The sequence below is a fragment of the Osmia lignaria genome, chromosome 9 (assembly GCF_051020975.1).
Source record: "Osmia lignaria lignaria isolate PbOS001 chromosome 9, iyOsmLign1, whole genome shotgun sequence".
Classification (NCBI taxonomy): domain Eukaryota; kingdom Metazoa; phylum Arthropoda; class Insecta; order Hymenoptera; family Megachilidae; genus Osmia; species Osmia lignaria.
This window is the reverse complement of record NC_135040.1, coordinates 2,814,458-3,742,058: the sequence shown is the minus strand read 5'-3', so window position 1 is coordinate 3,742,058 and position 927,601 is coordinate 2,814,458. Positions and strand designations below refer to the sequence as shown.

General features: G+C 37.4%; 100 protein-coding genes and 4 long non-coding RNA genes across 236 annotated transcripts; 55 read left to right on the top strand and 49 right to left on the bottom strand.

Annotated features, from left to right (window-relative positions):
• Positions 1-1,927: 1,927 nt before the first annotated feature.
• RpL35A (ribosomal protein L35A) lies at positions 1,928-3,188 on the top strand. 2 transcript variants are annotated; one of them, XM_034316756.2, is made up of 4 exons: positions 1,928-2,074; positions 2,535-2,791; positions 2,880-3,038; positions 3,122-3,188. In XM_034316756.2, exons 2-4 carry the CDS (start codon positions 2,537-2,539, stop codon positions 3,143-3,145), a joined length of 438 nt encoding a protein of 145 aa, XP_034172647.2. In that variant the 5' UTR covers positions 1,928-2,074; positions 2,535-2,536; the 3' UTR covers positions 3,146-3,188. The 2 variants fall into 2 exon arrangements, with proteins under 2 accessions (XP_034172647.2, XP_034172655.2); XM_034316764.2 differs by lacking the exon at positions 1,928-2,074 and adding an exon at positions 2,190-2,343.
• A 688-nt stretch (positions 3,189-3,876) lies between these two features.
• NKAIN (sodium/potassium-transporting ATPase subunit beta-1-interacting protein) lies at positions 3,877-12,836 on the top strand. Of its 3 annotated transcripts, XM_076690256.1 has the most exons (7): positions 3,886-4,358; positions 5,163-5,300; positions 5,376-5,456; positions 5,528-5,719; positions 5,796-5,856; positions 6,588-7,236; positions 10,410-10,553. In XM_076690256.1, exons 1-7 carry the CDS (start codon positions 4,305-4,307, stop codon positions 10,417-10,419), a joined length of 1,185 nt encoding a protein of 394 aa, XP_076546371.1. In that variant the 5' UTR covers positions 3,886-4,304; the 3' UTR covers positions 10,420-10,553. The 3 variants fall into 3 exon arrangements, with proteins under 3 accessions (XP_034186832.1, XP_076546371.1, XP_076546370.1); XM_034330941.2 differs by lacking the exon at positions 6,588-7,236 and having other exon boundaries at positions 3,877-4,358; positions 10,410-12,836; XM_076690255.1 differs by lacking the exon at positions 10,410-10,553 and having other exon boundaries at positions 3,889-4,358; positions 6,588-9,717.
• A 787-nt stretch (positions 12,837-13,623) lies between these two features.
• On the top strand, positions 13,624-22,697 carry GLS (glutaminase). Of its 9 annotated transcripts, none has more exons than XM_034330857.2 (12): positions 13,625-13,860; positions 15,487-15,584; positions 17,092-17,127; positions 17,582-17,681; positions 17,774-17,916; positions 18,077-18,450; positions 18,526-18,806; positions 18,869-19,045; positions 19,703-19,863; positions 20,500-20,625; positions 21,372-21,512; positions 21,630-22,697. In XM_034330857.2, the coding sequence occupies exons 1-12, from the start codon at positions 13,768-13,770 to the stop codon at positions 21,808-21,810; spliced, it is 1,911 nt and encodes a 636-aa protein (XP_034186748.1). In that variant the 5' UTR covers positions 13,625-13,767; the 3' UTR covers positions 21,811-22,697. The 9 variants fall into 9 exon arrangements, with proteins under 9 accessions (XP_034186757.1, XP_034186748.1, XP_034186738.1 ...); XM_034330847.2 differs by having other exon boundaries at positions 20,482-20,625; XM_034330901.2 differs by lacking the exon at positions 13,625-13,860 and adding an exon at positions 14,228-15,380 and having other exon boundaries at positions 20,482-20,625.
• A 5,087-nt stretch (positions 22,698-27,784) lies between these two features.
• Positions 27,785-33,783, top strand: LOC117607232 (uncharacterized). 3 transcript variants are annotated; one of them, XM_034330675.2, is made up of 6 exons: positions 27,785-28,007; positions 28,082-28,285; positions 28,455-28,742; positions 28,892-29,614; positions 29,904-32,267; positions 32,436-33,783. In XM_034330675.2, exons 1-6 carry the CDS (start codon positions 27,941-27,943, stop codon positions 32,660-32,662), a joined length of 3,873 nt encoding a protein of 1,290 aa, XP_034186566.2. In that variant the 5' UTR covers positions 27,785-27,940; the 3' UTR covers positions 32,663-33,783. The 3 variants fall into 3 exon arrangements, with proteins under 3 accessions (XP_034186566.2, XP_034186617.2, XP_034186727.2); XM_034330726.2 differs by having other exon boundaries at positions 32,341-32,478; XM_034330836.2 differs by lacking the exon at positions 28,892-29,614 and having other exon boundaries at positions 27,787-28,007.
• A 1,373-nt stretch (positions 33,784-35,156) lies between these two features.
• Positions 35,157-35,997, top strand: LOC117600472 (uncharacterized). Its single transcript, XM_034315961.1, has 3 exons — positions 35,157-35,306; positions 35,386-35,491; positions 35,599-35,997. The coding sequence occupies exons 1-3, from the start codon at positions 35,219-35,221 to the stop codon at positions 35,804-35,806; spliced, it is 402 nt and encodes a 133-aa protein (XP_034171852.1). The 5' UTR covers positions 35,157-35,218; the 3' UTR covers positions 35,807-35,997.
• A 296-nt stretch (positions 35,998-36,293) lies between these two features.
• Positions 36,294-41,222, top strand: LOC117600456 (uncharacterized). Of its 2 annotated transcripts, none has more exons than XM_076690005.1 (4): positions 36,294-36,589; positions 36,675-36,843; positions 36,935-37,148; positions 40,168-41,222. In XM_076690005.1, exons 1-3 carry the CDS (start codon positions 36,451-36,453, stop codon positions 37,137-37,139), a joined length of 513 nt encoding a protein of 170 aa, XP_076546120.1. In that variant the 5' UTR covers positions 36,294-36,450; the 3' UTR covers positions 37,140-37,148; positions 40,168-41,222. The 2 variants fall into 2 exon arrangements, with proteins under 2 accessions (XP_076546120.1, XP_034171817.2); XM_034315926.2 differs by having other exon boundaries at positions 36,300-36,589; positions 40,058-41,222.
• A 154-nt stretch (positions 41,223-41,376) lies between these two features.
• Positions 41,377-42,971, top strand: LOC117600462 (uncharacterized). Of its 2 annotated transcripts, none has more exons than XM_034315946.2 (4): positions 41,377-41,518; positions 42,021-42,147; positions 42,491-42,719; positions 42,796-42,971. In XM_034315946.2, the coding sequence occupies exons 2-4, from the start codon at positions 42,069-42,071 to the stop codon at positions 42,845-42,847; spliced, it is 360 nt and encodes a 119-aa protein (XP_034171837.2). In that variant the 5' UTR covers positions 41,377-41,518; positions 42,021-42,068; the 3' UTR covers positions 42,848-42,971. The 2 variants fall into 2 exon arrangements, with proteins under 2 accessions (XP_034171837.2, XP_034171828.2); XM_034315937.2 differs by lacking the exon at positions 41,377-41,518 and adding an exon at positions 41,792-41,940.
• A 9,147-nt stretch (positions 42,972-52,118) lies between these two features.
• Positions 52,119-54,619, top strand: LOC117607073 (uncharacterized). The gene is made up of 4 exons (XM_034330311.2): positions 52,119-52,392; positions 52,539-52,990; positions 53,460-53,872; positions 53,954-54,619. The coding sequence occupies exons 1-4, from the start codon at positions 52,308-52,310 to the stop codon at positions 53,985-53,987; spliced, it is 984 nt and encodes a 327-aa protein (XP_034186202.1). The 5' UTR covers positions 52,119-52,307; the 3' UTR covers positions 53,988-54,619.
• Positions 54,620-55,597: 978 nt separating this feature from the next.
• LOC117607206 (uncharacterized) lies at positions 55,598-56,541 on the top strand. The gene is made up of 3 exons (XM_034330612.2): positions 55,598-55,750; positions 56,104-56,386; positions 56,468-56,541. The coding sequence occupies exons 1-3, from the start codon at positions 55,678-55,680 to the stop codon at positions 56,487-56,489; spliced, it is 378 nt and encodes a 125-aa protein (XP_034186503.1). The 5' UTR covers positions 55,598-55,677; the 3' UTR covers positions 56,490-56,541.
• Positions 56,542-56,627: 86 nt separating this feature from the next.
• Positions 56,628-59,151, top strand: LOC117607162 (uncharacterized). Of its 2 annotated transcripts, none has more exons than XM_034330500.2 (6): positions 56,628-56,901; positions 56,974-57,010; positions 57,103-57,284; positions 57,364-57,601; positions 57,666-57,807; positions 57,869-59,151. In XM_034330500.2, exons 1-6 carry the CDS (start codon positions 56,866-56,868, stop codon positions 57,954-57,956), a joined length of 723 nt encoding a protein of 240 aa, XP_034186391.2. In that variant the 5' UTR covers positions 56,628-56,865; the 3' UTR covers positions 57,957-59,151. The 2 variants fall into 2 exon arrangements, with proteins under 2 accessions (XP_034186391.2, XP_034186383.2); XM_034330492.2 differs by having other exon boundaries at positions 56,638-56,901; positions 57,091-57,284; positions 57,869-59,142.
• LOC117603936 (calaxin-like) lies at positions 58,132-62,913 on the top strand. The gene is made up of 5 exons (XM_034323555.2): positions 58,132-58,138; positions 59,100-59,466; positions 59,600-59,714; positions 59,892-60,145; positions 61,454-62,913. Exons 1-5 carry the CDS (start codon positions 58,132-58,134, stop codon positions 61,668-61,670), a joined length of 960 nt encoding a protein of 319 aa, XP_034179446.2. The 3' UTR covers positions 61,671-62,913.
• A 303-nt stretch (positions 62,914-63,216) lies between these two features.
• On the bottom strand, positions 63,217-140,013 carry Oatp74D (Organic anion transporting polypeptide 74D). Of its 4 annotated transcripts, XM_076690137.1 has the most exons (14): positions 139,875-140,013; positions 138,286-138,322; positions 89,784-89,827; positions 79,404-79,861; positions 78,305-78,636; positions 77,996-78,216; positions 77,389-77,529; positions 77,149-77,271; positions 72,807-72,971; positions 72,163-72,358; positions 71,930-72,080; positions 70,620-70,860; positions 70,364-70,492; positions 63,217-70,012 (listed from the first exon to the last, which is right to left on the bottom strand). In XM_076690137.1, exons 4-14 carry the CDS (start codon positions 79,719-79,721, stop codon positions 69,843-69,845), a joined length of 2,187 nt encoding a protein of 728 aa, XP_076546252.1. In that variant the 5' UTR covers positions 79,722-79,861; positions 89,784-89,827; positions 138,286-138,322; positions 139,875-140,013; the 3' UTR covers positions 63,217-69,842. The 4 variants fall into 4 exon arrangements, with proteins under 4 accessions (XP_076546252.1, XP_034185966.2, XP_076546253.1 ...); XM_034330075.2 differs by lacking the exon at positions 89,784-89,827; XM_076690138.1 differs by lacking the exons at positions 138,286-138,322; positions 139,875-140,013 and adding an exon at positions 110,869-112,775.
• LOC117606988 (uncharacterized) lies at positions 139,090-214,910 on the top strand. Of its 3 annotated transcripts, none has more exons than XM_076690139.1 (6): positions 139,090-139,454; positions 209,935-211,720; positions 211,786-212,046; positions 212,107-212,233; positions 212,598-212,756; positions 213,758-214,910. In XM_076690139.1, the coding sequence occupies exons 2-6, from the start codon at positions 210,653-210,655 to the stop codon at positions 213,877-213,879; spliced, it is 1,737 nt and encodes a 578-aa protein (XP_076546254.1). In that variant the 5' UTR covers positions 139,090-139,454; positions 209,935-210,652; the 3' UTR covers positions 213,880-214,910. The 3 variants fall into 3 exon arrangements, with proteins under 3 accessions (XP_076546254.1, XP_034185997.2, XP_034186007.2); XM_034330106.2 differs by lacking the exon at positions 139,090-139,454 and adding an exon at positions 140,900-141,038; XM_034330116.2 differs by lacking the exon at positions 139,090-139,454 and adding an exon at positions 155,915-156,041.
• On the bottom strand, positions 141,185-141,966 carry Sf3b6 (splicing factor 3B subunit 6). The gene is made up of 3 exons (XM_034330627.2): positions 141,804-141,966; positions 141,595-141,713; positions 141,185-141,475 (listed from the first exon to the last, which is right to left on the bottom strand). Exons 1-3 carry the CDS (start codon positions 141,834-141,836, stop codon positions 141,250-141,252), a joined length of 378 nt encoding a protein of 125 aa, XP_034186518.1. The 5' UTR covers positions 141,837-141,966; the 3' UTR covers positions 141,185-141,249.
• LOC117607032 (elongation factor 1-delta) lies at positions 142,098-148,092 on the bottom strand. Of its 5 annotated transcripts, none has more exons than XM_076690144.1 (9): positions 147,935-148,092; positions 145,833-145,967; positions 144,616-145,074; positions 143,874-143,972; positions 143,622-143,694; positions 143,348-143,545; positions 142,971-143,036; positions 142,775-142,900; positions 142,098-142,698 (listed from the first exon to the last, which is right to left on the bottom strand). In XM_076690144.1, exons 2-9 carry the CDS (start codon positions 145,923-145,925, stop codon positions 142,544-142,546), a joined length of 1,269 nt encoding a protein of 422 aa, XP_076546259.1. In that variant the 5' UTR covers positions 145,926-145,967; positions 147,935-148,092; the 3' UTR covers positions 142,098-142,543. The 5 variants fall into 5 exon arrangements, with proteins under 5 accessions (XP_076546259.1, XP_076546260.1, XP_076546261.1 ...); XM_076690145.1 differs by lacking the exon at positions 147,935-148,092 and adding an exon at positions 147,728-147,869; XM_076690146.1 differs by lacking the exon at positions 143,874-143,972.
• Positions 148,519-149,712, top strand: LOC117607181 (SPRY domain-containing protein 7). Its single transcript, XM_034330542.2, has 4 exons — positions 148,519-148,660; positions 148,868-149,145; positions 149,206-149,308; positions 149,388-149,712. Exons 1-4 carry the CDS (start codon positions 148,549-148,551, stop codon positions 149,483-149,485), a joined length of 591 nt encoding a protein of 196 aa, XP_034186433.1. The 5' UTR covers positions 148,519-148,548; the 3' UTR covers positions 149,486-149,712.
• On the bottom strand, positions 152,036-155,689 carry Hs6st (heparan sulfate 6-O-sulfotransferase). 2 transcript variants are annotated; one of them, XM_034330182.2, is made up of 4 exons: positions 155,251-155,689; positions 154,308-154,711; positions 153,741-153,920; positions 152,053-152,995 (listed from the first exon to the last, which is right to left on the bottom strand). In XM_034330182.2, exons 1-4 carry the CDS (start codon positions 155,687-155,689, stop codon positions 152,678-152,680), a joined length of 1,341 nt encoding a protein of 446 aa, XP_034186073.1. In that variant the 3' UTR covers positions 152,053-152,677. The 2 variants fall into 2 exon arrangements, with proteins under 2 accessions (XP_034186082.1, XP_034186073.1); XM_034330191.2 differs by lacking the exon at positions 153,741-153,920 and having other exon boundaries at positions 152,036-152,995.
• On the top strand, positions 156,382-157,787 carry LOC117607186 (dynactin subunit 3). Of its 2 annotated transcripts, none has more exons than XM_034330556.2 (2): positions 156,382-156,537; positions 156,774-157,787. In XM_034330556.2, exon 2 carries the CDS (start codon positions 156,775-156,777, stop codon positions 157,339-157,341), a length of 567 nt encoding a protein of 188 aa, XP_034186447.2. In that variant the 5' UTR covers positions 156,382-156,537; position 156,774; the 3' UTR covers positions 157,342-157,787. The 2 variants fall into 2 exon arrangements, with proteins under 2 accessions (XP_034186447.2, XP_034186456.2); XM_034330565.2 differs by having other exon boundaries at positions 156,390-156,549.
• On the bottom strand, positions 157,425-190,867 carry LOC117606952 (uncharacterized). 3 transcript variants are annotated; one of them, XM_034330046.2, is made up of 12 exons: positions 190,510-190,867; positions 171,132-171,287; positions 170,873-171,050; positions 169,097-169,259; positions 167,475-167,615; positions 166,273-166,397; positions 160,470-166,187; positions 159,734-160,142; positions 159,226-159,645; positions 158,946-159,147; positions 158,677-158,871; positions 157,425-158,561 (listed from the first exon to the last, which is right to left on the bottom strand). In XM_034330046.2, exons 2-12 carry the CDS (start codon positions 171,216-171,218, stop codon positions 158,379-158,381), a joined length of 7,821 nt encoding a protein of 2,606 aa, XP_034185937.2. In that variant the 5' UTR covers positions 171,219-171,287; positions 190,510-190,867; the 3' UTR covers positions 157,425-158,378. The 3 variants fall into 3 exon arrangements, with proteins under 3 accessions (XP_034185937.2, XP_034185931.2, XP_034185947.2); XM_034330040.2 differs by having other exon boundaries at positions 170,873-171,287; positions 190,510-190,866; XM_034330056.2 differs by lacking the exon at positions 167,475-167,615 and having other exon boundaries at positions 170,873-171,287; positions 190,510-190,863.
• LOC117606996 (MFS-type transporter SLC18B1) lies at positions 192,857-198,486 on the bottom strand. The gene is made up of 8 exons (XM_034330130.2): positions 198,097-198,486; positions 195,610-195,705; positions 194,823-195,113; positions 194,615-194,735; positions 194,321-194,544; positions 194,078-194,253; positions 193,848-194,016; positions 192,857-193,783 (listed from the first exon to the last, which is right to left on the bottom strand). Exons 1-8 carry the CDS (start codon positions 198,205-198,207, stop codon positions 193,478-193,480), a joined length of 1,494 nt encoding a protein of 497 aa, XP_034186021.2. The 5' UTR covers positions 198,208-198,486; the 3' UTR covers positions 192,857-193,477.
• Positions 199,501-205,513, bottom strand: LOC117607104 (protein takeout). Of its 3 annotated transcripts, none has more exons than XM_034330392.2 (5): positions 205,332-205,512; positions 205,027-205,242; positions 201,742-201,834; positions 200,882-201,163; positions 199,501-200,726 (listed from the first exon to the last, which is right to left on the bottom strand). In XM_034330392.2, the coding sequence occupies exons 2-5, from the start codon at positions 205,136-205,138 to the stop codon at positions 200,422-200,424; spliced, it is 792 nt and encodes a 263-aa protein (XP_034186283.1). In that variant the 5' UTR covers positions 205,139-205,242; positions 205,332-205,512; the 3' UTR covers positions 199,501-200,421. The 3 variants fall into 3 exon arrangements, with proteins under 3 accessions (XP_034186283.1, XP_034186265.1, XP_034186274.1); XM_034330383.2 differs by having other exon boundaries at positions 199,502-200,726; positions 205,359-205,513; XM_034330374.2 differs by having other exon boundaries at positions 205,027-205,512.
• LOC117607125 (protein takeout) lies at positions 207,828-209,216 on the bottom strand. The gene is made up of 3 exons (XM_034330416.2): positions 209,070-209,216; positions 208,527-208,767; positions 207,828-208,465 (listed from the first exon to the last, which is right to left on the bottom strand). Exons 1-3 carry the CDS (start codon positions 209,143-209,145, stop codon positions 208,024-208,026), a joined length of 759 nt encoding a protein of 252 aa, XP_034186307.1. The 5' UTR covers positions 209,146-209,216; the 3' UTR covers positions 207,828-208,023.
• Positions 214,911-215,557: 647 nt separating the features above from the next.
• Positions 215,558-221,251, top strand: LOC117607160 (circadian clock-controlled protein daywake). Its single transcript, XM_076690151.1, has 5 exons — positions 215,558-215,747; positions 215,836-215,910; positions 218,803-219,183; positions 220,234-220,383; positions 220,513-221,251. Exons 1-5 carry the CDS (start codon positions 215,729-215,731, stop codon positions 220,659-220,661), a joined length of 774 nt encoding a protein of 257 aa, XP_076546266.1. The 5' UTR covers positions 215,558-215,728; the 3' UTR covers positions 220,662-221,251.
• Positions 221,252-221,449: 198 nt separating this feature from the next.
• On the bottom strand, positions 221,450-224,868 carry LOC117607134 (protein takeout). Of its 2 annotated transcripts, XM_034330428.2 has the most exons (6): positions 224,768-224,868; positions 223,668-223,708; positions 222,437-222,639; positions 222,187-222,358; positions 221,860-222,009; positions 221,450-221,766 (listed from the first exon to the last, which is right to left on the bottom strand). In XM_034330428.2, exons 1-6 carry the CDS (start codon positions 224,791-224,793, stop codon positions 221,612-221,614), a joined length of 747 nt encoding a protein of 248 aa, XP_034186319.1. In that variant the 5' UTR covers positions 224,794-224,868; the 3' UTR covers positions 221,450-221,611. The 2 variants fall into 2 exon arrangements, with proteins under 2 accessions (XP_034186319.1, XP_076546267.1); XM_076690152.1 differs by lacking the exon at positions 224,768-224,868 and having other exon boundaries at positions 223,668-223,746.
• Positions 224,869-228,733: 3,865 nt separating this feature from the next.
• Positions 228,734-231,501, top strand: LOC117607176 (putative beta-carotene-binding protein). Its single transcript, XM_034330529.2, has 3 exons — positions 228,734-228,913; positions 229,872-230,234; positions 230,315-231,501. Exons 1-3 carry the CDS (start codon positions 228,853-228,855, stop codon positions 230,617-230,619), a joined length of 729 nt encoding a protein of 242 aa, XP_034186420.1. The 5' UTR covers positions 228,734-228,852; the 3' UTR covers positions 230,620-231,501.
• On the bottom strand, positions 231,391-235,045 carry LOC117607150 (Juvenile hormone binding protein 3). The gene is made up of 3 exons (XM_034330449.2): positions 234,836-235,045; positions 233,760-233,991; positions 231,391-232,176 (listed from the first exon to the last, which is right to left on the bottom strand). The coding sequence occupies exons 1-3, from the start codon at positions 234,903-234,905 to the stop codon at positions 231,735-231,737; spliced, it is 744 nt and encodes a 247-aa protein (XP_034186340.1). The 5' UTR covers positions 234,906-235,045; the 3' UTR covers positions 231,391-231,734.
• Positions 235,046-238,821: 3,776 nt separating this feature from the next.
• On the bottom strand, positions 238,822-242,109 carry Jhbp2 (Juvenile hormone binding protein 2). Its single transcript, XM_034330405.2, has 4 exons — positions 241,849-242,109; positions 240,747-241,034; positions 239,953-240,102; positions 238,822-239,531 (listed from the first exon to the last, which is right to left on the bottom strand). The coding sequence occupies exons 1-4, from the start codon at positions 242,021-242,023 to the stop codon at positions 239,380-239,382; spliced, it is 765 nt and encodes a 254-aa protein (XP_034186296.1). The 5' UTR covers positions 242,024-242,109; the 3' UTR covers positions 238,822-239,379.
• A 305-nt stretch (positions 242,110-242,414) lies between these two features.
• On the bottom strand, positions 242,415-246,397 carry Jhbp16 (Juvenile hormone binding protein 16). The gene is made up of 4 exons (XM_034330513.2): positions 246,176-246,397; positions 244,477-244,739; positions 244,248-244,359; positions 242,415-244,121 (listed from the first exon to the last, which is right to left on the bottom strand). Exons 1-4 carry the CDS (start codon positions 246,234-246,236, stop codon positions 243,826-243,828), a joined length of 732 nt encoding a protein of 243 aa, XP_034186404.1. The 5' UTR covers positions 246,237-246,397; the 3' UTR covers positions 242,415-243,825.
• Positions 246,398-247,917: 1,520 nt separating this feature from the next.
• LOC117607161 (Juvenile hormone binding protein 1) lies at positions 247,918-250,553 on the top strand. The gene is made up of 5 exons (XM_034330476.2): positions 247,918-248,240; positions 248,753-248,886; positions 249,467-249,639; positions 249,711-249,919; positions 250,042-250,553. Exons 1-5 carry the CDS (start codon positions 248,168-248,170, stop codon positions 250,191-250,193), a joined length of 741 nt encoding a protein of 246 aa, XP_034186367.1. The 5' UTR covers positions 247,918-248,167; the 3' UTR covers positions 250,194-250,553.
• Positions 250,367-253,640, bottom strand: LOC117607137 (uncharacterized). Its single transcript, XM_034330442.2, has 5 exons — positions 253,490-253,640; positions 253,076-253,168; positions 252,072-252,338; positions 251,816-251,974; positions 250,367-250,831 (listed from the first exon to the last, which is right to left on the bottom strand). Exons 1-5 carry the CDS (start codon positions 253,563-253,565, stop codon positions 250,683-250,685), a joined length of 744 nt encoding a protein of 247 aa, XP_034186333.1. The 5' UTR covers positions 253,566-253,640; the 3' UTR covers positions 250,367-250,682.
• A 1,951-nt stretch (positions 253,641-255,591) lies between these two features.
• Positions 255,592-259,738, top strand: Archease (protein archease). Its single transcript, XM_034330588.2, has 5 exons — positions 255,592-255,687; positions 256,494-256,629; positions 256,848-256,872; positions 257,063-257,267; positions 257,451-259,738. The coding sequence occupies exons 2-5, from the start codon at positions 256,578-256,580 to the stop codon at positions 257,634-257,636; spliced, it is 468 nt and encodes a 155-aa protein (XP_034186479.1). The 5' UTR covers positions 255,592-255,687; positions 256,494-256,577; the 3' UTR covers positions 257,637-259,738.
• LOC117607003 (transcription factor E2F3) lies at positions 258,464-266,479 on the top strand. 4 transcript variants are annotated; one of them, XM_034330169.2, is made up of 8 exons: positions 258,464-258,603; positions 263,404-263,501; positions 263,581-263,738; positions 263,963-264,104; positions 264,185-264,398; positions 264,485-264,758; positions 264,838-265,198; positions 266,174-266,479. In XM_034330169.2, the coding sequence occupies exons 2-8, from the start codon at positions 263,423-263,425 to the stop codon at positions 266,296-266,298; spliced, it is 1,353 nt and encodes a 450-aa protein (XP_034186060.1). In that variant the 5' UTR covers positions 258,464-258,603; positions 263,404-263,422; the 3' UTR covers positions 266,299-266,479. The 4 variants fall into 4 exon arrangements, with proteins under 4 accessions (XP_034186060.1, XP_034186050.1, XP_034186043.1 ...); XM_034330159.2 differs by lacking the exon at positions 258,464-258,603 and adding an exon at positions 259,889-260,197; XM_034330152.2 differs by lacking the exon at positions 258,464-258,603 and adding an exon at positions 259,889-260,905.
• Positions 266,480-266,500: 21 nt separating this feature from the next.
• On the top strand, positions 266,501-273,105 carry MRG15 (mortality factor 4-like). 3 transcript variants are annotated; one of them, XM_076690149.1, is made up of 6 exons: positions 266,501-270,856; positions 271,604-271,721; positions 271,793-272,101; positions 272,179-272,391; positions 272,476-272,645; positions 272,721-273,105. In XM_076690149.1, exons 1-6 carry the CDS (start codon positions 270,802-270,804, stop codon positions 272,891-272,893), a joined length of 1,038 nt encoding a protein of 345 aa, XP_076546264.1. In that variant the 5' UTR covers positions 266,501-270,801; the 3' UTR covers positions 272,894-273,105. The 3 variants fall into 3 exon arrangements, with proteins under 3 accessions (XP_076546264.1, XP_034186187.1, XP_034186176.1); XM_034330296.2 differs by lacking the exon at positions 266,501-270,856 and adding an exon at positions 271,090-271,506; XM_034330285.2 differs by lacking the exon at positions 266,501-270,856 and adding an exon at positions 271,093-271,463.
• A 111-nt stretch (positions 273,106-273,216) lies between these two features.
• LOC117607047 (serine/threonine-protein phosphatase PP1-beta catalytic subunit) lies at positions 273,217-289,372 on the top strand. Of its 6 annotated transcripts, none has more exons than XR_004582123.2 (7): positions 273,497-273,963; positions 274,488-274,559; positions 276,841-277,328; positions 277,989-278,087; positions 278,146-278,385; positions 278,818-278,980; positions 284,144-289,372. XR_004582123.2 is itself a non-coding variant. In XM_034330253.2 (6 exons), the coding sequence occupies exons 1-6, from the start codon at positions 273,912-273,914 to the stop codon at positions 278,923-278,925; spliced, it is 1,059 nt and encodes a 352-aa protein (XP_034186144.1). In that variant the 5' UTR covers positions 273,497-273,911; the 3' UTR covers positions 278,926-282,197. The 6 variants fall into 6 exon arrangements, 4 of the variants coding, with proteins under 4 accessions (XP_034186166.1, XP_034186144.1, XP_076546263.1 ...); XR_004582122.2 differs by lacking the exon at positions 284,144-289,372 and adding an exon at positions 279,400-282,197; XM_034330253.2 differs by lacking the exon at positions 284,144-289,372 and having other exon boundaries at positions 278,818-282,197.
• Positions 281,349-296,209, bottom strand: Mf (myofilin). Of its 3 annotated transcripts, none has more exons than XM_034330348.2 (8): positions 296,048-296,209; positions 290,530-290,666; positions 290,284-290,440; positions 289,737-289,825; positions 284,635-284,778; positions 283,830-284,084; positions 282,376-282,467; positions 281,349-281,613 (listed from the first exon to the last, which is right to left on the bottom strand). In XM_034330348.2, the coding sequence occupies exons 2-7, from the start codon at positions 290,627-290,629 to the stop codon at positions 282,385-282,387; spliced, it is 828 nt and encodes a 275-aa protein (XP_034186239.1). In that variant the 5' UTR covers positions 290,630-290,666; positions 296,048-296,209; the 3' UTR covers positions 281,349-281,613; positions 282,376-282,384. The 3 variants fall into 3 exon arrangements, with proteins under 3 accessions (XP_034186239.1, XP_076546265.1, XP_034186252.1); XM_076690150.1 differs by lacking the exon at positions 296,048-296,209 and adding an exon at positions 295,860-295,991; XM_034330361.2 differs by lacking the exon at positions 282,376-282,467.
• A 5,484-nt stretch (positions 296,210-301,693) lies between these two features.
• Positions 301,694-334,674, top strand: LOC117607221 (uncharacterized). Its single transcript, XR_004582146.2, has 4 exons — positions 301,694-302,070; positions 302,154-302,338; positions 324,848-324,964; positions 334,389-334,674. It is a non-coding gene; the product is annotated as an uncharacterized LOC117607221 (long non-coding RNA).
• LOC117607075 (uncharacterized) lies at positions 310,857-321,935 on the bottom strand. Of its 2 annotated transcripts, none has more exons than XM_034330336.2 (4): positions 315,601-315,713; positions 313,975-314,072; positions 313,684-313,887; positions 310,857-312,431 (listed from the first exon to the last, which is right to left on the bottom strand). In XM_034330336.2, exons 1-4 carry the CDS (start codon positions 315,696-315,698, stop codon positions 311,926-311,928), a joined length of 906 nt encoding a protein of 301 aa, XP_034186227.1. In that variant the 5' UTR covers positions 315,699-315,713; the 3' UTR covers positions 310,857-311,925. The 2 variants fall into 2 exon arrangements, with proteins under 2 accessions (XP_034186227.1, XP_034186217.1); XM_034330326.2 differs by lacking the exon at positions 315,601-315,713 and adding an exon at positions 321,497-321,935 and having other exon boundaries at positions 310,861-312,431.
• On the bottom strand, positions 325,666-334,807 carry LOC117607214 (uncharacterized). 4 transcript variants are annotated; one of them, XM_076690140.1, is made up of 11 exons: positions 334,673-334,807; positions 330,912-330,951; positions 330,665-330,830; positions 330,225-330,379; positions 330,050-330,130; positions 329,698-329,847; positions 328,630-328,815; positions 328,181-328,336; positions 327,150-327,210; positions 326,265-326,348; positions 325,666-326,064 (listed from the first exon to the last, which is right to left on the bottom strand). In XM_076690140.1, the coding sequence occupies exons 2-11, from the start codon at positions 330,936-330,938 to the stop codon at positions 325,778-325,780; spliced, it is 1,353 nt and encodes a 450-aa protein (XP_076546255.1). In that variant the 5' UTR covers positions 330,939-330,951; positions 334,673-334,807; the 3' UTR covers positions 325,666-325,777. The 4 variants fall into 4 exon arrangements, with proteins under 4 accessions (XP_076546255.1, XP_076546257.1, XP_076546258.1 ...); XM_076690142.1 differs by having other exon boundaries at positions 325,666-326,055; XM_076690143.1 differs by having other exon boundaries at positions 325,666-326,052.
• Positions 334,808-338,087: 3,280 nt separating this feature from the next.
• Positions 338,088-343,529, bottom strand: Eb1 (microtubule-associated protein RP/EB family member 1). 4 transcript variants are annotated; one of them, XM_034318327.2, is made up of 7 exons: positions 343,170-343,503; positions 342,464-342,756; positions 341,069-341,300; positions 340,741-340,785; positions 340,027-340,118; positions 339,800-339,958; positions 338,088-339,720 (listed from the first exon to the last, which is right to left on the bottom strand). In XM_034318327.2, exons 2-7 carry the CDS (start codon positions 342,728-342,730, stop codon positions 339,652-339,654), a joined length of 864 nt encoding a protein of 287 aa, XP_034174218.1. In that variant the 5' UTR covers positions 342,731-342,756; positions 343,170-343,503; the 3' UTR covers positions 338,088-339,651. The 4 variants fall into 4 exon arrangements, with proteins under 4 accessions (XP_034174218.1, XP_034174203.1, XP_034174228.1 ...); XM_034318312.2 differs by lacking the exons at positions 340,741-340,785; positions 341,069-341,300 and adding an exon at positions 341,923-342,205 and having other exon boundaries at positions 343,170-343,529; XM_034318337.2 differs by lacking the exon at positions 340,741-340,785 and having other exon boundaries at positions 343,170-343,506.
• Positions 343,530-343,804: 275 nt separating this feature from the next.
• LOC117601464 (spermatogenesis-defective protein 39 homolog) lies at positions 343,805-346,276 on the bottom strand. 4 transcript variants are annotated; one of them, XM_034318201.2, is made up of 10 exons: positions 346,188-346,276; positions 345,711-345,797; positions 345,448-345,628; positions 345,165-345,346; positions 344,949-345,085; positions 344,856-344,883; positions 344,645-344,789; positions 344,307-344,548; positions 344,056-344,232; positions 343,805-343,994 (listed from the first exon to the last, which is right to left on the bottom strand). In XM_034318201.2, exons 1-10 carry the CDS (start codon positions 346,209-346,211, stop codon positions 343,869-343,871), a joined length of 1,329 nt encoding a protein of 442 aa, XP_034174092.2. In that variant the 5' UTR covers positions 346,212-346,276; the 3' UTR covers positions 343,805-343,868. The 4 variants fall into 4 exon arrangements, with proteins under 4 accessions (XP_034174092.2, XP_034174101.2, XP_034174108.2 ...); XM_034318210.2 differs by having other exon boundaries at positions 345,472-345,628; XM_034318217.2 differs by lacking the exon at positions 346,188-346,276 and adding an exon at positions 345,880-345,982.
• A 909-nt stretch (positions 346,277-347,185) lies between these two features.
• On the top strand, positions 347,186-347,754 carry LOC117601528 (uncharacterized). Its single transcript, XM_034318378.2, has 2 exons — positions 347,186-347,313; positions 347,449-347,754. Exons 1-2 carry the CDS (start codon positions 347,248-347,250, stop codon positions 347,752-347,754), a joined length of 372 nt encoding a protein of 123 aa, XP_034174269.1. The 5' UTR covers positions 347,186-347,247.
• A 187-nt stretch (positions 347,755-347,941) lies between these two features.
• On the bottom strand, positions 347,942-359,033 carry LOC117601492 (short-chain dehydrogenase/reductase family 16C member 6). Of its 7 annotated transcripts, none has more exons than XM_076689937.1 (8): positions 355,887-356,421; positions 353,121-353,325; positions 349,812-350,003; positions 349,337-349,696; positions 348,537-348,651; positions 348,373-348,457; positions 348,139-348,249; positions 347,942-348,081 (listed from the first exon to the last, which is right to left on the bottom strand). In XM_076689937.1, the coding sequence occupies exons 3-8, from the start codon at positions 349,998-350,000 to the stop codon at positions 348,009-348,011; spliced, it is 933 nt and encodes a 310-aa protein (XP_076546052.1). In that variant the 5' UTR covers positions 350,001-350,003; positions 353,121-353,325; positions 355,887-356,421; the 3' UTR covers positions 347,942-348,008. The 7 variants fall into 7 exon arrangements, 6 of the variants coding, with proteins under 6 accessions (XP_076546052.1, XP_076546047.1, XP_076546051.1 ...); XM_076689932.1 differs by having other exon boundaries at positions 349,812-350,006; positions 355,887-356,420; XM_076689936.1 differs by having other exon boundaries at positions 349,812-350,006; positions 353,121-353,287; positions 355,887-356,420.
• Positions 359,034-359,612: 579 nt separating this feature from the next.
• Nab2 (Nuclear polyadenosine RNA-binding 2) lies at positions 359,613-364,610 on the top strand. Of its 2 annotated transcripts, none has more exons than XM_034318113.2 (7): positions 359,613-359,886; positions 360,321-362,033; positions 362,158-362,311; positions 362,398-362,558; positions 362,622-362,934; positions 363,006-363,135; positions 363,224-364,610. In XM_034318113.2, the coding sequence occupies exons 1-7, from the start codon at positions 359,848-359,850 to the stop codon at positions 363,447-363,449; spliced, it is 2,736 nt and encodes a 911-aa protein (XP_034174004.2). In that variant the 5' UTR covers positions 359,613-359,847; the 3' UTR covers positions 363,450-364,610. The 2 variants fall into 2 exon arrangements, with proteins under 2 accessions (XP_034174004.2, XP_034174013.2); XM_034318122.2 differs by having other exon boundaries at positions 359,614-359,886; positions 362,646-362,934.
• Positions 364,611-365,472: 862 nt separating this feature from the next.
• LOC117601493 (uncharacterized) lies at positions 365,473-368,876 on the top strand. Of its 2 annotated transcripts, none has more exons than XM_034318289.2 (5): positions 365,473-365,774; positions 366,006-366,371; positions 367,011-367,355; positions 367,439-367,519; positions 368,211-368,876. In XM_034318289.2, the coding sequence occupies exons 2-5, from the start codon at positions 366,294-366,296 to the stop codon at positions 368,616-368,618; spliced, it is 912 nt and encodes a 303-aa protein (XP_034174180.1). In that variant the 5' UTR covers positions 365,473-365,774; positions 366,006-366,293; the 3' UTR covers positions 368,619-368,876. The 2 variants fall into 2 exon arrangements, with proteins under 2 accessions (XP_034174180.1, XP_034174191.1); XM_034318300.2 differs by having other exon boundaries at positions 365,941-366,371.
• Positions 368,877-369,774: 898 nt separating this feature from the next.
• On the bottom strand, positions 369,775-460,124 carry dlp (glypican dally-like). Its single transcript, XM_034318130.2, has 8 exons — positions 459,694-460,124; positions 381,085-381,255; positions 377,243-377,385; positions 375,128-375,376; positions 374,352-374,520; positions 373,728-374,133; positions 373,449-373,618; positions 369,775-373,048 (listed from the first exon to the last, which is right to left on the bottom strand). Exons 1-8 carry the CDS (start codon positions 459,842-459,844, stop codon positions 372,711-372,713), a joined length of 1,797 nt encoding a protein of 598 aa, XP_034174021.2. The 5' UTR covers positions 459,845-460,124; the 3' UTR covers positions 369,775-372,710.
• Positions 460,125-460,362: 238 nt separating this feature from the next.
• Positions 460,363-464,557, bottom strand: Oseg4 (intraflagellar transport protein Oseg4). The gene is made up of 2 exons (XM_034318100.2): positions 464,501-464,557; positions 460,363-464,424 (listed from the first exon to the last, which is right to left on the bottom strand). The coding sequence occupies exon 2, from the start codon at positions 464,372-464,374 to the stop codon at positions 460,826-460,828; it is 3,549 nt and encodes a 1,182-aa protein (XP_034173991.1). The 5' UTR covers positions 464,375-464,424; positions 464,501-464,557; the 3' UTR covers positions 460,363-460,825.
• Positions 464,558-464,594: 37 nt separating this feature from the next.
• LOC117601399 (tonsoku-like protein) lies at positions 464,595-469,654 on the bottom strand. The gene is made up of 6 exons (XM_034318090.2): positions 469,525-469,654; positions 469,086-469,343; positions 468,846-469,011; positions 468,354-468,769; positions 466,239-468,221; positions 464,595-466,171 (listed from the first exon to the last, which is right to left on the bottom strand). Exons 1-6 carry the CDS (start codon positions 469,535-469,537, stop codon positions 465,210-465,212), a joined length of 3,798 nt encoding a protein of 1,265 aa, XP_034173981.2. The 5' UTR covers positions 469,538-469,654; the 3' UTR covers positions 464,595-465,209.
• LOC117601442 (guanine nucleotide exchange factor for Rab-3A) lies at positions 469,624-473,882 on the top strand. Of its 4 annotated transcripts, none has more exons than XM_034318182.2 (8): positions 469,624-469,811; positions 471,009-471,321; positions 471,401-471,646; positions 471,720-471,955; positions 472,030-472,413; positions 472,489-472,591; positions 472,665-472,731; positions 472,795-473,882. In XM_034318182.2, exons 2-8 carry the CDS (start codon positions 471,094-471,096, stop codon positions 472,872-472,874), a joined length of 1,344 nt encoding a protein of 447 aa, XP_034174073.1. In that variant the 5' UTR covers positions 469,624-469,811; positions 471,009-471,093; the 3' UTR covers positions 472,875-473,882. The 4 variants fall into 4 exon arrangements, with proteins under 4 accessions (XP_034174073.1, XP_034174056.1, XP_034174065.1 ...); XM_034318165.2 differs by lacking the exon at positions 469,624-469,811 and adding an exon at positions 470,272-470,414; XM_034318174.2 differs by lacking the exon at positions 469,624-469,811 and adding an exon at positions 470,308-470,448.
• A 1,433-nt stretch (positions 473,883-475,315) lies between these two features.
• On the bottom strand, positions 475,316-477,065 carry LOC143305637 (uncharacterized). The gene is made up of 2 exons (XR_013062682.1): positions 476,618-477,065; positions 475,316-476,134 (listed from the first exon to the last, which is right to left on the bottom strand). It is a non-coding gene; the product is annotated as an uncharacterized LOC143305637 (long non-coding RNA).
• Positions 476,077-480,916, top strand: LOC117601433 (juvenile hormone epoxide hydrolase 1). Its single transcript, XM_034318155.2, has 8 exons — positions 476,077-476,273; positions 479,030-479,141; positions 479,212-479,404; positions 479,485-479,726; positions 479,798-479,913; positions 479,975-480,174; positions 480,262-480,496; positions 480,582-480,916. Exons 1-8 carry the CDS (start codon positions 476,215-476,217, stop codon positions 480,796-480,798), a joined length of 1,374 nt encoding a protein of 457 aa, XP_034174046.1. The 5' UTR covers positions 476,077-476,214; the 3' UTR covers positions 480,799-480,916.
• Trs23 (trafficking protein particle complex subunit 4-like protein Trs23) lies at positions 480,705-481,780 on the bottom strand. The gene is made up of 2 exons (XM_034318352.2): positions 481,606-481,780; positions 480,705-481,533 (listed from the first exon to the last, which is right to left on the bottom strand). Exons 1-2 carry the CDS (start codon positions 481,778-481,780, stop codon positions 481,055-481,057), a joined length of 654 nt encoding a protein of 217 aa, XP_034174243.1. The 3' UTR covers positions 480,705-481,054.
• A 181-nt stretch (positions 481,781-481,961) lies between these two features.
• Positions 481,962-482,663, top strand: LOC117601519 (gem-associated protein 6). The gene is made up of 2 exons (XM_034318366.2): positions 481,962-482,110; positions 482,186-482,663. Exons 1-2 carry the CDS (start codon positions 481,962-481,964, stop codon positions 482,520-482,522), a joined length of 486 nt encoding a protein of 161 aa, XP_034174257.1. The 3' UTR covers positions 482,523-482,663.
• A 156-nt stretch (positions 482,664-482,819) lies between these two features.
• On the bottom strand, positions 482,820-489,868 carry lace (serine palmitoyltransferase long chain base subunit). The gene is made up of 10 exons (XM_034318141.2): positions 489,648-489,868; positions 487,620-487,796; positions 486,465-486,619; positions 485,710-485,855; positions 485,410-485,628; positions 485,174-485,337; positions 484,943-485,104; positions 484,581-484,843; positions 484,384-484,513; positions 482,820-484,278 (listed from the first exon to the last, which is right to left on the bottom strand). Exons 1-10 carry the CDS (start codon positions 489,780-489,782, stop codon positions 484,171-484,173), a joined length of 1,659 nt encoding a protein of 552 aa, XP_034174032.1. The 5' UTR covers positions 489,783-489,868; the 3' UTR covers positions 482,820-484,170.
• A 1,390-nt stretch (positions 489,869-491,258) lies between these two features.
• Positions 491,259-508,243, top strand: Rtnl1 (reticulon). 7 transcript variants are annotated; one of them, XM_034324623.2, is made up of 6 exons: positions 491,259-492,415; positions 497,406-497,441; positions 503,576-503,783; positions 503,879-504,087; positions 504,503-504,608; positions 504,993-508,243. In XM_034324623.2, exons 1-6 carry the CDS (start codon positions 491,680-491,682, stop codon positions 505,042-505,044), a joined length of 1,347 nt encoding a protein of 448 aa, XP_034180514.2. In that variant the 5' UTR covers positions 491,259-491,679; the 3' UTR covers positions 505,045-508,243. The 7 variants fall into 7 exon arrangements, with proteins under 7 accessions (XP_034180514.2, XP_034180535.2, XP_034180523.2 ...); XM_034324654.2 differs by lacking the exon at positions 491,259-492,415 and adding an exon at positions 494,434-494,880; XM_034324644.2 differs by lacking the exon at positions 497,406-497,441.
• Positions 508,244-511,367: 3,124 nt separating this feature from the next.
• Positions 511,368-513,404, top strand: Tctp (translationally controlled tumor protein). Its single transcript, XM_034324912.2, has 5 exons — positions 511,368-511,523; positions 512,032-512,102; positions 512,167-512,354; positions 512,424-512,692; positions 512,956-513,404. The coding sequence occupies exons 1-4, from the start codon at positions 511,496-511,498 to the stop codon at positions 512,653-512,655; spliced, it is 519 nt and encodes a 172-aa protein (XP_034180803.1). The 5' UTR covers positions 511,368-511,495; the 3' UTR covers positions 512,656-512,692; positions 512,956-513,404.
• usp (retinoid X receptor ultraspiracle) lies at positions 512,956-558,410 on the bottom strand. 10 transcript variants are annotated; one of them, XM_034324698.2, is made up of 7 exons: positions 543,324-543,470; positions 538,654-538,986; positions 526,288-526,417; positions 525,806-525,967; positions 520,983-521,289; positions 518,635-518,960; positions 512,956-518,148 (listed from the first exon to the last, which is right to left on the bottom strand). In XM_034324698.2, exons 2-7 carry the CDS (start codon positions 538,736-538,738, stop codon positions 517,875-517,877), a joined length of 1,284 nt encoding a protein of 427 aa, XP_034180589.1. In that variant the 5' UTR covers positions 538,739-538,986; positions 543,324-543,470; the 3' UTR covers positions 512,956-517,874. The 10 variants fall into 10 exon arrangements, with proteins under 10 accessions (XP_034180589.1, XP_034180633.1, XP_034180625.1 ...); XM_034324742.2 differs by having other exon boundaries at positions 518,635-518,921; XM_034324734.2 differs by having other exon boundaries at positions 525,806-525,943.
• Positions 558,411-558,713: 303 nt separating this feature from the next.
• Positions 558,714-560,346, top strand: LOC117604562 (integrator complex subunit 15). 2 transcript variants are annotated; one of them, XM_034324790.2, is made up of 4 exons: positions 558,714-558,997; positions 559,069-559,690; positions 559,827-560,128; positions 560,209-560,314. In XM_034324790.2, the coding sequence occupies exons 1-4, from the start codon at positions 558,919-558,921 to the stop codon at positions 560,292-560,294; spliced, it is 1,089 nt and encodes a 362-aa protein (XP_034180681.1). In that variant the 5' UTR covers positions 558,714-558,918; the 3' UTR covers positions 560,295-560,314. The 2 variants fall into 2 exon arrangements, with proteins under 2 accessions (XP_034180681.1, XP_034180671.1); XM_034324780.2 differs by having other exon boundaries at positions 558,721-558,997; positions 560,206-560,346.
• On the bottom strand, positions 560,326-561,691 carry LOC117604573 (ribosomal RNA-processing protein 7 homolog A). Its single transcript, XM_034324815.2, has 4 exons — positions 561,423-561,691; positions 561,006-561,338; positions 560,633-560,938; positions 560,326-560,559 (listed from the first exon to the last, which is right to left on the bottom strand). Exons 1-4 carry the CDS (start codon positions 561,463-561,465, stop codon positions 560,474-560,476), a joined length of 768 nt encoding a protein of 255 aa, XP_034180706.2. The 5' UTR covers positions 561,466-561,691; the 3' UTR covers positions 560,326-560,473.
• Positions 561,692-562,438: 747 nt separating this feature from the next.
• LOC117604492 (transmembrane protein 145) lies at positions 562,439-564,151 on the top strand. Its single transcript, XM_034324598.2, has 4 exons — positions 562,439-562,555; positions 562,689-563,112; positions 563,178-563,767; positions 563,882-564,151. The coding sequence occupies exons 1-4, from the start codon at positions 562,460-562,462 to the stop codon at positions 564,149-564,151; spliced, it is 1,380 nt and encodes a 459-aa protein (XP_034180489.2). The 5' UTR covers positions 562,439-562,459.
• Positions 564,152-564,418: 267 nt separating this feature from the next.
• Positions 564,419-565,173, bottom strand: Alr (Evr1_Alr domain-containing protein Alr). The gene is made up of 2 exons (XM_034324918.2): positions 565,033-565,173; positions 564,419-564,808 (listed from the first exon to the last, which is right to left on the bottom strand). Exons 1-2 carry the CDS (start codon positions 565,114-565,116, stop codon positions 564,419-564,421), a joined length of 474 nt encoding a protein of 157 aa, XP_034180809.2. The 5' UTR covers positions 565,117-565,173.
• A 747-nt stretch (positions 565,174-565,920) lies between these two features.
• On the top strand, positions 565,921-568,364 carry LOC117604466 (uncharacterized). The gene is made up of 8 exons (XM_034324553.2): positions 565,921-566,244; positions 566,352-566,527; positions 566,593-566,705; positions 566,772-567,236; positions 567,306-567,366; positions 567,451-567,622; positions 567,678-567,849; positions 567,923-568,364. Exons 1-8 carry the CDS (start codon positions 565,957-565,959, stop codon positions 568,183-568,185), a joined length of 1,710 nt encoding a protein of 569 aa, XP_034180444.2. The 5' UTR covers positions 565,921-565,956; the 3' UTR covers positions 568,186-568,364.
• A 718-nt stretch (positions 568,365-569,082) lies between these two features.
• LOC117604593 (uncharacterized) lies at positions 569,083-570,763 on the bottom strand. Its single transcript, XM_034324856.2, has 6 exons — positions 570,489-570,763; positions 570,247-570,365; positions 570,000-570,062; positions 569,700-569,902; positions 569,476-569,624; positions 569,083-569,390 (listed from the first exon to the last, which is right to left on the bottom strand). The coding sequence occupies exons 2-6, from the start codon at positions 570,352-570,354 to the stop codon at positions 569,227-569,229; spliced, it is 687 nt and encodes a 228-aa protein (XP_034180747.2). The 5' UTR covers positions 570,355-570,365; positions 570,489-570,763; the 3' UTR covers positions 569,083-569,226.
• Positions 570,764-571,091: 328 nt separating this feature from the next.
• LOC117604420 (uncharacterized) lies at positions 571,092-574,706 on the top strand. 5 transcript variants are annotated; one of them, XM_034324485.2, is made up of 11 exons: positions 571,092-571,262; positions 571,337-571,364; positions 571,466-571,591; positions 571,676-571,818; positions 571,883-572,033; positions 572,098-572,345; positions 572,424-572,484; positions 572,561-572,658; positions 572,887-574,046; positions 574,122-574,253; positions 574,329-574,706. In XM_034324485.2, exons 3-11 carry the CDS (start codon positions 571,489-571,491, stop codon positions 574,345-574,347), a joined length of 2,115 nt encoding a protein of 704 aa, XP_034180376.2. In that variant the 5' UTR covers positions 571,092-571,262; positions 571,337-571,364; positions 571,466-571,488; the 3' UTR covers positions 574,348-574,706. The 5 variants fall into 5 exon arrangements, with proteins under 5 accessions (XP_034180376.2, XP_034180359.2, XP_034180341.2 ...); XM_034324468.2 differs by having other exon boundaries at positions 571,094-571,262; positions 572,101-572,345; positions 572,561-572,793; XM_034324450.2 differs by having other exon boundaries at positions 571,095-571,262; positions 572,561-572,793.
• A 1,950-nt stretch (positions 574,707-576,656) lies between these two features.
• On the top strand, positions 576,657-581,999 carry Jra (Jun-related antigen). The gene has a single exon (XM_034324800.2). It carries the CDS (start codon positions 577,302-577,304, stop codon positions 578,115-578,117), a length of 816 nt encoding a protein of 271 aa, XP_034180691.1. The 5' UTR covers positions 576,657-577,301; the 3' UTR covers positions 578,118-581,999.
• A 52,467-nt stretch (positions 582,000-634,466) lies between these two features.
• Positions 634,467-645,850, top strand: LOC117604393 (uncharacterized). The gene is made up of 5 exons (XM_034324389.2): positions 634,467-634,659; positions 638,278-638,380; positions 638,461-638,546; positions 640,229-640,333; positions 642,639-645,850. Exons 1-5 carry the CDS (start codon positions 634,503-634,505, stop codon positions 645,542-645,544), a joined length of 3,357 nt encoding a protein of 1,118 aa, XP_034180280.2. The 5' UTR covers positions 634,467-634,502; the 3' UTR covers positions 645,545-645,850.
• Positions 645,851-646,008: 158 nt separating this feature from the next.
• On the top strand, positions 646,009-673,071 carry Dhc98D (Dynein heavy chain at 89D). Its single transcript, XM_034324376.2, has 58 exons — positions 646,009-646,249; positions 646,309-646,387; positions 646,452-646,596; positions 646,883-647,266; positions 647,332-647,387; positions 647,454-647,687; positions 648,100-648,207; positions 648,266-648,567; positions 648,632-648,788; positions 648,849-649,112; positions 649,688-649,878; positions 649,935-650,530; positions 650,591-650,884; positions 650,963-651,112; positions 652,229-652,449; positions 652,515-652,664; positions 652,724-652,981; positions 653,046-653,233; positions 653,291-653,570; positions 653,643-653,887; positions 653,950-654,196; positions 654,744-655,016; positions 655,091-655,521; positions 655,904-656,067; positions 656,129-656,476; positions 656,533-656,924; positions 656,977-657,114; positions 657,222-657,412; positions 657,542-657,717; positions 658,823-659,076; positions 659,136-659,663; positions 660,548-660,706; positions 660,765-661,025; positions 661,089-661,343; positions 661,541-661,808; positions 662,645-662,922; positions 662,998-663,262; positions 663,331-663,545; positions 663,619-663,807; positions 663,866-664,060; positions 664,151-664,605; positions 665,242-665,437; positions 665,495-665,711; positions 665,785-666,097; positions 666,388-666,682; positions 667,131-667,591; positions 668,246-668,526; positions 668,585-668,739; positions 668,983-669,735; positions 669,795-670,133; positions 670,626-670,827; positions 671,150-671,454; positions 671,511-671,814; positions 671,954-672,165; positions 672,227-672,394; positions 672,458-672,637; positions 672,709-672,855; positions 672,925-673,071. Exons 1-58 carry the CDS (start codon positions 646,137-646,139, stop codon positions 673,069-673,071), a joined length of 14,772 nt encoding a protein of 4,923 aa, XP_034180267.2. The 5' UTR covers positions 646,009-646,136.
• Positions 673,072-673,093: 22 nt separating this feature from the next.
• Ufsp1 (UFM1 specific peptidase 1) lies at positions 673,094-675,237 on the bottom strand. 4 transcript variants are annotated; one of them, XM_034324897.2, is made up of 4 exons: positions 675,098-675,237; positions 674,006-674,168; positions 673,775-673,945; positions 673,094-673,596 (listed from the first exon to the last, which is right to left on the bottom strand). In XM_034324897.2, exons 2-4 carry the CDS (start codon positions 674,138-674,140, stop codon positions 673,231-673,233), a joined length of 672 nt encoding a protein of 223 aa, XP_034180788.2. In that variant the 5' UTR covers positions 674,141-674,168; positions 675,098-675,237; the 3' UTR covers positions 673,094-673,230. The 4 variants fall into 4 exon arrangements, with proteins under 4 accessions (XP_034180788.2, XP_034180779.2, XP_034180770.2 ...); XM_034324888.2 differs by lacking the exon at positions 675,098-675,237 and adding an exon at positions 674,527-674,667; XM_034324879.2 differs by lacking the exon at positions 675,098-675,237 and adding an exon at positions 674,472-674,602.
• LOC117604454 (transmembrane protein adipocyte-associated 1 homolog) lies at positions 674,823-681,330 on the top strand. Of its 3 annotated transcripts, XM_034324541.2 has the most exons (8): positions 674,823-674,964; positions 675,469-675,668; positions 675,743-676,038; positions 676,107-676,303; positions 676,386-676,446; positions 676,523-676,709; positions 676,783-676,912; positions 678,441-681,330. In XM_034324541.2, the coding sequence occupies exons 2-8, from the start codon at positions 675,520-675,522 to the stop codon at positions 678,591-678,593; spliced, it is 1,173 nt and encodes a 390-aa protein (XP_034180432.1). In that variant the 5' UTR covers positions 674,823-674,964; positions 675,469-675,519; the 3' UTR covers positions 678,594-681,330. The 3 variants fall into 3 exon arrangements, with proteins under 3 accessions (XP_034180432.1, XP_034180416.1, XP_034180423.1); XM_034324525.2 differs by lacking the exon at positions 678,441-681,330 and having other exon boundaries at positions 676,783-678,084; XM_034324532.2 differs by lacking the exons at positions 674,823-674,964; positions 678,441-681,330 and adding an exon at positions 675,195-675,334 and having other exon boundaries at positions 676,783-678,084.
• A 6,349-nt stretch (positions 681,331-687,679) lies between these two features.
• Positions 687,680-696,739, top strand: LOC117604403 (uncharacterized). Of its 3 annotated transcripts, none has more exons than XM_034324428.2 (8): positions 687,680-687,993; positions 688,802-688,924; positions 689,029-689,160; positions 689,244-689,324; positions 690,323-690,550; positions 691,124-691,327; positions 691,893-693,298; positions 693,355-696,739. In XM_034324428.2, the coding sequence occupies exons 2-8, from the start codon at positions 688,904-688,906 to the stop codon at positions 693,941-693,943; spliced, it is 2,661 nt and encodes an 886-aa protein (XP_034180319.2). In that variant the 5' UTR covers positions 687,680-687,993; positions 688,802-688,903; the 3' UTR covers positions 693,944-696,739. The 3 variants fall into 3 exon arrangements, with proteins under 3 accessions (XP_034180319.2, XP_034180290.2, XP_034180329.2); XM_034324399.2 differs by having other exon boundaries at positions 691,890-693,298; XM_034324438.2 differs by lacking the exons at positions 687,680-687,993; positions 688,802-688,924; positions 689,029-689,160; positions 689,244-689,324 and having other exon boundaries at positions 690,407-690,616; positions 691,890-693,298.
• Positions 696,740-696,868: 129 nt separating this feature from the next.
• On the bottom strand, positions 696,869-699,794 carry LOC117604482 (Golgi resident protein GCP60). 2 transcript variants are annotated; one of them, XM_034324587.2, is made up of 5 exons: positions 699,591-699,794; positions 699,267-699,509; positions 697,927-698,984; positions 697,779-697,838; positions 696,869-697,699 (listed from the first exon to the last, which is right to left on the bottom strand). In XM_034324587.2, the coding sequence occupies exons 2-5, from the start codon at positions 699,442-699,444 to the stop codon at positions 697,604-697,606; spliced, it is 1,392 nt and encodes a 463-aa protein (XP_034180478.1). In that variant the 5' UTR covers positions 699,445-699,509; positions 699,591-699,794; the 3' UTR covers positions 696,869-697,603. The 2 variants fall into 2 exon arrangements, with proteins under 2 accessions (XP_034180478.1, XP_034180470.1); XM_034324579.2 differs by lacking the exon at positions 699,591-699,794 and having other exon boundaries at positions 699,267-699,584.
• A 201-nt stretch (positions 699,795-699,995) lies between these two features.
• On the top strand, positions 699,996-722,981 carry fdl (fused lobes). Of its 3 annotated transcripts, none has more exons than XM_034324505.2 (7): positions 699,996-700,515; positions 715,473-715,616; positions 716,078-716,176; positions 717,834-718,096; positions 718,157-718,768; positions 720,140-720,869; positions 720,950-722,981. In XM_034324505.2, exons 2-7 carry the CDS (start codon positions 715,483-715,485, stop codon positions 721,095-721,097), a joined length of 1,986 nt encoding a protein of 661 aa, XP_034180396.1. In that variant the 5' UTR covers positions 699,996-700,515; positions 715,473-715,482; the 3' UTR covers positions 721,098-722,981. The 3 variants fall into 3 exon arrangements, with proteins under 3 accessions (XP_034180396.1, XP_034180389.1, XP_034180405.1); XM_034324498.2 differs by lacking the exon at positions 699,996-700,515 and adding an exon at positions 714,103-714,331; XM_034324514.2 differs by lacking the exons at positions 699,996-700,515; positions 716,078-716,176 and adding an exon at positions 714,103-714,331.
• s-cup (spermiogenesis-related protein stanley-cup) lies at positions 707,418-713,565 on the bottom strand. Of its 3 annotated transcripts, none has more exons than XM_034324847.2 (6): positions 713,299-713,565; positions 712,936-713,122; positions 711,289-711,471; positions 710,886-711,080; positions 709,155-709,299; positions 707,418-708,518 (listed from the first exon to the last, which is right to left on the bottom strand). In XM_034324847.2, the coding sequence occupies exons 3-6, from the start codon at positions 711,318-711,320 to the stop codon at positions 708,183-708,185; spliced, it is 708 nt and encodes a 235-aa protein (XP_034180738.1). In that variant the 5' UTR covers positions 711,321-711,471; positions 712,936-713,122; positions 713,299-713,565; the 3' UTR covers positions 707,418-708,182. The 3 variants fall into 3 exon arrangements, with proteins under 3 accessions (XP_034180738.1, XP_076546046.1, XP_034180721.1); XM_076689931.1 differs by having other exon boundaries at positions 707,420-708,518; positions 709,155-709,311; positions 711,289-712,486; positions 713,299-713,558; XM_034324830.2 differs by having other exon boundaries at positions 707,420-708,518; positions 709,155-709,311; positions 713,299-713,558.
• Positions 722,982-723,130: 149 nt separating the features above from the next.
• On the top strand, positions 723,131-728,768 carry LOC117604474 (secretin receptor). The gene is made up of 9 exons (XM_034324566.2): positions 723,131-724,819; positions 724,884-725,233; positions 725,301-725,395; positions 725,664-725,829; positions 726,145-726,307; positions 726,377-726,507; positions 726,586-726,677; positions 726,904-727,042; positions 727,229-728,768. Exons 1-9 carry the CDS (start codon positions 724,732-724,734, stop codon positions 727,505-727,507), a joined length of 1,503 nt encoding a protein of 500 aa, XP_034180457.1. The 5' UTR covers positions 723,131-724,731; the 3' UTR covers positions 727,508-728,768.
• A 1,879-nt stretch (positions 728,769-730,647) lies between these two features.
• On the top strand, positions 730,648-732,587 carry LOC117607386 (helix-loop-helix protein 15). Of its 2 annotated transcripts, XM_034331067.1 has the most exons (3): positions 730,648-730,931; positions 731,837-732,121; positions 732,185-732,587. In XM_034331067.1, the coding sequence occupies exons 2-3, from the start codon at positions 731,865-731,867 to the stop codon at positions 732,336-732,338; spliced, it is 411 nt and encodes a 136-aa protein (XP_034186958.1). In that variant the 5' UTR covers positions 730,648-730,931; positions 731,837-731,864; the 3' UTR covers positions 732,339-732,587. The 2 variants fall into 2 exon arrangements, with proteins under 2 accessions (XP_034186958.1, XP_034187043.1); XM_034331152.2 differs by lacking the exon at positions 730,648-730,931 and having other exon boundaries at positions 731,250-732,121.
• A 5,437-nt stretch (positions 732,588-738,024) lies between these two features.
• LOC117600212 (uncharacterized) lies at positions 738,025-741,455 on the top strand. The gene is made up of 7 exons (XM_034315303.2): positions 738,025-738,450; positions 738,939-739,207; positions 739,273-739,461; positions 739,553-739,802; positions 740,339-740,407; positions 740,477-740,566; positions 740,633-741,455. The coding sequence occupies exons 1-7, from the start codon at positions 738,154-738,156 to the stop codon at positions 740,792-740,794; spliced, it is 1,326 nt and encodes a 441-aa protein (XP_034171194.2). The 5' UTR covers positions 738,025-738,153; the 3' UTR covers positions 740,795-741,455.
• Positions 741,456-742,051: 596 nt separating this feature from the next.
• Positions 742,052-745,087, bottom strand: LOC117600204 (protein KRI1 homolog). The gene is made up of 8 exons (XM_034315292.2): positions 744,773-745,087; positions 744,600-744,691; positions 744,133-744,531; positions 743,573-744,071; positions 743,248-743,498; positions 742,922-743,182; positions 742,702-742,859; positions 742,052-742,631 (listed from the first exon to the last, which is right to left on the bottom strand). Exons 1-8 carry the CDS (start codon positions 744,882-744,884, stop codon positions 742,052-742,054), a joined length of 2,352 nt encoding a protein of 783 aa, XP_034171183.1. The 5' UTR covers positions 744,885-745,087.
• A 159-nt stretch (positions 745,088-745,246) lies between these two features.
• kin17 (kin17 DNA and RNA binding protein) lies at positions 745,247-747,073 on the bottom strand. Its single transcript, XM_034316744.2, has 2 exons — positions 746,385-747,073; positions 745,247-746,306 (listed from the first exon to the last, which is right to left on the bottom strand). The coding sequence occupies exons 1-2, from the start codon at positions 746,788-746,790 to the stop codon at positions 745,534-745,536; spliced, it is 1,179 nt and encodes a 392-aa protein (XP_034172635.2). The 5' UTR covers positions 746,791-747,073; the 3' UTR covers positions 745,247-745,533.
• A 2,225-nt stretch (positions 747,074-749,298) lies between these two features.
• Positions 749,299-755,189, top strand: LOC117610954 (putative ubiquitin carboxyl-terminal hydrolase MINDY-4). Of its 2 annotated transcripts, none has more exons than XM_034338843.2 (10): positions 749,299-749,778; positions 752,258-752,343; positions 752,415-752,632; positions 752,696-752,918; positions 752,993-753,058; positions 753,762-753,832; positions 753,900-754,050; positions 754,115-754,314; positions 754,786-754,938; positions 755,010-755,189. In XM_034338843.2, exons 1-10 carry the CDS (start codon positions 749,625-749,627, stop codon positions 755,053-755,055), a joined length of 1,368 nt encoding a protein of 455 aa, XP_034194734.2. In that variant the 5' UTR covers positions 749,299-749,624; the 3' UTR covers positions 755,056-755,189. The 2 variants fall into 2 exon arrangements, with proteins under 2 accessions (XP_034194734.2, XP_034194799.1); XM_034338908.2 differs by lacking the exon at positions 749,299-749,778 and adding an exon at positions 751,988-752,190.
• Positions 755,190-756,626: 1,437 nt separating this feature from the next.
• Positions 756,627-767,620, top strand: Cad96Cb (protocadherin Fat 4-like Cad96Ca). 2 transcript variants are annotated; one of them, XM_034338757.2, is made up of 17 exons: positions 756,627-757,065; positions 758,506-758,619; positions 762,111-762,397; positions 762,478-762,570; positions 763,201-763,308; positions 763,381-763,608; positions 763,676-763,870; positions 763,939-764,026; positions 764,612-764,721; positions 765,030-765,176; positions 765,246-765,360; positions 765,440-765,509; positions 766,292-766,402; positions 766,472-766,645; positions 766,718-767,058; positions 767,128-767,399; positions 767,480-767,620. In XM_034338757.2, exons 2-17 carry the CDS (start codon positions 758,553-758,555, stop codon positions 767,495-767,497), a joined length of 2,424 nt encoding a protein of 807 aa, XP_034194648.1. In that variant the 5' UTR covers positions 756,627-757,065; positions 758,506-758,552; the 3' UTR covers positions 767,498-767,620. The 2 variants fall into 2 exon arrangements, with proteins under 2 accessions (XP_034194648.1, XP_034194591.1); XM_034338700.2 differs by having other exon boundaries at positions 767,476-767,616.
• On the bottom strand, positions 759,614-763,298 carry LOC117611326 (uncharacterized). Of its 2 annotated transcripts, XR_013062691.1 has the most exons (5): positions 763,177-763,298; positions 761,679-762,369; positions 760,657-761,610; positions 760,136-760,530; positions 759,614-760,029 (listed from the first exon to the last, which is right to left on the bottom strand). It is a non-coding gene; the product is annotated as an uncharacterized LOC117611326 (long non-coding RNA). The 2 variants fall into 2 exon arrangements; XR_004583168.2 differs by having other exon boundaries at positions 760,136-761,610.
• Positions 767,621-768,344: 724 nt separating the features above from the next.
• LOC117611113 (CD209 antigen-like protein A) lies at positions 768,345-770,354 on the top strand. Its single transcript, XM_034339049.2, has 6 exons — positions 768,345-768,494; positions 768,766-768,848; positions 768,922-769,137; positions 769,205-769,309; positions 769,392-769,683; positions 769,752-770,354. Exons 2-6 carry the CDS (start codon positions 768,773-768,775, stop codon positions 769,927-769,929), a joined length of 867 nt encoding a protein of 288 aa, XP_034194940.1. The 5' UTR covers positions 768,345-768,494; positions 768,766-768,772; the 3' UTR covers positions 769,930-770,354.
• Positions 770,355-770,505: 151 nt separating this feature from the next.
• LOC117611061 (uncharacterized) lies at positions 770,506-773,931 on the bottom strand. The gene is made up of 5 exons (XM_034338975.2): positions 773,815-773,931; positions 773,161-773,459; positions 772,016-772,277; positions 771,783-771,929; positions 770,506-771,397 (listed from the first exon to the last, which is right to left on the bottom strand). Exons 2-5 carry the CDS (start codon positions 773,409-773,411, stop codon positions 770,981-770,983), a joined length of 1,077 nt encoding a protein of 358 aa, XP_034194866.1. The 5' UTR covers positions 773,412-773,459; positions 773,815-773,931; the 3' UTR covers positions 770,506-770,980.
• Positions 773,932-774,181: 250 nt separating this feature from the next.
• LOC117611174 (5'-deoxynucleotidase HDDC2) lies at positions 774,182-776,440 on the bottom strand. Of its 3 annotated transcripts, none has more exons than XM_034339172.2 (4): positions 776,125-776,440; positions 775,445-775,569; positions 775,189-775,357; positions 774,182-775,090 (listed from the first exon to the last, which is right to left on the bottom strand). In XM_034339172.2, exons 1-4 carry the CDS (start codon positions 776,173-776,175, stop codon positions 774,860-774,862), a joined length of 576 nt encoding a protein of 191 aa, XP_034195063.1. In that variant the 5' UTR covers positions 776,176-776,440; the 3' UTR covers positions 774,182-774,859. The 3 variants fall into 3 exon arrangements, with proteins under 3 accessions (XP_034195063.1, XP_034195130.1, XP_034195025.1); XM_034339239.2 differs by lacking the exon at positions 776,125-776,440 and adding an exon at positions 775,949-776,082; XM_034339134.2 differs by lacking the exon at positions 776,125-776,440 and adding an exon at positions 775,845-775,913.
• An 874-nt stretch (positions 776,441-777,314) lies between these two features.
• Positions 777,315-781,638, top strand: LOC117602813 (V-type proton ATPase catalytic subunit A). The gene is made up of 11 exons (XM_034321334.2): positions 777,315-777,439; positions 778,201-778,316; positions 778,389-778,501; positions 778,578-778,943; positions 779,023-779,174; positions 779,251-779,522; positions 779,606-779,789; positions 779,880-779,997; positions 780,082-780,362; positions 780,434-780,623; positions 780,694-781,638. Exons 2-11 carry the CDS (start codon positions 778,235-778,237, stop codon positions 780,784-780,786), a joined length of 1,851 nt encoding a protein of 616 aa, XP_034177225.1. The 5' UTR covers positions 777,315-777,439; positions 778,201-778,234; the 3' UTR covers positions 780,787-781,638.
• A 450-nt stretch (positions 781,639-782,088) lies between these two features.
• Positions 782,089-783,948, bottom strand: LOC117603038 (upstream stimulatory factor 1). 2 transcript variants are annotated; one of them, XM_034321780.2, is made up of 5 exons: positions 783,802-783,948; positions 783,526-783,596; positions 783,168-783,448; positions 782,920-783,084; positions 782,089-782,844 (listed from the first exon to the last, which is right to left on the bottom strand). In XM_034321780.2, exons 1-5 carry the CDS (start codon positions 783,840-783,842, stop codon positions 782,620-782,622), a joined length of 783 nt encoding a protein of 260 aa, XP_034177671.1. In that variant the 5' UTR covers positions 783,843-783,948; the 3' UTR covers positions 782,089-782,619. The 2 variants fall into 2 exon arrangements, with proteins under 2 accessions (XP_034177671.1, XP_034177754.1); XM_034321863.2 differs by having other exon boundaries at positions 783,670-783,944.
• Positions 783,949-784,084: 136 nt separating this feature from the next.
• LOC117602879 (ubiquitin domain-containing protein UBFD1) lies at positions 784,085-787,624 on the top strand. 4 transcript variants are annotated; one of them, XM_034321659.2, is made up of 6 exons: positions 784,090-784,107; positions 784,433-784,556; positions 784,928-785,302; positions 785,386-785,576; positions 785,657-785,845; positions 785,913-787,624. In XM_034321659.2, the coding sequence occupies exons 2-6, from the start codon at positions 784,544-784,546 to the stop codon at positions 786,021-786,023; spliced, it is 879 nt and encodes a 292-aa protein (XP_034177550.2). In that variant the 5' UTR covers positions 784,090-784,107; positions 784,433-784,543; the 3' UTR covers positions 786,024-787,624. The 4 variants fall into 4 exon arrangements, 3 of the variants coding, with proteins under 3 accessions (XP_034177465.2, XP_034177550.2, XP_034177343.2); XR_004581090.2 differs by lacking the exons at positions 784,090-784,107; positions 784,433-784,556 and adding an exon at positions 784,673-784,709 and having other exon boundaries at positions 785,913-786,121; positions 786,546-787,624; XM_034321574.2 differs by having other exon boundaries at positions 784,085-784,556.
• Positions 787,625-788,330: 706 nt separating this feature from the next.
• Positions 788,331-789,389, top strand: LOC117603545 (uncharacterized). Its single transcript, XM_034322818.2, has 2 exons — positions 788,331-789,086; positions 789,174-789,389. The coding sequence occupies exons 1-2, from the start codon at positions 788,331-788,333 to the stop codon at positions 789,387-789,389; spliced, it is 972 nt and encodes a 323-aa protein (XP_034178709.2).
• Positions 789,390-790,510: 1,121 nt separating this feature from the next.
• Positions 790,511-793,665, bottom strand: Wbp2 (WW domain binding protein 2). 2 transcript variants are annotated; one of them, XM_034322840.2, is made up of 6 exons: positions 793,524-793,665; positions 792,963-793,297; positions 792,727-792,879; positions 792,334-792,531; positions 790,898-790,983; positions 790,511-790,836 (listed from the first exon to the last, which is right to left on the bottom strand). In XM_034322840.2, the coding sequence occupies exons 1-6, from the start codon at positions 793,577-793,579 to the stop codon at positions 790,789-790,791; spliced, it is 876 nt and encodes a 291-aa protein (XP_034178731.1). In that variant the 5' UTR covers positions 793,580-793,665; the 3' UTR covers positions 790,511-790,788. The 2 variants fall into 2 exon arrangements, with proteins under 2 accessions (XP_034178731.1, XP_034178722.1); XM_034322831.2 differs by lacking the exons at positions 790,511-790,836; positions 790,898-790,983 and having other exon boundaries at positions 792,146-792,531.
• Ent3 (equilibrative nucleoside transporter 3) lies at positions 793,549-799,754 on the top strand. Of its 2 annotated transcripts, none has more exons than XM_076689996.1 (10): positions 793,549-793,679; positions 794,673-794,827; positions 794,899-795,027; positions 795,099-795,173; positions 795,245-795,468; positions 795,537-795,648; positions 796,263-796,430; positions 796,497-796,684; positions 796,751-796,991; positions 797,061-799,754. In XM_076689996.1, exons 2-10 carry the CDS (start codon positions 794,734-794,736, stop codon positions 797,444-797,446), a joined length of 1,617 nt encoding a protein of 538 aa, XP_076546111.1. In that variant the 5' UTR covers positions 793,549-793,679; positions 794,673-794,733; the 3' UTR covers positions 797,447-799,754. The 2 variants fall into 2 exon arrangements, with proteins under 2 accessions (XP_076546111.1, XP_034178589.2); XM_034322698.2 differs by lacking the exon at positions 793,549-793,679 and adding an exon at positions 794,053-794,456 and having other exon boundaries at positions 797,061-799,753.
• Positions 799,755-799,913: 159 nt separating this feature from the next.
• On the bottom strand, positions 799,914-808,927 carry LOC117603499 (serine/threonine-protein kinase ICK). 10 transcript variants are annotated; one of them, XM_076689997.1, is made up of 11 exons: positions 808,800-808,927; positions 808,536-808,718; positions 804,098-804,339; positions 803,266-803,387; positions 802,991-803,203; positions 802,570-802,917; positions 802,349-802,507; positions 801,574-801,723; positions 801,219-801,482; positions 800,645-800,856; positions 799,914-800,413 (listed from the first exon to the last, which is right to left on the bottom strand). In XM_076689997.1, the coding sequence occupies exons 3-11, from the start codon at positions 804,257-804,259 to the stop codon at positions 800,283-800,285; spliced, it is 1,761 nt and encodes a 586-aa protein (XP_076546112.1). In that variant the 5' UTR covers positions 804,260-804,339; positions 808,536-808,718; positions 808,800-808,927; the 3' UTR covers positions 799,914-800,282. The 10 variants fall into 10 exon arrangements, with proteins under 10 accessions (XP_076546112.1, XP_034178610.1, XP_034178620.1 ...); XM_034322719.2 differs by lacking the exon at positions 808,800-808,927 and adding an exon at positions 805,904-806,077 and having other exon boundaries at positions 808,536-808,670; XM_034322729.2 differs by lacking the exon at positions 808,800-808,927 and adding an exon at positions 805,908-806,077 and having other exon boundaries at positions 808,536-808,670.
• A 39-nt stretch (positions 808,928-808,966) lies between these two features.
• On the top strand, positions 808,967-810,569 carry LOC117603537 (2-oxoglutarate and iron-dependent oxygenase domain-containing protein 3). Its single transcript, XM_034322809.2, has 5 exons — positions 808,967-809,109; positions 809,365-809,802; positions 809,882-810,035; positions 810,106-810,232; positions 810,309-810,569. The coding sequence occupies exons 1-5, from the start codon at positions 808,994-808,996 to the stop codon at positions 810,458-810,460; spliced, it is 987 nt and encodes a 328-aa protein (XP_034178700.1). The 5' UTR covers positions 808,967-808,993; the 3' UTR covers positions 810,461-810,569.
• Positions 810,570-810,835: 266 nt separating this feature from the next.
• FASN1 (Fatty acid synthase 1) lies at positions 810,836-825,146 on the bottom strand. 2 transcript variants are annotated; one of them, XM_034322682.2, is made up of 10 exons: positions 824,816-825,146; positions 819,730-819,937; positions 819,278-819,631; positions 816,051-819,199; positions 815,527-815,977; positions 815,090-815,453; positions 813,161-814,647; positions 812,154-813,079; positions 811,836-812,072; positions 810,836-811,762 (listed from the first exon to the last, which is right to left on the bottom strand). In XM_034322682.2, exons 2-10 carry the CDS (start codon positions 819,839-819,841, stop codon positions 811,661-811,663), a joined length of 7,182 nt encoding a protein of 2,393 aa, XP_034178573.2. In that variant the 5' UTR covers positions 819,842-819,937; positions 824,816-825,146; the 3' UTR covers positions 810,836-811,660. The 2 variants fall into 2 exon arrangements, with proteins under 2 accessions (XP_034178573.2, XP_034178581.2); XM_034322690.2 differs by lacking the exon at positions 824,816-825,146 and adding an exon at positions 820,029-820,487.
• A 1,438-nt stretch (positions 825,147-826,584) lies between these two features.
• Positions 826,585-833,368, bottom strand: LOC117603570 (dynein regulatory complex protein 11). Its single transcript, XM_034322904.2, has 10 exons — positions 832,852-833,368; positions 832,390-832,600; positions 832,048-832,325; positions 829,515-829,824; positions 829,172-829,456; positions 828,821-829,065; positions 828,346-828,633; positions 828,176-828,268; positions 827,976-828,093; positions 826,585-827,904 (listed from the first exon to the last, which is right to left on the bottom strand). Exons 1-10 carry the CDS (start codon positions 833,353-833,355, stop codon positions 827,759-827,761), a joined length of 2,478 nt encoding a protein of 825 aa, XP_034178795.2. The 5' UTR covers positions 833,356-833,368; the 3' UTR covers positions 826,585-827,758.
• A 343-nt stretch (positions 833,369-833,711) lies between these two features.
• Positions 833,712-836,182, top strand: CSN3 (COP9 signalosome subunit 3). Its single transcript, XM_034322795.2, has 4 exons — positions 833,712-833,906; positions 834,263-834,520; positions 834,593-835,317; positions 835,631-836,182. The coding sequence occupies exons 1-4, from the start codon at positions 833,852-833,854 to the stop codon at positions 835,925-835,927; spliced, it is 1,335 nt and encodes a 444-aa protein (XP_034178686.1). The 5' UTR covers positions 833,712-833,851; the 3' UTR covers positions 835,928-836,182.
• On the bottom strand, positions 836,146-837,439 carry Nrk1 (nicotinamide riboside kinase). Its single transcript, XM_076689999.1, has one exon. The coding sequence runs from the start codon at positions 837,437-837,439 to the stop codon at positions 836,849-836,851; it is 591 nt and encodes a 196-aa protein (XP_076546114.1). The 3' UTR covers positions 836,146-836,848.
• A 359-nt stretch (positions 837,440-837,798) lies between these two features.
• LOC117603565 (uncharacterized) lies at positions 837,799-838,599 on the bottom strand. The gene is made up of 3 exons (XM_034322890.2): positions 838,467-838,599; positions 838,156-838,394; positions 837,799-838,061 (listed from the first exon to the last, which is right to left on the bottom strand). The coding sequence occupies exons 1-3, from the start codon at positions 838,528-838,530 to the stop codon at positions 837,942-837,944; spliced, it is 423 nt and encodes a 140-aa protein (XP_034178781.2). The 5' UTR covers positions 838,531-838,599; the 3' UTR covers positions 837,799-837,941.
• On the bottom strand, positions 838,467-853,519 carry LOC117603465 (uncharacterized). 2 transcript variants are annotated; one of them, XM_034322651.2, is made up of 5 exons: positions 853,390-853,519; positions 847,233-852,792; positions 842,825-846,789; positions 842,521-842,760; positions 838,467-842,308 (listed from the first exon to the last, which is right to left on the bottom strand). In XM_034322651.2, the coding sequence occupies exons 2-5, from the start codon at positions 852,706-852,708 to the stop codon at positions 842,255-842,257; spliced, it is 9,735 nt and encodes a 3,244-aa protein (XP_034178542.2). In that variant the 5' UTR covers positions 852,709-852,792; positions 853,390-853,519; the 3' UTR covers positions 838,467-842,254. The 2 variants fall into 2 exon arrangements, with proteins under 2 accessions (XP_034178542.2, XP_076546110.1); XM_076689995.1 differs by lacking the exon at positions 853,390-853,519 and adding an exon at positions 853,024-853,162.
• Positions 853,520-854,895: 1,376 nt separating this feature from the next.
• On the top strand, positions 854,896-862,432 carry CSN1b (COP9 signalosome subunit 1b). The gene is made up of 6 exons (XM_034317548.2): positions 854,896-855,016; positions 855,264-855,356; positions 855,476-856,597; positions 856,670-856,804; positions 856,877-856,940; positions 862,295-862,432. The coding sequence occupies exons 1-5, from the start codon at positions 854,990-854,992 to the stop codon at positions 856,931-856,933; spliced, it is 1,434 nt and encodes a 477-aa protein (XP_034173439.2). The 5' UTR covers positions 854,896-854,989; the 3' UTR covers positions 856,934-856,940; positions 862,295-862,432.
• On the bottom strand, positions 857,922-873,474 carry Aldh-III (Aldehyde dehydrogenase type III). 10 transcript variants are annotated; one of them, XM_076690058.1, is made up of 13 exons: positions 870,561-870,608; positions 867,560-867,689; positions 863,044-863,081; positions 862,795-862,938; positions 862,614-862,709; positions 862,309-862,530; positions 862,057-862,220; positions 861,755-861,985; positions 861,482-861,682; positions 860,071-860,186; positions 859,665-859,800; positions 859,430-859,583; positions 857,922-858,234 (listed from the first exon to the last, which is right to left on the bottom strand). In XM_076690058.1, the coding sequence occupies exons 1-13, from the start codon at positions 870,591-870,593 to the stop codon at positions 858,214-858,216; spliced, it is 1,686 nt and encodes a 561-aa protein (XP_076546173.1). In that variant the 5' UTR covers positions 870,594-870,608; the 3' UTR covers positions 857,922-858,213. The 10 variants fall into 10 exon arrangements, with proteins under 10 accessions (XP_076546173.1, XP_076546172.1, XP_034173387.1 ...); XM_076690057.1 differs by lacking the exons at positions 857,922-858,234; positions 860,071-860,186 and adding an exon at positions 861,201-861,316 and having other exon boundaries at positions 858,589-859,583; XM_034317496.2 differs by lacking the exons at positions 857,922-858,234; positions 870,561-870,608 and adding an exon at positions 873,406-873,474 and having other exon boundaries at positions 858,590-859,583.
• LOC143305653 (uncharacterized) lies at positions 864,825-894,690 on the top strand. Its single transcript, XR_013062717.1, has 3 exons — positions 864,825-864,899; positions 865,027-865,116; positions 894,559-894,690. It is a non-coding gene; the product is annotated as an uncharacterized LOC143305653 (long non-coding RNA).
• On the bottom strand, positions 873,885-880,968 carry LOC117601135 (glycerol kinase 5). The gene is made up of 12 exons (XM_034317538.2): positions 880,657-880,968; positions 878,180-878,273; positions 877,310-877,409; positions 877,068-877,227; positions 876,767-876,881; positions 876,229-876,422; positions 876,006-876,132; positions 875,834-875,938; positions 875,664-875,758; positions 874,588-874,751; positions 874,379-874,512; positions 873,885-874,128 (listed from the first exon to the last, which is right to left on the bottom strand). The coding sequence occupies exons 1-12, from the start codon at positions 880,750-880,752 to the stop codon at positions 873,986-873,988; spliced, it is 1,527 nt and encodes a 508-aa protein (XP_034173429.1). The 5' UTR covers positions 880,753-880,968; the 3' UTR covers positions 873,885-873,985.
• On the top strand, positions 882,633-889,704 carry nAChRa9 (nicotinic acetylcholine receptor alpha9 subunit). Its single transcript, XM_034317575.2, has 15 exons — positions 882,633-882,760; positions 883,206-883,384; positions 883,453-883,497; positions 883,563-883,672; positions 883,760-883,973; positions 884,050-884,227; positions 885,349-885,501; positions 885,569-885,921; positions 887,195-887,449; positions 887,527-887,571; positions 887,640-887,749; positions 888,572-888,794; positions 888,861-889,038; positions 889,108-889,260; positions 889,331-889,704. The coding sequence occupies exons 1-15, from the start codon at positions 882,706-882,708 to the stop codon at positions 889,702-889,704; spliced, it is 2,625 nt and encodes an 874-aa protein (XP_034173466.2). The 5' UTR covers positions 882,633-882,705.
• LOC117601164 (neuralized-like protein 2) lies at positions 889,106-891,782 on the bottom strand. 2 transcript variants are annotated; one of them, XM_034317598.2, is made up of 3 exons: positions 891,001-891,782; positions 890,601-890,924; positions 889,106-890,531 (listed from the first exon to the last, which is right to left on the bottom strand). In XM_034317598.2, the coding sequence occupies exons 1-3, from the start codon at positions 891,344-891,346 to the stop codon at positions 890,410-890,412; spliced, it is 792 nt and encodes a 263-aa protein (XP_034173489.1). In that variant the 5' UTR covers positions 891,347-891,782; the 3' UTR covers positions 889,106-890,409. The 2 variants fall into 2 exon arrangements, with proteins under 2 accessions (XP_034173489.1, XP_034173497.1); XM_034317606.2 differs by having other exon boundaries at positions 889,106-890,528; positions 891,001-891,779.
• Positions 891,880-927,052, bottom strand: LOC117601046 (hydrocephalus-inducing protein homolog). Of its 3 annotated transcripts, none has more exons than XM_034317294.2 (76): positions 926,434-927,052; positions 926,157-926,369; positions 925,900-926,098; positions 925,695-925,833; positions 925,491-925,618; positions 925,042-925,430; positions 924,850-924,974; positions 923,573-923,666; positions 923,216-923,507; positions 922,945-923,159; positions 922,645-922,884; positions 922,457-922,584; positions 921,022-921,208; positions 920,721-920,959; positions 920,539-920,658; positions 920,376-920,459; positions 920,130-920,311; positions 919,821-920,059; positions 919,560-919,757; positions 919,337-919,478; positions 917,381-917,580; positions 916,926-917,135; positions 916,432-916,671; positions 916,201-916,356; positions 916,079-916,145; positions 914,658-914,840; positions 914,324-914,580; positions 914,106-914,245; positions 912,335-912,485; positions 912,064-912,281; positions 911,784-911,995; positions 911,453-911,731; positions 911,163-911,324; positions 910,930-911,101; positions 909,836-910,273; positions 909,569-909,762; positions 909,313-909,500; positions 909,042-909,207; positions 908,323-908,438; positions 908,177-908,263; positions 907,993-908,116; positions 907,552-907,647; positions 907,030-907,481; positions 906,867-906,967; positions 906,636-906,762; positions 906,460-906,570; positions 906,165-906,407; positions 905,882-906,105; positions 905,689-905,809; positions 905,484-905,620; positions 904,673-904,915; positions 904,311-904,611; positions 903,986-904,246; positions 903,570-903,894; positions 902,273-902,554; positions 901,956-902,200; positions 901,590-901,886; positions 901,230-901,515; positions 900,389-900,608; positions 900,102-900,329; positions 899,021-899,325; positions 898,782-898,941; positions 898,434-898,629; positions 897,255-897,488; positions 897,013-897,182; positions 896,745-896,949; positions 895,606-896,177; positions 895,364-895,499; positions 894,550-894,840; positions 894,272-894,487; positions 893,616-893,726; positions 893,322-893,555; positions 892,596-892,823; positions 892,379-892,524; positions 892,135-892,318; positions 891,880-892,049 (listed from the first exon to the last, which is right to left on the bottom strand). In XM_034317294.2, the coding sequence occupies exons 1-76, from the start codon at positions 926,548-926,550 to the stop codon at positions 891,885-891,887; spliced, it is 15,483 nt and encodes a 5,160-aa protein (XP_034173185.2). In that variant the 5' UTR covers positions 926,551-927,052; the 3' UTR covers positions 891,880-891,884. The 3 variants fall into 3 exon arrangements, with proteins under 3 accessions (XP_034173185.2, XP_034173194.2, XP_034173204.2); XM_034317303.2 differs by having other exon boundaries at positions 907,993-908,113; XM_034317313.2 differs by having other exon boundaries at positions 926,157-926,366.
• Positions 927,053-927,601: the final 549 nt, after the last annotated feature.

The following is a 927,601-nucleotide window of genomic DNA, read 5'->3' as shown; positions in this document are numbered from 1 at the left end:
ATAAGCCATAGCCATCTCAGTATCCCTTACATCCCTGCATTCCTTACATTCCTGCAACCCTTAAATACCCCCCCCTTTTTTTTTTTTTTTTTTAACGTGGTGGAAATCTTCAGAAAGACACCTTCAGCCCCCCTGGGGAGGGGCCGGAGGTAGTGTGGGATTTTTACCCACTAAAAACCACCACGGTGGCCTACGCTAGGGCGGTAGTGAGGGTCCTCTGACCCTCCGCCATGTGCCAAACTCCGCTGACATCGGGGACCACACCCGAAGCCGGCACTCCTCGGGCCTCGTTCAGTAGAGACCGGGGCCCCAGCCCCGGACCCCTACGAAATTCCTTTACATCCCTCGTTCCCTTACATCTCTGCATCCCTTACATCCCTGCATTCTTTTCATCCCTACACTCTTTTCATCCCTACATTCTTTTCATCCCTATATTCTTTTCATCCCTACATTTCTTGCATCTCTTCATCCCTTAAATCCCTACATTATTATCATCCCTACACTCTTTTCATCCCTACATTTCTTACATCGCTTCATCCCTTACATCCCTACATTCTTTTCATCCCTACATTCCTTTCATGTATACATTTCTTACATCTCTGCATCCCTTATAATAAATATATTATAAAGACTGCTTCGAGTAAAGGTAAGTAAAGGTAAGTTAGTTTTCGCGAAATTCTCGAAAAAATAGCGCCCCCTAGCGGCAAAAATGTGAACTAAAGTTTCGATGTCGCGTCAGCGCCATCTGGTTTCGGAAAAAGGAACTAAACCTTGCTCAGTTTCTGGCCCTCTGGCGGCAACAATGTGAACTAAAATTTCGATGTCGAATCAGTGCCACCTGGTTTCGGAAAAAGGAACTAAACCTTGCTCAGTTTCTGGTCGTCTGGCGGCAAAAGTGTAAACTAAACCTTGCTCAGTTTCTGGCCCCCTGGCGGCAAAAATGTGAACTAAAATTTCCATGTCGAATCAGCGCTGTCTGGTTGCGAAAAAAGGAACTAAATTTGTATAAAATCGCAAGCCTTCAGGGAGGTACTGGGATGTATGGAATGCAGAAATATAAGTGATACAAGGATGTAAAGGCATGTAAGGGATGCAGGGATGTAAGGAATGTTGGGATATAAAGCAGCCCGGAATGTGTGGAATGCAGAGATGTAAGGGATGTAGAGATGTGAGGAATGCAGGGATGTAAGGGAAGCAGAGATGTAAGGGATGCAGAGATGTAAGGAATGTAGGGATGAAAAGATTGCAGAAATGTAAGGAATGAAGAGATGTAAGGAAAGTCGGTCTGTAAGGAAAGTCGGGATGTAAGGAATAAAGAGATGTAAGGAATGTAGGGATATAAGTGATGAAGCGATGTAAGCAATGTAGGGATGAAAGGAATGTGGGGATGGAAAGAATGTATGGATGAAAAGAATGTAGGGATGAAAAAAATGCAGGGATGTAAGGGATGAAGAGATGTAAGGAATGTCGGGATGTAAGGAATGTCGGGATGTAAAGGATAAAGATATGTAAGGAATGTAGGGATATAAACAATGAAAACAATGAAAATGATATATTTGTGAATCACAAACGATTTCCAATCAGTTACAGTTAGCAGTTATCGCAAAATCTGTTTATCATAAAAAATTACTAAAAAGTTTCGGCTCACATCATGACTGAAATAAAATTGGTAATTACAAAAGAAGTAATTTGTCACAAACGTTAAAAATAGATTCACAATCAATCACAAATGATTTGCAAACGAAATACACTAAGAGAAATTAAAAATAATCATATTTTATTATTCCTTCCGGCTAACTTCATGTAGGTCGGTAATCGACCCTTCGGCAGTCGGTAAGTTAACGAAGCGCCGCTTCTATACAGATGGCGTAATGGCCGATGGCTTGGGGTGGTATGGACCCCAAAGCACACTTTTTGTATACCGACATTATGGCATACGGGGTGTCAGGGACCACAAGCTAAAATGTGCTACCCATAGACTTTCTATAGACTATTACATATACCTTCAGGGTGCTCGATGTTGTACCTAGAGGGCTACGGTTTCCTGTTTCTTTTAGTCCGCGATATACATCCGGTATGTATTTCGTTTCAGATCTGTGTATTTATTGTTTAAAATATATTAAGTTAATTAAATGGATAAATTAATAATAGTGCTACATCGTTTATAATTGTTCTTAGATATCACTTAATTGGTCTTATATTAAGATTTCATGTATTTTCCACGATTACAATGGATTAGAACACGCTGTTTTTTACACGGCACCCATAGACATAACTACAGATTTACTGTATTTTGTTATAAAGTGTCTAAATACATTTACGTTACACCTTTTTCTTAAATTAGTAAGCAAGATTGTGTAGAAGATATCTCGTTTTCATATAGTGATCCTTTATTTTCTGTTTTTTATCATTGTTTGACAATATTTGGCAACATAACATAACCTAAACCATTTCATTAATTTGAAAATTTATTTAGTTGTATTCTCTACATGTTTAAACAGATTACATGGTTTAAATTTGATTTGTGTCACTAGAAATGGCAGACGCAACTGCAGAATCAAAGGCCAAAACGAAGACAAGCAAAAAACCGAAGGAGAAACCAGTCGAACCTCTTCTAAAAAACAGACCTTTCAAAAGGCTCGGACGTCTTTATGCTAAAGCCATTTTCACTGGTTATAAACGAGGACTTCGTAATCAACACGAACATACGGCTTTGCTCAAAGTTGATGGAGCAAGGACAAAATGTGATTCAGATTTTTATGTTGGAAAACGATGTGTTTACGTGTATAAGGTAAGTTTTATTATTTAAGTAATATACTTTGATCTAAATTAAATTTAAACGATATTATAATCGTAGTGTGTTTGTTAATTTTCTACAGGCCAAAAACAAGACACCTGTTCCTGGTAAAAAAGGTAAAAAAACAAAAGTTAGGGCTATCTGGGGCAAAGTAACCAGACCTCATGGAACCAGTGGTTCAGTACGTGCTAAGTTTAAGAAAAATTTGCCAGCTAAAGCTATGGGTCACCGTATCAGAATTGTAAGTTATTTAATACGTTAACTAATTTATGGACTTGTATATTATATGTGTTAGGGTTTAACAATATTTTTATTTTATTACAGATGATGTATCCCAGCCGGATATAAATTTATCTTGTATAAAATAAATAAATACCATTTTGGTACTAAATCGAAGTTTATTTTCTTTCCCAATTAGATATTCGTATGTTAGATATTTTGTACTGTGAATACGGGATAAACCTTATAATGTTCCATTTTTAATTTATATAAAAATGTAAACTAGGTAATCAAAAGTAATGACTACAGATCTATAAAGACGACTGTACCGAGAACTGTGAAACTGCCGCGTATGCTGTATGCGCGTAGTGAGATGAAGGTAAGAGGAGCACGCCTTTATCGACAGTGAGAATCATACCGACCTTCGAAACCTGCATTACCATCGCTCCCACAGCGAATTCGACCATTGTGCCCTCTATACAAAAACGGCGGAAACTACTCGATAACTTACCGACATATCGACTGATCTCCCGGAAGTCGATAAGCTTCTATCGTCATTTATTTAAAAAATAAATGAATTTAAAATTATATTAGTGATATTTATTTAGCAAGGAAACATTGCAGATGAGTTTTCCTATGAAATTTTAAACAACTATTTTTATTCCAATAATCTCTACGTACGTTATAATATATCTAATTCACATTTCTTTGATCGTATTATGCAAAAATGTGAAATGCATATATGCACCTTGCATATGTCACCATTCATAAACATCGAAATGCATAATGCATTCCTCGCATAGTGAATCAAAGCTGTAATAGGAGGTTCCCCTCGTACTATACAACCCGCTCAATGTACTCGTTACGTTCGAGGGGAATATCGCAAATAAAACATTCTCCCACTCGATGCGTTTTCGCGATTAACAAGTTGGCAAGGTTAGAAACAATGGGACCTGTTACTTACACCTAACCGACCGAGTGGAGTGTGGGAACGACTCGGTGATATTACGTTTAAGTGTAGGACGACTCATCGGGAATAAACTGTACACGTAGTCCGTGACAAAGCGAACGGACGGTTGGCTGACTACAAAATCATACCGCGAAAGAACCGAGTGCATGTCACTTGCACCAGTCACCCACGAGAAAGGGACGGAACAAGTGTCGAGGAAATATGGCGGCGCATTGGAACGTGCCACAGTGATGCAGCGTACGCGTAGCGAAATTCTCTACTTCGATTGACCAAAGAGACAGTGGCCTCGCTCGTTAAACATCCGTCTGGCCAAATGACATGGGAATTTGTAATCGAAGGCACTTTCTGCTGACAATATGCATCTTACAACTTGTGAGTCTCCTCAATGAAGAAACTATTACTCCGCTATCTTTGCGATCGTATCGATACGCTAGCTGACTCGTCTATACACGTAGCGTTTTTCCTGTACAATGAGTCATGTCTTTTTTTTTCTGACGAAATAATTTTCATTCCGAGATTCGTCTGTATTGTATTTGTTAAAGTTTTAATATTGCTTTATAGAAACTGTAAAGTAATTTCGAACGTTTTTATCGACGAAGTTACGGCTGGATGATGCACCGTACACACTTGCTGGATTATCGTATCGTTTTATCGACCCAGGTCGCATGGTTTATCTCTATGGGGTATAGAGATCCTCGTAGAAACCGGGCGAACCATTTAAAGTCGCTTTTCCTACTTTCTATTGCTTTCTTGCGCTTATTAGCTGGCATCGATTCGTTCTACATCAATTTACCGTGCAATAATGCTTTCGCAAATGTAAAAATATAACGTAATAATAGGTATGTCACATCGATAAGATCGATCAACTTGATATTGTACAAAGTACAATGGAGGGGTGTTTGAAATCGAGCATTTAAATATGAAAATGTCTTGTAATTATTTGTTGTTTGCAATTTTGTTTAAAAGCAATAAAACTTCATAAAAAGTGAAGATTGTTCATGGACATTTATTCTAGCTCAGTAGGTAATTAATTGAGCATTTAGAATGTAGGGCAATTGGTCCAGATTAAGAATGTGCACATGAAGGAGTTAGAAGAAATTAGTATTGCAGTAGACTGACTCATTTACTTTGAATTTCTAAGGTTTTATTAATAGCTACTTCATTTTCCTTTTGCAGATCACTACTGTAGAGCGCCAAGTTTTCGATTTTCTGGGCTTTATGTGGGCCCCGATACTGGTCAACTTTTTCAACATTATATTTGTGATCCTAGGGTTTTTTGGGGCCTTTCAATATAGACCTAAATATATCATATCGGTAATTGAGATTATCAGCTGTATCTTGATGGGCTTATAAATTGAAACTCATGCTTTTGTCTTTCATTTGTTACAGTACTGTGTATGGAACACACTGTGGTTGGGATGGAACATTTTTATGATATGCTTTTACCTCAATGTGGGTATATTGGACAAAGTAAGTATTATTTATATAACTTTCTAACTTGAATCCTGAACAATTTGTAATAATCATTGATGATCTTTCAGAATAGTGATATTTTAAACCTTGGTACTGGTAGCTTTTCATGGTGGCACGTCAATGGACCAGGCTGTAAAGCTATCTATGATGTTACCGAGCCAGAATTGTTCAGACCAGCAAGACCTGCGAATGTAACAGACTGTGTTCTGGACTATGAAGTAGTTGAAATTTTACATGCATCTACACAATGCATCTTAGGTGTAAGTATAAGTCGCGCAATTCCTACTAGAAGTACAATAAACTATATTATTAAAAGGAATGATTTATATGTTCCAGTTTATTGCAATTGTGGGTGGTATTTGTCTAAGTAAAGTTTTTCTGGAGGAAGATGATAGTTGTAAGTATCCAGTTCATAAAGTATTTGTTTTTATTATTGCCAGTGTCAGATTAGTATAGGATTTAGTTTTTGGAGTGAGATTATTTTTAGTTTCTATCTTGGGGTATCATTTGGTGGTAAGTTTGGGTGATGTATTGGTATTGGTAAACCAGATTTTTGGGAAAAGATTATTAATTAAACTCGCGCGAAAAACTTGATTCAAACTAGTGCAATGATAAATCTTTTTCCGTATTTTATTGCCACAATTTCAAGATATATTTCCTTCTACGAATTTCAGTATTTTCTTTTCAATATATAATCTCTTAAGATTTATTATTGCTTGAAAAGAGGGTTGTCGGTTACAGTTGATTTCATTGGTGGATTTGATCCCCCATTTTGGTAAGTGCTTTGCCTGATCCATGGTTTGCACGCATTTTATCCTTAAGCACGAGTAAGGCGCATTAGTATCTTGTTATTCAACGAATACCTCGAGCAACGCGTATAGAATGTCTCAGTGTATTGTGAAACAGCATTTTGCATCTTGAACCGTACACAAATTCTGTTTCTCTTTTATATTAGTATAGCATGTATCGTTTGAAAACAACTGCATATAATACCATTGGTATTATTACAATGAAAATAAGAAAGTACCCTTGGTTTTTAATTATTGACAAGATAAGAACAAGAATCAGCAGCCTTTTTTGACAATATTAAATTCGATCTAATTCAATGGATTCTACGTCATATTTCAGTTGACTTTGTGGGAGGTGATGACTTTGGGTTGGCAGGCCACACGCCGTTGCATCCTATGTACGTTAGCTACTCGGCTCTTCCATCACCTGCCCACCCTCAAAAAAATTCCGCTCAAAATTACCCCGCAGGCACAGCTAGCTCTCATCAGTCCGTTTGTCACGATAACAACAGCTTCTCAAAGAATACCGACAAATTGTTCAATAGCTCGGTACGAAGTAAGAACAGTTTCAAAAACGACACGATAAGAACGAATCGAAGCAACCAGTCGAATCGCGATCTGAAGCAGGTTGATTATCCGAACGATTATTCGAATCCTCTGGACCATTTGCAAAGACCGGTATCCCCGTACGACGAGTACGATTCGTTGGACAGTGCTGCTAAATTGAGATATCAAAAGAGCAAAATGTATTATCCTCAGTCGTCGTCATCGTCTAGGTACAGTCCGGTCGCATCGCCGCGGATCAAATCACGGCCTGGTGCTAAGCAAAGCAAAGCCTCGAACAAGCCCAGAGTGTTCACCGATCATGTCCGCGAACAACCGTTGAGATCGTTTTATTCTGATCCCAGATTGGCAAACGAGAATCAACAGAACACGAACGAACAAGAGATACAGAACAGGGCTAAACGTGACAGTAGACCTCTATCCTTGTACGCCAGTAATTTTTAAACGTATACTGTGTTCCCCTTATTTCCTTTGCGTAGGACATTTGTATACGACATTTCTTTCATTATTTTCTAGTGAAAACATGAGAAAAGAAAAAAAAGAATTATACATACGACTGAGAATTGGTTACACGTGCGTGCTTAACAAGTGTAACGTTTAATTCCTATACTTGCCAAATAGATAGAACAATTAGAGTAGCTAGCATAGGGTGCCTACAAATGATTTCGACCCACTTTTTCTTTATTCTTGTAACATCACACGCGATAATGCCTATTCGTTTGCCTATTTGTTTTAATTAGAAAGCGTTGACTGACGGTGGATCGAATTGTGTGTTCATTAGCACTATTAATTAATTTTCTTTTGCTTTCGTGTTCATATTGATATACACTTTTCGATGTTAGAGATGATCGAGCATATTATTATTATATAGAAATGTTCATTTTAAATGTTAGATTACATACATGATGCACTGTGATACGTATAGAAATATGGATCATGTTTGTTTAATGAAACTGATGGAAGGTTTTTAATATACAAAAATAGCATGAATAAAATAATTGTTATTTGTGAACGTAGAAAAACGTTGTAGAGTGTCGTACAATTTTACAATTATTTTGTGTCGATTTCTTTGGTCTGGCTTACATGTCACTTGATCATTTTTTTTTTTTTTTACGCTATTATCTTTTTTTTTTTAATTAGCGATGGTAAGAAAAAGAAAAATTCGTAAGGTGCTGCGAGAACTTTGGATTTTAAGAGTCTGAGCATTCGGTAGTGCATGCTAGTACTTGTTTCTATTTTTTTTTTCCTGTGTAAGTTTAAGGTTTATTTTACATCCCCCTTCGAGCAACGAATATACGCGTGCAATTGGAAAACCGTAAGATTTCTCTAGGATTTTTGTTAACTTTCGACATTCCACGTGACGAAAATGAGAAATCTGAAGTGACGATAATTGAATTAATTAAACGAGTAGTCGTTTGTTTCTTGATAGGCTGCATACATTAGTGATTATAGATAAATGGCTAACGAAATTAGAAGTAAAAAAGTTAATCGAGTGTGATGAGTAAAATATGTTAAAATCAATCAGCCATAATTTGAAGAAGAGTTAATTAACAAGTTGACTTCCACGAGTATCCCAAGCTTCGAATCTAATATAATCGAATACTGAAAATTGAAGAAAATTTTTAATAACAAAATTGGATTAAACTGGAAAATGAGGTTCTTATAATTTTTGTTAAAGTACGTCGTGGCAGTCAGAGCGTTAATTAAGTAGCCAACAATGCGTACGATGATTGATCGATGAATATTTCATACGATCCAATAATAGTCAACAATTACAATATGCAACGCAAGCTGAAACAGGCTTCGAATTTCTCAAAGCCTACGGTAATCAATCGAAACTGTTGATTGTTTAATGTTTTACAACGTGAAATGACGTCATTGGTATTACAAAAGAATTACCAATAGAATAGATCCTTATATTATTGGACATTTTTTCATCACACTTGATTGTACCATCTATTGTTAGCCTTGTTCGCGACTTACGACACAGAACCTGTGCATTATTTAAGATATTTTTCTATTATCTTTTCTTTTTGCGTTAAGTAGTCTTAATCAACGCATTATTACTTATTAGATAACCTGGTGAAATATTTGTTGCAATATTTGTTTAGGATATGTCACGGTTCGTTACTTATTACATTAGGTTGTTGCATATCAAACGAAACATATTCCGACGAAATTTCATGACATAAAAGTATTCTGAAATTACACTTACGATACACCATTTTAAAGCTTGAAGTTTAGAGAAAATAACTATATAAATGTTTCATGAATATTTTTAATACAAAATGATTGGTTGCTAGTCAAAGCAAACAACGATAGATTTCGAGAGATAAAAGTTCAGATATAAATTCATGATATAAAAGTATTATAAAATAATATTTATTATACGTCAAATTAAAGCTTAAAGTTTCAAGAAAATGACTGCATAAACTATCGATTAGTATTCCTAACGCAAAATGGTTGATTTCCGGTTACAGTACCGAATAGACCAAAGTTTCTTTCCAAATTTCATTTACGGTTAGAATATTCCACAAGGATTACTGATAATTTTCTATAAAATTTAGTTATTTATCAAAATTATAATTTTCTGAGTCACTTCATTTGCAACAACCTGGTACTTGACTTGATAGAATCGCGAAGGTTTGCTCACTTGAACGACCACGTTTATTATTGTACATACGTAAATGTAGTTGCGTTTGTGCGTGTGTTTCACGTGATTTATTTATAAAAAAAGAAAAAAAAAAAGAGAAACGAACGCAGTTTCATTGTATTCACAGTAAAGGATTTAATCGGAGGAAACACTTAGCAATTACGCGTTCAATCAACGAGTCACTTCAGATTCGTCCGAATGTGTATGTAGTACAATCCTCTCCCTTTTTCTTTAATTTTTTTTTTTTTTTTAAGTCTCGTTCGAGCTTGTACAGTAGTGTAGTTCGTTAAGGGCGCGTAGATCTTAGTTTTATATATTTATTTTTACTGTATCGTATGATTTACCTTGGTGCAGTTCATTGGCGACAATAAACGTGCAATGCCTACTACTTGCTTGCTTTTTTATTTATTAACCCCAATTCTTTTCTTTTCTATCCTTCTCATCTAACATTCTCCATGCTCTGCGCTCTTTTTCGGGGATACTATTTTTATTTCATTTATTCGTTACTTATCTCGTGGAATTTTCGAATCGATGGCTTTCCGGGTGATTTGTGTCCAGAATAATAACAGAGAATCATTAATCTAACCTTTGTGTCAATATTCAATCATATAATTACAGTAGATCCAATAGAAACATCAGAAATGACTACCCAATTATTGACACAAGGGTTAAAGGTGACCAAAAAAATATACCAGTAATAAAATCATCTGAAATGTTCATTCTGCATGTAAGAGTCAATGATTTGCATTAATCTGTACCTGAACCATGTGTGTCTAACCCTGAAGCTTGTGCCTGGTGTGCAGAACAGAGGTATCCTGGCTTCCATTTCCTCCATGAAAACGTCTAGAGGGGCAAGATTAGTTTAGCAAAGGACCCAGGCACAAGTTGACGAGGTTTGTCATCGAGCGTTCCTCATCAGTGACAAGACATTTCTTTCCGCCGCAGTGCAAGCTAAACGGAAGAAAAAGCAGCCGAGGCCATTGTACAGCATCGAGTACTCGCAACCCGAGCCACCAGCCGTCCACGACGAGAGCGTGTCGCCGAAACCGATGACACCCCGAAGAGTGAAGCGAAGATCAGTGATATCGAGGGATGGAACGAGAAGATCGAGTCGCAGGAGCTCGGTCAGACAGTCCCGAAGAAAGAACCCAGTAAATCGTATAATGGACCAGCAGGAGAGCTTATATGCCAATACGACGCCTAGCAATCTGACCAATCAGAACGTGAATTCTCTGTCGCAAGGTACGTTGAACTACGACAGGATCTCCATGACCTGGGACAGGGACAGGAACTCGAACTGGCAGCCAGAGGCTGTCAACATGGCAGTGTCCTCTCCAACGATATGGAACCAGGATTCCTCGAATAATTACTCCAACACGAGTAATTACACCAATCAAAATTACCCCAACTGGGATGCTACTAGTTCAACCAGGAATCTCACTGATAATTGGCAAGCAAACGAGCTGAGCCCAATGCAATGGCAAGGGCAGAGCAATCCTACATTCCAACAGACCAGCACTCAGAGTTTGAATGGAGAAGACCTCGATGAGATTTATAATAATCGACCGGCCAGCGCTAGATCCAGTTACAGCAATTATCACGGAGTTAGGGCTACTCCCCAGGTGCCCAATAGAACTGACATCGTTAGACAGAGTCAGAGACAGTTTGTCCTGAGCGGACCGCCGGCTTATCAGGATACAGTGATCTGAGGGACTGTTGGATGTGGAATTTTGATAATGTTTCATGGTCCTCGGTCAGGACCTGTTCCGGAAGGAAGATTTTATCGATCTTCATCAGCACTGCAATTAGTTACGTAAGGGTTAAATAACGCACTGATTCTAGAATATCTAATTCTTAACTTTAGATGTTGAGAAATCTTCCTTCTGGATTGTAAACAGAAGTCTCAAATAGTGTTGTTGGTACAACAACTGATATGTTACTATATTCCTACAGTGTACTTGTACCTTTAAGCCATCAGTAAGTGAGATAGAAAGCTCTTCTTTCTAATTGCTTCGCTGATTTTCAAGCTTTACTCGACGACAGTGGATCTTTTTGTTCCCTGTTGAATCTCGTTATGTACTCTCTAAGGTTGAAGCCCCGAGGGGATGCGTTTTAATCCTCTGCAGTCTAAATTTGTTTCCTCCAATTTCCCGATGGTGTTATACATTAAAAATACAAAGTAAAAATTCAGTCTTTGTAATTAAATAAACGGTGGACTGCAGAGGATTAATAGTATTTAAAATATCTCGCTACTTTTACAAACTTTGCCTTCTTATCTCAGGATTTAACGTCTCGGATTTTCTCTTTTTTCCCCCAAGAAAAAAATTTGATACGATACTAATTAGATATCCGCAATTAACTTTATTACTTCATATTTAGGCCGAGTTATTTCACGATATTTTATACGAGAAATATGAAATTTCATACGGAGAAGATTATTTTTTAATTTTTTTCCTCGTTGCAAGTGAACAATTGCAATGGCCACATTATCATCGTCATTCAAACTTTTACTCATCTGTAAATATCCTGCCCACGGTCATTGTTTCAAATCATGTTCACTGTACAAAACAAGACAATCATCCTTATTTATACCCACGAGCCTTAAAACAACGACGAAGCCTTATGGGAAACTTTTACAACAATTATTTTCGAAAGGTTTTAACGAAATGTTAAACGACTGATAGTCTTCCATGAGTCAAGAAAAATGTATCAAAATAGTGTGAATCATATTATGCGAATGAATTCGTGCGAGTATCCTATTGAAGAAAAGATGCACGAGATGTGCAATAAGAGTTTCCCCCCAATCAAAGAGCGATTAACAAGTATCTTTTTCATATGGAAAATCAAAATAGATTACGTTGATGATTGTATGGTGTGCGAAATGGAAACCAAAGTATTAAAACATCGATGTAGGTTAACGATAATACTTGTAATATTCTTATGTAATTGTAAAACTGCCTCAATTTTTCTTTCGACTATCGTACAACGTAGGGTTAAATTAAATTAAGCGCACGATTTAGTGATTTAAGTACTTAATGAGCTTCTTCACAATTCACGATAGGTATTGTTTTATAATCGTAATCGTCCATAATTTTCAAGAAAAATTAGTGATACAGTTATTTATAATTATAAGTACATTAGCGTTTAATTAACTGGCAGCTACCTTTTAATTACAATTCAACAATTAGCGTAAGACTTATTGTCACAAGTTTGTACTTATTTGTTTTGCGCTCAGGATTCGATATTATTTTATTAGTTACACGATAGTTAATCGTTAAGCGACGGTGAATTGTTCAACGTTTTATTGTTGTTCATACTGTACAATCTTTATCAGGAAGCAATAAGTGCGAGACAATAAACGTCGAATGTTCAAAACTCTATTGATCAATTGATTATTTGAAGCAGTTCCTTTCAACCCTTTCCTTCAGTGGCGGTTCGCGTATAAGCACTGTGGAACTGCAGCACCCACTATCTCCATTTGATATTATCGATAACATTTAATATAATGAGTCTTTGTTTCTTTAATTCTTTCTTTATACTTGTACAATATATAATCCTTAAGCTTAATGCCAGTAGCCATCTCCCAGTTGAAAATCTTTGTATAGAACTGTGCGCTTCACAGTTCCAGCGGCGTGGTATGCGCGCGCATGCGCACATAGGAAGCTGCGCGCGAGGCTGCGCAGTAGAGAGAACACTGTCGCTCTCGGAATGCCGGTCTTTTAAAACAAAGGCTAAAACTTTCTTGGAGCAGCACCCCTACTAATTTTAGCTACGAGCCCCCACTGCTTTCCTTACTAAATCCTTTCTAATTAAAAATATCAAGAATGATAATTCGAAACGGAAAAATCTACTACCCTAATGAAAGGGTTAATCGAAGAAAGCCTAAATAGTTCCATAATCCATCATCGCCTAAAAATGAGCCCTCAAAATAAAAATCCTTCCTCTAGTCCTCGACGAGTGATCCGATTTCACCCCCCACAGCCCCTAACGATCTCCCTGAGCGGAGGAACCGCTGTCAACCCCACCTCGGGAGGAGGTTTACTCCACTTCAGCATCGACGAGGAGACAGCTGGTCCCCATCGTGAATTTCCCAATGCCGCGACGAAATCGCGCATGTGCCCTATCGTGCCGGCTGCATTCCCTGCTGCCAGACGCGACCCTTACACCGCAGTACCTCTTCCTCGTCGGGACGCCGAGGGTGCACCGTACGTCGCGACGCCGCCAGTGAACGCATTCGCATCAAGCGTGTGTGAAAGTGTCAACCGATCGAATCGTATCTAGCGAGGATTCTTTTCAGGATCTAATGAACCGCGAGGCGATCGTCAGGGGTGCGAGGATGCTGAAGATCGTCAAGGCTGGCTCGAACGGACTGAGAAGGCTGCACACCAGCAGTAAGGTGCGACTAATCGCGACGGATATTATCGATTCGAGGAAACTGCGTGAAATTTCGCCCTCCTTCGTCGATCGTTAACTATAGCGCTGTTGGAAAAGAGCACTCCGTTTCTCTAGTTTCGAGGACCATCTACTGGAAGTAGATGGAGACAGATCGAATGGTTCTTCTGGAGAACAATGAGATTCTTATGGCGACAGGAGAGTAGACGATCAGGGGATTGCTTGCAGATGATTAAAGACTTGGATGATTGAAAAGGAAGAATTGCTAATTGATTAGAGACAGCTGTTGGAACGAATGAAAAAGTAGGATTCAGAGATTTCTGAATAATAATTTTTATCTCCATCTAAAATTTTAGACTTCATTTTTTAGACTGATGTACGGATGTTGCCGGAAAGATTCAGACTGTGTACAGACATTGCTCAGCCAAAGTATAAATAATATCTGATGTCACAAATTGTTGAGTTAATTTTGGCAATGTCGAGGTCATTTTGACGATATATTCATGATATTCTATTCTGAACAACAAATGATATTTTCTGAAGAATCTTTCAAGGTTCTTTGAAGAATGGTACTCGGTATTGAAAATGGCTGAATAAAAGAAGTAAAAGAAAATTATCGACCAGGATTGCGTCGAAGCGTTAAATTTCCTTTACCTCTCGCGTCCACGTGGGCGACGACAATGGCCTATTTCAACGACAGAAATACCCTAACGCGATGTGACAGCGAGTGCCCTCGAATTGGACGACTGTTAGAGCCGTTCTGCGCGATAAATTGTTGCCAATGATCGATATCATCCATAGGATCAATATTTGCTTCGACGAGTAAATCAAATACAGATAATTTTCCAGTGTTCCATTTCAGACCTCTGTAAATAATTGCGATAAATTTCCTCTTGCTTAACGTTTCATATTTTATCAATTTCTATATATTCATTTCATTTTGGCAAATGGGTATCCAAATTTAAAAAAGGAAATAGATTTTAGCAGAGATGAAACAAAAGGGTTACCGGAAATCTAGGTCAGTGGTTCGCACAAGAAACTTGCGTTACCCAAGTTTTTGTTTTCCTTCGTTGTATCTTGGTGATCTGAATCAAGGGTACACGTGGCAGGTTTCGGCTTAGGGCATTAAGGGGTTGATTCATCGAGAGATCAATACAGCGTCGAGCAACCCTCTTCCACCCTTCGCACCCTTTAACAAACCCGAAATTCTTCAACTTGAATCGTTGAACCGGTTTCGCGAAAGCGGAACCGTGTTTTTCCACTTCGATACACTCGCGATTAAATGGCCGTTTTTTAAACGACCGGTCGAAGTTCCATCTCGGATGCTTGTGAAATTCGTGAGAAACATTGCTGATAAACTCCACTTTTTCAATAATTAGTAACGATTAACCGATCGATCGGGTCACCGTTCAAATGGAAAAGAATTATTTTCAAGCATTGTATGCACTTCACTCTAGCAAAGAGTTAACTCATGCCAGGTTAATGGGTTAATTGGTTGATGAATAAATAAATCAAATTCCTAAGGTATAATTAGAATTTCCTTGAAATGGAAATTAAGGAAACGGCGAGTTAGAACGAAAGTGTACCAAGTGAAAATTAAATCAGTCCTCTCAATTTCAATTAATTACAGAGACGAGCTGCTGTACCAGCTTCGAAGAAACTCGGAAGTGTTAAATACTTGGACGCTGCTTTCGGAAGTGCCTTAGAATTGGAACGAGCGCAGACACGGTAATTAATTCATTTTTTTTAATCACCCACGTTACGATCGAAATCGTGAGATACAACGATGCAAAACTACTTAGCTCTAATTGCATCAATTACCTTCTAAATTGTTCTCTCCTCAATTTTTGGGTCTCGTGCGAAACACCCTCGTGTTCTCCGTTCTTCAAGTGTTCCTTTCGCAAATTGTCCGTGAGTCGTTTTACAACTCTGAAAATGCAAGAATGTAATAAAGTGCATTTCAAATTCGATTGCACAATTCGAAGGAGAAACGGAAACATTCTGATACGAGTCAGAGTAGTTGAACCTTGTCAATCGATGCAATAGTCTCGGTGGTTGCTTCGAAAAGATAAAGAAAAATATCTAGGTAGAACCAAGACGACGATGTTGGTTTGTTAATTGAGAACCGTTGATCCCAGTAGACCCGGTCGCAATTTATCGTCATTGCTGTCCATTTAAATACGTTCCGAAGATACGTCCCTTTGTTACCCAGAATTTTGTTCCATCGAATAGACGGAGTTTCGAGGATCTTCAGTTCGAACGAAAGTAACCATAGTCATCATTCGTTTCGAACAATGGACGATTAGTTGCAATTAAAACAACGATGGACAGTTTCGACTACAGTTTCGTGGACGATTTCGTTGATTTTCGTCGATGCTTTTGGTAAGAAACTACTTCCTCGACTTCCATTTTCTATTTTTACATGTTTATGAAAAATCGTTTTACCTATTTGCTTTGCACTTTGCGCTTTGTACGTTCGAAGAAAAGGCTGAGTGTAAAAGCTTCCGTTGACTGAACGTCATTCTTGAATACACAATAGTTCTAATTGAGTCTAATAAACGCCTTGTCATATATGCGACACATTGTGCCACGTCTCTTCTATTCCTGTTATATGCAACTGTCGAATATTTTCTAAAAAGAATCTAAAAAAGCTTAGAGGGTCTTCAAATAAATGACTGAAGATTCGCAAAATTCTTCTTTTTCCATCAATTTTCTATTCATATGTATATTATACGCCCTTGTTTGTCTGTAATTTATTATGCAACCACACCACTGTGGTAATATCAATTTACCCAAGAAATTTACCAGCTGTGCAGAATGCATTTTGCTACTTGTTGGCGCCTTCGCTATTTCTGGATTTCCTCTTCGAGTGGGGTCGTTTTCCCAGCTGATATAAGGTCGTTTTTATCGTTCGTTCTCCATACACTGCAAACGAATCGTGATTGAACATTGCATAGATTTTTCGAAGTGAACAAAACGAAGTGAACGATAAAATAAGTTAGTCATGAAAGACAAGAGCCAAAGCATCGTTGTATCTGATTCCGAGATGAATAATGAGTATTCGGATGAGAATCCGGAAATGATGCCAGCAAAATTTTCGGAGGATTATTCGATAAGAACGAAGATCGCGTGTACCATGTGGCTGGAAAAGCAGGGGTACAAAACTAGAAGGATGCTGGCACGTTTTCTTAGGTAATTCTTTCGTTAAATGATCAGTCTCCTTTCGTTTTTCCAGCGATTACAGCTTCATTCATGACAGCCATTACATGTAGTGAGTACCATGAAAAACATTGGTTGCAATAATTGCTCGTAATCTTCGTATATGTATATTTTGTGGTTTTAATGTCATTTAAATTGAAGAAGATAGAATTGAATTTTACAACAGCGTAAAATTTAGTATCCCTCTCTGAGAAGCCTTAGAACGTAATTTTGCAGCTTTCATCTTACGTAATAATCCTTTTTTTTTAGATTTAATTGCATCAAATATTTTCCTTTTATTTCTGCTTAGTTTATGCAATAGAAAACTTAGTGATTTCCCAAGTACGTGAATTTAAATTTTAATCTGTGAGTGAATGTAGATCAATGAAGTTCTCCAAAATACCAAATTTTGGTACCAATTTCATAATTTATAGAATTCACGACGCATGAATTTAAAAAAGTTTGCATGGCTTTTAAGAAGAGAACAATTCGATTGCCAGAAGCTAATTTGTTATTAATAATTCTAGCACCAGGGATCAGGATCAAGCGACGAACGCGGAGGATGTTCTCTTCGATATGTTTAAAAACGAAGAAACCGGTCTCCTACCGGTTGGCAAGTTTTTAGCTGTGAGTGTACCCCTCGACGACGTTTAATATAAAATCATTCGCTAAATATAGTTGGTCGAGGATTTTTACAGTCGTTCTTTTTTACCTTTCAGGCATTGAGGACGACCGGCTTACGAAACGACGACCCGAGACTTCAAGAATTCACGGACAATCTGCGAAAGGAACACTTGAAGAGCGGGGGACACGAGGGGGTTTCGCACGAGACCCAAAAATTGAGCAGAGAACAGTTTAGAAGGTAATTGATGCCTTTTTAATGAAAGGAGATTAGGCTCAAGATTGAGGCTCTCTCCATGGTCCGCCGTCCAAAGGGTTAAATAGTAGACCAGAGTTAATACTGGATTAATTAATAAATTAGTTCGCAAAGTTTGGAAAAAGATTGTCAATTTCTGTTTCAGAATCATAAGCCCGAATATAGTGCTGATTTCAAGAGCGTTCAGGCATCAGTTCATCATCCCTGACTGGTCAGGTTTCACCAAGCACATAGAGGATTTCTATTGGAAATGCAAGTCCAACTCGGAGGGCAAGGTCGCCTCTTACATACCACAACTGGCGAGAATGAATCCGGATTACTGGGGCGTTTCGGTGTGCACGATCGATGGCCAGAGGTTCAGCATCGGCGACACCTCGATCCCGTTCACCTTGCAGAGTTGCAGCAAACCATTAACTTACGCCATAGCTCTGGACAGGCTGGGACAGGAAGTCGTACATCAGTACGTCGGCCAGGAACCATCCGGGAGAAATTTCAACGAGCTGGTGCTCGATTACAACAGTGAGTTCTCGATTTCAAGATCTAAAATCCTAATAATCTTGCATATTAATTAACATGAAAATTTGCCTTTCGTAGAAAAGCCTCATAATCCGATGATCAATGCGGGAGCAATCTTAGTCTGTTCCCTCTTGAAATCGTTGATCAAGCCTGAGATGACCCTCGCGGAGAAATTCGACTTCACGATGAATTATTTCAAGAGATTAGCAGGCGGAGAGAATCTCGGCTTCAACAACGCCGTTTTCTTGTCCGAACGAGAAGCTGCGGACAGGAATTACGCTCTTGGTTTCTATATGAGGGAGCACGATTGTTATCCTGATAAGTCCAATCTCCGAGAAATAATGGATTTTTATTTCCAGGTAAGTTTTTTTCCTCTTCTTCTTTTCCTCTTATCATTTTTAACAATCTATTTTCTGTCCAGTGCTGTTCCATGGAGGCAAATTGTGACACAATGGCGGTGATGGCAGCTACTTTGGCTAATGGTGGCATATGTCCCATCACAGAAGAGAAGGTTTTAAAGCCTGACAGCGTTAGAGATGTGCTGAGTCTGATGCACAGTTGTGGAATGTACGATTACAGTGGTCAGTTTGCGTTTAAGGTGATTTTCCGATGAATTAATTAACATTTTTGCTGCCAATCTCGCGCCAGCGCGATGTGGGGCAATAACTGTCAACACATCCTCTCGTGACCGACAGTTAACCCCAGTTAAAAGATCGATTGATTGAATTTTTTCCTCGATTTTGAGGGTGACTTTCTGCCCAACGAAAGTTAGTTAGCATCCACGCGCACATGTACACCTTTTTTCAAATCTCGTCTATTTTAAGCTTTTTACATTATTTCTTTTATATTTGTGTGCCATAACTCTTAAATTTTTCCCATTTATATAACATTTCTCACTTATTTCATTTATATTCCCCATTTTCACTATTCGCTATTTGTTGCCAACAGCATACGGTAACCCATCTTTTAGCGAAACCGTGCCCACTTAGCTTGACTTCGGTGATCTTACGGGTACCGGTATGGCCTAAGTGGCTAAAGCCGTTGACTTAACCCCTTAACGCACAGTTTTTTTAAAACAAACCGGCCAAAAAGATCAATTTTTTTTTATGTAAATACCACGCCGCTCGAATTATCTCGAGTGTGCACAGTTTGGCCTGTTTAGCGAGCTTGAATTAACTCGAGCGTACAAGTAAAGGGGTTAATTAAAAGAAATCCCTTCTGTCTTCGATACGAAAATGTGCGTTTTTGAATGCAGGTTGGCATTCCGGCGAAGTCTGGCGTATCAGGGAGCCTGCTGGTAGTCATTCCAAACGTGATGGGCATTTGCACTTGGTCGCCACCGTTGGATCCTCTCGGTAATTCATGTCGAGGAGTGCAATTCTGCGAGGAACTCGTGACGGAGTTCAATTTCCACAGGTACGATTTAATTTAATGGTGAACCACTTCGTTTAGCATGGCTAGCATAGACGCAATCAACGAGTTACACTTATACAAAAACGATTAGCACACTAACAGTCACTAAACAATGTCCGAGCTTCTGCACGAGGCATGTACCTCTTGAAACAACGAAACAAAAAAGGAAACAATACATTACACATAGAAAAGAAATTAGGATCGCGGGGAAATTGTTGAGACCAGCTTCTTTAACACTAGAACTACCAAACCAGTCAATAATTTCTTATTTTAAATTATAAATTTTATCGAGCTACTTTTGTTGAAATGAATGTTGGCTATTGTTTTCTATTTAATTTTCTAAATTATTTTCAATATTAAAATAAATGCATATCAAACATCGGTAATTCTAGTGTTAATTTCTGCTTCGATGAAAGTAATTCGAAACTCGATACCAGTGATGATGACACATTAATCGATTCTTTATTTTCCCTCCTTTGCTTTTCTCACAACCCTATGCTACACACGTACCCCGCACGAATAAATCCAACCGACGAACTCTGTCTCTCTGCCTTTGCTCTTCTAAATCGTCTGTGTTCATATCTATCCCGTCGTTTTTCCATCCCGTCCCGATTAGTGTAGCACCTACTATGATCACAGGTACGATAACTTGAAGCACGCGACGAATAAAAAGGACCCGAGGAGGCACAAGTACGAGACCAAAGGCTTGTCTATCGTTAATCTATTGTTCAGCGCCGCAAGCGGGGACGTGACTGCGATGAGGAGGTAACGATTAATTACCTCTTCTTAATCACAGTAAAGATTCGATAATTGCGAAATGCTCAGGACCGAATTTTCGCTCATATCGTGCAGTCGCATCGAACGTAGACGAAGCGATCAAGGAGAAATACAAACCATTATACAGTAAAGACTCGATAAGTGTTCAGAAATTAATTGGGACCGGCGAGGAGCATTTAGCGAACAGAAGATTCGATTCTGCAAACCGTTTGTATTTTGTCAACGATGACGAACGTAGAAAGAGACAGTTTGATAAAGAAAAAAGAGGTGAGAGTCGAGGTGGTCGTAAAAAATTAAATGCCTAATTTTTATCTCTAATTTCTTTGCTATGAAATTTTGATTATCAGATTTGTGACATTTTTCTAATTAAAATAAGACCAAACACGATATAATTCGGACCATATTTACCGTGTCACTTTTTTCTAATTTAACAGAAATAATAATGATACATAATAAGATGTTGCAAGTAAATATGTTCCGAATTACGTCGTGTTTGGTATCATTTTAATCAGAAAAATGTCCGAAATATCCTGGTAAAAGTTTTATAAGACAAAAATGAAAAATAACAAATTTAGGTCTTTATTGCATCTCAAGGGGTATACCCCCCATCGGTGGGGATGAGTTCTTCGCATTTATCGTACAGATCCTTTTCGCAATTATCGAATCTTCACCGTATGTCGAATGATCGGCGAGAAGAGAAAGGAAAAACGTAAATGGCATTAAAATAATTTCAGACATCGATTGAGCGGAATGGACATGACACTGTCAGACTACGATGGCAGGACAGCTTTGCATTTGGCAGCCAGTGAAGGACACCTGGACTGTGTCGAGTTTCTGCTCGAACAGTGCGGGGTGCCAGACGAACCCAAGGACAGGTAAATGTCATCCGATTCTCTTTTACACAGTCAATCGACCTGATTTTTTATTCGTACTTTCTCTTTGAGCGCCTCATCTCGAAGAAGGTTTTTTATAGTCACATGAAAATATTGCAGGTGGGGAAAACGACCGATCGACGAAGCAGAATCTTTCGGACACATGCAAGTGGTCGAGTACCTGAACAACTATGCGCTGGCTCGGAAAACGGAAACGGAGAACGAAGAGAACGAAGTTAAGGAAGAAAATACGGATTCGCGGGAAGTTGTGGAAACAGCGGGTCGTACTCCTCTACCTTAAAGAAATCTTTAGATAGGATAATTTTCTTCGTGAAATTACGGACTCAAAAGGATACCTGATTTAGACGGTCCTGCATGAACTGCATAAATTACTTTATGTCGGGGGCCATAAAGGGCCTGCACGAAGGTCCTGTACTGTATACCTGGTAGTATACAGAGCGGTTGGATTGCAGTTTTCCGGGTAATTGATCTCGACTATTTTATCGGATAAATCAAAGTCGGAGAAGACGATAGGAAGTGTCCTGAGGTCGATATCACGTGGCGTTACAAAGTTATGGCCATTTTAAAAATCACAATTTTTCCAAAATTTTCCGATAATTTCGCCATAATAACTTTTGCACAGCTGACTCGTATTAGAGTTTTTCATTTCGAAAATAGTATGATTCACGGAAACGCGTGTCATCCGACTGATTATCGAACGGGTTAAAGTTTGTACCGTGTAATCCGTGCAGGAGGAGCCTAGCTGGCTTCGTGCGGGCCCTTTATGGCCCCGCCATAAATTGCCATAAAGTAATTTATGCAGTTCGAGGCCCACCATTTAGACGAAAGGAACTCAATATTGCAGTTGACGAATTATTTTCCTACGATTTCATTTATTTTTACGATTTAGTAGTTAAGTGGCAGTCTGGGACTCGCTGTAACCCACGATAGATGATAACTTCGTTGAATTTCTTGAACGGATCTCAGGGATGCGATTCTTTTTCTTCGTTTTATAGATTATATGGTCGTTTTCAGTTTCGTATTTGCCTTCTGAAAAACGACGGATTGGGGTTACAGGGTTCTAGCGAGTAATATACTTTACAGTATTATTTGCGTGATTTAATTTGTACCTCATACATTAAGTAGAATTTTTAATTCGTCGAAATGTATTAAAATTTTTCAAGCGTGGACAGCGTTCTTATTCACTTATGTGATATATTCGTTCCTATTTATCTTGCGACGCGTAAAACTGTATCGGTGTAAAGTGAAAATAGAAGAGAAATTTTTCACTTGATTTACCGCAAATTTTTCTTCTAAGTGGATATTAATAATTGAACAGGAATCTCGAACGATCAAACGTTAGCTATATCTTACGTAACGTCGATCCGTTTGCGAATTGTGTTCGTAACTCGTTGTGTTTTGCGACCTTGTTCCATTTAGACATAATCTCGTTCGAAAGCATATTCGTGTGAACAGGAATTGTGAATCTTTCGATCCGAAATGATCTCGCGAAACGAATGGAAAATCATCGAGAAAGAGCAACCTTATTCTGTACAAAATATTCCTCTATGAATGCTTGGCCGATAGGATAAGTTTATCGAGAAAAGTTACAAATGTATAGTCCGTGTCTCTTACCTGATTCTTAGCCACCTATTGCAACATTTCAGCGAAAGTCAATTAATTATTAAAAATTCACGATCCCTTGCCTTACAATATTGTAAACTTTGTTCACTTTCAAAAATTATAAGGCAGTGGATTGAATATTAAATTTGCAATGGGTGGTGTGTTACTATTATATAATAATACAGATGCATAATAAAATATTTTGCAAACGTTCAAAGACAATAATACGTTTACTATATGTGTATACGTGAATTCATCGATTCTTCGACCGATTTAAGTTCAGGTATTTAACAGGACAATAATTTTTCATTAATAGAACAAGTCATTTTTATTCTGTATTTCCTGTTTCAAAGCATAAGAACATGCAAAAGTGGAACGAAATGATAGGTTTATTAAATTCTAAGTTAATTAACGTAAGAGTTACTTCGATGAGGAATCGCTGCAAATATTAATTGTATACATCTCCATCCATGTACCTAAGTTTCATGTGAAATAAATATTTAAAGTACATTGAATTCCGGACGATACACCGTGATTGAGAGAAAAAGACAGCTGGGGAAATAACGGAAGACTTATTTTTGAAGCATCGTCTACGAATATGAACACGTAACAAGCCGCGTATGCTAATTAGTTAACAGGTTCCACCTCCGTGTTTTCGTTGGAGTGCAAAAAGAGATAAAGATACATCGTGTCACGTAAGCGTGGCATTGGGTTTTCCTCGTCATAGAATTTCGAATCGCGTTGACGAGGAGACTCGTTCCGAAAGTGAGTCATCAAGGAGAACCGAGTCAATGAAAGGCTACCACGGGATTCCGTTTCGTAACACCGCGAGTTCCGTATCGCTCGCGAGTTCTCCTTCAGAAATCCAGACGTTTGACCCAGGGATCACGAATCGATCATGAATCTCGAATGAGCTGACTTCGTCAGATTCTCTCGGCAGTTCCCCGTAGTTTTATCAAAATTCTAGAGAAATACGTTCAGCTGATTCGAATTAGATTTTCCCAGCTTAATTCAATCTTTTCTCAGTGAACTTGTAGCTACCCCCCTCCGATTTTGATGATTTTTAAATATATTGTAAAATTCGTCATTTTAAGCAACTTTTTTCCTTTGTCGTCGGAGTCACTCGAAAACGAACTTAGTTTCTTGTTTTTAAGTCAGTATATTCTTATAATAATACAATCTTAGACAATACCTATATGCAAGTCTAAAGTTACGAGGACTGGTGTCTCCTTTTAACGCCCTTTTTATAGGACGAATTTCCTCGGTAAAAGGATGGAGTTGGGGATGGTGGTCCAGCCGTGAGAAAAAGGAAATGGGACGTTGTGAAGATTTTCTTAATGAGGGCCTGATGACGGAAACATAAATATCGAAAGGGCCTCGTAGGGGAAATAGGGAAAAAGATCTTGATAGCTAAGGATTTGGGAAACAAAAGCCTGGATATATAAATATCGAACGATGGTCTTGTAGGGGAGATTGGGAAAAAGGTCCTAATAGTTTAAGATTTAGGAAAGAAAGGTCCGGATATATAAATATCGAAGAAAGGTTCTACAGGATGGACGGACTGGACACTTTGGAATGGTCGGTTAGTGCAGGTGTCGATGAGAATGGGTCGACACTGTCAACAGCACCACATGACCCGACTATCATTCATATAACAGGTGAGCTTAAAATTAAATTTAACTAATTTCAATAATTTTGACACTTGGACTTGTGCGTCATGAATATTGATATAGCCTAATCTAACCTAATCTGGACATGTAAGTAACAGAAAACATTATATACCACATTGGCAGTATTTTATTTTTCTGTTACTTATACGTGTAGGTTAGGTTAGGTTAGGTTAGGCTAACCTAATCTGGACATGTAAATAACAGAATACATTATATACCACATTGGTTAAAACTAATGTTGGCAGTATTTTATTTTTCTGTTACTTATACGTGTAGGTTAGGTTAGGTTAGGTTAGATTAATAGATCGCCGGCCACGACAGTCAAATGTTATAATTTGATTTTTCAGCTCTCCCGTTGTATGATTAGGAGCCGGACTACACACTGGTGCTTACAGAAACGGTAGGCAAGAGAGCTGGCAAGAGAGCTGGTCCATTCGCTGTAGTAGTAATAATATTCTTTCGCGAATATCTCGCAAATCAATCAAATCCAACATATAGCTTAGAGGAAAAAAGTTGCTTAAAATATCGAATTTTACAACATATTTAAAAATCATCAAAATCGGACGGGGAGTAGCTCAACTACAAGTTCACCCAATCTTTTATTCCTTCATTCAATTATAAATTATTCTATATATTTTATTTATGGTATTCGAAAAATTATTAGGAACTGTATTCCTAGAATAAGAGGAAACAGTCGTTGAACCAGGCCTTGAAAATACAAGTTTTCAGACAGGCCCGCAAATTATAGAATCCATCGTTGGAAAAAATTGATGAATAATTCATAGATAAAAACTAGCTTCGATAAGGAGTGATTTTCGTGAAGATGTCTAAGATTCTAAATAGTAACGGCGACGTTCCGCGAAAGGATTCTTAATTCTTACGTACGTATTGTTGCCTTTAAAATCACTGCTTACGTCAATGGTATTTTGGATTTTCAAAAGCCGAGAAACCGTCATCTTAATATACGTTTATCTTCGAATCACGAAGTGACTATTCTGTTATTAAAGAAATTCCTATATCCGAGCCTCTCGTGTCTCTCGATTAACACTAAACCTACTGACATTTTATATATACCTGTTTCTATCGATGGCAGTCAAATGACCGCTTTTCAAATAAACATTATATTTTTTCCAATTGATTATAAATAATACAGAATTCAGTAGCGGCAATAACACACAAAATAATTGTCGTCAATTAACTTTGATTCTTTAAAGTTAATTAACTTTAAAGTTAATTGATTCAATTAACTTTAAAGTCTCAAACGCGGTCATTTGACCGCTCTGGTAGATTTAGTGTTAATCTAATTAAGATAACATAATCAGTGTTTTTCAAACAAAGGTTGAATGCTTCCCGGTTTTTTCCTTCTTCGATTTCTCGCGAACGGCACCTTGACCCAATATCGAAGATTCACCGAAATCATTCAACATCATCGTAGAAATGATAATATCGACGACTCTGTTCTCGTTCGATCCATCGTATCGCTACGTGATTTTCAATCGAGATGCGTTCATCGGATTTTCCCCGCCGTACATGGCACCTCGGCCTTTATTTTGCTGTCTATTCGAGATTCCAATCAAAGGAATAATTTACTTACGAGAATGTGAAATATTATTCGATCGATATACACGTATTATTCACTTTTATTTAAATAACTCTGTTATCGATACCGAGACCTTTGAATTGCTTTTATCAGAATTTTTCTCAATATGCTAATACGATTAGATAAATGTTCGTTTACACGCTGATCGATAACCATGAAAATTCCAACTATCTAATATCCATTAGAACAATGATAAATAAACAAGAAAATTTCTGTCAATGTTAATGAATTTCTAGGAACTGTTATTCGATGCAATCAATTCTTCAATAAAACCATGAAAATTGATCCTTCTTTTAATAAGTGAATATTCATTAGATCCATGTAAAGAGACACGTATGTCCTTGTTTCTTTTATATTTAATTTTTCTTAGCATTTTCACGATTACGTTGTCCCACGCGATTCATATTACTCATCGTTATTAACATCCGTATTGATTAATTGACGCGGAATCGTATTAATTGCAATTTATCGAACAGCGTTTTTGATCTTTCACCAAATCCACCGTTATGTAACATCGAAGATTCTCTATTTATTTGTTTTTTGACTATATTTTTTGGGGACGACATTCCTTTCTCAAAATTAACCAGCTAGCATCCTGTTTCAAGCCTTTTTTGATTCTTCTTCAATGAACATAAATTTGCTTTGATCTTTAGCGAAACTGAAGAATAACGGAAGGTTAACAGTAATTATCGTTGTTAAATTTTAAAATAGAAGATAGTAAATTCTGCTTAGACTCCAAGAGCAAAAAGTTTGAAATATTCTGTACTTATTTATAGAGGACAGTAAACACTGCTTAGGCTACAAATGCAAAAACTTTGAAATGTATTGTTAGAATGTTAGAACATTCCAGATAATAGAAATTCAACTGTTATTAATTACCGTTAGAACATTCCAGGTAATAGAGATTTTATTCTATCCATGACGCACAGGCTGTGTCACGACGAAAATATCCCTGAAACAAAAATAAAATAATTAAGATAAGGGAATCGATGATGGGATTAGATAAAAATTTCAGCCCTGTGGTTTTCCAAAATTTCAATTAAAAATACGAGTCGTTAACCGACAGGGATATCCCGGGAAATATCCGAAACGTTTCTTCGAAGCAATTACTGTCCTTGACAATGTCGGTTTCTCTCTAGTCAGTAAAAGTACTGTCCTTCCTCTACCAAATTTCCATATATCACATTGATATCATGTTCCAATTAATTTTCAATGCGTTTGGAAATTTTATCAGTCCTACTGAAGTGATTCTCTATAAAATTATGAATTTTGCTTGGAACGGATAAAAACGAAAGAACAGAGGAGGGAAAGAACGATGGGTAAACGGGTAATTATTGTCGGACGTAAAATCCACCGGTGTCCCCTTCCTATATAAAGTTGTTGTCTCGTTCAAGAGCTTCAGTCGTTCTTGACTCTTCGAACGTAACGATTATCGACTTGTAACGGCTTCGCCGAACGCAATAAGGAATTAAAAAAAAAAAACAATAAAATTACAGTTCGTGTGTGTAGAAAAAAAATAGCGAAGGAGTTTAAAAAACATGAGGTTGCTGAAATGTTTCGTGCCGATTGTGCTGGTGTTGCTCGTTGAAAATTCTTCCGCGTCCGGTGAGTTTTCGTTGGACACTTCCGGTCGGAAAATGAAATTCGACGTACAATTATTTCGGATGTAATTATTTCAGGAGGTTTACTTGGTCTGTTGAATCATGTGAAGAAGGAACATCCGGCAGTGTTTGGCGGTGGATCAGCCGTTGCCGATGCCAAAGCTTCTTCCCAAGCTTTTGGAGGAAACAATGCTGCCGCTTCCGCTGACGCTAAAGCGTATTCGCAAGGATCTGGAATAGCCACGGCCAATGCTGATGCGTCTGCCACAGCCGGTGCTTCAGGTATTCGAAAATTTCTAAATTTGGAAAAGTAGAAAATTGAAGGCTTGGAAAATTGGGAAATCAAACGCTGAGAAATTGGGAAATTAGAAAAAATTTGAACTTTGAGAAATTGGGAAATCAAACGTTAAGAAATTGGGAAATTTAATTAATTAATTAATTATTTCTGCAGGTTTGTTAGGTCACCTAACTCACATTGGAGACCATATTGGAGGACACGTGAAACAGATCCTTGGTATTCCGCAACAAGGTTCAAGTGCTCAGGCGAACAGTAACACGTTCACTTCCGACAGAGATCTGAATTTGGGACCGATAGGAATTAAAAGCCATCACTCCTTCAGTACATCCAATGCAAAGGCAACTGGCAATGGATTAGCCTCTGCTGGTGCTACAGCGAATTCTCAAGCTTCTGGAGGAGCCTCGGCCAAAGCTGATGCCTCTGCCATAGCTGGTGCCCAAGGTACTATAATTGAAAATTTCTAAATTAGGAAATTAAGGAAAATAAGCTTCGAGAAATTGGAAAATCGGAAAACTTGCGAATAACAAAATGACGAAGTCCTCTCAAACTCCGTAATAACCCTTCAGTTTTTTTTTTTTTTTTCAATATAGGTTACGCTGGTTCTTTAGGTCCAAATTATAATTCTAACACCAACAACTATGGTGACGGGTACGATAGCTACCCATCAAACGATCAACAGTACGGTAGTTATGGTGGTTCTCAGTCGGGTGCAAACGCAGCTGCAAATGCTAACGCGTACGCTGGTGCAGCTAGCAATGCGAATACCAATTCAAATGTGAATCTAGATATCTATCCAAGCGGAGGTGCGAAAACTAACGTAAATTCAAACGGTAATGGTTTACCAGCCATTTATTACCATGGAAACGAGCGAGCCGATGCAAACGCCATAACTGGAGCCAACAGTATTTCTCTGGGACAACCTACTTTAACCGTGTCTCCAGCTGGAGGATACGATTATGAGATCGAAAAGTTTCCTCCTGCGTATCATCCTCATCCTCGTCCTCACCATCAGCCTCAACCTCACTATCAGCCTCATCCTCACTATCAGTCTCATCCTCAGCATCAGCCTTCGGTGATCGTTCGTCCATACCAACCACCTGCACGCAACGATGAGACAGTGATACCAATAGTGATCGTAGATGGTCCTCCACATGGTAGACCAATGCCTCATTATGGTCCAAGACCAGTACCTCACTATGGTCCAAGACCAGAACCTCATTATGGTCCAAGACCACAGTACGGTCCGAAACCTAAGCCAGAACCAATTGAGATCATCGTAATAGAAGAGCCGGAATCGCCGAGGCAAGGCCAAGGTGAGCCACTGGACGCTGCTGACCCTTTCATTTACCTGCACCATAATTAATTAGCACTCACTCGTTTGCACCTTAACTGAGAATGATCGATGCACTCTGTTGACGCACTTGATGGAAGCTAACTCTTTTTCAGACACTTGGCACTTATTTTGATTAACATTTAACACGGAGAATTGAAATCTTGAAGAACAATGATATAATTGAGAAATATCTTTCCTGTTAAGTCTGTCATCGTCACATTTCTTGATTTCGTTAAATTAATTAATTATGAATTTTGTTTATCCATCAGGATTTGGAAATGGCAACGCCAATGCAAACGCCAACGCCATGGCTATTGCCAATGCTAACGCTGCTACCAATGGAAACTACCAAGTTCCATCAGGCTCTCATCAACAGCCACAGTATTATTCATCGAGTGCTCCATCGGGACCCATCGGAGCTAACAATCCCTTCCTGAGCAGTTCTGGGGCGAATACCAATGTAGGCGCTAACACCAATGGAGGCGCGTATCCAGGTCAAGGACAGGGTACAGGACACTACCAAACTGGTCCATCCGCTCCTATAGGCGGAAATAATCCATTCCTAAGTGGTTCTGGAAATGGTAACGCTGGTGCAAATGCTGGTGCAATTGCAAATGCTGGTGCAACTGCAAATGCTGGTGCAATTGCAAACGCTGGTGCCACGGGTGGTTCTCAAGCACCAATTGGTGCAAACAATCCCTTCCTGAATGGTGCACTTCCAAGTGGAGGAAATTATGGATCCAACACAGGTGCCAATGCTGGAGCAACTGGAGGAAGCCAGTATACCATGAAGAACATCCCTACCACGTATCCTGGTGCAGGAAACTATGGTGCACCTTCTTCAGGAGTGGCAGGATCCGGAGCTAACGCAGGTGCCAATGCTGGAAGCCAGAATACCATGAAGAACATCCCTACCACATATCCTGGTGCAGGAAACTATGGTGCACCTTCTTCAGGAGTGGCAGGTTCAGGAGCTAACGCAGGTGCCAATGCTGGAGCGATTGCAGGAAGTCAGAATGTCATCAAGGGCGTCCCTACCATGTATCCTAGTGGAGGAAACTATGGTGCACCTTCTTCAGGAGCTGCAGGTTCAGGAGCTGTCGCGAACGCTGGTGCGAACGCGGGTGCCAATGCTGCGGGATCAGGTGGATACAACCAACCAATTAAAACAACTCCATTAACGGTTCCAGCGTCTCCTGAAGGTTCTTACTACAATGGAGCAAGTGGTGTTAATGGACAATCTGGCTCCAATAGCGTATTCGAAAACCCTGCAGCGAACTCTGGTGCTAATTCTGGTACTGGTGGCTATGGAGCCCCAACGTATGGAACCTCTGGACCTGCTTATGGTAGTGGATCTTCTGGAGCAAACGCTGATAGCAAGGCTAGTGCTCTAGCCAATGCTGGAAGCAGTGGATCTGGATTTGGAGGAGCTGGAAATACTGGATTTTCTAGAACAGGAGGATATGGACAAGGTGGAGCTAATGCTGGAGGCAGTGGATCAGCATTAGGAGGAGCTGGAAGTACTGGATTTTCTGGAGCTGGAGGATATGGACAAGGTGGAGCTAATGCTGGAGCTAACAGCAAAGTCAATGCTGGAGGCAGTGGATTAGGATTTGGAGGAGCTGGAAGTACTGGATTTTCTGGAACAGGAGGATATGGACAAGGTGGAGCTAATGCTGGAGGCAGTGGATCAGCATTAGGAGGAGCTGGAAGTACTGGATTTTCTGGAGCTGGAGGATATGGACAAGGTGGAGCTAATGCTGGAGCTAACAGCAAAGTCAATGCTGGAGGCAGTGGATCAGGATTTGGAGGAGCTGGAAGTACTGGATTTTCTGGAGCTGGAGGATATGGACAAGGTGGAGCTAAGGTTGGAAGCAGTGGATCAGCATTAGGAGGAGCTGGAAGTACTGGATTTTCTGGCACAGGAGGATATGGACAAGGTGGAGCTAATGCTGGAGCTAACAGCAAAGTCAATGCTGGAGGCAGTGGATCAGGATTTGGAGGAGCTGGAAGTACTGGATTTTCTGGCACAGGAGGATATGGACAAGGTGGAGCTAATGCTGGAGGCAGTGGATCAGCATTAGGAGGAGCTGGAAGTACTGGATTTTCTGGAGCAGGAGGATATGAACAAAGTGGAGCTAAGGTTGGAAGCAGTGGATCAGCATTAGGAGGAGCTGGAAGTACTGGATTTTCTGGAGCAGGAGGATATGGACAAGGTGGAGCTAAGGTTGAAAGCAGTGGATCAGTATTAGGAGGAGCTGGAAGTACTGGATTTTCTGGCACAGGAGGATATGGACAAGGTGGAGCTAATGCTGGAGCAAACAGCAACGCCAATGCTGGAAACAGTGGATCTGGAGTAGGTACTCCCATCAAGGGTTTGCCCAGTTACGGATCCACTGGACCAGGTTACAACACCGGACTTTCTGGAGGTGCTGCTGGTGCGAGCGCGAATGCTAACGCGGTAGCTAATGCTGGAAGCACTGGATCGGCTGGTAACTTGGGAGGAAACGCTGGTAGCGATGGAAATTCCTATGGTGGTGTTGGATCTTCTGGTTTTAACGGTGGAGGTGGAGCTTCTTCCGTAGCGGGCGCCAAAGCTGATGCCACAGCAACAGCTGGAGGTTATGGACAGGGTAGGTTTCCCATTTTATTTATTCAAATTTTCTGTATAAAAGTTACAAAAAATTCTATGGTGTTGTTTCGTAGAGATGAGTGGCAGTGCCAAGGCATCGGCATCGTCCTTCGCCGAGGCAATGCAATCAGGCCTGATCCTAATTAAATGATTCCTCTTCCTTCTTCAGGCTCGTCAAGCGCATCTTCCACCGCGAATTCCAGCTCTTTCGCGAGCGGAGGATCTGCTTCGGCAACTAGTTCAGCTAAATCGTCGGCCTTCGGAAGCGGAAATGCCTCGGCCAACGCGAAAGCAGTAGCATCGAGCAGCGCGAACGCCGGATCAGGTGGTAGCTCAGCCTCCAGTAACGCAGAAGCTAAAATCGACACGAGGAGTATGCTCGTCTTCAGCCAATAATCGCTCAAACGTCGAAGTATGCGAGATTCTTGACGAGATTCTTCAACGATCAACCGAACTGACGCCATGGACGTGCCATTATTCTGTAATTTTTACGAATACTCCTTCGAACGTAGTTGTTAAGATTTCTAAGGTAGATTGTAGGGTACGTCACTGATCATGTACTCGAAGACACGATCGACTATTTTAATGTCACATAATTAACGACAAGATCGTAGATACGGTCACATTTATGTATAATGGTGATACGGTGTAATGAAGATTGATGCAGTAAATCAATCGATGTTATGCAATTTTTATCTTTTTCATTGCGATAATCTGTTCAATCGAGTCGTTAGTTCAAAATTGATTCCTAACATGTGATACTGTTCTTGCCAGAATTCATTCTAAATATCCTTTCCTTCGAATTGAAAAGTATGTTCACAATCGCTTCTTATGGAATAATATTCTAGCTATTTATCGATATTAGTAATTAAATGTTAAATTATCGATAGCTCTCTGGGTTAGATCAAGTGTTTGTACGATTAGGTAACAATTTATTTATTTGTCCATAGTTTCTTCGATCACGACACTGCTGACTAAACGTAAGATGTTACATCGTTTTTCACCGATTCTCCTCGAAGTTGTATTAAAATGCATGTTTTATTCACTATGACGTATTTGAGATTGAGCAAATATTGTAAGGGTCATAGTTGACTGCTACGATATCTTTCGTATTGCAAAGCATTTCGTTTCAAAGTAAACTTTCGATGACTCTCAATCACTTAAATTCGAAAATACCGAAAGACTTATGATTGATTTTCCAAATTGGAAATGAATTTTAATAAAAGTTATATTGTACAATACTGTCGTTTCATACAAAATGAATGGTTAAAAATGCTTGTCCTGTTAATTACTAATGTACCATGACATCTTGCAATTTGTACGTAATTATTGATAATCACTTTTTGCAAAGAGCATTTTGCATCTTAGCGTAATTATCGTCTATTATCATGCCTTATCATACCGCGACGGATATCGTCTTCCACCTCTGCCTTGCTCTCTTATGTAACATAAATATATATTATTGTATTCTCTGTACGAAATAAGAATTTAATAAACACCATGATTTTCTATCGACATCACAGAGACCTCTTTATTGACCTGCACTTGTTTTAAAATCCTTGTAACTGATGCAATTTGATAATTAAAACGAGGATTATTTGGATCATTGGTAATTAAACTACTGCGAATATTTGCTAAAGTATAACAAAAATGTTTAAATCATTGATTAGTAAAATTTCTTTGAAAATAAGACACTCATTTTCCTAGAAGAGTCAACTCTTTACCGAACGATTTCATTGAATATATCTTAAGGTAGACTAAATATAAACCCACGAAGGTGCTAATTATAACTAATTACGTTCGAGATAGTTGTTCATGACAAAATGAACAACGTTTACTCGTAAATGTTTGTATGCCGTCGTCGAATAGGAATCGTAAAGTAGTGTTATTAGAGTTTCTGTTTTTCTTCCTTTATATCCTGGGTCGTTTGAATATGCAGGTATAATTTGCATCGCATAATCTCTACGCGGAATCTTCGTTGCGCATAACAATAAAAGATGCACTTAATCTAAGAATCTTTAATAACTGAGATTCTATATTATTATCAAAACGAATAATAAGAAAATACTTCTGAAAGATAGCAACAGAAATAGTTAAAAAACATTTGCTAACTTATATTGTGGTTTTTATTACAAATAATTTGGATTGAAACGACCTTTTTGCAAATATTAATTTGAAGATTCAGGAATAAATCAATTAAAAATAATTTGGATTGAAAGGAGCCTCTTTTTGCAAATATTAATTTGAAGATTCAGAAATAAATCAATTTCTAAATTAACACTAGATTGCCAGACAAATAGATCCGTCAAATCAAAATAGGTATAGCACATTCGAACGTTTGGAACTAACGAGTAGGGAGAGGAAGGAATTAGTATCTGTATACATTTCATAATTCTATTAAAAACCAACATATGTTTTAAAAAAGTTATTTAAATTTTTCTATTTATATAGGAATCATATCGTAAATTAGTCAAATTGACTCGCTCTGGTAATCTAGTGTTAATTGAAAATAGATTACAATAAATGGAATATTCGACATTGCATATTTTCATAAATAAAACAATAATTTGTGAAACCTGTAGACAGCAATCTTTCACTTAAAATTGCAAATAAAAATTTGTAATGAAAATTCGGGTAGGTATGTGTCATTGATTATTAGGAAAATGGAAAAGTGCTTAGTCATTGAAACCTCATTATCTACGTAAAATTCCATAGTTTTGAGGATATCGCAGTTATAATCAGCAGTGTCATTAGGGGAAAATCCAGGGGTATGCCCCTTTCTAACGGAGTCCCGTTCTATTGTCTCTAATCACTTTCCTAAAATTCCACGAAGGGTACCGATGGTCCGAGTAAACTTTTCCCGAAAAATCCCCGGTAATGGGGGAAGGGTACCTTTAAAAGGGAAGCATCGAGGACGGAATGGTACATTTAGTTCTGTGACATTCAGCAAGAATGAAGTTCCTCCTGTTATTCGTTTTCGTTGCTGTAGTGGTGATGATCGATGCTCGACCATCAAAGAGCAGCGTTCCATCAACGAAAAGTGAGAATTTTAACGAGAATGTGAAATTAATTAAAATTGTTTGATGTGTAATATTCTAATGAAACCGTGTACTTTTCAGAGAACGAAGAAATAAAAGAGGCTCTGAAAATCAGCAACCAAGTTGAAGGAGAACTTGAAGAACTTGAAAGAACTAAGAAACATATTCACAGGATGCAATATCCAGGGTAAGCTTAACAATAATCTGACAAAATTATAAATAAAACAAATAAATAAATCTGTGAAATCTGAAGTAAGTGATCATTTTTTATCATTTGTTATTTTTTAATTTCAGATGGGGATCGTCTTCTGTAAACGTCGCCCAAGCATCAGCTTCGGTTCACTCCAACCCCGGGCATTATCATCATTCTCATCATCGTCTGCCACATTATTCATCATCTCATTCAGAGACTCACGATTTCGCTGCCAATGTCAATCTACCGCATAGCAGCTTATCAGTTGCACAAAGCGAAGCTCATCAACATCAACAGACATTCGGTTAACGAGATTCCATGCAAAATATGAAAATACTCGAATTGGCACGTTTCAAGGTGTCGAATAAAATGAAATTAAATCGACGAAATCAGTTTTCCTGATAATTAATCTACCAATTACTTGTTAAAAATTACTTTCTTTAATGATATGGAGAGATACAAGACCACTATATTAGCCTGTATGATTACTTTAAATCAATAAAATGTATTTAAAATATTCACCTCTCTACTTGTTAAATTATAATTCCTCAAATTCTCCATAAATCATCTAGAAGATACGGAAGTAATACTCCGGAAATTATCTAAACCTTGAACACTCACACTCGAATACTGAATAAAACATGATCCTTCAGAATCATTGCTCATCCGAGTATCCAATCTTTTTTTTTTCTTCGACCATGTAATTCCTCGGAGCGTAATTCCTCAGGCGAACTAGTACTTTCCTCTGGTCCACTTTCGATCGACCCTGGTCAGTAAGGTCGACCACTCTTTAGGAACCAATGACAGATGAGCCTCTGATCGCCGGAAATTACAGAACTATGGGTGTCTTCCTTGAATTTTATTGGTGAAGGGTGCTCGTATAAAAGCATCCTACTCCTTCGACTTCCTACAATTTCGTTTCTCGCCGTCGATCTTGTCGTTTCGTTATAACCATGCGAATATTAGAATTTTTATTGCTGTTCTCGCTAAACGCGTTATTCTACGCGTGTCTCGCGAAACCGGCCGAAATGTTATCAAATCCTGGATCTTTGAACCCTGTTCAGCTAATGGAAGTGGTGTCAGTGGATGCTGGTTAGCGAATGATACTTTATTTTCTTTGTTTCGTTCTTTATATGGAAAGGGATCGATGAAACTCGAGATTGGTGACATTTTATAGATCAAAATAGAGAGCAACGATCACCACAGTTTGGACTTCTAGGAGAAGATTACTCGGATTATTCGGAAGAAGAAGAAGAAGAGCGAACTTTCGATCACCATAGAAAGCATAAACACCATAAACACAAACCAGAAGGTTTCCATGGCCACCCTACTGGTCACTACGGAGGGTACGTACCCCTTTCCATTAAATCTACTCTGCTGACACTACAAGTTTCTACCTATTTTTTTAATATTATAATCTGTGGAATTTGATTTCAGGTACCAACCTCCGGAACACTATTACCCACCGTCCACTGGGGGTGGAGGATCCTTCGCCACAGCATCCGCAGGATCCATCGACTCCCATGGGAAACCATTCGGTGGACAAAGTCACGCGAATGCACAGAGCGCCAGTTTCAGCTTTGGACCATACTCCGCGACGTTCAGCGTTGCTGAAGCCGCTTCCGGTAGCCAAAGATACTGAAATCGAAAGGTAATTATCGATTAGAATAATTTTTGAAAGGATAGCATAAAATTTAGGAACTGAAAATCATAGGAATATGCGAAATTTAATTATAATCGGGCCTCTCTCCATGGTCCGCCATCCGAGGCGGAATGAAACTAAATTTATTTTTGTATTCTGTCTACTTTTCTTTATGCAATCATTGCTGATGACTGCTACGTTAGCTGGGTGTGTCGCTCACGCCCCTCCATTTATTTTATTTTGTTTCTTTTCTCATTTAACCGCGGTTCTTTTGAAAATTTTTCCGCGAAAATTTCATTCTCAATCACTATGAGAGCTAAGTTTGCTGGGCGAAGCTACCTGGCTCTCACTCATTGTAAAATATTTAAAAAAAAAATTGTTGTATCATCCATTCACTGTCTATCGGGAATAAGTGATAATTGACTTTGCACGCGCGTGTAGTCGCAACACGCGTGACGCAACTAAACGACAACACGCGAATCAGTTCTTCCTGTAATTCCTTCAGGTGCAAATACCTGAACGTACACGAGTATCTATTTACGAGCCACGAATGCTTGTTAACTGCATCCACTCTAATCAATCTTTCAGCACCTTTCTCTTTCTTTGAAACGCTAACGAGATTCGTCGAGTATCCATTCATTGCATTCATAAAATGCAATAAATTCTTTTATATCTGTTTTTATCGCAATAATCATCGAATACCAGAACCATGATAACGATCTTCGTAGGACGATAGGAAACGTTCGGGCAAACGTTCGAACACGTGTGCCACGTATTTCATTGGTCGAAAGGATCTCAAGGCTCCTCGGAAGGGTTAACGAACCTGGCCCATTAGAGATTTACATTATTTTACGAGATACTTCTCTCTCGCCATCGGGAAGAGGGGAACGATCGTGTACGAAGCGGGCCGAACATCTGTCCAATGGGCTGGTTAAAACGAGTGCTCTTCGTTTTTCACTTTGACAAGTAATATCCTCTTTGTTTTGCTGAAATTTTCCAAATGGAAATTTAAGCGGTTCGACCAGGAGCCTTATTTTCAATTTAAAGAGAGTCTAAGATCCTTCGTTCCTCAATCTTAATTACAGAATAATTATTAATTTGTTTAATTTATTTTTCCAAAATTATGGTATTTATGAAAAATGCAAAAGGAGAAGGTTGCAGTGGGATTAGTGGAATAGTAAAAATATAAGATTAGAAATGTTTGAAGGCTGAAGTTGAAGTCGAGGCGAGTTTAAATGCAGTCAGGGTATGTTGCATGCAACAACAGGGACTTGATGCTTTCACGAGGCCTAATCTAAAATCTGCATTCACCCGTCTGTTGGTATATACCGTGCATGAATAAGTGTACACACTGTGGAATCACTTGTGACCTTTGACCCTTGCACAGTGACCCTTGAAAGGGAGACTCGAAATGATTTACATACTGGAATTTATTAGCTTCTTACAGGATCGTATATCTGTACGATTGATGCAATTCTAACGATTCCTGATGCAATTCTGCACCGTACAATTCTTGTCATTTTCTTTTCAACTATATTGACTCTCAAAGTTAATTTCATTTCTTTTCGATTGAAATTGTTTTTCAAACATAAGCTTAGAAAAAATAGACAATTATCACGATTCTTGTTGAACCACTGTCAGACCGTTGCAAAAGGAAGAAGAATGGCTTGAAATTGCTGGTTGTCAAGCAAAAAACCCGTCCCTGGAGGGTAACTACAGGTGATTTCAAAAGTTTCATCGACAAAATTTCAATGCATCATGAATATATAATCAGTTTGTAAAATTTCAATGAGAATCATTTTTGCTCGAACCTCTGATAAAATTTCTAAAATTAAAATAAACTCTTCCTAAATGGAACGCTTTTTTGTCCAGTTTTCCAAATGTGAAATTTATTTCTCCCAAATTGGGTTAAAATTCGAGGAGCCGAGCTTCCTCGAGGCAGGCTTTTAAAATCGAATGTTGCGCCGGTGTAGGCGCATTTCGGGATGAAAACAGACCGGTCTCGGCAGGATCGAAGAAGCGTAGCAGCGGTCGTTCCTCTCTTCGGCCACTGGCAATATGGCGTCCAAGGGTCCTTTTAAAACGAGTTAATCCGTCCGTCTGGCCGTCTGCCGATCGCCTGAGAACCAAGAAGATTCATTTTCCCTTTGTCCATTCTTTTTCACACGTACCCCAAAAGGATCTCGGCTCAATGGGACAATGCGAGCGGCTCGGGCGTTTACGACGTTCGCTCTTTTTTTTTTCTTCTTCTTTCTTTTTTTCGCACACTGTGTCCCACACACATTTGAATAATCAACGCGTAGGCAAACGGTACGGTGTTTGTCGGAGAGAAAAGAAGAAGAGATGTCATTAAAAAGTGACGCGATACCGCAAGATTGTTGTTGTTGCGTCCAACATGGACCAACCTGGACAGATGTTCCTTGTTCTCGTTAGCGGTATATCGCGCTTAGTGACACGGGCACAACTGAAAAGACGCGTCGCGATTACGTCAGACTTCCTTTTCGTCCTTTTAATTTACTCGTCCTCTGGTTCGTTCACCCTTCGGACAATTCGATAACTCGGGTCTTTTGTACTTTCGAGGGTGGAGAATAATTTTCTTTGGGGAGATTTCAGTTTGAAAGCAGTCGATTTAATTAAGTAATAATAAACAGAAGGCAGAGTTTGCCCTGGAATTCCAAATAATGGAAATTGGTCCCCTCAACATTTTAAAATTCTCTTGGAAATCTTGGGACGTCGTAAACGAGAAATCCTAATTTTATGATCGAAAGGAGGGTGGTAGGAAATTTCAGAAAGGAAGATCCTAGAATAAACGAGGGTCTAATGGTCACTTAAAATTTCTTATACAAACTGAATTACCTTCGAAACAATGACCGACGTATACCTGAGCAGGACTGAAAATCAATTCCTATTTTCCGCAGGTCGTAAATCTACCCCTGACCGACTCTACGAAGTGCCCGATGTAATTCCATCGGTCGAACCTCGGCCATCCCCAGGCCATCCATTGTTTACAAACATTCTACGTCACTAGGTATAAGTAAATAGCCGGAACGGGTGTGGAAGAGAGGAAACCACCCTCGATCCTCGAGATTTCCTGGGAGAGCCTGTTCTCCTTTGTCCGCGGCTACCACGTCAACCACCAGATGTTCCCGCGAATAAAACCGAAGAAAATATATGTAGGGAGGAACGAGGAGGACCAAACGATGGAGGAAGAACGGAACATAGGGCTCGAGGATTAACAGCACAAAGGGAGAGGAAAAAGGAGGAGGTCCTGTAACAAAACGAACACCGAAAAAATCGGGACGCGAAGAAGGAGCGTTCAATGACCGGGACCAAGAGGGCACACGCGATATCTTCGATCCAGCTGCAATCATCTTCATCCTCCTGATTAATGATCACCCTCTTGTACGATAATATTAGCAAGTTAGAATTTTTATAGAATCTTCTTGTACAAAATTTCTGCAATTTAATAAATTAATTTAAAGGTTCATTGGAGGAATAATATTTTAATCGAAAATCATGGAAATCATTAAAAATTAATATTTTTCATTTGGCTCCTTTTAATATCATCTTATCTTCAAGAACGTGTAAATAAAAATAATTGATCTCGAATGGAATTTGCAATATGCACTTTTTATTCTCGACATTCAGGTATCTTTAATTTTATTCGACTGCGAAGGGTCGTTAAAGGTCCGTCCTCTAGTATCGTTCACCCTCTTGTACGATAATATTAGCAAATTGTAATTTTTATATAATTCTCTTGTACAAAATTTCTGCAATTTAATAAATTAATTCAAAGATTCATCGGAGGAATAATATTTTAATCGAAAATCATGGAGATCCTCAATTTAAAAATTAATATTCTTCATTTGTCTCCTTCTAATACCATCTTATCTTCAAGAACATGTAAATAAAAATAATTGATCTCGAATGGAATTTGCAATATGCACTTTTTATTCTCGACATTCAGGTATCTTTAATTTTATTCGACTGCGAAGGGTGGTTAAAGGGGGTTCGTTAAAGGTCCGTCCTTTAGTATCGTTAAGTATTGTTTAGTCGTGACTGGACACGCAAAGAAGCCTCGTCCTGAGCAATGGACCAGTCCTTCGGGTCCATTTGAACATAAAGTCCAGATCCTGTATAAGAGTGAGAACGAGAAGGGGAAGAAAAAATGAAATAGAAAGTGGTCTGTCCGGTGCAACGATCTACAGTACGTGGACGTGGTCGAGGCGCCTCCTCCTGGACCCTTACCACCGAGACCTGTTCCTGTTCACCACGTCCTATAGCAAAGCTACGATGCTCTCTTCAAGCCTTCCGCGGCATTGTGCTCGCATTTCTCGTGCGGTTGTCGACTCGGAAAGTATCTTCTGGTTAAGTCGTCGGTAAGTCGAACTGTTCACCAACAGCATCATCTTTCCACCATTTTTCCATTTCTTGGATCTCATTTATCGAAACTCTCGGCATAGTACTTATAATCGTGTTTAATTACTTTTCATCGAATTCCTCTTCTTAATACGTTCACTTCCGCGGTGAAAATCGAGTCGGACACCTTGAAGATCTATTTAGTAAGGGAATAAGTATTTCAAATTCAAGCTTTCACTTTTTATTCCGAGATCTAGATCGTTGGTGATCCATGGTAGTGAAGGTGTTAAAGAGGTACTGCTTTGTCCAGTGACGTTTAATATTGTTGATTGTGAGAAGAGATTCTGTTTTTCTCTCTTATTGTGGAGGATTCTTCGGGAAATTGAGTAAATGTCAAAGCATCGTTGATGCAAAAATGTCATCGAAACGTGTCCATAGTCTGGTATTGCAAGCTTAGGATAGATATATTTTCCAATACTTAATTTTATGTAATATTATTATTAATTCTTTTATCGTTTGCAGGTTACAAAAATTTCGGCCCTCCTCTTCAAAAGCAAATCAAGACGGAAAATGACCAATTTCCTAGCTCTGTCGGTGATCGCACTGGCCTGCGTGATCGTCAACGGTCAACAAACGTCAGATCAGAAACGTAAGTAAAACTCGTGTCGGACGAAAATGTTTACGCTTAATGAATAATTAATGAGGGAAGTCGTCGGTGACAAACGGAGTATCTTCTTTCCTTGCTCCGAGGCGGTGTAAATTAACGCCTGTTCATTGTGGTCTCGCGTGCAACCATAATCCGCTGGATGATTCATTTTACACCGTTTCATTGTCCTTATTGTTTTACAGAACGATAAAGTTTCACCTGTTCTTTCAAGGAATTATGTAAACGAATACGTTCGAGCAGAAACCGAGAAAGAAAATACCTGTGCTGCTTTATCCTTTCACAGTTATTGAATTAAGGACTAAATAATTGTATAATATTTTTGCAGCTGTTTTTGGACAAACATTCGATGAAATCGTAGTGTCATCGGATTTAAACGTTAGGAGAAAGTCCAAGGAAAATCGTCAGGGTAAAACGTTGTTTAACATACCTTCGCTCACCACCGGTCCCCCTGAAAAATCCACTGCAGTCGCGGCGAGATTCACTGCCAATGATGGCAGTCAAGTAACATCTGAAAAAAGTGAAACAAAACGGGAAATTTCAAATTTAGAAAAAAGGTAAGCACATGATTTATTATTTGAAATAGAATAGGCAACGAGTAGGCGATTATTTATGGAGGGTTATTGCTTTCAGGTATTTCGACATGGACGTCGCAGCATACCTGTTGAAATCTCGGAAACGATGAAAATTCCACCCCGAGGACAACCGCACGATCCTCACACACCCATTCCGACCATACCTTTCGACTCAATTTCGGACCATGGCTCATGTAACAAAAAGGATAATAAAAATTTTCTGTGTCACAGCAATGCTCTTGATATTTCATTTTCACCTATACCGAAATAAAAAAAAAAATTATAATGTTAATAGTTAAGAATCAACACGTTAGGTGTCTCCTAAAAATTATTATAAAATATTCTAACTGAGCTGAATAACTGGAAAATTCTTTAACTTAAGATTCAACCTAGATCCAGTTAATTGCAAATTAATTCCGGAATGTAGATCGAGGTACAAAGCGAAAGGTGCTCCGAGTCGTGGCAAAAGATGGCGCGAGCGTTCTCGTTTGAAATTTCGAATAATCCGAGGCTCGTTACGAATGCACCCTTACTGCGTTCGTCACGATTCCACGATGCGCTGGCGGCGGCGAATTGTCAGGCATTCCGTGTCCGCGAGCGAGCTGAAAAAATCGGTTGCGCTGAAATATGGGAGAGCGTGCTCAAAAGGCAGCCGCCATCGCGATCTTCATGCGATGATGCACCGCGCAGATCTACCGCGCCGCGAGTCACGTGACTCGGCCGCTGGCACGTGACACGCACGTCCAAAATCCTCGTGGGACTCCCTTCTCCGTACCGTGTAGCCCCCTTTTCCTTTCTTTTTTTCTCTTCGCGTTTTCGAACGAAACCGTCGAATATTTCACTCGCTCCCACGATTCCTCCTCTCGACCTTTAACCCTTCCGCCCTGTTCCTGCAATCGGATTCTTCAGGGGTTTAAAACGCATCGATGTTGGATTTCAAGTTGGCTCATTTAAAGGATAATAATCCTTTACTCTTTTTTAAATTAAAATTAAAATTATTCTTCCTGAATTAAAATTAAAATTATTTTCCTTGCACTAAAATTAAAATTATTTTCCTTGCACTAAAATTAAAATTATTCTTCCTACACTAAAATTAAAATTATTCTTCCTAAATTAAAATTAAAATTATTCTTCCTAAACTAAAATTCAAATTACTCTTCCTAAATTAAAATTACTCTTCCTGAATTAAAATAAAAATTATTCTTCCTACACTAAGATTAAAATTATTCTTCCTAAATTAAAATTAAAATTACTCTTCCTGAATGAAAATTAAAATTATTCTTCCTACATTAAAAATAAAATTATTCTTCCTGAATTAAAATAAAAATTATTCTTCCTACATTAAAATTAAAATTATTCTTCCTAAATTAAAATTAAAATTTCTCTTCCTAAAGATTTTAGATGGTACAAAATTACATTTGTAAAATGAAATTTCTAGAACGACTGGGTTGTTCGCGAGTCCCGTAGGCGCCGGCCAGACGATCATGTGAACTTGCGATCGTAAATCAACGTCCCCGAGGATATTGATAACACTGTAACAATGTCAAATCAAAAGCACGATGAACACTTAGTTGCATCAGCGTTCGCTTACCAGTCCGTCCACGGATCCACCATAAAATATATAGTGCTAGCTGTGCATGAAACGCGGAATACGAGATTCCTCCCTTGAATGAATAAAATCTCTTGTTCGACGTGGTCGTTCTGGTTGTTCCAACGAATTAGCAACCATGGCCAACGGCTTAGACGTAAATCAAAATCTTCAGGGACTTCCTTTCTAAACGATCTCCCGAATCACGATCCGGAAATGTGATCACGTAGCGACGAATAAGGATACCCAGCTCGATTCCGATCGATTTTCAATAGGCTGACGCAAGACGAGCAGCTGCGTCTACGGGCAGATCTCGTTTCGCAATCGGGATGCAGAATTCGTAGCCTCCTGGCCGTTTATGTCGGCCGACTATACACCTGCGACTATTTTATGTCTTCCATGGAAAGCCAACACTGTAAATTCCAATCAGCTTGTTTCGCTAAATCGGTTCTCTGACTGCTGATCAGATGGTTGGAATAGAAAAGGCATTAAGGAGATGAGGGTGGTTTTATCTATTCTTGTGAAAGTGATTCTTAGATGCTTATATAATAATAAAAGACACCAAGGAAATGGGTTGAAATCAATTGAAGATAACGTAGATTGCGATGGGGATATTATTATTATTATTATTATTCTTGTTGAAATACGCTGGGCATTCAGTCCTCAAGGAACCATTGTACCCAATTGCGATAGGGGTATATCGGTAATAATCGATATGTTTAATTAGCGAGAATTTAATTTGTCTTTGATTCAAGATATCTTAAAATTGAAAATTCTATTTATAAGCAATAAAAATGACTTTAATAGCAAAGTTGTTTACCGGTATCCTTCCTATTCTTAGAAGAGGGTATATATCGGTAATAATCGATATTTTTAATTAGCGAGAATTTAATTTGTCTTTGATTCAAGATATCTTAAAATTGAAAATTCTATTTATAAGCAATAAAAATGACTTTAATAGCAAAGTTGTTTACCGGTATCCTTCCTATTCTTAGAAGAGGGTATATATCGGTAATAATCGATATTTTTAATTAGCGAGAATTTAATTTGTCTTTGATTCAAGATATCTTAAAATTGAAAATTCTATTTATAAGCAATAAAAATGATTTTAATAGCAAAGTTGTTTACCGGTATCCTTCCTATTCTTAGAAGAGGGTATATATCGGTAATAATCGATATTTTTAATTAGCGAGAATTTAATTTGTCTTCGATTCAAGATATCTTAAAATTGAAAATTTTATTTATAAGCAATGAAAACTGATTTTAATAGCAAAGTTATTTACCGGTATTCTTCCTATTCTTAGAAGCAGGTATATATCGGTAATAATCGATACTTTTAATTAGCGAGAATTTAATTTTTCTTCGATTCAAGATGTCTTAAAATTGAAAATTCTATTTATAAGCAATGAAAATTGATTTTATTAGCAAAGTTGTTTACCGGTATCCTTCCTATTCTTAGAAACGGGTATATATCGGTAATAATCGATATTTTTAATTAGCGAGAATTTAATTTGTCTTCGATTCAAGATATCTCAAAATTGAAAATTCTATTTATAAGCAATGAAAAATGATTTTAATAGCAAAGTTGTTTACCGGTATCCTTCCTATTCTTAAAAGCGGGTATATGTCGGTAATAATCGATATTTTTAATTAGCGAGAATTTAATTTGTCTTCGATTCAAGATATCTCAAAATTGAAAATTCTATTTATAAGCAATGAAAAATGATTTTAATAGCAAAGTTGTTTACCGGTATCCTTCCTATTCTTAGAAGCAAAGGAATAGCGAGCACTGCTTATTGTTAATTCAACAGAGCAAGCTCATCCACGCCATTGAACAGGATACGCGTCTAGCAGGATACGCGTTACAGCTAGTATACGATACAAAACACCTGTCTCCTCCGTTTTATCTTGGAAATTTTCAAGATGAACGCAATCCATGGGCGAGATGTAACGCGGTCTTTCAACCCATCCACCTGGTCTTACCTGTTTGCTCTTCGTGATTCGTGTTCAAATAGGAATTGCTACAACACGTGTTTCAGGATCTATCGGGAGTCATCGTCCTTAAACGGGAAAATGATTCGACAAAAGAAAATGATGAAAAAAAAAAAAAAAGAAAAAGAACGAATACGTATACCGGAAATTACCAATGTGTACACGTCAAATCGGTGACGAACAACGTGTTCGTGTGGAAAATATTTCCGTCGCGTGGCGTTTTTTACGCGAGATGAAAATTTTTACAGAAATACTGCATCCGTTCGGCGGCCGTGAGATGTAAAATTATTTGCACGGTCAGAATCATTCTGAGAAACGATCTTGAATTAAACATACACACTAACCAACCGCAGTGATTTCTATTGAATCGTAGATCATCCGGGCAGTGGATTAGAAAATCAAAAAAATTTAAGTACCATACGTGCCTTTGCTAGTAATCCTCTAATTTCTTCCCGGAAACTCGATGCCAGCTTGGGTGTGCCCATTTCCTGCGAACAGACATTGAAATTTAAATTTACATTATTTAATAAAAAAAAAATCACCCCCAAGATTTAACGAATTTTGAAACACAATTAAAATTAAGAAAGGAATCTTTCAAAAGATAGTAGACGTGGAAATAAATTTTTTTAATCAACGTTCGCGTAGACCGGAAGATAGACATCAGGGTTGAAAATGATAATGTCGAACATGTGTCTCGCGATGTCGATGACGAAGGGGATCGAACGTATCGCAGAAACGATACGATTGTCTCACGTTTCGACAGTTGCCGCACGTGAGCAGACGGACGTGTCCGATTCAGTATGCCACTGCGCAGCACGTGTAACTCGACATGATCTTCATCTTGATTCAATGCGCGGGGCTGTCCACGAAAACAGGAGCCACCTTACCTGCTGAGAACCGAGCGATCGTCTGGCACTGCTCGTTTCGCGACAAATAAGCGAACGATCAGCTGCATACCCGATTTATTTCACCGATTCGACAAATTAGATGTCGATCGAATTCGTCTTCGATCGAACAAAAATTCCACCGATCCTTCCAGATTTCAAGAAATCGTTTCTTCCTCCATTGGGTTGGTTAAAGGAGAGTTTGATATTCAGTTTTCATCATCTTCTTGAACGGACGGCTTCATACAAATGCCATCCAGGCATCTTTTATGCATTATTCGTGTTCAAGAACGGGTTAGCATTTTGCACAAGATTAGGTATGTGAACAGAGTTTTCGGGAGAGTTTGTATGGATTAGTGTATTTCTTTCCGTTTTGCCTCTTTAACATTTTTCCCTCGAACCTGATGCATCCTTGCACTCGTTTGTTTCCTTTTTTTTTTTGATGAGAGAGTGCATAGGTATGCAGTTAAGTGATTCGAGAACAATGAACTTTTCTTGAATGTTTCAGAGGACATTTGGAATTTTAATGAAAATTTCGCTATGGCACCGATTTTACCATTCTAATAATAAATCTTACTCCCGATCGATTTTAATATTTCCGAGCTTCCTGTCGTAGCAACCTTTTTCCGCTTCGTCATCCTTGATACCGATAACCGAATATTCATATCGCAGACTTACGTAGGACCATCCGTCGTTCATTACTATTCTGACCCAAATCGAGGCCCCTAATGAGTTGTTAATTAACCGAACGAAACGGTACTGTCCGGTTCCGCTCGAGGATCCTGTCGCAGAGGTTAAACGTTTAGAATTACTACAAGCTTAATCGCTATGAAATAATTCCGCAATTAGACGAGCAAATTAGGTCTTTAATGATTTTTTGGTTAGATTGCAGTTTCCCGGGTAATTGATCTCGATTATTTTATCGGATAAATCAAGTTCGGAGAAGACGATAGGAAGTGTCCCGAGGTCGATATCACGTGGCGTTACAAAGTTATGGCCCTTTTTAAGTTAAGCTAATCTAAGTTAAAGACTAGCTTTTCTAGCTGAGGAAGCTAATTCAAAGGCTAGCTATTCTACCTGATAAGTTCGGTTGGGTTAGGTTAGGTTAGGTTATTTTTTGGATTCGAAATTATCGGAAAATGTTTGAAAAATTGTGATTTTTTAAAATGGCCATAACTTTGTAACACCACGTGATATCGACCTCGGGACACTTCCTATCGTCTTCTCCGACCTTGATTTATCCGATAAAAATAGTCGAGATCAATTACCCGGGAAACTGCAATCCAAGCGATTTTTTGAGAAATGAAACCTATGCTTTCTAGGCTCGAAGTTCAGACGCAGTTGTGACGATGGTGGAAAATGACGGAAAACAATGGAAAACGGCCAAACAAAGGGATTCCTGAAGACGGATGGCTCGTAAGGCTGACGCAGAAACGATCGGACGAACGTTGAATTCCATTATTATGGGACTTGCATCATCGGTTTACATGCGGTGATCTTTGCAATCGCGCGATTGACGAATGGACGCGGATTTTCTGCTTGTTTACGAGCTTTCGCCGATACAAATCCACCTCTCGCACTCTTCGTTCTATTAACCCTTTGCAGCCCAAGCGATTTCCTATGCAGTTCAATTATTTTTCTATCGAAAGGTTCAAGCTTTTTGCTGGAACAGCGTCGAGAAAAAGGAGGGTATGAAGTGTTGTTACTACCCAGAAACGAGTTGTCTTGTATCTAGGCAACTATAGGTCTGGCAGTAGTGTACGCTCGATGAATTTAAACGCGGGAACAATGAACTGATTTCTGTGCCCTCTTCGAACGGGACGATTCGCGAAACGAGATCGTTCACGGGGTCATCGAACCGGGCCACGTATCCCCGAAACAGTTGAGAGAAAATATGCAACTGTGCTTGGAATTTTGTCCAACCAGTCCGTTCTAGGTTCGGGTAATAGAAACTCGTTGATTTATGAATCGTTTATTTTTGGAAGAGAAAAAGATTTTAGAAATGATTCATTTTAATGAAAGTTGAAAACATGCAGGGATAAAGGGATTTTAATATAATGTATATATAACCTCGTTTTACTCCGTTTGTTTATGATAATGCGCCGTGAGAAATGGCAAAGAGTAAGTAGAAAGATGCAACTGAATTGTTGACGAGGCATCGCGAATCCAGCTGCATCCGAGCGGAACGGTCGTTCGTTCTCTGAGCGAGGTAGATGTGCTGGAGACCGTTTTGCGTCGCCTGGTCACGCTCGAAAATACGATATGCGTGACTTGGAAAACGGTGCGTTTCGAGGTTGATTCATGAAATCGTACGAATTCATGAAGTATTCACGGCCTGATAGCGGTACACCGACCAGACGATTCCACCGCAGACGAATTTATCTCTTGGACGAACGGAAATTAATCAATTCCTTTCTTTATCATTAAGGATTTAGTATATTTGTCAAGCGTTTGGCTGCAATTTACGCTTTTTTTAGCTAAAAGAGTAAGGATGGGGGGAGGAACCACGACGTAGGATTTTCTTGAATAAGGGTAAGGATGGGGGCAGGAAGTAATCACTATTTACGTAGGCTTTTCTTAGTTAAGGGTAAGGATGGGGCAAGGGAGCACCCACTATTTGCCTTTGCTTCTGGGAGAGCTTAGAGCTTAGAATTTTTGGAGAACTTAGGACCAATAGGGAGCCTAGGGTCGAGAGCCTGCAGTGGTCCTAAGGAGAGCATAGAACCTAAGAGTCTAGAACCTAGAGGCTAGAGGCTAGAATCCAAGAGCATAGAGCCTAAAATTTAACAGTCTAGAGCCTAGAATTTAAGAGCATAGAGCCTAAAATCTAAGAGCCTAGAGCCTAGAAGCTAAGAACCTACAGTCTAACAGCCTAGAATCTAAAAGCCTAGAACCTAAGAGCCTAGAGCTTAGAGCCTAGAGCCTAAAATCTAAGAGCCTAGAGCCTAGAATCTAAAAGCCTAAAGCCTAGAATCTAAGATCCTAGATCCCTGAGTCTAGAGCCTAGAGTCTAGAGCCTTAGAGCCTAGAGCCTAGAGTCTAGAACCTAGAGCCTAGAACCTAGAGCCTAAAGCCTAGCACCTAAGAGCCTAGAGCCTAGAATCTAAGAGCCTAGATCCCTGAGTCTAGAGCCTAGAGTCTAGAGCCTTAGAGCCTAGAGTCTAGAGCCTAGAATCTAGAACCTAGAACCTAGAACCTAGAACCTAGAACCTAGAACCTAGAGCCTAGAGCCTAGAGCCTAGAATCTAAGAGCCTGGAATCTAAGAGCCTGGAATCTAAGAGCCTAGAATCTAAGAGCCTAGTGCCTAGAATTTAAGAGCCTAGAACCTAGAATCTAGAGCTTAAAGCCTAATGCCCAGATCCTAGAGCCTAGAGTCTACGATCCTAGACCCTAGAGCCCAAGGGGAGCCTACAACCTAGAGCCTAAACCCTTTGGAGAACCTAGAAGCAAGAGGAAGCCTAGGGTCAAGAGTCTAAAGCCTAAGGACCTAAGAACCTAAGTCGAGCCTGGGGTTTAATTAATTATACAGAACTAAAATTTCTCCTTTTTAGCAGAAAAACCGAGGAAGGGACAGTGACACGCGAAGGCGGATCTGTCTGCGGTTGTTTAAAATTCAGACCACGATCGTCTCGGCCACCGCCATTGGACTCTTACGGACTTTTGATCATCCCCAAGAATTATCGTCGCCTCTGACCAGTCATACCCGCAGACGTTCGAGTGTGTATGACTGACATAATGTTAATATTAACGGGTTACGTCAAAGAGACGTCATTAACCGTACCGGGTGATGGTGATTGCAAAACTACATCCGCAACCTTCTAGCGACAAAAATAGCCACTTGATCGATGGTGCATCGATTGAAAATAATCTGCCATCGAAAAACTTCCTGTCTCAATCTTATTCTGTGCAAGGAATAATTTATGAATAATTGGAACGTATCGTCATCTAATAAGGGATAATTCAACCCCCTAGGTAAACGGATGACATTCGTGGAAGAAAGGGGTCATGGAATGGTAGAAAAGGGAGAGAATAAAAATTCTGGTAAGACCATGGTGGAGAGAATCAGTGGAAAGCATCGTTCCTTGGATCCAGCCTATTTATAGAACGATTGAAAATGTATGAACCTCTATGTTATTCTGACGTTAGATCCTTTTTATCAGGCTACGATCTCAGTGAATCATAATCAATCAGTCTGATCTTAGAAAAGAAAAGGAAATTGTCCACATTGATTCTTGTCGTCGTTTATCAAACTGTATGTTCATTGACGTCGTTCGTTGCTTCTTATTCCTATTGTTCATCTTAAATTAAATTTACAAAAATCAATCACTCTTGCGATGCTGATTCTTAATCCTTGAGGTATATATAGTACACTCAGATACTAAATTATTATTATTAATTACATTCTAATGTAATGTAATTGAATTAGAATGTAGGGGGTCAATGGAGAAATACAGTCCCATATATGTATATTATCTTGGAATTCCCAAAATTCCTAATTTCAGAATTTTAATTAAATTGAAGTTCACGTTCAAGCTCCATATTTGAATTTACATACATCCTCGTTCTACGTGTCCGAAAATTTCCAACAATAAAATGGCCTTCATCAAGGATACCACGTGCTGCAAGGCGATCAATCGAATTTAGAGGGATCGCAATTAATGCGTTCGATTCAACATGGATCCAATCAAAAATGACGATCACGTATCGTTGAACGATGCGCACGTTTGCGTTACGACGATTCTGTTGGGTACGAGGCAACCACCTGACGAACGATGGTGGGGAACCAGAGGGGTACCATATCCCCGTTCTTCTGTCTTGGATCCGACCGATCCATCCCATAGCCTGTGTCATCGTTCGCCCATCCCATCCCATCCCCCTTCGTGATCCTAGCTCCTGGTATAAAAGCAATTGCGCATTCGAGGATACCAGCATCGTGCAAAAAGTCCGCGAACCAGGTAGACCCAGCTAATAAAACCAGGTGTCCAGTGCTTCCATTATTCACGAGTCACCATTGGTTACCGGAAACAACGGTGTTCCGAAGGAAGATTCGTTCCAAGGAGTTATATCTGCTTAATTGGAGTTTAATTATCGTACGGTCTTCGAGGATGGCGCAGTGGATGAGCTTCGTCCTGCTCGTCGTGGCGACGACGATCGCTGTGACGGAGTCTAGGGCTATTCCTGCCGAGCCTAGTAAGTATTTTTACCGCACTGGATAATCCGTTAAAACCATCGGTTGTCTATTTAAAATCTAATCATGAATCTTTGGCTAATAAAATTAGCCATCCAAGTGGCTAAGAAAATTTCAATTCCATTTTCATTTAATTTTCCTACCAAAGTTTCAGTAATGTTAGACCCGTACGGCAACCCCATAGTCTTCCTCCGCGAGAAGAGGACAGCGGTCCACCCGTACCCTCACAGAGCCATGATGTTCACCGGCTACTACAGACCGGTGCGACGGTCTAATCACGCTGGCCAAGCGACAGGTGTGTTCGCCCAAGGTAACGCGGTGAGCGGGGAGGCCTTCTTCGGTGGCATGCAGGCGCCACACTTGAAGAACGGCCCGGAACCGATCGAAGAACCGGAAGTCTCCAGCGCGGAGGCCCAAGCTGCGCCGGAGCCTGAACATACTTACGACGAGCAGGAGCAAACTCAGGTGCAGGAACACGAAGGTTACCAGCCGGAGGAGCACCATCATTATCATCAGGAGGAGGGACATTATCCTCAAGAAGAGGAACAGCATCATCAGGAAGAAGAGGAACATCAAAAGCAACATTTACCTCCTGCTCAGGTAAAATAAATTTCATTTAGAAATAGGGTGAAGGTTTTTGAAAGTTTAATTTAGAAATAGGGTGAAGGTTTTTGAAAATTTAATTTAGAAATAGGGTGAAGGGTTTTGAAAATTTGATTTAGAAATAGGGTGAAGGTTTTTGAAAATTTAATTTAGAAATAGGGTGAAGGGTTTTGAAAATTTGATTTAGAAATAGGGTGAAGGTTTTTGAAAATTTGATTTAGGAATAGGGTGAAGGTTTTCGAAAATTTAATTTAGAAATAGGGTGAAGTTTTTGAAAATTTGATTTAGAAATAGGGTGAAGGTTTTTGAAAGTTTAATTTAGAAATAGGGTGAAGGTTTTTGAAAGTTTAATTTAGAAATAGGGTGAAGGTTTCTGAAAATTTGATTTAGAAATAGGGTGAAGGTTTTTGAAAGTTTAATTTAGAAATAGGGTGAAGGTTTTTGAAAATTTGAAAATTTTATACAGGAACAACCGGAACCGGAACCAGCCCCAGTGTACACCACAGAGGCAGCTCCGGTGACTCCAGCAGAGGAGCCTGTTCACACGGTCCCAGAAGTGGTTACTAATCGTCCAAAAGTTCAACAAGGAAAGAAAACTAAGAAGACACCGGTAGTAGTGGAGGAGGAAGACGACGACGAAGAATACGACGATGAACCATCGGTTCCTTTCATTCCTTTCAAGGGAAATCGTCGCCGACAAAATTACCCGAATTTGAATAACTTCTTCCCGATGGTGTTCAGCTTTCCTGGAGGATCATCCCGGTCTGGAGCCCCGGGATCTCCACCAGGAGCGGTGACTGCGATCGCTAATAGTTATTCTACTGCTAAAGGAGGTGTTGCTAGTTCAATAGCAACCGCTTACGGCGGATCTCCTAATGGGTAAGCTTAATTAATTCAAATACCTTTCATCTATTTTCTAATCTTCAAGATTTCAACGGGTCATAATGATTGTTTCGACAGGAAAAAACGACCTGCACCGACGTCCGAGGAATAAACGAGGCTAGACGGGTGAGCTGCCTCTCGATACCGTTAAAATCAATATTCCACGCAACATTAATATGCAGACAGGACAGACCTCTTTTAATCGCCAAGGCGGTGAAAAAGCGACCAGATAATCGCCTGATTGTGAGAGAAACAGAGAAGAGGTCCTTAGATTTAACTCTTGTCTCGTGAAACAAGTAGAGGTACTTAATCAAATTATGCCAACCCTTTACGATCACCTATTATTATAATTAAGTTAATTATAATTGATTAATCTTAAATTCAAAAATGTTTCTCTTATGAAAAATCGATATTTTATCATTAGGATAATTAATTTCATTTTTAATCATTAGATTCTTAGCTCGTAAGGTGAGGATTTTTAATAATAAATCAAACGGACAAGTGCAATATTAAGTCGATCGTTGAAAGGGTTCGCATCATTGTTGAAACGTTACTGCCATAAATTTTAGACGAGAAATCGATCGAAACTGATCACGCGATTGTAGTATAGCTCGTAGATCTGCGTTAGAGAATAGCTTGCGAATCCTCAGCATTGCTGAGGTTCCATGATAAATTCTATCGAGAATTATTGTTACTGCCGAATGTTAGGATTATTTTCAAAATAAAAAGAAACGATCAATCTTATTCGATTGTAATTTTCTCTATCCTCTCACTTTCCTATATTTCAAATGGTTCATTTTCTAACGAAATCTATTTTTAACTTTTTATTATATTTGAAAAACAAAGTCAGAGAGCAAAGCACTCAAATTCAAAGTCAAACACTTTTAGGATGCTGAAGAGGACGGTTTTACCACTGACGTAATTAGGGAGAAGAACGTGAAACGCGACACGAAGGAGCTCGAATTGATTCGGCAAACATACGTGTTAGACGGAATCGTCTCGTTCTATCCTTGAAATTATGTGTACAAAACAATTAGTCATATAATTCTTACATTGACAACACTGGTGTGATTCATTGTACGCATGTTTCACGTTATCGTGGAATCTTTCTGCTCTACGATTTCAAAATTTCCTGCGACCCATTGTCATTGCCAGACAACGATTATAGTACAATAATGGTAAAATAATTTTTGTTTTTTAACATACTGTCCGGAGGTGGAATTTTCTATAACCACTTTAATTTATCGTTTGATGCGATGACTCTGATTGCAACAGTTTGCATAAATTATTATAAATAATAGTGACGAAGCCTGGTGCATCGTGGCCTTCGAAGTAGATATCCTTAAAATGATATGAATAAAACATTATTGAAGAACACTTGATTTTTTAAATGCAATAATCAGCTCTAAATATAAACGCTGATGAAGATGAAGAAACACAGACGAATAAAACAGAGCAGATCTAAATAAGATTAAAGTGAAAAATGAAAGACATTTCTTTTTCTACTTTATCGTTCACAAAGAAATATTGAAATATTGCTGTATCATCGTTACTTTATTGTTCATTCTTGAAAATCGTCTGCATACCAAACCGTGTCCATCACCTTCACGAAAGACAAGGATCGTCCGTGCTAATGAGATACGACGATTCTCAGTGAAGAATACTCGTTTTGTATCTGTTGGGGCATCCCAGAACGTTCGCGGTTACATTATATAAAGGATCGACCTCTTGATCTCCGCATAGTCATTTCACACTCGATCCTCGAGGGAGTTTGTTATCCGAACAGCGAGTCGCCGGAAAACATGGGGAAATTCGTCCTGATAGCGTTCGCTGCCATCCTGGCGATCGCCTTTGCCTATCCAGCTTCCGAACAAGGTATCAAAAATTTCCAAATTTCTAAATAATTTAGAAGTGACAAATTTTGAAGGCAGTGGAATAATTTTTGTCTATTTTTAAATTGAGGCTCCGTGTTAACTTTAGTATTTATATTAGAAGAAGTCAAGAAAATATAGAATTTTTCTTAATCTTTTTAATGCATAAATTTCATAAATTTTCTATTTGATTCTTGAAAATACATAAACTGATTAACATCTCGAATGGTATCAAATGCGCTTTGTTAGTACGATGATTGATCTTTTAACGTACATACTTAGCGATCATTAACACCTGTCACAAATTATTACCTCAGAATCTGAAAATCATTCTAAACACTCGAACTTTAATTCTAGAAACGTCGTTGCCGAGGATGGCAAGAGAAGCAAAGGCAGATCCACATCATGGTGGTGTGGGTGGTTTGGGTGGCGTGGGTGGTTTCGGTATCATTGGTGGATTTAAAGTAGGTGGTTTCGGTGGTTACGGGCATGGTTATCCTTATCGCGGCTATGGACACGGATACGGTGGTCATGGATATGGTGGTCATGGACACGGTCATGGATACGGTGGTTACCCTAGTTACGGTGGTGGTTATGGTGTTCCATATGGAAGCGCATCCTATGCTAGTGCGCAAGCTGGGTAAATACCCTTTCATTTATCAATTATTAAAATAAAATCCTCAGATTTAATTAGAAATTCACAATTTTTTCTCTATTACAGCTCTATTGGATTTGGACGATAAGGAATTAGAATTTTGAATAAATATATTTGTACAATAAATTTTTCTACTATTATTCCCGAACGAATTTTATTTCTTTAACATCCCTATTTCATTTAATCCTTTCATCACCTGAATCTAAATGAACCATTTTAATTAGCAGCAAAGAATATTCTAGTTCGCAATAAGTTTACACATCTCGATGTAAGTTAACTGTGGGTTCGATTTCATTCGGATGTTTGGGAAAAATGTTTAAGAAACATAGCATACCGTTGTTCATTTAATCAAGCAACATCAGTGCTATAAAATCGACTGCTCTATCAGAGGCATTCATTTAACGCAACACCATCGTTGACCATTGATTCTTTCGTAATTATTCAAGATAGAGGGTGATCAAACGATGAAGTGTCTAGTGATTTTTTTAATTACTCTGCAAGTGAGTTTAATTGAAAATCGAAAATTTATGTTTTTCTTAAAAATCGTTTTTAAAACTTTATTTGTGTTACAGTTTCACTATGGGTTGTTCGCTAAATTGGAATCGAAAGGTAAGGAAGGACAGCTGCATAAATTAATTTTTAATTAATTAACCTGTTGCACGGTGTCTTTTGCTTTTTTTTAAATGAAGAAAATCAAACAGAGGTGGACCAACAGAGAAGCGCCCGAGTGCACAGGGTTTCAGAATACCCTGAAGGTCTCCTTACGAAGTACACCCTAGGATCGTCTGAACAATTTTCATCAGGAACTCAGAAGATTCTTCAGACATTTTCAGAGAAACTTCAATCTACCCTTCCGGATTTAAATGATCTCATTCAACGCGAGGCAAGTGAATGTTTTTAAAAATTATTTAATTTTAATATTTAAGATTTATCATTCAAGATCATTGAACTTGGTAATCCAGGCACAGCTGTTCAAAGAATTGAATGGTATTCTGAAAGAACTGCCTCGAGAGGAAGCGAATAAATTGAAGAACGTTGATCTCGCGATTAACGAGATGACGGATATATCTTCATCAGCGACGTTCACTAAATCATTACTGAGGAATGCTAATCATCTGAATAATAATCTCCTAAATTCACCGGAGGAGTTAGACATTTATCATCAAGATGGTCAGGATGACGAGAAGCAGACAAAGTCAAGTAATTGTAAAATTAATAATGACTCCCATTGTTAAGAATAAAAGTAAGAAATTATTTTTCTTAGGATCATCAGTCTCACAAATTGAATCAACAAATGACGTGGAATTGAAAGCAGTTAAGAACATTGCTCAGTACTTGGACAACGTATTAATAGAAATCCAGAATCACATAACTTATGTTCGTGGTGTGTTCGAGAAACTCTGCAGGTAAATAATGGGAAATTATTGAAAAAATTAAAAATTTGCTAACAGGATTTCAACGTTCCAGGAAACATCATCCCTTCACTCGATTAAATGGAAATAATATGGCGAAATTTGCATCGATGAATCAACCTAAGAAAGTTTCTATATTTTAAAATCATTATTCACTATATTTTTTTTCAAAAATATATTATTGTATCTTAATTAATAAATATCGGTATAATTAAATTATTATTCTTATACCGAAAGTGTCTGAATCATCTGAATCACGAGGGGTTATTGATGGCTACGTGTAACAATACTACCTTTATTTAAGAAGTTTGATCGATTATGTTTGGTAACCGTTGACGACTAAGGAAGAACCGTCGCATTCCTAGTATTTACTCCTTTTTTCCAGGTAAGTTTATTGTTAACACGATTGTTAGGAGGAAATTCTTATCAAATTGGATACCGCCGTAGAGAACGTAATAAAACTAGGGAGAAACTCTCGAAAACGTACCGATCTTGTGCACGGTAAGAAACTTTCCACGTTTCCTCTGTAACGAGTTTCCGGCACGCGTTGAGTAGTTCTCAATTTTGCCAGGGTATACGGTTCGAATAATGTTGCACTTTCTGAGCTGCTAAAATCTAGGACAAAGTTTCTAGATAAATGGTACACGTGCACAGATAACGAGAAGGTGAATGGAAATGTAGATCACGCAAGGAGATTCAATCTCTATTGACTCAACGAGTTCAAATTTCTATGCAAATAGGGATTGCAATTTCGATGCATACTAAAGAGATTGTTTGGTAAATTGAAAAAATTTTATCGACGTAAATATAAATGAATAAATCACGAAAGGAATGATACCTAATAATAAGAACACCCCAGGGAAAATAAATATAATTTATGGGAAAAGAATGAAAATTATTGCAATTCATCAAGTCAGATTTCAATCAGCTTTTCCACGATGAAAAGATACTTAATATTAATATTTCTACAGTAGCGGCTGTAGAATTTAATTTCCAATCGAAAACGATGAATTGCATGTTATTGATCAATCGATCCGTAACCATAGCTTCTTTACTATTCGCGCGATCAATTTCCGTTCGTGTTATGGTTTCTATAATTAGAACGAAGAAATAGGTAATTTTAACGAGCTTGAGAGCTACCTGATGTTTCCCTTTCGTGAATAATTAACTTACAGTAATTTACTACAACCCTTTTGAAGAACATAGCTAATTAAACTCGTATTTTAGGAAATAAAAAAGATTGATCTAAATTTTCTTTCAAATTTGAATCTCAAATAAATTCAAAGAAAATTTACTCTTTGATCTACTCACGAATTCCAGAAGAATGTCCGACGATCGCAGCCTCTCGTCGAGCGCGAAGCCTCGAATGGAACGCGGGAAGAGCGTCGGCGTCGGCGTCGGCGTCGGCGTCGGCGCCGCTGGTACAAGCGCCGCGAACCTTCGCGCCGGGGCGACGCTGATGAAAAGCGTCTCGATCTTCTTGATGAGCGGTCGCAAAGCTTCCGTGAATTCGAAGAGGCAAACTTCCGGTAGCCCGAAGCACGAGCTTCGAAAGAGGCACCGTAGAAGAATGCCGGAAGTTGGGGCTACCAGGAATTCCGCGCACACGGTCAAATTAATTGAATCGTTGAAGAGGAAGACCAGATTCTCGTGGCAAGTATTCTGAAACAAAATTAGAATAAATTTGTTAGAAAAAAAAGAAAAAACAAGAAAATTTATAATTGAAATCATTTTTTGATTAACAATAGTATTAAATTAATAAATGAACGATTTTTAATTAACGCAGGTCTGAATTGGATAATTTATGCAAGCTGTACAAGAAGCTAACTAATTCTAGTCAGCAACAAGTAGGGCAATCGGTTATCACTTCTAGAAGATCTCAACCGAATCAAGTTATAGAGGTAGTGACACTTATCACTGTTTTAAATCGCGTGCGTGAGACTGCCATTATGTCTTCGAAGAGACATGCGATCCACACGATTCCCTTTTCACAGTGTCAATCCATTGAACGTCTCCGTTTCTCAATCATACCCTTGCGAATAAATTAGATGAAGTTAATTTTGGAAAATTTCATTCAGGGTATCGACAGAAACATTTTTCGAGACCTTCTACACAATACTTTCAAAGTGATCACAGAGGATACATTGGTGGAGCGTATATTTTGCTGCTGGGATCGAGAGAACGAAGGAATCATCAGATTAGAACCATGGATCATGGGTTTGGATCTGTATCTCCGTGGCAGTCTACGCGAGAAGATTGAATTTTGTTTCAAAGTCTACGATCTCAATAACGATGGGTTCATCACCAAAGACGAGATATTTCAATTGTTCAAGTAACTGTCTGATGTTTCATTCGCTCTTTACATAGTTTATGCTACTGTACACCTTGCACTCTGCTTAATTTACACTTCGGGTTTTACTATGCATTTAAAAACTGTGAATTGTATTTAAATATCATTTTTGAATTTAAATTTGAACGAGCGTTTAAAATGGGTACTCATTGTCATCTAGCGGTGACTAAGAAAATTAATATGACTTCAAAGGGGTAGGGTATACGCTTATTTTTTATCATAGCGCCATCTATACAAAAATGGCTCAAACTACTCAACGACTTATCGATCGATTTTCTTTTCTTTTCTTTTTTTATTATTAAAGGAAGAAAACCTCTTTGGGCTACTTGAAGCCCATCAGAGTTTAGTTATCAGGTAGATACTTAGAACCTTAAGTCTAGTATTAAGCAGTAAGTCTCAATCAACTTTTTGAAACAGGGGAACACTAGCGCTCCCTATCGGAACGCAGCGGAAGCTTCTGACAATTTAGGGATCATATCTTTTTTTAAATATAAATTTGCAATAATTATTTTAATGATTTTTCGGTCTTGTGCTGATTCTAACCGATTTCTTAATAAAAGAAGACTAGAAAGGAGTCGAAATTATGCCTTTACAGTTGGCAGGTTATACCTGTAGTCACTGGATTGATAGTGCTTCTCTATTTTTCATAATTTCCTAGCATTTTTTAGGGCAGAGCAATCAAAATTCATGCAAAAACGTAATCTACATAGCGTTATTAAAGAATTAACATCAAAAAACGTAAATCTACGGGTTCCTTTCATTAAATATTAACACTTCCTATTTGGATTTTACTGGTGCTTGATTTTTTGACTGTTTAGAGCTCGTGGGACACTTTATACCACTAACATACTTTCATAAATAATTTTGGAAGGTCTTTACTGTGATAAAAGTATCAGAAATTGAAAAATAAACACGTTACTTACTTTAAAACAATACAATCTTTCAGCACTTACAAACACCATACCACTATTTGGACTGCCGTTAGTACCACCGTTTTGCCGCTATGTGACGCTAGTGTTTCTATGTCCATAAAATGAACTTTTTTAAAATTTCGTAATTAACGCCTCTAGGAACAAACAAAGCCATTTAATCGATTCCTTTGAGATTATAGACTATCATTCTTGCTCCAAACAGGCTCAAAAACCGCTTATTTTGCTAAAAAACGGAATTTTCTATTTCATTAGTTCCACTATTTGCCGCTAGATGGCGCTAGCAGTACCATTCTTTTTAAACGCGCGCTTACATTTGAATTTAAAAACGCAGTTGATGAACGTTGTTTTCTACTTGTAGAAACTGTTTAATGAAGCAACCAGGAGAGGAAGATCCTGATGAAGCTGTCAGAGATTTATCCGAAATGGCTTTGAAGAAACTGGACGTCGATCGGGACGGGAAAATCTCTTTTCAGGATTATAAAGTGGCTGTGACGGAAGAACCTTTGCTTCTCGAAGCTTTCGGACAGTGTTTAATGACAGACGAGAATCGTGCTTCTGTTTTAGCCACGTTATAATCATGAATTTATCTTGAGGATCTCTAAAATACATTCTAAAATAATTAAACAACTAATTAGCGATAGCCGATGGATTCGTAATCATGGCACCTGCCGTTTATTAAAAACAAATTCGATAGTAATCGTAATTACAAACAGTAATAATATTAATAATAATAATAATCATATAATAATAATATAATAATAGCATAATTACAAAATACGCTCGAAATCTGGCTTTCTTACAGCGTGTTTGCTGGATCAGTCTTAACCCTCGGATTACCAAGCATCGAAATCACTTTATCTATCTCTCTTATTTCCTTTGTCTTTCATTGCGAAATCTGTCTCGTTCGAGAGAAAAGAAAAAATATCGATCGAACACGATTGATCTTCGAGCGATAACCCGAAGGCTAATTAAACTAATGAAACCGTTCTAGAGGTATGTTACACAGTGATGCAAAGGGGTTTATTTATTCATCATCGTCTCTTTCCCGTGTTATCTGAAAAAATTGACATCTTTCTGCACGCGCAACAAAATATCATCGGTTCACTTCGTCGCGGTACTTTCGGTTATCTAGGACCCGTGCCGCGACCTCAAGGTTCCTTTTCACGGATACGCTTGTGTACCTTTGTGTGTATTGTGTCTGTGTGTATATATATATATTTCTTTTCATTTATTTAATTTAATCTTTCATTTATATATATATATATTCTGTTATAATTAATATACACGCAACGAGCTTGTATTCGCAGATAGCATCGCGAATCAATCGCATCTTCTTTGTACGATACGATCACCGGAAATAGAGGTGCTGGGAAGTATGGGTAGATTGTACCAAGGTAATTCCACTGGATTTTTGTCAAATAATCCTGTTTTCTTATACGATGCACACTTGCCGTTTTCTATGGGAACGTTCGATACTGAACTTCGTTTTGTACATTTACACTTTGTGCTCGGGATTTCTTCTGTTATACTTAAGACAGTGTCTTTCGGCGCAGATATGGATAGAAAAAAAAAGAATTTACGCGGAAAAGTAACGTGGAGATAAGAGAGTACATTGGCATTTGCATTCATTTAGCGCTGCATTTCCCTAAAGATGCACCCACCCTATCGTTAACTCGCCCCTCGCCAATATACTCGCAATTTCAAGTACCTATATCTTTGCGTACCGTAGAAAAACACTGACTTAAGGTGTCGGTTAATTGGTACACGAAAAAACCAAGCGATTTATTCGACAAAAATTCAAGCCACATTTCAGATACATATATATAATATTACAGCTTTACAGAGGTCGTAAATTGATTCTCGATGGAAGCTGCGAACACTGGTGTACATACGATAAGACGCGCTCCAACGGAAACGAGCGAGGCTGACTTTTATGCGCGAATAACAAAATAAACGATCCACGTTCGTTTCGTCGGAGCGCCTGAGATCTGCCGAGGGCGAACGACTTTCGTTCCGTTGTGACGTGAAACTAGCAGTTAGATAAAATACTATTTCGTCTTTTTTTTTTTTTTTTTTTTTACGTACAGTATGTATAACATATATATCTATGGTAGTCATGTATTTATATATATATATATATATATATTTATATATACCGCAGTTCACCGGAGTCCATGACTGCGACCCGCAGATTGGAAGATGGTGGGGGAACGCAGCGAGGTCTCCGCCAATCGCTTTCCACTTCGTTTGGGAGTATCGCCAATCAGGGCGAAGATGCGCACTGGAGATGCGCGAAGAACGAAAACTGGTCTTTTCGCAGTTATGGACTCTGGTGAACTGCGGTATAGGTATATTAATTCATTAAAGTGGGAATGACGATCGTTTCGCTACGTTCTTTGAATCATCGTCAAACTACTGTCACACGAATGCAACGTAAACGTTTCTATTCTGTAACATTTAAACACTGATTTTTCATCGTAAATATATATATATTCCTTTTTTCTATTTTCTTTTATTCATTTTTCTGATTTTTTTTCCTTTTCTGTTTGTCCGATTTTCACCAGGTTTTCTTTTTTTTCTATCGTTTCGTTTCATCTCTCTGTTAAATTCTACAACGAAGAGAAACAATTTGGTGTACGGTGTGTGTATTGCAGCAACATGGAAACGAAGTGTTCGTTCGTTCTATTTCGCGTCGTATCGCAGCCGTCAAAATAGTATCTTACCCACTTCTAGAAACTAGAACAACGAAGGTTCGAGGAGGAGAATAGACGCGATTTTCATCCGGTTCTGTATAGGCACTTAAACGTCGGGAATAGTGGTGGGAACCTTAAGGTGGAGGTCCATCGAACGCCTGCTATTTCGTATTTACAGTCTTGATTTCGTGTGTTACATCTTCCAGGAGGAATTACGTTCGCGACCAACAGTATCGCGTATCGTTGTCCTGGGAAAACTATGATCGATAAAAATTAAAGAAAAAATTTTTTAATTAACACTTAAAGGACCGCATCTCGGCATTGAAACACGAGAAATCTCGTGAGCGATCGTTTAAATGGTAACAGCAGCGTGTTGAAAATATTAACGTGAGATTCATTACTGCGCGCTGTAATTAATTAATTATCATAGGTGTGATAAATTTAATAAACTATAATTACGATTAAAATTTTAAAGTCAGTAATTAAAAATATCGAACTTAAGTGATAAATTAAAAAATTAACCCTTAATGCGTACATCTACCCTTTTAGATATATAAATTTTAAGTCATTTAATTAATTTAATTAATTCACTTAATTAAGTCATTAAGTAAATGTTAAGATATATAAATTTAGTTTCAATAAAATTTCCAATATTTCTTATCAAATTTTCCTAAACAACGACAAGGATACCGTTCGTCTATGGAAAAGTAACTGTTTGCACGATATCTAGCTAAAAAAAACGTAAGCACAGTAGAGAGAAAAAAGAAATTAGAACATACGTACCGAAAACTCAACTTGCAAATATAAAATTCGTTTTACCATATACACGATCATTTAGTAAAATTATTCGTGTCACATTTACACGTACACACAGCCACGCATACAGTGCGCTATATCAAAATACACTTACGTCTCCTACAAAGTAATCGTTTTTTTTTCTTTCTCTCTCTTTATATATATATATATTACGTATAAAAATCAAAGCGCATATTACAACGTTACATATCAATTAATAGCAATAGTCGATAAACGAGAATCAATAGTATTAAACCATAATAGTAGTAGTAAGAATAATATTAATTAAACAGAAATTTATAATAATCATTAGTACAATATATGTATACATAAAAATGGCATTATATTCTTTTTTTATTCCTTCGCTCGTTATACCCCCCCGTCCCTGTTCGTTTACACCGATTTAGTCGTTTCTTACACCTGATACACACGCATAAGCGCAGGTGTATTTTTGTAATAGTGAAACAACTTTAACATTTTGCAAATTACCATTTGCATTATTATTTCATTTGATCAATGAGATTCGTAAAAGAGTCTTTGAAAAATTTCATTGAAGAATAATAAATAATTTTACAATTTCTTAATATAAGTAGATCATTGTATAATTAATAGTAAAAGTTGATTACCATGTAGGTGACCAGCACCACGAATTTAAAATATGATTAAAAAAAAAATTTCTTGATATAAAGATTAAAATTTATGATACAAAATTAATTAATTCTCGCGAAACGTTAAAGTTGCTTCAACCCAAAATTCATAAAACATCCAATATATATATATATATATATATTTCGGTTTGACGTGCTTGTACGCGTGCACGTCGCTGATTAAAGACTAGCAATTATGGTTCTCTTAAAGGACTACGCCGCTATAATTAGGTAAAACCGTCTCCGCTCTCGCGGTTGATTATCCTACTAGTACATTACCGATAAATTCTTTTTTATTTTTTTTTTTTACTAAAATATAATTGTTATATGGTATTCTGTGTTCCGCCAGTGATCGGGACTCGTTTGAATCGAATCGTGAGAATCAATGCGACGATTAGCGAACGATTAAATGCTGAACGAATGTATGCGTTTGGTATAAAAAACGTATCGTCTTTTTTTATCTTTAGATTGTCAGAAATGTATACGATTCGCTCGTTTACGCGACAAAACGTTAAATGCAAGCAACTCAATGGGACGAGTTAAGAAATTGCATCCTCTTACTTTCCAAGTCTTCGATCAAACTAATTACACTTTGAGCATACTCGTAATTAAGTTCGTCGTGCTAAAGCAAGAGTAAGAAAATTGTATATGATTCGGATAAATCTGGCAGTTATTAGATTGGCTGGTGAGAACATTTGGCAGTAATTAGTGGGCAGTGCTTTTTTATCGTGATCATTGAGACATCGTCATCGCGATGATTCTCACAGCAATGCGATCAATTTATTTCGTAACGGGGTGAACGATTTAGGACAAATTGTACGTATTAATTAAAGTCTAATTAAAAAATTAATATTCGAAATTTTCAGAGGAAATTTAGTTGACGATAAATATTCGAAATACCAAATAATTACAGAACACCAAATAATTTAAGTTTCATCTTAAGGAAATTGATTTTTTCTTTCGAAGTTTAATAAAAGTAACGAAGATAAAAATTATTTTGTAAAATAATAAATAGGATAAAAATTACGTGAAATCGTTCGCCCTCCTCGAAACACTTCCGGCGCAACACTGGGAATAAACATTGAGACTCTGTTCGCTCCACGCCATGATTATTTTGGCAATTATTGTACTCTCCTATATTTACATCTCTATCGTACACGTAATATACAGAATAATGTGTGTCGAGGGTCGAAAGGCAAACGTAACTGTCTACGCCTTCGTTTCAGAACTAAAAATAATAAAAAAAGGGGACTCGCTCGAAGATTCCATGTTTCTCTGCTGGTGGTCAAAATATACGGGGCGAATTAGACATATATATATATCTCGTTCATCCATAACTCTTCCATTCAATAAATTAAAAATATTTCTTTCTGTCAAAAAGAAAAAAGAAAATAAAACACTTTCGTTTCACTGTCAATCACATCCTCCTTTCTTCCCATTATCTCGATCCAAATTGATCTCAAACGTTATTACATCAAATTACTTGTCTTTTATATTTTCGATTAATATAAATAAGAGATATAAGTTTAGTTTATTCGCGTTGCATCGAGATAACGATTAACTACCCCCGTTAGAGAGGATCGATCGAATCGTTAGAAGGTAGCCAAGACGGGGGGGAAAATTGAAGAGATCGATAGGGTGAATCGGCTCCAACGTGCTGTGCTACACGACCTGTGTGATCGATTTAAAATATAGATTACGCTTCGAATAGAAAAATACAATTCTCGGTGGAGATCAACGGGAGAGCACGGAAGGCCGTATTCGCCTCTCTATCCGATCGTTCTCAACTGCACCTACGATTTACCTGCTACAAGTGTACACGCACAATCACACATACGATCATGCACACTTCAACCCTTTCGATGCATAGAATGCATAAATCATCGTCCTTTGCTGTTTGCAAAATTCAAGATCATTGAAAGGGTGATTTCAGTTTTCACGATTCTACCAAAGTCCAGAAGTTCAAGTGATTTTATATAAAGGGTTATTCAAATTTAGTGTCACATCTTCAAATTGAAATAAAATGCAAAGTATGTGATTTTAATACAAAATTTACTGTATGACATTAATTACCAAAGACAATATTATTCAAATGTCCCTGGCTTTTTTTACGAGCCTCATGCGTTTCACCCAATTTTTCATTATATGGAATTCAATTGGAATACAATGAAATATAAATGGAATTCAATTTCACCAATAGCGACTGTGATTTTATTACTCAGCTCGTCAATAGTCTTTGGATTATTGGCGTAAATTTCACATTCCATAAAACCCATTAAAAAAATCTAATGGTGTTTAATCTTTCGATCTTGGTGGCAATTGGTGTCTCCTCCTCGTGAAAAATTATCAAGCTCACAAAAAAAAGCGGAGAAGGACCGCTGTCATAAAATAGACTTTGTATTGAAATAAAGTAACCATACAAAAATCAAATACTTTGCGTTTTATTTCAATTTGAAGATGTGTTACTCAATTTGGATAACTCTATATAGATTTTTGAATTTTTTCATTATTTCTGGAGTGACGGTAGATCGTCTGGTAATCTGAATATAATCTCCTTACTTTCCTTCATTTTCTGCTTAGAATTTTGGAAAAGTAATCGGCTGAATTGGGGACATTTTCCTGAACAACCCTGAATAAATTTTCAGGCGACTGTAATAGGAAATTTCGAATAAGAGGAGCATTAATTAAAAGAAAATTTAGAACACGAGAAACGAATTTAGATTCAATCGGATGGATCGAAGGGATTAATTATTAAACCGGGTCTAATTTCAAATTACCACACGAGAATCGTTCCTATTAAATGGTAACTTTCAAGTAAATGTAAAATGGAAACGCGTCGCCGTTTCTTCGATCTGTCGCTCGCGAAAAATTCTCGTCACGCTCGATTTTTAGGAGCAGCTCTCCGGTTTCTGGGATCGACGGAGAAATATATAACCACGTTCAAACATAAAGCTCTCGAAAAATATATTTCCCGTTTCCTCGCTTTAAATTGTCCTCGACGAGATCGATAAAACCGGACAGCTGTGTTTCGAACATAGAGTTGAAATCGATATTGTTTTATTAGAAGAATCATCTTCGAATTGGCGGGCAACAATTTCAGCCAAAGACTTTTCGAAAGATACGCAAATGTAATGCCCCTGAATCGAATAATTTAAACATTACAGCGATTAATAGTACGCGTTTCCTCTACTTCCCTTCCGCTCTGAATACCTATTTAATTAACTCTTTGCAGATCTTTGAAAATTAATTTCAAAGTAAAATTTGATTCTTGAAGAGAACTCAGAATTCAATGTTTCCCTTGAGAATATCTTTGAGCAATATCTGAGAAAAACCAGCAAATTTATTCTGTCTCCAAAGAGTTAATCAGCGATCAGATTAGCCATTCAACCGGAAAATGATGAACGCAGAAAGCACTAAAAGCACGAGACGACAGAGTGTCTTCAAAGCGTGTGTAAAATGTATTGTATTAAAATACAACTCTCGCGTTTACATCATTTCTATCCCTCTCGTCGTTTTCCCTCTTACCTGTATTTAATTAATTAACGTTACACCTCTTGTTCACCTACTCCCCGGTTTCATCGTCAAATCGTCTAAAAATATGTCCTATGTATCTCCATAATTACTCATTCGTTCTCTGATTCTCTCTCTCCACGAATCCCCATTCGAACAGCGAGATGTTATCAATCTACACACGCATACATCGTAAATCGCTTGTACGTACAGTTTGCCTACGTTCTAGGTGTATTTGCAGAGTGAAACACGGACGGTAGTGCCTAAGAGAAGCTCAGCCGAGATCCGAGAACCTCGAATGCCGAGGGAACGGTGCCCCGAGATTCTTATTTCCTTTTCCCACCCCAGATCGTTTATGCAAGAAATTACCTTGTGTTTCTCCTCTTCAAAATAGAAGCCTAATTTGGATGAACTAACAAAGCATGCACTTCTCACACCTTTCTTCGTCTTCGTCAGCTGACAGGGCTAATTCGCAATGATTGATGGAAATGAAGTGATCGACACTTCCATTCGGTAGTACTTCCTCCTGAAAATTGTGTTCCTTCCAGCCAACTTCGAGTGTTTCAAATTGAATAACACTGTCATTGATCATCCCCTTTCTACCTGGAAAAATCCACTCCTTAAGGTATCCTTGATTAATCCCAGTTGAATCTTCCGACGAAAGATAAGCTCAAAGCAAAGGTCGATCATGAAAATTGCCCTTTCCTCTCTGTTTCTTCCTTCGATGCACACGTTCCGAGCCCCAGCACAGTCTCTTCGGAAACTACGGGCATGCATTTCCGTCGCCCAGCACCGCTTGCAATAGGTTTATTCCGTTTCGTCCAGGATTCTGTCGTCGAGTTGCGAAAGGCGATTGACACGAGCACCAGTGCCGTTCGTTTTCGGATCGACGTCGACGATCCCCCGAGCGTGTATCCTCGTTGAACGATTAAAACCGAGTTCTAAGACGGCCCGAAGACCCGCTCTATACCTTCTGGCTTCGCGATTGGCAACGAGCTCGGAACAGTTAGGAACGCCACCGTCACGCTTCGTCCCGGTTCATCGACGCTAACATTCAGGCCTGGTTCATACGATACCCATCGAAGTCGACCGGGACTTCGTTTCACAAATAGTCGTTGTCCACCGCCTGCGCGTCCTGCGACTTCAACGTGGTCATCTCCTCCACGGTACCCTCCTCCGCTTCCTGTTCCTCTACGAAACTGATGCTGCCAGCCTTGTACCAGACCACTATGTCCACCACAAACGCCAGCACCAGGATTCCACCCGTTGTCCCTGGGATTCATATACAGGTATTTCTTGATTAGGATAATTCTTTGTATAATTTTCTAATAGTTGTCCCTTCAAATTTAATTTCCATACAAATTTTCTATTTTTCTCCAACTTTTTCAATTTTAAGCTCCCATAGTAGAAATCTATTAATTAGATAATCTAGATAATAATCTATTATTATCTATTAATTGGATAATCTAGATAATAATCTATTATTATCTACATAGGTATTTCTACTATGGAAGCTTAAAATTTGAAAAGTGGGAGGAAAATAGAAAACTTGTATGGGAATTAAATTTGAAGGGATAATTATCTATGACACCTTGCAAATTTCTTTCTAATCAATAGACGTACCGTGATAGAACATTCTGAAGACATTTGAGTCGTAAAGCCAGCAAGCACCTCGCTCGCCGCAAGCGTATTCCCATACGAGACAGGCCGAGTCCACCACAGCACCATAAACGATAGGACACGGGACGTTACCTGGAATCAGAAGAACGAACTCATAGGCTGTTAACAAATTTATCGTCGAAGTTCGAATTATTTAAAAAATAAATCAGAATTTTCATAACGAAGGTGTAATTAAGGGAAGAGAGTGAGAAATAATTACCAAACAGGCCTATGGCGAATTGTATGAGACCCAAAGCCATAGCCTTGTCCCGTGGATCGACGCAGCGTAGAATCAGCAGCATGGAGCCCACCTCGCTGGTAGAATGGATGAATACGAATACCGAGAACAGGACCATGTAAACCCAAAAGTTGCTGCACTCGAGCTCGCAGTAACCGATCGTCGCGGTGCTCAATATTTCCGGTGTCGTTACGTTCGTCCCGATGCACTGGCAGTTGTAAAACTATAAAATCCGTGAAACGACCCCTCGCTAATTAACATGGTAGTTATCAAAGTGGATTAATTAACCCATTTCTTCGCAAAAATAAAAATTGTGAAAAAATATGATATTTTGTCATCAATTTTATTTTAAAATAATTGAAATAACATTATAAATATTAAAATAAAAAACGTTGGGAGTTTCCTGGTAAAAAAATAAAAATTTTTTTTGATCACATGCTTTTATTTGCTCAAAATGTACAACATTGTTGATTATATGAAAAAATATGAGAGTATCACTCATGAAATTTTGAAAAACACTGCGAAGGAGATGTTTTCAGTAATTTATTTTTTTTCACAAAGTGTTAAACTAATTGTGAAATATAAACACATAGACACAGAGCTCGTTAGTGCCTTTTAACACATGCATAATGAGTTTTGTATAAGTTCATTTTTATTGTATTTTGTGAAGAATGCAACACTGGGAAGAAATGAGTTAAAACGAACACATCCGATAGTATGAAGGAGTTTGGGTGGTAAATTTTAATTCAATCATTTGTAAATTAAATATTTATAATACAATAATTAGTCTCTTAGCTGAAGGATAAGCGTGAAATTTTTGATCGAGCAATCAAAGAATCGCGGGACACAATTTGTGTCTGGCAAAATTCGAACAACTGTAAACGAAATGTTCGCGTCGGGCGCGTTGAATTGCGAAAGTAATGACTTGTGTTGTTGTTGCGCAATCAATGAAGCATTGTTTCGTCCACGCGAATAATGCGATTTCGCCCGTAAATGGTAGAACAACGAAACATTTCTGGCCTAGTTGCATGCGACTGTCACCGACAATTACGACCATGCTTGTTCCCAATGCGCTATATATCAATATCTCCCGCGATTACATCATCAAGAATTTGCAACAACAATTGAAAAATACAATCTCAAAATTGTAAATGTCTTACACTGTATTTGTATAGAAGGTAGGATTAAAAAATTTCAAGTAGGTACTATATAAAAATTAAATTGCTAATTGGAAATAGAAAATCGAAATTTAGACTGAAAAGGTGAGAATGAATATTTTAAACGGTACTTACCGATGCAACCTTGCCATCTACCACGGTATAATTAAAGCAGCCAGCATGACAGGCAGAAAAATAAGTTTTCCCATCGGCACCGCAAATTGGACTGAATTTATTGCGAACGCAATCGCAGCTAGCATCGCAGGTCGGTTCGAAACTGGACAATCTAGAAGAATCAAAGGAAAACCCTTTTCTTTATTTAACGAAATTCTTCATTTCGATGCAGTTTTGATCGTAGAAAATCTTACCCATCGGAATGAGAAACGAGACCAGCGAAATCGTCCATCGGACAACCGATGAACATCAGTACACCCATACCGATCGCATAAACAACCGCAGTGAAGGCGATCCAGGCCGCGACGAACCTGGCGTTAGGCTTCGCCCTCAGGATAAACACTCCGCTAATTATAATACCCAGGCCCATTACTAAAATACCGCCGACACCTGCGGGACAAACAACGGCACGTAGAAATGCAAAACAGCCTCGTGTCACGACAATGTTTCATTAATTAGACGATCTTTCATTGTTGTCGAATTCGCATGAAATTCAGACGAAATCGGAGTAGGTCACTCGTTTGAATAACACTCCGTGTATCTCGATGGAATATTCCGTCATTCGATGCAAATAGATTGAAAGTATTGTCTTTTTTTTCCGTACGAAGAATCTTACGTAAGGACAAGGTTCCTTTTATAATACACAATTACAATAATTTGATATTACGATGTCGTTTCAAGGATAAACGAAGACGAATGGTGATTAATATGAAATTAAAAAAATTCTAAGAGTCAGTGAAATTCAACAGATGGATTTGATCATTTTGTAAATAAATCGAAGATCGAAAGGATCGAACGCGAGGAGGTTCGTTCTCGCGTGTCTATTCGTGAAAATTACCTGAGATCATGTTCGCATGATGAGCTGGCAAGCGAAATTGGCTCTCAAGGTACTTTGGCAGGAAGGTGTAGAGGCCGGCGATCGGTAGGATGTGCAGCACGCTGCTGGCCGTCCGGAACATAAGAATGTCGTTCTTCAACAGCCTCTTCACCGCTTTAGGGAAGTCTGCAACAGGTAGAGAGAAGGCGAGGTGTAGCGAGTACGCGGAGCGTTCTGCAGGCGGACGCGAGCCAAGGAATCGCGACCTGCAGAATTTTTGCATCAAAATCTCTCCTCCCCCGAGTGAATCCTTTCTTGCATCGATGCGCCAATCGATTGACGGGCGATCTTACCCCGGGATATTAAATTTATTTATTTATTAACCCTTTGGTACAAAATTTGTAACACATTAGAAATTAATTTTTAAATAACACCAGGTCTAAATATTCTGCGATTGCTAATTAAATTCTTTAAAAAATAATTACCGATTCTACGAATGCAACTACGAAAGAGAAATCGAACGATCCGATCGCCGATTTTTGTGCGATAGTAGAAAATTACCCCGGGATATTAAATTTATTTATTTATTAACCCTTTGGTACAAAATTTGTAACACATTAGAAATTAATTTTTAAATAACACCAGGTCTAAATATTTCGATCTGCGATCGCTAATTAAATTCCCTAAAAAATAATTACCGATTCTACGAATGCAACGAAAGAGAAATCGAACGATCCGATCGCCGATTTTCGTGCGATAGTAGAAAAATGGAAATTCCACGATGGAAGAGGAGGAAAAGGAGCAGAAGAATCTCGATGAGAAAGGAAAGGATGCAAGGTTTCCGTTCGAGAAAGCCTCGGTGGAAACTGACATTAAGGATGCCTAGGACTGTTCTAGGTTTCCAGGAAGGCCGGGCTAGAGTCGTGGCAACCCCGCATAGAGAAGTCCTGCAGACCATGAGTAGACAAACGTGACTAACATTGTGCTTCGTGTATTATCGCGACAACCCTGCAGAAAGAACATACAGGGTGGCCACTTGTGAAGAGCCACTAAACGATACTCCGTTCTTCTACCTTCGTGACTATACGCGATTACCGACGACTACGATTTATCGTTCAATCGGATAAAGTACTAAAAGCTTTCTAACTTTTATTTTCACAAACATTGACCCGAGTACATTTACACCTTTTAGCAACAGATGATCTTTATAAAAGAAAAAAATGCAGTCACGAAGTCGGTAGATTGAAACAATGAATTTTATAAATGAATAATTAAGGAAATAGCCGAGAGTTTTCCCGGCGATATCAAAGAGATAATCCCGAAGGTGGAATGTCGGTAGAAGGCAGAAAGGCTAGGAAGTGACCGTGTAATACGCGAATCGCGTGCATTCGCGGGACACGATTCGACAGCAACGTCCTTTAAGGCAATTTTCTAGCATTCCACGAACCGTTTCGTGACGAGGCTGAACGCGGAAGTAGCCCGTACAACGATACCGCCAATAACTCCCTGACATTTCACCCTTTTTATCAGCTAAACGCTCGAGTGCCTTGAAATGCCCTCGGTTTTTAGGACCGTGCCGTTTGCAGCTCGAGAAAGTCGAAACTCGAACGCGCAGCTTCCCCACGGAACCCCTTACGAAACTCGATACACTTCCAGAACGGGCTGTTTTAAAACTGAACACCTTGATCCTTCTCCTTTCCCTAGAAAAGTTCTAGCCACTGCAACTCGAACCTTTGTTTAGGGGTAACTTAAAACTAGAGGGAAATATTTTTCTCCGCTCTATTTTTGTAAATAATTTTTTCAAATAGAGTGGAGAAATATATTTCCTTCTAGTTTCAAGTTACCCCTAAACAAAGGTTCGAGGAATTTTTGTAGAACAAATTTTTTCAAATAGAGTGGAGAAAAATATTTACCTCTAGTTTTAAGTTACCCTTAAACAAAGGTTCGATGGATTTTTGTAGAACAAATTTTTTCAAATAGAGTGGAGAAAAATATTTCCCTCTAGTTTTAACTTACCCCTAAACAAAGGTTCGAGGAATTTTTGTAGAACAAATTTTTTCAAATTCATCAAGTTATCTTTGGGAAGCAATAATAAGCGGCGCTTTAAAAATTAATAGTTTACCTATAATGTAAGATAATAATTGATAAAAAGTTCCTAAAAGTACAGATTGTTCAGTGTGTACCACGCGTACGTAGGAGTATTAAGGATCGGCAGTTGTGTGTCTGCGTTATACGTGTGTATGCGTTAATAATGATGACTGACCGACTGGTGCACTAGGTGGGGCAAGTTCACGGTCACGCGTGGTGCATAGCGCTTGGTAGGCACGCGCGCGAGCGAGTGCATTTCTGCGTGCATATACGGCCCTGTTTCTTCTCCGTTGCATCCTCACCGGCAGAGGACTTATCTCAGCTGTCTCGTGCACCTCGGCCGACATAACGCGCGCGACGTAACATAGTAGAAATTCAGCGTATTTTCACTGGAGGTGTGTGAGTAATCGTAATTCTCGAGCGCTTCAATCTGCCGAATTACTCGAAATCGACGAACTGTTTGAAACAAAAGCGAGCCGTCGCTACTTTGTAAATTTATCTATGTATTCTCAGATTTTAATAAATTCTTGGGAAAAAATTTATTTCTATAATATTCTATAAGAAATAATAATAATAATAAAAAGATAATTAAAGTAAAACTTCCATTTACTCGAAGATGAATTTTCAGCTCGATTTTTTCGAGTAGCTCATTTTTGTTTCAAACAGTTCGTTAATCTCGAGAAATTCAGCAAATTCAAATTCCGATCATTGTTTGACTCGCGATACCATTCTTCTTACCATCCCTTTTCTTACCTCGATGCTTCTTTTTTAATTATATTACTCGGAAAAATGTTGAAAAATTTAGCCAACCGGGATTAAGCCGAAAAACCTTGTAATCGCAGGAGGATTAACGAAGTGAAGCGTCAAAGTCAGGAATACATGATAAAAGTGTTAATAAGAAATATTTCTTCTTCGGCGAAGAAGGTATCCACTCACGACCGGATGCGCGGGTCGTGTTTTTGGTCAGACCGAGGAGCAGTGAGAAATGGACACGATTCGCCTTGCTGCATCCTCCTGAGAGAAACTCTGTTGCGTTTCTACACGCTCTTCAAACGCGACACAGATCGTATTTTTCTTTCCTTTTTTTTTTCATTCTTCTATTCAATTGAATCATCTTCGATACGCTTCTTGCAAGCCGAGTTAACTCGAGCGGGGACGGTTAAACGAGAGGAAAATTGCATTCCAAATACATGCCCGTTGTTCGAATCTATTGTAGTTTGAGAAAAGAATACTTCCTTTGACGATTCCGAAGGAGATGAAGCTATTTTTAAGAAACGTGCTCGAAGACGATGCAACCGAACAGTGCACGTGCTGCACCGGAACGCGCGAGTTTCATTATCGATGCTACTCGTGTCGCATTTTCAGCAGCAGTCCGCTCTTTCAGGAACAACATTCCGCCGGATTGTCGGTCAAGGGTAAAAAGTATGAAAGGAAATATCGTTCGCGAGTGACGGACACCCTTGTAACCCTTCCCATAGCTAAATATTAGAAATTTAAAAAAATATATATATAGAAGGGTAGATTTTTCTATCAATCTCTGCTGCGAGTTGCAGATGTTGCACGACCTTCGATCGAGAGTTTCAACGAAGCGAACCAAGAATAAACAGACGAAGGGTCGCCCTGCTGTCCCAAGGCGCGCAGGCTTCCCAGAAAAGGGCTCGCCAGTGTTTCAGAAAGCGTTCGGCTGCGTGTTCACGATCGAACGAGCAGACACGACGGATCTCCGAAACCTAAATTCACCATTGACCTTGACTGCGAGCTTCACGCTTCGAGGATCAGCTTATTGGCCCGTCATTGCATCCCGATAAACGTCCGTCAGATACATAATGCCTTCACTGTTTTCCACGGAAATCGCGATATGTAAATATTTTTATTCGACCAGCGATTGCTGGCTGACCTCGAAATTAAACGAACCCGAACCATTGTATATTGTTCGTCCCTGCGGTGCATGGTCGATGAAATTTTATAATAAATTTTCAAGCAATTCTAGACTACCGTAATGGATTGTATAGAATGTGGCAACGAGAAGGTAGGACGACCTAGTGGAACACGATTAATAGGTGGTTAGGGGACCGATAATACTTTTATCTTTCTCGGTGAATCTTCCCCGGGCAATTTTACGGGCCAGCCACGAAACACGAGCGCGCGAGCGGAACGGCTTAACGGGAAGCTATAAAATCAAATTAAACCGCTCTGATCCGATAGCCGGAGCTTAAACACCGGCCTCCTCTACTCTGACGAACAATCCGAGTCGCCACGATAAATCAGGGCTTACCTCGGAGACTAGGCTTTTTCGCGTCCGCTCGTTTCGGCGGCGTTCTGCTAGCGGGCAGCCGAGTAGGGAACGCGAACATCCCTATGCTAACCAGCATCAGCATGGCGGATATTAGCACCAAACCTGAAACACCAAATTCCATATTTTTCTTATCGTTTTCTGTCACATTTGGAATATTAAATGGTAACAATCGATAAATATTTGTTTAAATTGAAAAAAAAGTAAAGGGTTTTAATTTACCAAGCCACCACGCTCCAACCCATCTCGGATCCGTAGGCGTGATCTGCGGATTCACCGACAAATCCGCGTAAATCATCGTACACAATGACCCCAGGATGAACCCTAACGCTGGACCAAGGATCCTCACACCGATGGTGATCGCTGGAACGAAACACGTGCAACCAATTAAGCATCGATTATCAAATGGCTAATATATACTGGTGGAATTAATTCTGGACACTTTGAATAAAAATGTTAAATTGATACCGTAATATTTTTATTATAATTTATAATGTTTGTACTTAAAATTTTCACATGAATTGGTTTGTAAATGTTTTAAAATTTTAATTTAAAAAAATCTAAACTCTTTTTATTTTTGTTTTTGCGCTTGGCAATACGAAACGTCGCATGAAAGGATATCTAACGAAATATTAATTTTTTTCTACCTCCTTTGATTTGATGAAAATGTAATTTTTAATGATCTTTTTACTGATTTTTTTATATAAGCGATGCTCTAAAATTAGAGAACATTTTAGAGAATATAAAATACTAAATAATTTGAATAAAAATTTAAAAGTGTCCAGAATTAATTCCACTAGTAGAAAATTTTCAAATAAATATCGCTTACCAAAATAAAGCGGGCTTTCTCTGTTAGCCACGTTGTCATCGATGTAAGGAATGCCCAGGGTGTAGACCGCTGTTTGACCCATTCCAACCCCCAACAAAGAGACGAAAAATATAGCCAAAACCACGGTGGTTATCTTGCTTTGTATCCTCTGCTCGGTCAACGAGTCACCCTCGCAATTGTGCATCGTGTTTACGTGCGACGTTGTCGTGGACGAGTTCAAGCTTCGAAAAGAGGGAAAATTTTTCAATTATAATTAATCCATAAGGGAGGAAACAATTTCCGTAGCGTTAGAAAATGTTGAAGGATCACCTATCGAACGTGCTGTTCTCGAAACGATCCTGCAGGCTGCAAAAATGTGCAGGCATCGGGTCGGAGCTGTTCTGATGGATCAGCTGTTCGCCGAAGATGAAATGGGGCATCGAGCAGGTGAACGAGCTCACCGCGAACAGGATCATGCCCCAAGCGATCCACTTAGGCCGGTGACCTTGGCCTCCGTAGTACGTAAGCAGGAGAGAGGAACCGATCTGACCGATCTCTGTCGCTGACATTATGATACCGGTGGTCTTCGACTGAATCTGGAACAGCTTCTCGATCGTCGTGATCACCGACACGAAGTACGTGTAGTACATACCCTGGAGCACCTGTAATTAAAACGCGTCGACGAACCTTATTTTAAAGGGTTAGGCCACTTTAGAATTTTGAAAAAATCGAGATTTTTTCTTTCTTTTGCTTGAAAGGTGCCTTAATGTATTAAAAATGATATGGGAAAAGATTAAGGGTAGGAAAATCGAAATTTGAATTCTGGAGAACCCCCTCGGTCTGCTGCGAGCATTACTGAAGTCTTTAAACGCATTTTTCAAACTGGCTGGACTCATAAATCAAACAGATCATCACCGATCGTTTTGAAAATTTAATAGTTTATCCAAAACTAAATTCTCTGCCGATCTACGTAAGATTTTTTCATTATATCGCATAGTTCTTTTGTTATAAATAATTTTCTGGAAATTTTACATTTTCTCTTAAAATATACGTCATTTTTGCGAAAATCAATATATCAAAAAAATCCTACGTAGTTCGGTCGCTGTTTTCATATATAATCGAAAATATTTTGGTTTATTATTCTAAGTTAAAAATTGCAGGAGAAATGAATCATCGAAGAAATGCTGCAGAGCCCAGATTTTTACTTGGATCACTATACAAAAATTACTTTTTGAAGTTTAAGGCATGCTTACAGAATTTGTATTTATTTCATCATTTTTTTTTTAAATTCCTAAAATATGCCTATTTTTTCTTGCTCCAGAGTGGCCTAACCCCTTAATAAACATTTCCTTTCATACCTCAGCTAATTGGAAATATCGAAAATGGTGTATAAAATAGGGTTGTTTTGAAAATAAAAATATTCACGAACCCAAGTGATGCAGAAGGTGACCAAAAACGCCTGTTTCGTGGCGAAATACTGAAGCCAGTGGGGTCTGCAGGGTCCCCATCCGCAGGACACATCCGCGTCGTCGAATTCCGTATGAAGGCTGCTCGATTTCTCGTCGGACATGATCAACTTGCCGTTCTCCACTCCGCTGATCTCGTGCAACTTCCCGTTTGGTATCGAGCCGTTGTTGTTGTGCTGTTTGCCGCAGATCAGTCCGTTTCCGTTCGCCATTTTCGGCGGGATTATCGTCAATGCCTCGACGTTTCCGTTCGCCAGGATTTGTGTGTCTTCACCTGCCATTATATCCTGCGATTCTTATACCTTCCTTCTCCGTCTTGTTCTCTTTCTCTTCGTTCACCCTTTCGCACCCTCTACCCAGGATTCTTCCTCGTGAGAGGATCCTCGCGACCGCTCAAACGGTTTGCATTCGAACGGTCAACCTGAAACCGAGAAATAAATATTTTTCTTTTAAATTACTTTTGTTGGCTTTTGTTTTCTGACAGCAAGAAATATGATTATCATTTTGCGACAAGAAACTTTTTTGCCTGCTGATAGGATCTCCCCTCTTTTATTTCGCGTGCGAGATAACGAATCTTTTCATTATTTATTTATTTATTAATTCATTACTAAACGGGATTAAGCCTTTAATACAAAGTTTAACAGAAATAATTTTGAGAACCTTCGTGCATTGTAACCTTCTCTTTATTGTAATTGAAGACTTATTTTTAAAAAGTCATAGTAATTCCAATTATTGAAATAATCATTATTGTTATTATGTTGTCTTGTCGCTTTTCAAATAATCAAAACCGCGGGAAAATATTCAAATTAAAAATATTAATTAAGAAGGCGTAATACTAAAGGCACTGAATTAATTTGTACACCTAATGATCCGTTAATGATGGATGTAATTATCCAACAGTTTTCGTAGAATTTCGTCTTAAAATTCCAGTTCTCCGATTTTATCCGTATCGATTGTTTATAAAGATCGATTACGAGTTTGCGTGCGAACGTCATCGATATTCATTCACAGTTTTCCCTGTTCCCATTAACGCCACTTTAAACAAAAATCTGAAAGCTATCCTCTGCTGGTTTTATTTTAAAAAGAACATTTCGTCGATTAAAATATAAGAAATATCAGATGCGAATAGGAAGAAGACAATGCGACTGAAATATCCTGTAGCCGGTATCCTCTCACTTTCATCGGTGCCCGACTTTCCTAATTTCCCTTCTGTTCGATTGCACCGGCTATCCTAACGATGCGGTTTTCACTAACAGCGAGTAGGAGTCTGTGGACTAGAACGTCCGAAGATACAACGGGTGACCCAGAAGTACTTCGAATGGTCAAAATTTCGCTTGAAGGAACGCGACACGTGGTGCTTTATATCGGAAAGGAGTCGTCCGGAGAGTCGGCGACGCACGGTTCTTAGGTACACTGATATGATTTTGTCAAAAAACTAAACGCGAACACATTGAACGCCATGGGGGTCACCGGTGACCGGCCCCGCAACTTACACACGCCTGAATAATTCAAAGAAAAAAATAGAAAAACAGTATTTAATAATAATGTGAAATGGCAAATAGAAAGCTTGAAATTTGAAATTTGAAAATTAATTATTACTATTATATATAAAATTAATTTTACTATTACTATTTAATAATTAATTATTATTATTCTTAGTAATTAGACCTTTAATTCACTGTGGCGTTCAACATATAATATCTCAACAATTAATTTAACAAAATAATTTTATTCCATCGTCGAGCGAAACGATTGAAAATAAGACTCCGAGCAAGAAACTTCCTGTCGAATGGTCCCGCGCATAATAATAAAAGCCGAGTACACGAGCGGATTTTATTCCGACGTTAATTGGCCGACTACGGTAACCGACCTCCAAAAACACACTGTCCAAGAATACGAATGTGTTTACGGGCGCTGTGCCGTTTGCGCGCCATTGACCCGTTAATGTTCAAACCCGTCGCGTGTCTATTCTCCACGTGTCGAATCGAACAACCTTCCCGGAATCGATTTGCCCGGCGGGAAATATTTTCCTTCTTAAAATTTCATTGAAATCGAATGAAAAATTAACAGAACCAAAATAATTTCTTTATTTGCGGTCTTATTAATTATAATACAAAATCAAAAGATCCTAAAAATATTCAATCATCATTTTCGCGCGACAAACCATCGGGCGTCCAATTAGAAGGCAATTCGAGCCGAAGGAGGAACCGATTTGCCCGGCAGGAAATATTTTCCTTCTCAAAATTTCATTGAAATTGAATGAAAAATTAACAAAACCAAAATAATTTCTTCATTTGTGGTCCCATTAATTATAATACAAAATTAAAAGATCCTAGAAATATTCAATCATCATTTTCGCGCGAGAAATCACCGGGCGTCCAATTAGAAGGCAATTCGAGCCGAAGGAGGAATCGATTTGCCCGACAGGAAATATTTTCCTTCTTAAAATTTAATTGAAATCTAATAAAAACTTAATAAAACCAAAATAATTTCTTCATTTGTGGTCTCATTAATTATAATACAAAATCAAAAGATCCTAGAAAAACTCAATCATCATTTTCACGCGACAAACCATCGGGCGTCTAATTACGAGAGAGATCGTTAGAAGGAAATTCAAGGAGGAACGATCGACGTTAGGGAACGAGTCGATGATTAAGAAGTTCAATTAGCCGAGAACTTTCGCCGGTTAAGGAGGGCAATGTCGACACACGCGTTGCAATCGGCACGAAATCGAAAGGGCCTACTGACAAGAGGCATCGATTCTCTCACTCGAAGATGGTGAAACTTCTTCCAACGATGACGATCGTCTGTTTTTGTCGATCGTAAATCCTTTTCAGGCAATTCGACCTGGCGAAGAGAAAATCATCGGAGCCAACAGTCCCTCGATTCATGATTCCGCTGCTCGTCCATGAATCACGCTCTTCAAAAATCATCGTTTCGAATATTCCGCAAGAAATCGGTTTATGAATATTTATACATAATCCAACTTGGATAGGCTTTTTTAACAGGGAAAAGAGAAGCCTTCCTTTCTCGTGCTATTTTAAACGAAACGGTTCGTTTATCGCTAACAGAACGGAAGATAATTTTAGTTCGGGAATTCGGTTTCTCTGACTCTGTTTCAGATTTATCGCGCGTATAATGTCGTGGATTTAACAGGGACGCCACTGTTCTATACCACTGCTAATTAATATTTTTATTTCCATGAGATTTAGAATGTTCATTTTATATTTGGTCCCCTAGATAAAACTTCAGGTATTTAACAAAATTAATTATAGATAATAAATTTGTTCGAGCACAGAAGTTCCATGGTTACGGAATTAGTGTCAATAGGTTTAAGCTAATTATCAACGATTTATAATCTAATTCCACGCTCGTTAATGATCGCTTGAAAAGAGCGATGAAATTCCAGGCGATCGATCGCAGGCTAATTGGAAATTCCTCTCGCATTTCTGATTTCGTTCGAGATTTCATATACTCTAACTATGATGCAACGAGAAAAGAAATTTCCGGTAATAAATTGTCGTGGTATGTTGCCGTAGGCTTGAATGGGGACTCAAATATCTCGTAAGAGTTCTCGCGGGGAGCCCACGTGCGTACTTCTCGCTTTCTCATTACATTCTAATAAATTTCATTTTCCCTTCGATCCAGACATTATTCTTCCATTATCTTTAATTAGACCTCGAACGTATCGCGCCTGACGAATTATATTTAATAAAAATTTGAAAAAATTTTCCAAATACTTGGTCCGGCTCGAAGTCTCTGATTCAGAGGATCTGGAATTATCACGAATTGTCCAAACTTCGTTCGGCTATCAAGACAGAGGGACGAACGGTTCTCGAACGACAGAAGAAACACCTGGGCACACATACACGATCACAGGTAGGCAGGTAAACGAAAAGAGGCAGCGTTCCTCGTCAAGTTCCAACAGAGTTGCGCCGGAGAGACTTGGTCTAGGTCGCCTTTCACTGTCCTACTGACGTCTCGTGGTTAGTTGGTTAGTTGCTCTATTCTACTACGACTATAACTCAATGCCAGCATACACGTTGTCGTACAGAGCGACCCAAAAGAAACTACCGGCTTGGAAGGCCGAGCACGTGAACGTGCGAGGAAAGAAAATGGGAAGGGTGTAAACTTGACACCAGTCGTTTGAATAAAAAAAAAATAAATTTCCATCGATAGGAAAAATGTTTGAATTTCCTTTCGATCGTGAAAAGATCCAGGAGAACCGATCCGTGTCTCGTTTCCCACTTGGAACGATTCACTTTCGATCGGCAAGTCGGTCGACGCGAACGCGTATCGCAAATCTTTGCAAATGCCCCCAAGAAAGTAAAGTGGAAAGCAACAAGATTTATATGCTACTTTGATGTTCCCAGCAAACTTGTTGAACCTGATCTTGAATCTGGTTTACGGTGATACGCTCACATGCACGCGGAACGTTCAGCTAGACGTCGAAGAATAATTCGAGCCACTTTAGCGGGACAATAAATAATAAACGGCGTTAAAGACAAGGCGGAACGAGCCGGATGATTTTCGCGTTTTGCACGGGAGATACGTTTGCTCCTTTCTTAATTTATTCATCGACGCTTGGAATGATTTTATTGCGATCGAATCAAAAGTGATTCGAAATAGTTGAAATTAATTTCAACTGGAATAAAAATTTGTTACGTTTCTCTGAAACTTGTCGTTAACTCGGGAGCGATTAAAGAACTTTCTAATTAACGCTTGCCACGCAGAAGGAAACAATTAAATCATTCGTTTTACCAGCAAAACAATCGAAAGTAAAAGCGTACAATTACGCGACAGCGGTTTTTCTTCTTTTTTCCTTGAAACTACAGCCGGGGGGCTCTAATTCTAGCTGAAATGATCGTGCATCGTAATTAAGCGAGAACGAAAGTTGGGTACCGGTTGAAGCTGTCACCGTTGAATCACAGGCATCGCGAAAATCGAAAGCAGCGAAAGTAATTCTCGTGCTGTGAACAATAGCAGGAATCTCGATCTCCATCCTGATCTCGATTTCATTCTGGAAAGCGACAATTCGTCCGCTGGAATTAACATTTTTTCTAGAAACCCCTTAGGAAATTGAAAGTCTACATAATAATAGAAAATCTAAATAAATGTGCAATTGAAAGAACAAAATTTCATTTGAAAATGATAAATAAAATATTAAAGCAATTCGTTCACTGCAATTAACATTTTTTTTAGAATCTCCTCAGGAAATTGAAAGTTCATAATAATAGAAAATCTAAATAAATGTGCAATTGGAAGAACAAAATTTAATTTGAAAATGATAAATAAAATATTAAGACAATTCGTTTGCTGGAATCAATATTTTTTCTAGAAACCCCTAAAGAAATTGAAAGTCCTAATGATAATAGAAAATCTAAATAAACATGCAATTGGAAGAACAAAATTTAATTTGAAAATGATAGATAAAATATTAAAGCAATTCGTTCACTGCAATTAACATTTTTTTTAGAAACCCCTCAGGAAATTGAAAGTTCATAATAATAGAAAATCTAAATAAATGTGCAATTAGAAGAACAAAATTTAATTTGAAAATGATAAATAAAATATTAAAAGGAAGTTCCTCGAGCTATCTTAATTACCTCATAAAAATCCAGGCCCAGTGAAATGAACCCCAATTACAAGCCACAATAAACAACATCATTCCTGAAATGACATCAGACTCAATTAAGCACTTAATCGCAGCAACGAGGCATAATGCAATCTTTACAGACTACCTCTATAAAACCACGCCTACCATGTCACACTGGGCAAAGGGATCACCACGACCCCGGCAGTAAAATATTCTTTTCCGAAGGATGATTCGACGAAATACAACCACGAGCGTATATCTTGCATCGTTATTCGACATCGTGAACGTTTAACAACTTTTGAAACCTCGAAGATCTTGGTTATCCTTGAAGGCACCGAGTACTTCTGCAACGTTTTACTCGACGATAAAACACGACATGGTAATATCAGTTTTGATAGTTTGTCAATTTCCAAGATCCTCGTTTCGATCTGTATTTTATTAATATTTATTTTAATTAACGTACGAATATTATATCAGCTTGCTACATAATTGAACGTATTCTTCTACGTAAATATTATACCATTTAAAATCATGATTAGAATTATTCAAACGTAAAGCGAAGTCGAATGAGACCTTGACAATTCTAACTTCTCTAGAGAATGTTCCAAGGTCTTCGAGTTGAAAACTAAACGACCGCCAGAAACATTACAATATCCGGTAGAAATGGCATGGTGGCATGAGAGCAAACGTATTATGGTAGCCATAGATAGGAACGCAAAGCCGCAGCGCATCACGGTGGACACAGGCCGATGTAATAATAGATTGTATTCACGACCGTGGTGGCCCTTAGCCGCAAATTACCGACAATCATAGTCAACGCTATCGAAAGTTCTTTTTTTTTTTACTAAATAACCCTTTAACCTCTGCTGTATCGTAATATTCTCATGGCGAGAAAATTTTGAAAATTGTGAGAGGGGTAGCAAAGTCACCCTCGTAAATAAAATCTTAACGCGTCTTCGAAGCGACGCATAAACGTCAGGAATCATAAATCTGACTTTGCAAATTAATACAAGCAACAAGAGGAAACGTGTAATGCTGTGTAATAGTTCAAGAATAATGGGGAGTGTCGCCTGGGGTTGTATTTAATCACATTGCCAGATAAGGATTTATTAATAATGTTACAATCTCCGTCAAGGAGAAACTATTCAATCAATGTTCCTGATCTTTAACATTGAAAAAATGACAATATTCATAATAGAAATATTTTTCAAGTACAGTGGTACCTCGGTATACGTGAAAAATTAAATTAATAATCAATTATATTCGGAGTTGATGCAAACTATAACCGCAAAACAGGAGGCAATCAAATTTATTCCATTTGGTTTGTTAATTTAAAATTTATCATTAGGTTACATTTATATTTTACAAATTATGTTAAATAAACTAGTGAATATTTTTTATAAACATCTATAAAATCGCTTAAATACTGTTCAGAACATAAGCAGTGTTTAAATTACTTTACAACCCCATTAATTTTACATCAGAATGGATTAATCATTTTTACATTAATTCTTAAGGGAAAGGTTGATTTCGTACCAACCATCAGGAACGGATTAAGGTCGTATACCAAGGTACCTAAGGAAGCTAAGACACCCCCTGGGGGGTAGTTTCCCAAATTCCTAAAATACGCGGTTAGTATTTTACCGAGTAAAGTCGAGAGGTTTGCAATTTCTTCAGAATCCCCCATTCGATCGAAAGCATCAACATACCTCCCTTTTACACACCTTTCTCGAACGTGCAGCTCGCGTGGCCGGCCACGTGTGGCATGGTTTGTTGCACGTGTAGCGCCGGTGCCAAGCGATACAAATCGACCCAGAGGTTTCACGGTTTAGTTAAACCGCCTGGCTGAATTCGATCTAATCCCATCTCGCTGGTTCGCCGTTTGATTTATACACGTTCGTACCTTCGATTATCTCCGTTGCACCGTCTTACCATTTTTTCCCTATTCCCACCGACATATGTATACCTGGTGCTTCCATTAAGCCTTCTTGCTACACACGTGGCACACGATTACGCGAGTCAGGTGAACACACAGGTGCACAGGTGTGCCGAGATCTAGAGACGGGAACGGAGCCGGTGATTGGCTCGCGAACAATGCGGCTAATCATGTTTTCGCGTGACATCTCGCGATAATAAGTAGGTCAACTAGACTGATAGACTCGTTCGGCTGGTCTGAATTATTCTCGCGGATTTATCTCCCCAGCAGACCGTTCAATTACACTTTTCAAATGTTTCAACGCAGATCTATTTACCTCGAATTTCCACCGCGTTATTTTATTAATTTTTTCTAAGAAATTTGAATCAAAACACGGTTTAATCCCATCTCTGTCTACCCAGAAGAGAGCGTTGGAATGATTAATTTATAATTATAATATAATTAAAATTTTCTTTTTTTATTTATTTAAATTTTTATAGCATTCGCAGCTGTTGCTCGGTTGGCAAAAGTTTTACGCACGCATTTATTTCAAGCTTTCAGCGTTGCACGAGGTGTACCCTTAATGAATTCGCGGAAATCTCATTCCTTCGTGAATTCTTCTCCGCGCGCATAAGGGGCTGTACGCGAAACGAATCGTTCGCGGCCTCGTTACCAGCGTCCAGGAAATATTCCCGGAATTCCTGAAAAATAGATGTGCCTCGGTTAAGGATACTCGTTTCTCCGTTCGCCTTCTCGCAGACCGAACTTCCTTCCTTTGTGTTCCGAACTTCATCGGATCACGTTCACGCTGGATTAGAGGCCTTGAAACTTCCCAGCTACGTTGCACGCTTCGAAACCGATAGATTATCCATCGTGTTTTCCTTAATCGAAGCTTGATCGAAGATAACGAGCAATTCTCGACCGATTTTTTTAAGGGTAGCCGAGTGAAACTGCGAAGATTGGAATTCAGGATTTCAGTAAAGCTTTTAATAATTTCGTATTTTTATATTTTCGAAGAAAAATTAATGAGAATTGGAATTTTTTAAGCGGAACACGACGCGTCTGACCGCGTCAAGTAGAATCGTCAATGATAAATCAGACGGCGGACGCAACGAGCATCGTCGCATTGCAACAGTTGCGAATTTCAATAAGGAAAACTTTAATTATTTTGTTAAATTTAAAGGAAATTCGATTCAATTATCCTCTGAAAATGAACGCGCATATTGGTCATCGAGGATCGAATAAAACCGAGTTAATTCATTCTGTTTCAATTTCATCGGATAATTAAGAAATAAAGAAGAAGGAATTTCTTATTTATTTTTCTCTAATAAGGATAGGATTAAGGATTTATATCCCCCGTATCTTTCATAATCCGTACTATAATATGCCGTGTGCGTTAAGCGTAGCTATTTCTGCTGTGCCATTCGACGAGTTAAAAGTGAAGATCCCATCGATAAATATATTATTAAGCATTGAATATTGCCTGTTCGAATCACGATTTACCTCTCCTCCTATGTTAATTTATAAATCTGATTTAACGAAACCTTTCCCTCTTACTCGTTAAGTCGGTTAGTCACCTACAAAAAATTAATCTATTTTTAAACAAATCATCGCCCAATCGAATAAAAATAAATCCACGTGCATTCGCGACAACACAGGACAAGTTCCTTCCCCCCCTTTTTCACCTGCTACACAATGTTCAAGGCTTCGACGCGGCTCATCTAGTTAAAAGAAAAGCAGAAGAGGCTATAAAGAGTGGCACGAGGACACGAACGAGCAGCGAAATTCAGTATCGTGTTCAGGCGAGAAACTCAGACGGGGAGAGTGAAAGAAAGTGAAAAAGCCATGGACACGAGAGAGCTATGCGCTGAACGGAGAAAGAGAAAAAGACAGGCAAAACTGGCTGGATGACCTCGGTCTCGGGTAGTTGCAGTTGCAACGCGACAGGTTCGCAGCTGCAAGCCTGTCCCAGATGTCGAGGCTGACGTCGGCGTAGGTGTGAGAGATCTGTGTACACGCGGCACACCGTTTCCTTCCAACAGATCTCCGCTACGATCTGTGTCACGGCGTCTTTCTAGCCGGTTTAAAAGTAAAAGTAATTGATAGACGACCACAGCTACATTCGCGGATGATCGCCTTGAATGTCCTTAGAAAATCATTTCGATCATTTTTTCATCGGAACGTTGATTCATCGAGCTTAAGGGGTAACCACCTCTTTGACAACTTCAAAATTTCAGACGTTTTCGGGAATTTTTTTTTAAGAAATGCAGTGTTTATGAAAATCCAATTATACTAATTTATTATGCATATATTAAAGTAGAAATCGTTTTTTTTTTTTTTTTTTTTTTTTTTGTTCTTTACGATAACTCAATCTAGATGTGACTTAGAACAATGAAACAAAAAAATTAGATTTTTTAGTCCAAACGCTAGTTTTCAAAAATATGCAAAATAAATTTTGTTATTTAAAGTTATACAGAAAATTGAAATATCAATATTTTGAAAAAATCCTGTGTTTCACTAAAAAAATATGTGACGATTAAATTACAAAAAGATTCAAGTAGATTGATTGAAAATTCAATCAACTTTTCGAGTAAAACGCTTTTCAAGCATTTGTGAATAAAAATGATTGAAATAAAAGTTTCCTTTAATATGCGATTGCAGGCCTATAAATTAATAGCATTAATATCTTAAGCGAAAAAAAATGTCGAAATTTTGAAGCGGTCAAAATGGTGTTTTCTAATATTTCTAATTCTAATTTAAATATTTCTAATATTTTAATCTCTAATATTAATCCCTTAATTGTAATATTAAAATCTCTGTTCAATTTCTTACCAAAATTCGGTAAAATGAAGAGTGCCAAGAGGATCTGGACTTACCTGTAACAGAAACAAAGAAGAAGATATTAGACGGTGTAGGAAACTTCTTGTTTACAGGTCAAAGATAAAAAGTAGGTCTCGGATGCAGCTAGTCGGGAAGTTGCAGACGCAGCAGGTGCGCATCTGCGACCTACTCTCTAAATCGATGGTAAGCACCGGTGACGTAGGCGCAAAACTGCATCGGATCGGCAGCACGTGACGCGTTCGTGTGTGCACAATGCAGCGATCCGAGCGATACAAATTGCCAACGATTTTACCGAATTACACGAAATTGTAAATTATCATGAGAAAATAAACGGTTCGAGATTAGAATTCAAAACGAAGAGGTCAATTTGAAAAATAATCATTCTATTCAGAATAAGGTGTCCATTGATGATTCTAATTTAGCACTGTATAAATGACCTGAAACGAGCGAAAAGAAGAAGCCTGAACTATCAATCAAAGATGTTACTATATTCCATTTAACTCTACGCATCGGTCTCTATTGAAGCAATCACGTGAATTGCTATCAGTCGGATTTGGAACTCGAAAACTCCCGTCAATTGAGCGACGTTAGCTAAAAGCTTCTGCCTAATTCCAGTATCGGAACGACTACCACCTAGATTATTAATTGAAAAATAGCTCTGGCCGTCCTTCTGTTCGGACAATTTCGTCGCTACCTTAATAGTTTCTCGCATGGTGTATCGAACCTTGCGAACTCTGATCGAAATTAAAGAGTTGAAAAACGATAGAAAATGAAAGGGTTAGCGGAAGACGAGGAGGATACGAGCGGATGACCCGAGTGTCTCGAAGCAACGGGGAGCATCAGGTACGCAGCTGCGGAATGTCCCATATTCCCATGGTGGACTCGGGCCGCTCGATAATCGAGATATCGGGCACGTAGGTGCGAGAAACCACAAGAGGCACGAACTACGTTGCACGGTACGCTCCCAGCTTCATACACGGCTTGCATCATACGCATTACACACAGTTTGCTTGATGAAACAAATTGGTATGACCTGGTCTAGCCGCTGTTGCTACCGATGCTTCTGGTGCTTCTCATCGACACCCTCCAGGCCAGCCTCTTCCTCCTTCTCCTCGTCGTTTCATTCAAGGAAGTCGTTTAAAAGAGAGCAATTTCCGGGTAGCAATTCGCCACTAGTTTCCTATGCTTCTTAAGTTCTCTTGGCTCGCGGTCAATTTCAATTGATTTAGATAACCAGGCAGGTAATCGCGAAAGATCTTGTATCTATGCAGGAATCTTTTCCCTTTCTGGTACACTAGGTAATTTCCGAGCTTCGATAGCTAGGCGGAACGCGTTCAATGAAATACCACTGATTTTCTTCTATTATCCCTAAAGCCTAGAGGAGAGTCGGTATCGCGTTCCCTATTCTCTTTCTTTTCTTTCTACCGGGTTCAAGAAGCTCGCTGTCGAGTCGCCGGCGGAGCAGAATAGCCGGTTGAAAGACACATTATTCGGGGAGCTTCGCGGAAGCGGGTCGAAGCGGCGAGAAAAGAGGAATTGGAGCAGACCAGCTTCCGAAAGGTTCGTTTACGCGGTGCAGCAGGGGATTCGTTGGATGGTGATCGAGTGAAAATCACGGGCAACGGGGAAGGGGCCACGGGGTCGAGCAGCGACGGAAAAAAGGGGAAGGAAGAACGTCAGCGAAAGAAGCTCGAAGGAGAGGATGGAAAAAAAAAAGGGGCTTTCGCTGGGTCGCGACGCGACGTTCGCCGCGCATAGTTCAAAGATAGAAGAGCGCAGCAGCCACGTTGCACCGATGCATGCTAGGTGCATGTGCATCGGCCCCGGTCGTGCGCGCATGCACACACCGAGACAAGTAACCAGCTCTGCACCACCGCCATTGAGACCTGACCTACTTTGGGACACACGGTTCGCCGACATCGCGCTTCGCCCGAGTAAAAGCACCGAGCAAAGCACACTCTGCCAGCGTGGGCGGCCGGTTACTCTTCCCTTCTCCCTCTTCCTTCCTCTTTCACCGACACTTTCTTCCACCTTTTTCAATCTATCGAGTCCGATAAATTTTATAAAAGGGATAAAAATAAAAATTGATAAGCTATCTTGGCGAATTCTTCTCCAATCCCTCCGTCACCCTTGTTCGCTCATTTTTTTCTTCGCCGTCTACCTTTCGGTTCTCCACCCCTCCGCTCCAGCGGATATAATGCAGCGGTTTTCGGTGCAGCATCGGCCGCACGTACCGAGAGATTTCGAGTGCATTGGCCTAGATACGGGCGAACCGAGCGGGGTTTGATATGAATTTTCCGGTAGACGGGGATTTTCCCCTCGGATATCGGGGGACCAGCGAGACGAAATTCCCGCGAAAGGAGGACAGAGGGAGCGCAATAAAGGCTGCATCGACGTAGTCGATTCTCACCGAGCCGAACAATATTCCTCGATTGAATCCACTTGCGGCGCCTGACACTCTTCCCTGGCAAATGATTTCATCCGTGGGAGAACGAAACGGCTCCTGTCTTTCCGTCCGGAGAAAATGCCTGGAAATCGGGGAAATGGGCCGTGTTAATAGGGGAGGAACGGTGAATAGAAATAAGCGTCTCCTTTCGTGAGTTATTCGAATATTTAAATGTTGCCGGAGAGTCGGCGACGCACGGACGAATTCCACCCCGACAGTTTCCTGTCGTGTTTAGAAGCTAAATTCTGAAGAAAATTTGCCAATTTAATATTCGGTACTTAATCTTGAATTATTTGAAGCTTGAAGAACCCAGAACGGATACAAGATCCCAGGAAAAAAGATAATGATAGTCACGAGCGAACGGAAAACATACGAGAAACCGGTAATTGTTAGATTATCGGTGATCATTAAGACGCATGACTAACATTTACGACTGTGGAATCACGTTTATGATCGTGCGAACGAAGTCCATAAAAGAGTTTCGATGCACAAATCATTTTATCAGTGAACGTGAAAGGGAGAAAGAGAAAACAGTGGTAGGATCAATCGAATACTCCTTCGAGAGTCCGGCGATTACGATTTTCTTACTTCGAGCCAGAACACGGAAACATCGAGCTACTTGGACGAGAAAAAAAATATATTTCGATGGCCGTGAAGATCGGCCCACGAGAAACGTTACAGAAATGGCGCACGAAAGCGAACTGTTATCATCGCGAGGAAGAAGAAACGTGCAGGGTATATTCGTTCGATTATCTTAACGACACCGCATACCGAACGGATCCTTTCACCAATAACGTATTTAAACATTGTCGCTTTACGCTTTAAAAGTAAAAAAGAGAAATCGAGAGGGAAAGCAGCGCAGCGTCGCGAACGCGAGCAATCAATTTGCATTAACGAATAATTCCTGCCCCTCCTGAAATTCGTCGCCGACCGCTTTCTTCTTTCGCCTCTCCGATTTCTGTCCGCCGTATTCGGTAAATAACGATTAATGCAAATTTTTAACGCTTCGAATCGTCAAGATTTACCCCGCGAGCTGGTACAATGAATCGCGGCGCGATACGCGAAAGCTTCGCTTGTCAAGCTAAACAAACTGGCGGATAGCTGGCGTGTTCCCTCGCGAACGGATCCGCAAATAATCCGGCCAAGTCTTCTATAAATTCACCTTGAAACGGTTATCCACCCGTTCGCGCGATTCAGCGACACGCGGACGACGCGACGCGACGCGGTGCATCGTCGTCGCAAACGCTCTGCGAAATCGGTCGTGCATGACCGTGCTTGCGACTTTAACGCAAACTTATTGCCAGCACGAGAAGATCGGTCACGGTTCGCGAACCAATACACCGATACCCTGGCTGAAAGTTTCTCTCAACGTTTCTATCTATTCGATCCACATGGCGTAAATACAGAGTGTTCCAGTTTCAGTGATCCAAAAGCAAGTGGGTGATAGAGGACATCATTTCCGACAAAGAAGGTCCTATTTTTGATAGTTCAAAAGTTATTTCAATTTTAGTGAAGACATTTTCTTTCATAACGATACTTTTGAAGTTAAAGACCAAATACCAAAATCGGTAATTATTCAAAATAAAGAGATATTTCATAAACTTTTCTAGGAAATAGAAAGAGCCACATTAATCGAGTACATGTAAGCTGAATTTGAAACCAATCGAGTAGTTTAGTCATAGTGATCGATTTTGTTCGATCACTAATCACTAAAATTGGAATAACTTTTGAACCATCGAATTATAGGACCTTCTTTTGTCACCCACTTGCTTTTGGACCACTGAAACTGGGACACCCTGTATAAATGAAATAAAATTTAATTGCCGATTCGTAGAAAAGCGTGAATGAAATCGTATGATCGATCGAGGTGTCGTCGAAAGAAAAATGGTTCAATGAAAAAACAGGAGCAACGGGGCTAGAGTATTTTTAGACGGGTCGAGATTGACCGTGTTCGGCTGTTACGATGGCTGGCGCACGTGCATCGGCAGAGAAGGAATCGTTGCACCAGAGAGAGCTTGCAGCCCCCGTCGTCTCAACTGGGTCAACGTGACACCGTCGACGTCGTCGCTCTTGACGCACGTGCAAACATCTTGAAACGCGGCACGCATGTGCAGCTCGCCTCGACGAGGCGGCTAACTTCGCCTGGATTTCCCTCTAGACGATCAATGACGTCCGGGAAACGTTCGTGTTCCTCTTTTCTTCGTCCTTAGCGCGTAGCGTGTCGTTAAACTCGACCGGCATATATCTCAGGGTGGGTCTGGCGCCCTGGTATATGAAATTTTCCTAAATTTTCGCGTCCCAACCAATCAGTTCTAAGATACTGAAATTTTTCAATTTTCAAACCTGTTCCACGCTTGGAAAAAAATTGAAAAATTCAAGTACCAAAAAATCGTCGATTACCTCTTTCCAGAACCAACGCAGAAACAAACGGCCAGGTATTTGCACAGACACAACGGAGAATCGCGTAAAGCACTCGATATTCCGCGTCGCGCATTCCCGAATCGAACGTTTGTCGTCGATGGTAAAAAAAAGGAAAAAAAGAGGCAAAAGGCGAGTGAAAGTGCGAGCCGTCTCGAATTCGCGATTAGAGGGGCCGTTGTTGAAGAAGAGGCGCGCACCCGCGGCCGCCACCGCCAGGCCCCGAAAAAGGCGAATCACCTCTGCTCGAAAGTTGCTCTTCCGAACGAGTGTTGCGACTTGACGCGGGGAGGTGGGACGTGGCTAAGGGGGAAAAGGAGAATCGCGTATACGAAATAACAGGCTGTTCAAACTGCGCAAATGTTTGCGAAATGACGTCAAAAACTCGCCAGATCCGCGAGGATTACACGTGCGTCGTGTCGATGAACGCGTGCCTGGTCAATCTCCAAGACAAAGGGATGATCCCGGTTAATTATTGGAACATTGGCGAGGAATTTAAGCGAACGAATCGAAGGGAGAATTAAAAATAATCGTTTCTATTCTGGATATTATTGACACGCGTTAGCGTCTTCTGTTCTTAATTATTTAATGAGGATAAGTTTCCGAATGGCCCACCCATAATTGAGAACTCAGATTCGGTATATAACATAAATTGACTACAAGAAACCGATTAAAGTTGGTTTCAGAGCTGGATATCTTACCGTTTTTGAGATATCGTAGTAATTGTACAAGTTTGGGACTACGTATGCGCTATTCCATACTGCGCATGCGCTATTCAATACTGCGCATGCGCTATTCAGTACTGCGCATGCGCTATTCGATACTGCGCATACACGGAACCTAACCTAGCCTTACCACGATATCTCGAAAACGGTAAAACATCCAGCTCTGAAACCAACTTTAATCGGTTGCTTGTAGTTAATTTAGGTTATATACCGAAACTGAGTTCTCAATTTTGGGGGGGCCATTCGGAAACACAGCCATTTAATGACGTTAAATCGGAGACGAGTGGACGCGTTAATTTTAAAAAGAAAAATTGATAGCGAGACGAACGGAGAGGAGAAGCTGAGTCGCGAGAGGCCGAGAGCAGAAACGTCGTTGAACGTGCTCAGAAATAATGCACGACTAAGAAAAAAGAATGAGGGATACGCGAGGGGATGCACGGTTTACCTGGCTGCACAACCTGCACACGGATGCATATTTTTCCATCCCCTATTCACTCGCCAGTGTACGCTGCCTGCTATGACCCACTTCCGTCTGTGGAATAAACGACACACCACCCACGCACGGGATCTTCCTCGACTTCCATTCGAACACGCCGTTTTCATTCAGCTGCCACGTCGATGTTTCAACGAGGCTACCTCGTCGGAACGACAACGTAGATCCAAGGATTTTTCTTATAATTTTATAACAATTTCAAAATGATGGTTGCAGTCGCTGCGGTATAAAATAAATATTTTCCAAGGGAAACTGTGCATCACCGAATAAGCAATTGAATACAGAAGCGATCAATTCGAAAAGCGTAAACGATAACTGGAACATTCCAGGAAGTTTCAAGCAAATATCGTAGATGCCAAGCATTACAAAACGGCAGGAAGAAAGCGAGCGTCGAAAAGCACGGTAAAAGCAGAAAGTGGAACGGCGCGGCGGTCGGATTGAAAGCCTCTTCTCGTTCGGCCACTAACAGACATTTATGAGACACTGGAATCCGAGGAACGACCGGTATCTCGTATTTCGTCGTCGAGCCAGAGAATCGAGCAACCGTGAACCGCCTACGCGGCCGATCGGATCGAACCGAACGGATTAATAGGGAAAACTGTTGCGTACCCTCCTCTCTTCCGTAATCTTGAATAAATTAGAAAAGACTATCCTCGTGGCTGTCGAGATGCGACCTAAAAACATTTTCGTTCGCTTCGATTCGACTTTTGAATTAGCGTATGCGGGTCGAGATGGCTTTCGATTCTTCATTTTTACAGATAGAATTTATGTTAATTCTTCTCTATAATTACCATAGGCCAAATTGTTTCGATTGTTAAATTCCGATGTTTAATAAATATTTTATTAAACTAAATACACGGAATTCTTACATTAAAATTCTTACAAAGTGGTCGATATAATTTAATTAGGGGTCGATCCGATCTAAGTGGTCGATGAATACCAATGCTATTCAATCGCAAATTTATTGACAGCAACAAAGTATGTACGATTTTTGTTTGGAATGCCATTTGTAATTACAACAGCTGACGGTAAACTAAAAATTTGATTTCGTTAAAATAAAATAAATCATTTAAGAAACGATAAGATAATTTTCTTTTTAACATTTTTTTATAGAGGGGATTGATAAGAGAGTTAGCAAATTTTTAGAGGTCAATGATCAAAAAAGTTAGACACTTAAAGTAATTTTCCACTGCTAACGACTCTTTTTTAGCTGACTCTAATTCGTATTTTTATTCTAGAGGAAATTCTTGTTCTGATACTGTTTTTAAAAGATCGGAAGTGTGATTTTGAAAGTGGTGGGAATGATTAGGACCAATAGGAATTCTTGGATATTACTAAGGTTCGAAAGGTCAAGCGTATTCAAGGGTCATGTGCGTAATTGTATATAGACAGAATTTAGTTTACTTATCTTAACCGAAACGCGAAAAGTAAAAATATTTGCTTAGTCTATGACGGTATCCGACACGATTAAGTTAGGTAAGTAAAAATTGAAAAATATGAAAATACAACGATGGCAGAGGTTTGTATCGGCAACGATGTGGCTCCTCGAACGAGCCTGGAACGTCGCGTCGTTCCGTGGCCGAATCGGGCCGAGTTTGCCGGATGCCCGGCCGGCCGAACCTGTCTCCTCTACCGGCACGCACGGCGCTTCATCGAGCCACCGTCACGCGTGGAAGTCGTTTACCCCTCGGAGTTATTTGGCCCCTTCGTGGCGAGCAACGCTCCGGCCAACACGCTCCAACCGGACGACCACGAAGAGTGACACAACACGCGGCACGGCTAACATCCGAGCGAAAGAGAAATCCACTGTTTATTGGTCCCGGTTGATGGGAGAGGAAGTCGGGAGGGAAGGATTGAAATTTGTCTTTCGATCGTCATAGGGTGTGAAATTATTTCTAAAGATTCTCAAAATTCCTATTCCATTTCTGTGATTTCATCGCTCAACTTTGGACAAAAGAAAATTTCCTTTCTTTTAGAGAAAGGGACAACGATAAGGACATCTTTCAATCACAGAGTGTGAAATTATTTCTAAAGATCCACAAAATTCCTAATTCATTTCTATGATTCCATTGCTCAACTTTGAATAAAAGAAAATTTCTTTCAAATTTCTTTTCTTTTAGGGAAAGGGACTACGATAAGGGCATCTTTTAATCACAGGGTGTGAAATTATTTCTAAAGATCCACAAAATTCCTAATTCATTTCTATGATTCCATTGCTCAACTTTGAATAAAAGAAAATATCTTTCAAATTTCTTCTCTTTTAGGGAAAGGGACAACGATAAGGGCATCTTTCAATCACAGGGTGTGAAATTATTTCTAAAAATCCAGAAAATTCCAAATCTATTTCTATGATTCCATTGCTCAACTTTGAACAAAAGAAAATTTCCTTTCTTTTAGGGAAAGGGACAACGATAAGGGTATCTTTCAATCACAGGGTGTGAAATTATTTCTAAAGATCCACAAAATTCCTAATCTATTTCTATGATTCTATTGCTCAACTTTGAACAAAAGAAATTTTTTTTCAAATTTCTTTTCTTTAGGGAAATGGACAACGATAAGGATATCATTCAATTATAATTTAATGTTCACAAATTTCTAATCTATTTCTATAATTTCATCGCTCAACTTTGATTGCACCAAAATTCGTTTAGGGGAAGACAACGGACTCGGCTAATTTTTAAGCGGCTGCTCACTTACCGAATGAAAAAGAAACGGAAAACGCGAGGCGGATAAATCGGTCGAAGGAAGGAAACGTCGACGGGAAGAAGGAAAGAAATAGCGAGAAAAACCGAGTGGCGGAGGAAAAGAGAGGAGAAAGAAAGATGCTACACACGTGCCAGGGACACGCGTGCGTGTGTGGAGCGAGAGAGAAAAAATAAGAACAAGAAAGACGCGCGTGCGAGAAGGACGAGGATAAAAAAAGAGGACGTGTGGACGAAGTTGGGAGAAAAATTAGGAAGAAAGCGGTGGCAAAAACGCTGGGGATGGGAAATGAGATAAAAAACGTGGAGAAAGGGAGGAAAAAGGAAACTCTGGTTTCTCTTTCTTTCGAGTACACTCTGCGGAAGAGAGCGCGCAAGCGAGTGATTTTAGTCGTTCCATTCTCCCTCCAAAGTCGCTTCACGAGGATCCCCCTTCACGGCTGCCGAAAACAACGTCGCGGAGACCTTCGTATGGCAACTCGCCCGCCGACGACGACGCCGGGACGTATTCCGCATACGTAAACCCGTGTCTCTCCTCGAGGAACAGCGACGAATCCGCTCGCGTCTCACGAAATTTCGGGGAACGATCCTTGGACGAAACGTCGGACACGCCGAGGTGTGTCCATCCACGGCACGTACAAATTTATCCCATCGTCGCGTACCCTCTGGAATTTTCCCGAATTTTCCACCTTTTCATTTCTCTCGACAATTTCCCTCGAATCGAATTATATAAAGAATCGATTTTAAAATAAATAAACGGTGCACTTTTCGAGGCTGAAAGCTTCTTTCCACCCTTCGCAAATTTTCCACCCACGCGACTTAACATTTTCCACGGCAAAGAAAAAACAAGAATATTATTTTAAACACAGACGGTGTATTTCGAGATCAACTGCATTTCCACCCACGCCATTTACATTTTCCACCGTGGTTCCTTCTTATCGTGCTTAAACACCAAGGATGTCACCCTTAGTATTTTAAGCTTAAGGGTTTTTATTATAGCAACACCTTGATTTTCCGGCAGAAATGAAAATTTCCTGTACGAAAGGGTGAAACCTATTTCCAGCTCTGCCAGGACAACTTTGTTCGTTGAACTTTTACGCGCTCGTGTTTCTCGGAGGAATATATTTTTTTTTCCAACTGCGTGGGATGAAATCACGTGGGAACTGTTTCGTGACATACATATGTTCATTCATACGTGTGTGTGGGTTTTCTTTTCATGAACGCTCTATCGAATTCTCTCTTTTATTTCGTAACAACTTTCCATCGACGTACAAGAGTTCGTATTAAAAATTGAAAAAAAAAAAAATCAATTTTCTCGTTGTAGTGCACCGTCGACTATTATCGGGCGTCAAAGTTTTCACGGGCATGACGAATGTGCAACGATGCACGCAAATAAACGACCTACAGACTGGAAGGGGAAAAACTTTTGAATCGTAAAAATATCACGTTTTTCTTCGAAAAACTGGTACCACGTCGGCAGAATTTTCCTAATGCTTTAAATATCGCGATATCGAACCGAGGCTTTCAACATTGCCGAAAATAACGCTGGAAAACGTCGGACCATCGGTCGGAATTTCAATAATGGTAAAAATAAGCGTTAAATAATGTCGAGGACTGTTCGTCTGGAATATTAATAAAAATTCACAATGTTTCGCATTAATTATCGAGTATCCTGAAACGACCCCAATTTGCCTAACAAGGGACATTACCCAATCGACACACGCCGATTTTGATGCCTATCGAGTATGATATAAAATTCAAAAAAATATTTGACACGTATTTTTTTCAATTATTTTTTTATTTATTTTTTAATAGCTACATAGAAAAATTTGCTGTTCAAAAACACACAAATTCCATTTTGAATGTTTCGCCTACACCTAATAGTTCCCGAGATATTCAAGAAAATATGTTTTGCAACCCCAACTTTGAGGGCTATTTTCATCCCTTCAGCATGGACGATTGCCGATAAAAAAAAATACGTGTCAAATATTTTTTTCAGTTCTATATCATACTCAAAGGGCATCAAAATCGGCGTGTGTCGATTGGGTAATGTCCCTTCTAAGAAATACTCTAGGAATATTAAATTTCTAATTTAAATATGAAACTTGACATAAATACGATGTATTAGGAGCATGACCCATGACACGAGTGTGATTGCTGGTTATAAGACACGGGGTTAAGAACGATCGAAGGGTTTTCCACGCAACTTCGATAAGTGGCTAGATCAGAAGTATTTAACTTGTCCGCGTTTAGAAGCGTGCCGTCAGTTTCTTTCGACCATGGCCTTAATCGCAAAGTGTACCGATACGAGTACCATGCTAAGTGCATCACCTTCTTTTATTTTTTACCTCGACGAGCCTGCTCACGTATTTTCAAAACCAATGAACCCTTCGTTTATCGTGATGAGAATTCATCCGAGCGCAGATAAGAATGGAAAGTAAGGAAATTCGAGGGGATACGGAATTTTATCTGTGAGCAAACTTGGAAGGGTTTATCAAGAAATATGCTTCCCTGGCAAACAACAAGAAACGGAGGAGCTTTAAATCTCTTTGCGCACCGTTCTGTTTTGACAATTAAGCTGTTAGATTTCTTATCGCTTCGAACCATACTTAGATCCGAGGATCGAGCTACCTTGTTGTCTCTGGAAAGAAAATCGCGAGTGCAAAATACGCGCTTGACCTTAGCCAGTCGTCGGTTCGCGAGGTCGACGGATCGATCGTGGCAGGAAAGAAAAACAAGAATCGAGTGGTATTATCATCGTGAAATAAGAAAATTTCCATTCGAAGTTCATCATTCAGTGGAGATTACTTTCCGGATGAATCGAGTAGTAGTAAAGATCATCGGTATCTCCAGTTTTTTTTTCTCCCCCCTGACTCGAAAATGATTATTTTTCATGATTTTCTCACTTCGAAACGATTCGACGAACCGAAACGATGTCTCAGCCTTCCTCGACCTGTATCAGGCTCGATAAACGAGCACGCGATTAATAACGATGTCAAAGCGACGCCAATTGAGCGTCACGCTAAAAAATATTGACCCAAATCGTGAGCATTCGATTCGCCCGAGACGTTACGTATCCTATCGTACAATGCACTTTCACGCTGGCTAAATAATCCGACTGATAACGAGCTATTCAAACAGCTCCGTTTTTTTTTTACACCGTCCCAACTTGATTGCTCTGATAAGATAAAAGCGATATTCTGCAACATCGATCCTCGCGATGGAACGATTGTTCCTGAAAATCATTGTCTTAATTATAATTAATATTTCAACAGTGTAAAATTTGTAAAATGAATTTGAAATGAAACAGAAGAATTATATTATGATCGGGGCTCTCTTCGTGGTCCGCCACGGTGACTCGATTTATTTGGAAGATGAAAATAAAATTATTATCGGAGCTCTCTCCATGGTCCGCCAAAGGAGCGACTCGATTCAATCGCGCTCTGCTCTAGAAAAGGGGTACGCCTCTGAACGAATCAGATTTTCAGTGAACAATCAAAGGGTTAAATAGGAACATGGCAAGATCGCGAAGAAGCAAGCACACTAGCAGATAGAACGACTATCACAAGGTAGTTAGCGTGAACAGAGACGTGACGTTGCCGGTTGCCTGTCCGAGTACTTTCATTGCTGTTATACAACCGCGGATCGAGCGACCGACCGACCGCTGAAAGGAGAAATGGGAACACGCAGTGGTTCTCATGCAAATCCGAACCAGAAGCTTATCGATCGTTTGTTCGAGAGCAGAACGCGGATAATAGTTCCCGATGGATCTCGTGACCCAATTTACGGGATAGCTTAATCGTTTCCAGTCTGACGTATCGCTTTTCGGATATAACTCAGTTCCAGAACAGCAGCTTCGAAACTGAGCACCGAAAATTTTCAAGAAATATACACCTTTGCTGCAAAATAATTATTAACGCTCAAAGTTTTATTAGCAGACTTCCGACTGGCAGACGATTGCATTTAATTATTCAATCAGTCGAATGAAACTTTATTTTACAGTGCATGGAACGAATATTTAAAAGAATATTTTAATATTCTCCATCTACCTGTATTATAATTTCAAAAGAAATTCCTATTCCTTAAGAAAAATTTCATTTTTAGAATTTTAGCGATTATCGTACAGTAGGCAATAAATAAATTTCTTAATAAATGAGAGGACAGCCAGCGATTGAGCACCGTGCACAAGAGCAGAACGAAGGTGAGTTTTATCTCGCGGTGTTCTACCCAAGGCTTCGTGTAATCTCGGTCGCGGAGAAAGTGGAAAAGTGTATCATTGACTTCGTTCCCTATATACACGGTGACTCAACTTTGTCAACTTAGTAATTTGCACCAATGTTCATCTAAAAAAACATCTCCTCCTCGTTTAACCTATAAACATAATCCAGAAATGGGGATAAAACATAATTTGTTTGGTCCAATCATTTTCAATTAATTAACCCCTCGAGTTGATGAGAAAGTTTCTGATAATTATTTTAAACGAATTCATCAAGTTAAAAGCTGAAATTCCTACGTGCAATTTAGAACTAGAGGAAGTGATTAAAACGAACGAACATGGGGAAGCTGGATATTTTTGAAGAGACACTTGCAACGATGATCAAAGTTGCTCGCAGATAAGAAGTGCAGCAGCAACAGTGTTGCAGCGTTCACCTATTTTCAGCACGCGGTCTAATATTAATCCCGACGATACCTGCCACTAAAATCGATATCCCTCGCTGTTTCAACTGGGTCAAACAGTTGCGCGCATTCTGACGTTATTTTTAATATCGCAAAATCCACCCCCTTTTCCCTCGGGATCTTACATTTTCTTCCGAGCGACCAGTTCCTCGGAGAAGCTCTTCTTATCGCGTTCCACTTACGCGTAAGAAGGAATGGAGAATTTCTGATAAGAAATGAAAATTTCTTCTTTTTTTTCGAATAGAATAATACGAATTTAACGATTTCGAAAGGAATTTTAATGAATTAAACGCTTTCGAATGGAAAGTGATTCTAAGGCAATCTACTGTTCTTCGAAATGAATTTCATTAAATCAAAATCTTGCAAAATTCTATTCAAAGTAACAAATTAAATCAAATTATTGAAAATTTCAATTAGCAGATTCGAACGTTCTCCTAGATACTTTCAGAAGGATATTTATCGCGATAGTAATTGATCAAAGTAAATGCAATTGTAATCGTTAGCGAATGCACTTTATGAAGAAGAGTCCACGTAACTCTGTTCTATAACACCGCGCACCATGCAATGCCATTTGAACCAATTGCACCGTAGCAATTGCTTTTGAACAGAACCGGGACTGGACAGCGACGCTTTCTGCATTTCGAATCTAGATTAACTACGATTCAAAAACCTTTCGTATCATTTCTCATTTCACCTTAATATATCATTTACATATTTTTCTTATCTCTCCGCCAATCGAATAAAGTTCTCGCAATCCTATTTACACCGTAATATTATTACCGTCTATTCGAACGTTCGAGTTACCTCGGCAAGGTAACAGCTTTAAACGCGATCGTATATTTATTAAACGGCCATCTACATACATTAAATCCGGTAAACGCTTAAGCCTCTACGATCCTCTTAAGGGCACAGCACGTAGGGACCGTAGCAGCCTTCGGGTAATCGATTTTTCCTACCTTTGCACAGCATCTCTCAGGGATGCTAGAAGCGGGGGAAAAAATCGGGAAAGGAAGTCTATCGAAGAAAGCAAGAAGTTATTGCAAAGGTTCGCTAATCGATTTCAGAGGAAATTTCAGCTCATTAACTGGGAGAAGAACTTATCTATGATTCACTTGCGAAACATTTTAATTTTTCTTTTGATTCAAAAGAGAAATATAATAATGTTAACCATCTGAAATCTGTGTTCGACTGATCGAAAGTTGCGAAATTGATTCTGCGAGACGTTGTTGCAAATACATCTATCGAAGAACTGGTAAGACGATCGACTCCCATCCTGCAGCTTCATCCTCGGCGAACCGTCAGTTCCATATTTTTCTTGAAAAGCCGAGGCAGACGAACGCATCGCGTTCTCGAGGCCACGGGTCGAGTCAGATAAGATATAATTATTCGTGTCGCAAAAATGGCTGAATCCGACCCGCCCGTTCTCTCTCTCTCTCCGTCACTCTACATTTTTCTTTTCACACGTTTTCTTTCATAAAATTTATCGTCCGAAGATACAAGAGGGGAAAAAAAGGAGGGAACTTAGCGAATCATCGAGGATTACGTTATTCGAAAGACTTTTATGAAACGAGATTTCGATGTCGTTCCGTTCGCAAGAATTATTTTTGCTCGTTTACGTGGTTGCGCAAATGTTCCTTCGAAAGAAATTCACTCTTATCACTGGAAACGGCTGGATTTCGAGGAATTATTTAAACGTTGCGTAACTTTTCCAAGATTCGGAACGAAACAAACTTCTGGTCAGACCGGAAGTGGCAAAAAAAGATTAATTTTCTGTCATTCGTTGAGATTTTCACCCGCTTAACACAATGGCGCAAGAATGTTTTCGATAACTCTTACCGTTTGGCCTGTACAAAAGTGACAGGAAGTCTATAGCCCCCTTATCAAGATTTTCGATCTTTTAGAAACGGGTTGGCTAATAAGAACGTAGAATCGGACACGGTAGAAGCAGTTCTTAAAGATAGAATCGTTGCATCAGAGACGAAATGATCTAGTTTTTGAACAGTGCCATTAAACACGAATAATAATGCGTTAATATTGCTGCTGTTGAATTCTATGGAAATCGACAACGCGTTAAGAACAATCTTTGAAACTTTATTGGACATGCATTCGACAAGTAAGTACTGAAATCTGGTTGTTCTATAATGATACAGGCTTTATATTCTATTGATGGAGATGGGTAGTGGTAGGGACAATGGTCAAGGAACACTGTGACTAAAGAAGGGTGCGAAGTACAGGATGAATAAGGATTAGGAATCGTGATTAGGATGTTTGGACGAGGATGAATCTATGGTGTTTGTGCTGTGACTAGTGGTGTTGGTCATCCAACACTGCTACTGATTTATCTAAAGAATCATGGGTTAACGTTCAACCAATAAATTCTAAATTCCTTATCCACTTGATAATTTACCATTTTTCAAAATAAAATATTATCCTTTGTCTAAGAATAATTAAAAAGAGCAGCGTAGAACGTCATCCACAGAGACCGTTTTCCGACGACATCGACCCCCTTGGGCAAACTTTGCCATGGCGTCCCGGCATCTTATCGTACCACAAATAAAGAGCTAGATATCAGGATATCGTTCCGCGACGCTCAGATTAAAAGCGGAAGATCCGGTGAGAAGAGACAGGAAGAGCGACAGATAATTCTTAGCTTCGAGGGAAAGCTTTGGAAAAGCGACGCAATGTCAAACACGAAGCAACTCGATAAGAGAGTAAATAGAAGAGGCACGACGTTGATGAGAAATTTATTTAAAAATAAAAGCTGCCATGTAATTCTTCTGAAGGAGTTAATGAATCAAGCACGTGTTACTTAAGCGTCTAATTAGCGGTTGCTTGTGTAGAAAAGAGACGAGTGACGTTAGAGGAAAGGTTAGGCGAGCCCCGAAGAAAAGCAGAAGTAAGATGATGGTAGGAACGCGCGGTCGCAGGGTCACGAATGGCACGCGCGATTCTCAATGTCCACTATTAGCCAACACTAGTATCGCATATTTTCTGTCTGACAATTTAGCGGGAGAACTTGAACCGTTCCTTACTGTCGGATAAGGATACTCGAACGTACTAAAAATAAACACCGTTGGTACTTGAACCGATACCACTGTCTGTGAACGTATCTTTTGTGTCTTCATTGTGACTTTCAGATAACTTTCCTTGGTGAGTGATTGACACTCTTGATCGTTGGAAGCTGATTTACAATATTTCCCAGAGTTATTTAGGATAAGTTTTCGAATGGCCCTCCCAAAATTGAGAACTCAGATTCGGTATATAACTTACATTGACTACAAGAAACCGATTAAAGTTGGTTTCAAAGCTGAATGTCTTACCGTTTTTGAGATATCGTGCTAAGAAATTTTTGTACAATTTTCGGACTACGCATGCGCTATTTGACACTGCGCATGCGCTATTCGATACTGCGCATGCGCTATTCAGTACTGCGCATGCGCTGTTCGATACTGGACATATGCTATTCGATACTGCGCATACACGGAACCTGACCTAGCCTTACCTCGATATCTCAAAAACGGTAAGACATCCAGCTCTGAAACCAACTTTAATCGGTTTCTTGTAGTCAATTTAGGTTATATACCGAACCTGAGCTCTCAATTTTGGGAGGATCATTCGGAAACACAGCCGTTATTTATAGGAAATTATTATTTTTCCAAAAATTCAAGAGGGGTAGTTTCGAGTAAAAATGAAAATTCGACTGTTTTTGATATTAAAATTAAAAGGGTCGCTTCGTGAGCATGCAAATCACTGGCAACCCGGCAATGACAGTGTAATAATAATGACTGTTACCACTTGCCACACGATGATGTTTACCCGCCGCTAGGCTCGCGATCATCGATCACACGCGGTCTTGAAATTCAATAAAACGCCTCGTCTAGTCGGATTGATGATCGAGCGAAGAAAAAGTTCGCGGTTCTACGAGGATCTAGCGATTACCTGTGCCGCGTGTGATTAATGCACCATTTCGCCTGTATTATTACGCACGCCACTTTTTACCGTACTCGCGATTCCTGTACGGGTCGCTTCAAAACCGATGTCACAAAACACGGCTGGAGAGAATTTTTCACGAAACACGCCAAAGGACGCAAAGTCGGAATTTAAAAAAATGAACAGAAAGGGCTTTTGAAACAAGGTAGAAGGCCGCGGAGAAGGTTAAAGTAGGATCGGTTTTTCGATTTTTCCTTCTTTTTGCGGTCGAAAGTGAACGCGCGAGGCAAATCCGCTCTGCAGCCGTTCTTGCGCGGTTTATTGCGATTTAAAGTCGATTTACGCGCGGCCACCGCGTCGTTCGGCTTTGATCATCGACAGTGAAAAAAACTTAACGATCAATGATCTCGCCTGCAATCGGCCAGGCTCATCTCCGGCTTGCCGGCCGCGAAACTTGTCGAACACACTGTGTAATTGCCTTCGCATTTTTCTAACTCGCTAAGCTCTGACTTTGAACAAAAAATATATATATTTTCACCTCTGTTCGAGAAACAGGAAGACAACAAAAAAATGTTCTACCAGCTGCTGTAGGTCTTAAACTTATAAAATAAAAAAAAAGATAAAAAGAATAAAAAGGAAATCAGTTTCCTTATTAATACACATGGTGTGTAAGAATTTCTCAGCTTCGACTTGCGGGCGATTTAAATAAAATCGAATTAACAGAGCAAGATAGAGAAAGAGAGGAAGAAAAAAGGATATAATTGAACGGAAGAGGAAATTTTGAACAGAATGTTCACACGAGTACGTCGACTAACGGTATCCACCGGGCCTGGCGTCGAGCATCGTTGCAACCCGTCTGAAAGGCCGAAGCTGCAACTTGGTGCATCGGGGAACGTGACTCACGGATGCACCGGTGCGCGAAAGTGGAAAGACTGGCGTCTGATGGTGGTGAATTTGACGCGTGCCCTCTCACCTGTTGCACGAGATGCATTATTGATAGCGAGGCTGCTCGGTTCGTTTCAGAGCAAAGCAATATCGATTATGAACAACGAATCATTCTCGATTTATTATCATGGATCTACCATTCGCTCTGTCGAGAGAGAGGCGATCTCTAACGCGTTTCGTGCCGGGTGAAATTCAACCCCCAAAGGCTATCGTCGAGCGCCGATCAAATTTATAATAAAATTATCAAAAGCTGTTCGATTAATCGTCGATTTAATCTGAAAATTATTCGGTGGCATTACAAATATCGTTTCGATCGCCTGCGGTAGATTCGTGTTGCGCTGTGTCATTCGTGGAATATCTTATTCTAATTTAAACGCTCTTCTCTTTGTTTTCCTAATTTGGTTTCGCGAACGTCAGACGGATCCAATTGGAGCCTTATTACGAATCGCTGTAGAAAATATTTGAAACGCACCAGAGTAGATAGCGGTATTTGGACAAATTGATCCAGCTCGTCAACGCTGAAATTATAAATATGTGCCGGCTGTCTACTATAGTTAACGAGCCTAGCCGGCTCGATAATAGTATTGCTGTTTTTCAGCAGTTGCATTTCATTTAGAGAAAGAGAAAAAATAAAAAATAAAACGTGATAAGCCGTCGGCCACACAACACACATATTTGTTTGCCGGTTTTTCTGCATCTACAAGCAGCCGTCGTGTCGCTGTAATAAAAGCGGCACAGAAATCGTTGTACGAAACCCCGCTTTGTGTATCTTATCGCTGACAAACGGGCAAACAATGTATTCATTTGCATGTCGCGTATTACATAAATATCCCTGCCACGCGTGTATTATGATGAGCGGACTACCAGTCGAGAAATAAACTAATCTCTGTCGCATCGCCGGCTGAATCCGACAGCATTTTTCTTTCCTTCGTGGACACCATCGTTCTTTTATTAACCCTTTCACTGCTATGGACGCACATATGCGTCCGATGAAAGCTATCGGTGCAGATGGACGCAGATACGCGTCCATAGATTATTTCTTGTGTATACTGATTATAATTAAATAAAAATTATCAACGCATTATTACTAATTACACACCATATACGGTGAGTGTTAAAAGTGTTTAGACACCGTTTAAAAAAGAATACCTCGTTTAAAATTGGACCAAATGACTTGAGATTTTTTGAGAAGCTATAAAAATTAATTTACAAATTAATTTGTCGCTTTAAAAAATTACAATTTGTTGAAATCATGAAAGAAAATAGTGGAGGGTAATTTTTCAACTTTTTAGTTATGTTCTTAGATGAAAAGTCGCGATTATCGGAAATTTTAATTACTTGTAATTTCTATATTTTAAATTTTCATTATAGGCTCACATAACAAAGATGAAAAATTACCCTTCACTATTTTCTTCCACGATTTCAACAAACTGTAAGTTTTTAAAACGACAAAAGCACATGTCTTAGTAAATTAATTAGTATAACTTCTCAAAAAACCTCGAATCATTTAGTCCAATTTTAAATGAGGTATTCTTTTTTAAACGGTGTCCAACTCACTGTATTATCACATTGCAATGATATGACAAAACCCTAAAAAAGAAAAAGAAATGAAATAATAAACTGAAAAATGAAATGGAATAAAAAGAAAATAAGTGTTGTTGACTTGATTCTTATTTCGTCCACACAGAACGTTCGAGCCTAGAATCCTCGGCAGGCAAAGGGTTAAAAAATACTTGGGAGGAGTTTTTGAGATAACACACAAAGCGAAGATGTCGCAACGCGATTTCCCTCGTTAAAACGAAGAAAATTGCAAGGAAATCTTGATGTTTCTCCTCCATCAAGCATAACGAAGCGAGGACGATGGATCTCGCGGATAAATAGCTGCAAGGAATCGAGTGTGAAACAAACACGATGTTATGGTACCGTGTATTCCAAACACCTGGTGTTACAGGTGTTTGGAAAACATCGTGGAATAAAAAGTATAAATCGTTGATAACAGCCGTGAACCAAGGGAACGATTGCTTAACGAACTTTATCTACGACTTTGAAACAAAGCCACAGAAAACGAAGCCAGATGCCTCTATTTTACGTTTTCCAGATTCCCTGGAAATCTCCCGGTGACTTTTAACGTTTCCTTAAATAGAAATTCAAGCGGTTCCTCGATGGAAACGCTTGGAAACTGATGAAATTCCGAGCTTACGAAATTATCTGTGATTTTGAAACAAAGCGAACCGACGTGAAAGCCGATTCCAACTTTTTCTTTTTCTAAACCGATTTCGATTGCGACCACGAGATATCTATCGATACCAACTCTTTCGTTAATTATCTAATTACTCGAAACTCGGTGGCGCAGCGTTGGTTTCCAAGTATTCATTCACCTACCAAGAAAACAACCCCAATGGTGACCTACTTTGGTATCCAGTTAAAAAACGACGAATAAATCTATCGATCATCGAAACAAGCCCTAATAGATCACCCATGAACAGTTTCTAATTACTCGGAGCAACGCAAAGGGAGGAGGTGGTAGCGTTTGCTCGGGGGAGGGTATCGGCGAACGAAAGAACCGCAACGGTGACCACTAATTAGGTGGAATAACAGGAGGGGTCGGCTAAGCGATCAAGGCGCGAAGGTGGCGAGGATCGTAGAGACTCGTCAGCGCTCACGGTCACGGCACAGATACGTCGTAGGTCAAGAGATCGCGGCTGGCGGTTTTGCAAAAAGGCAAGAAGTCGAAACGTACCTGTCATACGTCGTCCCGTCTCGCTTCCTCTGCCGCGTCCTGTCCGCTCTTTCCCTTGCACTGTCTCTTTCTGTCTCCCAGTTTGGTCAGGGCCATGCGTCATCGGCGCAGAATCGTTGCGCTTCGTAGGAACGTGTACGCGGGCCCGAAGAAAGAGCGTAGCAAGGCGAGGAGCGCAGACAGCAGCGTGCAGAGCACCGTGTGCCCCAAGATATTTGGCGGGCTCGAAAATAGCAACAGCGTTGTCCTTTACGGGTGTGCGTGCCTGTAGGCTGCCTCTTCTTCTTCCTCTTCTTCCCCGTCGTCGTCGGCGCCGTCGTCGTCGTCGTGGTCGTCGTGGTCTTCTTCTTGGTCCGCGCGCTACTGGCAGCCTCGCACTCGCCCGGTGTAACTCGCTCGCTTCCTCGCTCCACCAGTTCGCACTTTTATATACCACGCGTTCGTTGCTGCTTGTCACTTGACCGCTTTCCGCTCTTCTCTCACTCGGTCACCAGCTGCATGTATCTCCGGATGCAGGGAGCACCACTCGCGACGCGATTACCACGTCGATACCGCGACAATACCACCATGAGATAACTCCGAAAAAAAAAAAAAAACGAATCGTCGACCGAATCGCCCAGCCTATCCTCGGCTTCCACGATACCCTTGCCAACGACCAACAAACCTATACCGATGATCTTGGCTCCGAGTCCGATCGAGTATCCCCGAAGGTTACTCAACTTCCATCGTGTACGCTTGTCGCGAGCACAGACACGTCCTCCTCGAGTAACTGACAATTCCGAAGATGAGGAAAATCGATCCGATCGCGATAAATCGGTTCACCTGTCGCGCGCTCCGATACCCACTACTGCCAGCTTCCCCGATGCTACTTATTCGAGGCGTCGGAACGAGACTCGCGGGTTTTCCACTTGCTCCCTCGCTCGATCGCTCCCCTGTTCTCGCACACGTGCACGCGACTCCGAAACACAGCAATCCTGACGAGCTTGAGCGAGAGAGAAACGGAAAGATGCTCGCGGCTCCGCGGTTCGCGCGCGACTGACCGAGGGCGAGAGTCGTTATTGGGAGCAGAGCGCCGGTGAAGTCTGTTCGCCTCGGCAGCTACGCCTCTCTCTTCATCCACTGGTTACATCTAGCTCCGTCTCTCTCTCTTACCAAGCTCCGTTCCTGTCCTCTGCGACCTCCTCTACCACCGCTGGTACACGCTTTTCCTTCTCGCTTCTTCTTTACCCTTTACCCAACTCTGTTCCACTCTTTTTTCTCTCTCCCTCTCTCTCTTTACCCGGGTAAGTCGTCTCGTTCTAGTCGCGTCGCGTCGACCATCCTCGTCGCACCGGTAGCCTCGGTCTTTCTCGTACTCGGGTCCGGCGCTCACTCTCGGCTCCCGTTCGACGCGCGGAGCAGGCGCGAAACGAACGAAACCGAAACTTAAGCTCGGCCGTGTCGCCTCCTCCGTCTCTTCTTGCGCCTCTCTTTTCCTTTACCTTCCTCGTCCAGTCCGGGCTATACGCAGACCTTTCCTACCATCCTGGCGAGCACACTGTCCGAAACTGGTTGCAGAGATGGCCCGCCACTCGTTTCGGCATCGTAATCAACTGGCCAGACCGCTGGTTCCACACGCGGCCTACCCGTTCCATCTCATCCCCCCTCACCACATCGTCCTTCTCGCTCTTCTGCCTTTGCCTAACCTTTACCTTCCTTCCTGCCTTCCAGACGAATCTCCGACCAGGCAATGAGTCCCTGATGCGCGCGTTTACGCGGCCCTCCGCAGATCGGGATCCGAATTCTGGCAGCTGCTCCGATCGCTCCTGCCCAGCCCTCCCCTCAATGGGTGTCAGAGCCCCGCTCGTTTTTACCAACGCCGCTGCCTACGACTCTCTTCTTGCCTCCCGTATATATCCTACCGCCGCCTGTTTAACGGATAGTCCTGGGTCGTACACGTACGTTACGACGTACGTACAGAAACTTGGCGCGAAGAAAAAATGAAAAAAAAAGCGACAGAGAATTCGAGTGAAAGCGACGCGCGCGTCGTAACGGTGATCACAACGCGTCGCGTAACAGCGTCCTTTACCGCTCATCGCGGCGCCTCGGTTTTTCGAGTTTACCCGCGGTGCAATCACGGGTCCGAGCTCTTTTCTTTCAGCAAATCAGCATTTCCAGCTGAATGGAAAGGCGAGAGGCGTGGAGGAGGCGCGATGAAAGTGGCCGATAGAAAGTGCAGTCGGGGAAAGAGCAACTTCCTAGCTGCGATCAAATTACTTCCGATGGTAGCATCGTGGAATTCAATTTCGTTCGACTCGCCGATCAACGATATCGTCCTTATTTTTCAAAACCGCAACAACCGCGATCCCGGTAACCGCCTCCGTTTCCACTGGAAATTCGACTTTGTTTTCCATCCGTTACGCAATCTTCATCTTCTAACAAGTGTAAATTAATTAAAATTGAAACTTGATTTCCATCTAAACGACGCATTGTTAGCGAAGGATCTTTATCGGTTACGATGAAAATGCATCTTCACTCTCGATGAATAGGGAACTATTTTACACTTTAATCGAACGAACGAATATCTCCTCCCACTTCTTTCGGTCGATCGAACGATCGCAGCTCTCAGGCATCCTTCGTCCCTGTGAATTGTTTCAATTAGCCGCGATAACGGTCGAGGGAATTATACGCGAGACGGTTTATTAAATTAATCTCGCGAAGGTGATCTTAGATTATCGAGGGAAACAATGCGGGGAGAAGAATTATGGTTCGATGAAGACGAACGACGGTACACGCTCGAACGAGTCAAAATATTCGATATAAAACGCGTATAACTTGATGAAGCCGGTGTTACTACTTTTTATTTTTTTGTTTTTATTTTGCAACCTTTCCATATCGAACACGATGGTTCGCGTGCCGATTGGCATTCAACTCGTTTCGCCGCGGCGAAATGCATCCCGGTGTGCACGTAACGCCGGCAACATGCGTCGACGTAATACAGAACGCGTATATACACGTCGACACAACGCGTTGGCCGGTTCGATTCACCGGCAGGTATGCGTCGCGACGCGGCGCGGCGCGACACGACGTGCGAGAAACCGACGGTACCGTTATGCGAACACACCGTCCTCAGAATCTTCTATAGACCGAGGAACGGAACACTGGATCCTAGTCCGAACATCGAACCATAAAAATTAATTAAATTCTGTAACTTTCAAACGTTTCAAAATTTGAAAATATTAATTTTGAAACTCCCTGTATCGGGTGGAAAATTTGATTCGAGTCGAATAAAAATGAAATTACCAATCTTCTGCATTAATAGATGATTGATAGTCCGAATCTCGAACCATAAAAATTAATTAAATTCTGCAACTTTCAAACGTTTCAAAATTTGAAAAAATTAATTTTGAAGCTCCCTGTATCGGGTGAAAAATTTGATTCGAGTCGAATAAAAATGGAATTAACAACCTTACGCAACGTCTATCGCTGCGCTTTGTACGAAAATTTCACGGGAGAACATAATGCACCGATGAAAAGAAATTTGAAATATTTAGGTTTTCGAGGAAAGGCGGACCAGGCTGTTTTTAATGGTAGCCTGCACGTGAATCCTATTAACATAAATGAAAGGGCTGCGCTGCATTCCGCGGCGAATGGAGATTGACCTTCGTCAGGATAACGTGACCTTGATATACCTTCTATTAAGAATCGATATATTTGTGGTAAGGGTAGCCACGTTCTCCGCCAAGTGAAAGGGTTACGTGTGTGTCTACGTTGCAATCCTTTGCCGTGCCTTCGAATCCCCCCGATCGATCGACATTGGAAAAGCGGAATTGAACTGATCGATTGCACTCGGGGAGAAATTAGTTCCATGAATCATTACAGCGATATGAATTACTGTTAATTCGATTCGTCTAATTAATTACGCTTCGGGATCAATTGAAATTTAATTAATTTAAAGGCTCATTAATTGTTCCGCTGGATGGATTGTGTAACATTTGCTCGTTTATAGAATATTCATAAGATTTCTGGGAAAATTATATTCGACAGACGGACCCTCCGAGAGCCCTCGGCTAAAGATAGCCCAGTAACAGAAGGAGAATTAATGGCGGCTCCTCTGTATCAATTACACGCAGTATAATATACCAGGAAATGTTGAACAATTATTGTTGTCTGGCCCACATATTGCACCGAGCAGCCTGCTGCATCGTTCTTCTCGTCTGCTCGTCCACTTGCCTTCATTGCACTCGTCGGAAGGTTCACGATTTTTCTCTCATCCTTCTAATTTAAATCCATCGATCAATTCCGAAACGATACATCGTAACAGGTGGAAAAATTTCGCTCAACTATACAAACAATTTTTCCAGAAAGAAGAAAATCTTTCATTACGATTTACAGGAACGATTTTTATGACCGACTGTAAAACAGTACGCTGAAAGAAACAGGAAGCGATCGAGTAGCGTACTGACAATTTCTAAATATTTCTTAATGGACCATAACGATGGGTTAATCGTTTGTTCATCTACGAGGAGGGTCGTTAAGCGTAGAGGCAAGGGCGAGAATCCGGTGGCCTCTATTTAGATTAATCGAGTAGCATATCGCGAGCAATTAATTTGTTTATCGATAGAAACGACGATACTCGTAGACCTAGACGAGCCCGCGATCATTGGGCAAGCACGAGGGCGATTAAGCACACGCGACAGAGGCAATTATGCCCGCGAGATCAAACGCGACCCGTGTGTGTCGTTCGCGTCTGCCATCGCAACCTCGTGTAGCTACGTACACCGCTATTTTTACCGCTGGTGAAAAATACTTTGGACTCGATATATAACGTTTCACGTATACGTGCGTGTCATCGTCGCCTATCTCTTCCACGAGCTGTCTGTGTTTTGCAACACGTTGCGTGTTGTAGATTTCACAAGCGTAACACGCTTATCGCCGTTGCAATATACTCCAATTTAAATGATTGCCGATAATTCAGTCGGTCAGCAATGAGAATTCGTATACGCGCCTTCTCTCGCCGCGAAAAATCACGATCAATTTATTGGGGGAAAAAAAAGATAAAATGAAAAGATTTTTTCGACTCATCGACCGCCTGTGACAACAGGCCTTTTGTTGTTTAAATATTTTCAAAATATTAACAAATAAAAGAACGTTCCAATTAAAAATAGTGAAATGAGTCAGGTACCTGCTCTTCAAATCTAAGGGTCGCGGGTTCGATTCCAGAAAAATTAATATTATTTTTTTTAATTCAAATATCATCAAATTTATCATCTAACTGAAGAATATTAATAATAAAATGGATATTAAATAAAAATCCCCATTGGGGGAAGAAATATTAACAAATAAAACAACTTTCCAATTAACAAAAGTGACAAGAGTAAGGTACCCGACTTCAAATCCGAGGGTCGTGGTTTCGATTCCAGAAAAATTAATATTATTTTTTTATTTCAAATATCATCAATTTCATCATCTAACTAAAGAATAATAATAATAAAATGAATATTAAATAAAATTTTCTACGAGGAAAGCTACGGTGATCGGCAGTGAACGAAGGATTGATAGAAATTCATTTTTCGCCCCGTACACAATCACAAAGATAAATAATACATTGAACATTGATTTAACAATACCAACATGGTTCTACAGCGATTTCCAAGTATCTTCTTTACGATTCGCTCAAAAATAGCCGTCTCCGCCGTGGTATCGCAAAAATATGTACGAGCTTCCTATACACACGAGCAATATTATCGCCGCTGTTACATTGAATAAAAAGATTTTTATTTGTGAAGATTCTTTTTTTCGTTTCAAAGGAAGCGCGTTACTTTTTATCGGAGTTGCAGCTTGAAACTGAACGGTGTGCAACAGGAGCGCCGATAACGAGGCTCAGATTCTTATCTACCATAGCCACAGCAGTAGCAGCAACATCGTTTTGCGCTACTTACGTCATCTTATCAAGAATTCAAATGAATTCATTTATCGCTCGTCGCGCGTAATTCGTATTCGCAAGATTCGCGTCGAAATACGCTCCGATCCCTCGAAACATTCATGAAAACGATCGATTTGCCTCCTATCTTCAGCCGATCGTCACGAAATCAAACACAGACACGTGCACGTACATAATTTTCCGTCGTTGAAATCGAAGAGTACAATTTCAGAGATAATTAAAACAGCATCCACGATAATGAACCCCATCGAGAAGCCTGTTAATCTACCAGTCATTAATTACAATCAAATACCAAACTGCAGTCTATTGTGCCGAATTGGATAGGGGGACACAAAAGGATGTCTCCGAGATTTTAAACGAACCAGTGGCCGAAATTCGTCGCGTCACGGGCTGTCCCCCTGCTCCCCCTGTTAATAAGATATCAACCTCTATCCGGCTCTGCCCGCGTTATTCGCGCTGCAAGTGCGTTGAACCAAGCAGCGATCACGATGAATCGTCATCGAGTAGATCGGTCGGACTTCATTGGGAAACGAGACATTGTGGCCCAGATATCAACGCGAATGAGTTACACGATTCGAAGCTCAGCTGCTTTTAATGTAGACAACGGGTTGATATTCTCTGTAGCTTCGTTCGAACAGAATCGTTTAAGATAAGTATGGCTGGGTGCTTGTACTTCTTCAAAAATCGATAATTTCACGAGATTTGAAGCATTCGAAAATGAAATTTCATGGAACTTTTAACAATATTTTAAGATAACTATGGGTGGGTGCTAGTACTTCAAAATTCGATAATTTCTCGAGATTCGAAAATGAAATTTCATGGAACCTTGAATAATATTTTAAGATAAGTATGGCTGGGTGCTAGTACTTCTTCAAAATTCGATAATTTCTCGAGATTCGAAGCATTCGAAAATGAAATTTCATGGAAGCTTTCGACACACCCCCGGTAGAAACGTGTGCAACACGGCAGCTGGGTCTATTGGAAAATTAGATCCAATCTAACACGGTCGCGTACCGCAGTCTCACGCTCGTTCGCAGACAGAAATTATGAAACGTATTTCGTCTGGTAATAATCTCGTAACGCTACAATAGCGTTTAGGGAAGAACGAGGAAGAGCAGTGACCCCGGTACGCGGAAGTGATTAAGCGTGTGTCACGTTTAAATGGCCAGTATGGATTAACCCGATTAACTTATTCGTCAAGGAGCAAACGAAGCTGATCAAAGAGGATGCCGATCGATCAGATGGAGACGGTGATCTGATTCGTTCGAAGGACAACGCACGAATCACCATCGATTCTCTGATCAACATCTTCGATTAGTCAAACTGGCGATTAATGCGTAAGAAATGTGACTAATTATCATTTGGATTCGTTAAGAAAATTTCGAAAATGTAGAAATTGGTGTTGATTTAAAAAAAAAAAAGAAATCAAATTAAGGATAAAAAATTAATGAAAAATTTGGCAAGGATAATATTTCCTTACTCGGACTGTACACAGAATCATTCTTAATTACTGCGACCTTTACGCACAAGGCAGGGGTGCACCGGTGACCCTGGCTCGGTCTATATTTCGTTTGTCCCTTCCGAGAAGGCAATTATGTCTGAATTAGTAAATTAGCCGTGGCTTGCCACTCTGTATTGTTGAAACTGGATTGCAATCTGTACCTTCCACTCTCGCCGACCACAATGTCAACCGTCTGTGTAGCAGCTCGAGGCGTAAGCGCGTACAAGAATTTTCACAAAGAAAGAGAAGAATTGAAAAATTAAATCACCAGGAAAAAAAAAGGAAGAAAATAAATATAGTAAGCCAAGGAGTGGAAACTGCATAAAATTGCATTACCATTTAGCACTTGCCAATTCCTTATTCGCTCGGTTGACACGTTCACCGACATCCTCCCCGACTGTTTAGAATTTAACCTCGATTCGGCATTGAAATGTGCATCCTGTCGGTCGCATTGAAATGTATGAAAGTGTGCGGCTTGATCAGGTATCTCGACGTTTCGCAGACACCGACGGACAGATTGAATAGACAAATTCGATCGACCCCGTTTCGAAAGACCTCTGTCCTGCTGTTTTTTCCATCGCCTCGCCACGATATCGTGGATCGCGAGAAAAATCGAAATTCAATCGTACGACGATAAACTTGCGGTTAGGTAACGCGTCTGCTGCGATTTGTAAAGGCAACCCAGATCGCTCTTTTCACCTACAGGCTCGATCAAAACTCGATCTTCTAATTTGCAATTATTTTTTTGAACATAAATATCCTACTTTCCATAATTTCCAATATAATTTTACAAAATAGAAAACTGAAGGTCTAAGTTAAAAAATTAAATTCTACTTATTTTGCACAAAGTATCCTAATTGCAAAAAGACCTTCAAATATGAGAAATGGAGTAATGAAATTCTCAGGAAATGAATTTAATTTTCTTATGAACGTTAGAGGAAAGGCTGTTATTGTGGCCTGCTTAATAATCAACCACCGATGATTTCATTAGCGATGCGGTTCTAAATTAACGAATTGTAGAACTAACAAATTCCTAATTAAAAAACTAACTAATTTCTGTATTTGCAAGAAACGAAGAAATAATAATCTATGTTAACGTTAAGTGTTTCCTTACTTAAAAGGAAGAATTTGTGACAGCGCCTGTAGTCAGTCTGTTTTCGCCTTGTTTTCGAATTTCTCGGTCGGTCGAACGCGCTGAATTATTGATGAGCCTGATTGGCTATGCCTGAACGTAAAGGAATTCAGATATTATTCGTTGTTCGAAGCGAGAACCACGAGCGTCGTTCGTCTTGACCAAAGTCCAGCACAGGCTTTACTGATTTCCGGACGAGATAAAACGTTGTCGGGCTGGTGACAGAAAACGCGGGAAACGAATGACTCTGTCGACGGAATTTCGGATGGAATTCTTAATCGGTCGAGGATATTTTCAGAGGAGAAACACGAGGGATACCGTTCAACCTTTGACACGAGACATGGAAAAGCCAGTCGAAGTTCTCTTGAGAGCACAATAATATTTTGAATAATTCTTAATTAACACTAAATAATAGGTATAGCATATATGAATTTTTGAAACTAAGGAGTGGGGAGGGGAAGGAATTATTATTTGTATAAATTTCATAATTCTATTAAGTTTAGCAATAAAATCGTAAATGAGTTAAATTGACTCGCTCCAGCAATCTAGTGTTAATATTCCGAATAAAAAAGATATCAACCCCCTAATCCCTTGGTGGATAATCCTACCCAAGATCCCCTAAATCCCTAACCATGATTACTCTAATTGAAGGAAAAATAAATGAAAAGGCTAATTAATTGCTTTTAAATAACTGTCGGTCGATAAGGTGCACGTGTCTCTGGCAAGGGCAAGGTCCATTTCCTTTCATCGCAAGATTACGGTTCGTAAGCCCTTCGGAATGGGCAACATCACCGGCAAGACGAATCGATCAGGATGCCCGGCAAGGAACAAGATCGGCACGATTCCTAGTCCAACTGGTCCGGTCGCTAGTATTGTGTGGAAGGATACACACGAGGCTGGCTGCTGGTGCCACCCTTCTGGCTCGAGTCCGCGCAGCTAGAGAGCAAGGGAGGGAAAGGACGAAATAAAGGGAAAAAGAAAAGACGTAGAAGAAGAAGGGGAACGAAAAGAAGCCTGGCTAGAGGGCGAGGTAGAAGCTGGGACGACGAAATGCGTCGAAGGCGCGTGTACAGTACCGAACAAATGAATTCGATCAACTATTTTCTTCCTTTCATTTGTAGAAAATTACCTAAAAGGGGTTGTCAAATATTTCATCTGAGAGCATTTGAAAAATTATAGAATTTAATAGAAAAGAAAGCAAAGAATTCTGATGAATTTTCAAAGAAAGTTCTGACAAGGGGTTGAAGCTACGGATGGGTACGATCGATCGAAAGCACCCTTAAGGGACTATCGGGTGAAATCGATGTTAAAATAGCAAATTGCACGTCTATTAGAGTACACATAGCATTTCCTGTATTGTATAGAGAAAAGCGAGGCTGTGCCCATGGATAGACCGATGGTCGACCTTGTCTCGTGACGTCACATACCGTCTAGACGAGATCCACCGCTTTCAATGTCCCCCATTCTCCCCCATTCTTGGATTAAATTCGAGAACTAAAAAACTCAAAACGAGCCACGACCGAGCAACCCGATCTCCACCCGTTCACTGGATTCACCGCATTAATTTCGACCAGCTCGCTCTCTCTACAACAAACTATATATCTCCGTGTTGCTCTTGCGCTATTCTATACTCCCCTAGTCTACGTTCTCTCCCTCGTGTGCGAGCTCTACGAGTACGCACACCTCCTTTCCACCTTATCCTTCCTAGCTCTTTGCCCCATTGTTATGTTTAAGCTCAATTTAGTAACCTGACCGAGTACTATTTTTACTTAGCTCAAAGAAATTTATTTTTCTTCAATTCTTTTTTCTTTTTTTTTTTTTCTAATTGCAAGAAGGGTGTGCCGAAGGATCTAGGAGGGTTTCGTTTCGACTTAGGTAATAGAGTAGAAAGTTTCGAAGCTTAGAAGGGGTTGCAGGGTATGTAACAGGAGCAGGTGTGTAGCAAGGTGAGAAAAGGGTAGTACTCGAAGACCCTCGTGAAACGGGTAGGAAGTTTGAAGATCCTGTTGCCAACGGTTGCAGCAGGACAACCGGGATCCCTCCTTCGCCGCGTAGAAACGTGTGCTTTCGTCGGAGGTTAAAGTGCCGATCGATGTACGCACTCCTCGACCACACCCGTCGATGTTCCTCCTTTGGCTCGCTTGCCGAACTTCGGGGAATCGATACTTGTATCGCGTCATTGAATATCGAATAGGTCCGCGGACGTAGCCGGTGAATATTACGAAAGAGTCCGGCCGAAAGCTGGCCAACCACGATTAACAATCGACTTAACTTCCTCCCCGCGAGACTTCGTCGACGAGACTGCTAATGAATTTGATTTTTTCATTATTGCATCCGTCGATAATTTCTGGCTGAATTTCGATGTTTGCAATTTTAAATAATTCTATTTATTTTCAAGTTAATATGAAATTTGGAAAATAGACGAAATTACAGGTGTACTTTACATAGGAATTCTTTGAATTTTTCTATTATCAACCGTGATAAAAATCCTACGTTTTAGCAGCGACGAAGAAAAATGAATCTGAAACATGTTTGTCACGCTCGCGAGCATTAAAGCAGTGATTGCCTGATAATTCTACAGTCTCGTTAATAAATTAACGTTAGGTTAAACGGGCATCGCGTTACGTACCCGTTGCTGCCTAGGCGTGGTACATACTTGTTCTGAATACAACATTTTTCGATATTAATACTCACTTTCCTAGTACCAATCAATAGGCTTACGCAATACATGATATGATTGCGGGATTGACTATTAACATAAAAGTGCATTGAACTGAGAAGAATAAGAAAAAGAAAAGAAAATAAATTCTATTCTCGTTTTACAACAACGGTTATTAAATCTCTTTGACAATTTGATGTTTTTTCAATTAAAATTTTCTCTTTCACGATCGAAGGGTTCGATTGCAATTAGCGATGATTTAATTTGAACCCCGATAAAAACTACGTCATATTTATCGATCCTCGAAAACATAAGGGTTAAAAAAAGCAACTACGTCGAAACGCAGCGATCTCTTTTATATAAGTTGAATCGAATGCTCCAATTTAAGAGGATGTAGACCTAAAATACGTATACATACGTCACGCTATTGGGCACAATTAGGTGCCGGGCATGCACGTACGAAATAGCTGTTTGCACGACTTATGTGTCTCGTCAATTGGTTTTAAATCTCACGACGGGGTTTGCCCTTCGAGCCGTTCCAGCAGGGGTCACGGTTAAGGTCAAGCCTGCAGTGTCAGATCATTTTGGACGGCCGTGTAGGTCACTACATTTTAAACGAGCCAATCACGTGCCTGACCGCCTTCAATTTTATGCACCGACCCATCATCGATGACATCCTTGAAACGTTGTTAATCTTTGCTCGCCCGAAGGCGTGATCGCCTTCTCGCTACCTCTTTCCATTCTTTCATGTGAAAAAAACATTTTGATGAATTTTTTTTCTCTTCGTTGCAGAAATGAATTATATAAGAGGGGGAGAGAGAGCAAAAAAGGGTCGCGGTCGTCTGATCATCAGTGCTATAACGTTTAATTTAGTGAGGTAATTAAGGAACAAAAAAACTAATAAAAACTTCAAGCTTAATATTATTATAATATTTATGCTATCTAAAATTTTCGTCGCTCACCGATGATCTCTATCCACTGTGTCTGGATCTACTGCGAACGCGTTCGATGTAGATAATGCAATGAATTTCTAACTGTTCTACGATAGAAATTTATGAAAAATAATTGTAGATGAAACGGATAATAATTTGTCCTGGATAAAGGAACGTGGCGTGATTGCAAAGCAATTGGAACGGAGTTAGAAGCGCTCGGTTTATTCTTCGATCTGCTCCAGCAGAGGTCGCGGTTAAGGTCTTGCCGGCAGTGTCAGATTATTTTGGACGGGCATGTAGGTCAGCACAAACAGGCAGAGCAAACGATACGCTCGCGAGAGCACGTCTGGCCCGGCTCTCGCGCATTAGCGGGTCAGATTGAAACACAATCGATTTAACGAAGCGAATCATCCGCCACGAGGACGAGGGCCAAGGGCGAATCTTTTTAAATTGTCTGATTCACCTGTTTTCCTTTGACCTCTACGCTTTCGACCAGAGACGACTGACTGCGAAGCAGATACGAGTACTGACCCGGGAATGGGAAAGAAAGTTGTGAGACGAACGAAAGCCAATCGTCGACGATTGATATAAACGATTCAATGGTTTAGCCTCGGTTCCACCGTGCAGCCTGCAACAGTCTCTCATCGTCCACGACTCCTTGTTTATCGTTCGAAGAAACGAACAACGAACCTCATCGACCACCTGTGACAACAGGCCTTTTGTTGTTTAATTATTTCCGAAATATTAACAAATAAAAGAACTTCCCAATTAACGATAGTGGAACGAGTCATGTACCTGACATCAAATCCGAGGGTCGCGAGTTCGATTCCAGAAAAAATAATATTATTTTTTTTATTTCAAATATCGTCAAATTTATCATCTAACTGAAGAATATTAATAATAAAATGGATATTAAATAAGATTTTCTATGGGGAAAGAAATATTATCAAATAAAAGAACTTTCCAATTAATAATACCTGTCTTCAAATCCGAGGATCGCGGGTTCGATTCCAGAAAAATGAATAGTATTTTTTTTATTTCAAATATCATCAAATTTATCATCTAACTGAAGAATATTAATAATAAAATGAATATTAAATAAAATTTTCTATGGGAAAAGCTACGGTGATCGGCAGTGAACGAAGGATTGATAGAAATTCATTTTTCGCCCCGTACACAATCGCGAAGATAAATATTACAATGAACATTGATTTAACAATACCAACATGGTTCTACAGCGATTTCCAAGTATCTTCTTTACGATTCGCTCAAAAATAGCCGTCTCCGCCGGGGTATCGCAAAAATATATACGAGCTTCCTATGCACACGTGCAATATTATCGCCGCTGTTACGTTGTTATGCTAAACGATTTATACGTCAGTGATTTATACGCCGCGATATATAACGCACCGATGCGCCATTACTTGTCAGATTAACGGGATACTTGGCGCGGCGGATTTACCCGCAACCTGCGCGCGTTACTTTTTCTCCCCGAACGGAAACCTACCGCCAACCGTGTGGCAAAATGCGCGTAGGAGGTTAGAAATTTGTCGGACGGCAGGAGCAACAAGTCCGTTAAGGTTGAATTTTGGATATACCCTTGAGAAAAAAGAAAAAAAAAGAAATAGTTGACCGTTTGATGGCAGTCGAGCCGGCAATTTTCAGCGGCTAAATTGTTAAGCTATTAAAGATCAGCGGAAGGGAGACAGGAGGATACACGAAAAGCTAATTCTTGACCCAGTCCGAAAGCCATACGGGCGAGCAAGATTCGTTCCCAGAAACGAGTCGCAAATCAACGCGGGCATAGGAAAATAGAGGATCACGAACGGAGACAGCGACGATCCCCCTTTTCGTCCGTGTTCAAAGCGTACAAATGGCGCCGATACAAAGTGAAACCGGGCAACACGAACACCGTGATCCCAAGAAGCTCCACCTCGCGAGAATCTATGAGGCTGGAATACGCGAAGTAACCAACTATTAGTAACCCAGACTTTAGTATTCCCCTGGTGTCGTCTCGTACGAGAGACTTCCTCATTCCAACAGTTGAGCTATTGTGAATCCCTCCCTCGCGTTCGCCGCAACACTTCGCTCTTCATTCTCTTCCTTTTCTATCTTACCGCCTTATTCTTCTTCTTCTTCTTTAGCCGCTGTCCGGGCTTCTACTTCATCTCATAGTCCAATCGCGTTACCCGACCCGACTCGACTCGCGATTACGTATACTCGAACCGTTCATGTCCCCAGCAATTTTCTACCTACACCCTTCACCCCCTTTTTCCCGTTTTAACGATCCCTCAACCATCCTAGCGTGACTACACCAACCCCCTGCCCACTTCTATCTCGATCGATGCAACTTTGTTGACGATGTTGCTATTCGAGTTTGCTACTCGCGTGTCGATGGTAACTGCTGATTCCTTTCGACAATTAAGCTTCAGAATTTTCTACGAAATTCGTAGGAGAATCGAAGGAAGATAACGCCAGTAATTGGTACATTATCTTAATTAAATAACGCAACTGGAATCGTCAAAGAGACCAGCGTGTTTAATTTTTCTAAAAAAAATGAAGCTTTCAGATATTAATAGAAAGGGGTACGGTATGTTTCGTGCTACGATAAAAGGATTAAACCATTACACGAAGCAGGAGGGAAAAAAGAGGAAAAGGGGGTGAAAAGGTTCGCTCGAAAATTCGTCCCTCGATTATAATTCCGCGTATCCGGCTCTAAGGGGAAAAGAGGATGGTTGGCTTGGATGTAATAGCCCCGCATCGGGGTCCCAAGAATTATCGGCCCTCTGTCCTTCGATCTAAAGCTTCGTTTTGCATTGCTGCGAACGGCTGCGACAGGTTTTCCCCACCATCGTTGATTTTGTCTAGGAAAGACGAAAAGACCCGACCCCGCTCTCTCCTCGATCGTTTTCAATTCCTAGATTCATTTTCCTGGAACCTATCCCACTTCCGTTGGACTTTTAACGAAGAACCAATCGTGTTTTGAAGATTAACGGGACTCGAACAGGCAGGCTTCGTTAATTGGTATTTGCTTAACCGACAATCTTTCAACCTGGCTAAGATGGAGTTCGTTAGATGCTAGATGATGTAAGAAGGATGATCGACGAGTTGAAATCGATAAAATTTTATTAATTATAATCCTTTCTGGAATAAGTACTTGAATTACCTGATTGCAAGGTCTAATTTGAAAAATTAATCACAGACAACTTCAGTGTCACTTTTTTAATTTTATTTTTTCCAAAGAATAAGGAATGAAACGAGCAAGGTGAAAATGACACGATCGCGAAGCAAACATAAGCGAAGATAAAATGTTACATTGTTAAAACGTTTCTCAACTGATATCATGGGAATCGAGGGCATTACGATGCTAATTTTATGGATAATAAATGGTAGCTTTAACCGGCAGGCTATCGAAACGAATACCAATTTGAAGAAATATTAATCACACGGTTCGTGCAACGATTTGCGGAATAATTACCAATTAAACGTCACCGCGTTATTCCACCGTTCGAAATAAACACATCAGAGGTATTGTGTACCGGTTGCTTTCTTTATCGACAGAATTTCGTCCCGATAAATATAATATTGTCGTAATTGAACGATCGATATCCTGGAATAGGCTGTTCGCTCGGTCGCGGTGTGTGACGTGACGGGAGAAAGGAAGCGTGATCGGAGTAGAAATTACTTTAGACGGAAAGCAGCAGACGAAGAGAGTGCTTTGAAAAGTTTTGCGAGTAACACCGACGGGGAAAGTGGATGAAAGTATTACGTGTTCAAAAACCCCTCCGTCCGGGCGAATAAAATGGCGAAAGATTTACGCGTACGACGCGTTTCTACCGGCACCGGGCTCGCGTCATAAACAACGCCTACACTCAAATTTCGTTTCAACTATGCTAGTTCCGTGTATCGCATTGTGTTACCTGTCAACTTTCATTAACCAACATTTCACTTTACGTTCTAATAAGAAAATTTCCAATTTTTCCTCCCCTTTCATTAATAGTCTAAGAATGTATTCGATATTAATACATTCATTGATTTATGCAATTTTCTATTTCACCAGTGAAAAATAGAATCGATAAGACAGCAATCTACGTCGATCGTGTGACCGTGAATTCGCGAATGGAAGCAGGTTATCGACAATAGAGTTTTTCCCAAGCGGCGGACCAGGAGGAAAGCCTCGCCGCGCCGCACCGCCTTCCTATCTATCTCTCTCGTATTTCTCGACGTGCATCGCGTGTGGGAAGATGACAATGCACCAGTGGCCTCGCGCCCGATACGCCTTACGTGGTTACGCTCTCGCAGCCCTGGGGAATTCTCTTTGCACGAGCGTGTAACTCGCGCGAGCACACGTTCCTCCTCTCCTAACGATTCGCTACCGGCACATTGATATTCCAACACCGCGATCGCGTACGCCCCTGGCAAGCGCCCAGTTATACCCATCCACTTCCTTTTCAAGATCCCGAACAACTAGACGATCGATCGATCGATCAAGAAACATTCATTGTTAATCGATTTATCGTTTCGTCAAAGAGATAGGTTTGACAAAGGAATTTTCGTTCGATTCTTAACGGTGATACCTTTAACACCTTGTTCGGAGAACAGAAACCTGTCGAACACGTGGATTGATTCAATTGATTAAGGACCAGCTAATGAAAGGCTAGACTTTGCCTTGTTCGTTTAACCAGTTGGACTTTTTCTCTTCCCACGGATCTTAGAAATCGGACTGATCTTTGAATTTAGAAATATAAAAGAGAATAATGATTCTTAATTATTGGGTAACCGTAGAAAGATCCCGGAACGTATGGTTTTGTTTAAAATCGTAGAAATAAGATGTGGATGGAAAGTTTCTTCTTAAAATGCAGAAAAAGTCTATGGATCGATCGTGGATCGTTGCGATCGCTTCTCCGAACGGAGGTGGTCGATTAAAACCGGAGAAAGCAAGAAAGAATAGGCGCACGATGTTTGGCCGACACGCGCATTTGCGTTCGTCGTATTGTTATTCCCGCAACGGCTGCTACGCCCCTGGCAGATGCCCAGTTTTTCTATTAGAGCCAACGTCAAACCTTAGGAATGTCTTCTGCCAGGGTAGGCCTCTGCCTGTCGGCTGAAACGTAGCCACCGGCTACATTTCCATTCATACATCTCATAATCTCCCAACGAGCCACCCATTGTGCCCGGTAACGCGACTGCTGGACCACTCGAAATTCAACTCTCCCCGTCTCCCTTCCTCGCCGAGACCCGAGAAAAATCGTCACGCGTGAGCGTTGACCCCCGTGTGCCGTTACCGAGCTTCCAAAATAAGTTTCGAAAAGAAAGGAATCTATTAGCGCCTTGACATTTCGTCCAGCGTCGCATCGGTAATTAGAGAAACAACCTTTGCACCTTGGTTCGATCAACGAGAAATACAGTCCCTGGCCATCGAATAAGGACCACTAGAAATTTTCAACATTTTTCACGTTTTCCGTAAAATTAAAAGGTCTGTTCAAATTGTAATGATATAATTTATTAGCTACTAACATAACAAACGGCTATAGATTAGCTAATAACATAAAATTGAGAACTCAGGTTCGGTATGTAATCTAAATTGACTACAAGAAACCGATTAGAGTTGGTTTCAGAGTTGGATGTCTTACCGTTATAGAGATATCGTGGTAAGGTTAGGTTAGGGTATGCGCATGCGCAGTACTGAGTGGCGCATGCGCAATATCGAATAGCGCATACGTAAACCCAAAATTGTGCAATTACCACGATATCTCAAAAACGGTAAGACATCCAGCTCTGAAACAAATTTTAATCGGTTTCTGGTTATACACCAAATCTGAGTTCTCAATTTTGATGGGGCCATTCGGAAACTTATCCATAGGCTACTACTGTACATAACATTATTAACACACGTTAATATCTTATATTTCCACGCTTTTTTTGATGACAGCTTTATCATATGCTTTTTATATCTTCGTTATTTTCCCAAATATCTGTAATTTTTCTTTTCAACTCAGATAATGTGGTGCTTGGAGAGTTGTAAACTGGTCTTTTGAGTTGGCCCCAGACAAACACATAATTTTATTTTCATCACAACAGTAACAAATCTATTGCTATGTATACCTGGTTATCAATGTATTTAGTAATAATTTGAATGACCTAAGACAATTTTCCATATATGACATACTATTATAGCCATGAAAGTGAAATTCTCATACGTGGTCCTAATTCGATGGCCAGGGACTGTATATCGTTTATAATTTAAGTCGGGGATCTCGGCAGGGAATAGCGAGACAATAGCGTTAGATGAAGAGGGTTGCGTCAATGGCCGGTATCCAGAACACGAAAATCGTCGTGGGATATAACTGGGTCACAGCTAGTTTCATTCTCGTTTCAACTACGACGACGATGCAAGACATTCTAAGTGGAAAATGAGCGAATGCTAGCTCGCGTTCATAAGGTTAAACGAGTATGCTGCAAGCAGTTCACCGCGTCGAACGTTCTTAATCGTCCAGAGAAGTAAAAGAATGCGGCTGAAAGAAGTGAAAACGCTATCGCGAAATAATTGTGGAGACAGTAGAATTAGAGCTATGCAAGTACTCGTAATTTACAAGTCGATCTCAACTCGCTTCGATTGTTCGAGCCGTGTCGAGCGCTTGAATTTGCCGAAATACTCGAAATCGACGGACTGTTTGAAACAAAAGCGAGCTATTCGAAAAAATCGAACTACTTGAAGATGAATTTTCAGCTCGAATATTCGAGTAATTCGATTTTTTCGAGTAGCTCGCTTTTGTCTCAAACAGTTCGTCGATTTCGAGTAATTCGGCAAATTCAAGCACTCGGCTCGGCTCGACCGACCGATCATTGTTTAACTCGAAATTCGAGTACTCGCCTCCCTTATCGAAACTAATATGGAAATCATGAGAAAAAGAAACACCTGGATCGACATTTTGTCAACTCAGCCCATGAGAATTCCGCTATTCGCGCACGTGTTACGTAAAGGCCATTCATTCTACGAGAAATAGCCGCGAATGAATATTTATAATCGCTAGTATCCACGTTATTATCAAAGGAACCATTCATTCCCTTCGACAACTCTATAATTCATAAGTGACACGACAATAAACCACAATGTTTCTGCAATGTGCAGTATCTCATACGAAGGAGAGCCTCGTTAAAGAGTCACACTTAGTCATGCTCATTCATTAATCGATGCTTATTTATCGCTCACCTATCAACGCTACTGCGTCAATTATTTCGCGAACAGATGAATACATGTAAAAGAAAACGATTATTTTTCCTTGCTTTTAACCCTTCTCGTCCTCCATCACAGCTGTGACGACAGATGAAATGATTCTTTTCAACATCTCGTTAGAGATTTGAAATAAACAAAGTTGTACTACAACTTCCGTCAATAACCTTTGAAGCAACGCAATTTCGCAAACTCGATCGCAATCCTGACTTTCCACTCGACCCACTCGTTCTACGCGCAAGGGATGGGTACTGAAAGACCCACTGTTCGGCCCTGACCGCTCCATTACTCGATAGAAATGTCTCCGTTCTCCGACAATGACCTTTCCTCGCTTTCTGTCGTTCTTTTTAACCGGTAGCGAAAACCATCAAACGGAGGTAATTTTATTTTTTTAATTTATCTCCAAGCAACGCGTTAGCCTAATTCCTCGAGATGTAAGCAAACGTTTGAAACGTTAGAGAGGATAAATCCTCGTGCCGGGACACTTGAATTACGATCCTTGTACCAAATTCCAACGCAGCTAACTCAAACGAGTGACTCGTTGTTCCAATAACTCACCGGGTACTGAAGGCAACGCGATACCAACGCGCACAGGTTCGAGAATCGATCGAAATATTACGCGATAGCGGTTAAAAGATGAATGGGGAGGAAATTAATGAACGCTGATGAAAGAATCAACAATTGGCGCGGTTTTTTCCTTCGATAAACAGCATCGAATGAAAGGTCGTCCTTATCGTAGGTCAAAAGAAACACGAATCGTCGCGACTCGAGAGGAATTAAATTTTATTTCGGATATTATATTACCTACATGTTTACTATCGTTTCATTTTACTCAATGTCTCAAGGTTGATGATATAAGAAAATAACGATCGTGGAGTTTAACCCTTTCAATGCTATGGACGCGTATATGCGTTCAGCGAAAGCTATCTGTGTGGACTAAGGACGCATATATGCATTCAGTGAAAGCTACAGTGGGTGATTGAATTATTAGAGCCACTTGCATAAATTGATGATTTTACATAAATATCATTAATTCTTAAATGAAAACCGAGTTAAATATTGTTTTTATTATTTTTTTATGATTTATTGATGCTTGTAAAATTATGATGCATAGTTGAAAAAAGTGAAAGTTCTTGAATGGCCTAGAAATTCTTCAGAAAATATTTATTATTAGTAATAAATATCAATTGATTGAACGTTTAATAGAAGTATGAGCCAGAGATAAAGCAATCAAAATGAATTGCTTAATTATTATTCCTTTGTATATTATTAGTGGAGGATTATTAATTAAAAGTTACACGATGTAAAAACCTTAAAATTGTGGCTCTATTTCTACACAAACACGAAAAACCCATTTTTCATACCGTGGCTCTAATAATTTGACCACCTACTGTATGTTCGAAAATAACTTTCTTCTATTATTTAATTTGGCGTACAGGAATTACAATTCTAACTTAGTTGCAATCAACATAGTTCACATTAGCAAAAAAAGTATTCCAACCCCAATGATCGCTACCGCTAGGTGCCGCCCACGCGGATTGCTTCCGCCGGGAGTATTCAGTGCTCAAAGGGTTAAATTAACACAAGTCGATCTTCGAAGTTCCCTGACGAGTTAACTCGTCATGGAGGAAGATTTTCCAAATGACGAGTTAACTTGTTCCTCGGATGATACGACATATTTGTTCCTTTTTCTAGTCGATTAACGGAGAGAGAAGTTAAGCAGCAAGCTAACGCAAGAGAGACTGATCAATAGTCGACATTCGCGATTTGCATATGTGTATATGCAAATTCCTAGTAATACTGTCAATAGCACGTAATGTACGCGTTTGCGGCGCGGTGCGGTACGACCGGGTCGCCTTATAAATCTCAATGCTAGCCGATATTCTTGCACGGCATGATTCGCATAAGCTCGCATGCAAATTCGTCGTGGCGATTATTTTCGGCCCGCTTAGTACGTGGACACGCGAGTCGCCACCAAAGCCTCTCTAGCTGATACGTGGCTACGAGCGAGCAAAGAGGAACACGAGCAGCGCGAAAGTCGGGAAGATTAACGAGTCGCATACGGCGACCGGTGTCTCTCCGTTGGTATCGAATGAACGAAATGAAAATTACCGATCCTGCCGATTGTCACCGGCTCCGTGTTTTTCAACGCGACGCTCAACGTTTACCCCGGTGATTTACAAGAAAATGAAAAAGAATCGGATGCTCGGAAACGATGCCGAAGTTAAATTGAAAAATCCCTCGTTCCTCGACTTCCTGGTCGAGAAGATGAAGAGCGATGCCGAGGAGGAAACTAGAGTAGATCAACCGGACGAAATTACATAAATTCCGGGCAGTCGCGAGAGTCTCGGACGAGGGGGGGTACACCCTACGGAACTCGACCAATTTCACGCGGGTTATCTCGTTTCGCAAAACCCGGCGACGAGGAGGAGCGATGTCGCGGTCGACGAAGATGGAGTGGCGCCAAATGTCGTGGATGCAATTCCCCGGAGTGGGCCGGCTGAATGACAAGTAAATCAAGCGTATAATTGGAATTCAATTCGCACAGTGGCACAGATACACGGCATTAGAATTCCGCATGCGGCTCCCACCGTTGTAACGATAGCTGCTTGACCGCGCACGCACGCGTGCACGCACTCTACCCGACCCAACGTGTCAATTGCAACCGAGCTGCACCAGCGCGATTCGTCTTCGCCAGCCCTTTTCCCCTTAACACCCGTCGCGGCCCGACGGGCTTTTCTAAACGAGAAAACGCTGCGAACCGTGCCGACGAAGTAGGCGTTACCGACGAGATCGTGAATTATACCGAGTATATACGACACACGCTTTCAGATATCGCGCTGAAGTCGAGAACGTAGCGATACGTTCGATTGAACCAGCGATGAAAATGGTTGGAACAACGTACACGATCCTGTTCGATTCAATCTATTCCCTCGCATCATCGTCGCTGATTGTTCGGTTGAATTGAATAGGAGATGGTACGCTAGAATACACGCCATTTCATACGGTCAGATACGTGTACTCTCTGGATACCATCTCGGCTGATACTAAATTTGTTTCCATTCTTGGTATCCTATTTTATATCAAATAAATTGGAAACACAATCTCGTCAGCAGGTAAAATAGGCCGAGTTGATCGCGAGCCCTTAATTCTGTTCGTTGCTATCTGCGGCCGCCCTAATCAACGATCGCGTTGTCAAGAATGAATTTGGCATTTTGGCTCCCGCGATAGCCTATTATTTACTTTTCTCGACTTTTCTCGAAGTTGAAACAATATATTATTTTATAATTGAAAATTTCAAAAACAAGAAAAGCTATACAGAGTGAAAAAGGAGTTTCATTGAAAAAGGAAAATCTGGTGAAAAGGGTGCGAAGGCAGAGAGTAAAAGGTAGAGCAACGCGACAGCAAGATGTCATTGGTGGGAAGGGGTGGCGGTTGCCGGCTGAAGGGGGTGTTACGGAGGGGGCTAAAACCTAGAAGGTTAACAAAATCAATACCAGTGGGTGGCAGAGCTGGTGGTCGGCCTGCTGGGGGGCTAGGTCGGCCACTGACCTTTATCCAGGCCAACTGCATCATCCCCGTTTCTACGCGCGCACGCACACACGAGGAGGTCGCCGTCTATTTTCACGACGAGCCATTTTCGTCGGATGAAAACAATCCAACCGTACGTATACCAGCGTCGTCTACTATTCCTGAATGTCCGAGGAGAGACCCGAACGGCATTCGATCTTTCACGCTCGATGAAATCGCGATCATCGATCCGCCCGATAAACGCTTCCTCTGCCCTTTGCTTCGACCCTTCCCCCCCTCCAAACCATCGTTTCGCGAACTCTACTCTCCCAGAATCGAACTTTCAACGTAGAAGAATCAGGAATGTAGATTTTTGAAACGAAAAGTCTCCAGGTGGGAGAAGAATAATTAATCGCCGCACAACAGAACTAGAATGGTCAGTGTTCTGCTTTCGAGGGCAATTAAGGACAGGGGAAAAAAAGGGGCGGGTAAGCTTATTTCGCTGAAATTCATTGCGACTTCTCACGATCTGCTCGTATGAAATGCTGCTGTTTGACACGAATATCAGTAATATAGATTAGCAGCGAACCCTTCGAAAACCTTCTAAGGTTGAACAGCTGGTACATTTTTCCTGCGTTATCAATCGGCACGATCTTTCGCTCACGAATTTCGACGATTAGCCCACTTGCTCGAGAAGAAAATGGCCGGCGAAATAACGCGTATCTGAGTGGTCGATCGGTGAGTAAAAGGAACACGAAGGGCTGCTTTGGATTTTACGAGATCCTCTTAATAGCTGCGAAGGGGATGTTTCTCGTCACGCGAAGGAAAAACATTAACTTCGAATTTCGTTCGAACCTAACCCTTCCAGTTTTGAAACTACACCTGGCCTCGTATATATTCGTGTTTAAGCCGAATCATTAGATCTGTCGGTTCCGTGGAACGAATTTGGCGCGAGCCTCGAGCGAGTTCCGCTGAACGTCACCTTTAACCGTTTAGGAATGCCAGACGGAACTGAACTTCCGTGAACCGAATTGGAGGCAGTGGCAAAAGATCCTCCATCTATATATACATCCCTTCGAATCCCTAATCCTAGCTGGGAAACTTGATATTCGGGATTATCCGCGAAACGCTGTTCATCGAAACAGCTTGGTAGTTCAATTTAATTAAGGGGAAATTAAAGTGGACAGTCGTTAGTCACCTTGCAGACAACTACCCCCCATAGAATTAAAGCAAATCGCCACTATTGCACCTTAATAAATGAAAAAATAGGGGAACGAATTGATTATCCGCAATTTAACACTCTGACTGCCACGCTAAAATCATTGAAAATTTGTATTATCTTTAAAATATTTCATTTCTAATACAAGTATTTCCAATTAAGTAAGTCAAAGAATTCCTAATAATATAACTAATGGATTCGTATTGAAATATATGAAAGTGTTAATTAAAAGGAAATTAAAGTGGACAGTCGTTAGTCACCTTGCAGACAACAACCCCCGAAGAATTAAAGCAAATCGCCATTATTTCACCTTAATAAAAAAAAATTAAAAAATAGGGGATCGAATTAATAGGAGTTAGAGACAATAGCTTTCGGATCAAAGACCTCTCAGCGAGTAAACTTTGTGGCAAACAGTTACGAAGTAGGATTTACAGACCCCTTAAGTGGTGAAGCGTGACTCGTAAAGCATCCGAGCGTTTATATATTAGTACGTGTACGTAGGCAGTGCGAGAACGAAGAAGCGAATACGTTTAAGATTTTACGAGGGGCACCGTAGAAACGTAACCGTACGAAAGTCCGGCTACCTAAGGGCGACCGAACGATAATAAGGGAAGGATGAAAATAAAAATCGAGTGAAATTAGCATGATGCGATGTTGGTAACTAACGAAGCCGCAATTTAGGCCAACGAACGACAAAGACGACGACGACGAGGATGGCGGTCGTCCTTGCCGAGCAATGTTGTCCTGTCCAGCGAACGCCGCCGTCCATGTGACCCGCTTTTTTCTACGATGTGGGACGAACTACTAACGCATGCTCTCTCTTTCATTTAGAAATCCACGCATGCGAGGACAGAAGCCTCGTTTCATCGACGGATTTCGCGGTACCTCGAGCTCTACCGCGGATCCATAAGGATCATCGCGAATCAAAGTATGCACCAGGGCAGGGCTGACAATGATGCAATCGAACATGACCGAGGGTTAAACTTGGATTCCAAGGACGTAAAATGATTGCCCTTTAATAGTTGACGCGTAGAATCCAAAAATATAAGTTGTAGCTTTAGAAAATCAGCGGTTCAAAAGTTACGGGTATGTAAAGTTTCGCTTTTTTAGGGATTTTACATGTTAGTTTGACGCCATTTTGCTTCCATCTATCATTTGATTGGCCCGCATAGATGAGCATTCAGGGTGTACCAAAGCTGAGAACCTACATATCAGTATCACCAACCTCATATTTTAAAGAGAGCCCTTTCAAAGAAATTATTTCAACAATATTAAGATTTAAATATATAGCCTAACCTAACCTAATACGTGTGGAACAAATGGCCGCTGAATGCTCATCTATGCGGGCCAATCAAATGCTAGATGGAAGCAACATGGCGTCAAAGTAAGGTGTAAAATACCCCAAAAACGTGAAACTTTACATACCCATAACTTTTGAACCGCTAATTTCCTAAAGCTACGACTTATATTTTTGGATTCTACGGGTCGAAAACTATTAACTTATAAATAAAGAATGTAATCATTTTACGTCCTTGGAGTAATATGAATTTACTAAAATCTACAAATATCCTTCTAAGATCTGTACGAATTCGAGCGAGCTTCGAGCGAGCTTCGATCTCGTTCCGTGACGATGCATTTTTCACAGACGCCTTTTAGTTAGAAGCGACCTCGCAGTGTCTAACGCGAAATGGACTAGAAAAAAAAGATAGAAGTATACTGTAGTTAAGAAGAAAGGTTCAGTGAACGGGACATCGTTCTACAATAACGATAAGAGCGTTGCATATGCCAGCCAGAGGTTCGCTAATAGAATAGGGTGACGGAGGGTCTTGTTCCACGCCGATGGAACAAATGAAAAGAAATGACGAGGAAGATGAAGACAAATGGTTCGCGGTACTAGAGCCGAACTCCTAAAAGTAACAGAGGCAAATCAACGGAACGAATCGAACGTCTGAGAACGCCACCAGTTCAGTTCATGCATGTAACATGTAACATTCATAAACGCGCGAGCCGACGACCTCGTTCCGCTTCGTGTGCCGCGTTTCAAATCTGCGTTCACTGCTAAGGGAGATCTCGTTTCCTTTTTTACTTTTTTCCCCGCCCTTTTATCGATCGACGATTAATATTAATACCGAGCCGAGAAACGGCTATTTATACGGGGTAATATTGCGGGATCGTTTTCAGTCCCGGGTGTCAAAGTTCAGAGACAGTTCTGACGAGATACGAAGCGGAGAGTCGCGTTCACACGGAAGATCGGTTGATATCCTCGAGCGGTCGACCTACGCGGAGAATTGTCGATTAACCAATTCCAGCGGATGCAAATGACGTGGCGCGATCGTACGATCGCCATTTCCGACGTATTATGTAGATATTCGCGGGTCGAACGGAAATTTTGGCGTAGAAAGCGTCCCGGCGTCCGCTCGAACCCGCCTCGCCCTCTGCTCTTTTGCGTTTCAAATCGCGCTCGTGATTCATTCCACGCGACCGGACGCCTACCAGAACGAACATTCGTGGAATCCTTGAATTTTTACAACGCGTAACGATCAATACGGACTTCCGTGAACCGATAGATCAATCGAAACGTGGACGGAATGATCGAACCACCGGAAAGCTTATTTCATTCGAACCCCTTCCTAGTTGACTTTTCAATCGAAAGAACAAAATTATAAACTCGTTAAATACTTCATGGTTCAGAGAAAATATAGGTGTACACTCTCGTTGGCCAATTATGGGACAAACTGAATATCATTGAAAGAGAAACGCGCCGACACGTTTAACGCCCGTTCATCAGTTAATTACGCGAAGAAATAATCAAGTTACTTTCCGCATGCAACCAGGCGAGCCACCAATTAGGCATAACTGCACGCAATGCAAACACGAGACTGACGCGTGTATGCGTGCGCTGGACACACTTGTTTTCCACGTACCGTTCTTTTGCTCGCCGCGGTTTCCACGCCACGTGTTAAGGCTATTTGCGCGCTCGAAACGGGACAATTTTAAACGTAATTTACTGAGGAACATTGTAGCCGACCGTTCGTCCAGGATCAAAGACATTTAAATCAATTTTAGAAATGGAAATTAGAGCGTATAATTAGTACCAAGTACTTCGCTTTTGAGAAAGTCGTCTCAAATGTACCGGGTATTTCATTTACCCATTTGCTTAACTTAAAACTTATACTAGGAACGCATCGCGCATTAAGATACAGCCAATAAGATTATGGAATAATACTCGAAACGGATAGCGAGATACCGCAGCATAACCTCATCGAACAATCTAATGTTACAAAGTAGCATGGAAACTGAGACTCACCGCATAGCTCGTCTCCAACGAGGAAGGGGCACACCACCTGTAATTAAAACAGGCATCATTAGTAATTCGAAATAATTATCGAAGGGGTTCGTCCTCTGATCAACGTTTCAAGTTTAGTATAATCGAGTAATTAAGATAGAAAGTTTTAAGTAGCATACCAAAGACTTTAATTGAAAAACGAACGAGAGTATAATACTGTGTTTGAATACCGACGCCATTTTGATTTTTATACTGTTACGTCACTACATGTGATTCGTGAACATTTCATTCGCGATATTTAATTATATGTCGTGCGAGCATTAAACTAAACATCTAATTACTAATCGGTGATCAAACTTTTCAATTTCAGTCATTATTTCAATCATTTTTCTAAACTTTACTGTATTTCTTTCTTATGGAGTGCTCGTGGGTTCCCGCTATACCTTCAGCGCGGCGTAATACGTAATTATCTTATGCTACACTTAAAATTATATTGTATGATGATGATATCGTTTCTACATACCTGAATACGTATAAAGACATGTATTATTAGAGATTTGAAAGAATTATACACCACAATTTATAGAAAACTACACGCCACTTTTCACTTTTAAACATTCGAACGGAAGATGTTTGACCACTAACAACCTCTGGTGTGTAGTTTGGGTTGTGCAATCTACATCTAAGATCTACGAAAGACGCGACATCTATCATCTATGAAAACGCGTACAAAGCCTTAAGCTTCTTAAATCATGCGTTTTTAGCTACGCCACTTTTAGTAACTCCATGCTCGAAGATTTAAAAAAAAAAAATGGAAGACATATTGAAAACGCGGTTCTAACAAAAACTTAACTAAAATCGAAAGAGTACCGATTCCGATTCGAATTGCAAGAGTAGTCTCAAAATACACGCGTGTGAAAAGATTTATTTACTTGCGCGGTCTGTAAATTACGCGTGTAGAAGCAAGTACGTAAAAGCAACTTTAAGTTCTGCCTTCGACAAAGTTCTCCGGTATTAACGTGTAAAGAGAAGCAGCTCAAAAGCCGGTAGCGCGACGACGTATTTATCCAGACAGCAGACAAACATACTTGCCTGAGTACCTGACACCTGCTCACTTTCGTGCACTTTTAAAAAGGACTACAAGTGAATCGTCTCCAAGTGAAACTGTACACGTATAGTCTGACAGAACGGTGAGTTTTTAACATAGCTCCAATGTCACCTCTGTTCTTATTTCGTATCCGATTCTGATTATAAATGTCGTACATAGCGTAGGAAGCAAATTTATCATAGGGTAAGATAAGTAAGCCATAGTAAATATCTTAAAATGTCAGTTTTGCGGGAGCCTGGTAGCGATTCGATTCGACAATTAAAATTTCATTATCGCTATGATGTATATTATGATATATTTGAGAAGAGCAGAACGCGGACATTGACTCACGTGACCAGAACGAATTCGCTCGTACGAATTGCGTGAACGCGGCCACGCATAAATAACGTGGCTGTGTGTACGCAAAGTGTACGCCGGCGACAGTGACGACAGTGTGGACACGGTTGATCGCGTGAATAAATACACACGTGCATATGCACGTATATACAGTAAATACTCTCACCTCGATACAAATCGGCAAGCAGGCAGCAGGCCGTCACAACACGACGGTCGTTGCATCCCCTCCCGCCACGCCTCGATCCTCCTGTTCCCGTTCATTCATTCCTCTTCCACGCGACGCCGTTGTTTCTTTTTCTCGGATAACGTTCGTGTCAGCAACATTAACAGACGGCACACCATAGTTACCCGGTGTATACGGTGACGTACTTTACGTAGTAAACACGATCCTCGAACCAGCCGGAGGCAAGGAATCGAATCGCTATCCGAGCAAACGCGATAATACCTCAGACACGCACCATGACGCGATATACCCGACCGATCAGTCCGACGCCATTCGTACTCCGAAACTGTTTACATCGCGTTAGACATCACGGATGTATAACGAAAATAAGTCGCGGAAACGTGCTACATACGCACACCGACTACGAAGTATTATATTCGATCGTTCAAACACCGCCTCTTATTTACACCGACGATTATACGGCAAAACAAAATCAGTCTCCCCCGTGCTCCGAAAGATCGCGCTACTATTCAAGTCTGTTCGCTCGAGGCGGCGTGACGTGAACGCGGCCTAGCGTAAATACAGCTGTTAATAGGAGAACAGCAACGACGAGGAACGACCAACGGCTCCCAAATATTAATTGAATAACGTCGCGAGGAAAATTGTCGTAGACTACGCGTAGTATACCAGACACGTTCTCAAGGACGGTCGCGAACGTCTCGCCGGCGACATCGCCGCTACCACAACAATCGAACGACATTTGACCAGTACCCGTGGTAACTTCGAATACTCCGACCGGACGAAGTATGACGAGTTTAGATCGACGAATAAATAGGGAGCACCCATAAAAATGTCGCGCTGTAAAACGGCGCGCCGCGACAACACGACTAAACGGACTAAGCGGGTTTTCGCTTTCGACTGAAATCGAATGTACTGCCGGCGAGCCGCTGCTACCGACCTTTGTGTAAGTGTGTTTACATGAGCGCGCGCGTGCGTGTTGTCTGTATCGTCGTTACTCGTGTTCCTATCCAGCATTAAATATCGAGTATCCCGGCGAGTAAACATAGCCCTGTCGAGTTCGTATTACAAAACGCCGGTGTCGACAAGATGAGTTGAGCGATTAAATTACAAGTGACACGCGCGTACTGCACTTCACGACGACGACAAGTAAGTACATCTTTTTTTATTTACCTTGAGGTCACACCGCGCGGCGGTCATCTCGATCCGACCGATACGTGTAAGTTATTCTTTTACGTGAGATTAGTATAGTATACAAGTAAATTGCTTGGGCTATAAGAAATAGACAGACGGTAATTATTATAAATAAACAACAGGAGATTATATTTGGTATCTTAATTAAGTTATAATAGTTACATAATTATTTCTTTTCTTCGTTAAGATTATATTTTGTCTTTAATTTATCTATCTCTTCCATCTTTTTATCTACATCAACCCGTTTAAAGGCCTTATTGCTTTGATAATATAACACTACCAGGTATCTGTTACAAACATTGAATCCACTCAAGTGGTCGCATGCATTTTTGGCATCGAATATGTCTTCGTAAACAACAAAAGCTGTCCCTCTAGTCTCAGCTGTATTACCCCTAGAAGGAAAAAGATTGAAAGATACTAAATGTTATTAGACAACAATAAAAAGCTTTAAGCATATATCTTAGCATTGTAAAGTTAATATTTGCACATATTATTGTAATTGATCGCTTACACTCGAATTTGTCTGATAGCTCCATATTTGCCAAAAATATCATACATTTCTTCAGCTGTGATTTTGTAAGGCAAATTCCTTATGTATAATACTCTATTCACTTCCGGAGGCAATCTTACCTGAAGAAAATAGTTTAGAAAATAATAATTATAGGTTAGGTTACCAAACACTTAGTAATACGTGCTTTACATGCTAATTTATATGCTTACATTGGCCCTCCGTTGAAGCATTGCCATAGTCATTTTGGAAAAATAGGTATTTTGTCACTTTACACGGGAAAAGAAACTACAAAATAAATTTGTTTACTCGAATACAACGCGTCTTCTTTACGTCAAAACATAACTCGAAGTGGTCATTAAGTTCTATTAGCTTTTGCTACAAGAGGGCACCACAGGGACAAAATACTCTTCCAATAATTTATATTACAGAATAAAAACATAGCAAACACAAAAAGGGAAATTAATAAACCAAGAAATACGTTCATAATTTTTATTCATAATAACAATGTTCCAAAACAAACACTTAAAAATGGTACTAGTAATTGGCATTATTTTACTTGCAATATCATCTATTTCATGACTTTCTTTTCAAATAAATGAAGTGGTATTACATTGACATTATAATTTCATACGTTTGATTACATTTACAACATTCATAGTACGATAGTGTTTTCTTTGTATAAATAGTATATCGATGTTTCGACAATAATTGAAAAATTTACTTGAGTATTAGAAACGGTTTAATAAATTGACACCATCGAGTATTGAAATTGGAGTACGATAGCTAGAGATTCTGATTCTTGGACAATCACATTTAATATATAATACGTATGTAATGTATTCGCTGAAATAGATATTGCTAGTGGAATGAATAGATGGCACAACAGATCAATGCCTGATTGCAATTAGAACGGTAAAATATTTTCTATGAAGTATAATTCGTTAATGTTTTATACTTTATTAAAAGCTGCAATATCTACGCTTTGTACAAAATCCTCGATTTCCTGAATTTTTTCTGTCAGCCAATCTACAGAAACTTTGTCGTCTTCTACGACACAAGAAATTTGAAGTTTGTGAATTCCAAAAGCTAGTGGAACAAGTTTTGCTGTGAACAAAAAGAAATATTCGTATTTAGAATTTAAAACGTAGCTATCATAAAGCAACTTATGCCTTTAACTTACCTGCGCCCCATAATAAACCATCACACTCAATTTTTCGCACTTTAGTTTCCATAGCTTTCATATCTGTTTCGTCGTCCCACGGTTTCACGTCTAATATTATGTTCGACTTAGCGATCAAAGCTGGTTCTATAAAATACCATTATATATGAACATAAAGAAAATTATATTTCAAGTAGAAATTCAGTAGATAACTTACTTTTGGACTTTTTCGCGGCATACGCAGCCAATCTTTCTTCCCTAATTTTTGCAGCTTCTGCATCCTCTCCCTAATAAGCCAAGTATTTGAAGAGTTTACAGCATAGGCCATAAGTAAAAATATAGAAATTTTAATAATTGTGTAATGTTTTGTGTTGAACCGACGTGGTATACAAGAAAACAGGGTTAAATGTATCAGTATTCTGGGAATATCTGGTGTACTATTATTTTGTAAATGTCGTATCATTTTATCACTTTTTTATCCTACTTGAAAAAAATGTGTGAAGTGTACTAAATGTATCGTGCACAAATGATTTTAAATATTATGTAAATAGAAGGGGGATTGATCGCTTTATATCTTCCACTATTACTGCTCACTTGCCTCTGAATCTGAACCAAAGAGATCGACATCCTCGTCATCGTCGGCTTTTTCCTGCGTTTGCTTTGTAGCTGGTTCAGGTTTAGCAGGGCAAACAGCTAGTGTTGGAGGAGCGGTATATAGGAGTGAAACCTTGTCTTCAAGAGCTTTCACACGTTCATCCAATTTGTCAATAATATTTTTCAATGATTGAACGACTATCGATGAAATTGTACAATATGGTGAATTTTACGATACTAACTAATGATTTTCCATGAAAAGCATGATACTCACGGCTAACATCAACTGTGTCTTTCTTGTTATCATTTGGAGCAGTTAGACCAGCCACAGCTGCAATATCGTCCATCTATAAAATAAGCATAATAATATATAGTAGAAACAATGGTCCATAGAAATTTCAATCAAAGAGTTAATTAAATAATTAAATATTACATCTACCAATTTACATTCCGATTTGGATATCATATTAGTAAGCAGGTTTGTAAATTTGTTATTATAAGGGTGTGCAAAGAGTGCAGTACTCACACACTGTAAGGATTGTTTAATATGTTGACGAGCCTTGGCCACTTCATTGGCTAAACTTCCACCAGCAGATAGCATTGAACTAGTGGTTTGCTGATTTCCCTGCATTCACCAATATTAAACATCAACTCAAACTAAACTCATTGTTATCAATTCAGTATCATACCTCCACTAGGGTTTAAAGAATAATGTTAATAGGACTGTACATATATTATACTTTGATCATTCTTATGAAATATGTTTAAGTTGTTTATTATAGACATTAAACAATTCATAATATTTAGGTGGATTATTTAAAGAAAACCAAGTGGAAGTAGATATTTTGCATGTGAATGAATAAGCATATCAATTTGTTAATACAAGACAAAAAATTAAAACAAAAAAATATTCATCACTGTTATACATAAATGTTTGGTTAATAAGCTTAGAGTTATAACAAAACACACAAATATTGCAATTCCTTTTGACAATACAAAAAGCATGCAAAATGTTAAAAAGAAGGCAGAGCAGTTCATACGCTAGTGTTCGTACGCTAACAGTATTAATTGGATATTTATGAAGTGATTATTGATTGGTGATAATATGATAATAAATAAGAACAAAATATTTTTAATAAATATTTTAGATGTAAGCATTTTTCTGCAATGATCTATGCAATAAAATTTATATAATAATGAAATAAATAAAATACTATAAATATTTAATTGATGCACACAAAATATTAAGTATGCATTACAGTATGTACCTGAGTAGGTAACTGCTGCTTATTCCTTGTTAATGATGCAACATTTTCTTTGCTTTCCTTAGCATCTTTCTTTGCCTTTCCCCTATTTCTATGTCTTGTATCAGCTTTATTCTTTTCTTCTTTTACTTCTTTTGTATTATATTTCTTAGATACATCATTTGTAGGGCTAGTTTCTTCCCCCTTTGTATCATTCTTAAATTTTACAGACTTCTGCTTTTCTTCTACATTTTCTTTTTTCTGCATATTGTATTCATCCTCATCTTTATTCGTGTTTGACATCTTTTTCTTGGAATTTGTTATGTCATTTGAGATGTTATCAGAAATTATCAGTTGATTATCTTTAGATTTCTTAGATTTTGTCTTAGATAAAGAATTACTATTCAGAATATCTTGACAATTGTTTGTTAGAGAAACCTCAGATTTAAGAGAGCAGCTTTCCATAATTTTATGGGACACCACCTTGAAACATGTGTCAAGCTATGCAAGTAGGAACTAATGTCTTGTAAATATTGCATATAAAATGGAAACTAAACAAAGCTTGTTTCTGTTATAGATTTAATACATTTTATATTGTTACTACTCAAATATAACTGCATAGAAATCAAATATCTTTAGTAAAAGTTTCATGCATTATTTAACTTATGAATGACATAAACATGTAATATAATACATTGTGTGTAATCAAACAATATACGCAACTTAATAGCAAATTATATTGCAACTCTGATATTATATGTTTTATATTTATTATAAATACTTTGTATTAGGAAAAGAAAAATAAAACATCACATAATTGTTTTTAAATATGCAACTATAAATGGGAATTAAGTTCTTAGAAGAAAAGTAAAATTCCCAACACCTTGTGAAATTATAAGCAGGTGAAATGTTCCCTATCACCAGATATTCCCTGAAGTGTGTGTTAGAAATGTTAGTTTTTAGTTAGTACAACAAAAAGAACATAAGGCATAACAAAAGAGCACACATTAGTTATAGATGTTGGGGCTAACAATAATAGGTTTAAAATTTTCTGTTTATAAACATACTTTCAGACATTGCCAATAAAAATCTGATTTAACATTACCATAATCAAAATGAATAAAAACCAAATGTTTTTCGTATTAATTTTACTGTATGTTTAAAAACATTCACCCTATTCCTGTTGGCAATCATCTTTATTCAGTAATATTAATATAAAATACTGCAACTGAAGTACTTACCTTAGCCATTCTTTCAAAATATAGCCGTTCTGCCTTGTCATAGGATGGCTTATCAAACCATACCTTTTCTTGGGCTAATGCTGATTTTTCCATGTTTTAGATGATTTATTCAATAATAAAGATGCAAGTAAATTTCTGTAACATGAAAATTTACCAATCTCAGAAGTTTTTGAAATTCTTTATAAATTTTTAGTTTAATTACATCAAAGTATGAAAGATTGAAATACATGTATAAATTAGATGTACTTGTATATGAAAAATAAATATATTAAAAAATGTTTAGTTAACTGTATTTATTGAAAATACAACTTTGTGTATAAAATACATATAAAACATATACAATATTGTATAAATCTATCAGATTTTTAAAATCATATAACAACATATTGCAAAAATTAGTATCTAGTGCCCATTAACAAACAAATATTAATTAGTATCTAGTGTCCATTAGCAAACAAATATTAATTAGTATCACAAACTATCATCGTCGCTACTAAAATATTCAGATTTAAATGGAACTTTATTTGATACTTCTTTATTTGGAAGCTTTAATTTATATGTCTGTTTCAATATTATCTGTTTATCTGATTTGTTTGCGATTTCATCTAACAAATGATATACCTCTTGTTCTTCTTCTGTTTTAACAACACAAGGATATATCTCTAATGCCTTAAAATACTGAATAAATGCTTTGAGTTCATTGAAAGAAGAGTGAGTAGCATAACATACATTGAAAGTTCTTTCTCTCACTGTATCCCACTCTCCTATTACACTTGTATCTTTTTTTCTCCATTTCATTACAGATGGAATAATAATCATAATATTTTCTTTTTTTACATTGCTTCTACAATGTAAACCTGATGAAGATATTTTTTGCTTACAAGCATGTATTGGTGTACTATTTGGATCATTTGTAACACAACATGATAGTTGTTCAATGCGACAATAAGTTTCATATACATAATTTTTTACATGAATTTTCATATTTAACACTTTAGATAATTCTATAAAAAGAAATTCAGAACCGTATGTGGCTGAACATTCCAGAATAACAACATTTCTTGGGTCCTTATTTAACCAGTCTTTAATAACTGTACATATTTTCAGTACAGTCTCTTGTCTAGTTGGAAAAAAGGCAAAATCATTGCTTAGAAATGTTGTATCTAAATAGATTTTGGTAAATATTCTAGGAAACAATTTAGAATCTTTACAATAATGTAAACTTTTCAACTTTGAGAAATCCTTTGGATTAATACGAAAATCACCAGTATATAATACTGAAACATTATTTCTTTCGAAAAGAAACATTACTGATCCAGGACAATGTCCTGCAGATATAGAAGTTACAGAAATAAGGATTTCATCTTCATTCTGTACTTTATATTCTATAACAATAGATGTGTCAATAGTTACTTCTTTTACACAATTATCTTTAAATTTAAATTTATTTTTTAACAGTGCTTTTGTGATATGACTACAATATAGATATTTATTATTTTCATCTAAATATTCGAAAAAATGGTCAGCTAAACCATGCATATGATCATAATGACAATGACTAAGAAAAAATACAGAAGATGTTAAATTCTCTCCATCAAAACGATCCACTGAGATGCCTGGTATCTCCTTAATAAGCCCAAGAAAAGTTGACATTCTGGCTTTAGTTCCTGGAATTTATAAATTAACCATCAACTACACCAATATTTGTTCAAGATTTTTAAGCATAGCTTAAGAGAAGCTGATAGGTTTTTAGATCATTTAAACTTTAAATATTGTCATGAGTAGAAAGCAGATGTTTGTAATATATATAAAATCGTGTACGATAGGTTATAACTATAAATTAAATATATATCACATCAATCAAAGAACGAAATTAAAAGGGACCATTTACGAACCAATGAGCCAATAGTTTATGCAACCGCGTTCGAACAAACAGTAAATTTTTCACTGGAATATTATTAACACGAATCCGCCATGTGCCGTATTGATCGATTAATTTGACGATTATATAGCAAAGTACAACTAATTCAACTGTCGTTGATGTTGCAAACTGATAAACTGTGCGTGTAAATTGTATGCCGCTTAAATATTATTAAATCTACCTTGACTCGTTACAGGTTGTCAGCTTGCTGCAACAATTGTCCGTTTGCCAAAATTTCTGTATGCCGGATATAACGTGCCAATTAAAAAGAAATAGAAACACTGGTTATACGGTCAATGTTGAAAGATGTCACTAGGGTGCCCTATTTACCATAAACGAGGTACAACATAGAGTAACCCTTTATCGGAATTTGTTTCATGATCTGAAACACCGACATCTGAAATATTTTTTGTCATATGGGAAGAGGCGCCACAAGCTCACCCAACGAGATACGCGACCAATATCAAGCACAGTATACAGTAAATTTTATAAAATTTAACAATTAAAAATTATAACGTTTTGTTTCTAAATCATTTATAATATTAATATCATCATAATTAAGATTTTGAGAATTCCTACTTCCTCTGTAACGCCATTTTCTCTAAGGAAGCCTATATACTTTATGCTGTGCATCAAATGCGCGCATCACTGCGTTTCGTTTATATTTAAGTATTATAACAGTTTCTGTGCAACAAAAGTAAATATTGCAAGGTGTTCGAATTCTACAGGAGGAAAAACAATTTTTCTCCTAGAAGCATCATGATGACGTAATTATCTATTTAAAAGAATCGTAAAATGACAATGATGTTTTGCTGTTTAAGAAACTGTTTTGACGGCCTCGGCTTTGCCGCAACACAAATGCCGAAGAAAGAACCAAATCCTATAGCTTTAGACACATCTTTCATGGGTAATTTTTATTCTAACGATCAGGATAATGTCTAAGAATATTAAATTTGTATCATCGAATTTTGCATAGAATTTATATTTTTTCCGCATTCCAAAATTAAGGATATTGATGATCTATTATTGTCACGTTGAAACTTCTAATTAACGATAAGGAATGCAGAGTTATTTTAATGTAATAGAATTTAAAGAAATTGTCAAATTGGTACAGGACATGAAGTTGTGATAGTAAAAAACGGTCTAAGAGTATGTGGTCGTGGTGGTGCCTTAACAAATGCTCCTCTTGCCCAAAGTAAAAGTTATTTTGAAGTTAAAATACAACAAGGTGGTATATGGGCAATTGGATTAGCCACAAGATCCACAGATCTCAATGTTGCTATTGGGGGAAATGATACAGAAAGTTGGGCACTTAATTCCGATGGTATTATAAGGCATAATCAACAAGAAATACATAAAATACAAAATCAAGTTCAAGAAGGAGACATTATTGTAAGTAGGAATGATATAAGAATGCGTACAATGATAAACTAATGATATGTTGTTTATCAGGGTGTATCTTATGACCACATAGAACTTAATTTCTATTTAAATGGAAAATCAATGGATGCCCCTATAATGGGCATAAAAGGGACTGTGTATCCAGTACTTTATGGTAATTTTTTTCAGATCAAAAGAGTTTACAGAATTAAGGGTATTCGTGTACAAGTATACAGGGTAATTTTTCTTTTTAGTGGACGATGGGGCCATTTTAGACTTAATTTTGGATAATTTTGCTCATCCTCCACCTACAGGTTTTGAAAAGATAATGCTAGAGCAATCATTGCTTTAGCAAAAAAGTACTAATACATTAATGTCATACTCTTTGGAAGTTGACATTATCAAAGTATTTTATGTATATCCATCTTGTATTTGTCTAACATTAAAGTACAGAATCAAAAATTATTCTTATTTGAAAAAGATCTTAAAACGTAATTTTATGGATAAACAATATTTCTCTTAAAAATAATGTACAAATATATTTAATTAGCAAGTGCAAAATAAACATTTTAATTTATATTTTGCCTTCATTACTCTCAATCATACCTTTGGGATAATATTTAGAATAAAAGGATATGTACAGATTTTTCGGATTAATCGGAACTGGTTCTGAACGTGGCATATACCTTAAAATAACTACATTTTTTTTTATATAATTGTTTAATAACCAAATAACATAATTTTAAATATATGTGTACAACTTACATATATTTTTATATAATATATATATATATTTATGTATTTATATGTCTGTATAAGATTGTATATAATATTGTGTACACAACAATTTATTGTTCCTTAATGAGTTAATGGTGTGGTATGTACACTGACTTACATAAGGTACCATTGGCTTAGGCCTATACTTTGCTTTATTAGGCTACTGTCATGGCTTTTTGTTTTCATTAATTAAATTAATTTCGTGCTAAAAATTTCATATTACATGTTAAAGCTAATTTTTCATTTATGTTAATTGGACAGTGCGCATTTTTACAATGCTGATAATGCAAATACTCAAATTACTATTAATCTAATAATTGCCTACAAATAACCACAGACATTCCTTTGCACGCACAATGAGATAAACACTTCCTATATGTATGATAATATGAGTGATGAAACTTGACAAAAAAAATGAAGTTGTTAAAATAGCAGACAATGTTTGCAATAGTATTACACTTAACAATTTTAAAATACCTCACCTACCCTGTGTGATTTAAATTGGATTATCTTTCATTTATTTAGAACATGCTAACACATAGTTAAGATAAATATGAAAAAATAGAAGTATATTGCTAAAAACCTGTTTCTGTGCATTGATTGCTTAAAAGATCATTTGTGTTTTCATCCAAGTTAATACCTCTAATTATTGTACATATATATAGATGAAAAGATGTTGCACAATATATCTTTTCATATACAGCAATTATCATAATTGCTTCTTTTAAGAACATATAAAAACTTTTTACAATTGCTTGTAACAAGCTCTCTGCAGTTTTGTAAAAACTTATTAAATCTTTGGTCCTTAATGTTACTTTTAAATGATCATTGTCATTAATCATATTACAGTTTAATATATATGTTTATGAATAGATACAAGTTGTTGATTTATAAGAAGGTAGTAGTTTCATGTTTTTTCCTGTCTAAATCACCAAGTTGCATTAAAAAAAAAGTATTTTAATTTTATCAAAATTAAATTGGCACTAATTATAATATTATAAATACATGAAAAGTTGACAAATAATAACTGCAATTATCATTTATAAATCAACAACAAAATATTTAACATAGGCAATGAATGCCTTAAATTTACGAACAATTTTTAGAAAGAAATTTGTCAATTTTATTATCAATATAATTGAGTTTAATACGAAACTTAAAAGTTAGGATAAAACCAGATTAATTTGTCCTATACAATTCATGGCACTCATTTTACAATCTAACTTACAATATAAATACGGTAATCATACAGAAGATGAATAGCACATTAAAGAGAGCATTTGCATTTTGCTTCATAATGATTTAATGCAAACTACCTAAACATATCTAATGTATATATAGGATATATTACACTTATTTCATGACTGAATGATATGAAATATTTATAATGGTAACCCATTGTATTGCACATACAATTCTAATAGATTATACAGCTGCATAATTCTTTCTAACTTAATGAAATTTATAATTTTTGACTTGCTAATTTAGTGTGACAAACTATGGGAATCGGATATTTTAGAAAAACATAGACCGGTACTAAATAAAAAAGACCGTTGTGAGTTGTTATATTATCAAATAGATACCCACGATTTAGTACCTATTATTAATCACGTTTATCCAATGTATGATCATTCATTCCAACATTCACATGAACATTTTACCACCTATACTATGCTGATCTCTTTTATTAAATCTAATACCACTTCATTCAAATAACATTGCAAATAATTCTGTTAAAAAATATAGACTTTTAGATATATTTACAAAATTAATTTTTAATATTTATTCTTCCATTGAAAACTGCTATAAATAGAAATTTTTATATATGCTGAATGTCGCTTTTATTATCTCCTTGATGTATAGTTAGGAATGTACATAATGACCTAATTTGTCATTTTTAATACATTTTTGAAGCAAGAAATTTTTTTTTATTAATCATTTTCAAACGTAAATATTTTTATTTAGGAGAAAACTTTCTAATATTAAATTTACTTAATTACTTGAAAATCGAAGTATTACCTTTAATTTATAATAAAATGATTAAAGTATTATTGACAAATTTATAGTATAGTAGTATACCAAAAGTATATCTTTTCTTTATATATGAGAAAATATCTTATCTTTGAAAAATATATTCATAGAAAGACGAAAAGAAAATAATACGAATATGTTTCGTAATATTGAATGCACTTAGTATTTTTAATTATAAGATCATAAACTTAATTTGTACCACGTTTAAAAAAATATGAAAACATATTTAAAATAATGAGTATCATGTTACATGGCAAACACATGTTTTAGAACACATCCATGTTAATACTTTCTGAGTGTATTAAATTTCCCAATTTAAATACGTATTCAGAAAATAAATATCCAATTTATAATAGTAATATCTTTTCGAACTGACTTTTAAACAAGTATCATAAGCAAAGTTATATGAAATGGAAGAACTTTTAAAGAGAATTTATGAACATTGTAAAAATCATAAAATATTTGTGGCATTATTTAATATACACTTTTACATATAACTACTAAAAGAGGATACCACGGATTTTACTAAGATCCTCTGAGCTCTCTTTGGTTTTTATCCAAATTAATTCCTATAAACGCTTTTGGTAAACATCATGCAGACAACTGCACACAATAATTCTATGTAAAACATTTTCTTTCAAGGATGAATCCCTGAGATGCTCAGATTCAGAGCGAATTTCTTTGCTTGTGAATGTAAAGCATCGGTAGTAGTATTTAGCAGTAAGATACTTACAGATCATTCAACATCCGTTGTATCTTCAATAACAGAATCCCAATTGAATTCTGTTACGCTCTGCCTCGAAGGTAATTCTCCAAGATGTTGAAATCGTTGTACGAAATATGGATCACGATCTCTGAGCCGTTTAAATCTTTGAAATGCAAGATTTTTTGCAAACTCATAAAGTTCCAAATCCAATCTATTTAATCTACGCACCGCATCTAATTGTTCTGCGGTAAGAGTTGCCATTGTAGCGGCACTCAATGTTGCATTATGTTGCTCAAATGCAACAGCAAATCTCATTCCAAATGTTTCCTCAAAAGAATACTGTCCCACCTATACCATTTAGAATTCAACGTCATAAAATTTATATAACAGTAACAATTTATATGGTAGATGGAATGTGCATTCTATTAAACAAGATACATATGGGATAGGAAAGTATGATTGTTTAAATCATGAATATTAATAAGTGCATTAGTTTTCTATACATGCAATAATATACATACAGTATCATGGTCAACAACATGTCAATCAAGGAATAATAAAAAGGTCAAAGTTGGAATGAAACGATGTTCTATCACACATAACTATGATTAAAAAACCCATTGACTCGGGTTACGGATGAATTCTGTGGGCTTATAAATATTCTAAAATCCGCGCGTGTAAATCAGAAAACATTTTATTTGATTAAATGAAAAACAAAATGATTAAAAGCGGAAACTGTTTTATGTTCCCTGTACGGTGGGTAAGACAAATATTTACATTAAGAGCTACCTTTCAACAGATGATTCTCGAGTACAACACAAGATACGTTGTTAACATAAATAGTTGAAGCAAGTCAGAGCTAAAATGATTTCTTTCGAAATTCAAACAAATTATAAGGAAGAATTTAAAAATAACTTTTTATATGCAACATAAAACTTAAATTAACATACGAAGATATCTCTTTTTCTTGAATACATTACATTAGAAATACTGGAAAAACGATTAGAAATTATTTCAATGAGATGTGATGATATTAGAACATGCAACATGCACTGTTAGTGTATCAATAAAAAAAAAAAAAAATAGTTCTTACTTTCTGGTACTCAGTCAACATGAAGAAAGGCATGAATTGTAAATTGTGTTTAGCACTAGCCAACATGAGACGATCTCTCTCCAAGCTGCTGAGTGTAGAGTTGTAACAACCAACAATTGATAAGTCAGCCAACATTCTGGTTTGGCGATTGCTTGCCAAATTATATGGACATGCCATAAACTACATAAACCACAATGTTTTCTTATCAAAACATTGGAATAGATACTTATAATTAAAACTTATTCTATTTCAATCTTACAGTTTTTTTTTCTATTTATATTTATTATGCAACATAAACAAAGATTTTTGTAAATTGTAAAATTTCAGTATCAAATGATTGTTGCTTTCATAATAACTATATCTATACATATAAAGGAGGAAAAAGTAGACTTTAGATAAGAGCAATTGCTTATCTTAATGTGTTTCTAAATATGAAAGCCTTCAGATAACGTACTGAATGTTTTGCTTATGAAAGAAGTTATACTATTATGAATGTAGGATGAGAATACTAGAATAATGAAATATTTCTAAATTAGGGAAGTTAATTAAATTCATTATATAACTTACTTGTTCTAAAGAAACACCTTGCCAACTAGATCCAGGATAACATTGTGGTATATTGGCTTGTGTTCCTCCGCACCAATGTCTAGCACCTCTCCAAGTTGCACCTCTTTGTACATGCCTAAATTCAGACAAGTATCGTGCAACAGGATCCCTTATGATAGTTATATAAAAGTATCTACGTTTTATCCCATCCCCTTCGATCTTATTTAACTCTGTATCAACACAACCGGTCAATTCTGTCCAGTCAGCATGTAAACCACATTTCCAACCAGTAGAATATCTTGAGAAAAGCCAATTTTCATTGCGATTTGGACGGAAACAAAAACAACGCTTACGCCTTCTCTGACAAGAACAAGGTCTTTGCAAATCCAGATCTCTAACTAAGTGTTTTCCAAATAATGTTCCTCCTGTAACAAAAAGGAATATAAATACATATTTCATCAAAACATATTTTTATAAAGGAAAGACTGAGAAACATGCACACAGAAAACAAAAGGAAACAGGTATATGCATGAATAGCATATTAAACAGTGCAACATCCCTGAATTGTTCTTTCTCTTTCTAAGATAGGGCTTGGAGGTTTCACATTGCCTGATGAATAATGCAAAGATTCAGTTGTACAATGGTCAGAAGGGATGTTGCATTGTTTTTATTGAGATAAAGGATTGGCTGGCACTAGTCCAAAGAAGTCTAAGTACAAAGTCAAACAAAAATATGTGCTTATGCAGACATTCCATAATCTTAAAGTAATTTGGATCATTCAGTTTACATGATTAATTATCTTTCTCTCATATTGATATCATATAGTTAACTTAAAATTAAAATAATTTATTTAATTTCAAATAACACTGAAATAAATACAAAAGCTGTCATGGATTATAAGATTCATTAAAAAGAAAAAACAAGTTACATAAACAATTTATACATATTTGTATGTGATATTTACCAGTTTTCTGGATATGTAAGAAAACAATTACATCATGACCATTAATGTCAAACTGGAAGGTATCATTGGTAAAGACATCGTCGTAACCGAGGCTCCCTTGAATACTCTGCAATCTAAAAGCAGGATGTACGGAGAGCAGGCCATTTTTGTCGAATTCAACGGAGACGGAAGACAAACCAGAGCCGGGACCCGCGGACAGACCCTCGGATAATCTTACGGATTCCTTGATCTCGCGGCTCGTTAGAGCGCATACATGATCCGGACAAAAGTAGCCGAGATAGATGATACTCGTGAGCGCGAGAAACAAACATATCCCTACAACGCTACGTAACCGAGTCCTCCGTGCTCGTGACTCCATCGTCGCGGTCCTCTCGCATAAATCGTCCTGTACAAGGACCGAGAGTTCGCTAACGCCTTCTTCGTTTGACCGTCTGCCCATTATCGTACCCCATGTTTTTTTTCACTGCTGCATACACCGCGTACTACTCGCCGTTACGGCCCGACCAAAACTACGCTCCCAGCGGACGTCGGCCATGTCAGATACTGTATCCCTACCACGGTTACCGCGGTTCCGCTACTTCTCGCGATACTTGTCGGTCGCGGTTCTCTTACGAACATTATCTGGTACTCGTCTGTAACAGTTTCCTAAAGTGAAGTGGGGAGAATTTATTTAAAAGTGCAGACTTACGGAGTGTGTACGATGTGTTTATATGCATATACATGCTTATGCACCACCACGACGAATCTATTTAAAGCGGTACCGTTGCCTATTTTTGCGCTGAAGATTTGGGGTAAGTCCCTCTCACCATAAAGAACGATTGTATTTGAATACGTATTCTTCAACATTTGTCTCATTTAAATACGCAAATATAATATAATGATACTTGATATTGTTTAAGAATGTAACAAGAAACCATGCAAAAATTGAGTGTGGTTAATTGCTATGCTTCAAGCAAATTTGAACGTCTTATGATTTATTTATAAGCGTTATATCATGTATTTAGGTATTTATGATTGCTGGTTATTGAAATTATCAATGTTTTAATGTAATAAATGTCAAATATATTGAAATTGAAGGGTGGGAACATATTCGATTTAGCGCCATTTTCTGAATTTAGTCACTTGTCTCCGAGCGCATTCCATTGATTATTGCACTACTTCAGAGTGTACACATAACCTAATTCCAGTTGTCAAAATTGACGTTTTGCCTTGTAATTTTAGGCATATAAATATCGGTATTTATAATTATTTGTTGTATAGACTGAAATACAGTTGTTGAGTTTTCAAGTGAGTATTCAAGTAAGTAGTATAAATAGGTAGGAAAGATAACTAGGAGTGTAGAGTTGAATATTTTCTTCTTGATCCATTAATAATCACTTTGTCTTATGAATTCTATAAAAAAGGAGCTATTAACATGTCTCCTTGGAAGATAGTTCATTAAGTTGTGCAAAGTCCAGTGTATCTCTTTTTCCAATTAACTTGTACCTCATGTATGGAAACATATTTTTTGTTTTGGTGTCTAGAATGGGAACTATTGAGTTGTTAGAGGATAGAATTGCTCACTTGGAAAAACAAATATATGGTCTTATGAAGGCAAATCAAGGCAATGATATGCCACCAGAAAATCCTATGACTGACCAGCTTTCGAATGTAAACACATTAATCTCATCTGCACTGTCAGGACGAGAGAAAGCAAATGCTATGATGAAACGGTTACCAGAGCTAAATAGTTATTTAGATCCAGAGTTTGAAAGTGTAGAGATACCTATTGAAGCTAAACTCCAATTGTTACTAGCAATGGCACCAGAGATTCAAAGAAATTATGAATTATTACAACAGATGCAGGAGTTAATGCCTGTATTAGAAACTAACTGTTTAAGGGATGTGCCAGAGTTATCGAACAAACTTAGTAATTTAAATTTATCATACCTTAAATTGTACGAAGAAAGTCAAGGGTTAAATAATCATATAAATGAAATCTTTTCTAAGTACAATGAAGTGATAACTAGCATTTCTGAATCATTAATTGCTATAGATGCTACAGTAACAGCAGCTGAAATTGCAGCTATGCCTAAGAAACAATTAGATTAAGAATGTATTGTATATACACAATAATAGTTAACTGATGGTTTTAAGAATAAAATTCTGTGGATTTGAAAAAAGAAGGCATTGAATTCATTTAAAATACATTTATTTTCTATCTTAGTATATAAAAATACTTACTTATTTATCAGTGACTATGCATACATTAACATATTTTATTATTGTATCTTTTTATAACAATGTATTTTATTAATTAAAATACTTATATATTATATACATTTATCCTATCTATCTCTTAGCCTAGTCCAGTATTCATTTCAGAAATCCCTTAGGATCACTGAAATAAACAGTTGCATGAATAATCTGGTGCATTTATATATTGGTCTCTTGTTTCAAATAAATACTTTCATTTTTTTGTTGATCTCTATACAATAACCAGATTTAAATGATACTTGCGAACATGTTACACAAGTATTTTTACTAGATACAGTTATTATATAAAATGAACAAACCATCAGATAATAAGTAGAACAAAAACAGGAGTCTGAAACGTACCGAATTTCTTTCGTGGTCATACTTATATAATATCATTAAAGAGACCTATTTCGTACAAAAATCTCTTACAACATTAAGCATATTAAACAGTCGCTTTATACAGTATTTACAAATTTCTTAATTGTAAATAAGTATCGTGTTGCCAATTATATACGATATATATCTCTCTGTCATTCATTTTTATTTTCCTGCACGGATGTCGTAAGTGTAAAAACTACGGAATATTGCAGTATCAGCCCATTAATCAGTAGTTATCATAAAAAAAAAGATATCATTTACATACAGAACCTCTTTTTCTAATGCGGAACAAATTATGGCCGTTCAGTGTTCTTCGCATTTATGTAGGAACATACTGTTTGAAATAAAAAACAGACACGAATTAAGTACACGATTATCCTCTGTTCGTTGCGTTTCGTTAATTTCAACAGGAACATTCAGTCTGTCGGTTCCCTCCCATGAACTTTCCGCATTTATAAGTGTGTCTGTCCTCTCGAATTCGTCGAATAACTTTTGTAATTAAAAGATTGCCTTTAGCTTTGCGTTTGCAAAGCGGGCACAGAATTGCGTAGCCAGGATAGAGCAGGTCCGACGCTAGAATAAATAGCTGGATGACCCCTTGAGCATCTGCTATGGTGGCTCAGTAGACCCTGGATCTCCCATCTGGCTGATCCACCAGATTCACTGACGCACATCAGAGGTGCACCCTCGTCGTTCTGGAACAGAAAAACGTAGAATATTTTTATTTCTGTCGAGAGTCAGGCAAAAGTGCAAAGGTGCTACCAATGTTCTTCTAGAATTTAAACAGTTTCGGTTGAAAGTAAATCTTACATAGCAGGGTCCTTTGTCCGTGTCAGTGAATCCAGCACAGATGTTGTCCTTAGTGATAAATCCTGCGTAATGACTCGTCGCGTTGCACTTCTCGGAATCATAGGTTGGCACTGGTAGGAACGTCAGATACTTCTGCAAATCCACCTCGCCGTTCACAGGGAATCCCCATCCCACCGTGACACATATCTGTCTGGGCTGTAACATTAAAAGGCGACGTTCGTTTCATCCTCGCAACTTACCCTTTACCATCTACGGTGTTGAATACCTACCTGAATTGGATCCTTTGGAAGGCAAACAGCGCTAACGTTTCTGGAGAAGGTCAGAGGTTTCTCCAGTTCCACCAACACCATATCATTGTTGTACAAGAATTGATTGTACTTCACTTGAGGATAGGGAATGATGCTTTTCACTGGAAGTGGTTTCAGTAGGTTCTTATCGGTGAATAATTGCCATCCGTTGGTCTGTTTCAACCTGAAATCATAAGAAGAAAGATTCTTCCATATTGCATTTGTAATTCTGAGGATAGGCCAGTTTGATTCTTCAACTCACCTGTGAGTACAAGAGTAACTCGCGATCACGTGCATTGGTCCTAAGATGCTGGCAGTACAAGCAGCACCTTGTTTCGGTTCCTTCAACAAGGCTACACTGGACCACTGTCCTTCGCTGGCTGGAGTTCCGCCAACTAATCTCGCAGTAGGTCCTTCTCCGTAGTGGGAGCCGCAAGAAAACTCTTGGCAAGATACTTGGACGACTTTGTCAGACACGCAGAACTCCACTTGCTCTAGATTCGCGACCAAAGGCATACGGTGATTCGGATTTGCCTTCAGTCTCAGGATCTTCTGATTCTTGTCCCATGTTTGTAAGTCGGTCGCCTCGGACCCGGAGAATCCTAGAGACTGGCAGTACGAGTCGCTGAACTCCTCGCTCCATCCGTCGGAACAAACCAGACGAGATTCGCCGTTAAATTGTCTGCAGCATAAGAACAGATAAATGTATAATTTCTAATTGAGAGCCTAAGTGCTGAGATAAAAGGAGGCCCAATTAGTGAAATAGCTACCTTATTTTTAACAAAGAGGTGCTCTCCGTTAATTCTTGGGCTCCATTACTCTCTTCGGTTTCTTTCTGCACGTCTGTTAAATTCCTTTCGGGGCCAGTATTCATGGTTAAACAGTTCCATTCGTCCGAATGATCAGGACAGTGTTCGATACCGTCGCAGACCAGATTCTCTGGAATGCATCCTCCTGTTTGGCACTTGAATTGATCAATGCCACAGTCGCAGAGTTTTTCGTCCTCCCCGTTGGCGCATTCGTTGATTCCGTTGCAGTGCCACGTCAACGGAATGCACCATTTCTCTGTCGGGCACAGATACTCCTCGTTGCCGCAACTTTCGGCACAGTTGTACTCGTCGCGGTGATCCTCGCAATCGGGTCGCCCGTTGCATTGCCAGATACCTGGGATGCACCTTCCTAAAATTGCAAGAAAATTTTTTATTCAGCTTCAGAGATACCTCGATATCGCGTAATCATTACGAGCAATTTCCTCTGATGGTAGCTACCGATATTAATAACATACGTGTTTCTAAGAATCATCTACGCGAGTATTAGATCATTTATCGCTTGACTGATTGCAAAACCTATTAATATTAAACATGCACCTATTGATCATGCTAATGCGTGCCAGTTTTTCCTTTCACTTCTTTCGTTCCGTGATTATCGTTTCGATTTTTGCATTTAAATATTGTTTATGTAACAATTGTGAAGAATTTACTTCGAACACAAAGTCTGAAAACTTACCACTGGGACACTTGAACTCGTCGAACTGGCATTTCCATTCCTCGCAATTAATTTCATCGCTTCCGTCGTCGCAGTCGACGATCCTGTTGCACACCAGGTCTCTTTTCAAGCACTGACCACTCGCACACTGGAAATTCTCCGGGCAACCTTGTTCCTTGCAATTCAATTCATCCGAACCGTCGGAACAATCATTCTCAGAGTCACATTTTGCTGAGAGAGGAACGCAATAAGCACCATCCCTCGATGTTCCATTGACACACTGGAATTGACCAGTTGTGCACTTGGAAAAGACAACGTTCTCAGGTATATTCAAGAAAGATACGTCGATATGACTGGTGCTTTCCACCATTGTATCAGGGGACTTGGTTTGGATCAGTGATGGGACAGTCGCGTCTACAGGCTGGTCCTTCATCATTTCATTTAAATCTTGAGTAGACGAAGAGACTGATTCAGTCGTAGAAGATGTTACGCTATCCAGTTCACTGATGTTCCTTGCTTCCATCATTGTGTGTCCTTCGATACTGGCTTCACTGACCATTGCTGGGCTCTCTGTGGTGAAATCTGCATTTTGTCGATTCAGATAGAAATTTCGGATGACCACGAAGGGTTCTGTGACAGGTTCTGGTTCTATTATCTCCTCAGAGACGGGGATGAAGCTGGGGTACTTCTTGGTACTAGCTGGTACAGTTCTATTCTGTTCAGTATCTGTTCCTGTTCTATTAAACGTTGTTTCAATGATCTTCAGCTTTGGTATTGACGAAGAATCCTCTTCCACTGATTTAGAGACTTCACTTGTATCGTGATCCTGAATATCATTGATGGGTCGAGGTACCTCTGTGGAGAAGACAGTGGCTGGGTCTGGGACTTCGGTCAGCACATTTTCACTTTGGTGCTCTTCCAAATTCAGCTCCTTCTCTTTTTTGTATTTGTATTTATCAACCACCTTCTTATCCGTTGATTTCTTCTTCAGATCTAATGTTTTCTCCAATGGGATCACCCTTAGATCCTCTTCAGACAATTCTCCAACATCCAGATCAGGCAGCGCTGTCTTGGGTGTCGTGGTGATTAACAGGGTTCTGTAATCAAAACTCACAGGCAGTGTATCGTCTTCGAGTATCTCAGTGACTGGCCTAACATCCTCGGTAGTACTAGAAGAACTGTCAGAGCTCTGTTTATATGACTCGACAGTGGTGGTAGCCAGAGATATCGAGGTTGCTGCAACACTTTCATTCTTCGTGTTCTCTTCAAGGTGTGTCGTCGATGGTGTGGTTACATTTTCTTCACTTTCGTTCGTGTTATTCAAAATTGGGACATCTATCTGCAACCAGGTGGCATTGATGCTTCTGTTATCACCAAAGTGGTGCATAGAACTTGCTATCATGTCGTTTGTTTGATTATTTTGAACATCCACTTCACTGCTTATCAATTCTTCTGTTTTATTGTGAATTGGGGACTCTGTACTCTCCATATGGGGGCTTGTCGTGTTCATATCAGGTCTAATAGATGAAGTGGTCAACGGTGAATCACTTTCAGTAGTTTGAAGCTCTTCAGGGAGTATTGGTACCTGAGCAGTGGTCTTAGTTTCCATTGGAAGCATCTGAGTGGTTGGTACCTGAAGCGTTGTCGCTTCTGCGCTCACCTGATGATTTGAATCATTCTCCTTTTTGTTATTCTCTTCAGCAACGGTGGTACTTTCAATTTTCTCAGTTGTAGACATGTCCTGTTGTATCTCTATGGGCAGCACTGGTATTTCTGTGGTTAGTTTATCTAGAACACTGCCAGCTGTTGTTGTAACTTCTGTATTATTCATTGTAGACTTTGTTTTATCATCAATGAAGAGCACGTTTGATGATTTCAACAGTTTCTCTTCATTATCAGCCAGCTTCTTGTGAAGCTTCGAATCGTCAGATTGGTATCCTTTGGACAGAGTATCATCATTTATGTCATTGTACTGATCCTCTACAACATTTTCCTCGGGCTTCTCAGAAGTAGTCGTTGTATTATTCACAGCTGCTTCGTTTAACCTCCTTTCTTGATCATCCGTTGGAGTTACGCTTGCACTGGACTCGGTCACTTCCGTATTATCCTTATCCACGTCATATTTCACAGACATTTCCGTACCCTTGATCTCCTCTTCGAGTGGTACCACTTTCAACGCCTCCTCGTCCTCTTCCACGTCACTCTTCATCATTCGTTGATCTTCCGGTTTGTTAACATCGTACGGGTTCAGTGCATTCTGTATTCCTGACTCAGTGTCGTTGATCTCAAGAACGTCCAAGGCATCCTGTTTGAATCCACGACCCACTCCGTTTTCCACACTCTTGTTCGGGTGTTCTTTATCCACTTCTGGATGAACATCGTTCAAAGAATCCGTTGCTTCGGTCTCGTTCGTCCTCTCCTCAGTTTTCACTAAAGATTTGTCAGTGACCACGTCTTCGACGTGTCCTTCGAAAGGATTAGGTACATCCTGCTCGTCCTTGTCCAACCTAGGCGCCTTCTTCACTTCCTTCTCCTTCTGGACATCCGGCAAGAAGGGAGACATGTCATCAGCGTGTTTATCATCGGATTTCTCGGTCACATGCTCCACCGTGTTCTCAGGGAAGACAGCTGGGTGCAGAGGATGACTGGTAGAGTGATCCAAATTGTCCCCGTAGCGAACAGAGTCGCCTGGATCGCTGGACACGATATTCTCTTCGGGGTGGATCGTAGAACGATTGAAAACAACGTCGGTCTTCTCTGTTGAGGATTGAACTGTGTTTTCAACCGTGGTAACCTCAGATATCCGCGTGGATGATGAGTTGCTAGACTGAATGCTCTCTGGAATCAACTCAGGAATGATGGAATGAGGATCTTGCTCCTGGGTTCCATGTACCACTGGGATGATCATAATGTGTTCGTTGTCTGTGTTGTTTTTAAGCGGTTCTATGAGTGGCTCGATGTTGTGGCTGAAGTTCTTTGGCAAATTAGGGAAGATCGTTGTCGGTATGTGATCGATGACGTTGGTTTCATTCGCTTCCTGCGATGTTGAACCTAAATCGAGCGACTTAGGCTCTTCTTTAGGCTCGACAGTTTCGTTGTACATTTCTGTACCACTGTCTGAGACAGAATTAACCTCGGTTGTGTTTTCTGACATTGCGTCCATTGAGACAGACGCTGTCTCAGAGCTCATAGTTGTTTCAGGAATAGATTTGCTACTGGACGAAGTCACTGAAGCTGTATTTTCTTCGCTGTTTGTACTGATCGTTGTATACTCGGTTGTTTCGTCACTAGGTGTATTAGTTTCAGTGACTTGATCAACTTTTGATATTTCTTCTTTGCTGGGTTCAATGGTTGTCACCATTTGCTCTTCATTGTTCATCTCCCTCATTGTTGTATCTGTTGGAGGTACAACAGTGGTTTTACTGTCTTCTTGTTCATCAGACAGAGGTATCACTGGCATAGGTGCATTATTATTTTCCATTTCATCCATGGATTTATCAATATTTGGCAGTGTTGTTTCTGCAGACACCATTGGTGTTGTAGACTCTGCTTCCATGGTTATAGGCATACCAGTGTTGTCAGCTTCAGAGCTGGTCGTTGAAGATTCAGGTGTCTTCGACAAATCAGGTGATTCAGTAGCAGGTAATTCTGTAGCCGATTCAACGATCATTTTATTCGTGGTCATAGATTCAATGGAAGAGTCTGTTTTACTGGAGGGCATCTCAGTTGTTTGTGGCTGCATAGCATCCTGCATTTCAGTGGAATGTTCAACATTATGGATCATTTCTGTAGAAGGCATTGTTGATTCTTGTTCAACAGGAGATTCCTCCTCCTCAGATTTGATGGTAGTGTGAGGAAATTGAGACAACTCAGGTTGTTCTAGTTCAGGATGCTCTGTCACTGTTGATTTCGTTGAAGACTCCAACTCATTTGAAGGTTTCGGTTCAGCGACTGGTTCCATTTCAGAAGGTATGGGTTGTGTGGATGGTTCAGTTGAAGATCCTTTTTCTTCTGATGGTTTCGGTTCAGACGAAGGTTCCTCTGCAGGCCACAGCCCTGCAGTGGACTTGGGTTCATCAGAAGGTGCCTGTGGTTCACTTGTAGGCTCAGGTTCGACAGGACCAGCTGGTTCTGGCTCTGCTGAAGGCTCTATTTCAGTAGTATGCTTTGGTTCAATGGGGGGCTCTGCCTCAGAGGAAGGCTTTGGTTCAGCTGAGGGTTCTGGTTCTGCAGAAGGCTCAGGTTGAGCTGAAGGTTCTGTAGCAGGTTCTGGCTGAGCTGAAGGTTCAGTAGAATGTTCTGGTTCTGGTTCAGCAGAAGGTTTTGGTTCTGTAAAGGGTTCTGGTACAGAAGAAGGTTCTGGTTCTGCAGAGGGTTCTGGCTCTGCAGAGGGTTCGGGTTCAGCAGAAGGTTTTGGTTCTGCAGAGGGTTCTGGTACAGAAGAAGGTTCTGGTTCTGCAGAGGGTTCGGGTTCAGCAGAAGGTTTTGGTTCTGCAGAGGGTTCTGGTTCTGCAGAGGGTTCGGGTTCAGCATGTCTTGGTTCACCAGAGGGCTCTGGTTCAGCAAATTTTGGTTCGCTAGAGGGTTCTACTGCAGCAGGCTCTGGTTCAGCAGAAGGTTCTACCGCAGCAGGCTCTGGTTCACTAGAAGGCTCTGGTTCACTAGAAGGCTCTGGTTCACTAGAAGGCTCTGCTACACCAGAACGCTCTGGTACATCAGAAGGCTCTGGTTCACTAGAAGGCTCTCCTCCATCAGAAGGTTCAGGCTCTGCCTTCGGTTCAACAGTATAATGATTCGAATGATCGTGCATCCAATGTACTGTATCCTCTTCATCTTTAACCTCATGATTTCCATCTTCGCTATGCACATGAGTAGACTCTGGTTCCGAGGAACCATCATCCGAATACGAAGGCGAATGAGAGTCTTCTTCGGTATGGTAGTGTCCCCCTCCGGGTAAATCATGGTCCATGTGGTCCCAGTTATCCGGGCGTCTAGGTTCGTACACAGTACCGGGTCCTCTGCTTCTAGGCTGAGCATAGTCGTGCACCACCTCCGTACGAACTTCCGGTGCATCGTCCATCTCCACGTTACTCAGATCATTCTCATCGACGCACGTCTTTCCATCAGCGTCCAACATTTTCCCATCCGAACAATAGCACGCGAACGTACCCTTCGTGTAATTGTATTTACAACTTTCGGAACAGCCTAACCAACTGGTCTGACATTCGTCCAAAAGCTTGCTGAGTTCTAATCTGCTTACATGATGCTGTCCAATCATGTTGGCATCCTTTAGTAACGCATCCTCCATCCTCTGTTGCGTTTCCTCCGGGGAAGAATTTGGGGGATAATTTATCCTAAATCCCACTTCTCCGTCCTTCATTATACGATACACTTTAACCGTCGTCTCGTCCATGGTGGGTTGCATCGCGTTCCTCAGGTGATTTTCTATCTGCGAGCTGAACGCTTTGTACATTTCCGACGTGTGGTTCCTTAATTCTTGGTCCCAGGTGAATTGGTCCAATGTCAATACTCCATCCAAGGCGTTCGCGACGAATAGGTACCTATTCTCGTCGGTCGTTTGCCAGGGTGGGAAGCTCGAAGTGGCGGGTGGAGGACTCGGCGGTGGGTTCTTCACGTACTCTTGGCTTCCCGCTGTTCGCACGTCGCCGAATTGCCGGGATTTCGTTTGTTCCAGATTTTCCAAAGGTTCTGACGCCTCTTGGGCTAAAATTACTCCGGCTGAAATAGAATGAATTTTCGCATAAAAGCAATCGCGAAATAACACTCGCTAGGTATAATCAATTTCTAATACAAAGGTCCTTACTTGCTGCCAAAATGGCGATGATAATGGCAACTAGTAGGACCAGTAAACCACATCCCCAACAGGCCATCCGTCTCCAATAGGAGCTCCTAGATCTCTTGTCCTTCGTAACATACAGCTTCTCGCCCCTGTAACACAATGTCACAAATGATTAAGAATCATCGTAATCACCGAATTTATTCACCCTCATCCTAGAGCCCAAAGTAAGCGTATTTTGTACAGCACTGTGCTTGTCAATGTTCCTCCTTCAGCGATCATGGTATTAGAAGCTTCCATTATTCTAACTCGGAATAAACACGTCTAATTATTTCATTCGATTTCGTTCACGATGTGTCGCTTATTCTACCCTGCTCTCGTTCGAATTTGTTCAAGTCTGTTTTGCACGTGAACCAAAGGAACAACCGTGAGTTCCTGTAAGGATACTTGTGATTGTGTCCATGTATGTAGGGGCGCTAGTGTTGTGATCGGTTTCTTTAAATGCATCACGTCGACGACTAGCAGCGATGCTGGTATTGCGACTAAGGGAATGTGCGAACCTCGAAGCATCGGTCTCTTTCTTTTGCAAGAAAAAAAAAGAATTGAACTTTCCATCTGGACTAGCCTTGTCTATGAGCACGTGTCGTCACGGTGCAATCGCTAATTAGGGATCAGTGAATTGCTTGCATTCCATCATTGGGAAGGGACCAGGCTGACGTGGAACACAGCATTCAAATGTTCGACTACTATTTTTTAATATTAATATTATCTCATCCCAGAGGGGTATCAATCTAGAACAGTGTTTCTCAACTTTCTCTAGCCAGCGAATCGGTGTTTTTCTTTTAACAAAAAGATTTTACTAGCTATTAAAGAAATTTACTAGGTAATCATAAATAACGTAAATTTGAAATTAGTTAAAAATATTTTTATTTCGTAATTTTATAAATAAAAATTGTATCATTTTTTCTTTTTTGAATAAGAAAATTTTTTTAAACTTCTTCGCGGACCGACGGTTAAGAATAGCTGATCTAGAGTATATCAAATGAGAAGAAAATCAGTAGCGTACATTGAACAATAATGCCCCTGGTGAGTCAAGTGTCAAAAATAGGGGGATAAAATCGTAGGAGTAGCAAGGTGTAAGCGGGTTAGTTGGCGATCGTGCGCATCCACCAATTTTTTCATTGCAGCATCTCCCTTGTTCCTAATGCTCGTAAGCATCCTTGAAGTACCTGAGGGCTGTCAGCCAGTGGGAATAGTCGACCAGTCCTGCGGTAGGGTCTCTCAGGCTGAGTCCCTCGCGGCCAACGCCGGGGCCCAAATCAAAACGTACTCCAGCCACGGTTGTTTCAACCTCGGCCTCGGGACCCCTGCTACGTATCGTGACAAGAAAAAACACCGTCTAACTTTCTACTCAGCTGGCCTGTGTATACGTGTTTTGTGTGTGATCGTTGTGTATTCCGCGTCGATCAAGCCGATCGATCTAATTTCACTTCGTCCACACTCGCAGATGTACACTCGGGTGCAATGTAGGCTTATCTTGGTTAAGGGAACAATTTTAGGTTCCAGGCATTAGGTTATAGGTTTCTGAATCGTTGCTTGTAGTTTCTACGTTCTATTACCAATTTTTTAATCATATGTTCTGTACGAAGAATCATTGTCTTCCTTCATTGCACCGCACCGAAAATCTATCTTTCATTTTTCATGAATTCATATTCGCGTTAATCTAACCTAACGATAGAATTTTCGATATGTATCGATTATCGATAATCTACCACATCGAACGAGAAGCAAGCGAGAAAGGGAACAACGCGACACTACGACTAACATTTGTTACTTTACATTGTGAAAAGAATTATTTAAATATTTCGTGATTATTGCGAGGGTTCTAATTCTATTTCTGTCTGGCTAAGACCGCTTGACGAAGGACGATCATTTTTGCAATAGACGGTCATTCCTACATTTTCCAATGAAATATTGTGACACATTCGTTTCGCAAGTTCTTCCAACGGTGAATGTAAACCCGCAATATCCGAGGACCTTCGTTCGTTCCGCCAGTATCCGCAATTTTTTTTTTTTTCACTCTTTTTATTCATTACATTTGCATTTCTCACACGTTCGACACGATCTGGATCGTTTTTCAATTGGATACGAACTGTCCGATCTCAAGTTTCTCGTCGATACTCGTTCCAATTAAGCGAAGTCTTCTTATAACGATAGAAGAGACGAGTTTGTTCTGATCTGTATTTGTATGAAAACGAATTTGAAACCCGAATTAATCATTATGGTGTAAGATTTTTAATTACTTGCTGGTGGAATGCAGGAATTGTTACAAGAAAGGAAACCAGCCGTTTTACCATAAAATTTCCATATTGCAAAAATGCGAAGGATCTAGGCATACATTAGCATTTGCAAATATTCGAAGCAAAGAAACGGAGAACACGCTGGCAAATAAACCAAATAGATGAATGGAACGAGATTTTCGAAATCAACAAAACGATCAATCATTTTCTTTTATGAAAACATCAGTTTATTTGAATAATTCATGGACCTGAAATTTCCCTTGTACAATTTTTAAATATAGTGGCTCACGAAATTGATCACATAGCAACAATGTTCATAGCTTTCTTAGAACAGTTAACGTTTGAACAAGGTAAAAAAAAAACTTAATTAAAAGATCTATAATTAGTCACTACATTTTGATTAAATAAAAAGTATAACGACGATCAATTTCGTGAGTCACTGTATATTAATTTGTCACTCGTTCCTTTTCTTTGACAACCCCGTTATTATTTTTCGAAAGTTCGAATAACTTTACCCCAAGATAGAAGAAATATTTTTGAAGATTTATTACCTGATGTACTTTCGATGCTCGTTCACTGGAACGAAGTATTCCTCATAGGGGTCAGCTGGGACCTCGCAAGCCTCTTGACCCTTGGTCTGATTATTCCCTGCATAGGGCCTCATCGAGACTAGCTCCAAATTCACTGCTTCGATCTGCTCCTTCTTCCCATTGTCTATGAAAATAAAATAGGAAAATCTTGATCGATAGAATCATCGAATCATAGTTTCAAAATAATATGTAGGTTTAGCTGGGCAAATAAATTCAAACACACACACAGTAGTTAGTCGATGGATGTAGTAAGTGCGAGTTTACGTAATTCTCAGGTGTGGAAATTACATATCCGTGGCAGAGTATTTATTTACGGGGCGGAACCTCGCGTGCCGTAAAATCGATGTTAATAGGAGAAGAAGTTAGTTAATTGCGTGTTCACCTGTGTATAGTTCAAAAGTCGATGTACCGATATTGGGTAAATATTCTTTGCCATAGGAATTCCTTTATCGCTAATTACCGCGTATCGTTAACGATCCTAATTCTAATCGAAAGACAAACGAGTAATTTAATGCTCGTTAATTTTCTGACAGAAGTAAATGAAATTTTTTCAAAGTTTTAAGGACGGTTTATACATTTTCGAACGATCCTAATTGTAATTGAAAGATAAACGAGTAATTTAATGCTCGTTAATTTTCGAGCAGAAGTAAATGAAATTTTTTCAAAATTTTAAGGACGATCCTAATTCTAATAGAAAGACAAACGAGTAATTTAATGCTCGTTAATTCTCGAGCACAAGTAAATGAAATTTTTTCAAAATTTTAAGGCCGATCCTAATTCTAATTGATATACAAACGAGTAATTTAATGCTCGTTAATTCTCGAACAGTAGTAAATGAAATTTTTCCAAATTTTAAGGACGATCCTAATTCTAATTGAAAGACAAACGAGTAATTTAATGCTCGTTAATTTTCGAACCGAAGTAAATGAAATTTTTTCAAAGTTTTAAGGACGGTTCATATACTTTCTGCGTTTCACCGACCTCGAACGACTTTTTCTTGGCAAGTTCCGATGGTTGTGACGATGGTGGTGGTAGTAATTAACGATCGAAAGTTCGGCTCGTCTCGATCATATCTGGTAAAATCGCGCGATCGACGCAGATTTCAGCAATGTTCTACCTGTTCTACCTTGCTTTCGAATTCTACGCACGTCCGGACATGTTTCTTTCGTTCGATCGAAACAACGTTGAACTTTTGTTACGTGATCTTATATGGGAACGTAATCATTTGTAGAAAAAGAATTCTTCTCGTTAGAGCTCCATAGAAATTTAAAAAGGAACCATTAATTAATATAGTTTTGTATTTTGAATTTAAAAAAAGAATTATTACATTTATTCAAGGTAGAATTATAGGAAATCGATAGGGTACTTGTTACAAATCCGACCAAGTCCGCGAGATTACGCGAAGCGGATTGCACGTAAGCGAAGAGGAAAAATGCAACAGCCGGCTACGCATTGCCTTTTTGTCGCGAAGAATTTTCTCTGCATTCGTCGGTAAGAGCCTGTGGTCTGCGCTTACGTAAACCACACCTTTTTTCATTCGTTTATCCATGAGTTGCGTTTCTAGATACGAGTTACTAAATTGAATAAGGAACTTGATTATCGTTGCAGAATTATGAAATTTTTATACAGACTTTTTCGTCAAACTTTAAACTTCAAATTGATGTATTGCAAATGCTATTTTGCGATACTTTTATGTCATCAAATCATCAAGGGATGACTTTGCATCTTAAAACTCACCATTCGTCTGCACGCTGGTCGTGCTGCTGTTCAGGAAACTGGCATCGTTGTTATTTCCGTTTCCGTGAACGCCGTTCATCTTCGTCTCGGTTCTTTCCATGTTACTTTCGGGCACCTCTATCTTCGTCTCGGTTCTATAATGCGTTTCCGGACTGGTTCTTCCGGCTTCCACGTGTTGCTGCGACACAAACGATCGTTGGTGGCCATTTTCGACGGGGATGCTCTCCGATACGGACTTGCGATCCTGGTCCAAGGTTACCTGTTGCTGATTATCATTTTGCGTCGTCTCGTTCGTACATTCATCCTCGCCGACGAACGCCGGATTATCCATACCCACGGCCGCCATCTTTCGATTGCCTCGCCGGAAGCTACTGCGCCCTCACCTGATAACGTTCGCCCGGTACGCGTCTCGATTCTGTAACAAAAATCCACCTTGGAAATTAGAACATATTCGAATTTAAAATCGTTAGGGAAAAGGTTAATTACTCGTCGAGGGTTCTCTAATTATAATTAGGAAAATTGGGGCGAACAAAGTCTACTCAAGGTGTCATAGTTTTTCTATCGTGCATATAGAGCAAATTCGAATTTAAAATCGTTAGAGAAAAGTTTAATTACTCTTCGAGAGTTTTCCAATTATAATTAGGAAAATTGGGGCGATTAGAGTCTACTCAAGGTGTCAGTTTTTCTATCGTGCATATAGAGCAAACTCGAATTTAAAATCGTTAGAGAAAAGTTTATTACTCGTCGAGAGTTCTTTAATTATAATTAGGAAAATTGGGGCGATCAGAGTCTACTCGGGGTGTCATAGTTTTTCTATCGTGCATATAGAGCAAACTCGAATTTAAAATCGTTAGAGAAAAGTTTAATTACTCGTCGAGAGTTTTCCAATTATAATTAGGAAAATTGGGGCGATCAGAGTCTACTCGGGGTGTCATAGTTTTTCTATCGTGCATATAGAGCAAACTCGAATTAATTACTCGTCGAGAATCTTCTAATTATAATTAGGAAAATTGGGGCGATCAGAGTCTACTCGAGGTGTTATAGTTTTTCTGTCGTGCACTGAATTGCAACTACGTCAATTTAGGCTGATGACGTCAGCGGTGAGGCAATTTTGAATCTTCGCACAAGATGAGCGAGACGAACGTGAGAACCATGAGACATCCTGTCCACGTTCTTGATATTCTTATCCGCTTAACGATTCCGTTTTCTACGTAGAACTAGTGTTTGCGATAAACGTTTCAAGAATTTTTACAGAAGTACAAATTTTTTTTCATTTTGCAATAATCAAGGTATAATATTCTCTATTGATATATGAAATTATAGTTGAATTCTCCAAAGAGTTTATACGACCACTTTGTCTGCTCGGTCTAATACTCTCTTCGTCATCGTTTCGTTTCCTGAGAACCTCCCACTACCCTTTAGCAAGAGTCACGGTCTTCCCAAGTGTTTTTTCTTCGATTTTGCTAAAACGTCGCGCCAACAAAAAGAGCCGAGACAAGAAAAGGAGCAGGATAAGTTGCGGCTGCGAAGGAAACCGCTCTCTCGAACGACGCAATCTTTGTCTCTGTCTAAACCCTTTCATTATGATAATCGTAGAATATCGTACAAATGAAATCTTCCATTATGAAAATTTATCTGAAAATTCGGGGAAACAGGATGTTTCGAATTTTCAAATTCAATTTTAACGAATATACAGAAAGAGAGAGATTCTTTAAACGAGCACATCGTAAAGCATCGGGTCGCGTACTAAATCGCAGTTAGCAACGTTCTCTGCTCGAAGTTACGTAAAGATGCTGAAGAAGACTCAGATTCTTTGCTTATACTCTGGCGAAAGGTTCTCGCTCGAGTTCCGTTTCAAACTTAAAAGATACTGACTGAAAGAGTCAGAAAAAGATGAAAAAGTTGAGACTTTATACTACCCTATAATAAAGTATCCATGGTATCTTATATTCATAGTACCATCGATAAAAATATTAAGAAAATTTTCAAAATTAATTAGAAAAGATTCCATTTTTACCTAGAATCCACAGTAATGAAACACCCCCTGTCTATTGGTACGAAACGTTAGTTAAAAGATGAAATGCGAAATTGAGTTCAATTTCAGGCTCTCTCCATGGTCCGTCGTCCTAGAGTTAAGAAATATTAAAGGTGAAATACAAAACTGAGTTGAAATCGAGGCTCTCTCCATTAGGAAGGAATTCTAATCGCTACTTAGGACTTCTAGGACACCCTGTAGACCACGGTCAGACGAACGGACGTGTTCGCTCCGTGTACGTGTAAACGTTGCAGGCATATACTGCACCGAAAGCGGTTGACCCTGAGAGAGCCAGGCACAAAGGACTGATTCACCCCGGGGCCAGAGTGAAGTCCTGCGAGGAAAGGAGCCTCGGCGTTCACCCAGGTCGACTTGGCAGGCTCTTTCTGCGCCAGTGACATAATCCTATCCAGCTAGTCCGGCTGTTGTTTTCGAGTTCACCGTGATTGGTAACGTAATCAAGGATCGCGGAGCTCGGGATCAAAATGGCCCGAAATTTAGATTTCTTAAATCTTCTTCAGTTCTTTAGATTTTTCTAATTTTCCTCAAATCTTTAGATTTTTCTAATTTTCTTCAAATCTTTAGGTTTTTCTAATTTTCTTCAAATCTTTAGGTTTTTCTAATTCTCTTCAGATTTCTAGATTTTTCTAATTTTCTTTAGATCTTTAGATTTTTCTAATTTTTTTCAGATTTCTAGATTTTTTAAAATTAAAATTTGAATTCAAAGGAGTAATATAAGGTAAAATATTTAATGATTATATCTATTTGTTTGGAATTATCCTCGGACTAGAAAATGTCCATGCTCGTCGTTAAAGGACATTCTCTAACGACATTGTCTATAATTTACGAGGTTCGCCTGCTGATAACGTTTCGCTTCGGCGAACTCGAAGACTTTCACCTTGATCGTAATCGGGCAGGAAAATGTTGCGCAACTTTTCAGCATTATCTATGCATAGCAGGCGTTCGGTAGAAACCGAAATTCAACACGCTCTATTAGCACACCCCTGGATCGTTCATTATTTTTCACGCGTCCACCAATCGCAAAAATTCGGCACGTCGTTCGATCGTGCGATGAATTTTTCAGATTACTTGTTTTTGTCTCCTTCAATGTTGTTTTTTACGTTTGATAGAATTTTAACGATCGTAAATGTTCAGGGAACTGAAAATCAATCGACAAAATTATCATCGATCGATCGATAAACCGGTTAAAATTATTTGCAAATAGATCTTTTTTTTAACGTCACGCGAAAACGTATTCCTGGGAAAAATAATTTCAAGTCTTCGCGGACGAATTCAACATTCCGTGATCGCGAATGCGTTTTCCTGCTCGCTGTTCGCGTGGAATCTTCGTCATTCGAGAAGAGGATATTATCTTACGCGAATCCATACCAACGTCGGTATTATTAGACAAAGCCAGTGCCGTAGAGAATGACTATTAGTCGTTGTAAGGGCTCGAAAGACAGTTCTGTGTCCACCTTTTCCTGCGCTAAGAACCCGCCCCTAATAAAACTGATTTCCAAGGAACGACCAGTTCCACGACCGTTTCGCACGCAATTATACCTGATCCGTTCCTTCTGTCCACAAGATAAACGCATTACACAGACAGAACATTATTACAGGGTGTCCCAGGTTCAGTGGTCCAAAAGCAAGTGGGTGATAGAAGACAAAAAGGTCCTATAATAATATGTTCGATTTTTGATGGTTCAAAAATTATTCAACAAAATCGATCACTATGATTGAAGTACTCGGTGGATTGGTTTCAAATTCAGCCTACATGTACTTGATTAATGTGGCTACCAAACAGAAAAACAAATTATTTTCTGTTTGCTAGAAAATTTTATGAAGTATCTCTTTATTTGGAATAATTACTGATTTTGGTATTTCGTCTTTAATTTTAAAAGTATCGTTATGAAAGAAAATGTCTTCACGAAAAGTGGGTTTTCTATTAGAAAAATTATCTCGATTCATGGACTCAATCATTTAAAATTTTGATAATCTTACTACAAATGGATTTTGTTGCGAGAGATAGGAAATAATGAGCAACTCACTAAAATTGAAATTACTTTCGAACCATCAAAAATCGAACATATTATAGGACCTTTTTTTTGTCGGAAATGATGTCCTCTATCACCCACTTGCTTTTGGACCACTGAAACTGGGACACCCTGTATACGTTCTAAATTACATTTATTAATTTTGTAAATAATTTACTTTTTAAGAAAGAAAAGGTGAATTTTGAAAATACAATTTCTCTTTTAATAATTTGCAAAATGAAAGTCCTTAGGATTCCGCAATTACGTCCATTGTTAAGTCGTAAAAGCTTGTGGACGTCTGAAACGCAAATGAACGACCAGTTACAAACTATTGTATGCTTAATTACAAGTGTAACCGTTCAATTTCATGGTTCCCCGATAACACAGCCACCCTATTGTGCGTAACCCTTGAACGAGGCTGATGTAACAATGATGTATTTTCGAAGTGTCGGTTCAAAGTGTGCCAGTCAGAGTTTTTAATTACACCGCCACGTGCATGGTAATCAGTGGTAAACGAGCTAGCCGGACGAGCCACTGATTCCATCTTAAACGATATCCATCCTTCTGTCATTTTTCCTTTCCGTTAACAATTCAAAGTGTATTAGGCATTGTTCGAAATATTTAATAGATTTACACACAAAGAGGAATGTGGTGGATACTAATATGTACACGCATAAATTACATGTGTCGGAGACATAACATGATTCCACGCGCTTGTCGATGCACTTATTGTGCAACGATGCTCTCTAGAATTTCTTAAATGTCAAATGGTTACTCTCTACAAATCTTTCTTCCTTAAACACTCTTGGAATTTTTCTATTTTCTTTCTAAAATTTGGGTATTTAATAAAATAATTGAATATAATTTAAATATTTCAAAAGGGAACCTATAGAAAATGCCATTAAAAAGAGATGCCATTTTCTATTTTCAATCTACAATTTGGGTATTTAATAAAATAATTGAATACAATTTAAAAATTTCAAAAAACAGCCAATAGGAAATGCCATTAAAAAGAGATGCCATTTTCTTTCTAAAATTTGGGTATTTAATAAAATAATTGAGTACAATTTAAAAATTTCAAGGAGTCCATAGAAAATGCCATTTTCTCTTTTCTTCCTAAAATTTGGGTATTTAATAAAATAATCGAATACAATTTAAAAATTTCAAGAAGGAGTCCATAGAAAATGCCATTTTCTATTTTCTTCCTCAAATTTGGGTATTTAATAAAATAATCGAATACAATTTAAAAATTTCAAGAAGGAGCCCATAGGAAATGCCATTAAAAAGAGATCAACAAATGTTATTCAATAACTTCCAGGATAAAAAGTCACTTAAGAGTGTCTACATGAAATTTCTCCTCGCAAATTGTCGATTCGGTAATAATCGTTTCTCCATGCCCCATTAAGTCCCGAATTTTGCAAGCGACGAAAATTTGGAATTGACCAAAGTAAACGTCATTTTCTAATGAATGCACCACCGTTGCGGGTTGCACTCGCAGTCAGCCGTTTCGAATGACCTTTCTACCGCGCGAAACCAGTCGACAGCGGGACGATGATGATGATGATGATAATGATAGCGTTGGACTTTGCTAGGCGCATCCTCGCCAGTCGACAACCTATACTCTAGCTCGAATCGAGAAGAGGGGTCTATGTTACCCAAGATACTTTACTTTCTACATTCCTTACGAGACAATACGTACACCCACGCAATGCGCCCGTGTACCTGTCTCTGTGCAATCGAGCAGAATCATTGGATTCGGTGCAGATCATTATAAAATTAATTGACAAATATTTACCCAATTGAATTTCACTTTTTTTTTTGATCGAACATTATTATTTGGTGGATTTTAATAAATACGAAGGTTGTGGATTTAATTATCAAACTTAATATTTTCGAAAACGCAGTTGTAATAATACTCCGGTAATCTGGACTGCAATAAGATCAGTATAAGATTTCAAGTTAATGATATAATCAGATCGCGTCATCAAAAAGAAAAAAAATAATCACAATGGGAAGACTTAGAAGTATTCAAAGGACTTTCATGTTTGCTTCGTTTAAAAGGAAAAACAGCAGATAATTAGACGTCAGCAGCGTGGCGTGAAGTCTATTTATAAATTGTAAATTCTTTAAAATGTCACATCTTGTTACATGGTCAAGTCTATCAGTGAACTGTTAGATGCAAGGACTCGAAGTTCCGGTTTCTGTCGATCGAGTTTCTATCGAACCAGAAATAGAGGAATACCTGATTATTTATAATTACAGTAATTACTTACTATTTTATTATTGCGTCAAGTATCAATTATACTTTGAACATTGGTAATTTTGTAAAGTGCGATACAGAAATCCCCAAATATGAAAAAAATAACCAATGATTTCATAAAATATATGACCATCAAAAGGTGTTACCTAAGAACAATATTTGATTTTTGTATTTAAAAAATTAGGAAGCATTTTGAGTGTTTGACTGTGGGTGAATCAGAAGGTGTATGAATCATTTGCTAAGTTAAATTTATTTGAAAAAAAAGGAACAGGATACAAATTAAAAAAAACCACAAGATAGTTTGAAAATATGTTTGCTGATTTTACAAATCCAATATGCAATATGAAATTTTAAATATAAGATTGCACGGTCAAGTCTATTAATGGAATCGAAAGCATTTCGAGCTCGATGTTCCGGTTCTGCAGGAATTAATATACGACAACATCGAACCAGAAATAATCCAATCAATTTAATACATTTTTACGTATCCTGTGGTTTTTACATTTTACGACGTCACTATCGCTGATAATTATCTGTAACCAGATTCGCAAGGTTAGCCACGTGGATGCGCGTTTAATTTGCCTTTTTCTTCCCATCTCTGATTAATTTTACGTTCCCATTAACCATATCGTTGCAATTTAATTGGTGCCTATGTATCATAATATAATTATTTATGTACATAGATTTGATGAAACTTTTGCTTTTGAAGTGGCTCATTGGGCCAAGAGAAATTTCTTAAAATCATAGGATTAATTTGCAGTGTCGTGTTAATTAGTTGAGGTATCAATGGCTTCATTTGTCGAAGGAGAAAAGAAACTTTCGTTCTAATTAAAGTAGCACCTTAGAAACTAGGTCAGAACTTCATACCATTAAAAATATTCATAAATCAAACAATTTTTATAACATTTTATTGAATTTTCACTTTGATATTCAAGAATGTCTCTCGCGTAATTGTTTTCCTAATTTTTTAACATCTCTTTTTAATTTTATTCCGACTGAAAAACCTGTTGGAAAACCTATTGCATAACGGATAAAGAGCGAGGAAGAACTTCTCTTTGAAGTTAGTTACAAACAATTGCTTCCGTGTGTCACGTTGATGATGTTGACAAGCTATTGTCGAGACGTGTAATGAACCCATCGTTGAAATCACCGGTTGCTCGCTTACCGCGCGTTAAAGTCTCCGAGGAGCGTCGACGTTCGGATAGCATTGATGCAAGAAATAACAGTGATAAATTGCATTACGGTGATCGGAAATGATTGAGAAGGTGTCCGATGTATTTTCCATTAGGAATCATTGTGATTCATATGAAATATAAGAAACGAATAGCTTTTATGCAAATACATTGCCCGTAAATCTTTTCTCGCTACTAAGTTCGCGTACTTGAAACGGTATAATCGCAATATTTATCCTTTGTGTATTTTTATCTCAATTTATTGTTCATATTTTCACTTACATAACTCGCTCGCGATGAATAGAATCGTGGATACGCAACGGGAATGCTTAATTACCGCTGCAAGAAAAAGAAACATCCACGATAACACGCGAAGAACGAATCCATCAAGTAATTCATTCGACGGAAAAATAAATCGTCGAGTTTCTTCCGAGTCTCGTTTCATTTTTTCTAAACGCGAGCCCGGTTTTTCTGAACGTACGCTAATTATCGAAGCCTTCGTTCCGTAATCATTACGCTGTTATTACCACGTGAATCATCTCCTAACCGCTAGAATTCATCGAGTGTGCCGGCACGAGCCTGTAATCACTTCCCGACTTTCAATATGTACCGTACGAAATTAATTAACCGTATATTGGCAATTTTTCCAGTAGAATCGATGAAAATTCTCGAAAGGTGAGAATTTCGTGCAGGTAGAGGAACCGTAAGGGCGTTGGAAAGGAAACGATTAATTAAAGAAGTACCCACGAGGAAGGGAAACAATGCTGCTGGGTTAACGGGTTCGCGTAAACTTTTGGAATTAATATAGGGTTATCCAAATTTAGTGTCACATCTTCGAATTGAAATAAAATGTAAAGTATGTGATTTTTGTATGGTTTCTTTATTTTAACACAAAGTCTACTGTATGACATTAATTACCAAAGACAATATTATTCAAATGTCCTTCTCGGCTTTTTTTACGAGCCCGATGCGTTTCACAGTGGAATTCAATTTCATCAATAGCGACTGTGATTTTATAAACTTCACTTTCCATAAACCCCATAAAAAAAATTTAATGGTGTTTAATCATCCGATTTTGGTGGCAATTGATGTCTCTTCCTCGTGAAAAATTACTCGTTCGTTAAATTTGGTCAAACATATCAATTTTGCAAAAAAAAAAGCGGAGAAGATCATAAAATAAACTTTGTATTGAAATAAAGTAACTATACAAAAATCAAATACTTTGAGTTTTATTTCAATTTGAAGATGTGATACTCAATTTGGATAACCCTATAGTTCCTTGATGGAATACCTCGTTGGAATAAGGAGTAGTTTACTGGATTTATTTCTGGAATTTTCTTCGTCTCCATCATTTACCTAGCGACCGCGGAAGAAATCACCTCGAATCATCGACGTCACGCTTGATCTAACCGTCGATTTTTACACATTTCTAGCCGGGTGTCTGCCTACATGCTTCACGCATGAACAATATACCGCAGTCACAAGTATGGACGTGCGTAGCCTTTCGAGCGTATAAATAAAACATCGACATGTTGTTCGTTTTGCAAAAGAAAAGTTGGCATACCGCTCGATTACCGGTACGTACGTTTATGTTGAGCTGTTATCGACGGGGCCACCGCATTATCAACTTACGAGCTGTATTAGTTACTGGAAATTATGGGTAACGAAGTTAATTAACTGAAAGAAAGTTTTAATTAATTTTACGAATTTGTCGAGCAACGCGTTTAACAATATTATAAAATTACCCAAGTTACATATTTACTTTCGAGATTGCCTCGGAATGATTCATTTATTTGATTTCGATGAAAATTTATAAGATCGCAATAGATTTCTATGGAATAAATGAAACGGTGTTCAGAGAGGCGAAAGGATCTTGTTTACAGTCTCGTTTTCGTTTTCGTTTTCAAAACGTCCAGTTTCCCTTTCAAATTACGTTTCTAATTGCAGCATTGCTCGCGTTACTTTCGAGACGGTGCGTGGCACCGGTGTAATGAAGGTTGAATTCTTTGCGGAATAGCCGTTGCTGCTTCACTGAAATCGCTAATTATGCGCATACTGTTGCCTCATTACGTTCTTCTAGGTTCGTTGCGCACGCACCGTGTCGCGAAATCTAAATCATTTTTACCAGTAAAATTCTATTCCTTTGAATTTCTATTTCCTCCTCGTCGATATCGTTACCATAAAAATCGATGCAACTTCCAGAGAATTTATAGCATTTGCTGCAATTAATCGCATCGATCAGATACATCCTGTTCGAGATGAGGTAGCAATTGATTATTTTATACTGTTTAAAGAACAATTTTATTCCTGTCTTGGAAATCCCATCTTAGTCACTTGGTGCATCGAGATTTTTCCAGAATGACACGACATATTTTTCAATTTATTTTAGATCAGTTCAGATCTCGGAAGAAATTCCGTAGGTACATTCTCCACTTTCGTTGTTAAAATTGAATCGGTAACACGGTCGTTTCGGGTGTCTTGAAATCGAAGAAACGTTCGAAAGATCATCCGATATGGCGAACGAAATGCAGAAACCGAATGCTGGACCAGGCTGGATCGGTTTGATTAGAAAGTGGGACAGGTAAAGTTGCAGCGCCGGTAGCTAAGCTTGTCCAGCCCCTCGGGGTCCTTGCCAACCCACACTCGAAGTACACGCGTGGGTATTTCTCGAAACGTATAACATAACAGTAGTATTGTCATATATTCCATATGGCTACCGGGTATACCTGAAGAAAAAGGAAATACCTAGCCGACTGGTAGAACGAAACCGAATCCGGTCGTGCAAATTACCGGTCAATATAATTCCTCGTGTTTCCTCGAACACTTCCAGCATGCAAAAGTCGAGATTTCTCTCCGGGCACGCGCGTTTAGACCGCGATTCCAATAAAACTTGAATAATGGCCAGGCATGTATTAGCAGCTCGCATTCTGCATTCTGTCGGTTGAGCAACCGCCTTCGAACAAGCTGACGGACGTGGAATTTAATTTAATAGCCATAAACGGCCGCCAACGACACCGACAACTTCGAAATGAAAGTACACCGAGTCCATGGAGAGAGGAGATACAGAACGACCTTGCTGTGGACGAGTCTAACCCGGCTAGACCGTGTAGATGATCGTTTTCAATTTCATTCAGTCTTAGCTGTCTGCAAAAGAGTTCGTTACGCTTGCTGGAGAACACTTGGTTCTATCAGTTTCTAAGTCCATTATCGTCTAAGTTTCATTAGGATTTCATTAGGATTTTCGGTCTATCGAAAGAGGGGGAGGATTTTTAATTTAAGGCTTTAGGTTTCTTAATTATCGATTTGAAGTTTACGCAAGCTTAGTTGAAACGTCTAATTAACAAGGTTTTAGTATAATTAAAATAGTCTTGATGATCGTTTTCAATTTCATTCAATCTAGCTGTCTGCAAAAGAGTTCGTTACGTTTGCTGGAGAACACTTGGTTCTATCAGTTTCTAAGTCCATTATCGTCTAAGTTTCATTAGGTTTTTCGGTCTATCGAAAGGGGGAAGGATTTTCAATTTTCTTAATTTTCGATTTGAGGTTTACGCAAACTTAGGAGTAGCAATTTCATTGCTATCGTTGAAACGTCTAATTAACAAGGTTTTAGTATAATTAAAATAGTCTTGATGATCGTTTTCTAGCTGTCTGCAAACAGTTCGTTACGCTTGCTGGAGAACACTTGGCTCTATCAGTTTCTAAGTCTATTATCTTCTAAGTTTCATTAGGATTTCATTAGGATTTTCGGTCTATCGAAAGGGGGGAGGATTTTTAATTTAAAAGCTTTAGGTTTCTTAATTTGAAGCTTAGGAGTAGCAATTTCATTGCTGTCGTTGAAAAGTCTAATTGACAAGGTTTTAGCATAATTAAAATAGTCTTCTCGTTCAATTACAGTTCATTAAACTTGCAATGGCTTGTTAAGCCGGTTAAAAGTACCTTTGCACCAGAGATCATATACATTAAAACTAAAGGCTCGTTCGCATCTCTATAGTCATCCATGCTTTCTGAATCATTTTAATAACACCTTCCCAATAATTCCAAGACCGACAACTTTAAATCCATTATTTTCTGAGGCTCTCAAATTCTATGATTATCAGTTTTAATTTAACGAATTTTAAAGTCTCATTTTTCAGTCATTCTACTTCTTATTTTTTTTTTTCAATTTCTGGATATATCAAGTATCTCAGGATGGACATTAAGCGATCCACGTTCCTCGAGGTGTACCGCAAGCGAAACTCGCAGCGATTTGCAACGAGGATCGGGCTATTTGTTTTTTTGCCAGGGGTGTATCATCTTCTACGTTGCTCGTAGAATAGCAATGGTAGCCTTGAAAATGGTCGTGTCACGGTCGAGGTAGCACGAGACAAATCGTCGATTCCTAATCGACGGATTATCTTATTTCTTGCACCCGCTGATCATCGATGATTGCAGGCTAACATCGTTCAAAGTTCCTCTCCTTGCTTCCGTGTTCATAAAATCTTATCTATATAACATTCCCCCTTTTAGTACCTGGGAACAGTGAAATTTACATGCAAAAATGTCGTGGAAATGCCATTGAAAGGTCGTACACGTGCCATTTCGTGGAGAACGTCTTTGTGAATTCTAAGAAAAAAGGGACTCCTGTTATTGTATCAATAATTCCCTTTTTACTTTCATGAATAATTTTCCAAATTCCCTGTAATAATGTCTGATATTCAATGGCGATTAGAATGCGAATTACCTGCTCTTAGAAAATTCTGTACACCGCTTATTATATTTCCGTTCCGCTCGTCAGAAGCAACGAACGTCCAATAATTTACCGCTAAACTGTCGATGATACGAGTTCGTTGACGTACAAAGAACGGCGCTTTACAAATGAACGCGTTGCTGTTTCTAATTAGCTTCTTTTTTTCCCGCGCCATATCGCTCTTCTCTCCTCCGCCGTCCTGTTATACAACCATGAACACGTGTTATTTATAATTTCAAAAGCAATATTTTTACTCAAAACTATGATTTATTAGCCAAGTCTTCAGTTTGGGAACACGTGATGGTTTCTCCTGTAAACAGACAGGAATGGCGAACAGATGTCGGCGAGGAAAGATACCTGCCGAGGCAATTCCGTAGATAACTGTAGATTTGGAACATCGGCTATAAAGTTTATGCTCCTTGGAACTGACCTTTCCCTCCAGGGCTACCTTAACTCATTCAACGAGAAAATCGAAGGTATCGGTATAAAAATAGAACGCGTTGAATGAAAAATAGGTGTTGCACAATGGTATTATCTCACCGTTAAGAAACAGAATGAAGGATAGCTACGTACATGGAACTTCTGTTCAATATTCATGACCATGGTGTACCAAGTGCGAGCTGAACTCACGGTGAATCAAGCATAGTTTTTTCCAGCTGAATTTCAAATAAGAGCCACAAGAATAAATCTCGTTCCACGTAAATCCTATCCAAGGATGAATTCTGCACTCGTGTTTAGCATACCAGCATGGTTTATATTCAAATTTCAAGATAATCCTTGTAAACGTTAACAACCATGACGATGGTTCAAAAATAATTAATCATCGTTGCAACGAAACAAACTATGCTCGAAATTAATTCATACCAAAGATGATAAAAAAATGAGTACAAATGAATAACTAAGTCAAGGAGATACATTATACAGAATTGCTAATTATTGCTAATATCAATACATTCCACTGTGCATTGGAATCATGTCAAGAATCTTGTTGAAAAAAAATGAATCAAGTGTTAAGATAAAAACGAAGATACGAAGCTTGGGATAGGTAGACAAATCGTTCTCCAATGAATCAGTCGGTCCAATATGGTCGGCTGGAATTCAACCGTGGGCCGTTCAAGTAATTCTATTAATGCTCCATTGGCGAAGTAAAATTCTTACACAATCCTTCGAATGGAATTTAAAAAAAAAAAAGAAAAAGAAATCTTACATAAAATGTTCGTTGACTCATGTATTTATTGATACGCTTTCAAATTATAAAAAGAGAAATGATACGAAACTTCTGATCCTGGTTCTCAGCCTCTTGGACGCGTTTCTTGGATCCAGTCCCAAGGGACCCCTCGCTGGATCGGATTGTCTGTGAAGGAGATTGGGTTCCCTGACCATTCGAACGAGACTGTAACGCTAGCTAAAGCTATTGGACCGAATGCTCGTAGCCGATCGGACATTGGCAACGGGCGAGTGAAAGTGTCGCAGCTGCTGGCTCGCGTGCGCGTTGAAACGCGCGTAAGGCCGCTTAGAAATCCGCCATACCGATCTGCCCATACCGGGCGATCGAGAACGCTACGACACCCGTATTCCTGTTCCTGTTCTCGCGTTCATTTGCGCCCGGGTATCGCGTGTCCATATGCAACGCTGAGAAAAGCGGATGCTGACTTTATCGGGCGTTCTGGGCATACCAGATCCGCTCCAAAGTGGCTGACCATAGACCGAGAAGAATAAAATGCCACCTTTTCGGATTCTAATGCAAACCGGATCTCCTGGATTTTCTGTAATTTCTTATTTTAAAAAGTAACGGCGAGAGTCATTTATATGGTAGAGCACGTTTGTTGAACTTCCGCCATTGATGGATAGAGCCCATTGGAGAAACAAGAACATGCGGGCAATTACAGTTAGGCTGCATGAAATACAATTTGCGAAAGGTAGAATGCGCATCGGAGATACGAAAAATAATTTTATAGGAATATTGAAAAATTTGCGGCTCTGTTTCCGGATGGCCCCATCAAAATTAAGAACTCAGGTTCGATATATAACCTAAATTGGCTATAAGAAATCGATTAAAGTTGGTTTCAGAGCTGGATGTCTTACCGTTTTCGAGATATCGTGGTAAGGTTAGGTTTGGTTAGGTTAGGTTCTGTGTATGCGCAGTATCGAATAGCGCATGCGCAGTATTGAATAGATATCTCAAAGACAGTAAGACATCCAGCTCTGAAACCAACATTAATCGGTTTTTTGTAGTGAATTTAGATTATATACCGAACCTGAGTTCTCAATTTTGGTGGGGCCAATCGGAAACTTATCCAAAGCAACAAAGTTTCAGAAATTTCTGGTGTAACGGATACGAAGAATGATGTAACGTGTGAATGTGATGAATATCGTGTAAAAAGTTTCATTTACACCTTCAGTTTCGTTCTGCTCGTTTTTGACGCTTCATGAATTCGGCGTTAATTATCTAATTAAACAGCTCCGTTGCGAACTTAATGAGTAATGTTTATTAGACACGAAATAACGTAGCGAGGAAGAGTTTCCTTGGAAAAATTGGTCAAGTACAAATTACGATGGCGTACAAAGGAATTCTCCAGGTGGCAGGTGGAAAATTCTTGGCAATTATCAGAAAAAAGCAGGTATTCGACTGCACTTTCGAGTCGTGTTCAGTCGCGATTGCCGGGAACTCGAAATGACTTATGCTCGGAGAAAGCTCGACTCAACCTTTAAAGGAATCCCGACCGCATCGTCAAGGACGATTCGATGTAACCGCGACAATTCCACCATCGAAAGGTTAATTTAATTAATCTCTTTTTATTCCACCCATAGACATTACGGATGTTCCAGAATAAAATTTTCAAAAAGCCCTATTTTCATTTCGATGAAAATATGAGAAGCATCGTGGCCGCAGGAAATGGCGAAAGAAATTAATCAGCAACAGCTGGATACCATCATAATGAAAGTTGGACGTCCTAATGTCGTTTTGGTGACATCATCGAGGTCGTTTTCTTCGTGTTTGCAGTGAAACGCCTCGTCTAATCCGGTTAGAATTCTCAACAAGGAATTTCAATGAAATTAACAATACAAAGATATTCTAATGAATTTGTTATAATTAGTGACTAATTGTCTTGAAATCGTCACGTTTTCTTCTCAGTTCAAATCAAACTCTTCCCGTTCTTCTTAGATCTCTTCTACTTAGTTTCCACGGCTTTCGTGTTCCAGTTTCCGTGGAAACGGTATCGGTATGCTCGCGATACCGGTACGTGTGATAATCGTTGCTTGATGTACCGGTACGAGGAAGAATAGAGGGAAACGTCCTTGCTGTTACCGTTACGATAAAAAGGTTGATTAAATCACCTTTGCACCTCGTTCGCAGGGAAATGCAACCTGACTGCTAATGGTACTGCAGGAAACATCCGGTCGAGGAGAGATCGGTCTCCAAAAACGTGATTCTTCGCCTCTTTAATCGCATTCCGTTTTTTTTTTTTTTTTCATTTTTCTTCAAAGCGTCTATCATTTTTAATAAATAACTTGGCTACGCGTTCGCGGAATGTTCGTGCTTAAGGCGGTGCCGTACGGCGCTGCAGTAAATTGCATCGGTGCAAAAATGCATAGCGCAGGGAGGGATGCAATTAAACGAACGTTTACCGTGGCTTCTTCGAATATTGCTAGTCGATCACGATTCGTCCTCGTGACTGAGGATTTCTATACGGCCAACAGAAAAACCTGTTGCGCCCCATGGATGGCCAGAAGAAATCCTCTCGTTGCTTGATTACTCACTTAGCAGCTTTCATTTGAGTTTCTATCAACGCGACCGGTGACTTTCGAAGTGCAACTATCGACTTTTCAATAGATATCTCGTGTATTCATTATGGTAATCGTTGTTTTGCCTGCAATTTTATTTTTCACTTGAATTTCTATCCTCGCGTCAGAGACCTGTTCCTGTTTTACCTGGAAGAATTGTTATTTACTGGTGTTTGACTGCGTTAGGTGAATAAACTTTGCTACATATTTCTCTAGTATTACAATCAATGTTTTCGATAAAAAGCAACGGCTGACAGGAAAATATGTATGATTAGTTAAAAAAGGAACGAATCGTTTCGCGTTGCAATTTTCTTCAATTAGGTATAACGTTAGTAATAAACGAAGAATGAGAAAACTTTTTGCGGACACGGGCTAACATATTGCTGCGACTTGTCCAAGGAATTTCTACGAGATAAGTGAACGCTGTCGAAGCGTTGACGGAGAAAAGGAAAGAAATCTGCGGAAATCGGGACGAATCGAATTGGGAACGCGCGTTCCACGAATACCTGAACACCTTTTCAATCGTTTTAAATAAAATCCTCCTGTTTAAATAACCGTTTGCTCTCTGTTATTAATTAATTACTTTATCGCGTGCTCTATTTCCTGGGCCAAACGTGTCATTCGAATCCGGTTGACCCCGAATATATTCATCGAATTTATGTCACCATTGCAGTCCTTGTGCAAATAAACAGAGCAAAAAAAAAGAGGAATAAATTAATTTTCTGATCTAACATTTGGAAAATTCAAGACGTTTAAGTGAAAGATAATTTTCCAAATAGAATAAATCAAATTATCCTAATGTAAATGAAACGACGAGTAAACGCAGTTAGCGATGAGTCAAAAATAGATAACAGAAAGATAAGAAAGTCAATTAGTCTCGAAATTGAACCGAAATAATGACCCAAATGGCGAGGAAAGAATCGGGGAGCGTGCGAACACCAAAGTCCTGTTACCTTGGTACCCAGATATGTTAATTCAAAAGTAATAAGGTATTTAGCGAGGCCTCTTTCTCGATCCGGTCCAGAGGAAACTGGCTGTTCGATGACTCGCTTCTCAGAGTCAGACGAATTTTAAATGGTGAAAGTCTAACCGATCGTCGTGCCCGAAAACATTGTCCTACAGAATGAAAATACCTTTCGTTCGGAACAAAATCATTTGGAATAATATCGATTGAAAATTCATCATTTTCTAGATTAGAATTGTGCACGAAGGGTGTTGCTTTAGAAATCATTCGTTCTCGAGATTAAAGGACCACTGGGTACTTTATGGGGTGGTTGCACATGCAACTGCAGGGCGTTGCAGGTGTAACCACGTGACGTCAGGATGCATTGTTCGCGGCATAGTGGATGTTGGTCGAGGTGCAACGGCTCCGGACCAGCTTTACGAGCCTTTCTTCGTTCTTTCTTCTTCGTGTTTATTCGTTCTGCACGTTGCCGTGCAAGAACAGTGGAACAACGCGAAACGAATGAATTAACCCTCTGCGTTACACTCGCGTCCTGGGCTTGGTTGTTTTTCAAACACGTCCGACGAGGTTTTCTATGCACGTGCCTTGCGATAACGTTGCTTCCATAACCGAAAGGTTTTTTATAATTTCTTTACAACGAAGAGAAATTAGTTGGAACATTCTATTAAAATTTCTTCAAATTTTCAAGAGTTTTCAATAATTTGTATATTTCGAATGCAGTCATCGACCATTATTTACATCCCAGTCCCATTCCCGATCCGCAAGAAGAAGGATCTTTAAAAAAATCCACGAGCAGCGTGTCTCGTGTGTTCTGGGCGTACAAAGTGCAGCCGGGCCACGGTGCATGCATCCACAGCCGGTTCGACTGCATTTCATGGCTACCCATACACGCGGCAACGGCCAACCCACACGCTCCCATTTTTCGCGCTGCGTGTGCGTCACGTACACACTTTCGATCTCATATGCAAAACACATGGATGGGATTGAACGGCAAACCGTGGACCAGTCGAGACTCGACCGGATTCGGGCGAAATTTTACAGGAACCATATAGATGACGAGTTATGGTTTCGTTCGCGGCTAATCGTGTGCGACTCTTTCGCCTTCTTTGAAACATGAAATTTTTCTCTGTTTTTTCGACTCGCTATCTGAACGATAAATCACTAATAATTTTATTAGAAATTATTTGAATAGAAAATCTAATAAAAATAAATTCAGAATCTCCTTGATCCGGAGAAGAAATTACTTCCAGTTCCAATAGCATAATGCTTCCCCCTACTTTATACGTTGTGTAGGTGATTTTCTCTCTGAATAATTTTATTAGGAATTATTTGAATAGAATATCTAATAAAAATAAATTCAGAATCTCCTTGATCCGGAGAAGAAATACACCTATGCTTCCCCCCTGCTTCATACGTTGTCTGTGTGATTTTGTCTCTGAACGATAAATCACTAATAATTTTATTAGAAATTATTTGAATAGAAAATCTAATAAAAATAAATTCAGAATCTCCTTGATCCGGAGAAGAAATACACCTATGCTTCCCCCCTACTTTATACGTTGTCTAGGCAATTTTCTCTCTGAACGATAAATCATTAATAATTTTATATTAGGAATTATTTGAATAGAACATCTAATAAAAATAAATTCAGAATCTCCTTGATCCGAAGAAGAAATGACTTCCAGTTCCAATAGCATAATGCTTTCCCCCCTACTTCATACGTTGTCTAGGTGATTTTCTCTCGGCACGATAGGGCCCCAGGACACTTAAGGATACTTAAGATTCCTCCATGGATACATCTACCCACATACGAACGAATACATGTTCGCATTAGCTTAGCACGATTCGATCTGTGTACGGAGGTGCACGTAGGAACGTCCGTCCGTTCGTCCTAACCTTTCCTTCCTTCGTGGACACGCCTGGAATCACAATTTCAAATGCCCTAACCGATCGTCCGATTGCCTCTAACAGACACGACGAAACCATAGTCATTTGTTGGACGACGTTAACATTCATTCCTCTACCCTGATTCGGATCAACCGCTAATTTTACTCATCAATGTTTCTTTGAAATTCTTGAAGAATATATCATTTCTTTTTTCTTTCGATTATAATTCAAATAATATCGACAAGATTTCTTATAAACGTCTAATGCTAATTCTAATCTTCCTAAGAAATAGATAATTACTGCAATTATCTATGAAACCGATGTCTTCTATTTGTTTACATCATTTGCGTCACTGGCAAATAAGAAACCTTGCTCGTTTTTTATATTAATTATTCCGTAATTAGAGTGTCGTTTCCACGAGGGGTCTAATACCGCGGCTCATTTTTATGCGGCGCCGGCGAACAAAGAGCGTTTAAGAACGAAGAAGGTGGCTTTATCACCGCATCAAGCATTCGAATCACCGGTCAGTGCTCTTCCCAGACACCCTTCTTTGTTGCCGTGCATCTCGTTGCGCGCCGGGAAATTTAATGGTTCTAATCCCTAGACCTTAACGCGTTTCCGTAGGGAACATTTTCTGAACGCAATCGGAACGACTTTTCATATATAAAACCGTTTGAATCTTCAGGATTTCAGATACTATACGACAGGAATAATTAAACTGTGTGAAAATGTATAGAATTGTTTAAAACGATAAATATTCACCGATAAACTCACCCTCATCGGCGTTCTTAGATCCCCATCACACTTAGCACACTGGTAAACACAAGACAAGATCGTTCCAGGATCCACGGGGATAGTTTTTCAAAGATGTTTCACCAAGTCCCTGGTATCCCGGGATCACGTGTTTCACTCGCACGAATTTTAATCGACGAAAAATCGATACGAGGGTGGATGGAAAGGCGGGAAAATTGACGACTAACCGGACACTAACGAGACGAACACGACCCGAGGCCTTCCCTCGCGATGGAAACACACTTTGGGTCCTCCGAGCTGGCCGCTCCACTCGGTTAGGGACCCAGACCGTTCCACGCATGCGTCCTGTACCCTCCACTACCATGACAAATGGTCGGCAGAGAGGGGGGGAGAACCGGCAACCCTCTTACGTGGACCTGTTCGTTTTCACGAATAAAACACTCCACGAACCAACGTTCACCTGTGGATTTTCCTACTCAGGTGGCAGCACTAACTCACCTGACACACCGTTCGGTCGGTGTTTATTACAATGGCGTAAGAAGGGTTTTTTTTTTTTATATTAAGGATGGTCGCTGGGTGACTCGGGTTTATTAGGTCTTCCAGGTGGAATTAAAAAAAAAAATGGTTTAAGAGGTTCTTTCGTTTCCAGTTTCATCTCTTGGAAGGTTTTACTAGTAGAATGTGTCCAATTTTATTTATTATAGCTACAGTTTGGATAATTTTTGAGGGGCCATTTTCTGTACCATTTCCCTGTAACTAATATGCTACGATTTTCGAGAGACGAGTGGTACCTGGCAAACCCCTTCTTTGTGAACCTGTTCCTATTCATTCCGAGCACTATTCACCTGTGAATATGGCAGCTTCTCCTAATCCTATCGCTCCAGTGGCGTAAGAATAATTTTTCTCTGTCGACTGGTAAGTTTGACTGGTGGATTTTTAAATAATTCACAAGCAAAATAATTCAACATTCTGTCTATTATCTCCTTCGTTCTAAATTGCAAATTTCTGCAAATTGATAAACGACAGTTAAATTGAAATATAGTAATGTTTCTTGATCGAAAAAATGTAACACATTGCTGTACATACATACAACGTTGTGAAAATCTCGTTACATAAGTTCGTCGCACGGTTCATTACGTTTGCTTTATACCTGCATCGTAATTACGCTTTAATCATCATAGTAATACATTTTTAGGCGCAATAGGTCCGAACGGTTCGCCATAATCGAACAATAAACTCATTCGTTTCTTGTAAACTTTCCCCTGTCTGGTAAATCACCGTCGTAACTTGTCAATGCATTTCATCGACGCTTATGCAACTATTTAATCGTCTGACAGTATGTAACATTTGATTACGTAAACGTACAAATGGTAAAGAGTTTAAAAGAAATTGTACGAAAAGTGTAATAAAATAAATTCTTTTGTTTAACAACGTAAGAAACAGGGTGTATGTACAAAGTAAGGAACAAAGGATAGGGAAAAAGTCATCGATCAGATGATTATCTAGCTGTGCCCTCGACCGTGCTGCTTCTTCCTCGACTGTAGACGTTCAATCCCGCGGAATTTGCGTTTGCACGTTGAAGGAACACGTGGAAAAGGAGAAGAAACCGAGAGGAAAAAAGGGATAAACTGCGTCAACGGACAGTTGGATGCACACCGTTGACCCCAACGTGCGTTAATAATTCAAATCCTCTTCCTTTCGTTCCTATGTTCCATATTCGCTACCTTCGACCACTTTTTCTTTCGAAATAACGTAATAGAAATACCGCTCGATTTTATTCTTTTCTTAACCGTTTGAGTTCCAGGGGTAAAAAAAAAAAAAAAAAAAAAATAGCGGTGTTATAAACCCAATATTGGGTCTTTTCGACACAAATCTAAACAGCGCGACCGCGCTGCTTGGGACTCAAACGGTTAATTACCAAATTATGTCACACCTGAGACATCTGCAGAAATACCGCTCGATTTTATTCTTTTCTTAACCGTTTGAGTCCCAGGGGTAAAAAAAAAAAAAAGATAGCGGTGTTATAAACCCAATATTGGGTCTTTTCGACATAAAATCTAAACAGCGCGACCGCGCTGCTTGGGACTCAAACGGTTAATTACAGAATTATCTCACACCTGAGACATCTGCGAGGTAATAGGATCATCTTTTCTTTGAATTCAAATTATAATTTTCACTCTGGATCCACGCGAACGCGACACGTTTTCTCTACGTTCACTCGAAATTCCATAACGTTCTCGCATACGTGACACACCCACGCACGTGTGCGAATTCTTTGGAACAATAGCCACGTCGGTCTGACTCTTACGCGACTTTAAGTGCACGTGCATGTGCAACAATACCGTGGAATCGATGGACTTTTCTTCAGCTTTCGATGATTCAGCCGGTTGCTAAAAGCCCTAAGGATTTTACAATTGAATAAACGAAAAATTTCGTGTTAAATAAAAATCTTTCTTTTTATTACGTACAACGTTGAGCAACGTATTCTACGGTATCTAATGACGAGCAACACACAACTACGATACAGTATAAACGGCTAAGAGCATATGCGAGTGTATGTACAAATCCTATCGCGGCTTTCTTTGGCGCCTTTGATGAGTAAAAACTGATAAAAATGAGGTTTCTATCGCTTTGAACATTCTTATATACTCCACAAGAGCTCCTTTGTATCAAGGAGTCAATCCCAGGGTCGTGTATATTTACTAATTAAAAATCAACATTTTTCATTGTATTCGTTCGAGATAATATCTGCCTTCGGTGAATACTGTTTCAAACCTATGATCAATCTATGGTACGTCTAACTATCAAACTCCTTCAAACGTTGCAACTGTGAAAGCCCTTCAAACGATGATTTAAATTAGTCATTACGATCGAAGAAACATAACGATTAACTTTGCTGATTTCTGACAGTGATGGAAAAGGTACCGTAGTCACGACCCTGTCCGAGATATTAATTCCTCGGTGTTCGTCGGTTCTAAACCCATCGGCATCACGTGGTTATCTCCAGGTACCTTTTAGCCTCGATGGAACCGTAACTGTGGGAGTATCTACCACTGTACGATGCCCTGGACCAAGCGCCAGCTCTGTTCGAGTAACTGTTGCACGAGATTAAAGAATTCATGCCGCTGGGCCTGTCGATCGGTACACCCTGACCGCGACTACCATATCGCATGCTTCCGTTCCTCGACTGACTGCTATCGGTCAGTGGCGCCCTTAGGTCGTCCGAGGCACCCACCTCTGTGTACGGCTTTCGTTTACCCGTGCAACTGCTCAGGAACACCGTAGCTATTATACCCTGAAGATAAATGAAAATGGTAAAATACGGGGTGAAATAATTTTTTTAAATTATTCAATTTTACCACTAATAAATGGAGCATCACGATGAACATGGTGCCGTTTCTGAAGCCAGTATTGTCTAGGAGAATTCCCGCCACACAGGGTCCGATAAAGGCACCCAGGGCGAACGTACTCGTCCATAGTCCACTGATTAGACCGTAGGTCTCCAGATTATTTGGGAAACCGTAGGATCTAGAAATTATTTAGATGATGTGTAATTAGAAATGGGAGTGGATTAATGCTAGAGACTCACATCGATGTCCTCAAGGCATCCGTGAAGCTGGCAACCAGCTGGGCAGCCATGCCCAACCCATGAACCACGAGACCGCAAACGGTCATCCAGAGTGTGGTTTGACACGGTATAAATGGCGCTGGACCGACTAAACAGAATCCTACCACAACGAGCATACACCCGGCTACAGTGGCCACCTTGAATCAAATTGAATTAAATTAAAGAAAAATAAATTATCCATTTGAGAAGGTTTGTGTTAATTACCTTCGGATGGAAATGCTTATCGCAAAACCAACCCCACGCGGGGGCGGTAATGGCATAAGTGCCACCGTTAATGACGAACATTAAGCCCAAAATAACGGGGCTCAAGTTAAATTGTCGTAAATGCGGTTCTAATGTCGCCTGCAAAAATCCTATGCTCATACTGGTAGCAATTATCGACGCTGTGGCAATTAACACCCCTGGGATTTTTAACGCTCTGGTCACTCCTATAAAAATATGATAATTAAATGAATTTCTTTCGTCGTGCATTAAAAATTCTTAGTTTCATCATTTCACCTCCCGTATCCTGAGCAGCCTCATTGTTATTAGGATGAACTGGTAATATAAAAATTGTCATAACCGCAGTTATGAACAGAGCTGATCCGAGAACAACGAATGGCGTTGTGTATCCACCAACCTACGCAACAATTTGTCATTTCTAAAATAAAATCTTTCAAATATTCAACAGGATTACTTGAAATAATTTCAAGGTGTTTCATCTTACCTGATAAAGAGCACCACCCACGGTGGGTCCAACGATCAGACCCAAACCGAAGAAGGTTTCGAGGCTGGCAAATGTGGTGGCGACGTTATCCGGGAACTCTTTGGCGATAATGGCGAAACTAGCCGTAAGAAAGGCTGCATTTCCCATCGCCTCGATGATCCTAATCACGAACGAAAGGACTATGAAGGGATAATGACCGTTCACCTTGTCCAGTAGACCGAAGAAGATAGCGCAAGTTCCTGTCGTTAGGATACCACCGTTGAACAATAGCTTTGGCCCGATACGATGTAACTAGAGGAACGATAGATCTTATTAATCTGAGATCATTGATACTCGTGATTGAGTATCAATCAGAAGTGAAAATTGATACTCTTTTCGTACTAATAATTGTTGCTGGTTAGAGAAATTCTCCTAGTAAATAACGTTATCTATTTTCTTTTTTATGTACAAAGCTTTAAATAGCTTTAAATAGAGGCCAGAAAAGCGATAGACTATCTCAGTCCCTTCGATTACCTTATTTTTTGCTAGTTACAAGAAGATAAAGAAACGTTTATAGTTTTGTGTACAGATCTCATTCGACGATTTGAAACGTCTCCTGTCTTTGATAAGCATTTTTTAGAGAGCAATGAATATTTCATCAGTGGAGAATGAAAAAAAAAAACATGATAAAAAGAATCGCCTGGAAGTAGGCAAATCATCAACGTCGAAGCAAGTGAGGCTAGGTGATCATCATCGATTAGGTGGAATTTTACATTTATTTTTTAGAATATTTCATTATTTCACCCACGTATCGTCCATACAGAGGACTGATTATGAAGACGATCAGCTCGAAAACCCCAAAGACCAATCCATATTCCGAGGGGGATGCACCTTTCTTCTCAGCCTGTGAACAAATAAAACATTCCATTGATTAATTAATTGCCCTTAAAGCTCCCCGATTCTTCGGCTAGAGATTGAAAGTGTTAAACGATTCCGTGTTATTATTACGCACTTGGTCGCATTATCGTCCCGTTCGACTGCAATTAACACTCGCCGAGATAAATCCTGATAAACTTTAGACACTTCACGCAGTTATCCTTACAAACCGAATTATCGTTCTTTGACAGAAAAACGATATCTTTGGGTCTATTTTGAAATTCTTTTAGGAACGAACTGTCGCTATTTAGAACACTACTATTTAATAAAAGATTGAATATTGCATGGTTTGCGGGTTGAATAGTGTCGTCATAATTATTAGTACTGGACGTTAATAATTAATTAATTAGAAATCATTTTTAAAAGAATAGTGTTGTCATTCAATGTGCTAGATCAATTCAAAGAAATTTTTTAGTTAAAGTTAATTAGGCTGAGATAATGATAGATTATAATGAGCTTTGCCATCGAATTTTATAGAGATTGTGAAATCCAGCGAATATGTGTACAGAATTAAATTGCCATTGCCATTTAATCATATATATTTTTTTTTTTTACTTCGATAGATTACAAGTTTATTATGTGTAATTACGTTCTGTTGCCAGATGATAGACAAATTATGTTAAATGGTGACAACGTAGTTGTATCAAATGATAATGATTATCGAGATTGTTCCATGTGTATTGCTAATTTGTAATTTGCTTTCTCACTTAAGAAACTTTCTAAGTGATGATGAATGAAGGAAAATTAAGGGTGATTCATTATTTTTCAGAATTATAAAAGGGGTTGAAAACTTGAGCAGCTAATCACAAAGTTTCCAAACAAAGAATTTTTAATCCCACAAATAATTATTAAAATTCTTTTACGAAGAACAGAATATTATGTTTAGATTTATTGTTTAATCTGCAACTATATTACATAATTATATTTTAAAATTGTAATTGAAATGCTACTGCATGCGTCACTGATAATTCATGTCTGGTTTGCCGAATGATTCATCGAAAAAGTACTCGAACCTATATTGATACGATTAACAACAAATAAACCACAGATTGTTTATTTATAGTGCAATTAATAATTCAATCTAAATTACCAATTACACATAAGCTTCTCTCCTTTTATCGAAGACGTTGCACTCATACGTGTGATTATGCGTTACATAGCTGTTGTTTTTGTTGGTGTTGATTCATTAATTGGTTGAAAATGAATGCACAATTACATTAATAAATATTCGAAGCTCGTTGCATCAGGCTTTTCAAGAATATGTCCATTTATAATTCTGTTTTGATAATTAACTATTTATTAATCGCAAAATATAAGTAGCCTTGTAGCTCATAAAGTTGGCATTAAATTCATTTCTTGCCAAAATTGAAATTACATGATTTTTCATTTAGAATAACAATTTACATATTTGTGACAATATTTTTTTCATTTTTATCCTCCGTTACAGCAGCTATCGTGGTGCTTCTTCGAAGGAGAAGAAGATTACGTGTTTTCGAGCTGATTTATTTATAAATATTCGAAAAAATCCGTGGTATCGATAAACTTTCGAATCTTGTTGACGTAATCGGCATTATAAGAAATTTTTCAGCAAAGTGGTATCAATCGTTTAACAACGTTTGTATATTTAACTATAAAAAAATTCGTAGCTATTTGAAGAAAAATCCACAGTGTTAGTTTCAAATGGCTGAATTCGAAGGCCAGTAATTCCTTTTTGTATGAAAATAAAAAAAAATTCCCTTTCAATAATTCTATATTAATATTCATAAATAAATCATTAACAATTAATATTTGCCAACATTAAACAGTGTAAACAGTCATGGAAACAGGGATTCTTTTTGCTAAAACGTTTGCCCGATAAAGTTTGCAAAACACAATTAATTAAATGTCTAATGACTCGTCTGATCATGGGTTTGGCATTAATTATTAACCGTGTTACGATCTTTATATAGGAGACAACCGCGATTGATTCCACGCAAAACACTTCAATTTGATCGAGTAAGCGTAAATTATCATTGACGATTTGTTGAACGAACGTTGCCCTTTGTACTGTTGAAAAAACGATTGGAAATTTAGATTATTCGCCTCCCTCGTTTTTCTCACTTCATTACCAGATATCAGGAATAACTTTGATAGATCATATTATAGTATCCAACACGTTCATTATAATAAGGTACAAATTATCAAGAATATCACAATCTTTCCAAGAGTGGAAATTTTTTTTATTAATTATCTTTCTAACGGGGATGAAACGAGGTGTGCTTTTAACAATGGATGGCGAGACCTTGGAAAATTTTAAGAGTAAACTCGTTAGGACTCATTTGATGGGGCTCGTCGTCCTCAGGTTGATTAATCAGCTCACCTCTTGAGGGTAAAACGGTGCCTGAAGGGAAACGCAGATCGCGTTCGCGAAATCAGCAAGACTGATGACGATCAGCGTGAGCCACTGCCTCTTGGTGAATTGAGCCATCATGATGCTTGAACACAAATCACCTGGTCTCCCCTACACGATAGAACTTCCTTTCCTTAGATGAATTTTCGCGCGTGTTACACGAGGAACCAGCCGGGAACGGTGGCAACGGCAGCGGTCGACTGGAATTGTGCGATCGAAGCGCACTTATCACCGCGACTTCCGTTATCACGACGAAACCAAGTACGCAACCAGGCGTCACCGTGTCCTGGTGTGCCTTCGAGAACCTCGTGTGCACGCGTGACTCCAACCGGACTGTGCCAACAGCTTCTGACATAAGTTACTTTTCAGCTTGATCCGACCAATCTGGCACCCACGAGGGGTGCGAGCGGTGATGAGACAGAAACAACGGGTCATAGGTCGAACGATACGACCTACCATGGTTCTAATTCATTATCGGACTACGTTGCGAGACTCGAACGTTACGTTCCTTCGAAACAACTGCTTTCCAAGTCGAGCCGAATCGGCACGAGATGATTTTTCCACACTTTTTTGATGGGGGGGTGAATTATTGAAATAGGATTGGAAGGAAGTTTGAGATTTAGGGGTGGGAATGAATCTTGGGGATGATGGGGAAGAGATTGGGTTCTCTTATATGATATGAGATTTAAGGGGTGGATTGTTGGATATATTTTAGAATTCTTCTTGACGATGATATTTCAGTTTCTCGTGCTGATTTACAATTAGATTTATCCATTTGGATGGTATTTTAATTATAGTGCAATTATTGTAATTAGGGATGTAAAAATTGACTAACTATTCATTTCATTTTCTTGCTAATTTATAATTAGATTTGTTCATTTGGATGGTATTGTAATTATGGTGCAATTATTGTAATTTGGGATGTAAAAATTGACTAACTATTCATTTCTATTCATTTCATTTTCTTGCTAATTTATAATTAGGTTTGTTCATTTGGATGGTATTGTAATTATAGTGCAATTATTGTAATTAGGGATGTAAAAATTGACTAACTATTCATTTCTATTCATTTCATTTTCTTGCTAATTTATAATTAGGTTTGTTCATTTGGATGGTATTGTAATTATAATGCAATTATTGTAATTAGTGATGTAAAAATTGACTAACTAATTTGTTTTCTAAGTTGCTAATTTTAAGACTGAATGATTCATTATTTTTTGTTTCTCTACTGCTAATTTCTAACTAAATTTGTGAACTTTGATAGTAACAGATAATCGATGAATGTATAGATCGAGTGATTGCATCTTGTTTTAGATATTAATTTAAGGGTTGGATACTTGGAAACGAAGTAAAGAATTTTTCTTTATTACAATGTTTGAACGTATAATTATCATCTTGTCTGCATTGAACAATTCATATACGAATATGTAAATCGTACTAGAAATTACTTTGAATTACTATAAACAGAAGAATCAATGATAAATGAGGTCAGTTCTATATTTTTTCATTCATTTTATCAAGAATATAATTTTTCTGTTTTTTATTACTGTAATCATTGATCCTCGTGTACCTTTGTAAGCAAGGAAACATTAGAATTATGCGGCACAATAGAAAATTCTATTATCTCGGAAATTTGTGTTTCAATCATTATCTTGAATCTTCTTTGCTTATGCGTGACAAATTATTTACCCACTGGAATCGAATGATTTATTGCTTTATTTCTTCTTTCCCTTGCTATTTACAATGACGTTTCGCGTTATTAAACGACCCACCCGCTTGATAATCGAAACTTGTATCATGGAACTAATCAGCTGAAATAAGAAATTCTACTTTCTCGTAAATATTTTCTAAAAATTTCATACATTTTTCTATTTATTCTACGCTGATAGCTAGGTAAATATTGATGATGTCATGTATTTGGTGTGCAAATAATCACTGATAATACAAAAATTGATGAGAGGTATACTAGTTTACTTCCCTATTAAGGTTCGTACAAATTATCTAATTAACCTAACCCTTTCGTTACGATTGAATTTTATTTGCAACATGTTACAATGAAATTTTCAACAATAATAACAAAAGGGTTGAAGAGTCTTTAATCCAGACAATATCCACAGTAATTAATAATCTGAATAAACTGTCGTCGAAGTGTTAAAATCATCACAGTTCTTAAACCATTTCGCAACATTCTTCGATTTCGATCACTCAGCCTGATGAAAACACGTCTTAATTACAAAACAATGCTATTGCTGTTTCTCGAAAACATTGTCTATTTAGAGAAGCAGTCAAAATAAGCTACGTGTCATGGAGCCAAACTTTCAATGGTATCTTGACCAAAGCCTTTCCAAGGAAGTCTTTGAAGTGTTTCGCAATGCTCGCACTGGCAGCCGGTCTCATCTCTTCGATGATCTCTTTAGCATTTTGATTTAGAAATTGATTCATCGCTTGACCTATCACATTTTCCCCGTTTAATTCGTCGACGACACGGAATCTTGCACGTCCCAGACTAAAATCGACCAGCATCTTTGCCACTTTCAAGTAACGAACACCGTCTCTTATTTCTTCTGCTCCTTGAATTCTTGCAATAGCGAGTACATCACCTGAAAATTAATTTTCTTTATTAATTTCTCATTAAAAATAAGGCATTCCTAGAGAAAGGGTTAAATTTGCAATCCTCTTCAAATGTTTTATCGTTGCTCGTTTAATTAACAAATTATTATTTGCTAAATTTTAACGAATGCAAAAGGTAACTCACCAAAAAGTGCCCAAAAATCTCCATGGCTTTGAATGGGGAAAAGTAATACGTTCCCTACCACCTCGTAACGACCCTGAAGCTCGATCTTCGGGAACCCTAGGTGAAGGTCAATCCTATACGACGGAATATCTACCCTCGTCTTCATAATTGAATAATTTCCTGCCCCTATAACCGTGATATTGGAAAACAAAGCTCTGACACGAACAGCTCCTTGCCCATTTTCCATTCCAAGCTCGGGGATGATTAAGGGTTCGATCGGGGGTAGGTCCAATTCAGGGATACCTAAGGAATCGTTATTCTATACAATGAAAATTATTGATCTACTATTATTTCAATGAAACTTATTGCTATTAAATTTAAATTAAATTAGAGCGAAGTCAATTTTTGTTAGTCATTTATCCTCTAATTTTATTAACCCTTACTACTCCTATGTCGAGCTAGACTCGACATTATGCAACGCAATTTTTAAAACAATTAAAAATGTTTTAATCTGAATGTTTTAATGTTTTAATATTGCAATACAACATTTTATTGATCTATTTTGTAAATGAATAAAGGAGTTGTTGGTGGGTAAAAAAAATTAAAAACTGTTAAGGGTTAATTGTTTCACGTCCAATTTTTATCAAGGAAATTATAAAATTGAAAATTAATGTTCGTAACCTAGGAAAGGTCTAGTTTATATAAGGTTTTCAACTAGAATAGAATTACATGCACTGAGGTGTCTTATATAAACATTAACATAATTAAATATTAATCTAAAATGAGTTACGTTAATGCTCTTCACTTACCTCGTGCAAAAGTTATTTTCTACGAAAAATTATTCTACTACTATAAAATTTTCTTGGAGAATTTATACTCACCTTTCAGCAAGTATGGTTGTAGGTGATTCAAAGTCTTCTGGAAGCATGATTCTACCTTTGGATCCGACCTATTGCAGGGTAATATGTATTCGGCTGTGAAAATAAAAAATGATGAAAGGAATGTAATATTCGTAATGCTCTTGATTTTGCATAAAGTCACGCGGTTTGATTTTCCAACGGTGCTTTCCCGTTTCCGGTACCTTTATGCAACCACTCTCACTTCCGAGGTCTTCACAGAAAATAAACACTGTAAATAAAAAATTTTGATTTTCGATAGAACCTTTGAACGTTCAAGGCCGACACGAATCACTGCGCATTTCCCTCGTAAAACTGCACATTAGTATTCGACTAACAACTAATCTTGACATACAATATCACGTGTGAAGAATATTTGAAATGCTTCTAGTATCCATAAAAAGAAATCAAACTTGTTTATCCGACAGAACAGCTGCTAATAATTTAAAACATTCCTGAGGGGGTAGTTTTGTAGAAAACAAACTTCCTACTCTGAAAATTGTTCCTGTTCCAAAATTATTCTGACAAATATCGTAAGAATTTATTCTGTTTAACGTAGAAAACTACGTTTCTCTCGTGGAATTCTTTAAATCTTCCAATACGAACCGATCACGATGATTACACCGTTGTTACATCAGTCGGGGAAATTTACGAGGCTCACTTTTCGCTACTTTCTTTTCCACTTGCACCACAAAGTCATAAAGAATAGATTTTCATTTTCCTGTTGGAATTTATTATTTCTCGATGAATTATTACTTTGTATTCATTTGTAAAATTTAGGAAATGAAATTAAAAGTGGGCCTTTCTCCATGGTCCGCCGTCCGGGGGTTAATGAGATTCCCCTGTATACGTGTAGAATTGAAGAGAATGTGCATTCATGATTGTCAGTAATTTCAATGCGTGTAGTGTCATGTGTTCAATGAAACTCTGTACCAGGGGTGGTCAACCTTTTGCATATCCTGCGCCAATATTTTCACAGACGAATTTAGATGCGTCTATAACTCGAGCACTTTTTATACCTTCTTACGTTTATGGTTAAGGATTGAAAAATAGAGATGAGGATAGGATCTGCTTCGCTTAGGGGAGGAAAGGAATAATTTAATCACGCAATTAATGCGTCACGGTTTGTCCACCCCCGCTCTGTAGCGTCTTCCAATTACCCTACATTCATAAATAGAACGGGGTGTCCGAAAATTCAGGACGACCTTCGCAAGATGACGTCAGACGAAATTTGGTAACACCGTTAAAGGATCGAAGACCGAAATAATAATAATAAGTATCTGGACCACTCGATGCACCCGAGGTGTACGTACCGCGTTATCGCTTTCACTCGAAGCGTTTATACACGAAGAGGAGGAACGTTTCGAGGATACCGGTGCGTCGTGTAAGATCCGTCGCTACTTTCTCCGACCGATTGCCGTCGATCCTTGGCTTCTCGTTATGCAATCTCTGACATAACCTTCGCCGCACCATCGAGAGCCGTTACGCCATGCCCGTTACCATTATCTTCAGCCGGTGACCAACGCCATCGCATAATAGGCGATGTCTTTCTAAGCGTTTCCACCGACCAACCTCTGAATGTCCATCAGACCATCCCGGAATTCTAACCGGCTTTCTTACTTCGAAACGGAACCAATTGCGCACGAATTGAACACGATTGCGCGATGGACACGGTTCCACCGTGGTCGTGATCGTGATCGTTTGACCCACATGATTGCAGAATCGAAGCTGATAGGGTGGGTAATGAGCTGGAGGGCTTGGAAGCTGTTCTTGAAAAATTCGGGATTGAGTGTTGAAAAAGTAAGGGAAAGTGAAAATTAGTGTTTTTAATATTTACTATGGGGATGTTATGGAAAATAAGGGTAGGTTCGCGTTTATATTATTAATTATAATCAATTAATTTTTCATTTTACAATTTCTGATTTTGTAAAATTCAATAATGCTTTGCATTATTAATATTATTTATTATAATTATAATCATAATAGTATATAATAATACATAATATTAATAATGCTTTGCATTATTGAATTTTACAAAATCAGAAATTGTGAAATGAAAAATTTATTGATGGTTTCTTTGCTTTCATCATTCAGGTTATATATGGTGCCCTCAATCAATAATTTCGAAGTTATTGCGCTGTTCTTCGATTAGTATTCGTTTCAGGTACTCCAGGTGTATCACGGTACGATTTACGATTATTTAAACGATTCTGTCTGTCAAGGAAAACAGTGTTTAGCTGTCTGCAATTTTTTCAAGTACTTACTATGTTGCTACAGAACAATTTTACAGAAAAACGCGAATATGCTTCCGTGATATAATCATTTCCCACAATTACCCTACACGAAGAAAGAGAAAGGCAGATACGCTCAATGGTTGTAAAAGGAAAATACTAGGAATGATTTAGTATTGAGTAGACTCATTGTTACGTGTTACGTCTGGAATGAAGACTTGTTACGTTTGAAAAAAAAAAAAGGAAGCTAAGTCTTATCAATGGAAAAAGATGGATTTTAATAATTTTTAATATTATCTCACTTGTGAAAAATTTAATTAAAATTAACACGTGATTGCCATTAGTATCGCCATAAAATTTATCCACTAATAATGAATAATAAATATTTATTAGCTTCTTAAAATTGCTATAAATTGAAATTCTTGATGATATCCACATTAACCTGTTTCAATAGTCATCAATTATTCATCGATATTTAAATGAAATTGGACTTCCAAAATATTTATTGCTCAATTTAGTTAAAATTTCCACAATTTCAATTGATTTTTCAAGGACGTATATATACGTTGATCAGAAACTCTATTGTTACTTGATCGACAGGATTATGTCCTTTTAATTATTATTCATTAGAAAAGTCTATGACAGGTATGAAGCTAATTTGAAGGAAATGAGTCTCGAACGATCGAACCTTCAAGAAACCCTGAGAGTGGTTGCATAATTGTACTTGCATCGAATCAAGTGTCACTGATATCTACATCATCATCTATCGATTGTTTCATTACTTAATTATCATGAAAAATTAGTAACTTGTTTGAGATATCCTCCTGAGTAGCAGGGTTCATTGCTAACTTAATTAGAGTCTAATTTGCATTAGTAATTAGTCTGTGTACTATTTCATTTTCTTAATAATTTTAATAATATTTTTATTATTATTTAATATAATTATTATCATTTTCCAAAATATCAAACTTTGTTCAATTTCAATCAAATCACCTTTGCTGACACAAAATTGAAATAAAAAAATATCACAGAAACTTACGAGTTTCGAAATCAGGTTCGTTCAATACAGGATCATTCTTCTGACAGGACACCAGCTCACCGGCTAACAGTCCAACCAGCATCACACAAGCAATCCTTGATCCTGATATCATCCTGACTAATTAACCCCAATTAGGCCCACGTATCAACGAAAATTACTCCCTGACTTCGAAGACCTTGAATTAGATTCCTCCAGTATCTTCCATCAATCAGAATCCTGTAAAATCCGAATAAATATGTGTACGATATCCTTGGTCCTTGACAATGATCTATTTCTATCCTTGATACACTTTTATTCAAACACACTCGATTTATTGTCGATTTGATTCTCACTGTTCGTTAGATTACTCCGTTTGATCGATGCTTCTGATATCATTGTTTAAATGAGACACATTGATGATTAATTAAGGATTTCACAGGCGGTGATTGGGTGGATCGACTCTGTTAAACTAAACACGGACTCCCTTCATATTCTGTCTTATATGAGAGTGTTCCCCTACCTTGGCCACTTCTGTTCGGCTTTAAACATCGCCACGGGTTCGCCTCTTTCTATTTCCACCATTCGAACCGGCATTCTGACTCTTACGAACCTCGTGATTCGCTTTTGTGGAAATTTACGGTTCGTTTTGAGATAAAGGATCTCATTAATATTAATTAAGACACTTGTAATCTATTCCTATGTATATTGATCAAAATTGGATATTAAAATTTTGAAAGGAAAAACTTTCCAAAAGTCCGAAAAATAATATTCCAAAATTTGGAAAATGAAAATAAAAGAAGGTCTGAAATGAAATTCACGTGGATGCAAAAGGGTTAAAATTAGCTCATGACGATTGTATAATAGGCAAAAAGATAATAGCATACACTGTACACCTTCGAATGAATAGTATACTTTGCGTAACACCGGCTTTAGTTCGTTACAAGAGCTCTACATCATCAAAACGAGTCATTACTGCTGCTTTAATGACATCAATCCCATGGTGGGATCACAACCATCCCGTTTCTTATGAAATTCTCGTTTTGTTTCGCGTATTTCCTACTCCCATGCCATCCTATCCACGATTTTCTTGAGCAACATTAAATTGTTAATAGAATAATCATGCAAAAGTCGATGATTTATTTTCAAGTAACATCGTCGGACGATATTAATACACAATAACAGTAAGTCACGATCTTCTATTCACTGCATAGCTGACCATGAATTTTTAATATCGCATTGTCTTTTCGAATTGGTCCTTGATGGAACACGTGAGCTGCATACAAGACAAATTACTCGGAAATAAGGAACAAAGAATGGTGGATTTTGCAAGTATTTTCTTTCTGGAGAATCTAATTCAATCTTAAGCTTTTAAATTAATTTTTCAATTATTTCTAATCGTCGAAAGTTCTCACACATCTTTGTCTGAAATTTCGAAGAATTTCACCTAACTTCCTGGCTCTATTATTGGTTTTTGCGTGAAAAGGATCTTTGCGACTCTTCTAATTTCAAGTCCTCTCGATTGTTTGAACACCTTGAAACTTTCTGGTTTCACAGCAATTGGAGAAATCCCAAAACAGAAGGTTGCCTAATTTATTGCTCACCAGACATCCTTCGACCTGTCCACGGTTGTATCTTTAATTTAGATGGCTTTCTAACGTATTAGAAAAAAAGATAGGAGCATCTGGAAAATGCAAATCAGATGTTGCGATGCTTTTGAGACTCGTCGACCCGTGAACGATCTTAATGATCCTTAAGATCTTTCCATGAGATATTTTGACATTTACTGGATCAAAAAAAGATGTTTGATTTTTAAGAAATTTCCATGTCACCTTGATACAAGTTTTTAGAGAAAAAATTGTCCGGTGATTATAAAATGAACTTTCATATTTTATAAAAAATAGTATTCATTAAAAAGAAATGACACTGGTAATAATTATTATTGCTACTCTTATTACTGTCAATATGATTTCATTTTTTAGAATTATAGCACAAAGAAATGATGTTACATAAATAGAGATTAGTACTAGTAGCTATTTAATTATGTAACAAGTATCGAAATTTTCTGAAGAAATTCTCTTTCGTTTCATTCTCATTCATTATGTAAGCAAAACATTCGACATTTTTTTGATATATAAAATGATTTGCAAAATTGATTTTTATATTTTACATATTTATTAAGTGGCTTCTTGTTAATTTGTAACAGTCTCTCCATATAAATGGACGGAATTTTTCAATATCTTAAAGAACACTCGCAGTAAAAAATATTTATAAGTCGCTCAGTAGAGCAAAAATTACATCAAGGTACTCTTACTTTTTTCTCGAACGTTTTTTAATTTCCTCTTTCACAAGAACGTCATTATACTACGAAAGCAGTAATTCTGTAAGATTATTATGCTCATCTCGGAAGCTAATATTAAAATAATTACTTCGTTTCAGACTGTAATTTACAATTCGAACGCGACGCAAATAACTTATTGCTTAAGAAAGAAGTTTCAGGACACAAGGTTTTTGGTATTAATAGGGAAGCTTAATTAACTTGAAAGAAATAGATATCAATTTTTATAAACAGAACAGTAAATAAATCAAGTTGAAAACTGCGCCTGTAACATGGCACTCCACCTTACACTCACAGAAAATGGTTATCTTCTACTAGGCGTGTACTGGACTTAAACATTTAGATAAAAAAATAACTGTTAATGAAATTTTAAAAAACTTCTTTTTTAATTTCACTCAAAAAATTTTATTTTGAATAAAGTAGCTCTATTTTTCTTTAGTGTTACCTTTACCAAAAATTAATTAATTCTATTAATTATACGCTTTCAAATATTTAATCAAATCATTTATAATTATATGCAAATGATTCTGTACTAATTCTATAATCAAAATCCATCGATAAAATAGAATTTTTCGAGGAGGAACCAGATATCCTAGGAAGAGACAGGAAGAGACAAAGGCATATAATTAAAAATTTTATTTTTTCCAAAAACGTACACCTTTTCTTCAGACAATAAAAATCCATCACGGTGGTAATAAAGAATCCTCGGGGAACACGGAGAAAATATTATTCATAAAATTCTTAATCAATTCGCCTATGGTCTCTTCGAGTTTCGGTTTGATCTCCGCCACGACTGTTCTCCAATTATCATTTAAAAACAAATTCATGGCACTGGACATGGTAGCATCGCCATCGAATAAATTCTCCAGGTGCACAGTTGCACGACCTATTTCAAAATCCACGTAAATATCGTCTACTTTTTGATGAATCAATTGTGTATCCAGATTTCTGTATCGTTCCATCTGCAAGGTGATAATTGCATCGATGTCTGTGAAGTTTCCGTGTCCTACACCATTTCCTGTGATCGGCAGCATCATTATCTTGCCGTCAAGATTGTAATTAGTAATCATCTCGAGCCTTGGAATATACAACTTCAGTCTCATTCGGTTTTTATCGAAGTCCAGTCTAATGAAAGAAGATTCATTAATTAATTTGTTCAATTAGAATTGAAACTGAATGAACTTACTTGATGCTTTTTGGTATGGTATTAGTTCCTCCAAAGATGGATATATTTTTATATTTCGCATGAACGTAAATAGGTCCAGAGCTTTGATCGATGTCAATATTTTTAATATGAAGAGGTTCACACGGTGGAACTTGAAGTTCTTTAATTCCATTTTTCAAGTACGGTTTTAACAAGTTGATGCTTTCCTTGATGCAGTCGCTGAGCTGTGGATCGTTTCGATGACATACTTTTAAAAATGATGCTGAAAATTAAAGTGGACCCAAAAATTAATTACAATTGCAAATCGAGAAGTTGCGGTATTAATTTGTCGTTAAACTTGTCGAGAATTAAAATTAGACACGCTCGTGCAGTAAACCTGAATACTTTGAATGTTCATTGCATGATTTTCTGTACGAATCATCGTGAATTAAATGTGCGCGCTCCAGATGCAGGCTTATGCACTTGGCATCTGAGAAGTATGTCATTAAATTTTTTTAATTGAAAAAAAAAGAAATAGGTTTCAATCAAAAGCAAAGAAGTCTTTTTATGAAATACAATACTCACGAATTTCTGGAATCGGTGAAGAAGCAGATGAATAAATGTATAGAAAAAGAATTGTCAAAGATTTCTGGATCTTCATTGTTGCTACGAGGAGGTCCGATCACGGAATAATTCCAAACTGTGTTTGTCATCGAAAATTGCGTACGTGCCATCGATCGACAATGCGCTGACATTGTTATTTCTATTTCGCTTCCACTTCCTTTTACGGATTGCACAAGTCTTTGGCTCTATATTTGCATCACGCTTGTCGCATTTTTCTTGTTATATTTTCAGCAGTCCAGCAAATTAATTATTGTACATTAATTAAAATATAATAAGCTAAAATTAAATGTATAATTTTCTAGTGAAAGGGATTCGTATATTGGAGAAATAATTTTGTAAGGGAACAGTGTAAAACTTAGAAAACAATGGGACTCTCTCTATGGTCCGTCGTCGAAGAGATCAGAATAGGAATAATTAATATCAAACTTTAAACTTCTTATTCGTTTCACTACTGTGAAACGAACTGTGAATTAAATAAAAATATATTAGAAAAAGCTTTTATAATAATGAAAAGTTAAAGTAAATTTTAAGAAATAATAAATTTTATTTATAAATATAGTAATGAAATTTTAAAATTTTTATAAATAAAGTAAAATTTTGTACCTTTGGTATCAGAGTTGATTTAAAAATCTTTTATTAGTTAAATATCTCGAAATTAAAAGGGTTAAGTATATAAAATTTTTTTTGTGAAATTAAAATGATAAATATATTTAGAGATTAGATATTATTCAATTTTAATGATATCTAGTTTTTTTTAAATTAAATTAAATTAATTTTTTATTTATTAAATTTGCTAACTAAAAATAATATTCTTTAATCATTTCAGAATATCTAATTTGCTGCTCCATCGATGATCCCCCCAACATTTAACGCGTTAAAATAAAATGACCAAGTCGATCTATAACACCTCGCCACTCCCCATTAAACACAAAGATGCAGAACAAGCGTACCCGCGGCGATGTACATTTAAGAAGAATCCATTACGTAATTCCGAACAACTATGGCGTACTATTTGCGGCTTTGCACCCAGACCATCGTCGTCGATGGTTTTACCACTTAAGGTCGGGGAAGGACCTTGCCCTGTATAAGCTCGCAACGGGAGCTCAGCTTAAGAGGACAGCGTCTGAAGAAGAAGAAGAAGAAAGAGTAGCAACTAGAGACATCACCTAGTTGATGCGCGTCAAGAATCTCTGGTCCATGGCCCAGTTTCGATGCCCTTCCAGCAAGAAGTATAAAAACGTCCGGCGTACTCGCTGACGAACGACATTTTTCCTCGTCCACACTCTCGGACCGTACGTTCGAACCAAACATCCGATGATCTTTCGCCGTGATTTCTGATCGACATTCGATCGATCATCCTGGAATCGCAGGAAATCGTTCGCCTTCACCCACGAGTGTTGATGTGCGTCGCCCTCTTCTGCTTCCTCTTCGTCTTCATCGTGATTACCATCGTCACTCTCTTATTATTCAAGCCCGTTTACGTCTGGCAGATCGAAACGCAGCAGTGAAGTGTCTCAAAAAACCAAGAAGAAAAATCAGCAAAAATGGCGAAGATACTGAGGACACTGTACCTGGTTGCACTTTTTGTATCCTTGGTCAAATGTCAAGGTTCATTGTTGCAGATGTCCCAGGAACTCTGGACCAAGTTACTCACGGGAGGATTCTCCAAAACGGGTAAACTAGACCCTTTGAAAGTCCCAGTGATCAAGGTGGACCAGTCGGAAGGAGACACCAGCTATAGGATAATCCTGAGGAACGTGGAGATCACCGGGCTGAACGAGTCCACTCTGGACAGCATCCACATCGCTAGGGGACGATTGAAGTCGAACCTGAGCGAGCTGGAGGCAGGATACGTGAGCTACAGCGATCTGAGGGACCTGGACTCCATCAGGTACAGATTCCACACTCTGATCAAGGAACCGAAGCTCCAGAACGAGAGCTTCGAAGCCATCGTCTCGGCTACCAACCAGGAGAGCAAGATCATGACCAGCCCGGAGGACAGCCGTTTCGATAGATTCAGACAGTACGATCCGTTCCTGTTGAAGATCCAAGCGGATAAAATGAAGGAAAAGCCTGAGCGATCTGAAAACTCTCCTCAGGATTCAAATTACGGAACCTTCAGCATGGAGGGCGCTAAAGTGGTATCGAAACAGGACACCAGTCAAATCGTTGCGAACATGAGGTATCCTGCGGACGTTCAGATGATCTATGCGATGAGTGCTATTAATGCTGCTCTGAATGCGAGAAACCAGGAGCAGAGGGAGATGTACGATCAAGGTAGGTCTGCTTCCTTTGGAGAGAGACGGGGAGAGGCTAGGGAGAGCCAGAGGAGAGGCTACCACAGTGGCAGGAGAAGCGAAACGAGATACGAGGATCCTGAAACTTCAGCTTCTGAGAATGTTGAGAGGAGGCAGGATCCGAGGGTGTTCCCTCCGTATATTGGCAGGGAACAGGTGTACCAAGGTGAAAATAGGAGACTGGAGAAACAGCCGGGGTATATCGATATCGTTTATGCGGATGGGAATAATAATGGCAGTGTGAAACGATTCGGAAATGGAAGGATCGAGTCTAAGCAGGATGCTCAGGTGTTCGGAATGAAGGATGTGCGGAAGGTACTTGGCTGAAAATTGATTTCTTTTTGGGGCCTTTAATGAAATTATTAATTTTCTGGAAATAGGAAATTTTGGAAGGTAGAAAGGGCATCAGCCATAACTGCACCGAGGGAGAGCCATTGACAAAGAGGAACGAGGCAGTGAAGGCTGCCTTCGATTCGAAGGACCTGAATAATTTGACTAGGTACGCGAGGAATTATCAGGAGAAGGAAGGGTACTTCGAGGAAGGAATGCAACTGCTTTATCACTATGGTGGAAATCCTGCGAATGAAAAAGTTGAACTGGGAAAGAGATACAAACGTGCCCATAAAGAAAACGAGACTGATGTAAGCATTGAAAAGAATAATGATTTAGGGTTAAATTAATCCTATTGCTGTTTATTCAAGGACGACGTGATGCACGTGATCTTGAAGATACGTGCTCCTGAACTTCGCATCAAGTCGGATTATCAGTTGAATGGAAAAGTTGGAAAGGAATTGATTAGAGGAACTGGAAAACTCAGTGGCAACTTCAGTAAGAAAATTTTCTTTCAATTTTTGAACAAGAGTTTTATATATGGGAAGAATAATTTTGGAAGGAACAGTGTAAAATTTAAGAAACGAAAATAATTATAATTGTGCCTCTCTCCATGGTCCGCCATCCAAGATTAGAAAAATGAATAATTAAACATTTTCCAATAGAGGAATCCATACATTCATGTTGGCAACGTCAAGATAATTTTTATTAGTTGATAAGCGAGCATTTGCCCGCAAGGACAACTTGAGTCATTGCAAAATTAAAAAAAAAAAAAAAAAGAAAACATTTTCCAATAGAGAAATCTTAGAATTCTGTGCCTCGTCAGATATGTAATTAAATGAAGATAATTAAAAATGTTTAGGCGAGCTGGTAGGTGACTTCACTATAGAATTGAAGAAGATGAAGGATCAGGACGTTTTAATTGTACGCGCAGCCAGGAGCAAATTAAATGCCAAAAAGCAAAACGTCTCCCTTCAGGGAATGGACGAGGAGGGACCAGTAAAATCGATTCTCACCCACGGTAAGTATGCATTATTAACTTTCATTTATTTTATTGATTCATTTTCATTAATTAACTTTTATTAATTAACTTTCATTTATTTTATTGATTCATTTTCATTAATTAACTTTTAATAATTAACGTTTATTTATTTTATTGATTCATTTTCGTTAATTAACTTTTATTAATTCTCTTTTATTTATTTTATTGATTCATTTTCATTAATTAACTTTTATTAATTAACTTTCATTTATTTTATTGATTCATTTTCATTAATTACCTTTTATTAATTAACTTTCATTCATTGTCAAATGTGGAATCAGCTTCCTCCTTCTTTAATTAAACGAATCGATCTACGGAAACTTCTTACGATTAGTGTAAATCGTAAACAGGAAGGAAGGCTTTTCACGAGGGAAATAACAGTGAAAAGTGTTGGTAACTCGGCAGAATCCAAACAGCGCGGGCATCGACAATGCAAGCCGGTTCCAGGCAATTACGTAAAAGCGGTTTCGTCTGTTTTCGTTGCGTCATGTGCGACCGGTGTTCTTCCGTAATTAGCAATTACCAAAGAGACCAATAGAAATGAGAAATTCCAAATAGAAAAGTCGATGTCAATCGATCGGAAAGTCGCGTTCGAGCCAAGGAATTATGTAAAACGAGCCGGTTCGCGAACGCTTTCTTTTATTTTTCCCTACACCTTCAATTTTCCACACGTGACCATGATTCTTTATTTTTTAAGTAATTTTCAAAAGCAAACAGAGAGAATATCGAGATTTTCTCATAAGAAAATATTAAATTTTTAAATTGGAGAACAGTGCTTCGCAGTGAATGATTGGTAAATCGTTAAGAAATCCAGGAAACGAAAGGAAGAAGGTAAAAGTGCTGGTCAACGAGTGCATCGACTTCGATCAAGCAAAGTAAAAGCGTCCGCTTTCTGCAACATTTTCATGCACCCCCGCAATCAACCACGTTCATCATACGAATTCGCTTGATAATAGTTTCACGTTGACTTTCGTTCACAGGTTTGATGGCTGCCGAAGCCGTAGCTGCCATGCTCGCCGATGACCTGGCAACCAAAGCTTTAAACGACAGAACAGCCGACGCAATGATTTATAAAATGTACAAAAATCTTCCTGTTAATTAATTTACAGGAGGATACACTTTCGACTGGATTTTGGACGTTTATTCTTTACGGTACACTGTTGCATGGTTTTTCTTTTATATCAATTGATTCCGTTGATTAAAACAGTGGAAATGATTGATGAATCTGTTAATATTGTTTTCTAACACTTTAATTAATTCGTGGGAATTAATAGTCCCCCTTGCTGTGAATAATAGATTTTGAATATTGAAAAATTGCTCGCTAAAATTAATTTTAATATTGTTAATTTATTAACCAATATATCTGTATGGTATTCATACATATTTATTCATTCTGTATTCAATCGAGAGAATGATATAACATTGAGTAGTCATTAACTTATTAACTTACTATTAGTATTGTGCTTAATTTATTACAGGTTATTGTTACGAGACACACAAATGTTATACATTACGTACGCAGGTATTATAAATAGTCTATAAATTTTAAATTAGTTTAGTTTTTACAATTTTTAATTAATTCATCAAATCATATTTTGATTGAAAAACTTGCTCATTTATGAACAAAGTGAAATAGTGCAAGGTATCTTTATAAAAAGGTGCTTTACAGACACAGAACAAGTTCTCGAATCATTTATTCATATTTAAATGAAGTAAAAGAAAAATTTAAAAATGTCACCAAAGATATTACTTTTTAATGCTTCATCTAATGGAGAATCGTATCGTTAAATTGGCATGTTTGATTGTGTCATACCGGTGAATAATACGTAAACGCGTGCACACCCGATTTGCAAACGGGTTTGCAAACGTTACGTATGGTTTGCCATAGCGGAACCACTCGGATCCGTCAGATTTTACATAATCGCATTTGGGAAATTCAACGTGTTACACCAACGATTTCCAGGATTACTCGACGGGGAAAGTAGTCGATGAACGAATGTTGTAAACAGGGAATAAAGTTTTGCGAATCAGGAGCGATTTTGATCACTGCATTTATTAATCGATCGAACGAGTTTGTTTATGCCATTGCAATGCAATTTATATTGTAACATATATATTCATGGCTTGAGAATTATTTTATTTTTTAACGTAGATTCATAAGAATATTTACGATTAATTTAATGAATTTTTAATAAGTTATGTATTAAGTTTATGTAAGTGTTGTGTAAGATTATTTGAAGCCATGAAATAAATGAACCTATAATTCAAGTTTAATGTTAATCCTTAACATTAGACAAATTTAGAATGATGGCAAAAATTTTCCTGCAATTTTCCATCCATAATTGTTTTATTATTAATAAATTTAAGATAGCAGCATGGATGACCCACATAGCAGTGAGGAAAAATTGCAATTATTTTTCATGGAATGTGATTCTCGTTATCCTCTTTCGAAATCACGATTTGTGACAGGAAGCATTAGGGAAAATTGGCGACGAGGATGAGGCTGCTATTAGAATAGCAGGCAGGATCATCATCGAGAATCTTGGTCGTCAATTCAACTTCAACGAAGAGGTGTCATTAAGAGGAATATAATTGATGAGAAAATTACTTTAAATTACTTTTTTTTTATTTTTAATTCCTATTTTATAAAATTTACCTTCTGCAGGGTCCTCGTCTTATACAACAGTGTAATCACTCTCGTGATCTCGTGTAATTAATGAAAACCTAATTGTTCCACTGTAATTAAAAAAAAATAATTTTTCGTATGAATGTATTAAGAAACATTGTGTATAGCCAACGATCATTAGAATAATCCTGACCTACGTCAGATTCACGTAACTATCATGAAGAGGAGTTTCATCGTTTGTGGATGGCTGGTTACGGCCCTGACTGAGTTAAAAGGAGGCATTCTACCGTGATAAATTCACCGTTGCCACAAGTGGGGACGATCCATGGTGCGGAGAAAGTGCTGTTAGTTTATATATACCTAGGTAACGCGGTCCATCGCGCACATTTTCGATATCGCTCTTGCTAATTGCAATCATCGGTCATCTAACAGGCAGCTGCAGGATGAGGATGCTAATCGGGTTGTTAGCGATAGCCACATGGACCGGTATCACCGTTGCTGAATTACGTGAGTAGATATAATCATTTTTTGTCAAGGGTTGTTATGGAATTCATGTGAAAATTAATTATGGTGCAATGAAATTTAAGGAACATGGTGTGTGGAGTTAGAAAAAGCATTAGAGACCATTTTTGCTGAGTGGACTGAGGGTTGTTATGGGATTCTTGTGAAAATTAGATATAAAATTGAAACTGGTGCAATGCAATTCAGGGAACATTTGAATATTGAAATTTTTGTTGAATGGACACCAGCCTTTTTTGGAAAATATTTATATGGGGGTTTTTGTTGATTCAGTAGAATAAAATAAAAATAAGATGATCATTTGAAGTAGAATAGTGTAGAATAAAGGGGAAGTAGAATATGTAGATGTAAACTAAAATTTGTTGTTTGAAACAAAGAAAACAGGGGATGTGCAATGTAATTTATATTCAATGAAGGTTTCAAACGTGTCTCATTTGAGACAACTTTAATGTCAACTGGTCGACGATGCTTTTACTTTAATCTGATGTACCAGTTTCAGGCACGCGACTAGCTTAGACGTGTAATTACACTGAAACCAAGAGTAGAAACGTTACAAGGACGGTATTTATGTAAATGAATTAATCAAAGATGAAACGGTGTCACATTAAGCTAGAAAGTGAATATTCTTTTATTCAATTTTAAGTGTAACAATTGTATCTAAAATTGCATCTACAATTGCATCAACAAAAATGAAAAAAAAAACTTCTATTTAAATGATACGATGTTTTATCATTTGCAATGTTAAATATTATTGGTAAAACTGATTAAACTATCAGGATACAAACGATAGTCAATGACCGTGACAGAAGGCATGCATCAGATTGGGAAGGAATTCATCAAACATTCTCAGAAACTTTCATTCTCCTCTCTCAGCAAACTTGACATGTGTAAACCCCTGTTAAAGGAGCGTTGTGTAAAATATGACGTAACGAACACGTCAAAGAGTACCCAGACAAATTTTTCGATACGAATGTGATCAATCACAGGCCTTCGTTCCTCGAATTCCTTTTACATTTACGTATTAAATAATTATCTATAACGAAACTCTCGCGCGTAGGTTTCAAAAAAATTCCAAATTAATTGCAAAATTAACACTAGAACTACCAAATGACTGCTTTCCAATTTCTTATTTTAATCACCTGTACACTCTAACAATTTTCCATTGAGTGCAATTAATAAAAAGTTATTTATTTCCTCTTCGACATATCTGTACCTGAAATACTTAACACCCTAAGTGCCAATAGAATTAGGAAAATCATTTAATTATAAATTTTATCTGAAATTTTTTAGCTAGAATGTATGTTGGCTATTGTCGAGATAAAGATTAAATTATGTTTCATCCCGTATTTATTTAATTTTCTGTATTATTTTCAACTTAGAAATTAGTGTGCATCGTGTTAATTACGAAATTAATTGTTCTACGTTCAGCACCCATTGTTCCCCTGGTTTCACCAATCTGTTTCTATCGTAGAAATTCGGGTCGAACGACCGGCTGGATCGTAGAGCTCTCCTTTCACGATAATCGTCCTCTCTCTCAGTGATCAATTGGCTGTGGTTGTTGTACAGTTTCTAGCTACCGGCGATCTATCAATCAACAACGTGGTTCGTACCTTTCTAGCCGGCTGTAGGAACACGTGCGTTTCCGTCCTCTTCTTCGGTCCACCGTCGGGAATTCGCTTTTATAGTCGATGAAAAAAGGAATAGGAAAAAAAAGGCATGGCTCGATTCGTAATTTCACTTTCTACCGAGCGCACTTTCGATTTTAGGCCTGGCCTCGGGAGCACCAGGTAAAAACGCACTCCACCATGACGGCTTAGTCATCGAGGCCCCACTCGTTCAATAACCTGTCGTTTCAACATGGTACGATGACTTCTACAGAAATCTAACGTTACTTCTTATCGTATTACACCGTTGCTTTTTTTAGTTATTTAAATTTTGGAATCGTTAAATGATTTTTCTAATTCTATTGGCACTTATGGTGTTAAGTATTTCAGATACAGAGATGTCGAAGAGGAAATAAATGATTTTTTATTAATTGCACTCAATGGAAAATTGTTAGAGTGTACAGGTGATTTTCCATTTGACGAGAAACCTGTTTGATCAGTGTCCCCGTTAACGCATGTAACAACGCGTTTCTAATAGCATAGCTTTTACCTCTGCAATGTTGCAAAACTTGTATAAAATTTGTACAATGAACAGTCACTGTTTCATTTTAATTGAGATTAATACAAAATTGAAAATAGGACTGCTAATGTCATCTTCTAATAAACAGAGACACTGTTGAAGTAGATCGTTGCATTTTTTGCAGAATGAGGACTTTGAAGTTTAATTAGCTTGCGTAGATGATTTCGTAATCACATAATGATTTCAATAATTGCACTATGACTCATGATTGCAATTTTTTTTGGTATGAATTTTAATAATGCTAGAGCACATTTATAACACTATATAAATAGTTTTATGATTATAGAATGCTCTGCAATTATTTATTAAATTGAAACATCTTTCATTTTTTGAAAATAGCGTTTTGCGCTCTTCTTAGTTCCGGCGCGTTCCGCCAGATAGCGCTAGTGGTGCCATTTCAAAAGCGCGCATTGATGCGAGATGAAAAATTTTCAATTTAAAATTAATTTCTTTATAATAACATTTCTAAATAACAAATGTATGCATTAAAATAAATAAATAAATAAATTAATTAGGAATTGTCTATTCTATAAAAAAAAATACAAAATCACAGTGTTCAAAATAGCATAAATTGTTTAGACTATATATAAAGAAAAAAATGTTATCAATAAATGCGATTTCGAAATCGACATCTGCAAACGTTTAATCAAATTGTTTACAAACTATGTCAATGACACAATGGATTGTCGTTTGCAGCACCTGGTGTACAGTCTTGTCCCCGAACCACCGACCTGACACAATACGGCAAATGTGTGCTGGAACAATTACAGGCGATCAACCCATACCTCGCCAACGGTATCCCATCCTTAAAGCTGCCCGCCTTGGACCCGCTGTACCTTCCTTCGCTAACCGTCGACAGGAATCTGGAATCGTTGAAGATCAAGGCGAATATGACGAAGATACGCGTGTACGGGGCGACAAATTATCACATCGATGATTTGAAAGCGAACCCTCATGACCTCTCGGTCACACTCAAAGTGGAACTGCCCCATGTCCATGTGAATGGCGACTACGATGTGCAAGGAAGGCTACTGTTGCTTCCTCTGAATGGTGCTGGGAGTTTTAAGGGAAATTTCAGTGAGTCCTTTGATATTTGTGATGGGGATATTTGAAATGTTTTCAAAATATAATATTAGAATTTTAGAATTGTTAGAATTTCGAATATTAGAAATGTTTTCAAAATATAATATTGCACATTTTTAATATTGGAATATTAGAATTAAATTTTCGAATATTAGAAATGTTTTCAAAATATAATATTGCAAATTTTTAGTATTAGAATTTTAGAATTGTCAGAATTTCGAATATTAGAAATATTTTCAAAATATAATATTGCAAATTTTTAATATCAGAATTTTAGAATTGTTAAAATTTCTAATATTAGAAATATTGCAAATTTTTAATGTTAGAATTTTAGAATTGTTAGAATTACGAATATTAGAAATGTTTTCAAAATATAATATTGCAAATTTTTAGTATTAGAATTTTAGAATTGTCAGAATTTCGAATATTAGAAATACTTTCAAAATATAGTATTGCAAATTTTTAGTATTAGAATTTTACAATTGTCAGAATTTCGAATATTAGAAATACTTTCAAAATATAATACTGCAAATTTTTAGTATTAGAATTTTAGAATTGTCAGAATTTCGAATATTAGAAATATTTTCAAAATATAATATTGCAAATTTTTAATATCAGAATTTTAGAATTGTTAGAATTTCGAATATTAGAAATATTTTCAAAATATAATATTGCAAATTTTTAATATCAGAATTTTAGAATAGTTAGAATTTCTAATATTAGAAATATTGCAAATTTTTAATGTTAGAATTTTAGAATTGTTAGAATTACGAATATTAGAAATGTTTTCAAAATATAATATTGCAAATTTTTAATATTAGAAGTTTGGAATTGTTAGAATTTCTATTAGAAATGTTTTCAAAATATAATATTGCAAATTTTGAATATTAGAATTTTTGAATTGTTAGAATTGTTAGAATTTTGAATATTAGAAATATTTTCAAAATATAATATTAGAATTTTTGAATTGTTAGAATTTCGAATATTAGAAATGTTTTCAAAGTATAATATTGCAAATTTCTATTATTACAATTCGTGTTACAGCTGACACAGAAGTGTTTGTAAACGCCCAGGGCAAAGAGGCGACGGACAAGAACGGAGTCCAGAGGATCGAGATCGACAAATTAGTGACAAAAATCCGCGTTGGCGATGGAAATATTAAATTAAAAGCGCCTCCATCTCATACATTAGCCGGTAAAAAGGAACATCAAATTTTCAAACACCATTAACATTTTTAGAATGATTCCACCAACTGAAGAGCTCTCCTCGCATCCCAACAGTCTTCTTCTTTAATTTTGCTAATATTTTATTTTATTGTTTCAGCTGATGCAGCAGCCACATTTTTCAATTCGAATCCCCGTTTAGTCCTGGACATTGCTAGCCCCATCATCGAGGACACTGCTGCAACTGTGAGCAGAGCATTGGCTGCCAGAGCATTGGGTGCCCTCACCAAAGAAGAATTACTCCCCTAGTCCCTACAATTATTTTTAGTCTTCTTCCATAAGTAATTGCTTCTATGGCTAATAATACAACGAGCTTTCGTTGATTGAAACGAGTGAGTCTTGTTGATCGTGATACACGTTGAGTACAACTCGATGATTAGTGATTAAATGTAGAACGCTGTCATTACTGATAGCATGCTTTAATTGAAATTATTCAGCAAATTAATTATTTGTACTTTTATATCGATCAGTAGATATGGTAAACATTTTTATAATTACTTTTTCTTAATTTGTATTTCATTGCGGAAAACGAGGGCAAAGGAAATTGTTTTTGCAAAATGAATTTTATTTATTGGTAAATAAATTGCATTACTTATGGGATTTATTTTTCAGTTTACTAGGATTATTCTTATTCTAAATAGAAATAATTATTTTCTTCGATGATCACCTTCCAGTGAAGTACAATTGATTTGCAATAAGGATGAACCTTATTTCATTATTGAAAATTAAGAATATAATTATGCAGATCAGTGATTATAAAAGAATAATAATACACCTTAATCTTCGTTTCTTCTTCATCATTGAAATACTTATTATACACCTAATCTAATAAATTTGATTACATACAAATTGTATTCACGTTAATGTTACTTTTTACTACTTTGTTCCACAATTAATAATAAAATGAAAAAAATATACATTCATCTCTGCAGATTAATTAAAAGGACCAGCAGGATTAATCGTATTAGAAAAGGTAACAAAACGAAACAAACTTATTTTAATTTCAATGAAATTTTTTTCTAGAAAAGGATCAATAATTTATTCTCAAGAATCGTGTTTAATTAATAGAAGTTTTAATATCGTATCACACAGATAACCAACCAAAACCGTATTGGAATCAGTAACAAAATTAATTATAGAATCTCAACAATCAGCACGAATATGCTTATAAATAACTATATCTGTTGTTGAAGGCTCGTTTAACCATCAGGGAACAATTCTTTGTACGTGAAGGATTTCGTGATTTTGTTAGCAACATTTGTGAAGAGCTCTGCCAAAGATGTCTCCAATACAGGTGTTATTTCATCCACTACCAGTTCACTGTTGCTGTTTAATATTTCATGACTGGCAGCACCTACAATAAAATTTACAAAGTATTCATTAAATATGACTGAATCTTTTTTTATTAAAATCAGAATTTGAAATTGTAAACAGATGATCCACTTACCCAGCACAGTATCACCACCAAACAAATTGCTGAAGTGTAAATTGGCTTTTCCAATTCTGATTTTAATCTTCATCCCCTCGAAATTCAGGTAAACATCGTTGTCTCTGAATACTTTGTTTGCTTTCAGAACGACGTCGGAGTCATAATTGTCTTGAAAACAAAGAAGAAACTCGTTGAATTAATGCTGTGGACTTAACAGTCAGTATTTTACATTACTTGTATAATAAAGAAGAAATTCCTCAAATTATGATATTAAAATAAAGAAAAATTCTTTGCTAATTCGATTAAAATTTTTAGGGGAAGGTGCTAATTAATTAAGTACCCTACCAAAGTTCCCAGTCAGATCTCCCTCTCCTGCCAGCTTCAGCAAAAGTATCCTTGCGTCGATCTGATACTTCCCTTCGAAATTCAATCTCTCGAAGGATACTTTAAAGGTAAATTTCACGTTTTCCACGTCTGCTTTCAAGTCTCTCACTTTGAATCTCGAAGGACCAGATACCTAAAATTATCCAATAATTATGTTTAATTTATTTTCAGTTAGCCCTTTTTGCAAAACGAGTTACCTCGTTTATTATACCTTCAAATTCGTCAGATTGACATCGAGTCTCGCACCGATTGGCCCTCGAGTCAGACGAATTTCCTTTAAGAGAAGTGGTTCTATCGGAGGCGCCTCTAATTCCGGGATTCCTACGGATAGTTTCTCGCGAAGCTCTTCGATTGAGTTTGTGATGCATTCGTTGATGTCTGGCTCGCTCTTCTTGCACGGTTTTATGTATGGCGCTGGAGAAGAAATATTAAAGAAAATTTTAATATTATTGTCTTCTTTTCAGGTCCAACTTTCGGGAACAACGTGATCAAGAATCGACGATCTTGATTTTCATCGGAACCAGTTCAAGGCTATCAGTGCAAGCGAGGTTTTGAAAACCGAAAGCGGCGCACGATGAATTTTGCAATCGTCTCGTTAAAATGTATGTGGCACGTTTTTACCTTTCTTGCAGCACACACGGTGAACTGGAATTTCGTAATCGATGGTTAATGTCAACGTCTTCCACGATCGATTAAGTCTTGCCAGTTTTATTTTTATTTAACTTCGTCATTTATTACAAACGAGAAAGATTTTCATATTTAATTTAAATTTGGAAAATGGCACGTTTTTACCATTCTTGCAGCACACACGGTGAACTGGAATTTCGTAATCGATGGTTAATGTCAACGTCTTCCACGATCGATTAAGTCTTGCCAGTTTTATTTTTATTTAACTTCGTCAATTATTACAAACGAGAAAGATTTTCATATTTAATTTAAATTTGGAAAATGACACGTTTTTACCATTCTTGCAGCACAGACGGTGAACTGGAATTTCGTACGACTTCCACGATCGATTAAGTCTTGCCAGTTTTATTTTTATTTAATTTCGTCATTTATTACAAACGAGAAAGATTTTCATATTTAATTTAAATTTGGAAAATGGCACGTTTTTACCATTCTTGCAGCACACACGGTGAACTGGAATTTCGTAATCGATGGTTAATGTCAACGTCTTCCACGATCGATTAAGTCTTGTCAATTTTATTTTTATTTAACTTTCTTCATTTATTACAAACGAGAAAAATTTTCATATTTAATTTAAGTTTGGGAAAATTAATTTTTTTTCAATATTTCTACCTTCGTTCATGTACTTCGTTGATCTTCAATTAATATCGATTCGTGTTCAATGATGCTTCTCAATTTGCATATACACGGGATATGAAATTTTAATAATCCTCATTCCTGGAAGGTGTTAATTATCTTCTTTTAGGAATACTCACGTAGAACAGCGGAGACCTCACAGAACAGAGCCGCCGTCAGGCTGAAAAAAGGAAAGAAGAAACAAGTAAAGATATTCATTTCTGATATTTTTTCTTCTTTTTTTTTACTTCAACACACAAATCCATCAAACTAGAGGTTGCATCATGATTGTACACAACTATTACCAGCAATATTGCAAGTAAGTCTGTGTTTGTAAAACTCTTTAAACGAATAGTGCCAAGGCTGGAAACGATGGAAATTCTATGATAAATACATCTTCCACTTTTACATAATATAAAATGCAATTGAATTGCAGTAATTCATGATCTATTGCTTCTTTTTTTTTCTAGCTATGATAATCTTGCTACAGGTCGAACCTTTTTTCTGCAGCATAAATGAATGTTATTTTCCTTCCTTGCTGTATCTTAATTAAGCAATCATGAATTTATGAGATTTAGCAATTTTGAATTATTACTTTTCGAAGGATTTCATATTTTTAAAAGGGCACTGAGGATTATTAATGATATTTTTGAATTTTAAATTACATTTCTTAGAAGATTATCATTATGGAAAGTGTGACATTATTACACTATGATTTATTATTAAATAATAGGTTGAAATAACAACATTCCCATGATCTCCATTATTGCATCACAGGTGCATTTCCAAACCGCAACATATGCACCTGCGGTTTGCAAAACTGCAACTTCCTTTTTTCTCTTCATTTTCAAAATCTACTTTGGAAGATACAAATTTCAATAATAATCCACTTTTCGTTCCACAATTTATATAATTAATTACCAAACACCTGAAACACCATAAAATACACTTCACCATGAAATTTAAATTCTCTTCCAAAAATAATGATCAAATGAACCTCGTCAATTCTATTTCATCAACCCTATTTAATCTATTAATTAGACACTTGATAAAATCAATTGAACACACTTCACCCTTTTTCAAACTTCAATCTTTCTCCAAGAAGAAATATCAATCACCGCACTGAATGAAATCAGTATTTCCTTTTTTCTTAAACAACCCCATAGAATGATAAATTTGGCCCTAAGTGAACGAAAAGAGGAGAGAAATGAAAGAAAAGAAAGGATCGATCTTCTCGTACCAAACCCGAGCAAGAAGAGCGTACATCGCGGCTGGTCAGCAGGTTCTCGGCGACTAGTCGATCACACCACGGGGATGATATGTAAAAGCCTACGATCCCCGAACGAACAGCAGGGATTGCCTTATCGTGTTGAAGGCATGCTGATTGCCTCGTGCTACTTGTCGGTCATTGGTCCAGCCCTGGTCCGCCGATACTTAGTGAAGTTGACGACTGGAGAACGGTGTTGAGTATGGATCGCCTTCGAATTAATTTTTCGTTGCGTTTTACCCAGTTCCCCTACGATTTTCGATTCACCATTGACATTTCGCGATGGGATTCCTTGGAATTCCCAGCAAATCTGGAATTTAACATTCATCAGTCTGTCCAGGTTGTATTTCATCTGCTGATTGATTTAAACATCTGGTAAATTTTAATATATAATTTCAATGGAAATTGTATTTATCTGAGAGACAGAAATTCCAAAATAGTTCTAATGAAAATTTTAATTAATAATCTTAGGATCAAGGGGTTACACTTTTCTTAAGACTTTAACACTAGAACTACCGACAATTATTTTTAAGTTAAAAATAATGTAGATTACGAAATAGATAAACGTAATTTAATATATACATTCATTCTTTAGCTTGATAATAGCCAACATACATTTCAATAAAAGTACCTCGATAAAATAATTTCAAAAGTGGAAACTAGGCATTTTTACCCCTTTGGTAGTTCTAGTGTTAAATGCCACAAAAAAGTAATTAATTCTGTCAAAGAATAATTCTATTTTTGATACAATTAACGTGTCACTTTTATAATAGAAGATATACCGAAGATTGAAATTAATTTATTCTATAGTTCTGATGAAAATTTTAATTAACAATCTTAGGATCAAAGGGACACTCGAATTGAACAAATCTTCTAATGCCACGAAAAAGTTATTAAAAATTCTGTCAAGAAATAATTTTATTTTTGATATATTTAACGTGTCACTATTATAATAGAAGATATACCGAAGATTGAAATTAATTTATTTTATAATTCTGATGAAAAATTTAATTAACAATCTTAGGATCAAAGGGACACTCGAATTGAACGAATCGTAAGACTTTAAATTCCTCAAAAAAGTCATTAAAAATTCTGTCAAAGAATAATTTTATTTTTGATACATTTAACGTGTCACTATTATAATAGAAGATATACCGAAGATTGAAATTAATTTATTTTATAATTCTGATGAAAAATTTAATTAACAATCTTAGGATCAAAGGGACACTCGAATTGAACGAATCGTAAAACTTTAAATTCCTCAAAAAAGTCATTAAAAATTCTGTCAAAGAATAATTTTATTTTTGATACGTTTAACGTTTCACTTTTATAATAGAAGATATACCAAAGATTGAAATGAATTTATTCTATCCCCCAACACTGTCGCTTTCGTTAGACCTCGAGAACCAGTTTCTCTTCAACATTGTGCATAATTATGCCAGCAGTATTATTTGCATCAATTGAATTCTATAATACGCAGTTGTGCCACTGTAAAAGTGAGTAACTACAAATAAAAATCGCTAAACAATGTCGGACTTTTACTCTGTTCCGTGTTGGCCGCTCGTTAAGAAGTTGGCTAATGATAATGGATTACTGGTAGAAAAAGAGGAGAAAAAAGCGAGCGGTAGTTACGACAGCGTGATCGCCAATTCACATGGTCCAATACCATTGGCGTAAGTAAGATCATAATCCTTTACCTTCGCTAGAACCTCGCTAATTATAATAATTTCAATCATAATTGCAATACAATTTAAATATTCATTTTTATCGTGACAGAACTTGAAGAAGGATGAAGCAACCCTTATTTCGGGGAGGTTTCGAGTAGCCCGGTTCATAAATGGCTACGCTGGTGTTCAATAGGCCAACATTCTTCCGTTTACTCCAGCATGGAATCGAGGTAGGGGAAAAACTTGCCCTCGCCAATTTCTACGAATTTTTACTAGCCCATTAAGAGCGGGGAAAGTAACGATCAACGTTGGGTTACTCCGAAATCCTACGATCCGTAACAAAATATGCGAACAAGTACAGTTAGTTACTTCTAATCTAGTTCTAATCATTGTACAGCTGTTCCGTGGATGGATGTTGCAACTTTAATGTTCAGCTTTTTTTGCCTCTTCTAATTGCGATAGCAATTTAATGTCATAAGAGTTGGTACTTGACGTCTGATGATGGCAATGATCAGCTGTATATCTGCTGACTGCTCTTTGAATAATAAATAATTGATTGAGAGTATGATAAGGACAAAAATTAATAAATAAAAAGATTCACTCGTATTAACACGTTGAATACCATGTCACCCATATTTGGGTGGCACTTGAATTGTCAAAGGAAGTGATTATCTATATTAATTATTAGGAATTTGGTTACTTATCTAATTAGAAATATTTTAATTAGGTATCTGAAATGACAGATAATGGAAATAACAAAATATTCGGAAAATAATAAATAAAATTAGAAGAAAATAAAAATGTTATCCAATGAAATTTTCAATAGCTTTATTAGGTATTTGGTTATTTATCTAATTAGAAATATTTTAATTAGGTATCTGAAATAACAGATAATGGAAATAACAAAATATTCGAAAAATAAAAATATTATCCAATTAAATTTTCAATAGCTTTATTAGGTATTTGGTTATTTATCTAATTAGAAATATTTTAATTAGGTATCTGAAATAACAGATAATGGAAATAACAAAATATTCGGAAAACAATAAATATAATTAGAAAAACATAAAAATATTATCCAATGAAATTTTCAATAGCGTTTACCTGGCAGTCAACGTATTAATTCACAATTAAATAATGCAGTTTCTGATGATTTTTACGATTAATTATGCATCACGAGGTAGTTTTTCTCGTTACCATTCGGTAATATTATTCATTTTATAAAAGAAAAAAAAATGAACGACTAGAAGATGGAAATTACCAATGTGATAAGTATCACCAGACGTTATATCGCTGCTGTGAATTATTTTTATTTCGAAAATTACAGTTTCAATCATTTTTAAATAAATTCTACCTTGGAATGACTTTTGTTTTTACAGGTGTAACAGGAAATGAGAAGCATAAGTTTACTCATAGTTCCTGTTTATTTCCAATCATTTAGATTGAATTTTAAAACAAAGGTGGCCTCGCCAGTATTGTTCCTCCATCCCATCGTTTGAATCGCAAAAAGCGATTTCTGTATCCTGAATGACGTGTCCTGAATACGATCGTCTGTCTTCTCGGCACAAGGAAGTCGAAAGGCGTGCATAATTGCTGAAAAAAGTTTCCAAACCCACGAAAATAATCGTCCTTCGTATGTACTCCAGTGACGTCAGGAGAATTGAAAACGAAGAGAAACAATGAACTAATTTTCTTTTTTAAACATATCTTCCATTAGACATTTTTATTCTTAATTAATAAATTTAAAAAAAAAAAGAATGCTTAGCCAATGGTCTGAAAAATCATAGATTTTATTTTTGAGAAATGCAAATTACTTTAGCAGGTAAATTCCATCTTTTTTCCAAATTAAATTATTCTAAAAATTAAGAAATTTTTGAATTCTTCAAGAGCTTACGCAAAATATAAATTTTTAATTTTGAAAAAACCATACTGCTAAAGTATAATAATTAGGTTGAAAATTTGAATACCTTTTTTTTTTCATTTTTAACGTAATATTGAATGCACAAATTTTCCTCCCCACTTCTCAAAAACTACCCCTCATAAACTAGGTTTATGTAAATTAAAAAAGAGAAACAAACAGGAGTTGAATGAAGGGGAAAGAACAGAGCTTGTTGCAACAAGAGAAAAGAAAACAGTATTGTTCGGCTTGATTTTCATGGAACCTGTTCGTCGACAATGAAAATTGAGTTTTGGTGGGGAAGAAGTTTCACGAGGGTACGACCATGATCACGGACTTAGATGAATCAGAATCGCGAAGACTATATATATATGAGCTTCCTGAATGAACAACGATCAGTTCTGATCTCTGCACATCGACGTGAATCGGTCGGTGATTAGTCTTCTCTTGTGATTATCTGAGAAAGGAAACCAGACAGAGAAAAAGTAACAAGGATGTTCTCCAATCAACTTTTATTTTTAATGACTGTCATTGGTATGGCAGTTGCCGAAGTTCGTGAGTACATTTTTTTTTTATAAAATCTCAGATAAATTAAATTTGATTAATTAAACTGTGTCTAATATCTTTTAGATATTAGGCAATAGACTCGAAAATAATAAATAATTTTCGATAAAAATTTTATTAACAAGCTTTAACTTTGATCAATTCAAGTGCTCGAAATATGTTATTAATACATAATTTATCATTTGTTTATAAAAAAGCTAAGTTTGCATTTTAATTGAAATCAATAGACTCTTTTATGTGTCCATTTCCCATTCTAAATTATATATTGTGGAAATGGTGCTGATTGGTATTGAAACTGACATTTGCGATAAAATAATTAACATAAGCATTGAAGATCACGATCAATAAGATCATAGAATGCGGAAGAAAATTTTCACGCTCTTCAAGGGGATTAAATTGATTAAAACAATTGAAAAAACAGGAAATTTACATCAATAGAAACCCTGAATGATCATTTATTCAACGAGTTTCTTTTTGTTCGTTAACAATCTTTATATAAGACAAAAGAAAATATGAAATGAAATGTAGAAGAGCAGGAAAATTTAATATGATATGGAAAAATACTGATTTATTATAAATGATTTTTAAATTTTTTGAAAATTTTATCAATTTGTAAAGAGAATATTTCTCGTCTCTCTTTTACAAACAACTGAATACATTCTGAGAAGTGTGAATTTTCCTTATTACTTTTGACATTAACACAATTTTATTATCTCTCGTGTTTGTCCAACAACCAATGACAAGGATTTTTAATTACTCATTAACATATACTCTACTGTAATAGAAAAAGTTATCTCCTCGTGAAATCTTTACGAGCATTAACAGCAGTATCGTTTAAGCAATGTTAAAATTAAAAAAATTATAAATCATGCAAAACTACTTTTCAAAAATTCAACTAATCGATTGGGAGAAGAAAATTACTTACCGATTGAAATTCTTATTTTTCCAGCTTCGTACATCCATGTATGTGGGAGAAAAGATCCAAAATTGGACGAGTGTGTGATCAACAGTGTGAAATCATTACGCGATAAACTTCGTGATGGAATTCCGGAACTGGATATTCCACCTGTGGAACCATTAAAAATGAGTAAAGTGGAACTGATTGATACGCCGAGTTTCAAGGCAACTGCAACAGACATCATACTCCGTGGTCTTTTGACTTACCATGTTAATTTCTTGCACGTGGATCTGAAGAAACAACAGATAGACATCGATGTTTATTTCGAAGAAAATAAGCTGGATGCACATTTCAACATCACTGCTCAAATTTTGGTACCTATTGTTGGAAAAGGACCGATTTCCCTCGTAGCAAGTAAGATCAGAAGAAAATAATTAACATGAAAAATAGGAACAAAGAGCAATTTATTATTCTGGCTCTTATTATTCTTTCAGAGAACGTGGCTGCGAAAGCGAATCTCAACTTCAAGCTCGTTGACCATGCAGGCAAAAAGTATGTCTTTTTCCCATCGATGACCACTAATCTGGACGTAAAGAATTACGATCTGAAATTCGAAGCAGAAAATTTTGATAATTCTCTGCACGATGCCATCAGCCAGGCTCTGGGTAACAGTCGTCAAGAAATATTAGATGCTGTCAAACCAAATCTGGAGAAAGTCATTTCAGAGACAGTTTTAAGTATGGCTAATAAAATCGGCAAGCATTTCACCTACGATGAATTGCTTCCGGATCGAGAATAAAATTATTATGGTAAAAAGAACGTGTTAACAAATTCAAAAACTAATTGGTCTATTAATTAAAAGTTTGAGATTTAATGATGTTATAATTGTACTCCTTGTTGTTAACTTATGTATGTTTAGAGAATATTTTTATTGTTTGTTTACACTGTATCGTTGTTTCTATTTTATGAAATAAAAATACTACGGAATTTAGATCATCCGCTGGGGAAAATGTAAAATCGATTTCACAATCGCAATTAATACTTTTTATTTGGCACGATTATTGCCTCGTTACACGTAACATTACATGATTTCTGGTAAATATAATTAATGTAATTCTAAGTTAATTAGTAATTAGATTATTGCAAATCAGTTTATGTTACAAAAGAGTAAGTTTTAATTTTTAGATTAAAAGAAAATCGAATATTTAAAAAAAATAGAAAAATTCATTTACTCCGCAAATAATTGCTAATTAGAATTTTCTCTAACATAATTAACAAAATTGAGATCTAATAGTATAGGAAACATTTTCATTAAAAGATTAAAATTTCATAATTCTTTTATAAAAATTTTTTTTTGGATTTTTAAATTCATTATAACTTCATGAATATAAATTCGGTAATTAAGACAGATTCTTAATTATACGTATAAAACAATTACACTATATACTACAATAATTTTTCCAATTTTGTTCATCGTTTATATTTACAACAAATATTCCACGAGTAAAGTATAAATTATCAAACCATATTCAAATTTCAATATTATTCCAATGGTCTTTAACCCCTTGCCTTATAATTACATTATTATAATTACGATAATAAGACAATATCAATAAGAAAAGAGTATTTCAATGATGGTCTATGACATCCTATCTTCTTTATTTAAAAAATTACATACGAATATTCAAATAATACAAAATATAAAATAGAAACTTTAAAGAAGATACCTTAAAACTTAAACAGTTCTGAATTTTTTAATTTTTTATCAAATTTTTTAATCAAAAATATTTTCTTCTTCATTTTGATAAATATTATAAAGCAAAAGCTTGAAGACTAAAAAATATTCACTTCCATCAACATCTTTTACAAAACTCTCTGTCGATTGTCAATTTACAACAGAATGAAAGAAATTTTTTAAGAAAGTGGGAAAAGTACTTCGTATGTAAATTGCGATAGAATACCATTTGCAATTTTGATGAATGTTTCAGAAATACCATTTTCAAGGGCGGGTTTCAATTCGTCGATGAAGGCATCGAAATTACTATTGATGGCCCCATTAACAGCTTCGCCTAAGACTGGATCGCCACCGAATAGATTGTTTAACTTCAGATCACCACTGCCAACTGATATTTTTGTTTTCAGGTCGACTATCGTCACGTAATTCAGACCGTCCTGCCCTTTCGTTACTTCAGCCTGGATCTTCACCAATGCTTTGCAATCTGTGAAGTTTCCATTCAGGAGTCCTGTTCCTTGGATTCGTAGCAGTAAAACTTTTCCATCTACTTCGTAGTCGCTGTTTATGGAGAGCCTTGGGAGATCCAGTTCGATGACAAAACGAAGAGTGTCCACGTTGGCCCTGTGAAACGTGAACCAAATTAGTAAGTTTCAGTCAGAAATTACAATTTTTTAACTAGGAGATATTTTATTAAATTAGTAAATTATTATTTATCAACTAATCTGGAATATTAAAAAATTTGGGAATGTTAAAAATTGCAAGTATAAACGAGTGCAATTAATCAATAGATCATTGATATTTATCAGTTCCTTTGGACAGTTTCATGGTTCCCATGAGACCAATGTTTTCTCGGTTTGTTTCAGTAAGAAATTAAAATTTTTTAACTAGGAGATACATTAAATTAGTAAATTATTATTTATCAACTAATTTGGAATATTTAAAAATTTGGGAATGTTAAAAATTGCAAGTATAAACTGGTGCAATTAATCAATAGATCATGGATATTTATCAGTTCCTTTGGACAGTTTCATGGTTTCCACGAGACCAATGTTTTCTCGGTTAGTCTGTCACGTTCACCATACAAATTATTTTCAATTGGAAAAGAGTTTGTTTCAGTTAGAAATTAAAACTTTTTAACTAGGAGATATTTTATTAAATTAGTAAATTATTATTTATCAACTAATCTGGAATGTTAAAAATAGCAAGTATAAACGAGTGCTTAATTAATCAATAGATCATTGATATTTATCAGTTCCTTTGTACAGTTTCATGGTTTCCATGAGACCAATGTTTTCTCGGTTAGTCTATCACGTTCACCATACAAATTATTTTCAATTGGAAAAGAGTTTGTGTCACGGCCGGTTCTTGGTGTGCACATGGAATACAAACAAAGTGAATCTTTTTATTTACCATGATGGTTTCATTAATTTACCTAGATATTTATAAATCATCCTCTTACAATTATTCACTATCCCTTTCAATATTCGAATCAGCAGATTTCATTTATCTGATCGAAGATAATTTCTTTTAAATATTAATTTAAAGCTGAAACAAACGTGTACCAAAGATGATAGGATCGAATTGATTTGATTCGAGGTTAATCCGATCGTCCTCGAGTATATCTTCGTTTTCGTGCTGGTCCTTGAAGACCGGGTTTCGATTTTTGATTCCGGACACTGTTTCAAGGCGAATCGTTCGTCATTGAGCTCGTAGAATATGTCACTCTCTGTTTAATTTGACATAATGACCATCTTGACTTTTGTCTTTAAAACTCAGTGTGTTTAGGAAAAAAAAAAGAAACGGGTTACGTAAACCTTTCGCAATGATCATAGCTGAAATTCATCTCACGAGGGAGAATAATTGCGTTAAAGAGTTGGATGATTGCCTGGGAGCACACTGCATTTCTCAATGAGTCTTGTTACTGATTTAGAGTCAGGAAATGAATAATGAACAGTGTGATAGGAATGAAAAATTGTAGCTTCTTGTAAATAAAAAAATACATCCTTCAATTTTTTAATTAAAAATTAAAATTTTCTAATTATGATTATAATAGTAATTAGTGCAACTACCCTGTGGTAGTAATATTCACCCCCCACTATGAATAGTAACACTTCTTAAAATTATATCTGCTTTCCTTCTTTTTTAATTAATTTTGTTTCTATGACAGTTAAATAAAATGAATAGGAATTATTTTTAAAACTTACTTCAATCTCGTCACAGCAAAATTGCTGGCACCATTGACACGAATGTTCGACAGCTTTAGTCTGATGCTAGCTCCTGTAGTAGCCACCAGTTCTTTCAGGAACAATGGTTCCAAGGATGGAATATTGTATTCTGGTAATCCAGAGTGTAAGTGTGGTTTGAAATTCTCCACACTGTTCTTGATGCAGTCACCCAGATTTGGATCATTTCTTTTGCAAACGTGTAGAAAATCAGCTGTGATGAAAGAAAATATTTTTTAATAACATCAATGAACTTTGATTTAAAAAAAAATGATTATAATTTATAATGAAGTCTTTTTGACGAACATCGATTTTAAGTGTTTTTTCGAGAGGAAGATTTTAGAGGATGAAAAATTGAAATGCAGGAAACAGGAGTCGCGAAATAATATTTAAATATTTAATAGCTTAATTACGTCATCACTAGCTGTCATCATTGAATATCTATGATTTATTATTACAGTATGTTAATAAAATTAATGAAGTCGATGTCAGAAGTAATGAATTCTATACAAAGATGAATTGTGACAAGTATACAGGATTATTATAATTAATATACTTAAGACATGGGAAGTTCACGTGGGTGTGTTTTTAAAAAAAAGTTACAAGTTACATTGTAAACATATAAAAACTTAGTAATCACAGTTCTATATTCAAATGGCTAAACCATTAATCATTGCCATAACTTTGCTTAGACTAAATTTCCGATAAATCTTTGGTAATTATTCCACATGCCTGTAATTATTTGTAATTATTCAAATACGAAGAAACTGCTACTTTTTTTTAAAATAACACTGTCATTAAACTTGAGTTGGAAGTAAAAAATTTAACTAGCAACGTGTTTTCTTATATTTAAAATTACACACTCCAAAGATCTAAATTTTATTATCAAATAATTATCACTGTAAAGTGCAATAGATTTGCTTCAATCACATCCACGCACTCCCATTAATTCTTCAATTAAAAATAATAATATATATTATAAAAGCTAGAGATCCAAATGAAAAGAGAATCAATTTTATTATTAAATCACTGTCGCAATAAAATAGAATTTCACTTACGCAAATCACGTGCAAAAGTAGTAGAAAGGATCGTCGCGACGACCAGTCCTATTAACACAATCTTCCTCATCTTTTCCTTTAGAAAGAAAAAATTGGAAATTAACGAGGATCTCGGACGTTCGTCGAACAGGCGGAAAAGATCTGCAGGGTTGTTTCGTCACCCACGAACGATCAGATGGCTGGACTTGAAATGAATACGGTGGAGGTCAGCCCCAAGTCCTTATAGATCTACCTTTATCCCCCCTCTGGCCGGTTGTTTCTCGTTGTTCGTCAATGATACCCGCTCCAGAGCATCCAGATCAACGTGATGAGGTAGGTATTATCCATCACGAATTCTGAGCATGTGCTAACGCATGTGTGTGTGCTCGTGCAAACGCTTAATACGTTCCAACTTTTGTTGGAAACACGAACAGGTGTAATTTCATTGATTTCCTAGAAACTTCTAATTAATGAAAGCACTGCTGGATATAATTTTAGGAAGGAAACATTAAAATATCAATTATTTAATTAGCAAACTTGCACCATCAATTTCTAATTATTGACAGAAATTTTTAATTAAATCCTAACATAGCTGAAGGGTTAATTAGAGATTTTAATTAATATTCGAAAATTTAATTCAGTAAAAGAATTAAGAATTGAGAAAAGAGTTTTTTGGAGTGCTTTTCGAGGAAAAATATGAAGGTTAATTAGAGCTGAAACATAGCTAAAAGAATAATTATAGGTTTCAATTAATACTCGAAAATTTCATTCAGTAAAATAATTAAAAATTGAAGAAAGAGTTTTTTGAGTGCTTTTCGAGGATAAATATGAAGGTTCCAATATTTAATTGAAAAATTAATCCTTATTACCGTGATGGAACGTGTTAATGAACGGCTGTATGTTAGTTCCATACTTGAGAATAAATTATGAATGTTGAGCACGTATGGAGGTTCACGACCAACGCGTATGTAGAGAATAACTCGAAGGTCTGCGAACTGCTTTAATTGCTGTTTCATGTTGTTTGGTGTAAAAGGGATTTGTACGTTGATCTTGAACCTTGAGCACACAACGATGACGTACTTACTCGTTAATTGGACGTTTCACGGTGCTTTCTGATATTAAGCACCGATTCGAGTAACACTCAATATTACATTTCGTTAAAATTATTTGTACAATTTGAATTTCGTCTTCTTTGAGGTATATTGTGAATGGTCAATTGTATGAATAAGTTATGAATTTTTTCCACTTGATTATTCCATTTGCATACCCGCAGAGATTATAAAATTTCCTTAAATGTTAATCAATCAATTTTCGAATATAAGAAAGAACGTATTATTTGCAACATAATTTCTTCTGTTGATGGAAAGTTTGAAAAAGAAAATTTGTTTATTAATCGGTTAAGGGGTATTTTAATTGAGCATTGTTACGTGCGAATACAGGGACGACTTAAGAGGAATTTTGAGTATCTCCAGTACGTGATCCATGACACGTTTTACGTTCATTGACCGTAGATGTTTCTATCCAAAATAGTACCTTTAAATGGAAATTTATACTTAAACGTGTTTCAGAGTAACTGAAATTTATACTTAAACGTGTTTCAGAGTAACTGAAATTTACACACTGGTCGCTGATTATATTAAAAATTATACTATGTTTCATGGAAATGGAAAAAAATTAATTTTGCAGAAACTAATTATATCGGGGTGGGTTTCTTAAAGGATTTAAATTAACCCCCTTTCGTTCACCTTTTATCACACTTTAAATTAACAAATTAATTGTCAGTAAAACGATACCGTTAGAATATTTCAAAAAACCGTCGTGGAAGTCGTAAACAGGTAAATTAATGAAACGGAAAGAATTTCGGTACCTTGACCCTGTCCTTCGACGAAGCCACCGAAACGTTGGCTGGTTTTTCGTGCGGCTGCTCGTGTTTTTTCTTGGAAAAAAGAGACAATACGCGGTTGGAATATTAGAATCAAGATGATTCTTCCAGCTTTAAAACGCGATTCGCTTCTTTGAATGCATCACCGCGATGATGTCGCGATTCTTACGACCTCCTCGACCTTTTCTGTTAAAATTCATCGCGTTGAAAGAGACGAATCTGTGATAGGGGAAATAATATAGAAAAAATATAGAATGAAACCTTTTTAATATTTTTTATTTAAATAGAAATTGTCGGGAGCAGGATATAAAAAGCGTTTGGTTTAAATTGAACGACGAGTGAAAAATAAATTCAAGGAATACCAGTGTTCTGAACCATGTGTTTCGAAGCATGAATTATTGAATATGTTTTTATTGGATTAACAAGAATGTTGTTTATACGTACTTCAAACAGTGTACTTAAAACTGACCCAGCTTCCTTAAGAAAATAAATCCGAGCTCCTGTAATGATACGTCGGTAGCTTTTTCTGGAATCACGTGTATCTCGCTCGCTTGTAATTTTTGAAAATACAAGTAGCTATGGAAATGTGATAATTAAATTAATTTTCGAAGTACTGTGAATTTATTTAATTATCATAATTAGTACAGGACCATAGAAGATCGTGCAATCCCATATTGAAGACAATAAAGAATTTTCTATATTCAGAATTAAACATAATATTTTATTATGATAAACTGTTAGAATAATTTTTAAGAAACAACAACAGATTGTGTAACGTTTGCGAAACGAAAGCATAACGGAATCAGTCTGAGAAGTTAATATTAAAAATTGGAAATCGAGTCACGTTTAATGTTCCCTCTTGTTTACACGATTCCAGTAAAATGAAATATTAAAGTATGAACTTTTGTTCCTTACGAAACTGGAATGACAAGCTGATGAAAAATTTCCAGTAAAATTATTTTACTGAATTAAATTTTCCAATATTAATTGAAACCTCTAATTAACCTTCCAGTTATGTTAGGCTTTAATTAAAAGTCTGTGTTAATAATTAGAAATTGATGGTGCAAGTTTGCTAATTAAATAATTGATATTTTAATGTTTCCCTCCTAAAATTATAGCAGTGCTTTGAATAATTAAAAGTTTCTTGGAAATCAATGAAATTACACCTGTTCCTGTTTCCAAGCTGGAAAAATTATTTAACAAGAATTTTGAGAGAAACTCAATTATATCGTGAAATAAAATTAATTTTCTAATGATAGATGCAAAGTTCGTCTAATTCTTTTGTATTATTATGCAATAGCAATTAGATTATATGATCCATCATTTTCGTGAATTATTCAGTCCAAACATATCAAACATCAGACAATTGAAATCATCTTGAAGTCTCCGGAAATTTCAAGCCACTAGATGATTAATTATTCTTCATGCTGCTTCTATTTAGAGGGGTTTTCCTTCCAGTCTAATTTCCTAGTCATATTTCTTGTTAAAGGTAATTAGGAATTAACGTTGAATCAATCGATCGTGTATTCTATTGATAACCTGTTGGAAGAATTGCGATATGAATAATTTATTTTTTGGAATAAGCAGAAAACATTTGCGATGCAAGTATTCGAATAATATTAATATAAAGGAGAACACAATTTTTAGAACATCAAAGGTCTTGAACATCAGAACTCTATTCATTGATTTCGAAATAGAATTGCAGAAATTTATTCAATTTTCTTTCGTTATAGTTTCCGCTTTCTTATAAATCTTAGAATGTTTCCTTATTATATACTCAACTCTAATGATTAATGGATAATTAAGTTTTAAATGATCACGTGCTTTATTGCTATTCAATATTTTTCAAATATACTGCCCTTAAAGATGTTTCTGGATCAGATTATATTAAAATAACTTTTTCAATGAATAATTCATAAATGATGGGTGTATTTTCCTATGGTATGTACCAATTGAAATGTTTAATTCATCTTTTACGAATGCCAAGGCACAGAAGGTATTTAGAGAAAGAATTTCACATTTTATTTCATAATATTTATAATATTTATTCTTTCCTATGATAAATACGTAAAAAAAATTAAAAAGTGGTACATACATAGTATATAACATAATTTTTAAACGCCAATATAAACTATTATTCAACAGTTATAAATTGAAAAGTGGAAATAAAAAAGCTATAATCATTCAAAATGATACTTTTTTGAAACAGTTAAAAATCTAAGCAATAACAATTATAACTTCCTCCATTTGCACTCTTCAATTAGTCATAATGATACAATTATCCATAAGTACTCTTAAAAACATTAAATAGTATAATTTAACAATATATACGTGCAATAATTTAAAGCATACATTCAACGTGACACTTTACATCCATAACACTAAAATAACAAATTAAAGAAAAAGAACACTTGACGTATTAATAATAATACTACATACTGTAAATTACATGAAAATTTTCACACATTTAACAAAATTATATCAAATTATCCTACGTCACTGATAATTAAACGTGCTCATTCGAGTAATTAATTATTGGATAAATGAATTTTTGCACGTAACGAACCTTCGTTCAATCATTATCTGAGCAAGAATTTTTCTTCTTCACGGAAATGAAATTTTTTCATCCTTGATTTCAAGGCAACGGTTTAACAGCGACACGGTGAACATTATTTTCTTCGTTTTAATCGGTGAGCCATGCATCGTATGGTACTTGAGCAAAAATCTTCTCAACAAAGGTCGACATTACTTGGACTAATTTCCTTCGGAGATCCGGTTTCATCTCTTTCAACAACTCCTGGCTGTTTGTGTTAATGAACAGATTCAGTGCGGCGACTGAAAATGTGAAAAAAAAAGAAGTGTCATTAAACTTAATCGTTGGTAAATTACACTTTTAAATCATTCACTGTTCAAAGTAGCTGTAGTGTAATCTTCCATTAATAATGTTGCAATTTGCATGAATCTCTCAATAATTTAGATGTTTTTTTCCATATGATAGTTCCTCGTATTGAGAAGGAAGTTTCAAAAGTAATAGGAGGTAAAAAAAAGTATTTAATTCTCAATTCAGAATAGGAAAATTTAAATTTAAACATCGGCCAAGTTTTTTCTTCGAAGCAGTTAAACTTCTGCCCATCCTCCAATTTTTTTTTTGTTTTTTTTAAATTCACGAATTCTTTGCATAATTTATTTAAAAATTTCCAAAGAATTCCAAAGGATTGGCCACTCGGAAATGAAATTATTCGAGAAATTGACTCACTAATTATAGCGTTGCTGTCGCGGATATTTTCCACGCCCATTTTGATATTCTGCACACTGAAGTCCATTTTCAATTGTTGCAACCTTAAATAATCTCGTCCTTGGTAGGAGAATGGTCTTGCCCTGATGAATACCTTCGCCTTAACACTCTCTATAAAGAAATGGAACAATCAAACGAAGAAAGATGAGATTCAGAAAGATTAATGCTTAAATGCACTTGATGCATTTGACACTGAGAGATGCAGCTGCACCGAACTGGTTGCATTCTGCAAGGCAAATGGATTTCAGGTCAATGGTACCATTCACATGGTAATAACAACACGTTTCTCACAAGTGAACTGGATAAAGACAAACCTTGAAATTTCATGTTCTCTTTAAGACAGATCGAATTTTTACAATATCGAGACAGGGTATTATCTCGTTAATTAGTTTCAGAAATTTCCAGTACATTTTCGTCGATTCGACGAAACGAAATGTGTATAAAATTCAGCTAAATACAAATTTGCATTGCGTCGGCGGGTGAAAGTCGGCAACTTTTACTCGACGCCTTTTCACTGGACGATTCTCTATTACAACTATCTTTCAAATTATAATTTGCCCGCCGACAGTCACGATACCCAGCCTTTCGAATCCCATTAATTGATACTTTAATCCTTCCAGTAACCTAGTTTCATTCAACGAAGACATTACTATGATACACTATGGTATTCGTAGGTCTGGGTCACGATTGACCCGATTCTCCTCGTTCGAGGGTTAAAATACGCGACACTGGATTAAGAAATCATCCATTCTTACCATATTCGCCCCAATAATCTCCAGCCCCACTGGCTTTCACCAAAAGCAGAGTCCCACTGGATCTGTATTTTGCAGCAGCTCTGATTTTCGGTATACTTAGTGCTAATTGCAATTGAACTTCGTCCTCTGATATCCTGGTCCTCAGTCCAGTTATTCTTAGGGAAGATACACCCCTAGCAGTGATATTTTTGAATTGAGCTCTGTATCCTTCCGGTCCACCCCCGACAGATATGTGGAGCTCGTCCAAAATAATGGGCTCCACTTCAGGGTAGCCCAATTGAGGTAAACCTATGATAAAAAATTGAAATGGTTCATTTCAATTGCATGCAAATTGAAATGCTTTTACAAGCACCCGCATAGAAAGTCCTCCACTTTTTTTTTAGATAAAGTTCATTTAACACAGGTGAACTATCTTTGCACAGGTGAAAGGAGAGGGACCTATTTATCAAAAATGATGTTTCTTTATACCGTTCAGTGAAAAAGTATTTAACAATGAATTTAAATGATCTTTTATTCAATCTACGTCAGCACGTCGAACCTATTTCCATGACGTCTGTAGAGGGAGAAGAATGTAGGACACTGGGTGACCATTCGAATACACCGTTATAACCTGCTTCTTTACCGCCAACGTTTTCTTTTCCTTTTTTCCCTACGACACCACGTGCTCTCAGAGATCTGTTATTCTCGACATCCGTATCTTTCTTGCTTTTCTTACTTTTCGAAAATGAGACCACGAGTTCTTCGCGAATAGGAAAATAGAAATTTTATAACGTGTTATGTTAAAATTTTGGAAATTTTTGATTAATGATTAATTAACCGGTTCATCAAATAAGAAAATTTTCTTTTCCTTTTTTCCCTACGATACCACGTGCTCTCAGAGATCTGTTATTCTCGACATCCGTATCTTTCTTGCTTTTCTTACTTTTCGAAAATGAGACCACGATTTCTTCACGAATAGAAAAATAGAAATTTTGTAACGTGTTATGTTAAAATTTTGGAAATTTTTGATTAATGAATAATTAACCGGTTTATCAAATAAGAAAAAATTCAGCGCTGAAAAGCAGTGTTTAATTAAAAGAAGAAGGAATGATTTGAATCTCACCATGACGGAAGTGTTCAGTGAGGACATTGACCGACCTCGCTAAACAGCTCTCCACATTTTGGTCCCTCCTCGAGCAAGGTTCCAAAAACTCTAAACCCCTGTACCTGCCGATTGCTTGTACATTAATTAACAACGAACACGAGCACAATAACAAACCGATCAGTCTAGTGGTCATCGTGATTGATTCTATTTCTGTCGACGTTACCGAGCAACTCGATCGAATTTCTCCGCGTGGAATGACCGACGAACAGGGATGAGCCAAGCCTTATAGCACCTTGACATTGCCCCCGCTATGCCTTCCTCGGCTTCCACTGTTCGAGGACAGGATAGAATCCCAGCTACGGCAGATCTTGACTGTCCCTACCCCAAGGACTTTCTTCGACACTGCTACTATTACTTTCCAAAAGCATCGTATTATATAATTTCTTCTTTCGACAATTGTGCCAGGGTGTTTTGTAAACAGAGACGGGATAAGGAATTTCGTTTACGATTTTTAAGGAAATCTTTTTAAGGGTTCAATGTTAAGAATGTTTGGTATTTTTTTTAAATACAAAAAGATTCGTAATTATTTTACAAATTTAAGTTGTACAAATTATTTAGTAAAAAAAGGAGTAACGAAAGTTTTATAAACTGAGTCGATAAAAAGAAGATAAAATATATCTTAGAATCTCTATCGGTAAAACAGTAACGCTCTCGGTGATTTCAATGCCTCCGAATTCGAAGGTACACGAACTCCGATGATTTCAATGCGCGCACTGCTGTGCAAGATCGCTGTTATTAACCCATTATCCGCCAATGTCCCATTTTTGGGACAGATTTTCAAATTTTTTTCTTTTAATAACTTTAATAATTTTTAAAAGAAAAACAATTGAAAATGTGTTCCAAAAATGGGACATTGGCGGATAGTTTTTTTCTTTTAATAACTTTACTAATTTTTAAAAGAAAACAATTTTAAAATGTGTCCGAAAAATAGGACATTGGCAGATAATCTTTTTCTTTTAATAACTAATAATTTTTAAAAGAAAAAAATTTGAAAATGTGTCCCAAAAATGGGACATTGGCGGATAATGGGTTAATTCCGGGTATCTGGCACCTCTGTATCTTACATTTCTTATTATATCTACAATTATACTATAAATTGTTTTATGGTATATTCTCTAAAATAATCATTTGACAAATTATAATGAATTATAACGTTGATCAATAAATTACTAATTAACGATTTTTAATAAAAATTTCAACTAAGGGAACATAGAGCATAGACGCGACGGATGTGGTGCTTAGAGGAAAGAATGTTAAGCACCGTTAATAAGCACCGTAACAGAGGATGACGATCGAAATCGGTCATGATCGATCGCGATGAGGCGGATCGAACCGTACTACTTTCGTTCACACGGGTAAAGAATTCATTAACGATTCCTGATGGAATTGTTCGAACGCTCCGTTATCTTCAGATACATCGTTCGTTTCAATGGAAATTATTGATAATAGTCGATGAGAATCGTCTTGAGGATGCGTGCACCATAAGAATGCGAGGTCAGGGACCGTCAACTTCTCAAGGCGAACAGCTATCTTGACAAGAGAAGAGGAAAGCCCTATGTTCCCTGCTAGTATTCCCTACGGTAACAACTGAAGATCGCCAATTCTGACAAGCTCTCGACGGATCCTTGAACGTAGATTGCCTGACAAAGAAAAGGTAATTGAACTAACGGCTAAGAAAAGTTTTACCGAGAGAAAACTTATAAGTATTGTTTAACCACAGAATGCACTTATCTCTGTGCAGCTGTAAAATATGAAAAATTAGAATTCCTTGGTTTCCTTTGATTGTTTAGATCACAAGATGTTCCTTGCGAAGTCCATCTCCTAAATGTATTATTCTAATCTAAATATATTCGAAATAATCGAAGATAGTTTTCTCTATTTGCTGTGAATTTCTATCTTCCAACTTATTTCTTTAAATAATTATGAACTCGTTCTTTAACTAGCATCGGGCTTTGGTTTGATGATTTTCTCGAATGGAAAATTGCGAAATGCGTTTCCAAAGATCTCTGTGAACCCGGTAGAAACGAGATCGTTTATCAGACGTCTAGTCACCACGAATCCTGGTTGCCAGGCTTCGTTTATTATCCTGTCGAGGATATCCTCGAGAATTTGTCGACCGAACAATAAATTTGTTATGTGAAGCTTCAGATCCCGAATCGTTTGCACGTCCACGCTGACTTTTATTTTTTGACCTGGTCTTCTGGTGACGGTGGTTGTCTGGACGAGATCGTCTGAAATGAAAGGATTAAAATATTCAAAACATTCAAAATGAAAGGATTAAAGCAAGGACTGCTATTTTGCGATGTAAGAGGATTTGGAAGGATTTAAAGCATAAATTAATATTTAATCTTACTTACAAAGAGCCAAAGTGAATTTCCCTTTGTTGCTCACACTGGAGCCAAACATGTTTCCTTTAAATTCGTACGAACCTGCCAGAAATTTTGCTGGGAAACTCTGGGTATATACAACCTGAAATTGAATAATAATTTAACAAAGGTGGTAGGTCTAAAAAAATCGAGATTCACAATAGCTGTAAGAATCATTGTTCCTAATTATCTGTACAAACAGAAGAAGTAAAGCTATCACCTTGTAATTTGGCAAGTCACTAACGAATTTCGTCACTTTGCTAGCAGTCCATCCGCTCTCGGTGACGTTTTTCAGTGTAATAGTGAAGCCAAAACTTGGCATTCCCCTTGTCACAGACACCTCCCTCGCGAAAAATGGATCAAACGGCAGGACATTATATTTTGGAAGTCCTGTTTTGAAGTACGGTCGAATCGCGTTTAATGCTTCTCTTATGCAGGAGTCGAATCCTGGCACGTTTGGATGGCAATCCTTGAAATGATCCTCTGAAAAGACAAAGAGAAATAATTTATTAATCTCTGATGTTATTTTTTGGAATACAAAATATTGAAAAAAGTAAGGATTGTGAAAGTTTCAAGGATTCGTACTTTTAAAAGCCTTCGAGCTATGGAAACCTTTTTGTGGTATTTTATTGAAAACACTTAATGGTAAAAACACATATTATTAAATGAATTTTTTTATTTTTAAAAAATTCCAATTTACCAGTCTACTTTGTTTTTTGCTGATTAATATCATCACCCCATTCCATAGTAATCGCAATTTCTTTAGAAACAGTACCTTTTTTTACATCATTGCAGCGTATGGGAATATACAGTGAGAAAATGAACAAGTTTGACGATTAATTAACATTACATGCTGCAACTTTCTGTCTCTTTCTTTATACCATCCTCTTGCATTCCTTGAGAACTATTCGCTTGCATAATTCACATTCTATTGCGTTGCACCATCCTTTTACATTGTTCGAGTTACATACGTCAATCGCTATGTATCAATGAACCTCGATTAATTTATGCAAATGTTTTCGATAAATTTCGGTGAGATGCAAATAAATTAGGGTCGAACACGGTGAAAGTTAACGTTACCGAATATCGTGGTAATATTTTGACAAGAATCTGTCGAAACTTTCGATCGCGTAACATGCTAAGATGTTACGTGAAAGATTGGAGACATTCAGAGCATATTTACAAAGTTAATTATACTCACCACCTCTGTTATTAACATTGTCAACAGTCTACTTAATTACATTGCTTTGGTTCTTAATTCATTAACAGGCTACTCACCATAATCATTAACGTTACATATCAATAGTCTACTCAGCAATGTTAACTTAATTATTAGTATGTTATCATTTTAACTATCATTTTAACTATCAACACATCACCATTCCTCGCCTTATTCATTAATATATCAACATACCACTCATTTTCATTGCTCTAATAATTACCATACCAACATTCTACTCACATACTTTCACATCACCTTTACCTCTCCCACTATCAACACTATATTTAAAAAAAAATAGTAATAAATAATTATAGTCCCTTTCAATACCATATGAACACCATAAATACCCCAAAAATAAATTTCCTTAGGTGCCATTCTTATCAATAGTCTACTTAACTTAATTATTACTATGTTCACATTCTACTCACCTAGGCCATTTCAACTATCAACATTCTACTCAGAAATATCATTTTAACTATCAACACATCAGCATTCCTCGCCTTATTCATTAATATATCAACATACCACTCACCTTCATTGCTCTAATAATTACCATACCAACATTCTACTTACGTACGTCACTTTACCTTTCCCAATATCAACACTGTATTAAAAAAAAATAGTAATAAACAATTATAGTCTCTTTCAATACCATAATTACCCCAAAAATAAATTTCCTCAGGTGCCATTTACTCACCGAATTCCGCGGCGAAACTGCCGCAAATAAAGAACAGAAAGAGAGCAAAGGTTGATCGCATTTCTGATTCTAACAACCACTGTTAATAATCGAATAAAATTTTTATTATCTACTCGGCTTCTAACACGTTCGATGAACACGAGGGGCGTAATTCCAGCAACACGCGAACGATGCTTACGCTTTCACTCTCCACTATACATCTGAGAGAACCATTAACCGAGTTGCGTTTCTGTGCCAGGATTTTCGATCGAGCTTACATAATATGAGAGGAACATGGGGGAGATTACCTTCTCGTGAAACCAGCTTGATTAAAATAAAACTATTTCGCTCTGTGGAACGTTCCTATACAATGTTCTCCTTGCTTTATTTTCTGTCGGATGATAAGGAACATTGCGTTTTCTGCTCGTTCGCGGAAGAAAGGTTTGTCATTTACAAAGGATTTTTGTGTAATTGGCGAGGACATTGGAACAAATGAATATAAACTCGATGATTCATTTTAGTGAAAACAAAGGCCAATTGAAATTCTACAAATAAATAGCAAAATAGTAAATGAGGCATTTTAATTAAAGAAGGTAATTAATTAAGTGCTAAATTTTAATTTAGAAAATTAAGTTCAGATATTGAATCTTGTGTAATATAAATTTGTTTTCATATCAAAGACACAGAAGAATTAAATAGCTTTCTTAGAAGTGCGCACTACAAAACCTTAATTGCACTTAACGTAGAAGGCGAACAATTTACATGAATTATTGTTTCAGTTCAAAGTCTGAATTTTTATCAATCACGTCATTTAATTTGTTATTGAATCTATTTTAACAGAGTGCATAGATGTACTTCAAGAGTTGGAACAATAATTTTTCTAAGGAATATGGAATTTACTTGATTGTATCTTATTTTGCAGGTGTTGTAAAGTTAAAGAAAACACGTAACATTTGCGTAAGCGAAAGTTACTTATGTAATGCACAGAATTGTACGATATTGCATTTTGATAAATTTTATTATGAAATTTTATGCACGCAGTTAAATATATAGAGTACAAGTTTTTTATATAAATCCTTGATATCCATTCTAAAATTCTTGGAAAGGTATCTTGCATACTAGTGTGAACATTTTCAACATTTAAAATATTGAAGTGCATTTATGAATGATTCTGAATCTTTATACGCCTTTCGACAGATGACCAGATATACAGCAGTGTATAAATGATGGAAGACCTTTCACAATCCATTCATAATTCTAATTAATAACATACTAATCAAAATTAAATTTTTACAACTTTCATAAAAATATAATAAAAACTTCAAAATAAAATCAAAAGAATAAGAAAATTGGTAATTTAATTATTCTAAATTGATCATCAACTCTACTTTACAATAATTAAATAATAAGTGTTGGCACATAAAAATTTTTTTGTTAATTTTTCTAATTATCAATTTTCTAAAATTGATAATTTAATTGTTCTAAATAGATCATCAACTCCACTTTTCAATAATTAAATAATAGGTGTTGGCACATCAAAATTTTTTTATTAATTTTTCTAATTATCAATTTTCCAAAATTGTTCTAAATAGATCATCAACTCCACTTTTCAATAATTAAATAATAGGTGTTGGCATACAAATTTTTTTGTTAATTTTTCTAATTAATTAAAATGAAAGATAAGAACGTCTCGTGGACCACTGTACCCCGAATAGTCCGGTTGTCGATGCACAGAGATAGGGAAAGATCGAAGAGTATCTAGGATACTTTCGACCGGGTCTAAAATGGCCTAGCCGAGACTCGTCTATCGTCCCAGACGATGAAGGCGCAGGTGCACCTTGCAGCAGTGAAAGTATCCGAGTGCAGTTACGATCTGGCATCTGTCAATGCCCTCTTGCATAGTCAGTCTAACTCTTCTAGCTGTGTAGTTTCGATTTCGAACTTATCCAGTGAAGACATTTGAAAATCAATCAAAACTAACGCCATCAGATTTTTATTCGACCGAATCGAATCATGTTCGAAACAAGTTGGTTCTGTCTTCTATTGATCCTTAGTGGAGTGACTACTCTCTCTGTTGATTCGAATCGTGAGTAACTCGAATTTTTGGCTATCGGTCCTCTTACTTTAAGGTACCCGATTGGATGCGTGAACACTTTCAGAGTCAAGTTTATAGAAAACAGAGTGAAAGTTTCATAAATTGGATAGCTATGTTGTAAATTAGAAAACGGCCTTAATTTGTTATAAATTTTTGAAACTTCTGTCTTCCACTCTATATAAAATTAATTTCTTTTCATTTTTAAAATTATAATAAATAAACGAAATTGGAAGTGATCTTCGACGTGAAATAAAACATAGTTAGAAAATAAAAACAAGATGCCTATGTTAGAGAATGTTGAAAACGTTATATAAATCTAAAGAGGTCAGTCGTGCAAATATCCTTCGGAAACTTCGAATTTCACAATATACTGTTAGAAATGATAGGTTGTCTGGCAACTGGCATTTTTCGCTTGCTTCACTTCGACCTATGCTTATTAATACTCTCCATTTTCTTTTTTTTTTTTTTTCACGCTGTTTAATTATTCAATGTTTCAATTGCAGCTGAATACGTGAAACAATGTTCGAGAAGCGACCCAAAGTTGAAAGCTTGCCTGATCGATGCCCTGCACCATCTGAGACCGTATTTAAGCGTTGGTATACCGGAAATTGAGCTGCCTTCCGTCGAACCGTTCCGCGTAAGCTCGACATTATACCTTTAATACTTCCTGTCTCGTTAATAGAATTATGTTGTTCCTGTAAGTACTTTGCTTATCAAACTTTCCAATCAATGTTATGTCTATAGAACTCCGTTCGATAACACTCCATAATATCCTGTTATAATAAAATGGTAAATTAATTAAAATCTTAGAAAGAAATTTTTGTAGCCTACAAATGAAGGACCAAGTTATCTAAAATCTATATTTTTCTTTTTAGAAGTGCACCTTGTTTCATATACTATGCGCTTATAACACTCCATAATATCCTGTTATAATAAAATGGTAAATTAATTAAAATCTTAGAAAGAAATTTTTGTAGCTTACAAATGAAGGACCAAGTTATCTAAAATCTATGTTTTTCTTTTTGGTAGTGCACCATATTTCATATACTATGCGCTTATAACACTCCATAATATCCTGTTATAATAAAATGGTAAATTAATTAAAATCTTAGAAAGAAATTTTTGTAGCTTACAAATGAAGGACCAAGTTATCTAAAATCTATGTTTTTTTTTAGATGTGCACCTTGTTTCATATACTTTGCGCTTATTTTCAACAGATGGACGAGCTAACTCTCTCCCTGACAGGTGGTATAAACGGTTACAAGGTTCAACTGCGCGAATTATACGTAAAGGGAGCGAGTAACTACACTGTAGAGGACATTAAACTCGGTTCACCCTTCGAAGCTGTCGTACGAATGCCAGCCCTTATTTTGGACGCCCATTATTCCAGGTTTAGAATTGAAAGAATACAAAATTAAATATTCTATATCCTTTTAACAAATATTTTATTTAATTTAACAGCTCGGGGGTGCTGATCATCCTCCCAGCTAGTGGAAACGGAACGTTTCATGCGAAATTCGATGACGTGAAGGCTTTAGTCAAAGGCACCGTTTCGACAAAAGTGAAGGACGAGCAGACGTATCTGAATGTTGAGAATCTCGACGTTGAATTGGTTGTTAAACACGTGCAGATGAGGGTTCGCAAGATTTTCAATAATAATCGAATTCTCAGTGAGTATCTTAATTAGAATTTAATTAGCTGGATTTTTATTATTGATTATTTCAGATTTTTCCCATTGATGTCTGATAAGTACAATTCAATCTTTATTTAACGAGATAATTATAATTTATAGCCGAAGCGACCAATCTGTTCCTCCGCGAGAACGGGCAGGAAGTGTTAAAGGTGATGGAACCTCAGCTGAAAAAGAAGTTGTCTGCGCTTTTCGCTGGTATCGTCAATCAATTGTTACGTCACGTACCAGTTGAAGTATTTTTGTTACCTTAAACGTACTTCTTCTCTCTGGCCATTAACCACTTCGATTATTTTTTTTTTTTTACAAAATGAAAATTAGTACAAGCTAAGTTGTAAATAGAGTTAGGACACACCAATGAATAATAACTTTGGGTACACATTAAGAGGATTAAGAAAATGTAATTAATGTAGCAGACTTAAGGAAATACATCATTAATTTTCTATTTATTTACATCATTCAGACTTCGTCCAATAACAAAAACAATAAATTGCTGTTTCAACAGCGTGCAATATCCATCGTTAAAATAAAATAAAAAAAATAAAAGAGGTGCTGGAAGAGCACGCTTTAAAATGTTAAACAAATTTTACAAAGTGTCTCCAGAATATTTAACATTAATTAAACCATCTTCGCTTCTCTCTTCCCAGCTGTTTCATCTTCTTCAGACTCAATGATCCCTCAAACTTCCCACGATACCTTCTTCAGCTTACTTTTCATTATTTTGCAACTATGAATCGACTGATTCAAGGGAATACCGTCGAAAATGGTATTCTCGAGAAGAAACGATTGGTGAATTCGGTTAAGAATTCGTCCCACAGGTCCATCATTTTGGGCAACATTCCACGGAAAATCAGTGGCCAGTATTCGTTGATGAAGATCAGAGCAGCGCGATCTGAAAATAACAATTTTATTAAATTCAGATTCTGAATAAATAAAATCCATCGTACTTTACTCTCAATAACGCAAAGCCTTAAGAAAATAAAATAAAAAGGTAAATATTGAATCATCGAAGAATCCATGTTAAGTCACAGCTCGCATAATAGTCCATCAGTGTTACGATATGAAAAATGAACGATGTTACAGGGACAAAAGCCCCAACAACAAATAACAGCTATTTCACGTTAATTAAATGGCACAGGATTTTCTTGAAATCCCTGTAACTCTACTACCCATTCGTATACGTCGATATTATGTAATAATAGGATGCCAGAACGATGTTGTTCGACTAATGACAGTATCGTGTCAATTCCTGGTGATTACCTTAAGTAAACAGTAAATTACTGTTCCTGCTTCGTATTATGTCATATCGTCATTTATGGCAATCATTGAGTCGTAATCTTTCACGCCGTATACGTAATCTGTTCGATGCACCTAATGACGCACCTGGTGCGTCGCTTATTATACAGTCATTCTCCATAGCGATCAAAAAATTACTGTTTTCTGTTATTATAATACATATCGATCCTTACAGTGATTCTTTAAATTATTTTTTACAGAATATTCGTGTAAAATCGAATACAATTGATGACGCACCTGCTGCGTCGCTTATTATACCGTCATTTTTCATAGCGATAAAAAAATTACTATTTGTAATTTCTGTTATTATAATACATATCGATCCTTACAGTGATTCTTTAAATTATTTTTCACAGAATATTTCTGTGAAATCGAATGCAATTGATGACGCACCTGGTGCGTCGCTTATTATACCGACTCATTCTCCATAGCGATAAAAAAATTACTATTTGTAATTTCTATTGTTATATATCGATTCTTACAGTGATTCTTTAATGAGTGATTTACTTTAGTAGTGACGCACCAGGTGCGTCTAGCAAAGAATTTTTATATATCTCTTGGTATTTATTTTAAAACTTACTTAGTTGCTCGTTTCCATGGAACAGATCACTGAAATAGACTCTCATTTTTCCTATTTTTGGGAGCAATCTGAAGTGTTCGATGACCCATCGGTCGTTGACAACGTGTCCTGTGATATCCCACGAGCACCTTACGTCCTCCATGCTCATATTGAAGAATCCTGTTGATGAGAAATTTAATAAGCTGGGCATCTTTCGTGTTAAAATTGCAAGAAGATGTTTCTAATTTTGTTTAAATGAATGTTTATTCAATTATACCTTGGCCACCGAATTTGAAGGTATCCAATGAACCTTCACCCTCGTAATTGCCATCGAGCAGGAGCTTCGGCAATTCGAGATCGATTTCCAGCCGGAAGAAGTCGTCGGTCATTTCCGGTTGCACGGATAAGAAGCGTGCTTTCGCAAGACCGTACGTCCTGACATCGGTACCTGATAATTTTCCTCGTAATTGGCCATTTTTGTACTCAGTCGAATAGGAATCCACGTAATAGGGATCCAACGGTGGAATGTCGAAATCTGGCAATCCTTTAATTTGCAAAATTTATAAAAAGTAAATTATTATTCACGAACATAGCGAAGAATTGTTTTGCATTCGAGTAGCTGGTTAAAAAAAAAAAAGATATTGGAGAAAATGGCCAAAAATTTGTAAACACTTTTATGCAAATATTTAATATTAGCACGATCAAAGTTCTCGAAATGACGCGATACGAAAATAAGATATCTAGTTAATTTCTAATCGAAAAATAAAATTAATTAGAGAACTTGCATTCGTGACACGTCATCGGGTCTCGAAAACGTTCGAATATCTGGGCAAGGAATAAAAAACAGCAACTATTCGCAAAGTGAACGGCGAATGTTTATCATTTGAAACGGGAAATTAAGAAACCACGGCAAGATTTACAAACTTCGGAGGTGCCAAATTCGAGGCGAAAAAGTTTATCATCGTGAGATCATGGAAACGAGAAAAACAACGATGACCCATTGCCTGATTTAGCACGGATATTATAAAAAAGATCCTTAACAATGGTGAACGTTACAAAGTATTTATTTATCATGTTTTATGCAATCGGTCTTGATTTAATATGATTCAAGAGAGAAATGGAAAAAGGATCGTTGCAAGGACGAGTTCGAAACAAGTTTAATTAAAAGAAAAATATTGTGCTTATTGGGTTGTGACGAGTTTGGAAAGAGACCTCGTTTGATTACTACATTATTTGTTTACAATTTCCATATTTCTATGATAAAATTAAATAATGACGTACCTTCGATGAACGTGGGCCATGCTTCTTGAATAGCCAGTCTCAGACACGACGCGAAATCATCTGAATCCCTTTTGCAGGTTTTCACACCCTGAGCTGAGGAACGAAGAAAATAAATGATTCGATGAATGAAGAGAAAATGAAGGCTGTGCAGTGAGAGGTAATTTTCGGATTTCGCTAAAATTTAACTTCCTACGGTAACTTTCTAACTCGACAGTTCACTGGAAGCAATCACAGAAACTTTTACTTGTAATTCAGTGCAAAGGAAAAGTTGCCAATCGGTTTTATAATAAACAGTTAACTCCAAATTCTTTCTGTTGCAATTTAGAAGAAGAGCGAAACAAATCTATAGTGTAATTATAAATGAAGATAAAATGGAAGAATTTATAATGGAAAAAGGAAATTTTTCTGACTTACGAAGCTGATAATCCGCAGCGACGAGGGCGACGACGGCAAACGCAAAGGAGATCGTTCGAATCGCGCGGAACAACATGGTGCGTGGTTAAAAATCTTCCAGCTAGCTTAGCCAATTATAAGCGGTCCGTTTATATAGTTTCCAGCCCCAAGGACTCCGGGCAGAGCTACGTTGCAAAATTGCATGTCATTAAAGCGCGCGCCAACACGTGAGAGGCGAGAATCAGCAAACAGCGTGTCGCCCTAGCGTTGCACCTGTTGGACAGGGTGCTTCGTGATTAACCCTTCTCATTAACCCTTTTTCATTAACTTATAACGTTGCTATACAAAATGTAAGTACTAAGATATTAGAAATATGCAAAAAGGTTTAGAATTATTTTATTTAAAATTGTTGAATTATTAAATTTTCTTGGTGATGAATAATAATAAAAAATATTTAATAAGCGCATAGTTCAAATTACAAGGATCATAGTTTCAATATTAAAAGTAAGGGAATGAGAAAGGATAAAATTCTTAAAACGACGATGTAATTCTTGGTAACGAGTGTTGCATGATCTTTTGTTACAACAAATCGATCAAGTTGTTCTATGAACGAGGAGGTTGATCTAGGATTCGACTTTTCTGTCACTGCATCGGCATCCCGGCCTCGATGACTCGCTTCGCTTTCCTCTCGCGATCGTCGATCCGTGTACAGGCGTTCTCGGAACCGTTGTCGGAATAATTTCAACGCTTGTTTACCTCCTATCATGTTATTTTTCCATGGAACTCGGACGTTCTCAATATTTCTAACCGAGGTATAATCGTGTCTCAATCAGGGGTAGTTACTAACATGGAATGGAACATTTTTTTTTGAATTTTGTACTTTGCTATACATCATTCGCTGCGTATTTAAATTCTCTACAAAAATATATTAAGGTACTTGGGTCGAAAAATGAATAGTTAAAAAGATATCCCAAGGAGAGACCGCTGGAATCTCCCTGTCTCTTCCTAAGATATTTTTCGAACTAATCAATTTTTTACCTAGGTACCTTAATACTTTCTTACATAGAATTTAAATACGCAGCGATTGACGTCAAGGGAGTTCAAAATTGAAAAGAAAAATTTTCATCCCATTTGCATGGAGTAACTTGTACATTAAAGTCAAATAAGGATGAGAATGCAATTATTTTTTGAATTCATTCGACGTAGTTTTTATAATTCTGCGTGCTTTCAAATTGTGATGCTGTTTCGTACAATGAAGAGATAATTAGATGTGAGGGAACTCGAGACCCAATGTTTAAAAATTCTGTATTACTCGTTATTACCACGCAATTCAGAAAACAAGAGTCACGGGAGGAGCAGACGAAATGTTAATCAATAGGAAATTAAAAAAACGTAATATCCGTGGACGTGACTAGGCAGGAGCCAAAGTGGGCCTAGATTTCCAAAAATTTATCAATAATTGATGATTCAGGTTGTAAGTTCAAGTTGAGAAATCTCAATAAAATGTATTAGATTTCTTTGATCTAGATCTAATAAGGCATATAATGAGAATTGCAATTAGCATACTTTCAAATTCAGCTATTCACTTAATGACACAGTGTTAGAATCAATTAATAGTATCTGTAATGCAAGTATAACTAATGATACATGATAGAATTATAGAGCAGATCAATAGCCTACATTAAATGGAGCCACTAGAGTCTAGACGATTAGACGAACAAACAAGATACCATATAAACAGTAAGGGTTGTAAAATCCCTGATCTATCAGGAGAACAATAATGGAAAACAACAAAACTCGGTGTCTCTTAGATCGTGCGTAGATCACGTGTGTATCAATTAAAAAAAGTAGACATCCATGATCTTGTGACATTGCAAAATACCAACCCCCCTTCCCTGGACTCGACACGCATTGAGATCGGATACTGTAAACAGATGACGAGATGTCCCTATGGATGTACTGTACGGTACCGTCTACGTAGTTTTATGTAACAGGCATTACGAGCGTTCGAAGTGGACGCCCTTGGATCACATCGCATCGATATGAGAAACTAGTTTTCATCGGGGAGACGACTGACAAAGAAAAACGTCCAACGAAACCGTACTACATATACGTAGGTACGGTGCATGCCTGGATCGGTCGAGCTCTCACTCGTTTCTTCGATCGACACAGTTAATCCATTGTACATTCCAGAGCAAAGTAGGCTTTTCTTGGTTAAGGTAAGAGGAGGAGACTCCCACCATTTACTTTCGATCTTTGGGGGACCCTAGGAATAAGAGAATCTAGGACTTAGATTGGGAGAATCCTAGGGGAACTTAGAATCTAGGGTGGAATCTTAATCTAGGATTCTCCAAATCTAGGTCCTCAACTTAGGTCTTAAGTTCCCCTAGAGTTCCCCCAATCTATATCCTAAGTTCCCCTAGGATTCCTCCAACCTAGGTCCTAAGTTCTGTTAGACTTTGTTATACTTTGCACTCAAATGTATAAAATACCTCAATTTAAATAGCTTTTGATGGAATGGAAATTAAAAAAAGAATTTCTAATCTGACTTTATTTGTTATATTTAAGAATAAAGTTACAGTGTCATTGCTCCTTTCGCTGGCATTTTTGGAAAATATTCCAACTACATCTCGCATTTATTCAGAAGAAAAATATTTAGGTCTCCTGATTAGCATTTACAGGCTATTTATGCGGTCCACTGCTCACTGAACGGTGATTGCCGCTATCATGGAAACTAATGCGCGCAAATGACACAAATTCGAACTGTTGCATAGTAATTTATAAACAGTAAAGTAGACCTACATTCGTCAGTGCAAATGCCTTCTGGCTCGAGTGTCGTACTCAGAGAACAACTATAATCATCCGTAATAACAAAAGGATTAATTTCAATTTTAAAAATTACTCACTTTTTAATTTCTTTTTTATCTAATAAGGAACTAAATTTGAATCTGCTATGCTCGGTCGGTAATCTAGTTAAAATGCAGCCTTGTACATAGCGCCATCTTCATAGTATAATTCCTTCCAGGTACCACTGGACCACCATTGATAAAACCTGTCAGTGAATCAGCTGATCAGTTATTCACGTACGCTAGATCAGCTGTGAGCAATCATGGACGCGTTGAAGGAAGAAGATTTTGTGATACCCCCAGTTAAATACGAATGTAAGTACCTATTCATTATCCCATACGCGTAACAATGTAGTAAATTCAATAAAAGACAGTTTAACCTATTTATAACGATATAATCGGCAGCCGGCGCGCCATTGTACCGGCATCCATTTTGCCACATGTGAAAGCGTCAAACATTAACCTTAGAACCTTATTTCATAGAGAATTTTCTCCTTAAATAAGCTAAGACATGAGTTACTCTTTTGTTGTAGATTTGGATCACACAGCGGATGTACAGTAAGTATTCAATTTGTTAATCCTCCGTGATGAAGACCGATGTATTTTAGAGGTTACTTACATGGATAACCTAAAACGAAATACGGGACTACGAATTGTTAAGACTAACAAAAAAAGAAAAGTACATCTTGAGAAATTGTTTTAATATTGTTAATTGAGTATAAATTGTAATGTTTGTCGATTTTTGTAGGTTACACGCATGGGGTGATACTATGGAGGAAGCTTTTGAACAATGTGCAATGGCCATGTTCGGGTTAATGACGGATTTAGCGCGGGTTCAAATAAAACAGGTACACAAAGTGGAAGCTGAAGGGCACGACATGGAGAGCCTTCTCTTTCATTTCCTTGATGAATTATTGTTCATGTTTAGTGCTGAGCCATACATCGTCGCAAAGGTATATTTGATTTTATACCGAAGTCGTCACCTCCGACTATACGAGCTTGTTTATGAAATATTGTTTCTTTTATACATCCTGCAGTTAGCTTTATTATCTCGTTGTCAATCCAAGCAACAAAATAAAGTGTATTCTTAGAATTTCCTGTAGCCGTTTGTAAGAAAGGTAACTTTATGTTGTCAGAAAGTGGATATCGTTACGTTTGACCGCGAGAACTTCAAGATCACCGCAGTAGCGTATGGAGAAGAATTTACAATAGGGAAACATACTCAGAATGCTGAAGTAAAAGCTATAACGTATTCAGCTATGCAGATCCTCGATCGTCCGCGAACGGAACGTCCTGAAATTTTCGTGATCGTTGACATATAGTTGTTTTGGGCCCAGTTCGGTGTTTCGTTTGATTTCTTGACGCGCCCTTGGCTTAACACTTTAAATACAAAAGTGGGTACGACCGCATGGATACAGGAGCAAGTAGGGAGGGTACACCTCCCTTACATCCTACATAGGGTACGATCCTTTTGTAGTTGCGTAGGGTTCAAATAAATACGTTACGAAGAAAACACCGGGCTCCCTTCTTGGCGACCTATCTCAGGTACGTGTCAAGGAGTCACGGAACCCTGGATTTATTAAAGACACTGTTTAACGTCAACTTAATTCTGTCAACGTTTAACCATATGTAAATATTTTTATTTTTAATATTACTCTCTGTAAGTATTCCTTGATTCATTATTTTTATCAGAAGCTACCATAATAATGAATTATTTGCGCTTGAAATCCAAAGAGTATATCAAATATGTACCATCGAATATCGGTGTATTTTTGTATGCATTAAATAAAGACCGTTTTCTAATGTTTGTTATCATATGTAACAATTAATAATGAATATCTTGATTGATATTCATGGCGAGTAGAGTGAAATTTCAATTGGAAGGAATCGATGAAAACAGAAGTTGAAATAGAGATAACCTTCTGATCTGAAAAACAAGCATATGTAAAGTGAAACGAGGACGAAACCGAGACCTACTTTTACACGTGCAAAGTGTACGGCCCTGCTTCTAACACCCCTCCATCGTGAAGGAAGCGACGACCGCCCGCTTAGTTTCGGGCAAGAAACGACAGGCAGTGGGATCCTCCCAATCTTCGGAAGTGTGTGCAATTGAGGAAAGGGAATCAAAGAGTTTCTGAAATTACATAATTCGAGAGTGCGTTTTCTCGTTAGTTTCTTCCTTGCCCCCTTTCCTACGTGATAAGGCCCACGTTAAAGGGACTCACTGCCAACATCAAGCGTGGACGTTGTTTCGAAAGCGCACACCCCTGACCATGGCGGACCGATACGGTAATAATTTATAAAAACAATATATAACATCGTTCCGAGATGTCAGAAAGTAATAACCGATAGAATCGAGACGAACGTCTGTTGGAAAAGTCGTGGCATAGGGATTTTTCACTTACATGCCGGAGCTTGCGTGGCAGTTTCGTGGAAAACGGGACGGACAGAGTTTTGGCGCGTGTGCTCGTTAATATCCATAATTACCTGAAACGTTCCATGGATCCATCGTTTTTCTCCAATTATTTTCGTCTAAATGAACGTGACACGAGATGCCGGAAAAGTACAACGTTGTGTGCCTATCGTCGAACATCTAACCCTAAGAAATACAAACAAACATCGGTGTCGAATTCTGGAAAGTTGTCATCGTATCAAGTGATTCGGTTAAGGAATAAAACAGTGGGATAGACGTAAGTTCGTTGAAAAAAATCAAAAGTTGACACGGTCTAGGAACTTTTTTGGATATCTGCGATAGCTGGCGGCGCGGTGGTTTACGGAGAAAAGCGAAGTGACGGTTTTGGCGCGCGTACTCGACTCCTGTGTGCGACCGGCAGATGGCCGGCGCGCGTCCACGAACACACCAAACATGACAAGCGCCTAAGCACGTACTACCACTGTGACAGGGACGCGTTCAAGAACATATCGAAGCATTGGTAGAAGGCCACTACTACATTAACATAGAACGCTGTGAGAGCCCATCGACACGCGGTTCGGTATTACTACCACTGGTACAAGCGGTTCTATCTGCCTCGTAGCCCGAGCCAGTTGCCAGCGCGCCAGCCAGCCCGTCCATCCGATCACCCAGCTCACGCACGAGCCGGCCTCGTGTGCGCGCGCGACACCCCGATAGAAAAGGTTCGTTTTTCTCGCCGGTGGCTCGACGGATCATACCGAGGCGGGGCTTGTCGTGAACTTTAGATCCCGTACATTCCTAAGAAGCTGAAAACTCGACGAATACTCGAACAGCTTGGCCCCTATACTCGATTATTTCGGGCCCTCGGTCTGCTTGGCTGTCGTTCCTATTGCCGAGATCGGCCCCGCAGAAAATGGACACCGCACCAGTGCGGTAGAGAGACAGAGCGAAACAGAGAGATATATAGAAAAAGAGAAAGAGAGAGAGAGAGAGAGAGAAAGAGAAATAAAGGCCACGCAACTACTACGACTACGAGGAGGACGACGACAACGGGTATAAGTTTGAGAAAGAAGGACAGAGGGAGAGAAAACGAGCGAGGGCGAGGGATTATAATCGTATGTACGAAGTGTGTGTATGATATACAGTAGCGAAAAGCAAGAGAAACATTTCGTGCACGATTAGCCTCGGGAGACCGGGTTAAAACTCGACATCCCGAGCCGCACGTTTTTATCCTGTCCTGTCATCGACAGGCTTCAGTGAAAATTTCATCTAGAATTATCGACACAGCGTGACAACAACGATCATAACCACCACGGCGAAGTATTTGCCATCGAGGAGGCACGGATATGCCTCGCTCCTCGGTGCTGTGACACGCGCCGCGCCGTGTGCTGGCTGAACCTCCCGGAAGAGAGCGTGGGCCTTCGTCTCAAAATACTGTGTGTGGTTTTGTACCGCACACTCGAGAGCCAAGTAAGTGAATAAACACGCGTAATTCGTTTCAATATTCATTTGTTTCGTGTAATCGTGACCCCTGGAATTAGCAGTTCTTTCAAAACTATCCCCGTTTTCCAAGCCAGCCTGTCGAAAAAAAAACGTGTGCACGCCAACACTGTTTCCTTTCTCGTAATCCTAGGGGAAAAAGATGTGCTTACTGAAGCATATAAACAGAGAAAAAAGATGGAAAAATGGTCCGTTATTTCGAGCGCAACCGATTTGGTGCGTTGAAAGTGGCTGGCATCTCACACGATCAATCGCGAAAGCGTGCACTGATTCTAGGTTTCCTCATGACCGTGCCGGTAGCACGCCTAACTAGGGATACTCTAGTCCCGGCTTGGCTCTTTAAACGGCTCTACGTATTGCGTGCGAATCGTAACGTTTCTTTGTGTGCGTATCTGTGCGGCTACCGATGTTATGTGTGTGTGCGCGCGTTCGCATAATCTCGCTCCCTCGTTGTCCGCTCGCTCGCTCGCTCGTTTGCTCTCGTATGCATGGCCGCTTCGGTGCGTAGCGTGCGGATTGCGCGAGTACGCATTGTCGCGTTCAATACGATCGTAATTCGTCTGTTATTTAATCGTGAACTGGTGTTCGACACGCGGTATTCAGCAAAAGGAACAACGAATAAAAAACCACCCCATACACCTTCGATCGACGTTAACAGCTGATCGCGGCCACTTCTATGTATGTGTGTGAAGCAGAACTACCTCATGTACACGGGGTTTTTTATTTTTCTTCACTTGGTTATGATAAGAGAAAGAGAAGAATTCGGGATCCCGTCGATAGACATTACGACCTGTGCGGTTTCCACGAGCGGAAGAACACAAAAAAGGGGGGACAGTAAGGTTCATCGCTCACATCTGGGGCCTGAAGCCTCGTGCACACGAGGCATGCCCCGGTTTATTTGTACGATATCCATTGGACGTCTTTTTGGTGTATTTTCTTCTCTTGTGTAGTATATATCTTTTTTTTTTTTATACTTCACACGAATTATAAAAATGTTTTCGAACGAAAGAAAAGAATTGGAATTATTGCAACCTCCTTAAAGGACGCCAGAACGGATAATATTCGTGTTTTAAAGAGCATCGGGTCTGTCTACCAATCGATGGCCACGGCTAGTTCTCTCTACATCCAGTGCCGTCGACGCCAGTTACACTAGTCCGGTTTTATCTTCGAGATAATATCCTACCAATCAATGCCTCCGCATCGTGCATTGCTCCCAACCTTCGAATGCGCTTTACAGTGCTATTGGCCTCACCATCTCGTACGTTGCGCGGCGATGTGTACCCGGCCAAACAAGTGAAAACGAGACAACCACGCAGTTCAACCGGGAGTTTGCTTCTAAAACTGCTTACAACGCAAGGCTGCTGTAACACGACGATCCTGCGGCATGCCTCTTTAAACCACACCCGGAACGCTTGCCTCGTGTACTCGAGACGCTTGCTCTTTTTTTCGAAAATTCTCGTACGGCCGCACTGTGGGTCTCTCCTGTTCAGGCGCGTAACCAGCCTTTTGAAAACGGGGACCTTAGGATGGAATATTCTACTCTTTTTCGCGGCAATTTCGTTTAGTCCCCTATTTCTAACCGAGAAAGATAATATAACAGTGTGTTGTACAAAAAATTGATTCGATGGAATTTTTCAACGAATTTTTATTGGATAACTGTTGCATACTTTGAATAATTATATTTTGTTTGTTTTTGAATTTCAATCGTTCACACGTTATTAAACGAGAATGTAAAAATATCATTTAAGCATACTTAATACTGTACAGAGATTTATTGGTCTTCGCTTATCGGCTTGGTTTTGAAACAACACCGATACGAGATTGAAATCTTGTTGTTAATTGTTGTTAAAATTTATAAAATAAAATGGGAAAGTCATGCGATGAAAATTTTATATTTATTTATTATTTGCTTTGTTATCTTTCTCGGCAGTTGGAGGTTTTATACGCTCTTCTTACAGTACAACATGGAAATTGACCTGTAATTTTCACCAGATGTTCAGTTCTTGCGGAATTGTCACTTTGCCGTTTGCTCGACACCACTTCCGTTTCGTTATTCCATAGAACGATTACATATGTACTTACATACACGTTTATATTCCAAATGCTTTCATTTATCCTTATTCTTTTATGTTTATATATAAAATGCGTTTTTAAATTAGGATGTAAGTTATAATTTATACGATTAAATGCGATAAATTGGAATTGAATTTAAAAATTAAAAAATCACAACTGTTATGATATACAAATTGTATAGATATATTAAAAATTCATTCACTGGTTTTCCTGTTAGATGATATAATTATGCAATCAATGTTTTGTCATTAAGCATTTATTTTTCTTTTTATTTGACATGGGTGTTGGTTGTTTTCTCAACGAACACGCATGTAAAATTCTTTGAAATACGAATTCTATTATTAGGATCTACCAATGTTACTTGATTTCAGAACAAAAAGGCTGTCCCTTGTACTGTGTGTTCTTTGATATGCATCTAAAAAGTAGCTTCTCCTTAAATGTGTTATCGCGACTGAATAAAATACAGTCAGAAATGAGTGACAATGACAAAAACTCGGGAACGAAGGGACGACGATCGGTAGAAGTTTTCTATGAATCTGCACATTTAACTGTCAATAATTTTCATATATGAATGCTATTTTTTGATAAAGCGTACTATCGACAAGGTTAACAAGGTATCTGGATATCTGATTTAAGTATTGCAGTTTCAATTTTTATAGGTTCGCATTCATTCTTCACGTTCGACATTTCATTAATCACATCACAAATAATGCCAAATCCAAAATAAGGAAACTGTCTTTTAACATCGAATGTTAAAAAATAAAAAATACGTGTCCGCCAAAATAGTGTACACTTATTAACCTTCATGGACGATGTGAGGCACGTTTTCTAAAAAATTTCGAAACTTCAACGTTGCAGAACGAAAACAGGAAAAACGTTTTTAAATAAACGTATTAAAATAGAATAATAGATTGTAAAAGAAAAATGTGTTCATTGAAATAAAGTAAATAAATGTTTGTGATTATAAAGGTAAACTTTATTGCTATCAGTGTACACTTGGGGGAGGATTTTTCATGTTCTAAAGATACAAGAATTGTTGATGTACTATATGTGACTGTTTCCCCATGACTATAATTTAATATATCTCATTTTGACTGTTGTAGATTCTTATAAACAATAAAGATGCCTCGAGTAAGGAGACAGGTGGTCTTGGAAGATCCAGCCAGGCCTGTTACACCAGACATGGTGGAAACCAAATTGAGTATGTATTAACAGCAGGTTTGCTGTATAACTTTTCTGTAATTTCACTACATGTTTCTACATACATTAATTATTTTCAGTGAAAACAGAATTCTTGGATGATGGCTCTTTGGATGAAGTACAAGCACAAAAGGTAGCTGAAGAAACGCCAAGTCCTCATCTTCAAGACCATCAGTATGGACAAACACCTTGTTATCAAGTAACAAGGAAACCTACACAACCACCACCACGAACTGAAGTAAATAAGACTGTATTTACCAATAATTTTTAAGAAGGTTCACTAGTGAAATGATTGTTCAAACATGGTAACTTTCTTTTTATATACTAAAGGTCTTAAACACCATCAAGAAATGTTGCTTTCTTAATGCACTAGTTTAATATTCAGATTTTTGTATATTTTATATTTGACTAACGTTTAATGATAATCATTTAATACCGTCTTATTTTGGTATGTTTTTGTAGCAAATATCGGTTCAGGCGGTGAAACGAAGACTGAATTTGGAAATGGGAGCAACAGGTCCCAGCCAATCTGCCTTTAAGGCTCCTAGAGGTAAACGTAGGAGATCTGGTTCGAATTCTCTAACTGGCCACACACCTACAAAAAGTAAATTGTATTTTTGTTTTATTCATAAGTTTCACTTGTTATACATCTTCTAGGAAAAAGAAATATTACCTTAATTGCAGGTAAAACGGTAGAGAGAACGCGGTATGATACATCATTGAGCTTACTTACGAAAAAGTTCATACATTTAGTTGAAAGCAGTCAAGACGGTGTTGTAGATTTAAATGTAGCGTCTGAGAAGTTAGAAGTACAGAAACGTCGTATATACGATATTACAAATGTGTTGGAGGGTATAGGTATTTTGGAGAAGAAAAGTAAAAACAATATACAATGGAAGTACGTTGTTTACTATTTACCGACAAAAAAATTGTATCTCGAATGTATCTGGGTTAAATATGGAACATAATGATTGTGTTTTATAGGGGCGGTCAGTTACCGAACGATAGGAACGATATCGCTGATCTCAGAAGAGAGGTGGCTGATTTAGAAGCTAAAGAAAATACTTTGGATCGGTTAATTCATGGTGCAGATAAAAACCTTAGGGAATTGTGCGCCGATAGACAATACGCTTATGTAACGTATCACGATTTACGTTCTGTCCCAATGTACAAAGACCAGGCTATAATGGCAGTAAAAGCTCCGCCAGAAGCCACTTTACATGTTCCGCAACCTATCAATAATCTTGGCCAACAAAAGGTAACTACTTGCTTCCTATGCGAACAGTTAGACGAGTGAAAATTCATTGCAATCAACGTATCCATTGATCTGTTTCCAGCTTCAAATGCACATGAGGTCGTCTCATGGGGAAATAGAGGTATTCCTCTGTCCTGATGACCCTACAGTTAAAACGTCTCCCAATCCGGGATATACGACGACGCAACCTGTGCCTTCGTCAAAAGAATCCGAAATACCCGATCTCCCTCCTGAACTGCTGGTCAACGGAGGAAGCGGGGTTCGGGTCGAACCAGTACCTTCTGTTGAGAGTACGTTGAATACTCGTTCGTGTACTCCGGTTGTATCTACGGTTACCAGTTTAGCAGGAATGAGGGACGCATTGTTATGCGAATCTGATGACTATGGACCAATGGGTGGTGGCAAATTCCAACTTCAAACGGAGGATCAAATCAACACTCCAGGTAAGATAGCGTCCATCTTATGAATTAAGATGTATTTAAACATATTTTTCTTCTCGTTATCGTTCAAGTGAAATAGCTGTATATTGCGTTAATTTCAATGCTTTATTAATTTAATAATATTTATTTTTCTTTATTTTATAATGTTTCGCGTATACGTTGAACGTTGCTTTCCTCTGCATGTAAGCACTGTTATATCTTTTTTTAAATGCTGGGCATAAAATACTAATGATACACAAGTTTTATTCTGATCTTCTTCAATCGTTTAGTTGTTTATAATAAATTAATACTTCACCTACACACTGCAGAGGTATACTTGAATTTTTTTTTTTTTTTTTTTACTTTCGAGACTTCCGGATAAATAATTTTTCGTACACAAATAGTGAAAAAATTTATAAATTTACAATTTTTTAGTTCAACTTGAAAAAGAAATATTGTGCATGTCTGGAAGAATTATTTTCTATTTCGATTTGAATTCCATTTACTCAAGCTATACCTTCCTTACTTCTTCCTCTGCCTTTTCAACATTGGAGGATAGCCGTACCCTGATGGAGCTCTGGCTGTGACTTGTGTGTTAAATAAATAAAAATCACATCACAGGCAGAGTTCTAATTAGGTAACGGTTTCAAACAACAAAAGCTCGTGTCGCGCGAAGGTACGTCTCATGGGTAAAACAATCATTTGCTTATTTGTATATTAACGCAAATATGTGCTTCGTTCTTTTTTTTTTCTTTTTCTAGCATTTATCTGCTGCACAATAATTTCCCCCTAACTGCTTCCTCTAATCTGTGCCCTATGATGCATTGCCCTTTAATTTTGTACTAAACTGAAATTTTTGTGATCAATTGATATTCCAATTAAAATAAAATAACATGTAGACACCACCAGTCATGAAAGAAAGAAAATATTAAAAGCAGAGGATGTCCCACGACAGTGGCTGAAATAAGCCCAACTATCTTCTGGTTCTTTTTGTTACAGATCTAAGTTTTTTCGAATTTGGAGAACACCTGCTGTCCCTGGAACCGCCTCTTTCCGAAAACGACTATTCGTTCTCGTTAGGCACGGAGGAAGGGCTGTCGGATCTTTTTGATTTCAAATTTTAAAGATGTCGTCCTGATTGTCGTAATCGTGATAGCACTTTTGTCTTTTTGGACTACCACTCTGAGTTCGCCTCCCTAACATTCGAACGGATAGCGATCATTTTGTTAATCCAATGATGACCGATTTTACGTCATAATTATTTTCGATTGGCGATCTTTATTATTATTTTTTCCTCCTCAAACGTGATCTGATCAAACGTGATTGATACGCTGGTTTAGTCATGCTTCTTAGTTTTACAAAAAAAGAAAAAAGAACAAAAAAAAAAAAAGAATAAAAATACGCGATCGTGTACATAAATAGAAGGCGTTTATCACTCGCGATACCGTATAGTATTTTGCCGACAATTTTTAAAAAAAAATTATTTTTTAATCGCGATTCGTTCAGCAACACACACACATATACACGTATACAGTATCACGTCGGTGATTTTCGAAATTCCGCCTCATTGAAAGGATCTCAAAGGGAAGTACTGCGAAGCGAAGAGAAGGGACAAACATATCACGCCTCGGGTTACTAGTACATTGGCAAGCGATTAAGGATGAACGTTAAAGCGATAAATCATTGTCTTCTCGACGAAGATGCATCAAGATTTGTCGCTTGCGATTCAAATCATTTCAAGCCAAAAATGACGCTTGCTATGTGAACCAATTTATAGAAACGCATTTGTTAGAAATATTTTTGTCAATGTTTATCGTTCATCGTTTGCTAATGTACTATGGTAGCCTGGTGTTAACACGTTGACCGCGATGCGACTGAAATTCAATTTAGATGAAATATTCGTAATGCTACTAAAAAAATGTACACTAGTCATTTTAAAGCAACCAATTAGATTGAAATTATTATTGATCCATGATGTATCTCTACTGGCGGTCAACTTGTTAATACGCGGTGGTCGAGTATTTCCGGCTTGATACGGTTCACGCCGATATCGAGTTTTGTGGAATATATTAAATTATGTTGGCGAAACGACGCCAATTTTTTTCTGTGCAATCTGTAATAATACTGTATATCGAGGTAAGAGTAAAAGCGTGGGAAAGAGAGACGGAGATGTATTCGAGAATTTCAAAGAGAGGAGAGACTGCAGATTCGTGACGAACAATTTATAACGGTTTTCGTTTTCCCCCCTCTGCGATCATTGAATTGTATAAAGTGAATAGCGCGTGAATATTAATTCATCAAAAATGAAATTCCCTCCTAGCGTATAAATATTTCTATCGAGGAAAATTTCTGGACGGTTGTTTTCTCTAGTCGCTAGGACTGAATCGTTTTTTTTATCTCTATTTGTTTTATTTTTTTTTTTCTTTCTTTTGAAATCGCGTGCTTGACACCTTACCCATCGCTAGCAGATAAAATAGATAAGCACTGTTGCTTTTTAACAAGGTCTCGATTCTTTCAATGGCATGTTATAGATTCTATTTTTCAATCAGTCTAATGTTATTTACACTCGGATCGTTAATTGTGGTGTACGTGATTTTTATTGCTTCGATTCAGAAGTGTTTATTATTAAATTTGGTGATAAGCTTCCGGTTGGTAAGGTGTCGAGACGAGAGAGCATCGTTCAGGAATAATCGCGTTCGGGTAAATTTATCGGTACGATAGTGTAGCTTGTCGATTGCGAATCGTTTGTAAAAAAAAAAAAAACGTATGTCAGGGAGACATAGTTTTTATTCTATATACTTTTGTAATTGCTCGGTGCGAATTTTTGTATATTTCGATCCATGGGGAAAATAAGAAATTCATTGATTCTATACAGGCACGTATACACGCACGGTCATCCAACGGTACCATTGATAATATAAATCTAATTAAAGAATCGCGTTGGATTAGCATCGAATATGATGCCACGAACACACGGAGACGAACTCGAGCGTACAAGAAAGAGAGAAACAAATCTTAGACTGTAACCTTTCGCGCATGTAACACACGTATTTAATTCGATTCGTAACGACGGAGAAGGTCTAAGATTCCTTTCAGGAATAACAGTACTTGTTCAGAACTTGATTTGTAAAAAAAAAAAAAAAGTGAAAAGAAAGGGGTTCTTCAAAGAGAACTTTGAAGCCAGTGCAACTTGAATTTCAACCGTGCTTGGTACAGCACCGACGAAGAAAACGCTTTGAGTCTTAACGTACATATATAAATATAATAATATAACTCCTATATAAGACAAACTGAGGATATTTGTTCGATGTTCCTGAAGAAGATAATTCAAGGATGCACTGGAGAGAATCGTCTCAGCTGGAAGTCTCTTAAGGATGTACTCTAACGTACAACTTAGTGTACGTCCAAAGCCATAGTGCCTACACAATAATGATCACACCCTTCTGTAACTGTAAATAGTTTACATACTATACAAAAATATATTAAAAAAAAAAAGCAAAGTATATATATATATATATATACATTTATATAGTGTGTGTGTATATATATATATGTGTGTGTGTATATAGAAGTGTAAGGAAGTGAGGACCCCCCCGATGGATACAAAAGAGAGAAACCAGATGCTGCGAAAATACACCTCATTACGGTTATCACAAACTATCCGATTAGTTAGTTTTAATTATTATTAATAATTAATTATTAGACGGAGGAGAGATGTTAGTTTATAAATTTTACTTATTATATATATGTACGTGTATATATGTAATAAGTGCGTATGTTTTTTTATAGTCAAAAATGAATATCGTGCAGAATAAAATGAAGAGACTTAATGGATTACTTAAAGAGAGAAGACTAGCAAGCGTTCTTATTTTTCTTTTCTTTTTTTTTTTTTTTTTTTTATAAATGAGATGTAAAAGTGTAGGCAGACTCGATGAATGATATTTGTATAAAGAAGAAATGTTTTTATCGCTACGTGTATTTATTTCAATTGAATAGCGTGTACGTCGTGAGGGGGAAAAGGGTGATAGAAGGAGGATATAAAAATGTGTTGCGAATGGATTATTCTGCACGATATTCGACACGCAATTCACCGATTCGCAACAGAGAGGATTGTGTATTAGTTTTCGTTTCTGATTTTTTTTCTTATTTTTTTTTTTTTTTTTTTTTTTCAAATTGTACATTGGTGGCATCGCGCTTTTTTTTCATACGCATCGTGCAACGAGAGGGGAAGCAAAGTGAGAGCGAAATTACGGGTGAATGGTACACATGTGTGAATGATGATCAAACGAATGATATTAATGATTCGAATGTTCGGTGATCAGTGATCTCGATCCTGGCACAACCAGTGAGAAGTTAACAATATTTTCTACCTGAATAATATTTGCGGGGATCTAACGAAGTCTGAGCACGGGAGACTTCTCATAATTTTACTCTTTCGAAAGAGTTAGTCGGAAGATGAGACGAATAACTGATTTCAAACGTTCTCAGACTTCCTCAGATCTTTTTATAATAACTTATCATGAAGATGGCAGTCCATCGTTTCGTTTTTAACCCGATATTCGTAAAACTACTACCACCCGTTTCTGCCAGTCTGTCGAATAAGGCGCCTCTTGTATTATACACAGGCTACAGAGTACGTTCATTTCTATTTTTTTTTTTTTTTTTTTTTTTTTTTTTTTTTTTTTTTTTTGAATTTCATTTGGCGAGACTTTTATAGGCACAGCATCGGAAATAAATTATTTCAACGAGTAACAACGATTTAAATGAAATTGCATTTGAAAAAGAAATTTAGTCTTGTTAGAAAACGGGAACGTACTTTCTTCTAGGAACGTATTTGAGAGACTGTACAGAAGTAATGGTAGAAAGGAAAATTAATTCTGCTCGATTGTCTTAGGGAAAACAAAAATTGAACGATGTATGAACCGATATGACGAACGTGAATTTTGTCATATTTTAACGGGCATGACCCGCCGAAAGACAGTAAAAAAAAAAAAAAGAAAGAGAGGAAGAGAGAGAGAAGACGAAGTTACAAAATATAACCTTGTGTAACGTCATAGGGAGATGTGATGTTTTTTAATTTTCCATAACCTTCGTATTCGCTTGTCTTGTGCAAATAATGAAAAGAAGTATTTCGATGAAAAAAGAACCCTTTTACTTTGTTATAAAAGTAAGACCTATCATTCGTTGAGACTCGATTTTAAATTTAAGTTCGTTCTGATAGTTTCGCGTGAAAAGTTCCGTTTCACGTTCAATGGAAATTGTATGCTTTGCAAATGTCTATATCAAAATAGCGAATACTATAGTATACGCAGAAGAAATATTTTTTATGTATGTTTAATACGTATAAACGGTACGATTGAGAGAATAAAACGTCGAAACTTGAATTTTTGATCGTTACGAACGTATATGGAATCAGTAGCGGAACACTTAAAGCATTTTATGAATTTTTGCATGAATAAAGTAATCTTGCAATATTTTATTAGATATATTATTTTAATAAAAACTTTCAATAACAGAAATGTCGAGGAAGGTGCAAAAACATTGACCATAATGTGTTAATTATATTGAATAAAGTACCTTTTCTTATACGGCGAAGTACGCATGCGCGTGCGTTTGGTTCTGGTTAGATGCGCGCCACCGGCGGCTTTCCGTCAGTCGTGCGCCGTCGGCTGTCGGGTGTAGGTGCGTCTTGTTGCGTTATGTATATTTTGACGTTTTATATACAGAACGGTATTATATACAGAAATAAAATTTTAAGTATGGTGTATGTTATTGTCTACTTCCATGCTTGTTTATTACACCACAATATTATAAATTGAAATAAAATGAATTATAATTGTAACAGTCGTAACAAACCATTGATTTTATTTCAATTAAAAATATAAAATGTTTTTCTAGTATTAGTTTGTTAGAACAATCATTCAGCTTAAATCGAAAAACTATTTGAGGTTTCGAACTGATGATTTAAATTTGAATTGAATTTGATTTCCTCGTACATGTTAAGTAATTGTAGAAACGAAAATTCTCTAGTAGGGTAGCCATGTTCCTAGATCGTAAGCTCGCATTGTGTACTAGCCTTAACGCATATAAACATAAAATAAATATCCAGACGCCGCTTTCAAAGTGTGCTTTAAATTGATCGCTAGCAATCAATTGTTTTCCGTTGGCGCGAATTATCAAGCGATTTATTAAATTTAGGTATTGTTTAAAACTGACGATTCTAATAAAATAGCCAAAATAAGCAATTCAAAGGACACAAGTATGCCACCCAAGTGTAAATTTCAAGAAGGTAGACACTTAATTTTTAATACAACTCTATCGAATGTTCCAGTGTACGTTAGATCCATTCCTGTAACTGAATATTACGTATTTTTTCTGTTTATAATGGATTTTGAATGTTATTTACAATCGTTATACGATCGTTTATAGGGGAGAAGGTTCTATGTTTCCATGGGCCATTAATTTATGAAGCAAAATGTCTAAAGTCCTCCATTACTAAAGAAAAACAGATCAAATATTTTATTCATTATGCTGGTTGGAATAAAAAGTAGGTATCCGGTTCCATCTTATCTGTTCCATACGTGATTGAAATTACAAATCATAATATGATGTAAATAGCTGGGACGAGTGGGTTCCGGAAAGTAGAGTTCTCAAGTACAACGAGGCAAATGTGCAGAGACAAAGAGAGGTTCAAAGAGCACATTCTAATCAACAATCTGCACAAAAAACTAAGAAAGGCAGTACTTCCTCTAAAACTCAGGGACGTAGGAGTGAAGGTGTACGTGAAAAAGACACTGATAGTAGAGCTAGCACTCCTGTTGCCACGGTTGACAAAGGTGTCAGCCGATTTAGCAAAGGCACAAGCAGTAGTGTAACACCATCATCCTCTCATGATTCTACATCAGAAGCTCCACGTAAAAAACGGAGGTTTGTATTAAACAAACTTTTCTTAATTGCATATTAACTTGTATCATGCTAATTGAGGCAATTAAAATTTATTGCAGCCGATTAGAGCCATCTGGTGAAACTGAAGAATATCTCACCAAAGTAGAGGTTAAAATTAAGATTCCAGAGGAATTAAAATTTGTACTTATAGATGAGTCTGAAGTTATATTAAAACATCATAAATTACCTGCTTTACCTGTAAAGAATACAGTTGATAAGATCCTTGATGATTATGTTGAATCAAAATCATCAGGAAAAAATGATTCTGTCAGGTATTTATACCAACAATTTTTATATAGACATATTTATTTATTTATTTATTTATTTATTTAATATATATTATGTATAACTTTCAGAGAAAGTACGTTAGAAATAACTAAAGGAATTCGTGAATACTTCAATATATCTTTAGGTTTACAGTTACTGTATAAATGGGAACGTCCACAATTCATTCAAATTATGAATGATAATCCTGAAACACTGCCCAGCCAGTTATATGGTGCATTTCATTTATTAAGGCTATTTGGTACTACTTTTATTTGTATCTTAAAATCGTGATACTTAATGGAAGTAATGATGTTTATTCGAATAATTTTTTTAGTGAGACTCGGTGGAATGTTGTCGTACACTACACTGGATGAAAGAAGTATACAATTGCTGCTATCCCATTTTCACGATTTTTTACAGTATTTACAGAAAAACAATGCTGAACTGTTCAATTTGCAGCAAGATTATGCGGATTCACCACCTGATTATCATAGGAAATATGCCTAGATTAGTATAAATAAACTGATACATTTAATTACTTCAAGCAATAATGTAATTTCAGATTTATTTTACATGGCAGCTGCAATATTTGTTCGAAAAAATATGTGTACTGACATTGTTGTAATTACTTTTTATACAAAATAGGTTGTAACGAAATTGACAAATTTTACACGTTGTTAAATATTATCCAAAAGTATTTTAAATTGTAAACTCGATCTTTTATTTGACATGTACAGAAAAAATATAATACATTTAACGCTATATGCTTTAATTTAAACTAAAATAACATTTATTTATTGTAAACATACATATATTACAACTTTACTGTACCTAATTACAATTTTATACGTATTCGAGGACATTTGACTTATAAATCTTTTTAATTTCCACCAGATCATTGAAACCGGAAGGACTGAACTTCGACGCTACCTAGGAGGATTGTATCTGTAACTTCCTTCCCATTAAGGTAATTTTTTATTAATATTTTTATTTATTATAAATTATTACAACTAAAATGTGTATTATAAGCTGTAATTATACGTAGATTTCTGGTTTTTCCGTCGAAAAAATAAACGCTTCCGCTCAATTTTCATATCCGCCACTAGATAGCGCAAGTCGTATCGGTTTTAAAACGCGCATCGATGGGGAGTCGGGAAACGCGTAAAAACAAGTACCGCGCAATAATTCTTGTTAATTATATCAATTACCATACAATAACGCGATGTTCTTTTACTGCTGTATCGATCCGATTAAAATACTTTGATGAAGGGTGTAAATTTTACGGGGAAAGGTCGCCTAGTCGAACTATTAGAAAAGTGTAGTGATTTATGTGGGTGACAGAAAAGTGCATTGCGGGATTTGCCTATCGTATTCTTTATTTCCTTATTTACTTAGAACCGTCAGTCGATAACAGCTCGTATATACGCGAAATCGACGCGAGTTATATATAGAGTTAAATGCGTACATACACAAACGTATCGTCTAGCCTGCAAACATCGGTTCAGTCAGTCAGTGGCAAGAAAAAATGGCGGATGTCGAGTTGAACGTCGACAACCTGATACAAAGATTGTTGGAAGGTACGTGATAAAAAGGAAGCCTCTGTGAAAAGAAAGTGCGAAATTGTTCTCGGTAATTTCATCTTCGATTTGGTGTACAGTTAAACGATATTTATTTTTTTTTCCAAAACACCCACTGAAGATCGTTTCGTAGCGAAGTCGCGCCGCGTACATCGAGTATATACATACAAATTTTCTTTCCAGCCAAAGCAATATTAAATCGTTGCGCGGTATACTTTATGACATCTAAATGTCTTGTGCTTTACGAATCCGTGAACGGTATTCTTCGTGGCTCTTTGTTTGTCGATTGTTTATTTTACTTGCGTTCTGTAGATCGAAAAAAATAAAAAAGGTAACACGCTGAAAGAGAAAAAAGAAAAAACCGATATTGATCTTCTAGTGTTGCACTCGTCGTAAATTCTTACATTGTCAGATGTCTTCAGATTTGTTCCGTACTTTTTTTTATTTTCTCAGAAGGCGAAAACTATTTTCTTTTGTTTGTTTTCTTTTTCTCATGCTACATGTCGGAACTGTTTGCGGTAAAGTATACCACACGCAGAAAGACCAGGTTCAGAAGAAAGCCAAGCTAAAAGATATTTTCTCGTCGGATTTTGTCGGTACGCAATAAGGAAAAATCCACCCCATGTAGTTCGTTTCTTTTCGTTTTTTAGTTGCGTCTTTACCTGTCTCAACGTCGTGCGTGAACGCTCGCCATCGTTTGCTTATGATTTACAATGTAAAATGATGTAGAAGCTAGATATAGTATTGTGGCACCTGCAACATTGAAGTTCTCCCAAGATATCATCTTCGTTCTCAGTTAGTCGTATCATCATATTGTTAACGTCCCATTAGCTTTTCTGATTCTACTATATTTTTATCTGTGCTAAATTATGAGTTCTTTGTGTTATATTTGTAAACAGAGCGTATTTATCATTGCTGGTACTGAAACTTGGTTACATTTAAGCATAAAGCTTTTGGGACTATCTATTTAATAACGACATTAAATTGAAATCGCATTTCTTCGAATAAGAGACCATAGTTACATAAAGGATACAACTTGTAACGATGCAATTTGCACGTAAATTATTGCTTGAATGAAAATTAGTTTACTTGCATGCTTGATATGATATTTGTCAGTGTTGGTTCATGACCAAGCTTCTATAAGTACATTACGTCTTTCTCATCTTCTCTCAACAAATCAGCTGTCTTTTATATGGAAATAATATTATGTTCTCTTTGGAGGTCTTACAGCACAATTTGATGTACCTTTATGAACATATTGTTGATGTTAATGTTTGTTATCCTGGCACATGTTTCTCTCAATGTATCTCATTAATAAATGTATGCTACAACACTGGCTATTAAGTATATTTAAAATAAGTGTCTCACTTGGCATATAGGTATCGCAACTACTTGTTATCTTTCGCAGAGATTAATGTGTTCATTATATATACACTGTTCTTTGATAAGACAACTCTTTTTCACGAGAGCTACAAGAAATTCGTTACAATTAGAATGAAGATGTTAATGCTTGGCGAAGAATAATCTTGTTTTAATCTTTTTTGCGTGCCCTAATTTTAATTTTCTTTTTATTAAAAACGATACGCAAATTGATGATTCGAACTACCGCGTTTGATCAAATATAATTATGACGATGACTCAATTTTTCTATCGTACGCTCCGTTTCCGTAAATAACCGCAAATATTAATAGACACCGTTTCCGACATTTTGCCGTTTTAGAATCATCCTATCATACCTCCCCCCCCTTTTTTTCCATCTTTTTGTTTATTAATCATGATGCTTAAATACTCTTGTTGATGTGACCTTGCTGATATGCAGTTTTCCAATAACCATCATCGGCCCAGTTTAGCCGCATCGTGAATTCCTTTATAGCTATAAATAATCTAGTGACACTGATACAAGGTTCTAAAGAGCAATCTAGGGAAAAACGAAATTTCTCATTATTCTTCCTCCTATTACTACGTCCTACATTCATATATCGCGATCAGTGTGATTACACGTGACTAACCGGCCCCGGCCTTTTGTTTTCGAGTGTTCCACAAGTTTGTATACCCGTACCAGTGTATTATTCGAACTCATATAACCACTTAATCCGGTCGAAGCATTATAACTACAATGTGTGCGACAACCTTTTGTTTTCTCGGTTATTGCATCAAGAGAAAACCTATATCGGGTTGCTTGATGTTTTTACAATCGATCTTCTACGTAATGCTTCCGTGTCATCGAACAGTATTCAACCCTTATCCGCGTAATGATTGGATCATTCGAAAAGTAATTTCTTTATTTAAAAAAAAAAGCCTTCTAACCCATTAATTCCCATTGTAAACGCTTAAACGTAGCTGCGCGCGCAACTCGCTTCTGGAGCCGGCAGACAAATAAGGTGTTTACCTTAGTCAGGGCCGGCCCTGGGCCTAGACAGACTAGGCGGCCGCCTAGGGCCCCCCAAGGTTCACTTTTTGAGGTACTTTTTTATGTCATATATGTGAAGGGGCCCTCGAAGCTCGCCTCGGGCCCCCGAAATCTCAGGGTTGGCCCTGACCTGGGTCATTAACGGGTTAACCAAGATACACTTACTTTCCTGCGCAGAGTCAAGCGAAATCTGATATACGAATAATAAAGTAAAAATTTAGGTAACAGAACAGGAGCGTATGTACGCAACGGGAATTGAAATGATGAGACGATACGATCCGTGGAATCCGTGTAATCGTATTACCCTTGTTCCCCTTTTTGAAATCGGTTCTCGACAGTCAGCCACCTTCATGCTCCAGCGTAGAGTTATGCTCGATGTACCTGTGAAAACGAATCTTCGATACCTCGCGTCGACGAAACTTGAAGAGAAAAACGTATTTAAACGTGAACATATTTTCTGGCCGCAGTCAGAGGATGCCGACCAGGAAAAACCGTTGTTATGTCGGAGGGCGAAGTGCGCGGCCTTTGCCTGAAATCGCGGGAGATCTTTCTTCAGCAGCCGATCCTGCTCGAACTGGAGGCGCCGCTTAAGATATGCGGCGACATTCACGGCCAATACACCGATTTACTACGATTGTTCGAATACGGCGGTTTCCCGCCAGAAGCGAACTATTTGTTTCTCGGTGACTACGTCGATCGGGGCAAGCAATCGTTGGAAACGATATGCTTGCTGCTCGCGTACAAAATCAAATACCCAGAAAACTTCTTCCTGTTGCGCGGTAATCACGAGTGCGCAAGCATAAACAGGATATACGGATTCTACGACGAGTGCAAAAGACGGTACAACATCAAACTATGGAAGACGTTTACCGACTGCTTTAACTGTTTGCCGATCGCTGCGATCATCGACGAGAAGATATTCTGTTGCCATGGCGGGCTCAGTCCGGACCTTCAGGTGATTCGATCGTGGAATTTCAAGAGGATTCTTTTGGACAATTTTACTAATTATTTTGCTCCCAAGGGAAAACTGATTTCGAATTATAGACCGGAAGTAATTTCCGTAACGTTGCGCGCGGAAGTATCGCGTTAATAGATGCGACCTTTAACCCTTTCGCTGCCACGGCGGTCACCGGTGACCACCACTAAGAAAAATATGCTATTGGCAAGACTGTACCGTTATTTTAATATATTTCGCCATTATAAAATTTTTAATATGAAATTTGTGGCCCCCTGGTGCAAGTTCAAAAATTCACGTGGCAGTGAAAGGGTTAAGAACACTTCCCAACTACCACCGATTAATTGATAAAATAATAAACGATTTATATATGAAAACTGAAAAATTTTCCAAACGATCCTCGCCAAATTTATATTCGCTCGAAGGTTCCGCTTATGACGGTATTCTAAAAACGTTTTTCGAGTCTCATGCGTTGCGTTCTAATGTCGCATTAAATTTTAATAATATGCAGTTAAATATAGTTCACGTAGCATTTATATTAAAAGCTCTTGGTTTCCTTTTCGCGGTATTTTATGAAAGAAACCGACCGATCGAAATATCGATTTTTTATTTATACGTAAGGAGAATGTTAAAACTAAGAAGGTATTTTTTATTTAATAGAATATGGAACAAATAAGAAGAATTATGCGCCCAACCGATGTACCTGATACTGGCCTTCTCTGTGACCTGCTGTGGTCGGATCCGGACAAGGAGGTCCAGGTATAAATGTTTAAATATTTTTATTAAACCTACGACTAACTACATGATTTTCTTTCAGGGATGGGGTGAAAATGACAGAGGTGTATCTTTCACCTTTGGTCCAGACGTGGTGTCGAAATTTTTAAATCGTCACGATATGGACTTGATATGCAGAGCGCATCAAGTTGTTGAAGATGGTTATGAATTCTTCGCGAAACGACAGCTGGTCACTTTGTTTTCTGCACCGAATTATTGCGGAGAATTCGACAACGCCGGCGGAATGATGAGCGTCGATGAAACGTTAATGTGCAGTTTTCAGGTCGGGTTTCTGTTCATCCCAGGCAAAAATAGATATAAAATAAATAATACGGAGAGCTCCGATTTTCAGTTGTATGCTCAGGGCTCGAGAAGCTTTCGATGCGGCCCTGGTACAGTCGAGAGATGGAAAGAACATTAGCGGGACGGCAGAGGGGCGAAGGGAGCTCTTCGCACCCTCCGCCCTGTCCACGTTTGATCCTCGCGCTCAAAATTCGCTGCATCGCTGATTTCATACCATCTCGCTTTGTCGCGAAGTCTCATTTTTCTTCTTTGTCAGGCGACGCGATTACTGTGTGATCGTATCGGCCAATAGCGTGCGATAATTTAGAATAGCATGTGCGCGAGGCGTGATCAATATTCTTTCCATCTCTCGACAGTACACACAGGTGGCTCGGTATTTCCATTTTAATGATAACACGTTGTTTGTGCGCAGATCTTGAAACCTTCCGAGAAGAAAGCTAAATACCAGTACTTAAGCATGAATACAGGTCAAGCGACAAGACCATCTACGCCACAAAGGAATCCAGCCAAAAAGAAATGACAGCCTTGTACTCATCTTCTGACATCAACGCCATTAGCGGATGCTCTTGTGTTAGGTAAACTGATTTTACGTTTAAGGAAATATCTCCTATTAATGTTCTAAGGTAAACATTAGTAGGCCGAGAAAAATTTACGTTAATTAATTAACATTAAGGGGATAACGTCGTTATACCGGAGAATGAGTAACAAAAGGTGAGGCATGGTAGTGGTGTTTGATCGTCGGCAATTATTTGTGATTGTGAGAGACTTTGAAACGCGATTTCAGTTCTTTTCTCGCCTCGTATCATTTAAATCTTAGCGTTTTAAGTAAATTATTATGTTGACTGATTAGCGATTAAAACGTTATACGTGTATTAATAGAAACTGTTCGAGTGTGTTTCTAAGGGAACGTTCAAAAAGAAAAAAGAAAGGAAAAACAAAAAGATAATTCTAAGTTTGCTAATACTTTTCATGAGTATTAATTTTCATGTTTCAGCATGAAGACGTCAAGAGAAGTGTGTAAGATTACATCTTCCTTGATTACATCTTAATAAGATAAGTAACATAATTAAAAAAGCGATACGTTTTTTTTTTTCTTCAATTTTGAACAAGGATCACTTCCGCATTCTCTGGGAAATTATTTACGCGTATCTTCCAGATGCGGGTGATCCTTCATGCCATTAGCGTTTAATGAAGTTTCGACATTCTCATTTGATTATTTATTGCTTCCATCGTTAAATGTTCAGTGTAATTAATTAGATTTGCTGACTATTCCTAATAATTCTACTATTATTGCCATCGCTTTGCAGCTGATTTAATTACATATAATCGTTCAACAACGTGCTACCGCGTTGTTATGTACATAGATATTCATTTTCTTTCGCTCCATGTGTTTATTTCCTTTTCTTTTCTTTTTCATCTCATGCCCATATAGATTTCAATATTTTACTTTTTAATGTTCTATAAATATTGACAGCACGTTCCAAGATACGTTGTAGAGATATTGAATCGTTTATTCAGTAAGAATGATAAATCAGAGAGGAACAGAGAGAAGCAGTATTTTTAAGATAACGATTCTATGCAGATTACATATGCTCGTAAAATGAGAATTCAAAATAATCGTTTGAAACGCAGAATATTATTATTAAGAGGTTGTCTGTAAGAAAGGATATAATTCAAACTAATAATTAATCTTTCTATTGGATACAATGCACTCAGATGATTGTCACTTCTAAGAACTTACTATTTCACTTTCAGATGTTTTGTCAGTATTTCTTTCGATTCGTTGCTCATTTGAAATATCATATTTTATCATCAGCTTAAACGTTAAGCATCGTGCAGCATTTAATTAATTTTTTTCAGTACACGCTTGAATAGCATAGCGATTATATTATTTCATTTCCGTTTACATTTTGCAAGGCATTTATTTCTTTCAGATTATTCTCTACGCTGAACACTTATTCTTTCTAATAAATTTATGCAAATGTAGTTCGCATAAAAGAAAATAACGCGTATTAGAAAGTATCGAAAAACAACTTGAATACTGACCTGTATAGAAGATAAGGATTTAAAAGAATTTACAAAGGATATATATATTAAAAATAAAAAAGGCGAAAAAAGAACAAAAAAAGAAACAATAAATTATAAAATGGAAAAAAAGAATTACCTTAGATTGCACTGTATCGTCAGAGTAAACTTAGTTCGAGAAGCGAGAAAGCATCAACGCGCGTATTATCTGAAAGTGAAATAATCAACTTCAATGTGTATCGTTAAACGATAAAAAAAAGAAAAGATACGACCAGTGATTTTGTAATTTATGTTTTTTTGAGAAATTGTTACTTGAACGGTGAAAATGAGCCATTGTCAATTTTATTTCTTCACGAGACGTTTAATTATTAATTATGGACTATGAATGGAATTTATGACAGTATCGTTTGAAGTAATTCTTCAGTGTAATCCCTGCAGAAAAAGCAAGGTCGTTAAAAAAAAAGAAGCGGCTGTTCTCTTCCCGCCACTTTTCAAGCCCTGTTCCTTCTTCCCTCTGATGTATAAGTTTAATCGTAAAAAGAAGAAAAAAAAAAGAAGCGGTTGTGATCCCTCGGTAATGCGTTTTTCCTCCGAAAATCGTGAATTATATACACAGATATACTATATTTGTAAACGGCGGGTCAGTCGTGATTCGATGATGGTTCTTCAGGGTTGAACGAAGAAGGTGGATTGTAATTAAAAGCGTGGGTTATTTTGTCCATCGATCGAATTGCGACGGAACACGGCAATGCAATGACATCCTAAAGATGTAAAACTTTCAGATAATAAACATGCATATTGTTGTACAAACCTGCTCTCGTTTAGTTTTCCGGTTAGACGTCCCATACTAACCGGAATATCTTAATCAGACACTTTACATACACGTTTCGACGTGAGAAAAAGAAAAACATCTTGTAATAAAATTTGGGCAGTGTTTATTTTATTCGTAGACAGAACGAACGAAAAGTACAATAAACCATGGCGACGAGAAACATAATTAATAAATAGAACTCCGTGGACGATGATACGCGCTGTGAGAAAAATAATAGTCAGGCGATAGGTATCGAATAATTGCTTGGGATACGTTGCATATCTTTTTACGTGGCTTTATTTGAATTTTTTCATTGATTTTTTTCGTATCACGCGTTCCATGCTGGGTGACACGGTCATCAGTAGGCGTGAGCTGGAAAAAAGACCGATTATGCGATCAGACACAAAAGAATCAATGATAAGACGAACGATAGCTTCGAGAATTCTAAATAAAAATCATTCTTCGTCGAATTTTCATTTATTTATTTTTTATTTAATTCCGCAGGCTCTGGGTCAGCAGTGACCCCAATTTTATAGAATTCTCGAGGCTCTTTTTGGAACACAATAGATACACGATAAATATTAGAATATATTTTTAACAAATGAAGGGGTAGATGATGGCTCGATTTTTTCGTTCAGATGTGTACACAATTTATATACATATGTGTATTAGTCAAGTGAAATGTACATATAGGAGGCACGTTCGAAATAAACAGAAAGAAAGACCTATTAGAGGGGACGTTGTAAATCCAGGCACATAAGTCACGTAGAAAATCCAAGACAGCTGTGTGACGCTGTTTTATAACAATTGTTCTTTGTTTTAATTAGATGATCACATAGTTTATGATTTTTTACAATGACACGGTTAAAAGGTCGACAATAGTTGGTATTGTTCTTATCGAACAGCCTATGGTAATCACCACCCTGTGATTTCTTCATCTTTTTTTTTTTTTTTTTTTAATTAATCATTGTTACGTTTAGTTGTGTGTTAATTACTACGTCTTATCGTAGCCGGAAATATGTACAGGGGTAATCGTCTCTCCTCTCTGTTGATTATTTTGTTCACATAATTAAACGAGTAAGGGTGAGAGGGGGTTGCAAAAACACTTGACCAGATTTTTATCTTATCGCTCACTTTTTTTTCTTAATACGTGGTACGTTTATTGTACCACGGGCGGGTAAAGTGAAATCGTGGAACTGGCTGCGAATAATAGTAGTATAACGAACCTGAAATACAACAGACATATTCAGGTTGCATATCATTTCCGTTTACCGATGAATCTTTGTTTTTTTTTTTAATTTTCATCTATTCGCGGATTTTTCTTTTTAACCCTGAAATGTTGACCGAAAGAGGTACGTTTTAGGGTGATGCAGTGTTGAGAAAATAATCTAGCAAATAGAAGGCTTCGGGTAACAGATGAAGCCCGTTCAATACGAAACAATACTGCAAAGTCAGCGGTATTGTCATTGAAGTTACCGACCCGGATGAGTAAAAGTTGCAAAGCAGATTTTCGAGGTGTTTATTCCGGGAATTGTTTGCGTAATCAATCAGATTTCATTGGTTTATTAAAATTCATTCTTTGACATTATCGTGGCATTTCAGCCAGCCCCCAGTACCGGAAGTTATTATTATATATAAACTGTATTATTGATCCCATTATTATCTCCGATAAAGGTGCAACTTTTACTCATCTATAAATTGTTATCATTATTTTGAGATGTTCCTTCATTTTTTTAAATACATTTTTGTTTCGTCGTTTGGCTACCAAGAGGCTATAATAATAATGATAAATAAGGAGGTAGATAATTAATTAATTGATGAAGTGCCAAGAGGAAGAAATACTTGGCTCGAGAACGGAAGTTGAGGATCATTGTCTGGCACGAGGCAGCTCGAATTTTGCAGATCGTTTAAAGGAACAACAATATCTGCACTCGTGCCAAACGGTAAACGAATGATCAAACAATGCCAAATGTAATTTCATCGAGTGTTTTTTAATCTTATGCAACCGAGTGAAGGAGATCTCAAAATAATCGTGTTTGTAAAGTATTATTGTATCACTGCTTGACATTGATATCCTGTATATCTGATTTATTGTTTACTTAGTCTGCAGTGAAATAATTTTGTAAACCGGATCATCTTAGGATGTTATTGTTTAAATCCAATTTAATTTCAGATTTCATTCTAACAAATTTACACTGTTGAAATTCATTTTAATTAACACGTCGACTGCCAGGCAAACGCTATTGAAAATTTCATTAGATATTTATATTTTAAAAAAATTTTATTTACTATTATTTCATCCATTATTTCAAATACCTAATAAAAATATTTCTAATTAGATAATTAACCGGATTCCAAATAATATAGGTAATAGCTTCCTTTGACAATTCAAGTGTCATCCAAATGTGAATGGCATGGCATTCAACGTGATAATATTTAACGTGGCTTTGAATTCGTTAAAATTTCACTCTTTGTCTGAGAAAGTAATTAAATTGATCATTTTAAAAAATTCTACTTTCCTGATAAGTTCAGATAAAGAGTGATCGAATATTTCTAATGAAAGTATGAATAAGGAAAAGAGTACGTACCAAAAGGCCTGATCGGATGTCGGCTCCATAGGTAGCTACGTTTTACAGGACTAAGGTAACTGTCCCTCAAGAAAAACGGGGTGCTTCTCGCAGCATAGCTCGGAATATAGGGAGCAAAAGCTGGGTACCACCATGGGTCTCTGGTGAAAGCACTGATCGGTGCCATCGGTGATGGTTCGAGGAGCTCGAACAATGGTCTCTTGCGAAGCAACGAAGGGAACGACGGTAAATAATCGTAATCGGTCACCAAGTTACCTAGGAATTAAAAGAAAAGCAATTATTTTATACTAATCAATCATTATGTATTGTTTCAGATCTCCAAAGTTCAAAGCTGGTGTACTGGATGCAGGCTGATTGGGACTCGAGGTTTCATTTGGAAATTTGGAAAATTTAGAAGATCAGACGATGGTAAACTTGAAAATTGACAGGTTGGAAAATTATAAATTAGAAAATTAGAAAATTGACAATTTGAAAAAATTAGAAAATTGGGAAATGGGAAAATTTGAAGAATTGAAAGTTGGAAATAGGCAAGGAAAATGGGAAAATTAGAAAATTGAAATCTAGAAAATAGGAAAATTGAAAAATTGAAAGCTGGAAAATAGGGAAAGTGGAAAATTGAAATCTAGAAAATAGGAAAATTGAAAAATTGAAAGTTGGAAAATAGGGAAAGTAGAGAATTGAAATCTGGAAAGTTGTGTTAATAATCTCGTATCAGGTATATCAAGAAGGCATATCTTTCAAAGTGATACCAGAGATTGACAAAGTTGAAGAAGGAACTAAGTGACAAGCAAAGTCAAGTACTCACCGTGGATGTCGAACAGTCGTTTGGTACTGAGCGGAGGGCTGATATGCCGAGAGAGCAAAGGCGATCTGCTCGGATACAGCCTGTCGATGTCTGCCAAGCGGTTCAGATGGTCGGTCCAAGCTTTCTCAGGGTCGAATGGTCTCGCTGTATCGTGATATAAATGTGGCAATGAAACAAATATTCGTGGCAATGAAAGTTGTATTCCTGCCGGTTTGTTTTGGCGAATCAGTTATTTCACTGCTCAAGGATCGGCTACTTGAAAATTGCATTGTCAACACGATGTCCGACACTTGAGAAGGTTATCAACACCTGTTCTAAATTTATTGTATTCTGTGTATCTTTCAAATCTTCTCTGGTTACATTATCTGATTGATGAACCCGGTAATTGTCACAGCTCGTCATTTTATTTTATTTAGAATAAGGTACTTTTTGCAATTTAATTTGTTTTATTTTCGCAAATTCGTCAGAGCTTTATCCTTGCAGGAATACAATGGATTGCATTATGCAACCTTGAAAATCTTGAATTGTCAAGGTTGCATTTATTCAATGAAATTCGAGTTGTTATAAATTTATAGACGCCTTTCAATTAAAAAGGAGTTCTGATTATTCTGACGATAAATGATTGATTTTTCTTTTTTAACTTGAAAAACGTCTACATGCATATAAAATATTCTATAAGAAAAGAAAGAAAAGTAACAGGTCCACATTGAAAAAACATATCACTAGTCTATGAAGAGGCTCGAGATTCTTCTTCTCCGTTTTGTCGTATTTCAATGAATCGTTTTATATGTATGCAACAATCAATCTAAAATGAATAATCACGACACCTAATTGTGAAAACCGTGCGTACCATCGGTTTCTTTTCATCCCGAATCTGGCCGAAATGTATTATCATATTTGCGATCCATTTTCTCTATTTTAGTGTTTTAGCTATAAGCGTCTATCTCGCGAATAGAACATTTGTTTCTCTGTTAATTAGCGCGTTTCTGTTATGATTCGAGGCTTCTGTTTCATGCTGCATTCATGGAAATCATCAGTAAACAAGAAGTGTAAGAAATTTTTATACAAAGACAAGCAAAATGAAGATTAAATGAAATAATGAAAAAGAGCAAGATCTCCTAAAATAATTCATGAAATTTCTTACACTTTGTTCGAAACATCCATAAAAAAAAATAGATAAAGAAATGTCAGAACATGTAGTTGTTAAGAAAAGATTCAACGAAGGTGAAACTAGTTGGAAGTGCAAAGTATGTTAGCTTTTACAAGGGTTCTGTCCTTGTTTCGTGTGATTTTGAAGCCGTGCGTGTTCCTCCTACTCGATACAATTTGCACGGTTCTTTCCTTCTAAAAGAGAAAAAGAACTTGGAACAAAAATAAAAAAAAAAGATAGTTCGCTCTCACAAAAAGATAACACGACGTCACGTGAAAAAGTATACTAACCTGGTGGGAGGATAAAAAATCGCCTGCGAAAAATCACCCTCCCCGACGAGAGGGAAAAAGCTGCATCGAAATTTGACAAAAAAAGCTCGAGGACACTATTAACCCGTTAACTGAGATCTTTTTCCTTTCAATAGCTTATTTAATATAATACGAGATGTGGTAATTAATTTTCTTCAATTAACGGGCCAGATTTCTCTACTCTCCATAATTAAAATATATTAATTATACGAGCGCAAAGGTCTGCTAAACTCGTCCACCAAGTGGCGAATGTGATGTATTTTCCACGTCGCGAAATTAAAGAACGCGCTTGTCCGTCATTGCAACTTTCTGTTCAACAAATATGTAATTGTCTCCTTATTTCGTTAATTAAGTTTTAATAGAGTAAGGACAGAATTACGGTTGCGTAATCAGCGGTGGATTATTCAAGCTGGCAAGTTTGTAGGAAAGAGTAAGGGTGGAAAAAAAGAAACGTACATGCCATCTCCTGAAAAAGATAGAAATTTTTTGTTGGGTCTGGTTGTAATTAATTGCCCCTTGTTAGTCGGAAAAATAATACTCGGATACGCGTGCGTTATTAGAGCGTGTATTACCAATATAGTGATTAATATTGTTGATTATCTGTTTGCTCTACATCGTCCTTGTATCTTCCGCAAGCATTAATTAACTTGGTTGTTTAATTAAGGCCAGTTTACAGAACATGTAATTCAACAATTAAGAAAAATAAAAAAAATCATGTAATATTGAAAGGAGACAAGGAACGATGTTGAAAATTAGAACGCGAAAAGCGTCGAGAGAAAATTTCCAGCTTTTTCAAGTTTGGCGGCCATTGAATTTCCTTCTATATTTCTTCATTCTTTTTTCACGGCTATAAACATGGTAACTTCATTCTTCTACTACAATCATTCTCAAGCTGTCACATTGTCCTCGGTTGAATTTTCTTTATCATATCGCTTTTATAAAAATGATTTTTCATCCATTTTCGAGTCGTCTGTGTTAAACTGCGACCTCCACCTCAGCTGCAAGAGTTAACGTCTTCTCAAGTTTCCTCGAGATTGCAAAAATTCTCAGAGAATGCAAAAACCATTGTCGATGACGAAGAAAATTTACAGTGTTTGAAAAATGAAAAATCCTTGGAAAAAATGTTCGTTCCCTTGAGCTATCGATTTTTATTCCAAAAATTTCTGTTACACAGTGTACAGCAGCTTTCTAGATTGTATTTCATCCAGTTGTTTCAGCCACTGTTTCATGATGGCTTCGAGTGCTTCCTTTTTCATGGTGAACCATGGAAAGTCTCTCGACAGTTGTCTGAGCACATTGATTTAGAGAAAACAGGGACACGTATGTGAGTTTTGTGTATGTATGATTGTTTCTTGTGTTAAAAATAAGCTTTGGAACGTTAGTGTGGATGGCAAAGTTATTGCGAATATGTAGATATTATTGTGAAGTAAAAATATGAAATACTGTTGGAAATTCTTATTTCATTTTTGAAAAAAAAAAAAGAAAATTAAGAAAATTTAATTTGATTTTGGGGAAGATGTATCTCATACATTTGTCTGATGAAATACATACTGCCCAAAATTAAATAATAAACGAATTAATATTAAATAATATTTCTAAATTAATTAATTACTATTTCTAAATTATTAATTAAAATTTGCTAGCTTATAATTTCGAGCAGTATATAATAAAAATTTCAAAGTAATCGTGTAGCATTTAGTGTCACATGTTAATTAGCTATCACCAATTAATCTCCTAATATCACAATTAATATCTTGAGCTTTTCACACTTCGTACCTTTGTATACATTCAAACAAAATCATTTCTAGAATCTATGAAAAATAGAAAAACTACTACATCTGGCATTCTGAAGCTCAAGATACCAAGACGAATGACTAATGAATAAGGGGATGTTATTCGAATATTAGGGTGTGATCCTTCCTTCGTATGCAATGACGAAGTCGCACTCGGCTCGTAAGCGTGTTTCGCTCTTTAATCTGCCAGTTTCGTTCAATTTGTCGTCGTCTAACGTCGCTCATATCGATGAGGCGATTGAGTAAAAGCCACTTGACGGGTTTAACGCCTGCAAAGAAATTAGAATCAGAGGCTGCATGCGGTTTCTATGTTCGTCGGGCTATCTCAAGTGCAATAACCAGCGACAGGATGATGATGATCTTTCATTTCTTGACGAACGAAACGTTAGATGATCAGTGATCGATGAACGATGATCCATGATGGTTGAATATCGTCAGTCGTCTGAACGTAGATCGGTCCCCATTTTCATCCATCGTCACTTCCGTTGAGACACGTCCACCGATGGTTTAACGTTTGATGAATTTATAAAAATATAATTATCATCTAAACATGTTCACTGCCACATTAGAAACATCCATGGCTAATTTTCAAATATTCTAATTTACTATTTTATCGTCGGTGGCAATGAACGTGTTAATTAAATCATAACTCCCAATTAATAAATTAGAAAAAAAATAATCATGGATCGAATAGTCGCGAGGCAGATAATTGATGGGCATATTTAAACATAATATTATATATTTTATGTTGATGCATGTTCTCATATAGCGACATATAAGTATAATAACTTAGATACAAAGTGTGCGTAATAGAGCAATTAGTATTACACGTATATGGTATGATGTGTGTGTCTATGTCTGTGTGTAGGTTTCTTTTTTTTTTTTAATATTTATGAAGGTAGAGGTACACGGATTATCAATAACAATGAACTCGAAGTTATTAACATGATCCGATTTTTACGTGTCCAAGAGTGCATACGCATTTCACACGTCGAAAGGGATGACACATAACAATCGAAGGTTTTCAGGAACGGAGCATCCCATATTTTTTTTTAATATTTTTTCTTTTTTTTTTAGTCACGATCGAGTGCAGGCAAAGGTGGAGGGCTTGGGGTACGAGACGGATCCTCCGAACGGCGTTTCTGGCTTCTGAGAAATACCTTGGAGGGAAAATCTGAATCTTAAGATATACAAAGTGTTTCAATTTTTCTTTATAATGGAGCTTTTATTCTATAGATAAAAATAAGAAGAAAAGATTGTATATGAAAATCTTTTTTCTTATTTTAATCCTCACAGAATACGCTCTATTTAATTAGAAGAAAATCTGGAACACTTCATATAAATCTATAAATCTTAAGTTACTTAAACTTCCGACAGAGAATTGTCTTTTTGCCTTTCTTCTTCCCTTTCAAAGATCACCAGTCATTTTTCCCTGCCAGAAGCCAAAAGCACCTGGTGTCATAATTACATTAACAACATGAACTTAATTATTATCTAGGAAAACCCGGAGAACGAGTAGTTATTGAATTCATAAATTATTAGATTACAGGTGACGATGTGCGATGATCTCTCGTATCGTTCTCGCGTAGGTATTTTCCTTTATCATTTCGTTGTTTTTAATTGATTTCGTTATTTAAGACTTTCATTCTCTCTCTCTCTCTCTCTCTCTTTCTCTCTATCGTTCATGAACGTTCGAGATTCGTATATACAACGTTAAGCATTCAAACTTGTTCGTTTCGTTTCGCGTTTTATCTTTTCTCGATATATTCTCTTTTCTATTACGTCGTTCACTCTTTTTGGACTTTCTTTTTTTTTTTTGTTGCTTTTTGCTCAGATTTCTTTAGTACATACCGGGGGTGAAGCGTTCTACAGGTTTGTATTGATGCGGGTAGATCTGCCTCGGTGAGTAACCGTAGATGTCACGGTGGAGGGGCAGGTACCTAAAAAAAAATACAATTCTAATTAAATTCAAGGAGTAGAAAATTAATTGTTTGATTATTGACTCGTCTGCTCTTCAAAAACGCGGTTGGATAATTATACAACCATCCCTAATAGCGAAAAGTTAGCCTAAGTATTCTAAAGTCTTGAAATATTAGTGTTCCAGGGTCGGTTTTAGCAATATTGGCGCCCTGGGCAAGATTATCCCATTCAGGGGTTCAAAATTTTTAAGAAAAAAAGACAAGGAAATAATATGAAACGATAAATCTGTAGTTAGATTGTAATAATTGTTAAACTACATAGCAGCTTTATTAATCTAAACGGGATGAATAAACTAGGGACACCGGGCTGCGCCCCCCTAACGCCGGCCCTGTAGTGATCCTTAGTACTTTCAAACTATTAGTTAATTAGTCAATTTGTACATGGAGTGTTATAATTTTATAAAAATAAGAAAAAATACCTGTATCCAGGAACGTTGACGCGATCGGCCGCGTGTAGGGGGTTTTCAAAGATGGATTTTCCAAAGGGCCACGAGGTGGAATGCAGCTCAGGATAATCCGAGCGGAAAATACTGCGGGGTCTGTGCGTGTGTTCCGGAGCTCTCATGTCATCAGTGCCTTTTATAAAAAAAAAAAAAAAAATTATCAATTCCTCATACGTCAAGGTTTCAATTTATTCAAATTTTCATTAATATTCGAGGGAGTACCTTTCAAGGCTCGGACATAACTTTGCCAGAATTTGGCCTTCCTTGTGATGGGCTCGTTGCGCCCAATCATGTCGAGATTGCTTCTAAAGCGCGCGTCCATTTTGCCGCTCTACTGAACTGCTTACCACACTCGTTAGCTAATAAAAATAATCCGTATTAAATTTGGCAATTATTTTACTGTTCGGTTCGATGGAATAATAATGAATTGAAATCCTTTTGTTCGCATCAGAGAGGGAAGATCCATTACTTTGTTCATTTTCTAAGTGAAAAACTTTGCCGAAGGAAACGGGAAGATTGAGGATGGTTAGAGGAACTTGGAAGCATATTGCTGGCAGGAATTCGAAGGCGTAATAGCATAACATCGATTGCATAAGCAACGCTATATTTATAACCTGGAAGTGCTTTTTTAACCTTGCTTCTGTAAACGGTAACCCATTTCCGCGATCCATTATCCCGCAAAATTCGTTTTCTATGTTCCTTTGTTTGCCACTGTTGTAAACGAATGCCGTGCGAAGACGGATTCGTAGAAAGTGCTTTTCAGAAGTGATACTAATCGTTGAAACGCGTCCAGCGGTTCTAACGCAAGTTCGTATAAATAATCTCGAAAATAACTTTAGTCTTCCGACGAAATGTATTTAGAATAATTTCGAAACGTTGCTGGATCAGAAAATTTTTCTTTGACGTCTAACATTTACGAGGCAATCGATTTTGAGTAGTTTATAATAAGCACGAGTACGATGGCACGAATTCGACAATTTCGATGTTTCGTAACTGCCAGCAGACTGAGTGAACGAGCTAAAAATACGAGAACTATCGTTGATAATTCGTTGAGCCTTCTGTTGGCATCGCGTCGTTCTCCAAATATATCCTCCTGCATTTTTCACGGTCGATTTCTTGATTATTTCTTGCTAAACGGGATTTTGCAATCACTTGGGACACTTTCCTTCCCTTAATAAATGATTTGTACAAATCTTGGATATATCATACGAATTTAATCGAGTTCAATGCATCTACTAACATTTAACGAGTTTATTTAATTGAAAGCGTTTAAATATATTCATTAGGAGGTTAAATATCAATGAAAACAGATTGAATGAGTTAAGGAAGTTCGAATTTGGCCGTCGTACGCGAAAATCGCGCCGTAACGTTGTCGAATACCGAGCGGTATTACGTGTACCGCGATTGGTCGCGGCATTCCTCGGATCAGCCAATCGACGCGCGCGACACGAACAGGAGCATCGCCTTTTCTTTTCCTTGACGCAACGCCGTCGCTAATTTTAGTCACGCGCGTACTTCATACCGCCCTGGATCATTCGAACGCTATTTCGCACGTATTCCTGTTTCATTCTCGGCAAGATCGACCGAAGGTCATCGGAAATATATTTGGAATACGTGATCTAAATTGACCGCCGTCCATTAATGCTTATTTCTAGCGAACTGACTGATCGTGGGTAATTATGATCGCGTGTAACCATAATCATACGTATTCCAATTCGACGACACGTGTTTTCCTTTAACTATTAATACACAATATTTGATTGATTGAGCAATTAAATGAAAATATTGCAAATTGAAGGAAGATAAAATTACAAATTCAATATTAATTGAACGTTTACTTTGATTTGAAAGCGTTCGGTTGGTAACATGGCAGATTTTTGGGCTTTAAGTTAGTACTACTGGTTTCAAAACAGTGACAGTGGTTATTTGACAGTAAAAACATGATTTAGTGTGTAATAATTTGTTAATTCAGCGTTTGGCGATTAAAGGAGATGATTGACGTACATCAAGAGCATCACCCATAGAGGTTAGTTATCTTTATCAATAATTTACACAATGATAAAACATTTTATAATAACTTTCCATATGTCTACTAAAAGTAGTTGAAAATATTTATCATTTTAATCTTATATTCCATGCATTCTTCGAAAATAAGTGTTAAACTTATTTACAGGATAAGACAGAGCAGATACTAATGCGTGTTTATGTTCACAGGTGGCTCTGAAGGTTACACCAAAGGAGCACGTGTTGCAGACTTCGTAGCAGTTCTGAAACGAGGTGCAACTACTCAGAGTACCCTTTATGGAGTTCAACAAATGGTAAGTGGTACAAAAATATTATTTAATATATTTTCCTCTGAGAATGATTATTTTTCGTAATGGTAAATAATTATAAATCATCTCTAATAGATTAAAATTAAGATTGTCAAGATTTCTAATTACTATTAAGGTATCTGTCCCTTAATAAATCTTTCACTCTGACCTATCCATTTCATCCACACGCGGTAGTTAAATTACCGCTGGCAATACTGGCTCAGGGTTGAGCCGGAAAAAGGGAAAATAAGAAAAGGTTCAGTGGTCGTAGTCGTGGTGGTCTGAAGCGATGCGTTTGTGACGTAAGAGTCCCGGATTCGCGGTCGTTATATTTAGGCTGCCCGGGCCCCGGTCCGTTTTTAGTCGGAAACAGGTGGACATCCAAGCTGTACGAAGGCAGCATAGCCGACGAGTCTCCGACTGACTTTGACCGATTTTCGCTAATCCCGTTGGAATGGACTACTTTATCCTCGCGATAATGACCGTCACATTCGAAACCATGGGATTCCATGTATAAAAGTGTTGAATTAATTTGTTTAACATTTTTAAATATCCGATCAGTGTCTGACTAAATCTTCTTAGAAGGATATCTTCTCTTTTACCTCCCCTGATTTTTAACATCATCAAATATTTCTTTCAGTCGTTCCAAATAATGAATCACAAGTGGTGGCGCAATTTTATCAGGTCCTCGAGGCCATTGCCGTCGCTCTGACGCGCTTGTTTAATTTTAAAGAGTCCGATTTTTGTCACGGGGGAAAAATAGAGTAATCGGGGGTGGGGCGAGACGCGATAGTTACACGAAGATGTATCTTCATCCGGACTCGCGTGTAATCTAGATGGCTGCTAAAAATACTCGGGACGGTCAAGCAAATCATCTGGGGCATAGATCCAAAAACTGAAATACGCCTCGGCTGGCATAGCTTTTATCGTTTGCTACGTAGACGATAGCATAGTTTTCGCTTAGCTGCGTCATCGTGGCCGTACGTTTAAATGGCAGAAGAATTAAATAATCACGAGACGATTGCCAGACTCACGGCAGACACGTGGGTCATAGGTGACGACAGTCGATAGCGATAGGTGCTCCTCCACCTGTTGTTTCATTGTTCCTTGCCAAAATACCTGAACAAAGATATATCGAAGGAAACAAAAGAAATGGCCTCTCGAGCAATTTATTTTTCAACAATTGTTATCAAAAAATTGTTGATCTTCAAGGATTAATACTTAGAGATCCAAGTGAAAAGAGATCCGAGGTTTTCAAGGGGTTTTAGTCAGCCATTGATCAGACGTCTAACAATCACACCACTGAAAGGTGTTTATTTTTTATTATAAAATTGAAAGTATTGAAAATACCATGTAACTGAGAATTTTATGTTAACAAATCATCACCGTTCGCTAATTTATGTCGCAGAATGTAAATTAAATTTTAATCAGAATTTCATTGAAATCTGGAGGACGTAGATCGATTATAGTTGTTTTGATTGGTGGTTTTGCCACGGCTAGCCTTTTCGCGGCGTTATATTTAGCCGGATGTGGCCGAAAGTAGTGACGCCTTAATTCGGTCAGACGCGCAGTTTAGCTTGTCAAGCGGCGCCTCTTGGCACTTGTGACGTATTCTATGATATTAAGAGAATGAGTAATCTGGAGCGTGTCATTTAAGCTATTCGTAACTCTATACTCATTATATATTATTCTTACAAAAATCCATAGTTACGCGACTCTAACTTTATAACGTTAGAATACCGTTTCTTTAACTGCAAAGTTAATTTTCTACAAAGTGAAACTTAATTCGTATCTGGATCACCGTAGATACAGCTAGGTTTCTTGGCGAAAAAGTGTTTCGCGATTTAACCACGGAAAAGGGAACGGCTATAACAGACCCATCGGACTTGGCGGCACTCGAAGCCGCCTGACTATTTCTGTCTCGCGTTACATAACTGTCAAACAAATCGCTGCCAATTATTATAAACAATTCACCCGATTGTGACTGGCACGAACTCGACAACGGCCATGCGCCTGTACGTATATGTGGATGTCCATCATTCGGAAAGCTTTCGAGCAGACCGTCGATCTGCCTCGAATTGGTATGCGATCAGAGCGAAACCGAGAAGCGAGGCGCGCCAACTATTGCGAACGGGCTCTTCCACGAAATTAGAATTTCGATTCAGGACGTAGTCCCGTGTTTGTCGACAAACGCGATCGTGAAATTTCGAAAAAATCTAATTTGAAAAATTTATTAGATTCCTCTTTTTGATAAGACGCTAGAGTTACGAGACCGATGATGTAACACAATTAGTTTAGGTCACACTGATTTTTATTAAGTCCTTCCTTTTTCTATTATATTTTTTTAACACCTTGATTATAATTCTCCGATTATATTACAAAGCTGAGTAATATTTTTCTTTCAACCTGTGCAACGGGGTTATGGTATACCCCCAATGGTCGAGTAATAAATCGCACTAAGTGTCTCAGTAATCTTCAATTTACCAATTTTATGTATTGATAATAATCTTCGTTTAGAATTGAAAAAGGTGTTAATCAACTGTGACCCAGGCCTCGTACTTTGCACTTTGGTTTCTTAATTAATCTTGCCACACGACAAACGTACAATATTAGGATTTGGATTAGATGTTAATGAACAATTCATAGTATTTTCATGCATATATTATTCTGTTACAAATATTCAATATAAACAACAGGAAAATTGTATTATCTTCATAGGTGAGATTGAAACGATCGTTCGGTATTGATCAATGATCGAGGCTATTAATTTTCAATCGATCGTTTCTATCTCGAGATAACTCAACACGTTCGCTGCCGCCCACTCGATACCGCGTGGCCCCTCGACAACCCTTAAACGTATCGGCGCACAGGGAACGTATCGAGCAGCATAGATCTGTTCTCTCTCACTACAATTAGATTATTCTATCTAGAGCGGTTAGTAGCGCCAATTAGTCCTAAAAATACGCGCAACAGAGCGTAGCAAAATGAAATATACAGCAGAAGGTGAGTGAAATTGGGAACAGCTGTTTGGGTTAATAGACGAACGAATTCCTTTGCTAAATATATTACAAAGGATAAGTGGCAAAACAGGACCACGTTTTTTAAATAATATAATTATCACACTGTCGCACACACGGTGAACAAAATGCAATTGCGAACGTGATTTAGGATCCACGGATCTTCCCTCTCGTGAAAGGACCTCTTGATAAATCTTCGATCAACTTCTATCGTTGCACTCACGATTATTTCCTATTATATGAAAATTATTTTCTCTTTTTCAAATTTCAATCTCTTTCTTCACCGACGAAACTCTCGGTTTCGTTCTTCGCGAGGAAAATTAAATGAAGAGAAAAGGAATTTAAAAAAAAAAAATGTCGATGGATAAACTTGATTTTTGGTAAATTGAAAATTAACCCTTTCCTTTTTACCTAAGTATTTCGGACGACCGTTCGGTTCGGGGATTGGACCTTAGACTGGGCGGCTGCCGCCAAAAATGTGGACTAGTATACCGGACGTCGGGACGGTGGCGCCGATCTGTCGGTGGGTTTCCGTTACTCGCCCCGAGACATTTATGGCACAACCCCCGCCAACGTACTCCGATTGGTCGAACAACCGCGAAGTTTCTTCCTCTTCAGAATCTTCTTCTTTAGTTGACTACACCTCGCGTCCGCTTGTTTCAACCTCGACGTGTCCTCACGGTCGCTGTTTTACGCACCCACGCGAGTTTCTCTTTTCTTTTCTTAGCGGGTGTATTGCATCGATTTGTAAGATCGCAGAAATCCGAGGGGGTGGATGAGGTTTTATGACGTCAAGAGGTTGTCGCAACTTTTACATCTACGTTAGGAATTTTATTATGAATATCAAGTTACTTGTTTACAATACTTTCTTGAAATTAATTTATAGTCTTTAATTAAATCAGTCGTCATTAGCGTTCTATTTTTTATTTCCCCGCGTCGATCTGGCGCTCAGACGATCGCTGAAGAAATTTATTTCTTTCACAACGAGGAAAGTATTCGGACGGTAAACAAAAATATTATCCTTGTGTTCAATGATCACAAGGCAATGATTCAATCGTAAACAATCATTTAAGCATTTGACGATGAGTCACTGTGGCTAATTAAACGTCCCTTTAATTTGTCCGTGTATTCCCACGGCCAAAGAACCATTAATATCACGTTACTATCTTAGAGAATATTTATCTAATTAGTTTTATATACACTGTGAATCATTGGCAGTAGATGTCTATATAGCTATGCGCTAATTGCTTCGTTGCAATGTTAATGTTTATTTATTTATTTTTGTCAAATGTCGAGAAGAGTGAAGGCAAAATAACATTGGCAGTATTCGATGTTCTCTTTCCTTGAACAGAGGCCTTCTTCAAGGCTGCGCTCATAATTTCATTATCATAACATTTACCTTCCTTCAAAAACAATTTTCAGTTATTAATGTAATTTCAATACAGAATGTAAGTTTTACAAAGGGGGAAAATAATTAGGGAATGTACATTTGTTCAGAAGAAGAAATGTGATCTTTCAGATTTGGCACTCTTCAGTCGTTCGTTACGACCTCCTACACCTCGTATATACCGGGTGTTCTTCTATAAAAGTATTAAACAATTTATTTTTTATATGCATGAATAAATATTCGTGGTCTGGGAATAATTAAATTTTAATGAAATCAATTTAAGATTGATTTTCTACAAGCAAATTTTATATTATACAATAGACAAAGACTTCCTGTTGGCACGCATACACGGTAGTTGAAAAAGGAGAATTACGAAATTTATAGTTTAGAAAACTATTAAAACAGGCTAATTTTTAGCGCTTGACCCAATTCCCAGCTCTTCGTATCAATTCCGTTTCAAATTTAGACGTCCACGTTTTTCATCACCCACATCCTTGCCATTATGTACAGGGTGGAATATATTCCTCGGTTTCTCTCGTCGGTTTAATGTATTTTCATACACGCGTCCGCGAAACTGGAATAAACACCGCGTAACACGGGATCACCTTGTCGAAGATCAAGGCTCGTTTACCTTGACGAGTTAAAAATGAGCCTGAAAGGATTTGACGCGTGGGTGGCGAACGATTGCGAAAGCCGATGAATGAGACAGTTAGTTAAAATTGAACCGATGACGAAGGTGTTCGCATCGCGAATCGTGACCGCAGCAAAACAAACGTCTCTGCATAGTTACGCTTGGAATCGAAATTTTCAGAATTACCTTATCCTGGAATCGATTTCCAGTGATGAACTCGCTTCGATTGTTCGAGCCGAGTCGAGCGCTTGAATTCACCGAATTACTCGGAATCGACGAACTATTTGAAACAAAAGCGAGCTACTCGAAAATTCGAGCTGTCGTAAAACTTCGATTTGTTTGAAGATGAATTTTCAGCTCGAATATTCGAGTAGTTCGATTTTGTTTCAAACAGTTCGTCGATTTCGAATAATTCGGCAAATTCAAACTCGACTCGATCGACCGATCATTGTTTCACTCGAAATTCGAATACTCGCAGACCTCTAATTTCCGGTGCTAGAAAATCTCCGCGTTCCTTAAACCGTTAGACGGAATTTTATTAGCGGCCCTCGTTTGTCAAATATAATAATTTTTCACGGATATCAAAATTATCCCTTAACCCCTTAACTTGTACGCTCGAGTTAATTCGAGCGGCGTTGTATTTAAATAAAAAAAAATTGATTTCTTTTGACCGATTTTTTTCAAAAAAAACTGTGCGTTAAGGGGTTAAGGATTCGTTTGGCGAAAATTGGAAAATTTTCTGGCGGAGGTTGAGAATGTTGGAAAATCAATATAAGGCGCAGAGTCTTTACCCTGTAAAGCTCGTCGGAGGACGCTGATCCCCGGGTAAATTGAAACTTATGAGTTTTCCAAGCGTCAAGCCGTCCGGTTCCTCTTCTTACTTCGCTCCGCCATTCTTCTTCAGCGTTAAGGAGACCTCGTCTCCTTGGTAACTGATACGCCTTATTAGCTACTCTCCTCACCTTATGAGCCTCAGGAGGATCATGCGCTCACAGGACCTCTGCTCCTGAATTTCTTGCGCAGTAACCTAACTCCTTCTTCTATCACTATATTCTACTCTAAACTTCTTTCGCTATTACAGCTACGTATGTACCTTCCAGAACTTTCATAGACTTTTTAGGAAGGTTATTTCTAAGAAATTTCTACGAATAAGAATCTTTGATCAATTTTTATCGATCGACATTCCTTTTCTTTTTATTAGATGTATTCCAAAGCGTTTAGGTGGATAGAAGTTTTTCATTGGGTATCCAACTGTTAACTATTTGTCAGATTCGGACATTCAAAGATATTTAAGCGATTTGGGTGGGCTACCGTCGGCTCGGCGCACTCATTCAGGAAAATTTCCTGGCCACAGGCCATTCGAAGGCACCGTAGGGCACCCATGGCTAGCGACAATACCTAGCGTCAATGGACAATACATGGAAAATACAAATATTTTGGGTAGATACGATTTCACGCGACGACGCCCCCCCTTTGCCAATAGTGACACCAAAATCGCTACACATTTCCCCTTCTTGGACTGCAGCTGAAAAAATTCATTCCTCGAGAAGGATCCTTGTTAATGGCAGGATTACACGAACGATATGTTTTTCCATACAAGATTACACATAGGGTGTGTTGGTTTGAGTAAAGGGATAAGGTTCACTTTTAGAATTCTTCTATCTGAGAATTTTTATAAAATCAACAATTGGATTATTTAAATTTAATTTTAGATTATTCTTCGGTTTCATTTTCTATATTTTTTATTTCCATACAAGATTACAGGCAGGGTGTTGGTTTGGGTAAAGGGATAAGGTTCACTTTTAGAATTCTTCTATCTGAGAATTTTTATAAAATCAACAATTGGATTATTTAAATTTAATTTTAGATTATTCTTCTGTTTCATTTTCTATATTTTTTATTTCCATACAAGATTACAGGCAGAGTGTTGGTTTGGGTAAAGGGATAAGGTTCATTTTTAGAATTTTTATAAAATCAATAATTGGATAATTTTAATTTAATTTTAGATTATACTTCAGTTCCATTTTCTATATTTTCTACTTCCATACAGGATTGCAGACAGGGTGTTGGTTTGGGTAATTCTTCTAACTGAGAATTTTAAAAAATCAACCCTTGGACAATTGGATAATTTAAATTTAATTTTGGATTATTCTTCAGTTTCATTTTCTATATTTTCTACTTCCATACAAGATTACAGACAGGGTGTTGGTTTGGGTAATTCTTCTAACTGAGAATATTTATAAAATCAACCCTTGGACAATTGGATAATTTGAATTTAATTTTAGATTATTCTTCAGTTTCATTTTCTATATTTTTTACCATCCTCTTTGGAAATTATTTTTACACGATTAAAAATTTAGCAAAGGTTTAAATCATTCCAAGGTATCAAAGGTGTCTTTGAAGAATATAATTTTCGGCCAGCTGGTCGTCTTGGCTACCATAAAACAGAATTTGTCAACGATCCATTCGACTTTAGGACCAACAAAGATTCCCGAAAATTTCACGCCCATTACCATTGTCAATGGGCAGATGCCTCGTAACAAAAGGACGCGAGTCACTCGCACCTTTCTATCCATTCTTCCAAATCGACCTTAATATGTCGGGTGACACCTTTCGAAAAGAAGGTGTCGCTGCCTATCTTCTTTAAATATTCAAAAAAGTATCCTTCGAATAATTAAAAAATATCGAGCGATCGTTTTCGCTTCTGACCTACGGAATAATGTCGTCAAATAACGGGAACAACGATCGTCGACAGGATAATCCTCGGGAGGGTACGAGCGGAACGAGGAAAGCGGATATTGTCTTAGGCGAGTTTCGAAGGCTTGACAGGGGGTTCGAAACTCTCTCCCTTCCCATAAACGTATTCATGGCTGTAACAGGGGTGCGAATGGGGTGGAAACGTCACCGAATCACCGTTGTCGATATGAACGCCTCGTACTCGGCTAATAAAGATTGATGAGCTTTAATTAAATGCTCGATAAAAACGGTGCGTGCGATGCCAGGCATGGGACAATGCTCGGTTAACGAGGCTTTTTAAATCGACCGCTGTCGAATCATCACTCGTTCCACGAACCTTTCGTAAATCTTTGTTACACCGAAGGGTGCAAAGAAAAGGGGTGAATCTTAGGATTACAAGGTTACATCAATTATTTAACCAAATTATTTTTACATATCAAGGAAACAGATTCTGACTGTCAATGATATATTTGCCTTAATATCCCTTTCAACCCTCTTTTCGTGTCTCATTTAGGGCTTTCCTTCAATTTTCCTATCGTTGTCGTTTCGCGTTATTTCCGATGACTTTGTATATCTTTCCTAATCGATGAATCTACCTTTCAACAATAGCAGAGTAGTATGTTAATAAAGACAAAAAGAATTATTAAATTACATACAGTGTTTCAAAAATTGTCGAAATTTGATTTGCCTTATCCAATAAAGATTTGAATCTCTTCATTCATATGTTAACGACGATCGTTCAACATCGAACCTCTGATTCTAATATCTCGTAACGTAATCCAGGCTTATAAGCCTCAGCCAACACTCATTCTCTCTCCCTTTCTTTCCATTTCGGGTAGCGATAGAGGTCTCGCCTCTATGACAAGTATATTACTCGCTGCGTTTATATCAATTAGCCTTTGACGTTTCGGGGGTGTGTGCTCGACCCGTAAGCTAAAAGGGTGGCCGAACTGACTGCAGCAGAGAACACACCTTTAAAACCCTCTTCTCTAACATCCCTAATTTTTTTATACTACTTATTTCTTTTTTTTTCATTTTAAAATTTCTTCCAATTTTAAATAAAATCGATCGTCTGTTCAGAAATATATGCAGTAGAGAACACTTCTCTAACATCCCTAATTTTTCTATACTACTTATTTCTTCTTTTTTCATTAAAAATATTTTTTCAATTTTAAATAAAATCGATCGTCTGTTCAGAAATATATGCAGTAGAGAACACTTCTCTAACATCCCTAATTTTTCTATACTACTTATTTCTTTTTTTTTCATTTTAAAATTTCTTCCAATTTCAAATAAAATCGATCATCTGTTCAGAAATATATGCAGTAGAGAACACTTCTCTAACATCCCTAATTTTTCTATACTACTTATTTCTTTTTTTTTCATTTTAAAATTTCTTCCAATTTCAAATAAAATCGATCATCTGTTCAGAAATATATGCAGTAGAGAACACACCTCTAAAACCCTCTTCTCCTCTAACATCCCTAATTTTTCTATACTAATTATTTCTTCTTTTTTCATTTAAAAATTTCTTCCAATTTCAAATAAAATCGATCGTCTGTTCAGAAATATATGAAGAGAAATTTCTTGAACGTCGATGGATCATCGATCTGTCGTTGGAAAATGGAAAAGCAGAGGGGTAGTTAAAAAAAAAAGTGACGGAAACACGGGACACGCCTTGTCAGTACAGGAATCGCCCTTTTTCTCTCTTGTACTTCTAGAAATCGCTACCTAAGGATCCTCCCTTTTTCTAACCCCCCTAGACACGTCGCACCATTACGACGCTTTAAATGGATTTAAACGACCATACCGGTGACAATGCCGACGACACGCAACCGGCCTCGCAACATTCACCAGCTGGCCAACGATTTTTGATTTATCGTCCATCCTGACTTTTGCCCCTTCGAGAAGGGTCCTGGAGAGGAGCAGAGCGATGGAATTGTCCTAAGTAAGTACACAGCTTCCTGTTTCGAAATAGTGCTCCAGGATTTCGAGTTGGAATTCCAAAAAATGAATTCAGAAAATTAATAGGATACAATTGTAATATTCGTTTCAAGGGGGTTTCTGGTGTCTTTGTTTTCGATGAGGAAGGAAAATCGTTCAGGGGGGAGACATCGATAAAATCCGATACGACTCTGGGGTGAACGACAGGGGTGCACTTTTCCAAATGAAAACATAAAACCGGTTGTTGTCGATTTGCTGCTCGCTCGACCGTATGATTCTCTTTCGTAGCCGGAAAATTAAGATCGGATCGTGCGGAAATCACGGTGAACCGCTATTTAAATTTGCCTTTAAAATCCCTCTTTAAAATCGTGTCACGTTATCGGATAGCGAGGGTGAATTATAGGGTAGCTTGCACCCCCCTCCCCGTTTTCTTCGTTCCATTTGCTGAACTTGAAGTCTCACTGATATTTCAGCTCTTAAACGAACACCGATCCATCGAGCGTGGTGGTAATTTTATTACAGAAGCAACGTAACCGACAATGCCGAAATTTTCCGCGTTTAAATGGCATTTCCTTCGAAATCGCCGCTTTTCAGGATGCACCCTCTCTCTTCCCATAACCGTGGACAATGCCATAGGGCATACCGCCTATCACAATGGGGAAACATCCGGCCAATTGTCGCGCCTACCATGGACCATAGCTGAGGCATGTAATTGTGGTCATGTTAGGGGTCGTTTGTAGCCGTGTGCCAGTGACGTGCACGCCTCTTCCGTGAAAAAGGATGTCGATTTTTACCTGACTATCGAGAGGATGCAGAAGTCACTGATAGAAAATAGGGGAAGTTGGGTGAAGTTTCATTTAAAAAAAAATTTTTTTTTATTGTGATAGGGTGCTGAAAATATTTATGTTTTTATGAAAAATTCAGGTTTAGGAAATTTTTATTAACTTAGAATCATTTAGATTGCAATAGAATCCTAATGCAATTAAGGATTCCTTCAGGAGTTAATTAAATTAATTCGTGAATGGAATTGGAAAAGGTTTCATTTTTCATTTGACTTTGATTGTAATAGGGTGCTGAAAATATTTGATATTTTGGAAAATTCAGGTTTAGGAAATTTTTACTAATTTAGAATCATTTAGATTGCAATAGAATCTTAATGCAATTAAGGGTTTCTTCAGGAGTTAATTAAATTAATTTGTGAATGGCATTGCAAAAAGTTTCATTATTCATTTGACTTTGATTGTGATAGAGTGCTGAAAATATTTATGATTTTCTGGAAATTTTCACTAACTTAGATTCATTTAGATTGCAATTGAATCTTAATGCAATTAAGGGTTCCTTCGGGAGTTAATCAAATTAATTCGTGAATGGAATTGGAAAAAGTGAAATTTCTCTGAGAAGAGGAAATGATGGTTAGCACCGTGTCCGCTAGTTTCGAGACAATGGATGGATATAGGACGAACTTCCATGTTGGCTATTACGTCGCTTCCGGTAACACCAACTAGCACTTTACCAGTATAACGCTGACACGATGTGTTTAGCTTGGATCCTTATGAAAGAACTCAATTCCAAATATCCGGTTAATATTCTATCGATTATTTCTAGATCAATTAGTTCATTCCCATAGAATTCTAATCAAAATAATTGCAATTATCAAATGGAGACTTATAGAATGATGGTTCTTCACGTTCGTCGGAAGTTTTCACCGTCGGCTTCTGAACGAGATCTTAAAAGGTTTCACCCTCGATGAAAGCAGCTCCTTAACGTTTAATTACTCAAGACAGGAGCTGCATTCATTCTGTAAGATACGCCTGTTGCATTCTAGACGTTTTATAATATATAATTAAAAAACAAAACTGTGCATTTAATTAAAACAATTCTAAATGGTAATATTCTAAAAACTTTCAAATTTATTTCTAAACTTTCTAAATCAATTCTACATTTCATTGGTCAGGGTTTATAAATAATTTCTATTTCTCGATTCAGTGAATTCTTTAAAAAGATATTAAACTGTTGATTCTCGACTGGAACGATTTGATCGCCTCGAATCGTCTATTTTTTTCCTTGAATTTCTTTCGTTTTAAAAATAGTTGTGATCACTGTGGAAACTGGGACGAGAAAATAAAAGTATCAGACGTGCTTGCAAGAAAATCGAGACAGCAAGGCTATTAACGATATCACTGTTGGATCGAAGCCAGTCGATGTGGCCACCATAAAAATACATCACAACAAGATTTTAGCGGTTTTCATATCATTCCGTTATATTTTTTTCACTTTTCCCCTTTGCTTAAATTTTTGCCAATCGCCGCTTCGGATTTTCAAAATTCTTTCAATAATAATTAATCACCATCGTCGATGATTCGAAGCGTCGGAAAGTCCTCGTCGAAGCGTCGATTACCAAGAGTCCTCAGCCTTTGCCCTTTCCCTCCTGGTTCCACTGATTCTTCCCTTTTATTTTTTCTCCACAACCCCTGAAATAGGGGTGTGCTTCGCTGGGTCGTAGCCTCGCTATCGACCACTGTCGCGAAAGCCACGCCTTTGCCCAGGTGAACATTCAGGGCTGTTTCCACCCCTCGGTGCACCCCTCGCACACATGAACGTCGTTGCGCACGAGAAGGGAACCTGCCTCGAGAGGAAATTAAAGACGATCGTCTTCATCGATTTATCCTCAATTTCTAATGATTAACTTGGTCACTAATTAACATAGAATAATTTCATATCAACTCTTTGTACTACACTTTTCTTTTTTCTAAAATTAACAATGCCAATAATTAATTTTCTTCATTAGAAAAAAAATTCGCTTAATTTTCAATAATTTCCAAGGAGAATAATGTTCAACCCTACTTTAGCAGGCAGTTTCTATTTCTATGAAACTCCACGCATTTAGCAAGTGCCAATGATTAATTTTCTTCATTAGAAAAAAAATTCGCTTAATTTTCAATAATTCCCAAGGAGAATAATGTTCAACCCTACTTTAGCAGGCAGTTTCCATTTCTATGAAACTCCACGCGTTTATACACTGTTTGCCCGCGTTTAACAGGCTTATTCATGGAACACCGAGTCCCGTATTGTGTCTCAATTCGAGTAAACGTCGGCTTAGGAACAGTGGTACGTTGGGTAGCCAGATTCCCGTGAAGAAATGTTTGGAGGAAATTGAGCGGCAAATCAATGCATGCACTAACGCCCGGTTTGAATGTCCTGTTTTCATGAATTTCCAGCGGCCAGCAATCCCGTAGGATAATCTCTATGAGCTTTGGGCCGGTATTAATACTCTGCCACCATGATCCTTCCTTTGAACTCTTAGGAAATTGTATTACCTTCGGTTGAAATATTTCATGAATAATTTTATGAATTAACGAGATTTTATAGGATTTCATTTTGGAAAATATTTCGTTCCATTTCGAGAGGAACTCAGTTTTACGAGTACCAAAAATTCATCCGGAAAGTCGGCGACGCACGGGTCGCGACGGTGTCGTCGTTGATTCGCAAACATTTTCGTATATCGGCGTAACTATCGGTTAATGGGTCGGACGCGTGTTCGTCCCATTGTCACGGGACTAAATAACCCCCATAGGGCGTGGGAGGGTTGCCGGTAGCCGCGAAATTAGGGTGTTCCGACTGCTGATCCGTCGCGCACCGCTCGACACGGCCCTTTAATCGTGATTACCGGTGGCCTTAAATCACACGCGATCCTGATACTCCTATTAGGGACGATTTACAAGTGTTGGTATCTGAGAAACGTCTTCATCTTGTAAACTCGAGAGATCTTTTACGGGATTAATTATTCTTAGAACAATTAATGTTCTTTCTTCTGTTTGAAGTATTTATTGGAATGATAATGACATTCTTTTGTACTCAACACCCATAGAAGATGCAAACTCCCGTAAATCACTGGACAAAGACGGAAAAGGATGGATGGGACGGGGAAAAAAGTTGTAACAGCTCCTTTCTCGCCCGTTTAAGCAGATTTACCCGCGAAACCAGGAAACGTTTAAGGGTGAGCCACCCTTGCAATGGTGTAAAGTAGTCGAGATTAAAGGACTGAAAAAAACGTATCTCCTTTAGCTGATACAATTTTTCCCTCTTGATCTCGGTTGAAAAGGAAATCGTTTCGCAGCTTGCGTTTCTGATCCTAAGCAGGGAAAATTGATATATTTTTCAACGAAACTCATCTGTTTTTCCAGTTACACCATTCCCTCATATTTTATTCAATTTAAGGAATGTATATTTATTATATTCTGTTAAGGATTAAGGAATCCTAAAAGTTTTTCTTCATCGAAGATCATCCGAAAGGCGTATTTAGTGTTCGTTCGATCCGAATTCTCTCGGTTGCGTCCGACGGAAATCTGAATGTCCGTCCAACTTGGACCACTGGAGGGTAAGAAAGAATTTCGGTGGAAAGTTTTTCAATCCCGAAAACTTTCTGATCGCCGATTCATTGTGTTGTTAGGAGTTTGAAAGGAGTTTACGAACGTTGAATGGTCCAACAACCGATTCGAAACTGGTCGAAAAAGCCTATGGGAAACTTGTAATTATTCATGGAACGATATCATTGACAATTTCTTTTTAATTTTTTTTTCAAAATGAGAAAGATCCTGAAATTGCACAAGGAAAGTCAAAAGGCAAGATCCAAGTGCGTAGAGTACACTGGAATATTGCCAAAAAATGTGCATCGCTCGAGATGATAACTCTTTGCGGACAGATAAAAAAAAAAAATAGAAAGCCCGTGGCTGGAAAAGATAGAGGGAACGGTAAGATTAATCAAAGTAGAAATTCCGAGCGACGAGCGACCACCGACAAAGCATATTCCCCGCTAAGAATGGATCGTTTCCGGTTCCGCTCTCTTTATGGTACATTGCGGCTCAGCGATGTATTAAGATTACTTAATCAATAAAGTCCCGTACGGAAAACTAATTCGTTTTTCACTGCCGACCACGCTCGCGATTATCCTTTCTTCCTGTACGGCGACCGACCACCGGAAGTGCCAGCGTATTTCTTCGCTCGAGCCTCGTTACGAGCACTCGAGAAGTAATCGCAAGAAATATAATAACGTTAGCTTTCTCGTTTGAAATTTCTCTTCAATTTTCCAGCGTTAGAAAAATATATTTTCCTCAAGTTAGGTTCCTTTTTCTTTTTCTCTTTTAAATAATAAAATTTAATACGTTAATGAACGCTTTCAACCCTTCCATATAATAATCGAGAGGTCGATTACAGATATCGGGTGTCGATTCCAGCGTTAGAAAAATATATTTTGCTCAAATTAGGTTCCTTTTTCTTTTTTCTTTCAAATAATAAAATTTAATACTTTCAACCCTCCCATATAATAATCGAGAGGGCGATCACAGATATCGGGTGTCGATTCCAGCGTTAGAAAAATATATTTTCCTCAAATTAGGTTCCTTTTTCTTTTTCTTTCAAATAATAAAACTTAATACGTTGATGAGCGCTTTCAACCCCCCATATAATAATCGAGAGGGCGATCACAGATATCGGGTGTCGGTGTTTGATCACTTAACTGTGACTAACAACTCGCTGACTGCCGTTTAAACGAACTTCTGTTTGTTTAACGCGTGTTTAACCATTTCGTACACGCGTCTTTCGCAAACACGTGCTCGGACTTTTCCTTCCGAAAGCCGCCTTCGTTCACAAACAAGAAATTCATGTAAGAAAACACAGTTTCACGGTATGCGAAATTGTGGGATAGCAATTAGGTGACGGTTGATTAGTTTTATTGCGAATTCTGAACGAGCAATAGATCAAACTGATGCATTGTTGGCGAAGTTTGAAGGCTGATGCTGGGAGTTCAACAGTTGCATAGATTACGGGCGCAGTGCATGAAAGTGCATGATTTAGTGCATTTCCGGGGATTCTAGCATGTTTCGCTCTAATATCGTTCATCTTGAAAAAGGATTAATTGGATTATCATTTCGATAGCTGGAAAATGACTTACTTCAGTGAATTCTAAAAATATCTCTGTTGTTATACTATATTTATTTAAAAGGAAAGAAACAATTTTAAGATCGAACGATGAAGATACAGGCTGAAAAAGAGCACACACCATCGTCGAATCGATATCAATTAGGATGTTTCTTCCGGTCACGTGTCTTTGCACCCCCGTATATTGTTGCCACGTGTCCTACTGTGACTTTTAAAAAACGTTGATAAAGAGGGAACGTCGTTTCCGGTTCCGACGCCAATCCACAGACAATAGAATCGACTTTGCGATTCGACTGGATCACACGACCCGAAGGGTTATCAAAAATAGAGCGTAGTCCTGATGCACTATCGCGATTCCCTGTAAGTAATTAGCGACTTCCTTAATCACAAAGACCCTCTGTATAAAAAATAATTATTACTTCCATTGTTTTTTTACCTAGAAAAAATTACAAAATTTGATGAAAATTAGTGTTTGCAATTTTTTAATTAAAATATCATAAGATACAAAGGATTCGTTGAATACACTTGAAGAAGGGTGTACCAATGGACAAATACAGAACGATAACGTATGCAAGGTTAGAGGGTTAAAAGAGTCCAGGCAAACATCTCATACATTACGCAGAATTTCTACCCCACGGAAACCAGCCAATAAAACACCCCCTGAACATGGGTACCGTCCACTCACCCCCGTCCTCTCTGACCCATAACTGCATTGTCAAACTTTTTTCGCTTTTCTTCCCTTTTTTCTCGTTGTCCATCCACTTTCTATTTTTTTTTTCTTTCTTCTTGGTTCTCGAAGTGCGTGTACACCCCCTCGATTACATTCGGAAATATTAGGGGACGTCCCGTCGTTCGACAAACTATCAATTTATTTTCTTCTTTCATTGATTGGGACCTCGTGACGTTACCGGACCCTACAATTTTCCCTTTCTTTTCGAGAGATTCCTTTTCTTCAAGACACTCTTGAATTCTCTTTTTGAATCGAAACAATTCTCACGTTGAATTGTTATTTAAAAAACATTGTCTCGAAAAATTTAATTCATTTTTGGGGAGATTCGAGAGCTCAGTGAACTGACCGGAAGTGCAAGCACTTTCTTCGCTACGGTGGATCGAGGTAACCGAGTCGAAATCTCAGTAGATTACGGCTGGTCATATAAATCATGGCCAGCTTAGCACCGGTGCTGAATGTTATCTCGCGCTTCCGGTTCGACGCACCGACGTTTCGCGCTCACCAGAATATTCGTCCAGGGGTGGTTTCGTTTTATACAAGGACCGGCACAAAGCATATGCTGCCCGCTGTCCACTCCATTTACTTTGCTACGTCATCTCTCTCGTTACCCTGGCCTCGGGGAAGATAACTAGCCACGAGAAAGGGATCGACGGATAGGGACAAAGATACACCATGAATTACTACGGTATAAAAATGAAACTTATCTGATCATTCGCAAACTTGAATATTAGTAAAATAACTTTCCTTTGTATTTATATATTTCTATATCAGGGTATTTTGTTAAATTTGATTTTTAATAGTTCTTCTTTCTCTAAGAGAAATGGAAACTTGAATTTTAGTAAAATAACTTTCCTTTATATTTATATTTTTATATCAGGGTATTTTGTTAAATTCGAATTTTAGTAGTTCTCCTTCCTCTAAGAGAAATGGAAACTTGAATTTTAGTAAAATAACTTTCCTTTATATTTATATTTTTATATCAGGGTATTTTGTTAAATTCGAATTTTAGTAGTTCTCCTTCCTCTAAGAGAAATGGAAACGTGGAATTATTTATACGACAAATTAACCCACGATTTGGTAACGATCGTGATAATTTGACAAACAATAGAGATACGGAATCGTTGATTGATTAGTGCTTTTTTTCGAAATGAGTAAAAACGATCCGATATCCACCTAATCTGATTAGCTGATGATCTCGATCAGGTGGAAAAAAAAATGATTCACGATAAGAACGCTTGCGTAAATCGACTGACGATGTATTTTGTGTTCACGTGTCGTCGGTTGTACGTGGTGTTAATATATCTACGTTATTCATCCTCATTTTTTATTTTTTTTCTTGTGAATTATCAGTCGATTACGTTATGCAATTTATTTATTTTTATGAAACATTATCTCCTCGCATTTTCTACATGTTACATAAGTATGTAGGAATTTTAAAAAGTGTTTAAAATTTATTAATATTGAAATATTCTACAAAGACGATGAATACCGATTATTGAAACGAAAAGTTTTTGACAGAAGTCGAAATGTGTTCCCCATCGAAGCTTGATAGGACGCCCTCAGGAAATCTAAACCGGTAACAAGATGGCTGCTCGGAAACGGAAACCGGAAGCTTGTCACTCAAGCTACACTGGCTTCCGGCGTGTCCTGAAAAAGGGAAGCGTTATGGAACGGTCGAGAAGAGAAGTAAAAAGAAAGGAAGGGTGGAAACGGGACGAGGACGTCTCGAGTGTATTGTTTAATCGTATCGAATGATATTTCTACATTTACATTGAGAAAGAATAATGAATAAATTAATATAAAGGGGTAAATGAATCGATGCATCGTTCGTTTAAGATTCGATTTTATTAAATATCTATCTGATATATTAGACTACTATGTATTATACACAATTTACATATATACAACCTATCAATATAATTACATTCTACCTAATTAAAGGCGATAAACTGGGATCTCTTAACAGACTGTTCACACATTTCACTATTTTCTATACAATCACATTGCGTTTGCTTGTTTTCTCCATTCGATGGATCAATTATCTAATCTGTTCAAACAATCGTCTGATGGATCATCGAAGTGCAATAATATGTAAAAAACACTAGAATTTTTACAATGAATAGTCAGAAGATTTGAGTTGTAAAAGAAGGAAAAGAAAAGAGAGAATCTAAGGATTCTGCTTATTTATCCTTATTACAATGAGAAAATGAAGAATATTTAATATATACACACTTCTGATATTAGCAAGATTCATCGAAAGGAATAAAATCTTTAATCTTCCATAATATTCACAGAAATATTTCGTTTATTTGTAAATGGAATATGTTGATCGAATTCAACACAGATCGCTATCTTTGGTTTCAACCCTAAAAGTGTCCACGTTAAATTCGAGATACAACGTGTATTAATCATTTCACTCTGATGATACTTTCTTTTCACAAAAGTTCATCGAATTACATTTACGTTGTGCCTCGTTGATTAAAACGCATCTAGATGGTCGTTGGTCATCGACTGGCAGTATATTTCGTTACCCTAAACAACAACGTGATCATTTTTCACAAACGATTACTTGTTTTTAACATTCTTCAAGAATCTATCTTCACCGTATGGACATCTATGCTAATAATACGTTTGATTCTTAACACTCTTATTATGAATCAATTAGGAATTATTGATTTTTATAACGAGGATTAATCACTATGATCATCGTTCACGAATTTTCTAGTTTTCTTTCAAAATCATCTGATCCATATCGATCACACTGGTTCACAAATCCATCGGTATCATCATCGGCAATATTTCACAAATATCACAAAACCCAACACCCTCGTCGAAGTTCACAAGCTTCCGAATAATTTACTTCACAAAATCAGCACGATCCTCGACGAAATCTTGCCAGAAAATTTCACCCATTTCACCCATGTTTACCACCAATATGGTTTCTGCATGTACGGTGGCATGGGTACTTGTCCGGCGCTGGGATAACTGGCTGGTTCCATCAACTTCGACTGACACGGTTTTCCATCTTTGATCAGCAACGGTACAGCGACTCTTCTCGGCGAGCATCCGCTTGCGCCAGCTTCTACCCTCTCGGTAGCGGCTCTCTTCGTCTTGTACCTGTGATTCTGGAACCAGATTTTCACCTGGGTTGGTGTCAGTCGAATGATCGACGCCAGGTGTTCTCTCTCCGGCGCGCTCAGGTATCTCTGTTGACGGAAACGTCTCTCCAGCTCGAAGGTTTGCGCCTTGGAGAACAGCACCCGTCTCTTCCTCTTCTTGTGCTCGGTCTCGTGTGGTTGAGTCTCGTTCGTCTGTTGCTCGTCCTCGAAGTCGGCCGATTCCTCTTCCTTGCAGTCGTGGTTGGTCTCCTGTTTCGGTGGGAACGATAGGTCCGAGATGGTCGGGCTGGTCGAGTCCGGCTGCTGCAGCACTGGAATGGTGAAATTGGCTGGGTTATTTCGAGGGACGACGGTGGTCTGTAATTAAATCAAGAATCATTGCAATTGCACGTAAGTGCAGTTCGATGCTTCGCAGGGTTTTTAATTAAATTAAGAACCACTGAAATTTGAATTTAAACACCAGGGGAAAGATGATTGCTTTCGAACTTTAATTAAGGCTCGAAAATCGATGAGGGTTTAGAAAACTAACCAGGTCATTGGATAAATGACTAGATCTGCAGCTGGGTTTTAACGATGATTGCAGGCAGATGGAAGCTTCTATTGATTTTCTAAGTCAGACGAATCGAAGAAGAAAGTTTTCAAAAAATATACCGGAATCCTGTAGCGTGTATACGGGATTTGATGCAACAATATTTTGATTAGAGCTACGGTAAAGTGGCAAATACCACGGTGGCCGAGAGACACGCTAATTTAATGTACAACGACGAATCCCCTGTCTTTGGTCGGCGTACAATACGCTTTGTGAACGATCCCTAAGCCTGGTTGGGGAGGGTGTGAAGCAATATACAGCCCTGCTTGATACCCTACTGCACCCCATGGGATCGACTGTATCATTTTCACGGGAGATTAGGCTATAGTCGCAGTCTCGTCGTGATTTCAATTAGCCACTCGCAATGGCTACGTTAGCGTCCTCCGAAAGATACCGTTCGACGATTAATTTGGATCCTTGTTTGAGAAACGTTAATTGATTTTACGAAACTGATCCCTTTTATCATCGGGGTAATAAAACATTGAAAATTGGAAAGGATTCTCTACCTGCACCCCGTGTACCCCCTTCGGTCTTAAAAAAAGGTGACATATTTCAATGGTCGAAAAGAAACATAGATAGAGAAAGAGGAAAGATAAAGAGATCGGATAGGCTAGCCGAGGATTTTTTGGGCGTGACAATTTCGATTCATCCAGAGCAACATACATCTGTCCTCGAAGGGACATCTGTTCCTCTGTTCGAACCAATCGGCACACAGGACCCACAAGGACCTTTTATAGGACCATTAGATCCTGCTTAGCCGACGCGGGCCAATTGTAGGGTGTTAAATAAATAAGGGTTTCGAGGTGGGACCCTTTATCAACGGATCTTCTGCGCGAGCTTTGCGGATCGAGAAGAAATTTTCTACCCCTCTGCCCCCTCGAAAGAAAAGATGGTCGCTTCTTGTGAAATTTTTGCAAGTGCAAAGATAAGGTCGTAGACCATCGACGACCCACGCGAAATGTTTTATCACTTACCATTTACTTCCTCCAAGGGTTGAGGTAGGGTGGTGGGTAAGGTTGGACCGGTGGGCCAGCCTAATAATCCAGGTGGCGGAGGGGGTAACGTACCCCTGTTTAAATTCGCGTATATCGCGGGTTGCAACATAGCCGTCGTGTGCTCGAAAAATTGTTGGTACGCCGACGGTACGTCGTTCGTCGTCGGTAAAACCGTCGTGCTGCCTGGTTAAAGAAATTTTTCATAGAAATTAATTATAACGCGAAATTAATTTCAACCACCGTGGAAACGATGGTGGGTTATTCTTTTACCTTGGACTTCTGTCTCTTCCTGCGACGGTTTGGAGTCCAACTGCAGGATGTCATGGATGTGAAAACTTGTCCTAGGCATCTTGATGCTCTCCAGTATTCTGTAACACAAAAATGTCGACGAGAAATTGAGTGAAAATTTTATAAAATTCGAGGATTCTCTAGTCGAGGTGGACTACTTCTAATTTCTATTTTTTTTTAAATAAAAAGAAAGATTTCTAATTTTGGGTTTGAACGAAAGGGTTTCGCGAGTCGAAAAGTCGGCACAAAGCTCGGTTTCCGAATCAATCCAATTTTCAAAGTTGCCCGTCGGCTTGGAAACGACGAGCGTCAAGAAGCCAGCGGGACACTTAAGAGCCGATTAGACGCGTCTTTCTCGTCAAAAGACACACCGCTCGCGGATACCTGCAGTTTTCATGCCAAACAACCTGTCCCCGGCACAGAAGCAAACTTCTGCCCTTTCGGTTTAAGCCAAACGATCCATTATCACGGCACGTTCCTGTTTGTCGATAAAAACACCATAACCAACTGGTAAAATACTTTTTCCATTTCCTGATTTTTAAGAATTTTTCAATGAAAATTAAATTCAAGGACAATTTTTCGTGGATAATTAAAACTTCTTAATTTTCTAATATTACTAATTAAATAATTTTTTAATGAAAATTAAAGCTAGCTAGGAAAATTAAAACTTCTTAATTTTCCAATATTAATAATTAAAAAATTTTTCAATGAAAATTAAAACTTCTTAATTTTCCAATATTACTGATTAAAAAATTTTTCAATAAAAATTAAAACCAGCTAGGAAAATTAAAACTTCTTAATTTTCCAATATTACTAATTAAAAAATTTTTCAATGAAAATTAAAGCCAGCTAGGAGAATTAAAACTTCTTAATTTTCCAATATTACTAATTTAATCCAATATTACAAGAATTTCAAGCTTAACCTAAAGTTTTCTAAAAGTAACAGGAAAAGTTAAAGCGATGTAAGAAAATTATTTCCCTCATGAGGAAGTCTAATGAAGAAACTTCACTGTGTATCTTCTTCCTAACTTTTCATTAAATTGAACTTCGTTAACAGAGCTAGTCGCTAAATCTTTGGACAAAGAATAAAGAAAAGAAGGACGTTAAAAGATTTTAACAAAAGGGAAGATTCATTAATTAAGCGTTGAAATCACTGAGCGATTTCAATATTTAATTAAATCACCCGGCTGTTTGAATTTATCTCTCTTTTCTACGATCATCATGCAAAGTTTAATCGACGAGGCAACGGTTGTTCTTGATTTCACTCAAGGATATCTACCGATAATCGAACGGATGCTCGTTTCGATAAGCCCCGATACATCTCGCCGATGCCACGTGCAAGAATTCGAGGGCCATCAAGATCTACGCTCGATTACCAGACAACAATATTATCGATAAAATTATCAATCGACTCCCTGGCAACTTTTCTCCTCTCGTTCCCCCGTTAATCATCGGTACACATTTCTACCCTATTCTTCGAAATCTTCTGGAAATGATAAATCAAAACTGATAGAAATGAAAACTGCATGCTTTGATAATTGCGTGAAACAAAAAAGGAAGAAGCTTTGGTACACGTGGTATTCGGGTTGATGCGTTGGGTTCGTTTACCTATTATTGAAAGCGAGCTGGCTGTACCAGACGTGATTCAAAAGACTGGTTGGATACGATAGCAGCGGCCAGGGTAGAATCTTATTCTTGTCCGCCATTTTTGCTACGATTTCGAGCTGTTTATGCGGCGTCAGTACATATTTACCACGTCCTCGTGGCTTCTCTTTATCTTTTTTTTTTCTAATTTCAAAAATTCTCTTCTCTCGTACCTTCTACTCGTCCTATCACTTCGTCCACTTTTTGTCCAGTCTCTGTCACTAGTCACTTCCGGTCCTTCAACGTTCACCCGTACACCTGAACCTCCTGTTCACGATCGTCATCGTGCGATCCAGGCACTCACGAATATCACTCTTTTTTAATGTGAATCACTCTTATTCAAATAATATCAGAACGATGGAAAAATCGGAGAAATATTTGGTTAACGATCGTAGAAGGAGTCGGGCTCTCCTTATTCTCCCGGTGAAGAGCTCTCCTTGTAGTTTTTGAGTGTCCTCGACGAGCACTTGACGGCTAGTGTTCCCTACCTCCGAGCAGTTTCGCTCGTCAAGCACCCTCGAAGCCGAGGGCGGATCTTCGCAGGGGCGGAGATTCCGGGTTCACCCCTCGCTCGAGACGATCCACCACCCCTCCTCCACTATATCAACCACGACCAACCGACCTGGTCGATCTTTACTTCCTACGGTACGTTTTCCAAAGAATCATCCATCGAAAGGGTGATCGTCATTCGGACAGGGAACGCGCTTGGAAGGGATGGTTAAATTTGCTTTTTCTTTCGAGTGGATCGTCGAGTCTTCGAGTGTATGTAAATCATTCGTCCATATTTGTCCTTGGACAAATGAAATATTTTTAATTTAAATCAGAGGAGTTTCGATTAATTTTCCATCAAGTTTTTCTGATATTGAGTGAGTCTATTATTTGTGGTCGAAGACCTGAATTGAGAAGGATTAAGTCTGGTGTCAGGTACTTGTATTTATGCAAACAGAACAACCCTTCTATATATTAAACAGTAAATTACAAGTGAGAAGGGGAGTGCAAAATTAATTCACCTGAAACTTAACTCGATCCTATTGAAATAACTGTTTCGACCCCTTCAAAATATTTCAGATCATTGAAAAAAAGAAAAGAACACTCGAATCGGAGGGGATTCTTTGTTCGCGAATGAAAAACAGCAATCTACTTTGAAGACGGTGAGTGCAACGTAGCGGAAGTTCGAATAAGAATTTATTGAAATGCGAAAGGCTCGAGGAACGCTGGTGAATCGTAGGATCGGACGGGGTGGTTGAAATCGGGGGTAAGTTTCCAAAGGGGTGGAGCTTGCCTTCGGCCAATCCGAGGCTACTACGTCGAGAATCATCGCGGAGAGACGCGTCGGGGGTTGATTTCAGCCCTCCCTGGGAACCGACCAATCGGATCGCTCGATCGATCAGACCTTTTTACACCGAGAGCATACTTTACGTGGAGTGTTAATGTGAAAGGGCATTAGCGGTGCTTTTACCGTGTCATTTCGATTTTTTTTTTCTCTCCTCTACTTCTCTTCTTGTCAATCTTACATACCTTTTATCTTTCTCTTTCTCCCTTTCACCCTTCTATCGATGCTTGAAACTGGGTTAGAAGCGTCCTCGGGCGTAGTCACGATCGTTCAACGATTTAACACCGTTCACTGTTAACTCCCGACCATTTATGCCTTTCATTATTATTATTATTATTTCGAATAGAAATTCAGAAATTCCTTCTTTTTAATATTTTCCATTTCTTCTATTTCTTTACTCTTATGCGGGTTCTTTATCACCATAAGAAAATTCTCCATAAAATTGAAATTTCGAAAGCTTGTACAAATCGGGTCATATTCGAAGGATATTAAATTCAGGTGAGGTTCAACAGGATAATGGACCTGCAGGTTGTACCAAAATGACCCGCATGAATATAAATATAATATAAAATAGGAAAGTACTAGAGATACGAGAATTTCCTGAGGGAAATTGTAGTTGTATGGATGGTTCGAAAATCAGAGTGATTCAGAGTGAGAACAGGTAAGGGACAAGGGTGAGGATGAAGCGGGTTTCCGGTCCATTCAGGCTCCCTTTTGTTGGGTAGTGTGGGTGCTTGCTCGAGGAAAAAGTCAAAAAGTACAGAAGGGCGGTGCTGACCTTGCTAATTTTTTTCTCCACCTTTGAATTTATCATCGGAGACAAATTTCAGTCACTGGATTATTGGAAATTTTTTAGAAAAATGTGGAGATTTATTTTTAACAAAACCACCCCCTACAAATAGGTAGAAATTTTTTCTGGTAATATTCCATTTTCGTTCAAAAGAAACGATAAATGTCCTTTAAATGCTACTTAGAAACAACAAAGATCAATGAATCTCATAAAATCACGCACGACGGTCATCATGTAGAGTTCTTTAACGGAAGTAGCACGAAACGCTTCCATTTCCATGGTGCATCGTATTAACTCGGTTAGAATCGAATTCAACGAGACGCTCTCGTGATTTTTCCAACGACAAGCGCCCTTATTTCTTCCCACTCTCTTCTCGGCAGACTTGTAAGCGTCAGCGAGCAACAAAAAGGGGAAAGATACGGCAATCGAGCAACATTTGCTCGGATCCCACGACTGTTTGGCGATAGCTGTGCCAACTTGTTTCGAGCACGCAACCCAATTTGTCTGCGTTTCATTGTTTTACCGACCATTGGTCGATGGGTTCGAATCGTGCCAGGAATTATTACCACCCTTCGATGATCGAAGCGTTATCTGAAAATTCCTTCGAACTTGATTTCTCGATGGGTTGCATTTCATAAAATTTTCTTGCTTCAATTTATATTTTTGTTTGCTGAAAATTTTATTATCGCCACCCTTCGATGATTTATCTGAAAATTCCTACGAACGTGATTTCTCAAAGGGTTGCATTTTATAAAATTTTTTTGCTTTAATTTATATTTTTGTTTGCTGAAAATTTTATTATCACCATCCTTCGATGATTGAGCATTATTTGAAAATTCCTTCGAACTTGAATTGTCGATGGGTTGCATTTGATAAAATTTTCTTGCTTCTATTTATATTTTTGTTTGCTGAAAATTTTATTATCACCACCCTTCGATGAAAATTCCTTCGAACTTGATTTCTCGATGGGTTACATTTCATAAAATTTTCTTGCTTCAACTTATATTTTTGTTTACTGAAAATTTTATTATCATCATCATTCGATGATTGAGCATTATTTGAAAATTCCTTCGAACGTGATTTCTCAAAGGGTTGCATTTTATAAAATTTTCTTGCTTCAACTTATATTTTTGTTTGTTGAAAATTTTATTATCACCATCCTTCGATGATCGAGCGTTACCTGAAAATTCCTTGGAACCTAATTTCTCGAAGAATTGTATTTAATAAAATTTTCAGTAACTCAAAATGAATTGTTCCAATTTATACTTTTGGTGCTGATAATTTTATTATCACTATCCTTCATACCCAGGTATAAGAAAATCATAAAGGAGGGATTTTTGGAATTTAAATCCCCCCTAATCTGGTGGCAGCATTCAAGACAATGATTAACTCGAGCCACGATTTAAACCATCCTTATGGTCGAGTTAATCCACTGTTTGAAGAAACTCGTTTCTCTTCAACAACTAATCGGATCTGTTTCAATCGAGCTCATCGTACAACGTCGACTCGAGATTATTTTCGAAGCTGCAAGTGGCGAGGTACGTCCTTTACCTGGCCACCTGGTAAAGCAATTAGACCCAACACTAGTGGCAATAAAACCCTCTGTACCGCAACAATGTGTTATAAATCGTAGCTGTCGTTGGCTGACGACCATGTTTTCCCATCGGAGGAAAATTTTATGACTCGGCTGGTGGCAACGTTGGTTCGATGAGAAATAGGGGGGTTGTAAAGGTGAAACTACAAATCTATCATTCAAATTTAATTTTAGACTCTTCTATTTTTTGGCATTCTCGATTATCTTATCCTATGAAGGTGCAAGAAAAATAAGAATCAGAAGTGACACTCGAAAGTCATCGAATGGTACTCGAGAACGTCTCGCGAGTCAGTTTATGGTCACACTTGCACTTCTCGTACTCGTCTCGAATGGCCACTTGATACCACCTGAGAAAGATTCAGGTGTCGAGGATGAAACGTGCCAAGCTGAATGGAGCTTCATCCATTTACCAGAATATTTCCTCCTATCCCTCTATTAACATCACAATATAGGTACCTGTCGGTCAAACACCTGAGGCTCCTGTGCCATAGTCCTTATTTATTGCCTGTACGTGCCTCTGCAAGATTTCCTCGAAAATTTTCTACCTCCTCCCTCGTTCCACCGTTCTTTTTCTCCTTTCCGATTGAATTTGAATGTTCAACCAGCTCGAGTACCATTAAACTCGAAAACCTTCGAGTGCTTCCCTCGAGTGGCTGCCGTAAGTGCCATTTATTAATATTGGAAAATTTTTAATAAATAAAATGAAATAGTAGCCCGAATGAAAATTGAGAAAACTACGAACCGACTTGTCGATTGTCCTTTTTTCTCGACCTTAACATTTTTGAATAATGGAAAATTGTGAATGGAACTTCCCCTGTATACCGAGTATAACTTCTTAAACGTTTCTTAAACGATGCCTGGTGGCTGGTCCTTAACGAGCCGTGCCGAGTTTGGGTCACGTTTGGCCCCGTGGCTTCCAGGACTTTGAAGAAGAGGCCTTGTCGAAAGAAAGAGCTCCTCTGAAAGAAGACTTCTTCGAAAGGGCCACCCGTCGAGGCGTCTACTACGAGAACGTACTACGTTCATTCATGACTCCAAGATCCGCTGTTCCATTGTCGATGGACCATGAATGAACGTAGAACTCCATTTTCCATCGCCATGTTATATTTGACTCGTTTTTTTCTTTATCCTTCGAACTGACGGGCCGAAGAGATTTCGAAAAGGTTGCAGCGATATTTCATGGTGTTTCGAAATTATTTTATCAATTTTATCTAATCATCAATCACAAGAGACACTATGGACAGTAATGCAAAAAAAAAATAAATGAACGTATCATCGATCTGCATTGAACAATGGCAATCAGGCGAATGTAGGTCGCAAGTCGATCGCATCTAATGTTCATTTTTATCTAGAATAGAATCATAACAATTCCGTGTGATTTCAATCGAAGAGAGGAACGATGATAATTTTTCAAATCACCTACTTTTTCTTCTTACCTAAGGTCTTCATATTTGTAGGAAATAGAAAAATTAAAAAATTTCTTAGAATATTGATGATTTCAAAGCGATTTGAAAATCGACGAGTTCGAGTTCGCAAGTAGAAATACGGGGATCTCGCGTTACGATTAATCCGAAATTTATGGTGGAAACCAACAGGTGTTGGCACTTGGGCCCTTTCAGTTCTCGCGTGTCCTGCCGTGTAACAAGGCGTACCACTCTATGCCGAAGGATTCGGCAAAACCGATATGCGTGACTGCTCTTAAACGTTCACTTCCGGTTTCCGGTGCTATCTCCTTAATCAGATATGCTAATCGACCCTCGGCTATTATCGCCACCTTGCCATCTGATTTTAAGTCCATCAAAGGATTTTCTCAATTGTGCAACATCTTATGGAACTTTCTTGGTAACAGAAGACATTTTAGATAAGCATGTTTTCCTATCGTGCCATTTCTTTCCGATATTTTTCTTTCCTACCGTTAATCTTCGATCTAGATTAGTGATTTGTTAGGAAAAATGATTTCTTCAGGACGTTATCGTGAAATAGAAATCGGTATCTTTTATAACAGCATTGATTTGTCGAGTTACAATTTCTGTAATTTTTATCGCTTTTATTTTCTATTTATTTATTTTTTTATATTTTAAGAGAAATCGTAAAGCAGTATTGTTACAAAAATTTCTGTTTCACCTTTGTGAAAAATCCTTACCTGTACTCGTCCTCGACGTAGTCCGGAGGGAACAGATGCCAGGAGGCGTCATAGCATTCGTCGTATCCGTTTGCCATTTTCCAAATTTTCCGTTTTGATGGAAAATTCCTTGAAATTTCACGGGAATAGTCTTGCACTTAGATAAATCTAGCCCTACGTTCACTTTCTGATTCGAAAATGACTGATCTTTGGCGAACAGTTCATTCGAAACGATATTATTTTTTAATGAAACCACATTTGATTCACTTGAGTTACAAAATTGCAAAATCCTTTCTTTTCAACTTTTCCAACGATGCATGGATTTATTATTTTGATACGAAACGAGGCACTCTTGCATGTCTTTCAATCCACGAGAAGATGTTTTGGTAGAAGAACACAGAAATGGCACTCGTAAATGATTTTCACCTCGTCCAATCCGCGATAGGTGTTCTTACTTACTGAGAATTATACCTGGATATATATATCGATCACCTATATATTGTATCGAAAATATGGCTACCAGATAGGAGCTCCGAGCAACGTTATCTGTTCGATAACACCCTTTATAGATTAGTTTGACTACTGTAACGTCAGAGTACCAAATGATAACTTTGATATGGGAACAATTTTGAGACAATGGTTTCCCAGAAACTTTCGTAATTTGTCTGCAGGATGATTTTTATTTAATCCTTACGCCATTGGCAAATTTTATTACATTAAAAAGAAATTTTTTAAAAATTAACAGTGGGTAGAAAAATGATGAATCTTAGAATTATAAAATATTTTAATACATGAAAATGTCAATATTATTTATGAAAGATCGATAAAAAGAGATTACATTTTATTGAGTAAGTAATCGATACTTTTCTAATTGATTTCATTGATTTTCAAAAGTAAAATTTTAATTGATGATCTCTTGTATATACTTGAAACCGAAGATAATTTTGCAATAATATAACAATGATAAATTGATCGATAAGTTGAGCGATCGATGGAAAAGTCGAGGAGAAATAGAAAAATCGTGGAGCAACGAGGAAGTAATTGATTGCCCTATCTTTCAGGTGTGACGATTTATTGATATCTCGGACCAATGATAATTTTCTGTCTTACTGTTTCTATGCTGCGATTGACACGTTCAGATTCTGATAGATTATTATAACCCTTGTTAATTTTATATTATTTAATATAGGCTGATTAAATAAGAAACACGACACTATTGTAAATATCTGAGATAAATCATTATTGGTAGTGCTGTTAGTACTTTGATAACAATTTTCTAGTATCATTACCGGTAATGATTTTATGCTACTCGATGTAGGATAATTAAGTAATTAAGTTACTGATAGTAGTAATAATCTTTTTCAAGTTAGAATCAAACCACTCGAGCATAGATCTAATTACCTTCGCAAAATAAGTAGCTCAATCCTGTTAATCCTATGACTAACTCGTATCTCTCGTCAGTCTTAACTAAGATCCATCCGAGTCTACCAATACTTAAACTAGATCATTATCTTCGTTCAACTTCATCCAGATCTGATTTAACCATTGTCTAGACATTTCAAATGCAAACTTAACTGACTCATTTTTTAATCAAGAGAACTTAATTCTAACTCAAATCTAATCTAACAAAATCAGCAAAATCTCAAAATCTAACAAAATCTAATTCAATTTTAATTCGACACATTAAGTACCATTTATTGTCAAAAAAAAAAGGAATTGATGATTCGATTATGAATTAACAAAAAATTGTGACATTTCCATCCTTATTCAACGCTAATGTAAATCATTGAATTTCATCCTCCAGACGATGTCTGCTTTAAATGTCAAGGATGTGGCTGGAGCTTAGATGAAAAATCGACAGATAACCGACTCTAATAAATTGTTGCTACTCGATAGGTCATTTCTACCTTACAATTTGTTAATGACAAGAGACCCTCGAGGTGAAGTATCAAGGCTTAACCGACAAGTGCTACCGAACAGAGTCTGTCGTGAGTGCAGACTGATAAAACGAAACCTTTCCTTCAGTATCAACACTTATGCATGCAACGATATTGATAATCGGTCATCGATTTCAATAATATAGTCGTAACCCATTGGACTACTATTTTATTTATTTCATTTATTATAGTAAATTTAACTCAAGTTTAACTGGACACATTAAGTACCATTTATCGTCAAAAAAAAGGAATTGATTATTCGATTATGAATAAACAGAAAATTGTGACATTTCCATCGTTACTCAACGCTAATGTAAATCATTGAATAAGTAGGATGCAAGATGAGTCTGAGTCACCCCCGAAAATTTTCAGTGGCTCACCCCTCCACCCACATAAAAAATTAATTACTAATTAAAAATCAATATTAGAAATTATTCAGCAGATTTATATTAGAATTATATTTCACTAGAACTATCGACCTTTGACGTTCATTTATTTTTAAGTTAAAAATTATGTAGATTACGAAATAGATAAAGGATGAAACATATTCTTTAGCTCGATAACTCGATAATATTGATAATTTAAAATAAGAAAATGAAAACTAGTCATTTTTACCCCTTTGGTAGTTCTAGTGTTAAAGAATAATTAGGCGAACTAGCTGATCCCCAAACAAAGTTCCCTACATTGTGTCTATTGGAGTTCTCGTTGACCCACAAATAATAACGATAGACGAAGCTTTCTTCCGATCATTTTCTAGGACAGTGTAACTCAGTTATCTGTCGATCGAGCACATGTACGACATATGGCCTGTAATCTCTACTTATCGTGACTCTTGATAAGAGATACTTTATTTTTGCGAGACAGAACGTATCTGTATTGTTAAAATTATGAACAATATATAACAATTTATATTCACGTTGGTTCAATGTTCCTTAGACTAAAAGTATCTACTTAATTTGCATAAAAATCGTAATAAAATATTGAAGAGGATCAGAATAATAATTCATTGTCTAAAAATGAAGATGAACGATTAAAATTATTTATAAAATTGGATAAACAGAAAACAAAGATTTGATGAAATTAAGCAATGATTAAATCAATCAAAATTAAACCATCGGATTAACTTGAAAAAAAAAGGAATGTTATTTTTGGAATATCGAGTTCTTAGCAATTCTTGGTAGGAAAAAAGGAAAAATAAATTTGCAACAACAACGATAGCCACAGGAATTATCATACTGAGATAACGAGCCCCATTTTGTACTTTGAGCAGAATGAGAATCGTCGTGGAACTTTACACCACGCTCAATAGATCACGTTCCTTTTTTTTTATTATTATTATTGCACAATAACGTCTAGAATCGTTCCGTTTGTTCCACGGATCGCGTAACTATTATCAATTATTACATTCACTAATTTTTCTTTTTTTTTTTTCTAGGTGCTGATCTAGTTGACACCACATTGTGGCTTCGAGTAGTTCCCCGAAATTCTGCTCTCTCTATCTCTTTGAGATCGTCGTTTTATCAGTCGAAATGTTTATCGAAGATCGATCAAGGTAAGAAAAACAATTTCTAGACCGTGTTTTGAATTTCTAATTAATACGGTGCGGTATGTTCAAAATAATTAGACTTCATTTTCTATTAATTAGCGTATGTATATTTTAATTATTGCATGTAATATTAATATACAATATCTTTTTGTATATTACTGTAATATTTCATTTTTTTATTTTGATCATATTGAGCAGTCTTTACTTCTAAAAGTATTACAAAATAATTATTCAGAATTTAATATTTTTTCATACGAAAAGTTTATTAAGATTAGTCGTATATACACTGACGTACTCGCAAATTTCAAAGAAATCTCAGAGAAAGAGAAAAATGATACAGCCTGAAATTGAACATATTTCTTTGCTGAACAAATATTATACCGATGAAAAAATGAGTTGAATAAATAACCATATTTCTGTTACAAAAGAAAAATTAATAATACGTAAATACATACACTCGTTCATAAACACGCAAACGTACAAAATTGTTCAATCGAATCGCAGCAATTGTTTGTAAAATATTTTTTAATTAACCATCTTTCTCAATTTCTTATCGCTATGAATGAAAAAGAAAGAAGAAACGTGCCGTCATCGCGTCGCGAAATTACGAAACTATTTTTCCTGAATATATAAAAAGAAATGATAATAAAAATAATCATTAACGAGTTTCTCTATCAATTGATTCTTTACAATCTCGCCAACGTTCGTTAAAAAAAAAAAGAAAAAAAAAAGATGAATAAGAAGCAGAAGAAAGAAAATTCGTTTCGTGAAAATCAACGTGTAAGGACTCTTATTTCCGGTTCCAGCATAGAGGGTCCTCTACTTGGTTTCTCTTCGGCCTGGTTTCTTGTGCTTGTAACCTTTTCTTTCTGGAATCGTGGACGAGTTTTCTTTTGCAATGAAATTTCGTGAATGAGACGCTGCTGGAATTTGCGGGGGTGATTTCTTGGGGGACACTTTCTCGATGACTTCCGGTGCTGGTGCTGGTACTGGTACTGGTACTGGTACTGGTACTGGTACTGGTTCAGATGCTGGTGATGGTATTGGTGCTGGTACAGGTGCTGGTGCTAGTACAGGTGCTGGTGGTGGTACTTCTTCTGGAAGAACTTTTATTTTAATATTAATTGATTTTTTTTCGTTGTGTATCTCAATGTTTAATCTTCTGCGATTAACACGCGATATCGAGTGGCGCGATAATTTACAGTGACGCACGCGATATCGCGTGAAGACAGTTTGAATTTTGGAATTTTGAACTTGAATTTATGAAAAAGTTATTAAAAGAAAGAATCAAAATGAATCAAGGTACCTGTCAATCGTGTATCAATCGTGGAACAGATTTCTCCATTGATGAATTCGTTTGTTATGCTGCTGACTGTTTCCACCTTGGATTCTATAAAGATAAGAAATTTCTCTCATCACTTCGATTTAACACATTGTATACTCTACATCATACCATAACTTCTTTACTAATACTTACAATTAAAATAGGAAACTGAAAGGTGACTAAGGAAATTGTACTTAACTTGAATAGAATTCTCGTTTCTCTTTCTGTTTTTTTATTGACGATAATGTAACTCCAATTAATTGAAAAATAGGATAAATCTCTAAACACAAGTTTGCAAAACTCGTTTTCGAAAATCGATCGAGTATCCGCGTTATCGGAAAATTTTTATACTGATCAAAATCAGGACATCTAGGATTCTGGAATCTCTCGTTTCTCTGGTTTTTGACAAAAGAATCTCACTCCTTGATTTGATACAAATTCAATTATATTCTAAGCCAACAGATTTGAGACTCTACAAAATTATACTCTGTGTTATTAAAATATAAATTCTTCAGATTTTTCTTTTCCACTCAATAACTCGGGGTAATTAACCAGGGTTAATTATTATGACTGTAAAAAGCATTTAGGATAAAAGGCCATCGTGAAGTAAACAGTCCACGAGAACGCTTAAAAATATCTTAATCCTCTTTATTCGAATCGTTTGAATTGATTAGAAAAAAAAATGGAAGAAAAAAAAATGCAAATTTTTGTCGATCGTTATTTATCTACTGGAGGAGTGGTTCACCGGAACGATCGGATCGTTGTTCAGTGATCGTTCCGGTGAACCACTCGGCCAGCTGATAGCTGAATAAAACAAGCTGTCGTTGTCCTCATCAAATTCCATTGCTGATGAGTAGACGGACTCACCCGAACTGTCCACGTGTTTCACCTCTTCTCCCAACTCCTCATCTTTCCTCGAATTCCTTTTCTGCAATTAACACGACAATACACAATATAAAATAAGCGTAACAAAATTGGAAATTATATATAAAAGAAAATTTCTATACCCTACTTTCCATCGATCGCGAATCAATCGAATTTAAATTTAATTATTATCATATTCTGAATTTTACAATGTATAATTGACTGAAGTCCAGTGTTCATAAGGTTCATAAATTAAAAGTTAATTAAGAGTTCCATTATTTTATTTGAATTTTTGATAATTTTATATGGAAGACGCACACGGTGCGTCGTGTGTTATATCAGGTAAGACGCACCTGGTGCGTCGTGTGTTATACCAGGTAAGACGCACCTGGTGCGTCGTATCCAGTTTTCGAACAGAGTATTTTACAGTTTCCTCCTTTCATAATTAAAAACCACCCCTCCTACCGTTTCTATTAAAATATTCCACTAATTATAAATGTAAATCGTAGCAAAAAAAAGAAAACAAGAATGATTTGATTACTCGAAACGAACGAGACAGAAATGATTAAAACAAACGTCTATTTACATCCTGTTCACCGTGTTATCTCCAACGTTTCTCGTAATTAGATGATTAAGAGTGACTTTATTTTTATTCTTTTTTTTATATATATCAAACATGTGTCTGTATCAAGAACCGATGAACTATGAGTCTGGATTTATCTGTACGGTTTCTATAGCTGCTAATGCGGACTAATATTGTTTTCCTGTAATTTATCGACAGAATTGTACGGGAATTCCTTCCTCACGCGAGATACGAAAATCGACCTTACACTATTTTCAGTTTGGTTTAGATTATGATAAATCTCTAGTTCTTTTTTCTTTTCAATGAGTTAAATTATTATTTCGTTTCCTTCGATGCAAGTTTATTTATTTCGGCTGATCGATGTCGGTAAGTCGATTGAAATGTCTTCTTATTCCCACATTAAGAACGAGATACAATACGAACAGAATACTATTACATATATTGATTTTACCAGATTTTCAAGAGATATTATGAGAGGCTTCTCTTCGCCGCTGTTGTAGAATTCTTTAGCTTCTTCTTGAACTTCCACCAATTCGTCAAAGCTCATTTCCTTTTCCACTTCGTTCTCGCTACTCGCCGAGCTTGATTCCGTGCTGCATTCGGCTGGCTAAAAAGAAATCGTTAATTAGAATTTTTAAAATGATGTCTTCTTCATCGTTTTCTGCTCGTCTTTTGATCGCAAGACGAACCACGCGAGTATCTTCTCACCTCTCAGAGAATGTTATTTCTGTTTAAGTATGTCACGGTTAATATTAATAGCTTGGACACCATTTTCAAAGAATTCGAGAAGTTTGTTTTGAATATCGAATATTCAATTTTAACAAATCATCTATTTTTCAATTAATTCGTAGTTTTAATTGCGAGTGGTAATTAGAGGTAGTTCTATTTTTTTCTACTTACATTGAAATCAGGATCATCCGTGCTACTTTCCAGTGCGAGTCTCTCGAGTTTTGTATCCAGGGTTTCAGTTTCTGATTCATCAGTGCTTTCGTTGTCGGAACTCACCTCGGAGAACTTCCGCTTGATTTTCGTGTTTATGGGACTTCCGACTGATTCTGTAGTCGATTTTTCATCTGGAGTAGCCATCTATGATTGTTAAGAAATAACTTTAAATACCTCTAATGTAATAGGAACATGTATACATAAAAAAATGTTAAATTAATTAACAAAACGTGCAATTTCATCTGAAATAATTATATTAGAATTTTTCACTTTGCCAGGTGTCGATCGAGGCGTCTTTTAATTCTCTATAAAAACGTATCAGGATAGTTGAGTCGAAAATTAATTAGTTCAAAAGATATCTTAGGGAGAGACTTGGGTCCTCCAAATTTGGAAACTTTTTTTTGGAATTTTGAATTTCCCTTGATGTCAACCGCTGCGTATTGTTATTCTCTATAAAAATTATTAAGATACTTAACTCGAAAATTAATTAATTCAAAAAATATCTTAAGGAGTGACTTGGGTCCTCCAAATTTGAAAATTATTTTTTGGAATTTTGAACTTCCTTTGATGTCAACCGCTGCATATTGTTATTCCCTATAAAAATTATTAAGGTACTTAGCTCGAAAATTAATTAGTTCAAAAGATATCTTAGGGAGAGACCGGGAGAGACCGGCAGTCTCTCCCTGGGATATCTTTTGAACCACTCAATTTTCGACCCAAGCACCCTAATACTTTCTTATAGTGGATTAAAAGACGCAGAAAATGATGTATCGCAAGATATATAATTCCATTGAAAAGAATAGAGGTAACCTAGAAATCTTTGGAACGCTTCCATTTCCGGTGCCGGTGCATGCATCAGGTGATGCTCCGTTTGGCACCATTTAATTTTCCCTAATGACGTTTCTCTCTATGTTGCATCATTATGGAGTTTTTATTTAGCCCAGTTGCATAAGACAACATAGATGCACAGTCTACTATTATACTACCAATTTAGCATGCTATCACAAATATTATTTTTCTGCTTACCGGTTCAAGTTCCATCTTGCTTACATGAATTTTGGTGGGCGGAGGCGACGGCGACGAGTTAGACGAATCCAGACAAGACAATGTCGACAGAGTCAGTCTGATAGATCTGATCAGGGCTTTCTTCGCCTCGATCATCGTCAATCTCTTGTCCTACATCCATCACCGAAACTATTATCGTGCTAATTTTAATAGTCTGTCTAAAAACTAACCGACCCAGGAAACAACATACCTTTCCAATATATTCCATAAATAAAATGAACAATTAAAACATTGAAAATTCTTAGGATTCATGCTCGAAATGAACGCAACTAAAAAACGTACGAAACGAGAATAATTTCTTTCTGGGGTTTACCTTGCTGGTACGTCTGACAGACTTCACTGCTTTCAAATTAAAGGCTCTTAATCGTCTGCGGCCTTTCTGAACAAATTTTACCTGTAAAAATATTTTTAATTGAAAATTTCATCCTTGATGAATTCAGTCTTGCTCTTATAAAAAATAGGGGTTTGCATAAAATTTAATTACACACCATTCCACTTGGTTGGATTTTTGGGTAGCCCAGCACGAAGGCACCCACGTTCAATCCCACCCTGATGATGCGAAGGATGACCAATCCTGGTAGAAAAAGGACCCATGGCAATGGTCTGACCAGTTCAATTTTTCCAAACACCTTTCCATTCTCTTCTGTTTTGAAATAAATGTATTCTTAATAATTGCAATCGAACGACAATTAATTAAATTGAAAGATTATCTAATATCATTCAATTGGTCAGGATATTATCATACTATACAGATTAGAAACTTAGCAATCTCTTATTTCTTATCCACACAATTAACCAATTAACCATCAATCTTTATCAAAAGCTATTAATAAGCTGTAAATGATAATGAAACATTAGAACGTATGGTGTTACGTTTTTCTTGAAACTTTGAAAGATTCATAATTTTTCATTTTTAATAAACAAATACCTGCTGCGACTTCGTGAGACGGTAAACTCCACTGAGCGGATTTTTCGACGACCCACAAAAACGAATCGAGGAGTTTGAACAATGCTTGACCCACAGAGGTTTGCGATGCTGTGATTACCACCGATTCTATCCACCCTCGTATACCTTCCGTCGACTCGTTTATGATCTGATTAATTAATCAGAAAAATCATATGGAATTAATTTATTTAATTTCATATTTTATTTAAAATTGATGCTTGGTACTTACGACGGATGGAGATCCCTCATTCTCCATGGTTAAATTCAATCTGGAAATTAATGAATAAAATAGAATTAATTAACGCTAGAAGCGATCCATTTGCATAAAGAATCCAGGGCAGATGAATTTAATTAAAATATTACAATTAACATAATTGTAGAGAAACATGATTTTTCTAATCTTTAATCAGCCACGATGCGTGTTAGTTGGAAAACGTTATTTCTTCGATAAAAGCGTAATTTGTAAAACCTAGTCAAAAATGTGGAATCCAAATCGCTTACAAAAAGCCAATCTAAACAAGTATGATAACATTATTAACCCTTGTAAACGAGGCTATTTAAATCTAACGAAGATATTGCTTATGAGTATCAATAAATTTGATGATTAAAATTCTGAACTATGATACAACCAATGATAAATAATTATTTCATTCACGTAATTAACGCAGTCCAATCTTCTTTCTTTAAATCTATTTTTTTTTAATATAAAAAGAGGAAGTTAGAGGAATCAGAACGCAATGAAACACGATTCGAACACCATAATCGTACGACCTCGAACCGATTGTTCTTCTTGGCGGGAAATTAGCTAAATAAACGTCCGACGGTTTAAAGGTTACCATAAAATCTTGCGGGGGTTATCATCGCTGAGACGTTCATTTGAAATAAAAAAGTTTCAGAAATATTTGTCTCATTGTGTCTCGTAACCATATGAAATCTCACCTTGTTTTGTTTAAAATTATCAATTTATTTTCTACTAGCTGCGTTACCCGGCTCTGCCCGGGAATTTTAATGAGCTATTATTTTCTATCTATATAAATAAAAATTAAATGCTGTTCCTTGATAAAATCCCATAGAAAAAAGCCCGAATTTTCCATTTCTCCGGACAACTTTTGCTAAAAACCTTATTCGGAACATTTTTGAAAAGAAATTAGCCAAATCGGTCCAGCATTTAATTTTTATTTATGAATCCTCTGTATAGTTAATTAAAGACACATAGCTTTCGCCTAAAGTAGAGCTTTCGTGATAGAAACACGTTTGCCTTATGACACGAACCTAAATAAGATTTTCGACTTTGTTCACGAGCGTTCGTACAGTTCGTTGACGGGGTTCACGTGAATAAAATTCTCTCTTCTCCATTAAACGGTAATGAGTCGGTTATAAATAAACAATAAGAAATGCAACGGTGATAAATCGCTATCGTGGAGGCATGACCCCTTACTATCGTTCCAAGCGCAGAAACTCCCATAATCGTGCTTATGTCGTTGGAAAATGTTTTAAAATAAAAAGATACACCACCCTGGCGTCTCTGTTAAAATATCATTCCAAAAATAATTCAGCTGAACAAATGAACGTTTGAATCTTTGCAAAAATTTATTTTCAACGATGATAATTATTTTTCGAATAATTTTTATTCTAAAGTTACATAGCTATTGATTATTCATCCTAAGGTGGCAAGGAAGTTTGAATAATTAGTTTTCATCTCTGAAATATATTTATTGGACAACACTTTTGTAGACGATTAAAAAATATCACTGTTAACCCGATTATTACAGAACAGTATTTATAACACTGATGCATTGACGAACTTTGATCGTTAATTTAAAAAAATGAACTGATTATAGAGTTTTCTTCGTTCATTCATTAATTAACTTTCATTCATGAAAACGTAACACGACGAATTCTTAAATTTCGGCCCGGGTCTCTATCGACCCCTTTTTCATTCAGGAATTTAGAGATGCATCGAATATGGAAAATATGAATTAGTTTATTGATAAATCGAGTGCATCTACGCTCGGCGACTTATCGCGATGAATTTTCATGAAAACTACAAGTGTTACAGCTTTCAATCATCTATTTTTAAACGATGAATCATATTTGTTTCTGTTGCATCGAAAACTTACGTGTTTTCGTTGGATAATACCATGAATAATCTTCGTAAATGAGGGATTATAAAAACGAAAGTAATTATAGAATGACATATTCAAGGATGATTTTAAGTACTCTCTGCTAATTACATTTATCGAAATGAGGGCTTGAGAAAAGAAATTGAAACGGACGAAAACAACAACAATTGTTCGTCGTCCAATTATTGACTCTGACATCATCGATTCCACAGCGAATTTTCAATCCATCAATGTTCTTACATTCATTTTTTCGGATTCTTAAGTAAATCAAAGTTCATAGAACGTTATATTCTAAATATAAGAAGATAACTTTTTTACTTTCATTAAGATGAAATTAAGTTGATATTAAAATGAATTATAGCATTTTAACGATAGAATTTTTTCTCCGAATCAACAAATTTATCTAAAACTGATTGCTCTAAAAATAATAATTTCTTTAGAATTTTGTGTTTCCAATGATTGGAATTATTCAGAGTTCATTAATCTTACAAATTTGTTATATTTATCTTCTGAAACTGTCACCTATTGAATTTTTTCAAATGTTATACCGTCGTCTATCGCATGAACGTTCGCGTAAGAATTTTTCTCGGGGACCCAGAACGAGCCAGTCATAAATAAACAATAAGAATAGTGATGATAATTTGCTATCGAAGAGGCATGACCTAACGTTATCCACAGGGACGCAGAAATTCTCGTCGACGAGGCGAAATAAAAATTCTTCGCGATGCTTAAACCAAAAAGGAGGATTTTAAAAATATAAATTAACAATTACCTGCCTTCCCAAAATTCTCTGCGATATTTTTTTTCTTTTTTTTGTTTAAATTTTACCTACTTAAAATTGAAACTAGAATTTGAGAAATCGAGACACTCACCTAATAATGATCGTTGGAGAAGAACAAGCGTTCGACTACGATTAGCAAACTTGTACGAAGCCCGTTTTTCTAGTGTTTAGGTCGACGAGGACAGAGGACAGAGCGGTTTGTAAATCAAAGCAAATTCCTTGATTTGAAACTTTTCTGTACGAAACTCCTTCTCCATTGATCTTATTTGAAAATTGAATATATAAATTTTTAAATAACATTGATTTCTATTGTAAAAATAACTGTGTCCATTAAAATTTAAACGTCAAATATAACAAACTCCATTTTTATGTAAATTCAAAATAATAAAAAAAAACTTCCTCAACTTGAAACTTTTCTGTACGAAACTTCTTCTCCACTAATTTTATTCCAAATTGAATATAAAAATTTTTAAATAAAATTGATTTCTATTATAAAAATAACTGTATCGATTAAAATTTAAATGTCAAACTTAATAAATTCCATTTTTATGTAAATCGAAAATAATTTAAAAAAACTTCCTCAACTTGAAACTTTTCTGTACGAAACTCGTTCTCCATTAATTTTATTCCAAATTGAATATATAAATTTTTAAATAAAATTGATTTCTATTATAAAAATAACTGTATCGATTAAAATTTAAACGTCAAACTTCATAAACTCCATTTCCATGTAAATTCAAAATAATAAAAAAAAACTTACAGTTTATCTGTTCTCTAATATTTCCTACATTTATTTCCACAGGAATCTATTCCGAAGCCTCGTTCCATTCACCAAAATCGAGTACAACTAAACAATCGTAAACTCTGGAGGATTCGCAAAACGCCTTTGAAACTGGACTTAATACTGCAACACACGCGCGTTAAAGGTATCGAGGAAAGACCGCAAATATCTATTACATAACCGAGTCACTGCGTACCCTGTTGCTACCATGAGAAACCGCAGGGAAATACGAACGACAAACCCGGTAGGAAAAATTGAAGAGAAAATAAGGTACGCTTCTTCTGCTTTGCTCCGTTGCGTCTCACCTGGATGAAGACTCGACCGCGCATGCGCCAACTACGTCTCTCCCGAGGTACTTCCTGTACGCTCTCAGAGCGTTCCGGCGCTCCCTTCGAGGCGATCCTTTTTTCTCCCTCTCCCTCTTCCTTCGAAAAGCTGAAAGGAACTCGCCCGATCGTGCTTTTCGACAGCAACTCGCTGGAACGACTAACTTGGATGATGAAGCGTTGATCAGCGAACCTTTGCCCGACTCCGTATCTCTGCGGTTTCTTCGTGATCACGCACGTTCATGGCCAACAGACTACGCGGAGGATCGATCGATCTCCTCTGCTGCGACACCCGGCGCAATTCGTTCCGTTCTACGATCCGAGGATCGGCAACGAGAAACTCGTATCCGCCTTCAGTTATCTTCGACAAGTTTTCGTTCTTCGTTGATAAACTGCTGGGATTATTATTACTTGCTTTTTATTTATTGGTTTTTGATCGATATATACGATTCATAGAGGCTAGTACATAATTTAGACGCTTGGAAAGTTATTTAGAGAATCTTTTAATCTTGAAGACTGTGGTCCTGGAAATCTTAATATCTCCTATGTTATGGACGCATTTTTGTATTAGATAAAGAAACAAGATTTTAGATTCTCTTAATTTTATTTCTTGACAGACTTGTGTTTTAAAAAGACTGCCTAGAATTAAGTATTTTTAAAATTCGATCGATGCGCCATCTATACAGCGACGGCGGAAACTATTCGACGAGTTACCGATCGACTTTCCGAAACCATCCCCTTCATTTATTATTTTATCCTTCTTTACAGGCCTAAAATCCTTTTCAGTTATTGATTATTTTATCCTATTTTATGAGCCAGGATCCAAAATTCCTAATTATTTAATATTTTATTCCTCTTTATGGGCTTCTCGGGGAGCATCCTTTCCAGTTATTTATTATCCTATTCCTCTTTATGGACCTCAGTCTTATAGCGACCGCCGAGTGATGCGAATCAACCTGTTTGTACATATACCCTTATTTTATCGTCTGTGTTCATTAAATTTGCTGTATTTATCTTAATAACTTATTGAATAAACTCATTAGGAGGATGAACGTGTTCGTTTTATTACTCTTGTATGCCTCACCTATCATTTTATCCTCTTATTTATTATTTTACCCCCATTTGAGGGCTTTACGGAGCTCAACCCTATATCCCTTATATCCCTGCATTCCTTACATATCGGCATCCTTCACATCTCTGCATCCTTTACATCCCTGAATCCTTTATATCTCTGCATCCCTTACATCCTTGAATTCTTTATATTCCTGCATTCTTTACATCTTTACATCCCTGCATCTCTTACTTCCCCAAATCCCTTACATTCCTGTATCCCTTACATCCAACCCTTACATCTGAGCAACCCAGGTAGCCCTTGCGAATTAAATTTCGCAAAAATTTTGGCCCTCTAGCGGCAAAAATGCGAACTAAATTTTCGATGTTGAATCAGCGCCATCTGGTTTCAGAAAAAGGAACTAAACCACGCACCAATTTTGGCCCTCTAGCGGCAAAAATGTGAACTAAAATTTCGATGTCGAATCAGCGCCATCTGGCTTGAGAAAAAGGAACTAAACCACGCACCGATTTTGGCCCTCTAGCGGCAAAAATGTGAACTAAAATTTCGATGTCGAATCAGCGCCATCTGGTTTCGGAAAAAGGAACTAAACCATGCCCAAATTTTGGCCCTCTAGCGGCAAAAATGTGAACTAAAATTTCGACGTCGGTTCAGCGCCATCTGGGGGCAAAAAAAGGAACTAAACCTTGCACCAATTTTGGCCCTCTAGCGGCAAAAATGCGTACTAAAATTGTCAGATCGGAACAGCGCCCTCTAGCGGGAAAGGGGGAACTATATTTCGCAAAATTTTGCCTCGATATTTTGCTCTCCGATGCAATGATGTAAGAGATGCAGGAATGTAAAGGATGCGAGGGTATAATTAATGCACGGATATAGGTAAGAATATAAGGGATATAGGAATGTAAGGAATGTAGAGATGTAAGGGGTGTAGAGATGTGAAGAAAGCAGGAATGTAGAGATGTAGGGGATGCAGAGATGTAAAGAATGTAGAGATGTAAGGGATGCAGGGATATAAGGGAGACAAAGAAAAAGGGACTCAGAAAACAAATTGAAGGTATATGTATGTTTGACTAGTATAGATCTTCACTCCTCGGTGGTCGTTATAAGAATATAATGTTATATAATGTTTGTATATAATGTTTATAATTTAGTAAGGATCAAGCAGTTACTGAATGTTATATAAATAAATAACTGTGACAAGAAATAATTCAGAAAGGAAATTGAATAAATTAAGGAATAACTCAATTGTTTGTTGAAAATGATTTATTTACCAAGTCACATGAAGTGAATTTACATTTCTTAAACAATTATCTTATATATATAAAGCGCAAAGAGCCGTCCGTGTCTCTTTTCAATTTGAGAACTACTAAAGTTAGAGATACACTTTATATGTATACGTGGTTAAAAAGGTCTCACTGGGACTAACTCAAAACCGTTGCGTTTGTGCGGCTAAGTGGTCGGAGTCAAAAGTTACAGAGGTTTTAATGTTTCTATAGAAAGTCTATGGGTCGCACATTTTAGCTTTGTGGTCCTTAACACCCCAAGATGATATTTTGTCGGTGCGCAGCACGCAGTGAGTCGCCGGGGTTCCTGACACCCCCGATGATATTTTGTCGTTGGGCCGAGAGTCACCGGGGTTCGTGACACCCCAAGATGATATTTTATCGTTGGGCCGAGAGAGTCACCGGGGTTCCTGACACCCCAAGATGATATTAGGTCGGGCGCAGTCACCGGGGTCCTCGACACCCCGGATGCAGTAATGTCGATATGCAAATAGCATCACCGATGCTTCGGGGTCCCTAACACCCCAAACCATCAGTTATTGCAGCATCTATATACAAGCGGCGCAAACTACTCGTCAACTTACCGACTGCCGAAGAGTCGATTACCGACTGTCGGAAGTTCAGTCGATATGTCGGTAATTTGTTGAGTAGTTTCCGCCGCTCTTGTATAGATGGCGCAGTGGTCGAACTTTAAAAATACGCGGTCTTCTCAAAATATATTTGCCAAATAATTATTCTAATAATTTTTCGGTCTTTTACTGATTTTGTCTGACTTGTCAGAAAATAGAATCAGAGGGAGTGAAAATTGGGTCTTTTCAATTGTCAGTGCAAGGTATGGTAAAAGAGGAGCTGGTGAAACAAGCACGACTGTTGTATGGGAATGACTGGAACTCCCAAAATCATGATCCATCATAAAATCCTAGCCAAGCTGTACGGATAAATAAAACGTGTTTCAATTTAAAATTATTACACATAAAAAGAACGCTATTACAAATCTGTATCTAACATTAAGAAATAAAAGAAGAAGTTAAACATTGAATATCCTATTAAACGTTTATTACCTCATCATTAGAATTTCAATTTTGAAGCACATTCGCGCGAGGAAACGCATTTGTATACGCACATATAGAGCAATGAACATAGCGCAATTTAGAACGCGTTGTATCTCTATCTTTGAAAGTTGCTTACACGTAACGCGATCCTAGTAAAACAATAATAACGATAATCGTTGCCTTAATATTCATATTCTATTTACTCTTAAGAATCTAAAGAGAAAAAAAGATTTATGTATAATTTATTCATGATTGAGAACCGATTACTTCAGAGAACACGCATATTCATCATAGACACGTAGCAAATTATAATCGTACAATTATTGCTTACGTGTTAGATCTTTCATTCGTTGTCTCTCACTCATTCTCGTCCATACAATTTTACAAATTTTCTCCTTTTTTTCACTTATCTTTCGCGTTGCATCGCTTTTGCTCGAAAGGCGATTAACAAACATGTTGGAAATACAGTTTGCGTTTTGGTTCACTAAATAATTCGAGTATTCCTCTGTTTTTCTCGTCTCAAGTTCATCGCTGCGTTAAGGCCATTCTTATTCTGAAAGACGGATCGTGAAGATGCGAAGATATTCTTAAAACGAACAGCGTGTTTCAATGAATCAAATCTAGCAATCTTTCGCATCTCCAGAATTCATTCAATTATGGGAACAGAAGCGATTACTCGTCGAATCATAATTTTTTTGAAACACGTACGCGTATCGCCGCTTGATTCAATTTGAAAACCACAATCGCATCCTACAAATGTACAATTATGCGACAAAATGTGTTCTCACGCAAAGTCTAAAATTAAGAGAAACAAAAATAAGGTGAATATAAAACTTGTAAAATTCAATTTAATTGCGCATTAAGATAAACTTGGCATACATTATCGTTCTGCAACAGGAAAAATCAGTACATTTTGTGACAAATAATCGGTCGTAATCATTCACTTTGTTGCACGATTGCACAAGATAAGTGAATTAAAATACATTGGATTTAACATGTCTACAATTTTCGAGAAAACTACAACGAGGTACGAAAGGACAAACCGAAAACATCGGTAATAAAACCAGTGCATTTACAAACGAAAAAACATTCACACATTAATGAAACATAGTTAACATAACTTCACTGTATAACAAAATGGACTCAGAGTACCGTCCAAACATTTCATTTCTTATAATCTTCGTAGTTTTAATGACTTGTCGATGTTCAGAACTCTACCGTTATTTCGCATTACGATAAAGACCTATGACTGCTAACTTTGTTCCTTTCTTAATAATAATTACCTGTCAATAGGATACAAGTTATTCAAGTGCATTATTTCCTGATATTTTTCTATCCTAATCACGTGCGAACCTCGGTGAAAACTTTGTAACAAAAATGAAGGCGCAAATGCTTAAATAGCTATACAAAGTAGGTTTATTAATTATGCAACTGATACTGTAGTTTATTAATTATCCCAGTATATACTGGCTCGCAAACATAATAAACTGAAACGCACTTGGACAATTTGCTGTGGTTTTTTCGTTTTAATGATTGTACAAAAGGTTGAAGTTAGTATTCTTCCTCTTCGTCTGGCGCGAGTCCGTCCCCTTCTAATTCTTCGGGTGGTGCAAATCCTTCCTATATTAAATAAGAAACAAGAAATTTTTAAAGATAAAAACATACCTCATTGTCAATTTTACAATTAGAGTTTACGTACCTCCGTTGCGTAAAGGACTTCCAAGATTTTCTGTACTATTGGTGGTGGATCTCCATTGTTATCACAATCTTGGCACATAACTTCAATATCGCGTAATTTTCCGAAATAGAAATCTCTTTCCTTCTCCAGTCCTTCCAGGGACATTTTCAATTCCATCAACTATGATAAAACATTACAATTTAATAAAAAGTTATCATTACAAACAACATTGATGTATCTTATTTTACCTGTGCACTGAGTTCCTCGACTTTACCAGGATCCCCACGATTTCCAATGCCTCCCGTTTTTACTTGTGGACGATGGGCTGGTGCTTTGTTAACTAAATTTGAAAGTTCTTTGCGTTATTATTTCGTATACATTACTTACTACTATTTCTACTATATGTACACGAAAAAAAAAAAATCAAAATTACTCAACAATAAATCTACTTTGACAAGAAAATAATACTATGTAAACATTTATGCAAGCAGTGTAAATGTACTGATGAAAAGCATAACAATTTGTACCAACAACTGTACAACAGGAAAAAAGCAGGTATTGAATACAATTATGCATGATATTGGTAATAAACAAATAAACGAACTGTGTATATAAATCTCTTGAAATCATCAAAATACTTGGAATAAAATTTTGTTCTAATTCTTATAAATTATTATACTTCATGCAACAGTTAATTTAACGTAATATACTGGGTGTATCATAATATATGGTAACAACTTGTTACGATACACCCTGTAAATATAAGTTTTTGAATAGTTAAATGAAGGATGGACAACCAAACTGTTTTAAAAGGTTTCAATTATTTCACTCATTGTTTCAATTAAAAATACCAACACCTTAACAAATACTTTTGTATGAATACCTTCTTTTAAACTTTTCAATAATAAAAGAAAAAGAAATTCAAATAAAACAAGTACGAAATTATAAAAAAAAGTAATTACTAGACTTGATGTTAGTGGCAGGTGCAGGAGGTGAAGATCCTTGACCTGAAGTAAAATTCTATTTCTTATTTCATGAGGACAAGTAAATCTGTTTCTTATATATATATATACAATTATCGCTTAAAAAGGATTTAATGAAAGCAAAGCAAGTTAATTATTCGTCACAATCTTTAAGGAACGTGTTCACAATTTAAAAAATCATTAGTATATAAGCCGAACTTGATTAAACTGTTCGCTGTTAAGTTTGCAATTATCTTTTACTTCTGTATCTTGATTACTGACACAAATTCAAATTTAATGAAAGAAAAAAGGATTTGAAGTAATATACCAATACGACCAGCTGGTTTAGACGGATTTACATCACGTGGTGTTGTGCGTTTTGCATTAGTGCCATGCGGTGCATTATTTCCACCACTACCCATAGATTCTCCTCCTCGCATAGCAAGTGCATCGTATGGCTCTGCTCTGGAGTAGTTTGCATCAAAGAATTTCTTGAACCATTGTAAAAATTCAAAGTTATCTTGGAACCTGCCTTTCACCAGCCTATCAATTGGAACAATCTGCAAATGATTAGCAAAAAAGCATGTGGAACAAAATAAAAAAATAACTGAAACCTTAATAAACTAGAAAAACAAGAATAAAATCAAACATTGATCTACTCGTTTATTATTAAATTTCATAATACCTAAAACGTAAAACGAGAGAAATCAGTAAAATAAAGAAATATATCAAAGGGGTTAAAGATTAAATCTAGCAAATAGTATATTATATCCCTTAGACAATCTTTTGCCCCCCCACCCACACTTTAGTATATTTATTTATACACTCCATACTTATATCCACCTAAAATAGGGAACTATTTCTTGTAATTAAAAGCATGTAAAACATAAAAACAAATGTGATGGAAGAAACATAAAAGATGATTCTTACTTACACTCAAAAGTGATAAACAACATATAAAGAAACACTGTGCTATAAATTTCAAATTGTGTGTCTGTACATTTACATGTGATTAAAAACTGCAAAAGCATAAAGTGCTTTCTACTTTACTGTAGACATGAAAATGCTTTATGAGTTCAATTATGCACAGCCAGAGTACATTTTCTATGGAGCGCATGATGATTTATTGAACTATAAAGACGACAATATAAAAACATGCAAAAGCATTGCTAATGAACTGACACGATGTTGCTATACCCTGCTGTTGGCGAGGGACAATATTACGTTGTTGAATATGCTTTTGTTGCATTTGCATCTGCTTTGATTGAGGAGGTAAAGGTACCAACTGGGGATTTGACAAGTTATGCGTCCCATCAACACCAGAACCCAATGGTACACAGCCACGAGCCTCGTAAGCATCGTACTCGCGGCCATCGTAATTTGCGTCAAAGAATTTTTTGAACCATTGTAAAAACTCAAAATTGTCTTGAAAGCGGCCTTTTACTAATTTGTCCACTGGTATTACCTGAACCATTTTTGTAACAAGATTACATGTCTGTGCACATTGCACTTAACGCAATACTTTTCTATGGTGTAACATTTCATGTTATAGTAGAACGTTTTATTTTGCTACTTAATACTGCTACCTTATTGTACTTAAAAATAAAGATACTTTAAAATTTAATAGCGTAATCGTCAATCCACCATGAAATAATTTCTAAATATTTCTCATCTCTCACCTAAGGATTATTAAATGAATCGTGTTAACATTTTGATCGCTTACCTTATCTACATTCATCTTTTTAAAACCACCTTGTAAGATTTTAAAATTCTGTATATATTCATGCTCGAGGTTGGTCTTGAATTTTACCCTCTTCAATGGTACACTTCCAGGAAAGAGCATATCCATAAACTGACAATAAACAGCTCCGGTACATAGTTCTTCAATTTTGGTAAAAGACGATTGCAGACAGTCATTCACCCAAGCCAGCATATCATGCCGGCTCAAGTTTTCGGTTGTCACATTTGTAGCATATACATTAACAGCCATATTGTTATCTTCTCCTTAGTCAGCAACTAAAATATAATGATTCATGATTGATAAAACATGAAATTAGCTACACGTTATCGGTATGCTTATACTGTACAAGATGTATATGTTACATGTAGAAAGGATTGGTTAAAAAGCCCGCGGTTAAACACAGTGGCTTAGTATAAGAAATGAATCGGTTAATCAGAAAGTGATCACTGATAGTCCTTAAATGGTTGATCTTAAAGCAGACTTAAAAGGAATCACATTCCATTCACTTTTTTGGCTCGAAACACTGGGCAGTCGACATACTCGGGGTTCATTCTTCGACGTGCCTCGACTTCGATACACCTATTATTTTTTTCAACATGTATCACTAGCCACTGGTTCCGAGCTTAAAAACGCATTAAAAAAGCTTTCAAATATTTTTAATCATTAAAATACTTAAAGAAAAGCTTACCGAATATCGTGGGAACACCGTAACACCAATCGGGAGTGGTTCCCGCACGCAGATGACAAATGTATAACTAGATCGTTCAAATGCGCACACAACGGAAACTTCTAACGGTTCCTTCAATAACGATTGGAGGATGCAGAAAAAAATCCTACGATACTTGCGAGGATATTTTCCTTTTTCACCCTTTTTCTTTATAAAGCATCTATTTTTACCGCGTAACCGATAAAGCTATTCCGTTGGACTAACCACGTAGCAACAACAATTTCAACGCGTCTGTCAAAAGAATTAACAAACGACTACAACCGCGCTCTAGAGATTTCAGCCGGTACGCGAGTTCGTTGCTCTGAGATATGTACATACATTCAAAATCGAAGAATTCGCGATACCCGTTAACGAAGGAGATAAATATTTAACCCTAGCTCACAACGTGTCCAATATTACCATCGCGGCGAGTTTTTATTCGCCAATCACAGTAACCCTTTTTGGACAAAAATTGCGAGCGAGGTTGACGTAAATTTTACTATCGCCATGTTTGTTATCATCTGTTGATATCTGATATAATAAAATATTTTACAAAACAAAGGTAAAGGGATTGCAGTTTATATAGATTATATGAAAGCATAAATCAAACTCCACTGTACAAAGATATATGGTCCTTTTTTTTTTATATAATAAATATTTAAACGTAGTAAAATATTAATCCTAGTTTTTCCATTTAACTGATGGTAAACGCAAAGCGCTTTCCGCGTAAAAATATTCCTCTGATTGTGGTTGCAACTTTGTTTTATATTCCATTAATGTAGCACGATCTGCTTGTTGTACAAGTATCTAAAAAGAATAGTCGCATTAAAGTATAAATTCTATCGATTACAAATGATCTTATACTTACGTCGATTGCTATTCTAAAACAATGCATATTTCTCGCTAATTCCAATCGTCTCTCTATATTGTCTACGTATTTCAAATATTTCTCAAGAACACTGGAGGGTGCCTTGCTTTTCTGCAATATTTTTAATATATCTTCAATAGGCAGATGGATTTGTAACTTTTTACTATTTAGCCAACCCTAGCAATTACGAATTGACATAAGTTAGTTTTATTACGATATTTAAACATTTGATATGGAGTTTTATGTGTCACCTTTGTTAAAAGTAATTTATCAATATCATCCCATTCACCAGCTGATGTTCTAACTTCTAATGCAACTTTCTGATATTGCCTAGGAGATATATCGTGTTGTTGAGATAATCTTGTAGGAGACATTAATGTCCCTTCTGCTACATTCCAATGACTTTTACATGCATGTCTTAGACAGTCAAGAACAGATGAATTTAGTTCGATTTCTTCGTTTCCATCTACTTTCTTTACTACCGTTTGCCATTCTGTTAATGCATTAATCCAATTAAGTCACTGTTTTCATTGCTAATTTTGTAATTACGGATCCCTCTACTGTTTTAATATTTAAAAGAGATAGTTACCCAGTAACTGTATGTAAGATTGAACAAATGAAGCTTCTTTACAATCATTTAAAGCCGAAAATTGCGTCTTATAACTATTTCGAAGTTTCTGTAAAAGTCTGTCAGGATCGCGTGTATTTTTTATTATAATGTGTAAAGTTTTCATCTAGAAAAAAACATAACTGTTACATACGATGAACAGTTAAAAACATCCTATTACATAGAAACTTACAGCAGCATCCATTGTTTGTCCTAGCATTCTGTAAGAATTATGAATTAATGGAAACATAATGATGTGGTTATAAAAATCAAAAAGAATACATACGTCAAGATATCGGTAATTTCATTTATTTGCATCCTTGTTGAAAGATATCTTATGTAAACATTTACAGCATCTGGTCTTTCTGCTAATATTCTTTGAACCAAAGATCTCTTAAGAGTATTTGTAAGAAATAATATAATCTGAAACATACATTGGAGTATGTATAAAATGAATTTTAATAAGAACAACTGAAACAATCAGAGTAGTGAAAACAATTACAACTAAAATTGCATTTCCATCTCCGCTTATTATAGCTGCATCTAACAAGGCAGTTTTGCTGGCAATCGATTTGTATGGTTCCAAAGAATAAGACTGGCCAAGTAAAATTTTTCTAAGTGTTATGTCTGGTTGTACAACTGTTGGTTCTGGTTGGAGATTCTGTAATTTATCGAGTGCCAAAACTGTGAACAAAAAAATGTTTGTACACAATGCATCTTATCATGATCTATGATTGATATAAGCAATGTATATAGAATATATTTCAAACACTGCGAATATTGACTTGTAGATGACTTCACTGACATACTGCAAGAAAGTGTTTTCTCCGAGATAACAGATAACATGGGTTTAAGTGGCTGATAATCGCTCGTAGTTTTTAAGGATGCCTCTGATGTTGAGGTGTTTGAAATACCAGCCCATAATTTATCTGTATCAGTCTTAGATACTCCAAACAATTGATCCACCTACATAATTAAATCCTATTAGTTTTTGACTACGTTTTTGATGTAGAAATTACTAAAAGAATTAATATAACCTAAACCTAACCTCATTGTTTTCGAAACAGAAGGACCGTTTCTCACTGCTGTACCAAAAGTCCTCATCATCTTTAGCAGAACTCATATTTATAATGTCCTGTGAATATAAAATTTATGTATTTATTAAGTAAATTACAACTTTAAAGGGATAGACACGGCAAGTAATCTTTTGTGTTTACCGACTCTCGAAAGATGTGTCGATAATTTAGCAAGTAGTTTCCGCAATCTTTTAATAGATGGCGGTAGTATCAAATTTTGAATTGGTTTACCGACTCTCGGAAGATGTGTCGATAATTTGGCAAGTAGTTTCCGCCATCTTTTAATAGATGGCGACAGTATTGAATTTTGAATTGGTTTATCGACAATTAGGATAAAATAATAAAGGAAGTTGTAGAAAATGCTTCCCGGAAAGATATGGTTACAGTAACATTTTAAAAGTGATAATAAAATATTTAATACTACAATATTACCAAGAATATTATTTTACCTTTCCTAAATGTATTTCAGTCATATATTGATCAATAGGTTACAAGATACACTTTGATTTCCTGATAATACGTAATGAAGTTCGAGCATTTCGAAATGGAAAGACATTAGAAAATCAATTTAGATGTCACGTCGTTCAAAAATGCGGATGGCAACGTAAAAAATTATGCTCGTATAAATTATGCACGCGTGAACGAACGTACCGAAGGGATACATACGTTGCACTCGTTCTGAGTCACGTTTGTACATTACCAAAACATGCGGCAATTGACGAAGCTGAGAAATTCTCTCGGTATTGAACTAAACCTAAACTGGACATCACCAAAGTCCGTATATTAGCATTCTTGAAAGCCCTCTTTTTACCTTGCCTGTGGTGCTTTTATTTCTGCAGCCACATCTTCGAGGACGGTAAGTTATTCTAAGCGGCAACGAATTAATAATAATAATAATCTTTGGCTCGGTCGACGCTAATTGTTCTATCGCTTAATCAACGCTAATCAAGCAAACACGCATTAATTACTCACGAAGTAAATAAAAAAAGAAACAAATCTAGAAAATATCTCAAGTACCTAATTAACATAGTATATAAATTATAGAATACATAAAATAAAACGTTTCAGCTTCATTCAAAGTGAACGTACGCGTACGATTCTCTATTTATTATTGTATCTTATTAATAGACAGATGCGTACGTCCCTCGTCGCTGGTCAAGAATGCAAAAAGGTATAATAGATTCGGACACGAACAGTATTTGGACCGTGGAGACTTTAACAGCATTGGCAGCGCTTCGAGAATTCGACGAGCGAAGTACGTTTCCTTCCGGCAGAACGATTGGATCCCTTACACTGAATTCCCAGGACAGGACACTAGAACCAGTTGGATCAAACAAAACAAAAACGAGCGTTCTATCTTTTTCAAAAGAGGTACCCTGATTAATTTTCACTATCTTTTTTTTTCTGTTTAAGTTCATTAATTTATATCTACGTTCATTAGGTACGGCTCGTTTAAGGTGCACCGAGGGCACGTTTCGCGTGCACAGCATTTACGGCGATGGCAATTGCATGTTCCGAGCGATCAGTTACATCCTCTGGCGGAATGAAGACGAGCACCGCTACCTACGTACAATGGTGTGCTTTATATTTTTCTCAAATACAAATATTTATTCGTATTATGTTAATTAAGAATTAATTTCTGGCTCATTCGAATAACGCACAGTAGATTATTACAAATGTATAAAACTCAATGTGAACGGTGTTCAACAGGTCGTACAACACATCAAAGAAAATTGGCAGGAGTACGGGCCGTTTGTGATGGCCGAATGGAACATATCCGACCGTCAGACGTACTGCGATTACATGAACATGGTTGGCACGTTCGCCAGCGAGCTCGAGTGCACCGTGGCAACGAAGATGTACTACATGAATCTATCGATCTACCGGGAAATCAACGAAAGGCAAGAGCTGAAACGAGTGTTCCATAATCACGTGAGCTCTCGATACGAGACCGCCAGGCTATTATTCACCGGAAACTCGGACAACGGTCATTACGACGTTCTGTTTCCCGAATGACGGGCATTCTTCGACGAAGAGAATGTCTGTGCCTGATATAAATTCGATCACTTTCTGTTGTCTCGACGTGCTGCAGAAATATTGAAAAATTAATGTTCCTTTTTTTAATTAGGATAAATATCTCTATTGGTGTCATATTTGTTAATAGTAACGGAAAACACTTGAATTTTTGCCCCGATCATCGTTTGCAGACCATCGAACTGTCCATCTTTACTGTGTCCTTTTTTCTATTGATTTTATTTTATAAATAAAACTTATGTAGAATAATCGCATCCCTGGGAATGGATCCATTGAGTGACGAGCGTTATTCCATAGTAAACAGCACAGCTGAAATAATAAAATTAAATTATTCCCGTCTCAATATTTGCAGTGTTTATTTCTTACCTTGTTTGGTATAAGAATCTGGACACCCAACCGGTGCTCAATGTATTCTGATCCGTTCTAACAGCACGCACGATGTTACGAGCCACTTGTTCTTCGCTTTCCTTCGGCGTGCTTTAAGAACCAATAGAAATAGATTAATCTATTGTAATTTGTGAAAGGTTCAGCGAATAAAATTTCTGTATTCACGATTAACAAATCTGATAGCTGGTCGTTACATAATTGAAAACATTAGACCTGGATTTGACGATCGGTGTGAATGCCAGGAACGTCAGCTGACTGCTGAAATTACCCAATTCTTGACAAAGACTTTCTTTCAGACCTGTACAGACCATCCAACGTCAATTACTTTATTAAAAAGATTGTATTATGATAAAGTATGTTACAGTGGAAAAACTGACTGACTATCGCTGCTCTTGAACCATGGAACGCATCTTGACTCGACGCAACGGGAGTTACGCCAACGATATGAGCTCGTTCGCGATACAACATTAATGGTACGAATGCCATGGCTGTCTATAAACCAAAAAAAATTGAAAGTAGAAAAAGGCTGTTATAGTACCCTTTCCTTTAACCCTTTGCGGACGATCCAAATATAATTGTCACAGTAATTTATAATTCCGTACCTGTTGCATTATATTCTTAATTCGAAACACAGCTATATGTGTAGACAGTAAAGATTTATAATATCTGCTTTGAAGGATCGAATTATTACTTATTTTACTTTAAATTAATAATACTCTATGCAGTGGCGGCTCGTAGCTAAAATTAGTGGGGGTGCTGTTCCAGAAAATTGTTAGCTTTTGTTTTAAAAAATTGGCACTGCAGGAGCGACAGTGCTCTCTCTACTGCGCAGCCTTGCGCGCAGCTTCTTATGTGCGCATGCGCGCGATAGTTAAACACCACGCCGCTGGAACTGTGAAGCGCACAGTTTCATACAAAGATTTTTGTATTTTTTTCATAAACTGGGGGTTGGCTACTGATATTAAGCTTAAGGATTATATATTGTACAAGTACAAAGAAAGAATTAAAGAAAAAAGGACCCATTATATTAAATGTTATCGATAATATCAAGAGGAAATAGGGGGTGCTACAGTTCCACACTGCCATTGACTCTATGCAAGTTGAAAAATGCTCCGTCCTTAAAGGGTTAATAACTCAAGGGTTAAGAAATTTTCTCTTATTAGATAAATAATCCTACCCAAAAATGGCTCATCAGAGTCCTACTAGTCGCATCGAAGATATCCTGATTCGGATTACCAACGCAGGTAACCAGGATATCAACCCTTCCAATATCTTCCTTGATCCTCTCTGCCGTTCTCCGAATATCATTCCTGTCTATTAAATCGCATTGATAAGCATATATCATTGATTCGTGCCTCGAGGAATCGTCCTTTCTGTGTCTAGGTGTGATTTCTTCAACGCTAGGACGAGTTGCCTTCAATCTGCAAGCTGTTTCCTGGATGGATCTGGAGTCACTGTCAATACAAACCACGGTGCATCCTTTTTTCGCGAATTCTTCGGCCAGGGATTTGCCGAGGGGCGAGGAGGCTCCTGCTACCTGAAAAGGAAAATACTTTGTCAGTAGAAGAATTAATGAATTTCAGAAATCCACTGACAAAAAGAGGTTCTACAAGAAATGATGATTTATTAATATAGGAAATTCGAATGCTTACTACGACCACATCTCCGGTTAAATCTCGAGGCGGTTTCGGTAACAGGGACTTCAATAGCGCGAGAGCAGCAAGAAAAGCGGATAGAAGTGCTCCGATTAAAAATTCAACGGTGAAAAATAGCCAGAAGGTCGACGAAGGGTAGATCATCCTCGGATTTACGATCAGTGCTTCGTCTCTTGAATAGATCATAGTCTGCTGAAAATAAAAATAAATGAAAGTTGCAAAATCCTGATACTGTTATCAATGAAAAAAAGGACACAGTAATGAAATTACTCGGATTGAAATCAGAGCCTCGATTAACCGCGATCTAATCTTTTATTAATTATCCAATATGTAAGAACCAAAAAATTGATGGCAATTTAAGTATTTCCTTTCCCTTCGAACAATTTCCTTGTAACATGCAACCACGATTCACTCGGCCAGTCGAAATTTCAAATAGCCTGTATGAATAAAAATCAGTGAAAGTGAAAGGTTTAAACCACGCAGAACGACAACTTTGTTGATTGTTGTAGAAACACGTGGTGCGATACAGGGTGTGGATATCAGCCGGTCAAATCAGAAACGACAAAATCTGTATTATGCTTACATAATATCTTGGCAATTACGTGAAAGCGTTGCCCGTCTCAATGATTGCATACGAGCGTACAATTTTACTTGCTACACGTGCTGAGGCTATTGCATGCCCTGTTAATCGCTTCCGCGTTTTATTACGCTTTTATCTTTCTTTTGCTGGAACCTGTTCTAATCGATGGTGAATTCTTTTGTCTCTGCAGAACGAATGGGAGATTTGAAATAGAATGCTGGAAAAGAAAGTCGATCGCCTTCTAAGAGAAATCATGGTTCAAAATTAATAATTTCTGAATTTGAAACAATTTTAAGTTACTCTTCATTTCTGGGGCAAATAACAGTGCGGAGGAAAATTAATAACTAAGCTTTCTCCGAGCTCCTAATGCTGTAGACGGGTGTATAATTATAACAACTTCCGTCTTTCCCAAGAAGCGTAATCAATGAAGAAATACAGTTGAAGATATAAGCAATCGCACGATCTAATTCATTCTGTTAATAAACAATTGAATTCCAGAATTATTTATCTAACAAAATTTTCTTATACTTAAATTGTATCACATATGGTGTTCCAGTTTGTCTTCGCTATATTACACTAGGCCGCCATCCGCTTCGTGGCTGTCATACTGGAGCGATATTATGATTTAAAAGTCGATCAAAACAAAACAACCAGAGTTTTAATTTAAGGAACACGAAATTCAAAGCTCGTGCAATATCGGTTTCCGTGACCATTCCTCAAAGACACCACCGATCTCTGATTTTATTCTATATAAACGCTCACAGTGACCACTGTGATCGGCTTGCAGAGAATGGTCAAAATTGATAATCTAGATTTTCAGTTAAAAATTCACAAAAATCCCGATCAATCGTTTAACAGCAGAGCTCCAATGAACTTATCTGGAAGAAAAATATTTCAATCTCAAAGCATTATACCTCGAATCATCCAGAATTTTACCAGACTTGCTGCGAAAATAACTGGTGGAAATGGCCTGATTCCAGAATGATGGTGTAGGAAGCTCGAATGCAGAGAGCAACCTTGTATTCTCGGTGTCATTGGCCAGGAGACACTGTAACCAGCTGTCTAGTTCGTGCGAAGTTTATCGTGAACTTGTATCTAGATTCTTCAGGTATCTGCCAAGGCAAACCTGTATATTCCGACTTCCGTTCACCGCTCGCAATTCGATTTATGGTAATTAGAATGACTTAACGGTGCTTGTTCACCATGATTAAGAATTCGAATCTAAAAACCAGATTTTTGAATCGTTCACCGCACCGGATACCAGGTAAATCGACGTTTCAAGGAGAAAGGAGTCGCACTGACTGAGAGTAATTTAGGAGGGCGATCAACTTTTAATCCTCATCCTTCCCCTATTGATTCGGTAAATTTCTAAAAACGGGGACCAATTCCAATTGCTTCTTTATTAAAGAGTATCGAAGCTCTGTAGTCGCGTATGATGATAAATGAGAGATGTTGGAGAAGAAGTCAGGCCAAGGCCTGAAGAGGAGGCCTTGGAAAAATAAAATTCTGTATTGAAGAGAATATTGAAAATTTTCCAATTGCTTCTTTATTGAAATCACCTTAGAAAAATATAAAATTCTTTATTGAAGAGAATTTTGAAATTTTTCCAATTGCTTCTTTATTGAAATCACCTTGGAAAAATATAAAATTCTTTATTGAAGAGTATTTTTAAATTTTTCCAATTGCTTCTTTATTGAAATCACCTTGGAAAAATATAAAATTCTTTATTGAAGAGTATTTTTAAATTTTTCCAATTGCTTCTTTATTGAAATCACCTTAAAAAAATATAAAATTCTATATTGAACAGTATTTTGAAATTTTTCCAATTGCTTCTTTATTGAAATCACCTTGGAAAAATATAAAATTCTTTATTGAAGAGTATTTTGAAATTTTTCCAATTGCTTCTTTATTGAAATCACCTTAAAAAAATATAAAATTCTATATTGAACAGTATTTTGAAATTTTTCCAATTGCTTCCTTATTGAAATCACCTTAGAAAAATATAAAATTCATTATTGAAAAGTAATTTGAAATTTTTCCAATTGCTTCTTTATTGAAATCACCTTAGAAAAATATAAAATCTATGAAACCTTGATCGATGGATTTAAACAAGTTCAATGTTCTATCAATGACGCAATGACTTCCAACTTTTCTGACATTCATTATCCACCAGTGTTGCTTCAGTAACTTCTTGTTACTCGATGACTTCATCGACTTCGAAAGCACTCCACCGTGAATAGTGTAAATAAAATGCAGTTCACCGAAACAGAACAGAAAATCCCGGTTTTTGTTAACAAAATATCATACACGTCGATCATAGTTGCACAACATGTTTATGCTACCCTGAAAGAGCCTTCGTAAACAGGATAGAAAAAGAGATGGTTTAAAGAACCATTACTAGGTATACCACTGTGTCCAAAAAATAAAGTGACTTTTGTTATATTCGAAAGAGAAGACAGTCATAGAGCTGCCAATCTACAGAGAAAACATTTTTCAATTAGGATAAAGCCGCGAAGTTTAAATTAAACAGTCACCTTATTTTTTGGACACAGTAGTATATCATTGCGCACGATCAGAACGATCTACAAAATCCATGTTTTCGCGTTTTACTTGAAATACTATGAATTTTCAATTCCGAGCACGAAGCAGCATGAAGTTCCATAAATCACGCTCGTTTTGCTTGAGTTACAATGAGAAAGAAGAAAAATAAACGAATGAATTCCTACCTTGAACCTGTTGTGCCTCGCTGCTGAGGTGAACAATCCACGAATCAGGAAACTCGACTTGGAATCATTGACTTGGCCATCCAAGATTGATATCGTGGACGAGAAAGTAATTCTTCAAACACGAAGCATCGAGTTCAAATCCATCGCTGTATTAAAACTTGTTAATCCTGGAACGGTGATGCTGAGTCAGTTGTGACCTAGACCTCTGAGATGGATTACAGAATGATGCTGTTGTTAGAATATCAGATCAAAGGAGTGGTGTTATTACTTTGTAATTCCTTTGTAGGAATTACCTAGTTATTACTTTATATTAACATATATGTACACGAGTAAACTATGATTAGGCGCGGCTGGAATTATGAATCATTATTACTAGATCTGTTGTCCGCTTCGGCTTGATCAAGGGCTTGATTAATAAGTAATAGTAAATTTAGCAACTTTTTTCCGCGTGAATTTTTAGAGCGAAGAACCTTGGCGCGTTTGTTAATAAAATCGGTTCGAAGGAACGTTACGATTCGAGGGGAATTTCGGTCCTCTCTCCTCTAATTCTCTCATACAGCGAAATTTCGCGGTGATACAAGAACGGCAGAGCGGCGTTTTTTTTTTTTCATTTTCAATTGTACCATAAAATTACTAAAAAAACAATTCTAATTTATTTAACTGTAAATTTACGCGTTATGACTTGAGCTTTTTTCAATGCTTTTCCTTTGAAGATCAGTTTTTTGGTGATTATTCCACCATGGTTGGTCCGATTTTTTATTTCAATAGCCTATAACTATTACATTGTGGTCATGGTGCGCAGTGCCAAATTTGGTCAAGATCGGATAAGTCTCTGGAAAACGAAATACATTTTTCGGGAGAGATTGAGCTTCGCTCAATAATTGGTCTTGATTGCCACAGAGCAAATTCCATCGTCGAGAGATTTATTTGAAATTTTTCCTGTCATTAAAAATCAAGTCAGTCCAATTTTAAGATGAATAGAAATTGAAAATTAATTGCGATTGTGGAAAGAAACCAGATAAGTGAGCAATTACGGAAACGATGACGAATTCAAACCAGAACTCTATAATTCAAGATTCATAAACAAGATAACGTACATGCAAGTTGATGTATGACTAGATATAATTTCATCACTGTCATATGTTTTCCTTTTTCAAAATATTCTTGATCTAATTGAGTTTCTTTGCAACAACTTGTTATGTGCTTCGATCAGCGATAATCTAAACTGTAAAACCAGTTGTAGTTCCTTGAATTATAAGCAGAAAAAATTGTACTTTTATGATCAATGCCGAATTGATTAAGAAAGAATTCTACATCACAGCACGTGTTTGTTACAAGGCTTGCAAACGATCCCCAAGGTCTATTAATTAATTAGGAATTAAGAATTGTTAATTAGGAACTAAAGTTTCCCAATTCCTGTGAATTGGTGACACATTTAAAAAAATAGTTGAATAAAAATTTTGGTAAATGTTCGGAAGTGTCACTCCTGTCAGAATCGAGCTGATTTTTTTTTGTGGTTTCTTACAGTTAGAAAATATCATATATAATATTATTATGGCAGCGCATCAACAAAAATAATGTCAATAAATATTTTTCTGAAGATTTTTATTCGTCGATCTTTCGAACTGTTTTTCAAGATTTCTAAAAGAAATATTCTGTTCTTTCAAAATACAATAGACATACAAACTATTTTGACAATTTTTCATTATAAAATTGCTGAACAGCATCGAAGATGGCACGTACGCGTTCACTGTGCTCGGTGAAAAATATGAAAAATGGGTATCGGTATCATTTAGGGGGGTCTGGGGGGGCTCAGCCCCTTAGTCAGTAAAACGAATTAAATATCTTACTGTTCAACTCGTGGGGGATAAAAAAATGTACAGCCTCTTTTTAGCAGGAGTGACACTTCCGAATATTTACCAAAATTTTTCCAATTTACCAATTGGAAAACACTAATTTAATTGAGCAACATCACCCTGAATTATATTACACTTGAAAACAAATTCTGGATAATTTGAAACGAAGAGCACGAATGTAAATTTCAACTGTGTATCTGACAGCTCGAGCAGCTTGAACTTGACTGATCCGCTTGAATATACATATGTATTTCTAAATAAGTCGAGCCATGCCATCCCATTCGCCCTTCTTTCGTCCTGCTCCATCTCTTTCTAAATTCAATAGCAAAAGTATCTTTTTCTTTTGATTTCGACCGTTTCGGGGGATCCTTGAGCAAGAAAGAACCGACCCGTTTTGATATTAATGATACTACACTTTTTATTTCTAAAAGCATTTTATGAATCATTCGATACTTCTTTTAAATTAATTATATTCTATGTTACAATAATGGATTTTTTTTCTTTTAAATTAAGCTGCTCGATCATCTCACAAATACAAGAACAAAAAAAATTGCATTTTTCGAAAAATCAGAAATTCAATTTCTTCGGGAACGAAATGTGTACCCGAGAAGATATTACGAAAGGAAGATTGGTAAATTTAGCGCAGGTGTAACCAAAGTGTGATCTCGTGAACGTTGCAAATTTAACATCCTTTCCAAGAAGTAGTGAAACTGTTCGAATGTTCTATTAGCCATAGATGGATTTCTATTTGGGAAAGGTCTCCTACCTGTCGAGGAGGTGGCTTGTTTGTCACGATTAACGTGTGATCTATAAACTGACTCTGCCCGCAAGGATATTCAATAGCTATTAAACTGTCAGGTTCCATTGCGCAAACAACGATTAAATAAAGAAAGAAAAATTTTATAAGTACCTTAGATGCAGCGAAGAACGATGCAAAATGCGACTGCAGGATGCACTTCGCCGTGCGAGTTTGAAGTTCCAGAAGCAACTGGTTCTTTTCCGGACACGGAGCGATAAAGTTACACCTGCAGAATAAAATCACGGCGAAAACAAATCGTTCGATTACCTCATAAATTGGCGGATGAATCACGGTCGGACGTAATCCATTTGCGAAGCTGCAGCAAAGACGTTTTGCCCGGCTGATTGCCGTTTCACTAAAGCGAACGGATGCAGACTTTGAACCAGTTCAGTTCAACGTCCATGGTCAAGGACTGCCTCTTTCATCGAAGATGCACATCACTGACGCAGATGAACTTAGAATCTAATGAAATTCTCCTGATTTGATGACGCAAAGATATTGGAGCTCGAAGCTTGATAAAAACTTTGATCAGTTCTTAATAAACATTTATCGATAAATAAATCATAAGTAATATTAAAATGCCTATGTTACACAAGTGATCGTGAAACGCAATAGTGAAACGCAGACGATTAATCAAATATCGTGACGTCTTATGCAATCGAGAATATCATTTTTGCAAACAACGAGTAGCTTCCTTTTGTTTCCGCTCCACGTCCGCGAGAAAATCCAGGATCAACCGCATCACGCTTTCGGGAACGATTCTAGAAACCGTAAACGTGGAAGGCGAAAATGACACTAAGGTCTAGCGATAAGTACATAATGATATATACCTATTGATAGCGTTTAATGTAAGAAGACATCTCGGTATAGAATATTCGGTATAATTTCTCCGGATCGCTTTAATCACTTCTTTCGCCGCATATTCCGGCGACATCGCTCCGAATATGTAAGGAAACCTAGGATAAAAATAATATTTCAGAACGAGGAAGGTATTGTGTAGGCGTTTAGTGGAGGGGGAGAGGATTCCGTCTCCCCGGACGCCTTTGGTTCGGGCGGGGACCGCTAGGTGGCGGCGAGATGACAGCGTTCTCGCTGGTGGTCGCCCGGCATCCAGTCCAAATATACAGGGTGTCCCTTGGGGACACGTTAAATTTGTAATTTCGCTCATCGAGACACCCTTAAAGTGAACGGAAATGAACGCACCCAAAAACAGAGTAACTCCTGTAACTCTCGAAAATTGAGGGTTGCTGGGGTGATTCTGAACAACATTTTCCTTTACCAAAATGTCGTTTGAAGCTTCGTTTTTGAGTTATTAACGAAAAACGAGAGCGTTGGCTTTCAGCCGCAACAAACGGCACAATGGCACAAACGCAGGATAAAGTTCCGAATACGAAAGGGGGGAGGGGACCTCAAATATAAAGTGGTATCTTCGGCTTCCTATTAGTTTCCGAGATATTAATTTAAAACTTTCGAACAAAACATAGAATCTTTCCTATACCGACGCAACTAACACTACCGTCCTCGCTGTAGCAACCGTCATCGTCAAGTGTCGAACAGTCGTTCACAACATAGCGATATCGGCTTCCGTTTCTATAGGGTGACCCATGTAAAATCCATTTTTTTTTTTTTTTAACTTTTCGTAACATTTTCCTTTCCTTGTCGTAAGTTACCGTTAGTTACCATTTATATGTAGATTAGGTTAGGATAGGTTAAGTAAAATAAATTTCCGACCGGCAACGCTGCAACAGTCGTCGTATCTTCAATATTTTATATAGGACACCCTATAGATAGTCAGGTTGGAACCCCCGCTGCATCAACGGCTGTTTGATACTTAGCAAAGTTTTTAATTAATATCTCGGAAACTAATAGGAAGCCAAAGATACCACTTTATATTTGGGGTCCCCACCCCCCCCCCCCCCTCCCCCGCCCCTTCAAAATTTAATCTTGATCGGCGACCGGTCGTATCCGGAACTACAGCCCAAACGTATTCATTATTCATTTATTCTTTAAAGGCGCGCTCTGATTGGCCAGTATTAATAACTCAAAGACGAAACTTCAAACCATATTTTGGTAAAGGAAAATATTATTCAGAATCACCTTAGCAGCCCCCCATTTCCGGGAGTTACAGGAGTTACGGGACACCCTGTATAGGAGTTCCGAATTGCCGTATCATAGGTGTCTGGGGCAGGGATCGTATCTTGTCATCCCCACTAACGATCCCGAGACGAAACGCCTTCTTCTCCCCTCTCCTAAAGTTATTTCATTTTTACCTGTACTTTGGATCCCTAGCTAAACCGGTGTTGATGTAAAATGGATAAATAGTGGTGAATTTGATATTGGAAGCCTTCGAATCGAATCTAAATTCCTCGAGAAGGGCCTCCATTAATCCTAACGAATGGAAATGTTTTCTAATTCCATTTTCAAATTTGTTCTCTAATTGTTTTCTAATTCATTTCGAGTCCTACCCCTAACCGCGAACTTGGACGAACAATATGCTACTTTTTGCGACACTCCGTATATTCCGCACATGCTGCTCATACATACTACATGCCCCTTTCCGTTTTGTATCATGGCCGGTAAGAAAGCTTCGATCGTCTGATAAATGGCGTTAAATTTGTATTTTTGCTCATCGAGACACCCTTAAGGTGAACGGAAATGAACGCACCCAAAAATTTGACAAAACATTCACATTGAATGTCTTCTCCACGATATCTGGATCTTGTTTCAGGAAAGGACGATGATATAACACGGCTGCGTTGTTAATTAAAATTGACACTTCCGGTATACCTGATTTCCTCATCAAGCGCACGGTTTCTCGTACCTCCAGTCTCTTCGACACATCAATAGCGAAACCGTATCCCTATTCAAAATCATTTATCATATTTGACATAGGAAAAATACATTGATAAATGTTTATTTCTTACTTCTCCACCGTTTTTTGAAATCGTGTTAATTGTTGATCGATTCGCTTCGATATCAATGTCCCAACAAACGACTATGCAACCCAAAGAAGCTAACTGAACGGCCAATTCGCGACCAATTCCGTGTCCAGCACCGGTGATCTAATAGAAAATAATGTAATCGAAGTGGTAAAATTCTTGGAAGAACATTGTTTTCATTTACCAACACCGTTTCTCCTAACAAACTCTTTCCTCGACAAGGTAAAACCACTTTAAATGTGGCTAGGATCATAGCAAAAGCTATTCTCATTGATAACCGGAAGAGATCGTACAGTAGATGCAAATGAGAGGATTTAAAGATACTCATTACACTGGGCATCTTGGTGTAATTAATTGAACAGGTTATTATTGATAGTTTTATAATTAAACGTGAGTTTATGATAACTTTTACTGCGATATAAGTAAAATAGTAATATATATTTTCTCATAATTTTTCATCATGAAACTAATTACTCCACTATACAAATATATCAATCAATGTTTATACCGATCGAATACTTTCATTAAATTCCTTGACAAACGATAATTATGGTATTACTTTGTTTCTAATTAGAAACTTCATAGATGTGCACTATACACAGTACTTTTTAATATATAAAGTTTTACTAATGATTTTCTATAAAATAAACTAACAAATCAGTTATAAATCAATTTAAGGTAAAGTGTAAGAAATGTACCTTTTAATAAATTGGTTCAAAGAGAAATTTGATTTATATCTTCGCGCCTCCACTGAACCACAAAGTGTAAAGAATATAGAGGCTTTTGAACGATGCAGAATGAATGGCTGCATATTGCAGCTACTATGAAAAGAACATTAATTAAATATAATATACAATTGCATAATAATTAATAATACTACCATTTGGTTATTGATTTAGTTACGTACAGATAATGATTAATGAGAAAATAAAGGTTTATTTAGAATGTTCCCAAGAATGATCGTATAGTATCCTATCTGAGTTAAATTCTTAGGCGGTGCAAAGAAGCATTTGGATTCTTCGTGGCGGAGAATGTTTTTATTCTTTAATATCCATAATAATATCGTCGATTTTTTGATTCGACTGTTGCTTTATTCTTCCGTGTATTCAGTCCATTAAATGTAATCATTAGACATGGATATACGTGGAATAGAAGTCACGAATCAATTGCGAGTAAGTACAAGATCGGTGGTTTTAGTTAGGTATTCCCTTTTCCTACTCATCGAGTTGTGTTCAATAAATTTTACAGAATCCTCAGCGAGCCCTTCTTTAATAGTTTCACGATTCCACCGTATCATTGTTGCCCGCATTTAGATAATTTATTATAATATAATTGTAAGTCTCGTTAGTTATGGTAAAACAAAACTATTTCCTATGTATTGGTTGATTAAACTTCTAATAATTTTCTATGTAAACGTCATTTAAGCAAATATATTAAATGGAATATTGTAAAATGAAATACACATTTATATTTTGTAAAGCAGCAGAAATAATTTTGAGTTTCAAAATGAGTTTTTATTTCCTTCCTCACAATTTGCGCATATCAATTAGTGTTAATGTTTTCTATTTTAATTACATTACCTTAATCTATGCCACTTTAATTGCAGAGTGCAATTCGTGCTAAATTGTTGGAGCTCGGAGTACGATACGATGAAGAACTACCGGATTATATTTTAGTGATGGTTGTAAACAAAAAATCCCGTCAGCAAATGCATGAGGATTTGTATTTGTTCTTGGAGAGCTGTACAACGCCGTTTGTGGATTGGTTGCACGATCAAGTGTTGAAAAAATTGCAAAAGGTCACTGTAGCTAAAAAGAAATCGTTGAGAGAGTTTGTGCCCACAGTTGTGGTTAAACAGGAAGAGGAAAGGAAGAAGAAAAAGGCATGCACAACTTCCTTTCTGGATGATCAAACCGTTAATCAGACTACCGATAAGTCATCCAATAAGAACCTGAAGGATGACAAATCATTCCATAAGCAGAACACAAAAGCATCCATATCTAGTCAAAAATTGGACACAACTCAGAATAAAAATATAGACAAGTCTGTAAAGAATATAAGTCATGAAAGCAAATTGGATGGCACACCAAATCATGTTGTTTCTCAGCAGCCTGTGATAAAAAGAACGCAGGTGACTACTGATAATCAAAGTGTCGGTGTAAATAAAGAAGTTTTTACCATTGAAACTTTGAACAACAAATCTGGGGATCCACCAAAAGTCGATGATAAATCATCCAGAAATCTCAAAAGACCATTGGAGATGACAAATAATTATAAGGACAATTTAGAAAAGAAACAGACTGAAGCGAAGAGATCCAAAATTGAAGAAAATGGCGAGGATACAACAGAAGATAACGCAAAGAAATTAAAATCTTGCGTGAACAAGCCAAAAGTTACCTCAGTTGTATCTGTTAAAAATCGTTTAGGAGTGGTATCTCCCAGGAAGAAATTCGAAGTCCATAGAGAAAGGATGGATAACGAAAGTCGATATAGACAGAATGAAAAGCATCTTGAGAAGCACAGATTGGATAGTAATCGTAGTAGTAACTTCCAACGGGGAAGGAATTTTGATGCGGACGAACGGTCAAAAAGAAATCGCGAAACTGATTTAAAACACAACGAGTCTGATAAAGTTATTAACATTAAAACTCGACTAGGAAATACTAAGATTGACAAAACACCCAAAAGCATAGATTTAAAAGAGAAAGTTAATTCTATTGTAAAATCAAGATCAGTAGAAAAAACAGGGGGTACAATTAAAGATCGTTTAGGAATCGCTAATAAATTACCAAAACAGCTAGGAAATAAAGAACCGATAGATTTTAAAAGTAAACCTCTGGAACAAGATCGTGATCCTTCAGCTATCAACAAAAACATAAAGAATAGATTGGGACCATTAAAGAATAACTTCAAACCATTAAATATTAAAAGTGCTTTCAATTCGTCGATTCGAAAGTCTCAAAGTAGCGAGGACGATGATTATCTGAACTTAGGTGCAGAAGAGGAATTAGACGATGATGCCCAATCAGTGGGGAACTCTGGTCCTATTAAATCCCACATAATAGCTGTAAATAAACCTGCACCAATTAAGACTGAAAGAAAACGATTGAAGTCTTTAGAAAGAGGAAATAAACAATCGAGTGATCTGGATGAGGATATGGAAGAAACAAAGATACCTAGTAAAGTAATCGTAACACCAAGACCATTGAAACCATTGCAACCTGCACAGAAACGTGCTACGCAGTCACTTTTATTAAGGGCTGTTGCAGAAGCAAATCAGTCGGTTGTTACCCAAAAAAATCCAGAGCCATCTCTATTGGTGTGTATAAAATGTAATAGATAAGTTTTCATAATACAATAAACATATTCCTATATAACAATCTATTATTATGAATAAAGATACCAAACGTGTTTTATTTATATTAATACATTTGTTCCTGTAGGATAAGAAACAAACGTTGAAACGTCTTAAACCTGCCCCGGTGAGGGACGTGGGTCAAAATTTATCGGTACATCTCAATTCTAATAAGAGATTAGTCATGGAAAAGATACAAGTGGAATTAAACACAGATATCACGGAAATGAAAGCAAAACCTTGTAAGTATTCTTCGCGTCTGTGTATGCAAATATACGTAACACCTAAAATTATTTCTCTAACATATTTAGTATTATACGGTCTATAGATGTACCGCAACCAGTTACCGAGGAGCATATGGGGGTCGTAATGTCTTTATTCCAAAGGAGCGACGATAACCAGAAATTTTTAGTCACACTGAACGGATACAACAACAATCACGTGAATGAGAAAAATATGTCTGACGACGAGGAACGTTTGGAAATGGAGGTAGCTAGTAACTATGCTCAGTGAACGATTACTTGTTTTTCTGTTACTTACAATTTATGATAGGGATCTCCCTTGTTTTCTACACAGGTAAACGAAGACGATGAACTTGCACTTTCAACAATACAAAATGATATGTATGTCCAAAATGAATCAGAAACGTCTGTTTTTCAAATAACAGAAGCAGAAGAAGAGGGCGATTTAAAGGAAAGAACCGACGAAAATAATGAGAATTGTAACACCGAAAATGTCGAGAAGATCGAAGAGCCACCGAGAAGGAGAAGAAAATTAAGTCCAATTGTTTATAACAGATCCCATTCACCGAGTCCCGTAGATTTAAAGTCTAACACCTTGGTAACAAGTTCAGTACTAACGAAACGTAAGCAATACCAATTATACATTTTTATTATATATCATATAGATTCTTTAATATTGTTTTTATGATTTTAGGATTAGAAAAAAAGGCATCAACGGAGAATTCAGTAACGGTTATAGATAAGTCGAAAGAAAAATGTAGATACTGGCCAAATTGTACATTAGGAAATAAGTGCTCCTATCTCCATCCGGCTGTTATGTGCAGGTTATTTTCTGAATAAAATTTTTCTTTGTTACTTTAACTGTATTACAAAATTTCTCAATCATACTATTTTTTTCTCTTTCAATTGCAGCGCGTTCCCGGCGTGCAAATTTGGGGACAAATGTGCTTACAAGCATCCGAAATGTAAATTCGGCTTATCCTGCACAAAACTGGGATGCGTGTTCTCTCATCCCGCTCAACAATGCAAGTATCATCCATTTTGCACGAAACCGGCATGCCCGTATTCGCATCCGATGCCGGCTACGGTGGAACCGTCAAGTCAAAGAGCAAAATTCACATGGCGTAGACGAGATTGAGTCGTAATCTTGTGCAAATGTACAAATTTCCTTCTCTTCTAGCGATGCGTTTAACTGCACGTTAGCAAGAATATCGTCCGTTCATTGATCGTTAAGTAGCAATAACATACTTGTAGATTGAAAAGTAAACGCGAGATAATCAGTAGCGACTACTTCAATAGTTTCTTCACAATCTTTCGTCGACGATGATATTCTTGCTAACACAATTAAGTAGCACTCTACTTTGTACAAAACAATCGGTATACTTTCGACAATTTCGAAAGTAATTTCGACTTTCATTTAATCTGTATTATATTATATATGTATACATGAAAGTTCATGTAATATCGACTCATAGAAGGTTTGCATTTGTTCATTAATTAGCGTTGTAGCTTTACTCGTTCCCGATACGGGAACGCTATGCTATCGTTTAACTAATTATCATTTCTTTGCGAATCCAATCGAATGGATTATGAATTGTATTCATTTTACTTGGTAGGTAGCGTGTAAGAAGCATCGAGAGAACATTATTATTCGATATTACCAATGCTTTTGACAAGTAATATAATGATTGTTGAAAGAAACGTGTTTCCCCATTCACTCTTCACGCCTTTTTGTACCAAGTCGGTTCCTCGCGTTCGAAATTCTTCGCTAGCTCCATTTATGTACTCGATGGCTGTGCAATGATCCTCGCGATGACTTTATTTTTAATGGGGATGATCGTTGAAAAGAAAAATGAAGTATACCTTTTGTGTGATGTATAATTATTATCGTAGGATAAAAGATAACGCTTCGAGCACTTTATCGTTCATTATTATGATTCTTTAAGTATAAATACGTACGAATAAACCTTGTATAAACGACTATAAATACACGAATGCATCTGTAAATTGTAAGAAACCTGATCATTTCAGAAGTTACACGTACGCGTGTTAATGCTTCGCGTACCTTTTCGTATACCTGCTGTATAATCTGCACCTTTCTCTACCTGTGCACCAACGACCGACTTATTATCGTGAATTTCCCAGCTGTACAATTAGCATTCGCAGAATCCTCTTGTGAATGGAAAGAGGAAAACAAGCGATCGACCCTATAAACGTGACATTGGTTAGGAGCCGGTTGCTCCGAGGAAGAAATTTTAGAGAATAATATTATTGATATATTATTGATTTGGATGCAAACTTCCGGTGGCTGTTTACACATCCCTTTTGTACTTAGCAGCATGTACTCTGCTTAAATGATGTCACGTAGGCTTTGGAATCGAAAGCAATCTGAGCAAATAACGTGACTCATTAAAACGGTTGCGTGTCCTTTCGGATCAAACGCATTCGGGAGAAGAATGGCGCGAATGTTAATAACAAATGAGATATAAATGAACAGAGTAAAGGAAGAATTTTCTCCGTCAGAAAATCTGGAATTTCTTTTTATTTCCAAATTCACTGATTAATATTTCAGATAAATTAGAATATCAATTAATCTTGTTATAAAAATTTAACAAAAATTTCTTTCTAGATCTTTAAAAATCTTTTTATTTCCAAATTGTTTTTCCAAATTCACTGATTAATATTTCAAATAAATTAGAGTATCAATTAATCTTGTTATAAAAATTTAACAAGAATTTCTTTCTAGATTTTTAAAAATCTTTTTATTTCCAAATTGTCTTTCCAAATTCACTGATTAATATTTCAGATAAATTAGAACATCAATTAATCTTGTTATAAAAATTTAACAAGAATTTCTTTCTAGATCTTCAAGAATCTTTTTATTTCCAAACTGTCTTTCCAAATTCACTGATTAATATTTCAGATAAATTAGAGTATCAATTAATCTTGTTATAAAAATATGAAATTTTTCAACTGTCCGTTTATAATAAAACAATCAGGGATACTTTCGGACGTCGTGAAATTGTATTAATTGAAGAGAAAGAGATTTGAAAAAATACCCTGTATAGTTGTGGATGTATCCTCTGGGCTTATCTTATCTCACGGAATTGACACGGTGTCTCTCGTCAGAGCTCTCCGTAGTTCCGTCCAGTTTTCTTCTGGGGCTCGTGGTTAGTTTAATAAATCACGTGAAACTGCACGTACACAACTGATAAACGGAACGTTTCAATTTTTCTTTCGACGAGTGGGTCATTCAACGAAGGGGGAACGTGCATGCAAGAGCGTATCTCTTTGTTCGTGTACGAAAAACGCTGGTGACACGCGATTCTGATTTTTATATCATCGATGTTTCATTCGGATAACTCTTCATCTACGTGACTTCTTATTCTTCTTCTTGTTGCTAAAAATCTGTGAAAACAATGAGCAACAATACCGGAGCTTCTCGTTGGTTTCTCGTTAAAAGGTGAGCGTACTATCAACAATCTTCTTCCTTATCTATTTACTTGTTATTTTCTTGTCAAATCTTATGCATCGCAGAATATTCCTTAAAAATATTTGTACAAATTCAGAGAATTATTCGATGAATTTCAAAACTCTTTTCATTTTTCTTTTTCAAATCGAATACGAAGATAAAAATATTCAGCGAATTCAGAGGTGTATCGTTTCGTACAAGGAACTCTTTTACCCTCCTTAGAAACTGAGCTCGAAGGAGTTGTCGGATCTCATCGTCCAATTGGTCGAGATCGATGAAGTGAAGGAAAACATTTCCAAGAAAGCACTTGGAAAACGAAAATCGTGTAACTTGTTGCGAAAGGGTCTGCCTTGACCGCGTGGAGAGGTAAGGGTGGAGGGGGTAATATCCACCCTCCTCTCTAAGGGCGGTCGTTGCAGGTCGTATAAAGCGGCTACGACAATTATCCTGATCATTGAAGTCCTTGGACCTGGTAGCGTTGTTATCGAGAAATTTCCGGAAAAGTTCGCAATGGGTATCCATCAGAACGAGAGGAAACAGAAGATGGATCATAGTTCGACGGATGTCGAGAGAGTCGAGAGAAACGAGGTTTGTGACCTATTTTCCTTAATATCTGTTTCCTAATAGCCACTTTGATTAATGATCTCAGAACGTTGTTGATTGCGCGTTGAAATTCTTGGAGAAGCGATTGAATCAATTTTCTGTGTCAGAGAATCTTTAATTCGTTGCGGATGTGTTTGAGAAATTAATTTTTAAATATTCAGCCTTATCGCGCTATGTTACCAATATTTTGCGCTTGGCTTTTCCTCGTTTCATTTATTTATATCGCGTCCAGCGTTCGCTATTAGCAATAATTCTTTTTTGCGAAGTATAAGAAAACTAAAAGAGGAGATCCTTGAATTGCAAAAAGAGCGAAATATTAATTTTTCAAAGTCGAAAGTGACATCACGTTTAAAAGAAGAATTCGGCTCCTCAAAAATGAATTGTTATCTTTATTTTTTGCAAATGGGTTTTCCTCGTTTCATTTATTTCTATCGCGTCCAATGTTCGTTATTAGCAATTCTTTTTTGCGAAGTATAAGAAAACTAGAAGAGGAGATCCTTGAATTGCAAAACGAGGGAAATATTAATTTTTCAAAGTCGGAACGGCCCGGTGACATCACGTTTAAAAGAAGAAATCAATTGTTATCTTTCGTTTTCATTTTTTGCGACTAATTTGGATTTTCAGAAATGTTTCGACGGCGTCGCGGAGATCCCGGAATTTCGGGAACAAATCGACGTAGATAGGGAGTACCAAGATTTCCCGGAGGAGAAAATTTGGACGCCGCAGGAGGAAGTGAACGAATGGGTTCCCTTCTACGTCTTTATGGCTCGTTCGGTATTGACTTTCGTCCAAGAGAGGCGAGGAATTTCCAACCGGGAAGCAATGGAGAATTCGTGCACCGGTTATGCGGAACAATACATCACCGATGTTCTCCACGACTCGGAGTATTCGGCGGATACGGCCCTGAGGACCTTGTTCACGAAGGAACTACCACGAAAATTGTGCGCAAGGTGGACATCGACCGATATCGTAAGCATCCTGCAATATCTACAGCTCAAAATTGTTCCTCTTTCAAAATTTCTAAATTTCCTTTTTCATATTTTCTATTACAGGAGCTTTTCATCAAGGGTATCACCAAACATGGCAAGAATTTCTCAAACATACGGAAGGATTTGTTGCCGGAAAAGGACACGGTATGCAAAGAAAGAAAATAATTTCGTGTACAGATAGGACAATATATGTACATTATCAATCATAGTGTCCGTTCGTCTAGTGAAAAAGCACTGAGTTTGGAGTCCAATTTTAACCGCAGCAAATATCATAAATCAAATTATTTAATGAAAGTGTTAAATTAATTAACATAATCATCTGATAAAAGCTTTAAAATATTCAATAATTTATTTGAAATTACACTATGATTGATATTGTAAATATATTCTGAAAGGTCTCGACGAGCCCTGTTGCGCAAATGGAAAAAATTAACCAAACCTAACCTAACCTAACCTAATTAAATCGAGAGAGGAAATGCGATTGAGCTTTGTATGGTTTTCGGAAAAAAATTGTTGTTTTTTTTTGTTTGCTCCTCGGGGATTCGAACTCCCGCTCTCGCAGTCGAAAAGTGCCTTAACCTATGCGCCACTCAACAGCTATTATAAATAAAAACATTAAACTTCCTTTAAAAAATACAAAAATTTAACCGATTATAACTTTTTCATTATTTGTTTGCGCAACCTGGGACTCGTTGAGATCTATCAGGGGACATATCCTAATTTTGGTTCCACGGACGGTGAAACGTGGAACTGCAGCCATAATTTCCCTAGTATCGCGTTCACTCCAAATTTTTCTAAAAATTTCCCTAAAACGAGTCCTTCGATAATTTTACAGAAAGACTTGGTAGACTTTTACTATGCATGGAAATGGTCCGAACCAGCGAAGAAACTAAGGAATTGTCGACATCAGCGTCGTACGAAGGGCAAACAACGTTTCCCATCGATCAGCTGTATTTTTGGCGGATTGGCGTCCTCGAAAATAGTAACCCGTAGCGTGGCAGCCAAATTGTCTCTCGAAAGTAAAGAGGAATCCAATGAGGCTATTCAAAACGTACTATTACACGATATCACGAGTATCACTAACTCGAACGAGGATTCAGTAGATAAGGGGAGCAGTAAAATTAGAAGACACTCTTCTAAAGTATTATCCAATATAGAAAGCCCCGAGAGGCGAAGAAAATTAAAAGAAAATTCCAACAGTGTTGGTCGAAAGAGAAGACGAAACGGTACATTTATCATTTGATAATTGATTAACACTGTTGGACCGTGATACATAGTTTAAGATTGTTGTAATTTAATTTTAATTGACAAAGAGGAAGTAAAATCTATTTGTAATTATAATATTTGAGATATTATAAAATATTTAGGCATAAGAGTTATCTCAGAAATAGTGATTAATTGTTTCGTACTTTGTGTATATTATATGTATTTAATTATTTCATTTTTGTACTCGTAATAGTTCCTAATGTGCAATACGCGATCGTATTTTTTATAAGTGTAGAAAATATTGTAATTTTCTTCGAGCTTAAAATATAATTTTATAATCTAAAATTATTTAATTTCTTTTATTATCAATCCCTTACCTTTGGAATAATTTCTAGAAATAATTGTTAGATTCTTAGGCAGCGATCATGCGAACGAATTGAAATAAGACGAATGAATTTTTAAATATTTCAATTTATTCCATACGGTCGGTCGTTAAATAAAATTCTCGTAATTAGATGCTAGCACACTGTAAGAACGTAACGGCGAGACTTATAGGTGCTTTCTGTACACTGTACACGGAAACACTCGCAAGCCTGCACAGCGAATAGCGAGAGACTTTTCAATGAATATTAATAATAATAACGTGTAAAACGTAATATGTCGCTACTGAAGAATATTCATGTTCCAGCCACATCCAACTATGGCACATTCGTTTCTCTATTCATCTTCGTCGTAAAGGGTCACACGATGATCGTTAACCCTTGTGTTAATGATTTTCTATAAAATATTTCATTTCTATAATACATTATTTTTTTAGATTATATATAAAATAAAAAAATCGAAGATCCAGAGTGAAACAATGAATTTTTTAACACAAATCTGAAAATGAATATTTGCTTATTAACACAAGGATTAATTAGTAACTCTTGATCACTGATTTTATTCCTCAATCAGGGATTTGTTCGTCAACTTAAGGATCTACCAAGGATCTACAGTAATGATTTCCTTGAAAAGATTCATTTTTAGTGTACATTCAGTTCAATAGCTGTATCTACTAAAGCTGATTAGAAATGAAACCTTCGAAAGAATTTTCAACACTTCGATAGCCACACAGGATCTACGACTATTGTAATTTTCCCTACCTAAACTAAGGCTATTGATAGATTTATATTTGGCTGCTCCTGTACTGTACGTGAAATTATTTCAAAGTATAATTCGTGCATGATACAATTAATATAATAATATAAATTCTGCTTTACACTAGCCATCAAAGTGTTGCAATAATTTTACAAAAGGAATTCAATAAAAAAAAAAAAGAAAGAAAATAAGAAACTCAATGAACATGGATTGCACACACAACACTCTCTCAATTTTCCTAAACAATCTCGCGTATTTAATTATATAAATCTTCTTCTTTTCCTTCGTATCGGAGCACTTTCGAAATTCTCCTCTTTTCATTGTTTTAATCCTTTCCCTCTCGTCATCCAGCGATTACGAGAATTTTAAAAAGAACTTTATGTATGTACAACAGAAAAGGCCGAGTAGAAATCGAAGGCGGAAGATTTCACTTTAATTTCTTCATTTTTTTTTCTTTTCTTTTTTTTTTTATAAATTATCCTAGGCACAATTATTACAATCTGTCGGATTGAATTTTTTTCCTCTTCGAACGAGATCATCTCTATCATTCTTCTCCAAGTTTCGAACAAATTAATCGTATCGTAGGAGGAGAAACAGGCAACATTTAATTGTTCTTATGATAATTGTATGAGGGACTCATTCATTCTCTCCATCATTCTGTCTCGCTTTCATTCTCTCTGGCTACGTAAATTCCTTTTACCCTTTTAGTTGTCCTCACAGTTTTTCGACCTTTCATCGCGATAGTTCAGAAAAACCACCACAATTACGATCGTACAAAATGGTACTTACAGAGTTGAATCGATCCTCTGTCGCATATATACGTCCTTTGTTGGACGAGCGAGTTATCTTCTTAATATTTCTCCTTTGAACAACTTTGTTTCACAAAGTGTTCGATAAAGGAAGAAATTCAGGACTTGTTATCAGAATTGCACGAATAAAAGCTTAGATGAACATATTCTTGATGAAATATTTACAAGAGATGTTCCACGTGCTCTTGAAATTTTTATTAAACAAGCAATTTTTTCTAACTTCTTGAATAATTAAAAGAATGCTCTTATCTTGAACAGTGTAGAAATAGAAAGAAAGTACTTGGAACACCATTCGCAAATATCAAAATAAGAAGATGATACCTGTACACTTTCCTTCGTGTTTATAAACAATATAATTGTCCTGAACCCTTTTTTCTAACATTCTGTAGATCGAATATCATGAATGAAATGTGATATAATTTGCGATTCGCGTTGAATGGCATAGACGGCTTGACCCTTCGAAAGCCACCCTTCGATCCTTAGGACAACGTAGTATTTCAAAAATAAGGAAAATTAGGCGAAGTAATATTTTGCACGTAAATCATCGCTGCTCGTTACCTTTTACAATGGCGAATAACATAAATATATTACTAAGAATAATAATAAAAGAACGTAAATGTATTTCACTCAAATGTGTTTACCCTGTCTAACTCTCCCCATACAAATGTTCATTTTTATAGAAAAACATGGGCAGTAATTGGCGACAGTCTTTTTCTAGCGCCACTGAAAATGGCAAAAATCTAAAATTAATTTTGTATCCTTCTAATCTTTGCGTATACTCCCATCGTCAACTATTACACAATTTTCTAATTCAATTCTTAATTTGTATAACTTATATCTGTAATTCGCACAGTCGTATCGAGAGAGTTAAAAAAAATCATGCAGTAAAGGGTTGAAAAATCATCATCGATCCTCTTCTCTAAAAGTTTTACATAAATGAATAAAATCACGAGATACCGTTTAGCAATGGACAGATGATCCCTGTCCTTTTCTTGCGTCTATTGTTTCCACACGAAAGCGTATCTCGACACGCAATGTATAATTTTTATATTAATTTCACTTTACAATAATTATAATATATATATATTTATATATAATATAATAATTACAAATAATTATTCATAATATTTATTTGAATATTTCACTAGATTTGTAAAATTGTCTCTTTCGCCTGCGTTTAAGCTCATCGTCGCCAGGATGTGAAGGCAACCACGTTATTCTTTTTTTCTTTTTCTTATTTTATCACAGGAGCTCATTTTCTATTGCGTTTCAGCGTCACGCTTTGATACGTTCAATCGAGTATCATAACGGCGAGTGATAAAAAGCAATTAACGAAGAGAACCTTAAACTTCTTCTTTAATCGATACGCTTCAAATCAAAATTAATTTATCGCCTGGTGTAAATAAAAAATCATTCGATGAACGTAAAAATAAATTGAACCACTGTCCCGCGTCATCGAGATCCCTATCCTAATCGATTTCTTTTTCGTCCAACAGTCGTCCCGAGCTCTCCCTTCGAGCCATGAATCTTTCAAACGTTCAGGGGAAGAAGGCAGCTGGAAAGGAAATACGACGCTCGATAATCAATCCTTGTGCTTCTCGTATACTCGGTTCCGTTTCTACATAGACTCGATGCTATCGAAACCCTCGTCTTCTCTTACGACACTGTGTCATTTTGAAAAATTCCAATTCGAAAAAAAGACATTCCCAACAGTCAGGGAGGTGTACGAATCCGTTTCAAATGATTTTTGTTATTCAAACAAACACAGTGGCTCAGAGAAGATCGTCAACAAGATCGTAAAAAGCCTGGAACCCAATGAAAATTGAGCCGACCATGCCACTCGTCCTGAAGGCACGCTCGTCAGTCGTGAAAATGTCCCCAGAGGTCCGTGTTCTAATCGTCCAACGACGGAGTCCGGTCTTCTCTTCGAACGGACTCGTTCCTGGGTTAAGTAAAGATCAATCTTTTCCCATTGGTATATTATCCTTTCGAGAATACACGCATCCTTGCGAGAAGCGATTGAAAGAAAGCGTGTGCCCAAAATCGAGGAACACTGGTCGACCAGGGTCTGGGTGAGAATCACGAGGTTTTTATCTCGTTCACGAATTCGTCGAGGAGACGAGGCTACGCTCGCGGATAATATTATTTACATTGAAGTATATATTTGGGGAAACACCACATGATCACAGCCACTCGGTGAGACAACCACCGAACCACATAACCACTATGGGAACGAGGTACGTCGTCAAGGCACGGGAGAGAGACATTTTCTGTCTGCTCGCCCCATTGTCCACGGTGGACGTGCCGTTGTTGCTGTTGCCGTTCATCTTCGGCTCCACGTCGACCCGAGGAGGCACCACATCCGGATTCACCGCCGGAGGTGACTGCTTTGGCACCTCCGGGGGCGAGGGCTTTGGCTCGTAGCCGGAGCCTTCCTTGAAACCGTCCTCGTCGTCGGTGATCGGATCCTGGTCGGTAGTGTCGCCGGATCCGCTACCGGAACCGTTCCATTCTGTGTCCTCTGAAATTTATATTCAACATCGGTGACGCTATGGATCAGCTGATGAGTTTGGCGAAGAGAGGATTTTCTTGAAGGATAGCTCGAAGGTGCGGAGGCTGGAGGTGTTCTTGTTGAGTGGATTCCTTGGATTTCGTAAATTTCGGTGGTGGTTGGAGATTGAAGAGGAAAACGTGAGTGCTGTATGTGCTTGCGGGGATGTGATCGAGCAACTGATAAGTGTTCCTTAGGTTTGATATTCCTTTTTGGTCAATTTTGAAGATACAATTGTACAATCGCTTCTAATTTCAAACGATACTCAATATCTAATCATCGACTAACAATAGGCATTCAGCATCGGGATCTATCTCTGCTGTCTCAACAATCTACTCGATAAAGGAGTTCCAGGGATCAATCGACTTACCGGTGTCTATCCAGTCGACATCCTGGCCATTGAACGCTGACTTCAGTCTATTCGTGATGGTTGTCAACGCGTAGATTTGATCTCTCACGATGGTCGGCCTCGGTCCCGAGCTCCTAACTTCCGGATTCAGTATCTGAGTCTCTCCGTTCGACGACACCGGGTATATGTATCTATGAAAAACAACGAATACAGTGAATTTAATAATAAGGAAAAAGAAAACCTCCATAGATAGAGCTCCACAATCAGAAGAATTCTGGACGCACGGTGCGATCTACTTACTTGTCCACGTGTGTGCCGTTCCAACACTCCTTCGTGTTGCTGGGCGGAACGACTAGACCATCGTTGCAAAGCTTGTAAGGTAAGAGAACCCAAAATTGCCGGGAATCCCGAACCCTCTGCCTGGTCTCTTTCACCAGCTTATCTAGGATCGCGGCGGTCGAGGCACGGTCCTCGGTCAACGTATCCTGATCGAAGTTCAGCGACTCTAGTTCCAGTTCCCTGTTATCTCTTCGTCTACGTCTGCCCAACACCGGCCGACCGCAACCGGTGAACACTCTCTGAGAGACGTCGTGGCTGTTCTCTTGGAAGTTCATTATCGCCTCGGAGATTTTCAGATTGATCGGTCGCACCAACATCTCGATGTTGAACGGTCCTAACAGTCGGTCCGCCACCTTGTCCACGGCCTCTGAAAATTTCGAACGGTCCATCGGATCGAGACAGGGAGGAAACACGTATTTAAGTAAAGGGATCGAATCGATGGAACGCGTGAAAGTCAGCTACCAAGGATTCTACCAAAATCGTCCACCGACTTTTCCCACGAGATCTGACGATAAATAAACCGACCGGTCGATCGAGTATCGTTGGGTGTAATTGCGACGGAACAATGCACGGAAAATTGCTCACCGACGAAGTGATTCCATTCAGCATCCAGAGCCGCATGCTGAGCCAGGCAACCCTTCATCACGTTGGCACACATGTCACCGCATGCTAACACGTTCCCAGTGATCCCGCTGCACGACGGACAAACTGTCATCCTGGTGAGTGCAGCTGCACAGTCCGCAGACGGCTTCAACTGCATTTTTAAATAGAAAGGAATCATGATTTCCAAAGTAGTACCAGACGGGTTGTAATGATTAAACTATGTTAGAAAGAGGACACTTTTCTTTTTTTAACCCTTTCGCTGCCACGGTGGTCTTTTCATTTGGGCCATAGTGGTCATCGGTGAATAAATTCTGCGATATTTGAATAGATTTCAATTTCAAAAATCGATCCACTAATATACAATTTATATTTAAACAGATCCAAATTAAATTTAAATAAAATTCATTCGGGAAGGATTAATTAACCATTTAAATTAAATTTTTAAATAGAAAATTTATCTCAATATTTTTAGATCTATATCGATCACAAAATAGATTCCACGATATTTGAATAGATTTTGGTCTGTTTCAAAAACTGAACTTGTATCGATCGTAAAATAGATCAGAATAAAAATTATGCAAATATAAATTAAAAAGTGAGCTACTCAATAATAAAAAATAAAAATTTCACTTACAAGATCTTAAAATTTCGCAGTTCTTTGCCATTATAAAATTTTTAATACGAAATTTATACTGTGGCCCACTTCAAAAATTCGCATGGCAGCGAAAGGGTTAAACAGTATGTACCAGTATTCATACCGATTGCATATTTTTCAGGACATCAGCGGCAACCGTGAGCGCTTGGCTGAAGGCTCTGGTCGCAACGAACGACCTCTTTATCTGCACCCCTAATTTCTGCGGAACGTCGCCAAATGGTCTCATCTCTTTCATGTGATCACCGAGACACTCCAAGTACTTATTGTCGAAGTTATATTGGCTATTAAGCACCGTGAACATCTTCTGATAGAGGGTGTTAAAGAAGTTGTCCATGAGATCATCGAGGTCGACCTGAAATACGGGGTCGAAGCAAAAATATGAAAAATCGCGATGGAAAAGGAGAAGGAAAGGTTTCATTTAAAGGGCAGATCGTCGATCAGCCATTCTCAATCGGGGATTCTTTTTAATTTCTATTCCCGGGCTTCGATATCCGGGGCCGCAGCGATCGCAGAATTATTTCAGGATTATATTCGACGTATTATCGAGGGAAAAATTGCCAGAGGAACGAGAGAGGGAACGGATAAATTCGTATCCTACGGATAGCCGTGACATAGACGCGATATATCATCGGCATAAATTCGTTACCAGAATGGACGCTCGATCGCGACAATAATATATTCATGCGGGACCATTTTTGAACGCTATACCCCTGGCATGGCAACCTGAACAGGTCCAAGTGGCGCCGTTGAATAATTCCAAACCATTTGAATGACAATCGAAATGTCGTCTCAATTCCTCTCTTCCTTTCGTTTCTATCCTTTTTTTGCATTCTTTCGTTTTGTTTTAATCCACCTTTTTGTTCGGCATGATCGATGCGAGGCGATGCGTCGATCCGACGCGTGCCACGAATAGCAACGACCGTGAAAAATTATTTCGGAGAATTCTAATACGGAGAACTACCCAAGTGTTACACTCACTTATTAATGAAACTTTGCCAGCTTGTAGAGCTCGTCGAGCTGAACACATCTATACCCCGTTTTGTGGGCAGACGGCTAATTGTTTAAAAGATATTAATAATTAAAGTTAGTTACTACTTACATTAAGAAGTATGACAGACTCACACATACAAACGGTTAACTCTGTGGTAAAACGCTTGATTCGCAATCTAAAGGTCCACGGTTCAAATTCATTGTTCACAAGTTTCTTTTTTAAATTATAATTTGTCTCTTTTTGAATAACTATTACAGCTGTGCTATAATCATTGCATTTACTAATAATGAATTACATACATTGCAATTTTTATAGAATTTAAGTTATTCAAAAAGAGGCAAATTAAAAAAAAAAAAAAAAAAATGGGAACCAAGGATTTGAACCGAGGACCTTCAGATTGCGAGTCATCCGGAGCGGATCCATGACTCGCAATCTGAAGGTCCCAGGTTCAAATCCTTGGTTCCCAAAAATTTTTTTTTTTTTTTATGATAATTTTTATGTAATAGTTATTCAAAAAGAGACAAATTATTATTAAAAAAAAAAAAAGTGTTGGGAACCAAGGGTTTGAACTGTGGATCTCTATATTGCGAGTTGTATGTGTGAGTTTGTCATACTTCAGAATGTAAGGAGTAACTAACTGTAATTGTTAGTACCTTTTAAACAATTAGCCGTCTGCCCTCAAAAGGGAGTGTAGGCGTGTTCAGCTCGACGAGCTCTAAGCTGGCAAAGTTTCATTAATAAGTGAGTGTAACACTTGGGTAGTTCCCCTTTAAGACGGAAACATTCGAATCGTTTCTCGTATTCGGAAGACGATTTCGAAAATAAAATATAAGAGTCTATGAATTTTCGTGGACACGAAGGAGCCTGGGGAGGATACTTTTTGGCCGTTCGCTGGAAAACGCCACGATCCTGGAACGTCAGAAGCATTGATTAAACTCGACTTCGCACGAGACCTTCGCCAACCCTATCGGCAAATCCCGTTGGCTCGCGGTTAAACTCGACCGGACGAGGGTCGTTTCTGGCCGGTTCCGAAAGTTCCTGCGACCTGCCGTAGCAGCACAAAAGAGACACGGGACGGAACGTATGTACGGGGGTGAATTTCTTGGACGTTTGAAAAGCGAGACCTGCCACCCCCTGTCGATTCTATCGCGGAATTTTATTTGAAACGTTAACCGTGGAAACATTGAATTTTCCTGGATGATTAATTTAGTTTAAATAAAATCTCACCGTGCCCTTGGCGTAATAATTTTCCAGCTCCTTAAATAGATCCGTGAAAACGTAAGCGTTCTGTTCGTACAGAATGCCATAAGTTTTCTTAAACATCTCGTGGAATCCTCTTTTACTAGTCGCGAGAAGATCCTTAAAGAAATCTGTAACAGGAAAAAGAAAAAGAAATGTTAGCGATAATAAAAATGACATTAAATTATTACTCGACGGGATATAATTTATAAAAGAGTTTAATATATTTCATGATATAAATTCAAACACGCAATACACACAACTAATTACGTAAAAGAGACATGCTACTTAATAAATAATAGTCATGTAGCAGATTCCTTGTTAATGTTATTAAAATGTTTTAAAATAAGTATTAAAATAAGTATGAGTGATTACTATGTAACTATGAGCTGCTGGTGAGTTCAATATAGAAGACTGTTCAGTACTGCAATATATAATCAATAAATTATTTATTAATTCATAATTATATTATTAATTTTATTTATTTCTCTCTAAAAAAATGTATTATAATTTTTAAGTTATCTTTAAATTATTTGGCCCTGGATCGAAAGTATTGTCTGGATCAAGTAATAATAATAATAATAATAATTTTTATGTCACTGATAAAAATCAATTTCTTCCTCCCTATCGATAATCTATTACAAAATGCCAATCACTTTCTCAGGGCGAAGGGTAAATGTAATTTCCTTAATTGCAACATTCCCCCACACCGTTCGAAGCCGGTGATTCCGTTGTTTGAAATATCCTCGTCGCGCGATAATTACGAATGGAAAGGATTCGTATCGAGACGAGAGACGGACACCTTGTTATTCGAGGCTTGCGTATCAATTACAGTCTCGATCCCTCTTCAAATGACTGATCACGCGTTAACAATGTTTGCCTCTCGATAGCGCGTAAAACATTTCCGTTGAGTCATCTCTGTCGCGAATTTGACTACTTGAAATTTTGAGAAAAGTAAGTGCAAATTAGAATATTTAAAAAAATCAATGAAAGTTTAAATGATTCAGAATTTCATGCAAATAGAGATGACTAAAGGTCGAAGGAAATAATTCTCGGAATTCTGGGAACACCCCTACAGTGACTCGATGGATACGCTGGAACAGTAATTTTGCTAATCTTTTAATCCTTACCCCTCTTCGGCCACGTAATTCCCGTTTGATACCGTACCCAGCGCTCGTCGATCTCGTTAGCCCGTCGTACTTTTCATTCGTTATTCACTTTTGCCCGGGAAAAATGTGAAGCTTTGAAAAATCTCAACGTTCGGTGTTCGCGAGAAAGCATTATAATACGTTTAACTAAAAACTTGCAATTTCCCGACGTAATCTTGTGGACGATCGAGGAGAGTTCAAAGAGGAGCGGCACTCGATCCGAAGTTTCGAAGAGAAAGGAAACTGCAAACTGTCCTCTGAGAGGATCCTGTCTGTAGGTAATGGGTGAAACGAAAGGAGTGCATCAAGGAGCGGAGTGACTTTGGCGATCGCAAACGGAAATTAGACGGAGGCCACGGTGAAAACCTCAGGGTCCTCCCCCCCCCCCCCCTCTCCCTTAACGATTCTCATTAACGAAATTACTTGGCGGCGCGGCGTGCGAGTTCGCGCCACCCATTGCCTGGCCTACCCTGTTCGAGCTTCAATCTTTCTCCTGCCCTTTCCGCCAGACCACGGTTTCTCTGACGGTCGTCGTGCTTCCCTTTGAGCCACCTACCACGTAGCTGCATCCAGCTACGTGTACCCACTTTACCTGCCACTCGCCGAGCTTACAAGTACGCTGACAGAGAGAAAGAGCGTTGAAAAGGGAGCAAAAGCCGGTGGAAAGTGGCGAGACGCGGATCGGCGCTGGGAGATAGTGTGAAACAGAGGGTGAAAGGGAGAGAGAGTGAGAGAGTGATGGGGTGTGGAATGCATATGGGTAGATAGCAAAAAAAGAAGAGGATGAAAAAGAAATTTGAAGAAACAGTTGAAGACAAGAAGTCTGCACAACTTGAATTTCCTATATAAAATGGATGCATAATAATAGCAGTTGACAAATTTAATTTGTCCCGTAATAATTTATTATGAAAAAGCTAGATTAAATTAAACAATAAATTAAAAATATTACTCCTAATTTTTATTTTGAGCGTTCAGATAGTTTCTCGATTTTTCAATAATTTCGTTACTGCATTTTAAACTGGCATGAACTGGACAATCGCAACTCGATCTTTGCTTGAAAACTCTTTTTTTCATCTTACAATGGGTTGATATTCAACTGAAATAAAACAATTGATTTCGATCAGCGGATGAAATTTGAAAAAAGAATATATACTGATCGAATTGATTAACCCTTTTAAAGATTTTTATTCGTCGATCTTTCGAACTTTTTTTCAAGATTTCTAAAGGAAATATTCTGTTCTTTCAAAATACAATAGACATACAAACTATTTTAACAATTCTTCATTATAAAATTGCTAAATAGCATCGAAGATGGCATGTACGCGTTCACTCCTTATATTAAAAATGGATATCGGTATTAGTTAATGTAGTATTTAGGGGGAAAGCAAAACGAATGAAATATCTTACTGTTCAACTCGTGTGCGATAAAAAAATGCACAGCCTCTTTTTAGCAGGAGTGACACTTCCGAATATTTACCGTTATAATTCGCAATAATTAGCTTACCCTAAAAATTGAAAGATGTGTCAAAACAAATGACAGATGCCATGAATCATTGATTTTGATTGAAGGCTTCGCAATTTTTCGCAACATAACTTACAACTGCATTCGCCAACAATTCCCATTTAAATATTAACTATCATTATGAAACAAAGGGAGTAATTTTTTAATGAATTTGATTAGACTCTTCGATTTTTCCTACGATTTTCGGGTGAGAGAAAAAGAAAATTAGTCATGAGTCTGTAGGCGGATAAGGCAGAGTAGAGTAGCATATCGCGAATTAAAAGCGCCGACAAAGTTTCTAGCCAGTCGTCGCGGCGCTAAGTGCTTCCTTCCCCTTTCACACGGCGGCTTCCAGGGCTTTTTACCCAGGCGTCGACGACACCGCCGTCGACGATTCGTTACACAGCCGGCTCCTACCCTCTTCTCTCTCTCTTGTCGTTAAAAGGAATTTTAATCACATTCTTCGCGGCTAAAGTGACGATAAGAACGGGTTCAGTCCTCTGACGTTCGCGAGGTTACGCGTCGAGGGGTGGCGTAGCCGGCCGTTGGGGATGAAAATAAGACTAGCCATAGGAACGCTTGTCCGTTGTTGCGCAAGTGGCTCTAGAAAAAAATCTTCTTCCGCATTTTTTAATCCACCCATTGTTTCTACCCTCGCGAATAAAATTCGTTAAATCGCAAGCACGACGCGTTTACATCGGTTAATTTTCCAGCGAAGTTAATTAAGCCAAGAGAAGTCATCCGCGCGAGGTCACGCGAGAAAAGGTAGACGCGGAGTCGCCGTTACTCCAGAAATCTCATTTCGAGACACTTGTTTGGGTGTCGAGCTTGGAAATCTCGTTTCTGCCTGTCGACGCCACTCGGCCGGCCGGCCTCGAGGACGTCCGGCCGATTAAACTACTCTGTAAAGTCCTTTTGTGACCCGAGAGAAGCAGGATAATGGACCGGGGATGTTCGATTTTCTAGACCGACCAGTTTCTTTCGCGTTTTCCTTCGTTTTACCACTCTCGTTGCGTTTATCAATGAAAAAGAAAAAAAGAAAAATGATTCAATCGGATTGAATGAAATTGGACTAATTAGAGGCTGGCGATAGTTGAGCGTAGCAGGTAGCAAAATTACACGCCGAGTTGACTGTGAAGTGATTAAAATCGCAAAGGTTACGAGAGGGAGGTTCTACTTACTGTGAAACCTGGTCCCTCTGGTCGACAGGACCTGATGCAGTCGTTGAAGAGTTTCTTTGGTGGCTTTCTCATGTTTGTCACGTGCCCTCGCCTGCAATCTCACTTCCATGTCCGCGGAACAGCATACCTCTCCGCCGCTTCTCACGCTGCCGCATATTTTCAGCTCCTTTGCTGGAAAAACGAAACGAGAAACGAGATTAAAACGAGCCTTGGAAAAACCTGGCTGCCTGCTAGTCGTTTGCTTTTGATACCGCTAAAGGAAACCCTGTTTCGAACTTCTCTCGAACAAGCCTCTCTCTTCTAACCCTTCCTCCTACTCTCTTTTGATATAACTTTCAGAGCTAATTTTTCGTTTAATTGATCGTGTAACGCTTTAATGCTCAAATACTATTTAATACATTTTTAATTTAATTTAATTAATTAATTATTAACTAATTAATTTAAATAAACTAATTTTAGCGAATAAAATATTTGAAATTATAAAAATAAAATTAGAGCATATATTAAACTTGAAATTAAATAAATTATTTACTATTTCAATTATCATTTTGAAAATCTAACATAAGTATTACTTTTGTCTTCACAAATCTTTATATTAAAATATCTTTAAAATACTTCATTATATTTTTATCCATAATTTCAACTTTCTAATACGAGTGTTTCCAATTAAGTAAGTCAAAGAATTTCTAATAGTATAAGTGATGGGTTTCTATTGAAATTTAAGCGACACCCAAATATGGCCCATCAACGGGTTAATGTTTGTACAATATTTCTTACATTCAGAAATATTGAATTTCTGTTGACTGGCGAGAAGCAGCGTTTACAATAAGCTACATTTTCCTGGAGGGCCCTATCGAGAGACCAGAACAACCCTACAGTTCGTTTATCGGTTGATCGCCAGTTACATCGCTTATCTGCCAATATTTCCAGCTAAGTAAGCTAATTTCCAACCACTCGGAATTTCGCGTCAAACTCTCTCTCTCCTTCTGTTCACCCCTGTCTGTCCCTCAACCCTCGAACCACGTCGTCCTCGTCTCGTTCATCGCGAACTTTCAAACGCGCCGTAAAAGTAATCCCGATTCATTTCCGCGGGATTGGTCGTGTCGCTCGCGTGTTCCGCTTCCCTTCCGCTCGTTTCAACCTCGCCGTTGCTAACCCGATGCAAAGAGTTAACGAGGAAAAGTAATCCGTTACGATTACTTTACCAAGGATATAAAACAGCCATTTCCCCGGCGGGAAAGCAATACCGTTTTCTGTTTTACTTCAATCTTTCATACGACCAGTGTACGCTATCGCTGTTACTTTTATGATATTTATTTGATGCGTTATAAAGGGACGTGAGATTACTTTTAGAGTAGTTTGTTAAATTTCTGATGAATTGGGGGAGGCAAAGTTGACCTCCCAAAAATGTGGATGCTCTCGTGGTTCCAAGATTTTAAAATTCCAAAATTCCAATCACTGGATCTTGGAATACTGCAATTTAGGATAGTGCAATTTGGAACACTGCAATTTGAAATACTGCAATTAGGAAAAACTGCAATTTGGAATGGTGCAATTTGAAATATTGCTATTAGAGAATATTGCAATTTGCAGTGGTGCAATTTGAAATATTGCAATTAGAGAATACTGCAATTTGGAATGGTGCAATTTGAGAATACTGCAATTCGGGATACTGAAATTTGGAATATTGCAATTTAGAATAGTGCAATCTGGAACACTGCAATTTGAAATACTGCAATTTGAAATATTGCAATTAGAGAATACTGCAATTTAAAATGGTGCAATTTGAAATATTGCAATTAGAGAATACTGCAATTTAAAATGGTGCAATTTGAAATACTGCAATTAGAGAATACTGCAATTCGGGATACTGATTTTGGAATACTGCAATTTAAAATAGTACAATTTGGAACATTGCAATTTGAAATACTGTAATTAGGGAAAACTGCAATTTGGAACACTGCAATTTGAAATACTGCAATTTGAAATAATGCAATTTGAAATATTGCAATTAGAGAATACTGCAATTTAAAATGGTGCAATTTGAAATATTGCAATTAGAGAATACTGCAATTCGGGATACTGATTTTGGAATACTGCAATTTAAAATAGTACAATTTGGAACATTGCAATTTGAAATACTGTAATTAGGGAAAACTGCAATTTGCAATACTGCAATTTAGAATACCGCAATTTGGAATACTGAAATTTAAAATACTACAATTTCAATAATTCCTAAACTTTCAGATTCTAATATTCTAAAAATTTTAAAATTAACATTGTTAATAAAGCTAAGGGACTTAATCTACCCCATCCAAAATCCAAGTCACGCAACTAACGATGACGTTACTCAATAATTATCGCTTCCTATCTATTATATAATTCTTATAAATAACACGTATCTCGCGATTGATGCTGGTTACTCAAAAGAGGGTAGCCTCGATTACTAAACATAGATCAACCCTCTGATCGATTCCGTTCTACACGTGTCGACCTCGTCCATCGGAAAACCTTAACAGTCGATTAATTCCGGATCAATCGAACCGTGAAAAACTCGCAGGTTATTTTTTTTTTTTTTTAGACGAAAGGTCAGCTTTCCTTTGGTCTACCGATTCTGTAAAGCACACACGAAACCGTGGCCGAAGACTAACGAAAGAAAAAAAAATTTAAACAATGATTTCCAATGTGATCAAATGTCACAAGAAAATTTAATTTCTGATAAATCGATCTAAACGTGGTAAATCATAACGAGATTAACTTGGAATAGTAAATTCACTTGGAAACGTCTGAAACGAATAAGTATTTCGTTTCACGTGGATACAACCCTTTCAAGGTTCAGCCAGAAGGGTTAAGATTCGATTAGAAATCACCCTTCCTTCTTCGATACGCAGATGTACCAATTTTCTGGGGAGAGAAACGAGAATTGGAAGCTGGATGGATCCGTCTCTGATCTCTAGAAATAAGCCAATAGCATGGAACGAGGGATGTTCGAAGATTCGATTTCTTCTAATCAAATTGTGGGCTTACACGGGAATATTTCCGGTGCAACATTGTTGCAAACCTTACAATTTTCTAGAAATGTCAGAAATTGATTTTTAAGATCGTATCAAATTGGTTGAAGTAAATAAATAAACAGACTATCACTGAGTCGAATCGAAAGAACGTCAAGCAAACTTCTTTTAACTGTCATTTAAAAAGGCGTTACACATGGAAATTGGGAAATTTCCATTGTAAGTGGATTTTCGCGAATAACGCCGCGAAAAGGCAATCTCACGGCGATAAAAGGGTGGAGAGATCGCAAACGCGAAAAACCGTAGAGAAATACGATTGCCCCAGGGTAGAATCTCTTCGACGTGATTTCCTTTTTTTTTTCATGGTTAACAAACAAACATCGTTCATTTGAATATTCATCCTTCGTTTCTCCTGTTGCCTTCAGAAACGAGTTAAAATTATTCCAGACAAGGAACGAACGAGTTATATTCGGAGGATCCACAAGTGCGCTAAGCAAAATATACGACGAGGTAAAACCGAAGTGTAAATAGATTAATCCAAGCCGTGTAAGATGTTTCAGCAGGCGTCGCGTTCAAAGGCAACATACAAATCCGGCCAAACTTACAACAACATAAACCGCAAAGAAGGAAGAAGGTGCATTCGAGGTTCGAACTAAAAATAGTCTGTTAACGTTGTCCACCTTCGTATATCTCACCCTTCGTAGCGTAATCGAGAATGATTAAATCCAAGTGTTTCTAAAAATTACCACGTGCCTCGATTCGAACCTTAAACTTTAGAGCCTAAAGTAGCGACCTGGCCCGACCTGGCCCGAAATAGTCGGGATACTCGACCTCACGCATGTATCGGAGGCCCGCCCGAGTCTGCCCGACTTTATCCGACCTGGCCCGAAATAGTCGGGATACTCGACTGCACGCATGAATCACAGGCCCGCCCGAGGCTGCCCGACTTTATCCGACCTGGCCCGAAATAGTCGGGATACTCGACTGCACGCATGTATCGGAGGTCCGCCCGAGTCTGCCCGACTTTATCCGACCTGGCCCGAAATAGTCGGGATACTCGACTGCACGCATGAATCACAGGCCCGCCCGAGGCTGCCCGACTTTATCCGACCTGGCCCGAAATAGTCGGGATACTCGACTGCACGCATGTATCGGAGGTCCGCCCGAGTCTGCCCGACTTTATCCGACCTGGCCCGAAATAGTCGGGATACTCGACTGCACGCATGTATCGGAGGTCCGCCCGAGTCTGCCCGACTTTATCCGACCTGGCCCGAAATAGTCGGGATACTCGACTGCACGCATGTATCGGAGGCCCACCCGAGCCTGCCCGACTTTTTCCGAGTCCACCCGAGCCCGTAATATCGTGCACTCGAATACACTGATAGCTGGTTAATTTATCAGTTTGAAAATTTATAAATTTCTATATTTCTAACGTTAAATTTTCTTCCCGTAACTTATCTATAAGTGTATATAGTTTACGAAAGCAGTGCTTCCCCTCCCTCTTCCCGTTTAGGGGATGAAATTACAGTTACCGAAAGCGGTACGTGGTTGCGCCTGGAATACAAATGACAAGCGAGACTGTTCTCTTTCCAAGTACGACATTGTTTGAGCATCGAACCCGACTAGACAGAGAGGAAGAGAGTAAAATGTTTGAACCGGGTGAAAAGGAAGAGTTCAAGGGGGAATGCTGATCGTTGACTGTTCTCCACGAGTAAAGATAGAAGCGTCTTGGGGAAATTGAAAACAGGCTGGAAATTAATGGGAGTTCCGGCGTTGGTTTGCCAAATATTTGACCACCCTGCCGATCCAACGGCATTTCCATAAAGGTGAATCCCGGTTTGTTTTCCTTCGATCCCACTTCCTTCGATTGGAAAAGGGAATTTTCCTCGCGTACAACTCGAGGGAGAGTAAGTTCCCGACACTTTCGACGAGAAAAGATTGAGAGAGATTCCAATAGAAGACGAGTATTTTCTTCGGAATTTTTTCACGGTTCAAACGAAAATTTTCCAACGGCGCGGCGTTTCGCAAATAGATGCTGCACAACAGCTTGTTGCGTAAACCTTGGACAGATTGTTATTCGCGATGCGTGTGTTTAATGGACGTTTCCGGTCGCGTGAGCATTTTGTTTGAACGCGATGAGATTTCTATCCGGAATGGCGTGACTCGTCTTCCTATGATTCGCGACAGTTGTTAATTAACCGCGATGTTGTTAATCATCGTCCCACGCACCGACGATATTCCCATTTCCTTTTTATTCTTCCGTGAAAATCGCGACACGATGGATGTTACTTTGGCGGTTTGAAAATTGACTGGAACGGAGAACGATGAACTGCTGGCAGGAGGACGCCAGACGACGCTGGTCGTCTGGACGCGTCCCCTCGGCGACAAGCAGCGGTCGGATTGATCGCACGCTAACGTTAGCGAGAAGAAGCCCGTCACTCGGATGCGATTCGGCTACCTCGTAAATATTTAATGGAGATTCATGCTGGTATCCTATAATGGTGTGGATCCTTTGTGAAACGCAGCCGTGTTTGCCGGTCTATGTACACGCACACACGCACACCACCCACGCTTCTGTTCTACAGACCGAAAAACATTGAAGAATAGCCCGCAGAGAGGAACAGTTACTCCGATGGCTAGCCAGTATCCTCTCTGTCCTCTGTGCGCTCATTGTTTCTCGTCTCGTTCGATGCCCTAGGAATATTTGGCACCGACGCCCGATGAATGGACGAAAACCGCTGTATACTTTAGCTTCCAGTGATGAATCGGTAAAACGCTTCGAATATTTTCTATAAATATGAAACAGAACCGTTGCGAGGTGATCTGAGAGGGTACTATAAAATAAATTTCGAGAAAGCAATGGAGGCTGAATTTGTTTATGAATTTTGATATTTTAAAATATCTACTTTAACGCGTAGAATAAACGAATGTTAAAGGGTTAATTTTCCGCCGGAAAATGACAAAGGATAAAAGAAAAAGAGTTTTCCGTGAAACGGTAGGCGGTCGCCCACAGTTGGTCGCTTTTGATCAGAAAACAGGGGCTGACCCGTTTAACAAAAGCGCGCGTCGAAAATGTCCAGAGACAACGAGACACTACGAAATGTCGGCAGGGGTAGATATACAGGGAGGAACGAAACGCACGATTTTATCGATCGTTCGACCCCATAGAGACCCACGTACCCACGACAAAGGCAGTACTGTCTAAAGTGGGACTACCGGTGCAACAATGTAACCGGGCGCTGGTTATGGTTTACAAACGACAAGAGGAAAGAATATGGGTGTACGTGTGTGTAAGAGCGAAATTAACGATCATGATAATTGTGCCAGCGTGAAGAAAGGGGAAATCCTGACACGGTCGACGCGCTCGCGAGACCAGCTCGTCGTTCTTGAACCCCTGCGAGCGTGCAAACATCATCCCCCTGCTCGAATGCCGGTGTACGTTCAATCCACTGGGTGTTTTATATTTTCTCAATGGAGGTTCCGGGGTTCTCGGGGGGTAGGGGCCAGGACGGGCCTCATCGTCATTCTAAAATTTTAAAACGCTAGAATTCTAAAATTCTAAAATCTTAAAATTCTAGAATTCTAAAATTCTAAAATCTTAAAATTCTAAAATTCTAGACTTCTAAAATTCTAAAATTCTAAAATTCTAAAATTCTATACTTTTAAACTTCTAAAATTCTAAACTTCTAAAATTCTAAAATTCTAAAATTCTACACTTCTAAAATTCTAAAATTCTCTTGTAAAATTTTGCAAAATGCAAGGTATTAAACCCTTAACACAGTAAATAAAGCGAAGGGACTTAAGCTCACCCCCTGCAAATAATTTGCAACACACTGTCTAATCAAAGCCTCAAATGATTCAACAAAAATCAAGCAGAACCTTCGATTTTAACGAATCCGTATCGTGGCAGAAATAACTTTATTTCCCAATTTACTTTGTTACTGAATGGCTTCGCAGACCTTCATTCAGATCCGGGGAACAAATGAATTAAAAACACCGACCATCTGGATATTGTAGGATCGAACATGCAGCATGGTCAAAGTGAAAAAGAAACAATTAGCAAGCTTGTTTGGAGCGAAAGAGGAACACCCTGTATAGGAGAGCGTTCGTGTGCACAGACGGGACTTGTGTTCGTTAGGCAGGCTGAAAGAAAAGCATTTGTGAAGTTTCACGGGTCCCCCAGCTGAAAATCGAAACTCGTTTGCGCTCGATAATCGAAGAAAAGCCCTGACGAGGCAACCGCTTGCGAAACAATCGACGCGAGTGTGCGAACCCTCAGGGTCGACAGACTTTTGCTTTTCCAGCCTTCACACGTAAATTACCGTACGAGACAAGCTGAGTACTTTCGCGTTACATATACCACCTTTTAATTCGTTTTTCTATATAAATTGATATCGGAGTAATTAGAATTTCTGCAGATGATGGGCCGAGTTTCTTAACTTTAACAGTGCCAAGGTTGAAATTTTGGAATTTCGGATTTGGTCTCAAACTAGGAAAATTGCAATTTAGAATAGCACAATTTGCAATACTGCAATTAGGGAACACTGCAATTTGAAATACTGCAATTATGAGAATACTGCATTTTGGAATACTGCAATTTGGAATATTGCAATTTGGAATAATGCAATTTGAAATACTGCAGTTAGGGAATACTGCAATTTGAAATATTGCAATTTGAAATACTGCAATTTGGAATACTGCAATTTAGAATAAAACAATTGGCAATAGCGCAATTTGCAATACTGCAATTATGGGAATACTGCAATTTGAAATACTGCAAATTGAAATATTGCAATTTAGAATACTGCAATTTGGAATATTGCAATTTGAAATACTGCAATTAAGGAATACTGCGATTTGGAATACTGCGATTTGGAATACTGCAATTTAGAATAGTGCAATTTGAGATACTGCAATTTGGAATACTCCAATTTGAAATACTGCAGCTTAGAATAGTGCAATTTGCAATACTGCAATTTGAAATATTGCAATTAGGGAATACTGCAATTTGGAATACTACAATTTAGAATAGTGCAATTTGCAATACTGCAATTTGGAATATTGCAATTTGGAATACTGCAATTTGCAATACTGCAATTTGCAATACTGCAATTTGGAATACTGCAATTTAGAATAGAACAATTTGCAATAGTGCAATTTGCAATACTGCAATTTGAAATACTGCAATTATGGGAATACTGCAATTTGGAATACTGCAATTTGAAATACTGCAAATTGAAATATTGCAATTTGGAATATTGCAATTTGAAATACTGCAATTAGGGAATACTGCGATTTGGAATACTGCAATTTAGAATAGTGCAATTTGAGATACTGCAATTTGGAATACTCCAATTTGAAATACTGCAACTTAGAATAGTGCAATTTGCAATACTGCAATTTGAAATATTGCAATTAGGGAATACTGCAATTTGGAATACTACAATTTAGAATAGTACAATTTGCAATACTGCAATTTTATAATTTTAGAACCTCAGTATCTTCGACCCTCAGAATAGTAATGTTAATTTTCAATTTCCAAATTTCAGCCTATTCCTACCCCTCGTCCCTCTCATAAGGGGTTAAATCCCTTGGAAATTCATTCACACGATCTTCAGTTCCAATTTCAGGAACGCGGAAACCTTGAAGAGCTGCATCCACATCGGCGCTCAGACACCTGCGAAAACACGAGGAGGGAAAGTTTCGCGGCGTGCACCGGATTTAGGGTGTTCTAGGGCGAAGCTTAGAGAACGGGGGGAGGGTGAGAAGACATAGGGTTGCTAGGAGACACCCTCTTTCACATGTTATATTGCATTACCCTATGCGACTCGTAGGGGACGGTGAATTGGTTGCACGAGACCGAGAGCTGTTCCTGTGTCAGTTCGAGGGTGTCTGCCTAGAAAATGACAAACCTGTCCTTCGATACACCTCCTTTACTGACCTTCCAGCCGACTACTGCCATCCTGGATACGTCTCCAACAAATCTGGTCAACCCGTGCACCCTTGACCTGAACGAACAACCCCTTGGACAACTTTTCAAATCGTTTAACCTTTCGTTAGACGACTTTAAGGGTAACGGTGCGTGAAATGGTACAAGAAGAAGGGATCTCAAATCTTCGTATCTTTTCTAAACGATTCTAATCGTTCAATTCGATAGAAAAATTGAAATTTTCCAATTGAAAATCGAGAAATTCAAATATAGAGAAGCAACAGAGGGGAGAGAAGACAAAAGGTAATAACAAAAGAGGAGTGCTGGAGGGTCTAACAGGTGGCCCATAAAATAGTAAAGCTTCTAATAAGCCTCTCACGATTCGCACCCTACGGAAGCAGGAAATTTTCGAAGCTTTCTGCGCTAATTATTCGATCAACTTTATTTTTCTTCGCAGTACAATCTTTTCTTAGAAACAATATAACAGTTCATCGTGATTCGTATTCACAGGAGCATTTTAGTTTCGTATTCTCGAAGAGGAATCGGTTCTAGCGGACAACTAGTCACCGTCCAGGGATCATTATAATTTAGGTAGTAGCACATACGAGCGGCCTCGTATCTCCATGGTCGGGCATAAAATGTTTCTGTCCGAAAAAAATGTTTTCACCTGCTCGACGCATACAAATGCGATCGCGAAACCGGTCGTCATTCTCTTCACGTATTTCTTCGAGAAAAGTGAACAGTAGATTTGTATCCTGTAATCGAAGCGAATTCGCCGGCCTCGAACCCCTCTTCCGGAGTAGCAAAAAAAGAAATAATCACCCATTTCACCCTTTATGTTTGAAAATGTAAATAAGAGCCAGCGGATTTCGTGATGCGCCACATTGTCGGCGACACCGCGTCGCGATGCTTCTATAAAGCCACCTCTCCACCCTTCGAATTAGCATGCAGCCCTTGGAAAAAGTGCGTCGCCCTTCGTGGAAAGGGACGGAAAGACACGGAAATCCGAGTATTCCTTAACCCTTTCCCCATCTAGACGTCTGTCGTATAACGATCCCTCTTTGATCCTTCAAATATTTCTTATCTAAAATTTGCTATAAAATCCTTCCAACCCTTCGACGTGTCAAATATCGATAAATTATTACGAAGGCAACTTCCTTTCGAAATCGTACAACGACCGACTGTTTAGGAATTTCTAGCTCGTAAAATCAATTTTGTCTATAATAAATGTCGAGCAACGACAAAGGTGCGCGTCCTAGCTCGTCGTAAGGAAGAATATGTATGAACGAAGGTGGGTATCCTCTTTTAACGATCAACATCCTGTGGATGAAAAATGAGTTCACTGACCAGCTCGTATCGCTATGTTTAGAAAACGTGCTGGACGTTGTTGGCCTTTGGTCATTGCGACCAGCCGCCGATCTAAACTCGGACCGATAAACTCACAGCCATATTTCCCCGCTTTATAAACCGGGCAGGGAGGAAGGTTTTATTTAAAACGTAGGTGGAGGCACGTCGACTGGGTCCCTATTGTTCCAAAGGTTTGCACAGTCATTCAGCACGTATGTGGCTCTTTGCGACGACCCTTTGCTGCATTCGTAATTATTCGAATTAAAGTGACTCGTCTCTGAAAACGTTAACACTCTGGCAACAAGTCTGCCAGTGATATTCTTTCGATGGTAGGTTTTTCACCAATTAATCGTGTATACAGAAAAAAATTCATTCAATCTCTTCGTGTATGCTCGAGACTAATGATTTGAGAGGGATTTAATGGTAAATTGGACGTAGAAAATGTCCATCAAAGAAATTCCAAGTTCACTCGTCGCGGGGTAACACGGAACGACTTAATTGCTTAACGAGTCAGATTATGCAAATGACGCGTCACTTGAACCCACGCTTGTCGCACCCGTTTGTTCCGTGCGTTTACACCAGCCTCGTGGGATGCTGGAAGCGTCCCGTCAACACCAGAATCCTGTGATTCTCTACAAATTTTATTTTCCTACAACGTTTCGAGAAGATCTGGGGGAGGGCGCGATCGACGGGAAACGGATTTTCTTGAAACTTGCAGTATTTGATCTTGTCCTCTCCAAATTTAATTTGGCAAAGCAGTAGCGCGGGCTTTAATTTGGCAAGATTTTCCGAGAAAATTGCATGAAAATTGCATAAAAATCGCTGTACTTCGTTATAAACAGTTTGCGTATAAGAATGAAATACTGGTAATCAGTAGGTTGTTGGTTCGAGTCTCGCTCTGGATATTTTTTTTTTTTTATGTATTATTTTTATGTTCGATTTTTTTCCCAATGCCCACAAAAAACACATGCATTTTCTATATAAAACATAAAAGTAACTGTTCATTGGTGCAGATTTCATAAATTTTAAGCTAAAAATTGAGGTAGGTATCAATTAAAGAAGAAAAAAAAATATATCGAGAGCGAGACTCGAACCAGCAACTTACTGATTACCAGTATTTCAATTTTCAATTCAAAAACGTTTATTTACATAACAATAAATTTTACAAAAATATAGATGTTATGCTATACTTTGTACTTTATCGCATATCTGCTTATTGCCATTTTATGTAGGAAAAAAAGAAACAAAAACCTACTTATTGCATCCCAGTATTTCACGTTACAGTACAGCGATTTTTATGCAATTTTCATGCAATTTTCTCGGAAAATCTTGCAAATTAAAGCCCGCGCTACTGCTTTGCCAAATTAAATTTGGAGAGGACATCTTCAAATACTGCAAGTTTCAAGAAAATCCGTTTCCTGTCGATCGCGTCCTCCCCTTGTGAAACGGTTGTTTTCAGTATGTAGGAGAGGGGAGAAAAAGGGGTTTAGTCTCGGGATCGTCTGTGGGGCCGACAACAGACGATCCCTGCCCTAGACACCTATGATACCACAATTCGAAACTCCTATAACGATCGCTAGCGAGAACACCGTCATCTCGCCGCCACCTAGCGGTCCCCGGCCCGAACTAAAAGCGTCCGGGGAAACGAAGCCCTCCTCTCCCCCTCCACTTAAACGCCAACAAGTATTTCATAAGTAAAATTTGAGGAAAAACGTTCGCGTGGAAGTAAAAGTCGGAGGGAGCAACGATGATGAATCAGTGTGAAAATTAGCGAGGCAAGATTTTCCCTCGGTTTTCAGACAACCGCGACGCGCTTTTTCCCCCGTGGCGACAGAGATTGAGCCGTAAAAACTGCCTCCTCTCGCGGCGTATAAATCTGCCACGTGTCGAGCGAGTAAAAATGCGTCTGCCTATAAATACTCGCACGCTACAATGACTTCGAATGGTTCGTGACGAGCCGAGAGAAAAATCGTTCACTTACAACGTCCAATTAATTGGACTGAAAAAAAGAGCTTTCGACAAAAATATTGTAATTAAAATATACGAAATTTAGCTCTCTCGTACAGTTTCGGACGCAGACGGTGCTAAAAATGAGAACAAAGCGGGTGGTCTGACACAAGGACAAACGAAAGAATTCAATTTTCTCCCGGACATATATATTCTCCGCGTTAATTACCTCTGTTCGCTGCGACGACCGAATCAAACTTTAATTTATGTTTATGAATAGTTTCGAGCTGGACCGGAAGCAGGAATACGCGGTATACACGGGGACATATTGTCCAGTTTTCGAGGTTGTCCATGCTCGCTGGTGAAAACGATGAGCTCACTCGAGTTTGCTCTTGTGAATCATCGTCTGCCGCGACGATGAACCCGTTTCACCGGCTGTTGCGAACAACATGGTGCAATATGTGCGACAAATTTTCTCAATTTTCACGCGAATTCCTGAAATTACCCGAGTTATTAGCCAACCTGTATCAAAGATTGAAAATTTTTAGAAGGGGGCTAAAGCATTTAGACCTTCAGTCACTTTAGAGTTATCAAAAAATTCTTGCGCCAAAATCTCAACGAATGGCCGAAAATTTTTTTTTGTCACTTCCGGTCTGACCGGGGTTAACTTTACAGCGAGTCTGGTTCTATTTTTACCTAGTTATGCCCTGATCTAGCAAGAAAGATTAGATGAAACGCGACATGGCATAAGAAAGTTTAGTGAAACATCGGATACATGCGGCGGCGATGTCGGCTCGCCGCGATATAGACGTCCGCAGTCGATTAAGAATTAAAGGCAACGACGTGGAGAAAACTTCTTAACCGCTCGACTGCATTAACCTTCCCCTGTCTCGATTGCCGAGCTTCGATCGCGTGTTTATCGTGGCCACCCACTCGTTCGGAGAGCTTCTCCGAGCACGCAACTCCTTGTACAGTCGAGAGATGGAAAGAACGTTAGCGGGACGGCAGAGGGGGAAAGGGAGCACTTGGCACCCTCCGTCCTGTCCCCACGTTTGATCCACGCGTTCAAAGTTCGCCGCAACGCTGACTTCGTACTATCCCGCTTTGTCGCGAAGTCGCATCTTTCTTCTTTGTCAGGCGACGCGATTAGTGTGCGATCGCATCGGCCAATAGCGCGCGATAATCTAGAGCGCATGCGCGCGGTAATCTAGTACGCATGCGCGCGATAATCTAGTACGCATGCGCGCGAGACCTGACGCACCGACTCGGACCAATCGTACCCGCATTACTTTTCCTAATGTTCTTTCCATCTCTCTATAGTACGTTCGATCGCCATCGGCTTCTCTGTTGACTACTCGGAAAATTCCGGATGCGTTTTTCGTAGATTGACAATAATGGACCGTGGAGAATTGGCGGAGGAAGGAACGGCGCCGGGCAATCTTCCAATTTCCTTTCGAGAACACGGGACGCGTCCTTTCGCATCGAGCTGCGCGTCTTCATTCAATCGTTTCAGCCTTGCTCGCTTCATTATTCGCACGCAGCGTACGTCTCTTTGCGGCTATTCTGTCGTAACGTAGTTAGGAAATTATGTCAATTTTTTTTTTTTAAGGATCATTTAAGCTCTGTGAACAGAGACTAAACGAGGTATTCAAGTCTGGAGTGTTTAATTTCTTTATTTTTAAGGGGTTAGGCCACTCTAGAGCAAGAAAAAATAGGTACATTTTGAGAATTCTTTTTTTAAATGATAGAATAAATTCTGTAAGCATGAAATTAATTTTTGTGTAGAGATTCAAGTCAAAATATGGGCTCTACGATGACGCCTCCTTTTTGTAGTGCTAAACTTTTAAGACATTAAGGCACCTTTTAAGTAAAAAAAAAATTTTTTCAAAATTCTAAAGTGGCCTAACCTCTTAATAAGTTAATATTTTGCTATGAGTAATATCATTTATAAATTATCCGAGCGCGGTTATCTCCATTTCCGTGATAATAATCAGGTAATTTAATGCACACATCCACTTCTGATGCAAATGCAACCCCTGTTTAACACCAGTCACACGTACGGTCCTATTGTCTAATTACCAGCTTGATTTCATTTGCACAATCCAGTTCGTAGTGCGACAAACTCGTACCCCTTTTTCAAAATTTGTATTTCATCCCAGGATCAATGTCGACGAAACGTCGATGAACTATTTCGTAACCGAGACCTTGGAATAGCCGAGGGAGATTATTCGTGCGCGGGAAAGCGTATCGATCAGGGTCGTCCGCGTCAGGAAGTGGCCGCGGGGGTGAAAAACAAGAAAAAGAAGGCAGACGACTGGCATAATTCGAAGTCCCTTCGAATTCCAGACCGGCGACTGAACAGATACCAGCGTGAAAGCATCGAGACGGAGGGGGATGGAAGACGCGGGGGCGTAGAAAAGTGTACGTTTTCCAATGGACGATTATCGAACGGATATGAGAATAAAAATACCAAGGAAGACAGCGGTTGAAATGATAATGGCAGACGTTAATAACGGCGAGAAGAGGTCTGGCACGCATGCGAACGAGGATGAAAACGAGTCACGCGGAGAAGAGACGGGGACCACGAAACTCCTCCGCGGGAGTTATCTCGTTAATGAGGCTTGACCATCTGACCGTACGTCTTCTCTTTTTATTTGGCCAACCACCGCACGATCCCACACGTGGTATCCAGGCCAACCGGACCGCCGACGTTCGCCGACAGCCGTGACATTTTCTGCTACTTCGGCAATCGATGGTCCGTGATGCTTCCGAATCGTCGTTAACCCTTTCGCGGTGGAATGAAATGGGAAGATTCACAGTAAATTTTATTCCAAGAGCGGAAAGATTTTCGTGAAATAAGAGATTGATCGTAGCTATCGACGAAATAAATTCTTCGTTGCTGCCTGGTTTTCTGACGGTGTACGAAAGGAAGTTACGGTGCACGGACCGCGTAGCATGTGTTTGTATCACCTGCCCTGCAGTTGCCAGCCTGGCTTGCAGCTGCAACGATACACGGACACAAAGAGAGGCCAGGAATCCGGCCGAGCTTTCGGTACTGGGCAACAGGAACGTATGTAAGGAGAAACGACGGGAAAAAGGAGGAGAACGAAGCGAAAGAATCGGGCAAGATTATCGCTGCGCGCCTTCTTCTTTACTTGCTACGCTCGGTTAATCTCGCGGGGATCTTCCAAACCGAGGAAACATCCGCAAATCTCTGCGAGAGGAATAGTTCCAATTTCTGAGGCATCCTTTTTACACTTGTAAGGGCTTTGAAAAGAGTATCGAATTTATTAGATGAATAATGGTAGCCATCGTTTCTGCGATGGAGAGAATCAAATGACAATCTTTTTGGAATTTTTTTGTTAGGTTTCAAAGGTAGTTTGAAGTTATAGAATTCATCGAAGCAGAAGTATATAGGGGACACACATGGTGCGTCATGGGAAAGAGTATAGGACGCACATGGTGCGTCGTGAGAAAAAGTATAGGACGCACATGATGCGTCATCAATCTTTAACGCGTGAAAGTAACATCCGATTCATAAAAAACAATGTAAATGTCAGGGAGATCGTTTGAAAAAATTTGTCGAAAAGTGATGCAGGCCAGCAAAAAGCAAGTTTTTCGCGCAAGAACGTGACGAGACGCGGTGAGAAGCCCATCGATGTGGATCGCAAACGGACTCACCAACTACCTGGGACCAGGCAAGGTGCATTCTTTGGCAGCGCCACTTTTCTTCAGACCGGTGATGCAGGAACCCACGCGCGTAACAGGTAATATCAAAGGGGCCGAACGTTTCACCAACACACAGGTGTGTGTCTCTTCAACACGAACGATTGCGTGAGCCACCGAATGCAGCCTCTAGATAGGACCTAGAATGTCGTCAAATATCTCACGGTAGCATCTTGCCTCTAACCCCTGTGCTTTTTCGGACTTACTGTTCTTTCGCTGAACGCTGTTAAAATTAGACGACTGAGACTTTGGTGAACGGGCTGATATAGGGTTATTCAGGTGAAGTTGGAAAATTTTGAAATTCCCGATCTTGGGAAGCTGGAAACTTAGAGATTTGAGAATTTGGGGATTTGGGATCTTGCAAACTTTGGAACTTAGAAATTTAGAAACGTGGGAATTTGGGAACTTACAAATTTTGGAACTTAGAAATTTAGAAACGTGGGAACTTGGGAACTTAAGAACTTAGAAATTTGGAAATTTGCAAATTTTGGAACTTAGAAATTTAAAAAGGTGGGAATTTGGGAACTTAGAAAGTTAGAAACGTGGGAATTTGGGAACTTCCAAATTTTGGAACTTAGAAATTTAGAAATGTGGAAACTTGGAAAATTCTGAACTTAGAAATTTGGGAATCTGGAAATTTTGGAACTTAGAAATTTAAAAAGGTGGGAATTTGGGAACTTAGAAAGTTAGAAACGTGGGAATTTGGGAACTTCCAAATTTTGGAACTTAGAAATTTAGAAATGTGGAAACTTGGAAAATTCTGAACTTAGAAATTTGGGAATCTGGAAATTTTGGAACTTAGAAATTTAAAAAGGTGGGAATTTGGGAACTTAGAAAGTTAGAAACGTGGGAATTTGGGAACTTCCAAATTTTGGAACTTAGAAATTTAGAAATGTGGAAACTTGGAAAATTCTGAACTTAGAAATTTGGGAATCTGGAAATTTTGGAACTTAGAAATTTAAAAAGGTGGGAATTTGGGAACTTGCAAATTTTAGAACTTAGAAATTTGGGAATTTGCAAATTTTGGAACTTAGAAATTTAAAAAGGTGGGAATTTGGGAACTTAGAAATTTAGAAAATGGAAACTTGGAAACTTAAGAACTTAGAAATTTGGGAACTTACAAACTTTGGAACTTAGAAATTTAGAAAGGTGGGAATTTGGAAACTTGCAAATTTTGGACTTTAGAAATTTAGAAACGAGGGAACTTGTGAACTTAAGAACTTAGAAATTTGGGAATCTGGAAATTTTAGAATTAAAAAATTTTAGAATAGGGAAGAATGGTTGCTACTTAAATAGCGACACCGGTGTTGAACTGGAAATCTCGAAATGTCAGATAACGCAATCTCCCTTAATACACGCAATTAAGGGTTGATTCGCATTTAACCAGACAACCGTTCTATCGACACCGAGACTCGATAATTCCTGAATAATTGAGAATTTTCAACGTCGTTCGTCCGATAGCGAACGTTGCAATCAAAATTTCAAGCGGCTATAATTGGCCGTACGTTAATGCACGTCGATATCGAGGAAAGATATGCGAGCGCATGCTTGAAATTACAGCATCGAAACACGACTGGCTCGCAATTACCGCGGCAAACGTACAGGCCGTCGTTTCAAATAATTTTCGTCTTATTATGGATACTTACACCGACATCTTCCTCTTTTCTCTTTCCTCGCGTTAATATCGTCAGTCTCTACCACGGATATTCTTAATTATATCCTGGGAATAATAAGTAACATCTTCCTTTGAAAAGATTATATTTAAATTTCAAAGATCTTTCTCATTTTCAGAATTACGAGTAAGACCAATCTGAAGGGATGAAAAATCATCTGAATCGAATATTTATGAAACGAACCTTTGTGTGAAAGTTTGATCATAATTGAATGGACAATTTGGCAAAGACCATGAAATCGAACGGTAGCTGCATCAAAACACACAAATTGTAATTTCCCTGGTGCATCAAGTATCCCGTTGAACAAACGCGGATACGCGTTGATATTTGCACCTGTACAAATATGCACTTTCAATCGGCAATCAGCGAATCGTGTGAAACACCGCGCACCAGCCCAAACGGAAAGAGAATTTCTGTCAGAACGGTTCAAATGCCAAACGGTTCTAACAAACATTGGCATTAATACCGAAACGTACGATGGCTCGAGGGAATTCGGCTATTCGATAAGTTTCACCAGTTTAAATGTTTCTCAGAATCTTCCATTCCTCCGAGAACCTTTATTGTTAATTATATACCTTGTACATGTTCGTTTTTGTCTAATAAAATTTTAGATAAAGAAAAAAATGATTTCTGTTATTTTTATATTAAAATCCTGAAATCCTAAGATTCTAAAATTATACCCTAATAGATTTTTTTTTTTTTTTAAATAAGAAACTTGGAACTTGTCGATAAATTAAACAAAGCGACAAATTATGAGCGGTATCGAAACTGGTTCCACGAGGAAACGGTTTTTATTTCTTGGCCGGTCATTGTACGAAAATTGTCCGGTACCTCGTTAATTATAAAGCAAACTACGAACGGACCCGTTGAATTACGAATAACCGTCGACGTCGGCTAATTAATATGCGTTATAGTACACGAAATACGATAATGATGGCTACGTTTCGCGATCACGCCGCCGGCTCATTAATATTGATAGAATTCAATTTTCATCGATCAAACGAGCCTCGATCTACGTCTCCATCTTGATCGAGGTCTCTTCCGTGTTACAAACCGATTCACCTTCCTTTTCTTTCATTTCTATTCGGTTTTTGATCAATCAACTTTGTTCAATTGTATCTTACCTCGAAGGGAATGTGAACTCTATGTTGAATTTGGCATGTTTTTGATACTCACCTGAAACAGAAAAAAGAAAATGTTAGATTAATTAATCGAGCTATGATTAATTTAAGAATACTGAAATTTTTGGATTAAGCGGAAATTTAAGGGTGGATTTGGCCCCCTTACTATTTAAGATTCTAAGGTTCTAATATTCTAAAATCCTAAAATTTTTAATTAGAATTTCTAATATTTTCAAATACCAAGAGTAAAATTCTAGATTAGAATTTTTAATATTTTCAAATTCCAAAAGTCTAAAATTCGAGATTAGAATTTTTCATGTTTCCAAATTCCAAAACTCTAAAATTCTAGATTAGAATTTTTAATATTTTCAAATTCCAGAAGTCTAAAATTCTAGATTAGAACTTTTATAATTTTCAAATTCTAAAAGTCTAAAATTCTAGATTAGAATTTTTAATATTTTCAAATTCCAGAAGTCTAAAATTCTAGATTAGAATTTTGAATATTTTAATAATCTAAAATTCTGTGATTTTAATTAAAATTTGTAATTTTGATTTCTACCCTATGTGTTAATTTTCTTCCTCTAACGGTGTCTTAAATATTAAGTAATTTGGTCTACCACCCAATTCTAAGTGATCATCTGATTAATACATCGTTTTATCAATTAAATCGAAGATCGATACATTGTTTGATAAAATAAACTTCATTCCAGAATAAGGTGGGGCTACGGGAATCAAGAAATCGCGATAGCCAGCCACGAAAACCTGTTCCCTCCTGCTTCCTTCTCGAGCATTAAGATTTCGTTTTTAATATCTTCACTAACAAGCGATCGAGGCTCGATCCGAACAGATCTTTCGAGTTTCCAGAGCGTGACTCTGTCGAACCGCAAAAAACAACACTTTGAAGACCAAGAAGACAACCTTGAAAAGCTACTCAATTTTTTTATACGGCCAAGATTGACGACATCTTGCAACACTGAAAAAGTTGAAATTTTCAAGGCTTAAATATTTTTCATCCAAGGTTAACCATTTGACAACCTGATTCATTAATTTTCGTACCATTGTTCTTAACCCTTTAATTACTAAATAAGTCATCGATTTTAATAAGAAAATTTAAATGTTCAACTTCGATTTAGAAACAAACGGTCGTTGCCCTGCAATTTCGATGTTCGTTAATGGGGAACAGATCGGTAATTAGCACGACGCGTGCACGAACGCGATTTGAGTCGAGCCGCAGTTATTGCGGCCACCGCAAATTAATTGGCCGCCTCTGCTAACGTAACCATGATCGACAGCGATTCAATTCGCCCAATTATCGACCCGACAGACTGCCATATAATTATCTACCCACTGTACACGACGATTCTTCTTTCGTCTATTAAGCCTAACCTCGCTATCAATGTAAATCAAACGAGTGGCTACGTTTTAATCGTAAAATCATGAAACGTATACGGTCTAACAAGATTTCATCACATAAAAGTATCACAGATTACAATTTATAGCGCGTCAATTTAAAGCTCAAACTTTACGGAAAATAACTATATAAATGCACCATCGATATTTTTACCGAAAAATGAATAATTACCAGTTAAAGTACACTGTGAGCAATTTTGAAACGCATAGAATCTGGCAAGATTTCATCACATAAAAGTATCACAGATTACAATTTATAGCGCGTCAATTTAAAGCTCAAACTTTAAGGATAATAACTATACAAATGCACCATCGAAATTTTTAACAAAAAATGAATAATTACCAGTTAAAGTAAACTGTGAGCAATTTTGTAACGCATAAAATCTGCATCACAAAATAGCACCTATGGTATATCAATTTGAAATAATATAAAGTATGATAAAACAGGCTACATAAACCCTTCATTACTGTTCTTCGCTTTACCAAGACGAGAGGAAGTCAATGTTGTTATATAGGAAATAAGAAAAAGAAAGGTTGCTGTTGGCTGGCGCCACTCGATCACCACTTCACGCCATCGTTTCTTTTCTTCTTTCTTTAGAATCCTACCCTGTCCTTTTCTTCGTCGCTATTCCTCCCTCTTTCACATCTTCGAGACAGCTTCGATCCGTGATTCGTATCACGTTTTATTCTCAATTTCTTATTCGAGAAAACTAACGTATTTTCGATACTTAATAATTAGAGGGCTCTCTCCCTGGTCCGCGCTGGGTCGACATCGAGGAACGCGAGTATCTTCGGCAAAAATGATAAACTCTCCAACCTGTTTCCTAAATTTTCCTACTCCAATTACTCTGCTAGCAAGTTTTTTGAAAATTTTCCTGCTCCCCACTGAAATCTTCGAATAGTTACATTCATGTTGCCTAAGATAATTTTTATTAGGACGGATGGGGAACCCTCCCTGTCTCCCGACCTGATTGCAAAAAACAACTCGACAAAAATGATAAACTTTCAAGTAATTGCACAACGAATAACGTCACGCACGTTGCGATAAACGAGAAAGCAAAGTTGCGGGTCACGTTCGAACGAGGAATTCAGATTCGTCGCGGAAAAATGTCCGCCGCGGTGTTACAAGAGGCCGGTAATGGCGCGGTTTAATGGTGGTTTATGCCTCGAATTAAGTTAGCGCACGATGTTAAAACGCGTACAGGGTAAAACGACTTAGAGAGATATACTCGAAAGGTCGCCGGGAACAAAAGGTCACTTTAATTCCATTAGATCGTTGAAGCCTCTAACGTTGCATCGCGTGGGCAGAAATGGAGAAATTCGCGGACTGATCCCATTGAAACGGTCGTGTATCCGTTCGCATCTTTCCCACCCACGCGTTTCCTAGTTCCTTGAAAATTACCTTTTAGAGAACGTTTCGACTACCAACGTTTGTCCCGCTCTTTTCTCTATTCACCGCGCGTTTGACATTCAATGGATTTTAACGCTGTCCGTATAAAGGCCGGGACAGAGCCGAGCAATTCATTCGAATGTACACTTTGTTCGATCGATCCGAGGTTCGATATGAATCAGCCTGTACAGGGCACACTTGGCAACCTGGAAGGTTGCACGGTGTTTGGAGATCGGCCAACGTTTCTACTTATGGTGGACTAATGTATTTTGTAACTTGTAGATCGCGGATAAGGAGCAGTTACGGCTTCTGCAAGTCGCACCGCTGGTTACGCTGGTTCTCAACCCTTTCGCGATCATTTCATTCGTCGATAATGATTCTTAATTTTCAATGTTTTCCAATTGGAGAAAAATTCCACGAATCTGGAGTTTAGAAAAATTCGCACGGTCTTCGAGCTGGAGGATTCTGATAAGAGAAGGGAAAATGATATTGCCAGCGATCACACGCGCTCTCTGCCCGGAGCGGTTTTCGCGTTAATAAACGCGAACCGCGCCGGGTCGGGCAATTCGAACGTGTTCGAGAGAACGTTAGCGAAGGCCAGATACCGCTAAATTATTCGAACGACGGCGTTATCGTGCTGGCGCAGAGGATATTAAAGGGAGGGAGGAGGCGGCAAGATTTCGGGGTAGTTGACCCCTTTCGCGAATCAGCTGTTCGAGGAGCCCGCGGGACGGAGCCAGCTCGAGGCGGCACGTTTCAAAGCATACCACGGAGCGAAAGAGGGACGAGAAACGCGAGAGTTGAACGGAGACGAACGGTTGTTTCTGGAGAGGAACGCATTAGCAGAAGAAAGGAAGAGAACGAGGAGAGGAGAGAATGGATGAGAAAGAGGCAGCAGAGGTAGACGCGTGGGAGAGTTCGGCTCCATCGGGATGGTGCTCAACCTTGCACAGGTGAGCGGAAGTCGGGGCAAGCTTTCTTCGCATCTTTTAAAAGTTCCTCCGTCTTCGAGAGGACATTTTACATTATCGAATAGAATCCTTTCTAACTTCCTAACGAACTTTCGATCATAGATTAATAATTAAAATAATACTCCCTCTGTCCCATAATAATAGTAGCAGTTGATGAATTTAATTTGTCTCATAATAATAAATTATAAATATTACTCCTAATTTTTATTTTGAGTGTTCAGATAGTTTCTCGATTTTTCAATAATTTCGTTACTGCATTTTAAACTGGCAAGAACTGGACAATCGCAACTCGATCTTTGCTTGAAAACTCTTTTTTTCATCTTACTTTTACAATGGGTTGATATTCAACTGAAATAAAACAATTGATTTCGATCAGCGAATGAAATTTGAAAAAAAGAATATAGAGTAACCTCCTCCTTTTTCGAAGTCGGTTAATAATTAGGTTACCCTAAAAATTGAAAAATGTGTGAAAACAAATGACAGATATCATGAAACATTGATTTTGATTGAAGGCTTCGCAATTTTTCGCTACAACATAATTCCCAATTAAATATTCACTTGCTAATAATTATTATGGGACAGAGGGATCATTACGTTTCCCGTGAAGAAAATTTGCAAAAAATTATCCTGACGATCATCTCTCGTATATGAAGCGAGGAGAATTGCCAGGCGAGTGTCATGAATGGGGCGAAAAAAAATATCAAAGCATCATCGTCGATGGCATTTCGTGTAGATGACGAGTACCACCGCTTGACCCTGTCAATTGGTTCGAGCCTCGACTGGAAGGCCCTCCAGAATGAAATCAATTAAAGAGACGTCGTTCTGTGACGTTATTTGGACGGCTGTTTGGTCGGCTTGCGTGTAAATCCTGTGACAGATTGCGTCTCTCTATTTCACGTGCCATTTTTACGACTTCTCACTCTCGAATTAGTATCGTTAGATACCACCTGCTTTGAACACTGACAAGGAGGGCTCACAGCTGATGAATCATCAGTTTTGATTTCACCAGCCTTTTCTGGTGAATCTTGATGAAAAATAAGTTGACCCATTTTTGGCCCATATTTAATATTTTAATTCTCTGATTTCCTTAAATATTAAATTAGTAAATACATTTTCTGGTAGCTGTGTTAGGGAAACGGGTAAAGTAGGTTCGATGAACTGCGAGTAGCTCGAGTTCAAATCCCGTCAGGGGCTAGTTCCATTTTTTCTCTCCATTTTTTCAGATTTTATTTCGCGTCTCTCGTATTATTGAAAAGGACAGAATGAAATTATTCTTCGGTAGTAAATCCTTGGGTAGGTTGTAACGAACGGAGGAAAACTTGGTAGCCGTCCGCAGAAGGATTTCGAGTATCCAGCCGCTGGATGCTGCGGTTTTCCAGCGGGTTTACCCCGATCCGGCCTGGCGTTCTCAGCTTCAAATTAAACTCCCAGCAGCGGCGTTTACACCGTAGCCACGTGTAAACTCGAGTGCAATTCGTAGCCGGTTCGCCGAGGCTGACTCTCCGCGAAAACCACCACCGTCTCCTTGTTTTCCATCCCGATTACCAACGGCACCGTCGCTATTATTTCATTCGAAAACCCGTGTTTCTTATCAATTCTTATTCCATCGATTTGAAATTGTTTAGACGAACGGAATTGAATTCTCAAAGTTCTCCAAAATTGACAAATTTTCCCTTCCTGCAACACCAACCGCGGCGATACAACGAGAGTCTACTTCCAGCGATTTCATTCAATTTCTCTCAGACCAGTTGAAGTCCTAATCCCCGTGTAAAGAGAGGATCGAGCAAAAAGGAAGGTGGTCACGCGTGTCATAAAAGAGGATGACTACCGTGAACGTCATCCGGGCGGGAAGAAAGAATTTTATGAAAGTCCGGCAAACAAGTAGCCCGTTCGAGCAAACAGTCGAGGAACAGGTAGGACGAACGGACACGCATAAACGTGTTCCCAGCAGCCGGAGATATTTCGAAGGGCGATCGTCCGATTGTTTAGACTCGATGGGTCGTTCAGGTTAGGCTACTTTCATCCCGATTCCACCTCTCTTTTTCTCGCTCGTTTCGTTCCTCGCGCATCACCGATGCGGCTCCTTCCTTTTTCCACCCTTTCCCGCATCGCCCACCCACCCTTTTCTATCTTTATCCTCGTCGATCGTACCATCCGACCCTTCGCTCCGTCTCGCTCCCTTCGCCGCGCGCGTCCCTGCATTCTTTTTGTCTTTTCTTATTTCATCCCGGTTGATTTTTTTCGTCTGCAAGTCTCGCATACCTGACCGCCACGAGTGCAGTCGGTAGTGATGGGCATCATCCCCCGCGAAATCTTCCATCATCTCCGGAGTCACCAGATTTTTTTTCCCCATTGGTAATATTAATATTTGAAGATAGAAATAAATTTCCAGCAACGACAGGAATATTTTAACGAATAATGGAAACTGGTGTTGGGAAAAAATTGAAAAAAAAAAAAGAAATCTCGACACGAAGTTCAGATAAGATTGAAATTTCGAAGGCGTTAAATCTCCGATAATCTGGGAAACGATAAAAGGGCGCCAGCGTTGTATGAAAACACGATCGATCACCAAAGTTATTCGACACTTCGGGAGATTTTAGAAAAACCATCGATCCCGAGGGAGAAATATCTCCAAGGAGTGGAAGCGTGTTGAGGCCATCGCTAGTCGGCCCTGCCACCAAGAACAGGCCCATGAACTGGGAGAATCGAAAAGAAGCAACTCACTGGGAGAGGACGAGGAGAGAGAGAGAGAGAGAGAGAGGAGAGACAGAGGGCCATCGGTGACCGTAGGAACGATGCGATGCGTGCAGCCGCGTCGAAGCGCACCAGAAGGTACCGCATTTAAATCTTTTGCCAGAGCACTCGTGGTTATTACTGGCTTGGTAAATCCTTTTTTTCATTTCTTTTTTTATTTTTCATTCCTCCTCGTCGGCAACTAGAAATTTTATACAATTTCGAAGGTTCGGGGTTCGAAAAAGAGAGTCTGCTAATGAAATTGTCTACGATTTCGTTTCTCTTTAAATTGCCTTAGCAATTTAATTACCACTATATGTTTGTTGTAAAACAAACAACTGAATTTTTCGAATAAATTTTTTTCTGCTTTTTTACAACTGTGATTTTATTTCTCCTCTCGCCTTTCCTTCTGCAATTTAATTACCTTGACCGCGTGTACGTGAAATCGTTGGTGATATAAAAGAAGAGAGGGATCGTGGCGACGGGGATAATTGAATTTTCAGAGGAATTTATTCGTATAGTAATATTTATGTATGCCAACAGGGGTTATCGGTGTTAGAAGAAAAAACTTACGACCAGAGACACACGACACTCGCCCCTTTTGATACGTTAAACGTCTCCACGTCGAAGAATAATGATCGTGGGGTGGGAAAAGCGAAGACTGTTTCTCTTGTAAGTTCAGTTTACATGTGGCCATTAAATTTACGACACCTACGCGATATTAGTCGACTTGGCTGTTCCTTGTTAACCGATGAAAAATGGAGGCATTTTTTCACACCATCAGGGGATTCCTTCAAACTTTTTATCTATCGTTCGAATTTCGAAATTAAAAAATATATTAATTATCTTTAAGTTTAAGTTTTTTTCAAAGAAATTAATTCGATTAGAGCATCCCCTTGAAACTTTTATTTAAATAGTTTCAAAGAGAAGCAGAGGGTGCAAAGGGTTAATATCGAAACGAAGCAATTGAAAGACACCCTCGAGGTGAGTCGACTCGTTTAAAATATCGATGTAGCAGCCGCCGATGGGGGCTGCGTGTCTCAGCCGTCAAACAATGTTCCTACTCGAGGAAACGCGACGAGTAACTCGTTTCGTACGCGAGGGTGATGAATACAAGAGCGAGGTTGAAACAAAGACGGAAGCGGAGAGAAAAGGGTAGAGGAAAAGACGTGCAAAGGGTGAAAAGGTGTCGGCTCTCCTCGTGGAACCAATCTGAGTGCGTCAAAGGTAAAAATAATAACGCGACAACGAATCGCGAGCGAGCTTTGCCGCGATACAAAGCGACCTGGAAGATCACGAATCCTTCGAAGAAAAGAAACGTTATCTCTTCCCTTTATTTCCACCCCGTTGAAACTTTCTGTCTCTTGGATTTAACCCTCTCCCTCTCGCGTTTCTTTATTTCTGTTATTGAAAAAAAAAGAAGAAAAAGTGATTAAATTTTGAACAGTCCTAATTATGTTTTAGAGAATTACCAAAATTACCAATATTTTATGGATTTAACCCTCTCCTCGCATTTCTTTATTCTTGCTATTGAAAAAAAAAGAAGAAAAAGTGATTAAATTTTGAACAGTCTTAATTATATTTTAGAGAATTACCAAAATTACCAATATTTTATGAATTTAACCCTCTCCCTCTTCTTGTTATCGAAAAAAAAGAATTAAAATTTGTGATTAAATTTTGGACAGTCTTAATTATATTTTAGAGAATTACCAAAATTACCAGTATTTTAAGGATTTAACCCGCTCCTTCTCGCATTTCTTTATTCTTGTTATTGAAAAAAAAAGAAGAAAAAGTGATTAAATTTTTAACAGTCCAAATTATATTTTAGAGAATTACCAAAATTACCAATATTTTATGGATTTAACCCTCTCCTCGCATTTCTTTATTCTTGCTATTGAAAAAAAAAGAAGAAAAAGTGATTAAATTTTGAACATCTTAATTACATTTTAGGGAATTACCAAAATATGTTGTATTATAATTTCAAGTGAAAATTTAATATAATAGTCCCAGATGAAATTATGAAATATCTTGCAACTTTTCTCGACTGATAACACCAGTCGAGAGCTCCCTGAGTTATCGCTAATAAATTTCAGGATAATTCTAACGCTAACGCGATTCTCTCTTAAGGCTGGTTCGAATTGCCGTGAAACTTCAGCCTCGCCCGTTAATTCGATCCTGTGGAATGCAACGAATACCGGACGTCAAATAAATTTGTCAAATAAATTCCCACGCGTTGCGAATCGTTAGCCGGCCAACGGCCCACGTGCTGCCTTCAACGACTACCTTACACTTCGTCCCTTTTTTACCTGCAAACTTTGTTTAACTGCAAACTTTATTTTTTAATATTTTAATGTAATAATTATTATAATCCCTTCTTTTAATCAGAGTTAGCGAAACGAGAGGGGGAATTTTATGAATCGACGAGGAGAAAAAAAATGGTAAAAAATAGATATGCAAACGAGAGTGGGCAGCTGGTGAAAGAATTAAGATATCCCTTTTTTGGCAAACGAGACTCGAATCGAAAGCGACACGCTCTACCCCGGCGAAACTGGCTTCTGGAAGAAATTATGCAGGAATGCCGTCGGGTCAATGGAATCCGAAGACGCGGACGAAATGCTGGATCAGGGATAAAGAGAAGCTTCGATTGTTCGACGTCGGGTAATTGAAATTAGTTGCCGAAGGAATTCGCGAATTTCTACTTCACGTCAAAGTCGTCGAACGAGGAAACGAGAGGAATCCGAGGCATCCCCTTCGAATAATAAGAATTCGTCGTTTAATTTTGACCGAGCCGGGATATATTGGTTACTCGAACGAAACTTGAAACAGGGAGCTTTCCGAAGAAGCTTTCCCTTTGAAAGAGAAACAAGAAACCAAGTGCTGTGGTTTCCTTTTTCCAACTGCGATCGAACAATTTCCTGAGAACAAGATTGCAACGTTTGATTGGAACTTTTTATTCTTGAAATTTTTGAAAATATTCCTGAAAAGAAAAACAGAAGGTTTACTGAACCTTCTTGACCTCCACTGGTTGCCTCATTGATCCATCAAATTAATTTCTGTTAAAACGAACGAAAGATGGACAAACGAGATACAGGAAATACTTATGACGGTATATTTTCAACAGTGGCAGCTTATCCATCCAAAGGACCTAACTCAAACAGTTAACGAGCCATAAAGAATGAAAAAAAATAAGCCACGAACCTAGCACGGGCATCAAAACCTTTCCACGTGCGATTTAATATTTATAAAATCCCTGAAGCGTGGCCCGCACACTTGACCCAGAAAGCCCAACGGATAGATAAAATCAGCAGGGCCAAGGAGTTAGCCGGTGGCTCGAGTGAAAAGGATAAAAATACTTAAGGAATAGAGAAGGAAAAGAGAAGGAAAAGGGCAGGAAGAAAGAAAAGGGTAAAAAGGAAATGCTGAAAGAAGGAGACGAAAAGGGCTTCGCGGTTGAATCGACCGACACTCGACAACCTCACCAACCACTTGCCGCAACCCCTTGACCTTATGTACCTTTCCCTTCCCTTTACACCACTTTTCAGCTTTCGACCATCTGTACCTGCCGCGCTGCAAACCTGCTACAAGCTGGTCGAAAGGGAAACCAGACTGAAAATTTCCTCCACCTGCGAAACTTTCTCTCCTTTATTCTTCGGGGTAAGTTTAGATTTTATAGGGGTTCGAGCATTCTTTCGCCCTGGGTTAATCAAATTTGTCCGTTTAAAAGATTTTCCTACTTGGTAGGACTCGATTAGTGCGAGTAATAAATCCCAGAAATTGTTCCTGTGTTAGATTTTCCTAAATTTGAAAATTTAATATTTTCACATTTTCAATTTTTCAAATTTCCACGCTTTCAATTTCCCAATTTTCCACGCTCCAAATTTCCAAAATTTCTACATTTTCAAGTTTCTAAACTCCTAAATTTCCAAATTCGAAAGTTGGAAAATTTGAAAATTTAATATTTCCACATTTTCAATTTTCCAAATTTCCTCTCTGACAATTTCCCAATTTTCCACGCTTCAAATTCCCCAAATTTCTACATTTCCAATTTCCCAAATTTTCAAGTTTCCAAACACCTAAATTTCCAAATTCGAAAGCTGGAAAATTTTAAAATTTAATATCTCCACATTTTCAATTTTCCAAATTTCTCCCCTCACAATTTCCCACCTGCGAAACTTTTTCTCCTCTATTCTTCGGGGTAAGTTTGGATTTTATAGAGGTTCGAGTATTCTTTCGCCCTGGGTCAATTAAGTTTGTCGGAGTAAAAAATTTTCCTTCTTGGTAGGTCTCGATTAGTGGGAGTAATAAATCCCAGAAATTGTTTGCGTTATTCGAATACTTGAAATATAGGAAATATAGGAATACACCTGTATTTCAAGTATTCGAATAGTACGAATTCAAATAATGCGAACAATTTCTGGGATTTAATACTCGCACTAATCGAGACCTATCTGTATATTTCGATGCGATGCTCGATCATCCGTAGCTCAACTTCGGAGACAATAGCCAGCTTGGAGGATGAAAGTAGAACGGTGATTTTTCTTTTTTCGTGGAAAGTGGGCGAGGTTGTATCGCGTGTGAAAGCTTTGCTTATATACACCTCTATTTTGTCCCTAAAATCTAGGTTTTTAGGATGGCCCTAAAAAAGAAGGGTGGTTTTAGAAATTAAGGAGCTTGAAATATTTTAATTGAAATTTGAAATATTGAAGTTCTGAAAATTATAAATGTAAATTATAGCTCGCCAAAAGTTCTAAACCAACCCCTTTACGCAGGAAATTACGTTTGCCTGGTCGGACCGCGATTAAACCATAGATTCGATTATGAAAGAGAAACTCAATTTAGATGGAGGCTGATCGATCGGAATGAGTCTATCGGTTCTGCTGTTCCGCCAAGCAGAAAGTAGGAAACGAAGTGGAAAGGTGTCGGATTCGAATGTCAGTGATTGCGATCAGTTCCTCGCGTTTTCTAGCTCGTGATCGCTCGTTTCAAGTACTGTAATCCGCGTTCAACCGCGTGCGAAACATTGCTGTATGAATAAGTAAGCGATTTAACGCCCCACGATTCCCTCTTACTCGCTATGAACAATCTGTTCCTGCGATTACTCGCCTCCTTCACTCCTTTCCGATGCTTTTATAATCATTTAACAGCTCGAGCAAACCGTTCCACTTGTCTTACCGGTAAGATCCGTTTGCGTTTGCATAAGAGTGTTATTTTGTAAAGTTAAGCCTTTCATTCTTCCGCTTTTTTTCTTAGAAAGTTTCACACTTTCTAGGTTCCACGTTTGGAAATTTTGGAATTTAAAAATTTGAGAACTGGGAAATTTAGAAATTTGGCAATTTGGCATTTTGGGAACTTGCAAACTTAGGAATTTTGGAATTAGGGAATGTGGGAATTTGGTAATTTGGGAACTTGCAAATTTGAGAATTTTGGAATTGGGGAATGTGGGAATTTGAAAATTTGGAAATTTAGAAATTTGGCAATTTGGCAATTTGGGAACTTGGAAACTTAAGAATTTTGGAATTGGGGAATGTGGGAATTTGAGAATTTGGGAACTTGGAAATTTGGAAATGAAAAAATTACACACAGCAATTGCATCGAGTGCACAATGCACCAACCTACTTGTCGCGATCGCAAAAGCAGAAACGTTTATTAGAAAACTAATCAGAGTGTTGGTGATTGTCGCACACCGACAGAATCCCTAACGCAGCTTAAACAGAAAGTTTAATCGAATGCTCTGTACGAGGCTGAAGCGTTTCAACGTTGTTCCGGAAGTGAAAACAGGAAACGATCTCGAGGCTCGAGAAAACGACAGGACTCTGTTCGTGATGGTGGTCTGTGTGTTAGTTTGGCGAATAGAAGCGAGCCGATAAACCCCGACGTCTGGACGAGAGTCGTGTTTATTTATGTAACAATGTCGGTGTGACTGGCGCGAGAACCACCCCCTTTATCTGGCAACTTTTCGCCGATGGAACCGCGAACAGACGACGACGACGACGAGGAGGACGATGCCGAGAGTTCTCTGTGCGTTTATCCTCGTCTTTTGTGGTGGAAAGTTTACTCGACGCAGCCGGCTCCGTCAAGAAGAATCCCGACAATGAAAATACATTAGTAGCTAGACGGGGTTGCAACGTCTGCCACAATGGCACGACGTTTCTGCTCGACGATGCGTGCACGATTTTTCAGTTACTTCGACGATTGCCTAGACGTATATACTCGTCGCTATTGGCTGAACATTTTCAAGCAAGACTAGTCTTGCGTTTATATGAATCCTGATTTTGAATCGTAAGGAAAATTGAAACTTCCAACTATTTTTCTTTCCTCTTCTGCTGATCTTACGGGGGAAACTATCCAAGTGTTACGCTCACTTATTAATGAAACTTTGCCATCTTGTAGAGCTCGTCGAGCTGAACACTGCCCCCAAATTTCAAAATTCTCAAATTCCCATATTCCCTAATTCAAAAATTCCTAAGTCTGCAAGTTCCCAAATTGCCAAATTTCTAAATTTCCAAATTCTTAAATTCCCATATTCCCTAATTCTAAAATTCCTAAGTTTGCAAGTTTCCAAATTGCCAAATTGCCAAATTTCTAAATTTCCAAATTCTCATATTCCCTAATTCTAAAATTCCTAAGTTTGCAAGTTCCCAAATTACCAAATTGCCAAATTTCTAAATTTCCAAATTCTCATATTCCCGAATTCTAAAATTCCTAAGTTTGCAAGTTCCCAAATTACCAAATTGCCAAATTTGGGAGCAGACGGCTAATTGATTAAAAGATATTTAATTAATTATTAATAAATGCAATGATTATAGCACAGCTGTAATAATTATTAAAAAAGAGACAAATAATCTTAAAAAAAAAAAAAAAAATTGAGGCCAATAGGATTCGAACTGCCGACCTTTAGATTACCAGTTATATGTTTGACCACGAAGCTCATCATTCGTACTTGTGAGTTTGTCATACTAATCTAAGTACATAGTAACTAACTTAAATTGTTAATATCTTTTAAACAATTAGCCCTCTGCCCCCAAAATGAGGTATAGGCATGTTCAGCTCGACGAGCTCTACAAGGTGGCAAAGTTTCATTAATAAATAAGTGTAACACTTGGGTAGTTCCCCTCGTTAATGCGAATCGAATGTGGGAAGGGAAACTTTTGTAAAATATTTTTGCATAAGTTTGACAAGAAAAATAAAAATTCATGCTAATAGAAACACAGCGGTATTATTGTTAACGAGACATGTGTTGCAGAGGGGATAGGTTAAACGCTACTGTGTTAACCCGTCTGGTAATCCAATTGCGAGGAAGGAACCTCGTTGAACCATGGAAATGGGATTATAAAGGAGCCGTTGCGTATTTACACGTATACAATTTGTAAACCAACAAATTTTCTACGAAATTTAACCATAGAGTTTGAAATCGTTCCATGGAGAATGTCTATTCGAACGAAATTACAGTGATTATGGGTCTGCAACAATGGGAATGGAAAAACGAAAAATTCTTTTTATGAAGAGCTGGATCATGCATCGATCGGAAATCAGGTTTCGATTCAGCCACGAAATAATGTTCGAACACGCGAGCCTCTTTCGTGGAGCTTGAGAAATCTTTATCGAGTCTTTTATTCTGTCTATAGTTGCGTGACACCATTTTTTGAACAGCTAATTTTCCTTGCGTTCGATGTTCTCCAGTTCTTGGTAACGTTTTGAAAGACAAACGGAGTCTAGACGGGAACGAAAACAATTCTGGCCACATTTTATTGCGTTCCGCTCGGTTAAACGTGGAAAATACGTGAAACGGGGGGTTGAATAGGTGTCTGAAAGTAAAAAGGATATAGAATGAATGACCATAGACGTAGTGCGTTTGAATTCGTTTGCTTATTTCGAGGACTTCCGTTCCATTGAAACGACTCGATACGTCTTCGTTTAAATTTTCCTACCGTGTCTTTGTAATTGAATTGTTCGAGCATTGACTTCCTTGCAGAATTATGCTTAAATTGCTGCGAGAGGCAGCAGATCAGCCAGACAAATTTAGCAGGTAAATGTTTAGTATCGTTTATAATTCATACTTTCTTCTGTTGGGCTAGATATAGCTATTTCTACCGGTGTAATTCAGTTGAGTGGGAATAATTTAAGGGTATTTAATTTTTCAAATATCCTGTGCTAGATTTTCCTAAATTTGGAACCTGGAAAATTTGAAAATTTAATATTTTCACATTTTCAATTCTCCAAATTCCCCAATTTTCCACGCCCCAAATTTACGTAATTTCTACATTTCCAATTTCCCAAATTTCCAAGTTTCTAAACTCCTACATTTCCAATTTCCCAAATTTCCAAGTTTCTAAACTCCTACATTTCCAAATTCGAAAGGTGGAAAATTTGAAAATTTAATATTTCCATATTTTCAATTTTCCAAATTTCCCCATTTTCCCCGCTCCAAATTTCCAAAATTTCTACATTTGCAATTTCCCAAATTTTTAAGTTTCCAAATTTCCAAATTCGAAAGCTGGAAAATTGGTAAATTTCCAAATTCAAAATTCGAACAATTACCGATTACCCACGATAAAATAACCCGATTATAATTAATTAATCTACCCAGAAGAGTGGTGAAAAACTAGTCGATGCTGATCTGTCGTAAAAACGCTTTCGCTTCTTTATCTTCCAGTCGTGAGAGGAGCAACGCTTTGAAGATAAAAGATAAAAGGAGTCAGCTAGGTCCGAGAGGCACGGCGCGTTCCTTTCTCAGGGATCCCGTCACGTTAGCTTCGCAGATACGGTTTAAAAACGGAATCGGCCGAGCTCCGGAACACGTTGTCCGTTTCGCGGGAAATTATATCCTGCGGGCTGATCCTTATCCTCGCTGGTCCTTCCACGGTGGATATTAACCTGGCCAAGCTCCGCGTTTCAAACCTGAACCGCAGACTTTGCATTGAAAAATGTTCAAATTCAAAGAAGAACGCAACTTTATATATTCCTTTTAAAATTTTCATTCAGATTTCTCGATTTATACGAAAGAACGTTAATGATCTTTTTTTCTCTTCTGAAAGTAGCAAGCACTTAGAAGTACTTAAGGAGGAGTGGCTGCTCGAAATTGCTTGGTTTGCCGAAGAAAAGCGAGCAAGTAGCAGCGGCGTTCGCACGAAACGTCAAGCAGTGTTCGCAAAAAGTCAGACTACTGGAGTTAGGAGATTCTTATCGAGGGCCGCTCCTTTTTTGTCCGAACAAATATCACGCCTGGCGTCGTTGATTCACGATGCTCTTTTTCCATCTGCAGTTAACGCGATATGCAGACGAAAAAAGAAGCTTGCGACATGAGAGAATTCAGCAATTACAAGCAATCAACATATACTCAAGATTTATTCAAACAAATTTTCCAGCTTTTCAATGTTCAAATTGAAAAATTTGGTGTATCTTCCGATGGCGGACCATGGAGAGAGCCTTAATTTCGTATCATTTTCATTTTTTAAATTTTACACTGTTTCTTTAAAAATTATTATTCAACGACTTCGCAATTTATAATAATTAGAAGCAAACAATAGAAAAACATTATTTCAAATAATATTGCTATACAATAAATAATGTGAAATGGCAAATAGAAAGCTTGAAATTTGAAATTTAATTATTACTATTCTTAGCATGAATAATTAGAACAAACAATAGAAAAACATTATTTCAAGTAATATTACTATAGTACAAATAATGTGAAATGGAAAATAGACAGCTTGAAATTTGAAATTTAATTATTACTATTCTTAGTAATTAGAGCTTAAATACGTCCCACAAAAAACGCCCAATTTCACTGTGGCGTTCAATGTGTTAAGTATAGGCTACCGCTCGGACGGCGGACCATGGAGAGAGCCCGAATTTTAATTTAATCTTATATTTCATACGATTGACCTAGGCTCCTCCGTTCAAAGGGTTAACAGAGGATTAATTCTTATCAAAACGTGCCTTGACCATATCTCGTACTGTTTCAACGTTTCAATTAAGCGAAAAAGAATGAAGCTATCACCCGGCGTTATCACTGGTTCTCGCGTTACCGGTTCAGACACAACATCCACAGGGTAGAAAGCATTTCAATTCGCGATCGATATGTCTCGTTCCTACGAACGATTTCACGCAACAAAGGAACCCGATCCCCGCCACTGTTTCGAGTAGCAGCACTCGAATTCCCTTGCTCGGCACACATCCGAATAATTCGACACGACACGACGCGACGCCTCGTTAAACCTCACCACGTGGAACGAACAAAACGTACGTCTAATTCGCGAACGAAAGTCGAACAATTTCCCCTTTTAGCCGGTTTCCACCGAATAACAGTTGGCAATTTTCGAGGGTCAAACGGTGGCTCGGATAAAAGATATTCAGCAGATTCGCCGCATTCAGGCCATTAATTCTCATCGAGCCGAGGTAAAAACGTGCCATTCGTATCACTTTCAACGCCCGCGCCTTTACCTTTAACAAGCTTTTGCTTTCCGTCCCCGTTTCTCTATCGTTAATCTCGTTAATCCTGTTAACGTTACACCTCCTATACTCCCTCCGGGAATAATAGAACCTGGTAAAAGGGAAAAGGACCGAGGAGAATCTCGAGAATTTTCTTCTAATGAAATTGCGAGATTCCAAGAGTCCGAAAAAATTTTCCACCGATATTACCAGAGTCTAATCGTAAAATCTCCAGAATTTTGTTTCCAATGAAATTGCGAGATTCCAAGAGCAGTCCGAAAAAATTTTCCACCGATATTACCAGAGTCTAATCGTAAAATCTCCAGAATTTTGTTTCCAATGAAATTGCGAGATTCCAAGAGCAGTCTGAAAAAATTTTCCACCGATATTACCAGAGTCTAATCGTAAAATCTCCAGAATTTTGTTTCCAATGAAATTGCGAGATTCCAAGAGTCCAAAAAAATGTTCCACCGATATTAACAGAGTCTAATCATAAAATCTCCCGAATTTTGTTTCCAATGAAATTGCGAGATTCCAAGAGTCCAAAAAAATTTTCCACCGATATTAACCGAGTCTAATCTTAAAATCTCCAGAAATTTGTTTCCAATGAAATTGCGAGATTCCAAGAGCAGTCCAAAAAAATTTTTCACCGACATTAACAGAGTCTACTCGTAAAAGAATCACGAACGGCGGAGCGATAAAGCGGGAACGGTTAACCCTTGGACGTGATCTCGTCTAACGAATCAAGCGTTGCCCTAACCTCGGCTTATTCTCCTTCCGCTCGAGGACATTGCAACCGGCTGCTGATCAAATGCCGAGGAACACGCGTTTACCGGATAAACCGGAGTGGCCGTAGGGAGCCGAAGGGAAAGCCAGGGATCACGGTCTGCTGGCGTTCAGTCAAAACAAAAGGGGATCCCCAACGGGGACTCCGTATCCCTGTGCGCGGTGTTATCGGCAAAATTCGCTAGCTGTACAAGAAATAAGCGTGCGGGTAACACGCGACCGAGGGCGGAGACGCACGTGCAGCCGAACGTCCTGCTCGGTATAAATACTCGAGATTTACGCCGCAGTGAAAGACCGAGGAGGGGCCCGCAGACATGACGGAAACTGATTTATCAATGGCAGAGACTTTTATGAGCATTCTTCGCACTCCCACTGACTGACTGAAGAATAATTACCGAGGGTGATAGCGAATCGGGGACGATGCTGTTTGACGGAAACCATTTCACGCGAGAATATTTCGTCGATACGATTTCATAAAAGTGTAATGAAATAACACTTATTGTATATCGAATTAAAGCTGAATGCTTAAGCAAAATGACTGTATAAACGCTTCGTTGATATTCTTAACATAAAATGGATGATCGTCAAATAATAGTGGGTGAAACTACTAGAGCCACTTGCATAAATTGATGATTTTATTAATTTTTTAATGAAAACCGAGTTAAATAGAGTTTTTATTATTTTTTTTATGATGTATTGATGCTTGTAAAATTATGATGAGTGAAAGTTCTTGATTGGCTTAGAAATTCTTTGCACCTGAACCCCATCGAAAATTTGTGGAAATATTTATTATTAGTGATAAATATCAATTAATTAAACATTTGATAGAAGTATGGACTAGAAATAAAGTAATCAAAATGAATTGGTTAAAATCGAAAGTATACCGAAAAGAATTGAGGCAGTAATTGCAGCAAAAGGTGCAATAAATGTATTTATTTATTTTTATAAGTATTCTTTTGTATATTAATAGTGGAGAATTATTGATTAAAAGTTACACAATGAAAAAACACAAAAAACCGATTTTTCATACCATGGCTCATTTGTGGAAATATTTGTTATTAGTAATAAATGTCAATTGATTGAACGTTTGATAGAAGTATGGGCTAGAAATAAATCAATCAAAATGAATTGCTTAAAATCGAAAGTACACCGAAAAGAATTGAGGCAGTAATTGCAGCAAAAGGTGCAATAAATGTATTTATTTATTTTTATAAGTATTCTTTTGTATATTAATAGTGGAAAATTATTGATTAAAAGTTACATAATGTAAACCGATTTTTCATACCATGGCTCTAATAATTTGATCACCCATTGTACGAGCGCAATCTTCGAGATATCGGTTTAAAATGAAGTTTATCAGCAATCAATGCGACAGATTGGACAGTCAGTCGATTCTAAATGCACAGCGAAATGTAGCAACGGGAAGGGACGGGTTTGGCTTTCATCCACTTCAAACGCTATCGATTTGCGTTTCCCGGGAAAATGTACGCGCCGCGTTTTCGACAGCCGATAATACGCTCGTTGATCCATAGAAATGGAACGCGTCCGCGCTTTTAAAGCAAATCAATCGCTTTGAGAAAGCATCAGACTCGTTAGCCGGTTATGAGCTCGCGCGCGTCCACCCTGGTCCCTTGCCTACCTGTGTAATCTGTTAACCGCACGCGTTGCTTCCGCCCCCGCTAATTAACAAACAATCGGGACATTCCATAGTGGATAATCGCAATTCCAACAGAATCGATAATCCTTGCTTTGATACCGCGACAATTCCTAATCTTATTAACTGTTTCAGTAGCGTGATTAGCAAATAAATTGTAAAAGGATTTGAGATTTTTTCTGAGTAGAATGTGGAAACGAAGGAACGGGATGAAAATAGTGCGACCATGGTGTTTTATCGTCACCGCCACAATTTTCTTCGTTAACGACCATCGTAAAACCGGAGGTTTGATACACCCTGAAACAACAAATCGTATTCACTGAAAGAGAACACCCCTTTTCTTAGATGAAACGCAACAATCACTATGAAAAGGGTATTTTTTACCAGTGGTGTGTAGCTAGGGATATAAGAAAAATAAAATAATTGAAATTTTTGAGAAACACGTATGAATTTGCAAACATAGGAATTTTTTAATTAAGGAATGTGGGAATTTGAGAATTTGGAAATTTGGCAATTTGGCAATTTGGAAACTTGCAAAATTAGGAATTTTGGAATTAGGGAATTTAAAAATTTGGCAATCTAGGTACTTGCAAACTTAGGAATTTTGGAATTAACGAATGTGGGAATTTGAGAATTTGAGAATTTGGAAATTTGGTAATTTGGCAATTTGGGAACTTGCAAACTTAGGAATTTTGGAATTAGGGAATGTAGGCATTTGAGAATTTTGGAATTTTGAAATTTAGCAATTTGGGAACTTGCAAACTTAGGAATTTTGGAATTAGGGAATTTAGCAATTTGGGTACTTGCAAACTCAGGAATTTTGGAATTGGGGTATGTGGGAATTTGAAAATTTGGCAATTTAGCAATTTGGAAACATGCAAACTTAGGAATGCGGGAATTTGAGAATTTGGAAATTTAGAAATTTGATAATAATATGGAAATAATAATAATAAAAATAATGGATAATAATATGTAAAATAATGAAAATTTTTGAAAAACACGTATGAATTTAATGGATCAATTCCTCGGGACATCGCATTTGCGATGAGCAATTGCAGCTGATTGTAAAAGGAAGACGACGATCGGAAGAAAGACACGTGCTGTGGTTCACACCCATCGAGCCAACACGTGTCAACCAGCGAAACGACCACCGACGGACAAAGAGAGGATGTAGAACGAAGAGTAGTTAGCAAAGAGCAAGTTCGGTTGGCGGGGCTAGTTAAGTGTGCGTAATTTTCTAGCCCTGCCTCTGTTGAATCACGATTCCGTGTGAACGAACGTGTTTCGAGCAAACATCCCTCTTACGTTTTCTTTACCATGGGTGTCGTAAAAAAGAGTTACGCCTTTTCACTTGACAGTAAATTGATGATCTTTTTTCAGAAAATCACTTCTGTCGTGGGGAAAATGATAAATTGCAACAGAATAGAATAATTAAATAGAATCATTAAAAAATATTGGAGTATAAATTATTAGTGGTACTCGGTATGTATAAATTTAATTAAAATATTGTTCAAACTTTTCTACAAATAATTGTGAAGTTGCTTTGAAATGTTCGGAATAGAGATGTTCAATCTGAAGTGGAAACGAACCTGGAAATAATTTCAACTTTCCTGCCACGTGGGTGTTCGTGAAGCGATTTACCGGATGCTCGCTAACTCTTCTACTGAAAAATTAACTATTCCTCCGGCGTGCTTGATAATTCCTTGTGTACACACCAGCTTGATCCTGAGACTATGCTCATTTATGAGAAACAGGTTCGCGGCCACGAGAACGTGTTACACCATACTCGTTAATAACTTGATAATATATCGTACTAGAACGTACAGCCGGTGTGCAACCTTAACATGTAAAACATACAACCAGTTCGAGCAGCAAACGTTTTATTTCTTCCCCTCCACAAGAACTAACATATTATTTCAACTTGTGCCATTAACGTTCCTTTCAAGCCGCTTGCACAACCGCGAAATACTTGAATGGGAATGATCTTGAGAAATACCACAGAAAATCGTTTCATCCTTCAGAAGCGACAAAGTGAAATTTTGTTAATAAGGCTAATTAGTAATTCACACGTTTCAAACATTAATATAATTAGTTTAATATAACAAGGCAGGCATGTCCCTCTATCCTTAGGTTCAAAAATTCAAAAATTATAAGATTCTAAAATTCTGAGATTCTATAATTTTGGAATTCTAGAATTCTGAGATTCTAAAATTTTGGAATTCTAAGATTCAGAGATTCTATGATTTTGGAATTCTAAAATTCTGAGATTCTAAAATTCTAAAATTCTAAGATTCTAAACTTTTGGAATTCTAAAATTGTGGAATTCTGAGATTCTAAAATTTTGGAATTCTAAAATTCTAAGATTCTAAAATTCTGAGATTCTAAGCTTTTGGAATTCTAAAAGTGTGGAATTCTGAGATTCTAAAATTTTGGAATTCTAAAATTCTGAGATTCTAAACTTTTGGAATTCTGAAATTCTGACATTCTAAAATTCTGAGATTCTGAAATTTTGGAATTCTAAAAATCTGAGATTCTAAAATTCTAAGATTCTGAAATTCTAAGGATCTAAGATTCTAAGATTCTAAATTTCTCTAGACCTGCTCCGCTCCATCCAAAATCCTATTTCCCACCAATAGTTTCCCCTAAAAAAAGGATCAAAGTTTCAAGATCGCAACGCAGTAACTCGTCAGATCAAAAAAGATAAAATTTGAATATCCCAAAAGGATCATCCGGTCATAATCATCGAGTGTAACCGGAAGTTGGAGTGGAAACGATCCCTCGGAGGCATTACTTTCGCGAACAGTCTCCATAATGAACCGCCGCGAGTGTTCCTTCCTTCCTTTCTTTTCTTCCTTCGTCCAGGCATTGTCGTGCAAAAGTGGCTTCGCCAGGACAGCCGTCGTTTTTAACGTTATTGAAACTTTACCAAATTTCTTTCTCCTTTCTCCCTTGCTCGTCCATTGTCGCGATTCGATCGAAAACGAGAGACGCGCGACGCTGGAGTAAAACCGGCCTCTCTCCGTGTTCCTGGATTCTTTTCATGGCTCGCAATCGAGGAGATCGTCGTTAATCTCGAGAAACGCAAGAGAAAGGAGCTTCGAGGAGTAATTAAAGCGCAGACGAGTGTCTGATAGCAGGCTGACGGAGAGAGAAAAGTAGAGGAGAAGAGAATATAATGGGAGAGGATAACGAGAGAAGGAAGTCTACGTGAGAAAGTAAGCAAATATAAAAAAGAAAGAAAGAAAAAAAGAATCCGAAGGAGCAGAGCCTCGAAAATCCTTCGCTTCCTTTTCATACCCGGCAAATATTTTGTCTACCTCTGCGACTTTATTTTCTTCTTCTTCTTTTTTTTTTTTTTTTTTTTTTACGTCGTCTGCACGAGTCGACGTCGAATTCATCGTTAATCGTCGAGAATTGAAGTACCACGGGAACTGGTCGAATCGCAAATGACGGCTCGCTGGCAAAGAAACGAAGAGGCATCCTCAAAGTTTACAGACGTGATCCTTCTTTTAATGTTCCAACAATACGACCTTTATTGCGAGCTTCCCCGCAATCGAACGTTTTACAAATGAATACCATCGATGTTATCCGTTAGCTACGAATGAATTATGGAAAACCATCTCGAATCGACTGGACGATTTTAACCCTTCAACGGCGGAGCCTGGGTGCTAAAGTTAAATATATAATTTTTCAACGAACGAGTTTCATATATTAGAAGAATAATTATTAGAAGAACAGTGTAGAATTTAGAGAATAAAAATTAAATTGAAATATAAAATGAAATTAGAATCGTGGCTCTCTGTGTGGTCCGCCGTCTCGGGGCTCTCTCCATGGTCCGTCGTGGATGATAAATTTATCATAAATGACTCCAGATGTCTGGTATTAACAAAACAAAAAATCTATTTGATTATTCGATTTAGAATCGTAATCATCAACGTTCGTCACACGAGAAAGCTGAATCGTCTAATGAATCATCGTGTTTGCAGATATGAAAAAAAGGCGAAGAGAAAGAAGGGTTAACGCACGAGAAAATTGCCGGGTAATTCAACGCGGCCATCGATCTCCGCCACGACATAAATCGTGTTTCATCGACATTCCGTATTCAATTACCCGGTGTCTCATCTCGAATTCATTATCGACTCGTTCCTCTCGACGGGGCCCACGAGGTGGCCACTTGCCAAAACGCGTCTCGTGTAAACCGATTCGAGCAGCACGCACAAAGATCCCGCGCTCCACGCTACGACATTGACGTTAATTGCTTCGATGATGAATGAAGAACGCGTCGATTAATCGAACAACGCGACCCGCGATCTACCTCAGGCCCAAAAAGGGAAGTTGAAAATAAAAGGAAGGCTGGTATTAACGCACCGAACGTGCAGAAGTTTCGACACGGCTGAGAAGGTTCGAACGAGACACGAAATCGAAGTTATGACTCTTTAAAAATGAATCCTCGATTAAAAAAAGAAGAGGTACCTGATAATTTTTCACCGTCCACTCCGATCAATTCCATCGTTACTCGTAATTTCCCAGCTAAACCGTCTTAAACGATTCGCGACATAAATTGCACGTTCAATAAATCTGCGAGACGCATTATGAACGATCAGAATCGTCCGCGTGGGTGATCGCCGATATATGGGAGGATGTATCCATAAATACTCCATCCACGCGAGACGCCATAAAGGGAAAGAGATTTTTCTCACCGGAAGAGCTGAACGAGACTAATTGATTTCTCGCATTAACGACCGATAAAGTAACACGATTCGTAAATAATTATTTTACTTAAAAAATTCGATTTTTAGAATTAGAATTAGAATTAAAATTAAAGATTTTAAAATTTTAAATAATAGATTCGTAAATAACTATTTTACTTAAAAAATTGGACTTTTAGAATTAGAATTAGAATCAGAATCAGAATTAAAATTAAAATTAGAATTAGAATTAAAGATTTTTAAACTTTGTAAATAATAGATTCGTAAATAATTATTTTACTTAAAATATTCGACTTTTAGAATTGGAATTAGAATCAGAATTAGAATCAGAATCAGAATCAGAATTAGAATTAGAATTAAAGATTTTTAAACTTCGTAAATAATAGATTCGTAAATAACTATTTTATACTTAGAAAATTCGACTTTTAGAAATAAAATTAGAATTAGAATCAGAATTAGAATTAGAATTAGAATTAGAGATTTTTAAACTTCGTAAATAATAGATTCGTAAATAACTATTTTACTTAAAAAATTCTACTTTTAGAATTAGAATTAGAATTAAAGATTCTTAACCTTTTCCAACTTGATTTTTAGTCCCCGACACCCTGTACATCGTAAACTTTAAATACTCGATATTTTCCAATGGACCATTCTATCGTCGACTAGATTAACTTCTTCCAACGACCATCATTTCACCCTCGATCTATACCTCGTTTCGCGACGTTCCCCTTAAATAGACGAACGGACAGATAGGGAAGATTTTAAAAGGGTAATTTGCTCGAGCGAGAATCGCATCGAGGAGGCCCATCGGCGAAAGGATCCAGCCGGCTGGCAAGGATACGTTTCTCAGGTCAGGTGGCCACGTACACGCGTGTGCACGTATATATTATACGATTCGCCAACTATAGGCACCCTTGTGCCTAAGGAATGCACGGTGGTATAGTTTATGCGTTGACCACATTCCTCTCCCATGCCTTGAAACGCTCCTCTTCCTCCGTCTCCTTCATTTAACACACCTACGTTCCTCGGGCCCCTGCAGTACACGGGCCCCTGTCCGCTCTTTTACTTTCCTTCTGCAGAGTCGACAGCCAACCTCCTCCTCTGGCCCACTACCTTGCATGCGCCTCCATCCTCCCTATCCTTCTTTTCTTTTCCTTTCCTCCCTCGAAGTTACGCATTAATTCAACCGGACGTTTCGGGACCCAGTTCTCGTGAACTTTCGAACGGCCCGAGCAGTTCGAAGGATCTTTTCGAACTTGATTTTCAGCCCTCGACACCCTGGGCGTTTGTGAACTTGAAATACTTGAGAATTTTTAATATCTCTGTTGTAGGCGTTTAGTGGAGGGGAGAGAAGGGTTTCGTCTTCACGGGCGCCTTTGGTTCGGGCCGGAGGCCGCTAGGTGGCGGCGAGATGATCGGGGATCAGTGTTCTCGCAAGCGGTCGCCCCGCGTGTGTTCCAAATTGCGGTATGCGGTATTCCAAATTGCCTCACAACACGGTTCTCGCCATCTTGCTCTTTTCATTCATAACCTTAGACTATCTCGTCTATACTACATATACAATATGCGCATATTTACGTTTACGTTGCTTGTATACCTACTATGATGTTACTACTAGCTGGAATTTATGTTCCCTTTTCTTTTTCTTTTCTTTTATTTTACATTTTACTTCTGTATACCGCAGTTCACCAGAGTCCATAACTGCGGCGCGCAGGTGGGAAGGTGGTGGGGGAACGCAGCGAGCTCTCCGCTAATCGCTATCTACTTCGTTTGGGAGTATCGCCAATCAGGGCGAAGATGCGCACTGGAGATACGCGAAGAACGAAAACTGGTCTTTTCGCAGTTATGGACTCTGGTCAACTGCGGTATACATATTATATTCCAACTAACACATTCCGATGATATATTCCGCTTTTTTAACACTGCGTATTATAAAGGGCCTTGCCCGTATAGTGAATAAATGAATAAATAAAAAATTATAGAAAATTTGGAAATTTTTTAATCTAAAGAATACTTCGTGTTTAGAGGACACCCAGTGTAGATAACCAGAGAGAGAGGGATCAAGTCCTGTCTCGATGCTGGAAAGATAGCGATGGCCGACAAAGTGGAAAATCGATGAGTATCTCAGCCGATGGTAGACGCACTCGAGTACAAAGTGCGCTAACAAGCCGTTGAATTAATAGACTGAAATCGCGTTGACTCTTCCGAGTACCCTGTTCAATTACCCTGTCGCTAGAGTTGCTGTTGCACCTTTCCGCGCCGCGCCGGTTGCATCCCCGCTGAAACTACGCCCGTGTACATCGAACCGCAACCCCTGTGCCGAAATGTTCTTCGAGCCTTTCCGGTAGCTCCGGGCGCGTTTCGCGTGAAATTGCATCCGTCTAGAGGCGTGTGTTTAGACACCCTGCCTCTCTTTATTTCATTTCCAACAGGCACCAGCCCCTGCTATCCGTGAAATCGACTTTACCGTTCTTCTTGATGCATAAAAGATCAGCTGTAACTTTCTGACCGAACGTTGAACCGGCCAGACACAAAGGTGATGATAACCGAGTGTTTATATGTTGGAATAAATTAATGTTCGACGTGTAAATAGGATGCACTCTCGATATTCAATTGACAATCACGATAATAGGCGACTTAATTTAATTATCCTCGATTGGAAAAAAAATGAATAAGAAGCCTCGATCGTTTAACGAGTTCACGAACGTCCAATTTTTAGCGGTTCGATAAACGGGCCGAGGCACCGCCGTAAATCCCGCAACGGCGACGTCGCGATGAGTATCTCATTGAATTTCAAATGAAATCTCAGACAAAGAAGTAACACGTTGCATCGGTTAATGGGGGGAGGGGAACGAACGAGGACTTTAAAAGCCTTGGACGGCAATCGAACAAGATTTATCAGACGACGATCCGGCAATATCTGCCGCGTATCGTTCACGCATAATCGAGCAGAAAGAGGCCTGTGTTTCTGATCTCAATCATCGATCAATCTGCGAAACGATCGATTGGCAGAGATCGAACCGGACTTCGCGTTCGATCGCGCCAACGTTCACGCATGTCGACCTTCTGGTTAATTAACCCTTTCGGCGCTCTTATAAAAGCGACGAAATTTTATAATAACGAAAAGTAACGTTGAAAAATCTACGGTACTGCTGTAAAAGCGTTTAACAAGCGAAAAAACCTGCCCCCTTTCGAGATAATACCCATCGATCCGTCAGATGGAAAAATGGTAAAACGAAGCATGCAAAATGGAGAAGCTCGCATTAAGCGACGATCGTTTCGTCGAGCAAACCGAACGTAGGCAGAACGAGCCACGAGGAAGATAATGAATCATTAATGCCCCGGTATCGGGGCGGATCGATCGTGGAAAACGCCGGGACATCGAGGGAAATTGGAAAACAGGAAGAGTGGAAAACACGCTGATGCTCCGGATGGAAGAATCGTGGGAAGGCGGCCTATTTTTCAGGGTAAATCATTTATCTATGGAGAGATTAATGTCGAGACATCGAAAACGATGACTTCTAATGTCACAGTAAAGGGAGGCTTCGTTTCAGCAAAATGGAAAAGAAAGGTGGAAAAGGAAGAAGGAAGGAAGGATAGAAAGACGAAGAAGACCGGATTCCTTCTCGCCTGTTTGTTCTTCGTCACTCCAACGACATTCCTTGCTTCGTTTCAACCTGCCTGCTGGGCTACGGCCAGTTTAACCTGCAGCCCAACACACTATTATGTCTGACCTAAGGCGCTCCCACATTTAACTGCACGTTTCGTCTGATGCCGATGGGGGACGCGTGTAAGGGCGCGAGGGCTGCCGATCCGAATGACTCGAATCAATGGAAGAAAGTTTTTTCAATTCTCTCGTTTACGTTTCAATCGCGTATTCTGCTTTCGATTTCACTCGCAACCTTTTTCACTGATAACGCCCTTAATCCTTGAACAGCGGAGCCTCTTCCGTATATTGGGAGAAGAGCGGACTCTCTCCATGGTCCGTCGTCCGAGCGGTAACCCTATCAATCTGAATCGCCAGTTACAGAACGCATTAAATTACATTCTTTGGCTTTTCCCTGTATGTGCATTGGTGCCCCCAATGCTCTTTCAACTTAGCTCCTAAATTTTCCTACTCTGATTATTTTGTTAGCGGGTTTTTTGAAAATTTTCCTTCTCCTCACTCAAATCTTCCAATTACTACATTCATGTCGGTAACGCCAAGATCATTTTTATTAGTTGGTAAGCGAGCATTTGCCCGCACACCCTCCCTGCCTCCCGACCACATTGCAAAATTATTAAAAAAAAAAAAAAATAGCCTGTGACAGAACGCATTAAAATTTTTTCTGCAAAAATTCTCGTCTTTTAAACGCCTCACTTTCCTCCGGTAACACTATCCAAATTCTCCAACTCTCAGGTACGGCACCGAGGGCGGAATTACAGTGGAGAGCGACCCCCAAAAAAAGGAAAAATAAGTCCGTGACAAAACGTATTGCTGATGACTCCAAGAAGACTGATAATGAGTTCTTGCAATACAGAATCTTATATTTTTATTATTATTACAAAGTACTATTCCGCAAATGAAAAGAGCCGAAGCTATCAGCAAAGAACTCGGGAACACCCGAGCACCCCATATGGAAAACTTCCAACCCCACTGATATGGAAGCTGTGTGTACAATTTAATGCACCATTAGAACGCGATAATAACCCCGATAACAGGCTGCAACTATACACGATTCACCTATGTTTCCCTCCCAAGGGACGTGTAGTAGGAGATCCCATCCAAATTACACCGGCCCAGTTTCCTTATCGCACGAGAAACTCTCGTCGTTTGATAAGCGTTTTATCGCGGACGAAAGTAAGATGCGCGTGTAATTCACGAACAGAAGCAGTTTGCGTTGAATACTTATGGCGTTCGGGGTGGATGCAACCTCCGAAGAAGGATCGGGTTGAAGGGACAAAGAGAAGGAGGTTAACAACAGGCTTCTCGTGGCGACGTTCAAATATTTGAGGCCGGGGTAAAATTTATGTCCGGACCAGAGTGTGGCCTGGCTTTAAAGTCACCGCTAGTCGCCGTCGTGCCGGTGGAAAGTTTAATTACATGGAACACCGCCGTAATATCTTTCGAGGTTTCTCTTTAGAGCGTCGCGCGGCAGTAGGCTGAACGTAAAGTCTGACCCGTTTAGGAACGCCACTGTTCGCCACCCTTTAAATGGACCCCATTCGCGCTACAATTTACGCGTTGACCACGTAACATTCCGAATTCTCGGGGAAAGGGTATATCCGGGTAAGGTAGGCAAAATGGCCCTTGAATCAAATTAAATTCAGAATGCGTCATTCGATAGCATATCAATTTACTGTACACCAATTTTCAACCCTTTATCTTAACCAGGGGGGCAGTGAGGGGGGGCCATCTCTCCTATTTAATAACATCCGAAAATTCTGAAAAAATTTTGATACACTACAAAAAATCAAAAACCAATTATTTCGCATGAAAAAGTAACTTCTACTTTGAATTTTTATTCCCTTTATTTCCATATTCCTTTAGAATATGAATGTGAATCCATTTAAAAGTACTTAATACATATTCTGAAAAAAACAGGAAATAAAAATTCAAAGTAGAAGTTACTTTTTCATGGGAAATAATTGGTTTTTGATTTTTTTAACTACGTTGCATCACAACAAAAAATCTGAAAAAATTCAAGAGTAATAGTTATACTAATATGTTATTACCACAGTAATATAAAAGTAGTGCTCTTACATTTTTAATAACAAATCGCATTTCTTCAGATTGCTTATTCGGTTTTTCATTTTTTACAAGTAGGATTTGCAATGAAAAATTCTGAAAAAATTCCCTAATTTCGGATGTTATTAAATAGGAGAAATGGGGCACCATCTGGCGTCTTTTTTGTCCCCCCCTGGTTAAGATAAAGGGTTGAAAATTGGTGTAGAATATTTTCTTTTGATATGTTATCAAATGACGCATTCTGAATTTAATTTGGTTCAAGGGCCATTTTGCTTATACCCGGCTATACCCTTTATAGCTCTCTATAGAAACAAATTTTTTTAATGTGTTGAATTTTAGAATCTTGATCTACCCTGTCGGGCAGGATCGCGCGAGTTGGCGCGTGTACCGCGAGCCAGGGGTGCGCGCAGACTAATTGAGAACAATTCGAGCGATAAACGAACGCGACCGACGGCCCGGTGAAAATGCGCCCGTCGTGTGCAACAGCCGGAAGAAATTCCGAATCGAATCAGACGGCCGGATTTTCCGAGTTTCACCTACGCCGGGCCGCGTCGATCTGTAAACTTTTCTCTTTTTTTTTATTACTTTCACGCGCGACAGTTGATTCCCATCGAGACACCGATTAAACATTTTTGAAAAATAAAGACCTACCAGCGTTTAAGATAAAAATAAATTGAAAGGAAAAATTCGTCCGTTAAATTAGATCACAGCAGCGACTGACTCAATATATTCTTGCTTAAGGATACGCGAACGAGCAGAAACGCCGTTGAAATAATATAAAAATGAAGAGCAGCCCAGACAAGCTTAAACAAAGCGGCGGGATGCAGCCGAGTTTCAAAGAAAATCGACGAGAGCCACGGAGAAGGAAGTCGGGTTAAAGAGGGACGAGGGAAAACTGAAAGGCACCGGGCCACCGGCGAGCGAATGCAGTCTAATCGTAATAAAAGTATCAGACGACTCGTTAACGAGAGAAAATCCCTCGCCCGTCTCAGGCAGACTCATTGTGACCATTGGTAAGAAGAATTTTAATCTGACGCATTAAACGACGCCGCGTTTTAAATGCGAAACCGAGATTCATTTGTACCTCCGCATCAGTTTTACAACGAATTGCCTCGAACGTGTTTAATCAGCGAGAATTCTGCTGAAAAATCTCTTTAAAATTACGTTTTAATCGCGCATCCCTTCTAGAAATACGAAATAGAGCTCGGACCCCAATAAAAAAAATATTTTTAAGACAATAAATAAAACATGAACCTACGTTCTGTGATTTTTATATAATTTTTGCATTTTTTATGTATTTTTTTTTTATTTTTATATCATGTTGCTTAAAAAATATTTAATATTTTTGTCAGAAATTGACTTTCTTTCATGTTTTTAAAATGCCTAGGATTGAGATGGGGTTTGCAAGAAAAATGTTGTTCAAGAGGGGGGGTCCTCGAACTACATAAGTTTAAGAACTCCCGAAATAGAGGATCTACTTTCTTCTTTTTCTTTTAATTACATTATTAACTCGTGAATACCGGAGCTTCTTCCGTATATTGGAAGAATAATGGACTCTCTCCATGGTCCGCGGTCCGGACCGTTGATAGAGCGTTCGGAGCGAGAATTCTGCTGGAAATCTCTTTAAAATTACGTATCAATCGCGCATCCCTTCTAGAAATACGAAATAGAGCACAGGTTCTTAAACTGTGGTCCTCGGACCCCAATAAAAAATATATTTTTAAGACAATAAATATAACATGAACCTATGTTCTGTGATTTTTATATAATTTATGTTTTTTATATATTTTTTTTTATTTTGATATCATATTGCTTAAAAATTATTTAATATTTTTGTCAGAAGTTGACTTTTTTTCATGTTTTTAAAATGCCTAGGATTGAGATGGGGTTTGCAAGAAAAATGTTGTTCAAGAGGGGGGGTCCTCGAACTACATAAGTTTAAGAACTCCCGAAATAGAGGATCTACTTTCTTCTTTTTCTTTTAATTACATCCTTAACCCTTGAACACCGGAGCTTCTTCCGTATATTGGAAGAATAATGGACTCTCTCCATGGTCCGGACCGTTGATAGAGCGTTCGGCGATGATGCGATAATAATTGAAAGACTTAAAATAGGCACCTTTTGTCGTCACCAAAATCCATCAATTGCTTACGCAACGATGATTCTTTTTTAATAAAAGACCTTCGTTAGTCCGTCAAGAGCTTCTTTCTGTACAATAACGAAACGAATATCACCGGCGCCCACCTCCGGGCTGATCAATTTAAATGGCTATTCAGAACGACCGAGTTACATTAATTGCGGTGTCGGTGGAGGAAGTCCATTCATTAGTTTCATTGTTATTTCAGACCGACAAAACCGGCTGCCGCCCCGTGAAAAACAACGAACCGCCACTTCCGTTGTTCAACAGACACGGCACGCTCTATTTTCTGCGCTTCCGTACCACGTCTGCCCGATGATGCGACAAAATGTTTCGTGCTTTTACCGTGCCATCTTGACGAACGAGCGCTGGAAACATTCTTGCATCGTTTAAAAACCTTTTACGCTACATCTACCCCCCATTTGCCGGTAGTCTAAAATATCTCAAGACGAAATCTAAATTAATTTGCAATTTCTCTTTCGAATTTTAAAAATTTTAATATTTCTCATTTATTCGCAGAATAAAAAAGAAATTAATAAATGATCATTCGCTCGAGTAACATTACCGTTTGAAGGGACGTAAAATGCAGAAGAAAATGGAACAGCAGCGTGGGGGAAAGTATAATTCATAGGGGGAGAAATGGCAGGAAACGAGCGTATAAATTAGAAATGGGAAAAGGAAACGATCCAGAGATCGTTCTACAAATAAATAAATAAAAATAAGACAACTGTTTCCTAGACGTGTACGGGTTGCACGAGAAAGCCGAATGTAAAATGTAGGAGGTTGAAAAGGCGAAGGAGATAAAAATTCCGGATAAAGAGATGGGAAGAGAGGCGGAAGAAGGGCGAAGGATAGCTCGCGGCCGGAACAATGGCCGAAAATTGCTGGGTGAAATCGTTGAGAGGAAAAAGTTGGAGATGCTGGATTTACATAAGACTCGGCATCCTCCTGTCGGCCATTGTTACTGGCGCGTAAACGACATTGAGAAACGATCGAGAATCTATCGAACACCGTTTCAAAAGTGACATTCACTCTATGATAGATAAAATAAAATCTTGAAACTTTATTTTCAATATCTTTGATAATTAACCTCTTCGTGAGCAATTAATTATGCAACAGCTCTGCTAAGAAAATGGTACCTGAAAAATTTCCAAATTTCATTTGGAAGAATCTAAAATTCTTCGAATAGATTTTAACAAACTACGAGAATTATTCAACAGCTCTGTTAAAAAATGGTACTTGAAAAATAATGAAATTTCATTTGGAAGAATTAAAAAATTCTCAAATTTCATTTGGGAGAATCTGAAATTCTTCGAATAGATTTTAACAAACTACGAGAATTATTCAACAGCTCTGCTAAAAAAAATGGTACTTGAAAAATAATTAAATTTCATTTGAAAAAATTAAGAAAATTCCCAAATTTCATTTGAAAGAATCTAAAATTCTTCGAATAGATTATAACAAACTACAAAACTGTATAGCAGTTAATTATCTATGGTAAAAAGGAGCTGCGCGACGTTTATCCCCGGTAATTCCGTTGATTTAATAAGCCCTCTCTCGAAAAACCCTTCAATTAAGTGATAACGTTACAATGCATCATCAGCGGTAGCAGGGAACCGTTTTCAATACTTGACACGATATTACATCGACAGTCCCTCTTCTACCCCGCCTTCTCAACCACTAAATTCACTAATTACCGTCGTTCGCCTCGGCTAAAGCTCCTTCATTAATGTTCCACCGGCAGGTTTGCGTGTTGCGTTCGCCCTGGTGTCGGATTAAGCTTTAATTACACATGGAATTCGACACGTTTTAATTAGGTCGCCCTGGTACACGGATCTACGCACTGATAGATTAACACCGACGCCTGAAATAAGACACGTTCGTCACATATTTTCCCTCCTGCAAGGGAACTCTCTAATTACTGAACTTCGCCTTCTCTGTGTCTTTGTTACCACCTAACAACCATGAAAAGGTACAACGAATTTAAGGGTTGAAACGGGGCAACGACTGGTCGGAACGTTAATTGTCAGGACGAGACGAAAAGTTTGTTGCTTCTTTGTCTCTGATGAACTTCATCGTGTAATTAAGCTCGTCGACTTTACTTTAATAACTACCAAAATTTCTTTAATTATTGATTGAAATCCCTCTACAAATTATACGTCCTTAATTACCCTAAGATTAATTAATTCGTAATTACCGTTTTTATGTAAAGATTGGAAATTCAACGGCGAGGATCAGATCGAAATCCGATTGGCGAAAGGAAAACAAAATTCTTGCGCGAGTCGAACGATTAATTAATTAATTAAATAGTCCGTCCGTAAATATTTATCGACGCAACAGGAGTTACCGTGAAATTTACGCATTCGACTGTCGCACGGTACGAAACGATATTTATTGTCCCGATAATTACATTCCGCGTGATCGGGACAAAAATTCTCTGATGCGATATTCGCAATCTGCACCCTCGCGGTTCGACGAACTCGTACCTCGTGAAAAGTCATTCGACGACGTGTGAAAACAACGCGTCCGACAGTAATGAAAAAATTGATCCACCCTTTTGCACGTCGGGCTGGAATTAAAAGGGTAGTGTAAACGTTCCGACAATTGTGAATAATTAAAACGACTTTTTAACGAACGTTTGTAACGAGATAGCCTTTTGTTTTTGAAATTTACTACAAATATTGTAAAAAAAAAGAAGGAAAAACAAAAAACAAGAATGGATAAATGAGAATATTCGAAAGATAAGTGACAGCATATTTTACAGATAAGCGCCGTCCACTCTCGACGACATTATCAGACAAACGGCTAGAATAGTTTAAACAACTCTTGGACAAACATTTCACGGTGACTAGTCGCGATCGTTCGACGCCTTCTTATCAGATTTATTGCTCGGGACGCGATAGAAAATCGAGAAAACAGAAAGCTCCTGGTTATCTCGAGCCATTGAACCGTTCTACGATATTTAAATCCATCTTCCCGCTTCGCGAAGTGATTCTTCGTGACACCGATAACGCGCAATGCTTGTGCTTCGTTTATAATTAGCTTTATATAATTGTTACTCTCCGTGGAATATTAAGTCACCACTGATGGATACGAATATTATTATTCCTAGGAAACATTCAATAATTATAACTTCATTAACACGTTGACTGCCAGGCAAACGCTATTCATTATAATTTAAAAAAATTTTATTTATTATTTTCTGAATATTTTGTTATTTCCATTATCCGTTATTTCAAATACAAAATAAAAATATTTATAATTAGATAAGTAATCAAATTCCTAATAATATAGATAATAGCTTTTGCTGTCAATTCAAGTGTCACCCAAATACGGCATTCAACGTGTTAACCCCTTCAATTAAAAATTAATTTTCGTTGATCCACAATAATTATAACTTCATTAACACGTTGACTGCCAGGCAAAGGCTATTAAAAATTTCATTATAATTTTGAAAAATTTTATTTATTATTTTCCGAATATTTTGTTATTTCAAATACCGAATAAAAATATTTCTAATTAGATAAGTAATCAAATTCCTAATAATATAGACAATAGCTTTCTTTGATAATTCAAGTGTCACCCAAATATGGGTGACACAGCATTCAACGCGATAACGCCTTCAATTAAAAATTAATTTCCGTTGATCCACGTGTATCAAACTCGATAGCAAGAAACAAAAATATTTCGCATCTTATCAATGAAACAACAGATGTTTATCAATAAACATCGCGAGCTAAAACGAAACCTCCGGAAGCTAGCAAAACTTCGTGTTTGCGAATACGCTCTGAATTCTTATCAGTAGATGCAACCCACGACTATTGTTATCTCCGTATGTGGTAAACCCTTCGATAAACACGGAAGAGCAAAGAGTAAACAAATTTTCATTTTTTACCTTACAAACGCCCACCAGTAAGATTACAGGAGATGTTCTGCGTGTAGCTCAGCTGGTACTTACCTGAGAACAGAAAAATGTACAATTAACGGGACGATAAAAGGAACACAACAATCGCATTAAGATATCTAAGATCGCTCGCGATCGAAAACGAGCCTCGACAGGCTCTTAAACGATAGAGTCGTTTGAATAGATGATTCAGAAAGTTATTCAAAGAAACGAAATGAAAATTCACCGCAGAGGTATCCGAATCCCTGTCGTTAATCACCGCTTCCCCTCGAGTTTCTCATCCCGTCACGTGTATAATCATCCGCGAAAGAATGCTAATCGAACGATATCCCTTCGTTACTTCCGGTCGTAGGAGGTCCAATCGGGCAAACGAGCCCTCGCACAGAAAGAACGAAAAAGGAATAATTAAAAAAAGAAAAGAATCGAGGGAAGAACGAAAGGAAGAGAAGAATGAATGCATGCCTGACCTTCTGGACCCCGATTCGAGGCAAGGAACGGCATTCTCCCTGAAACGCCATTCTTCGATAGGAGACCCCTCGACGCAAGAGGAGAAGAAGAAGAAGAAGAGAACCTCTACCTTCGAGAAGGTCCCTGAGACGGCTATAAATTACCGGCTAATATCTCATAATTACCGAGCGAACCAGACTTCAGGAATGCCACGGCAACGAGTCAGAATGCAGGTACGCCAACTTCTACCCTGAACGGACTACTCGTTTTCAGAAATCTTCCCTGGATCGAACGGGATATCGTGAAGGGGATCAAATTGATGAATCGTTTGTCAAACAGTCATTTTAGTACACATCGGCAATCGATCGTTCTCACGCCGCCAGGGACACATCAACTTTTCGATGAGTTACGTTTGCCTGCGATTTTTATGTATAAATAGTGTTAAAAAAAATTAATAAAAAATTTTTTTATGTACTTCGAGAGTGTATTTGTTAAGCTATATAAACTTTATATCAATATCTATAATAATACTTCCTTAAAAAATTTACAAAAATAGCCTTTTTTTTAAGCATCCAAAACAAGATGGATCCTTTAATTTGCAATTTTTCTTTCGAATTTTATAAATTTTAATATTTCGCAATTATTCGCAGAATAAAAAAGAATAACATTACCGTTTGAAGGGACGTAAAATGCAGAAGAAAATGGAACAGAAACGCGGGAGAAAGTAAAATCCATAGGGTGAGAAATGGCAGGAAACGAGCGTACTACGAGTTTTCAAAAATCTTCCCTGGATCGAACGGGATATCGAAGCTAGGATATCGTGAAGGGGACCAAGTTGATGAATCGTTTGTCAAACAGTCATTTTAGTACACATCGGCAATCGATCGTTCTCACGATTCCAGATCGTGATCGAATGGATGAATTTTAGAGTTCGATGGCTAATTGTTAAAACCGGTCGGTAAAAATTGAAAGAGATGTCCAATGTAGATATGTACGAAAACTTTTTTTTTAGATAAGTGATTTCTATCTTTGATCGATCGAACGACCAGGTGGATCGAATTAATTAGTCCGAGTTCTTTAATTAATCTTCCGCCTGGTCGTTCAAGGTACACACTTTTTTTTTATTAATTAAGAGGACTTTCTCGTTGCCTTATTTTTACTTCATAGTAATCATTTAATATTCTGCTCTTCTTTGAAAATTTTCAATTTCAGAATTTTCAAAATTCTTAAGAATCTTCGAAAAATTATTTTGAAACACGTTCAAAGTGACCACTTGAACGGTGCTTGAATTTTGTACCTTCGCTATTCTTGGTGTTGTCAGAAAGGGTTCTTTAGCTTCCCTTTTTCTCGTGCCCTTTGAACGCTGGACACTTTCCTGTCTGAGGCTAGCCTTTTCTTCCGTTCCGTTTGAAAGGCGAGCATGCGAAGTTCCGTTCGCGTTTCATTATCTATGCCATGACCGTATTCTGTTTAACGTCGGGCCCTTCGGTAAACATTTTCCCCGCCCTTTACTTCCTTTGACCGGCGTTCTACAGAGGGAGCATCGTCTTCCGAAACACAAGGGAAACACGATCTTCTCTGACGCTGGAAAATTCGATAAGATTCTTCCACCCCTTACGATCAGATTTTCTTTCTGTTCGGACAAATTGCAGGAAATCTGCTGATATCGTGTTGGGTTTGATCAAAATCCGTCTTCCATTGAGTTTTTATTATTTCAAATTATTGTATTATTTTGTGTGGAAAATAATTACAGAGTGAAATACCCTCCCTTGAAATATATGGATTGGCTCTCTTGTCATTCTAAAATTTCAAAATTTTTTAATTCTGAGCTTCTAAATTTCAAATTCCAAGATTCTAAACTTCTAAATTTGAAATTCTAAGATTTTAAGGTTCTAAAATTCAAGAATTCCCAAATTTCCAAATTCTAAAACTAAAGAATTCACAAATTTCAAAATTCTAAAACTCAAGAATTCCCAAATTTCCAAATTCTAAAATTCAAGAATACCCAAATTTTCAATTTCTAAAATTCAAGAATTCCCAAATTTGCAAATTCTAAAATTTAAGAATTCCCAAATTTCCAAATTCTAGAATTCCCAAAATCTAAAATTACCAAATTCGCAAATTTCAAGACTGTAAAATTGCAAAATCGTGAAATTCCACTACGAGAGAAGATGATTTCCGTCTGAGAAGTTTGACTGAAAAAAGAAGACCCCGAATTAAGTGTAATCTGTTTCTCGAATGGAGTTGTACGAGCACTTGTCCCGTTTGAATCGTCGTGATCAGCATCCTGACTGGTTTTTACTCCATCTTTCCGTTCCGTTGCCACCACGTTTACATTCGCGAAAGGGAGCTTGAATTCCAAGCACTTTTACCCTCCTCTCGATCCATGCAAAAATGGTGGTTAATTCAAGTAAATACCTTCCCAAATTCCACTCTGACATATTTAACTAATTAAATTTTGAAGTAAGATTCTAAAATTCTAATTCAACCTACGTTCTGATAGATGACTTAAACGAGCAACAAAAAATTAATACATTTCCCAATCCTTTTCTCTGCCCCCTTCTTTGTTCTCTTAATTCGCGCACTTTTTTATTACGGGCATTTGCATACTTTCAACCGTGAAACAATACCTTTCTCCTCGCTATTTTTAAGCAACAATATTTCTAATTAACTTTTATTCCAGAGGAATCTCCGCAATTAACGTTTACTGCAAACGTCGATGGAACTTCGATAAAACAGAGTTACAGCGACGCGTAAGAATCTTGAAAATCATCCAACAAAGCATCTGTAATTTTCTCGAAATGATTTGTCTGCGCTGGTACCGCGTCTTCTTTATTCTTTAATAAGTCTCCGTTGAAAGTTTGAAGCTTCCGGGTACTGATTGACGCGTTCATCATTGAAACTTGCCGGGTAATTTAAGTAAAATTCAAGTGCCCGATCGACCCTCCAATATCTTACTCGCTCGAGTGGTGTTGGTCGTTTAATCGCAGAGACTTCCTGTTATATTCGACGAAGGAGTTTTCCCCGGGAAAGCTTGACAGACATTTCTCATTAACTAAACTCGTCGAATTAAAACGGCGCAGAGACTTCTCCTCGTTACGCATGCGGATATTGTCGGCCGGAAAATAAATACCCTCGGTTCGGCTCTTTTTCATTCTTCTTCCCGAAACAAAGTCTCCGAGATACAAATGTAACCAAACGTTTTCCGCCGCGTCGTTTCAAGCCGGAAAAATTCTCGGAGATCGAGCAGCAACGTGTACGCAAGCAATTTCTCCCGGTTACGGGGCAAAATGTTTACACGAATCGGAGTAGCGATATCAAGTGGCTGGCGCAGGGGGGAAAAAAAAAGCAACAACGTTTGATACATTTTCAAATAAACAGAGCGGAGGATCCTGGCTGGAAAAACAAGGATACGGGAAAGCAGAAGGTATAAACTGGTCGTGAACACGCGGACAACGATATTATTTCTCTGCTTTTACGAGAGAGCTGTGCTCGATTTTCGATCCGCCGTGTTCGAGCTGGAGAAAAAAAGAGAACCCGGACACGCGATGCATTTTCGAATCGAGCATACGTTCACCTGGATTCCAGGGAATCGATACGCGCACTCGAGACCGGACAATTTTCCTATCGAAATCCAAATGCACCGCTCGTTTCCGATTGTCTCGAGTTCGCCTCTTCAGCTCCTATTTTCAATCATTCCTTTTTTTTTTAGAATTCAACTACTTTAGAAGCTTAGAATTTTAATAGAATTCATAATATTCCCAAATTTGCAAATTCTAAAATTCTAAAATTCCCAAATTTCCAAATTCTAAAATTCCTAAATTTCTGAATTCTAAAATTCAAGAATTCCCAAATTTCCAAATTCTAAAATTTAAGAATTCCTAAATTTCCAAATTCTAAAATTCAAGAATTGAAAATTCTAAAATAGAATAATAATTCATTAAATCGCATTAACTCGATATGAAATAGACAAATTAAATTAGAATTGTGCCTCTCTCCATGGTCCGCTGCGCCGTCTTCGGACTCTCTGCATGGTCCGCTGTCAGAAAATTAACAAAAAGTATAAAAATTTCGTTCTACTTTAACTGTGATCATTTATTTTTCCGATAATTTCATTTCCTATTCCCTTTGTTCCGGTTTAACACGACGATACAAAGTAACGAGAGGTCCAGATGAGGAAGCTAGCTGTGATCTCAACAGTGTATCGAGTCGCGTTGGTCCGCGCCGTCTTCGGACTCTCTCCATGGTCCGCCGTCACAAAATTAACAAAAAGCATGAAAATTTCGTTCTAATTTAACTGTGATCATTTATTTTTCCGATAATTTCATTTCCTACTCCCTTTGTTCCGATTTAACACGACGATACAAAGTAACGAGAGGTCCAGATGAGGAAGCTAGCTGTGATCTCAACGGTGTATCGAGTCGCGTTGAGAAACCGGTGGACGGAAACAAGCCCCAGGGTGAAACACAGGCGTCCGTGTACGTGTGTACATATCCAGGGGAGGGCCACCCAAGTTTCACCCTCGGTACACTATCGTCCCCGGTCGACTATCGTCCATGTTATTTCTGCTCGCTCTCTCGCTCCTGTATTTATCTTGGACGCGATAGGGGGAGGAGAAGCGAGGATAAGGGAGCTGGATGCGCGCAATGACACATTCCCCAGACGCCATACGTGGCTGGGCCATTGTGTATCGCGCGTCGAGTATGCACCGTTTGGGAGAAAGAGCCTCGGTACTTGGACCATGTGCCACGGCCTAAGTGACTAGTTAGCGTTCGTTTGTGATGCAAACGATAAGGAACGAGCTGTACAGGGAACACGCCGAAACTGTTTTAGTTCAGACGGGTTAAGGTCGCGTTTTCGGCAGACACTTGTGACTCACACGCGTGTGCTTCGTGGAGGACCCTCGAAAAATGTAGTTCAAACATTGCGCCTCGACGAGCACGAAAAGAATTCACTTCTTCAGAAGTATTTCACGAACAGTGGGTCACTCGAGACACTCGACCTACTATGAATTTAACAGAAGGGGGGTGAGATATGCAAAGTATTGATTAGAAATTTAGAGTGTTTGAACTTGAAAGGGTTAAACATTGAAAGGCGAAGTGCGAACACAGAGAAAACAGGAGAGAGGATCGTGGAATTTTCGGTAGAACCCTAGGAATCCTAAAACCCAGTGGGATGATTAACCTCAACGAACACAGTCCTGACAGATTGCGGCGACCCACTTGAAAAGTTTATTCCTACGAAAGGAATACACGTGTCTGTTATTTTCAAGTGGACCCAGCCTCGTTTTACACCGAGTTCGTGTTACATCTGTGCCAGATGGGCCAGGACGATTCAATTCTATTTAATATGTATATAAAAGGAGATGGCCATTTTCATACCTTAGTCCCGGCAAATTTGTATCCCATGAAATCCATAGAATAGGCCGCCAAGATGATCTATACCAAGTTTTATCCGAATCGATTAATGTGGATATGATCAAAATGGCACCCAAAGTTGACCATTTTAACAGGGGGCTTTATGGAGAGTGGTCGAAATCGTGCTTTCGGCATCCTAGTTTCCGGATATGTTAAACTAGACGATAATACCTTTCAAATGAACCCATGGGCATCAAAATCGTCAAACGGGAATTTGGTAATATATAAAAGGAGATGGCCATTTTCATACCTTAGTCCCGGCAAATTTTTACCGCATGGAATCCTTAGAATAGGCCGCCAAGATGATCTGTACCAAGTTTTATCCGAATCGATTAATGAGAACATGATCAAAATGGTACCCAAAGTTGACCATTTTAACACGGGGCTTTATGGGGAGTGATCGAAATCGTGCTTTCGGCATCCTAGTTTCCGGATATGTTAAACTAGACAATAATACCTTTCAAATGACCCCATGGGCATCAAAATCGTCAAACGGGAAATTGGTCAAAACCCGTTGTGAAAAATGAAGAAAATCTTCAAAGTCGATTTCTGACCAAACTACTCAGCGAATTTTAACCAAGTTCCCGTTTCACGATTTTGATGCCCATGGGCTCATTTGAAAGGTATTATCGTCTAGTTTAACATATCCGGAAACTAGGATGCCGAAAGCACGATTTCGACCACTCTCCATAGAGCCCCGTGTTAAAATGGTCAACTTTGGGTGCCATTTTGACCATGTTCCCATTAATCGATTTGGATAAAACTTGGTACAGATCATCTTGGCGGTCTATTCTATAGATTCCATGGGATAAAAATTTGCCGGGACAATGGGGGTCGACTAAGGTATGGAGATGGCCATCTCCTTTCCGACCTACATTCAACGATTGTACATCCTTTCTCGTTAAAAAATCAGTTCTCCTCCCTTTTACCGATTCTCTGTTTTTCAGCACAGTAACCGGTCAGCAGATGTTTCAGCAAAATCCTGCGAATGTTTGCAAATGTATCAAAGTTGCCGCGTAATGACCTTCTGTTTGATTTGCAAATGAACCGGTGGGGCATCGGGGCACGCTTTGGCGCGAGCAGAAGAGGAAGCGTAGCGCACGAGGCAACAACAGGGGAATGCATTTGACGCGTGTCACGTGCACGCGTCAGACCGGACCACAGCGTGTCATTCATTCTCGCCGCTCTTTCCTCCTAGCCAGCGGCTTTCCACCAGAGCTTTACCGTCAAGTTCGTTGCTCCCTGTCATCGATTTTCTTCGCCGCCAGTTCGCTCGCTAATAGCGAACCACTCGCTACAAGTCCGTTTCATTCGCAATTATACCATCCGACGGAATATTATGTACCCACGGTGACAGGGTTATATATTTAACCGAATAGGCAGAGAGGCTTTTGTCGCTGCGATACGCCATTTGTCGCGACACCGACACGCTGTTCCAGCCGGTTTCGGCCAAGCTGATCGAACTGTTATACACTCATAATGAAATATTTCCTTTTACTCATTCCTGTCTCATCCAAAACTTTATCTTTCACTAGTCACCAACTTTCACCGTTACTCACTTTCGACCCTTTACCTTCCAACTCTCCCCTATACAGCCAAAGCCCAAAGTTCACCTTCCGAAATCCTTAAATATCCCTATTTTTCAGCTCTTCGGGGAATTTTAGTTTTGTCACGCGCACAGCATTTTGTAACAACGCCGAGTTTATAATAAAGTTTCTAATTTCCACGTAACGATCACTAATTAAATACATTCAAGTGATCGGTGACACTCAAAATCCCGACAGCCAAAACTCCGTGTTCTTGGTTAGCTTAGGGTTAGGGTCAGGTTAGGACACCCAAACTTTTGGGTGTCGGGATTTTGGGGTGGACCCTCAAGTGATACCCCATTTCCTGCATCCAAGATCAAGGTATTGGATCAATCCGGGCATCACAGAACGGTTCTAATTGTATCTCGCTAGGGGAAAACGAGTTTCCACCATTTTTCGCGATTAACTGTATATATTATAGAATCGCGTGAAATTTATGTTCGATAAATTTCCCTATCTTCGACAAAGGGCAAAATCACACCAACAGTCATTCCGTTTGCTTGTTATCTACTATATCTTCCATAAACAATCAGTCATCCTCATACTCATCCTGCCTTGCTTGCTACAATTAGTCACCTTTCTCCTTTCCTTTCTTTAATCCTTCCACGTCGCCCTTTCCTTAACACTAGAACTACCAAAGGGGTAAAAATGACTAGTTTTCATTTTCTTATTTTAAATTATAAATTTTATCAAGATATTTTTATTGAAATGTATGTTGGCTGTTATCGAGCTAAAAATCGAGCTTTATCTATTTCGTTATCTACATTATTTTTAACTTAAAAAAAATGTACATCAAATCTAGGTAGTTCTAGTGTTAAAGTATAAATACACGTAGAATTTAGGTGAAAAGCGTCATTTTTGCTTCGGGTAACACGCTAACCACCGTCTAAACCAGGGATGGCCAACCTTTTCAGCAGGACGGGCCAAATTTAAGAAATAATATTTCCTGTCGGGCCACGCACCTAATTATTTGTTTGTTAATTAAAGTAAACAAGCAAGCGTGCTACAGCTTCGACCACATCATCGCTTATGATATAATATTCTCTCGGTGATATGTTCATTTGACCAAGCTCCGTGGCCCTCGTGTTGGCCACCCCTGGTCTGAACTAATAAATAATTTGCATAAAAGTATCTTTGTTACCGTGATTTCTACAACCCCGGTCCATTTACCCATCCAAGGCAAGAAGGAAATAGAGTCGCGATCTGTTAAATTTGAACAGTTAAAATTTCCAAGCAAGGTAAGTAACAAAAGACGCTGCTGCTCGTATGGGAAGAGGATACGCGAATGACAACGCTTGCGTTATACGAGTCGAGTCGTGTTTCTTGCGCATTTCACATTTTCTATTACACCTTTGGTCCGATGAACTCTTACGTACGCGACAATCTGAATTTCAATGATGTAATATCAAACTTGGAGTGAAAATTAGCTTGGTTAGATTAAGAAAAAAAGGAGCCGCAAGTACTTCCGTCGGTTCGTAACGAAAACGTCCAAGGGGTGGTGGTGGTTCATGGGAACCGAAACCATGAAAGTTCCACGACGCGTACCAGCATATCGAATCTGCCTCGCGAAATTCACGCCGTGCGTATACGTGTTCACGAGAGACTTCTGAATGCTGGCCGCAGAATGCACATCCTCTCCCGAAGGAAACCGGATATTCCTGAGTCTCCGGCGAGAGCTGTTGGCACCCTACGCGCATTGTCCCTTGAGAATTTCCATCTACCGTGCGGTTTTTGTGTCCCGTCACAACAAAAGTGTGCACGCATGCACACGAGGCGTCCCTCTTCTACGAACCGACACGCCCGTACAACGCGCGCCGCGACGCCCAGCCTCACCCCGGACAGAACGGCCCGCAAAAAGCATCATCGCCAACGGAATCTCGGCAGATTTATTCTAACCCCGAATTCTTACGAGATTCTTACAGGATTCTGTGAGATTCTAAAATTACTCCATCTTCTTCGGGGGAAATTGAAATTTTAAAAGGAAACTGCATCGTTAATTATCTATTTTTATTCTATCGGCTTCGTTTTCTCGATTTCTAAGTAATTATAATAAATTTCAAATGAAGGGTTGAAAATATCGCCCGAAATAATTTAATTATTAATACGAGCGAGCAGTGTACTGCGTTCACTAAAATAATTATCTATTTTTATTCTATCAGCTTCGTTTTCTGGATTTCTAAGTAATTATAATAAATTTCAAATGAAGAGTTGAAAATATCGCCCGAAATAATTTCATTATTAATACGAGAGAGCAGTATATTGCGTTCACTAAAATAATTATCTATTTTTATTCTATCAGCTTCGTTTTCTCGATTTCTAAGCAATTATAATAAATTTCAAATGAAGGGTTGAAAATATCGCCCGAAATAATTTAATTATTAATACGAGAGAGCAGTGTATTGCGTTCACTCAAATTTCCCTGGCTCCAAAACTGCATCATTAATTATCTATTTTTATTCTATTAGCTTCGTTTTCTCGATTTCAAAGTAATTATAATAAATTTCAAATGAAGGGTTGAAAACATCGCCCGAAATAATTTAATTATTAATACGAGACAGCAGTCAATATTGCGTTCTCTAAAATTTCCCTGGCTCCAAAACTGCATCATTAATTATCTATTTTTATTCTATCAGCTTCGTTTTCTCGATTTCTAAGTAATTATAATAAATTTCAAATGAAGGGTTGAAAATATCGCCCGAAATAATTTAATTATTAATACGAGGTAACAATCAGTGTTAAATGAAAGCGACAACTGCGTTCATCGAAATTCCCGTGGCTCCAATAAACAAGTCGTTAAAACCGCGTACGTTTGCTTTTACGAGCAGGAAATAAGGTTGTAAAATTCAGTAACAGTGAAACGGACCGCACACCGACCAGAAACAACGATCGTGCGTGCCGATGAACGTGGCCTAATGAGATTTCGTTAATTACCCTTCTGCCAGGCGTTTCTTCAACGAGCCGTGTAAATAGATAAGCAACCAGGGGGGATGAAATCACGCCTCGGTGCCCCATAAAAGTTGCACTGTTTTCGAGTCGTAAATCAACCCAACTATTTTCATAGTTTATTTTCCCTTCTTTTCCATTGATTTACGAAGCAACGTGTAGCTTCGTATTTTCAAGAATACAACTGATTCCGATTCCACGGATTCGATCGTCGGATAAAGTCGAGGATCAACGAGACTTCATTGGGACGATGGTTGTTAATTAATTTAGTTTCGGTCGATTTTGCGGGTGAAAAGGGGCCGCCAGTTTCCCTGGGATCGTGGCTCGAATAACAAGTAGAACGAAGCCACGAGGGAAAACACGGGGCGATACCTTTCGATTAATCGAACAGTTTCCAAGCAAAAGCATCCCTCTGTCGACGGTGAAAGTTTTTGTTTGCCCCGTGTCGCATCGAGTTAAGCTCGATTTCGCTCTATCGGGCACGATTTTTCCAATATCTTCTAACCCGCCGATGCGACGTCATTTAACGGCACGCGCCCTTCTGTACACACGTGCGGGGAATTTACTGCTCGAAACTTGGCAAATTTTCTCTTCGATTGGATTAGAAAAAAAAAAAAAATGACAAGCATCGAACAGGGTGGCTCTATCGTTTGCGAATGGCTGAAGGCTCTTTCCGGAATGAAAGAGGGTGAGAAATGCGGGGGATGATATTGATAAGGAAGCTCTTCTTGATTTATTTCATGATAAAAGAATTCAGACCTGTATTTATGGTGAGAGAGTTACTTCAGTTTCAAATAATTTAAGGAAAATTTTACAAATTTTCAAATTCTAACTTGAAATAGAAAATTAACTTAGAAATCTTAACCATGGATCCTCTTACAAATTAAATATCGAAAACAGAAATAATTGCAAATAGATAATGGTCTGAAAGTCTGAAAGATACGTTGTAATTCCGAGGCAACTTCGTCTTTCAACCAGCAAACCTAATAATTCTTAATATCTGGACCATAGGAACGTGCTTTCGAAACGCTTCCCCAGAGGATTGTACCGAGGAAAAGTATGTAATACGTGTCCAACGGGATTCGTTTTATTACTTCTTTAAACCAACAGTAATTCCATCTAAGAGAATAGTTAAAATATCATGAACTAAATGAACTGTATTGTAGATGAACTTTGATTTCAAGTATCCGATCGTTGAAATATGATTATGGAAAATAAGGAAAAGGGCATGTGAAAGGTACGCGGTATCTAAGAGGATGTATATCATGTCCTTTCCATGAGTGTAAGGAGCGGCAAGGAAGCATGAGGAGAATGTCGTAAAAGTTAAAATTATGTCGGCTGTTGCACGTGCATACATGAAGAGGGATGATACCGTGGGCGAGTGTAAATATCCGAGGCAACGGCATTTTGTGCCACGTTTGCTCCAGGGACTGGAAAACTCGCTGAAGAATCCACTTACCGGGGTAACGAGAAACGAAGCGTTGCTTCAAAGCCAGAGGAAAATTTTAAGGTACTCGGTTGTTATCGCAAAAAAAAGAAATATTCCTTTTAACACTTTGTAATCTAAGACCTCTGCGATGTATGAGACACGAATGGGAGAGAAAAGAAATTTTCGAAATGAGAAATTTTCCAATTTATATATTTACGAATTTTTCCATTTTCCAATTTGTAGATTTCTCTATTTTTCGGCTTGCACATTTCCTGATTTTCCAACATGTAAATTTGGGGATTTTCCAGGTTGCAATTTTCACAATTTTCCAATTTTCAAATTCTCAGGTTTAAAAATTTAGTAATTTCATAATTTGGAATCTTGGAATCTTGAAAATTTAAACATTTGGTAATTTAATAACTGGGTAACTTGGAATCTTGAAAATTTAGAAATTTGGTAATTTAATAACTAAGTAATTTGGAATCTTGAAAATTTAGAAATTTGGTAATTTAATAACTAGGTAATTTGGAATCTTAAAAATTTAGAAACTTGGTAATTTAATAACTAGGTAATTTGGAAACTTGGAAATTTAGAAATTTGGTAATTTAATAACTAGGTGACTTGGAAACTTAGAAATTTAGAAATTTCTATAATTTGGTAACTTGAAAACTTGGAAATGAAAAATTTTCAAATTGCAAAATTGACTACCTATTACAAAATGAATTTTCATTAACTAATATCCACGGTTTTAGTATTCTCTACTTCTCGTGGTTGCCCAACTATTGTTCAGTTCAGAGGAGGAACAGTCGACAGAAAGTCATTTTCTCGAGAGGGGTCGCAATGGCAATGGAGAAAAAAGAGATCTCGCAATCCCCGCGAAAATTTCACCGCGAACGCGTCAAGTAATTTCGACGAAACTGAAATGCACATTGTTCACCCTCCGTCCGGAAATCGTAACCAAGAAGAAACGACAAAGAATAAAATATCCTTTCGAAATCACAATATTTTATACCCTGTATAAAATAAAATTTCAACACTTTCGAATCTAATACAATCTAAATCACCAAATAATACCCAGATCGAACAAATTTAATAATTAGCTTCTAACAAAGGTAACCATCGAGATGAATCTCGTGTGTGCGGTGATTTGAACGCGTCGAAAGCGGAATGAAGCCTGTACTCTCGCGATTTCAACAACGAGATCGAGTGGAACGTAATATCGTATCGTTCTTTGTCGTTCCCCTCTTTTTACCATAATCCCGTTCAAAGAAACTAAGAGATCCGTTAATCAGATTTTCCCTTTGACGATCAATTCGAATCGTCGAACCTGTTCGTCGATGATTAAAGCAGCCAACAAGAGCATTAAACGTAACGAGAGAATCTTTAGCCGACAAACGGGAAACACTCTTTGAAAGGACAAATCTCTGCTCAACTCCCAGCAGATTAAAAATTGAAAGAAAACGGGTCAGACGGCGAGAAACATTCTATGTAAGACAGAATAGAAAGGGAAAAACAACCGATCTGTTTCTGTAGTTCGAACGGTTTTTCTGCCTGTGTCTCGTTGGCGAGACGAGAAAAATCGCGACGGACTTTTCACCCCTTCCGGTTCTTTCTGCCCTTCCGCTCGGGGTTTCGCGTCGACAATCGTGTACCGGCGAGAACGCAAAAGACTTTTTTTCACGGCAAAAGAAGACGGAGTGTAAATACCGGTGTGGTCGTGCAGCAGCCTTTTAATCAGCGCGCATGGAAAATTCTCTTTATACCAACTTCCATACACTCCAACCCCCGACCACTATTATAAGTCTCCCCCTCTCTCTGTTTCTTTTGCACCTTCGTATCAACTGCCTAGACTTCACGTGGTTTTTCAATCGAACTACCCTGACGTCTAAGACTAAGTGGAATTATGCCCCCCCTCTTGAGGGAAATTTTAAAATTCACTGTTTGATTACTTTTCAGTGTTTTCATCGACAAAGTGAATTGCAGGTGTTAAAATTTGAATGGAAAATTAATATGCATTAAGTTGGATAGTTATGCGGCAGCAGGCAAGAAAATTCACCGTGACTGGAGCAATTTTTCACGACAGCCTTTGAAATACACTCGTTGCCGCTAGACTATAGTCGTTGCCCGTGCACGAGAGATATTTCACGGTAGCCGATTATAGTCGCCTTCGGCTACGTGAAAAGAATGCAAAGAAGGAGAGCCGAAAGGAAAGGAGAGATTTCGAACAGAAACGACTGGTAACCGTATCAGAATGGTACAAAGATTTTCAGCAAGGAAGAAGAATAAAGCGAAGCGACCGTGGGATAAAATTGTGAATAAAGGAATTTTAAATTATACGTGTTTCCCCATTACCGTTTCCTGTCTTTGAGTACGAGAAGTGTGTTATTTTCTAATTTGGAAATTTTTCGTTTTTCAAATTTTCCAGCTCACAAAGTTCTCTATTTTCCAATTTGAAATTTTCGAACTCGCAAATTTCTGACTTTTCCTTCTTGCGATTTACCCATTTTCCAACTTATAAATTTCGGTAATTTTCCACTTGCAATTTTCCAGCTCGAAAATTTTCATATTTTCCACCTTGCGAATTTCCAAATTTTCCAACTTGAAATTTCCAGAATTTTCCAACTCACAAAGTTCTCTATTTTCCAACTTTAAATTTTCGAGCTTGCAAATTTCTGGCTTTTCCTTCTTGCGATTTCCCCATTTTCCAATTTATAAATTCCTCTATTTTCCGACTTGCAATTTTCCAGCTCGCGAATTTCCAAATTTTCCAACTTAAAATATACCGAATTTTCCAGCTCACAAGTTTCCAAAATATTAAAATAAAAGATTTCAATTTCTTAATGACTCTTCCACCGAAGAGTCTACTGGTATAAACGCTACTGGTATAAACGAAATTACTGGTAGCAAAGAAATTAATAAAGTAACAGGAGAAGTGTCGAGGGGTCAAGAAAGATCCATTCGAGAGGCTGAACAGCTAATTTGTTGGATCACCAAGAACTTCCTAATCCACGAGCCGGATCAGTCGTCGCCTCTGGATTAAACGCGTCTACCTGGCCCCGCACCATACAACACAGACTCGATCCGCTATTTAATTAGCGTTTGAGCTTTGCAGAACCCGAGGAATATCATATTTATGCCCGGTTTCAGTTTCACCTACCTAAACATGACTGGCATACCGAGCTTGTCACTTTAATGAAACTTAATTAACCTAACTCGAGGAGACGCGGATTGCTTCTATACACATGTACATGTGGTTCAATTAGAAAGGCCATTCTTCGACGCGTTGCAACCTGATTAGCTTCATGATTTTTCACGCTACAGTTACGGGTTAATTACTCTGATTCCTGGTATCCGTAATTAAAACAGTGAAAGGACAAATATCGGAAGGAACAATTTAAAAAATTTCCATATTCGAAGAGATTCGAAATATTAAAAGCAGATATCAGAAGCCGGAGTAATTAAGATTACTTTCCCTAACAAGTACCAAGAGACTTCGCGAAGTTTAAGGCTGACGTAGTACTTCGCGACTCGGAGTATCATATTTTCGAAATTCGTAATTGCCTTGCGAATCCCTATCGCGGTTAATTAACATTGTAATATTAGCAATTTCGAGATTCGCTTTTTTCCCCAAGGCAGAGCTTCGAAATTTCGCTTGCTCTTCAGGGTCGAGTTTCGTTTCGCCGAAGGCGATCGTTCGAAAGCAAACGGTAGACGCTCGGACGCGTGTGTCCCTTTCCACTCGGTGACTAACAATGAGTCCTTAGGCTGGCTTTTAGCGAACACGGAGCAGCTTCTCTCTCCTCGGAGGGACAGAAGTTCGCATAGCCCTGTCCTGGGCAAATGTAAGTCGCATAATGACGTGCACGTCAGCGACATCCTCAATAGGCGACGAAGCTGTTGCGTACTTGCAGGGGCGAAAGTTTGCCTGTCAGGATGGTAGACCCATGGTATACACACCGATCCAAAGACGAGGTAATATCGGTGTGCAAAGTACCATGAAGCACGTTGTGTCCTCCCTTCAGAAAGCCCTGCTACATTCCGGAGTAGTGTCAGGTAACGGAAGGGAGTCCGTAACGCGGGTACAAGCTCGTCCAAAATTATGGGCTACGTTTTACGTGATAAATGCTAGTTTTCTTTTTATAAATTTTTTAACATTGATACAACCATAATTATCTTTCGGGAATCAAACATTTTTTTGCTTTATGAAAAATGTATAAAAATGAATAGCTAAGATAAGAATTAGTAAATCATTGATGCAACCATAATTATCCTTAAAGGGTTAAACATTTTTTTTCGTTTTATTAAAAATGTATGAAAATGAATAGCCAATTGCTAAGATAAAAATTAGTAAATCATTGATGCAACCATAATTATTCTTAAGGAATTAAACATTTTTTTTTCTTATGAAAAATGTATGAAAATAAATAACCAATTGCTAAGATAAAAATTAGTAAATCATTGATACAACCATAATTATTCTTAAGGAATTAAACATTTTTTTTTCTTATGAAAAATGTATGAAAATAAATAGCCAGTTGCTAAGATAAGAATTAGTCAATCATTGATGCAACCATAATTATCCTTGGGGAATCAAACATTTTACTTTGTTTTAGGAAAAATGTATGAAAATGAATAGCCAGTTGCTAAGATAAAAATGAATAAATCATTGATGGAACCATAATTATCCTTAAAGGCTTAAACATTTTTTTTCTTATTATGAAAAATGTATGAAAATAGCCAGTTGCTAAGATAAGAATTAGTAAATCATTGATGCAACCATAACTATCCTTAAGGGGTCAAACATTTGTTTTAATGAAAAATATAAAAATGTACAAGAACTAAAAAATGTTGAAGAGATCCTTTTGTAATTATGCAATTCTATCAATATGCAGTAAAGGAAAAGCAAAGATGATCAGTGAAATGCGAGTTTGCATATAAAATCGAAGAAAATCAAGCAGAAATGTCCATATATTGCTGGTGGAAACGTGTTCCCCATTTTTTCCTAAGCAATGCATATGCATCCTCGGACCTTTGCATGCATCGAATGGGCATCATTTCTACGACCGTCCAGCTATATCAGAATTTCAAATTCGAAGATGTACTTTAGATACACCAACAGATAATATCCGGAATATTTAAACAACCTGGAATACTTTGATCTTTGTTCCTTAAATAAACTAAAATTTAAAAAATTCATCAAACAAAATTGCAGTAATCAATAAAGGACAATATTACAATTTAACCCCCTTCTTAAATTATTTTTTTTTTAAATGAGCAGCCATAATGCCACCCTGTTTTCTATATTTTTAAAAATTCCACCTTCAATCACCTTTCACAAAGAATCTCCTGAAGAAAAGATAAAGCGTAGGGATAGGTTGCATTAGAAGATAAAAGTACAGACATAAATAACGCGTTCACAATCGTCCAAGTGTTTGGTTGCATTGTATCAGCAAACACGTTCCCGTATATATCAGGTAGAAACTCATCGTGAACAGGCAAACAAGGTGAGCTGGTTTTCCAAGCTAACCGAGGGAACACCTCGGCTAGGGATGGTTATTTAAAAAGTTCTAAGTTACAACAGCGACCATTAAGCGTGCTCGGCCGGTTATAGTCTACCAGGGCCTGCATATCTCTATGAAAAGGCTGCTTTCTGCATTCCACGTCCAGGCTGCTGCTGCTGGCGACATGTTTCAGCCAGTTTCAGCCTGCCAGAACTTGTTGACTGTCATAACTTAACTCTTCGTCGACTCTGTTGCGTCCCTGTCCTCGTGATACTCCATTTTGCAGGAAACGTATCAACGAAACCCACCCCTCGGATAAAATCCTTTTCATAGTTAAATACCATCGTATCAATACTAAAGGAATCATTTCAATGGAAATGTTTAACTGCACGCTGCTTCTTTCTTTTGAGATATAATATCTTCTGGATACTAAATTTATGAGACTCCTTTTTTTATTTTTCACTCTCTTTTGGATAAGAGATAATTTCAAGGTTTGTGTCAGAGTTGATACGACAGAATTTTATCGTAAAATAAATATTTTTCTGTTGAGTAATTTATTTGCGTTGAACTGACTTATGAGACAATGAGAATTTAAATTTATACCTTTTGATATTTTTTGAAATATTATTATTTCAATGTTTAAAAGGAAATGGAAAGATTTCTGTCCCTCTTCAAACGGAGAAGGTATATAAATTATATGGCATAATCGAAATCGTTTTAGAGAGTACGGTGTCGTAAATCGAATATCGAATGGTGAAAGCTATCCCATTTGAGTTATCATATAAATATGCAAATTTGTTTTTATTGAAATGTCTTATAATTAATATGGAAAGAACGCTGGTAAGCTCAAGGTTATTTAATATATCTGAATGTTTAATTAATCAATGAAAAAAAGAAATCGTGTCCCTCTTTTCGCTGTCCTTACAAGGCACGACAATTAATGTAAGTACCGGTTCTACAAGGGCTTAATGAAGAAACATATCGTTTATCAGCCATGATCCAGTATATCGTGATCCATAAATCAATTGTTCGGTCCCTGGTAATAGCGTCTAGTATCAGTTTCATTTATGTACCTACACCAGGTGAATTAACTGTCCTGCCACCGCTGTGTCTCACACTGTAATCGAATCGCTGGTCCTTGTAATCGATACTGCTACGAGCTTCTCTGTTCTCTCTAATTCCAAATTTTCGGGATCTTTAGAAATTCTGATATTGGAGAATTTATAGACTCTAAACTCTAGACAGTAGGCTAAGAATTTGGAACTTGGAATCTTAAAATTTTAAGATTCTGGAAAATTTGGAATTTCAAATACATAATTGGAACTTGGAATTTTGGAAAATTTGGAATTCTGGAAAACTGAAATTTAGAAAATTTGGAAAACTGAAATTTGTAATTCTAGAAAACTGGAATTTGGAATTTTGGAAAATTTATAATTCTGGAAAACTGAAATGTAGAAAATTTGTAATTCCAGAAAACAGGAACGTGGAATTTTGGAAAATTTAGAATTCTGGAAAACTGAAATTTTGAAAATTTGGAATTCCAGAAAACTGGAATTCGGAATTTTGAAAAATTTGGAATTCTGGAAAACTGAAGTTTGGAATTCCAGAAAAACTGGAACTTGGAATTTTGGAAAATTTGGAATTCTGGAAAACTGAAATTTAGAAAATTTGGAAAACTGGAATTCTAAAATTTTAGAACCTTAAAATTTTATAACAATAAGGGGCATTCCAAAAAAATTGGAATATAATCTAAGAAACAGCAATTTTAAGAAGACACCAACGAAAATACAAAAGGAGCTACATTTACAATAAACTTGTCCAAGTCGAGGCAATCAACGATTTCATTAAAACCGCTTTCTCCTTATAAACAGTCGTAATACCTCGATATGAAATTATTCCAACGGCTGGAAGAGCCGGCGAATAATTAAGGGGAAAGGAAGCGACTTGGCTCTGTTCGAAGGGGAACAATGCCGAAGAGTAAGAGCACAAAGTCCAAGGAAAAGTCAGTTCATCCCCGTAGTTCGCCCAAGGCTTTTCTTTCAACGAAACTCCGACGATGCTGGAGAAAATTCTAGCCAACTCATCGGTTGGTTCTACCTGATACAAACTCCACGGGAGTTTAACAATAGTCGTTTAACCGAACTCGACGAATATATTCGTCGAGTCATTTGATCCTAGCCAAAGACAGATACTTGTGTTCGCGCACCTGTTTCGTTCACACAAAAACCCTAATCTTGACCTATTTGTCGGTATTGTTCGACAATTTCCATCGGAAGGGCAGAAAAGTCTTCCAAACTATTCAAAAGGGAAACGAATGAATAACGAAGGACGTCAGGGAACTCTTTGGGAGGTCCTCCAACTTCCAACGTCACGGATGTTAGAATAAATTAGCTGGGTTAATGGATAATAATCGTTCCTTCTCAAAGATCGAGCATCCCTGGGAAGACGAATCGTTCGCGATTAAGGAAACGAAACGCAATACTACCCGCGATCCTGGATAATACTTAAGACGTCTGCTGATCCTAGAACACCCTTTCATATCCTGTCCAACGTGTCCGAGCATTTGTTAGCCTCTTAAACCCTGACAAACTACCTGGAGAACCAGTCGCAGAGGATTTCTCGCGAATCGCATCAGTTTTCCTCTTAACGTACCCTGTGCCCTAAGGAAGTCGATTAAACGATAGAAACAAGAATTCTAACGACTTCTTTTTTGTGATACGTTAGACTCTCGATATATTGCATATTCGTGAACTGGGGATGCAAAAGTGGAAAATTTGTCAAACTTCTAAGTTTCCACTTCAAATGATGATGTAGTGGGAGTAGGATGCTTCAAAGTGAAATCTAACGAGAAAATTTTACGAGTGGAGCCGAGGGACCTTTAAATTCTTTTAGAATTTATCAGTTATCCTTCTGTCGTGCGAATCAATCGGCACGGACTCTCGGCCCCGTAAAAGCCGAAGTGGCACGTTTTACGAGATAATGAACCTGGGGACCAGGTAAAGAAGACCTCTCGCAGCTGGTCGTCATCGAAGGTTTGCATCAGGTAAGCGCGACAGGGAAGATCGAACCGATAGGAAGACGGTCAGAGTAAAAACCTGCAGGGTCAAGGCTGTTTCCTGTTCGCTGCCGGATGCTCTACGTCATCGGTTCGCTCCTTTTAACAACTTGTTCGACACGCTTTTTACGATCGCGTTAACGCACACTGCCCCCGATATCGTGCGAGAGGAGGAACGCTTTTGAGATTACTCGGGGGACAAATGAAAGCAGAGCGTGCTGATTGGTTCGGATTAGTTGAAACGGTTTCCGTGGCGCAAACTACTCTAACGTTAGTCAATTGATCGCTCTGTCTGGGAACCGTCGACGTCTCGTCGTTAACGCAGAGCAGACTAGGAACAAGACGTATAGCAGGGATTACCGTCATCCTGGGCTAACAACGTCCATCCTTCCGTGGATGCATTTTCAACTTGGATGTAGTGTCTTAAGTGGACCCCAATTTTCATTCGAGTAAAACGAACGGAAGGATTTGAGGAGGGGTGGAAAACTCGAGGCAGGAATTATCGAAAATGTTTCTTGCAAATGGACATTGCGCTAAAAGTTATTCTCAGCTAATTATCTTAATTAATCTCAGTTATTTTAGCGTAATCTTTAGGATAGGTGTTCGTTGGAGAGTAAAACTTGCGAAAGTAACTCTCGATTTCTTGCAAGTGTATATTCAGCTGAAAGTTAATAATTATTTTTAATTTATTGTCTACTTGTAAGAAATACTATCGAGAGCTACTCGCGCGAGTTAAACCTACTCTCGACCAGGTATCTCCCTTTGCTCCCATTTCTCTATAAATCTATACCGAGCAAAATATAATGAGCTGGAAGTGATTATATAATTATTAGTCTACAGGGTGACTCTCACTCACTATCGAGAGCTACTCGCGCGAGTTGCACTCTCAAACAAATATTTACCTGCTTTATAAAATCTATACCGAGGAAAATATAATAAACTGAAAGTGATTGTTAGTCTACAGGGTGACTCTCACTCACTATCGAGAGCTACTCGCGCGAGTTGCACTGTCAACCAAATATCTACCTCCTCTATAAAATCTATACCGAGTTTAAAGTGGTTATTAGTCTACCGAGAGTGACTCTCAGCTTATTGTCCACTCGCAAGAAATACTATCGAGAGTTACTCGCGCGAGTTTCACTCTCAACCAAATATCTACCTCCCCTATAAAATCTATACCGAGGAAAAAAATATACCGAGCTGAAAGTGATTATTAGTCTTCCGAGAGTGACTCTCAGCTTAGTGTCCACTCGCAAGAAATACTATCGAGAGCTACTCGCACGAGTTAGACCTACTCCCTTTGCTCCCATTTCTCTATAAATCTATACCGAGGAAAATATATTGAGTTGAAAGTGATTATTAGTCCACCGAGAGTGACTCTCGGCTATCGAAAGCTACTCGCGCGAGTTACTCTCAACCAAATATCTACCTCCTATATAAAATCTGTACCGAGGAAAATACTCGAAACTCGCGTTCCCTCTCGGAAACTTCGCCATCTCTGATTTATCTTCTCGATCGTTTTTCACGCTCGCGTATAAACACTGGCGGGTTTTATCGGTGAGATGAAAGGAGAAACGTGCTGGTTTCGCGGCAGATAAAGAGCTGGGAAGAGCCGGAGGTAGCGGAGAGCCAGTGAACGGGTTGTACACGTAGGTAAAGTGAAAAAAAGGAACGCTTCGAAACGCTTCGTTTCACGTTTTATCGCGACGACTGTATCTAGTGTACATACGCGAACGGATGCGCGCGTTTATATCAACTTTGTACCAACTTCCTTGCGACTTAACCGACTTCGAAGTAACGACGCCTCGATTATTTTTTTTCCGATGGATAATCGCGACGGAAATAATGCCGGTCTGGTTGTAAACAATGAACCCCCGCGGGAAATGGTGAAGGAAACAAAAATCATACGGAAGAATATTTAACGCGTTCGTTAAGTTTGCTTTTCGTTAATTGATCGCGCGGAAATAATGGGCATTGTTATTTTAGTAATTAAATCTATGTTGTTGATTAGGTAAATGATTGAAAATGGTTGATCAGTTGATTAGTTAGATTGATCATTTAAATCTGTGTTGATTAGTAATTAAATCTGTATCTATGACCCATTTTTATTATTCTCCTAACAAAACAATTTGTTTAGAGTAAATCTATCCCTTCTGGTAAATAAGATTGTGTTAGCAAAGAGTATCGAGTAAATATAATTGACAAGAGTACGTGGAAAAACGATTGCGTTACGGTTAAGATGAGAATATCGCATGTGATGCATGTTTTTATCGACAGAGTCAAGATGAGTACATTGACTCTCTTAAGAATATGTATCCTCGATATAAAAGATGAAGAAGAAATAGATTAACCCTGGAACAGCGGAGCCAAACTTACAAAATATATAGTAGGATATTAACCTGAAGTCAGATGTATCATTTTTTAGACGAAAGAGCTTCGTATAGCGAAGAAATAATGTTTAAAGGTACAGTATGAAATGTAGGAATGAAATTGATCGGGGCTCTCTCCTTGGTCCGTCATCCAAGGGTTTCGATAAAGCTCGTGTTTTACAACAAAAAATATGTTACATCATAACATTTGTAGTGCAGTAATACTACTCGTTCTTTGTAAATCATGTTGATATCGTAAATTTTTATTATCTGGTAGATCCGAGTAAATATGCTTTCGAAATTGAACGTATTTGATTGCATTGCCCGATAACGTCAGAGAAAGGCTCTATGTATTTATATCTGGCTGATAAACGAAGCCCCCCAGCTATGCACTGCTGGGAACCAATAAATAAAACTGTTATCTATTCTGGTTAATAACGTCTAAATTTTAAGTCGAACAGTGGTAAAGTATTATTTTATTACTATGGAAACTCAAAAGTTAACTATTCTCATGAAAAACTGTAACCGGAAAAGTGTTTATTCTCATTCATCACGTTTTCGACACTTAGCCGCGTGTGTATACATGAACACATTTAAGGTTAACTCGAGCGTGTCTCGTGTGTCGAGTTTCGACGTGAGAACTTCCTAGAATTTTTCTTTCCCTTCGTATTTCCCCTATTCGCTAGCCCCTTCGCGAAGAAACACTGCCCATAATTCATCGGGCATAAATATTTCGTTGAACATGTGCCTTTGTAAATCACTTCGACGAAATGTCGCGAGATAAATCACGAATTGCGAGGATTTATAAGTAAAATAGTCCCAATTTTGAGTTTCAATTATTTCTATTCTCTTTTTTATTCAATTGATATCATTGTTTTACCGCATTAGCAAATTAACCTGTGTTAAATTTGAATTATAGGAAACCGTAGTTTCACTTGAGAATCTCTCGTTCTAAGTGACGCGCACTGCGTCACTGGTCAATTGAGCGACTAAACGGTTCGGAATACAGTTATAAAATTTGTCAAATCTCATTAATTCTATCTTAAATTGTTTCGATTTTAACTATTTTTATGCATTTATCAACGACACTCAATGGTAATTCAATATTAATGTTGTAAATCTTACAAGTACACTGTTACTTTGAAACTTTTGAAAGTGATAACTTTGCAGTAAATTATGACACGGAATTCTCCAAATTGAAACTCAAAAATGTGACGTAAGAAATTAGAAACAAGATATTTAAACAAGTACTTACATGAAATCGCCTCCTTGGGAATATCACTGACAGGAAAGCCCTGAGATTCGAAGTACGGTCTGACAGCGTCACATTTTAATCCGGCGCGTACCGTAGTCGTCCCGACGCTCAGGATCAGGATAACACACAACATCGACAGCATACCACTCATTATTCTTCTTTTTTAAAAGCACTTACGATACACTCACGAATTAACGCGACAGATACGCGGAACGTGGCACTTGTTATATTTGTACATTCGCGGAAAAATAAATTTATAATTGCGAATTAGTTCGGCAAGCACGCGTGATAGTTCGAAATAAACGACGATATTCACGAAAAAGTAGAGAAAATTGAAAAGAAACGTCAAAACTATCTGTAACAGAGGAAGCGACACGAAACGATGCTTCCCCTCTGCTGGCTCGAGACGCACTAGCCGACTCGTGGAAGGAAGCGCGTGCCGGTACTGACGCGCATGCGCACAAACGAAAATCTGTCACGCGCTAAACCAGTTGCCATGCGCGAAGCGGTAAATTTATTTATTTGATTTTATTTATAAAAATTGATTTATAGGTTCGAAAAATTACGTAAATTTTTAGGGTACAAGATTAAATACGCGTAAGGTAGTTTCAAATATTTTTAATGCAACTTATTATTTCGTACCTTACATCTCTAAACGTTTAAAAAAAAAATAAAATTATTGGACGGAATTAATAGTCTATTAATATTTGTTATAATTTAGAATAAAAATAATTAATACTGATTCGATTCATGTAAATGCTCAAATAAGTATGATACTCACGAAAAAAAATATTTCGTTCAATATGAAGTAACTATAAACCTACAAATGAGATCAAAAATAAACTTTTTCAACCAAATTAAGTACATTAAATTGATATGCTGTGATGTGTAAATGCTTTAGCATAATAAAAGCTAACGGAATGCATTACTCAAAATAATTAGAACCATTTATTCAAATAATTTTCAAAATCTGTATAAACAAATATTCTAATTATTTTAAGTAGCATACACCCATATCAAGGCGCAACGTGCTTCCTACATAATCAATGTTCGCCGTGAACACGTTGATTAAACTACGAGTAACAAATATTTATTTTACCATGCTTGGTCCACACGTACTGACCCGTGTAAATTACATGTACGTAACCGTGCTGTGACACAAGGGGCAAGCGTTAATATTAACCACGTCACGTTCCGTAGCAACATGATGCCTGCAAACGGTACAAATCCACGCGTTACTGAGATCCATCAATGGCTTTCCTGAAATGATACAAGGAGGAAACCTGGTCATACAATTTGGACAAGCGACGCACCAGTCGGGTACCATTGTCTCGCAATTAGCGCATTCAGCTTTCGAATTGCGAACGTCTTTCGGACTGTGCTTGGTGAAGATATCCACCGCTAGATCCTCGTACTCTTCTCTAGCCGATTCCGAGATAATCTCCAGCGATTCGAGCTTGATGAACGCCTTGGAACAGACAGCAAAAGCGTGATTAACAGCGCTCGACAGTGCAAGCAAGCAGTAAATATCCTCCGGCTGCAGAATATCCTCGTACTCTCTGAGACGCAAGGCGGTTTTCATAGCCGCGTCGTAGTGTCCCGAGTATACCTGCCTGTGCGCCAATAAAAGAAAGTGATACGCCTCTGCGCCCCTCCAGGCGTTCTCTATCACGCGAGAGTCTTCATTGTTCTCCGTTAAACCCATCACAATGTTGCTGCGGCCGCCCTTGGTCGCAGGCGTGATGTTGATGTGATCTTCGATCAGCAAAGCCGCAAGAACATAAATCTTCTTCACGCGCAATGGATTCGTTCGACTCATCGCCTGTTCCTCGGCCAATTGAAACAACAATTTCGCCGCCTCCAGATTGTAATTCGCTTTCTTATACAGCTCTATCGCCTGTAACATTTTACCGTTCGATAGAAGATGATTGGCGTACTTGTTCAATAATTCCCCTATTTGAGCCATCTTGTAAGTTCTTGCCAGTTCCACAGCCTGATCCCAGTGATTCAAGCGAACGCAGGTGTCCACGGCTAGCTTCACGTCTCCGTATTTTATGTAAGCCGCAACAGCCTGAGAACACATACCTACGGACGCTAACATTCTCGCGACTGTTTTTAATAAAGGACTCTTGTCCGACAACTGTTGCACGGTTCCTGCCAATTGAACAAAGTCTTCCAGCTTGTAATAACAATCAATTAACTTCTCCAAGTTCCTACTCTTTTCGTAGTACTCCCTCGCACCCTCCCAATTCTGTCTCTCAGCATAGTACTCGCCGATCTTGTTGTAAGCGTGCTCCGTCTGCTTGTCGGAGCCACCGATCCCCATCTTCATTAACTGAATCACCCGGAAATAATCGCCTAATTTCTGCCGCAACGATATCGCCAGGTCCCTTCTGTCCATGTCCAAGTATAATTTCTCTGCCTCGTCGTAGTTCCCAAGGAAACCCGCCACCTCCGCTCTCTTCAACTGATCGTTGTGCACGTTCTGCAAACGTTTTATGAACTGTATACCCAGGTAATCGGTGCAACGTACCATCGCGTTCTCCGCAGTTTCCAGATCCAATTTCTGCAACGCTGACTCGGCCAATAAGCGCCACAATCGTGGATGAGGATTGTCCTGAATGAAGTTGTTGGCTTCCTTCAATCCTACCTTCGTCAGTAACTCCCTGGTATCCCTCAAAGATTTTACCTCTAAATCGACTATCAATTCATTCCTCGTATCGTCCGGCTTCTGCATGAGATCGTCCAACAACACGCAACGTATCTCTAAGTCTTGGAAGGAACAAATGTATCCGGAACACGATATCGGTTCCTCAGGATCAAACTCTCTCAACACGTACATCCTGGTCTTCTCCATGATCGCCAACAGAGCCGGATTATCTTGCGCCCAGCACATAGCCCAAACGTCCTTCCTCTCAAATTTATTTATATCATCCTCCGTATCTCCGTTTTTGAAATTCTTTTTCAAATCGATATCTAAATCCAACATAGTCAATACGCCACTGGTGTCCATCAAGGATGCGCGTGACGAGTCGCAATTGATTGCGATTTTGTACAATTTACATGATGTGTTATACCTGTTCGTGAGAGTTATTTGCGGTAAAGAGTATCTCTGGATCATTCCTGATTCTCTGCCGATCAATAAAACCTTCTCAGTTGCATATAGACAACAAATAGGATCCATAGTAGCCTTTGTATTAATAGGTGTTTCAAATGATCTATCTTTATCTAAATCTTGAATAACTTCTGTCACACCAGTTGGAGTTTCATCTATGTGATAAATCTTGTCCCTTTTGACTCGACCTGCATGCAACATGGTATTGCGAGGAGTACGATGATTCCATACTAAGAAATTATTTTTTGACGCTGTTATGATGGTGTTGTTAGTCATGGTAACCCATAACGGCTCTAGATCTATAAATTTAGTGTCTATCGGAGTGGCTATTGAGTTGCAGACCAAGAGGGCGAATTGTTCAGAGCCTTGTACAAGATCATTCTTCACAGCCAGAACACAGTGGTCTCCGTACGAGGACACTGATATCAACGCTTTCACGTATTTCGTGCAACAGGTGTTGTTCACTGTGTTCCAGAACATGATACAAATGCCATCTTTGCTAATCTTTTCGTTTGTGTACACAACTGTGTTACTGAAATAAGTCCACTTGTAATCTAAACGGATGTTCGCGAAATATATGTGCGAATCCACTGACAAAGCTACTCGGAGAGAGCCTCCTTCCCATGCGCAACACGTCACCTCTCTACCAGGTATTTTTAAAGTTTTCATATGTTTACCAAATGGAGTATAGAACTGAATGACATTTGTATCCTTTGTCTCTCCATTACTTAACATCGGCATCATTCCTGTAACTGCTAGCAGAGACCCACAACTGTTCCAGCAACACCATGCTGCGGTCATACCGGTTTCTATTACGATCGGATTATCATCGTTTGTATCTCTCATAAGTTGTATTTTACCGTTTCTGTAGCAGATAATTAAAGTTGGACAGTCCAAACCGATGTAGCCATTTCTTCCATCGTACCATTGTAACGATACTATTGTTTGGATCTGACTATTGAGAGAAACCATCTGTAACTTTGTTAAAAATACACCTTGGTTATCGTAAAGATGAACTTCCCCATTTTTTAAGCCAAATAATAATAGCTTTCCATCTGGAGACCATTGTACAGCAGCCAGAGATATATTCTTCAATTCTTTCCCCCAAATTCTGTTACCATCGACAGAACCCACGATAACTGCTCCATCTTCGTAGACTATGCAAATTTTTAAACCGTTGGAACTCCATGCCATTCCTTTGACTATTGATTTATTACAATTGTTTATCATTTCATCATACCAGGATCCTTTGTACAACATCCAAACTATGATCACGCCATTCTGATCACTGGAGGTCAATTTCTGATGTTGCTCGTTCCAGGTAACAACTTGTACATGACTATTATGACCTTCCAGGGTCTGATTCATGCTTAAATTACTGGCAGCAGTTAAATTCCGAGATTTTCCACCACTGCTAGATCCGCTTACGCTGGAATCTACTCTGAGTACTTTCAAGAGACCGTCTTCTCCTCCGACTGCTATATAACCTTCCCTTTGATTCCATGCTATGCAATTTAATCGAAAATTGTTTGGTATTGCAATCTTTTTGCTTAGGTATACAAACATCTTGGTGATATTCAATAATAAAAATGTAATTTGTGTTAATAAAACAATTTCTGAAAAAATATATCAAAATATTCATTATTACCATTCGATCAGTTATTAATTTTAATAATTGTATTCATTACTCACATTGTTACATGGAAATGATCCCAATCATTTGACAATAATGATAACAACGATTAATAATTGCGACTAATAAATGCCTATTATCTGAAACAAATCTTTTTAGTATGCATTATGAGACCCAACGATATAAAGCATTTTGTACATAGATTTAAGATATTTACTTTATTTAATCAAATCCATTTTTAATGACTAATAGAGTTTCATATATAAAAAATTAACTCGAATAGGTTATCGTAAACAATCAAATTTGATTACATGTATACATTGAACTGGGATATGTCAAGTTTAGTCCCATTCACATTAATGTTTGCTAAAGGAAGGGAAATACAAATACAAAAAGACTGGACATGCCTTTGTTCTTTCAAAAAAACACAATTTTGACTCCCTTTGATTCTATCTTTTAGATATCATTCAAAACCAGCACAAGACTGAAGAATGATTAAAATAATTGTTTGATAAACAGTTATCTAAATTACTGATTTCATTGCTGAAAGTAAAGTAGCGCAAGTTTCAAATTGAATTGCATTTTCAAATATAGTTTTATTATTACAATGTAAAAATAGATTCTTTTGGAGTTAACAGCTTGCAGTTATTTCTATAAAGTACTTGCTTAAAAATTGTTGAATTTGACTTTGTATAGATTACTATATAAATTATAACTTATAACTTTATACACATGTGACGATATGTACAATTACTGTACAATTAAATCTCAACCTCCAATCCCACTAATAGGTTTAAACATAACAAGATTATGCGGTAATCTTTTCACAACACCATTTCCTCGCCATAAACAAATCCAACAATCACAGACTTCCGGATACATATTCACGATTAATGTACAAATTTCAGGATTTTCAATAAATATTTCAACATCAGGATATTCAGTAATACTTTTACAACCACTAACATCTATATATCTTAACGTTGGCGTATGATTTAACAATAAATGCAAAGATTTTACTCCTACATTTTTGTTTCCTCTAAGTACCAACTTAGAAAGATTTGATACTTGCGATAATATATTTCTTACGTCGGTATCCATTAAATCACAGGCAGCAAGTTCCAAACATTCTAAATTTAAAAACGAATAACTCGTGCTAGTAAAAATATTTTTGACTAAATTGAATTCACTTGAAGAAGCAGTATTTGATAAATTTAAATTAAGTAACTGTCTCTGTAAAGAAGTACCCAGGCCGTTTTCATTGAAACTGTTCCAAGATATATCTAGGTTTACGAGGCTACAGTTATTTAAAATAAACTGGAAATTATTCAACTGACAATATCGTAAATTTAAGGTCTGAAGCTGTATCAAAGGTCTAAGAAGTTTAGACAAAGTTTCCTGACTTGCTGGCCCAAGTGGATTATAACTCAGATCTAAATGCTTGAGCTGTACAGGTAGCTTGTCTAATTTGTTTAAACAATTTGAATCTACATCGCATCCTTGCAGGCACAATTCTTGTAAAGTCGATAACTTCAAAATGCAATCATTTAAAACTTTTCCTAATTCATATAATTCTCCACCAGATAAATCTAATATTTGAACATTTTTTTGATATTCCAAAGTCTTCAATAGAGATATAAATTCATTTTTACTGATATCTTCTTGTTTCAAGCGTAAAATAAATGTGTTCTCACATGATTTCAAGCATTTTGACACGGATTCACGAACATCTAAAAAGTTTAAACACGACAATTAATAAAAAAAATTAAATTTAACGAGTTATTACGAAATTCTTACCTATATTGTAATTTTTACAAATTATTCCATATCGTTCGACGATAGACGGCGTTTCTAATTCAATTATTTCGCATTGCAAATTTTTAATCACATCTCCTTCGTTTAAAATTGTAAGTAAGTTATTGTTATTTATTGCAATACCGCTCACAGTTTTTAATTCAAACTTAGCTTTACATCCACTGTCGTTGTAAAATTTCGTTTTAATATCAGTTAAAATATCTTGAATTAATGGCTTTGCCGTATTCGAAAACTCTACCTGAGTTTTGAATACTTTCCCTTCCACCGAAACATTTAAAATAATTGATTTTATAGCACCCGTTTCTCGAAATTCAAATTCTGTAGGAGATGGATTTACAGGCGAAGGAGTTCGAGAAACAGAATTTTTAGAAAATCCAATTGACAGCAAAGACACCTGTTGCTTTTTCCTCCGAGATTTTGATGCATTGGAAGAACATGTTACAACAGTGTCGCAACTTTCGTTGCTATCTTCTTCTATTAAATCAAATTCCTTCTCTTTTGTTACAAAACTTTCATTACTCGTTTTTTGTCGTTTTAAAGTTTTCTCAGAATCAATATCACCACTACTCGATTTCCTTTTTATAATCGAAAGCTCATCAGAGCACCTTCTACTGCTAATATTTTCACTAATGTCGTCTTCCAGCCAATCGTCCAGAAGAACTTCTTCGCTGTTTAAAAGAGGATTTACATTAGAGTTACTACGAGATAGAGGTGCCCCAATTGGATCATTCCTACGTTTTAAACTGGCTATAGTTCTCTTATAATCTTCACCTGCAGATATTTTCTCTACAGTATTATCCTTATCGACGATATAAGTTTTTGAATTGTGCGGTGATTTATATGACCGTTTGAAATTTTTCCTCTGACTTGCTGGAATGATCGCAGACAACATATTATACATTTCATCGTACTCCTCTTGATCTTCGGAGGATAAATAATCGACACGATTTCTCCACTGTTCTAAACAATCTAGTACCGTATCATCTTCATTTGTTTTAAGTTCTACATTAGCACCATACTGCATTAGAAGCCGCATCATTCTGATGTTACCACAAGATGCTGCATCATGGAGAGGTGTAACCCCTTGGCACATGAGACTTCCAGGGTCATTTACATCTGCGCCATGCTTCAATAATAACTCTGCAATCTCCACGTAACCATGATTCGCAGCCTCGTGGAGAGGTGTCCAACCAAAATGATCCCTAGCGTTCGTTGGATGACCAGCCTCCAACAATTTTTCTGCAGTTTCAATGTTTCCATTAATACAAGCGACGTGAAGCTGCGTTTCACCCTTTTCATTTCTCTTTATCGCCATTGATTTCTTCCTTGTCCGTTTTCTACTCACCCTGCTGTTCCCCTTAGCTTGCAATTCCGCTTCTACGTCAGATAAATCTTCCAAGCGAATATCTGCGCCAATCTGCTCTTCTGATTCGCTTTCGCTATCTGTATCAGTAGAATATTTTTCTAACTCTTTCAATCTTTCTACGAGCGTTTCTATTCCTTCAGTTTTACCGGTAGATTTAAAGAAATTTAAACGTTCCTTCAGGACGGACGCTTCTAAGGAAATATTTGAACTATCTTTCGCATTGTTCAGGGCTAAATTATATGTCTCCTCGATTTTTTCATCGGCTGCCTTATTGGCTATCAATAAATCCGCTAAAAATAAAGCAGATCTACATATTTCACGAGGATCCGTGCACGATATCAATTCTCTTTGAGCAAATTCTAACGCTTCATCGTATCGTCCAACGTCTTTCAAAGTTTGCGCCAGACTCAACAAAGCTGCTCCTATTCGATCACTTTTCATTTCTTCAGCGCACTCGAGCATCTTCTTGTAATAATCGATAGCTTTTTCAAAACATTGCGCGGCAACCGATGCGTCTCCTAACGTTTCGTAAAGTTTCAACTTACCACTTGTACTTTCTTCCGCGTTTAAAGCTTCCTCGGTAGTGTGCAGTGCTGCAACTATAACAAAACAATAGCTTTTTTAATTCTATTATGCTATTATAAATAATAACAATTTTTAATCCTATTATGCTATTATAAATAATAACAATTTTTAATGCTATATAAAAATTTATATCATCACAAACGTACCTATTCTAAGGCATTTTTCAACTTGGTGCTTCAGATTTTCTGGCAACTTGCTTGAAACGTAGAGAGAAACTAATATCTTCCGTGATTCATGCCATCTTTCCATTTTCAAAAGTAATTCCGCTTGAAATAACCGTGCTTCCGCTTTTAGAGACGTATTATCAACCTCAGTGGCATTTTCAAAATGTTTCAGCGCTAATTCGTAATTGCACTGCCGCTCATAAATTCCTCCTAAAGCAATTTGTGTTCTATGATAATCTTCTTTTAAATTGTGAGTCTGACATAACGCCGCAGCCTTTTCCATTAAATCAACAGCCTCTTGATGATCTTTCTGAGCTTCTAATACCAAACCCAAATTTAAAAGCAACCTAGCTCTCATAGTGATCAATTCCTTCAAATCAATATTTGTATCTTCCAATCTAAATAAAATATATATTTTTAATATACACCTTAAATATTGTTCAGAAAATTAATACATTTGTACAGAAGACATACTCATTGCAAAGACGTATGCTCTTCACGTATGCCTTTTTTGAACTTTTTAGAGCATCAGATTTATTCTCAACCTCAGGCAAACTTTCAGCCCAACAAAAATATGTTCTACCTAATGTTGCATAAGCACGTTGCTCTTCTAATAAATTCTTTATCTCCTTGGCTCCTTCTGCCTAACACAAGAATATTGTTATTACAATTGTGTTGTTATATTATGGATGTTGATCATTTAAGAAAACAAACCCAAGTATAAGTTCTGATGCTTTAATGCTTCCTCATAGGTGCCTAAATTAGCATATATCTCTCCAATCATTCTATGAGCTACAGCAATGTTCAATTTATCCTCTAAAATATTACAGACTTCCAATTGTTCTTTGTATTCTTGTAGAGCATCCTCAAACCTTCCAGTCTCAAAATATACATCCCCAAGTTCTTTGGTAACTTCAGCTAATTGCTGAAGGTTGCCATCGCGTTTGACCCGTTTCTTCTTTCTGGTTAATCCTGTTATATAAAAAGTTAATCATGCATAAGGTATAATTGCCCATGAAACATTAAGTTGATTCTTATAAAATATTTGTTAACAGACAAATATTCCCAAATTACAGTTATTATCAAAGTAGGATAGAATTTTTAAATGAACAAAAGAAGATATATTAAATACAAAAATTCAATGAATACTCACTATCAACATCCATTGTTTATAAATCGTGAATTATTATAGAAACAAGTGATTCACATTCGATTCACTGGATTTGATTGAAATCACCTTCGAGCTTGGGAACGTGTCTCACAGACACAGAGGCAGGCACATGCTGAAAGCATAGGCACGCACGAAAAGTATCAAACGCTACAGCAGACGCGTCGTAACGGTAAAGAAGAGAGTACGAAGGGCCATTGATGGAGGAGCCAAAAGAAAATCGTGAAGTTACTAGACATCGAAATTACCATCAATCGCTGATAAAAATCAAGGTATTGTTACATCGAAAAAAGTTGAACGCGAAATATTATCTCTGCTAATGTACTTTCGCAATGCGGACACGGTTTGATATTCATACGATTAGAATAATGCGAAATGAGAGCGTGAGAAAAGAATTTACATTCTGAACTGCTATGACATTGAATGCAATTGAAATCGTTTTAGCCTAATTACGTTATGGCAATAACGAAAGAATGTACGGAAAGTATAGTGTAATTGTTGCGGTAAAATTTTACGTACGCAAACATAGCGCTCACTTTCATAATTCTTTACCTAATTTTAAGACGCGCATCAACTACAATGACTTCATAATCTACGGAGCACAAGTACGAGCTGGTACGAGGTAGTACGAGCATTTAGCAGCGGATAACCTGTGGCGCTTGAAAGTTCACTCATTCTCGGCGACCCATCAGTCGGACCGTGTGTGCGGGTCAGAAAAGGGTGATGGGTGATGTGTCCCGTAAGATAGTGACACGAAGTTGACATATTGTAGAATTCTCCTGTCGAATACGTATTCGTATTTCTCTCTGGTATACTTTTATGATCTTCGTTAAAATCACTAATGGCTGGGGAGTTGCGTGAAGAGAGGTTTACGGGTAGGTTGTAGATGCTTACAGCATTAGAATCATTGTAAGTTTTGGATCGATACGCGCGGATTCTTCTTCCGTCGATGAATTCTCTTACCAATGGATGCTGTTCAATTTTTCTTTATTATAATAACATGTAAACTCTTTGTATCGGATTAAATGATACGCTCTCTATGGAATAAAGACAATTCAGCGGAATTATTTCCAGCGCGCTTCTAATTGCCGAGATAAATTACTATTAATTAAGATGTTCCGTTATGAAAGGTACGCGACAGTGTAGCTACTTTTGTTGAACTTGTACGTTTTATAAATTGAAAGAACACTGTTGAAATTTTACTTTTCTTTTGCTGAAACTATTTTTTAGAGAAAAATAAATGTATTAAAAATTAAATTGCGGCAACAGATTATTTAGAGTACTATTTCTTTTTTTAGACTTAAAGATCATCATATATCTGCTATTGTGTAACATAGCTGTGTTTATTTTAAAATCATTTCTTTACACTTGTAGAATATTTTAGGCATTCATTTGAAAGAATTTATTATTAAATTAAATTATTTTTAAATAAAAAAAATGAATTTTTTTTTAATAATTAATTTACATAGTTCTAGATCAACCAAGACCGCTCTTGTATTTGCATCAACCAGAAAACTCCACAATGTTCTATTGTGATATTGAAGTTCATCAACGATGGAAGAAAGAAAACTTACAAAATCCTGTGACACTCTGGCAAGGTTGAATGAAAATGAACATAAATTGTTTGAAAACCGAAATCATTGCACAAAACCGTTGCCTATTATATTTAACGAAGAAAATGGTGAAGACTTAATAAACGATCAAGATTGCGTTGATGATTCAACGAGAATTAATTGCTGTAACAATTCCTCAAAAGCGTTATTATGTTTAAAGGATTCAGAAGTAATTTCTTATGGTTCAATATTTATTATTAACTGATTATGTATTTAATATATTAAATTCATTTAACGATGGATTTCAGAAGTCTCAGGAGAAAGAGGAACCATGTTCGTTGAAAAAAATTAATCAGCAACCACCTTCACCGACTACTCTACAATGGGGTAGGGCCATAGCAGAGGTAAAGGAACATGCTGTAGCAAAATTGCAAGATGAACTTAAAAGAGCACACGAGGAGTTAAAATTGAAAGATGAAGAGGTCACAAGGCTCTCGAGAATCAAACAGGATGTCGAAGCTGAATTAGAGGAACTCACTGCCAGTCTCTTTCAAGTAAACCGCATAAGTTAAGATATACAAAGAAACTGAAAACTGATTAAAAAACAAAATTTTACATTTTAAATAGGAGGCACATAATATGGTTAGAGAAGCGAATGTACGTCAAGCCACAGCGGAACGTTTATTAGAGGAAAGTCGTATGAAAGCCGAGGTTCTAGCTGCTGAAGTAGCAGCATTGAAAACGTTAGTCTTAACTTCGACGCCGGCTAAGCCAAATTTTCATTTACACCCGCAAATCGATACGAAAAGTCGTTCAAATAGCGAGGATGGTCAACAGGGTCTTTTTACAAGAAAACACAGAAGGTGGAACAATTTTTCATTGTTCTAGAAACATCAGCTGTTACGTAAATTAAATTTTAAATACTTTTTCATTCTAGGTCACCGTCGCATTTTAACTTAAAATACGGTCGAGAGAATTCTCCACCGGATTCTCCGCTAAAAGAACAAAGACCGTCTTTACCATCCGATCGAGAATCCCTCGAGAGGGATTGGAAGAAAGATTCAGACAAAGAGAAAGATAAAGAATGTAAAGATTTCGGCCTTGAAGTTGATCCTAGAATTCATACAGAATTTCTTAAATGGAAAGCTAATCCATGCGTGGACAAAGGTGATCCTTTTGTCGGTAGAGTATTTAAAGAAGATATCGATCTTTGCCTTGATTTCCCTAATAAAGAATTAGGAACGAAGGTTAGGCAAGCTGTTCTCGACGGTATTATCTTCATCGAGGCGATAAGTGACAAAACTAAATTTACATTTCCAAAGTAATTAATATATTTCAAAGTACGAACCTTTATATTAATCATATTTTAACAAATACATTTTTCATTGTATTTTAGAAAATGTGTATTACTCGAAGCTCCGCGTCAATGTTATTATCGAATGAGGCTCGGGGATCAAGAAAATCAGTGGTACAGCATATCACAAATTTGTCGAAATCGAGTAAGTTTTTCAATTCTATATTTAAAGAAATTTATCAAGTATTGGATGTAATATTAGATATCCATTTCTATAGATCATAGCGGTCTGCGATTTTTTGAATTACCTACGTTATATCGAGCGTGGCCTTGTCAAAAGTTCAGGTAAATTGTACGATATACTTATTTCTGTTTAGTTACTTGAATCTGAATATCTTCATTTTACAGTTCACGATGTTTATTGGGAAATTACACGATTACGGAAGGAAATGGCGTTCGCTCGTCTGGGTCTCGCGCTATCGTCTTAACGCACTCCATGGAGGATTTCTTCTAGTCTTAAACATAACAAATTAGGCCATGGATCTGTTATATTATTCATTTACATCTATCGACTATAGATTGTTAACAATTTTAATCGTTCCAGCTAGACTCGATCATTTTTACTACCTACCGATCGAGATTTTATAGAGTAAGTGTTAAAATTTTAACGTATAAAAGTTCTCAAAATCCTCTATTATAACGCTTTGAATTTATTTAATGGAAAAAAAAGGAAAGAAAGTGATTGAATATGAGCCAATTTAGAATTTTTCATTGAGATTATAGTTTCTAAAAATTCTGAATCCTATTTTTTATTGTTAAACAATGAAGACTTTTAACGATCTGACGTTTGTTATATAAAAGTATAATTTACTATTATAAAAAAAATCCAAAAAACGTCTCGATCAGTTTCAAAGTGCAATGAAGTATCTTTAAGATATTGGGAAACATGGTGCCTTTTGACTTTTCGCTTATTAATAACACGTAACTAGTTTTAAGTTTTATATTTAGCGATGATTTAATCATGCCCACGCAGTTGAAATTATTTCGGGACTTCTATATCACACGAATAGCTGCAATTTCTATTACTTTAAACTGCATTCTCTCGTTTGAGATAAAAAAAAGGTGTAAATGTTGTAGTCTGAAAGGGTAAACGTCTTCACAGAATAATTTTGAAGTTGTCTATTGATTGAGATTATGACATCTAATGAAAATATGTATTATATTGACAATTACTTTTAAGTAGAAAATATTCAATGCATCCAGAGATAGGTTAATCGCGTTTCATTCTTTTTCCGTTGACTATTAATGATTATACCAATTCCTTCAAGTTTGTAGCAATATTTGGTTGCTCATTAATAGTTATCAATACCTGTAGATTGTGAAGCGATGTTTTTTATATATGTACATACCTTTGGACTTACCAAGTAAAACTAAATTTATCGAAAAAAAATGAATCTTTATATAGTGTTAACAAATATTGAAATAATTAAATTATTTCAATAATGTTTTCTGAAAATATAAATATCTTAACACTAGAACTATCGACGTTTGATGCACACTAATTTCTAAGTTGAAAATAATACAGAAAATTAAATAAATACCAGATGAAACATAATTTAATATATGTATATATCAATTCTTTATCTCGACAATAGTCAACATACATTCCAGCAAAAATACCTTGATAAACTTGATAATTTAAAATAAGAAACTGGAAAGCAGTCATTTTGACCCCTTTGGTAGTTCTAGTGTTGAATCATGGCTAAGTATTCTAAAACATGCCATACATAAATCTTCTATTAAAAATCAAAAGCATAAATATCTATGGATAAAAAAGATTGTTGAATATTGTATTAATTAAGTGGCACAAAATGATTGTGTTTTTAATTTAAGAATCAATGATATTATATCGAATATAATGATCATATATTTATATATCGAATAATTTATAAAACTTAAATCTTGTCCAAAGGTACACAATTTTCCCCCGTAGAGAGAATTGTATTATATCCACAAGGAATATATTCCATTTTGTTGCAAACATTAATCAGTACCTGGTAACTAGCGCGCATATGAAAAAAATAAATAAAGTGTATACTATTAAGAATGATATGAAACACTCTTATGTAAATTGTCATGTAACTAACGTAGTGGTTGAAATTAGAAACATTTGATGTGTGCTATGGCTAGAATTACCTTTTATAATCTGCCACAAAATAATTTCTATCGTAATTTTTCTACGTTGATTCATTTTTCAATTGTAAATTACACATTTAATAAACTATACTCGATTAGGCATTGTTATTGTTATACATAAAAGTGTTTCGATCTTCAGCAATAAGGAAACTTTTTATGCAATACTTCTTCCAGTGTTTTACATGTATTATTTTAGATCTGAATCATTGAAACAAGATACTTCCGTTTTATATTCTTTTATATGAATATCAAAATAAAACGTAGGCTTGTTTTTATATAACTATAATAAGTAATTATTAAGGATATGTTTCCTGCTTATTGAAGGTGCTTTAAAGATATATTTATATATCAAATGCTTCCAATTGTAAAATTCTTAGACTAATTTTAGGTACTTGCTGTTAGTAAGTTTTTATACAATCAATCAAAAGAAATGTGTTCGAATATGCAAACATAATTTAGCTTGAGATAATTTTTTGCAAAAATCCATGGGTTTCTAAATCAAAACGAATTTTAGTTTTATCAATTGAATCATTATTACCGTATGCGCATGCGTTCGCGTAAAATATTGCGCAACAATTATATTCTGAAGAATTCAATTGAACAGACAAATATTTTTCCCTGTTTAATTTTTGTACATAATGTTATTTAAGAAGATCGAAATAATAAGCTCATTTATTCAGTACTAAGTACGAAGAGAAGAAATAAAATTGTAACAATATGTACATGTTTGATAGTCAATTAGAAATATTCACAATAGTACTCGTTCAAATTGTTCAAGTTGCCAAAGATCGCTTCCGAATGATTTTCATCATAAGTTTATACATTTAGATGTGATCCATAAGTACATATAGATTCGAAAAGAGTAAAACGACTTCCGCATAATAACATACAGGAATTGTAATAATTATTATCCAAAAAATCTGTCATAATAGTGATTAAATATAAATCTCTTTATTTTAAAGTAATAAACTGTGCGATCTTTAGTTATCAATAAATTTAATTTATCATAAATGTAATTACTTCCTGATCTAATTATCAGTTGAATGTAATTCTTGTTTTTCAATAATGTAACAAATGAAATTGTTATCTTTAAGTTAATATTAATTATTTTCGCTTATAGTTATGAATCTTCAAAGTTTTTATATTGTAGAAATGTAACAGAATATAATAGTATTGCTGTTGTTTTCAAAGGATTATGATTGTACATTTTAAACTACAAATTATCCTTATTCCAAAGATTATCTATATGATTAAGTCTTTACCAATGACATTGATCGACGTCAAGTATATAAGTTGTACTTTAGAAATAGAAAAAAAAATATATATATACTGATAAAATTGAGTAACCTCCTCCTTTTCCGAAGTCGGTTAAAAAAGAACAGGAGGTATTCAAATTCAAATCAGTGACTACAGATAGACTATCTGTAATCACTGTACAAATAATGGATGATGTTAGAGTGGCCACTAGGTGGTGCTGGACAACAAGTTCCCTCACTTTTTGGTTGACGTGATTGTTTTGTCCTTAGGATCTTTATTATTCTCTTCAAATCCACTGTAACAGATAAGATTTTACACATTCGTGTATTGCTGGTTGAACAGTTCAGTTACCGATCTACAGGTACCGAGTGTAACATGTGGAAATCTATAGTGTTCCTTACACTTGCCGCTATTGGGATAGGTTCTTACTTGAAGTAAGTCATTTGATTTTGCCTCATAATTACCGGTTAATTATAAGACCTTCAAGAAAAACCGCTTATTAAAACTTAGATTAATACTATGTTTGTGTTTATTCTACAAAAACGTTTCAGTTGACCCTGACAGGTATTTCTCTTTTTAAGAAGAGAAGACAAATAATAAACGTAATTCTGATTATAAAAGATATTTAACAGATTTTGATTTTAAAAAAGTTCGATATTTTGTTATGTTACAAACTCATATTGAAAAAAAAACCTGTTCGAAAACCGGTCGTCGAGTTTTTTAAAAGTAATTCAAATATTTGATTACAACTACCATATCTTCTAAATATAAATCTTACTGCTGTCATATTTCTTATCCATTACAGCTCTGTTAGGTAGACAGGATATATTCTGCAATATCATCGATTTATATAACGCATCTTATTTAGAACAAAATATGCAAACAGTTTTTATCTGTCTTATAATGGATTCAACATTACTAATTTAGTTCACTATGTAATTAATGATTTCAAATTAAAGAACTGACGCTAATTAAAGAAAAATGATTGCAAATCTAAAAACTGAATATTCACGCGTCTGTACTGCTTTGATTACAACACGCAACACATACATATGTATATCTAGGATGAGTACAGGAAATACTAGCGAAGGTCATATTCATTCTGTCTCGAAAAATTTCAGTAATCAAACGGAGACGTGTTATTCATCGTACAAAGACCTCTCGATCCAACACAAACAACTCTTAATCGACATTTTTCTAAAGAAATATCGAACAGAATCGTCTAAAAAAACAGCATGATACGGAAGGTTCATTACGTTAACTCTTCCTCCGTACGCAGGGTCAGCCCTGAGATTTCGGGGGTCCGAGGTGAGCTTCGAAAAAAGGCCCCTTCACATATATGACATAAAAAAAAGTACCTTGAATAAAATTTACAAAATTAACATTAAAGCTTATATAACTAATTTAGATTTGCATTTACATCGATTAATATTCAAGTAAACATTCCTCTTTTTGCGTTTGTACAATTAGACGCAAAGTCGTCTTATGGGGGCTCTAGGCGGCCAGCTAGTCTGCCTAGGCCCAGGGCCGGCCCTGTCCGTACGATTTGTACTTTGCTTTCTGAAGTGTCATTGATTAATGATATACATATGTAACATTAAAAATTTACCATATAAATGTTTCCTTTTAATTACTATGCTAATGTTATTACCATTACCATGACGTCAAAATTCGCTCTCAATACGTGTACCATTTGCAAATCAAATAAACAACAAAATTGCACGGTTATTTATATTATCCTGTTCAATTATTTTCTTGTATTTCGAACAGGCAAAATAACTTAACTGTTTAGTATTATAAGCAAATACTTAATTGTTCTAACAGGACTGCTGCCGAGTGCAAAAAATAGGTCGGTCACTCTATGCCGCAAGGTTTAAGCGACCATATAATCGGGAACGCGATATCACGTGATCAAACATTTAACGTTAATAATCGAGTGTAAATAATATATTTTCAATTTCTGCAATCTGGTCAAAATTTTATCGACTAGAAAGTTGCTTCATCTATTGAGTTATCAAATATTATCTAGATAATTACTTATCCAGATGGTTGATCAAAATTAATAAATTTGACGTGTTTATATTCAAGAATTACGTATGCATCATAGTGTCCGTTCGTCTAGTGTATTTTGTAATTTCAAATAAATTATTGAATATTCTAAAGCTTTTATCAGATGATTATGTTATTTTAACGCTTTTATTAAATAATTAGATTTATGATATTTGTTGCAGTTAAACTTGGATTCCAAAGTCAGTACTTTTTCAGTAGACGAACGGACACTATGATACATGCTGTACAGATGAACGGAACTAGTCACGTTCTTAGATGAAAAGTCGAAAATTTTAATTACTTATAACTTCTAAGTGCATTTGACGAATCTCGATGAAATTTTCAGCATAAACATAACTTATTTTAAATTTTCATTATAGGCTCACATAAAAAAGTTGAAAAATGATCCTTCACTATTTTTTTTTCACGATTTCAACAAATTTTTTAAAACGACAAAGGCACATATCTTAATAAATTAATTTGTATAGCTTCTCGAGAAACCTCAAGTCATTTGGTCCAATTTTAAACGAGGTATTCCGTTTTAAACGGTGGACGAATACTTTTGCGACAGGGTGTACGTACATTAATTACCCTGAAATTGTATTTCATATCAATCGATCGAAGTTCAATGTTTCAAATAAAATAAATGAAAGTTTCTTCGTTACTTTCCACTTAGGTATCTCCTCAGTCCTTTCGATACAAACAGTAATATTATTTGCTTTTTATTTTCAATAAAGTACGAAGTTCATTGATAACGTTGTAAGATTATCTTGAATTGTACCGCAGCTGCCTTGAGTGACACGTATGTATGAAATACACACGTTCTGGGAGACTATATTTAATAGCGGTGTTATCTAATCGACAAGGTTTACTGTGACGTGATCTGAGGAGCAGTTTTTTATTTTTTACTATACCGATAAATATTTCGATACGATTTGATTTTCGAAAATTAATATACTAATTTTATCACTTGTTTTATCTAATTTTCACCTAATCTTGTCGAGCGATTTCTTATCAGTAATAAATATGTATCATAACAAAATTTATGCAATATCATCACTAGTGTGACTTTAGTAAGAATTAAGATAAATTAAGAATTATTGTTCTTCCTTTATATGAATTAATAATATTTTATTTGCAGCTTCCCAACTGAACACCATGTACCAACTTTACCGGAACCAAATTGGGGCCCGAAGAAGGCTGCGAAAGCATCTACCGAAATCCGGCCTTTTAAGATCGATGTACCGAAATCGGTACGTAATAATATAAATAATATTTATTTACTGTACAAGACACGTTTGTAAAATTGAAATTCTTTCGAAGGTCCAAGAGGATCTAAAAAATCGTCTCGAGAATCGTAAAACGTACGTGGAACCGTTAGAAGATGCAGCTTGGACTTACGGAATTTCCACCAAGTACCTCAATACGGTACTTGATTACTGGAAGAACAAGTATAATTGGACCGAGAGACAAGCATTGTTGAATAAGTACCCTCAGTTCAAGACAATTATCCAAGGTGAAAAAAAAGGGAGAAGAAGCATCTGGAAAGGAATTTGTTAATTTGTATAAATTATTGTATGGAATTTTAATACCTAGGTCTCGATATACACTTCTACCACGTGAAACCGACCAATCTTCCAAAGGATAAGAACTTGAAAGTTCTTCCTTTACTGCTGCTACACGGATGGCCTGGATCTGTTGTTGAGTTTCAAAAAATAATACCCATGTTAACAAAACCATGGCCCAATCATGATTTTGTGTTCGAAGTTATTGCACCATCGTTACCTGGGTATGGATTCTCACAAGGAGCTGCACGTCCAGGATTGGGTACAGCCCAGGTAAAATTTTCTATTTGAGTACAATATTCAAACGACTGACGATCCTGAGGGCTTAAATATTTCTTATTTAGATGGCAGTGGTATTTAAGAATCTGATGCAGAGGCTTGGTTTTAATAAATTTTACCTTCAAGGCGGAGATTGGGGATCTCTGATCGCCTCCAATATGGCTGCTCTTTATCCAGAAAAGTTAGTAAATATAGTATTTAAACTTTTCAAACGCACAAGAAATATATACATTTGTTTTTAGGGTGACAGGTGTACATCTTAACATGTGTACTGGACTTGCACTAAAAAATTGGTTCTGGTTGCTTGTTGGCACTTACTTCCCGTCTTTAGTAGGAGGAAGCGAACATTATTCACTCTATTATCCTGTGAGTAAACATTTCACCACATTAATGGAAGAATCTGGATACTTCCATATACAGGCTACCAAACCAGATACAGTTGGTGAGAGATTTTTGCATATACATTGTTAAAAGTAATCAGCGAGTTATACGAACTCAAATTCATAAAATTTGTAAAATTATCTATTAGGAGTTGGACTATCATCCGCACCAGATGGTTTGGCAGCATACATCTTGGAAAAATTCAGTACATGGACAAATAAAGAATACAGATCACGAGACGATGGTGGATTGTTAGAAAAATTCACACTGGATGAACTTCTAGATAACGTAATGGTATACTGGATCACAAACAGTATTACTACGAGTGCTCGTCTTTATGCGGAAAACTTTAGCTCGCCAAATAGAGCTTTGAAAATTGACGAGTAAGTTTAAAACTATAGTACTTTTTATAAGATACATTTAAGCGATATATTAGACAGGGAAAATATCATATGGATTTTCTTTCAGATTACCTATAAAAGTCCCTACAGCTTGTGCAGTTTTCCCCTCTGAATTATTAGCATTGCCTCAGAGTCTGCTTACAGGAAGATATCCTAATATAATTCAACATAATGTTTTGCCGCGTGGAGGTCACTTCGCAGCTTTTGAAGAACCAAGACTTTTAGCTGATGATATTTTCAGCTTCGTGAAAAAAAACGAGGAGCTTAAAAAAAAATCTTCATAGAATGAAGAATTAAATTAAGAGAACTTTGATAATAATATTTCCATTTCCATTGATGTACCTTCTTGAAGTGTTTCAATAAATTGTTGTATATATTTCATATTAAATATGAAAACTTAAATCGTTTACATTTATTATCATTTACAACATAGCCTATGTTACACTGTCAAATATAAACATATTTAACAAATTCACCCCATTCGAGCGGCACCAGTATTAAACGTGTCTGATCTATTTTATAGATTACTTTTAGATTTCATTAAACGGTACCAGCGCCAGACTTTTCAACATTCTCCAACAAAGTCTGTAAATTGGACTCAAACAGTTCGCATCTGATTGGCATTTCCAATGAGTAAAATGGATTTTTTAAAGCATAATCCGCATATAATTCAAATACCCTTTTCAATAAAATTTCTATTCCACTTTGTGTAGGTTCGGCGACGACAATGAATTTGATACCAGTTAATGTTTGGTAACAATGTAATCTAAATGTATCAGCTTCCAAAATTTCAATTCCAGAACAACGTGGTTCAGGACTTAACTGACTAGCAATTGCAAACAAAGGATAAAACATAGATGCTAGAAAAATCTTTTCATTCGTTGTCATTCTGGCACGACTAAATCGGAGCGATACAGGAAAATTTTCCGGCTGCTCAAGCAGTTCAAATACATCTTTTCCATTTTCTAATTCTCTTCCTACCACAGGACTTCCATTTACTGCTGTTAATGCATGACCCACTGCAATAAGTGAATTAAATGGTTAATATAATTATCATTTGTTTTTAAACTAAATAAAAATTTTATTGTTACCATTTATTCCATCCTTTTGGCCAAATGATACAACCACCTTTTTGTTTTCATAACCTAACTTTATATCTAGCGGGTAATTAAATGTCTTTTCATTCTCAATTCGTGGAACATTGTGATCGTGATTAAAAATTAGTCCACCTGATTTTGATACGATATAAACACCGTAAATAACCATTGTTAAGCACACATTTACAATATGCTTTTTATAAGTTTTACTGTTTATACTTTAACTGTCAATGTCAATTATTTTTTAGGTTATGTCCTATTTGTAATTCATGAGAATACCAACATATAAAATTTGAACAATTGTTATCAAATCGTGCTTTTTATTCCACAATTCTAAATATACTTATATTATGGAAGAAAGTTCACATTTCTCTCATAATATTTACAAAAATGATCCTGTATTATTTAAAAATTATGTTGGTTTCAAAGTGAACATTTTGACTGAAGATGGTACCACATCTTCCGGCGTTGTTTATACAGTTGATCCTGTATCAGAGAGGTTAGAAGCTTTAACATTATATTTACTTATAAATTCTTATTTATTGTTATATTTACAATAATTGATAAATTACAGTGTTGTACTGCTACAGGATTGCCAACAAGATCATTTAAAAATCGTGTTTGGTCATGCAATAAAAAACATAGAAATTTGCATGGACAAACCATGTGATTTACCAGAATTGTTTATGAATGCACCAACAAATATTCTTCGATCGACATTAGAAGAACGAAAAAATGCTGTGATAAAAATACTTCGAGAAAATAGGTTTGATGTAAAAGAAGAAAGTGATATTTTAACGGTTGAAAATGTCCTTTCAATAAAACCGCCGTATGAGCCTACCGATTGTATTTGTGCTAATAGCATTATTTTAGGAAGAATTCAAAATCTTCTTTCCCGCATTTCAACTTAATGTTTCAAACAATAAACTGGGAAGTTGATTAATGTTTTAATTATCGTGTGCATTGTTTACAAATACAATAATTAAAAACTGTTACATCATTTAATGAAATTGCTTTTTTAATTCAAGATGTTTCCCAAATAGGTAATCAAAGAATTACAGAGAAATACAATTTCGTTTTGAAAAAATTTTATTTTAAAATTTAAATTCTGTTTTTTTTTACCATAAAATATTTTTCTATCTTAGATATGTAAAGTAAAGCTCCGTCGATATAAATTAATAATAGATAAACGTTTGATTTACAATTAATTAAGTTGAATTTATTGTTGAATTGTATTACTTTTATTAGACGAAGTGACCTTAGACTTATTTTGTCAGAACAAAATATATCTTACTCTTTAAGAATAAATAGTTTATTTAGTAGAGGTATGTTAAAATAACTTCTACAGTTCTTTTCAAAATTTCTGAATTTTAGTTTAAAAAACAATCAACCCTATAACATTTTTAATAATTTAAATACGTAATTCGAAAATTAAAAGTACCCGAATCTGTTATTTTAAAAATGTGCGCGCATTTCTATGCTCTATTTAGAATGAATTACTTCTATTTACAATAATAATTTTAAAAACATAAAGGAAACCAAAAGATTACAGAGAGAAATTTTAGACTACTATCACATAATTTAAAGTGTCATGATATCAATTTTGAAAGGAAAGAGAAGCATATCGAATTTTTTCACTTTAAACCTTTTACTGTGGCCATTGAGTTTGACAAATATATTTGTCTTATGCAGTTAATATGGACATTAAATGTTTCAAGTACTCACCTTAGCTGTTTACTACGGTTTTAAGTTTCTTAATAAATATATGCGGAAAAATACTAGCTATGAAATATAGACGATTCTGGCAAAGCTCTGTTCGATGTGCTATTACCTAAAACATTCACCACAGCAAAAGGATTAAAGCTTGATGTAAAAGCTCAGTATAAAATAAATGCAGTTGCGGCAGTGCGCCGATGCAAAATACGGCAAAAAGCTTCAAGTATTAGAAAGAAAAAAAAAAGAATAAAGTCTCTGTTCGACCTTTCCCCTTTTCTAGAAAAATATCGAACTTCTAGTTTCTCTACTGGCTTGGAGAAAAAACTAAAAATCTACTTGCGAATTACTTTGTTAAAACTACCTTGTGGATCTATATAGAATCTGTTGGCATATCACAGTCGCCGATATGTGCATATGCCTCTACGAGCCTGGTGCACGTAAAATACGGGGCAACCGAACTCTGACGCACTCTTGGCTTCCCCATTAATATTTAATAATTCGTTGTATGCTGTTTAAGAGATCGTGAAAAAACATCTAACATCGCTGTACGTATCGAAGAAGAAGAAGAAGAAGAAGAAGAAGAAAAAATTTCTAAACTAAAGGATCATTAATTCTTAATTTTACATTAGATTGAGATAAAGAGATGCTCGTCGATTTTATCGATGAAAAATCTTAATCATTTGTGGTGTACTTTAATTAAGCGGCATAACTTGTGCATCAATGGAAAAGCATATAAAAGAATGCGTGTAGAGTTCTTCCAAGGCAGTGTCTCTCTCCATAGAAGTAAAAAATGCTTCTTTGGAGCAAGGTAAATATCCTAGAGTCTATTTTTTACGCAGTAGGTCATTCGGTTTCCCCATCGGAATAATATTCTATGGGAGCTGGGTCACGAAATTTTCGAGAATATCTTAAGCCCAAAGAATCTGCTAGACTTTCAATGCGTGAGAGTACCTAGGATGATAAAAATAAAATAAAAATTTCAATCAAAACCAACAGGTTCTGTAATACGAAGCAAATAAACTATAGTTTAAAAAAAAAACCGCTGGTTTCACTTACATAATCTAACTGTTGTTTGGTATGCGCAGCAGAAAGACAAAACCGTATTCTGCCTTCCATCAAAGGAGTTGCTGGAAATCCAACACCAACTGCCGCTATGTTATACGTCGTCAAAGTTCGCACGACTGCGCTATTAATTTAAATAACAATTACAGTTTTATAGTTCACTATTCAGTATCTCAATGTTGAATACATACCCAATCTTAGAAAACAAATAGACTAACATAGGTACAACAGGCGAATCTTCGTTTCCATAAATAATGACTCCAATCTGATTGAGTCTACGCCTGAAATACTTAGTGTTTCTTGCTAACTGTTTCGTTCTTTTTTCCCCTTCGTCCGTACCATCTTCACCAGCAATTATTTTCATTGAAGTAATTATTTGTTGAGCTACTGGCGGAGACATGGCGGACGCATAAGTATGCGCGTGACTGTATATCCTTAAATGATTGATTAGTGTCTAGAATCGTACAACAATCACTATTATTGCTACTTTTGAAAACGATAACGAAATATAAATATATATTTCACTGCAAGATAATATATGCATGACTGTTACTTTTGATCCAGCAATATAGCCACCAGCAGATCCAAAACTCTTTGTAAAGGTTCCCATAAGTATATCCACTTCTCGTGGATCAATTCCATAGTAATCACAAACACCCCTTCCGTGTTTACCCAATGCCCCGGTGCTATGGGCCTCATCCAAATAAAGATAAGCCTACGATAGACAATTAAAATTAAATATTAAGAATGATTACCACAATTATACAGAAACAACTCTATTTACTTTGTATTTTTTCTTAAGTTCGATAATTTCAGGTAAATGTACAATAGAACCTTCCATAGAATAAACACCTTCTACAACAATTAATATCTTCTTCCAAGGTTCTCCGCTTCCTGGCTGACCATAAACTATTGCATTTTGCAGACAAGTCTCTAAATGCTTCACATCTAAACCAAAACAATTTTATTTATTCATCTGTAGTTTACCTCGGAAGAATTTTTATTTACTTTCAAGCCTACCATTGTGTTTGAACACTCTAACGGTAGAACAGGACAGCCTCAATCCAAGTATCAACGAGGCATGATTTTTCTCGTCGCTGAGTACCAAGCATCCTTTAGTTAGGAACGAAGGTAAATTAAGAGCGTTCGTTGCGAAGCCCATTCCAAAGACAATCGCGTCTTCCACGCCCAGAAATCTGGCCGTTAACTGTTCCAATTCTTCGTGGATTGGCATGTTTCCTAGATACAAAGCAACAAACAATGAAAATCTAACAATATGGAGTATCAAATTGATGATAACAATGAACGAGAGTAAATTACCAAGCTCGAGGCGAGAGCTGCAAGTGGTACAACCGAATTTTTTCAAAGTCTCGATACTATGATCGGCACATTTGCCATCCGACTCAGCGAAACCTAAATAATTGTACGATCCCAGATTGATACATTCAGTGGTCGTTCCTGTAAATCTAAAGAACAATATATTAAAGAAACAAATTTATCTTGCACTATTTTGAAATGTACACATGTGAAACAAGAATTAAAAAGTTAAACGACTATCTTGATAATAATTTAAACAACACCGAGCTATTAATATTAGAACGACAAGAAAAAAGGGGAGGAGCTTTTGTTTAAAAACAATTGTTTTAACAATGAAACGCGGTGAATCTAATCGGAGTTTTCGAATTTGATTTTCAAATTATAAGCCTGTTTTCGCATTCGCTGGCCGTCTAATCTCATCCAGTTCTTCATTACATTTAATCAAGACAAATGTCTGCCTTCCTGTATCACCGATAGCGTTACGATTTTCAAATCTGTGCAGTTTCTCACTGGCAATGGACTAAATATCTGATGGGATCGCTTAGATATTATGCTATGATTCATTCAGATTATGTAACATAATAAATAAATGATTGAGGTATTATAAATCAAGTCCATTTCTCAACATTCGGTCTGTAACTATCGGCAAACTAATTAATTAAATAATCAATTATTCAATGACTTTTGATCAAATAATGTGAGTTTAACGTTTGATTACCAACATCGCTTGGTTTTTCTTTCATAATTCATTAACTTACTGAAACGTCCATCCATAATCTCGTGTTATCCTATCTTTAAGCGTAACAGTGGCTCCTGGAACAGAACATATCGGCCTGTTCCAACAATCTCTGACTCTTCGGTAAACATATCGAAGGTAAAATTCTTCGAAATGTTCATAAAGCGGCGCGTAACCCTGTAACAATCAATTTTCGCGATTAAATAATAACGATTATAATAAAATAACATACAGCTGCAAGATTATCGATAACTCAAATTAATCATGCGTTTAATGACTCATTCGAAATTCAAAAGTAAAAGAAATGACACCAACCGCAACGTAATAAATTTGAAAAATCAATCGATTACGAATTTTTTTTTTTAATTTCCTGGAAAGATAATTATATTTATAATTAAATATTCCCGGTTACGTGCAACTTTTTATTCAAACGTTCAGCAACAGTTTCGTTTGGTCTAAGAAAACGTCGCAAATTTTCTTTTTCGAGAAGCTCCCTTTATCTCTATGAAGTAAATTATCGTGTGTACTCGTGGTGAATCGAAACTGCGGCGTGAAAAGAGGATAATAGGTTTCCGCATGTAATCGTCGCAAAAAGTTCGTTTCGATCGTCGGCCAACGTTGCGGTATTCGTTCGATCGACCTTCAGTAATCGGTTTCATACCTAGGTCCATGTATATTTTACAATTGCAATCGTTTTATAAACTGTAACACCTTGAACTTGAGAATTTCTTTCTGGGATAGACCTGGTTCCTTAGAAATTTTGAAATTTTAAGAATTTTGTAATTCTAGAATTTTCGAATGAAAGCCCGCACTTTTGGGAAGAGGACCAGGTCCTTTCCAATGAATAGCATCTTCAGAACGCAATTCTGGTATAATAATAGAGGCGAAAGGTGAAACTTGGAGTATCTTGTATATTCTTGAACAAAGAAAGTCAGTGAACTTGTTCGAAGAGTGTCATAGAATAGATTGCTCTTGAAACATTCTTAGCGCCTTTCATCGATCCTTTTTTTCCTAGAAAAATCTAACGATACACTGGACTCACGTTCAAACTCTACAGGTGCAAAAAAAATTAATCGGCGTACCAATCAACGTTCAATATATACCGTTATAAATAAAAATGAGTTTGATACTTCGGATAACTTTGCATTTTAATGGTACAAAGTTATGATTATCTTACCTCTCTATTGTACTCTTTCGCGACTTTCGGTGTGAAAAACAGTTGGTTAATAAAACCGAGGAACATAAGAATATAGAAGCCGAGGTGGGTCAGTGCAGCTGTGATGAACGGTACCCTCTCGAACGACTCCTTCGACCTAGATGTAACCGGCTCCGACTTGGTTTCTTTATCTGGAAACTAATTAAAATTTCAACATGTATTTGTCATTTATTGCGTAAATTGCACATAGTTACATTTAACTATCATTCGGTTCAATTATTAACGAAATAAGTAGTTTCTCTAGGCAGCATGGTAGAAAATTAAATTTTATTTAAATATTCCAAATTTTCCTTAACTACAATTGAATTCATGTACTTTCTTAATTTATTTACTAGGTCTATCCTGTCTCAGCTGGCTATTGCCTATCGTCAACCATTAAGAGCCTAGTTATTAACGATAACTTTGCTGATAAATAATGTTATCTTTAAAGGTATAAGATAATGGCAATTCCTTGAAATGTTAGATATTGCGATCTTTAACACGTTGATCGCCACAGTGAAAATGGCCATTTGTTATAGGACGTATCGAAGCTCTAATTATTAAGAATAATTAATGATTAATTTTCAAATTTCAAATTTTAAGCTTTCTATTTAAAATAATGTTTTTCTATTGATTTTCTTTTAATTATTCAGGCATGTGTAATTTGCGGTGTCGGTCACCGGTGACCCCCATGGCGTTCAACGTATTAATAGGAAAAATAGGATTTTTGAATAAATTATAAACATGAATCGAAGAATGGTGTAATAATTTACTATTACCAGATAAGCACTGCAATGATTAACTAATACATAACAGATAAGCGTTAGAATAAATTTTTATCGCAAGCGAGAATGCCTCCAGCACATTACAAAAAAAAAGAGAGAGAAAAACGCCAAAATCGATAACCCCGTCACTGTACGGCTTTTTGACGCGTTACGAACGAAAACGAAAGCCGAAAAATTAAAATCTTAATACTCGTTACAAACGAGAATAGATATAAATAATTTGAACGTTTTTAATTTCTTATTTAATTCGTTTTTTCTCTCTCGTAACTTTCTGCGGGAATTAAATACTGTTAATAACCAACTATTACATAACGACATCTTTGACTTTTAACATTTTAAACGTCGCCAATGAGGCGTTTAGTGAACCGATCTTCTCACCAGTTAAATGACTGGTGATTTAAGAGGATCTTTATTGAAGCGACATTTAGTCACCTTAAACTTCATTCTTATAAGTCAACACTATTCGATAAGGTTCCCTTATCACTGTTGGGCTTCGAGGTTAATGTCGATGTTAATTGGCAAGATGGAAAATCTTACGACATGGTATTGAAAGCGAACGTTCGTACATTAAATCGAAATATTTCGTTGAATCCTCGTCACGTGACGGTATTTATAAAAGATTTGTAAATAATAGCTTCTAGGTAAAATAAATGTTTATCAACATTGCGAGAACGTATTAAAATTTGTGCCACTAAAAGTGGATATCGATAAGTTTCTGGTAATTTGAATATTACGGAATTCTGTCAGTAATTGTACAGTTTCTATTATCGAACAAATGTAATTTCATTAGACGCAAAAGGAAAAGATACATTTATTATAATTATAACAACATTTTAAATAAAGGTACATGGTAACATTCATGAATTGGTAAAATGAGGATTAACACTATCAAGTGTAAATTCGTGAATTGAAACTTGCTTGAAATGGTATAGAAATAATTCAGAGGCACAGCTAACTGTATTGGAAATGTTTTAAAACAAATTTCAAATTCGATCTTTACACACTACTTCAAGAACTTTAGCTTTAATATTCAAGTAGGAGACTCTGTTACGGATGATATAGGCATTGTTGGCTCGCTTTTCAGTAGAAAATATTGAGTGTTTAGTAATTTACGTGTGTAACTGAAAACTAAAAATATTAATCGTGATAGTTCCATCATTTGAATTTTCGTTAAATAACAGAACTTTTAAACAAAACTAATACGCGTGACAAGTGACGATCTAACCTGTACACGTCCATTGCTTTGCGAACCGGCATGACCATTAGCCAGGACGCCTTCGTGAAAGGTTAAGCCATTTCTACTGCGTATTTTCTCTTCGTGCTCATTCAACCTTCTCCTGGTGGTAGTCTGCGTCGCCATTTTGCAAAGGGCGAATCTTTCACCAAACGCTGTAGGACCGTAGAGAGAAGGAGAGAGAAAGAGGAAACAGTGAGTGCACGCGTCAACACCCTACGAAGTACAATCAAAGACTGACGCTCAGGCCACGCGTCGAGATATTAGCGACGCATGCGCATTTCGCGACCGCGATTTACGGAGAAATGCAGGGATACGCGGTCCTGCGCATGCGCATTGCAAATGGATTAGTGTGATTATTCCTACGAATTAGTGCACAATTGAGAATAGTGATAATTAAACTAATGAACTTCTAGATCGAAATTAATTTAGCTTTTAATAACTCTCAAGAACAAAGATATCTATTAAAATCAAAGGCAACATAAATCAATTTATCTATTTTATTCGTAATTAAAATTTGAAAATGATGTATCTAATATACCGTTCAATTTATATTTGACAAGTAATCCAATGTAAGTTAAAAATATTTACGTTTCTTTATGTGTTATTGTATATTTCTATAAGCTTTATTATAAGTGCCGACTTAAAATTTCAATAAGTATTTATTAATTTCATATAGGTATATAAATTCACATCTTTAAAAAGATTATTTATAGGCTCCCTTTTACTTTCCGAGTACATATTTCAAAAAATTCGTTATTCACCGCTGTAGGACCATGATTTAATGCAGGATACCTGGCCTGCTCATGCGCGTTGGTGTTTCGTATACATTTTCGCATCTGTATATACGAAAAGCCGCAACAACTTATAGGTAGCAAATGAAACATCTATACACATTATATCGATTATTTATATTTATTTTTCAATTAAACCTAATGGATTAGTCATCGAAATGATAATAGTAATGATGAAATAAATCATTGTTTCAAACTAAAATATTGAAAGGATTGCAGTCGAGCACTTTGGAAAGTTTTTAACCTAAAAAGTAAAAAGTTTTTACACGTCATACTACTTAAGTAACTGTTTCAATGATCTTTTTCCTAGTGTCTATCAATGTTTAACGTAATACTTTATTATGACATGTGAAATCATCATCCACACGTAGACTTTCTGATGTGACTCATTGTTCTAACTCCCGTATCTCCCTCCAGCTTTGTAACAAGGTGGTAGGAGAAACAAGCTCAATTTTTATTGGCTTAGTCAGGAACGAACAACAATTACTAAGTTCCAGCGTTAAAACCTACAATATTATCAGATAAAATTTATATTTAGTAATAATAAATAGAAGTATTCAACATGTACTGTTTTTTTTCAATTTTACATTTTACATTTCAAAAGTATTGTACTTATGTTGTTCCACATTTTTATTCATAGTTGAACAAATTGCAACCGACTTAAATAAATGATATAAGTAAATCTGTAATCTTTGCAAGATATATTTTGCAAAACCATTTATTTGCGTGACTTATCACCCTTTATGTATACATCCCTGGCACTGACGGTAGTGGTGGGGAGGAAACCCTCCTATGCACACCCTGTGTGAGATACTCTGTCACAGACGTGCTTTAGAATCGAACCCACCCGTGAGAGTGAACGTTAAACCGGTTTTTTCTTATTTAACGTCTGTAATTCATTGTTAAAGTTTAAACAAAACGCTGTGTGTTAATTAAAAACACGTAAATAATATTGCGAAAAAGAGCTGTTAAACTGTTGAATGAAATAAAGTTCGTACAAGTGAAACTTCATATATAACAAGGTGATAAAAACGAAGTGGAACGTTAACATTATCGTTACGAGATATTTTTCAAAGACTTTAATCGTTGGACAGCCGAGAGATCTTTAAAACAAGTTGAAATCAAATTTTTATTTAGTAGTTGTTCGAGAAAACGAAAACTATTAAAAGTGTTCCAAAAGGATACTTGAATTCTATGACAGGATAATTGTCTCCTCGCGTGTAGCAAAGATGGCCGAGTTGAAGGAACAACCAATCAGAAGGGAGCACGATTCGATGGACGATTTTGAGCATCTCGAACACGTCCAGGATGGACAATCAAGTCATCTGGAGCCCCATACGGAAAAAGTACAAGAAAATCAGGAACACAGTTTGAACATGGAAAAGGATATGATTAATTTTTCACCTAATCAAACGGTAAACGAACCGGAAGATCCTAGAAAAGCGACGCTGCTTCTGTTAGAGTCGGAGAAAGGTAAACCGGCCGCGGAGGATAATTTTGAGGTTAGACCGAAGGAACCGGAGCACGATTTGTTGATGGATAAGATAGAAGATCACTCAGAAGTTATGAACGTTGAACCGATCAGCAAAAAGGACGAAGAAAAACAGAAACCCGTTGAAAAAGCAGAAATTAAAGACAAGAAAATCGTTGATCACGAACCGGCAGTCGTTTCTTCCACGGAAAAAAAAGCGGACGATGCATGGAATGTTATTGAAAAATCTCAACCGATTGTCGAATCTATTTCGAAGGAACCAAAAAAAGATACCAGTGCCAGTGAATATGTGCTCGCTGAAACAGGAAAGAAGGAACAAATCAGTGCGCCGGTAAGCAGGAAACTTGAATTTGAATCGGAACTAGAAGAATCGCCGGCGAAAAGCTTCAAGTCTGTAAAGCAAGATTCAAGAACGGAAAGAATAGAAGAAGTGGAAATTGCGCCAAAGGAGATTTTCAGCAGCATGGGAATTGGTGAGTACATATGTACGTCTAATTGTTTTTTAAATATGATTTTTCAATACAGAAAGTTTACATATATCTGCGATAGATTAGCAAATCACCGGTTAGATCTATAACCGGTGTCGAAGTTGACTCGTATGATAGTTATAGTATATTAATATAATATTTCTGAGACACCATATTATAATTGACGACCTCCAAAGTTTCGAAAGCAGAAACTATTGGTACATGTGTACCAGAGTATTAATTAATTTAGCATCTTTGCACGAAGTGAGCCACACTTCCGCTTGGCTACAACGTCATTGCTTTTCTGAGCCGTAACGATGCGATTATTTATTCCATACACGTCACGCTCCTTTTTAAGATGTTTTCTTATTCCCTTGCCAATTTAACAAGAATCCGATCCGCGAAAAATATTTTTCGCCTTCTGTTCTATATAATTCTGTCATCTGGAAGAAAGAAGAAACACTTGAGAGCCTTGTATCAAACAGATTGCGCAGCTTCGAAATGAAAATATTTGATTGCGCAGATAAACTGCGCATTTTCAGATCATGATTCACTGATAACTGCGCATTGCTTTTTCACGGCAACATTATTAACGTTTAATAAATGTTTATTCCCGTATGAATCGCGATTAGTATCATTGTATCTTAATTGTATACAATTATGTAATTTCAAGTCGATCCTATTATCGTAATACGAAGTCATCGTTCTCAGAGATAAATAGTGTCCTTATACCGTTACTTGTGTACGATTACACGACGAGTAACGGTAGTGAAAGATTTCGCGTTTGTAATTGTATGCACATATTCATATGGTTCTTATTAGCTCTGTCTTATTAGGAGTACCATAGCCCCATTAGCACCTTATAACATCGTCTCATGAACATCCGCCATTATTAATATTAATTATAAATTTCTTTGGAATAATACAATAGTTGGGTAATAAATTAGTGATCTCTGAACTTGAGACCGCGCATAGGTATGCGTCATCGTAGAACAATGCGCGAGATACTGTGCGAATGGAGGTATGTTTTTGGTTTTTTCTCATCATCAGTTCGGAGGAAGAATATTGTTTAAGAAATATTTAGCCTTCAACGTTGGTATTTGAAGTAAAGGATGAAAGGTCTGATCAATACAATAGATTTAGAGGGGATAGGACTTGGGTGAAGTTACGGTATATCACACCATACAGGGGATCTAGGTGTACATTTTGCGTATGGTTTTCACCGTGAATCGAAGTCAACCGTATCCTCTCTGTATATTGATCCACCAGCTGCCTTATGACGTCCTTCGGTTGAACCAATGGGAACATTCAATCCATGGGAAAATTTAACCTTACCATAGAATCCTGGATTAAAATTTTGTTTCAGACAAAATTAGGGACGAAGAATGATACATCAGATTTATTCCTTCCAGGAAATGAAATTGTATCCCAAAATAAGTTTTCCTGAGCAAGCTGTTTTCGAAGTAAGATTTTCGTTCTTCGAGAGGTATTTTTATACGTTATTTCAGAGCGAAAAATTTTACCTCTGACTCACGAGATATTTTCGACCGTCGCACACAACAAATCACGTTGTTCTTTAAGCTTCTTTTTGATATTTGAAAGAAAATAAAAATTCATATATGCCTAAACAATTGATACAAAAATATTTGCAATTTTCTTTCCGAGGACGCCCCTAACATTTGAGAGGGAAACCTCCTGAAATCTTATTTGGGAGAGATGGAATATATAAAAATATATTTTTATTATTCTATACATAGCATTCATTATTTTTATTAATGAAACTTAATTTATTTTTGTAGAATTTCGTTTACCGGTTTCTACTTGACAGGGACCAGTTATATTTATAATTACCGCCATCTTGTAGCGTACACGAAAAGTTACTATACATTTTCGCCGTGTAGCGTGCCATCTATTTGAAATCAAATGTAACTAGTGGAAGCCTTATCGTCTTCCATTCGCCGCTACGCGGCGCGGCATAGCCAATAGTATCGTAGAAGTGGTGGGGATAACTCGAACTGTCTACGGGTCGATAATAATCGTTAGTTCTGTTCTAGCTTCGAGGTGTAGAGTGTCGTTGGAGGAGTTCGTAATTTAAATTACACGAAGTTTTTTTCTAACGCTAGTTTTTCAATTCTTTCGTACAGATAGGCGGACGTACGGTCCAGGAAATACTTGAATGCAAATAAGTCAGTGTCAAGATAAGTAAAGGTGAATAAAAATCAGGGAGAAAAAAGTTTGTGTAAGAAAGTGCGTTTGTTCCGCGCTGGTTAAATTCGATTATCGAGGTAGTGTTCGAATGCGATACGTCTTTAGTTCCATCGCGACGCAAGGTTAGGTGAAGATGGAAACGGAGCCGGTGTGCCCTATAAATTTACCTGCTAAGGAAAAAGACGACGCTGGTGCTGTTTGCAAGAAGCCATGTTCCAGTGTAGCTAATGGGAGTCCTTGCTTCTGGAATATTCTTGATCCGTGTACGTGTATTTATTTATTACTTTTCTTTCATTCGATACGACGTTCATCTATGATGGTGGTCGAAGTATAAAACATGTCACGCATAAGTTTGACGTAGGAAGCCTATTACATGTCTTGATTAGTGGGGCGTTTGCTAACGAAAGGAGCGCTTTATCCGATTTATATTGTTAATATTATTTATATTAAAATGTTCGAGTGATGAATTACTTATGATTCATTAAATATTTAATGTATTAATTAGAATATTGTTTGATAAAATCAATGTGTTATGCTAACAATTTATCAAATTACAGTAAAAAAACTTAACATTCTCATTTGCATATTTTAAAATATAAGATTCTTTCAAATGACTATCAAAAGAATTTTACCTTTAATAAGGTGTTAAAAAACATAACTATGCATAGTTACAGAAGATCAGCAAATTTCCAAGGTTATACTACTCAGGAATCTGGTTTCTATTATAAGAAAATCTTAGCTCCTTAATTAAGCTTCTTAGAGCTTAATTAATATCTCAAATTTTATGACGGTACGTCATTAACACGCTATTTATCAATACCAAAAATAATATTAAGATACCACGAAGAGAAGAATCTCTTAAATTTTTCCCTCGCTCCAATTTAACTCTCAGTACTTGAATTTGTTCATTTTACCATAGATAAAAAAACTTTGTTCATTTAATGCCTCTGATATAAATTGAAGTGATAACGGATCGTTTGTGATAATTGGAAAAAAGGAAGAGGAAAAATATACAATTTTATAGCTCCGGGTGAATCGACTGTCTGACATGCGCAGTGGACACGCGATTTCTAAGTGGGTTATTGATCGGCGGCTATCGGTTTTTATAAATATATTGCACACTGAACATTACCAATAGTAATTTTTTATATAATAATAAGTAGCTGTAGATCAATCGAATTTTTTTGGTAAAAAAAAATTATATAAATGATTGTAATGATAATGCAGATAAATTCTAAGCTTATCAAAATAGATAGCTTATCGTCAAATTCCATCGTCACGTTTTCAAATTTAATTCTTAGACCCTGTCAATATTAGCCTTAGAATGACTGGTCATTTGTAACCCAAGTCATTTGAAATGAATCATGCAGCTCTGAGACATACAAATTTTTCCCAAAATCAAATCCCAAACAATTGGTCTAATAGATTTTGATAAAATTTAAATTTTACTTTATCAAAGATCAAGTACGTGTTAATTTGTTATCATGAAATGATACAGCAGTATAAGTATCCAGTTAATTTGAAACAAAATGTTGATAACAATCAATTAGTAGGAATTACATAAGAAGAAGCAATTCACGTCTACGATTATTGCATGTAATCTACAAGATAAACCATATTTTCAATCATATTTTTCACTTCTGATAAGAGTGATAAGATTGTATTTCATTTTGCATTTACCGAATCAATTAACTCCAAAAAAAATTGATAATTAAGCATCAGTTAAATGCTTTGGCAGTAAAACTCGAAATAATTTCAAGAACTTATGAAAAGTAATAAAAAAATTGCGTGTGCGGATTTTCAGACGGATAGCCTGTTCAAAGTACACAGAGATGTAGAGATAGATATCCCGAGGTCACCGATTGCATAATACTTTACGGTGTGTGCTAATTACGCCGGTTCTTGCCAATCGATTACTATTTCAAGTTTACCTTACTTCTCGACAGATTATTTTTATGATACTTTCTTAAGAATTTTACGGCACATTCGCGATGAAATCAGGTTCCCCCGGGAAAAATGACGCCCCCGCTTCTCACCCTTCCTCTTGGGCATCCCAAGAGGAAATGACGGTGCAGCGCAGGGAACTCCCTATATATAGGCATGTGGCGGACCACTTTCGTATAGATGTTTTCGCGCGGGAAAATTTGAATTGTATTTACTTTGTTCTTCGTATTTTTCAGTCGTATACTAAATTGTATAATATATAATGATTAAAAATAATGCTATTTTGTTTTTAAAACACTTTTAATATTAACATCGTCAAAATTAAAATTACGAGAATCACTGCATCTTTCCTAGGGAACCCTGATTTGGTCGCGAGCATAATTCTGGAATTCATTTTTGTTTCAAGCGCGCAATTGATGTGATATTGAGAATAATATTTCAAAGTTGTTTTTAAACTCTGCGTTAATTAGCAAACTTAGGAAACTTTCCCTGCAGAAATGTAAAAATGATATCTCAGTGTGTGGTTTTCAGAACATTTTTCTGCGGTTAAGTCTGGGTTAGATATTACGTACTGGCCGATTCTAATGTTTCTATTTAACTAAACAGTTACCATGGAACGTACTACTGTCAGAATGAATTTTTATAACAGTTGTCGATTGGAAATCGAAAATGTCATCGTGATTGTTCGACGTGAAAATTACCTACCATTTCAGCAATCAACAGACCATCCTTTTTTTTTCTACTCTTACGTCATTTATTCATGTCACGAATCATCGTAGAGTAGAAGTAAATCTGTGATTGTCGATTATGAAAAACTAACATGTTTCGATTCTGTTCTTTACAGACGCATGGTTTAACCCTGATAGACTGAATCCAAAAGGTAAGAGAAAAACCTCGACGTCGATGTTCTTCGTTCAGGCTTATATGTGTTCTTTTATTTTGCATAAAGTTATTTTTCTTATCTTTAAGCGTTGGCATACATTAAGACGGTATAAGCGAAAATAGCATATTCTGTTTTTATTATGCAGTGTTTATCATATACAGGATGATCCACTTCTTCATCCTTAAAAATGCTGTTATTTCACGTAACGAAAAAAAGACTAAATATTTTTCATGTTGGAAAATATTTGCATTGGTGTAAATATGTAAGGGGGCAGTCCTGACCCCCTTCACTGTTATAAAATTCTAAGATTATAAAATATATTAGTAAATCTAGGAGACCTAACTGACCTTTGAAAAAATCCTAGTTACGCCAATGAATATGAATTACTTATTAACATTTTGATTATTGCCACTACATAGTAATTGCAAATTGAAAATGGCTAATTATATAGCAACATAATTAGCATGACTTCAGATCACCTGTAGTTATTTTTATCTTCTATTAGTAAACAGAATAGAAGTCATAGTTTTGAATCTTGTTCAGATATAAAAAGGAACATGAGATTGCAAGTCATTGCAAATTACAGTAGTTGGTCGTCAGAATGTTAAATAAAATCATCGTATTCAAGTTTTACAACCACGTTGAGACAAGTTCAATATGTCCAGGAAAAAAGGATAAAAATAAATGAAAATGATCGAATAAACATGTACATATGTTCTGGATGGTAATGCACAGTTGCACAACGTTGAAATGTCTCTCTTGATTCTCCAAAGACCTTTGAACCGACTGAATAACTTCCCGTGAAAGATTACAAGTCTATTATTATATTTCTCTGCGTATTGACTCGGCAATGTTTGCTCATTGATAACTATGTGATAAAAGTAATGTATTGACTACCAAGAGGGTCGACGATGACCAGTACCGTAACTCTTTAAGTTAGTTCTTAATTAATTCTTAATTTAGAAATGGATCTAACTCGAGTGAGACGAGTATTATAAATTTAGGAATATAGAAATTTCAAATTTTTTAATTTAGAAGTATAAAAATTTCAAAGTTTTTAATTTAGGAATATGGAAATTTCAAATTATTTAATTTAGAAATATAGAAATTTCAAATTATTTAATTTAGAAATATAAAAATTTCAAATTTTTTAATTTAGAAATATAGAAATTTCAAATTATTTAATTTAGAAATATAAAAATTTCAAATATTTAATTTAGAAATATAGAAATTTCAAATTATTTAATTTAGAAATATGGAAATTTCAAATTTTTTAATTTAGGAACATATAAATTTCAAATTTTTTAATCTAGAAATATAGAATTTTCAAATTTAAAAATGAAATAATTGACTACCCATCAGTATCCATTAGGTACTATAAGAATTAGTATAGCTACACAATATTAATTCTATTAAAAATGATAAGATTCACGGTGTCGACCAGATGTTAACATGTCTTATCATTGATGTCCATTTCTACTGTGGCAAACAAGGTGTTAAGCATATCAGACGTGATTATCTCGTCGACGTGTTTCAGACTAAATTGCTCTTTATCCTAGCTAATGTTTCACGATGGAAATCGTTGTCTTGAATGTCGTACAAAGTATAAGGTCCACTGGTGTATATATTCAATTAACAGGAGGGAGACCAGGCATTTAAGACTCCATTTGCATGCACAATGGAATACTTTCGCCAACACTTCTCCATGGAGACACGCCTTATTGTTCGTTCTTTCAGATCCAATATGTCCCTCGAGCATTTTTAAATGAATTTTGAGTGCCATTTATATAGTAGAATTAAAAATAAATTCATAACTGTAAGTTACATTGAGCAGTGACTTCTGATCAGTCGGTAGACAAAAATCAATCGTAATCGAATTCGATGACTCACCAATCAATTTTTGTATTCTCCTCTAGTATTAGATGTGTGTTTCGACTTGGTAATACGATCATTTACAGTGTTGATTGTAATATAATCATTGCATAACCACGCTGTCTACCGAGTTTGGAACCGCTTCTTGAATCATTCTTCCCTTTCGCGCTGCTACGTCCAGTTAACTTCCTTGACGACTGCGGATAATGCCGTTCGAATGAATAAACAGTTTGGTAATTTGTATATTTGTCTTCCTTCTTAAGCCTTTGCCTTATCACGGCAAGACACTTGTGAGACACCAGTCGCGTAAGTTATATATAACATGAATTATGGATCCAAGATTCTACGATTCCCAAATTCTCAAATACTCGAATTTCCAAATTCCCAAATTCCATTCCTAATTTCCAATTTCCAAGCCCTCAAATTTCAAATTCCCAATTTCCAAGCCCTTAAATTTCAAATTCCCAAATTCCATTTCCAATTTCCAAGCCCTCAAATTTTAAATTCCCAAGTTCCATTCCCAATTCCCAATTTCCAAGCCCTCAAATTTCAAATTTCCAAATTCCATTCTCAATTTCCAAGCCCTCAAATTTTAAATTCCCAAGTTCCATTCCCAATTCCCAATTTCCAAGCCCTCAAATTTCAAATTTCCAAATTCCATTCTCAATTTCCAAGCCCTCAAATTTCAAATTTCCAAATTCCATTCCCAAGCCCTCAAATTTCAAATTCCCAAATTTCATTCCCAATTTCCAATTTCCAAGCCCTTAAATTTCAAATTCCCAAATTCCATTCCCAATTTCCAAGCCCTCAAATTTTAAATTCCCAAGTTCCATTCCCAATTCCCAATTTCCAAGCCCTCAAAATTCCGAGATTCCAAGCTTCGCAAGATTCTCTCTCCCAACGTTTGTCGGTCAATTAATGTAAAATTGATCGAAACTGTACGGGTACCGATTTGAACTAGAAATTCGTTGGCGGTAGAATCCAAAAAAGCCAGAGACGATTGGCGGCTGGTTGGCGGTTAAATATAGTATCCAGCCGGTTCAAGTTTGGTCATCTGCCAAGCAATCCTCAAAGAGAACTCTCGCTTTTCGCCGAGTGCTTGGTCCGCAGTCAATCCTGTACCCCGAGTGCCGTATCCCGGCTCGAACTAGTCGCGTTTTCTTCGTTCTTCCCTCGAATCCAAGAGGGAGGAAGAAACGGAAGTAGAAGCCTCGAGGAGAAAGAAACATGGCCATCGATAGGGAAGAATGTGAGTAGATGAAGGAAGAAGTGCCTAGGTTTAATCGGAAGCGGTGGAGACGACAAGTGGCGGGCGTTGACAGGGTGCCAGTTGAAGATGGCAAAACGCGCAGACGCGTTACATCAGACCAATCGAGCAGGGTGGGAGAAGATTTTTGGAAAAGTTCATCGTTTTAACCGTCTCGTGTTTGAACCGAGATACCCTTTATAATTCAACAACTTCGATAAAAATAAAAAAAAAAAAAAATAGAAAACATAGCGGGGTTATCGTTTCACAAGAAGGATCGAAATCGTTGATTTCAATGAAACATTTTCGAAAATTTTTAGTAAATGAAAACTAAAAATTTAGAACCTGGCGTTAATCATCGAGATTGATCGAGTTAAAAAGACAAACTTGACGATATAAAAAGGACAATCTTCATTTTGTCGTCGATGGTACGGAATTAAAGCTGCAGGGTACTTTGTATTGTTTGCCTGGGAACATTTTACTTTTAGGTTGGACAAGGTCCAACTTTCTGTCCGAAAGAATCTTTGTCCGCAAGTTCTGTGAACTAGAGAGAAAAAAAAAAAAAGAAAGAAATCGTGATAAGGGTTCGATGGTCAGAGACATCCTGATGGTACTTGGTAAGCAGAACGTTGTGTAACACCGCAATGCGACAACTCGACTGGAAGCTGAAACAGCAATTTTCTTTCAAAGTGTAGAGCTCTTCAAGAATTCGATTGAGAAACAGTGAGAGTATTAATAGACGAATTCCTCGGTCGGTTTTCTGGTCTCGATTCTTTTGAATTCCATATTTTCCGCCAAAATAGTGATTGCTTCCATCGAGTCTTACTTAAAGACTATAAAATCTCACTCCTTAATTTTAAATTAATCGTAGATTTATTTCGGTATAATTATTCGCAATTTTTGTTAGTATTTCAAATTCACCATTAAATTCTATTTCTGATCCGAAGGCAATTCTTTTAAGCGATTGTATAATAAAGAAAATTCGTTAAGTTGTGATGGGAAGGAAAGGTTGTTATTTAAAATTCCATCCCCGGTGTATAATTTCCTGTAGAAAAGGGTATAGTAACGGAGGGTGAATCGTCGAGGGTTGAATCCACTGGCAGGTGTATTTCTGGGAATAGTAAGGGACGTCGAGGCAACGGCCGACACTGCGACGCCGGGCGTCGCACTACCAGAGACACCTTATTGATTTTCCACCACCAAACCGCACCCGTCCGTGCACTCTGTCTTCTTCTTTCGACACGTGAGACATAACCAATATTATACTTTCAAATTTTGAACCTTGGAATCTTAAAATGTCTAGAGGACCAGTCCTCATTTTGAGATAATCAGGTCCCCCTTTTGTGAAAGTCTAAATTTTTACACTTTGATATTTCTAGAAAGCAGTTTAGAACGATTGACGATGGATCATAACTTCTTTGCACTTCTATTTTAGATAACAAAGTGATAAAGAATTATTACGAGGTGACCTCTTTATTTGAATATTCCTTTTGCTTATCGGCAGAAATTGCAAGTTGTGCAAACGTGCCAAACATTTCAAACCAGCAGCTTTCGAATTCCGAATTCATTTCGATTCGAAGTTACTTTATTTTTAGTCACGGCAGGTGTTTAATTATTCAATTATATCTTTATCGAGAGAATTGAATTTCGATGAAGCAGCAGGTTCGATTGGGAATCGCAAGAGGGAATGACATAAATTCATTTGGCAGAATTACTCGAACAGTAGAGTCGCAGGCCTTGGAAACAATTTAATAGAGCGTCCTTTTTGGATTAGAGACAAAGCCGATGCTAGTACAAAATTCGTATGTCCACCAGATTTTCTATTATTAGGATAACCTCGGTGCTTTTACATCAGCCACTGTCTATTAATCACTACTTCACTGATATATTTAATTACCTCGCATTGTCTCAATTACATGGACACTTTATCGTTCAAATCTTCCAAGCATTTCTATCGATCAACACGTTCAAGATCGAGCAAGTACTCTATGATATCACCAACAGTTTACTTGGAATTTGACCACCTAATGGCGGACACAATTGACCCAGGCTCTGCCGTTCGAAGGTTAATAATTATTTTTAACGAGCCTTGCTATCAGTGTGTTAACGATGCCGTTAAAACTATGCCATCGTGAAACAACTCACCCGAATCATTCATACGTTTCACTTACTCCAAGTGGATAAATAAACTCCCGTGCATCCACGTTCCTTCCTCCTCATTTTTATCTTTTATCTTCCTGGTTTTTCCACCGGCTTCGTGCTTCCCTTTCTACTCTTTTCTCCCATTCCAGTACGGTGTTCCTGTTTCTTCTCCCACTTCGTGGATTCTTCGTACACGTATCAACGTAGTATCACGAGGTGGGCTACATGTGGCAGTTCTTTAGCGTTCGTTACCTCTTCAACTATCTCGGTCCTCAGGTTGTCGTTTCGCAAGAATGGTACGAAGGAATAATTTAAGAGCCCCGATGGAAGATCTGCCCGATAGAGGCCCCGGTGAGTTGATGCCGGTTTCATTTCTTTTATCTCCGAGGGAAAGGTTCCACCGAGTAACATATGGTTCAACCACGTGGTCCTGGTTAAATGATCGAGTTAAACCTGTTCTCTACGTGTTCCAAGTATTCATCTTCAGCCTGATATTGTTAGGGTTTCTGTGATACTTCATTGAAGATGCTCTTCTTGAAAGGGTTAATCCCCATTTGGATTTCAAATTTCACTCCCATTTCCATTAGATATGCTCATGAACTTGTCTCAATAATTAGAGAAGAATGGTAACTAAGAAGCATCCACGAGAGCAAGGCTTTTATCATCCCAGAGAACCTGTTATATTTTAAACCCCATATTGTAAATACATTTCAAGAGGGCCACCCTGTATATGCATACAGTTATGAAGATTCAGTTATTGAATCTGAAATGCAAGAAGTGAATGATGATTGTGAATGATGTGTTCCATCGACCCATGGCAAAATACATAGCGTAATTCAAGTTAATTAACTTATTTTTCTTTCTGTTTTAGTGGCAGCTTTAATTTACTGGCGTGATCCAAAGAAATCAGGAGCCGTTTTTGGATGCATACTTGGAGTGCTTCTCTCGCTGGCCTACTTCAGTTTGATAAGCGTTCTTGCTTATCTCTCTCTCCTCGTCCTTACCGGCACCATTGCCTTCAGGATCTACAAAACCGTCCTACAAGCTCTCCAGAAGACCTCCGATGGACATCCTTTCAAGTAAATATAAGGAGAAACTTTCGAGCAGAAGAAAGAAAGAGAAATCTTTATAGAGAATTGGAATTATTTAAAACACACGTTTATTCGAATTTCAGAGACATTTTGGAACTTGACTTGACGTTGTCCGCGGAGAAGGTGCACGAAGTCACGGTCGTGGCTGTTGCACATGCAAATGCAACGGTCAGCGAACTACGTAGGCTCTTCCTTGTAGAGGACTTTGTCGATTCCTTGAAATTTGGTGTTCTTCTTTGGTGCCTCACTTACGTGGGTTCTTGGTTCAATGGCATGACTCTGATCATAATCGGTAAATAATGCAATGCTTATAAAAACTTTATCGTACAAGGGTAGCGTATGTTACATTTTTCAAAGGACCTAATTACTTTTGCACACCCTTCGTTCTTTATTATTTTCGTTAAATATCAAGTATGTAATGTGACGAGATTTCTGCTATTTGTCTCATGGTAAGAAACGTATATATATACCTGACCACAATGGTATTAATAGAATCGACGTCACAACAAACAGAATTCAACGTTAAGAGAACCTAAATTCACGATTTAAACGCGTCGTCACCAAAATGTCCAATGAGGTCATTGTTCTCGTTCAACAACTTCAAAGTATACTTAGAATAGAATGTTCATTCAGAGTCGATAATAATCCTAATCTGTGAGTAAACTTCTTAATACCGTATACAATGGATTCTGTCTGTCCTGTTACAGGAGTAATTGCCCTGTTTACACTACCGAAGGTCTATGAAACAAATAAGGCACAAATCGATCAGAATCTAGCCTTGGTGCATGGCAAGATCAATGAGCTCACCGCTAAGTAAGTATAGTTAATTTAGAAATGAATAAAAATAAAAATTACAATATAAAATAAATATTTTAAGAACACCAAACTTATCTGTAAATATTCAGACTATGTATCATGCTCTGTGATATTTTACTTTGCTAGTAGCATGTATCTCCTCTGTGGTCGGTCATTTATTCCATAAAATATTAATGTGCCCTCGCAACGAAGCGTATGTATAGAGTAGATGTTCCCCCTCGTGCAATAGGCAATTATGGTGTTGGTCATAGGTGTCCATCACGGTGCAGAGTCCGTTAAAAGAAGCGCACTTTACATGCTCGTAAAAGACATTGCACAGCTTTGGTATTTGAAATAGAAAATGTGTATTAAATAAAGATTCTTTATTGTTAAAACTTACAGGGTGAAAGCTGCAATACCGCTTGGTAAGAAAGAACCAACAAAGGAAGAATAAACAACAAGAACATACCACCACGCGGGGGCAAAAGAAACTTAAGCGAATTTGTCGGGCAACTGGAGAATCCATGCAGGAATGAAACGAAGAACAGTGCTGTAAACAAGTTGAAGAGATGAGAAATTTATTTAAAAAACAAGAAAACACACACACACACACACACACACACACACACACACACACACACACACACACACACACACACACGTATTGTTCAGTGGAGAATCGCGAGGGAAAATGCTTGCGAGAAAATGTCGAACAATTGAAGAAAGAAAAATAACAGTGGAAATAAACATATAGCATACTACGAAGGAGAAAGATTGTAGGAAAGAGTTCGTTAGTATGTTAAGGTTTAATCTAATAAAATAAATTTTTTTAAATTCTGGAATTATCGAATATGAACGAAAAAAGTAATAAAAGTAGCATCAGTAGAGAAGCATGGCTTACAAAGAACTGTAATGAGAAAGTATTCAAAATATACATATATATATATAAGAAAATGAAGGTAATAATAGAATCTCTAAAAATTCTGAAAGAGTGAGAAAAAAAGATATAAGTATGAACAGAAATAGAAATGTTAAAACCCAAGTCGAAAGGACAACGAAAAGAACGTAAACACACAGTCTTCTGATGTTTAGTCATGGGCAGCTGGATTTCATTGTCCGACGATGTCGTAAACGCGAGTTTTCCTTTTCTGGAACTACAAGATGTCCCTGTTGATGGAAATAAACAAAAAGAAGTAACGTTTAGCGATTATGTTAATTCGTTGCGATACGAGAAGCGATATAGAGTTCTTTATTGTACTCTATTACAGAAATCATGAACGGTGCAATGCGTGTGTTTCTTAGGGGTTTCCTCCTGGTTTTTCTCCCCCCCCCCCCCCCCCCCCCCCTTTTTTGTTGCTTTTCCTCGCACTCTCCTATAAGAACCCGAACTGATTTTCTTCTTCAGATGACCAATGGTATGCGGCTCCATTAAAATTGATCGTCGTACAACTTTTCAAAAAGTTTCTTCATTCTGAAACAGAAAGACAAGTAATTGTCAGAAGAAATTATAAATAAACAATACGTTTGATTTTATATACAGAATAATACTGATGGTTTAATCAGTTCTGAAACAGAAAGACAAGTAATTGTCAGAAGAAATTATAAATAAACAATATGTTTGATTTTATATACAGAATAATACTGATGGTTTAATCAGGAATAGATAAAGACTTTTTTGTTGCTTTAGATTTGCTTAACGGTAGTTTCATCTACAAAAAAAGTTGAAGTTAATTTGTAAAACATGTAATGATTTAATCATTTTGATGCAGTGTATTATTTTAGATGAATTTTCTGGATTTTTTTTTTATTTAAAGTTAAACGAGGTATAATAAAACCTACACTTTAATTTGAAAAATCGACATAGATTCTCAAAGGAATAGAGATGAAACATTCTTTTCATGAAAATAATATGTGAATTATATTACTAATCATTTTTTATATATCATTAAATATGTATACTATACTTGTCATCTATTTAAAAAATTATATAAAAAACGTTACAGTTTAGAATATATATATATCATTGTTTTTTATTGTATTTTGTAAAGGATTATTCTTTATAAAAAAGATGCTTATTGTATCAAGAAAGACTTAATTGGAAGATACAGACTTACACAATTTTAACCCAGGTAGAGAGACCTCTCATGCTTTTTACTAATGATGTTTCATAAAAACGAGCAGGAGGAAGGGTGATTGTTAATAATTATAATCAAACATAAAATAATGAATTTTCAATCCATGCATATTGATTGCCTTAAAACATTTGTTTAGTGTGGAAAGGTAGAGTGTATTAGATGTTGCGCGTATGGATGAGCGTGAGAAAGAAGATGAAAGGTGTAAGAAGTTGAAAAAAATTTGTTGTCAATTGTTAACAATGTTTCAAGTGTTGGAAATCTTGAATTACCATTTTTTTTTTTAATAACACTAAACATTAACATATACGTAGTACTATTTAATCAAAAATCAATTGATTTTTAATATATTTAAGGTTTCTATGAAGTTTACATATAGTTTTACCAGTAATGAATTTTTGATTAAATTGTGTATCCAGAATGAATTAAGAATGAATTAATTTGTGTTAAAGTTAAAATTTGTTTACTCAAAATAAAGTAATTTTGATTATTTTCAAGCTTGGCTAGTGATCAATCAATAATCTATCAAACAATTTACTCCATCTCTCGTTTGTTAATATTAAACATCGTTCATGATCTTTTAAAAATTTGTATCAAGATTAAAATTTTTCTTTTGCAAAATTTTTTGGTAGATCAATAACAATAGGATTTGGTTGAGCAAATGAAAGAAATTTTTTGAAGATCGCGCCGATCATATTCATTGATAGATCCGCATATCATTTATCTCTGTGTCCATCGATCATAACTTTCGAAGACAGTGAGAAAACGACTACGAGTGCATGTGTGTGTATATGAGTACGTGAGAATAAATAATAGGCGCCGTCTGTTTTTTCTTCGGCGTTTTCGAAGATTTTGTTTCTTCGATCAATACAATTATCGCTATCACATAACTAAGTGTAACTATATGGTTAAAACATTACGATGGAAAGTTGTTGGCTGAATTGCGAATTTTTATTATAATAGTATCGTTTCAAGTAAGATCGATGTTGGTACTGAAATTCCGTTAGAGATTTTAAAAAGCGTGTCACGTCGTTAATTCGTTCAACGTATATACATATATACTCATACGACGAATTTAAAAGCTTTCGGTTTTTGAAGTTTCAATACAAGGACACGAATCATTTAGGATTTTAATATCTTTCAAGATACACGTTAACGCGTTCCAGATCACACTCTGTGTAATTTAACATATTTCAAAAACTGAATGTTTTTAGATTCCGTCAAATTAAAGCTTGAAGCGTCATTCATATAATTGTTCACGACATAACCCAATTTATATCTGTATCTGAACGAAATTTTCTCGAGTACCATAGTCGTTTTTTACTTTAAAATACAGCGTCCAGAACGTGACGACTATGATGGAGCAAGAATAGTAAGAGAAGTTAGATAAAGATGGGGAAAAATCTTTTTCAGAATGCGAATTGTAATACGCGTATCGCTTATTGACGTTTTCATTATTGCATCTGCATCCGCACGATTAATTTATAAATAAATTATATTAAATAAAACACTTAATTGTAAGGTCCTCTTGTCTTTGTTTCCCTAGTTTATTTGGAAACTATATATATTTTCTTTCTAACAGCATTTTTTACCATTACGATATAACTGAATTAATAGTATTGTAGACTACTTAAGAAAAGTGATAGGTATTTATTCGTAATTTATAAACGCCATCGTTAAATAATTTTTTTCTTTTTTTTTATTAAAGAAGAAAACCTCTTCGGGCTACATAAAGCCCATTAGAGTTCAGTCATCAGGTACAGTCACTTACAATGAAAATCGTCCACCCGCAACGGAGCGTATATTAGTCTAATTAAAACAATAAATATAAATAGAATACAATGATTACGCATAGTAAATTATTCTACATAAATAACTACATAATATACTCGAAAAGCAAAAGATTCTGTTGAATAATAATCGAGATATAGCATTGCAAATAGAAACATGTCCGAAGTGAATCTCGCAGTGAAAATCGTCCACCTACAACAACGTTTGATAAATTGCGCTAGTTAATTGATTTAGTAATTTTTAATGAGCGATTCTTATAGATTTTTTTATGCCGAATCCGAATTTCTAAACCATTTTCATCTAACTTTTATAGTTTTCGAAATAATCAATGTTAAACAGAAATTGCAATTATTCAACTTTGGAATTGATTTATGCTTTTACAGTAGCAGATATTCAGGTTCTTTTTTCATGTAATAATTCTGTGGAATCTACCGAATGAATGATATAAATTGTTATTACATTATAGACGTGTAAATATGTTTAAATAATAATGGAAGTGGAAGATACGCCTAAATCGCACCAACGTCGGCTGATATTTTTTATTATATTTCAAAAACTAACAATCTAGGAGAAAATCTAATTATATCACACGATAGAGAAACATTTTTGCTAAATATAACATTAAAGCAATGTGTAAAAATTAGGTTTCTACTTTAAAATTTAAGCCTGATAACTTGGCATAGAAGGAAGGAACATACTCGCAAAACGTACACGAGAAACAGGTCGACCGTAAGCGTTGACCGTAACTACTGCTGTTATGGCGACCTCGTCGAAAAGTTCACTTTATGTGTGCTTATAAATTTGACCTACGAGGTGCGACCTTCCTCAGTCTTACAGCGACCACCGAGGGGTACGGATCAACTCGTCAAACATACGCGTACCTATCATTTCCTTTCGGAGTTTATTCAATTTACTTTATTATTTTTGCTTATTAAATAAGCGTATCAAAGAGGGATAAAATTTATAATTTTATCCCCCTTCTGGTCCTTGACCGACCATCCTTTTTGTTTAATATTTTATCCCTCCTTATGGGCCACAGCTCATTTTTTCCAACTATTTACTATTTTACCCCTCTTTATTGGCCACAGCCCACCCTTCTCAGTTATTAATTATTTTATCATTATTATTTTATTCCTCTTCATGAAACATGCGGAGACCATCCTACCCAGTTATTTATTATTGTATTCCTCTTTATGGTCAAAGGCCTCCCTTCGTAGTTATTTATTTTTTCATTCTTTCCGTGGGCCTCGCGGGGAATACCCATAAATCCCTGTATCCCCGTATTCCTTGTATCTCTGAATCCCTTGTATTCCTTCATACCTTACAACTCTGCATCCCTTACATCCCAGCATTTCTGATATCCCTGCATTCCTTATATCACTGCTTCGTTTATATCTCTGCATCCCTTACATCTCTACATCCCTTACATCTCTATATCCCTTATATTCCTGCATCATTTATATCCCTGTATTCCTCATACCCCCGCGTCCCTCAACATTTCTGCGTCCCTTCCAACTACGCATCCTTTACATCCCTGCATCCCTTACATGCCTGCATCCCTTATTTCTCTACATCTCCTCATTCCGGCTTTCTTTATATCCCTTTGTCTGCTAAGGAGCGCTGTTTCTCATGAAAAATTTGGTTCAGATTTTCGCCACAAGAGGGCGCTGTTTTTCGGGGAAAATTTAGTTCGAATTTTGTCCGCCAGGGGGCGCTAAATTCACTCGTGCCTTAGTTCCTTTTCTTGTCGCCAGGGGCGCTGTTTTTTCGGGGGAAATTTAGTTCGAATTTTGTCCTCCAGGGGGCGCTAAATTTATTCGTGCTTTAGTTCCTTTGTTCGCCACTAGAGGGCGCTGTTACGACCGCCAAATCCGTCATTTCTAGGATGTAAGTCATAAAAGGATTGTAGGGAATTGAATGGGTTGTGAGATGCAGGGCTCTAAGGAAAGCAGGGTTGTAAGAGGAACAGACATTTAAGAGATAGGAAGATGTAAAAGATTGAAGGGTGTAAGGGACAGAAAGGTGTAAAGGATAAAGGAATGTTAGGCATACGGGGTTGTGAGGGACGCAGGGATGTAAAGAATGCAGAGATGTAAGGGATGCAAGGATATAAGGAAAGCCGGGATGTAAGGGATGTAGATGAAACTATAGTAAGATACTGACCTGAGTTTGCATATCGACATTGTGGCATTCGGGGTGCCAAGGGCCCCGCTGCATCGGTAGCGCTCTCTGCGTACAGACCTGATATCTGGAGTGTCAGGAACCCCGTGATTCCTGCACGACAAAATATCATTTTGAGGTGTCAGGAACCCCGGTGACTCTACGCGTCGACCTAATATGATCTAGGATGTCAGGGACCCCGCTGACGTTTTCTGTGCGTCGCCAAATATCATCTTGGGGTGTCAAGGACCCCGGTGACTCTGCGCGTCGACCTAATATGATCTAAGATGTCAGGGACCCCGCTGACGCTTTCTGTTCGTCGCCAAATATCATCTTGGGGTGTCAGGGACCCCGCTGACGCTTTCTGCGCGCCGCCAAATATCATCTTGGTGTGAGGGACCTCGGTGACTCTCTGCGCGTCGACCTAATATCTTTAGCTCTGACTGTATGTAACTGAAATTTGTTAGAACTAAAAATGAAAACTGTTCATAAAGAAATACGAACATTTTACCCCAAAACAGGCTGCCATTCCTGTTTGTATGTAATTGTTTACGAGAAAAGTGTATTGTTAGACTAGACTTAAAACATAGAGTATAGCGTATCAAACATTCTTTTCCTAATTTGAATGTAATAAACATATTTGTAAATATAATTAATATATTTTTTATTGCAATTATTTTTAGATATTTATGTTGGCAGGGATAAAATTGTAATAAGGTTGGCTACACCTTCAAATACCTGCGCTCTCTTCCGGTTCGCTCGTTGAGGGTGACTGAGTCTTATTTAGTTTAGCTGTAATTAAATCTTTCTCCATCTTCCACCATGAGGATTTACAAGGATATTTTTACTGGTATGTAAATTCAAGATATGTTTAGACAACACGCTTAACTAGTATTTTCACAATTTTTGTTATATTAAGAAATAAAATATTATGCTTCGTTGAAGGCAGCTGAACAGTGACGTTTCTATCATGAGGACTTAAATTTTTACCGTAATAACTGTAAACAATTTTCTCCTAATAATTTTAACAATCCCGTTTGATGAGATACTGCAAAATATGACTCTGAATCAACTATGTGTTATAAAATCATTATACTACTTGAATATTTAACTTTCTGATTTATAACCTCTCCATATGCTCATAATGATTAACTGTAATTGTAAGATAATTTAGAATAATGCCCTTCCTAGAATCAGACAAAAGATATTACTGATGAAGAATATCCAATGTCATTTTCAATAAACATTTTATTGAAACTTAGAATAATTGAATTTCACACTGCAGTTTTCAAAGTTGCATAAAATGGTGAAATTGGAGTAAAATTGAATGTGTAAACAAATTTAATATTATATTTCAGGTGATGAGATGTTCTCAGATACCTACAAAATGAAATTGATTGATGATGTTCTATATGAAGTATATGGCAGGGTATGTATTTATGAATGATATTGAGAAAACCCAAGTTAATGATTAACATTTTAATGATTATTAGTTGGTCACTCGTAAAGCTGGTGATATAGAAATAGCTGGATTTAACCCTTCCAGTGAGGAAGCAGATGAAGGCACAGATGAAGCAGTAGAATCTGGTGTTGATGTAGTCTTAAATCACCGGCTTCAAGAGACTTTTGCTTTTGCAGACAAAAAGTCTTATACCTTATACTTAAAGGATTACATGAAAAAGTAAATATTTAAGTTATTACAATTGTTTAGGATGCGTAAAAGAATTTTTTCTAATGTACATCTTTACAGATTAGTAGCAAGACTGGAAGAAAAAGCTCCTGATCAAGTAGAAGTATTCAAAACCAATACCAACAAAGTTATGAAAGACATATTAAGTCGTTTCAAAGACTTACAGTTCTTCACTGGTGAATCTATGGACATTGATGGTATTGTTGCATTGATGGAATATCGTGATATCGATGGTGAATCTGTGCCTGTACTCATGCTCTTCAAGCATGGTCTTGAAGAAGAAAAATTCTAAATAATTTTAGATATTCAACAAATTGTGGAAAGATATTGTGAGTTTTATATTTATTACTTGCACTACATACATTAATATCCGTATTTCAAATTAAATATGTACATGTAAATTCATGCCTTATACATTATGTGTATATGGCATTGCACAAACATGTTAGATTAAAATTGGTGAACAGATTCCCGCTGTAGTATGCTCTTTGTACATAGCGTCTATTTTAAACCAGACATTCTAATAACGAATCGCGACATTCAGCCAAATAAATGCATAGAGGAATAAAATTCTATTTTGTACACTTTTCAGATGAACTCGAATCAAGACTGTATACATGCTGAAAAGCTGTGGAATTTAGTTAAACAAAAACACGGTTCTACTTCCAATCTCATTTTATATTGTAGTTAAATTATTCGTTTAAATAATTAACAGAAAAAAAGGAACAAATAATTAATTGTACATATAGAATAACTAAAGGGAAAATGATAAAAGACAAATTATCTCTTCACTGTGTCGGTATTTGATTCACTGTGACATTTGTAATAGTTTTCTACTTTATTTTTTATTCAACACAATCCGAACATTTAATTTAATAACAAACGAAAAAATGGAAGATGGGGAAAGAACTTTGCAGCAATGGAAGTATCAAAAATATGTATAATTATTATTATTCATAAGAATATCAGTGAATAATATCGGAAACATACTCTGTATAATGTCCATCATGAATAAAAGTGTGTTTTCTTAAGTACCGCTTATGATCCATGTTTTTATTTTCAATCACCTAATTCGTAAATTATAAGTATCTCGATATGAATGACAGGGATAAAACACCAAAATTGCGAGAAAAAAATATAGGGTATAATATAATCCAGTTGTTTTGACTTCATAAAAATATTATATTTAGACAAGTCAGAATAGACGATTTATCTCTTGGCGCAAGATCGTACATTATCTCTTCAGTCAGAGATCAGTATTAATCATACTGTTTTACAAGTACAATAATACGACTTCTTCGCATTCTGTTTCACTAACAATCTCGCTCTCTCATCTGTCATTCTCTCGTACATTTTATTTTTCTCTGCCTTCTATGTTTATATAATTTGTATATCCATCATTATTAGACATCCTTTTGAGAATATATTACTCTTATTTATTATAAAATAGTTACCGATCCAATGCAGAATTCTTTGTATTCCAGTTTGTCTCATGCCATTACCTGAAAAAGTGTCACGTTTACACATACAAAAGCGTATTTCAATGATGTAAGAATTTTTATGTGTATGTTGGAACATTTACGTTTGTAAATGTATAGATATGCATACACATGGTTTAGTAAAGAGAACTACACAATAGTAAGTCATGAAACAATGGTTACAGCTTAAAGGTAGTAAAAGATGAATTGCAAGTCTATACATACATATATTTTTCTATATACATTGTATGCCTTTAACATACTACATACAGACATAGTTTATTTACACAGAGAAACATTGCCTGAATTAGCACAACCATATTGTTACTGGTTATTCAGCAATAAAAATGAAAGTTATTTTCAAAACAACGTGTTAGAAATTAGTATTCACAAACACCTTTAAGCTGCGAGTACAATAATTGTTTCTGTAATAAAATGTTAAGAGAGCTATTCATTACTATCCATTTTTTAAATTACTTCTTCTAATGAGATAAGCAATTTGCAGTTTACTAACATCCTTAAAACTACAAGGTTTTGCGCAATGGTGACCTCCATTGATTTACAATGAAATTATAAAAAATCTACTCAATAAAATGATTTAACAAGTTGACGAGAATTTTTTGTCATTTTAATTTGAAGGAAGAAAGATCAAACATGGAATATTGGGCCACGTTAATATACCAAAAAATAGTTAATTGTAATGGCAGTCGTATGAGTTAATGTGTTATTCATGTAGCATTTATCAATACATAAAAGTTCACAACATTTATACACACAGAAGAATTTTAGTAATCTGGCTTTTAGCTTAGATCATCATCGAAGGTACGATATTTAATAGGAAACCTTCTACTGTTTAAGTGGGATGTATCTCAAACGATTATTTTATTCATTACTATTAATATAAACTTATTTGTACTGATCTATGTAGAACGGGTGCGTGAAACCTATTCGGTACTTCTAGAAAACGGCGATGAAATATTATAACAAATTTTCAATTCAACAATAATGTACATATTTAGTTTAAAAAGCTGGAACGAATAGAAAAATATAAAATACAAAATATAAACGATTTAAAATACGTAGAGCGAAAAATTTCATAAGTACTATATGAGGATGAAAAATATAGCATATAAACAATTATAGATCTTCATTCGTTCTAACGTGTTGGATCGTACAGAAAGTTTACAACGCACCCTATTCTTCCATTCTAGGACATTGTTACTAAGTAAAACGTTACTACATATAATTTGAGCATTGTACCATTTCTATGATAGTTCAAAGAAGTATGGCAAAAGCATTAAGTTTACATCAATTACAATCGTGTATACAATTCATTGTTCTTGAATATCATTGCTTCGGAAAGAAGCATGCTGTTATTTAGTAGACTTTTAAATACATTCCAAAGTGTCAACACTTTTGAATCTCCTTACCTTAAATATAATATGATCATATTTCTTAATTCCTGCCATTATCTTTGTTATTCTACTGACCACTACTGAGGTTCTCATTATTATTTTGTGAAAGAGTTCTGCTTATATAATCATATATTATATGTATGTAATAGATATCATCATTTTAACATTTATATATTTTTATATGAAACTTCATTCACAGGTAGCCAAGCATTCACGCCCCTCCAATCCTAATATTTTTTGACTGTTTATTTTCTTCTTTCATATTACATATATATATATATCTATATATATTTATCTATATATTTAAGGAATTAGATGAGGTGTGACCGCATAACGCGTTTTGTTCAGAGGTAATTTTGGTCAAGATATTATAGCATCAGAATAAGTATAAAGAAAAAGAAGAACAATTATTAACAAAATAATTTGAAAGATTACAAAATACCACTTTCTTATCATCTTATAAAGTATTATAAATTATATCATTTGGCTTTGAATTGGTTACAAATCATTCAGAATAGTAGAAAATTGAATTGTGTAATCATTAAAACTTTGTCCTGCGTTTGAAACGATAATCGTATACCAGGCGTTTGAAATGAATAGCAACTCCAGTAGTGTTACAAAAAAAAAATCGGGAAATTTAATGTGTTCTTTTTCTCATGGTATGCATAACATTAAAAACTCTCATCAAATAGATAACAATAACCAACAACTAACAATCGTAAGCATTCACGCAAAAATAGAAATATGTTTAATAATATATAATATTATCATAATTTATATCATCGAAGTAAGTATGATCGTTTCTTACAATTGCTAAGGGTGCTATAGAGTCACTTATATAGATGACTAAAACTGAAGGACACTAAGAAGAGATAAATTGTTCATTTTCTAATTTAGATAATAAATTTCTCGAAATAGTTTACTAAAAAAGAATAATATACAAATAAATTTCTACAATAATGCACCGAAATTCAACAGATTATATAAAATATATATTTTTCTAATATTTTATATTTAAACTTACCGATAAAGCGCGGTGATAAACTATAAAATTTGATAATTTATTGCCACGAATTTAGATTTTACGATCGCTTAAATAAGTATCTAATAATCACAATTTAAATTCCATAGATCTAAATGAAAGATGAATTATTATAGCGAACGTATAACAGTGCTGTTTCCTTATATCCTTCAGCTCAAATCATAAAAAAGGTTCTGTAAATTACTAACAACAACGGTAAGGTTTCTATCTTATTCCTGTCCTGAATCAATTAATTCTTAGATATATTTCTAGGTTTAGAAGGATAGACCATACATCTCGTAAGCATCTCTTTGAAGTTGTTTTAAAAGCTCTCGCGTTTTATAGCGCGCTGAAATGTTCCTTCAAACATTTTTTTTTTTTTGAAGTAAATAAAATCTTTGATAAAATGTAGAAATATCAAATTACATCTCAGTCGCTATCGCACATAGCGACGTAAAATTAAAATCAAGAGACACAAGAAAAAAAATAAACAGCACAGAAATTTGAGTTGATAAAAATTGTTCATATATGTCAGTATCTTTTAACAGCGTATCAAGAATTTACGATACCTTGAATGTAAATATTCTCTGTTCGCATGTTCTCCAACAGTTATGGTTTCCGCCTTTCATTACAGACATAAGCTGTACGTACGTGTACATACACATGGCTCTTCTTATACACATATAAAAAGAGCTTATTCATAATATATTTAGTTAATAATGAATTAGTAAGTTTATCTCTTTCTCTATACTCTAAAATACAAAACAATAAATTATCATAGTGCACACGTGTAAAACGCTTCCGTTTTATGCATGTATGTATATATTTTATTTATACCGTGGCTCTCTCCAAATAACGATCCGAATCGAGGCAAAGTTGGAATGTAAAAATACCCGAGAACGTGTAATCTGAATATTATGTAATGTTGCATCCGCGTTGACCACCGTGTGAAAATAATCGCAAGGCCCCTATCTGTACACAATTTTATTTCAAAAGACTGCAGAAGCAGATAGAAACCAACTCGTCAGTGGCAGAGGCGTAACGTGTAAATACAACAAAAATGAGGAGGAGAACAGTGTCTTAGGAACTTCCACGTGGCTGTGAGGAGTGTACAGTTCAACGTGGATGCAAAGTGATGATCAGCAATCAAACACGCTTCTAATGAGGAATGTCACTGCAACGTATTGCAGCGATATTCCCCCGGTATGAAACTGCAGCCGGTGTGTCGTTATTTGATTCTGCGAGTGTAATCGTTGCGACTTTCCATGTGCTCTCGATACGAATCGGATCACCAGTGACCACCTCCTTTACGTCGGACAGAAGAATGCACTAACGAAGAGACATAAATAAAAAGGTGAAGAAGAAGAGAGGAGTAAGTAAATTCCACCTCGGGTGAACGCGTGACAATTGTCGAACGATCTCGACGAGGAGGGCATCGGAATACCGATAAGAAATTCTTATTTTCTTTTTTTTTCTTTTGATGATGATGGTACATGTGACACGTGTCCTTCCGGTTCTCTCTCTCTCTCTCTCTCTCTCTCTCTCTCTCTCGCTCTTATAGGTCGGTGTGCCCCAGAACGCGGCACACCTTTTGTTCCTAAGGATCTGATCGTGATTCCAGCATCTCCACCAGGAAGTCGTCGATCGGTACGTCGCCGATCATCTTGAAGAAGAACAGGTGTTCCAGGCATTTAAGACCGATCGATCGGATCGCTGGCAAGCGTAGCAGAAGTTTCGCGAATCTGCCAGGATCGTCGGGCCAGGCGACGCGACAGTAACCCTCCAGGGCTGCGTAGATCTTCTCGCGGAGCAAGGTTACCTCCTGGATGGATTTCAACCCCCGGACCTCGGGGTTAAACAGTATGATGGATCTACTCAGAAAAATTCATTCATCTTTTCAGCTGTGCAGGATTAGACCTAATTTAATTTTTAAAAAACTAGATATCACTAAAATTGAATAATTGAGATATTTAACTAATTAAAAATTTGTAAATCAACCCTGATACAAAAGGTACAAAACTTTACTTTATTTATAAAAATTTTAAAATTGATTTCACATATTATTTCTTAAAATTCTACTATAACTTTTTACTTTTATAAAACCTTTTTTAAAAATATTTCTTCTATATTGAACAAAAAGTTTTTATTTAATTAATTTCACAGGAACTTCAGGAACAAGTGTACAGGAGTGTGCACTTAGGCTTAAGGCAAAGTGATTTTTTCTAAATTTCCCAAAAATTAAAAGCCAACGCTGAGAGGCTCCTCCTTCTACTCTGATCCTTAGAGCTAATGAATTCTATATTAAATTTTTTAATTTATTCAGTTGATGGCTTATACTTTTTTTTTGGAGTACCAACCTAAGACAGCCAAGCTCGGTCCTGTCCATTTTCATTTCACGCATTTTCGACACAAGTTCTGATAGCACTCTGTCGAATATCGTGCCCACGCCAGCCTGCTGCGCCGAGTTTCGATGAACAGTGATCCCAGTGGCCAGCACGATACCGTCCTTCACGTCGATGGAACGGTGGGAAAAGGAGGCTATCAGCAACTCGTTCCAGCCGGCCCTGAGCAGAAGTACCTGATCCTCCAGTGGCAACGACGTAAAATGTGGGATGTGTTTCGCCCATGCTACCAGCTGGAACAGCTGTTTGTTCGTGGCGTTGCAAATTTGCGACACTGCATTCTGTGCATTACAAGAGATGCCGAATTAATTGAAGGAGCGTTTCGTGGAAAACAGTACTAACGCACGCCATTCCACAAGAATCATCACAGTTGCTGCTGCTGCTGTTATTGCTTACGTACAAAGACAGACAAGCGACAAGAAAAGCTAACAAAATTATGGTTGCTGCTGCTGGCTGCTGTGGATTGATTCGCAGAATGGCGTACCCGGACGAAAGTTTTCTAATTTCTATCAGAGACCGTTCTTGCTCCGTTACAATTATTCTAACGTGAAACGCCTGACTACTCGAAATAATTATTTCCAGCAGTTATTTATAGAAACATACACAACTCGATCGATTCCTTTCTTTTTTTCTTTTAATTCCCTCTGACGATGAAACAATATTAATGGACGTCTCAAACGAGTTTAATTCAATCACTCGTCCAGGCCCAATGACAAATAAATTGATTTCGTCGCGAGACACAGCTGTATATTGTCCAAAGCTGTCTTCTCGATGATGTCCATTGCAGCAAATTAATAAACCGAGTAAAAAGAAAAAAAATGTGACTTTACCAGTCGTGTATGCGAAAAAGGACCCTCGAAATAAATGAATGAACTTTGAGAAATTAATAAATATTAAATGATCGAACCTTCTTCTATTTCTTTTTTTCAATATACAGTGAGTGTAAAAAGTGTTTGGACACTGTTTAAAAAAGAATACCTCATTTAACTCTTTGACTGCCACGCTAAAACCATTGAGAATTCCATTAAGTATTACTTTTGTCTTCACAAATTTTATGGATATTATCTTGAAAATATTTCATTATATTTTTATCCACAATTTCAAGTATCTGATACAAGTATTTCCAATTAAGTAAGTCAAAGAATTTCTAATAATATGAGTGATGGATTCCTATTGAAATTCAGGCGTCACCCATATGTGGGTGACGTGGCGCTCAGTGTTAAAATTGGAACAAATGACTTGAGGTTTTTTGAGAAATTATACAAATTAATTTACTAAGAAAATCTCGATTTTTCGTCTAAGAACGTAACAGGTCACGATTTTTTTAAATGAGGTATTCTGTTATTAGAAGAGTACAAATTCAAATAATGCCAACAATTTCTGGGATTTATTACTCGCATTAATCAAGATCTACCTATAATTAAAATTTCCGAAAATCTCGATTTTTCATCTAAAAACGTAACAGGTCCCGATTTTTTTTAAGATGAGGTATTCTATTATTCGAATAGTACGAATTCAAATAATGCCAACAATTTCTGGGATTTATTACTCGCATTAATCAAGACCTACCTGTTATTAAAATTTCCAAAAATCTCGATTTTTGTAAGAACGTAACAGGTCATGATTTTTTTTAAAATGAGGTATTCCGTTATTCGAATAGTACGAATTCAAATAATGCCAACAATTTCTGGGATTTATTACTCGCATTAATCAAGACCTACCTGTAATTAAAATTTTCGAAAATCTCGATTTTTCATCTAAAAACGTAACAGGTCACGATTTTTTTTAAGATGAGGTATTCTATTATTCGAATAGTACGAATTCAAATAATGCCAACAATTTCTGGGATTTATTACTCGCATTAATCAAGACCTACCTGTAATTAAAATTTTCGAAAATCTCGATTTTTCATCTAAAAACGTAACAGGTCACGATTTTTTTAAGATGAGGTATTCTATTATTCGAATAGTACGAATTCAAATAATGCCAACAATTTCTGGGATTTATTACTCGCATTAGTCAAGACCTACCTGTTATTAAAATTTCCGAAAATCTCGATTTTTGTAAGAACGTAACAGGTCATGATTTTTTTTAAAATGAGGTATTCCGTTATTCGAATAGTACGAATTCAAATAATGCGAACAACTCCTGGAATTTATTACTCGCATTAATCAAGACCTACCTGTAATTAAAATTTCCGAAAATCTCGATTTTTGTAAGAACGTAACAGGTAACTATTAAAAAAAAATGAGGTAGTCCGCTTTAAACGGTGTCCAAACACTTTTCACACCCACTGTATTTACCTCGTAATTTCCCTGCTGTTCCATTTTGCATTCGACCCGTTTCTCAGCCTCTAGGATACGTTCGATGGGCATGTCCGAGTGCAAGCTGCTCGTACTTTCCACCTCGCTCTGATCTCTCTCCTTGGTACGTTGACGTTCCTCTTGCACGGCTTCCCTTTTCATGCCCATAGCCAGGCATTTCTGGTATCTACAATACTGGCATCGATTTCTCTGTCGTTTGTCGATGATGCAGGACTTTTCTTCGCGGCAGGCGTACGACAGGTCTTTGCGGACGGTCCTCTTGAAGAATCCTTTGCAGCCCTCGCAGCTGAGGAGAAATAAACGTTTCATTTCTCGTTCGCTATCCCCAATACGTTAGTTGACCCCCATGGTCCCGGCAAATTTTTACCCCATGGAATCCATAGAATAGGCCGCCAAGATGATCTGTATCGAGTTTTATCCAAATCTATTAATGGGAACATGGTCAAAATGGCACCCAAAGTTGACCATTTTAACATGGGGCTTTATGGGGTGTGTTTGGCATCCTAGTTTCCGGATATGTTAAACTAGACGATAATACCTTTCAAATGAGCCCATGAGCATCAAAATCGTGAAACGGGAACTTGGTCAAAATCCGCAGAGTAATTTGGTCAGAAATCGACTTTGAAGATTTTCTTTGACCAAGTTCCCGTTTCACGATTTCGATGCTCATGGGCTCATTTGAAAGGTATTATCGTCTAGTTTAACATATCCGGAAACTAGGATGCCAAAGCACGATTTCGATCACTTCCCATAAAGCCCCGTGTTAAAATGGTCAACTTTGGGTGCCATTTTGACCATCTTCCCATTAATAGATTTGGATAAAACTTGGTACAGATCATCTTGGCGGCCTATTCTATCGATTCCATGGGGTAAAAATTTGCTGGGACCATGGGGGTCAACTAACGCACCATCTCCTTTCGCTATCCCTTATAAACTCTCGCACGGTTACGATTTCCATCCCCGCTATTTTTCGCGAAGGTCGATTATTTTGATGTTCGCTGAGATCCACGAGATTACCGTGTCGTATCGTTTCTCTTCGCGAATTTACGAACGAAAACAAAGGGGATCTATCCACGAAGGTAGAAAATCTGTTTGGTTCGAAGAGAAACGCGGGACGTTATCGAACAGGAGCACCGATCCGTCGCGAAAATATCGCGCTGCAACGGAAATAAATTCCTCGCGGAATGTCGCTGGTTTTTTTGGATGGGATCCAAATTTTAAAAACGAACCCCCCCTCCTAAAACTATGACCCATCGGGAGAGTTTACCGAAAAGAGAACGCCGCCGAAAAGATTTGCTTCTGATTCTTGATAATCTAAATCTTTGATCGGTGCATTTAATTAGACTTGAATTAAAAACGAACCCCCCCTCCCAAAACTATGACCCATCGGGAGAGTTTACCGAAAAGAGAACGACGAAGAGATGTGCTTCTGATCTCCTTGGTAATCTAAATATTGGATCGGTGCATTTATTTAGACTTAAATTGCAATTATTCCAAGGCATCGATGGAGGATGCAGCATAAAGAGATGAAGTTTCTGGACCACCGTGCGAGTCGTTTGATCTCGCTTTCGTTTACACGACATACAAATACATATGGCTGACGCGTGACACGCGTATACAGAGGCAGACTCTCCTTTCTTCGAGCCAAGTTTCATTATTGAAAACACGAAAAGACCTTCGGTTTTTGGCTACCGACAATACGAAATAATGAATGGCACCCACGATATATACTCTTTGATCTTTGTTCTTCCACTTAGCGTCACCTTCCGAAGGAGAAGGTTAATTTAACCCTTTAACTGCGGGTGTGTTAATTTTTGCTATTAATCAAATGGATTTTGCTATTAATCGAATAAAAATTTGATATTAATGAAATAGCGGCTGTGGCTTCTATACCACTAAAATAAAAATAAAATAATTACAATTAAAAAAAAAAATCTTTTTCCTCTTTAATTTCACCCTTTAACTGCGGGTGTGGTTTATAAACACAGCCAGAGGCGGGTATGTTAATTTTTGCAATTAATCAAATGGATTTTGTTATTAATCGAATAAAAATTTGATATTAATCAAATAGCGGCTGTGGCTTGTATACCACTAAAATAAAAATAAAATAAATACAATTAAAAAAAAAATCTTTTTCCTCTTTAATTTCACCCTTTAACTGCGGGTGTGGTTTATAAACACAGCCAGAGGCGGGTCTGTTAATTTTTGCAATTAATCAAATGGATTTTGCTATTAATCGAATAAAAATTTGATATTAATCAAATAGCGGCTGTGGCTTCTATGCCATTAAAATAAAAGTAAAATAAATACAATAAAGAAAAAATCTTTTAAAATAGAACATCACTTCAGTAATATAACTTAAATTAGAATGTAATTAAATTAGAATGTAATCAGCTGTGCTAAAAGTACCCGCACGCAGTTAAAGGGTTAAAAGAATTTTGCGTTAGATTAATTATCCCCCTTAAGATGAAAATCGAATAAGCGATGGTCTTTTCGACGCGTGCGAAACAAATCGTGTTCGCCTGTTGCAGCTGCTATCTGACAAGGGCCCTGATAATGACCCTGATTGCTTAATTAGCTGCCACTAGAGAGCAAAGTAGCTGCGCACAGCCAACAAGACGGTCCCTCTTCGTCCCCGTTTCCCGCAGGAACTACGGCTGGCTAGTCGTCCTAACCTCACGAGTTGCAATTCACGGCAAGTCCAAGGTTAACTCTGATGCAACGCGAATGCAACTGCACACAACGCATCTATCGGTTGTTGCTATACGCCGCCTGGGTCATAATGGGGAATGAACTAACAAGAGATACGCTGATCGTATACGTATAATATCTCGAGCAAAATAAGATTGTGATATTAAAAATTACGCAAATAATTGAGAGTTCAAATGAACTTTTTAATGAAATAATTGCAGATGCAGAGTTCGTTCGTTCTTCTGAGATATCGAATAAATATAATCATCTGGATCCCCTTCGTCGTTAAAGCGTAGAATTCGCACGAATTTCGCAAGTCGATAAAACTTTTAATTGGCTAAGTTTCTATCTCTGCTAAAACGCGATCGTCCGAGACGCGTTTGCAAGATGAAAACACTGTTGAATCTGTAGCGAACATCCCTTTAATCCGGAGGGTAAACAACATCGGAAACTCATCCTAGCTGGTATATTATTTCCAATGGTAACTTTAATAATCGAAAGATCATCACAGGGCCGACCCTGAGATTTCGGGGGCTCCTTCACATATATGACATAAATAAAGTACCTCAAATAAATTTTTTAATTATTAACATTAAAGCTTGTATAACTAATTTAGATTTGCATTTGCATCAATTAATATTCAAGTAAATATTAATCTTCTTGCATTCTTAGACAGGGCCGACCCTGGGCCCAGGTAGACTAGGCGGTTGCCTAGGGCCCCCCAAGGTCCAGGGCCCCCATAATTCCTTCATAATTCCGGGGGTACTTCACAAAAAGTATCTCAAATAAAATTCATAAAATTAGCATTAAAGCTTGAATAACTAATTTAGATTTGCATTTACATCGATTAATATTCTTCTTGCATTCTTAGACGCAAAATCGTCTTATGGGGGCCCTAGACGGCCGCCTAGTCTGCCTAGGCCCAGGGCCGGCCCTGGATCATCAGAATGAAATAATTGCCAAAAAGTCATCGAAGGAATCGTGATTCCCTTTCGAAATTCTAATTCTTTTGCCCTATCGAAGATTACCGGAATCTTTCTCTTCCCAGCACTCAACTCGTGGCAGCGATACGAAATGGAGGCAATAGTAGGTCGAAGTTCAAGATAATTCAAAAAATAAGCTTTTATCGTTGCACCCAAGGCGTCTTTATCGCTACGGCTACGTTATAGGTGAAACAACGTTTATTAAATATGTACGTTTTCAAGCCATCGGGATTATCCGGGGACCTTGAACCCCGGTTCGTTTGATAGAAAAAAGAAAAATTCTTCGAATCTTTGTAAGAAATGAAATAACTTCTTCTCGACCCAGAGGAATGGATATTTATACAGTAAAAGCTGGATATATGCAACAAAAGTTTGGCTGGATATATGCAACATCGCTATCCCCTCCACTTGGGGGGGATCCCCCTAAACGAACCGAGCCGCTCGACGAGGAAACCGTGTAATATGATCCGACCGTAATATCGGTGTGACTAATACTAATTGAACGATAAAACTTTTTTATTTTTAACTTCTTCTTAATGAAACTTTTACTAACGCATTTGTGAGATTTTTCTGATTAAAATGATACCAAACATAAGGCAGGCCGTACACCAAAGATGTATCAAACACGCAACATGCAACATGCAACACGTCGCATGTTGTGTACGAACGTATAGCGGAGTTCACCAGAGTCCATAACTGCGACGCGCAGGTTGAAAGATGGTGGGGGAACGCAGCGAGCTCTCCGCTAATTGCTTTCTACTTAGTTTGGGAGTACCGCCAATCAGGGCGAAGATGCGCACTGGAGAAGCGCGAAGAACGAAAACTGGTCTTTTCGCAGTTATGGACTGTGGTAAACTCCGCTGTAGAATAGGTATCGCGGCTGAATACAAACGATGTGTACGGACGCAGAATCGACACCTCGACTGGATATATGCAACATTAAATGCCCAGAATCGACACCTCGACTGGATATATGCAACATTAAATACCCAGAATCGACACCTCGGCTGGATATATGAAACATTAAATGCCCAGAATCGACACCTCGGCTGGATATATGCAACGTTTGGGTCCCAATGTTTGTTGCATATATTCAGCTTTTACTGTATCTAAGAATCCGTGACTCACCTGTAGACACCATAGTGTTTTCCACTGGCACGGTCACCGCAGATGGAGCAGAGGTGTTTGCTTCCGGAAAGAGGGTGATTCGGCGGGTAGGGTGCTACTGCTTTGTTCTGCCCGCTCGGCGACGTGCTGAGGAGGTTGCTGTGACAACCAGCGTTGAAGGATCTTACATGCAAATAAGAGAATAACAAAAAAACTCGACCTACGACACTACCGCCTTGGATCGAGCAAAATACCATTCTCTCTTACGACTCGATGATATATATCTACAATTATAAAAATAAATAGAGTATTTTGCTCAATTTATATCCAAGGGCTCGGCTACGCTACATAGTATACCCTCGATTTGCGACGTGTTTCGTTGTGATACCATTTTCTTGATATCCCTCGAACTCAGTGAATCGTGTATCAGTGAAATACTCTGTTTCAATAACACATTGCTCTTCCATTTCATTCTTTTTTTTTTTATATATTCGGCCACTTACCCTGGACTATTAGGACCGGAAGGGCTAAAGTTTCCCGCATTGATGAGGCTCGCCGTGTCCGGCTTCATGTCCAGAGGACTCTGCGGGCCCACAGAAGACATGGACATATTGCTGTTGTCCAGGCTCAGCCCTGGAACAAACAAAATTTCCTTCGGTTAGAACAGGGATGGACAATTGTTTTAGCTGGAGGGGCTCACTTTGTGGAAGAAGGGCCGCACCTTTTAAAATGATCCCATTCATTAGTTAACTTTGCATTTCAGAAAGGTATAAATTGTACCATAAAAATCAATAAATATAAATTCAATAAAATAGTGGCAGTTTTATTCAATTTATTTAAATACGAGAAGAATCTTGGGAAGAAAATAGCGGATTTTTCTAACTCTCTTGGAGGGCTACAAAAATTCTCTTAGCGGGCCGCTATTTGTTCACCTCTGGGCTAGGTCGGTAATTTTCCACATTATAAAGGCAAATATCTCGAAAACTGTGCGAAATATGGCAAAATGTTAAGACACCTTTTTTGTAAAAAATGAAATTTCCAATTATTTATGTTCTATGACATTTTTTGATCAGCTGCGTAGTTTTCGAGATATATCAAATTTCTTTAAAAGAGTCAGCTGGAGATTAATTGAATTTATTTTCTAGAATATAATTCGAAGAACGATCCTGTAACGCGATGCAAACAAGTAACCGCCTATTTTAAGTAACTGCCGCTGATCGATATGCACGCGATTCAGACGCAACAAAGGCGTTACACAGTACGCGAGGCTGTAAAAACTCGGTTCACTGGGTTAATCGGTGTGCAGAGCGTTTAAAATGCATGTCCTTAAAAGGTTACGCGATAGAAACGTAGGCTGACGATGATGATATCGAGCGTTCATCAGCGAGTCTTTCCGCGGAAAATATAATTACGCCGAGGTCGTAACTCCGTTCGCTTGCGACTTCTATTTCGAGTTGTTAGGGTCGCCGATTGCGTGCCTCTCATCACCGCGTCGTTTATTAAGCGTCGAGCTGACGCTTTAATTACGCAACGCGAGCGTGCAAAGCGGACCGAAGGTCGTCGACAGGCTCGGTGAAACACGGTTCGACGAATGAAAGCTCTTGCGCATCTGCTGCGACACGAATTAGCGGGGATAAACATTCTTCTCGAAAATTTCATTCGCAATAATAATAATAATATTTAAATTTTATTTAAAAGAGATCAGAAGTGACGTTGGATGAGAGCGACGATCTAAGAACTTTGCTCGAGCGTCGACCGAGTTGTGGACGCGGCTTTAACCGTATCAAAGAGGGCAGGAGACGACGGGACGAGGACACGAGAGTGGCTGCAAGGCCAAGTCCGATGACGGTATATTATAGCGGCAGTGTCGGGCACCTTGACCAGACACAAACACGCCGGTGCAATGCTCGAAACAATTTCCACTTAGCTGTAGCAGAGCGCTCGTTACACGTCTCACCCTTTCGTTACCAAAGATGACTGGGGCGGATTCGAAGTGGGACTTAAATCTCTCCTGGCTTACCGAGAATTTTCCAAAATCAACGCTGCTAGTAAAATTCTATACCGAAGAAAACTCTGACTCGAAGTCTGAGTTCCAATTGATAAAGCCTTAATCGAACAATATTTTATATGCTCGAATAGAAGAATAAACCGCGCAGGAAGATTGAGAATGGGACTTGAATCTCTCCTGGCTCACCGAGAATTTTCCAAAATCAACGCTGCTCTTAAAATTCTATACCGAAGAAAACTCTGACTCGAAGTCTGAGTTCCAATTGATAAAGCCTTAATCGAACAATATTTTATATGCTCGAATAAAAGAATAAACCGCGAAAGAAGATTGGGAATGGGACTTAAATCTCTCCTGGCTCACCGAGAATTTTCCAAAATCAACGCTGCTCTTAAAATTCTACACTAGGGATGTGCGGGTACCCGATATTACGGACTCGGGTGAGCTCGGAAAAGATCGGGCGGACTCGGGCGAGCGTCCGATACATGCGTGCCGTCGGGTAGCCCGACTATTTCGGGTTCGGTCGGGTACAGTCGGGCTGGTTCGGTCGAACTCCCGCGGGCCGCGGCCCAACTCTCGTGTACTTGTTAATACTTGCAATAAGCATGTGCAAAATCTGTTTTATATGGAATTTTGGGATAAAATAATTTGGAAGCTCGTCCGAATCTGCCCGACTGTACCCGACCGAACCCGAAATAGTCGGGCTATCCGACTGCACGCATGTATCGGACGCCCGCCCGAGCCCGCCCGAGCCCGCCCGATTTTTTCCGAACCGACCCGACTAGTCGGGCCGCACATCACTATTCTATACCGAGGAAAACTCGAAGTCTGAGTTCCAATTGATAAAGCCTTAATCGAACAATATTTCATATGTTCTAATAGAAGAATAAACCGCGCAGGAAGATTGAGAATGGGACTTAAATTTCTCCTGTCTCACCGAGAATTTTCCAAAATCAACGCTGCTCTTAAAATTCTATACCAAATAAAACTCTGACTCGAAGTCAGAGTTCCAATTGATAAAGCCTTAATCGAATACGCGTATTCCATATGCTCGAATAAAAGAGAATAAACCGCGCAAAAAGATATGAAGGAAAAGAAAGCGACGAGGAGGTGGCAGAGTGAAAGGAGAAGAGGAAAGTGACCTACACCAACAATGAGTCAAGTGCGTTGACTCTTGAATATTTAAAACATATATTCGCCTTTAAAGGTGAACCGACCGAGAGAATCGAGCGCGAAAGAAGCTGCTTCGAATGGCGAAACGATTGGAAACCTGATTTTCAAGGGCAGAAGCAAACGTGAAATTGGGAATGGTCATGTCTTACCAGAAGAGAGAGTAGTATCGATCATTCTCCCCTTCCTTTGACCATCAGCGAATTCTGCAGCAGAATTCTATACTTCTCTGCTAGGGGTGCGATGCTCGGGGATGCGTTATTGCGTTTCGGGGACGGATAATGCACGAGGGGGATGAAAGCGTTGCTGGGATACCCGTGTAAATTTGAAGAATAAAAATAAAAATTAAATACAATGAAATTTGGATTTATTTTTTCAAGCCCTAAAATTAATTTTAAATTAATTTTCCTTCATCTGCGAAGGGTAAATTATTATACCATAAATAGGAGTGGAGATAGAATATAGATACTTCTCCTTCCCCACTCGGGAAACTATAATTAGTTTGGTCTAATCTTGAGTTTCGTTTCACGCGAAGAACATTTCCTCCGTCTACAATGTGTCTTTCAGTGTCGACACGCGTGGCATTAGAGGAACATCTGCGAGGCAAAGGGATGTGTTTTCGGCGAATTTTTCGCGAATGAAAGCCGAGAGAGAAGAAGAATGACAGAAGCGAGGGATGAAATATCGTGGATACAGATGAGAGATGAGAGATCAGGGCTGATGGAACGACAAAAGGGAACCAGTGGCGTTATTAAAAAGAAGTATAATAGGCAGTGTCACGTTTCGCGACTGCTATTAATAATAAATATTACTGCTTCGTCCTGTACACAGAGTAATTCACTGATTTATCGATTACAAACCTAACACGTTCTGTATGGTAAATATTTGAAAATTAAATAGCTCGAAAAATGATTTCATGTTCATTCAAATTCGAGAATCCGAAGTCGAATGCTGTTGCGAGAGCGCGAAACAATAATTATTAACGCCTGAACGCGATGCGTTATTGCGAAACTATCCTCGAACCATGAAGGAAGATGAATATTTATGTTCCGAGAAGCGTCGGGAAGCCTTGAGAACGGCAATAAACCGTTTCGCTGCACCGTTTCGTTGCATTCCACGTTTGCGGGATGGAAACTCGAAGAAAAGCCAGGCACACTGAACTTAGAACGCGATATACTATCCCAGAAATACGAGTAACGCATTCTACGCTGCTCCAAATTTAAGATTTCCCATTTTTGTCCGCAATTTTTCCTAACCCTTTCCATTTCGAGTACCAGCTGCACTATGCTATGAAATCTATTATTTCGCAATTTTATATTCCCAAATTTTTATACCCTAGAAAATCCCCAATCAACAAATAGTAATTAACATAATTAACATAACTGCAATTTTTCTTAACCCTTTGCACTTGGAGTATCAGCTGCACTATGCTATGAAATCTATTATTTCGCAATTTTATATTCCCAAATTTTTATACCCTAGAAAATCCCCAATCAACAAATAGTAATTAACATAATTAACATAACTGCAATTTTTCTTAACCCTTTGCACTTGGAGTATCATCTGCACTATGCTATGAAATCTATTATTTTGCAATTTTATATTCCCAAGTTTTTATACTCCAGAAAATTACTAATCGATAAATAGTAATTAACATAATTAACATAACTGCAATTCTTCTTAACCCTTTGCACTTGGAGTATCAGCTGCACTATGCAACTATGTACTGGACTATGAAATCTATTATTTTCCAATTTTATATTCCCAAATTTTTATACTCTAGAAAATTACCAATCGGCGAATAGTAATTAACATAAGTAGATAGAAATACAGTACGATTTTCTAAAGGCAAATTCAAATGAGCAATGCAAAACCTGGCGTTCGTCGGTCAACGCTAACTTTAGATCCGTGTAAACGGACGTATAAGTGCTGAATTAAGCAAATAATTCGACACACACGGTACACGTTACATATATCTCGCTTCTTTTATCCCGTTTCAAACGATGATCAGCATTTTCGACGGAGGATATCCTTTACATCCTCTGTCTGCTCTTTCGCGTGCTAATCCACTTATCATTTATACGTCTAAATCAAACAATCCTTTTCACGCTTATTTTATTTGCGCCATTAGTAAGGCGTGAAATTTAATGTCGCATAAATTACCTAAGATCTCCTAAGTCTCGTGAGTACAAGATGGACCTTATCTAACACAAATGTCATTTTTCTATCATTATTTAGCAACTATATTTGCACGTTAAGACGATGACGTCACTGTCTGACAATTTCAACGCTCTTCCGAAACTGAAAACCAGTTTCCGCAGCAGAGCTCATCTGCGGCCGCCTTGGGCGCATCGAGGATGCTGCTATCTCTCCAGTGTAGCTGTGAATCTGCTATTCAGATCTCTGATTCTGAAGCCTAGTTTACATTGGTGCAATGGTACACGGTATGAAACGCGATAAGGAAAAATGACGATATAGCGTACCAGCAGCGGCTCGGAGTATTAATTTCGAGGAAAGGGTTAAAAATAAATGAAATTATTTAACGACGAATGAAACATCTGTAAGTACAACAAATAACGCGGGTCCCTTCTCTATCAAAGGCAATTTAAAAACGGCACCCTCGACGATTTCTCGCCCACACGTGTCTCCCATTACTCGTGCTAATTAGAAATTGAACGTCCACGGCTCGTCCCTTTTCCACGGCAAACGAATCGTCCCATCAACTGGCTAACGATTTCGCAACGCGAAAAATCTGTCCATGCGAATCTACCGCAAGAGAAAAAAGAAGCTCGTGCCTTTTGACTTTGCGCGCGATAAAGAGAGGAGAAGAATTTTTAACAGTTTCCTGCAGGCAGCTGCGACCGGATGCCGCTCTCCCACACCAGGATAGCGTTATGACGTTGCACATGCAACCCACGCGAAACGTACATGTGCACCGCTGAGTACCGAAAATAGTGTGTCCGATGGTTGCGGCGTTAGTCCTTGAACCCGGGAAAAAACCTGGCTGGATTAATGACTCTAACGGGGCTGATTTATTTCAGCGCGCAACTCGCGACGGAACCGGGAATTTTCGTTTATTTATCGCCCCGGCGCCTCGTTGGTTATTTATACCCGCGATTAAAAAGGCCGGATTCCCTGGCTAATTGCACGATCAACATTTTTCAGCGTCCTCGTTTCCCGCAACTGACGCGGAGCCAGAATCTTGGCTCGATGCTTTCGATCGAAGTTCGATCCGGTAGATATACATGTAATCTGTAAGCGTGTATGAACGGCAATGAAAGTTAAAGGGTGATGCATCTGGAGCGGCTGAATACGGAGAGGAACATTGTACGCTCATGCATAAACGTTTCTTATGTCAAAGCATCGCGAGTCGATGCTGACCGCGTGGGGAACGCGAATGTCGGCCAAAGAATAGAATAAGGCTGTGTTTCCGAATGGCCCCCCCAAAATTGAGAATTCAGATTCAGTATTTAACTTAAATTGATTACAAGAAAATTGATTAAAGTTGGTTTCAGAGCTGGATGTCTTACCGTTTTCGAGATATAGTGGTAAGGTTAGGTTAGGTTAGGTTAGGTTCCGTGTATGTGCAGTATCGAATAGCGCGTGCGCGGTATTGAATAGTGCATGCGCAGTATCGAACAGCGCACACGTAGTCCCAAAATTGTACAAAAATTTCCCACCGCAATATATCTCAAAAACGGTAAGATATTCAGCTTTGAAACCAATTTAGGTTATATACCGAACCTGAGTTCTCAATTTTGGGGGGACCATTCGAAAACTTATCCTAGAATAATTCATCTTAGTTTCTTATTACCTGAGACGTACCTGTTTCAGATATTTCAGTCAAAAATTAGCAGCTGAGCTGCGCTTTGCTCTTCGCGTTGCAAGTGCATTCGTTGCATCCATAGATATAAACTTGAACGAATAACATATTGCAATCAATCGTGTCTCAAATTTACAATTTATTGGCTCCTCATTGTAATTTGTGAATCGAAATAAAAATATTCAAAGCAAAATTTTATTTAAAAAAATAAATAACCCTTTGCCTTATTTGTAATTGTCAATCTACAATCGAAATTTTATTTCCAATGTATTTCTATTTTAATTATAGCACTTAATTTGTGATAACGTATCATCGAAAGCAACGTGTGCATTGCGTGGAACGAGAGCGAGAGCGAGAGCTTGGTCGAGGTCGCGATCGATGAAGCAGACGGATGCGCGTATACGGAGGGAGAGAGGTGCGGCTAGTACGCCCCTGAAAGTGCACAGCGGACCGATCTATATGCAGCTATACTTTATATAGCATGGCACGCCACGTGCAGGACAACTTGGTACCTGGGTCACCGGGAGAAGGTCACAGGGTCGGGATTTCAACCTAGGTGCACGGCTTTCGAGCTTCGTGGGCGTAGCGGCAGCTGCGCTTTGCTCCTCGCGTTGCAGGTGCATTCGTTGCATCCGCAGATATAAACTTGAACGACTAAGGATATTGAAATTTACAATTTATTGCCTTCTCAGACACTGTAATTTTTGCGGGTTGAAATAAAAATATTCAAAGGAAAATTTTACTTTAAAGAATAAATAAATAAATGAAAGATTGTGGGTTTTAGCGATGGAATTCGTTTGATATCTGGCGAAGGAATCGAGCCACCGGTGTAACGATGAATAAGAGTATGTCGAGCTTGAATTGGCCTTGTACGCGAATACCATGGCGAAGGTCGGGGGTTCACGATTTCAAACAGGTGAGCTAGCATGTACTTACGCGCTCGTGGAGCCGCGTGTACACGCCTCGTTGTCACAGGTGCAACGAGGCGTGTCGTTTCTGCACGCTTCCTACCTGTCGTATTTGCGATGAAGATATGTATATGTATATATACAGTGCATTGTGTCTGTAATCAATCAGTGGAAAATTTTCTACGAATGAGAAAAAAAAAATATTGCATTGAAAATCGATTAAATATTAATTAACCAATGGCCCTCGGTGCGATTATTTGTATGGAAAAATCATTCGCTAGAGAAATCCTTATAAACGCGGCTGAATGATTCTGAATCATTCTAAATAGCATTCTCGAAGGTATAAATTAACTGGCTGTATCTTGAAAGTCTCTTTCCATGAATAACTAAACGTACAATCACGTAATAGCCAGACTACTAAGGACATCAATGATTACACGTTGCTATATCTCAACTTAACGTACTATCAATTTTCCATCGTGAAATGATTATTAAACCGTCTGCTATCGGTGATATATTAAACCTTCTCTATTTTTTATCCAACCTGTGTTTTGAATAAAAACAAACGGAAAATGATTATTAGAAAAGTATTAAAAATCTTGAATGATATTTCTTCTTTGATTCCGGGCAAATTAAAAGCACAACCGGAAGGTTGGTCTCAAGGTTTCTGTTATAGGCAAAGACGCGAATCCTCTGTTCACCGGGTGAACGTTAATAAAATTAGTCAACCCACGTCAACGAAATTACGTAACAACGATGGTCGTGGCGCGTTCGAGGGTAAGAAGGTCGTTAATTACCAGAAAGATTCGTGCTGACCTTTACGCATGGATTTCAATTGTTTCCAAAGAGGAGATCGTTGTACCAACGACTGTTTTCTGGGAATGGAAAGGAACCGTGTTCTACCGAGTTCCAAGACCGAACGGAAGCGTTTCCGACACTTTCATGGACGAGATTCTAAAATGAAACGCTGTAAATTCAGCATTAATTTCTTACAAGGGACGTTACCCAATCGACACACGCCGATTTTGATGCCCTTTGAGTATGATATAGAACTGAAAAAAATACTTGACAGATATTTTTTTTTATCGGCAATCATCGTCCATGCTGAAGGGGTGAAAAAAATAATTATTTTTCAATATATTTTTTAAACAAATAAATTGATCAAAAAGGTGGCTACATAGAAAAATTTGCACACAAATTCCATTTTGAATTTTTCGCCTACACCTAATAGTTCCTGAGATATTCAAGAAAATATATTTTGCAACCCCAACTTTGAGAGTTATTTTCACCCCTTCGGCATGGACGATTGCCGATAAAAAAAAATACGTGTCATTTTTTGGAGTTCTATATCATAGTCAAAGTGCATCAAAATCGGCGTGTGTCGATTGGGTAATGTCCCTTGTTAGATACGCTGCTTTTAAAATAGCTATTAGAATATCAATCTACTGTATAATTACGCTTACGCACCTGTTCGTTAATTAACATATCTACCACTGATAAATTTACGACTGATTATTTTTCATCCAGTCGGAATTGTACACCTTCGGGGTGCATCAAGAATCGAAAGGTCGTGACAACAGGGATCTCGTGTCCGATAAGAGAAGACAACCGGATGTCTGGTAGATATACAGATAAATCGTGTCGGGATAAGCGAAGAAGACGAATGTAACGAGTATTGTGTAAGCTTTCCATGATCCAGGTAAAAATAGCCGGATCATGTTAAAGAGACGACCATTCAGAAGAGAAGGGAATGGAATGAAATTAAAAAAATTTATCCATCGATCGTAAGACGCATGCGGTGCGTCGTCTATCTTAAACGTTTTAACGCAACGATCTGATCGATGGCTTTTCTTTCTCACCATGCTGGTACCGATACGTTATGGGCATGATGATGGATGCGCATCCAGTATCCCCTCGCATCACGTACGAGAATTTTCTGCACGTGTCACGGTGCAAGACGTGATCTTCTTACCCATGACACGCCCAGCAAACCGACCACCATAAACAAACCGTGTACCTGTGTGCACACGTGGTACGATCCGAGATCTGCATCGCGATGCATTCTTCGATGTGCGGTCATATTTCGTTGTCAGAGAATCGAGATTACGATCTGTTAATTTTTCTTCTTTTTTTCTCAGATTTACTCAGGTAATTTCTTACCTAAAGACACGGTTGAATCGCTTATTAACACCAGGATCGTTCCGTTACGATTGCGTATGCCGATGCATCCACGTAATAGATACATCTAATCGGTCACTAGCCACGTCTGACAACGTGACTGCAATGAACGATCGCTTCCTGCATCGCTGCACTCTCTCTTTCCACCGCGATTTCGATTGCATCCAGTTTGATTTCATCTTCTCTCAGAATAAAAGAAAATGAATGCTGATTAATTGTATATTTTTTCCAAAAAATGTATAATAATTTTGATTCGTCCGTTTCGTTCGATATCCAACGATAAAACGCATCAGCGAACAACGCCCACGCAAACTAATCTAAACCGCAACCACCGGGGCAGAGGTGTGCAAGTACGTGTACCGTGCGATTCGTATAGAAGTGCAGCGACGGAGGCTGCACTTCACGGCTGGTTCGCATCGGTGCCAAGGTTGCGATCGTGTGCTGGTGCGTGGATTAACCGAACCAGCACGAACCGCTCCGACAGTCTCGCGTGATACTCTTATCAAACGCTGCTGCACGTGTATGTGCATTACGTACTGCGCACGGTGCGCGTGGATCAGCGGTCTAGGCTAAACGAATGAAACCAGAAGAAAAAAAAAAAAGAACAGGGAGTTGCAATAAAATGTTCAGCACTGCATTAATGAACGAATCACAGGAAATGACTATGGAATAAAGATTAAACCATGAAATTAAATTGGAAAGTCTAAATATGCACAGGTGACGAGTATTTAATTAGGAACGATTTTAATCATTTCGAGGGGAAAAAAAATTGTAAAAAATGTGTAAAGCTGGAAATGCGTTATGCGGCTTGTTGGCTGGTAATAGGGACCACGCGATAACGCTCGAAATGCCTCATAAATCGTGACAGGGGCGTAGATAAGGAAGCGCATGGCGTGACCTTCTCGCGGCTAGCGTTTGCGGGCAGATGTAAGGACGCATTTAAAGTCGCGTCTGATAACGCTTGCTAGACGTCTGCGCGCGCAACAATTTTTCGCTCGCGAATTGCACCATTCAGGTTTCAATAGCCGACCTTCACCCTAAGCGACGCCGTTTAACGTCGTGCGTGCGCGCGCACCCGCGCATGCGCCTAAACGTTTTCCGCCACGGGTAACGCAACGGGTATGTATATCGGAATTAACGTGACTCACTTCGCGTTTTAGATATCGATGCCCCCTGAGATAGATAAAGTCGACGGTGAAACAGTTTTTTTAAAAATACTAATTACCGGGAAGCCTTTCATTATTATAGTAATTAATTCTTTTTATTTCTATTTAACTACTGATAACTAGAGTTTGCAAAAATTAATATTATCACTGAAGAAATTAAACAGACTAAGAGTTTCTTTGACCCCATTCGCAAAAGCTACTTAAGTATAGGGTTTAATTTAACCTAACCTTCCTGTTACCCTATTAATTCATCCCAATGCACTTGCAATGTATTTCTATATTAGATCATCTAACGTTTAAGAAAAATAATCGTAACGGTCCATTAAACAATTATTATGAAATTGTAAACTCTGTAATCTGTGTAAACAGAATCTGTTGTAATGCAAGGATTAAAATGAAAAATTGCACTGTCGCGTTTGGAAACAAGGCGAGCATTGTGAAATAGAATTGTAACAGAGATAATTTCGAGAACCGTGAAGAGATAAGAGCGAGCCTTGAGAATAGTGCTAAACGACCGTCTACCACCATCGTGCTAATTATTCGTGTTTCACAGTCGGCGTCGTTTAGGTACCATTAGAACCTCGAAATTTGCAGGATGACACCTGTTTCAGGTGACATCAATTTTAAGGGGCTATACTAATGTAACACTTTTGAAAAATCGATTTTCTTTTTGCATTCTTTGAAAGTCTATACTCTCTTGAATATCATATTAAAATTTTAAGGTCGAATCTCAAATTGTTTAGGAATGGCAGCGTTCTAAAGAATAACTGCGCTTTGAGAAAACGGTATTTCTCAAATTTGCTACAGCTCTAACTCGAACACAAATTATTGCATCGACTCGAAACTTTTTTCAGCGTGTTCAGTACATGTTTTGTCATACCATCAACTAGGATTTTTTTGATTGGATGAAAAATGTCAATTTGGCATTAAAAAAACTACTATTTTTTTAGGCTAAATTCCAAACCTTTCTTCAAAACTTCGCCATTTTGTCAGATTTTGATATTTTTCAAAAATCCTAGTTCATGGTACGTAGAATACCTTCTAGTTTAACAGCTTTTTTGTTATTTTTCATTTTAAGCACTCAGGCGGCGGCAATCACTACAGCAGTGGAGCAACTTTTTTTTGGAGCCCTGGGAGATAGCGCATAAGTAGCTTGTTTTTTATTATCTTTGTACCAAAAAATTATTATATATATATGATTTGTAACTAAATACATCCCTGAAGTTTAAAGACATTGGATGTAACATTTCTTCAAAAAAAAAATTCCCGAGAATCACCTAATTTTAGAGCGGTCACACTGGTATAGCCCCTTAATCGCGCATAAAATGAAAAAGAATCTAAAATTAAATTTCAATTGTCGATTGTCCAACATCATCGTCCGAAGGTTGAAAATTTGTTTCTTTTACAATTACATAAATATTCTTTTTACGTCGCTATGCGCGTTTGTAAAAAACTTTCAAAGTGCGATGTCGCTCGTTATCTTGCTCGTATAATTCTCGTGAAACGTGCGTAAACTAGCGACAAAAGAATGCCGGTGACCGGCGATTCTGTGGAAGAACTTGCACAAAGGAAGCACAGTCTCTTCCCTTTTTTTCGCGGGAAAATGAAAATATACATACAGGTGTTGCCGCGGGACCAATGCTGGGCCTGAGTCCCTTGGATGATGGCCGTCACCGACGTCATCGGTCTCTCCTTCTTCATCATCTTGCCCGTCTTGATCTTCCTGCTTTCACTCGTCACTTTTACTTCCTTTCCTTCGACACTCGGGTCGTAACAGTTAGATATTCAAACAAAACACGCGCGATACCCTGTTAGCGTCATTTCGAAACACGAGAAATTGATCTTCCGCCTCCTGATTCCCTTAAAGATCAACCTTCCCTCTTTTGGTATCAATTTGGTTTCGTTCACTGCACTGCTCTTTGGTTCTATCAAACGGTCGATTCTCGATCGCTCTACGAGCACGAAGAGAAAATAATTTTCAACCAACCCTCGGCTGGTGGATGTTGGAAAAATTTTTTGCCATCCGCTATACCAAGGGTTAATTTAGAATACAATGAAACGATTTGAAAATTTTTCGAACGCGAAAAATTATTCACCGCCTATCCATTCCTCGTTGTTCGCTCTGTTCCCTATTATTTTTAATAAGAAAGGAACTACATCATCGTATTAGTGCGATGTAGATAGGGTTTCCATCGGATTGACTAATGGATTAGCAACGTTATCCATATATTACCATAGCCAAAGAAGGAATTCTATCTTTTACTTACTCGACGAGAAATTCGTCATGGCAGCAAAAAGCAAATGATGGAAATCTGTAAAGAACCACGCGGTTTCCAAGAGCAATGGCCATCGATGCAACACTTTTGTTAAAATATATAGTTGCACCGTTTAACGAGAATTCCTGCAGTGGTTACGGTACGCCGACCTTGACCACAACGTATATGTAGGCAGAAAATGTGTTGCGCCTCCATCGCGATGGTGACAATCATCGGCGGAGAGAAAACAATGCTTACGTAACGCGCGAGCAATTATGCAAAATGCAAGTATGCCTGTCCACGTGCATGCGCTAGGCTCCGATGCATCTCCTATTCTTCTTGCGTCGCGTATATCTGCTCGTAACATCGCGAACGATAATACTAGCCCGAGCGAAACCCGACTCTATACCGTTACGTAAACCCTTCGAACAAAGGGGCAAGAGAAACACGGTTGAAGGACTGGCATAACAACAAGCCTCTATCTCTCTCCCCCCTTTCACCCTTGTACTTGCTGGTAGCCTTTCGATCGATTTTTCCCCGGCGATCGATCATCCTGCTGAACGGGGGAGGAAACCGGAGGACGCATTTCTAATGGCACTCCGCTTGCGTCGGGGTTGAAGTTCAAGGTTACCGCCGAAGAGGCTACGTCACACCCTGTCTACCGGGAAAGAGGAATCGATACGAACCGGGTGTTCTGGAATTCTGTAGCAGATAAGAAACGTAATTTGCAGTTTCTGTTTTAACACCGTTGATTGCCAGGCAAACGCTATTGAAAATTTCATTAGATAATATTTGTATTTTTTAAAAATTTTATTTATTACTTTCAGAATATTTTGTTATTTCGGTAAATGTTCGGAAGTGTCATTATGGCAGCGTACCAATAAAAACAATGTAAATAAATATTTTTGAACTTTTTTTCAAGATTTCTAAAAGAAATATTCTGTTCTTTTAAAATACAATAGACATACAAACTATTTTGACAATTCATTATAAAATTGCTGAATAGCATCGAAGATGGCATTGCACGCGTTCACTGTGCGCGGTGAAAACTCGACGAAATGGAAAATCGGCAATATAACCAGTCATGTGGTAATCACGTCGTCCGAATTTTGGGATATTACCACGACAATTTCAGATGTAAACAAAAAACAAAACATCACCCACGAGTTGAACAGTAACGTATTAAATTCGTTTTGCTGACTGGGGGACTGTGCCCCCAGACCCCCCCTAATAATTACACTAACTAATACCGATACCCATTTTTAATATAAGGAAATAATAAACACAATTTACAAAGTAACATTTATTGGTATTAGTTAGTGTAATTATTAGGGGGTGTCTGGGGGCACAGCCCCCCAGTCAGCAAAACGAATTGAATATGTTACTGTTCAACTCGTGGGGAATAAAAAAAAATCTTTAAAAAAATATTTATTGACATTGTTTTTGTTGATGCGCTGCCATAATAATATTAAGTATAATGTTTTTTGGTTGGATTGCAGTTTCTCGGGTAATTGATCTCGACTGTTTTATCGGATAAATCAGAGTCGGAGAAGACGATAGGAAGTGTCCCGAGGTCGATATCACGTGGCGTTACAAAGTTATGGCCATTTTAAGAAATCACAATTTTTCCAAAATTTTCCGATAATTTCGAATCCAAAAAATAACCTAACCTAACCCAACCCAACCCAACTTATCAGCTAGAATAGCTAGCCTTTGAATTAGCTAGTTCTCCAAATTGTGATTTTCGACCTCCGACCTTGATTTATCCGATAAAATAATCGAGATCAACTACCCGGAAAATTGCAATCTAACCTGTTTTTTAACTATAAGAAAGCACACAAAAAGAAATCAGCTCGATTCTGACAGGAGTGACACTTCCAAACATATACCGTTATTTCCAATAGCTAATAAAAATTTTCTAATTAAATAACCAAATTCCCAATAATATAGATAATGGCTTTCTTTGGCAATTCAAGTGTCAGCCAAATATGGGTGACATGACATTCAACGTGTTAAGGGAGGTCCACCCTCTGGCTACCCCGACGAGTTCAAAGTGTTCAATTGAACCGAATATAATTTTCGTTTCAAGAAACTTTACAGAGAATCCTGAACTCTGTCGATGCATAATTCCCGACGCGAAGGGTAGGGAACTGTAGAAGAGCAAAACCTAAAAACATGTTTACAAGCCTCCGCGACGAAAGAGGAACCGGGCGTTTGTATGCATTTGAAAAAAGGAAGAAAGAAAAAAGGAGTCGCCCGTTGCATGTGGTGCAGTAGTACGTCGGTGTGGAGGTCAGACGGGACCTTAGGTACTGCGTAGAAGATCCAAGAGAGAAGGGTGAGACCGAACTGCGCACTTTCGCAGTTAGGGGACGATGATTCACGGACGCGCGTAGCCAATGTACCCGATGCGCATAAATATGCAAAACAATTATATTTATTACATTCTTCGTTTCATAACCCGTCTTATTTTCAGTGGACGCTCAACGAAAATAACTCCGATCGAAAATATAAATTTCGATATACGAGGCACGTCGCAACGGGTTCTTTCAACCGAAGATAAATCGCTCCTGTTATGCGTTTTCTTGATTCCGAAACGAAGAGTTCTTTTTAAACGATCATCGAATTATGTAATGAAAATAAACCTTTCGTTAGAAATTTTCTACCTTGTGTAATTTTCAAAATTATGATAAAATGAAATAGGAAACTCGAATGCACTTTAAGTGCAACGAATAATGCATCAGACGATAATTGATCGAAATACACTCGAGATCACTCGAAACAGAGAATTTTGATGGCAAAGAGTTTGCTTTGGCACGTGCGATTCGACGGGCATTATAATGGTAACGTGCTGCTTGAGAAATGACCGCAACAGAAGTCACGTTTGATTACGACACCGTGGCAATATACTTTGCACGATCGATAATGTATATGGCATCCACCGACACTTTTAGCGTCGTCCACTTGGTCTTTGGCACCGAAAAGACAATGCAAAACATTCCTGACGTCATCCGAGATGCACCGCGAACTTCGTTTTCAATCGATTGCAATGAAAAAACGTGGCAGGTTACCGAAACGTTCGATTTCGTGCTTGGGTAATTGAAAATAAATCCCTTAAAAGAATTTCATCATTTGGTGATGGTAAAAGTGTGGTGAAAGTTACACACAATGAAGAAGCACGGTGCGACGCGTGCAACATTCCTTCTTTACTAATCCACGAAGGTCGTGTTACATTGTTACGCAAAAGAAACGAATGCAGTCGGACGCAATAACTGCAAGTAGCAACGCCATGCGTTTTACTCGTATGGCTACCGCACACCACAAAGGGTCCAGCTTATCTAGAATATTAACAGCAAATATTGGTTATCGCTTTTCGAGCTGCACAGAGGAGATAAAAAACGCATGCCAAGTATAATCCTTCAATTTTCAGCTCGGACACTTTATCACTTTTATTTTGTAAATTTCAGAGAATCGTCTGACTTATGATTGACGCGTCTTCCTTTATTTAAGGGAGAATATATCTAACTCCTGAAAATTATTTATTAAACCACCCTTAACCCACGGAACCGAATTTTTAGCTGGTAGAGAAGATACGATAATCTATTCTTCTCCGGACATTTCGGATTCCAAAAGCAAATCCTTTCCCCGTGTTGCACGTGAACGGCATACAATTCAGGATTTTTGATGGTGCAGTGCGGCCGAGCGGGAACCGGAGTGAACGCGTTTCGCGAACTCGGTATCCTTTTATTTCCCACCTTCGTATCGACGCGGAAATTTCCTACACTCTCGATTTTACATCTACCACGAGATTATGATGTTTCCACAGGCGGTTACGAACTTCCTAGAAGCCCGCAGGATTCTAGCAGCGAACGACGGAGGTACGGATAACGCACGCGACTAGGAACACGTTTCTCGTCACGAGGCAGAGTTCGCACACACGTGCCGGGAATCGAGCACGCGGGCGCCAGCAACGGTTGGCCGTCGGGCCGAATAAAAGTTGGTAGAAAGAGGAGAAAGTGATTTAGGCGTGATACCTTCGCGCGCGTACACGTCGAACCGACTGACTGACTCAATGACTGACTGACTGACTGACTGACTAACTTGGAGATGCACGGCGCTAAAGGCAACTGAGTGCCAGCCGGCCGGTCTGGCTCGTTGCATGTGAGCGTGCAGCCGGTAGAGAAGCGAAGTGGGGAGAGGGAGGATAGAGGAAGGGTGGAAGAGGAGAGAGGCAGAGGCACGGAAGAGAGGGACCGATAGAGGATCCAAGAGAGGAGGTGAAGGACGAAGAGGAGGCGATGGAGGACGAAAAGGTGGTGGTGAATCGAGAAGGGGGGAGGAGGGGGGGAAACGCAGAGACTCGAGAACGAGTGCAACCGAGTCCCTATCCCGATGGGTGACGTTCCGTCTCTACTTGCACTTTTCTTCGCGGAAACAATGTCGGGCAACGATGTCTAATACTACTTATCTAGTAGTTAGAGAAATTTTAATCAGGCACAGATTTCATTGAAGGCTCGCGATTTTATTTTTATTTATTAATTTAGAGCGATTATTGCAATGGCACCCTTGAATGCATTTCGAGTGCATTTTAAAAACTTCGTTTTTTGCGAGTTTGGTTCGTGAAGGAGGGGAAGAGAGGAGAGACTAAGAACGAGAGAGAAAGGCAGAAGACAATATAAGGAGAAGAGGAAAGAAGAGAAGAGAGAAACGTAGATAGAGCTTGCGCCATCATTGTCGAGCTTAGGAGTCAAGTTCTAGTGCACGGCCGAAACGGGAGAATCGACCTCCCCTCTTTCCGTCCCCTCCACGAGCACGCGGTGGCTCGTCCAGTGGTGCATGGGTGGGGGAAATGATCGAAAGGGAAGGGGAACGAGAATGCTTTGCAATGTCGAGCGTGCGCGGCGGCGAGCCTTGCATGGGATTCTACCAGGTGACCGAAATATACATATCTCGGCTAAAATAAAATTACAAAAATTAAAAAAAAAAAAAATATTGCTAAATCGAAATCCCAGGACTATACGATGCGGGATTATAGTCGCAACTACCTGAAAACTATCAAGTATCTAACTCTTTCTTTGTTAAACCACGCGCTAGGAAAAGAATATCCTTGCAACAGCCTTTCGTGGAACAGAGGACGTCCACTAGCAGGAGCAGTCTCCCCTGCCGCACCTGTTCCGATATCTCCTCGATTTACTAGCTACGACACATGTACACGCAACGAACTAGACACACCCCGCTGTTGTTCTCAGTCTATCGAGGAAGCATTGTAGTGAAGGAAGATCGCTTTACTGAACCCTGATGCATAATCGCTGGGTATACTTCCGAAAGGCCCCCCCATCCTAGAACAACCAAACTTCGGATTTATAGTAATTGAGGGACGAGAAATCGAATGAGACCATTTTCAGAAATGGCAAATAAACCGTTCTCGAGATATACAGGGTATTCCAAAAGTGTGGGAGCCCCCTATTATCTCGATAAGAACGCATTTCCACGGAAAATCACTAAAACAAAAGTTGTAGTGATCTTGTAGTGACCTTGAACTTAACCTTGCAGGTTATTTGTAGGTCAAATAGAATTTTTAAAAAGTCATTGTTTCCATTTACCCCGGGAGAAATTAGTTAGGTAGGTTAGGTTAGGTTTGGGTTAGGTTTGGTTAGGGTTAGGGTTAGGTTAGTCATTTTCCGTGGAAATGAGTTCTTATCGAGATAACAAGGGGATCCCACACTTTTAGAATACCCTGTATATCTCGAGAACAGTTTATTTGCCAGTTCTGAAAATGGTCTCATTCGATTTCTCGTCCCTCAATTACTATAAATCCAAAGTTTGGTTGTCCTGGGGGGGGGGGGCCTTTCGAAAGTTTCCCCTAATCGCTATAGAGTTGTAGGTTGCGTAGGGCCTAAGTACCGTGCGTCGCCGACTCTCCGGACGGCGCAACAAAGTGCAAAGAGTCCAGTTTGATAGTCTCAGCTATCAAAGTTGCAGTTTCCTCTATGAAATAACTTTCGTATAAAACAACGTGTATCAGTTAAAGCAGACATACTGTATATAAACCAAGATCGTCGCGTGTCTGGATTCGTTGCAACAACTCGTTCAAGCTCAACTCTTTGTGTGGCTGTGTGCGCGCGCAGAAACGGCGATCGCGTATAAGTGGTCGTCAAGGTTAGCCACCTACTCGCTATCGTGGGCTCGTGCACACTCTCTCGGATGCATTTGAGTCGTCTTGCCAGCTTTGAAGTTTATTATGCGCTCGCTGAGAATCGAGGAAACGAATCTCTTCTGCAGGCTGGCTCGCGTTTCAGCATTTCAGTCCAACGAAAAATGTACACGCCCGTCAGTTTTGATTTATAAAATTATACTTACAAGGGACCTTTGAGTATGATATAGAACTGAAAAAAATATTTGACACGTATTTTTTTTTATCGGCAATCGTCCATTCTGAAGGGGCGAAAAAAATAGATTATTTTTCAATATATTTTTTAAACAAATAAATTTATCAAAACGGTGGCTACATAGAAAAATTTGCTGTTCAAAAACACACGAATTCCATTTTGAATTTTTCGCCTACACCTATTAGTTCCAGAGATATTCAAGAAAATATGTTTTGCAACCCCAACTTGAGGGCTATTTTCACCGCAAAAAAAAATACCTGTCAAATATTTTTTTCAGTTCTATATCTTACTTAAAGGGCATCAAAATCGGGATGTGTCGATTGGGTAATGTCCCCTGTTAGTCTCCGTTCGCAATGTTGACGATTGAAATTCAATGACCGCCACTGTCTAAAATTAGGCAATATCCTTTAGCACCGTGCGTCGCCGACTCCACGGACGCATCCTTGGTACCTATAGCGAAGCATAGCGCGAGGATCCTTGCTCGTTTTTGCGAACAGGTGAGTAGAACGAGAAAAGGTTAACAGGACTCGGCGATATTCCGTTTACATTCTTCGTTGGAACTGGTTTCTCCCTCGACGGGGATGGTCCTTTGGACCCTAGGAAGATTGCCAAACACCAGAGAAGAATCAACGACATTAAAATTCGCACGCCTATGGAGACGATATACCATAAATAATAACGAATTATAATTTTCCGTATATTTCAAAAACAAATTTCTTTTCCTCTACAGAAAGAATATATCGGTTGCAACGGAAGCGTTATAAATATATCTGTTCCCGGGTATCTCATCAATCACGAGGGAACGACATGGAAGATATAAATTATAGGATTTCAGAGAAACGAAATTCGCATCATTTCAGAGCTGGTCGAGCATAAACGTCGCCCCGTTTTCAATAATTATGATTTATACCAGAATTCAAATGAACGTATGAAATAAAAAGCAGACGGAAGATCGAGAGTTTCGTAGGCTGATCAAGAATGCGATTCAAGCGCCTCTATATGCAAACAAATGTTACATTGAATACGCGGAAGGGAACAGAGAGACAGTAATAACATCCGTTCGATTAAGATGCGACGGAAGCGTTGTTTGAATACGAAGGAAGCCGGGGCTGAGAGAAAGAAATGGCTCCCACCGAAAGAGAAAAAGAAACGGAAGAGTGCAGGAGAGAAGAAAGCAGCAACCGCGGTGCAGCTGTTTCGGTTAGGCCCGGTTGCACAATGCACAAAGTTCGGGTTCTAATTCTAAAGCCGAGTACCAATCAGCCGTTGCATTGTTCACCAATGAAGAGGCTGGAAATTTTTCGGGGTTAATCGTTCCTTGAAACCTAATAAGCGACGTGCACGCGGTTGGACGTCCTCTGGAGAACAGGAGGCTCGAAAAGAAATCCTGGGAAAGGGAAGTGCGACTGAGAGTGGCGCAAATTTTTATCGTACACGCGATATCGAGTGATTGGACGGTTGAAGTATCGCTTGTTCGTATCGAGCGAAATAATACGAGTTAAGCGAAGCGACTCTGCCATGCATTTAACCCGCTATTAATAATGGCCGTTTACAAGGAACGAGAGGATGATCAATCAGGTCCGGGTGGAAGGGATGTTGAAAGCAGACAGCAGGGAATGAGAGTACAGTCAAGGACAACGTACGTGACCACCGCATTGCGACGACAGATAATTGGTATTACCTCTTTAAATGACATTAAGGTAGGTGGACACCTCGATACTTAGAAAGGTACCCATTAGGAGCTTTGAACTTGGGTCCAAAGGGTATGGCAGGATAAGATAGTCAAAAGTGCCCTTGAAACCCATTTCTAAAAAAGTTTCAGCCCTGTATCTCAACCGGGAGGGTAGTTACAGGGTAAAATTGAAAAAACGGTTTTTGCCATATTTTCCCTATTTATTGGTATTCAAAAAATCTGAAAAAATTCTAGAATATTCTAGACATGTTTCTTTATGATTATGAATTTTTTCAGATTTTTCGGTTGCAAATCCTAGGCGTGAGAAATGGAAAACGCAAAATAAAGTCGAAAAATTAAGATTTCGGGTAGAAGTTTTTGAGACACTAGATTTTTACTTTTATAGTGGTTAGATATTAGCATGACTGGTGTCCTCGATTTTTTTCCGATTTTTCAGTCAGGTGCGCTGTGTTTAAAAAAATCGAAAACCGATATTCTCGACATATTTCGTGCGATAACATGAGAAATACTTCCAATTTGTACATTTCCTTTGCACACTTATTGTTAGTGCATTATGTGATTCTAACATTTCTGCACTGGATGGAGCAAGATCTGAATGGAGAGAGTGAAGTTATTGTAAATAATTGAAAATTACGCTGTACCCTTTTAACAATTAAAAAAGTAGTCATTTGGAGGTTTGTCAGCTGCTCATCTTTTAATTTTTGAGAACTTGAATAAATTGAACAGGTGCAGTATTGTCTCTCCAAATGGCCACTGATTTAGTTTCCCTTGATGCTAATTAGAAAGGGAAGCAATTTAAGGATTCGAGTAGAAAATGGCAATAAAATTAAAAAATGGCGGGGACCACAATTTTCCATGGTCCTGAAAAGCTAAGCTCACCAAGAAACAAATCATTTGGAGGTTTGTCACTTGCTCATTTTTTAATTTTTGGGAACTTGAATAAATTGAACAGGTGCAGTATTGTCTCTCCAAATGGCCACTGATTTAGTTTCCCTTGATGCTAATTAGAAAGGGAAGCAATTTAAGGATTCGAGTAGAAAATGGCAATAAAATTAAAAAATGGCGGGGACCACAATTTTCCATGGTCCTGAAAAGCTAAGCTCACCAAGAAACAAATCATTTGGAGGTTTGTCACTTGCTCATTTTTTAATTTTTGGGAACTTGAATAAATTGAACAGGTGCAGTATTGTCTCTCCAAATGGCCACTGATTTAGTTTCCCTTGATGCTAATTAGAAAGGGAAGCAATTTAAGGATTCGAGTAGAAAATGGCAATAAAATTAAAAAATGGCGGGGACCACAATTTTCCATGGTCCTGAAAAGCTAAGCTCACCAAGAAACAAATCATTTGGAGGTTTGTCACTTGCTCATTTTTTAATTTTTGGGAACTTGAATAAATTGAACAGGTGCAGTATTGTCTCTCCAAATGGCCACTGATTTAGTTTCCCTTGATGCTAATTAGAAAGGGAAGCAATTTAAGGATTCGAGTAGAAAATGGCAATAAAGTTAAAAAATGGCGGGGACCACAATTTTCCATGGTCCTGAAAAGCTAAGCTCACCAAGAAACAAATCATTTGGAGGTTTGTCACCTGCTCATCTTTTAATTTTTGGGAACCTGAATAAATTGAACAGGTGCAGTATTGTCTCTCCAAATGACCACTGATTTAGTTTCCCTTGATGCTAATTAGAAAGGGAAGCAATTTAAGGAATCGAGTAGAAAATGGCAATAAAATTAAAAAATGGCGGGGACCACAATTTTCCATGGTCCTGAAAAGCTAAGCTCACCAAGAAACAAATCATTTGGAGGTTTGTCACCTGCTCATCTTTTAATTTTTGGGAACCTGAATAAATTGAACAGGTTCAGTATTGTCTTTCCAAATGGCCACTGTTTAGTTTCATCTGATGCTAATTAGAAAGGGAAGCAATTTAAGGATTCCAGTGGAAAATGGCAATAAAATTAAAAAATGGTGGGGATCACAATTTTCCATGGTCCTGAAAAGCTAAACTCACCAAGAAACAAAGCTCCTAGGTGATTGTATAAATTATAAATAGTTCGTTCACCCGATACGCTTGAGACCGATCCAAAATCGTGTGTGCTTCGCGAATGTATTCTCGACTCGACGAATGACGAGCCAGAGTTAATTTCTTAAAGACAAGACATTCACGAGACGCTATTTACAATGTTAGATCAGATGCAAATGAACAGAGAGGCGTGTAAATATTGAAGATACCAATAGAGAAGTGTTGAAACTATGGTTGCAAGGATAACAATTAAAAGAAACAATCAAAGTAACTCGATTTCTTCACGCCTTTTTCTTTACATTTCCCCCTTTGGTTCTCCCTTCGGACCATGAGATAAACCTTGACCAAGTTAAGGATAACCGCATTAAAGCTCCACTCTCTGGTAAGCCAATCAACCGAAGAAAGTGTTTAACGAAAGATAAATTATTCGATCTTTTTAGAAGTATAAAAATATTTTGCTTATCATTCGTCACTTACCCGATGAAACGCCGCAAGATCATTTTTATTCTAATCAGAGTAGAATACCGTGAAACTCACCTGAAACAAAATACAGAATCAATTAAAAATTTGCATCCAATCATTAACAGGTGATTATAATTAATTCGATAGCAGGCGTGATAAAAATAGCGGCTAATAATAGTTGGTGAACCAGAAGAATTTTTTATACCAAGTCTGTAATTACAACGATAAATTGCCTTCATCCAAGCCAATTGATTATCTTGAATAATTAATCATGTTTGAAAAAAGGATCAAAGTTGGTAAAGGAAAAAACAATTGCAATTATTTCTCGAATGCATAATCACCTTCTAAATCGAGTTAACGACCGAGTGTAGTTGAAACTGTCGAGTGAAATATACCGTGTGAAAGAAAATGGTATTGGTGGAATAAAAATGGAGCAAAGTGTCATTATATAAAATGTAATTTCGAATAAAATGATTTTATGCTTCGATCAACAGTGTGTCTGGGTTCGAGGTGATTACCAGCCGTGACCCAGCCGTTTCTTTGGAAAATCCGCACTTGACCTAATTCCTTGCAACGCTCGCGATTTTCCCTGGAAGGTAGAAAAGCTTCGTCGCACGAATCGCGTTTCACTGTGAAATTGCAAGAGGAACCTTGACATTCCCGCGAGATCGGTAAATGGAAGCTCGTCACGTGAAGTGTACTTCCGAGGGCCTTGTAACAGGAAATCACCCCGGAGCTTTCTCGAATAACCGAATGAGGGTCGTTCGCGTCGCTAAATATACATTCGGTCCCGGTGAACCGTGGTACCGCGAAAGGAGTTCAAACTAACAACAATTTTCTGAATTTCTATTTTTCCCGATACATGAAATAGCGGCATCAAATTCATGGATTGTGTAAAACAAAAGAACAATGCGCGTTGCTGGAAACGGGAGAACAATAAAATAGGACCTCGGTGCTGAAATATAGGTCAGACAAATGAGCCAGGATTATCGCAAAGGATGCGATGCGCCACGTGTGACTGAAACATTTATGTAATGCCGCGTGGTATTCAAATGAAGGAAAGGAAAAAAAGGATCTGTATGGTTACTTGGAAGTCGTTGATCAAAGAAATCGTCGAAGGTAAGGTACAATTACTTACTCAGCTTTATCCATTTCCTGGCATATTTTATAGCCAACTGCATAACGAATCGTTTGCGTAATGACGAATAGAAATAGAAAAAAAAAAATTAAATTAAAATTTGTTACCGTTCCAGGGTTAAAAGGACGGTCATCGAGGTGTTACTAAAATTATAGCCAGAGGCGGGTGTGATATATAAACGTGTTAATTTTTGCTAATATCAAATAGCGACTGTGGCTTATATACCACTAAAATAAAAATAAAATAAGTAGAATATCACTTCAGTAATATAATTTCAAATTAGAGCGATCGGTTGTGCTAAAAGTACCAGCAGTTGAAGGGTTAAATAATTTAAAAATGAAAAGGATAACTAGAAAAAAAAATTAAATTAAAATCTATCGTTATCGTTCCAGGGTGAAAAGGACGGCCATCGAGGTGTTAATCCCTTAACTGCGGGTGTGGTTTATAAACCACATACTAAAATTATAGTCAGAGGCGGGTCTGATATATAAACGTGTTAATTTTTGCTAATATCAAGTGGCAGCTGTGGCTTATATACCATTAAAATAAAAATAAAATAAATAGAATATCACTTCAGTAATATAATTTCAAATTAGAGCGATCGGCTGTGCTAAAAGTACCAGCAGTTAATGGGTTAAGTAATTTAAAAGTGAAAAGGATAAGTAGAAGAAAAAAAAAAAATATGATTGAAAATAAGGAAGGAGACCTGTTGGCCGTGATGGCGGAGAAACGTGAAAATAGGTCAGAAGAAGATTACACGAACGAGAGTCGTTATGCAGCCAGGTGGAGGTGGTTGCTATTCAGAAAACGTTTCCGAGATACGATACACCTGTCCCGGTGTCTGGAATCCGCGAGACCGGGAAGCTAAGAGCTCTGGTCAGAGTACGCAAAAGGAGGAGTTAAGTAGGTCAGTAGGTGAGTCGTGCTAAACAGTGCACGGGAGTGTCCCGACATTGACCTATATGTCTACTTTATGTGTGCACTTGCCTTCCCCTTCCGTGACCCCTCTTACTCTCTCCTTCATTCCCTCCTATCTCACTTTACCCGACCATCCCCACCCCGTTTCGCCGTGCACTTTCCAGCCAATTGCATATAGGGTCTGCTTGCACTTGCAGTGCACTTTCCCCACCATCGCGACGCCACCCCGGCGCCACTGAGCGTCCCGCCGCCACCCTCAACCAGACGCGATCGATGCCCTGACGACCCAACAATTTATAGCCACTGTCGAATCATCCAACACGGTTTAATTCATTTTTCAGTTTCCCGGAAATTGCAATTCTCCTGATGAAATCTTTCTCCATTCAATTTTTCGTTAACCGTCCCTTTTCGAATTTCGATGGGACGGAAAATTTTCTGGGAAACAGGTGGGACGACGCGATTAAATAGCCCATTAGTCGCCCGCAGCCCGCGTCTCACCTGTTAGCGGAAAGCCAGCTAGGTACCGACCTCGGCGACGATACCTGTGCTAACGAAACGATTTCGCAATGCGATTTGCGTACGCGTACGCATGCCTGAGTGCGTGTAGCCTTGCGGAAATATAAATAGTGATCGTGTTAGAAAAGGAGAGAAACTTGAACGAACGAGTCAGTCACACTTGGCGTGTTTTTCTCACGCCTCGACTGTGCCGGACTCGAGAGCTTTAGCACGACGACGACCCTGGTTTGTTAGCTGCGTTATGTAAAACCTACCGGTTGTGGGAAGCAGACATTTTGCATTTAACGATATTGCATTTAACTCAAACTAGATTCGGTAAGAGTTCCTTTCAGCACCCTCCTTCAATTGACTCAAAAATTACCAGGCAAACTTCTCATTAGTTGTAAATCAAAAAAACATTAATGTGGAGGCGTGGAAATGTTTTTTGGGATTCTACAGAATGAATTTTATTACGGGAGCAAAAATGAGCAAAAAGAAATTACAAAAACTTCAAAGAATAACCTAACCTAAACCTAACACCTAGCAGGATTTACTGGATATTTTTGCCATTGATTATGGCGAGCGAGAGAACACGAGACGCGAGATGATATTGGTTCGTAGAGTTGCGATTGAGAAAGCAAATGAGATGGCGGCTGAAAATTGCAATCACAAACACTATAACTGAACTGTCCACATAAATCATGACGGTAAACTGATCTGATTGATTAGATGAATTTAAAATCTTGTTGTTTAGAAGAGTAAAATGGCGGTGATGAAAATGGCCGCGATTTTTCATGAACTAAGAATTTCCGCGTGACTCTATTATGCGTGAGAAGTTTGCCCGAGGATTTTAAAGTCAATTGAAAGGTGGTGCCAAAAGAAACTTCACCCCTAGATTCTTCTCACAGGAGAAAATAGAATCTCACACGCGAGACGGATGTGTTTCTAAATGGCCCCACAAAAATTGAGAATTCAGGTTCGGTAAATAACCTAAATTGACTACAAGAAACCGATTAAAGTTGGTTTTAGAGCTGGATGTCTTACCGTTTTCGAGATATCGTGGTAAAGTTAGGTTAGATTAGGTTAGGTTCTGTGTATGCGCAGTATCGAATAGCATATGTTCAGTATCGAATAGCGCATGCGCAGCATTGAATAACGCATGCGCAGTATCTAATAGCTCATACGTAGTCCCAAAATTGTACAAAAATTTCTTACCACGATATCTCGAAAACGGTAAGACATCCAGCTTTGAAACCAATTTTAATCGGTTTCTGGTAGTCAATTTAGATTATATACTGAACCTGAGTTCTCAATTTTGATGGGGCCATTCGGAAACTTATCCCGTGAGACCCATGTAACTTTGAAATGAGTTGGTATGAACAGCATTCGAATCTATGTGCGAACTAATCAGAAGATGGGCAGAAGCAATATGGCGTCGTACTAACCTGTCAAAGTACTTACGCTAAATATACTTTTTTCACAGAATTGTATTTTTTAAACTATTGCTTTCCTGGACTTTTAACTTGCATTTTCGAATATTTCAAAAACTATAAGATTTGCTACTTTTTATTCAACAATTTTTGGTCCCCTAAGACGAAGTGCAGCCTATTTTTTTTGTTTTTTAATAATTTTGCAATTAAGTCCGATGGAATTTCTGTTCTTGGTTACGTGACTGATTACTCACCGAGTAACCTACTTTACCTTTTCACCCCAGAAACCTAGTAACTCTCATTCATAGTCTCGCATGAATGATCCGCAATTTATTCGCGACGTAGCGTTCGATTCGTATTTCGTTCGCTTGCAATTTCTCTATCGAATGAAAATAAAAAAAGGAAATGGGGAAAAAGAGACGGAGAGAGTGAGAAAGGAAAAAATCGGGCAGATAAAAAGTTTCCGCTGAAAACAATTGCGTCGCCAACAGTACAGCTCGCGACGCGATTGTTTATCGAAAAACGATGCGTACGTAACGCGTTTTATCGTGGCTCGTGTATGCTTTAAAATTTCATTCTCCTTTTTCTTTTAGCCATTGTCGTACGTGTCCGAACGTTGCGCTGGTCATGCACGAGAATCTTTCGATATCTGGAGGAAAATTTTTAAAAGAATCGAAATTCGAAGAGACATATCAAATTGGAGCACGCGACGTCGATTCAGCTCGGACAAGTTAAACGAAACAATTAGAGACTAAAGATATAATCGAAGATGCTCAACGCTGTATTTACTGTAAAATAATTGCGTGAAGCTTACATAATTATAGTGCGTGTTACAAAACCTTGTACGCATCGCGATCAATAAACTCTTCGCAGCCGACGAGTCTATTTATATATTTAACACAAACACGAGATACTTTTGCATACTTATCGAAATTATCAATGATCGACGTTGCGGATCTCATACAAGAAGCTTAAATGGATTTAACGTCTCGATGTATCTATAAATAGAAAATAAAGAAAAATCAGATTTTAATTCGATAATGAGTTTGTTTATTCGTAAATGTCCTTGTTCCCTTGCGCTATATTTCCCCTATCCTCTAACTCTTATATTTGAACTTCGTCGAATGAGTCAATTAGCAAGCTGTTCTAACATCTGCTGGTATCGTTTTCTTTCCCTCTGAACCACCATCCCGTATGCGCGTATACGTTTATATATACTGGGTGTCCCAGAAACAGTGTTAGTCCTTTAACCTTTTCGCTTAGAAAATTATCTCTAAAGTCAAAAAGTACTATGAAAATAGTTAATTATTAAGGATTAGTAATTAGTTATTATTAACACGTTGACTGCCGTGGGGGTCACCGGTGACCGGCATCGCAAATTACACGCACTCCAATAATTAAAAGAAAACGATAGAAAAATATTATTTTCAATAGTATTGTTATTATACTAATAATGTAAAGTATCAAATTAAAAGCTTGACATTTGAAATTTGAAAATTAATTATTCCTATTCTTAATAATTAGAGCTTTAATACGTCTCGTAACAAATGCCCATTTTCACTGTGGCAGTCAACGTGTTAAGGAAAAACACGTATATACGGGGTGTCCCTAAAATTCGAGCACTGTGTAGATAATTTGCAATCGGCGTTAATCGATTCGCCAAGCTTTAACGATTCGAAAACGAGTGCCGGTTGCATTTAATTTCGAGCTAACGACGAATCTGTTCTGCCGTGCCAATTAATGAGATAGAATTTCAACGCGTGGGCGTAGGACATGGACGTTCGCCATTTAGATACTCGAACCGGTCGCATCGGCCATCACCGTCCTGCAGCTACGTTTTTCTCGAAACACTTACGAGGATTATTTCTGTATTTTGCAAATGTCACATGTAAATGAAATATATGAATAAAGCACGGAGGAATTTGTAACCCCGGTACCAGGGACCAATACCCGGGTCATTCTGTATCCACACGTGTACCTTAATTAGGAATGTAAATACCTATCTTCGTTTATACACACTCTGTACAAATAATTTTGTGATATACGAAACGTAAGGTTGTACGTGCTTGTCCATCGTCGACCTCGAATTTTTTAAATAACAGAAACAATGTTTTTGCATCACTGCCAGACGTATCGTTATTTGTACGAGACTTTTCGCGGGATAATCTTATCGTACCTATATCGGAGAGCAAACAAGTCGAATCAAAATTTTTCTTTTCCTCTCACCATTGCCATTCGCTCTAATAAGCAGATTTTTCTTTGTCCTATTAAAAATGAATATAAAAATAAAAATGTATAAAAAATTTTATGCAAATGCGACGGGTTTGATTATTTTGGTAAAAGGGAAAGGAGATTAGGGTGCTCAGCCACCCCATATCCTTAGTTCCGGGTAGGACATTATTACCTATATGGTAAATCGATAGCTCCTAATTGCAACGAACGAACAGTAATACGCTTCTGCGAGCAAACGGGTATCCGCATTATTCCACGGATTCGTTGCTGGAGTTATGGACGTTTACGACATCGTTACTATCTCTACGGTTACGTAAACCCGTTGCTTACACTGTATTCGTTAATAATTCATGGTGCATTAATTAGGATAAGAAACGGCGAAAGTACGAAGCGATAGGAGATAAACATTGCCTGGTAAGATTTTTTTTTAGACCTTGCTAGTGTTATTTTCTTAAATTAGGAAGATACAATCTATTAATAGATCTTAACTGGTAACTCCGATAGATCCCACCTTACCGGTTACCGGTTAATAAAATTTCCAATCTGCGTAACCAAGGAAACCTGATCCAAAAGGACTAGACATCCGGTTTAGGCTGAAACTAGCCCTTCGACGGTTACGTAATCTCCGCACGACCTTGGGCTCAAGGCCAGAATGCAATTCGTCGAATTTCAAAGAATAAAGTGCACACACGACGAATACGTCGAGTAAGACGGCACAATATACGCGAACCAATATAATAAAGCATAGAATGAAGAATGTATGTTGTGGAGGGAGAACAAAAAGGAAGAGAAGATGAAGAGAGACAACATAGCAGGATGAAGGAAGAAAAAGGCAACATAACTGGTAGGGAATAAGATAAAATAGGGGTCCGGAGAAGAGAGGAACGCGTGTAGTCGTGTAGTTCGACCTTGGACTTATATAACAAGGAAGAATCTATACAGAAAGTGAAGGATCTCATGAAAGAACTTTGAAGGGTGAAAAAGAATGAATTAAATATATAGAAAACAGTCACAGACCTGCCCTCTGGTGGCGAATGAAAAATTTGAAAAATATCTAAAACGAAATTCAATTAATTATTTTCTATATAAATAATTCAATTCGTTACTCGTTTTCTGAACTATATAAAACTTAATCTGTAATTCGTTCATTCACTCAATATATAACACCTATTCGTTTGAGAACATGGCATGCAATATTACTAATATTAAACTTTGATATTTATTGATTTACAAAATAACCCGTGTGTTATTTGTATTACTAGATTTTAGTCTGTACAGCTGTACCGTGAAAACAAAGGGTTGAACGGTAACAAGCACGAAGGGGTTAATTCGCGCTAGCTTGAGGTAGGACGTGAACAAACAGACGCCAGGTGTCGCCACATTGCAACACATACTGGACTCGGTCAAGCGATAATAATTCTCACGTGTCTCTGTCAAGCGGTAGTATGGCTTTAATTCACTGTACACGAGAGATTATCTAGGTTAAAGACACGCCGTTATGCTACATATTGCGTAATACACGATGTGCAGCCAACCGAGCGAACAACTTTCTTCGGTGTTTCGTAAATAAACATCAAAGAAAGATGAAACTCCAGTTAAATCTATTCGCAGCAAACCGTTCGCTTCTGATGCTGTGCGTAAAAAAGCACGCACCGCGTTTAAACAAAAACTGTGACTACGATACTTTCTTTACGAGCTATTTATGCTTTTACGAACATGTATGAGACCACGCGTAGAGATTAAGCCAAAAGAGAAGGGTACAGTCAAGATCAAAAGTGGAATGCGTGACATACATTTGGCTAAGGGAGCAATTTTCACAGAAAGGCTATCAGAAAGTGGGATGCCAAGTCGTATGAAACTACAGATGAATGAAAGTTATCTCCAAAACGAAATTCTCCGTTAATATCACGGTCAAATACCGTGAATGCGGTCACTGAACTAGTTCCGTTTCGACCCTGACACTGCCATTGCCCCCAGGTCGCGATTTGTGTCAGAGGCTCAATATTGCCGCGATTTTATTTGCATGCAATTTACTCACCCCTTTCGCTGGACTCCATCTCTCAAAGGCTGCTGACACCGTGCTGTATGTACGGTACACGACACAAGTATCGAACAAGTACACGTGGAATATTACTTGTGGATTTCGGGCCGCTAGCTCAAAATTCACCACGATATAAACATGGCCGGTCGCTCTCTTGTCACAATTACCATGAGGTCGTTGAACTTTTCCGAAACCACGAGACAACTTCGTTGAACATTCACACTGTATATTCTTTTTTCAAACGTACACGAAAAATGGTAAAATAGCCAAGCTAAGTGCGTACCGCCTAAAAATAGATTGTGAATTCGGCGATTGTTTTGACTAACAATCTGATTCGCAACCTACTCAGAGGTGGCGCTAAACGTTCGAACCTGGCTCTTGTTATAGCGCTAAAGATGAATTTTATCTTAATTGTTAAATATAAACAAACAAACACCAATGAATCTTTATATATAATTATTAAAAAAACAAATCCAATCCTTTCTTTATTTTATAACCTCTCTTTACCATTTCTCGTGGTTTATTCATATATTAAATGTAATATGTGTACTGAACAAGATAATGAAATATACTCACTTTTTCTATCATGTAGTCCAAGGTATACATTTATTAGCACCTCAATAACAAAAACTCCAATCAGTAAAAATGTACCAATCAGTAGGATGTTTCTTTTGTTAAATCAGCTTGCATTCGCCAGAGGGTATCGTGTTCATTAGAACTCGAAGCCATAACCTAAGAAAATGTATACAGTGTTAGTATAAATATCTTGATATTGACACCGAGTAATTTAATTGCGCGTATATATTCATTAATGGCTGGGGGTGATATAAAGTTTAATTTACGAAACCTAGATTTTCCGTATTGTGCTACGGAAGCTTTGTGCAGAATCGGTAAGACGCTGGTTAATTGAGGTTATTCTTAAACCTAGAAACATCTTTTAATTTTATTATTATATTTAAAGAAATACTATGCGGCAAATCCGGGAAACAGATGGATTTACAACTGGATTTAATATCCGAATTCGTGTTCGGGGAAATAGAAAGGCGAAAGAAACGCAACATGACACTAGCGATACAAGAATTGCAATTGATAGAAGTTCTGAGCGACTTTTTCCAAAATCCTGGAGGAATGCCCGCTGTACGGAACGCAATATTTTTATCTCTTTTCCCTGCAGATAGTCCCAGATATAAAATTTTAGGCAATTTAGTATCTTTAGCTATTGCCACCCAAAATAAAGCAATCTTGAACGCAACCGGAATTTGGATGCAACAGTTAGGCTCTACTTCGCCGCAAAGCGTAGGATTAGCAAGGCATGTACTTAACGACTATTTTGTCCTTACGCCAAAATCTATCGACAAGTTGAAGCAGCTTCCTGTTCTTGCATCACATTTCACTGCCAACTTACTGACAGCAATAGGCGAGGTTTATGAGGATAAAGATCCACCTACAGAATTGCTCAGGTTAATAGGGGAATGGATAGATGAAAACCCAGGACTTCTGTTAACTCCTTTAATGGATAATCCTGCTTTACCAACTGGTGGCATTCCTATGACACCGATAACACCCATAGCAGGTTTATTCAGGTAAATTAAACAAGACTCTTATGAAATATACCTTAATACTTAAAGGACCGCATCTCAGCATTGAAACACGAGAAATCTCGGAAGCGGTCGGTTAAGTGTTAAAATGTTCATCTGAATAGTATCTTTTTTTCATCAGGTGGTGTATTTTATCACCTCTACGTGTTAATACCGTAGAAAATGCGGAGAATTCTGAAGAACAAAGAAAACTTTATTCTAAAATTCAACAACTACTAATGGATTCAGTATTAAGATTGAAGAACAGTAGAAACAACAAACATGCTATATCAGCCCAGCACTTCGCAGCTACTACTCGTACTTTGACTACGAGTTTACAGTCTCAAGTAAACGTCAGTTCAACTCTACACGATTTAGCTATGGCACGACTCGCGCAGGCGGTTAGCGCAGCAATGTCCGCAAATTGCATTTATGGTAACAAACGTATGTATCATTATAATTATAAAATATATATATAAAAAATCACAATTGCAATGTGTAATTTTCTGTTTTTGTTACAGAAGAATTATTAGCTCTGTTACAACCTTTATCGTACCAACATTTCTTAATCGAATGGACATTACAAACCTATGCATCTAAAGCTACTTAATTACATTGTATTATGTTAATATTGTATTTTATGTTTGAACTGTACATAATGTATAACAGTATACATGACTGAATCATAGCTGTAAATATAAACAAAATTTTTAAGATCTAATAAATATTTATTTCGTGTTAAAATTGTCAACTTAATTCGTAAATTTTTCACTTAATAAGGATACAAAATTAAAAAGGCCTAAAAGTTCTTTTAGATTTTAAACTTTGTAACCTTTGTTTATCTAATTCGAACTTTTTCCTTAACTCGGCCAAGTCTGCAAACAAAAATATAATAAACCTTAAATGACTGAATTTTGTGCAAGCTAAACACCATGAGGTAAAACTTACTTTGTTTTTTACTCTCACGAATTTGGAAAGTATAAAAGTTAAGCAATTGCTTTTTCTTATTTCTCTGCTCTTCCTTATGTTGTACTTTATTGATAGTAGACTCTTTTCTAGAGAGAGCATATTCTCCTCTCTTCTTCCGTGCACTTACAGTTACCCAACCATCATTATCCTCAGCTTCTTCTTCTATAGCCTTTTCATTTGCTTTTTTCTCAGCTATCTTTTTATCATAATCCAACATATAGTCTTCAATTTCCTTCTTCAGTTTTTCTTCATCACATATTGACTCATTGTATTCCTTACACCACTCTAATTACCAACATAATTAAAGCATATTCTACAAGACTAAATGAAGAAGAATACTGAAAAAACTTACTTGCTAAACCTGTTAAGCAAACATTATCTTTTCTATTTAATGATATCATATGGTTTGCAGGAAGTTCTAATGCCTTTTCTAATGTAGTTTCTTTTTCAAAAACTACATATGCTGTTTTAAACCCTTTTGACGTTACAAAGAAAACATTAGTAACCTTTCCACAAATTTGGCTAAACGCTTTCTGTAATGCTTCAGGTGTAACGTAAGGTGGTACATTTAGAACAAATAATGTTCTTCCTTTCGGATGTTCTGGTAACTGATTTCTAATGGAATGCTCTTTAAGAAACAATTGATGTTTGTCTGTGTTCTTTCTATTAAATTGAATCCATAATGCTAAAAATTGAGTAATCAAATAGATACTTATTTATGAGAATAAATAATCTAATTAAAATAACAAATAAAGTACGACGTAATTACTTTTGAAACCCTTAAGGTTTTGTTTTTCACTCTTCATGATCATATCGTAATTAATAACCCGTCTTTAAGTCAGTAATAACACGTGCGTTAAGTCATACCCATAACCTCATTCAAAACACCAATGAAACGTATATATCAATCAACTATATTTTTGTTCAAACATTATAAATGAATAACTTTTATTCGTAAACAATTTAATAAAACTAAAATATAATATTTATTACAAGGAGAATTGACAGTTAGTCTTCCCTGGTCTTCCCGCCGCGGAAAGAGTGCCGAAGTAGTGGGGGAGCATCCGCAGTTCACCAGAGTCCATAACTGCGAAAAGACCAGTTTTCGTTCTTCGCGCTTCTCCAGTGCGCATCTTCGCCCTGATTGGCGATACTCCCAAACGAAGTGAAAAGCGATTAGCAGAAAGCGCGCTGCGCGCAGCACCTGCGCGTCGCAGTTATGGACTCTGGTGAACTGCGTTGTATACCTAACGCGACCCAATATTTACGTTTACGCGCGAGGATTTGAATTGATATTTAAGTTATTCATACTTTATAATTATATACCAAATTTTATAACATTTAATAGTTAAAAATTATTGTATTTTGTTTCTAAATCATTTTTAATATAAATATTGTCAAAATTAAGACTAGATAAACCTACTTTGCTTGATATCTATACATATGTGTATTCAAACCCACTACTTTGCTATATTTCAATGCTATACAATTGTAAGTAAATGTCAGGGTCATATAACGCACATACTAATACGATATAATACTTCTGGCGCTTCGAAATAATAATTCAAATATTACTGAAACTTCCACAATTTATTATAATTACTAATTTCCTTGGTTTTTAATAAATTATTTATCCAGTTTATATATTAGAACCATAATTTATACCATAAATAAAATCAACGTATAAATTTATACTTATAGAGGCAGGGTAATATTGATCATGAAAAACAGCAGGTAGCAGGTAACATGTAATAGATCTGTAGATATCATTCCAGTTCAAAGAAATTGCCCGATCGTGCGTTAACTATGGTTAACGTATCATTCTTTTTTTGCATTATATTATTGTTTTTATTAACAAATTCAGAAAGCAAAATTCTTCAGGGCCACCTTGTAACACGTGAAGTACTATAAATATTCTTTTCGAACTTTTACACCTATTCTTAAGATATATTACATGTTCTTATATATGTACTCACCCTGCTGCATTAACTATAAATAATAAGCTGAATACGCATTATAAAACTGATTTTTTCAGAACTGGGCATTTTTAGCGAGATTTTGTTTTTTAACGGAACAAGGCACATTTCGGTATGAATTTGAATTAGGAGGTGATGAACAAAATTTGAAATTATTATTATATTATGACGCCCCTGATCAATGGCCAAGTGTTTATCCTTCAAACAAAACATGTATCGAAAAGGAAGCTTTGCTTTGGGACGGAATTGGTCAAATAGTACCATTATCGTTATCAACGTCTGAACAATCCGGATGTGTCCAAGAAGACACAATAACACGATGTTCTAGCTATCGCAGGTTTCGATCATCTCGTCCGAGATGGTGGTTTATTGCTTTAGCAGATTGTTCATCGGAAAGCGGATTAAATGTTTCATATTGGATATCGCTAACAAATGCGCCACATGGCAATTTTTGGAAAGAACACTTCTCAGCAGATGAATTCTGCAAGTAACTTTACCTCGATTTAGAGTAAATTGATATTGTTTAATTGAATCTATTTTCGTTTCAGATATATTACCAGAATTGATAATAATTGCTTGCATTTATATAGTACTTGTCATCCTAAGTTTTTATGCAGCCATGCAATTGCGAGCAAGAAGACTATTACATGTATCTTACAAATTATTCATGGCTTCTTTGCTTTGTCAATTGGTGGGGATTCTATTTGAAATTTATAGTTACATAAATCTTGGATTAAGAGGAACATCAACGAATAATGCTTCTTTGTTGGGTCAACTTTTAGAAGCATGTTCTGATATTTTATATACTTTGCTTATGTTACTACTTGCACTTGGTTTCACAGTGACTAAAAGTGTTTTAAAACCCAAACAAATTCGATGGCTTATATGTTTTATTTGCCTCGTTTCTTTCTGTCAGTTGTCATTATATATTTATCAGTCGGATGTGTTTGATCCTGGATTAGTACTATACATTTATGAATCACCACCAGGTTATGGACTAATAATATTAAAATTGATTGCATGGATTGTATTTTCCGTTTGTTGTTTTAAAACCGTTAGGAAAATGTCAACAAAGCTTCATTTTTACGGTTCATTATTTTCATTGGGATCAACATGGTTTTTGTGCCATCCATTAACGGTATATGTAATAAATATACATTTGATTTAATAACATAGAATCATATTTAAAACCACTTGTAAATAATGTTCTTGTACTTCTGCAAATATATAAAAAATATTTATAATCTTGTAGGTGCTCTGCATCACTTTGTTAGTAGATGAATGGATAAGAGAAAGTGTTGCTAAAGGATGTTCATTGTGGATTGTTTTTCTGGGACATATAATATTTTTATACATCACTAGACCATCTATGGCTAACAAGCGTTTTCCATTTCATATTAGGACATGTCAAGTGATGCCAATTGCTGGTGATGGCCAAGACCATAGTTATGAACCTCGTGTTAGAACAACAGGTTCTGCGTTCACTATATCCCATCTACCTCCACCTACTTTGCAATCTTAATAATAAGCATACTCTAAAATAAGTGATAATATATGTAAGTAAAATGAAATAATGATCCTATTTTTACTGTTATTTTTTAACATTTATAACTAAGAAAGGGCACAGTTAGGTACAGTTAGTCAATAAGGAATTAAATATTAATTTTATACGCTGTACCCATGCCATTATCATCTTATTCTTCTTAGAATAATATTTACAATAATCAACTTACATAATTTTTTATATCACATGTAGGATTTATCTGAGAATTTAAAACCATAATGATTATCAATCACATGAACCATCCAGCCAACCATCTTTCCACCTTTGGTTAACAAGTTTGCAATCAAACAGAGGTTTCCCAAGCCTTTTGTTTACCCCGTTATGAATGTTACAAAGCCATTGACTTAACTTTTCCTGCGAATCTGTTTGAGGTGGATACTGTTTTATTTGCTCTTGTAAATCTTCTGCACATACATAGCATGGATAAAACTTAGAAAATATTTTAAAAAATGTTTTCATATCTGATTTCTGTTCATCACTTGGATTATCAGGATAATATGCTGCCATGGTATGTAGAAATGACCATGTTCTTGAACCTAATTCGTCCTTATCCAATGGGCATTCACGCCTAGTATTATTTACAGCTTGATCTTTCTTTTTACTTTCCTCAGATTCCTGATGTAAATGAAATATGTAAAAATACATTAATTTGAATTCTTTAAAAGAACTTCCTACCTATTTTTTGGAAGTTACTTAATATTTACTATAAGGCGTACAACCAATGTGTGTAATAGTTTATACAATGATGCAATACTTTTTAACATGTACAATACTGTTGTACTTTTATTCTTATATATCATGTACTTACAAAAATAAAAGTTTATACAGTATATCCCTACCTTTGTGGAGTCAAAAGTTTTCTTTTGACTTTTTGCCCATGTCTTAAAGTCTGTACATGCACGACAAGGTTTCTCGTGAGACATTCTGTTATCATAAACACTGTATTCATTCGTAAGAACCTTTAAGAACTGTTATATATAAGTAATAATGAGTCCACGTGGATTGTAACCTGTTTTGCAATATTATAATTTGCCAATATATGTATAAATATTATGCATTGTATCAAATTTGTATCGGGTAAGAATTATTTATTGGATCAGTTGTGTTACAGAAATTCGCTATCCTTTTCCTTCATATACCAAGCAATTTTTCTTTGAATACGTATCAATACGTAAAACCAGATATTCATCACAAACCTTTTAGAAAACGATACTGTCAGCGTTATCTAGCAGTGAACAGAGGAAGGACGATATATATAAAAATGTCAGTCCAATTGATACAGTAGGATGTGACACTAAAATGGTAACGAGCTTTCACATGGGCTTTTGGTCTCACCGTTCTAGAGACCCCAAGAATAAAAAAAAAACAAGTAGTTTACATTATATTTCGTCAATGATGATATTCGTATTTTCGTATGCATTAGAATTAATAATATGACTTAAATAACGGTATTAACATATATTTAGTCTTTCAAAAGTAAAACGGAAACTGAAAAGCGCCTTGGTACCGGCATTTTATTTGCCGCCAGGTACAGCCGGCGGTATCGTTTCAAAACTTCAAAACTCTTTAAAAATGAGAAATATATAAAACTAAAACTTCCTCGCTTTTCTGATTCTTAAATTTTCTAATTTATTATAATATGATATTTTTTCTTTAACATTGTACATGTGTAGTTGTTTTAATCAGATAACACTTGAAGTTATTGATCAAATATAGAAGCTCGGAAAGCATGCGCACTTTACTTACTCACGGATTATAAGAGAATGTTGTCCTCTAACGTTATACAAATTTGTATTAATCTTTTTACGATCCTGTATTGCGTGGCTGGTGAAATTTTATTGAACAAAAATGAAAAACGCGCCAGCTTTAGAAACAATTATCAAATGTGTTTCGAGAGTTTCAATGTCCTCGAAAATAAAATTATTCGAACTCAGGAATCTCAGGACATGGGTGCTAAGTACTTGAAAGAAATGGATGTTAATTCCAGAAGCGAATGCTTACGATTTTGTTGCGATACAAAAAACTGTGACGTGTTTATTTTCGAAGAAAAGGTATACCCATTTTTCTTTTAAGCATTAATTATAAATGCAATATTCAGACCGTAATTTCCTAATTATCTGTATTCTACTTATGATACATTAATTGCATCTCCATTTAGAAACCTGGAAGTTGTTACCTTTTCCAATGTGGGCCATCGCATGATTTCAAATGTAAATTTACCAATCATGCTAATTACAGTAGTGCAATACACACCAATTACAACAGTCAAGGTAATGCACAACTTGAACAAGAGATTCGAATTTCTCAACAAGAACACGAATTGAAATCCCTCAGGTGAGCATGCATATACAATATTTTTAATCATTCAGTAAAAAATGATAACATTATTTATACCACAGAAAATTAGGGAACATAGCACCAGCAGAATATTCATTCACAGAACCCCCTATCAAATTAATTGCAACTTTAGCACCAAAGCTATCGTTAACAACAACTCCACCTATTAAGCAAGGTATTTAAAAATTGAAACAATGTCCTAAAAAACATCAGATGTCTATTAATATATTGTATATATTAGGTTGCAGGCCTAATCAATACAAATGCCGATCTTCTGGAGAATGTATAGCAGTATATAATGTATGCGATGGCATTCCACAATGTGCAGATGAATCTGATGAAGCAGCAGACGAATGTCCTACAGAGAAACCAACGATTTCTCCTATAATTCAAGGACCCCAACCACCTCCACCACCTTTACCTATTGACAACATAAAATATCAACAAATGGTTGATCAACAAAAATTTCCTGTTCCTCAATATGCCCATCCAGAAGTTAATTCTTGGATGTTACCTAATTCAGACCAACAAATGATTCCAAGACCCATTTCATACCCAGCGCAGCAAATGGAAATACTTCCAATACATAAAGGTTACAGTGCCCCAGGATACCAATGGAATCTTCAACCTATCTACGATCAAAACAAGGACATATATAATCCTATTAATTCTTTTCATGAACAGAGCAACTTGAATCGTTATGAACGTAGGTAGCATATTTAAAAACGACACTAATTTATATCATATAATAATCTGTTGAATTCCTTGTTTCTAGATCAACCACATAGTTTTAATCATAAGGGGTCAAGTGTTATAGGAGAAAAAGAGACAGATGGGTAAGATTTTTAAATACAGGAAAACGCTAAGTATTAAAAATGTTAAAGTAGTTCAACTTCAAAATTTCTTAAATGTTTTGTTAGGGGTGCGTATTTAGATGAAAGACATCCATACATCTCACATTTTGGATCAAATAGAGGACCATGGCAAAATACACAAATTTTTCCATCTCCGTCCCCAATACCGAACTTGCCGCCAAAGCAAATTGATGAAATAGAAAATAACGTCGCGAGTACAGTAGCACCTCCTTGCGATGTAAGTTTATTTTTACTTCATAAATTTCCTTTATACAATGGAGCTGTTATTGCAGATATCGAATGAGCAAAGATACATATCAAAGAGCAAGGAAGTGAAAAAGACTACTCAGCAAGGAGAGAAGCATGTTGCCCATGAAAAAGAAATTGATCAAAATAGCGCTAAAGAAAATACATTAAAAATGGAAACACCAAAATTAAATCATGCAAACGGAAAGGAGCCAAAAGGTACAATGATGAACAATATTTTCCTGAAAATATTTTTCACCAATTATGTTACTTATATATTTCTTTTATATAGAACATAAAAGTGTAATAGTTATCAAAGACCACAGCAGAGAGCATGGTAGGAATACTATAATAGCGGATCATTTGAAGCAACCCAACGAAATCGAGGTTTTAAAACCCAGAGGAGCTGTTATATCATTAGCTTTAGGACTTACGATAACAGCAATTACAGCTACATTGATAGCTTGCCGTTTAAGAGTTGTTCGAAGACGCGGAAGACGACATGGACCATACGCCCATGACGCGGATTATTTAGTAAACGGAATGTATCTTTAAGTAAGTACGAATTTCTTTAATCCAGAAGAGTTTGGTCATATTTTCATACAACTTGAAATAATAAAGAATGTTATATTTTAATCATCTTATTTCAACATTAAACGAAAAATGTATGTTTAAAACGTATCGATAAATTTTATGTAAGCATATAATTGTATTAAACTTATTTATGGTTTAAGACAAGTAAGAGTTACCAATTTGTAACAAAACTATATTTATATATCATTTTTACAACCATATAATACATATAGGTCTGTGTAATTATTGATAATAGAATAATTTTCAAGATTGTAATAATTAACTATACTATAAAATTGTTGTTTTTTTACCTGGATTGTATCAAAAATTAGATACGAAGAATTTTCTAATATGTCCTAATTTATAACAGCATAATTACATGAGAAACGATACTCAGTTTATGTGAATATATGTTTTTAGATGAATACGTATGATGTATATACACGAATCTGACTGATCTATATAATTCAGGATAAATATAGATATAAAATTGTTGTACAGTGGAATCTGTATCCATCGTTCTTGAAAGGATCTATCAACCTAATCGATGAATGGGGGAAAATCATAGATACGGGAATGTACAACGACGGAAATGGATGGAATAAACGATACATAAGGGGAAACGATTATTCGAGAAACGATCGATCAAGATTTCACTGTATTATTACAATCGTGTTATGTGCGTAAGCATTTTTATGCTGAATATAGTATTGTTTCTAAAGACACAGTATTTTCAATTCAACCAAACCCAATAATTCTTGTAAAATGTTAATGAATTAATGGAAGCATTTAAATTATCAACCTCTTGAATAATGAGTTTTTATTTTAAATTATTATTACCTTTTGTTCAAACAGTCTTATTTTTGTTTTGTTTTTTATTGGAAAATATAGTAAAGTAAAAATAAAAATAATTTCAAGTACTGGTTTATATCATTACGTAACAATAACAAAAAAAATCGAGATGTTTATAAATGAAACTGCGTATTTGTTCAAAATGAAATAAAAATATTGTTTATTTTATAACTACTGTCTGCCAGTAGCTGCTGCAAATTGCTGTGCCTGTATAAATTCGGGGTAATCAATGTACCCGTCATTATTAGTATCATCCATAGAAAGAATTGGATCTATTAAAGTAACCAACTCATCATCTTTGAATAATTTCTCGCGTACTTCTTTGTTACCTTGTTCTAAATACAAGGAAGTAGTTATATTCATGCTTTTTCAAGTACTTAATGCTAAATCTTGAATAACAGGAGATTGGTTAATACATACCATGCCAATGAATCAAGGATTTTATAAGTTCACAACCATCTAACTTATTATTATTGTCTGCATCGTGCATCTTGAAATAATGAAACTGTAATTCTTGCTCTGTCATTTTACTAGTATCCATTGGAACTTCCATATGTTCTGCAATATGACTGTACAAACAAGAAAATAATTAATAAACAATTTTAAACATTCAGCATTAATGCATTTAACTTTCTAGAACATACGCTTTTTCATTAACTATATTGGCAGCATTAAGTATAGGTTGAGAATGATCATGATGATGTCCTGATTGAACTGATACTTGAGGAGGTTGCATATGTTGTTGTTGTTGTTGCTGCTGCTGCTGCTGCTGCTGTTGCTGATGATGATGTTGTTGTTGTTGAACTGGGACTTGATGCATAGGTACTTGTCCTGGTACTTGTTGATACTTTGTAGATTATAACATAAATATTTATGAACAATGTAATACATTCAGTGTTAATAGGTATAACAATAATAAATTTCTTATAACATTGTGGAACTACCTGTTGTTGTGGAACTTGTTGTGGTACTTGTTGTGGTATTTGCTGATGTACTTGTTGAACAGGCTAAAACAAAGTGAATACATACTAATCTATGAATGAAACTATCATTGAAATTATGTATTCCATGAATTTTAGGGATATCATTTTCATATTCCTTGATAATAATTACAAACAAGTTAAAAAACTTTACATTATGACCTAATGTAATAGCAACCATATGGTTGATTATCTTCAAGAGAAAACATACTTGTTGATAATGTTGAGGTGATACACCAGGCGGAACTCTTTGTACCTGAGCATTTACATATTTACAACTAAATGATCCAATTACAAATACCCAGAAAGTCCAATTCATTTTGAAATATTCTGTAATAAATACACATATATAATTACAAATTTGAAATAGATGAACAATACATTTGTATTATTCTTTCTGATACTGTGTTACATTTCTAATTATGAAAACAACAATATTTAAACACAACATACCTTGTTTATGTTAAGGGATATACACAAAAACTGACAATGTATTCATTGGTAAGACTGAATAGCAAGTTGTATATTTGAGGTTATGTCACAAAAAATCATGTAGACTGACGTGGACAGGCATTGCAAATTGCAAGCATTGCTTTGAGAGGTATTTCAAACTAGAGGGTCAACAATCACATGAATTGTAAACAAAGCAATTACTAAATTTTCATAAATCTGACTGTATAAGAATAAAAATTTGAACTAAAAGCATTTAATATGATTCCATTAATTCATATAGAAATAGTTTTATAAGTTAAAAATAAGTTTAGAGGCCAAATTTTACTTAGCAACTTAAGAAACCCTAGATGAGAAACATTCAGCCAAAAAATATGTAAAATGCATTATATAACTGTAGAGTATAAAGCAATTATTAAATTCAAGTAATATATTATTATTGTATAAGTATACTCTTTATTGATATATCCTTGAAATATATCCTAACATTCATTTTAATTTTTTGAATGCCTAGGGTAAATATTCGGAACCTTATGTGTGAGTCCTTTTTCATTTTTAATTAAAATTGAGTAAATATAAATGTCACTTTATACATGACTCATAACATAGATTTTTCAAGTAACGCGTTGAATATTTTTTTTATAGTTTAATAACAAATAAATAATATCGAGATTCTTATCAATGACTTTAACCCGCCGTTGTAAAGTTCATGTTTTTACAATGGCGGAAATATGCTACTAAACCATATCGTTGATGCGACTTTACTGTTTTGAAAAGGTATTAATATTAATTTGTTGCTATATTGTAGCAAAGAAAAATACATTATTAATAAGTTATTTCTAAATTTAAAGGATTAGAAAAATCTAATCGCGTTGAGAGGTAAACTTCGAACCTGTACACTTTGTTGACCTGAATTTAATTTTCTAAATCACGAAATCATGAAATTTATTTCATTGATATTATTTTTTTGGAACTTTTAGAAAATTGAATAATAAATGGAAAAATGCCTCAGATACCAAAACATAGGAAAATTAAAAGAGTTACAGTGCTCACTAAAAAGACACAGTTTCTAAGAAATTATCTAAAACTTAAATCTTATAATCCATGTAAGTTCTAAACAAATTTAATTAAATTAGTGCTATAAATATCATGTAGTTTGAAAGTACTAAAATAAAATTTGTATTTTACAGTGTGTGAAAAATTAAGAAGTAATAATTACTCATTAGCAAAAGCATTATCTAAAGAAAAGGAAAAGACTCAGTTATTGTTTTCTCAAAATGTTGCTTTGGTTGCTGAGGTACAAGATTTAGGTTCAGCATGTAGCAAAAGCAGTGTAAGTTTACTTTATATAAAGAATAATGATCATATTACATAATGTATGAAAATATATGTTTTAGGCTGTAATATCAAATGTTTTAAAAAATGCTAAAGACATGCTTACAATGATAGTAACAATGACTGGTTACTTAACAAATACCATTTCAACGTGTCAAGAATTTGTAGCATCTTCTCCTGCAAATTTACGAATGTCTTCTAATTCTACTGGAAGTAAGATATATTACATATTGTTTTGCATATTCATTTGCTTATTCTTAAATATTACTTTTAACAGCAGCAAGTATTTTAGGAGATGGAAGTAGAAGATTATCCCCAAAAGCTCCAACTAAAGGAGTTGTGAAGCCTATGGTGAGCGGTCACACCATTACAAAACCTACCATTAATTTAAGTAGGGTAAATATGCAACATATTAATAATTCCTCAAGCTTAAGTATAATACAAGAAGTAACATCACCCCCTGGAAATCGAGAATCAAACAGCCCAAGGTCTTCTGGTCATGTAACTATGAGGCAACATAGAAATGTATATATTTTATTAAAATATGGAAGTTATTATATTTGGAACATTAGATGTTATATCTAAATCGATTAAACGTTATAGGAAGACGCCCGCGTATATCGAATGCCTGAAAGATTAAAGGTTGCTTCACCAAGACTTAGTGGTATGATATTTCACTTTTATTAATGTAATTATGAACGTAATGCAAACTAGTTCCATATCGTAACACGAATTTACAGATGAAAGCGAGCGACGATTAAGTAAAAGAAGTAACAGACGTTCTGGAAGAATATCTGGAAGACTATCAGGAAGCCTTTCGAAATCGAGAAAATTATCAGTGGGTAATAGTACTCCTAACAGTATTCGCACTCGTAACAGCATCGAAAATTTCGAAAATATAGGAAATCCTAGAGTAAAACTTAACGATGTATCAAAGTTATTGCAAAATTCTCAAAGTATTAACATTCGAATGGTTTGTGTCAATAAATCTTCATTTCTTTAAATGCAATTAATGAAAGCTTAATCAAATTCACTTTCGCATTAACTGAATTTATTTACTCTATAGTTGACGGAGAATCGAAATAGTGAAAGAAATGAAACTTTAGAGAATAATGTCAGTGTAAATCTAGAAGATTCTCAAACAAACAGCGAAACACCAGAATCGTCACCTGATAATTCAAAAAATAATAGTAATAAAACTATTGGAAACGAAAATGAGGAAATTGGTAAAAACAAAGATGGTACTTCAAAGACGCAAGAAAATATTAGTAGAACACTAATTACATCGAATTTAGAGGATCCTCTCGAAGGACCAAGTTGGTTATATAATAATTCTTCTTCCGTGCCTTCAATCAAGTATAACATACAACATACGTTTCATTCGTTTGGAAATAAAGACAAAAAGACTGACGAAGTAAATATTTCTAATAATGATAGTATGGATACAACTTTAAAAGCAACTGAATTAAGTGATCCCTCGGATAATGAAAACAGTATGCAGGAAACTTCGCGGTTATCAATAACGAACAAACGGGAAAGGTATAATTTAAAAAAAGATAAAGAAATAAATAATAGAAATGAATACCAAGTTGTTCAACGGAATATAAACAACGATACTTTTGATAATACAATTTCGACTGATTTAACGTTTACAAACGAGGACGAATATAAAGTAGAAAATGAAGCCGCAGAAAATTTTTCAAATTTTGTTACGCAAAGGCGAGTTTGTTTAAGAGACGAGGATGAAGATGATTTTACTTTAATGTACATGCGACAACCGAACATGAATTTTGATATAAGCGATTTAAAATTACCAGTTTTAGAACAATCTGCACTGAAGCCAATTGTTCTGGTTGAACCAGAACCGGAAATAACCACTAGTATTAAGCTAATACCTCAAATTGGTCCTCTTCCATCTGCTTCAAACGATAGTTTAAACGAATCTATATTTGATCGATCAACAGTAAAACTGCCGGTATTGAATGACAATGAGAATAAAAAAAAAAAGATAATGAAAGTCAAGAATCGAACTTCAAGGGAGTCTTCTGAATTTGTTGAAAGTACACCACCAGGTGACGGGAAGAGTACTAGAAAGAAAACAAATAAATCCGTGAATAAAGATCCAAGTGCCGCTAAAGTAGTGTTACAAAAATTGAACGAGTACGATGTTAAATCTAGAACACCTTCTCCTGAGGTATCACTTTCTCAAGATTCTACTAAATCTTTGTAAGTATGGAGCAACTGTTATGACATCTAATGTCATTTATTATCCACATTCAATTATGATTATTTTATTTATAGAAGTCCCTATTCGAGAATGGAGAACTCGAGTGATTCAGAAAACAGTAATACAAGTATAAATAGTATGTATGCATTGAATCGTCCTAGACGAAAAAGAGCTCCGACTGTTTTTCATGAACCAAATTTAAAAGCGTGAGTAGTTTATTTTCTGTTTAATTACAGCTATAACTTAATTTAATGAATTATAACCGATACATTGTTTCTTAGGAAATTACGAAGGAATTAATGTACCATGAATGATGATTAAAGATATGTTATGTGTTTTTGAAACACATTTCATAATGTACATAAAGTGTCAATTCATGTGACAAATAAATACATCCGCAAGAACACAGGAATTAAAACAATTTAATTCTGGGAATATAATCATAATATAAATTACATTTGTTTTATAAAGTGTTCCGCTTCCATTGTTGCGCACATTTTTGTTATATTCACTGTTAATTATTTACAGGAGATCGACATGTCTTAATATGATCATCGTTCTAATAATTTGGCTTCCTTTAGTAGTATCGTTCGTATATTGTACTTTTTGTATCCTTAACTAATGTTATAACGAATAAATACAAATTTGTAAACCTTTAATATCTCTTTAATGGTATATCGTATTTTTCATTTAATTGAGAAAAAAGCGCAGTTCTTTAGGCGTTTGATAATAATTTGAAGAATGATTTGAAAATGATCGATCTTTGCTATTGCACTCAGAGAGGTCGCTTCAGTGCATAAATAAAAAAAGGTTAGGTCTCAAGCAAGAGGTGTTATGTATAATGGATTTAACCTTCTCTATCCCCGGCTGACATGCCTATAGTATGGCCAGCGTAGAGGCGGAAATTAATTATGTTTGTTCAATTTCAAGATGAAAAAAAGTAGCTGGCATCGCTTCGCCCACACGAGCAAACAATTAATGCCTGATTTTACCTGATAGTTCATCAGTTTAATGAAATTTCTAACTGCGAGGGTGGGGCGATCATCCCCATTTACTCCCACTTTCTGAATTTACCCCTGAATGAAGCTAGTAATGACGAAAAGAAAAGAAATAATGCTTCTCAGTTGCAGAATAATTGGAAACTACATTATTTCTGAGAAAATTAATTGAATAGCTACCTGATATCAATTCTAAGGCGTGGGTGTACATACGCGGAACTTTCTGTAACTAAAAGTCTAAACTTGAGGTCAACGCTTAATTTGCATAACAAATATACGTGTATTATGAAGTTGTTTTCGTGTTCGTTGTTTCGTATTGCTGATCCTATGACGTTCCAAGAAATAAAGAAAGAAAAGAGTGTCTGAAAGTAAATCTATAATAATCCTGGCGATGTATAGTACGAAATAAATACATCCTACGATACAACGGGAACGAATAATTTATACTACAATATAAAATGTAATAAATCTCTTTTATTATGGGAAGTAAGACCATGAATCATACTAATCTTGATGTTTTTGGTACCAGGAAACTTTATCACTTCGTAAACAAATTACCTGAAGAAGGTTAATGACACCCCGAAGGAAGTAAACATTTTACCTGCTCGAAGGGGTAGTTACCAAACCTTATAATCGTACAAGTAGTACCTACTTCGATGGTTTCTACTACTTCTGAAATACGTTGATTTTAATTATTAAAAAACATAGGGCCCAATTTTAATTAATAAAAATCGTCGAACTCTAGTTATAGAATTCCAATGAATTAACATTAATTAAGATTGCGGAACAGTTTTGCTTGAGATACGACTAGTCAATTACAAGCATTATGCAGTGAATGCAAGATAACGCGAAACAATCGTGATTGGTGTATTGACTTATAGCTCGTCGATACGAGTTTATGTAATGGATGTGTGTATTAGCGTATTCGTTCATGCGAGCATCATTACAGTATATAGTTAGAATCTTAAAGCGTAAAGCAATAGAATCACTCCAATAAACCTCGATATCTTTTACAAGCTCTCTTACTTTCGTTTCGTGGAAAGCATTGCGTCGCTAAAAAAAAAAAGAGAAGAAAAAAATAAAGAGAACGAAACGTTAAAACAGTCTGCAACTATCAACAGTTGTTGAATACGAAATACGAAACGAGCTGGTATCGTAACACGCGCTGCGAGAACGTGAAAAACACCCACTAGCGTGGGAGTGGAATAGTAAACTTAAAAAAAAAAGCTTCTGTACTAGCTGAACTCGTTGCGATTTAGAATGCATACTAACTCCACGAAGTAGCACATATGAACGATAGTTTAGCCAGCTGTTGTTCAATAGCGCTCGTATTATTTATGCAACATTATAGAGCACCGTTATTATCGAGGCTCGAAAATAACGCGAATTTCAACAAGTAAAAGTTGTGTCTTTAACGCGCGTACCGGGTGTTCAAACTCTCCCTCCACGCTGACAATAGTGTAACGATGCGCATGCGTCGGCCATTTCCTAGTAGCGCCGATTGTTGAGCCAATGAGGAGTGGCCAGTGACGCCACTGTCTACCAATCGGATTGGCTGTCAGTGACGACTTTGCTATTTTTAGTGGACGTGAGTCACGGGATATAAGGCAGTACGTTTAGTTGGGTGTTCACAAGTTGCCGAGACATCGTGCTGTGCGGCTGAGTGACATCCGCATTCGACGTACGTTGCAGACTGTTCTAGAGGTGCACACGCGCAGAACATCACGTTCGTCGGATTGCGTGTCGTGAGTCATTGTTGTGTTGACAGTTGAACCAGGTCGGTCCTCGTGTCACCGTCGGCCACCTAACAGGCGTACAGGCAGGTCGCATTTTTGTACGCGACGCGTTTTATACGAGTCACCGCGCAGTAGTAGTGGTCGAAACACACCTTTTTGCGTCTCAACTACGAACCGATATCGCGAGACGATAAAATACGCCGCGTGTGTCGTAAACGGAGTTGGGTGGTTTCGAAGTGGAGTTGGAACAATCGGCTGGCGAGCCACTATCATAAGAGTGCAATAAAATAAACGAGCCACCTTAAATGAATTTCTAAACTCGGCCGGGTATGGTTATGTAACGGTAGTGAAAAACTAGACACGGGAGTGTTTGGTGAGAAAGAGAAACATTTTGAGCTAAGACTGTGTAAGAAGCGACGGTAGAGTCAATAAGACTGCTCTCCAGTCGCACGAGGCTCTTTTCCTATACGAGACAGGAGCTAAACTTTTAGTTGGCCACGCAGTCAGTTTCGCGGCATCGATGGTGCGAAGTTCGACGACAATGGAGCAGACGTTCTACGAGGAGACGAGCGTCTACGGCGTGGTGAATCGCGAGAACAACGTGGGCCAATTGAAGCGTAATCTTACATTAGACCTGAATGGATGTCAGAGACAGGGCCCGCAGGCGAAGAGGCCACGACTCGGACCTCTGCCACCAGCGCTTAACAACGTGGCACCTATTTTAAGCTCACCGGACTTGAACATGTTGAAACTGGGCTCGCCGGAACTGGAGAAATTCATCATCGCTCAGCAAGATAGCCTCGTAACGAATTTACCAACGCCCACGCAGATCTTGTTCCCTAAGGCGGTCACCGAGGCGCAAGAATTGTACGCGCGTGGTTTTGTCGAGGCATTGAACGAGCTCCATCATTCGGACAGTTCGCAAGAACCTGGTAGTATTCATGGAGCAACGTACACGACTCTGGAACCACCTAGCAGCGTGCAGAGTACGGAATCGTCGGTGAGCCAAGGTCTAATGCAGATCAAGGATGAACCACAAACGGTACCTAGCGTGTCGAGTTCGCCACCAATGTCACCGATCGACATGGAGAACCAGGAGAGGATCAAGCTGGAGAGGAAACGTCAGAGGAACCGCGTGGCAGCGTCCAAGTGTCGCAGACGCAAATTGGAGCGCATCTCCAGGCTCGAGGACAAGGTTAAACTACTCAAGGGCGAGAACACGGAATTAAGCGCCGTGGTGCATAAGTTAAAGGAGCACGTGTGTCGATTGAAGGAGCAGGTGATGGACCACGTGCATTCGGGTTGCCAGATCATGGCCGTGTCCGGTCAATTCTGAACCGACGACACCTCCCTGATGGGACTCTCCAACGTGTATTGTTTTATTGGACGATGACCCATACTTCTGACCGAAAGGGAAAATCTCCCGCCAGAGGAAGCTTCCATGGGAATTGGTGTCGTCGCCCATCGAAAAAACGTCGTTTTCATTTCACGGCCTCCTCGTTTCCGGGATAAAGAAGGACAGTGAACATGTGTAACGGCGTGAGAGAAACAGGGAGTGCCTTGATGTGCCGTCGCGAGATAAAGATGTAAGCGCTTTCCAAAAAGGACACGAAATATGTACAAAATACCATCTGTATCTGTGTGGGGGGCTCGTTCACGCACGTGAAATGCGTGCCGTGTGTGTGTGTTGGAGGGCGATCGTGAGAGAGAAAGGAAAGGACGAAAGACCAGGATAGAGATAGGTAGAGAGAGGGGGAGCACCTTGAACAGTGCATTGAAAAGGAGGAGTAGGGGCGTAGAAGAGCGACGAGGATCGACGAAGAAAAGGAGAGAGTGGGTGGGACTTGGCGGAGGAGAGAGGGACCTTGCGGCGCGGCCATTTTGGAGAACCGCGAGTACTGGCGGGAGATTCGAATCTCCTGGCCATTAGAATTTTTCCATTCTAATAATGTATATTCGCCGAGGGGGGGGGGGAAATTTTCTGCGACGGTCGATCTGGTCTCGATTCGTTGTTTTTGCAGGCTCGATCGCGCCGTTCTTTCTTTCATTTTTCTCTCGAGGAGAATAATAATACCTCTTTGCATTCTTTGTAATCGATCCACGTAGATTGTGATCGCTTGCGTTGTTTCTTTTTCTTTTTTAACGAACGCGTGCTATTAGTGAGTAAGATCGTCGTTAATCGCGAGAACTTCCGAATCGTAATTCGATTCGAGGATCGATTTAGAACGATCCTTGTTTGTTCAGGATTTCGTGGCAATCTTGTTTTCTTTTTTTCTTTTTAACGTTCAACACGTTCGCGAGACACAGATACTTTTCATCGTTTCTTTCCATCTTTCTTCTTTGTCTCATCGAACAGCAATTTTTAATCGAATCAAAAGATGCTTCTCTCGAAGAATGCTCGTAGATTGTATGTAAATAAAAGATACGCTATCCACGTATTCACGCGCAGAGTAACAACTAAAATTAGGCTAATTGTAAGATCCATTCGGGAGGGACGAATGTGTCAAATGCGTGAACAAAAAGAGGCGAGATAAACAACCGAGAAACAAAGTGCTTTCGTATCGATTGCAATCGATAGTAACAGAGCTGTTTTTCTGTTTTCTTTTTTTTCGGTGCGTATAGGACAAATCAACAACGAGGATTACGATCGTTGTAAGGTGCTGTTCAGACTCTTCGTTCAGTTTCTTTTATTATACTCTGGTACTTGTTTTGAAATTGAAAAACGGCGAGCTTACGAGATTCTTCGATTGCAATCGATCTTTCAGGGTGGAAACCCTCGTTGAACCCCCGTTCTTTTTTATTTTATAATAGGACAACCATTGTTTTAAGGCTGTACAAAATAGGGTAACGTTTGGAGGAATTGCGGGCGTTGAGGTCACCGTTTCGGATTAGATCTTTATTTTTTTGCGTTTCGATGCATCCCTGAAGAAATTCGAACACCTTATGAATGTCGTGTCTAACAGCTTATCGACGAATGACAATTCTCTATTTTTCAAATTTTACAAAATCTATGCCTTTTGCAGCGAAAAAAAAAATATATTTTCAAATTTACCTAAGAATTAACTATCGAATTAATTAGCGTAATCCGTGCAGATAAGGTGTTAAGATGTCGACTTTCCGCGATAAGAATACCCCAAATCTTTCCCTTACGTTTATATTCGTAGCTTTTAAGGCGGAATCTGCACGTAACAAGTCGTGTTCCCCATTTTTGTCGTTCTTTCTTCACGGTTCCCCGATACTTTTCATCGCCTCGGAACCTTCTTTTCGTCATATGTGCATCTAGTCTTGTCCAGTATGCCCTCGTAACTTATGCACACCGCGTGCTACGTGCAGATCCGCATAAAATGTACACGTACACATACACACACACGATTCGATTGTGTTACCACATGCGACGACAAGATGCATTTAAGGGAAACAGAAAGGATATTGAAAGGGGGGTTCTTTTGTTCGGATACGTTCAAGGAATACCGAACGATTCATTATTTTCTTTGCTTTCTTTTTTTAATAAAAGGAGCACGTGGTAACAGAATCGTACAGGTTCACCGTAGTGCCATTAAGCACGGAATCACCGTAATAAGGAAAATTAAAAACGCGCAACCTTTTTCGAGGAAAATATTTTGTTAGAGATAGGTTTCAACCCTTTGCGGTCCAAATTGTGCTTCCCAATTGTTAGAATATCTGTGAAATTGAACAATTCTGACTGACATCGTTAAGAATATTTATTAATGAAATTTTCTCTCTTTATTCCTCTTTTTTAATTCTTTGACTAGGTTCGTAATCCTCGTTGCAGTCAACGTGTGTTAACTGAAAGTTGTTTTAAATATGTTTGATTTGTTAGCAAAGTTTGATCTAACGTATAGAATAAATGGTCCGCAAAAGGTTAATTGATAAACTCGATGTAACTCGAGGAGATTGCGATTCGAGGAAAGAAGAGAATTAATTGATACGCTATTTTTGGACACTCGTATAAGGGATCATCGGAACGATCGGTTCAAACGAAGGGAAGGAATGCAATATTAAAGAAATTTCTTTTTTTTTCTTTTATAATTTTATTATTCATTGATCTATCGCTTCCCCTCCTTTGACAAACGACTTTCGACACATAATTTGACAATTTCTAACGCGTCTACAGGATGTAATTTAACACATTGACGCCATATTTATATGGAATGAAATTTTATTATTTTGCATGAAAAATGGTCAAAAGTTATATTATTCTATTGGAAAATTTCAAGAGTTCCGAAATATAATTTTTCAACGCTTCAACGATTGATTACAAATTATCTTTTATTTATTCCTCTACGAATCTTTTTTTTTATTGTATTATTCCCAATCGTCATTGAAGCGTTTGTCGAATGTTAAATTTCATCCTGTACATTAATCTCTGTTAACATTATAATATAAGTTACGTTTTCTCTTGCTTAAAGCCACGTTTCTTTTTCTTTAATTTATTCTGAGATCATATTCGTTGTATTACGAGTGAGTTCCCTCGATGAAAGGTCTCTTCGGTGTATTCTTTTTTTTTGTAGTATTCGAAAGCTTTTTACCTGGTAGAAGAGGAAGAAAGTAAGACATAGAGAGAAGAAGGTAAAAAGGAGAGAATTTCGCAAGTCTCCTTTGTACCTTTTTTCCCCCGGAGGTCTTTTGTGATGGAAATACAATGAAGTAGAAAGAAATTATGAATCTTAGAGACGTTTCTTCGTCTCGGGAATCAGCCATCACGTACGGCGTGCCTTTTTCTCAAAGTAATAAAAAAATAATCAAAAGGAAAGGAGATACCGCATCGACAAAGATTTCAAGTTCTTCTCGAACTTCACGATCTTCCCTTTTGTTCTTTATTTTTCGTTAAGGGAGAATCGTGGCGGTTCGAACACTTGTTATCGCGAAATTTTTGATCTTTCTTTTAACGGTTAAGAGTTTGCGAAGAGACGATATTATTAGGTCGTTCCATAAACGATTAACTTCTATCTCCACACTTTTTCAAGAAATTTTTGTGCAATCCTTCAGGCAAATTTCCAGCATAGAAAATTGTTAATAGGAAATACAGAGAAATAGAAGTGAGGAAAATATTATTTATGGAATGATTTAATAATGATATGCCAGTTAATTGGTAAGCGAGAAAAGCGATGGCACAAAAAAAATGTATGAAAGTAAAGCAAGAAACCACAATGTGATTTAGTCAGTAAGCAAAAACCCCAATATATATATATATATATAAATAAATAAATAAATAAATAAATAATAGTGATAACGGTGATAATGACACGACGATATGCACCGCATATATAGAGTTATATGTAACCCTATACATGAAGAGTAAATATTGCTATTTGTAATGTAATAATATTACGAAGATAAATATATATATATATTTATATGTACGTATATAAATATATAAGCGTAGATATATATTTGTATATGTACATATTCAGGCGTATATAAACATATGTATATGTTATATATACAAACGAAAGCGGAGAAATCTTTTTTTACGAATAATTTTATTTTTGAATGAAATACGATGAAAAAATAAAATTTCACTATATTAAACGTAACTTGTGGCGATTCTTCTTCGATACCTTACCCCCACCCCCCTTTTTTTTCTCATATGGAAAATTTATTTATTAAGTAGTCGAAATTACATAACGCATTTCCGTTTTTATATTTCGTAGCCAATGGAACGAATTCCGGTACACGCGATGCAGGGCTCTCCCGAGGAGAGAAACCGGAATTCCAGCTGGAACTCGCGTATCCCATCGCGAGCCGCGTTAATTATCGCAATTGGCTAATTGGCTCAATTGGGAAAGTTCTCCGTAGGAATTAAGATCGGTGCAACGGCTATCGTAAATTTCTGCGGTTAGTTCGCGAGCGGATTACAGCAACGCTTTCACAAATCTCGATGTAAAATCAAAAAATTGACCAATATTTGTTCGCGTGAATAATTTCAATTCAGACGATTAGAAATGAAACACTTTTTTTTCGATCGCTAATGAAATTGAATTATCTTTTCGAATGTTTATCACTCGTGCCTGGACGAGGACAATTAATCAAACGCATGGACGATATCTTTTCAATCGTACGAAATACTTGAACAAACATCGCGTTCCAAGTAATTCCATGATTTATGGAAAGCGTTATATTAATAGTCAATTACAATGTTGCCTCTATCGGTTGATTCAGGCCCTGTTCGAGTCGTTCATCTCCATAGATCTTTCAGGAATAACGCGGCTCGTAAACGAACGCTCAGAATATGAGAAACGAGCGTGTACGTATGAGGCTCATGAATAATTCACGGCAATCGGTCTTGCTTTTGTATCTTTCGTCCGTGTTCGCTCGATTGAAGTTAAATTTCTACCACGGGAACCGCGTGTTTTTCTTGCAAACTTGTTTTCCACCTTCTTCTAAGAAAACTGGACGTTTCTTAATTGAAAGAAAAAAAAAAAAAAGGAAATTACGATTTTCGATCAAAATCAAACGTGCTATTGCAAGGGGAAATATCGACGAGTTATCGTCAATATTATCAGAACGTTATCAGCCGGACTGTGTTGGTATCAGACGTAACTTATCGCGAGAAGCAAAGCAAACATCGTTGATCCTTTGTGGTTGCAACGTTAATAAACGAAAATTCCTCCTCCCAAATCCACAGATACGAGTAATCTGACGTTCACCAATTTAGAATAGTTCGTAAACCCGGGTATTAATGTAGGATGAAAATTGAGGGGAACGAATAATTGAAATTCAAGAAAATAATTTTAATTAAGAAAAATAACATAAAGATTACATAAGATGAAATAATTAAGAAAAATGTAACGCTACAAAAACAAAAACGCATCCCCTCGGATCGTGCCCCCCCGGTCGTCGAATCTTTCGAAGATACCAGTCTCCATCATCTTCCCAAATAATTTCGACCGAATCGACTAATTTGGTCATCGATCAACATCTGATCGTGTTCAATTCGTTCGGCAGGAAATCCAATCGGAATCGTCCTTGTATTCTTATCCAATTGGCGAGCAAATAGACGAAATGAAATGGTGAAGTAACAGCATCGATTGATTGCCAACGGGCATCGCATAATTTCCACGAAGTCATTCGTACGACCCCGTTCTCTAATTGGTCGATCTTTAATTAACTCGTTCATCGAGGTGTACCTTGTTAATATAATTATCCTGATCTCCTAGGAGAATCTGGGAGATAGGAAATGTGAATTAACTGGGACGATCTTCTAGCACGATACTTTATTTTTTCTTTTTCAATCATTTTCTTTCATTCAAAAGGAGGAACGTCTTTTTCTTGCCCCTCCGTTTAACCTTGGCTCCGTTGGAATGTAAAAGATAAGTGGACGTAGACAACAGCCACGAGAGGTTTCTTTTTTAATGGAAATCCCGTGTACGTGTGCGACATTGATGTGCAAAATAGAAAACTGAAAGAGACCGAGGTACGAAATAATGCGATTGCATAAATAAAAATTGCATTACTCGAAAATGACGATTATTTTGCAACAGGACACGCCGGTATATTTATAGATTTTCCGCGTAATTGTGGTATTTCTGCGCTTTGTCCTTTTGCAGGATACATTTGTACACGCGCATAGACACGCTTAATGCGCGATTTCAATGCGATTCTACTCTTAATTACGCCTCGTTTCTATGCACCGCGGCCGTGAACGTCCGACACCTACGGCGAAGAAGTGTATCCTCGACGATAGCTTTGATTCTTTTTCTTCCATCAAACAACTGCGGTATTTTGCATATGTTTTTCATTTGGTTATTTCGCATGAAAATGGTACTCCTCTTCAATGGTATTCGCGTCGGAAGGCTCGAACAGAACGAGCTAAATAGCGCGCATTTCTCGGCGATCATTTATGGTACGTTGCCGATAAATATGAAACAGAGTGCTCTGTAGGTCAAGCCAATTCTCGCCGCATTCCGTGTCGAAAGTGACGGTTAAATTTAACATTTATCACCGATATCTTCCACGCAGCGATTTACGCGTTCGCTATAGCCGAAAATTCAGTTTCTCTGGGCGGAAGCGAGAATTAATTGAAAACTCTTGAAACTCGGCAATAATTTTGGTAAACGTCTACAATTAGGGCCCTAATGAAAAATCAATTGAAAAGAGGTAAATTCTATGTATTTTTGCCGCTCGAATCCAACACTGTTGATAAAATTTCGTGGTCGCTTGTATTTTTTAAGATACATAGGTTAGGTTAGGTTATCAGAAGAAATATAACTTACCTCACAGGAAAAACTTGACCAGTCAACAATAGTCTCCTTGGAAAGAATAATTTCAAAGTGTGAATTTAAATGAAGTATTAAAAGTGGTACGCCGATTCTAATCTTGATATCACGACGATTGCTAGTTTTATATTGGATATTTTCTCATGATGCGTCCTCCGCGCTGCATTCTATGAACAGGAATTAGAACCGAGCTAGGAGACTATTGTTGACTGGTCAAGTTTTCGCCGTAAGGTAAGTTATATTTTTTCTGATAACCTAACCTAACCTATGTAGGTTAGCGACGCGCTTTAAAAGTATCGTTTACCCCACAAAGTCATTAACTTTTGAAAATAATGATTTTATGTTAGTATTTACCAGAATATCTTAGTAAATACAAGCGACCCACAAATTTTATCAACAGTTTTAGATTCGGGGGGCAAAAATACATAGAATTTACTTCTTTTCAATTGATTTCTCGTTGAGGCCCTAATTGCACACATTTACCATAATATTATTCATCGAGTTGTTAGATAAAATCAAGAATTTTTTAATGAAAACCGATTGAGAATTAAAAAAATTTCACAATTTTTCAACGATAAGGAGGAGGAACGGTGGGGAAGATTGATGATCCAAGGAGGATCGAAATCTCTCGCAAAGGCGGCTCGTCGCGGACAATAATTACAAATTACACTGGCGCGGGCGCGAGTACAAGAATCGATGGACGTATAAAACGCAAGAAAAAGATAGGCTTATGCAATACCAAGAGAGCCGCGATTCATTAGTGCCACGAGTCCGGTTTCGAGTTGAAATACGAGGAGGCAGAAATAGCCTTGTCGGAGAACGGTGCCCGTTGCAGAAAAACAATAACCGGCCACTGAATTTCCTCCATTGCGTTAACCAGTTACGGAGAATCCATTATTTTTCCTTAGTCGCGAAAAATTCTCGACGGAACGTGATTTTCAATTTCCGCAAAGTTCCGTATAGGAGAAGTTGGAGGGGGGTTTAAGATTCGATGGAAACCTTTCGAAAATCGACGTTCGATCGAGGCCCGGCGGTGTTTCTCGCTCGATCGAAGCTACAATTAATCGATATCGAGCTGGATTACGCGCCGAACAGCTCGCGGCCGCTCCGAATGGGTAATTCGACTCGAAGGTCGCTCGCGGTGCAGAAGGTTGAACGCGTCTAGATCTCCTTAACTGATGCAACACGCTTTGCTAAGATGGTGAAAAATGCGAGGACGATCGCAGATACCCGTACATAGCGCGGCTTAGTAGCCGGCAGCTAGCTCGCTATTATCGCGAATTCTCGCCACACTGTTGCACACCACTCTGCAAGTGTGTCGCGTTATTCAAGCACTGGTGTGTGATTCGTGTCCTTGAGTTTCCTTCTTACTTTATTTTCTTCCGTTCGAATTATTAACTCCCCGCGTCTCCCTTGTGAATATTTTACTTTTTCCCTGTCTGTATCATACGAGCGAAATTAATATACAGTGGCTGATCAAATTATTAGAGCCAGTCGCATAAATTGATGATTTTACATAAAAATGATCAATCTAGTTAAACGGAGTTTTTGTTATTTTTTATTAATGATGTATTTTAATGATGGTTGTAAAGTTACGATACACAGTTGAAAAAAGTGAAAGTTCTTGACTGGCCTGGAAATTCTCCAGACCTCAAACCCATTGAAAATTTGTAGGAACGTTTATTATCTATATAAATAAAAATTAAATGCTATTCGTCATATAAATGCTGGACCGATTTGGCTAATTTTTTTTTTTAATGTTCGCAATAGCCCGAATAAGGTTTTTAGGGAAAGAAAAATTAGAAAAGCTGCCCGGAAAAATGGAAAACTCGGGAAAAAATGAAAGTGCTTTTTACTATGGGATTTTTGTAAGAACTGAAGATCATAATTCACGATTCGAACGATGGATATGCGTAATTCTTTTTTTGTTTTGTTCGTTATGGTCCTGGAAAAGTTTTCAGGAAAAAAAATTCGAGACAATTACAAAAGAAAGTCGGAAAATTAGGACAGGGCAACGTCCGTCGGGTCAGTTAATTAGTAATAAATGTTAATTGATTTGATAGAAGTGTAGGCCAGAAATAAAGCAATCAAAATGAAAAGCATCTTTTGTTTTCCTTTTATTATTATAATTAATTTTAGTTTAAGTTTATACAAAATGTTTAATTTAATTTTTGTTATAATAATTCATTTTAGTTAAAGTTTATAAGAACTGTTCAATTTAATTTGTACTAAATATTTTATTATTACAAATATATATATAATACAAATTAAACTAAACATTTCTTATAAACTTTAACTAGAATTAATTACTATAATAAAAATTAAATTAAATATTTTGTATAACTTAAACTAAAATTAATTATAATAATAAAAAGTACAAAACAAAAGGTGTTGGCTCTTCTAGCGGGACGTTACACATACGTAAATATAATCTTTTAAATGTACTTGTTTATTTTTATAAACATTTTTTTGAATATTAATAATGAAGAATTATTGATTAAAAGTTATTCAATATAAACACCTTAAAATTGCGGCCCTGGTTCTAATAATTTGATCACCCACTGTAGAGTCATAGTCTTAATCACTTAGGCGCGAATGACGTATATATACGTTCCGTAAAGTGCTGATTAACTGCTCTATGCCGATCAGCTGGTTTTTCGTTCGACATTGAGTAAGTACTTACTTTTTCCATCCTTTCATGAAACCACGCGTCGCAAATTGCAATATAGAAATACAAGAGTCCGGTTCCTTTTTTCTGCAAAATTTCATTTCATCCGCGTTTTAATAGCAATTGATGTTTATTACAGCTTTCAGAAAAAAAGTCAACATCGAAAGACGGATCCTGTTTATTTCATCGCGGTGATAATTGATGTGTATCGATGAAAAAATAATTTTAGCGTGACGCAAATAAACCTTGAACATCGCTTGATTAACGTCGAGGAGATAAGAAATTAAATATAGAATCGAAGCGGGCGTGTTCGAACTGATAATCAATTAATATGCAATTAAAATCAAACGTCGTAAAATTCAATGTTTCTACGGTCTCGAAAAGTCTGGTACACATCTACGCCTTTCGTTTCTGGCCTTTGATCGAAAAAAAAAAAAAAAAAAATACGTGATTAAGAATTGACGCGATAACTTTTCCCACACAAATGAATAATCGACGGACGATCATCGATCTCCAAGGTTGTGGAAAAGCACTCTTATCGTTTAGTGCGTTTCGCGATAGACTTCTCGTCGACTGATAAAAGGAATAATCGTGTACACGGTACACTATACTTTCGTTTCGTTATTTTCAATAAATTGTTTATTTCACTCGTAGATACACGCGAAAAATATCGTGTTCGTTTAGGAATCAGGTGTTCAAATATTATCGTTGAAGAGAGCTTTCAACATGGTTCAATGCAAATATTTTTTTCGCGAATACACGCGCATCTGGCAGATCCCCGAACCACGTGTGACCGAGGAGCAACAGATTTCATTTTATTTTCCCAACGGTTGCTTGTCAATTATCAAACGGACGTAAAAATTCTTTGAACTCATAGCCCGGAGTGATTTAAATAACGCAGCTGCACTATCGAAAACGTTCGTTGCCACACTAGGTCACTGGTACTCCATTATTCCTTTCAGGAATTATGGTATTATTATCGGAACTTACACATGTACGTACCATGCTCTCGGCTTAACGACTAATCTGACGGCCTTTAAGCCCGCTTTCCAGCGACACGACACCGGCGATTCAATGTAGATTTCCTTTGTTCCCTCGTGTCGAAGGTACAGGCCATTCCACCGAATAAATTAAAAAAAAAAAAAACACAAAATATCGATACTTTGATTAAGGGGCTATACCAGTGTGACCGCTCTAAAATTAAGTGATTTTCGGGAATTTTTTTTTTAAAGAAATATTACATCCAATGTTTTCAAATTTCAAGGATGTATTTAGTTAGAAATCATATATCTATCATAATTTTTTGGTACAAAAATAACAAAAAACAAGCGACTTATACGCTATCTCTCAGGGCTCCAAAAAAAAAGTTGCTCCACTGCTGCAGTGATTGCAGTCGCCTGAGTGCTTGAAATGAAAAATAACAAAAACGCTGTTAAACTAGAAGGTATTCTCCGTACCATGAACTAGGATTTTTGAAAATTATCAAAATCTGACAAAATGGAGAAGTTTTGAAGAAGAGTTTGGAATTTAGCCTAAAAAAATAGTAATTTTTTTACTGCCAAATTGACATTTTTCATCCAATCAAAAAAATCCTAGTTCATGGTATGATAAAACATGTACTGAACACGCTGGAAAAGTTTCGAGTCGATGCAATAATTTGTATTCGAGTTAGAGCTGCAGCAAATTTGAGAAATACCGTTTTCTCAAAGCTACTCTACTTTGTAGAACACTGCCATTCCTAAACTATTTGAGATTCGACCTTAAAATTTTAATATCATATTCTAGAGAGTATAGACTTTCAAAAAATGCAAAAAGAAAATCGATTTTTCAAAAGCGTATAGCCCCTTAATGATACTAATTGCAACGTGAAAAGTGTCAATTTGGTTAAAATTAATAGTCCATCCTATGACGTTAAGTTACCATTTTTCAAAGTAAATACATAGTTCCCGAGTCCTTTTATTTCATGAAATTTAATCAATTTCAATGACGAATGAAATTGAATCGAGGAATTGCAAATTTCTCTTTGTTCTTTCTCGTGAAACTGCCTGTAACCGCGCGTGCTCTTTGTTTACCCGCGCATTCCATCGTAGAACCAACACATCGGGGCGAGATCGCGAGCGAACGCTGCATGCGTGCATGCGTGCGAATGCATTTGCATTAGCCGCGAGTTATCTACATCACAAAGCGTCGCCGCTTAGTTGGCCTACTTATTCCGCGCCTCGACGCTTAATAACGCGACCAGCGTCCAGATAACGAGAAGCGTCCTCGCGTTTCGTCACCGAATTTCCAGAAAAATCCGGAAATTAACGCTGCGCCCCAAAAAAATGACTCCGCAGAATTTCAAGTAAAAAATGAGCTATGATAAATATGGACTCTCCGGAGTATTATTTTTAATTACATTTAAGAGAGTGTGAAACGAGGTCCCTTATCGATGAAAAGAAAAAAAAAAAAAAAGAAAAAAGAGAAATGTGACACCCGGACACGTGAACGCGTTTCGAAAGAATCATTCGAATGTAAATGGAGAGCTGTGGGTGCATAATGCCTCTGTTCCTTGTATGCTGATCCGTCGACCGTCCGAAATATACGACACGAAAGTGGGCTTCCAATTTTCTTATGCTAATTTCGAGAGTCGGCCTCCATTCGGAGGGATTCCTTTTTAAACCAGCCCGTTGGTGCGCGGCAGATGCGTTTCATTCGTTTCACGTTCCTCTGCATTTGCAACAGAGGGAGGATCGTGTTTCTTTCAAAATCGAATCACGAATTCCGCTAGTTGCAAAATAACCGCGAGCCGACCGTCGGATTTGAATGACAATACCGCGGCGGTATCTTTTGTTCCGCGCTGAAATTCGTTTAGATCAGGGGTGGCCAACAGGAGGCCCGCGGAGCTAGGTCAAATGAACATAAATATTAATTTTATTGTACAAAAAGAATATTACATCATGAGCGACAATGTGGTTGAAGGTGTAGCACGTTTGCTTGTTTTCTTTAATTAACAAGAAAACAAAAAAACAAAAATTAGGCGCGGGGCCCGGCAGGAAATAATACAGGGTGCGTCACGGAAAGCAGACGTTTTTAAAATAAATATTTCTCAGTTAATTTCTAGCGTAATTTTAATTTATTGTCACGAAATGATACATTATTACATGCAATTTTAGGCTATTTATGTATGAAAAATTATGTCACTTAAATGGTGACCATTTTGGTGAATGCAACTTTGCAGTCGCTCCCGGAAGTTCGCTACTACTCTCTTCAACTGTTCTTCGTTTATCATTCCCAGTTGCTGGCGAATGGCATCCTTCAGTTCTCCTAATGTCAGTGGCTTTCCTTCGTAAACGCGTGACTTAAGATAGCCCCATAGAAAAAAATCACACATTGAAAGGTCAGGTGACCGAGGAGGCCAAGGAACGTCACCGAATTTTGAAATGAGGCGTGCAAAGTTGCATTCACCAAAATGGTCACCATTTAAGTGACATAATTTTTCATACATAAATAGCCTAAAATGGCATGTAATAATGTATCATTTCGTGACAATAAATTGAAATTACGCTAGAAATTAACTGAGAAATATTTATTTTAAAAACGTCTGCTTTCCGTGACGGACCCGGTATTTCTGAAATTTGGCCCGCCTGGTTTAAATCGTTTCCGAGGATTGTGATGCAAACTTTGAACCCTTTCCTCTTTTTCTTAATTGGGAGAAATTGTACGATTCTTAATGAACGAAAAGAGCGCTAATTGCGTTAGCTATAAGTCTGTTTGGATTTCAATAACGCATGTACGTATATCCATCGAGTGGAGTGTTTTAAACGTTTGGTAAACAAATGGCGGTGTGCCAGGAGCGTCGCCATTGGCAGTGGACCAATTTGTCACGTGATCGGCTAACGAGCCAATAGATTTCGCGGAACGTCACTGACGTATTTAACTCGGACGAATAGCGGTCGTCGACGAATTTCAAACGGTTTTCCGTCGATTAAAACATCGTTTTCTCCTGCTTAATATTTCTCGTTTCATAAATACTCTTGTAAAACTTGTTTATTTTGAACCGGAGATAGGAAAGGATTCGGGGAACGGTACCGATATCTGACCATTTCCCTTTCGTCTGCTAAACACGAAAGAATTCTATGAAATCGTTTGCTCTTCTTCGTTTCTTCCTGGCCACAAAGAAAAGCAAAGTTTACATTAGATAAGGAGCTGTGCGTGCCGTTCGAGCGGACAGAGATTTCGAACGCTTTGTTTGAAATCGCTGACAAAGATCCAGATTGTGCGAAGCCAACAGTGGACTCGCGATAAGGGAATAGTTCGAAGGCCGTGGTTAGTTGTACCGGCTGTTTGGAGAACAAAGAAACACTCGGGGAAACTAAAGGAAACACGCGATTTTCCTGTTTAATCTGTCGCGGCGCGGTATCAAGCCGAGCTAATTACTGGGAATACCTTCGGTGATGCAAACAAAGGATCGTTGATAATCACGAGCAACGAGTACTTGATCTTAAGTTAGAGAAACAAATATATAGGTACACGAGGCATCGAATTATCTAAAATAAATAGCCATTTCACGATAGGATACTTATTACAGCTCGAATTTAATGAATAGAAGCCCTGAAATGGGTGGCACGAGGCTCTGCTCAAAGAATCCAGCAAGGTCACGCCGACCCTTCTGGACCCGTGGTTTCGAAGGCTCGCTGGGAATGCAAGATAAAGAAAAAAACAAAACCACCGAATATCCTCTGTGAACCACTTCCTCGTTCTAAAGTTTCGAGCAGCAACCGTATCTAACACTTTGGATTCTTTGTTTCTGCCTTTACTTACAAGTTCCTTCGAGGAACCAAATGGGTGTTGCTAACGTTTTTTCTCTTTTTTTTATCACCCATGGTCGTTGAAGGAGAAAGAAGTAAGGGAACGAGCGGATTTACGGCGCGGTAGGTGTTTCCACGAGCACGCGAATTTTACCAGGCCGTTTGTACGAGGCTCGCTTGCAATTTCTCCCGCAATAAATACACGCACGTGACATTCTGCGCAGCAGAAGAGCTTCTCGGGGCGCTTAACCCAGAATCGCGATTATATGCGCAGCAAGTATTACGGGGCAAGTTCGTTGTCCTCACTTTCGTGTTGGTGCCCTGGCCGTTCGTTATATTAGCGTTATCCCACGGAGCTTTGTTTTCGGTTTATCTTTTCGGGGATGCACGGGGAAAGTAGCGACGGCGATGATTCCTCTTCCATTTTGTTCACGAAACGTCGCTGTTAACCCTTTAACTGTGGGTACTTTTAGCACAGCTGATCGCTCTAATTTTAAATTATAGTACTGAAGTGATATTCTATTTTAAAAGATTTTTTTTATTGTGTTTATTTCATTTTTATTTTAGTGGTATAAAAGCCACAGTTGCTATTTGATATTAGCAAAAATTAACACACTCGTCCCTCAGGGGTATAATTTTAGTATGTGGTTCATAAACCACATCCGTAGTTAAAGGGTCAACCCTTGAAAAGCGACGTAAACATAGATATTACTATAATTTTGAAAGTAACTGTAGGAGAGGGGAGAAAAAGGGGGTTGACAATGGACGATCCCTGCCCCAGTCACTTATACCGCAATTTGAGACTCCTAATACGTATATTTGAATGCATGCCGGGCGACCGCCAGCGAGAACACTGATTCACCGATCATCTCGCCGCCACCTAGCGGTCCCCGAGCCGAACCAAAGGCGTCCGGGGAGATGAAACCTGTCTCCCCTCCACTAAACGCCTACATAGCCGTGTAAAATTTCGAAAATGAAAATAATATGAAATAGAGAAACAAATAAAAATTCTGGATTTCTTCATGGTCCGTCGTCCGACAGGATTGAGCGCAAAATAGTCGTCGTTTATTTATCTTAACATTGCTGGGAAAATTGTTAGCAAGAATAAATCAAGAGAGTTTCCTCGCCATCGCTACCGAAAAGCGAGCACACAACCACCTTGTGTCACTCGTCCATCCTCTCTTCCCTCCCGGTTCTGACAGCAATTTTCTTCTTGTTCCTATTTTATTCGCCTCCCTCTCGGCTTTCTCCTTTTCCACAGCCTTTTTGCTCCCTTTTCCCTCGCTCTTCTCGCCCTCCGCGGGAGCCGTGCTTAATTCGAGCCACTCCCGCTGTTTATTTGCACGTTTTAACTGGAAAGTCCTCCGCTGCGCACAATACCGCGAACCATTCCCGAAGGGTATATTCCGAGAGGCCCGATACCGGGTTAAACTCGTTTCTTATCGGTCGATCGTTCGAGCGGTAAGCTTGCAACTTTTAACACTTTCAAACTCCAAGAAATTTTCTATTCAATTTCCAATGGTCCGACGATAGAAGCTAAAATCATGCAAATCTGGAGTAGCAGAGTACGTGAGCGAGCTGTTAGCGCTGGTTTATTCTATTAATGCGAACTAGGTTCGAGGTAGCTAAAATAGGACAGTAGGGTATGTAAGCAAGCCGGTTTACTGTAGCGTTTATTCTGCTAACGTAAACTAGGGTTAATGCTAGCAAAAGTGGGATAACGTGTATCCTCTTCATGGAAATTTGTCTTCTGAATAAGCAGGTGGTGGGGGGGAATAAGAACGCAGAAAAGCAGCAGGTTTTCCCGCGATCGAGGCGAGAAGCCTTTGCTCGTTCTTTGTTCGTCGCGTTGCATCGCGGACTGCATCGCGCGTATCCACGCCTGCGAACTGCGCAGCGGGCTAATCTCGCTGAAAGATAAGAGAACGGCGGAGGAGGGAGGATAAACGGGCAGAGAGGGGAAGGGGGAGGTGAAGGAGCACGTGGTAGCGATGGCTAGGTCAAACGCGCACAATGCCCGAAACCGAGGCGACAGCCGCGCGGATCCAGCGTGGAAAATACATTGGGTAATTCCCTGCCGACACCCGCCGCATGCACGCTCACACGCTCACACGTGCCACCAGTATACCTCCACCATGTTTGTTGTTCGACTATTCTCGAACCTTGAAGACCTCTTGATCTTTTTGACAAACCGAAGAAACGTAAATGCTGCCGCCTCGGAATTAGAATGACCAATGTGAAAATCATAAACGGGGTCGTTTACCCTGCGATCCCTATCAACGCACAGTGGTTTATCTATTAGTAATCTAGCGGGACAAAAGTATAATAAAAAAGCATGATCCATCCGAAATGAATAAATGTTTGTCATATCATAAACGATTCTAACAAAAATATTGTAAAAAGATAACTAAGACGCGCAGGTTGGAAGATGGTGGGGGAACGCAGCGAGTTCTCCGCCAATCGCTTTCCACTTCGTCTAGAAGTATCGCCAATCAGAGCGACGATGCGCAGAAAAGAACGAAAACTGGTCTTTTCGCAGTTATGGACTATCGTGCTTATATGTATTTTATAAAAGTAACAATGGTCGAAACAAATTGTTAGAACTTATTAGTATCCGCTAAATATTAAAAGACGTACAAGTAAGTAGTAAATCAAGCTTCAGTATCTTTGAGTATCTTAATTTGTAACTGTCAGAAATAAAATATTGGCAAAAAGATCATGGAAGTTTTCAGTAGTTTTTGTTGAAAAAGCTCTACACATCCAGGGACTTAGTGGAACCTGAAACTATTTGTGCTGTTTTATTCTATTTGTTTATAGAACAAATTTTAACCAGTTATAACTGCAAATATTTGCAACTCTGCATATCAATTTCTCACCTTTTAAAAAACCCCAAAATATGAATTTGGTTTTAAAACACCCTTAACGACAAAGATGTGAAAGTTTTAAGTCTGATAAAATAGTGTTGATGGTGATTTTAATGACTTAATTAATGGTTTACGAACAACTTGCGACTTTTATCCCGCCAGATTGTCGAAACAGTCCACTGTGCAACGGGTCGATTTAATTAGCTCAACTTTCGGAAGTTTCCTTCTCTTACTGAAAAAAAAGAAGAAGTTATTTTTCTTCTGCTTCCATCGAGTAACGCGAAACGATCGAAGAGACACGTACAAAACTGTACGTGGAAACTCGACGGACACGAACGTCGAACGTGACCTGGGTGCATATGGTGCTTTTTATTTTTTTTTTTTCCCCTCCACTCTGTGCCCGATCTTTGTGGTCGACGAGCCCGCTTCCTTCGGGTCTGACGAATGTCTGACGTTCAAGGCCGAAGAAAACGTGCCGTTCTCCCTCGAGCGAGAATTCTCGTAAGTGCCGAACGGTACGGTGTTACGATGGGTGATCAAGGTCGCCCGATGGCACCCAATGGTCTGCCTCTTGCGAAACGATCCGATATCTAACGGCTTTTAACGAAGTGACGTGGACTCGATCAAGGTTCAAGAACCGGCTATCTTAGTGGATCGCGATCGAACAAGATTCCAGCCATTTTTTTTTATTTCTTTTCGATTATTTGAAAAAAATTGATAGAATAATTTATTCGCTGTTTTTCCAATCGGTGGCGATCGCCGGCCGAATTTCCTCGCGAAACTTGGCCAGGGGCCAAACACCACCGGCTTCTCTCCGCTGGACCAGTTTCTTTATCCGGTCGCCGGGCATACTGCGAGCGGATTTCGAAACGACCGGTTCTCCTTCCACGAAACGACGCGACGCGACGCGACGCACAGCTTTCGGGACGACGAAAATAAAGCGGCAGCGAAACACCCGCGATATCCTTGCAAACTTTACGATCCTGGAGCTGCCGCGAAGAAACGGCACCGGCCATTTTCGGCCACCCCGCCATCATCCCCGCGATCGATCGGCAAATGGATAACGGGAATCGATTGCACATTGTGTTCAGCTAAGAATTTTTCATACTTCAAAAGCTCATGACCCGCTCATTAATTTGAAATTAAATTCAAATTACCGGTACTTTATAATAATTCCAAGAATGTAAAAAATCTTTCCTGTTACATAATTTCCTTGGAATAATATTCTTCAGCAATTATTCCTAATCGAATATCTCCTTTTTCTTTTCAATATCAATTTAGACCTAATCTTTGATTACCCCTTGACTAATTACCAGATAATTTTTTCCGTCATTACGTTTCTGAATGAGCCTCGTTGTATAATACTTTGTTATCGTTTATATATTATTTTCACGAGACATTTGTGTAAAAAGATGAAGAGAATCGGAGGATGGGGAAAATATTCTCTTCGGAGGATCGTATACCAGCTCGGTACATCTCGTAAATTTCTTTTACGACGACGCACGATTTGCGAGCGGAAGAAGAAAAAATAGATTCATGCTGAACGATCCAAGTTTCGTCTTCCTTCTTCTTTTTTCCAAGATGTCCGATTAATTATCCCGAGATTGACGGGAAGTATCGAGGGAACAATTGTCAGGATTTCCAGGAGTCTTTCAGCCTGATCACAATGGAAAGGAAACGCGGTTTCGGCGCGGACAGGAATTTCGGTCATTAAGTTTAATTGCTCGCCGCGGCGAATAAATTTTCACGCGTTAAGCCCGTTGATAGCGTGGACGTTACGCAATCGGCAATTTATTTGCTCGCTTCGAGCGTTTCGTTTTCGTTCTCAGAGTTTTTTTGTCCCTCGCGAAGCGTTAAGTAACAACGAACACGCGCGTGGCAATCATATTCGCGGGAATATTCTAGTACGGGAAAGAAAAATAAATTATTCCGTTGCGTAATTAGAAAGTCACCGAGTCGCGTTTTTCAAACGATAGAAAAATTATTTGGGAATTTTGAAAAAGGAGATTCACCGTTTATCCAGCATCCCCGTTCCAATTCCTCGGTCACTTCCTCTCTTCGAACGATGCCAAGTGATTCTCCGCGAAATCGTTGACCGGCTTTTCTAACCTCACGATATAGTATAATATTTTGCCAAACGCGTGACTAATCGCGATGAAAGTCCGGCGTGTGCCTCGAGTCTTCCTCGAATACCCCTGCCAGCGAGCATTCTCTTCTGGCTTTGACAGTTCGTCTCGTAATCACCGGGTTTACCACGAATCCAATGAATTATTAATAACGGAAACCACAGACCGCGGTGAAAAAATGTTTTTTGTCAAAAGCATGCGAAACGACTGCCTCTGAATTGACCTAATTAGAAGGTTATTAAAAAAAAATTCTGCCAAATGTTAGCATGAATGTGAAATTCGGGGAATCTCGTGACATCCTTGTTGACCAAACTCATGATAGTTGTCAGGAATATTGCGGATCGACTGAAGTGATGTGTGATAAATGAAAAAATTGATATTTGTGATCGATATTTTGTATATCGATACTTAATATATGAATATCGAAATTTTGATACAATGTATATACAGTAAGGAGAAAATTAGATAGAAGAATATTTTGTAACAAGAAGTTTCACTTATATGTTTATTTATATAATAGAATGTGTGCAATATTGATCTCAATGTATAGTAATGCATAAGTTAATAAATAGTTATGTAAACGTAAATTAGATATAAGCTAAGATATAAGCAACTAGTATAGATTCTAAATACTCCTCGTAATGGATTCATGTCCAAAAAAATTGAAATATTAAGTATAAAACAAATATTTGAATAAATAGTCAATTTTTTACTGAACTTCACTTCTAATTTAATTGTACGTATTGATATCAATAATATCGATACTTTATTCCTAATTGATGTATATCGATACTTTGGTTATCGATACGTATCGATACAATTCAGAAATATGCCCAGAACTATTCCTAATTGATGTATATCGATACTTTGGGTATCGATACGTATCGATACCAAATATCAATACAATTCAGAAATATGCCCATCACTATTCCCAACTGATGTATATCGATACTTTGGTTATCGATACAATTCAGAAATATGCCCATCACTAATCGACTGCCTCCCACTTCCTGATGATCGACGAATCAGGATATGTCTCTACTGATTGCTCTAATTACCTTCGGTACAGATATTGCCTGAAAATGTGTATAAATCGTCGTCATAGTCTGAGCGCCTAAGAAACCCGCGAAAAGGAAATAAATACTTTCTAACCGTCAACGATTTATATTATTTTCCTTCGGAATGTCCCAACGCAAAGTCCCGACAGGCATTCCGAGAATTGATTTGATTATCGTTATCCGTTCATTTTCACTCTGAACGCGTGGAAAAATCTGAAACGACTGCTTTTGCAATAGCTCGCGGCTCGTCGCGACCAGTGAAACAGTAGCCCACGGTGGTGCAGGCTTACGTTGGCGCTTTTCTGACAAAGATCGTTTCGGCGCAGGTGGTCAGAAGCGAGCGTTGCACGTGGCTGGTGCATGTGCACTACCGTCGGATCGAGTTAGACTGGAGTAAGCGCGATTTCTGCGGCTCGGTACCGTGATAAGCGGTACAGTCTCGGACACTCTTGCACCGCAATCTATCGGACGATGACGTAGGGAGATGCTTTTCTGGCCGCAATTGCGCTTATCTCGAGCAATACGCCTGGCGAAATTTTTCTACCGTCCGTTTCCGAACCGTCCGCGATACTTTTATATTCGCTGGAAACGCGTGCTATTGCGTTCGCTTAACGGGCGATTCTCCGAACCGCGGCCTCGTATTTATATCTCTCCATCGCGATTTTGCGAAATCCTACGTGCACGCGTTGTAATGTTGACGATCTTTGTGTTTCGCGTTGCACGCAAATATCCGCGAGCCTTGCCAAAATTTCCCGCGCTCTCCGATGGACCGGCAGAAAATTTCGCGAAGCCTCTTTCCCATTTCTGTTAGAGAAATTTATTTCATTCCACTGTTTCCGCCGATTAAGGATCATTATCTTTTACGTTCACAATAATTGGCAAGGAAATTTCAACAATTTTTTCTATTCGATTACAATATGTTCACATGGTAATAAAATGTTATTTAATGCTCTTCAGTCGGTTAGTTATGACGTGATTTATGTAAGCAGCGTATTTGCATACCGCTTTCCAAATATTATTTAAGCCACTTCAACTTGGCAAACGTTTCTTCAAATTATATAGATAATCGTGGATGTGCTATTCGTCCAATTCCCTTGGAGAAGGAAAACAAGTAGTTCCAAGGGCTGTGTTTCTGAATAACCCCATCAAAATTGAGAACTCAGGTTCGGTATATAACCTAAATTGACTACAAGAAACCGAATAAAGTTGGTTTCAGAGCTGGATGTCTTACGGTTTTCGAAATATCGTGGTAAGGTTAGATTAGATTAAGTTAGGTTCTGTGTATGCGCAACAGCGCATGCGCAGCATCGCATAGCGCAAGCGCAGTATCGAATAGCGCATACGTAGTCCCAAAATTGTACAAAAATTTCTTACCACGATATTTCAAAAACGATAAGACATCCAGGTCTGAAACCAATTTTAATTGGTTCCTGGTGGTCAATTTAGGTTATATACCAAACCTGAGTTCTCAATTTCGATGGGGCCATTCGGAAACTCATCCATTCCTAGTAATTAAAGAATCGAGGAGCGGACGAAAGTTGGATCCACCGGGACATTGATCGATTTTAATCGTGCCGCGACTCGCTTAAGGAACGATTAATGAAACCTTGACTCCGTCGAATCTGATAAGGCTCCCACAGCGCACAACGATCCCTGTAATTAATGTAAATGGTGCCTTAAACTGCATGATGTTGCTTCGTTTCCTCTGCGCCGAGGCCTGCTGAATTTACATACCCGCGTGCGAGCACACTCGCGCGGAATTCCCAATAAAACGTCAGCGAGAACGAGAGATTAGACGGCTGAGACTTGTTGGCTCAGGTGGACGTTGATTTACTCCTTTTCTCATCTTTCCTCGTTTTATTTTCGCCGCTGCGATTTGTCTTCGCTTCGAAACAAACTCTCAGCTCGGAAGAAAGAAGTTTCTGCTCGAATGCGGACAATTAGTCGCGGTGAACGCCGCGCAGGATACGTTGCGCCAGGAAGCTGATACTCGATCTTCCGATCAGAATTCCTTGCCAAAGGTCTCTTTTATTTATCATCCTTGCCTCTGTTGTTTTGTATTCGCATTAATTGCACGGTTTTCCTTGAACCTTCCGAAGCGTTGGCGCGAATTGATCGTTATGTAAAGCGCGCGCTTTGATCGAAAAGTTGCCGAGGACAGTGCCGAGAGGTCATCGCGAGATCACCGAAGAAGATTCGTCAAGGATCTCGCAGCGATTGCGTAACGAGGAGAGGGAACAATCGAATAAGGAGACGAAACAGTGGTTACTACCATCGGGGAGGATTCGGCAGTCTGGAGGATTTTTCGCCTCTTTTTCAACGCTTGTGCAGGACCTTCGAGCACCCACGCGTTCTCACGCCTGCCTACGCAGCCCGTGCTCCTTTTTATTCGAAGCAACGACTATTAATAGAGGCTGCTGTTCTCGCCGTTTGAAACTTTGCGTTTTCGGGGCTGAAAGCGACCGCTTCGAGCCGGGGAAAAAACGAACGGTCCGCGGCCGAGTTTCTGGCTTCCTTCCACGGTGTTCAACTTCGCTTTTGTTCGATTTATTCTTTGCCCGCGTTGCATCGAAGAAAGGGTGCGTCCGAATAGGAGACATAATAAAGCAACGGGGCGAAGATTCGATAAGGTAAAACGAAGGCAGCGGTCTGTTTCCTTTCTCTAACGAACGGCCGGCTGTCACTTAATTGACAGCTCTTGTAGATCGAAACTTTTGCTCGCTAGGCTTCGTTATTTTCGGCGCATCTCGCTAGTTGGCCTATCGATACATTGGCAACCGTCCAAATGGGATAAGCCCTGACGTATCCCCCCGTGAAAGCAATTTCGTTCTTGTGTACATTTCACGTGGCTTCGCTCCGACCGTATTACACCGTGTAAATTATGCCAATATAATTCAGATTCTTCGAATCGTGCTGCCGTACAATCCGTTATAAACGAAACGATGAATTTATTAGATCATCGCGAGAATCTCGGCCACTTTCATATCGATGCGTCGGGTTGGAAAAATAAAAATTTCAATCTCGCCGGGATCGTAATTTTTCAAGCGAGGTGCAACAGGAAATTTCGACTTCTGAGATTCGGAAAATGGCACGTCGGCCTGTTTTCGACGGCCGATGTAAATGTTTATCGGTCGATCGCCAATAAAAACAACAGACACCGTGGCGAGCTTTCAGCGACTTCCTGTTGGCCACCGTCTGACGAACTCTGATTTTAAACCGTCGAAAATTAAATAGTGGACCGGTCTGTATTTTTTATTTTTCTCAGCCAACCCTGATTGACTTTTGACACCGAAACGAGATCTTAATTGAACTGCAATTTGTCAGGCTGTCCGTGACCCAAGATACCGTGAAGCGATTTGAAAAATTCGGCATTAATAATTTTAACTCGCCCTCCGATTACTTCTTTTTCTCCTTCGTTTTCGAATTTTAATTGGGACACGATGGCGCCGCAGTTTACACAGTTTACGTAGCCAATCCGAGCGTTATAGTTTCAAGGACATTTTTCACGATAAATATTGCAGCAGAAAGAAGATAGAATATTTTATTACCATCGTCTTGTGTAACGTTTAATCTAGAATTATTCTCCGGGCAAACAAAGAATGTTTATTGATAAGGTTATCGCTTCGCTTTACGCTTCGCTGATCAATCGTTACACAAGAAGACAAGTGTATAAATCAATGAAGTTGTCTCTGATAAACAAGTCAAATAAGTACCACTCCAATTTGTACGTACATAGAACGTTGAAACTATGTCAAAATTTTTTAAATAGACGATAATAAATAGGGGCGAAGTTCGTGGGAGGCGCAGAGAAAAAGGATGAGAGAAGACAGGAAGTGGCGGAAAAGATAAGGTTTGACCGTTTGGCGCCGGCAAGTGAATCACCGTTTTGCGAAATAAATCTGCAGACACGGCGACACGATTCTACACGCTGGTGACAGCGAAAAATATTCACTTACCATGGCCCGAGTTATTTTCCAGATGGTTTCATTTCATTCGCCGTTTGTAAAAAGTTTCTCCTCGAAATTCATCGAAGAATCAACGCGGCCATTCAAGTCTCCGCAAGAATTCTCAGTGGAAAGGCGTTCGTTTAAAAACAAAAGGGACCAACTATTGGTGAGGGGTCCTCGCGACACAGGGGTCGCTCCGTTTCCGCCCGCCCTTTCTCTCTGCTACACCACAGGAACACGAAGATCGATAAAGTTCGAAGGTTCCATGCGTTTACCCCCCTCTGCTTTCACCCCCGACGGTATGGAATTAGGAATTCTTACATAGAGGGGTGCCGCGTACGCGATATTTATTCCGTGGGTACGGGGGTGACTCCCTTTTTCATTCACCCTCGGTGGAACGGCAATATCCGCGGGGGGTCATCGAATCGCCCTGGCAACACAACGCCGCATTCTAGAGGAACCATCAAAATTTCAACCCTCCCTTTTATTCCAAGTGTCGACGATAAATTGGCCACCCAAAGCTAGATCCATCGGGGAGATAGTTTTCGATATCTGGAAATATTACCTCGAAGAAAAGGATGGAATTGAGCCGACAATGTCAACTTCGTTTCCTCGGACAGTGAAGGATACTTCCGTTTATTTTTCTCCCCGAAGCGACAGACTGGACGGTGAGAAGAAACGTAAAATGGATAAAAAGCGAGGCATGTCTGTCGGATTAGGGAAAAGGTAGTTGTCAGACACGGATAGAAGGGAGGCTAGTCGTCGAGGCGCCGTCTGGACTTTCACCCTCTCGAAAGGCGAGGACGTGAAACGGTGGTGAGAGGTGAGAACCGATCCTCGAATCGCAGCTCCTCTCCACGTTTCCTTGGAAAATTCCCTCGAAAATTTCATTACCACAATGCGACAAGTATTTCATTTCTCCATCTTGATATTCATTAAAGAAATTTGCATATTTATGAAAAATAATTTGATGGTAGGTCAAGCTCTAGAAATCGAGGAGTTTTCAATACGCACTCTGTCGCGTTCGGTTTCACGGTCAACGTGCGTGCGGCCCCTACCAGTCTAGGCGTCGGGACGCCCGGCGCCACGTCTGTACGCCCCTGCACCCTCGACACCCGCAGAGCCTTGTAAATTCAGGAGCGGACCGCGACGCGGGCTCTCCCGTTTCGTTAACCTTATCGGTGCTCAGGGATCGTGAGCGATATAATTTCGCTGCTTTCTTTTTTTTCCCTCCTTGGCGCCAGTTTCGAGCATTCGATCCAACTTGGATTCGCGCTTCTGGGTTAATAAATTAGATCGTGTCTCCGGCAACATTGTTCCTGTTTCTCGTGTATCACATACACTGCGATAAGCGGTATTATCGTATTCAGTGTTATCGTTTATAGTCACGTATGGTCATGGATTTATAGCGTATTTTAATCATCGCTTATTCTTTATTACGATGGATTATGGTCATCAAATCGATACTCGTTTTTTTTCCTTTTTTTTCCTTTTTTTTTATTCAAGATGGACTCGTTCGAAGGACGTTTATAAGATTAAATTGCGAATCGCCTTCGGTGTCGTTGCTTTACGACAAGATGGACGCGCGTCCCCTTGGTAGCCGATGGAACATGGTTGGAAAGTTAGGACCTTCGGGCACATATCGCACGTGTGTACGTACACGCACGCGTCGTTCGCAAGAATTACGTGCGGCAATTTAACGCGAGATCACAAAGTGTAAGTATACGCTGGCACATAAATATTTCAGGATCCCGCAGGCGTAACATGGTAACGGGGTAATTTGCTGCAACTGAAATTCACTGAAACTCATTTTAATTTGCATCCGCGTTAATTGCCCTCCGGCTGACGTTTCGATGATAAATTGTTCTTTCGGAGTTACCGTGGATGGAACGCGGTTTTCTCGTTTCGCTTCAAAACCTATTCTCATCTTTCGTTAGAACGAGGGTTCTTTTATTTTTTTTTATCTCGGGCTTAATCCATTTTAACCCTTCACGGTAATAAAGTAATCTTTGCCGTCGGTCTTTTTCGACCACCCGGTATATAGCACGGCCGGTTTAACGCAGGAAAGCTACTTATTCCCCGTCGGCCCGGAGCCTCGCCGGCAATCATACAGCATTAACACTTTAACCTACTCGTTCTCAAACCTCTTACCATTTCAGTACTGAAACTCTCTTCTTCCATTCGAATGGCCAACAATACACTCCCAAATCCCACGTATGAAAAGAGTGGCTGTGAAGGAAATCTGAGCAGAAATTTTTATAAAATACACGTTTATTTATTTCGAAACACCGCGGTGGTTTTATTTATTCGTTGTCGCCCCCGCAAACGAATGCTGTCGAAGTCGCTCGAAATCGTGGACAAAGTTAATATTTTTGAAATAAATCATAATAATATATAATGTTTAATTCTCGTCTGGGAGGTTTTATGGGGAAATGAACTTCACTGACAAGGGAACATTGGGGACTGGTACACTCCGATTTTGATGAAACTTTGCATAAATATTTATTAGACCTGTTTATGAAGATAACTGTAATTCGTTGGTGCCCGGTTTTCACTTTGAGGGAGATATTAATCCTTTTATCCGACCTGCCCTTTCTATATACGTATTTATAAATCGTAAACAACAAAAGATATAAAAAAATAGTTGAAATAAAAGTTATACCGTTTCTTGAGGTCTATAAAGCTGTGTGTAAGTTTTTTTTTTAAATCATCCTTTTTGCAAAATTGAATTCCCCCTCCCCCTCCGTTTTGAAAAACTTCTCGCAGTTTAATAGACCTCAAGAAACGGTATAACTTTTATTTCAACTATTTTTTTATATCTTTTGTTGTTTACGATTTATAAGCACGTATATAGAAAGGGCGGTTCGGATAAAAGGGTTGATATCTCCCTCAAAGTGAAAAACGGGCACCAACGAATTACAGTTATCTTCATAAACAGGTCTAATAAATATTTAGGCAAAGTTTCATTAAAATCGGAGTGTATCAGTCCCCGATGTTCCCTTGTGAGTTTCACTGTAAAACGAGAAACGACATTTAAAGCTCCTTCCCTATCTTTTCTTTTAACTTTTCCGTTATTCGCAAACTAATTATCTTTTTCTACCTGGATCATTCCCAACACGTGTCTTTGTTAATTACCAATTACCTATCCTTCTTCATCGGCGGGTTACGCGGCAAATTTTGAACGTGGGTGCTTATGCTATTTTACAAATATTTTGGGATTAATGCGAGGATTAATAAAAATACTCATACATATCACGTTTCTATAAAATAGTAACTGTCGAGGCGATGTGTATTACTCGACGGTCACACCGAATCTGCCGTTTTTCGGTGCTTTCCCAGACAGCCCAGGAAAACACATGTCCGCCTCTTAACTTTCTAAAATGCGTAGGGAAGGTTTTCCCTTGTACACATTTCTGCAGCCTTCGTGGAAAAAGGAGAAAGAATATTTCGCTCACGACCAAGCCTGGCCTCTCAAGATCCCAAGAATGGTGGTACACGTTCATTCCAAAAAGATAATAATGTACCTCTTACATAATAAATATTAAATTCCTATTTGTGGTAGCAATTATAGACATATAATTATACATGTATAATCTTATTTTATATTTAATACTTCTGTAAACAATAATACAATAGTAGATAAATATAACACCGTATGTACCAAAATGCAGATAAATATCCCCAAAATTAGTTTTAATAGTAACTTTAAATAAATATATTTTTCATATTTTGAAAATTTGTATAATAAATATTCTGTATACTTGTTTAACGTATAAAATAATGTATAAATTAACAGAAAAATTTTTCCGTTTATTATATGTATAAATGTTAAATAATTTAACATATATATATAATAGATATCATAATGGAATATACTTATCCCTTCCTACAGATCAATGTACATTTAATAACAATATCATTATTACTATATCTACATTAGATATGTAATATACATTTAACAACAATATCATTATTATTATATCTACATTGGATGTAACGTAATATTCTGATCTATTCCCACAGATCAATGTACATTTAATAACAATATCATTATTACTATATCTACATTAGATATGTAATATACATTTAACAACAATATCATTATTACTATATCTACATTGGATGTAACGTAATATTCTGATCTATTCCCACAGATCAATGTACATTTAATAACAATATCATTATTACTATATCTACATTAGATATAATGTAATATACTGATCCATTCCCACGACAATTAGTATTTCTTTGATGCAATATATTTTCCCCGCTATGCACCATATAAAATGCCACTTACGACGGTAAACCGCGACCGAGCAACATTGGCTACCGTGGAAACTGAAAAGCAGACTTAATGGACCTTCTGGAAGGGTACTTAACCCTCATCAGAGTTGGTCACCTGGTTAAAAGTTACGCAGATGCAGGCTTAATCCGAGCGAAGGCAAGAAAGCGTACGTGCATTACCACAGAAGTAATCGGTCGTTGGGGGTTCTCCTTAATGATGCCTTCCAGAGAACCATTTACCGCTGATTAGCCGTCTTCCTTCGTCTTATCATTGTCTTCGATCGTTTCACGCGCGAACGAAATCATCTACCGAACGTCTACTCAATTTTACTCGAGCACGACAATTGATTCCGATGTTGTTTAAAAATAGACGTGACTAGGTAGCCGAGAGGAAAGGGGAACGGTTAAAATTGTTGCCTTTTTTCCTTCTTCTTCTTCTTTTGTTCGTAGTAGGGGCTTTCTGCTGAAATACTCGTAAATTTCGTCGTCTTGATAAATGGGCAGCGATAAAAGGAAGTCGGCTAAGATTACCGTAGTACAGTTAAACGTGGCCTTTTGTGCCTTCAGAAACCCACCGTGTCATTATACTGTCGTTATGCTCTAACATCATGGATGACAGTCCCTTATGGTTGAAACGTCACGAGTTTATGGTTGAACGTAGAAAATTTTACGTCCTCCTTCGATTACCCTTGACCCAAATTAACTTTGTCCCTTCGTTTTAATCTTGTAAACTGTTGTACCAAAATTTCACTTCCAACGGTTCGTTCACAATTATAGAAAAATTGAAAAAATGAAATTAATAAATAAAACGATACTATACGTTCTGAACATCGTTAAAACGATATCGTACGTACGGTGTGCTCGGTTGACTGGTCGCGTCAACGTAGTGCCATTTAGTGGCGCTCTTAATTAATGAAAAGATCGCGTAAAGTGGCGTGTGCAGTTTCACACACACACGTATAATACTTTATTCTTCCGTGTGAGTTACGCCATTGCAATTAACATAGAGCAGGCTCCCCTAACAAAGGATAATCGCTTTCGCCCCGACGCGGCCTTACAACTTCTGAATGTTATTAAACGTAATTTAATATCTGCCCGAGCCCGTGCTAAGGATCCCTGGTGGAATTTACGACCGAGTTGGAGACTCAGTATCTAATTGCACCGAGGACTTATCTACATAATTCGAAAGACTGTCTGCAGGTTTATAATAGAATCAGACGAAGAACTTTGGAGAATGGAATTTTTTAAATCAGCCCGTTTCACGAAGAGGATGCCCGTAGATTTTCCAGTAAATTACACGTGGTTGCGTTACACGGTGCTCTAACCGGAGGATTCCGCGTGGTTCGCGCCTCGTAGGCGGCATCCGTTTCACTTTCTTCCAAGCAGGAAGACAACTTCGAAGCAGGAAGCGTTGCGTAACTTCAATCAGCTTTTACGTTGTTCATCCGTGATTTTAGCCTGTTCGTTAAATTGCGCCGGCGACCGTGAGCTCCGGTTAAGCTTAACCTAACCTAACCTAACGGTCTGCTGCAACGCTCTAAACTCTAGAAAATGGAGATTTCGAACGTGCGTTAGGAAAATGTCGGAAGGGCGGAATCTTCAGTTGGTTGCCCGTTTCGGGTAAATAATTGAGGAAGATAAGGTCGAGTAATTAACGGGGTCATCGGTCGATTAATCGAAAGAAACGGAGGGCAATCAGGCGACAAAGGAACGATGAGATTTCTTAGCCCCGATAAATCTCCCTGGTATTTCCTCCTCTCCGAACCACCGTTAGGGTCATGTATGTGCGGCTAAGTTTATTAGAGCAATTTCCAGCGCGGAGAACGGTCCATCGACGACGACAATAAGGGGAGAAACGTGAAATGCAGCGAGAAAGTTGTCTGCTCTATCCACAGGGTCTCCATGACGACCGATCGCGCAAGGAACCCTATAATCGTCGCGTTTGCTCAGGGCCGGCATGGTAATTATTGCCTTTCGTTTTCGCTATTCGTCGTTTCTAGAATTATACAGAGGTTTGGTAAGGATTCAAGAGGAAACTCGAAACGGAACGCGTTAACCTCGAGTTAAGTGTTACAAAGTCGCAATAACGCGATATTCGCACGCGATAAGCGATAAATCTCGAGAACGAAGGCAAACGAAAGGAATGGAAATGTCGCGGGCAAACGAGCATGCCACGATTTTCACCAAGTCCTTCACGAAACAGTCGGACCGAGGAAGAACGGAACAACAGCCAGTGTGTTTCGCAAATTATTTTCTGCCAGTCGAGCGGCTTGGTCGGGGCGAGGCGGGGCGAGAGGAGAGGACTGTTAAAAAGAAGGCGAAAATCGGAGTACAAACAAAATCAGATGAGCGCTGAGCGAGAGGGAGCCGAGGGGCACGGGTTACAACGAGTGTTTAGCCTTGACATTCGCCTCCCACATCCTGCCGTTCGACAGTGGTTCTCATGTGGAAGAATTTTTTACCAAACTATTCAGAACTTTATTCTAACTTTTTCAGCAGGATTTTCAGTGCCGACAGAAGGCGTGGGTTGATGAATTCAAAAGGGTAATTGGAGATTTAGAAATGAATGCAAGTGGGAGAAAAAAATGTATCTCGTTTCATCCTCGTCACGCTATTCACTTCGTAATTACTCGCAATAATTACTCTCGCCGACGAGAAAATCATCAGCCAACGCTTTTTGAATCCCACCGGAGAACTTATCTACCATCCACTGACGCAGCCCGACAATCTTTTTTACTCCTCCTCGAAACTAGTCGACTGTTCCCCGACAATTTCTTCATTTACATATCTCTTTTCCTTCTCGAAACGTTTTAGTCTCACCTTGACTTCTGGCCAGAGGTTTTCCTCGTTCGACACCTACGAAACTTCTTCGTCTCCCAGGAAAAAAACGAATAGGAAACGAAGCGGGAATTCTAGAAGAATCTGGTACATACATAAAATCCGGAATACCGACGTAAATAGTTCCTTGTCGTTCTCTTTTCTTTTACGTGACGCGCATGGTACGTCGTGCGTCTGACGCATCAGGTGCGTCGTCGGTAAAGACAACACAGGACGCACCTTGTGCGTCGTCGATTATAGCGCGTGTTAGAAGAGTACGCGACGAAACAGAACGATCTGGATTTCGTGGAAGAACGGTACCTCTCCGAGACGGCAACCTTAACCGGCTGGCTGGTCCTTAAAAGAAACGTGCCAAGGACAACGATGACCGCGCAACGTTCTCCGGGATCGTCCGTCGTTTATTAATTTACATGCGGACGTGTTTGACGGCGCCAATCGTACAGCCGTACAGTCCGGACCAACGTGGATGACGAGCTTTTCATCGTTGCACCTCGTCGAGTGGTCGCTATTAATTAATATAGCTGACTATACCGAGTCGGTCTGGGTTATCGGTGATTCCTTTTCACGGTCTTTGCACGTTTCAGCGCGCATTATGCATTCAATTGCGCAATCCCGACAAGTTGGTGGGACTTGTTTTGATGTTAGGACGCTGTTTATTCGTCGAGGAAAACGTTCTTTGTTTCTTTTTTTTTCTCTCATTTATCCCTCCTTTTGGTTTCTCTTTAATCCGTCTCTTGGCTATTTTCAACATCCAACGATGAGAGAAGTGAACAAAATTCTGTTAATTAGTAATTTGCAAATGGCTTGTACTTCACTGGTCAGTATTTCTCTTTTTGTCAGTATTTACATATAAATGGTCATTATTTAAATCCAGTACTAATCAGTAATTAATTCCATACTGACCATTCGCTATTTATGTTCTGACCGTTTAGTATTTTTATACTGACGATTTTGGTAATAAAATAGTGCCCGGAAATGGATTTAAATACTGACCATTTAATTTGTTGCCTTTGCAAATTATCGAAATGTTTTTTGGGACCTATTCATTCAATTATAAATACCCGTTAATCTCCTTACAGGAAATTAGTCACGCGTTATACAACACATTCTCCGTACAGAACCGATCTTTATCTACCTTTTTAAAAAAAAAAAAAAATGGTATCGATGATTCAGTGAGCCGGAATGCGCGCAAATGGTCGATTCGCGAAGAGAATGCAATCTCTTCGCGCTGATTGATTTACATCGAGCGTGAGTGAACTTTCGATCGATCACTTGCATCTTCGAAACTTTGTGATGCCGATGGTCGTTTTAAAAAATTCAATTTAAGATTCTTGAATTCTTGAATTCTTGAATTCTTGAATCTCTGCGAGATTCCTCTCTCTTACCTTTCCCTTCGTCCAGGAGTCTGCGTTGCACTCGAGTGTACCTACGCATAGATCACTTTCGATTCGATCATCGATCGATTCGATCTCAATCCAGCGTGTAATTATGCGTTATTACCATTCGTCAGCTTCGTTTCGAGGAAGAACTTGGCGCCCTTATTCTACCCTGTAGAAGAGGCGCAGCTCGCCTGTGAAGTCAACCCGATGGAAAAGTCATCGAGTCATTCGGTCTACGATTCCTGGCACTCGTCATTGTAAATCGCCATCTGGGCGGATCTTATGCAAATCGTTAGGATCGGCAAGCGGTGTTCGTTTCTAAGCATTCCATCCGATTGACTCACCGATCATTGTTTGACGGAGATAATGATCGATCGAAAGGATCAAGATCGAGGAGATGAGCGATGGCGCACGGGTGTACGCGATTGACGAGCGGAATCCTTAATTATTTTTCAGTACGAACATATCCTTTCTTTTCTGTTTTATAAATATTTTTTTATCCTTGCAATCGCACTTTGCTGGAAGAAAAGCTGACATGATGTCAGAGGACCTCGGCTAGGATCATGAAAATAGACGTGAAATAACGCCGATTAAACGGTGATGATTGTCCAGGATACAGGCTTGTTGCCGCCTAGCGGATAATTGGCGCGTTGTCGTATGCTTCGCGGTGTTTCTCTTTTTCTCGCTTGCGCAACGCGATTATTGTACGCGTTTGCATAACGAGACTCGATTTTCGCGGCTTATCGCGGCCACGTGTCTTTCGTCGGCTTACCTCGAACGTTTCCTCTCTGAAAGTATCGTTACTTGTCGCTACGGATAAGTTTCCGAATGGCTCCACCAAAATTGAGAACTGAGGTTCGGTATATAATCTAAATCGACTACCAGAAATCAATTAAAATTGGTTTCAGATTTTTGGTTACAATTTTAGGACTACGTATGCGCTATTCGATACTGAGCATGCGCTATTTAAAACTGCGCATGCGCTATTCAATACTGCGCATGCGCTATTCAATACTGCACATGCGCTATTCGATACTGCGCATACACAGAGCCTAACCTAAATTAACCTAACCTTACCACGATATCTCGAAAACTGTAAAACATCCAGCTCTGAATATTTTAATTAGGTTATATATCGAACCTGAGTTCTCAATTTTGGTGGTGCCATTCGGAAACAAAGCCGTCGCTACAATTCAATGCACTTACGTTAAATAATTGATAGGGGCGCGCAGGAGAAGAAGTTGCCACTTTTTGCGATGACATTCGCCGTGTTTCGCTTGCACTTTGCCTCGATCTGGCGAGCGTACGAACACGAGTTTATGAGAGATGCCGATATAAAAAGGAGGAAGTGACTCAGCTCGGTCGTTTTAGCGTGATCGTCGGCCAGAAAAGTGTACGGGCTCGAGAAGAGATTCGAGTTATCGCATTCGTGCCATCGTAGAAAGACTTTTTATTTTTCTAAATGACATCATCTTATGCCTCATTAAAGTTTATTACTAGCGTTTTCATTCGATACGCGGATGTTTCAACGCGATCGATCGATGAAATTCGTGGAAAATAACCGAGCACCTTCGACTTTCCAAGCGATCGTTACAATATCGTTGGATTGCGTAAAGGTAGGAGAATTGTCGCGGCGTAGAGGACGGCGGGGGAGTCACGGTTCGCACCCACTGCAAGCCAGGTGTTCGACATTAATAGAAACAATTCGATCAGCCTGCTAACGAAAAGGATAAAGTCCAACGTTCTGTTCGTTTTCTTTGTCTCTTGGCATTACCTTTTTTTCTTTTCCCCGATCAGGTAAAAATGTCTACTCTATGGGCCGTTTGGTGCACTCGTTGCACGATACGATCTACTTTCTACCGATAGGATAGAAATAGAGCAGCGAACAGCTGCTCCGATCTTCACGGTTCGCGTTCGGCGAATCCGTCGTCGAAATCGGTTTATTTGCCGAGGGAATCGTGGAAATAAAACACTCGCCGCGTACGGACCGCCTAAATATTTACGCGACGTGCTTCTCCACGAAAAGACACTTGGCGTCGGGGAACGGTTTAAGGGCTACGCACGTGTGTGCCGTAATCGTGCTCCGACATCATTGAACCGAGGACTGTTGCTCCTCTGTTTCCGAGTAAGATCAATGTCTCTGCTCTCAAGCGTGAACCAATTTCGTAATTTTCAAGTTTTGAGGTCCTTGAAGCTTTTAAACTTCAAAGTTTCCAAGTTTGGAAATTTGGAATTCTGTAGTTTTCGAGTTGCTAAATTTTCAGACCTCCGAGCTTCCATTCTCTTGGTATCAGGTACAGAAATTTATTCATTCAGTTAACGAACGCAATCTCGGTGTACGAGCTATGAATAGGTAAGGGCCGGTGCTTAAGAAGCCAGAAACAAATCGTTCCTACTTCTTCTGGCCAAGCTGGCCTCGCTCTACAGTCCTTCCTCGAAAAAGTGGGCGCGATTCATATTGTAATTTCGAAAGCAGGATCCATTTATCTTGCCGGGAGGGAATTTTACAGGAGATTCGTTATCCTCCGTCGTCCGGGAATAGCAAGCGAGAGGAAAAAAAAATAAGAATACAAAAAAGGAGAGAAGAAAAAGAAACGGTGCTTACTTGCCGTGCTCGTCGACTCGTGACCACAATGAAACGTTTCCGCAGCAATCAAACTAAACGTTGTTTAATTTGTATAAAGACCACCTTTCAGCTCTTTGTTTCCCTTCCTTTTATTTTCGATCGTTCGGCTACATTGTGTTCCAGCTACATTGAGGCTTTAAAGTTTCCCAGGTTTCTACATTTCTAAGTTATCAAGTTTTCAAGTTTTCAAGTTCCCAAGTTCCAATTTCCTAAGTTCCCAAATTCCAAATTTTCAGTTTTCAAGTTCTCAATTTCTTAAGCTGCCAAGTTCTAAATTTTCAAAGTTTTCAAGTTCCCAATTTTCCAACTTTTTAATTTTCCAAGTTTCTAAGTACCCAAGCTTTCAATTTTCCAATTTTCCAAGTTTTCAAATTCCTAATATCCTAAATTCTCAAGTCCCAATTTTCCAATTTCTTAAGTCCCCAAGTTCCAAATTTCCAAAGTTCTTAATTTTCCAAGTTTTTAAATCTCTAAGCTCCCAATTTTCCAATTTCCCAAGTCTTCAGTTCCCTAATATCCTAAATTCTCAAATTCCAATTTCCTAATTTCCCAATCTTCCAAGTTTTATATCGTAATTTTAAGCTTTCTAAATTCAGCTACCAAAGTAATATCCCAAACTCCAAGGTACCCGTATTTTCTATGGGTACAAATGAACGCGGATGTATGCGGACGTATTTGGAAAGGTTTCTCGTTTAATGTCTACTCGACTGAAACTCTTCTACTGGTATAGTCATTAAGTTCTTTACGATGGATAATTTAGTCGATTCGATTCGGTCGTTTGCCGACTGGATGTCTGTTCATCATCTTCATTATAAGCTGCGAAAGTGGAACGCAAACACGATCCATGCTGCCGTTGTCAATCTACGGTTCGGATTTCGTGGCAAATTAATCGCATTACGTGGGCTTATTTGTTTGCGAACCATATCGAACATGAAAAAAAAAAAACCAGACATAACAGCAGAGAGACACTTAATTTTGTTCTCCTTGCAAAACATACCCTCAAATATTAATTTTCCTCTTATACAATTAACCTTTGGTATTTTCCTGGCAACAGGTTTAATCATCGATTAATGACAAAAGTTTACCGAGCACGTATAGGAACATTTTTTCTCAAAAGAGAAGTACAGGTGAAGAGGGAATCAATCAGAAACACCTTTCATCAATTACAAAATCAGCCTGCTTACAGTGAAAGGGTTGGTTAAGGTCAATCAAGACTCTGTCGATCGAGCAACGATCAGGGATCCTCTCGATCGTTCGTAAACAAGCGTTGAAACTCGCTAAGCTGGCGTACGATCAGAAGAAAATGATAAAGATGGAAGGTGAAAATTAGGATGGAAAGAGGGAGACGAGGATTGTTGTTGACAGTCGGGGTGGTGATTCCCGAAGCAGGTGGCGGCCGATTGGCGGTTCTAAAATTGAGCAGAGCACGCGATTGGCCGTGCCTCGGTTGGTACTCTTAGTCATCGTTCCGGATTTGGAAAATTGGCGAGTTGCCGAATTTCCTGAGCCCTGCCGAAGGGTTTCCTTCCACGCTTCTTTCCGCTCGTTACACGTTTCAAGCGAATCAATTTCTTCCTTTTATCTCTTCCCCTCCTCTTTCAATTTTCTTCATTTTTCTTTTTCATTTACGATATTCCAAAGAATTTGCTGCTCTCCCGCTTGGCCGAAGCTTCTTTACGAAACAACGTCGCGTCGTGAGAATCATCCTCGTAGGATGATAATTTATCGTTCTTCATGGGGAATGTTTCTTCCATCGAACGATGGAGAATGTGGTAACGAGACTCACGGCGTCTGCTCCGTTTTTGTTCCTTCTTTTATAGTTGTTCGGTGGGGTTATCGTTGTTCTTTTGATGTCGTCTGAATTAGACCGGCGGGAAAAATGATTTATGCTTTTCCACGCGGGAGAACATGCGCTTCTTGCGAGACGAATGGCGGGGATTCTGTTTACCGCTTCAGAGTTTTAGTTTCATCCGAAATGATGTTCCAAAAATGCAATTTCATCGAGAAATTCATCGATACGAAACATGATGATTGCAATTTCGTCGAACGATCGAGACACGATTGCCGGTGTATCGTAACCTCGATCCTCGGGAAACGCGTTCACCCCATTCTTTCGCCTGGCCTTCGCATTATGCGGCAAGCAGAACGCGTGCGTTTACGCGAGTACTCTTAGATTCGAAACGGTGACCCTGGCTCACTGACCCTTTTAACCGAAGAACCTTCGCTTCGCCTCGTAAACACTCTCTGGAGTTGATTTTGCAATCGATGCCGCTGCAGCATCCTTCGTTTCTCTCCTTTTCCCTTTCTCGGTTCGCATCGCTATACCTGCGTCTTGATTCAACGAAACTTCAAAAGTGTCGTAACGCGACAATTCAACGCGTTGAATATAAACTAAACGGAATAAAGCGTCTAATTGAATCGAATGCAACTCGAATTTTAATTAAACCTCTAATTAAGTCTTCTTTTTGTAGTTCCTTCGAATTCAGCAGGAATAAAAGGCTCGGTAATTATTTAGAAGTTGGCCCTCCTCACCGATTTTCGTGACCTTGAAATATGTTATCAAGGTCATCATTCTGAACAACTTTTCCCTATACATGTTACCGCCCCTCGGTCTTAGTTTCCGAGATATTTGCAAAAATCTTTAATTAAACTTACATTACGAGTACACTGTATTCCGGGAAAAATGGAGACTATATGGTGATTCTTAGGGTTAGGGTTAGGTTAGGTTTAGGTTAGGTTTACGTTTAGAGCGTACATGGCGTGATACGAGAGCTAATATTCCTCGTTATGGAACTCGTATGTCTCATTACGTGGGATATATAGATAAGTTTTTATTCCGACGTCAACATGATGTTAATGAGCGGATAATGGCATTTTTCGACATGATGGGCGAAATGTTTCCGATTTCTGACAAAACACAAAATGAATAATAGGTATACAATATTTAAAAGGTGAAAGAAACAGTAATTATAACGTGAATAAATCAAAAATAAACCCTAACCCTAACCCTAACCTCAAACCACTTCAATCACTCTTTCAATCACCATATTGACAACATATTTCAAGGTCACGAAAATCGGCGAGGAGGGCAAACTTCTAATTACCAAAGATTTTTGGAAATATCTCGGAAACTAAGGCCGAGCGGCGGTAACATGTGTAGGGAAAAGTTGTTGAGAATGATGACCTTGACAACATATTTCAAGGTCATGAAAATCGGCGAGGAGGGCAAACTTCTAATTACCAAAGATTTTTGCAAATATCTCGGAAACTAAGGCCGAGCGGCGGTAACATGCATAGGGAAAAGTTGTTCGGAATGATGACCTTGACAACATATTTCAAGGTCACGAAAATCGGCGAGGAGGGCAAACTTCTAACTAATTACCAAAGGCTCGTTTAGCCTCGAAGGTGAGGCTTAACGAGCTCGAAAAAAACCTTCGACAATTTATCGCGAATCTGAGAACTGACTGGACCGAGGATAGATGCGCAGTTGTATGCAAATACTTGTAAACGCCATTGAATCAGAGGATAATTGTAATGTCTGATGGAACGAGGGTCAACCAAGCGTTCGTCACTTTTAATTCCGTATACGTGCGATAATTAACTGGTGTTTCTATTCGAGGGAAGCATCAAACGCAATCATTTTAAATAGATTAAACGCGTCTCTGAGTATTGTACTTGAAGCGGATCTATAATTTCTTTGGAAATTCGCCTCGCGGCTAATCTTATCACGCGACTTACGTGTTATATCAATTCCTCGAACCGGAGGATCGATCTGTGTTTACCTTGGGTAATCGATGTACGGACAATTTGAGGAAATTTACGGTACGAAAAGAAGGCGATATCTGTTGGTTCTTCGATAAGACAGAAGCAGTGGCTTTTAAAATGAAAATTAAATAAGAATCTGTTGAAATTGCTAAATTTCACGTTGATACTCTTAAATAGGCTTATCCGGATAAAGGGTTAATCGTCGCGGGACGAGACGAGGCGTGACCTCATTAAAAGCTTCACGGTCGTGCGAGCATCGAGGAATTGCATAACGTTGTGTCATTAGACTTTCCTCGAAAAGCAACGGGTCCATAAATCCCTTGTAGTTGTTGACACCGAGTCGTACTGTAACAGCAGCAACATCAGAGCAGGTCTTATTCACCGGTTTATTTTTAAGCGTGCTATTCCCCTCTTGTGTCGCCGTGAATTACGTAAGGAGCTCGTTTGAAGGGTGAAACGACGCGGAGAAGGGTGTCTTTCGCGCTTCGCAAATCTCCTAGCGCGATGGAACCAGGCCAGTCGACGATGTTTCAACCCTGAGGCTGTCATTTATTTTCAACCTCTTCCTTTTTTATTTTTATTCGATTTTTCTTAATATTAACACTCCTATATTAATTGACTCTTCTGACAACGCAAATTTTAGCATTGCTTTGAGGAACCCATAGGGGTCATTCCAAATTCCTTTCTTTAACGATTCAAATTAATTGAGGTAGACTTTGAATAGGTGGGATTCCTTCCCACAGATCAATATATTTATTTAATAATATTGGTACCTATTTATCAATATTAGATTGATTCCTTCCCACAGATCAATATATTTATTCAATAATTTGTCTCAATATTAGATTGATTGTACTATACTGATTTCTTCCCACAGATCAATATATTTATTTAATAATATTGTTACCTATTTATCAATATTAGATTGATTCCTTCCTACAGATCAATATATTTATTCAATAATAGTGTTACCTATTTATCAATATTAAGTTGATTGTACTATACTGAACCCTTCCCACAAATCAATATATTTATTCAATAATATTATTATGTATTTATCTCAATATTAGATTGATTTTACTATACTAATTCCTTCCCACAGATCAATATATTTATTCAATAATATTGTTATGCATTTGTCTCAATATTAGATTGATTTTACTATACTAATTCCTTCCCACAGATCAATATATTTATTCAATAATATTGTTATCCATTTGTCTCAATATTAGATTGATTATACTACACTGATTCTTTCCCACAGATCAATATATCTTTTCAATAATATTGTTACCCACCATGGGGGTGAACATCATTTATATCTAAATTACCATCACCTATTTTTAAATTACCTACTTACATTGAAAGCTGAAATATAAAATTCATATTCGAGTATATTGAAGATGAATGGAAATAAGACACCCTATAGATAGAGAAACTCGTGGCTGTGTGTACCGCCAAGGGGGTCAGCACGCGACCAGCTGTCTTGGCCATAGGGGTTACACAGGGCACGAGGAAAAGAAGGCTGATCGAAGGGTTGTGGGGGGGGGAGATTTGAGGAAGGGAAGCATACCGACCCTATAGGGTCAACGCACTCGAAAGGTTTCTGTTTCCATGCCACTTGACTTTGAAATTTCCGCTTTTATTTCTCGCTGACAGGATGATCGTGACATAAAAAATTGATTATGAAATACTATACCACACATTATCACGACGTAATGGCGAATTGGTGGAATTTGCAAGTCGACCGTGACCCGCACGCCTCGTTCGCATCGAGTGCAATTGCAATCGGTAACGACAAATTCGCCGACAAATCGTTAGTAACGTAAGGTGCAACGATATTTTATTCAGACGGCGTGCACGCCTCGGTATAATGCGACACCGTGTTCCGCGCTTGGAATATCAATCGCGATCTATGGATCACTAGAACGTGACATGCCGCGCGCGATATCCTCAAACGGCTTCTACACGATTCTTCTAGACGATTCGGTTTTCACGTTGCCCCGTAATCCCACCTACGCGACGACGCCCCTGTTCTCCACGGGGGGTCACAGTTTCGTCGATTCGACCCCAAGGTTGCCTCCAGGACCGTAACGAACGAGGGGACTTTAACCCTTCCATAAAAGGAAATTCCGGTTAGAGAGGAATTTTTACTTGAGAAACGTTCAATTGCTTCTAAATGGATATCTTAAGAAACAATTATTACCTCCGTAATTGAAGTTGGTAAAAATGAAATTTATTTCCTGAACGGAGAACAGAAATTGGATTTTATCAAATGGATCTTTCAAACGTTTCGCAGCATACATTTTAGCGATCTCGAATGTAGAACTTTCAAGTTGAAGGATGGAACGACCGAGACAGGAGCACTTAAGCTTGATAATCTGGTAATGCAATTCTTTCGGTCGAGTAATTCGACGAAGTGAGCAAATGGCCCCTTCCGTTCGCTTTTTTTTCTAAAGGGGCAGGGAGAAGCAATGCGAAAATCAATACGGGACCCCCTCGTCAACCACGAGACCATGGGGTTTCCTGCTGGCATCGTGTCCAGGATCGTCCCATCGACCCTCGTCCCCCACCGTTTCGATAAACACCTGGCTCGAAAACTTTCTATCTGCTTCTTCGATATTTTATTTAATATATCTACAACGCTTCGGGTTAAAGGGTATAGCAGGATAAGATGGTCAAAAGTGTCCTTGAGCCGATTTAATAGTTTATAAAGAAAAACCGTTATTCATCAAGTTTCAACCCTGTATCTCAACCGGGAGGGTAGTTAGAGGATATAATCTTGAGGCTATTTATTGGTATTCAAAAAATCTGAAAAAAATGCTAATATCTAATTACTGACAATATCAAAAAAATTGCTTCTACTAAAAATCTCGATTTTTCGACATTTTTTTGCTCTTTTGATTTTTCCCGCCTAGGATTTGCAATCGAAAAATCTGAAAAAATTCAGAATCATAAAGAAACATGTCTAGAATATTCTACAATTTTTTCAGATTTTTTGAATACCAATAAATAAGGAAAATATGGCAAAAACCGTTTTTTCGATTATACCCCCTAACTACCCTCCCGGTTGAGATACAGGGTTGAAACTTGGTGCATAACGTTTTTTTTTATAAGCTATTAAATGGTGCATAGCTCGATAAAATCGGCTCAAGGGCACTTTTGACCATTTTATCCTGCTATATCCACAAAAAAAAAGAAATAAATAGTAATCATCTAGAGGAAAATTAGTAACGTTTGCAAACATGTAATAGAAGGTCTTCTTTGTTTAAAAAATGAATAATACGCAGGAAACGGAACGAATGTTTTGCTTGGACCGGTAGTTTTGAAAATATCGATTGCGTCAATCGAGTAGGCGATCCCCTACTCCTATACCATAATGTTTTCAAGCTAACTGTTCTATTTTGCTGAACTTGAATCGTTACGTTTCCTTCGTAGAGGAATATCTTTTTTTTTTTTTTTTATATTTTTTCCTTTCTCTGTGACTCATTCTACTATACAGGTTGATCAGTGTGGTCATGATCAGAAAGTAGTTTTGATCGGTCAGCCAGCTTGACTGGCGCGTAATTCGCGTTTAAATATACGACAAAGTTTCAGCACCGAGCCGATAGATAGGTGATACCATTCGACCCGATCGACCCATCGACCCTTCGTCCTAGCGTTTCGCGAAAGCGAATTGGCTTGGCACACGGTGCATCTAGGCCAGGATTTAGCGCCAGCGACTCCGAGAAAACGCTCGGTTCGGCTGCCAAAGGGATCATCGAATTCTGCGAACTCTATAAATCGATTCATAGTCGGGTTCGCGACAAATCGCAAGACGAGCACCGCCGATCTTCTTCGACACGTTCCACGAACGCGTCCTCAAGAATGGGACACCGATTCGGCTGCTCGTCTCATCGTTGCTTAACCACACGACTCATCCGAACGTTGTCTCTTCGGTTCGGTTAAACCAGGGGTTTTTAAACTTGTGTAGTTCGAGGACCCCCTCTTGAACAACATTTTTTTTTGAGGACCACATCCCAATTCTAGGCATTTTACGTCTTTCTTGAGACTTAATTTCTGGTTCAATAATCTCATAGGCACTGCATTATAATAAATATTGGTAAAATTGTATCGCTGGTTAATGGTCATGCGCATTTATAGAGATGAACATTTTTATTAGGATATAGAATAAAAAATATAAAATGAATAAAAATAGTAGTAAAAGAAATTTTAAAAATTTCAAATCATTGATTAACCATTTTTTAATAATTTCGCGGACCCCCAGGGGTCGGAGGACCACAGTTTAAGAATCTATGGGTTAAACGATTTATTAGGATATAGAATAAAAAACATAAAATGAATAAAAATAGTAGTAAAAAGAATTTAAAAAATTACAAATCATAATACATTAAACTCATATAAACATTTGTTGGTTAACCATTTTTTATAATTTCACGGACCCCCAGGGGTCCGAGGACCACAATTTATGAATCTATGGGTTAAATGATTTATTAGGATATAGAATAAAAAACATAAAATGAATAAAAATAGTAGTAAAAGAAATTTTAAAAATTTCAAATCATTGATTAACCATTTTTTAATAATTTCGCGGACCCCCAGGGGTCGGAGGACCACAGTTTAAGAATCTATGGGTTAAACGATTTATTAGGATATAGAATAAAAAACATAAAATGAATAAAAATAGTAGTAAAAAGAATTTAAAAAATTACAAATCATAATACATTAAACTCATATAAACATTTGTTGGTTAACCATTTTTTATAATTTCACGGACCCCCAGGGGTCCGAGGACCACAATTTATGAATCTATGGGTTAAATGATTTATTAGGATATAGAATAAAAAACATAAAATGAATAAAAATAGTAGTAAAAAGAATTTAAAAAATTTCAAATCATAATACATTAAACTCATAAACATTTCTTGATTAACCATTTTTTATAATTTCACGGACCCCCAGTAATGGCCATGCGGACCCCCAGGGGTCCAAGGACCACAGTTTAAGAACCTATGGGTTAAACGATTAACTATCCGCGAAATTATCTAGAAGTTTCTAGTATAAATTCGAGAAGCTCGAGATGGTGAACCCGATCGATGGTACCAGTTCGCCCACGGGTCAGGATACGATGCAGCCTCTCTTCTGACCAAATCGAGCGTCCCGTGTCCTCCTCGATTTACATTTCGCCATTTTCACCGGGAAAATTTATTTTACAGACCTCGTACACCCTCGTCCGCTCTGTTCGCCATGTATCGGGGTACTTTAACGGGCCGTTATCGGCCTGTTACATTGATATTTTACAGCAGTTCCAGTGCTCCAACCTTGTAACAAGATTCTCGTTTCAGCAAAGTATCTCGTGCTTTTGCTTTTTTCCAGCTGAAAGACAGGCTGAACGATTGCGAATCGGATCAATTAATCGCAAGGATAATGCTCGATTGTGCAAGGGAAATTTCGTAACGATACTTGTTCATTTTTCCTCAGACCTGTGTCTCTATTTTTTATTATTTTCAGTGGTTCGAGGTTGTGTTCGAAAATCGAAAGCGATTAACATTTCGTATTTCGATCAGGGAATAACCAGTTTGTTCGCCACTCCCACACGTGTCCTTATAAATTCAGTGACACTTTCTCCAAAGAGAGGTGAGATTTCTATTATTATTGCACGCCTACCTTTAACACTTTGGCTGACTCGGTGAGAACAGAAATTATTCGACAAATACTGTCATTTCATTTTCCACCTGATACCCTCTGTGATTGATTAATTTTCCTCCTCGATTACACAACTCCACAGAGAAATATTTCCCACTGATAAGAACAATATAGCCCCTGGCCATCGAATTATGACCAGGTACGAAAATTTCACTTTTATGGCTATAATGGTATGTCATATATGGAAAATTCAAATTATTACTAAATACGTTGATAACCAGGTATATACAGGGTGTCAACCGATTGGAAGGTGATTCTACATGCAAAAATGAGTCGAAAAGGAAGAATAAAATTTTTTCCTCCGTGTCTTCGTTTTCGAGAAAATCGAAATCGAAAATTACCTCTTTACATGTCGATTTCGTGCATCTCGCTATACACTCTTACTTAGAAACATAGTAATGACCTCGGATGATAGTTTGTCGTTCGAACTGTCTTATTATCGGTATGATTACAGTATTGCCTCGAAATAAGCAAGTAATTTTTGAGTAAATTTTCGACTTCGATTTTCTGAAAAACGAAGACACGGAGGAAAAAATGTTATTCTTTCTTTTCGACTCATTTTTACGCGTAGAATCACCTCCTAATCGGTTGACCATGAGTCGCGGGACACCCTGTATATAGCAATAGATTTATTACAATTGTGATGAAAATAAAATTATGTGGGCTGGAGAGTTTGTCTGGTGCCTACTCAAAAAACTTGTTTACAACTCCCCAACCACATTATCTCAGTCGAAAAGAAAAATTACAGATATTTGGGAAAATAACGAAGATATAAAAAGCATATGTTAAAGCAGCGTACTGGAAAAGATACAAGCTATCATCAAAGCAAAGGGTGGAAAATTCTACTTTGAATTTTTATTTCCTTTATTTCCATATTCCTTTAGAATATGAATGCGAATCCATTTAAAAGTACTTAATACATATTCTGAATAAACAGGAAATAAAAATTCAAAGTAGAAGTTACTTTTTCATGCGAAATAATTGGTTTTTGATTTTTTTAACTACATTACACCACAACAAAAAATCTGAAAAAATTCAAGAGTAATAGTTATACTAATATATTATTACCATAGTAATATAAAAGTAGTGCTCTTACATTTTCAATAACAAATCGCGTTTCTTCAGATTGTTTGTTCGGTTTTTCATTTTTTACAACTAGGATTTGCAATGAAAAAATCTGAAAAAATTCCCTAATATGCGTTACCGTGTTTGTAGCGTATCAGAATTTTTTCAGAATTTTCGGATATTATTAAATAGGAGAAATGGGCCACGATCTCTGCCCCCCTGGTTAAGATAAAGGGTTGAAAATTGGTGTACAGTAATCTGATATGCTATCGAATGACGCATTCTGAATTTAATTTGGTTCAAGGGCCATTTTGCCTACCTTACCCGGCTATACCCTTTGTACTGGTCCTAATTCGATGGCCAGGGACTGTAGGTCCTTCGTCTCTTATTGTAACCATCTCTTCACGGTCTCATTCGCTCGTGTACGTACACCGTTCGGTTGCAATTACTCAGTTGATCATTTCCAATGATCATGCGTTTCAACCAGCGTGAATCATCACGATGACGTAGCCGTTGATACGTAATGGTTGCACGTAACTCGAGGAGAGAAGCAGCGAAAAGGAGCAAAACGCGAGGAAACTTCAGCCGGTTGCAGTTGCAAGGTGCATGACGCGACTAGCCTGTCTGTCTGTCACTCTTTCTCTGTTTATTATGGTGACGTAGGTCAGTTATCCACCTCGCTAGAATGCGATGCGCTTTCATTACGTAATCGCCACGTGGCCATTTTGTTGACGTTCCTGACGAGTACCGTTTTAGACCTCGCGGTTGAAATTATCACGCTTCTCTTAAAATTTCAAACAATTTTAATCACTTGAAATTTTTTGTTTGCGCTCTAAAAGTTTTGATAGTTTAGAAAATCTTGATTTTTAAAAGCTTCAGTTTCGAGGAACATCGATTTTCTAAGGTTCTCCAAGTGTCGCAGATTCTATGAGACTGCATTTTCATGCGGCAAAAGCAAAAGTTTGTGTTCCCTTTTTTTCTTTCTTTTTTTTGCGTCAATTACATGAAAGTACAGGCAAGAACCGTGACGTAAGGATTTATGCTTAGTCGGTTCGGGTGTCGTAATCGTTACGCTATAGAAACGTGATGGATTTCCAAGGCACAACTGCTTCGTTAGCGAAACAAACGATAATTCTTTTTTTAACCGTTTAACGAAAGAGCGAAAGTGCGTCCCATTAATTGGTTACTGAATCGACCAGTTTGCGTTTCGAGCCAATTCGTAACAATGATTAATTTATTATCACGAAAAATCGATGCAACATTATGAAATTAGTTACGATGAGAAACAAGGTCGTCGAATGGTGTCTACGATTACCATGCAATCAGTCGACTGATAAGGCTCACCGATAAGGGGAACCATTTGTCCCGCAACAGGAACAGATAATTCCGATTCTTTTTCATTCGACCAAAGTACCACGCAGCGGTATTGCACTTTGTGCTCTAATTTTTTGCAACTCTTTATCGAGCCAACTTCTTATTGTATTCGAAACGCAAATACGTAAACGTCTTCGTATTGGGTTCCTCTATCGGTACACACGTCATACGCTTGTTTCAAGATAAGACCTTTCGACTTTTTCTTCGCGACAACGCTATCGATTCGATAAACAAATTGCAAACACTTTGCGGGAATATATAAAGATGTAATTTTAATTCATATAATCGCTTGTATTTAGTGAGTGACTGGTAAATTTCTTATCACTCGACAAAGGTGTAAAAAGTTGTAGTCACCATGTGGATAGGAAAATAAAAATTTCGGTTGGATTGCAGTTTCCCGGGTAATTGATCTCGAGTATTTTATCAGATAAATCAAGGTCGGAGAAGACGATAGGAAGTGTCCCGAGGTTGATATCACGTGGTGTTACAAAGTTATGGTCATTTTAAAAAATCACAATTTTCCAAAAATTTTCTTATAATTTCGCCATTGCGTCAAATGAATAGATAGTATCTAGCTAACCTTCACTCGAGAAGAAACTAATCTATTCCATCAATTTAAGCTGAGCTAACTTAAGAAGAAGCTATCTATTCACTAAGAGAAGAGCTAAGCTAAAGCAGAGACTAAATGTTCTAGCTGAAGAGAACTAAGCTAAGTTAGACACTAACTATGCTAGCTGAAGAGAACTAAGCTAAGCTAAGTTAGAGACTAACTATTCTAGCTGAGGAAAACTAAGCTAATCTAAATTAGAAACTAACTACTCTAGCTGAAGAGAACTAAGCTAAGCTAAGTTAAAGACTAGCTTTTCTAGCTGAGGAGAACTAAGCTAAGCTAATTCAAAGGCTAGCTATTCTAGTTAGGTTAGGTTAGGTTAGGTTATTTTTTGGATTCGAAATTATCGGAAAATTTTGGAAAATTTGTGATTTCTTAAAATGGCCATAACTTTGTAACGCCACGTGATATCGACCTCGGTACATTTCCTATCGTCTTCTCCGACCTTGATTTATCCGATAAAATAGTCGAGATCAATTACCCGGGAAACTGTAATCTAACCAAAATTTCACCTACTATTGATCGCGGGAATCGATACCGGTGTTTCCGGTACCGATCCGAGATCGATAAATTTTTCCAAAATTTTCCGATAATTTCGAATCCAAAAAATAACCTAACCTAACCCAACCCAACTTAGCTAGAATAGCTAGCCTTTGAATTAGCTTAGCTTAGTTCTCCTTAGTTCTCCAAATTGTGATTTTTTAAAATGGCCATCACTTTGTAATGCCACGTGATATCGACCTCGGGACATTTCCTATCGTCTTCTCCGACCTTGATTTATCCGATAAAATAGTCGAGATCAATTACCCGGGAAACTGCAATCTAACCAAAATTTCACCTACTATTGATCGCGGGAATCGATACCGGTGTTTCCGGTACCGATCCGAAATCGATAAGAGAGTAACTGGACTCTGCTGAAATGTTATCAAAAACAGTCGATCTAGCGTGGAACTTTGTTTACCCAATTGGCCTGTACCTGAGTCACGTATCTATGCTATGGTACGAATCAACGCATACCATCAGGTACGAATCACTTACGTGATCCTTAACGAAGCGACCTGCCGTCTGGAATCGGCGTCGGGACGGTTTGTACAGAAGCACGAAACGAAGTCTCGTTAAGTATGTTAATTGAACATCTCCGAGATGAAATGTTTTTTCTTCCTTTCGTTCGGCCCGTTTCTCGCGAATTAAACACCCGGTGCGAATTGCGAGTGTACATTTTGGGGACAAGATAAGAGCCACCGAAACGACTTTCCAGGAACACGTTGTTATCGACAGATTCAGAAGTGTATTTTTAAAATTCACATCAATCGTTCAGCTTTAACGACGTATAAAAACCTTGGAAGCATTAAAATAATGTTTGATATCCTTCAGGCGGAATGTATGCGGAGAAAAAAGCGGGAAACTATCGATCGATTGATTCTTGGAAGAAGCGATTTCTGAATGGGTCAGGAAGTCTGTACGCAGGAATTCGTTTCATGAATCATCGCGAGAGAAACCGGAACTGTGCTGAACGCGGCTTTGCCGTAAATCGTGCGACCGATTCTCAATGAAATTTTCTTGGAACTCGGAACACGTCGGTTGCGTATTACTACCGCGTCGCGTTTCTTTCATTCCGCTCGGCTTCTACGAAAATCCTACTCGCGGACGTACAAACCCGACGTGAATGGCTTTCTCTATAGACGCTATTGTCTCTACATTCCAGACGGTACCATTGTAAATGCCATTGCGAACGAATATCGGTGGCTGGACAAATTTCAAATTTCACCTACAGACATATTTTTGGGTTAGATTGCAGTTTTTCGGGTAATTGATTTCGACTATTTTATCGGGGAAGACGATAGGAAGTGTCCCGAGGTCGATATCACGTGGCGTTACAAAGTTATGGCCATTTTAAGCTAAGCTAAGCTAAGTTAAAGACTAGCTTTTCTAGCTGAGGAGACCTAAGCTAAGCTAATTCAAAGGCTAGCTATTCTAGCTAACTTGGGTTGGGTTAGGTTAGGTTAGGTTATCTTTTGGATTCGAAATTATCGGAAAATTTTGGAAAAATTTATCGATCTCGGATCGGTACCGGAAACACCGGTATCGATTCCCGCGATCAATAGTAGGTGAAATTTTGGTTAGATTGCAGTTTCCCGGGTAATTGATCTCGACTATTTTATCGGATAAATCAAGGTCGGAGAAGACCTTAATAGGAAGTGTCCCGAGGTCGATATCACGTGGCGTTACAAAGTTATGGCCATTTTAAGATAAGCTAAGCTAAGTTAAAGACTAGCTTTTCTAGCTAAGGAGAACTAAGCTAAGCTAATTCAAAGGCTAGCTATTCTAGCTGATAAGTTGGGTTGGGTTAGGATTATCGGAATTATCGGAAAATTTTGGAAAAATTATGATTTTTTAAAATGGCCATAACTTTGTAACGCCACGTGATATCGACCTGGGGATAAAATAGTCTAGATCAGGCCTGTCCAAGTAGGGGAATTTACTCCTGGAACACATGTTTTGGGTCCCCTTCCAACGCTGCTCCTTCAAGCTCCATCTCTTCGAGGAGACAGTACCGCCGCTAGGAAAGACGGAGAGACGGTAGTCGGAACCGTTCCATTTTACTTGAAGGAGCAGCGTTGGAAGGGGACCCAAAACATGTGTTCCAGAAGTGCATTCCCCTACTTGGACAGCCCTGGTCTAGATCAATTACCCGGGAAACTGCAATCCAACCTATTTTTGAATTCACAAAATTTCACCGCTATCGCTTTCGCCTATCGAATTCACCTGTGAAATTTCCCCGTTGCATAAGGGTAAGGAAGGCGAGAGGGGGTTGAACCGTCGTCCACGACCTAGAGAGTGGATGCAACAGGTGGCTGCAGGTAGCAGGGGATGACGAGTCGGTGACTCATGGGGTAACTCCGGGAATGTTGATCGTTCCTCTCGATCCCTCTTGCCCCTTCAACCGGCTTCTTTACCTGGATGACTCACATTCCACTTACACAGCTACACGCGTACTCTTACACCTGAGGAAACACACGGAGGATCCAGTTTCTTTTTCCAGAGCTGTTCATTCAAACGGACACCGGCTCTCAGCCAGCCTTCCACGGTCCCTTTTCCCCTGGATCGATTGTCCTGACCATTTAAAATGCTCCTATTACGTGAATGGGACGTTCGTCGGATTATGGTCGAGTTCAGTTGTACCGTGAGAAGTCGACCGTAGGAATTTTTCATTTTCATCTTTGAATAGTTCCGTTCGAATGGAGCAATCATTTTTCTTTATAGACCATAAGATCGTTATCGTTCTGGTAAAACGTACCCATTGCCGATACGTCGAGCAACTTATCATCGATACGTCGTAGTTGATTATTAAGTTATCTATATCAATCGGCGACAAACAAAATGGAATAAAGAGAATACAATTTATTATCCGGGTTATCGTTTCCACGCTTATCGACGCTCATTGTCTATCGAAGTTAATCAAAATCCGACTCGAGCGAAACGGCAATAGTCGTTTGGCAATTAAGCAACAAGAGGCGTTAAATGCCATTACCATTCTCTAATCGCGTCGATTGGCCGACAGAGGAATGCTGTTCTTATCGTTCTCTTATGCGCTGCATACCATCGCTGCTTGTTACTATACTTATACCATTAAATAATGATACTCCCTGAGATTGATAACCGTATCAAACGCGCGTCACTCATGATCGACCGTATCAACATTGTCCTGACAATCCGGCCGACTATTTAGAAAGGAATTATCGTTCTACCGAGAACGCTTTGCCTTTCAATGAATTCGTACCGATCAGTTATCGTGTAATTGTAAATAGTAGCGTAAATATCGAGATCAAGTTAAAGAACTTTTTTCCTCCCAACGTTGTTTCTTTTTCTTTTAAAACTCCTTCTCTCCCCGCCTTCTTTTTTCAACCTTTTTCCTCTGATTTTTCTAGCAGCACAGCACGGAGTCTGCGAAAACGTCGCGTTTGGTGGGCGGATCGATGACCTTGAATCTGGTCGGAGGGACCATGAGTCACACTGCGGATCTTCTGTTTCCAGGAAAATTTTCCTGTAAACGCGACAATCGATGGCAACTTCCTGCAAGGGATCCCGCTCTGCTCGCTCATAATTTATCTGACTCATCCGTGGTGCACGACGAGACGCGTCGATGGACGTGCTCCTTCGGAAAGTTTGCCAATTTTCGTGCCCTCCCTCTGCTTGCTACGAGACTATAGTAGTAATAGACGAGCCGAAGTAATATTCGGGAAAGTGAAATTCGAGTCAGGGGAAAATTAAGTTTCCTTCCAAGTACGAATCGAGGTTGCACGAGGTCGAAATAGGCAAACGGTGTCAATTTTGTAGAGAAAGAAATGTTTTATCTGTGGAACATTTTAAACGTTCGCGTATCGTTGCCTTATCGGCCTAAACTTGGTATTCAGGGCATTCATACAGGCCGGTTCAAAATGGAATTCCTTTCAAGAGAAAAATTCCATTCATACGTCCACTTCGCTGGCTTTCAGAGACTATTAATGGCAACCGGGGGTAATCAATAGGCCATCAACTGCAGTCTCTAATTAATCGATGGATCAATTAAAGGGATCACCGGGCGCACGGTTCTCTCAATCGACGTTGAATCAACTGAGAGCGTAATGAAGCAATTACAGGGTTTTTTATTTTATAAGAGACAAAACGGTATCACTTGTTCATGGTAAATCGATATCTACTGTGAAACGGTACGTGGGCGCCCCTTAAGGATTCAGCCAGCAAAAGGAACAAGTTAAAAAGGAGTTTCTTGTAATTTGTTGAAGCGATCGGATCGACTGACAATGGACCCCTTGGATTGTCTACCAAATTTGGAAGAGTGGGATATGAAATACACGTACCTCCGAGTCTGTTTTATAATTGCCAGTTCATTCTATTGAAAATGTTAATTTTTTCTTGAAAAAAGGTTTGCATAATTCAAGTACTTTGACCGAGGTAAAATGTCACAAGGGTGCATTGTAATGTTTGTCGCGATCGAAGGGATAGCGAGAAGGGTTAACGCACCGTGTAAATAAGGGTGACTCCCTTGATTTTCAAATAATTATGAAACGAGTTGTGTGACACGGAAGAATAGAGCGCGAATATCTATTTCCTTCGTCGGTTTTCAAAATTCAAAATAAGGGGAAAAAGAAATTTCTTTCCTTTATTATATTTAGAAATGATAATTTTTATATATTCATTCCATTTTATAATAATAAAAAGAAATTGAATTTGACGGGTGCTTGAGAACATAAATGGTACTTTTAAATTGTACGGTGGCGCCATCTACAGATAAATGTAGGAACTATTTCAATGATAGAAAACGATGGCAACTAAAAAATGGTAAGTAGTTTGCAGCAGTTTCCCGGAGATGGTGCCACGTGCACTTTTTAAAAAATTTTAGAATTTTCAAACAAGTAATTCAATTACATAAATAAATTGTAATTACCATTCTTAAACCTCCAATAATTAAACCTGGATAAAGGTAAAAAATTTTCATCGACAAAAAAGTATGGTAAGCAAAAAGTGCTAAGTAGTTTCCTAAAGTTTCTCAGAGATGGCTGCATCATGCAGTTTTAGATTCCTTTTTGAATTTTGCAAAAAAATACTTTAAATTTGTAATGCAACAACTGATAGCTCTGTACTAATAAAATATAAATGAAATAAAATAATGGTCCTTTGAAACTATACCTGAGTGAAGGGTTAATTGCCAAAAGCACAATCGAGGTTGATTCATATTCGTAATTAAGAAGAACGAAGAGTTCATTTACCTCACAAGGTTTAAGTTCATTTCGTGGGTGGTATGGATTATTTTGTAATCAATGAAGAACATACCATGATGCCATTGTGATCTGGAACATCGAAATGACAAAAACAACTTTCACCTTTCGCTTGGAACATGCCGATTTTCGTTTTGGCCTCGTTCCAAAGCTGGGGGTCATCCTGAACATCATAAGAGAGACTAGTCAGCGACCTTTCTCAATAAGAATTTAATAATGATCCAACAGCAGTGGTTCTCGTGTATTTATAAAAATTTTCCTCATTAAAATACGTCTGATTAAATCAATGTTAATTGGAGAGCCTGGTTAATTCATTAAACGAATCTTATCATTCACCGAGGCTAAAAAAAAGTAAAAAATTCTTCTGAAATTTTACAAGATACACTCGAGAGATTGTTCATTGTCGAAGATGAGCACAATGTTTGGAAAGTCTGAACTCTGAAAGCGTGCCGGTGTTGTCAGGATGATTGACAAAAGGAGCAAATGAGATATCGTGTATCAATTTCAATGGGACATTACGAAAGAATGAACTAATCAAATAAATTTCATCGTTCTGTCTGCCGTAATCAATGGTTCCGATCGATTCAGCTGTTCAAATCGACGCATAATATCTGCTTGATATCTTACTTCGATTTCGATCAACGCCCACGCATCGCCGCGAATGTCTTGGTTGGTTCCTGTCTGATTCACAACGTGTACCGACTGTGATTAATGACGCACGTGTGTGATATCAAGTGAAATTGAAATTTTTCAAGAAAACGAAATGACTTGTCATTTTCTCGATGAATACCGTTCGCCTTTCTCACGTAACTGGACGTTGCGTGGAGAGGATGGTGCGGCAATAGATCGTCCTTTCGCCGATCAATTGCGCTGAGATTTACAAGAAAATCCGGGGTACGTTTGCTTTCACGCAGAAAACGGTACCGTTCCCTTGGCGCGGAATGCATGCCAAGATACAGGGTGTCTTGGAAAGATGTCTTCGTGGCAAAAGAAATCAAAATTATTTACCATTTTACCATTTTACCATTTTACCATTTTGCCATTTTACCATTTTACCATTTATGGCTTTCTTTCGAGATTACAAATTTCAAACCTGCTTCTTCAAACGACAGAAAAGCGAGAGAAGATTCTTCGTCTTACTAGAAGACGAAGTGGACGACACTCTAAGGCACAGAAATATTTGGAATTTGCGTGAAAGTATCATCCGGCCTGTTGCGTAACAGTCCGTTCGTTTTTCTTACGTTTACGAACACAGCGATGGAAAAAATGGGAAAAAACGAAGGAGAGGTTAAATGAAAAATCATCGATAAAGAGTAGAAAGTTCCATTAAATTGATACAAAGTACGAGAGATGAAAAGAAAGTTGAATAAATCTTCGGAAGAGGATCCCTCGAACGTTGCACTCATTCATTATACGTCCTCGCTAGCCGTGTGTTTATATCGTGACACGAAAACGGTAGCGATTTCATGAATCATTTGCGTTACCCACTAATTTATTACACTGACGGACATTTCAATTGCTATTAAACGATGAAAGTTCAATCACGATGATTATAATTAATGAGACCGTTCAGTGTACCTCGTTGTAACTCTATTTCTTAAGGATCCTTGTAAAAATATCTGATACTTTAATTATAAAAAGATCTGTTAAACACCGAGAATACCCCGAAGAAGGAAAATAGGAAAAATGAAAGAGAAGCCTACAGAAGTCGGCGGTAGTGAGAGGATAAAAAGAGCGCGATACGCAAAGAAAGCAAGAGGAATGGAAGAAAGTCGATGGAAAGAGAAAGGTAGAATGCAAGACTCGTATGCAGAACGGAGGCAATGTCATCGAACTTGCATAATGTGTCCTCTTTCTTCAATTACACGCACCGATGTACCGATGCAGCGTGCATTTAGGTCAGTGATACCGGTATTCCGAGAGACCTTTGCTCCTACGACGGATATGGAAGATGGAAATGACGGTGGAGGACACCGCGCATTGTCCTGTGGCTTTACTTCACGCCCAGAAAGAATGTGGGATGTTGTTTTCAACGCTGACACCTTCCAACTTCTCCATCTATGACTATACTGATTATCTAATTCCTCCAGAAATTTCCCTCTCCTTTCTTTTTTCTCTTCTTTTCTCCGACACGATTTCAGAATCAGCCTATAAAGAGTGGGTCGCATCTGCCGTCTGTTTCCAGGTATCGAATTCCATCAGAAAGTCCCACTTGCTTGCAATTAAAATGGAAAGTAGAGCGGTCCGATAAGTCGTCGAGACGTCGAGATGGTACACGGCGAACGCTATTGCCTGCGTCCACATCGATTTCCTTTCAATCGTTTCTGCATTTCCACCGACAGACTTGCCAGATCCACGTCCCACGATCGTTGCGACCGATCTGACATTTTATTCCACGTTACTCCCTGATCCATTGCAAAGCGGTGATTTGAAATTAGTAACATAATTAGTTGGTACGATCATCGAGGAAATAAGCGTCTTGGGATGTTGTTATCGCGTCTTGCGAGTATCGTTGCAGGGATGACCATAGAGTCCATAAGGCACGGGTGAGAGGTGGAAAGCGAGAAGAAAGGTAAGAGGGATCCGGACCCGTTGATCCCTTCCATGGTGGAACTGGGACCGAGAAGAAGACTCGGGAGGAGATCGCGTACCAGCTCCCAGTGCATCGGCTGCTTCAGGCTGGCCGGAACGTTCGGTGCCGAACAGCTCGTCGAGACTCATGCAACGTGCAACAACATGCCGATCAGACTGCGTACTTTGTGTAAGTGTCGAGATATCGTTCCGTGTTTTTAATTTCCTGGCTCGAGCTCGATCTTCCCGTCTGTCCTCTTCGGATCGGTTTACCTCGTCCAACGCGTCGATCGACGGTCAGGTAGGAAATGAGACATTTGTAGAAATCGTTTGAACCGATGGACATCGATGTGGGTCATTTGGATCGTTCGAGAGAAAATGATGGTGATAGTGAATCCATTCGAACGATGAGGATCTTGATAGGATGACCGGTTGATATAGTGCTGGATATTTCATCCTTTCTACGATCATTGCACTGACGTTTCATTCAGAATATCAATTATTTTCTGAAATATTTGAGGACAGACTATCACTCGAAGTGATGGAACTTTTGCTTTTGGTGTCTCTGAAAATTTCGCTTCGATGGAATTCTTCGAAATTCTGGGATTGATATAGATCTCGTTATAAAGGACCGATCACGAAACAATTGATTCGCTGTTTTGTAGGTGAATGTAGGAGTGATTTATTTGATTTTACATGACGCGTTTAGAGGCAGAGTTGGATTGAATGGATCCGCGAGGTGATTGATGTCGCCTGTGTAGCGTGTAACGAACCGCGAAGCGTTTGATTTATCTACAATAATGGTAACGACGTCGTTCAACAGGAATGTCCCTAATGAACTTAGAAACGACCATTAAAAATTTCTAATTTTTCAAATAATATTCCTTTCATTCTCTCTATCATAAGAGACACCTGAAGAGTACTTTTTATAAAACTTCCTTTCGAAACTTCAGGATAGTTACAAAATCTCATTAACAACTGGCAATTAACACGATTCGATACGACGCGAATAAGATTCTCGAACGTAGGAACAGCAAATACGTTCCCACAATTTTATTCGAAGCACAATGGGAGTGCTGTTCCTTGAATGAAAACCTCCGATTCATTGTCGATGCAAATGTTACTTTCAAAAGTTTCATCGAAACGAGTGACTTTTCGATGAGAGACGAAAAATCGCATGGTCTATCACGAGCATCGGTATGCATCGGTTTCCAGAGCTACCCAACTTGCTCACCTTTCTTGGATGAATCTTTTTAATGTCAACGATAGCGAGTACACGGTAGATCGGATCACTTTTGTTCTTTTATACACTGCCGTCCATAAGTCACTCTTTAAAACATAATAGGTGCTCTTTTTAAAATTGGACCAAATTGGACTTAAGATTTTTTGAGAAGCTATAAAAATTAATGTACTAAATGTTTCTTTCGGGCTTGTTATGAAAATTAAAAACATATTTTGTAGATCTAACAAGGGACATTACCCAATCGACACACGCCGATTTTGATGCCCTTTGAGTATGATATAGAACTCAAAAAAATATTTGACACGTATTTTTTTTTATCGGCAATCGTCCATGCTGAAGGGGTGAAAATAGCCCTCAAAGTTGGGGTTGCAAAACATATTTTCTTGAATATCTCGGGAACTATTAGGTGTAGGCGAAAAATTCAAAATGGAATTTGTGTGCAAATTTTTCTATGTAGCCACCTTTTTGATAAATTTATTTGTTTAAAAAATATATTGAAAAATTATCTATTTTTTTCACCCCTTCAGCATGGACGATTGCTGAAAAAAAAAATACGTGTCAAATATTTTTTTGAATTCTATATCATACTCAAAGGGCATCCAAATCGGCGTGTGTCGATTGGGTAATGTCCCTTGTAATTAAGCTATATGGATGCTGAATCGATATCGGTCAACGCGTCTAAAAGTTATAATCAATTGAAGCTAGTGATTTTCATTACAAGCTCAAAACAAATAATTATAAAAAGTGCCCTTCAGTATTTTTGTCGCGACCGCGACCATTTAGAATATTAATTTTGAAAGCTTCTCAAAAAATCTCAAGTCCGATTAATTTTTATAACTTCTCAAAGATTCTCAATTCCAATTTTGTTCAATTCTAAAAAGAGTACATATTCTGTTTTAGAGAATGTCCAATGACTTATGGACGGCGGTGTGGAATCGATGGACTGGAATTTCTGGAACTCAGATTCCGACTGATAATCGCCCCTCCCATTAAGCGTGATCCCGTTATCTCAATGACACCACACGCGGTATAGATTTTTAATTGGGTCATTACGTAGAAAGCGCGTTCAAGCGGACCAAGATCGCTCGGTAATCCCGGGGGAACCGAACCAGACGTTCGCGTAGTCGTAGAAAAATTTCGCCATCTTCAGGCTCGTTCGTCAAGATAGACAACTGTTGCGTTAACTTCGGAGTGCGTCAGAGGAGGACTCGTTACGCTGGATGTTTAACTCGTCCGCGATGAACGCAACACGGAGTCTGCAAATATAAATTAGTTGCAACGACCGTGTCGAAACGGAGGCGGGGATTCTCCGTGCAAACTGGTGAATTACGTAAAACGAGGAAAGAAAAAAATAAGTCTGACCATTAAAGCACGGTAGCCTGGCCGTGTTACCGTAAACCGAGAGATTACTATCCCGAACGACATAATCATACGTTTTCCAGGGAAATTAACATTAAGGTTAGCGTTATCCCGGACGCATGCAGAGACGTTGAAGTCTTCATCATTCTTGTATACTAACGAGCGATAGATCCTTCAAAATTTTACCATGAGATTCTCGAATTACCTATTGCAAATGAATAATTAACTTCGATTTCTAAACGATGATTCACTCCTCGAGTGTAACTTACATGATTAACACCGAAAGTACATGATGAAACGGTGTTAATGAGTGTTAACGAAAGGTAAAATTCTTCTTCTTTTTGCTGCATGCCACAACTGCAACCGAAATAGACTACTCAATGCACGTATCTGCAGCTATAGACGGAGTCACGAAACAAAGGATCCGCTTTCGAACTTGATGGATGCGTGTCTGTATAACTGGATCGTGAGAGCATTGTTTCGCAGGTTTCCGCATGTTTTATACTATCGAGTCTCGTAACGATCGACTGGGTCGATGAAAAATGAAGGAGGAAACGTTTTGTCGTAGACAGAGGGATGATAATTAGAGGCTTGATCGTTCGCGTTATTTGATTACACGAGGATACTTCAATTTCGCGGTATACGTAATGGGAATTGGGAAGTCGAGGTGTAATATTGGCGGGTGACAATGTAACTCGAGTATTAAGGAAAAATACGAAGCATCGGAGATAAATGAAATTGGGATAATTGAAAAATTCTAAGATTCAGGATAATTGAAATTTGTTAAATTCTTAAGGGTGTCGTTGCTTTATTCTCGAAAGTCGAGATGTAATATTGGCGGTTGGCAATGTAATTCGAGTATTAAGGAAAAATACGAAGCATCGGAGATAAATGAAATTGGGATAATTGAAAAATTCTAAGATTCAGGATAATTGGAATTTGTTAAATTCTTAAGAGTGTCGTTGCTTTATTCTCGAAAGTCGAGATGTAATATAGGCGGGTGACAATGTAACTCGAGTATTAAGGAAAAATACGAAGCATCGGAGATAAATGAAATTGGGATAATTGAAAAATTCTAATATTCAAGATAATTGGATGGAATTTATTAAATTCTTAAGGGTGTCGTTGCTTTATTCTCGGATTGATTATGCCATTAAATATTCTCTTCAGCGACGTCTTCAACGCGGGCACTCCTTTTTTCCTCAGGTCTCGTGACGCTGGTCTTGTGTAACATCGCCGACAGTCTTGAACATGAAATTCCAAGGAGGAGCTTCCTGTCACGAAGAGCCATCGATGGAACCAGAGGAAGGTATTGCAATTCTCGCTGTTCCTTGCGCGATTCGCGGATCACTGAGCGCACGATTGAATAAGTATGGATGTCGTTTGCAGGAAGTACTTCGATCCGGAAGAAGAGGGAGCCTTTGACAGTTATGGATCTGCCGGTGGCCAGTACGATCCTTACGAGGAGAAAACAGGTAAAACGTGCCTTTTTTATTCATATTGGAAACCATGATCCTTTTGCCAACCGAGTAATTTTAATTAAATGGAAAATCTTTTCTTTCGTCGCTGCTTAATTACTTTTTCAAGTCAAAAGAATCCGAGTGTCTATTTCCATCCAAAGCAATCGCGTAAACCGGTAGAAATGATGTCAACGCGTGGCTAATTATAGCCACAAGATGATGGATAATCTGCTGTTTAACCATTAGCGTATTGCTTTTTAGCATATTTACTTTTTTTCTTATCTTCATTCCAAGCCTGCCCAGATTCGTTTCAGACGATCGCGTCGATCGGTAAAAATGGTGTCAAGCATTATTAATTGCAAAATGTTGAAAGAAAATTGATGATAAGCTATTGATATGTTAATCGGAGAATATTTCTTCGATCCAACTCCTTCGAATTTTCACTTTTCAAGAAAAAATACATTGACCTTTACCATTTATTTCTTTTTTTTCTTCGATGAATCTTCACACTTCTTTCTTCAAGAACAGATCTCTTATTATAACAGACAAGGATATTATCAAGTGGTGTGAAAGGCGATAGCTAATAAAAATGTCTGGAATAGGTCGCGCGAAGCCTTCTGCAAATGACGAGCTGCGAAGCGGAGAAATCACGTGCGGCACCTGGAGCACCGTGAACACGTTTTAAATGTCACAAACGCGTGATTATCCTGATGAGATGCTTTTTTACGACCTTGGATCGTCACGTGTCGTGGCTCTTTATCTCGGCAACCGATACATTCCTTTCTTTGTTGAAAGGAAATTATTATTGTCACGTCCGGAGAATATTGCTTGAAAATTTTTTAATCCTCAATTAGCAGCGTAATATCGGTATATAATTCATATTGCACAATGTTCATTCTTGAAAGTTCAATATAACCCGCAGCATCGTTCCATGATATTTGTTTAATGTCATAAGAATCCATTCTATGGGACCTTGGCTGAGTATTATGCACACTTTTGAACGTATATATTCATGGCTCGTTAGCAATGAATCAGATTGAAAGCCGGTAGCCTGTTCCGATGATGATGATGCCTGATCTCTCGAGCTTTATTTATAAAAAAAAAACGTGACTAATGCGAAAGGCTTATATCGATGGCAGTAATATTTAATCCTTCAATCACGTTTCTTACATCTGTTATGAGGCTGTTCTATAAAAGAGTATCGAATTAACCTCTCTTTGTGTGTTTATAAACGAGAAGCATACACGGAGTTACAGAGGAAACTTTGATTTCTGAATGTTTGAAGTATTCTCCAACACCGGTTACATTATGGTTGTATTTCCGAATGGCCCCACCAAAATTGAGAACTCAAGGTCGGTATATAACCTAAATTGACTAGAAGAAACCGATTAAAATTGGTTTCCGAGCTGGATGTCTTACCGTTTTCGAGATATCGTGGTAAGGTTAGGTTAGATTAGGTTAGGTTCTGTGTATGCGCATGCGCAGTATTGAATAGCGCATGCGCAGTATCCAATAGCGCATACGTGGTCCCAAAATTAGACAAAAACTTCTTACCACGATATCTCAAAAACGGTAAGACATCCAGGTCTGAAACCAATTTTAATCGGTTTCTGGTAGTCAATTTAGGTTATATACCGAACCTGAGTTCTCAATTTTGGAGGAGCCATTCGAAAACTTATCCATTTTTTGGATTGCAGATCTCTCGGATATTAGAAGGAACGTGCCAGGAGAGCCGGGAGTCGATTATCCTGCGTACACGACGCTGCCGCAGACGGGATTCACGTGCGAGGGACGTTCACGAGGTGAATCAGATCGAAATCGAATCATAAGTAACCTTTTAACCCGATTTCACCGCGGACATTCGATTTGAAACGAAATTCTAGATGGAACGGTTTATGTCACGACTTTGGTATTGGGAAATAAGATGGTTTTAAGACCGATCGAACTTCGACTATCTAAACGAAAGTGTACCTCAGAGGCTCCAAGTATGAAAGCTTCAAGGAAATAAGAAACAATACGTCTGGTAAAACGTTTAATAGATTCGAGTTGTCAGACGGTCACGCATCGATCAACGTTACGTTTCGCACTTTTTCACCTTTAGCATCGATGCCAAGGATGTTTCTCATGCAGGCGAGGATCAACACGTGCAGCCTGCGAAATTGACTCGCAACGTTTTCTTCGATTTCGCAATAGGTCACCGTTCTATCCCGCTATCGGGATAAGGTGTGTGCCATTTTGTGGCAAACATTCTACAAAAATCTTTACCGATGTCGTTTTCACCATGAAAAGGTAAACGCCGCTAGGAGAAAAGGTGTTTTATTTTCTTTACTCACTCGGTAGTTGTCTTCCTCGTTGCGAAATCCTCCAACCCGCGACTTAGGATGAGTAAATAGAACCTCCGGACCAGCTGAAATTAAAGAGAAAATGGTTAATAACAATTCGGCTGTCTCTAACATTTCAAGAAATAATGAATTAAATTTCATTGCAAAATCCGAGGATTTCGTATTCGTATAACAGGTTCGGATAATTGCCGTTGACATCATTACTGTTGTCACAGAATGAATTAGGGGAACGACGTTATTTAATCGGAGGAATTCAAGCAAGTTCTGGAATAGTGTACGAAGAAAGTTCAATCTCCGCTGGTTGTTACGGTTTCATTATTGAGCAACATCCTGATAATGTTGTACACTTACGTTGCTTGGAAACAGTAGAATGTCGGCGAAAGCAGCCTAACAATAAGATAAAGGCCAGCCAGATAATTCAAACGATTCTGACGCGAAGCGATCGCTATTCAGAAGCTCGCTAACCTATTATTCAGCGACTACAAATTGTTTGAACGTTGCTTGTTGAAGTAATAGATTCGGTGAAGAACACGTTTCGACTCGTAACGAGAATCTATTATCGTGTTTCTAGAACGTTGACGGGGATTGTTTTATCGTTTGAAGAAACGGAGAGTTACGTTTCGTTTGCTAATTAGATTTCTACGAGGCGACACCTAATTTCTTGTCGAATGGAATCGTGCCAGGTATCCGTGTCGCGTCGTTCCCGCGATGAAAGCGGTTTAATTGAAATTTCCAAGTATTCCGCAACCGACTCGATAGATCCAATCGAACCGATGCGATCGAATCATCTTTTGTGTTCCAGCTGAAAGCTCGCGGAAGAAACTGAGCTATTAGATAATTCGAAAGGATAGAGAGAAAAGATGCTGGTCAACCAGATAGAAACGACGCCATATGATCCTTACGTAACGCGTGTATGTAAACATTGCTAGTGTCACGCAGTTACTTCGATTTAGAAAAAGAAAACGAGTTTTTTTCATACATATTTATATATTAAAACGTGTCCATCCCGATATATTAAGTAACAGGGATGCTTCTTCTTCTGTAACTGCAATTTATTCTCACGAGAGGCGAGATGTTATGTATATTTCTCATTTAATATTAAAATTTATTTCTCGGACGAACGAAGAAACATCGTCCAGGTGTGTCAAATGGCATGAAGTTATCCAGTTGTTGCTTAAAATTTTTAATTATTTTCGGTATTACACCTCTCGTCTAACGAAATTTCCTGTACTCTTTCTATTGGGATCGTCTCGGGATCGTCTGCCAGACTCGTCAGTGAGGCTAACGATAGACGATCCCTGCCCCAGACGCCTATAACCCCTCTTTTCGGAATTTATGGATCGCATGCCGGGGGACCGCCAGCGAGAACAGACTCAATCCCGCTGCCACCTGGCGGTCGCCGACCCGAGTTAAGAGCGTCCGTTCCCCTTCCACTAAACGCCTACAATTGGAAATGGGCCTACAATAAATAATGACTTTCTCATTCCGCTTTATTTCTTCACTCGGAAAGACGTCTTAACGCTTTGAAATTCTGACTCGAAGCGAAGGAGAAAGCCGTAAAGACAAGACAGAAAGTCTGTTGTCCACTTATAAAATCAAAGAGACCTGGACTGCGTCCAGTCTATTACCCAGGACCTTAGGCCTATGAGTCCGATGACATCTGGTCTAACAATATAACTTTGAACCACGCAGTGTTTATAACAAATTCATGTTTACGTTCTAGCTGACGCATTATCATTATCAATAATCCAACATTTTCCACCAGGTTACTACGCGGACGAGGTGGCAGGATGCCAGGTGTTCCACGTGTGCCACGACGTGCTGGTGTCATCGTTCCTCTGCCCCATAGGGTCCATCTTCAGCCAGAAGCTGCTCACCTGCGACTGGTGGACCAAGGTAGACTGTTCCTCCAGCGGCAAATACATCGACGTGAATCGCAACAGTTATCAACAAGACGACGACGAGATGATACGTAACGCGTACGCGATGATCAGCCTTCAGTCAGGAACAGACGTAACCAAGGACGGTCTCGTGGATCCTGACCGAACTGGCAGCGTGGTGGACTATCAACGAGCTCCAGCCAGAATCCCGGACTACTCTTCACTGGATACGACAGGGAACGACTTAAGAAACAACTACGAGGATTATTCCAGCTCTGTCAATCGCAATTTCCTGCCACCCTATCAATCCAAGGATAGGAAGATCGAGAGCAGTCCAAGTTATCAAGAAAGATTCTATCCTCCTGAGAAATCCAGGTCTCCTTATCAAGATTCACCTATCATCCGGGTTCAGAACATCAAAGACCCAGGATACAGGGATGCAGAGAGGAACAAGCACTTCCAGGAGAACTATCGAAGACCCAACGAGTTCAGCAACCAGTTTCAACCTTCGTATGCGCCCACTGTGCCTACTGTGACCACTACTACCAGGAGATTTTATTCCCCTACGGTTCCGACCACTTTCAGACCATCTACCTTGGCTTACAATAAGTTGGACCAGGAGATAGACAGCTCGGACTACTATTTCTCACACAGTAGGACCAACAGCTTCGTCACTCCAGCGAGCAGGAACGTTGAGGATCAGGGTGTAAAGAAATCTGAAGCTGGACGAAAAGCGAACGATTACAGTCAGCAAGATAGCTACGAGGATGATTACGATGATGTGAATAGCGAGGAGGAAAGACAGACAACTCCGTCTGGAGAGAGATTCCGAATCAGAGTGGCTGATGATTATAGGGTGAATCGAACTGGTCTTTTGTTCGGTCAGGTTTATCGAGGATTCGATAGAGCCAGAGACGACGAAGAGATTCTAGAGGATATCGAGACCAGAGGCAGCATCGGACTGGGTCATGCTCTAGGTGAATCTTTCAGAGGGATTTCTGTACAACAACAGAATCCTGTGAACGATGGGCTGAAAGATGGAGAAGCAGAAGTTAGGGCACACCATCGGTACACTTTAACCAGGCCAGAGTCCAGCATTTCTTCAGGGAATAGGGAGGAAGAGACAACTGAACAATACCAAAGAAACGATCAAAGAGAGCAAGGAATAATTTTGAAGGAGGATCTTGTATCATTCACGACCCCTTCTGTTATTGAAAGCACCATAAAAGCAACTACGAACCTGCACGAATTCAATTCTTCAAGTGTACCGGTTAATTCGAAGAATTCCACTGAAGAATCGTCGAATCAGAAACATTCTATTAAAAGGGTAGACAAATTTCTGAGACCTCCCGAAGAGTCTCGCACAAAGTTTCAAATAAATGTTCCAGATCTGTCTGAGGTATCCACTCTGTTGATCAGATACTCAACTGTGGATGATGGTTCTTCAAGAACCACCGAGTTACCCAGCTTCCGGAACACTTATTCTGATGACTATATCGATCATCCAACTGCCCACGATGAATCAGTGAGTGTAACCAGGAATTATGAGGATATTAGAGGGTCTGGAGAGCCAGGTCGCTCAGAAAGCACAACAGACATCAACAGATTCAGAGAAACCGTAACACCAAGGCTGGATAAAGAACCCAGCACGTCTCCAGTCACGAAATTACCAATAATTGAATCTTCAAGGTCCACCTCGAAGTCTGGAACTGCAGAAGATGAAACTCCGACGACTTTGATCAAACCCATCAGGCCAGAAACTCTGAAGCAAATAGAAGAAAGTATCGAGAAAAATAATTCTCCTTATCACGTAACGTTAACGGTGAACAAAGACGAAGAGTTGATACCAACAGCACATGATCTAATTGGCAAATTAATTGCTCAACAAGGTAAAGAAAGTTCGACAGTTAATGATAAGCTGCACGAACTGGAGATAATCAAGTCTGTGGAGCCAAAACTCCACCCCACAGACCCACCGACCAGCCCAATGAGCACCATAGACACCCATCATGAATCCAACACCGGAAATAACCACTCTAGGATTGAACAAAACTCTTCGAGAAGTAAAGACTTTGATAGAATCAGTCTACTTCAATTGATGTCTGAATTATTGAAGTTAGACCGTGCTCCTCGTCCTTTCTCCTTGTCTGACGCTTATACTTCAGACCTGGAGACCCAACCAGAGGTCGTTTCCGGTTCTTCAGCATCTCAGACGATCGCCAAAGAAGTGAATCTCAATATGCAATTCCAAGAAGAGGTTACAGAGAAGCTTACAGAGAGTTCTACAGAGCCTGTGGTTAGGAGCACTGATCCTAGACTGAAGGATCACATCCTGGACCAACTGGCTGAGACTTTTGGCGAACCATTGCTGAAGACGGATCGACCACTCTTTGATCTTCCTCAGAAAAATGAATCCGATGATTTTCTGAAGGGTTTACCTACTGTGAACGTGGATAACCATCAGGAGTCCAGCAGTTTCAGGACCACCTTAGAGACAAGTGATCGATTCTCTTCCAGGTCAAGTTCCAAGGCAAATACGATAATTACGACGACGTCTGAGCCAGGAACGACCCTCACCACAGATTCTGGGAAGACTGTGGTGAAGACAGAGTTCGTACCATCGATTGGGTTCTCTTTTGACACTGATCGAGGCAGAGAAGAGTACGTGGAAGCTGTTCTAGGTGGATTGATAGAACCAGAAGCAGCTGAGAGTGAGAAAAAGGAAGCTGTTATTCAGCAAACAAGCCAGGAAACTTTGTCGGAAAAGAATGAGACTTCGAAGGATGTGTAGTAATGATTTATTGAATCATTCCTGAAGAACTTAGTTGTAGAACGAAATCTGTGATGTCCTGCTGTTTCGTCCTTTTTTCTTTTATTCTTCTTTTAATTAGAAGACCATTAATGGTTACCATTTACATTGTAAGAGAAGGGTCGATGTAATTATTAGAATAGATTATTTTATTAATTGAAATGATTAACGTGACTGCTAAGCGTGAAACATTTCACGATAGAAATTAATTAACTTTCATGTGAAAATTATACAAAATCAATTAATAGATGTATCGTGTATTAATAATGTATGTACGTGTGAGTAAGAAGCAATGATGTATTTTTTAATAAAACATGTATATTCGTTTTAAAACTTGTTCGTTATTATTTAATAGAAATTTAAAACATTCCTGAGAATAATTTCCTTCCTTGAAATCCTTTGTGAAAGTCTGTTTATTTTCCATGGCAACATCGATACAGCAGGGATTGTAATTCGTAGCCAAGTTTAATCGATTCTGAATTTGAGGTGGTAGGTTAAAGTGCAATCTTGCGAAAATAATTTTTCAAAGAATACAAAATAGTCACTCGAATAGTATTTTAAATATTAGAAGAAAATGACTGAAACAGAGAATGAAAATACAAAATCTGACACTGAGGGCGATGAAGATAACGAGCTCAATGATTTGGCGATTCTAAGTAGACATTCTGTGCTGCAAATGGATTCTAGGTATTTCATTTGGAATATTACATAATGGAAAATGGAAATTTAATGATTAATTTTCATAGACTAATGTGGATAAGAAACAAAGTGATGAAGTTCTTGGGGATAACTGGTCAGGACCTGAGTTTCTATAAACTTTTAAACGTAAGTCTATTAAAAAACATCTTCGTGAAAGAAAAAAGAGAAATGATCGAATTTGAAACGACAGGCAAACAATAGGCATTTTGAGGATAAAATTCTTAATTTTCTGATACTCGATCTATACGGAGTGACGAATATCGAAAGAAAGGTGGTCTACTTTTATGCAACTTACACTACAGAGATTGTTCAGCAAGAGATAGATGTTTGGGAAAGTAAGTAGCTTCTGTTCATTAAAAATGAATTTTCAAATTATTTAATCGATTAATAAACGACAGGCAAACAGGCGAACAAACTGGCTGCACTGACAGCCCTCGCGATGAAAAGGAAAGGTCGTAGATTAATCCGAAATGCTGGTAACCTGTATTTTTCTTTTTTTTTTATTGCACGTGTTTAAACATATTTTGCACTAAAATATTCTGCACAAACTATTATTAAAAAATTGAATGAAAACTTCACTGTCTGCACTCGAACAGAAACTTTCATTAATTCTTTGATCAGGAAAAATGGATTCGGAATCAAAGAAAATCAGAAAAAGTAGGAGAAAAATAAAGAAGAGCAAACAGGAGCGAAAACTCGATCCACTAGCTCTGCTGAAACAATTAGAAATGTCTTCGATGACTATTGAATCTAGTAAAGAGTCATCGTCCACTGCTGTCAGCGAAGTAATCGAAATTGGCGATGAAGAAGATAAAGAGGACGAGGGTGAAGACGATGAAGAAGAAGGAGAATATCGTGTAGAGGAGGAAGAAGAACAAGATGCGGAAGAAGAACGAGAAGGAGAAGAAGAACAGCAGGAAGGAGACGATAAATCTAAGGAAATGGGTAGTGGAGAACCATCAGTGTTTTCTTTAAAAAAAGAGGAATCCAAGAGTTATGATTCTGGTAAAATAATGAAATAAATAATTTACTGTTAATCAATTGATTGAAAATATTTTTTATTTCCTTAGTGAGCATAAATTTCGTGCCATCCCCTGAAGAGGAGCACAAATACATTCGAACTAAAGTATATATTTAATATTTCATAGATTCGCAAATGGAAATTCGATAAACGAATTGAATACAATTACAGAAAATGGTGGAAAAAGTAGAGAAAGTACCTGTTCTCCACATAATATGCGGCGAATTGGATGGCAGTAGGAATGATTTACACGACGTCACCTTATTTTATTTTTTAAGAACAAAGGACGAGGGTGTACCGCCTTTTGATTCGTACCAAGAATGCGACGAAGAGATAACGAATTACTTGGTTGTCGGATCTTTGCAAGGAAGATTTTTGCTTTCGATGAACAGAATGCTTGCACAGGTACCATGATAACGCCTTTTTACAATCACTAATTCAATTACTCTGAGTTTCGCTCTTCTCTTGATTTTTTCTCGCTCTTCTCTTGACTTTTTCTCGAAAAAATCAGATAAAGGCTATAATATATCCGACGCGTCCGGGAAGACTCATCGGATCGTGACCAAACTTGGTATGGTGATAGACCTTGACCTCCACAGTAGCCACCTTGAATATTATTCGGTGCACGCTTTTGGTTTCCGAGATATGAGGTTCGAAAGTTGGGTTTTGGACTTAGTCAAAATTACGACACCATGTATATCGGGTCTGGTTGCCATAGCGACTCTTCGGAGGAGATCACTGTGAACTTTTGAATCAAGAGAAGAGCGTTTTTATTCCTATCGGAAATGTAACTGGTTTCCTTCTTTTTTTACCAAAGGTGTTTAAACCACTGGTGGAACATCAATTTAGAGGACCGCAATTTGCAGAAATTCGGAAAGAACCTACAGACGAGGAGGAGAATTTAACCGATATCCTTCAGGCCCGGGTATATATAATCGAAAGAATTAAAATAATTGATTATCATTCTAAATTATATTCGACAGAGTTCAATTCTTAGAAGACCGTCAGAGTTTCGCAGTGTATCCATAGCGATGTCTAAAAAGTTCGAGGTGAGCAGTGGTGATGGTTTGGTAAAAGAAACAGAGGAAATGGAAGAAGAGAAACCAGCGGCGCAAAAGAAAAGTAGTAGATTAAGAACCGATTATACAGTATCTTCAACCTTCGATCAACCATCGAGCAAAACAGCATCCGCCATAAAAGACACAGATGACGTGCGGCGTTCGATTGATCGAAGCAAAAACGATATCTTGTCATATCTGAAGAAACTGATCACCAAAGTTGAATGGTCAGTATTAATCTTCTCTATTTTTTTTTTCAAAAAAAGAATATCAATTTACTTTTTTATTTAGGACGATAGACCGAATCGAAGGAGATCTTTTATTGACGATGCCAGATATTATGGAATTCCATGATCCAAAAGTTACAGACGAGATGCTGGAGAAGAATAAAGGAGTGATCGATCACTTTGAAGAGGTGGTAATGTCTTGGGGTGGGCATATTCAAAAGGTAAAATTCCAAATAATAATTTTCAATAAAATCATCGAATTAATAAAATAATCATTTAAGGTTTTGGAATCGTTTCACACTAAAGTGCCTGAAGATAAAGGTCCCCTAGCAGAGATTGAATATTGGCAAGACCGAGAAACGGGATTGTTAATGCTGGTGGAGCAATTAAAAACCCCCATAGCCAAAAGAATTTTAGGACTATTGAATAGAGTGATGTCGCCGATTGCTTCGAATTTCGAATTCTTCTACAGTGATTTGTGGAAGGACTATACCGAAGCAAGGGACAATAACAATTTCCTGCAGACTATTATAAGACACTTCAAGGTAAGAAGAAATAAATTATTCAATTATAGGGAGAGAAAAAGGCGTCTCCGTCTCAGGATCATCTGCCAGACTCATCAGTAGGGCCGACGACAGACGATTCCTGCCCCAGACGCCTATAACTCCTATTTTTGGAATTCATGGATCGCATGCCGGGGGACCGCCAGCGAGAGAACAGATCCAATCCCACTGCCACCTGGCGGTCGCCGATCCGGACTAAGGGCGTCCGGGGAGACTCACCGTCTTCCCCTCCACTAAACGCCTACACAGTGCCGGCATTGGGGGGGGGGGCAGTCGGGCAATCGTCTAGGGCGCTAGATCTATAGGGGGCGCCGCAGCCCGGTGTCCCTAGTATTTATTCATTCATATCCGTTTAGATTAATAAAGCTGTTGCATAGTTAAACAATTTTTACATTCTAACTATAGATTCATCGTTTCATATTATTACCTTGTCTTTTTTTCTTAAAAGTTTTGAGCCCCTGAATGGACGCCACGATAATCTTGTCCAGGGCACCAATATTGGTAGAACTGGCACTGTGCCTACACAATATAATATGTTATATAAAATTTTGTAACAGCTGATTGCTGAATCGAGCTCCTTCAAAGCGATCACCCAAGCCATTCCATCGTTGACCGAAGGATTAAGAATGATATGGATATTATCTCGTTATTATGCCTCCGAAGACAAGATGATGGGTCTTTTGCAAAGGATCTCCTGGGAGCTGTGTCAAAACGTCATCAGAAATCTGGCTACCAAAGAGCTGTTCAAGTAAGTAAGTAATTGCTGGTCTTCTCAAAATTCTACCATTGATCACTTCAAAACAGACTGCCATTGGAAGAGATTATCGAAAAGACAGCGGACGCCAGCACGATGCTGAAGAGCTGGAAGTTGTCTTACTTGGATTATCGAAAAGAAATCGAGGATTCTGGGAAAGGGAATCGTTGGGAGTTCGACCAGAAACAATTGTTTCGTGAAACGGAATACATCGCATCTGTCTGCGATGGATTGAACGAAATCGCCAATGTTCTTCAAGATTTTTACAACATCTTTGGACCTCACTTGAAATCCATCATCAGCGACCCGGCTCAAATCGACACCATCATTAAAAGGGTCGACAGGTTGATTACGCCTATCCTAGAAGCGGATTTCAACATCTTCGACGAGTACAATCGCGACAATTGGGAAGCGACGATGATCTGGTTCTTCGAGGAAGTCCATTTCCTCGAGAACGAGGCGAAATTCTTCATCGACGAGTGTTTCATGACGCTAATTAGCGCTGAAGATGGTCTGGAAGTGCTTCTCAAGTTCAAGAGCGTCAAGACCAGACAGACGATTTATCAGCAACTGTTGCGGAAGTTTGACGTCATCATGCAGCAGTTTAGCAAGGAGATCAGCATGGTCGAGGGCATATACAACAGAGGCAAGAAGAATTGTCCTTAGGAAAGGAAGAAAATTGAATAAACGAATATTTTAATTACAGGAAAACGAAGTCCACCACTGTTAACGTATCACCCTCCGATGGCTGGTGCCATATACTGGGTGAGGCAATTATTTCACCGATTAAAAATGCCGGCTCTGACCCTGCAAAGCATTCCTGAGCTAAAGCACAGCGAACTGAAGTTACTGGCATTCAGCCAGTACGTGGAGATAGCCAAACAGATGAAAAGTTTCGAAGAATCAAAATATCGTACGTGGGCCGACAAAGCGCAATTTGTAGTGATGAATACCATGAAGAAGAGCATCCTGAAGATGGCACGCTCTGAGCCAGACAAAGGTTAAGGAATTTTCCAGCATCATCTAATAAAATAATTAAGTACTTTGTTCATATGAAGGGGGGGTATATTTGTTATAGGTTTGTTAATGTTTCCTGGTGAAGAGATCACGAAGAATTTGAATGCTATTCAAATGTCGAGGAAAACGAAGAGCAAACGTTATGGCTCGACTGGATCCACCCCTATGGGCTCGGTTCAGAAAGGAGACGTGTTATCGAAACCAAGCTTCGGTATAAGAAATTTCAGTTAAATATTAATTAATGTAGGAGAGGGGAGAAAAAGGCGTTTCGTCTCGGGAATCGTCTGTCAGACTCGTCAGTGGGGCTGACAACAGACGATCCCTGCCCCAGACACCCATTATACCGCAATTTGGAACTTCTATACAGGGTGATTCTCTCGCAGCCGGACACAAAGGAACACTGGCGACAATGAACTCCTTGACCGTACCATGAAGAGGTCCGCATTGTCACATGCCAGCGGGGACCTACCCGGGCCGAGACGACTCTGTGTGTGTACTGTGCAGAGATGAGATGTTGCGGAGCGGGACGGCAGAGGGGCAAAGAGAGCACTTGGTCTGTTTCGCCTAGTACCCACGTTGCGTCGTCACGCACCCACACCAGCAACGTCAAGCGGCGTGCTTAGTATGTGTGAGCGTTTCGACCAATAACGCGTGACTAGAAAACTCTGACCAATCGTACCCGCATTCCTTAGCCTCCGCAACATCTCATCTCTGGACAGTACCCGGACCTCTTCATGGTGCGGTCAAGGGGTTCATTGGCGCCAGTTCCTTTGTGTCCGGGTGATCCTCTCGCTAGGGGACACAAAGGAACACTGGTGACAATGGACCCCTTGGCCGCACTATAAAGAGGTCCGTATTGTTACGTGCCAGCGGGGACCTACCCGGGCCGAGACGACTCTGTGTGTCTTCATGGTGCGGTCAAGAGGTTCATTGGCGCCAGTTCCTTTGTGTCCGGGTGATCCTCTCGCTAGGGGACACAAAGGAACACTGGTGACAATGGACCCCTTGACCACACCATAAAGAGGTCCGTATTGTCACGTGCCAGCGGGGATCTACCCGGGCCGAGACGACTCTGTGAGTCTTCATGGTGCGGTCAAGGGATTCATTTTCGCCAGTTCCTTTGTGTCCCCTAGCGAGAGGATCACCCTGTATATTTGAATTGCATGCCGGGCGACCGCCGGCGAGAACACTGATCCACCGATCATCTCGCCGCCAGCTAGCGGTCCCCAGCCCGAAACAAAGGTGTTCGGCGAGACGAAACCCTTCCCCCCCCCCCTCCACTAAACGCCTACATTAATTTATAATTAACGTGATATCTATTTAATAGAAACGACTAGTTCGGTAGGCGGTGGCTCGAAACTCCTTCCAGCAAAGAAATCAGACTCTCAAAAGGATCAGAAAACGTCTGTATCTTCGTCTATGGAGAAACAAGGCCCTCAAGGGGCGAAGATCACTTGGATGGAATTTATGAGCGGTTCGATTCTCGTCGAATGCCAGCTTCGATTCGAAGTGAACTTTGAGTGGGAGATTTTTGATATTATCCGTGAGGTACTTTCAATGAAATTATAATGTCAATCCATTCTAGAAAGGATATTGAGAATTTGCTATTACAGGCCGAATTGATGGAACAGTTGGGCTTCGAATTGGCCCCCATAGTGAAAGAAGCTGGCATTCAGAAAGATAGATTGAGAACTGACGTTCAAGCTACTGAAAGAGTGATTACTCAGTACAATCAGATGATTGATAAAATGGACAAAGCTGATGTACGTTCGAAACTCCTATGATATCTTATTAGTATAAATTAATTTGATTATTATTGCAGATATTGCTATTAAAGACGAATTTATTAGATATTGAGAAACATATTCAGCCTGGACTGACACGTTTCACTTGGAACTCGTTAAACATACAAGATTACATAAACAATTGTAAGAAATTATTAAGAGGTCTAATTTCTATCGTAGATCAAGTGAGCCGTATGAAAGACGACCTGAATAATAGAATAAATACCGAGCTTCAGACTTATAATTTATTCATTCTTCCTCCTGAATTATACGACTGCGAATTGTTGCCTTGCAAAGTACGTAAAATTATCCAAAGCGTGGATAATTAAAATTCATATGTATAATTCATTTATTTTAAAGACGTACTTCGAGGAGATACAGAATCGAAGAACAGAATTACTCACCGCGATGAGAAAGGCCTATCAATCGACAAGTCCAACATTGATAAAATTAGAAAATTTAGTATTGGGAACATCCACAGGAAGCAACTCTGCCATGCAACTTTTCTATGAAAAATATGAGAAGAAAATATTCTCTTCGTTTATAATGTACATTATTTTTCTCATCGATATATTAACATACGTTATATTAGATGATCATTGCAGATCTATGACCATGAATCTGGTGCATTTCAACAAATCATTGATGTCGAATAAACCACTGTTTCAAGTGGACGCTGTGCTAATATCTTCCGAGGTCGTTCTAAGACCATCGCCTGGAGACATTTACAACATCATTCTTCAGAATGTGAAGAATCTATTGGAGTCGTTAAAATTATTCCCTAGATGGATGAATGGGACTTGTCTGGATTGTAAACCTCACAAACGAAACAATAGTGATCAGTACACAAGCATTACTTTCTTCGAAGATGTGATGAGCATTCAAGTAAATTATTCTTCATTTTCCTTGTACATTATTTTTCATAATTAGTGTATAATTTTGGTAAATACCTTGCAGATAGTGAATGATAATATACTAACGATTCAAGGGTCAGCGCACAGACTGACGTTAGAATGTTGGCACTATCTGATAAGATGGAGAAAATACAGTAATCTATGGACTTTCGATAAAAACTTGGCCGCGAAGAAGTTTGCAGCCACGGAACCAACGCTCTTTCACTACAACGAGAAGTTCACTTTCTACGACAACATTCTCGACGAGGTGAACGAGATGGAAACTCGTCATGATCTCTACTGCATACGGTAATCCCCTTTTTCTTATCGTAGGCTAACGATTAAATTAATTGATTTCTAAAATCTATCAGCCTGAATCTGGATCCCTTATTATCGGGGATGAAGCAGCACGCCAACGAATGGAAGCAAGTGCTAGGAACTTTCTTATTAGAAGAGACGATCAAAGGGATGCACGATTTGAAATCGATCATTGAACAATATCGAAGCGAAGTTGAAATCGTGATCACAGGTTTAGATCGTTTTACATCGGTCATGCAAGCGATCTCTGACATTAAAAAAACTGCGATTCAAGCGGAAGTTCGTATCAGTACGTATCAGGTGCGTTTTCTGAACTTTGTAAATTAAATATAATTTATTAAATTAAATTTAATATTATTGAATGTTATATTTAATTAAATTTAATATTAAATTAAATATCGCTTTACGACCAACTTTTCCGGAACTTTAATTTAATTTAATTCCGGATATTTAATTTAATATTAGATTTAATTAAATATAATTAAATATAAATCTATCTATAAATTAATTTAATATTAAATTTAATTAAATATAATTAAATATAATTAAATAAAATAAGATACGTTCCGGAAAAAGTCCTAAGGCGAAAAGCCCTATAACTAATCAATTATTTTGATACAAACCCATACAAATTCAATTGGATCTGTTGCAAATTTTATAAAATAATATAGTTCTTAGTTCATGAAGCATTTTATTCTTTTTATTTCCTATAAAAACAGCATTTTTCTTTTGGCCGTATAACATTGTGGGCCGAAAATCGAAAAAGTGCCATAATTAAAAAAGGCCGTTATAGCGAAATATGCCGTATAGCTAGGTATAAGTGTATTAAGTTTGAATATTATTTTAGGAAACTTTTCGAACTTTTTACGGTCACCACATACCTTATCCCGAAGAAGACGAACAAATGGCTCACAAATTGCAACACGACTGGGAATCGCTCTATTTGGGCGCTCTCTATAGAGCCTCCACTCTGGAAAGCACTTGTGATAGATTTTCAGAGATGACTCAGCAACAGATCAATCATTTCTTGGAAGAATTAAAAGAATTTGCTAAGGATTTCGAGGAGAATGGTCCTGGCAGTGTCGGAGAGAATCTTGACTTTGGACTGGTCAAAATGACGGTAGATTCAGAATTAAAATTCAATATTCTTTTGCACGAAACTTGGAAATATTTTTCATTGTATTCGTGCAACAGGAATATGGTGCGAAGATTGCTCAACTAGAAGACAGACGCCAGAGTATGATCAATTCGGAGTTGCTGTTTGATCTTCCAGCGACCGATTACTCGAGTTTCTTGAAAGTTAAAAAAGATTACGAGGGCATGGAATTGTTGTACGATTTATACAAACAGCAAAGAAATGCGAGGGATGATTGGTCTCAAACGTTATGGGTGAACCTGAATCCTCAACTGCTGATCGACGGTATGGATCACTTCATCAGAGAATTTCGAAAATTGTCGAAATTCGTGAAGGAGCTTAGCATCGGGCAAGCATTAGAATTGAACATGAAGAGTTTCAAGAATTCCGTACCGTTGTTTATCGAATTGAAAAACGAAGCGATGCGCGAAAGACATTGGAAAGAACTGATGAAAAAAACTGGACAGTATTTCGATATGGACCCCGACAGGTGCGAGGATGATTAAAATTGAACAATTATAAACGAAGCGAAGTGTTTTCAGTGTGTTTTAAATGTGTGTCTTCAAGATTTTTTATTTCCATTTTTATATTATTATTTTCTTTTGTCTATGATAAAATATAATTTTGGACATTGCAGAAGCAATTAATTTCAGCCACCTAATTATCTTTTATCTGTGACAATCTTAAGACCTCATATAATTACTCTTTTACAGAATCTTTTTTTACTTATTATTTATATAAAAAGAATTTTTCAAAGACTTAAAAATATGGAAGAGAATGAAATAAAAATATTGAGGGGGTGAGTTAACGATACAAATTTCATAACAATTGTTAAAAGATGAAGCGTAAACTTGGACCATTCGGTCTTCAAGGTTCACCCTGCAAAATATGTTCGCGATGGAGTTGGGAAAATATCAAGACATTGCCAAGGAGATTGTAATGAACGCTGTGAAGGAGCTCGCCATAGAAAGAGGGTTGAAAGAATTAGCCGAAGTATGGAAGAACATGGAATTCACGGTGGTGAAACATATGAAAGGTACTGCTATTATTTTCTAATTTTCTGAATATAAAATGTTGAAGAATTTTTCTATTCCCAGGCACCGAGGATCGTGGATTCATTCTAGGACCAGTCGAGGAATTGAATCAAGTCCTAGAAGACAATATGATGAACGTAAATGGCATGGCAGCCTCGCAGTTCATCGGCCCTTTCTTGAACACCGTACAAAAATGGGAGATCACGATGCACACGATCGCTGAGAATCTGGAATTATGGATACAGCTCCAGAGAAAATGGTTATACCTCGAGGGTATCTTCGTGGGTGGTGATATCAGATTGCAATTACCGGACGAGGCGAAGAAATTCGATGACATAGATAAAACGTTCAAGAAAGTAATGGCGGACACCTCAAAGAGATTAAACGTCCTCGACTGTTGCACAATCAATGGTACAATTAGAATAAATTGAATTAGAGTAGAATAAATTAATTGCTTCGTTATTTAGGACGAAAGGAGGAATTCGAAGCAATGATACACGGCCTCGACAAATGCCAAAAATCCCTGACAGATTACTTGAACAGCAAAAGGGTAGTTTTCTCAAGATTCACTTTCCTCAGCGACGACGAATTGCTGACCATCCTTGGAAGTGGTCAACCAACAGCCATCCAGGAACACGTGGGGAAGATGTTCGACAATTTAGAGAAATTTCGCTTCGATTACAGCAACAGCGATCGGGTGATAACCACAGCGTTAATTTCCTGCGAGGGAGAAGCTATGGAGTTTCGAAACGCGGTTTTAGCCGAAGGGAAAATCGAGGAATGGATGGGGGTTGCTCTCGAGGAGATGAAGAAATCGAATCGATATCTGACGAAGAAAGCCGTCTACGATTATGGAAAGGTGATACTTCTAAAAAGATGAATCTATTAAAAAATTATAGGAAGTTCTTTAGGTAAGGAGACCGAGGACAGAATGGATGTTCGATTTCCAAGGGATGATGATCCTCGCGGCTGATCAGATATGGTGGACAGCAGAGGTGGAGAACGTGTTTGAGAAGATTTCCAAGGGACAAATGTACGCGATGAAAGAGGTATGTACAAAAGATTCGGACACAGATAAATAGAATCGAGTAACCTCTTCCTTTTTCGAAGTCGGTTAAAAATAAATCCAAGAATCTCAAATATTATTTATTCCCAGTATCTCTCGCAACTGAATAATCAACTAAACGAAGTGGTGACGTTAATGGGTGGAGAGACACTGACGAACAACGATCGAAAGAAATTCGACATGGTATTAACCCTGGATGTTCACATGCGAGACATAATCGAAGGTTTCGTTAGAGATACCATCATGGATCCTTCGGAATTCGAATGGGAAAGTCAATTGAGGTGTGCTATCAATTTACCCATAGAACGATACCTTTCTTTTCTATACATTCTCCGAAACGATTGCAACGTGAAAGTTGAAAGTATTTTAACAATATATTATATTAACATGAACGGAAATTTCTTACAAAGGTTTTATTGGCTTCGTGACCCGGACAATGTATGGATCCACCAGTGCACCGGCACTTTCGAATACGGTTACGAGTACATGGGTCTTAATGGCAGACTCGTTGTTACACCTCTAACGGATAGGATATACCTAACGATTACACAAGCCCTCTCGATGCACCTTGGAGGTGCTCCCGCAGGTCAGACTTGTGATATACAGGGTGTTTCCGAGATCGTGGTACAACCGGAATGGGGGTAAATTCCTCGTGCAAAAATAAGTAGAAAATAAAGAATACAATTTTTTCATATGACGTTTCCTTTTTGAAAAAATCGAGTTTGAATATTCGTTAGGTATGCGTGTACTTAACTAGTACTTAACGATTTGCTTATGTCGCAATCGTGTTTAGTGGAGGGGGTTTCGTCTCCCCGGACGCCTTGAGATCGGGCCGGGGACCGCTAGGTGGCGGCGAGATGACAGCGTTCTCGCTAGCGGTCGCCCGGCATGCAATTCGAATAATATAGAAGTTCCGAATTGCGGTATGATAGGTGTCTGGGACAGGAATCGTCTGTTGTCAGCCCCACTGACGACTCGGACAGACGGTCCGAGACGAAACACCGTTTGTTTTCTCGACTGCTACACTTAGTTTACCTAATCTGGCCAATCGTCCTTACTTCTATTTATGTTTATACACATATCAAGGTCGTTGATAATGCGATGTCTTGCACATGTCAAAAAATTTATTAGTGTCTCTAAAGCTGTCACAATGACAAGATATAGCGACTGCAGTGTAGAATATGGGACATGTCCTCTGAGGGCGTGTTAAAAAAAAGATCAATGCTTCAGTCACAAATTTTGAATGTTCTGATCATTTACCTCCCCATAACTCCCGACTCCCACGCCTCCTACAAGTGAAACCACCACCACCGTGTCCCCCATAACCCCCTCTATTGTTCACAATAGGAGGCGCCCTCCTCTTAAGCAGGGCTCCTGAGAAAGGGCTGGAATTTTACTTTTAAAAAAAAAGTATTGTATCACTTAAAAAAAAATTTGTGGCACTTATGAACCACATATATGAACACCTTATGTGATAAGCTACAAAAAGATATAGGACACACCCCTGCGGGGCATGTCCCATATTCTAAACTTGTGCCGTACCACGATTTCGGGAACACCGTGTATATTCATAAAGAGAAGCGTTCGCAGTTACACGGCTAATTTAACGCTTCAAATGCCACGTAATTTATACCTGGCTGACGGGTTATTAATAATTAGAAGGTTGTTAATAATCCCATGTCCCGCACCAGGGCCCGCCGGCACAGGGAAAACGGAGACCACGAAGGACCTGGCAAAAGCGTTAGGACTACTCTGCATCGTGACGAATTGCGGCGAAGGGATGGACTACGTGGCTATAGGGAAGACACTGAGCGGTCTGGCGCAATGTGGTGCATGGGGTTGTTTCGACGAATTCAACCGAATCGACATCTCTGTACTTTCAGTTATTTCTACCCAGTTACAAACCATACGATCAGCTCTGATGGCGAACGCGAGCAGATTCATGGTATAAATAATGAAAAGAAAAATTGATTTATAAAAATATGCAACTATGCATTTTTATAGTTCGAGGGTCAAGATATCGTGCTCGATTCGAAAGTAGGTATATTCATTACGATGAATCCCGGATACGCGGGTCGAACGGAACTGCCGGAATCGGTGAAGGCGCTCTTCAGGCCCGTCGTTTGCATAGTCCCGGATAACGAGCTGATTTGTCAGATAAAGTTGTTCAGTTCCGGCTTCTTGACCGCCAAAGTACTGGCCAAGAAGATGACGGTCCTGTACAATTTGGCTCGCGAACAGCTTAGCAAGCAGAATCACTACGACTTCGGACTTAGAGCACTGAAATCCGTGCTGAATATGGCCGGTCAACTGAAGAGAACTTCCGGCGAGCTACCGGAGAACGTGGTGCTCATGAGAGCCCTCAGAGATATGAATTTGCCGAAATTCATCTACGACGACGTGCCTCTATTTTTGGGACTGATCGCTGATCTCTTTCCTGACCTCAATTGTCCCAGAGTTCATTATCCTGATTTTAACGAGGCTGTCAATGCGGTGCTCGAAGAACAAAGATACTCTGTGCTTTCTGAACAAGTAATTATTTATCTTCTACTTTTGTGGTGTCTGTCGGAAAAGTGAGACCAGATGGAAGGGTCCGGTGTGAAAATCCTTCGGATGCCAGAGTCACTTGTCACTTATTTTATTATCTCTATACAGGGTGTCCCAGAAAGAGTGCAAGCCGCTTAAAGCGGTGATAGCTGGGGTGATTCTGAACAACATTTGCGAAAATGTTTAAAGCTTCGTTTTTGAATTATTAAGGAAGAACACTGACCAATCCGAGCGCGCATAGCGCACGGGCTCGGGAACGGCAGCGTCGGCCTAAGTCCCGATCGACTTAGGCAAGTTCATTGACCCTACCTTTAAATCAGCTGCTCTGCCACACGTCGAGTGGTTGGGACCGACCCTTAAGGGGCTAGACACGGATAATAGTAAAAAATCGACGAAATGCAGTCGCAGAATCGAAGCATTTTTCGGCCACTAAAAGAGTGCTGTGATTGAAATCATGAGTTGAGCGAAGGGTAATTGGACCTTCCTCTTTCGAATAAAGCCCTCACCCAGTCCCAAATGTTTCCATATAGGGACGAATAACCGATTCCCGTAAACTCCTTAATAGGCCCATTTTTGCCGGTAATGTCAACGCGCTACTATTACCCGTGTCTACCCCCTTAAGGGGCTAACACTCTTTCTGGGACACATTTCTACACTCGTGCTTTTGTGCTCGCTGCTCTGTCCTGTCTCTCTTACGGTGACCCCCCCCCCCCCCCCCCCCTTCCGCAATTGTTTTCTCACCTGGCGCCGCGTACCGGTAATTACGGCCTATGCGTTCGCGCACATCTCTGAAACCCGTGTATACCGTACTTTCGGATATAACAATTTTATTTTATACAACGGTTCGATGAATATATTATTTCAATTAGGTGGACAAGGTTGTTCAATTATACGAAGTGATGATGACTAGACATTCCACGATGGTGGTTGGACCCACGGGGGGTGGGAAAACAGTGGTGATCGATACCCTGTGTAAAGCTCAGACTCGTCTGGATAAACCGACCAAACTATACACCCTGAATCCAAAGGTATTTCATTTTTCATCAAGGTATATATCATCAGCAATAAAAATATAATACATTTAAGGCATGCACTGTGAACGAATTGTACGGGGTACTGGATCCAGTGACACGAGACTGGACGGATGGACTTTTGAGTAAAATCTTTCGAGAAGTTAATAAACCTATGGGCACTGGTAAAGACGAACGAAAATATATTTTGTTCGACGGTGATGTGGATGCTTTATGGATCGAGAATATGAACTCCGTGATGGACGATAATAAACTGCTTACTCTGGCGAATCAAGAAAGGATCAAGATGCAAAATCATTGCAGTCTATTATTCGAAGTATATAAATTAGATGAATGTCCCACGATAATGATAAATTTTCAATGAATTTATCATTAAAAGGTAGGGGACCTGCAGTACGCCTCACCGGCCACGGTATCCAGAGCAGGAATGGTCTACGTAGATCCAAAGAACTTGGGTTATCATCCGTACATGGAGAAATGGATGCGGGGCAAGATCGAATCGGATAGAGAATTGTTGAGTGGAATGTACGAGAAATACATTGACGGGGCGATCAAGCTCATTATAGAAGGAATGCTTGGCCTGCAGGCGGTCACGCCGCTTAAGATGATCATACCGCAAACCGGCTTAAACATGGTAACAATTAGACCTTTATACGCTAATTAACTCGCCTTTTTATGGCGAGTTCGAAATTAATGAGCAGGCAAATTGCAATGTCTAGACTTTGCTTCGGTTACGCGGACGATCTTTGTAGGGCGAACGAGAAGCGATTGACGAATTCGCTTTAAGTTTCAGGATAATTAAATAAGAAAAGTATGGAATAATTATTTCAGGTAACTCAACTATGTTACGTGTTCGACAGTCTTCTGGAGATCTCAGACAAGGCATCTCCTATGATTGAAAACGAAGGAGACGAAATGACTGTGATAGAGCCATTGTTCGATAGAAAGGAAATTATCGAAGCGATGTACATTCAAGCTTGTTATTGGTCCCTGGGAGCAACTTTGGTTATCAATGAGAAACCACGTTTCGACGAATACGTGAAAAAGACTGCTGGTTTTATGCTGGTTCAAGATACCGTCGAGAAACCAGCGACCATACGTAAGTTTTTTAGAATGTGACCTAGGTGCATAAGGATTTAGACACCTGATAACAAATAACAAGCTAAAGTGAACTAGAGCGAGATTCGTTCTAGAGCCAACGCTTTTTCGGCCATTCGTTGAGATTTTTACCCACTTGTCGCAATCGTTTAGTGGAGGGGGTTTCGTCTCCCCGGACGCCTCGAGTTCGGGCTGGGGACCGCTAGGTGGCGGCGAGGTGACAGCGTTCTCGCTAGCGGTCGCCCGGCATGCGGTTCAAATAAATACAAGTTTCGAACCGCGGTATGATAGGTATCTGGGCAGGGATCGTCTGTCGTCAACTCCACTAACGAGTCTGACAGACGATCCCGAGACGAAACACAGTTTGTTTTCTCGACTGCTACACACTAAACACAATGGCGCAAGAATTTTTTCGATAACTCTTACCGTTTGGCCTGTACAAAAGTGACAGAAAGCCTAAGTGCTATATAGCTCCCTTCTCAAGATTTTCAATCTTAGATACGGGTTGGCTAATAATGGTGCAATGCGTGCGTAGTGCTCGTGGCGACTGGTCCGGTACCTTCTACCGTTTTTCCGTCGAAATTAAACGGTTGGCCACAAGAAAATTGGAAGGGGGGAAAAATAACCCTTTGCCTTCGAGGACTAGCCCTGGCGCTTAGCTATTCCTTCGACCAAACCGAGGTTCTGGCAATAGTCCCTTTTATTGCCAGCCCTCGAGTTCGATCGAACAAGATATATAGCCCTTGAAAACACAAAGACCTGGGAAACCTTTTCCCAAGTGACAGTCCGCCAGTTTCAATCTCCAAAAATCTCAATCTCAAAAAAATGACAATTTAGGGTACATCCCCGTGACTGAGAGCACACTGTACGACTATTACCTGGACTTAAACAAGAATATTTGGATTCCATGGCGATTTTTGGTCCCCGAATACGTTCACGACAGAGAGAAACATTTTTCGGAAATTTTAGTCCCAACCGTTGATACTTCGAGAGCCATATGGTTCATTCAAACCATGAGCGATCTCGACAGACCAGCACTTTTGGTCGGAGAAACGGGTACCTCGAAAACTGCGATAATCAATGAATTCCTTCGAAATTTGAGTACAGATAAATACGTAAGCATCTGCAGGAAGAAATTTCTATTTCGAAGATAAATAGAAACTGCATCTTTTTATTTTTCTCCCGAACAGAAACAGCTTTTGATCAATTTCTCGTCGAGAACGAGTTCGATGGACGTGCAGAGAAATATAGAAGCAGTTGTAGAGAAACGAACGAGAGAAATTTATGGTCCACCGCCTGGAAAAAAGTTGCTGCTATTCATCGACGACATGAACATGCCATTGGTGGACACTTATGGCACTCAGCAGCCGATCGCTTTGCTGAAATTCCTGTTCGAAAAAGGAGGATTCTACGATCGGGAAAAGGATCTATCGTTCAAGTACATGAACGACATGTGTACGTTCGCTTACATAAATAAATTGCACATAGAATAAAAGTATCTATTATACGATTTTGTTTCCCAGGTTACCTGGCAGCAATGGGGAAACCTGGCGGTGGTAGAAACGAAGTGGATCCCCGATTTATCTCCATGTTCTCTGTATACAACGTCACCTTTCCCTCCGACGAAACTCTCGATTATATTTACAGAAGTATTTTATCCGGACACTTGCAAATATTCTCGGAGGAAGTGCAAGCAATCGCCGCTGACCTGGTGCAAATCACGCTGAACCTCTATCAGGTTCTTCCTCCTTTCTAAACTTCATCGATCTTCTTTATTTTATACCGTACATCATTTCTTCTGCTGATCTTAGATTATCACGAAGGAACTGCTTCCAACGCCAAGCAAATTTCACTACATCTTCAACATGAGAGATTTGTCGAGGATCACTGCAGGACTTCTGCAAAGTCATCCCGATTATCTATCGTCGGTAAAACAGATCGTCAGGCTCTGGAGAAACGAGTTTACCAGGGTCATATGTGACCGTCTGATCAGTAAAGAGGTAACATATTCTTGAATAATATATTTGACGATTTAATATGAAACATCGTCGATTCTAGGACAAAGATCTGGTAGATGGATACATAAAGGAAAAGATCGAAGAGCGATGGGAGGAAGAGGATTCTGAGACGGTCGCCTATGCCATGAGGGATCCTTTATTGTTTGGTGATTTTAGAAATGCGATTAACGAAGATGAACCACGATTTTACGAAGACTTGCTGGATTACGAAGCTGTGTATAATTTATTCTTCGAGGTGATAGTTGAAGAGAATTTATATACTAATCAAATGACGATAATTAATTAATTAATTAATTAATTAATTAATTAATTAATCTGCGAGCAGATTTTTGAAGACTACAACGAGAGGAATGCGACAATTCTGCACATGGTCCTCTTCAACGATGCGCTCGATCACTTGACCAGAGTGCACCGTGCACTCAGGATGCACCGGGGTCACGTGCTAGTGATCGGTATCGGGGGAAGTGGGAAGAGATCGGTGATAAACCTAGCCTCCTATGCGGCTGGTTATCGAACCTTCGAAATTAGTTTAACGCGTGGTTACAACGAAGCCTCGTTTCGGGAGGACATGAAGAATCTTTACAATATGGTGGGCGTTAATAATCAGAAGATAGTGTTCGTCTTCACTTCGTCTCATATCATCAACGAAAGCTTTTTGGAGCTGGTGAACAATATGCTGATGACCGGAGTGGTACCGTCTCTCTTCACCGACGAAGACAAGGATGAAATTGTAAACTCTTGCAGGAATGCTGCGAAGGAGGCTGGTTTTGGTGTCACAAAGTGAAGTGTAATTTGATTTTAACACTTTGACTGCCAGGTCAGACATATATGGGCGACGCTTGAATTTCAATAGGAATCCATCACTTATATTATTAGGAATTCTTTGATTTACCTAATTGGAAATACAGTGGTATCTCGGTATACGACATAAATTTTTTGTGTGAATTTTGCGAGGAAATGTTTTTTTTTTAATGTATTAATTTACAATTTGTCATAGAGTGACAATAAGTAAATTTGTTAAATTATTACAATATCATGTGAATATTGTAATGTGAACCACTTCCCTAGTGGTTAGTACTCTTACATACAAAAGGGATGCTCTTGAATAAAAGAGGAAAAATTAATGTAGATATAATACCAATAGAAGTTTTTTTTTACATAAAAACGGATTAATCATTTTTACATTACATCTTATAGGAAAGGTTGGTTTGGTATACGTCCTATTCGGTATAAGTCCAAACATCAGAAACGGATTAAGGTCGTATACCGAGGTACCACTTAAATACCTGAAAATATGGATAAAATTGTAATGAAGTATTTTAAAGATAATATACAGGAATTCTCAACGGTTTTAGCGTGGCAGTCAAAGTGTTAATAAACCAAGCGAATGGTAATAAATTTCCTTCCTTCTTTCAGGGAAAGCGTGTGGGCATATTTCGTGAAAACTAGCTTGGAAAACTTGCGTATCGCTTTGTCCATGAGTCCATCCGGAGATGCTCTTAGAACAAGGTGCCGTAATTATCCTGGTCTGGTGAACAGCACCACCATAGACTGGATATTTCCATGGCCTGAGCAGGCACTGGTAGCCGTGGCTAACGTTACTCTCAGAGATGTACGCGTTTGAAACAATCTCATTTCAAACGCTTCTTCTAATTTTTACGCATTTCAGAATCCAAATGTACCGCAAGACTATACAGAACAGTTGGTTCAACACATGGTGTACGTTCACAAGACCGTCCGTGAATATACAATTGATTTCCAGACGAAATTGCGCAGAAGAAACTACGTAACACCGAAACATTACCTAGATTTCATCAATTCTTATCTGAATTTATTAGTGGAGACGAAGGATTATATAAATTCCCAATGTGATCGTCTTTCTGGAGGTATTTATAAAAACTGTTTTTTTTTTTTAACAGACAAAGAATTCATTATTTTTACGTGGGTGAAAATAAAAAGGTATACAGAAAATTGCCGAGGCTTCGGTGACGCTGAACGATCTGAATGAGATTCTGGCGGTACAAAGGGTTAAAGTAGCGGATCAAACGAAGAATTGCGAGCAATTATTGACTTCCATTGGTGAAAGCACGGATATTGCGATGGAGAAGAAGAAACTGAGCGAGGAGAAGAGGAAGGAGATAGAAGATCAACAGAAGGTTATTAATAAAGAAGAAACGGAAGCGAAACAAGTGTTGGCCGAGGCTCAACCGGCCCTTGACGCTGCTAGGGCGGCTTTGAGCGAACTGGAGAAAGCGGATATTACCGAAATAAGGTATGTCTCATTTATTTCCTCTCCTCCGACTAAATCAAGCTAAAGTGAACTAGAGCGAGCTTCATTCTAGAGTCAACCCTTTTTCGGTCATTTCCGGTCTTACCGGAAGAGGCAAAAAAAAAATTTGTTTCGGCCATTCGTTGAGATTTTGATCCACTAAACATAATGGTGCAAGAATTTTTTCGACAACTTTCAGAAAATCTAAATGCTATAGCCCCCTTCTCAAGATTTTCAATCTTAGACACGGGTTGGCTAATAATAATTGATATAAAATATAATTTATAATTCAGATCTTTCGCAACTCCGCCTGAACCGGTGCAGATAGTCTCGGAATGCGTGGCAATGTTACGAGGTGTGAAAGACATATCTTGGAAAGGTGCTAAAGGAATGATGAGCGATCCCGCGTTCCTGAGGATACTTCAAGAAATGAACTGCGATAAGATCACTCTTAAGCAACAGCAATCGGTTAAGGCTCACCTGAAGAAGACCACTAAACTGGATCAAATGGAGACGATCAGTAAAGCTGGATTCGGATTGTACAAGTTTGTAATCGCTGTGTTGGACTACTGTGCCGTTTACAGAGAGGTAGAAGAAAGAAAATTTACACCTGCCAGCAGTGGCGGCTCGCGTATAGGCACTGTGGAACTGCAGCACCCTCTATGTCCACTTGATATTATCGATAACATTTAATATAACGAGTCCTTTTTTCTTTAATTCTTTCTTTATACTTGTACAATATATAATCCTTAAGCTTAATGTCAGTAGCCATCCCCCAGTTTATGAAAAAGATACAAGAATCTTTGTATGGAACTGTGGACTTACAATTAGTTCCAGCGGCGTGGCGTTGGACTGTGTGCGCATGCGCACATAGGGAGCTGCGCGCGAAGCTGCGCAGTAGAGAGAGCACTGTCCCTCCCGTAGTGCTGGTTTTTAAAACAAAGGCTACAAATTTTCTGGAGCAGCACCCCCACTAATTTTAGCTACGAGCCGCCACTGTCTGCCAATACGGATCTAATTAACACCTTTATGCCAGGTTAAACCGAAAATAGAACGCGTAAAAGCGTTGGAAGCGGAATCGGAACGCGCTCGAAAAGCCTTGGAAAGGGAAGAGCGTGAATTGAAGAAGCTCGAGAAAGCGATATCCGAACTGAACGCAAAATACGAGAAAGCGATGGAGGAGAGACAAAAGCTGCAAGAGGAAACGGATGTTCTTCAAAGACGCTTGATAGCCGCTGATAAATTAATCAACGGCTTATCTTCGGAGAACGAACGGTGGAAGAAGGAATTGGAAAACTTACACGAACAAATTGTGAAGATCGTCGGTGATTGTGTCCTCTCGGCTGGATTTCTTGCTTATTGCGCTCCCTTCTCTTACGAGTATCGAAATAAAATGCTCTACGAAGATTGGAAGAACAGTGTAATCGAGAAAAAGATTCCTTTCACGGAGACTTTTCGAATTGAGAGTCAATTGAGCAACGACGTTCAAATCAGCACGTAAGATGATGAAAGGGTATAGCAGTCTAAGATGGTCAAAAGTGGCATCGAGCCGATTTTATTGAGCTATATATCATTTTATAGCTTAGCAAAAAAAAATTGTTGTACACCAGGTTTCAACCCTATATCCTAACCGAGAGATAGTTATTTCCTAACACATTAGGAAATATGTCGAAAATATCGGTTTTTGATTTTTTTAAACACGGCGCACCAGACTGAAAAATCTACAAAAAATTGTGGACACCAGTCATGCTAATATCTAACTACTGTAAAAGTAAAAATCTAATGTCTCGAAAGCTTCTATTCGAAATCTCAATTTTTCGACGCTTTTTTGCGTTTTTAATTTTTCACGTCTAGGATTCGGAATCGAAAAATCTGAAAAAATTCACAATCATAAAGAGACTTATCTAGAATGTTCTAGAATTTTTTCAGATTTTTTGAATACCATTAAATAAGGAAAATCAGTTTCTCTTTCTTATCCTGTAACTACCCTCTCGGTTGAGATACAGGGTTGAAACTTGGTGTGCACCAGTTTTTTTTTTGATAAGCTATAAAATTATGTATAGCTCAATAAAATAGGCTCAAGGGTACTTTTGATCAACTTATCCATTTAGATCACTTAACGAGATCTTAATTGACCTACATTTATTCCAGCTGGACTTCCGAAGGTTTACCTCCCGATGAATTGTCCGTACAAAATGGGATCCTGACCACGAGAGCGTCAAGATTCCCTCTGTGCATCGACCCGCAGCAACAGGCATTGAATTGGATAAAAAAGAAGGAACAAAAGAAGAACTTGAAAATTTTATCCTTCATAGATGCTGATTTCTTAAAACAAGTGGAACTGGCGATAAAATACGGTCTACCAGTCTTGTTTCAAGACGTCGACGAGGTCGATCCTGTTCTAGATAATGTTCTATCAAAAAACATCCAAGGTAATCGATTAAGCTTCACTTTCTCTCTCAATAATTAACGTGAAATTTAATTGTATAGTGTCTGGAGGTAGAATGTTTGTCCTCCTCGGTGATAAGGAAGTAGATTACGATCCAAAGTTCCGGCTATATCTGACCACGAAGATGTCCAATCCCATATTCGATCCTGCTTTATACGCTAAGGCTACTATCATTAATTATATGGTGACCATAGGGGTTAGTCCACTCTTTATTTTTCATTTAACACTTTGACTGCCACGCTAAAACCATTGAAAATCTTCCCAAATCTTATGTATATTATTTTTAAAATATTTCATTATATTTTTATCCACAATTGCAAGTAATTAAGTAAATCAAAGAATTGATGGATTTTTATTGAAATTCAAGCATCACCCATATATGGGTACCGCGGCGTTCAAAGTGTTAAAATTCAAACATATTGACTGTCGCCACTTTTAGGGTCTTGAAGACCAGCTATTATCAGTGGTCGTCCGAACAGAGAGGCCAGACATCGAGGAACAACGCGAAAATCTGATCATAGAAACCAGCGAGAACAAGAATCTACTTCAACAATTGGAGGACAGCTTGTTACTCGAAATTGCCTCGAACAAAGGCAACATGCTGGATAACATCGAGCTGGTGGAAACATTGGAAAACACGAAATCAAGTGCCTACGAGGTGATGACAAAATTGTATCTGGGCGAGGTGACCGCCGCAGACGTGAACAAGCTTCGAGACGGTTATCGACCAGTAGCTAAACGAGGAGCAATATTGTTCTTCGTTTTGGCGGACATGGCGATGGTGAATTCCATGTATCAGTACTCTTTAATCAGTTACGTGGAAGTATTCATTTATTCGTTGAGAAAAGCGCTGCCTGACCCAACTCTTCAGCAACGCCTGAAGAACATCATTCCTATGCTGACGAAGAACGTGTACGACTATGGTTGCACAGGCATCTTTGAGAGGCACAAATTGCTCTTTTCTTTCCAAATCTGTATTAAATTGGAACAGGATCAGGAGAAGCTTACTCAAGGAGAGTTGGATTTCTTCGTGAAGGGTAGTATCGCGTTGGAGAAAGCGTCGAAAATCAACCCCACCGACTGGTTACCAGCGACTGGATGGGCGGATGTACTTAAACTGAGCAATGACTTTCCCGATGTTTTTGGACAACTCCCTAACGAGCTGGAGGAACAACTTGAAGAGTGGCAGAAGGTGGGTGATCGAAGATGATTCTGTTGAATTTACGAAGAAAGGGGTGTTTCATTTTTTAGTGGTACGACAGCGATGCCCCAGAATCCGAGAACTATCCTCTGGATTATTCATCGAAGTTGAAACCTTTTGAAAAACTGATGTTGATACGATGTTTCCGTATCGATCGTGTTTATCGAGGCATCGTCAATTACATAAGCGAGATCATGGGAGAAGAATTCATTACTCCTCCGCATATAAGTTTCGAACTGATCTTCGAACAAAGCACACCAACAATGCCCATTGTTTTCATCCTGAGTCCTGGTTCGGATCCATCATCGGAACTGATGAAACTGGCGGATGGGTACGGTTGCGGAGGAGGAAAATTCAAGTACCTGTCTCTTGGACAAGGCCAGGAGAAGGTAAGATCAGTTAACCATCGTTTCTTGGCAATCTTTTGTAGGCGTTTAGTGGAGGGGAGAGAGTTTCGTCTCCCCGGACGCCTTGAGTTCGGGCCGGGGAGCGCTAGATGGCGGCGAGATTGAACGGAGCCTCTCGCAAGCGCTCGCCCGGCATGCCGTTCGGATGTATATAAGTTCCGAAGAGCGGTACGATAGGTGTCTGGGGCAGGCCTACCGAACTAGTCGTTTCTATTAAATAGATATCACGTTAATTATAAATTAATGTAGGCGTTTAGTGGTGGGAAGGAAGGGTTTCGTCTCGCCGGACGCCTTTGGTTCGGGCTGGGGACCGCTAGGTGGCGGCGAGATGATTGGTGGATCAGTGTTCTCGCAAGCGGTCGCCCCGCGTGCGTTCCAAATTGCGGTATGATGGGGTGTCTGGGGCAGAGATCGTCTGTTGTCAGCCCCACTGCCTTTTTCTCTCCTACATTTTCATTTTTTCTGATCTTTCAGATCGCAGTGGAGCTGTTAGAAATAGCCGTGAACAGAGGACAGTGGTTGATGTTTCAAAATTGCCACTTGCTTTTGAGTTTCACCAGGGAACTGGAGAAGTTATTGGAAAACGTTGGGAAACCCCATCCTGATTTTCGTCTCTGGTTAACCACCGATCCAACGCCAAATTTTCCAATTGGAATATTACAACAATCATTGAAAGGTTTTACACGACAATTAGACAATGTTGAATGCAATTAAAATTATTGAAATATGTAGGCGTTTAGTGGAGGGGGGAGAGGGTTTCGTCTCCCCGGACGCCTTTAGTTCGGGCCGGGGACCGCTAGGTGGTCGGCGAGATGACAGCGTTCTCGCTAGCGGTCGCCCGGCATGCAATTAGAATAATATAAATTTCCGAATTGCAGTATGATAGGTGTCTGGAGCAGGGATCGTCTGTTGTTAGCCTCACTGGACGAGTCTGACAGACGATCCCGAGACGAAACGCTTTTTTCTCTCCTCTCCTACAAATATTTATCAATTTTCAGTGGTCACCGAACCACCAAGCGGATTGAAACTGAACCTTGAGAACACCTATCTGAAGATGACACCCCAGCTGATCGAAAGCTGTCCGCATTCTGCCTACAAGCACTTGATTTATGTATTGGCTTTCTATCACGCCGTTGTTCAGGAGAGAAGACGATACGACAAGATTGGTTGGAATATAAATTACGATTTCAACGAGTCAGACTTCAATGTTTGCACCACAATTTTGAATACCTATCTAACCAAGGCATTGTCGACGAAAGAGATCAGGATTCCTTGGAACAGCTTGAAATATTTAATAGGGGAGGTGCGTTAGGAAGAATCGAGATTCTTAAATTTTTCTATTCTTTTTAAAATCGTTAGGTGATGTACGGCGGAAGAGTGATAGACAATTACGATCGTCGAGTTTCCCAAACTTACATGGACGAGTACTTCGGAGACTTTCTGTTCGACAAATTTCAACCTTTCCACTTCTACCGCGACGAACGCGTGGACTACGTGATACCACCGGAAGGAGAGTACGATGATTACCTGAATTTCATCAAGGAACTACCCTTGGTGAACACTCCAGAGGTTTTTGGACTCCATCCAAACGCTGAAATTGGGTACTTCACCTATGCGGTGAAAGAAATGTGGAGCAATCTCATAGAGTTGCAACCACAAACTGGTAAGCACACTTTTATTCATTTTCAAACATTATTTATAATACAATCTTTCAACAATTAATTTTAATTAGCTTGGTCAACGTTAAATCTATGATACATGATGAAAAGTTAAAAATGCAATTAAAAATTTTAATATTTTAGAAGTAAGTGGTACTGGAATAAGCAAGGACGAGTTTATCGACAATATGGCGAACGAAATATTAAACAAAGTCCCTACAGAATTCGATATCATTAAAATAAAGAAAAATTATGGGATTTCTGTCACTCCAACCATTATCGTACTTTTCCAAGAATTGGAAAGATTCAACAAGCTAATTCGTACAATGAAGAGAACTCTAACTCAACTAAGAAAGGTGGCTTTTCGAGTTTTAATTATTCAAGTAAATTGTATATTGAAATTGCACAAAATTATAGGCTGTTGCTGGAGAAATCGGTATGGATACCACCCTGGAAAGTATTTCTACAGCTGTGTACAATGGTGTACTACCAAAACAGTGGGCCAAACTAGCACCAGATACCAAGAAAACTCTTGCTGGATGGATGGAGCATTTTGAGAAAAGAATACAACAATATAATAATTGGGTAAATTATTATTGAAACAATATTTTATTTCCATCACTGACGAATCTTTTCCTTATATCTCAGGCGGGCACAAACGAGCCAATAGTTCTCTGGTTAGCCGGTCTACACATACCGGAAACGTACCTGGCAGCCCTTATCCAAATGTCCTGTCGCAGAAATAATTGGTCCCTCGATCACTCTCTCATGTACACAGCTGTATCAAGATATACTATACCGGAGAAGATAGAAGACAGACCCGACGAGGTACGTGATCAATTTTCCCTTAGAATGAACTTGAATAATTTCTTTTTAATTATTCATATTTTTCTCTATAGGGTTGTTACGTGAGTGGTTTGTATCTGGAAGGTGCCAGATGGGACCTTGAGGAACAATGTCTGAAAAGGTCGCACCCAAAGATCCTAGTTGAAGAATTACCTGTACTTATAGTAGTACCCGTCGAAGCTCACAGAATCAGGCTTCAGGTATCGCATTAATTAATCAAATCACAGGCTGTTTTATAGACATTCGATAACCGAGTTTATGAATCGTAGAATACTTTCAAAACACCGGTGTACACGACATCCAATCGAAGAAACGCGATGGGAGTTGGTTTGGTGTTCGAAGCGAATCTTGCTACCAGTGAACACATATCACACTGGGTGCTACAGGGAGTCTGCTTAATATTAAACACGGATTGAATTAGAATAAATACTTCAAAGTATTTTATTTCATTTCCCATTATCTATAGTGTACATATTAAACGTGATGTCTTCAGTGGTTTTGGATATCATATGTATATCCAGTTAAATAAAATGTGTTTATGATACAAATTGTTTTCTTCTTTTCTATACATTTCATTAATCTTCCTGTTTGTTGCTAGTTATACATTTAATCTGAGGTAAACATAGATTGTAGAAAGAGCTATCTACAAAATTCTTGGTGTCCTGCCATTTCACCCAGTGATTAACTTCCAATTGTTCCGCGTTTTTTGTTCTGCCGATGAAATGCGGATCGACTATTAGCATGTAAGTATTCTTCACACCCTGATGGATGCCTAGTATTCCTTTGCTGGAACAATCTCTGTCCCCTCCCATCATGATTGGGCTGCCGAATTTCTCCAAGTGCTCCCTGATTACCGGTATCTGTTCCGATAACGCTCTACCACTGGGAACGTGAATTATTTTGCTGAGAACCTCGTACAAGTGATCCAACACCAGGCACACCTACGACGTATTGCCAATCGACTTGTTTACTTTCTCCTTTGGTGAAAATATATCGCGTTTATCGAGCGTATCGCAAATGTGTGGCAACTTCTTTAAATTTGCAGTAATAATTCATTTGACTTTGGTGATTATCGAAGTTAATTACTTCAAGTTGACTCAGCGAAAAATATTAACTTACTTCGAAACTTCCAATCCATTCTCTGGATCCAATAAAACTTTCTTCTTTATCTTCTAACGTAACAAGTATCTCCTGTATACGTCTGATATTAGGAACAGATTGATCCAACTTCCGGTTCATAATGATCCAGGAACAAATAGTCTGTAGGGTTCTGTACCCGCACCCCCATCCCTAAGTGCCATACTTTTTATTACTTAATCAAAGAATACAATCGTATATCCGATCACAAACCTTATCGTTAAAACCATCGCAACCGTAATGCCAATATTCGTAATCCCCACGGACCAGGAAGCTGGTACCGACTTCCGGTGGAGAAACGTCCCAATGGATATTTTTTAGTAATTCGCTCGAGTAATCGTGGATCATCGTATAATTATTTAAATCAGAAAACGTTCTAAAAAAAAAACAATATACTGAGGAATTGCTTGCTTATTTCTTTCCAACTGTACTATACTTAAAAAAAAGCATCAACGAAACGACGCAACGCGACGCAATGAACGAGATGAGAAACAGAGCGGGAAATTTCGTATTTCCCGGTTTACGAGCGATTCGCGGCCATTCTGCGTATTTTTACGAAACTCCTAACCTATCCAAGACGTTCCGAACATTAAACTGTCGTAATGATTCCAGTGAAAGCGTTCGCCTAACGAGGAAATCGTAATCTGAACGTTACGTGTATCCCCGATCGAAAGTATACCTCGCGAAAGAAGAGCAGCACAGCCTTTATGATAGGCATTAAATCGTGGCGTTACCTGGAAACACCTTTTCACGGTTCATCGACGTTCTCGTCGAGTAACTGTGATTTTGATAGAAACGTCAAACTCCGTACGCAGTCACGCGCACTTCGTTTAGCGTTTCTCTCAGGGGCGATCAAATATACGATTCTCGGTTACACGGTGTGGCGTTACTGGAACCGTAAGACAAAAGAACGACAGTGCCGTGGTTGTCGGCTAAATGCTGATCAACAGAAATGGACACTGGAGTCTCATAGCAAAATGACAATCGCTCAGCACGAACGTAATACTATATGGATAAGAGAAACGGACAATAAACAGTGCGGTAAGGAGTAAGCAGCGGAAAAATACGAAACGCGCGGACGTATACGCGTACGCACGCTCGTCGAGCAGACTTCAAAGTATATTAACTTTTTTTTTCGAAGAGGAAGATGAAAGCGGTAATCTCGTGGCACGGTAAGTCATGTAAATCGTAACGGGTACACCGTCTTATTGAATTAGCGTTCAATCAATTAGTAGCATGAATCACTCGAGCTGATTTATCATCGCAACGCACCGTCAATTTTTGACAGCAACACAATAGACTTACCGCTTTTATCGATTTTACCCCTCGATTAACTAGCAGACAATATTTTATTTCGCGGGAATGTTTATACTTGTGGCTTTTTTGTTTATATTGTTACGTAGTTCGGTCGTTGCTTTCTATCAGTAACGAAGGTCGTGACTTGGGAATACTGCCAAGTATTTTAGGTTATGTTTATTATGTCACCTTAATTAGCGAGTAGAGTATTTAATGATATCTCACTCGTGTACGTCGATCAGAACGGTAACGACGTTTTTTATCTCCTATCATCTTACTCATTTCTTATCTTTTTTCATGCAAAAGTAACCTGTAAATAAAATTATACTATTTTATTCTCCTGTTGGAATGACATATACTGTTCATTGTTTGTTTGCCAGTGAAAAATCAAGAAATGATTGTGGTGTAAGGTGTGCGACAGAATAAAAAGTATGTATGGTGCAGTTCGCGAAGAAGTATCTGAAAGTTGGTTACACACGTATGACTTGAGCAGTACAATGATTCCTAATGTTAGCTCACCGATAACCGATGAAGAACATTTTTGCAAGTTTATCTTATACAAAGAAATCAAAGATTCAAGGTATGTTGTACGGTATACAAGTACGGTATATATTGTCATGCTGTTTCTATCCATTGATATTTATGTTTTTTCAGAGTACGAATATGGGATATTGTCATATTGATACCAAACCTCTTGTTTCTTTTATTCATCGCGATCAGATTTAACAGAGCACGGCTTAAATTGCGAGCAACGAGTAGTCCAATATTTTTTGCTTTTTACGGACTTGTCATTTGTAACATAGTTATTTCGGTGATACGATGCGTCGTTTCGATGACTGTGAACGCAGCAGCCACCGTTGGCGGTAAAGCGGATAAAGTGCTCTGGGTTACGGTCCGATTTTTTCTTTTATCAACAGAGATGAGCGTGCTTATATTTGGTTTGGCTTTTGGTGAGTTTACTTTCATTCATTTGTATTAGTTATCGCGCATCCCGAAATACATTGCTTTTTATTTATAGGACATTTGGATAGTCGCTCAAGTATTCGTAGGGTATTACTTGCCACATCATTGATAGCACTGGCTTTTACAATAACTCAAGGAACTTTGGAATTAGTTTTACCAGACGATACATTCCGTATTCCTAGTAGAAATTTGTATGTATTTGGTCACGGGGGCATGATGTTTTGGTTCTGCAGCAGTCTTGTTTTCACAATGGTAAACGTTTGCTATTTCACTGAGGTAATTACTCTAGTTCATCTTCCAAATTATCCTAACAATTTTTACAATCTTGTTACAGATATACCTTTTTATATTGATACTGCCATGGACACGGTTAAGAGATCGTTTAACCCTTCCAAGTATGTTGATACAGATACTATTGTATTTTTATTCCTTTATATCAATTCACATACTACGAGGTATCTTTTATTCCAGCAAGAAAAAGTTTTTACATTTATGCTGGTACGTTAGCCATGCTAGACCTAGTACAATCAATTGGCGCAGGCTTTTTAAACTATACACAAAATCCTGTAGGATTATGTATCGTGGATTTTACTGCAATTGTCTATTTGACCCTTTTTACACCTTTAGTTTATCATACGTTTCTGTCTGAGTTCTTTGGGTAAGTCGTCTGAACGAGCTTAATGTATTTCAATTTCTATATAGAAATTACAGCTAACCAATTGTTTTTACAGGGTTTCACAACCTTCTATAATGTTCTCCTACAAGGCACAAGTAGACGATGCAATGGACGAAGATACAGTGTCATTGCCGCATCAACAGAGTTTCTCTTCGTTAAAAACAGACAGCGATTATATTTATCAGGTCCATACTCCATCTATTCACATGCCCCTATACGATTCGCAAGCATTAAAATCATCCCCTACGAAACATAAAACCTCCCTACACTCCTTAGCGTCTCCGAAAGATTTTAAAGTTGCTAGTGGACACGCTTACGATTCCCGGGTCACGTTATACCGCTCCCCACCCGGCATCAAAAGTTTTGCTAGACGTCTGAGCGCGGAGAAAACAGCTTTTGATTTTAAGAATTACCCCCTAACGAAATCTGATAATTTTATTGATTCCAAAACGAGCGCTCCAGATCTAAGGTTTCCCAACACTGCTTGGAAAAGTAGATCCACCTCTCAGTTTAAGTACGGTGGACCCAGTAGCGTATCGAATTTACTTTTCTCCCCAAGCACTGCTAGTAATTTCCTTTACAAATCCGGAGCAAACGACAGTAGTACTAATCTGTTTTCGTTAACAAGAAAGAGCAGTTTAGAGCACGAGAGAAAGGGCTCGGAGGGAAGCGTACCAGCACAATTTTTCGAGATACCACCGCTTGAAACTACCACGCTTGGTCAAGAACCTTTAACAAAAGATAAAGCCGTCTCGCGAATCGAGGGTGATAGAAAACAATTGAGCCCTTTGAAACAATATGCTAACACCGGTATGTCTGAGGTTCAAGTAGAAGACGCGTCCGATTCCATGGACAATTCTAACGCTACGCAACAGTTACTATTTAAATCTATCACTTTAACACGGGAGGATACGTTTAAAAGGCGTAAAAGAGAGCCGAAGAAAAGGGAGTCAGCTGGTTTAAGCGATTACTTATTATCACTGACAACCCCAAAACCTGTAAAAGATAGCGAAGTAGATCCTAGTCCTCCCTCTGACCACACAAAATCTTATACGCAGACCGAGTCGCTGTAAATACTTTTGTTAGAGCTATCGGTGTAACATCTAAGTCATTACGTGTAGTTCTGTATATAAGAGCAGTAATTTTAACATTTTTTTAAAAACCATTTTAACCATTGAAACTCAGCAGTAAGTTCTGGTGGGATAGCGAAACTTTACACGTACTTGTTAATAACTACATGTATTATATAGTATAATATATATATAAATATATATATATATAGAGGAGCGCACAAAATGCTTTATTATCTGTATATACAGCATGTTTAGATTTTAATTAAACTCGTTAATGTAGCCAATGCACTTGGTTTTATTTATTTACACTAACTTGGCAAAGGATCGTGCTAACACGTTGATTATTGTTTTGTTCATTTTTGTTTTTGTTGCAAAATCAGGTGCGTCTTTTCTCACCAACGCTACCATCTACTATGTTTCTTTCTTCCCATTCTTTTTTGTCGATTTACAAAGGAAAGACAGGAAAGGGTATTCCTACACACAAGTACACACACACATATACACATATGAAAGCGTGATAATTCAGCGTTGTTGTGTGCCTATTGTGATAGCGAAGAATAATACTATATACTTGTCATTGTTGTTGAAAGAACAGAAGGAAAAACAAAAATGCAAAGGGGAACTATTCTTTTGTTCACAGAATCACAGTGTTTATGACTCGACCCAATTCGACACAAACTCAACACCGGTGAATCCACTCTACGCTGCGTCTCTTCAAAGTCCGGATAGCATAACCGGTTACAGTATAGATAGTCAAGAAGGCCAAACTCAAGCGAACGGTTATCAACAGTGAACAAATGGGAGATGCGTGTAGAATAAGTGAAATATATGGATTCAACGATTTCTTCAACGACTTGTCGAAGGTGTTCCGTTTGAAAGCATTGTTCGATTTCCCCTGTACGAAAGGATCAGGATGGAATCTCAAGGATTCCAGTGAGAAAGAATCTAGTCGCTCTCAACGTTCTCGGAGCAACGTGACAACGGCAGGAACGTTTTTATCAGAGGTGTACGAGTACTTGTAATTCACAAGCCGAGCTGAATTCGCTTCGATTGTTCGAGCCGAGTCGAGTACATGAATTTGCCGAATTACTTGAAATCGATCAAATGTTTGAAACAAAAGCGAGCTACTCGAATATTCGAGCCGTCGTAAAACTTCGATCTACTTGAAGATTTTTCAGCTCGAATATTCGAGTAGCTCGCTTTCGTTTCAAATAGTTCGTCAATTTCGAGTAATTCGGCAAAATTCAACCGACCGATCATTGTTTGACCCGAAATTCGAGTACTCGCACACTTCTAGTTTTAATTTCTTTGTGATAGCGAAGAAGAACCTCCGAAGCTGTTTCAAACAAATCCCAGCTATTGAATTTCTTCGCTCTTCGTACTTAATCGGTTAGAGAATTCGTTTCCATAGAGAGAAAGAGAGAAGAGTCTCGCGTAGATAAGGATTTTCATGATAATAGATATATCGAATCGTATTGGTGATAAGCGATCCCTACATGTACATTCGAACTTCATCGAGACTTGGATTTCAAATTGATTACTTATCGTTTCTCCGTCCTCTTCACCAAAGAGACCTTCGATCACGGGCGTGAAACGTACACGCAAGATCGAGCACGATTAGCGCCGAATGTTCCTCGCTATTTTCCTACTTTTTGCATTAAGAGACACCTTTTCGATCGGAACGACGCAAAGGACAATAGAAGCCGTCGAGACGAGCACGGCGACGAGGATCGAAACATATTAATTCAAAGTTAAGTCTAAGTTACATTGGTAAAGTACTAGCGCTAGTATACTTTATCATTCGGGCTTAAAAAGCCTAGGTTACATCGATAATATACTCTATACTATTTAGGCTAAAAAAGCCTAGGTCTCTTTAGTAATAGAGTGTAAAGTAACTCTACCACTAGCCCTTTCTCCATCGTTCCAATGCACTAGCGTTAGTATACTCTATCGCTTAGGCTTAGATCCTAAGTTACACTGCTAGAGTATACTAACGCTAATATAAGTAGAACGATGAGAGTGCAAGTGGTAAAGTAATTCTACCATTGGTATATTAAAATCACTCTGATATACTAGCGCTAAATAGTGATAAGAGAAGGCTAGTGATAGAATTACTCTACCACGGTACCTACACTCTACTAACCCTTACAATATTCAGTCAATCACTTGCCTGATCGTTTACGCAAGTATAGTAGACAAATTTTACTTATTATACACTGGTGAAATAAATTCTGGACAGTTTGATTAAAAATATTCAAGCAGAAAATGTATATTCTGATACCATGATTGATATCGTAATATTTTTATTGTAATCACATTATTTGGTTTGTAAATGTTTTAAAATTTTAATTTAAAAAAATCTAAACGTGGCAACAGGAAACGTCGCATGATGCGAAATAGCCAATTACAGGATGAAAGGACATCTAACAAAATATTAATTTTTTTTACTTCTTTTGATGTGTTGAAATTGTAATTTTTATTGTATATTAAAAATATGGCTGTAAATGGTCTTTTTACTTTTAAAATTAGAAAACAATGATTAGAATATAAAATATAAATGATTATATATTAAATAATTTGAATAAATGCGGAATTTAAGTAAAAATTAAAAAGTGTCCAGAATTAATTCTACTAGTGTATAATAGTATACTCTGCCAATGTAACCTAGGCTCTAAGAAGAAACATCCTTCGATGCTTCGCTAACTAATTACGAAGACTCCATCCATCGTATATGTATATACATACCCCTGTACTCTAGTGTAAAGGATCGTGCTATTTATATATTAATATATACGTACGTGCATAAGTAACATTATATTTATCGATATTGTACATCCGTACTCGTAATGTGCTAGTTTTGGCAGACATGCATCGAGCACGGCTAATTAGCCTTTTTTTTCTCAATTTGATACGAAAAAAGCGGCGATAATCCCTTGTTAATTTTCGACAATTAGCCTGTTGAAATATTAGTAAAAATACTCATTGTTGTTTTTTAGTTTCGTTTCAGCTAGATCTCGAATATTTTCCATTTCATGCAAGAGGATGAACGATTTTTCTACGAATTTTGCTTAACACGTTGACTGCCACGGGGGGTCCATCATCAAATTAAACAATAGGACCATTTTTATCGTGGCAATGAACGTGTTGAGGGATCCGATGTTGAATAAGAATTTTAATTGACCTAACGACATCGAGTACCCTCGTAGGATATCATTGGCGTCGAATACCGTGAAATTAGTAGCAATATACTTAACTAACTATGTATTTTATAGCGTCTGATCCAATTCGGATTTGTAAATAAAATCGGATTCGTTCGACTAGTGACAAACAAGCAACGAGTCTCTCTGTCAATTTGCAGTCGGTTCAACTTTCGCACTTTGAACTACTCGTTCTATCTTGTACTCGTATCTGTCTGACAATGTGATGTCTTTATTCTATTTTACTTTCGTTCATTTCGTTATCGGTGATTGTCAGGTGGGTTGTAAAAGGCAATACTTCGAACGCGTCACGCGATTATTATATTTAATGAAAATAAAATTACATTTCAATCGAATTCTGATTATTATTACTCCCAACCCTAACATCGATTTCCTTTTTTTTTAATTTTGCAAAAAATGGTATCACTTATTAATAAATTTCAATCGAATGGTGATTATTATTACTCCCAACTCTAACATCGATTTCTTGTTTTTTAATTTTGCAAAAAAATGGTATCACTTATTAATAAATTTCAATCGAATGGTGATTATTATTACTCCCAACTCTAACATCGATTTCTTTTTTTTTAATTTTGCAAAAAAATGGTATCACTTATTAATAAATTTCAATCGAATGGTGATTATTATTACTCCCAATCCTAACATCGATTTCCTTTTTTTTAATTTTGCAAAAAATGGTGTCACTTATTAATAAATTGATAGCTATGAAACTCTGGAAGATCGTGCGATCGTAATCTCATTATTGTTAACTATTCGATTGATTTTGATTCGAAGGTATAACACGATTGGGCGAAAGGTCAAACGAGCAAAAGATCGACGCGATAAGAGGGCTATGACTGAGATGTTGATTAAACCTTGGCATCAGGCTACGTTATAGCAGAAGGGTTCAGAGGAGAGGCTAGATTTCAGCTACTTAAATTTTCGCCACGCGATACGCTCGTGCTATAAATACAAAATGCATGCATGCGCATTATTCGCGCTCCAACTTGCACCACCTTTTCATGGACAAGGCTAGCCGGAGGGCGACGATTAGTTACGGTACAAGGATCATCGCCACTTTCCGTTCGATTGATTCTCATTGCACAATATCAGAGGGCACCCTTTTTTTTTTATGTTGAAAGAGTACATCAACACCTTGATAGTTGTTTACAGAAACAATCTGCGTGATTGAATTCGTGCTATCGATCAGCTATTGAACACATTTCATAATTAAAGAGGCAAACTATCGAAAATAAACACTTTATAGAAAATATGAAGAATCCTTGACATTAATTAAAAAATAACTACTCGATCGATAATTGTATAAAGATAAGGTGTTTATATGAAAATCCTTTATCTCTCGCAGAGGAATTTTTCAAAGGAACTTTTATGTAAATAACATTTGCAGGACACGAGCATCCAATTGCAAAAGCGTGTCCAATTACTCGTTGAAAGGCGTCGTATTTAGGACACTCTTTTATTTTCCTGGCAACATTGTCTGAACACAGCACGTCACATGCGATGTGCTGATTAAAATGGAGCAAGACTTAATTAGGCCGGGTATCATCATTAGGGAAAGACGTCCTACTCGATCTCGATAACGCGTCTCTGCTTGGTCAAGAACTCATTTACGTAACAAACTTTTCCAGCCCTTTTTTTCTTCTCAACCCCCTCGTGCCGAATAACTATGTATCCTGTGAAGTCATCCTGGTGGAAGGTTTTCTCTACCCTTCTGAAACGCTTGTTTGGACATTATAGCATCGGAAAGCGAAGGGGGAAAAAAATTTCTCGAAACACCCTTTCTAGTCTTCGTTACTTTCTACGATAAAATGAAACGTTCTTGTCAACAGGGCCGGCCATGGGCCTAGGCAGAATAGGGGGCCGCTTAGGGCCCCCATAAGACGATTTTGCGTCTAAGAATGTAAGAAGAATATTAATCGACGTAAAAGCAAATCTAAATTAGTTGTACAAGCTTTAATGTTAATTTTATAAATTTTATTTGAGGAAATATTTACAGGGCCGAACCTGGGCCTAGGGCCCCCCAAGGTCCAGGGCCCCCATAAGATGGTTTTGCGTCTAAGAATGCAAGAAGAATATTAATCGACGTAAATGCAAATCTAAATTAGTTATACAAGCTTTAATGTTAATTTTATAAATTTTATTTGAGGAAATATTTACAGGGCCGGATCTGGGCCTAGGGCCCCCCAAGGTCCAGGGCCCCCATAAGATGATTTTGCGTCTAAGAATGCAAGAAGAATATTAATCGACGTAAATGCAAATCTAAATTAGTTATACAAGCTTTAATGTTAATTTTATAAATTTTATTTGAAGAAATATTTACAGAGCCGGTCCTGGGCCTAGGCAAATGCCTAGGCCCCCCATAAGATGGTTTTGCGTCTAAGAATGCAAGAAGAATATTAATCGATGTAAATGGAAATCTAAATTAGGTATACAAGCTTTAATGTTAATTTTATAAATTTTATTTGAGGAAATATTTACAGGGCCGAATCTGGGCCTAGGGCCCCCCAAGGTCCAGGGCCCCCATAAGACGATTTTGCGTCTAAGAATGCAAGAAGAAGATTAATCGACGTAAAAGCAAATCTAAATTAGTTGTACAAGCTTTAATGTTAATTTTATAAATTTTATTTGAGGAAATATTTACAGGACCGGATCTGGGCCTAGGGCCCCCATAAGATGATTTTGCGTCTAAGAATGCAAGAAGAATATTAATCGACGTAAATGCAAATCTAAATTAGTTATACAAGCTTTAATGTTAATTTTATAATTTTCATTTGAGGTACTTTTTTTTATGTCATATATGTGAAGGGGCCCTTTTTCGGAGCTTGTCTCGGATCCCAAAAATCTCAGGGCCGGCCCTGCTTGTCAGTTGCAAATTTAAAATAAGTTGGAAGTAGAGATTGATCGATGGTCCTGCGATGTATATTTGAAATCCTTGATAACAATCGCTATAGACGCGTGGACGAAGGATTCGAACTATAGAGAAAATGCGGTTTTGGCTGCGTTCCAAAAAAATGCGATTCTATCTTGTCGGGTCGCGTTAATATGCACCGTGTACATTTGTATAAACCGTATCACCGATCGACAAACCGTGGATCTCGAAAATTTCAGAGATTTTTCCTATTCGCGTTTTCCTCTTGTTCAAATGATGAAAAAATTGCTATCAAGAGAAAAGAGATAAAAATTCAATTTTTTCACGTCGCCTTTTTGGCACCGCTTTGATCACGTGTCGAGGCACACGTCTCGTTAATAATCTTTTCTGTTCAAAAGGGTTGCACGGTACTGTTTCAACGGTAGCTGAGAAGACTTTTCGACGCTGAAATCTGACACGTACCCTTGAAAACCTTAAGAGTGTAAAACACTTCACGCTAGAGAGAGCAGTTACTCTACGCTTTCTCGAGACAAGTGAAAAACAACTTCGAATTGTTCCAGCTGCATTTTATTCAAAATAAACGTCGACGATAAAAAAAAGTTAATGAAACGGAAAGATCAATTCATAAAACCAGACAGTTAACGATGTTTTATAATTACTCGTTCAATTAAACGCGATTTTAATAAAATTTATTGGAAAAATATGAAAACTACGAGCAGCTACCACGGTTTTACATTAGTGGAATTAATTCTGGACACTTTTAAATTTTTACTTAAACGCATTTATTCAAATTATTTAATATTTTATATTCTAATCATTGTTTTCTAATTTTAGAGCGTCGCTTATATAAAAAAAAGTCAGTAAAAAGACCATTTACAGCCAATTTCAACAAATCAAAGGAGGTAGAAAAAAATTAATATTTCATTGGATATCCTTTCATCCTGTGATTGGCTATTTCTCATCATGCGACGTTTCGTGTTGCCATTCGCAAAAACAAAAATAACAACACAGCTTAGATTTTTTTAAATTAAAATTTTATAATATTTGCATACCAAATCATGCGAAAATATTAAGTACAAACATTATAGATTACAATAAAAATATTATGGTATCAATTTAGCATAGCAGAATATACATTTTCTGCAGAAATATGAAATAAAGAATATTTTTATTCAAAGTGTTCAGAATTAGTTCAACCAGTGTACGTTCAATTCTCGACACGGTAATGGAATGATTGAAGAGAACCAGGATAAAATGGTAAATTTCCATAAACTGGTACTTTTCCAAATTCACGCTGGGAAAGTGTGTCGTTGTCGAAAGGTTGGGAAAACCGTGTCAGAACAGCAGGCGCTTAGACCAATGTCTGACGTCTGATTCTGTTTTTCTCCCTGGGGGAATTTCGTCGTAACCCGGGACGCTTTTCTTATGGCGGATAAACGGCGCCTGAAGACCTACATCGACGACGTTCAAGGATACCCAGGACATTTAAGTAAGGAAAAACCTTTTCATATACCGACGTTAGTATGGATTATTATTTCTCGGTTCAAAATCTACTTTGTTTCTTACAAAAATTAAGAAATTGCTATATTTGTTTTACAGTTCGTTAATTTTGGACCCAACTGAACAATTTCTATAATCAATCCAAACTTCCCATTGCGCATAATCAAATACATATATTTAAACAAAATATACTAAACAATTTTGCATGATAAATAAAACTAAAAATTGGCACTGGACTCTCTCGGTTGGCACGAGTTAAATTCGATGAGCATTTTAGAATATATATTCTCTACCATGCTGACTTTAGAGTGGGTACTAAGAATTTAATTGAATAATTAAAGAAACATGTGTGAGAAGAGGAAAGAGGCAGATATCCTTGCCTGGCTTTATCCTGACCCAATGCTGTTGGTCAAATATTTAGCGACACGTGTGGACGTGTTGTTGTTCGCAGGATAATCCGAAGGATACGGGAGTGGTAGTGGTCAGCGTTAAGAAAGGACATCACGGATGGTACACGCATAACTCGACACGAACGCTTAGAGCTACATGCGCGCTCGACCGTCTGCCATCATCTCAAATTGCAATCAATAGATACCCGACGAGACGGCGCCGAAACCTGCCTTTATCCAACCGTGGGCACAATACAGATAGAGGGTGTCCTAAAAGTCACGCGATCCAACAATGGGAAACATTGTCCAAAGATCGTACGCTCCTCCAATTCTCTATTGATACTATGTACCTTCCAATGTTTGATCAGTCTGCTCGTATATTGTTTGCACTGTTTCTGACTGGTTTCCTTTCGTCTTTTAAATCGATTTCAATTGGAACTTTGATGGATTTGTATCGGTCGATTAAATCAGAACAAGATGAATAAAAATAATGTCAAATTCAATTTTAATATTTAAATCCTTTGGTCAGTATCCTTCCATACTGATCATTCGCTATTTATGTACTAACCTAACCTAACCTAACCGTTTAGTATTTTTATATTGACCATTTTGGTAAAAAAATACTGACCGAAAGTTGATTTATATACTGACCATTTAATTTGTTGCCATTTTTATCTAACGATTTGTAATGATTGGTTATCACGAAAGCGATCTTCTATCCGTTTAATGCATAATGCATCAATCATATTTCATCCTTTTATACTAATGATACTCCCACGAGTATTACCATTTTTCAGCCGTGCAAATGATGGCATGCAACTGATACGTATCGTTCAACGCGTGGAAACGGGAATCTCTAGAGATCCTTATCAAACACCATTATCCTATTTACAAGTCGATAAATTTATTGCCAATTCGCCTATCAGAAAAAAATCGATGGCATAAAAAAATTAAGAGGAAATTTCCTCCTTTTTCCCGGCGGAGCAGATCGAAAAACTCTTCCGTGAAATCGTTGGATAAACCGCGTTAAACTTTCCGTGGAAATATATCGAATCCGTGTTAATTTCACGGAAGAGCATTTCGATTTGCTCCGGCGGGAAAAAAAGTGGAAATTTCCCCGTTAATTTTCCTGGTTATTCCGCGAATCGGCCGGCAAATCGCGATCTCAATTTATAAACGGGTTCACACCCCCGGTAGCGTGAAATTAACACCGATATCGTTCGCCCAACGACACCGAGTTAACGTCTCTCTTTTATGAACTCATTTCCGGCCGTGTTGCCGCATATAGATTCCCCGGCGGATAACAAAGCGCGAGCGTGCCTCTTCGCGTAATGAAATTTAATCTGGAAAGCTTTTTAAATTTTTCTGAAAGGCGGTCGAGAACACAGTTGCGCTCGCTATTCTACTCGTTATAATGAACCGACTTTATTCACGGCGACTTATTTTCATTATTTCAATAAACAGTTGTTCCTTTGCGTATGCACGACCGCTTGAATAATAATTACTCGCGTATGAAAGAAGCTTTGTTGCGGGAATAGAATAAAAGAATAATTAAAAAGTGTAGCGTTAACGATATTACCCGCGTTTTTCTCAGTATCGATGGTAATAAAACAAAATTTCCAAGGTGTCTAATGGAATAATTAACGAAAAATCTGTCTATCGAGAACGGACCGGCGTATTTTTCGACGCGACGAGGGTGCGAGCGGTGCCGTACCGAGCGTCGTCCTGGCACGCGATGTAAGCTGAATGGGGAAGAGGACAAAGGGCGGCAAAGCCTTCTCGAGGACGCAGGAACGCGGAAGCGGGCGCAGCCGCGGCGATGATACGGTATAAGGGCGCCGACGCGACGCCGACGCCGACGGTGACGTCGAATCGGCGTTCGGAGCGTCAGTAGAGATGCGTCCGCGGTTACGGTGTATCGAGGCTGTCAGTTAGCCGGTGGGTTAGCTACGGGGTGGATCCAGCCGAAAGTACGGCCGAGAGGGGTGCTTCAGGACGCGTGGGGAGGACGCTTTCGCGACGGTGTGCATCGTTCGCTTCCCTTTCGCTCTATCCTCTTTTCCATGTGACCGGCGGATACATTGGTATAAGAGTCGGAAAGATTTTCTATCGAACAGGATTAAAAGGAAGATCGAAGAGAAACGTTGCGAGTGCGATGAGAAGGAAAAGTGCTCTACCAAACGTTCAGGACACGTTCCGAAGCGAAAGGACGACAAAGTACGGCTAATAATAAGTAGACGCTTGTTCGTCTCGTCCCTTCTTTTTTTACTCCCCCTCGACACGATCGATTTTATTTCTTGCCTTGGGATGAACGATTCATCGTGTACGCGGACAAAGCGGCTTTCGAGTGGTGCCGCGCGCGTGTGTGATGCTTCAACTTTGAACACCACTGACAGCGGGGCAAACATCGTTATTTCAATGATATTTTTTTTTTTTTTTCATGATTCAAGTGATCAAGGTTCGTAGATCATCTTTGCTGTCTGTGTTCGTCGATCGTCCGATCGATTTTCCCTAGGGTGGTGGGAAAATTAACCGGGTTTAAGGGAGTGTGTAGAAGCTGCGTGATTAAAAGGCGGGAACACGATGATGCTCGACACTCTGATTAACACTTTGATAGCTGATTTTACAGTGAATTGATAAAGTATTAGCACACATAATTAAGGAGAATATTTGTACTCTGTTAAGAAATGTACAACAAATGTAACGAAATGTTTGCTTTATTTAAATAAATTGTAAGGAAGCAAAGAGTGTGCCAATACTTTTCTCATTCACTTTTCCTTATCCTTATCGAAATTATTATTAATTCATATCAAAGTGTTAAATAAAAGATCAGACTGAACAAACGCGATCGATGAGAGATAATTAATTTGAAAAGTATTTTCAAAACAATTAGCGGAACGTTGTTATCGGGAAAATAATTCGTTTAATTACCGAGCCACGGTAAACACCGCGCTCGGAATCCCTGTGTACTCTTCTCGTCTTTTGATCACCGTGAAAGCAAATAATTAAATTCTTACGAGTACAGAACAAAGGATAATAACGAGGAACCAAAGGATAGCCTGGAGTATTCGTGAAATGGAGAAGCTCTGACCTAAGAGAAACGGAAGTAGTTCAATTTTCTTCAACGATGAATCGAGAAAACGAGGAAGTATGTTTCAAAAATGATACTCTTTTCACTTTCAAAAAAAAAAAAAAAACTTCATCAAACAATCCTGAACAAAGAAGCTCTTGTATCTTGTATTCAATTGTTAGCAGCGACCAGTATCCCAAACGCTTTGCGGGGCTTTGCAAAAAGAACCGAATTGCAAATGTTTGGTATTATCGGTGTTAATATACGGATGCCTTGCCGCAGTGACGTGGTGTAGATGCGCGAATGTCACCAAGGTACGTAACTTCCTCTGCATTACGAAATTCCTATGCAACTAGAAATGATACGCGAATTGATCGGGAACGGGGATTATTCGTAGGTGGTGATCAATTATTCGAGATATCCGATTAAAAGTACCAGACACGTGTCTCCTTGCGACGATGGTTACATTTATATTCCCGTAAGTATGGAATAAAAAAAGAAAAAAAATTCCTCTCGAATTTAAGATTCACCCGTGACACCCATAAATTGCACCAAAGTGTCTAAGTATATTTCACAAGGGGAACTACCCAAGTGTTACACTCACTTATTAATGAAACTTTGCCAGCTTGTAAAGCTCGTCGAGCTGAACATACCTATACCCTCTTTTAGGAGCACACGGCTAATTGTTTAAAAGATATTAACAATTACAGTTAGTTACTCCTTACATTCTGAAGTATGACAAACTCACACATACAACTCGCAATCAAGAGATCCACGGTTCAAATCCTTGGTTCCCAACAATTTTTTTTTTTTTTTAATGATAATTTGTCTCTTTTTGAATAACTATTATATAAAAATTATCATAAAAAAAAAAAAATGTTGGGAACCAAGGATTTGAACCGAGGACCTTCAGATTGCGAGTCATGGATCCGCACCGTGGTTAAACACATGACTCGCAATCTGAAGGTCCTCGGTTCAAATCCTTGGTTCCCATTTTTTTTTTTTTCTTTTTTAATGATAATTTGTCTCTTTTTAAATAACTAAAATTCTATATTCTATTTTGAATAACTTAAATTCTATAACAATTGCAGTGTATGTAATGAATTATTAATAAATGCAATGATTATAGCACAGCTGTAATAGTTATTCAAAAAGAGACAAATTATAATTTAAAAAAAAAACTTAGGAACCATGGATTTGAACCGTGGACCTTTAGATTGCGAGTCAAGCGTTTTACCACAAAGTTAACCGTTTGTATCTGTGAGTATGTCATACTTCTCAATGTAAGGAGTAACTAACTTTAATTATTAATATCTTTTAAACAATTAGTCGTCTGCCCACAAAACGAGGTATAGGCGTGTTCAGCTCGACGAGCTCTACAAGCTAGCAAAGTTTCATTAATAAGTGAGTGTAACACTTGTGTAGTTCTCCGTATCAGAGAAAGAAAAAAAACATATATATTGCTCGGTCTTTCAGGTGGCATTTATGGGAATGTTATATCTGGTTTACCTCGTGGAATGTTATCATTCGCCGATCAGAATCGATTTATTGCACGCGGAGAGCCAGGACAGCGTTTTGTCGAAGCTGTCGCAATTAAAGTCAGCTCAGCCGACGATCTGGTGGAAGGCTGTCTCTTACCATTACGTACGCCGGAAACGACAAATTACCCGGTACAGAAACGGAGACAATTACACTACGACGCAGGTAACGCATATCGCGCAACGTGCAACGCATATCTCGTAATCCAGACGAAGGGAAAGTCGCGGGATGGTAAATCGTTGATACGCTTCGCGACAGACTGATTAAACGTGGTACGAGGAAAGATGGGCCATTCGCTTTTCATCGATCTACCTTTCCTAGATCCTCGCTCACTTATTCTATGCATTTAGAAGGAAATTTCACCGACTCGACAAACCAACGGCGCCGTTTGAATAAAATTTCTATGCGCTCGGAGAGGAAGTTGGAGAACACGAAGTAACCAATTTGAATAAAATTTTATGGAGACGTGTATTTCTTGCACTCTTGCTTACTTTTTATTCTATGCGTTTATATGGAAATTTCCTGAATTCGAACTAGACAATTTGAATAAAATTTTATCGGAACGTGTCTTCCTCTTTCGCCAAATTTCGCGTGTGTTATATTCTATGGATTTATAAGGTAACTTCGTAAATTCAAATCAGAGGAAGTTTCTAAAATTTAATTAAACGATTCTAATATATTTTCAATGGCCCATCTATCCCCGATTTATCTTCCTTTCTAACGATCTCCATCTTCCAGGTGTACTATGAAAGAATAAACACTCACGCAGCAACGTCCTTTTATTACTACGATTACTGCGGCGTGAAGGATATCAGCAAAGAGTTGATTCTAGATCCAAAAGTGCCAATCACGAAGATCAATCTCAGCAAAGGATTCGCCTTTTCGAACATGAGATCGGCGACCGAGTTTGAAGAAGCAAGATCGAGATTCTTTGCCGAACAAGTACGATACGATAAATCAATCGATATCATTTAATTAACCCCTTGCCCTACAACATCATGTCACACTCCTGATGCAATTTACAGTTCAAATGTTCTAATTTCGTTGGTATTTCGGGTGAAGTTCCTTTTAGCACTAGAATCACGTGGGTAAGTCACGAAAAATTTAATTTTTCATCACCACCATTTTACTCTTCTAGACAACAACAACGAGATTTTAAATTCATTTAATCAATCACATTAGTTCACCGTCGTAGAATTCCAAAAAAAATTTCCACGCCTCCACATTAATGTTTTTTTGACTTACAACTCATGAGAAGTTTGCCTGGTAATTTTTGAGTCAATTGGAGGGGGGTGCTAAAAGAAACTCTTACCAGTATTTCCAGTATGGTTATTTGCTCGAACAAATATCAAATATCAAATATCAAATATCAATTAAGTGATATTTCATTTGTCTTTATTTATCTTAAAATTGAATAGTTGGCTCTGACTGAGGCAACTATCGAAAAAATCATAGGCGAAGGGGTTAAGATCCATCGATGACTAATATCAAATGTTCTTCCAAGGAGTTGAGAGACGATTACATGGAAATGAGAGAGGGTTTGGATCTCGGATACAACCTGAACCCTACGACCTTGGTAGCTGTTCTTGGTAATCCATGGTTCACCAATCGCTACGTGTACTGGTGTCTGAGCGCACTGTTGCTTAGCTGGCCTCTTAGAGTGATCATAGAGTATAAAACCCAGTACGCGGACTATCAGATCACGAAACTGTTCGGGATTAACTACGACACACCTAGCGGAAGCGAGCCGATACACGCGTCCATGAGCCAGCAGACCATTAACCAGCCCGGCTCTTACATGTTGGCCCCAAGTTACAGCGAGGCCCTTCTCATGGATCCAGCGCCCGATCAAAGACCCCAGGACCCGAGCATTACGGAAATGGTACCCAGTTACTCCGAGGCGTTGCTCTACCAACGGGCAGAGCAAGGCTGCACTATGAACGATGAAACGAACAACGAGAACCCGAATCATCCCCAGGAACAGCCTCGCGAATGTTCCTGTCCTTGCCATTCTGAAACCAGCACCACCGAAGGTACAAGACCGGAAGAAGACGTTGGGCAATCGAGCAGTGCCAGAGAACCATTGATACAGACAACCATCGATGTGTATCCTCCAGTCTGCACCTACGTCAGCCAAACAGAGACTGGAAGATGTGGAAGCTGTGGGAAACTCTTAGTGGAAGCTCAATTGGAGAACCCAGAAGTCTCCAGAAATGAACATACCCCTGGAAGCAGCTCTTCAGGGATTCACAATCCCAGGAGAGAGTTGATGAGCAGCGTTATGCCTCGAGACATGTCCGAACCGAACCTCAGGTTCCGATCAGAGCTGATGGAAACTGATACCAAGTTTCTTCGAATAAATGGGCAAAGTTTGAGGAATATCTTGGAGAGTGAACAAGAGGAAGAGTTTAACGAAGAGAGGGTACGAGGTAGCGAACAAAAAAGAGGAGAGAGATTGAGATTCTCTCTTTGCTCGTTGGATGAAGCAAGTTCTCAATCGAGAACAGTGGACGCGAGTAGAGGAGCGATACCGAAGAGGACAGCAGTTCGAAGCAGGGTCATAGCGAACCCTATGTCGAACGAGACGTGTCCTCTGCCCGATTCCAAGACTTATTTCTGTCTAAAGTCCATTCTAAAACAAAATAACAGACGCTATACACTGATAACCGCCAGAGAGCTTCAGAATCTGTCCGATCAAGAGGAGGAGGAAGTAGATAGACGTCGTCGGGTACGATCATCCTATCACGAGGGTTGCATCCCTGTATGCGCGTCCGACATAGAGGGAAGATTCAATCTATTTTCAAGATCGAGGGAAAGTTTGGACGCGGTGCTTGGAAAGAAAAGGAAGCAACCGGGAAACGTGTCGAATGATAAAACCGAGGATATCTCCATGTGCAAACGTGATAACAATAGGTGAGTTCTGGGTAACGATTAAAAATTTCCAAGAAAATCATCAATCTTTTTTATAGAACTCTGATTTTCGCGAGTCCGATACAAGAAGTCTGTCCGGGTGACCCGTTCGGCGGAAAGGATGTTGTTCGAACCCGACAGGAAGTCGATTGCACCCCTACGGAAGAGACGCCGAGTCACACCGTCCTCGGCCAACTAGGACGGTCGCTGACTTGCGACCGGAAGTCATCTAGGCGTCGGTTCCAAGACGCTCGCAGACAACGCTACTCGGACTCATCTCAACCTTCCGCTTTCTCTTGTCCCCCCGATCGTCAACACCCTTATCCGTACGCTTTCTCGGCGTCGACGAATGCCATGGACGCGATAGATTTTGGCAAGAACGAGTCGCAGGTTCGAATTTCGCAACACGCCACGTCCTTCCCTCCGTACGAAGGATCGACGCGTAACGAGAAGACGACCAACGATGATACCGACAGAGTATCCTCCGAAAACACATTCAAAGGGGAATTAACTCGCTCGTTGACCGAGAGACGTGCTAAGCCTGCGCGACACGATGTTAGTATACGCAGAAGCTTCACGGGCAGGGTCGAGGATTACAGAACGGATAATAACAAATGGACGAACTTGAACATGGAGACGTCGTTATAACGAAGGAACATATAAGCCAATAGAATGTAAATGTAAATATCCGTCCTAATTTTCACGGTTCAAGATCCTGCAAATACGAGTTCGAAGGCTCGAGATGGAACGCGACCAGTGAGAAAAGCTGATTCGGAGGATTTAGAATTTGAAAAAAGAAAAAGCCGAAGCGTGAAACGCTGTCGATGTTGCCAATTGGAATTACTATCGTGATTACAGCGTTTAATAAATTCGCTGTCCACGTTTTATTAGACCAAATCATTCAATGACTATGCATGGACATGAATCCAATGCAACCACCTTGCAGAAAACGCAAAGCATCGAATGTATCGCGATGTCAATTCGTAGTGAACGTGAAATTTGTAAAACAAAATCGTCCGCTCAATTGCAAGCAAGAAAAAAACCGTAGTTTTTAAATGGTTCAATCGAATGGAAATCCGTGCCGAAAAAAATACGACCGAAAGTCTCTGCTTTCCCGTGCATAGATACGAAAGTATACATATATTATATATTTTTGTCTACACGTTTGCTCGCGCAAAGCTAAGAAAAGAAACAAGTCGTCGTATATTATACGATCGTTGTTTTTACCGATCTCTCGATGTTTCCATTGAGATGTTTGTATTACTAGACGGTACATTACCTACATTATACTATTATTATACATAATTGTCGCGAAAGAACAAACGCACCGTTATATGCTTTTAGGAAAATATTTTTCATATACTCGGATAATGTGTATCGATGCCAATTGCTGATCGTGATAATCATTGATAAAAATTATTACTAATAATAATGATCGTGGTATAATTAAGTTGAACGAAAATAAAATCCAACGCAAAACTAATTGACATACAAATAATATAGTAAAGCGTTAAAATTTTCGCACAAACATTTATAACTTATACGCGAATACTGTTTCAGAACCATCTGTCTTTGTATACCCACGAGTAGGCATTTAATTTTTTCAAATGGACGCCGTTCGGAACGACATCTATCGAGAGATTACAGTACGCTTGCTCCGTAGAAATACGCGCAGAAAAAGTTATTTGATATTAATCATTGCAAATTGGTAATAAAAATTCATGTCTTACAGGAAAGGGGTTAAAGACCTTAATTATACCACGATAGTACATGTCTATAGTAAGTTAATCTGGATTTCGAAGTCCATAATACATATGTGCATATGTGTGTACGTGTAATTTAATACAATTAATGTCGACAAAATGTAACGTTAATTCACGTTACGGTTTATCACGTGTCAACCCATTCGATATTGGTGTTTTAATCAACGAAGAAAAGAAAAATGTTACCCTTGTCAAGGGCAAGGTACAAGAGAACATATATTGAGTACGAAACAAGAGTACATATATTGAGTACGAAACAAGAGTACGTGTATTAAGAGTACGAACATTTATAATAAGAGTTCTTTCTTTACTGTTGAAATACATAAATGTTCATTCGAATGGGTTGAAATTTATTACATGCATCGTAAATCTGTCTATGAAGAATGGCTAGCTATTGAAATCGTATTCACTCACCACACTTGATGCGATGAAACGGATGAAAAGCGATGAAATTTCCCCCGGAAATTGTTCCAGTCAGTAGATATCCGCTCTGATGATAGAAATTGTCCAGAAAATTGCAGAATTGTCCATAAATATCACCACATTTCTTCAATTTCCCACGCTCGCACACCACTCGCGTCCGCGCACCGTGAATTCGAACCGCGTATTGAAACTAAAATGGCGTCGGAGGAGACGCCAGCGCAGTTCAGTTATACGCTTCCCGCCAAATTCGAACGCTACAAACGTAGCACACGAGCGACTTTGCCGTGCGGTACCACTGCGATTAGTAAACCTTCTTTCTTTGTTCTTTGCAAAAAACGAAGACAGACATGTGATCGCATGATAAAAAGTCGCTCGTCTGCATTGGATTTAAACTACCTTGTAGCCATGTGTAGCGTCCCTACTTGTTAAATGACAAACGACGAAGCATGTGATAAGAAAATTTCGATACTCACGTTAATTATACAGTTGTTAAGGCATCTCAGGATAACGCGCGTGATTATTGTTTAAGTTTTACATCTACGATAATGTATGGCAATTTTTTATTCCGCGTACAATAGAATTTTTTGATAGACACGTTTAACGAACACCGGATTGTAAAGAGGCACTTTCCCGAAATGGCGGATGTACTGTGGTTAATAATGCAACAACTATATTCGAATCTTTTTAAAAATTAATCGCACTCTATTAAAATTTGATACTTAAAAATTGATTTATTAATTAATCTGACGTGAAATCATATTGCAATGATTATAAATATGTATGAATTTATTAAACAGGATGTGCATTGATTAACTTCGATTTCCGTGGCAAATTTGAAAGTGTCTCACCCAACGAACCATTCGCGCCTTTAACATTTAACAAATCATCGATTCATAATTTCATAGAGACAAATTTAGGCTTTAAGAATTAATCGACGATTTCAATGCCAAATGTGTGAATTAAATTTAAACAATCGAACGGTATTTAATGATATACATAATATTAATATGGATTCAAAATTCATTTTATTACGAATTTTTAATCGAGCAATTTATTTTAATTCAAAAAAGGAAACAAAATAACATGAATATTTGGCTATTGCAGAAAAATTGCACGCCAAGGGGAATTGTAGCTGGTTATTGCTTTAGTGTTCATGCAAAATTTTAAATAAATTAAATATCTGTTGTATATAAAGCCTCGACGTTTAACCAGAGTCCTCATTGCCGTGCAATGTTAAGAACAAAGAAAATCCATGCCGTCTCAGAAAAGTGCTCTTCTAATTAAAATTGTTATTATAGGACGAATTGTCTATTATTATGCGATAATTGGAAACGCGTTTATATGCGGTACGTACACGCATATTAGCGTAAAAAAGCCTGTAACTATATACTGCTATGCATATAACTATTATTATTATTCTTATTAATGACGATATACAAATCATTCCTGTAAAAACAAAGAAACAAACGAACAATGTGGTTATAGTACAATAAACGTTGACACGAAAAAAGGAACATATTTCCTTAAACACGTGCGATTTCAATTATTTGTTTAACACATCCAAAATAACAAACGGTTAACAAATAAAACACGGAATATTTTAATTTCAATGTATTTTTCTAAAACTTGAGACAGTATCAATAAAAGTATAAGACACAGACATGAGTGAGATAATAACAAAGACAGACTAAAATCTGACCAGGGAAAACAATATTATGCATAGAGTCACCGATACATTACTGGCATAATATATAATCGAATACGACACTAATATATCGGATACAAAGAACTTCTTCGATGCGTATGTACTGTTGTTATCGACCTTGTATATACTTTTGTTTCGCTCGTTTATAAACATTCACAGGAAGGGGAGTAATAGGAACCTTCTTCTTTTTACTTGTGCCCACTTTGCTTGCCATATTAAACAATAAAGTGTCTTTACATAACTATAATAATAAGTATATTTTTTTTTCTTGCGAACACTCGACTTTATATGAACAGAAAATTAGATATAGGACTCTTCGTTTAGTTGGACTAGCAGTATCCGGCAGACCATCGTGGTGGGCTAGTTTACAACGATTGTACGGTCAGCAAATCGCAGTGACTTTCGACAAAGCTAATTTTACACGACGCCGTTTTGTGTGTAATAGACTCGATAATAAAGCGTTTTACTTCGCCACAATGAATACGAATTATCAAACTTAAGAAGATACACTCCCTGCAATAAGAAACATATATAAAGGCATCATTATCTTGTAAGTAAACATTAAGTAGGTGTTAAAGATGCATTCATTTACCTGTCCTGGATATCTATGACTCCCTGCATAGATTTCTTCTTGCGAATCTCTCCTATATACCTGAAAGAAAACAATACATGGTCAGATATTAATTAATAAAATCAATGTTTGCTTTGTGTTAACCTGTGGTATATAGTTGTATGCTTACAGGTACAATCACGCTTATAGGTGGTGGCAATGGTTTGTAGTCAGACTGAATGGTACCAGTGGATACTCCACTTTCCAAATCTTCTTTAGAATCATAATCGTCATCTTCCTCATCTTCATCCTCAGATTCACTTATATGTACCGATACTTGATTTGTTTCTGGTTTTGACCATTCAAAATATACTCCAAAACCAATGTCATAACCATCAGTTGCAAATTCCCAAAACAAGCAGGAACCATCTTCGTGGGTTGGCACTCTTACAGTTACAATTTCTCCATGTCCAACTTTAATAACAGCATCACCGGCTTCTCTCCTGATAGTTTCTTTGAATTCCTCCACACCTTTTCTTGTCCACATTTCTGCAGGAACTATAGGTGGAAAATCCTCTGGTAGCTCATCTGAATCTTCATCATTTAAGGGAGCTGTTTCACTCGTTTCTTTGTGCTCCTTTGTTTCCTCAATTTCTGCTGTTACTTTATTCGTATCTGGGCTTTGATCTTCAATTACTAATTGATTCTGACGCAATTGTTGCATATACTGATGATAATGTTGCTCCTGTAACTGCCTTATTAATACACCTTGCTGTTCTGGGTTACCAGGGTACTGTTGTTCTGCATATACTTTAAATTGATAATACGTTTGTTGGTTTAAGGCATCTTGAATTTGTCTCCTTTGAATCTCTTCTTTTAATCTAGCTTCTTCTTCTTTCTTTTTTTGTTCGTCTAATTCTTTCAATCTCCTTTCTTCTTCTAATTTTCTTGCCTCTTCTTCCTTCTTTAGCCGTAATTTTTCTTCATTGTCCCTTCTTTGTGCTTCCACAACTGTTCTAAACAATGGACATAACTTATCCAATAAAACTATAAATCCTTCCATTGCCTGTTCCTTAGATATATCTCCTAAATTGTGCCATGCTAAACGCCTATCCTTTCCAATTACATCCAACACACCCAAAGGCGGTGCATTTTCAGCTGTGCACTTGCCATGTGTTACTTGTTGAGTAAAAGCCACCAATTTTAATTTGTCTTCATAAGACAGGTGAACCGCTTTACCCTCTTTTTCTATAATAACATCATATTTGACACAATGTCGAATGAATAATAAAAGAAATTTGTCTTAATTACAATTTTCTCATCTATTTATCTTAACCGACAAGAGCAGAGGTATACAAAATCAACACAACAATCACAAATGAAGTTCTCATAAAGTTCTATACTTCAGACTTTCAACAAGTTACAGAAATACAATCCGATGTATCTATACAAACACGTCATTTTTCTTACACAATACAGAGAATTGAATAGCAAGATCATTCTAGTAAACTGTCAATACCGTCGACTCACCTTTATAAAAATTAATCGCGATTTTATACAATTCTCGAGTCTCGAATCCCCAAAAATGGGATTCCGACTTCTTTTTCTTCTCTTTATCATTCTCATCCTTCGTTGATTCTTCCTTAGATACCGTTAATTTTTCGATTTTCTTCCCTACTAAGGAAATGTCACCATTGGTGCCCGCCATTTGCAACTGCACTGACACGTCAAATACTCTGTTGCTACAGCTGTTCTAACCTTATTCCCTTAAAACTATTTAAAAATCAAGACATTTCCTACATCTTTGCAAGAACAAAACTGCAGGAAAATCTGATTGAATGAACGTATTTCTACCTGATATTTATTTTATAACAATAGTCTTATACATGGAATATCAATGGTCTACGCCGTATCTATTAATCAATTGCCACATCGTAGTTTTGATGTGGGAGACTGATAAAGTAGTATTCTACTTCAATTTTGCTAGGGATGATTTTAGCGACTAATACGAGTACTAAATCATAACAGATGTTGTAACATCTGTTCAAATAAAAACAACACTGAAGCTGATCCTCATAATACATGATGTCAGTAATTTGACGTTTCATTTCATAATAGGAAGAGGTATGAAAATTACAAGTGAAACCAAAAATATCTTTATTACTCGTTCGATGCGTACGCATCGCGCATTTACGATTCCATTCACCGGGAGGTTGTTCATTTAAACCACACCGATGCGACGCGTCGTTGTTTAAAAGCGTCGCGAGCAGATGGCTCCGTAATCGAGAGCAACACGTTTAGTTGTCGACAGTTGTCGACCGAACGTCGTCGAGTGTGGTGTCGTTAGTTAGTAGAGTGTCGATTATCGGGTTGTACGAGTGGTTATGTAGAGGCGCGGGAGAGGTAAAAAGCGTACGGGACGCTTTCGATTCTGTGAGATCTCGTCAGACGTGACGGACAGATGCATACAGGACGAGTTATGCATTGCCGGGACGAGGCAGTGTGTCAGTGAGAGCCGAGTTGGACCGCGCGCGCGCGGCAAGGCGGCAATTCGTATACATTTTTTTTGTGTTTTTTCGACATGGCTGAGACATACCGTTATCCGTGAACGCTTTTTTTATTTTTTATTTCTCCGTTTCGATGTCTATCTCGGTGTCACACGCGAAAGGGAAAATTTAGTGAGCGCGAATCGAATTCAAACCGGTACATGGGACTTTCCTCGCGAAGGGGTTAAGCGGATAACGCAATAGAAGAGAGAGCGATCCTGCTGCAAGGTTAGGTGAGTACTTTTGTGATCCGGCACCGTTTATTTCGCGTCGTACGGTGTATTTAACGTGTCCGTGGTGCTGCATCGATTTTCGGCCACATCTTCCGGCCGGATTCTTGCTCTGTCAGACCGTAGTTCGAGCATTTTCCTTTTCGGCAAAGAGTTTGTTACCCTCGACCGGAAAGAATACCCACGACCGCCGTCGTAAGGCACGCACGAGTGTTGGAACAAAGGCGTAACCTATTTACGTTCACCCCGTTCGCCTTTACCACCTACATTGCATATCTTTGCGGAGCACAGGTGAATGGATGGAAGGTTGTGCGTTCTGTTGCGAAACACCAAGAACGTTGCACGTTTTAACTAGCGCCGATTGCTTTTGAAGAATTGATCGGGTCGCGTTGCAGCCGGCCAACTTGACAGCGTAACAAATCTGCGGACCTTTAAAGGTTTAAAGGCTGACACAAATCGATGTTTAAATGCGATGTGATTACCGCTCATCTATTTGAAGTCTTGCCGGGAGAGTTTAGAGCGCGCTAGAGATACGTCCCTTTTTCAATCTTCGCTTATTTTCTTCTGTTACATTTATGGAATTATCATGAAAAAGAGACACGTTAACACCTCGACCGACGGTGATTACGTATTCGCGACTGTGGCACGTAACTTTTTACGTCATCGGTCTTTAGTTTATTCATCGTATTTTGCATGGAAATGAAAAATTATAAAGTGCGCAGCTGTCAGAGTATTAAGTTTGTTAATTAAGATGGAAATATGGCTTCAAAGAAAATCCGCTCCTAATTACGTTAAAACGCTCAAACTTTATTTGCTCGAGTTAATATTATAACCGCGTTAGAAATTCGAATATTTCCCCGCTCGTCGTCGCCGATTTCTCGTTAGACTTCATGATCTCATCGGTGCTTGTTATTTTACAAGTGTTAAAAGAAATCTGGTTGTTTGTGAAACACGTTTACGAGACAGTCGCGGAAACGCGTCGCCGCCGATGCTGCAACAACACTTTTTCATTATCTGATTAATGAACGGCGCCTCTAAGCCGGCTACCAGGAATAGTCGTTAATTTAATTTGTATGCAAGCGAAATCTGGGTTAGTTCCAGATTAGAATTGAATTAAAATTAAGTTAGGCCTCCGGCCTCTCCTTTCGGAAATTGATGAACTAGCTGATATATCGTAGAACTAACTTTGACATTTAATCAAACAGGGCCGGCCCTTAGCCTAGGCGGACTAGACGGCCGCCTAGGGCCCCATAAGACGATTTTGCGTCTAAGAATAGGTTCGGCCCTGAGATTTCGGGGGTCCGGGGCGAGCTCCGAAAAAGGGTCCCTGTGACATAAAAAAAAAGTACCTCAAATAAAATTTATAAAATAACATTAAAGCTTGTATTTATTTAGATTTGCATTTACATCGATTAATATTCAAGTAAACATTACTCTTCTTGAATTCTTAGCAGGGCCGGCCCTGGGTCTAGGCAGACTAGGGCCCCCCAAGGTCCAGGGTCCCCATAAGACGATTTTGCGACTAAGAATGCAAGAAGAATATTAATCGATGTAAATGCAAATCTAAATTAGTTATACAAGCTTTAATGTTAATTTTATAAATTTTATTTGAGGAAATATTTACAGGGCCGGCCCTAGGCATAGGCAGACAAGCGGCCGCCTAGGGAACCCCAAGGTCCAGGGCCCCCATAATTTGAGTCTAAGAATGCAAGAAGAGTAATGTTTACTTGAATATTAGTAAATGCAAATGTAAATTAATTATACAAACTTTAATGTTAATATTATAAATTTTATTTGAGTTACTTTTTGTGTGCTCTATATATGATGGGGCCCTTTTTCGGAGCTCGCCTCGGAGCCCCGGAAACTCAGGGCCGGCCCTGTAATCAAAGTTTTATTTCCAAAGAAAAATCCTACCTCTATCGTTGAAAGCCATATTTTTTAAGGTTTAACAAGGCAGATTCGTATTAAATAGCTCTGGTTTTCCATTACGATGACTCGAAAGAATTGAAGCCTCTTTTCAGCCGCCTTAGAATACACGTCCTCAGCTTTTGTAGGACAGGCATCAGAATACAGCACAGTCGGGGTTTAATCGAGTGTGATCTCTCTGGCCAGTCACCTTCCAATTCCATTTAACACCGCCATCAAGTACACCGTGAATTAGTTCGTGCAAACGATTTGTCTTCGCAATAGCCAGAGACATCCGTGCAAACATCGCTCTTCTCTACTCGGTTAACTTCTAATTATAGAATATAGTCTTCGTAGAGATGAAAAGAGCTTCGGTACTTAATTAAAAAATAATTCAAGCATCCTCTTTGTTCACGTAACAAACAGTACGCAACACGTTTTCACGGTTCTTCACGTTCACCCACGCGATCGCGAAACATATGGTTAGATCTGATTCTCTACGAAGAAGCTGGTATGATGAGTTGCACAATTAACGAGTCTTACGTACACGTTCCTTCAAGGTTTCGGGGGCAATGAAATAGAGTACGATATCGGGAGAATGTAAGTAAGTACTTGTAGAAAAGCGTGCGCGCGCGATAAAGGCTTGAAACAGGATGATAATAGTAGGACATTCCGATGTTTGTAATCGACTGGTTACGCAAACGGTGATAAAGTTTTTTATCCGGTGCTGCGAGCAACATTCTCCGCAGAGTTCATCAAGGTTCGTCTTCGAAATTGATTTAACATTTCATATTTTTAAGTAAGGAAAAATCTATTGATGTGTCTACGTTCATATAGATTATTATTTTTTCGTTTCTTGCAAAACTGAGAAATTACTGTATTAATTAATTGTACAATTCGTTAATTTAGGTCTGCGTCGCCAATAAAACCATCGGTTAATTACCAAGGAGGCCGTAACACTACCCTTTCATTTAACGTTGACAAGAAAATTAAATTTCCTTCCTGACAATTTCTAAAGTTCCAAAATAATATAAGGTTGGTAGTACACCATTTTGATGGTATAAACTCGTACTAGTCATATCACGATACGTTATTTGAACAACAGTACTACCGATTAAACACTTAAGACCAATCAGATAGCTCCGCTTGTCTAATCAGTTGTATTCCGCCAATCACAGGGCTTGTTACTTCGGTCCTAGGTGAACGGGCAAGATGCATCTGATAAAGCCAGTCGCATCGCGCGGACGCGTCAGTCTGCCCTTGGGCTTCGAAGAAGTAGGGGATATTTTTTTTTTTTTTTTGCAATTTAAGAATTTTTGTTTTTGAATTTCCCCGAATTTTTCTCGATATTTACAAAAGTATAAAAATTGAAATAAAATTTAGAACGCTTGACGCTCTCTATTAACACATCGCTAAGAGAAGTGTTACTTCTTCGCTTTGATCGATAATTGAGAATGAGATCAGGCTATAATTTTCTTCGAAACGAAGTGAAGAAAATCAGGAGGATATTATGAATTATTCCCGAGAAGTTGTTACTTAAGTTCACGGTCGCTTATTCTCCGAGTTCAACACACGCCTCCACGAATCGTTCTCTTCTCTTTTATTGCTGTAATTTCACACACGATGAGACATTGTTCCAACCTGAATCGACATTAAAATAATCGCAACCGCATTTCTTACGAGTCGCTTTCACCATTCGCTTTCGAGGGCACGAGGAGAGATGTTGGATAGCGTTCCATTATCTTGCATGATGCTGCTGAAAGTGATTAATTATTTATCCTATAAATAGAACAACGCTTTACATCCTATGACTTCGTTTCCTTTCTGTAAATAAATTCTTTTCGTGTATGGAAGACAATTCAGTGATTAAGGTGTGGAAACAACAAGTCTGCTCGTTAAAATTTCAAAAGGTAAAGGCTCGCGAAGAGTACCTTTTAGCTGTTTCAAAGCATCATCTTTGCATTCTGCAACGAGCGCAGACAAGTGCGAAGCGCGAGTTGCACCCACATGAAGTCGTCTTTACTGAAAATATCCTATTAACGAAGGGTTGCCGAAGAGGAAACAAGGGGTAAACGGGACGGAAGTCTTTGAAAAGCTAGAACGGTCTTCCTCGTCTACCGGTAAGCCCTAAACCCGTTGACGTTGTAAAACACACGCGATTATCCTGTCGACGTGCCGGTCAACGGGGATAACAAACGAGACTGTGGCACCGTTAAGGCAAGGCCAATTAATCGAAACATATTACGTTGCTGTTTAGAATGCGTCGAGAGCTAAATTAACGCGAACCACCGACGGTCAGTTCGTGATACAGGCTCTTACCGACGTTTACTCCATCTTCACTTCTTGTATCTGTTTCATGGAAAATTTCTTAATAAATTTCGAGTTAATAATTTTTCTTATTTTTCTAGATGGAATGAAAATATTTACGAGCTTCACGCGCCACCTTATTCAGAGCTCGTGAAACTTTTCGATCGAGAGAGGAAAAGTTTCCATCTACCGTGCAATAATTTTTCCATCTCCTTGGCTGGAAAAGGAGGGTCGAAAAGTTTCTCGAACGACCCTCGGTGAACGGTTCAATGATTTCCTCGCAACTGCCACGAAAGTGGATCACAAACGAACCGTTTCACCGAGCAAAATGTTTCATAGAGGTTCGAATATTTCATCCTCTATTTCGGTTAACTTTTCATCGCGACGTTATTCGGTGTGTAAAAGTTAGGAAACGTGAAATTCGAATAATTCCTGATAATATTGGAAATGAGAGAGGACGTAGATATCTTTCTTAGCTTGTTACAATAGATAAGCTTTATTTGCCATGGATAAATAATTTAAGAGCTTGTCAGAGATTACAGCAAACGCGACGTTTTTATTATTCTCGCGCTAATTTTGCTTACTCCTTCGACGATAACGCGGCTTAATCTTGAGTATTTGTTCATAACAAATATTCGTTAAATAAATTATTGGTCAAAGAATAAGCTGAAATTGTAATCGCTCCTGATTAAGGAGAAAGATTGGGTGTTAGAGGAGATTCCTCGTGTTTCGTTCATATTTTCCCCTCTTACTTTCGTTATTACAAACAGGAATTTATCATTTAGTTTGCCTGTGCAATCTCACAGACGAGTATCTTCTCAGACATTTGTTAGAACACTGTCGGGTGACACGCGTTTCCGTGAATCACACTGTTTTCTAAATGAAAAACCCTAATATGAGTCTTGGCGACAGTAAGGCTGTGCAAAAGTCAGTTGATTTTAGATTCCCAAATCTTAAGGGATTAAGCCACTTTAGAGCAAGAAAATATAGGCATATTCTAGGAATTTTTTTTCTTTAAATGATGGAATAAATCCAAATTCGATAAGCATGCCTTCATTTTACAACTAATGAACTTTAAAAATTAATTTTTGTGTAGTGATTGAAATGAAAATATGGACTCTGCAGCATTTCTTCGATGAAGCCTCCTTTTTGTAGGGTTAAACGGCCGGACCAGCAGCTCCTGCAATTTTTAACTTGGGACAAAAAACCAAAATATTTTCGATTATATATGAGAACAGCTAGCGAACTACCTAGGATTTGTTTGATATATTGATTTTTGCAAAAATGGCGTATTTCTTAAGAGAAAATGTAAAATTTCAAAAAAAAACCCTAGAAAATTATTTATAACAAAAGAACTATGCAATAATAATGAAAAAATCCTACGTAATTCGGTAGAGAATTTAGTTTTGAATATACTGTTCAATTTTCAAATCGATTGGTGATGATCTGTTCGCCCAGTTTCGAGAAAAATGCGTTTAAAGTTTTCGGTCATGATCGCGGCAGACCGGGGGGCTGCGCCAGAATTCGAAATTCGAGTATTTAGAGATTTTTCCCACCCATAATCTTTCATAATCATTTTTAAGACATTAAGGCACCTTTTAATCAAAAAAAAATTCGATTTTTTCAAAATTCTAGTGGCCTAACCCCTTAAGACAGGCTTACTCATCGTCGCAGGATTCATGGAGACGTCATTCGACATCCCTCCCCCTTTAACCATTACGACTTAAATAAGGGTTAAAACCCGGAATCTCAGATTTTAGACCTCGGTCTGTTCCCTAAACGTGTAAACGTTCTTCCGTGACATCCAACAACACTTGATTCGTTTCAATCAAGATATCAGACGTTGCAATCAAGATACTTACCATTGCTAATCAATAATCAATAGATAATTACTGATACACGGATATATCTTGAATTATTCCGTCAACGAATGGCGATAAGGCTTTTGTTTGCTTCTACAAAGTTTCGTTTTCTCAAGGCCTGCATGGTTAAGTAACACGTAGACGAATTCGCGACACTTCATCAGCTTCGCGAACGACTGTAAACGAAGTCTGTAATTCAGAGCTGCCTAAAGTGGTCTTTAAGCTAATCAACGATATAGTGGAGGATCGCTAAAGTGGCCTTCGCCAGTCGAAGGTTAAGATCATCGATTCCTATATGCGCTTCTGTTCGATCTCCCAAAAATTCTAATTATCCTGATGACACATTTGCAGTGAACTAGGGATGTGCGGCCCGACTAATGTGTCGGGTTCCGACTAGTCGGGTTGGTTCGAAAAGCATCGGGCGGGCTCGGGCGGGCGTCCGATACATGCGTGCAGTTGGGTAGCCCAACTAATTCGGGTTCAGTCGGGCACAGTCGGGTTGATTCGGACGAGCTCCCGCGGACCGCGACCCGCGACCCTACTCTCATGTACTTATTATTGCTTGCAATAAGCATGTTCAAAATCTATTTTGTATAAAATGAATATACGGGTGACATGGAATGAAATTCATTTCAAATAAATTCGTTACAAGTATTATTTCCCCACATAAAAATTATCTTATTCCAAAATTCCACATAAAACAGATTTTGCACATGCTTATTGCAAGTATTAACAAGTACACCCGCGGGAGCTCGTCCGAATCAGCCCGACTGTACCCGACCGAACCCGAAACAGTCGGGCTGCCCGACTGCACGCATGTATCGGACGCCCGCCCGGGCCCGTAATATCGGGTACCCGTTCTACAATGAACAAATAAAATGGACTCGTTTGAAGACTTTCTTCCGAAACTTTCGTATAATTTGAAGACACTTATGGTATAATCCTACTTAGAATACATTTATAGATTACCAACTACGGTTTAATTTCGATTTTGCAACTTATCAATCTACCACGATCTCTTATAAACATTTAAAGATTGAAGCAAAAGATTGGAAAGAAGTGTTCAGCGCGTTAGAAGCTAATTATTAACACGTTGATTGCCATAGACAAAGATATTGCACTTGCTTAAGCAATGTATTACCAGTCTAGCTTGTTGTTTCAGTAGATTGGGTTAATTATCCGACCCAATTAATGCTCCGACATCTACGATCCCCTTGGTAATCAACGCGTTAAATAACCCGCTCGTCTTAAAACTACCGAGAAAGTTTTCAGAGTAATTTCAAAAGAAACATTGAAATTGAAATTTTCAGAACTTTATCTCCGCCTCTTGGTGAATCACCATTATTCTCCCTCGATCTTTGAGCATCCTTCTCGAAACTTCACGTTTGTCTGAAAACACCGGCACAGAAATCGTTCACCGTTACACGAAGAAGCCAAGAAACCGAGAAAAGTCGGAAGTAACGTTAGCACCAGTTTCCGCTTCCATGCTCGAGTAATGGGCACCGCGACCATCCCACGAGGGAACGATCCGTGTAATCGATTCGTGGAATCGTAAAATCCTTCCACGTCGATCGATTAAAAACTAGCCCAGCTGAATTACACGTAACCATTAGAGTCGAGCTTTAAGGCTGCCTCGTAAGAAGGCAAACCCTCGTCGGTAGCAGCGGTTTCTTGCTCGCTGCTTTCGTTGCATTCCACCGGGCTACTCGCCAGTCCGAGCAGACTGGACACCATAGAAGGAATGATGGTACCCGGTGTCTCAGGGCCGTCCATCTTCTTCTCGATACTCACTGGCAGACTCTTTGGATCGAAGATCAGACTGTCGTAGGTGGGTGGCGGACCTGGACCAGACCTGGGTGCCACAGGACACGAAAGGGCACCATAGGTACTCTCATCGTGGTTCCCTTCCGCGGTTGATTGTCTCTCGCAGCACTGTACAAAAGAGAAAATTTGATGCACTGTTTCGTGGATTTGATGGGGTAAAATGCGATAAAAGAGTCCTTTGGCATTCCTTTACTACTCAACTATAACTTATTCTTCTGAAAGATAACTGTATATAACAGCTTTCTATTCAACAAAACCACAACAAAGTAGTCTCGCAATAGGAGTTAAAAAAAAAGGAACAATGAAACGATACCGTTCTTTATCATAGAAAATTACCAGTTACTAGAGTGTAACCAAAGCGGTTGTTGGTATAGTAATATGCATCGAGTTTATTCCAATTCTTGCCCGCAAACGATTCACTTAAGCTGAATACACGTTATGTAAGGTTCGGTTAAAATAGCCTCAGACGAGCCGAACTTTCCGTGGTCCGCGATCTGATGGAACGGAATTCGAGCGGTAAGTTTACTAGGCGAATCCACTTAGCATTCGAAAATGGTAGACGGATAAATTATCCATAAAGACACGGGTAGCTGGGCTAACTGTAATCGATGGGAAGAACTTAAAATCAGTTCGTTATAAATTGCGGTGAAATCGTTTGCGGTTATTTCGTGATGGAATAATAAAATTAGTATTATAGTGTTAATATTACGAGTTATATTTATTTTCATTTTTCGATCTACTCACCGCCGTGTGCGCCTCCGTGGTGAACACTTCCAGACTGTGCACATCCGGTTCCGTTCGCCAGTACTGCGGATACTCTTGCGGTCGACTCTTCCGTATACTCTTGTGACAGCAGTAACACATTAGGAAAACGACCATAATCACCCCACTGAGCATCGCTCTGCAAAAAAACTCAGCAGATGTGAATGAAACGTGAAATGTATATTTTATATTAATAAAGAATTATTATAATATTAGTATAGTACCTGGCCATCGAATTAGGACAAAATTTTGTCCTAAAATTTTGTACGAAAATTTCACTTTTATGGCTATAATAGTATGTCATATATGGAAAATTTTGTCTTAGGTCATTCAAATTATTACTAAATACCTACATTGATAACCAGGTATACATAGCAATAGATTTGTTACTATTGTGATGAAAATAAAAGTGTTTGTCTGGTGCCTACTCAAAAGACTTGTTTACCACATTATCTGAGTTGAAAAGAAAAATTACAGATATTTGGGAAAATAACGAGATTATAAAAGCATATGACAAAGCTGTCATCAAAGCAAAGGGTGAAAATATTAATATGTGTTAATAGTGTTATGTTAGTAGCTAATAAATTATATCATTACAATTTGAACAGGCCTTTTAATTTTCCGGAAAACGTGAAAAATGCTGAAAATTTCTAGTGGTCCTAATTCGATGGCCATTGGCCAGGGACTGTATTTATTTGACCCAATGAAATTTCTCTGATCCAAGAAAATAAGCACATCGAATTGTTGTTTGACCAGTGTTAAGAGGCGGAATTTCACGGGAATAAAATAACGAGGCAACGGATTTATGGTTCGTCGAGGCGTTTCAAGTTTAACGCCGTAGCAAAAAGCCATAATGATAGTCGTTATTTGTGACTTAGGCGTGTATTAAAGGATCACGGTTGCCGTAATACGGTTGTTCCTGCTATTATTGCGGTGACAGGCAAGCTTCCTGTTCGGAACGGTTCTTCGGCTCGTGACTATCTTTAAGACTCGTCGAGTTTGAATGATTTCATGCGAAATTATTAAACTCACAATTCCTGAATCCGAGAATCGGGTATAGAAAAGATTGAAGAAATCGAAGAATTTTATTATGCCAAAGAGAAACTCTTATGCTAATCTAGTTTGAGAGACACTGATCTAGTGGTTTACTCTGTAAATATGGTCTATAACTTAGAAAGGAGACTAAACCATCCTTACCGGATGTTATCTTTTCTTTGCTTCGCTTGAACGCGAAGAAAGTTCTGAGAAAATCTCGAGTCTAAACTATCTTGAATAAGAAATATAATATAGAAAACGTGGCGATTATTAATAACTCCCTGGCAGTGCCGGCCCTGGGCCTAGGCGGACTAGGTGCTCGCCTAGGGCCCCCCAAGGTCCAGGGCTCCCATAAGATAATTTTGCATCTAAGAATGCAAGAGTGTTTACTTGAATATTAATCGATGTAAATGCAAATCTAAATTAGTTATACAAGCTTTAATGTTAATTTTATAAATTTTATTTGAGCTACTATTTTTATGTTATATGTATATGCGAAGGGGTCCTTTTTCGGAGCTCGCCTCGGACCCTCGAAATCTCAGGGCCGGCCCTGTTCTCTGGGATCTAATACGAGACGAGTTTAAAAGTTGATATTAATTTTCATTTCAATTTTATTAATTTAATTTTGATTTTATTTTAAACGATATCAAATATCGGATGTAGAAATGTTTTACTCACCCACCGAGGAGAATGTTAACATTCCCATGTAAATCGGTTTCAAAGTGACTCGTCTTACTGGATGCTCCACTTGCTGTCGTGGTGACATTGTATCCTGGCAGGATAGCAACGTCCTCGTGAACATTCGTAGCGTTACGTTTGTTAGAGGTTGCTTCAGCTGCGGCTATTATCGTCATCGTCCTTCGAAAAGTCGTCCTACAATGTCCATTAAAATATCCATCATTTAATTCTCTATTCCTCTCCTTTATAATATCATAGACAGCGAAAAAAAAATTCCTAGACCTCTAGGGATTGTTCGGTAAAGAAACACAGGGACCTTTTCAAGGAGCATAGCAACTTATTGATCACACCCTTTACGCGAATGCGACCTTAAGGCTTATAAGGTTAAAACCCTCTCCCTTACCTTTTGGTCCGTGGACTCGATTCGTGAGACATTTTTAAACGTAGCTCTCCTATGTTCAATGTGGCTACTACGTTGTCCTCGATCCTTCACCAACGAATTTGCATCGAATTATTCGTCCTTCAATCCTCCTGGGCTTCTTCGATCGAGATGCTCGTTTTCGTCGCATACCTTTCAACGATTTACCTGCGCAATTAAAATTTCCTTGCTTTTTTTCCCCATTCTGTAACCTGTTTTTCGAGTCAACTCTTCCGGTCCATCTTTCTTTCTTTCTTTTTTTTTCCCAAATGACAGAAATATTTTTAGAAGCTTGTTAAATATGTCATTTTCCTGTAGGATTAATAATAAAGAAAATACCATTCGTTGGATCGTCGGTAGTTTTCCTCGTATTGAAGTGAACCGCAGGGGATTGATATAGATAATGGAAATACGTCGATCAGCTGGGTAAAACATTAACGAAGCTGTCGATCGAAGTCGACTTTAGTTGAAGTTTTGTTCGAACAAGTGCGTTCGATTTTTCCTCCAAGGAAAAATCACAGTTCAACGAAGGTGAACAGGGAAAATTTGTATGGACAAATTCTAACGGTGGAAAAAATGACTGAGAAATACCTTGACATGTCGGGAGAAAAAGTTTGATTCACAAACGTGCGTGTAGTCGGAATAAATGTTCAATTAGCGAGGGGAATGAATGAATGGTTCGATCGAATGTAAAGAATTTCACGTGCAAATGAAAATACACACGTACGTCCCAGTTTCCTGTACTGCGTGTTCTCCCAATGGGAAACGAGGTTCAATTCTTGAATACGAGCATGAATAATTAACTCCTTGACATGGTATTAAAATAGCAACGGTATCGTGTCCATCGTGATTTCGATACATGAATTTTTTACTCGCTTGACCGATGCTTTTAACACATCACACTATTTTTTTCCCCCCTGGAAGCGTAAAATATTATTCATCCCTGGATAAAAGGGGTGGTAATTAATATTTTACTCTACGAAAGTAGCCTGATAGTTTTTTAATTATTTTGAGTTTGCTCGAGTAATAGGTAAAAATATGCTGAATGGATAAAAATACCTGGCTGTAAGGTAAATATTCGAACGAGTAAAACTACTCTATAGTTCTTGCGCCATTTGTTTCGTCCTTCACGAGTATACGATCGATTTATGCCCCAGCCTACTCGATTGACGAAACTTTTAGCCTAACAAAGAATGAAATGAGAATAGACGTCACTCTTCTTTTAAATTTTAAATTTTAAATTGACAATGTATAGAAACACATTTGCAGTCAGACATCGATGTTAACACGTTGATTGCCAAGGGTTACCAGTGATCGACAATGATAATTTCAATTTTCATCTTAGAAAAACTTGAGTATTTCATTTTAATCGAAGTATTGATGTATTTGGATGGATCACTATTGACCCAGCCACTATTACAGAGTTAATAAAAATGGATTAATTAGAATTAACGTATCCGATTACACGTGTCCTTTTCCACTACGTCAATCAACGCGTTAATTAAGCTCATTTATACTTCGAATAAATTAAAATTACGATGGAAAGAAAGATGGTACGATCGAGTCATTTTCTTTAAAATTATCTGAATAAGCAAAAAATGATTGCAACAGTTATTCACTGAAATTACGTACAAGCGTTTCCTGGATTTATTTATCAGCTGCAATCAAAGTATCTTGGAATATATAATTATTAACGTCGACCTCCCATTGAATCTGTCGTAGAGACTTCCGCATAATTTTCTTGTTTACTTTTTAAAGCTTGGTTCACATTGACAAACCTAAATATAGTTCTGTCCATCGATAATCAGACATCTGGTACCTTGAAAAAGAAATATCAGCCCATAGACACTTATATTTACTTGATTCAAATTAGACGATAATTGATTTTAAATAACAGTGTTTCAATAAAATCACAAGGTTTTCTAATTAGCACCAATATCACTCTATCATTTTATTGAAACACTAAATCAACTTTTCATATATTAATTTGCAAACCTTATCAAATAACTCGGAATGTTTTCATCCCTCTGAGAATATCTTTAATTACAAATCAGTCTTAGACTAATGGACCTTCCTCTTGATTTTTTTTATTTTTTTTTTTCGAACTTTGAGGAGTAAAGTTTGCACAAACGTCTGAAATGATCAATTCTCTTTTCACGATCCACGTTTAATCGGTGTCGATTAACCACGAGAGTGTGGGGTGCTTTCGCGATCTTATGCAAGGGTAAAAGTGTCGATCCGTTCCCGTAACCGTTTCGTTTGAAACTATTACGGTGGTCATATTATGCGCGTTGCCTGGCTACGACGCCACGCCGTGAGTCCAGGCGACGCGACGTAACCGGGCGGCGCACGACGCTAAGCGTCGCGACGCCTCGCACCGTAGAACCAGCCGGAACGCTAGCAACTGGGACGAAGAGGAACGAATAGGACCAAGGTGTGAGCTTCCAGGGGAGAAGGAAGGGTTCGAATGATTCATCCCCGAAAATTCGTTTCAGAAACGAATTCCAACCCCTTTTAGGGCATTAATTAATATCTTAGATTAAATTAAAAATCATCGTGCCTCAATTTCAAAAAACGCTAATGTATTATATTAAAAATAATATAATTTTTATTTCTGTTAATTAACGACTTAATTTGTGCCATTAGTCATCGCTGACCCCCACAGTAGTCATTTTAATCACGAATAGAAGGAAGCTCTATGCACCTCCCCTATTTACTATTCACCTTTACGTTTCACCCCGTTGCACTGTGATTCGACAACGTGTCCGCATGAAATTACCCGGACACTTTTCGCTCGTCCTTCGGGTAGATCTACCGTACAGGTTGCTTCGAATCGATTCGCGGCCACAGTTGTTGGTTAACACGAAAACTTCAGACTTTCGATACGCGAAAGCAGTCGCGCTGAAACTACGGAATAAGTTCCTTCTCGTACGTGGTCAATGCCTGAAGCTTTCATACGCCGTTCCTTGTTTCATCGAGGAACCTATTTCCACGACTTCGATGCATTCCTGTCGAGCTATGTCGAAAGGTAAAGTTCAAAGAACAACTTCTCATTCGTCGATCTTCGCTATCGTGTCACGGGAATACCGAACACATTGTAAGTCAGATTATCGTGTTTGCTTATGCCGAGGGCAAGTTACGGATGGAAAAACTCTGTCGAACTTATTCCGCTTCGAATCTAAGCGGATTTAAGGGGTTACGCCTAGTTGGATCGGGTAATTTTCAAGATGGTTTTTTGCCGTCTTAATAAATATTTACTATGAAGTGAAAGTGGTTTTAAGATTTTTTTTAAAGTGAAATGTTAAATAATGAGGAAACGCTCGTAGAACGCCCTAACGCTCCCAAAACCAAAGAAGATCGAGTTAATATATTGTATTGTTAAGGGCCTGAACGAAGGATTTTTAATTCCGTTCAAAGATTTCTTTTTTATCGCAAAGAAAACAAAATTTGACCACTTCGAAAACCGAATTTTTCAGTAAAATTGTTGTTATTTTGGTGAAAATCAAAATTTCGCAAAATCCTTCGTTCAGGTTCTTAACAATAGAGATATGCGAGTACTCGATTCATTCGATCGGTCGGTCGAGCCGAGTCGAACTCTTGAATTTGCCGAATTATTCGAAATCGACGAACTGGTTGAAACAAAAGCTGAAATATTCGGGCTGAAAATTCATTTTCAAGTAAATCGAAGTTTTACGACGCGACGGCGCGAATATTCGAGTTGTTCGATTTTTTCAAATAGCTCGCTTTTGTTTCAAACAGTTGGTCGATTTCGAGTAATTCGGCAAATTCAAGCACTCGACTCGGCTTGAACAATCGAAGCGAGTTCAGCTCAGCTTATAAATTACGAGTACTCACTAACTCAATTTTCTTTGATTTTGATTTCAAATAAGCGGTTTGGAAGATATCGTGGCCACCGCAAGTGACCTCGAGAAGAGCTGTATTTCCCTCATTATTTAACATTTTACATTTAAAAAAATCTTATTTCACTTCATAGTAAATATTTATTAGGACGACAAAAAAAAATCTTGAAAATTACATCTTTTCCCAATCCCAACTAGGCGTAACTCCTTAACCCCCCCCCCAAGTGTACGGCTTCATGATTATAGCTTGCTGGATTGTTTTGTGCTTAATAATTCACCCCTTCTTCTAAAATTATTTTTCTGTTATAGACTTGCGAGAATGGTGGGTAGCGTGCCCAGCGGATGGATGAGGAAGATTCTCCTCTTCCTGGTCCTGATGACCGGGGTTCTACTTATCGCCATGTACGCACACGCTCCGCCGCTCGTTTCTCTTCAGCCGTTCTCGTCGCGACGGTAAGTACACGTTGATGTAACGCGCACATCGCGATACGAGTCGATATTCGATCCAATTATCGCCTGCATCAACCCTTTTAGCTGCGAACTTCCTGTATACAGGGTGTTTTACCGATGATAGAAGGTTTGATTGCTTCAATTGATAAATCAACTATCCGTATCCCAGATGCGTTTAATACTAATAATTCTATTAATTCGAGACACCCTGTATGTCGTCCAAGAGTCCATTTAGAAATTTAATTAGAAAATTATAAAGACCACCGTCATTCATAATCACACCCCATTCTCTTTATCTATCTATCTCTATCTGTCTTTTTATTTACGCCTCCCCCCTTCTCCTGTACACGAATATTATCAACACGGCATATTTTATTTAACTTGTGTTAACTTTTGTTTGCCGCACACGTCTCGTTTTGTTAATTACACACTGCACACTCCCGCCGACTCCGTGCGCATCAAAGACTGAAGGAGTTGCAGCGAGGCTTGGTTACTTTCCTGGTCGGTAATGAAAGCACGAAGAGGCCGGAGGAACGGCTCTACGAGTATCTGGAAGAGCCTAGGTAACATCCTCCTCGTCGAGGAGGGACACCTATACTTTGCTAAAGCTTTCTTTGTCCCTTCCCCCTCGAAAAAGTTCTGCGCTGCGACCACCCTTCTACAGTAAAAGCTGGATATATGCAACAAACATTGGAACCCAGACGTTGCATATATCCAGCCGAGGTGTCGATTCTGTGCATTTAAAGGTTGCATATATCCAGCCGAGGTGTCGATTCTGCACGTTTAATGTTTCATATATCCAGCCGAGGTGTCGATTCTGGGCATTTAATGTTGCATATATCCAGTCGAGGTGTCGATTCTGCGTCCGTACACATCGTTTGTATTCAGCCGCGATACCTATTCTACAGCGGAGTTCACCAGAATCCATAACTGCGAAAAGACCGGTTTTCGTTCTTCGCGCTTCTCCAGTGCGCATCTTCGCCCTGATTGGCGGTACTCCCAAACGAAGTAGAAAGCGATTAGCGGAGAGCTCGCTGCGTTCCCCCACCATCTTTTAACCTGCGCGTCGCAGTTATGGACTCTGGTGAACTCCGCTATACGTTCGTACACAACATGCGACGTGTTGCATGTTGCATGTTGCGTGTTTGATGCATCTTTGGTGTACGGCCTGCCTTATGTTTGGTATCATTTTAATCAGAAAAATCTCACAAATGCGTTAGTGAAAGTTTCATTAAGAAAAAGTTAAAAATAAAAAAGTTTTATCGTTGAATTAGTATTAGTCACACCGATATAATGATTTGGATCGTATTACACGGCTTCCTCGTCGAGCGTCTCGGTTCGCTTAGGGGGATCCCCCCAAGTGGAGGGGATAACGATGTTGCATATATCCAGCCAATCTTTCTTTGCGTATATCCAGCTTTTACTGTATCTCTATTTATCATCCTCGATGAGACTTCTTCCTTTGAACAAGCATCTCTATTTTTCTCATTCTGGCTTTCCGATATCGTCCCACAGGACATTCGGCGGTGTACATTTGCTTGTTTCCCTCGGTTACTCTGCATGCCGAAAGCATTTTATTTTTACCATCCCCTTGTTTCGTTTTTAGTGTCTCCGATGATTTCTTCTTCGTTCCAAAAGATGAAGGTTCTTTTTATTTCAAAATCTATTCTAAATAATCGCGTTAAGAATTCTATTTAGTCGAATTCGATTCGAGGAAACAGGTATTCGTTTCTCTCTTAGAACAAGTTGGCTTAGTTCCCGAACTCTCGGCACACTTGGCAGTCTCTTCCTTTTCGTTCTATTTTTTCACCTTCCAGGTTCGTCCGATATAGCCATTTAGCTGAACTTTTAATGGGTCCCTACGTGAGAAAACTTCTGCACAATACCTTGCCTCTAGAAAATTCAACATCCTCCAGATATCCTTCTTTCAGACTATTTACCTACGCTTTCCTCGATAACCATATTTCATCACATGATCAGCACATTTTACCTTTCGTCTGCACAAGCATCAATTGTTGCCTCGTATTTCCTGCAAACAATTTTACAATTGCTTTACCTGTCCTCACTTATCTCGCAAGTCATTCTTCATCCTCGTGCTTGAATCGAAACCGTGTCGTCAAAATAAAAAGAATTCCAAGAAAACTTTGTACGATCGTTCGGAACGCGATAGCTCGAGACATTGATTCGTTTCTTTTATGGTGATCCTGCGTTGGATCGTAGTACATTCCAGAGTCCATGGTCCTGGGCCTGCGTGGCTGGTCGCTGCGAGAGGAGAGCGGTCAGATCTTCGCGAACCTCATTAGCGAGCTGTATCGCTCTTTGCGGTGGTAACACCCGTCTGCTTTGGCCCAGACCAACCGGAAACGTCGTTCTGGGGGACGATAGCGTTATCATACACCTGCGGCAGATCGAGTTCGTCACGGTGAACACCAGCGACCAAGAGACGAAGAATTTGTTGGAGCACGCGAAGGATATCTTCATCGGTGAGGATTCATGATTCATATTTCTTTTGTTCGTACGTTTAACGAGTGAAATAATTGCAGGTAACATAAGGAGCCTAGTAAAGGTGGCAAACTCGAAGAGCAGACCTGGTGTGGACACCTTTCTGATCTATTTGTCAGCCGGGAATGGTCGCGCAGTTGGACCAAATTTGGACACCGACGAGTCTTACACCTTAGAGTTAATTCCCAAAGGAAGAACTTTGGAAGCTCGAATAAACGGTAAAAGTTACTTCGGTGTCAGACATGGTTTGGAAACTCTGGGACAGATGATATGGTGGGACGAAACAGCCGGAAGAGAAGGTGCTCTTCGTGTTTTATCCCACGCTACGGTGGAGGACAAACCGATGTTCGGTTATCGAGGATTGCTAGTCGATACCGGTAGACAATTTTTCTCGATCGAACGACTGAAACGCGTGATCGATGGTATGGCTGCGTCGAAATTGAACACGTTCCATTGGCACCTGACCGACTCGCAGAGCTTCCCATTCGATTCGGCACAATTCCCCGAAATGGCCAGATGGGGTGCCTATAGCGGTGATCAGATTTACACGCCCGACGACGTCAAGGATCTCGCGGATTACGCGAGGATCCGTGGCATCAGGGTGCTCGTCGAGATCGATTCGCCCGCCCACGCTGGCGCTGGCTGGCAATGGGGTGAGTTCGAAAGCTTCTTAGAAGTCGGATAAATGCGTGCTGTTCCGGGTTAAATGTACAGTGGGTGATCAAATTATTAGAGCCACGGTATGAAAATTGGGTTTCTCGTGGTTTGTGTAGAAATAGAGCCACGATTTTAAGGTTTTTACATTGTGTAACTTTTAATGAATAATTCTCCATTATTAATATACAAAAAAATATTTATAAAAATAAACAAATACGTTTAAAAGATTATATTTACACATGTATATTAGTATTATATTTTAAGCAATTCATTTTGTTTGTTTTATTTTTAGCTCATACTTTTATCAAACGTTAAATCAATTGACATTTATTACTAATAATAAATATTTCCACAAATTTTCGATGGGGTTGAGGTCCGAAGAACTTCCACTTTTTTCAACTGTATATCATAATTTTACAAGTATCAATACATCATAAAAAAATAACAAAAACTCTGTTTAACTTGGTTTTCATTTCAAGAATCAATTATATTTATGTAAAATCATCAATTTATGCGAGTGGCTCTAATAATTTGATCACCCACTGTAGATCTCTTGGACGGGGGCAAGAGTTACTTTATTTTGGCAAGGATTAGCAGAAGCGTTTAGGTCAGTGTTTCCCAACCTTTTTTGTGCCATGCCCTACCTTTCTAAAATTCTTATGCCCCCTATGTAATATTCAATATTTCAATAATTTTTAATATTCAAAAATTGAATTGTTCACTGAATAAACTTAAATGATAGGTTTTAGGAAGAAATCACTAGGAAATTGTTGAGGAAACACAGTAAATTAATTTTAAAAACATAATGGGGAACTGAAATTCAAGTACGAAATAATTTTAATGAAAGATTTTTCTATATTATCTTAATTATTATTTATTACTTACATTTACTGAGATCGCCATACGGTTAACTTAAATTCCGGACTAGTCCATTTTCGAACTGCCACCCTTAACAATGAAATTGCCCCCCTGTGAGGCGTAGGCCTCACGTTGGGAAACACTGATTTAGGTCATACTCTCCTATATGATTCAATTTATATCTTATAAACTCAATATCTAATCTGAAACATCGGATCGATACATGTTTTCGAATTTTATAAATATTGAAAACACTAAAGACCCTATCTTATAGATTGAAGATAACTAATCTTGCTGATAAACTTCACAGTCCCAGAAGGTTAGTCCCACCTTCGATAATTCTTGTATTCCGACATTTTATTTAACCAATACTCAAAAGATAAACGTAGGCGTAATCTCTGATATTGGCAGAGGGTTAAAAATCGAAAGAGCTGCAACGCGAATACCTATATAAATTCGCGATTCGAGCCTGCTCACGCGCCGTACCTGATCGAATTAATTTATCCCAGGGACGGAGTACGGTTACGGGGAGCTGGCACTCTGCGTTGATCAGCAGCCATGGTCGTCGTATTGCGGCGAGCCGAATTGCGGCCAGTTGAATCCCATCAACGAGCACTCTTACAGAATATTGGAGGGGTTATACAGGGAGCTGTTAGACTTAACCGAGATCCGTGACATCGTGCACCTGGGCGGTGACGAGGTGAACCTAGACTGTTGGGCCCAATATGGAAACATCACGGCTGCGATGCAAGCGCAGAACATGACCGATCATCATGCCATGTGGGCGGAATTCGAGACGAAGATCATGCAGAGGCTCGTCAAGGCCAACCACGATCAAACGCCAAAGGCTGTGATCTTATGGAGTTCACCGTTGACCAAGAGACCTTACATCATCATGTACTTCGATCCAAAGATCCATGTGATTCAATCGTGGGGAGGAAGCACCTGGCCAGAGACTCCGGATCTCCTGGAGGATGGCTTTAGGGTGATCCTGTCGCACGTGGACGCTTGGTACCTGGACTGTGGCTTTGGTAGATGGAGGGAAACCGGTGAAGCTGCCTGTGGCGAGTATCGTACCTGGCAGACGGTCTATAATCATCGTCCATGGCGAGATTATCCTCAGCAACACCTGCATCTCGTGCTTGGCGGGGAGGCTGCTATATGGAGCGAACAGACCGGCGACGCGTCCTTAGGTCCTCGACTATGGCCTAGAGCGTCAGCTCTCGCCGAGAGATTATGGTGAGGTTCAATTCATTTTTTAACTTTCCACTCTTATTCAATTTTGAGATCTCTGAAGATTAACTTTTCCTTTCATTCAGGAGTGACTTGCCAACCAATGGTTATTCCACGGACGAAAGCGTGTACACCAGATTAGCTGCCCACATGGAGGTGCTAACGAGTCGAGGATTGAAGACGGAAGCTATGTGGCCCCAATGGTGCTCCCAGAACCCTGGCAAATGTCTCTGACCGTTCGCTAGGCTGAAAACGATCGCTCAATCCTTTGACTGGAATTGTACGCGTGGGTGGGACAGTTGCGAGAAAGGGAAACGTTGCACGAAACCATTCTACCTGCCGTTTTTTGATCCTTTGATAGCATCTACCGACTCTACGAGACACCTTAACGTCGTCGAGAACGAAGACTCGTCGGATGTTCTGTTCATGATCTCTGGATCGCTTGTTGCACGATAACGTTTCTGCGAGTCCATAGAACGTTGCCGGCACGATCCACGAAGACGTGGAATAGGTAGAAGTGTGACCAAGAAGGAACGCGTCGACGGAGAGAAGGACGCGTTTAAGTAAGGAATTCTAACTCGGGGGGTCTGGGTCAAGAAGAAGATCTAGTTCATAGGAGATTTACTTAAACGAATTGAAATAAAAGAAGAAAGGGGAAGGAACTTTTCGAGCGTTTCTACGTTTCTTTCTGCCGGATACCAAAGGCACAACGATACGTTCTCGGATTTTTCTTCTTCAACGCATTTGCATTATGGGATTCTCTCTCTTCTATTCGGACACAATCATGAAAACTAATTTCTACTAATTTCTCTCCTGATGCAGATGTGTCGAAGAAGAAAAGGACACGGTATACTCGACTATATGTTTCAGAGTAAGCGACCAGTATACAAAGTGAAGCACGACAAGACACGAATATAAACTAAAAACAGGTCAATTTAAAGATTCACGAGCGCAAGATTGTCGCTCGACGCCTTGTTGTAGCTCGATGCCATACTTTTCGTTCGAAGTGCCTTTCCAATGTAATCTACTCATCGTTGTTGTACGATTTCACGTGTGAACACCGTGCGCGTTCCTAGATGAGTTTCGGTGACGAACACCAAGACTGTCGTTCTGCGAAAGGACGATGAAAATTGAATGTGTTCCGTATGCAGGAACTTCCTTCTGGAATTACCGTTTTGAATGGATCGTTATTATTCCTTGTTCGACATAGAATTCTGATATAGAATTTGGAATTATTGAAGCAATAGAGGCAACAGTACTTAATTATAGACGCAATCAGTTCAACAAGATGATACAAAATTCGAGTTATTGATCATCAGTAAACCCCATGACGATTTTCCATTGAACAGAACGTAAAAAGCGACCATTAAAATGGTAAAATCAGGGGGTGATATTTCACACATGTTGTAAACGAAACGAGAATACGATGTTGTCATTGGACAACGAAGCGTGGCTATCGAAACACGAGAATAGCGCAATTCGCCTAGGCTTCCCTCTTTAAACTGCCACATTTAGGTCCTAACTATAGAATTAATAAAAATGAATTTAACGAAATGAAAAAAAAGGAAGAAGTTAAATATTCAGAATTTTTGATTCTTTGGAAAAACGTACAGAATGGGCCAGGAGAGACAATATTTTTCCACTGTACGAAAGTGTTTCATTTGGAAATCTGTCACGTCCAAGAGAATTTTATTCCACATTTTCAACCGGTTTATGGTATTTCTATCAAAAATCCTGACCCACTCTGTACTATAAGAAGACACTTTGTACGACAATTTAACTTCCATTTGTACCGAGAATTTGGGAATCCGATCGCAGAGTTAGTGAAAGAAATTTTCAATATATGGAACGAGCCGATTGTTTCATTTTTCGATACGCTTTGTACCGTTCTTTTTGTGGACTCCGAGCGAGCGTTGTTTCTCTCGCTTTTGATGAACACGATGGCCTATTAATATGAACGAATCGAGGAAATTTGTAAATACACGATCACGGTTCGACGTAGGGAGCAACGTGCCCCGGAATACGTAAACGTAGTTGAATAAATAATTAAATAGAAACGGAGATAGCTGTGAAAAATAAAAAATAAAAAACGATGAAACGTCTGTACTTATCGACACTTACCGACATCGATGGCTGTAAAAAGAAGTGATTTTTAAGCTGGACCTGTTGGATACCAAACGCAAAATCATCCGCATTTTGAAAATTTTCAATACCCTCGAAATCTCTGAAATTTTTCAAAATTTTCTAATTTTTAATTATACAATAGACCATTGCTGAATCGTGCTTCGACACAAGAAGAAGATCACAAGAAAATGATTAGAAAATTAAAATTTTGGAATTAGAATTGGGATCGTTTTTTGTCAAATCGTGGGCGGATGATTTCCCGTGTTGATCCTCACGATTAACGCAATCTGTTGTAAAATGTGGTTGGTGTAAGTTTAACATAAAACAGATTTTGAATACAAAATTGCTGCTTTTGTATTTCTTAAACAATCCATCCGAAATGATTTGTAATAGCTTTAGTTTTTATTTTTACCATGAATCTTTGTCAAGATGACAAAAAGCCCCTCAGACAGCGACAATTTAAATTTAACTTCAGGCTATTCTTCATTTTCATTTTCTAAATTTAAAGCTGTCCCTTCAGTGGGCGGCTTGGTCGTTCGAGAGTTAATAAGAATTTTGATTTCAGTAAATTTCATTAATCAAAGACTCATCGATTTCGTTGATCAAGTTGTAACGTTGAAAGCATTTCTGAAATATTACTGTTTTATCAATATCTGAAATGAGGTTGTCTCGTTGTCTGCGCGATACTTCTACGTCAATGCAATTTCATGATCGATCACTCCTTTATACTTCTATCAATATTGGCTAAAAACCTCGAGAGTACGTTTAGACGATCAACCTTTTGATGGATGATACCGATGCTAGACAGTCGATTTGCTTTATTATATTTATCGTCTAAACTGCATAAGATAATTGCCAATGTTCAGCTCATTTCAAAGTAAATATAGGTGTTAACTACAACATTTATAGAAAAAAAGAGAAGACATCCATGAATTTTCTGCATCGAGAAAATTCGATGAAAAAACAAATGCCCGATCAAAACGATTGATGTTAAATCGAACCGTTATTTATTTATCTTTACATAAAGCAAAATGTATTCCACTGTGTTTAGAAAGAATCTTGTATCTGCTTATCTTTACAGAAAATATTTTTCCTATCCATATGCTGAAAATAACCACCCTCCGGCTCTATTTCTGCATCTCCTATTTATGCAAACTAATAATAGTCCCTTTTTCCATCGCCCATATAAGTAGAAATAATGGAATGATTCTTTATAGTTCCAAGCGTCATTTTAGAAAAAAATGAGATCGAAAATCAATCGAATGCGTTTAATGTATCGAAGTAATTAATTTATAGAATCTTTCTCTGCCCCTATTGGTATCATGATTCACAGTCGATCCTGTGTATTTTCAAGGAATTTTCACCGACGAGCACGTGGATACGCAAGCTTGCCTTCTTGTCTGACTGTTCGTCGACTTGTTCCACTTTCAGCCTGTCCCTTCCCCGAGTGACGATGGCAAAAAGAAGACGGAGGGCGAGGCAGCATTGCAAACACGCTTGTATTCCACTTGCTGCTCATTCTGCGTTCAGATTTCGAAACGGTAGCATCAGTCTTTTTCGGTTCTTAAAAAACACGCCCTTCTGAGAATGTAACGTCTCGTTTTCTTTTATTAGACGAGCAATCCTGTGGTGTTTCAAAACGATTTATCGTTACATATAGATTTCCAAGTGCCTTAGACAGACTTTATCTTTATTTTTAAAGCTACTTTCGCGATTGTTCGTGAGAAAACCGCGTGCTACTGGGATGACTACGACGGAAACGGATGTAACGTCGGAAACGGAGGGGTTCTTCGTCGAACAGAAACGGAAGTGCGGCGAATTGATGAACGAATGTAAGTTCGATCAAACTAAAATTTCAGATTAATAATCCTACGCTTAATTAAAACTCTGTGTTAGATCTAAACGTAACATTGGAGAATGGTAGCCCACGATTTCACCATTGCCCCCCGTCATTCGATGGACTGCTTTGCTGGCCGTACACCAAGGCATCGACTACTGCAATTTTACCCTGCCCTCCCGAATCCGATTTCGACTCGAACAATCGTGCGTTCGCGATGGCCAGCAAGCTTTGCCTCGCCAATGGTCGATGGTACAAGAACACAGAAGAGATTCCATGGAGCAATTACAGTTTGTGCGAATTGTCCGACGAGTTCACAGCTCGTTACCTCATGGAGACCATCGCCGATTTGGGAATTGGAATGACGCGTTCGCGAGATTACGGAAACTTTGAGTCTTTTCTACTGGACGTAAGAAATTCATTGAAAAAAATCATATGGAAGATTGAATTTCCTTAAATGCTATTTTTATCGACAGAAATGGTTGCCCATCGTCAGGATTGTGTCCCAGATAGGATACGCCACATCCTTTACCATGTTGATTATTGCAATGATAATATTTTCTCTGCTCAGGTAATTACAAACACTCTTATATTATTATTTTCTATTTCATATTTAATGTAAAGGGTGTGCACCCGTTTATTATAATAATAATAATAATAATAATAATAATAATAATAATAATGATAATGATAATAATAATAATAATAATAGTAATGATAATAATAATGATGATATTAATGATAATAATAATGATAATAATAACGATAATAATAATGATAATAATAATAATAATAATAATAATAATTTCTAATTTGAAACGATTATTCTTTCATCGCAGAAAGCTTCGAAACCCAAGGAACAGATTACACATGCATCTATTTGCATCTTTCATCATGAGAGCGTTTATGGCATTGATCAGGGACTGGATTTTCGTCGATGGCGTAGGTTTAGCTGTGGACGTGGTCTATGTGGACGAGAAGAATGCTTTTATCAAGCAACGAAACGTAGGCATGTTAAACAGCCCGTAAAAAATGAAACGAAACCCGCTTAATTATTTGCCATTCTTTGTAAATTCTTTGTTTAGTCAATTTCTCGATTGAAAGAATGATCTTCCTACCGTTTACTTTATTAAAGCCTCGAAAATTGATTATTTTCGAAAGCAAGATACTTCGAGTTGCTGGAAATTTAGTCATAATCGACTCGATTAATCACACTTCTCCATACTTTCATCAGACATATCAATATGCCATGATCGTCTTCGAAAATAAACGAAAGACCGTGAAAAACATTCGCTTCCAGGATAACATTGAATCGATCAGTTCCAGACGTTGATCTGCAAGACGATCACCAGCGCTTGGCAATTCTTCATCGTGGCTAATTATTCCTGGATTCTTATGGAAGGGTTATATTTACACAACTTGGTTGTGTTGGCGTTTTGCGCCGACAGCGCAGCGATTAATCTATACATTCTAATGGGATGGGGTACGATTATATTCGTATAGATGACGCATCTAATTAAAAAGTTTTATTAATTTCTATTTTTTAATTAAGGATTGCCTGTTTTCGTGGTTGTTCCTTGGATAATTATTCGAGCCACGATCGAGGATACACTTTGCTGGACCACCCACGATAATCCTTCTGTGTTCCTGCTTATAAGAATACCCATCATGATATCGACCTTAGTAAGTGTCTCTTTTTTTGATTGATTTCATTATTTTCAAATATATGAAAAATTAAACGAGCTAATAACAAATTTTTAGTTCAATTTCCTGCTGTTCATCAACATAGTACGCGTGCTTTTCATCAAATTCAAAACTTCGGTGCACTTGCAACGTAAGAAGATGCAGTACAGGTAAATTAATTAATACCGATCAATTAACATTCAATAAAATAAAATATTCGATGGGTTGGGTTTCAATAAAATAAAATATTCGATGGGTTGGGTTTCAATAAAATAAAATATTCGATGGGTTGGGTTTCAATAAAATAAAATATTCTATGGATTGGGTTTTAATAAAATAAAATATTCTATGAATCGGGTTTTAATAAAATAAAATATTCTATGGGTTTATATACAGCAGGTGGGCGAAATCTACGTTGGTCTTGGTGCCTCTGTTCGGGGCTCATTATACTCTTTTCCTGGGTCTTTCTTATCATAAGGATCATCGTGTGGAATTAGTCTGGCTGTTCTGTGATCAATTCTTCGCCTCTTTCCAAGTATTTAATTTATGATATTTCATCTGGTGTTACTTCAATTACTTAAATTAGTAAATTCAGGAAGAATTTATTCCTTGAACAGTAATGAAACTTTGTATTAATTATGTCTAAATTATTTTTTGAAAAAAAAATCTATTATCGATTCTGTGCATAAAAGAACATTGGATTTTTCACACTATTTTTCAGGGTTCGTTCGTGGCTTTATTGTACTGTCTGCTAAACATTGAGGTGAGGACAGAAATAAAACGTGCATGGCAAGCCAGATGGTCGAAGAACGTGAACATCTTCGTTTCCAATTGCCGGGAACCAAGGAAAAGAATGTCGAATCGGCATTGCAGACAATCGAACGATTACGAGCAACCGACAGTTTCTGGCACGACCATGAGGAATTTGTTCACCTTGCAGTCCGAAAGAAGATCTAACAACGATTATTGGCCGAATGTGTTAGAAATGGAAACAGGATAAAAAGAAAAGAAGCGTATCGTTTCTCGATTAATGAAAAATTTCTCGATTAATCTCTGTATATTGATAGAGTATCTTTTGTGTCCGACGTGGATGATTCTATAGAAATTCACTGACTAGTATTGTGACATTGCACTTGACAACTATTTAAGGGTGGATCCAAAGGCGTTTTGGGACGAGGGAGAAAACGAAATATGCAAAAGTATATTTTTTAATTTATTTCGTAAACAGATATCTAAAGGAAAATGTTGTAAAATAAAAGATATTTCAACTAAAACGCGAATAGTAGCTCTTAGCTCGGTAGCATTTTCTAAAGATTATCTTTAGAGAATGATGCTCCTTTCTAAAGATTATCTTTAGAAAATGATACCGATTACCAGGTCACACCACGTGGAGGTGGCTACGATAGTGACCCATCCTGAAATCATAAAATTCCTCGAAGCAGACAACATTAAATACCAATTTAAACAATGAAATTCGGTAACAATTGAGAAAATAACAATTCAAGAATAAAATCCTGTGACAGAAAACAATTATTAAGATCAAAACTTAAGTAACAATTTCAACAATAAAATTCTGAAATAGGAAACGTAATTATTCTAATCAAAATTTAATTAAAATTTTAACAATAAAATTCTGAAACAGATAATATAATTAACATCATAATTTCAGTAGCAATTGAGAAAATAACAAATCAAAACGTTATTAACATTGGAATCTCAGAACCATCAGAACCTCAAAACCAATACGAATAGATGATACGAAAACGTAAGATAGGATTTACATATGAAATCAATAAGAAAAGAATATTGGAAGAGTTTTTGACCTCTAGCGGGTCAAGGTCTCATATTTAAGACTTCCCACCCACACCGTTGTATTCCTCTCGTCAAGGGCTTTCCAATGACATATGATCCATCTGGATTTAACGTCGAGCTTTTGAGTAAACTCCATATATATATTTGAAATCATCTTAGTTTTTGACCTCTAGCGGGTCAAGGTCATATATATAAGACCTCCCACCCACACCATTGTGTTCCTTTCGTCAAGGGCTTTCCAATGACATATGACACATCCGGATTTCCGTCCCACCTTTTGGTAAAGGTCAACCTTTTGTTACCTGTACGTATGAATACCTTGCGTAATTTTATTTAATTATTATTATTACAATTTATTGCAGTATAATTTTTAATTTTACATTTATTTATTAACTAAATTATTATCTTTTTAATTGAAATTTATTATTTTTATAACTTTTACGCACAGATATGGTACACAATTTTATTTATTTATTCTTATTACAATTTATTTAATTACAATTTTGAATTTCAGAATGATTTATTAACTAAATTGTGTATTATTATATTTATCGAAATGTATTTATTTTAATAACTTTTACGCACAGATATGGTACACAATTTTATTTATTTATTATTATTACAATTTATTTAATTACAATTTTTAATTTTAGAATGATTTATTAACTAAATTATGTATTATATTTATCGAAATTTATTTTTTTTTATAACTTTTACGCGTAGATATGGTACATCATTTTATTTATTTATTATTATTACAGTTTATTTAATTACAGTTTTTAATTTCAGAATGATTTATTAACTAAATTATATATTATTATATCTATCCAAATTAATTTTTTTTATAACTTTTACACATGCTTGTGCCGCAAGTCTCTTATATATCAACCGATACTGGAATATTGATTATTTCACTGATGGTGCAACCCTGTTTGTGCTGCACCCTTACGTTACCACCCTCTGTTTCACAAAGGATCTAATGGTACATCATATAAAACTACAAAAATTAGATTAATTTCAGTTTTTCTTAAAATACTAGTTATTTTGGAAATTCGTTAAATAAGTTCAACCGTTTTCATTGGAAATTTAATCAAAATTAATCTCAATCCCTTGCCCCCTTCCTTTCAAAACTCTGCCTGTCAAAAGTCGCGTGCCTCTCGAAGGGGTTAGAAAAGGCATTGAAAATGGAGGGGTTAAAATAACGAAGCGTGAACTATCTCATGACACCGACCACCAACAAAGACATTAATCGAGAAGCAGTCGATTAGAATGCGGTTCGCCTCATCTCGTCTCTTGTTACAAAGATAAACGCGAGACACGTGTCGCCTTCGTGTAACATGTACATCAATATACAAAACATTGATTACTCCGGACGCTTTTTCTTTCACCCTTTAACATCCACACCTTACAATTTGTCCAAACAATTTCTCTAATTATAATGTTCGAGATTGAAAAAATAAAAAAAACCCCTTTGAACTTGCTACTTTCTTGTATTCCAATTGTAATTAATAAAACCTTCGATATTCCTCTTCCAAAAAATCACAGAAAGTTTCAAAAACTTATCCACAAAAAAAATAAAAACAACCCCTTTGAACTTGACACTTTCTTGTACTGCAATTGTAATTAATAAAACCATCAATATTCTTCTACCAAATATTAACAGGAAATTCCAAAAACTTATCCATAAGAAACTTAGGAAACTACCCCTTTGAACTTGACACTTTCTTGTAGTGCAATTGTAATTAATAAAATCTTCGATATTCCTCTTCCAAAAAATCACAGAAAGTTCCAAAAACTTATCCACAAAAAAAAATAAAAACAACCCCTTTGAATTTAACACTTTCTTGTACTGCAGTTGTAATTAACGAAACCTTCGATATTCCTCTTCCAAAAAATCACAGGAAGTTCCAAAAACTTATCCGTAAGAAAATTAGGAAACAACCCTTTGAACTTGACACTTTCTTGTACTGCAATTGTAATTAATAAAACCTTCGATATTCCTCTTCCAAAAAATCACAGGAAGTTTCAAAAACTTATCCATAAGAAAATTAGGAAACAACCCCTTTGAACTTGACACTTTCTTGTAGTGCAATTGTAATTAATAAAACCATCGATATTCTTCTACCAAAAATTAACAGGAAGTTCCAAAAACTTATCCATAAGAAAATTAGCCTTAAAAGAACAGAGGAATACAATGACACAAAGGTACTGCCCAAAGAAGAACACCTCTAATCGGAGGCTCGAACCCAGGAAAATCGCATGATCGATAAAATGGTCCACCCATTCGCACTAACGAGCAAAACGTTCCATCGTTTTCGCCAGCAACAGAATGGCGGCCAGTTTGGGGCGGTCTCATCCCTCGTTTCTAGCGATTTCATTGGAGAACACGAGGGATGCTGCTGAGAGAGATGCAGCTAGCATCTGTCGAAGGGTGAACAACGAGGGGATGTTTCCGGAGGCGTGGCTCAAGGGATGACAAGATAATCCTCGCTCCTCTTCGCAAGGGTGCAACCTCCCTACACGAGAGTTGCAGATCTTATCAGAGACGTTGCTGATCTCGTCGAGTGATCGTCCTTGAGTGAAAGTCACCGTTTAAATTGATATTTAACAAGGTAAATATAGTGAATATAAAATGAAAATGCAGAGAATGGGATGGGGCTGCAAACGGTGACAATTTGTGAGTTTTATTTTTCAAAGGATTTCTTACTCTTTTGTGTTACGGAGATTTGAAGTGCAAACCAGTGTGAAAAAGGGATTATTTATTCAGATTTGAATAATGAATGCTTCGTTAGAAACTACCCTTAGCTTAAAAAATACAAACTCCTGTCGATCGAATTGGAATTTATTCGAGGAACGTTGTGAATCGAGGGAAATGCGCGTCGTAGAAGTAAAATGGTATCGAAATCTGGTGGTTTCCTTCAAATATTAAGGCAACCGCGAGAAGATGTCCATACGAATCGCTGGTTTACCATAAGAATCAGATCGAACGAGAGCGGCGGGTTGTTTCGCGTGAATAATTGAGAAGAAACACAGGGACAAGGTTTTTTCTGAATAATACAATCCCACCTTTCGACAGATACCATCGAATCGGTCGGAATTTAAGAGCCCCATGGGTGCCGAAACTATGTTTCCTTTAACACAACCTTGGTCCTCTGCTGATTTATTTATTCCCATTCTATTTTATTAACCACCCAATTTTAACCCACAGTGATCTGCTTTGAGAAGAAAAACAAGCACAAGAATCAACCCTTTCTGTACCCACAAATATTTGATCACCTTATTATTTTCCGCCACGAATTCCTTTATTCCGAATTTGAACGCGATTCCCGAGGGATTTGGACGATTTCTGCCTAAAGGGTGTTTTCCAGGGGGTTACTCTCTAAGGGTGCTAATTCAACACCCTCCGGTGCTCATAAAATCATAATAATTGACCCAGTGCAACACTTATCACCAATTCAATTAATATAATAACTACAAGTGATGCTTCGAAAAATTGATTAACAAAATATCATTCCAGCAATCAACCCCAAAAATGAACGTTCCACATGAAAATCCCCTTTCACACGAATCGAGCACCCATTCGCAATGAACATAGAAAAGTGACTGAAATTCAAGGAAATTGTAGAAGGAAAATTCTTTTCTTGAAAACTGGTGTTTCTTCAATCGAAGAGAAAATGGCGAACGGTGGACACGGAGTGGTAGTGAACGGGGTGGGTGCACCAGGTGCTGGCACCCTTTCGCGCGAAGAAAGACGTCGACGCAGAAGAGCGACGCAGAAATATCGAACAGCACACGCAACGAGGTAAAAAAAAGAATCATGTTCAAAGCGTCTATGTTACTCTACTAATTAATAAAATTAATTTAGAGAAAGGGTGAGAGTGGAAGCGTTCAATCTAGCATTTGCGGAACTTAGAAAACTTCTGCCAACTTTGCCACCGGATAAGAAGCTGTCGAAAATTGAGATTCTACGACTGGCCATCTGTTACATCGCCTATTTGAATCATGTCCTCGAAGCTTGAAGGAAATCAACCCTCTTTTCGGAAGAATTATATTTTTGCAGAGCTTCCTCGAGTGTCGTGACACTTGGATCGGACCAACTTTCAACCAGATGGAATACGTTCAAATTGATGTGATTTTTTCGTTTTCACGATGGCTCAAAGCGACATTTCTCGATCTGAAAATAAGGACATCAAAGTGTTAATAGAATGTTATACAATTTTTTATCATGTCTTAATGGTTTACGGATACTTATTCGAATAAATTTGAAATGCAACTATTCGAAATCGCTTTGGAACTGTTAAATCAATCTTGTTTCGTGGATTAGAAGAGTGTCCCCGGGGGATGGTCGCACCCCAACTACACGCGTATCCTAAATCCTCTGTTTCACCCTGCGAAATGGTCGCATAACCATCCTTCTTGCAATCGAACGCACTTTATTTTTCTGTTTACCAGCGATCATCAAAGTGGACAGACCTTCCAGTGAACGAAGGAATCAACTTCACGGCTCATCGAATTCCTTTCTCGTTTTCATTATTCTTTTTCTCCTATCCTCTATTACAGTGGGTGATCAAATTATTATGAACAGATGGAAATCTTACATATTTTATGTTTCCAATGCTATTATGTGAAATATACCCTTTCCAGCAAAAACCGTAACAACCTACCTAATTAATAAAAAAATTCAAGTTTTGGTTGGATTGCAGTTTCCCGGATAATTGATCTAGACTATTTTATTGGATAAATCAAGGTCGGAGAGAACGATAGGAAGTGTCCCGAGGTCGATATCACGTGGCGTTACAAAGTTATGGCCATTTTAAAAAATCACAATTTTTCAAAAATTTTCCGATAATTTCGAATCCAAAAAATAACCTAACCTAACCCAACCCAACTTATCAGCTAGAATAGCTAGCCTTTGAATTAGCTTAGCTTAGTTCTCCTCAGCTTAGTTCTCCTTAGTTCTCCAAATTATGATTTTTGCAACTGTCGTAGGATTTGATAATCAGAAATACTGTTAAATGAAAAATTTTATTTAATTTTTCTTACTTGAAAGTACATTCAAAGGTAGTGAACTTTAGAGTTCGATACCAGTATTGATTTTCTCGCAACACCTGAGACAAAACCGCCCCTATTTCTTCTCAATTTCTTATTTAATCAACATTTCCTGTAATCAGTAATCATTGTACCTCTCCTCTTATCGAATCAACAACCATCAATATTCATTTTTTCATTATTCAAGTAATCTTCTTAAGTGAACCATAATTGTGCAAGGTGCGAGCAATAAAACTACCTCTTCTTTTTATTCATTATCTAAATGGATTCCACCAACGATATTGACAGTTGCAAAAATATACAACGTTCGTGTAAGTTTTTATTCTAATCGAACGAAGCAAGCAAAGAAGTGTAGTGCAAAAATGATGACTCCGAAAAATTTTAACGAAGCAACCGCTGTTTTGTCTGCCCTTAATTACCTTTGGGCGTTGAGAATTTGCCAACAGGCGAAAAGCAAAGTGAAACTTTTCATCAACTGGGTTTACTGCATTTCCGTTCTCTCTCTGACCATCGTGATTATAATATTCATCGAATTCGTTCAACTGCGCGATGAACAATCCGTGCAATCAAACGAGCCTTCGTACAATACAAAAGGCACCATGCACCTGTTTTTGATCGTAGTTTATGTCATCATGATTACGTGGATAGTGGTACTGGGTTGGTGTTCCTCGAAGGTGAGAAAATAATTTGTTAACATTAACACTGGAACTACCAAAGGGGTTAAATTGACTTGTTTCAAATGTCTTATTTTAATTTATTTTTATCGAGGTATTTTTGCTGGAATGTACCTACAGGGTGTCCGCGCTAAAGTGTGACAGGCGTTTTATTTTGTAACTATTGATGACACGAAAAATTGTTTATATGAAAATTGCACGGTACAATGGGGCCTATGTTTTGGCGTAAACGAAAATTTATTTGCATTATTAGTTTAAAAGATATGATGGTCAAGTTTCGTTTTATAAATGGAACTATATATTTTTTTTTCAGATCATGTGATAGTGCTTTTCAAGACGAATTCATTAAGCTAATACACACCCGATTTTAATTAGTTTTCAAGATACAGTAAAAGCTGGATATATGCAACAAACATTGGGACCCAGACGTTGCGTATATCCAGCCGAGGTGTCGATTCTGGGCATTTAATGTTTCATATATCCAGCCGAGGTGTCGATTCTGGGCATTTAATGTTGCATATATCCAGTCGAGGTGTCGATTCTGCGTCTGTACACATCGTTTGTATTCAGCCGCGATACCTATTCTACGTTCGTACACATCATTTAGGCAGCCGAGGTGTCAATTCTATGTTGTTTATACTATTATTATTGTTTATTTATTCTATTATCATTCTGTTATTACTGTTAGCTTGTAAATTACTTTAATTTTCAATAGGATGAAACTGTCCGGTTTCATGGAAATCACAGGCTGTTCCTAACATCATAAAGCACCTAATTTGCAATCAGTAGTTCAGCAGCCTATTCAGAATAAATAAATACATAAATGAATATAATTCAAACTATATCGTGTTTGGTATCATTTTAATCAAAAAAAATCTCACAAATGCGTTAGTAAAAGTTTCATTAAGAAAAAGTTAAAAATAAAAAAGTTTTATCGTTGAATTAGTATTAGTCACATCGATATAACGGTTCGGATCGTATTACACGGTTTCCTCGTCGAACGGCTCGGTTTGCCTAGGGGGATCCCCCCCAAGTGGAGGGGATAGTGATGTTGCACTTATCCAAGCATTCTTTTGTTGCATTTATCCAGGTTTTACTGTACACGGCTTCCTCGTCGAGCGTCTCGTTTCGCTTAGACTCTAAGCCTTAGGGGGACCCCCCCAAGTGGAGAGGATAGCGATGTTGCATATATCCAGCTTTTACTGTATACAAACGTTTACAAATTTCCTGATTTTCAGTGGATACGTCTCGGTTTCAGTAGCAAGTGGTAAAAGAGGCCCTATTGTTGCGATTTCTTATTCTTTGGGTCTGCCGTTCCTAGCGTAGACCCCCGCTGTGGCACTATTGTCGAGATAAAGAATGGATATATATATTAAATTGTTTCATCCCGTATTTATTTAATTTTCTGTATTATTTTCAACTTAAAAATTAGTGTGCACCAATCGTCGGTAGTTCTAGTGTTAAAGTTTGTAGATGTAAAACGTCAAAAAAAAAAGTTTACTTTTAGGATGTGTTGGTGTTTAAAAAACAAGTTTCCAAGGTAGACGAAAAATTCGATAAATTATCATCGCCTTTTAACTATCAGAGTATGTTTACTCGGGTTTTGATAAACGGAACTGTTTGGCTCTTCAGCTCGTTCATATTATGCGGAATGTATTTGAAAGTCATACTGGAATATAAAACAGGAATAATCGTTCCATTTGCCATCGTTATCTATCTTTACGCAAATACCGTTGGATCTGTCGTCCTTTTCGACTTCAAGACAGGTGTATTGTACGTCAAATCCGAATGAAACAAAATTCTTTGATAAATAAATATTTTTATGAATTATAGTTGGTTAGGGGTGAGATTCAAACAGACCAGCAAACTTCTAAGTTCGATATTCATGAAAGACCATCGAATAGAACAAGACATTGATTCGATCAGTAAATCAACTCAAAATCATCAATTTGAATATTTTTCCTCTCGCTCGAAAATTTTTCCCGAGAATCGAGTTTCCGATTTCAAATACAAACCACGGTCCACCAAAATGATGTTTCAACAGATCAGGTAAATTAATGAATGTATTAATAACAATTTGTCGGAAATAAAGGATCCATTTGCTATAATTTCAAGATTGCTGCATCTAGAGCTGTGTTGCACAGCTAAACTATTGAGCAAAGTGTACGATATGCAATTGTTGCTCTATGCGGTTCTATTGCTAATGCACCTCGCTGCGAGTTTATACTATATGTACATAGATATTCACAATTCGGTAAACTCGTTCAAACTGAAGTTCAATTTAATCACGGTAGTAACCGTGGATAGAGTTGTTAATTTCATTAAACTTTGCGTAGTGAGCTATGACTGCGAGCACACGATGAAACAGGTGCGTATAGTGCAACATTATAATGATAAAAAAATAGATTCATTTAATTTAAACTTTAGGCAAGCAAAATGGTAAAAGTCGTCCACGAGTTTTCCTTATACGAAACAGATGTAGAATTGAACGAAGAGGTGAGAAAAATTCTATCATTATTGACAGGGCCGGCCCTGAGATTTCGGGGGTCGGAGGGGGCCCCCTCAAATAAAATTTACAAAATTAACATTAAAGCTTGTATAACTAATCGATTAATATTCAAGTAAACTTTACTCTTCTTGCATTCTTAGCAGGGCCGGTCCTGAGATTTCGGGGCTCGGATGGGGACCCCTCAAATAAAATTTATAAAATTAACATTAAAGCTTGTATAACTAATCGATTAATATTCAAGTAAACTTTACTCTTCTTGCATTCTTAGCAGGGCCAGCCCTGAGATTTCAGGGGTCGGAGGGGGCCCCCTCAAATAAAATTTATAAAATTAACATTAAAGCTTGTATAACTAATCGATTAATATTCAAGTAAACTTTACTCTTCTTGCATTCTTAGCAGGGCCGGCCCTGAGATTTCGGGGGTCGGAGGGGGCCCCCTCAAATAAAATTTATAAAATTAACATTAAAGCTTGTATAACTAATCGATTAATATTCAAGTAAACATTACTCTTCTTGCATTCTTAGCAGGGCCGGCCCTGGGCCTAGGCAGACTAGGCGGCCGCCTAGGGTCCCCCAAGGTCCAGGGCCCCCATAAGACGATTTTGCGTCTAAGAATGCAAGAAGAATATTAATCGATTTAAATGCAAATTTAAATTAGTTATACAAGCTTTGATGTTAATTTTATAAATTTTATTTGAGGGGGCCCTTTTTCAGACCTCGTCTCGGACCCCCGAAATCTCAGGGTCGGACCTGTTCTTAGACGCAAAATCGTCTTCTGCGGGCCCTGGACCTTGCGGGGCCTTAGGCAGCTGCTCAGTCTGCCTAGGCCCAGGGCCGGCCCTGATTATTGAAGATTCAATTACACTTGAATATACACCTAACTTTTCTATAGATCCTCCAGTTCATTTTGCAATTATCGCACAGTCAACTGGGGCAACCGGAAAGCAATTTTTTTCGATTGAATTTCAGCTTCCTACGAGAGGTTGGTGTTCTTTTCTTTTTGAATAATTCTGTCAAAAGAATATTAATTATCAATCTATGTTATAGTGCGTGACCTTGGTGGCAACATATTTGGTCATCGTAATACAGTTCAGCTTAGACACCGATACCGTCGATGATTCGGTGACTCAAAACAGTACCATTCATTGAAAATAGAATTTAATTATTTTAAAGCAATTGTAATTTAATATAACAAACTAAATAATTAAATGCTGATGTTTTTAATAATTTGTATTCTGTCGCATCAAGCGTAGTTTCCTCCACTATGGCGGTAAGTAGTATAAGTCCGTAATTAACGCGAAGAGACCATTGTATTTTTTTTTTCATTATAATTAATGTCTTAATTCATCAATTTGATTGGTAATCACATGTACTTCTCGACAGTGTACACCGTAAAAACGATTGATCATTAAAAATTCAATTTAACAGCCGATCTATATGATAGTAACAGCAATTTCATTACCGTGATGATATCGATCCAGGTAAACTATATTCATTACTCAACCGTCTATTAATTTCAACGAACGTGACAAGATAATCGTCGTAACCGTAAAGAGCGAACAGTGAAGAGTTGATCTTTAAAGTGTTCCCTTCGAATACAAGTATGTACGAGCCAAAAACGATCGATCGAGCGATTTCACCTCTGCTTCTGATGCAATTAATAACTGGATTAGGCGTGTTTAGCGATTCGAATAATCGTGTAATTAAATTTTTCGAATTTCTCTATTCCGGATGCTATATGGTAATATTCTACTACACGTTCCAGTACGGTATCGAATTATATGATAATTTGTACTTCTTAAACGTGTTCATGCTGAATCGAATATCTATTAAGTATACCCACATGGCTAACGCAATAATAATGGGCAGTTTAATCGCTCTAGGACGACTGAACGCAAAGGTAAAGTTTTTAAAATAAAATTTGACAGGGAACGTGTACAGTAGAGTTGCTCGTCCAGGTTATGTTTATTCGAAAGAGCACGAAACGAGGAGTTTATGGTGCAATTTTTTGGTGACAGTGGTAACGGCTTCAAAAGTTATGGGACTTTGAAATTTTTATATTTTTAAGTGCAAGTGATCACACATGCAATTTTCCCTGAAACTCATCTTAATTGTTAGTAAACATCATCTGATCATCTCAAATTCATGCCTTTGTCACTTTTACACTTAATTTTCACTTCATATTTCGATTTCTCATGTTTTCAAATCATTTACACTTAAAAATATGAAAATTTCAAAGTTCCATAACTTTTGAAAAAATTGCACCATAAACTCCTCGTTTCGTGCTCTTTCGAATAAACAGTCTGGACGAGCAACTCTACCATTCCCTTGTGAGTATCGAGAGCATTTTTCAAGAGTAACATCCACTCCTTTATTCTTTTTTCGAAGAATGTGAAGAATGTAATTGCACTGTTTAACAAGTACGATCAATCTGCGGAGGAGATGGGTTTGCCAAGAGAATATCGTGTAGCCTATCAGTATCAATTATACGCTGTTGCGATCAGCGCACTATTCATTTTGACTAGTGCAGTCACTCAGTATCTGCTGTATTTACCGCCGATGCTGCAACTGTACAAGAAGGCAATCATTATCTTCGTCCTACATTTTCCATTGCTGTTATACAGCGTCTGCGTTATCTCCTTTTGTTTCTGGATCAGGTAGAAATAAAATTTATAATTTAAAGCTTGAAACTTAAATGTATCCAACGTCTTTCAATTACCAGATGCCTCGAATTGAAATTTCAACAATTGAACGATCTACTTCGAAGCCTAGAAGCTGCGAAACCGGATTTACCACAGGAAAAGAGAATCCTGACGATGTTCTACGATTTCAATAATAAAAAATTCAGCTCCCTCGAGAACGAAGACATTAAGAGAGACAAAGGAGACGCCCTCACAATGAGACTAGTAAAGTGAGAATTCAATAAAATTAAATTTTCTAATATTGCTTGATTAATTAATTGTTTAATTGTAAATGCAATTGTTTTTTTTTTTTTTATCAAGACAAGCTCATCTGGAGTTGATCAAGATCGCCGGTGTCGTGAACAGCACGTATGGAGTACAAATTTTGCTGCTGATATTCTCTGCTTTCACCTACCTCGTTACCTCCCTTCACACAAATTACAAAACCTTATGGCTGAGTCCAGACATGGAACAAACCCTACGACTCATTGTACTTCCAACATTCGCGGCCTGTTTCTGCGGGTTAGAAATATTTGCTGTGGGCCACGCTTGCGGTAAAACCAGCACCGAGGTAAAGTGATTTGGTAATTTTAATTAACAACCTGGTTAGATTACAGTTTCCCGGGTAATTGATCTCGACTATTTTATCGAATAAATCAAGGTCGGAGAAGACGATAGGAAGTGTCCCAATGATAAGTTGGTAGTGCTGATAAGTTGGGTTGGGTTAGGTTAGGTTAGGTTAGGTTATTTTTTGGATTTGAAATTATCGAAAAATTTTTGAAAAATTGATTTTTTAAAATGGCCATAACTTTGTAACGCCACGTGATATCGACCTCGGGACACTTCCTATCGTCTTCTCCGACCTTGATTTATCCGATAAAATAGTCGAGATCAATTACCCGGGAAACTGCAATCCAACCGTGGCAAGAAAAAAATAATTTTTTCGGCCATTCGTTGAGATTTTGACCCACTAAACACAATGGCGCAAGAATTTCTTCGATAACTCTTACCGTTTGACAGAAAGTCTAAATGCTATAGCCCCATTCTCAAGATTTTCAATCTTAGATACGGATGGCTAATAAATTGCTAACATATTTTTTTTTATAGAGCGCAAGCACTGGGGATCTTTTCTGCAAGCTTTACCAGACATCTACGAGCAAAGAATTTCGAGCAGAGGTGAACCCTTTGAAAATTCATTAAATATTAAAAAAAATACTAATTTTGAACAAAAAATTGCTTATACAGATTCGAGATTTCACTCTACAAATGGTCCAGAACCCTCTGATGTTCACAGCCTGTGGATTTTTCACAGTGGATCACTCGTTCATCTTAAGCGTACATCAATATTTTTTTAATTAAAATTACTAATTTGTATTGTCATTAATTTTGTTTGCCTTTCAGATAATCGGAGTAGTCATCACGTATCTTGTGATCCTCATTCAAATGGAAGATACGACGACAAAAACATACCGTCGATTGCTTGAGAGAAATCTTACAACTGAAAACGACGCACCTATTGGTTGCAATGATTTTAATATGAATTGTACGATAAAGTACAATTAAAATTCGTAATTGGAATCTTATTTCTGGAGTACTTAAAGTCTCTCCGATATACGCCCCAACAATTTTCCGCCAATTAGAAGGTGGACAGGGATGATGCCTCAATTACACTACACCCCATACGATTCCAGATGGAGGCGTTAGTCCGTGAAATTCGGTAATCTTGAAACTCGATAGTTCGTAATTCCACTTTGACCTGTCCCTAACAGATTCTTAATTTCCGTTAATACCACTGATACGTGCCTTTCAAATATTCAAACACTCAGAAAAATTCTTACAATGCAAAAAGGATCCAAGTTCTTCAAATTTTTAATTTTTACATTGCACAACACCCCCACATTTTATCAAGAAAATCCCTGAAATCATTTTATGTAAAATGTTTAGAGCTTCCTTTTTTTTATACGATTTGTTTGAATTTTATAACAATTGCCATAGTGTCGACACGCGTTTACAAGGCGTATAACATTAATTGGGTATTAAGGGTGCGAACGATGGTGGCCGTCAGGAGCCACCTGCTACCGTGGAACATTCACTGGAGGGGCGAGGAGAATTGATATATTGCACCCAAGGGAAAGTAAGACCAGTTTGGATGGGTGCAAGTACCGTGCCATCCCTAATCCTCTCCCATCTCGTTAACTAAAATTCGTAAGAGACACTTCGGCTTTATTGTCGATTAAATTATTCCAGTCGGTGAGAATTGAATCCGCAGTAACATTGCAATTGAACATTTCATATATCTGCAAAAACCGTTGTTTAACTGTATCCATAAAATTATATTTCAAGCTATTGATAGTGTAATAGACATTTAGATTCCTGATTACTAACAATCTTTCTCAATAATAATTAAATTCTCTTTTTTGAATTATTTAACTATACAAATTGTATAATTGGGAGATTGTTAAGTGTAATACAGATAGCAGGGAACTCGAGCGAAACCGTTTCCTTAACCGAAGCATATGGGATGGATTACCAATAGAGATTTTAGAAAAGTAAACGCAGACAGGCTGTTGCGATTCTAATAATCCTCAAACGTCGTTTATCATGTCGAAACGGATTTGCCCTAACAACAGAGACACTCCTACTTGAGGGTAGCAGTGTTCGAACCCGTCGCATCCTTGCCGAACATATTCCCAGCTATTAAATAGGGCGTGTTACGATATCCACCAGGACAATGTAAAAAAAGAGTATCAACAGAAGGACAAACTATTTTAATATCAAATAATATATACAGATTTATATTGTATTTACAATATGTCGTAACTATTGCTGCTGTTTTCCATATTTTAATTTATTCTTCAATTTCTTTGGATTTATCCCGTACATCTTCAACCTCTCTGGATTCAATGAAGTAATATCACCATTGATATTATTATTTTTAGCGCCTTTTTTCTTTATTTTGCCTAACGTCTTCTTCTTTATCATCTTCTTTTTCATTTTTTCTTTCTTTGGATGTTTGACATTCGATTCATCTGGTTCTTGACCTTGTTCTTTTTGTGGTTTATCCTCAACAATAGGAGTAGATTTTTTGGAATTATTGATTTTACGCTTCTTCTTTGATGGCTGTTCAGACTGTTCTTCCGGTTGCTTTCGCTTCTCTGTTTTTGAACTTTCTTTTGATTCCTTGCTTGTCTTCTGATTTGCATTAACCTTAACTTTCTTTTTACTTTCACTGGATTCTTTGTCATTTACAGATACAGTTTCAGTAATTGATGAATTATTTTGAACTTCTTCTTTCTTCTTCTTCTTCTTTCTTCGACGCTTCTTCGTTTCTGTAGATTCGGCGATATTCTGGTTGTCTATAATTTCTTTTTTATCTGTCTCTTCTTCATCCTCCGGATTACTAAAAAATATTAAATACAAAATATAGCCTGCTGTAAAAAAAGACAAGTGTCTTTCTTTTATTTTCTTACGTGTATAAACTTCGAAGTACTTTTTTCTTCAGTGCCTCATTCCTAGCCTTTTCTTTGTACATTCGAACATCGTTTAACTCCGCATGATCTGGCTTATGTTGTAAAGCTTTCTTTAGTGAACACCATTTATTTAATTCTTTATCGTCGGCTACTAATATCTAGTAAGGAAAAATACATAATTAAAGGATATTAATATTTTGAAAAATAATATGAAACTTACCTCTTCGACACTTAAACCATAATCATTTGGCACAACTTTCCTATACTTAAATCTACACGGTATATCACCAATCATATCTTCATAATCTAAGGAATAATATTTGTCAAAGTATTCTTCGTACGACTGGTATACTTTCGGATCAAATTTTGGCTTTTCTTTAGCTATAAGTTCAGCAAATTTAGATTTCCGTCTACGTTTCCTTTTCTTTGTACCTTCTTCTTCTTCCTTGACACTTTTAGATGGATCATAATCGGCATCCATCTGAAATTATATTGATTGAATTGTAGTTCAACTGAAGTCATTGAAAATAGTGATAAATTAAGTACATTAAAATCTGCATCTTCGCAATGTGGCCCTTCGTATTCTTCTTCGTTATAATAATCCGTATTAGGATCGTAATCGTCCCACGTATTTTCGATCTCCAGTTCTTCGTCGATATCCGGAAATTCAGGTTTAATATTTTCCTCGGTAGCTGCATAATAATCATCGTTGAAAAGCTGTGTCATTTTTCGATCATGCTCAGTTGGGTCAAAATCACCCTCTAAATCTATATCGTTAAACTGTATATCATCGTTCCCTGTAATTTTATTAATAATTTAAGTTTAATTTAAGTAAACTAAATACAAATATAATAAATTTAATATTATTTGCCTGTGATCTCTTTTAATTTCTCTATTTTCTCTTCGATTTCTTTTCTCTTCAATGCTTTTAACTGTTTCAGTTCTTCCTTTTTTCTTAACTTTTCTTCTTCCTTTCTCTTCTTTACTTCCGCTCTCTTCTGCGCTCGACGAGTGTCTTTTCTTCGTAAAGAATTTTCCAAAGTACGCGGATACCTTTTAATGAATTCCTGATCAGGTTCTTCAAATCTAAAATTATATTTATGTTCGAATTCCTCTTGTTCTACAATATTCTTTTCGTCTTCTGATAAATTTTCATCGCTATCGTGAACTATATGTTCATCGTCCACATTTGGACCAGTATACTCGTTATCTAAATACTTATTATTTAGTATATAATCTCTTAGAAATTTTTCATTTGAATCCAAATTAGGATTGGACCAAAAATCGCGCAACGGTTTAAGCACCTTCTGTTCATTTTCATCTATGGCAGTTTCTTGCCCTTTTAACCATTCCTTGTAATCTAGCTCTTCCTAAACAATAAAAATGATATTATCTATTTTGCAGTAAAAAATACAAACAGAAGTTTCTTACTTTTTGTTTTTCACTTTCAGATTTAGTTTTTGGCTTCAATAAATCTGTGTCTTCTTCTTCTTCAACATCGTGCAAGGCATTCTTAAAACTTTCTTTCAACTGCCTTTGTTCTTGCGCATATGTGATTTTGCTACTATGTTCCTCATTCATTTTCAATGTACTTTCATCCTCGCTATCGCTAAATTTTCCTTCTCTTTCTACAATAATATTTCGTTCATAGTCTCTTAAGAAAACAGCTTTCTCCTTCTTTGTTTTGTACTTCTTCTTTTCACTGTATAATTCTTGTGCTTTATTAGTATCATCAAAAAATGTTACATCTTGATTATAAATTTTTGGATCCTTCTGCTTTAAATAAGCTAATGTTTTATAGAAATCTTTATCAAATTGCTGGGTCAATTCCTATAAAAAATAAACATTAAATAGTAATGTACATAAAACTTTTCTAGGCATACAAAATTATGATTTACATTTTCTTCCTCTTCCTCTTCAGATGAGCTCTCAGTATCAGAATCCTCATCTGATGTTCCACTTCCACTAACGTTTCCATATTTTGTTTTTACTGAAATATAAATACTGTTATTTATAAATGCTCATTGCATAAAGTTACTAATAAATGTGCTTTTGTTGTAAAGGTACTTACATTTATTAAATTCTTCTTTCTGTCTCCAATTGTTGTAATTTTTAGCATAATCCGTGTTGATCTTCAATTCTTCATCAGAATCGGATTTATCACCATTAAATAAAGTAGGCATGGTATCAACAAATCATTTAACAATCAAACACATGCTGTATGCAAAGACAGTTCTTAAATTTTTAATTAGTTTAACAATTATAATAGTACTATAATTGCTAAACAATATTATTGTTCTGCTACAAATAAAAATATCTTATTTTTATGGAATAAAAATTTGTTTATTCTTGCTGTAATGTTATGGAGTTGCAGAATAAAATATGAAGGTTATGTTTCAGCAAAAGGTTATGTTACAAGTCAAAACCACATGGAGCTTGCTGTATACATATATATACATATACATATATCTTGTATAGGAAAGAAAATACAAATAACTTCTTAAATTACTTTTATTTGAAAAATACTGTACATAAAACGTTAAATGTTAAACGTTCGATGCATATTTTGTACGCAGGTGCTCTCTAAAATACATAAGTAATTATTTACAGGTATATAAATTATTTTGTTTGCCAGTTAATACAGACTAAAATAGAATATCTCCATTTTATTGTGTATATGTGCATAATACAAATGGAATATTTGACCAATATTACAATCACAAAAGTAGCAAAAGTCTGCAAAATATGGACAAAAGACAGAAATACAAATAATGCATTTTATCAAAAATGTTACAAGTGAAACACATTGTTTCCAGTCTTTGAGATAGGTAATCATGTCACATATTTACAAACTTGCTCATAAGGTAACTTTTTAACAACAGTATCGTTCTCCTTCAACTTTACATCAATGCAATAGTTTTCTATATGGACTTTATGCACTACACCTTTCATACCCTTGTATTTTCCCCAAAGAATTATAATATCCTTGCCAATAGCAGGTATTACGGTCTCTAAATATTCCTGATCTATCTTTATAACATGATTTTCGACTTCTTCAGGTGACTTTAATTTTACTTTCCCCACGAAATTGGAATTTTCAATAGACTCAATTATTCCTTTTGCTTTATAATATCTTTCTCCAAGAGTCTTTGTGATTACTTTCACCATTAAGTTCTCTCTTAACCAACCTTCTTCATTGCTATCATCTGGATCATGTTTAGATTTATGTTTATCAGTCTTTTTAAGTGAACTTTCTTCCTCATTTTCACTTAACTGTTCACATTTTATATTAGAAACAGAAATTGCTTCGCTACTGGTAGAACCCATATCTGTAACTTTTTCCTGTTTCACAGAACTAAGAAGTAACTTTGGTTTCTTATTTATTTTCAGTTCAAGAACCAAAGGGGTATCATTTTCAGGACGTGTCAACGGCTCCTTATAAGCCTCATTTTGTACATTGGTTTCTTGTTGACCCTTTTCCACTTGTTTTTCTATGAACTCCATCATCCTTTCTTCATCATCTTTATCCATCTTCTGTTTCTTTGCTTTTTTCTCTTGAGCTGCTAGTGTTTCTGGATCCCTGTCTATGTAAGTTACATACCAGCCTAAAAATAAAAACAAAATTTTAGTAAATAACAATACAAACTATATCATTACTTATAAAAATCATAAATGTAAATTGCCTTTCTCTGTTTCATCAACAACACATTGTCCAGTACGTCCAAGCCATTTAACAAATCCAGTTAAAGTGACCCAAATTGTAGCATTCATGTGTACATGTCCTCTATCTGAGATATATTCTTGATAAACACGATTAGCAGGTACACGTCTGGTACCAAATTGTCTCTTTAATAAATTTAAATAACCATGAGAAAATTCCCTTGAAAACTGATCCATATAACGTGATGCATTGTCAGCAAATAACAATAATTGGCGATGGTGAGATTCTGACATTGTGTGACACTTGAATCCATTTTCATCTCTGCACTGTTTCTGACACATCTGACAATACCATCTTAATTTCTGCAAACCTTTTGCCTTAATTTTGTTTGCAATGTACTTTGGTGTTCCTACTTCGTGTTTACCCATTGTTTAAATCACTGTGGAATTAAAAATTAATGAATGAAGATTCTTTACTCAAAACTATTTTAGTCAGTGCTTCATGTAGGTTATACGTCATTAAAATCTTTTGACAAATTTAACGTTTTGTCATTTAATTACGTATAAGTCCTTATTATATTTATACACTGGTATTGTGCATAATGAGAAGCTGTGCATTACACTAATAAAATGAAAATTCTATTAGATTTAGTGCACTATTTTTTTTATCGTGTGCATAAAGATCAGTGACTACAGATAGTAGAATACTAGACATGCATGATACCGTCTTGGGGTGTCAGGGAACCCGAAGCACGAATACATTGTGGCCTCTGGGGTGTCAGGGACCCCGAAGCACGAATACATTGTGGCCTCTGGGGTGTCAAGGACCCCGAAGCACGAATACATTATGGCATCTGGGGTGTCAGGGACCCCGAAGCCTTTGCGCTTTATATATATAAGATAAGATAACTGAGAAACGAAATTAAGTCAATTAAATAAATAGCTGAGAAAAGAAATTACGAGCATTAAATAAATAACTCAGAAATGAAATTGGGTAAATTAAATAATAACACAGTTGCTTTTTTCAAATGATTTATTTACTAAAGTGCATGAAGTAAATACAAGTTTCTGAAACAATTACAATAATAATTGTTCAGTTTTGTGCAGCGTTTGACTGATTTAAAAAAAAAATAGAATCAAAGAGAATGAAAATTGATCGTCAGATGTCAGTTTGTAGTTTAAAAAGACCGCCATAAGAGAGTCTTTTAAAATTCGAATCCAGCGCCATCTATCGGGAAATCGCGGAAACTAATCGTCGAGTAGTTTCCGCTATTTTTGTATAGATGGCGCTGGACTCGAATTTTAAAAGCTTTGACTTATGGCGGTCTTTTTAAACTACAAATTTGTCAAAGAATTATTTTAATATAATTTTTCTGTTTCTATCTTTTCAGTTGCGGTTTAATTTCGCAATTAATTTATAATTAACATGTGACGCTACCAAAAGCTTCATAATAAATAATGTAATTGACGTTTGCACACTATCAGTGATGTAACAAATGATTATTACTTATTTTCAAATTAACTTGAAGAATGGTCATTTTATGGAACTGACTATGGTCTCAACTCACTTATAAAACATATTAGAATATTTATATTTTTTACAATATCTACAAATTATTCGGCAAGTAGTGAAAACAGTATACATTCTAATCGATTCTTTAAATCAACCACTTTCTAACATCTTCGCAGTAACGTGTAAATCTAATCGATCATTAAGTAATCAAATACTCGTAGTTGCACGTAATCTACTGTAACTTCGCTCCTGGTACTATGCCACTCACTCAGTTCAATTTCATATTGCACTTTGGCAATATACCAGGCGTTATATACTACACGTTTCTACACACGCAAGCGTTTCCGAGAATGCACGCATGCAAATACAGTGCATCTTATAAGGTCAATAGTAAGCTATTATCGAACAATTTCACGGCCTAAAATAACAGAAAATTTGGCGCTTTCGTACAATCACGTATTCTTAAAATCTATCATTGTCTTGATAATTTTAATGAAGGTACTGTTTTATGCAGTTAGAGAAGAAGGTCGCATGTAAGTATTTAAAGTGTGCATAGAAGCACACTTATACAAGCACAATATGCTCTTATTCGAAATTCTATATCATACATTCGAAGGCCGAATATTGGAAAATCTATTTCGAACTAACGCGAACTTGAACTTAACGATACGACGTAATCTTGATTGTGGATCCACAGTATTCAGGAAATTAGTAATTATAGACGAGAGAGATAAGATACATGTTCTAGATGAACTATACGGTTATTCGTACACGGAAATTATGCAATAGGGTCGTTAACCTTTGTTCTAGAAAGATCAAACTAATCCTGTGTATTGTGAAAATGAAAAATAATTACGGTGTTAATTTCGACAATAAGTATTAGATTGCTATATATATCAAATAACCAGTTTCGAAACATAGAAAGTCTGACTTGATTTCATGACATAAAAGTATTGCAAAATTAAACTTATGACATATCAATTCAACTTCTCTCGATTATTATTTATTTGACTAATTATATTAATAGCGTCGATTACCGACGACCACTACAGTAATCAACGCGTCAGCCCTAATTCAGGCGCCTCTAAATCTAACGCGTAATACTTCTTCCAAGCAAGGATGATTTTCAGTGGTGTTAAGTTTTGTAGTACTTTCGTATCCTGGAGTTCATGGCCCGTCGTTATGCATATACCTATCCAGAAGCTGGTGGGATGGTAGCTCGTGCGCGGCGCGATGAACCGACTAGACTCGGCCAAAAGCTACCGGAATTATTAACTCCTGTCAGTCTAGGCAGCTCGATGCACCAACGAGCACTTAACTGCCTCTTCTACTTGTTAATACACTTGGAGAACATTAATCGATCGACGTCTTACAGATCAAACTCAAAGACAATTTCCATTGACTCTGCAGAAATATCTTCTTTGGTCAATTCATTGTCTCCGGAAGTTCAATCCTCCTGCACTAAATAAACATCTAATATTTAATCAAACATTCTACGTGAAATCAACTATCTACTCTTTTCATAGAATGAACTAATATCTGTGATATACGTGCAAGGATTAAAATCAGCTCTTACCATGAAGTCCTTTATTTCCAAGGATTTAATTAATCAAAACCCTAACCTATCCCTAACCTATGAGGAACCTCTATAGAACTTGTTCATATTAAAAGGTAGAGGTTTATGATGAACGTTCTTCAAGATCGTCGCGTTGAAGAAGCTTGAATAATTTGAGACTACATAGTGTGCTTGATGATTGAGGACACACCTGCCGGCATGGAGGAACTTGAAGAGACGAAGGAGAGTAACAACTCGTGTTCGACAACCACCTCGTCAGCATCTGTACGGGGCAAGAGACACTGCACGGAAATGCGAGCAGAAAAGCCGGTCTATCTTCGACAAAAAGGTACGATCGTCTCTTGGAAATATACAAAATTATTAAATATCATTGCTGATAACTGTACATCTTGTCTTAAATTAAATTTCGCAAGAAATTATCGAGTCAGTGAATTGGATCATTGAATCATGAAGAAACGAGCCGATTTTTTTGAAGGGTAAATTAAGCCGCGTTATATCGGCACGTATAATCGTCGAATGCAGATGTCTGTTCCGACGCGAATTTGTAATTCGATAGACTCGATTACACGCGAACACGCGATTCGACCGACTTTCAAGCATTTTCGAGACGTATACAGATGAAGAACCCTGGCCCGTTATCTTATTTCTGTGTGCGAAACGAGTAACCATGTGTTACACACCGTTAACACGAATTCAGCGCAACAACTGATAAAGAATATAGATTCGACTCTTTTCCCATGATATTTTCATTCCAGAAACTGGAACGAACCGAAGTTGTTCAAGCCAGGGTGCAAAAGATTCAATACGTTACAGTAACAGTTTCTTATTTCGGAAAGTTACTCGTTTCGAACAACGGAGATCGCAGACAGGCACCAAAACTATTATCTTCGAAGACGAAAAAGAAATCCATGTAAAGGAGAACCGATTTACACGCATGTATCTTCGCAAGGTTCGCGTGTCACGCGAAGCAGTTCTCGCGAAACGGATATATAATACACCGGTAAATGGTAAACGCGTGTGCAAACACAATAAAATGGTAAATGAAAAGACGAACACCACGTTCGAGGGTGTACGATTGCTTTACGGTGTATGAAATTATCTCGCTAAAACGGCATTTTCAATCTTCCATACCGCTCCAGTTAGAAAATTGCGGAAACAAATTTTACGTTTGCTGCACCGACTGATTGCAAACAATTGCATCATGATCTAATCCCTATTCTATCTTTAAAATCTTGTTACATTTACCGTATACTTAAGCATGTTAGATATATTGGTTAGATTTTCAACGAGGTGTATCCGATCACGGTTCTGGGACAAGTGCCATACCGAATCTCATGGTCCTCTTACCAGAAGATGCAAGATCTTCCCCTTCTAGAACACCCTTATCTCATTACACGTGCCATGTAGCACCATGACTTCGGGTCATCGGCCACACACGTGTACCTGTGAAGATGTCGTCGAATCAACGGAGACGGTTTGGTGGTTTAGTAAATAGTTTATTTGTTGAGACAAAGTTTGATACAACTGTTATACCGACGTTACGACCAGTAGAAAAACGGTGAACTACTGACCTCGGGACCTGCGGAGAGTCCCATTTTATAGTGGGATTTTTAGGGAAAAATAAGGGTAGGGGTATCCTGTGGAATGGATTTGGTGATGCAGGATTTGGGAAGGTTGCGAAATCATAAATATTCGTGACAGGGACGGATACATAGATATTGGATGGACCCATATGAGAAGGACCAGCTGCCAGTTAGAGGTTATGATTGGGAAAGGAAAATGGAAAAGGTTTGGAAACATAAATAGTGACCGCATCTGTTTGTCTTGGGACCGCAGATTGGGTCAGTGCCAGGTATTAAGGGGGAGACAGTAAGTACTTTATCGTTGATTCGTAAACAAAACATCGGCCACTCTCAGAACTCGTCGCGCCTGAAGTATCAGCTAAAGGTTCGGTTACCGCCGGTCCTAAGACCGACGACAGACATATGGTCCCGGATACCGATAACCCCTTGAAAAATAGGACGAAGTTCCTAACTATATTGACCCTGACACGTGTTTAACCTTCACCAAGTACTCGATGTTAACAAGCATACATCGGTATGTACAGTTACATCAAAGAGGTCTTGATTTACGGAAATTCTATATCGCTTTCATCGACAATACCCTAAGGGTGAAACACCCTCTTCTTCTATCAGAAGAAGCTCCAGGTACTTGCACCTATCTCTGGAGCATCAATCATCCATAACACGTACACAGTTCGATCAGATTGCGTGGGTCGGGACATGTGGCATGAAATGACAAACAGATAGACAGACGTTATTAGGGCATGTCTGTCGTTCAGCTAGGCCCGAGTGCCTTTGGACATCCGAATTGACGCGTTTCGTGCTGCTTAAAGTTTCACGGACTTCTTGAGATATCAGGCTGGATAAGCGCATATAAATGGACTTGGAATCCAGCACGAATTCCAATTGATATTCGATAGCTTGGTGCGCTGGTGTGCCAGGGTGCATCAACGGGTGACAATCGTCAGAACCCTTTTGTGTCCTGTGTCGATGCTTCGTTCCACTCTCTGCGGAAGCATTTCCTTTCGGAATTCGTACAAGTATCCGAGGATCAGTTCTCGTTCCTGTGATTCCATCGTGTACGAAGATTTCTGTATCTTTTTGGTGAGAGATGCTACTGTCTGCTAGAGCGGCCAGGTGTGCGGCACTCATGGGAGAGCCTGATGAACTTTATCCAGGTGGAGAACTCGAAGAGAGCGTGTAATGGAGACAAGATGGATAATGGTTCTTGTACCTCTGTTTCAGAGAAAATTATATACCCCAGGAACACCAGAACTCTGACCAAGACGGTGGTAATCGGAGGCAGTCCAATAGACGAAGAAACTTGCAGGGTAATTTCTTCCTTTGGTACTTGAAATCCTCTAAAAGAACGCTTTTATTAGGTTGAATGTTTCGTGGACAGGCTTTAAGAACTCTGGTTTTTGGGAGTTGCGCCAGTCCACCGAGACCAGAATGGGCAAGGACCGGATTGACCTTACGACCCTACGGTCAAAACTTGGCTTTTGGTTTACGAGCACCCAGGAACACGACCAGAGGCCTTGTCACTGCGGTCCAAGCCATCATGCTCAAGCAGTTTCTGTTCAAATGTAACAAGCAAGACGCTCGTGCCAGCCCAGAAAGGTACAATGCAACTCAATTCGTCTCATCTATCAAGAACAAACACAACATTTTTGTTCAATATAGTCTGCTGAAGCCTTCGTACGACAGGCAAATCGATGTCCTGACTTCGGCAATAGCAGAAATTATTTGGCGATGCGCCGGAGGATTCGTCGCGCAGAATACTGGTTCGCAAAATCAAGGTGTTACTGGAAACGCGAGCACGGCCAGAGCCATAATTGCTTTACCTCAGGAGATACCCTATGTACAGCACACTGTACGGTACTTTCAGGATGGATTAACAGAGACTGTACGTAAAGCAATAGTACTTTTTACTATCTGAATCGACTTTCAATCATGTACACGATAATTAATGTGTTCTAGCTGCATTTATTCGAGCTTGACTCTCTGGAGGATCTCGAAATATTTATCAAGAGATACCTATATTTGGTAAGTTAACCCTTTGCACTCCGGCCTAGTGACTCATATAGTACACCAACAACTCCAACACTATATTAGTTACAAGTGTATGTTAGAAATTCTAAATTTCGCGATACTGAATCGATCAAGGTTCTGGGGTAAGTGCCATGCCGACTCTCATGGTCCTCTTACCAGAAGATGCAAGATCTTCCCCACTCTGTAGCCAGATCCTTCTAGAACACCCTTATCTCCTTACACGGGCCATGCAGCACCATGACATCGGGTGATTGACGTAACTTTGAAGATCGGTGATCGAACCCTCTATCACCGAGTCATAAACAAAACATCCGCGACTCTTACTTAGAATTCGTCGCGCCTTAAGTATCACTTACCGCCAGACTCGAGTCCGGGGACAGACATAGGGTTCCGACATCGACACCTTCGATACCCTTGAAAAGCTGGTCAAATCTCCAAATGCATTGACCTTGCCACGTGTCATCCTTGCACACGTGCCGACGCTAACATATACGTGTTTATAAACACGTTAAGATAAACACACGCATCAGTTTATACAAAAGCGATCAAGTAAACAAAACAGGCGTGTCGCCGTAGCAGCGACAGTGGATTTAAAATTCATATTTCGAATGTCGGATTATTGGCGACAACAGAGTACAAAGGATTAATATGTATATCTTTTTGCATTAAATGCATCTGACTGAATTCATTATTTTAGTTTCAAGACGAAGGTGGTCCTGGTGCTGTGTTGCTATTGTACAGTGCTCTGCTTTCAAGAGGACTTCCAAAGTAAGCATCTTCGACTTGCGCAGTCGATAGATTTTCATTTCTAAATAATAAATCTTCGTTTGAACAGAGTTAGAGCCGATCTCGAGGACCCTAAAGCATCCATACTAAGTGGTTGTTCCGAAGAAGGTCCCACCGCTATTGTAATTCTGTCGTTAACCGGTCGTGCTTCGCCTCACTTGCACAATGGGGTGCTGCACGTGGGGGATGAAGATACTTACGTGAGCAATTTTCTTCTTTATTCCTTTTCAACCTTAACCTACGGTTGTTCTTGCATGTTTCAAGGCTATACCGCAATGGGGAGTCCTTGTGAGAAGCGAAGTAGGGTTTCTCGTTCATGAGGGTGATGGGCAAATCAACAAACAACCTGGTTCTCGTCTTAAGACTCCTAGTTTACCTATTTGGGTCACCTTGTGTCATGGACACCATGGTGTTCTCTTTAATACAAACCGCGAGCTGCTGAGAAATTATCATGCTGAACGTCGGTATGATTTTTGTTACCTTTTAACAGTGGCGGCTCGTAGGTAAAATTAATGGGGGTGCTGCTCCAGAAAATTGTTAGCCTTTGTTTTAAGAAACCGGCACGCGGGAGGCACAGTGCTCTCTCTACCGCGCAGCCTCGCGCGCAGCTTCCTATGTGCGCATGCGCACATAGTCAAACACCACGCCGCGCCACTGGAACTGTGAAGTGCATAGTTCCATACAAAGATTTTTGTATCTTTTTCATAAATTAGGAGATGGCTACTGATATTAAGCTTAAGGATTATATATTATACAAGTATAAAGAAAGAATTAAAGAAAATCATTATATTAAATGTTATCGATAATATCAAGTGGAAATAGGGGGTGCTGTAGTTCCACAGTGCCTACACGCGAGCCGCCACTGTTCTTTAAACTACCTGTAATTGCAAATATTTCTCTGTTTGAATATCATTAAAAATGTGAATATTCGTAAGTTTTGAGGTTCAGTATTTCACCTGTGGTGGTAGCCACGCCACCCTAACTGTGGACACCAGGTCGAATTCAGAAAATGATTTAGAATTCGAGGGACCTAGCAAAGAATGCACGGATATCGCAGCGACTCCATTGGAAAAGCTTATTCGTTCTAAGTAAGGAATCACTCGTGTCGTCTAATCCTCAAGAATAATTAATAATTTTCCTTTCTGTAATTGCATTGCAGGTGGCAAGACGCTTGTATACAATGGAACGGAGCTCCCTTGATGTGATTGCACTTTAATCCTCTATATGTGTCTCTGCAAAATCATACAAATATTGACGTAACTTTGTATTTCACTTGTTCAAACATTGTAGCATGCTCGATGTGTTTGTAAATGTTTCCGTAAAAATTAAACATTGTAACAGAAGCTTATATGAAAGTTATTTTCTTCCTGAAGAGCGTGCGGAAAAATTCGATAAGAAGCGATGCGAGCGTTTTACGTATTCATCAAACATTCTTGAACACGCGATCGCGTGAAACGAGTCTTCGAACGTGTTGGTAATTAATCGAACCTTAACGAGTTTCCGACGCTGCCTGAAATTAAAACAAGAAATCCTATTCAATGAACGTTATAGCTGCAAAGAGAGTGCAACAATTTTACATTATAATAAAAAGATGCACCTTTTTTTGTATCTTCCAAATACTTTTACTAATAGATTATAATCTTCCAAGACTCATTTGCAGCTCTATGAAGCATCAAAACTTACATTTTCACAGACGAACCATCATCATCCTCATCCACACAGACAATCACCAATTAGAGAGTTAGAGCATAAAAATCAAAGGAACAATAGACTGTTTCAGTCATTCTCGGACAGAGGATTTCGTCTTACAAGGAGATGCTACGAAGTGCTAACTCGACTTTCGAATGAGCTCTAGTGCATTCGAAAGGGGAGGTCAATAGTACAAATCGTGTTAAGGGTTTTGGGTGTATGGGCCTTACTTTTTGAGAAAATTGCATAAATATTTATGCATTTTTTCAGCTGTACTATAAATACAATGAATAGTTGAATATCAGTATGAAGCAAATTAGCCGAGCAGGTTAAGTGCCCGTGCAGCTATTATTTTGTAATCCATGCAAGCTCGGTTCAAGACAGCATTCTGATAATTTTTTTTTTTTTTCTTTTAAGATTATTCTATTTATGAATTGATTTTTTTCATTCTTTGCAGCAATAAAAAACGATTTATTACTTGGTATTATATCTGTATGTAGTTATTATGTTATGTGTTATAAAATTCTGTCATAAAACTACATACAGATATAATACCAAGTAATAAATCGTTTTTTATTGTTGCAAAGAATGAAAAAAATCAATTCATAAATAGAATAATCTTAAAAGAAAAAAAAAAAAAATTATCAGAATGCTGTCTTGAACCGAGCTTGCATGGATTACAAAACAATAGCTGCACGGGCACTTAACCTGCTCGGCTAATTTGCTTCATACTGATATTCAACTATTCATTGTATTTATAGTACAGCTGAAAAAATGCATAAATATTTATGCAATTTTCTCAAAAAGTAAGGCCCATACACCCAAAACCCTTAACACGATTTGTACTATTGACCTCCCCTTTCGAATGCACTAGAGCTCATTCGAAAGTCGAGTTAGCACCTCGTAGCATCTCCTTGTTAGACGATATCGGAAGAAAAAGGGTAAGGCAGGAGTGCAGTTGCATGTGAGGACACACACGTACCCGTCGAATTTCCTGCCAACGAAAGTAAACACCTGTTCGAAGTAGGGCCAGGTAGGCTCTCGGTTGGTTGTTTGTTCCCCCTTCCTAACAATGGAGAACTCGACTTCCCGAGTGCCGGTCTACCGAGCTCTTTACTCGCTCGAGTTTCATAGTAGCGAGTTCTACCGTTCGACAGGTGTGTTCTACAGGTCTCTTCATCGATTCCTTCGTGACAGTACATCCACAAGGCACGAACAATAACCAGTCAATTTTATTACAATTTTAAACGAAAGTTTCAGTGAACCCTAAGGTTGAATCAGATTTGTAATTTGAGGAACTCGATGGTATCCAGTTTTGTGATGAAATATTTTGAAAAGTTGATTGCCAACAGTGATAGGAATTATTATACTTGAAGTGTAAGCTGGTTCATAGATAGCTGGTGAACGGTGATGATGGATTGACGAGGAATTTGTTGATTCGAGAAGAGGGAACCAAGTGGAAACTTGAGTGCTGAAGGGTGAAATAGTTCTGCTGGTGATTCTGATCATCTGGTACAGTTCTTGTGGTAAGTATGGCTTGCAACATCGGGGGAGAAATGAGCGGAGCAGAAGTTTGTAGAATATTATTTAAAGTTCATTGAACTCTTCAAGAATTAAATGAAACTTTTTCATCTCCAAGCAATAATCTTCTTTCAACAATGCAAATATGCAAATATCCTCTATGTTATGTTCTTTCTCATCAGTAGTAAAAAGGCTGCTTCCATATTCGTACTTTCTTTACTTTCGTGAAAGCACAGGTTGAAATCGAGGGACGAAATGATTCATCGAGCCGCTTCTTGTAACCACCATTGAATTGATGGCGTCGCGAATCGTAGCCAGGAGGGAGGACTTTTACGCCGGTTGCCCATGGCAGTGCGTTTCAGTTTACGGTCTGTGAATTCGAGGAGTATCGTGGCCCACATAGCCGTCGTATCCGGCTCGTGCATCCCGTATAAATCATTTGGCCCTGCTTGGAATCCATTTTCCCCCGGTTTCGCGGATTATTTCCGCTTACTCTCGCGGCAAACTCTTTTACCATTCCATTTCAAACGTAATTGGCGACGATTACGACAACCTCTTATATCAATCCAAAGCTTAAACCATCTCCCTGTCGAGCAAATGTTTGAAACAATATTGCATTAAAAGAAGGAAATCACGATTCTCAGGCTGGTATACATTTTTTGCCTATCTTCAGCCTACTTTTACTTCTGCACTTCAATCCTTATTGCCCTTCTTCGGTTTCAAACTCGTAAGATCGGCAAACTATCGCTCTCGCCACCCCCACCTATCATCCTGATGTCGTTCCAGGTACCTAAGTTTCACGTAATCAAGCAGTTTCTTCGCATGCTTTCTAACCACGCGTTATGTTTACTCGTTACATACATACGCGCTCCTTTTTCGTCGAAAAACATGATCGAACATCGATCGAACAAATGTTTGCTCCCGTCTACTCGTCGAAAGCCTATCGTTCTCATTCGCGAGAAACAACCCTACGATTAACTGTAACTCCAAAGCAACTTTTAAAACTACGGTATAACAATTGTAAGAAACAACTCGAAATTGTTTTGGAATTATGAAAGAGTTTAGAAACTTGGACTTATCGCACGGTGGTTGAAGAATTTAGAAAGCTCATTTCCTTGCTTGATTATTACAAAACTTACAATATACGCGAATCTGTATTAAGTGTGTTTAACACGTTCCCGACGGAGCCTGAATCTAATGTCCTCGCCATGGGGCGGGGTTTATCAAAATTTGTTAATTACAATGATCAGTTATTTAAATGCTATGACGTGATAATAGTTCATGTAACGCCGGTGGTATAGCCCGCCCGATGAAACAATTGTGTATGTACCACCGGTGGGTCATCCCGTCCCATGGGACAGACAAGAATGTACCATCGGTGGTACACCCCGTCGCGAACGTGTTAAAAGTTGAAACGCAGTCACAAGTTCTCCGTCAATTTACAGATGCATCGGCCGGTGCCCGAACCGGTGAAGGATGTCCTTGGATCGCCATGAGACAGAACATTCTGAAGATCCTGCCTATCCTCTGTTGCACGGTGCATTTGTACACTGGACAATGTGGGTATACAAAAGCTTTCTCACGCACCTGCTGCTCGCTCCACCTCCCCTATGTCCACCTTTCGTCCCTTCTGCTCTATAATTCGTACCGGTGCCCCTTATTCCCACTTTGCCCGCGACCTTAATCGCCCCTTCTTTCGCTTCATCACACGGTTGATCGCGTGCGAACGGTCGCGCGGAGGAATTGTGGTCGCGAAGACATCGGTTAAAATTTCTGGATACCTCGTCCACTCTGTTCCGTTTCCCTCCGATGCTTCTCGCGACACTTCGGATAACGATCAGGTATCTTAGAAAGTCGCCGCATTGCGAAAATCGCAATGGTTCGCTCTAATGACCTCTCTTCCTTGTCGCTGGACATTCGTAGAAACTTGGGGCCATTTTGCGCGCATGATAATTGGGCCGTAATAAGTGCTCGTGAGAGTAGATAAAATGATACTTTCGAAGCTTCGTTTTATAACAATTCAAACTGCTTAATTCGTTGCTTAGATTCGTGGTTTGATTAGAGAAAACAGATACAGGGTTAATTAACCCTTTCGCTGCTACGGGAATTTTTCAACTTGCACCAGTGAGCCACAATACAAATTTTATATTACAAATTTTATAATGGCAAAGAACTGCGAAATATATTAAAATAACGGTACAATCTTGCCAATAGCACATTTTTCTTAGTGGTGGTCACCCGTGACCCCTGACGCTTGTTATCTTTTCAACAAATTTCAGAAACGATTGAGGGAGATAAAAAATATGTTTGAACAGTAATTTTGAATAATTCAGACAGTCTGTGAGTATTCCTTAAAGGAGTTAGACCACAGTGTTATGCTAATACTTGAAATACTGTGTTTGGGAAATATTATTTTAAGACCTAGTAAGTGAAGTTTTTATTTTATTTTTAATTTATAAGGTTATATACATATTTGCATAATTCATTCATTTTTATCCAAGAGCATTTGTCTCAAAATGAATGATTTTAAAAATAAATTCAAAACCTGGCCCAAATGAAAAGACAAGCGCCGGTCCCATGGGACCACCGTGGCAGCGAAAGGGTTAAGTCTTTGCAAGATCACGATGCACTTATAGAATAACAAGTCCTTACCTAGTCACGTAACCACACGCACAATTGGATGCATTAGTAGCTGTTACATGAATCTGTGATATCATTTTGGTGCTCGTAAAAAGGACGATTCGTTTCACTATAGGAATCGGTGTTTCTGATTTGCATAACAATTAGTCGTTATCTCGACACGCAGGAAGTGCGTCTGTTGTTAAGATAAACGGGCATTTACTTTTTTCGCTCTCCTTGATCGTGTGAACCAGCCTTGCTAATCCTTGTTTTGCCGGCTGTTCAATTGAGCGAAGGAAACTGCTGATGAATTGTTGAGACAAATAACTTGTTCCGCTTTATCATCTAACCTATTGAAGCGTAGCAAGTATTTATTACAAACAAATTCATTCTTAATTTATATAATAAAAGTTATTACGATTAATGTACAAAGTGAATGAAAAAAAGAAAAGTTACCTACTACCTCTGACCAGTTATTAACAATTTTACAAGATAGGTATTACTCGAATCACGCAAATGCATAAGTTCTCTGCATCGAAGGGAATTTATAGTGTAATTTTCTTCTGGAAAAGTCTTCAAACTACGGGGGGGAAAAAAGGTTACGAAAGGCAAAGCCGGAACGTTGCATCGTCGATACACCGTGAGCTGGCAGCAGACGGAACTGCGCTCCAAGGGAGCGCGCACGTCTAACCCTCGTCCACGCGTTCCTGTTAAATGACGTCTACGTGTGCACATTTAATACTCAGACACAAATGTCTCCATGTGTGGGAACTGAATTCTTTATCTGCATGCCCCATCGCGAATGTAGATGACCACTTGCGCTCCGCCGGTCAACAAAATGTAGGTTTCTACTGTATCGATGATAGAAGCGATGATTATAATAAAGAACGAAATGTCTCGTTAATATATCAATTTCGATGACTTTAAACCTAATTTTTATATATGAATAAATATTACAAATATTGTCTCTGGCGTACCTGAAAGATCACACATGGTACAGTTAAATTGTGCAAAATAACGGATAACAGAAGCTTCGATGCACAACAGATTAGAGTCAACGATCGCTTAACACCGTCTGCTTTGATTCTGTTACGAACGCATGTCACGATTCAAGACTCTTAAAGGGTTAAGATACTTTGTAATTTCGAAAAAATCGATTTTTTTTTTTGCCTTAAATAATAGTTTGAAGCCTAAGAACATTATGCAAAAGGCCCAGTTTCGAAACAATTTTTTTTGCTGGACATTCAGAGCCCAAAGCGGTGGCGTGTACCTGCGTTCTACGCGCTGGAGCTTACTTTGAACGCGTTTTTCTCTATGTTTTTCACAACTATGTTTTTTAAAACGGTGTGCAGGATTGCTCTAGTTCTAATGAATCAATTGCTTTGAAACTTTACAGTTACTTTTGCTATTACATTTACTAGGGATTGACGATTCGTTTTTCTTTTAATTTTCTAACAATTCTGCAAAATATAAGCAATAACAACTCATTTTTCGTCGAAATTTGATCTTCAAACTTCAAACATCTGCCATATTGTTCATTTTTACAAAAATTGAAATGTCTCATTGTTAATCCCTAGCAATTTTATTATAGTTAATAAAATATTTCGGTTTTTGTTGCTGGTAACAGTCATTTTGTTGCAATCTTGCACACCAGATGGCCATCGAAGAAAAAACAAGCTTGGAAACTTGGCAATTTGCCACCTTAAAAATAAACATTTTTTAAACATTGTCCACAGCATTTTTCACCCAATATTACACCTAATTATAGTACAAAGTTTCAAGATAATCGATGGTTTACTTTTTCGTTTATCGCCACTTAAAAATCGTCTCGTTTTTCGTACAGACAAAGTATCCTAACCCCTTAATTTATGACCGCACAGCGTATAAGCCATTTTTATTGCCTATTGAACGCACCTTTTCCCTACGTTTTCCTGTAAATACATAAGTACAAAGCGAATGACAGCTTGGGTTGAAATCAAGTAGGGAAGAAACAACTTACCCATTAAAATTCAGATCTTTTTGCTATAGTTATTTTCTTGCCTTAATTAGCTTATTGTTTCTCTTAGTTTTCACTCGATTAAACCCAAATTAATGAACGTAGCTATAAAAGAAATAATTATCAGCACAATATAAAAATATTCGAAAACTTAAGGAGTATGCAGACAGGAAGAGCGGTCAACCGCTTTGTGAAAAACGCCGGAAAACCAAAAACCGCATGATTCCTGAGAACGCAATATCTGTTTCGGTATCAACGGAACACGATCGGTCGTTATTCAAAGAAGCTGAAGAAACAGAACAACGTCCCCACAGACTTTGAAGTCGACCACCACTTCCGCTTTTAACACGCCGTCCACCCTTTATCCTTTCATCTTCAGTCTTTGATATGATCAAATTAATTCTTCCATTGAAATTGCATTATATTTGAATATAGTAATTCGTGACGCGCGATGCTTTCTGGAAAACGGTGCCACCGCCGCGCATCTCTTTGTCAGCGAAGATTTGCCGGTCGGTGACACCGTGGGTGTCCTGGGTGTGTTGGGTGATCCTGGACCACAAGGTGACATCGAGCTCAGGCTCCAGGAACACGACAGCCCTGTAGCATTTTCAGCTTTCTCCAAAAACTTGACTCTGGTCAGACCTCTCGACAAAGAGGGCATCGATGGACCCGCCAGCGTCTACGTGAATGTAATCTGCGAAAGGAAGCACACATTAGATCCTGTGAGTTTAAAATACCCATTTCCATAAGAAGCTTCTAATTATTTTCATTCATTTAACGACTGCTTAAATTCACTTTGAAGGGCTTTGTGATACCAGTTAATATTCGCGTGACAGACGCGAATGACAATGCACCTCAATTCGTGAACGCTCCCTATGTGCTTAATATTTCTGAGGTGAGAATTAAGCATTTAATTAACTTCGTTGTAGACCGTACTACACTCCCTCGCAAAATTAGAGAAACACCCACTTTTTACGTAGAAATTATGCGAACTTCAAATGGACGTAACTTCGGTCCGAAAAGTTGTATTGAAGTGAGCAATATTGCAGCTAAAAGAGCAAATGGTCTTCTTTCGAAAACTGTTTGAGGAATTTTCAAATTTATTAAAATTTTGCTGAGCCGACAGAGACAGAGAAATTCGATTAAAAAATTGCAATTACTATTAATATTTCTTCGAAGCTACATAACTTCAAAATTTTAATTTTCAAATTTATTAAAATTTTGCTGAGCCGACAGAGACAGAGAAATTCGATAAAAAAATTGCAATTACTGTTAATATTTCTTCGAAGCTACATAACTTCAAAATTTTAATAAATTTGAAAATTCCTCAAACAGTTTTCGAAAGAGGACCGTTTGCTCTTTTACCTGCTGCATTGCTCACTTCAATACAACTTTTCGGACCGAAGTTACGTCCATTTGAAGTCCGCATAATTTCAACGTAAAAAGTGGGTGTTCCTCTAATTTTGCGAGGGAGTGTATTTTTCTAAATGTATCTGGTTACCGACGAAGATTATTGCTAATGTAGGTCACGGTAGTTGGTACAAGAGTTCTCCAAGGGGTACGAGCCGTAGATGCTGATCAGCCAGGTCCTTTTTCTACTGTACAGTATGCCGTTTTACCGGGACCACATTCCGTAAGCTCTCTCAATTTATCTGTATAAAAAAAAAATGGATGAAGTTTGCAAATTATTTTTATGTTTATACAGGACTTTTTTGTGTTCGTGAACGCTTTGGAAGGTACTCTAGTGCTGAGGAAACCACTGGATTATGAAACTCTCTCCAATTTTTCCGTGGACATTCGCGCACAGGATCAAGGCAATCCTCCAAAATCTTCAACGACCACTCTCTACGTGAACGTCATCGACGCGGATGACCAGAATCCAGCTTTTGAAACTGACCAATATAAAATTATCATACCTAGGAATATAAAAACGGTATAATTGATAGTTTCATAATGGCAAGATGTTGAGAAATCTTGGATTTTTAGTTGCTTCTTTTTAGAGGAGAATACTAAAGGTTGATCCAACTCCCATAAAAGCTGCGGATCAAGATGTGGGTATCAGTGCTCCAGTTAAGTACACGATTCAGGGTGGGATCTTGCCGTTTCTTACACTGAATCCTGAAACAGCCGAGGTCGCCATAACGCGACCATTGTATGAACATGAATTATTATCTCCGGCAACAATTGTTGTTAAGGTAAGAAATATTATCCTAACGATATGATTCCTGATAGTGTTTGTTTAACAATAATATTTGATTTTCAGGCTACACAAATAGACAATCCAGACAAATACGCTCTTTCTACGATAATTGTTTCTCGGGAAAGCGATTGGAATGTAGAACCTACTGCTGGTGGGTAATTAACCCTTAACATACCAAATGAGGTCTTCTGAGGACCCTATGGTATTTTTAAATTTCTCAATATTTTAGTGTGGAAAGTTACTTAAATTAGGTTCTTTGGATGTTTAAAAATATATTTAAATTAAATAAGCATTGTTGACCGTAGTGAACGCGCTTTTGTGGGCCTAAAGATAGCAGCTCCCTTTTATTTCGATGTCAAGGGAACCGCCTGGTCATAAATGGGCGAACCCGCGCTCACCTCCATATTATTATGACATAAATGCCAATGCATTCAACAAGAAATAAATCACTCCAAATATGTAACGTAGTATACCAACCGGGGCTCTGCCGGAACAAGTGTGTTTTTATTTTTTTTTTTATTTTTGAACGAACGTATTATAGGTCTAATTATGTAATATTTATCTTAAACGGATCCGGGATACATATAAAGATCAAGAATAAATTTGTTGATATAGTTACGGTAGAATCACCAAAAATCACTCTCTGGAGTCCTTCGAAGACCCCCCTTGGTATGTTAAGGGTTAATTGATCAAATAATTCTGAATGATCTTGAGTAATTAAAACATTGCAAATTAGGTGGAAGATTACCTGTGAAGTTTATAAAACGGGATCATCAAACAAACATTCCAGAGAATACTCCACCAGGAAGTGTTTTATTAACAACAGCAGTGAACAAAGTGGATTCTGTAAGTGTGATATATAATTTATAGATTTATTAGGTAATTTAAAGTGCTGAGCGGACAGCGTCCATTTACCATAAGGTGCATTCGCCTTCCCCACTTCTGATCCTTAAGGGACAGTGTTCCTATTCTTTAAAGAAACGCAACATGGGGTTGCCTGCCTTTTCCAAACATCTCCATGTCTTTTTTCAAATAATTAAATCTATGCTACGTGAATTATACAAAATCGTAAATGGCATCAAGGCAATTGCCTTCGACGACTCTTAAAAATTGCTCTCGCTGACAGGCATCTGGAAAATTTCTTCTGTTTGTAGAATTTAAGGTTTTGGCTAGTAGGGGCTATAGAAGACCTTGAAAGGTTCTCAATCACCAATTCCGGTGAACTGATCTTGAAAGGCACCTTAGATTATGAGAGAAGGATCCAGCACAGTTTCCTGGTTCGTGTCACCGATGGCCATCATGTAGGTTTACTAAAACGAAGACAAGAATTTTAAAACACGAACGCCAATATTTAAGTAAAATAATTTCAGAACGATACTTCACGGGTGAACGTCTCCGTGGAGGATGTAAATGAATGGGAACCCCGGTTTCGTCATCCCAGGTATGAATTTCACGCTGCAACCTTGAGAGAGGGATCCATTGTCGGTATGCTTACTTTCTCCTTCACGATTTTCTTTGACGAACCTCTTTCTAGACCACTTATTAAAAACGATGCTATATTTAGGAAAACTGGAAGCAGCCGATGGAGACAGGGACGATAAAGTCAGTCTGTCGCTCAGAGGACCTGATGCCAGGTACTTAAATTATATAATAATTCTCTTAACACTACAACTACCGACGTTTGATGCATCCTTATTTCTAAGTTGAAAATAATACAGAAAATTAAATAAATACGGAATGGAACATAATTTAATATGTACATCCATTCTTTATCTCGACAATAGCCAACATACATTCCAGCAAAAATTCCTTGACAAAATTGTTTAATTTAAAATAAGAAACTGGAAAGCCCCTTTGGTAGTTCTAGTGTTAATACAGTAAAACCTGGATAAATGCAACGAAATAATGCTTGGATAAGTACAACATCGCTATCCCCTCCACTTGGGGGGATCCCCCTAGGCGAACCAAGCTGCTCGACGAGGAAACCGTGTAATATGATACTAATACTAATACTAATTGAACAATAAAACTTTTTTATTTTTAACTTTTTCTTAATGAAGCGTTTACTAACGCATTTGTGAGATTTTTCTGATTAAAATGACACCAAACACGATATATGTATAAACAGTAGTAATAGAATAAACAACATAGAATTGACACCACGACTTAATATAAATAATGTGTACGGAGGCAGAATCGACATGTCGGCTGAATACAAAAGATGTGATCGACATGTCGGCTGAATACAAAACATGTGTACGGACGCAGAATCGACACCTCGCCTAGATAAATGCAACATTAAATGCCCAGAATCGACACCTCGCTTGGATAAATGCAACCACTGGGTCCCAATCTCGGTTGCATTTATCCAGGTTTTACTATAATGATGAAAGCTTTAAATATAAAATTGCAACAGGTCTTTCGAAATACGAGACAATGGAGAACTGATCCTTAGAACAGCAGCGACTATCAATGGTTCCTTGGCTCGATTGGTGGCTGTAGCCTCTGATTCGGGTCGTCCTCCCAGGTGCGTATCACTCAAATTTAGTTAATAGAACCTGTTACCAGTCGCATAACGCTTAAATTTTCTTTAAAGATCTAGTATGATCCCAGTGATTGTACATATACCAAATAGTGGCTCCTTGCCAATCGCTGCCAGAGCTGCCCCTGCTTGGTTAGGCAGCAGTGTTCTTCTGGTAGCTGTTTTTGGTGCAGTCTTGGGTCTTCTTGGGGTTATTATACTTATCTTGATCCTGTACATATACAAACAGTAAGTAACTCCATAGTTCACATATTCTATGCCTCTTTGTATTTCGCACAGTTCTTACCATGTGTGTTTTAGTAAAAGGCCAAAGACCAGTGGGTCAGTGAGTTCGGTAGGGACTGGTTACCGTGAAAAATCACCTGTTCCTTCGGCTCTCAGCCCGACTCCTCAAGTTCTCGGAGCGAACATGCTTCAGGACGCTCTAGAAATACCGCGAAGAGGAAATCGTAACGAGAGCGTTCATAGCATCGACGAACACGACGAAGACGCTGACGGAGGTGACGATCCAGAGGATGAGAATCGCGTTGACCAGGAAATCGTTGACGATAGCAACCACGGTGACGTTCAGGGGTTGAATGATAGCAACGACGTGGAAAACCCAGTGTTTGGGGCGAGGAACTACAATGCCACCATTAAAAGTAACTTAACAAATGATGATTCTTTATAAGATTATTTCATTATTTTACTTATCTATTAATATCAATCAGGTTTAACCTCAGCCAGACAGATGCCTCTCTACACGAGACACAAAGTTGCTCCAGCTCCTACTCCTCCGGGCTTATCGGCAACCTCTAACATTCCAAATATTGGCGGTCTTGTACAAAATATGAACGATCTGAGCGCAAAAACAAACGCGAACACTGCTTCGAGAGAATCTTCCAGTTACTCCGTCGATCTTCCGGATTCTTTGGTACCTGCCTGGCCTGCTTGTTCCGTTTCGCAAAGGGTGAAAAAGTTATCCTGGGACGACGACGATAGGGTACCGTGACCCTTTCTTAATCCTTTCATCTATAAACTTAAGGAGAATAATGGATGTTAATTAAATTTTTGTTCAGACAGTGGACAGCGTTGAAGTAGCAGCAGAAACAAAGTGCAGGAACAGCCAAATCGGAAACGAACGACTCAATCTCACCGTCTACTTTTAATCATGTGTAAAACTGAAAGACTGATAATCATGATTGTTCAATGTTACTGCCTGTGAAAGGTCACTTCGATAGGCGGTTGTTACATCATTGCCAGATACTGACCAAATTTATGTTAAACACGGATGTACATACAAAGTATATAGCTGATTATACTAGTTGCCGGCGATTTGCATTGAATTTTATGCAAATTCGTCGTCACAATAGTTGTTTCATTAAAGAGATGCAAAGGATAATGCTTTGTTCCCTTTCATTTACATTTCAATGTTGCGAATCAAATGATTCTCTAGGCGAGCCAAGCAATTGACGAAAATTGTTGCCCGTTAGTCATGGCTTAGAATGATGATAAGACTACGTTTCATGGAGAGAATTGTGTTAGTAGGACAGATCTTTAAGAAATGCTGCATCGCTCGTGGCTGCAAAAGCAAGCAAAGAATTCGAGAAACTCGACAAAATTATTGAGAATTCATCTAGAACCCCATGACTTTCTTTTAAAATACAATTTTTTGAGGTTCAAGTCTTGAATCAATTAAGTATTGTTATTTAGAAAATTCGAATTAATTAATATTCTATTTGGTATGCTAAAGCATTCGTTATACTACTTTGAAAATGATGGTTTTCTGAATTCATTGTAATTACAGCGTACCAAAAGTGTCTATTTTCACTGTGATAGTTAAATATTAATAAAACAAATAACAAGTGGTCGCAAAAACAGGCGAGGAGGGCATAGTCGAATCCGTCGAAGAAAGTGACTCATTTTTCCGAGGAGGAGAGAGAAAGTGTCCAGCTAGAAGGCTACACGATCGGGTCTTCGGTCGATAGTCTTGCTTGGCTCACAAACGGAAGCGGACCAAGCAGGTGGATTGCATGAAAGAAGAAATCAAAGTGGAATGATAACAGCCAAGGGGACGTTTCTGTTCTACGAATATTACGTAAGTGGAGGAACCTTCACTTTGCTCATCTTCTCTAAAAAAAGAAAAAGAAAAATGATATGAAATACAACTAAAATATTATAAAAAACAGATAGAATTAAATGTGAGAAAAATTTTGTGAATAAATAAAAAATATTAAACGTACATAAAAGAATGAAGAAATGATTAGCATAAACTGAAGAATCGTTGTTCGGGACTTTCTTCACGAAAGTGGAATTACGAAGTAAAAACCGCACTCGGCTTTTCTGTAACCACCGTTTTCTACTTTCAGGTCTACCATGAAGCGTAAAGGATCTCTTCATTTGCATTCCCTGCTGCTGATTTTCCAGCTGAGCGTCTGCATGGGAATTCCAGGTACGTAAAAGACTGAATAATTTGTACTGGAGAAGAGATATCTCCTCTAACGAGGTCGTTAAAATGTTGTTAGGCAATTTGCATCCTGTGTCTGTTTCACCGAACGCTTCGATAACGGAAACATCCATAGGACCATGGGGTGAGATTTTAGAAAATTGGATCGTCTCTGATTCAAAGATTTCCAGAACATCAAAGGTGATGAAATTTGGTGACAAAACTTTGACTGTATCCACTAAAGTTTCAACACCTAACAAACGAGAAGTTTCTGAAACTGATCTTTACTTGCTCGGTAAGATACTTGAATAATCATTGCACAATTCAAGAGATTCTTCTAATCAATCGTTTGTGAACACTAGGCGCGATAGAGAAGCTCGTCTACAGAGTAGATTTCCTGGAGAATCGTCTGAGGAGGGCGGAGGAGCTTCTGTACTATGTGATTTCTGGAAACATTGAGAAAAAAGGTGAGTTTTACTTCTTATTTAATTAGTTAATTAATCTTAATTAATTGTTTAACTTAATTATTCTTTTTACTATATTTTTTAGAATCTTGCCCCCAGAATTATACGAAAATTGGTCAGAATTGCTATCACTTCAGCAGCCGTGATTTCGACTGGAAGTCCTCGGCGAGCTTGTGTCGAGGCATGGGTGGTCACTTGATCGAATTCGACACGGACGATGAGAAACGTGATGTATTCGCCAGCTTACAAACTAATTCCAAGCTGAAAGGTAAAACCTTCTGGACGGGAGGATTGAATCCGGGTCTTCTGTGGATCTGGGCAAGTAGCGCTAAGCCAGTTCATCAAAACACCAAACAGACTGTTCCTGGCGATGGCAGGTAAGATATAATGATACTTGTAGCTTTAATAATTTTATGGTATATGATAATTAACCTTTCAATCCCAGGTGCTTAAAATTGTCCTACAATTCAACGTCCAGATTGTACTCGTACCAAAGCGACGATTGTGGGGCGAGACACAGATACGCTTGCAAATTAACGGTGGATGACGAGTCAGTGAACAAAATCGAAAAAAGTGTACGAATGTTAATGAACGGAAAACGTTTGAGCACAAACACCGACTGAATTACTGTTACTGTATAATCATATTTATATTTATCATATAAATATAAACATATTTATTCTTTTTTTGCAAGAAGATTTCTTACAGGCTACTGAAACTTCTTGCAGATAATTTTAAGATAACTTAATATTATGCATAAATAAAACTATTTCTATGTTAAGTACCAATATCACTTTCATTTTCCTGAATACTGTCGTGATGTAGGTTAAAATATATTGTATTAAAATATAATGCATATACAGTGGTACCTCGGTATACGACTTTAATCTGTTCCAGATGTTTGAACTTATACCGAATAGGACGTATACCAAACCAACCTTTCCCATAAGAAGTAATGTAAAAATGATTAATCCGTTCTCATGTAAAAAAGAATCCTATTGATATTATACCTACATTAATGGGGTTGTAAAATAATTTAAACACTGTTTATGTCATGAACAGCATTTAAACGATTTCCTACAAGTTTATAAAAAATATTCACTAGTTTATTTAACATAATTAATTTGTAAAATATAAATGTAACCTAATGGTAGATTATAAATTAACAAACCAAATAGAATAAATTTTATTGCCTCCTGTTTTGCGGTTATGGCTTGTTATATGATATCCTTACTTGTATGATCAGTCAGTTAATGATACATCAACTCCGAATATAATTGATTATTAATTTAATTTTTCCTCTGAGATAATTATTTAAAAATGACGCAAAATTCACAGAAAAAATTTATGTCGTATACCGAGCAAAATTTGTCACGTCCAAACAGGACGTATTCCAAAGCAAACGTATACTGAGGTACCACTGTACTTGATATGGATATTCAATGACCATAAAACTATACATGTTTTTGAAACATCAAGGTACCATTATCCCTGATTTAAGATATACTAGTTGCAGGTACTATACGAGATAAGATTCTCATAAAATCGTTACTAAGCGATAAGAGTCTCGCGAAGACATTGAAGCGATCTGTAAGAAACGGAAAGTTCTTTTTTAAATAAACTATGGAATAATAATCTGTTTCTACTCTCCCATACATAGAATGTTATATTCTATTATATATAATCTATTGTTTCAGAATCATTCGCGGATGTTCCGGAGGACAGAATCGAGGTCATTGCCTTTGCAGATTGATGGCTCATGATAAGACTCCGTTTTCCCTCGTTCACCAACGACAGCACGGTGTTACTGTCGGTGATCAGACCTCCATTCTCAATAATTAGCTCTTTTGTAGTCTCGATGTTATTCGTATCGACGCCGCGGCAACAATCATCAATCACCGCTAACGCGTATCCTAATCGAAGTCCATCTAAACAGGTCGCTTTTACGCAAACATCGTAAGCTAAACCGCATACAAATACATGTGTGACGCCTGATTTACGCAGAATTGTTTGCAATTCCACGGAGTTTTTTGAATTGTTATCGAAAAATACCGAGTAAGCTTCCAACTCCGGATGTTGACCTTTGCGTACCTGAAAAACGATGCATAATTAATAAAGTATGATCAGTGGCGGCTCGCGTGTAGGCACCCTCTATTTCCTCTTGATATTATCGATAACATTTAATATAACGAGTCCTTTTTTCTTTAATTCTTTCTTTGTGCTTGTACAATATATAATCCTTAAGCTTAATGTCAGATACAAAAATCTTTGTATGGAACTGTGCGCTTCATAGTTCCAGCGGCGTGGTGTTTGACCATTGTGCGCATGCGCACATAGGAAGCTGCGCGCGAGGCTGCGCGGGAGAGAGTTTTTAAAACAAAGGCTAAAAATTTTCTAGAACAGTACCCCCACTAATTTTAGCTACGAGCCGCCACTGAGTATGATTGAGATTATCATGAATAAACGTATGAACTACCTGCTCTGAATGTGGCACAATCACCAGGTCTTTGTGCAACTGGGCCCCCCATGTATTCATGACGCAGTGTTTGGGCCAAAGTATTTGTTCCATATAAGGTTCCGCGAAAATTACGGTACTCAACGGCTTCGCATTTTCCTTGGTCACCTGCATAAATAAATATTAATATATTTAATTGTTACGTGTCGAACGTCAGTGTAATTACATAACCTTTTTTTTTAATAAATAAAAACCTTTGAATCTAGATGCAATTCACGTAAATGTAAATTTTCATGAAAGCTAATATGATTTTCTGGGTGCCAGTCCAAAGAATAAATAATATTATCAAAATGCCCTTTTCTTATTAAACGATTTATCGGTTCAATCACATCAACTCCGTCCTGATTACATCCACATCGACGGAGAGCTAAAGATCCGTCGATAAAATCATTTTGCACATCTACGACGAGGAGTGCAGTTATTGGTTCAAAAATTACTCGCAACCAATGGATGAATCTATTGATCAAACAAAATTAATAATACTGTAAGATAATGATTTAAGATTAGAGTTACAAAATTAAAATTACATACTTCGAGTGCACAAAATAAAGTCCAAATGATTTTTATCTTAAAATTATCTTACAATAATCATTGCTGTACAAAGTTTTGCTTTATTAAAAATAAGAAATTATGTAACGTATACATGAACAGACTTTGTTGTAATAAAACTTTCGTAATCATACATTTATTTTCTATATTTATCGTAATTCATTTTACTTATACTCGTACAATTTATTGTTGTATAGACCTTTTATCAAAACTACGTTCAAATCACAATTATTGTCTCGAAATAAGCAACTCGCTCGGGACCGAACAGTTGCTTATTACGAAGCAGGTATGCTATTCCGCTTGACTTTGTTCTCGAAACGGAACGATAGAGAACACGAGAAACGAGGGAGAAATCCGAGGTAGCGGTAAACCATAAAGTGATCGACCGAGCAGTGATGTTATTTTTTGAACAAGGATAGAATATAGCATGCTCTCTCATTCTTGCACTATTTCGCTTATTTTGAGGCAAAAATACCAGACAGAGAAAGCATTATATATATTCCATCCTTCTTCTACTAACCAATGTCACTGCTCAGTCGAACGTGACAATTTATTTCCCAGAACCTCGGCTTCTCGCTTTCACGGACCTCTCACTCATTTTTCGGACCTCTCACTTTACGGGCGACTTCGAACAAAAAAGAGGGGATAGCGAGTTGCTTATTTCGAGGCAGGACCACTTGCTTATTTCAAGGCAATTGTAGACATCCGGTAACTCTGTAATGCTATGCTCGATTAAACAACCTGTTGTTCGTTTTACTCATGACGTGAACACATGCATATAAATACATACATTTTCCATTCCTGTCCTTTCAAAATACCATCGTTATCGCCATCGAATAAATTGAAGATGTCTTCAAGTCTCCGTTCTTCCTTTTCGAGTTCATGCGGCTGGAATAGTGCCGCGCAAATCGAATGAAAATTCGTATAATTTAAACCGGTTTCTTCTTTCAGCAAGTCGAATTCCGTCAAAAACTTCTCCATAGAACGCCGCTTTTTCCCGCAAAAAGAATTAGTTACTGATTCGGTACCTCTTGCTGCCATCGTTTATAAGAAACACGGTTAAAACCGTATAACCGGCCGGCTTGTATCCTGATGTCGAAAAATTGTTTCTGTAGTTGTCGACAATTCCTTCGTCTGTATTATATTCACAGACGGACACTTATATTTGTACCCAATCAATGCACGATTCTTTATCGTTATATTTGCATGTTAAAGCTACTTATTCTACAAGGTTAGTTTTAGGTAAAACGCTCGTAACGCGTACTGGTTACTGACTGACGATCGATCAATATCTGTAGACGACCTTTAGATGTATAAGAATTTATTTGACGAATTTAATACTTTAGAAGGATAAACTTCTTTCATATATCTTTTACTATATTAAATATTTCTTTCACTTGTTATTCCGATTTGAAATGAAATCATTCGATTAAAATATTCTTACGTATACTTTGTGTCCGTAACTTTTTTTAGCACGCGAACAAAATTGGGAACCAATTCGGATATTGATAAAACATTTGGTTTCTACCGTTGATGGTTGTGCAACTGTCCAATTGCATCCTATATTAGCCTTATATATAGAAAAGGTGCGTCGATTGAGTAATTGAGTACACCTTTAAATCTGTGTATACCTTTAAATTTGTGTATATACAGTGTACGTACACGTGCAATGAATATATGCCGACAATTTGCGCCTTGCAACTGATAAAAAGCTATAATAATCACATAAAGCACAAATATACTTTTAAAGTTAATATTAAATAATGTATAACTGATACATCAATTACAGGGACATAAAGACCAGAACATCATTTTACTTTAGAAAACTTTATTTACTTTCATAAATAAATAATAGTAATAATAATAAATTAACTGATAAACGTTTCGTATGGTAACTATCTGTCAAATAACAAATATATTTGGTTACTTATAAACTTGTTCATATTACCACAAACTTAAAATACTTAAACATGATCTTAAACTTATTCTCACTTATTAAATTTCACTCAACAAAAAAAACCTGTAAAATCAAATATATTGTAACAAATTAAAAGAACTTTGTTTTTTTTTAAATATATAATATTATACTTTAAAACTAGGATTATTCCAATGTAACAAGTGGTATTTGATAATTTTGTTATGAATGTTATCAATTAAAGGTTACCATAACTTCTTAATTAATTTGATTTCTGCAGAAAATAAAGATTAATATTGCACTATTGAAATATATTATTTTAAAAGCCATTCAAAGGCCACAAAGGTAATCTTTATTTTCTGTAAAAATGTCACATCATTATAAAACCAAGCTAACCGAATAATTATAAAATTTATAATATTTTTCTTCGGATTATTTACGACTGTGCAATGAAAATTTAGTATTATAACTTGTATGTTACTGTTCATTAAGTTTTGACAAATGAAAGATGAAAAAATTGGCTAAATTAGTATTGTACTTTTTCATTTTTGTTTTGACAACTTTAATTTTTTTTTCATTTCGAACTAGTTGAATTGTGACATAGAGCTTCTCTTCTTGCAGTAATTTCACAAGCTATTTTATTAATAAAAGGATGTCTAATCTTTCCATTAGTTGCAACAAAAAATTCCTCCAACTCTCCAGGAACATTGTCTCTCTTTTCATACTCATAAGCCTGCATGATTAAATCTAATCTATCCAAATCCTTAACATATCTCGCTTCTGGTGATTCCTGTTTTTCGTATTCCTGTAAATCAAATTTGAGAGAAAACAATAATGAAATAAAGTGCACTACACTTTTATAGATGTAAAATAGGATGTAAGATATAAGTTAATAATGCTTACTCTAAACATTTCTAATATCATAGGACCTTTATCCCCCAACAATTTACAGATATCCTCCATAGCTTCATCCTCTCTCCTATGTTTTTCTTCAAGTGGTACACCGCAGTGAGGTGTTATGTCTCCCACAATACATTCTGCTAAGTCATGTATTAAAGCCATCTGCATGATCCTATAGTTGGCAAAGAATAATTTAGAAATATAAGGTTTTGATGATCATCAATTTTTGACAAACAATATCAGTAATACCATTTCATACTTGACTTTATCCAAATTTTCTTTATTATCCACTAGGAATGAAAGCATTGCCATCCTATACATATGGCCAGCTATTGTTTCTGGTTCAGGAATATTTCTAATTACCCATCCTGTTCTTTTCATATGCTAAAATCACAAACACAGTTATTAAATGTTCTAAAACTACTTTTATCATAAATACTAATAGAGCATAAAGACCAGCTTTGTTAAGGCATTATAAAAGATAATTTTGATTAAAAATAAAAATGCACTATGTTCAATTAAGATAAAAGATAAAATAACAATTGACATATGATAAAAGAAGGGATCATTTAATCATTTAGATAAGTTAATCATTTTTTTAAATTTTATTCCCAAATACTTATGTATGAATTATATGTACATTAATTAATTTAAGTTACCAAAATTCTCAAATAACAAAAGATAAATACAATATCTACTTTTTCCACAAACATTAAGAGATTTTCAGATATCGTTATATAATAAATATTATATAGCAACAAACATTATTAACTGCACAAAATTATGTTGATTGCACTAGACTGAGAATGCCAAAACAGAACATTTGACATAGGCGTAGATATACATATACACGAGCAAGATCACGCGTTCAAAACTATGAATTTATATTTGTCATGATGTTGCCTTGAAAAAAAAGTCTTCCTATCATTAACAACTTACCTTTAATCGACCAAGCAATTCCATAAACTCCTGTAATTTTTCCATTTCCATCTTATTAAAAAATGGATAATCACCAAATAAAAACAAAACAACTAGTTAGAGCTAGCAACAATCACTGAAACAAAACTTCGAAATTGTACGCTGATCAAATTCTACAGATGATTACTAGGTTTCAACAGGAATGAAGAACGATAAAATAGCAACGCGACAAAGGAAGTCAATTCCTCGGCTGTGTACGCAATTCTGACGCTCAAATGATATTCTTACTCAGAGCTAGAGAATATATACAGACGTAGCTAACAAACACATATATAGATAGTTTTAGGTAGATTATGTAACTGTATTCGTGTAAGTAAATGTTTCGGAAGATCCATAGATCTCGTACTATATAGATAGTACTTTCTAAGTTGTTTCAATTTTGTTTTTCGTCAAAATTTTTTTCATCCCCCCCTTCAAAACGCCATTTTGGGCCAATTAATTTGTGTTCGTCAAATATTTACTTTCATTATATATTTATAATTCCCATTCAAGTGTGTATGTACAGTCTGTAATAATGATAATAATCAAGTTTAAATTACCTTGACTATTTCTATTTTTAACTAGCTTTCGCCAGTATCGCGCTCAGGATTTAGTATATACGAAATTTGTAATTATGCGCGCGCACGACAAATATTTGAGTATATTGGTATTAAAACATGAATATATAAGTATTTTATTTCAGTTTTCAAAACTGTTTAATTTCAAATTAACTTTATGTTATAAACAGGGTCGGTCCTGAGATTTAGGATGTCCAAGGCGAGCTCCGAAAAAGGACCCCTTCACAAAAAGTACCTCAAATAAAATTTATAAAATTAACATTAAAGCTTGTATAATTAATTTAGATTTGTATTTGCATTGATTAATATTCAAGTAAACATTACTCTTTTTGCATTCTTAGACGCAAAATCGTCTTATGGGGGCCCTGGACCTTGAGGGGCCCTAGGCGGCCGCCTCGTCTGCCTAGGCCCAGGGCCGGCCCTAGTTCTACAGTTAAACAAATTTAATCTGTTAAACCATACTTTAAATTACCATTGCAGTTCAAGATGATTAGGCTGATCAAATCTCTCTTAAAACATCTGATACAAAGTTACAATATTTTAACGAAATGTTAAAACAGTAAGAATGTCGTTCATGTGTAAATCGTGCTTCAATTCTGATAATTGAAAACGAGCATGCATTTCAGTCAGCTGACCTGTCTTGTGATAGCAGCCAGGCTCGACTTGTGTAGCTTGACTTGCTGTTGTAGGGTGACTTACTTCGATACGTTTCACGTCTCGTAAGTTTTTTTACTGTCATTTATTTAATTGACTGTAGGTGAGCTGGGTGTTTTCTGATTTACTATATATCCGATACAATTATAACAATTTCATATTGTATAAAAGATATCTGAGATTTTTGCAGAAAGACTGGCGCGTATAGTATCGATCGTACCAGTTTGAATGCGCCATCGTTTTTCGATCAACGATAAAATTTATCTATTATATTTAATATAGAAAAATTCACCGAAACCGAATTAAATTGTTCTATATCCACGATCGATGACAAATATCTCGTTTAAAATCGATATTCTGTGAAGACAGCAGACGTCTCGCGGGCTCGAAGAGGGCTACGCCTACTTTTTAAATGAACTGCTCACGTGAATTTTACAATGAATGGATGTGATAGTTGACATCAATTTTTTTGCTAATTTCAAACGAGAAATTCACACGAGATATTTGTAAAAACACTTTATTCAAATAAAGCGCTCACGATCGTCAATTTCTATGTTCCTTTAGTCACATTTTTATTAGCATGAGATGAATTATTGTTGATTACATGTCAGAGTGAAGTGAGTTTAAGCTAATCTTCACGATTACACGTTACAGATTAACACTCTATTCTTTTTTATTTGATTTCTGGTAAAATTAAACTTTTATGGATCGCAATATTTATTCCATATCGAAAGATTAAGTTTATCAGAAGCTTTTATCATAAATACTTTGTATTTTTTTTATTAATTAAATGTTCCAAATTCTATTTGCTACTTTATGCTTTCAGTTATTTGTTGGTTTTACTTGAATAAAAATTCACGATGACAAGCCGTGGGTTATCAAAGATTAGTAACGAGGAGAGGGAAACCAAATTTGGCTATGTATATGCTGTATCTGGTCCTGGTTAGTAAATAATTTCATAATTTACTTTATAACTAAGCTCATTCGTTATTGTGATATAATTTTACCTTGTAGTTGTCACTGCTGAGAAGATGGCAGGATCAGCTATGTACGAACTAGTGAGAGTAGGATATTACGAACTGGTAGGAGAAATTATTCGTTTAGAAGGTGACATGGCTACCATTCAGGTACTGTATATGTTCTATAATTACAGATATGTTTTAATATTATATCATTTATATACTTACTTTTTTTATTACATAGGTCTACGAAGAAACCAGTGGCGTAACTGTAGGAGATCCTGTCCTACGTACAGGAAAACCATTGTCTGTAGAACTTGGGCCTGGTATCCTTGGAAGTATTTTTGATGGTATTCAGAGACCGTTGAAAGATATCAATGAGCTTACAGGCTCAATTTATATCCCAAAAGGTATTAATATACCAGCTTTATCAAGAACCGCTAGTTGGGAGTTTAATCCATCCAATATAAAGAATGGTAGCCACATTACCGGAGGAGATCTGTTTGGCATAGTTTATGAAAATACGTTAGTGAAACATAAAATGATTTTACCTCCCAAAAGTAAAGGAACTGTTACTTTCATTGCACCTCCTGGAAACTATACAGTTAACGTAAGTTTATGCGATGATAGGCAAGCGATTAAACTATAATAATATGGTGAATGTAACACTTTGCTGCTGTATTTTGCAGGATATTGTTTTGGAGACAGAATTTGATGGCGATAGACACAAGTATAGCATGCTTCAGGTATGGCCGGTACGTCAACCGCGTCCGGTGACTGAAAAATTGCCAGCTAATCATCCCCTACTCACTGGCCAACGAGTTTTGGATTCTCTTTTCCCGTAGGAGTTTAATTTGTTACTTAAACGTATTTATTAATAAATAAAACAAATGCTTAGGATGTTTATAAAATTATAGATGCGTCCAAGGTGGAACAACTGCTATTCCAGGAGCTTTCGGTTGTGGTAAAACTGTTATTTCGCAAGCTTTATCAAAGTACTCAAACTCCGATGTCATCATTTACGTTGGTTGCGGAGAACGTGGTAACGAAATGTCTGAGGTACTTCGTGATTTCCCTGAACTAACTGTAGAAATTGACGGTGTTACCGAGTCCATTATGAAACGTACAGCTTTGGTTGCTAATACCTCAAACATGCCTGTGGCTGCTCGTGAGGCATCAATTTACACCGGTACGTGTGCAGTGAATGATTTAAACATTTCATTCTTGATTTGTTATGTAAGAAAGTCACAAATAAAATGATTTGTTTTATAGGTATCACGTTGTCAGAATACTTCAGAGATATGGGTTACAATGTATCCATGATGGCAGATTCAACATCACGTTGGGCAGAAGCTCTTCGTGAGATTTCTGGTCGATTGGCTGAAATGCCTGCCGATTCTGGTTATCCTGCTTATCTTGGAGCTCGACTTGCCAGTTTCTACGAGCGTGCAGGAAGGTAGTTTTCATTTTTATATAATTAGTTTCAGGAATAAATGATTACACGTTTTGATTTAATGTATATTAATATGAAACTTCTTATTTCCAGAGTAAAATGTTTAGGTAATCCTGATCGCGAAGGTTCTGTTAGTATAGTGGGTGCCGTATCACCGCCTGGTGGTGACTTCTCTGATCCCGTTACCAGTGCAACTCTTGGTATCGTGCAGGTACTGAAAGAAGAAAAGAATTTATAATTGAATACCTGTTTAATAAGGTATATTTGAAAATATTTGTATATTTGATTTTTGTAGGTGTTTTGGGGTCTTGATAAGAAACTCGCTCAGCGCAAACATTTCCCATCTATCAATTGGCTTATTTCATACAGTAAATACCTGCGAGCTTTAGATGACTTCTACGATAAAAATTTCCAAGAATTCGTACCTTTGAGAACCAAAGTTAAGGAAATCTTACAAGAAGAGGAAGATCTGTCAGAAATTGTACAGTTAGTTGGTAAAGCTTCTCTCGCTGAAACGGATAAAATTACTCTGGAGGTTGCAAAACTTCTCAAAGATGACTTCCTACAACAAAACAGGTATCAATTATTTTTCTTAGTACTAAACATATCTAAGGATAATAGTATTAATTACTTACCGTGTTTTATAGCTATTCGCCATATGATCGTTTCTGCCCATTCTATAAAACTGTGGGAATGTTGAGAAACATGATCGCATTTTACGACATGGCAAGGCACGCAGTCGAATCTACGGCGCAATCAGATAATAAAATAACATGGAACGTTATTAGAGATAGTATGGGTAATATTCTCTATCAATTGAGTTCCATGAAATTCAAGGTAAATATTATTTTTTAACCATATGTATATTTTAATAGAAACGGAATTAATATATATTTTATTGTTTCAGGATCCAGTGAAAGACGGCGAAGCCAAAATCAGAGCTGATTTCGACCAATTGCACGAGGATATTCAACAAGCATTTAGAAATCTAGAAGATTAATTGTCAGAAACAATAACACGAACATAATTTCTGTATGTTCAGGAACCTTATATGCTGGTCATTTAAGGATGTCCTGGATCTACTGCAGAGAAGTATAACGAGTATTCGTAATCACGTATCATGCATTAAACTGTTATATTAGTTTCAATACTTACAAGAAACTTGTACATAAAATGTTACAAATATAAAATTTACTATAATTCTTATGTGTATTAACTGAATACTTAATATAAAATAATACGTGATGGTTGAAATAATAAAGTGTGGGACGTCCTTAAATGCATTTCCAGCTTATACAAAATGTGTATTAAGTACTGTAATAAGTTTTCAAAATCTTGAAAGAAAGTTGTATGTAATTAGTTCAAAATGTCCAAGAGAAGATAAGTTGCCTGGAGAATTAAGCTTCCTGTTATTTTATTTAGTACAAATGGAACATAATTGTGGAAACATTTGTACGTATGTGTCAAATAAGCGAAAAAACATGGTAAGAAGCTTTCCATTCATCCGTACATATTTTTTTTTTCTGAGAAACAAAAGTATAACAATACGCTTGTAACAATGGATGATATGGTAGCTTTTTACAAAAAATGAAACTTTCAATTAAAAAGTATTAAATCTTGTATTATAATAGTGTATTATGTACACGCGTTAAGTGATAAATGCAGCGTTACATGAAAATGTTATTTTAACGGTTAAAACGTTGAGAAATAGTCTGAAAGTTAAAAAAAAAAAAGATAACAAGCTGTTAAAACTGTTGAGGTGCAGGGTCCTTTTATCATAAAAAGAGAATATAAAGATAAAGGCATTGCAAATTGCAAACAGTGTTCTAGTAACTTCGACATTTCCGTTGTATCATATGTAAAAATAAATAAATGCTATACATAAAAAGAATGCAAATTTTATTCAGGATTATTGTCAGTGTTTAAATAAATGTAACGAAAATTTCATTAAATTTCATTTTAATAATAATATTATTATATAACAATAACCTCGCGATATTTACATCAACGATATATTACAAATTAGTGTAATTTTTTTTAAAATTATTTTGACGCATTTTCATAGCATTCAAAATCTTGGTTTGAAAAAAATATGTTTATTGCTATACGCGTACGTATATGCATATGTACACATATGTGTATATATACATATATAAATATACATACACATCTACACGTGTACGATTAATCTATTTTACATTCTCAGTCCCTAGATCATTTTATGAAGTACCTACTCTACACTTGTGAAAACAGTATTAAAAATAAAAAATATTTAACGATCTCTGTAAAGATTCAGTCACCGTATTATGCATCGCAATTTTTTTTTCGTATTGCAACAAAAATTTTTCTTTTAAATCAACTTCGGCTATGCTGCCTAAAATTGTATGTTCAAGAAATTTCAAATCAATGTTCAATATTCACAGCCTTGGCTCGTTCACGTACACGAGGTAATTCGATCCAATGCATATGCACACATTGAAAGAAAATATTTTTTAATAGGTCCTGCGAGGAATAGTCATAACTAGTTATAAATTATATAAATATAATAATTCATTAAATTACGTGGAAAGAATTCCGATTTCGTCCAAAGCGAAGTATAATTTTGATGTAAAATAAATCACGCTCTATTTAACACGATTAGAATATTAACAGAATATAAAAATATACATACGTGCAGTAGTTATGACTATACCAGTACGACCACGCGATTTACTTTCGAAAATGTAATTCAAATATGACGAATATCAGAGTAAATACTTCTTCTGACAGTGAAGTCAGTTTACATATCCTAATATTTACAAAAGAAGCACTGTGTTATAAATTAAAGATTTTTTTAAGGGCTCAAGTGAACGACATCGACATTGGTTCCTGCGGAGGAGGATGATATCTGTGACCTTAGTTGAAGATTCTCACGTTTCAATTGCGCAACTAATTGCTTTAATGCAGTTATTTCTTGCCGTAATTTTTCATTGTCGCGCAAGCATTGCCCCAATCCCTGATTAGCAGCTCGTAATTCTCCTATGTATTCACAAGCCTTTGCTAAAATTCCTCCTTTACTCTGTACAGAAAATGAATGTTACTTAGCTTACATGTTCATATTAATAAAATTTAACTACAAATTTTAATCCTATACCTGAGTTTCATAATTTGCTTTGCCTTCACCACTGCCGCTACCATTACCATTTGCACTAGTATTGCATTCAGGGATAATTTTTCCTAACTTTGCAATCCAATTATTTATTTTATCTCTTCGTCTGCGTTCAACTTCATTGTGAGTTGCTCTTCTTCTATCGTCCCTCTAAAATACATAGGACAAAAGTTTAAAAATGAAATTTTTCTACGGTTGAACGCAAGTTATTAAAGAAAATAATAAATTTGTACCTTTTTCAATACGGTGGTACAATTTCTTGGTGTCTCTATTTGTAGAGTAGTAGTTCTAGGAACCAACGATCTAGAAGTTTGTGCAGTGGTGAAAACATCATTAGCATTTCCAATAACATAAAACTGGCCATTTAATGGGGATGTTAGGACCTGTACAGTATTATTCCCTGGTTGGGTAACTGGTAGTTCTATTTCATTGCCAGCAGTAGTGCCATTTACTTGAACCACTCTATATGCTAGAGTCTCTTGATAGCGCATCCCATCTTCTCCAACAGTTTCCCCTACAAAAATATTGTAAATGTATAAAGTGTACTACGTTTTGACAAATGTTAATTCAGACTGTGAGCAATGTATTTACCTTCGCAATCAACGATTTCTGCTTCTTCAATAACAATTCCCGTGCCGCCGTCATCCTTCGCGTTAACAGTGCTGTAAAACAAGCGTAGGTATGTTGAAGAATGGATATGTAACTTATCTATAGAGTTACGTCTATGCCTATTACTTCCACGACCGTTGTCCTAAGTCTTGTAAGTGCGCACTGTGCACTACGTGATGACCTTGAGGAGACCTCGAGCGAAACAGGAGGGATAGGTGTTCGCATTATCAGCCAGTCGATATTTAACATAAACACTACCTGACATCCTGTTGTTCGAGGGGCTGCTCCAAAATATCCATTTTTTTCTACCAAAAACGTTTGAATTTGTCAAAATTCACGTGAGCTGGTCACGGGACACGGCAACGAGGTCATGTGGTGCACAAGATGGCAATCTGTGATTACAGCGCCACCTTACGCTATTCAAATTTACGAATTCGAACTCGTGTATATACCGATAATTGATAATTACGGATTTATATTGAATAGACGAGTTCAGAAATTTGAAGTTTATAAGCAGACCTTAGAAAAATTTAATTCTTGAGCATTGCGCAGTTCATCAAAATTGTAATAAGTACAGCAATTAACTTATTGAATATCGTGATTTAAAATAACGCGTATAAAATGGTCCATTATATTGTCAATAAATAATCTAAGAATAAAACTTTACATATATATATAAATACTTCCTCGTATTTACACTTCTTGGAAAACTACTGTGCCTATGTGGAGAACGGATAGTTCATTGTATAACACGCCTTAATTTGTACTTTGTCGTTTAAATTGGCGTTGAATTAAGAACATCAAATCAACGTGACAGCATTCTTTATTCGTTGATTCTTTTGGATCCTTGATTTTTAGATAAAAAATGTACTTTCATTTATATTTCTAGAGTGTGTTTGAAAATTTGAAAGTCATTCCAAGGATCACTGCAAATACGAATTAGCAGGAACTGCAACGCATCCTACAATAGTTTTGATTGGATAACGAAATATAGTTCATCATGGAGTACGTCGGTACGTACTAGCTTGGCAATTTTTCATACTTTTTACTAACAGTTACCAACCAATAAATATTTTGCATTATCACTCATTACATTTATTTTTCATTATTTTGATTGCTATTAATATTTGCCTGTTAAAAAATCATGTTGTACAATATTATGAATGGTTGTTGTATACGTTGAGTTAATTTTATAAAAACAATCGCTGTTCCAGCTTAAATTTTATACATAACTTCTTTCAGATTCTTTCGAATATTGTGCAGTAATGAGATTTTATCAGTTTTTGTAGTGAAATGCATTTTACATATTGTCTAGGAAATATGTATTTTGACATAACCTTATTTAAGTGATATCTGAAACATATAGACTCTTCATATTTTTTAGATGCTACAAAAAAGGAAAGCAATGACAACTCTTTCAACTCAACATCTTGTTCTGAATTAGTATCAAACACGAATTCCAATGAGGACTCAACAATAGGAACAAAGGATTCAGCATTAAAACTTGAAGTTCAAAACTCGCAAACACAAGATAATGATAATTCAATTACCTCAGAAAATTCATCACAAGAGAATATAGACTTTAAAGTGATTTATAACAAACAGAGAATAAATGTAAATTTTGCGCTTGACGGTACTGTGGCAGAATTAAAAGCGCACCTTCAAAACATCATATCTGTGCCACAAGCTATGCAGAAAGTGATGATCAAAGGATTAGCCAAAGATGAACAAACACTTAGAAGTTTGGGTGTTACAAAAGGTAATGTTGATAATTTAATAAATTATTGACTTTTAAATTATGTTGTAAAACATTTGTTATAAGTTTTGTACAATACATTTAAGGTGCCAAAGTCATGGTAGTAGGATCAAAGTTAGACGACGTATTAGCTGTGTCAATTCCAACGAAACAAGATCTTTCGGATGAAGCTGCTTCCACTACAAATAAGGAACCTTTATCTCAACAGAAAATGCATAGGAAAGTATTAGATAAGGGTATCCCTGAAGATGTCATGCCTGGTATATTAAATAGTAAGGTAGGATATTTTTAAAATATATCACTTATACAAGTTATTTATCATTATTTTCATTGTTAATTTAATTCAATTAAAATTAGGAACCTTTACCAGAATTTCCATTGGCTGGTATGTTAAATAAATCTGGTGGTAAAGTTAGATTAACATTTAAATTGGAACAAGATCAACTATGGATCGGTACAAAAGAAAGAACAGACAAAATACCTATGAATTCTATAAAAGGTGTACACAGCGAACCAATTCATGATCATCCAGAATATCACATTATGGTTTGTATTTGAGTAATAACTAGAACTTGAATAAGCATTAAAACTTAAATACTCTTAAAAATTGTAGGCTATACAACTAGGCCCAACAGAAGCTTCAAGATATTGGATATACTGGGTTCCTGCGCAATACATATCTGCTATAAAAGACGCTATTCTTGGCAAATGGTGCTACTTCTGATCAACCGTTGATGGAAATTTCTGTTTCTTCAAAAGCAAAGTGTAATCAGGTGTAAGCATTGATACAAACACGACTGTACTAGTCACACATTTTTAACAGTAAGTAATAACTTATTTTGCGTTGAATTATAACTGATATGTTCTAATAAAAGTATTCTTGTTAAGAAAATTGTTTAGGTAAATGATTTTTAATTTTATTGAAAAATAATGGCAGTTGTTTTATAAGATTGACAAATTGAAATTTAGAAAAAAACGTGCTTTCTAATTATTATGTGTTTATCGTAACATTATGGTTTCTCAACTATTTAAAACTTTTGTACATTAAAATAATGCTGTATTTGTAATTTCAATTTCTCTGGATTATACATAAGATTTGTAAATATAATAAGTTTTTTACTCTTATAAAATACATTTACATTAAAAACATTTTATTACCTTAGAAACAAAATTATCGTTTAAACGAACACATCAAACTTTACTTTTTCCGTTTATTTAAATCGTTAAAGTAAAATTACATTTATAGGAGGAAACGAAGAAAGAAGTTATGATGTTGCATTTACAATCTTTTGAAGTTCGTCGAGAAATAATTCAACTTTTTATTTTTCAACTTTTAAATTCGATTAAATTATTTTAAATTTTATTTTATGTTTAACATCAAAATACCTTTTGTAAATGTTATGCTTAGCAAAAGAAAAATAATCGAGAATTAATTTTCCTATATACAGTGAGAGTCAAAAGTAAGTAGATAATGTTCAAAATAGAATACCTCGGTTAAAATTGCACTAAATAACTTGAGGTTTTTTGACAAGCTATAAAAATTAATTCACTAAAGTATGTATTTTCATCGTTTTAAAAAATTACAATTTGTTAAAATCGTGAAAAAAAATAATGAACGGTAATTTTTCAACTTTTTTATGTGAGCCCATAATGAAAATTTAAAATATGTCTTTCACAGAGTCACATAAGTTATGTGTATACATATTTTAATGAGTTAATTTTTATAGCTTTTCAAAAAACCTCAAGTTATTTAGTCCAATTTTAACCGAGATATTCTATTTTGAACAGTGTCTACTTACTTTTGCCTATCACTGTATAAAACAAGAATACAAGGATACGGTTTCTACGCGTTATCCGAGTTGCAATAAACTGTTACTATACAGAAATATAGTTCGCAGACACGAAACGAGTTGATGCAATTCAACATAATCGTATTATTTGTTTACGAAAACAACGAACTTGTTAAAATAAATACATTTACTATGCATTTTAACATTGGCCTATATACAAGACAGATTGTCAAAAAAAAGTCCGTCTCAAAATTTGAATAAAAAAAAAAAATGAAGTAGACTGTGTCTTAACAGGCGTAAGCAAGCTAATACCATATAATTTTAGTATTATAACTGCTGTAAATGAAATTTTATACTCTGTAATATGTACAACTGAGAAGGAAATCATGAAAAAAACGACAAATCAAACATCTATCGTAACATTTACATTAAATTCATAAGTATTTGCACGTTTAAAAACTATTTCAATGTCCGTTTAAGCGAGACTTGTACATCATGTTGTGTGATTTGATAAAATAAATAATTTTAAGTCTTCTTTATTGTCTTGTTCCTATTTTTTCTTTTTCAATTATATATCCATACAAAATGATTCGTTATTCTGAAATTTCGTACTTGGATATCAAGTATCTTGCCCGCATAAGTATAAAACATCTGCATCCACTCCCATCTGTTCAACACATGAACAGGAAACTTCTTATTAAAGTTTTAAATTACTCGAAGCTAAGTAAGCTGGCCTTCAGACTTTCGTTTACTTTACGTAAGAAAATGTAAGAATCAAAGAACATAGGAACTCCTATCATTCAGAAAACGATTCTATTTGTTGCATAATCGATGTAACGCTTCGCATTTCGGTGAAAGATAAGTGGTTCAAGGTTTAACACGGTGTTCGTGTATGTGTAATATATGAAAGTAGGAGAATTGTATAGCTACACATTTCGAAGAAATACATATACCTATGTGTATGGTGTCATTGATGCCGTTCAAAGTAACAACATGTGTTCCCCTGTTGTATGAAATGTATGTTTGAAGAATAACGCACAATTATTGAATTTAATGAAAAAAAAGGGAACACAAAGTAATGAATATTACTTTCTTATCATTGATGACTGAAATAATACTGTCATCAAATTAAACACCTATAATTGATATACTATGAAAATCGATGATATAAATACATCCATACAGATTTTCAAATAATTAAGTATCAATGATTACTTAAATATTTATTCATACTACTAGTAATGGAAGAAGGTGATAACCTGTTAGAAAATATACAAGAAGCTTTCTTATCTTTAAATAAGAGTTATCTGGAACAAGGTGCATCACTAGCAGATCTGAAATCAATTGGCATAAAAAATGATGCAAAACATAAGAGAAGTTTTTATTTTCATTATGTATGTTCCAAGAAAGTACTGCTTGCCATTTTTACACCAATATTTTGTAGCGTATTTTTTAAATACCTGTACATTGATGTAATGAAAAGTATTCGCGAAACAAGATGCTTAATACCTAACAATTATTTCATATGGGAGTTTACAAGACCAATATCAAATTGTGATTATTGTCGTGGTATTACTTCAGCTTTGATCTTGCCAAATTTAACTAGAGAAGAATTTAAGCGATACGCTTATTCTTCTAGGCCTATGGTGATAAAAAATGCTGCAAGTCATTGGCCAGCTTCGAAGGTATTTAGCTGGAAATTTTTCAAAGATTTATATGAAAATATTGATGGTGCTTATGATTCAGTAGATGAATGTCAGTTTTTACATTTCAAAAGTAATCTCACTAATTTACATGATGTTTTTGCAATGAGCGAAGAAAGAGCCTTGCAACTTAATGGAAAAGATCCCTGGTATGTTGGTTGGAAAAACTGCAACCTTCAGGTTTTGGATGCGATGAAAAAATATTATAGTCTACCTCATTTTTTGCCAGAAGATGTAGAAGTACCTTATTCCAATTATGTTTTTTTGGGATACGAAGAAGGTGCTATCATGCATGTACGTATACTAGGAATAATAAATTGTATCGTTAATTAATTTTTAAAATTACAGTTTTGTTAATTAAAATTATTCTCTTTTTCATAGCTGGATTACATCTCACGTCTCATGTGGCAAGGACAAATTATAGGCAATAAAAGTTGGACTGTTGCTCCGACACCAGAATGTGATAATGTTTGCACACGTTTTAATTTTACTGTTTATGCTGGAGACATTGTTCTTTTAGATACAAGAATTTGGTATCATGGCACTTACGTTAAAGATGGAAGCTTCAGTTTCACAGTCACCTCTGAATACGGGTAAACTTCTATATAAGGTGTCTCTAGTCTGGTGCCTCAGGCGGACAGAGGATGAATCTATATGAAAAAGTAAGTCGAAAATATAGAGTGATATTTCCACATATGAGGCTTCATTGCTAAATAAATCAGTGTTAAAAATTTCTATATCTTAAAAAAACCCGCCACTGTATATGAAAGCGTCCTCTGGGGGCGAAACCGAAAAGCTCATTTAGTGCACTAAACTGTAGATAGCGCCACTTGTTTTTGGCGGGATTTTTAAAATATATAAATTTTAATAAATTTTTTATTTGCTTTTTCATGTAGATTGTAAATCCACACTCATTCCGATTGTGCCACTAGATTGGCAATACCCTTTGTATCTTCAATAACATTTGTAGTATACAACTCCAGATGCTATATAGATGGTATTTTTTTATACTATGAAATTGTAAAATCCAAAATGTTTTGCCTTATTAAATTATTTATACATCTAGTTGAATATTTATGAAACTTTTATACACATACAAAAAACTTGAACTTTAAAATGTGCTGTTAAAGAGCAGTATTTAAATGTTAAATTATGTGCATAAGAAATTATGACAGATTGATACAAGTTCTGGAATATATCCGATTGTCCGTTTATTTAAATTGTTGTAAGACATTCTATATAATTTATGGATACATATGAGTTGTCATATGTATCAGTTTTGCCATAATTAAAAACTAGTCTGCATAAGAATGAATATTTGATATTATTACCATAAATGATCTAATTTGTGCTTTAATAATGTTGGTAATTGTATGATTAAGATATTTTTATATATATATATATTTGAAATTTTATACATATACAAACATTTAAATACACGTGCTATATATCTCTTCAAAAAATTGCATTTTTACTTCCTGTCAAAAAAAAAATATTTATATATATATATTAGAATTTTGTTTGAGTTTAATGTAAATTTTATTGCACGCAGTTAATTGTTATTTATTTTTAATTACATATATCTATATACATATACAAATACTGTGTATCTCCCATAACTTTTAATAAAACGTATTATACAATTCCCGTATTAATATGCAATAACTTTTATTTTATATATTTATTTCATTGCACAAAACACAACAATAGTTTCTTTTATATATCATTTATACAGTCTACATAGTAAGTATAAATACTTGTATATTTTGAAGCATAACAATATAATAGATTATGGTAATTAAAAGTGTGAATAGCATAGGAAATATAGAAATATGGTTTCATTTAGTTGCATACACCAAAACAACATCATAGCAAAATCTAAAATGGAATGCATATACCTGTATCTATGCAGTACAGCGTATTATACATATAATACTAATTAGATAATAGTAGTGTTGAATTTACACCACTATTTTCAGACTCCAAAAATGCAATTTTACTGGTCCTTTTTCTCTGTTGCTTGCTGGAAACTTGGTGGACTTTCCTAAAACATCATATTAAATTATAAGATCTCAATTTTGAAATAATAGTTCCAAATTACTTACATAGTATGCAGGAGGTGGAACATAGGCACACTGTGGTCTGCTTGGATCATAATATGCACTTTGAGCAGCTTCTGCTGCCTTTGCATCTGTAAAAATAACAGAAAAATAGAACATTAATAAAATATAATTGATAAAATTGATTTGCTACAACTGTTGATATAAATTACGTACATTTATATATATTTGATGCGGTAAATTTAAATCGGTCTGGCATTGTTTTTTTTTTAATTTTTATTAAAAATTAAATAATTACTTTGGTACTTTATTCTTTATGTATTTACAAGTTAATTTTTTAAATCTTCATTTGCTGTAGAGAGGCAATAAAGAATGGCATTGAACAATTATGAAAGTGAAATTCCAAGATAAATCAAGTAGAAATTCTTAATTACTCGCTTTAAAAATATAATAAAATTGTAAGATTTTTCAAACAATATTGATCTGTATTTTTAAAGGGATAGTATTTTATTATCAAATGCTCAACCTGAATCATTTGTTAATAATAATCAATAATTTTAATGCTGTTAATTGTAAGAAACAAAATTAATTATTCTAACCACTTTATTTACAATTTACACAAATCAGAAAATAAGTTATAAGTTACTGAGAACTCATAATACCACTCCACGTATTTTTGAACTACCTCTGACAAGTATGAGATAATAACTGAGCATAGTGAAAGTCAACCTTACTCCAGGTCAACCAAACCTGTTATGCAACAATATTGCATAATACTCAAAACCTTCAGGTTTGTCAGGCAAAATAGAAAATATGGTACCACTATTCAGTTGCTTAATAAAAAAAAATATGATTCCATAACAAAACAATATGTCAAATTGGTGGGTTCAAATAAAAACAGCAAGTTGTATTTGACTAAATTTTAATAACATAATTTGTTTGTTGTATTATAATATTTATATAAATCTAGAATAAGGCAACAAAAACATAATACTTTATTATCATACATGACAACAATAAGTAATTATTTGTTCATTATTTATAATACATTTGATAAAAAAAAGTAGTTAAAAGTAATTGAATAGTTTTATTACGATGTGTATACTGTATTAGCATGTAATCTCAAATTGTGTTATAGAGAATATTAAGGAGTATATGCATTTGTATGTTTCTTTAAAAATGTTATCATGTAAATGTATATTGTGTTTTGTTTGTTATAAACTAAAAAGCATTGTTGAAACTTTTAATGTTATTCACAGTATATGAAACAGAAGTTATGTTAACATGCGTGTATAAAAAAAAAATATTTATATTACATCTTTTATGTCATTAGTAATTGCGCGGATAAGGATTATAAGGATTTTGTTGAGGATAATAACCTGATTGTGCGTAATTACCACCTTGAGGATAGGCAGCATATGGCGGAGGATTTGATGAGTAATTATTGTATTGTGGTGGTTGACCATAATTTGGATACGCACCTGCTTGAGACATTGGCTGGGCATTATAATTTGGATTAGCCCACCCTGGTGCTCCATTTTGTTGCGGTGGTGTCCAGCCAGATTGTTGAGTAGAACTCCCCCATGCTCCTTGCGGTGGTGCGCTGCTTGCATACCCTTGGTAAGGTGCATTTATACCAGGATATGGAGGAGGCATATCCGTCATAAATACAGTGTTTGCTATATAATGAAACATAAAACAATAGTACACAGTAATATAGAATAGAGTAACAATTAATATGTAATTTACAATATGAATTAAAAATTCTTCGTATCTAAAACATATAACACTTATTAATAAACAAGTGGTACAGCTAATTAGTACAAAATATTGAAGTAACATTTAAAATGCATTGAAGAAAAATGGAATTTAACCTGGTGGCACTTCTGGAAATACGTTAGTTGGAGGTACCCAACCATAATATCCAGTTGGTGCGGCTTGGTAGGCAGGTGGCGGTGCAGCATACCAATTTGATGTTGGTGGTTGATAGGGTGGTGGTGCATCTGATCCAGGACCGTTGCGTTGAGCTACAAATAAAGAATATATCATAAAATTAACGCAATACAAGATTGTATAGAAATTTAATGAATCATAAGTGTTATAAATTTACCCATTGATGCTGCTCTTAACATAGCTTGCCCAAATTCTATCGCACCGCCGCTCTTGAAATGCAATTTGAATTTACATTCTCCGACCCAATTGCCATTTGGTTGAGCACGGCATTTGCCTTTAATGTAATTAGCACCAAACATAGGCTGGTCCACTTCAACTTCACTTAATGTTACAAATGGGAAACTAAAAGACTGCATCTTTTCCTTTTGATCTTTAGCATTAAAAATCATCCTGTGTGTGGTCAAGTATAACCGTCCCCGTTTGGTACCAATAAATTCTGGCTGGTCTTGCCCATGAAATTCCATCGTGACATTGTCGCAAAATAGTAGTATGCTAAATAAATAAACATTTTATTCGTTTACAGTGTGTTTATCGTATCAAACATGAAACAAATATGATTCTACTAATTACTACAATCATTTAGGGAACGTAAATTATTGATAATAACAAGATAAATTGCTTTCGGAAGGTCATGACAGTAACTACGTTGCAAAAACGTCAGCCGAAACCATGTGGAACAAATATTTCTAACAATAACAAATTTATTTTACAAACTTACCATTCTCCAGCGTGTATAAGAACACCGCCATTAGTGTGTGCTGTGTTTAGCGACATATTTTGTAATTTTTACTTTAACTTCGGCAACAATACTTCTTTCTCATCAGCTGATTCATAAGTGATAAGATGACGCAGTGCGCAAGCGCTTCTTATCTCGGTATAGTATATTCAACGATATAGTAAATCCTCATATGTATAATACATATATGCATAACAAATTTCATTCAATATTTTATACATATATGTATATATTCTTCTTCTGATGACTAAACGTTGCTACAAGTTTTTTACTATATTTCATTGATTATATGTAAATGATTAGGATAACAACTTCAATCTATTCAACGTTACGATGTTACGCAACAGCCCCTGTATTCCTGCAACATTTTCAGCTTAGAAATACTTTTTTACATCAATGCGTTCCATACATTTTACAAAGTATTTACAATTTAATCTTATTAGTTAAATTTCCCGGTAAAACAGTAACAAGAGACGTAAATGCGCACGCAGAAATCAATGCCGCAAATTTTCAAAGCATGCGCTTGAACTCGGGACAAACACGTCTGTGCTTTGCGTAAAGAAATAAATAAGGTAGTGATCAGGTGCAATTAACAGATCGGCAAGAAGTGCGGCGAGAAGCAGTATTATTCGATCAACTATTGTGAAAAACCTGACAGTCAAAAGTCATCGAAAAAAAAAATGAGATCATAAAACGATTAACAGTTATAGTTCTGTTTCGTCCTTCCGCATCAATCACGGCGAACATGGATGAGAATTTAAGCCGGGGCTATGTACAATTAGGGAAAGCAAGAGGCATGAATGAATTCAAATTCTCTAATGGATTCACTCATTTGTCACCACCGGTTGACAAATCCAACTTCATCTACTTTGCTCTTACACTTGGCGGTATAGGATTCCTCTTGCCTTACAACAGGTCATGCCGTAATAAGACTTTCTTCTGTGTGTCGGCAATTAAATATCATACACTCTTTGCACTTGCAATTTATATTTTAATCTTGCGTATAGAAGTAGAGCTATAGACAATTGAATCTGGACGCTAAAAATAAATATTGAATTACGATTATATATTTATACCCTGTTTGTTAAAATATCTTTCTATGCGCTAAAATATAGAATTTGTTCTTTACAGTTTTATCATAGCAGTGGATTATTTTCAAGCAAGATATCCTGGAACTACTGTAATATTCGATATGTCAGGTGTCTACATTATTATGGCTTTTTTCGCGGTATTTGCAAATAATATTTTAGTCGAAACATTGTCGTTGAACACACGAATAACATTTGGTAAGATTTAAAAATGAAAATGATAGATATACATTCCTTTTACCTTGCACTTAATTTAATTTAATTTGTAGGATATCTGGTTTCCTTTGTAACTTTAACTTTCGTTATAATTTGCGAAGTTTGGTGGGAACCTTTTGGAGTTAGCACTTCTTATACTATTAACTTAGTTGCTGTTGCGGTAACATCACTTGGTTGCACAGGTAAAAATTGCTGGTATCATTAATTCCCTGCAAATGAGTATTTTATTGTCAAAATTTCAATTTGTATACAGTTCAACAATCAAGCTTTTACGGGTACACGTCTATGCTTCCTAGCCAGTATACGCAGGCGGTAATGACTGGAGAAAGTATGTATAAATAAATTTATATCGATCAATTAAATTGTCCACGAAACAGTTTAATTACTTTTTTTTTATAGGTCTTGCTAGTCTTTGGGTTTCTGTCAATCGGCTTTTAACAAAGTCCCTGCTCGACGATGAGCGCAGCAATACATGCGTATATTTTGTTCTATCAAATATTACTATTCTTATGTGCTTTGTGTTGCATCAAATAGTCCGAAAGACTGATTTCGTGCAATTTTATATAACATTATGCCAAGAAAGAAATCGAATTACACTGGAACCAACTGAAGATGTTGGTTTGGTATGTTTTAATTATTAATAGAATCCAATGAATTACTCCAATTAACATGCAATTGTATTTCTGAATAGATGGATCCATTGGATCAAGTTGGTGATCCTTCGAAAGGTCAATATGGAGTTTTAAAAATTCAAACTAGTCCATTAGGGGCTGATGCTGCAAATGGAAGCACTGATTTAAATGGTAAAGATTTGGTGAATGGTGATTCTAGGGATCAAAATAAGACGAAAATCAAGAATGACGAAATAGCGTTTACGGCTTTGTTTTCCAATAATTAACGTTTAAAAATTCGAATAAAACGTGCCTGAAACCTGCACCCCGCCCAGCACCGATGACTGAACGTCAGGTCAACAGGGGTCGGTACAATTATAACCAAGAATCATTGAATAGTAAAAACTTACCTCGTGCTATTCTGTTTCTCGGTACAGAATTGCCTCGAAATAAGCAAGTGGTTCGGGACTGAACAGTTGCTTATTTCGAAGCAATACTGTACTGCAGCATTCGGCTTTCTCTTCTTGGTTATGACTGTACCTACCCCTGCTGACCTGACGTTCAGTCGTCGGTGCTGGGCAGGTTGCAGATTTCAGGCGCTTTTTACTCGAATTTTTAAACGTTAATTCCTGGAAAACAAAGCCGCAAACGCTATTTCGTCATTCTTGATTTTCGTTTTATTTTGATTCCTAAAATCACCCCTTAAAAAATCTCCCACCTGTTGTCGAACACCCTGTATGATTGTTTTGGTAGATTAAATAAAAATATTTGTTTATAATAATAAGTTAATAATTTGTCATTTTTAGGGACAAATCAATATTCAGCATTTTCATTTAGTAACCCTGTGTATGAACCTGGTGCGCCATCAGGAAATCCTCCTGGTAGCACTGGTCCTACATATAAAGTTGAAGATGTAGTTGTTATGAGAGGATCATATGGAACTCAAACTAACAAACCATGGACTGAAATTAAAAGTATAACATCTTTTTTCTTTAGTAACTTCTACAAATTCGCCAGTAATATGAAAATCTTTTACTAAGGGGGTTTACTTGCAAGACTTGAAGTGGCAAAAATAATATTCCCGTACATGGCCAGTATTGGAATAGCATATTTTGTGACGCTCTGCTTGTATCCTGGAATCATGTCAGAAATAATCTCTTGTAAACTTAAATCATGGATGCCAGTAATCCTGATGACAGCATTTAATGCTTCTGATGTACTGGGAAAGGTAAACACGAATAGGATAAAAAAGCTTTAGTTTTCAAACCACATATTGCATTATTTAATGTTTCAGATGCTTGCATTGATTCCTTACGAATGGAAACGTACACAGTTATTATATTTCGCAAGTGCTAGAGCCATATTAATTCCTTTATTTTTACTTTGTGCATTGCCAAGAGGTGCTGCAATTCTCTCTGGTGAAGGTTATCCATTACTATTTGCTTGTTTACTTGGCGTTACAAATGGTATTGTTGGTTCAGTACCAATGATGCAGGCACCAACTAAAGTTCCAGAGAGTCATCGCGAATTAGCTGGTATTTATATTGTTATTAGCTGTAATTTAACACCTTATTTGATATAACATTGCGATGTTTCTTTTTCAGGTAATATTATGACTTTGTCGTATACTACAGGTTTAACAGTTGGCTCATTATTAGCATATATGATGGACACTTGTTTTGGACTATCATCAGTTCATGCAAAAGATGTATGTTACAAGGTATTAAAATTATCTGTTATGCCGGATAATGGTACCACCTCAAGTATTTTAGTAAATACTGTGTCTTCCACCTTACCCATGTTAGAAACTGTCACACCAAAGATAAATACTACCGTCAGTGTTTTATCAACTATTTTAAATTCCACTATATTCTCTAACAGTACTATCAGTACATTAACTACTAGTATGACAGATGCATCTACAACTGTATCCTCGAAAATTTTTGGTAATGTTACAGCCTCAGTTAATAGTGCAATCTTGCAACACTAGGATACACAAGTTTGTGTGCTGTGTTGAATCTGGTGTTACTTGAATAAAATTATACAACAGTTTTGTTTATTAGTTATCCATTACTTATTTTTATTTTGCAAATTATCGTAAAATATCGCCAAACTGAGCACACACACAAAGACTAAAATTCTCCATTAATATATGATTCCATAAATGATAGTGATTTTACTTAAACTTTAAGCAAAACGGTGATCGATGCGCAGAAGGTATTTTTGACCAGAAATGAACAGGAGTCAATAAATAAGTAAAAATAGAGCACTATTATACGATTTTAATTGAAATTTTAGTTCAACAAAATTTGTTCTAGATATGTTTTTAAATCTACATTATATTTTATTCTCTTAAAAGATATTGTGCCTTTCATGCTATTGTGAATAATTTCATATTCCATGCTTATCAAACTTCCTTGTTAAATATGAAAAAAAATTTCAAATAACTATACAATATGTTGCACGAAGATAAAAAAGTAATCTTTAAATAATGTGACGATAAATAATTTCAGTATGGCAAAGTTTTCTAATAATTCTGCCTAATATGAGAAAGGGATTAGAGACTGTTGACATTGAATTTGATCTCCTATAATTTGTTAGGACTTGATTAATTTTTTAATAGGAACCTATTGTGTTAAGTTTTTTTGGGACTGTCTGGAATGACTAATATAAAAAAAAAACGATTGTATCCAATGAATATGGAATCAGAGTCCTTCCAGTTGTTAGATTGATGGTTGAAACATAGTAAATTTATGCGATAAAGTTATTGCGCAGATATATTCTGTAAGAAATTGTTATATGAGTCTGCGTGGATAGTTGATATTATGAACTTAAAATACGTATACTCACGGTATACTTCCATATTTAAAAAAAATGGAGCATGTGTTTCTTTCAAGAGCGTAATTTTAATCTATGTTATATCTCAGAACATATGCACAATTGTATGGAAAACTATAATCAAATTTTCAATCTTTATAGTAATTAAATTTACACGATAGATAAATGCGAAACTTGAAACCCATATTCACGTATTGTGATAGAAGTTATATACGTAACTAAAAAAAGGGTAGATTCCTTAAATTTTTTCTGTTAACAAGTTAAATCACATAAATGAAGCTCATCCAAGCTCGTGAATTAAATGGACTTAACTGACGGATCGCACGTATGCGAATACATACTCGGAAGCATTTTTACGAACATATTCCGATGGATTACTTTAAATATAAAATTATATTTTAATGGATAAATGTATATGTGTAATATTCACCAATGTACCACCCATCCAAGCAGCTTACAGATGTAATTCGTATATTTAAAGTATACTTAGAGATCATTTAGATGAAATGCATACGCGATAACTGCATAGATTTCTTCACTAAACAAGCGTTTATAAGTTGGGAAAATAACGTAAGATTAATATCATAAACACTTCGATTGGATCATTGATTAAATATCACACTTTTATCTTGTACGGTGATTTGTTTTATACAATATTTCTAAGATGCACAAATATCAGAAACCCTTTTAAATAAACAGCATATGGATTAGGGTTGATCCTTAAGATATGAAGGTGGATGAACTATTAGATATCTTACTTTTTACATATCATCGTTAAAAGATTTTTAAATTTTTGAGCAAATTTAAGAAGATAAATATTTAGGAACAGGGATATATGTGTGTACAAATTCTTGTGCGTGAAGATAATTTTCAAAAAAAAAATAAAAGAACTTTTTTCATGAAATGTTCCTTTACGAAATATTTTTACAAAACAAATCCAACTTTACAACTGTGTGATAGAGAAACATATTTTAGTCATTGTTCATTACGTGATAGTAATATATTTTTTATTATTTTTAACTTATATTGTAAACACATTAGTTCCAAAATATAGATATATATGCTAATACTATGTTAAAAAAATTTCCAAGGATACAACCAATTGCAAAGGCAAATGTATTAAATGAAAGTTAAAATCACGATAGTTTACGAAATGAGTGAGGTATATGATTACGAATGTACAGTATCAGAATGCTTCTCAAAGATTATGTGTAGAAAATATGGAGAGTCATTTCGTTTTATATATTATTGTTTTTCATTATAATATTTTGTCCTCACACACTCTGTCAAGTGCGACACGGAGTAATTTTTTGAGCATATCTTGAACTGTATTTAAAAGAAAAAAGGATTACTATTAATTATACAAAGAAAGTTGTATGTGATTAATTTTTACATTGATTTTTTATGTATGCCAGAAATTACTCCATATTGCAATTAATCAACATGTACAAATAATAAATATGTATATATATATATATTATATTCTTTAATATATCTTATCCAAGTATTATACTCTTTAGGAATCAAACATTACATTTTTAACCATTATCATTAGTCATTACTGTCTTTTACAACAGTTCTGTTTAGTAAATTATTAAAAAAAAAAAAGATTAATATACTGAATTTTATAATGTAAGTATTATCAAAACAGCATTACTCAACAATTAATTCAATAACACTATAAGAAAGATAAAATATATAAATTGTTTTTTTCCTAATTATCATTACATGAACATTGACCACTAGAGCTTAACGAGATTATTTTAAAAATGTGATCACTTGCGTGCAATTGAAAAAAATAATTAATGAAGTGATTACATTTTTAAAAGTATGAATTTTTTGTAAGTTGGTTCTTTTGTATTATTCGTATCATTGTATCATTCACTTACGTCTTCCTCGCAATGCAATGAAACGACAAACGTCATTTTATCACAGTTGAATAAATTGTATACGCTAACTTGGGTATATGTGTAATGCTTTTGATGTAGTTATTTCAGATACTTAGCAGCCCAATCAGTTCTTCCATGAAGACCTCCACTTCCCTTTGTGTTCAGTACACTTCCATAGACATTCGGTTGATGGGTTCCCTTATTTGTTGTTTCTATCAAATTAATTAATTCTTGATCAGAGATTTTAATCATCTGATCGTACTTATTATTCCGGTACTTCAAAGACAAAATTACACAGAGTGTCCCAGAAAGAGGCAAAACGGAGCTTCAAACAACATTTTCGCAAAGGAAAATATTGTTCTGAATCACCCCAGCTACCACCCCCTTAAAGGACTAACACTCTTTCTGAGACATCCTGTATAATTTTGTAGGAAAAATACAAGTTGACCATAAATACTCACTGATCGTTTGTGTACCATAAACGCTAGGATAGGGCAGCCTCAACGTCTGATCTGTAATGTAACGATTTCGGGGTAGGTAATATTGCTTCGTTTGATTTTCTACCGAGTTCCTTGGCACCCAGAAGGAGTCCGTGAATTCTTCATACTTCTCCATTGGTTGGCCAACCAAATTCCGCATTAATCTAGGTCGGTTTGGTTCAGCATCACCGTTTCTTTCAAAGCAAAAGAGAAGAAAAAAAATCATTAACATAATCCAATAAAGAAAGCGATTAACAATCAGGTCCAAAAAAATTTGAATAATTTTATTGAACACCTTAAATTTACAATAAAAACGTCAAGGATCTGATTTACGTTCGTACAGTCGTTCTAATGATCAATTGATTTTTCTTTTACAGTGAGATTGGATGATAATTTGAGATCAGTTAAGAATTTGCCAAAAACGAATTTTTCCATCAGGAATGAATGCTTGTGAAGTTGATTTTTCCAGATCAAATAGCACACCAGTGTGCATCCCGTTATTACCATCGAACAGGGAGTCAGGATTCTCTTTAGAAGATTTCGAAACATTCGATACCTGGACGACAAACTTGTGCTCTGCCCTGCGACGTACCGAGCCACGCTGAAGTAATGCTGTTTCCCCGATACTTTTCGACCATTTTTCAAGCTCGACTGCGACTGATTCCAACTGATCGCAGCCGGTTCGTTCCAAGGCGGTAACACCCAGTTCCCGTTGCTCTGATTCGGATTGTCTGGCAAATAATTCTCGTTCCAATTGGCACGGTTCTCTTTATACACTCGTTCTGGGGCAAGGATTGCGTTCTCGGGAACGATCTTGCTTCTGACGTGGATAATCAAGGATTAGATTATAATGTCGCGGGCAGAGTGTATCCATTTAACACGGTTTTGATTAGTAAATTCGTGCAACCAACCCTAACAGCTCGGCAAAATCGTCCTCGTCCATTTTTGAGGGATTATTATCGCGAAGGTAATTGTTATGATTCAGTATGGGCAGCGTCGGTTGCTCTTGCGTCGGTTGTACCATTTTCTCTTGCGCTCTAAAGATGTTGAAATATATTATACTGAAAATTCATATCAAGATATACAGGGTGTTCGACAACAGGTGAGAGATTTTTTAAGGGGTGATTTTAGGGATTAAAATAAGACGAAAATCAAGAATGACGAAATAACGTTTGTGGCTTCGTTTTCCAGTAATTAACGTTTAAAAATTTGAGTTAAAACCGCCTGAAACCTGCAACCCGCCCAGCACAGATGATTGAACGCCAGGTCAGCAGGGGCAGGTACAGTCACAACCAAAAAGAGAAAGCCGAAAAAATATACTGTACAAAATTTTTTACAAGATTAGAATAGATTTTAATCTGTTTCTAAATTCTTGGGAAGATTTTTTATATACCGTCAAAAATTTGGAGTACATACTGAGAAACAGAATAGCACGAGGTAAGTTTCTACTATTCAATGATTCTTGGTTATGACTGTACCAACCCCTGCTGACCTGACGTTCAGTCGTCGGTGCTGGGCTGGTTGCAGGTTTGCTTTTTACTCGAATTTTTAAACGTTAATTACTGGAAAAGAAAGTCGCAAACGCTATTTTGTCTTATTTAGATCCCTAGAATCCTTAAAGACTCCTTAAAAAATCTCCCACCTGTTGTTGAGCACCCTGTGTAATCTTAAGATGATGTATTTTACCTGGATTCTAACGTGTTAAGAATATCTTGTTGGGAGTAGTACTGCTTGGGCATGGGAGGAGGAAGATTTACTTTGTTTAAAACAAGATCTCGTTGAGAGGTGACTCCAATCTTTTTGCTGTTAATCGCACGCGGAACGTTCACTTGAAAATAAGGATACCTGTGAAAGAACATTTTAATACAACCTTCTTATCCACTGCTGTTTGTCCTAGTTACACCTACCTTAAAGACTGTTGCGCTGTGGGTCTTTTAATAGGATTCCATTGCAGCATGTCTTCCATAAGTATCACTGCCTCTTGACTGGCATTTGGTATTAGGACGTTCAACGAGGTGCGAGTGAAATTTGGAAACTTGAAATTCATGGCGGCTGCTAATTGATACCCTTCCGGCCAATCGTCCCTCTCTGGGGTACCGATTACAGAGCATATTTTAAAGATTTCATCGATCTCGCTTTTCCCAGGGAACAATGGTCGAAATGTGTACAATTCGGCCATGATGCAGCCCACTGCCCAAATGTCGATCGGGCTGTTGTAGGTCGTAGAATGGAGCAGTACTTCCGGTGCTCTGTACCTGAAATAAATTTCCTAACATGAAACTACCATTCATACAGCGACCGAATTTCTTTCGTTTTTACAATCGTTACCATCTCGTGGACACGTAATCCGTGTATGGAGGTCTTGACCTTATTTCTCTGGCTAATCCAAAATCGGCGATCTTCACCAACTCCGGACCCATGCATAATAAATTTTCAGGTTTCATGTCGCGATGAAAGAAACCATGTTTATGCATGAACGCCAGACCTTGCAGTACCTGGTACACTATATTTCTAATCACCGGTTCGGGGAAAAGTTTGTCCCTGTTATATAAGAAAAAAAGATCTGATGATTCTATATATTTAATCATTTCGATGGCTCGTACCTATCCTTCATCAGTTGATAAAGGTTTTCCTTCATGTACTCAAAGACAAAGTACAGTACATCATTCTCACGGATTACCTCCTTTAGTTTCACCACGTTTGCGTGACTGAGTTTCTTCAAGGACTAAAATATAAAACAGCACAATTATTATAGTATTATGACATTCATAACAGCTACACCCTGCCGCAAAAATATTCGTCCACTGATTAAAACAGAATACCTCGTTTAAAATTGGATCAAATGACTTCAGGTTTCTCGAGAAGCTATGCTAATTTATTTACTAAGATATAGTCTTTGTCGTTTTAAAAAATTAAAATTTGTCGAAATCAGGAAAGAAATAGTAAATCAACTTTTTTATGTGAGCCTGTAATGAAAATTTAAAATATGTCTTTGGTAGATTCAAAGAAGTTATGTTTATGCTGAAAATTTCATCGAAATCGGTCGATGCACTTAGAAGTTATAAATAATTAAAATTAATTAAGTAATTAAAAGACGGAACTAGTCACGTTCTTAGATGAAAAGTCGCGATTTTCGGAAATTTTAATTACTTATAACTTCTAAGTGCATCGACCGATCTCGATGAAATTTTCAGTATCCACATAATATACTTAAATTTACAAATGCCATATTTTAAATTTTCATTACAGGCTCAAATAAAAAAGTTAAAAAATTGCCTTTTAAATTTTTTAAAGCGACAAAGGCACGTATCTTGGTAAATTAATTTGTATAACTTCTCGAGAAACCTGAAGTCATTTGGTCCAATTTTAAACGAGGTATTCTGTTTTAAACGGTGGACGAACATTTTTGCGGCAGGGTGTACGTGTTAATCTTACTTTAACTTCACGCAAATTCATTGCTTCCTCCCAGGAATAGTATTTTCTCTTCATCCTTTTTATAGCGACCTTTTCACCGGTATCGATGCGTTCTCCAAGAACGACGGAACCGAAAGTTCCATCTCCCAGTTGATTCAAAGTGATGTATCGATTCATCTTCATCAGTGTTTTGGCTTCTCTATGCTTTTCCCTTCAGCTTGTCAGCTGATTTGTTAAGTACCTCAGTCGCATCATAACAATTTCTGAAACACATGTTCAGTTAACAAATTATTTCTTAATATAAGATCAAGGATTTTGATTTATTGCTTGTTAAGCATGACATAACTCAGCTTACTTAACATTATCAACGCAAATTTAACCGCGATGACATTTCATAGATTATTAATAACTTAATAATTAATTTGATAATTAATTTTATAGAATATTATTGGATTTGTGCAAAAATGAATCTCTACGTTGAGAGGCACTGCCCATTAGACAAAAGGCCTAGCTCTGTCACCAGAGTCGATAAACACATTGAAGGCCCGGGGCCATTATTTTTAATTTCTGAAAGTGGGCGCCAGTTTTTCTGCATGCATTTTCAGAAGGATTCATTCCTTGTCCATTCGCAGTGTAGTAAAGACGGTTCTTCCAAACCTTCAAAGTAAAATATCTAGTTTAAAGAATTCACTGAGCTTTTTTAATGTAATCCTATATTCCATTATTAATTAACAGCGAAGACAAGCCTAATGAATATTCTGGACGAACGGATTTTTTGTCGCCAACGCATTGTGAATTACTGATTTATTAGAAAAAAAGATTGAAATCTAAAGAAAGTGATCGGATAAATGGTCCACCTCTCATAAATACAGGGTGTTCGACAACAGGTGAGCAAAATTTTAAGGGGTGATTCTAGGGATCAAAATAAGACGAAAATCAAGAATAACGAAATAGTATTTACGGCTTTGTTTTCCAAGAATTAATGTTTAAAAATTCGAGTAAAAAGCGCCTGAAACCTGCAACCCGCCCAGCACCGACGACTGAATGTCAGGTCAGCAGGGGTCGGTACAGTCATAACCAAGAATCGAAGCCGAATGCCGCAGTACCGAGAAACAGAATAGTACGAGGTAAGTTTCTACTATTCCCCTGTTAACCTGACGTTCAGTCGCCGGTGCTGGGCGGATTGCAGGTTTCAGGCGCCTTTTATTCGAATTTTTAAACGTTAATTATTGGAAAACACAGCCGTAAACACTATTTCGTTATTCTTGATTTTCGTCTTATTTTGATTCCTAGAATCACCCCTTAAAATTTTGTCCACCTGTTGTCGAACACCCTGTATACAGGGTGTTCCGTAACTGGTGGTACAAGCGAGTAGGGGGTGATTCTACGTGAAAAATTGAATCGAAAATGTAGAATAAAATTTTTTCATATGACGCTTTATTCTTGAAAAAAAAGGTTTGAAAATTTGTCGAGTACGCGTGTACTTGATTTAGCTTCAATTCGACGGATTTTACTATCTTACTGAGGCTAAAGCTGGTCCAAGTGCACGCGTACTCGACAAATTTTCAAACTTATTTTTTTCGAAAATAAAGCGTCATATGAAAAAATGTTATTCTTCATTTTCGATTCAATTTTTCACGTAGAATCAACCCCCTACGCGCTTGTACCACCAGTTACGGGACACCCTGTATATAAATCAGAATTAAATCTGACAATTAAAAGAAAAGTCTTGCAATTACATGGCCCATCTGAAATAAATCAAGACCCACAGTCTGCATGACCTTTTCGTCTTGGAATGACCTAATAATCATGCTGGAGAAATTGTACCTACTGAAACGCCATATATTTTCGAGTTTGATTGTTTTCACCGTATAATATTAGACTGTTCGCGTGTCGTCAACGAAATACACGACGACCTTTCCTATACTCGATCTAAAGCTCGTCCATTATTGATTTTCGTCGATAGTTAAGTTTCGCTGGTCGTAATGAGTGGTATACGAGCTGAAAATAAAAAAAATAAAAGAAATGAAAAAACGAAAACAATTTATTCGTTTTATGTTTGATACTAAACATATTTTATCTGTGTGTAAAGGCACAGACGTTACCAGCACACCTAGCTTTATTATTCTTATGAATAGTATATAATCCTTTGAGATAAAGGATTATAAGAAATCGAAGTGCGTCAATACTTTTTCAATCCGTTGTAAATTTCATTCGACTAGATTATGCTAATGTTAATTTTCATTTGTTTCTTGATTTATACGAAATTATGCACTGTATCGACCTTTTCTCACGGACAGGTCGATAGATCAATGAATTGATTTAACGCTGCTTATTTAACAATTCAAAATTAGTGATACCGTCATCTACTGAAAAGTTATTTATAAAGTACCCTGCTAAGAAATTAATGATCGTTATAAAAGCAAAAGAATGTATATATGTATGATCAAGTGATGTGTCTGAATATTTTACGCGCTTTCACGCGAGTTTGATTTTGTTTGAAAGGGGAAAAGCTATCGCTAGGAAACGTTGACATACCGTTCATGAAATATGAAACGTTATACGGGTACTATATACGGTTATTCGGATATATAAGTCGATTACTGAATTTCAGTTACTTTCAAACACGAGTTATCGTTACTTCCAAATCGATGTACACACGGATTTTGCTAAAGACACGTGTACCTTGCGTCTAATACGAATAAATACAGTGGGTCAGAAAATTATTCGCTCACCGTTTAAAACAGAATACCTCATTTAAAATTGGAGCTAATGACGTAAGGTTTCTCGAGAAGCTATACAAATTAATTTATTAAGATACGTGCTTTTGTCGTTTTAAAAAATTACAATTTGCCGAAATCGGGGAAAAAATAGTAAAAGGCAATTTTTTAACTTTTTTATTTAAGCCTGTAATGAAAATTTTAAATATGACATTTGTAAATTTAAGTATATTATGTGTATGCTGAAAATTTTATCGAGATCGGTCAATGCACTGAGAAGTTACAAGTAATTAAAATTTCTGAAAATCGTCATTCTTAAATAAAAAATCGCGATACTCGGAAATTTTAACTACTTGTAACTTCTAAATGCATTGGCCGATCTCGATGAAATTTTCAGTATACACATAACTTATTTGAATCTACCAAAGACATATTTTAAATTTTCATTATAGGCTTACCTAAAGAAGTTGAGAAATTATCATTCACTATTTTTTCTCACAGTTTCAACAAATTGTAATTTTTTAAAACAACAAAAGTACATATCTCAGTAAATTAATTTTTATATCTTCTCAAGAAACCTTAAGCCATTTGGTCCAATTTTAAATCAGGTATTCTGTTTTAAACGGTGAACGAATAATTTTGTGACCCACTGTAAGTAGCGACGATTCTTTAGACGAATACTTTAGAAATAAATTTCTGCTAAAATGTCTATATAACTTGCAAATACTACAAATAATTATAAAGTGTATGTATCTTTAGCTGTGAAACTTAGTTAGCCATCCTCAATATAAACGTCACAGGATAATTTATATCATTGCAAATAACAGATCTGTCGCTTCGTGTAACAATACTCTGTACACATTTGTACTTATGTAACGCATCGATAAAACAAACACGTACAAAGTAACGAGGAGGTAGACGACGCAAAGCTATTGTTTGCCGCGATTATTCTACAACTATCGTGACTTTTTCTCAAATCATACGTTCACAATGTCGACCAGGTTACGATAACCCAGTTACATTCTGGCAGGGTTAACAAATGACTTTGTCCTAGAAGCAAGGGGAACCGTAATCCGGGCTACATCGAGCACCTGGTCAAGATTAGCATTTTCTTCGGTTCGCATGCGAACAATCTTCAGTCAGTCATGCGAACTTATGGATTTTCTTAACTCGCCAGAGTCAAGAAAATATATATATGTATATTCAAAGAGACATTCTACCTATTGACTCATTACAATCTGAATTTTTTAGTCAATTTAAAATACTGGAATCTAAGGACAGCGCGTTTCGTAATCCTTTATACAATTCTATAATTATTGCACTTAGCATTAGAATGAAACTGAAAACTTAATCAGCAAGATATTATTTAAATTTAAGAAATTATATAAAAAATAACATTTGTTATACTTGCATAAAATGGTTGCATTTCCGGAACCAGCCAATGGAACTTCAATCTTCTTTTTTTTTTTTTAATTCCTCTTTATGTACAAGTACATATTTGTATTATATACAAAGATCTGTCACATCTTTTATAATGTTACGTAAAAGTAATTTCAACTAGGCACTCTATTCATTTTCAAAATTTAGACAATGAAACAAAGTTATAGGAAGCAAATTAGCCGAAGGATTTCAAAAATTTGCAGGATACACCGGAAGTGCTAAGAATTAACCAGGTAGCACTTGATGTATTTCGTGTTCTATGAAAGTGGTTAATGTAAAATGATTTTTATTTTACTCACGAGAAAAATCACTTGATTCAACAGCATTCCACGTATTTGATCACCTTTCTGCGCAACGTTTATTCGCAAACTGTTAATCGAGCGGCCATGCTTCGCCGTGTATCCATGGTTACAAATGCTAACTAAAACTTGAACCATTGGAAAGTATTACGATCCTTGTGTTAGTTCGTTCATTGACCGTACCTTTTTTGTTGATAATAATACATAAATTACTTTATTCCATAATAAAGATACATGATTAAAATTTCGGAAGTCATTACTTACCAGAAGTAGAATAATCGATACTTGATCGATAACGCTTCGAAGTAATTCAACAGTGGCGTACAGTACCGAGCATTGCCGAGCATGGCGGACATCCCCAGGGGGATGGATTTTTCCCAGGAAAGCTTGATTCTGACTACAAGTATACGTTAAAAACGTTAGTGTATGTTTAATAATAGTATTATTTAAATTATATAATGTCGCAAGAAACTAAAAAAGGAAAGAAAAAACAGGTAACAAGGGAGAAAACGAACCATAAAGAAGAGAAATCCGAGGAAAATGCGAAAAAAGATTCAAATGAAAACGTCAAATTGTATGTAACATTGAAATATTATGTTTTGATGACACTTAACTTATATATTATTGAATATTGCTAATTAAGAATGAAATTTTATACTTTATTTTATATGTTTTTTGTTAGAAATTCAGTTTACATATATATTTGTTATTTTATAGGTTAGTCTTATTGTCATATATGTAAATATTAATTAATGAATTCATTATTTATTTCATATAACATTACAGAAATTGATTCTTAATCTTTGATTCATTTTGTATCATTTTGCAGAAAGTATGGCCCATCTGTAACATTTCCTTATCAAAGGATATGGTCACGTTCTGCTCTAATCCTAACAGTGTTATTTATTGTTTGGTATAATAGTAAGCAGGGTAAAGAAATATCCTTAGCAAAACAGAAAGAAATTTTATTAAGCCGTACACAACACGTTGAATGTTCGAATGATTATAAAGCTGAGACAAGCGAATATCCCGAGTGTGTACCAGAGAAATGTGGAAGGATAGTTTCAGATAAATTAGTCTCGTCAACAGAAACTGATGTTTTGTTAAAGATAGCAATGAACGGTTTAAGTTTAGGGGGTTCTGACGGAGGTGCAAGTATTTTAGACCTTCACTCTGGTGCATTGAGTAAAGGTCGTGATTTTATTAATATCTATACATTGCCAGAGGCAAAAACAATATTCAACAGTGCTGATTTTGCAATTTATAAGTATGAAAATTAACCATCTTTCTTTAAGACAAACATAATCACTTTTATTTTATAAATATATTATATCTTATATTTGTAGAGTAGTAAGAACTAAAATACAACACGCAGTGGCACACAATTTTGGTGTTCCCGCTAATAAAATATTTTTAACAAAGCCAACATTCTTTTCACGAATGACTAATGTATCTGCGCAAACAATACACGATGAATATTGGCATCCTCACATTGACAAAGTATACATATTAATTATTACTAATCAAGTTATTAACAGCAGTTTGTTTTTAAAAATAATTTCTTATTTAGGAAACATATCAATCATTTGATTACACAAGTTTGCTTTACCTAAACGATTACGGAAGAGATTTTGAAGGAGGTCGATTCATATTTATCGATAAAGACAGCGTTAACACAACCGTAGAACCCCGGAAAGGTAAATAAGAGTTAGAACCAATAACGATAAAGATGGTAAAATCTAAAAATAATTTAATTTAAATATTACCTTATAGGTAGAGTATCCATGTTCACCTCGGGTAGTGAAAATTTACACGCGGTTGAAAAAGTGCAATCTGGAATTCGTTATGCGTTAACTGTATCTTTTACTTGCAATCCAAACGCTGCAATTTCTGATCCAAAGTATCGAGCAATGCAAGAAAAATAAATTTTTCTTTAATAAATAAATAAAGTGCATGAACATTCCATTTAATTTTTAACAATTTGTAAATAAAATATTTTACTTTTAAACTAGGATGTACTGTATACTTTTATATACTGTTAATTGTTTAAAATTGTATTATGTTTAAATCAAGATTAAATAAAAAGAAATATAACAGAATATACTGGATTAATTGTTAACTTATTTGTTGTTCTTTATTTATTTATCAATATAATACAAGAACGTATGTAACATGTAACACATAACAAGTGTATACTATATGCATTTAATGACAATCAAAATATCTATGAACATATACATATTTATTATTTAACAAATTGATTTCTTATTACTAATGAAAAAATAGTACAAATGGTTGCTTTCAATAAAGCATTAAGTATGTTGTGTGCAATCAATTGTGAAATTGTATAAATATATATAGAATATATATTAATATTTATCATTGGAATGTTACATCTTTTTATTTTATTTGGATACATCACTAAAAAGTATAGAAAAGTCAGAGTGACAAAATTGTAAGAGATATTTCTTGCTTCGTGATATTTTTTGTTAAATATTTTTGTACATATTTCTTCTGTGTAAAAATGACATGGTTTCTCAGAAATCTAGATACAAAATGACACTGAACAAAATGCACATGTGCACTATATGTCCAAGTAATGGTTAATTTGTCCACTATAAACCATTACAGAGACCTATAGTAGATATTTCTAAATAGAGTTTAAATTTAACTTAACTTGAATATTTATATTTAAGATTTGCTAAATATTTATAGTAATACCCATTTGTAGTGTACTTGAAACTATTATAGACTACAAAATACAAAAAACACTAAAACTATTTTTTTTTCTTTTGTTTTGATACACTTCTCACATTTCACCAACTTTAAGATATTTATGATTAAAAAGTAGAGAAAAGGGCTACATAATTTAATAATGCAGATGATATAAACAATGCGTGTAGAAACCTGAAGGAAGAAACGTTTGTACAAAAGGAACTTTACAGAAAATTATGTAGAAATCATATTAAATATTAAATATTAAGTTTTGATGATTACTATTAATATCATTGTACATTAAAACTTTGTGGAACGTTTCTGTGTAACACTTATATACATTTAAGTAATGATATAAATGTTACAGAATATATTCTTATTCTTTACATTATTTATAATTGAAAATAAGTTTACGTTTGTAACAGGGATGCGATTTTGGATGCACTATCTCCTACCAAAATGCTTCTGTGATTTCCTGGCAATGTTTTCACAGTCACAGTCTTTTTACAAAGCTATAAAAAGAAAGTGGAAGAACATATTACAAATAGATTAAAATTAACGTTTAATATAATAAATAATAGTTACCTCTGATATACCGTAGTCGCTTTCCGAAGGGAAAAAGTTGTCTTCGGCTTTAATTAGTAAAACGTCTCCATTGTACGTAGTGCTTGGTTTGTACATATAAGCTGCATACAATTTTTTATGGAATAAGACACTAGCAATCTTTAGGTCTTCAGCCTTTATTTGCGTACTATTTATTAATTGCACCATTTTATTAAAAACTTTTTCATCAGTGGGTTCAGCTTTCAATATGCCATATGCCTAGAGAAAGTGAAAAATACGTGTTATTATTAAATTTTAATGTAACATATACAATATATGAAAATTGAAATATATGTATACCTCACGCATGCCAATCTTATTATTGAACTGTATGATAAAGAATGATAAAGCCTTTCGGAAACTATCGTTAATCACATCCTCGTCGTCGTTTTCGACAGCTCTTTTTCCAATTTCTACAGAATGTAACTTTACATAGTCTGGAGAACCGTCGATAAATGTCACAACTGCTTCCTGCCCAGCTTTCTGTAGTTGAATACTCATTTCAAACGCAATACAACTTCCAAACGAGTAACCAACTATATGATATGGTCCCTTCTTTTGAATGGTTTGTATTTTCTTAATATAGAACGCAGCTAGATCTTCTATACTACTTAATGGAGTATTTTCGACACATTGCAAGGCCCAAGCAGGTCGATTCAATTCACTGGCCAATTCTTTGAAGGGGGCTGCTATTCCTTCAATGGCGTGAATGAAGAATATAGGTATACCCTTTGAATTCTTCGTCGTCAGTTGCACGACAGATTCCGTGGGTATAATACTTGCAGCATCGGCTTGGAATAAGAAATCTATGCCGATCTCTTGCGAGACTGTATTAGAAGTACTTGTTATTTCTTCACCCACATCAGTGTTCAGTTTCATTAATTTTTCGAATGTCAAACCACGAATGTCTTGTGCCGACAATGTTACATCATAGCCCCTTTCAAGAGTCTGCTTGATTTCTGTTCCCATAAGAGAATCCATTCCAAGATCAGCCAGACTAATAGCGGGATTAACGGATTCTACTTTCTTAATGCCTAAAATATTAGCAACCGCTTGAACAATGCTAACTTTGTTCGAGCTGTTTGCGTTCTTGCGTTTATCTGCTAAAACAAAGGAACTTAGAATTGGATGCGGTTGTTGAAGGAACACATCCATTGTTTCGAGACAGCTTTGTATACGTTGTGGCAAAGTACCGCCTACTTCAGTATCGTTATTACCCATTGTTTCTGTAAAATAATAATAGAATGAGGTGATATTTACTCATAGATAAAATTAATTTCAAGTGCAATAGAACATGTGCAATATACCTAAAATTAAACCGACGTCTCCAATAGCTCCCCATTCAATAGCCAGACCAGGTAAACCGTTTGCTTGTCTTTGCTCCATTATTCTTTCCATAGCAGAGTTGGAAAGACCGTAGTTCGTTTGACCTAAATTACCTCTTCCGCTTGAAACGGACGAGAAAACAACGAAGTAATCCAATGCAGAGCAATATTCCCGGGACACTGCGTCCAAATTTTTAGTTCCAACTATCTTTGGTAATGACGATATAACGAAATCACGTTCTTCAAGATTTTCAAAAAGCGCGTCGCGTAAAACAGCCGCCAGATTGAATATACCACCGACCGGAGCAATTTTATTACTTTCCAGGATCAGTTGTTTTGCCCCGGCAAGTGTTGTTACGTCTGCGGTGGAAATCGTAACGTGTACACCCATTTCGCGCCAGCGACGGACGCACAACGACTGGAATCCTGTGCGTATTCCGGATCTTGAGGTCAGAACTATGTACTTGGCGCCGCGAATGATCATCCAGTCTGCAAGTTCTAAACCAAATCCACCAAGACCGCCGACCAGTATGTAGGACTTATCTGGGTTCATGTAAATTCTTGGAATGGCTGCGACCACCTTTGGCGACGGCTGTACGACCTTCTGTTTCTCTTCGTCGCGAAGTTTCAACAGAACTTTACCAATGTGTTTACCCGTAGCCATGAATCTGAAGGACTGTTCAATCTGTTGTTCTGAGAAAACGGTCGATGGAAGAGGACGCACAGCGCCGTTCTTGATACCTTCTGAAACCAGTCTTGCTACTTCTTTCCTTTCTGGACCGTCAGTTTCACAGATAGCGTCCAGAAGTATTCCATGGAAAGAGACGTTCTTCAAAAATACCGACATTCCTAAAGATGCATCATTGGACAGATCGAATTTTCCAATTTCAAGGAAACGACCGCCGATAGCGAGACACCTTACGCTGGCTTGTAACTTTTCTTCGGCCAATGAGTTAAGCACTATGTCAACACCACGGCCGTTGGTTTCGTTAAGTACCAATTGTTCGAAGCTGGTGTCTCGAGAATTGCCGATGTTTCGGTCGGTCAATTGAGGGAATATTTTCTTCAAGAAATCTCGTTTCTCTTGCGTTCCAACAGTTGTAAATACCTTGCAACCTGCGTGCAAAGCTATCGCGATACTTGCTTGCCCTACACCTCCGGTACCAGCGTGAATCAAAACAGAGTCGCCGGGTTTTAGACCACCTCGGACGCAAAGAGAATAATAACTTGTCGCGTAAGCGACTGGGATTGTAGCTGCTTGTTCCAAGGTCCATTTGTCAGGGACCTCCCACATAAATCCAGGATCAGCTACGACAGTAGTTGCCAAACCGCGTGCCGGTACCATAGCCATGATCCTTTTACCTTTCGAATTGCGACCAGAAAATTCAAGGCCCAAAATACAATCTTGATTAGCTAAATTTCCAGGAAGAGCATCGGGTGGTAATTTTCCAGTTGCCAGCATAACATCTCTGTTAACATTAAATGTTGCATAATATAATTAGAACCATGTTTACTAATATCATATACAGTGGCGGCTTGCGTATAGGCACTGTGGAACTGCAGCACCTCCTATTTCCACTTCTTTAATTCTTTCTTTATACTTGGACAATATATAATCCTTAAGCTTAATGTCAGTAGCCATCCCCCAGTTTATGAAAAAGATAGAAAAATCTTTGTATGGAACTGTGCGCTTCATAGTTCCAGCGGCGTGGTGTTTAATTGTTGTGCGCATGCGCACATAGGAAGCTGCGCGCGAGGCTGCGCAGTAAAGAGAGCACTGAGAGCACTCCCGCAGTGCCGGTTTTTTAAAACAAAGGCTACAAATTTTCTGGAGCAGCATCCCCACTAATTTTAGCTACGAGCCGCCACTGATCATATAGTAATTTATCAATTCTCAGAAATCAAATTTACCTGAAGTTTAACGGTGCATAGTAGACATGGCAAAATTCTGTGTTCGGGAAACTTTCTGGTTGGTAGTAGCTCAGTGGACTTTCGATCCATCGTAAGCTGCTTAAGTCACCTCTGTACAATGCGTTGATGTATGCATGTTCAACTTGAAGAGACGATACTCCGCTTTGTTGATCCAATCGCAGATGACGATAGCTTCCCCAATGTCCTCCTTTCAAAACATTGGCTACCAATTGCTTGTTCAATTGTGAAGCATAAAATTTGTCAGTTAGACTAAATTTAGGTGCATTTTTGTCCATAATGAACACGTAACGTGTATTCCAACCACCCTCCTCACGACGCATGCAGTTCATGAATCCAGTCATACCTAAAAAAAAAAGAAAAATATTTATTGTAAATACAATATTTGATAAAAAATATTTAATACACGCGATACTTACCTAGTAATTCTTCACCCTGACCAACGAAGATAACATCCTGTTTACTGACTGCAGCTTTTTTCAAAGCTGCCTTAGCATTATCAAGCCATGCAAAGTTCTTCTCAGTCATTTGTATAACAATCACTTCTTCTCTCTCTTCTTTCTTTTTAAGTAACAAGTACGTCTTTCCAAGCAAAGACTGGCTAGCGACATAAATCAAACTTAGATCTTTTACTAAACTAGCATCATTTTGATTCGTTTCTTCAAGTAATAGAAATCCACCAGGCTTCAAACTGTTTGACAAATTTTTCAACACATTCAGTGCCTTATTAGATAACACGTTAGCCGCTACTACGAGATTCAGATCTTGACCAACTGGTCCATTATTCTCGTCGCGTGATACGATCTTCACATCTAATGACTCTAAGCTGGCATACTGGTCGCGCGAGGATGTGATCAATTGCATATCAACCTGTAAAAAAAAATGCAAAATTAATAAAATATCATTTTGCCGATCGTTTCAAACAAATGATTGTAACACTTACAACACACAGTGGTTCATAAAAAAATATGTCCATTACAGTGGACGCGAGAAGAACGTCTACAGGACGATTTCCAGCTACTTCAACAGCTTTAATTCTTAACCCAGGTATATTTTCTTGAACAAGTTGGAGTAAAATGGTAAGAGCATGGAGCTTAGCTCTTTCGGGATCCTGCGCGAATGGTTGAAGATTTTCATAAGGCACAAATGTGTTCCTGTCGTATTTGGGTGATTGAGATTGTTGTTTCTTTGAAATCAAGGATGCTTTCATTTTCCTGATTTCAATGCCTCCTGATTTAACGACACCGATGTTTGAATAAGAATAAACTGGAACACCTTCGTCTTCTTTGAAGCTCTTAACATATTCTAAATGAACCGTTGGGTTAATAGCAAGGTACTGCATACGTACTGGTACGTACAGTCCTCTCGAGTCGTTTTCTAATATGGAGAACTGAAGCATGGTGTCCATGTATGCAATCCAGTTGTCCCATTGGAGTTTACCAATAACGCCACGATTTTGGGCGGACTTAATCCCCTGGAAAACTCCGGTGTAATCGTATCCTCTTAATCTAAGTTCTTTGTAAATGTCATTCGGAGTCAATTCCAGCAAGTCGGGTTGATTTTGAACAACAGGCGCAGGAATGTTTAGCAACATTTTCTCGTCGTTTTCTGGGACGGATATCTTTCCTTTTACTACCGCAGATCCGTTTTCACAGATCTCAAATTCACCTGTTCCCATGAATATATTGATCAAAAACTTCACCTCTCCCTCCTTTGGCATAATGGTGGCTCGTTGGAATTGCACGTTTTCAAATACTACTGGCAACTTTTCGTAGTCGACCTTCTGTAACTTAGCAAAAGTCTTCCATACCAGTACCATATAACCGGTAGCTGGGAAAAGAGTTCTTCCATCGATGACATGACCGGCTAAATACGCGTCTGATTCCTTGGACAAATCGATCTTTATAACCATTTCTCCGGCGGATTCACCTTTTGTAGTGAAATCAGCAATACTCCATTCAGTGGAATGATCCCATTTAACGAGGGAGTTGATCATGGGTGTACCACGTCCAACTGGGTAACTAACAGGTGGATACAACTTGGACACTTTAGGTTGCGCTCCGGCCATGTACAATTTTCCAATATTTTCCAGGAAGAATCCTATGTTATTTGCATGATCCCGTTTGTGCAAACCAATGTTGGTCACAGTTGGGGGCAGAGATCTACGTAGAACTGCTTGCAACAGGCAATGCGGAGCAATTTCAATTACTATCGCATTTTCTGGAACATGAGCGAGCCCTTGGTGGAAGAGAACCGGCGACAGTAAGTTGTTCACGTGGTAAGCTGGAGAGCTGAGTTGCGCCAACGGGGTACCCCAAGCTTCTTCGGGTATAGAGGTGGAGATCCATCTTGCAGTTCTTTGTTTCGGGTTTGGAATAACCTTCTCCAGAACGGTGCGTAGTTTTGGACCAGCTGGTGCCACGTATTTGCTATGGAAGGCAACTCCAGAACTGTCTACAACTTTCGCAAAGATGTTCTGTTGTTTCAATTCAGCCGCGAATTTGAGGACGTCCTCGACTGGTCCAGAAATAGATACAGAGTCGGCGGAATTGTTACAAGCTGCCATTATGTTGGGTGGGCATCGTGCTTTGGTTTCCTCCCAGCTTAATCCCACAGCAGCCATACCTCCAGGTTCGAGTTTTGAATCCAAGATCATTCTTCCTCTCCAATAAGCGGCCAGAACAGTTTGCTCCGGTGTAAAGGTGCCATCGGCATAGGCGCATCCCAATTCTCCTACGGAGTGTCCAATGATACCGTCAGGTTGGATACCCAAATGCGCTAATAGATCAACGAGCGCAACTTGGATAGCTGCTATTGACACGAAAGAATGTACAACGTTCGCAAAGGTTTCGGTTGTTCCGTGTTGAATCAGATGCATCAAATCGATTCCTTCCGGTCTCAATGCATCGGCACACCTGTGTAAGCTTCGCTGGAATGTTTCAATAGAAAGCAACTCTCTGCCCATACCCGGCCACTGGGATCCCATACCAGAGAATGCGAACCAAATAGGACGTTTTTCACCAACGCACGAGTTAACTTCCTGGGTGTTAACATTTCCCATAACGGAGTATCCTCTGTAAAGGTGACCAGTTACAGAATTCGCGTAAATATCATGAAGGAGAGCAACGAATTCATCATCATATTCGTATTCTTTGGCTTTCTCTAGAAGTACTTCTACAGCTTCTTCAGTGCGTCCCGACACAGTGACGAGCTTCGGTAATTTACTATCTAAAACTGGTGATAACTTTGGTTTAGGATTGCTACGAAGAAGAATGTGAGCGTTTGCTCCACCGAAACCGAACGAATTAATTGCTACGAGTCCACCTTTCCATGGTGTATTCTTATCTATAACCTGTATACTACCATCGCTCAACGAGGGTATATCTTGGTTTGGAGTTTTAAAGTGCAAATTCCCCGGAATCACACCGGTCTCCATGGCGATAAACAATTTCGCCATAGAACTGACTCCACTGGCCGGTTCTGCGTGGCCCATGTTCGACTTTATCGAACCGAGCAACAACGGAGTTTTTCGACCTTTGCAGAATAATTTCGCGATCGAATTAATTTCCTGAGGGTCTCCAACTTTCGTGCCTGTTCCGTGTGCCTCGACATACACGACGTCGGCAGGGTTAACGCCAGCCTCTGCGTAAACCTCGCGCATTAATTTGTTTTGCATATCACCGCTGGGGAATGTGATACCCTGAACTTTGTTGCCATCGGTGTTCGTTTTCGAATGTACCACGGTAGCGTAAACTCTTCGGGCGTTCTTTGACTTTTGCAAGAAAACAACCGAGACAGCTTCGGATCTAACGTATCCTTTGCCATCGGCGTCGAAGGCTCTGCAAGTACCATCGGGGGACAGCATGCTTAACCTATGGAACTGAAGGGAAGCAGTAGGCTTCAGAAGAAGATTGCAACCACCGACGATAGCTGAATCACATTCTCCGGCACGTATCGCAGCAATTGCTTGATGCATCGCGTACAAAGACGAAGAGCAAGCTGTGTCTAACGCGTAACTTGGACCGGTGAAATCAAACGTGTAAGATATTCTGTTTGAAAACATAGCTCTGCAGCAACCGGTTAATCCGTATCCTGAAAATACACGTATTTTATATTAGTATTTTTTTAGGTATTGATAAGCATATTTTGGGTTGTGTTTAGTCTACCAACCGTTAACTAGTTCCGGATCGCCGGTCCAATATTCGTCTGATTCCGAGGAGGAAACACCGATGAACACGCCAGTTTTAGATCCTCTAATATCGTTTGGATTGATACCAGCATCGACTATCGCTTCGTACGTTGCTTCCAAAAGCATACGTAGCTGTGGGTCCATTACGTTAGCCTGTTTCGCGTGTACACCGAAAAAGGTTGCGTCGAACGATTTCAGATCTTTAAGTTTCCCAGTCCTCGTGGGAAGGCCGTACATGCCAGAAGGCCATCGTCGTTCGTCATCTGTGACCATGTCGATGCCTTCGAATAAATTTTTCCTAAATTCATCTACGTCTACTGACTCTGGGAAACGACCTGAAAAAAAAAAAAAAATATATATATATGTAGAATGTAGAATATATATGTATAATAATATGTAGAATGTAATTTTAAATTTAAAAGAAATTTCTTACCCGAAAAACCGGTAATGACTACATCTTCGCCAGTGCTGTATGGACTGTCGCCGTTCATCATGGTAGGTTCTCTTGTTATGGGGCTATTTGCACTTTCAAATTGGGCTGGCATTGTGATATATTATAATACGACTTTTAGTACGACCTTTCTTAAGAGTTCTTTACCTTTACAGAATTTATCAGACGCGAGAGCCTAGTGGACTGTAAGCTGAAAATGATACAATATCATTATTAACGACTGTGTTAATTTATTAAGGAAAGAAGATAAAGATAACATTTTCTTTGTTAATTATAGTTACAATTTTGTAAATATAGGACGACATATGAACACTATGTACGTGTCAGCAAATTGTATTAAATTACCACGGTGACTATCTCTTCTCGAGATGCGATTAATTGAGTGATTTCAATTGGATTCACTACGAGATAAATCCATTTAGCAGTGACTTTATTATGCGTCTCAAGATGCACTCGACACCCCTATCCCTACAACTGTTATTAGTATTTTTCATTTATTAAGTAATTTCTATTTCTTCTGCTTTGTATTTTTATTAAAATACGTGTAAAGATCATCTGTTTTCAATCGTACGAACCTTCACGCCGACTTCCGGAAACTTAAGAGGCAGGTGTAATGAGTAATGCGATTGGTTTATTCGATATACGTCAATGAAACGTACATCGGGAAATTTAAATACGCGAAAAATTTGAATAATTATATATATATCCTGAGTATGAAAATTTATTCTTTACGATCACGCGATTATCCATTCGTTTCATCAGAAGACATTAATGAACGCAAGATATGCCGTTGACCTGACCCCCTACCCCCCCCCCCCCCCCCCCCCGGATTATGAAACAAGTTTAATCGTAATATCATATATTTGAAATTTTTACATCACATCATTAACACAAGTTTCTGGTAACGTTTATGATTTTCAACTTATGTATGTATGAGTAATTGCAATCGGTATCGTACGATCCACTTGGTTTTTTAATTTTTATATCTCGCGATGAAATTTGCATGGAAACCAGACTCTTGTCAATACAAGAAAATTCATGGTCAAACGCATGATCTTAACTATCGCGTGACATCCAAGGAATAGAATCACTCATGAATTAAAGGTAAATTAAAAAAAATTAACGTCATTCGCGATGTCGCTTCATTATCATTCAACTTCAATTGACGCTTCAATGTTGCGTCGAAAGGTTATGCTTCGCATAAGAACTCGGAAATTTCTTTTTCAAATAAGTACATACCTCAAGGAAAATTTTCACGATACGTGACTATATAGTAAACTTGTTGTATCATATCTACCCGGTAAAATTATTACGAAGTATGATTTTCGAAAGAGAAACTTCTTCCTTTTAGGTTACATATTTCGAAATTTCAAGGTTACCGATATTTCTTTCTTAAATAGCACAACGTGTTTTTGTTATCATAACGTAATAGTTAACAGAATGATAAAGTCGGTCGTGTATCGTGTGTTAACCTTCAGATAACCTTTCGACAAATTGTTACTTAGAAAGTATTTGTATATGTAACGGAATTGTGAATGTTTATTTGTTTACCTTTGAATAGTACATTTCTAATGAACATTAGAATATTCTTATTAAATTATCTTACAAAATTATCAATAAATTATCATAACATTTGCATTTCCAAATAATTAAAATATTTTATGTTTATCTGTTATTCTGAAAAGAATAATTTAATAGACTGATATGTATATAATACGGAATAGATTACGTACTGTTTATGTAAATTGAGAAGTTTCGAGGTATCAGACAATGATTAAAATACATAGATTGTAAAGGTGATATTCGTAATATACACATATGTACATATATGTAAATTCTGCGATATGTTAATGTCTAATCAAGTACATTAGCAATGTAAGATTTTATAACTTTATGCGCAACTTCTTAATCTTCTGATATATGTCAAAATTACAAATTTCATCGCGTGGCCTTCGGCCGCGTATCAAGAATATTTCATACTCCTATTTCGAGGTTATCTTTTAAACATTCTTTTTTTCCCACAGATATTAGCGACAAGTGTCGACGGTTTTTGTCTGTCACGTGTGATAATGTCAAATGTCTTCGTATATCAAATATATTTTATTTATCTAGTTTTTTATCAAGGAAACTTCTTTCCTTAATCACAACTATATTTCATGGTTATTGACGGTTTTATACATCTTCAAGCCAGAATGATTAATACGTGTTAAAGCGTAATTTTATCATCACTAAACATTAAAGCGCATCTTTGAAGTTTTTATATGTGCATTTTTAATAGCAATGCAGTTTTTCTGACACGACAGCCTTTTAAAAATGTTAATAATAAAAATAAATCTGCTTACATTACATATCGATAGTCTAATATATTATGAAAAGTTTTTAACAGATAATTTATATATTCCAGATTCTTTGGAATATATAAAGAAACACGTGTCACAAAAATTATTCGTTCACCGTTTAACCTCTTCACTTAACAATTATAACAAGTGTATTTTGCCCGAGTATTTTCGGGCTTTTAAGTTAAGAGGTTAAAACAGAATACCTCATTTAAAATGACTTGAGGTTTCTCGAGAAGCTATATAAATTAATTTCCTAATTTAAAAAATTACAATTTGGCGAAATCGGAAAAGAAATAGTAAAATGCAATTTTTTAACTTTTTCATTTGAGCCTGTAATTAAAATTTAAAATATAACATTTGTAAAAAGTATGTTATGTGAATGCTGAAAATTTCATCTAGGTCGGACAATGCACTGAGAGTTACAAGTACTTAAAATTTCTGAAAATGGTGACTTTTCATCTAAGAACGTGACTAGTTATGTTCTTAGAAAAGTCGCGAATCTCGGAAAATTTAATTAATTGTAACTTCTAAGTGCATTGGCCGATCTTGATGAAATTTTCAGCATACACATAACTTATTTGAATCTACGAAACACATATCTTAAATTTTCATTAGAAAATACATAAGAAAGTTGAGAAATTACCCATCACTATTTTTTCTCACGGTTTAAACAAATTGTAATTTTTTAAAACAACAAAAGTACATATCTTAGTAAATTAATTTTTATAGCTTTTCAAGAAACCTTAAGTCATTTGGTCCAAGTTTAAATGAGATATTCTGTTTCAACCGTTGAGCGAATAATTTTGTGACACAATGTATGTAATTATTTTAATTTTATTCTAATTAAATCTATAATTTTCCTTGTTACTTAAACATTGAATATTTTAACGTTAATTACATTAATATAAGCCGAAACAATTATAAGGAAGATTTGACGACCAAGTGGTATCGTAGGTTATTGGGAAATTAATTTACATTCGTTGCTCTTTACGTATACAATGTGCTACGTAATTTATTACTTGCTACCCGCTTAAGAGTATCTTTTAATTTTCCCTGATGCTTAATTCGATTGCACAATCGATGGATAAACACAATTATATTCACAAATGAAATTCTGAAAAAAAGAAAAGCTGAACTGAATTCTTGAAAGATTATCTGTAATCCACGCGTTTTTAAACGATAAGGGCAATTAATCCCATCAGTACTTTCAGATAATATAAAAAAAGAATTAATAAAAACTATGCTTAAATATATGTACAATATTTTGCCCCCCTTTCTCAAACAAGATTTCTGACTTCGTTGTTGATATCTATTTTACCACCAAAGAAAATCATATATATATATTTCATGCTCCACACGTGACTCGAATAATTTCATCATATCAAAATTAAAGCAAAAAAAAGAAAAAATATTCTACACTTGGCGTTGGTTAGGTTCATGAGTCGATCACGTGTCGTGCGACGTAGATGTCTCCAAAACAAACGTTCCAATACATACAGACAAGTTTTGCTAATTTATTATTAAAATTGATGCTGATTCCTGGCATTTGCTGCTAGAAGGTACTTACGACATTTATCTTTTAGCAGCAAAATTTAAATAGGAAGCAGAAAATTTACTTAAAAAAATGATAAAAGTGAACCAGATCTGAAATAAAGTAAATTAAAAACATATAATAAATTATACTTTTAAATTTTAATGTCTCTGTCTTCTATTGTAATTAACAAAAAATCATTAACAAAAAATGAATATCTCATATTTAAATGCGTACATTGAACATTTTACATATTAATAAATAATGTTATATAACTTGCATAAGGATACTAGAAAAAAATCGTACGAAAGAAAATTCTACAGTTGACAAAGGAACATTATTACAATCACTCGTATGTCGGAAAATATATAAATAAAACTACTGCAGCTTGTGCGTAAAGATGCTGAGTATGCAACGCAGTAGTAACAATTTTCACAAGTCAGCCTGTAAACGTTCTGAAATTGCATATGCCTTAGCTTTACATATATCAAAAGAAAGATATGCCATCGTATGCATATTTTTGAATAGTGTCCACTTGCACGTGACACAGTGTTCAGGTGTTTCGTAACAATAAAGAAAAATATACAGTTATCCTACTGTATATATTATAGATCATCCGCTCGTACAGTGGAAAGAATAAATTAAGATTTGTTTCCTTGAAAAAAAAACAACATTCACGTCATCAATCTATTACGATTATAATTTGTCACGCAGAATGTGTATGAAAGCTTCGATTTTCTAAATTTTCAAATTGTTGAGAAATGATTTCTCACAAAGCAATCCAATGGATGTAAACACTTTGTTTACAGTAGTGAAGAACACGTGAAGTCACGGTCATTCGACACTGTGAGGCTTCGTTATTACCTTCCTAGAGATTTCTACGCGTATTTTATGACAAAGTATGGCAGCTAATAATACAATTGATTTTAGAGACTCTAAATGGTAATGCCAAGGAAGCCGTTTATTGCTACCGAGAAACTATAGAACGAATAAATATTACATACTTTATAGCGTACAATCTACAGAAACCGCATAGGTGACGAAGAAAATAAACATTGACATTATTACACATAAGACGTTAGATTTTTTTTAGATATGTATCACTCAAAGTTAACAGGAAACCTTAGAAAATGTATTAGATGGTTTCATTTACGGATTAGTTCTATTATTGTAATAAAATATTTATGCCATAACTCACCTCATACGTGGATATAATCCTGACAAATTTTGGGAACTCTTGTTTTCCTTGTCAGTCCCAAAATCCTGTTGTAACCGACAGTTATACACTATCAAAAAATTGACGTTTAATGAATTAAAGCGGACCTTGCCAACCGGCTAGATATTTCTGTATTGAACAAACAATGGAATGTGTACGATATTAAATAGAAAATGATCTTGCTGTTCGATGAATTTAATATTCGACGTGCTGTTTCTTATCGTCAATAACCGGTAGAAGCGTCGCGGGCACGTCACAGAGAACTGGCTAGCATCTAGCTCGTGAACATCTCGTTATTATTGAATTGGACAGACCCTATGGTCTGACATCAGACCATGTGGCGCCGACCAATAGGAGTGTACGCTTTTAGTACGCACGCGCACTAGAATTGACCGGCGTCGGTTCTGTTGCGAATATTCTGCTTTTCTTCTGAATTGCAGATATTCTTCTAAGTGACAGATCCATCATGTGGAACTTGACATTGTAAAGAGATTCGTGTACATGCAGTTGTCACGTGCTAACTTTTAAAATTTTTTTTTATGTAATATTTTTTTTTCCATCATCGGTACCGATAACCAATATGGAATCGTTTGCCGCTATGACATGCCGCTATAACAAAGCGACGCGAGGGATCGATACGTACACTGGCGCAGTAATACCTACGGATTTTCAAAACATTCGTAACTATTAAGCTTTCAGTCTGAAATACATTCAAATTTCACTCGAATGACAATGATTTTCAGCTATATTCAACCTGTTACATTTGAAATATTCGAAACTTTATAAATGGTGATCGTCTTATTAACATTCAAAAGTTATTTTTCTTCCGTAATGTTAAGAGTACGTCCCTTTCTTTGTAATTTTTTCATTACATTAATTATATTATAAAAAAGTATTGCGTTTCATCAATATCTATGATAACATAGATTAACATTTGATTTATTGGATATATTGGACTTATTTTGTTTGTTTCTTTCTGTTCTTTTGTTCTTTCTGCAGCATTATCCATCAAATTTGTAATTCCATGTTCAAAGATTTGAAAAAATGATTAGATTCCGCGCGGTATATCAAATGGTCACATGTTTTTGTTTTTACCCAATTAAAAATGTAACGAATTTAAGCACATTTTGATAAGGGAGAAATATTGTGCCCTCTTATTCCTCTTCCCTCTATCCCCTTTTTGATAACACTTTGCAGAGGTCTTTGCCACTGCTTTACTACAAGCCTGTTAACCGCGTGCTATACACGTGAACTGAAGAAAGAAACATATAATCCCCGTAACTTTAGACTTAACAAGACTTTTGTGCCATGATGGAATGCCAACAGAAGCATCCTACTTATCTCTGTTATAAAAGGAAGTTCGTGAATAATAAAAACGGGCCAAATTACAATTGTGTCGATTCTATATATTTATTCTTGGATCTTATATATTTATTCCTATCTCATGTTTCCCGTAATGATAAAATATTCGTTTAAATTTGACGAATTATAAAATATGATTAACACGCGGCTATGAAATGATTACGAAATTCGAATCTTACACGCGTTGCCGCTTTTTGAACGGCATCTTGAACAGTGATCACGTTATGTAATTTACTTACGTAAAATAATTTTGGATGCAGTTTTATGAGCATTTTTATACGTGATAGCATATGTATATATATTTATATGTAAAAACTATAGTGCTCGATAATAAAAAGTTTGCGAAAAAGCTACAACAAAATTTAACAAAAAAATATATAATACGTGCTAAAGAAAATTTACTAGTGGCTTATATATGATTAATTTTAAATATTTTAAGATACAAAATTTATGTTAAATCCGACTGATATTAAAAACTATTTGCGAATTATAAAATGAATTATAATTTCATGCCGATTTGTTATAATATGAGCTGTTATTTTTGAAAGTGGTATAAGTCCATTTTTTCATATATCGAGATATTTAAGGATTTTCGTTGCAATAGATTTAAAAATATTGGCAACCGTTAATCAATTCGGATGATGTTTTTAAGACTATAAAATTGTTGAATTTTATTATGCAATAATAATTATTAAAATTGTTAAACAAAATAAAAGATTCTTTGAGGTCCAATTGGACTTACACCACTTTCAATAATAACATATTATAAAAAATATAAACAAGAGTTAGGTTTAAGTCTATGTTTTTATAGACTTTGGCTTTACTGAAATGAATTTTTCAATTTAAAAAATAATAATTGAAGGGAAGAGATGCAAGTACACGCATACATAATCAAGTTTATCAAAAATGAATTTAAGTTATATTTAAAAAGAAAATATAAATAAACAAGTGTAAAAAGTAAATTACTTTGTTAAGATAACTAAAAATAAAAAAAAACTTTTTTGTATTTTAAACTTATTTCTCCTTTACACTTAGCATAGTGAAGTATTCATGGGAAGGCAGTTAACTCATCATATCGCTATATTTCTCCCTGTTTATAGGGCTTGAAGTTTTATATAGTGGACACATAGTAATTTTGCTGAGATGTTTAGGTTTTCCTTGTTTCCCAAATAAAAAAATTACTTTAAATGGAGCATTTTTTTTCATACTAGTCCACTGTATGTAAAAGATTTTGAGCGGTTCATCCCTTTTAAATCTGATCCAGCATATTTTCAGTCAATGTATAATTTCTCCATCCATATTCAAAGGCAAAGTTGCTTCTATTATTATTACGAATGGACTTATTCCACTTTCAACAAAAACATTCCTGCGATAATATTTTACAGTCCAACTTTTTCTTATTAATTTATGAGTATATTATCAAATGTACATTGATCTGTGGGAAGGAATCAGTATATAAAACTACCATTAACTCATTTTCTTTCAAAAATGGACTTATACCATTATCAAAAATAATGGCTCATATATGTATACTCATAAATCATTGAAATCGTCAGTTATGTTTTATTTTTCAGTAGGAATAAGCAAATTTATTCGTGTGGATTTTTTCCCTTTTTTCTTTTGCTTTTCATTTGCCTCTTTCAATTTTTGAAGCTCCTGTTCATGCATTCGTTGTTTCTTACGATATATCGGTGTTTTTGCGAGCCATGCTAGAATGAAAGTTCGATATTAATTATTTTAGGATAGAATTATTATATTTAATATAAAAATAGAAATAAACCTAAAAAAGCATCTTCTTCTTCACAATAGATCGGATTTTTCGTGCTTACTGCGTTTATTAATTCACCGTACGTCAAAGGATGCGTTTTTAATTGTACTATTCGTTTTGTCGTCATTACCTGTATTTCAATAACTTTAATTATGAAATATGTTAATAGAAGACCTATCAGAGAATTTATATAATTGTTATACCGATACTACCTCGTTGATCGACGTTAATACAGCTCCAATGGTAAATCCATCGCAAACTTTAGCAATAACAGATGTATCAAATTGTCTATTAATTCCAGAATACTATAAATTCAAAAAAAGTCATATGAAACATTTGAAATTTAATATATAGTACTATTTATACATCAATAAAACCATACTTTATATAATAAGTCCTTCCACACAAGAGACATAGTTCCATAATCTGGTCTAGGAATATATATAACTTTATCATAAGTCTGATATAAAAGTTTTTGATCTCCATCCCATGGTGAACCTGAAGTACCAATTAATATTACTCTATCTTCATTTGTAATGTTTTTGACTAATTTAGGGAGATCCTTTTTTAAACGTTTCGGATCTGTTTTATCTGTTTTTGCGACTTTTTTTGTAAATAGTTTTTCTGCTCCATCCATAAATATCACTGACGGTTGTAATAAGCGTGACACCTTCATATAAGAAAACATAATTATACAAAAAAAAGACGTATAATTATACAATACTTATACAATAATATGGGATATTGTAAAAATTTCACAATATTCCGTATTATCCTGGGTTTCGAAAATTAAAGTAGTCAATGCAAGTGCAGACATGAGTTAACTCGTGACCGGTCAACAATGTGTTAATATATACCTTTGATATTAAGTGGACAAGCATGATTAAGCCCGATTTTCCAGGATATTTTCCAGCAATATTAGCGGGCGTAATATCAAACAAAGTAGCTCCAAGTTCTGTACAAATTGCATTCACCAACATTTTTTTCCCACTGTAACGAGGTCCAGCTATTAACACTGATCTTACAAGAGGTGTCAGTTCTCTTAGAGTATTGTTTCCCAGGGGAAGAATACAGTATTCAGTTATTAACTGTCTTATATCTCCTATTAATACGAATTATTTCTTTCCATTAATTCAAAGGTTGAAGGTGAAAGATAAAATACTAGACTGATTCGATGAATTTTTTTAAATTAATATAAAATACTTAACCAAGCGTTGGTAAAGGATCTTTTCCTTTTTCTCTTAAGTTGTGATTTATGAAAGATTTTTCACCTTTAAAATCACCGAGTGAAATCTCTCTATGAAGCTTAATAATACCCTGAGTTAGTAATTCTTCAAATAAAGACTCTGTTGTTCTATCAGGTGTTAGATCTTTCTCTTTTCTTTTTTTATTCTTTTTTCCACTATGGCGAATTCGTTTTTGTCCTTTTTTTATACGTTTACCTTTAAAACCTTTATCTCTATCTAATGCATTTTGCAGGGCTTCAATGTCACCTTTAAATGCGAATCAAATATTAACAGTTTATGATATGTATTCGATTGGAAAGCTTACCCCTAAGTTCTTGATCCACAGTGATTCTAACTTCATTTTCTACTTCCTTAGCTTTATCACTTTCTATCATATCCAAATATGGAAATTGTGCAGCATTCATAGATTCGTCTTTATTTTTCCATACTTCTTGATATTCTTGACTAGCATGCACTAGTTCCGATAAAAAATTAGAAGGCATTGATTTGAAACCCTGTTCTGTCTCTTCTTCTGATTGTTCACCTTCGCTATCCTTCTTTGATTTTGACTTCTTAGATTTCCTGGACTCTTTTGATGACGCTGCTGTAGATTTACTGATAGTACTTTCAGTTCCCTAAATAAGAATTTAAGTAATTATCCCATTCTAAACTAGTATGTATAATACAGGATGTCCCAGGTTTTAATGGGCAAACTTGGGGAGCATATCCTACATGTGAAAATAAGAAAAAAATGTTATTTGAAGTTTGCTCAGAAACGTTTAATTACAAAGTTATAAGCAAATAAAGTTGGATTTGATAACGGCGGGGTAATTATGCACAAAAAGACCCCATTCGCCGATGACCTTGACCTTGACATATGTTGTCAAGGTCATGACCCTGAATAACGTTGGCCTTGAAAAAAGCGGCGGTCGCGATCCGTTCAAAAGTTACAAAGCATAAAAATTTTTTTCTTTTTTTCGCGTTTTAAGCAACCTTTTCCTATACATATAACCGCCGCTTGGTCATAGTACCGACACTGGTCGAAGAAACCATTGTGAAAAAGGGCAATCCAGATGTCCATCAACGGCTGGTGTGAAAGGCGAGGGTGCCTTTTGGTAAATTCTAACATGCATATATTGCTTGCCGGTCATAGTGTTGTTATTTATAAAAGTAGTAGACGACAAGCGGCAGTCATTTTTTGAATTTTGGCATGCGTGGCCGACCGCCTTACGGCGTGGCGGTCGGAATATTAATTTAGCCTAACTTAATCTAATCTAATACAAAATTAAATTAGTGAACTTGTTAATCAGTGAATTAGGTTAGGTTAGGCTAGAATGATATTCCGGCCGCCGTAATCTGTTTATATGTAATAATTGGTAATAATATAATTATAAAGCAGCAACTTTACATTTTTCCTAAATATTTTCAGCGTTTTAAAATATAATAACTTTCTATTCTACTTGCTTCCCGACAGAAGTGGTCAATTCTTTAATGTTTCGTAACTTTTGTACGGATCGCGACCGCCACGTTTCTCAAGGTCACGGTTACTCAGGCTCATGACCTTGACAACATATGTTAAGGTCAAGGTCATCGGCGACTGGGGTCATTGGTAATTATGCAGATGATTGATGACCTCGTCGATTTTGATGACCTTGAAATATATTGTCAAGGTCACTATTCTGAACAACTTTTCCCTATACATGTTACTGCCGCTCGGCCTTCGTTTTCCAGATATTTCCAAAAATAATTTTATTTCGCCGGTTCAAAGCCACATTTTCAGACATTTTTTTTCCTACAACAAACATGAGCCCTGCGAAGCAAAAAATAATACATCCCCACGACTTGAACAGTAACATATTAAAGCAACTACGCTAACTAATACCGATTCCCATTTTTAATATAATACATATAATTTAATATAATCGTTTCGCGTGGAAATTGTATGCGTGGAGGTAATTATTTTTAAATAATTATCTTCGTACTTTAAAGCGGAGGATTCCCGCCCCAAGAAATATAGCCCAACCATATCTGATATACCAACCAAAATATTTGGTGGTTTAAACAATAATGTTATCAACTGCATTTTTTGATATTATGGCAGATGTAGGTATTTCCAAATACATAATTATCAATAAAGCAGTGTATTACTAAATATTACATAGTGTAATTTATTTTTACGTATATCTCGGAAACTAAGCCCGAGCGGCGGTAACATGTATAGGGAAAAATTGTTCAGAATAGTGACCTTGACAATATATTTCAAGGTCATCGAAATCGGTGAGGTCGTCAATCATTTACATAATTACCTTATTAATACTCATCGGCAATTACGCAATTTGGGTTCATTTAGAAGTAGAAATGAATATCATGATGTTCGGTCAGCCTTAGGACAGCGACGACGCGCGGAAAGAATCTTAAGTTTGTTTGATAATACGCAGAGTATTCGACGTACTTCATCTCAATTACAGATACCACGAAATACGATTTGGAGAACATTGCGAGCCATCGAAAGGTTCGCATATCATTGTACACCTGTACAAGAATTACTTCCATCTGATTACCGGAAACGAGTTGAATTTTGTTACTGGTATGTAAATGCAGTAGAAATGGATGAATTTTTCCCATTAAGGATATTATGGACAGACGAAGCAACTTTTACAAGACGGGGCATATTCAATTTTCATAATAATCACGTATGGGCCCAATTCTAACTTTATTTGTTTTTTAACCTTGTAATAAAACGTTTCTGAGCAAACTTCAAATAACATTTTTTTTTATTTTCACTTGTAGGATATGCTTCCCAAGTTTGTCCATTAAAATCCGGGACACCGGAGTATAAGTGTAAATACTAATTTTACCTGCCTACTCAATATAATTCTAGATCCACCACTCTCGACAGATGGCAAATCAGGAATTTTTCCTGTTTGTTGAAAATAACTGTTAATCCAGTTCCGAACCTCACTCCTTATATTCTCTTCTATTATAGCATTTTTTTCTTTACGTATTCTTTCTTTGGTTTCAATCATCAAATTTTCATATAATTCTTGATATTTAATTTGTTTATCATATCTTTCTTGTCTAGTTCTTTCAGCTTGTCTAGCATTTTCAGTAATTACTTGACTTGGTTGAAGCATCCCTTTAAAAGTAACAATTATTTATAATTACATTTTATGTAAAATTTGTTTAGAAATAAGAGTCACCAATTAATAACATCTCCTCGAGACGTCTTTTTCGAATTTTTTGCCTAGTAACATATCCTCTCCAAACTTTTTGAATTTTTGTTGCAGCTGCTATTTTACTTAATTCATCTTGTATCTCTGCTTCTGTTTTAATTATAGACTTTTCTTTCATCCGACGAATCTCTTTCATAAATTGAAATCTTATTCGGCTTTGTCGAGCACGTTCATGAGCCTAAAATATGTTGGTTTAATTATTACCCAGATAGCACAGAGTTAAAACATCTTAAAGATATCTGTTCCAGATTTTCAGGTACGACGTTCATCTCGTACGTTTTTAAGATATCGTAAAGACGTCCAGGTAAGGTTGTAAAAAAATCAGACCTAAAATAGTCGTAAAATAGACGTCTTTAAGACATCGTGTGCTATCTGGGCATAAATATTAATAGAAACCTCTGTTTTTTCTAAATTTTGAAAAATTGATACCTGTATAAGTCTTATAGCTTCAGATTCAGTCATTTGTTTTAATGGTATTACTTCATTCAGAGCACCTATATTTCTAAGAGTGTTTTCTATAAATTTTCGCCTTTCATCGATCTCTTTCATGTTTTCCCGCTTAAAATATCTTGGTACTTGAAGTTCAATTTCTTGCGGTGTAACGTTCAGTTTCATTAGAATGTCATCGAAATAGCTATATTCCGAAAGATCTATTTCCACCAATTCATGTTTTAATTCCAATACTCTTCCAAGGCACGAGTCTAATAATTTTTTTATTAATACTCGTTTTTGCGGTTGTATTATCTGATCATAACACAATTCTAATTTATTACAGACAAAAATATATCTTACGTATAATTCCGAAGTCACGTTATGAGCCTTTTTACGATCTTTTTGTGGTTTAGCGTTTTGCAAACTTGAATCCATGTCAAGAAGTTCATCTAACATAGCTTGTGCGTTTTTCCAAAGTTCATCGTATGTTGTATTCGACATGATTAAACTTTCAATAAATGCTTACAATCAATTCCAATATATTCCTTTATTTAAAAATAAAGAGTACAGCGAACGATAATATAGAGAAACACTGGACATTGTTCGATTTTCGAATTGTTAGAAATCTTTAATACCCTAGCAACCAAACGTCAATCGAACTGATGAGAATTTGCATAGAATTCTGTAACTATTGTTCATAGCATTGATATATTGTAATAATTGCCATTAATAAGGTGATATAAAATTGGATTTTATTAAATTCTAAAAGAAAAATAGTAGTTTTTAATTATATTCTGAGTTGATTTGAATTGTAAGTTAATCGTAACATGCAAGAGGGAGTTCGATGCAACCGGCTATTCTCGTAACATGCTTCAGACCATTCCGGTTACCTGTTTCAAAACGTCATCTTTGGTAATCGTTTGTTCACGAAAATAATTTCTGTAAATACGATTCACCACCGATCAAAGGTGGTGATGAGAAAAAAGCATTTGCAGTAATGGCGTCAGCATTGGAGCAGTTTGTAAATAACGTGCGGACGCTTTCGAAACAAGGTACGACGGATGTTCGGACCTTCCCAAGTCTTCTGGCATAACCTCTAAGAAAAATTGCAAAAGATTAAAATGTTTTGCATGATTCGAAAATGATCTTTTCTTCGACGAACTAAAATCCACCTTCATAATGTTTTCGTTAGCACAATACTGAATGATTTCTGTATTTCATTTCATTCAGATTGTTTTAATAAAATTCCAATTCTATATTAGGCATATCTATGACCAAATCCTAGATATGTGTGTCAACATATTTTTTGTTTTTTTCTATAAGGGATTGTGGTACTTCAACGAATCCATTAGCATTTATTTAACAATTATGTTTAGATAACAATATTTCATTGTATTGTGATTTATAGGTAACTTTCGAGAGCTAACTGACATAATAACTAAAAGTACAGATGTCTTAATTAAGAATGCGCCGCATCTAGATAATGTTTTGGAAACCTTAGATTTACAAGAACATTCATTAGGTATTTTGGCAGTATTATGTGTAAAATTTTCGCTGCCTAATCCTAATGCAAATAACGTTGACGCTTATAAACCATTATTTAATCAAGTTCAGGAATTTATTATTGGTTGTAATGGAGAACAAGTTAGATTTGCTCCAGATATATGTAAGTTGCTTTTTTTTTTTAAATAAAATTGTAGTCGCTAAGAATTTAATGTGTATAATCATTATGTTATAGATGCAGAATTATGTCATTTTTTTAGTCAAACGCTGGTTGATTTAAAAATACCTTTGCGTGGTATTGAATTATTGCGCCGTGCAATACGTAAAATACAACTTTTTGATAGCCAGCTAACTTCGATACACGCTGATCTTTGTCAGTTGTGTCTTCTGTCTAAATGTTTCAAACCAGCACTTGAATTTCTTGATATCGATGTCACTGATATCAGTCAAGAAGAAGGACAATTTGATCCAAAATACTTCTTACTTTATTATTATTATGGCGGTATGATATATACAGCACTAAAAAATTATGATAGAGCATTGTACTTCTTTGAAGTATGCGTAACAACACCTGCCATGGCAGTCAGTTACATTATGTTAGAGGCCTACAAGAAATATATTCTGGTCTCTTTAATATTGCATGGAAAAGTCCTAAACTTACCTAGGTACACAAGCCAGGTGGTTAATAGGTACATGAAACCATTGAGTCAACAATATCAGGGATTGGCTACAGCTTATCAGATGAATAGTTGTGAAGAGGTACAGAATATTATCACTAAATATCAACAACTTTTTACAAGAGATCACAACATGGGACTTGTAAAACAAGTGCTCAGCTATTTATATAAAAAAAATATACAGAGGCTGACAAAGACTTTTTTGACTCTTAGTTTAAGTGATGTGGCAAGTAGAGTTCAGTTATCAGGACCTGCTGATGCAGAAAAATATATATTAAACATGGTAAATACCCCTATTCAAGTACCACGTATAGTGGGTCAAAATTATTCACTCACCGTTTAAAACAGAATACCTCATTTAAAATTTGACCAAATGACTTGAGGTTTCTTTTCCGATTTCGCCAAATTTTAATTTTTTTAAACCACAAAAGCACATGTCTAAGTAAATTAATTTGTATAGTTTCTCGAGAAACCTCGCGTCATTTGATCCAATTTTAAATGAGGTATTTTATTTTAATCGGTGAGCGAATTATTTTATAACCCACTGTATATACATATAGATTTTAAGTACAGGTATTGTATGCATATAATTCCAGATTGAAGATGGAGAAATTTTCGCAACAATTAATCAAAAGGATGGAATGGTGATATTTCACGATGATCCCGAAAAATATAATTCACCTCAAATGTTGGCAAAACTAGAAAAAGAAATGGCAGCATGCATGGACTTAGACAAACGGGTACTCGAAATGGAAGAAGAAGTTGTTCTTACACCCCAATATATTCGAAAAGCTTGTGGACAAAATGATCAAGATGATCAGACAGCTGGACCGGCTCCAACAAATGTAACAAATGTGCAAGGTCAACCTAAACATAACACATATTCCATGTAACATACACACGTCGTTGTGCGTTATCTTTATTAAAAAACAGAAAACGAATGAAAAAAAACCTTGTTAAAAATGAAGATTCAGTCACTCAGAAGCCTGTTTTGGATGAAGATGGAAATCCAAAAATTTGGCTGAACATTATCTATTTTGTATAAAATAAATATTATTACTATCATTATATGGAACGATAAATAGGATTGAAAAAAAAAAAAAACTGAAAAGATGTTAAAAAATTAACAGTGTCCCTTTTATAATAAATCGTACACTTTCTCTGAATCTCTAAAAATGAAGGCTGACCGATAAGTTGCTAGCTATAAACTGTGTCTGTGAAGGAGTTACCAACTCGAATATGCTTTATTTTCTAAGCCTTATACAATTAATTTTTGTACAAAATATACTATGCGTATAGAATGAAATTTAAAATTATTTCCTTAATAATTACTTAGCATCTGAAGCAGGCTTTACATGCATTATGAACAAAATTGTATATGTGTAGTTAGAATATTGTGATAAACAACTACAAAATTATTACATTTATAATGTAAACAATAAGCAAATTACATTCGTTTTACACATGGGCATTTTCAAGGTTCATAAAATCAGGTACATTACTGATAATACAATAATGACATGTACATATATTTATCACTAAAAGAAAACAAAGAACAGGAATACAAATTTACTTATGATTTATAAAAAGAAATGCTCAATACACAATTGTATCAGGTAAGTACTCTATAAATTTTATAATAAAACCCCAAGTGACCATTTATATAAAAAGTTTAATATACAAAATTAATGTAATTGTTTTATTTTAAACTTAGCCAAAAAACATCTGAGACTCACATTATAAAAAATATATTAGAATTTTAATTAAATCTTTTATTCAGCATTTTGGAACGTATAACAAATTTTTTAAAAACATCAAGATAACATTTGTTTTATTCGCGGGAAAATCATTTGAAATATTTCTTCGGTATCTTTCGATCCATCGAGGAATGTTATCGTTTTACATAAATTTTTATCTTTCATTATTTCATCTTTATATTTCAAATATTCTGGCCATACGTATTCTTCAAAGTATCCTGGAACATCTCGTGGCTCATACTCTCTTTTTTCCCTTCTTTCCCTAGAGATTTCTTTAGATACCGTGAAAAAATATTTAATGTCGCATAAATTTGTAATAACCTTACATTTAAAAAGTAAAAAGCCATCTATAATTAAAACTCTTTTACAATTTTTTTCCATTTTGTTAACGTCATTCGGTGAAAATTCAATTAATTTTAAAATGTCTGATCGCATTTTATCCATGTCCATACTAGACATTAATTCCCAATTTAAATGATTAAGCTTCGGTATCTTTACATGTTGTGGATCATCTATCGGCCAGAAATAGTTATCTTGATGTACTATTATTGAATTTTTCAATTCTTTTTGTAGCCGATTAGCTAACGTTGTTTTTCCACTGCACGTGGCCCCGGTAATACCAATTACTAACCACTTTTTTGATGACATTTTAAGTGTTTTATTGTTTTACTGAAAGTCTGTTACTTGTGACTATAGATAGGTTAACTTGTACTAGTGTATTACATAAGTCATATCAGTTTCAAACTCATTACTTGTATATGTAAAGATAATCAAGATTGTCCGTAACATACAATGAAACTCTTTTATTAGTGCTTCATACAAGATTTATGATTCATGATGTTTATTTAAGTTTTTATATGAAAAGTATGGTTTAACATGATAAATGGTAAATAATATTAATCCACCGATGAAGCACAAACCCAAAATTGCAGGTACTATTAATGCAATATTGTAGGAAGCAAAAATTGATTGTATTCTACTATCATCGATAAAGGGTAAAGCAATTATCGATATAGTGTAATAGAGAAATAAAATGGAAGTCACAATTAATATTGCTTTACCTTTCTTGTGATCGCTATTGAACATTTGTATAAATAATGACCACCACTCCGCTTAATTTTAAAATACTCAAATATTGCATTAAAATTTACTATTCTATGTATTCTTTTTCAAACTTCTTGAAATCTTCTTCGGTAAATGCTGTAGTTTCTGGTCCTTTAGGCTTATGTGGTTTTGGAATATATCTTTTCTTTACAGCTCGATCTAGTAACTACAAACAAATTTTCAATTAATGTAATGTACTGTTTGCTATGAAAATTATTTCATACCAAAATATTTAACACTTTATTAATAGCATTTATTACCTTATTTACTGTATTTGGATCCATACGGTTGTTACTGAGCACTAAAAGTTTTTTTACATTTTTATCTGTGGGATCTTCCTGTGCTGATAATTTTTTTTTAGTTTCATAAACAGTCACTTTACTCGATCGTCCAAGAATTGTACCAAGATCTGTTTTGTCGTTTTTCGATACTATTCTGTGTTTTGCAGGAATCAAATCTAATGTACCTTTATAATTTGTATGCTTCCTTTTCTTTTTTTCTAATAGTAAAAAGAAATTCATGTAATTTATGGACAGAAATTTGTAATCTGTGTAGGTAAATTAAAACAAACCTTGTTTCACTGTTTTCTCGTATCCCAATAACTCAAGCCCTTTACGTACAAGTGAATTTGACATTTTTATGAAATGATAATTTAATTTCCTTTTTGCATAATATAGAAAAATAGTAATTTCGAAGGAACATAGTAAACTCACATGTCATGTATAAAACATACAACAATTACAATGCCAACTATACCGCAGTTCACCAGAGTCTATAACTGCGACGCGCAGGTTGGAAGATGGTGGGGGAACGCAGCGAGCTCTCTGCTAATCGCTTTCCACTTCGTTTGGGAGTATCGCCAATCAGGGCGAAGATGCGCACTGGAGAAGCGCGAAGAACGAAAACTGGTCTTTTCGCAGTTATGGACTCTGGTGACTGCGGTATACTTAAAAAAGTATTATTCGTTCAACGAGAGATCGTTCATACCATATCTCGAGTTTCTATTCGTTCTGCGCATACTTGCTTTTACGCAAGCGCATTGTAACATCGAGCTGAACAACATATTCAGTGATCTTATATTCAGTACATATGCTCCGGACGCAACAGACACAGGAATCATATCACAGCACTCTTGGCGACAGGAATTAGAATTAAAAATGTTGATTGAAAGTATGAAAAACGCTAATTAAAAATGACTGACAATAAGGATGTAGAATGAAAAACACTGGTATAAGTGTTCATTATCAATATTTATTATTTCTTTAATACGTTAACTAGAATTTTGCATACACTTCTGTAGCCTAAGTACAATAACAGAAAATAATCTATCGGTTCGTACAATTCTTATTTCTATCAATAAAATTTCTTATTCTAATTTATGGAATGGTTCTGGTGTTTAGACGTGTAACATTTTTATAATATTCTTAGCCATCAAACGATTCATAAATTGTAATTCAGATTTCAATTATTATTAGATTATTATTAAATATTGTTTATAAATTGAAATAATTATTGCTAATTATAGTTTAAATTATTTGAAGTTGCATACGATTTTCTTGTAAGAATTAATTTGTGAGAAATATTGAGATTAAAAAAATGCCACAGATCTAAATCACTCTTATATCTTATTATAATGTATGTCACACACTTGTTCTATATTACTCACACACTGTGTATAAAACTAGCAGAACTATATATATATAAATCATCTATTTGATTTAGAATTGCACATCTAATAACCATTTCAAAAATTAATAGTTTTTGTGGAATGATTAGTTGTAAATGTTGTAAAAATATAATTGCACTTATTCTGTTACATAGATTTGCATCTTCTGAATGATGCCACTACTTGATTTGTATTTAATGTGCATTATCATGATTGAATTATTAAAAAAAAAAAAAAATACAATTGCAAAAGAAAGTTATTTAAAATGTTGCAGTACAAAATTTTATACTGTATACATTGATGATAAAATTTGACTAACAATGTTCTGCAAATAAAACTTTGAAATTATTCACATTGCAAAAATAAGTAAAAATGTCTCCATTTATAAAATCTGAATTATAAACTGATTCTTAATTTGAACAAAACAATATTTAATTTCTCTTCTTCAACTAGAAATATTTAGATCAGTGCAATCTTATACTAGTTAATATTAATGGAAGTCAACAATTGAATTAAAAAAAAAATCATTATTTATATAAATCAAATATAAACTAAGTGTAATTTGATTTTTCAAGAATATTCCGGTCTAAATTTGTACAACAAATAATTTGAATTTGAATGAAAGAATTCAAATATTTAAAAAATAATCAATTATAATAATGAATGATAAAATACTATAGTAATTTCCTTTTGTAACTGATTTACATGGATATTCCATACCCATAATTAATATATTTCAAAAAAGTTTTTTAATTCTTAGATTTTTTGAAACACAGCACACATGTCACCAAACAGATACAATTTTGCATCACATAATTATCAGTATTTATAAAAAGATTTCAGATTTCTGTTTCTTTACACAATGTACACGTGATGTATAATGTTCATAGTCATATGTTATATGTGCATAAGTGTTATTATGCATATTTGAACTTCAGATGCGTATAAATTCCTTAAAATTTAGGCACATAGAACACACAATGATATCATAAAATATGTGCATAACAGAGCTTCAATCATGAGAACATTCATTCAATGTATATAATATCATAACATTATATAAATAAGAAAGTTCAAAGAATCCATCATCTGAAGTAGTTCTTATATTAAAATTACAATAAAAGCGGTAATAAACAATCATACGTTTTTATTTATATTCTCATAACTGTAACATACGTTATGCATATACTATACAAGAACATTAGAAGTATAGTGCACCGATGACAAGATGTCCCATGAGACAAATGCAAATGCGTGCTTCTCATGGGACATCTTGTCATCGGTGTACAGTACACACAAAAGTGTAGTGTGTATGGGTACAATTCTATTCAATCTTGTATGATGTATAATAACACGATACGACAAATACTGTTAGGTGTATTTTAAGGCACTCGTGCGAATAAAATATGAAACAGTTAAAACAAACTTATTAAACAAAATATTAAGTGGAATAACAATTGATGGACTTATATATATATATATATATTCTTTATCTTCCTTATTTAGTTAAATTTCAACATAAAACTAGCCTTTTTCTGTAAAGTGACTTCTACTGTCTTTTTATTCTTTGGAATGTAAACCAGGAAAGCAAAATTATAAAGCGATTGTCAATATAGTCTGTTAACCCTGTATTAGTATAACACCTGTTTTCTTTTTAGCCTCTTAATAAAGAATACACTTATTCCATTCGTTTCTATAGCCAGGAACTCATTCTTTAAGGACTTTTCCCACTTCCAGTGCATGTATATTAATATAATCATAATAAGAAAACAGTTATAACATTTAAAACAATTAAAAACTTTGATATTGTATGAACAGTAACTCATTAGGCATACATATTTAAATAGTTTGAATCAAACATAAACGTATAACAGGGGAGTGAATAGGTATCGCTGTACACTTTATAAATTTTTCTATAAACTATGAGATGTTATTGCTTGTAAGAAATATCGTCATAAAGTAAACTGAAGGTGCATACTTGCGTAACATCTCATAGTTCATTTATTTCATTTTTTAACATATAGTATAGATACTTATCACTTCGACTACCCCTGTTTAAAATATATAACTTTATACAAATGTAACTGTATATACTTCTAGTTCTGTTTAACATTGCAAGAGTACATATTTTTTTAAAACAAGAATAATAAATATACATATGATTCTAGATATTTATATGTATATAATATGTATATATATAGGTGTATATATTTATACATTGTATATATAAGTCTTTTCACGATATAAATAAAAATTTGTAACGAGCACATTAATTTACTCTATTACTCATATTTTCATTTGTACAAATAAAAGACTGTGTAGTCCTCGAAAACTATAAATAATCTAACATGTACGTTTTTTTTTTTTGCTAAAATCTTTGGCTAAATATACAACTACTTATAATATTCTTTTTTTTTCAAGTAACTTTTAACAATTAACATCAATCAACAAAGCTTCTACGCAAAGTTCATGAATGTTAATTTTTTTTTAATAATAATTGTACAACGGCAATATTATTACCAAACAGCAATAATTAGTAGTAATCATGTACAATTTGATTGAGATTAAAAGTGTCACTTACTTGTTTATTATTACAGTACTTGTTTAAAGGTACTCACATCGTTTGTTCCAGTATAGGTGATCACAGGAAATGCGTATATGTAACCAAAATAATTTTCTAAAACTCGTTATTATCAATCTTTTGTTTTCAAATTCTGTTGTGTGTATTCTACACATTTTGCGATATCCTGAAAAAATATTATCAATAAAATAGGGTTTCATAATGTGCTTACAAATTAAACGATTAGTGCAGGGGTGGACAATTGTTTTGGCTCGGGGGCCACTTTGTGGAAGCGGACTGCCTTGGTGGGCCACAAAAAATTCTTAGCGGGCCGCTATTTGCCCACCCCTGGATTAGTGTGTAGAGTGCAATTAAGAAATTATAAATGTATAGTTATACCTGAACAGCGATTTGTAACGGCGTTAATTCCCCTATAGAACAATCATTTCGAATGACGTTCGCTGGTAAAAGTCTTGGACAAGGTTTACCAGTGAAAAGAATAAAAAGTGCATGAATGCTTTTACGTTGTGTTAGTTCCATGTACCGATGTTGATATCCAGCTAAGTGCCGTCGGTGTCGTGATGCTGTGGGAAACCATCTTTCACATAAGTTGCAGTATCTTTTATGTTTTATTGTTGCCTGGAATAAATAACGATAAATATTTGTATCGTATTTACTCAATTGAACAAGCGTGTTTTTCTACCTTTTCATGATAAGCTAATTCCGTTATAATATCAGCAATGGTCATTTCACAATCCTTGTAAGAATGTTCCTTGCTCTCCTCAATTTTCTCAATAGGAGTTATCACTTTGTTCTCTATACTTTTCTCGCTCACTGCAGCATTATCAACCTCTTCTTGATTTGTTATAACAGGCGGAGATCTAGAACTATCTCTATCCGAACTGGAATCAAAATTCAAAGAAAATTCTGGTACCAATAATGGCATATTATCTTCCTTTATCTTTGCATCATTAGAACCGTCATCTTTTTGACATTGAAGAGGTTTTTGACATTCAGATTTCTCTCCATGAAGATCTTTCACATCACCTGCATTGCCTGGTTCATCGGCTAATTTAGAAACATCTGCTTCTGTACTTACAGATATTTCATTCGCTGAATTTTCATCAATTTTCTTAGAAGCTTTTAACGAAATTGTAGTTGACTCAGGTACATTAGTGTATCCACACGTAGAAGCTGTAGGACTTTCATTTTGTGAATTCACTGAAGCAGTCTCTTTCTCCATGGAGAGGTGCTTATTCTTTCTTAAGTATTCTTTCTTTTCCAAAATTATAGACTTTCTATGTATCGTTACATTATCATTACCGTCATTACAGTCTGCATTCTCAGATTTACGTGATTCATCAAAACCCTTAAAATCAAAACTTAAACCTTGCTTCTTCTCTGCCACAGTTTTAGGCCTTGACTTCCTGTTTTCCAAATCTTGGTTCTCAGGTCGAGCCAGACATTTCTTTAACGCCTCCTTGGCGGCTAGTACTTCTTTAACTAACAGGTCGTTGCAATAAAAATAATCACTCGACGTATTCTCTGAACTCTGTTCAGTTTGCTTGAACATATCCCGATTAAAAGTATTTCCTGAAGAACGTTGAAATTCGCTGAAGTATATTTTCGTTGATTTTTTGTTAGCACATTTACCCCTGGAATGCGACGCGTGATCATTAAACACATCAGAATGTTGCATATTATTATCCATAAGTTCCAATTCAAGTTCTAACTGAGTTGGCATAGCATCACCTATGTGCAATCTATCAATGTTCTCAAATTCAGAATTTTTGTCTGTTTCACCATCACAGCTGTCCGGTGATGCTGGTAAAATTTCAATGGTGGTTTGACTTTCATCAGAAGATTCGACTTTGATAATGGAATTGTCATTAGTGTCATAATTATACGATTGTGCATTATCAGATTCTAAGAATTTGTTTCCTATGAAAGGTGTGCTTTCCTCAGTCGTAAAGTCTGAGAATTCGCTCCTTATAGTCATCAGATCATTATATTCGTCCATAAGAAGATTTCTGAACGAGTCCCTCAACATATTCTCTGATGTAATTTCATCTGCTTCATTTTCATTTTCACTATTTAGATAAGGATCTATTTGTTTACTCTGAGAGAATAATTTCTTTTTACTTTTCCTCTTTAGACCTATGTTTTCACTGTCAACTGATTTAAGACCAGCTACCCTGTTATCCATATCCATTTTTGAGTAATCAAAGTCTGATAGCCTTCTTTGTTTACACTTAACAGTTGATAAATTTGACGCTGAATTAGACCTAGATAATTTAACTTTGTTACCCTGGCTTGAATCCCTGTTGTCAGTATCATTGATATTACTATCCGTAATGCGAGTTGGCGTGTTGAATATATTCCTCAACGTGATCTTTGATTGCTTCAAATCTTTTACAATGTGATCCAGAAGCTCCAGTCTTTGCAGTTTCACCTTTGGTTGCCACTTTGAGGTTTCAGCAATCGAGGTCTTTTTACCTTTGCTGATTTCACACTTGAACTCGGTCCCTATTTGCGTTCTTTTGATTATAACTTTAGGAATCTTTTCGACGATGTACTGGGGGAATTTTTTTCTCAGTTCATCATCGTTCGTAGTGATATTGTCGTACTTCACAGAATGCTTTGTATCTTCCTCCCTAGTTTTCTTGCTTTTCTTTGGCGTTACTTTCGAAGCGTTCGAATCATTTTCCTTCGTTCGATCTGGCGACTTCTCTTCATCTTGTCTCTTTAACCTAAGTTTTGGTATCTTTTCAGATTCTGCATCACTAATCATTGATTCGTGAAATACATTTTCTTCGTCGTTTGAATCAATAGCATCCGTCTCCGAGGTATCTTCTGTTTCAAATTTTGACACTGAAGCGTGTGCCTTCGTGTCTTGAGTCTTAAGCTTTTTGATCTTCACCTTTGGAACACTTTTCTTGGATAAAGCTTTGCGTTTCAAGTAGAGCTTCAAGTCCTTGGAGGATATATCCTCCAATTTTATCTTCACTTTTGGTACCTTGCTGGTGTAGTCATTGTACTTTAATGTGTACTGTTCCGAGTCGCTGTTATTTATGCTAACGTCGTTGTCCTCTGAAGAATGGGTTCTTTCGGATTTCCCTTTTTCCAACAGCTCTACGATAGGAGTTGCTGAACGAGATCTGTTCTTTACGATTATCATTTTTGGAATCTTAGGACGTGTTTCAGATAGCAACTTTGCATCGTATCTCTCGGTGCAATTATCAAACTCTAAGCAATTCGACAGAGACTCTGATTTTGGATTTGAAGCGTCGGTTTTCTTAATGATTAGCTTTGGTATTGCTTTCACGTCCATATTGCTTTCTGACGAATGATTGGAGCTATCATCAGGGTTGAAAAATGACGAATGATCTGGTTTTCCATTATCTTCATCCTCCTTTGTTCTATCTATATTATTTTCAGAATTTTTGATAGTGCAATACTCGTTCAAAACGGGCACCTCTTTTTCTACCGAAGAATTTCGACTTGAATTATGCACAGAAATATTCTGCAATTCCTGAAGACGAGTTTCGTTATAACGATCCTTCAAATCATCAATTGTCATTTGTTCTTCTATTGGAGTTTCATTTATATTTGATAAAGTAATTTGTATTTTTTTTGTATTAGATGAAACTAAACTTTCAGCAGCATTATCATCTTCATTGTAAACTGTTTCTTTAGAAAAATCCATTAGCATTAATTCTTCATTATCCAATTGTTCAGGAATGATGATTGTATCTTTTTGATTTTCAACAGTTTCAAGCAAAGTGTATTCTGAATTATTTTGTTGATCAGTCGTAGCATCAATCTGAGATTCAGATTTCTTTCGGTCTTCTGAATTCTCATTTTCAACTTCTTTTGGAGAATTACTATCGTTTTCATCTACCAAGGTTTCAGTACTTTTTTTAATTTCTTCATTTAAAGATTCTTCGCGTTCTTTGATCAGAGTGACTATCTCTTCGGTAAGATGGACATTCGCTTCCTTGCATTCTAAAACATTTTCCTCGCATACCACTGAGTTCTCCTCGTCTACTTTGTCTTTAATATTCTCAGACGATTCTTCAGCTATCTCGTTAGACACGTTGATATATTTTTCAGATTCCAGAGATTCTTGCGAGACCTGCTCAGCTACGTTATCAGAATCCGCGTGGAATTCTGAAAGTTCTTTTACCGAAGAACAATCCATCACGTCTGTTTCTAATTCTAATGATTCAGACGGTTTAGCTTGCATGTTTCTGCAAATTTCAATCTGTATATTTTTGCTGTCATCTGCAAGTGAAACCTGATCATCCAACACTTTTGTATCGTCACCGGTTTCCTCTTTTTCTTTATCAATATCTGTGGCGTTCTTTTCCTCTTTAACAGTACTCGAAACGGACGTTTGCTTATTTTCAGTGAACAAAGAAACTTCATTGAGCGACTTTACAGGTGAAGATCCATCTGCAGTATTTATATTTTCTTCCTCGTTGCCAGAAATAATTGAATCTTTAGATTTATCATGTTGCTCGATACGTTCTTCATCCAAATTTTCACTCTCATTTGATTCCAGTTTCTCTGGCGGTAAATCACACGATTTATTCAACACTGAACATTCATCTAGAGTAGATTTAACATTCTCATTTTCTTGATCTTCCGTCACTGTCACTAAAGTACCTGTTGGCATAAGAGTAAGATTATTATTGACATTATTACTATGATCCTAACCAGTGGCGGCTCGTAGGTAAAATTAGTGGGGGTGTTGCTCCAGAAAATTTTTAGTCTTTGTTTTAAAACAGTTTTAGACAGTGCTCTCTTTACCGCGCAGCCTCACGCGCAGCTTCCTATGTGCGCATGCGCACAATGATCAAACACCAGGCCGCTGGAACTGTGTAGCGCACAGTTCCATACAAAGATTTTTGTATCTTTTTCATAAACTGGGGGATGACTACTGACATTAAGCTTAAGGATTATATATTGTACAAGTATAAAGAAAGAATTAAAGAAAAAAAAGACTCATTATACTAAATGTTATCGATAATATCAAGTGGAAAGAGGGGGTGCTGCAGTTCCACAGTACCTATATGCGAGCCGCCACTGATCCTGACAATTCACATTACCTTTATCATCATCAGGCGGTAGAACAGGCTGTGTGTCTTTTAAACTCGTATCTTTATCTTTACTTAAGCAAGCATCAGACGTAGTATCCTCTTTCTCCTTACACTCCAGATCCAACGCATCAATGGTAACATGGTTTCCAGGTGACTTAGAGGATTCAATCTTAGTTTCATGACTTCTTTTGCTAGCCTCAGCAATGCGACTCTTATTACAATTCACAATCTCCTCGTCCGAGTCGCTACTACTATACATCTTGTCCATTTTATAATGATCCAACCAGTCAGCATTATTGTTCTTAATGCTATGCACGTAATCCTTGTACTTTGTCTGACCTCTTCCATAAAACTCGTCAGAGTAATTTCTTTTTCTATCATAAAGATACTTAGTATTTTTGAATTCGTGCTTCTTTCGCTCGTTGAAAGGATGATGCCGTTTCCTCTTGTACAATTTCCGGAACTTTGAACCGTAATAGTTGTTCCATGTTTCCGCATAATGTGACTTCTTCCCGGAGAAACAAGCTTCTCGTCTGCGTGCCTCCATCATAAGCTCGTGGTATGTGAACCTTCGATTAGGACTGTAGGATATCTTGCCATCTTTGGTAGTGTATACAGGAACTGTGTTCAAGTCCTCCATTTTATCTATGCTCGAGAAAATAGGATTCGCGTAGCCGCTGCTACTTTGAAACATGTCGCAGTCTTCGAAAATCTGATCGATCTTTGGCTTCTTCCATTTACCCGGGTAATCGTCGTCCAACTCGTCCACATGGGAGTACTTCCTGTAGTCGAAATTAAAATCTATAGCGTTCAGGGAGCTGAGCGATTTCGCATTTACCTCGGGGCTATTATCTGGCAGTTTCTTTGCATTCTTGCTGGCCATTTCTTTTTCCTCGTGTCTCTTCAACACATCCGTCGCTGTCGAAGTGTCCACGTGACTCGTGGTAGCTGGTTTTTGTACTTTCATCGTCTCCAAGCTCCTATTATTATTATCCTTCTCTGTGTCACCAACCTCCAACTTACTCTTCGCCTTAATTTTATTATTTGCATCGACTATGGCAGTATTAGATATTGCACAGTTTAACTTAACTGTGTCCATATCGTCGACGGGACAAACGGTACCCTCGATCGACGTATCTTTACAAGATGCATTGTTATGCGAGGATTTACTGTCTGAAGTTAGAACGCACGTTTCTTCGTTCGTTCCCATTGACGATCTTCTACGTTTTTTCAGATTGGTACCGGCATTCGTATCTGTAGCAGAGGTAGAAGGTACCTCAGCAGTATCTACAGCCTTCTCAGCTGCTCTGTGAGCTTTATCAATCGTTTTCGAATCGTTTTCTTGTTCTTTGGCGTGTAACCGACATTGACAGTCTAACGTGTTGCTCGTGTAAGCAGGTGGTTCATCAATTTCATACAAATCTCCGTCGTCGTACAACAACCGTTTGTTCTGCTCCTGTCCCTTTAAATTTTGATCCTTGCAGGATACATTTATTTCAATCTTAATCCCTTCTAAGGAATCCTTCATCTGTTCTTGTCCCTTCTCCTCCAGGATCAACTCTTTGCCTATGTCGCTGTCTTTGATCTTCAAGTTCACGTTCGCCACTTGAATCCCAAAGTCAGCGTTCTTACGGAAGCTTTTTGAACAGGCGTGCCCTGTCGTCTCCTCTCGCGCGTCCAGCTTTTTCGCGCTCAGATTTACCACGGATAAAAGCTCGTTTGTCTTGTTTCTAGGATGAGACGAGTTCTCGTCGTTCTTCGGAGACCTTTCCTCTACAGTTTTATGGGAATGATGTTTGGATTTATCTTGAGCTTGATGGAGCTTTTCTTTTTTCCTTCTATACTCCTTCAACATACGTATCTCCTCCGCGGTATACCTAACATCCCCGTCGACGGGTTTCAGATCTTTCTGCAGTAATTCGGATTTTCTTGAACTTTGGAACTGTACGCTATCGTGCTCTTTGGTATCGTTGCTTGTCCTCGTTTGCAGTTCTGCCGACTTATCGCCGGAAGTCCTGTCTGTGCTGCGAGCTGATCGCTTATCGCTTAAACTAACGTTATCCTTTATCACAGCAACGGAATAATGTTTGTATTGAGAAGTTATATGGCACAGAGAATTCTCCTCGTTATGGGAGGAGGTTGCATCGTCAAACCTTCTCGTCTCAGAACTCTTTGATTGCCTCGAATGATCCGTATCCTTTTTTGAAACTAAACTTCTCTCTGAATATTTGTTCATACCTTTATCTTCCAAGTCCATCGTCTCCTTTGCTCTTTTCCTGGCGCACAGATCAATCTTAGAGTGACTGGTGCTGGTGGATACGCTTGAAGTTTTTACTTTTTTTCTTCTAGACGCACGCGTTTCGTCGTCAGACTCTGTTGGACTTAAATTCGCATTGGTACCAGCGGAGACAACACTTCTTACCTTAGAATTACCTGCAGAAAAATCAAAATTATCAAGAGTTACCTCTTGCTCGTTAGCTTTGTAACTATTTTCCTTCCGGAACTTCAATTTCAGGGTACCAAGAGATTCATTTTTCGACTTCTCCTCGCTGTTCAGCTGAGTAAAACTGATTACAGGACTGTTCTGCATCACCTCTATGAGGTGTGTAGATATAGACAAGTCCTCCAAGTGCTCTGAAGATTCCTCGGTGTCGGAATGAGTAGGGGTGTTCAGCGTAGTAGAGATCGGTGTGCACTCTGATGTTGGTAGATCTGGTAGACTAATATCATCATGATTATGAGACTCTTCGCTTACGAAGCTGTTCTGTTTTTTCAAGTCCATATTGCTCTTGGTTGATGTTGATAACCCTCTCAACTCTTGATTGTTTATGGAGACAGTAGCGGCTTGAACGTGATCAGAATCCTCGATATTCGTGGTTTTAGTTACGTCGTTAAGAGATCCCTCGTAGCTGGTAGACAATACATCAGTTTCGTTCTTATCTTGCTGATCGGTGTCCTCCAGGTTCATCGCTTCCGTTTCATTGTTGCTCGTTTCTTTGAAGAACGATATCGTCTTTTGTTTCTCCAATGTTTGTATAACTTGTTCGTTACACGTGCCTAGAATGTTACTTATTTCTAAATTATCCACTATGTGTATCGTGGGTATCTCGTCGGGACCGTTGCTTATACAGTGTATGATACTGCCAGGTTTCACCACACCTTCTCTGATCGTACGTTTAGACGTCTTGGCAATTTCGGTGCTGTCAGTCGGCGAATAGGATATCGTCAAACAATCTTGGGCCGCTATCACGTTCGTTTCGCTTTCTTTCACGGTGTCCAAGCCTGTTTCGTTTGAGCAATAGCTGGTTCTTTTCTGTACCTGTGCCTCTGTACCCTGCGCTGTTTTCGACGAGAGATCCACATTTTCATAACTTACCACAACGACCGGTGTTGTTTCACTTAAGACAGAGTCTTGCAAGTTCGACGTCGACGCATCTTCGTCGTCGGTTTCATCCCAGTTGGCTAAAAATTGTCGGACGTCAAGCTCTGGTTTATTGGCAAATTCTTTAGAAGCTTTCTGCTGCTGCATCATCGCTGTTTCGTTACTTTTAACTGGATTTAACGTATTAAAATTATCACTCTCGCTCGTTTGTACTTTTAATTGGTTCTGATTGAAATCCTTGTATATAGAGAATTGATTTTGCTTCTGAAACGTATCTACACACGGTGATGGAATATGCTCGTTCTGCGAAGGGATTATTAACTGTTCTGGCTGTTGCGCTTGCTGACATTTCTCAGTGGCAATAGCAATGGTCTGTTCCTTAGTTTGTTTCTCTATGTTCTCTGATGGTTGTTCAATGTTTGGCGCATGATGTACTTTAGGAAATCCTTCTGGGATGTAACTCGTATTTATTAGCAAACCATTCTGATCAAACTGCAAGTTAATCGGTGTTACCGAAGCATTAACTGCTGTTGTAACGCGTGACGCCTGTTGAACAGGATTTTGGTAACTAGTTGATTGTTGTAGTTTCAATATTTCTCTGTACCTATGAACACATTCTTTGTATTTCGGGTGAGACTGATAACCAGGTATCCTACTCAATTCTCTCAGGTGATTTTCCATTGAATACTTTTGGATTGCTATTTTATGTTGATACACTTGATGCTGAGAAGGAGAACTATGCATAAACGTGCTAGGCATTCTATTTACAATTGCAGCACTATCAGTAGTTTCTTGACACTCGTGATTCATTTCCGTTGTAATATTTCGTGAAAATTGTGTATTAAAATAAGGATTCTGAGGGGATGATGCCATATTGGCATTAACATTTAATGTAGGCACTCCTTTAGGTAGCATATTTCCATTTTGATATTGAAACTGTTTGTTGTTGAATTTTTGCTGATTAATAAAATTTTGTTCCTGATGTTTAAGCATTCCCGAATTCGAAATATTCATGTTATTTGTTTTTGGATGCTCTTTCATGGGATAATTATATTTTTTATGTTCCGTTGAATAATTATAATTTTGTACAGGATAATTATGAAACATTCCAGAAGATGCTGGATAATTTCTGTGTACTAAATGATCCTTATGGTACTTGTAATCGGTATAGTTTCTTCTATGATCTATGGCAGGTGCATTAGATAATACAGGTCCCATTACTTCTTTAGCTTCTAGATTATCTTTCCTAAAGTTACAATTATTTCCGAAATGTCGGTTCTCCATTTGGCAGCCAGACGGATGCACATTATCTCTGAATGATGTATTATTTTGATAAGGTCCAAACTTTTCCCATTGTTGATAATTAATATTAGGATCTGAATTACAACACGTTCCCTTACAAGACATAAACGAAGAAGGTCCAGGTTTCCCAGAAGATACCGAACCAATGTTAGCGTTTCTTGGTCCCAAATTTCCAGATCCTACTCCTGATCCAGGTCCTGGTACAGGTCCGTGCCTAGGACCAGGTCCAAACATAGGATTAGGACCAGTTCCATTTCCAGAATTAGTTCCAGAATTGGATCCTGGCCCAGAATTAGTTCTTGGACCAAACCCAGAGCCTGGTCCGGGTCCAGATGATGAATTTAAATTACAGCTTGGCCCACTTAAATGACCAATAGGCCCATTAAAAGGCACCTGATTAGTTCTATATCCTATATCGTCATTTATAGCTGCAACTGTAGCATTTCTATGATCCACAGAAGCATTTATGTTGTCTAACATAGGATTTCTTGTACTTGTTGAACCATAGTGGCCAATACAGTTTTGCATTTGCACCATCGATGCAAGAGGACTGTTGTTTGGAATATTAGGACCATTGGAGACATTGTTGTAGGACTGATAGTTCCTTGGATTAAAGTTAGCATCATTCTGATGCTTATTAAGACCCTCTGAACTAAGACTAAGGGCATTCAATGTAGGATGGTTAACACCAGGAATGAATGCCAAGTGACCAGAATTCACATTTTGAGTAGGAGGTGCAACTTCATTTGTTTGAGAAGTATTATATTGGTGCCAATCTGGCATATTTCCACCGTAGTTCATTGTACATTGTTTGAGTACAAATTGGTAATATTTATCTCATTCACTTCATTCACAAAAATAATGCACTAGAGGCAGGAACAGAACCTGTGGAAAAATGAAACATTTATTGCAACACAGTTGTATTAATAACATTTTCATTATAAACTCATACATTGTTGCAGTAAAAATATTATTATATTTGTTTAACATCATGTTAAACCAATTAATAAAAAATGACCTAGATAATTGAGTAAAAATAATATTTATATACATTATTATCCCCTTTCGAAATTATGCCCCAATTTTCAGAACTGTAAAAAAATGTTCTACTCAGACCTGCATAACAGTTGCCAAGAGCAGATTCTATTGTACAGCAAATACAAATGTTCCTTTAAAATACAAAATTTCTTCTTTCGGTTCATAGAAAGTTATTGTTCCTTTTCAAATGATTTGGTCGAAAATATATATTCTTCATACGACACACCTGTCATCATAAATGCACCTCACTAAACAGACCTTGAAGGTGCAAAGGTTGACAAAGTTCACATATTTTAAGGGAAAACTTGCGTTAATATTTAATTTCACGTTCTGCGATCGAAAATATAAGTAAACATGAACAATCACAATTGTCAAAAGCGCAGATTTTTATTCTTTAATTTATCTATCGAATGTGAATCGAAAAAAATTCGAACTAAGGCTTACCTGCACGTTAATGCAATTCTCAATACACACGCCATATTGGACACGACTACTACACAGATATCACGCGTCTTCTGGAACCAGGTAGCTTAGCTACGTTACAATATAATCTGTATCGATCATGCTTTTTAAGTTTCTTACAGAAAAATTTAAATATCCAAAAGCTCGTTTTAATGTTATACAAACATTACTTGATATAAATTCGCGTTCTGCATATCCGACGCATAACTGTTTTATAATGCATTTAACTGCCTCTGACAACTATTTTTCATTAATTCAGAAAATTATGCGATTAGCGTCGCATAAACATGAAATGGATCATTGCTGTCACTCGAATAGATGCGTTTGTTGAATTAAGATAAAACTACTGTAAGGAATACCAATTACCATAACACTACACAATCTTATAATAAATTACATATTTATATTTCAAAATACTGTGTAGTGTGATCATTGTAAATGTTATGTTAAATTTAATGATATCTTTACATCAAAGAAATCTTCATTTGCAATTTCATATTTTCCATAAGCGTGCAAGTCAATTGATATATTCATAAAACTTTTAATTGCAAATGAAAGTTTATTCTGATTAAATGAAAAGGTTTCATACTGATTCGAAAGTATTTCTTAGTGATTTAATAATTTATTTATTCTTTACATATGCATATTCAGATGGTTAATTTAAAAAAAAGAATGACATTATTAATCGTTAATGTGCCCTTGTAGGTAAAATAATGATTGTGCCCTATTAACAAGTCAATATAGATATATAAGTTATTTTAAGTTTATACTATAATGTATGTTTTGTTGAGAAATTGTATTAATTAATGATAACAATGAATATCATTGTATTCAAACAAAATAACGAATAAAAAACATTTTGCTGTTCCAAGTTGCCTACACTGCATTGGTTATACATACATGTGTATATTCTGTGCTCCCCTTATACATATATATCAATGACTACAGATCCAACAACACAATTTTGACTCCCTCTGAATCTATTTTTTAGAAATTATTAAAAATCAACACAAGACCGAAAAATTATATTAAAATAATTCTTTGACAAACTTGTAGTTTAAAAAGACCGCCATAAGCCAAAGTCTCTTAAATACGAATCCAGCGCCATCTATACGAAAGCGGCGGAAACTACTCGACGATTTCAGAACCCTGGTCGGTAACGAGGGAGCACTAGCGCCATCTATCCGGAAATTGCGGGAACTAATCATCGAGTAGTTTCCGCCGTTTTTATATAGATCGCGCTAGGATCGAATTAATAAGTTTTGATTTATGGCGGTTTTTTTAAAATATAAATTTGTCAAATAATTATTATTATAATAATTTTTCGGTTTTGTGGTGATTTTTAATGATTTGTAAAAAATAGAATCAGAGGGAGTCAAAATTGTGGCTTTTTAGTTGGGAGAGCGAAGTGTAATAGAAGAAGGATATATGCAGACCTCCATTCACATGGGGGGTATCTGAGATCCCGAAATCATGATCCCTTGAGAACAAAAATATGTCTAGTCTTTGTATCTGTAGTCACTGCTCTCTTAGGATTTTGTTTTCTTTTGTAGATCTTTCGTAATTAAGAAAGAACGTTGACATGCCGTTGCAAGTTCACGACGTTCAGGTAATTTCTTAAAGGAACAGTTAATGTTTGTATGGATAAATCGAATATTTCATGTAGACAAGAGGTGTAATGAATTTAAAAGCTGTTCATTATCCTGTCATGTTTTAACATTGAATATATTTTGTTTATTTAATAACGTCCTTTACTAATTTTGTTTTAACGCATATATTACTACAGAAATAATGTAACATTTTGAAATAGTTTCCTATGTATAATGTAATTAATATCCAATATTTCATACATACAGCAAAATGTGGTGGAGCCTATGCAAGTCGATGCTCCTGCAGAGGATAATGATAATGCAGAGGAAGAACCATATATTGTAGAAAACCCAACTTTGGTTTGTATAATTTGTCATTGAATTGTTTAATAGCTTATCCTAAAAGGAGTTATTGCAAGGAACTACTTAAATATTTCAAGCGCTTTAAATGTTTTATGTTTCATTCTTTTTTTGTTCAGGATTTGGAAGTATATGCAAACAGCTACACAGGTCTTGCCAAATTATACAGGCTAATATACATAGCTGATCATTGTCCAATGTTAAGGATAGAAGCATTAAAAATGGCTATATCTTATGTGATGATAACATACAATGTTTCTCTTTATGTGATACTACATAAGAAGCTAGTACAAGCTGTAGGCACACCTGGATTACCAGATGTTGCAGCACAGTCAACATCTCAAGATATGTTAACCTTAGACCAAGCTTGGGTTGATTCTCGCTCTAAAAAGGCTGCTTTAAAACTAGAGAAATTTGATACGGATCTTAAAAACTATAGAAGTAATTCAATTAAAGAAAGTATCAGAAGAGGTCATGACGACTTGGGGGATCATTACCTGGACTGTGGAGATCTTGTTCATGCCTTAAAATGTTATTCCAGAGCACGCGATTATTGTACCAGCGGCAAACATGTTGTTAATATGTGCCTAAATGTTATTAAAGTTTCTGTTTATTTACAAAATTGGACTCACGTATTAAGTTATGTAACAAAGGCTGAAAGCACACCAGATTTTTCTGATGTACACGGTAAAGATAATAACCAATTTATAATCACAAAGTTAAAAGTTGCTGCTGGTTTAGCAGAATTAGCCACAAGAAAGTATAAAATGGCAGCAAGACATTTTCTGCAAGCATCATTGGATCATTGCGATTGTCCTGAATTGTTGTCTCCTGGAAATGTTGCTCTGTATGGTGGACTTTGTGCTTTGGCAACTTTTGATAGGCAAGAATTACAGAAGCAAGTCATTTTTAATAGTTCCTTTAAATTATTCTTAGAATTAGAACCACAATTGAGAGATATCATCTTTAAATTTTATGAATCAAAATATGCATCGTGCTTAAAATTACTAGATGAAATAAAGGATAACATACTTTTGGACATGTATATAGCACCGCATGTTAATGTATTGTACACAAAAATTCGAAATAGGGCATTAATACAATATTTCAGTCCATACTTGAGTGCAGATATGAAACGTATGGCAACTGCTTTTAATAGAACAGTTTCAGAGTTAGAAGATGAGCTCATGCAGTTGATTCTTGATGGTCAAATACAAGCCCGTATTGATTCCCATAATAAGGTAATTAACTAGTACTATCGGTATTGATATTTTTATAATAAACCTATTGGAATTTTCTACACTCATTTTCAGATCTTGTACGCAAAGGATGTTGATCAACGTAGTACGACTTTCGAAAAATCTATGAGTGTTGGAAAAGAATATCAAAGGCGCACTCGCATGTTAATTTTACGAGCCGCTATGTTAAAGCAACAAATTCAAGTAAAGGTAATTGTAAAGTACAATAGAAATTGTATTAAAACTCTACAAATACAGTCCGATTTTTTGTTAATGTTATAGAGTCCTCAACGTGATAGTACTCAAGCAGGAGAGATGTCAGTTAACTGGAAGCAATAGTTCAGTGGTAAGAAATTGAACTGTGACTTATACTAATTTTTTGGCTAATAAGTACGTTTCTGTAGATTACTGTCACGGTCAGTAAAATATGAAAAAGTACTTCTGTACCATATTGGAAATCATAACATAATATATTTAAGATGCTGATACTAAATTTGATTTTAATAATCACTACACAACATGTATATATTACGATATATTATAAGTAAAAAGTTAGTATTTTTAAAATCGTGCTAATCACGCGTATAAACAAATCTTGGTATTATGTACACTAGAAATTTGATTATCAATAAATATATGAACATGTTTTTTTTTTCACGTTTAACGACATCTTTTATTTTCATATCATCCATTATATGTTTTCGTATAGTATCATTATCTTATATATTATAATACCATTAATTGATACGTACTTATTTTGTTAATACTGATTATTACACAAACACACATTTGAAAAATTATGGGATGTTACGTTTAAAAAAAGTACTTTTTCTTCAGAAAAAATGAAAAGTTGTTGTATTATGTTAGCGTTTATTGAACGTAAAATAAATGATATTTTACACATAATCTGTTCAGAACATTGTACTATAAACAGTGTATAACAAAGATCGTACATTGAAATTATATATAGATTTAATAATTACAATAGATTGTTCGTGCTTTTATAGACATTTTGTACATATGTAATATCCGTACATTTTGATACAACATTTCACTAAAATTCTGACATAATAAAAAACATATAAAAGTTCATGCCCTGTTAGTCATAATGCTAAAAAAATATTTATATCGTTCAACGATTTCTTTTTGTTAATTTTGTACTATTATATATACAAAATTATATATTGTATGGTTGTACAATATTTATGACACTTGTATTATTAAGCGATTATATGAAAGTAGCATTATTTCTTAAGTACTGAACAAAATGCTCTTTTTTTGCATTGTTTTGAAATAAAAGTTCATTCGCGCTGAAAGAATTGCAATATTTCATGAAATATTGAACTATTCGATTGTTTCAGTTGAAATTGAATACATATCTAGAACAATGAAATGGTTTTCTTTAACTGTTCGGGTAATCGATGTTCCAGTAGCAACATGCGTCATAAAATAATTGTTTGTTTAGTAAAATATCTTACATTAAAGTAGAAAACAAAATTATAGTACATTTTTATAAAAGTACCATAACAACAAATAACTAGTTATAAAAATTGTACATAGATATTATTCTTAATACTAATAAATAACGAATCTCTGTAACAAATGTTGCGAGAATTCCATTAGTAGTTTTCCTCTTGAACCTGAAAAAAGTATGTTATTATTGAAATTAAATTTGTATATAACAGAAAGTGTTCAGTAATCGTGCAATGGTGTATTATATTTCTTCTTTCTTCTTTCTTCATTTAAAAGATAAAAGGTTTTTTACACTAATATACTGACTTTTAGTTTTTCAATTAAGAAACAATTATATTGAATATAACTGGTTAGGAACAATTAAGATAATCATAATTTATATAGCAAGCCTTATTGCCTTTATTGAATCATCAATTCTCGCGTGAAAAATGGTACATGAAATTGTAATAATACTTTATTATCAAATTATAAATTTAATAATACAATTGTTTCTAGAAAGACAATTCAAAATCAAAATGTGATTTTTAGTTTGAAATAAATCATTATCTAATGTTCTATTTAAAATAAATGATAACGAATTTATATAATTATTTCTATTACATAAACAACATTCTTTGGGTACTGTAATCACTGTGCTTAATTGTGCGTAATATTTGGTAATAGCTTCATGGATAAACTGTCTTTATATGTACTGCATATAACGTAATACATAAATTCGGATCATATAAAATATATAGAAACTCAACAGTATTATAACTCCAAAATTGGATTATAAAATATAGTCAAAGTATTATGTGTATAGTGTAATTTCTTCCAAAGAAATGAAGTAAGCGAATAAGGAAAACCAGCAGCACAAAATATACAGGGTGTTACAGAATTCCTTGAAGACCTCTACACCGTTGGATAGATCACGAAAAATCGAAGCGAAAAGTTCTGTAGCATTTTTCGATGGGATCACTAGTTTAGCCACATTTCGTTGTTGAAAATCGTAAAATTGACCAATCAGCGCTCTCGGCGCATGCGTAAACGCGACGCTCAGCGGCGCGTTCGTCGCGGCAGAGGAGGTTAGGTCAATTTTTCAATTTTCAATAACGAAATGTGGCTAAACTAGTGATCCCATCGAAAAATGCTACAGAACTTTTCGCTTCGATTTTTCGTGATCTATCGTATAGAGGTCTTCAGGGAATTTTTTAACACACTGTATACATGTAAAAATACTAAAAGCTCAACATTTTCATAATATTTACAAAATTTGAATATTACTCGAACGAGTGATTTAAAATATATATTGTGCGACATACTGTTTTAATTACTGCAAATAAAAATTAAAAAAGTGCATTAAAGGCGTTTCGGCTTATATACCTTTAAAGCAGCTGAAACACCAACGGCAACGAGAATTCCAAAACCAAATGCTAGAAGATGAGGAATGTATTTAATTCCTGGTATATCGGGTCGTTTTGCTATCATAAGTGATAAGAAAGATAATTTCTTATCGGAATATGGCGGATAACGACACCTACAATGTTCAATTATTTTGTTGTACAACATTTTAGTAGATTAGAGTATGTATTAGTAAAATTAAAGAAAATTCGCTTACGATGCTATTGATTCAACTAATTTGTTGTAGTCTTTAATAAGGCAGCCTTTTTTGTGCACAAACGTGTCGAAAGTGTACTTTCCATGGTAACATCCCATACCAGAATATCCAACTCCACCAAATGGTAGAGTATCAACTAAAATATAAATATTTATAAATTACTCTGCCATTGTAACATGCACACGAAATAGTATGAAAACTGTACAATATTCACATAGTTTAAAAGAAATAAAGTGCACTGTGCACGTCTGCAAAGTGAAAGTAGAGAACTGCTACTGATTTACAATGAAACATAGAAAGCATATGAAAGCAATGATGATTGAAAAAATGTATTTACATATAAAATATATACAAAAGAAATCTGTGTTAATGTGAAGCAAACAAAGAATAACGAAATAACCGATACCTGCTGCATGCATCATTACATCATTTACACAAACATCACCACTGCTTGTATTTTCAAGAAACAGTGATATAGTACTCTCATCACTGCTAAATATGTACAATGCTAGTGGCTTCTCCCTGTTCAAAATACGTAATGCTTTATAAATTATCTAAATGATAAAATGATACCATGTTTAAAACTACATATAGCTTAATATCTAACTTGAGTTATGCAAAATTAGAGCTTAAAGTAAAGACTCATTCTACATTTTTTACAGCAATAATTATTATTTTCAATCAAATTAAATATCTTATTAAATAAAAGTGTAAATTAGAGATAATATAAATTATACAGGTACTAGCTATAAACCACCACCATAAACCCAGTAAATACCAATTATATGATACCCTTGATTATCATCAGCATACCAACGCGATTCGATAATGCAATACAAAACCAATACCTTGTTTCATTTTTAGTAAATAACTTTATTCACTATATGAAATAAAGTTACTCACTACAGTAAATATTAGTATAACAAAATTAAATGTAACCAACTAGAAAATATTAATTACAATATCACTAGTAGGAAAGATTAATGTATTTGTTACGGTGTAAGACCGAAATCTGGTAAATGTCGACATCCTTTAGTAAATGTCAACATTCACTAAGTCGATTTATGTATTTATATCCGAAATATTTGCCAAATATCATTATTTCTCACTTACACCGGTGAATGTCGACAATCAGTATGCACTGATGGCGAATGTCTATTTTAACTCGAACAAAATGAAATTTTGTATATCATGATTTATTATAAAAAAAAAATAATAAGAGAAGGTTAGGGTAGGTTAGTGAAACTGACGAACATCAACAACACAACACACCTCGTGTTACGCTACACGACAGGATAATCCTGTTCAGACGTGTCGTCCGACGTTCACCAGAGCTCATTTGTATTTGTCGACATTTGCCGGCGAAGGTCCGAATGTATAATAATATTGAGAAATATTCGATCTTTCGCCGAGGTATTTGGTATGTGTTGACATTCACTAATTTCGGTGTTTCACAGTAACATATTCATTTAAAATTACTCAACAGCTACATAGTAGCAAGGCATTTGGCAATCATCACCCAATGACCTCACTCACCCGTAAATTGCATTATCGTTTCGTTGACTGCCACACTTCCACTCTGAGTCTGATTTATTATTAATTCTTGAACTCGTTTGTCCTTGGTAAATACATAAAGTACAAGTGGGGAATTGCTAAACGTAAAAAATTAATTGCTATAAATTTTGTAGAAATTGACAGAGTCTAAAAATCATTCTAGAAAAAACTATCCTGATTTCCTAAATCATATTGAGTAGAGACAAATTTTATAACAAACACATAATTTATAATTAATCATAGTTGACATGTTATTCACTTACCGGCTATTGATAAATTTAATTGCTTCATAAGCATTGTTCACTGTTACAAAAGGTAATATCGGACCAAATATTTCATCTTGCATTACAGGATCTGTAGGCTTCACATCAATGAGTATGGTTGGTGAGATATACTTATCAACAGGGTCACAGTTACCTCCTATAGCTACTTTACCGTTTCCACTTAAATATTTTACGAGACGTCTGTAATCAGTGTTATAATTTAGAATAATGTACAATGTAATAACAAGAAATTTATTATACACTTATACTAACTGATAATGATTGTCGCTAATTATACGCGCTAAGTCTGGACTCTCTTTAGGATTTTCACCATACCATTCTTTCAAGACCTTTTCTGCCTCTGGTATAAATTTGTTTTGTACTTCAGGTGTGCAAATTATGTAGTCCGGTGCAATGCATGTTTGGCCAACATTAATACATTTTCCCCAAAGTATTCTTTTTACAGCTATACTTATATCTGCTGTATTATCTATGTACACGGGACTATAAATCGTCATGATTAACTTATATTAATCAGTTCTTTAAATTAGACGATTTATAAAATTAAACGTTACCTTTTTCCACCCAGTTCTAGTGTAACAGGTGTTAAAAATTTATTAGCTGCTTCACGGATGATTTTTCCAACCGATGTCGAACCCGTATAAAATATGTAATCAAACTTTTGTTTAAGTAACTCTGTCGTTTCAGGAACACCTCCTAACACTACATGAACACATTCCTATAAAATGTAAAATAGATTATAATTAGAAACATTTTGAAACACAATTTGTTTACAACTTTTATTCATTACAGATTTATTTACTTACTGAATCTAAATATCGTGGAAGAATTTTTGCAAGAAGTTGTGATGTAGCAAGAGATAGTTCTGACGGCTTAAGGATAACACAATTTCCAGCAGCTATTGCACCAATTACAGGAATTAAACATAACTGTAAGGGGTAATTCCATGGCCCTATAACAAGAACTATTCCGTATGGATCTTTTCGAATTTCAACTTTATCTAACATATTGACCATTGCTTTTGGAGGCTAAAAAGGTAAAAACATATTCAGATTATTATGTACATTATATAAACTAAAAGAATTATATACAGAATAAAGATCAAATATACTTTTTCATCAGCAGACCATTCCTTGATATGCATAAGCATATCTTTGATTTCTCCTTCTATAATTTGGATTTCCATAGCTATACTCTCAAATTTACACTGAAACAAAAGGTGCATAGTACAAATAAAAGGCTTATAGAAGGATTACAATATTATTCAAGAAATGTAATATGTAATATTATACCCTATGTAAATCGGATGCAAGGGCTGATATAATTTCTGATTTGCATTCTTCTAACATAAGGAGTGATTGTTTTAATTGTTTTTTTCTCCATTCTAATGGCCTTGTTTTGCCAGTAAAAAAAGTGTTCCGTGTTCGTTCAACAAGCTGCAAACAAATTATAAATGTAAATATGAAACATAATGATTTCTATTCTTTTATTGACTATTTTCAGTTGTAAGTATAAAATATAAAATAAAATAATATACTTACACTTGCATAGTCTGTTACCATTTTACCATTAGAATATGCTAAAATAAAAAAAAATATGAATAATTAATTGATATTGATAAAAAGTAAACTTAATTACGGCTTTCTTCAGAGTATATAGGTTCCAACACATATAACAAAAATATTTATCTTATTTTTTTACTTAAATTTTTTCTTAATTTTCTTAAATATTTTTATTTTATAAGTATCTTATTAGGGAAACATGATGTTATTAATACATTATACTTTACAAACATATGATAATACATGGAATAAATATGAAAAGAAATTTCAAGTCTCTTCAGATGCGAATAATTCAAAGAAAACATTTAAATGTAATGTAACTTTTCCAAAAGTCAACAGGTTAACTATCGGTACATTTCGAAGATACAATCCTTTTCTACACGTGATTCAACTTAACTTTTTATTTTTAATATAAACATAATGAGATGTAAAAATTAATTGTATGAATTATTTTAAGGGGAAAGATTTAATACGGTATTATACGGAAAACAAAAAGAAAAAAATCTTAATGATAATGTGAGGTAAACATATTCGTTTACAAGTATAAAGATCCTAATTAAGTGTCTATTCATAAATATTAAACAGATTGTGTGGATATTGTGGACAAATAAAGCAATAGAGATTTTAATTCATGAATATAAACCTGTTTCAACAAAATTTAATCGATTGGAATGAATTGTTTTATAAGCGATTATACAAATTTTCGAAAAAATATTAATACGTATGAGATATTTTTAATATTCATTTAAAATTTTCTATTTAACATTCCAACTTAAGATGTAAGTCGCCGATGTTAATACGTACCGAGCATCTGTACCAAGTGGTATGATAAGCTTTAATTATTATGAAATATTTTTAATGCATATAGATAAGATTGTTCGTTAATACCAACTTGAGATGTTCGAAATACGTAATTTAAAGATTGAATTTTGCTTCAAGGATTGAGTTAACTTGAATTTTTGTGATTATGAAATTATGCAGTTGAATAAATAATCAATCTTTTGGCCGTGATGTCTTTTTATATTTTCGCGATAAGATGTGCAACTTTCAGATTATGTTATCAGTGAAACTTTAAATTGACATAAATTGTAACATATAAATATATTCAATATAAAATTACAATTTACAGTAAAAAAAAAAAAGTACGAGAGTAAATATATTTTAAAATAGGTTTCATCTCAGAAGTATAAAATCTTACATTTTAGATTTACATCATTTTACATGAATTAAATATTACATTTATAATAAAAAGAGATACAAATAGGTAATAATATGCAGTAAATGATAGTGTAACATAAATAAATGTTTATTTAAATAATAATTAACGCTTGCAATAACAAGATATAAGTACTATTTACAGACAAGATATAAATACTCTAAACAAATAATGGCTGATATTTATTGCTTGAATGATGAAATGTTAAACAAAAGTAAGTTTATAATGAAAATATTAAAATGTTGGAATGGTATTTAATAACTGTAGAACGGTTAGCAGCCCTATCCTTTGCCTATCTTTCGAATGACTAATATTACATACCGACACTTCTTACTCTGGAGAAGGCTGGAAAAAAACTGACCAGAAACAGCTGTCACTTATGAGAAAGGCATTTCTTACAATACTGGTTTACTGTGTGAACAGCTTGATCGATAAGAAGAATACATACATATATCTTGAGTTTTGCTACAGAGGTCAGCACAATGCTGATGTTGAGCACCGCAGGAATAGGATTTTGAAATCAGTATACGTTTAGTGCGGGACCGTGAACACGTGTTGGGTATTAGTTACCCGGTTTGATTGTGTTTTTGTGTATGATTATGTCACGTATGAAGAGCAGGTGAGAAATATTTCAAGAATCTAATTACATTAAGCATTATACATCGATAGAAACGATGATTTTTGTTAAAAGATATGATAATTTGCCATTTCCCGAAATGACAAGAATTGGTATCGTTTGGTTTCAGAATTGGCGTTGTTTGGTTTCGAGAATTGGCGTCGTTTGCTTGTAAAATCATCAATCAATCTCAATTTCCAATGATCTGACGACAGAATACGTGAGTAATGATGTAAAATATACTATTTAATTTTAAAATAGTATAAAATATTTAGAAATTATTACATGGTGGTTAGACGAGTTTACCGCGGTTCATTTGCGCGCGAAAATTCAAATCCTCGGCCATGTTGGAAGGGTAGATTCAATACTGTGTATTACGAATTCTAACTTATACAATAATGATATTAAACAAAATGTGCAAGGTGCATTCATTAAAATCATGTCAATTGCATAGTTACGTGTTCTTTCACTTTCGTGCAGTGAAATTTATACAATTTAATTCTTTAAATTTGTACCATTATCGTGTAGTACGTGTGTTGGTTCTACGTTAATTTTTACGTGGCTCATTTTTCAATGTTGCTATTATCTTCAAACGAATAGCGTTTATTTTCCTAAATAATTAATGATAATTAATGATAATTATTAATGATATTTATAAAAAATTATCTGATCTGCGAGTACAGTTTATGGTACCCTGAGATTGAATCTACTTCTTCATATATCTTTTGTTCATTAATTGAAAAGTAAGCAGACGTTAATTTAAATATCGAATCACACGATGGTTTGCTACGTAGTTGTCACACGGGTTGGTTATCACAATTGTTATAAAAAAGAAATTAAACAATAGAAATGTACTCATAACCCATGGCAACCCGTTTATCACATGTATTCGCCAGAATTACCGATGTATATTTGCCATCACTGCGATTCAGATGATTCTGATTAACAAAATAATTGATAAGTTTGCTGCAACTACTTTTAATTCATTTTTAATGATTTAGAATTCTTAATTTTATTATAAATATTAAAAAATTTAATTTTATATTTAATATAGTTTAGAATTCATAATCAATACAAAGAATTACAATATAAAAAGAATTAAAAAGAATTAAAATATATTTCCAATCGTAAGTTTAATTTTGTGTCCAAGTTTCATTATTATTTTGTGTTCGAATTTCAGAATGAAACTTTAAATATGAGATTTTTATAACGTATGTGATAACATTAATAATAAAATTGTTAGTTTTCCAACTGAATTGATTTTTTTAAAAATAAATTTGACTATTTAAATGTGACAACCAATCCCATATATTGTGACAACCAACCCAAGCTCAGGGTACATTGTCACAAAATAATTACTACAGATAATGTGAATTAACTCACAATCTTATTGATAATATTCATAAAACTAATTTTTTTTATAAACCTAGTCGTACGTAGTTTATATTAAACTATGTCTGAATGAATTTCCCTGTAACTATAATCTGTAAAAAATAAAAATAAAAAACTGTGACAACCATACCCGCTCTCCCCTAATGAGGATAATTCTATGCCTTTTTTTCTTTTAAGAAATAAATATGTAATTGCGGTTACTTAACACATTCACTGCTATGAGGTTATACAGGGTGTTCGACAACAGGTGGGCAATATTTTAAGAGGTGATTCTAGGGATCAAAATAAGACGAAAATCAAGAATAACGAAATAACGCTTTCGGCTTTGTTTTCCAGTTATTAACGTTTAAAAATTCGAGTAAAAAGTGCCAGAAACCTGCAATCCGCTCAGCACCGTCGACCGAACGTCACGTCAGCAGGGGTCGGTACAGTCATAACCAAGAATCGTTGAATAGTAGAAACTTACCTCGTGCTATTCTGTTTCTCGGTACTGCAGTATTCGGTTTCGATTCTTGGTTATGACTGTACCGACCCCTGCTCACCTGACGTTCAGTCGTCGGTGCTGGGCGGGTTGCAGGTTTCAGGCGCTTTTTACTCGAATTTTTAAACGTTAATTATTGGAAAACAAAGCCGTAAACACTATTTCGTTATTCTTGATTTTTGTCTTATTTTGATCCCTAGAATCACCCTTTAAAACATTGCCCACCTGTTGTCGAACACTCTGTATATCTGTATTATATTTTCTACTAAGAAAGACTAAAATATATTTTAGCAAATCGACCCTATTTCAAATTAATTTAATTAATCAAATTAATCAGGAAATAATGATTGAACGGTGAAGTTCAATCAACTTTGATACGTACCTTTCTATCACTTTCACACGCATACACAGACACAAGAACGTACACTATAATTTGATTAAAAACCTTAGCTATAAATTCAGATTTTTCAAGCGTTAATTAAGTAACTAAGTGGTACTAAGTGGTAGTAATTGGCTAAGTCAATCATTCATCCGGGTGACTTCTCCGCGAGCGTGGCTTGCGGTTTCGAGCGCAAATGAGTTCTCCCGCGAACGCGATCACGCGTCTGCTTTTTATAGATTTTTTAGCATTTGCTATAGCTATTTTTTTTGTTACGCTTGCGAGAGATGTTGATAATTGACTTGCTATATAACCAACTGGTTTTCCTTTCCCAATACTGTCCATAGTATTATCCGAAACAGATCACCGTTGATAGAAGATTTAATTAAAATGAAATTGAACTTCGCTTACCCGATTCAGCAGTGTTGGATACCCCTTCCTGAATTTCGATTCGACACTCTTCCGTCGTCGATTCGTTTCCTTCCGTTTCGGAAGTCTTCGGTTCCTCCTTGTTCCCTGGCATATCAATCGCCACCTCCGCCTGCCAAATGTTTGCAAAGAATGTTAGCATCCGTTTGATGGCAAACCAGACTACCAGAGCAAGGTAGTCAAGATTTTCAACGACCAGTTTTTGTTTTCTTTCTTTCAATTTGTGGCATTCCATGCGAATTCGGACACCTTTTGTTGCATCATGTCAGATTTTGCTCAAATTTAGATATGTTGTAGTTTTTAGTGATATATAAACATATTTCGAAGGATTTAAAAACATTTTTTAAATTGTGGGTTGAAATATAGTACTCACATTTTTTCAATAAATTATAACTGCTGTACTAACAAATTGATAGAAATGAGCGTTTAGGAACTTAGAGTGGAGACATGGGAGTACCTAATAAAAATTATTTCAGTTGAAAAAATAAATTTTTTGACCGCTTATTTTGCAATGATCTTTAGGGTTTTAAAGGAACAACACATGTACTTAACTATGTATACTGGTGTTTTCCCATGCCCCACGGGGGGGGGGGCAATTTAATTGGAAGGGGGGCAATTCGAAAATTAACTCGTCCAGAGTTTAAGTTAACCGTATGGTGACTCTCAGACGCTACTCGAGTTGGGTAAATTATATTAAAATAATATAGAAAAATCTTTCATTAAAATTATTTCCTACTCAAATTTTAGTTCTCCATTATGTTTTAAAAATGTACTTACTGCGTTTCCTCAACAATTTCCTAGTGATTTCTTCCTAAAACCTATCATTTAAGTTTCTTTAGTGAACAGTACAATTTTTGAATATTAAAAATTATGTATACGTTACATAGGGGCATAAGAATTTTAGAAAGGCTTAAGTGGGCCATGGCACAAAAAAGGTTGAGAAACACTGATGTATACATTTGATGAGACACTGATCCATTTACTTATTGTTAGTCTAACTTTATGAATAATATAAGAAAGAAAAAGAATTAACTTCAATTCATTTTCCTATGATCAATTTTAAAGTGTTTTTTTTTTGGAAAAACTGATTCGTAAAGGGGATAAATAGGAATATATCCTCATTTCTTTTCAGATTTTTCAATATTTCCTCGCTATTATAAAATGGCATTTGTTTAAAACAATTGTAAAATAAGCGGACAAAAAATTTATTTTTTCAACTGAAATAATTTTTATTAGATATTCCCATGTCTCCACTCTAAGTTCCTAAACGCTCATTTCTATCAGTTTCTTAGTTCAGCAGTTATAATTTAATAATAAAAATGTGAGTACTATATTTCAATTCACAATTTAAAAAATTTTTGAAATCCTTCGAGATACGTTTACATATCACTGAAAACTACAACATATCTAAATTTGAGCAAAATCCGACATGGTGCTCCAAAAGGTGTTAGATTTCGCATCGAATGACCCAATATTATAATAAGCAGACTCGTTAGATTAGCTGTAAATTCTGAATAATAAATACTTGTTTTAAAGACAAAAGGAAAAAGGAACACTATATTCCAATTAACCACATTGCGGTGAAATGTTGCTTGAAATGTTCGAAAGAATGTTTTCGGTAACACTGGATTCTCCTGTTTCGTTTCTTGCTTAGTCGATTGAGAGTGAAAGTTCGAATAGGAAAGGAAATTCGTGTGAACTTTCATAAGGGACATTTTTTTCGAATCCTTGCTCCAAAGGACATAGACACAGTATTATGTTTCATTCATAAAACATGATTTCTGAGATGCAGAGAATCCTTGTTTACAATTGATCGTGCGATATCTGGTTGTTTAATGAGTGCAAAGTGCACATCCTTAGAAACCGGTTAATTAATACCGATGCGTTTGCTGAAAAAGACGTTTCATAATGAATCCACTTTTTTTTCAACCTGGCCATTTTTCATTTCTATAATGAAGATATAAAACAGCCGACAAGCTGAGCGAATATTTGATTTCAAGTTTATAGTTTCTAATTTTCAAAGTATAGTTATCATTGGAATAGATAAGTATAAGGTGAAACGTAACTGCTTGATAGCGATTGATAAAATTTTAAGTAATCTATATAAATTATTTTTAATATTTTTATCTATATAAATCATTTATAATAAATTTATCTATATAAATTATTTATAATAGATTTATCTATATAAATTATTTATAATAGATTTATCTATATAAATCATTTATAATAAATTTATCTATATAAATTATTTATAATAGATTTATCTATATAAATTATTTATAATAAATTTATCTATATAAATTATTTATTTTAAATTTATGCAAGTAGTAAAAAAAAAGGATAAATTAACATTTAACGATTACTTTGGAATTCAGTAGAACCGTCAATTTTACTCAAATGTTAATACTTAACCAGTTTAATCTTAGGTATAATTGATTCTTTCTTCTTTCACATTTGTACAAGAAATTAGACGTTTCACTAGTTGACTATCGACGGAAAGGACGATGTTGTCTTTCGCTCAGCTGTATCACGACTGAACGCTGAATTGTCCTTTCCAGGATTTTACTTTCATTAGAAATAGAACTCTCTATTAGATTCTACTCAGCTTCGATAAGTTAACAGGTCTTGTTATCAAGAATTTTGCTATGGATAGTTCGGGGCGTAGATAGGTCAAGAAATATTTAAATAGAATTCCGATAAGGTCGATAGTTCGCGTTATCACAAATATAGAATTCAATTTATTTCACTGGATGGTATAAACCATCCAGAATTTGAAATCATCCAGGAATTGAACCATCCATTAAGAATTTCAATTTTTAAACGAATCCGACTTTCCTTGTTTCTCCCTTTTGAAACGTACTTTTCCCATAGGGAAAAGGAACAATGAAAAATACAAACGCACAGGTTTGCTATATCGTGAAAAATCGTGACGCAAATGAAAGAACCGAATTAACAATAACCGATTTATTATTATTGTTACATTATTGCTATGCTTCCGCGTTAAAAAAGGCATATGTTATATTCCGCGACACGTGTTCTGTTAATTGTTATTCAACGAGTCACATATTTATCGTCGCATTAATCGCACTGCCCGATATCCATAAAAGGATTCATTAAAAAACCCACTTTGTTTAAACATTTCAAAAGCACACTTGTTTACACGATATTCCGAACTTCTCGCTTCTCGTTCCGCGACGACACTCATTTTGTTAGCTTCCTTACATCTCGATTTATCCCGCTTCTGTTCTTTATTGTATTCTTGCTTGTATTTTCCATTGCAAAGTATCTATAAATCTCAAGTACCCATTAACACGTACATACGTAAATGGTATTCTGAGCAAAAAGGGGAACGTATATTTACGATATCATATCAATTTATGCAAATAAATTCTAACAGACTATGTTCTCATTTACGGTATCTTCAAATTTCAAGGATTTCAAGAAATTTCAACGATGGGATAAGAAAGTGCATCCCATTACACTGTCCGAAAAATTTTAATTTTTTTTTTTAATTCCGTTCCCCACTGAGTGATTCTTATAGTGTTTTATACGCTGATTACGAATCTGCAAACCGTTTTGCTACTATACGTACAGTTTTTGAGAAATTTGATTTTGAAAAAAAAATATATTTCTCAGATTTAAATAAATTTTCCGATGTAGTTATAAAAAATATTGAAATTCTATTTTCACTAGAAGATTCTGTAGACTTTCCTGATTTTTAATACATTATTTTTAATACAATATTTTTAATATTTTTAATATTTCTAATACAAATGTTTAAGTATGTTTGAACGATCATTGAACGCGGAGTGACCCTGATTTTTTTTAGGATATTTTTTAATTTATCTGAAAAAGTAGAGGTGCAGCGTAAAATCGAATTATACCGCGCGATAGAGCAGATTTTTAACAATCCTTTTGATTATTTTATTTAATCACCGAGAGTTTCGTTATCACATTTTCGAAAAATTTATTAAATTAAACTAATTCTTTGACTCTGTTATGTCACGATTATTTCCTTACGTTCTGACTCACCATTTTTTATTCGAACCGCGTGAACTGTTTTTTTTAAATCGAAATTTGTTGATTAGAGGATCGATACGACGTGTTCGATCGTTCGGCAAGAATTAACGAAGATCCCTGATTCGATGTCGCATCGAACAATCGGAGTTTGCTTAATTTTAGAAACGTCCCGAACGGAAGTAACTGGCGGGAGGAGTTCATTGTAACTTATGCATCGAGTCAAAAGAGTCGAGGTCGTAGTTTATTTGAATACAAGCAGCTACGACTAACGCTTTGATTATCTTCATTCGATAAACCGTCCAGTTTCTGATATCGAAAAAAAAAAATATCTGGCTCGTCTTTCGATTGTCTGGAATTCGACGGGTAAACTGTCGATGTTTATGGAGATATATCTTTTTTATAGAATGTCTGGTTGAGATTTGGGCTGAAGATGAAAAAACTTCCACGGAAAATTTTTTGTGATCCATTCAATAAATACGTGTAATTTCCCATAAATTCATATTACTTCATTACCAATTTTCTATAACAATTTATGAATTAGCATATTCGCTTGCAGCCCATTGACGTCATTGATAAATGATCAACAATGTTCGATAATTTATAGAATATTAAGATTTTGGAATATTAAGGTCAAATGGTCTGGAAATTATGAAATTGAAATGTAATTGGAAAAAATATTTTCTGACCTAAGACATTCGATTATGCAAGTTTAAGAAAGTATATAATTTTTGAACAAGTTACTCGGGATATCCGTGCAAGTAACATAATCGTATCAACTTCCTTCTTTTCCATCTTACGCCTTTCTAGAGTACAAAACTGGTGCTCCATTGACTTTCTTCGGGTCAACTTTCTCCTTCGAGTAAGATAAATCTACGCCCGGAACGCGTTTCATTCATCACGTGGAAAATTCGTGCGAAATAAACGTAATCGAGAAAGTTTCATACGTAATCTTCGTCGTTGTATTTTGTTAAATTTGTATTTACGAAAGCATGGTTTGAAATTAACCCAGGTTACCATCGCCTTTTCCCGAGAATTTTCCATCGTTCAATTTTTCAACTTAAGCCACGTCAGAAAATTGAAAGTTTTAACGATAGGATTCGTAACATAGAATTACGTTGAGGATCCATATAGAAAATTATTAGTGTACTCGCGCAGGATGTCCTTGTTACGGAAATGTAATATGTGATTTTCTTATGTCAATGTCGATATCTGCGTAAAAAGAATTCGATTCCTCTAGGCCTGTTGATTACGGAAAGGTTTTTGCAGAGAGAGAACTTCAATTTATCGTGCGTATCACTATTGCTTTTTGTAGCATTTGTATGATCGAAACCGTTCAACCGAAGCGTTTTCGTATGTTCGATACAAGAAGGCTGGAACGAGAATGCCTGTCCTCTCGATCTCAGCTCCCCTCGAATTCGTTCCCCCTTTAGTTTCGGCTCTCGAGTTTTCTAAACATTCGAGAGCGATAAGACCGGATGGAAATTCGGGGAACTGTCGTAGTTATTTTACGTGTGTTTTGTGTGTGAGTGTGTCGCGTGTGTTATGAATGATTTCGCGTACACGAGGTTGGGCGCCCATCAGCGATTGACTAATCGCGTGATAACGGATTTTTCGGGAAACAGTTCCCGTTGGAGTCTCTCATGCGAAAAGACGTCCAATTATGATGGTACAGAAACCAGGTTCCGTTGGAGTCTCTTGCGCAGAGAGACGTCCAACCGTCATGAGAGACGTTAATTGATATTTTGTGGTTGACGACGTGATCTTAGATGATCAGATACTGTATTATTAAAAATTTACGTAATTACAATGAAAGAAAACTGTTTAATCCCGAATACGCGATATAAAAGTATAACTGTTTGACCGGCCGCGCCCGAGATCTGATGACGACTGATTTTCTTTTTTGAACGCGATACATTTTCGTCACCTCACACTTCTCGACGTTATCTTATTCTCCGAAGAGAACACCTTGGTGGTCCCTATCGGGCACGTTTTATAAATTGTTTAATTTTTTAACGAACGCTCGAACAGCATTGAATCAGCGTTTTTTGTACCCATATGATATGAATATTTCTTTTTTATCTACGATTGCACATAGGTAATGATTAATATCTTTGTTATGTACCAACCTGATAATTAAAAATTACTGGAACGAACTAAATCTAATAAAATTGAGACAATAAATTAATTTTTTAATGATTTGAATAAAAGATAAATGAAACTTTAATTGTTAAGAATTGTTTGATGGAAAGAAAGATTGTCCAAGGATTTTTAACAAAAATACCATCTTTATTTACAATTATTACAAAATCACTTTCGTTTACCTAATGATATTACAATTGATATGTTTCGTAGAGAAAATCAAGTCTCAATTTATTGGCAATAAATTTAATACCATTGGCTGAGTCTCTGCAAAGCTCGTTTCCATTGAGCAATTATTGGCTGGTATTTTAATCTGTTCTCTTCATTTGGTATAAATATTTTCTCTGTCTTTCGAAGTTTCAGAACGTCTTCTTGGTCCGTCCAAACTCCTGAAATCATAGTCGATCATTATCAATTGTTCTGCATTAGAAAGCGTAGTTAAATGGGCGTAGTACTTAAGACTTTCTCTGTTCCAATATAGGGAAAGTTCAGTGAAAAAACTGTCACATGAATTACATAATGGTATGCTATTTGTTAATAGTGTTTCTTCAATATCACTATTACAATTGTTTCCAATATGAAACCAGGTGAAAGCTATTGTATTCCATTGTGTGATTTAAGTAGGAATGATTTACATACCGCATTGCAAACCAGCTAGGAAAGAAACGCCTAAAACAGACATTTCTATGCTGGTCGCTCGTTCCACTTCTAAGCCTGTTAAATCGGCCAATAATTGTAATATAAAATCGTTCCTAGACACTCCGCCGTCGACGCTAAGGTAAAATAAAGATAACATTTAAAATGTCTGATGGCAATTTTCAATTAACAAATGGAAATATTTAGCTAACCGTATTCTATGATAAGTGAAACAGGTTTCTGCACAGAGGGACTCGTAAAGGAGTAATATCCTGTAAACGATACTTTCCAATAACGATCTAACAATGTGATTCTTCTCTGTCGTTGGTTTTATACCAATGAAACCAGTGGCTGCTGAATAATCATTTATAGGAGCCTGAAAATAAATCATAAAATGAATTCAAGTATTCTACATATACAGGGTATTTGACAACAGGTGGGAGTTTTTTTCAGGGGTGATTCTAGGGATCAAAATAAATTGAAAATCAAGAATGACGAAATAGCGTTTGCGGCTTTGTTTTCCAGTAATTAACGTTTAAAAGTTCGAGTAAAAAGCGCCTGAAACCTGCAACCTGCCCAGCACCGACGACTGAACGTCAGGTCAGCAGGGGTCGGTACAGTCATAATCAAGAATCATTGAATAGTAGAAACTTACCTCGATCAACGGCCTTAGCCACTTGGGCGATACCGGTACCCGTAAGATCACCGAAGTCAAGCTAAGTGGGCACGGTTTCGCCAAAAGATGGGTAAAACGAAGCAACAAAGGCGGATAGCGAGAATGAATGGTGAATGGGCGAAGTGTTTGTGAATGGAAAATAAGAGTATGGCACAAAATATAAAAGAAGTAAATTAACAAGCTAAAAGACGAGATCATCTGAAAAAAGGCGCACATGTGCGCGTGGACGCTAACTTTCGTTGGGCAGAAAGAGAGGTTATAGCCTCCAGATAAATGCCGCTCTCAAAATCGAGGGAAAATATCAATCAATCAGGCAACTTTACTACCTCGGGCTATTCTGTTTCTCTGTACTGCAGCATCCGGCTTTCTCTTCTTGGTTATGACTGTACCTACCCCTGCTGACTTGACGTTCAGTCGTCGGTGCTGGGCAGGTTGCAGGTTTTAGGCGTTTTTTACTCGAATTTTTAAACGTAAATTACTGGAAAACAAAGCCACAAACGCTATTTCGTCATTCTTGATTTTCGTCTTATTTTGATCCCTAGAATCACCCCTTAAAAAATTTCCCATCTGTTGTCGAACACCCATTTTTTAGAAAAAAAAAATTGTTCATACTTGCAGTCCACTAAACGCAGGAACAAAATACACTCCATCAGAGTCGTCTACTGAATTAGCAATACTTGCTGTCTCATCAGCAGTATTAATAATACCTAAAAAAAACTGCATCTTTAAAGTGCGAATGACTTTTCTTCCAACATATATTTTAGAATAAAAAATTGATTTACCTATCTTTTTTGCCCATTCGACCAGAACACCTGTGTCATTCGATGCACCTTCCACTGCATATACTACTTCGTTATCAATTCGCCATCCAACTAGAGGATATAATCCTATCGTACAAGAAGGAATGTTTAGATCAATATTAATATCGTAGTAGCATAATTTTCAATAAGTTACCTGAGATAGATGCATGTGGTTTTGCTCCAGTGTTAACATTCAGAAAGGTACCAGTTCCCATTGTTATTTTCAAATCTCCTGGTTGAATGCATCCTGAACCAAACAGGGAAGCCGATTGATCTGCCATCTACTTTAAATAATTTCATTTTAACTTCTCGTTTTCCAAACCTTACGACCTCTTCGTTGTTGAGTTTGGTACTTTATTGGAATTTGTTTAACTTACTGAACAAAGTACCGGAATTTCGACGTCGAATATCTCTTTTGGAGTGACGCCAAAGTTTCCTGTTGTGTCTAGCACTTCCGGAAAGATATTACACGGAAGTTTCAGTAGGTTTATCAGTACACTGGACCAACTCATCGTGAATGGATCGAAAAGTCCGGTGGCTGATGCACTGGATGCATCCGTCACGTGTCTTCCTGTAATATACGTATCAAAATTAATTTCTATTATAGATTTTCTATTATAGAATTTCTATTATAATTTCTATTATAGAATTTCTATTATAATTTCTATTAATCGAAGCTTCTTATGTTGGTTCCGAATTTTAGAAATGATAATTGAATTTCTATTTGATAGGTGTTCGTTCTTTAAAATATAATGTTAGGTTTTATAATACAATATATTATAATACAATTATAAAATAAAATTAGAATATTATAATATAACTATAAAATAAAATTGCAATATTATAATATAATTATAATACAATTATATTAAAATATAATATAAAGGTTTTAAATTATAATGTTAAAATTAATACCGGTGAGTTTATACAAAAGCCAGCAATCAAGGCCTCCGAAAACAGCATTTCCATTATTCGTTGCCTCTTGCAAACCTGGCACGTGTTGTAACGCCCATAATAACTTCAGAGTCATCTAAATTTTAGTGCAACACAAATGATGAAAAATAAAGGAGCGAAAAATGAAAATTTACTGTGTGAATTAAATAATAAATCGATAGAATAGAATAAAAAACTCGATAACGTGTATTACGCGACTCGTTCTTCGGTTCACTTTTGTTCTCATCTTCTTCAAAATAAAAAAAAAAAGGAAAATCCGAACCTGTGTGTTCATAAATTTAAAAACGCTAGCGGCCAAAAATCGCTTCCTCCTGGTAAGCGTGTACAAAATTTGCGATCCTAATCTCAATCCTTTCATGGATATCGAGGAGTTCCATTCTTTCACCATTGAATCGGCACGCACGTCCTTCCATGTTATAAAACTGAAACGGAAGATAAAACGGTCGTCAAATATCAGGACAAAAGGTTGAATAATCGCGTAACAACGGATCGGTTTATACCAACTTGTGATAGTGCCTTCCGTCTTTCAAGTTCCATGTCGTGAAGCTGCCTCGTTGCGTAGATATTCCAAGGGAAACAATCGATTCTGCTTTTATCCCACTGTCTGCAATTACGAGCAATTTATAACGAATTTTAACATTAGAACTACCGACGTTTGATGTACATTTATTTTTAAATTAAAAGTCATGTAGATTACGAAATAGATAAAGGATGAAACATAATTTAATATAGGTGGGAGATTTTTTAAGGGGTGATTCTAGGGATCAAAATAAGACGAAAATCAAGAATGACGAAATACCGTTTGCGGCTTTGTTTTCCAGTAATTAACGTTTAAAAATTCGAGTAAAAAGCGCCTGAAACCTGCAACCTGCCCAGCACCGACGATTGAACGTCAGGTCAGCAGGGGTCGGTACAGTCATAACCAAGAAGAGAAAACCGAATGCTGCAGTACCGAGAAACAGAATAGCACGAGGTAAGTTTCTACTATTCAATGATTCTTGGTTATGACTGTACCGACCCCTGCTGACCTGACGTTCAGTCGTCGGTGCTGGGCAGGTTGCAGATTTCAGGCGCTTTTTCCTGGAATTTTTAAACGTTAATTACTGGAAAACATACCCGCAAACGCTATTTCGTCATTCTTGATCTTCGTCTTATTTTCACCCCTAGAATCATCCCTTTAAAAATCTCCCACCTGTTATCGAACATCTTGTATATTCATTCTTTAGCTCGATAACATATCCAACATAAATTTCAATGAAAATACCTCGATAAAATTTATAATTTAAAATAAGAAAATACAAACTAGTCATTTTGACCCCTTTGGTAGTTCTAGCGTTGAGTGCTCACCTGATCAATCAAATATTTAGAATTTACCTTTCAGAGTGTTTTTAATTACGTCCACTATAATCCTCCATAATTCGTCTGGATCTATTTCCACGTGGCCAGGATTTGGGTATAGTAGTTGCACCTAAAATAAAAAGAAAATTAATTATTTTTTCTAAGCATTTCATTATACTCATTTCTCTGTTCTATTGAAATACTTCGATCAGCCAATTGTTACGTTAGGTCAAACTTGATTACAGCACTCGAATTGAGTAACTTGTTATTTGATCACACTTTCTTCGCTGAATGAATTTTAAACAAACGTTTGCGCGACTGAACATACATAAGTGGGTCGATCAGCACCACCGCGTTAAAGGTGTTATTAAATTACTCGTCTGAATCGTTGATCCCCTCAATTGTCGTTAATATTTCGTCTCCAACCCACGTATAACACAATGGTTACAACGTGACGCGTTTCAAACCGGTTCGTACAAACGTGGAAAGTCGAAGGTGTACTATAGGGTTATTCAAATTGAGTGTCACATCTTCGAATTGAAATAAAACGCAAGGTATTTGATTTTTGTACGGCTACTTTATTTTAATACAAAGTCTATTTTATGATATTAATTATGAAAAACAATATCATTCAACGGTCCTTCTCCGTTTTTTTATTGCGAGTTTGATATGTTTGACCAAATTTAACGAACTGGTAATTTTTTAATCCGACTTCGAAAAGGAGGAGGATACTCAATTCGATCAGTATTTTTTTTTTTCACGAGGAGGAGACACTAATTTTCACCAAGATCGAATGATTTAAAACCATTAGATTTTTTTTATGGGATTTATGGAAAGTGAAGTTTACGCCAATGCAACAAAATCACAGTCGCTATTGATGAAATTGAATTCCACTTGTGTGAAAATATAATGAAAACTTGGGTGAAACGCCTCAGGCTCGTGAAAAAAACCGAGGAGGACATTTAAATAATATTGTCTTTGATAACAAAATTACAAAGTAAAAAATTCAAAATAAATTAAATGAAATAAATACAAGAGAATTGATAGCTGAACTTAATGTATTTTTTGATGCTGATTTCAAAAAAAATAATGAAAAATTTCTATCACGTCATGTTTTCTTGAAAAATTCAATTTTACTTGGATTTTTATGAACGTTTACTACCATAAAAAATTTTATTCGGCGTTGAATTTCTTCCCTCCCTGCCTGACCATCATTCTACCGAGTAAAATCTACAGAATACCCCTCTGTGAATCGTTATCTCATAATCGATTGCTAAAAAATCAATTTGCCTCACCAAGAATCGATTTATTTATTTTTGTTCGCGAGAATTCCTATTCAAATAGGATTTTAGCAAAAATAACGATATCGATTTTACAAAAAATCCTGACGTGATAGAAAAAAATTGAGGTCATTTTCGAAATCAGCACAACAAATAACATAACTTCTCTTGTATTTTTCAAAAACTTCAACTTCGCAGGCCTGTGTAATTAATGTCATACAGTAGACTTTGTGTTGAAATAAAGAAACCATACTTCCAGTTTTATTTCAATTTTAAGATGTGACACTAAATTTGAATAACCCTATAGAATAAATCCACATTGGAGTTTTCCTGATCCTTGAGTGGTTGGAACGATAAACAGATGAATCAGAAGGAAATTGTTTTATAATCAAACGATTGCGTGATGAGCGGAATCTCTGAGGGAAGAAATAATAATTTAATTATTAACTTCGAAGCACTGGTCATTAAAAAAAAATTTGAAAGACAATAGACTCTTGGTATTTCATTATTTAGAAAAGTTCGATTGTCCTTCGAGTATTTCTTGTTGTCATCGTTTTTCAAATAGAAATGAGCAATAAATTGATATTAACACTTGTACGCAAACATCACGTTCGTCTTATTTAATTAACGATAATTAGACTGAATTAATAGTCACCGGACAAGTATACGCGTTATGTAAACAGTATGAAACGTTCCTAAGTATATTATTAAGACTCAAAGGAAGTTGATAAATGTTTATAATTTCAGTTTTATGAGTTCAGAAGAATGCTATGTCACTGTTTTCTCAGAGCATATCTTATCACTAAATTATTTCAAAGACTGATTGCGAATGTCAAATGAGCCAAATAAAGCACAGTGCTTAGAATTAACAATTTTATTTAATAATGAAACTGAACTTTGTAGGTACATTGTTAATGAGCTGTGTACTTGCAAAGGAAAACATAATCAAATCTACCTTAACTATGTCTACCGTATCGATCATACGATTATTAATTATTCATTAAACTTTTTCACGACATGGACGTAAGACACGTTCTTACAATCTCATAAATATCGATTCTCTAGCATCAAAACATTTTCCATTTGCATGTAAACCATTGTTCTTTCGACGGCGTATAATAAACATGCTCCAAGTGTAGACGTAGAATTATTCCACGTTATATTTCCAGAGTTCTCTAACAATTGCCAATTTAATTTATTGAAAAATTACAATGATAGGAATCGTTTTCAAACCTTTTCGACAGAAGAGGCGACGGTGGTTGCTTGTTCGTCGACGATGTGAAAACGTACAGTGGTGGTCCCGACGTCGAGGGCTCCGATATATTTCATTCTTCCAAAAGAACAAATTTTTTTAAATGAAATTATTCGTCACATTCGAGCCCGACGATTCTATTGTTTCAATTGAATAGATCCACGTGTTCACGAAAACCACTCGACGTGTCAGAGAGGATGGTACGAAAACGCGCGGCGAACTGGGCACGTTTATCGCGTGTGCTCGGTATTTTAAGTAGAACGTAGCGCAGCACGCATGCTCCGTTCAGCGAGTTCTTTCAGATTAAATTCACGTAGCTCGAAGCGATGAATTCGCTCCGCGAGTGAGCGAGCGAGCGAGCGAACAACGAGACTCTTCTATTCTTATCGGCGCGACTTGGTACCGGACGTCGCGATTAAATGCCTCCTTGGTAGCGATGATATGCGATAATTAGCTTCGACACTCGAGGACAACACCTAAACATCTTTCTATTTCAGGTTGAAAATATAGTCGAGCATTAATAAAAATTTAGATTATATTTTTTCCAATTAATATCCAATCGTTATGAATTAATTATGATTCTGTTTAAATTAGACGACAATCTGAACATCCACGGAAAGTGACCCCAAAAACACACGTTTTTTCGACCATTTTTTCCCACTCGAATTTCAAATCAAACTATCTGTTAATCAATTCTACAGGGTGTCTGCGATAAAGTGTGACTGGCGTTTTATTTCGTAACTATTGATGACACGAAAACTTGTTTATATGGAAATTGGGATGAAGTTCCGAATACGACCGGTCGCCGATTAAGATAAAATTTTGAGGGGCAGGGGGAGGGGATCCCAAATATAAAGTGGTATCTTCGGCTTCCTATTAGTTTCCGAGATATTACTTCATAACTTTCGTACAATACATAGAATTTGTCCTATATTACCCTCGAAACAGTTTTTATTGAATTTCTCGAAAACAAATGCAGATAAGAAAGAATGTTTTAAACAAAAGTTGTTTGTCTTAAAATTTTGCACGAAAAAGGTCTCTTTCATTTTTTTGATAGGACTAATCCTTTATTCAAAAATCGCAATTGAAAAGATATAGTTTCTGAAAATAACATTACAATATAAGCAGCGATTTTTTAAATATATGTATTTGATGTGAAAAAAAATCAGTTTTTCAACATAACAACTAGCAACTCTTTATTTTAATCCTTTATATTTTTATAGAATCAGATACGATATCCGCAATTTCTGACTAAAGGATTAGTTCTATCTATTCTAGTATATAGTAACAAAAAATATAATAATTAAAAATTTTTTCTCTGAATCAAATACATATATTAAAAAAATCGCTGCTTATATTGCAATGTTATTTTCAGAAACTATATCTTTTCAGTTGCGATTTTCGAGTAAAAGATTAGTCCTATCGAAAAAATGAAAAATACTTTTCTTATGTAGAATTTTAAGGCAAACAACTTTTGTCTAAAACATTCTTTCGTATCTGTCTTTGTTTTCGAGAAATTCAATAAAAACTGTTCTACATATTAAACAACCCTTAAAATGCTAAACAACAGGAATGGAGGAGTCAGAAAACCATTTTGACTAATTCTAGTAAAATCCCCACTATTATCAAAGAAGTATTGATTTTTTTTTTGTGTATACAGTGCTTGGACAATATTGAGAATACTTTGACCTCCAGTATCTCTAAAACTACCCCTATACTCAACTTAAATTTTTTCTGAGATTAATGTACCATCATATAGAATTGATTGTCACATAGTTTGATTTGGGCGAAATTTGGAGTTACTCTTTAATCGGTCAAATACTGATCTTTCGACTATTTATACGCTTAGAATTAATCAATCAGTTATTATTGCTCTATCTGAAAACTCGCAAAAAAAAAATGCATTCGACCAGTGTGGGGGCGTCTCGCGTATCTTTCGCTTCGAATTTCACGGGGCGTTCAATAATCGTTCGACTACAAACGAGAAATCAGTTCAGTCGACTGGTGGCTGTTGGCTCATTTCGATCAAAATGAGAACATTTACGGCGCTCGGTTTACTCCTCGTCTTCTTCCATGATGGTTCTGGTAAAGTGTTGCTAAAGTGTCTAGATCCTGATCTTTAAAATTTTTTCTCCTTTCAACCCTTTCCAATTGATCTGTTTGTAATTCCGTGAAGTATTACCCTTGGACGAAGGGAAGGGTCAGTTGTGACCTGGACCTACTAGGCATTGAAATTTTTTCCTCAGTGTTCGAGGGTTAATTATCATTCTATAAGATAAACTTTAATTCATATTTGATGTGGTAACCTTCAGAGTCGTGTCTGCAAGTAGTTTCTCACGATTTTTAAATAAACTCGTTTTAACATTGAATTAATTAAACGTATCAGTAATTGTAAAAGGTGTTCGAAGTCTTCAGCAAGTCGTTTAATTTTTTGAATTACAAATTCCTTGTGTATGTGTCTCTCTCTGTCACTCCTTCGTTTCGTTCTTCTATCAATTGTTCAATTCGATTTACAAAAATCTTTACACAGAAGCTAGCTTGGATCTCGACCTCTTCTCGTTAAGTTGTAAAAATTATGACAATCCGTCGCCGATGTTGAACCTGAAGAGGCATCTCTTTTGCCAATACGATCGCACTATTCGTCCGACTCTTTCTCATCAGATCGTCAACAACGTGACCATGAAGCTGTTGCCAAAGATCCTGGAATTCGTAAGAGAAAGTTTCCATCGATCATCGTTCAATCGTTTTCCCGGTTTGTGATAGTGTTTCCATTTTAGGACGAATGGAACAGCCGGTTGACGTTGCACAGTTGGATGGCACTCGTAAGTGACGGTAATTATCATTTCCATTGAGATTTATCGATGAAAGCGTTCGATGATCTTTGTAGACGTGGACCGACTCGCATCTGAATTGGAAACCAAGCGATTTCGATGGGATCAATTTTATTCACGTGAAAAGCGACGAGATATGGGTGCCCGATTTGTCGGTTTACAATTCGTAAGGACGCTTTAGCTTCAGAATCCTGTGCCTTTTTTCTTTACGGGTGTATTTTGTATAGTTACTAATGGCTTCTTTCGAAAACAGTGGCGATATGGCGATAGATCAGACAGGGATACCTTCGACTACTTGCCTGATATTCAGTTCAGGATCGGTCAGTTGTGTGCCATCCTTGAGACACACTGCCAAATGTTCCACCAATTTCGCTCACTGGCCTTACGACACTCACCATTGTCGTATCAATTTTGGCTCTTGGTCCCATTCCGGGGAGGAAGTGAATTTTAATTTAGACAAAAAAGCGGTAAATCGGTTGAATTCTTTAATTGGATAACTGTAATTATGTAGAAATCATATAGGAATGTCTTGTGATTGTATAGTTTCAAATGGACGGATACACGAACAATAGTCAATGGGATTTTAAAGTAACAGACGCGTACAAAGTTCTGAAGAAATACAAATGTTGCCCGAACGATACTTATCCCATGATCGTTTACGAGTTATATATAAGTCGGCATTATGGGATGCTGCATACCACGTATGTCACGCCTGCTATCGGTACGGATATTCTTTCTTAATTACAGTGAGTCACCAAATTATTCGCTCACCGTTTAAAACAGAATATCTCATTTAAAATTGGACCAAATGACTTGAGGTTTCTCGAGAAGCTATACAAATTAATTTACTTAAAGTAATTTACCTAAAAAGTTAGAAAATTGCCTTTTATTATTTTTTTCCTGATTTCGACAAATTTTAATTTTTTCAAACAGCAAAAGTACATATCTTACAAGGGGAACTACCCAAGTGTTACACTCGCTTATTAATGAAACTTTGACAGTTTGTAGAGCTCGTCGAGCTGAACACGCCTATACCCCGTTTTGTGGGCAGACGACTAATTGTTTAAAAGATATTAATAATTAAAGTTAGTTACTACTTACATTGAGAAGTATGACAGACTCACACATATAACTCGCAATCTAGAGATCCACGGTTCAAATCCTTGGTTCCTAATATTATTTTTTTTTTTTAATGATAATTTGTCTCTTTTTGAATAACTATTACATAAAAATTATTATAAAAAAAAAAAAAAAAAAAAAAAAAAAAATTGTTGGGAACCAAGGATTTGAACCGAGGACGTTTAGATTAAGAGTCGTGTGTTATGCAATCTGAAGGTCCTCGGTTCAAATCCTTGGTTCCCAACAATTTTTTTTTTTTTTTTTTTTTTTTTTTATATAATAATTTTTATGTAATAGTTATTCAAAAAGAGACAAATTATCATTAAAAAAAAAAAATAATGTTAGGAACCAAGGATTTGAACCGTGGATCTCTAGATTGCGAGTTGTATGTGTGAGTTTGTCATAGTTCAGAATGTAAGGAGTAACTAACTGTAATTGTTAATATCTTTTAAACAATTAGCCGTCTGCCCCCAAAAGGGGGTATAGGCGTGTTCAGCTCGACGAGCTCTAAAACTGTCAAAGTTTCATTAATAAGTGAGTGTAACACTTGGGTAGTTCTCCTTGTTAGTAAATTCATTTGTATAGCTTCTCAAAAAACCTCAAGTCATTTGTTCCAATTTTAAATGAGGTATTCTGTTTTAAACGGTGATCGAATAATTTTCTGACCCACTGTATGTATCAATCGGTTAGACAAGTTCGTTTACTCGTATCCTCCTCTTCCAGTTGTGATGTTGCTAACAATAACAGTTCTTTGGTTGGATTCGAGATCCATAGAAAGAATTGCCTTGGCTAGCGTCAACTTAATTTGCCATATACTTTGCATATTTGACATGCATTGGCAATTACCGCACAATGGTACAAATCCGCCTTACATACGTAAGTAAAGAATATCATTGAAAAATCCTGATCGTCGTCGGTGTGTTTGAACAATTTCATATTTTAGTACTTTATTACCGGGATTCGCTGGCAATGGCGGTGTTCGCGTTAGTTTTAACCGCTCTACTACGGAAAATGCAAGACATGAGCATCGATGTACCGAACTGGATCTCAACGACGACGACGTTCGTGCTGAACAACCGTGCCGGACGTTTCCTAATTCTCACCGACGATAATGGTAAGTTATCCAACAGTGGAATACTCGGAGGAGAGAACGAAGAGAATTCGGATCTCCCGAAAACAGAGGCTAGGTCCAAAGAATCGTCTTGGAGACTGTTCGCAGCCATCATCGAGTGGATATCATTCTTTGCGGTGGTTTTTACTTATATCATCATTCTGGCCACTTTGGTGCTAGCTACTTGAAAAAGAAAAGCTTTTTTTTTATTCTACGTTTCATCGATTGTAGATTCTCATTGTCAATAAACGATCATTTATAGCGATTTTTGTACTGTACTATGTGTTAAGTTGGTCGATGGTCATCGCGATTATTCCTGCTCGATTCAGTTGCAATTTTCTGAAGCTTCAAATAAAGGATGTTTCTATTTTTAATTGATTAGAACTGCTGGATCCTTCCTCCTCGAATCCTGATATTTACAATAATAGCCAGGGCCGGCGTGACCTTTTGCGGGGCCCGGTTCCAAAATTTTGCGGGGCCAGAATACAATATGTTAGTTTCGACAGTTTTTCAAAAATATCTCGAAAACTAAGGCCGAGCGGTAGTTATATGTATAGGAAAAAGTTGTTCAAAATATTGATTCGCGATTCAAGATTCATGTCAGTGTGCAGCAAGTTGTCATCGATTAGTGGATTATGCGATTGCATTTTCCACACACAGCCGAATATTCAATCTACTATACAAGGGCTCCTGCAAAATGTCTGATGAGTTTTCGTAGACCGCGGGGCCTTTCAAAACGCGGGACCGGGTTCCAGCGAACGCGCTGAACCTGCCTCGCGCCGGCCCTGATAATAGCAATATTAAAACAAGGTCGATAGTAAGTTTTAATCTATACTTGATGTCACGAGAGTCCATAACTAAGCGCGCAGGTTGGAAGATGGTGGGGGAACGCAGCGATAGTGGGGGAAAGCGATCCGCCAATCGCTTTCCACTTCCGCTGGAAGTATCGCCAATCAGAGCGACAATGCGCAGAAAAGAACGAAAACTGGTCTTTTCGCAGTTATGGACTCTCGTGACATCAAGTATATAGTTGATTATGATGCTTGAACAATCCTCTTGGGAGTAATTTTTCTAAATCTAATTCATCGATTGCTATAGAATCGATCTAATTAAATGTTTCAAAGGAAAACGCGATTATCTTTAAGAAAACTTTACAGTTTAGCTTTCTTGATTTACTTTTGATTTTGAGATAAGGAACACGAACAAATATGGCGAATGCTAGTCCATTTATTCTTCTATACTTCTCTTTAATCAATGGAAGCTTCAGTTACATAACACTGTACTTTCATCTCGTACAAGTGTGTAATCACGTAACAGAGAGATTCCAAATTTTTCTCACTGATTAAATGATAGGTCCTCGATGACGTACCCGAAAAGGGGGCGGTTTTCCATGGTTCGGTTTAACGTTTCACTGGGCGTGCAATGGATCCTCTTCGATCTTTCAATATACAGTCGTAATACGAGTGCCACATTGATTGGTGCTTCAGAATGAAAAGCATCTTTATCCCGTTCCTCGTGATCTTCTGCATCCTGCAGGATCATCAGGGTTCCTGCATGTTCTTGCAGAGTTGCAAGGAAATCGTGGATAATTCTACCTTGCAACGATTGAAAGAGTATCTATTTTGTTTTTACGACGAGGAAGTTAGACCCACTGACGATCATAGAAATGCCACTGTCGTTAACTTTGGATTGTACATACACCAGTTCGAAGTCGTAAGTAATTCAGGCGAAATAGTCTTTCGAAGTTAGTGAAGTTTTGTACTGGAAAATCTTTTTTTCTCAATCATCAGAATGAACTGGCAAACACGGTTGACTTTCACGTTTGGTCTAGGATGGTGAGTAAAGTTAGAAATCAGAGGGATCTGTAAAAAATCCATATTTATTATTTTTTAACACACCATAGATATGGACGAATCCTCATCTGACGTGGGAACCATCGCAATTCGATGGTATAACGTCGCTTCAAGTAATGAGTTATGAGATGTGGGTGCCAGATATAGTGTTGCATAGCACGTAAGTTCTATCCACCATTTCTATGGTGAAAATAAAAACATCTTCTAACGGAACTACCAAAGAACTACTTACGCTCACTTATTAATGAAACTTTGTCACCTTGTAGAGCTCGTCGAATTGAACACTACGCCATTTTGGGGGCAGACGGTTAATTGTTTAAAAGATATTAACAATTAAAGTTAGTTATATATTGATAAGTTTGAAAAACTCACACATACAAACGGTTAGCTCCGCGGTAAATTTAAAGGTCCGGGGTTCAAATCCTTGGTTTCCAACATTTGTTTTTTTTTTGTTTTAAGATAATTATTTGTCTCTTATATCTATTTACAATTATTTGTGTAATAACAAATAAACGCGTGTAAATTTCGAACGCGGTAAGGATGGTAATGTACGTACTGGATAGAAAACAACTTAAATTCTATAAAAATAGCAGCGTATGTAATTAATTATTAATAAATGCAATGATTATAGCACAGCTGTAATAATTATTCAAAAAGAGACAAATTATCTTAAAAACAAAAATAAAATGTTGGGAACCAAGGATTGCGGTCCAAAAGGAACCTTTTGGTTGCGGTTCATGTGTTTAACCGCGGAGCTAACCGTTTGTATGTGTGAGTTTGTCATACTTCTCAATGTAAGGAATAACTAACTTTAATTGTTAATATCTTTTAAACAATTAGCCGTCTGCCCCTAAAATGGGGTATAGGTGTGTTCAGCTCGATGAGCTCTACAAGGTGACAAAGTTTCATTAATAAGTGAGCGTAACACTTAGGCAGTTCCTAAGGTTTAGAAAGGATTTCAAAGATGTCTGCTTAAATTCAGATCAAACGTGGACGTGGATACAGAGATACCAAAGGTTGAATGCTGGTTGTATCACCTGGGTACAGTAATTTGCGTACCCACGGCGATGTACACCACCTTTTGCGAATCGGATCACACATGGTGGCCGTACGATTCGATGAATTGCAGTTTGTACATTGCATCTTGGTCTCATTCCGCCAACGAGATCGATATATATTTCGTAACGTTTGATCCAGAAGGCCAAGTGGGTATCGAAAAGTAAATCTTGGATCTGGATAACAGTTAATCCTAACGTTTCTTTAATTCTCAGCTGACAGAGGAGATTTATGACGAAAATTTGGAATGGGACTTGGTGCACATTTCTCAGACCGAACGTTTGGTCGAATCGAAATTCGGTGTGGAGTTCACTAGCAAAATGTTGTCTTATCATATCATCTTGCAGAGATACAGTTCCACCTACACTTCCTCTTATATGACAATGGTTTTAGGTTTGTGAAATATTATTAATTTTAAGGCTCGTTAAGTATTGTGAGATTTACTCGTTCAATTGTGCACAGCGCTAATGACAATGACGTTGATGGTACTGTGGTTGGATCCAAGATCCACCGAACGTATGGTAGTCGCGAATTTCAATTTTATTTTGCACCTGATTTGTTTGCAAGATTTGCAATGGAAACTTCCTTACAATGGCAATTATCCTCCCAAACTAAGTAAGTGTACAATATTTCTTTTTTCTTAATTTACTGGGTGTCTCTTAACTCATCTAGTATCATTTTTTAGTTTTCTTTTACGAGAATTCGTTAGTTTTGGCTGCATTCTCGTTAATTCTTACAAGCATTCTTCGCCACGTGCAAGAATTGAACACCGATGCACCGGCGTGGTTATCGTCGGTAACGATTTCGATTTTGAAAAGCAAAGTAGGTCAGGTGTTTTTAATAAGCATCTTAGACCCGAAGGTATCAGCCAGTATGGAAAGAAACACCGATGACAACACAAATCTCGTGTCATTCGACAGAAAAGAATCCACTTGGAAATACACCTCTATTTTGATCGGTTGGATAGCCTTCTTGAGCGTGTTATTTGTTTACGTGATTATGCTCGCGGTTTTCCTACCGACGAGCAATAGTGCCAAGACCTTCGTGGTGAACACGTAACTGAGATTACGGTACAAATATACGAGGTATAATATTTCACATCCTTAATAGAAATCGTTAGATATTAGACAATCGATGATTTTTCTATAAATACATTTATTCTGAAAAACATTTCGGATTCAATTGACTACGTCAATTCGATCCATTGTTGCGTGTGTTAACAGTGCGACCCAATGTAATTTTACATCACTTTCGGTAAATACAAGTATGTAAGTCGTATCGAGTTTAGAACGAATGTTACATGTATAATTTTGCGTTAGATCAGATGTTACATGAAATGTGTGAAATTTCAGTGAAATCGTGTACTATATTATGATATAGCGTAGCTGCTAATAAATGTTAATTAAAAATGTTAATGAGAGTGATCAGCGTTCCTCGACTTATCAGAGAACTTATCCGGTGCTCTGTCAACAACTTCTTACATTATGTACAATTTAAAATTTGGCATTCACGCGAATGACATTATACTACATATACAGTAAATTATACAAACGAAGAAACCGCTTAATGGAAAGGTACGGAGATAGAATTTTTCCATTCGTTCGAACGATTATCCTTCGTTAATTAGAATAAATGAAAGCGTAATTCAAGCAATAAACGTAGTTGTAGAAAAGTTTAACTGTAAAAATATTATATGAGCATCGAAATTGCTATTCGAACATGATTTGAGATACAGTCATTGGATAAAGTGGAATGATATAGAATTTACTGTGATTGGTACAGTAAATAATCTTTTAGAACCCGTGGAAGTGGAAGCGAATCGACTGCGTTCCTTTTTGTATACTGTAATATAGCATCGCGGCAGGCACTTTGTAGGGTAGATACTGCTGAAACATATGGTTGCTAAAGATACTGTATTTAGCATATGCGAAGAAAATTTAATTTGTAAAACATACCACCATATAGCTGAACTATTCTGACTTGTTTTGTAGTACCATATACATCTACTACTGCTCGTAAAGGTCCTGCCTTGTAAGGTATATCCTTTCCACACACCCCTTGATCTTCACCGTTGATTATGAAGTGCATCTCAGCCTTGTCCGAGCCAGCCTGTGGCACGTACATAATTCCAATACGACTACCAGCATCGGTAGGTAAAATATACTGAGAAGGATCAATGATATTTGGTCTAAGAGCGTTGAATGGTATAACTCCACGAGAAGTTTGCACATTGACCCCATCTGTGATTAGTTTCTTTTCTCCGGATGGTATTCCTTCACCTTGAAACATAAATAAATGAAACCTATACCTATAAAACTTTAATCACCGTGAATAAAGAGATTCGACAATCTTTACCGTATCCTTCGAAGCTATCCCATATAGTGTGACTTTTAGTAATAGCAAATATCCATGTATTTCCCAGTCTGACAAGATTAGGCATAGCAAATTGTGGCAGACTGTTGCTCACTGAAGCTGGATCGAGTAGGGTAAGCCCTAGTCGCATGTGTCCGCTCCATCCTCTTTCAGTCTTTTCAATTTCCACCAGGAATATCTCACCTGGTTGTAGCGGCTTCTCGCTGAAGGCCAGGGAGTTAGCAAAGCTAGCTGTACGGTATGCCACGGTACTGTCTTCGCGTAGCACAATGTTTTCCCCGTGGGTCGGGTGAAATCTTGTTACTATCTTCCTGGATTTCTCCGTCATCGTAACGTGGAATCGGTGGAAGATTTATTTCCGAGTATCGGTATTATGAGTCTTCGTATATGCAACGACTCGCTCTCGCGAGAACCTTCATCGAGGTTAATTCGAAGGGGAAAGTTTGAAAAACTCCCACACTCGGCAGAAAAGAATGTGGATGTACTTTCCGCGTGATAAGCTCGATTTGAATGATACATTGGAATGTTTTCGATGATTTACATGGTTGCTCGAGAATACCCGATGGTACAGAAAAAACGAGGTTAGGTATTCATCCTGATGATGCTTTCATCGAAATTAACGCTAAACGATCGTATTTTTACACTATTCTTCTGTATATTTTCATCAAATTCTTATATTAACAAATTGATCTTTTGATTATGATTTCTAATTAAGAATATAAGTAAATATACACCAAAAGCAGTAATGTTTCACGGATGCTACAACTGGGAGAAACAGCTGATTGGTTATATTTATGGCAGTAGCGACTTCAATTTAAGGGCCCGGGGGTTCATGTTAATTTATAGAAAATTTCGAAGCTTTTATTTTATTCAAAAATTCCTTTTACATAATATATCCAATTAACGTGAGAAAGTGTGTGATCAATGCAGTATACCATCAATTTTCCGGTGACCGGATATTTTTCTTCCATTACTGTCTCTTTATCTACGACCTCTTCTTCTTTTCGGAGATGTACCTTGATTTCAATGTTCTGTTAGGTAAAAAAATCGAAATAATTAAAAATTTTAATTAATCTTATGAGAAATAAAACTTAATAATAATTATGAGAACATCACCTGTTTGGAGTGTAACATTGTTGATGGTATTTCTATTTCAAAGATTTCAGAAGGATCTACGTGAAACTCAAACGTTTTTTCTTCTCTAAAAACATTTTTGAATAGTATCGATGCTGGGATGTCTCGTGTAATTATATAGGGCCCCATAGGTTTCGGTAATGAACAAATTCCAATTAGAGGAAATCTTTCGAATAAACGTACAATTAATTTTTGTTTTAATCTACTTGAATTAATTCTTACTTACATATAATCTCCAGCAGTTTTCGACGATGCTCTTAACGTGGCAGTCGTATTTTCTAAATTAGATGGCTCAAAGATTACTTCAATTGTTCTATTATCTAATTGTAGAACACTGATGCTTTTCTGAGAGACGAAGCAATCGTCATCCACCTATAACAAACATTTTCTCAATTTCCAATAAATCTTCGTAGCTTCCTACTAACTCATAATTTCATTCGTACATTAATTACGAACTCAGCAGGTTCTTTAGTGTAATTATGAACAAGAAGCGGGAATATACACGTGCTTCCCAAAGTTGCGTTCACTCGTGTAACTTTTTCTGGGGGTGGTGGTAAAGCTTTTAATCGTAATTCGTATGGAAATTGTCCTAATTCTGGGGAATTAACGTTGAGCATCGTGATAGTTTCTTCGGAAGGTATCATTGGACAGTACAGTACATAAATATACTCCTGTAATTTAAAAAAGAAGGTTTGAATTCCTTCTTTTAACACGTTGAACGCCATGGGGGTCCCCGAAACAGGGCCGGCCCTGAGATTCGGGGCTCCGAGGCGAGCTCCGAAAAGGGCCACTTCACATATATGACATAAAGAAAAGTACCTCAAATAAAATTTATAAAATTAACATTAAAGCTTGTATAACTAATTTAGAGTTACAATTACATCGATTAATATTCAAGTAAACATTACTCTTCTTGCATTCTTAGAAATCGTCTTATGGGGGCCCTGGATCTTGAGGGGCCCTAGGCAGCCGCATAGTCTGTCTAGACCCAGGGCCGGTCTTGCCCCGCAACTTATACACGCTTGAATAATTAAAAAAAATTTGAGATTTGAAAATTAATTATTACTATTTTTAGTAATTAGAGCTTTAGTACGTCCCACAAAAAATGCCCCATTTCACAGTGGCGTTCAACGTGTTAAACTTGGATATTAAATATAAAATTCACGCACGTGTGACATGGGTGGTACAGTTTTCGGCAGTTCGCGGATAGCGATAAACGGATGATCACAGTTCGCCGTGTACAATATCGTTTTATTTTCTAAAGGATTTTCCACTTTCAACTCGTGACACACTTTAGATCTCGCCGAGGCTGTCAATTTGATCGATTCGATCACTTCCGGTTTCGTGACCTCGTAGTTTATGTTATAAAACTGATACTCGTTATCCTCGTTGATGAACGACACCTGCATCGACAGATTAAATTAAAAAAAAAGTTCAATAAATCATATAGAATAAACAATTACTTTAAAATTGAATTCCGATTCTTCGTAAGAATAAAAAACAGCACGATAATCTCGTCGCCCATTCGCTGGTACATCAATCCTGTTGTTGCCCAGAAACTTGAACAAAGGTATCTGTTAATGGAAGACAAGAAAAAAATAAATTTAAGGAACGTAGAATTTCATTTATGCCAGGGGTGGGCAATTTTGGCTCGGGGGCCACTTTGTAGAAGCGGAGGTTAGCGGAGGGCCGCACCTTTTCAAACGATTGCATTCATTAGTTAACTTTGCATTTCAGAAAGGTATAAATTGTAGCATAAAAATCAATAAATATAAATTCAATAAAATAGTCGCAGTTTTATTCAATTTATTTAAATACGAGACGAATCTTCTGTTTAACCTGCGGCCCGCGGGCCACTCGTGGCTCCTTCCCCCACCACGCAACTCGCGCATGGCTTCCCCCACTCTTCCAATATTTGACGCATATTCCTAGTCCTATCTGCTAGAAACCGCTGCCCTACTACTGACACTACTGGAGTGGGGGAAGTCTGAAGCGGTAAGAGTGGGAGCAGTGCCTGGCGCACGGTAAGGAAATCTCGGATTAAGGCGGATTTTTCTGACCGCGTGTGGCCCGCGGGCTGCTATTTGCCCACCCCTGATTTATGCTATAATGATAGGACCTTCGATTGCTCCTCATCGTTATTTAATAATTCAATTTTGCATATGAATCGTTGTTGTCTATTGAGCCAGTTTTGAACAGTCAACGATTCCGTATATTTCGTTTTCGCCGGAAATTGGCGTGTAATAATTGCTGTAGCTTCCGGCGGAAAGCTTCTTCCATGAAGAGAATACAATATGGGTGTATTTTCATCTGGTAGTTTCAACAATAACGTTCCCTGCACAAATGATATTCCGTGTAATAATTATTTATTGTAATCGGTCTAACACGAATGTTTACTGTGTGCAGGTTGTCCTCGGAGTTCATTGTAAGAGGTGCGTAAGTGATCACGCAAGAGCCGAATCCCTTCGCAGGAATCTTCAGCACTTCTTCGACGATGAAGTAGTCACCAGTAATTTCCGGCTTCAACGTCCAAGATAGGTGAGTGTCATTCATGATAACGAACGATTGCACGCTTTTCTCGCGTACAAAAGACTCGAACAGGATGGTCTCTGTTGGTTCCGGAAGTTGACAGCATCCTCCGGTGATTTTCGTCCTCAGGGAACCGTATTTTTCAATTTCTATCGTTGCCTGGAGCAATAATATTTAAACGTAGTCTTAATTAATTATCCGGGTTTTTTTCCGATCCGATGATATAATTAACCCTTTGTACTCGTATTTATATTTGAGAAGGGTACCAATCAACTCAAAATTTCTTTCATTTATTTCTTTTATTTTATTTTATATATACACACACATCTGAGCAGAAACTAAAAGAAAACATTGTAACAAGGGTCCCTAGAATGAAATACTATAATAATAAAATGTAGAATGGCGACTATATGGTGACATACGAGTGGAAAGGGTTAAAAAGGAGCGCAGAACCCCTGAAAATGTCTATATTTAAAAAATCCGCCAAAATAAAGTGACACCATCTACTGTTTGCTGCACTAAATGAGTTTATTTCTGATTTCGCCAGTAGAGGCGCTAAACATCGACTTTTAGTTCTTATTATCAACAGTAGGCAGTGGTAGTGTATCGAACAGCGCGAATTTTAACTTACAAATTCACCTCTTTTAATTTGGCAAAATGATGGTATTTTAAAATAACTCACTTCACCGTCGATCGTAGTGGCCTCTTCATAGGGTTGAAAACTGACCATGAAAGTGATATCCATACCAGGGGAGCAATAGCCGTTTAAAGGGTCGATTTTAAACACATCTGGTAATTTTGAGGTGTTCCATTTAAACCTAAATTAATTTCCTTACTTAGCGAACTTAATATATTCATTATCACCTAAATATAAAACCTTTCCAATCAACAAGTGATCGTTAAACGACAAAATCGTGCACGAACCTTGCACCCACGTCACCGGTGTTCATTAAAACCACCCTAGTCTCGCTAGTGTAGCCTTGGACGACCGTGCCAAATGAGACCCGGGTCCTATTTAGTTGGAACTCGGCTGCGACGCAACTTCCTTGCACAACGAACAACGGCATAATAGTTGAACCAGTCTGAAGGGCCACTTTACTCAGAAACGGTGTTATTCTCGAGGTAGCTTTGAAAGTGACCAACACGTTGGTCCTCTTGTTGGGTTTCAACACGACGTTCGTTGACGGTTCGATTTTCAATACTTCCGAAAGCCTCGGCTCCTTGGTCTGAAGCGCTATATCCTGGGTCCAGGAACGTTTCGTTTCCATGATGGACGCTCGTTCCAAATCAATAGGGGTGCTTTCAACATTTTGCGTCGTTAAACACTGAGAACGTTCCCGGTGTTGCTCGTAACTGCTGAGGTTCTTCAACAAATCGAATCGTACATCTATCGATGCCAAACCCTCGTTCACCACTGGGATCCTCCTGGTGACGGTCCTGGAAACGGACACGCTGCCCAGGTCGATGCACTTGTCGCGAGGATTCACTAGACGGATCTGAAAGAGATTTAGGTCGAGCAATTCGGCAATTCGTTTCCCATGGGTCGAATGACGAATGGGAAAGGGTATGCCGGATAAGATGGTCAAAGGTGCTCTTGAGCCGATTTTACTTAGCAATGCACCATTCGATAGCTTATCCCAAAAAACCATGGTACACCAAGTTTCAACCCTGTACCTCAACCGGGAGGGTTGTTATAAATTATCGTTTTTGCCATATTTCTCTTATTTAACATTATGCAAGAAATCTGAAAAAATTCACAGTGATAAATAAGCATGTCTAGAATATTCTAGAATTTTTTCAGATTTTTTGCATATAAATAGGAGAAATATGGCAAAAACGGTAATTTCTATCTTACAGGGTTGAAACTTGGTGTACCATGGTTTTTTGGGATAAGCTATCGAATGGTGCATTGGTGCATTTTTGACCATCTTATCCTGCTATACTCTTTACTTTGTTAAAGTAACTTTAGCTTTCTCCTTGGAACCTTTCGATTCTTTCACGGAACTTACCGCTCGCGCAAAGTTTTAACAAGTCGATGCTTGTTTCGGTGGAAGGTAACTCACTTTGTAAGTGATTCCCTCGCCGAGGATCGTTATTTTCCTTTCGTTCGCCGAGTTGATCGTGAACAGCAAGCACTCACGGTACTTGGTTTCCTTTAATGGTTTAAAAGTGATCGGTATAGAGATCGTGGAGTTGGCTGCAAGGGCCTGAGAGATCGAAGCGAGATCGACGGACAGGTGAGGTTTTTCCTCGAATTTGCACTCGACTCTGTACGAAAGGAGGTGGGAATTTATCTGCGAACGGTATACAGATTTTTCTCGTGGAACTCACATGAATGCCACGTTCTCGGAATTCTGCACAAGGAGCTCCTTGTAATAAGAGATACCGTTGTTCTCTTGGATGTAACAGGGCCCGAAATCGTAGCGACTGAAGCTGAAGTCGAGGGCAGGTTTCTTCGAGCTGGCTCTCAGCAGAAATCGATAACTCGGACCATTGGTAATCTGCAGGAAATTAAAGAGCATCGACAGTCTGAGTACCACGAAAGTCACTTTCGTCGTTATACGGATCAGAACCTTCAGGAGGACGCAGTGATCTTTGATGATCGTCTTCCGGAGCGTCTTTAACGTCAGACAACAGGTCGATTGAGATTCGCTGAATACGTGTCCCTGTTTCTGCGAAGTCAAGATCGTGTAAGCGTCTCTAGATGCAATTTCTGGCGTTATACCAAGGTCCCAGGTGTAATAAAACGCCACATTGCCAGAATTTTTCACCTCGAATTCGATAGTGGTCGATGATTCCATTATCAGCTTCAAATAAAAAAAGAATAATTATTTGAATGAAAAAAAATTTTTAATATACCACGTTTTTAAGACGGACTAAAAAGTATAAAATAATTTTTCCTAGCCCCATACTGATAGTCCTGAAAATTTGTGATTGGGAATTTTTAATAGCTATGAATATAATTGTAAGATTTAAAACGAAAAACGATATTGATGCATGAATAATTCACCTAAGTCACTAACAATTTTATTGCACTGCAAATAATATGAATTGTTGTGTGAGTTTTTTCAACGGCAGCTACTCTCTACACTCACTATTATTTTGTTTTTCGTTTTAAATCTTACAAGTATTTTCATAGCTATTAAAAATTCCTAATTACAAATTTTCAGGACTATCTGTATGGGGCTAGGAAAAATTATTTTATACTTTTTATAAAAATCTTTTTTATTTAAATAATAATTTTCTGTTTTTTAGTCGTATGTGTGAAATTTTTCAATCGATTTTAAACATTTTGATGAGATTATAACAGAGACATGTGGTAAATTTCAGGTTGATTTCAGTTTCTCTTCACCTGATCATATCTGAAATAGAAAATTGTTATACCTACCTACCAATAATATATCAATCTGTTTAATTTTTATTCTCTTGAAAAATAAAATAAAGAAGCAAGCAAAATTAATGTCATAAGACTGTTTTTTGCGAGTTAATATTGCATTGTCATCCAGTTCTGAACTATGTTTAAAGTTTCAAGTCTCAAGTTAGTTTAAAAACAATTGCAAAATTTGTACCGAACAGACAGACAAACAAGAAAGTGAGTTAATAAAAACGTGGTATAAAAATAAGTTCCATGAAAATTTTGTAATTGATTCATGCGTTAAATAAAAGAAGAGAATCGTGTGCCTTAAATCTGAATGAGAACAAAATTAGTGGAAGAGTAAAACGTTTTAGTAATGAAAGAGATTCGCTTTTACCCTGCCCAGGTCGATGACATTGTCTTTGTCTTGAAAAGCTTGCGCGATTTCGTGGCCGGGGCTGATATACGAAACCGAAGACACGATCTCGTAAACGACTGCGGTGACGAAAACCGTGAGGGGTCTTTTCATCAGTTTTATGCCGCACTGAATGGAAAAGTAGAATTCGCCGACCCGAGTTGGATGGTACTCGACCCTGTGGACGAATTAAAATGTTCACCGAACCGTCCCTCGAACGCGCTTTCTTCGTGCTACGAATTTTCCCGCTGGAAGAATTATTAATTTCACCGGAAGCGATGAACGTTTAATTAGAGAAACGGGAAACAATTGTAACGTGAAAATAATCACCAGAGAAACTGTTCCTGTTTCGCCACCAGAACACCGGTCATCGGAGTAACGCTGAGCCTTTGAAATTTACCCTCGGAATATAAAGAATTTTCAAAAATTGCGAATGGTATATCGTAATCCTCGTTGTTCAATAATCTAATAGAGTCACGAACGTTGTGACCTGAATGAAAATAAAAAGAGAATGAAGAGAAAGGGAGAGGAAGACGTCAGGTTCACGATAAGAATACTTCAAATTCAACCCAAAATTGTTGGCTTCAGTTTCACGTGAACCGTGAGGCAGTGCACAGACGGTTCGGTTACGATCCCGACGACCAGAAAAAGGCACTTGAGATTATATCTCGCGATGGAGAAGAGCCAGAAAGATTCGAAGACGCCGACATTTTCTGCCAGAAACGTGAAAGCCAGGTCGGTTTGTTTACCGCGTTCAGCCATTCCTTCCATTACCGTGCAATGGAAATTCGATATATCCTCCACGCCGCGACACGTTCGATCTTTCCACGAGAAATGGTAATCGTCCGTCGTCGGATTGATCAGATGAAATTTTCTGAAATCGCAATATTGTAGGGATTTATTTTCAGTTATTTTAACAAAAATATTTAATATTGTAGGCGTTTAATAAAGGGGAGAGGGTTTCGTCTCTTCGGACGCCTTTGGTTCGGGCCGGGGACCGCTAGATGGCAGCGAGATGATCAGTGACAGTATTCTCGCAAGCGGTCGCCCGGCGTGCGTTCCAAATTGCGGTATGTTAGGAGTCTGGGGCAGGGATCGTCTGCTGTCAGCCCCACTGACGAGTCTGACAGACGATCCCGAGACGATCCCGCCCTTTTTCTCCCCCCTCCTACAATATGAAAAATAAAATACAACTCTTCGCTCCATGGTCCTCTCGCACAATTCTCTATTAACGACTACTACTCTCTCAATATTCTCGCACAGCTACTTTTTCCTTCCACCCTCACGACGCTCTTGCTTTCTTAAATTCACTCATACACGGTCACATTCAATCACCGATTCGTACACACATGCATTCTCATTCCGAAGAACTGTCAGTCGGTCCAAACATTCTTTATTCACGGAGAGGAAATACATTTACGTATGCATGGGTGATCCCCTATTGCACTATTCGACTAAGAGAGCCCGGGCAGTGTGGGACTCGTACCACCCACGCCAAAAAATTCGGCGTGTCTTTATTCACACCTCACTCGATTCGACTATCATACGACCCAAACACCCTTATCTCACATCCCATAGTATTTTCCCTGTTGCTACTTTAATTAGTGTATCCCTAGCTAACTACGAAGTTCATTAAAGTTACGTGCTTACTTGACGTGGGTGCCACCGGTGCCGACCACTTTAAATTCGATTACCCTGATATTCTGCCACAGGCTGGAATCCTCTATGTCGTATCCAACAGGACCGGGTAGTTTTCCATCCCTTCTGCCGCTAGTTACGTAGTCGCTTTCCTGTATGTCGAAGTGACAATAGGGTAACAAACTTCTTCCCACAACTGGTATAGTCAGGTTCATTTTGTTTCGATCGATATTATCTATTCTATTAAATAAGCGATTATTAAAAACATTCATCTATTCTGAAATAATGTTTCTGGTTACCTGCATATAAGATACGCTTTGTAGTGAAACACGTCCATCGGAGAGAATTTCAGGGTGAATTGAACGGATTCTTGAGGCGATAACATTCCTGTTTCCGGGGAAATTGAAAATGGTAGATCGTCTTCCACCCAGCTGTCAGCGGTTCTCCCTGATAATCCAGCTGTGCTACTGAAGAGATCTGACTTTTTTGCACTGCTCTTTGTTGAAACTGCTCTTGCGTCTGTTAATTATTATAAAAATTTTCGTTGACGCCTGAGCAATGATAATAATTCAAATGAAAGGACACCTTGAATTGAATATTTGAAAGGTGAATAGTGATTGCACAGTAGTAGTGTAGTAGAATACGTTAAATATATTTTACAAATACAGAGTATACTAAATTAATTGTAGTTGTAGGCGTTTAGTAGAGGGGAAGAGGGTTTTGTCTCCCTAGACGCCTTCGGTTCGGGCCGGAGACCGCTAGGTGGCGGCGAGACGGTAGCGTTCTCGCTAGTGGTCACCCGGCATGCGTTCCGAATTGCGATATGATCGTTTGTTGTCAGCCCCACTGACGAGTCTGACAGACGATCCCGAGACGAAATGCCTTTTTCTCCCCTCTCCTACATAGTGAAGATAATTTTGGACGGCGAGTTAAGTATACTTTGTACTTGCAAAATATATTTAACGTATTCTACTACACTTTTACTGTGCAGTCACCATCCACCCTTCAAATATTCATACGCCGTTAATTCTGCGTGTGAAGGTTTTCTTTCATCCTAATTATTACCATTGCTCACGCGTCAACAATTTTCATCGAGTTCTAATTTACGAAATGGTACTTATTTAACCGGTCCAGATTTACCATATTGCAGCGGTGTACATGGTAAAGAGAACAGTTTCACGCTGCCTGTACCACCTTGCCTGTACTTATCGAATTTCCCATGAGGGAAATCGGTGGTAATCGAAAAGATTCTCTTGGCATTCGAAGGCGATTGAGAACTAGACTCGGTAACAATTTTTCGTCTGGAAAAAGTATGTAAACTGTCTCCTTGTTCTCTTTTTGGATATTGCTCGTCCATGTTGATCTTCCAAGCGTACAGCGTGTTTACGATTCCCGGATTCGTTAGCGTAAACTTGTATTCCCTGGTCTGTGATCGAACCGTGTAATTAACGCAATTCTAAAACGAGTTCATAAATATTAGGAATAATTAGAAAGTCATACCTGGAACATCAAGGTATCTTTGAAGTGGATTTCTTCAACATCACAGGAATATTCTGAGAACGCAACGGTCGCGTTTAGCAACAGATTAATACTGTTGCTGGTTCCAGGTGTGATCTCGTGTAATGGTTCTGCAGTTGGTTGTACGATTTTTTTCGCCAGCAATTCCATTTCGTTCATTTGCTCCACTATTTCCGGCCGAACCTTTTCCCATTTAACTTCAGTTTGCCTGTCGTCCCAAGGTGCTTCGCCCTTCGAATCCACCAGTATGATTTCGCATAAGCTGCACTCGATAGGAACCTGCGATAAAAATAGGAAATTCAAAATTGATTCTTCTCTTCGTGCCTCGGTTTCATTGCAGAAACGTACGTTCGAGTGATTTATTGGTTCCGACGCGAGGAAAGTAGCAACAACTTCCTTGCACGTTTGGTACTTGAGGTGTCCGATCGTTGGCATGAACACTACATGGGGATGCGCGCCCCATTGGAAACGAAACCATCGATCCAAGGATTTATTGAAGATCCGGAAAGTTTTCTTGTACATTTTGCTAACGAAACAGAGACCGTAGTCGAGGTTGTAAGTCAGTGTCACTGGGAGGCTCGAGTTGGCCGGTACTGAAATTCATTTTTATCTCAATTTCTTTTTAAAACAAAATTTCAGAACGTTATTTTTTATTTTTTTTTTACTTGATATCAAGGAATTTTGTTTCGATGATAGTCTTCGTAATCTGGAAGAAGTTCTACTTTTCTTTTTACGTTTATTATCATCGAACTCTAAACCATCCAAAACTACCAGCTCCAAGTACGATTCACCTTCCAAATTTATCACTAAATTTTCGTAAGGATTGTCAATGATATGCATACGAACTTTCCCGTAGAATGTCCCGATTTCATCGGGAGAAAATGCGACTTTGAATCGGGCTACGTTTTCAGGGGATAGAAGGATCATTACGCATCGGTCGTTAGATTCTATGACAAAGAAAAGTTGAAATTTTTATCGTTTAATACTGTAGAAGAGGGGAGAAAAAGGCGTGTCGTCTCGGGATCGCCTGTCAAGGCTGATTCAGACACGACTAGAAATTTAGTCGAGTGGCGAGTAATCTAGTAACTTGCTATAATATGGACACTGCAGTTTAGCTTCTCTCATCACTAACTAGGCTTCCCCCACCATTAACTAGGCTTCCCCCACCGCTAACTACGCTTCCCAAACCACTAACTAGGCTTCCCCCACCACTAACTAGGCTTCCCTCACCACTAACAAGTCTTCCCCCATCACTAACCAGGCTTCCCCCATCACTAACCAGGCTTCCCCACCACTAACCAGGCTTTCCCCACCGCTAACTAGGCTTCCCCCACGACTAACTAGGCTTTCCCTATCACTAACTAGGCTTTCCCCACCACTAACTAGGTTTTTCCCACCGGTAACTACGCTTTCCCCACCACTAACTAGGCTTCCCCTACGACCAACTAGGCTTCCCCCATCACTAACCAGGCTTCCTCCACCACTAATTAGGCTTTTCCCACCACTAAACTAGGCTTTTCCCACCACTAAACTAGGCTTTCCCCACCACTAACTAGGCTTTCCCCACCACTAACTAGGTGTCCGAAAAGACCTGTCCGCGATTTCCAAAGCTCAACTGTACTAGTCCGGACATTTTTCCATGCGCTAAAGGTTTAGTAGTAAGTAAGTAGCTACTCGCCACTTGACTAAATTACTAGTCGTGTCTGAACCAGCCTTCAGCAGACTCGTCAGTGGGGCTGACAACTGACGATCCCTGCCTCAGACATCTATTATACCACAATTCGGAACTTCTATTATATTGAAACTGCATGCTGGGCGACCGCTTGCGAGAATACTGATCCACCGATCATCTCGCCGCCACCTAGCGGTCCCCGGCCCGAACTAAAGAGGTCCGGGGAGACGAAACCCTCTCTCCCTCTCCACTAAACGTCTACAATACTAAACAAAACAATTCTATTTTACCATCGTGATCTTTGTCCAAAAGTTGCAAGAAATGGCGCGAGTCAGATACGGGAGAAAGCTTGAAGACATCATTCAAATCTTCTTCGATCTCCACGATTACTTTCGCCTTAATTAACCCGGTATTTTCCAGGCTGAAATATCTCCCGCTAGCTTCGTTAATCAAAGTACGAGGAAAGTTTAAAGCGGCCATTTCTCGTTTCCCGTGGCTCGGTTCCACGATTGCCACTTCCGGTACACAGGATTCCCCTACGAGCTTGATGAACAGCTTTTCTTCTCCCAGATGAATAGGCAGAGCCACGATCATTTGTAAATTTCCTTGATACGTCTGCAAACATTTCCCCGGGAAGTTTAACGAATAATTAACGAACAGCTGTTAAACTTCTCGTTTCGTTGCATAGATAATATTAATTATTCACGTTGATAGCTGTGGGCTTGAATGAAATCGTAAACGTTTTCTGACTCATAGGAGCGATCCTTTCGTTTCGTGGCTCTACTTGAAATGTGTCTTGCTTCGCTGTTTCCGGTATCAGAGAGTCAGATAGGAAATGCACGTCCACGTTTGCCGATACTACTCCGCGATTGTACAGTCTGAAACACGTGCTATGGGTGCTCAGCACCCTGATACGCCGGAAGTAGAGAGCGGCTTCTTGTCGCGCGAACACCGTGTGCGGTCCGATCTAGAGAACAAATTTTTAATTAGCTCGTCGATACTTTGCTGGATTTTCTTAATTATATAAAGACCTCTTTGGGACATTCGAAGTCCTGAATTCGATCGACCACATGATTTTCCTGGAACATCGAATCGAAGTCGTGGAAATCAATACGAGGAACAGCTGATTTCACCGATAATGTAATAGTTTTTCCATTTCTGTTTTCCGGAACAGTATCGTTCACGAGAACAGTCATTCGTTCCTCCTGAGAGCCCGCGAATTCCGGGAAACAATTGATGGCAATTGTGTCGGTTTCACCTGGCTCGATCTGGCCCATCATTTTCGTGACAGTCATTGGTCCCATTGTTAAATGCTCTACTTCCAAACTATCTCTGTTAATAGGACAATAAAATTAGAATTCATAAGAAAGCTTATCTTTCAATTTTCATTTACTTGGCATGACTTTTATCATTTCTGGGAGATTTTTTCTTTCTCTTTGACCATTTTTCTGCGGAATCAGCTGCCACTTGCTTTGCTGTTTGACTCATATAAAGTACCGACGGATGCTTCAATGGGTTGAATATAGTATAACAAAGTTGATATTTTCCAGTGTTCTCGATGTTCAGGTACATGGTTTTCTCGGTGCATATGGCCAGTGTTCCAAAATCGATCAGGGGATAAGGGTGGACTCGAAATCTGTAAGGTAATTAAAAATTAATTATTCACTCATTGCGATATTAAACTATACAGTTAGAGGCAAAAATAAATGGACACTGTTCAAAATAGAATAGCTCAGTTAAAATTTGACTAAATAACTATTTAATGTAGAATATTATAGTGGAAGATTTTCTTTAATTTTTCTAGCTGAATATATAATAATTTTGTTATTGAAAATTTTCTAGTCTAATTCCAAAATAATTCTATAAATATCTTTAATTCCTAAAATTAAAATTAAGGTTTTTTGAGAAGTTATATATGAAAAATATTTATTTTTATCGTTTTAAAAAATTACAATTTGTTGAAATCGCGAAATAAAATAGTGAATGGTAATTTTTCAACTTTTTTATGTGAGTCTACATATAATGAAAATTTAAAATATGTCTTTAACGTAACTCACGTTACGTTGAAATAAAAATACATATTTTAGTGAATTAATCTTTATAGCTTCTGAAAAAACCTGAAGTTATTTAGTCCAATTTTAACCGAGGTATTCTATTCTGAACAGTGTCCACTTATTTTTGCCTCTGACTGTATATTATAATACCTGGTGTAATATGCAATGAGAGAAACAGTAAGAGGTATTTCAGCGATTATTGCAGTCCCCTTTTGAGTATCCAATAAATGGCACTTTAATATTGGAGCATTTTTCAAAGACAACTCAGCCTTCGGTACGAAAACCACCTATAATAAAAGTACCATTATTGTAATCGTTCTCTTTATTCAATTTTTATCATTCAAAAATTACAAACCTCTACGATTCTTTCTTTCTTTGATGGTATAGAACCACTGACAGGTTGAACTTGAAGATCCTTCTTCAAATTTTTCGGCAAATTTAATTGTTCCAATTTTTCCTTTTCTTCCAACGTGATTCTGTGATAACGAATCATTCAAGAACTTTCTTTTTTAAGATCAGGGGAATAACTTAGGTTTATTGATTCTTACACGTATTTCACCTCGTAATTGCCACGATTTTTTATGGTGAACGAACCAGTAGTAGGAAAGCCGACTTTTATATAGTTCAGATCGATGGGATTCGCGTAATTGATATCGACCTGGACGTCGTAAGTTTCGCCAGTCAGCAAAATGGTGTCTGTGAAAATTGCTTCCTTATCTTCTTCGTATAAGAACGCCTCGAATATCGTCGCTTTCTTTTCTGTTACACCGACCTATAAATATTTTTCTTAATTGCTTTCTAATATAAATAATAATTTCACGGTTTGCTAACCTTGGTGCCATGATAACAAAATTCAACTTTCTGTTCACCCTGCTGTTCAATCGTTCCTTCCGATGGTGAAAATGTTATCTGAGCTTCGGCAGGTTCTTCAGCTTTCAAGGACCAAAAAAGTGGCACTGCTGATTTATTCCTCACGATTAGACTTTGATATTCCATTCGATAAAGGAGCACACGATCGAAGGATATTTGCTTCTTCTCCAATTCGATATCCAATTTCGTACCCTCGTGCTGCAACTATAAAATCGCTTTTAAAAATCTATTAAAAATCAGAAGATTCGTAAGTTACCTCGATCACTTCGACTTTGGGATTATTTTTCACGCACAAGTACAATTTTTCTGAAATTATTCCAAATTTCGTTGCGATTGTGGATAAAACCAGCGACTCACTGTTGCCAGCCTGGGGTAAATTTCCTATCTCGTTAGTAGAAACGGATAATTAAACTTAATTAATTGATAACGCACAGCGATCAGAAGCTCCTCTGATTGAACGAAGAAACATTCAGGATTGTTCTTAGCCAGGAAGAAATGAAGTTCTACGTCCACCTTGGAGATGTTGCAAAACTTTAGCTCGGCTTCTCGACGGTGAGGCCTGTTCAAATAAGACTGTGTAATTGCAGCTGGATTATCTTGGAAAGATAAATTAGTTCTTATAATAGTTCGAGGAAATGGCTTTCTACTTTTGATATCGATAACCTTTTGTCCTTTCGAAGTACCAGCATCGTTCCAAAATCATAAATCCCACTGTCCAAGAAATATGTAGGGATGTATGTTTCGTTCAATTTGCTATTTGCAGTCTGCAAAATAAACAGCGGTTTGTCAATATAATATTTATTACTTAATTTTCTTCACTTAATACCTTTGCAAAAATCGTCTTTGGATTCATATCTAATTTTGGCACGTCAGCAATACCATTGACGTTCACTTGATAAGTGACATTATTCCCATCGACGATGGTGAACGCGTACATTTGTTCATGGAACCCTGTTACTTCCGGTTGAAAGCGGATCTTGAACCTGTGGCACTCTTTCGGAAGCAAGATCCAACGTGCTTTCAAGGGCTCTTCTAAAATCGTCTCCAAATTGGAGACATTATTCGTGTCGATGCTGTCGATCGTGGATGCGATCAAAGAAAGATCTTCAGTTTTGCTCGATCTTTGCTCTTCCGCTTTGTTCCTCCTTTGTCCACGACTTTTCCGATTTCTTCGATTTTCCGCTCGATTTTCTTGCATGCTCAGCTCGCTCGGGTAGATTGATTCGACGACCGATGGAATTTCTGGTACCGAACTGATAGATACCAATTGATAGGTACCTTAACGAGGATTAATCAATCAGTTTATCGATTGGAAAATTGGAAATTAAATTATTAATTAAATTCGTACTCTCGTCTATAGTACTGCTTCGTTTTTCAAAATTTCTTGTCTTAAGAATGGAGTACAATTTTGGTTCAAGATCTGGCTCGGGTACAACCTCGATTGCTATAAAAGAGGTATTAATTAGAAACCTTAGGACATTCAATGAAATAATAAAAACTAAAAAATTAATTAATTTTCCTCTTCTTAAACTCTTAAAAAAAATTTTTTTCCATGAACAATAAAACTAAAAAAATATATAATCTAATTAAAGAATAAAACAATAATTTAATTATTAAAGATCTTAATCTTGTTGAATTTACTAATTTTGTATAAAAATTAAAATAAAATAAACTTTTATTTAATAATAAATAAAATAATCCTGGAGAACATAATCCATGAGTAATTATTATTATATAAGATCTTAAAAATCTTAATTTCTTTAAAGTAAAGATCTATATTTTCACTTACGAAGAGCAGATTTTGCCAAAGAATTTTGACTCATTTGTCCAGTCACCATATCATATATTTTATCCTGCCAAGGATCACTGGATCGCACGTACCAAACGTGAAAATTATTTATTGGTGCCTGCTTCTTAAAATATACAACTTCAGCAATACCAGTATATATTAAAAATTTATCATAAATAGTCACCTCTCTGGCGGTGTCCAATATTCCTACATCTTTGGATTTCGCACTCTTTGGTATTCTACTTTTAGCAGAGGAAGGTGATTCTTGCAACTGAAATAAACTCGTTGGTGCTATCAATGATCTATATCTGTAGTATGATTAATATTTACCAGAATCTTCTTAATTGGGTCCCAGTTGCTAATTACGTTCTTGATTGCTAACAGATCCAAGTAATATTGATCCATTGCCATCGTGATCTCTTTAACTTCCGTTGGAACACCTTTTTCTATAAAACAATCGTAGAAGCATTGGATGCGAGGCATCCGCATACTTGCTTGTTAGGGACGTGCGGGTACCCGATATTACGGGCCCGGGCGGGTTCGGAAAAAATCGGGCGCGCTCGGGTCGGCGTACAGTCAGCTAACTCGACTATTTCGGGTTCGGTCGGGTATAGTCGGGCTGATTCGGACGTGCTTCCGCGGACCGCGGCCCGCGATCCAGCTATGTACTTGTGTTAATACTTGCAATAAGCATGTGCAAAATCTGTTTTATGTGAAATTTTGGAATAAGATAATTTTTATGTGAAAAAATAATACTTGTAACGAATTTATTTGAACTGAATTTTATTCCATGTAACCTGTATGTTCATTTTATCATGAGAGTTGGGTCGCGGGAGCTCGTCCGAATCAGTCCGAGTGCACCCGACTTAACCCGAAATAATCGAGCTACCCGACTGCGCGCATGTATCGGACGCCCGCCCGAGCCTGCCCGAGCCCGCCCGAGCCCGCCCGATGTTTTCCGAATCGACCCGACTAGTCGGGCCGCACATCCCTATTGCTTGTACGAAGAATTTCTCCGGAGAGTCGGCGACGCACGGTGCTTAACTTACTTTGTCTCGGGCTATCCCTGCTCCTCGTTGCTTTGCTGCCAGTTGTATCTCGTTTGCTGGAATGTTTCGAATTCGTGGACTTTTTACTGTTTATCTTTCCTGATTTCGACTTAGGATTTTCTTTTACTTTCGACGTCTTCGAGTTCGTAACGCGTCCACGAACCTCCTGTTAGATAAAATTGCTTTTAACTTTGAATGATATTGAAAATTTGGATATCGATTCATGAAATATAAAGAAAACTAGGTAGGAGCTAACAGAAATGTGAGAAACCTTTTTCTTTTTATGCTCCATCATTCGTTCAAGATATCTGGCTTTTCTTTTGGCTGCTTCCGCCCTTTTGACAGGCAAAATTGCATCTAGATACAGCTTCTTATCTTGTTCTGAAAGCAGATCGTATTGGGACGACGTCATCTCGCGAATGTCCTGAATTTTCTTGCCAACATCGACCATTTTCTCCGCTGCACAGATGGAAATCTTTGATGTATCATGGACGATGTATCATGCTGAACGATTTTCAACGTCATACCTTGTTCTCGTCGAAGCTCACCGACTTTGCTATTGTAATTGGCCATCGAATTAAAGAAAGTAACGAACAGGAAGTACTCAACGTGGCCAATGATCCGCAATAAAAGAAGCAAAACGTCGACGACGCTGTTGCATAGAAAATTGCTTTCCAAACTCTGCAGAACGAAACCGCTTTCGAAATCCTCCATGGATAATCTGCGCAGGGGTAATTTCGTTAACGAGCCCTGAAATTACAGAGAATTTGGAAAATTTGGAAAATCTGTTCTACCGTTCTTCGACAGCTTCGACGAGCAATTCCTGAGCGATTCCAAGGAACGAAGCATTTTGTTTCTTCCTTGGACTTCCACCGTCGAGTATCTTTTCCAGCAATAAAAGACCTTGAATTTTATATTCGTATCGGCTCAAAGGATCCAGCAGTTCCAGTACATCGATTGCAGGTACTTTATTGAGCTCCTTCAAATAATCGGACTCCGCGTGCAATTTAAGGAAAACTTCTTGTTGCGCGTTTGAAGTATCAGTTTTATTCGACCTGGAGGATTTTCCTTTCTTCGGAGAAGACTTCTTGCTCGAAGGATTTCTCGAACTCTTCGTTCTTGAACTTTTTGTTCTTGAAGATGGTTCGTTCGTCATCTCATCCCGTTGCGTTTCTGCATCGGTTGGTGATTCTGTTCCCTCTTTGCGATCGACTTTCATGTTCAAACGATTCCTGATGACAGAAATAGATATATTGAAAGAAGTATTAGGTTGTGTAATAAATTCCCGCGTTTTTTGTATTTTAATAATTTATAAATTAATAATTTATAAACTTAATTTTTTGGTATTAATTTTAATAGTATATATATGCATTCGCAAGTCTTTTTCTTGCTCTACAAAAATATCTGCTTCAATTTTTCGAATTAATTAATTATAATCAATTTTCAGGATTTTCAAATGGAAGTTCCAGGAGGCAAAAAAATTTATTTTCGACATCTGCTCTATTTCGCCTTTCAAAAAGCTATAGAAGCAGCTTGCGACATTTGTGTCGAAAATTAAGTTTTTTGCCTCCTGGAATCTTCCAGTTCAAAAGCCTAGAAATTGATCAAAATTAATTAATTAGAAAAATTGAAGCAGACATGTTTGTAGAGCAAGAAAAAGACTTGCGAATGCAAATATATTTCTTTAATTGGAATTTAATTCAATAAATTTATTAACGATAAATTGCCCCTATATTTGCCTTCAATTAATATATGAAATAATTTTTACTTATATATACTTTACCTAACAAAACACAAAATTGCGGGAAGAAAATGAAATACAAAAAACGCGGGAATTTATTACACAACCTAATAATTTGAAAAAATTAAAGAAATTGGCAAAATTTACTTGTGTCTTTCGAAATCTTCCGAATAATTTTCATAAGCATCATCGATAATTTGTCGCAATTGAATTGAACATGAATTCCCCCCAAGTGCTATTATTTCAGTAATCGCATTGTCGATGTTAAGCACAGGTATTTGTAATGCTCTTGCACTTTTGCATGCAGTTTCTTGATACCCTGTGTCAATTCCATTATTAAATTGTAAATTCATAAAGAAAACAGCAAATAAAAAGAGTACCTGTAAAAGGTGCTCCATGGAAAATAATGCAGACTCTTTTCATCGGTTTCGAAGGATCAGGAAGATCGTCTGATTTCTCTTCTGAATCATTGAATAATTCCTTCACAGGATCTTTCAATTTATTCAAAATATCCGGTGTTTGATACAGAGCGTCTATGTAGCCTTAAAATATTAAAATTAAATTTAATTAAATTTTATAAAATTAAAATATTTAATACAAAATTTAATTTTTAAAAAAACTTTTTAGATTAATATTCAAGAGAATATTTGGTATTCTAATTTGAAATTACAGAAAAGCAGTCTCTGAATCTCTTCAGGATCACTGGTAGGCAAAGGTACGAATTCTACCACACTTTCGTTTAAAATTGAAAATGTTGGACAATCATTTCTCTCCAGATCTATGCTGGAAGCTTCGCTGAAGATATCGCTTCTTTTTCCATGACGACTGGATCCACGAACGCTCGTTTTCTTTCTCGATCGTTTAGTAGATCTACTATCCCGTTTCCTTAGTCTCCTCTTCGACAAGTTGAATTTGCTTGTTCTTTCTTGTTCTGCATCCGTCTCTTTCCCTAAGCAAAATTCAATTAATTCTACATCAAAGTGTTAAACGTGGACACTTACTTTCATTAACATCAGACTGTTCGTCTTCCAGCAAGGTTCCTTCAGGTTCCTCTGTTACCATCGTGCGAGCCATCTCGTTCACAAGTTGCTCGTAAAATTGAAAGAAACTTGTAGGTATGGAATCGCCAGGTTTTCTTGGAGGCAAAAATATTTCCTTTGCTTGATAATAATACAATAGCGTCTTTATGATTTGATCCTCCGTTTGAAAAGAACTAAAAAGGCAAGAGAAAAATTTATTATTTATGATTTATAAACGAAGTTGTTTGTTAATTTTCCTCACTCGTCCAAATGATGCCAGAAAAATTCCACAGGATAATCGCAAGGGTTTTCAATCGTGAAAATTGTTTCTTGAATCTTTGTGAAAGGTACGATTGGTTCGAATTGAATATCAGGTTCAATTACATTTAAATGTTTCTCGATTCCACGGCCGATCAACGTAATCACTTGACTTTCCAGACTGAACTTCACGATTATCTTCAATTTAGCTTCTACGTTGCACTGCAAACAAATCTGACAGTTCCAAAGAAAAATTTCTAATCGCAAGTTCTTACGGTTTGTTGAGGTTTGAAGTTGATACGAATGATTTCTTCGTGACCAGGAGGAATATGATTAGAATTATACTGCACGTAAAAGGGGTAAGTTTCTTGCTGCTTTTTACGAGTTCCTGATAATTTTGCCTCCCACTTGCAGTCGATCAATCCTCTGAAAAATGTTGAAAAATAATCTTATCAATGAAGAAATATAATTGATGCTTACGCTTGTGGCGGGGAGGCAAGAAATTCCGGATAAAACTGAGGTTACGCCTATGGTTCTCACGATGCGGAGGAGTAAGCATTTTTCCCACCGGTGGAAAAGCTCTACTCACGTCGAGTCAGCGAGTTTCTTTTTTTTTTGTCAGCCCTAGTACTCACGCACGCATTTCCAGGAGTCTATGTAGGTCACTCGGTCGATCCTCATTCATTTTCTGGAGTTTTCAATCGGGAGATCCTCGAGTGACCGTAGGACGGGGAATTAAATGGTACAGTCTTCTGGGTGCACAGGGCACGTTCAAACGTTCTTTTTTTAAGGGGTAGTATTAACACTGAGCGCCACGTCACTCATGTATGGGTGACGTTTGAATTTCAATAGTAATCCATCACTCTTATTAGGAATTCTTTGACTTACTTAATTGAAAATACTTGTATTAGATGCTTGAAATTGTGGATGAAAATATAATGAAATGTTTTAAAGATAATATATACTAGTGGAATTAATTCTGGACACTTATATTTTTACTTAAAGGGTATAGCAGGATAAGATGGTCAAAAGTGCCCTTGAGCCGATTCTACTTTGCAATGCACCATTCGATAGCTTATCCCAATAAACCATGGTACACCAAGTTTCAACCCTGTAAGATAGAAATTACCGTTTTTGCCATATTTCTCCTATTTAACATTGTGCAAAAAATCTGAAAAAATTCAAGAATATGTTAGACATGCTTATTTATCATTGTGAATTTTTTCAGATTTTTTGCATAATGTTAAATACGAGAAATATGGCAAAAACGGTAATTTCTATCTTACCCTATAACAACCCTCCCGGTTGAGGTACAGGGTTGAAACTTGGTGTACCGTGGTTTTTTGGGATAAGCTATCGAATGGTGCATTGCGAAGTAGAATCGGCTCAAGGGCACTTTTGACCATCTTATCCTGCTATACCCTTTATATTTATATTCTAATCATTGTTTTCTAATTTTAGGGCGTCACTTAAATAAAAAAATTAGTAAAAAGACCATTTACAGCCATACTTTCAATATACAATAAAAATTGCAATTTCAAAACATCAAAGGAGGTAGACTAAATATTAGAAAAATTAATATCCTTTCATCCTGTGATTGGCTATTTCATATCATGCGTTGTTTCGTGTTGCAAAAATACAAAAAAACAAAAATAACAACATAGTTTGGATCTTTTTAAATTAAAATTTTAAAACATTTACAAACCAAATCATGTGAAAATATCAAGTATAAACATTATACAAATTCCTTTTATAATTCAAAAATTAAATTCCAATATTTTAATTTAAAATTAATTTAAATAAATATAAAATATTACGGTATCAATTTAGCATAGCAGAATATACATTTACTGTATAAATATGAAATAAAGAATATTTTTATGCAAAGTGTCCAGAATTAATTCCACTAGTGTACATAAGATTTGTGAAGACGAAAGTAATATTTAATGAAATTTTCAATGGTTTTAGCGTGGCAGTCAAAGTGTTAACGAGGGAATGAAAGATTCATACAGAGTAAATTGAATTAAAATTTGAATATTTTATTACTCGTTTTTTATCAAGATGGATAGAACCAAGCATTCCCCGACGACGACTTCTTGAAAATCCAAAAGTTTCGTGTTCACAGTAATATATGGGTAGGTTACTATTCCCTGTATCACTATGGGAATCGTGCATCCATGTATCACCTATGAATTTTCAAATTTCATTTCATAAAAATACCCGAATAGCTGGCAGATGTTGTAGGTGTTAATTACGTTAATTACCTGTATGTGGATCGTGTGTCTGACTGGCGTGCTTCTTACGGAGAATCTTTCTCGAGTCGGATGCCAAGTTATGTGGAGAACAGCGGAATCGTCTACCACTAATTTCGAGTGCTTCTTAAATTGCACTAGAATGCCAGATTTCGCGAGCACCTCCTTTCTTCTTGTCTCCTTCATTCTCATCTCCACGTCCCACGGGCCATAATTAATTATCTTCGCTGAATAATGAGCGACGCAGTCGACGATCACGTAATTCATGTCTGATAGAGAAATGGTTATCAAATTTTTCATGGCATAGGAAATCGTGGATGGAGATATTTCAAATAATAAGACTCACCGATGATGTACTCGGTCGAGAAAAGTTGGGGGATTGGCTGGTTTTTCTGTCTGCTGGCGTACTGTATTAAAATGTATGAATTTGCATCGACGAACTTTCTTGCCAAGTGTCTTTCCACCGCCATGTCGATATCCATGACGCGAGGAAACGTTTCTTCGTAAGAAATAATGCACCATCCTTCGTCTCGAAACAAACATAATAACGAGTGAACGCGAACGATCGTTTTCTTACGATTAATATTTATGCGATCCTTATTCATGAATTCCGTGAAATGTAGCCTACCGTTTATTGAATTTATCATTTATTTATTTGCTTTTCAAATCTTCATAATGGTAAAAAGATTTATGTATAAAGACGTACAGTGGAGCGGGAAAGTATTCGCGCTCCGTTTAAAACAGAATATCTTGTTTAAAATTGGACCAAATGATTTGAGGGTTTTTGAGAAGCTATAAAAATTAATTTACTAAGACGTGTGCTTCTGTCGTTTTAAAAAATTACAATTTGTCGAAATCGCAAAAATAGTAAAAGGCAATTTTTTAATTTTTTTATTTCAGCCTGTAATTAAAATTTAAAATATGACATTTGTAAATTTAAGTTTGTTATGTCTATGCTGAAAATTTCGTCGAGATCGGTCAATGCACTTAGCAGTTACAAGTAATTAAAATTTCCGAAAATAATTAGTCATGTTCTTAGGTGAAAAGTCGCGATTTTCGGAAATTTTAATTACTTGTAACTTCTAAGTGCATCGACCGATCTCGATGGAAATTAAAATTTGTCTATTTTTTTCTATTGCCTACTAGCTGACCTGACAGACGTTGTGCTGTCCAAATTTCAACTGTGCTCAACGACGAAATCATTGGGAACCAATAATGCCCAGCCAAACATGTCAACCTGCTACTTGTATCGTTTCAAAAGTTTTAATTTTTACAGTTTGTCCGAATTTTCCGACTTCCCTTTGTAATTGTCTCGAATTCTTTTTCCTGCAAACTTTTCCAGAACCATAACAAATAAAACAAAAAAGACTTACGTATATCCATCGTTCGAATGGTGAGTTATGGTAATTAGTTTTTTATTTTTTCCCGAATTTTCCATTTTTCCGGGTAACTTTTCCAATTTTTCTTTCCCTAAAAACCTTATTCGGACTATTACGAAAATTAAAAAAAAAAGAAACAGCCATTCTCAAGTGATGCGCTTACTAACGAACAGCATTTAATTTTGATTTATATAGATCACTATTTTTTTTCACGATTTCAACAAATTGCAATTTTTGAAAACAGCAAAAGCACATATCTTAGTAAATTAATTTGTATAGCTTCTCAAAAAACCTCAAGTGATTTGAACCAATTTTAAACAAGGTATTCTGGTTTAAACGATTTGCAAATATCAGATTTTTCTTAAAATATATTTTGTTTCCAACTTACTGGTCAAAGTTTCAATATCTTCTTTGGGTAGATCGTTACCCTCCTTGAAATTGATATCGTCCAGCATCTATAATAGACAATCTATGGAAACTATATCCGTAGGTATTCTAATACTCACTTACGTTGATGAAGAAATCCTCGGTTAGAGATTGGATAGCAAAGTACTCCAATTCGACAGAATGATATTGATGTAATTTGCCTTTCGGTATGCAAGGGTAGACTTGGGGGAATGCTCCGTAGGCGATCACTTTAACAGTCACAGGCATCAAATGATTAATCTGAAAATAATGAAAATTTGTATAGAGATTGGATGTATAAAAATTCGTATCGATTATGGAAATAGATGATCGTGCCTCTAGTTGAAATCGATGATGGATCGGTCCGAGGATTTCTGCGCAATGTTCCACCTGAATTTCCACGAATAACTGAGGATCCACGTAACCCGTGTATGGTTCGACTTTTAGCGAATTCATATCGAGACGATCGATCTTTTCGTTGGAAGACGGTAGTATCGTGCCATTTATTTTATACTGGAACGTCGTCGTGCCGAGATTCCGTAAGGCGAAGCTCTTACGAGTGCTTCCCAGGAACATCTGCAGCATGTTTCACGATAAATTCTACGATACTTGAACATTTTTCTCTCATTAGAGGTACTTAGGGTTCGCTCTCGAATGATCTTGTTAAATTGAAACGGATCAAACTAGGTTAAAATGGAAACTAAAGCTTCCAACCTGTACATTCGCGAACGAATCAGACTTCTTTAGGAAAAGAAGAGATCCCGAAGGGGGTGAAACTTTTATTCTTTCAAGGTAGATTTAAAGAAATTCATTAACGGTGATTGAAATACTTGTTGACCAAAATTAATGACGTCGGTGTCGATAGAGAATCGAGTGACGTCAGCTCGAGCAATTAGGCGAATCTCCTCGGTTGGTCCTCGAAGAATTTCGCAGACCGCCTTAGCTTGTACTCGAAGCCGTTGGAAACCGTGAAATCCCAAGTAAACGTGGTGCACGGAATACGGTGGCACGGTACCCTCCCTCGGAACGATTTTCACCACCTACCGAGCAGACGTTTTATGAGTGGCACGTGAGCAACACGTAAACGAGAACACCCTCTCGTGGAAGTAAAACTTTGAAAGTAATATCTAAAAACTGAGGTGCAATATCACGAGGAGAAGAGAAATAAAAAAACGAGCTTCGAATCTTCGTTCTGAATGTTGAAGAGGAATTCTTGGAAATTTTTTAAAAGTAACATGAAATATCTTAAAAATGATTTCCTTCTTTAAATTGTTTAAACGCTAACTTCGTTTATATAATGATCTTTGGGAGGTTCGAAGCTCAAGTTCTTCAGAACGACGATATCCTCGTCTTCTAGAAAATATTTTCCAAAAATGGGCATTAAAAATTCTCTCATTTCTTCAGCAGTCACGGTGCAATCATTCGTTTCGGAATCGTTGGCACTCGATACTTCCGGTTTTAATTTTAGCGTCTCTGAAACAGGCGCTGAAAAGAAATAGGAATTTTCATTTCATCGAATTCTTCTCCTTTATAAGGGGTTACGCCTAGTTGGGATCGGGTAATTTTCAAGAGTTTTTAACTGTCCTAATAAATATTTACTATGAACTGAAATATGTCATTGAAAAATACATGTTTTAAAGTAATTTTAAGATTTTTTTAAAAGTAAAATGTTAAATAATGAGGGAACGCTCGTAGAACGCCCTTTTCTCGAGATCACATGCGGTGGCCAGCTTATTTGAAATCAAAACCAAAGAAGATTGAGTTAGTATATTGTATTATTAAGGGCCTAAACGAAGGATTTTTAATTCCGTTGAAAAATTGTTTTTTTATCGCAAAGAAAACAAAATTTGACCACTTCAAAAACCGGATTTTTCAGTAAAATTGTTGTCATTTTGGTGAAAATCAAAATTTTGCAAAACCCTTCGTTCAGGCCCTTAACAATACAATATACTACACCGCAGTTCACCAGAGTCCATAACTGCGAAAAGACCAGTTTTCGTTCTTCGCGCATCTCCAGTGCGCATCTTCGCCCTGATTGGCGATACTCCCAAACGAAGTGGAAAGCGATTGGCGGAGAGCTCGCTGCGTTCCCCCACCACCTTCCAACCTGCGCGTCGCAGTTATGGATTCTGGTGAACTGCGGTATAACTCAATCTTCTTTGGTTTTGATTTTAAATAAGCGGTTTGGAAAATATCGTGGCCACCGCAAGTGATCTCGAGAAGAGCTGTATTTCCCTCATTATTTAACATTTTACTTAAAAAAAAATCTTAAAACATGTATTTTTCGATGGTATAAAGGTAGGTCTCGATTAGTGCGAGTAATAAATCCCAGAAATTGTTCGCATTATTTGAATTCGTACTATTTGAAATATAGGAATTGGTTCTTACAAGGGACATTACCCAATCGACACACGCCAATTTTGATGCCCTTTGAGTATGATATAGAACTCAAAAAAATATTTGACACGTATTTTTTTTTATCGGCAATCGTCCATGCTGAAAGGGTGAAAAAAATGACAAAAATAGATTACTTTTAAATATATTTTTTAAACAAATAAATTTATCAAAATTTGCTGTTCAAAAACACACAAATTCCATTTTGAATTTTTCGCCTACACCTAATAGTTCCTGAGATATTCAAGAAAATATGTTTTGCAACCCCAACTTTGAGGGTTATTTTCACCCCTTCAGCAAGGACGATTGTCTATAACAAAAAATACGTGTCAAATACTTTTTTGAGTTCTATATCATAATCAAAGGGCATGAAAATCGGCGTGTGTCGATTGGGTAATGTCCCTTGTTAGTTAAAGAAAATATAAGATCAAAATTTTGAAATATACCTTTCATACGTATATTATTAAAATATAATAGCATAAACATGTTTATTATTTTTTAAAGAATTTTAACAATGTTGATTGCACTTTCTTCTGCTTTTTCAAATCTTCGTATATGGTGATAAACCCGTAGTATTTTATCCAAGTCTCTGTTAACTTGCATGCTTCGATCCATGTCTGGATCGAAGAAAGTCTCGCAAGCCTCGAATTAACTGAATTTTTGTTCGCATTAAATGCGACCTGGTATCATTTTAAAATTCGCACTATGTGAACTAGCATTAATCGAGACTTACCTGTATTTTACTTCATAGTAAATATTTATTATAAATCTTGAAAATTACGTCATTTTCCCGATCCCAACTAGTCGCAACCCTTTAATTTTTCACAATTAATTAAGAGAAGAGTACAATTTGTGGGGGGTTGTATGGATTGCAGTGGCCCATCTCCGCTTCCATCTTGTCTATCGTTTACACAAACATCATCGCTTTTCCTATTTTCCATTTTATAAAAATCTAATCCTGTCTGAGGAGGGGAACATTCTGGGCACACCTATAAAAGTATTTCAAATTTTTCTCGTATCTCCTTCTACCATTAGAATCAATATCGATATCAATCGATAGCTCGTTTTACCTGATCGCTATTCGTGTCTCTATCTATCTCGATGGAATCCGCAATCCACAAGAATTTGTACACGACCGTCACTGGCCCATTATTGGTCAAAGCCAACACTTTCTCGGCGCTGCAACCGAGTTCGCAATCAATGACGATATCCTTGGGTTCGATGATTAAATTCGGGAAATTCACGTAAGCCTTGCACGGGATTTTATCCTAGAAAGAAAAAAGGAGAGATTTGAAAAGTTTTTCTCGAGCAAACGGAGCGATACAATTTACTTGATTTGGGTGTTCCATGTATTCCAACAGAAGTTGTCCAGTGTCGACGCGCGAATAGAGATCTTTGAATTGCTCGTCTATGAAGAAAAATACGGAGATGTTCGTGGTTGCTTTATCGATTAAAATCACTTTCATGCTCTGCACGCGCTCCTTCGCGGTGGTCAACAAATAAAACGGTGTTTTCACGGATAATTGCACGTTTAAGTCCAGGTTCGATTGATTCGTTACCAGCAGTTCGTCTAATTTGAAAAGTAAGATACTTAAATACGTGAAAATGTAGGAAAACTGGAGAAAAAGAATTGATCGAACCTTTCTGCTGTGATTTATCACCCTCAGGACACACGTCGACTCGAAACGTAAGCTCTCTTTTACTGAACAAGATTTGCGGTTTCGTTAGCGTGGCTTTGAAAATAGATTTACCGATCAATTCACGTTTTCCTTTTCCTTGAATCGTTGCAAAAACATACCAATCTTCGAGTACACACTCGTTTCTATCGCAGAGTTCATCGATATTATTTATCATTTTTCAAAGAGATTTACTGAAAATATACTCACTGTTCCCACGATAAATTGCATTGAACAACCCTCGATTCCTCGGCTGGAATATCTAGGATCATAGGATGCAATTGAAACTTGGAACTATTTTATTCAAACAAAATATATAGATTCATAAACGTGTGTTCCACTTGTACAAATGAAATGATAATATTTTATTCACCTCTTTGTCTGCAATATTTGACCACGATAGAACTGTATTTCCGGTTCGTTCGCCCAGATTATTTGATGAGCACGTGTTCCATAATTTGTTAGAGTTATAGTTCGATTTATTAAGTGATGGCTGCAGAGAATAAAAAAATAAAAAATTCCAAACCTAAGAAATATATAAATAACTGTGGATACCTGAAAAGAAGGCCTAAGTCGTATACAGGGAATATGCTCGGATCAAAAACAACGCTGCATCCGATTCCAGTCACTTTAATTTCGACATGAATCGTTCTGCTGTTTAGAACAGACAACAAAACAGTATTTCTAAATTTTCCCACATCGCGAAGGAACAATTTCACTGTAATTGTGATGGTTTTATCCGGTTCCAGATCTCCACTCTCTGGATCCATCGTCCACAACGAATTCATTTTCTCCTTAAAACGGAGAGTAAACGTTAGAGTAGAATCATTGAGAAAATTTAATTAGAAAATTGTACCAAAGCTCCATTAAAATGAGCAGGTATCGGTGAATCATTGATCACTAATAGTTCCATTGTTTTCTCTTCGAGAACCTGTATGTCTCCAAAATCCAAAACTATTGGTTCTACAGAAATCACTGGTCCCTGACCGGTACAGGTGACAATGCAGATCGTGCTCGATGATTTTTCTCCCATTGTTAACATACTGTCGATCAATTAACAAAGATGTTCTAATTGTTTTACACGTGTAGGCGTTTAGTGCAGGGGGAAGGCGGTGAGTCTCCCCGGACGCCTTTAGCTCGGGTCGGCGACCGCCAGGTGGCAGTGGGATTGGATTGGGGATTAGGGTTCCAATTAGGGATGTGCGGGTACCTGATACAGGGTGATTCTCTCGGCGCGCAACACAATAGCCGTGCCGCACAATGGAACCCCTGCTGTTCCGTTTCTTGTCTTCGTCTCAGCCATAAACACACACAGAGCAGTCTTGGGTCCGGCGATATGGCCCCTGGGTCTCTTTACTCGCAGGGTTCCATTGTGCGGGACGGCTATTGTGTTGCGCGCCAAGAGAATCACCCTGTATTACGGACTCGGGCGGGCTCGGGATACTTTGTGACCTCTTTCCTTTGTGTCCTCTAGCGAAGGATCACCCTGTATATACGAATTAGTGATGTGGTGCCCGAATAGTCGGGTCGGTTCGGAAAAAATCGGGCGGGCTCGGGCGGGCGTCCGGTACATGCGTGCAGTCGCGTAGCCCGATTATTTCGGGTTCGGTCGGGTATAGTCGGGCCGATTCGGGCCAACTCTCATACACTTGTGTTAATACTTGCGATTCGTTAGAAGTATTATTTTTCCACATAATAAAAATTATCTTATTCCAAAATTCCATATAAAACCGATTTTGTATATGCTTATTGCAAGCATTAACAAGTACATGAGAGTTGGGTCGCGGCCCGCGGGAGCTCGTCCGAATCTGCCCGACTGTCCCCGACCGAACCCGAAATAGTCGGGCTTCCCGACTGCACGCACGTACCGGACGCCCGCCCGAGCCCGCCCGATTTCTTTCGAACCGACCCGACTATTCGGGCCGCACATCTCTAATTCGTATATACAGGGTGATCCTCTCGCTAGAGGACACAAAGGAACATTGGCGACAATGGACCTCTTGACCGCACCATAAAGAGGTCCCTATTGTCACGTGCCAGCGGGGACCTACCCGGGCCGAGACGATTCTGTGTGTCTTCATGGTGCGGTCAAGGGGTTCATTGTCGCCAGTTCCTTTGTGTCCTCTAGCGAGAGGATCACCCTGCATAGGAGTTCCGAAAACCGGGGTTACAGGCGTCTGGGGCAGAGATCGTCTGTCGTCAGCCCCACTGACGAGTCTGGCAGACGATCCCGAGACGAAAAACGCCTTTTACTACCCCTACACACAGTAATTAATTAATGGTATATTTACTTGAGGGTAACTTTCTCTGTACCCAAAACCTTCGTGATGATTGTTACATTAATGGTTTTTGATTGATTCGCTTTGATGTATCCTTGATACACTGACAGGGAACAGATCACGGCTGTGTGTTCCGTAACCTAATTAGAATATATTATTAATTAACACGGATCACGCGTGATCCTTGGGGTTAACTGTACCTGTTGCGGTAGAATATAGAAATATCCATCCAGATCAGAAGTATTCTTCACTGTAAAAGATCTCGAATAAGGGAAATTGATAAAACAAAATCGGAAGACGATATCCGATGGCACTATCAGTAACGAAGCCACACGACCATAGAATTTCACTGGCAACTGTAATGGATCTAAATCTGAGTCTTTCATGTCGACTTGGATTATCGTGTGACCAGCACGAGCAATATTAGCTATGTAAGTGATCTGTGAATCAATCGAATAAATTAAAATAAATTCCATTTCATTTGTCGACAGTTTATGTACTTTGATTTTGAGTACATCCTGGGCTGAAACAACCCCTTCTTCGGGGATGATGTGAAATTCCCGAGGATTCGAAGGGAAACTGTATTTCGTGGGGGCTTTGGTAAATTCTTCGTGAGTTAATGGTGGTTGGTCCCCATCGTCGAGCACGGTTATGGTAAACGCCACTGGCATTAGGGATAAGTTGTTCAGATTCACCTCGTGTCGAGTACTGAATCCTGAAAACGAGATTCAATTGAAAAACCCTTTGGATGTTTGAAAAATTGCAATTTACCTAGAGCAGTTGTTGCAAATTCGAGGCTGTCTTTGTCGAAATGCAATGTTGGACAAACGATGCAACCCTTGATGTGTAAGCTGAGCACTTCGAGGCTCTCTTTCACGACGAAATCCACCCTTTCTACGAAATCTCCCTTTCGATTCGAGGAAAATGACAAATTGAAAGATTTGTGCTGATTTGGTTCCAATGTAAGGCAAATAGGTGTTATTTCAATTGTACCCCCAAAATCGCTCGGTTTTGGCTTGTGGACCAACGTTCCAGGAATGTGTCCCTTGTTCGCGACTATTATCTAAAACAGGGTCTCCCAGTTTGCAAATTCGTATGAATTGTAAATAAAAAGGAGTAGTTAATTACCTCGTAATTATGCACAGAACACAGATAAATATTCGCTACGTCGATCGTGAGCACGTTTAAACGAAGAACCGGTCCCTTCCCAATTCCATAAAGACTAGGTGGAAATCATAAAATTATTTTTATGAAAGGAGATATTGTAGGAGAGGGGAGAAAAAGGCGTTTCATTTCGGGGATCGTCTGTCAGACTCGTCAGTGGGGCTGATAATAGACGTTCCCTGCCTCAGACACCCATCACACCGCAATTCAGAACTTCTATTATGTACAGGGTGTTCGACAACAGGTGGGAGATTTCTTAAGGGGTGATTCCAGGGATCAAAATAAGACAAAAATCAAGAATGACGATTGTTTTCCAGTAATTAACGTTTAAAAATTCGAGTAAAAAGCGCCTGAAACCAGCAATCCGCCCAGCACCGACGACTGAACGTCAGGTCAGCAGGGGTGGGTACAGTTATAACCAAGAATCATTGAATAGTAGAAACTTACCTCGTAGTCAACGGCCTTAGCCACTTAGGCCACACCGGTACCCGTAAGATCACCGAAGTTAAGCTAAGTGGGCAAGGTTTTGCCAAAAGATGGGTTACCGTGTGCTGTTAGCAATAAATAAGCGGATAGCGAATATGAATAAAATGAAATAAAGAGAGAAAATGTATATGAATGGAAAAATAAGAGTATAAAGAAGTAAAAAAGAAATGAGAATAATGGAAAAGACTATATGGGATGATTTGATATAATCGTACTAAACTTATGTGCAGATTTAGAGAAGAATTTAAAAAGGCCGCTGATTTTCATTGGGCAATATAGGAGGGGCACCCTCCTGCAGAACGCGCCATCTTGGGCTTCGCCCAAGAAAAGCCATGTGATAATAATAATAATAACTTACCTCGTGCTATTCTGTTTCTCGGTACTGCACCATTCGGCTTTCTCTTCTTGGTTATGACTGACCTGACGTTCAGTCGTCAGTGCTCGGCAGATTGCACGTTTCAGGCGCGCTTTTACTCGAATTTTAAAACGTTAATTACTGGAAAACAAAGCCGCAAACGCCGCATTCGTGATTTTCGTCTTATTTTGATTTCAAAAATCGGCTCTTAAAGAATTTCCCACCTGTTGTCGAACACCCTGTATATTCGAACTGGATGCCGGGCGACCACTAGCGAGAACGCTGATCACCGACCATCCCGTCGCCACCTAGCGGTCCCCGGCCCGAACTAAAGGCGTCCGGGAAGACGAAACCTTCTCTCCCCCTCCACTAACGCCTACAATAAATAAAAAGTTTCTACCTTAATGGGATTCTATTTTCTAATCCAGTTACTTCTAAATATGCAATGCTCGTTACTTCACCGATTTCTATGGCACGATAGAATACTGTAACACCGGTGGACGATCGTGGCCAAATTTCACCCTCCTAAAAAAACATTTTCAAATAGGAATTCATTGAATCAATTAAGATCAGCTAATTGTTTGGAATTTACCTGTGGTGCAAATATAAAGAACAGGTGATTGTATGGAAAACTTTCTTTCGTTAATGATTCCAATTCGTCCGCATAAATTCGTTGATAAATTAATTTATGGATATCAGGGGTGCACACGTTATAATATTCGAGATCCACACAACGAATCAGCTCTGCATCGTAGACCATATGATATAATTTTTTGTACTCTTCTTTTCGTTTTTTGTCCTCATCTTCATCTTTAAGCAACATCCATTTATATTTAACAATATAATCGCTCCTATTGTGAATCGTGAGAGTCTTGCTTCTGGACAGTCCTAAATAAGTTTCTTCCATTCTAACACTACCCCTATCGATTCTGATAGTACAATTTTCTGCGGAACCTTGAAGATCTATTTGCAATTTTTCTCCTAAAGTGAAAGGTACAATTATTTCCATCGTGAATCGGCTGAGTAGTTTTCATCATTCACCTGTTTCATATTCGAGAAACAATTTTCCTTGAAAATCACCAGCTTTGTTGGATGAAAAGTACACGGTAAATTGCAAGGATTCTTCTTCCTCTATTCTACCCTTGGACGGTTCGATCCAGAAACGTGAGCTAAAATTAATCAAAGTTAATTAAATTCAATTAATCGATTAAAATTCGGATAAATATCGCGTTGAAAATCATTTACTCGTTGGTATAAAGAGTGAAAATTGCCTCTGCGTTTCCAACGTTGCGCACAAAAATCGTTTTCGTGGAAGGAATCTTCACTGCTGTCGATGGAAGTTCAATTCTATCGGGAAAATCTAAAATTCCTCTCGATCCGATCGCTGAAATGAAAATTCCATTATAAAAGTGACTGAAACGTTTCATTGATAATAAAAAGAAAATTTTACCTATAACAGGCACGATCATTTGTCCACTGTCAGTGGTGAATTTTAATAGATATTGGTAGTCTCGTTTTTTCTCAGGAGTAAATTTGACATTGTAACAATTAGCAAGACCAGGAGCTATCATCATCGAGTAAGTACTCCCTCGATGCTCAACGCTGAAGCAAGGATCCAATTCACAGGACGTCTTCAAGTACCTTGGAATCTTTTGTTCGAAAAAGGAAAACAGTGAGACCATCATTTTAAATATAATTTAATAATACCTTCGTCTTGTTTTGAACGGTCACTGTCACGGTTAAAGCATTTCCAACAGTGAATTGTTGAAAAATGACGACACTAGGAGTTATCTCGAAGTTGCAATCCTCTGGGCAGAAAAAAAAGTAATTAAACTTGTTCCTCAACTTGAAGAGATGCCTCGTTCTCTCCTCTGTCGTCATCGACATTTGCCTCATATATTCCGACGGAATTGCGCCCTGCTGAATAATTAAAAAATTTTTCACTTTGTTGCTGTGGAAATGTAGTAACAATTTCAATATTAACCCCCTTCTCATCCTCGTTCTTCTTGCAATCCGATCTTTCCAACAGATATTGTATAATCTCTGTCGCGCTAAACAGTTTTGATTCTTTCAATATCTTATCGTTTATCTCTTCGTTCATCTTGATATTTCGAAAAATTCCGTTCAATAGTGATTAATGTTTCATTGATTAACACGAAGTTAGAAGCAAATACCCTGACAACCAAATCTATTGAAGTGATGTATTTCAAATTTTACAAAAAATTATTAGGGTGATCTTAAAATAATTACAATTCATTTTAAATGCAAACATAGGTATACAGAGAGGTGCGATCGAATGATTAATTATTCTAATTATTCGGGGTACACTGGTGGGATTAATTATGGACACTGAATAAAAATATTCTTTACTTCATATTTGTGCAGAAAATGTATATTCTGCAATTTATTGTAATCTATAATGTTTATACTTAATATTTTCACATGAATTGGTTTGTAAATATTTTAAAATTTTAATTTCAAAAATCTAAACTGTATTATTCTTATTTTTGCGCCTGGCAACACGAAACGTCGCATGATGTGAAATAGACAATCACAGAAATATTAATCTTTTCTACCTTCTTTGATATGTTGAAATTGTCATTTTTATTGTATATTAAAAGTATAGCTGTAAATGGTCTTTTTACTGATTTTTTTTATATAAGCGACGCCCTAAAATTAGAAAACAACGATTAGAATATAAAATATAAATGATTATATATTAAATAATTTGAATAAATGCGAAATTTAAGTAAAAATTTAAAAGTGTCCAGAATTAATTCCACTAGTGTAGGAAAAGGGAGAGCACATTTGTAAACTTCCCTTCAGAAACACGAAAACGTGGAAGCAGGGCAACAGGATGTACAATTTGGAGGGCTGAAATAACAGGGGGATAGAGGTGAACAATCTATCTGCAGGTTTCTGCGCGCCGGAAAACCGAGTAATAAACGAAGTCGCGCCTTCGGTGGTGAAAAACAGGACTCGGGAGGGTAGCCAACCGCTTTGGCGTATGCTTTTAATAAACATGCCGGGGGTGCTCGACAAAGTAGTGGGGGAGGAGGTGCACAACAAGGCATCTTGGACATGCAGCAAGCATCAGGTACTCCATCGTAAGCGCACACACCTGGACAAGGTCCTCGTGGACACCCTAAGGG

Bases quoted from the DNA above. Each gene is read 5' to 3' on its own strand.
- LOC117603537 (XM_034322809.2), top strand. From the start codon at position 808,994: ATGTCGCAAGAAACTAAAAAAGGAAAGAAAAAACAGGTAACAAGGGAG. The intron at 809,110-809,364 runs GTATGTAACATT...ATCATTTTGCAG, and splicing joins TCAAATGAAAACGTCAAATT to AAAGTATGGCCCATCTGTAA. The intron at 810,233-810,308 runs GTAAATAAGAGT...ATTACCTTATAG, and splicing joins AACCGTAGAACCCCGGAAAG to GTAGAGTATCCATGTTCACC.
- Nrk1 (XM_076689999.1), bottom strand. From the start codon at position 837,439: ATGTCATCAAAAAAGTGGTTAGTAATTGGTATTACCGGGGCCACGTGC.
- MRG15 (XM_076690149.1), top strand. From the start codon at position 270,802: ATGCGCGCCACCGGCGGCTTTCCGTCAGTCGTGCGCCGTCGGCTGTCG. The intron at 271,722-271,792 runs GTAGGTATCCGG...TGATGTAAATAG, and splicing joins TATGCTGGTTGGAATAAAAA to CTGGGACGAGTGGGTTCCGG. The intron at 272,646-272,720 runs GTACTACTTTTA...TAATTTTTTTAG, and splicing joins TCATTTATTAAGGCTATTTG to TGAGACTCGGTGGAATGTTG.
- Oseg4 (XM_034318100.2), bottom strand. From the start codon at position 464,374: ATGTTTGTATACCTAAGCAAAAAGATTGCAATACCAAACAATTTTCGA.
- LOC117604593 (XM_034324856.2), bottom strand. From the start codon at position 570,354: ATGAATTGGACTTTCTGGGTATTTGTAATTGGATCATTTAGTTGTAAA. The intron at 569,903-569,999 runs GTAGTTCCACAA...TAATCTACAAAG, and splicing joins AACAAGTTCCACAACAACAG to TATCAACAAGTACCAGGACA. The intron at 569,625-569,699 runs GTATGTTCTAGA...TTGTTTGTACAG, and splicing joins AATATAGTTAATGAAAAAGC to TCATATTGCAGAACATATGG.
- LOC117601464 (XM_034318201.2), bottom strand. From the start codon at position 346,211: ATGACTGAAATACATTTAGGAAAG. The intron at 344,790-344,855 runs GTAAGTTTCTAT...GTTTTTTTCTAG, and splicing joins GACAAACAATGGATGCTGCT to ATGAAAACTTTACACATTAT. The intron at 343,995-344,055 runs GTAAGTATAAGA...TATTCTTTTTAG, and splicing joins GTTTTAGAATAGCAATCGAC to ATACTTGTACAACAAGCAGA.
- lace (XM_034318141.2), bottom strand. From the start codon at position 489,782: ATGGCGACGCAGACTACCACCAGGAGAAGGTTGAATGAGCACGAAGAG. The intron at 485,629-485,709 runs GTAATTTACTCT...CTTTGTATCTAG, and splicing joins CAGCTCTCGCCTCGAGCTTG to GAAACATGCCAATCCACGAA. The intron at 484,279-484,383 runs GTAAGTGAAACC...TTATCATCCTAG, and splicing joins CCAAACAACAGTTAGATTAT to GTACTCTCACGCATTGAAAG.
- LOC117607186 (XM_034330556.2), top strand. From the start codon at position 156,775: ATGGGAACTATTGAGTTGTTAGAGGATAGAATTGCTCACTTGGAAAAA.
- LOC117604393 (XM_034324389.2), top strand. From the start codon at position 634,503: ATGGTGGAACTGGGACCGAGAAGAAGACTCGGGAGGAGATCGCGTACC. The intron at 634,660-638,277 runs GTAAGTGTCGAG...TTTTTTCCTCAG, and splicing joins GATCAGACTGCGTACTTTGT to GTCTCGTGACGCTGGTCTTG. The intron at 638,381-638,460 runs GTATTGCAATTC...TGTCGTTTGCAG, and splicing joins ATCGATGGAACCAGAGGAAG to GAAGTACTTCGATCCGGAAG.
- LOC117607134 (XM_076690152.1), bottom strand. From the start codon at position 223,746: ATGAATATCTTTACTTGTTTCTTCTTTCCTTTTTTCAGCCTGACGGCG. The intron at 222,010-222,186 runs GTAGGGTACTTA...TTTGTTTTCAAG, and splicing joins AGATCTGACTGGGAACTTTG to ACAATTATGACTCCGACGTC. The intron at 221,767-221,859 runs GTAAGTGGATCA...ATTTTATTGTAG, and splicing joins TGGTGGTGATACTGTGCTGG to GTGCTGCCAGTCATGAAATA.
- kin17 (XM_034316744.2), bottom strand. From the start codon at position 746,790: ATGGGTAAACACGAAGTAGGAACACCAAAGTACATTGCAAACAAAATT. The intron at 746,307-746,384 runs GCAATTTACATT...TTTTATTTTTAG, and splicing joins TGTTGATGAAACAGAGAAAG to GCTGGTATGTAACTTACATA.
- Ufsp1 (XM_034324897.2), bottom strand. From the start codon at position 674,140: ATGATCCACGATTACTCGAGCGAATTACTAAAAAATATCCATTGGGAC. The intron at 673,946-674,005 runs GTTTGTGATCGG...TATGGCACTTAG, and splicing joins GCGATGGTTTTAACGATAAG to GGATGGGGGTGCGGGTACAG. The intron at 673,597-673,774 runs GTAAGTTAATAT...AATACGTCGTAG, and splicing joins AATGGATTGGAAGTTTCGAA to GTGTGCCTGGTGTTGGATCA.
- RpL35A (XM_034316756.2), top strand. From the start codon at position 2,537: ATGGCAGACGCAACTGCAGAATCAAAGGCCAAAACGAAGACAAGCAAA. The intron at 2,792-2,879 runs GTAAGTTTTATT...AATTTTCTACAG, and splicing joins GATGTGTTTACGTGTATAAG to GCCAAAAACAAGACACCTGT. The intron at 3,039-3,121 runs GTAAGTTATTTA...ATTTTATTACAG, and splicing joins TGGGTCACCGTATCAGAATT to ATGATGTATCCCAGCCGGAT.
- Jhbp2 (XM_034330405.2), bottom strand. From the start codon at position 242,023: ATGACCACTAGACTGATCGGTTTGTTATTGTGCTCGTGTTCGTTGTTA. The intron at 241,035-241,848 runs GTGAGATTCAAA...TTTTTATCATAG, and splicing joins CACTGAACACTTCCGTCATG to GTTTACCTCAATTGGGCTAC. The intron at 240,103-240,746 runs GTAAGAATGGAT...ATTTCTTTATAG, and splicing joins AGATTATTGGGGCGAATATG to AGAGTGTTAAGGCGAAGGTA.
- LOC117600212 (XM_034315303.2), top strand. From the start codon at position 738,154: ATGTACGAGCCAAAAACGATCGATCGAGCGATTTCACCTCTGCTTCTG. The intron at 739,208-739,272 runs GTAGAAATAAAA...TTCAATTACCAG, and splicing joins TCCTTTTGTTTCTGGATCAG to ATGCCTCGAATTGAAATTTC. The intron at 740,567-740,632 runs GTACATCAATAT...TTTGCCTTTCAG, and splicing joins ATCACTCGTTCATCTTAAGC to ATAATCGGAGTAGTCATCAC.
- CSN1b (XM_034317548.2), top strand. From the start codon at position 854,990: ATGCCGTTGCAAGTTCACGACGTTCAG. The intron at 855,017-855,263 runs GTAATTTCTTAA...TCATACATACAG, and splicing joins TGCAAGTTCACGACGTTCAG to CAAAATGTGGTGGAGCCTAT. The intron at 855,357-855,475 runs GTTTGTATAATT...TTTTTTGTTCAG, and splicing joins TTGTAGAAAACCCAACTTTG to GATTTGGAAGTATATGCAAA.
- LOC117601492 (XM_076689937.1), bottom strand. From the start codon at position 350,000: ATGATCTATTCAAGAGACGAAGCACTGATCGTAAATCCGAGGATGATC. The intron at 348,652-349,336 runs GTAGGATTATTT...TTTGGTTTATAG, and splicing joins CTCTGATGAGCCATTTTTGG to ACAGCCATGGCATTCGTACC. The intron at 348,250-348,372 runs GTCTAATGTTTT...TGGTTCTTAAAG, and splicing joins ACACCGATCGTCAAATCCAG to CACGCCGAAGGAAAGCGAAG.
- dlp (XM_034318130.2), bottom strand. From the start codon at position 459,844: ATGAGTGGTATGCTGTCGATGTTGTGTGTTATCCTGATCCTGAGCGTC. The intron at 381,256-459,693 runs GTAAGTACTTGT...TCGTTTTTCCAG, and splicing joins TCCCAAGGAGGCGATTTCAT to CAAAGGAGCTGAAAATATGC. The intron at 377,386-381,084 runs GTAAGTAGAACC...TTCCTGTTACAG, and splicing joins CAGAGGGACCAGGTTTCACA to ATTTCTTTAAGGATCTTCTC.
- LOC117606952 (XM_034330040.2), bottom strand. From the start codon at position 171,218: ATGGCGGCCGTGGGTATGGATAATCCGGCGTTCGTCGGCGAGGATGAA. The intron at 166,188-166,272 runs GTAAGGACCTTT...ATTCTATTTCAG, and splicing joins CATCGCCATTTTGGCAGCAA to CCGGAGTAATTTTAGCCCAA. The intron at 160,143-160,469 runs GTAAGTTTTCAG...TTGCAATTTTAG, and splicing joins CGAGTTCAAGTGTCCCAGTG to GAAGGTGCATCCCAGGTATC.
- Archease (XM_034330588.2), top strand. From the start codon at position 256,578: ATGGACGCGTTGAAGGAAGAAGATTTTGTGATACCCCCAGTTAAATAC. The intron at 256,630-256,847 runs GTAAGTACCTAT...CTTTTGTTGTAG, and splicing joins ACCCCCAGTTAAATACGAAT to ATTTGGATCACACAGCGGAT. The intron at 256,873-257,062 runs GTAAGTATTCAA...CGATTTTTGTAG, and splicing joins GATCACACAGCGGATGTACA to GTTACACGCATGGGGTGATA.
- Cad96Cb (XM_034338700.2), top strand. From the start codon at position 758,553: ATGAGACAGAACATTCTGAAGATCCTGCCTATCCTCTGTTGCACGGTG. The intron at 765,361-765,439 runs GTATGCTTACTT...TGCTATATTTAG, and splicing joins GAGAGAGGGATCCATTGTCG to GAAAACTGGAAGCAGCCGAT. The intron at 767,400-767,475 runs GTACCGTGACCC...ATTTTTGTTCAG, and splicing joins CCTGGGACGACGACGATAGG to ACAGTGGACAGCGTTGAAGT.
- Hs6st (XM_034330182.2), bottom strand. From the start codon at position 155,689: ATGGGCAGACGGTCAAACGAAGAAGGCGTTAGCGAACTCTCGGTCCTT. The intron at 154,712-155,250 runs GTAAATATCACA...TTTTTGTTACAG, and splicing joins CTTACATATCCAGAAAACTG to GAGGAACATTATTTGGAAAA. The intron at 153,921-154,307 runs GTAAGTTATATA...TGGTTTATGTAG, and splicing joins AAGGTGTTTCTTTAGAACAA to TTTATGGCATGTCCATATAA.
- LOC117611174 (XM_034339134.2), bottom strand. From the start codon at position 775,898: ATGTTTGTGGAAAAAGTAGATATTGTATTTATCTTTTGTTATTTGAGA. The intron at 775,570-775,844 runs GTAACTTAAATT...TTGTGATTTTAG, and splicing joins TTTGTTATTTGAGAATTTTG to CATATGAAAAGAACAGGATG. The intron at 775,091-775,188 runs GTAAGCATTATT...TTTGATTTACAG, and splicing joins TGATATTAGAAATGTTTAGA to GAATACGAAAAACAGGAATC.
- LOC117607160 (XM_076690151.1), top strand. The intron at 215,911-218,802 runs GTGAGTAGATAT...TGTCGTTTGCAG, and splicing joins TATCACCGTTGCTGAATTAC to CACCTGGTGTACAGTCTTGT. The intron at 220,384-220,512 runs GTAAAAAGGAAC...TTATTGTTTCAG, and splicing joins TCCATCTCATACATTAGCCG to CTGATGCAGCAGCCACATTT.
- LOC117603465 (XM_034322651.2), bottom strand. From the start codon at position 852,708: ATGAACTACGGTGGAAATATGCCAGATTGGCACCAATATAATACTTCT. The intron at 842,761-842,824 runs GTAGAAAAACAC...TATTTATTCCAG, and splicing joins AATTAGCTTATCATGAAAAG to GCAACAATAAAACATAAAAG. The intron at 842,309-842,520 runs GTATAACTATAC...ATATTTTTTCAG, and splicing joins CGTTACAAATCGCTGTTCAG to GATATCGCAAAATGTGTAGA.
- LOC117600456 (XM_076690005.1), top strand. From the start codon at position 36,451: ATGCGAATATTAGAATTTTTATTGCTGTTCTCGCTAAACGCGTTATTC. The intron at 36,590-36,674 runs GTTAGCGAATGA...GACATTTTATAG, and splicing joins AGTGGTGTCAGTGGATGCTG to ATCAAAATAGAGAGCAACGA. The intron at 36,844-36,934 runs GTACGTACCCCT...ATTTGATTTCAG, and splicing joins CCTACTGGTCACTACGGAGG to GTACCAACCTCCGGAACACT.
- fdl (XM_034324498.2), top strand. From the start codon at position 714,243: ATGCCTGAAGCTTTCATACGCCGTTCCTTGTTTCATCGAGGAACCTAT. The intron at 715,617-716,077 runs GTAAGTACACGT...TGCGCATCAAAG, and splicing joins CAGCCGTTCTCGTCGCGACG to ACTGAAGGAGTTGCAGCGAG. The intron at 720,870-720,949 runs GTGAGGTTCAAT...CCTTTCATTCAG, and splicing joins GCTCTCGCCGAGAGATTATG to GAGTGACTTGCCAACCAATG.
- LOC117603570 (XM_034322904.2), bottom strand. From the start codon at position 833,355: ATGTCGAATACAACATACGATGAACTTTGGAAAAACGCACAAGCTATG. The intron at 832,601-832,851 runs GTATCAATTTTT...AACATATTTTAG, and splicing joins AAGCTATAAGACTTATACAG to GCTCATGAACGTGCTCGACA. The intron at 828,269-828,345 runs GTATGGTTTTAT...TTGAATTTATAG, and splicing joins GGAAGGACTTATTATATAAA to TATTCTGGAATTAATAGACA.
- Jra (XM_034324800.2), top strand. From the start codon at position 577,302: ATGGTGCGAAGTTCGACGACAATGGAGCAGACGTTCTACGAGGAGACG.
- LOC117607137 (XM_034330442.2), bottom strand. From the start codon at position 253,565: ATGTTGTTCCGCGCGATTCGAACGATCTCCTTTGCGTTTGCCGTCGTC. The intron at 253,169-253,489 runs GTAAGTCAGAAA...TTCGTTCCTCAG, and splicing joins CGCTGCGGATTATCAGCTTC to CTCAGGGTGTGAAAACCTGC. The intron at 252,339-253,075 runs GTACGTCATTAT...TGCAAATTAAAG, and splicing joins ATGGCCCACGTTCATCGAAG to GATTGCCAGATTTCGACATT.
- Wbp2 (XM_034322831.2), bottom strand. From the start codon at position 793,579: ATGTCGCTAAACACAGCACACACTAATGGCGGTGTTCTTATACACGCT. The intron at 793,298-793,523 runs GTAAGTTTGTAA...TTATTTATTTAG, and splicing joins CTTATACACGCTGGAGAATG to CATACTACTATTTTGCGACA. The intron at 792,880-792,962 runs GTAAATTTATAA...CTTTATTTGTAG, and splicing joins GTTAAGAGCAGCATCAATGG to CTCAACGCAACGGTCCTGGA.
- Oatp74D (XM_076690137.1), bottom strand. From the start codon at position 79,721: ATGGCAGGTGAAGACACACAAATCCTGGCGAACGGAAACGTCGAGGCA. The intron at 72,972-77,148 runs GTAAGCCCTGAT...TACCTGTTGCAG, and splicing joins GAAAAAGCCTAGTCTCCGAG to ACTTCCCTAAAGCGGTGAAG. The intron at 72,359-72,806 runs GTAATTTTCACG...TTTGTCCCGCAG, and splicing joins TCATGCGAACATGATCTCAG to GTGTCGGCGGTATTTTAGTA.
- s-cup (XM_076689931.1), bottom strand. From the start codon at position 711,320: ATGTCTCACGAATCGAGTCCACGGACCAAAAG. The intron at 709,312-710,885 runs GTGAGTAAAACA...GTTTTTTTGCAG, and splicing joins GTTAACATTCTCCTCGGTGG to AGCGATGCTCAGTGGGGTGA. The intron at 708,519-709,154 runs GTGAGTAGATCG...TCTTTTGTACAG, and splicing joins CCACGGAGGCGCACACGGCG to TGCTGCGAGAGACAATCAAC.
- Sf3b6 (XM_034330627.2), bottom strand. From the start codon at position 141,836: ATGACTATGGCAATGCTTCAACGGAGGGCCAAT. The intron at 141,714-141,803 runs GTAAGCATATAA...TATTTTCTTCAG, and splicing joins TGCTTCAACGGAGGGCCAAT to GTAAGATTGCCTCCGGAAGT. The intron at 141,476-141,594 runs GTAAGCGATCAA...TTTTCCTTCTAG, and splicing joins GCTATCAGACAAATTCGAGT to GGGTAATACAGCTGAGACTA.
- LOC117607386 (XM_034331067.1), top strand. From the start codon at position 731,865: ATGAAAATCCCCTTTCACACGAATCGAGCACCCATTCGCAATGAACAT. The intron at 732,122-732,184 runs GTAAAAAAAAGA...AAATTAATTTAG, and splicing joins CGAACAGCACACGCAACGAG to AGAAAGGGTGAGAGTGGAAG.
- LOC117601528 (XM_034318378.2), top strand. From the start codon at position 347,248: ATGTTCCGAGCGATCAGTTACATCCTCTGGCGGAATGAAGACGAGCAC. The intron at 347,314-347,448 runs GTGTGCTTTATA...GGTGTTCAACAG, and splicing joins ACCGCTACCTACGTACAATG to GTCGTACAACACATCAAAGA.
- LOC117601164 (XM_034317598.2), bottom strand. From the start codon at position 891,346: ATGACGGAGAAATCCAGGAAGATAGTAACAAGATTTCACCCGACCCAC. The intron at 890,925-891,000 runs GTAAAGATTGTC...TTATGTTTCAAG, and splicing joins GGATAGCTTCGAAGGATACG to GTGAAGGAATACCATCCGGA. The intron at 890,532-890,600 runs GTATGTTTTACA...CATATGTTTCAG, and splicing joins AATAGTTCAGCTATATGGTG to CAGTATCTACCCTACAAAGT.
- usp (XM_034324698.2), bottom strand. From the start codon at position 538,738: ATGATGAAGAAGGAGAGACCGATGACGTCGGTGACGGCCATCATCCAA. The intron at 525,968-526,287 runs GTAAGTGGCCGA...TTTGCATGTAAG, and splicing joins TCCGGTCCTAATAGTCCAGG to ATCCTTCAACGCTGGTTGTC. The intron at 518,961-520,982 runs GTAAATACAGTG...TGTAATGCACAG, and splicing joins AACAGCAGGGAAATTACGAG to AATGCAGTGTCGCAAATTTG.
- Alr (XM_034324918.2), bottom strand. From the start codon at position 565,116: ATGTCTCACGAGAAACCTTGTCGTGCATGTACAGACTTTAAGACATGG. The intron at 564,809-565,032 runs GTAGGGATATAC...CATTTACATCAG, and splicing joins AAACTTTTGACTCCACAAAG to GAATCTGAGGAAAGTAAAAA.
- LOC117601135 (XM_034317538.2), bottom strand. From the start codon at position 880,752: ATGAAATATATCGGAGCCCTCGACGTCGGGACCACCACTGTACGTTTT. The intron at 876,423-876,766 runs GTATTAATTTTA...CGTATATTACAG, and splicing joins GCTTTTGTATAAACTCACCG to GAAGACACGTGACGGATGCA. The intron at 874,129-874,378 runs GTATGTAAATCA...CTATGATTTCAG, and splicing joins CCTAGCTGGTTTGCAATGCG to GAGTTTGGACGGACCAAGAA.
- LOC117607181 (XM_034330542.2), top strand. From the start codon at position 148,549: ATGACAATGATGTTTTGCTGTTTAAGAAACTGTTTTGACGGCCTCGGC. The intron at 148,661-148,867 runs GTAATTTTTATT...AAATTGGTACAG, and splicing joins TTTAGACACATCTTTCATGG to GACATGAAGTTGTGATAGTA. The intron at 149,146-149,205 runs GTAAGTAGGAAT...GTTGTTTATCAG, and splicing joins TTCAAGAAGGAGACATTATT to GGTGTATCTTATGACCACAT.
- Trs23 (XM_034318352.2), bottom strand. From the start codon at position 481,780: ATGGTTATTTACGGTGTTTATATCGTATCAAAATCAGGTGGACTAATT. The intron at 481,534-481,605 runs GTAACAATAAAA...CACTTATTGCAG, and splicing joins CCAAAAGGATGGAATAAATG to TGGGTCATGCATTAACAGCA.
- Rtnl1 (XM_034324623.2), top strand. From the start codon at position 491,680: ATGGCCGAGTTGAAGGAACAACCAATCAGAAGGGAGCACGATTCGATG. The intron at 497,442-503,575 runs GTAAGAGAAAAA...TTTCTGTTTTAG, and splicing joins TGATAGACTGAATCCAAAAG to TGGCAGCTTTAATTTACTGG. The intron at 504,088-504,502 runs GTAAATAATGCA...GTCCTGTTACAG, and splicing joins CATGACTCTGATCATAATCG to GAGTAATTGCCCTGTTTACA.
- Jhbp16 (XM_034330513.2), bottom strand. From the start codon at position 246,236: ATGCGATCAACCTTTGCTCTCTTTCTGTTCTTTATTTGCGGCAGTTTC. The intron at 244,740-246,175 runs GTGAGTAAATGG...TTGTCTTTTCAG, and splicing joins CAGTTTCGCCGCGGAATTCG to AGGATCATTTCAAGGATTGC. The intron at 244,360-244,476 runs GTGATAGCTTTA...ATTCAATTTCAG, and splicing joins GTGACTTGCCAAATTACAAG to GTTGTATATACCCAGAGTTT.
- LOC117603565 (XM_034322890.2), bottom strand. From the start codon at position 838,530: ATGTCAAATTCACTTGTACGTAAAGGGCTTGAGTTATTGGGATACGAG. The intron at 838,395-838,466 runs GTTTGTTTTAAT...TTTTACTATTAG, and splicing joins CGAGAAAACAGTGAAACAAG to AAAAAAAGAAAAGGAAGCAT. The intron at 838,062-838,155 runs GTAATAAATGCT...ATTTGTTTGTAG, and splicing joins ATCCAAATACAGTAAATAAG to TTACTAGATCGAGCTGTAAA.
- LOC117601442 (XM_034318182.2), top strand. From the start codon at position 471,094: ATGGAAGAAAGAAAACTTACAAAATCCTGTGACACTCTGGCAAGGTTG. The intron at 471,322-471,400 runs GTAATTTCTTAT...GATGGATTTCAG, and splicing joins TATGTTTAAAGGATTCAGAA to AAGTCTCAGGAGAAAGAGGA. The intron at 471,647-471,719 runs GTAAACCGCATA...CATTTTAAATAG, and splicing joins TCACTGCCAGTCTCTTTCAA to GAGGCACATAATATGGTTAG.
- LOC117604492 (XM_034324598.2), top strand. From the start codon at position 562,460: ATGGTTAACGTATCATTCTTTTTTTGCATTATATTATTGTTTTTATTA. The intron at 562,556-562,688 runs GTACTATAAATA...TGATTTTTTCAG, and splicing joins GCCACCTTGTAACACGTGAA to AACTGGGCATTTTTAGCGAG. The intron at 563,768-563,881 runs GTATATGTAATA...ATAATCTTGTAG, and splicing joins TTTTGTGCCATCCATTAACG to GTGCTCTGCATCACTTTGTT.
- Mf (XM_034330348.2), bottom strand. From the start codon at position 290,629: ATGGACGCGCGCTTTAGAAGCAATCTCGACATGATTGGGCGCAACGAG. The intron at 289,826-290,283 runs GTATTTTTTCTT...ATTTTTTTTTAG, and splicing joins GTCAACGTTCCTGGATACAG to GTACCTGCCCCTCCACCGTG. The intron at 282,468-283,829 runs GTACGTACTCTT...GTTGTATTTCAG, and splicing joins ACATCCGATCAGGCCTTTTG to GTTCGTTATACTACTATTAT.
- LOC117607161 (XM_034330476.2), top strand. From the start codon at position 248,168: ATGTTCGAAACAAGTTGGTTCTGTCTTCTATTGATCCTTAGTGGAGTG. The intron at 248,887-249,466 runs GTAAGCTCGACA...TATTTTCAACAG, and splicing joins CTTCCGTCGAACCGTTCCGC to ATGGACGAGCTAACTCTCTC. The intron at 249,920-250,041 runs GTGAGTATCTTA...TATAATTTATAG, and splicing joins CAATAATAATCGAATTCTCA to CCGAAGCGACCAATCTGTTC.
- nAChRa9 (XM_034317575.2), top strand. From the start codon at position 882,706: ATGAGAACATTTACGGCGCTCGGTTTACTCCTCGTCTTCTTCCATGAT. The intron at 889,039-889,107 runs GTTTGTGAAATA...AATTGTGCACAG, and splicing joins TTATATGACAATGGTTTTAG to CGCTAATGACAATGACGTTG. The intron at 889,261-889,330 runs GTAAGTGTACAA...ATCATTTTTTAG, and splicing joins CAATTATCCTCCCAAACTAA to TTTTCTTTTACGAGAATTCG.
- LOC117611113 (XM_034339049.2), top strand. From the start codon at position 768,773: ATGAAGCGTAAAGGATCTCTTCATTTGCATTCCCTGCTGCTGATTTTC. The intron at 768,849-768,921 runs GTACGTAAAAGA...AAATGTTGTTAG, and splicing joins CGTCTGCATGGGAATTCCAG to GCAATTTGCATCCTGTGTCT. The intron at 769,310-769,391 runs GTGAGTTTTACT...TATATTTTTTAG, and splicing joins TGGAAACATTGAGAAAAAAG to AATCTTGCCCCCAGAATTAT.
- NKAIN (XM_034330941.2), top strand. From the start codon at position 4,305: ATGGGAATTTGTAATCGAAGGCACTTTCTGCTGACAATATGCATCTTA. The intron at 5,720-5,795 runs GTAAGTATAAGT...TATATGTTCCAG, and splicing joins CTACACAATGCATCTTAGGT to TTTATTGCAATTGTGGGTGG. The intron at 5,857-10,409 runs GTAAGTATCCAG...TTTCCGCCGCAG, and splicing joins TCTGGAGGAAGATGATAGTT to TGCAAGCTAAACGGAAGAAA.
- LOC117601433 (XM_034318155.2), top strand. From the start codon at position 476,215: ATGTGGAAATCTATAGTGTTCCTTACACTTGCCGCTATTGGGATAGGT. The intron at 479,142-479,211 runs GTACGTAATAAT...ATTCTTTCGAAG, and splicing joins AGATCGATGTACCGAAATCG to GTCCAAGAGGATCTAAAAAA. The intron at 479,914-479,974 runs GTTAGTAAATAT...ATTTGTTTTTAG, and splicing joins GCTGCTCTTTATCCAGAAAA to GGTGACAGGTGTACATCTTA.
- LOC117604420 (XM_034324460.2), top strand. From the start codon at position 571,489: ATGCCTCAGATACCAAAACATAGGAAAATTAAAAGAGTTACAGTGCTC. The intron at 571,819-571,882 runs GTAAGTTTACTT...TATATGTTTTAG, and splicing joins CAGCATGTAGCAAAAGCAGT to GCTGTAATATCAAATGTTTT. The intron at 572,034-572,097 runs GTAAGATATATT...TACTTTTAACAG, and splicing joins GTCTTCTAATTCTACTGGAA to CAGCAAGTATTTTAGGAGAT.
- LOC117604454 (XM_034324525.2), top strand. From the start codon at position 675,520: ATGTATGGTGCAGTTCGCGAAGAAGTATCTGAAAGTTGGTTACACACG. The intron at 676,039-676,106 runs GTGAGTTTACTT...TTTTATTTATAG, and splicing joins TATATTTGGTTTGGCTTTTG to GACATTTGGATAGTCGCTCA. The intron at 676,710-676,782 runs GTAAGTCGTCTG...TTGTTTTTACAG, and splicing joins TTTCTGTCTGAGTTCTTTGG to GGTTTCACAACCTTCTATAA.
- Eb1 (XM_034318312.2), bottom strand. From the start codon at position 342,730: ATGGCTGTTAATGTATATGCTACAAATGTGACAACCGAAAACTTGAGC. The intron at 340,119-341,922 runs GTCAGTTCATTA...TTTCAAATTTAG, and splicing joins GCAGGGTATAGCAACATCGT to TTAACAAAGCACCAGCCCAT. The intron at 339,721-339,799 runs GTACGTAAACTC...TATTTAATATAG, and splicing joins AAGTCCTTTACGCAACGGAG to GAAGGATTTGCACCACCCGA.
- LOC117611061 (XM_034338975.2), bottom strand. From the start codon at position 773,411: ATGGCAGCAAGAGGTACCGAATCAGTAACTAATTCTTTTTGCGGGAAA. The intron at 772,278-773,160 runs GTATGTATTTAT...TTTGATCAATAG, and splicing joins AAAGGACAGGAATGGAAAAT to ATTCATCCATTGGTTGCGAG. The intron at 771,398-771,782 runs GTAGTTCATACG...ATCGTTTTTCAG, and splicing joins TTGTGCCACATTCAGAGCAG to GTACGCAAAGGTCAACATCC.
- LOC117607206 (XM_034330612.2), top strand. From the start codon at position 55,678: ATGGGGAAATTCGTCCTGATAGCGTTCGCTGCCATCCTGGCGATCGCC. The intron at 55,751-56,103 runs GTATCAAAAATT...CTTTAATTCTAG, and splicing joins CTATCCAGCTTCCGAACAAG to AAACGTCGTTGCCGAGGATG. The intron at 56,387-56,467 runs GTAAATACCCTT...TCTCTATTACAG, and splicing joins TATGCTAGTGCGCAAGCTGG to CTCTATTGGATTTGGACGAT.
- LOC117607162 (XM_034330492.2), top strand. From the start codon at position 56,866: ATGAAGTGTCTAGTGATTTTTTTAATTACTCTGCAA. The intron at 57,285-57,363 runs GCAAGTGAATGT...TTGGTAATCCAG, and splicing joins ATGATCTCATTCAACGCGAG to GCACAGCTGTTCAAAGAATT. The intron at 57,808-57,868 runs GTAAATAATGGG...TCAACGTTCCAG, and splicing joins GTGTTCGAGAAACTCTGCAG to GAAACATCATCCCTTCACTC.
- LOC117603499 (XM_076689997.1), bottom strand. From the start codon at position 804,259: ATGAAGATGAATCGATACATCACTTTGAATCAACTGGGAGATGGAACT. The intron at 800,857-801,218 runs GTATCGAATGTT...TTGCTTTGAAAG, and splicing joins AGCACAAGTTTGTCGTCCAG to AAACGGTGATGCTGAACCAA. The intron at 800,414-800,644 runs GTGAGTATTTAT...TCTCTGATCAAG, and splicing joins TTATGGTACACAAACGATCA to AATTAATTAATTTGATAGAA.
- LOC117607073 (XM_034330311.2), top strand. From the start codon at position 52,308: ATGGCGCAGTGGATGAGCTTCGTCCTGCTCGTCGTGGCGACGACGATC. The intron at 52,991-53,459 runs GTAAAATAAATT...AATTTTATACAG, and splicing joins AACATTTACCTCCTGCTCAG to GAACAACCGGAACCGGAACC. The intron at 53,873-53,953 runs GTAAGCTTAATT...TTGTTTCGACAG, and splicing joins TACGGCGGATCTCCTAATGG to GAAAAAACGACCTGCACCGA.
- LOC117602879 (XM_034321452.2), top strand. From the start codon at position 784,688: ATGTTGTACAATATTATGAATG. The intron at 785,303-785,385 runs GTAATGTTGATA...AATACATTTAAG, and splicing joins AAGTTTGGGTGTTACAAAAG to GTGCCAAAGTCATGGTAGTA. The intron at 785,577-785,656 runs GTAGGATATTTT...AATTAAAATTAG, and splicing joins CTGGTATATTAAATAGTAAG to GAACCTTTACCAGAATTTCC.
- LOC117607125 (XM_034330416.2), bottom strand. From the start codon at position 209,145: ATGAAGATCCAGAAATCTTTGACAATTCTTTTTCTATACATTTATTCA. The intron at 208,768-209,069 runs GTGAGTATTGTA...TTTAATTTTCAG, and splicing joins TTCACCGATTCCAGAAATTC to CATCATTTTTAAAAGTATGT. The intron at 208,466-208,526 runs GTAAGTTCATTC...TTCTTTCATTAG, and splicing joins ACCATACCAAAAAGCATCAA to ACTGGACTTCGATAAAAACC.
- LOC117604562 (XM_034324780.2), top strand. From the start codon at position 558,919: ATGGCTGGGGGTGATATAAAGTTTAATTTACGAAACCTAGATTTTCCG. The intron at 558,998-559,068 runs GTAAGACGCTGG...TTATATTTAAAG, and splicing joins GGAAGCTTTGTGCAGAATCG to AAATACTATGCGGCAAATCC. The intron at 560,129-560,205 runs GTATGTATCATT...TTTTTGTTACAG, and splicing joins TTGCATTTATGGTAACAAAC to AAGAATTATTAGCTCTGTTA.
- LOC117607232 (XM_034330675.2), top strand. From the start codon at position 27,941: ATGAGGTTGCTGAAATGTTTCGTGCCGATTGTGCTGGTGTTGCTCGTT. The intron at 28,008-28,081 runs GTGAGTTTTCGT...TAATTATTTCAG, and splicing joins TGAAAATTCTTCCGCGTCCG to GAGGTTTACTTGGTCTGTTG. The intron at 28,743-28,891 runs GTACTATAATTG...TTTTCAATATAG, and splicing joins TGCCATAGCTGGTGCCCAAG to GTTACGCTGGTTCTTTAGGT.
- LOC117606996 (XM_034330130.2), bottom strand. From the start codon at position 198,207: ATGATGGCTCAATTCACCAAGAGGCAGTGGCTCACGCTGATCGTCATC. The intron at 194,736-194,822 runs GTAAGATGAAAC...ATTGTTGCGTAG, and splicing joins TGGGTGGTGCTCTTTATCAG to GTTGGTGGATACACAACGCC. The intron at 194,017-194,077 runs GTGAGTCTCTAG...AATAATTTCTAG, and splicing joins GATGCCTTGAGGACATCGAT to ATCCTACGGTTTCCCAAATA.
- LOC117601399 (XM_034318090.2), bottom strand. The intron at 468,770-468,845 runs GTATGTCTTCTG...TATTTTATTTAG, and splicing joins AGCATACGTCTTTGCAATGA to ATTGGAAGATACAAATATTG. The intron at 468,222-468,353 runs GTACGTTTGTGA...GTTTTGTTATAG, and splicing joins TGAAAAATGCCTTAGAATAG to TTGCAGCACTGCACACTACC.
- LOC117603038 (XM_034321780.2), bottom strand. From the start codon at position 783,842: ATGGATATTTTGGAGCAGCCCCTCGAACAACAGGATGTCAG. The intron at 783,449-783,525 runs GTAAATACATTG...ATATTTTTGTAG, and splicing joins AGAAATCGTTGATTGCGAAG to GGGAAACTGTTGGAGAAGAT. The intron at 783,085-783,167 runs GTACAAATTTAT...TATGTATTTTAG, and splicing joins GTACCACCGTATTGAAAAAG to AGGGACGATAGAAGAAGAGC.
- LOC117606988 (XM_076690139.1), top strand. From the start codon at position 210,653: ATGGCGAAGATACTGAGGACACTGTACCTGGTTGCACTTTTTGTATCC. The intron at 211,721-211,785 runs GTACTTGGCTGA...TTCTGGAAATAG, and splicing joins GAATGAAGGATGTGCGGAAG to GAAATTTTGGAAGGTAGAAA. The intron at 212,234-212,597 runs GTAAGAAAATTT...AAAAATGTTTAG, and splicing joins AAAACTCAGTGGCAACTTCA to GCGAGCTGGTAGGTGACTTC.
- LOC117604482 (XM_034324587.2), bottom strand. From the start codon at position 699,444: ATGGCGGGCACCAATGGTGACATTTCCTTAGTAGGGAAGAAAATCGAA. The intron at 698,985-699,266 runs GTGAGTCGACGG...ATGTTATTATAG, and splicing joins CGCGATTAATTTTTATAAAG to AAAAAGAGGGTAAAGCGGTT. The intron at 697,839-697,926 runs GTAAGCATACAA...GTTTTCTTTCAG, and splicing joins CTATAAGCGTGATTGTACCT to GTATATAGGAGAGATTCGCA.
- LOC117603545 (XM_034322818.2), top strand. From the start codon at position 788,331: ATGGAAGAAGGTGATAACCTGTTAGAAAATATACAAGAAGCTTTCTTA. The intron at 789,087-789,173 runs GTACGTATACTA...TCTTTTTCATAG, and splicing joins AAGAAGGTGCTATCATGCAT to CTGGATTACATCTCACGTCT.
- LOC117607047 (XM_034330253.2), top strand. From the start codon at position 273,912: ATGGCGGATGTCGAGTTGAACGTCGACAACCTGATACAAAGATTGTTG. The intron at 274,560-276,840 runs GTACGCAATAAG...TTCTGGCCGCAG, and splicing joins TTTCTCGTCGGATTTTGTCG to TCAGAGGATGCCGACCAGGA. The intron at 277,329-277,988 runs GTGATTCGATCG...TTTATTTAATAG, and splicing joins GGCTCAGTCCGGACCTTCAG to AATATGGAACAAATAAGAAG.
- GLS (XM_034330847.2), top strand. From the start codon at position 13,768: ATGAACCGCGAGGCGATCGTCAGGGGTGCGAGGATGCTGAAGATCGTC. The intron at 18,451-18,525 runs GTGAGTTCTCGA...TGCCTTTCGTAG, and splicing joins GCTGGTGCTCGATTACAACA to AAAAGCCTCATAATCCGATG. The intron at 18,807-18,868 runs GTAAGTTTTTTT...TTTTCTGTCCAG, and splicing joins TAATGGATTTTTATTTCCAG to TGCTGTTCCATGGAGGCAAA.
- LOC117607032 (XM_076690144.1), bottom strand. From the start codon at position 145,925: ATGGAAAAATCAGCATTAGCCCAAGAAAAGGTATGGTTTGATAAGCCA. The intron at 143,973-144,615 runs GTACATACTGTA...TGGTGAATGCAG, and splicing joins AGCAGCAGTTACCTACTCAG to GGAAATCAGCAAACCACTAG. The intron at 142,901-142,970 runs GTAAGTTATCTA...GGTATTTTATAG, and splicing joins TGCCGCGAAAAAGTCCAAAA to AACCAGCTTTGATCGCTAAG.
- LOC117601519 (XM_034318366.2), top strand. From the start codon at position 481,962: ATGGAAGAAAGTTCACATTTCTCTCATAATATTTACAAAAATGATCCT. The intron at 482,111-482,185 runs GTTAGAAGCTTT...GATAAATTACAG, and splicing joins GTTGATCCTGTATCAGAGAG to TGTTGTACTGCTACAGGATT.
- FASN1 (XM_034322682.2), bottom strand. From the start codon at position 819,841: ATGCCAGCCCAATTTGAAAGTGCAAATAGCCCCATAACAAGAGAACCT. The intron at 819,632-819,729 runs GTAAGAAATTTC...TTTTTTTTTCAG, and splicing joins AGTCATTACCGGTTTTTCGG to GTCGTTTCCCAGAGTCAGTA. The intron at 811,763-811,835 runs GTAACTATTATT...TTCTTTTTATAG, and splicing joins GCGACTACGGTATATCAGAG to CTTTGTAAAAAGACTGTGAC.
- Ent3 (XM_034322698.2), top strand. From the start codon at position 794,287: ATGGATGAGAATTTAAGCCGGGGCTATGTACAATTAGGGAAAGCAAGA. The intron at 795,469-795,536 runs GTATGTTTTAAT...ATTTCTGAATAG, and splicing joins CAACTGAAGATGTTGGTTTG to ATGGATCCATTGGATCAAGT. The intron at 796,431-796,496 runs GTATAACATCTT...TCTTTTACTAAG, and splicing joins ACCATGGACTGAAATTAAAA to GGGGTTTACTTGCAAGACTT.
- LOC117607104 (XM_034330383.2), bottom strand. From the start codon at position 205,138: ATGATATCAGGATCAAGGATTGCTTGTGTGATGCTGGTTGGACTGTTA. The intron at 201,835-205,026 runs GTAAGTTTCTGT...TTATTTTCACAG, and splicing joins CGAACCTGATTTCGAAACTC to CCGAATACATATTACCCTGC. The intron at 200,727-200,881 runs GTGAGTTACCTT...ATTAATTTTCAG, and splicing joins AGATTTTTGGGCACTTTTTG to GTGATGTACTCGCTATTGCA.
- LOC117607176 (XM_034330529.2), top strand. From the start codon at position 228,853: ATGTTCTCCAATCAACTTTTATTTTTAATGACTGTCATTGGTATGGCA. The intron at 228,914-229,871 runs GTGAGTACATTT...TTATTTTTCCAG, and splicing joins TATGGCAGTTGCCGAAGTTC to CTTCGTACATCCATGTATGT. The intron at 230,235-230,314 runs GTAAGATCAGAA...TTATTCTTTCAG, and splicing joins ACCGATTTCCCTCGTAGCAA to AGAACGTGGCTGCGAAAGCG.
- LOC117601046 (XM_034317294.2), bottom strand. From the start codon at position 926,550: ATGAACGAAGAGATAAACGATAAGATATTGAAAGAATCAAAACTGTTT. The intron at 919,479-919,559 runs GTAAAACGAGCT...ATACTTTTATAG, and splicing joins GAGACACGAATAGCGATCAG to GTGTGCCCAGAATGTTCCCC. The intron at 894,841-895,363 runs GTGAGTTATTTT...TTATTGCTCCAG, and splicing joins CCACTACGATCGACGGTGAA to GCAACGATAGAAATTGAAAA.
- Nab2 (XM_034318113.2), top strand. From the start codon at position 359,848: ATGGATATACGTGGAATAGAAGTCACGAATCAATTGCGA. The intron at 362,312-362,397 runs GTAAGTATTCTT...TACGGTCTATAG, and splicing joins GGAAATGAAAGCAAAACCTT to ATGTACCGCAACCAGTTACC. The intron at 362,935-363,005 runs GTAAGCAATACC...TTATGATTTTAG, and splicing joins AAGTTCAGTACTAACGAAAC to GATTAGAAAAAAAGGCATCA.
- Tctp (XM_034324912.2), top strand. From the start codon at position 511,496: ATGAGGATTTACAAGGATATTTTTACTG. The intron at 512,103-512,166 runs GTATGTATTTAT...AATGATTATTAG, and splicing joins TATATGAAGTATATGGCAGG to TTGGTCACTCGTAAAGCTGG. The intron at 512,355-512,423 runs GTAAATATTTAA...ACATCTTTACAG, and splicing joins TTAAAGGATTACATGAAAAA to ATTAGTAGCAAGACTGGAAG.
- LOC117604403 (XM_034324399.2), top strand. From the start codon at position 688,904: ATGAATCGAGAAAACGAGGAA. The intron at 688,925-689,028 runs GTATGTTTCAAA...TTCAATTGTTAG, and splicing joins TGAATCGAGAAAACGAGGAA to CAGCGACCAGTATCCCAAAC. The intron at 693,299-693,354 runs GTGAGTTCTGGG...TCTTTTTTATAG, and splicing joins TGCAAACGTGATAACAATAG to AACTCTGATTTTCGCGAGTC.
- LOC117603936 (XM_034323555.2), top strand. The intron at 59,467-59,599 runs GCAAGTATTCTG...TAATTAACGCAG, and splicing joins AGGAAGACCAGATTCTCGTG to GTCTGAATTGGATAATTTAT. The intron at 59,715-59,891 runs GTAGTGACACTT...AATTTCATTCAG, and splicing joins AACCGAATCAAGTTATAGAG to GGTATCGACAGAAACATTTT.
- CSN3 (XM_034322795.2), top strand. From the start codon at position 833,852: ATGGCGTCAGCATTGGAGCAGTTTGTAAATAACGTGCGGACGCTTTCG. The intron at 834,521-834,592 runs GTAAGTTGCTTT...ATTATGTTATAG, and splicing joins TAGATTTGCTCCAGATATAT to ATGCAGAATTATGTCATTTT. The intron at 835,318-835,630 runs GTAAATACCCCT...ATATAATTCCAG, and splicing joins AAAAATATATATTAAACATG to ATTGAAGATGGAGAAATTTT.
- LOC117607003 (XM_034330169.2), top strand. From the start codon at position 263,423: ATGCCTCGAGTAAGGAGACAGGTGGTCTTGGAAGATCCAGCCAGGCCT. The intron at 263,502-263,580 runs GTATGTATTAAC...AATTATTTTCAG, and splicing joins CATGGTGGAAACCAAATTGA to TGAAAACAGAATTCTTGGAT. The intron at 264,759-264,837 runs GTAACTACTTGC...ATCTGTTTCCAG, and splicing joins ATAATCTTGGCCAACAAAAG to CTTCAAATGCACATGAGGTC.
- LOC117607075 (XM_034330336.2), bottom strand. From the start codon at position 315,698: ATGGCGGACAAGAATAAGATTCTACCCTGGCCGCTGCTATCGTATCCA. The intron at 314,073-315,600 runs GTAAACGAACCC...TTTGTGTTACAG, and splicing joins CAGCTCGCTTTCAATAATAG to AATACTGGAGAGCATCAAGA. The intron at 312,432-313,683 runs GTAAGTGATAAA...TCACCATTCCAG, and splicing joins ACCCTTGGAGGAAGTAAATG to TGCTGCAGCAGCCGGACTCG.
- Aldh-III (XM_076690057.1), bottom strand. From the start codon at position 870,593: ATGCCTTTTTTAACGCGGAAGCATAGCAATAAT. The intron at 862,710-862,794 runs GTATAATATTAC...CTTTTGTTTCAG, and splicing joins TTGCATCCGATTTACATAGG to TGTAAATTTGAGAGTATAGC. The intron at 859,584-859,664 runs GTAAGCGAATTT...TGAACATTGTAG, and splicing joins TTAGTTGAATCAATAGCATC to GTGTCGTTATCCGCCATATT.
- LOC117607214 (XM_076690140.1), bottom strand. From the start codon at position 330,938: ATGGAGAATGAGGGATCTCCATCCGTC. The intron at 330,131-330,224 runs GTGTGTAATTAA...ATATTTTTACAG, and splicing joins AAATCCAACCAAGTGGAATG to GTAAAATTTGTTCAGAAAGG. The intron at 326,349-327,149 runs GTGAGTCCGTCT...TTATCTTTATAG, and splicing joins GAAACACGTGGACAGTTCGG to AATCCAAGGTGGAAACAGTC.
- LOC117604474 (XM_034324566.2), top strand. From the start codon at position 724,732: ATGACTACGACGGAAACGGATGTAACGTCGGAAACGGAGGGGTTCTTC. The intron at 725,234-725,300 runs GTAAGAAATTCA...TTTTATCGACAG, and splicing joins TTGAGTCTTTTCTACTGGAC to AAATGGTTGCCCATCGTCAG. The intron at 726,308-726,376 runs GTACGATTATAT...TTTTTAATTAAG, and splicing joins ATACATTCTAATGGGATGGG to GATTGCCTGTTTTCGTGGTT.
- LOC117604573 (XM_034324815.2), bottom strand. From the start codon at position 561,465: ATGATCATGAAGAGTGAAAAACAAAACCTTAAGGGTTTCAAAA. The intron at 561,339-561,422 runs GTAATTACGTCG...CTCAATTTTTAG, and splicing joins AAACCTTAAGGGTTTCAAAA to CATTATGGATTCAATTTAAT. The intron at 560,939-561,005 runs GTAAGTTTTTTC...GTTGGTAATTAG, and splicing joins TTGCTTAACAGGTTTAGCAA to AGTGGTGTAAGGAATACAAT.
- LOC117610954 (XM_034338843.2), top strand. From the start codon at position 749,625: ATGATTGAGGACACACCTGCCGGCATGGAGGAACTTGAAGAGACGAAG. The intron at 752,919-752,992 runs GTACGTAAAGCA...AATGTGTTCTAG, and splicing joins AGGATGGATTAACAGAGACT to CTGCATTTATTCGAGCTTGA. The intron at 754,939-755,009 runs GTAAGGAATCAC...ATTGCATTGCAG, and splicing joins GAAAAGCTTATTCGTTCTAA to GTGGCAAGACGCTTGTATAC.
- LOC117601493 (XM_034318289.2), top strand. From the start codon at position 366,294: ATGGGTATCCATCAGAACGAGAGGAAACAGAAGATGGATCATAGTTCG. The intron at 366,372-367,010 runs GTTTGTGACCTA...TTGGATTTTCAG, and splicing joins AGAGAGTCGAGAGAAACGAG to AAATGTTTCGACGGCGTCGC. The intron at 367,520-368,210 runs GTATGCAAAGAA...ATAATTTTACAG, and splicing joins TGTTGCCGGAAAAGGACACG to AAAGACTTGGTAGACTTTTA.
- LOC117600204 (XM_034315292.2), bottom strand. From the start codon at position 744,884: ATGCCTACTTTATTTAATGGTGATAAATCCGATTCTGATGAAGAATTG. The intron at 744,532-744,599 runs GTAAATCATAAT...TATTTTTTATAG, and splicing joins AAGAGGAAGAGGAAGAAAAT to GAATTGACCCAGCAATTTGA. The intron at 744,072-744,132 runs GTAAGAAACTTC...TTTATTGTTTAG, and splicing joins CTGAAAGTGAAAAACAAAAA to GAAGAGCTAGATTACAAGGA.
- LOC117600472 (XM_034315961.1), top strand. From the start codon at position 35,219: ATGAAGTTCCTCCTGTTATTCGTTTTCGTTGCTGTAGTGGTGATGATC. The intron at 35,307-35,385 runs GTGAGAATTTTA...TGTACTTTTCAG, and splicing joins CAGCGTTCCATCAACGAAAA to AGAACGAAGAAATAAAAGAG. The intron at 35,492-35,598 runs GTAAGCTTAACA...TTTTAATTTCAG, and splicing joins CACAGGATGCAATATCCAGG to ATGGGGATCGTCTTCTGTAA.
- LOC117607150 (XM_034330449.2), bottom strand. From the start codon at position 234,905: ATGAGGAAGATTGTGTTAATAGGACTGGTCGTCGCGACGATCCTTTCT. The intron at 233,992-234,835 runs GTAAGTGAAATT...CTTTCATCACAG, and splicing joins TACTTTTGCACGTGATTTGC to CTGATTTTCTACACGTTTGC. The intron at 232,177-233,759 runs GTAAGTTTTAAA...CACGTTTCACAG, and splicing joins TTTGCTGTGACGAGATTGAA to GGCCAACGTGGACACTCTTC.
- LOC117604466 (XM_034324553.2), top strand. From the start codon at position 565,957: ATGTTGTCCTCTAACGTTATACAAATTTGTATTAATCTTTTTACGATC. The intron at 566,528-566,592 runs GTGAGCATGCAT...TTTATACCACAG, and splicing joins CACGAATTGAAATCCCTCAG to AAAATTAGGGAACATAGCAC. The intron at 567,850-567,922 runs GTACAATGATGA...TCTTTTATATAG, and splicing joins AAACGGAAAGGAGCCAAAAG to AACATAAAAGTGTAATAGTT.
- LOC117600462 (XM_034315937.2), top strand. From the start codon at position 41,914: ATGTCATCGAAACGTGTCCATAGTCTG. The intron at 41,941-42,020 runs GTATTGCAAGCT...TATCGTTTGCAG, and splicing joins CGAAACGTGTCCATAGTCTG to GTTACAAAAATTTCGGCCCT. The intron at 42,148-42,490 runs GTAAGTAAAACT...ATATTTTTGCAG, and splicing joins ACAAACGTCAGATCAGAAAC to CTGTTTTTGGACAAACATTC.
- Dhc98D (XM_034324376.2), top strand. From the start codon at position 646,137: ATGACTGAAACAGAGAATGAAAATACAAAATCTGACACTGAGGGCGAT. The intron at 646,597-646,882 runs GTAAGTAGCTTC...TTCTTTGATCAG, and splicing joins AGAGATAGATGTTTGGGAAA to GAAAAATGGATTCGGAATCA. The intron at 650,531-650,590 runs GCAAGAAGAATT...TTTTAATTACAG, and splicing joins CGAGGGCATATACAACAGAG to GAAAACGAAGTCCACCACTG.
- LOC117602813 (XM_034321334.2), top strand. From the start codon at position 778,235: ATGACAAGCCGTGGGTTATCAAAGATTAGTAACGAGGAGAGGGAAACC. The intron at 778,502-778,577 runs GTACTGTATATG...TTTATTACATAG, and splicing joins GTGACATGGCTACCATTCAG to GTCTACGAAGAAACCAGTGG. The intron at 779,175-779,250 runs GTAGGAGTTTAA...ATAAAATTATAG, and splicing joins GTTTTGGATTCTCTTTTCCC to ATGCGTCCAAGGTGGAACAA.